Source organism: Notamacropus eugenii, chromosome 5 (assembly GCF_028372415.1).
Source record: "Notamacropus eugenii isolate mMacEug1 chromosome 5, mMacEug1.pri_v2, whole genome shotgun sequence".
In the NCBI taxonomy this organism is placed as follows: Eukaryota; Metazoa; Chordata; class Mammalia; order Diprotodontia; family Macropodidae; genus Notamacropus; species Notamacropus eugenii.
The window spans coordinates 46,876,915-48,030,347 of record NC_092876.1 but is presented as its reverse complement, the minus strand read 5'-3'; the positions used below and the strand labels follow the sequence as shown (position 1 = coordinate 48,030,347).

General features: G+C 39.3%; 7 protein-coding genes, 3 long non-coding RNA genes and 1 pseudogene across 35 annotated transcripts; 7 read left to right on the top strand and 4 right to left on the bottom strand.

Moving 5' to 3' along the window:
• Positions 1-3,735: 3,735 nt before the first annotated feature.
• LOC140507469 (CD9 antigen pseudogene) lies at positions 3,736-4,421 on the bottom strand (annotated as a pseudogene).
• A 32,961-nt stretch (positions 4,422-37,382) lies between these two features.
• LOC140504160 (solute carrier family 2, facilitated glucose transporter member 5-like) lies at positions 37,383-99,387 on the top strand. The gene is made up of 14 exons (XM_072608782.1): positions 37,383-37,753; positions 46,375-46,473; positions 47,682-47,842; positions 49,127-49,251; positions 52,751-52,903; positions 53,406-53,531; positions 54,298-54,485; positions 54,820-54,930; positions 57,081-57,182; positions 57,805-57,880; positions 58,701-58,828; positions 60,554-61,789; positions 78,260-78,344; positions 98,558-99,387. The coding sequence occupies exons 1-12, from the start codon at positions 37,721-37,723 to the stop codon at positions 60,734-60,736; spliced, it is 1,485 nt and encodes a 494-aa protein (XP_072464883.1). The 5' UTR covers positions 37,383-37,720; the 3' UTR covers positions 60,737-61,789; positions 78,260-78,344; positions 98,558-99,387.
• Positions 99,388-105,785: 6,398 nt separating this feature from the next.
• Positions 105,786-135,768, top strand: LOC140507468 (solute carrier family 2, facilitated glucose transporter member 7-like). Its single transcript, XM_072615548.1, is given in 12 exon segments — positions 105,786-105,800; positions 117,130-117,134; positions 117,260-117,427; positions 122,029-122,180; positions 125,313-125,465; positions 126,596-126,724; positions 127,128-127,315; positions 127,670-127,780; positions 129,282-129,383; positions 130,900-130,975; positions 134,444-134,571; positions 135,544-135,768. Coding segments are annotated over 12 exon segments (1,452 nt in total).
• An 8,904-nt stretch (positions 135,769-144,672) lies between these two features.
• Positions 144,673-192,560, bottom strand: CA6 (carbonic anhydrase 6). Of its 2 annotated transcripts, XM_072616501.1 has the most exons (10): positions 192,474-192,560; positions 176,556-176,647; positions 173,900-174,082; positions 161,061-161,209; positions 155,300-155,395; positions 151,727-151,796; positions 150,180-150,337; positions 147,019-147,136; positions 145,653-145,735; positions 144,673-145,162 (listed from the first exon to the last, which is right to left on the bottom strand). In XM_072616501.1, the coding sequence occupies exons 2-9, from the start codon at positions 176,632-176,634 to the stop codon at positions 145,680-145,682; spliced, it is 909 nt and encodes a 302-aa protein (XP_072472602.1). In that variant the 5' UTR covers positions 176,635-176,647; positions 192,474-192,560; the 3' UTR covers positions 144,673-145,162; positions 145,653-145,679. The 2 variants fall into 2 exon arrangements, with proteins under 2 accessions (XP_072472602.1, XP_072472601.1); XM_072616500.1 differs by lacking the exon at positions 192,474-192,560 and having other exon boundaries at positions 176,556-176,799.
• Positions 192,561-220,256: 27,696 nt separating this feature from the next.
• Positions 220,257-258,294, top strand: LOC140504158 (alpha-enolase-like). 4 transcript variants are annotated; one of them, XM_072608778.1, is made up of 14 exons: positions 220,383-220,483; positions 220,837-220,878; positions 225,204-225,274; positions 225,699-225,792; positions 231,514-231,609; positions 242,910-242,968; positions 246,754-246,823; positions 250,702-250,835; positions 251,116-251,338; positions 252,416-252,613; positions 253,410-253,611; positions 254,617-254,725; positions 255,078-255,136; positions 258,067-258,294. In XM_072608778.1, the coding sequence occupies exons 4-14, from the start codon at positions 225,708-225,710 to the stop codon at positions 258,203-258,205; spliced, it is 1,374 nt and encodes a 457-aa protein (XP_072464879.1). In that variant the 5' UTR covers positions 220,383-220,483; positions 220,837-220,878; positions 225,204-225,274; positions 225,699-225,707; the 3' UTR covers positions 258,206-258,294. The 4 variants fall into 4 exon arrangements, with proteins under 4 accessions (XP_072464877.1, XP_072464880.1, XP_072464878.1 ...); XM_072608776.1 differs by lacking the exon at positions 225,204-225,274 and having other exon boundaries at positions 220,257-220,483; XM_072608779.1 differs by lacking the exons at positions 225,204-225,274; positions 258,067-258,294 and adding an exon at positions 255,388-255,485 and having other exon boundaries at positions 220,257-220,483.
• A 38,261-nt stretch (positions 258,295-296,555) lies between these two features.
• On the top strand, positions 296,556-317,044 carry ENO1 (enolase 1). 9 transcript variants are annotated; one of them, XM_072608774.1, is made up of 13 exons: positions 296,556-296,673; positions 297,841-297,892; positions 301,585-301,678; positions 303,854-303,949; positions 306,195-306,253; positions 308,723-308,792; positions 310,231-310,364; positions 310,856-311,078; positions 312,870-313,067; positions 313,660-313,861; positions 315,032-315,140; positions 315,413-315,471; positions 316,582-317,044. In XM_072608774.1, exons 3-13 carry the CDS (start codon positions 301,594-301,596, stop codon positions 316,649-316,651), a joined length of 1,305 nt encoding a protein of 434 aa, XP_072464875.1. In that variant the 5' UTR covers positions 296,556-296,673; positions 297,841-297,892; positions 301,585-301,593; the 3' UTR covers positions 316,652-317,044. The 9 variants fall into 9 exon arrangements, with proteins under 9 accessions (XP_072464875.1, XP_072464876.1, XP_072464874.1 ...); XM_072608773.1 differs by lacking the exon at positions 296,556-296,673 and adding an exon at positions 296,953-297,072; XM_072608768.1 differs by lacking the exon at positions 296,556-296,673 and adding an exon at positions 296,980-297,446.
• A 212,370-nt stretch (positions 317,045-529,414) lies between these two features.
• Positions 529,415-1,007,789, top strand: RERE (arginine-glutamic acid dipeptide repeats). Of its 4 annotated transcripts, none has more exons than XM_072608759.1 (23): positions 529,415-529,906; positions 594,068-594,540; positions 647,155-647,225; positions 666,945-667,070; positions 739,106-739,211; positions 742,406-742,502; positions 753,973-754,077; positions 804,966-805,014; positions 808,806-808,930; positions 812,848-812,947; positions 832,717-832,815; positions 924,621-924,701; positions 988,115-988,277; positions 989,369-989,461; positions 990,117-990,316; positions 991,997-992,158; positions 993,230-993,352; positions 994,012-995,363; positions 995,740-995,962; positions 997,792-998,512; positions 1,002,425-1,002,571; positions 1,003,986-1,004,166; positions 1,004,727-1,007,789. In XM_072608759.1, the coding sequence occupies exons 2-23, from the start codon at positions 594,216-594,218 to the stop codon at positions 1,004,758-1,004,760; spliced, it is 4,683 nt and encodes a 1,560-aa protein (XP_072464860.1). In that variant the 5' UTR covers positions 529,415-529,906; positions 594,068-594,215; the 3' UTR covers positions 1,004,761-1,007,789. The 4 variants fall into 4 exon arrangements, with proteins under 4 accessions (XP_072464860.1, XP_072464859.1, XP_072464862.1 ...); XM_072608758.1 differs by having other exon boundaries at positions 997,789-998,512; XM_072608761.1 differs by lacking the exon at positions 666,945-667,070 and having other exon boundaries at positions 997,789-998,512.
• Positions 1,007,790-1,017,993: 10,204 nt separating this feature from the next.
• On the bottom strand, positions 1,017,994-1,060,943 carry SLC45A1 (solute carrier family 45 member 1). Of its 4 annotated transcripts, XR_011966990.1 has the most exons (10): positions 1,060,771-1,060,943; positions 1,049,384-1,049,811; positions 1,043,376-1,043,468; positions 1,042,586-1,042,810; positions 1,033,067-1,033,806; positions 1,027,323-1,027,476; positions 1,024,158-1,024,334; positions 1,021,957-1,022,162; positions 1,020,596-1,020,799; positions 1,017,994-1,018,479 (listed from the first exon to the last, which is right to left on the bottom strand). XR_011966990.1 is itself a non-coding variant. In XM_072608764.1 (9 exons), exons 2-9 carry the CDS (start codon positions 1,049,781-1,049,783, stop codon positions 1,018,213-1,018,215), a joined length of 2,262 nt encoding a protein of 753 aa, XP_072464865.1. In that variant the 5' UTR covers positions 1,049,784-1,049,811; positions 1,060,771-1,060,943; the 3' UTR covers positions 1,017,994-1,018,212. The 4 variants fall into 4 exon arrangements, 3 of the variants coding, with proteins under 3 accessions (XP_072464865.1, XP_072464864.1, XP_072464866.1); XM_072608764.1 differs by lacking the exon at positions 1,020,596-1,020,799; XM_072608763.1 differs by lacking the exons at positions 1,020,596-1,020,799; positions 1,060,771-1,060,943 and adding an exon at positions 1,052,029-1,052,234.
• Positions 1,060,944-1,082,230: 21,287 nt separating this feature from the next.
• LOC140504154 (uncharacterized) lies at positions 1,082,231-1,102,173 on the top strand. 3 transcript variants are annotated; one of them, XR_011966988.1, is made up of 3 exons: positions 1,082,231-1,082,593; positions 1,095,619-1,095,671; positions 1,101,913-1,102,173. It is a non-coding gene; the product is annotated as an uncharacterized lncRNA (long non-coding RNA). The 3 variants fall into 3 exon arrangements; XR_011966987.1 differs by having other exon boundaries at positions 1,095,619-1,101,827; XR_011966989.1 differs by lacking the exon at positions 1,082,231-1,082,593 and adding an exon at positions 1,084,234-1,086,855 and having other exon boundaries at positions 1,095,619-1,101,827.
• A 4,541-nt stretch (positions 1,102,174-1,106,714) lies between these two features.
• On the bottom strand, positions 1,106,715-1,152,393 carry LOC140504152 (uncharacterized). 5 transcript variants are annotated; one of them, XR_011966981.1, is made up of 4 exons: positions 1,152,239-1,152,393; positions 1,141,311-1,151,357; positions 1,109,073-1,116,585; positions 1,106,715-1,107,114 (listed from the first exon to the last, which is right to left on the bottom strand). It is a non-coding gene; the product is annotated as an uncharacterized lncRNA (long non-coding RNA). The 5 variants fall into 5 exon arrangements; XR_011966980.1 differs by having other exon boundaries at positions 1,141,311-1,152,393; XR_011966982.1 differs by lacking the exon at positions 1,141,311-1,151,357 and having other exon boundaries at positions 1,109,073-1,118,013.
• On the top strand, positions 1,115,280-1,127,724 carry LOC140504153 (uncharacterized). Of its 2 annotated transcripts, XR_011966986.1 has the most exons (3): positions 1,115,280-1,115,361; positions 1,123,835-1,123,896; positions 1,124,600-1,127,724. It is a non-coding gene; the product is annotated as an uncharacterized lncRNA (long non-coding RNA). The 2 variants fall into 2 exon arrangements; XR_011966985.1 differs by having other exon boundaries at positions 1,123,835-1,127,724.
• Positions 1,152,394-1,153,433: the final 1,040 nt, after the last annotated feature.

The window sequence follows — 1,153,433 nt, the reverse complement described above, 5'->3', positions numbered from 1 at the left end:
GACAGCAACAAAATCTTAATGGAAGCCACTGGGCTAGTGTCAGTCATTCGATAAGAATTTATTAAGCACCTAGTATGTGCTAATCACTATGACAGCCACTGGGGATATAAAGAAAGGCAAAGATTGTCCTTGCTGTCACGGAGCTCACGGTCTAACATGGAGGAGACAACATGCAAACTATGAGACACAACCAATAAATTGGAGTTAATCGCAGAGGGCCAGCACCAGCATTATAGAGGACTGGGAAAGGCTTCTTGCTGAAGGTGGGATATTAACTGGGACTTAGAGGAAGATGGAGATGAGGAGGATGAACATTCCAGGCATGGCAGACACACAGCGGAAATGCTTCAAGTCAGGGGTTGGAGTGTGTTGTTGGAGGAGCAGTAAGGAGGTCAGTGTCACTGAATTGCGGAATATGTGGTGGGGGTGGGAGGGTTGACAGGGAGGTATAAGGAGACTAGAAAGGTAGGAGAGGGTCAGGTTATGAAGGACTTTAAAAACAAAATGGGATTTTTTTTAGGTCCCAGCTAAAATCCCATCCTTTATTGCCTTCCCCAACCCTTCTGAATTCTCATGTCTTTGCTTTATTTCCCATTTATCCTGTATATAGTTTGTACATATTTGTTTGCATGTCATCTCCATTAGATTGTACCTACCTGGTACCTGTACTTGCTATTCATTCATTCAGTTGTGTCTGACTCTTCTGTCCTCCACCATCTCCCAAAGTCTGTCCAAGTTCATGTCCACTGTTTCCATCTATCCATGTCATCCTCTGCCACCTCCTTCTCCTTTTGCCTTCAATCTTTCCCAATATCAGGGCTTTTTCCAGTGAGTCTCATCTTCCTATTATGTAGCCAGAGTATTCAAGCTTCAGCTTCAGTATTTGACCTTCCAGTGAGTAGCCTGAATTAATTTCTTTAAGTATTGACTGATTTGATCTCCTTGCTGTCTAAGGGACTCTCAAAAGTCTTCTTCAGCACCAAAATTCAAGAGTTGATTCTTCAGCAATGGTCAGCCTTCATTATAGTCCAACTCTCAGCCATATGTTGCTACTGGAAAACCTACAGCTTTGACCATATGAACCTTTGTCAGCAAAGTGATGTCTCTGTTTTTGAATGTGCTGTTTGGATTTGCCAAAGCTTTCCTTTCAAGGAATAAGCATCTTTTAATTTCATGACTATAGTCACCATCTGCAATAGTCTTTGAATCTAAGAATATAAAATCTGACACTGCTTCCATTTCTTTCCCCTCTATTTGCCAGGAAGTGATGGGACCAGTTGCCAAGATCTTAGTTTTTGTTGATAGTTTTCCTGGCAACCTTAATTCTGACTTCGAATTCACCCAGCCTGACACTTCCCTTGATTTAGTCCGCATATAAGTTAAATACATAAGGAGACAATATACACCCTTGTCATACTTCTTTTCCAAACAGTTGTTCCATGTTTGGTCCTGACTGTTGCTTCTTGGCTTGCACACAGGTCCCTCGGGAGACCTGTAAGATGATCTGGTACTCTCATCTCTTTGGAGACTTGTCACATTTTGTTGTGATCCCCATAATTCAAAGCTTTGATGTAGTCAATGAAGCAGAAGTAGATGTTTTCCTGGAACTCTCTTGCTTTCTCCATAATCCAGCAAATGTTGGCAATTTGGTCTCCAGTTCCTCTGCCTCTTTGAAAACCAGCCTGCTGTGCTGGTAAATCTCAGGTCACATGTTGCTGAAGCCAACCTACAGAATCTTAAGTATAACTTTGTTGGCATATGAAATGAGCACAATTGTTCAGTAATTTGAACATTCTTTGGTATTGCCCTTCTTTAGGATTGGGACATAAACTGGTCTTTTCTAATCCAGTGGCTGCTGTTAAGTTTTCCAAATTTCCTGGCATATTGAGTGTAGCACTTTAACAGGATCATTTTTTAGGTTCTAAATAGCTCAACTGGAATTCTGTCACCTTTCCTAGCCCACTTGACTTTATTCTCTAGGATTTTCACTCCAGATCAGTAACCACACCCTCGTGGTTATCAGTGTTGTTAAGATCTTTCTCATATAATTCATCTATGTTTTTTTTCCATCTCTTCTTAATCTCTTCTGGTACAGTTAAATCTCTACCATTTCTCTCTTTTTCATACCCATTTTTGTATGAAACTTCCCCTTGATATCTCTAATTTTCATTTTTCTGTCTTTTATTTAGTATTTTATTTTCCCCAGTTACACATAAAAACAATTTGTAACATTCATTTTTAAAACTTTGAGTTCCAAATTCTCTCCCTTCTTCCCTCTCCTGCCATTGAGAAGGCAAGCAATTTCATATAGATTATAGATGTGTGGCCATGCAAAACATATTTGTAATAATCATGTTGTGAAAGAAAACACAAATAAGAAAAACTCAAGAAAAATAAAGTTTTTCAAGAAAAGCATGTTTCACTCTGTATTCAGACACCAACAGTTCTTTCTCTGGGGGTGGACAGCATTTTTCATCATCAGTCCTTCAGAGTTGTCTTGGATCATTGTATCACTGGATATCTTTCCCATTCTATTATTTCCTTCTATTTCTTTATGTTGCTCATTTAAAAAAATCTTATCTCTCCTTGCTATTCCCTGCAATTCTACATGCAGTTAAGTATATCTTTCCTTTTCTCATTTCCCTTTTCATCTTTCCTCAACTATTTGCAAAACCTCATCAGTTCATTTTGCTTCCTTGCTCTTCTGTTTCTTTGATGTTTTTTTTTGCTGCTGCCTTCTGTACAATATTGTAAACCTGTCCATAGTTCTTCAGACACTCTCTCTACCAGATCTAATCTGTTAAATGTATTTCTCACTTCTACTTCATATTCATGAGGGTTGTTATTTAGATTATACCTATTTGGTCTGTTGATTTTTCCTACTTTTTTCAATTTAAGTCTGATTTTTGCAATGAGAAGCTCATGGTCTGAGCTATAGTCAGTTCTAGGTCTTTTTATTTTGGAGGGGGGAGGCAAGTCAATCAGGGTTAAGTGACTTGTCCAGGGTCACACAACTGTTACGTGTCAAGTGTCTGAGACCAAATTTGAACTCAGGTCTTCCTGACTCCAGGGCCAGTGCTACCTAGCTGTCCCTCTAGGTCTTATTTTAACTGGCAGCATAGAGCTTCACCAACTTTGGCTGCAATCTGATTTCTATATTGACCCTCTGGTGATGTCCATGTATAAAGTCATCTTTTGGGTTATTGAAAAAGAGTGTTTTTTATGACCAGAGAGATCTTGACAAAGTTCTATTAGTCTTTGCCCTGTTTCATTTTGTACTCCAAAGTCAAATTTGCTTGTTATCCCAACTGTCTTTTGGTTTGCTCCTTAACATTCCAATCCTTAGGATGAATGTGACATTTAATTGTCATAATCTTTATTATGTATGAAATTGTCTTCAACATAAATTACATCCTGATTAAATCTGAGATAAGACATATTTTGTTTTTATCTATTTAAAAGGCCAACATGGTCCTTTACTCTGTAAAATATCTTTAACTAGAGTCTAGCAAATGTAGTACCTTTCGTTGCAGGATTTCTTTGACCTTAAAAGCAAAAACCAAAAAACCCTCAATCAAATAAGGTATCAAATAAGGCATTAAAAAGATAACAAATATAGAACAACTTTGTCCGTTTAAAAATGCAGAATGAATACAAAACAAAATAAAACAAAAGGCACAAACAGAACAGTTCTAGAGGGCAGACTTTCCTGCTCAGGGGATGAAAGCAAAGACTCTAGCCCATATCTCAATTCCTCTGGATAGCACAGCATAGAATCATACTGAAAATCATGCCAAAGATCATCACAACAACAATCCCTATGCCAACAGCTCCAGTGATGTGGAATTTATTGTTGAAGACTTCCTCAACAGCTATTGGGCAAGGCTTTATGGTTACCTATGAGATCAAGTCCTTGTTAGGGCAGGTGTCCATGATCAACTGATCCAAAACTCCAGTCAAGCCACAACAATCTAGCGCATAGTGGATGACTTTGAGGGTGTCCTTGTAGGGGTCTTCTTTGGTCTTCATCTTGTTGTATGTTTCCCTACAAAATTCCTTGATCTCATGAATCACCTTTGTGATTCTTTGTGGGAATAACTCCAGATGGCAGCAGCTATTTCAATGGCAAAAATCACCAACAGGAAGGCAAAGAACAAGCCCAACATGCACTGTGATTCCTGCACAGCCCTGCAGCAGCCCAGGAAACCTACCAGCATCATGAGGGCACCAGCCCCAATCAAGAGATAAAGACCTGTGTAGAAACTGGAATTGTTTTCTTCCTGCTCAAAGATACTCTTTGTCTGAGAGTCAAATCTTAGCCATAGGCCAATGGCAAGAACCGCAATTCCTGCAAGCCAAAAGATGAAGTTAAATCCAAACAGCAGATACTTAATGCACTTGGTACCTCCTTTGACCAACATAGTGGAGACTAGGCTTGGCTGGGTTTGAGTTTTCAGGGAGGAAAGCCGGGAGCACACAGGGACTGGACCGTACCCAACAAGTAACTATACTAAGGTAGGAGCAGCGACATTTTTTTTTTTTAGTGTTACTTCTAGAATATGGTGTAGAGTTCATAGAACTATCAGTTTTGGTCTCTTTGGCATCAGTGGTTGGAGCATAGAATTGTATTACTGTGATGTTGAGCAGTTTGCCTTGGATTTGAACAGATTCAAACATAGCATTCTGTCATTTTTGAGATTATATCTCAGTACTGCCTTTCCTATCCTTTTATTGACTATGAGTAATTGAGGCTGCATTTGAACTCATAAGGATGAATCTTCCTGATTCCAAGACCAGTGCTCTATCCACTGCCCCACCTAGCTGCCCTACTTGGCACTTGGTAGGTACTTAATAAATGTTTATCGATTGATACACTTACATCTGAAGGTAATAGGGATCCACCAGCACATTGAGTAGGGTAGTGTGTTAGGGGTGTAAGCTCAGTTTCATGAGGACAGTCTTGGGCAGGTAAAAGTGAGGACCTCTAAATCTTAGAGTTCTCATGAGGCCCCCCAGGGAACAGCTGGGGATTGAGGCGAGAAACACAGGCTATCTTGTGTATTTCCACCTCTTCTCAGTTGGAAACTTGCTGGGGAGAGCATCCCACCCTTGAGATTGGCCTATGGTCTGAGCACACCTGTTGTTGACTAGCTAGGGGCTGAGAGCAGGCATGGTATTCACGTGCAAACTATGCGACTGGGAGAGCTTAAGTAGGGACAGGAAAGCCTGAAGGCGTTCCTTTACACTGAGGGACCCTTAGAGGGAAGAGGGTCCCTCCCTTCTTCCGCTCCCATCCTCTTGCTGTATGATCCTTGCCCCTTGGGAGGAGGAGGATTCCTCTCTCCTGAGAAAGAATTCACCCTGCACATGTAACTAAGACCCTGAATAAAGCCTAACCCTTGTTTGACTCTGGAAAGTCTCCTCTCTCAACATGTAAATCCGGCTGATCACCGAAGACCTGGACGACAGGTAAGAAAGGCTCAGGTAGTCCATCCGCCTCTAGGCCGAACAGTAGTGACTCTCACTTTGGAAAGAGCAGTGTGGTAGCTGAAGCGATTGGAGTGGGGAGAGACTTGGAACAGGCCTACCTACCAGCAGTTATTTGATAATCCAAGCATGAGAAGATGAGGGCCTGCACCAAAGTGGTGGCTGTGTCAGAAGTGACAGAAGAGTATTCGAAAGGTGTTGGGAAGGTAGAATTGACAAGACTGGAGACTGCCACAACTTCATTTCACTTCATAGATTTAGAAGATCTGGAGCAGACCTCAGAGGTCCATAAGTTTTGACCCCCCCCCCCCCCCATTTCACAGAAGAGGAGACTGAGGTTTAGAGAAGTGATTTGTCCCTGGGAAGGGAGGATTTGAACCCAGGTCTTCCTGATGCCAGAGCTCTATCCACTGCCCACAACAGCCTCATCTATTATCTCTCAAAGTCCAAGTTCATGTTCATTGTTTCCATACTATCTATCCATTTCATTCTCTGCTGTCCCCCATTCCTTTTACCTTCAGTCTTTCCCAAAATCAGAGTCTCTTCCAAAGATCCTCTCATTAATTAATGAACCATTATGTGGCCAAAGTATTGCAGCTTCAGTTTCAGTATTTGACCTTTTAATGAAGAGTATGAAATAATTTCTTTAAGTATTAACTGATTTGATCTCCTTGACTCTCAGAAATCTTCTCTAGCACCACAATTTGAAGGACCCCACAGCACTCAGCTTATTTTTGTAAAAAATGATTATTGATAACCAATATCTTGGAGGTTCAGAGCTTCCCCACCCCTTCTTCCAAAGACCTGACATGAAGTTCAGTTTCTCTTCAGGACAGTACTGATAATGGGGTTGCATAGACTCTTGCTATTTTGGTCACCCAAGCTTGCAAGAACTTTAATGTAAAGCTTGGATGGAGACATCCCTTTTGTCTCTACAACCCAAGGCTGGGAGTGGTCTGGTAAAGCTGGGGGTGGTCTGATATTTTCTCAGTGGTATTTTCTCTGTCCAGGGGTGAAAAGATGATGGAGTGATATCAGCCCCTGTTGGAAGAGTATATAAGCTGTGCAGCCTAACCCTCAGTTCCAAACTAAGCTCCCATGCATGGACACATGTATGCCACCCACTTTGAGAGAGATAAAGAAATACAACCTAATTCTTTTTTTTCTTTAGGCCAACTCTGATTCTCACAGCCATATGTTGCTACTGGAAAAATCATAGCTTTGATTATAGGGGCTTTTATCAGCAAGGTGATGTCTCTGCTTTTTAATATGCTATCCAGATTTGTCATAACTTTCTCCCTAAGGAACAGGTGTCTTTTAATTTCTTGGCTGCAGTCACCATCTGTCATAATCTTTGAGCCCAAGAATATGAAATCTGACACTGCTTCCATTTCTTTTCCCACTTTTTACCAGGAAATGATGGGACCAAGTTGCCAAGATCTTAAATTTTTGGATGTTAAGCTTCAATCCAGCTTTTACACTCTCCTTTTTCACCTTCTTCACTTTCTGCCATAGAGTGGTGTCCTCTGATCATCTGAGATTATTGATATTTCGATAAGCAACTTTAGTTCTGGCTTTGGATTCATCCAACCTGGCATGTCCTGTGATATACTCTGCATAGAAGTTAAATAAATAGAGTGACAATATACAGCCTAGTCATGCTCCTTTTCTGATCTTAAACCAATCAGTTGTACATGTATTGTCTTGCCTAATTTCTTCTCTCCCCCATAGAGTGTAAGCTCCTAAAGTGTTTTTGCTTTTTTGTCCCCATAGTACCTAGCACTTAGTAAGTACCTATTAAATACTTGGGGCTAATGGGGAGTGTCTTAATTTGAAAGACATCTCGTTTACATAATGACATAAAAATATCCAGCATTCATCCCAAGAATCTGGCCAGAATTGAGCTAGAACTCCTCCCCCCACCTCCAATTTTAGATGTCTCTCCTCCTCGTTCCCTCCCTCCCTGTCAAAAGGCCAAATGAGTGCTGGCTTAAAGACTAGCTGGGGCTCAGCCCACCAGGAAGCGCAGCTCTGAACACCCTTAATATAAACACTAGAAAAAGAACAGCCTGGTGAGTCCAGGTTTTGCCTGGGTCTAGAGGGAAGGGAATATTTCCTTCAATTTCCCTCTCACCTTTAAAGATTCCAGGAAGATAAGGGAGGTGGGACCAAAACTGGATCAGTCTCAACTGTTCCTTCACTAGACTAGCCCCCACAGTGAAGAATTTCTGAGCAATCCCTTTTAGTCCCAAGCTTTGCTCCCTGCTCTACTTGGACCTCCAGCAAGACCCAGGATGTGTACCAGCAAAGTTTTCAAGCCATGCTGTGGATCCAGAGGTGAGTACGGAGCCTGGCAACCTATTCTGTTTGGAGTCAGGGAGAGATCCAGGAGCTCAGCCTTAGTCTCTGTCTTCATTTGTCCTATCCATCTGTGCCATTTGGCTTCTAAAAGTGAAAGGAAGACATTTTCAGTGGAAAAGAGGTTGAATTTGGAGTCTCCGGGACCTGGATTAGAATCTGGCCCCTGCCTCTTAGCTATTCGATCTTAAATAGGACACATAACTTTTTTCTTCCATATCCAAACCTATACAAATGAAGTGGTTGGAATAAATGGTTTTTTAGGTCCCTTCCAGTTATAGATGCATGATTGAATGCACTTGTTTCTCTCAGGCAATATGACTTCCCTATCCCCACCTCACTTAAAGCTTATCAGCCATCTCTTAACTATTGTTCAAACTGTGCTCTTTTTTTTTTTTTTTGCTGTTCCCTGTATGGGACATATCACATCTCCTGTCTGCACACCAGTTTAGGCCCACATGTATGGAATATACTCTTTTCTTATCTCCGTTTCCTCTGACAATATGATCATGTTCATTTCAAAATGGATTTTGCTTTTTGATTCACTGTAGAAGCTGAAAATATAAGAAAATGATTCCTAACCTTCTGCCAAGTTTAATCCAAGTAAAGTCTTCCCTTAATGCTCCTAAGTTGCTAGTCCCCTTTGTCCTGGAAATTACTTTGACTCTCCTTGGAGTCTATCTTGTAGTTATTTTTATGGTGCCCAGTTAAAATGCGAGCCTCTTGAGAGTAATCTGGTTTAAGGGATTCAGGGATCCTCCCAAAGATTAGAGTATTGGAGAGGGTCATCTGGAATGAATTCATGGACTCAAGCATTCTTCAAGTCAAGTTGGCAAAGGTTTTTTGTAATACCAATATGGAGAGCAGAGCTCCTTAAGGAACTTGGATTCCTCAAGGAACTTGCAACCCAACAGGAATGATCCTATAGCTTATATAGAAAAGTTGTGGATTATCTGGCAGACATACTAATTAGGTGATAATTTACAACCTTGGTCATTGGTGTCATTCACTAGTGGAAACCAGGGGAAGGGGTTAGGGGAGTGTATTTTTGGTCTGTTACATCTGAAGCAAGATAGCTTTGAGAGTTGATGCCTATAGCTTGATCTCTGGATTGAATATGATCACTTTGGGAATCAATACATGATAATTCTATGGTTACATAATTGTCATTTTTACAAGAGAATTTCTTCAGAGGTCAGCTTGTTCTTGTGATGGGGAAAGAGAGTTTGTCTTACTGGGGCCCAGTCATGAATTATTGTTAGGTGTAGTGTCCTTGGACTAGGGAGAAAACTGTCAGGGATAGTATTTTGAAGCTAGGGAGAAATGTGATCTTGGAACTGGGGTTCAAGAAGAAGCACCCAAGCACCCCATCAAGAGTAGGAATCATTTCATTCTTTGTATCAACAGTCCTAGCATGATGGTACCCATGAATTTTTTAATTCATGTATTAAATGAATAAATTTATAAATTGTTATTTAATTCATTTATTCATTAATTCTTTTCATTTAATTCATGGGATTTGTGTGACTAGTACCTACCTGTCACTAGGATGAGGATGCTTATGTCTTGTGCTTTGTTGATTGATTGATATTTCCTAGCAACTACAGTCAATAAGTATGTATTAACCACCTACTTAAATCAGGCCCTGTGCCTTAACACTGGAGATCCACAAACAGGAAAAGAGACAGTCCCTGCCTCAAGGAACTTATAATCTAATGAAAGAACACCGAGAGATGGAAAAGTAAGTCAGTTGTTCTGTCTGACTTTTTGCTTCTTGTGACCCCATTTGGGGTTTTCTTGGTAAAGATACTGAAATGGTTTGCCATTTCCCTCTCCAGTTCATTTTACAGATAAGAATGAAGGTAAATAGAATTTTACTCAGGGTCATAAAGCTGTTAAATGTCTGAGGCTGGATTTGAACTCATGAAGATGAATTTTCCTGAGTCATCTATCTACCTGCCAGAAATAAGTCAAGAAACCTCTAAATTTGGTGTGAAATGTGATGTCTGAGCTGAGGTTTCTCTTGAAATGGAGGTTTGAAGTTCATGGCTCCTTCTTGTGGTCAGAGGGCCGGAGGATGGTAATGAGGTGGAGAACCAAGTCTGAATACTAATGGATAAGTTCACTTACCTTGGCAGTATACTTTCAGTATATTCAGTATTTGGGAGGTTCCAAAGGAAAGTGTGGGAGAGAAAAGAGGTATTAGACTACCAAACTGAAGGTCTACAAAGCCATTACGCTGACCTCATTGTTGTACGTCTGTGAAACCTGGACAGTCGACCAGCATCATGCCAGGAAACTGAATCGCTTCCATTTGAACTGTCTTAGGAAGATTCTGAAGAGCACCTGGCATGATAAGGTACCAGACACTGAGGTCCTTACTCAACTAAACTGCCAAGTATTTAGATTATGCTTCAGAGAGTACAACTCTGATGGGCTGGCTGAGTTGTTGGAAAGCCAAACATGTTTGCCTAAAAGATTATTTTATGGAGGATTCACACAGGGCAAAGGGCTCACGTGGTGGTTAGAAGAAGTGATACAAGGACCCTCTTAAGGTCCCTCTGAAGAACTATGGAATTGATTACATACCATGGGAGACACTGGCACAGGCCTTCACAGCATGGTGTGTCTGCATCAGAGAAGGCACTATGCTCTATGAACAGAAGCAGGATTGAAGTAGCTCAAAAGAAATGGAGAAGCACAAATTTAGAGAATCCCCCCCAGATGTCCACATGAATTGTTTGTGCCTGACCTGTGGTAGAGCCTTCTGAGAGCAGCCACAGTCAGACACATTGTAACTTGACTCTAACAATGGCATAGTGATGTCATTTTGGTCCTCTTTGAGAATGAGAATGAAGGGTGACAATCACCACCATTGTCATAGCTGATCTCTCTGCCCCGCTCCCCAAGCCCTCCTCCACAAAGCTGCCAAAAATACTCTTCATGATATATGGGTTATGTTCTTCCCCTCCTCAAAAATCTTCAGTGACACCTATGACTTTTAGGATAAAAGGCATACTCTTATCTACTATAGTTTGGTAAACCTACCTTTTCAGTCTTATTTCATACTTATCCCTTTCCTGACTTTGTATTCTGGGAAATTGGGTTATTAGCTGACCCTGAAACCCCCTTTCCCTCCCCCACCTCCCCCCTTCCCCCTCCTCTACCTTTGTGCATTTAGAATGGTTATCTCCCAGGCCTATAATCCCATTGCCTCCTCATCTCAATCTTTTGAAATCCTTCTCTTCATTTTAAGGCATAACTCTAAATCACATACTCTTTGAACCAATCAGTTGATCAATCAAGGGCCATTTAAGTACCTATTAGACTTATTATGAGCCAGGCACTTCTGGGACACAAAGATAGTCCTGGCACTCAGAGAATTTAGGTAAATGGGAAGGGAAGGGAATAAAATTTTATTAAGTGCCCACTTGTACAGGCAAAAAAAAAGAAGGAAGGAAGAAAATAAAGAAGGAAGAAATGAAAGAAGGAAGGAAAGAAGGAAGGAAGGAAGGAAGGAAAGAAGGAAAGGAAGGGGAGGGAAGGGAAGGAAAGGAAAGGAGCTGCCTTGCTCAACTAGAGCTAGCCAGTTGGGTCCCCACTAAGGCAGCTACTAATACTCACTGATTGTTGATTGTTGTTTGTGTGTTCATCCTTCGTTGCAGACGAAGACCATGCCATCAGAGAAATGATGACATGACTTGCTCTTGGCTTTGTTTTGAGTGAGGGAGGGCTGTGCAGGTCACCAGCCTCACTTCTCCAGAGTCATCTGAATCCAGTGACCAGATATTCATCAGGATGACTGGAGATGACCCAGGATGCACTGGGAGACCTTGGCCCCCTTCAGGCACTCATTTAGGATGAGGTAATGCCCATTCATTCAATAGGCCTGTTTAAGAAGGAGCCAGGGCATGGCCCCTTTAATGAAGCAAAGAAAAGAAAGACCTCAGGCTGAGAGGAAAACAGCAACAGTGACTATTGATAATCACTCTTAAGCCAGGAGGGTCCAGAAAAGAGCCTTTAGGCAGGGGGCAGGGGCCCCATGGTGTCTGAGCTTCACAGTACAGTAGATTTAAGGTTCAGGGAAGGGAAGGGAAGAGAAGGAGGGGAAGGGAGGGGAGAGAAACTAGCCAGTAAAACACAAGTCAACTGGGCATCTTTTGGCCATCCAAATTTATCTTCCTTTGGAGAGTAGAAGGAAGGGGAAGGGGAGACAGACAGGAGAGGAGGAGCTGGGTCTACTCACAGGGTTGTGTTCCTCCTTCATTGCTGAAGAAGACCATGCTATCAGGCTGAGAGGGAAACAGCCACAGTTACTATTGATAATCACTCTAAAGCTACGAGGGTCCAGAAGAGCCCTTAGGCAGGGGCCCACTGGCATCCCAGCTTCAGAATGCAGTAAGTTTAAGGTTTTGGGAAAGGGGAAAGGAAAGGGGAAAGGGAAGGGAAAATGGAAGGGGAAGGGAGGGGATAGGAAGGGGAAGGGAAGGGGAAGGGAGGAGATGAGGAGGAGAGGGAAGGAGAGGAGAGAGGAGGGGAGGGGAGATTGTTGTTTGACCTTTGTTAAAGAAGAGAACTGGGATGTGTCGAAGGTGCTGTCATGACTTGTGAGTGAATTGTATTTAAGTGAGGCAGGGTTTTATAAAGTCAACAAGCTCATTCTCTTCTCCTGGAGTCATCTGAGTCCAGTGGCAAGATAAAGATCTGGATGACTGGAGTTAGCCCCTCCTCATCTGTAAAATGGAGATGATAATAGCAAGTACCTCCCAGGACTGTGGTGACGTTAAATGAGATAATATTTAAAATTTGTTGTTCAGTTGTTGTCCAATTCCCATTTGGGGTTTTCTTGGCAAAGATACCAGAGTGGTTTATCATTTCCTTCTCCAGCTCCTTTTACAGATGAGGAAACTGAGGCAAACAGGGTTAAGCGACTTGCCCAGGTAGTAAGTGTCTGAGGCCAAATTGGAACTCAGGTCTTCCTGAATTCAGGCGTTGGCACCATATTCAGTGCACCACCTATTTCTGAAGTGCCTTTCAAATCTTAAAGTGACATAGAAATGATGTAAAAGTAGTTATGACATATAAAGAGATAACATTTCTAAATAGCTAATTACACTTACGTATTTTATATAATTAGCATGTCTACATAAATATACACATATAAAATAATGTAGAAATAATAAATATAAAATAGTACTAGCTATTCAGTGATTCAAAAGCTTCTTAAAGGGGATAATTAGGGGAAATGAAGTAGCCTGGAGAATAGTCATCTTAACCTTGACTTCCAAGGATTCTGGCTTGATTCAATTCACAACAAACCTGGACAAATGACTGATGGTTGTACTATTAGCAGAACTTGGGAGAAGGTGAGATTGAATGAATTAATGAGTAAATGAATGAATGAAAAAGCCTTTATTAGTAATTTACCACCAGCCAGGCTGTGCTAATCACTGGAGATACAAATACACAAGCTAAAGCAGGGACTGCCCAACCCAGGGCAAGACACCTAATTTCCCTGAAATCTGTTTTCTCATCTGTAAAATGAGTATAATATAAGAGGCAGCTACTTCACAGAGTTACTGTGATACTCAAGTAAGATAACATAAGGAAGAGTTTTTCAAAATTTAAAGCATTGCTACTACTACTACTACTACTACTACTACTACTACTACTACTACTACTACTACTACTAAACGCTAAGGAGGCAAAAATGAAAAATACCACAGGACCCACCTTCAAGGAACTTGTGGGAGTTGTGAGTGGGAAAAGAGTTAGAACACACACATGCATGCACATACATACATGCATACACACACACATATAAATATGATAGGTACATTGTGATGGGGCAGAGAAAAGAGTCTGGCAAAGTGTTTCAGTGGATAGAGGCCTATAGTTGGAGGAAGAACTAAGTTCAAATCCTATCACAGATACTTCCTAGCTGGTTGACCCTAGAGAAGTCACTAATCCTCTCTCTCACTTATCCTCCTTCCACCTTCAGTTTCCTCACCTACAAAATCATGGGATTGGACTCTGTGGCTTTTTCAGCTCAAACTATTATCCTATGAAAGGGAGGGAGAAGGTAACAAATATTTATTTACAAACTTTATATCATTTAGTCCTCACAACAATCTGGGGATGTAGGTACAATTATTATCACCAACTTGCAATTGAGGAAACTAAGGCAGACAGATTATATGACTTGTCCAGGATCATATAGTTAGGAAATTTCTGAGACTAGATTTAAACTCAAATGTTCCTGACTTGAGGTCGAGGGAAGCATTCTAACTGTTGTACCTACTGACTGCCTATGAAATTGACCTGTGAGTGTGATGGTTAGTGAAAACTTCTCAAGAACTTAAATCTGAAGTAGATCAGACTCTAGGCCTGAGTTTCAATTTCTCAGAAATCATATGATATGGGGAAACTTGAAGTTGTGAAACCACCTGTCACCCCTCTCCCCAGATTTGCTTAACCCATTTCCTAATCTTATTGTACAATCTCATCCTTTTGCCAAATAGGGGAGATGTTTATTTAGTCTCTTCCTCAATTCTTTGTGTCTGAGGCAAATTTCTGAAAATAAATCACTTGCTCAGGCTCTTGACCGAAAGGGTAAGGGGGGGAGGGGGAGTGTTGTGGTTTTCTGCTATATAACCTTGCATCTGCTTCTATACTGTGCTTCCCTTCCTAAGACTGCCTCATGAAGGTGATGCCCGCTTCTCATGAGAACCAAATAAAGGACTTTCTGCTTGTATCTTGAGATGCCTCTGAGTAGTCAATTTGAGTAGGGATCTCGCCATCCCACACAGTTTCTTGGGGGCTCTCCAGGATCATGTGACTTCCAAGAGAGATGGTTGGTGCTTTGGTTCAAGGGCAGGCACCCATTGAGAGATTTTCTCCAACTGGTCCTTGGAACTGGGTGCCAGACCTCCCTCTCTGTGAAGTAACAACCTGAAGCAGAGGAACTCGGTAAAACAGGAAGTGTAGGGTCTCTGAAGCTCCGAAGGAACTGAAACTCTGAAGAGTGGGTGTTTGAGTTTGCCAGTCAGGTAACTTATGTGTGTATAACCTGGAGGTAAGCACTCATGGGTCTAGGGGTTATTTGCTGAGTCTTAGACTTGGGGAGACTGGTGACGGCTTCCATCCATATTGTAAGGGTCTAAACTCCAAGGCAAGGACACCACTGAGAAAGCTACCAAGTGACTTCTGGTTGGGGGCAACCCCACTGTGTGGGAGGGATCAGGTGATCATCTTCATGCAAAATTGGTAAGGAGCAGTCCAAACCCTGTGCTTCATAGCATAGTCAGAGTATACTGGTAGATAGTCCCTTGGGAAATAGATTACAGAATTGGAATGAGGCACCAAAATACAAAGGAAAAGATAAAAAGAAAATGACCAAGTATTGTTTTTGTACAAGGTGATAAAGATATCAGAGGAGGCACTATCTGGCCAAAGCATGGATCCTCCAAGAGTTGAGTAGCCTGGAGGAAGTCACCTATGTAGGATTCTTTTGAGTTGATAAAGCAGAACAGAAGTCTTGTGGGGGATACCCTACAAGCCCTCCTAGACTCTTTAGGTCAGTACCCAAGAGGATGAGAAAATCAGAATTTAAAATTGGGTGAAAATGATTTGTTAAATGCTTTATCTGTATGTATTGTGTGTGAATGAAAGTCTGTGTCTCTGGTTTGTGTCTCTATCTTCTCCAACACTTTGTGAGGCAGCCAGCCAGTAAGAACAGGAAGGCTGAGGGGAGCTTATCTACTTCTCTCAGACTAAAAGAAAGGCAGGCTAACTAGCATCTAATCATTTTCTGCCTTACCCACAATGAGATATGAACTGGAAATCCTTTGCATTCATTTGTGAATACAGACAAGGCTTGACTCAAGAGGAGGGCAGAAAGTTTTCTCATAAGCAGCAGAAGTGTTTGATTATAAAAGATGTTTATCATTAGTGACTACAAAATTCAGGTTTGATATGATTTCAAGTTAAAATTTGTCCTGAGGAAATAATAAGCAGCATCTGAGAATGATTTTCCTATCAGTAGTAGGTAGAAAATGATATATTATTATCTGGCATTTATGATTGTAAAGGATATTTGTTAGATGTAATATTAATTTAATGCAATTGCTATATACACATGGATTGGAGAGTTAAAAAGAATGTGATAGAAATTTGATAAGTAAGTGATGAAAATGCTGATGTCCACTACATAATGGTAGAGTTAACTTCTTTGCTTTAAGCTAGAAGGGGATTCTAGCACAGAAAATTATAGTTAAAGATGTGAAGGAACTAGATAATCTGAGTAATGGGATTGAGAGACTTGGGAAGCTGAATGACTCTGGGTCATTTTCAGATGGTTTCAGCAAGTACTGAGGGTGTGAGGAAGTATTTTAAGAAGAAAGAAAGAAAAGTCACTTAACTTGATTTAATATAGTTAATAGCTCAATCAAATTTAAGATGACTTTATCTGATCAAGGTTATAAGAGTATACCCACATGGTAAGGTTGTTGTGCAAAGTGATGTGGAGATGCATTCAGCTGAATGGTGAATGGTTCATTTAAAGTTTTAAGGAAACTTAAATAGTTTAAATTTTTAGGTAAATCTAAATGCTAGATTAGAAATTGCATTGTTAACTAAAATTGTTTTTTTCTAGGAATCAAACATATTTACAAAAATATGTAAAAAGGAAACATGGTCAAAAGTGAAAAGCCTTGGTTTTAGGTCTTGTAATTGTTGCCAATTAGGTTCATGAGGGTTTTGTGACAAATTGCAAATTGTTCTTAAAAGAGGATAATATTTGTTGTATGAATCTTTTGTATGATTTTTGAAAGGCCTACTTACCAAATTTATATTTGTATTTGTAAGCTAATTTGTCATAATAACTTCAGGTTTCATGGGGGGTTGGAAGATGAGGGACAAGATAATGGAGACTAGGAATTTTAAGACCAAAAGCCTCCTGGTCCCACCCCACCCCCTTTCCTTTTGAAATCCAGTCATTACAGAAGAACTTCTTAAGATCTAATCTGAACTGGAGATGCTCAGAGAAGAGATGTTAACTTTCTATTGTAAAAGGAGAGGGGTTGGCCCCATCCCCACCCAGGGGTGGCTAAGATTTAGGAGAGTATAAAATGATCACCCAAGTGGTGTGGGTTTTCCCTTTATTAAAGTTGTAATCTCTATGTAAAATGTAAACTGTATATGGAGTTCCTAAACCAGGAATTCATTTAGGACAAATTTAAAATTCAAGATGTGTAAAATTTTTGATTGGTGAAACCTATTATCTAATATACAAACCTTGGGGACAGTTATGTCCTCAGCCTGGGATGGAATCCTTCTGGCTCAGTTTCCCCATTGTTTTCCTTTGAAAAAGAACAATTCTTTTAAAGTTTCCCACTTGGCTATTTCTGAATCTGGCTATAATACGAAGATGAAACCACAGTATAAATGTGATGTTATTTAAAGTTGAATTGTATCTTATCCACAGAGGGACTGAGGAAGGATCCCAGGGTGGCCCCAGGCAATCTAGGGATTCCCAGCATGGTCTTGATGGAAGTGGCCAGTAATCTGGAGATTTGGATTGATAGGATTAAGAGTGGGAAATAGAACAGAAATTTGAGCACAGTGATAGAGTGGATCTCTGGAGAGCCAGTTTTCAAGGTAAGGTTTCCAGGGCCTTTTAGACAAATGGGACTAAAACTCTTTGGGGATAAAGGACAAAGGTCCCAACTTTGGAATAAAGTCTTTATCTGTTACAAAGACCAATTGGATAAATACTATTGACTGAATTAAATACTGAGACTGAGACTAAATCAGAGACATCTTTAGTTTGGGGAAAAGAATTCCAGTCTAAATTTCTTAGAGGCAGGTAACCTCTGGTAAAATTTGACATTGATGGAAAAGCTAAATGTTTCTCTTTTGATATGAATTCATTTCATGAACATAAGTTGAAGTTAGTGTTTGAATTTATCATATGTGTAGCTCACTCTTTTAGACTGAGCAGGGTTAGGAAGGGACAGAGTAGTTTGGGAAACAGGTGTAAATCTATTAGAGCAATAACCTAGGGCTTTAATGGTAAATTTGATTTTATGATTGTTATTTAATCAGGAACCAGAGCATGTATAGAAAGGCATGTAGCCACTTAAGACTTGCCTCAAAAGATGTTCCTTAGCCAATGTGAAATTATGGTCATATCTGAAACCTGGTTATTGGAACTTGCTATTTTAAGATTTTATGGGACTATTAACTGACTGTTCTTCTGAGTCTAATTCCTGGTATGGATAGCAAGAAAGGTGGTCTGAGCCTCCAATCCATGATCCCAGTAAGGCTGTGAGATGCTGGTAGGAACTGCAAAAATGTGATTTCATGGGAAGGGTGGGAGAGCGGCTCTTCAGACTGGGCTGAGGTAGGATTCTCCTCACTCAATTTCCCCACTGACACCTGGAAAAACTTTAAGTCTGGTTGAATGCCAGTTGACAATCTGCTCCTGCCTGAAGTTAGAGAGATATTGTTTCCCTGCAATGTCCCTACTCTTAGTAGCAATCTGCTGTAATCAAAGGTTTTGTAAGCTTAGTACCAGATCTATCAAGTTATAGATTGTTGGTAGGGGAACATCTGAGGTTAAGTCTAAAATTAAGCTATTAGGCTTAGGACTTTAGACCAACAACAATAAGTTAGGTTTCCTTAATTCTTAGTAATAGTGTGGAGACAATCAGGTCAAAGGTTTGTGAGGTTAGCATATATAGTCATTATTATTTTCATCTCAGGTGGTTAATGTTAAAAGAAAAATGGTTTGTGATCTATATGGTAAATGCTTTAGAAGAAGCATCACATGACCAGAAGTTGGAATTGTTTTATGATGTGATATGTACTGTGTTAAAAATGATTATTTATTATATTTATGTAAGTACTGGAGCCTGTTATTGACTCCTTAGTGAAATCTCATGTTCCTGATGGGGGAATGTAAAATGTAAAAACTGGGTTCTAATGCGAATTTCTTAAACATGACAACTGGCCAAAGTTCCAGTTTTGATTTTGTAAGAGTAATAAGTGTATAAAGCTTAGGAATAGTCATCTATAATGGTATTAAGGTCAGTTTTGTAGGAGAGTGGACATCTGGATTTCTACAAGAAGAAAGAAGATGCAGAGATGCTATGCTAAAGATGGCCTGAAGAAGCATCCAGACCAGAAAATTGCATTGGATGATGTTTCTCCCCAGATTGTTGTATGAGATGGAACCTCTGAATAGATAATTCATTGATCTACCTTTGTATTTTGAATCTCTGTATCTGTACTTATAACAAGGGGACTGCCCCCTTGTAATTTGTCAATGCTTCAGTCAACTTTGCTCCCTCCCTATATTCATATAAAGGGGGATAGATGAAGGGAAGAATTCATGGGGGAAAGAATGTGAGGAGGTATTTATTGATTGGATTTAGGTGTGGAAACTGGAATTTTAAAGATTGGCCATGTTCCCGTCCAAACTTGGTCTTCTCCTTTCAATACATCCTGGTGGTTGTGGTTTGGGGGTAACTGGTGAAAACAGATACTGTGGTTTGTGCTTGTTGTACTTAGCAGAGTTATTCTTTTACCAGTTTGCTTACCCTGTATGGTGCAATTGACTACTAAAATAGTATCAAAAATGATCACCATCAAAACATCATTAACTGGAACAACTGACATAATGGTTATGAATGGACAAAGATGGATCCCAGTAGACATAGAGGAAAAGGATGACAGGAAAGATTCCTTAATTGAACAAATGTATCAAGAGTAGTGTGAGAAGTTTTCAAAGGGATAAAATGAGGAGGGATTGAGTGTGATGGTTAGTGAAAACTTCTCAAGAACTTAAATCTGAAGTAGATCAGACTCTAGGCCTGAGTTTCAGTTTCTCAGAAATCATATGATATAGGGAAACTTGAAGCTGTGAAACCACCTGTCACCCCTCTCCCCAGATTTGCGTAATCCATTTCCTAATCATATTGTACAATCTCGACCTTTTGCCAAATAGGGGAGATGTTTATTCAGTCTCTTCCTCAATTCTTTGCGTCTGGGGCAAATTTCTGAAAATAAGTTGCTTGCTCAGGCTCTTGACCAAAAGGGTAAGTGGGGAGGGGGGGGGGTGTTGTGGTCTTCTGCTATATAACCTTGCATTTGCTTCTGTACTGTGCCTCCCTTCTCTAGACTGCCTACTGAAGGTGATGCCTGCTTCTCATGAGAACAGAATAAAGGATTTTCTGTTTGTATCTTGAGATGCCTTTGAGTAGGGGTCTCACCATCTCACACACCTGAAAGGTAATGACAGCATGGTACCATGGAAAGAACACTAGCTCTGGAGTCAGAGGACCTGGGTTTAAATCCTGCCCCTGTTTTTATACCTCATGTGAGCCTGAACAAGTAACTTAACCTTCTGGGTCTCAGTTTCCTCATCTGAAAAGTGAAGAGATTTTGACTAACTGTCCTCCGAGGTCTCCTTCCAGCTCTGAGTCAATGACCAGTCCTATGAGAAAATGAGGAAAGGCTTTATGGAGGAGGTGGTTCTTAAGGTATACTCTGAAAGAAAGAAATGAGACAACAATGAGGGGGAGGGAGAGCATGCCAGTCACTAGGGTGGGGGTAGGGAGGACACCTGGGCAAAGATATAGAGAGATAACTAAATCTGCTTTGAAAATAGCCTTCTGAGTCAATTGTAAAATCTCTGATGACAAAAGAAAGTGAGTGAATCTCTTCCCCTTTCCTGAATCCAAGCCAAGGAATGGAATTTAATTCAATCTAGGGCTGTCTGGCTTCTGGTGATGGAAAGACAAAAAGTCTCCAAACTCTCCCTGTCCTCAAGGTGCTTCTATTACATTGGGGAGAATGGACAAGTTTGTGGATAAGTCGATACAATGTATACACAATGGGATAAGTCAATACAATGTATACACAAAGGGATGGCCATATAATGTATACATAAGGGATAAATTAATACAATGTATACATAAAGGGATAAGTCAATACAACATATACACAAAGGGATGACCATATGGTTGGTTGGTTGTTGTCCTTCATTCTTGAAGAGGACCAAAATGACATTACCATTGTAAAGTGAAATTTCAGTATATTTGACTGTGGCTGCTCAGACCAATACGAGTTCGGAACACTCTACCACAGGTTGGGCACAGATAGTTCACGTGAATATTTGGTGTGCATATCCCTAATTTGTACATCCTGCATTTACTTTGTGCTGTCTCAATTCTGTTTTACTCATAGAGCACAGCACCCTTTCTGATGTGGGCACACCATGCTGAGAGGTCCTGTGCCAGCATCTCTCATGTTGCACAGTCAAATCCAAAGTTCTTGAGAGACTTCTTGAGAGACACCTTGAGAGTGTCCTTGTATCACTTCTCCTGGCCACCATGTGATCACCTGCCCCATGAGAGTTCTCCATAAAATAGTCTTTTCAGCAAGCCTACATTTTGCATTCGAACAACATAGACAGCCCACGTTGCACTCTCTGAAGCATAGTTTGAGTACTTGGCAGTTCAGCTTGAGCAAGTACTGCAGTATCTGGTACCTTATCCTTCCAGGTAATCCTCAGAATCTTTCTAAGACAGTTTAAATGGAAGTAATTCAGTTTCCTGGCATGGAACTGGTGGACTGTCCATGTTTCACAAGCATATAACAACGAGTTTAGCATAATGGCTCTGTAGACCTTCAGTCTGGTAGTCAGTCTAATACCTCTTCTCTCCCAGACTTTTCTTCGGAGCCTCCCAAACACTGAACTAGCTCTGGCAATGCATGCATCAACCTCATTGTCAATGTGTACATCCCTGGAAAGTACTCTACCAAGATAAGTGAACTTATCCACAGCATTCAAAACTTCTCCATTTGAACTGATGGTTCCACGTATGGATGGTATGGTGGTAGTGGATCTTCAGCACCTGTGTTTTTTTGGTGTTAATTATTAAGCCAAAATTAGTGCAGGAATACAATGGCCATATAATGTATACATAAAGGGATAAATTAATACAATATATACACAAAGGGATAAGTTGATAGCATGTATACCTAGATACCATGTATACCTAAAGGGATAAGTTGAAACAATGTATACCTAAAGGGATAAGTTGATACAATGTATACACAAAGGGATGGTCATACAATGTGTGTATAAAGGGATAAGTTAATACAGCATATACAAAGTGATTAAAAGAGGGGAGGGGAGATGTGAAAGGGCCACCTGTAGAAGGGGACCCTTGAACTGAAACATTGACAGGAACTAGGCACTGCAAGAAGGTAGAAAGAGAAGAGAGAGCAGGCCAGACCTGGATGTGGGAGATGGGATATTGTGTGGGGATGAGCAAAGTAGGCTAGGCTGGCTAAATCTTACGGTGTGTGAGGGAGAATGGAGTGAAATCAGTTTGGAAAGGCAGCCTCAGGTGAGATTGCGATGGACTGTTAGGCCCTTAGGACACTGAAAGGAATTTGTCTTTTGTCCTCCAGGCAATGGGGAGTCACTGGGATTTCTTCAGCTGGGGAGTGGCTTGGTCCCACATATGCTTTAGAATGTACCCACATGCCCCCTGCACTAGTACTTTCACCTTCTTCGATGACTGCATCCTTGATGTTGTTCCTTGCTTGCCTTGCCCTCTTCTCAGTGATAAAAGCTAATGTGTAACCTATGGGTGCTGCTTCCGTGGTCTGGACTGAGCACCCGTGATGTGCCCTACTCCTCCAGATTGTGATTCCCCCCAACACACCCTTTTCTTACTAATTCACTGCCTGATAACTGAGGTCAAACTCTGTGTCTGTTGGAAAAGGCTGTTAGACTTTTAATGGCTTCTGAGGGTTTACACAGCAGGCGTGGCATCCTGTGGCTAGCGGCTTCCCTTGACTGGGTGCACAGTGGCAAGAATGCTGCATTTGGAGTCAGAAGACCAGGATTCACAACTAGTTTCTGCTTCTGCCACTTACTCTGTGTGTGTGTGTGTGTGCGAGTGCATGTGTGTGTGTGTATGTGTGTGTGTGTGTGTGTGTGTGTGTGTGTGTGTGTGAGAGAGAGAGAGAGAGAGAGAGAGAGAGAGAGAGAGAGAGAGAGAGAGAGAGAGAGAGAGAGAGAGAGAGAGAGAGAGAGAGAGAGATTTTAGGGCCTCATTCCAACATCTGTAAAATGAGATGAATTGGACCAGAGCCTGTAAGATCCCTTCTAGATCTAAATCTATGAACTGAACTCTTTATTGCCTTCAAATGTTTCCCTCTTCCAAGGTTTCCTATTACTGTTGAGGACATCACCATCTTACCAGTCAGGGTGGGTGTCATCTCTCTCAGTCTCTGTCTCTCTGTGTCTGTGTCTGTCTCTGTTTCTCTCCCTATATACAATCTGTTACCAAGGCCTGTCAATTCCACCTTCAGAACATCTTGTATAACATTTCTCCAATATGTCACCTTCTCTCCTCTGACCCTACCACCCCTCATCACCTCAAGGACTATTACAGTAGTGAGTCTGCCTGCCTCAGGTCTCTCCCCACTCCAATCCATATTCCATTCAGCTGCTATATTGCTCTTAAAGTAAAGTTCTGACCATGTCACTTCCCCTACTCAATACACTTCAGTGGCTCCCTATTACCTGCAGGACCAAATGTAAAACCATATTTGGCTTTTAAAGCTCTGTGTAACCTCACCCTTTCCCACTTTTTGGGGGGAAGGGGGGCAATCGGGCTTAAGTGACTTGCCTAAGGTCACACAGCTAGTAATACCTGAGGTTGGATTTGAATTTACATCTGTCTGACTCCAGGGCTGATGCTTTAACCACTGCATCATCTAGTTGTCCTTCCTGCCTTTCTTAGGCATCTTATTCCACTCCACATCAGTCCCTTGACATTTGCCTCCTTGCCCTTCCTAGCAGGCAAGACTGTTCTGTGTCCCAACAATTTTTACTGGCTGTCCCCCATGCCTGGAATGCTTTTTTGGCTCCTCATCTGTCTCTAGGCTTCCGTCAAGCCTCAGCTAACTCCCACCCTTTCCCAGCCCTTCTTATTCCTAGTGCCTTCCGTCTGCTGATTTCTCCCCATTTGTCCTCTATATAGCTTGCCTGTATATGATTATTTGCACTCGTCTCCTCTATCAGAGGAGGACAGGAATTGTAGTTTTGTCTTTCTTTCTATCCCCAACACTACATCTGGCACATACTAAGAGCTTAAATAAGTAGCTGAAATTGTCTAGTTGCTGATACTGTATCACTCAAGTCAACCCTCATGGTTAGTCTGACTTCCCTTCCAAATTCAAGCATTTACCAGAACATTCGGTTCTTTGCTTTCTCTCCCCACTCACCCCCATGATCTCATCTACTCCTATAGCTACAATAATCACCCCTCCCTCAAGATGGCTGAAGGTACCAATCAATCAACCATCAAGCATTGATGAAGCTCCCACTATGTGTTAAGCACTTGGAAATACAAAAATTAAAATGAGGTCCAGCCGTCAAAGGTCTTACATTCCATGGGGGGGGGGGGGGGAGGAGGTAGGGGGGCATTAGCAGATTGGTGAGGGGAGCAGGTACAGAGCTGGGGGCTCTGGGAAAGACTTCAGGGCACTTGAGCTGAGTCTTGAATTAAGCCAGGGATTCTATTAGTCAGAAGTTAGGAGAGAGGGCATTGTAGGCATGGGGAACAGCCAGTGCAAAGGTGCAGAGATGAGAGATGGCATGTCATGTTGGAGGAACAGTAAGATCAATTTGATTACAGTGTTAAGTGCTCAAAGGGGAGTAATCTGAAATCACTCTAGAAAGATAAATTAGGGCCAGATTGTACAGGACTTTAAATGCCTAATGGAAAAGTTTCTATTTTAACCAAATGACCAGGGACATATAAAGCAGGTGGAAGGAAAAAGCCAGCTGAGGTCATATTTCTGCCCTCTCCTCAATTCCCCTTTCCACATAGCCCTGAACAGTGAGATAGTTGCCTTTGGGGGTGTGGTGCCTACCCAGGCTAGGTACTGATAGCTCTAAAAAGGCTTGAGTTTATCACCCAGAGATTTCAAGGTCAAATCACATGGGTCACCGGACCCCATTAGGTTTATCTGAAATTATTAGTCTACAGGCCCAGCCTTTCCTGTTAACTGTAGCAGGTCACACGTGGCCATGCAGATCCAGAAATGGGTTTCCACCCCTGGGTTTCTGCTTTTCTCCTGGAAGTCCCTCTCCCCCTTTTTTTGCCTGGTAGAGCTGAGATAGATGGGATATTCTATATTCTAATAACAACTAACATTCATGTTAGACTTTGAGTCTTATAGAGTACTTTCCTTCAAAAAAAATGCAAACATTATCTCCATTTTATAGATCAGGAAACTGAGGCACCAAGAGACTAAGTGATTAGTACATAATTTGTTTTATTTATTTGTGTGTTATGTCTATACCTCCCCCTGCCCCTAGTTAGGAATAGAACACTGAGTTTAGAGTCAGAGGACATGTGTTCAAATCTTACTGTCTGAGTTTTGCCTTGTGTGTGACCTTGAGCAAGTGCTTTCTCCTTTCTGGGCCTCAGTTTCCTCATCTGCAAAATAAAGTGATTTCTAAGATTCATTCCAACTCTAGATCTCAGATTATGATTTCAATTGACTAATAGACATTTTTAATTAAACATCACTATCAGGGCAGCCAGATGGCACAGTGGTTAGAGCACTTGGAATCAGGAAGATTTGATTTTCAAGAGTTCCCACAGTGCTTGATACAGAGTGGAGAAGGAAGGGCAGCTAGGAGGGACCATAGTGCACAGAGGGTTCGGTGTAGAGTCAGAAAAATTCAAATCTGGCCTCAGACACTTACTGGCTGTGTGACCCTGGACAAGTTACTTCACCGTTTGCCTCATTTTCCTCATCGGTCAAATGAGCTGGAGAAGAAAATGACAAATCACTCCAGTATCTTTGCCAAGAAAACTCCAAATGGGGTCACAAAGAGTTGGACACAACTGAACAATAAGTACCACTTATATGCCAGGTAATGAGGTAGATGCTGTTATCACCCCCATTTTACAGATGAGGAAACTGAGGCTTAGGTCAAATGACTTGCCCAGGGTCATATAGCCAAGAATCATCGGAGGTGGATTTGAGGTCAGGTTCTCCTGATTCCAGATAGAGTCCTCTATTAACTGACCTTCTTCACCTATCTGCCTTATGAAGTAACCTTATGGATCCTTAGCTTCCTTCAAGGTTCAATTCAGGGGTCACTCCCTACAGGAAATCTTTCCCTGTTCCACTGGTTGTTTGTTTTCTCCCTTTCCTCACACTACCTTATATTGACTTCTCCATGTACATGCTTTCTCCCAGGAGAAGGTAAACTTCTTGAGGGCAGGCATAGACTGTTTATTTTGCCCTTTTTTTCTCCAACCCTCACATAAGCAGCTACTTCAAAAACACATATTAATTGATTGATCAAAATTTGGAGCTGAAAGGGATCTTAGACGTGCTATCATCTGACTTCCTCATTTTGCAAGACATCACCTTCCTGATGTCACTGGTCCTCTTTCAAGAACAAAGGATGAGCAACACGAAATGAAGCTGAGGCCCCAAGGATGCAGAGGGATGTGTCCAAAACCCACAGAAAGTAAGAATGCATTTTGTGAACATTTGTTGAATGAATTGAGTTAGACCAGGAAGGAACCTTAGAGAGAGGATTGTCTAAACCCATTGTCTCACAGATGGGAAAACTGATCCCTAGAGAGACTTAAATTAGAGGCGGCTAGGTGGTGCCCTAGTACATAGAGCACCAGACCTGGAGTCAGGAAGACCTGAATTCAAATTCAGCCTCAGACACTTCCTAGCTACGTGACCCCGGGCAACTTCTAGTTGTTGACTCATTTTCCTCAATTGTAAAAGGAGATAATAACAACACCTACCTGCAAAGGTGAGGAACAAATGAAATAATACTTAGCACAGTGCCTGGCACATAGTAACTGCTATAGCAATGTTTATTTCCTGCTCCCCACTTATCCCCTGCCTCAGGTTCCTAATCTATAGAATGGGAATAATAGCACCTACCTCCCAGGATTGTTGTGAGGATCAAATGAGATAGCATCTGTAAAGTGCTTTGTAAACCTTAAAACATTCTGTAAAAATGCCAGATATTATTATTCTGTGACTTGTTCATATAATGAGCAGATGATGAAACTGGAGCTTGTATATTAGACATTTAAAATACCATTAATTATATAGCACTTTGAAGTCTGCAAAGTGCTTTACAAATATTATCTCACTTTATTCTCACAGCAACGCTGGGAGGTAGCTGCTATTATCACCCTTATTTTACAAAGGAGGAAACCAAGGCAGACCAGAGGGTAAGTGACTCCCCCAGGGTCACATAGCTAGAAAGCGTCTGAGGTAGGATTTGACCCCATTTCATCACCCAGGTGCTCCTTCTGAATTGGGATAGTGTATACTTTCCACTACACCATCCCTTCCCCACTGTTACCATTAGGTTCATTGACTAGAAAAAAGGAGCACTTGGATTGTGTCACTCCTAGCAACAGGAGAGAGTGGAGGATGGCTGTTGTGTTAATGTTTACAAGTATCTGCTTTGTGTGTAGCAGTAACTCATCTGTCTCCTTCTCTTAAGAGCATATTATCTGCTGACCTTAGCTCTGTGTTTTGGTCTAGCCTGGAAATAAATAACAGCTCTTGGAGATGTCTTGGCTCTGAAAAAATCAATATTTAGTTGTTTTATCCCCTGGACAAGCTAGAGGTGGGAAAGAGCAGCTCCCGGCTGTTGGCAAGATGCCCTAATCAAAAGGAAACAGTGTGGGGCAGGGGTGAGAAGAGGGGAATTGGGAGGCCAAGCATCTGGGTACAAATCCTGACAGTGCTTGATTTACTTGTGGCTCTGGTCAAGTTCCATTATGGGAATTCCTCATTGTGGGTCTCAGTTTTTCATAGAATCTCAGATGGGAGGCTGTTCTGCTCAGAACTTTGGGGATTACATACGATTTGCCAAATCTATAAAATGAGGCCATTGGACTCTGACCTCCGAATAACTCAGAAGGGACCTTAGGGGCCAGCTGGTCCAACCTATACCTAAATAAGGACTCTTCTATAACTACAAGAAGACAGCCCCTCCTCCTCCCAAGCACACGGGAGCTTTGAATGGATCCAGTCATTCTGGAAAATAATTTGGAATTATAACAGGGAAAAGTGACTAAAATGGCCATATCCCAAATTCCTCTTTGAAGAGGTCAATGGAAAAAAGAAAGACTCTCTAGACATTAAGAGCATTTGTGGCTGGGGCAGCTAGGTGGCTCTGTGGCCCTAGAGTCAGGGGGAACTGAGTTCAAATATGACCTCAGACACTCACTAGCCATGTGACCCTGGGTAAGTCACTTCACCCCAATTGCCTCCCAATGACAAAAGAGTATTTATGGCAGCAGTTTTGTGGTAGCAAAACTGGAGACAAAAGTAGGTGTCTGTAAGTGGGGAGGTGGAGAAACAAACTAGTAGGATGTGAATATTACTGTGCCATAAAAAAATTAATCTCAATAGCTAACATTTATTTATACAGTACTTCAAGGCTCATAAAACGCTTTGCTTGCCCAGTCTCGTTTGATCCTCACAACCACCCTGTGAAGTAGGTGCTGCTATTCCCATTTTACAGATGGGAAAACTAGCTGAGAGGTTGAAGTTAGTGTCACATAGCTAGTATCTGAGGGAGAATTTAAGCTCATGTCTTCCTGACTCAGTCCAGCTCTCTACTGTACTGTTTAGTTGCCATAAAAAGACAAATATAAACTATGAATATGAAAAATAACAGAAGCTTGGGAGGACTTTGGATTTAATTCCAAAGGCTTCCCTCTATTAGTTATTTCCTATTTATATTTGATCATCTTGATTTTTAATGTATTTGCTTGCATGTTGTCCTCCCCTCCCCCCTCATTCATTAGATTGGAAGCACCTTGAGGGCAGAAACTGTCTCTTGCCCTTTTTTTGTATCTCTAGCAGATAGTAGGCACTTAATTATTTAAAAAACCTGGGTTCAAATCTCAGTTCTGTCACTTCCTCGATGTGTACCTGTATTTTTTTTAATTTAATTTTTTTCAGTGAACAAAAATGCTATTTTCTCTCCCTCCTCTTGTAAGAAACCAAATTAAGGCACATTGCTTGATTTCTTTGAGGTTCACTTTCCTCCTGTAAATGAAAGGGTTAACCTGGATGACCTCCCAGAACTTTGCTCATTCTAAATCTAGGATTATATGATATTGAGACCTGAATAAAGATTCAGGCATTTTTCCAGTCTTCTAGTCTAACTAACTTCCACCACTTTGGGTCTCTGTCCAAAGGGAAGGGGGAAAACCTTTGGAAACTGGCCAGCTCTTTAGGCATTGCAAGACCTTATGAGGACAGGTCAACCTGGGTCTTTCACTAGCATTTTCCAAGTAAATCCATGCCCTGGACAATTGTAAGAAAGCAGGGTCCTTGTTCCTAGTTCCTCTTGCAGCCGTGAATAGAACCTGAATAGAACTTTGCATAACTGTGATTTGGAGGAAATTTCCAATCTGGCAATCCTCTGTTCCATAATTCTGGCAAAATCCTCTTCTCATTTAAAAGCAACCAAGTTTCTGAGGTGAAGAAGATAGACAGCATCTAAGTAAAACTTTATCAGAAAATACTCTTGGTCTTTTCTTGAAATGAACCAACTGTGTGGTTCACTATTTCCTTCTCCAGCTCATTTTACAGGTGAGGAAACTGAGGCAAACAGGATGAAGTGTCTTGCCCAGGTTCATACAGCTAGTAAGTGTCTGAGGCTAGGTTTGAACTCAGAAAAGATGAGTCTTCCTGACTTCAGGCCCATAGATGCCCCTACTTAATACATATTTGTTGAATGATTGCTTGGGGTAAGAGCCTTGTTTATATAAAATAGCAGATAGGCCAATTTGACCTGGAGGAGAGTTTTCAAAGGAGATCTGGAAGGGTAGGCTGGAGCCAGACTAGGAAGGGTCCAAAGAGAGGAATTTGTGTTTTATCCCATATGCAGCAGGCAGCCACTGAGCCTTCTTGAAAAGGGGGAGTGATTAGGTCAGACCTGTGCATGGGGATGATCAATTTGGCAGTTGTGGGGAATGTAGAATGGCCAGACAATAAACCCCAACCTGGTCCCTCCCAGGGTGACCATCTCATTTTCTGGGGATGTAATTTCCCATTTCTTGGTGTAGTGAAAAGAACACAGCTTCAGAGCCAAGACAGGGGTTCATAGCCCTTACTACCCATGGGACCCATGAGACCAACAGCAAGTCACTCATCAGTGTCCTCTAAAGTCTCTTCCAGCCCAATCTCAAGTCACTTCTCATTTATTCAACACATACTGTCTACTGAGCTCTGAGCTAAGTGCTGGGGATACAAGGAGTGGTAAAAACCTGTTCTCAGGGGAGGAGACAGCCTTCAAACATCTGCATCCACATGAGATATGTGCAGTCTAGGATGGAAAATAATCTCAGAGGGAGGGAACTAGCAAGGCATTGTGTTGTTAGAAATTGTTAGGAAGTTTTCTGTATGTCAAGTCTAAATCATGTTGATGTTTCTGTTCATTTGTTTCAGCTTGACTCTTTGTGACCCCATTTGGGGTTTCCTTGGCAAAGATACTGGACTAGATTGCCACTTCCTTCTCCAGCTCATTTTACAGTTGGGAAAACTGAGCCAAACAAGTAAAGTGACTTGCCTAGGGTCACACATCTAGTAAGAGGCAAGATTGGAACTCAGGTCTTCCTAACTCAAGGCCAGGAGTTATCTACTGTGCCACCTAGTTAGTTGTGAAGACCTGGAAAAAACCTCCTGCAGAAGTTTTGGTTCTTATTCTTCTCGTCTATAGAAGGAGGCGTGTGGACTAGACTATATTTAAGGTCTTTTTCAGCTCAATCCTTTTTACACCTCTTCGCCAGCTTCCGCTTATTGGATTGATCGATTCTCTAAACCTCTCCTCCAAAGTCCCCCAACAAAGACTCTTCCTAGGCTTCTACTCTGGCACATAGTAAGCACTTAACAAATGTTCTATGTCTCCCCCTATCATTTCTCTCTATTCATAATCTCCCTACCTTGGAGAGAATGCTCTTGTAAAATAACTTTTCTTTCACTCCAAGTTTTTGCACAGCCCTGAGCCTCTAGTAGCCCCTTAGAGGTACAATAGGTGGCACTAGGGTCTTGACTCCTGCTTGGTAGACAGGAGAACAGAGAGGGTAAGCTAACTTGCCCAAGGCCACAAGAGGGTTAAATGATGGTCACTTCTAGAATGAACCTGATTTTAGCTGAGGCAAAGAAAACTGAAAGATGAGTGGCTAAGACTTTGCCCTGGGGCCTGGTTACTTGACCTAATGCTTTCAGCAGCTGCCCACGTGCAAAGCACTGGGCCCTGACATGAGCCTGGTTTGGGGCCATGCTTCCTCTGCTACTGGCTCAGGGTGCCAGCTGTTAGTCACTCTCCCTGCCCTATCAACAAAAGAAAGAATACGGCATTTACTGAAGATTGCCTTTGGGTTAACTCTCTAGAGATTACAACTCTCAAAGTTGCTTTCAACTTGATGAACACTACAGTGAAAGTCCAGAGACAGCCTGGAGTTGGAGGCTAGAGCTTTGGACCTGAATTTGGGAGAGAAATGGGTGCAAATTCTACCTAAACTTTCTAGGCGTGTGACCTTGAGCCACACTTAAGTGATCAGCCGGGTAGAAGTGAGCTTAAATGGGACCTGGGATAATGACTATCTGTGTGACTCTGGAAAATTTGTTAACCTCAGTCTCCTCATCTGTAAAATGGGAATAATAGTAGCTACTGACTCCCAGGTAACTATGATGAAAAAATGAGATGACCTTAAAATAATATATTAAATAAGATCATCTTAAATGCTATATAAATGATATTATGATTTTTTTAATCTCTTGGAGTCAACGGTAACTCTTTAGGACTTATCTATTTCACTATCGTTAAGCATTCCCCAGATCCTTCTAGTAAGGGTAATGAAAGCCCCTTTGAGATGGATTGTTTCTATCTTCTATGTGAATCTTCCTGAGCCCTCAGCTATAAGTGCTTACCCTGCCCAAACTGCCTTGTATTCATGGTATATATTCTGTACACACTTATGTACAGCATGTGGTCCCTATTCCCCCTTCTCCACCTCCTCGAGTGCAGGGTGACTGGTTTACTTTTCTCTTTGTGTCCCCAGAACCTAGCACAGTGTCTGGCACACAGAGTTTAATAAATGCTGGTTTTGGGAAAACTGCTACATTTGGAGTCAGATGACCTGGCTTCAAATTCCAACCTCATGACTTATTATTTGTGACACCTTGAAATAGTCATTTAATCTTCCTGGGTCTGTTTCCTCAATTGCAAAAAGAAGACATTGGACTAAGTGACAAGAAAGGAAGAGAGAGAGAGAGAGAGAGAGAGAAAGAGAGAGAGAGAGAGATGGAGGGAGAGAGAGAAAGAGAGAGAGGGAAATAGAGGGAGAGAGAGAAAGAGAAAGAGAGGGAGAGAGAGAGGAAGAGAGAGAAAGAGAGGGAGATGGAGAGAGAGAGAAAGAGAGAGAGGGAGAGAGAGGGAGAGAGAGAGAAAGAGAGGGAGGTGGAGGGATAGAGAGAAAGAGAGAGAGAGGGACATAGAGGGAGAGAGAAAGAAGCAGTGAGAGATAGAGAGAAGGGGGGAGAGAGAGAGAGAGATAGAGAGAGAGAGAGAGAGAGAGAGAGAGAGAGAGAGAGAGAGAGAGAGAGAGAGAGAGAGAACGCAATATGTTATCATTAGAGATGGGAGAAACCTTAGAAACCTCCTAGCTCAGTTTTCCTTCATCTCACAGACAAGGAAAATTATGCCCAGAGAGATTTACCCAGTCATACACTCAGTTAGTGGCAAAGCTTGACTTAGAATATAGTCTTCCTATCTCTTCATCCAGCAGAACTATAAATCATCTTGGCACCTGGGGCAAGTAGCATGAAGCATGGCTGAAAATGAACTTGGTATAAAACGATTGGTTCTGAAAGTTGTGCTAAAGACCAGTGTTGCAAAGTGTTGAGGCCCCATATTAGATGGTCCTTCAGATTGGGTGTAGTATCTTGTATCTATATTAGGTACTGGTAACACTATACAAGGTCTTGGCTTTTGGGCCCACTAACCTAATCCCTAACAATCTAGAGAGCTGTTTAACTAGAAATAACCCTCTCAATTTATTCTGACAATGTATAAAACAAAGAAAAATTTACTTCTTTGACAATTTGGAAAAATAATACAACAAGTAATTGAGGCAAATTCAGTTGAGTGGGAGAGGGATTAATTTATTTGTTTTCAGTTTTCAACAATCACTTCCATAAGTTTAAAATTTTCTCCCCCTCCCTCCCCAAGATGACATGCAATCTTATATGGGTTCTATACATACATTCTTATTAAACACATTTTCACATTAGTCATGTTGTATAGAAGAATTAAAATGAATGGGAGAAACCACGAGAAAAACCTAAACAAAACAAAACAACACAAAAGAAAATAGTCTGCTTCATTCTGTGTTGTGATTCCATAGTTCTTTCTCTGCATGTGGATGGATTTTGCCTCAAGAGTCCTTTGGGAATGTTTTAGGTCCCTGCATTGCTGTGAAGGACTAAGTCTATCAGAAATAGTCCTCACGCACTGTGGCTGTTACTGTGTATAATGTTCTCCTGGTTCTGCTCATTTCACTCAGTGTCAGTTCACAGTCCTCCTCTTTGTCATTTCTTATAGCACGATAGTATTCCATTATGTTCATATGCCACAACTTGTTCAGCCATTTCCCAGCTGATGGGCATTCCCTCAATTATCAGTTCTTGGCCACCACAAAGAAAGCTGTTATAAATATTTTTGTACATGTGGCACCTTTTCCTATTTTTATGATCTCTTTAGGATACAGGCCTAGAAGTAATATTTCTGGGTCAAAGGGTACGCACATTTTTATAGCCCTTTGGGCATAGTTCCAAATTGCTCTCCAGAATGATTGGATCAGCTCACAGCTCCACCAACAATGAATTAGTGTTCCAACTCTCCCACATCTTCTCCAACACTTATCATCTTCCTGTTTTGTCATGTTAGCTGATCTGATAAGTGTGATATGGTATCTCAGAGTTGTTTTGATTTGCATCTCTCTAATCAGTAGTGATTTAGAGCATTTTTTCATGTGACTATAGATAGCTTTAATTTTTTCCTCTGAAAACTGCCTGTTCATATCCTTTGACTATTTATTAATTGGGGAATGACTTGTATTCTTGTAAATTTGACTCAATTCTCTGTTTATTTTAGAAACGAGACCTTTATCACAGATACTAGCTGTAAAAAATTCTTTCCCAGTTTTCTGCTTCCCTCCTAATCTTGGTTGCATTGGATTTGTTTGTGCAAAAATTTTTCAATTTAATGTAATCAAAATTATCCATTTTGCACTTTATAATATTCTCTCTCTTGTTTGGTCATAAATTTCTCCATTCTCCATAAATCTGAAAAATATACCATTCCTTGCTCCCCTAATTTGTTTATAGTATCAATCTTTATACCTAGATCACGTATCCATTTGGACTTTATTCTGGTATATGGTGTCAGGCATTGGTCTATGCCCAGTTTCTACCACACATTATCCAGTTTTCCAAGCAGTTTTTGTCAAACAGTGAGTTCTCATCCTGATACATTTTGCTGATACCTTTATCAGTGAATAGAGCGCCAGGCTGGACATCAAGATGACCTGAGTTCAAATCGAAGCTCAGATACCTACTATGTGTCTCTGGGCAAGTCATTTACCGTCTGTCTTAGTTTCCTCATCTGTGAAATGGGGATAATAATAACACCTACCTCCAAGGATTGCTGTGAAAAATCAAATGAGATAGCATAGTGGCTGGCACATAGAAAATACTATGTAATTGATTTTTTTTTTTAAATATCACCTTAACATGGCTTTGTACTATATCTTCCCCAACCCCTTCCAGAGTGATCCATCATAATAAAGAATCTTAAAACAGGAAGAAAAGAAAATAAACTAACTAAAATACCCCTGTCTCTGCAAAGAATAAGGGGGAGGTGTTTTTTCATATCTCTTCTTTGGGGCCAGGGATGGTCATTATAATTTTGCAGCATTCAGATTTGACTCCTTTGTTGTTATTCTTTGACTCTATTGCTGTAGACATTGTGTTTACTTTCCTTTGCATCAGTTCATATAAGTCTTCCCATGCTTCTCTGAATTCCTTATGTTCATATTTCTTAGAGAACAGTGATATTCTATTATCTATACCACACCACAATTTGTCTGGATATTTTCCAATTGACAGGCATCTATTTTGTTTCCCTTTCCTTGCTTTCACAAAAAGAGCAGCAATAAATATGTGAGTATATAATGGAACCTTTCTCTTTTATTGTTGACTTATTCTGGTAATATGACTAAGTATGGAATCCCTGGGTCAAAGGGCACTGATATTTTAGTCACTTTCTTTTGTATATTTCCAAATTGCTTTCCAGAATGGTCACACTAATTCACAGCTAGACCAACAATGCATTAACACCATTCCAGCTTTCCTCTTCGTCACCAGCATGGACTACTCTTCATTTTGTCTTCTTTGACAATTCTCTGAATGTGGGGATAAAACTTCAGAATCGTTTGCTTTTCACTTCTCTAATTAGTGAGTTGGGGCATTCTTGCGTATGATTGTTAATAATTTGCAGTGCTTTTGAGAACTGATTGTTCCTGTCTTTTAACCACTTATCAATTGGTGAATGGTTTTTGGTCTTACAGATTTCTGATTTCTGTGTATTGTGATATTAGACACTTAACAGAAACACTTGATACAAAGATATTTTTCTTAGTCAACCACATCCCTCCTTATCTTAGTTGCAATGATTTCACTTTCTAAAATTTTTCATTTTCATGAAATCAAAATTAACTTCTATTCTTTCTTTGGGCAAGAACTCACCTCTTATCCATAGCATGTAATAGGCCTTGCCCCTGGAATTACTTGATTTATGAATTTTTTCCTCCCATGAGGGATATGAACAGTTTATTGTTTTTATTGTATAATTCTGTATTTCATTGCAACCATTTTCCTTGCTTCTAACTGCCTTGATGATTTTTAACTTCACTATGAGTCCTTCCCTTGTCACAAACAGGTAGTCAAAGAAAACAAACCTACACAAAGACCATGCTCAACCAAGCATGCTTCATCTCACTCCTGTATTTAACCACCAGTTCCCTAATCATGAGATTGAACAGAGTTATAAAGTGTTTCAGTGTCAAAACATTATTATCATGTGAATTACTGCCCTGATTCTGTCGTATTAACTCCTCTGAATACTTCACATTTGTCATTTCTTGTTACATACTAATATTTTATGACATTGCTATGTGACAATTTGTTTGGCCAGCCACCACCCTAATGTTCTTGCTACAGTAAAAGTTGGGGCAGCTAAAGTTGGAGTTCAAAAAAGTTAATGGGAGGGGCAGCTGTGTGGTGCAGTGGATAGAGCACCTGCCCTGGAGTTAGGTAGAACCTGAGTTCAAATTTGACCTCAGACTCTTACTAGCTGGGCAAGTTCCTTAACTCTGATTGCCTCCCAAAAAATAAGAAAATTTTTAAATCAATGGGTACATGTTGATGCATTGACTCAATTAAACATTTATTAAGCACCTGCAATGTACAGGATAGCTAAGTGGCTCATTGGATAGAGTACTGAGCCTGGAGTTAGAAAAACTCATCTTTCTGAGTTCAAACCTGACCTCAGACATTTAGTAACTGTATCATCCTGGGTAAGTCGCTTAACCCTGTTTGCCTCCATTTCCTCATCTGTAAAATGAGTTGGAGAAAGAAAATGGCAAGCCATTCAGTATTTTTGCCAAGAAAACCTCTAATGGGTCACAAAGAGTCAGATACAACTGAACGATATGAACAATATTAAAAATTGCTTCCATAAGTACTTTTGTGTCTCTGGGATCTTTTCCTCTGTCTTTAAGCTTCTGAAGAGTATATGCTTAGAAATGGTGCTGCTGAGTCAGCCTGAAGGTTATGATTAATGACTTTTTTGTAGTACAATTTGAAATTACTTTCCAGAATGGTTGGACCACTTCATATCTCCAAAAGTGCATCCATATGCCTGTCTTTTCATAGTCCCACCAACATTTGTCAGATTTGTCAGCCTGATGGTTGTGAGATGAAAACTGAGTCTTGTTTTAATTAGTTTCTCATTAATCAATTGGAGAATCTTTTGCAAACTCTCATTTCCTATCTTTTGATGAGCAATCTTGGTTTCTCCTGTACATGTGAAGATTTTGCTGTTATCAGTGCTATATTTTTCTTCGCTTTTCTCTAAATTTAATTGTAGACAAAACCTCACTTACCTGTCCTGGTTATAATTGTTTTGGGGAACTCTAGTTATTTTATGCCATGTACTCATTTTCATTGTGGCAGAATCCCCAGGAGAAAGAATGGGTGCAGGTCTCCTGGTCCCTCTAGAAACTCACTGAAAGCCTCTCCTGACCCAATCCATTGCTCCTGTATTACCTGGCGTGCCTTAGGGTCTGGTGACAGCCTCAGTGTTTCAGATGGCACCCAACAAAAATAATGCTTAGTATTGCCCCATCTCTGGGATAGAAATGCAGTACTCTGCCTGTCTCTGCTGGGAGGAAGGAGAGCTGGGCATGTGAGAGAACAGGCTGTGGCCCCTTTAAACCTTAGCTTGGCCATCAATTTCAAGAATGAGTGAGAGGAAGGCAGGCTACAGGGATCTCAGAGGGTTATGCAGGCTGGGACTGGGCTATAAAAATACCATTGGCTGTTCCCTAGCGCGTCCAAAGTACAGTCCTCATGTCTTCCCTTTCCATCCACTACACTGGTTACTCTGCTTAAAAGGGAGCTAAAAGTGTGCTACTCTCCTGGAGAAACAATGGAAGATTCTGGGCAAGCCAAGACCCAAGGGGTAAGTCTTCCAGGCCAGGCAGGAGCCAAAGGCAGGTACACTCTTAGGCGATTAACAAACTTGAGCAGGAACTGATGAAAGGGGGGGCAAAAAAAATGGGAAGAATTTCTCCAGGAGAAAGAGAAGGATTCTGTGGATGGATTCACTGATAGAAGCTGTTGGAGCTCAGTGCTGGAGAAGGAGGCTCAGAAGAGACACCCCCCACCTCTGCCCACATGACTGACCTGGCCCCTTGCAGATGTGGGAATGGAAGCTCCTTGAGGGCAGGGCCCACTGGGTTTTTAGCTTTGTATTTCCGGAAGCTAGTGCAGAGTAAACACTTTACACTTTATAGAACTGAATTGAATTCTATCTCCAGTCTGGCTTTATTAAGGGCTGGAATAGGTTAGAAAAGGGGACTAACTAGGGGAGAAAAGGAGGGAGGAAGCTGGAAGCATCATGCAAGAAAAGGGCTAAAAGAATAGAACTGAAACAAATGATAATAATGACATTTAGAGGCCATTTGAGGTTTGCCAAGTGGGAGATATATGTATCTATGCATGCATGTATATGCATGTACATACATATCACATACGTGTATACACCACACATGTATTGTGGTAAGATATGTATTGTGCATGTATGTATGTATACATACATGCACACACAGATGCATACATGCATGCGCGCACATATACACACATGCATGTATGATTCTACCCTCGCAGCAAGCTTTCCAGGTAGGTACCACAGGTGTCATTATTCCTGTTTTATAGATGAAGAACTTTATTCCACTACATTGCCTCTCATGTGAAAATCAAAGGGTTAAATTTGTCCTTAGTTCCTTTCCCAAATAAGACCCTTGAGAGATGGGTTCTGAATCCAGAAAGTATTGGTAATAGAAATATTTGTTGTAGTTACTTGGAGATGGGTAAGATTTTTTTTTATCATTTTGCTTTTAAACTAATCAGAGCTTTGCAAACTTTCTGTGTGTGTGTGTGCGCGCGCGCGTGTGTGTGTGTGTTCAGAGCTTTCAATCACTGTTCTCTTTTTCAGTTTCTGTCTTATCCCTGCCAAACAATCCTTAGGAGAACAGAGAACTGGTGACAGCTAAGTGATGATCTCTTAAGATTTAAATTAGTGATAATACCTTTAAATATTTAAATAGAGTGATAATAATATATTTAAATATAGAGATAATTTATATATGTAAATAGAGTGGTGATGATCATATTACACATTTATAAAGTGCTTTCCCCCAAAGCAACCCTAGGATATAGGTAATTCAATTGTTATTGTTAAGCTATTTGGCAGATGGAGAAACTGAGTCCCAGAGAGGTTAAATAACTTGCCTAGAATCATACAACAGTAAGTGTCTGTGGGAGGATTTGAAGCCAGGCCTCTTGTTTCCAAGCCACCTGCTCTTTCTACTTTGCCGTAATCATGCTCAAATGCACCTTCTGTGTAATATTAAAGGAAAAGGGCGACCCTCAGTACTGGACTGAAAGTGTAGCCTTGGGCAAGTTGCTTCCCCTTTCTGAACCTCAGTTTATTCATCTGTAAAAAGGGTATCATAATACCTGCTATCCCCACCTCCCTAGGTGACTCAAACGAGATAATAGAATCAAAGCGCTTTGCAAATACTTTAAATAGCAGCTATCATTATTATTAACTGCTGGGTCTCAGTGTCCTCATCTGTAAAATGAGGGAGCTAGACTGGGTGTCTGGGACTCCTTGAGCTTTAAACCTATGATTCAGTTCAGCAGGCATGGAGGCATTGCCGGTCACATGTTTGGCCTTGTGCCAGGTACTGAGCCTAAGGGTCAGTCAATCCCCAGGTCAGGCTTCCCTTTGTATCCCCTCCGTCTCATCTTTAACGTTGTCACACTGCTCTGACCTTCCTGGTCCAGCTCAAAGGGCAGAGCTCTTGAGGAAGCAGAACTGGAATTTGTGGTGTAGCTGCTATGGGGGAAGAAACAAAAACAAAGCCCTGGGAATTGTCTACTCATTCAAAGACTCTAGGAAATCATTAGATGAAGCAAAGGTGGCAGCTCCCTCCTTCCCCTCAGGGTGCCAAGTCCTCTTGGGGCTGGCATTGCCACACCCTGGGCACAGGATCACAGGGGCAAGGGATCAGACAGCCAGGGCTGGAAGACCATTCAGTTCAACCCCGTCATTTCAATGCCCAGATTGGGGCAGAAAATTGTCCAAAGTTACACAGTTAATCAGTGGGAGAGTCGGGACTTTAGACTGGCTCCAGGCCAAATTAGATGGTGTCTCTGCTCCACCTGCTATGGCTCCCCCTTCCTGTTCCTTTATCTCAGAATGCCCAGAACTACCTCATCCCACCCCTACCCCCCAACCCAAGACTGCTTGGGACCCATTTCCAATCTCACTGTATTCTTTCCCAAATTGGTCTCCCCATTTCAAGTCTCTGCCCATTCTAATCCATCCTCCATAAAACCACTAACCCTAAATGCACCCTGCCACCTCCTACTCAATAAATTCTACCTCTAAGATCAACTCCTTTTTTTGGTACTTGAAACTATACAACTTGAACCCATCTTCCCTTAATATCTATATTACATATACTCCTCTCCATACAACCTCCTGTCCAGCAATACTGGTTTTCCTGAAGTCCTTCGCACTCATAATTCCGTTTTCATCTCCTAGCCTTTGCATTGGCTGTGCTCCATGACTGGCATGCTTCCCATTCTTTACCTCTGCTTCTGAGAATCTTTACTTTTCCACAAAGTTCAGCTCAAATGACACCTTCTACAAGAGGCCTTTTCCAGGCCCTTCAGCTGTTTGTGCCCTCCCTCCGTAAACTAGCACTGGGTATACATTATCTCCACTAGCGGTACTTGAGCACAGAACTTCACTCTTTGTCTTTGCACTCTTAGTACTTAGCCCATGGCCTGGAACTCCTCACTAAAGGTGCTAATAATTGCTAAGACATCATGACCCCTCACCAAGATCATTCCCATTAGGGGAAAAGTTTACACCTGAGTAATCAGTCTCTGGTGATGGCCATGCACGTGACATGCCTTTGGGTCAGCCCATATTCCTACTTTATATCCTGCTTACAGGGGCAGCCCAGTTTGTGGGTGCTCTCCCCAGGGTCTGAAAAAGCCTAAGGGATCTAGCGGACCAAAAAAAAGAAAAGGCAAATTGCAGAATATATTTGATTCCCAGTTCCCCATCTTAGAGCCCCAAATAAGGAGGGCAGAGAATACTGCAACTGAGATAAGAGATGGGATTTCATGTATGGTAGGGAAATGTGAGGGGAAAAAATGTGTAATTAGCCTGGAAATAGAGGTTAGAGCCAGATTAGAAAGGGTTTTCAATGCCAAACCCAGGAGTTTATATTTCTTCCTAAGGCAAGAGGGAACACGAAGTTTCTTGAGCAAAGGAGGGATGTGCCCAACGCTATACTTTAGGAATATCTATTTGGCAGCTCAGTGAAAGATGAGTTCAGAGAGGACAAACTGATTTTTGGGAGATGGCTAAAGGACCACTTCTAGGCAAGAAGTGATAAGACTTAATAGAGATGTGGTGTAAGTAGAGAGAAGGGGACAGGTGTGGGTGTGGAATTGACAAGACTTGGCAAGTAACCGGATAAGGTGGTGAATGAGTGTAGAGAATCCAAGTTGATTCCTAGGGCACAAACTTAGGTGACTGGAAGAATGATGGTATTATCAGCAGGAAAAGGAAATGGGAAAGAATAGGTTTAGGGCTAAAGTCTTGTGTTGGATCTCTGTTGAGTTTGTGATGCCTATAGGACCTTTGGGTGGAGTTGGTGAATAGACCATTGGAATGTAGGTCTGGAGCTTGGAGAAAAGTGAGAACTATGGGGATTTGAAAGTCATCTGCAAGGTGATCATGACTGAACCCAGAGGAACCTATGGAATCACCGAGAGAGAATGTAGAAAAGAGGAGAATCCAGGACAGAACCTTGGTAGACACCCACAATTGGGAGGGGGGGTCACTAGCTGTTGCCCATCAGATCCACCCCCCCCCCCATGGAGGTCAGAATTCCTGCTTTTCCACTCCTGATTCAGAAGAGATAGTGTGGAAGACAGAAAAACCCATTTTTATCCCCTCTGGACACAGCTCTAAATAACTGGCTTTAGGCAAACCATTGCCTGGTTGCTTACCTTCCATTTCTGTGCTACTTAAACTGTTATAAAACTCAATGATTGTCCATTTGGACTTACTTGCTTTTTGGATGCATGGATCAAGGGTAGAAGAGTGGCTCAGGTCAGAGCCTAGCCAATGGGGGCCAGCGCAAGAGAGACCAGGAGGCTTCTAGCTCCAAAAGATGATCATTAGTCTCTCACACTTGCTGCCTCAGTGACCCTGAGCGTGTTGCTGAACTTCTGGGTCCCAGTGTACACATCTGTGAAATGGAGAGATTGGCCTCAATGACCTCTACAATCCCTTCCACCTCTAAATCTATGATCTTTTGAAAATAACAAACTCTTTTCTATGACTCTGACCTACCACTCAGTTCTGCTGAGATTGGGAGGGGAAGGTGGGCAGGGAGGTGGGGGCGGTGAATTTCTCTTTAAGTGCTCTGGCTTCACTCTCATTGTCCTCTGCACCATAAATAATTTAGAAAGCCCAGGTTGATTTTGCCATCACTTTTTTTTTATAACAACAGTTTAGAGAGCACAATGAAATAGAAACTGCAAGAAGAAATCAGAAGAACTTGGCCAAAGCTGACTGCTTGAACTTTTCCCCCTTCTGCTTCTATGAAGCGGGCGGAGAGAGAGCAGGGTGTAAAGGACTAACTAGTTTCTCCCCTGTGAATGGGGTGGGGATGGGGCCAGGGAGAGTAAAGCAAGGTGCTGTTAACTGAGCTGTGAATTCATCTGATCTACTCTTTCCTTCCTCCACTCTCCTCTCCTTAGGTCTCTATAGTGCCCACTTGAGCCCATCAGGTCACCCTGTTAGAGCCACCTCCCTGTTCAGGATCAGTCCTAGATGTGGACCCGGATGAGGTTTCCTCTGGATTCCCACTCTCTCCATCATGGTTCTTAACCTCTCAGTCCTCCAAGAAAACCAGTACCATGAGATGCTGATCTCTAGCCTGCTTCTCCAACTGCCTCTTAGACTTCTGGAACTGAACGTTACATTTTAAATTCAGCTCATGCAAAATGGAACTCATTCTCTTTTCCCTTAACCAGTCCCCTCTCCCCACCTTCCCTATCGCTGCAGAGGGCAACACCATCCTCCCAGTCCTTCAGGCTCACCTAAGAGTCATCTTGGAGACTCTCTCTCTCTCTCCCTCTCTCTCTCTTTCTCTCTCTCTCTCTCCCTCTCTCCCCTCTCTGTCTCTCTCTCTTTCCTCACCCATATCCAGTCTTTCACCTCAGCACCATTCCTTCTCTCCTCTAATCCTGTCACCCCTCCAGTGCACATGCCCATCCCCTCAAGCCTGGATTATTAGAATTGCCAGCTAGTGAGTCTGTCTGCCTCAAGTCTTTCCCTACTCCATTCTATCCTCTACTTAAGCTATTAAAGTAAAAGTTGTTTTACACACACACACACACACACACACACATACACACACACACACACACACACACACACCACTCCATTCTAGTGGCTCCCTATTACCTAGAGGAGCAAATATGAAATCTGATATTTAAAGCCCTCCCTAAGTGTTATTTAAACCCCTCCCCCAACCTTTTCCATTCCACCTCCCCTGCCCCTCCATTGAGTCTGGTTTCCTTGCTGTTATAAGAAAACAAAACAAATCTCAATTAACTGGCTGCCCCCCATACTTGGAATGCTCTCCCTTCTCATCTCTGCCTTTCTGCTTGCCTGGCTTCCTTCAAGTCCCAACTAACCTCCCTCCCCATTCCAGATCCTCAGCTCTGTATATTCTCATTGGCCTTCCTCCAGATGTTTTTGGATGTAGTTGTTCTTCTGTTGTTTCCCTCCTTAGAGTGGAATCTCCTCAGGGGCAGGGCCTGAAAATTTGTTTTGATTTATTATTGTAGGCAGCTAGGAGGTGCAGTGTATGACATCCTGGACTTGGAATCCCAAAGATCTGAATTCGAATCCTGCTTCAAGCACTTACTAGCCCTGTGTGACCCTGGATAAGTCACACACTTGGTCTGAACTTTAGCTTTCTTGACTGTAAAATGGGGATAACAGTAGGACCTACCTCCCAGGATTCTTAGGATCAAATGAGCCAATGTGTGAAAAATCTTCGGGCACTGTGTCCATTCTAGCAGTATTCATTATTGGAATGAGTCCAATTTCTCTCTCTCCTGAGAACAGCTTTTCTCCAGCAGAATCTTCCTGGTGTCTTCAGCATTTGTTGTTAATTTGACTCCTCATCCTGGGGAAAGCTGGCTTGGCCTGCTGGAATATGCTTCCTCTCATTAGTAGAATCCCCCGCTCCCATCCCCATATCCACTCTGCTCCACAGAGTCCTTCAGGGTCAAGAGCAGGGTTCATTTGCATTTCTAGCTGCCTTTCTCTGCTCCCTTTGTGCCTTCACCTTCCTCTTAGAGCTTTGAGGGGGTCATGGGGTGGGGGGAGGGTGCCAGCCCACCCAGGACAGAGAATGACTATTTTGTTTTAATTATTAACTCCTGACTGCTCATGTGCTCATACATACTGCATACATACACATATACATGCATGCATACAAACCATACACATACGTAAACATGCACTGTGGATTTACCACAACTGCTGTTCCCTGCCTAATCTATACAAGCCTTTTTTTCTCCCACCATAATTTTCTTTTTATTATGTCCATAATCTGTGATAATATTAGCTAATATTTATATAGAACTTTGAAGTGTCCAAAGTTCTTTACAAATATTACCTCCTGTGATTCTCACAACCACCCTGGGAGGTAGGTGCTATTATTATCCCAGTTTTACATATGAGGAAACTGAGGCAGACAGAGGTTAAGAGACTGGCCCAGGGTCATACAGATACTAAGTGTCTGCATAAACTTATGTGGGCATGTTGCCTCTTGTCACCGAATGTAAGCTCCTTGAAGACACGGATTGTTGCCTTGTTGTCTTTGTATCCCCCACACTTAGCATAGAGCCCTAGCACACAGTAGGAGCTTATTAAATGCTTGCTGATTCTCCTTAGATCTGGTGCAATCATTCATTCATTAACAAGCATTTATGACACACTTGTTATGTTCATCTCAAGCACTGTGCTTGGCCATGGATGTACAAAAGTGAAATAACCCCTATCCTTCAGATGCTTCCATTCTACCAGAGATAGAGATAAGGAAAGGATAATTGTGGTTTCATCAGTTAAAGGAATCTCTCACCACTCCTGGAACCTGGGTCTTCCTGTCTCTGAGACCAGTTCTGTATGCACTATGCCACAGTGTCTCTATCAGAAATAGACATAATAAGGCAACAATAATAAAAACTGAAAAGAATATTGCACTTCGAATTTTTAAAAGCACCTATCATACATTATCTCATTTGAAGTTTACAATTGTGTAAAGTCACTCACCTAGAAACTGTTAGGGGTAGAATTTGAACCCAGGGCTTCCTGCCTGAAAGCCTGGCACCATACCTGACCTCCCCCTGCCTCTGAGACACTAAACTTGTCTTTTAAGATAGATGACTAGGGCTCCTCAGAGCTAGACAAGGAGATATATAAGAGGAAATAGTGGTAACATCCTCTCTTTAAATTAAAGGCACATGAGATGGGTTTATAGGTGGGCCCCAGGACCTTACTTTAAACTAATGATATCTCTGTCCATGGGTGAAGACTTCTGTGAACGAGGGTCATGTTTTTCATCAGCCAAGTGACAGCCATAACCCAGACGGTGTTTACTTAGGATAATCCTCAAGGGAGGTCTTCCATGAAATACACAACAGACTCCCTCAGTGTGATGGTTTGTGCTTTCTCTCTGGAGGGGCAACATAGAAGAAATAACCAAGAAGGAACTTGAGACCTGAGTTTGAATGATGACCTGTCTGCTGATTGGCTGTCTGAGCCCTCTGAGGCTCATTATCCTCATTGATAGAAGGGAAACACTATTAATAGTTGCCATGCCTCCTTCATGGGGTAGTTGTAAGGAAAGAGAGTTTTGAACTTCAGAAAGCATCCTTAGAATCCTAGCCCTAGAACCAGAAGGTACCTTAGACATCCCTCTCATTTTACAGATGAAGATACTGAGACCCAGAGAGGCTAAAAAATGACTTAAAAATCAGAAATAGAATATGAACCCAGATCATGTGACTCTGAATCATGTGCCCTTTCTGCCACACCACCCAATCTAAAGGAAAGCCAATGAGAGGAGTGTTTTATCGATTTCCTTTTTGTTATGCTTCAAGAGCTTTTGTGCTTGAGGTTTAAATCTGAGGTTATTGACTTAAGCAGAGATTTTACTGGTCAGCTCTTGGCAAAGTGTCTGGAACAGAGTGGGTGCCTAATGAATGCTTATTGATTGATTGATTGATTGATTAGCCTAATTGAAGGTGGGAAACTAGAAGGAAGCAATAGGACTTGTCATACTCTCTGGGTCTTGGAATTCCAAGACTAGGTCCATTGATAGCAAGGTAGTAAAGATCCCAGATGCACCAATGACTTTTCTTACTTCCCAGTACCTGCTCCCTGAATGTAAGATGCCATCTCTCCCACAGAGGTTCACTCTGGTCCTGGGACTGGTCACACTGGTGGCTGCATTTGGATCTTCTTTCCAGTATGGGTACAACGTCTCTGTTGTCAACTCTCCCTCAAAGGTAGGTTGTGCTGGCAAGGGAAATTAATTGAGTCATTCATTCATTAACAACATTACCTAAGGACCTCCTATGTATAAAGTTCCATGCTTGCCACTAAGGGAAGCACAAAATTTAAAAGGGGGGAGGGTTCCCTGCCCTCAAAGAACCTATAATCTCTGTGACGTCTTCCAGAACCTCTCTTCATGCATTTGAAGGGCCCCCATATGGAAAAGAGATTTGACTTGCTCAGCTTGGCTAGAGAAGCCAAGACAAGGAGCCATGGGTAGAAGGTGTAGGTGGAAGGCAGATTTGGGTCCCATGAGAAGAAAATCTTGCTAATATCTGGAGCCATCCCCAGGTGAGAAGGGCTGCCTCTGGAGTTAGTGGATTACCCTTAAGTGGAGGTTCTTCAAGGGAAAGCCAGAGGACCACTTATTTGGGTTTGCTGTAGACGGGATTCCCATTGAGATATGGTTTGGAGTAGGTCCCTTCCAGTCATGAGCTTTTGTCAGCCTGTGATCTAATAGCAGAGAATGTGAACAAACTGAGAAATGAGGATATAGCAGCCTTTCCTCAGGTGTCCTGACTGGTCGAGGGCTTTACATACAGAAGGTGTTCAATAGAGTCGTACTGACTGATGGCCCTGGTGACAGCTATCTGACCTTTTCTTCAGTCACATTGACAAGACCAGGTTACAACCTCAGCTATCTTTTGAAGGAAACTGTCCAAACATCCTTTCCCTCTACTCAGTCCTGTTGGTGTTTGTGTCTGAGGGTTAGAAAGGATGGAATGAGTGAGGTGCTTAATAGCTTCAATTACTTTTCCTGCTGGCCCCATCCAGAACCCCAGAATTGGAAGGGATCACAGGGTCACTGAGTCCAACTGACACTGGAGTGACAATTTCCTCTGCCCCATCCCCAACAAGTGGTCATCCAGCCTGTGCCTGAAGACCTGCAATGACTGAGAGCCCTGTCCCTGGTCAGCCATTCCATGTTTGGACAGCTCCTCTCAGCAGGCAGGTTTTCCTGACATCAAGCTGAAACTCTCTCCACATTTCCTACCCATTCCTCTTAGTTCTTTCTTCTAAGTCCCAGCAGAACAAGTTCAGTGCCTCTTCCATGGAGCTGCTCTTCAGATTCTTAAAAACTGTTCACATGACCCTTCCTGCTGTCAATTTTCTCTTCTCCAAGTTAACTCAAATTCTTTTCTTCTTTTTTTAATGTTTCCAGATCATGCAAAGCTTTTACAATGAAACCTACTATAAAAGGAATTCAGAATATATGAGCAATACAGATGTGACCCTGCTGTGGTCTCTCACTGTATCCATGTTTCCCCTAGGAGGTTTAATTGGATCACTCATGGTTGCCCCGATGGTAAACAAATGTGGTAGGTAAGTGAGAAAAGTTCTCCAACCCTCAGGAATCACCATCAGACTTTGGCAGAACTTTGAACATTTAGGATTAAAACTTCAGCTTGTGTTCTTATATATAAAGGGGCACAGGGGATAGATTGCTGGATCTGAAGTCAGGAACACCTGCGTTCAAATCCGCACTCTTGATACCACCTTTCAAATCATTTAGACTCAGTTTTCTCTTCAGTCAAATGAAGATAACAGTAATAATGATGTTAAGTCCAAAACTATGCCAAATGCTTTACTAATATCTCATTTAGTCCTCCCAACAGTCTTGGGAAATAGTAGGTACCATTACTATTCCTATTTTTACAGATGAGGAACTGAGGTGAAGTGATACGCCCAAGATCACACAGGAAGCAAGCGTCTGAGGCTAGATTTAAAGTGAGGTCTTCCTGAATTCAGACCCAGTGCCCTATCCACTGAGCCACCGAGGAACCTCTCATTGATGATAGCATCTATCTCACAGTAATTGCTACGAGTGCTAATGAGATAAAATATGTAAAGTGCTTTGTAGACATTAATAAGAACTAAAATAGATAGAATATATACATAGAATATATAGAATACATAGACTATATCAGCAAATTTTAGATTTTAAAATAAGCGTTCCTAGGATTTGAAACTAGACGAGAACTTAGAAGAGTCATAAAATCTGTGAGACGAGACTTCATTCTGTACCTGAGCAAGAATCCACCACTTCAGCAATTATAGGTAGTACTTATACAGTGTTTTAAAGCTGGCAAAGCACTTTACAAATATCATCTCTTTTGATCCACGCAACAATCCTGGGAGGCAGGCGCCATTATTATTCCCATTTTATAGCTGAGGAAACTGAAGCACATAGAGGTCTAATGGCTTGTCCACGGTCACACAGCTAGTGAGCATCTGAGACTGGATTGGAACTCAGGTCATCTTGACTCCAAGTCCAGCCCTATACCCATGTACCTGACCATTTATTATCCAGCTTTTTCTTGGAAGACTTCCAGTGAGGTCATAGATCTATAGCTAGATGGGCCCTTAGAGACCAGAGTCCAATCCCCTCATTTTCCAGAAAAATGTAACTGAGGCTCAGGAATGTTCAATGACTCTCCCGTTGGTCACCTAACTTATAAGTGCTTGAAGAAGGATTTGAATTCAGGTCTTCTTGACTACAGGTTGAATATTTTCTAGGCACTGTGTCCTCTAGAGGCCCCAGTAGCTACTGCATGTCTCTCTTCTTAAGAGAAGGGACTTCATTTCCTCCTTTTTTTTTCTCTGTAGAAAGGGGACCTTGCTGATCAACAACATATTTTCCATCATCCCTGCTATTTTGATGGGATGCAGCAAAGTGGCCGGGTCCTTTGAGATGATCATCTTTTCTCGAATTGTGGTGGGAATATGTGCAGGTAAATATAAGAAAGGGGGTATTATTTTGGCCAGATTTACTGGGAAGTCAACAATAATAGACACTCACTAACTGCTTTAAGGTTTATCAAGTGTTTTCCACACCTTAGCGTATTTGAATCTCGATAAACTACAGGTGTTGTTTCCATTTCACAGGTGAAGAAACTGAGACTCTAAGAGGTTAAGCAATGGTTTGCCCTAGGTCACATAGGTAGAAAGGGTCAAAGGCAGGATTGGAACTCAAGTCTTCCTGACTCTGGGTCCATCATTCCATCCACTCTGTCACAAGGAGTGCCAGGCATAGTTCTGGAGAGATCACTTGCTACATTTTAAGATGGAGATCGTTTGTTCACTCTGTTAGTCCTCCAGCCACCATGGCAGGGAGAGAGAGCTCTGGGTCTGAAATCAGAAGATTTGAATCCCAACTCTGTGAATGGGGGGCATGTTCCTTTATTTCCCTATGCATTTGTTTCCTCATCTGTGAAATGAGAACCACAGATTAGATCCAGATCTGGAGCTTGTCCCTTGGGTACCTGGACAAGAATCTCTTTTATAATATCTCTTGAAAGTGATCAGACATCCTTTGCTTAGAGGCCTCCAGCTGAAGGGAGCCCACCTTCTCCTGAGGCCACTTTCCCCTCTGGGGCAGCTCGAATTCTTGGGTAGTTGTTCCTTACATGGAGCCTCAGTGAGCATCTCTGCCACTGCCAGCCAGCATCCCAGTCCTGCTCTCTGGGGCCAAGCTCAGTGCCAGGCACATATACTGTAGGTGCTTAATAAATGCTTCTTGACTGAGTGACTCACTGACCAAGCAGAACAAATCTAATTCTCCTCCTTCCTCATGATAACCACAGCTAGGCTGTCCCTCACCGCCCCCCCCCCACTTTTCTCGTTTCCAAACTAACGATCCCCATTTCCTTTCCCATCCTCAGACGACATGACAGTGTGGACCAGATTTGAGGTTAGGAAATCTGTGACTTCACTGTTACCATTTTAATCAAGTTAAGAGGCTTTAATGATGGAGGAGTCCTGACACCTCTTTTAAGGACTTGTAAAGAGTAGGTTCTAATTGGGGCAGCATCTTTCAAGACTTCCTTTCTAAAGGTGCAGCTTCTGCTACTTCCCCAGCCCCCTCTTCCTCCTGAAATGAATCCTAAAAGGCCTATGATGAGTTTTTCCCCCACAATGAGGAAATTCCAGTGTGGGAACTCCTTTCACCTGTGTGGCTCACAGCCCATCTATGACTTAGCAGACAAATAAGTCCTGAGGTTCAGAGAAATTAAGTCATCTGGTGAGGGTCAGAGCCAGGATTTAAACCTAGGTCCCTCCTGACTTCAGAAGTGATACCCTTACTATGTTACCACACTGCCTGAGGCAGTGTAATCAGTCTGAGATGTGACTTCTGTGTCCTCCCATCTCCCTCTTGTTGGCTCACCTCCCTTTCTAGAATCCCAGAACTCTCCTGCTGCCTGGTTGCCCAGTAGTCTTGATTGCAGCATCCTCCCCCTCAGACATGTGGCAGTTATTAATAGTAACCGAGGAAACAATCTGAGGAAAGGCAATTTATAGCGAATCAGTCATAATAAATGGGTCATTGGACTCCTCAATTAGTCCAAAGACCCTGAACACAGAGCAAAACAGATTTTTATGTATTCAAAACAATCAAACAAACAAATATAAGAAAAACAATTAATCAGTATCTCTTGTGAAGGGATACAAACCAGAATACAAAATTAGGTAATCTGCTCTCCAATTGGAGGAAAGATTAGTAGCTTTCCAAGTTGAGAGGGGGGAAAATTCTACCTTTAGGATGGAGGGATGCTGATGAATTGCATCCATCTGCATTTATGGATCATTACATGACTTATACCATCTAGTTTCTCATGGGTGATTTACAGAAAAAGAATGAGCACAAGATGGAGTCAGTGTTCATGAGATAGAATCTGATTGGTTCTGATTCCCCTGCCATACCAACTCTTTGTAACTGGTCTTCACTCTCTTTCATCATAGGAAAGGCAGTGTGCCCCCAAGTCTATCCCCCCATCCAACAAAATTTTTCCAGCCTTTTTTCTCCTTCCAGAAGTTTCCTGCGTGTTGAAGATAATAACAACTCATTCCTCCCTGGGTTGTTATGAGGATCAAATGAGATAGTAAGTAAGAGTAAGGTACTTAGCATAGTGCTGTATGAGTGTTAGCTCTTATTATTTTTATTTTGTTGGCCAGGAGACCATGTGGCCTAGTGGATAGAGCTGGTTTCAAGCATTGCCTCTTTTGAATTTTGGCTGTGTGACTGTCCACAAATCATTGAAACTCTCAGTGTCCCAGGAAATTCTCTGAGATTATGAATTAGAGAACCATTGCCCACTTGTCCTGGAAGAGGGTGTTTCCTTACCGAAATTTCCTATACCAACAAAACCACAGGTTTGTCACCAAAAATGGGGAGGATGTTTTCAACTATTATTTGAGTGGGTCAAAGAGTAGAAAGGAAGGATTTCTCCTCCACACAAACCTTGACATTTATAGAATTAAGTAATCCTATTTTAATTAACTTAATTAAATCAACTAATGCTCTAAAGAGAAAAGAGAGAAATATCCCATACATACAAACATACCTGTAACAGCTCTTAGCGGTGGCACAGATTTAGAAACCTAGGGGATGACTGTCAGTTTGGAAATGGCACAATGGTAAAAGAATATGATGGATGTGGTTTAAAAAATGATGACAGGAATGGTTTCAGATAAACCGGGGAAGACTGATACCGAAGTGAAGTGAGCAGAGTCAGGAGAACGATTTACGCAGTAGCAGCAGTATTTTAAAGATAATCAACTGTGAAAGATTTAGTCTCTCTGATCAATATAATGACCCACCACAGTTCAGTTCCAAATGGCTAATGATGAAGGATGTGCTACCTACCTCCAAGGAGCTGATGGACAGAGTGTACATTGAGACATGCAATTTTTGTTGACACTGCTAATGTGGCAATTTGTTTTGTCTGAGTAAGCATAATTTTTACAAGGGTTTTGTCAAATGGGGAAAGAAGAAGTGGAGGGAAAGAAGGCATTTTGGTTAATTGAAAATAATTTATTTATATATATAATATACATATATATGTATATACGTGCATGTATGTATGTGTGCATGTACATTGATATGTTCCATTGGATTGGAATGTGAACAGAAGTTCACATTCATCTAAGTTTCAGGAATGATGCCATTCTGGAGGCAACAACCTCTGCCCATGAGATCCCCTAACTAGTTATTTCTGGTCCTAACTAGCTATTTTCTGATCCACTAGAACTATAAACCCTTCTTTTCAGCCAAGTCAACTACAATGGAAGGTTTTGATTAAAGATTCATGCATTAACCCATTTCCTACATTCTCTTCTCTTGTAGCTTTGAGCAAACGAAGTATTGGGCTTATATAAATGCTGATTTATGTGGATAGGTCCCTCCAACAAGATTAATGTATCCTAATTTAATTTTTATTTTATCCATATCAGGTCTATCCTCCAATGTGGTTCCCATGTATTTGGGAGAGTTGGCCCCCAAAAACCTGAGAGGGGCCATTGGTGTGGTCCCCCAGTTATTCATTACCTTTGGAATCCTTGTAGCCCAGATCTTTGGTCTTCGGAGCATCCTCACGAGTGAAGAGGGTAAGGCTGATGAGCTCAGCTGTTACTGGTTAGGAAGTTATTCCTTCTCTCACCAGGCATTGAGGAGAGATTGTGTGGAGAGGAGGAAGGGTACTAGCAGCTGCAGAGCTGGTCTCCTGCAGAGGTTGAAAGTCTTGAAGGAAATAAGATATACTTGTAAGAGATAGAGACAAGAAGACAGTATATTCCAAGCCCACACAAAGGCAAAGATTTGGAAGATGGGCTGTAATGTAAAAGGAATAGCAAGTTGACTCATTTGGCTGAATTGGAGAGTGAAGAAAATGTAGAATTTCAGTCTGAAAAGGTGCTTTGGGAAAGGCTGTAATGGGCTGAGAAGAATTGATGACTTGGGTTCAAATCTCAGCTCTATTACATAGGTTGGACAAATAAATCACTTGCCTTCTCTGGGATTGAGTTTCCTTATTAGTAAAATGCGGCAGTTTGACTTGCTGGCCTCTGAGGTCCCTTCCAGCCCTGATTGTGCTCCTGTGGTCTCTTGTAGGATGGCCCATTCTCCTTGGGTTGACTGGGATCCCGGCAGCTCTCCAATTGCTCTTCCTGCCCTTTTTCCCTGAGAGTCCTCGGTACACCTTGATTCAGAAAGAAGATGAAGAAGGAGCCCGAAAAGGTAAGACTTCCCTAGAAGATGTCAGGAGTATAGGGTGTTTTGGGCTCGAGGAGGATTGGACTCTGAAATTCCCTCCAGCTCTCACTCTCAGGGATGTTGTTGGTCTTCTGAAAGTGACCAGGGCAGTTGAAGGTTATGAGAAGGGCAGATCTGGTTGAGGTTCCCAAGGAGAGGGACAGTTGTATTCTTTGATATAATGTTGGTTTCAGTGCTCTGGACAGAGGGAGAAGACACTCAGTAAAATAGATCAATATATCCAAAAAAAATCTTTAAAAAAAAGTAATTTTCCACCCTCATCAGCTCATGCCTCTTCAAAGGAATGGGTGGAGGGGGTCATCTCATTGTCTCTTCTTGGGGATCAATCCGATTCTTTGTCATTTGTGATATTCATCTTCAGTTGTTTAATGGTAGTTGTTATTTCCACTGAGATTGCTGTAGTTGTGCATATCATTTTCTTGGTTCTGCTGACTTCTGTCTGCATCAGTTCACATGGCTTTTTCCATGCTTCTTTGTATTCATCTCTTTTTTTACACCACAGTAACATTCCATTACATCTGCGAACCACAATGTGTTTAGCCATCCCCCAGATAATGGGCATCTACTTTGTTTCCAGTTTAAAATTACTGCCATTAATACTTTGGTATATATGAGGCCTGTTTTTTCATCAGTCACTCCTTGGGAAATATGCCTAGTCACAGAATCTCTGGGTCAAAGGCTGTTATTTTAGTTGCATAATTCCAGAGTGCTTTCCTGTCCTCTCATTCAGCTTTAAAGAAATTGAGAAACTCTGATAATATTGAATCTGAGGTGGAGGAGATCCGTATGGAGGATGAGATGGAGAGGGCTGCTGGCAGAGTGTCTGTGCTGAAACTCTTTACCACAAAGTCCCTCAGGTGGCAGCTCATTTCCATTATCATCTTAATGGCTGGCCAGCAACTCTCTGGAGTCAATGCGGTAGGTAAAGCAATGAAAGAAAGGAAGAACCTGGAGGGAATTAGGAATCTGTTCTATAGATGAAGCAACATGTGGGAGAATCCTAAGGCCCAGGAGGGAATTAAGGACCAGTGTAGTAAAGGAATCAACATGACATGGGGCAGAATCTCAAGGCTAGAAAAGCTGAGCTTGGAGCCTTGTAGACATTCCTATGGGGGAAGAGAAAACATCTGAAATGCATTAGGGGCTCAGGGTCAGGACAGCTCTGAATGCCTCAGTTGACAGCAGTGTCACCCCTTCTTCTGCTCACTCTTGCTCTGATCCCCTCTAATATTTCCTGGGCTATGATTTCTAGGTCTACTACTATGCAGACGAGATCTACAGAGGAGCAGGAGTGAATGACAACGATGTCCAGTATGTCACGGTGGGGACAGGTGCAGTCAACGTGGTGATAACCTTCTTAGATGTATGTATCTCCCATGTCCCATGACCCTCCTTTTTTGAAAGAGAGATTCTAAGGGTAATGGGAATGGTATGCACAGAGGAACTCTTTCTAGTTGTCTAGAATGGCTAGAAAATTCTCCCTCTTTACTCACACTCCCTCCCCCACCCCCAAATTCAACTCAGTTGTCATTCAGTGATGCTCCCATACAGTCATCCCTCCACTGTAAGACCAGGGAATGGTCCTCAGAGACCTTCCTACATCCCTAGATTTTCCCAATACCTCTATACTTATTAAGACTCGAGAAATGTTAAAAGTGAATGGGCAGCAAGATGGCATAGTGAATAGAGTGCCCGGCCTAGAGTCAAGAAGATTCATCTTCCTGAGTTCAAGTCTGGCCTCAAACACTTACCTGTGTGATCCTGAGCAAGTCACTTAACTCTGTTTGCCTCAAATTTTCTCATCTGAAAAATGAGCTGGAAAAGGAAATGACATGATATACCATGTGTCTTGACCGAGGTCAACTCTAGGCTCTCCACTCTAGCAGGGCTTTCTACCTTTGTCCTCTAGAAATGGTCAGTCCACAAGCATTGATTAAAACTCTTTGGCAGGCATTATTCTGGGCACTGAGGATCCAGATCAAAGATGAAGCAGTCCCTGCCCTCAATGAGCTTACATTGTATCAGTTGAGACAATATGTGTGTCCACATCAGCATTTATGAAACTGGTGTATGTAAGATAGATACAAAGTACCAGTCACTGAACCAAAACAGCAATGTAACAATGTAACAGTCCCTGCCCTCCAGGAGATTCCATTCCATCATGGCCGACAACATATACATATACACTCAACCAATTCTTGCTGATCAGTGGCTGGGGTTCTCTATTACTGAAGCTACTCAGACAATAAGCATTGATTAAGCACCTACTATGTGTCAGACACCATACTGCATGCTGTGGATACAAAGAGAGACAAAAACACAGCCCCTGTCCCCTGCCCTCAAGGAGCTAACATTCTACTGGGAAAGACAATATGCAAATAACTTTGTCCACGCAAGAGATATGTGGTCTAGATGGAAGATAAACTGAGGACTGCAAGTGGTCTGCCCTAGTTATAGTTTGGTTCACAGGTAGCCAGCAATCTGGCAGGCCACCTTCAACTCATCTAGCTCCATGGTGGCTGGCAGTCGTGGTGAAGAAGCCCTTGTTAGTGGCTAGAAAAAGAAAAGTAATTGTTGGCTAGCCTGAGGTTTCTAGTTTTCAGGATTCATATGCCCAGTCGAGCTAGAAATATTGTGAATCACATTGGTCAAACTGATATCTTGTCTTTGGGATCTAGGCACGTGTTCCCATTTCTTTCTTTTGGAGACTTGGACTCTCTGTCTCTCTCTCTGTCTCTCTCTCTGTCTCTCTCTCTTTCTCTCTCTGTCTCTGTTTCTGTCTCTATTTCTCTGTGTCTCTGTTTCACTCTGACTCTCTCTTTCCTTCTCTCTCTCTGTCTCTCTTCTCTCTCTCTGTCTCTCTTCTCTCTCTCTCTCCCTCTCTCTCTCTCTCTCTCTCTCTCTCTCTCTCTCTCTCTCTCTCTCTCTCTCTCTCTCTCCCCTCCCTCCCTCTCTCTCTCCTTCTCCCTCTCTCCCCCTCTCCCCCTCTCCTTCTCAGGCTGGAAGTGTAGTATTCACTCATAGACCTGATACCATTGCTGACTGGCCTGGAAGATTTAGCCTGCTCAGTTTCTGACCTGGGCTGATTTGCCCTTCATTAGGCAGCCTCTTATTTTCCCACTCTCATCTTGGTGCCAGCTGTATTGTGGACATTCTATCAGCTTGAGTCCTACTGCATACAGCTCAGACCTCCTGAACTCAAGCAATCCAGCAGCCTCAGCCTTCCCAGTAGCAGGGATTGCAGTCAGGCAGCACCAGACCCAGCCTCCCTTTTGCTCTTTAAGTGGCCACATTTCCTGGGCCTGTCTTCAGAGTCTCTTGGGTTCCTCTTCCCAATGTGAAAGAGGCATGAGTGCTAGGTGGGTGTGGTCCATCCTGGGCTGCTCCATCCTGCTGGGACTGGACCTGCTACTGACCTGCAGATCCTGAGGCCTGAATCAGTCCAGGGCTGAGCCCAGGGTGCCCCAGCTTCTGGACCATGACCTTCCTCACATCTGCTTCTTTTTCCTTCAGGTCTTCATCGTAGAGCGCTTAGGGAGGAGGTTGCTCCTCCTGATTGGCTTCAGTATCTGCTTCCTGGCATGTGTGGTGTTAACAGTAGCCCTTTCACTCCAGGTAGGGAGTCATAAGGCCCTGGGTTTGTTTTTTTAAGAGTCTAGGCCTTGGAGAATGGGGCATGAGCCCTCCTACTTCCCCTCCATTTTCCCATCCTTGCTATGTAACCATGATCAAGTCCTTTTATGGATTTGTTTACTCATCTATAAAAATGAAGTACTGGACTTGGTGACCTCTATAATCCCTTCCTGCTCTAAACTTATGATCCTATGAAACTCTGAGTCTTAATGTCCTCATTTGTAAAAATATTCTCAAGTTCCTTCTAACTATGATATTCTACATCCTAAGGTTTCTTCCAGTTCTGACGTTCTGTGTTTTAAGTACCTTCTCAGGCCTGTGTTGTAAGGACCCTTCTTCTTCTAAATCTACTATAGTCCTAAGATATCCTGGAAGAATGATAGGATCTTCTATTGAAAGAGAGAATTTGGGCCTTCTGGATCCTACTTAAGCCCAATCAGTGACATTAAGGCCCTTGGTAGGAAAAACAGGTTACTCAATTTTGTAAACACTAAGAAATAACCTTTTAGGCATCCCGTTTCCATCCTCCATCCTTCCTCCCCATACCCTGTCCAATTCCTGGATGCCTCTGTTCTGCCATACACCTAATGATTTTCTCCCATAGGACACTGTGACTGGGATGCCTTATGTCAGCATTACTTGTGTGATCTGCTATGTTGTGGGTCATGCTATTGGGCCTAGTAAGTATCCATTCATGATATCATTTCCCCCAGTCAAGGTTAACTCACTGAATCCTTTTGGTGTATCTCTGACTCCAGTTGTAGAAACTTCTGCAGTGAGTCCACTGAGTAGTTAAAGAGGGATCTGTTGAGTACATTATAGAGGGTCTCATTATAAATGTGATCAAGGAGCCCACTGAGAACTTTAAAAAAGGGTCCAACTGAAAATGCTACAGAGAGGTCCATTGAGAACATCATAGAGGTGCCCATTGAGAACATTACAGAGTCTACTATCTTCTCTGGATAGTAATGTTCAATATTGGGCTGACATCTTGACACAATGGATAGTGTGCTCCAGCTTTAAATCCCCCTTCTAATACTTAGTAGCTATGTGATCAGGACAAGTTGCCTCATCTGTACAACAGACATAAATAATACCTGTAGGACCCACCTCATAGAGTTATTATAAAGGTCAAATGAGATAATGTGTGGAAAGTACAATATAATTATCAATTTTTCTCCTTATTCTAACTCCTCCCTCATCTCACAGTGATGAAGTGTAGAGTGATTCTTTTAAATTACTGATGGGTACACCTTGGAATTTTGAGCCAGGTAACATGATTTACTATTTTTGTGACCATTTGACTATCATCTTCTATAGTTCCCAGTCCTTTAAAAAGTTTTCTTCAAGGAAAAAATTCACTCTGACTCACTTGGTAGAGGGTTTTTCCCTATCTGTACCAATGTTCTAGAGCCTTCCCCCTCCTCTGACGTGGAAATGAAATGACAGGTAAGGAGCCCCAACATCCCATTCTCACTTGTCCATCCTTTCCCTTCCTAGGTTCCATTCCTTCATTGATTATAGCTGAAATTTTCCTGCAGTCCTCCCGGCCGGCTGCATTCATGGTCGGAGGCTCTGTCCACTGGCTCTCCAACTTCACCGTGGGACTGATCTTTCCTTTCATTCAGGTAAGAGGGATACTGATCCCTAGATTGACAAAAACTTTAAGGGGAAAACTCTAAAATTTAGCTATCTGGTATCTAGCACAATGCCCAGAGTAAAATGGGCACTTAAAGACATGAGATTAAATGGATTGGTCTCTCCTCATGGTGGTCATGCCCTCCAAAATGGAGCTCATCCTTGCCTTGTCATCGTATACAATTCCTTATACAATTGAGACTTACAGGAAGCCAGGGAGGTTAGCATGGAGGGTCTTATTCCTGGATGGCAGTAGGACAGTGTCACTGGATTGACTGTGTGTGGGGAGGGAGTAAGGTGTAAGAAAACTGGAAATGTAGATAGGGGTTGGATTATGGACTTTGGATGCCAAACACAGTACTTTTTATTTGCTTCTAGAGGCAATAGGAAGCCAGTGGCATTTATTGATTGGTGGTGGGCATGTGTATATTTGTATGTATGATTGGGTGTGCACATGTGTGGGTGGGTGGGTAACATCTTACTGGACCTAAATTTTAGAAAATCACTTTAGTAACTCAATGGAGGATAGATTAGACTGGGAAGAGGTGTGAGGTAGGTAGACCCACCCTTGGGATACTACAATAATCCATGTATGAGATGATGAGGGCCTGCACCAGAATAATGTCAGTGTCAGAGAAGAGAAGGGGGCATATTAGAGAGTAATCACAAAGGTGAAACCCATAGGTCTTGGCAACATCTTAAATATGGGGGATGAGGGATAGTGAAGAGTCTAAAATGACTTGGCTGAGGCTGAGGCTTGACTGGACATAATCAGTGATATGATAAGGGAGTTAGGGCTTCAAAAGGGTTCAGTGTAGAGGTGAATTGGTTCACCAAGGAATCAAGATGGAGAGAAGAGGAGAGAGTAGCTAGTGCAAGAGAGATGGTGTGGGAGAGAGGTCAAGGGATTGGAGATCATGTATAGGCTTCTATAAGGGAAGGCAGAGGAAGGAGCAAAACCCCAATAGATTATGGTCAGATAAGGGGATTTCAGAGTTCTTGAACATATGGAGGTGGTACATTTGCAGGTAATAACAAGATCAGAGCTATGGCCATCTTTCTGTGGCTGAGATGGGGTGGAGAAATAGCTTATAGGAGATGGTAAGTAGGAAGGAACTGAAAGGTCAGGATATTTGAGGGAGAATCAATATGTTCAAGTAGTATGAGGGCAAGAGTTGGGGAGAAGAGAAAAATTGTAAGCCAGGTATTAAAGCCCTTGAGGGAGTAAGGGGAGTCTATGAATAACAGCTCCCAGAATTTTGATTTGGTTGTAGATATGAATATGTGAATCTGAAAAAAAGGTTACTGAGTGATGGAGTGAAGATCAAAGAGTACTACACCTCCCTTCCTCAACCAGTGAGCTAAGGCAAATGGGTGAAATTGCAACCAGTACAGAAAAGGGCAGTCAGGGAGTCTGTGTCATCAAGGGAAAGCCAGGTTTCAGTAAGAGCTAGTAGAGGGAAGGAGTGGGAGAAGAACAGATTTAAGATGAAGAGAAATTTATTGCCTGATACTAGGATTCCATAGGTCACCATGAAAGGGCTGGGTGGAGTTAGGATGACACTTTGGGGTAGGAGGGCTGAGGGGATGGGAATGAGGAATCAGATAGGAAAGAAGTAGGGATGATGATCTATAGGAGTTCAGAGCCACTAAAATATGAAGGGTATAATCAGGTGCTTAATAAATGCTTGCTGACTTGACTTCTATCCCCACAGGAGGGTCTTGGTGCCTACAGCTTCATCATCTTTGGTGTGGTATGTCTCCTTGCCACAATTTACATATACTTCATCGTCCCAGAGACCAAGTCTAAGACATTTATGGAAATCAATCAGATTTTTGCCAAGATTAATAAGGTGTCAGAAGTTCAGCCAGAGAAACAGGAACTGCAGAATTTTTAGCCTTCTGTTTCTCTGTAGGAGTGCCTGGCCTACACCAGCCTGCTCCTTTCACTTTTTCAGCTCAGAATTGGGCCTAACCAGAAACGGGGATGGGTCCTGTACAGACTGTGGCCCGAGATTCCAGACTCCTAACAAACTAGGAATATTCATTGAACTTTTGAGTAGAGATTCTGAAAAAAATTCTGAAAAACCTTTCTGTGGGTCAGCTACTTGCTAAGTCCAAGCCAGGACTCGCAGTTGCTCTTCAACCTGGCTTGAGCAGCAGCTTCTTTGTGACTTCTTATCATATGAACTTTTATATCAAAAAAATTACCCTGGAGATATGATAGAAGCGAAGTTTGGGGAACTTCAGAGGTCTATGGGTAGCCCTGGTTGAATCAGTTTCTTCCTTCTTATCACTGTTCTGCTCTGGAAACATCATTCTTAGAAAAATATCGTGTTAGAAACATAAGCACACCAAGATAAATAGATGAGTGTGGATGTTTCAGCTAAGTGGGAACATAGAAAAAGACTCAAGAAGGACTCATTCTAACTTTAATCCTAAATGTTATTTGTTAAGAACTCTGCTTTATGTACTCATTAAAGAAGACTTGATAATTTTCCATTGAGATAGGCTTCTTCCTGGTAAATGCTAATTGGTCATACTGTAATATTCCAGTGGTCTGTGATCTCATTGATTCTGGAGTGCTCCACACACTCCCACTACCCAACCAGGATAGATCATCTTGAGAGATTCTCATCTGTCCTCCTAATGGTTTACCACCAAGGATTCACCCAATATATTGAGTACCTTCTTCCCATTGTCTTGAAATTAGTCTGGCCTTTCATTTAATGAACGAGTGAGAAGAAGGCAGGCTACAAGGATCTCAGAGGGTTATGCAGGCTGCAGCTGAGCTATAAAAATATCATCGGCTATTCCCTAGCACTTCTAAAGTGCAGCCCATATGTCTTTCCTTTCTACCCACTACACTGGTTACTCTGCTTAAAAAGGAGCCAGAAGTGTACTACTCTCTTAGAGAAATAATGACACAATATAAGAAATCCTCAGGAGGGGTAAGTCTTCCAGTCTGGGCAGGAGCCCATGGATTGCTGCTTTATAATATAATTCAAGATCTGGTCTGGCTAGGCCACCTTCCCTAGCATTTTTTTTCATTAATTCCCTTAATATTCTGGACCTTTTGTTCTTCCAGATGAATTTTGTTACTATTTTTTCTAGGTCTATGAAATAATTTTTTGGTAATTTGGTTGGTATGGCACTGAATAAGTAAATTAATTTAGGTAGAATTGTCATTTTTATTATATTAGCTCAACCCACCCATGAGCAATGGATGTTTTTTCCAATTATTTAAATCTGACTTTATTTGTGTGAAAAGTATTTTGTAATTGTGTTCATATAGTTCCTGAGTTTGTTTTGGCAGGTAGATTCCCAAATATTTTATATGTCTATAGTAACTTTAAATGGAATTTCTCTTTCCTTCTCTTGCTGTTGGGCTTTGTTGTAATATATGGAAATGCCAATAATTTATGTGGATTGGGCAGGAGCCTATGAAAGGTAAACTTTTATGTGACTAACAAACTTGAGCAGGAACAGGGGAGAAGTGGCCAAAGAAAATGGGAAAAATTTTTCCAAGAGAAAGAAAGGGGTACCATGGATGGATTCACTGATAGAAGCTGTGGAAGGAAAATCAGAAGAAACACTACCCCCACCCGTGTTCATATGACACATGGAAGACCCTTTGACCTTGGCTACCTGGCCCCCTACGGATGTAATGCTCCTCGAGGGCAAGGTCTGTTGGTATTTTTAGCTTGCGTTATTTTATTTTAGCTTTTTGTTATTCCCACAGTCTGACACAAGCTGAATTGAACTGAATTGAATTCTGTCCCCAACCTGGCCTTATTTAGGTATCAGAATAGAGTAAAAAGTGGGGCTGGAAGAAGAGAGGAGGGTGGGAGAAGAGAAAGGAGGAGGCTAGAAGATGGAATTAGTTCAAAATCATCACACAAGAAAAGGGTTAAAAATAATGGCACTAATGCTTAGAGGTCATTTGAGGTTTGCCAAATGCTTTACATGTGTTCTGCTATGCTATCCTCACAGAAATCTTTCCAGGTAATTACTGCAGGTGTTTTACAGATGAGGAAACTGAGGCTCAGTTAAGTGACTCGTCCAATGTCTTTTTCTTAGCCAGTACCAGATTGTTGTGATGATTACCACTTTGTACAATACTGGACTGCCTTTCTTCACAGTTTTTTATTTGATTCCTTGATTTCATTCTTCCCGATTAATTTGTTCTTTTCTAGCTCTATCAAATAATTCTTTAATATGGCACTGAATAAGTAAATTAATTTAGGAAGAATTGTCATTTTATTTTGTTGACTTGGCCTACCCGTGAACAATTAATATTTCTCTGATTGTTTAGATCTATCTTTATTTGTGTGAAAAATGTTTTGTAATTGTGTTCATATAATTCCTGGGTTTGTCTGGGTAGGTAGACTCCCAAGTATCTTATACTGTTTGTAGTCATTTTAAATTGAATTTCTCCTTCTCTCTCTTCCTGCTGGGTTTTATTGGTAATATGTAGAAATCCTAATGATTTACATGGATTTTATTTTATATCCTGCAACTCTGCTAAAATTGTTCATTGTTTCAACTAGTTTTTTGGTTGATTCTCTAGGAATTCTTTACTGTCACATCATCCACAAAAAGTGATCACTTTGTTTCCTTGAGGTCTATTTTTATTCTTTCAGTTTCTTTTTCTCTTCTTATTGCTAGACCTAGCATTCCTAGTATGATAATGAATAATAGTGATGAAAATGGACATCCTTGATTCCCTTCCGATATCAGTGGGAAGACTTCTAGTTTATCCCCATTACAGGAAATTCTTGCTCTTGGCTTTAGATACTACTTGTCATTTTAAGAAAAGCCCCATTTATTCCTATGCTTTCTAGTGTTTTTAATAGGAATGGGTATTATATTTTAGCAAAAGTTCTTTTCTGCATCTATTGATATAATTATATGATGTTAGTTTTTTTTTGTTATTGATATAAACTGTACTTAGAGTTTTCCTAATATTGGACCAGACCTTTATTCTTGGTATAAATCGCACTTGGTCATAGTGTATGATCTTTGTGATATATTTCTGCAATCTCCATGCTAATGTTTTATTTAAATTTTTTGCATCAATATCCATTAGGGAAATTGATCTATAGTTCACTTTATCTGTTTTGATTCTTCCTGGTTTAGGTATGAGCACTGTATTTGTGACATAAAAGGAATTTAATAGGATTCCTTCTTGGCCTGTCTTTCCAAATCGTTTATATAGTATTGGAATTAATATTTTTAAGATATTTGGTAGCATTTACCTGTAAATCTATCTGGCAATTTTTTTTCATTGATGGCTTGTGCAATTTCTTTTCTAAGACAGAATTATTTAAGTATTCTACTTCCTCTTCTGTTAATTTGGGAAATTTATATTTTTTGTAAATAAACATGATTTTCACCTAGACTATCAGTTTTATTGGCATATAATTAGGCAAAATAGCTTCTAATAATTCCTTTAATTTCATCTTCATTGATAGTGCTTTCAGTCTTTTCATTTTTGACCTGATAGTTTGGTTTTCTTCTTTATTTTAATCAAATTAACCAATGGTTTGTTTTTTTCTCATAAAACCATCTTTGGGTTTTATTTAGATTCTTTGAAATTGTCAATTTTATTAATCTCTCCTTTGATTTTTCAAGATTTCTATTTTGGTGTTTAATGGGGGATTTTTAATTTGTTTTTCCAGTGTTTTTTTTAACTGTATGCTAGATTTATTGATTTGCTCTTTTTCTATATTATTGATGTAAGCACTTAGAGATATAAATTTTCCCCTAAGTCCCACTTTGGCCGCATCCCACAAATTTTGGTATGTTATCTCATTGTTGTCATTGTCTTTAATGAAATTGATTGTTGCCACGATTTGTTCTTTGACCCACTCATTCTTTAGGATTAGATCATTTAGTTTCCAATTAATTTTTAGTCTATCTTTCCATGGCCCTTTATTCAATGTAATTTTTATTGCATTATGGTTCAAAAAAGGTGAATTTAATATTTCTACTTTCCTATACTTTATTTATGAGGTTTTTAGGCCCTAACATATGGTCAATTTTTATAAAGGGGTCGTGTACAGCTGAGAAAAAGATATATTCTTTTCTATTCCCATTTAGTTTTCTCCAGAGGTCAATCATATCTGAATTTTCTAAAATTCATTTTCCTAACTTCTTTCTTATTTATTATATGGTTAGATTTATCTGTTTCTGAGAGGGATAAGTTGAGGTCCCCACTAGAATAGTTTTACTACCTATTTCCTTCTATAACTCATTTAACTTTTCTTTTAAGAATTTAGATTCTAAATCATTTGGTGCATATAAGTTTAGTACTGATATTACTTCATTATACTTTTAGAAAAATGTAGTTTCCTTGTTCATCTCTTTTAATTAGATCTATTTTTGCTTTTGTTTTGTCTGAGATCATGATTGCTCTATCCCTACCTTTTTTTTTTTTACTTTATCTGAAGCCTAACAGATTCTTGAAAAAAGGGACTCTTCTGGGGATATCTTTGCATACTCAGTTGCTACTACAGCAGTGTAGCATTGTGGGTAGAGATACTGGCCTTGAAACTAGAAAGACTGGGGATAACCCAATCCTCCTTTACTAGATATGTGACTTGGGAAAAAGTCACTTATCCTTCCTGAGCTTCAGTTCCTTTTTCTCTAAAGTGGAGGTAATTTCATCTACCTCACAGGGTTATTGTGAGCATCAAGTTGGATAACGCATTTTTGAGGCTTTGCAAAGCTTAGAGTACTACCTATAATTAATAATTAATATTGTTATTCTTGAGATCTACTTGGTATGTCAGCTAAAAAGCTACCTTCTAAGTCAGCAGGATTTGGGTTTAAGTGTTGCTTTAATACTTGCTGTGTGTCCTTGGACAAATCTCTTAACCTCTCAGGGACCCAGGAAACTCTCTAAGAACATGAGTTGCCAAAGAGTTTCTAATCTCCAGCCTTGCATCTCCAATTGCCTGTTAAATTTCTGAAACTGAATGTCCCATAGATATCTTCACTTCCATATGTCCAAAACTGAACTCCTGATGTTGTTGTTGAGTTTCAGTTGTGTCCCATCCTTCATGATCCCATTTGGGGTTTTCTTGGCAAAGAAATTAGAATGATTTGCCATTTCCTTCTCTTGTTCATTTTAAAGATGAGAGTTAAGTGACTTGCCCAGGGTCACACAGCTAATAAGTATCTGAGGCCATATTTGAACCCAGGAAGATGAGTGTACCTCATTCTAAGTTCTATCTATTGTGCTACCTAGCTGCCTCTCATATTTCCTCCTAAACCATCCCCTACATCTAAACTTTCCCATTTTTGTAGAGGACACTACCCAGGCTTGAAACCCAAAGATCATTTTCTCTTCTCTTACCCTCCATTTGCAATCTATTGCCAAAGCCTGTTGATTTTACTCTCTTAGCATCTTTTGAATATCTCTTCTCTCTTTATCACCTCACACCTATACTCTTACAATAGCCTTCAGTCTGTCCTACTCCAACCCATTTTCTGCCTAAGCTACTAAAGGGTTTTTTTTGTTATTTTTTTTTTAAGTGGGGAAGACAAGGCAATTGGGATTAAGTGACTTGCCCAAGATCACATAGCTAGTGTCAAGTGTCTGAGGTTGAATTTGAACTCAAGTCCTCTTGACTCCAGGGCTGGTGCTCTATTCAAGGCACCACTTAACTGCTCCTTAAGCTATTAAAGTGAACATGATTTTCATCCCCATTCCCTCCTCCCAATAAATTCGAGTTGCTCCCTATTCCCTGCAGGACCAAATATAAAGTTTGGTGTTTGGTCTTCAAAACTCTCCATAGCCTAACCCCCCTCCCCTCCTACTTCTAGGTTGTTTTTTATGTTTTTTACATCTTAGTGATGCTGGCTTCTTTGCTACTATTCAAACAAGCCTGCATCTTTTATCTGGGCATTTTCTCTGGCTGCTCCCAAGCGTGGAATACCATCCCTTCTCCTTTCTATCTCCTGACTACTCTGGCTTCATTTTAAGCCCCAGTTAAAATTCCACTTTCTGTAGAAAGCCTTTCTCAATCCCTCTTGATTCTCATGCCCTCTCTCATTTGGTTATTTTTAATTTTTCTTCTGCATATCTATAGCTTGTTTGTTCATAGTTGTTAATGTATCTGACTTTATCTTTGTATCCCCAGAGTTAACACGTTACATGATACATAGTAGATGCTTAAAAATGATTATTGGTGGGCTAACCCACATTGGTAGATGAATTTTCCCCCATCAATTATATCAGAGAGACAGAATAAAAATTATTGTTTGTAGATAGCTAGATGGTATAGCTTTCAGGACTTGGGGTCAGGAAGACCTGAATTTGAATCATACTTTAGATGCTAGCTCTATGTGACCCTGGAAAAGTCACTCTATCACTTTCAGCCTCAATTTCCTCATCTGTAAAATGGGATAATAGTAACACCTTCCTCCCAGGGTTGTTACGAGGATGAAATGAAATGACATTTCCTCTTATCAAATGAGATAATGCTTGCTAAGTGTTTTTGCCAACTGAAGTTCCACATAAATATGAGCTATTGTTAGGATTAAAGGAGCGAATGTGGGAAAAACCTTAGTGCCCTGTGTCCATTCTAGTGGTTTTCATTATTGGATTAGGCCCAATTTCTCTCTTTGCTGAGAACAGCTTTTCTTCAACAGAATCCTCCTGGCGTCTTCAGCGTTTGTTGTTAATTTGGTGAAAACTGCCTTTGGCCTGCTGGAATATGCTTTTTCTCATTAGTAAAATTCCCCACCCCCATTCCCATTCCTGCTCCACAGGGTCCTACAGGATCAAGAGCAGAGTTCATTTGCATTTCTAGCTGCCTTTCTCTGTTCCCTCTGTGCCTTCACTTCCTCCTAGAACTTTGAAGGGGTTATGGGGTGGGGGGAGGGTGCCAGCCCACTCAGGACAGAGAATGACTGAATTTTGTTTCAGTTATTAACTCCTCACAGCTCATGTGCACGTGGAAGCATATACACATACATAAACACACACAGACCCCCACATACATACATACAATATATATACACACATCACACATGTATGCACACACATCATACAATACACATACATATATGTATATACACATATACCAAGTACACACACATATACACACACAATACACCATATACATACCACATTCTGTCCCCCACATACACAAACACATGCGTGCCTGAACAAACATACAGAGGAGACTTTTCTTATCACAACTGCTGCTCGCTCCCTACTCTTTATGAAGCTTGTTTTTCTACCCTAAACTCCTTTTTTGTTATTTGGTTCATATTTTATAATAATAACAGCTAATATTTATGTAGCACTTCAAAGTTTCCAAAGGGTTTTACAAATGTTATCTCATTTGATCCTTACAACTACCCTGGGTTGTAGATGCTATTATATCCCAGTTTTACACATGGGGAAACTGAGGCAGAGATTAAGAGACTGGTCCAGGGTCACACAGATTCTAAGTGTTTGCATATACTTAATGTGGGCATGTTGTCTCATCATTGAATGTAAGTTCCTTGAAGTCAGGGACTGTTTTCTTTTTGTCTTTGTATCCCCCACACTTAGCACAGAGCCTTAGTACACAGTAGGAGCTTAATAAATTCTTCTTGATTCTCCTTAGATCTGGTGAGATCATTAACTTTTTCAACTAGCATTTATGGCACAGTTGCTATGTTCATGTTGTGCATTGTGCTTGGCCATCGATATTCAGAAATTCATCATGCACATCGCAGCTTTGACTGCCCTGGCTAGAGAGATGTGCTATGGAAAGAAGCAGGAACATGTTTATTACAGCATCAATACTGGTTCTCCAGGCCTAGGCCCAAGGGTCCAGAATAACTTAGCACTTGAATAACAGGAGTAAACATCCTCAGATTCATTTGATTTCAGGTAGTAATAGCATAGGCAGCCAAATACACATCAGGATACCACAGTCAGGCTCAGAATTGTCCAAGTGGAAAGATTTCTTGTGTAGTAAACTGAGTCAAAAGGGTTTTACCTTAGCCTTGTCAAGGTCACAGTCCCAACCTTTCCCCCAGGGACAGATATTCACTAGCTAAAGATCACAGACTTTAATCTCTCATCGAGTTGGTATTTTTCTTGAAGGCAGTAAAACATTGGCCCAAGGACACAATAAATCTGAAAATGAAGCTCAAACAGAAAACCAAAAGGTTTCACCTTAAGCAGCAAAGTGTCAATTAATCGTAATAGGGCTAGACACAATTGTTACCAACACTCTCAAGTGGCTGCAATAAAATTAGCTAGCAAATAAAGGATATCAAGCTTTAAAAAAACACAATTGTGTTTTACATAATTCTTCTAATATTTCCCTTTCTTGAATATAGCTTAAAATTCATTCTGATGTAAAAGGCAGTTATTAGAATTTAACAAAGCAATCATATTGTGTTAATTTACATAAATAGTGAGTACGATAGTTTATTCAAAAAGAATCTGTCAGAAAAAGCCAACAGCAATTTGTGGAGTAACATAATCACCTCTTAAGATGTTATAAACTGTCTCCTAAAACAAAAGAAAATTTCTAATATTGGGATCTGTTAAGACGAAGTTGGTTAAAGGTATAGCTTCAGTACAGACTAGTCCAGGTAATAATTTTCATAAGCACAAATCAGCACATTATTACCTACCATAAACACAAATTAAAATTTTTCTTCCCTTGTCCAAGGAGTGTTTGTAGTAGGGGAGGGGAAATCATGTCACCTAAATAAGCCAAAAAACTGATTTACAACCTTGTGAAGCTGGCAGATTTACAAAAAAAGACTTATTCAAGGTCTTTCTCCCATTCCCCCATTCTTTTCTAAAAAGCAAGCATTTATTTTTCCCTTTTAAAAACATACTCAGATGTTTCATAGATTTTAACATTGACAGTAGTCTTTAATAACCTAATGAATAATTTCATAGCATCAAATCAAAAAGAATTAAATCACCAATTAAATGAAATCATTCCCTTAATATTATTTCTTATATGACAGTTTGCAAGAATTTACAATACAAGAAAATTTAAAAACATAATATACACAATGTCATGAATATAAAACTTAGAATAAAACTTCACACTATTCAGATGATATTTAATCAATTGAATTTACAAATTACCTTTATATGGAAAAACATTGATCTCACTACAAATGGCTTTTAAAGTCACAATCCTCGTAGTTTGGATAGGCATTAGTACAACACACATTTCATACTTCAGTAAAGAACCAATTAGCAAAAAGTAACATGTGGGCCAATGAAATTACAAAAGACAAGTGAATCTCATGGTAAAAATTACTAGGCGATACATGTAAGGCTTTATCAGTTTAAATTTTTGTTTGTTATCATTAAATTTAAATTTTGCAGGGCTAAATATTATAAACCATTGCTCTTAAATACCTTATATTTTTCAGGGCTTGTAAGATCTCAGGAATCTATATTCCAAATCTTTTTTCCCCATTTAATAGCATTTTATTTTCTCCAACTGCATGCAAAGATAATTTTCAATATTCACTTTTAAAGATTTTGAGTTCCAAATTTTTCTCCCACCCTCCCTTTCTTCCCTCTTCCCCAAGATAGCAAGCAATCTAATGTAGGTTATATACTGCATTTCAAATCTTAAAAAGATTGCTACTATAACAATATTACAGTAAAAACTGTCTATTGGATTTCCAAATAAACAGTTTCAAATGTTTTATATTATTCTTTTAACAATTGCCTCTATAACAGTTTAATTGATAACCTAAAAGAAATCAATTTTTAAAAGAACTTACAACTTTTTTTTAATATTTCTAATATAATGAATTATCAGATTTTTAGGTATTTTCATTATCCACATTACACATTGGTAAACTGAGGTAAGCTATTTTAAGATCACACAATTAACAAAGTGTTTGATCCATGCAGGCTTTGTTTAGAGGGAGGAAGGTAAGTCAATTGGGGTTAAGTGACTTGCCCAAGATCACACAACTAGTAAGTATCAAGTGTGTGAGGTTGGATTTGAACTCAAGTCATCCTGACTCCAGGGCCAATGCTCAATTCACTGTACCACCTAGCTGCCCCCTTGCAGTTTTTAGCATTTTATCTTAATTCAAAATAGTAGGATAAATTCTGACATCATAAGCATCCTGTTAGGAGAGGTACATTTCACTTAAAATGAGACAAAAATAAATTTAATTACACTTGAATCTATTTTCCCAAATGGTATGACACGGAATATCAATTTATAATTTCAATTATTTAGTATTATACTTTTTACAAGGACCATATATTCCAAAGATTCCTTACTATGGGGCCCATTATTTACAATAATCCACTGCTAAAGATTTTTAAAAGTGACAGTCTGATATTAAGTTTAATCCACCCTAATAATCTCATTTAAGAGCATATTTTAATTTAGTTCAAATCTGTGTTCTACAATCTCGGAAAGAATTCATTGTTTATCAATTTACTACTAGCTCTCTATGATTTTCCTCTATTTACTTTTGAATCTAGTTGCAATTTTTATTACTATAGTTTCCAACAAAATGAACATATGAAGTTTCACAAAATCTTTCCACTTCAACAAAGCCAAAACTCCCCTCAGACCCTTCTTTCAACATAATCAAACTTTTTTCTCTTTGTTCTACATCTCTCTTGTCGTCTGAAAATCCACACCTTTCTTATTACCTGTGCATTCTTAACTTAAACTTTCTTTTATTTTTTCACTCCCTAAATTCTCCTTATTCCAGTAATATTTCAGATTAACTATTATCACTAATCTTTACTTCGCTGATTTTCTCCTTTATAATTTTAGCATACATTTTGTTAAACAAAACCAATGACTTGCTAAAACCTATACTCACTATAGCTGTGACTTTGCCAATAGTTTATTTATAATAGTTAAACTCTGTTGAATTAATGCTAATTCTATTATTTCTCTAAAAGGTAGAAATACCAAAAATCCTTTAAGTTGCTTTTAGCAATTATAAAAATCCTTAACAGCTTACAAAAAGCCTGGTCTAGTCAAACAAGTTCTGGTATATTATTCATAGTAGTAACACAAATAATTTATCCAGATAAAACTTTACTCCCATGCAAGTTACTTTCTTAAATAAATTTCTCTTTTATGGGCAAGAAGCAAGACAGTTCTACTACAAAATCTATTACATAAATGGGTAGGAATCTCATATAATTTACAATAAAATTTCTAATTTCAAAACACCAATGAAAATTGTTTCTAAATTGATTTCTACTTCACTTTAATTTGTAAAATTCCCAAATTTTCTGATTAGATTTTTCTAATAAAACTAACCAATATACACAAATTTTTCCCTTTTCCATGAACCAGGAAAGAGATAACATTTAAAATGTGAGCTTCACCACCTCCCCCTTTAAAAAAACTTCTCAGTTACTCCTTACAGTGTTCTCTCTAACCAGAAAAAAATGATCTTCCATCCTGGCTATAAAAGAATAAATCTCTTACTTTGGAGTACAGGGGAGAGTGCTCTTATTTCTCTTAAATTCTAAAGAATTTTAACCCAATACTTGCTAGAATATTTCAGCATTTATAAATACATTCAAGCCACAATTTAGGGATTCACAATAGAGAACTCGCATTTCAGTCATAAATTTAGTATCAAATTAGCTTAAAATACCATAAATCAAAGGCTTCTCCTTATTTGTATTTCTTTTTTCTGTCTCTCAGACTGTGGCTGGAATACAGGTAAGAGAGAGATTCTTTCTCAAGAAAAAAATCTTTGAATATGTATATATAGCTACTTTTAGCACTCTCTCTCTCGCGCTCTCTCTCTCTCTCTCTCTCTCTCTCTCTCTCTCTCCCCCTCCCCCCTCCCTCCCTCCCTCTCTCTCTTTCTCTCTCTCTCTCTCTCTCTCTCTCTCTCTCTCTCTCTCTCTCTCTCTCTCTCTCTCTCTCTCCCTCCCTCTCTCCCCGCCCCTCTCTCCATACACACACACATACACAAATGTTTATGTATATATATAGATAGATACAATTTGTGTATATATGTGTGTGTGTATATGTATGTATATATGTACGTATATCTCAGACATACAGTCTCAGAACAAGTACATGAGCAAACACAGAGAAAGTATTCAAAGGGTACATGAGATTGAATTAGTGGTCATAAAATGTTTCTTTATTGATGATGATGTGAGGCTTTAGCCAAAATATTATTTCTCTTTGTCTGATAAATTACCTCCTTTGAGCAAAGAAATGTTTGTGCAATTTAATCAAATGCCACTGACAGTCTTACATATTGCCTTGCTCGGTTTGGTTGCTTAGAGACTGTGCTACCTCAAACACAGAAATTTGAAATCAATTTGGTTTGACCTTCCATGGGTCCCCAACTCAGGAAATAAATCCTTTTTTTTCTTCCAAGAGATACACAGAAAAAAGAAAGACAGTTCCCAACCACAGATTTTAATTCCTCAGTCCTTGAAGGATGCTGCTGGAATTCAACACCTACTTTTTATGGCTGGAAACATAGGCAGTTTCCTAGTATCTCAAGGTCAGAAAACCATTATAGTCTGGTGCACTGTCTGATGGTAATCTTTCATCTCTCTAGCCTATTTCAAGAGATCTTCTTCAATGGAGACACATCTCCATGAAGGCCACCCACAAAGCATGGCCTGGAATTTTATGACTCCCTCTATATATAGCCAATTATTTCCAAATTCACAAGCTGCAGCTATTAACACAAATAGAAACATTCGAGACAGACATAAGTCATACAACACTCATCCTTTTCACCTGGAGAAAATCTAAAAGTTGTGAATAAGGAGAGAGCCAATCCACCACCACAATTCCCCAACAGAAAACTCCCCTTTGTGGAAAACATTCCAACTCAAGCCCAAAGGAGAGCTCAGTCCCCATCCCACTTCTGCCAACATAAACTGTTACAAGTGAAATTTTTTATTTCAAGCAAGATCTCCAAGCAAGATAAAATTTATTAACTGGGGCATGCTGCCTGTTGATAAAAGGGTCAATGGATTGCCACCATTTATGCCAAAGATCCCAAGCAAAATGATAGTTCCTTTTAAATAGATTTTGGATAGTATAGGACAAAGAAGAAAGCAGGGTAGATGATATCATGGAATTGAGGGCAACATGATTGGTTACAAAGCTGAGGCACAAGGAACAACATGATTGGTAGTAATGGAGGCTTCTCTTATGAAACTGAGAGCTCACTGTCTGAGTCTAGGTGCAAGACAGTAGGGTAATCATTTGGACAGAAAACCAGACTTCCTTGCAGAGTAGCTTGTATAGCGTAAAGACATCAGGTTGTTTCCTTGTACTCATGTATGTTCCAAGGTCAATTAAATTCCTTGAGGCAAGAATAGCTCAGTGATGAGCAGGAGATCTGGATTTCTAAAATGAACCCACTACAGACCAGCTGAATTCTGAACTAAGTTCAGAAACAGAATCATGATTTAAACAGTTACAGCACAATTGTAAATAGAATCAACAAACAAATGATACAGGATCAATCTTAATCTCCTCAGTGTCGCCATTTTCCCATACCCTCACCAACATTTGTCTTTTTCTGTTTCTGTCACATTAGCCAATCTGACAGATGTGAGTTGATACCTCAAATATGTTTTAATTTGTTTCTCTAATAACAGTATTAGTGATTGAGAACATTTTTATTTGATTTTTGATAGTTGTGTTTTCTTCTTAAAATGACCTGTTCATATTCTTTGACCATTTATCAATTGGGGAATAGCTCTTATTTTTATTAATTTTTCTCAGAGTCTTACACTAGACTAATGATGCCTTTGTCTGTGGTTGAAGACTGCTGTAAATGAAGATCCCGTTTCTCCAGTAACCAAGTGACAGACATAAGCCAGACGGTGTTTACTTTAGGAACCCTCAAGAGAGGTCCTTCACCAAATACACAACACATATTCCCTCAGTGTGATGGTTTGTGCTTTCTCTCTAAAGGAGTAATATAGAAGAAAAAAACAAAAATTGGAACTTGAGACCTGAGTTTGAATGATGACCCCTCCTTCAATTGGCTGTATGAGTCCTCTGAGGCTCATTATCCTCATTGGCAGAAGGGAAACATTATTAATAGTTGCCACGTGAATAACAAGAAGGAGTTGCCCTCCTTCATGGGGTAGTTGAAAGGAAAGAGAGTTTTGAACTTCAGAAAGTATCCTTAAAATCCTAGCCCAAGAGCTGAAAGGTACTTTAGACATACCCCTCATTTTAAAGATGAGGAAACTGAGACCAAGAGGCTGAGTGATTCAGAAATGGAATATGAACCCAGGTCATCTGACTCTGAATCCTGTGCCCTTTCTGCCACACCATCCAATCTAAAAGAAAATCAATGACAGGACTGTTTGTCAATTTAATTTTGATTTCAATCTGAGGTTATCAACTTAAGTAGAGATTTAACTGGCCTTAAAGCCAGTGCTTGGCAAAGTGGCTGGAACAGAATAGGTGCCTAATAAATGCTTATTGATCGATTGATTGCTTAGCCTTAGTTTCTAGTGAAACTAGAAGGAAGTAATAGGGCTTGTCATACTCTTTGGCTCTTGGGATTCTAAGACTGGATCCGTTGGCAGAGAGGTAGCAAAGTTCCCAGATGCATCAATGACTTTTCTTACTTCCCAGTATCTGCTCCCTGAATCTAAGATGTTATCTTTTCAATAGAGGTTAATGCTGTCACTGGTGATGGCACCATGGTGGCTACTTTTGGATCATCTTTCCAGTATGGGTACAATGTTGCTGTTGTCAAATCTCCCTCAGAGTTAGGTTGTGCTGGAAAGGGAAATAAACTGAGTCATTCATTCATTAACATTTCCTAAGGACCTCCTATGTATGAGGTTCTATGCTTGCCACTAATGGGAGGCACAAAATATAAAAGGGGGGAGGGTTCCCTGCCCTCAAAGAACCTATTATTTATGTGACATCTTTAAAAATCTTTCTTCATGCATTTGAAAGATCCCCTTGTGGAAAATAGATTTGACTTGCTCAGCTTGGCCAGAGAAACAAAGACAAGGAGCCATGGGTAGAAGGTGTAGAGAGGCAGATTTGGGTCCCATGAGAAGACAGCCTTGCTAACATCTGGAACCATCTCCAGGTGAGAAGAGCTGTCTCTGAAGTTAGTGGATTACCCTCCAGTGGAGGCTCTTCAAAGGAAGGCCAGAGGACCACTTGTTGAGTTTGCTACAGAGGGGATTCCCTTTGAGGTCTGGTTTGGAGTAGGTCCCTTCCAGCCCTGAGCTTTTGTCAGCCTGTGATCTAATAACAGAGAATGTGGACAAGCTGAGAAATGAGGATGGAGCAACCATTCCTCAGGTATCCTGACTGGTCCAGGGCTCTACATACAGAAGGTGCTCAATAAAGAGAGTTGTACTGACATGGTCCTGGTGACAGCTGCCTGACCTTTTCTTCAGTCACATTGGCAAGACCAGGTTACAACCTCAGCTATCTTTTGAAGGAAACTGTCCAAACATCCTTTCCCTCTACTCAGTCTTGCTAGTGTTTGTGTCTGAGGGTTGGAAGGGAGGGGATAGGTGAGGTGCTTAATTACTTCAATTATTTTTCCTACTGGCCCCACCCAGAACCTCAGAGTTGGAAGAGATCACAGGGTCACTGAGTCCAACTGACACTGGAGTGACAATTTCCTCTGTCCCATCCCCAACAAGTGGTCATCCAGACTGTGCCTGAAGACCTTCAGTTACTGAAAGCCCTGCCCCTGATCAGCCATTCCACATCTGGACTGCTCCTCCCAGCAAGAAGTTTTTCCTAACATCAAGCTGAAATTGGCCTCTCTCCGCATTTCCTACCCGTTCCTCTTAGTTCTTCCTTCTAAGTCCCAGCAGAGCAAGGCCAGTCCCTCTTCCATGGAACTGCTCTTCAGATTCTTAAAAACTGTTCACATGACCCTTCCTGCTGTCATTTTTCTCTTTTCCAGGTAAAGTCAAATTCTTTCTTTTTTAAAATATGATTCTAAATCATGAAAGACTTTTACAATGACACCTACTGTGATAGGACTTTGAAATATTTGAGCAATAGGGTCGTGACTCTGCTGTGGTCTGTCACTGTATCCATGTTTCCTCTAGGAGACTTAATTGGGTCACTCATAGTTGGTCTGATGGTAAGTAAATGTAGTAAGTGAGAATTCTCCAATTCATAGGAATTCATCAACAGACCTTGGTAGGATGTTGAACATTTAGGATTAAAACTCCAGCTTATCTTTGATTAGGGTAACATAGGGGATAAATTGTTAGATCTGAAGTCAGGAACACTTAGATTCAAATTTTAACTTCTGACACCACATCCATGGCCATAAACAAATCAACCAGCCTCAGTTTTCTCCTCCATCAAATGGGAATATGGTAATCACCATAACAGCTAGTATTTGTATAGTGCCTACGATATGTCAGGCACTGCACTAAGCACTTCACAGGCATAATCTCATTTGATCTTCACAACAATCCTGGGAGAAGTAGGTGCTATTACTACTCCCATTTTTACAAGTGAGGAAACAGAGATAAACAGTGGTTAAATGACTTGCCCAAGATCAGGCATGTGGTAAGTGTCTGAGGCTAGATTTGAACTCAGGTCTTCCAGTCTCCAGGCCCACTGGAGACTGGATGCTGGACACTGTGGCTCCCAGCTGTCTCTCAGTAATAATATCTGTCTTACAGTGTTGCTATGAGACTCTAATGGGGCAAAATGTGTAACATTCTTTGTTGACCTTAATAATAACTTTATATATGTATGTGTGTAGATATATCACATATTAGCAAATATTGGCATTAAAAATAAATATTCTTAGTATTTGGAGCTAGTAGGAAACTCAGAGCACAGAGTCACAGATTCTAAGAGCTAGGGCAGAGGGGCCCTCAGAGGCCATTTGGTACCTGAACAAGAATTTCCCGCTTCAGCAATAATAGGTAACATTTATATAGTGTTTTAAGTTGTGCAAAGGGCTTTACAAATAAAATTTCACTTGATCCTTCCAATTAATCTGGGAGATGGGTGCTAATATTATCCCCATTTTACAGATGAGTAAACTGAAGCAGAGATTAAGTGACTTGTCCAGGGTCACACAACTAGTAAGTGTTTGAGGCTGGATTGGAACTCAGGTCATCTTGACTCCAAGTCCAGCCCTTTCCCCAAGCACCAGACCATTGGTTATGCAGCTTTTTCCTGGAAGACTTCTAGTAAGGTCATAGATCTATAGCTGGATGGGCCCTTAGAGGCCAGAGAGTCCAATGCTTTCATTTTCCAGACAAACTGAGGCTCATGAATGTTCAATGACATTGAACATTGTCATGTAACTTGTAAGTGCTTGAGGAAAGATTTGAACTCAGGTTTTCCTGGCTCCAAGTTCTCTAGCCACTGAGTCCTGTAGAGACTACAATAGTTACTTAAAGGAAGAGACTTAGTTCCTTCTTTTTTCCTCTGTAGAAAGGGGACCTTGCTGATCAGAAACATATTTTTCGTCGTTCCTGCAACTTTGATGGGATGCAGCAAAGTGGCCAAGTCCTTTGAGGTGATTATCTTTGCTTGAATTGTGTGGGAATATGTGCAGGTAAGCGTGAGGTTTAAATATGGGATATTATTATGGCCAGACTTACCAGGAAGGCAATGGTAACAGATGCTCACTAAGTGCTTTAAAGTTTATCAAGTGTTTTCCACACCTTAGCGAATTTGAATCTCAATAAACTACAGGTGTTGTTTCCATTTCACAGGTGAAGAAACTGAGGTTAAGCAATGATTTGCTCTAGGTCACATAGATAGTAAGGGTCAAAGGCAGGACTGGAACTCAAGTCTTCCTGATTCTGGGTCCATCATTCCATCCACTCTGTCACAAGGAGTGCCAGGCATAGTTCTGGAGATACCACTTAGCTACATTTTAAGATGGAGATGGTTTGTTCACTCTGCTAGTCTTCCAGCCACCATGGCAGAGAGAGAGTTCTGGATCTGGAATCAGAAGGTTTGAATCCCAATTCTTTGAATGGGAGGCATGTCCCTTTATTTCCCTGTGCACTTGTTTCCTCATCTGTGAAATGAAAACCACAGATTAGATCCTAGATCTGAAGCTTGTCCCTTGGATACCTGGACAAGAATCTCTTTCATAGCATCTCTTGCAAGTGATCAGACATTCTTTGCTTAGAGACCTCCAGTTGGAGGGAGCCCACCCTCTCCTTAGGCCACTTTCCCCTCTGGGGCAGCTCAAATTCTTGGGTAGTTAGTTCTTACATGGAGCCTCAGTGAGCATCTGTGCCACTGCCAGCCAGCACCCCAGTCCTGCTCTCTGAGGCCAAGCTCAGTGCCAGGCATATATACTGTAGGTACTTAATAAATGCTTCTTGACTGAGTGACTCACTGATCAAGCAGAACAAATCCAGTCCTCCTCCTTCCTCATGATAACCACAGCTAGCCTGTCTCACACACACACACACACACACTTGCCGCTTTTCTTATTTCCAAACTAAAGATCCCCATTTCCTTCGCATCCTCAGATAACATGATTTCCTTTCCCCTTTTAAAATATCAAGCCCAGGACTAATGCTAAAGCTATAGTTGTGGGCTGACTGAGGTAGAAAAAGATAGAGTAGCACTAACAACCCCCACCTGCACACACAACCTCTTGTTTTTCTATGCCCAGTTTCCACCACACCATTATCCAGTTTTCCCAGCAATTTTTGTCTGACAGTGAGTTCTTGTCCCAGAAGCTGGGGTCCTTGGGTTTATCAAACAATAGATTGTCATATTCATTGTCTCCTGTGTCTTGAGTACCTAGCATATTCCATTTGTCTACCCTTCTGTTTCTTAGCCAATACCAAGTAGTTTTGCTAATTGCTGCTTGATAATACAATTTGAGATCTGCTAGAGCTAGGCCACCTTCCCTAGCATTTCTTTTCATTAGTCCCCTTGATATTCAAGACCTTTTGTTCTTCCAGATGAATTTTGATATCATTTTTTCCAGCTTTAGAAAATAATTATCTGAGAGTTTGATTTATATGGCACTAAATAGGTAAATTAATTTAGGTAAAATTGTCATTTTTATTATATTCGCTCAGCCTACCCATGAGCAACTGATGTTTTTCCACTTACTTAGATCTGACTTTATTTCTGCCAAAAGTGTCCTGTAATTGTGTTCATATAGTTCCCTGGATTTGTTTGGGCAGGTAGACTCCCAAATATTTTATAGTGCCTACCCTAGCTTTAAATGAGATTTTTCTTTCTATCTCTTGCTATTGGGCTTTGTTATTAATATACATAGAAATGCAGAAGATTTGTGTGGGTTTATTTTGTAACCTGCAATTTTGCCAGAGTTGTTTATTATTTCAAGTAGTTTTTTACTTGAATCTCTGGAATTCTCTAAGTATATCACCATATCATCTACGAAAGGTGATAACTTAGTTTCTTCTTTGCCTATTCTAATTCCTTCAATTTCTTTATCTTCTCTAATTGCTACGGCTAACATTTCTAGTACCATATTGAATAATAGTGGTGATAATGGACATCCTTGTTTCACCCTTGATCTTATTGGAAATACATCTAGCTTATCTATACCATATAATGCTTGCTGAAGGTTTTAGGTAGATACTGCTTATTATTTTATGGAAAGCTCCATTTATTCCTATGCTCTCCAGTATTTTTAATAGGAATGGGTGTTGTATTTTGTCAAAAGCTCTTTCTACATCTATTGAGATAATCATGTGGTTTCTATAGTTTTCCTAATATTGAACCAGCCCTGCATTCCTAATATGAATCCTACCTGATCATAATGTATTATTCTCATGATAAGTTGCTGTATTCTTTTTGATAAAATCTTATTTAAAATTTTTACATCTACATTCATTAGAGAAATTGGTCTACAATTTTCTTTCTCTGTTTTGGCTCTTCCTGGTTTATGTATCAGAACAATATTTGTATCACAAAAAGAATTTGGGAGGACTCCTTCTCCAACTTTCCCAAATACTCTATATAGTATTGGAATTAACTGTTCTTTAAATGTTTGATAGAATTCACTTGTAAATCCAACCTATTATTTTTCTAATCCAATTCTATGATCATAGATCCTACACATGTGGAGCAAAAAGAACATTTAGCAGAGAGAATGTCAGAGTGGGGGAGTAAAGATCTAGGGGGTCCTAAGGACCTGGGGAGTGGGGACTTTCACAGTCCTTAAGACACAGAATGTAAAATCTAAAAGAAGCCTTAAAACATAGAACATCAGAGCTGGAAGGGACCTTAAAACATAGAATAATAGACCTCCAACGGGTCTTAGAATGTAGGACGTCAGAGTGGGAAGGGGCCTTACACATAATTTAATCCAGAAATGTCAAATTCAGGCCTACAAATCCTCTGACTGCACCAGGACAAGATTAAAAGGTAATTGAGAAATGTGTAACAAAATAAATAAAAAATAGAACATAATCATAGTTAATAAATTAACTTATTAAATTAATTTAATAGATAACAGATAATATTAACTTGTGGTTTTCTAAGTCCATATGCAGCCTGCATGGATCATTTTTACTTGAGTTTGGCACTACTGATTTACTCCAATCCACACGCACACCCTCCATTGTACATATGAAGAAACTGAGGCCCATATAGGTAAAGGCTGAAGTCACAACCTGAAGTCACACTGGGTCTGAGACTTGAATATGGAATCTTCTGATTCCATATATGGAACTGTTTCCAAACCTTCTAGTTTGATTTAAACTCTGTTATCCTGTGATGCCTTTGATGAAAGCCACACTTTGGGACTAGCTATCAGGATGGCACAACCATTGCTGCCCATGATGGGGTTGAGAGGCACTGCCATCTTGTTACTTCTTCTGTTACTACTGGGGATGGAAAGTTTGTCTTCTCTGGAACTGCTCAACTTTCCAGGAGTGCTATAGAAAATCTCCTTTCACTCCTAGACCATACCACCAATACCTTAGCAGGGGCTCATTACTGCCAGCATGTTGCTGTGGGTGGTGTGGAATCTGGGGGATGGGAAAAGTGCTTTGGGAGAGAAAGAAGACCTGGAAAATGAAGTTGTGGGAATGTGTGTTGGAGGAAATTAGACACAAACTTCAGTTTGTCCAGTTGAGTGTGTGTGTGTGTGTGTGTGTGTGTGTGTGTGTGTGAGAGACAGACAGACAGACACAGAGACAGACACAGAGAGAGAGGGGATCACACACTGTGGCTGTGACATTTTAAATTGTCTATATTTCAGATAATCTTTAGCCTCCATAATAGAAGTTATCACCTCTGTCCATTCCTTTTCTTTTTATTACCTCCCAACTTGGATCTAATCAGGAGGTATATTCCTTAAAATATTATAAGGGGATATTCAGAGATCCAGTAATTTTTCATCATCAGTCCTTCGGAGTTGTCTTGGATCATTGTACTGCTGAGAATAGCTAAGTTATTCACAGCTTATCATCTTACATTGTTGCTGTTACTTTGTACACAGCACATTTCACTTTGCATCAGCTCATGCAAGTCTTTCAAGGTTTTTCTGAGAGCAACTTGCTCATCATTTCTTATAGTACAATAATATTTCATCATAATCACATACCACAACTTGTTCAACTATTCCATATTTGATGGGCATCCCCTCAACTTCTAATTCTTTACCCCCAGAAAAGAACTGCTATAAATATTTATACATATGTGTGTGTGTGTCCTTTTCCTTTTTTTAATCTCTTTTGGAATACAGACCTAGTAGTGGTTTTGCTAGGTCAAAGAGTATGCTAGGTTTTATAGCCCTTCGGGTATAGTTCCAAATTGCTCTACAGAACAGTTGAATCAATTCACAGCTCCACCAACAGTGCATTAAAGTCTCATTTCCCCCATGTTCCTTCCAACATTTGTCATTAACTTTTCTGTCCTATTAGCCAACCTAATAGGTATCAGATAGTACCTCAGAATTGTTTTTACTTGCATTTCTCTAAATAATGAGTTAGAGTATTTTTTCTTATGGCTATAGATAGGTTGATCTGAAAACTGACCATATCTTTTGATCATTTATCAGTTGGGGAATGGATCTTATTTTTATTAATTTTATTCAGTTCTCTATATGTTTGAGAAGTGAAGCCTGTATCAGAGAAACTTGGTTTAAAATGTTTTTCACAGTTACTATTGCTAACTATATTTCCCTCTATCTAATTCCACCCCTCTAGTTGATTTTATTCTCTCTGTCCTCAAAACTGTCCCTCCTCAAAAGTGTTTTGCTTCTGACTACCCTCTCCCTCAATTTGCCCTCTCTTCTATCACTCCCCCACTTTTCTTATTCCTTTTCCCTCCTACTTTCCTGTAGGGTATGTAAGATAGATTTCTATACTGAATTGAATGTATATGTTGTTCCCTCTTTGAGCCAGTTCTGATGAGAGTAAGTTTCACTCTCTCCCCTTACCTCCCTCCATTCTCCCCTCCACTACAAAAGCACTTTTTTGCCTCTTTTAATTTATGCCTTTCTACAGCTCCCTTTTTCTTTCTCCCAACACATTCCTTTCTCACCCTTTAATTTTATTTTTTTTAGATATCATCCTTTCATATTCAACTCACACCTGTGGTCTCTATCTATATATGCTCCTTCTAACCACCCTAATAATGAGAAAGGTATTATGAATTACAAATATCACCTTCCCATATAGGAATGTAAACAGTTTAAGTTTATTAAGTCCCTTGTGATTTCTCTATCCTGTTTACTTTTTTATTCTTCTCTTAAGTCTTGTACTTGAAAGTCAAATTTTCTATACAGCTCCAGTTTTTTCAGCAAGAATGCTTGAAAGTCCTCTATCTCGTTGAATGTCCATTTTTTTCCACTGAAGGATTATGCTCAATTTTGATGGGAAGGGGATGCTTGGTTGCAATTCTACTCCTTTACTCTCTTGAATATTCCAAGCCCTCTGATCCTTAATGTAGAAGCTTCTAAAACTTGTGTTATTCTGACTGTGGCTCCATGATACTTAAATTGTTTCTTTCTAGCTCCTTGCAATATCTTCTCTTTGACCTGGAAATTCTGGAATTTGGCTATAATATTTCTGGCAGTTTTCATTTTGGCATGTCTCTGGGGAGGTGATTGGCGGATTCTTCCATTTCTATTTTACCTTTTGGCTCTAGAATATTGGAGCAATTTTCCTTGATAATTTCTTCAAAGATGATGTCTACCCCACATCATTTATCATTTCAGGGAGTTCAATAATTTTAAAATTATCTGTCCTGGATCTTTTTTCTAGTTCAGTTGTTTTTCCAATGAGATATTTTAAATTGTCTTCTATTTTTTTCATTTTTTTGTTTTGTTTTATCATTTCTTGATTTCTCATAAAGTCATTAGCTTCCATTTACTCAATTCTAATTTTCAAGTAATTATTTTTTTCAGTGATATTTTGGGCATCTTTTTCCATTTAACCAATTATTTTTTTAGGTGTTATTTTCTTCAGTATTTTTTGTGTCTTTTTAACCATGCTATTAACTCGTTTTTCATTATTTCTTGCATCACTCTCATTTCTCTTCCCAAATTTTCCTCTATTTCTCTTATTTGATTTTCAAAATCCTATTTGAGCTCTTTCATGCTATAAGACCAATTCATATTTTTCTCGGAGGCTTTGGATGAATGAACTTTGACTTTGTTGTCTTCTCCTGAATGTATGTTTTTTATCTTACTTATCACCATAATTTCAATAGTCAGAATTTTTTTCTGTTTTGTTCATTTTCCCAGCTTGTTAGTTGACTTTTAAAATTCTTTATTAAAGTAGGGCTCTGCTAGGCAGAGCCAAGATGGCAGAGTAGAAAGACACACATACTCTAGCTGTTCCCCCACAGCCCATAAATTTCCTGTAAAAAAATGACTCTAAACAAATTCTAGACCAGCAGAAGCCACAAAACAACAGAGTGAAAGAGAACAAGGTAGCCTGGAAGGCCAACAGGAAGGCAGAGTGGAGCACAGCCCATGGAGCCCAGCCCAGCCCTGGCCACTCAGCACCAGCAGGAATAGGACCAGAACAGGCCTTGAGGGTAGAATCCCCAGCAGCAGTGGAGGTTCTCAGATCCCTCAATCCTCAAATGCCAAAGAAAGCTTCAAAGGTCAGTGAGAAAGCTTTTTCAGCTGGGAAAGGAAATGCAATCTGGCCCCACCAGCAGCAGCCTCTGCAGCAGCAGCATCCATTTTTGGAGATGTCCACCTAAAAATCCCCTGGGGGAATTGAGCCACTGATCTGAATCTCAGCCCTGAACTGGGCCCTGGGGTGAGGAGGAAGAGTGCTGGCAGAACTGGAGGTGACTGTGGAGAGGGAATTCTACTGCTCCCAGATTTGGGGCAGAAAAGTTTTTGGTTGCTCTCAGACCAGTGCTTTGGCCAGGAGAGGAGTAAACTCTTCCCCCTTGATTGTGCCACCTTGGAGGAACTGAGAACTTACAGGTCCCCAGAGTCAGGTCCTCCTGACAAAGGACTCAAAAGTCAAGTAACTGGCTGATGAAATGCCCAAAAAAGGGAAAAAAATAAAACTATAGAAGGCTACTTTCTTGGTGAACAGGTATTTTCTTCCATCCTTTTGGATGAGGAAGAACAATGCATACTGTCAAAGCAAGTCAAGGCTTCTGCATCCAATACCTCCAAAATAAATATGGAATGGTCTCAGGTCATGGAAGAGCTCAAAAAGGATTTTAAAAATCAAGTAATAGGGGTAGAGGAAAAATTGGAAAAAGAAATGACAGAGATGCAAGAAAGTCATGAGAAGCGAGTCAACAATTTGCTAAAGGAGACCCAAAAAATGCTGAAGAAAATAACACCTTCAAAAATAGATTAACTCAATTGGAAAAAGAGGTTCAAAAAGTCAATTAGGAGAAGAATGCTTTAAAAAGCAAAATTAGCCAAATGGAAAAGGAATTTCAAAAGCTCACTGCAGAACATTGTTCTTTAAAAACTAGAATGGAATAAATGGAAGCTGATGACTTTATGAGAAGCCAAGAAATTACAAAAAAAAAAAAAAACAACCAAAAGAATGAAAACATGGAAGATAATGTGAAATATCTCATTGGAAAAACAATTGACCTGAAAAATAGATCCAAGAGAGACAATTTAAAAATTATGGGACTACCTGAAATCCATGATCAAAAAAAGGGCCTAGACATCATCTTTCATGAAATTATCAAGGAAATTTGCCCTGATATTCTAGAACCAGAGGGCAAAATAAATTTTGAAAGAATCCACCAATCACCTCCTGAAAGACATCTGAAAAGAGAAACACTTAGGAATATTGTAGTCAAATTCCAGAGTTCCCAGATGAAGGAGAAAATATTACAAGCAGCTTGAAAGACACAATTTGAGTATTGTGGAAATGCAATCAGGATAACACAAGATCTAGCAGTTTCTACAGTAAGGGATCAAATGGATTTGAATATGATATTCCAGAAGTCAAAGAAACTAGGATTAAAACCAAAAATCACTTGCCAGGTCAAACTGAGTATTTCATTTACTTTGGGGGGGAAATGGTCAGTCAATGAAATAGAGGACCTTCAAGCATTCTTGATGAAAAGACCAGAATTGAATAGAAAATTTGACTTTCAAACACAAGAATCAAGAGAAGCTTGAAAAGATAAACAGGACAGAGAAATCACAAGGGACTTGCTAAAGGTAAACTGTTTACCTTCCTACATGGAAAGATAATATTTGTAACTTTTGAAACTTTTCTCAGTTTCTGGGTAGTTGGAGGCATTATAAACACACACACACACACACACACACACACACACACACAGAGACAGAGAGACTGAGACAGAGAGACTGAGACAAAGAGCACAGGGTGAGTTGAATAGGAAGGGATCATATCTAAAAAATAAAATTAAGAGTGAGAAAAGGATATATTGGGGGGAGAAATGGAATGGGGCAAATTTTCTCTCATAAAAGAGTCAAGAAAAGTTTTTTTCTATGGAGGAGAAAAGGGAGGAGGTGAGAGGGGAAAAAGTGAAACTTACTCTCATCACATTTAGCTCAAGGAAGGAATAACATGCACACTCAATTTGGTATGAAAATCTATCTTACACTACAGGAAGTAAGAGAGAAGGGGATAAGCAGGGTGAGGGGGATGATGGAAGGGAGGGCAAATGGAAGGAGGGAGCAATTAGAAGTAAACACTCTTGGGGAGGAGGGACAAGATCAAAAGAGAGAATAGAAGAAATAGGGGGGCAGGATAGTATGGAGGGAAATATAGTTAGTCTTACACAACATGACTATTATGGAAGTCATTTGCAAAACTATACATATATAGCCTATATTGAATTGTTTGCCTTCTCAGTGGACATGGGTGGGGAGGGAGAAAGGAAGAGAAGTTGGAACTCAAAGTTTTAGGAACATATGTTGAGAATTGTCTTTGCATACAACTGGGAAATAAGAAATACTGGTAATGGGGCATAGAAATTTATCTTGCCCTACAGGACAAGAGAGACGATGGGGATAAGGGACAACAGGGGTGTTAGAAAGGAGGGCAGATTGGTGGAAGGGGTAATCAGAATGCAAAGCATTTTGGAGTGGGGAAAGGGGAGAGATGGGGAGAAAATTTGGAACTCAAAATTTTGTGGAAATGAATGTTGAAAATTTAAAATAAATAAAATTTTTAAAAAATATTTTAAAAAATGAGAAAGCTTTCAAAAAATACAACACCCATTCCTACTGAAAATACTGAAGAGCATAGAAATAATTGGAGTCTACCTTAAAATAATAAGTAGTATCTACCTAACCCCATCAGCAAGCATTACATGTAATGGGGACAAGCTAGATGCATTTCCAGTAAGATCAGGGGTAAACAAAGATGTTTCATTGTTATTCTGTATGGTATTAGAATTGTTAGCGTCAGCAACAACAAAAGAAAAAGAAATTGAAGGAATTAGAATAGGCAAAGAAGAAACTAACTTATCACTTTCCAAATGATATGATGATAAACTTAGAGAATCCTACAGAATCAAGTAAAAAACTACTTGAAATAATAAACAACTTTAGCAAAATTTCAGTTTACAAAAAAACCCCACACAAATCATCTGCATTTCTACATATTACTAACAAAGCCCAGCAGCAAGAGATAGAAAGAAAAATCCCATTTGAAGTTACAGTAGACACTATATAATATTTGGGAGTCTGCCTGCCAAAACAAACCCAGGGACTATATGAACACAATTACAAAATACTTCACACAAATAAAGTAAAATCTAAGGAATTGGAAATATAGCAATTGCTCATGGGTAGGCCAAGCCAATATAACAAAAATGACAATTCTACCTAAATTAATTTACTTATTCAGTCCCATACCAATCAAACTACCAAAAAATTATTTTATAGAACTAGAAAAAATAATGACAGAATTCATCTGGAAGAAAAAAGGTCAAGGATATTAAAGGAATTAATGAAAAAAATGCAAAGGATGGCAGCTTAGCTATACCAGATCTAAAACTATATTTTAAGGTGGCAACCATCAAAATTATCTGGTATTAGCTAAGAAATAGAGTTGTGGATGAGTGAAATATGTTTGATAAGCCCAATGATCCCACCTTCCAGGATTCACTATAGTGAATAGCAGACTCACTATTTGACAAAAACTTCTGGAAAATCTGGAAAACAGTATGGCAAAAACTAAGTATAGACCAAAATCTTACACTGTATACAAAGATGAGTTCAAAATGGGCACATGATTTAGACATAAAGAGTAATACCGAAAGCAAATTAGGAGAACAGGGAATAGTTTACCTGTCAGATGTATGGAGTAGAGAAGGTTTTATGACCAAACAAGGGATAGAGAACATTAGGAGATGTAAAATAGATCATTTTTATTATATTAAAGTTAAAAGGTTTTGCACAAATAAAACCAATGCAACCAAGATTAGAAGGAAAGCAAAAAGCAGGGAAACAATTTTTAGAGCCAATGTCTCTAATAAAGGCCTCGTTTCTCAAATATATAGGGAACTGAGTCAAATTTATAAGAATACAGTCATTCCCAATTGATGGTCAAAATAAATGGTCAAAGGATATGAACAGGCAGTTTCAGATGAAGAAATCAAAGCTATCTCTAGTCATATGAAAAAATGCTCTGAGAAATACAAATTAAAACAACTCTGAGGTACCACCTCACTCCTATCAGATTGGCTAATGTGACAGAAAAGGAAAATGATAAATGTTGGAGAACATGTGGGAAAATTGGGACACTAATGCATTGTTGGTGGCATTGTGAATTGATCCAACCTTTCTGAAGAACAATTTAGAACTATGACCAAAGGATAATCAAACTGTATATGTCCTTTGATCTAGGTCTGTATCCCAAAGATATCAAAAAAAAGGGGGAAAGACCTACATGTACAAAAATATTTATAGCAGCTCTTTTTGTGGTGGCAAAGACTTGGAAATTGAGGGGATGGCTATTAATTGGGGAATCATTGATTGGGGTACATGAATGTAATGGATTACTATTGTGCTGTAATAAATGATGAGAACTTGACTTTGTGTATGTGCATGTGTTTTTCTTTTTGTTCTATTTCTTCTTTTACAACATGATTAATATGGAAATATATTTTAATGATTGCACATATGTAATCTATATCAAATTGATTGTCATCTTGAGGGGTGGGGGGAAGAAAGGAGAAAATTTGGAACTCAAAATTTTATTAAAAAATGAATTAAAAAGTGTCAAAGGCCTAATGTTGAGGATTGATACCTGTGTGAGGTAGGACAAATCACTTGCTCTCTTTGGGACTGAGTTTCCTTATTTGTAAAATGAGACAGTTGGTCCTCTGAGGTCCCTCCCAGCTCTTGACTATGCTCCTGTGATCCCATATAGAATTGTCTATTCTCCTCGCCCTGAAGGTAATCCCTGCATCCCTGCAAGTGACTTTATTGTCTTCTTCCCAGAAAGTCTTTGGTACATCCTGATTCAGAAGGGACAGGAAGAAGGAGCCCAAAGATGTTTGGCTTCCCTGGGAGGTATGTCAGGAGGGCAAAAGGCTTTAGAGCTAAAGGGTATTGGGCTCTGAGATTCCTTCCTGCTCTCACCCTCAGGGTTGGGATTAGTTTTCTGAAAGTTGAAAGGACATAGTATTTATGGGAAGAGTAGATCTGGTTGAAGGTCTCTGGGATGTTTGGTGTGAGTTTGGTTTCAGGACTGTGCTCTGGACGGTGGGAGAAGGAGGGACTCTACGGGGTCCAGGGTTATTTGCGCGCCCTGGCTGTGCACTGGAATAGAGTATTAGAAAGAGCACTCAGCACTCATATCTAAATCATTAATGTCTGAGCTCCACTTAGTTTCTCTTTGGGAAAGAAATTATACAGAAGAGCATAGGGCATGGGATAGTCTGTCATACTGGATAGAGTGTAGAATTTAAAGTCAGGAAGAACTGAATTCAAATCCTGCCTCCAATACTTCCTAGATCTGTGTCCCTGGGCAAGTCATTTAACCAATCTGTGCCTCAATTTTCTCATCTTTCAAAAGAGGGAGTTGGACAAGATGCCCTCTGTGGTCCCTTCTAGGTCAAAATCTACAATTTATGATATGATATCTTATCAGTTGAGAAGGCTGTTGGCACAATGTCTGTGGCAATTCAGTACAATGATATGATATGATATGACATGACACCATGTGGGAAAGGAATTGCTCATGTGAACAGAAAGTGACCTGAGGCACAGTGGAGCTTGGTACAATGGATGGATTTGCTTGTCTTGGAATTAAGAAGACCTGAGGTAGAATTCCACCTCTGAAACTTCCTAGTTTATATCCCAGGGCAAGTCACTTAACCACTCTGCCTCAATTTCCTCTGAGAAGGATCACAACACCTACTTATTAGAGTTGTTGTGAAGGTCAAATGAATGAAAAATCATTTATTAAGCGCTTAAACTATGCCAAGAACTATGTTAAGCAAAGGGGGAAATACAGATGGAACAGAGAGAGAGAGAGAGAGAGTCCCTGCTTTCAAGGAATTCCCATTCTTAATAGGACGGTCATCTATAGGGCAGATGGAAAGGTCCTGTGACTCTTAGGGTTCAGTAGAAGTGAGGATGGCAAGCCTTTTTGGGTGTGGGTCAAATGGTAAGACCCACACCATGAAGTAACAGAAGTAAGTAAAGCACTTTGTAGATTTTTGAACACTATACAAATGTGAGCTACTCTCATTATTTCACCACCATCATGAAAATGGGGAGGAGAAGGGGCTTGGAAGTATCCCTAACGTTAGGTATGAGTTTGACCAGCCCTAAGGGAAGATAATCATCCCTATACTTTCTCCTCTCATTCACTTTTTTAAAAAATTAATTGATATTATTTTTAAATTGGACAAATTTCCCCATATAACCTTGCTTTGGACTCTCCCAGACAGCTATTCCATATAACAGAAATTTTAAAAGGAAAGGAAGGAAGAAAGGAAGGATGGAAGGAAGGAAGGAAGGAAAGAAGGAAGGAAGGAAGGAAGGAAGGAAGGAAGGAAGGAAGGAAGGAAGGAAGGAAGGAAGGACTGCAAAACTGATTAATACATCAAAAAAAAAGCCTGAAAACAAATGTGATCTGGCTAAAAAAAGAAAAGTAATTGTTGGCTAACCGGGGATTTCTAGTTTTCAGGATTCATATCTCCAGCAGAGATGGAAATATTGCAAATTACGTTGGTCAAACTGATATCTTGCCCTTGGGATCTAGGCAGGTGTTCCCATTTCTTTCTTTTGGAGATTTGTTGAACTCTGTGTGTGTGTGTGTGTGTGTGTGTGTGTGTGTGTGTGTGTGTCTGTCTGTCTGTCTGTCTGTCTCTGTCTCTCTGTCTGTCTCTGTCTCTGTCTCTCTCTGTCTCTCTGTTTCTGTCTCTGTCTCTGTCTCTCTGTCTCTGTCTCTCTGTCTCTCTCTCTCTCTCTCTCTCTCTCTCTCTCTCTCTCTCCTCTCTCTCCCTCTCTCTGCCAGGCTGGAACTGTAGTACCCACTCATAGGCCTGATGCCATTGCTGACTGGCCTGGAAGCTTTAGTTTGCTGTTTCTAATCTGGGCTGATTTGCCCTTCATTAGGCAGCCTCTTATTCTCCCACTCTAACCAGATGGAGTGTGGACATCCTATCAGCTTGAGTCCTACTGCATACAGCTCTGACCTCCTGAGCTCAAGCAATCCAGCAGCCTCAGCCTTCCCAGTAGCAGGGATTGCGGGCACGCAGTACCAGGCTCAACCTCCCTTTTGCTCTTTAAGTGGCCACATTTCCCGGGCTTGTCTTCACAGTCTTTTGATTCCTCTTCCTGATGTGAAAGAGGCATGAGTGTCAGGTGGGTGTGGTCCATCCTGGGCTGCTCCATCCTGCTGGGACTGGACCTACTACTGACCTGCAGATCCTGAGGCCTGGATCAGTCCAGGGCTGATCCCAGGGGTGTCCCAGCTTCTGGACCATGACCTCCCTCACGTCTGCTTCTTTTTCCTTCAGGTATTCTTTGTAGAACTCTTAGGGAGGAGATTGATCATCCTGATTGGCTTCAGTATCTGCTTCCTGGCATGTGTGGTGTTAACAGTAGCCCTTTCACTCCAGGTCGGGAGTCATAACGCCCTGGGTTTGTTTTTTTAAGAGTCTAGACCTTGACTCCAGCTTCTGGGATAAGAACTCATTGTTTGACAAAAATTGCTGGGAAAACTGGATAAAAGTATGACAGAAACTGGGCATAGACCAATACCTGTCACCATACGCCAGAATAAAGTCCAAATGGATACATGGCCTAGGTATAAAGATTGATACTATAGACAAATTAGGGGAGCAAGAAATAGTGTATCTGTCAGATTTATAGAGAAGGGAAGAATTTTTGACTAAAGAAGAAATGGAAAGCATTATGAAGTGCAGAATGGATAATTTTGATTACATTAAACTGAAAAGTTTTTGCACAACCAAATTCAATGCAGCCAAGATTAGAAGGGAAGCAGAAAACTGGGAAAGAATTTTTGCCACTAGTGTCTGTGATAAAGGCCTCATTTCTAAAATATATAGAGAACTGAGCCAAATGTACAAGAATACAAGTCATTCCCCATTTGATAAATGGTCAAAGGATATGAACAGGCAGTTTTCAGAGGAAGAAATTAAAGATATCTATAGTCTTATGAAAAAATGCTCCAAATCACTATTGATTAGAGAGATGCAAATTCAAACAACCCTGAGATACCACATCACACCTATCAGATTGGCTAACATGACAGAACAGGAAGATGATAAATGCTGGAGAAGATGTAGGAGAGTCGGAACACTAATTATTGTTGGTGGAGCTGTGAGCTGATCCAACCATTCTGGAGAGCAATTTGGAACTATGCCCAAAGGGCTACAAAAATGTGCATACCCTTTGACCCAGCAATATCACTTCTGGGACTGTATCCCCAAGAGATCATAAAAATGGGAAAGGATCCCACATGAACAAAAATATTTATAGCAGCTCTCTTTGTGGTGGCCAAAGACTGGAAATCAAGGGGATGCCCCTCAATTGGAGAATGGCTGAATAAATTATGGTATATGAATTTAATGGAATACTATTGCGCCATAAGAAATGATGAACAGGAAGACTTCAGAGAGGCCTGGATAGACTTAAATGATCTGATGCTGAGCAAAAGGAGCAGAACCAGGAGAACTCTGTGCACAGCAACAACCATAGGGTGCAAGGACTTTTTCTGGTAGATTTGGAACTTCATTGCAGTGCAAGGACTTCAAAAATTTCCAATGGCCTTTTAAGGCAAAATACCTTCCACATCCAGAGGAAGAACTGTGGAATTCAATAGCAGATTGTAGCAGATCATTTTCTTTTGTATTACGTTTTGGTTTGTTATGTGATTTCCCCCATTCATTTTAATTTTTCTATACAACATGACTATGATGAAAATGTATTTAATAGGAATATATGTGTAGAACCTATATAAAATTGTATGCCATCTCGGGGAGGGATAGGGGAGGTGGGGGGAGGGAGGGAAAGAAAAAATCTGGGTTGTATGGTAGTGATTGTGGAACACTGAAAATAAATAAAAATAAACAAATGAAGTTAAAATAAACATTAAGAAAAGGATCTAGGCCTTGTAGAATGGGGCCCAAAACATTGTCACTCTTGTTTCCCTCCCTCTTCCCCTCCATTTTCCATTCCTAGCTGTGTGACTGTGGTCAAAACCTTTGGGCTTCAGTTTACTCATCTGTTAAAATAAGAGTTTGGACTCATTGTTCTCTATGATCCCTTCCTGCTCTAATTTTATGATCCTATGAAATTCTCTGAGCCTTAATTTCATCATTTGTAAAAACATTCTCAAGTCTCTCCTAACTCTGATATTCTGCATTCCAATAGTTCTCCCAGTTCTCATTTTTTTATGTTGGAAGGACCCTTCCAATCCTAAATCTACTACAGTCCTAAGAAATCCCCAAAGAGGCAGCCTATGGAGAGTCCAGTGGACTCTTCTCATCCCGCTATCTCTATTGAAAATCATGTTGTCTGTCCAGATTCTCCCACAGCCTAAGCAGTAAGATTAATACCCTAAGCAGGAAAAAGTTTTCTCATTTTTATAAGCACTAAGAAATAAAGTTCCAGGCTTCCCCTGGAACTTCTCTTCCTTTCCCTTCCCCATTCTTCAATGACCTTGTTCTGCCTTATGCCTGATGATAGTGATTTTCTCCCATAGGACACTGTAAAGGGGAGGTCTTTTCTCAGCATTGTTTGTGTGATCACTTATGTTATAGGACATACTATTGGGCCTAGTAAGTATCCAAGGAGTGGAATCATTACTCTCTAGCCAAGGTAACCCACTAAACCCTTTTGATGTAACTTTTACCCCAGAAACTTCAGGGGTAAGCCCACTGAGTAGTTAGAGAAGGGCATGTTGAGTACATGACAGAGGGTCCCATTAAGACTGTGATAGAGGAGCTCACTGAAAACAGAACTCTGTATATAAAGCACATGACAGAGGGTCCCACTGAGAAGTTTACCTTGAGATTGTTACAGAGAGGCCTACTGAGTAGATTATAGAGAGGTCCTTTGAGAACATTACAGAGAGTCTACCATTAATATAAATGTTCAATACTGGGATGGCATCATGACATAATGGACAAAGTGCTTCAGTTTCAAATCCCTCCTCCAACAGTTATTGGCTATGTGACCAGGATAAGTTGCCTCACCTGCCTCAATTTCCTCACCTGTACAACAGGCATAGTAATACCCATAGGTGGTTGTAAAAGTCAAATGAGATAATATATGGAAAATGCAATATAATTATCCATTTTTTCTCATCATTCTTTAACCTATCCTTATGTCTCAGACATGTGGTGCACAATGATTCAATTAATACAGTTATGAAATACATACACTTGGGCATTTTGAGCCAGGTGACATGCTTTATTGGTTTTGTGGTTGACCATTTGACTACCATGTTCTATAGTGCCCAACCTTCTTCTGAAAATGCTGTTTTCAAGGAAAAATCTCACTCTGGCTCACACGATAGAGGGCTTTTCCCTATCTGTACCAACTTTCTAAAGCGGAGATAGGGAACCAGCCACAGGGTCCCCATCCGTGTTCTGGAGACTTCCACTCCCTCTGATATGGAAATGAAATAACAGGCAAATGAGTCCCACCACTCTGCTTTCACTCATCCATCCTTTCCTTTCCTTTCCCAGGTCCCATTCCTTCACTGATTATTGTTGAAATCTTCCTGCAGTCCTCCTGGCCAGTTGCATTCATGGCCTGAGGCACTGTCCACTGGCTCTCCATTGTCACTGTTGGGCTGCTCTTCCCTTTCATTCGGGTAGGAGGAAACCTATTGACAAAAACTTCAAGAGTTAAAACTGTCAGTTCAGATACCTTGCACTTAGCATAGTGCCCAACATAAAACAGGCACTTAAGTCAACACTGTATAGAATTGAAATAAGAATAAATGGATTGGGGCTCTCCTCATTGTGAACACTCCCTCCAAAATGGAGCTCATCCTTGTTTTGTCATCTTATAGGAGGTAGGGCATTATGCCTTCTAGGCACATAGAGCAGTTAAGGCAAATGCTCACAGGTTAGAGATGGAAAGCCAAGCACGGAAATCAATAAAAAGGGCTGATTGGCCAACTCAGGAAGCAGGATTCAAGAAGGCTCATAAGGCAGCCAGATTATAAAGGGATTTCATTGCCAGATGGAGAAATTTGTATTTCATCCTTGCAGCAATAGGGAAGTCCTGGACATCTTTGAGAAGGGCAGTGACCTAGTCAGACCTGGGTGCATTAGAAGGAGCATTCTGGCATCTGTGTGGAGGCTTGCATGTGGGAATTGAAACAAGTTGTTAAGGAAAAATTGGCTTCTAGCTCTGTTTGTGGAGGCAAAGAATTGGAAACTGGGGGGAAGGAGTTCTTTTCAATTGGGCCAAAGGTTCCCAAAGTGGGTGATACTGTCCCTTGGGGGCACTAGAATGATCTAGGAGGGCAGTAGTAACCTCGGGTGCAGTTGGGGAGCATTGAATAACAATAAGGAAGAAGTGGAAGGATAAGGAAAGAGGAGAAGAAATTTTTGAAAAACCGTTTGTATATGTTTCATCTGTTGTGAAACAGAGTTAAAGTTGTAGTGATTACATTATTTTCCAAATAAACACACAAAATGCCATTTATAACTTGTCAAATCTGCCAACAGGTCTTAACAAGCAAGTGTTGGCAGTAAAGCATGTTGGACAATGTTGGGAAGTGCAGCATGCATTGTCAGGAGTATGTGCAATAAGACTTGTTTACAATATGATACTATATGATTACATGATGCAATATTATATCATCAAAATCTCAATGCAGGAAAAACCCCACAAATTTACAACAAATTATTAAATTTAAGATGTGTCATTTTAAAAAATTATGTTTTTTGAAATGATGCAAATTTTTTTAAATTGTTAAAGGATTAAAGAAAGTAAATTTCCATGGGGATAACAGAGTAATTTTTTTAAAGATGACAGTACGTCAAATAAGTTTAGGAACCTCTGAACTGGGCAATGGTTGAGCAAGTTGTGGTATATGAATGTGGTGGAATTATATTGTGCTATAAGAAATGACCCCATGTATTTGTAACAGGAGCTTTGGTTTTTTTTGCTTTTGCAATGGATGATGGTGAGATTAAAGTGAGAGGGAGAAAAGGTGGGTCTTCATCTGAAAAAAATTTAAGAGAGACTGAATGCCAGATCTCAAACTTGTTAGTGAGAAATACTGGGGGAAGGAATGTTGTGTGCCCATTCAAAAAACTCTGGTCACTCCCTATTTTATCTACAGGATCAAACACAAAATCCTCCAACTTTTAAAACCCTTTATAACTTGGACATTTCTTACCTTTCCAGTATCCTTACACCTTCTGACACTCTCCGTCCTCCCACATACTGTGCAATCCAGTAACATTGACCTCCTTGCTGTTCCTCTAATAAGAGACTCCATTTCTCTGGGCCTTTTCTCTGGTTGTCCCTGTGAAATATTATAACATAAATATATTATAAATAAATATAAAAGTGTGAAATATTGCCTTTCCTCATCTCCATCCATCTCCTGCCTTCCCTGGCTTTCTTCCAGTCCCTACCAAAATCCCACTCTCTCTAGGATGCCTTTCCTGAGTCTCCTTTAATTCTTGTGCCTTCCCTCTAAGAGTATCTCAAATTTATGCTGTATACACCTTGTTAATGTGTTTTATTTGCCTGTTGTCTCCCCCATTAGACTGTGAGTTCCTTGAGAGTAGAGACTGTCTTTCACCTTTTTCTGCCTCCCCAGTGCCTGGCACATACTAGGTGCTTAATAAATGCTTGCTCAGATTTTGAATTATGCCCAAAGGACTATACAATCCCTTTGATCCAGCAATACCACTACGACATCTGTATCCCAAAGAGATCACAAAAAAGGAAAAAGGACCCACACATACAAAAATGTTTACAGCAGCTCTTTTTATGGTGGCAAAAAATTGGAAATTGAGGAGATGCCCATCAATTGGGGAATGGCTGAACAAGCTGTGGTATATAAAGGTAATGGAATACAGAAATGACAAGCAGGTAGATTTCAGACAACCCTGGAAAGACTTACATGAACTGATGCTGAGTGAAGTGAGAAGAACCGGGAGAACATTATACACAGTAACAGCAACACTGTGCCATGACCAAGTTCGATAGACTAAGAGGCCCGGGGTGGGGAACCTGAGGCCCTGAGGCCACATGTGGCCCTCTAGGTCCTCAAGCATGGCCCTTTGACTTAATCCAAACTTCACAGAACAAATCCCCTTGATAAAAGGATTACTAATATAATATATTATAATAATAATGTAAATTAAAAGATTTGTTCTATGAAGTCTGGATTCAAAGGGTCACATTTGAGGATGCAGAAGGCCACACGTGGCCCTGAGGCCTCAGGTTCCCCACCCCTGGTTATCTCTTCTCTGCAATGCAGTGATCTAAGACAATTCCAAAAGACTCATGATGGAAAATGCTGTCCATATTCAGAAAAAGAGCTATGGAGTCTGAATGCAGATCAAACCATACTATTTTCTGTCTCTTTTTTCATTCTCACGGTTTTTCTCTTTTCTTCTGATTCCTCTTTCACAACATGACTAATGCAGAAATATGTTTCATATGATTGATTGGACATATATAATAACCTATATCAGACTGTATGCCATCTTGGGAAGGGAGGAAGGAGAGGAAGGGGGAAAATTTAGAACTCAAAATCTTATCAAAGTGAATGTTGAAATCTAAAATTTGTTTTAAATCTAAATAAATAAATGTTCATTTGTTTGACCTCACTTCTCTCCCCACAGAAAGGTCTTGGTGCCTTCAGCTTCACCGTCTTTGCTGGGATATGTCTCTTCTCTGCACTTTATTCCTACTACATCATCCCAGAGACCAAGTCTAAGACATTTACGGAAATCAACCAGATTTTTGCCAAGATCAATAAGGGGTCTAAAATTCCACCAGAGAAAGAGAAAGCTTCCAACTTCTATCCTCCCACAATTCTATAGCAGTGAAGTGGTATATTTTTACTTGACTTGCACCAGTCTGTTCCTTTTACCTTTCTAGCTGTTCCAGAAACAGGTCTACTTTTGTACAGACTACTCGTCAAACCTCCAGGTACCTCTGGAAAACTGGGAATACCCATTAACTCTTGGGTGAAAATTTTGGAAAAAACTGAGATCTTCCTTTGGGTCAGGCACCCACTGAGTCCAAGTCAGGACTCCCAGCAGCTCTTCAGCCTGACCTGGGCAACAGCCTCTTTGTAATACTATAATGTAAGTAATACATATATATTATATGTAACGTAATATAATATATAATATATTGCTTATAATACTTTTATATTAAAACCAATCACCATGACAAGAGGATAGAAGCAAAGTCTGGGGACCTGTAAGGACTTTTGGGTTCCCTGGTAGAACTAATTTCCTCCTTCCCGGAAACATCGCTCTTAGAAAATGGGACGTCATAAACACAAAACACACTGAAGCAGATTGATGGGTATAGATATTTCAACTAAATGAAAATATAGAGAAAGGGTTGAAACGGGCCCATTCTAACCTTAATATGTTGTTTGTTAAGGAGAACTCTCATTGCTTCTATGTACTCATTAAAGTGGATGATTATTTTGTGTTCAGACACACTTCTTTCTTGTAAATGGTCGCTGGCCTCTAAGGGGCCTGTGATCTCGCTGACGCCAGTGTGCCCCTCCTCTGCTGTTCCTAAGGAAGCGACCTCCCCTTTGTTTTCAATAGTGCATTTCTTCGATAATATGTTTTAGATCTCTGTGCACATGATTGTTTGTAACATGTCAGTGCCCACCAGGTACCTTGCCATGAGCCTCAAATTTGGTTCTTCAGTAACTGGACTCCATGACATGTAGCCATATGAAATCACCAGAGGAATACTGGCATTAAATGGATAATTTAATAGGTCTTTAAAGGCTTCAAGAAAAACTTTGGGTCATTAACAGAACCCTGTAATTTTCCAAAGGAAATCAATGTCAATTTCTTCTTCCTGTTCAAGTCTAGGCCAGCTAATTGTCCATTTTCAGTGTCTATGTAAGACTAAGTTCCTTGAGGGTAAGACACTATTTGTTTTGTAGCCCCAGAATTTAGCAAAATGCTTGAAACATAGTAGGCCCTTAATGAATTCTTATGGTTTAAATTAAATGGAATTAAATTCAGGTAGGTGTGGTGGAGTTAGAAAAGCTGGGTTCAACTCCTGGTTTTGCTACCTACCACCTATGTGATTTTAGGCAATTCATTTAACTTCCCTGGGCCTCAGTTTCCACATTTGTAAAATGAGAGTGCTTTGTAATGGTAAGTATCAAACAAATGTCAGCTATTATTATCCCTACAGATCCCAGAATGCGGAATATTTTAGCATGTTTGTAAAGGTAAATAATTCAGAATGGAATTAACTTATTGTATTCAATGTAAGCTCCTTGAGGACAGGGGTTGTATCATTTTTGAATTTTTGCCTCTAGTGTCAAACATGAGACCCGGCACATAGCGTAGGGACAAGGAGATAAACAGGTATTTCCATTGGTATAGGGAATTCTCAGTGGGGGAGTTCTCTCTACCAATGTAGATGGGCTTTTTTCACAACTTACATTCTTAGAGGGTTGCTTTGGACACAGAGGTTAAGTGACTGACTTATAGGGTTCCACAGCCAAGTCTGTATCAGTAGTCTCCCAGACTCTAAGGCTGGTTCTCTGTCCAGCACACTTCTGCTTTTCAAAATTTATTAAATGCTTGTTGATCAATTCATTAATTGAACGTTTCTCAAACAACCAGATTAGCCACTAATAGGGTGTTTGGAGGCAGTCTTGAGAAATAATAAATTGAGAGTTTCAGTCCCATGTTGGATGGACATTGGTTTTGAATTTTACAGTGGTAGGGGAAAAGTCAGAAAAAACAGAATGAGGAGGTTTCCAGGAAGGTTTCAAGTAAACAAGCATTTACCAAACATCTACTGTGTGCCAGATACTGGGGTTACAAAGAAAAACAGAAACACTCCCAGTCCTCAAAGAGCTTATAATCAATCTAAGTGGGGGAGAGAACAAACAAACAACTTGTCCTAGGCCTGGAATGGAAGGCCAATACTGTAGATGAGGAAGAAAGCTGAAGGACTTCCCTATGACCACATGGCCCAACAAATACATAGTCTCACTTTTCATGAATATTGTGAAAAACATTCGTATTTAGGCATGGGATGGACTAATGACCTCCAAAGTCCTTCCTAGTTCTGGGATTCTGGGGGTCAAGGTTTCTATGTCTTACCTCAAGGATCTCTAAGGTCCTTTCCAACTAAAGACCTATGATCCTATGATGTTCTCCTATTCCTAACAGAGTCTCCTAAAGAATCTCAAAGTTGGAAACGATCCCCAAAGCTAGCCAATCCAATTTATAGCAGAGTAAGAAAACCCATGATGATCATCCAGGTTCTGCTTGAAGATTACTAGTGAGAGACCTGGATTCTGAAGAGATCAAAGAAAGAGAAGGACCCATAAGTACAAAAATATTGATAGCAGTTCTTTTTTAAAAAACTAATTTTTTCTTACATTATAAGTTCTGGTCTCCCTCCCACCCCACCCTTCAGTAGAGAAGACCACTATTTCACACACACACATGTGTGTATGTATATATGTATGTGTGCACACATGCCTATGTATATATATATGTATATGTGTATATGTATGTATGTATGTTAAACCATACTATGCATCCTTCTGTTTATCAGTTCTTCCTTTGAAGGTGGATAGCATCTTTCTCCATAAGTCCTTTGTAATTGATCTGAACATTTATGATACTCAGAATAACTTAGTCATTCACAATTACTCTTCAAATAATATTGCTATTGCTTTATACAACGTTCTTTTGATTCTGTCCATTTCATTTTTCATTATTTCATGCAAGTCTTTCCATGTTTTTGTAAAGTCAGCCTGCTCATCATTTTTTGCAACAGTAGTATTCTATCACAATCATATATCACAACTTGTTTAGCCATTCCGCAATCAATGGACATCCCCTCCATTTCCAATTCTTTGTCACCACAAACAGAGCTGCTATCAATATTTTAGAACATTAAGATTTTTTTCCTTTTCCCCTGCTCACCTTGGGAATCAGACCTAATAGTGCTATTGCTAGGTTAAAGGGTATATACACAGTTTGATAGCTCTTTGGTCATAATTCCAAATGGCTCTCCAAAGTGGTTGGATCATTCCACAGTTGCACCAACAGTGCAACAGTGCACTAGTGTTCCAGTTTTTCCACAGTCCCTCCAACATTTATCGTTTTCTCTTTCCATTATTTCAACCAATCTGATAAGAGTGAGATAACATCTCAAAGTTGTTTTAATTTGCATTTTTCTAATCCATAGTGATTTATAGTATTTTTGTATATGACTGTAGATAGCTTGGATTTCTTCTTGCAAAAACTGCCCCTCATATTCTTCAACCATTTATCAATTGGGTAATGACTCCTATTCTTATAAATTTTACAAAGTTCTCTATACATTTGAGATATGAGACCTGCTGTTCATAAATTCCCCCCAAAAACTTTTATGCTTTTCTTCTAATCTTGGCTACATTGGTTTATTTGCACAAAATATTTTTAATTTAATGTAATGGCTTTAATTAAAACAAAACTGATCAATCTGTCAAGTATTCAGAAAGCTCCTACTGAGTGCCTGGACACATTAGGTGTCCTGAGGGATTGAGGGATATGAAAAGCATAGCTCTCCATCTTCAAAGACCAAGCAGGTACTATGTTTTGCTATTTTTATAACCTCTATGCTTAGCACTTAATTGTTTCAGTTGTGTCTGGATCTTAGTGGTCTTTTGGGGGGTTTTCTTGGCAAAAATATTTCCTTCTTCAGCCCATTTGACAGATGAGGAAACTGAGGCAAACAAGGTTAAGTGACTTTCCCAGGGTCACACAGCTGTAAGTGTCTGAGGCTGGATTTGAACTCAGGAAGATGAGTTTTCTGACACCAGTCTTGCACTGTGCCAGAGTCAGAAAGACCTGATATCATCTGACCACTTCCTCTCCATGTGACGCTGGATAAGTCACTTAACCCTCTCTGCCTCAGTTTCATCATCTGTAAAATGAGCTTGAGAAGGAAATGACAAACTGCTCCAGTATCTTTGCCAAGAAAACCCCAAATGGGGTCAGGAAGAGTCAGGACACAACTGAAAAATGCCTCAACAGCAACGGAACTAAGTTACAAGGGCCCTCAGAGGCCATGGAGTTCTGCCTCAGCCTGAACATGAACCTCTTCTCCAAGTCCTGGGCAACTGGTCATCTAGATTCTTATTACAGAACCCCAGTGACAGGAATCTCATTACCCCAGAGACAACCCATTCCAGGGCAGAGTTTTTCCTGACCTTGACCAGTTTACAGGGGAGCTGACCAATCCCACCTGGGCAGGAGCTGATACACATTAAAGTGACAACCACCCCCATCCCTCCAAGATCATTCAGCAGTGTCTCTATCCCTAGGGTTTCCTCATTCTTAGATGGACCCATTCCACCTACTTGTAGTTTTCCTGGGGGTGGTATTAAATGACCTGCCCAGAGTCACACAGCTAGTAAGTGTCTGAGGCCACATTTGAACTCCCATCTTCCTGACTCCAAGGTGGGTGCTCTATGTACCTCACCACCCAGCTGCTCCATCCAAGGTAAATTTTCTAAAGTGTAGATGGAAGCAAATCACTCCCTCTCCCCACACTCAAGGAGTTCTGGTGGCCCCCCAATCATCTCCAGGACCAAAATGACACCTCCATTTGGCTTTTAAAGTTCTTCCTAACCTGTCCCCTTCCTATGCACACTTCACTCCCCTCCACACCATACTCTTCCACCTCTTTGCCTTTGCACTGTCTGTTCCTGGTGCCTATAATGTTTCTCTCTCTCTCTCTCTCTCTCTCTCTCTCTCTCTCTCTCTCTCTGTTTCTGTCTCTATTCTCTCCTCCCCACCAGCTGCCCTGGCTTCTTTCTTTTTAAAAAAAAAGTTTTTAAATCAAATTTATTTATTTTTAGTTTTCAACATTCATTTTTATAAGATTTTGAGTACTAAATTTTCCCCCTCCCTCCCCTCTCCCCTCCCCAAGACAGGCATGCAATCAGATATCGGATATACATGTACAATCATATTAAATATATTTCCAAATTACTCATGTTGTGAAAGAAGAATCAAAACCAAAGGGGAGAACCATGAGAAAGAAAAAAAGGGAAATATTACCCTGGATTCTTTCAAGACACTGCTCAAATTCATCTTCTATAGGATCCCTTCCCTGGTCTCCCTCCACCCATCCAGCTACTAGGGAGTCCCACTTTGAGGTCATCTTGTATCTATCCTGCATATATACCTCGTTAGCTATCCACTGTTTCCTTCATTAGTTTGTGTGCTCCTTGAAGGCAGGAATGGTGCTTTTTCTTTTTCTTTTTTTGTATTCCTAGTGTTTAGTACAATTCCTGGCACATGGAACAAATGCTCCAGCATGATCATCCCAGTTACTGACTTCTGTCTCCTTTGTCCCAAAGGACAAAGATCTGAACTGAGTCTCTCCTCTTTCTGGGTCCCTTTTAGGCAGACAATTAGCATTCTTGTGTCTTGAGAGGGTAGCTTGATGTGCTGGATTGACATCATAGAGATCAGTCATTCAATAAGCATTTATTAATTTTCATTTCTCTAATCAATAACGATTTGAAGTATTTTTTCATATGACCATAAATTGTTTTTATTTCTTCATCTGAAAACTGCCTGTTTATATCCTTTGACCATTTATCATGGGGAAAGACTTGCATTCTTGTGGATTTTACCAAGTTCTTTGTGTATATTAAAATATGAGACCTTCTTTATCTGAGCAACTATCTATAATTTTCCCCCATTTTTCTGCTTTCCTTCTGATCTTGACTACACTTGTTTTATTCATACAAAACCTTTTTAATTTAATGTAATCAAAATTACCCATTTTACACTTCACTCTGCTCTCTATCTTATTTATTCATAAATTGTGCACTTATCCATAAGTCTAATAAGTAATATGTTCAATGTTCTAATTTTCTTGTAATATCTCTTTTTGTATCTAGGTCATGTATCCATTTTGGCCTTATCTTGGTAAATGGTCTAAGACATTGGTCTATGCCCAATTTCTGCCATATTGTTTTCCAGTTTTTCCAACAATTTTTTGATCAGATAATGAATTCTTCTCCCAAAACATTGTCTTTACACTTGTCAAATACAAGGTTACTATATTTATTTGCTGCTGTAAATTGTATGTCTGCTGTGTTCCATTGACTTACTTTTCTATTTCTTAGCCAGTACCAGATAATTCTGATAATTATTGCCTCATAATATAGTTTCAGATCTGGTACTGCTAAACTTTCTTCCTTTACATTTTAAAATTTAATTAAGCACCTACTATGTGCCAGTCATTGTGCTAAGACCAGAGTACAAATGGGCAAGTCACTCTTCATATGTAAAATGAGTGTGCTGCCCCCCATCATATCTCACAGGCTTCTTGTGAGCACAACGAGATTGTGTGGGGAAAATGTTGTGCAAACTTATAAAGCTCTGTAGAAATGTCAGCTGTTATTATGACCTGCACAAAATTTATGCCTCTGACTCACTCAGCTCCCATTCTCTCAGACAGTGAAGTCCTGGAGAGACCAGAGCAGACGTCTCAGGGCATATACTTCCCCCCTCCCTCTCACTCTCTCTCTCCTCCCGGATTGGGTTTGTTTTTCTCCAGTGGTAGGAGACTATTAAGAACTCCCAGAATGCTTTGGGCTTTTTGTCACAAGCATTTAAAAAGACAGTGATGTGCTGGAGAGCCTGAGATCCGGGAAAGACCCAGGTTCCACTGTTCTCTCTAACCCTTATAAGCTTCAGTATTTTCACCTGTAAAATGGGCATTCAAGAAACCTTTCATTCCCTCAAGGTTGTAAAGACCAAATGATATGTTTTATAACTGTACCTCTCATTTCATTCCTCTACCAAGGAAAGACAATTTCAGGTCTTAGAGAGCGGCATGAAGGCGCAGATGGTAATAATAATAAAAATCATATTTTATTACAGTAATAATAGCTAACATTTATATAGCACCCAGAAAGTGCCAGGCACTGTGCTAAGCTCTTTACAATGTTAGCTCATTTGATCCTCATAACAACCCTGGGAAGCAGGCACTATTATTATCCCCATTTTACAGATGAGAAAACCAAGGCAAACAGAGATTAAATGACTTGCCTCATGATTACACAGCTACTGAGTGACTGAGGTCAGCTCTGAACTCAGGTCTTCCTGACTCCAGGTCCAGCAATCTTAACACCCACCACTAAGCTGTGCCCAGGGTCCAATATGTGTGGGAGGTGGGATTTGAACTCATGTCTTCCATACACCAAAGGTCTGTTTTTTGTCCAGTTGGTTAAGCTGCCTCTTTGCAAGTTTTATTGGTCAATTTTAATAAGGAAAAATAAATTCAGCAAGCAGGTCAGAAGCTTAGAGTGAGCTCGAGGAAGCTCTCTTCAAAGCTATTGATTACAGAAATGCAAATTAAAACAACTCTAAGGTACCACCCCACACCTATCAGATTGCTTAATATGACAGAAAAGGAAAATGATAAATGTTGGAGAAAATATGGGAAGATTGGGACACTAATGCACTGTTGGTGAAGTTGTGAATTGATCCAGCCATTCTGAAGAACAATTTGGAACTATGCTCAATGGGCAATCAAGTTGTGCATACCCTTTGATCCAGCAATACACTACTAGGTCTGTATCCCAAAGAGTCAAAGGAAAAGGGACTATATGTACAAAAATATTTATATCAGCTTTTTTGTGATGTTAAAGAATTGGAAATTGAGAGGATGCTCATCAATTGGGGAATGGTTGAACAGATTGTGGTATACGAATGTAATGGAATACTATTGTGCTATAAGAAATCATTCTTATGAGCAGAATAGTTTCAGAAAACCTAGGAAGACCTGAACTGATACAGAGTGAGGTGAGCAGAACCAGGAGAACTCTGTACCCAGTAACAGCAACATTGTACAAAGATCAACTGTGAATGACTCAGCTTCTTTGATCAAGACAATTCCAAAGAACCCATGAAGAAAAATGCTACCTACCTCCAGAGAAAGATCTAGACTGAAAAAAAAACTTTTTCTGGTGGGGCTTTTTTGGGGGATGGAGGTCTGTGTTTTCTTTCACATGACTAATATAGAAATAGATTTGACATGGCTGCACATGAATCTGAATCAAATTGCTTACCTTCTCAGGGAGGGGAAGGAGGAAGAGAGAGAATTTGGAACTCAATATTTTACAAAAACAAATGTCAAAATTGTTCCTACAAGTTAAAATTTTAAATTTAAATTTAAATTAAATTAAATTAATTAATAATAAATAAATACTAATAAAATAATACCTAAATAAATGGATAAAATAATGAATAAATTAAATAAATGAGTGGAGGAATTTAAATTAAATTAAATTAATTAGTTAATAATGAATAAATCAATTAAATTTAAGTTAAATTTTAAATTTAAATTTAAATTAATTTAATTTAAATCAAATTTAAAAAAAATTTTTTTAAGAGAGCCCAACACTGGGTGCTCTTGGTAAGAGGGAGAGGAAGGGGAAGAAAGCAAGCATTTATTAGGAGCCAACTGTGTGCCAGGCACTTTACAAATATTATGTGATTTGATCCAAACTCCTAGAAGGAGCCTCAAGTCCTCCAGACTGTGGTATTCTATGACACATGAGGACCACACACTCTTTACAAAAGGGCAACCTTCCCACTCAATGGAACATTCATTTACACAATTGTTGTCATATTGTATATTGTTTTTCTGGGTCAATCAGTTAACAAGCACAAATAAACATCTACTATGTGCCAGTCAGGGTGCTAGGTTTTAGGAAGGTAAATACAAAGGATGAAATAATCCCCACCTTTATAAATATAGAAAGAGCACATACAAAGAGAATAAACACAAAATAGGACTGGAGGGCATGAGTTTTTAAGGGGTAAAGAAAGACTTCATTTGAAAGGTGATGCTATGAGCTGGGTCTTGAAGGAAAACAGGGATTCTATAAAGTAAGGGTGAGGAAGTGTGGAATGGCCAGTGCAAAGCCATGAAGATTAGTTAATATTTATTTAGTCCTACTATGTATCAGGCAGTGTGTTAAACACTGGGGATGCAAGGAGAAGAAAAAAACAGACCTTGCCTTCAGGGAACTTACAGTCAAATGATGGGAGACAGAGTGCCACGTATGAGGAAGAGAGAAAGGCTGAGGTCATGAGGAACATTCTAGGCATGAAGTACAGCTTGTACAGAGATGGGAGATGGATTGTTGTGTGTGAAGAACAGCGAGAAGACCAGTTTGATGAGGTAGATGTGATGCATAGCACTCTAGAGTCTGGCTCAATCCAAATTAAAATGTAATTGGCAAATATGTAAGAAAACAAATAAAAATATAATAAAATGGAGATATTATACTTTAAAACTAAGTCAATATACAGCTCACAGAGATCCTTATACATGGATTGGTGGCCCCTGTTTCTATTTCAGTTTGACCCAATTGGACTAGATGACCTCTGAGATCCCTTCCAGTTCTGAGAATCTATGATTCTGAATGGACTAGGTTAACATGGAGACTGATGGAACAGAGCCCAAAGAAGATTGGTCAGAGAGGGATCTGCCTTTGGAGGGCCTAGGCAGAGGGAGTTTAGATTCTGTGTGATGGGCAGTGGGAGGATATTGCAAGTTCTAGAGCATTTAAGGAAGGCAAGGTAAGAGAAGCCCAATATCTACTTGTAGCCAATTGTGGAATTCTCCAACAAACAAGATCTCAGGAAAATCCCATAAAGGCACAGAAAACACCATATATTTAGTTTTTGCTAATTGATCATTAGTAATAATTAAGTTCCACACAGGCCTGAAATTTATTATGTAGCAAAGATGGTTAGACTCAGCAAATGAGTAGAATAGTTTGCTGATTTCTGAGGTATAAATGCTCACACTGACCATTTAACTATTGGTTCTCACAAGTCATATGAGCTGGTTCCAGCACACCACTGGTTGGAGCTATGTGGGTTTTTTAGAGCCATATTTTCTTCAAGGTAGTTGGGAGCCATTGAAGTTTTTTGGGCAATGGAGCAACTTGCTGAAATCAGTATACCTTAGGATGATTATTTTGCCATCTCTGTAGAAATTGAATTGGAGAAGAAAAGTAGAAGCACGGAGACATGTTAGGAGGTGATAGCAACAGTCTCAGGGATAAGGGCTAGATCTGAAGCTGTGGTTTGTCCTTCGTTTTAGAAGAGGACCAGTGACATCATGCATTGATATCTTGACTCATGTGGATTTAAGTGAGTTCTGCAAAGTTGTCAGCCTCAGTCTCTGAGAATCACCGAAATCCAGTGGCAAGGCAAAAGTCAGGATGACTGGAGATGCCCATCAATTGGGGAACTGTGATATATTAATGGAATGGAACATTATTACCCTGTAAGAAACAACAAATATGAGGAATTCAGAGAAAAATAGGAAGACTCATGTTGAAGTTATATAGAGCAAAAAAAAAAAGTAGGATCAAGAAGATAATATATGTAGTGATTATGATCATGTGTGTTCTCCTTCGTTGCCAAATAAGACCATGCCATCAGAAAAATAATGACATGACTTGCACTTGACTTTGTTTTGAGTGAGGGAGGGCTGTGCAGGTCACCAGCCTCACTTCTCCTCCAGAGTCATCTGAATTCAGTGATCATATATTCATCAGAGTAACTGGAGATGACTCAGGATGAGGCAATTGGGGTTAAGTGACTTGCCCAAGGTCACACAGCTGGTGAGCATCAAGTGTCTGAGGTGAGATTTGAACTCAGGTTCTCCTGACTCCTGCACTGGTGCTCTATCCACTGCACCACTTAGCTGCCCCAACTTGGGGTATGTTATAATAATGTAAATTATAATCCTCAGAACAGTTGAAAGCTGATGAATTATAAGGAATGATCTTAGTCCTGGAAAGCAGAAAATGAAACCTCACTCAGGAGAGGGGTAGCTGGCTATAGGTGTAGAATGTGGCATACACCATCAGCCATGGTTATTGCACTGGTTTCCTTTCCTTTTTATTTGAAATGACTCAGAGTCAGAGCACTTGGGGAAATTACCCTAAATGAAAAACAAAAGGCAGCAATTGCATTCTTTTTTAAAAGAAAAGATTCCACCTGTCCTTCAAGACTGAAATCCAAAGCCATCTCTTCCATGAAACTTTGCCTGACCCTCCTTGATTCTCCTTCCATCACCTCCCCCACTCTGGTTGCGCCCCCTCTCCGTGATATCTTTTAACTTCCTGCCCAGAGTTATATTAATCTGTTACCATGCCTTCCCTCCCCTCTTAAACTGTAAACTTCATGAAGATAATAACTATATCTTATCTTCCCATTCCCAGAGGGGTTACCCAATAAATATTTATTTAATGTTGAATGAATATTCAGAAGGGTTCAAATCCTCCCTTTGCTGTTCATTATCCTGCTGTGACCTTTGACAAATGACTTAGCCACTCTTGGCTTCTTCTATAAAATCACAAAATTGAACTTGATAACTTTTAAGGTCTCTTTCAGTTCTGAAACTGTGATCCTATTTTGGCACACACATCCCATTAATCGAAGTTATGGGGTCTCAGATAATGCACAGAAAAGATGCATTATTCTAACCATCTGAACCCCCAACCTGATTTCTTTTGAGCCTGCTCAGACTTCTCTAGGGCATTCCTTGACAGGACTCCCGGAGTCTACTCTGGTCATTGTTCTTGTGCAGGGGGCAATGATGTGTAGATGGCCAGCAGCTCTTGGCTTGTCAGGTAGCCCAAAGGCAGAATTCGTGCAGCATGTCATATGTTGATAAAGCATCAAGTGTATCTTATCAACAGCCCTAAGGGCAAGGAAAGTGTGAAGACATCAGGGTTCATAGGACAGATGAACTATATTAACCCAGAGTAATAAAGTTGTCACTGACTCCATCTTACTAGAAACAGTAGGAGACAGGGCACATTCCCTGCGTGCTCAGCTGGTGCCCACAGGGACACCTGGCCGGGGCAGTGCTGCTGGAGGAAGGATGGAAAAGCAAGAGATGGAGACTTTGCCACATGAACCACTCAGGAAGGGGGTAAGTCCCAAGTCCAGGGCACTTGCACCCTTCTCCTCAGACTGAGGACCCTTCCCCAAGCTAAGGCTAAGGCCTTGGGAACTGCCGCATTGCTTCCTATGGGGAGATAAGATCACAGAATCCTAGCTCTCAGGATGGAAGGGTCCTCAGAATCATTTATTCCAACTCTCCCCTTTTGCAGGTAAGAAAACTGAGGCCCAAAGATGTTAAATGACTTGCCTAAGGTAGGAAGGGGGCAAAGTTGGGGTTCAAACCTAAATCTTCTAGTACCAAATCTGGCCTTTTCCCATCATGCCTCCTACAGAGATGAGTGACTGATTAGTGCTAGCAGAGCCCTCTGGGGTCTGATTGAAATGAAGGCTTTTTGAAAGGGAGGAAGAGGGGGACAATCTGAGTTCAGTTATTAGGATACCCTGGAAGAAATAGAAAGCCAGTTACTGGAGGGACAATAATTACTAACTGTGATTATATGTCCATGGAAGCTCTCCACCCAGCACAAAGCACACCAGCCTAGAACAATAGTAGAGCATTGCCAAAAGCCCAAATAAAATAGATTTCCCCATAGTCACACAGTTTATAAATATCAAATGCAGCAGCGAAATCGAGGTGTGCCTCACTCTGAGTCCAGAATTTGTTTCTTCTGTCACACTGCCTGTATGATCATTGTTGTGATGATAATGATGATAATAAAAGAAACGAGAGGCTTTCATCCCAACACATCCTGATTCAATTACAAAAGCATTTTTATGCACCTGTGTCTGCAAAATAATAAATACAAGAGAATATTTGCACCAGAGGGACTCGCCACAGAATGTGGGACTGTGCTACTTGACTTCAAAAACCCAAGAGGGTTTTTTCTTTATGGGCATGGATGTGTCCATGGGAGGTGGGGGGCAGGGATGATGTATCCATGGGGGTGGGGGAAGAAGAGACAGGCTGTGTCCCTAGGATTAGCCCTGAGAAGAGAAAAAGCACAGGAATGGAAGAGAGATGAAAAATCGAAGTAGAGACTTTCTGACTGCCTTCAGGAGTCTAGGAAAAGATCTGGGAAATTGTGAGATCTGAGAGGAAAGCTCTGGATTTGAAGGATGTCAATGAGAATCCCAGCACCGCTATGGTGTGACTTTGGACAAGTCATTTTACTTTCCCTGCCTCAGTGTACTTACACAGAAAATGAGATGTTGGATAAACAGGGGTTCTGAACCTGGGCTCTGTGATCTTCATTTTGTACATATTTTGATAGCTGGCTTTCAATGTGATTGACTTGCCATCTAATCTTATTTTATTCATTTAAAAGAAAAGAGCTCCATAGGCTTTACCCGACTGCCATCGCGGGCTATGACACACACAAAAATCTTAGAACCCCTCAATGAGAGGATCTCTATGTCTACAGCCCTATGATATATTGCTTTAGAGGCACAAGTTAAGAAAAGCTTTCTTGACTCCCATCATTCTTCCCTCCTCCTTCCCATTCCCCATACCCCAAATCAGCCTGAGGATACAAAAGTGCCCTGCGTCCCCCAACCCTGGATGGAACAATCCTTTTCTCCTACAGAGGCTCACTCCTGTGCTGGCCATGGCAACCCTGGCAGTTATCGGTATTCAGTTGAGGGAGACATTCAGTTGAGGGCAGGCATGGGTTTGGGTGGAGGGCTGCTGTTGTTGTCACTTTTCTTTGTAGACTTAGCCAGATTACAATGCCTGCCACTATTGAGGAGAGAGATGGGAGAGCTGGTTCAAAATGTGAACTAACTCGCTTAACCACTGGGACCTTTATTGACACAGAAACAGCGGGCCTGAGATTTAGTAAGGAGCTAAACAAAGGCAATGATATAGGAAAAGGACCAGGCTTATATATAGGATGACTTTAGGGTTTCCTTATGGGGATCGGAGATCTAGGGCAAATCTTGCAAGGTAGACACAGGATGAGAACTATGAATGACACAAGATAAGGGAGATAAGAAAATCCCACTCCCCAGCATGAGGGATGAGGACAAGGAATTTTATGGTCCCCCCAGGATGAGGGGAAGCTTTGTGGTAAGGGGAGACATTAGGGTACCTTCAGGTTAGAAAATGACCAGGGGCTTCACAAGGTCAGTCCTTAATATTATTCTTAATTCTTAGGGCACTGTTTCTATCCATATCACCACTGCATAGTGAATGCATAATACATTCTTGTTGACAACTCACATTCCCATAAAAAGTCCAGATTCTAAAGTATCCTTCAGGGTTTGGAGATATCTTTTTGAATGTTATTGATCTGACTCCCCATTCCTGTGTATTTCCCCTGCTGTCAATTGCCAGAGACTAGCACCTTAGCTCCATTTAACAAATTAATATAAATTAGCTTTTGCAAACGTATATTTACTGCAAAGATATTGAAAGAATCTTAGTGTAAACATTTTGCCTAGGGGCGCGATCTCCCCTTATAGCATCTTGGTTGCTGGGGAGAGTGAATTCAAACTTAAGTTCATTTCCAAATGCACCGTAGCGTCTGGGTGAGTTCTCATCTTAGTTTCCACTGGTCTGGGTCCCCCAAGTCAGTCCTCAGGGTCTTCTTGTTGCTGGGCTGTCCGGCTGCAAAATTTAAAATGCACTCAAGCTCGTAGATCTTGGATGGCTCAAATTCTGACATGAACGTTAGCTCTAGGATGTCTGCTGGCTCAGCATTCTAACTTTTTGAAGCTCACGGAATCAGAACTGTCTTCAATACTCCTTCACATAAAACTAGAAAAGAGCAAACACAAAAAGGTGAAGAACAGAGGACCATGTTCAAAGGCTGGCAGAAGTTGGCACATACAGGGCACAAGCTGGCCCTGAATGGGGACAGTCTGGGACCTCTTCCTTTCCAGAGGCCTACAGCATGTCTCTCTTCTCAAATACAACCAGGGAAGAACACTCCAGAGCCAAGTGACTCACAATTTGCTGTTTTCAGATCCATACTTCAGATCCATTTCAGTTCCAGATTCATAGCCATTGGGGTTATGGGTCTGAAACTAGTAACAGAATGTCAGTGAACGGCCAGAACTGAGAAACAGTTCCTGTCCTCAGGGAGCTTATATTCTATATTCTTACATTGTTACATATCGTCATGCCTTCCTAGAAACAGGGTCCCCAGCTTCATGGAGACTGCATCAGCCAAGCACACGATGCATGCTCACCATCTCCCCCAATTACACATAGATATGTAAAGAATATAGGGGCATTTGGTGGCGCAGTGGATAGAGTACTGGGCCCAAAGTCAGAAAAATTCTATTCAAATTCAGCCTCAGACACTTATTAGCTGGATGACCGTGGGCAAGTCACTTAACTCTGTGTGCCTCAGTTTCCTCATCCATAGAATGATCCGGAGAAACAACTCTGGTATCTTTGCCAAGAAAACCCCAAATGGGGTCGTGAAGAATTAGACGTCACTGAAATGACCGAACAACAAAACATATAGAATCTATGTAAAATGAGTACAAGGTAATTTTGGGAGGGAGGGCATTGCAGGCTGGGCTATCAGTAAAGGCCTCACGTAGAGCTGAGTTTTGAAGGAAATCAAGAATTCTCAGGGGCAGAGATAAGGCAGCCAAGCATTCCAGGCATGAAAGAGAGTCAGTACAACAAGGAACAGAGAAGGGAAATGGAGGATTATGTGAGAAGGATAGCAAAAAGACTGGCATGACTGAACTTTAGAGTTTGTAGATGGGAACACAATGAAAGAAGGCTACAAAGATAGGAGTGGGAAGAGTTTTGAAGGCAAATGGACGTTATAGTTGATCTTAGAGGCCATAGGGAGCCATTGATGTTTACTGAGCAGGAAAGTCACTCAGGGGCTTGCTGAAAAATGTTTAACAACTCACTCACCAGAAAAAAAATGTACTTACAACAAATTAAATTTAATCTCCATTATTACCTTTTTCTCTATCGCTTTCTTAGTCTAGACAATCAACAGAACAACAAATCAAACTCCAATTCGTAGTGTACGCTGATTTCTGAGGTATAAATGCTCACATTAGAAACAACTCTCTGTAGTAGGTTTCAGCAATCCTCCTTAGGCATCAAACCTATACTTTAGGAAAATATCTAGTATTTATATAGTATACAGTTTTGCAAAATACTTTACGTATCTTACCATATTTAAGTTTCACAACAACCCTGTGAAATAGGTGCTAGTATTATCCCCATTTTACAGGTGAGGAAATTGAGGCCAAGAGAGATTAAGTGACTTACCTACGGTCATACAGCTAGTAAGTGTCTGAGGTAGGATTTAAACTCAGGTCTTTCTTGTTCTAAGTCCGACACTCTCTACCCCCTACTCACTCTTGTTTTGGCACTTTTATGGATGATGGATTGGAGGGGGGAGAGACTAGAGATGAGGAGACCAAATCAGAGATTATTATAATGATCCAGATGGGAGATATGAGTGCTTGAGCTAGGATGGTGTTTGTATGAGTGGGAGAGACGGGTGTGGGAGAGATGTCATGGAGACAAAAGTGACAAGATTTGGTAAAGGATTAGAGACCTAGGGTGAGCGAGATTGAGGGGTTGGAGATAATATTGAGGTCAAAAACCTGCACATTAGGAATCAATCAATCAATCAATCAAAAAGAAAAAACATTGATTAAGTGTTTACTATGTACCAGGTACTATGCTAAGTGCTAGAGATGCAAAAAGAGGCAAAAGAGAGTCACTACCCTCAAGGAGCTTACTATCAAAGGGGAAAGATCCTTCTAATTGGAAGCCTTGGAGTACCTTTGATATTAACAGAGAAGTTCAGATGGAAGGAAAGTTGGGGAGAGTTCTGTTTTGAATATGCTGAGTTTGAGATGTTTGTAGGGCATCCGATCTAAAAGACTTCCATTAAAATTCCTTGGGTAAAGATTGGATGGCCAATACAATCTTACATACTCGATGCTATGCTAGGTGTTGGGGATACAAAGTCTGAATGGTTTGTATTTTATCCTAGAGGTGTAGAGAGTCAATTAATTTTCTAGAATAGAGGCAAGATGTGATCAGATATGCAATCAAGGAAGATTATTTTGTCAGTTGTGTGGAGGCTGGATTGGAGAGGGAAGAGACAGGGAATCAGGACTTCAATTAGGAGACTCTTCACAATAGTCCAGGGAAGACAGGCTAAGGATCTAAATTAGAGAGTTGGCTACTGAGCAAAGACAGACTCAAGAGATGTTGTAAAGACATAATCAACTTGGCCATTTGATTGGATATTGAAGATGAAAGAATGGGAAAAGTCAAGAATGATGCTAGTGTAAATTGGGGTGTCTGGAAAGATGGTAGTGTCCCTAGCAGAAAAAGGGAATTTTGGAGCACAGGTAGATTTAATAGGGAAAAAATAGATCCTGTTTTGAACATGGCAAGTTTGAGATGCCCTGAGGACAGCTAGGTGGAGATGTACTACAGGAAAGTTGATGATGTGGGACTGGAGGGCTAGATAAGTGGATCTAGGAGTCATCTAGGGGCAGCTAAGCGGTGCAGTGGATAGAATGCCTGACCTGGAGTCAGTAAGACCTGAATTCAAATCCAGCCTCAGGTTCTGTGTGACCTTCAGGAAGTCACTTAACCCTGTTTGCCTCAGTTTCCTCATCTGTAAAATGAGCTAGAGAAGGAAATGGCAAGCACTCTGGTGTCTTTGCCAAGAAAACCCCAAATGGGATCAAGAAGAGTCAGACAGGAATGAAAAATGGTTCAACAGCAACAATAAGAGGAGTCATCTGCAAAGAAAGGATAATGGAGACTGAGATCACTGAGACCTGGAATGTGGAAGGGAGCCTTGGGGGACAACCTCAGCTGGGGGGGGGGTGGCGAGACCTAACAAGAGAAGCTGAAGAGAAATCAGATAGGAAGAGGAGACAGGAGAGAGAAAGGGGAGAGAGACAGAGAGAGAGAGACACAGAGATAGAGACAGGGAGACAGAGAGAGACAGAGCAGAGAGAGACAGAGACAGAAACAGAAAGAGACAGAGAGAGGGAGAGAAAGGAGAGAGAGAGAGAGGGGGGATGATGGGGCGGGGGGGACAATCTCAACAAGTCCAGAGCTGCAGAGAAATCTGGAAGGATCCCTGCCCAGGCATGGGGGGATTTTCTTAGGCCCCATCCAATGCTGATATTCTGTGATTCTGGTAAAGTCTTGGGCAAAGAGGAGAGAGAAGGCTTTTGGCAGGGCAGGTCCTCGATGCCTCTGCTTTTCACTTTTCCTTGGTCCTGGGTTCCAGGTCAGGTGAGTCACTTGCGTTATGGACTGAAAAGCCTCTTCCTCAAAGTCCATGCATGAGTCCTTGACCTCAGCAATGTGGGGAACTGAGACTCATCTGAATCATCATGTGATATCTTTTGGGGTGACAGGGATGGAGATGTTTTCCAGGTCTTTAAATCATTTTACAACGAAACCTACTTTGACCATTATGGCAAGCTGGTGAATGAGAGTTTGCTGCTGCTTCTCTGGTCTGTCACCGTGTCCATGTTTCCTCTGGGGGGCCTCATGGGGGCCCTCATTGTTGCCCCCCCCCCCCGGTGGACAGGTGTGGCAGGTAAGCTGGGGTGGGGCCACTTTGTTCCCATGCTAACTAGATCATGTTGGGTTTTTTTAGTCTCAGTGTATCTAAGAGAACAAATAGGGCACCCCAACAGGCACAGCCTTGCTCCTGGAAATCAGAAGATCTGGCTTCTACTCCCATCTGAAGGGTTTCATCTTGCAGACGTTCTGTGTTCTAAGGGCCCTCCCAGCTCTGACGTTCTACTCTTAGTGCAGCAAGTACTTGAGAATGCACTGGCATCCTGGGACTTGGAGATCAGGAGGACAATGTGGCCTCTTAGTTCTCAAACCCTTTTTATATTAGGATTGTAAACTCACAGATTTAGAGCTGGGAGAGACCCCTGAGGCCCTCCAACCCAATCCTTCATTTTATGGATGATAAACCTGAGGCCTAAAGAGGGGAGGTGACTTGTCCAAAGTCACGCAGGCTAAGCAGGACAAGTGGGATTTGAACCTAGGGCTTTCTGATTTCATTCAAGTGTTTTCTTCACCATAACAAGGAAGCTCCCAACAGAAGGTCTCTCTTTTCTCTCTACAGTACGAAGTAAGCACATCTGCTTTCTCCAGTCAGTATTTTTCTTCTTTCCAAAGATACTTTCCCCCAAACATATCCTTCCACTGCTCTGCCTAGATGCTATACAGGCCGTATACTTGGGAATATATCACCCGGTAATTGTCCTCTTGATCACTTCTTTCTAACAGGATGCTTCTGACAATGGAATTTTCTTTGCACAGTATTAGCATAACCTTCAGGTTCAATGTTCTTGAAGGCACCTTGCCCAAGAGCAGATGCTCAATAAATATTTATTAATAGGCTTTAATTACCCAGTCAGGCAACCTGCTGATTACAGCTGTCACAGCTATGGCCACCCCCATGGGTTCCTGTGTTCTGACACTTGCTGCCCTTTCCAGAATTTGGCTGAGTCTCCCCACGTATCCTAGCTTCCTATCTTACTACATAATAAGTAATAATAACACTTTGGACTTTGCATTCCTTACAAAAAATCATTCCTATCCAGATGTTTCATGCTCCTGATAAGCAGAGGGGTATGACGGGTCAGAGTCCTCCAGGAAACAAACCCAGCCCATGGTCACAGAAAGAGACCGGGGAGATGAAGGGATCTGCTATGGCTGACTCTGCTTTGGAATTCATAAGCCTATGGGGCTGGGTCACACCTGATCTTTGCATTCCGAAGAAAGAATTTAATGTGAAAAAAAATTCTGTAATTTAGATTATAGGAAGATTTGTCTAAAAAACAACTTTCCAAAAACTTAAGGCCCTATTCATTATTTGTTTGAAAGGGGGCCACTAATTACAAATAGGTTATAACCATTTATTAAAATAGGTCTCAATCACAAAAGCCACTTTTTCTAGTACTCACTCCTTGTGAGTAGTCCTGCTAATAGGAAATGGATCTTACCCATTCATTAAAGCAGGCCTTGCCCAGAAAACTGATTTATTTTTCTTTTTTTACTGCTTGAGTTCATTCATGATTCCTTTGAGAGTAGGCCTGCTAATCACAAATGAGTCTTATCTAATTATTAAAACAGACCCAACTCAGAAAAAAACACATTTCTTAACGACCATAGATCCAGAACTGAGGACCTCAGGGGTCAATTAGTTGTGTCCAGTCACTTCGTAGATGAGGAAACTGAGGCCTAGATGAGAGAAAGTGATTTGCCCAGGGTCAGACTTAAACCAGTTCATTTTTTGTGTAGCATAGTGAGGCTAATTACCAATTTTCTTACATAGTCACAAAAACTGCCCACACTTAAGCAAACAAGCTTTTTTTAAATTTTGTAACATTTCTATTCCTCCCTCCCCTGCCCCCTCCTTGAGATGGTAAACAGCCAGATATAGGTTATACATGTGCAATTAGATAAACATTTCCATATTTGTCATTTTGTACAAGAAAACTTGAATACAAGAAAAAAAAGAACGTGAAAACTAGCCTGTTTCAGTCCATATTCTAACAATATCAGTTCTTTCTCTGGAGGCAGATAGGATGCCTGATCATTAATCCTTTGGGATTGTCTTGGATCATTACGTTGCTGAGGATAGCTGAGTCATTCACAGTTCTTCATTAAACAATATTGCTGTTACAGCATACAATATTCGAAATAAATGACCCAAGCACGCTCATTGCACGTGAACCCTGGCGACTAGTTACTGGAGAGTGTTATCTCGTCATAAAGTAGGGCCAATAGCTTTAACTGTGTATTTGATTCTAAAGTCATTAGGGCTGAATTTGAGGTATTGCATGTGGCTGGAAGGAATGAAACTGCTTTTTGTGCTTTAATAAAAGGAATCCGGCTCAGATGCAATCGAGCTCAGACTCTGTCTAGCTGGGATTCTATCTGGCCTGCTTGTGAATACAAGCGTTACAAATGCTTAGGCTCCTTAAGAGGCAACCCAATTAGGCGAATCCTTAATAAACTTTGTTTTCTTTGGCTTTAAACAAAAAAAAAAGCAATCCATAATTCATTCATATTCATATTTCATTCATTCAGATTTAGTTTGACTTTTAAAAACACCTCACTTGATCCATCCATCCCCACTAGCTATCATTCCATAACTCTCCTCCTTTTTGTGACTAGATAATCATGAAAAGTTGGTGCCTCTATTTTCTTTCCTCTCCCTCTCTTCTTAACTCTCTTGGTTTGGCTACTGATCTCATCATTCAACTGAAATTTCCCTTTCCAAAGTTACTATAGATCTCTTAATCCCATATCCAGAGTCCTCTTCTCAGTCCCCATTCTCCTTGACCTTTCTGCAGCCTTTAACATTGTCCATCACCTTTTTCTTCTTGAAACTACTCTCTCCCAGTTCTCCTCCTACCTATGTGACCTCTCCTTCGTCTCATTTACTCAGTCTTGGTAGTGCCCACTAATCATGAGTGTCTCCCAAAGTTTTGTTCTGGACTCACTTCTCTTCTCCCTCATCAGCTCCCACAGATTCATTTTCTTCAATCTCTGTGCTGATGATTCCAAGATATCATTATCCATCCCTAACCTGTCTCCTAACACCCAGTTTCTCATTTCCAAATATTAACTGAACATCTCAAAACTGAATGTTCCATAGACATCTTAAACTCAACATGTCCAAAATGGCACTCATCATCTCTTCCCCCAAATCTTCCCTTCCTCTTAGCTTCCTTATTACTCCAAAGGGCACTTCCATCCTCCCATGCACACGCTCAAAACCTTGACTTCTCACTCTTTCTCATCCGCCATATCTAATCAATCACCAAGTTCTCTTGATTTTATAGCTGTTCAGTCATGTCTGACTCTTCATGACCCCATCTGACGTTTTCTTGGCAAGGATACTGAAGGTTTGCCATTTCCTTTTCTAGCTCATTTTACAAATGAGAAAACTTTGACTTGCCCACGGTCACACAGCTAGTTAGTACATACCTAAGGCTCAGCCCTCCCTCACTCAAAACAAAGTCAAGTGCAAGTCATGTCATTATTTCTCTGATGGCATGGTCTTCTTCAGCAACGAAAGATGAACACACAAGGCTAAATTTGAATTCAGGAAGCTGAGTTCTCTTGACTCTAGACCTGATGCTATCTACTGCACCACCTAGCTGCCCCTCACATTTTTACCTTTGTAATATTCTTTTTATTCATTCCTTCTCTCATCGGACATTGCCGCCACTCTGGTACAGGCCCTCATCACCTCATGCTTGTACTATTATAATGTAATCAAATCTCCCACCACCACGGTCCATCCTCCACTCCTCTGTCAAATTGTCTATGTCATCCCCCTATTTAATCAACTCCAGCAGCTTCCTATTTCTTCAAATAGATCAAATGATCAAATTGATAATCTTCTGCTTGGCTTCTAAAGCCTTTTATAACTTGCCCAGCTCCTACTTTTTTACAGGTGTCTTATACCTCAATGGTCTCTATGAACTAGTTACACTCACCTCTTTGCTGTTCTCAAATAAGTCACTCCAATCTCCAGACCAGGAGCATTTCCCCCGACTGTCTCCCCAACCTGGAATGCTGCCCCTCCTCATCTCTACCTCCTGACTTACTTCAAATTTCTGCCAAATTCCCACTTTCTACAAGAATCTTGCCCAGATCCCCCTTAATTTTGGTGCCTTCTCTGGGTTGATTATTTCCAGTTCATTCTGTCTGTAGCTTGTGTTTGTACATCGTTGTTTGTATGCTGTTTGCCCATTAGACTCTAAGTTCCTTGAGGGCAGAGGACTGGCTTTTGCCTTTCTTTATATCCACAGCTCTTACTTAGCACAGTGTCTGGCACATACCCAGTCTTTGTCTGAGAGGGCCCAGAGAAATCTCTCTTATCTCACATAGGACCTGAGCTGTTGGGATGGAGTGGGATGGTCATAGAATCAAAGGAAAATTGATAATAATAATAGTTCATGTTTATGAAGTAATAGCTCTGATTTCTACAAGGCTTTCAGCAAATATATGATCATTTAAATAGGATCCACATTTTATAGATGATGAAAGTACCAAATTATTTTCCAATATGCTTAGAATTCCTAAGGTGGCACCCCCTCCCACCCCAGGGAGTGCTGCTCCTGCTGGCGTTCTCTTTCTCAAATAGTTCATTGATTCTGAACTCTCTTTCCAGAAAGAGGACCCTGCTAATCAATAACATCTTCGCCATCATCCCCGCCATCTTGATGGGATCTAGTAAAGCTGCCAAGGCATATGAGATGATCATCCTTTCCCGGGTGTTGGTTGGAATCTGTGCAGGTATGTGGACCACCAGCTAACCTGAAGCCATGAGGGAGAATGAAAGTAGAGTATCACAGAAATACCCCCAACTCCTTGCTCTTAGGCCCTTGTGATGCTCTGTTCTCATCTGTCAAGGCCTGCTATCTGGAAAAAATAAGCTCATTCACAATCAAGTACCAGTGATCATAGGTTAAGGTTTTATCTTACTCTGGCAGCTAGGTGGCTCAGTGGATGGCATGTCTGGTCTGGAGTTAGGAAGACTTGAATTAAAACATGATTTCAGACACTTACTAGATGTGTGATCCTGGGCAAATGACCTAACCCTGTTTGCCTCAGTTTTCTTATCTGTAAAATGAGCTGGAGAAAGAGATAGCAAACCACTCCAGAATCTTTGTCAAGAAAACCCCAAATGGGGCCATGAAGAGATGGACGCAACGGAAACTAAACAACAAAAATTATCTCTCTCTGGGGTATTTGCATTTTAACTAGAGATAAGGATACCTAAGACAAGAGAATGCATCTCAGTCTGCAGATGGAGAAGGTGGAAGGAAACATAGCCAATCTACTCTCCCTTTGCATTGTCCAGGCCTAATAAATGACTTTAGAGGTTTTCCAAGGATACAAGAGTTTTATTAACTTTCAGAAGGACCTGATCTCCCTACAAGGTTAAGATCTGAGTGTTCAAAAACTTTTCTTCATTTTTCCTTTTTTAAATTGCATTTTTAAACTGAATTTAATAACCCCCCTAAAAAATTCCATATGCAGAATAGAGTAGAACAGAAAAGAGAGTTATATGTGAAAATGGGATTCTCTATTATATACGGCTTGCTTTGTGTAAAATAAACATAATACCATGTAATAAATTCAAGATGTTACTTTCAAAGTTCTCCTGCATGTCTCTGTTTCCTTTGGAACCTCTTTAACTCTCTCCTCTGCATTTTAAACAATACTCCAATGACTCACTCTTTTTCTTGAGTGGGGAGTGTGACCTGTCACTAGGGCCCCCTGTCCCTGCCCTAATCTTCTGTCTCAAACGCATAAAGAAAGCACAATCTTTGTAACAAACATAATTAAGGAAAATAAATGCGTGTTTGTGGCTTGGCTTTGTCCAAAGAGATATGCCTCATCCTGGACCTTGAGTCTCCTGCCTCTCTATGAGGAGCAGGGTAGCACAATCCATTATCATTCCTCTGGAACTGTGGTTGGTCACTGCAATGATCAGAGTTAAGTCTTTCAAAGTTACTTGTCTTTATAATGTTGTTTTTCTTATTGGATAAATTGTTCTGGTTCTGCTCACTTCCTTCTGCATCAGTTCATGCAGATTTTCCCAGAAATCCTGCCTTTCACCACTTCTCATGTCCCAATACTATTCCATAGCATTTCTGTACCATGATATGTTTGGCCATTCTCCAACTGATAGGCACTCCCTCTGTTTGCGAGGGGGGGAAAAGTGTGATAATAAATAATTTTGTACACATGGATCTTTTTCCTCTTTGATCTTTTTGGAGTTTAGACCCACTAGCAGGATCACTCTCAATGAGTATGCAACTTTGAGGGCATAGTTCCAAATTACTTCCCGTAATGCCTGGACTAATCCATAGCTCCACCAAGGCATACCAGTTTGCCTACCTTCCCATTGCCCCTCCAACAGTTGTCATTTTCCTTTTGTAATCTTTGCCAACAGGTAGGTAGGTGTGAGGTGGAGCCTCAGAGTTGTTTGAATGCATTTCTCCAGGTTCTGATGATTTGGAGCCTTTTCTCTAATATGGCTATCAATTGCTTGAATTTTTTCCTGTGAGAAATGTTTATTCATATTCTTTGATCATGTATTTATTGTGGAGTGGTGGCCATTCTTATATAGCTAAGTCAGTTCTTTTTACATATTAGACATCAGATCTTTATCAGAGAAACTTGTTACAATTATTTGTCCTTAGTTAATTCTGTCCTTTTCAGCTGCATTGATTTTGTTTGCACAAAATTTCCCATTTTATGAAATCAGTCATACATTTTATCTTCTATGACCCTCTTTATTCCTTTATCTGATTTTTATCTTTATCCTTATCCCTTATCTGATCATAAACTCTATCCATAATTACCAATACTTCCTTCCTTGCTCCTCTCATTTATTTATGATGTGATGTTTTTTATCTAGAACTTCTTGTGATACATAGTATGAGATTTTAGTCTAGATCTAATTTCTGACTAACTACTTTGTAGTTCTTTTAGATTTCGTCAAATAATGAATTCTTCCCTCAGAAGTGAGTCTTTGAATTTAGCAGACATTATGCTACTATGTCCCTTTGTTTCTGTATGTTGTCAGAAATGAAGTATATTGGTATGTTCTCTGTGTGTACACATATATTAAACAGTTATGTGGTAGAATGAGTAGAATACTGGACTTGAAATCAGCGAGACCTGAGTTCAGACTCTATTTCAAATCATGTACTATCAGTGTGACCCAGGGTAAGTCACTTGACTCCTCTGTGCCTCAGTTTCCTCATCTGTAAAATGAGGGTAATAACTCCCACCTCCAAAGATAACATTGCAAACCATAAAACAACGTGTAAAGTTATATCATCATCATCATCATTCACTTAATCTGTTCCATTGATTGATCTATTTTTAATTAATACCAAGTAGTTTTAATGTTTACTACTCTATAGTATAGTTTGACATCTAATACAACTAGCCCCCTCATTCTTTCCTTTTTTCATGATTTCCCTTGAGAATCTTGACCTTTTGTTCCTCCAGATGAATTTTGTCATTATTTTTTATAGCTTTCTAAAGCAATCCTGTGGTAGTTTGAATGGTATGGAATGGAATAAGTAATTTAGGTAGTGTTGTCAGTTTTATTACATTGACATGGAGGATTCGTCTCTTTCCAAATAGAAAAGAAGGTGATATTTCCTGTAAATAGCTTCTTAGCCAAGTTTACAAAGACCCCATGAGAATTTTGACCTTTATATGTTCCCCCAGAACAGATTTCTTTCTGTGTATCTCTCTCTCTCTGTCTCTCTCTCTGTCTCTGTCTCTGTCTCTCTCTCTGTCTCTCTGTCTCTCTCTCTGCCTCTACCTCTCTGATCTGTCTGTCCTTCTACCTCTCCCCATCCCACCACCACCCTCTTTCCTGTCTGTCTTTTACTCATATAGGCATCGCCTACAGTGCCCTGCCCATGTATCTGGGAAAGCTGGCCCCCCAAAACCTGAGAAGCACGTTAGGAACAATGACAGAGGTTTTTGTCATCGTGGGAGTCTTTCTAGCACAGATCTTCAGCCTACAGGCCATTTTAGGGAATTCTGAAGGTAAATCAGGTTTGGCGTCAAGGGGAAGGAACAGGAGTAGAAGGAGCTCACTGGATCCTAGATGCTTCAGACAATCATCCTTTTAGAGCCAGAAGGAGCCTCAGAGGTCAGACATCAGCCTGTTTGTCTAGACTTCTCTTTGTACATTCCACAGTCCAGGCAAACTGGCCTTCTGGCTATTGCCTATGTGGAGCACTCCATCTCTGGTTCCCATCCCTCTGCCCAGGTGATCCCCCATGCCCTCCCTCCTTACTTCCACCTCTTAGAATCTCAGGCTTCCTTCCATGCTCAGCTCCTACAAACAGACGCTACTGATCCCCCCACTCTGGGTGTCTCCCCCAGGAAATTGTCTGGTACATATACATATTCACATATAAAATGCAGCAAAATATACGTGTATGTGTATATGTGCATATACTTATGGGGTGAGCTTATATGTATGTCTATGTGCATTGTGGGATTCATATACACATGTATAACACAATCTATACATATACATAGTGTGTACATACATGAGTGTGCATGTATGTGTATCTACATACACATGTGTGTGTATACATATGTCTCTGCCCATAGATATATGCACATCCATGTGTGTATCTATATGCATACAGGTACATTATGTGTATCTCTATATGAATATGTAAATGTATAGGCAATTTCTTGGGGAGAGATACATGCAACTGAGGGGATCAGAAATGACTTCTTATAGGAAGAAGCCGCTGAGCCAAGATTTGAAGGAAGCCTGGGATTCTAAGAGGTGGAGTTGAGGAAGGAGGGCATGGGAGATCACCTGTGCAGATGGATGGGGACCAGAGGTGGGATGCTCTGCATGAGCATAGATACATAGGTAGATAGACAGATAGATGATGGATGGATGGATGGATGAATAGATAAACAGATAAATGGTGGATGGATGACTGAATGGATAGCTGGATAGAAAGACAGACAGAGAGATAGGTAAATAGATAGACAGATGGATGGATTAATGGATAGATAGAGATACACACGTACACATATACATATATACACACATATATACATACATATACATATAAATATTCATTCACACAGACATACATGAAAGTGATTTGCCAACCTTAATGCTCCTCTCACTTGGCTCCCCTCAGGCTGGTCTGTACTCCTGGCAGTCACAGGGATCCCCGCAGCCCTGCAGCTCCTCTCTCTGCCCTTTTTCCCAGAGAGTCCCAGGTACATGCTGATTCAGAAAGGAGAGGAAGGCCGGGCTAGGCCAGGATGTGTCTTCATTTCCTACTCCAGCTTCTGAGTGGGCCCCACCTACTCTGAAATTCCCTCCCCCCTTTATTTTTCTTTCTATTCCTCTCTGTCCTTCTTCACAAATCCTGGAGCTGCTGCTGGGCACAGGGATGGGGAAGGGATCTGGTCAGAGTTGAGGGCATTCCTAACACATAGGGTGTGGTCAAGGATGGTGGGGAAATATGTAACTTTTTTCTCCCTTCAAACCCAGAGGTTTGGTTTGGTTCCTTTTTCCTTTGGGTCCTTAACACCCAACATAAAATGCTTATTGAATAGAAATTCTTGGAGAAAGTTGCCCTGGAGAGGAGGGGAAAGGGAATAGACATCAGCCTCATCTCTGTTCTGAGGCTGGGTCCTGTCTGACTGCTCTATCCACAACCTCAGCTTTGAGGGAACTGAGAGGCTGGGACAATGTGGAGGATGAGATTGAGGAGATGTGCGTGGAGGACCAGGCAGAGAAAGCCGAAGGTCGCCTGTCTGTGATCACCCTCTTCACCTTCAAGCCCCTGAGGTGGCAGCTCTTGTCCATCATTGTCCTAATGGCAGGCTAGCAGCTGTCCGGCATCAATGCAGTGTGGTGTGCGGGATTCTGGGAAGGAAGAGGGAGAAGGTCATCAGAGCTGCAGTGGGGGGCAATGGGGCTTTGTCTGCTGTGTTAATGTCTGAGTGGGATGGAAGGATGAGAAGGGATGTCACACTTCTAGGCTGCAGCAATCCTTCTGGCCTTATTCTGCCACCATTATTTGGGTGACTTAGGACAAGAAACCAAAATCAAGTGCAGGTGACTGAGTTTGCCTCCCTCCTGTCCCTGGACTACCCCTTTCCTAGATTCTTAGGGCCACTTGTTCCCCTAAGTCAAGAATTAATGTTAGTTGCCTATACCCTCAGGCCTCCATTAATGTTAGGCCTGTGTGTTTTCGTTCCAGACTAACTACTATGCAGACTCAATCTATGCCACAGCTCGTGTGAATCCTATGCACTCTCAGTATGTGACCATGGGTGCAGGCGTACTCAACATTGTGATGACAGTGATCTCCGTACGTCATTTTCCCTACCTAGCATCTGGTACCACAGTCAAGGAGGTAGCACAGTGGAATGGTGGGATCAGAAAGGCAGCAGCCGCTGCCAGTGCCCCTAAGGAGGGCACCAGCATCTTTTCTACTCTGAGGCAGCCTGCAGACAGTAGACAGAAGCGCTATGGCCAGAAGTCTCTGCCTTGCTAACCCTTTTCACCTGGCCTTTATACTGTATCTGGGGAGCTCATTTTGCTGACAGGAGGTTGGGTTACTTGTAATTTCTCTGTAACAGAGCAATACAGCTTGGTGGGAGGGGGCTAGAGGGGGCTCTTAAACAGTCTTCCCTGGGTGTCTGTGTTTGTGTTCCCCTGGATTTTGTGTGTCCCTGAGATACCAGTCTGTGTTTTAAGTTGCCTGAAGTCTTAGACCAGAGAAGGAGGAGATAATAACACCATGCCTTCTGTGACATTCTCTACCCTCACAGACAAGCCTAGATTAGAGTTCACAGAATCCTGGCAGTCAGTGGTGATGGGCCCTTTGCAGAAAGGGTCATTTATATGTAGGGAGTCTCTGAGAAGAGTCTCCTAAAACATAAGGAAAGCCAGAGGAAGACTTCAGATAAAAGTCAGACAACAGTTACAAAGACAGCTCTAGACTTGGGTGGAGAGTGGTCTTTCCTTATAGAAATCAATCAACAAGCATTTATTGATTAAATATTTCATTTTCTCCAATTAGATATAAAAACAATTTTTAACTTTGATTTGTTTAAATTTTGAGTTCCAAATTCTCTCCCTTCCTCTCCTTTCCCCTCATTGAAAAGGCAAGAAATTTTATGTAGATTATCCATGTGCAGTCATACAAAACATAATCAACAAGCATTTATTAAGTGACTACTACATGCCAGGCACTGGAGAGTCAAAGGCAAAAGGGACAAGTAACCCAGGAAGTGGGTGACAAGTGACAAGATTCAAAGACAAAAACGTAACAACTTGCTAAGTGGTAATAGGAAGAAAAAAGAAAGGTGGGGAATCTCACTAAAATCCAGCTCCTTCGATCAGGAAGTTTAGAGTTGAGGTGGGGAAAGAAAGCAAAACCAATACCAGGCTAGGCAACACAAACCAAGGTACAAGGGGGGTCATCAATGTGGCCTCTGCAGGGAACAATGAGAAGACAGACCAGCTGAATGGTAACAGAGGGTGAATGTTAGGAAATAATAGAAAATTAGATTGAATAGTTAAGATAGGGTCTGTCTGGTAGAGAGGTGTGAAGGTCAGACAATGTGCCAGATAATAGGGAGTTATTGTAGATTCTTGAGTAAGGAAGTGATGTGATAAAAGGCAGCATGCTTTAGAAACACTAATAAGGCAACCATAGGCAAGAAGGATTGGAGTTGGGGAAGGATGAAGGGATTGCAGTCCCAGATAAAGTATTCTAGGAATCTCCATTTTCAAGCCCTTGCCTCTCTTTAGAATAGAATATCCTGAGGTCCAGAAGAGGAATTAGCCTTGCCTTGTCTTCTCAGGCTTTCACTGTGGAGTTCCTGGGAAGATGGGTCTTCCTGCTGGTTGGCTACGGAATATGTGGCTCAGCCTGCGTGGTGCTGATGCTTGCTCTCATCTTCCAGGTGAGAAATAGGATGGTTCTGCTTTGTGGGGTTTTCTAGATCTGGTAGAATCTAAAAGGGCCTGCTCATGGATGAGAAGAGGGAGACACCAGAGCCCAGGTAGAGGAAACTAGAGACAAGTGAGACTTTCCCCGCCTGACTTGGGCTGTGATGTTCTCGGGATGTGTTGACCAAGATGCCATAAAGAAATGTGGCAAACATATCCTCAAATTCCTGGACTATAGGAAAAACCTTTCCTAAATACTCCCTCCTTAGATAATGTCCAGATATTTAAATATTCACTCATGTTCCCTGTTCACCCAGCACGAAACTGTAATGACTTCAGGAGAGTTATAACAATAATAATCAAAATTCTTTTTAAAAATAGTAATAGTAATTATCAGAGTAGAGTAGCTATAATAACAAGATAATAATAGAATCACAGTAAGTAATATTAGCAATAATAAAACCACTCATTTCCATAGCTTGTTGTGGTTGTATGGTTTGCCCTTCATTCTTGAAGAGGACCATGATATCAGGGTGGTGATGCCATGACTTGCAAGTGAATCGGATTAAAGTGTAGCAGAGCTGTGCAGTCACCAGCCTCACTTTCTCCTCCTGAGCCATCTGGGTCCAGGGGCCAGATATAGATCAGGACGACTGGAGATGGCTCATCATTTTCCATGGTATTATTATCTATATTTCACAGGTGAGGAAACTGAAATTCAGAGATGTGAAGGAATTTTCCCAGAATCATAAGATGACAGCATTCATAAGTAAAGCATCTCATGCTCTTTTTGTGGAATAGATGTAGAAATGCGAACTAGATGAGAGAATTGTAATTGGACTTCAGAATTGTTTGAATGGCTGGGCCCAATGAATAGCCATTAATACTTTCATGTCAGTCTCCAGGTGTAGGTTGTTAGGATCTGTACTTAGCCCTACTCTGGTTAACATTGTTATCAGTGATTTAGATAAAGGCAGGGATGATATTCTTATCCAATTTGCAGATGATACAGAGCTGAGATAGGTTACCCACGGGATGACCAAGTCAGACTCAAAAAAGTTCTTAGTCTAGAAAATTGCTTTGAATCTAATAAAGTGAAATTTAATAGTGATAAATATAAAGTCTTACTCTTTTAGCTTTACAAATACAAGAAGGAGGAAGAGAGGTATGTGCTCGCACATGTGTGTGTGTGTGTGTGTGTGTGTGTGTGTGTGTGTGTGTGTGTGTGTGTGTGCAAGAGAGAGAGAGAGAGATCAGACAAAAGATCTGGGGATTCTAGTGGGAATTCAAACTCAATGAGGCAGCACTGTGGTGTGGCACCTAACATAATCTCAGATTGCATTAATAGATTCGTTGTTTCCAGGAAAAGGGAGTTGATGGTAATTTTTCTGTCCACTAGAACCCTCAGATCCTTTGTACATGAATAAGCTATGCTGGGCTTGCAGATTCCCTTTTAAGATGGCCTGGTTACTTTTTCCTTTCTGACCTCTTGCCTGTATAGATAGAATTTTTACCTCCTCTTCTCCACAGAACAAGGTTCCAGAGCTGTCTTACCTCAGCATCATCTGTGTCTTCTCCTACATTGCAGGCCACTCCCCAGGGCCCAGTAAGAATCTGGATAGGTTTCTCTTCTCCATCTGCCTCCTGACTCCAGAGAGGTCAGTAGCGTAGACAATGCCATTTTGAAGATAAAAACTGTTCCTATGAATCACAGACAGAGGAAACCTGGCGTAGTGGTTAGAGGGAGTCAGGAAAACCTGGGTCCAAATCTTGCTTCTGAGTTCTGGTTGGGAGACCCTAAGCAAGTTACTTTATCGCTCAATGACTGCAGGAATCTCTCTAAGGCTATAACTTGCTAATATGCATCTACAGAAGGAGTTTTCAAGCTGGGAATCAGTTCCAGGCATGGAAGGAAAAAACCTTTCGGCATCAGAATTTTGTTTCTTTGCCCAAAACAAAGGGGAAGAAGTCACCATGGTTCTATCAACAAAAAGAAGGCCTTTCAGCAGCCAGCAATGAGGGATCAAAGTTTGGATGCTGCCGGAAGGGACAGGGACACCTCATTCTCTCCTACCCCAACGTGTACGAAGAGACATGTCTAAGCCTGTATTTCATAAGATCATAGATCTAGAGCCCTAAGAGACTTCAGAGGCCGTGTAGCCCCACGCCTTCATTTTCCAAATGAGAAAACTAAGGCCTGTAGAGGTAAAGTGACTAGCCCAAGGTCATACAATCTGTACATGTCAGAACAGAGACTGAACCTAGATTCTCTGACTTCAATTTTGTGCCCTTTCCCTTGTGTCTCGATACCTCCTCTAAGGTCATATTTCTTGAACTTTTAGAAGGAAAAGGGAAAGCAGTGGCCTGAATGCAAAGATTCTGCCCAGTGGCCTGGCCAGAATCACTGGCAATTGTCCTTTGTGGAGAATGTTCCTGACTGCTAAGATCTTCACCAATATGTGCACATCTGTACTCCTCACCAGGTCAGCTAGGGGGAGCCATAGTGCATAGAGCACTGGGCCTGGAGTCAGGAATACCTGAATTCAAATCTGACCTAGGACACTTACTAGCTGTATGACTCTGGACAAGTCACCTAACCCTGTTTGCCTCAGTTTTTCATCTGTAAAATGGGCGGGAGAAGGAAATGGCAATAGTTTTGCCAAGGAAAACTCAAATTTCCACAGAGTCGGGCACAACTGAAATAATTGGGCAGCAACAACTCTTTAATTCCACTAGCATTCATTAAGTGCCTACTTTATGCAAGGCACAGTGCTTACTCCTGGGAAATTATTAAGACAAAATTAAGGACGGGACTTGGTTAATTTTCAAGTATTTAAAAGGCTGTTACATGGAAGACTAGCTCTTCTTGGCTCCTGGGGACAAAACATTGGATAGGAATTGGAGACAAATAAATCTATGATCAATGTAAAGAAAAGCTTCCTAATCTTTAGAGCTATCCCTGTCACAAAAGGCTTACATTCTACCATGGGAGTATCTCTCCGTATGGGAGATAAGGAAAGACAAAATAATGTGAGGAATAAGACAACGAGGAGAAGAATGTCAGGAAAGGCTTGTGATAGGAGATGGGATCTGAGTTGATCCTTGAAGGTAATTAAGGATTCCACTGGGGAGTTGGAGAGGAGGAGCCTTTCCAAGCTTGGGGGGAAAGTTTATGCAAAAACCCTCTAAACCACAGATGCTTAACATATTTTACATGTGTCATGAACCTGCTGGCAGTCTGGTGAAGCCTCCAGGTCCCTTCTCAGAATGCTGTTTTTAAATGTATCAAAATAAATCAGCATTAAAAGTAAACTAAGAAGTAAATTTTCTCACCCAATTTCCCAGAGTCCCCTAAAATCTAAGAACCCCCACTCCAAACCATCAATCCCATTGTTGATTTGGTTTATTACCTAGAGTCATTCATTCCCTTGAACTCTCAACTACCAAGGACTATCTCAGGAAAGTTTTCAGTCTCATGAAATAAGAACGCGCAGAGGCCTGGGAAGCCTGGATGTTTGGGTTCAAAACCTAACCACACCAAGAGGTGATGATTTGCAAGTCATTTCCCTTCTTTGTGACTCAGCTTCCTCCTCTGCAAAATGAGAGGTTTGGTGTGGAATGAGTGGGACCTGCTATTGACTTAGAAAATTACAAATTAAGATTATGTTGTATTGTATTTTTACTAATTTTGTTAAACATTTTCAAATAGTATTTAATCTGGTTCGGGCAGAGCCATAACTTTGACAGCTCTGGCTCTAGATGACCTTTGAGGCTCCTTCCAGTTTCAAAGTTATAATCTTGGTGTTTCCAACTATGACCTTAAGGAAGAGTCTGGAAGGGGACCATAATGGTGGTGTTGGTTACCAAAGATATTCTCCTGCAGCACCTCTATTTTGCCATGAGGTGGCAGCATTTGCTCTAAACACAGACTTTAATGGCGTCCATAACACCCTTTATCTGTCCAGGTGGAAATCCTTGTTCTGGCTAGAATTGTCTTTTAAAAGGCTTTGAGGAAGCTTCGTTGCTTCTCTGAAGGGAGCAATGGTTCTCAGCTAATTGGCACCAGTCAATCAGCTTCTGACCCTCAGCTGCCTTATTTAGACAATGGGTAGGTAGAACCTACACAACCTTAAAGGTCCTAAATCTCTAAATCTACGCCCTATGATGTATGATCTGGAGGTATTCACAGAACCTCAGAGTCAGAAGGGATTTCAGAGGCCCCTTAGTCCGACCAGTACCTGAGCAAAAATTCTTTCTGGAACTTAACTGGCAAGGACAAGGAACTCATTACCTTCCAAGTTGGCCCAGTCTGTAAGGCTTTTGATGTGTCTATAGCATTCTTTTCATCTATCAATTTAGTAATTCAGTGAAAAAAAATATTCTTCGATATTTCATCTCTATTAATAGTTTGGGGTTCATTTTTTGACCACCTGGAGATGGTTTCATGTTGGTGGTCAGTCTTGTCCAGGACGATTGGTTTGTTCATTTTTAATTCTCCTTCAAATATATAAACATAAGGGTTTGCCAGAACAATGAACTCTCAGCATGGGAACCTCCTCCATCAAAGCTGATTACAACCTGCATTTCTCTTAAGTAAGTTGTAGGAGATAAGTAACAAAGGCAGGTACAGTGGGAAAAGTGCTACTTAGAGTTGGAAAACCTGCGTTCAGACCTATCACTGCTACCTATTACATTGCTGACCTTAGGAAAGTCATTGAAATTTTCTTGGCCTCAGTTTCTTTGATTGTAAAACAAAGGACCTCTGAGATACATTCCAGCTCTAAATAGGTGATCCTGAAGTCCCTAACGTACATCGAGGCAAAACGACTTGCTTTGGGTCACACAGCTAGTGCCAGTGGTAGAATCTGAACCCTGGTCTTCCCAACCCCAAGCTCAGTAGTACTATCCATTGTACCACCTGGCTTCCTATACTTTTAACTCTCACAGGAGTTCGAGTTTTGAGCTAAAAGCCTGATACAAGAACCCCCAACAGGAGTCCGGAGGGTTGCTGGAGAAGAATCTATCTGTGGCTCCTTCTGCCTCCTCCCTCACTTTCTTCTCTCTACCCACTAAGGTCCGGTTCCCTCAGTAGTAAGAACTGAGATATTCCTGCAGTCCTCCCAGCCAGCTGCATTCATGGTGGATGGGGCTGTCCATTGGCTCACCAATTTCATCATAGGACTGGTGTTTCCATTCATCCAGGTAAGTGAGGTGGCTTACCCCACCTTTAGCAAGCCCCTTGCTCCTTCCTCCCAGGAGAGTAGCTGATGTTCAATCGGTTAGAATATAAGCATTTACTCAATACTTCCTGTATTCTAGGGACTGTGCTAAGTGCTTTAGAAATATTAACTTATTTGATCTTCATCACAACTCTGGGAGACAAATAATATTATTATTATCCCCATTTTACAATTGAGGTAGGCAGATGTTAAATGACTTGCCCAAGGTCACACAGTTAGTCTGTCCAAGGCCAAATCTGAACTTGGGTCTTTCTGACTACCAGGTTCTACTACTACTGAAATTAGTAACAACAGGATTTGAATCCAGCCTCAAACACTTACTAGCTGTGTGATGGTGAGGAGGGAACTTGACCTTTCTAAGAATTCGTTTACACATCTGTTAAGTATAGGTAACAATAGCACTGATTTCCCAGGGTTATTGTCAGGATCAAATAAGACAACGTTTGTAAAGCACTTTGCAAGCTTTAAAAGATATATAAAAAATGCAACCTATCATCATCATCCTATTTGTCACAGGTAGCCAGGTAGCACAGTGGATAGAGCACCGGGCTTGGAATCAGAAAAACTCAACTTTATGAATTTAAATTTGGTCTCAGACACTTACTGACTGTATGACCCTGGGCAAGTCACTTAACCCTCTTTGCCTCAGTTTCCTCCTCTGTAAAATGAGCTGGAGAAAGAAATGGCAAACCACTCCAGTATCTTTGCCAAGAAAACTCCAAGTGAGGTCACGGAAAGTTGGATACGACTAGACACAACCACAACATATATACTCTCAAACTCCTTGTAATATCACCAGAGGAGTCAGCAACCCTACTGATTAGGACTCACTGCTCTAATGAAGTAAAAGGTTTCATCCTCCTGAAAAGAGGTGACTCTCAGAGATATCTCACCATAGCTTTATATTTGCTGTTTTCTTTGTTCCCCGGCTTAGGAGGGCATTGGTGCCTACAGCTTCATCATCCTTGCTGCAACCTGTCTCTTCACTGCCATCTACATCTATGTGGTTATTCCTGAGCCCAAGAACCAAACATTTGTGGAAATCAACCAGAGTTTTTTCAAAAGAAATAAGGTTGTGATCCCACAGAAGAAAAAAGAAGAAACAATGGACTTCAGCCCTTGCCCACACCCAACTTCTGCCAAGGAAACGAGTTTTTAATGGTGCCCACCATCACAGCAAGTCACCAGCTACATCTTCCCATTCTTCATCATCCTGCTACTTTGCTTGGTTCTAAAGTCTCCCTAGAGAGGGCAGTAGTAGCTCAAGGTCATTGTAGCAGCTCATCCTGCTCCCTTACTGGTGACCCAAAGGTGTTTGGGGCTACGGCTGCTCTTACATGACCTACTCAGGGCTCTTTCCTACCTCCCTAACTTTCCTTTTCCATCTCCTCCCTGGAGTTTTCATTGTCTTCCTACTCTCTAAGTATAGGAGCACTGCAGTGTCAAATCAGATCAACTGGCACTTATTCATGCCCACTGTGGAGATGTTGGAGACGGGGATTCTTTTTAGGTAACGGCAACACCCAGTGGCATCTGATGTCCTTTTCTACTCTGAGACTCTCATTATCTCCTGTTCTGACCTCTCTTCTGAAGGTTCTGGAATTCCACAAGATGTCCCTTCCTAGGACTCAGCTTATTCTTTCTCTCCTTACCCCCTTCAGGAAGTCAGGAAGGCTGGGGGGGTGGGGGGCAGTCTTCTCTTCCTTCTGACTTCACTCCCTCTTCCTGGGGTATCCACTCTGTTCCCCAGATTTGTGACCTTGCAGTTTTCTATGACCCTTCCACCTCTGACATTCCATCAGTTACTAAGTAATCTTTTACCGCCTCTCTCACAATGATCTCCTACTACTAGACTACACATTCCTTTGTTATCCTCTTCCCCAACTATTCCAATAGATTCCTTATTACTTCTTTCCCCTTCCAATCCAATTTCCTGCCAGAATAACCTTTTTTTAGACGTAAATCTGGCCATGTCTCTCCTCTGCTCAGGACTGTTCAATGCTATCTATCTACTAAATAAAGTTCAAAGTCTTTTACCTGTGATTCAAGGTGCTCTCCACTATCTGGAACCACCTTTACTTTCTGAGGCAAATAAGATAAAGTGACTTGCCCAGGTAACACAGCTAGTAAGTGTCTGAGGTTGGATTTGAATTCAGGGTCTTCTTGACTCCAAGTCAAGCACTGTTTCCACTGCACCACTACCTACTCCGAGAGAGAGAGAGAGAGAGAGAGAGAGAGAGAGAGAGAGAGAGAGAGAGAGAGAGAGAGAGAGAGAATGAGACGGAATGAGACAGAATGAGAAAGAATGAGAATCTGGATAGTCCTTGGTCAAGATCTATGTAAGAAACTCCTGATGTGAAAACTCCCTTCATGGATACAGAATGGTAACTCACTTATAATCTTAGAAAGTTGACTAGAGCCAGAGATTAAGTGACTTGTTCAGAGTCACACAGCCAATACATATCAGAGACAAGATTTGTACTCAGCTCTTCAATTCTCAAAGGATTGCCCTCTACCTACTACACCACTTTCCCTCTCCTAAGTATAAATCTCATTTACTGGCATTGCTTCTATATGAGGGGTCAGAAAGCTAATAATGCAGCCAGAACACTGCTCACATCACCAGGGTAGTCTCACATCTGGGCCAGTGGTTTCTTGGCTGGTCCACAGCTAGAGTTCCTTCACAGCCTTCCAGGACTCCAACTCTCCTGCCTCTGGAAATTTAGTCAGCTTCAGAGAAGTTGGGTATGAAGGTCATTCATCACAGAGGGCAGTGACAGCTGGCTGCATGGCCTTAATGGCAAAGTCAAGTCAACAAGCATTGTTGAGGGGGCGGAGCCAAGATGGCGGAGTAGAAAGACGCACATACACATAGCTCCGAACCCACAACCCATAGAATGGCTACAGGGAAGTAACTCACGGCGAATTCTGCACCCAGAGGCCACAGAACATTGGAGCGAGGGAGATTTCTGTTCCAGAGAGACCTGCAAACCTCTCGTGGGGGGTCCTTCGCGCTGCAGACTGGGCGCCGGGACTGGGAGCTGAGTGCAGCCCTGCCGCGGCCACGGCACCGAGAGGAAAAGATCCGAGCAGGCTTCAGGGACGGGATCTCCAGTGGCCGCACAAGTCCCTCTACCCACAGGTGACGGGGGTCGGTGAGAGAGTCTCTTTGGCGGGTCGAGAGGGGAGTGGGGTGCCCCCATAACTCAGGCCCCACCGGGAGGTAGAAGCTGAGAGGCGGCTGCAGACAGGGGCTCCCCAAGGGGGCAGGAGCCTGGATCCATTGTGGAAGGTCTGTGCATAAACCCCCTGAGGGAACTGAGCCTGAGAGGCGGCCCTGCCCCCACCTGACCACCTGAACTTAATTCTCACACTGAATAGCAGCCCTGCCCCCGCCAAAAGCCCTAAGGCTGGAAGCAGCATTTGAATCTCAGACCCCAAACGCTGGCTGGGAGGACCAGGAGGCGAGGTGGGTGTGAAGAGAATATTCAGAAGTCAAGTCACTGGCTGGGGAGAATGCCCAGAAAAGGGAAAAGAAATAAGACTATAGAAGGTTACTTTCTTGGTGAACAGGCATTTCCTCCCTTCCTTTCTGATGAGGAAGAACAATGCTTACCATCAGGCAAAGACACAGAAATCAAGGATTCTGTGTCCCAGCCCACCCAATGGGCTCAGGCCATGGAAGAGCTCAAAAAGAATTTTGAAAATCAAGTTAGAGAGGTAGAGGAAAACCTGGGAAGAGAAATGAGAGACATGAAGTCAAAGCATGAACAGCAGATCAGCTCCCTGCTAAAGGAGACCCAAAAAAATGTTGAAGAAAATAACACCTTGAAAACTAGCCTAACTCAATTGGCAAAAGAGGTTCAAAAAGCCAATGAGGAGAAGAATGCTTTCAAAAGCAGAATTAGCCAAATGGAAAAGGAGATTCAAAAGCTCACTGAAGAAAATAGTTCTTTCAAAATTAGAATGGCACAGATGGAGGCTAATGACTTTATGAGAAGCCAAGAAATCACAGAACAAAGAGAGAAGAATAGAAAAATGGAAGATAATGTGAAATATCTCATTGGAAAAACAACTGACCTGGAAAATAGATCCAGGAGAGACAATTTAAAAATTATGGGACTACCTGAAAGCCATGATCAAAAGAAGAGCCTAGACATCATCTTTCATGAAATTATCAAGGAAAACAAGCATTATTAAATATCTACCATGTGCCAAGCATTGTGCTAAGCATTAGAAACACAAAGAAAAGCAAAAACAGTTCCAACTCAAGATGGTGGAGAAAACATGAAAACCACTATGTATAAACAAGATATAGACAGGATATATATTTAGAGATATAAATTTTCCCTTAAGTACTGCTTTGGCTGCATCCCATAAATTTTGATATGTTGTCTTATTATTGTCTTTAATGAAATTGGTTGTTTCTATGATTTGTTCTTTGACCTACTTATTCTTTAGGATTATTTAGTTTCCAATTAATTTTGAACCTATGTTTCCATGGTCCTTTATTAAATATAATTTTTATTACATTGTGATGTAGAAAGAATGCATTTAGTATTTCTGCTTTTCTATTTTTAGTAGTGAGGTTTTAAGTGCCCTTGTACATGGTCAGTTTTTGTATAGGTGTTATGTACCACTGAGAAAAGGTATATTCCTTTTTATTCCCATTCAATTTTCTCCAGAGATCTTTCATTTCTAACTTTTAAAAATTCTATTCAACTCCTTGACTTCTTTTTTTGTTTATATTTTGTTAGACTCATCTAATTCTGAGAGGGAAAAGTTGAGGTCCCCCACTAGTATTGTTTTACTGCCTAGTTCCTGCTGTACCTCATTTATCTTTTCCTTTAAGAATCTGGATGCTCTACCATTTGGTACATGTATATTTAGTACTGACATTACTTTATTGTCTATGGTACCTTTTAGCAAAATGTAGTTTTCCTGTGAGGAAACTGAGGGGATGAGAATATCAAGTGGTAATGGGAATTGAGTGAACCACACTGACTCCTTCTTGTGACTTAATTCTGAAACTAGCTCAGTACCCCTTCTATTCAATTATGGGTCTACTCTAATTTCTGTCTTGTGAAAAAATTTTATTCAATTGTTGGAATCGTGAGAGGACTTGGTTGCATTATTTGAATGTAGCCCTGTGTGACTACAAAGCTGGACCACCTCTACCAATTGCTTAGAGACCCTTAACTAAGGACCTAGGTTATGCTAACAAGAAACTTGGTCAGAGCTGAAGACTGATGCAGAGAGTTTTCTCACAATTACACACCACAAGCAACCCCTATGTCTTATCTGAAAACTGAACCCATACTGATCATCAGTTATTGTTTCCATGGTTCCTTGGATTATATACAGACACTTGGGGGAAGTGAGATACCTCTTTTTCTGATTTTAGGAAATTGCACCTGTTCACTCTCCCCTTCCCAATGTGGAAAGTCTCTAATCTTTCCCCAATTAGATATCAGATTACCTAGTTTTGTATCCTGGTCATTTTCTTTTAACTAATTGGTCTTATTTAATTCACTGTTTTTAATGTATAAAATTCTGTTTCCTCCTGTATTCAAGGTCTAGTGCCAAAGATGAGAGAAGCTATTGGGCAATTGGCATGTATTGCTTAATAAACTGATATGCTCAGACGTTCAAACCATTTTTTCAGTCATTTCATTTTTCACCCATCACAGCTGCTTATCACTTCTAATTAAATCTACTTTTGCTTTTGCTTTGTCTGAAATCACATTTGCTACCACTGCCTTTCTTACTTCAGCTGAAGCAAAATAATAAGATATAATAATAATTCTTCTTCATTTTCTTATTTTAACTCTCTGTGTGTCTTTTTGTTCCCAGTGTGTCTCTCGTAACCAACATGTTGGATTCTGGTTTCTACTCCATTCTGCTATCTGCTTTCATTTTGTGGGTGAACTCATCCCACTCACATTCACAGTTATGATTATTAACTGTATTTCCTTCCATTCTATTTTTCCCCATTTATCCTTCTCTCTGTTTCTCCTTTCACCTTGTCCCCTCTCAAGTCTATTTTGCTTCTGACCACTGCTTCCCCCAATCTGCCCTCCCTTCTAACAGCACTCCCCTTCTTTTATCCCCCTCCCTTCCTACTTCCCTGTAGGGCAAAATAGATTTCTATACTCAACTGAGTGTGTTTGTTATTTCCTCTTTGAGCCACTTCCAATGAGAGTAAGGTTTAAGCATTGCCTGCCACCCCATCCCCATCTTCCCTTACGTTATAAAAATTCTTCCTTTCATGTCTCTTTTACGTAAGATAAATTTACCCCATTCTATCTCTCCCTTCCTTCTTCTTCCAGTGCATCTTTCTCTCTCACCTCTTAATTTTATTTTTTTAAGTCCTCCCATCATAGTCAACTGACACCTGTGCCTTCTACCTATAAATTCCTTCTAACTTCCCTAATAACAATAAAGTTCTTAGGAGTTACAAATATCATCTTCCCCTATAAGAATGTAAATAGTTTATCTTTATTAAGTCCCTTATGATTTCTCTTTCCTGTTTACCTTTTTATGCTTCTCTTGAGTTTTGTATTTTAAAGTCAAAATTTTTATTCAGCTCTGATCTTTTCATCAGAAATGCTTAAAAGTCCTGTATTTCATCAAAAAAATTTCCCCTGAAGTATTATACTCAGTACTGGATAGATGATGCTTGGTCATAATCCTAGCTTCTTTACCCTATGAGACCTCCAGTCATTTAATGTAAAAGGTGCTAAATCTTGTGTTATCCTAACTATGGCTGCATGATATTTAAATTGTTTCTTTCTGGCTGTTTGCAATATTTTCTCCCTAACCTGGGAGCTCTGGAATTTGGCTATAATATTCCGGGGTGCTTCCCTTTTGGGATCTCTTTCAAGAGGTAAATGATGGATTATTTCCATTTCAATTTTTCCCTTTGATTTTAGAATATCAGGTTAGTTTTCCTTGATAATTTCTTGAAATATTATGTCTAAGCTCTTTTTTTTTATCATGGCTTTTGGGTAGTTTAATATTTTTTAAATCATCTCCCATCAATCTATCTTCTAGGGTAGCTATTTTTCCAACAAAATAGTTCACATTTTCTTCTATTTTTTTCTTTCTTTTGAGTCTGCTTTATTGTTTCTTGATGTGTTGTGAAGTCATTAGCTTCCACTTGCCCAATTCTATTTTTTAAGAAATTATTTTCTTCAGTGACCTTTTGTACCTTCTTTTCCATTTGACAAATTCTGTTTTTAAGGTACTATTTTCTTCAGATTGCTATGTGTGTGTGCACATGCATGCACATGCACACCTCTTTTACCAAGCTGTTGACTCTATTTTCATGATTGTTTTTGCATCATTCTCATTTCTTTTCCCAATTTTTATTCTAGCCTCCATTTTGTTTTTTTAAAACCCTTATGAGCTCTTCCTGGAATTCTTTTGGGGCCTGTGACCAATCCACATTTTTCTCTGAAGCTTTGCATGTCACTGTTTTGATTTCATAGTCTTCTGAGTTTGTTTCTTAACCTGCCTGTCACTATAGTAACTTTCCTTACTCAAGTTCTTTTTTTGTTGTTGTTATTTGCTCATTTTCCCAGCTTATTTCTTGACATAACTTTTTGTTAAAGTTTCTCTCTACTACATGGGTGGAAGGGGCACTATCCCAAGTTTCAGTTTTATGCTAGTATTTTCAGAGCTAATTCTGGAAATCCAGAAGTTTTGGGTCATTCCAACATGATATATCTAAGTGATGTGTGGTCACTGTTCTCCTGAACTACACTGATCTGTGAGTGATCATAAGTACTCTTCTCCACCCTAGAACTGTGATCAGGCATCCTGTACCCAAGTAGCTCTGATGCTGCAGTCCTAGTGGGCTACTGGGTTCTCTTCACCCTGGGACTGTGACCTGGAACTATATGAGCAATGTAATAGAATCCTATGCCCAATGCCAGCAAAGGGTCCCTCTTAATCTCCTTCTGATCAATTGTCTGACCCCTTACCATCTATGGGCTGAGAGCTGCAGCTACTCCCAATGCCTGATGCTGGCATGGCCTGTATCCCACTGTGCTCTAGGCCCAACCACCAGTCCAGTGAGACAGAACTTTCTTGCTGACCTCTTAAGTTGTCTTGGACTGGAAAATTGCTTCACCCTGACTTTTTGTTGCTTCTGCTGCTCCAGAATTCAATTTGAGGCATTATCTTAAAGTTGTTTGAAGGGATAATTTAGGAGAGCTCAGGTGAGTCTCTGCCTTTACTCCACTATCTTGGCTTTACCTCTCTCACATTTCTTTTTTTAAAACATTTTATCAAGATCTTTTGTTTTTACTTAATTTTAGTTTCTGAATATATCCCTCTCTATCCCCTACCTAGTGAGCCATCTCTTATAACAAAGGATAAAGAGAGAGAGGAAAAAAAAGAGATTTGGCAAAACCAATCCACACATCAACAGTTTATTCAACATTCTGCAACTATAATCGCCACCTTCTACAAGGAAGAGAAGGAAGTGCATTTATTCAACTCTTTTTTAGAACCAAGCCTTTTTCTTGGTCATTATAATTTTACTCCATTTTTGTTCTTTCTGTCTACATTGGTGTAATCATCATGTAAATTGTTTTCCTTATTTTGCTGATTTCATTCTGCATTCATTTTTATAAGTCTTCTCAGGTTTCTCCAAATTCTTCATATTCATCATTTGCTCATATACCACAATTTGTTTAGCCATCCCCCAATCAATTGCCATTTGATTTTCTACAGTATTTCTGTTTTCTATCATTTGGCTCACTCCCTTGGCACTTAGAATATGCCTACCTGGTGTTGCTAGTGAGTCTATCCATTCTCCCCAACTAAATTATTAGCCCCTCAAGGGTAGGGATAACACCAGTTTCTAATTGGTGTGTCCCATGATGATTAATTTCCAAAATCTGGAACATAAGTGCTAAAGAAAGTTTTATTTTCATTGGTTTGTTAATATCTAGATGTAGAAGAAAAGAATTTATAGAAAAACTCTGATGCTGAGGGGAGACAAGATGGAAGCAAATGAGAACTGTCAGTGTGAAAGAGAGTGTGTGTGTGTGTGTGTGTGTGTGTGTGTGTGTGTGTGTGTGTGTGTGTGTGTGTGTGTAATAATGGGAGGATAGAAAGATAAGAAACATCCTGAAGGAAAAATGAAGGGAATGGAAATGATCTTGTCCAGTTCTTTATTACAGTTCTAGAAGGGGTGGTGGGATCAATTGAATAGATTAGTCACATCACTTCCACCCCATTTAAAGTGTCAAAATGCTAAGTCCTGATACATTTATCAGGTTAGAACATATCAATTGCTTAGTGAACAAGGCCTCGATACCTCTTTGAATTAATCAAGGACAAGAAGTCTGTTCCAACTATGACCGTAAACATGTGGACCTTTTCCTTCAAATGGCATCCTGAAATTCTTTCCTATTTTCTCTAGGCTTCAATCAACAGATATTTTTTCCTTTTCTGAATTCCTTCTATTTTACCTACTTCATATATTCCCTCTTCCCTTTTAACACCTAGTAGGCATATGCTATATGCCAAGGGAGTGATCCAAATAACAGAAAATAGAAACACTGCAGAAAATCAAAGGACAATTGCTTAGGGGATGGTTAAACAAACTGTGGTACTTGAGCATAATGGATATTGTTGTATTATATGAAATGAAGAATTTGAAGAAGCATGAGAAGACTTATATGAACAGATGCAGAATGAAGTCAGCAGAACCAGGAAAACAATACACAGAATGACCAACATAAACAGAAAATAGAACAACAAAAATGTAGCATAACTATAATGACCAAGAAAGAAGCTTGGTCCTGAAAAGAGTTAAATAAATATGCTTCCTTTTTTTCTTTGTAGAAGTTGGGGATTATGGTTGCAGAATGTTGCACAAACTGTTGATGCCTATCTCTAGTATTCTTATGTTTCACATTCTTTAGTCTTACACCCACTCTCTCCTTTTTCTCCTTAATTTCATTTCTTTCCTTTTTTGTATTTGAGTGTATCTCAAGAAGTAAAACATCTGAGAAAAAGGAAAAATACATATGTATAAAAGGACAACTTTTAAGCATCAAATAATTTTATTATATCTCAATGCATAAGAGAAGGGCAGATTGGTTGAGAGTTAATATCCATCAAAGCAGATATTAACAGTAGAAAATCGACATTCACAAAGTAATTGATTTCCATTTCTATCATCAGTTCTGTTTCTATTAAATCCCTCCAGGTATAATTTAATTTCATCATGTGATCATTTCAGCAACAGTAGTTCCACTAAGGTATCTGAGAAACGTACAAGGTTAGTAATCCAAGAAGAAACTTTGCATAGATAAGGGAGCAACTAAGTAAGGATCCAGCGCAAGGTATGTTTTTATGGTCAAGGAAATGATGGACTGGCATCTTCTAGCTCATGGTCTAAACTGGTGGCTGATGATGGTTATCTACAATGCTTCTTTTTATTTCTGATAAGGATCGACTCCGTGCCATTTTTTAAACTGTAGAAAAGTATCGCAGATTTTTCTTTAGAAAACCACCACTGGAACCTTTAGAGCATTCTAGAAAAAAAACAGTCATTTATCAAGGGATTTTCAATATATTGAGGGCCTTTCTTGGCAAAGAGATGACATTTCCCTCTCCCAGAAAATGATCATAAACAGTTTAAAGGAAATATAAGACTTTAAAGACAGGGCCAAGTCAGAGGGTGGCTGTGGTATGACCCCAAAGGACTTCATGATCAATCAGTAGGAAGGAAACTGGGAGGATGGCTGTAAACCACCCTCCCCACAGTAGCAGGGGTAGTGGGTACCTACTTGGCTACCTACTCCACCACTTACCCATTATCTCCAAACACACGCTCCAACTCTTCCTCTCTTTGAGCTTTTCCTGCTCCCAACCCTTCCCCTTCTGGGTCCTTGGGCAGTTATAGCTTAACCTCAACCCAGACACATGGACTGTCATTTCCATTGACACTGTTAGAAACACCCCACGTCACAAGGCATACCCACACCCTGGTCTTCCCTTCAACCCCATGCTCCCCCAGCTTACCTGCAGGCTTCTCTCTTTGAGCTGGCACTAATGCCTCTTGTCTTCCTTGTTATTCTCCTTAGGTTTGGACCGTGACTCTTTTCCTTTTTCGCAGGACCAAGTATGTTGAGAAGAATGAGAAAGAATAGGTGGTTTGTAATCTGCACCATAGATCTCATTACATAATGTCTTCCCCTTTTCACTAAATCCTCCCCTCTTCCAAACTCTTCTATCTATTCCCTTCTCCTCTCAGCTGCCAAGGCCATTTCCTTTAAACAGAAATCTGACTATGTCACTATCCTATTCAGTAAACAATAATGGTTTCTTAAAAGTTCTAGGATACAAGATTATTTCATCTGTGTCTCATTCTTTATCATTTCTATTTCTCTAAGTTTTATAATGTTTATAATTATTAGCATGCACATAACTTGCAAATAAGTATTTCTATATTGGGGATGCACTCTCAAAAATTATTTAGTGAGCGGGAGAACAACCAAAAAAGTTCGTAGATTTTTAAAGTCCCAGCTAAAAACCTTCTGCAAGAAGTATTTGTTAATCCCCCTTAATGTTAGGGTTCTCCTTCTGTTGATAAATCTCCGATTTGTCTTGTCAATAGCCTTTTGGTACATGGTTGTTTGCATGCTGTCTTCCTCATTGGCATCCTTGAGAGCAGGGACTGTCTTTTCCCTTTCTTTGTATCCCCATCACTTTGCACAATGCCTGATAAATTGTGGGAACAAAATAAACACTGACTGATCACTAATATAAGGAATCAGGAAGACAAGTTCAAATATTGCCTCAGATACTATCCTTTTGACCCTAGGCAAGTCACTTAATCTTTCTCAGCCTCAGTTTCTCCATCTATACAATCAGGATAATAATAGCACCTGCCTCACAGGATTGTTACAGGAATCAAATGAGATAACATATGTGAGGCATTTTGAAAACCTTAAACTATAAGACATAATGTTAGCTATGATCGTGATTATCATTATCATTCATAATTGTTATCAATTATAAATTATTTCAGTGTCTCCTGAAACTTAATAACAGTATTGCTACTACTATTCAATTTATTCATTGATGTTGATTCATTTAATTGATTGTTATTATTAGGTCATAGGAAGCCCCAAATCTTTCTCTATATCCCCATTTCAGGACAATTCTCTTGATCGCATGGTGTGCCAATGTTCCCCTCACTTTGAATTTTATATTAATTTCATTAGACACCTGTCCTCTATGTCTGAACTAAGGGTCAAGAACTGCCAGCAACTGAGAATAAGGCCTCTTATGCAATCAATATGATACACAATGGCCAATGCTCTAAAGTACCTAAAGACCAACAAATTCCAAGAAAGAAAACTCCATTCCCGAGGATTTCACTGACCTTTTCCAGATGGGAAACTGGCCTCCACTCTCCTGTGGTTGAGGGGCTTAACCTCCCGGAAATTATTTTGAAGTGTCTCATGATCATTATTCAAGACTGAGTTCTGTAGCTCATCCAGCTGCAGGTAACACAGGAGATATTCATTATGCAGGGGAAATGAGGGCTAGGGGGCTTAGTTAGCTTCCAGGCTGGAACTGAGACCTTGTTATTGAACCAGCCATCAGATTGTTAGCAGCCCAGAAGAAGTGAATCCTTATACTTTTAACGTAGGCCATTTCTGGTTAGTTTTTTAACTAAATTAATTTTTTTCAATGATCAAGTATCTATTTTTCTCTCCCACTCACCCCCAGTGAAAGAAAATAAAATAAAATAAAACCCTTGTTAAAAAAAAATATGCACAGTCAAGAAAAGCAAATTCCCATATTGGTCGTATCCAAAAGAATATCTCATCCTAGCCTATCATCTCCCTGCCTGGAGGTGGGTAGCCAGGAGGTAGATAGGTCATTTCTTTATGATACTCTCTTTGATATCCCCTGACCCACATTCCAAATCAACCATCCATTTGGTTAGGGACTTGGGCCAGCTTGGCCTAGCTCTCATGGTCTTGCATTTTTTTAAAAAGGACCTTTAAATCTCTAGTCTGGAAGGCAGAATTTCCCAAATCCAATTTGCTGATGTTAATATTTGCTTTAGGTTTCAAAGGGCCACTACACAACCTCTAATTCCCATGAACACCATTTTAGAAATTTTATCTATCCACCCACTCACACTGAGGGTCTGAGCTGAGTTTTCCACCATGATTTCAAATACAGCAAAGAGTTTTTGAAACCAGATAATGTACTTAGAGAACCTTAGAGAGTCAACTAAAAAAATTAGTTGAAAGAATTAACAACTTTGGCAAAGTTGTAGCATACAAAATAAAACCACATAAATCATCAGCATTTCTACATGTTACCAACAAAACCCAGAAGGAAGAGATAGAGAAATTCCATTTAAAATAACTGCATGTAGCATAAGATACTTGAAAGTCTATCTAGGAAGACACACAGAAGAACTATATAAACACAATTACAAAACTCTTCATACAAATAAAGACAGATCTAGATAATCAGAAAAATATTAACTGCTTATGGGTAAGTTGAGTCAACACAATAAAAATGACAATTCTACCTATATTGATTTACATATTCGGACCCATACCAATCAGGCTACCAAAGAATTATTTTATAGCGCTAGGAACAACATGATTCATTTGGAGGAACAAAAGGTCAAGAATATAAAGGGAATCAATGAAAAAAAATGAAAAATGTGGCCCAGCAGTACCAGATCCCAGACTACAAATTACAAAGTAGTAGTTATCAAAACAAAGTGATGGTAAATAAGGAATAGTATAGTTAATCAATGGAATAGGTTAGGTATACGATATAGAGAAGTAAATGGCCACAATAATCTAGTCTTTGACAAACTCAAAGGTCCAAGCTTTGGGGATAAGAATTCAGTATCTGACAAAAATTGTTGGGAAAACTGGAAAGCAGTCTGGCAAAAACTAGACGTAGACTAATATCTCATGCTATATGACAAGATAAGCTCAAAATGGGAACGAGATTTAGACATAAAGTCTGATGTTAAAAGCAAATTAGAAGAGTATAGAAAAAATTACTTTTAGATCTATGGATAAAGCAACAGTGTATGGCCAAACAAAAGATGGAGAGGATCGTGGAAGGTAAGATGGGGAATTATGATTACATTAAATTAAAAAGGGTTTGCACAAAAAAACTAATGCAGCCAAAATTAGAAGGAAAACATGAAGAGAGAAGAAGAAAATTTTACAGCAAGCTTCTCTGATAAAGGTCTCATTTCTCAAATATATAGGGAACTAAACTAAATTTATAAAAATAAGAGCCATTCCTCAATTGATAATTGGTGAGAAAGATATGAACAGTCAGTTTTCAGAAGAAAGCTAACAACAAGCATATGAAACAACAGTGGAGTACCACCTCATACCTGTCAGACTAGCTAACATGACAGAAAAGGAAAATGACAAATCCTGGAAGAGATGTGGAAAAATAATACATTAATGCACTGTTGGTGGAGTTGCGAACTAGCCCAATCATTCTGGAGAACAATTTGGAATTATGCCCACGAAGTTATAAAACTGTACATACTCTTTGACCCAGCAATACCATACCATATCTATATCCTCCTTCCTTCTCCTCCCCTGTCCTTGAGAAGGCAAGTGATTTTATATAGATTTTATATATACATATTATATATATATATATATATATATATATCCAGTCATGCAAAACATTCCATGTTAGCTATGTTGCAAAAGAAAGTGCCTATTAAAAAAAAGTAAAAATGTTAATTAAAAAAAAAAAAAGCAAAGAAGTATACTTTGATCTGCATTCAGACTCCATCAGTTCTTTCTCTGGAGCCAGAAAGCATTTTTCATAAGTCTTTCAGAAGTTTTTTGTATCATTGTATTGCTAAGAATAGCTAAATCATTCACAGTCGATCACTGTACAATATTGCCATTACTGTGTACAACTCTCTCCTGGTTCTGCTCACTTCACTCTGCATCAGTTCATGTAAGTCTTCCCAGGTTTTTCTGAAACCATCCTGCTCCTCCTTTCTTATAGAACAAAAGTATTCCATTACATTCATATACCACAGCTTGTTCAGCCGTTTCCCAATAGTAGACCATCCCCTCAGTTTCCAATTCTTTGATACAACAAAAAGAATTACTATAAATATTTTTGTATAAATAGGTCCTTTACCTTTTTCTTTGGGATACAGACCTAGGAGTGGTATAGCTGGTCAAAGGGTATGCACAATTTCATAGCCCTTCTCTGTATATATCTTGTCTATACCTAGTCATTTACATGTTGTATCCTCCACAAGACTGTGAGTTCCTTGAGGACAATCAACAAAGCTTTATTATTGACTAAGGTGGGACTGCTTTTTGCCTTGCTCTGTACTGTTTAACACAGTACTTGGCACATGGTTGGCACTTAATATATGCTTTCTGATTGATTGAATGAAATAAAACATAACAAGTAACCAGGGGACAGAGTGGAGCAGCTGAACAAATTCCTTATACTCTCCAAAGCCATCAGTGGAAGCTTATCAAGGATAATAGCAGGGGATAGAATGTTTACCTGTTTTTTAGAAATGGTGACGGTTTCTTTCAAAATCATCCATGTAACATTCTCGCTGCAGGGAGGAGTGGTCAATGAGCCATTATATCGGTAGTATTTTGAGAGGTTATCAGGCAACAAGTGCTTGATGTCGATGGAGTTCAGAGTTACATTTTCCCCTAAAAGAGAACCAAGAAATGAGAGAGATTGAGACACTTGGTAGATATGTGGCAAGCATAGGTGACTGGCCAATATGACCCTGGGGTTGGGGAAACCATAGAGATGGGGTCATGAGGCTGAATTGTACCTCTAACTGGCCTTCCTATGTTGTGTTAAAACTCTATCCCTGATCTGCTTTTTACTCTTCCAATAAAATTAAATGGGAAAGTTCTCTTGGTCCATCCAAAGGTTATCACAAGGACGTCATAAGGAACTGTTAAAATCACCCTCCTTCTGTCATCTTCTCATCCTATCCCCCACAGGGAGAATAGTTAAGTGCTTTGAGTTCTTTACAAAATCAGTTCTCAAATGTAATTCAAATTAAGAAATAAATAACCTGGAATAAATCCAAAGAAGGGTTAGTGAAGGACCTCCATTTGAGCCAATTAATAAATATTTATTAAATGCCTGCTATGTGCCAGGCTTAGGACAGCTAAGTGATGCAGTGAATAGAATGTCAGATCTGAAGTTAGGAAGACCTGAGTTCAAATCTGACCTCAAACACTTACTAGCTCTGTGACCCTGGGCAACTCACTTAACCCTATTTGTCTCAGTTTCCTTTTCTGTTAAATGAGCTGGAGACGGAAGTGGCAAACCACTCCAGTGTCTTTGCCAAGAAAACCTCAAATGGGGTCACAGAGAGTTGGATACAACTGAAGTGACTGAACAATTCAACAGCAATGTGGCTGGCACAGTGCTGGGGATACAAAGAAAAGCCCTCAAGGATCACACAATCTAATGAGGGAGACAACATAAAGCATACAAGCTTGTACCAACAAGCTATATACAGGATAAACTGGAAACAACAGAGGGAAGGCACTAGAATTAAGGGGAGTCAGGAAAGGTTTCCTGTGGAAAGTGGAATTTTAGCTGGGACTTTAAAAAAGCAGAGGAAGTCAAGAGGAGCAACTGGAAGAAGTAGGGATGTTTATCTTGGAGGAGAGAAAACTTGGGGGGACAGAATAGTTGTCATCAAGCAGCTGAAAGATTGTAACACGGAAGGAAAGTAAGGCCCAGAGAAATTAAGTGACTTGCCCAGTATCATACAGGTTCTCAGTGGCAAAGGCAGGATTTGAACCCAAATCTCCTGATGCCAAATTTTGCATTTTTTTCCCTCATGTCCCCCATGATCCTGGGATTTATGGCCCAGAGTTCCCCCAACATAGCCATTCGCCATAAGGAAAGTTTAGGAACAAATCTTTCCAAGATCCCCACCTGAACCTGTCCCCAAATGTAGAGGTGGCTCCCTGATGGGTCCTTATTTCCCAGCTGTCTGCCTGCTTCCTCGCTCCTCCCTTTAATGTGTCCCTGGGGCTAGTTTCTCTTCCCCTGGTGCTGTGTTGACTTACCTACATTTTGGATCTCAGACAAATGGGAAATAATCTTCTCAAAATGAGCATTCTTGTGACCTTTTTTAGCCTATAGGAAAAAAACAGAATAGGGAAGGAGTGTATTGGCAGTGCAAAATGGTGAAGAAGAGGGAATAATAATTGTTGACAATGGAACGCTTCACAAATATCTCATTTGATTCTCATAACTACCCTGGGAAGTAGGTGCTCTGGGTTTTATCATCTCCATTTCACAGATGGGGAAACTGAGACTCAATTGGCCCATGGCCACTCGGCTAGAAAGTGACAGGAGTAGGATCCAAGCTTAGATCTGTGCGGACTCCATGTCTGGTCCTCTTTCCAGTGTTCTAGGTGGCCTCTCTGGGAAGGAGCAAGGAAATGCAGATGATGAGGAGAGTTTCTTTTAGAGATGATACTATGCGTCTTCACTACCAAATGACTACAGAAATCAATCTCTCACTGGTTCAGTTTGCTCATTGCTAAATAGGGATAATGCTTATAGAGCCTTTTGGAATCTTCCCAGGAAAAGTTCTTGTAGTTGTAAATAATAATAACTTAAAGAAAGGATTTGCTGGAGTTTGCTCCAACCAATTTGGAAAAGCCACTTGTTAAATTTTCAATATGATCATTTATGACCTCAGAAATTGACAAAGGTTCCATATCAGGGCTTGATTGTTTTGTTAATTGCCTAGAATTAAGAAAGTGATGGAGAAAAATGCTAATGAGCTTAAAAGTCCATCCTGTTCCCCAGTTGATAAATGGTCAAAGGATATGAACAGGCAGTCTTCAGAGAAAGAAATTAAAGATATCTATAGTCTTATGAAAAAATGCACTAAATCACTACTGATTAGAGAGATGCAAATCAAAACAACTCTGAGGTATCACATTACACATATCAGATTGGCTAACATGACAAAACAGGAAGATGGTAAATGTTGGAGAAGATGTAGGAGAGTTGGAACACTAATACATTATTGGTGGAGCTGTGAGCTGATTCAACCATTCTGGAGAGCCATTTGGAACTATGCCCAAAGGGCTACAAAAACGTGCATATCTTTTGACCCTGCAATAATACTTCTAGGACTGTATCCCCAAGAGATCGTAAAAATGGGAAAGGGTCCCACATGTACCAAAATATTTATAGCAGCTCTCTTTGTGGTGGCCAAAAATTGGAAATCAAGGGGATGCCCATCGACTGGGGAATGGCTGAATAAATTGTGGTATGTGAATGTAATGGAATACTATTGTGCTATAAGAAATGATGAACAGGAAGACTTCAGAGAGGAAAAACTTATATGAACTGATGCTGAGTAAAAGGAGCAGAATCAGGAGAACTTTATGCACAGCAGCAACCACAGTGTGCAAGGAATTTTTCTGGTAGACTTAGTACTTCATTGCAATGCAAGGACTTAAATAATTCCCATTGGAATGGTCTCTTAAGGCAAAATGTCTTCCACATCCAGAGAAAGAACTATGGAATTCGATCACAGAATGAAGCAGATCATTTTCTTTTGTATTATTTTTTGGTTTGTTTTATGATTTCACCCATTCGTTTTAATTCTTCTTTGCAACATGACTAAGGCAAAAGTGTATTTAATAGGAATGTATGTGTAGAACCTATATAAAACTGTATGCCGTATCAGGGAGGGAGTGGGGAGGTAGGGGGGGAGGGGAGGAGGGAGAGGAAAAATCTAAGATATATGGAACTGATTGTAGAATACTGAAAACAAATAAAATAATAATTTAAAAAAAGTGCATCCTGCCCACATACCCTTACCCCACCCCCCAAGAGCTCATAGTTAAAACCTGTAACAGCACACCACTGGCTTAAAGTCTTACAGAGATCTAAGTACCTGGACCTACCCAGGGCCACACATCCAATATAAGTCTGAGACACCTTTTTTTCTTGAGGCAATCAGGGTTAAGTGATTTGCCCATGATCGTACAGCTAGTAAGTGTCTGAAGCTGGATTTGAACTTGGTCCTCCTGACTCCAGGGCCAGTGCTCTATTCACTGGGCCACCTAGTTACCCCCAGAGACAACATGAACTTGTCTTCCAGACTCCTGGCCTGTCCTTCATCTACTACATCATCAGTTGCAGAACAGTTGTTGATTTGCACTAATGGACAGAGTTTCCTTAAAGGGAATTCCTTACACTAATGAAATCAGAGGTATAGACAGTAAATAAATTTTTAAAAAAATTAAGGCCCTAGCAATACGTGATGAACACAAAGAAGCATGAAAAGATTCATATGAACTGAAGAAGAATGAAGCAAGCAGAACCAAGGAAAAAAAGTCAAAAATAAATGTAACAAAATGATAAAGATCAAGCAGGACTTATGTGGAAAGATATGAGAAAACTCCCCCAACCTAGCTCTTGTTGGAGGTGAGAGGTGCATCGGTGTTGTTACACGTTGCACAGGTTTGAGGGTTTTTTCAGTGTATTGATCAGTTGTGCTGATTTTTTTTCCCTCTAAAAAAATTACTGTTTGCTACATTGGATGGCTCTCTGGGTAGGGGAGGGATATATAAGAAACAGAAAATAGAAACAAAAACTTATTTTAAAAAAAAGCTTTCACAAAGTACTTTATAGCTACAAAGTGATTCACAGGCATTTTCTTATCTTATCTTCAGTATAACTTTAGATATAGGTAATTCAAAAAGCACATAGACTTGGCCAAGGTCATACGCCTTCTAAGTAGCCAAAGCAAGATTTGAATTGGACTATACGGCTCTGGCCACCGCCCCAGGTTACCTCTCAGAGTGATGTCTTGATGAGAGGAGGGCTTATTAAATGACCAAAGATTCCCTTTTACACCTCCTGCCCTAAGGAGAACAGCCATAAGTTATTATTAAATGGTAATAAGGGAGCTTGCTTTAAGTAATATTACGTGTGGCACATCCAACTTTTTCCCCTAGAATCAGCTCTATGGTGCCATAGTGCACAGAGTGCTGAACCTGGAGTCAGGAAGACCTGAATTCAAATTCAGCATCAGACACTTCCCAGTTGTGTGACTATGAGGAAAGCCCCTTAGCCTCCATCTGCCTCAATTTTCACCACTGTGAAATGGAGATAATTAACAGCACCTGCCTTTCAAGGTTATTGTGAAAATGAAATAAGATAATATTTGAAAAGTGCTTAACCCGGTGCCTGTCACATAGTAGGGGCTTAATAAATACTTTTTCCAATGCCCCCTTTATATATATTGGGAACATGAGAAAATGGCTAATCTTTCTAACCAAGTTTTTATACTTAACTCTTGCCTTTAGATCATGTTAGAATCACCACCATTGTGCTTAGGTCTTGCTAATTTCCGCCTTTCAAACATAACTCAAAGCTGACCCAAAATTTCAGGCGAGCCTGTGGTTCCCTGAAATAGATTGTAAGGGGTGAGCTAGTGATGGTGAGCAGGGATTGAGCAGAGAAGTGACCCCACTGCAGGGTCTGAGCTTCTGGGGACCGTAAGTTAGTTGTATCCCAAACAGAAAGAAGAGGAAAAGAGAGTTCTTTCCAGGTCATAGGCCAGGCATCTGAGGCCAATCAACCATGGTAAAAATGAAGTGCCAGCTTACCTGAAGGAAGACAGCGAGCACAGCTAAGCCATTGGGCTTTCCTTGGGCTTCATCAGAACTGCTATATTGATCTGAATTGTAGTGTACAATGTGCATCTGTGGACAGAACAAAGGTCAGGATGATATCTGGATGTTCCTCTAAAGGAAAATCTACAGAAGCCTGAAACAAGACTTCTGTCATCTGAGTCCCTGGGCTCCCTGAAAGAATCTGATGCAACAGTCATTGGACAGATACCATGAAATACCAGGACAGATACTCTTCCTAATGTTCCCTGCCCCCTCCCCCCAGGTAAGATGCTAATTCAATTCAACACTTTCAAAAGCATGTTAAGCGGTGTAGGTCCAAAAATAAAAAAATGACACAATCAAAAGCAACTTCCAGGAACCCACCTCTGAGAGCTGTCCCTTCTGCTTTGAACAACCACCTAATTAATTGATCACACACCCCTTAGGGTCAAGCTTTGGACCCCTTGAGTTTCCAATAGCTACACTCCCCACTTTGAAGACCACTGTCCTAGACAACCAAAGAACAGAGGGAAAATTATAATAATGGGTAATGAACAGTTAAAGCAGGGATTCCAAAAATCTGGGGTTGTCAAGGATCTTTTGATAGTTTGGTGATGCCTATGGAAACTTCTCAGACTAATGTTTTCCTTAAATGCATAAAATAAAATATGGAAGATTACAAAGGAAACCAGTGATATTGAAATACAGTTATAAAAAAATGTTAAGTGCATATATCCTAAGCTAAAAACTCCTACTTTAAAATCATTCAATCAATAAACACTTATTAAGTGCCTACTATGTGACAGGGAAAAGTCACATAGAACTGATACTTTCTAGAGAAATTAATGTTTCTGCAGAGCAATTTGAAGGATTTGGATTTGTGGTTCAGTTATGTCTGACTCTTTGTTACCTCATTTGGGATTTTCTTGGCAAAAATACTGCAGTGTTTTGTCATTCCTTCTTTAGTTCATTTTACAGATGAGGAAACTGAGGCAAATAGCGTTAAGTGACTTGCCCAGGATCACACTGCTTATAAGTGTCTAAGGACAGATTCAAACTCAGGAAAATGAGTTTTCTTGACTCCAGGCCTGGAGCTCTATCCATTGTGTCACCTAGCTGCCCATAGGTGCTAGAAGGATCAAATGACATAAGATATATTTAGTACCTTGCAAACTTTAAAATGTTGTGGCAATTCTGGCTATTGTCATTCTTTTCTTCCTATCTTTCCAGTCTTCATACACTCTACTACCTTCTAGGTATTCTAGAATTCTTCACCCTTTCTTCCCATAGTCTTTCTGGTTTTTATTCTATTTTAATTTATTTTCATTTCCAAATGCTCTTACCTCCTTCACCTTCCCTATCCATTGAGAAGGCAATATAAAAACAAAACTCCTTAGAAATATGTATAGTCATGCAAAATAATTCCTGCATTAGCCATGTCTCCTTTCCTCCAAAAAAAAAAGGAAGGAAGAAAAGTAATGCGCATTAATCTGCACTCAGTCTATCAGCTCTCTATCTGGAGGTAGATAACATGTTTTTTCATTAATCCTTTGGAACGGTAGTTGTTCATTGTATTGATCAGAGTTCCTAAGGCTTTCACAGATGATTATCTTTACAGTATTGTTGTTACTGTATTCATTGTTCACCTGGTTCTACTCACTTCACTTTGTATCAGTTCATACCAGTCTTTTCAGGTTTCTCTGAAACCATCCCCTTTTGCCATTTCTTACAGCACAATAGTATTCCATCCCATTCACATATCATAACTTGTTCAGTCATTGCCCAATTAAGGGGAATCCTTTCAATTTCCATTTCTTTGCCAACTGCTATAAATTTCTTTTGCATATAGATCCTCTCCCTCTTCCCTTGATCTCTTTGGGGTAGAGACCTAGTAGTGGTATTATTGACCCATGCTCTTTTCATCTTGTTGAGCTCACAAAAATTTGGCTCTCTCTAGAAGAGATCACACTTGTGCTCACTCATTCCAGTATTGGGGGATCTTTTTCTCCTGTTTGCTAACATGACTGAGCCAGGAGGAGAGAAAGGCACACTCCTTACTGCTCATGTTTATTTCTACACCTCCCCTCTACCACTATCACTCTACTTCCTCTTTGAGTTTCATTCCAAACATTGCTGGCACCCTATCTAGGTTTTCAGGGCCTTCCAGTATAAATTTAGCATGTACTTTGCAGGTTTCCTCTTCTGTTCAATCCTTGCCCTCATACTTGGAGATTTCAACATACCAACTGATGTCCCCTCAAACACTCTGCCTTCCTGCTTCATAGGATCAAGAATTTGGAGATTGAAGGGAGATCACTGGATCCACCTCTCTCATTTTGACTCATAAATGAGTCAGAGAGGTCAAGAGACTTGCTAAGGGAAACACAACATGTGTCTAAGGCAGAATTTGAACTCAGGTCTTCCTTATTCTTCAACTTTCATGGCCTGTTTCCTCCCTTTTCATTAACAATCCACAGGGATGGTCATAACTTTGATCTCATCACCTATGACTGTACAATTTCCATGACACAGAGTTCTCATTTCCCTCTATTTTTTCATCTCCCTCTGACTCATTCCTCCTAAAATTATTTTTCATCTTCACTGTGGCTTCTTGTTCCTCTGTCCCTTCCTGTTCTTCTACTCCATCACCCCCTCTAACCTCACTTTCTTTGGCTCTCATAAACTTAACCTCATGGAGGCCATTTTGACGGGGCTCTGTCCTTTACCCCTGAAACCTTTTCCCTTTTGTCCTGGACAAATCTCAACCCAGGTTTACCTTTCACACCCACCTACTCTGTTGCCACTCTGGTACTGTCAAATGTGACTACAGCAAGTCACAGTAGCAAGTTGACTGGGTTCACTGGAAATGTCTCATCTCCACTGGCCATGATTTATATATAGCAAGCCTTTCATTCTTCTCTGATTCATTATTACATTCTCCATAACCATTATTCTAGAGCTCCATTTTCCCCAGGCCCTCTATGCCATTCTGTACTTGCTCCTCCATTTCCTCTTGGCAAAGGACTTTATTTCCTACCTTAGTGAGAAAATCAAGACTACCTATAGGAAGTTTCCTCTTCTTGTCTACTCCATACCTCAAAACCACTCTCTATCCATATCCATACTCTGCTCCTTTGAAGAAGAGGTAATCTGCTCTTTGCCAAGGCCATCCCTTCTACCTATGGTCTTGATTCCTTGTCCTCCTATCTGCTTTCTTGTCTACTGGTTCTTTCCCTACTGCCCACAAACATGCCCAGATCTCCTCCATCCTTAAAACATTCTTCACATGAGCAGAACCAGGAGAAAATTGTACACAGTAACAGCAACATCGTGCGATGATCAACTATGATCGACTGAACTCTTCTCAGCAATACAGGAATCCAAGACAATTCCAAAAGACTCATGATGGAAAATTCTATCTGTATCCAGAGAAAGAACTATGGAGTCTGAATGCAGATCGAATCATACTATTTTCACTTTTGTTTTGTTTTGGTTTTGTGTGGTTTTCCCTTTTGTTCTGTTTCTTCTTTCACAACATAACTAATGTGAAAATATATTTAGCATGATTGCACATGCATAACCTATGTCAAATTATTTACCCTCTTGGGGAAGTGGGAAAACAGGGAGGGAAGGAGAAAAATATTAGAATTCAAAATCCTATTTAAAATGAATGTTAAAAAACCATCTTTACAAGTAATTAGAAAAAATAAAATACTGTTTACAAAAAAAAAACCAAACCCATTCTTCACTTGACTCTACCATCTCCCCAAGCTATCATCCTATAGCTGTCCTCCCTTTCATAGTCAACCTCCTAGGAAAAGTAATTTACACTTGAGGACCATCCATCTTCATCTCCCATTCACTTCTCTGAAGTCCCCTGCAATCTAGCTTCCAACCTTACTATTTGATGGGAACTCCACTTTCCAAGATTATCAATAACTTCTTAATTGATTGATCCAATGACCTTTTCTCAGTCCTCATTCTCCTTGAGTTCTAAAAGCTTTCCAAATTCTCTCCTCCCTTGGCTTCCATGAAGCTAAGCAGTCATTCAGCATCTCTTTTTGCAGAGTCATCTGACCTCCATCTCCTGCTCCCTAATCAAGGGCATCCCCCAAGGCACCACTCTCTTCTCTTCTCTTTCTACATTAGTGCACTTACTGCAATAATCTTCATAGTGGATTTTGTTCTCACTCATCATAAATGTGGCAAGTCAAGACAACTACTTGGCCCCACAAAGGATGCTTCTGATTGCCTTTGGTCACACAGTGAAGCCCACTGCCAACTCCTCATATTGTCTCTCTAAACAGAACCTGTGAGCTGTTCTGCTGTCCTCTGGTTTACTTGCAGTATCCATTCAGATATGGTTTTGTTTTTCTAGTAATATATAAAGGTCTCAAATTTGAGCACCAGCATTCCCATTCAAGTTTGTGGATGAAAACTGCAATAGTGAGTACCACCAACCTCCTTTCATACTACTCCAACATGGTCACTGTGAAAACTGAAGGAAGACACAGAAGACTGAGTGCCATTTTGGATTGTTACAAATACATGTCCTCTTCCCTCAAATGTGTTTTCTCTCCATCTGACTTGTAGGTGAAACCTCTCTCTTTGTATCATCTCCCCTTATTAAAATGTGAGCTCCCCACCCCCAACTGAGAAGGAAGGATACAAACATTTATTTTGTGAATTTGTAATTTTGTGAATTTGTAAATTTTGTAATTTTGTAAAATTTTGTAAATTATAATTTTGTAAAATTATTTTGTAAATAAATTGTATATATATATATATATAAATGCTATATATTAAGCATTGTGCTAGGTGTTTACCAACATTATCTGATTTAAGGGGGTAGGCCAACCATCACAACTCAAGCAGAAATGCATCCTGGGGGTGAAACAGAAGGTGGCATGTGACAGGCAGGTCAAATGACCCACCACCACTTCAATTACCAAATTGGAACTTCTGAAGGACTTTTGATGAAGGAGTTTGCATCCAGTAATTGGTATCTTTACGGCTTATCAGGGTAAAAGAACACCTGAGGGAATTAAAACTTGGCAATGGTTAGACTTGAAGAAAGCTAGAGACCCCAGAAAGAATACAACTGCAGATACATCATCTGAACTGTACAGAAGCTCCCCATCCCAAAGGTAGCCCAACAAAGACATACCACTGGTGTTTAAAAAATATTTGCTGAATTGAATAGATATGTTGTTGTTCAGTCGTGTCCAACTTATCATGTCCCCATTTGGGGTTTTCTTGACAGAGATACTAAAGTGGTTTGCCATTTCCTTCTCCTGCTCATTTTAGAGATGGGGACACTGAGGCAAGCAAGGTTAAATAATTTGTCCAGGCTCACACAGCTAGTGTCTTAGGTAGGATTTGAACTAGTCTTCCTGACTCCAGATTCTGTAATTACTCTAACTCTAGGATTATGGTAATAAACAGCTACAGTAAGTGTCTAAGGCTGGATCTGAACTCAGGTCCTCCTGACTTTAGATCAAGCACTCTAACCACTTAACCATCTAGCTTGCTTCTGGTAAGACAATACAGTCAAGCTGGGGCTCACAAAGATTCACATGTGGTCAAGCTTTGCTAGAGATCAGCTAGAAGCCAGGACGATTTGAATAGAAGCATATTAGCTAAAACACCTGCTTTGCTTTAACTTGCCTGACTACCAAAGTTTCAGTGTTTACCCCATGATCAGACCTGACTCTGATGAGAAGGAATATTTATAAGGTAAATTCCAGTTGTATACCTCAGAGTCATAATGAGCTCCATTTACGGTGTGCTCCGAACCGTGGGATTTTCCAGTCTTTCCACCCCAGTGAAAGTGCATCTGGACAGCTGTGAAGATGTGGGACAGCCCTCTGACGATTTGCATGGTGGATGGCAAACTGAGCTGAACTGGAAAAGAACAGATAGTTGGGTTGAGACCCAGTCCAACCAGTCCTCGCAGGCTCAGCAGCCTTGACAACAGTCACCCCCCCACACACCTATTTGCCCATATTAAGTCAATAATTTAAAGCAGATGAAAATGCTCTTGCAAATCAGTCAGGAATGTCAAGTTTCCCTATCTGTGGAATACAATCCTAGCCAATTATGAGAATTTCACAGTGAGTCTATTTACTGACCCACTCTACACTGCTACCACCACCTCAACCAATTCTCAGAACTTGTCTGAGGTAGAAAAAAACAAAAACCAGTTACAGCTCCTGTGATCATTTTATTCCTTGTACTTCCTGAGAATGGTAAGTGGTTTGGGTGTGTTTACAGGGCAGAGTTTAGGATGTCATCCTCGTCCAGATGGAGTTAACATGATAGTCTATGTAACCTTGTACAACAGGGGTTGACAGACTATAGTCTGCCCAAGAGCCAAATCTGTTGGGCCTGACTATGTATTGCTCATGAGCAGAGGACTTTTTTTATGTTTTTACATATAATAAAATTTTATTTAAAAATGTAAAAACAAGTGATGAAATACTATTATGTTATAAGAAATGATGAAGGGAATGGTTTCAGAAAAAACTGAAAAGACTTTTATGAACTGATGCAAAGTGAAATGAGCAGAACCAGGAGAACAATTTACATAGTAACAGTGCCATTATAAAGATAATCAGTTGTGAAAGACAGCAACTCTGATCAATCCAATGACCCACCCCAATTTCAAAGGACTCATGATGAAATGCTTATCCTCCAGAGAGAGAAATAATAGACTCAGAATACAGCATATTGATGGATATTTTGTGAGTCCTCTTTTCTTTTTCTTGATTTTCCTTTCAGAACATGGCTAATGCAGAATCTTATTTTCCATTCATTTATATTTATATGGGGTTTTGTATATCTTGCCTTCTCAATGGAGGGGGGGAGGGGGGAGGGGAGAGGGAAACAGGGCGAGCAGAGAAGGAAAGACTCTGGAACTGAAAATTAAATAAAAATTGAATAAAAATAAACATAAGACCTTCTCTGTGTATGCTTATCTCAAAAACTCTTACTCCTTTTAGGCTTTATAGGACAAGAGACAAAACTGAAGATATTTTGTAAGTCCTTATAGTTATAATGGCTTATTTGTTAACCAAGCAAGGGAAGTATTTACTGATGATGAGTTAATTAGCTTTTGATTATAGTCCAAAGAAAATCAATTTGATTAAGACTATTAGCTTTTTAGCTCAATTAAAATCATATATTTGTGGACTGACATTAGCATTTGGCAGTACCTATCTCTATGAAGAAATTTTCAAAGAAGACTTATGTAAAATCTCATTCCAGATCAGCTTTACAGATGAACATTTCTAATCAATTTTGATGGGATGGAGAACACTAATTTTGAACTCGATTAAGTGAAATGTTATCCCCCCCTCAAAAAAATTCCATTTTTCTCATTAGTTGAACCCTATGCCCCCCCCAAGGAACATTATTGGACTATATTGTACCGTTATTGAACTCTATTATTATTATAATATTGTTATATTTTTAATATCAATAAAAATTTGGGGAAATTTGTTTTCTCTCTTATAATATAAGGACTTACAAAATATCTTCAATTTTGTCTCTTGTCCTGTAAAGCCTAAAATATTTACTATGTGGCCCTTTCCAGAAGGTTGTCCAACCCCAGTCTAGTCTTAAGAAAGTGGAGAGAAATTTTAATAATGCAGATTAAACTTAAAAGTGTGTTTTTCACACTCTTTTTTTCTGGAGAGCCAATTGTCAAACATTTACCAGCATACCTCTGTTTATAATATTGATTCACTAGGGCTGTGAGGTATAAAAACTGGTCTAGACCCATCACTATAAGATTAAAGATTGCCCGAGAGGTGGAAGGGACCTCAGAGGCCACCAAAACCAACCCTCTCATCTAACAGATGATAAACCAAGTGATTTCTTATTCTCTTTAACAACTTTCCAGTATGGAAACTCTCTCCACATGTAAAGATCTCATCTATAGTTCATAATTTTTCCAGAGTTCTCTGGGGCTTTGAGAGATTAAGTGACTTGCCCATGGTCACAGGATTAGCTTGTGTCAGAAGTATAACCTGAACCTTCTTCAGACATCAAGACTGGCCCTCTATCCACTAAGACCTGCTGCCTCTCAGGTTGCAGAAAAGTGGGCTATTATTTTCTCTGAGTCAAAATGTTCTCTTCTGTTAAAACAGGGGCAAAACTAGATAATCTTTAAACTCCTCCTCTCCTACTTCCCAAATCCCAGGATTCAAAAATCACTATATTTTTCTCTCCCTCTGATAAACATGTTGAAGAAATATTTTATAAGGTGTGACACTTTTTTGTCAGATCAAGAGACCCTTTAATTTATTTATTTTGGAGCAATGAATTCCTCCCCAGGCCTTGCTTTATAAAGCTCAGACTTTTCCAACTTACTTCACTTGTCATCAGCTACTCTGCTTGGTTTTCTACTCCATGACCATTATGCCTCCCCCAGAATAAGCTTATCACCTGAAATCTCATCATCTTGGAGACTGATTCAGCTTTGATTTTTCTATTATTTCAAGTAGTTTTTTATTTGATTCTATAGGATTCTTTAAGTATGACATTGTATCATCTGCAAAATGTGGTAACTTCATTTCCTCATTGCCTGTTCCAAATGCTTCAATTTCTTATTGTTCTTTTATTGCTATAACTAACATTTCTAGTACAATATTGAATGATAGAGGTAATAAGGAGCATCCTTGCTTCACCCCTGATTGTACTGGGAAGGCGTCTAGCAGCTTTGATACTTTATAGGTGATAGATAGTTACATAGATAGATAGATAGATAGATAGATAGATAGATAGATAGATAGATAGATAGATAGACAGATGGATGGATGGATGGACAGATTCAGATATGTGTGTATACACACATGTACATATATTCATGATGAAACATGCTAGTCACCTACATGCATGTGTGTACATGTATATCTACATATATATTCAGAGGTAGGTAACATGTTTCATTATGAGTCAGCTGGAATTATGATGAGTCATTAAACTAATCAGAACCCCTCAGTCTTTCAAAGTTAATTTCATTACAATATGGTTGTCGTTGAATAAATTCTTCTCCTTGTTCTGCTCCCTTCATTTTGCATTAGTTCATGAAAAGTCTTCTCGGATATCTCGGAAACTCTCCCCTTCAGCATTTCTTACACACAGCACAAGAGTATTCCATTACATTTATATTCTATTTATATTGGGCTCAATCAAAGCCCAATTTAAGAGCATCTCCCCCAAGATTCCAATTCTTTGCTCCCTCAAAGAGAGCATTTCTTGAGCTCATGGACAATCTTTGTCCTAACTCAGCCTCCAAGGGATACATTAGGTCAAAGTCCACAACTAGTTAGACCTTGCAAACACAAGTATCAACTTTGCTTTCTATAAAAATAATAATTAATAAAATAATAATAATAGCACTTTGTTTGCAAAGTACTTTCCAAATATTATCTCATTTGATCCTCATAACAACCCTGGCTAGTAAGTGTCATAATTATCCCCATTTTACGGATGAGGAAACTAAGAGAAAGATTAAGTGATTTGCCCAAGGTTACACAGCTAGTAAGTGTCTGAGGCCAGATTTGAATCCAGGTTTTCCTTCTTTGATCCTCTTCTTTCTCTAACATAACTAAAAATCCATATTCGGTTGTTATTGTCCTTGGCCTTCCTGGGCACATCCAGATTATTCTGCGTGCTGTCCTTTCTTATGGGTTTGGTTTGGGTTTGGGTTTTTGTAGGATTGTGTCAATAGAACCAGTAGGATTTGATTGTTTAAAAGTGATTCGAGAGCAGATAGCTTATATACATAGCAAAAATAAAACAAAAAAATAAAATAAAAGGTGAATGTCACCTTTAAAATTATTTTAAAATAGACTGAGAACAAGGTGCAGAATGGACTAGAAGCCATGGTCCATTAGTCAGAGTTGTTAAAATTTGACCTCAAAGATGGCTTTAAGAAATCCTGCCTGGCCCTTAGGCCAAATATCAGAGGAATAGCTGGTTGTTGTCGTTCGTCTTTGCAGAGGACCAAAATGACATCACCATGATAAACACCAGGGATGCAAAAAGAGGCAAAAAACAGACCCTGCCCTTATGGAGGTTACAATTTCATCTATAAAGTGATATATAAATTTCAATTATTATTGTTAATAATAATATTACCATTATTGTAATCAATGAAGTCAGAAGAAAAGAAAGTTAAAAATAAATGGAAGGAGGGCTCACTGGGTTTTCTTGGAGCAAATAAATGAGTAACTTGGGTTTGTATATCATGTGCCCAATGGCAAGATTTCATGGAAGCCGTTGGTCATCTTAGTACTGCACTGCACATTGAATTTGCAGAAGAACGAGTAGGAATATGATTAAACGCTTTTACATGCAACTAGGAAATAAGACATACAGGTAATGGAGTATAGAAATCTATCTTGCACAACAAGAAAATATAGGGGAAGGGGATTAGAGAAGGGCAGGGTATGATAGAAGGGAGAGCAGATTGTAAGAAGGGGTAATCAGAATGCACACTGTCTTGGGGTGGACAGAGAACAGAGATGAGAAAAAATTTGGAACTCAAAATCTTATGGAAATGAATGTTGAAAATTTAAAACAAATTAATTTAAAAAAGAATATGATTCAAGCTCACCTATCTAAATGAGCTGTTGATGACAAAAAATGGGAAAGGATTAAAAAGCAGATATGGCACAAATCATTTCCCAAAGAATTTTAACTGATGTAAATCAATTGCCACAAAGAAAAGATCAAGCAGTATAGGAAGCATCTTACTCCACAAACACTTGATCTCCTTGCCAAGTGGAAAGATAAGGCAATAAAGAGCATCACCAATAAAGGAGATAAACTCATTTATAAAATCTTATAGAAGACAGTGGGAGATCATGAGCATTACTGCCTTGTAAAATAGCAAGAAGCAGCAGAGGGAGAAACAAGTTTACAGGAACGTTTACTGAGTGGCCCAACTTAAGCCAGAGCATCCTGAAGGGAATAAAGGATGAAATGGAAGGAGGGGGAAAGACACCATAAAAATGGGAAAGATTTGCAAAGGTTTCTATAACTTTTTTCTCCATCACAGTAGAGGTATCATATAAGGATTAACATCATAGTCACCAATGGGGAGGTAGAAATGGCAATAAAGAAAACAGATGAGGACAGCTGAACTCTGTCTACTAGACATGGAGGAAATCTGTGCTAGAGGTGGCACAATGTTAAGGGCATTAAAGGATTAATTCTCAAGATATCTGAGAAGAGAGGATACCAAAGACTTAAAAACAATCTCAGACCTTATTGTTACAAAACAAAAAGGTGACCAAATGTATAAATGCCTACTCTCTCATCTATACAAAATACTTATGAAAATGATCTAGATAAGAGGTGCAGCCAAGATGACAGAATAGGGACAGCAACGCAGCCAAACTCTCTCAATATTCCCCTCCAAACAACTTTAAAATAATGCCTCAGATTGAATTCTGGAGTGACAGAGTTAACAAATGGTCAGAAATAGACATTTTTAGAGACTAAGACAACTTAGGTTGACAGGAATGGTCTGAGACACTGGGATGGGGACTGACCGGAAGCAGAAGCAATGGCTACACCATCAGTGGACCTTGGAGATGGCAATGACAGCAGCAACAGCAGCTTTGGGAGCTCTCAGAAACGATAAGAAGGTAAAAGCAACTGGCCAGAGAAAGATTACAGGGGACCTTTGCTAGCTCTGCATGCAGGATCTGGTGCTATTGGGCAACTATATTGTCCATACACAGTTCTGGGTTACAGTTCTCGGATGGAGAGGAATGCCTATGATTGGTCACAAGGGAGTGGAGACCTGGTCATAGTTTGAGAGCCAAGAGGAGTGTTAGCACTTGCAGCTGCAGGAGAACAGACTCCCTTCCTAGGTAAAGACCAGAGTGTAGACCAGGAGAGCAGAAGAGATCCCCTGGGATCATACCACTTGTCTCTCTGTTTCTATCTTTCTCTGTCTCTGTCTCACTCTGTGTGTGTATCTCTCTCTCACTCTGTGTGTGTGTGTGTCTCTGTCTCTGTCTTTGTGTCTCTGTCTCTGTCTCTCTCTCTGTCTGTCTCTGTCTCTGTCTCTCTCTGTCTCTGTCTCTGTCTCTGTCTCTGTCTCTCTCTCTCTCTCTCTCTCTCTCTCTCTCTCTCTCTCTCTCTCTCTCTCTCTCTCTCCCTTCTCCCCCTAGCTTGCTAAGGATGGAAGCAGAGCTGTTACACATTCACTTCTAGGAAGAAATGTCCTTTCAGAGTTGCCAGAATCTTCAAAGTCACAGAAAACATTATGAACCATACAGAGAGATTGTTTCAGTCAATTTAAATAGTTTTAAAAGAAGAAAAAAAGACAAGAAAAATACTATAATAGAGAAAAAAGGAGGATCTTACTATTTGCACAACTGGAGTACATAAGAAGAGAATGGGCATCTCTTGATCCTCACTGTTATCTGAATCACACCAAAGGAGTTACCCACACATTCATACATATAAAATTTCATGTCGATATACATTAAATTCACCAAGGAAATAAACAGGAATGGGAAAAGGGAAGAAGAGTATTTAAGAAAGAAGCCAGATCTAAGTGGAGATAATAAAAAACAGTGCAAACTCTCTACTCTCACTTTATTCCATAAAACCCCAGTGGCTCCCTCTCACCCCCAGGATCAAATTCCAAATACTCTATTTAGCATTCAAAGCCCTTCATAACCTCGCACCTTTCTACCTTTCCAGTCTTCTTACACCTCTCTCCCCAATATGTACTCTCCAACCTCTTGACACTGACCTCCTGGCTGTCTTAACAAGATACTCTGTCTCTTGGCTCTGAGCATTTTCTCTAACTGTCCCCTATGCCTAAGATGATCTCATTCCTTCTCTCTGCCCTACTGACCTCTCTGGCTTCTTTTAAGTCCTAACTAAAATCTCACCTTCCACAAGAAGCCTTTCCTAACCCTTCATAATTCTAGAGTCTTCCCATGCTAATTATTTTTTATGTATGCTTTATATCACTCATTCTGTACATACTTGTCCGCATGTTGTCTCCCCCGTTAGATTATAAGTTCCTTGAGAGCAGGGGACTGTCTTTTGCCTCTTTATGCATCCCCAGCCCTTAACACAGTGCCTGGCACATAGTAAGTGGTCATTAAATGTTTATTGATTTGTTGATTACTAATTACTTTAGAAAGCAGATCAAAAAAGATGGGTCTAAAAGAGAGAAAGAAGATCTAAGAATTAGATATCAGGCACCAGGCTTCATGAAGAGAGGACAGGCTCCAGAATAGGACAAGACTGCTTCAGATACAAAAGATCAGATTTTATCTTTTCTCCACTTCCTTCTTGATAAAGTGGGAGGAAAGAAAATATTGAAAAAGAAAAAAGTATGAGGAAAAATGGAATAACACAAAACAGTCATAACTGTGAATGTGGGTGGGGAAAACATAGCCATAAAATGGAGAACAGAGATCAGCAATATTGTTGAGAAGAAACACACTTGAAACGTAAGAATTTATAGAGTTAAAGTAAGGATTTGAGCATAATTATTATGATTTAGTCAAGTCCTAGTGATCATGATCTTAGACAATGCAAAAGTAAAAATAGACATGGGCAAAAGAAAGCCAGGTTATATGTAAAGGCATCATAAGTCATGAAATAAGGTCAATACTACATGTATACACATATAATATATATATTTATGTATATGTGTGTATTATGAACTATATGCCATAGTATCTAACTACTTAAAGAAAAAATTAACCGAATTACAGGGAGAAATTGACAGCAAAACTATAATAGCTTAGAAAAATCAACCTGCTCCTTTCAGAAATAGACAAATCTAATGACAGATAGACAGGTAGACAGGTAGACAGACAGACAGGGAAAGAGAGAGAGAGAGAATAATCAAAGAATCTGAATAAAATTTTGGAAAAGTTATATATGACAATTATAGGATGAGAAGAGGAAGAAATATACAAATTTCTCACCCATGAATGGCATCATGACAAAAATTATTCATGAGATAAATATGTGATAAGTGACATGTGAGCATAAAAATCTCAAATGCAGAAAAGCAGAAATAATAAGCACATAATTTACTGATGGTGAAAGAAAGAAATATTAATCCTGTAATTTTATTGACATGGGCAAATCCCAGATGAGGAAATTCTCTCGACCATTGCAAGTCAACACCTTCCTGCAACTTAGTCTTAGAGAGCAAAGTTAGACTAATTTGCCCAGGGTCACACAGCCAATTTGTGCTAGAGAAAGGACTTGAACCTAGGTCTTCCTGGCATCAAAATCAGTCTTCTATTCACTGTACCACACTGTCTCTCACATGTACTGACCACAACGAATTAAAAATTACAATCAATAAAGGAAAATCCAAGAAAAATTCAAACTTAAATGGATATTATATAATAATTCAAAATAAAGTGGTAGATAAAGAATAAATTATAGAAATTAAAAACAGATCTAAATAATTGGAGAGAAATTAGTTGCTCATGACTGGGCCATGCTAACATAATAAAAACGCTATTATTACCTAAATTGGTTTACTGATATAGTACAATACCAATCAAACTAACAAAACCCCTTTAAAGAACTAGAAAAATAAGAACAAAATTCATCTTAAAGCAGTGGGTCTCAAACTTTCTGGTCTTCAGAACTGCTTTACAATCTTAAAAAGTATTAAGGGACCCCCCAAGAATATTTACCATATTAGAAATTAAAATATCTTTGTATTATTATGGAGATAGTTTGACCTTATTAGCCCCCTTAAAGGATCTCAGGAATTTCCAGAGGGTACATGGGTCATACTTTGAGAGCCATTGGTCTACAGGAAGAAAAAAATCAGAGTGCAAAGGGTCAATTTGCCCTATCTCTCCACTCAGGCTGCAACGTTGCCATGTACAACATGGAAGCTAAGCTCCATGTCCTGACTAGGCAAGCCTGATCCTTGGTTTGTGGGTGCCTTTTCTGCATTTGTTCTTTCTTAAAGTTGGGTGAATGAGAGTTGGTCCTAAGATACATATGTCCAGACTTGGAGGCCAACCTTGTGAACTGAGAATTTCTGTGTCCTATTGCCTGGCATTGATTGGCCACAAGGGGAGAAGGCCCTGGCAATCACTGCAATGTCCAAAAATGACTATCAGAAACTTGATGAACCCAGTCCCTGACCCAGTTAGCAAACAAAATAAGACATCTGTTACGGAGGGATCAGTGCAGAGCTGAGGTGAAATGTGGAATGCCTATATAGTAAATCCATAATTTGCTTTATGTTCTGGGACAGTATAACATAAGTTGTTACTACTGCTTATTAAAATCTTTCAGTCAATGCAAGCTATAAGGGTTTTTGTGTTCAGCATTTCTTTTGTGAGTAGGAAATAAATATCCACCTGTTTCATATTATTCATGGAGTACTTTTCCATTCCTACTCCCCTTTGGGGAGACCCTAGATAGCAACCAATCCTAATCTTTAAACAATTTTCCCTAGGGTATCAGGGATAGGGGAAGAGTTATGAACCAAAAGTGTATGAGAAAAGAGAGACTAACCCTCTCATTAGAGGCCAGACTTCCCCAGGACTGAACCTGATTTGAAATGTACGTTTGATTTCAGAGATGGAGCTCTCAGTGAAGAGGAAATAGAAACATGAGCCTAGCTCACTCCTTGCACTGGGTCCATCCACAGTGATTATTGTCTTAGCCACATGCTATTTGCCCATCTCACCACTGAGAAGATAAGGGGAAGAAGAGAAATTCTAATTCTAATTTCTAGAGGATTTCTAGGGAAAGAGACATCATGAAGTTTGTACATTGTTGGTAGGTTTGATTTTCTCATATTACTCATACCCCCTGTAACTGAGAGGTAGCTGAGAATTGCTTGTACTTCTATAGCTAGGATTTCCATTTTATTAGCACCTTTGATCAAGTCTATAAGATAAGTCAATGCATTGGAAAGCTAAAAGTCACGGGACACTATACTTTTCATCAGTGTACCCATCAAAGGTGTAATTTAAGGTTTGAGAAGGATTTCCCATCCATCATATTATTTGATCCTTGTTCAATAAGGATGCTATTATCATTTTACAGATGAAGAAACTGAGACTTGCCCAGGGTCATATAACTAGTAAGTGCCAGAGATGACATTCAAACCCATGTTTCTCTTTACTAAGGCAAAGGCTTTTTCTACTAGACCATTCTGTCTCCCTCTTCTGCTGTGGCTTATAGAATAACACTCTTAAGTGGATCCAAGGAGTATCTGAGATATTTTTTTCTCTATTTTATCTTCACCCAGGCAAGAAATGAGAATTTTATTCTTTTTGACCCTAGAAAAATATCAGATTTCTTTTTAAAGTATTTTGAGCTCCATAGTCACAGTAGCTGTACAAATATAAGATGTCATTAATGTCAACATATATTCTGGCAACGGCATTTCCCACTGACAACCAGAAATCAGTGAGATCAGAAGATGAATTGGAATGAAATGTCAAGGATGAAGTTGGAATGAAATGTCAAATATAGAGTTAAAATGTGAGCTGAGGAGGGGAACGGCGTAACAAGGAGGCAGCGAGAGTGAGAAGGCTTAAGGACTGGGCTTGGAGTCAGGAAGGCTTGGTTATGGACCTGGCTTCTGATACTCACTGCTTGTGAGACCCTAGACAAGTCAGTTTCCTAATCTGTAAAAGGAGGATTGTATCAGCCATTTCACCAGGGTTATTGTGAGGATTGAATGAAATAATGTAGACATAGCAGAGAGAATTTATTCCCTCCCCCCCAACCTTGTTGACATAATTGTAGAAAGTAAGAAAGAAGAAGGTATTCATGTATTAAATGAAGTGCAAATATAAATCTAAGTGCCTCCACAAAATATGAATATGTTCTTCCCAGTGAAATCAGAGGGGCAACTGCCTAAAACATTAGCAATGCCCTAAAAAGAAAGCTTGACAGCTCTGAGACAGTCAAGACAAAAGCTTAGAAATAAGTATTTATTGTCTACCACGTGCAAGGTCTTGTGCTAAGCACTTTACAAATATCTTATTTGATCCTCACAACAAACCTGGGAGGTAGGTGCTATTATTGTCCTCATTTTACAGTTGAGGAAAAGTGACTTGCTCAGGGTCACACAGCTAATAGATGCCTGGGACTAAATTTTAACTCACTTCTTCCTGACTCAAGACCAAGTTTTCTATCCTGGCTGCCTTTAAGAAAGGAAGCAGCTCAGTAGAATGTGACCCCTGAGCAGCTACCTACCAAGGAATACTACTGGAGCAGTAGCTATTTCTCTCCTGCCCTACCACATCAGTCATAGGATTGAGTATCAGAGCTACCCTCCCAGTAAGAGAGCACATCAAGCTGTTAGAGAGAAAAAGACAGTCATCCCCCAGAAGTGAGACCTCTGGCAGCAGAGAAGAGACTTAACTATGTTTTCAAGAGAAAGTTATCTCCAACAGTTGGGACTTGAGTTGTAGAGAGGAGGAAGCCCAAAGGAATCACCTGCCCAGTAGAAGAGCTATGCCCAAGAGGGGAGCAACATGAAGACCCAACAAGAAAAGAAAAGGTATCAGGACCCTGAAATGCCAGTGGCATGAGCTGCCCAGGTCATATGGGTCTTTACTCATATTATTTTATTCCAAAGAAAAGTGAGTGATCACCTCTTAGCTGTTCTTTTAGGAGTAACAGGTGTAATAGGGAGCCATCATGGTGATTGCCTTTTCCTGAATAGAGGAGTGGGTTTTTCTCCCATTTCCCTTTACATTTTGTTTTATGTTCTCTACTAAATTTCTGGGATCACGTATCATACCCCTAAATCTATGGCTGTTGAGGGTAAAGTACGCCAAAATGTGGGGGGGAAAGGCAGAGCAGAGATAAAAATATAAGCGTAAATTCCATATTCTAAAATTGTATTAATATCTCATCTCCTAGTCTAGACACTACAGAGAGAGATTAAAAACAGTTTCTGAACCAATCACAAAAGGGGACCCTGCATCACTCAGGTGTTTCCAGGCTTGAGTGCCTTCTAGTGGCCAGTGTTGTCATTGCTCCAGTAGTAGGAAGGAACAGCTGCTCAATCTCCTCCAAGAGGTTAATTCAGATATTGCATTGAGTTCATTCAAATCCCTTAGCTCAATTTTGTTTAAGTAAATAGTATTTTATTTTTTCCAATTACATGTAAAGATAGTTTTCAACATTCATTTTTATAAGATTTTGAATGTCAGATTTTTCTCCTTCCCCCCATTCCTCCCCAACACAGCAAGCAATCTAATATAGGCTATACATGTCCTTAACTAGATTTTAACTTTTGTGCTAGAACACAGAAGCCAGAATTACAAATACCACACGGATATTTCCTAGTAGGTGTAGTATTATTGTGGAGTATTGATACATGCAGTTTTCAGAGTCTTGATTCTATCAACTACTCTGTTTAGGGGTAGGGAACCTGCAGCCTTGAGGCCACATGAAGTCAAACGGCCTCACTTGAGGACCTAGAGGGCCACATGAGGCCTCGAGGCCCCAGGTTCCCCACCCCTGGTCTAGATCTGCCTAGTGTTTTGGTATAATCTTCTGTCCTCTTGGGTACCATTGCCCCACTCCGTTTTCTCTTACCTGAGTGGCCATTGTTGACCAGCAGGAACTCTCCCTCCTGATGACCATAGCCGCTCAATTTGAGAGGCCTCAGAGCTTTGTTCTCCAACACTTCATTTGTCTGGATGTTGATGGGGGACTGCTGCTCTCCCGCGCAAGTTGGATACTGGTTGGACCAGGCACCTTCCTCTCCTTCTGGACCTTCTGTTAGGTGGGAAAAAGGAAAGCAATGGAGCAGAAGCTGTAATAGTGGTTGGCCCAGATCAGAAAGGTAGCAAGAGAAAGCTTTATGCTGGCCATTTTATTGTTGGTGGTGGTTGTTTAGTTGTTTTTCAGTCGGATCTTATTCTTCATGACCCCACTTAGGATTTTCTTAGCAGAGATACTGGAGAAATTTGCCATTTTCTTCTCGTTTATTTTACAGATGAGAAAACTGAGGCAAACAGGGTGAAGTGACTTGCCCAGGGTCACACAGCTAGGAAGTCTCTGAGGCTGGACTTGAACTCAGAAAAATGAGTCTTTCTGACTCCAGGCCCCAGCACCCTGTGCACTATTGGCTGCCCCATGCTGCACCTACCCTTATCAAAACTACTGGCATACATACACAATCTAGATGGCCCAGTGAACAGAGAGTTCTGGGCTGGGAGTCAGGAAGATATGAGTTCAAATTCAGATGCAGACATTTACTAACTATGTGACCCTGTGCAAGTCATTTCACTTTTGGCTGCCTCAGTTTCCTCAATTGTAAAATGGAGATTAGTAACTGTACCTGTTTCACAAGATAGTTATCAGGATCAAATGAGATAATATCTGTAAAGGACTTAGTGCCTGGCACGATAGGTGCTTCATAAATGTTTGTTCCTTCCTTCTTATTATGTGTGATTTAAGCACAGGCCTTCCTGACTCCAGCTCCAACATTCTCTCCATTATATTTTCTTGCCAGCCTGAAGAATGGCCCACAATCAAAACCGGGCATTCCCTGAAGGACTTCATTCTGGCCCTGATGACCTCCTTATAAGAGGATATCAGTGTCCCAGAGGTGTACCAAACTCCATGTACTCCCTGAGTTCAAATCTAGCCTGAGATACTTACCAGATGTGTGACCCTGGGCAAGTCACTTGCCTCAGTTTCCTCATCTGCAAAATGAGCTGGAGAAGGAAATGGCAAACCATTCCAGAATCTCAGCCATAAAAACCCAAAAAAAGTCGACATGACTAAAAAACAACTCAACAACAGCTGAGGCAACATAAAATAGGGGAGCAGACACCCTCTCCTGGCTACCAGTTCCCTCTGCGTACTGTCTCTCCCTATTAGAATACAAGATTCTTGAACACAACTGGGCGAAATGCGCCCAAGTTTCTCTTCCCACATAATAAACTATTCATAAGTGCTTTTCATTCATCTATTAAGCACCTACTATGTACCAGGCTCTGTACTAGGCACTGGAGATGAGCTCAGAGACAAAAAAGAAAATGTCTAGGCCCTTGAGAAACTCACCTTCAACTAGACACCAAAGAACAGTGCACCGCCAGACCTGAAAATGGCTGAGGTCTGAGTGGAGAAGATGCTGAACTAAGGAATCATGTGTGGTTTGAGAGGACGTCACCTCCTGCTCAGGGAGAACCAGTAGCTTTCTATTACTTCCAGGATAAACACTATAAAGATACATGCATGCTCAGCATAATCTAGCTTCTTCCTCTCAAGCATGCACACACGCACACACACACACGCACATACATTCTCTCTCTCTTTTCTCTTTCTCTCTCAGTCTCTCCCCTCTTCACTTCTGTCTCCATTCCTCTTTCTTTCTCTGTCTCTCATTCACTGTGTCTCTCCTCTCCTCTTCTCTTTACTTCTCTCTCTGTCTCTGTCTCTCTGTCTCTATCTATCTATCCATCTATCTATCTATCTATGTCTCTCTCTCTCTCTCTCTCTCTCTCTCTCTCTCTCTCTAATTCAGCTGTATTGGTACTTGTAGTACCTGGTACATGACAATTGCTTATCTCCATGCCTTTTCACATGCCTGCAAATCTCTGCCCCTGCACTTTTTTTGTTGTTCAGTTGTTTCACTTGTATCTGACTCCTCATTATCCCATTTGGGGTTTTCTTGCCAGAGATATTGGAGTGGTTTGCCATTTCCTTCTCCAGCTCATTTTGCAGATGAGGAAACTGAGGCAAACAGGGTGAAGTGACTTGCCCAGGGTCACACAGCTGGGAAGTGTCTAAGACCAGATTTAAACTCAGGAACATGAGTCTTCCTGACTCCAGATCCATCACTCTGTACACTAAGGCACCACCTACCTTTTAGTTTTCCAGGCTTACTTCAAGACTCAGCTCAAATCCTACATTCTACAAGAGAGCTTTTCTTCTCAGCTGCTAATGCCTTCCCTTTCATATTGCCTGTCTGTACCTGGTCTGTTTCTAATTATTTACATATTGTCTCCTTCTTTAAAAAGTGAGCTCCTTGAAGGCAGATGATGTTTTTACCTTTCTTTGTATCCCTAGTGCTTAGCACAGTACCTGACAAATAGTAGGTGCTTAATAAATGCTGGTTGATTAACTGACACCAAAGTCAAGAATCAAAGCTAGCCCATGGGTCTTCCAGACTGAAAGTGCCTCCAACTATTTGGCCTCCATGAGAAGGAGTAGAGAGAGGTTCAGATAGGGTGAGCATTACCTGGGTATGTCCAGCCGTGTCCACTTCCCTCAGTGTGGGCTACAAGGAGCAGGGAAAGCAGGGCACCTAAGGTCCTCATGGTGCAGCTGAGTCTGAAATCAGAACCAGAACCAGGGGCAGCTATTTGCAGGGCACTGCTGAAGGACAGTTTTTGAAGACCCCATCTGCCAGATGCAAGGATGTGGAACATACCATTGCTTTGGAAGATCTCCACATCCTGGCTCTCTTTGCCTCAGGTGCTTTCCCTATCCTGTGGACGCCCCAATTACAAAGCCTTCACTGTGTGGCTTTTCAAGGGAGTTTTGATAATGTTAGGATGTTTGGCAACCACCCTGGTGGCTAATTAAAATGAAGATGCCTCCTGAGAAGACAAGTCCAATACCTATCTAAGCCTCTCCAAGACAGACCAGTTGAGAAGGGTCCATTGTGATGAGGATGTTATTGTTTAAGTGGAATGTTACAAAGGGTAGAACAGGACAGGCTGAGTGAATGAGTATTTATACCTTTTGGCCTTTTAAAAGAAAAGTTTTTACTGATTAGAGATTACTGATTATTTCACTTCTTTTTTAATAATTATTTTTATTTATTTCATCAAATATTTCCCAATTATATGTAAAAAAATTTTAACATTCAAATTTTTTTTAACTTTGATTTCCCCACCTTCTGTCCTTACCACCCTTTGAAAAGTCAAGCAATTTTATATGGATCATACATGTGCAGTTATGCAAAACACATTTCCATATTAGCCATGTTGCAAAACAAAGCACAAACAAAATAAAACAGTAAAAATAAATAATAAATTAAAACGTGAAAAAAGTATGTTTCACTCTGTATTCAGAATTCATCAGTTCTCTCTCTGTAGGGGGATAGCACTTTTCCTCATGGGTCCTTTGGAATTGCCTTGGGTCATTGTGTCGATCAGAGTAGCTAAGTCTTTCACAGTTGATCATCATTACAACATTGTGTTACAGTATTACTATTACAATATTCTGCTGCTTCTGCTCACTTCACTCTGCATCAGTTCATATAAGACTTTCCAGGTTTTCCTGAAACTGTCTTGCTCTTCATTTCTTATAGCACAATAGTATTCCATCACAACCATATACCACCACTTGTCCTGCCATTCCCCAACGGCATCCCCTCAATTTCCAATTCTTTGCTACCATAAAAAGAGCTGCTATAAATATTTTTGTACATGTAGGTTCTTTTTCTATTTTTATGATCTCTTTGGGATACAGACCTAAAAGTGGCATTGCTGGATCAAAGGGTAGGCACAGTTTTATAGCCCTTTGGGCATAGTTGCAAATTGTTCTCCAGAATAGACCACTTTACAACTCTACCAACTGTATATTCCTACCCTAGTTTTTCTGCATCCCTTCAAGCATTTGTCATTTTCTTTTTCTGTCATGTTAGTCAATCTGACAGGTATGAGGTGGGATCTCAGAGTTGTTTTAATTTGCATTTCTCTAATCAGCAAAATTTCTTTTTTCTTAAAGGCTAGAAAGTATAAATTACCCAATTACCAGCCTATCCTGTTCTACCCTTTGCAACATCCCACGTAAAACAATAACACCATCAGCACAATGGACTCTTCTCATCTGGTCTGTCTTGGGAAGGCTGAGATGAGTGTTGGACTTGTCTTCTCAGGAGGCATCTTCATTTTAACTAGCCATCAGGGTGGTTGCTGAACATCCCATTATCAAAACTCCCTTGAAAAGCCATACAGTAAAGGCTTTGTAATTGGGGCATCTACAGGACAGGGAAAGCACCCAAGGCAAAGAGAGCCAGGATGTGGAGATCTTCCAAAACAATCGTATTTTCCGCATCCTTGCATCTGACAAATGGGGTCTTCAGAAACTGAATGTTCTGAACAGCAATGTTTGGAAAACAACTGCCACACTCACATTTGACATGTATCTGTTTTGGTCACAGAATATGACACAAAATAGACAGTTTCCTCTTTTGTGAAATGAAAGGCTTGAAGCAGGTGATTCTTAGAGATCTGCTCGGCCCCAGAAGGAAGAATAGGGGTGATGATACCGAGAGGGAAATGGGGCCTTGATGTCAGGAAAGGTTCCCTCATAATTAAAGACAACCCAAAGTGGAATGAGCCAAATTGGGAGAGCATTGGAGGTCTTCAAGAAGAGCACAGATGATCACTCATCAAGTAAGGTACAATGGGGAGTCCTTCTGAACATGGGTTGAGCTAGAATGCCACGGAGGTCCTTTCAATACACATGTGTGTATACATATATATATATATATATATATATATATATATATATATATATATATATATATATATATATATATATATATATATGGAGAGGCAGACAGGCAGAAAGAGAGAGAGAAGGAAGGAAAGAAGGAAGGAAGGAAGGAAGGAAGGAAGGAAGGAAGGAAGGAAGGAAGGAAGGAAGGAAGGAAGGGAGGGAGGGAGGAAGGAAGGGAAGGAGGGAGGGAGGGAGGGAGGGAGGGAGGGAGGAAGGAAGGAAGGAAAAAAGAAAAAGAAAGAAATCTTGTCTGTGATTCCTTCCAGCTCTAAATCTATGATAGTTGTCAATAATCATCAACAGTGACCCACCCAGAGCTTCAGCTATACAGATGAGAGGGATATCACTATTTTCTTTTCAATTCCCACTTTCTAGAGTTAATTTCAAACTAAGGAATATGAAATAAAATAAATTGCTCTGAAGCCACTGGTTGGCCATAACACCAATGTAGATCCCATGGGAAGTTAGAAGCACTGATATTCATCTCTATATTCAATTCAATTCAAAAAAGTGCCCCTACTCATTGTCAGTGATATAATAGATTGGACACAGGAAGATGAATTTAATCCCCATCTCTGACATGCACTGATGTCCAGGCTGACACGTCCTGACTTAGTCATGCATGACCTCTTTGTGCTATAGGTTATATATAAGGCTATAAGGTTGTAGGTTATAAGTTATAAGATGTAAGTTATAAGGCTATAAGGCTCTAGGTTGTAGAGGAAGTGCCAATCTGTAGGACGTCTCCTGACTCTGGGAGGAACTGGGAATTCTCTATACAATGTAATCAAAGGTCCAGTCCCTACCCTATCCCTAAGTGCAAGGCTCTATGTTCATGCTAGGAATACAATGTTAGTGAAACTAACTAGACCTTACCTACAAGGAACTTATTTTCTGGAAGGATGGCAGTGGTTGAAGGACAACATGAATACAGTCAACAAGGCAAAGAGGATAGGGTGCTGGATTTGGAGTTAAGAGGAGCTGGGTTCAAATCCTGCCTCAGACACTTATTAGCTATGCATCGTTGGCAAACAATATATCCTCTCTGAACCTCAGTTTCCCCATCTGTAAAATGAAAGGGTTAGATTCAATGATTTCTAAGGTCCCTTCTAGTTCTATAGTTGTAATTGTATGACATTATGAGTATATTATAGGGGAAGGGAGTTGATAGGGCAAGGGAAAGGAAAGAATCAGATAAAGAGCTTTATAAAAAATGAAATGGCAGTACTGAAAGGAAAGGAATGTGGATCAAGGAAAGCCTTGTAGACTAAGAGGTAGAAAGCTGAGCCTTAAAGGAACAGATACATTCTGAAAGTCAGAGAGGAAGGAGGACTACATTCCAGGTACAGGGGGTGACGTGAAAATATATGGAGGTAAGAAATGATCTATCCAATTCAAATGATAGCAAGTAGCAGTTTGATTGGATGGTGAATTGATACAGTAGGGTGAAATAAGGTGTAAGAGGCAGTCTGAAACTCAAATGAGAGGACTGTAAATTCCAGAGTAAGGAGCTTGTAGTTTATCTACAGGTCAATAGGGAACACTAAAGATGTTTGAGCAGAGGAGTGATGTAGTCAAACCTGCACCTTAGGGAGTCTATTTTGACAGGTGTGTGAAGGATAGATTCAGAGAGGGGTGAGGATGTTGGAAGGGAATTTAGGAGGCAATTGCAAATCATCCATGTGGGAGGTAATGAGAGCCTGAATTGGGTGGTGACAGTGAAAAGAGGAGAACAGCTGTGAAAAATGTTTGTGTGTGTGTGTATGCATGTATGTATGTGTATATATATATGTGTGTGTGTGTGTGTGTGTGTGTGTTTACATATTTATGAAGAGAGAGAGAGAAAGGAAGGAAGAAAAAAGGAAAGAGAAAGAAAAAAGAGAGGAAGGAAAAAAGAGAGACAAAGGAAGAAAGAAAGAAAGGAAAAAGGAAGGAAAAACAGGACTTGGCAACTGACTGGAAGTCAGAGGAGAAGAAAAAGTTAAGGATGACTCCTAGATTATGCACCTAAGTCACAGGGAGGCTGATAGGGCATCCTAGGGATGGGATGAGTGAGGAAGATGATGAGTTCGGTTTTGGAAAGGTGTTAACAAGGACAAAAGAGATATCCAGATGTGCAATAGGCATTAGGCAATTCCAGGTTTGAAGATATTATAGACTGGAGAGTCATCATTTCCGTAGAGGTGATACCTGACCACATGAGACAGATGAAATATTTGAATATTTTATGCAATTGTGGACTGTTGGGGATGGAAGCTCAATTCCATGTGGACAGTCTCGGGCAGGTAAAGGTGGGAACTTCTAAATCTTAGAGTTCTCATGAGGCCCCCCAGAAAACAGCAGGGAATCGAGGAGTGAGACCGAGCTATCTCGTGTATTTCCGCCTCTTCCCGTGAGAAACGTGATGGGAGAGAGCTCTCCCCACCCTCGAGATTGGCCCGGGTCTGGGCACACCTATTGTTATCTAACAGGCAAGGTATTCAGGTGCAAACTACGTGGCCGGAGAGCTCAAGTAGGTCAGGAAAGCCCGAAGGCGCTCTTAGCGCGGAGGGGCCCTGACAGGACAGAAGGCTCCGTTTTTCCTCTCTTCGCTCTCCCCTCCCCCTCTCTCCCCACTTACACTTCCACTTCCAATCTCTTACCGTAAGATCTTTGCCTCCTTGGGAGATTTCTCTCTCCCTCCTAAGGAAGAGCTCCCCCTGCACATGTAACCAGGACCCTGAATAAAGCCTAACCCTTGTTCGACTCCGGAAAGTCTCTTTTCTCATACGTTTATCCGGTTTGGCCAACCGAAGACCTGGGACAGGTAAGGTAAGACTCGGGTAGCCCTCAGGCCTCTAGGCCTGGCAGTTGGCGCATCCAAACAGGGACAGGAGCGCAGATATCCTGGGTGGTTGGGGACACCCGGAAGGGGCTGTGAAAGACACGAGTCCCGAATCCTAGATTCGGAAGGAGAGAAAGAGTGAGTAGCTTCCCACACCCATGGGAAAAGGGCAGGGATGGGGAATCAATTGCCAGTAATAAAGCCAGAGGAACAGGAGGTCTGGGCTGAGATACTTTACAGGGAATGCAGGGAGGCGGGGGTCACTATAGAGTTAAACGACCTCCGAGAATTTTGTAAAAGGATCTGGAAGGTCTCTCCTTGGCTCGAGCAGACCGGAATATCAAGAGAAAGATGGGGAGCGGTCGGAGAACAAATGACCGCTTATGAACAACAATGCCCTGGGGAGCTGGAGGATTTAGATTTCCTGATATTCGGTGTGATTAAAAGTCTTTTGGAAGGCCCGGAGAGACCAGGGCGGGATTGGAATGAGAGTGGAAGCGGAGAGAGGAGAGGGGAGAACCCTGGCGAGCAGAAAGGCCTTCCTAACCCACTCAGCCTCCAGCCGCTATTTGCTCTAGAGCCATGTGCGCTCTGCACAAAACAAAAAAGGGGAGATGTTGGGGATGGAAGCTCAATTCTATGTGGACAGTCTCAGGCGGGTAAAGGTGGGAACTTCTAAATCTTAGAGTTCTCATGAGGCCCCCCAGAAAACAGCAGGGAATCGAGGAGTGAGACCGAGCTATCTCGTGTATTTCCGCCTCTTCCCGTGAGAAACGTGATGGGAGAGAGCTCTCCCCACCCTCGAGATTGGCCCGGGTCTGGGCACACCTATTGTTATCTAACAGGCACGGTATTCAGGTGCAAACTACGTGGCCGGAGAGCTCAAGTAGGTCAGGAAAGCCCGAAGGCGCTCTTAGCGCGGAGGGGCCCTGACAGGACAGAAGGCTCCGTTTTTCCTCTCTTCGCTCTCCCCTCCCCCTCTCTCCCCACTTACACTTCTACTTCCAATCTCTTACCGTAAGATCTTTGCCTCCTTGGGAGATTTCTCTCTCCCTCCTAAGGAAGAGCTCCCCCTGCACATGTAACCAGGACCCTGAATAAAGCCTAACCCTTGTTCAACTCCGGAAAGTCTCTTCTCTCATACGTTTATCCGGTTTGGCCAACCGAAGACCTGGGACAGGTAAGGTAAGACTCGGGTAGCCCTCAGGCCTCTAGGCCTGGCAGTGGACATCTGTTTCATCCATACAACTCACTTCTATTGACACCTGCACTGAACTATGTGACACCCAAACTAATCAAACAAGCCTGGTGGAACAATGTGTTTCTTAATCCTTGCACATCCACTTACACAAGCATTTCTTGAAATTTCCTGAGGGGAACGAACTGAGTCATGTCTTGGGGACTATCCCTAGATCAGGGGTTCTTCCTGTATCAAATTGCTTGCCTTCTTGATGAGGGAGGAGAGGAAAGAGGGAGGGAGAGAATTTGGAGCTCAAAATTTTAAAAAATAAATGTTTAGAGTTGTTTTTACATGTAATTGGAAAAAAGCAAAATATTGTTTTTTTAAAAGATAAGGTTTGGTGTCATGGCCCCCTCCATCAGTCTGGTGAAGCCTCTAAAATCCTACTCAAAATAGTGCTTTTAAATATTCAAAATAAGACTTAAAGGATCATAAAAGGAAACCAATTGCACCAAAATTCAGATTTTGAAATATTTTTCAAAATAAGTTCACAGACCCACAGGGGTAGGGAGATATTTTAGATATTCAGTATATGTGGTGACTCCTGGTGCTTCTCTAACAAAATGTTCTCTGTGCATGGTAGCAACTCTGTAAAGATCTCTTGCAATGAATAACCCAACTGTATAAATGGTATATAGTCATCATGGCTATGTACAAAGCAAATGACATAGTTTGACCATCTTATATCTATGTTCAAAGTAAAATTAATTATTTTGCCAACTCATCTAAAGAAGAAATTTCTGGGTTAATCCTTCCCAAATTTCATGCTCAGTGGCTTGTTAAAAAGGAAAAAACAAAAAGTAGGGAAGTACTTCTAAAGATGATTTGTCAATTCAACAAACATTTATTAAATTCCTGTTATGTATCCGGGACTGGAATAGGCATTGAGAAGACAAAGACAAAAGTGAAATTGTTCCATTCATCAAGAAATTTGCATTCGACTTATGTCTCATCCTAGCTAATTTTAAATAAGGGTTAATTTGCTCTTGAACACAGAGATAATCCATTCCCTGGCCTCAGTTATCTCACTGATTGATTCTTCATTAGGTCAGAATGGCAACTCGTTCTACATTTCCATTAGTTTCAGAAACATTCTGGTTGCCAGGGGTTACTATTTCTAGCTAGAATGTATTCTTTAAAAGGTATAGCAATTTTCTAATGTAGACATAACATCCTTCCCATTCTGTTCCTGCTTCTCCCACCCTACTGCACTCAGTCAATGCCTGAGTGAAGGGGATCATTTGACAGGGGAGGGGCGGAACGAGGGGAGGTAGGAAATTAGGAAAGAGTGGCAGTTGTGGTATAAGACTGTAACATGAAGGCCAAGCAAGGTTCCTATGAAATGAGGAGGTTGGGACAGAATACCCTTAAGTAACTCTCCCAACTCTAAACCTATGGTCCTCTACAATCCTTACTAAGCCTAGGTGCTGAGTGCTCCATGGTGGACTACCTAATAATAACTAAGATTTATATAGTGCTTACTATGTGCTAAACACTTAACAATTATTATCTCATTTGCTCTTCCCAATAACCCTGGGAGGTCATTGCTATTATTATCCCCATTTTACAGATGAGGAAAGTGAGGCAAATGGCATCACACAGCTGGTAAGTGTTTGAGGCCAGAACTAAACTTAAAAGTCTTCCTGAACTCCAGGTCCGGCGCTCTATCTAGTGCACCACTTAAACATATTAGCTAGATACCAAAGGATCAAATCTTCGTATGCACCAGTTGATACTAAAATCAAAGTTTCTTGCTCTGGGTCATGTCAAAAGTCCCAGGTCATGGGGACCTTTGCCATCAACCTTTGCTTCTGATACCTAGGGCTAATAGAAGTAGGAAGAAAAGGTTTTTGTCCCTATCTGTGTCATGGACATGAGGTTAAAAAATTCAAAATGCGACCTTCTGTGGACTCCTAGGTCCAGAAGCCTGGGGGCTTCACCTGATAGCTATTTGGAGACACCTTTCTCTTATTGTTTATTGTTTCCTCATTATCAAATCCTGCTTATTTCCTTATTGATTTGAATATAGGATCATAGATTTAGAGTTAGAAGGAACCCCAGAAATCACCTTGTCCAACTTCTCATTTTAAAGATGAGCAAGGGAAGGATGAAAGAAGTTAAGTGACTTGCCCAAGATCACAGAGGCTACAAAGAGCAAAGCTGGGATTTGAACCCAGATCCTCCAGCTCCCATAGCATGCTTTTTTTCCAATGTACCTCACTCTGATTCTATTTTTTTTAATTGTATACCATAGTCAAGAATGGGTGCCTTCTTCCCTGGCAAAATAACTCCCTCGTGCCAAGGTCACATGACAAGTACACGCTGAAATAAAGTACATTTTAAAAGGAGGTAGAAGCTGGGAGCTAATTTGGATTGGGTAAATCCCCAAAACTACAGGCCTCTTGACAACAAGAAGGCATTGCCCACAGAAAAAGCCAGAGTCAAAATGCTAGGTTGTTGACTCTGGCACCCAGCATTCTTTACTAAACATTCGTGTTCAGTCTACCTTACACAACTTTGTGTTAGGGGTGGGTCTAATGCCAGAATCCTTGAAGTTTGGGTTTGATGCTGGGACAAAATGAGGTGCCTGAAAATCACTAAACAGTTAACAAAAGGAGTTTGACTTTGCCCTTAAACAATAATAATAACAATAGCTAACATTTATATAGCCCTCACTATGTGCCAGGTGCGCTGTGCTCAGTGCATTACAACTATTATCTCATTTGATCCTCACAACAACCCTGGGAGATAGGTGCTATTATTATCACCCCCATTTTACAGATGAGGAGACTGAGGGAAATAGGGGTTAAGTGACTTGCTCAGGGTTACATAGTAAGTATCTGAGCATCCAAATTTGATCTCTAGAGTTCTATCCACAGTACCACCCATCTGGCCACCTAGCTGCTCTTTGCTTACATAACAAGAATATGGGATAAGGAACGCTCCAGTGGCAGTTAGGTTCTCTGGACAAGGCCCCCCTGATCTACAGAGAAAATCATTTGGGGAGGGTATGGCTATTTGCATAATCTTTGGAGGGATCCATTAGGTGATTTTGTTTGTTTGCTTTGCATGAGATGATCAGGATGTTACATCAAGAGAAACAGGGAGCAGTAAAGTCCCAGGACAGCTTTATTACCTTTCAGGGAAAATTATCCTTATTGTAAGGAAATAGAGAATACTGGTCTTTTCACATCTTGATGCCCAGGAAAAAACAGGTTAATGGGTTGTTTGAAAGCCACCCACCCATGCCAAGTAGTTGAAAGCCTGGGTAATCTGAGGGTCTACAAAATAACCCTGAAGAAATAATCAAGTTCCTGTAAAGATGCTACATCACAACCACCTACTGTCCATATGGGCAGTCAGACTCTTTCCCGAAAGGAGGATGGGGACAGTCAAAGGCAGTAGAAAAATAGAGGAAGCAAGGTCCAAGAAAAAAACCTCACCCAACTCATTAGTGGACATTTGATGCCATATGAGGAATACCTGGGTCAACACCTGTACGAAGAAAAAGCTGTACACTGGGATCTTCTTGGAACCGAAGAAGAAAGGAGATATGAAAGCTATCTACTGGTAACTGTTGGCCCAAGGGTCACTTGGACAATAGGTGACCCAAGACGGTTACCTCTTCCTAGACATGTGGGAGGGTTGGAGCCAAAAGTCACCCTTCCCTGCCTGATACTGCAGCTGTGGAGGTCCTAAGGGGCAGAGGGTACCAAAAGAGCCCAGGCGTTAGTGACAACCTGGGCCATTCACAGAACCAGAATAAGGACTACAGACCAGTGGTTTAAGGTTACTAACCCACACCCAGTGGACAAAGAGATGGGAGGCAAGGAGGCAGTGCAGAAGTGATAGCAGATTGTCTCTAAAGTATCAAAACTATTCAACCAGTGACAAAGAGCAAGCTCCTGAGTCCAAGGACAATGGACAAGGAGGTTACATCAGTAACCAGAAGTACCTGCTGGTAAAATGTATATGATATATATTTTGTGCAAAAAATCAATATGATATTATGTGCTAGGTATCTGCATGTGATATATTTGTTCACATTACATAACCTTGGTGCATAGGGTTTTATATATTTACATGCAAATATTGTATTTGGTCTTCTCTTTGAACTATTACGTATGCTAGACGTTTCATATTTGCATGTGACCTATGTATCTGGGGAAATTTGCCTATGACAATGCCATGTCATATATTAAACAAATATTGTTTGATAAGTACTTATAATCAACCCACAGATTGTGCCAATTATGTGCCAGGTACTATATGATGGCCTGGGAGTAAATAAAATACAAAAACTGAAGCTATCTTTGCCTAAAAAGTGCTTACATTCTATTTTCAGAGACAATATGGCTAACAAGACACATAGAAGACAAAAAAACAAAAACAAAAACCTTGGATGACAAAGCAGTAGCTTTGGGGGGGCCAGGAAAGGGCAGTGAGGAAGGAAAGCATTCCTGGTGGGGGAAGGGTATCCAGTACAAAAGGCACAGAGATGAGAGAATGAAGAATCCATAGAGTATGTGGAAGGGCAAGATAGAAAAGAAAAGAGGTAGGAATAGGACAGTTTGAAGAGAGCTTTAAATGTCAGAGAGAAGCTTCTCCTGGATCCTAGAAGTGACAGGGAGCTACTGGAGTTTATAGAGTAGGGGGGTGACATGATCAGAGCTGTGTTTAAGGAAAATCACTTTGGTAGCTGAGAGGAAGATGAGTTAGAGTGGGAACAGGAAGGGAAACCAATCAGATCAGAAGACTCAGACAGAAGATGGACGATGCCAAACCCAGGTTGCTGGAGGGGGAGGGGAATAAGACTTCCGGAAGAAACTAACATGAGAGGAACTGGTGATCTCTACCATGTTCCTATCCCCAGCTTGCTACACTAGAGACTTGCAGGAATTTCTCCTTTGGATGAGATCTGGGACTTTCTCTCCTGGTTGAGCTGAGTTACCTTGCTCCTAATGGAAGCACTCATTCACACTGTATTACCCAAAATATATTATCATTTTTACATTTTCTCTGATTTCCATTTTGCTGTCATCATAGATAAATGAAGAATGATGACAAAACAAGAAAAATGAGAAAGAGGAGGAGGAGAAGGAGAAGTAGGAGAAGAAGATGGAGGAGAAAGAGGAGATAAAAGAGATGAAGAAGGAAGAGGAGGAGAGAATAAGAAAGCAATAATCCAAGTAAACAGTGATTGTGGCTAAACTGGGGTCTAAGAAGTCCAGAGAAGGGGATGGATAGCAGAGAGGTGAAGGCAGAAATGAAATTTGGTAAGATTGGCTGTTTGGAGTGAGAATGAGGAGCTCAAGATAACTCCGAGGTTGGGAACCTGGACAACTAGTATGGGAGGGGTGTGCTCTTATCAGTCAGTCAACTAGGACTTATGTGGCTACTGTGTGTCAGGCACTGTGCTAAGTGCTAGGGATACAAAGAAAGGCAAGACAGTCCCTGCCTTCAAAAGGCTCACAATCTAACAGAGGAGACCATTCATGTTCAAAAAAGGTACATACAGGATAAATAGGAAATAATCAAAGGAAGGCTTTTGTTGTTGTTCAGCTGTTTTTCAGTCCTGTCTGATTTTTTGTGACCCCATTTCGGGTTTTCTTGGCAAAGATACAGGAGGGGTTGGCCATTTCCTTCTCTAGCTCATTTTACAGATGAGGAAACTGAGGCCAACAAGGTGAAGTCTTCCTGACTTCAGACTGGGTGCCCTATGTACTACGGCAGCCCCTAGTTTCCACTAATCTTGATCACCATCATTCTACCTCCTCCCTCTGTCTAAATTGTTGTTTTTTCTTTCAGGATGCTACTGTTTCACTTGTCTCTCCAGAACTTCCCCCAGCCATTAACCATTCAGATCATTAACTGATCAAGCTTGTTTTGATGGCTAATCTCATGTCAAATATCCAACAAGGCTGCTTTGATACAGGGGTCATTTTATCACAACATAGCGCAAAAGATGAGAAAGCTGCATTTGTTCTCCCCTGGTGTCTCTCCAGCCCTGACGCAGAGACAGAGAGGACAGAAGAAGAGAAGGAGAGGAGATTGGCCATGTTATACAACTAGGCCAGTTTAGGCTTGTCTGTCTAGAAGGAACGATCTGACTCAAAAGAGCATGCATAATTTCATTGGCAAAAATGCCTACAGTGGTTATGTGAGTGTGGCACAGTGAAGACCTTAGCCACCTGACAGAGTCCATAACTAGCAGAGAGTGAACAGGACTTTGTCCAAGGGTACCAAAATCTGGGCAGTGAGGTGGCTCAGTGGATAGAGCACCAGCCTAGAGTCAGGGAGATCTGAGTTCAAATCCAGCGTCAGAAACTTACTATGTAACCCCCAGGTAAGCGATGGGTTCACCCTGATTTGCCTCAGTTTGTCTGTTTCCTCATCAGTAAAATGAGCTGGAGAAGGAAATAGCAAACCACTCCAGCATCTTTGCGAAGAAAACCCCAAATGGGGTCACTGAGAATCATACATGACTGAAACAACTCAACAACTACATAATCGAGGGGAGCAGGTTCACACTTCCATCACAGAGGAAGCTTTTCTTACCTTTTATAACTACTGTCCTAGTGTCTCACTCATCCCCAGTCACACCGCTCAAGTTACTATGTGATTCAGCGCTACCTCAAGGTCCCATCGCTGGTTCCTCTCTCCCGGACACAGCTGACCTCTGACTTCAACAATGGTGAGGGCTAGATTCCCCTCTGGAGAACGACTATTTGCCCCAAGTGAAAAAAATTCTAGCTTTGACTCCTCCACGTGAAATCATTAGTAGCTGAGTCCTTCCAGATACTTGTTTACAGATAGTTTACACCACAATTATTCAAATATTTTTGCCACTGGGAATTCTCTGCCTCCTTAAAAAGAACAAAGTTTTACCTTTTCCTGATGATTCAGGGTTATCATTATGAATATAAATTGCAACATAACTCTATTGCAATACAACCAATTAAAATCCATTAGTATGTATAAGGTCATTTGCTATTACACTAATTTGTCATAGATTGTTATGCTCTAGTTCTTTTGTCTACTTTTTATAGTTCTTCTTTCTTCTCTCTCACTATCTTCCATCACTTCTTGCTGCCACTGTACCTGCCAGAGCATACATAATTAAGTGTATGGAAGCATGTTATCAGATACAGTGCTGACCTCAAAATCAGGAAGACCTGAGTTCAAATCCTGCCTCTGGTATCTACCGGACATATGACCTTGGACAAGCCCCTTCACTTCTCAGTTCTCTAGACAACTCTCTATAAATTATGGAGAAGATGCTAGCCTACAGTGATGAGCTTCCTCTAACAGTGCCATCCCAGGCATAGGCTTTATCCCCTTTATACTGAAGGTACCCAGAAGACTTCTTTCCTTCGTCTATAGCTCTTGGTAGTGTTCAATACAACAAGCATTAATTAAGCATCTCATGTGGAAATAAAACTGCTCTAGATATTGAGAATACAATCCTGTCCTGCCCCCAGACCACCACCACCACCCCAGGAACTTACAGGTGACAAGGGGTGGTCAAGTTGCCAGATAGTTTTGCATTCTGGATAAATGAGATGTTATCAAGCTCATTCATTGGACACTGAAATATAAACATTGTAGCAGACAGCTATGTGGTGCCATGATGTATAAAGCACTAGGCCTGGAGTCAGAGAGACCAAAGTTCAAATTTGGCCTCAGATACTAGCTATGTGACCCTGGACAAGTCACTTAACCTCTGTCTCAATTTCCTCCACTGTAAAATGAGAATAATAATATCACCTTCCTCTCAAGGTTGTTGTGAGGTTAAAATGTGAAAACAATTAGCATAGTGTCTGGCACATACTAGGTGCTATATAAGAGCATGTCCCCTTCCCCCTTATTTATAAACCACTTAGCATACTTCCCGGAACATAGTAGGTGCTACATAAATGTATATTCCCTTTTCCCTTAATTGTAAGCCATTTAGCACACTTCCTGGAACACAGTAGGTGCTATATAACTGCTTGTTCCCTTTGTCCTTATTTGCAAACCACTAAGTAAAGTGTTTGACACATAGTAGGCACTATATAAATTCTAGATTATTATTATAGGAAGTTTTTTTTACATATTCATTATCAGACCTGATATGGTAATAGTTCAGTTCAGGAAATGTGATGGATCCAAGATTCCTTAATGCTTACCAATGTAACATAAAAACCACAAATTAGAAAGTTCTCCAAAGGCATGCAAAAGTAGGCCCAGAGAATATGCTTAAAATGCTTTCATATTCCCCTTTATTTCTTCCAAGGTCTATTTCCTTGACTTTCTTTGCTTTGATTTTATTTCTGTAAGTTTACCTTGCTTGTTTGGGTTCCCTGTATATTCTGAAAACTTTGGGATTATCTCATTAACTTTTGGGTTCAACACCTGCCTCTGATCCATCTTGGCTGTGTGACCTTGAATAAGTCACTTTAACTTCCCGTTAATCTGGGCAACTCTTCCAAGATTAGAAATTGTACTGACCGATACTAGTGGAGGAAGTTTCCTCAGCTGGGAGTCCCCTGTACCAATATCGTGTTCATCCTTGGTTGCCGAAGAAGACCATGCCATCAGAGAAATGATGACATGACTTGCACTTGACTTTGTTTTGAGTGAAGGAGGGCTGTGCAGGTCACCAGCCTCACTTCTCCTCCACAGCCATCTGCATCTAGTGACCTGATATTCCTCAGGATGACTGGAGATGGCCCAGGATGCACTGGGAGATCTTGGGACCTTTAGGTGAAGGTCTTTGCAGGTAGTCACTTAGGGTGAGGTAATGCCCATTCATTGAATGGGCCTGTTTAAGAAGTTGCCAGAGCGTGGCCCCTTTAATGAGGTCAAGAAAAACAAAGACATCAGGCTGGGTGGAAAACAGCAACAGTTATTATTGATAATCACTGTAAAAGCTAGAGGGGTCCAGGAGTCCTTGGCAGGGGCCCCTTGGAGTGCCAGTTTCAGAGTGTAGTAAGTTAAAGGTTTTGGGAGAGGACAGGGGATGGGGGAAGGAAAGGAAAGGATAGGGGAGGAGAGGAGAGGAGAGGAGACAGCAAAACCCAGGTCAACTAGGCAACTTTTGGCCATTCAAATTTACCTTCCTTTGGAGAGGAGAAGGAAGAGGAGGAAAAGGCAGACAGGAGAGGAAGAGCTGAGGTACCCAGCTAGCATTCAGTCAGCTGCATCTACTCACAGGGTCGTGTTCATTCTTTGTTGCTGAAGATCATGCCATCAAAGAAATGTACCTACAAAAGTACAGCTCAAGTACCCATCCCTGTTTCAATCTTTAATCTTTACTAGGAAATACCCTAATCCCTAACTTTTCCTCCTCTATTTATTTTGCTTCAGTTGGTTGCCTAAAAATAGGCTTAAAGGATTTTCTCTTCTCAGTTGGGAAACCTTTGGTAGATTACTACCATGAGATTCCCTTTCAAATTGTCGCAGAGATATTCTACCAGCTAGATACCTCCTTGTCCCTGAACCTGGATTATATAAAATGTACTGCTGCTCACTCCCCCAATTGTTGCTTTTTCCCCCTTGATTGAGTCATCCGAATTTACCAACCTCTTCAGTCATCCTACCTTCCTTCATTTATGTAGCAGTATCCTGACTTTTTTGAGAGGCCAGGGCTGCTTTCTTATTCCCAACTGAAATCTTCCTGTGGTGTCCCAAACTGGAATGATGGGCCAATCCCAGTGAGGAGCCCTTTTCTACCACCTCCTTCCTCCAAGAATTTCCTTGGCCCCTTCTAGATGAAGTCTTCCATCTTAAGGATTTCCTCCTTCCTAGGCTTTCCCCTAAGGCATGATACCTGCCTTATAAAGATGTTAACCAGCAGGAATTTCTTCTCACTGTTCCTCCTTGCCTGGATCCACCTCCAAAAAAAAAAAACCACCCTTCCTCCTAAAATCTGAATGGACCCAGGCTTGTGCAAAACAAGAGCAAAAAACAAGCAGAACTTTTCAGTCAACCAAAATGCCGCCAACATTCTGTACCCCTTTCCCATTACAGACTCACCAGAGGAGCTGCTGTTGCAGTTGGATGCCCTCTTTTCATCTCCTGTCTTCAAGAACATCTGTTGTAGAGCATTCTGGAGTCCTGTTTATATCACATAAATACACTTCCCTCCACCAACACCTCACTTTACTTTAATAGGGCTGAGTAGGTTGCTTTTTCAGCCCTGCCTTGGTCAATAGACAATCCTAAGTCAAAACAAGCTTCAAATTGTCCCCTCCAAGGACCAGGTATGCAAGGACCAGGATGAAATAAAAGAGCTAAGCCAAGACAGATCTTGTCCAGACTGAGGAAAGGGTTGGGAATTATGAACTTGGATTTGGAAGAACCCAGTGGAAATTTAGCACCGTCCTGAATTCAGTGATGTGGGAGTAGACCTATTTAGTCTAAATGACTATACATGCCATTGGGGCTTACTTAAGACTGAATATCTCAAGAACCTTTGTTGATCAATCTGGAAAGATGAAACAATAGACATGAAATGGGAGAGATATGCCCATATCTCTGTAGCAATCTATTTACATCCACTATAAAAAAGGAGCTACTACCATCTGGGGACTCTGCCACTCAAATACTCAATGACCATGTGAGGGAATGGGCTTGGTACCTAGGATCAAGACAGGAGGATTGGACGATTGACTGGGCCCAACCAGATAGGTAGAAGGGGAAGGGAATGAACATAGATAGATAGATAGATAGATAGATAGATAGATAGATAGATAGATAGATAGATAGATAGAAAGATAGAGAGATAGATATACATATATACACACATCTATATACACATATATACATATATACACGTATATACATATATACACATATATACATATATGTACTATATATACATATATATAGCACCTACTAGGTACCCAGGCACTGTGCTAATCCCTTTTCCCAAATATTATCTCACTTGATGTTACATCAACCCTGAGACGGAGGGGCAATTACTATCCCCATTTCACAGTAGAGGAAAATGACACAATAGAGGTTAAGCAACTTCTCCAGAGGTATGCATCTAGTAAGACTCTGAGATTACATTTGAGCTCTAAGCTAGCACTCTCTCCACTCTACCACATACAGAAGGAGGCAGCCAAGAAGACATCAGGAACTACCAATCCATACGCCTGCTTTGTAAAGTGACAGAGGAGATCCCATGCACCGTGTACTGTGTCTCCGTGGGAAAGGACATCCACACTGACCTCTTACTAAAGGAAGGAGACTTTGTTTTGCTAAAATTTCTCAATATCTTTTTATTGTCCCTCATGACTGGGGGTTAGGTCAGTGAGGACTGGTCACTAAGTGTCATGGATAGAAACTCACTTAAACAGTCAGATGTAACAGAAACAACGGAACAAGAAAAGAGAAGGCATAGATGGGGTGGGATTGACACTGATGAAGGAAATACCCACTAGTGATCTACTAAACTAGTAAGAAATGGATTTCTTCCCTCAAGCCTCATATTATTACTAAATAAGGAGAATGCACGAGTGCAAAGTGCAATCTTTACTGCCTATATTAAATCTTTACTGCCTATATTCATTTCCAAAAGTCATCTCCACAAAATATATTTTCCTTTTGCTTTGTCAGTGCTCAGGCATAGAAGCATTTTCTCTCTCTTTTTTTAAATACTATTTTATTTTTCCCTATTTAAATATAAAAACAATTTTAATATTCATTTTTTTATTTTAAGTTCCAAATTTTTTCTCTCCCTCCCTCACCTCCCTCCTCCCTGAGACGATAAGCAATTTTATATAAGCTACACATGTTCAACATTAGTCATCTTGTAAAAGCCATCTTCTCTTTACTTTGACTTTTGCTCCCGTCTTCAAGGATGGATGTTCTCAGTCTTTGATATCAAGACCCCTTTACACTCTTAAAAATTATTGAGGACACCTCCCCAAAGACCTTTTGTTTATATGGATTGTAACTATTAATATTTACCATATTAGAGATTAAGACATCTTAGTAATATTACGAAAATAGTTTTGACCTCCTTGAGCACCCCATGAAAGGGAAAGGAAAAGAAGAGAATCAAAATTTATTTAGTAGCTACTGTATACAGGAACTTTACAAGGATTATCTCATTTGATCCTTATAACAACAGTGAGAGATAGGTGCTATTATTATCCCCATTTGAGGAAACTGAGACAGACAGAGGTAAATCGACTTGGCCAGGCTTACACAGCTAAGCAAATGTCTGGGATCAAATTTGAACTCAGGTCTTCCTGGCCCTCCACTCTATTCATTGCATGCAATCTATCTGCCCCTAAAAGTAGCTCAAGGATGCCCAGGAGTGACAGACGTACTTTGACACACTGTTCTAGAAAAATGATGATTTACATCAACTTCTACTTTTATGTTAGGCTCTACAGTTCTCTAATCAACCCAGACTTCACTTGTTTAAAGCCCTACCTTTAGTGAATGTTGTATGGTGAAGAGGACTGGAAAGCAGGAATGAGAGAAAGAAACTGGGAGGAAAAGAAGGCGGACTTTTATTGACTGGAAAAAAATAAAATTTAATTTAAAAAGAAGCTAATGTTGCTTGGCCCCAAAGAAGCAATATATGAAAATATCTCTCCCATCTCCCACATTAGGTCCTTTGCAGAGATGGAAACAGGCATAGATATCATAGTTGGTTGCTTTGGTTTGGTTTTTGTATTTTTTTCTTCCTCATTGATTTTCTTTAAAATATTTGTTAAAAAGAATAGTTCTCTAGGCAAAAGGGGAGGGATACAGGAAGAAATTTTTGGGATGTAAAAACAAAAGATACCAATACAAATCTATTGTTGTTAAAGTAAATGTTGCTTTTTCCCACCCTGATCATTCCTGCACTTCTTTTCTAAGATCCAAAACACAATAGAATTTGAACACTGCCCTAGAAAGAGTCTATCTATCTATCCTTGATGCTTTTATGGTTTTAACAACTAGCCAATACTAAGTTTTGTTATTACTTTGCTACAGATTCAGTGAAGTGTGTTATATAGATGAGCCTACACAAGGCTCATGTCCCTGAAGATTTTAACCTCAGTCCTTTTTTATGGAAAATAACAAAGATGACTCAGCAGCCAAAGTTGCTCTTGAGACAAGGAAGGACACGAACCAAGGACACAAAGACAAGCCACTTTTCAGTTTCCATTAATGACAGGCAGGGCAGTCAGCTGCTCCCTACTCCCCTCACTTACATTCCAAATATAGACAGCATACCTAACTTTATTACTGTCAAGTCTGCCAAGAATAGCTCGAAGCATTGAGTGCACAATGACTAATTCCAGACCTGGGCTCAAAGGTACAGCTAAATGGATTTTAAACTAATGCACCAAAAATCCCAAGAGGCAACAAAAATTTGGAGTAGGGTGGATGAACAGGAACCTCAGGAGTGAAAAGGAAGAATAAAGAGAAATAGAAAAGAAAAAACAGAAATACATATCAGAGCTGAGTAAACCCTCAGCTCAATCAGAGGCTTGAGTTAAAAAAGAAAAATGGCCCCAAGAAGAGTTTTTCATCCATTGGGAAGATAAGTGCCCCACTTATAGGAAGGAACTTACACTGCCCACTAAGTTCTCATATTTGATATTTTTGCTGGAGAATTTCATAATATTTGAGGCTTGAAGCCTTACTGAGAGTTTGAGAATCCCATATTCCATTCCTGGTGCCACACGAAAACGATCATTTCTGATGGTGATAGTGGTGGTGGTGACAGTGGTAGTAGTAGTAGCAGCAGCAGCTACTATTCATTTAGTTCTTTGAGCTTTGTAAAGTGCTTTATGCATATTTTATCTTATTTGATCTTCATAACAAATCTATGAGTTAGGTGCAATTATCATCCTCATGTTACAATGAGATCACTGAAGCTGTGACTTGCCCAGAGGCCCACAGCAAATAAGAGTCTGAGGCAGGATTTGAACTTAGATCTTCCTGACTCCAACCCAGTGTAAGAACACACATTATTGAATTATTATTAGTAATTGTGGAGAAAGGGAGTGCTTCCACAGGATATGAAACAAATAAACACACATGTCAACTAGTCTTTTTCTTTCATCTCCTCCTTGTAATGTTGATTTTTTTAGCCCAAATGTATGACTTTGCATTTACTTTGACTGAATTTCATTTTATTCAGCTCAGTCCAAACTTCTAGCCTATCAAGAGCTTTTTTGGAACCTGATTCTATCACCCAGCACATTAGAGGTCCCTCCCAATTGTGTCTTGTATAAAATGTGTTAAGCACACCTTCTATCCTTCTATGTCTCTAATTCAGTGATTAAAAAAAAAAAACCAAAACATTAAACAACCAAGAACCAAGCAACAATCTCTGGGATACTTCACTGAAAATCTTCTCAGTTAACAGCAAATCACTAATAACTACTTTTTGGGTCCAGACATTCAAGCAGCTCCAAATCCACTTCACTGTATTAACTATCACCTAGTTTATATCTCAATCTCTTCCACAAGAACAATGCAAGAGACTTTGCCAAACACTTTGCTTAAAACATAGGTAAACTTCTTCTCCAGCCTTCCCTCAATCAATCTAGTTTAGGAAAGCTATTAATATGAAAATCAGATTGGTCTAGCATAAAATTTTCTCGATGAATCTACGTGGGCTCTTGGAAATCATCGCTTTCTTTTCTAGATGTTCACTGGTCACTCCTTAGCATTTTCTTTGTTGTGACTAAGTGAAATCAAGTTCATTGGTCAATTGTTTCCCTATTCTATTCTCTTCCTCTCCTCATTAAAAAACAAACAAACAAAAAACCCAGGCCTTTTGCTCTTCTCCAGTTTTCTGATACGGTTCTAGTTGCCCAGTCTTTTAAAGATCACTGATAATGACTCAATAATCACCTCCCCCAGTTCAACGAGTATGCTAGTATGTCATTCACCTTGGTCAGGTAACTTGAATTCACAATGGGCAGCTAGGTGCTCTATCTACAATCTTCTTTTCTTGGGTATTAGTCATTTTTATTCCATCCACCCCAAGTAGCAGGCCAGTCTCTTCTTTGATCCCCCCTTTTCCCAATACAACTTTAAAAAAAGAAAAAAACCACTTTTTTGTCATTAGGTTTCCTCACTAACCTCTGTTTACTCTGAGCTTTAGTACTCCTGTCACTTTTTACTGGACTGAGCCATATCTATTCATCTCCTTCAATTGCTCTCATTGTCAAATTTCTACATGACCTTTTCAAATCTGTTGACTGATGAGTTCCCTAAATGTACACTTTAGGCTCAATACAAATTCTCTTTACCTCAATGAAATTGTTTTTCTTTGTAACATCAGAATGTCACTCTTCACAGTTTCCTTTCCTTCCTGAACTGACTTACCCTGTAGAATTTTAAGTCAAGAGTATTACTAGCCTTTCATCTGAATCCTTGAAAATCTGCTCTCCTCAAATCTAAGATTTTGCTTGACTTCCTCCTAATTCTCAAACACAAATTCTAAAACAGAGTAGTCAGTTCCTACCAATGTTAATATGAAGTCCACTTCAGCAACTGTTTTCTTCTTGTTCCTGAGAATCAAATCCAGAATAGAATTTCCCCTTGTTGGATTATCTGTCTCTTGAAGGATGAAATTAACACTAAATCAAGTCAAATTATTATAATATAAACCCTTCTTTTGGCAAAAAGAATACTCCAGCGAATGACTAGATAATTGAATTCCTCATTACTACTAGATCATGCCACCATTCCAGGTTTATAATTTATTTCCTAAATGCTTCAGTGATATAGGGGACTGTAAGTCATGATTGATATTGAGAACACACCAGACTGGAGGCTTGAGCCAATAGTAGTAGAAAGGTACTCCCCTATCAAAGCCCCCATCATTGGTATCCCTAGGATACCGAGGGTTATATAGTTAGCCAGACTTACCATGAGGGACCCTATTAATCAGTGCAAGTAGGAACTGAGAGAAAGACACTGCCACCATAGTTTATATAGTATATATATTATATATATATACATATATACGTCTTCTTAACATACGATGACTCTTGTAATTATACGTTTTTTAAAAATAAGGTATAATGATCCAAGGTATATAGATTCATGGATTTTCTCCCACTAAATCTGTAATACTATAGCTATGAGGTCAAATTCCTCTCCTTTCATTCAGATCCCTATTTTGTCTGTACTTACCTATATTCTCCCATTTGTATATAGATATCTGAATCCATGGGTTTTACTCCTTGTTCCTTTCTTGGATTTTTCTCCTATGAATTTCCAGGCTATACTTCTTAAGTTATAACTGCCCTCTGTGGTATCTAGTTTGGTGAATATAGATGATTCTCTCCCTTCCCTTTGCTTTTCTGACCTAGTCAATTTTACAAATTCAAAATGGGAGGAGATATGACCAGACAGCAGTTTTCTATGTCACCCATTAACTAAGAATTCTGGGCCCATATGGACTGGTCAAACCCTGGGGATCCATTCCATCTTTGGCTCATACCCCCTACCATGGAGTTTTACTCCAGAGAAATCTCCAAAACAAAACTTAGTCAGGATTTATGTCTAGGATTCCCCAAATGTGGGTAACAGGATCCCCAACTCTTGCTAAGGCACTCAAGGTATAATATGGTTATATAAGGGCCAGATTTTTTTTATTTTACCCACCACAGAAAATGCTCAAGATGCAAAGGACTCACTGGAGCCCACAAATAAATACCAAAATATAAAGCATTCAAATAGATACCTAGACTCCCCATAGAAGGTAAATACACTTTGAGATCTTGATGAAGAAACAATTTCCCTTCAAACTGAGCCTTCACTGACTGTGCAATTCCCAGTAACAGCAGAACAGGGAAGACTCAGATCTCCCATCCCACTATGACCTGGCTTCCATCCTTCAGCTGCAGGGCAATGCTCTAGTGGTAGTCCTCTTCCTTCTCCTAGAAGCCACTGAGGATATCTTTTCCCTCTAGGAGAACATTGGGCTGGTGCCCAAATCATCCCATTCAGAAACTATCATTCTCTTGGAAACACTCCCACTTCAGAACTCCCAACCTTGCCTGACATCTGCTGTGACTGTAGCCATAGAGTCACCAGACTCCCCAAAAAGCAGAATGAGTCTGTCTTGGAATTGACCAGTTTGGTGACATTTTGAACCCTTTCCTTTCTATGGTCTTCTGAAGCTGGAGGCACCATCCACCTCCCAGAGCTAGAATAGTACTTACCTAAAAAGGGTTCAGGGGTGATTGAGTTTCCTGGCACCCTCCTAGGCTTCAGGAGGTCCAGGATGCCCAGCCCCATAACCTTTCCTAGAGTGATAGTATAAAACTCAAATAGAAATGGACTATACATAAAGACTTACTTTTAAATTGTCATGTTATCTATGTTTTATCATATTTTTATTTATTTATTTTGTTAAATGTTTCACAATTAAGAATTGTTTCACTATATCAGATTGCACACTGTCTTTGGGAGGGGGCAAAGGGAAGGAGGCAGAGGAAATTTTAAAATTATGGAAGTAAATATTGAAAACTAAAAATAAACTAATAAATGTTTCACAGTTATATTTCACTCTGATTAGGGCAGTACTTGGGAGTATGCGGACTGTGAGTAAGGGCCTGTGTTGTCTGCCACTTCTGTTTTAGACAGTAGCCTAAGGAGTGAGAAGGGCCTTAGGTCTGAGCCCTAGCCATGGCTGCACCCCCAGGCATTTGGGGATCTGTCAGGGTTGGAATGGAGCAGCCTTCCAGACTAATGAGTGACCATCTTGCTCTGCCTCAACCTAACCAGAGTAATGAGAAGCATACTGGTAGGGGTGTCAGTTATAGAAACAGAAGTAACACTTACAAGGAACTTTAAGTGCTAAGGCAGCATCTGTCTTCTGGGGGACCCTGGCAGAGAATGTAAGTGAAAGTTTAGGGAGCAACCCAGAGAGAGTTACCCCTATCAAAAGAAGTATTCCATTTCAAACACATTTTAGAGCCCTTTTGTAGGAGAGTCCATCCTTTTAGGATAGAAACTAAAAGTTCACCTTGATCTTTGGAGGGCCCCAGATCACAAACAATAACAGTTAGATTTACTTGACATATTAAGCACAGATCTCAGCCAGAAAGTTGACTTCACTACCTTCCTCTCCTTCCAGCTTGTTGTACTGAGTCCCATTGTTATCCTCTGGATCATGAGGTCCATCTTCACCTGAACTCCAACTTTCTGGTGGCTTCAATTCAGGTCTTATGGCTGGTGGCATATTTGCATACCATAAAATTCTCTTAGATTTAGTGGTAATCTCTGCTACCATATTTGTTAAGTAGAAATTGCAATCGGTTGGATGGCCTTTTCCATTTCTCCAAACTGTAGGAGCTGTAGCTCCAGGATGGGGCAGGATCCAAGTATCCAGTCACTTAGTGATCTCAAACAAGTGATACAGCCCAGAAGGATGAAAGCTTTTCCTGACCACGTGTTTTATAGCCTGAATAGAGTTCATTGGCTTTCTTAACTAGAAGAGTAAAGATCTGTCTCTGAGATTTAAGTCAGAACCAAAATTCAAGCCTGTGTTTCTCCTGACTGCAGTTTATCTCCCTCTGCTCCGTTCCTTCCTTCTCCCTACAAACAGCCTCAGACCTCTTCTTAATGTCAGCTATTGCTCAGGAGGGTCCTATCCTGCAAAAGGGCTCCCTTTTGTCCTCTGGATTCACATGGAACCTAGATTTAATCCTCAAGTAATCTAACACCAGAAAGAGCAAAGGCAGACTTTTCTTACACTTACAGACTCTTTTCCCCACCTAAAAGTTCTAGAGAAAATCTCTTAAACAAAGACTCATGTCTAGAGTCTCCCCTAAAAGGACTGGGGTAAGTAGGATGCCTTCTAGAAAAGGGATTTAAAGTAGAAAATAGATATCAGATATAGAACATCTATTTATTTCCTCTATAAAAGGAATGCTTAAAACACAAGATTCATCAGGGCACATTGACACATTGACAAATTCTTAAAACTTCATCAATAATCAGTCACAGCTATTATGTCCTCCCCAGGAGGAAAGGACAACTTTGTGAGTCTGATACACAGATATTTTTCATTTACCTCAGCTCTGCACTGTCCAAGCAACTCACAAGTCCAGATCCTTTGGCCAGGCATGTCTCTTTAGTCAGTCCTTTCAACTGAAGAATCCTTCTGGAAGTTATCCTTCAGGGCAATCAGCAACTGACAAGAAAAGTAAGAAACAAGCAGCTATAAAGTGCCTACTATGTGCTAAACACTTTACAAACATCTCATTTGATCTTCACAACAACCCTGGGAGGCAGGTACTATTACTGAGGAAACTGAGGGAGACAGAGGTGAAGTGACTTGCCCAGAGTCACCCAGCTAGTAAGTGAAACTGGATTTGAACTTCTTGACTACAGGTCCAGTACACTTTCCTTTACCACCTAGCTTCCTCTTTGGAGCTCTTGAACTCACAAAGTAGCGACCAAAGCTATAAATGTCCATCTCTTAGGACTGCTTTCCACTTATCTGTGTTCTGGGAAAGAAACACAAAAGCAAAAGAATGGAAAACTGACTCCCCCTGCCCCCACTGCCTGAAGGCTAGGTACATTACTCTTCACTGCCCCTCTGCTAATGACTCCAGCCCCAGCCAATAGTGCTCTCTTGGATTTAGGGATGGGTCTCCTGTGCCGCTAATCCTTTTATCCAACAATAGTTGTATTAGTTTCTAAGAAGGAATATTTACTTCAAAAAGTATAAGAAAAGACATGCAAATTTGTTCTCCAACACATGTGACCTAATCCTCCTATCCCTTGGTACTACCTCAGTCTCTGGGGAGGTAAAAGGAATCTGGTTCACAACCTAGCTCAGTCCCCATAGAGCACAGAGTCCCAGTTCCATGTCCAAAGTCCCCTTTGACCTGGAGAACAAGGTACCTTAGCTTCTCTGCCACAATGACTGGCTTCAATATTATGCCTAGAACCCTGGATTCCAGGTTGGGTTGCCATGGCTCCCAGTCTCCTGGAGGATGGAGATCAATACCTGAAACTGAGAAGGATCAATGACAGAACAGAAACAGAAACAGGCAAAGAGAAAGCTCAGAGCCAAGGGGTAAGAGGGAGAGCACAGAACTCCTTTCCCTGGTTCAGTTCACTGCACCCACGCTGTGGGTGAAAAGATAGACTGTCTCTGTCTGACTAGTTTTAGAGAGATTGCCTGTTTCAGTCAAGCAGTCAATCAAAGGTGGCTACACCCACCTACACGGTAGGAAAGCACAGACTGCAGGATGCCTCCATGTTGGGTGATCTGGACCTCACAAGGGCAAGCCCCTGACACAAGAGGAAGCCAGACATGGTTCACTTACAAAACCATATGATTTCACTTCCATGAGCTCATAACTAACTACCTTGGCTACTGAAGCAGTAAAGGGAGAGAGGGGATATAGAAATCCCCCCACTCCAGCCTGGCATAGTCCCAAGAAAAGTGCTCAAGAGAGGAAGAGAGAGGGGGAGATCCTTTGTCCTCTCCTTTTATAGCCTCCTGAGTGGGCAGTAATTCCTGGCTTCAGCTGTCCATCATTTTTGATATAGCCTCTCAGCCATAGGAACAATAGGGGGTCACTTTATAACCCCAAAGCACAAGTGCATACCCCTCAAAAAGAAGCCAACTTCGTTATCTCAGCAAAGCACATGAACCTAAGCAAAACGCATGCTCAACTCCATTATTCCTATTAAAGTAAAATAAAAAATTTCTTAGGCAGCAGGCTTATTCAGTGGATAGAGAATTAAGTCAGGAAGATCTGAATTCAAATCCAGCCTCAGACATTTACTAGCTGTGAGACCCTGGGAAAGTCCATCTCTGGCTGCCTCAGTTTCCTTAACTGTAACATGGGGATAATAATAGCACCTCCCAGGGTGCTATTGTTGGGATCAAATGAGATAATATTTTCAAAACCCTTCACACAGTGGCTGGCTCATTGTAGGCTCTTAATTCCTCCTTCTTTCTTTCCTTTACACCTGTTGTCCTTTCAACCTATGGTCCTCTATCTCTCCTCGTCTTCATAACTAAATACCTCTAAAACCAGTGGTATAATCATCTATATGTCCTTATCCCTTACTCTTCAACTCATCACACTCTGGTTCTTATGGTATATTACTAAAATTATTCTCCAAAGTCATCGCTGTTGTTATTTTCCAGTCACATCCAACTCTTTGTAACCCCATTTGGGGTTTTCTTGGCAAAGATACAGGAATGGTCTGCCATTTCCTTCTCTAGCTCATTTTACAGATGAGGAAATTGAGGCAAACAGGGTTAAGTGACTTGTCTAGGGGTCACACAGTTAGTAAGTTTCTGAGGCCATGTTTGAACTCAGGTCTCCCTAACTCCAGGCTCAGTACTCTGTACACTGCACCATATCTTAATTGCCAAATTTGAGGGTCTTTTCTCAGTCCTGCTCTTTCTAGTTTCTGAGGCACAGTGATGTTAAGTAACTTGCCCTGGATCACACATAGCTAGTAAGTGCCTTCCTGACTCCAAGCCCAGCACTCTATCAGTTATATCAAACTCTCTCTATAGACATATTGGTCAATAATTTTGTTTTGTTCTAATAACAAGTAGCCTATTGAATAATTCTGGAAAACCCAACATCAGGAGCCAGAGTCATATGCTTTAATTTCTTCAAAACCCCATAATTTCCCTTCATTGTAAAACTCAGGGAAAAAAATTTCTCAGGAGGCTCATTCTGAAAATCAATAAAACCACTTTGATCATACCCTGTACTACCTCCACTGAGCAGTCAGTTGCCAGCTGAGCCATCATCACTTTAGATATGGAAGTTGCCTGTCTCTGGTAAGTACTTTTCTGGCTGGAGCAGACATTGTGCAGTTATCACATCCAGCAGCCAAGGGAAAACACAGTGCAATTATTTTTTGGTTGCATACAAAGACTATCTCAGCGAGTTATTGCAAACATTTACTCTGGAGCCAACCAGCAGATAAAGAGATTGGGGAGGCTCTAAGGATTAGGTTTTGAGTGAGCCAGAGGGAAAAGATAATGCTGGAGCTTGAAGTCTAAGTATCACACTGGCTTCCCTTCCTCCTCCCATCTCCCTGCTGTGATGTCAAAATGAGTTCAGGCACTAAACCCACACTGGAGAAATCTATTTTTATAGTTGGGCAAAAGCCCAAGACATCAAATGGAGTGAGTCTTTGGGAAATAGAAAATGAATTTTTAAGTTGGATGGAAGGTTGGTGTTGGATAAAAGATTCATGTCTCTATTTCCCTAGATTCATTGAATATTCTGATCGAAGAATTTTAGATCCCTTAAAAGCAAGGATCTAGCTTAGAACGTCAGAAGCCAGGACAAAATTTCTCAAGGACACAGATAAATTTGTATTTTTTGAACATGTCCATTATTCATATCTTTCTAACCTAGGATCACAGATTTAGAACTGGGAGGGACATTAGACGCCATTAATTCCAAGTATCTAATTTTACAGTGAGGCACAGAAAAGTTAAGTGATTTGCCCAGGGTTACCCAGCTAGTAAAAATATAAAAAAGGATTTGAATTCATATTTTCCTTACTAAGTTCAATGACCTGTCCACTACACCAAACCAAAACACTTATTCTGCTCTGCAAGTGTGAAGGATAGATGGGAACACAGAGTGAGGTACTAACAACCTAGTAAGGGAAAGGATTATATTAATGTCTACAGTTTCTCCACTGAAATTTACATTGTTTTTGATCAGATTCTAGCAAACAAAAATTACAATAGAGATTCCTTTGATGGAGTTCTATTGCATCCCTTACTGTTTAGAAAGTATTTCCAGACCTGGCATGAAATTCACTAAGATGAAAAATTAATAAGTTTGCATTACAATGATTAACACAACTTTTTTCCCCAGCCAATCTGGTGACATCTCCTTGATTCTGTTTCTTCAAAAGTAATCAGTATAAGCTGAATCTGTGTGTTAATGCCAGATATAGGAATATCGTAATTGCTATGGGAGCAATTCTTTTGAATAACTGAATTTTTCAGATAGAGAAAACTAATTTTCTGTTCCAATCTGGGAAATCAGATAACCAAAACTGTTAGAATTCATTCTAAAATAAGAGGAAACAGGTTCCAAATGAGAATCTAAAGAGCTATTCTAAAAGTAAAATAAAATTTCAACTTGATGACATCTATTTTGACTATCCAAAGTATCTGTGTGTGTGTGTGTGTGTGTGTGTGTGTGTGCACTAATTTCCTAGTGTATGGCTAAGTTTCAGAGAGTTAAGGTAATTAGATAAATTACCTCCAAATGAGTAAGGTATAAACCTGTCTGTAGCTTGTCGTGTATATTTGTGTGCATGTTGTCTCCTCCACTCAGTTGTAAGCCCCTTGAGGTGCAAGGACTGTCTTTTGCCTCTTTTTGTACCTACAGTGCTTAGCACACTCTCTGGCATAATTTTGTTGTCATTTTCAGTTGTGTGTAATTCTTTGTGATCCCACTTGGGGTTTTCTTGGCAAAGACACTGCCACGGTGTGCCATTGTCTTCTCCAGCTCATTTTACAGATGAGGAAACTGAGATAAAGAGGGTTAAATGAATTTCCTAGGGTCACACAGCTAGTAAGAGTCTGAGGTCAGATTTGAACTCAGGTCTTCTTGACTCCAGGCTTGGAGTTCTATCTACTGTGCCTTCTAGCTCCTGTCTGGCAGATAGTAAATATTTAATAACTGTTGATTGATTGATCCAATATTCCTTGTAAAACATGATGGAAAACATCATAAACAAATGTTCTGACGGCTTCTATTTTGCCTTAATACATTAATGATGTTCAAAAGGCATTCTTATTTCTTGAAGATGATCCCCACCCTCGCTCCCCCCATCATAGATCATAGAATATTAAAGCTAGTAGCTATAAAATCTTACAGTATTTCATTTTACATATGAGAAAACTGAGGACCAGGTAGCCAAGTAACTTGTGAAAATTCATTTAATAGGATGACGTCAGACTTTCAGAAACAAACCATCACTAGGTAAAGAGGAAATTTCTCAATATACAAAAGAGGAAGTGTAACAAAGGAAATTCTGGAAATACTGAATAAAATGGATACTTATGCTAATCAATAAACACATGTTGGGTAGGTAGAGGGGAACACCTTCCTCCTTCACACTGAATTTACGAACCTATGTCTATTCTTTCTCTGTTGGATAAAATTTTGTCCTATTTTTACCCAAGATTTTTGCAATGTCCTGACTTTTCCTACCAGACTAGGCTATGACCTTCAAGAAGAGGCTTCACATTCACTTCATACAGAGCTTGGAGATGCTAAGATAGATATTTCTTGTCCTTTATCATCCCAGGTCACCCCTGGAGCTCTTAGAAGATACTTTCTCAGTTGGTCAAAAGGATATGAACAAGCAATTCCCAAAAGAATTGCAAACTATTAACAACCCATATGAAAGTGCTATGAATAATTAATGGAAAGACATGGTCATTAAAGCAATGCTGAGCTTTTACTTCACACCCGGAAAACCAGCAGATATGACAAAAGATGGAAATAATCTATATTGAAGGGACTGTGGAAAGACAGGCATGTTAATACACTCTTGGTGAAACTGAGTATTGGTTTCCCACCTTTCAGGAAAGCAATTTGGAATTTTACTGTAAAAGTGACTAAAATATCCATACCCTTTACCCATAGATTCCATTAATAGTTATATACTCCAAGAAAATCAAAAAAGGGAGAATGGTCTCTTATTCACCTAAATTTTCAGAACAACACTTTTTTGTGTTGGCAAATAACTGGAAACCCAAGTAGATGCCCATCAGTTGGGGGACAACTACACAAATTGTGGTACATAAATGGAATAGTACTGTAAGATACAACTATTAAAAACTTAGAAAAGTATGAGAAGTTATACACTGATGCAGGGTGAAGTAATAAGAATCAAGAAAATAAATACATAAAATGACTACAACAACGGAAATGGAAATAACAAAAAAAGAAACTGAACAGTGTATAATTATAATGACTAAACCTGGCTCCAGAAGAGAGATCAAAAGAGTCATCTCCCTCTCTTCTTTGCAGAAGGAAAGGACTATGTTATTAAATATTGCACATATTTCAGACTTGGTTGGTGTGGTCAGTTTTGCTGAACTACTTTTTAAAAAATTCTTTGTTCTAAAATATAGGTTGCAATATTGATCTATATCCCAAAGAAATCAAAGACAAAGGAAAAAGATCTATATGTACAAAAATATTTATAGTAGCTTTTTTGTGGTGGCAAAGAATTGAAAATTGAGGGGATGCCCATCAATTAGGGAATGATTGAACACGTTGTGGTACGTGATTGTGACTGTGCCATAAAATGATGAGCATGCTGGTTTCAGAAAAGTCTAGGAAGATTTATATGACCTGACACAAAGTGAAGCGAGCAGAATCAGGAGAACATCGTACATGGTAACAGCAATATTGTAAGATGATCAACTGTGAGAGCTTTTCTCAGCAGTACAATAATCTAAGACAATTCCAAAGGATTTATGATGAAAAATGCTAAACACCTCCAGGGAAAGAATGGATGGAGTCTGAATGTACATTGAAATATAATTATTCCACTTTCTCTATGTTTCTTGCCTTTAAAAAATATACAACTAATGTGGAAATGTGTTTTACATGATGGTTGCTAAGTGATGCAGTGGATAGAGGTCTAGGCCTGGAGTCAGAAAGACTCATCTTCCTGAGTTCAAATCTAGCCTCAGTCAACTTACTAGCTGTGTGAGCCTAGGCAAGGCACTTAACCCTGTTTGCCTCAATTTCCTCATCTGTAAAATAAGCTGAAGAAGGAAATGGTATTTCCAGTATCTTTGCCAAGAAAATCCCAAATGAGGTCACTAAGAGTCAGATATGACTGGAATAACTAAACAACAATATCTCATTTCTTGCCTTTTCAATGGGTTGGAGAGAAGGAAAAAAGGAGAGAATTCAGAACTCACAATTGAATATTTAAAATAATTAAATAATCTTTTTTCACAAAAACAAGGTATAGGTTGCTGGTTAAGAGATAGGGTAATGATATATTTAGAAATGAAGAAAATGCAAAAGCAAAAGATTTTGACAATTTTTAAAATTTAAAAATATTTGAAAGAAGTTACTATCATAAAATAGTCAGACTCAAGACAGGATGTTCACTAGCATACATAATGCCTTCAGGACCTAAAGAGTATAATCTTATTATTATAAAATTAGATTATAATCCTCTTGAGGGCAGTGACTATCTTACTTTTGTATTTGTACCAGCAGGGTTTTACACATTGTAAATGCTTAATAAATGCTTTATTCATGCTTTCATTAACAAAATAAAGTGCAAATTACTTGCTCTACCTTGCAACCTAAGCGTAATATTAGAACAAATTTTGCACAATACCTCATGTAACCCTTAGCTCAAAGGGCCAGTGAGACTCTCTCTTCATTGGCGAAGACTGATTACTTCTTAAGCAATTGGTGAGAGCAGGGGAGAGAAGAGATTCATTTTCTTTTGACTTCCAGCAGGCTCCTCTCTCTTCCAATTCCAAGATGGGCAATGGCCATTCCAAACTCTCTACCGGTCCAGTCTAGAAGGTAACCAGGTGGCACCATAGAAAGAGTGCTGGGTCTACAGTCAGGAAGACCTGATTCATGATCCTTACTATCTTTGTGACCCTGGACAAGTCACTTTGCCTCAGTTTCCTGATTTGTAAAATGGACCTTGACACATAGCAGATTCTATATAATATGCTTATGCTTTTCCTTCCCCTTCAGGTTGCTGAAAGGAGGAAAAGACTGGGAAATAGCTGACATGAGAGGAGCTGGCAGTCTCCATAATATCCCTAATTTCAGCTTGTTAATCTAGAGACTTCAGAGAATTTTTCTCTTGGGTCATATTAGAGACACTCTTCTTGGTTGAGCTGAGTTATCTCACTCCCAATGGGAAGAGCTCCTTCATTCTGTATCATCTGGTATACGCTTTCATATGTAGACTTTGTATATTTTGCCATTGACTTGGATAAATGAGTTTATTTGCCACGTGTGTTCATGTGGACCTGGCATTTGGTAGAAAGAGGATGAAACCTTGGATACAGAGCCTGAGTCTCCCTCTTTCTCTATTAGGAAATAGTAATCAAGAACTATAGCTTGAACCTAAAAATTACATCCCCTAAAAATTACTTATTGGCTACAGTAACTAATTATAATAATTTATAAATATTGATCATATTTAAGGAGCAGATAGACACAATCCTGGTGTGATACCTCCTCTTTTTGAGGAGAGAACAGTGGTCAGCCTCTAACCCCAGTTTCTTACTTTTCCCTCCTGGCAGGAACCACAGCCTCCTTTGGAGGAGGGAGTTGTTATTCTTGCCTCTCTATAAGACCTCCCCCCAAGATAGCCAACCCTTACAGCTACAAACATATTTTAAAATACTTACGAAAAAGCTAAAGTTCTTCTGTAGACTCAATCATCCTTAGTTCCTTCATTACCTCCAGCAGCCCATGCTATCTCTCAAAGACCAAAGCAGCTGGAACACAGATTCTGAAATTAAAAATTTCCAGGGTCAATTCAAACCAAGCCACATTTTTCACTGGCTTCTTCCTAGAGACAGGAATCAGCAGTGTTCAGGCTAACCTGCTCAATTAAAGACAAAACAACCACATGAAAAGACATTCATAGCCCCACTTAATGGGAGCACAAGCCTCTAATGAGATAAAATTAACCTTGTTTACTAAATTTGAACTTAATATTCACCATAACCCAATTACCAACTGGACATTTCTTTCTCCAGAAATTGTCCCTTGAGGGTGTATTAAGATGGTATTAGCAAAAGGAAGGGAATAGTTGAAAGACTATCTCAACTGACTTCGGTATACCATTATGAGAACATCACCAGCTCATTGCGGGCCTTTGTCAATCCAACTCAATCCAACAAGCAATTGATCATAGATTTAGAGCTAGACAGGGCCTAAGAAGTCATCTAATTGAACCTTCTCACTTTAATGATAGTAATAATAACAGCTGGTATTTATATAGCACTTAAAGATTTGCAGAGTATATTACAAATATGATCTCATTTTATCTTCACAACAAAGTCATCCTCTGGCCCCAAAATCAGTCTTCTTTCCACTGTCTCAGCTCATCTCTATTGTTAGAAAGCTCCTCCAATGAGTGCTCAATGAGAAGCAGCTATTTTTAGACACAGTGTTAAGTACTGGGGATACCCAAGACAAAAAGAAAACAGTGTCTGTCCTCAGGGAACCTACATTCTGCTGGAAGCTCACAGCAAAGCTCAACATGGAGAGGGACAGAAGATGGGATCCCAAGAAGGATGCCATTTGAGGAAAAAAGACAGCGCTGCCTCCAACATTCAGGGGGTCCCCTTATCCCTGAGCAATGCTGGATCAAGGGATAAACCATCAGGTCAGGAAAATGCTGGATCTGAACAGTCATCTAACAGAAAGCCCACCAGGAACTACGAGGAATAGTCCTGGGCTTTCTGTAGCAGGGACATCTTCACCATGGCAGCTCAGACCTGAACTAAACCAATGGAGGTGAGCCAAAACAGTGTTAAGGGAAGGAAGGAGCTAACGTTAGAGATGTCATGGCTGTTTCCCTTTTGTATTGGCTCTGATCCTCAGCATACCTTCTTTCTCCATTTCCTTTTTAGTGTTTCCACCTCAGTCCTGAAGCCTTTTGTCTAAGCTGCTCTGAAGGCAAAGAGTCAAAAAATCATGTCAAGTCTAAGATAAAACTTCTTCATCAAAAATGGCAGCAGAATCATCTCCACAATTCAGGGACTTTCTACCTCTTGTCTTACATGTATATTGAAGAGGCACATATGATGTATTCCTTTGGCTCCTAACTTTGTAGAGGTCTTAAACTGTCTTCTCTTTTCATATTTCCAAATAGACTAACATACATAAGCATACTTGTGAAATGATACAGAATGTGCTCGGGCTTTAGGCCAGGAAGTCAGTAGAAAGAACGCTGGTTTCAGAGACAGAAGACTCCAGGTTTGATCTCTGCCACTTATTACTTGTGTGACCATGGGCGTCAGTTTCCCCATCTGTAAAGTCAGGGAATTGTTCTAGATGACCTCTAAATCTATGATTTGCCCGTCTAAAGGCAGGTATAGGGAACACAGGACCCCAGAATGATGAGTAAAAGTTTTGTGTGATTGACCTTAGGCTCTCTGCCAGCCGCCCAAAGGGCATATTGGCTTTTTTCATTCAGTTTTCTAGTTCTTTGTTAATCAGGACAGCATTGGACTGGGTGTGGCCCAAGTAAAATATACAGAATCCAGGGGCAGTCATGGGTTATTGTCAGTGAAGGGAGCATTCTTGAAATACAGAGCTTCTTCTGGCCATTTTTAAAACATGGATCTGCCCACACAGGCTCTCAATAAATTCCTCCTGAGTGTTGTTGAAAGGATGCCAGCTTCGACTCTACATCCTGCAAGCTTACCATAAGTAAGTGTTAACAAGAAAGAGATGCCTTATGGTATGTTAACCACATGACTCTTGGAAAAGTGTGAAAGAGTTGGCTAATTGGTACCAGCCACAGATCCCCATAGCAAATACTCTTCATCTTTAGCCATTTCTCTGACTTTCTCTGACAGCTATAACCAGTGTGAGAGGAACAACCTTTTATCCCTGGTTGTTGACATCTGGGGCATCAGAAGCAATTTCTTTCCCAAGGCAACTGCCATCCCTTGTAGTCCTCCAAAAACTCAGACCATCCCTCCAAAAGCCCTCCTGCCCCTCCCCCAAGTTCCACAAGAGTTAGAGGGAGACCCCCTATGTGAGAAGAGAAGTTGTCCCTTCTAAAAGAATGACCATACCTGCAGATGGACTGTCCTCTGCACACCAACCACCTTCACCTGGCCCCCTCCTCCAAAGTGCAACTGGTTTTTGCCCTAAGAGAAAGAATTTCTAGTTACAGCTCAGTTAGAAGCACAAGTGAAAAAAATACACAGCTCCGTATAAACTACTCTGATTTTTCGAATGTAAATACTAGTTTTAAAAACTGCTGAGAGAAAACCCAAACCCAAATGAACTCCAAGAATTTCATCAGGGATCCCTGCCCAAGGCTGCTAGGGCTCCTTGCTGCTTTTCTAATGTTTCCAGACCCCAAGATTCCATAATGAAGGGGAAGAGCTATTGCTAGCAATGTGGTTGGGACCACAGGGGCCTCAAATGAAATACCTCTGCTAAGATCTGAACCATGTGATCCTCAGTATCATGCAGACTCCTGCTCTCCTCCTCACTGTCGAACCCTTCTCGTAGCCATCACCTCTGTGAGGGAGAAGTTTAATTAAAGGCACTTTCTTCTTTAGTATTTCCTTTTCCTGCCCCCCCCTCAAAATTGATGAGGTCTTGCAAATAGGTCACAATCAAGTCTCAGGGTTGAACCAAGGAAAATATGGAGGGGGGCCTCTTTTGAGGTCAGGAAGTTGTATTTTGATGAGCAAGAAAATTGAATCTGAGATCCATCATTTCAAGGCAACATGCCTTAATGGAAAGAGAGTGGCATTAGGAACTCAGGTTCATCTACTTCTGACACTTATGAGTTTTCTGACCATGAAGAAGTCATTTCAGTTGCTCGGGTAAGTCCCTAGGACTTATCTACTAAGTTACCTAAGGTTGCAATCTTTGCATGAAAAAGTGTGTCCCACACTGGGAGTTCCCCATCCCAATGAAATCATAAATATTTCTCCCATTTGTTATTTGTGTTTAGTGGAGCTCAACACTGCAAACAAAAGCACAGGTCCAATTCTGGAAGACTCATACAATCCCCCATTATCTATCCTCGGAAGCCAAGAGCACTTGAACTTTTGGAAATTCAAAAATTAATTTTAGCCCATGCTCTAATTTACCTTTGCGGTATGGATCCTCCTTTTAAATCATAAAAACTGCTTAACCTCCCAACCTCAATTTCATTGTGGGAAGGATATAAGATTTAGCTGCTTCACAGAGGTGGTGAAAGCCAGAATTAATTAATGTTTACTAAGCACCCAGCTAGCAGAACTATTCTCATTAAATTCTAATTATGATTATCTGCATGTTGGGGACAATATGAAATGAAGGGTTGATGCTTGGACCAAATCTGGTATACTGCTTTCTGTGCTGTGGAATTCCATTTTGTAAAGAATGACTTAGATTTCCCTAATTTTTCATGCTTCTCACACATGGCTGCTGCGGAAAATTCTGATTAGTCTAATCTTACAGCATGAAAATGACATATGGTGAAATCAGGTCAAAAGAGAGAACTCTGATCTTTGCTTTTTTTTAATTCTTTGTCTTTCTCGTGACTTCTGACTGCTCCATCTCTGGAAGGTCCTTTGTCTTTTTCAAATTAAATCTTCCTCCAGCACCCCTACCTCAAGTAATATTACAGACTAAGTGTGAGAGTAATGGTTTAACACTAAAACTCTAAGCTAAGGATGAGCTATCTTTGCCATCTTGGCCTCCACTAGCAGGGATGGGCAGTGCTTACCAGTACAGCTGACAAGGTAAAGTCAAAAGGAGAAGAAAAAAAAAGAGAGACAGAAAGGAAAGTAGGATGAATAGATAGAGAGGAAATGGGTCCATATAGTTTCTCATCACCAGGATAATCAACTTGTTAGAAGCAGTGATAGGGAAGGAGTCTTGAGATCACTCTATGCCAGGAGTAAGGAAGCAGGGATGTTTGTCCCAGAGAAGAGAATTATGGAGGCCATGTTAACTGTCTACAAATATTTGAAAGGCTGTCATGGAAGAGGAATTAGACATGTTCTATTTGGCACTGGAGTGCAGAACTAGGAATAATGAATGAAAGTCAGTGAAAGTCGGAGGCAGCAGGTGTAAACTTATTGTGAGGACAAATATCCTATCAATGTTAGCTCCTCTGGAAGCAGAATGAGCTACATTGGGCATTAGTGGCTTCCCCTCTCACTTAAGGTCATTAGGCAAGGGCTGAACTGACCGGCTCAAAAACTGAACAGCTCACAGGGCTCACCTAATCAGATCCATACCTGACCAAGAATCCCTTCTGTATTCTCTCCAATAAGTGATCATCCAGGCTTGAGGATTCAGTTCAATTAACATTTTATTGCACATCTTCTCCATGTAAAACACTAAGCTAGGTGCTGAAGATCAGAGCAGTAATTAGTAACTTTTCCATCACCTCTAGTGTGGGCAGCGTGAAATGCCCTTAAATCAACTTCATGATTCATGATGGGAAAATAATACAAGGAATGATTAAGCTAGATTCAGTCGAGTGCATAATAAATTACTGTGGTGCCTCACAGACTACCACTAACCCTGAGTGAGCTGGCAGTTTTCCTATTTTGCTTAGTTCTTCTCCTATGAGGCATTGTAGCTAGAGATGTGGTTTCAAAGCCAGGAAGACCTGAATTTTGAGTATTGCCTCTAACACATACTAGGAGTAGGGCCCTGGGCAGCTAGGTCCAGGATTCGATAGAGCTCTAGACCTGGAGTTGTGCTGAACTGAGTTCAAATCCTCCCTCAGATATTTGTGTGACCCTGGGCAAGTCATTTAACCTCCTTCTACCTCAATTTCCTCATCTAGAAAACTGGTATAATAATGACCCCCCACCTCACAAGGTTTTTATGAAGATATCTGTAAAGCTTCTCACAAACCTTAATAGGACTGATAAATGCTACTTAATATCATTATCAGCATTCTAGGCAACTCCCTAAGGTTATAATTGTTGAGAAGATACCAACCTGCACCAGAAGAGGGAGCTGCCCAGCATCTAGGGCCCTATTCTTAAGAAGGATCAGAGGGAGCCAAGATGGCTGAGTAGAAAGATGCACATACACATAGCTCCGAACCCACAACCCACAGAACAGCTAGAGGGGATCAACTCACGGTGAATTCTGCACCCAGAGGCCACGGAACATTGGAGCGAGGGAGATTTCTGTTCCGGAGAGACCTGCAAACCTCTCGCGGGGGGTCCTTCGCGCTGCGGACTGGGCGCCGGGACTGGGAGCAGAGGGCAGCCCTGCAGCGGCCGCGACACCATGAGGAAAAGATCTGAGCGGGCTACGGGGACGGGATCTCCAGCGGCCACGCGGGTCCCTCCACCCACAGAGGAACCTGCAAACCTCTCGCAAAAGGTCCGTTGCGCTGCAGACGCGGAGCCCAGCCCAGACCTGCGGCAGCCGCGGCTCCGAGAGGTACAGATCCGAGCAGGCTTCAGAGACGGGATCTCCAGCAGCGGCACAAGCCCCTCCACCCACAGGTGATGGGGGTCGGTGAGAGAGTTTCTTTGGCGAGTCGAGAGGGGAGTGGGGTGCCCCCATGGCTCGGGCCCCCCTGGGAGATAAAAGCTGAGAGGCAGTTGCAGACAGGGGCTCCCCAAGCGGGCGGAAGCCTGGTTCCATTGTGGAAGGTCTGTACATAAACCCCCTGAGGGAACTGAGCCTGAGAGGCGGCCCTGCCCCAACCTGACCATCTGAACTTAATTCTCACACTGAATAGCAGCCCTGCCCCCGCCAAAAGCCCTAAGGCGGGAAGCAGCATTTGAATCCCAGTCCCCAAACGCTGGCTGGGAGGACCAGGAGGTGAGGTGGGTGTGAGGAGAATATTCAGAGGTCAAGCCACTGGCTGGGGAGAATGCCCAGAAAAGGGAAAAGAAATAAAACTATTGAAGGGTACTTTCTTGGAGAACAGACATTTCCTCCCTTCCTTTCTGATGAGGAAGAACAATGCTTACCATCAGGCAAAGACACAGAAATCAAGGATTCTGTGTCCCAGCCCACCCAATGGGCTCAGGCCATGGAAGAGCTCAAAAAGAATTTTGAAAATCAAGTTAGAGAGGTGGAGGAAAAACTGGGAAGAGAAATGAGAGGGATGAAAGAGAAGCATGAAAAGCAGATCAGCTCCCTGCTAAAGGAGAACCAAAAAAATGTTGAAGAAATTAACACCTTGAAAACTAGCTTAACTCAATTCGCAAAAGAGGTTCAAAAAGCCAATGAGGAGAAGAATGCTTTCAAAAGCAGAATTAGCCAAATGGAAAAGGAGATTCAAAAGCTCACTGAAGAAAATAGTTCTTTCAAAACTAGAATGGCACAGATGGACGCTAAGGACTTTATGAGAAAGACAGATATCACAGAACATAGCGAGAAGATTGGAAAAATGGAAGATAATGTGAAATATCTTATTGGAAAAACAACTGACCTGGAAAATAGATTCAGGAGAGACAATGAAAAAATTCTGGGACTACCTGAAAACCGTGATCAAAAGAAGAGCCTAGACATCATCTTCCATGAAATTATCAAGGAAAACTGCCCTGAGATTCTAGAACCAGAGGGCAAAATAAATATTCAAGGAATCCATAGAACACCGCATGAAAGAGATCCAAAAAGAGAAACTCCTAGGAACATTGTGGCCAAATTCCAGAATTCCCAGGTCAAAGAGAAAATATTGCAAGCAGCTAGAAAGAAACAATTCAAGTATTGTGGAAATACAATCAGGATAACACAAGATCTAGCACCCTCTACATTAAGGGATCGAAGAGAATGGAATAGGATATTCCAGAAGTCAAAGGAATTAGGACTAAAACCAAGAATCACCTACCCAGCAAAACTGAGTATAATACTTCAGGAGAAAAAATGGTCTTTCAATGAAATGGAGGATTTTCAGGTTTTCTTGATGAAAAGACCAGAGCTGAAAAGAAAATTTGACTTTCAAACACAAGAATGAAGAGAACCATGAAAAGGTAAACAGCAAAGAGAAGTCATAAGGGACTTACTAAAGTTGAACTGTTTACATTCCTACATGGAAAGACAATATTTGTAACTCTTGAAACATTTCAGTATCTGGGTACTGGGTGGGAGTACACACACACACACACATGCACACACGCACACATACATGGAGACAGAGTGCACAGAGTGAATTGAAGAGGATGGGATCATATCTTAAAAAAAAAATGAAATCAAGCAGTGAGAGAGAAATATTGGGAGGAGAAAGGGAGAAATTGAATGGGGCAAATTATCTCTCATAAAAGAGGCAAGCAAAGACTTATTAGTGGAGGGATAAAGAGGGGAGGTGAGAGAAAATCATGAGGTCTACTCTCATCACATTCCACTAAAGGAAAGAACAAAATGCACACTCATTTTGATAGGAAAATCTATCTCACAATACAGGAGAGTGGGGGACAAGGGCACAAGCAGGGTGGGGGGGAGGATAGAGGGGAGGGCATGGGGAGGAGAATGCAATCCGAGGTCGACACTCATGGGGAGGGAAAGGATCATAAGAGAATAGAAGTAATGGGGGACAGGATAGGATGGAGGGAAATATAGTTAGTCCTATACAACACAACTAGTATGGAAATCATTTGCAAAACTACACAGATTTGGCCTATATTGAATTGCTTGTCCTCCAAAGGGAAGGGGTGGAGAGGGAGGGAGCTAAAGAAGTTGGAACTCAAAGTGTTAGGATCAACTGTAATGTTCTTACCACTAGGAAATAAGAAATACAGGTTAAGGGGTCAAGAAAGCTATCTGGCCCTACAGGACAAAAGAGAAGACGGAGACAAGGACAGAGAGGGAGGATAGAAGAGAGAGCAGATTGGTCACAGGGGCAATTAGAATGCTTGGGGTTGGGGGGGGAGGGGATAAAAGGGGAGAAAATTTGTAACCCAAAACTTTGTGAAAATAAATGTTAAAAGTTAAATAAAAAAAAAAAGAAGGATCAGAATTTAATAATATTCTGAAAGACCAAGATGCCTCAATTGATCCAATGCATTTTTTTATTCATAAGGCAAAGAAAATAGAGATAGTAAGATGAAAGTTTTTCTTTCGAAGTAAAATTACACAGCTTGTAATTTTTTAACATTTTGTTTTCCCCCCAATTAAATGTAAAAACTATTTTTAACATTTGTTTTGGGGGTTTAAGTTGTGAGTTCCAAATTCTATCCTTTCCTCCCTTTTCTCCCTCCTCCCTGAGACAGAAAGCAATCTGATGTAGGTTATACATGTATAATCATGTAAAACATTTCCATATTAGTCATTTTGTGCAAGAAGAAAAAAGGAAGGAAGGAAGGGAGAGAGGGAGACAGAAAGAGAGAAAGGGAGACAGAAAGAGAGAGAAAGAAACAGAGAGAGAAGGAAAGAGAGAAAGAAAAAGAAAGAAAGAAAGAGAGGATGATAGAAGGAAAGAAAGAAAAGAGAGAGGAGGCAGAATGAAAGAAAAAAGAAAAGAAAGGGAAAGAGAGAGGAAAAGGAAGGAAGGAAGAGAAAGAATGCTTCAGTCTGTATTCAGACATCAGTTGTTTCTCTGGAGGTGGATAGCATTTTTAAACATGAATCCTCTGGGATTATCTTGGACCATTATTGCTGAGAATAGTGAAGTCATTTGTACTAGATTATAGTACAGAGTTGCTGTTTTTGTGTACAATGTTGCCTTGGTTCTGCCCACTTCACTGTATCAGTTCGTGTAAATCTTTCCAGGTTTTTCTGAAATCATCCTGCTTGTCACTGTGCTACCACACAATGCGCAACTGTATTCCATTACAATCATACACCACAACCTGCTCAGTCATTCCCCAAACCATGGGCATCCTCTCAATGTCCAATGCTTAGCTACCACAAAAAGAGCTGCTATAAATATTTTTGCCCAGATAGGTCCTTTCCCTTTTTTAAAAAAATATCTTTGATAAGTTTGTAATTATTTGTAATTAACATTTATTCGTACAGACAGAAGAAATTGTAGTAAATTATTTTAAAATTGGCATCATACAATGAGCCTGGTCCTTCTAATGTTAAACTTGCTAGCTAGGTTCTAAATGTTTTCTAATTTGTGTTGTGCCCTCCAAATTACGTGGTCCAGTAGGGAACTCTGGAGCTGACTTCAAATCCTCCCCCTGGATACTTACTACCTGTGTTACCTTAGACAAGTAACTGTCTAACTTTCTTCATCTATTAAAAGTGGGGAAAAGAGGACCCACCTCCTAGGACTGTCAGGTGGATCAAAGGATACTTACATAAACCCTTACAGCGCTTTATAAATGCTAGCCACTGTCACCTCCCCAAACCCCCCTTGCACAGCCCTTGGTCTCCACCTCCCTCCTCCTCTCTGCCTCCTTTCTGGCTTCGTCTGAGTCCCAAATAAAATCCCACTTTCTACAGGAAGCCTTTTCCAATTCCTCTCAACCCTTATCCCTTCCCTCTGCTGATAATTTCCCATTCATCCTTCCTATGTCTTGTTTGTACATATTGTTTGCATGCTGTCACAGAGAGCTCCTAAGGAGAGAGGGCTGTCTTCGCCTGTCTTTGCACTCCTAGGACTTAGCCCAGAGTAAGCGTTCATGGGCTGCCTAGCCCGGGCTGGCAGCCAAGGTGCCACGAGCTCCCCAAGCCCAGCCATCGCCCCACCCCAGAGCAGGGACCGGGCGCGCGTGCGCATTAGTCGCCGCCCCGCCCCCGCACGCGGCCCCGAACCGGTTGAACGGAAATCGGGTCCGCGTGAGCGTTAGCCATAGCTAAGGGAAAGGGGACAGGCCAAGGGGGGGTAGGATCCTGGGGGGGTGGGGGCGGGTAGGAGGGGTAAGGGAAAAGGGTCGGGGTCTCGTAGAAGAGCATCTGGTCCAAAGGAGCACTTAGTCCTGAGGGAGGCCCGTCACTGCAGAGTACGTGAACTCAACTGCCCGCCCACTCAGCCGGCGAGGCGAGAGGGACTGCTCGCTCCACCAATGGGGAGGGAGGACGCAGCGGGTGGTGCCGGGGATTGGCAAATAGGCGATGGGGGGCGGTGTCTCCAAAAGTACCTCCCCCTCCACCAAATCCTAGACCGGAAATCTGGGGGACCGGAGGAGGAGCCCGACCAGGAGGGCGTGGCTGGGGCACGATGGCGGGAGAAAGGCTGGCTGGGGCCTACCTTTGGGTGGGGAGGAAAGAGGGAAAGAGAGAGACAGAGAGAAAGGTAGGTAAGGGAGGCTGAAGCCGTAGTTAACGCACCTCGTTGGTGTCGCCCCATCCGCAGCCTTTTTCCGCCGCGTGAAGGCCAAGGAAGCTTCAAGACCCGGTAAGGAAGGCAGCTCCCAATGTTGGCAAGCCTTTATTAAGCGCCAACGGTGTACCAGCCTCCGAGGATGCAAAAAAAAAGAGGCAAAAGCCGCCCCTGCCCCCGGGGGGCTGCCAGTCCAGCCCACAGGTGTATCAGCACGTCCGTGCAGACAGGTGTATCATTCTCCTTCCCTGGTGATGTAGGCCCTGGAGACCACAGAGCCCGGCCCAGAAAGGGTCACCCGGCGCCCCGGAGCCTTCCTCTGGTCCAGTGTTCGCATCTGCAGAGAAGACGTCCAACAACGGCTTCATTTTAGAGGCTCTGCTGCTGCGCGCAAGGAGGCCAGACTGGGCCACCTTGACTGCCCATCCCCCACATCCTTCCTTCCTCCAAGGACCAGGAGAACTGGAGGGACTTTACCAGGGCAAGCTGGCACCTTCCCTGCAACTTATAATGCTTAAAGTAGAGGTGTCACGCTCAGGGTTCCAAAACCAGATTAAAACGGAACTGGGGAATGTTTAACTCAAAAATGCCAAGGGTGGGTAACGTTAATTTGTGGTTTTTTAAGTCAGTATGGGGTCCACAGGGATCTAACTCTAGTTGAGTTTGATGCCAAGTGTCTTGCCCTGGGTCAGGCTTGAACCCATGTTGACCGGGTTTAGAGTACAGTTCTCAATTCACTAAGCCATGCTGCCTCTCAGTAATAGCAGCTCATGTTTATAAAGCGCTGTAAGATTTGCCAAGCACTTCACACATTTGTCTCATTTGATTGGGAGTTGGAAGAAATGTTAGGGGTCATTTAGTCTAAACCCATCATTTCTTATCTGAGACCAGAAAGCTTAAAACAAATCTACATTGGTAGATTCAGAGCTCGAGGTAACTTGGGGAGTGGGGAGATATTTAGTCTAAATATGTCATCTTACAGATGAGGAAATTGAGACCCAGTGAAATGATTTACCTGTGTCACAGCAGTAATAAATGGGAGAGCTAGGATCCCAGCCCGGCTTCTCTAATTCTAAAGTCAGCTTTCTATCCGTTGTGCTTTGCCAAGGCTTTAAGGATTTCATTCTAATTAGATTTTTTTTTTTAACTCCAAAAGGATGGCCTGATTTTCTACTTTTCCCTTCAAAGAACTAGATGTTGCAGCCAATATGGTCTACTTGTCCATTCACAAATACTTCGTAGTTTCTTCCTTCTCTAATTGGAATGCCTTCTACTCTCTTTTTTACCTATTGAAATCCCCAATCCTTCAAGTCCTTCCATTCTTCCATTCAAATGCTGCTTATATGTATGCTTATACGTATGTTCTCTTAGCAGGAAATTAATCCTTATCTCTGTTCTCAATCAACAATCATTTATTAAGGACTTACCATGTGCTAGGTAAAGGAGATATAAATAAAAATGAAACAGTCTCCTTCCTCAAGGAACTTACATTCTGCTGGGGTTGGGAAGGATAATTTATTCACAGATAAATATAGGATCATACAATGAACAAGCAACTATTAAATTCCTACTGTGGTCAGGGTACTATTCTAGGGTTCTAGAGTATATACTCACCCAAATGGATCTGTGACCAAATTATTAGGATGTTTTCTCAAATGATGTAGATCTTAACCCCATCATTCCTTTTCTGGGCAACATTTGTCCCCATCTTCCTGTCAGTTTACCACAAGTGGGCTACTTGACATTTTGGAGACTTTCCTCAATCTCTGAGGATGTTGAGAGGAGATGAGTGGACCGTTCAGTTGCAATCCCTTGCCTTCATCCTGTAGGCTGTGATGACATCTTTTGTTCCTGTTCATCAGGGTTCCTCAATGGTTTTCTCTTGCCGCCTGCTCAAACCCACCTTTCCATTGTTCTATGGGAGAGATACTGGAAGACAAGGACCGAACGTTGATAGAATTTGCTTTTAGAAAGACCTTTAATTCTATGAGTATAGAGAACTCCCCAAGGGAAAACTCATTCTCCCAATGCAAATAAGCATCCTGAGGCACTATGAGGTTCCATGATTTGCCAGTCACACAGTCAGTGTATTTCTCAGGCACACTTGAACTGAGGTCTTCCTCACTCCAAAGCTGCCCAGATCAATTTCTGCACCATCCTATACTTGTTCTGGGGCTTGATGCAATTGGCAGAATATTGGTATTGAGAAGATAAACCTTTGTTTCCTGGAGAATATAAAATATTAGCGTCTTTAAAAAAGCTTTCAAATTTCATTTCCTGAAGACAATCCAACCCATTCTTCCCCTCCAATTCTGGACCCAACTTGTTCAATCGTACTATTTTTCCCCAACAGACGTAATGTTAGAAAAGCTCTAGAGATTGTTCATCCAACTGCATGGCATAATCTGATCAATAGACAGCTTTCATCCACTTGGTTTCTATGTGTGGTTGGTTATACCCAACTTTTTTGAGTGACTTATAGGTAGCTTCCATGGAGTATTACATTATCTCAGTGCTTGATATAACCAGTAAAACATATTTCTTTAAAAGCTCAGAGATGGGGGTAGAAGACATTAGCAACTGAGGGAATCAGGAAAGATGTCTTCAACCAAATGTGTTTTAAAATTTAAAATTAATTAATTTAAAATTAATTATTTTCTTTATGCCAGTACTGTCCCGGATGCTCAGGGTTCAGAGAAAAAAGTGAAATAATCTCTGCACTCAAGTCTATTTGAGTAAATATCATACATACAAATAAATATAAAATAAAAAGTAATTGGGGAGATCAGTTAAGGCCTCCTGTGAAAGGTGGCTTTTGAGCTCAGCTGTGAAGGAAACTACAGATTTTTAGAAATGAGTTTGAGGAAGGAGCACCACTTCTTTTCTGTCTCTAGGCAATGCTTCCCATTCTCTGGCCCCCACCTTCATCTAGACCTAAAGGTCTTAGAATTAGATTTGAACATTATTGAACAGTTCACTTTCTCTTACCAAGGACGCCATGTCCATAACATGTGACCTCAACATATTTCCTTTCCAACTCTAGTTTGAAAGAAAGCGATCAAATCAACACCACCATTCCTAGTAAGGATATGTCACAAGTCAAATGCCCTATGACTCAGTTGACCATTCTTTCTGACTTGCTGTCTAAAGCTCTTCTCCCTAACTCTGCCTCACTCAAATCCAGTTCACACACTAGTCAGCTCATCATTCTCATGATGTCATCGGTCCTCTTTGAGAATGAAGAACAAACAACAACTCTTATGTTCCACCTTCTGCTATTTGAATATAAGCTTCTTGAGGTCAGGGAGTGTCTTGCTTGCTTCTGCTCACATACCCAGAACTTATCACAGTGCCTGCCACAAAACGCTTAGTAAATGTTCTTTCATTCATTCATTCTAGTCTGGGGGAACAACCTGGGCAAAAGCAGGAAGAGGAGAGAGAATGTTGTGTGTGAGGAAATCAAGACTAATTTGATGGGACCATCATGTAAAGGGGAGTAACAGATAATAAGGCTGACTCAGGAGGTTGGAGTCCTCTTGTGAGAGGATTTCAGTGCCAAAGAGAGGAGTTGTGTTTAATCCTAGAGGGGCAAAGGTAATATTGAGCAGAAGAGTTCCATGGCCAGACCTGCACTTTAGGGCTATCAATCTGATAGTTGTGTGGCTTAGAATAAGGAGACTCTAGATGTAGGGAGATCAGTTATGAAACACAGGCAAGAGGTAATGACGGTCTGGACTACAGTGATTGTCAACGTAAAAAGAAAGAGATCTTGAAGAGGAATTGACTGGACTTCTTGTTATATGTCCTTCATTCTGGAAGAGTATCAAAACATCAGGAAGGTGATGCCATGACTTGCAGGTGAATTGTATTTAAGTGAGGAAAGGCTGTGCAAAATCATCAGCCTCACTTTCTCCTTTGGAGCCATATGGATCCAGTGGCAAGATATAGATCAGGATGACTGGAGATGGCCCCCAACCAGACTTAGCAAGTGATTGGATATATTGGAGGGAGGTGAGATTAGGATATTGGATATCCTGTTGGATAGGCTGGAGAAAGGAGTTGAAGATTAATCCCAGGTTTTGAACCTGAGTGACTGGAGGAATGGGGGTACCCCCTGCTTAACCCCTGACTACCTTTCCAGTCTTCTTACATCTTACATTCCCCTCCTTTCCAATGTAACCTACAATCCAGTTCCAATAGCCTCCTTGCTATATGTCTTATAAGACTCTCTATCTCCCAACTCTGAGCATTTTCACTGGCTGTCATCTAGGCCAGGAATGCTCTACCATCATCTCTGCCTTCTGGCTTCCTTCAAGTCTGAGCTAAAATCCCACCTTCTACAGGAAACCTTTCACAGTCTCCCTTGATTGTAATTCCTTCCCTCTGTTTATTTTCTACAGGAAGCCCTTCCCAACCTCTCTGAATTCTAATGCCTTCCCTCTGTTAATTATTTCCTGTGAGCTTCTTGAAGGTAAAGATTTTTGCCTTTCTTTGCGTCCCCAGCACTTAACACAGTGCCTGTCATATCAGAGCACAATGTTAGCATAAAAGCACAATGTTAGTTGGCTGACCAACTTATTGACCCTTAACAGAAGTAGAGAAGTCGGGGGAGGGATGAGTTTTGGCCAAAAGATGAGTTCTATTTTGGATGTAAAATTGAGTGAATCAGCTGGGAGAAGTGGGCTTATTTTACTCGTGTATCTCCCCACAATCCAGCCTTATATCAGAGATATTTGTGTGTATGTGTGTTGTCTCTCCTTTATGGTAAAAACCATATCTTGTACAAATTTGTATACCACATAATGCCTTAATTAAAGCAGACACCCAAATATTAATTGGAAAAATGAATAAATGCAGATGGTGCATGCTAAAATATTCATCTTTATTCCTCACAGAATTTCACCATGTCTATTATCAAGATCCATGCCAGGGAGATCTTCGACTCTCGTGGAAACCCCACAATTGAGGTTGATCTCCACACTCAAAAAGGTGCATACCCCTTTTGCCTTCCTGATCCCAGGCCCTCTTCCAGATACATTAAATTTGGCACAGAATGGCTCCTAGGGAGAAAGAGGTGAAACAGGAAGATCAAATCAAGACCTTCTACCTCAAAAAATGTCTCCAAAGTGCCCAATAGGGCCTTCATTTGCTTGGTTGGTTGATAACCCGGTGTTCCCCAGTGATCAAACGAGCAGGTGGTCTGGACACTACGGAGAAACCCTTTTATTCAAAGTAGATAGATGTGGACAGGATTTGTGATTTGGATTGTGCTTTGTCTGACAAGCAGGAAAGAAAGAAAAGCCTGGATGAGTAGTACTACACCAAATGCATAGTTCATTCACTTCCATATTTTCTTACACCTATCAAAGATCTGATTTTATTGTCATGGGTGCCCCCTTCTCTGAGGCAGATCATAATCCATAGTGGATTGTATTAATGAGTTGGTATGGCCAAAAAAAATCATCAGCTTTGTAGTAAGGAGCTTCTTACCCTCAGTGCACCTGATTGTCAGTCCACTCCTGGCCCTTCTCAGCATGGTAGTGCCTTGTAGAACTTGTACCCTGCTGGCATAGCCTTTAAGAAAGCAGGCTTCCCCCTGTGCCAGTGTGAAGCATCTGAGTAGATACAGGCCCTTTGTAACCAGAGAGTAGGGACACGGAGGTAAGACAAAACAACTCCTCTGGAAACCTTATATGCTCACCGCCATTCTTTTTACAAAGCAGGAAGTATTTGTGTTTGTCGCAGTAAACAAGAGGGTTTGGAGATCCCTTTTGTTAATTCAAAGAGATTTCTCCCCCCTTTTATAGTCCCTGTGTCTTAGTTTATAGCTGCCTTCTGAACTGACTGTTTTATACATGAAAAATTAAAGGGAAATAGTCTCCAGGCTGAATGATGCTAGTGGTACTGAATATACTGCTTCCTGGGGAGAGCTAAGTCTGTCCCACTGTGAGTTCTACCTTAACTAGTAAAATTCTTTAGCCTGTCAGAGATGGTAGAGAGGGGATTCATGAATCAGGTGGTAGGGTCAGACTGAATGTCTTTCTAACTCTAGGATTCTATAAGCCTCCCTTTCTTCTCCATACCTCTTTCCCTCCTGCTTACCAAAAAAGAGTCCTTATATCTGTGCCTTTCACTGACATGAGAGTCTGTCTTCTGCTCCTTCATCATGATTGCTTTTAGGGTTAAGCCAGCTTCCTAAAGTAGGTACTCTCAAAGAGTCAGTCCTTCTGGATACCTGCCTTCTTTCACTCCCTTCATGATGTGAGACTGCTGTTTGGTCAGAGTGTGAAACTAGCCCATTAAAAATTAACAAAATTTTTTTTAAATAACCAAGAGATCCAGAGACAAAAGTGGGAGGGGACTAAGATGAGACTGATTTAAGGAAGCTGGGTTTCATACCAGAATGGTTCTTCTAAAGGCCTCTCCTTGAATTCTGTGAACTTTGTTAACGTTGCCTCTTGACCCAGCCTAGCTAGGTGACCTGGCTCTTAGGCAGTTACAGTGTCTGCAGAGGGAGTTCCCATGCCAGGTGTTGCCTTCACTAATGAAGTCTTGGGTCCAGACCAAAATAAAACCAAAAAAAAATTGTTCCCTAATAAGAATTTTCTAAATATAGAGTAAAGCCAAGCAGTGTAAAGGTGAACATAATGGAGGAAGAATCCACACAGCTCATCCGGAATTGAAATAGGCTACATTGTTAGTGTATGGTAATTGGAAGTGTCCAAGCAAAACCTCAGTAAAGGAAAGGGAGCATGCATTTACTAAGCTCCCACAATGTGCCAAGCACATTACAAATATTATCTCACTTGATCTTCACAACATTCTTAGGAGGGAGATGCTGTTGTGCTCCGCATTTTACCATGAGCAAATTGAAGTAGGCAAAGGTTAAATGATTTGCCCGGAGACACAGCTGGGAAGTATGTGCAGCTGGATCTAAATTCTGGCATTCCTGACTCCAAGCCCAGAACTCTATCCACTGCACCACCAGCCACCTCAACCTTCATGATCCCCTCTCCAAGAATATTGTAGAGAATCTTTCTCCACAGAGTGCACACTTAGACTGAGTGGGGCCTTAAGTCCCAGGGAACATGTGATTTGCTTGGAAGGGGGGCATTGGAAGCCACAAGGCTTTCTGCCCAAGGGGAACAGCAGGTCCTATCCTCATTGAAGAGACTTTCTCCTTTCTTTCTTATTAACTTTTTTCTGAACCCTTTCAGCTTTCTCTGTAGTTCCCACTTACTATGAGGTGATGGTTTTTAAATCTCCATGTTCCAGTAGCGATCAGGAGAGAACCTTTAAGAAATTCTCACCAACAAAAGCTCTCTGCCAAATAACATAAACTTCAATCTTACAAAGAGCCAAAAGACTGCGTGACAGCAGAATTGAGCATATTTTTACCTGACACCCTCAGAAGCTTCTCCACTAGTAGCAAACACTTCCCCAGTCTTGCAGTCAGCACTGTTCCTGGGTGGCGGGGGGAGTTAGATTCCATTACTTTTTCATTATAATTTGGGCCATATGTGACTCACAGAATCTCCTATTTAGAAAGGAACTCAGAGGCCATTTAGTCAAACCCATACTTAAACTAGAATATGCCCTTCTTGGATATTCACTTTTGTGCCTTTCTGTACTTCTTAAACTGTAGGTCGCAACACATAAGCACACTTTAAGAAACGTGGATGGGGTCATAAGTGGAAAAAGTTTAAGCCCTGCTTAACTCCTGTTTTCCCTCCTCACTGGAATTATTTTCCTCTTGTATCACCGTTCAGAATGTCATTCTTTAGAAATTCCCATTTCTCCTGCACTTAGCCTGATATCCACTATAGAATTTTAAGTCATGGATTCCTACCTCTGTTTTCCCTGAGCCCATGGAAATCTGTTCTCCTGGAATCTAGGGAGTGTGACAGATTATGTCCAGGTTTTTCCTATCACACGTTCCAAAATGTAATGTTCACTTCCTCTCAAGTTTCCAATCATTTCCACTCCAGAAAACAGTTTTTCTTCATTAGTGAGAATCAGATGCAAAATAGAAGTTTCCTTCCTTCCTTTCTCTGCTCTTTGAAGATAGAATTGTCATTAAGTGATTCAAGAAGTTATTAGTTGTCCTGCTGTGGTCAAAAAGAATTTCCAGCAGAAATCTGGACTACTACTTAATGTCATCCCTCCATGCTAGGTTTGTAATCATTTTCCTAATTTCCTCCTGTATTTCTTCCATCTGTCGAAACAGTCTGAAATTTACCATGATATCGTTTCTCTCTGCCTCTTGTCCTTCACCCACATGACCTCCACCAGGATCTGTCCTCCCCCTTATTACTGGATTTCCCTCCATTAGTACATCCTTTTAACATATTCCATCCGCACTCCCTTTTCCCTAATATGATTTCTTTCAAATAAGGTGTCCTCTATCAAAACTAATTCAAGTCATAGATCTCATCCGACCAAGGTTCAGTAATAGCTATGAAGTCTCTACACATCATGGTCTCTGGATCACCTAACTTGCTACTCATACTTTGTGCATTTAAACATGTATAAATAACTGGAACCTCAGTTTTTACTGGAGGCTTCTTTTTTAGATTTTGTCTCCTGTGATTTCTGAAGGTCTGCTCCTCTTCTCCTTACTTAGTAACTCCTTCTAGATGGTTCATCTTTGGGGTTTTTATAAGCAGTTTCACTCCGTCCTTTTGTAATTAAATGTACAAAACCCTACACAAATATATTCTTACCAACCTTTAAGTATAATCCACCCCTGTCTAAGAGCGTATTGTGATTTTAAAGTGTGATTCAGAAATCCTAACCCCATTTTTAGATACTACTTTATTGAGCTGTTCACTTTCCAATCGAAGCAAAACAAGAATGGGAATCTCCTCTATTATTGCTGCATCCCATCACCACTGGAAAACTTGCAATAAGAGGGGGGAAACTCTACTTTATGAGTCATTGCATTCCATAGTTGTTAAGAAGCTCATAGTTTTAGAGCTGAGAGGTTAAGTTAGAGATCATTCAGCCCAAGGTCACACAAGTAGCAAGGAGCAGAGCCAAGATCTGAACCCAGGTCCTCTAACTCCAAATCCAGTGACCTTTATCCTGCCCTGTCCTGCCTGGGTGAGTCAGCAATGCGATGTAGCATGGGGGAAAATAACTGGTGTTATTTTATACAGCATTAAGAGAGACATTATATCCAGAACAAAAGAGAGAGGGATCCTCAGTGCTTGGCACAGTCCCTGGCACATGCATAGTATCAAATGACTTAGCAGTCAGCTTTAAAGTGCCATATAAATACTACCTGTCAAGTAAGGCAAGTAATAAGTGCTCATTAACATGCTGTGTTAACAAACTATGATAAGTTCTGTGTTCCCTATTTTAAGAAAAGCTAGAACATCCAGAAGAGGGTTACCAGGATTACCAGGAGAAAATTACAGAACATCCATTAGAGAATCAGTTGAAGGGACCTATGGATGTTTATCCAATGGAGGAGAGGACTTAGGGGACCAAGATATTCCATTGGAGAATTTGAAGTGCTGGGGGGTAAAAGGAAGGTAGGGCTCTTTCTGCTTGGCTCTAGTGAGTAGAACTAGAAACAATGGGTGGAAGTTTTAAGACCAGTTTTAAGTTTGGTGGCACAATTGGAGCATCCCAAAGTAGGATGGATTTCCTTTCCATTGTCATGTGTTATTTCTCACTAGAGGCCTTCAGACAGAGACTGGTTGGCCACTTGTTATTGGTCATTTTTTTTTTGCTGCCCAACTTCCCTTTACCATTCCCAAAGCCATGGAGTAACTTAAACTTGAATTTATCAAAGTTCTTTATGGACATATAGTGGCAGTTAAAACTTACAGAAGATGGATTTATTGTATGTTTATAGTTTTGAGTCCTCCTTTTAACATTCTATTCACGAAGTCACATTCTACTCTCCATTTCCAAAAGTCACTCAGTGGTCCCTCCTGGATATTATACCTTAGTTCTTTATCCTTGTTCCCTAGTCATTAACATGTCTCAGCATTGCCGCCATTGCCTGGTCTCTGCCCTCTCTCGTCTCCAGAGTTAGCTTCATGAAGATGCTGCATGCATGCTTGCTTCTGTGTGTTTGGGATCCGCTGTTCTTCCAGCTTTAGCCATAGCCACAGTTCTTCCTGATCATCTCTTGTCTATTTCTGACAGCATTCATCCTTAGGCTGTAACCTGAGCAGGAGTTAGGGAGGGGGCAAGAGAGCAGACCTCAAAGCTTCCCTTAAGCCCCTACCCTCCACAACTGACTTTGTCCTGGAACCTGAGCCAGCACTCATTCAGGCCAGATCATTCCAGCCCTTAGCCAGTTTAACCCTTCGGCCACCACGACACTGTAGGAGGAATTCTTGTTCAGATTGATTGGGACAGAGGATCTCTAAGGTCCCTTCCACCTCTTCGAATCAGCAAAATATGCCTCTCAAACTTGTGTCCATTGCTCTGTGTTCTTCCCTCCAGAGCCCCGAGGAACCACCTCAATTTCTCCTCCAGATATTATTGCATGCCTTTCCCTAAATCTTCTCTAGACCAAATATTCCATTCTTTCAGTTGCTCATTATAGAGCATGGGTTCGAGGCCACTCACTATCCTTTTTGCCCTGACCCTGTGAGTGGGAGAGGAAACTACCCACATGGGGGTTATTGTCCATGCTAACCGTCCTCATGTCTTCATTTGTTGCTCTGTTCTGTTCTTTTCCTTACCATACAGGTCTCTTCCGAGCCTCTGTGCCCAGTGGTGCTTCTACTGGCATCTTTGAAGCCTTAGAACTCCGAGACGATGATAAGAACTACATGCTAGGGAAAGGTAAAAGAATTGTCAGCATCCTATTTCCTTGTACAGGGCCTCCTAAACTAGAAAATCTGGTACTCTTCCTTCAGCTTCCATAGTTCTCCACCTGTTATTTATTTGTGGTTGTGTATGAGGAGTCTCTAACCCCTTTATCCTGGGACCTGAGCACTTACTCTTGATGGCAAACATGTATAGATATAGATGTGTGTGTGTGATTAGACTTTGTAGACTTTGCATTTCTCAGCTTTTCCTGCTTATGATTGCTTATGATTTCAAAATTGTCAGGTGTTTTGCAGCACATTCTTATTGAAGCATATGGCACTTAAGGAGTGGGGAAGCCACAGGGAGTGCAGAATGTGGGGTTCCAATCCCAGGTTTGGCACATCCTGAGCCTGAGCAAGTCCCCTTCAGTTTTCACAAATGGTACAGTACAATTCTCTGCTAGTCCTTAAATTCACAGGATTGCTTTAAGAAAAGTGCTCCGTGGATTGTAGAGTGCTACATAAATTGAGTTGTTAATGTTCATGAAATACTAGGTTAGACAGATAAAGTCAGACTGAGGACCTGGGGCCTATTAATTTGACTTAGTAGCTGCTATCAAAGGCAGTGGGGCATAGTAGAAAGAATTCTGGGCTTGGAACCAGGAGAGTGCAGCACTCTCTAGCTCTGGGTTTATTGGCAGGACACTGTGGAAGTGAGGGAGAACAGTGCCCAGAGTAGCCATCTCATAGGCTGGTGAGGAACAGGTTTCCCTTCACTAGTGATCTCCAAACAAACATCCGTTTGGATTCCATGTAGTGGGTATAGCATAGAGTAGATTCCTGTTCAAGTATGAATTGGACCAGAGGATCCCCAGAGGTCCCCTCAAGCTCAGATCCAGTGACTCATAACTTGGTAGGCTTTAGGCAGCACTGATTGCCTCAACATACTTTCTATGACATCTCTTACTATTTGACATGATACTATGACATTAATAAATTCCCATTTCTGCTGCTCCCAGAACAGTAGCTTGGCTTTTGATCATCCAGGCCTAATTCTCTGGCACTCATAGCCGTTCCTTTTGGCCATCAGTAGAGGTCATTTATCACTATCCTGCAGCCAGTCATCCCTCACCTAGGCAGGACAGTGCAGGGTAAAGTTCACTGGATTTGGAGTTGGAGGACCTGGGTTCAGATCTTGGCTCTGCTCCTTGCTACTTACTTGTATGACCTTGGACTGGGTGATCTCCAACATAACCTCTCAGCTTGAAATCTATGAGCTTCCTAACAATTATGGAATTCGATGACTTATAAGGTAGAGATGGGGTTGGTCATAGCCTCAGGATTGGCTCAGAGTTACGTAGTTCAATTCCACAGATGTTTCCACAGGAATCCCAAGACTGCCACACTTTCCCATGTCAAAGGCCGCACTTGGAATCTCATCCCCTTCACATCCTCTCTAGTAATTCCCACAGTTTTTGAATGGATAAGACAGGGGGTTTGCATGAATGATGCTTTTTCCCAGTCTATGCTATGTGCTGGTCACATCCAAAGAATTATCATGAACTGAAGACATTACAGGGATTTGATGATGATTCTCATAGTTGACCTGGACAGCTGTCCTGCTGCCTCTGTCTGGGAGCATTCAACTCAGTGCCCAGACTGTAGAGGTCAGGGGTTTCTTGACTGCCCAACCCTGAAAGGTGCTCCATAAAACCAGTCTTTTTAGTGGTATTGGAAGGCCCTGAGCTTAACCTTCACATTCCTAGAATGGGTCTCAGTCTTCATGAATCCCCAGGTGGTAAATGGCCTTAGTTTCTGGCAGCCCCCATTTTCCTTGTACAAAACTGCCCTCAGGCTCTTCAGGCTGGCATCTGTGCCTCCTTGGCAGAAGCTTACCTGAATCAACAAAGGCAGCACAGGTCTGTATGTTTGTGAGGCAATTAATTAGATTCTGGAAAATCTGGTCACATTTTTCATTTCAGCAGTCTCATTTGTGCACTGTTTGTGAACTTTGCTTATGTTCTCCTAACCATTATTTCTTCTGACAAGACCTCCATGGAGGGGTTGACAGGCTATGGCTATTAGCTTTTTACAGATCTTCAAAATGACGACCAATGCCAAAATGGATTCGGTTGATAAGAATCATAACTAATATTTACATAATAGTTACATAACTTCACAACAACTTGGAAAGTTAACTGTTGCTATCATTCTCATTTTATAGTTGAAACTAAGGCACAACCTGCCCAGGGTCACACAGCTAATAAGTGTCTGAGGCAGGAGTTGAATTCAGGTCTTCCTGTCTCCAGGTTCAGTGCTCTGATCACTGCACCATTTTTAGATGTGGTCTGGCAGTAAGTGCTTCTGTCTTTCCAGGGTCAATAGCCACTCCCTACTGAGATAGTGTCACTTACATATTTAAAAAATGCTCCAAAAACAAGAACAAGCATTTTGTTAAGCATGTACTGTGTAAAGGACACTTTGATAGACTCCTGAAATAGAAAAACACAAATGGCTCCTCTATATTCTACTGACTCTTAGTCTTAGACATCTTTAGATCATAAGTCTCCAACCGTTCTGGTTTAGATGACTTCAGGATTACATTATTTTAAGGAGAGAGAGAGAGAAAGAGAGAGAGAGAGAGTGTGAGCACTGAACTGTGAGTCTCGAAGGCCTGAATTGAAATCCTGCCTCACACACTTTTTATGTGATCCTGGAAAAAATAAGCTCTCTGTGCCACATCTATAAAATGAGAAGATTGAATACAATGAACTCTAAAATCCTTTTTTTTTTTTAAATCTGTTATCATCAGATTATTTAAACATCTTCCCAAACACAATGATGTCATCAGGGGAGACCAGACTATATTCACATTGTACACCACTCATTCTACCAGCAGATGACATGGAAATCTGTAGACAGACACCCACGCATCTGACAAATGAAGGCAGCTGCCTCATCCTCATTTACCATGGGACTCTAAAATAATAAGCATAAGCATTTTTGTGGTACTTTAAGCAAGGTACTTTGCCTACTTTGCCTCTTTTGGACTTCTTCACAACTACAGGAACTGAATTTGTTATTATTTCATTTTACAAAGGAGGAAACCAAGGCTAGTAGATGTTATGTGACTTGCCCAGGGCCACACAAGAAGTTTCTGAGGTGGGGATCTACCTGATTCCCAAGTCCTGCCCACTATTCCCTGCACCACCAACTGCCTCTTAAAATGCTCACCACATAGGCCTAATATTGAGAGCTGTTGATTGCCAGACATTTTGGCCTCATGATATGGTGTACTAATCCACCTTATTTACGTATTAACTGTCTGGAAGTTTTCTTCGTCTTGTTTCCTACCAGAACCATGAGCAGTGCCTAAGATCTACAAGACTGAACACAGTGCCATTCTCTTTCTGGTGCTTCCATAGTATGCCTTCAGCCTCAGTATTGTTCTCAGAGTGCTCAGCAATCAACAAGGTAGCATGTGTATCTAATTCAGCGAATGTATACGAGGCACTGGCAGTACAGTGAAACAAGGTTGGCAAACGAAGGCCAGCTTACTGAAGCTGGGGCTGGATATACCTTTTTCTGGAATGGGTGCAGTGAAGCTGGTATGCCTGCCAAAAGGAATGAATGACAGGCTCATGACAATGCGATTACCACTCTCAGGAAAAACATCATGCCACCATCATCAGTGCCTATTCTCCCACCATGACAAACCCTGATGAAGTCAAAGAAAAATTTTATGAAAACCTAGAGACCCTTATCTCCAATGTGCCAAAAGAGGACAAGCTTATAATTCTGGGCGACTTTAATGCTAGAGTAGGCTCAGAATACCAGACTTGGTAAGGAGTCCTAGGGAGGAATGGAGTTGGAAATAGCAACAGCAATGGTCATTTACTTCTGAAGACTTGTGTATCACATGACCTTCTCATCACCAACACTGTCTTCCGTTTACCTAAATGTAATAAAACCTCATGGATGCACCCTGGCAACAAATATTGGCATCTAATAGACTACATGTGATTGTAAAGAGAAGAGACAGACAAGATGTGAAAGTGACAAAGGCAATGTGTGGTACAGAGTGCTGGACTGATCATAGACTTATCCTTTCCAAGCTAAATATTCCCATTCATCTAAAGTGCCGCCCCCAACGCAAAATGACTACCAGAAGAATTAATGTCAACAAATTAGAGCTCTTCTCTGAACATGAACAGTTTGTTGCTAACTTGGAGGGAAAGTTGAGCCAACACACAGCTGGCAACAGTGGAGCAGAAAAGGAGTGGGCAGCTTTCAGACATTTGGTGTACAGCACTGCATTTGCTCATCTGGGTCAGAACGCTCACAAACACCAAGACTGGTTTGATGAAAATGATGGGGAAGTTCAGAAACTGCTAAATGAAAAACGAGAACTCCACAGGATTTACCAACAGGATAGTTCATCCACCTCTAAGAAGACAGCATTTAATTCCATCAAAAGCAAAGTATAAGCAAAGCTTAGAGAGGTGCAGTATTCCTGGCTCAGTAAGAAGGCAGATGAAATTCAGTTTTATGCTGATAGTAACAATCCAAAGCACTTTTATGATTCTCTGAAAGCTATTTATTGACCAAAATCCTATGGTGCATCACAGCTCTTCAGTGCTGATGGAGCCACATTGATTAGTGATAAGGACATGATCCTAGAGAGATGGGCTAAACACTTCCATAGTGTTCTCAACAGATCATCATCAATTAATGCTAAGGCCATTGACCGTTTACCTCAGGTTAAAGTCAATCCCTTCTTAGCTGAACTTCCAACTGAAGAAGAGGTATTGAGGGCCATTAGGCTCCTTTCATGTGACAAAGCACCTGATGCTGATTCTATTCCATTTGAGATTTACAAGGTAGGGGGACCATTGCTCATACAAAAGCTGACTGAAATTTTCCAGGTTATATGGCAAGAGGAGGTTATCCCCCAGGAGTTCAAGGATGCCTCTATTGTCCATCTTGGTAAAGGGAATAGATTGTCCTGCAACAATCACAGTGGGGTCTCTCTTTTAGTCATTGCTGGCAGGATTCTTGCTAGAGTCCTCCTTAATAGGCTGATCCTTCACCTGGAAGCCAGCGTGGCTTCAGAAAGGGCCGAAGAACAGTCAGTATGGTGTTTGCTGCCTGACAACTCCAGGAGAAATGCCGGGAGCAGAACAGAGGTCTGTACACAATGTTTGTAGATCTGACCAAGGCCTTTGACACTATTAGTAGTGAGGGCTTATGGAAAATTATGTCAAAATTTGTTTGTGCAGAGAAGTTCATCAATATTGTATGTCAATTTCATGATGGCACATTTACGTGGGTTCTGGATAATGGACAGTGCTCTCGTGCCTTCCCAGTCACCAATGGAGTGAAACAGGGCTGTGCACTTGCTCCCATGCTTTTTAGCATGATGTTTTCAAATGAGGATAAACATGGCATCAAGGTCAACTACTGTACTGATGGTAAGTTCTTCAGTTTGAAAAGGCTACAAGCCAAGACCAAAATGGAGGAAGTGTGGGTGCATGATTTTCTGTTTGCAGATGATTGTGCATTCAATGCAACCTCTGAAGCTGAGATGCAACAAAGTATGGATCAATTCTTTGCTGCTTGTGTTAATTTTGGCCTAATAACACCAAAAAAACACAGGTGCTCCATCAGCCACCACCACACCATCCATATGTGGAACCATGGGTTACCACAAATGGAGAAGTTTTGAATGCTGTGGATAAGTTCACTTACTTGGTAGTGTACTTTCCAGGGATGTATACATTGACAATGAGGTTGATACACGCATTGCTAGATCTAACTCAGTGTTTGGGAGTCTCTGAAGAAAAGTTTGGGAGAGAAGAGGTATTAGACTGACTACCATACTGAAGGTCTACAGAGCCATTGTGCTGACCTCATTGTTATATGCTTGTGAAACATGGACAGTCTACCAGCACCATGCCAAAAAACTGAATCGCTTCCATTTGAACTGTCTTAGAAAGATTCTAAGGATCACCTGGCATGATAAGGTACCAGACACTGACATCTTTGCTTGAGCTGAACTGCCAAGTATTCAAACTATGCTTCAGAGAGCACAATTCCAATGGGCTGGCCACATTGTTCAAATGCAAAATGTATGCTTGCCAAAAAGACTATTTTATGGAGAACTCACATGGGACAGACGATCACATGGTGGTCAGAAGAAATGATACAAGGGCTCTCAAAGTCTCTCTTAAGAACTTTGAATTTGACTATGCACCGTTCAACATTGCATGCCCACATCAGAAAGGGTACTGTGCTCTACGAACAAAACAAAATTGAGACAGCACAGAGTAAATGTAGGATGCACAAATTTGAAATATCCACCCCAAATATTCACACGGACTATCTGTGCCGAGCTCATATTGGTGTGATCAGCCACAGTCGGACACGCTGAAACTTCACTTTATCATGGTGGTGTCATTTTGGTCCTCTTCGAAGATGAAGGACAACGACCAACAAGGCTCTGGCAATACAGAGACAAAAACAAAACAGCACCTGCCTTCAAAATGTTTGCATTTGGAAGAGATAAATAAATACCAAGTGTCCATAGTAATTCCCAGAGGGAGAGAGCCTGGATCAGGAGCAGATGATCTCTGAGCTGTGCTTGGAAGGAAGCTAGGAATTTTAAGAGGCAGAAGTGAGAAGGGAGTTCATTTCAGATGTGGAGGACATGAGACCAGAGCTGGTTATGGTTGAATGCCAACTAAGGGGTACACTTACAGGCCAGTCTGATTGCATAAGTACACTTCCTTTATTTCACTTGAGCAATGAAAACACAAGAGACTGAAAGGGGATTTTCTTCCTCAGGTGACCTTTGTATCTCTAGAGCACTAGGAAGTCTTCCTAATCCAACCTCTTAGAACCCACTGATGATGCAAATGGCTCCAGGAATGGTCTCAAAGTTTAGAGTGGCAGAAAATTTCTGTGTATTCTGCCAGACCTCCTTTCTTTTTCTTCGAGATTTTTAGCTACTGAGGTCCTGCTGGCCACCATACCTGGTGAGAGCTTGAAGGAGATTTGAATTTGTTCCAGTGAAAGTAGAATCCCCAGGCATAGCACAATCATGTTCACCATTTTCTTAGAAAAATCAGATATACTATGACATACTCCTGTTATGCTAAGTACCCTTCACCAAAACTGTGGAGACCTAGTCCTCCAAAAGAAATACCTCTAGAGATAAATGCTTCCAGTTTGACTTACAGAATGACTTTTAATGATCACCTGGAAGGCACTCTCAAGCACAGCCAAATCTTCTTGCCTCTTAGTCTCCATCATCATTTTAGCTTATGGTCCTGTGAGTCCTGGAGGAATGGGTCCAGAGCCTTTGCCCCTAGTCCTTTCACCTAGCGTCTTGTAGCCGGTGTTGAGGTTAGGCAAGAAGACATAGGTATAGAACTCACTTGTGACTTTTTTTAGCTATTTCTTCATCTGAAAATGATACAATAACATCAATAGCAACTACTTGTCAGTTAGTAGAGACATTGAGGGCTACTTAGTAGGCCCCCTGGGAGGTACTAGAACAATGAGGGGTGGTAGTAGTCTCAGGTGTAATTGGGGGGATGTTGGAAGCATAAGGGAAGAAGAGAAGAAAATTTTGAAAAAACATTCATACATGTTTCATCTCTTTGTGTAGCAGAGTTAAAGTCATAATGATTACATTATTTTCCTAATAAATGCAAGTTACAACCAATCACTGGTCAAGTCTGCTGACAGGTGGAAGTCCAGCATGCATCAGCAAAAATATGCACGTGTAATGACTTTGTTTACAATACGATACTGTGCAGTTACGAGACACAATATTATGTCATCAAAATTTCAGTGCAAGAAAAAATCCACAAATTCACAATAAATTATTAATTATTTAATATTTATATTAAATATTAATAAATTTTTAAATTTTTTGAAGTGATGCAAATTTCAAAAAAGAAAAACATTAAAGGGTTAAAGAAAGTAGATTTCCAGGGGGGATGCTGAGTATTTTTTTTAAAGGGGGTGGGAGGCCAAATAAGTTGGGGAATCTCTGGCCTACTACTACTTACTCTGTACTGAGCAGTAGGGATACAAAGAAAGGCAAAAGGCAGTGGCTACCCTCAAGGAGCTCACACTCTGATCAGGGAGACAACATGCAAGTGACTGTACCAGCAAGATACGTACAGGACAGATAAGAAATAGTTCAAAGCAGGAAGGCACTAGAATTAAGAGACTGGGAAGGGGTTTCTGTAGAGAGTGAGATTTCAGTTGAGACTTGAAGGAAACCAGGGAAGCTAGTAAGTGGAGATGAGGGAAAGCACTCCAGGCATAGGGGACAGCCAGAGGGAAGGCCCAGAGCCAAGAGATGAAGCCTCGTTCATGGAACGGTCATCAAAGGGTACATGTGGGGGAGGCATGTGTAAGACTGCAAAGGTGGGAGGGGCTAGCTTATGAAAGCCTTTGAATGCCAGGCAGAGATTTTGTATTTGATCCTGGAAGTGATAAGGAAACCTGTGGAGTTGGACTAAGCAGGTGATATTTTGTAAAATTCTAATGAGACAATGTTATGTCCAGCGCTTGGGAAATCCTAACTTGTAAACACCAACTTTTAGGATGGTTCTCACAGATGTCCACTGAATCAGAGCTTCTGTGATTCTGGATTTTCTTTTTGGACGCTCAGAAGTCATGTCCAGATCAACAAAATAGCAAACGAACAAGGTGGAATCACACCAAAACCAGAAAAATAAAGAATTGTGAAAATTAACTCTGCAAAGTAATGTACTACCAAAATCAGAGCATAAAAGAAATAGAGAAAAATATAAAATTATGAAAGAGCCAAACTACAAGAAGGCCAAATAAAGCTCTTAAATAATCTGATATCAACAAAAGAAATAGAACTAGAGGAAGAAATCAAGTGGTCGCCCTGCCTACCCAGTAACAGGTGAGCCTCCTGCTCCTAGCAGGCTGCCTCATAGACAGCTCTGATGGTGGATGTCCTCAGGCCCTCTACCCCACCCTCCCCAGTCCCAGCAAAAGGAGGAAGTTGAACAGCATTCTGGAATGCAGCTTTCACAATGAGGACTACCTTAGCCACGTTCTCCCTCACACTTGTCCCTGGTATCTGAGATGCCGGCACAAGGTCTTTTTTTGGCTAATTTGCCTTTCTTCTGACATCTCTCTTTCCTGGCTTGTCTCCTTCTCTGGCAAATTTTATTGTGAATAACTGAGAAGTGCTGCTTTTCAGATAGCTGTCATTGTCATTAAATAGAGTTATACTAAGGTTCTTTTGAGTGCTTGAGCAAGCCTAATGTGCTTTGTGTGCTCAAAGATTACTGTACCTTTTACCACTACTTTCTACAATAAATTTGCACAGAGCTGAAAATGTGTTCTTCCTTCTCTTTGGTATGTAACATCAGAGCCTCAGTACTCTCTATAAAAGTGATCCAAAAGGGGCAGCTAGGTGGCACAGTGAGTAGAGCACAGACCCTGAAGTCAGGAGGACCTAAGTCCAAATCCGGTCTCAGACACTTGACACCTTGGGCAAGTCACTTAACCCTGATTGCTTTGCCTTCCTTCCTCCAAAACAAAAAAAAAGAGTAGAAAAATGAAAGTGATCCAAAGTCTGCCATTATTCCATGCATCAGGGCTTCTCAGGGACCCAGAGGAGGGCTAAGTGTTTTATGCAGTGGGGCAAGATCTCACCTGGTTTACTAGGAAATTAGGAGTTGCTAGCATAGAAGGTTGCAAGCACAGAAGATGGAAGAAAAAAGGGAGGAGGTGCCAGGAAGGAGAAGGGAGCATGGCTAGAGCATATAGAGACCATCACCAAAAAAAGAAAAATGCTGGGCCCCCAAAGCAGAGATGCATTCTTACTACCACAGACTCCTCAGTGAAAGCAACACCTCCTCAAAAGAGAGCAGGCTAACAGTCTACATTGGAAAACTAAATGAATGAAAAATGCCTGTTGTTTAGAACATGACTTACAATTGGAAGGACAAGTTCAATGCCAGTACTCTTCTAGTGATAATGGGTGACCAGAAGTCACAGAACACCATGGTTTCCAAAGAATTGAAATTTCTAGTAGCTCCAAGTACAGGGCAAAGGCTGTGTAGCTTATTACCAGTGAAGCCCTGCATACAAGTCGCATGACAGATACGAACCAGGAAATTTGTGATCAGAAAAGGCAAGTTATGTGGCAAAAATGAAACAAAAGGTGGACATCCTGGCTTTGTTAGCTTCTGCTTAAAATACAACTGCCCAAGTTAAAAAGTATACTGTTCAAGGAAGAGTTAGCGGTACATGGAGGTGGCCATCTAGCCTTTCCCTGGAGAATGTCAATAAGGCAAAGCCTGCTCCCTTCTGAAGCAGCCTAGTCCACTTTTGTACAGCTCAAATGGTTATCTCTCTTAAATTTGCCTCTCTGTATTCTGCCCTCTGGGCCCAGGTAGGACTAAGCTCCCTTCTCTACACAACAACCCACTGGATACTTGAGGATGGCTAGTATGCCTCCTTTTCCACCTCTTTCTCCAAACTGAGCTTCTTAGGATTATGCAGAGCCACATCTGACATCAGTAAAGATGAGCTGGGTAGCTAGGGGAGAGAATTTTTGCCTCCACAAACTAACTAAATCACAGGAAAAGGGGGAGCAAAGAGCTCCAAGGGTCAGGCCCCTAGTAACCTAAAAGGGACTTGGTGATTTGGCCTTCCAACCTAGACAGAACTAGGGCTCAGGTGTGTTATCCCTTCCTCAACCCAAAATAGTAGTCTGATTATGCATCAGACACCCATGAGCCTCTGGCACCAAGAGCTCCTGAAACTGCCTCTACTTCAAATGATAACGGTGGTACTTGGGTTCCCTTTAAACCTCTGAGAGTCTTTGCTTTTCACTGTTTCTCCATTGCTTTGTGCCCCAAACCATGTCTCCTGAGCATGATTTCTTTCCTTTTCACTTTTCTTTTTCTGACTGTATCCACTCTGCTCAGGTGTCTCCAGAATCATTAAATATGCTAACGAGTTCCTGACAATTACTTGGACCCAGCCTAGAAATGGTCTTTGTAGTTTATGTGGAGGGAACAGTTCCAGGGAATATTTTTGGAAATTAACCTGCCAAAAGACATTCCAAGAGCATGGCCATCTGATTGGTTTTAACCTCCTAGCATCCTTGGGTGAAAGCACCCAGATTAGGCAGGAAAGCCCAAAAGATCCAGTGGGAAAAGAGAGGTGAGAATTTCAAAGTGTCATTAAATAGCTTGCATATGTTCACCTTGACTCTAGCACTCCCTTTGGTATACCTATATTTTGATGTCAGTAATTTCATGTCCTTTTCAGGTGTCTCAAAAGCTATTGAACATATCAACGAAACTATTGCCCCAGCCCTGATTAGCAAGGTAGGAGTCTTTCTTATTTTAACTAATACATAATCATGTAATTAATTGGAGTTGTCCAAATCCCTGTAGTTTTTCTTTCTTGCTTTAAAAAAAAAAAAAAAACCTTTCAAAATGAGCTGGAAAAATTAGCAGATTTTGAATCGCTGAGAATGATTTAGCCTACTCTGAACTATTAGGTCCTTTTAATAGATTGAAATGGGAGAATCGCTGAAAAAAATCTCACACTAATGGTGAAATAAACTGTATCCATCTACCTTCCCAAGACTTTGAGTATCAGTTGAAATTATAGGGGGGGGGAGAGCTATGAAAGTGTCTCTGTGTGTGTGTGTGTGTGTGTGTGTGTGTGTGGTGTGTGTCTCTCTCTGTCTCCATCTTTGTCTTTCTCTCTGTATGTCTGTCTGTCTCTCTCTCTCACACATATGCACACACATACACACGCACACACACACATACCACACACACATACAGACACACAGAAGCAAGAGAGGGAACCTAAAGTCACTATTTCCTTATCATGGTTCATTTGACATTTTTACCAATGAATTGGATGGATAATGGTATAGACAGCATCTGGTGGATTAGCTCACCCAGTGAATGACAGTCAGTATAAAAAAAAAGACAAACAATCAAGGTCAGATTGTCAAACATGAAGCCTGCATGCAGCCTACAACACTCAGCCTGAACCAGATTAAAATATAATTAGAAAGTATTGAACAAAATACAATAAAACATACATCACATTACATTTTAAAACTAAGTCACTGTGCAAGAGTCTTATGTATGGATTAGTGGCCTCCATTTCTATTTTGAGTTTTGACACCACTGGGCTAGATCATTGGACTGATAAAATGTAATTTAATTTATATTTAATAAGGATAGATGTAAAGCCTTATGCTTGAGTTCTGTCTCATGATGAAGGAGGAATATTAAGACAATATTTTTGCCCACAAAAGACGCTGAGGGATTTTTTTCCCCACACGCTCACTTGGAATCATCTGTACTGTATGACAGGTAACAAAGCAGACGGGCTCCCCACATCTGGAGGGCACCTCCTTAGAATCCCAGCTTCGGCCAGGGCTTCTTCAGAGGCACCTCCCTCCCCCCACGAGACCTTAGGCTGCTAGTGTTTCCCACAGTGAAATGATATTGCAATTATTTGCTGATATTTTATGTAAACATTATCTGAACAGTTCCTCTCCCGGTTGAATACAAACGATTTTGGTGAGAAGTGTTACCATCAGCACCCGGCACAAGTGCCTGACACACAGTAGCCACTTAAGAAACGCTTGTCTGGTTGTGCTTGGCCTGGCTAAGAAAGGCCGAGCTTTCAAGAAGAACACTGTATATTTAGAGCTGGAAGGGACCTTAGAGGTCATCATTCTAAAGATGAAACTCAGGAGAGTTAAATGACTTGGCTAGGATTACACCCAGCTAGTGGAAAAGGTAGGATTTGAACCCAGGTCCTTCGATTCCATCCCCAGGGCTCTTTCCTTGTGTGCTCTGCCCTGTGTAGAACCCATCAGGGGGGCACTACAGTCAGTTCTGGGCGTTGGGGGGGGGAGGGAACATGGCTAATTATACTGGAGATTGTTCTGAGGAGAGGAGTCAAGGCCATGAAGAGCCTAGAGTTAATGCTGTATGAGCATAATTTGAGGGAACCTTAGGGTGTTCAGCCTAGAGAAGGGAAAAACAAGGGACCTGCAGGTATTTGGAAGGCCATCTCATTCGACTGGTTCTGTTTGGCCCAGAGGGCAGAATTCAGCTCAGCCAGCATTGATTAAGGTATTCCAGGGTTGGTGCTGAGTAGGGAAAGACAGAAGCGATCCCATTCCTACCTCAAAAAGTTTACATTCTCCTGGCTGGAGTAGAAGTTGCAAAAAGGTCATTTGAGGCTCAGTGACTGAAAACTTAATGACATAGCAGAATGGGGCTGCTTCCAGAGGGCCCTCCTGGAGCCTTGAGGGAAGGGCTTCCTGTGCAAACTGTCAGAGCACTGAGCAATAGCTTCTTTGGCAGCTGGATTCTGAAACTTTCTCTGAAAAAAAGGAAAATATTCCCATCTGAGCCAGGATCAGACATTTTCCCATTTACCTTTTTCCTTGAGGACAAGGTTTCATTAGATAGCGCAAGCCTTTGTTGATTAGTCTGCCTGACTCTTACCTGACTCATCACCTGAAATCTGATCATCTTAGAGATTGATTCAGCTTTGATCTTTGTGGATGGATGGATGGATGGATGGATGGATAGATGGATGGATGGATGGATGGATGAAGGATGGATGGAAGGATGGATGTTCAGTTGTTTTGCAGTCATGCCTGACTCTTCATGACCCCATTTGGGGGTTTCTTGAGAAAGATATTAGAGTGGTGCCATTTCCTTCTCCAGCTCATTTTGCAGATGAGGAAACTAAGGCAAATAGGGTTAAGGAACTTGCCCAAGGTCACACAACTAGTAAGTGTCTGAGGCCGCATTTGAACTTGGAGATGAGTTCTTCCTGACTCCGGGCCTGGAGCTCTATGCACTATGGTGCCACTTCCTAGCTGTTCGTAGCAAGTCTTGCAACCTTAATATTTACCTTGGGAAGCTGTTTCCTTCATTCCTGTACATTATTTGCAGCTCCCAAAAACACCTCTTGTTCCCTGCGTTACTGGGAATCCAGACCCTTATGCCTAGACCCCAATGGAATGGCAGTTTTCTGAGGTCAGAGACTATTTTGTTTATGTCTCCATATCCCCAGCATTTTCCACAGACCAGTGAGTAAATATTTGTTGAATTAAATTAAATTGATTCATTTCCCCATATAAAAACCCATGCCCATGCCCTGGGAATAGGCTAGGGCAAAGAAAGGGCTTGGAAAATCCTAATTTTACCAGTATTGATAATAATTAAAGATAAAAGGGTACCTGAAAAAAATTAAATGGCATGATATTTTGAATATGTTGTGGTCCCAGTGTGGCATAATGGTGAAAATAACTCTTTCTTTGCCACTTGCTAGAAATTCGTTTCCAAGCGAGCTCAGCAGGGCTAGCAGAGCGTGACCCTCAGGTACTGCTCTGGGTACCATCAGTGGCAAGGGGAAGGAGAATGAAAATGCCCTTGAAGCTATCAACAGAGCAAAGAGCGTGTTCTGCTTCATTATTCTTTAATATCTAACATGGTGCTATGCACATGGCTATTGAGGATTTATGGATTTCTTTATCCCTGACAGTGTGATATAATGAACAGTGATGAGCTTGGAATTAGGGAGACCTGGGTTCAAATTCAACCTCTGACACTTGTTTGCATTTGGAGCTCGGGCACCTCAGCCAAACTCTATGCCTCAAGCAGCTCCCTAAGATTTAACTACTAATTCATGGAGAGCTTAGAATCTGCACTGAGGGTAAAGAGAGTGCCCCTCACTGCCCAAATCCCCCTTGTATTATCACAGGGATCATCCTGACAATACCTGAGAATTCACCAGATGCTATCTGTGTAGAGAGAAGGAAAACTGTGACAGAAATGCAGTCAGATGCATCTTTATCACCCCGAGCCACTGCGGTGAAATAAGAGGCAGGAGGACTCAGCGTCTCATGTGCCAGAGATTTTCATTAAATATTTTCATGAATAATTAATTGACTTACTGGCTTTTCCGTCTTAGATTTTTTTCTTAAGGTCAATCAGAAGTGTGTCAGCTGATCACTGATTAAGAATTCCAAAGCAATCCCTACCCAGATGGGATCCTTGCTTTCGGGCCACATACGTGGGGCTCTTGTCTCCCCTACAGCCCCCTCTCTTCTGCCTTCCAGAAACTTTGTGTCGTGGATCAGGAGAAAATCGACCACCTGATGCTGAGCATGGACGGCACTGAGAATAAAAGTGAGCTACTAATGCTGAAATGATAAGTCAAATCCTCCAGCATAGGGATGTGAGGATGGTCTCTGCCCTCGGGAGCTCATAGTCTGATGGCAACAGCAACTGTGTACAGAGGAGATGGAGATGGGGCACAGGGCCTTCCCTCACCTCGAAGGGGACCAGGAGTGGCTTCTCACAGAAGGTGGGGGCAGGGAGACCAGCTGTGAGGAGCCTGGAGGAAAAGCATTCCCCACCCAGGGACAGGCTGGAAGCAGGGCGCATCAAGGAGAATCTCCTTGTAGAATCCCACTGAGAAAAGGATGCCAGGTCTTTGCATGGTCTTCCCTGAAAGTGAATAAGGGAATTTCTTGATGTTCCTTCTAGTTTGGAAAAATAGTTTGGATTCTTTTGTGCTTGGAAGGGCAGTGGCCTGTCTGTTGTTCCTCTCTAGCAGTAGCCATAAAGCAGTCTCGGGGTTAGACGGTTTGGGGGGAACCTGGTGATTCGGTGGATAGAGCAGCAGGCCTAGGGTCGGGAGGACTCATCTTCTTAGTTCAAATCCGGCCTCCAGTTCTAACTGGGTGACCCTGAGCAAGTCACTTCACCCTGTTTGCATCAGTTTCTTCTTCTGTAAAATGAGCTAGAGGAGGAAATGACAAATCAGTCCAGTTTGTCTGCCAAGAAAACCCCAAATGGGGTCATGGAGAGTCAGACACGACTGAAAATGCCTGAAGCAATGAAGAAGTGTTCTGTAGCCCAGAGCAGTGGTCCTGGCCCTCCTCCTGAGTGCGCATCCTTTCCTCCCATATGGATTTAGGTAGCATTTAACAGGTTCACAGTGGAATTGGCTTTCCTTTGTCTCCCAGAAATGTACACAATCCCAGAGAAAGTAGGACAAAAGATACCCTTGCTGCTCAGCCTTTGGGAGCTCAGCTTTCCCTCCTCCCTCCTCCCCTGGATCTGCAGTGCACCCTCAGACTGCAGGTCTCCCTCCCCAGCCTTCAGACCCAGGCTGTGTCCCTTGGGTGTGCTTATCTGTTTGTAGATTTTATTCTGCCCACCCCCGCTTCTGGGCAAGCTAAGCAATTTAATGTCACCAGGATCTCTGTGTGTGTGTGTGTGTCTCTCTCGCTGTCTCTCCCTCCCTCCCTCCCTCCCTCCCTCCCTCCCTCCCTCCCTCCCTCTCTCCCTCCCTCCCTCCCTCCCTCCCTCCTTCCCTCCCTCCCTCCCTCCCTCCCTTCCTCCCTCTCTCCCTCCCTCCCTCCCTCCCTCCCTCCCTCTCTCCCTCCCTCCCTCCCTCCCTCCCTCCCTCTCTCCCTCCCTCCCTCCCTCCCTCTCTCCCTCCCTCCCTCCCTCCCTCCCTCCCTCTCTCCCTCCCTCCCTCCCTCCCTCCCTCCCTCCCTCTCTCCCTCCCTCCCTCCCTCCCTCTCTTCCTCCCTCCCTCCCTCCCTCCCTCCCTCCCTCCCTCTCTCCCTCCCTCCCTCCCTCTCTTCCTCCCTCCCTCCCTCCCTCCCTCCCTCCCTCCCTCCCTCCCTCCCTCCCTCTCTCCCTCCCTCCCTCCCTCTCTCCCTCCCTCCCTCCCTCCCTCTCTCCCTCCCTCCCTCCCTCTCTTCCTCCCTCTCTCCCTCCCTCCCTCTCTCCCTCCCTCCCTCCCTCTCTCCCTCCCTCCCTCTCTCTGCAGTAGCTAGCCTAGTGCTTTGTACATAATAGTTACTTAATAAATTTTGTTTGCTGAATTCAGTTGGATTTGTCCTGACAAGAATTGCAAAACTCTGGAGGGAAGGGTTTGCTATGGGAAATAGCCAATGTGTGTTTCATGGCTTAGAGTCCCTGGTTGTCAAATTTGCTAAAGCTGAAATTCAAATCCCATTCCCTTGGCTGAGGAAATCAACTGAAAGTGTCATCTCCCCCTGTTTAGAACTCTTCCTGCTCAAACAGGAGATGGCTTGTTTTTCTGATTGGCAGACGGTTAAAAAAATTTTTTTAATTTAAAAAAAGGCTGCAATGAAGCCAGTAGGGTATGCCAGCTAAATTGATTTTTAAAAATAAAAAGATAGAACCTCCCCCAAAGACTGACATCCCCAAAAGGATTAGGAATCTTTAAAACTGAAGCCAACCTCCCAGGCCCCTGCACATTTTCTTTCACTGTGCCTTGTGCAAGAAATGAACTAATTAATTGACTTACTGGCTTCTTCCTCTTAGATTTTTTTTTTCCTTAAGGCCAGTCAGATGTCTGTCAGCTGATCACTGATTAACAATTCCAAAGCAACCCCTTCCCAGATGGGATCCCTGCCTACAGGCTGCAGTCCTGGGGGTCTTGTCTCCCCTACTCCTCCCCTCTCTTCTGCCTTCCAGAAATTTATGCCCCTTCTGGACCCTGTTGAATCCCCTTTATCTCTTGAAGCCCACTTTAAACATCACTTCCTCCTGGAATCTTTTACTGAGCCACCAGGGGTAACAGCCTTTGCCTTCAGACTTCCAGAGCACTTTATTTTGTCTCTCCCAATGCACTTCACATGTTATATGTCTCTTACCACCATCTGTGCTGTTGTCATGCCTTACTAAACTCGCTTGAGGACAGAGCCTCTATGTAAATCTTTCTATTCTCACCCCACTCAGCACATGCAGTAGCACTATGTAAAAGAGTGGGCATTCATAAATGTTTGTTGGCTTATATTGTGCCCATAGCGGTCAAGAGTTAACAGATTGCACCTTTCTTTGGAATTGTGCTTTAAAAAAAATACATATCCTTGGACCTAGAGATTCCATTGCTAGGAATGTACCGTGAGAAAAGAAAGGTCTCATATATACTCAAATATGTATATTTAAGCAGCACTCTTTGGTAGCAAAAAAATGGAAACAAAGTAGATGGATTGGCAGCTAGGTGGTGCCATCGTGCAGAGTGCTGAGCCTAAAGTTAGGAAGACTCATCTTCCTGAGTTCAAATCTGGTCTCAGACACTTCCTAACTGTGTGACCCTGGGCAAGTCACTTCACCCTATTTGCCTCATCTGTGAAATGAGCTGGAGAAGGAAATGGCAAACCACTGCATTCTCTGGGCCAAGAAAACCCCAAATGGGGTCATGAAGCATCAGACATGGCTAAAATGAATGAACAACAGATGGAATGCCTATTGATTGAGATAAACAAATTGTGATACGTAAGTGCAACTGTTGTTTCACTATTTAAAAATTGTGATGAATACAGAAAAACATGAAAAGGCTTATTTGAACTTGATACAGAAGGGAATAAGCAGAAGCACAAATAAATATAATGAATTATAATGAGCAGGCTTTGCCTGGAGGAGGAGATAAGAAAATTCTTTGCAGAAGTGGGAGGAGGCGCATTGCCTGGACTGTCAGACTCAGCTGGAGTATTAGCTTTATTGTTGTTTCCGTCATATGCTGACCCCATTTGGGGTCCTTTCGGCCCAGAGAATGCAGTGGTTTGCCATTTCCTTCTCCAGCTGATTTTACAGATGAGGAAACTGAGGCAAGCAGCATTAAGTGATTTGCCCAGGGTCACGCAGTTAGTGTGTGAGGCCAGATTTTCAGTCTCCAGGCCAGATTGCTTGTTCCTTGCTTTTTATTCTTTGTTACGAGGAACGGGTTCCCTCAGAAGGAGGCAAAGGAAGCAGAGGAGAAATATTTGGGACCAAAGGTGAATACAAGCAGAAGATAGCAATACAGATTGTTTAAATAAAAAAATGTTTGGAAGAACGACTATATTCTCTTATAAACATTTTTTAGTGCCAGTGTTATAGACCACCTGCTGAATAGGCCTTTGTTGATTATTGTGTGGTATCTCATATGTTAAAAAGCAGGAACAGGAAAAAAAAAAGGACTCAGATGGATGATCTTTAAAGAAATATCTTTTTTGAACAGATCTCTTGTCCTGTTTCAGGTAAATTCGGTGCAAATGCCATACTTGGAGTATCTCTGGCTGTTTGCAAAGCTGGAGCTGCCGAGAGAGGTGTACCCTTGTACCGCCACATTGCTGACCTTGCTTGTAAAGAAGAGATCATTCTACCTGTACCAGTAGGTCTCTTGTTTAAACCTCTCCAGCTTAGGGCCTCTGCATCTGTCTGGGCTAGAAGACCTCCAGAGGTCTGAGGATTTCTGCTTCCAAAGGGAATCAGCCCACATAGCATTGATAGCAGAGAACAGAAGGGAACATCTCTGTGGCTTGATGGGAGACAGACTGGGTGGGAGATTTTCATCTAGACTGTCTCTGCCTTCGTAGAGCTGGCCCAGAGAAGCAGAACTCCCAGACGAGCCTCTGGCACCCACTGTGGTCACTGTCTGTCTTCCTACCCAGGCCTTCAACGTGATCAATGGTGGCTCCCATGCTGGTAACAAGCTGGCCATGCAGGAGTTCATGATACTCCCTATAGGAGCCGAAAACTTCAGGGAGGCCATGCGCATTGGGTCTGAGGTCTACCACAACCTGAAGAGTGTGATTAAGCAGAAATACGGACAGGACGCCACCAATGTGGGGGATGAGGGTGGCTTTGCTCCTAACATCCTGGAGAATAAAGAAGGTGAGACTGTTAAGTGGCACAAGCCAGATTCAGGTGAGGTCGGCCCTTGGGGTCCTGGTGCATTTTTCCAAGAGGGCTTTTAAGTCAGAATCTCGCCTTTTTCCTGCTCCAGGGTCAGCCCTCTGCTGGGCTCTTTCTTTACTCAGTTATGCCCATATGTCAGTCATTTCAGACTGTTGGGAAAGCTGTGTTCTTTCTGCTGTTTTAAAAGCATGTGCCTTAGAGAGCGAGAGTGTGGAGGCTGGGACTTAATGCTTCTACGAGGTAGCTAGTCCCTCCTTTTCAACCCCAAAAACAAAACCAGAAAGAATCCTGATATGTTTTACTTTGTTCTTCCTCAGATAGCTGGACACACGTGAACACTGACTGGTCTGAGTGTTTCCCTAAGTGAGACTGACTGTATGCTTTGAGCCCTTTTGCACCTGGAAATGTCTGAAATCAGTAATGTTCAGGAAAGGGGTCATGGTTCAGAACCATGAGTTATCTTCAACTTTTCTCCAGTTATTTTGGCTAATTAAACCTTAGTAGTACTTAAGCGATTAAGCACAACTAAATGAAGTTCCATTTATAGTGGGAGACTTTCCTCTAGAAGGCACCGATTTCTGTGGCATCTATGTTTGATGATTGAGGCTAGAGGCCCTCCCAGTTCTGGCCTCTATGTCTGCAGTCTGTATACCTGTGCTGAGATCCTCAGCTGCTGGTTCTGTTTAAACTTTGCTGCTCTGAAAGGCCTTATCTCAGTGGCTTACTGTAACTACAGTTTGGCCCACAGACCTGCCCCAGGCTCTAAATCTGGGCTGCTTGTCAGAATTAAGACTCCTTAATGACCAGACCAAATTTCCCACTGTGTGACCTAGTTGGAAGGGCTGTGCCACTCTTGGTTAGAAATAGCTTGTCATCTTCCAGCCTGGGGCGAGTAAAGGGAACTAGAGCTCGGCCCCAGACAAATTGTGGAAAGAGCATCTCTTCCTCTCCCTGCCTGATTCCTCTTGAGGAAAATTTCTAACCATTCCTCCAGCATAGTTTATGGGCATACTATATCCTTACTCTCATTGTTGCTGCTTCCATGTCTTCCAGCTCTTGAACTGCTGAAAGAAGCCATTGCTAAGGCTGGCTACACCGAGCATGTTGTCATTGGTGTGGGTGTCGCTGCCTCAGAGTTTTACAGGGATGGAAAGTACGACCTGGAGTTCAAGAGTCCTGATGACCCCAGCAAACCCATCACTTCAGAGGATCTCAGCAGCCTATACAAGTCTTTTATCAAGGATTACCCAGGTGAGGCCCTTGGGGTTGGGCTTCTATCTCCCAGCTTAGAAGAGGGCAGGGCAAAACTGGAGGCTCCAGCTCCCAGGGTGCAGTAGTAACTCAGTCAGTGACTGTGGGAGCCGTGGGAACTGTAGGAGCCATGAGCCCCTGGCATGGTCCATGCACGAGTGCCGAGTCCACTCACGGCACTCACAGTTGTGCAGTGAGTCTTTGGGGCACTGGGATTCCAGGGATCTCCAAAGCAGTGTAGCTATTGCTTGTAACTTCCTTTCAGTACTTAGAAGGAGCTCCCGGGGCCCAGTGGGAACAGAGCTGGGCCTAGAGTCAGGAAGACCTGAATTCAAATCTGGTCTCAGCTCTTCACTAGCTGTGTGACCTTGGGCAAGTCACTTAACTCTCTGCCTCAGTTTCCTCATCTGTAAAAGAGGAATAATAACAGTAGCACCTATCTAGCAGGGTTGTTTTGAGGATCAAATGAGATAATATTTGCAAAAGGTGCTTAGCAGAGTGCCTGGCACACAGTAAACACTAAGCATGTAAATGTTTATTGCCTTCCCTTTTCCTATTCCTCCTTTCCCCCTTCTGTTACACTTAAAACAACACAGATTGATTTGAAGGTTTCTTGTCCCAAAATTCTGAGTTGTCTCTTGTGCCCTGATAGAGGGCTAGGTCCTCAGAGAAACTTGGGTTTATTGGCCTGTACTTAAATGAGAAGCTATTTCTGAGGGTCCTCTGTATAAAACACACATTGGAATTCAGCACCATCCGTATACCCCATTCACGTTTGACCTTCTCCTTCCCTTAGTGGTGTCTATTGAAGATCCCTTTGACCAGGATGATTGGGAATCTTGGAAGGATTTCACTGCTTCCGTAGACATCCAAGTGGTAGGGGATGATCTCACAGTGACCAATCGTACGCGCATCAGAAAGGCCATCAAGGAAAAATCCTGCAACTGCCTCCTGCTGAAAGTGAACCAGATTGGCACTGTCACAGAATCGATTCAGGCGTAAGTCCTCTGGCAAGTACAGGAGCTCTTCCAGGAGTGAGAGTCATCTGAACACCCAGGAGGCTAAACGTGCCAGGCCCAGTCCTGTGGACATGAGACAAGGTTGTTCATAGACCTGTGCCTCAATGGCCAGGTTTAAGGAAGTTTGATGGTAGACATTAAAGTGGCAGAGAGCAGGACAGAGGCTGTGGGAACAAGTCACTGGGCCATTGGTGACCTTGCTGTGATTCTAACCAAAGTTGAGGAACTGAACTTTAAATGACTGAGAACTGAAGTGTGTCCTTCCCAGAGCCTTGGTCACCATTCATCTGTTCTTTCTACTCATTTCTTCTCCCTTACCAAGTCCTGTCGATTCTCCCTCCATCTGTCCTCTCCTCTCCATTCTCACTGCTGCTACCTTAGGGCTGGCCCTCATTATCATCTCTCTGGACACTTTCAGTGGCCTTTTCACTCTCTACCCTCTTGAGACCAGAACAAAATAAACAGAGATCAAGTTATACCCTTCTGCTGATCAAGATTCTTCAACAAGTTTCTGTAACTATCACATGGCCTACCATTTAGGCCCTCCACAGTCTGGGGCCGCTTGCCTGACCTTTCTTGTCTGAATTCTTCTCACCAAGTCCTCTGGGCTTCAACCAAACTGTCTCACACATTTCATTTTCACATTTCTGTATTTTTTTATCATTCTTGACTCCTAAAGAGAATGCCTTCCCTTCCACCAAGCCTTCCCAGGTGCCAAATGTCACACAGTCCATGAAGCCTTTCTTGATTTCCCCACTACTTATGTCCACTCAGCAGCGACCTAGAACTTTGGGACTCTCTTACAAACTTTCCTTATGTCCGTTCCATTTTTGTTATGTTTCATATCCCCCATTAGCCTGGGCTCCATGGTCTGACCTGAACTTTGTCTCTCTCAGTGTTGAGCACAGGTGCTTTGTACAAAGGAAGTGACTTGCTTAAGATGTCGTCACATGTGTTTTCTGTCTTTTTTGTTGGGTCATGTAGGTGCAGGTTGGCCCAGTCTAGTGGGTGGGGAGTAATGGTTTCCCATCGTTCTGGGGAGACTGAAGATACCTTCATTGCAGACCTAGCAGTGGGTCTCTGCACTGGGCAGGTAAAGTAATGTTTTGTGCTGAACCCCTTGCACCCTCCCAGCCCCAGACTTCAAGGTGACCAAGTCAGAAGATATTCTGCATGTCTCCCTGAAATGACTAAGAGAAAACCTCACATAATCAGCATGTCCTGCCTTCCCTAGCCATGATCTACCAGAAGGCCAGGATGTCCCAGCTTCCTTCCACCATGTCATTGGGGAAGGCCTCTTCTAGGCCTGGGCTTGTCTTTGGAGTCACAGTCCTTCGGGCCCTGAGTGACCTTCCCCTGCCCCTTCTTGCAGTCACATCCCACCTGCAGAGCCTTCCCACTCTGTGCTCAGCTACAAGGATTGTTCCTGCCTTGCTTTCTTCCAGATCAAGACTGGTGCCCCTTGTCGATCTGAGCGTCTGGCCAAGTATAATCAGCTTCTCAGGTGAGGTGTTTTGGGAGCTTGTGAGGGAAAATCAAAAAAGCTCTTCTTCCCTTGGTACTTAAGTGGTTAAGTCTGTGACCTTAGCAATGGAGATACTCCCTCCAGTGATCCATCCCCCAGCTTATCCCTCTCCTCCCAGGGAATGCAGCACTGAGCACACAGGCCTTGCCTCTGGGACGATCCCTGTGTCCTGACTAGCAATATGCGGTTCACCAAAAACAATCCAGCCCTGGCGACCTTTCCTTTTTTAGAATGAAGGGACGTCTCAGAATCTTTTGTACCCTGAAGTGAATAAGGAGGCATGATGCAGAAAACAGAACCCAGTTTATACACAGATTTCGTTTGGAGTCCAGCTCTGTTCCTTAAGCAGGTGTGAGCCATGGGGAATCCCCTTAATCTCTCTGCCCCCAGCTGTCTCCTCTGCAAAGTGAGGGGAGGTGGACTACCCAGTCTCCAGAGTCCGTCCCTGCTCTAAATTCTATGATTTTATTGAAATGTCTGTTTGTATTACTGCCTTGATCAGCGGGCATCCCCAAGGACAAGATGGGATTTCTTTTTCTTTCCCGAATCCCCAGCTGTTTGAGCCCTCCATGGCCCATAGTATTGTGCTTCTGTTTGTAGTTAATTATCTTTGTGTACAGGAGGCTGAAACCAGACAGGTGAAGTGATTTGCTCAAAGTCACTTGGATACATTGGTATGTGGACAGTGCTGGGGAGAGGCGCACTTTACTCAAGGCTAGGGAAGCCCAGTGAATTTCCTTCAGTTCAGCTGATTTCTATTTTTTTCATATTCCTTTCCAGGAAAATTCTGACAGAATCTTAAAATTGATCTGCTAGAGATTGCCTTGACACATGACTAAATTTCATGTCTTACTAACTTGCAATGCTTAATTTTTTTCTTCTGCCCTGAGGGGAATGGTGTAGCTGGGGTGCGCTACAGTGCAGAGTGAGGAGCCTCAGGATGACCCATCAAACCCACTCTCAAATTCTTACTAGCTATAGGACCCTGGGCAAGTCACTTAACCACTGTCTGCCTCAGTTTCCTCATCTGTAAAATGGAGATAGTAACAGCACCTACCTCCCAGGGTTGTTTGAGAGGATCAGTATTATTGAGGTAATATCTGTAAAGCACATAGCACAGTGCCCTACACACAGTAGAGTCTTAGGTAAATGCTTCTTCCCTTTTCTCCCTAACTGGTTTTGAAAATCATTGTAAAACCGTGGTTCTCACCTTGGTTCATCTTGTGATCTCTCACAGCTTCCATGCCACAGTTTGCCCCAGATCATCCTTCCATCTTCTAAAAGTGCTGTTCTTTCCATGTTGTTGAAGGCCTAGCCCTTGGACAGTTCCCAGGTTCTCCCTTGAGTCTCACCCGAGCTCAGTGACATAGGTAGTAGTAAATGTTGTTATTCACACTTGAGAAAGAAAAAATGTAGGCTCCGAAGGATGGAGAAGCACCTCGGTCAGAAGCCTTAAGCAGTGGTGAGTAGTAGGACTCTACCCCAGCAATTTAGATTCCACATTCAGCCCAGGGAGCGCAGACAGCACTTCCCTTTGTCTGTCTAGCTTGAAAATACTGATCTGCACAGAGACTCATGCCAGCCATTTATTGTTACTCAGAACTGTGTTCCAAGCTTTGTTCTTCTTGTTACTGTTCAGTCATTTTTCAGTCGCGTCCAATTCTCCGTGCCCCCGTTTGGGGTTTTCTTGGCAAAATACTGCAGTGGTTTGCCATTTGCTTCTCCAGCTTATTTTACAGATTAGGAAACTGGAGACAGGCAGACTGAAGTGACTTGCCCAGGGTTACACAGCTAGTAAGTGTCTGAGGCTGGGTTTGAACTCAAGTCATCCTGACTCCAAGCCCAGCACTCTATCCAGTGCACCACCCAGCTGCTGTCTTCATAGATCAAATTCAAGAAATAGCTAGTAGTCCAGGGGAGTAATGGGAATTCAAGCTAGAAGGGGAGGTTGGAGCCCAGTTATGGGGGGCCCAAGTGCTTCAGGGTCATTAGTTTTACTTTCTCTTCTAGGTAGTAGGGAATTACCTCAGGTTTGTGAGCAGGAGAGTGACATAGTCTACGTCTGTTAGATTATTTTGGTAGCTGCGGTACAGATGAGAAGAATGGCTCCCGACTGAGGAGCCCAAGATTGGGGTGACTTGAAGAGACAGAAGATGGAACTCCAGATCAGAGCTGGGTTCCTGGGGAAGTCTAAGATGCAGCCACGCCTGTGAGTGGCTGGGCTGGGATGGAAATAGGGTGACATGAGCCAGCTGATCACCCGGAAGGGCAGGATATTTGGAGGGACAACACTGTGAATTGTAGGGTTGTAGGGAAGAGGACAGTCAACACCCTGTCCCACCCCCACCGTGAGAAAGGATAGGGGTGACCATGCAGACCCACAGAGGACAGTACCAGTCTGGACAGTGACATCACTAGATGCTGGGAACTGGCAAGCCAAGGCCGTGGGGTGCAAGCAGAGAGGCCCCTGGCACTCCGGTATAAGGGCTGTAGATTAGGAGGTGGCAGGGGGTGGAAAAATCATGCATGCTATATTCTAAAAAGATCGTTTACCAGAAGTTGTGCTGAAAGAAGTTGCTGAGAACTATGATTAGAGTGGGAGAGAAACTGGCCAGATTATGGGCAGGCCCTCAGGGCTCGCCACAGCCTGAAAGGGATGCAACAGAGCATTTGGCCTTTCTTGACCCTTGTGGGTTAGAGAGATTATTATAAAAACTACTAACGTTTCCATTACACTTGAAGGTTTGTGAATCGTCTGCTGTGACCCAAGGCCCAGGGAAAGTCATCTAGGTAGCATCATTTCCATTTTCCATCTCATGCACTGGCTGCTTGCTCCAGTCCCTAAGCAAGGAATTTTATGCCATTAGAATTTGACACATGATGGGTTTTTCTCTTTCTGTTCTCCACAGAATTGAAGAACAGCTGGGAAACCGGGCTAAATTTGCTGGTAGGAACTTCAGAAAACCCGGTACAATTTGCCAGACTGATAGATCTCCTGCAGTCACCACCCTAGCAGTTTTTATGTGCCATGTCAGAAGCAATCGGTAACCCACGGGAAAAGCATGGCTGTATCTCTGAAAGGACAGGGTCCTACTGGGCTAATAAATCATCTTTCTACCCCTTTGTCATTGAACAAATGTTTGGAGTGCTCACTGGTACTGGATATCACTTCTGTAGAATTGCACTTAGACAGAGATGAGGGAAAGGAAGGTATTTTAACAGTTCTGTTCATGGGTTGGAGGTTAATTAATTGTATTGGGTGAGGGTCCAGTTTCAGAGCCACGAGAATGACTGGAACAGAAGGCTATGGTCTGGGGTGTGGCAAAAAAACAGTTACTACTGCAATTAAAAGGGCATGAACATAGGAAACTGTTTCAATTCTGTTCAAGTATTAAGCACCTACTGTGTCAGACACTAAGCTGGGTATACAAATACAAAGCTGAAATAGCCCCTACTCTCAAAGGGCTTACATTCTATTGCAGATAAAAACAGGAGATAGTTGAGTTTTCTAAGACGATCAATGACTTTGGACTTGGTCTAGAAGCCAAGTAAGACTTAAGTCCTCAGATTAGATATCATCCAAGATGAAAGCTGCCATCATCGCCATCCAAGGGGTGGGAGAAAGTAGAAGAACTGCCTAGAATTGGGGAGCCAGAAAGGGACATAGAAAGAATCTTCTCCACCCTCCAGTTCCTGTTCTGGATGAGACTGGACCCCAAAAAAGGTCCATAGTATGTCCAAGTCCTGTGATTTAATAGCACGAGTACACCTTAAAAAATACAAGAGAAAATGGGCATGATGAGCTGCTGATAAATGACATGAAAATGTTCACTAATTAAAGAATCTAAGCTCATCTGACTTCCACACTTGAGTAGCATGGGTTATGGGAAACCTGCTAGATCTGGGGACCTCAATTCAAATCCCAACTCAGTTAACCTATGACTTACAGATGTTAGGCAAGTCACTTTTCTTAGAATAGATGATCTCTAAAATCCTATTCTAAATCTGTAATTTCATGAATCCCTTAACTTAGGACCTCTCCATCTTTATGGAATAAGCTGTCCTATTTTACCGACATCCCAGATCCCCACTGGAAGCCTTAGAGGTCATTACCTCACAGAATGTAAGCACAAAGAGAAGAAGTTCACCTGTATGATTAACACTCTTCTTCTAAAGAACCATGGACTGTGTTCATTAAGAAACCAAAATTATGCAAAACTACACAGATATGGCCTATATTGAATTGCTTGCCTTCCCAAAGGGAATGGGTGGGGAGGGAGGGATGAAGAGAAGTTGGAACTCAAAGTTTTAGGATCAACTGTCGAGTATTGTTCTCACTACTAGGAAATAAGAAATACAGGTGAAGGGGTATATAGAAAGTTATCTGGCCCTACAGGACAAAAGAGAAGATGGGGACAAGGGAAGGGAGGGATGATAGAAGAGAGGGCAAATTGGTGAAAGAGGCAATTAGAATGCTTGGTGTTTTGGGGCGGGGGAGGGGACAAATGGGGAGAAAATTTGGAACCCAAAATTTTGTGAAAATGAATGTTAAAAGTTAAATTAATAAAAATAAATAAATAAATGAAAATATAATACATTAAAAAAAAAGAAACCAAAATTAAAGTTCAAAATATCTTCATGTTCAGCTACAGCTCTCTACACAGTCAGGTTGTTCAGAATTTTCTAGTGTTATTTTTTTGTCATTGTCTAAGTACATTATAAAATTCTCCACTGAAGTCCTCTGATATTTCATTGTAGTAAGGTGACCCTGGGTTCATGAAGGCTGTGCCAATAAAGCTGAAATTGAGGCAGGTCTTGGCAACCATGTGACCCATGTACAATCCTTTTCTGTTTCTACACTTCTAATGGCAAAAGGGAATTGGGTGCTAAGAATCACACAATTCTTAAACTCTGTTGGAGGAAATGAACCACATCCATATTGATATTTAGCTATAAATGAAAGAATTTTGGCCAGAAAATGCCTCAGCCAGTAAAAATATCTTGCCAGTTAGAGAGACTACACCATATCAAGGTACAAATTCACCTGCATAACTTCAGAGGATACTACTGTAAAAGACTGGTCGCTTTCTCCTTATAACAGAGATGAAAAATAGCCAATTAGAAAATCAGCCTGCAGAGTGTAGTGCGGAAGCCAACTAAGCTGCATCATTCTAAGAATCTAATTCAGTCTAATGGACGTAAAGGGAGATGGCTCTGCTTGGCTCGACTAAGGAAGGCTCTGCCTCAGTACCTCGTGGACTGATGTGAGGACATTGCACTGGAACTGAAGGAGACAAAGTCAGAAAGAGTGGTGGGACCTGACCCATCATCAAGGGATACTATGCGGGCTGTGATACTATTTCAAGGCAGATAGGAATGAATTTCCAAGATACTTCCAAAAAGGGAAGATGGTAAAAGAATGGAAAAGACCACCAACCAGTAGACCTATTTTTAATCTCTATGAAACCCTTATAAAAATATTATATTCATACATACCTTATATACATACATATCCTTGTTGAAAAGAAGAAAAGCACCAAGCATTCATAGAGGACTTTGTCCTCAGAGTACACCTTTAGTTATACGATCTTAGGATTTCAAGTTCCAGTAGTGTGCAAATTATTTGGGACAAGCAACCATTTTAACATGGTTTCACTTGGCCAAGAGCCATGAGTTTGTGCTTCTGCTGACACCAGCCTGACTTAGCACATCTGACCTTAACCAAGTGAAACTGAATCATCTAACCATGCCCACTGCCATCAGCAGAGAGCTGCCTTTTGGATTATAAACACATTCCATCCCTCTCTTTTGTCATGCTTTCCTCCTTGATCTTTAAAAATGACTGTTGCACTAGGAAAAGGACAAAAGTTGTAGCTCTTAAAAAGCACATTTCAATGGCTACTGGAGATATTACCACCGCTAATGGTGTAGGCAGGTCAAGTGTTTTCAAGGATCATCCAAGGCAACAATGAAATAAGATCATTTATAGCAAAGTGAAAAGGAAAATGTGGTCAAAAATGAAAAACAATGCTATGAACTGACAGACTCTCTCTGGGAAACAGACTAACCCTCAGAAAATAAGCAAAGCCCTTCAGAGTGACCTGGAGGCTCCAGGGATGGCTATTGATCCTTCCTGAAAAGTTGGAAGAACAGCGAGAAAGCCAGTTAAGGAAAAAAGCTGCTAACTATTGAAGAAAAAACTTTCATCATGGACAATATAATACAAAGACTGAATTACTGAAGACTGGGAAAAGGATCACAAAACTATAGAAATTCACTTTCAAGGATAATCGAAAACCATTGTCAGGAGAAGTTCAGGTAAGCCTATGGGTAACAGACATGTTAAGATATAAAGCATCCACCAAAAAAAAAGAGATTAAACAAAATTTCCAGTGGGCCTTAGAGTCTTGGCCCCTTTGAGGAAATTCTGAATTCTGATAAATATAATGATATACTAAGATGCCTTTAAATTATTCTGGAATTAAGTCTCAGTATGGAGATGGACCATTATAGCATAGCCTTAAACAATGTCATACATCATGAAAGATGTGATCGCAATTAAATTTATCCAAGTTATAGAAATAAATATGCTTTAATGACCTGAAAACTCACCTGATTGGAACTGCATTGAAAATCTATGGACTATAATCAAAGTTAGACTTTAAAAAGTCTATTCATCAAAAGTACTCTTTGTATCAAGGTGATATGATTTCATGATGAGTTAAAAATCCTATAAACTCAATGCCAGATTGTGTAAAAGGAGTGATTGTAACAAAATAAGGACCTATTGCATATTAAGTTGTAAAATTTATCAATAAATTTATTTTATTTTGTTCTAGTTAGTCTGCACACTGCTGTATAGAAGCCTTAGAGATCATTGTAGTCCAGCAAGCTCATTTTAGAAATAAGGAAGGCAAGAGTTTAAGTGACTTTCCTAAGGTCACATAGGCAGTAGTAGTAGAAGAGGGTTGAGCCCTGGCTTTATAATCCAAATTTATCTTTCATCTTAATGACTAAGGAAGTCATTAATGACTAAACGACTAAGGAAGGTTTAGAATACCAAAACTGTCCCAAAGGAACATGGAATACACCACAAGATAATAAAACAAGCCACTTTTATTGAGGGGAGATACTCAAAAAATGAGGTGCAGCTAGCTAGGTGGCGCAGTAGATAAAACATAGGGTTAGGTGTCAGGAAGATTCCTGAACTCAAATCTGACCTCACACACTCTGTGGCTCTGGACAAATCACTTAATCATGTTTGCCTCAGTTTCCTCATCTATAAAATGAGCAGGAGAAGGAAATGGCAATCCACTTGAGTATCTTTGTCAAGAAAACCCTAATAGGGCCATGAAGAGTCAGACACTACTAAAAAGCTGCTGAATAACTACTGAACTCACAAAATGAAAGGGTAGTCAGTGAGGAGGGAGTTGGTACCGCCACAGGACCCCAAAGGGAACAGGACACTCTCCCCAAAGCCATACACTCAAGGGTTTTGTAAAAAGGTTCTTCTCTGTGTCCAGCAGGACCAGGCATTGAGGGAAGGGGGCTCATGGGAGAAGAGATGAGTCCTGGAGGATTGCTGGCCACTCGTTGATCAGGACTGTCTAGTTTCTGCACAAAGGAAAGGGGATTTGAGGGATGGATTGCTGCTAGTCTTACTCTGACAAGGTAACTCAGAAAAGCAAGTTTTTTGAGTTCTTCCTAGGGCTCCTTCATTTAGTGGGGTAGAGAGGTCATTGGGGTCATTAACACCTTTCTACCATGAAACCAAGTCCACCATTCTCCTGAAAGGGGTAGGGAGTACAGATGAATGACCACATCATTTGCTGGTTTTAAAGCATTGGACTTAGTGAAACATAGGCTTGGTATTTCATATAAAATTTGGCAGAATAGATACACTTTCCAATAGTCTCACATAGACTAAAATCATACACATTTCCATAACAGATGCAACCATAGAGATAACCTAGCAATCTCTTGAGTATCCTCAAATGAAGCATCAGGCAGAGAAACCTAAGTTTCCCCTGTGTTTTCCAGTGTTGTGCAGAATTCAAAGAGAAGGATTCCCTTTCAGTGATTCTCTAAATGCTCCTCTTCAGAGAGGACTAATTAAACTGAGCTCTGCAACACCACAAAGCCTCTACAATGAAATCGAAAGGCATTCAAAATAGATTGCTTATAAACGCCTGCATTGTAGATAAAGGACACATTGCCCAGCATTACAAAACCCAGTCAGATACACAGTCCATTTACTGGCCATACATCTGGATACACATACACATATTCAACAATTCTACAAACACTTACTACCAGGCTCTGCAGAAACAAAACCTGAAAAACAGTATAGTCCCTGGTCTCAAGGAGCTTATATTGTACTGTCAAAGGAAGAAATCCGCTTTTATTAAGCACTCATTGGTCAGGCATTGTGCTAAGAATTTTATCAACATTATCGCATTTGATCCTCACAACAACCCTGTAAGGTAGGTACCTTTATTATCCTAATTTTAAAGTTAGAAGTGAAGTGACAGCTGGGAAGTGTCGGAGGCCAGATTTTGAACTTAAGGTCTTCCTGATTTTCAGATATACTGCCCCACCTATAATACAAGGTAGAGTATAAAAAGAGGAAAAGAAAACAGAAAATGACCTAACAACATTGGAGAAAAAAAGAGAAATGTGTATCTTGCACAGGCATTTCAGAGAGCAAATGAGTTGGGACCAAAATTGAACAGGAAGAGATCAAGTCAAACAGGTGGGAAACTGATCCAAAATGCCCACTTCTGTAAAAACAAATCTTTTCAACACCAGTATTCTCTGAGTTATCTTAAATGGCTTCAAATTATGAAACACCACAGTCTCAGAAAAGTCAACATTGAAGTTGAACACAGAGAACGATGAAAAGATTCATGGTAGATGCAAGATGCGGTGTGTTAGCCTTGTGGACAGTGCTTGAAAGAGTTTGTTTAAAAAAAAAAAAGTAATTGAAGACACAGAGACCTTGAAAAGGAGATTGGACTGGTTGCCTATAGCAAGACTGGAGTGACAGAACATAAAAGTTATGCCCCTAAAGCACTGATGCTCCTTTCTGATACTTCCTGGTACTCCTTTCTACCAACTCACATCCCAGTTCCTCTACTCTTCCTCAACCTCTTCCGTTCTTTTCCATGCCTTTCTATAATCTGTCCTCCTTCCTGATGAGGTCACAGATCCATCAAAGCAGGGAAATACTCTTGGAGGTTCACCAAGACTATCAAGTTCCTTGGGAATCCTTGGTTCCTTCACCATCTCCAGCAATTCCCCTTAGCAAAGGCCAAAGTTGATTGAACATAGATCCCTCAAGTAAATTTCCAGACTCACCTTAGAAATTAACTCAGATCCAAGTCAGTGTAGTCCACATAAAGTTTTTCCTCTTTCCTTTCAAAGACCAACCAGAACCTTCTCACTTAGATATAAATTAACCCTATCCAGGCTCAGTTAGAGACAAACCAACCCCAATGAGAGAAGGGATTATATACTCATAGCCCTCCTTAAAGAGATCATGATGCTTCTAATGAGATGAAACTCACCCTACTTAAACTTCATAGTCAGCTCAGGCTATCACAGCAGCCCAAGTGTTTCTTTCTATGGAATCACAAAATCCCAGAATCTTAGAGCTGGCAGGAACCTCAGCCAGAGGAGCCCAAGCCAATCTATACCAGAACAACACATCCCATAAATGTTCATCCAGTCTTTTCTTATAAAACAAGTCATTCTGTTGGGGATAGCCCAAATTTTATGAATGTTTTTCCTAATATCAAGCCTAAATTTGTCTCTTTGGGGCATCCACCCATTACAGTGCGAGCGGAAAGAACACCTAAAGCCTCTTGTACATCAATCTGTCAGTCAATATGCATTAAGTGCCTACAGTGTGCAGGCACTGTGCTGAACACCTTCAAATACTTGAAGACTATTCAACAAATTCTAGTGAGTCTATGTTAGCTCCAGGATCAAATACAGACTCCTCTGCTTGGCATTCACAGCCCTTGATAACCGGGGCCAATCTACCTTTCCAGTTTCCTTACACTTAACTCTCTTCTACAATCCAGTGACACTGGTCTCTTTACTGTTCCTTACACAAGATACTCCATCTCCTAACTCCAGGCATTCTCACTGCCCCCCCATGCCTGGAATGCTCTCCCTTCTCATCTCTGCTTCCTGGTTCCTTGGAATCTCAGCTAAAATCCACCTTCTGCAAAAGGCCTTGCCCAGTCCTCATTTTTCTCTTTTTTTAAAAATTCTGAACTTAAAAAATAAAACAAGCATTTCCATAACAAAATAGAATTTTTTAAAAGTGCACCATGAAAGCTCTATTATATACAACTTGCTTTTCCTTTTAAAATATAATAAAGTTATCATGTAATTTTTCCCTTCCTCTCCCCCAGAGATGGCTACCATTAGACCTAAATATATATGTGTGCGTATGTATATAATATACATGCATATATATGTAAATTTACACTATACATATTTCTATTTAGCAGTTCTCTGGATGAAGTAGCATCTTCCTTCATGGGTCCTTGGTAGTTAATTTGGGTATTTACAATAGTCAAAGTGACTTGGTTGCTCAAAGTTCTGAAAACAACATTGTTGTTATTGTATACAATGTTCTCTTGGTTCTACTTATTTCGCTTTTCATTATTTTGTGCAAGTCTTTCTATGTTTTTCTAAAATCGTCAAGCTCATCATTTCTTATAGCATAACAGTATTCCATCACAATCACACACCATAATTTGTTCAGCTATTTCTAAATCAATGGGCATCCCCCAAATTTCCAGCTCTTTACCACCACAAAGAAAGGTGCTATCAATATGTTAGAACATACAAGTTCTTGGTATTGCTGGGTCAAAGGGTAGAGGCAGTTTTATAATTCTTTGGGCATATTACAAATTGCTCTTCAAAATGGTTGGATTAATTCACAATTCCAGGTGAATAGTGAGTTAGTGGCCCAATCCTCCCTTCTTTCTGAGACCACCCCCAATGTGTCCTGTCTGTACATTGTCTCCCCCATTATACAGTCTACCACACCATCCATATGTGGAAACATTGATTACAACAAATGGAGAAGTTTTGATAAACTGTGGACAAATTCACTTACCTAGGTATTGTACTTTCTAGGGATGTACACGATGATAATGAATTGGATGCACACATTTCCAGAGTTAGCTCAGTGTTTGGGAGGCTCCAAAGAAAAATTTGGGAGAGAAGAGATATTAGACTGACTACTAAACTGAAGGTCTACAGAGCTGTTATGCTGACCTCATTACTGTATGCCTATGAAACATGGGCAATCTACCAGTGCCATGCCAGGAAACTGAATTGCTTCCATTTGAACTGTCTTAGGAAGATTCTGAAGATCACCTGGTAGGATAAGGTACCAGACACTGAGGTCCTTCCTGGAACTAAACTGCCAGGCGTTCAAACTATGCTTCAGAGAGTGCAACTTTGATGGACTGAATATATGCTTGCCAAAAAGACCATTTTGTGGAGAACTCACATGGGGCAGGAGATCACAGGGTGGTCAGAAGAAGTGACACAAGGACACTCTCAAGGTCTCTCTCAAGAATTTTGGATTTGACTATGCAACATGGGACACACTGGCACAGGACCTCTCAGCATGGCATGCCCACATCAGAAAGGGTGCTGTACTCTGTGAACAAAGCAGAATTGAGACAGCACAAAGGAAATGTAGGTTCTCAAACTTCGAGTATCCACCCCAAAAATTCATATGGACTATCTGTGCCCAATCTGTGGTAGAGAATCCTGAGCTCATATTAGTCTGATCAGCCACAGTTGGACATACTGAAACTTCACTTTATCACAGCAATGTCATTTTGGTCCTCTTCGAGAATGAAAGACAACAACCAACCAAGACAGTGAGCTCCTCGAAAGCAAGAACTGTGTTTTTTAATTTCTTATATCCCCAGTGCTCCCTACAGTACCTGTCACCAAGTAAGTACTTGATAAACACAAGCTGATTGATTAATTGATTGAAGGCAGCTATCCATGGCCCCTCGACACATCCTTGTCTTCTCAGACTAACCCACTCCCACTTCCTCCCATTGACTCTATGTTGTTGTTGATGTTCAGTCATTTCAGTCCCATCTGACTCTTCATCATTCCTGGCCCTAGGCTAACTTGTTTCTTTGAACCAAGAGCCCAGCGCTGTCTTTGATCCCAATGAAGTTGATCATGGGCAGATTGCTACTTTCACAACATAATAAGCAGGTGATCAGTAATTGAAAAGAAGGAAATTTGAACCCACAAGATTCCTCCAGACCTTGAATTTATCATTCAGGGCTACAGCTTATTCTGAGAAGAGTCAGAATCAAAGCAGGAAATGGCAAAGTCAGGAAGGATCCCCATTCCAAGAAAAGCAACTCATCTGAAAAACAAATTCGGAATCACAAAGAAGAAAATGCTTAAGAGTTGTAGGGATGACATCCTGCCCTTGGAAGTCAGCCATTCTTCCATCTGGTCCATAACCCAGGAGAAGGAGGCCAGCTCCAATGCTAAGTGAGACCCTGGATTGAGACCCTGTTCTCCAAGCCAGGCCCTTGCATCTGTTATCCAGAGGACTTCTATTCTTCCCTAAGAAAGAGCATTACCTACGTTAGCCTGGTAGGTGTCAAGGAGAAAATGAAATGGCTTTTTTGTACAAGGGGGTCAACAGCAGCTTTGTCAGGACTGCAGAACAAAGAATAGTTTCCTTAAATGCACAAAGTGAGGAAGCAGTACTTAGAAATCCACCTTATTGGCCAACGCATTTCAAACAAGTAGTAATTGCTGACAGAAGAGAAGTCTTTGAATGTAAAAGAAAGGCCTGCTCATCATCCTAAATGCTCTCGGGTTTCCTGTACTTGCCTTTATGAGAGCCAAGGAAATAACCAGCAGATTCACAAGGTGACAGGGGAAAGTGCCGCTTTCCTTATGGATTCATTCATCCATTGACTCACCAGGATGAGAAGCCAAAGTCTGACTATAAATGGAGAGAGGGCAACGAGGCCACAGAAGCCCTTTCAAACCAATGTAAATAAATGTTTTTAAGTACTTAAGGCTGAGAATTCGATAGCTAGTTTAGGCAGTGGATAGAATACTTATCTTCTTGAATTCAAATTTGACTTCAGACACTTACCTGTGTGACCCTGGGAAAATCGCTTAACCGTGTTTGCCTCAGTTTCTTCACCTGTAAAACGAACTTAGACTTCAAGAGATGGTAAAGGATAAAAGGGCATGCTATATAATCCTTGGGGATGCGACTGAATAACTGAAGGAAAACGACAAAATGAGTTGAAGAAGAAAATGGAAAACCCCTCCAGTATCTTTGCCAAGAAAACCTCAAATAGAGTCACAACGAGTGGGACATTGACTCAAACTACTAAACAGCAACAAAGACTGAAAACCATTGATTACTGCCACCATTTGACTGAATCCCAAAAGGAGACAGCCCCTTCCCTCCACCATCTCATTAAGAATAATTCACCTCACCCTGAAATTCAAAATCCGTTAGAAATTTTGTTACAAAAGTATTTGAGATGCCGTATAAAGAAAATCTTGGTTTATGCCTAATGCATCAGACAAGCTCAGGAAAAATGAGACAAAGAGAGCTTTATTGAAAACATCCAGAAAGCGCGTTGTATGAAGCCAAGTGCGTATTCGGACGGCCCACTGCTTTTATAGACGAGCTTTCGTAATAACACAAAGGCCAGCCCCATAGGTGCAGGGTTTTCAAGGCGATAGGTTAGTGGCCAGTCTTGGTTCCGCCCTTGCCAAGAGCTGACTCCAAAGATAATTCTTACGAGCTCCCTGTCACGTACCCAAAAGGATGAGGAGGCCAGGGGTTACAGACTCATTTTACACAGTGCCATCTGTTTGCAAGCTAATCATTCCCCTTTACCCCTCCCTGACATTAAATCCTTCCTGGAAACAAAAGAACCCATTGAAGTGACAGAGACCATTTACAGCAAATACCAAATTCCAGTCTGTAGGCTCCCTCTGTTTACTAGGTTAGTGCAGTGCTGGCTCTGCAGCTGGGACCACGGAATTCAAATCCTGATCTACAGTCATTATGTGTCTGATTCTGGGCAAATCATTTTACCTCTGACTGCCTCAATTTCCTCAATAGTAAAATGAGGCTAATAATAGCATTTGCTTTTCAGGATTATTTTGAAGATTAAATGAGATAATATTTGTAAAGTGCCTGCCACATAGGTGCTTAATTAATGAATGTGTGTTTCCTTCCTTTGTTGACTGGGTTGCATTATCTTCAGTTTCATTCTTAAGACCACTATAGTCTGGCAAAGATACCGCTTCATTTTCAAGGTCACATTTTCTTTTGTGAGGGCTCGTACATATTCCTCCCTCTACGAATTCTTCTTTATCTATCCCTGGTGCAGACGCTGCAAGCTGCCTCTGAAATCAGAGGACTTTAAAAGAAATATGGTTGTTTTTTTCATCCTGGATTTACCCCTCATTCTGACATCTGATTAACAATGTTTTATAGACCTACTAAAAACCATTTACGGCCTAAAATCCTCTTTAGGCTACAATCCTAGTGTTGGCAGGCACACACATTTGCTCTCTATTCATTTTAATTATAGCGTGCATTAAAGATGCAAGACTCTCTCTCTGGTAAAGCAGATGATTTCCTCATGTGTGTGTGTTGTGTGTGTGTGTGTTACTTCTTAAGAGGAAAGCGAAGCACATTTAAAAGCAACACAAAACCCTCCCTCACAAAAAGCAAACAAATCATCTGCATTTTCAACAATAAAAACTCAATTAAATTGGCGTTTTTTTAATTCTAAGGAGTAATTTCCCCTCTAGAGGGAGCCCTGGAGTAAAGAAATCAACAAAGGCAACCTCTGGTTTCTCCCCACCACCACCACCACCCATCCTCAGAGCTAAACTAATTGATATTCCTAAAACACCATGCTGTCCCCTAGCTCCAGCTTCAGCAGTCTCCTATTTCCTCTAGGATCAAATACTCCTCTGATTGTCATTTAAAGCAATTCACAGTCGCCTCATACACACTGTGTTCCAGCCCAAACATTCTCCTTGCTCTTTCTCACATGCAGTATTCAGTCTCCCTTTGCCACGCTTTTGCACATACCCTCCCCCATCTTGACTGCTCCTCCTCCTCAATTCTGTCTCTTGGAATCCCTGGTTCCATCTGATGGCTCGGCTCAAGGGCCATCTCCTATTTGATGCCTTTGCTGACCTCTTCCCACAATTCGTCAGTACTGTCCTCAGCTCTGAAGTCACACTGTATACACTTTTTATTTGCTTTTCTATGTACTGGTCATTCCCCTATCCACCCTGCCCCTGGTAGAAGGGAAGCTCCCCCTGAGGGCAGAGACTAAGATGCTCAGGGAATGGCATGGAACGAGAAGCCTAGCCCATCTAACTTTCTACAGGTGCCCCATTCCTCCTGCTTCCAGATCTAAGAGTCTAACTCAAGTGCTAACAAAAGACAGCATGTTCTGCTTGGACTGGAGGCACAGAACTGGGAGCAAATTGGTGAAAGTTGCCTAGGCCAATCTAGACTAAGATGAGGGAAAACGAGCATGAAGGTAACTAGGTGATCCTGTGGTTAGAGTGCTGGGCCTGAAGTCTGGAAGATTCCTCTGGGGTTCAAATCTGACCTCAAACACTACCTGTGTGACCCTGGACAAATCACTTACCCTTGTTTGCCTCAGTTTCCTGATCTGTAAAATGATATGGAAAAGGAAAAGGCAAGCCACTCCATTGTCTCTGCCAAGAAAACCCCAAATGGGGTCACCAGAATCTGAAATTACGGAACAATCACATAATGAAAAACTTCCTAAGGATTAAAACTCTCCAAAAGCCATCAGCTCAGGGAGGTGAAGGCTGTTGTCCTTCGTTTTCAGAGGACCAAAATGACATCCCCATGATAAAGGGAAACTTCAGTGTGTCCAACTGTGGCTGATCAGACCAATACGAGCTTGGAACACTCTGCCACAGGTTGGGCACAGATAGTCCGTGTGAATATTTGGGGTGGATACTCCAAATTTGCACATCCTGTGTTTACTTTGTGCTGTCTCAATTCTGCTTTGCTCATAGAGCACAGCACCCTTTCTGATGTGGGCACACCATGCTGAGCAGTCCTGTGCCAGTGTCTCCCATGGCATGTAATCAATTCCATAGTTCTTCAGAGGGACCTTGAGAGTGTCCTTGTATCACTTCTTCAAACCACCATGTGATCACCTGCCCCATGTGAGTTCTCCATAAAATAGTCTTTTTGGCAAGCATACATTTTGCATTCAAACTACATAGCCAGCCCATTGAAGTTGCACTTTCTGAAGCACAGTTTGAATGCTGGCAGGTTAATTCCAACAAGGACCTCAGTGTCTGGCACCTTATCCTGCCAGGTGAACCTCAGAATCTTCCTAAGACAGTTCAAATGGAAGCAGTTCAGTTTCCTGACATGGCACTGGTAGATTGTCCATGTTTCACAGGCATACAACAATGAGGTCAACACAACGGCTCTGTAGACCTTCAGTTTGGTAGTCAGTCTAATACCTCTTCTCTCCCAAACCTTTCTTCAGAGCCTGCCAAACACTGAGCTAGTTCTGGTAATGTGTGCGTCAACCTCATTGTCAATGAGTACATCCCTGGAAAGTACACTACCAAGGTAAGTGAACTTATCCACAGCATTCAAAACTTCTCCATTTGTTGTAACCAATGGTTCCATGGATGGATGGATGGTGTGGTGTGGCTGATGGAGCACCTGTGTTTTCATAGTGCTAGCTATTAGGTCAAAATTAGCACAGGCAGCAGAGAATTGATCCATATTTTGCTGCATCTCAGCTTCAAAGGCTGCATTGAGTGCACATGGTAGAGGAGAAAGAGAAATAGAATCTGGAGGACTTGGGTCCCAATCCCAGCTCTGAGCCTTGCTAATTGTGTAACTTTGGATAAGCCATCCAACTCCTCAAATCAACAAGCATTTATTAAATTTCTCCTATGTCCCAGACACTGTGCTAAGGGCTTGGTGGAATTTATCTGGGACTTGAAAAAAGCCAAGGAAATCTGAAGGTAGAAGGAATTCCAGCCTCAGGGGACATTAGGAGAAATGCCCAGGCAGAAGGGAGAAGATCTAGTACAAGAAATGGCATCAATTGTCCCTTGACTGGAAGCATCGTCTTCCTCATAACTCATGTAGTTACGTTGAGAAAAATGCTTTGCAAAGCCTAGAGCACTATAGAAATGTGTTTTGGTGTGATAACTGGATCCTCTTTGCCTATCAGTCTTGAAGAAAAAGCTAACTAACCACTTGGAAATGTTGTAGAGAGGATTCTTATTCAAATAACCAGGGGTGACTCCATGGCCGCTAAGGTGGCTTCTCTTCACTCTGAGGTCCTCTGGTTCTTCATGACTTCAGTTGCCACCACCACATCTTTTCCTCAAAGATCCCAGGGGTTCCCAAGGTGTATGTTTGAGGATGAGGATGAGGATGGTCAGCAACCACCCTCACCTTTCATGTGGCCTACACGCAATGCCATAACTCAATTCTTTCTCCCTAAAAAGACTCAAAAAGAAATCAGGGATAGCTCCATATCAAGAAAAATTGGAAGACCTCCTCTGATTTAGGGTATACCCATTGCCTCAAAAGTCTTAATGACCACAACAAAACTTTGGGGATATCTTCTATAATAAAATGCCTTTCTGTTAAGTAAGAAAACGAATATATTTTTGAATTGGATATTGAGGTTTCTGACTTTTAACCCTGGGGTATGTTTCTCACAAGAGGAAGTATAGCGTGTAAAAGACCTGCTTGGGAGTTAGGAAGATGGGTTCAAGCCCTGCCTCAGGCAGTGGAAGAGTGGAGTGATTTTGGGCAGATCACTTAACCTTTCAGTGGCACCAGGTAACTCTGAGTGAATCTAAACTATCAATTATTGAAGAGTTGGTGATCTTAGTAGAGGAGCTGGGTAGCACCATAGTGCATAGAGCACCAGGCCTGGTGTCAGGAAGACTCATCTTGAGTTCAAATCTGGTTTCAGGTACTGACTAGCTGTGTGACCCTGAGTAAGTCACTTCACCCTGTTTGCCTCAGTTTCCTCATCTATAAAATCATTTGGGAAAGGAAATAGCAAAGCATGCCAGTATCTTTGCCAAGAAAACCTCAGATGGGGTCACAGAGAGTCAAACAGGACTGAAACAACTCAACAAGGACAATCTTAATTGGTTGAAGTTTTCACACTGGAAGTTCCCCAGGCTGGTGAAATCAGATTTGGACACTCACACCCATGCCCACACATAATTACAAAGCTTCTCTTTCTCTTTTCTGTCATGCAAACTGCTTAACCTTCCAACCTCCATTTTATTACAGAAAGAAAATAATATTTAACAGCTTCACAGATGGTGGGAGCCATAATTAGTCAATGTTTATGAAATAACCTGATCATGTAACTGTTCTCATTAAAGTTGAATTATGGTTATTTGAATGGCATGGGAACACTAAATAAAAGTTTCTCAGATCAAGTGGGTGGTATGCTATAAAATCCCATTAAGAGAAGGATGACCACATTGCTCTCATGTCATAATACCTAGAAAGAGTTGTCCGTCTTTATCTCCCAGTTTCCAGGGAAGATACAACTTTCTGATGCACAATATGAAAATCACAAAGGATGAAACAAGTAAAAAATAGTAATAATTCAGATCCTTGTCTTTTATTTTTATTTTTTGTCCTTTCATTCATTTAGTGGGTTCCTTTCCTCATTTTAACTGTTCATTCTTTGATAGGTTCTTTCCCTTTCCCCCTCAAAATAATTTTATTTCTGACCAGGAATGTGCTGTTAAATATTTAACAACCAGCTTTTTTTTCCTCCTGGTGGCGAGGATGTATCCATGACACACTTTTAAAGTTTAATCTACATTATTAACATTTTTCCATCACTGTGTCTTCAAAATCAATACAATAAGTCAAGCCCTGATTTACAGTGTTTGCCCATTTCTGAAGTATAAAGTCTTACTCTGAAAATTTAACAATTACCTCTTGAGAGCCTGTGCAAGTTGCCTCCAACACATCCTGGCTTTTGGCAAAGTGAGTCTTTTTGTATCCCTACTTCATCCCAGTTTGTACTTGTTGAAACAAACAGGCTCAATTCAGGTTAAGAAAAATCCATGTTAACATAATGCTTTAAGGTTTACTATTCAATAAATCTTAAGCATCTACTATGTCCCAAGGACTGTGTAGATTGGAGATTCAGAGGTGAAAACTACAACTGTACCTGTCCTCAAGAAGCTTATATTCTAATGGCAAAATACAGCATGTGCAAAGATAGGTAAATAGAAAGTAGGAAAAGCAACTAGACCTCTGATTTCATTGGTATAGGAAATGGCCAGATGGGAAATTTCCCTAGGTGAGCACCTTCTCTACAATTGAGAGTCTTAGAGAAGGAGTTACCTCCACTACTAGAAGTGACCTGCCCAGGGTTATACAGCCTATGTATGTATATATGCATGTATGTATATGTTTCTGTATGTATGAGTATATATGTATGTGTGTATATCCTTATAAGGGTAATCACCAACTCCTCTTATAAGCACCTGGACTCACAAAGCTCATATGTATGCACATATATATACATACATACACACACACACACACACACACACACACACACACACACACACACACACATATATATAAAGAGAGAGGCTTAAGTCAACAATCACGTATTAAGGGTTTAGTATATGCCTGGCTCTGTACTAAGTATTGGAAATGTAAATACTAGCTGAAAGAATCCCTGCCTCAGGGAGCTTGCATTCTAAGGAGAGAAGATAACACATGAGAGGAAGCTGAAAAGGGTCCAAAAAATCAGAAACGGAACTCACAGCAGAATAAAGATATGGCTGGCCTGGGCATTTTCCTTTGAATGGAGGTTCTGGGAGGAACTGACCTATGAGAGGAAAGGGCCACCAGGTTGGAGCGGACTTCCAGTGTGAGAAGGCCATGGGTAAGTGGATTTTCCATATAAGAAAGCTGCAGGGGCAAAATGGACTTTCCAGGCTGCTGTGACATGGAAAAACTCAGGAGACTCAGGAGTGGAGCCCAGAGAGAAACGGACTTGAATTCAAGTCTTCTTGGCTTCAAGGCTGACTTTCCATCTACAACTCTCTTTATAATCTCAAGAAGTGATGAGAATTTTCCTTACAATAACCCTGTAAAGTAGGGAGGATAGGTAGTATTGGCTCCATTTCTGAGGTTCAGAGAGGTTATGCGACTTTTCTAAGGTTATATATCTATTAAGTCTCAGGGTCAATATTTAAGCTTGAGTCTCCAGACTTCAGATATGGTAGATTTTTTTATACTGTTCTGCCCCTTAGACACCAAGCTGCAAAATTTGATGGCCCTGGCTGGTGAGAATAGAACTAAACAGTACCTATCAGTATTACTAGCAAACCTATATCATAGAGATAGAAAAGAAAGAGGGGGAGAAATAGAAACCAATAAATAATGACCAAAAAGAAATCCAAGTGATCCCCTTATTATAGAAGCCTTCTGTCAGAATCTCTCTCCTGATATGAAGGGCCTGGGTACACTATGGAAAACTTCTTGCTTCTGATTTATTGCCCCCACATGAATGATCTAGGAACTTCAATATGACACCAATTTTAAGGGTAATCATCAATTCCCCTTATAAGCACTTGAGCTCACAAGGCTCATAACATGAACAGGCTTATTTACAAGGTGACCAAGAGAGAATTCACATATGAGGCCACAGGCAATAATATCCCCAATGAGCAACCCACTCCCAAAAGATTTGTATAATTTCTATGATTTAAACTCCAGCCATGAGTAACCAGGTTTATTCTTCCACTTTAGTGTCTCCTCTGTGTAATGTTAATGGTTTCCTAACACTCTCAGCTGCCATTGCTCTTGGCAGATGTTCCCATTGCTACTCCTTATCACTGTCCTCCACAGTTCTGATGAAGTTATTCTTAGTTCTAGCAGGTGTTGATCATCCCATTCTCCAGCTCCATCCTCTTCCTCCTACAATCCTTCCCTGAAACTTCCACTCAGCTCCCAGAAGGTGGTAGCCTGGTTATTGGGTTCTTCCATTCCTCCCTGGTCCTACCATTTACCCCATCCTCCAGCAGATGGCACTAGTTACCTTGTGCCAAAATACTGGCCCACTGGGGATATATTTACAATTCAAAAATACACACACCTTTATTATTCTTAGTCCTTTTCTGGCTCACTTTCCACATTGCCTCACACTTCACACAAGGAAGTTTCCATGTCTCAACCCCATGTAGGCTCAAAGTGACTCATAACCATTGGCCTTCTCTCTCCCATAGTGCACAATTTGTCTTTCCACTGAGTAACCTCTGCCTGGTGGATCTAGGCATTCTCTACAGTTACCCCACCCTTCTACCAGATAGTCCTTCGTTTGCTTCCCCACCTTCCACTCCCAGGCCAGGTAGGTCAGGTTATTCAAATTACCCAGGTCTACTTCCTGAAACATTTAGGAAAAAAAGGCCAGGTGGGGAGGAAGGAGAATGGCCCTGGGTCATTATAGTGCAGGCACACACCCAGGAGAGTGGGTGAAAGAGGAAAAGAAATTTGTAGCCCTTGCTGAAATTATCCTCAATCTACAGATAAAAAACTGAAGCTCAGAGAGAGGCTAAGTGAATTGACCAGAGTTCTAGAGCAAGTAAATGGAAAAGCCAGAACTTAAATGAGCATCTACTTCACCATATTGTTAGGAGAACCAATTAAGATCAAATAACATAATACATGTAAAACACTTAGTACAGTGACTAGCACATAGTTAGTTCGTTGGTTGTTGTCCTTCATTCTCAAAGAGGACCAAAATGCCATAACCCTTACAGTCAAATTTCAATGTGTTTGACTGTGGCTGATCAGACCCATATGAGCTTAGAATGCTCTACCACAGACTGGGCACAGATAGTCCATGTAAACCTTTGGGGTGGATACTCCAAACTTGTACATCCCATATTTCCCTTATGTAGTCTCAATTCTGCTTTGCTCATAGAGCACAGAACCCTTTCTGATGTGGGTACACGGTGCTGAGCAGCCCTATGCCAGTGTATTCCACATCACATAATCAATTCCACAGTTCTTGAGAGAGACCTTGAGAGTGTCCTTGTATCACTTCTTCTAACCACCATGTGATCTCCTGCCCAATGTGAGTTCTCCCTGAAATAGTCTTTTTGGCAAGCATACATTTTGCATTCGAACAACATGGCCAGTCCATTGGAGTTGCACTTTCTGAAGCACAGTTTGAATGCTTGGCAGTTTAATTCCAGCAAGGACCTCAGTGTCTGGTACCTTATCCTGCCAGGTGAACCTCAGAATCTTCCTAAGACAGTTCAAATGGAAGAGATTCAGTTTCCCAGCATGGCACTGGTAGACCATTCATGTTTCACAGGCATATAACAATGAGGTCAGCACAACAACTCTGTAGATCTTCAGTTTAGTAGTCATTCTAATACCTTTTCTCTTCCATACTTTTCTTCAGAGCCTCCCAAACACTGAGCTAGCTCTGGCAATGGGAGTATCTGGCTTTTGTACAGCCATTATTTATTGCAACACTACAATGATCCATGACTGAATCATTGGTACAGGCTATTCCAGTGTTATGTTGGTGATGAACATGGATTTTTAGGAGAACAGAAGTGATTCTATCTTGTCCTATATTTGTTGTTAACTGTATTTCTTTGCCTTTCTGGGTGATACCTCATTGACCTGGGCAGAAATTCTCTTCCTTTGTTACCTTCCTTCCCCCAGTCACTTTAAGATTATAAAAGAAAACTCCTAGGACTTTGAATAATTCCAGGAACTCACACCTATCTCTTTATCCTCTTTAATAATGGAGTAATAAGAGCTTAATATTTCCTTTGATCCAGTGTAAGTGGCTACCCTAACGCACACATTCTTCTGTAATAATTTAAGCATCCTCTCTTTTCTTAAAAACTACCTTTTTCCCCATAGTTTTTCTGTTTTGTAAGAAACTTCATGCCTTCTCTCTTTTAACACACTCTAAGTCATATGGATCAGTAAGAAAGAGAATATATGTATACACATGTGTATATATGCATATGGATACATGTGTCATCTGCAGGATTATGAGATGCACATGTCCAGCACCCACAGATGGTGTGTGTCACACTCTTAAGTACATAAATAAACTGAAATGTGCATGTCTGTCTTTATTTTGTGCTAGCCAGCAAAGACCCTGGAAATTCTCTCAATACTAGTAAATGTTTTAACAAGCTCACTGGATTAAAAAAAAAATACTGACAACTCACTTTTAAGTTTCTTCTGCATTATAAACATTTTCTTCATCATTTTCTTAAGTCTAAACAATCAATAAAGCAAATCAATGTAGCTTTTGCCAGGTGTAAATGCTCACCTGAAAATTACACAATCAGCCCTCCAGGGTCAATCAGAGCTGGCTCCAGCAAATACCTCCATCCTGCAAGACACTATACCTTAGAGTACAGATCATTACTCTGGGGCCCATGAACTTGCTTTTTTAAAAACTACCTTGTTGGGGCGGAGCCAAGATGGCGGAGTAGAAAGACGCACATACACATAGTTCTGAACCCACAACCCACAGAACGGCTAGAGAGGACCAACCCATGGTGAATTCTGCACCCAGACGCCACGGAATATTGGAGCGAGGGAGATTTCTGTTCCAGAGAGACCTGCAAACCTCTCGCAGGGGGTCCTTCGCGCTGCGGACTGGGCGCCGGGACTGGGAACTGAGTGCAGCCCTGCAGCGGCCGCGACACCATGAGGAAAAGATCCCAGCGGGCTACGGGGACGAGATATCCTGCGGCCACGAGGGTCCCTCCACCCACAGAGGGACCTGCAAACCTCTCGCAAAAGGTCCGTTGCGCTGCAGACGCGGGGACCTGCAGCAGCCGCGGCTCCGAGAGGTACAGATCCGAGCAGGCTTCAGAGACGGGATCTCCAGGGGCCACACAAGCCCCCCCACCCACAGGTGACGAGGGTCGGTGAGAGAGTCTCTTTGGCGGGTCGAGAGGGGAGTGGGGTGCCCCCATGGCTCGGGCCCCCCTGGGAGATAGAAGCTGAGAGGCAGTTGCAGACAGGGGCTCCCCAAGCGGGCGGGAGCCTGGATCCATTGTGGAAGGTCTGTGCATAAACCCCCTGAGGGAACTGGGCCTGAGAGGCGGCCCTGCCCCAACCTGACCATCTGAACTTAATTCTCACACTGAATAGCAGCCCTGCCCCTGCCAAAAGCCCTGAGGCGGGAAGCAGCATTTGAATCTCAGTCCCCAAACGCTGGCTGGGAGGACCAGGAGGAGAGGTGGGTGTGAGGAGAATATTCAGAGGTCAAGCCACTGGCTGGGGAGAATGCCCAGAAAAGGGAAAAGAAATAAAACTATTGAAGGGTACTTTCTCGGAGAAAAGACACCTCCTCCCTTCCTTTCTGATGAGGAAGAACAATGCTTACCATCAGGCAAAGACACAGAAATCAAGGATTCTGTATCCCAGCCCACCCAATGGGCTCAGGCCATGGAAGAACTCAAAAAGAATTTTGAAAGTCAAGTTGGAGAGGTGGAGGAAAAACTGGGAAGAGAAATGAGAGGGATGAAAGAGAAGCATGAAAGGCAGATCAGCTCCTTGCTAAAGGAGAACCAAAAAAATGTTGAAGAAATTAACACGTTGAAAACTAGCCTAACTCAATTGGCAAAAGAGGTTCAAAAGGCCAATGAGGAGAAGAATGCTTTCAAAAACAGAATTAGCCAAATGGAAAAGGAGATTCAAAAGCTCACTGAAGAAAATAGATCTTTCAAAACTGGAATGGTACAGATGGACCCTAAGGACTTTATGAGAAAGACAGATATCACAGAACATAGCGTGAAGATTCGAAAAATGGAAGATAATGTGAAATATCTTATTGGAAAAGCAACTGACCTGGAAAATAGAATCAGGAGAGACAATGTAAAAATTCTGGGACTACCTGAAAACCATGATCAAGAGAAGAGCCTAGACATCATCTTCCATGAAATTATCAAGGAAAACTGCCCTGAGATTCTAGAACCAGAGGGCAAAATAAATATTCAAGGAATCCACAGAACACCGCATGAAAGAGATCCAAAAAGAGAAACTCCTAGGAACATTGTGGCCAAATTCCAGAACTCCCAGGTGAAAGAGAAAATATTGCAAGCAGCTAGAAAGAAACAATTCAAGTATTGTGGAAATACAATCAGGATAACACAAGATCTAGCACCCTCTACATTAAGGGATCGAAGGGAATGGAATAGGATATTCCAGAAGTCAAAGGAACTAGGACTAAAACCAAGAATCACCTACCCAGCAAAACTGAGTATAATACTTCAGGAGAAAAAATGGTCTTTCAATGAAATAGAGGATTTTCAAATTTTCTTGATGAAAAGACCAGAGCTGAAAAGAAAATTTGACTTTCTAACACAAGAATGAAGAGAACCATGAAAAGGTGAACAGCAAAGAGAAGTCATAAGGGACTTACTAAAGTTGAACTGTTTACATTCCTACATGGAAAGACAATATTTGTAACTCTTGAAACATTTCAGTATCTGGGTACTGGGTGGGAGTACACACACACACACACATGCACACACGCACACATACATGGAGACAGAGTGCACAGAGTGAATTGAAGAGGATGGGATCATATCTTAAAAAAAAATGAAATCAAGCAGTGAGAGAGAAATATTGGGAGGAGAAAGGGAGAAGTTGAATGGGGCAAATTATCTCTCATAAAAGAGGCAAGCAAAAGACTTATTAGTGGAGGGATAAAGAGGGGAGGCAAGAGAAAAACATGAGGTCTACTCTCATCACATTCCACTAAAGCAAAGAATGAAATGCACACTCATTTTGATAGGAAAACCTATCTCATAATACAGGAGAGTGGGGGACAGAGGCACAAGCAGGGTGGGGGGGAGGATGGAGGGGAGGGCATGGGGAGGAGAATGCAATCTGAGGTCAACACTCATGGGGAGGGTAAGGATTATAAGAGAATAGAAGTAATGGGGGTCAGGATAGGATGGAGGGAAATATAGTTAGTCCTAAACAACACAACTAGTATGGAAATCTTTTGTAAAACTACACAGATTTGGCCTATATTGAATTGCTTGCCTTCCAAAGGAAAGGGGTGGGGAGGGAGGGAGCTAAAGAAGTTGGAACTCAAAGTGTTAGGATCAAATGTAATGTTCTTACCACTGGGAAATAAGAAATACAGGTTAAGGGGTCAAGAAAGCTATCTGGCCCTACAGGACAAAAGAGAAGACGGAGACAAGGGCAGAGAGGGAGGATAGAAGAGAGAGCAGATTGGTCACAGGGGCAATTAGAATGCTTGGGGTTGGGGGGGGGAGGGGATAAAAGGGGAGAAAATTTGTAACCCAAAATGTTGTGAAAATAAATGTTAAAAGTTAAATAAAAAAAAAACTACCTTGTTAACTATATTCCAGTATAGTTTCCTTTGTAATCCTATGTTTTTTATTCTGTGCATTTAAGAACATAATTCTGAGAAGTCTATAGGCTTTCATCAGACTGCTCAAGAAGCCCATCACACACACACACACACACACACACACACACACACACACACTCAAGGAATATTACGATGCTGTCAGAGGAAAAGTCCTATTCCAGTGCCTTGTCATGGCATGGGGGTCACCCTGAATCATAAAGTCACCAAATTTGAGGGTTGGAATCAATCAGTCAACAACACACAGAGACATGCACACACAACACACACACGCTAAAAACCCCAACCCTGAGTTGCGACTGAAAAGAATTAATTCCTGGACAGCCAGCCTTCTGACAATAAAGCTCTCTGAACTGAATGAGGCTAGTACTTGGATAATAGATGGCTGAGCTCATCCTCAAAGCTTGGCTAGGACCTACATACCAGAGCCAACATTCAGAGTGCTGGCACAGCCTTCAGTCATCCAGGGTCACCCCCATGCCATGCTATAATGAATTGGGCTTCATTTCACTGAATCTTCATGCTGGATTTTAGCCTTCTAATCTGTATTGATTGATTATATGGTCCCCAGCCAACTGGGGTGAAAGGGTTGGGGGAAGAGAGCTGAAAGAAATATGCCATGTTCCTTCTCCTTAATATTTAATCTAGTTGAGGGCATAAGATTAATTTAGGAAACAATTAAAGAACAATTAATTGTTCAATTTATAGTCTGAGTACAATTAGAGCTCAGGGAAGTGAAGAATCCATGTGGCCTGAGTTTAGTGAGGGAAAACTTCATTAAAATGCTGGGTCTTGGAAGACAGGTTGGTACAAGCATGTTCATGGCAGCACTATTATTGGTGGCTGCAAAAAAATGAAAACAAAAAATTGGGGAATGGACAAATAAACCACAGCTTCTGGAAGAAAAGGAATATTACAATGCTGTCCAAGGAAAAGCCCTGTTCCAGTGCCTTGTCATGGCATGGGGTCACCCTGAATCATAATGTCACCGAATTTGAGGGTTGGAATCAATCCGTCAACAAGTCTTTATTAAGTACCTCCTATGCGTCAGGCACTGTACTAGGTGCTGAGAAGTACATAGAATAAAATAATCCCTGCTCACGATAAGGGGAGTCAAAAAGAAATTGTATATACAATTAACCAATTGTATATACAATAATAATGAAATACATAAAGCATGATTATAAAGTAAATAAATACAAATATATAACAAGTACTTAAATACAAAATATCGGGGGGAAGGGCATCTAGAAAGGCTTCCACAGAAGCTAGTGCTTGAGCTGCATCTTCAAAGGAAGTCAAATATTTTATGGGGCCTGGGTAGGGAGGGAGTACATTCCAGACATGGGAGACCACTATTGCAAAGACAGAGAGGTAGGAGATAAAGTATTGTGTACAAGGGGACCCTTGAGTCCAATTTACACCTGAACAAAAATCCTTTCTACAACAAACCCAACCACTGGCCATCCAGCGTAAAGACCTTCAGTGGGGTTAGGGAATAGACTATGTTCCCAGGCTGCCTATTCCACTTAATGGATGGCCCTGATTGTCAGGAGGATATCTTCATGAGTTCAAATCCAGCCTTACTAGCTGTATGACCTTGTGCAAGTCACTTCACTTTGTTTGTCTCAGTTTTCTCATCTGTAAAATGATCTGGAGAAGGAAATGACAAACCACTCCAGTATCTTTGCCAAGAAAACCCTAAACTGGGTCATGAAGAGTCAGATATGACTGAAAGCAACAAAAATTTGTCAGGAAGCTTTTCCTGACATCCAGGCTAAATTTGCCTTTTACACCTTCTACAGGGTGCCCCGGGGCTGTGCCCTCTGGGTCCAAGAAGAACCAATCTAATCTTTCTTCCATTTGATAATTTATAGAATATTTAAAAACAGCTGTCATGCCCCACCTCGCTCCAAGTCATTCTCCAGGCTAAAAATGTACAGTGTGTGAGCAGTTGTTACACATCTGGCAAGGATTCAAGAACCTTCTGTATTGAGGTTGCCTTCTCCTGTCTGCTCTTCAACCCTTCAGTGTTCTTGCTCAGCCACAGCGCCTACAACTAAATACAATACTGCAAATTCAGTCAGCCCAGAGCAACATAGAAGGAGGTTCTCACTTCCTTACTCCTGGGAGTGCTACCTCTCTTAACGAACCCCAAATGGCGTTAGCTTTGGTAGCTGCCACATCACATCACTGACTCATATGGAACTTGTAGGTCATTAAACCCTCCTGGTTGTTTTTCAGAAAAGCTGTTGTGTAACTGTGCCTCCTCCTTTTTATATCTGTGATCTCTAGAAGCGCCCTCTAATATAATCCACTCTAAACTAATCATTTTAGAGATGAGAATACTGCACCCAGGGAGGTAAAGTGTTTTGTCCAATATCAAAGTAAAGTAGAACAAAGATTTGCCCCCACTCTCTCTGGCTCCAAATCCAGAATTCTTTCCACTGAATCATGCTTCCTTGGAAGATGATTTTTTTTTTAACCCAATGTAAGAATTTGCATTTGTTGTTCAGTTGGGTCCACCTCTTCCACGATCTCACATGGAATTTTCTTGGTAAAGTTACTGGAGTGGTTTGCCATTTTCCTTCTCCAGCTCGTTTTATAGATAAGAAAACTGAAGCAAACAGGATGAAGTGACTCGCCCAGGGTCACACAAAGAGTATGTGTCTAGGACCAGATTTGAGCTGAGAAAGATGTCTTCCTAACATCAGACCTAGTACTCTATCCACTGTGCCACCTCACTGCCCCAAGACTTTGCATTTAGGGCTATTAAATTTCATCTTATTGGATTCAGTCCAAGATCTTTTGGGATCCAGGCTGTCATCTAGTCATTTAGCTATCCTTCCCTCCTTGTGTCATCTAGAAATTTGAAAAGGGTATTGCCTTATACCTTTACACAGGTCATTGACAAAACTGTGAAAACAACACAGGGCAAAGCACATCACCCTGGGGTACTTTCCTGGAGACCTCCTGCCAAGTTGACATTTAAAGATTAACAAGTGCTATTTGGGCCTGGTGATTCAACCAGTTCCAAAGTCATCTGCTTCTTTTTAGTTCACATTTCTCCATCTATCCCACAAAGACAGCATGAAATACTTCATTAAATGTTTTCTACCAGACAGGTTGAAGCTGAGGCAAAGAGGAGAGGGGAGGGGAGGGGAGGAGAGGGGAGAAGAAGGAAGGAGAAGGGAGGAGAGGGGAGAGGAAGGGAGAGGAGGGGAGGAAAGGAGAGGAGAGATCAATTTGTTTGGAGATCACAGTTAGGAGAAACAAAGGAAAATCACCAGACAACTAGAACTAACATCTTGCCTCCTTCTGTACTTTCATTCTGGGCAAGATGGAGATACCCAGTCTGAAAAGAGAAGAAATAAAATCAAATCTGGATATAATATATCTTTAGCATAAAAATGCCCTGTCACTTTATTAACCTGGTCAAAAAAATAAGTAAGCAATATTAAGCTTAGCCTGGAACACATTGAGCTTGATGAAGCCCTGATGGAGCTTATGATCACTGCTTCCTTTTCAATATAGTCACTAACCATCCCTTTAAAAAACCATTCTAGTATTTTGAGTTTGCAGACATTACTTTTCCTTTAAAAAAAAAAAACAAAAAATTGAGACAACATTTATCTATCTCTGATCCTTCAGTACCACTCCCATTTTCTGGAATTTTTTAAATATCTCTATTAGTGGCTGGAAAATCCCAGCCACCAGTATTCTTTCAGCACCTGAGGCCCTAATTACTCTGGAAGAGGTGACTTGAACTCATCAAGGGCACCTCAGGGCTCTCTTATTTATTGCCTTATCTTGGGTATTGACTCTCTTTGGTCATTTTGATTTTGTCCTTCCCACCTTTCAAAGGTCATTCCTTGTGGCAGAATAAAACAGGAATATAGTAAGAACAGAGCAAGTCTGCCTTTTCTTTACTGTTAGTCATCAATGTCCCATCAACTTGTAGCAGTGATCTGGCTCCTACTTTGATCCTTCTCTCTTTAGTAGAGATGAAAAATCACCCACTATGTTCTCTTTTGCTATTTCCAGCTGTACTTTTCATTCTCTTTCTAAAAAAGAGTGTGTGTCACCAGTTTGAAGATGAGTCAATATTGAGATTAGAGTGTGTGAAAGATGACCCTTAAGGTTTTTTGTTTTGTTTTGTGTTTTTGGAATTCATAGATTGTCTACACTAGCTTTCTCCAGTTTTAGACTGAGAAGTTTCCTGGAGGGTTAATCAGCCATAGTTCATACAAATGACTTCTCCTTGGTAGCTATAGGACCCTGCACAACTCATTTAACCTCTTTTTGCCTGAGTTTTCTCAACTGTAAAATGGAGATAACAATAGGACCTATCTCAAAGGGTTGTTGTGAGGATCAAATGATATAATTAAGATTTGTAATGTGCTCAGCACAGTTCCGGACACACAACAGGTGCTTAATAAATACTTATTCACTCCCTCCCTGACTCTTGGAAGAAAAAGTTGTTGAAAGCCATGGTACTGCTGAGGTCATGAATGTTGCTCTTAGAGGCTAATGTTACTATACCCCATTCTGCTAGATCCCCTCATACTCCACACCACTATGTAAAGTAGCATTTAGATTTCTTTACCAATCTTAACTCAGTTCTGTCTTAACTCACCTCACCATTCTTTTGATTTTGTGTATTCACCCATTCATCCAATAGTGTATTCATTCCTGAACCTTGAGGGGTGGGGTGGGGTTGGTGTCCATAAATACCCTTTTAAAAATCTAGGCTGGTTGCTAAACTGTGTATTCACATTGTTCTTATCAGGTAGTTCCTATTTTTCATCCACAAAGAAATTGTTTCCTTTGTATATTCAGAATTTCATTCCTGAGGCTATCTTTCTGGGCTGACTTTCTCTGTAGAATTTTAATCCATGGAATCCTTCCTATCCTTCCAGTGAATGCTTTGAAATCTGCTCTAGATTATATACCTGGATTTCCTCTCCTCTGTCACAAACTCTGGGAGAGAGTGGTTATTTCCCCATCATTTCCACCCCAGCTACCAATTCTTCCCCATTAATGAGAATTTGATCCAGAATAGAAGCTCTCCTTGCTTTGGAAGGATCCAGGACTCTAGACTCACTCTTCAGAGCAAGTCTGGCTTTCCCTAATGCTATTTGCTCCAGTGCACATTCTGCTGCATTACTCTCATTTTTAACCACTGACTATTGGCTCCCTGGTTCCACTTTAAGCATTTAACATCAATGAATTTTTACAAAAGGGAGATTTACTATGAAGATAAAGCAAGAGCTATATATATTTTCCCCAAATATTTGAAGGCAAACTCTCCCCTGTATTGCCTTGGTCCCTAGGGAAAGTGGGTTCAAACTCAAAGCAGTCTCCACTGGGCTTTGGTTCCACCAAGTTCACTTCCAAATGCAGCTATAGCCTCTGGATGAGTCCTTATCTCACCTACTGCTGAGCTACATCCCGTCAGGTTATTCCTTAGACTATAGCCTTACTGCTGGGTTGAGTCCTAAAGATCCCTCCCTGTGACCAAGCTATTGGCCTAGCTGGATACAAAACTCAGCATGAACCCTGGCTCCTGCTCTCCTGGTGGCTCTCCTCTCTGACCATTTGAAGCTCACAAGGCTGTCTCCAGTCACCTAAAATAGAAGATAAAGCATGCAATAGAGAGAAAAGCAAAAGAAGGGACCACATAGTGGTGACCCCAAAAAGGGAGATAAAGGCCCAAAGACCTATGAAACTTTTACCTCCTCCCTGAGCACTCCCAAGCAGGAAGGAGACCCAGAATCCTAAATGCATTCTCTGCTTTGATTTGGCTGGTTAGTACACTCTAGGTTCTTGCTATGCAGATAGTCAGTCAATCAGCAATCTGTCTCTGCAGCTTGTGGTTAGCAGAAAAGAACCAGTTACAGTTCTCAGTTAGGAGCAGGGGCTTCTCATTAAACATCATAATGTTCTTTCAGAAGCAGGCTCTCTGGCCTCTTCCACATGGAGACCGTATTAGCCAAGGACACTGTACATACTCACCAGCCCCTAGTTACAATGAAATTATCGTTAAGGCAAGGCAGAATTATTAGCTGCTATGCTTTTGGCAAAGAGAGAAACTCCAACAAATGGATAACTTGAAGGCCCCTGTAATTACAATATAATAAATCTGTGCCAGGCTTGTAATCTCTTTCCTGAACTCATCAACTTCCTATTTAGTCTACTCCAGTGAAAAATCACTTCTGTTTGGTTCCATCTTCATCTTCCCTCTATTACTTATCTGGAAGCTATAGCCCTATTCCAAGAGCTCTGGCAGATTCTAACGAGCTGGAAAGACTTCAAGTCTTGTCTGGCCACAGTCTGTGACTGCTTTGCGAGGGCCAACCTAGCTAAGTACACAGAGGCTCATGCCCAGAACACTGACTGCTTTGTAGACAGCAACCACTGAAATAAAGAAAAAATACACAATGATCCTTAGTCCTGTGTGGCCACTTATCACTGCTCCAATGATGGGGACAGTAACAGAAAAAGGGACAGCGGATGCTAAGAGTCCCATCATGTTTAGACTGTGTATAAACAAGTAACTTCTAGGTGGTACAGTGACTAGAATGCCAGGTCTGGAGGTGGGAAAACTCATCTTCCTGAGTTCAAATCCAGTCTCAGAGACACTTACTAGTTGTGTGACCATGGACAAGTCACTTAACCCTGTTAGCCTCAGTTTCTTCATCTGCAAAATGAGCCGGAAAAGGAAATGGCAAACAACTCCAATATCTTTGCCAAGAAAATCCCAAAGTGGATCATGAAGAGTCAAACACAACTGAAAGTGACTGAACAACACAAAAGCATGAATTTAGTTGTTGGTAACGTGAGGTCCTTGCCCCATGTCTGACAATTAGGCAGAATACTGGAAGAATTAAGCTGTATCAACCTTGACATTCTCCTAAAAATGAAAGTCAAAGTCAATATAAAATTGTGGCTAAATGGAAGGATGGGTCACAGTCTTGAATTCCCAACAACTGGTCTGGTTCACACCAAGCAGAGGCAGCTGGTGACCCAGTACCTAGCGCACTGGGTCTAGAGTTAGTAGGTTCTGAGTTCAAATCCTGCTATAGACCCTTGCTAGCTATGTGATCTTGGGCAAGTCACTTAACTTCTGTCTACCTCAGTTTCTTGGATTATAAAATGAGAATAATTATACCACCTAGTCCCCAGCATTGTTGTAAAGATTATATGAGATAATATTTGTAAAACACTTAGTACCTGGCACAGCGGAGATGATTAATAAATGTTTGTTTCCTTCGTAAAAGCTTCAAAAAGAAGAGAGACTGCTGGCCCTCAAGGAGCTTGTATTTTACGGAGGAGGAGGTACAACTTGTATATGGTCAATACAAAACATATATGTAGCAATTATAACTTGACTCTCTAAACCCATAGGAACTACTACGTCTCCCCTGAGAGTTATAAGGGCTCTTTTCTAACACTATTAGCTTACACCTCTTAACTTGCATTCCTTGCCATTAAGGGCCAGTGACTAGTGCCCCAGTTTCATTTCACCACTTAACATTAGTTAGCTTTTTTTTAAAGTATGTTTATTTCAAAGATATAGCAAGAAAAGAAATACAAACATTTTCCTGGACCACTTTGGGAGCCCTTTCCCAGACTTAACACAGTTTCTATGCTGCATTGGTCCCCCCAAGGTCCTGTTCAAATGGAGTATTGCTGCTAGATGGGTCATAGTCTCAGCTACCTCTGGCTTAGGTCTGAAGGTCACTTGCTTATGTGGGCATTGGCGTTGAGCTGGTTACAAAAGCTGGCTTGGATTTGACTATTGGACACCCATAATTCTCATTTTCCCTACCTTTTAAAACTTGAAAGATTCCGATATTCAATCCCTTTACCTAAAATCAAAGCACAAATGCCAAAGCAAAGGAGCAAGATCATTTTTATGGGGCTATGTGTCAGCCTCAGAGTGAGAGGGCTTAAAGCCTCTCTCCTTATAACCTTCATCTGACCCCTGCAGCAAAGGAGTCAAAACCAAGAGCAGACATCCACCGAGAGAGGAGTTATGGAGAATAGTTGAGGCTCAGGTATTTTGAAGATATCCCAAGTTCTAATTGTTTGTCCTTCATTTTCTAACAGGAAGAACAGCTGGGATTCAAACGCTGGTCCTTCAAATTCCAGCTGTTCAGGCAATCAAAGAGATGTTCATTCCCAACCAGAACCAGTTAAAATGTCTACTTGTGTTCAGTCATTTCAGTCATGTCTGACTTTTTGTGAGGCCATTTGAGGTTTTCTTGGCAAAGATACTGGAGTGGCTTGCCATTTCCTTCTCTGAGAGAATGTCTATCCATGCTCTAACAGTCTCTGCAAAGCATTTCTGTTTTTTAAAATAGGTGTTTATTCATGTCTTTTTTTAAAAACATCACCAACGTTTCTCCTGATATCCCTCTCCCTTCGGACAGTCACCATATATAACAAATATTTTTAAAGACCAAAACTGATCAATACCTTAAAAAAAAGTGATAATGTGTGCATTATATTACTTGGTCACACACACACACACACACACACACACACACACACACACCCCTCCCCCCGTTTCTGGAAGGGGTAGGCAAGGATATTTCCTCATATCTATTCTGTGCTTATAGTAAACTGTGTTTATTCTTTGTAATTTTCAACATTCACTTTTGAGGTTTTTTGTGATTGGTATTTCTGTTTACGTTGCTGTAGTCACGTGTATTATTTTCTTGGTTCTGCTTACTTTACCCTGTATCCATTAGTGTAAATATTTTCATGCTTCTCTGTATTCATCACATTCTTCATTTCTTAAAGCATAGTAATGTTCTCTTACATTCATATACCACAATTTGTTTAGCCCAGGAGTAGGGAACCTATAGCCTCGAGGCCACATGTGGCTCTGTAGGTGCTTTGACTGAATCCAAACTTGATAGTACAAATCTGGGATCTGACCTGGAGGCTGCAGGTTCCCACCCCTGGAGCCATCCTCTAGCTGATATGCAGCTTCTGATTCCAGTATTTTGTTATCACAAAAAGTGTTGCTATAAGTATTTTGGTGTAAATAGGGATGTTCTTGTTATCCTCCTTGGGGTATAACCTTAGTAGTGGCATCTCTGGATCAGAACTGGACATTTTAGTCACTTTATTTGCATAAGTCCTAAGACTGTCTTCCCACAACGGCCCCCCAGTAATTATTTTCATCTTTTGTCGTCTTTGCCAATTTGCAGTGCATGAGGTTGTTTTGATTTGCGTTTAACTTACCATTAGTAATTTGGAGCATCTTTCCTTATGGTTATTAATACTTTGCATATTGTTATTAATTTGTTAATACTTCTTTTGAGAACTCACTGTTCACATTCTCCAAGGCACGTCTCCTACATAAAACTCAAAGAAGGATCCTAACCCAGCCTTTTCTAGAACAATCTTGAATACATGTGCTTGTCCTCAATTTCATAGACAAAGTAAATGCAAAGTAATTCAGGGTGTGTGTGGTAGAGGGATGCTTACAAATGGAGGGAACAGGGAAGGAGTACCTACACTGAGCCTTTGGAGGATCTAAAGATTCCAAAAGGCAGGGGTGAAAATAAAGAGCATTCTAGGCAGGGGCCAAATTTTTGTCAAGGCCTAGAGGCTTGAGATGAAAGTCAGTTAAGGGTTAGAGTTAGCAGGCTGTTTATAATAGAGGGGAGAAGAAATGGCATTTTAATTTTAGTGATTGGGAAGTGCTAATTGTGGTGCAAGCTAGGACCATGATTGCAGAAGATGAAAAGGTGACCTCAAAGATCCCTTCTGGTTCTAAATCTGTCATCTGGAATGTAATCATGTGCTTGTAGAGATGGTTAATTGGATGTCAAATTGGATTCTGTTCATTGGTCAAAAAACAACTCTAAAACACACACAGAATGGGAAAAACTGGTAAACTGAGTACTGGCAATGGGTTACCAAGATGGAAGAAGTGGGGGTAGGAGAGGCCAGTTATGCCTGCCCTGCTAATCACTTCCCTGAGACTCAATGTCCAGAGGCCCCTTTCATTTGAAATCTATGGTCCTATCATATTGATCTCGGGGATGGATTTTCCTCTATCCCTGCCTGAGTTTCCTCCTTTTTAAAATGAGGCAGTTGGACTGGCTAATCTCTAAAGCGCCTTCCAGCTTTATATCCATGATCCTAAATCAGGAGTTCTTAAAATGTTTGGGATCACATATCCTTTTTGAGAATATTTTCACGTAGTATTTTATTTTCTCCCAGTTACATGTAAAAACAATTATTAAAATTCATTTTTAAAACTTTGAATTCCAAATTCTCTCCTCCCTCTCTACTCCCCCATTGAGAAGGCATGCAATTCAATATAGTTATATATATGTGTGTGTATGTATACATATATGTGTATGTGTGTATACATACATATATAGTATGTGTGTAGTCATGGAAAACACTTCCATAATAACCATGTTGCAAAAGAAAACATAGACAAAAAAAAACCTCAAGAAAAATAAAGTTTAAAAAGTGTGCTTCAATCTGCATTCAGACACTCTCTGTTCTTTGTCTAGCATTTTTCATCAGAAGTCCTTCACAATTGTCTCGGATTATTTGCCGATTCACAGCTGATCATTCTACAAGATTGCTGTTATTTTGTACACAGTACACTTCATTTTGCATTAGCTCGTATAAGTCTTTCCAGGTTTCTCTGAGAATATCATTCCCTATAGTACAATCGTATAGAATAATATTTTCAAACAAAATACATTGTATTGCAAAGGACCCCAATTAGATTGAAATACAATTATCAAAATGTTAAAACAACAACAACAACAACAACAAATTCATAGGCCCCAGAATAAAACACATTATCCAAAATGCTTTTGTACTGGAGAAGAGGAATTCCATTTAATTACTGCCAAAAGACCATTCAGCCTTTAATCTGATCTTGTGAGTTTTCCCCCCCCCTTTGAGTCTTGGATGAATCCAGCGTGTGCTTCAGGGTGGGGTGTGTCCCACTCTCAGGCACTGACTGAGATGAGATGCAGAGGGGTTTAGTAAGAAGAATATGCAGCACCCTCTAGATTGCAGACGAGATTTGAGGACTTCTCTAATCTTTAACACTTTAACAACGGAGGACCGTGGAGTGAGAGTGTGATTGGAAACTTTGTTATGGCTCAGAGTGTGGTATAAGTATCTAAGAAACTTGCAACTGTAGCTGTCTAGAGCGCATTGTATTTTGTATTGTTTCCTGCTGGAATTAACTGGCTCTGACAGGGTAGGATTCCTTGTATCTTACCTTGATGTCTCTACCACCTCACCCCACCACCCCGCCTCTCTGTCTCTCTGTCACTCTGTCTCTGTCTCTGTCTCTCTCTCTCTGTCTCTCTGTCACTCTGTCTCTGTCTCTGTCTCTCTCTCTCTGTCTCTGTCTCTCTCTGTCTCTCTCTCTCTCTCTCTGTCTCTCTCTCTGGAGGCACTATAAAAGGAGAAAGGAATTTTAAAATCACCTCAGCATGGGCCCCTAGGGCTTGCTTTGAGCACAGGAGAAATAATAAGTCTTCAGTTTCCTGAAGCCTGAGTGAACAAGGCATCCAGGCAGCTGCAAAGATGACTTGCTGAGTCATGGGGCTGGGATGTTATTTTTTAACAAGGGCAGACATTTCAGCATCTTGCTGCTACAACCACAAATTCTGCTTTTTAAAAAATCAGCTTGCATAACCTTTCTGGCCTTTGCTAAATGTAAAAACCATTTATTTGGTCTTAATTCTCCAATCTTTCTGGGGTCCTGCATCTCAGGCTGGATTATTTTATTTGCCAGATGGACAGGGGATATTGTTCACCTTTTAAGCCTTCATCTCAATGTGCCCATGGGCTTGGAAGTGCACATTCTACAGGGAAATTATTCCATTTCCAGGTCTTACCTTTTACAAAGTTCATTAATCTTCACGGAGGATTGATTTCATGGGAGTCTTAGGAATAGAAAACCGTGGCTGGCCCTAAACTGCAAAATCGCAGACTCATCCATAGAGTTTTAAGGTTGGGAGGGACTTGAGAACATCTAGTCTGACACACCAATGACTGAGAACAGCAAACTGAGTCACAGAAAGAGGAAATTGTTAACAGAAAGTTAGTAGCAAAGTGGCATATGCCAACTACAGAGAACCAACTCATTTTTTCCACTACCTCAGACTGACCCTCAAAGTCAGATTAAAAGGTCAATGCATTTGACAAAAGCAGCAAACATATAAGTACCTAAATTGAGGCATGGTTGATCCCCAAGCAATGGATTGAGAGGTAGAGGACCAGATTTGACTCACCTCCAAACTATGTGACCCTGGGTGAGTCATTTAGCCCTTGAGCCTCAGTTTCTGACTTATAAAGTGGGACAATACCAGCATCGTTTAACGGAGGGCATTGTGTTTGGGAAGGAGGGGAACTCTGTAAACCTCACACAATTATAGATATATGAGCTATTATCCTGACTATCTGCAGAGCCCTGTGGGGTCTGATATTGGGCATGAGAAAAGTTTCAAAGAGGTTCCCTCCCTACCATCCTTGTCATTGACTCCTGAGTGTCCACACCAGCTCCTAGTTTTCTTACTTCTTTTTTTCTTTGCTTTTTTAAAAATTTATTTATTTATTTTTAGTTTTCAACATTCATTTCCACAAGGCTTCTCCTTTTTAAAAGTACATTTTACTGATGGCTTTGATCTCAGTCATTAGAGATAGGGGAGAGAGTTCCTCTACCCTACCCAATCCTTCTAGATTAAGTAATTTCTTTCTTAATCCCCTTCCCTTTTGAGAGGCACTGTGCTGAAATAGAGTTCGGAACCTGTGGTCAGGAAGCCCTCAGACTCTTCTCTATCTGTGTAATGCTGCTTAAGTCACTAAACCTTTCAGGCCTTCAGTCTCCTCATCTGCAAAATGGGGGCATTGAACTTCATGGCCACTTAGGTCCCTTCTAACTCTGAATCTATGATCCTTTGTTCACCTCCATTTGACTGAAACTGTCTTGAAGACAAACCCCGCTTTCTTGATCTTTTTCTTAGCTTTCTGCCTCATTTCTTACCATAGCCTTAATCACTGAATGTGTGTTGCCTCAGTGAAACAGACCTGATAAAGACCTTAGCTTAAAAAGGCCAATGTCCCCCACTATATCCTGCACCATCTCTAGTTGTCCTGACTGATATCTGGCCACTGGATCCAGATGGCTCCAGGGCAGAAAGTGAGGCCAGTGACTTTGCACAGCCCTGTCTCAAATCTGATTCACTTGCATATCGGGGCATCACCTCCATAATGTCACAGTCCTCTTTGAGAAAGTATAAATGATGACAACCTTTTCTTGACTGCTCTGGTACCTGACACTGTCAACCCCCCTATTCCCCTTCTGCTCCTTGAAATACCTTTTTTCCCATTAGTAATAAAGTGCTTATGCTTGCTCACCTAATAAGTGGTATGGTGCCACTTATTAGAAAGAACATGAGGAGTCCTCTGGAGTCAGAGACTTGCGTGTCCCTTCTATTACTTCCTGCCTCTGTGTGACCCAGAGCAAGTTACTAAAGCTCTCTAAACCTGTTTCCTCCTCTATAAAATGAGGGTATTGGGTTAGATGACCTTTAAGGTCCTTTCCAACTCTAAATCTATGATCCTCAAGGATCTTATAGTCTAGGAGACTTGTCTCCTTTCCTCTATCCATTTCCTTGTACCTCATACCATGGTGGCCATCTCTAGTCATCCTAATCTATATCTTGCCACTGGACCCAGATGACTCTAGAGGAAAAAGTGAGGCTGGTGATTTTGCCGAGCCCTCCCTCACTTAAATCCAGTTCACTTGCATGACATGACATCACCTCTCTGATATCATGGTCCTCTTCAAGAACAAAGGCCAACAACCATACTTACTTATGTGGACATGTTACATCCTCACTCTTCCATTTAAGAGCCAGAGGGAGATGGTGCTGCTTTTTACTTTTATAGACCTCTCCTTTGCTGAGCATAAGGTATTACAAGTATTTAGGGTTAGATCGACAGGTTAGCCAGTCCTGCTGTCCTCTGCCTTGTTCAGACTACTACTGAAGTAGTATATTCATTTCTGGGCACCTCCTTTTAAGGAAGGATGTTGATAAGAGATGGCAGCAGATAGAGCTAGCCTCCAAGTCCAGGAGACCTGGGTTCAAGTTGACTCTCTGACATATACTTCTTAACAAGGAGGACAGTTATGGCAAAGAGTGGCTTCCTCTTTATCTCCCCTAGAGGGGAAGAGTACTGATAGTTGAGTTGTTGAATTCTCTCCATTTTTTTTCTTCATTTTACGGTAGTTAAAAATGGAGGGCCAGCAAGTGGCAAAGTAAATAGAATAACAATCCTGGACCTGAGTTCAAATTTGACCCCCAACACTTGACTCTTACTAGCTGTGTGACTCAGGACAAGTCACTTAACTTCTCCAGGCTCTAGCTGGGCAACTCTCTATCAAGTGCCAACCTTCGCTGGAAGATGGCAGTTTTCTCACCGCAGAGTTCTCTATACTTGTGAAACTACCTGTCCCATACCTACCCCTAGAGAAAATCTGGATATTGTGCCAAGGGGTACTGTCAGGGTCTTGAAATTCCTTGAGCTCAGAGGACCAGTTTGAAAAAACTTGGGTGTTCAGCGCAGAAGAGTGGAGGTGGGGAGGGAAGAGACAGCATTTGAAAATGGGTGCAGATTCACTTCCTTGGCCCCATGGGAGCCAAGCAGCAACGAGCTACAAGAAGGCAAGTCCAGGTTTCCTGGAAGAAAACAGACAATAAGAGCTGTGAAAAGGCAGAACGGCAGTCCGTCAGTCAGTAAACGCTTATTAAACCCCACGTGTTTGACCACGTGCCAGGCAAGGTGCGGGGGGGGGGGGGGCCCACAAAGACCTTGCCCTCAGGGGGCTCACCCTCTAAAGCGGGAGACCACGTGCAAGCGCCCTTCCCGGCAAGGACGGGTGACCATCTATTGGTGGAAGAGGAGAACCCTGCGCGGATACAGGTTGGATTTGGAAAGACACCGAGATGTAGCTCAAGTCAGAACTTGTCATGAGCCGATGGCACTCAAAGAATTCCAGGGTCAGCCCGGAGTAGGGGTGGGGTGGCGGAGAAGAGAGAAGAGCTCTTAGAACTGCTCTACGCCCTGCAGGGGGCGGGCCAGCGAGGAGTGGGCATCTCCTTCCTTCGTCCTTGCCGCTGCGCACGCGCGAGCCTCTTTCCTTTTCTCCCGCCCCTCCCCCCTGACTCGGGAACGCGAGCGCGGTCAGTGCTACGTTCGTTCAGTCACGCAGCACTGCAGCTCTCGCCCGTAGCTGCTGCGCCTGCGCACCCCATCCAACGGCTTCTCGGGAGGCGGGGTTCTAAGGGGCCGGGGTTTTTCCATTGCCACAATGAATCACTGGTGCGTTCTAAAGGACCAGCAGTAATTCCACCCAAGAAGGCCCCGCACGAGCTGCAGTAATACTCCTGTCAGTCAGTCCCTTTCCTGGCCCTCGCTTGGAGGACAAAGTGGGTCGACCTCCCCCCAGAGAATGAGGGAACTGAGTTTGGGGGTTTTTTGGGGGGATGGGGAGATTGTAGAAATTTAAATAGCCCAGGGCGAGAGCGAGCTGGCCTAACGGTTTGGCGGCTGCGCAGGCGCAGACAGCACCAACTAGAAGCGGGGGAGCATGGGTGGGGGGAGAAGTAAGAGGGAGGAAGAGGGCCACTGTCTCTGGAGAGCTGGTGGACATTTTAAAGAATAAGCCGGGGGACTGAGATCGTGCGGGACGAAGAGTGCGTGAGATCGAAGGCCGACCCCTCCCCCCAAGAAACCCCCTTTCCCCGCCCTATCTCTGTGGGAGGGACAAGGCTGGAAGCGGCTCCCGTTGCTACCGCAGCCCCGCCCTGCCCGTGGGCTCTCCTACCCAATCAGGAGGCCAGCGGCGAGAGGGACGGCGCGCTCCGCCAATGGAGGAGGGAACACGCAGCCGGTGGCGCTAGGGGATAAGACAAATAGGAGAAGGGGGAGGCGGTGCTTGATCCCACCCCCTCCAGCCTAGACCGGAAGTCTGGAGGGAGGAGGTGGCACCGCTAGGGGAGCGAGGAGGAAAAGGAGGAGGAGCCACTGGAGGAGAAGGAGGGGTTCCCTGGGGTGAGCTCGCCCATTTAACGCTCCCTCTTGGTGTAGGTAGACCCCTCGGCCTGTGTTCTCTGAGCTCAGCGGAGGAAGCCCCATCCAGGTAAAGGGGACCCTGCAGACCTGGGCCGTCACCCCTGCTAGGGTTCTCAGCAGCCGGGGGGCAGGGGTGGAAGGGGGTCTCGGCCCCTCCGGGGTCGCCCGAGCCGGCCCCCATCACCCTCCCCGTGGACCGCTGTGGCTCCCACTGCCCGAGCCGAAGGGCTGCAGCCTTTGGGCCCTTGAGTCCTGAGTCGGACAACTTTCTGCCTCGAGGAGAGGACTTTAGAGGTTATTTGGGCTCCACCCCCCCCCCTTTTTTTTTAGAAAGTAGCAAATTGCGGCCGGTAGCAATGCTGTGCCTCCTCACTCAAGGTCACCCAGATGGAGGGGGCCTGGGTAGAGATTTAGTGGGGTGGCTTTGCGGGGATGTGGGTAAGTAGATAAGATGCTTGCGGGAGTGAACAAATTTTCCCTTGCAGTTTGGGGGAGAAACAAATCCCCGGTATTTTATCTACAAGGCGCACGACGATTTATTTCTCTCGGGGAGGTGGACTTTAAATGAACATGTGTCTCTCGGAGAGATTTCTTGTAATCCCTGTAGGATTTGGAATGGAGTAATTCCTTAAGGTGGTCCTAATTTCTCAGAGTAATCGTTCAGAGAGATTTGAAAGGGACTCAATGGAAAGGAATAAATTACACAACAGTTTGGGTAATTGTGCTGGTTTATCAGTAGCAAGTGCCCATCTTTGGGGGGAAGTAGGAAAGGGGTGTGATCTTTTTTTCTAAATATAGCTCATAAATGTAGCCATGTCCCTCACTTTACAGATAAGGAAACTAAGGCCCTGAGAAGTTCAAGTGACTAAATTTAAATAGAGGCAGGAAAAAGATGATGGATCCCTTTTTGGCAGTTCCTTTCCCCCCCTTTTAAGCTTTTATTCTGTGTACTGAAACAGGTCTTTTCAGATGCAGATTCTTGCTGCCTCATGGTCTGTGAAACCAGTCCCTTTCCTAAAATGGAGGAAGGGGCTGTGAATAGGATGCCCCTCCCCCAGTGGCTTCTTAGTCTAGAATGTTACAGTGATTGGAGCTTGCTCAATGAGTGCATTTCAGTGGTTTGGTGTCCCCGCTAGATTGCTTTGAAAATGTACTGTAAATGGAGTGAAATTAGAACTGCAAGTAATGATGTCTATTTTTGACCAAATTACACTAACCAGAATGCCTCATCTTAGAGGGCTGGAATGTATACAATTTATATCAGAAGGACCTTTTTATTTTTTCCCCTCTTGTAAAACCATTCTCATCTGCCAGGAAAGGACCTCTTAAAATGCCCATAGTTTCCTAATCACTGTTTTCCTCCAGAATATATTCTTGTTTAGTCTTAGTGGCAAACTTTCATCCCTGGCTCACAAGTTAGGCCATGACTGCCTACTGTACTACTTTGGTACATGGGTCAATCCAGAGATAAAAAGCAAATCACAAGAACTATGTGTGTTCTAAAATGGTTCTCCATCTAGTAGATCATTTTACTGAAAAACAGTAAGTACAAATGCCCCTTACAGCACCTAAGATAACTGTGGTTATTCAACCATGTCTGACTCTGTGATCCCATTTGGTGATCTCTTGGCAAAGATATTGAGTGGTTTGCCATTTCATTCTCCAGCTCTCATTTTACATATGAGGAAACTAAGGCAAACAGGGTTAAGTGACTTGCTCAGGGTCACACAGCTAGTGTCTGATTGTCAAGTTTGAACTCCAGGTCCAATGCTGTATCCACTGTGGTGCCTAGCTGCCCAGAGTAAACAGTTATCTTTTAACTCCCCCAAAATAGGGTGCCTTGAGACCTGTGAGACGTTAAAATGAAATTGAATTGGGTGTAGTGCCATTTTAAAAGAGTATAACTCTTACTCACATAACCAAAACATAGTTAATGAAAACAAAGTTGGATTTATCTTACTGTCTGATAATCTGAGTCCTTTAGAAATGAATTTTGAAATGATCACGAATGGTATAGAGTTAGCTGGATGTTTTATCTTTGCTGTTTAGCTGTCTAGACAAATAGGATCAAACAAGTGGCTTAGTGTCTCCATTTGCTGTGCCATTTGTTGCTTCAACATTCCAGAGAAGATGGGGGAGGACAGGCAGTCTCGAGAATGGTTTGGGGATGTGAATTCCTGCCAGCCCTCCTCAGTTCCCTAAGTTGTTACAATTGGTGCAGGCCTTGGAGAGGACTGGGAACAATTGGAGCCTGAGCTGCCTCGTGGAGCTGCAGAGATGAGCCCCCTCCTCTGCACATCCTCTTTTATCCCCTAGGGAAGGTTGTGTCAGTTCTGACTCATTTGGGTTTTTCTCTTTTTCCCCTCAACTTTTAAGAAGAGCCTTTTTTCCGTAAGCATTCTATTGTGTCAAGGTTATATCATTCCCAAGTCATAATTCCCATCTACAAGTTGTAACGTGTTTCTCAGTTTGAAGGGAGAGAAACTGGATATGTTATATAAGGAGTTTCTTTTGAGGAAACTCACTCTCCATGCAGGTTGGCACTTTATCTGCATCTTAACATCTTTAAAAAGTTGCTTAAATGTTAAGGCTGAGTTCCACAGCCAGCATATGTCAGGGGTGGGACTTGGATCTAGAACTGAGACCTAGGTCTTCTGTCTCCTGAGCCCGCTAGCTCTTGCTCCTACTCCACAGTCCCTCTCGCTTAAGTTTTAAAGTTGTATGACTTGCTCCTCTTGAAAAAAGTTAGGTTAGTATATTTTTTAAATTACCTAGAATTTATTGAATCACCCAAAATATTGGGAAAATGAAAGCCTCAGAAACTGATGCTTTTGAATCAGTACCAATAGCACAAAGGACCAGTAGGTTATGATTACATAACTGGTGTGAGAAAATCACAGTGAGCACCCTAAAGCGTTTCCTGAGCTCCATGATTATTCACTGGATGTTTATTGAATGTAATTTTACTGAAATGTAATTTCATAATGTAATGGCAAAGACTGTTTCATTTTAGTCCAACTCTCTGAAGTGACTTGAAGATTGTTGACAGCCACAACTAGAACCCAGGTGTTCAGCTTGGGCCCACTAGCTTTCTCTTTTCCCAGGCTTCAGACTTTCCCTTTGTTCCCTGAAATCTTACACCTCATTCCTACTGCTAGCAGTCAAATTCTGGATCTTCTTACCCTGAGCTTGGATTGTTGAACTACTTAACTATGAAGGGAATTATGATTTCTATACTCTTCAGCCTACAGACTTGCCCTGCCCCTGCCAACTTAATCTTCATTTCCTGACAAACTGCAGACTTTCAAAGACACCCCTACCGAAAAGTCCAAAATCCTTTGCTGGGCATTCAAGGCCCTTTCATGGGCCGGTCCCATCAACCTTTATGTTATCTTCCACTATTTGTCTTTATATAGTTCTTTGCAGCTCTTTATATATGCATCTTACCTTATAGAATTCCTTTCCCTCTTATCCTTCATTGAAATTTTACACACCTTTCAAAGTCTAATTTAAATGATCTCTCCAGCTGGAAATGATCTCTTAACCTTTGTACTCCTATAAAACTCTTGGTTTGTACTACTCTGCTGGCCCTTATCACCTGCTTCCTTGAATTTTAAATGTCTGTGCCTGTTATGGCTGCCTTGCTGTGCTAGATCATGCATACCTTTGTATTCCTTACTTAGGCTAGGATAAATATATCTCTTAGAACTAGAACTGAAGAATGACTTCTGTTAATTTTTTGAACTTTGTTCCCCACAGAAACTCAACATGTCTATTTACAAGATCCAGGCAAGAGAGATCTTTGACTCTCGTGGAAACCCTACTGTTGAAGTTGATCTCTACACTGAAAAAGGTGCAGACCTCATTTAGCTGTCTGGTCCCCAGTTTTTCCTCTCTTTCTCTACCCTCATTTAAACTGGCTACTTTTCCACCATGTTAAAAGCATAAGTCTGTTTTTTAAATGTAAACCAAACTTTACACTTTCAGATGAGATATTTGTAAGACCTGGCACATAGTAGGCACTATGTAAATACTTGTTTCATTGTGTATAAGAAAAATCTTTATAGTCTTTGGCACATATGAATAAGCTCTAGCTTGTGGATGACTAATGGGGTGGGGCACACACAAGAGAACATTACTTGGTACTTCCAAGTTGCTCAGCCTGTCCTTACTCAGTTCTTGGGGACAAAGAGATGAGGAGGAATCAAGGCTAGAAACAAGAATGCTTTCCCCTCCAGAATTCAGAGCAAATGAATATGATTTGAAATTGTAGATCGGCACCAATTGGATTTGTGTTTGTTTGATATAGCAGGAAAGAGGCCAAGTATTTACAGGTTTAAAATGTAACCCTTAATTACTTTGTAACCAAAGTAGGGACAGAGAAGTAAGATGGCAGAGCCCCTGGGGAAACTTTGTAGTACCCAGTGCTGATTCGCAAGGCTCTTTGCAAGTCTCTCTCCAGGAAGCGGAAGGACTGAGGTTTTGTTACTGCAGTAAAATATGAGTGGGAGTTCTTAAAAAGAGATTATTTTCTCCCCTTCCCAACTACCCCTTCTGAAAGATGATGGGCCTTGAGATAGGTGAGAAATCAACTTTAGATTGAATCACCTTGGGATTACTTAGCATACTGCTGGTTAGTGAGGACTGAGGCCCTCTCATTGTGAGCCATAACTTGGCTAATAAAACTCTTCACTTTTCTGCTTTTCCTACCCCTGTTTCTTTCCTTCTTACTAAAAAAGTGCGTGTAATCTACCACTTTTTGTTGACACAGTTTGCCCCCTTCCTTTATGAGGAAGTTCACCACAGACTGCTTTCTGTAGCTAAGCCAAGCCAGCCTCTGAGGTAGGCATGCTCAGTAAATGTCTTTAGTGTATACATGCTCTGTGTCACGTAGGCTGGGCATCCCTTCATGATTCCACACTTCTCTCCTTAGTCAGAAGGTTAAACTGGCCAAAGAGAAAGAAAGTGAACTTTTAAAAAGGGAAGAAAAAAAAAGCTAGACTTGAGCCAGGAGCCATAAGGGGATGCATCCCTGTAGGCCGTTAGAAAGGAGCTCCTGGAATGATGAGACTTCTAAATTTCCTGGTGAGTTTAGATAGTAGGCCTGAGCTTAAAATAAGTATACTTTTAACTCTTTTTACTTGTTGCCAGCCATTTGCATTTATAACCCAGACATACCTACTAATTTTGCATATATTTCCTAGGGAAAATTGCTTACACTGAGTTATTACTTTAAAAACCCCACCTGTCTACAGGTTTAGATGCAGATCTTTGAAATTAATTTTTAAAACATGATTTACCAGGGCCCCTCATCACTTCCCTCTTCTTTGTTAGCCCACTGCAGGCATGAGCCCAGCCAACTGGCTTTCTGTATCTGTAGAACTGCATAGTTCAGATTCTTTTCAGGTTCGATTACTTTCAAGCTTTGTGCCTTTTCTTGTCTGCTGTTTTTTGGTGGCGTTCCATCTTATTTCTTCAGACCTCCTGTTGTTCCAGTACCTAATGCAATAAGCAATCACAATAGACTTTGGTCCCTGGCCCAGCTGAGCCGATTTTGCTTCCTGAACGGTTGAATGAGCTTGCTTGATGAATGTTTGAACCAGCTTTAGGAATGAAAAGTGGCTGCCTGATTCAGTTTGATTTAAGAGCACTAAGCCCACAGTGCTCTCTCTCTCTCCCAGGCTCTTCTCCAAACCTATTACTGTACCTAACCCTAATGTAGCCTTGTAAATGATGTAATACTTGGACCTGATAAGGATGACTATTAGGGGAGGCTAGAGGACACTAGACTTCTATGTAGGTGAGCCCTCTCAATTGATGCAGGGAAGTGGAAAGAGCATTGTTTCCTTGTCATTTCTGCCATCTGTGATTGGGAGAGGTAACTATTTGCATGGCTTTTTGATTTACACCTAGCTGATTAATATATTACTCTTTTCTTTTCCTTCCATACTCCATTCTTCCTCCAACCTCCTCTCCTCCTCCACCACCACCTTGTCCCCCAAAAAAATGAAATGAAAAAACCACCCAGGTCAATTCCGAGCTGCTGTGCCCAGTGGTGCTTCTACTGGTATCCATGAAGCCCTGGAACTCCGAGACAATGATAAGACCCGCTACATGGGGAAAGGTAAGAGAACCTCACTGTCTTCCCTGCTGGGAATCCCCAAGCCACAGCAGCTAGCCTCCTTTTCCACAATATTCACCTATTTGTATTTGTTTAAGGATAAGTCTCTAACTGGGCACTTAATGTGAGTGATGAATGTGTATGTAGGTCATTGAACCAGCTGGAGAAAATTACACTTCTCATCTTTATCAAGTCTCTTATCCTTTAAGTATATGCAAGTGTCTTTTAGCTAGTTCCTATTTTGTAGTTGTTGAGCAGTGACATCACAAAATAGGTCATTTGTGGTTGGGCTGTTGAAATTAAGGGTATATATGAAAAAGGGACTTGTTCATTTTGGTTTAACGGCTTTTTAAAGCAAAACCAAAATCTTCTACGTAAGTTCTGTATGCAAGTCACTTTTTATAGTTATGGTAGAAGATAATACAGCAAAATATAGTGTACTCTGACTATTTCCCTAACCTTAGAAATGGACAGTTCTCCTATCAAAGTAGCATTTTCCTGTTTTTAGGCCAAGAACTGTTTTGGTCATATCAATCAGTTGCAGAAATGTTGAACTTATTTCATTCTAGGTTGATTCATTGGAGTTGGACATAATTTCCTAGTGGCAATAGATTTTGGTTTTCCCTTTGTAACTCAGTCACTGTTCACCAAAATTTAGTTTTGGTTATTCCAGAAACTTGTACAGGGGGTCTTTCCCCTGAGGCCACCCACCATTCCACTTGTTAATTTGGATCCTTTACATATTCAAGGACTTCCTTCTCCCTACTTGAGGCCACCTTAGCAGTTCTGCCATCCCTATCTCAAGACTAGAGTACCCTGAGCTCCTAACCTCTAGTTATGCCTATTCATTTTCTCCTGACCCCAAACCAGCATTAACTTTTCCCCTTGGGCACCTATCCTTGAATTTTTGTGAAATAAACTGTATTTCCGTTAGGCATACCTACTGTAAACATGCACATAATGCATATAACATGTTTATTTCCATTACAGCAACCTACATTTTCTCTTCTTATGTAAAATTAGGGTGGGGTGGGGCGGGTGCCCCAGCAGAGAAGAGGCTAGGATCTCCTGACTTAGGACAAATATAACTAAATATATTTTGGAAATTGAAACTAGGTTCATGAAAGTAAATTTTTTAGGGAAAGACTTCATACTTTGTTGTTTTTTAAAAGGAACAATACTATAAAAGAGTTTAGATTTTTCTATTTCCCTTCCTCTGTTTTAAGAAATTTTGCAGTGAAATTGAGTCTTATACAACTGTTAGTTATTACATATGCAAGTCTTAATTCTCCTCTTTGTTCAGTGGCAACTATCTCCCTGGCAACAAATAGAGTCCACCGAGGATTAAGGTTTCAGGTAGGAAATAATAGCTCCAGGAGCAAATGAAACTTCCTAATTAAGAATCTTCCCTCTGTGCTGGAAGGAGCATTGCGGTGGAGAAAGCCTGGACCTTGGGAGTCAGGAGAGATGATGTTTAGTTTGGGCTGCGCCTTGTGCCTGCTGCAGCAGGAGGAAGCACATCATAGACAAATAAACATTATAGAAACGTGAGCTCTCCCTTATTGCTTTTGTTTGAGTGTATTATGTCACTAAAAGGAAAGTGGAAAGATATATCAAAAAGCATCAAATTGTTTTCTAATTAAATATCTTAAATTCCTTGATCTCTCTCCCCAAGATCATCACAGTTCAGTCAAAAGGAGGTAAAATAAATACTTGCTGAACAAATACTAAGCCTGAGGATCCTGATAAGTTCTTCTCTTCCTTTTCTACTTTTTCATTACTTTGTGTCCTACACTGTCTGATCTTTTGAGTGTTTTACTTTTTCCTTTTCTCCTTCTCTGTCACTCTCATGCCTGGTCAGGTGTCTCCAGACCGATTAAATATGTTAATGAGTTCCTGGCAACAGCCTTATGTACCCAGGTAATGGACTGGTAAAGCTTTGCCTGTAGTCTGTCTGCAGATGGTATTTCCAGTGCATGGTCTTCCAATTAACCTGCCAGCAGGCATTCTTAGATGGTGGCTCTCTCTGGTTGTAATTCTTTGGGAACCTGTACAAAAATACTCAAAGTTAAGCAGGGAAGCCTGAAAGTGCTGATGGGAAAGAGAAGTGGGGATTCTAAAAGAGAAGCTATTTTAAAAGTCACATGATGGATTGAATCCTCATGTTGACCATTAGTAGTAATCATCTAGCAATGCCTGTTTGGCCTGTGTATTAATGTCAGTGATTTGATTTGCTTGTTCCTTCCAGGTGTCTCAAAAGCGGTTGAGCACATCAATAAAACTATTGCCCCGACCCTGATTAGCAAGGTAGGATCCTTCCTCGTTTTAACTAATATATATTCCCAAATTCAGTGGCCTTTCCTCTTTGTTAAAAGTTATAAGAACTGGAGAAACCAGCGTGTGGGATTTTCTGTCCAGTGCATGCATACACTTCAGTCTAACCTGCTCTCTGGCTGGCTATTTGCTTTTCCTTCTAATGACAGGTGGGATTAAATCACTAGAGGTAAGACTTGTGTCTAAGGATCTGTGTGTAGTTTTCTTCCTAGGATTTTGATCTTTGCTTGAAATTATAAATGAGGGAGAAGGGTGTAAGAGTTTCTTCCAGTGAAAATGGACTTGGAAGCTAGAATCACTTGCTCATTTCTCATGGACTAGAATCATTACTGTTCTTTACCAGATTTAAAAAATTTATTATTTGAGAAAATCATTTGTGCAGAAAGAAAGGACAGACCACCCTCTTTGTTGGGGACAGAGTTTTTCTCCTGGAAACAAACGTTCTTCTTGGATCATCAGATAACTGCAGCAGTAATCAAAGGACCTTTTCTTTGCTTTAGCAAACCTACGTTTTTTCCCTTATTACTGTTAAACTTGAGAAATTTCCTTTCACTTAAATAGCTAAGCTTCTGAGTATTGCTCGACTCCCTTAACTTTAAATGAGTTACAAAGGTAATTTGACTTTAGGAACTGACTCTCCCTCCCAACTCTCCTCTTTATATTGATAGTAGTGTCATTGTCCTGTGTCCTCGAACCTCAAGCTTCTCAATAACTTTTCACTCTTCCTTGTTTTTATCATTAGCAAATTTTTACTTCTTCAGCCTTTAAAATACCTCTTGTATTTGTTTCACTCTCCATTCCCTATTCCTAATATCATGCTTGAATTACTGTATGCCACCCCAATAATTTGTCCTATAAGCCAGTGAAAGGCACACACACATGTACCCCCACATCACTTCCATCATATTATTCCCTTGGTCAGAGAGCCTACAGTGGTTCTTTTGCTGACCATATTTGTTACAAATGCTTCAACCTAGTCCTCCAGACTCTAGCCTCACCTTATATTGGCTGAAGTATTTCCCCAGTGTACACCCCCACTACCAGCCAGGTTTCCTTATCATACTCAGATACCATGTTCTTCTCTGCCTTGGATTGCTTATACACCATCTCCCCCTTGACATATATGCATTCTTTACTCTTAAGTACTAACTGTCCAAGGCTCAGTTCAAGTCCCATCCCCATCATATTGCCTTCTCCTGACTATTTCAGCCCATGCTGATACCTGTCAAGGAATTAAGCTAATTTTTTAAAATAAGCATGGTAGAGTCCATTCATCTAAATGAATGTTGTCCTTCAAAGTCATCGTTCTGGAGCATAATATGTACATTTTATTCTAGGTATGCTTCTGTTGCTCAAAAGAGGGTAAAATCTCTCTGGGTTTGCCTTTTTAGCTAATTTCCAGGGTTTACAATTTGCAAGAAAACCAACAGTTCTCACTTTATGGTCATTTTGTTGGTTTCCCCGCTCCATTCAACCCAAACCAGTTGTGCCCATCTTGATTAATTATCTGTTCATTAGGTTAGATTCCAAGTGACTTTTGACTCTGTGCAAAATTGTCTGGCCTAAAATTACACTGTTTTGGCAGAAGTAAAGAGATTTGAAAGAATGTTCAGACTCTAAAGTCATTTCCAAAAGAGCCCTAAAATAAACTTGAAATAAGAATACTGGAATAACCATAATGTTTCCCAGAGTAAGCACTTTGAAGGAAAATATTTGAATGGATGAATGCTACTATTTCTTGAAAATCAGTCATGTGATTTCATAATCTCATCTGTTAATATCTCTAGACTGTTTTTTGAGGGCATCAGGCTTGCCTTTTAACTATTACATCCTGTAATACAAGATAAATTTTTAAGAATAAAAATAGGCCTCACCTTTTTTATCTCCATAGCAAGAAGAGTACAGATAATTTGTTGAATCCTTTCCATTTAAGTGTGGTAAGGTGGACAGAGAGCTGGCCTCAAAACAAAGACACCAGAATTCTAGTCTCACTTCTGACACAGACTGGCAGTGTGATCCTGAACAAGTCAATTAATCTCTTAGTGCCCCATCTTAGCGGCTCTGTGAGACTAAATTTTACTAAGAATTCCATGTCATTGTGATTACAAGTCCAATTGCTATCCTGTGCATGTTGGACATAAATGGATATCTGTTCACAACTGATATTACAACTCCTACAAAACAGAATGAGTGTGACTAGAAGTACTCTGAGAGTCAGGGATCCAAAGTTCTGGGTCCATTTCTTCCCCTCAGGCTGTGACTTTTGGTGAGTCACTTTTCAGGTCTTAGTAAGGGAAGGTAACAGATGACATCCAAGATGTCCTCTACTCACTTCTGTGATCCTGTTAGATTTCTGTCCCATGCCAGCAGTTCTTTCACCATCCTCAGGCTTCAGAAGCCACTGATGAAGAAGCAAAAGTTATTCCTTTTTCTACCTTACAGAAATTGAATGTTGTGGAGCAAGAGAAGATCGACAAATTGATGATAGAGATGGATGGCACTGAAAATAAATGTGAGTCACTTAAACTGATGCACTTAATCCAAAAGGGCATGGAATTCTCTATATCTGAAGATAAACACAAACAATGCATCATTGGCTTCTGTGAAGAACATTTGCCCGATCAATCTCTATGTGGGGATGCCTTAGATAAATAGCCTAGTACTGACAGCAAGATTTCAGCTTTTGGGAGGACCACACGAGCTGAGTGTGTTTGTTGGAGCAAAAGCCAAGCTCAGAGCTTTTAGAAAGATGGGGGAGTAGAATCATGGAATATAAATATTTTCATTTTTGTTTGTTTTTTCTTTTTACATTTTTCCTCAATTACATGTAAACAAATTTTTAACATTCTATTTTTTAAAACTTTGAATTCCAAATTCTTCCCTTTCCCTTCCTTGGGAAATTGGTATGGATTATATGTGTGCAGTCATGCAAAATATTTCCATATTAGCCATGTTGTGAATGAAAACAAAGAAGAACAAAAGTTTTAAAATAACATATCAATGTTTTCTTCAAGTAATCTAGCCAAGAAGGCAAGGAGAGCTATAGGACAATAGCTAATAGGAATGGTAGAATCCATTGAAAGCTTTTCTAAGAATGGGGAGGACAGGCAGTAGGGAAGGAGCCAGAGGATAGCAAAGATAAAAAATTAGAGAATATGGGGGTGACAGTACAGATCATCCCTGGCAAAAAAATAGAAGGGAATGAGATCAAAGGCATGTGTAAAGCAGTTGGATTCCCAACTCTTCATGGAGACTGGCATGGAGGAAAGATAGACTGTCTAATCAGGGGCAAGGGAAGAAGAGAGAGCTTCTGTCCAGTGTTCTCTTTTGGTTATAGGAAATAAGATCCTTGGCTGAAAGTGGGAGGAGGCTACTGTGCAGAGTGAGAATTGATAAGGGAGTAGGATGATTGCCTTGCTACAAAAGAAGAGTCTAATTGTGATGCTATAACCTGAAGTTTGTACTGGATCTAACTTTATTCAATAGCACATTGGTAGGAAGGAGGGAGGGATTTTGGTTTGGGGTTTGACAAGGTGTGATCTTTTAGTAAGATGAGGGGATGAGAAATTTGACAGGAATAGTGTAAACTGAGACTGAATGGTTGAGACAGGGAAGGAAGGTGACTTAGGAAAGAATTGAGGGATGGAGGGGATTGGAGGTCATGAAAATGATAGATAAACTGGATTGCTTAAGATATACAGCATATGTTGTTAAGGTAAAACTAGGATGGTTTCAGTTTTATTATAAATTCCTTAAAATTGATAACATGGAGAACTGTCATGCTCTCTCACAAAACATTTTTCAGTACCACCATTGTAGACCAGATATATTAACTTGAACTTGGAGAGTGTTCTGTAGGAACAAGCAGCTAATGAAAAAGTTTGGTAATAGGACAGATAACTTTTCAGAAGATAAGCTTTATTTAACAAGTCTCCTTTCCACCATTTTAGCTAAATTTGGTGCAAATGCCATTTTGGGAGTGTCTCTGGCTGTTTGTAAGGCCGGAGCTGCTGAGAAAGGTGTCTCCCTGTACCGTCACATTGCTGACCTTGCAGGCAACGATGAAGTCATCCTGCCCGTTCCAGTGAGTTGCTTGTTTGTTTCTTTATGGTCCAGAACATATTTTGAGAAAGTCTCACATATGATTTAGGTTTAAATCCCACCTCCAACACTAGCTAGAATGGCCACGGGCGAGTCTGGGCCTTTTTGCTCTTCTCTAACTGAACCACTACCACTACTTTACAGTGTTATGAATATCAAATGAAATAATGTTTGTAAAGCACTTTGCAAACCTTAAAGCCCTGTGTATGTGTGTGAACTATTATTTTCTTAGCCCTAAATAGGTTTATTTTTATGGGTCTTTCCATGCAACATTTATAGAGATAAATACAAGAGCATGTCTTAGTGCTTTGGGAGAGATGATCCCAGCACAGTTGGCACCAGGATCTTCATTTTGAGATGTGCTCCCTGTCAAGGCTCAAACTGCTGAGCTTGATAGTATTGACCAAGGGTCTTTCTGTTCTCTAGATTAGATCCTTTGATGGATCAAATGGATCTTTCCCTACTTTTCCCCAGGCCTTCAACGTGATCAATGGTGGCTCCCATGCTGGTAACAAGTTGGCCATGCAGGAGTTCATGATCCTCCCTGTTGGAGCAGCAAACTTTAAGGAGGCCATGCGCATTGGAGCTGAGGTCTACCACAACTTGAAGAGTGTGATTAAGCAGAAATACGGACAAGATGCCACCAACGTAGGGGATGAGGGTGGCTTTGCTCCTAACATCCTAGAGAATAAAGAAGGTAAATAATCTTGGAATGCAGTGAACTGACTTTAGTTTATAGCCTTGGAGTCTTGACATGATTTTGTCCAGAAGGGTTTTGAGGGTACCGTCGCCTATTTTAGGGCAGTCCTTAAGTTTTACTATCTGGGCTCCTCTTTGTCATTTTCAGACTTAAGATTGGACTGCTTAGGAGGCTTTGCTGTTTATCACACAAAATAGGTGATATTTCTTTATCCTTACAAACATTTGTTATCTCTTCTCATCTCTTTCCCTCTTCCATTGAAGAATTTTTAAAAATAGAGAACTCATAACAAAAATGCGTAGTTTAGCAAAACCAATTGCCACATTGTAATTGTCCAAAAAAAATGTTTGTTTCATTCGAGATTCCTCTTCAGTTCTCTGGATTTGCAATTTATCATTGCATAGAGCAGAGTTTTAAAGGCTTCAGTTTGTTTTTTCTTGATGGTGTTATTATGCAAATTGTTCCATTTCTGCTCACTTCACTTTACATCATTTCAAAGGTCTTCTTGATTTCTCCTGAAAACCTCCATTTTATAATTTCTTAAGGTACAAGATTTTTCCTTCTAAATATCTGATTCCCTTCTAATATTAATTGCATTAAATTTGTGCAAGCAGTTTCGAATGTCAGAGTTAAACATTTTGTGTTGTGTGATTCTCCCTATTGCCTATCTAGTTAGTTATGAGTTCTTCCTCTGTCCATTGATCTAAAAGATCAATTTTTTAACTATTTTTTTTAAGCCAGTTTGCATATGGGTTTTTGATCCTAATAGGCCTTTTCCCCGTCTTAAAGGAGGAAATCATAATGAATAGGGTTCCTCTTCTTCTGTTTGGTTTTTTTCCTTAAGAATCTAATTAACTCAAGTACTGGATGATGTGATAAGTTTCTTGAGTGAGGTCTGTTCAGTGTGTTGTGAGGCTGGAAGTATATATACCCCAGCTTAGCAGCTCAATCTCTAGTTGACAATGGAGAAATCTAGACCATATTCAGGGACAGAGCAATGAGTTAATTCTGTGAGTTAATTTTTAACTCGTTAAATTTATTTAATTTAATTAAATAAATTATTTGATTAAATTATAATAATGCCATCTTATTGGCTTGTTCTGATTTTAGTTCTTAGGTCTAGTTAAAAGGTGGGATTGGATAAATGAGAGGTCAAGGTGAAGGAAATATTAGCCTTTGTTCATCTTTAGGAGACTTGTGTCATCATCCCATCAAAGACAGACTGGAAGACCCTGCAAAGATAGGGAGAAAATACATACCTTCATCATTTATATTATCTCTTGGGCATCTTCCTCCCTCAAGGAGGTGCTGCATCAGAAGGCACATTTTTCTGTGGGTTCTCATGGAGTTGGTTACTTGGCATTCAGACCTCCACAGTGCTTGGATTTGTTCTTGAATTGTCAGGCACTGATTCCATTTAAGCTGCTGCTTTTGAAAGGGCTGATCTCAGCTGCTTTCTGTAACTGTAGCTTGGTGAATACATCTGTTCCTGAGCTATAAATCTGGGCCAGTTGTCAATGGGGAAGACTGTTTCTTAAAGACCTTACCAAATTTCCTGCTGTGTGACCTTCTAAGGGCCATGCTACCCTCAGTTAGAAACAGCTTCTCATTACCAAGGCAGGGAGAGCAAAGGTAACTGGAACTAGGAACAGGAGAAGTTCTGTGGAGAGAGAGTGTGTGTCTCTTGCCCTCCCTGTTAAACTCCCTGCTTGATACCTATTGAAGTGAAATTTCTGTTTTCACCTACCAGTGTTTTCTTACCTCCTTCGCTGTTGCCATGTCTTCCAGCTCTGGACCTGCTAAAGGATGCTATTGGTAAGGCTGGCTATACTGATAAGGTCGTAATTGGCATGGATGTTGCTGCCTCTGAATTCTTCCGATCTGGGAAATATGATTTAGACTTCAAGTCTCCTGATGATTCCAGCAGATACATCTCCCCTTCTGAGCTTGGGGACCTCTATAAGAGCTTCATCAAGGATTATCCAGGTATGAGTCACCTGGTAGGGGTGTCCCACCATTCACCAGGGATTAACTAGTTCCATGTACCAGCTACAGGCCCATGACAAGCTATGTAACATCTTGAAATTAATTTGCTCATTGGTAAAATGATGGATTTGGATTACTTTCTATGATTCTATAAAAACAGTGTACATGATGGTTTGGGACATCAGGTTTTTTAGCAACTTAAGGAACAAAATGGGGCAGGGCAGCTTATGAACTTCAGCAGCTGGGATTACACACATGCCAGTCCTCTTACTTCCTGGGTTGTTTCTGTAAAGCACAATTGTAGCCATGTGGAAGGTACATAGAGATTTAAGGGGCTAACTGGTTCTTGTTACTCACTGCTCCTCTTTGGTTATCCCATGTAATGAGGGTTTGCTTTCTAAAGATCTATTCCCAAAGTCTCCATAAATTCTGTGCCCTGTTAATGGATTGATTGGTGGTTGTACAGGGAAACTTGGTTGAATTTTGAGCATAAGAACCCATGCTCCTTTTGGCTGCACTAACTAGGTTGTGGAAAATGGACGTTGAAATTCAGTGAACCATTTGTCCACATTCTTCTTTACTTTTTCCTTAGTGGTGTCTATTGAAGATCCCTTTGACCAGGATGATTGGGAAGCTTGGAAAAATTTCACTGCTACTGCCGGCATCCAGGTGGTAGGAGATGATCTCACAGTGACCAATCCCAAGAGAATTGAAAAGGCTGTGAATGAGAAGGCTTGCAATTGCCTCCTACTCAAAGTGAACCAGATTGGCTCTGTGACTGAATCTCTCCAGGCGTAAGTCTTGTTTGGGGAGAGTGGAAATAATCTCTGGAGGGGGAGAGTAGGACCTGGGCCTCTAAGTAGGCATCCTCATCAAGTGGAGAAAGGAAACACCACCCACCTGAACCCTCCCGAATCTTCTCTGCCTGGTGACCATGGTCAAGTTACCTCACCTCTGAGCCTGTTCCCTCATCTGTAAAGTGAAATTAATAGCCATATTAACCACTTCCCAGAGCTTGAGAAGGGTCTCATGACATTGAATTTGGCACCCAAATTTCTCTGCTGGACATTTTCTATCTCTGCTCACCTGGATTAAGCTTTCCCTTCAAAACTCAAGTTTTGAATGAGTTTGAAGTAGCAACTTTCAAAGAGTCTTTGCCTTTTTATTAAGAATTTGAGAATAATCAGAATCCAGCCCAGGACCCAACCAGACAGTAGGTGTTTTGTGCTAAATTCAGCCTGATCCACTGACAGGCCAGATCTGGTGCTGGAATAGAATGTTACTCTGAATTTCATTCAATAATTGATTACCAAGATATCTACTTTTCCAGCCATAAATTACTCATTTGTCTAGCAATTTCTGGAACTCTGGTAGTGATTTAGATTATTATAAAGTGACTTCTGTGCTAATTCTTTTCATAACATCCTGTTGGTAAAAAATCGTGTGTTGTCATTTTAAAGATGAGGGAAAAGACTTAAAATTGTAAGTGACTTGCCCAAGGCCCCATTGTGGCAGTGCTGAAACTAACCAAAACTTCAGATTGAGACTAGTTTTTTTTCAGCATCAAGTTGTTATATTGTTGTATAAGGGATAGGAGGAATCTATTTGTCACCCTTTGCAAGGAGCTAGATGATTATCCTATATATTGCCTTTATGTTATTTGCATGATTCTTCAAGGTGAGGTAATCAGTTATTGAATTAGGAGTCAGGGTCTAGACTGTTCTTCACTCTCTTATGACTTCTCAGGTTTTCTGTTTTAAGTAGTCCTGAGTTGTTGTATTTGTTTCTCACATTCCTGGATCTGCGGATGGCCCTGTCATGCAAGTCTGAAAGGAAAAAAATTCCTACTTCCTAGAGAATAAATTGGGAGTGCCTCTCAAGTTCTTTTAACCCATTAGAAGAAAATCATGATAGAAATACAAAGGATTGTTATTCTTGGCTTCATTTTCTTGTGTGACTTTTAGGTGCAAGCTGGCCCAGTCCAATGGGTGGGGAGTAATGGTTTCCCATCGTTCTGGGGAGACTGAAGATACCTTCATTGCAGACCTGGTGGTGGGTCTCTGCACTGGGCAGGTAAGGAGTTACTCTGAAAGTAGTGCCTAACTTTGGCTATATAATGCTTTTTCAGCTAGTTGCATGATGGGAGTGGTAATTATATTTAACTAGAGAGAAGACTGCATAAGGAAGCCATATCTTACCTCATATGTAGCTCTGCCTTTCTGTCATCTTAAAGGGCAGAATGTCCAAGCTTTCTCAGTAGGTCATTTGTGGAATCCATGTCTAATATTGGGCTTGTCCTCAGTATATAAGTCCTCATGTTACTCTTGACTTGATTTTTCTTCCAGATCAAGACTGGTGCCCCCTGCCGATCTGAGCGTCTGGCCAAGTATAACCAGCTTCTCAGGTGAGGAGATGCTTTTTAATGCTTCTGGGGGCCTTTGAGGGGAAAAAACTTACAAGGCTTTCTTTGTTGGTGCAAAGGATTTCTTAGAATTGTCAGTTCTCCAAGTAAATGTTGGCTGTCTCAGCATATTGCTTTCTTTGGTGACAAAGTTCTATGGGAAAGTACAAAATACTCCTACTACGTTTAACCCCAGCAAAGCTTTGAATTTCCTTTTATGAGCTTTCAGAAGAATCCCTCTTCTATACTGCTGCCACCCTCTGGTGATTAAGAGAATGAACGAGGATCATTCTTGACCTGGCTTATCAAACTATCCTGATTGTATCATAGAAAGAACCTCTAATTCATTTTTAAGATGAGAAAATTACATCAAAGATTATTGCACATTCTTCTCTCTGTTTCCTTACTGTGAAGGCAAGGCACCCTGGACTCAGGCTTTTTAAATTCAACATTCTTAGCCCAAAAGATTATATAAAACTCAAAATTTATCTTTTAGAAAGTCCTTTGACACATGAATGAACTTGATATCTTTTGTGTTTGGTTAATGAGTTTTTCCTCAGACCTTGAACCTTTCCCAAGTCAAAGGTTTTAACAATCATGGTGACAGCAGTGGCTTTTAGCTGTGTATATAATGTGTTCTTTCCTCATTTGCCTGTTTCCATGCATACCTGATCTTTTCAACATCCTTCCATCTTTAAAATATTACTCTACTTGCAAAATTTTTGAAAAGGAAAGTGTTTGTTTTCTTTGAAGTATTCAAGGCTTGATAGAATGATAGGTAGGAAGGAGTCAACAGGCATTTATTAGGTGCTTACGGATGCCACTGCCTGGTCTAGTATCTGTGTGGGATATGTTGGAAAATAGATAACCTGCAATCAGGAGCTTGTACCCATTCAATTTTATGTAAGGCCTGATTCCACAGGGATAGAGGAGCTTGGCAGACTGTGGGAGGGTCTTCTGAGTGCTCCATAACCCAAGAGTGGTAAAGCCATTAATGACCCAATAATAGGGATCAGACTGACAGCGGGCATTAAGTACTTGTATATAGAGATGTGTTGGTTGGTAAGGGTTCTTCATGCTTATATTTGTGTATGTGTTTGTGTTTCCCCACAGAATTGAGGAAGAGCTGGGCAGCAAGGCTAAATTTGCTGGAAGGAACTTCAGAAACCCTCGGGCCAAGTAAGCTCTGTGTCTAGGAGGCCTAAGAGCTCACAGGCGCCAATCACCTCTATAGAAATCTGCTCCTGTCCTAAGAATGGGCAGCACCAAGTACTAGACCAGTCTTGTTTTGGGGGCAAGGGCCTCTGCTGCTTAACTTCCCTCTCACTTCAACCTTTCTGTGATGTTCTCACTGCTTCATTAGAACTGTCTTATACTGGAGACTACCTGATCATCTGGCTCTCTGTCAGAACACCCTTTATCATCTTGTGACTGGGATAGATTGACCTGTTCTGTCCCCCAACCCTGGTGTTGATGTGTGGAGCCATGTACTTGTGATGCAGCCCGATGAGCCCAAAGGCCAAATCTTAGTGGCTTCTATGTGCAGAATAAAAGTATTCAATAACCCACTGGAAAATGTTTATCTCTGTGTGTGTGTGTGTGTGTGTGTGTGTGTGTGTGTGTGTAGATGGGTCGACAGCATGGCAATTGGTGGGATTGGCAAGGATGGAAAAGTCAATGGTGATTGGTAGGATGAATAGTGACCATGCTGTCCGTGGAAATAGGAATTCTGGGGGAGAATCTTTGGACTAAGGTGAGGAAGATTGTCAAGCAAAGAAGACTAAGAGGCACTTGGGATGAGTTGAGGAAGAGTAGATCAAGAGCTGTTGGGCCTTGCAGATTTCCGAGTCCTGTGTTGATAGGTGAAGAAAGCATCTCTATTTCCTTTTAGATACAGGAAACATGCTGCCATTGTAAAAAGACTTGCTGAGATTATTCCAAGTAAATATTAAATGTCTACCATGCACGGAGTAGAAAATGCAAATCCCTGTTGTACTTAGCTTATCCTCTAGTGGGGTAAACATACATGCACAAAAGCATAAACATAAAGCTTATAGGTCCAAATTTAATATAAAGTAGTTTGAGAAGGAAGAACTAGCAGATGGGGAGAATCCACGAAGGCTTCATTTAGAATGGTGCTTGAGCTGCATCTCAAAGGTGGAAGACTGGGTCCCGATTGTGAGGAGCAGACAGGTTCAGTTTGGCTATAGCATGGAGTGGGAGGAGGGGAGGAATGTCCCATGAAGCTGGAAAGCTATGTTAAGGCCAGGTCTTGTAGGTCTCTAAAAGCGAAAGTTAATATTTGATCCAGGGGCAGTAGGAAGCCACGGGAATTAATGGGATTTGAGAGTCACATGGTTAGATCTGTGTTAAGAGAAATCCCTTTGGTAACAGCAGGAGGTGGACTGGAGTGGGGGGGACTAGGCAGGGAGACCAATTAGGAGATGTTGAAATCTAGGTGAGAAGTGAGGCTCTGAATTAAGGTAGTAACTTTGTGAATGGAGAGAAGGGATCTGATGCAAGACATGTGAAGACAGAAACAGCAAGAACTGACAATTAATTGGATGTGTGGGGTGAGGGAGCCCAGATTATGAACCTGGGAGAAAGCAAGAATGGGGGTGCTTTTGACAAGTTTGGAAGAAGGGAGGTTTTAGACACACTGAGTTTAAGATATCTCTGGGACATCCAGTTTGAAATGTCCTATGAGTAATTGGTAATGTGGGCCTGAAGTTCAAGGGCATGAAGATCTGGGAGTCCTGCACAAACGTGATCTTTAAATCCACGGGAGCTAATGAGGTTACTGAGATTATGGAGGGAGAAGAGAGGCTTCTTAAGGGAAGGAGGTGGAAGTGAGAATATGAGTTTGAGTTATCCCCAACAAGGCAAGCTTGGCTTGAAAACAATATCAGCCCAGTGACAGCAAGAGATAGATAAATATTGCTATTTTAAAGAGGTCTGGAGTTAGGAAATACTTCATTTCCCAAGATGCTAGTGGTTGGATTGGGTCTAGAAACCAAGTAAGATTAACTAAACCCTCAAGACTGGATAAAATATAGGGCACAATTCAACAAGAAGATTAAGTAGCTTTAAGATAGGAGCATGGCCAATCTCCATGGGCTTGCTTAGACATATCTGTATCTTTTTTTCTTTAACTTTTAAATTCTACCATCGCCAAACCTGACAATGTCCTGCGAGAGAAGCTAATGGTGCAAATCACACATCAGAAGCAGCTTTAGGAAGCAGCCTCTCAAAGGGTCCCCAAAGCTTGGATAATCTCCAGGAGCCAGCAGACTACTTCCCTACCCTATTTTTGTGTGGCCTCTGAAGATGAATTCTCTGAATTGCACAGGAGTTATCCAGGCACAGCAAGGAAAATGACCAACAGGAGATATTTTCAGGGGGTAAGGATAAAATAAAACTTTGCCAGAAAGCTTGGCTTTAATCCATCCCTGAAATGTCAGCTCATGTACAGTAGAATCCAGGACTTTGGATGTTCTGGGATATTAGCAGTGTGTGTACTCTCAACAAATATTAAATGATGCGGTGGGAGGAGGTGGGTGGCCGCAATCTGCTCCTGGGTGAGATCTGCTGTTTCTAATTGCCAAGGAGGTTTTTTATTAAGATGGCCAGCTGTGTTCAGAAATGCGTTGGGAAGTGAAGAGTCATTTTTCCTTAAGTGAATGCTTAACTTGACTCATCTCTACCCACCTTCTTTTGTATGCTTCTGTTCCCTGAATCTTCCCTTCCCCCCCACAAAAAAACCCCAAACCCAATTTATTACTGACCTGATTATAGTTCATGAAATTCAGCCATGGGGAATAGGCTGACCTCTTGTGGGTGTTCTCCTGAATTGCTATGATGGCTACCTTCTATTTTAAAAGACATGACCCTCTCTAGGCCTCAGGGTGGGGTGGAGCTGAGTTAAAACAGGTAACACTTGTCTAACTCTGGGTGTTCTACAGCAAATGTTTATACAAAGGGCTGAATTTTCCGGAGTATTAGCATTTTGTTCATTTTTTTTTAAATACTGGAACATCTGGTAATTCCCAGTCACATTTTTCTACAGCTTAGTTTTTTATGATGTCTGGCAGATAAAGACAATTATTCCTAGGAGAATAGAAAGGGTGAGTACAAGAGCCCATAGAAATCCAGAGGTCAATTCAAGGTTTTATTGAAAATTTACCATTGCATCGCAGTAAAAGGCTGCTTCTGTTTCCTTGTGTTTGAAGACCATTTACCTTGAAACAAAAGGTCAGCTGAGGACCTCTTTTCATACTGTACTGAAAAAAATCAAGGTTATTCACCATGAACTTCCTCTTCTTCCCTTCTCATCTACAAAGGCTTGCTTCATCACCCACTTTTCCTTCCTTCAATCTAGCCTGTGATGAAGAGGTGACCCTTTTTCTCACCAAGACCAACTTCTCTATGTATACTCTTGCTCCAATCCCCTCCTACTTCCAACAATTTGTCTCTATTTCCACTTTTTTTCTAATCTTCAATCTCTCCCTACGTGCTGATTCTTTCTCTACAAATATCCTACGTCCTTAAAAGAAAACCCTTACTAGAACTTACCATCCTATAGCTACCTCTCCTTCCTTTCTCAGACTGCTTGAAAAAGCCATCTCCACTCAACATCTCCACTCCTCCCATTCTCCATCCTCCTCTATCTCAGGTGAAACCCTTCTCTCAAATCACCACAGATCTCTTAATTGCTAGATCTAGTGGTCTTTTCTTAGCCCTCATCCTTCTTGATCTCTCTGCAGAATTTGACAATGTTTGAGGACATCCTCACCTGGATACTCTTTCCTCCTGGGGCTTTGGTGACACTGCCCTCTCTCCATTCTCTGACATTCATTCTTCCTTCTTACTCTTTTGTGTGTGTGTGGAATAAAATCTCCATCCTCAGCCCCCTCTCTTTCCATTCTCTATTTCAATGACCTCATTAGCTTCCATCAATTTAATGATGACCTCTACGCGGATGACTCCCAGATCTGCAGATGCAACCTCAGTCTCTTGAGTTCTAGGCCTATATATCACCACCTGCTTATTAGATATTTTGAACTAGATAACCTATAGGCACATTAAACTCATATCAAATTAGATACCCTATGGACACATCAAAAACAGAACTCATTATCTTTTTTCTTCTCACCATCCCCTTTTCTGAACTTACCTCACCATCTTTCCTCTCTCCTAGGTTCCTAACCAATCTTCAGTCACCACACATATCCAGTTAGCTACCAAATTTTGTTTAACTCACAACACCTCTCACATAAATCCCATTGCTTCACTCACATAGACACCACCCTCATCACCTTTTATCTGCACTATTGCCTCCCCCGCATCTCTCCCACTCCAGTTTATTCTCTCTACAACTGCCAAAGTGATTTTCCTATAATGCCAATCTGACCATGATAACCTGTCCAGTCAATGCTTCACAGCCTATTCAGCTATCCATTATGGTCATCTTCTTGCCACCTGTCTTGTCAATCCACTAAACTATGGGACCTTCCTGAGACCATTCCCTGGGAGCTCAATCCACTGAGCTTTGGAACTCTTACTTTGGAACTTAACTTGTCCAGATTAGTGACTCATGTTGGCACCAGATTGATGCCAACTCAAGTTATCCACTCTATCCAACTGGCCCCAAAACACACCATATGTCACATCCTATCCAACAGTCTGCCCCCACCACTTCTTGCTACTATCTATTCCTCCCTGCTTTCTGTCTCTTTTTTCCCCACTTAATAGTATTTTATTTTTCCAATTACATGTAAAGATAGTTTTCAACATTCACTTTTATAAGATTTGCAATTCCAAGTTTTTTTTCTCCTTCCTTCCCTCCCTTTCACCCTCCCCCAAGACAGAATGCAATCTGATATAGGCTATACAAGTACAATCATGTAAAACATATTTCCACATTAGTCATATTGTGAAAGAAGAATCAGAACAAAAGGGAAAAACCACAAGAAAGAAAAAACAAACAAAAGAGAGAAAATAGCATGCTTCGATCTGCATTCAGATTCCATAGCTCTTTGTCTAGATGTGGATAGTATTTCCCAACATGAGTCTTGGAATTGTCTTAGATCATTGTATTGCTGAGAAGAGCTGAGTCTGTCAAAGTTGGCCATCACAAAATTTTGCTGTTATTTTGTATAACGTTTTCCTGGTTCTGCTCCCTTCACTCAGCATCAGTTCATGTAAGTCTTTTCAGGTTTTTCTGAATTCGACCTGCTCATCCTTTCTTATAGCACAATAGCATTCCATTATATTCTTATACCACAACTTGTTCAACTATTTCCCAATTGATGAATATCCCCTCAATTTCCAATTCTTTGCCACCACAAAAAGAGGTGCTACAAATATTTTTGTACATGTGTGTCCTTTTCTCTTTTATATGATTTCTTTGGGATATAGACCTAGTAGTGGTATTGCTGAGTCAAAGGGTATGTACAGTTTTATAGCCCTTTGGGTACAGTTTCAAATTGCTCTCCAGAGTTGTTGGATCAATTCACAATTCCACCAATAATGCATTAGTGTTCCAATTTTCCAACATCTCCTCCAACATTTATCATTTTCCTTTTTTTGTCATATTAGTCAATCTGATAGGTGTGATGTGGTGCCTCAGAGTTGTTTTAATTTGCATTTCTCTAATGAATAGTGATTTAGAGCATTTTTTCACATGACTATAGATCTACTTTCTATCTCTTACTCTGAGAACTGTTAATATTGTCAATATTGTTATTGCCTCAGGAAAAGACATGACAGTCAACTTCCCCAGGTCTCTACTCACTTTTGCCTTGATTTTCCAGATTAAAATATACCTGGCCACAACTCCTCTCCCTATATGTGTGCTCTTTCCTTATTAGAAGGTAAGCATCTTAAGGACAGAGGCTATCTTGGCGTTTATATTTGTAGCTCCAATATTTAGCACAGTGCCTGAACATAGGAGATATTTAGCAAATGTTTTTCATTCATTCAACAACCTGCAGCAGCAACTATGTACCTTCAAGATCTAATATAAACTCTTAGCATTTAAAACTCTTCATAATCTGTCCCCATCTTAGTTTTCCAATCTTAATACTCACTGTTCCTCTTTATGTACTCTAGGGTTCAGCTGAACTGGCCCTGCTGCTCCTTGTCCATGGCACCCTGTCCTCCATGTCTAGATTACTCTTTATTCTCATGTCTGCCTCTTAAAATCCTTGGTTTCCTCCAAGACTTTGTTCAAGGGTCACCTTCTCCAAGAATCCTTTACCTTTCTTCCCAGAGTCTATCTTCCTGTATAAGGTTACTGTGTAACTCTGTTGCATATACCTATGTATAAACATGTTGTCTCCCTCGTTAGAATATCAGCTCTTTGAAAGGAGGGACTTTGGTCTTTTGTCCCTAATCCTCGGTGCCTAGAATGGTGCTTAAGAAAAGGATTGCTTGGATGTAGAGGTCCAAAATCTTAGAAGCAATCCATTATCCTTTGAAAAGAAAACTGAAAATCTCATTTCAGTTCCACCATATTGTTTCCTATCTTGATTTGATGGAGTCCATGATCTTTAAACAAGCTCAGAGACCTAGCTACCAGAATGAGACTAAAGAGTGGAAAAAGTGAAGAAAATGGAAAAGAGACTCTTTTCCCCTTTTCCCCTTCAATCTCAGGTCACCCTTTTCCACTATTCCCCTAGAAGGCCAACTTGTTCTCCTTTCCCCATTGTTCTTGTTACATCTTTCTTGGGTCTACCACACTCTTGTAGGTAGTGCTTGAGTATCAAAAGCATGACCTTCATCATGGAGAGATTCAATGTATTTATCCCATGGCAAAGTATCTCCCTTCTGCCCCAGAAGAGGATGGCTTGGTCTAGTTCTCTGTCCTGAGTATACATGTTGATTTCAGCTTTGAAAACACAGAAGTAAAAAAAAAGTATGTTAGTTGTGAGACCTGTTTTTGTAGTATAGCAGAGAAAGTAAATATGCCTACAACTGGCATTCAGGTTTAGACTCTAAAGAACTGAGAAACTAATTGTTCTTTTGTTGCCTAAGAAAGAGAAAGGTAGCAGCTAGCAGGGAAAATTCATTCCAGCTTTCTTGGAAGTTATGCTAAATTGAGCATTAACAATAGGAAGAGACTATAAAAAGACACAGACATTGTATTGTCTTCTTTAAATGGAATTCACATGTTTGAAGTTCACTATCATTTACCAGTAATGTGGTAAGTATTCTATTTTGGAAGGGAAAGACCGAGGCTATCTCCTGCAGGTCTCTTAGCATGTTTTATTAGTCCCTGGGGCCATGCTTTATGGTGTTTTTCATCCTTCCCTGATTTAATAATTCACGTTCCAAACCCTTTCCACCGTATGTGCATATTTTTCCTCATTGTCTGTGGTTGGCTTCTGACCTCACTATTCCTGGATCTCTGACATCAGAGCGGAAATCATTGTAAAGCCTTTAGTAATTGAATTGGGTGACTGGTGGAGATCAGGCAGGACTGGAAGCTGGCTTTTCAGGGAGACAATGTGGGAAGCAGCCAAGGGACCCTGAGAAAAGAAACTGTGAAAAACCCCCAAATCCCTAGTCATTTTTTCTTAATTGAATACATCTGAGGCAAGAAGATGGCAGCGGAATGCCGCCAACCTGCTTCATGAGTTCCAGCAGAGTTCAGCTGGGCAAAAGGGATTGGTCTGTTTCTCAGTCAGTCTCATCTGCTTGCAGGGTACCTGCATCCCTGTGGCCAGTGAAATGAGCACATCTGCAGATGACCAATGTTCAAGAGCCCTTCCAAGCCCAGTGTGGAGCCAAACCTAAGCGCCAAATCAATGTCACTCAGCAAACTGCCTCACCCACAGAGAGGACTCTCCCCCTTCCACAAAGCTCTTGGCCTGCCTCAGTTTACAGAGCTTTCTAGGCGGACCCTATTTGGTCTAAGTTGGCATCACAATTCAACTGAGCTTGAATGATGCTGCTTAAAACAAGAGCATAGTTAATGATTCATCTATCTATGGAGGAAAGGATTGGAAAGGGGTTCTGGGTAAACTTGGGAAGGATTGTATGAACTGATGCAGAGTCAGGCAAGGAGAACCAAGAGAATAATTTACTGCACAGCCACAGCACTGAAAAAATTTTAGAACTCTGATCAGTGCACCAACCAATTTTGGCATCAGAGGATGGATGGCAAAACATGCCTTCCACCTCTTGGCAGAGAGTGAGTGGACTATAGGTGCATACATATTCAGACATAGATCACAGAACTATAGATACAGAGCTAGAAGAAACTTCAAAGACCATTTAGTCCGGACCTTACCCTTATTTTACAGACGAGAAAACTGAGGCCCCAGGACTTGCTTAAAGTCAGAGATAGAATTTAATCCCTAATTGTCTGACTCTGGGCATAGTGCTTTAATTTATTTTGCTTGACTGTATTTATTTGTTAGAGAGTTGGGGGTGGAGATGGGTTGGGCTGGAAAGTCTTTGGGAAATGACTGATTAAAAAAAAGTGGGAGGGGGACTCTGGCCCACTCTTCTCCTTTTCTTTGTTTTTATGGATTCTATATCTATTTGATAGCCTTAATTCTGCACCAAAGAAGCCCCTGATCCTTTCCCTTCAGAGATGCTCCTCTTGGTTCTCTTCTTGCCATTTCCTTTCCCTATTGAATTTGCCAACTCCGAATATCTGACATCATTCCTGAGCCTTCAAAGATCCCAAACCTTCATTTGGAGAGTTGCTGCTTTTCTATGACTAGTATTGCAAATGTGACAAATGGCAATGGCTCTTTATTCCAAATGACATAATGGCACATAGAGGAAGTCCCCCAGATGTTCGTGTACCAGACAACCAGGCAAATACCATTTGCCTGGTAAAAAAAGTATCATTGATGTCTTTTGGTTTTTTATATCACCACAGCTTTCCCCAGTATCCCTCTCCCTCTCCTTCCCTGGGAGCCATCCCTTATAATCAACAGTATGTTGAAGAAGGAGGAGGAAGAAGATGAAGAGGAGGAAAAGATCATCCCAACTGATCAACGCATTGAAAAAGTCTAAGAATATGTGCAATGGACTACACTTGAGAACCTCCCACCTCTGCAAAGGGGTAAGGTTAAGGTGTCTTCTTTAAACCCCATGTTTGTTCTTTTAATTACATATTTATTTTATGTGTTATTGTATATTATTATATATAATGTATATTATATTACATTGTATTATATAATATGTTTATTAATTTTTAAAATTATATTCTCTTTTTTTTGTGGTTTGTTCCATTTATGTTATTTTAAATATACATTGTTATAAATGTACACTGTGTATATTGTTTTCTTGGATCGGTTTACTTCACTTGGCATCAGCTCATGTAAGTCTTCCCATGCTTCTCTGTATTTATTATATTTATCACTTCTGACAACACAGTAATATTCCTCTACATTCATGTACTACAATTTGTTTAGCCATCCCCCAGTCAGTGGGGAATGTTTCCAATTCTTCGCTATCATAAAAAGTCCTGCTACAAACATTTTGGTGTATATGAGAACTTTTTTTTTTTTTTAATCAGTGGTCTCTTTGAGGTAAAACCTAATAGCAGAGTCTCTGGATCAAATTTTAATCACTTAATTTGCATAATTCCAAATGTTTTTCCAAAATGATTGTACTGATTCATAGCTCCACCAATAATGCACTAGCTTCCCACAGCCCCCCTCCAACATTGACTATTCCCATCTTTTGTCATCTTTGCCAATTTGGAGAGTTTGAGGTAAAACCTCAGGGTTGTTTGGATTTCACACAGGACCTCTAATCACACTTGGCTGATTGGGGGTTATCTTTCGATCCTGGGATCCCATACCTCTCCCCACTCATGTTACTGGAATAAATGTAATTTTGTAATCAGGACAACTACTCATCTGAACCAGAATGACTGCATATTCATTTGCATGGGAGGCATGGAGAGGCAGTGGAAAAGGTAAAAGATTTTCAGTCAGGTCTAGTTTCAAATCTAGGCCCAGCCACTTACTAACTGTATTACCATGGATAAATCACTTTGCCTCTCTACATAACAATTTCCTCATCTATAAAATAAGTTTAGATTACATAGCCTTTGCAGTCCCTTCAGATGCTAAATACATATATAACCCAAAACAGTCATTAAATCGAAGACTCATCCGTCCTTTGCCACCGAGGGACTTTGGGTAGGTCAGTTGAATCAACTAACAATAACCAAACTATCAACAAATGTGTATTAAGTACCTACTATGTGCTAGTCCCTATGCTAGGTGCTGGGGATACAAAGACAAAAGCTAAACAGTCCCTGCTCTCAAAAAGCTTACATTCTCTTTTCTTTCCTGTTGTATCTTATTAGGAATATCCTTCCTCTTGATGGATGATCTTCCTCCCCTGCCTCCATTATAACTTCAAAAAGCAGTAAATATTTTGTTTTCTTAGTCCAGGTGGTTCTTGTGGAAGAGACAAATCCTTCCCCCACTCCCCCGCACCCTCAGGGCAATGGAAAGGTACAGAGCAGGCAGGCATAAGTATGCCTATTGTCAGGACTGGAAAAGCAGCTTAAAAGACAAAAGCATGATTGGAAGGACCAGTGCAAAGTTGATATTTCAAGAATGGGGCATGACAACAGATGGGCAACCAAAGCATTGTGGATACTTGTATCCACAAAGTATTCAAAGAACCAGAGTATTAAGTAGATCTGTGGAAGATTTATGGAAAGATATAAACAAGAATCACACAGGATGCTAGCAGCAGGTTGTAAAGTCCCCCAGTGGGAGAAATCTCTCATTTGTACCCATCTCAGGTCCTTTGGACCATGACAGATTCTAGATTTAGGTCTAGAAGGGACATCAAATGATCCTTCCTGCTCATTGTACAGAGGAGGAAACTGAGATCTAGGAGGTGCTTAATAAATGCTTGTTGATAAGCTGATTGTTGGTTGATTGAGGTGAGGACTGGTATGTAGGTTTTCTGTTTACCAATGCATGGTTCTCTTCTCTGAGTCACTTTACCAGTATGAGGTACCCAGGGCAGGGATGATGATGATGATGATGAAGAAACTAGCTCATTTTCATGTCTAGGTCAGACCTAATGTAGAGGGGATTTGGGTAGGTACTGAGCAGTCCAGATCAAAGATTCAGTTTGAATTTAGGAATGATCTAGGATGGGTGAGTAAACAATCGATCACTAACTTGTCTTCCAACCATAAAGTTTATTGTGTGTTGTCAGTATGGTAATACTGATATATCTACTCAGCTGAGTTAATCATTCCAACCATACCCCTTTTCGATGCAATTCGAATCCAACCCAAGCAGTTATGAAGTGCCTACCATGTGCTCACAGATTATCCCTGGGACTCCATGCTTCTCCTCACTCATGTTACTGGAGTAAATGCAGTGGGATGGCTTGGTGGGGAGAGTGCTGGACCTGGAGTCAGGAGGACCTGAGTTCAAATCTAGCCTCAGACACTTATTAGCTGTGTGTCCCTGGGAAAATCACTTAAGCTCTGTTTGCCTTAATCCAATGGAGAAGGAAATGGTGAACCACTCCAGTATCCTTGCCAAGAAAAAGCCCATGGGGTCATGAAGAGTCTGGCATGACTGAACAGCAGACAATGTGCCCAGCACGAGGGTAGGATCTCAGGGATATAACGAAAAGAGAAAAATAGTCCCTGCCTTCAGAGTTTGAATTCTCCTAGAGAGAAATAAAAAGTACACAGATAAGAGTGTTTTGTGATGAAGTCTTGAGTTTGGAGTTGGAAGACCTGGGTTCAAATTCAGACTCTGCCACTTGTTGGCTGTGGAAACTTGGACAAATTACTTAACCTCTCTGGCTCTCTGTTTCCTCATCTGAGGACAGTTGGACAAATATTTAGGCTCTGAGCTCTAAATCTATGATCTTATGTGAAGTCAATATCTTCTGCGTTCTCAGAATCTTACCAAGAAAATCTGGGACAAGAACAGAGGTTACAGCAATATCATAGAAGCCTGTTCAGTCCTCTAGCAAACTGAACACAGAAAGCACAAGACTGATGGAAGAAGACGGCTCCCAATGGAGACAGTGTGATGCAAATGGAAAGGAGTCAGCAGGCCTAGGTTTGAATCCGAGTACCTATGACTGGGTCTCAGTTTCCTTATCTGTCAGACTTAAATGACATCTATCTACTTTTCTGCTTTGAATCCAAGACCCTAGAATGGCAGGGGTATAAAAAAAAAATCTCCTTTCTCGGAAGAGCCAATGCCAGTCCCACCAGATATCCCACTTTTGTGCATTGGCATTGAACAGCTGACATAGAGAGACAGAGACGTTCAAAGCAACATGGAGGCAGCCTTTCTTCTCCTTCACCCAGGATTGTGGTTAGTTTAGTCACTTTCCTGTATTCTGACTGCACTTGATGTTCAAGGAAAACAGACTTTGGAGCTTTGGGAATTCAGCCAGCAGGGCTCAGATGGTGGAGAATTGAAATACTCTCCTTACCCTCTGCTTTTACAATTGTCCTTCCATTGTCCCCTGGAGGCCCCAGGAGGCTTCTCTGTCTCCCTGATTCCCCCACACCCTGCCCAGAGTGATTCTGTGCACCTGCACTTGGCAAACAGCCCCTTATGCTGGCTGCTTCCGGCCATCTGTTGGGCTCTGCTCACTGCTGATGTCTGGGGTGCCCAAAGCCAGGGAGCAGGGAATAAACAAGTTTGTTTGTTTGTTTGCATTATCAACTTGTTAAGATGTTGATGGCTGGAAGATGGAGGGCCCAACAGGGTGAAATTTTTTGAATGGTATTCTTTAAGACAGAAGTCACCTGGGACAGCTAGGGGGCACAATGGTTAGAGAACTAGCCCTTGAGTCAGGAGGACCTGAGTTCAAATCTGTCCTCAGACACTTACTAATTATGTGATCTTGGGTAAGTCACTTAACCCCAATTGTGAAAGCAGTTACCTGAAAGAGAATCCCTTTTGCGGGGAATAATAGCTAGGGTTTACAATGTGCTTTAAGGTTTGCTAAGCTAAGCTAATATTTACAAATATTATCTCTCTTCTCTCCACAACAACCCTGGGAAGTAGGTGCTATTATTATTATTAATTATAATTATTTATCCCCATTTTGTAAATGAAGAAACTGAGACTGAAAGAAGCCAAGATATGCCCAGGATTGTACAGCTGGTAAATGTCTGAGGCAGAATTTTAACTCAGATCCTTCTGACTTCAAGGCAACTATTCAATTCACTGCATCAGGGAAATGTAGAGGGGGGGACCACTCTAAATGAATTAGAGGCTAATTTCCAGAGGCTTCAAAACACTTAAGAGAGGCACTTTCCAAGTCCTAATGATGGGGTTCAGACTCTGGGAACCTCCTTGAATTCTCCTCGAATCTTCCCACTTAATCTGGCCTTTCATATTCAAATCTGTTGCCCTTGGCCTAGCCTGGCCTTTCATTGTCTGTTATCTCAGGATTGTCCCACCTGCTTCCCACCCAAACCCTCCATAGTCTGATATCTCCTGATTGCCTCCAGCTGTTTCCCACCCTGGATTACCTCCCTAGCTGGTTACCCATCAAGATCCTCCTTCAACCCTCCTCCCCGACCACTGGACCACCTCTAAGTCTTTCCCACCAACTTTCTCTATATAAATTCCATCTTGCCTCAATGAAGGTGCTCAGATTCAATCCAGCTCAGACTCTGTCTAGCTGAGATTCTATCTGGCCAGCTTGTGAATACAAGCATTACAAATGGTTAGGATCCTTGAATCAACCCAAGGTGGCAAATCTTTAATAAACTTTGTTTTCTTTGGCTTTAAGAAGGTTTGAGTAGAATTCATTCGAGGAGGACCCAGTGCGTCAGTATTTCGGGGTCCCAGCACCCCTGAACCTCAACATTTATATTTGCATCTATCATAAGATTTATAGATGAAAAGGAGATGATTTACACCATCCAGGTAGGTGGTGCAGAGGGTAGAGCCTGTGACCTGGAATTAGGACAAACTCGAGTTCAAATGCTGCCTCAGATGTTCTCTAGCTGTGTGATCCTGGCTTAGAGTCTCTAAGCCTCAGTTTCTTTATCTGTAAAATGGGGATAAAATGCTTCACAAGGTTATCTGAAAGTGAAATGAATTTAACATTATTCTTGCTATCATTATGTTATAGGGGATGGAATTGTGTCTCAGAGGAGAGAAGTGATTGGCCCAAGATCGTGCACACACACGTACAAAAGGGCAGTGATAGGATTAGTTTCCAACACTTCCTACTTTAAATCGAGGGCTCTTTCTGCTTGATCACCAACTTTCTTAAAAGCTGAGTTCCTTGGAGACAGCCCCGCCCTGATTTCATGGCAGTCATTCTTGGTGGTGTAGTTTCTCTGCTTTTAGGCTTTCTTGCTCTCTCCATTTCTTGTCCCTCTCTGGACCCTTCCTCCCCCTGTTCTCTGGACTCACTTCCTCCCCTTGCCTATTTCCCCAGGAGGCCTCCTATTTAACAAGGCAAGGATATGGCAGGAAGAGGCCAGCTGGGACTGCTTTGCTACCTGAAGGGGAGTGGGGACTGCAGGGAACGAATCGGAAATAACAAATGAATCCAACTTCCTCTTGGACCAGAAAAAATCCGATTTAGCAGAGTCAAAGAGGTGGGACTTGGGGAGAGTCCTACCGTACTGCCCTGGGTCCACGCTGCCTTTCTGATCCTTGTTCCTGTCCTTGATACTTTATTGTTTGGATTAAACAGAGAACTTCCAGCGCCGTAATCAGAGCTGTCAGAACTGTTTCCTTAAGTGAATTTAAATAATAACCAGACCTTGGAGGGGAAGGCAGGAAGACTGACACTGAACCTCAGGATTATTCAGATTGTTTGTCAATGGTGAACTAAGCAGTTTGGGCCACTGACCTCTCTGGGCCTCCGCCTCTTCACCTGTAAAATAGAGGATTTACCTGACTCCTTAATTAGGTTCCCTTCCAAATCTAAAATCCTATCATCCCATGTATATTCTAGGGGGATGGAATTGGATGTGAAACTTCCGCCTTGGGGTACTTCAAAGTACATGCTGGTTTCCCCAGCATGAATTTTACCCAGGAGAGGTGACTTCAGAAAAGCCAGAAAAGAATTTGCAAAGAATGATTTGCATTCAGCCTAAGAAAAACTTCAGTCAATTGGATGTATGCAAAGTGGAAGAGGTCACCTTGACGAGTAGTACAACTTTCATTTCTCTGGAGGGTTTTGAGCAGAGGCTGGATGGCCCTTTGTGGGATGATGAAGAAAGGATTCTTGTTCGGTTATGAGTTGGACCAGGTGGTCTCTGATATCCTTAACTCTGAGATACGGTGAGTTGGGGGTAGAAGGTGGAAGGCATGGCTGGCTTTTCACGTTTCTTACTGCAAGTACTTTCTCACACTCTCTTGCCCAATAAAAGACATGGTACTAACAGAGTCAAGACATAGAATTCTCTTCCTTGTAAGATGGACCCATTCCCTTGGTTGAAGGGTATATGAATAAGTTTTTAAAGCTAGAAAGAACCTCAGAGGACATTTTGTCCCATCCTCTCATTTTACAGATAAACTGAGGTCTGGAAAAGAGAAATGGATTACCCTTGGTCACCCAGGTAAGCAGTTGGAAGGGCCAGGATTTTCACTCAGGCCCCCTGATGCCAGCTCCATTACTTGGGGCAACCATTCTTTCCTAACCTAGCAGAGATGTTTGTGCGATGTGCCCTTGCCCAAAGCTGAACATCAGTTAGGTCTCTACTCTGAGTCTCAGATGGCTCCAAGTCACATTGAATCCTGCCCTTGTCCAAAGGGTGGGGAGCAGCAGAGGGAAATCCTCTGTTCTCAGAGGGAAGCTGGCCTTCTTATGAATGAGATCAATCTGACAAGAAGAAGGTTCTCACACCAGGAGCTGCAGATGGACAAATCATTTATTCTTTCTGACCCTGCAGTTACCTCATCTATTAAAAGGGGAGAATAACCCTTCCCTTGTTTTTCTCATTCCAGGCTAAGAAAGAAAGAAAACTGTAAGCCTTCATGTGTAAGAGGCTCTAGGGATCTAAGTGCTCCTGTTTATAGCTTCTGAGTTATTTTTTGCTCTTTGTAGATAAAAGGGAGTAAAAGGAGGGATTTGGTCTAAGCCGGCCCAGGGCTGTGCTTGTTCCCTTTTTTCCATTAGCCAGGAGTCTCCCCCTCCCCCAACCTGCACTAGAGGAGGGGGGCCTGCTCTAGCGTTTTTTGAACACCTGTGTGTGAATGAATGAGTGGGTGTTGACAAGGAGCTGGAGTCAATGAATTTTCCCTCAGCAAGTGCAGTCAAATTCACATGAGTAGGCCTCAGCTCCATAAGGTTTAGTGAGGCATGGTGCTCTCCCAGTGGGTCTGGGTTGGAATTCTGCTAAGTGGCTTTCTCCACCATCACCCACCCTCCTTGATCCCACACTGAGCCCTTGGGAAACCCAGTGTGCAATTGATTTGAAAACAGCAAACCTGACAAGGAGCTTTTCTTTATAGGAAGGGGGCTAATGGATTAGGAAAGCTAGGTTAGCTTCCTAGAGTCCCACCTTGCCCTCCCCTGCAACCTAAATTTGGCAGAAGGAAGCCAAATGAGCAGCACTCAGCTGGTGGTGGTCCTTTCACCAGCAACTGTGTCAGAACCTTGCAGCCACTACACAAAGGTGGACTGGGAAGTGGGGTTTCCTGGAAATAGGCCTGTGTTCATTAGCAAGAATAAGGAGAGAGAGACAGAGAGGAAAAGAGAGAGAGAAAGAAAGGGAAAGAGAGAAAGCAAAAGACAGAGGAAGAAAGACATAAAGGGAGACAGAGACAGAGAGAGAAAGGGAAAAAGAGAGAGAAAGGGAGAGAGAGAGAGAGAGAGAGAGAGAATTGCCTGGACTGAAGAGATCACAGGAGCACAAGGAGAAAGGTTTGAAGGTTTGTGTGGTTGGTTGTCCACCAGACATTGTTGAAATGCACAAATTAGTGCTCCCCCTGGGCCCATACCTGGAGTGCATCCAAACCTCCAGGGCTGGGCTCATGTCAGCAGAGCTGTGTCCAGGAGTGTCTGTTGGCAAGGGATCCCTGGGGCTGGACTGCTGGCATTACCAGCTAGCTCTGCACAGGCGATGGTCTCTCTGAGTTCCTCCAGTCCTGTCAGTAACAATAGCTGGACAAAGGAACCTGGTCCCTGGGCCTTTGGGTTGAGCCACAGCCTGAGAAATGGTAGCCCTGAGGGAGTATTAAGCACTTAGCTTCCCTTTCCTGCTTATCTGGATGTTTGGGGTTTATTTTTTTCTTCCCCCCCTTAACAGAATGTTCAGCCTCATCTCATCCGCCAGCATCCAATCAATCAGCCACCCTCTAGAGAGAAGGGGAAGTGCTGGTTGGCGGAAAGAGGTCTGCTGTGCAAGACGGCTCTTGTAAATCTTTGTATTGTGCCTCTGTGAGCCCGGGAATCATCAACACTGTATAAATAGTCTTCCTACAGCAACAACAGAGCCTGGGGCTCTCCTTGTTATGCTCAGGGCTCTGGAAGAACTGGGTATTGTTGTGGACACTGAATTAGTTTCCTATGGCCCATTTCCTCCTGTATGAAAACCACTGGGTAAGATTAGCCAACTGATGGATACATAATTAAGATTTCCATAAAAGAATCCCTATAGGGATGTTTACCTTCTCTTGACACTACTGTACCTGATGCTCCAGAGTCCAGGTCATTGGAGAGGCAGCATGCAGGAGTGGCCAGCTGATAGAAAGCAAGACTGGTTCAAATCCCACCTCTGAGACTTACCAGCAGTTTGACCCTGATCAAATGACTTTATTTATCTGAGACTTGTTTATCTCCTAAGTAGTTGTGAGGGTAAAATAAAACAAAGGACATAAAACTTAAAATTCTCTCTATAACTGTCAGCCATTATTATAAGTGGCATTCCTTGACAATCCAAGCAACTAGGAAAGGTAGGACTTATAACTCCAGGACCAATGACAGCTCCACCTGCATATCTGGAGCCCAAACTTAACATGTCCAAAATGGAGCTCAGGATGATCTTGCCCAAGCCCATCCCTTCTCTGAACTTAGCTGTTTCTGTTGGCAGTAGTACTTTTTCCCTAGTCAGTCACGTTTATAACCTTAGTGCCATCCTTGACTCCTTCGGCTCCCACTCCCTCCACAATCAGCTGCCAAGTGGTATTGATTCCACTTCCCCAATTTCTTTTACTTCCATCGACTTCTCAATGCTCACACAGCCTCAACTCTATTTCACAGCTTCATTGCTCTGACTTGAACTATTGCAGTAGCTCTTAAATTGGTTTTCCCACTTCTTTTTTCTCCCGTCTCTCATTCATCTTCTTCATAGTTGCCAAATTGATATTCCTAAAACACAGATCTGACCATGATCCTACCCCTTCCCATATGGCACTAAAAAATCACCAACACTTTTCTCTAGGATAAAACTCAGACTGCTCATCCTGACATTTAAAGTGCTCCCCAATCTCCCATCTCTTTGTCCAGTCTTCTTTCCTAACATTTCCCTTCATGTACTCTAGTCAATTGAGCCTGTTAGCTATCCTATGCCAATTCCCCTTCGATTCCCCAAGTTATCATTTTTCTCTCTGCTTTCTAGAATCTCTGGTTTCCTTCAAAGTACAGCTCAAGAGTCATGTCAAGGAGTCATTTTCTGAGCTACCAACCCTTTTATTATAGCTCCTTCCTTTAGAAATTATTTTGCACTTACTTACACACATGTTGTATTCCTCCCCTTCAAGAAAATGTAAGCTCCCTGAGGGGAGCGACTGTTTTGTTGTTTGTCTTTGGAATACTAGGCACATAGTAGGTACTTCATAACTGCTTGTTGTATTGAACTGAATTGAACTGGTTTCATATGAGGCCACTCTGCAGGGAGGACACTTGAGGACCAAAGGAATGTTCTTCTCATGTGTGGCATTTGAGCAATACAAGGTGAGAATGAACGAAAATGTCATTAATAATGCTCATATCTAGCTCTTGCCCAAGAGTGTCCGTCATGAGCGAGCCAGTGGAGTGACTGCATTTTAAAATCAAAGTCACGGCTCAGTGTAGATACAGGATCAGTCAGGCTCCCTCAGTGCTTCATTTTTAATAGCCTTCTACTTTCAAGGTTGAAAGAAGCCGACAGGGAATCTGACCAGAACACAGGAACAATTGCAAAAAACTTCTTGGACGTTCTGGGATGGCACTTTCCTCCTTTCCCTGGAGCCAACTGAGTGTGCCAAAGAAGACCATGTCATCAGAGAAACAATGACATGACTTGCACTTGACTTTGTTTTGAGTGAGGGAGGGCTATGAGTGCAAAGGAGCTAGACCACAGCTAGGTGGTCCCTGGTTTGGACTTGGGTGACATCTTAGGCCAGAGGCCACCCTAGTTTATGCAGCTGTGTTGATCTCAGCAGCAACAACAATCATTTACAGAGTCTCCCTGGAATGGAGAAGGAATTGGTCTGCTGTCCTAGATTGTATCATAAGCAAATTTTGGTGGGTTTGCGTCCTAACCACAGGGACTGGGTCTTGATCAACTTTGTATTGCTGATATTACAGTTTGTGATCCATCATATCCTGGCTATAATATCATCATCATCATCACCGCAGCACCAACATTTATTAAGAACCTACTATGTGCAAGGAACTATGCTAAGCACTTTACAGTTATTATCTTATTTGATCCTCCTAACAACCCTGGGAAGGAGGTGTTGGCTGATTGGATTAATCTCCCTGAACCTCAGTTTCCTCATCTGTAAAACAGGGATAATGCTCGTACAACCTACTTCTCATGGGTTGGGAAGAAGGTACCCAACAGGTGACTCAGTGGATGTTGCACTGAGCTTGGAGCCACAAAGACCTGAGTTCAAATCCAGCTTTAGATACTTCTTTGCTGTGTGACTCTGGCTAAGTCATTTAATTGGTGTTTGCTTCTTTTTCCTATTGTAAAATGAGGATAATAGCAGCACTTACCTAGTAGGGTTGTTGTAGAGATCAAGTGAGACAGTATTTGTGAAACTGCTTAGTATAGTACCCTGCATACAGTAGGTGTTTAATAAATGCTTATTTTCTTCCCCCCTTGCTACTCCTTAAAATGCTATTCTTACTGTTATTGTGGTGACAGTAGTTATTATTTTGCAATGCTTATAATGACTATTGCATAATAAGAGTTCAAGAAATATTTTTAATTGAAGAAATACATGTTGAAATTTTAAATTGCTGTCTTTTTTCCCATAAGAAACTTTAAAAAAGAAGTCAGAGATTTTTGGCTAATACTAGTCAGTGGCATCTTGGTGAGCCAGGTTCAGAGGTTAGAAAGAAGCAGCTTGTTAGCATGAGGAGAACACTAGACTAGACTTGGAGACAGGAAATAAGAGTTCTAGTCCAGATTCAGCCACTTGCCAGTTGTATCACTTTCAGCCAATCACTTAAGCTTTCCAGATCTGTTTCCTCATGTGTGTAATGGGGATAATGGAGAGTCAATGCATGGCTAGTATGGATACATACAGACTGTGTGACACTGGACAAGTCACTTAACCTCTCTGTACTCTAGGCAAATCTCTAAGACTAAGTTTTGAAGAAGGTACTGACCTCACTGGTAGAAAGAGTTTCCTTCTCTGGAAGTTCCCAATACCAATTGAATCATATAGTGAATCCCTGCCCCTATCCATACTATAAATAATATCTTCCTACTCTGCTTCAAGGAGCTTTTGTAAGAATGGATAGATGAATGAATGAATGGCAAAATCCTCTTTAAGTACCTACTATGTGCCAAGTATGAACTGGAGACACAAATAGAAAAAAATTAGACAGTCCTTTTTCTCAAAGAGTTCACACTTTAATTGAGGGAGATGTTATATAAAAGAAAGTTGTGCTACACAGTAGATGGCAAGACCCAAAGGTCCACAGATTTTTTTTTAAGTAGTTAAGATGACACTTCCAGGGGACTACAAAGAAAAGAAGAGTGGCAGATTTTAATGCCTGGAGGATCTTCAGAGGTAGCAGCGGGGCACAGGGTAAGGCCTGGTAGTCTCCCATCTCATCAGAAGGACTGCAATTGTGGATTTTCATCCCATTCAAACCCTATGGTACCTTGTCAACTATGAAGGAGCCATCCAAGGTAGAGGTATACAATAAGGTGAAGCAGTGGAATGTAGCAGAAGGAGTGTGGAACCTGGCATTAGGAGTGCTGTGTTCAAATCCAGCCTTGCTAACTAAGTGATCATGGGCAAGGTGTTTTTTTTTTTAAATCTGATTCTCAGTTCCCTCAACTAGAAAATAGGGATAAGAAAAATAACATCTGCCTCACAGGGTTGTTGTGGATGTCATATATGCAAATATAAATTATTATATGATGTAGCATTATTATTAATATAATATATTATTATAATAGCTAATGCCTAACAGTATCTTCACCCTTTTGAAGGATCTGGGGATCCTTCGAGAATCTAAGATTTCACTAGTGTGTATACTCCCTTTACCAAAGTGATCTTAACTCTTCTATGACTCAGATGATAGTCTTTGAGAATTGTTCTGGATTAAAGTAAAAATAACAGCTGATAACAATATCTGCCATTTATATAGATGTGAAAGATTTACACATGCTTTTCCAATCACTGTCTCATTATGTAGTCCCAGCTTGCAGAGATTTTGCTAGACCTACCCAGGATCATAGAGATTTTCATTGGAGGACCTTCCTGAGAAGATAGAGAATCCTTGGACTAGGTGGTCTGAAGCCATTCGAGAGAGTTGAGTTGTTTGGGGGTTCTAGTGGCCTTGAAGAAAAGATTTTTTCCTAGTTTTGAGGATTTAGGAAGGGGAGAGAGAGAGAGGCAAGAGTGAGATGTGAGTGAATGAATCTGCAAACAAGAGAAAAGAGGAGAAAAGACTGACACATGGCAAGTGTGGACAGGAGCTGATAGCAGGCCCCCTAGAAATTGTGGAAGATGTGAGAGTCGGTAACTGTGAAGACAAATTGACAACTTTTTTCTTCCTGCTGCTTTTACTAGGCTTTAAATCTTCATCTTTTTTTTCTTCAGGAAAGCCCCTTATACCAGCTAGAAGGGTGTTTGAATGTTAATCTCTGTTTTTATGTTAATTGATACAGCAAATGAATTACATGGTCATTAGCAGTGATTTTGTCTCAGCCTATACATTTATAGTCTGAGGCTGAGGAGAAATTAGCCCATGAGAAAAGAGAGTTCCCTGATTTTTACTCCAGTTTGGGGGCTAGAGACTGAGCCTCTGAGAGATACTATCTGCAATTTTGACATTTTTCAAGAATATTCTAGGCAGTGGTTGACTTGGAGAGAGAAAAATTTAGTAAACAGCCATGCCAGTAGCAGAATGGGATTGATGAAGTAGTTCAGAAGGGACTGTACATGAAAGGTACTTCATCACATCCTTCCCCCAAAGAGCTATACTTACAGCCATTCTTTGATGTAGATCCTAGAGTTATTATCCCATTTTGTAGATAAGAAAGATGAGGTTCAGAAATAGCTAGTAAGAATTAGAGGGAGAGAGTTTCTCCTAACTCAATGGTCAGCTACATCATGCTGCCTCTAAAATTCATTATTCTTGCCACCTAGTAAATGTTAATTAAATTCCTTCTCCCTCTCCTCCTGCTCCTCTCTTCTCTCTCTCCTCCACTTCTCATTTTTCTCTTCCTTCCCCCTCCCTCTTCCTCTCCTGACCTCCTTCTCCATTTGCCTTCCTCTCTCCCTCACCTTCATGCTTCCCCTGTGCCCTTTTCCCTCCTCCCTTAACCTCTAAGCCTTCCTCTCTTTTCCCTTTCCCTTTTTTCCTTTACCCCTCCCTCTTTCCCACCTCCTCCTCTCCCTCTCCCATACAGTCTAACCAACTCAAAGGTTTTCCTTCTTGGTAAGACCTTTCAGAACTTTCATTTTATTGGCAGGGTCTTCCAGAACCCAAAGATTCCTTCATGCCATAACGAGACATTTAGTAGAATTTTCAGACAATGGTCTATTTAACAAAATTATACTATTTTTCAAAAAGCTGACTGCCCTTAAAACAATAAGGGAGAGTTTACTATTAGATTTTATCTATTATATATTTCACAACATGAAATAGATCCTGTTGTTCAGCTGAGAATCTTGATTCTTTCATTTGAGAAGTCTTACCACAGGATTCCTAAGTATTTAGCCCCGAGTGCCACTAGTGCCACAAAGAAGACAAAAAACTCCTTAGCCTGGAATTCAGTCCTTATCATGGCCACCCTCCCCCAAGTCTTCTTTTTCGAAGATTAAATATCTTTAGTTCTTTCAACCAACTCTTATGAATTTGAGACCCTTCGCCATTCTGATTGCCTTCCTCTAGATACTCTTTAACTTATCACTTTTCTTCCCAAAATATGGCACCCAGAATTGTTAAGTAATACTCCAGTTGATTTCTGACCAGGGTACAATACAGTGGAACTATCCCTGGTGCTGAACACTAAACTTCCCTTAATGCAGCCTAAAGCAGTTGCTTTCATGGCCACCATTTAAAATGTCGACTCACATTGTACTTTCGGTCTACCAGAAATCACAGATCTTTTTCAGGTGAGCTATTGTCTAGCCACACTCCCTCCATACTGTATTTTATGAAGTTGATTTTTTTAGTGAAATTGTAAGAATTGACATTTTTCCCTATTACATTTCATCTTATTAGATTCAGCCTAAGATCTTTTTGAATCCTCACTGTATCATGTACTGTTAGCTATCTTTACCATTTTATGTCATTAGCATATTTGACAAGCATACCATTTACATATTTATTAATGATAATAATAAAACTATTAAACAGCTTAGTCCCAAACCCAGATTTCTCAGATGTGCCACTCAAGACTTCTTTCTATGTTGCTATTAAAGTACTAATGACTTCTCTTTGGGTCTGACCATTAAAACTGTACTACCATCTAGCCCATATCTCATCATATTTTCCATAAGAGTAGAATGAGACACTTAGGTAAATTATTACTATAGCATTTCCTTTACCTACCAGACAAAAAAGGAAATAAGGCTTCATATAGAATCCTATTTTTTTCTTTGTGCCATGGAAACATTTTAAATCTGTTGCTAAAATCTGCCTAATCCATTATTTACCACTTTATGTTCTATACAATGATAACACTCAATTTTAATGCACAAAGACTTTTTCTGTGAAAAGAATGAGAGGGCCTGTTGCTTTGTTTCACTTGTTTTATAATGAAGAAAACACATTTGTTGTTAATGTGCAAACTTTGCACACTTATAGAGTTAGTTTCTTAGATATCTAAGACTACTATTTTCTGCCAAGAGATGGGATCCTATCCCCTCCCAAATATGAGTAACTCTGCCTACCCTATGCCAGCAGCTACACATTGTATAATCTTGTTCCCAAATTCTCTCTTCCTTAACGTCAATTCTAAGGATTGTGTACTCTGAGAGGATTATTAAACATATCCTTACAACTTCTTATTTCCTTATTTCTGACCTCATTGAAGTCTTCTAGCTTTCCATCTCTGACTCAACTTCCACATATCCATAACCATATGTAAGTATGTAAGGGTGGAATTGATTGACTAAATCAAGTTAACCACCCTACCACATTTCAGTGATGATATCCAGATACCTTAACCAGGGGAAACAATTGATAATCAACCAGTCTCAATCATAGGTCTTAGTTTACAACAGACAGTCAAAAGTTTTAGTCCAAGAGTGAAAAGTCCTTAGTTACCTAGGAAGTTATATAGGAATCTTGCACAGGAATCACATTTGGATTGGCAGAGGAAACTTGGTCATACTTTAAGGGTCATCTATAAAATATCATATAAAATATCAAACCAGTTGAGAACAAACATTATTCCAGAGATTGGAGCAAATGTTAGAGCTGTTGTCTTGGCCTACATGTCTTCCTCACTCTCACTCCTTTGACCAGAAGGGGACTTTGGACTTTATATCTTTCCATCAGAATCTTAGTGGCCACCCTAAATCAGCTGATAGCAGTGTTTGTATTGGATGCTAAGGAAATTCACTGAACTTGGATTCATGGCTGCACCAGAAGTCCATCAGAGAAGCTGTACTTTGACTAATGGAAACTTCTTGAGCCCTCCTCAAAGGGAAGAAGAGGTCTTCCAGGAACTAACAGCTGTGTTTCTCCTTTGTCACATGTGCTTTCTAAGCTTAAGTACATTTTCTCCTAGACTTGGTATGTATGCGTGCAAAGCTATTTCATGGACTTTTGGCAAGGAAAATGTTTAGTAACAAATGTTCTTATTGAACTACTTTAGTAAATACTTTTTATAAAAGCTACTTAAGACTGGATGACTAAATTGATTCTCAAGGGATAATCTTGGGGGAAAACACACTGATGGGGGCTCATGATCTACTGTCTTTGTTCAGTAACTTTTCAGTCATGTCCAACTCTTCCTAACCTTATTTGGGGTTTTCTTTGCAAAGATATGGAAGTGGTTTGCCATTTCCTTCTCCAGCTTATTTTACAGATGAGGAAACTGAGGCAAATAGGGTCAAGTGATTTGCCCAACATCACATATCTAGTAAGTATCTGAGGCCAGATTTGAATTTGGGAAGATGAGTCTTCCTGATTCCAAGCTTGGCATGATATCCACTGTGCTGCCTAGCTGCCCAATGCCCATGAACTATATATAGCTCTAGAAAATACACCTCTCCTACTATATAGGAGGTTGGCATGACCATTCTTGGAACCCTTAGGGGATATAGTTGCTGTTTTCCAGGGACCCAATTCATGAGTGTGAATGGTAGTTGGGATAAATGACTCAGAGGATATGCTATATGTACATGCCATAGTGTGACTGATATTGAACCACTTCTCTGAAAATCCATTTAAGTCAAATGGCATTTATTAAGCACCTACTATTTTGACAGGCACTGTATCAAGTCCTGTATCTCCCAGTTGCTGCTGTTTGCAACAATATTTGAACAATTTACTTACTAAATATATTATAATCTTTTTCATTACCATAACATTTCTATCTTAGAAATAACAATAGCTGGACATTTCTATAGCACTTTAAGGTTTGCAAAACAGATTATAAATATTAACTCATTTTATGCTCACAACAACCCTGGGAGGTAGATACTATTATAATTCCCATTTTACAGATGAGGAAATTGAGGTAGACTTGCCCACAGTTACATAACAAGTATATGAAGTAGAATTTGAACTCAAGTTTTCCTGACTCCAGCACTCTAATCACTGTACCACCTGAGCTGCTACATTGAAAAGTTCACGCTTGGAGAACCTGGCCCTTCTTCATTTACTCCTGTATGTGACATTCTTTTACCTTCCAACCACTTGACAAAGGTCAGCATTCTCCTCTAGCTTTTCAGATCCTTTTTTCTCTTAGTTTTTTTTTTCCACATTAAAGGCCTTCTGTAACTGTTTTTAAAAGAAACCCTTCATAACCTCTGATAACCTGAAGAGTTGGAGAGTCATTTTTTTAACAAGTCCAAGTGGTTTATAATATATTATATTATTATAAATATAATGTCCCAATAGTTCATAAAAACAACTTCTTTTGGCTCTAGGATTCCTCTGTCTACTTTCTATTGTGATTTGTTGCCTCTTTCAAGGAAACTTTATTATTATTTCATATTTAGTAAGTACCGATTGTACATTTTGTTTTTGGTTGTCCTTCATTCTCAAAGAAGATCATGATATGAGGAAGATGGTGCCATGACTTGCAAGTGAATTGGATTTAAGTGAAGGAAGACTATGTCAAGTCACCAGCCTCACTTTCTCCTCTGGAGCCATCTGGGTCCAGTGGCCAGACATAGATCAGGATGACTGGAGACAGCTCCCACCAATTATGGATAAGGCGGTGACTAAAAAGCCAGATTCCAGGACTCTCTCAAATTTAGGGTGTTTCTCAAGGCAGCCCTCAAGGACAACACTATCTAAACCATCTTCCTTTCCTAGTTAGACAGCTAGATTCTCGAATCTCATTCCTTAGAAAATCCTCCACACAAGAAACTGGGGTTCAGGAACTCTTTTCTTGGGCCATGTGGTTACACACATATATTGACCTTTACCATTGTCCCACCTGCTGCCATCTTTTGGATTGGAAAAGTCCACTATCAATTCTCCTGCTGCTGAGCTGTATTCAAAAAGGTATGTGCAAGCATGTATGTTTTCTGCCCCAAAGGCCACCATTAATTGTTGTCTGATAGTTCTGGGAAGAGGTGACTGTGTTCATTCATGCAAAAACCTACCCTCAGCCCAGAATACAGATACGATTTGCTGTGCTCTGCTCTGTTTTCTGAACGGGGGAAAAAAGTGTTTAATTCTCTTGGGAGAGCTCCTGAGAGATATCGGCCCTGATGGCATTGCTTTGCTAGCTGGACATATTCAGTTAAAACTCTCCTTGCTCAGGCAGGATACCTTGACTTTCTCCTCCTGTCTTTGGATGTTACTTGTTTTTGAAGGACCTTGGGAAGCTTACAAAAGAGACAAGTCTCCCAAGCGTCTCAGAATAAAAATACCTGTTCCCTCTCATACCACTGACTTTTTGACTCGTGATTTCTTTCACAAAAGGGAAATGATAATGATCTCAGAATATTTATCCTTGTTTGGTCCTAAGTGTTTCTCTGAGTTTAGGAAAACCTAACTAATCTCTATACTCTTCTTCTCTTTGCTCCAGCCCCCAGGCCATCTTAACTAGACAAAATGTCTCATCTCCTAAAAACAAACTCTCTTTCATTCATACATGTTTCTGTATTCACATTAAGTAATATAATAATAAATAAAAATAAGATGTATTTATATTTATAATACATATTTACATAAAATAAAATACATATGTATACATACATGTATGTGTATGTATATATGTGTGTATGTACATATGTATATATATAGATAGATAGATATACATAATGTCTACACATATCCACATTAAGAAAAATCCAATCAATAGTTTGGGTTTTGTTGGTCAATAAGTTTTATCATATTCTAAAAGCTCTGTAGTGATGCTGAACATTTAGGAGAACAATGCTCTCAAGTCCTCTGCTGCCCTTTTCAAATAGCCAAACAGGATAATAGGGAGCTGAATGTGTAGGGATTAACTAGGCCTCAGAAAACTCTTTTGCCTGCAGTAGAGAAGATGGGGGAGGGGAGGAAGAAAAAAAGGGTTGTCACTGGCTTTCTTCTCAGCTCCCATTTGATCAGCAGAGCAGAGTCCCTGATTCAGGCTCCAAACACCTCTATTGTTCCAGGCTCTGGATCATAACTGTGTTCCTGTTGATTCCTTCCTGTAGCTGTTTGTGACGGTTCATGGTTTCCTCCTCCTGGCATTATGGACAATCTGCTCCAGATCAAGTCCAAGGTTACTTTGGGATGGAGTAGGGAAGGGTTAATCAACATCCTTTCAACCATGCCTCTGAGAAGAAGGTCAAAAAGTCAGTCTACAAATGTAGAAGGCAAAAAGACTGAGAGCAATCTATAGCTCCCTTTTAAAGTTCAGCACAGAGAGATGCTTCCTCAGATCCTAGAATGTCTTCCTGAGTCTTGGCCTTCTCGTACGAAGCACCAGACTCTGAAAACCAGTCAGGAGTTGTCTATTTCGTTCTAGCACCAAATGGATTGCTATTGAATCATTTCAGTTGTGTCTGACTCTCCACAACCCCATTTTGGGTTTGGTAATTTTTTTCATAAAGATCCTGGAGTGATTTACCATTATTTTTGCCAGCTCATTTTACAGATGAGGAAGCTGAGGCAAATACGATTAAATGAATTGTCCTGGGTCATACAGCTAGTAAGTGTCTGAGGCTAGATTTGAACTTAGGTCCTTCTGACTCCAGGGTTGGCACCCTAGCCACTTTGACACCTAGCTGCTCATATGCCCACCAGAGGGTGTGCCCATACTCTATAAGAGAAGTGGTATATTTATCAAATTGAGAGCTTAGGGGACAGTTCCCCTGATGGACTTTGCCTTTCCTTTAGAAAGGAGTTCTGTTTGGGGTGAGAAGTCAAATTAGATTAATTCTAAGATTCCATCAACGCTGAGATTTTATGAGAAACCGTGGAAGCCAAAGAAAGCATCTTGGGGCTTTCATCGTCTTTGATTGACTTCTGAGTTTTTGTGTGATTCTGCATTTCTTTACACAAGCTATCAGCTTGCTAAAATTCATGAATCAGGAAGAAAAAGAAATGGAACAGTAGCATCTGCAAAGGGAAATCCCTTTCTGATAGCTATTTTTCCCACACCTCTTTTAAAATGATTTCATCAAAGATAATAGTGCTACTAGACCAGGGATGGGAGCAGGACAGCATGACTGTCTTCCCAAAGGGCAGTGCTCTGCAGGTAGAACACACACAAACCCACATTTTAAGATCCATGCTTCTCTTCCTTGTATTTTGTTTTTGGCTCCTTTCCTCCTGGCTCAAAGTGAACTCAGTCACTGAAGACAAGAGAGATTCTTGCAAAATTCATTTAGTGCCCTACTGCACTTTGTGCTGAGCTGCACGGCAGGATGTGAGCGGGTTTCTGTATAGATTTCGCAGAAGTAGTGGCTCTGATAGCATGTTAACTTTTTGGCACCATCCTCTGCTTCTAAAAGAGATCAGAAAAAACTACAAAACTGCAGAGGGTAGAAGGATATCTAACAACTACTTCATGAGGAAGCAAGCTTTTCCCTGCAGCCTTGATGGTCCTTGGAAACTCTAAAGTCTATTCAACCTCTTCTTTTCTGGATTGCTTTTCATAAAGACATGTTTGTAAGTGACCTACCTGACTCTTCACTGAGTATGTTAGATGTTGTGAACCTGTGGATGTTGGTGAACAGACAAAACATCAGAAGTCTCTGGGCTTTTGTACTGGCCATCCCCCATGCCTGGAATGCACTCCCTCCTTACTATCATCTCCTCCTCTAAGATGCAGCTTAGGCATCATCTTCTGTGGAAAGCCTTTCTTGATCTCCCCAACTACTATCAACCTCCCTCCAAACTGATCCCCTACTTTCTTTGTATTTATTAATTTTACATTTATGTTGTCTATATTTTTATGTATACTTGTTATCTTCTCCCATTAGAACAGAAAATCCTTGTGAGTAGGGATGGATTTATTCTTTGCACTTGATATCCTGAGAATTGTGCATTATATTTGGCACATAGTAGACTCTTAATAAATACTTGTTGATTGAGTGACACGCTTGCTCTGTGTGTGTGTGTGTGTGTGTGTGTGTTCATGTGAAGGTTTATCTTTGAGTAAACACCAAAGGCCTTTCTGCTGTACTTCCTCTGTTTCTCTCTTGGCAGAAGTCTCTGTGGTGAACTCCATTTCTGACCTTATAATGGTTCAATTTAAGTAATAACCCATTTGTCATTATGTTATTTATTTCATACAGAGTTTTCTAAAGTAGATGAGATGTGGCCTTCATCCTATTGAGTCAAAATTAAGAGAGTGATGATTCAAGTTGGAAAAGATAACATTAAGAGAATAATCTTGCTGGGAAATAGTGAATGTTTATCATTGCATTGATTTTAAACTAGGTTGCCATTTTCTCTGCCCAAAACGGAGTGTCTTCTAGGTCTCCCTCTCTAGAGCTCTCTGGGTCTCTGTTTCTGGAAGCTCTCCCACCAAAGGACTCAGATTTTGGCCTCTAACCCCTGCCAATGGTCATCTTACCAAAAAAAGAAATCACTGTCATTTCATCTGTGTCCTCCTCCCAAGCTTCTGCTACATGAGTCAGTCAATAAGTATTTATTGTGAGCCCACAGGGTGCATAGCAGTGTACTTGACAGTTGCTCAATCAGTCATGCCAGTAGTATGGTTAGAAAGTAATAAAATAACTTATAATTAAAAAAATTAAAATAACTGATATCTACATAGCACTTAAACATTTGCAAAGAGATTTACCTACAATATCTGGTTTGAAGCTCACAATAGACTTGTGAATTTGTTACTATAGATATCATCATGTCCATTTTACACATGTTGAAACTAAGACTCAGGACATAAGTTTCAGTATTGCCCTGCTGTGCTAATTCTGCTGTTTCCACTTACACAACTCTGTCCCTTTCATTTTGCCTCTTTTTCAAAAGATAGGTTCTAATGGAAAACAGAAATAAGCCTGGGGTGGAAATGGGTTAAGGTTTATGCCTCTGATATGAAAAACACTGGCCATTGCCCTTGCCTAGCCATGAGCTGTGGTGTAGGTAGCCCAACTCCCTTCTAAGCACAAAGCATCCTTTATATCACAAGTTCACAATGAGCTTGGCTAAGGGTGATTAATGTTTTGATTGCAGCAACACATGAAGACCTAAAATGTACAGGGGTTGTGATCTAATTGAAAGGCATTCACATGCTGATGAAATCACATATCCTTTAAATATTGAAGAAGTATTATGAATTATTTGCCAAGGTGAGTTGAGAACTGCATGCCTTCCATGTAGGAACAATGTTGAGTGATCAGACATGGATAACTTCTTTTTAAAAGGTGATATCTAAGTGGGAAGAGAGAATTTTTACGTGTTGGGAACTGCTCGCGGTCACTAAGTCTACTTCTCTGCCTATGAGTGACTGATTAATTAAATGTGTTGCATCTGTGTGTCCTGCAAAATGGAGTATTCTGCAGCATTAGTCCAAGGTGACCCCTTCAAATAAGGTCTTACTTAATGCAATGCAGCTTACTTGCCAACCCCAAAGGAATATTGTGTGAATTAATGATATGTAAAAGCATTTCGGCGTCCTCAAAGGTGCTTACTAAATCCAAAATGATACTCTTCTCTGACTGACATACATTAACTTCAAGATTTTGTTCCCAGAATAAAGCCTTACTTAAGACCTAAGAAGCAAAGGTGTGGTGGTCTGATATTATAGATGACTCAGAATTCATTATCTTCTTGAGATAAAAACCATCAAATGGTGTTTTGAGTTGTTTAGATTTTCAGAGTGATATCTTCTGGAGATAAAAATGCAGAACTGTATTTTGAGTTGTTTAGATTTGTATGAGTGAATCCCCAGGTTGAAAGCTTTAAAAAACAAGTCTGTTCTCTTCCAGGCTCCAAAACTGCTTGTGAGACGGGTTTATTCTTGGCCAGTATTTCAGAGAGCTGGCTATAAGCACCAAACCATTAAATGCTCAGATTTTCCTTAGGGGACAATTAACTGCCCTATAAAAGTTATATGTATTTATTTTTATAATAATGATGATAATCCTTTTGAAGTTTACTTTTGTGCTTTCAATCAGTTTAACTAGGCAAGACAAAATATTTTATTCACACAAACTCCCTATTTTTTCCCTGTTTTTATGCCATTCATCTTTAATACTGATGGACTTCGCTATTGTCCATTTTAAATAACTGATTTCTGTGATTTAGCAAGTAAGAGAAAAGAAGCTTTCTTTTTTTAATTAGGTTACTGCTTCATAATACATACTACTTTTATTTTGATGAGTTGAGTTTGGTAATAATGAATGAGTTGCTCTTGAGTAAGAGTAGAGTTGGCATGTCATCAAGAATCTGTCATGTGGGACTTCCCTTCAGCCCCAAGTACATCTCTAGCCAGTTGGCAGAGAACTCAATGCTTCAGGAACCACATCAGTGTATATGGCAGCCCTTTCACACATTAATAGGCAGCCTAATGAACTGCTGTGCACATCCCACCCCGCCCCCATTCCCCAAAAAATAATTGCCTAGAGATGAACCTTTCTGAACTTAGTGTGTTCCTCAGGCAATCGCCACAGAAGTCATTCTTTGACCTGTATTCAAAACCTTTCCTCAAGTTTGATAGTGAAGCTTTGATTCTATTGTCACAGTTTCCCAGCAATCAGGATAACCTCTATGCAGATAAAGCCTCAGAAGAGGATTTTCACACACTTATAGAGAAAAACAGGGTACAGTTGGTGATTTTTATGAGAATTACCATAAGTAATGCTAAGAAGCAGCCAAACTCATATAATTAATCTTTAAAACAAATCCTTTAAGAAAAATTTAGTTAAATAATGAACTGTAAAACATAATATATGAATAGATAATGTTCATAATTTATTTTTTTAATAGCCTTGATATTATTCACTAATTCCATGACTTTTGTGACATTGGAAAGAGGCAGTTTTGGACTAGAAACCAAATAGTTTAATTAAACTGCGATATTTTACCAGATAAAAAACAAGAATGAGCTACTTTTTACTCCCCCAGGGTATAAACAGAATACATAAATAGGCATCTGTAAGGATGTGCAATTCATCCCATTTGGGGGTGGGGTGGGGAACCTTCATTAGTCATTGGTAGCTTCAGCACTTGGAGAAATAAATCTCTTGAAAGATCAATTTTCCTTGCCACAGATGGACATTCTATATTCTTATTGTGTACAGCAAATGCACAAAAATAAATGATAGGTTGTTTTAAACTGCTTTTTTTAAAAATTTTTTTCAATTAAAGCAGCCTTTTTTTTTGGGCTTGTGATACTATATACAGTATCTGGGCTTTGATAAATTGTAAGTCAATCTCTGCTAATTTTCATTACCTGAAATCCTTCACAAAAGAAAATTATTCAGGAAAATATGTAGCTGATTAATACACATGGCTACACAGAGACAAACAATTATAATGGGTTATAGTGGAATTAAACCTTAAGACAGATGAAAAAAACAACTTTTTACACCAAATGTCATTTCTTTAAAAAAAAATTCAGTTCCATTTGGGAAAATCTTACTTTGAGTACCTAGGATTAAATTTAGTCAGTAAGGATTTATATTACAAAATTTACAAGGTAGATCATATTTAGAATTTTATATGTGTGTTATAAGTCTCAGATTTCTATATTATTTCAGCATTGGTGAAAATTGTTTCCCATACTGTAGGACACTTGTCCATGGCCTGTCATAAAATGAGGACAGAGGATCCACTCAGTCTTTCCCTGGATTTCTTGATAGTTCACTAATAACAGTGAAGCACCTAGGATTCAGATTAGTTTGAGAACATTGTTGTCTTCATGAAGGAAGCCAGAAATGGTGAAGAGGAAACAAAACATCCTATATATTTCTTCTTTTCTCCACTTCCTGCCTTGCATTATTCTATTTATCAGCTGCTGTGTTTTGGCTGAGGTAATTCTTCCTATGACTTTTTAATGAATTGGTTGTTTCATGCCTATATATTCTTGGATCAGGAAGCAGGTAGAAAGAAAGGTCCAAGGGTAAAGGTCCATTCACACACATTAGTGTAAAGCAATTACCACATACTAAAAGCAAGCATGTATTCAGAAAAGGGAGTCTCAAAACCACAGGTCAGTTAAGCTGATAATTTTTCCAATTTTGAAAAAGATCCATTTTTCTTTTTGATGATCTTAATTCTTGAAATTTTAGTAAAAGAGGCATCTGTTATCAGATGTGTTCTGCCCAAGGGTGCTGACATCCAGAGGAGTGGGATGAGCTAATTCTCTATTTTAGTTGAAGGGGATGAGGTGCAGACTCTAGAACAAGAGGGAAAAGGAGCCACATTGGTTTTTGACACACTGAGGAAGAAATGGCCCCCTTCTTCTCCTTCCTTTGTCTTGGAACCACACCCCATTCCCCAAGTAGCTTGTGGTGGTCATGCCCCTCCCCCTTCCACCACCAAGATGAGTGATTGCTCTGGACTAGAATATGCTGCCCATACACTCCCTGGTTTGGAGACACATGGAAGACAGGTTGCCTGGTGTTAGGGGTGATGGCTGTCCCCACCAGCCCTGGGGTCACTGACTTCTCTTTTCCTTTCTACTCAGTTGAATTTGCCCAGGTGAGAGAATTCCCCATTACACTCCTGCATTTCTTCAATTACTAGAATAGCTTAAAATGCTACAATTCTGTTTTAATGGAGTTTTTGGGAAATACACTCCATTCAATTGTTGGTAAAGCTGAATTGGTCCACGTTTGAGGTAAGCAATCTATAAACAGACAACAAGAATTTAAAAAGCTGATCTTACCATATGACTGATTTCCCTAGTAGAATTATATGTTACAAGGATGTTATGAAAAGAGAAGAAAGTCCAACTGCTGCTCACATATTTATAGCTGTTCTGCAACTATGTAGCAGTTGCTTGGTAGCTCCTCTGGGTGCAATATTTTAGTAAGGGTATTGATAAGCTGCAAAATGTCCAGAGGAAGGCAAGGGGGTGAGGGAGGGGCCTGAAGCACATTCCATATGTACATCAATCAAGGGACTTGGAGATGTTTAGCCTGCAAAGGAGAAACCTCAGGGAGAAGATCAGAGTGATGGCTACCTGGGGATTTCAAGGGCTGTCACGTGAAGGAAGAATTGAACCTGCTCTCCTTGATCCCAGAGCCTGAACTCAGAACTATCCTCATTTGTTTTCCATTCTGATCCTTCTTGACTTCTCTGCAGCATATGATCCTATTGACTGTATCTTCTATCTCCTCCCTGGGTTTTCTTGAAACTATTTCCCCACCAAAGTCTTCTTTTTGTTTGATCGCTCCTTGGCTTTTCTACTAACCACTCCCACTATTTAAAGAAGCCTGTTCATTAAATGGGCCTTTTCTCACTCAAGGTAAGAACCTTAGCCTAAAAAAGCCAGACTCTACCACTGCATCCTGGGCCATCTCCAGTCCTCTGGAGTCCAGTCACTGGACCCAGATGACTCTGGAGGAGAAAGTGAGGTTGGTGACCTTGCACAGATCTCCCTCACTCAAATCAAAGTCAACTGCAAGTCATGTCATCATCTACCTGATATCATGGTTCTCTTCAAGAAAAAAAGACAAACACAAACATTCCTTAGTTCCTTTGCTGGATCAACTAAGTCTTAACCCTTGACTGTGGATGCCTCCTCTCGGCTTTCATTCCTCCCACTTTTCATTCCTCCCACCTCTCCCACTGACCAAGGTTCTTTCCCAAGCCCTCTTTTCTCTTGGCACACTACTTCTGGATTTTATCAACACCGATGTTTTTTATTATCATCTCCATGCAGATGATTTTCAGGTTTATGCTTCAATCAGAGCTCTAATCCTCCACTACTGACTATTTCTTAGTTGTCTAGATTTATTTATTTATTACTTGTCTGGATATGTCATAGGCATCTCAAACTGAACCCATCCAAAACAGAACTCATTACCTTCCCACTCCTCCCACCTTCCTTATTTCTGCTGAGCATAGCATGATCCTGTTGGTAACCCATGTTTGCATCTCCACAGTCATCATCACTGCCCTGACAGCTGATGGGCATTACTGCTCATCCAGACAATTGAGACAGCCTCCTAACCCAGTTTCTTATCTCTCTCCTTTTCCATTTGCCCTCCACATGTCTACCCCCAAATCTGCCTAAAGTAGGAGTCTATATCTCTTACTTGCTCAAGCGGCTTCCCATCTAACATTGTACAAACTCCTCACTCAGGCCCTTGAAGCTGCCCAATCTAGCTCTAGCCTAACTTTGTACGCTTTTTGTATGTTGTTCCCTGGAAGGCATTTTATATTACAGCTAAAGTGACCACCTTGTTCCCCAAACAACATCCCATCTCCTACCTCTTCGGCCTGACAATTGCCATCTGTTTTTTCGGAGTTAGGCTGTCCCTCATACCTTGAATAACTTCCTCCTCATCTCCACCTGGTAGGATCCTTTCCTTTCAGGTAATCAAGATTAAGTGACTTGCCCAGGGTCACACAGCTAGTAAGTGTCTGAGGCTGGATTTGAACTCAGGCCGTCCTGACTTCAGGGTCAGTGTTCTATGCACTGCACCACCTTGCTGCATCCTCTCCATCTTCCATTCTTAAGACTCAGTTCATGTGTCATTCATCTCCCATGGGAAGCATATCCTTATTCGTCTTAGTCATCAGTGTTCTCTCACTTCTCAAATAATTATGTACACTTACCAGTTTGCATGTTGTATCAACCCCAGTGGGACATGCCTTTCTTGAGGGTAGGGGCTTTTTCATTTGTCTTTTAATCCCTGCACCTAGTTTAGTGCCTTCCATAGTAGGTGCTTAATAAATGTTTGTTGGATTGTCTTAACCTTCAAGGATGGGTATTTCAAGAGTCAAAGACGACAAAGAAAGGCTGTTCTAGGGACAGGAAACAGCTTGAGTAAGGGTGCAGAGTAAGAAAAGCACTGAGACATTTCAGTGTGACCAGAACTCAGAATACTTGGAAAGAATAAGATGCCATGAAGGCTATTTTGTCTCTTATTTCCAGATGATTGTAACCTCAAGGCTAAATGTCAGGTAACTCTGTAACTAAATCCAGCTACACCCTTGAGGTCTAATCATTGATTATGTACTGGTTGCTTTCCTGAGTTGCTTTTTCTATGATAACCTTTAATGCCTTCCAAATGCTGTTTTTTGGTTAACCTTGAAACATTTTGACCTTTGCATTCAAGAATATTTGTTTGTAGACACTGCCTTGTGTCTAGAAGAGTTCTGATCATTTTGAAAAACCTAGAGAACGCAACCATTGATAGGAATAATATTTGCCTGTTTTCATGTTGTTCTTTCTGGAATCAAACCTTCACCTCTGAAATAAGCACCCAGATAATATGAGGATAATTGTTGTTGTTTGTCCTTTGTTCTTGAAGAGGACCATGACACCAGGAAGATGATACCATGACTTACAAGAGAACTGAAGTGAGAAAGGGCTGTACAAAGTCACCAGCCTCACTCTCTCCTCTGGAGCCATCTGGAGTTCAGTGACAAGATATAGATCAGGATCCCTGGAGATGGTCCCCATAATAATAGTTGCTCAGGGGTGGGATGCTGGGTAGGGAGGGGAGAGGAGAGACAGAGTGACAGAGAAACAGAGACAGGGAGGGAGGGAGGGAGAGAGGACAGTAAAGAGAGGAGGGGGAGGAAGAGGAAGAAAAGGAACAAGAGGAGGAGGAGAAAGACAGAGAGAGAGAGAGAGAGACATTAAGATCTGGAAAGCACAAAGCAGCCTCTATTGCCTCACTCCCTGGTTCCCTTATAGGTAAGGGCTGCCACCAGCAGCCTGGTTATTGAGCCCACATTCAGCCTGTTTCTCTACCATTTGTTTTCCTATCTGAATGTGACTTCATTGATTTCCCTGACACTTAATTTGTTGATGTTTACACTGAAGGAAGTCTCCTAGGAAACCAGCTATCTGTAGACTTTGGATTGATTTAACAAAAATGATCAGCAGGGAACCAGCCTGTGTAACTAGCTGGTCAGTCACCCTGAGACAGATGAATTTACCAATGAGGTTGAAGACAGACAAAGGTCATGATGACCCTAAATGTTTTCTGACAATGGGTGATAGAGGTTTTGTTGGACAATAGTAACTTGAGTGAGAGTGTCTTATGAGTACTAGACTAAAATTATTTCCTGAACTGAATCTAGCTAAATTCTGTTCCTAGAATGTGGACACCCTGTAGAAGACAACGGAAATGTTATTTGTTGAGCAAAAGATGTCAGTCAGTTATCTACTTTTGATCAGAAAAATAAATGTCTGCACTGGTGTGTCTTCTTCCTAACTCAAGATCAGAGGTTTTGACCTCATCTCTAGGATGACTGCTTGGTGGGGGTATTGTTGAGGAGCTTTTCAGTTAAGTGCAAGTTGAACTAGCCAGCCTCTAAAATTCTCTCTGGCTCTGAGATTCTGGACAGTCTAGACAGAAAAGGGAGATTGGAGTTTTTTCCTGCTGTCATAAAAACTTGTCTCTTATGTTTCCCATTAGTATTTTATTACGGGCTCCAAGGTGGAGAGTTGTTTCTTTTAATCTATCTGAGAATCTTATAAAGCACAATTGGGTAGCTGTCAGCTTTGATTTTTAAAATCTTTAACACTAGTTCACCTTTTAGGTGTGCAGTCTCTTAGGCAGTATGCCTTTCTTTGCTTTGGTGGCAAGAATTCAGGATATTGCTGTTTTTAATGGGTTTTGGTATTCATCTATTTTATTGTTAATTAGAAAGACTGAATATAACCTCTTTTATTTGTAGGATCTATCTTTCTCTAAGATTTTAGGTTTTGGGAAAAAAGTTATGCTGTCTGACCTACCCAAGTCTCTAGACTGAGGCTATTTTTTCAAACTAAGGCTAAACTCAGGCCATATTCTCTCTCTCTTTCTCTTTCTCTCTCTCTTGATTTTAAAATCAAAGAGTATTTTATTTTTCCTAATTACATATAAAGACAAATTTTATCATTCATTAAAAAATTCTGAGTTCCAAATTTTCTCCCTCCTTTCTTTACCTCCCCCCTCCCTAAAATGGTAAGCAACTTGATATGTTACATATTTGCAATCACGTAAAATGTATTTTCATATCAGTCATGTGAAAGAAGAAACAGAGCAAAAGAAAAAAACACACAAAAATAAAGAAAATTTCATGCAACAGACAGGGCTTCTGACTGTCTGACCATAAGCAATACATATACAAGAGATCAACAGACAGATCTGGGTTTTCAAAGCTGGGGGGCTCCTGAAATGCTACCCAGAGTTTCATCTGACCACATTACAGGACTGTTCTTCCAAAGAGTAAGTCCCTAAAGCAAAACCTCACCACACTTTTCAGAGTTGGAGGGACATCCTGGTGACAGTGCCTCATCAGAAATTAACAAAAGATGTGGAACAAGCCTCCCTTAATCTGAGACCCATTAATGGGCAGGGAAGATCTTTCATTAAGGTAAGTCTCATTAATATTACAATGCTGCAATCTGGGCAATAAGCCTTCTTCCTCCACTTGATCTTTCTTATGTGAATGCCCCAGACCAAACTCCTTGGAGGGATTGCAGATGTCTTCTAGGAGGTTCTGTAGTGTTCCAAGGCTTGATGAAATTAGCACAATATTAACTGCAAGCAGGGTCATCTGGAGGACCTCATCCTCTCTAGGAAATCATTAAGATGTAAACTCCATGAGGTTAGAAGCTATTTTCTTTTTGTCTATCTCTAGCCACAACCTGAGAAACAAAGATGTCAGGGATATAAATCAAAAATAAATACCAATCTCTACCTTCAAGGAATTTACATTCTACTGAGGAATACAAAATATAAGAAGTTAAATAAGCACAAGATAATTTGAATGGGGAAAAAGTAATAAATTGGAGGATCAGTAAAAGCTTTCTGTAGAAGGTGACATATAAATTGATTTTTCAATTAAGTTAGGAATTCTAAAAGGAAGAGATGAGGAAGGAATGCACAACAGGTATGAGGCAAAGACATGTAGACTAGAGATGGAATGCTGGGTTTAAAGAGGAACAAGTGGGTGAATTTGGCTAGAACATGAATAAGCCCAGAAAGGTAGATGGGAATCAGATTGTGAACGACATGGCAGATGAATTTGTATTTTATCTCAGAGTTAATAGGAAATCACCTAAGATTCTGGAGCAGGGGAGCAACATCATCAGCCTGTGTGCTTTAGAAAGATTATTTTGACAGCTATGCAAAGGACGGAGAAGGGAGACGTTGGAAGCAAGAAGATTGATTAGGAAGCTTTTTCAGTAGACTAATTAGGAGGCTTTTTCACCAGAGGCTGGTGGCACAGTGCATGTAGCCTTGGGTCCAGAGTCAGGGAGATCTGAGTTTATATCCCATCTCAGGTATTTACTAGCTGTGTGACCACCTAACCTCTGTTTGTTTCAGTTTGCTCAACTGCAAAATGGGGATAATGATAGTACCTACCTCGAAGGGTTGTTGTGAATATGAAATGAGATAATATAGGTAAAGAGCGCTTATGACAGTGTCTAGTTCACAGTAGGCACCATATAGCTTATTCCCCTCTTAGTCCAGAAAGGAAATTAATTGGAATCCAATGAAATATATAGCAAGCATCCTGCTGATTTTTGTTGTTGAGTCATTTCTGTTGTGTCTGACTCTCAGTGACCCCATTTGAGGTTTTCTTAGCAGAGATACAGGAGTGGTTTGCTATTTCCTTCTCCAGTGCATTTACAGGTAGGGAAACTGAGGGAAACAGGATGAAGTGGCTTACTCAGGGCCACACAGCCAAGAAGTGTCTGAGGCCAGATTTGAAGTCAGGAAGATGAATCTTTCAGATTCAAGGTCTGGGGCTCTATTCATTGCTTTTATGTTTTGAAAAGGTGAGGGTTCTTTAGAATAAAGCTGTCAAACTGCGGGACTATCCCTACAGCTTTTGGAGAAGAGCAAAACAGATAAATTTTAACGCATGATATTTGTGATCTCACCAATGTGGATACTTTGCTCATGTAAATAACAACTCATTCACACGTTCTCATCCAGTGAGACTCTTGTCCAGATCTTTTCCTACATCCTTCATAGGGGATTCACCCAACATGCTGCAGGCCTTCCTCTAGCTCTTTTCACATTTGGTGGATCCCAGGGTAGCATTCAGGCTGTCCATCTGTTATCCTTTATTCTCAATGCATAACTGGTCCACCTCATATCTATTTTTTTTTGTCATTTCTACCCATGAACCAGATTTGAAAAGGTAACTAACTGTGAATCTTAAAGCAAAAATATTAAAAACTGTTTCCTTATTCTTTTGTTGCAAAATAAACTTATCTGTATCAGAAGTCTCCCGCTTTCTTAAGCTATTATGTGATTCATATTCTTCTCAGATGGCATTTACATCTATAAAACAAGGCTTGTAGATAATTTATAAGTCCCTGCTTATTATGCTTCTAATATATTTAGAAAACAATACCTTTCTGCCAAAGTATACCTAAGTGATTTATAAATATGTGGGAGAAGATATTCATTTTGAAATGCAACTTCCTCTAGGGTGGAATTCACTAGCTATTTGGCAGTACACAGTTAACAGTACACAGCTGTTTATAACAGGAACTGTGGAATATTACATCTCATTGAAGTGGCAGAAAGACTAAAGAGGATGACTGTTAATTATCAAAGTTGGAATTTGGCCAGGACATCCCACCTCCCCACCTCCATTCTTATGCAAAGTCCTTTGAGATTTTTTTTTTTTTAAATCACTGCAAGTGGTCAGGAGTCAGATGTTGGGTTTAGATTTCACGTGAAAGACAACAACCCAGTGCCCCTAGACAACATGTTGTGGCATTTGCTAAGCATTGACTCAAAAGGGAAGATTGTCAGTTCCACTGAATCACTGATGCCAATTTTAGCAGTACCAGAGTTTTCCTTAGAGATCTGTAACATATTAGCCAGACTCAATTTTACATTGGATGAAATAAAATAAAATCGACATACAGAACTGCATAGATCCATTTATCACATCTCATAATCAGAATCATATTCAAGCAAAGAAAGGCTTTCCATTTTGGTTCGTCTTTTGAAAAGTTGTTTCATCTCTGTGCATACACACGCACACGCCTTCTATAACAAACCCAATAATCACCCATTTCTCCCTTCCAGCTCACTGCACGAACTTCCGAACGCTATCCAGATGTTACTTATCTGCCCTGAGGGAAAAGGTTGGAGACGGGAACAATTCTGTTTTACAACAAATTATAAAGCGCAAATACATTGTTAGTAAATGCATAGCGAGAGCTGGCAGTGGCATGATCACCAGGAGAGCACTGAGAAAGGAATGGAAGCTGCTCAATCGTTCAACCTGAATAAATGTAATTGAAGGTGAGTTGAAGCTCACTATTGGCCCATTTTTGCACTACAGAAATTTGGAAACTATTTTCAGGGAAAATGCACAGGAACAGGAAATTCATGAAGGCTGAAGTATGTTACAAGGTTGTTAGAGTATACTAGGTCTGCTTGAGGCATTTAAGGCAAGAATAATTCACTTGTTTTAAAGCTTGAATTTTTTTGGTGAATTATTAAGGAGAGTTACCAGGGTACAATAATCCATATGTTCATAGAACCTGACATCTCTGGGGTGCAGATATGCTATCCACTGTGTTCCTCTGTACAGGGAAACTAGTTCCCATTTTTCTTCTATGATGCAGTATAGAAACTTTAATAAAGTCTCAAATGTACCTTCTCATGTTTTAAGAATCACCAAAGCAACTTAAGTTTTTTAAAGCTTATTGAGAATAGCCTCCTAGTTGTTTTCTATACACAACATTCTTTGTCCTGACTCTGCTTTTTCTGCATAGACTTTCCCTACCTTGCCTTCTCCTAGCTTCCTTCAAAGCTCACATGCCTCTTTCTACATACATGATGCCTTTCCAGACGCCCTGTTTTTAATGTTCTCTGTCTCTTGAATTTACTTTGTGTATCTGTGTTACATTGGATCTGTCCCTTAAAGTTGTCTAGTATGCAAAATAATGGGGGTGGGGTCCTGGTGCCACTGTCATTGGCTCAAACCTCCACTGGTTTTATTCCCCCTATTTTAGGGATCTCTTGAATTCCAGTTACATTTAATTACTTAACACTCAGATTAATTTTTATGAAAGAGTATTTAGAGATATTTACAAATATCTAAACATCCACTCCAGCACCTGGAAGGGGGCTTAATTTTCTCTGCCACCTCAGTCTGTAGGGAGGGGAGTGGGAATAGATTTACAGCTAAACTCAGTTCCTATATAGTATAGTTCCACAAAGTTCCAAGTGCAAAGCCCTTCTGTACTCTTAGCTTCTCTGGGTTTCCCTGCGGAGGGGCTAGCAATATCCAGCCTGGAATCCCACCTCCAAGGTCCCGAGGGCCTCTATCACCTGTGCCTAGAACTGAAAGGTATAAATAAAACAGACCAAAGCTCTAAGTCTGTTTCAGGGTCAAAAGGCCTGATGGGTGGGGGAGATAGCCTTTTCCCCGCAACTTGACTTAGTTCAAAGTGTCCATGCTGGGGATGAATAGGGCCTTCCACCCCCTGGATGCAGCTGGAAAGAGAGTGAGACTATCTCTGTCACCTAGTATTGAAAATGTGGCCTGTTTTGGATACACAGCCAATAGAAAGGGCCTGTTCCTGTCCAGGTGGAATGTGATGTAAAATGTTTTCTTCCAGAAACAAGTCCCTACCATCTCCTGTATGGGTGCCTCCTTCTAGGCTGATCTGTATGTGCACAACAAAGTCCTGTTATATATGTAGTATCTCCTTATCTGGGCACCTGATATAATTCCCTCAGTAGAATATAAGCTACTTGAGGGTAGGATCTATTAAGTTTGGATTTTGTATTCTTATCACTTGCATAGACACTTAAATGTTTTTGAACCCAATTTAATAGACTTCAGCAAGGCCATTCAACTTGGTGGTAGTGGTAGTAGGGAAAATGACTACATTTGTTAAGCTAAGTATTTTTTAAATCTTGGAAAAGGATGTGTAACTGTAGCCTCTTGGTCTTATGGTATTTTCACTAGGCTACATTCTTATTTGTGATTGTATGTGTGTGTGTGTTCAGCCATTTTTCACTCATGTTCAACTCTTCATGACACCATTTAGGGTTTTCTTGGCAAGGATACGGGAGCAGTGTGCCATTTCTTTCTCCAGCTCATTTTATAGATGAGGAAACTGAGGCAAACAGGGCTAAGTGTCTTGTCCAGGGCCATACAGCTAGTGTCTGAGGCCAGATTTGAACTCATGAAGATGATTCTTCCTGACTCCAGGCCTGGGGCTCTATCCATTGTTCTACCTAGCTGCTTATATGTGATTGCTAAGGTTAAAAAGAGCTTATTAGCTGTATGCATGACCCCGGTGCCTTCCAGTTATACTTGGTAACAAATTATGAGATATCTCAATTTTAGTTACTTCTATTGCACATCTTCATGAGTGAGCAAAATTAATCACTAAGCATTGGTACAGTGGCTCTTTCCCAAAGTAGTTCTTTCATCAGTTCTGAAATAGAAACCTAACTGAATGATAACACATACACAATGCCTACTTCTGAGGCATCCTCATAGAGTAGTATCCCTTCTAGAACTATATAGTTTTAACCTGTAGTAGAAATAGTGCTTCTTTTACATGTAAAAATCATTGAAATTAGTGATTGGACTGTTATCAGCTCTTTTTACTTTATTATTTTCAAATGGATGTTAAACAGTTCCACCTAAATCCAGAATGCTCCAAGCTTTTTATTGATTTTATTATTTTCTTTAAAATCATTTCTTATATGAACACTGTGAGCTATGTAAAGAGCATGTATTAGTGTTCCCCCTTTACAGCCGAGGAAATTGCAGCAGAGAGGTTATTTGCTGGAAGTCTCCCAGAAAGCTTAGTGGTAAAATTGACTTATTCCTAGATCTGCTGGTCCATTGTCCAATGATCTATTAGGCTAAATTGTTTCTTGAAAGTTAGAAGCTGTTGAATGTGAAAATTATAACCTGAGTAGGGCTGCCAAAGAGCAAATTAACATTTTGATTAGAAATAAATGAACAGAGAATTTTTGTTTGAAATATGTGCTATCACTGAATTACCCTCTTATATATGGTTCACAAGTACTAAAATAAGAATGCATTGTATAGCAACCAAAACCTACCTAATAAAGGTTTACCAGCGCATTTTCAATCAATAATGGACTAATTTACACTAGACTTCTTCCCCAGCCTTGAATTTAATAAGTATTCAATAGAGACTTAGTTGAATCGATGAACTAGATTTCAAATCCTGTTCAGTGGAATTTTGTTTTTAATCAAAATTCTTCTAATGGCTATAACATATAAGTATATGGAATGTGAAATATTAGAAAATCTTTTTATATATTTTTAATAACACTACAAAATATTGTTACACATGTTTTTTGGAAATGGGATCTTTTTTTTTTTAAATGATACTTCCCTACCTCTTTCAAAAAAAGTGTTATCTGGTATAAAGTAATGCTTTAAAATATTTAAGTAAAATTAGTTCTGAGAATTCTGACACACCTCTAGATAACTAGAGAAACTTAATGTGGTCCCTGAAATAAGGCTAGGAATTAAGCTCTTCAAAGATTGAAAAAGAAGTGATGAAAAAACATGTCAGATATTATTTTCTTCATTTCTGCAGGTTCTTGGCATAGAGCTGGAAAGGGACTGGTCCCAAATCTCCTAGGTACTCAGTTGGTGGTGGAGTTGCTTCTGACCTTTCTCTTCCATTTAGAAATAAAACTCAAAGTGGTCAGTTTTGCTTTTGCACATTGTCCAGTCAAGCCCCTGTCAAAGCTAGAGGCTAGATTTGTCATTTTTACCAGGAAGCTTCTGAAGTAAAAGGCTTCCTTCCATGTTACTTGCCTACTGACTGGCTTTTTTTTTTTTAACAAATCTGGTTAGATTTCAGGAGCCCAGGACACAGCCTGGGGCGCCTTGCTGCTTGGGCTGCCCAGCTCCCTTGTCCTCAAGATTTACACACCCTTTTCAGAAAATCTGTTTGAGAACTGAAAGAAGCACAGGGCAAAGAAAGGAAGGGTTGGACTCACACAAGGATGTTTCCTTAGGTTGTAAAATAAACAAGCAAATTCCTCCAAACCACCAAACCTGAAATCCCTCTTTTACCTCTCCCTGAGAAAGCTTTCCCCACCCCTCCCACTTGGGCTGTTTCTGAGGCTGTAAGAAGAGGTAGCTCAGGAATGAAGCAGTATCTTAGTTGCACAGTACACCACTCCCCTTACCCAAATACCTTCCCCTCTTCACCATCACCCCAATAAAAACAAAACCTAGCCCATTTTTCCCAATGAATAAATGATTTTGGGGAGGGTGGAAGAGGGGTCAATTGTTCTTTAAGATTTTCAAAAATATCTTTTTCTTCCCCCAATAATAACACCATCCACCTCTCACTTCTCAGAAAATGCAACAAATATTCCATCTTTTGAGTTTTGGTCTGCATGATGGTGGGGTTTTTGGAGGGGACAGGTTTCCTTCTTTTCAAAAGACCTCTCACTCTTTCAAATAAAACCAAAACTCATCTTTTACTTCTCTCACTGAATCTCACAGCTTTTTAGTCTTACAGTGTACACTGTTTTGGGTTTTTTTGGAGACTTTTTTTTTGTGGGAAGCTTCCGTCTAGCTTTTTCAACACTCCTTTCAGTTGGCGAAATTCACACCTGAGTTTTGCTGTTTAATCGTTTGGGGGAACTGTTTTAGGTACCACCTTAGATTTTCACTAGCCTTTTCCCCATCCTCCTAATATAAACAGCCTCTCCCATAAGGGGGGAGGAAGGTGGGAGGCCCATTGCACATTGAAAGGACTTAGAGTTCTGTTTTTATTAGGCAAAGAGTTTGAGGGGAGGTCTCTTTAAAAGTTGGTAGGTAACACACTTCCAGAAAAATCTGCACAGAAAAAAATCTAAGGAGGTGGGCAATTCTTTGATTGCTACCTTCAGAGGCGTAAGAGATGGGTCTTGATTTGTTGAAGGTATGTGGAAAGTATGAGGGCACCCCCTCCCCAACAGCCTACTCCTAACAATCACCCTGCAAAACTGAGATGGGAAAAAGGAGTAAGGGGTGTATTTTTGTTTTCATTGAGGTGGGGTGAGTTCTAATGAAAAGTCTGGGCACCTCCCCCCAAATACCCTGCAAAACCCACCACTTTGGGAAAACTCATATGAGAGATCCATTGGTTGCCCTTTAACCCCCAAGGCAAGGGTCTCTATTTTTTGGGAGGGTTTCCAAAAAAAACCCTTCCACTGTGAAAAATAAAATCCATCCTCATTTCTTTCAGTTAGCATCCCATCTCTCCAGTTGTTCTCTGTGCCCTGGATTTTTTTTTTTTTGCTCCTTTCCCCTCTTTTTTTAATAGATCTTTTCTCAATTCCTTCCCCCCCCCCACTCCCTGAACCCCAGCACTTCTTTGTGTATGTGCCATCAATGAATTTATCGCTTGAATTTTACTACGTGTGGTGGTTTTTGAGGGGTATTTTTTGGGACATGCCCCAGCTTTCCATGAGAACTCACCCCACCGCAACAAAAAACAAAACCACACCCTTCATTCCTTTCAGCAGCTTTCTCCCATCTAAGTTTTGCAGTGTAGTTGTTAAGGACAGGCAGTTTGTTTGGGGGGAGAGTGTGAAGGCTGTTTCCAAAGGCAGATCCTCTCTAAGATTTTCTACCTAAATTCTCCAAATCAAAACAAAATCTATCCCTCTCTCCTCTGAAGGGAACGATCAAAGAATTGCCCACCTCCTTAGACTTTTTTCTCTGCAGCTTTTAAAGGAAATATTACCTGATATCTTTTAAAAAGACCTCTCCTCAAACTAATAAAAACAAAATCCTTACTCTTTTTCATGAGCAATGACTCTCCCATTTCTTGAGCCTTTTTTGTTGCAGTCATCCCTTCTTTCTTTTTTTGGAGGGGCTACCCCACTTCCAGCTTTTCAATAGACCTCCTTATACTTCTTCCTAATAAAGCAAAACCCATCTCACATTCCTTTCAGCGTGGATTGATTTTCACATCTGAGTTTTTCTGTGTGGTGCTTTTTATTGTGGACTTTTCAACCCTAAACCCCACTTCCGACCCCAGTTAGAGACAAAACCCATTCTTTGGTCCTTTGAGTGGGAACAAATCTCCCATCTTCTGAGTTATGCTTTGTGTCGGATTTTCTGTTTTGGGGGATGGGGACAGCTTTTTTAAAGGGTGTTTCTTTCCCAGAAGCCATTCCCCTAATAAAAATAAAACCCACTCCTCACTCCTGGGTGTGGATGACAATGAATGAATCTTTCTCCTGAATTGTGCCATGTGTGGTTTTTTTTTTTTTTGGTAGGGAGTATTTCCTTTCAGCTTTTCAACAGACCTTTTCCCATACCCACAAAACACAGTCCTTTGCTAGTTCCTCTTGAGCAAAATCCAAGCAGTAGCTCCACCTCCTGAGTTTTTCTCTTTCAGGTACAGTTCTTTTTCGGGGGGGGGGGGGTTGCCCCCATATTTCAACATGAGTTCCTCTATTGAAAGCAAAAGTCACTCCTTAGTGGGGGGAGAGGGACGAATCAACCAATTTATGATCTTTGAATTTGCTCTCCAGTGTTTTCTTTCTTTTTGGAGGGGAGAAAGGGTCTGTATTTTGAGGGAGGGTCTCCATCCCAACATTGATTTCAGCAGATCTCTCCCTAATCCATCCATCCTTCACTCGTGAGGTGGAGGCGGTCAACCAATCAATCTATCACATCCTGAGTTCTATTAAAAAAGATGTTTTTGGAGGGGCTACTTTCTAGCGGGGCGTCCTTGTGGAAGCCAACACAACCCAGGCGTCCCCACAAAGGTTCGGTGCATTTTCGAGGGGGAGGGGGACGTGCTGCTCCTAGTTTTTCCAGCAGACCTCTCCCCATCCATTGCACTTACTCTAATACATACAAAACCCACCCCTCCCTTCTCCGTAAGGGAGAGGAGATACATTTCCCGTCTGCAAAGGTTTTTGGAGGTTCCCCCCCGCCCCGAATTCTTCAACATATCTATCCCCCAAGAAAAGCAAAATCCACTCCTCGGGGGGAAAGGGGGCTTTTCCTGCCACTCACCCCCTCCCCATAAAGTCATAGCCAGTCCTTAGTCTTGGGGAGTCAAGAACTCAGGACATCTCAGTCTTTTTCTCGGAGGCGTGCTTTTTGGGGGGGGTGTTTGCTCTTCCTTAGACCTCTCACAGCGGCCCCCCCACCCCCCAGGTTTGTGGGGTAAACAAATTTCCTCAGTCTGGACTTGCCCCGTTAGGTAAATTTTTTTGGGGGGGTTGGAGGGATACCCCCCACCCTGCCCGAGGTGGAGGATCTGTTAGTTGCTGGGGGGGTTGGGCTCGGCTGGTTACCGAGGAAGCGAGAACGAGTGCTCGCGTACTGGGGGGCGGGGGAGGTGTTGGAGGAGGTGAGCGCACGAGGTCAGCCCCGCCCCCTCCCGAGGGGAGGCCGGAGGGAGGGGCCCCTCCCCCTCCCCGGCAGACTGCCACGCGCGCGCGCTCGCCCGCGAGCACGAGCCGTGGAGCCAGTGCTTCTCCCCGCTCTTCTCCCCCACGTCTCCTTTCTCTTTTTTCCTCTTCTCTTCTCCCCTCTCGGTCCATTTGTCTCCTCTCTTTTCATGAGAGGAGCCGCCGCCGCCATCCCGTCCCATCCCGAGCCCTCGTCCCCTCCTCCCTCCATCGGCCCAGCCTCCTCCCGGGTCATGGGCCCGGGGTGGACCAATGAGGAGGCTCGATACTGGGAGGTGGGCCGGTCCTGGGCAGACGCGCGCTGGGGGGCGGGGGCGGGGGGAGGGGAGGGTCTGGTGCTGCCTCAGCCGCAGCCGCCGCCGCCGCCGCTGCAGCCGCCGCCGCTTTAGCCACCTCAGCCCCGGCCGCCGCCGCCGCCTCCGCTCCAGCCGCCCGCCCGCCCGCCGGCCGCACACGCTCGCGCCCACGCACGCCCCGCACGCCCTCTGCTCCACGCGCGCGCGCGCGGGGACACTCGCCCTCAGTGTGGTTCCCTCAGTGGCCCCCGCCTCCTTCCTTCCTCCCTCCAGCTCCTCCTCCTCCTCTTCCTCCCCCTCCTCCTCTCTCCTACATTGTCTCTGCCTCATTTTCCCTCCTGGTCTAAGAAAGAATAAGAAAGAACAAGCCGGCCCCCCTCCGGAAATCACCCCCGTCACCCCCTCCTCACACTGCAGCCCCCTGGGGAGCCCCCCGGTCTCCCCTCCCCCAGGACCCCAGCCCCGAGACATGCTCCCGGAGCCTCGCCTCTGAGCGTCCGTGCCTCCGGGCCGCCTGAGCCCCGAGAGCGGGGGCCTCGTCACAGGACGGGGGGCGCCTCCCCTCACCCCACAAGCTGCCCCGAGCAACACCCCCCTCCCCTTTCCACTTTCAGAGGCAGCCGGGCCGCCCCACAAACCCCTTTGGATGGTGTAGGACGTTAGGGCAAGGTAAGTCCCGCACCGGCCCCGCCGCCCCCAACGCCCGGAGCCGGGGAGGGGGTTCCTGGGGGGGTGTCTGCGTCCCGTAAGTTGGAGAAAGTGCCGCGGAGCCGGGGCGCCCCATTGTGAGGAGCGGGCGTCTGCGCCCCTCGCCTCCTCTCCCCGGCTTCCACCCCCTCGCGGGACGGAGCCCCCTTCACCCGTGGGAGGGAAAGGACCCAGGCGATCGTGCTCCCGGCAGGGGGCAGTTGGCCCTTTGTGCCTGCCTTGGGATTGTCAGTCTGCTTTGTGCGCTGCGGACCCGGGGCAGAACCAGCAGCTCTGTGCCTCTGAGTACGAGCCTCCCCGGGCTCTCCTGTGGGAGGGGGGGGCTCACTGGAGAAGACACCCCTACTTCCCCCTAGCCCTGGGTGGGAGAGAGCCGTAACCTTGCCTTTCCTCTGAAATCGGTCGTTTAAGAAGTCGCTGAGGAGAAAACAGAATGATTCCTTGTGAATTGTCATTTCCCTCTGCTTTTCTCCCCAAGGTTTGCCTGCATTTTTTCTGAATTACAGACTCTCACATTGACAAGCAAAATATGTGTCCTTGAGGGACTGGGTGCTTTAAATGTTTCAGTATGTGCTGCTATTTTAAGGTGCGTTTTAGAAAGTACTTTGGAAAGAAAGAGTCCTGAAAGAGCTTTATCCAAAGCATTTTTGTTGTCATGAAAGAGAAAAATAGGTAACTAGTGAAAAGAAAACTTCTTAGTTTGTATAACAGACTTTTTAGTGTTATACAAGTCATGGTATCCTATGTCTGCATTTGCCACAGCTTTAATAATTGCTTTCCAATTAAAATGAAGACCTTTTTTTGTCCTGTGTACATTGGCTCCTTCATTCTCAGGCTGTTGGTGAGGAGGGGAGAGAGACTAGATCTGTGTGATAATAAAAACATCTTTGGATCTCTGGGTAAATATTTCTTTCCTTGGATTTGGCTCCCTGAGTTTATTCTACTGTAAATTATAAACCAGTTTTTGTTTTGGTATCTTAGGCTAGGTGGAGAGCTGGCTTGCAGATTTCCTTGTTGTTGAGGTCCAAGGGAAGACCCACTCGGACACACACACACACACACACACACACACACACACATTCAGACACACATACTCACAGACAGACACACAGACACACAAAACCTCCCCCCCCCCACCCAGGCTGAGAGCTCATTGTTCTTCCATACACACATTCTGTCTCCCATATTTGGGACCAGGCTTGCACAAACACAGGGATGTTTTGGGAGAAAGAAGAGGGAAAATGGGGGAAGGGAAGGGTTCTATTTGTCTTGAGCACATCTTTTAGTCCTCTCCTGTGGCCTTTTCTACAGTCACCAAAAAGGCCAGAGACTAAATCAGAAACTCAAGGGCAGAAAAAAAAGATGAAGACTTTTTCACTTCCACCTTCTGCCCGCCCTCCTTAGGTTTGTTCTCTGCTGTTGTTTCTTTAAAGATTGTGTGGGGCATGCATGCAGTAACTTCTCACTGCCCTTGGTGTCTTCTCTCAGTTGCCCCTGACTTTTTGGGGGAACAGGAATATCGACTCCCCTTGACATATTTTTGCAATGACTCTTTTAGGAAGGGAAGGGAAGAGATTTCTTGATTGTTTTGAAGTACACAGCTTGTGAAAACCAGACTTCAGGTTAATCTTTGATGAGAAAGGGTGTGTGTGTATGTGTGTGAGGTTTAAACGCTAAGTTTGTTATGTACATATTTATGTATGTTTGCTGTTTAAATGCCAGTTTTTGTAAACGGTAGTTATAAGTAAAGATCTGGGCCTGTGATTATGGGACTGGTAGAAAGGCTACTTTGAAAGTTGGGCTGGGACAGACTTTAAAGAAACCATCTGGATTTATGTTGCCCTCTGCTCTGGGTTGGTTTTGGTATGGGTAGCATCTTCTACTGGTGATGTTTTTGAAATGTGTAGATGAAAAGAATCATGGAGGGGAATAATGGCTGTAGCCTAATTTTATTTTGAATGCTCTGCAAATGCCACCAGCCTATGCTGCTGACACACAGGCTGGGCATAAAGATTTTATTGCAATATTGTCTATTCACTGACAAAAGATTTTCTTCTGTTAAGAAGAGGAACTGTTTTACACATTGTGACTATTCAAGGCCTGCCCTGATATAATTGTAACATTTTATAAGAAGGGTGAGGCCTTTGGAGAAAAAAATGAAACAAAAATAATGAAGTTCATTATTCAAATTCTAGGTTGTAGAAATAGTAAATAGAATGGAAATCTTTTAAGTAATAAGACTAAATTCTCTTTAGGTTCAGTTTGGTTCTAGATGAATTAAAAAGAGTTATCCCATTGAAAAAATGAGTTTGAGCACTTGATGATAAGGTTTGGCTCAGGTGTGCTTTGGTTTGGGTGTAGAGGTAGAAAAGGTTCAAATCAGAGTGGAAATCGCATGTCTTTGGGTTGAGAAGGTTGGGCTTCAATAAGAACGTTACTATGCATACACAAAATTAATTTACCTCCTATAGTGTGATTGAATCTAAGAGTTAATCAGAAATTGGAGTTGCAGAGTTGATGGAGTGGTATAGTAGTGTCTGAAGTGCTGAATGCCATAGAAGCTTCTTAGTATTAGGAGGAACATTCCAGTGTAGCTAGCCCTCAAGTCTGAATCTCCTCTGCTCCATCTGTAACTGTAACCATTCTGCTTGGCCTTGAAGGCCCCCAGATGGGGAAGGGATTATCACTGCCCTAGGAGGCATCCCATTTCACTATTGCAGAGGAGAGCTCACATTGTGGGGAAATTTATTCCTTACTGAGTTGAAGTCTGTCTTCATCTCTCTGCTATGGTTCTGCCCACAGAACGCTAAGCAGAAGTCTTTCACAACTATTTTGAAGACAAGTGATCATTCCCATACCCAATACCCCTCCAGTTTTCTCTTTTTCAACCTAAGCACCAAGACCACCAAACTTTTTCAAACCAAGATAAAAGTTATTGAGCTAATAAACATAGAGAAACATACCTGAAAGGATATATATATTTACAAACATACAAACCAACCCTTTTTATGCATATCTTTCAAAGAAATGAACAGACTAGAGCGATTAGAACAGATTAGGGTATTAATGAGGTAAAAGGGCTTGAGTATGTAGGATAAGCTTTTCCTTTCTCATCCCAACCAGTGCTTGAAAAGTTATTTGTAAGTTTTATTAGCTTTGCTTTTAAAACTTAAAGTTTGCAGTAGATAAAAATCTAAAACTACAAGGCATTTTCAATGAAAAGTATAATAAAGTGGGAATGGTTGATCATTTTGTTGACCAATTAAAATATTGTCAGATAGTTGTAGGTTTGTTTGATGTATTTATGTGTAAGATTCCTTTAGTTATAAGGAAATCCAAGTAACTAAGGACACGACAAGCAAAAGCTAATTTAAATCAGTGAATTACTTGCTTATTTTTTAACTTCAATTCAGTGACTCTCCAGAACTTTAAATTCACTAGATGAAGTAAACAAAATTCTGATCAGTTTGGCTTTCTCTGGAATAAATATTTCTAGTATTCAATAGTTATGAAACATTAGGAGGCATGGTGCTCTAAAAAATTAGATTTTTCTTTTTTTTCTCTCTCTTTTTTTTTTTTTGGAGGGTGTAGGTGAGACAGTCTGGGTTAAGTGACTTGCTCAAAATCACACAAGTAGTAAGTGTCAAGTGTCTGAGGTTGAAGTTGAACTCAGGCCCTTCTGACTCCAGGGCTGGTGCTCTAGTCACTGTGCCACCTAGCTGCCCTAACCTTTTTCTAAAACATGGTCATATATTGTATTGGTTTAGTAAATACTTAGGACTTTTAAAATTAATTTTGAATCTTTAACATCTTGATTGAATCTAAGTAATCAGAAAACATTTTAAGGTATAAAGTAACCTATATACTATGTTTTTTTGAGGAGTAGCAAGTTTTCCCTAGTAACTGCTTTTTTTTGGTAGCAGATTTAGAGATTAAGACAGCAAGAAATTTTAGTGAGTCATTAATATAGCCTGGTTATGGACTTAATTAAAAAAAAACCCAACCCAGAAACAATATGCCATTGTCTTATATAATAAATGGCCAATGGTGCTATGTTCTAGTTGATCACAGGTTTTTTTCCTGTGACTAGAAATTTCTCCTGGATCAATTTTGACCACTTACTAATTAAAATCTTGATAAATATTCCAAAGACCTAACTTTCAAGTTCTATGGAGTTACTTTCTTAAAAATAAAAAAAAAGTGATATCTTTTAGTTTGCATCTCATCTTTCTTTCCCACCATATCTCTTTCCCATTTCTTCCTAGGGAACCTTTCCTTATAACAAAGAAAGAACAAAAAGCAGTTCAGCAAAGCTAACCAATCAGTACATCAGCCATGTCTCACGTATATGCAGTGTTGTGTGCCCATAATCCTTCACCTCTGAAAAGAAGAGAGAGAAGTGCATTCTCAAATCTTTTCTTTCCAAAGAAAGTTTCGTCATTACTATTTAGTGGCATTCAATTTCAGTTTTGGTGTTCTTTCCATTTACGTTGTACTCTTTATATTGTTTTCCTCTGCTTACTGCATTAAATGTATTTCAAAGAACCTTTTGTTTTTAGGAAAGAAAAGAAATATTAAATGGATTATAGTGCTTTAAATTTTTTAGTTTTTAATGTTAAATTTTTTACTGAAATCTTTTGTTATTAAGTCACATTCATTTCCAAATATATCCCTCCTCTCTGCTTCCTAGCAAGGCATCTCTTGTAACACAGATTAAAAAAGGAAGAGACAGAGTAGGGATGGAGGAATGAGTTCAGCAGAACCAACCAACATATGAACCAAATCTGATTACATACAATAGATAGTCTACACCCAGAATTCTGGGTACTCTTTGTACCCAGAGTACTGTACCTTTGCACTGAGGGGAAAGAGGTACATATTTCTTAACTTTTCTCTGGGGCCTGGCTTGATCACATTTTGGCCATTATAATCACATAGTTCAGTTTCATTTTATTATTATTTCCATTTACTTTGTTGGAGTCAGTCTGTAAATTGTTTTCCTGGTACTACACATCAGTTCGTAGAAATCTTGCCATGCTTCTCCACATTCTTCATACTGTTATTTCATTTCATTTAAATTGATGTACATCCTTTTAAAAACATGTTCCCAATTTGATAGATATCTACTTTTTTTTCTGCTTTTTTTTTTTGCTTTTAACGCAAATACTGCTGTGAATATTTTGGTATATATGGGACCTTTCTGTCAAAGACAGACCCCTCCTTGAGGTGTCTATCTTAGCAATAAGATCTGTAGGTCCAAGGATATGAACATTTTAGTCTCTTAAAAAAATAATTCCAAATTGTTTTCTAGGATGGATAAATTCGTAGTTCCATCAATAGAATATTTGTGTTTCAGTCTTTCTAAAGCATTTTAAGTAAAAAAAAAAAAATAAGCTGAATATTTAACCAAATGTTCAGAAAAATTAAAGTTTCTCAGCTTAAGCCATTGAAATTAATGTTTGATTATAGGTTCTTGTTATTTACCATTCACATTTCGCAATTAGCATATTTTTACTGTTAATAACATAGCTATCTTAGAGATATGGTTGAAGTGAACTTTAGTGTGATTACAGCATAATTGTTGCTTTGCTAAAATATTTTATATTTCGTAAGTATTGAAATACCAGATGACTACCCCAGTCATCTGGGATGATAATGGGAACCTAAATAGTCTTAAGAGTTAGAAGCCTCTTATTATTTGTTGGAATGATGTTTATACTAATATATAATATTTTGTATCCAGCAATGATGTATGCCATTTTATAAGGGATTCAAAGACCCAGTGTTCATGTATTTATTCCCAATAAAATTGTAGTAGTTGAAGGTAATAGATTTTTAAAGTTTGTCCTCCATTTTATGAAAGAACACTTAATATTTTAGAAGACTCCCCCAAATCCTGTTTCTTTTAAGACCTTAGGGTGAGCATCTACAGCAGACAAGAAGAACCATGGGAAATGTTCAGTCATAAACTGATTTTTCATATAGCTTAGAGGATTGTTCCCTTTTTCCTTTAGCTTATAGCCTAACATTTTTCTCCATTGAATATTTTCTGATATTTTCTACTGTCGTTGTTCTCTTGCTGTCTTATTCAATATACCAACTAATGTTACTTTAGGAGATTCTTTCTAATTCACATAGCTTGACTTCTTTAGGTTATAATAGTTTTGTTGTTTCATATAATTTTATAGCATGTATTCCTTTTTTTTCCATTCTTGGTGACAGTAGGTAACACTTTCTTTTCCAAATAATGTTATAATCTTTCCAGTCCCATACAACTTTATAAGTAGGTTCTTAATACCTCCATGAGTTTGTGCCATGATATCAGTATTGTGGTGTTTTGCTCATAGTTCTTGACTTTTTTTTAAGGCAGTATTACAGTGAGAAGAATGCTGAACCCTTCAACCTGGCCTTCCAGAGCTGTGGCTATACAATCCTTTATCTTCCATTCTCATGACATGACTTGAATGAATTCTTTGACCTCTACCTTCTTCATCCCCCATGTCATTAATTCACAGTTTTTGTCCCCCTGTCTCTTTCTTCAGGTTTTTCTTTCCCTTTTATATAACTAAACTCTAATCCTGTCTTTAATCATCTCAAATCTAGACAGCTACAATAGTATTAGTCTTTTTTCCATTAACTTGTAAATTCTTTAAGACTGTGGTTCTCAAAGGGTGTGCCAAAGCACATTAATGTACTTCAAGTTTTTCTGGTGTCCTGTGAAACTCTTCCTTCCACTTCACAACTTTCTAGCAGTACCTCAGTTCCTGTCCCCAGCTATGGTTTGCTGATCACAATAGCAGTGCTGAGTACAGAGATGCAAAGCTTCCTACTTCCCTGTGAATCTTGGGGAAGTAAAGAATAGAAAGTGAGGGATTCATGGTGGGGAAAGAAAATTAAGATGGGGGAATCCCAAGGCCTGGATAATGGCTCTGGAGTCCCGATTGCCCTGGAAGCCCTCTCTGTTTGCAACTTAAATGTTAAGTGTGCTAAAATATCTCATGTCCCAGAATATTGCTGCGGAAAAAAAAAAGGTGAAAACCACTGTTTTTGCGAGGGCAGGGACAAATCATATCAACAGAGTGTTTATTAAGCATCTATTACGTACCTGGCGTTGTGCTAGACTCTGGTGATACAAAGACAAAAATGGAAAAGTCCCTACTCTGAAGGAGATTATATTCTATCAGGAGAGAAGATATTTACATGCAACTATACACAGATTATCTACAAAATAAAAACAAGTTATTTTGGAAGAAGGGCACTAGTAATTGAGGGGAAGGCCCCATAGTGCTTCAGTTGAATCTTAGATAAGAGATTTTAGGAAGTGGAAGTACAGAAGGAGTACATTTCAGATATGGGAAAGGGCCAGAACAAATGTAGAGAGGATGAAAATGGAGTGTTGTGTGTGAGAAACAACCCAAAGGCCAGTTTGGCTGAAATAAAGAGTTTAAGAAGAGAGTTAATGTCTATAATGAGGTTGGAAAAAAAGTAGGGGCCAGGACTTTAAAGGACTTTTGTAAAGGACTTTAAATGCCAAAAAGAGGAATTTCTCCTAGGCAGTAGAAAACCATAGGAGTGTATTGGTTAGGGCGATTATATAGTTACTTGTGCTTCAGGAAAGTCACTTTTGGTATCTGAAGAATGAAATTGAGTGGGGAAAGACGAGTCAGGGAGACCAGTCGAAAGAGTATTGGAATAGTTTGGGCTAGAGGTGGTCAGGTTCCAGACTAAGGTGGTGGCTATGAGTAGCCACAAGGAGTTAGATGTTAAAGATGGTGTAGAAATTGAAACAAGATTTGACAACTGAATGGATATAGGGGTGGGGGGTGGGGAAGAGTTTGGAGTCAAGGAAAAATAATGTTGAGATTGCAAATGTGGGAGGTTGGAAGGTTGGTGATGTCTTCACTCAGCAAGTATGCTTGTACTTTAGAAATTAGGTGTGTTTCTGAAAAGTTGTCATTTTAGGTAGTACCATGGTAGACAGAGCAGTGGGAAAGATTCAAATTTAAATTTGGCTTCAGATATCTACTTAGGTGGATGATCCTTGGGGAGTAACTTGAGTTCAGGTTGCCTCTTCTGTAAAGTGGAACTGATAGTAACAACTACCTCCCAGGGTTGTTGTGAGGATAATAATACTAGTTAGCATTTATATAGGGCTTGAAGGTTTGCAAAGCATAAATGCTAGCCAGTAATATTATTGATAAAAGGAAATATATTCAGTTGTTCCTCAGATTGCCATAATATAATCCTGGAAACCATATCATAACTAGATCATAAAGCAGCTTGTATTTTCCCACAGTAACACTGTAATTGGGGATTGTGTTCTTTACTGAAGACTTGGCATCAAATCATAGACAGTATGATATAAAAGCAAAAATACAACAAGTATAAACCTCTTTAATAATTTGAAATACTAAAATCACAATCAAATTCCTGTAAAATGGGCACACTTTGTACATTGATTACAAAATGGCTTCCAGTCTGTTATAAATTATACATGTAACTCATAAAAATACAATTCTGAGTTTAACTTAAAACTAATCTTAATGATAAACTTCAAACATTTCTTTTCCCTTCTGCAAATATTAAAAACTTATTAAATATAGGTGCTGGGGAAGACAGTGTAGATAAGATGTGAACTCTGCTCTCCATGGAGCTTATATTCTGGTAGAATAAATGACAAACATATTAATATACAGTATTACATGATGTGTGCATTAAAGTTCTGTGTGAGATTTGAAAGGAAAGCTTGTTCTTGATCAAGAAACGCTTCATAAATGGAGATGACATTTGACTTGGATTTTAAAGGATTGATAGAAATTTACTAGTCTGAGAGGCAGAATGAGGCTAGTCCATGCCTAGGAACAGTATGAGATAAAGGAACATAGGTTTTAGGGTTTTTTGGCTGGGACTGGGCAGTGGAGGGAAGATGGTAATATAGAGAGAAGTAATATGAAATAGCAGTGGAAAGGGAGTGCAGTACCAGATCATGGTAGACCTTGAATGTCAAGTAGAGGAGATTGAAGTTAGTAGGAGGGAGGAAATCACTAAAGGTTTATTTTATTTTACTTTATTTTAATAAACACAGGAGTGTTATTTGTAGAGCCATGCATAACAAAGATGATTCTGATGGAAAGCTGAAGGATTTGGGAAGGCAGGGTTAGGGATTAGAGATGGGCAGACTTGTGAGGAGGCCACTGTACTAATCTAGAAATAGTCTTGCACTAGGCTGGAACAGTTGGAATAGAAAGGATAAATATGAGAGATGTTGTGGAGAGAGGGATTAGTCAAAGATTGGTACACAGTAAGCAGTTAATTACTGCTTTTTTTCATTCATATAACTCCAAGGTTCTGACCATGTGAATAAAGGTGCCAGAAGACAGAAGAGGGTGTGAGTTTGAATTGCTAGTAAGACAATTGGAGAAGTAGGCATTTAAGGAGTTAGGATTGGAAACTCAGAACAGAATTTAGGATTGGATCTACAGATTTGACAGTCATCTGAGTAGAAGTGGTAGCTGGAACAATTTGGGTGAATGAGGTTCCTCAAGGGAGAGAATTATTTAGGAGGAAAAAAGGGCTAAAGACAGATTGGGGCGTAGCCACATAAAATGGTTACAAAGAAGACAGGAAGAAGTTAGAACACAGGTTCTAAATTTGGGATCCATGAACCTGTTTTAAAAATGTTTTGGTAAATATTTTAATATGATTGTTTCATTTATAATCCCACACATTTTATTTTCTGCATTTAAAATCACGATCCTGAGAAGAGCTCCATAAGCTTCACCAAATTTGTAAAGAGATCCATGACATAAAAAAGGCTAAGAGCCTGTGAACTAGAGGAAGTGGTAGGAGAGCCAGAAGAGGCTAGTGTCTCTGAAGGTAAGGGAACAGAAGGAAGAACATCTATTGGATGGGATGAGAAGGAGAAAGAAAGTCAAGGAGCATATTGACTGAAAGCATCATTAGATTTGATGATTAGGAGGTTCTTTGAGAAAGCAGATTCAGTAAGTGGTGGGGAGGTAGAAGTCTAATTACAAGAGGTTGAGGCAAGAATGGATAATCAGGAAGTAGAGACATCTATGTAACCTATTTGAAAAAAAATATGAACTAGGTGGCACAGTGGATAGAGCACTGGCCCTGGAATTAGGAGGATCTGAATTCAAATGTGGCCTCAAACACTAGCTGTGTGACCCTGGGCAAGTCACTTAACCCTGATTGCCTCTCCCCTCCCCTACCCCAAAAGAAAAAGAAAAAAATGAACTAGATAAGGTAAGAAAATCATCATGCATGAACATCTGTATACACAAAAGTCAGAAAAAAGAGAATTGTATGTGAAACTGAGTGTATTAAAACAGGTTTGAAAAAATATACTTTAAATTTAACATGGTTCTGTTTGTATTCTCTTCTGAACTTCCTTCTCTTTATAGATAACTCTTTCAGGAAATTTGGAAATGAGGGCTAAGAGAGGGATGGGGATGGCTGGAAAAAGTTAGGACCAGGGGCAAGTTAGGATTGCAGAGACCTGACTATGTTTGCAGGCTTGTGGGAAGGAGCCAGTGGAAAGGGAGAGATTGAATATGTATAAACAAGAGGTGATGACTTTGATTGTTTTCCATGTTCTGAAAGTTTACAATAGGGAGTTCACATCCAATGTACTAGAGGCCTTCCTTGCTTCTCCTGACATGATGTAGGTTGGAGAACCAGTGGAGTATTCTAGCTGTCCATCTGTCATCCTTTGATTTTGCTGCATGACCAGCCCATCTTTTATTTCTGTCATATAATTTTTTGATGATAACCTTTACTCCCACTCTTCAGAGTTCTTACTTGGTTTTATGTTGCATCCTGCTCACTGCTCACCACTACCCATTGTCTACCTTTCCATTGCCTTCTAATACTTACTAATAATTCTTTGGAGGAAGTATTGTTCGAAGACTGTTAAAGCTAACCAAATGTTTTCACTAAAAAGGTGACCTGATTTTTCAGTACAAATGGAACATATGCAAAGAAAGTAAATACAGAGTAGTTAGATATGAGTAATTAGGAAGGGAATCAGGAAGGATTTCATGTAGGAAGTAGTATTCAAATTATATCAAAATAAGGAAGGTAATTTTGTTTTCTTTCTTTAAATCTAGAGGGGAGTTTGGAAGATGATTTGGATTGCCTATATTCCTTAAAATTAAAACTGTATACCTAAGTTTGGATTGATACCTTTTTCTTCTTTATAAATTTTCTTGGAGCAAATATAGGAATTCAGAATCAAAATCATACCTTTGAACCTTGAGTCTATGCTTTTCAAAAATTAAGTTCCTTTTTTCCCCTTCCATGGCTACCAGGTGGAAAGGTTGTCAGTCAGTAGACCATTAAATAAATGAGTTTAGGCTTGAAAATGGAAGTCTAAATTAAGTAATGTTAACTGAACAAACACTGATCACCTACATGATGTTTCCTTCATTTATTTCCATTATAATTTTGAAGATGCCTTCTAATTGATAAATACCTGGCCCTAAAAAAGGAGCATGACGTAGTAGAAAAGTACTCCATTTGGAGTCAGATACCTGAGTTTAAATTTCAGCTCTGCTGCTTAGGTGATCCATTTTATGTCATTTGACCTAGCTAGGCCTCAGTTTTCTTCTTAGTAACATAAATATTGGACTAGTTGATCTTCTAAGCTCTAAATCCTAGAATGTGTAATTGCAATTGTTCTGTTTAGGGATCATTATTTTGTTAGAACAAATCTATTTTACCTATGTGAAAACATGGGTTGTAAAATGTCATCATTCTAGATGTTTTTTGCGTATGGATTAAAAAGTGTTTATATCATCATCAACTCTTTTATCTGATTCTCATATCATTTTTACTAGCACTTATTACAGTGGCTGGCACGTAGTAGGTCCGTAATAAATGCTTGTTCATTTGACTTTATCTGTATTCCTCTTTTGCATTTATTAATACTTTTATTTGTGTCATAGTTATTTGTGTTATATCTATCTGTTTTCATATCCACTAGCACCTAGTGTAGTTCTTTTCAAGTAGTAGGCAAACAAAATATTTCTTGAGATATTTGTAGGATTGTAGATTTATACCTGGCAAAGCCTTTAGACTACACCATCTAATCCAGCTCCCACAGGTTCTTTGCCTCCAGAGGTATTGTTCTTTCCAGTAAACCCCACTGATGTTACATTACTTTGCCCAACATCACACAGGTAGTAGTGGCAGAGGCAAGATTTGAATACAGATTTTCTTGTCCTAAATTCAGAGAGTGCTCACAGTTGAGGGAATCAAAATTAACTTTGTAATAAATTCCTAATTCATTGGAAATTCTCAAGTGGATTTGTAGGACTTGGACTTGGATTTTTGAGCGTTATCCTTGGATGTGCTGTTACACCTGAGTATTCAGCTCAGTGTAGCAAGTGGCAGATGTGCAAAGGTGATCTTTTTTAGACAACTTACTATTCTGTTAATACTCCCTAGTCCACAATGAGTCTTAGATATGTAAGTCATTGCTAGGGGGGGTTAAACAGAGAAATCTGTGCTATGGTTCCTGACCTTGAAAATCTGAGACTTTATCTGGGAAGATAAAGCACAAACATGGAAGTTAAATAACAAACACAATAAATGAGGGATTTCCACAAGATATTCTCTAAAGTCCCTTGTAGCTATAGTGAATACGAGACAGTACATGATTAAGTGGTAGAAACATGATGAGTGCTATGTATTCAGAAATGGAAAAAGATCATTATGAGCTGGAGTAATCCATGTCTCACTGTGTAATATGTAGCATCAGGTTGAAGGACCTAGGCCAGAAGCTAAACTGGGAGAGGCAGAATACACAAAACCAGAGGGTCCGAACAGCTGTGGGATTAGGTGACTCAACTCTACTGAGCCTGAGATTTAATGCTAAAAGAGACCTTTGAGATTGTTTAATCAAAACTCTCAACCCTCTTCTTATTTTACAGGGGAAAAAGCAGGTTCCTAATGGGGAAGGATGTTGGCTAAGGTCATACAGGGTAGTAGCAAAGCTGAAATTGTAATCTTGGTCCTCCATCTCCATATTGAGTGTTCTGTTACACTGATAGGGAAGGGCAAAGAAAGTTTTGTTGTGTGATGCCCATATATACAGACAGGCAGCAAACAAAAGCCATGAGGGCCTGGAAGACAGGATATGTATATGTGTGTACATATATATGTATATATAAATTATATAATTTATATATAATATGTATATAGAATATATAAAAATAATAATCTATATTATATATTACATTTATAGATATACACACACATCAGTTAGGTGGTACAGTGGATGGAACACCAGTGGAGGAGTCAGGAGGACCTGAGTTCAAATCTCACCTCAGACACTTGACTATTACTAGCTGCGTGACCTTGGGCAAGTCACTTAACCCCAATTGCCTCATCCTGGGTCATCTCCAGTCATCCTGATGAGTGGAATAGGTTTAGTGAAGACTTCTCAGATTGTAATTCTTCTCCCAAGGGTAAGAAAGACTGAGAGTCTCAAGGTTACAATATTTTTAGAGTGGAATAATTCCATATAAGGATATAAAACTGTGCAGTACATTAGGGTCTCAATAATTGGATAAAACTTACATAATTCTTCGATGGCTTCATTTCAAAAGGGATTGGCTAGATTTCGCGTCTAGAATGTAAGATCATATCCTCAGCTAATGAGGATAATGGTCATTGGGGAGGGAGGGACTTGCGTTAGAGTCTTTATATATCACTGCTTTTCCTTTGTCTTCGGCTTTTCCTGCTCCAGACTAACTGGTAGAGGAATCGTCCTGCTTCTTGAGAATCGAATAAATAAACTTTCTGTCATCACTTTGAGAGCCGCTGAGTAATTAATTTAAGTAGGGAATCTTGACATCCCACACAGTGATGAATATCTGGTCACTGGATTCACATGGCTCTGGAGGAGAAGTGAGGCTGGTGACCTGCACAGCCCTCCCTCATTCAAAACAAAGTCAAGTGAAAGTCATGTCATCATTTCCCTGATGGGATGGTCTTTGGCAACAAAGGAAGAACATGTGCACACACACACACGCACATGCACACATACACACACATATATGACTTTCTACCTAACTGCTGCAGTCTCAGTCTCATGTGCTTTTATTCTTTCTTACCTTGATGGGAGCTGATCCCAAGTGAAACTTGCCTGGAGGTCTTTAGGTTATGACAACTGAAAATAGCTGGTTGAGTAATTAGTATAGAAGCAGTCGATATGGTGTTTGCTGCCTGACAACTCCAGGAGAAATGCCAGGAGCAGAACAGAGATCTGTACACAACATTTGTAGATCTGACCAAGGCCTTTGACACTGTTAGTTGTGAGGGCTTATGGAAAATTATGTCAAAATTTGGTTACCCAGAGAAGTTCATCAATATTGTACATCAATTTCATGATGGCATGTGCCCGAGTTGTGGGTAATGGACAATGCTCTCGTGCCTTCCCAGTCACTAGTGGAGTGAAACAGGGCTGTGTGCTTGCTCCCATGCTTTTTAGTATGGTGTTTTCAACCATGTTGACAGATGCTTTCAATGAGGATAAACATGGCAACAAGGTCAACTACCATACTGATGGTAAGTTCTTCAGTTTGAAAAGACTACAAGCCAAAGTGGAGGGAGTGTTAGTGCATGATTTTCTATTTGCAGATGATTGTGCACTCAATACAGCCTCTGAAGCTGAGATGCAACAAAGAACTGATCAATTCTCTGCTGGCTGCCTGTTTTAAATAATTAATACCAAGAAAACACAGGTGCTCCATCAGCCACCATCACACCATCCATATGTGGAACCATCAATTACAACAAATGGAGAAGTTTTAAATGCTGTGGATAAGTTCACTTACCTTGGTAGTGTATTTTCCAGGGATGTACACATTGACAATGAGATCGATGCACACATTGCCAGAGCTAGTTCAGTGTTTGAGAGGCTCTGAAGAAAAGTTTGGGAGAGAAGTATTAGACTTGACCAGACATGGAAGTCCTTGCTCGGGCTGAACTGCCAGGTATTCAAACTATGCTTCAGAAAATGCAGCTCCAATGGGCTGGCCATGTTGTTGGAATACAAAATATATGCTTGCCAAAAAAGACTATTTTATGGAGAGCTTGTATGGGGTAGGAGATCACATGGTGACCAGAAGAAACGATACAGGGACACTCCCAAGGTCTCTCTCAGGAACTTTGGATGTGACTGTGCAACACGGGAGACACTGGCACAGGACCGCTCAGCATGGCATGCCCACATCAGAAAAGGTGGTGTGCTCTTTGAGCAAAGCAGAATTGAGACAGCACAAGGTAAATGCAGGATGTGCAAATTTGGGATATCCACCCCACATATTCATATGGACTATCTGTGCCCAACCTGTGGTAGAGCATTCTGAGCTCATATTGGTCTGATCAGCCATAGTCAGACACAGTGAAATTTCACTTTATCATGATGATGTCATTTTGGTCCTCTTCGAAGAAGAAGGACAACCACCACCACCACTACCACCACCAACAGCAGCAACACCAACCACAGAAGTGCAGGGAGCAGAGACTATTATCTGACAGGCTGCAAAAGCTTCATGAAAGAATAAGGACTATTTTACCTTTTTAAACTGGGTAGAAACAGTTAGAATGGATTAGATGGCAAGGGAACCAGAAAGTGTTTGAAATTCCTGCTATTTTATTGTTGTGTTGTGTTTGTCCTTTGTTTTCGAAGAAGACCATCACATCAGGGAAATGATGACAAGACTTGCACTTGACTTTGTTTTGAGTGAGGGAGGGCTGTGCAAGGTCATCAGCTTCACTTTCTCCTCCTGAGCCATCTGAATCCAGTGACCAGATATTCATCAGGATGACTGGGAGACGGCCCAGGATGCAATGGGAGACCTTGGCCTTTTTAGGCTATGCCTTTTCACCTACTCACTTAGAGGGAGATAGTGAATAGGCCTCTTTAAGAAGTAGTCAGGAAATGCCCTTTTAGTGAACCAAAGAAAAAAAATAACTAAATCAAACTGGGAGGGAAAGAGAAACTATTATTCTTGATAAATCTCTCTAAACCAGCCATTAAGTGGATCTTGGACAGGGATCTATTGTTGTCCAACCTATGGGCTTCAGAGTGTTTAAGGTTTTGGGAATGACAAGGAAGAAAGGAAGGAAGGAAGGAAAGAATGAGTTAAGCCAGTAAACCCCAAAGGAAGGGGAGAGGGAGACAGAAGGGAGAAGATGAGCTGAGTTACGCAGCTAGCTGGGTCCCCATTCAGGCAGCTCAGTCTACTCACAGGTTGTGTTCGTCCTTCATTTTCAAAGAAGACCATGGCGTTAGAGAAATGATGACATGACTTGCGCTTGACTTTATTTTGAGTGAGGGAGGGCTGTGCAGGGTCACCAGCTTCACTTTCTCCTCTGCTACTGTATTACTTATTTGGAAAAGAAAGTCATGTAAATTCTGAAGCTGTCCAAGAAAATCAAACACAGAAAGTTGTAGAAAGTGGGTGAAAAGGAGTAGGGGTGAGATGTGCATTATTTCTTTTTTCTGCTAGAGGCAAAGCTTCTTTTAAAAAATTTGCCATGCAAATTTAAATCAGGATGCAGTAGTTCTGATTCAAATCCAGAAAACTAGGATTTTGATTTCTACCAATGTCTTTATTAACTGTGGTGTCGGAAAATTATTGCTGGAATACCTGGAATTCTTTTTTATTGTTATTAATTTATTTAAGTTTTCAACATTCATTTCCACAAAATTTTGAGTTCCAAATTTTCTCCCCATCTCTCCTCTTCCCCCACCCCAAAACGCCTTGCATTCTGATTGCCTCTTCCACCAATATGCCCTCCCTACTAACACCCCTCCCTTCCCTTATCCCCATCTTCTCTCTTGTCCTGTAGGGCAAGATAAATTCCTATTCGCCATTAACCTGTATTTCTTATTTCCCAGTTGTATGCAAAAACAATTCTCGACATTTGTTTCTCAAATTTTGAGTTCCAACTTCTCTTCCTTCCTCCTTCCCCACCCATCCCCACTGAGAAGGCAAGCAATTCAATATAGGGTATATATGTATAGTTTTGCAAATGGCTTCCATAATAGTCGTGTTGTGTAAGACTACCTCCATCCTATCATGCCCCCCATTTCTTCTGTTCTCTCTTTTGATCTTGTCCCTCACCAAGAATGTTTACTTCTAATTGCTCCCTCCTCCCATTTGGCCTCCCTTCCATGATCCCCCCTACCCTGCTTATTCGCTTTTCCCCTACTTTCCTGTTGTGCAAGATAGGTTTTCATACCAAATTGAGTGTGCGTGTTGTTCCTTCCTTGAGCCAAATGTATGAGAGTAAGCTTCATTTTTCTTTTCTCATCTCCCCCCTCTTCCCCTTTATTGGGAAAGCTTTTTCTTGCCTCTTTTATGAGATTGGAATTCTTAATACAAATTCTAGCAACCCTGAGATTTATGGCCAAAATATGTGAATGTAAGAGGGGACCAGAATGCTTCTTTGATTTCATTGTAATAAGATTTCACCAAAATATGGTATCAGATCATGGAGTCTAGACCTGAAAGGAACCTTAAAGGTCATTTCAGTCTAGTCTCATTTTGCACAAGTCCTGCATCTCTGAGCTCAGAAGTACTGTTTAAAATTGGGCCCTCTTCCTCCAGAGCCTGTAAGATACTATTCTTGCCCTCTTGGATTTTATAGTTGGTTGGGGTGAGATAAGTTACATACACAAATAATGATAATATGAGGGTTGGTGAAAATGTAGTTAGGTAAAAAGTACTATGTTAGTTCACCATTCTGTTTAGAAGTAAAAAATGGAACTATTGCCCAAGTAATTATCAGAACAAGGTTATCTGTATTTTAGAGCAGCCTTACATAAATGTTACTAGACATAGCAAATTTGTTTATTTGGTATGATTAGGGAATGAGTTGATGTGTGATTAATTAAATACTGTAACCATGTATTTCATATGCAGATTATCAGTTTTAGAAATGAGAACATAATAAAGTAGATTTAATGCTGAACCTTTCATCCCTTATCTCGCCTTTCTCCTCCCTTTTATGGCTAAATTCATGATGAAACTGTACCTTTACTTTCCTCTTACTCCTCCTTAACTCTCTACAGTCTGGCTTCCAACCAAATCATTCAACTGAAACCTCTCTCTCCAAAGTTACCAGTGATCTCTTAATTGCCAATTCTCATGGTCTTTTCTCATTCCTCACCCTTCTTGACCTTTTTGTAACCTCTGACACTCTTGATCACCTCGTTTTAATAATTCTCTAACTTTTTATGCTCTCTTCTGGCTCTCCTCTTACCTGTTCGACCATTCTCTTCCTTACGCTGCATCTTTGCTCAGTTCACTTCTGCTAACTTGGGTATTTCTCAGGGCTCTGTCCTGGGCCCTTTTCTTTTTCTCTACCATTTCATTTGTTTTCTCATCAATTTTGGATTCGACTATCATCTCTGTGCTGATGATTGTCAGATCTCTTTAACCCTAACCTCTCCTGACCTCCAGATGTGCATTTCCAGTTTGCCTGTTGTACATCTGGAATTGAATGTCCCATAGACATCTTTAACTGGATGTGTCTAAAACTGAACTCATCATCTTTTTGCCCCAAATCACCCTCCCTTCAAAATGTCTTTATTTCTGTTGAGGGCACTACCATCTTCCCAGTCTCTCAAGCTTGCAATCTGGGTGTCATCCTTGACTCCTCCCTCCTTTTTTTCTCTCCTCTTCCCTCCCCCACATCCCCTATCCAATCTATTTCTACCTTCACAACATCTCTCAAATATACTCCCTTTTCTTTTCTAATACTGTCACAACCCTGGTACAAAACCCTCATTACTTCACAGATCTTGCAGCAGGACTTGCAGTAGTCTACTGATTGCTTTCCCTGCTTCAAGTCTCTCTCCCTTCAAGTCCATCCTCCACTCAGCAGTCAAAAGGATCTTCCTAAAGCACAGGTTTGACCATGCCACACCCCCTACTCAGTAAACTTCAGTGGCTACCTGACACCTGCAAGATCCTATATTAAATCCTCTGGCATTCAGAGTCCTTCATAACCTGCCCTCACTCCCCCTCTTACCTTTCCAAGTTTTCTTATATCTTACATGTCCCAGCCCTCTGCTCTGTGATCCAGTGATATTGGCCTCCTTGCTCTTCTTCAAAAAAGACACTTCATGAAGAGTCAGACATGACTGAAAATGCTGAACAACACAGCCCCCATGCTGGGAATACTTTCCCTCCTCACCTCTACCTTCTGTTTTCCCTAACTTCCTTCAGGTTCTAGCTAAAATCTCACTTTTTTAACGGAAGTCTTTTTAGTGACTTCTGTTGATCATCTCCAGTTTATCCTATCTATAGCTTGTTTGTATATAACTGTTTGCATATTGTCACCCCCATCAGCCTAGGCACTCTTTGAGAGTCTTTGGCCTTTCTTTGCATCCTGAGAGCTTAGCACAGTATTTGGGGCATAGAATAATAAATACTTGTTGAATGCTTGATGCTCTAGCAAATGCAATGATTCAAAAGGAATCTTGTAACTTTTGGTTTATCTTCATTAATTAATTGAATACTTCAAGATGCATCTCAATTGCTGCCTCCTCCATGAAACTTTTCCTGATTTCATTTCTTCCCCCTCTCCTCTAAAAAATCCCTTCTCAGGTTTTTTTTTAAGTAATAGTTTGGATTGCTCCTTTTTACCCAGTTAGATTGTAAATTTCTTGAGTACAGGGACTTTTACTTTCTGTCTTTTAATCCTTAGCAGTTAGCAGAGCTGCTTAATAGTTTGAATTGAATTGAAATTATTGTATCGTTCTATATGTGGAAGTTACAGGAGAGTAGGTTATGATGCATATAGAAAACTGATTTCAAAACCCAACCAACAAACCCTTCCTTAGCTGATTTGGCTTTTATATTCCGTGAAAGCAAAATGCATTACAAATCCTTTTTTTGTTTTAGCTTTTTCTGGCTGTTTGAAGTTTTATATAAATTAGCTGTTACCTTATAAATTAATTTTTGCAATTGATATTAAAGACAGCTCTGGACCAAATACATTTAGGATGTTATTCTTTCTCTGATTTAGTTAATTTACACCTTATCCTTTTTGTTGTTCAGTTGATTTTCAGTCTGTCCAATTTTTAGTAACCTCATTTGGGGTTTTCTTGACAAAGATACTGGAGTGGTTTGTCATTTACTTCTCCATTTCATTTTATGGATGAGGAAACTGGGGTCAGTGAGATTAAGTGACTTGACCAAGGTCACACAACTAATGTCTGAGGCCAGATTTGAACTCAGAAAGATGAATCTTCCTTCTTTCTACTGCACTAGGTATCTGTCTTTTCCTTTGCTATTGTACAGAAGCATTTTTTTGTTTTTGTTTTCAAGAACTGTGATCCTACAGTATGCTGCCTTTGTACTGATGTGTGTCTGAACCTAGTGACAGATATCTTTAGAACGTTATTAGTTACTTACTCAGCTGTTGGGAGTTTGATTTTTTAATTTTGAAGACACTGATCTTCACAACATTGTTTTTTTGGGGAGGGCAACCTATTTTTGATTTAATCATGAGCTTCATTGCTGTTATAACACTGACTAGGTCCTGAGGTCCCAGGCCCCTTATCACTTGAGATTCCTTCTCACAACTTCTGGTTCTTTTGAATCTTGAAGACAGCAATATGTATCTTACTCCTTTTTGCTTTGAGAAGCCTTATGCAGAGAAATATTTAATCTTTGTTACTTGTTTTTCCAATCTAAAACTGTCAAGGGTATTCGTACACTTCTTTAATGACTCCTTTCTGATTGGATAGCCTTTTTTCATGATTAGATGAGGAAAATGGAAAAAGTCTTCATGAAGTCTTGTTTAACTTTTTCTAATACATATTTACTAGAAGCATTTAATAATCTTTTTGAATAATAGTGACTTTTCTTGTTATAGATTACATTGACTTCAGCAGTGGTAGTCACTCAGCAAATATTTGTTTCAATTGGAAAACCTTTTTATGAGAGTGAAATGTTATATGTACTGTTTAAATTTTGCTTACCTGTTTTTAAGGGAAGATACTATTTCCATTTAGTAAGTGCGGGCACGTAGGTTTATTGAGAAGTAATTGATGGGTGGGTCACAAAGGATAAAGAGACTTAAATGAGTTCTGCCATGTTATTAAAGGTAGGCTTGAACCACTGGGATATTCTGAATTTTAGCTAGCCATATGACCTTCATTTACCATTTTTCCTGTACTTTCAAGTAAAATAATCTAAAATACACATTTTTTTGGACTTATCAGTCAAGAGGGACATTTTATGGGCCATGATATTTTTTATGTTTTCTCAAGCATTTCCTTCTGGGTGCCATGCATTTAAAAAAGAAATTTTGCCAATTGTTGCTTTATATTTGATATTAAATATATTACTAATTGTTGTTGGAATTAAATGGAAACTGAATGTAAGTTCTTCCACACAAAAACTCACATTCTTTCCCTAAATAATTAACCATAGGAGACTAAGATCTTGGAAATGAGAAAGAAAGGTATACATTATTTCTTGAGTCTTTGGGACTCTCTCTTAACTGGTAATCTAATTGAGCTGGCTTTAACTGTATTCTAAAATAGAATGATGCCTGACAACTGCTTTAGAATTTTAGCGCTTCAGTCTGAAGAGGGGAGAGATTTCTTTTAAGTAACTTTGTTAGTGGAAACCGATTTCCAACTGTTCAATATGGATGCACGGTGTGTTCCAACTGTTTTTTGAAAACAGTTTTAAACTCAGAAATCTCAAGTTAGCTAGGTTTCTGAGGTAGAAAGTTGACTTATATGGTAAGTGTTATAAATTAGGAAATCTTTTTATTTTGTTTTTGGGGTGGTTGGAAATCCTTAGTCATTGCAGTGAACTTTTTCTGGAATAGGTTCACTGTGAATATTTTCTGCTTTTTCTTTTTATTGTTAAAGATTTCTTAATATCAATTAGTGATGCCCTGCTTTTTATTTTAAAAATTAATAATACAAGATGAATTTTTCTTAAGTATTCATCCCAACTTAAGAGTAGGTATGACTAGGGCTGAAATTGGTTTAGGGATTCCCCTAACTATTTTACAGTTGGTGGGAGAGCACACTAGAAATGAATGTTTTGACTGATAGGATAGAGTGTATTATTTCTATTCTTTAGCCTTGGTTTTGAAAAATAAATAGGTTTTGTCCTTTTAACTCTTTTTAGTTTCCCCAGGAAACATGAGGAAACTATCCCATATTGATAAACTAAGGAAACTAGTTCATTGTTAGGTACCTTGTGCAATAAGCTGAAATTCTAACTTTTGGTTAATAGATTTTGGTCCTTACAAAATCTATTGTCTGCCTGCTTAGAGTGTCTTTGACCCACTCTACATTTCTTTTGATATTTTTTTCTCTGTGCTCTTAACTTTTTAACTGTCTTGTAGGGCATGCTTAGATTTTACATTGTTAATTTCCCCTCCACCTCAGTTTTTAATAGTCTTAAAATTTTAGTTCTCTGTATAAATTTTTAAAAATTTTTTACAATTTTCTTTTACCTCTGAAAGTGTTTATGCTTTTCTGTTTGTTTGTGAATGGGCTTTTCATTGCTTTTTGACATCCTTAGTCTTCATTTATTAAAATGTCTTCTCTTAAATTTTCCCTTTTACCTATCACATTTCTCTTCTTTTTTCGTGTCATATATTTTCTACCTTGAAATTCCTTGTTTTTTGAAATGTAGTTTTTCATTAAATTTTTAAAAAAAATATATTTTCATTTTTGGGGGGAGATGGAATATGGTCTGACACCTAGATCAACAGCATGACTGCTTAGAATGTTACCGTTGTGGACATTTAGCAGGTTGAATGAGGATTTTCTCTACCCTGGTTATAAGTTGCTGCTTCATTTCCACTTGAAAGTGTGTTGGTTTGGAGAAACTTTGCTAAAAAGCATCATAGAACATTTATTGAGTAGGACTCATAGAGGAGAAAACATTGGCTCCAAGAGAACTTTATAACCCTTGAAACAATGTTGTACCAGAAAATTTGGTATCAATTTCATTTGAGGGGAATAACTATAGGTCTTTTAAAGTAATCAGCTACATAGAGCCTTGCTACATTATTCAAGCTTTTTAAAAAAATCACCAAAAGTATTTATTATAGTATTTCCCCATATATTATAATATTTTATTTTTCCAATTACATGTAGGAAAACATTTTGACATTCATTTAAAAAAATTTTGAGTTCGAAATTTTCTCCTTTCCTGCCTCTCCCCTTCCTCATACATCAAGCAATTGGATATGGGTTATACATATGCAATCATGCAAAACATTTCCATATTAGTTATGTTGTGTCCAACAGACATTATAAATAAGATTTTTATATATGGTACCTTATTGTCCTTTTGGAAAAACATTGTAGTATAGGTAAAAAAGCCCAGGTTTAGGAGCTAAAACTTCTGGTACCATAACTTAACATAGACTTGCTGTGTTATCTTAACTTTTTTGTGTTTCATCTTGTGCTATTAGCATTAACTGAGATTGTAGATGTGGAAACATTTTGAAAGTATAAAAGAATTATAAAAATAAAAAATAAAATGGAATTACATATATCTACACTTATACTGATAAATGAGGATATTTAAAACTGAAAAATTACTGGATATTTTTACTGTTGGACATTTTTCCCCTCCCCCATTATAAATAACAACTTAAAAGCACAGAAAAAGCAGAACCTGGAATAAAATGTCAATCGGAATTTCTTGTTTAAAAGAGGGGAAAAGATAAAAATATAATGCAGAATTTAACACAAGTATTTATTGGCTGTGTCCCCTTATTTCTTTTGTCTAATGTTTGTTACTTTTATAAACATAATTGTAATTCATAGGCATAATCTTTTATTTCTGTATTCTTTTTGATTACTTGGTATGAATCTTTTCATAGGATCATAGATCTAGTTCTGGAAGGAGCTGCAGAGGTTGAATTGGATAATACCAGGTCCTCCAAATCTAGAGTTGACACTCTTAATACTGTACCACTGTATTTTATTGTTTTTCATCTTTGTCATTTTTTAATATAGTGCAGTATTCATTACATCGATGTCTTTATCCTCAGAACAATGCTGTTAAATAGGTACTGTTGTCCCATTTTACAAGCTGGAAAATTCAAGTACAGAGCAGTGAGAAGAAACTTGACCCTGGGTTACCTAACTAATCAGTATCTGAGTCAGGATTTCAACCCACATGTACCGGATTCCAATTCTAGCATTCACTCCACAATGCCATGCTGCCATTGTATAGATGCCAAGTAAATATTCCTAAAGCATAGGAATATTTCCATATTCCCATCAATCACTTCCTAGCTCAAGAAGCTTTAGTTGTTATTTATTACCTCTAGGATAAAATATAAATTCATTTGGTATTTAAAGTCTGTGGTGATTTGGTTCAAACCTATCTTTCCAGACTGAATACATATTACTTCTAATGAACTGTGCCTTACATTCAGACTTGCCTAGGTGGTGTTCCTCACTTGTGACCTTCTATTACCCTGACTTACACAAATTGTTACCCAGGTGTCCTTCCTCTTCTTCAACTCTTGCCATCCCTAGCCTTCTTCAAGTTCAAGTACTATCTCTTATAAGTGGCCTGTCCCCTCAGTTGTTAATTCATTTTGTATTTACTTATATTTGTGAACACTGCTCTCTGCTTATTAGAATGTAAGTTCCTTGAGAGCAGAGATTGCTTTTCTTGAAAAGTCCTTGTATTTTTAACACTTAGCACAATACTTGACATCCACTAGGTATTTAATAAATACCTGTTGAACTCAATTGTATGTTACGTTAATTTAGCTATTCCCCAATTAGACATATGGATTGTTTTCATATTTTCTTCATTGCAGAAAAAGCAGCTGTGATTTTTGTACAATACATAACTTTTTTAAAAATAAATTTTTATTGATATCTTTTGTTTTCTTGCTATCTAAATTATCTCCTGAATCCTTCTTATCCTCTTTTCCAGAAGGGAAGGGAAAAGAAATAAGCATTTATATCGTGACTGTTATATGTCTGGCATTGTTCTAAGCCCTTTTTAGAAATATTATCTCATTTAATCCTCACAACAGCCTTGTGAGGCAAGTGCTATTATTATTTCTCTTTTACAGTTCAGGAAACCGAGGCAGACAGAAGTAAAGTGACTTGTTGAAGGTTGCAGCTTGTAAGTGTCTGAGGCTGGATTTGAACTTAGGTGTTCTTGATTCTAGCTCAGCTGTCTATCCCAGAGAGTCATCCCTCTTAGTGAAGACTTTTTTTTTAAAAGAAGAAGGAAGGAGAAAGAGGGAAAAACTATCAGCAAAATACATTGAAAAAATCTGCCCCACTAGATAAATGGTTAAAGTATATAAAGAAATAATTTTCAAGGGAAGAAATAAGACTATTGGCAATCATGTAAAATGTTTTAAATCATTAATAATTCATGAATGCAAGTTAAAGCAGCTTCGGGGTCCACTATACACCTATTAGCCTGGTAAAAATGACAAATATTGGAGGGGCTGTGGAAAAACAAATACAGGTAGACCTTAGTAGCATTGTTGGTGGATATATGAAATTGGTCCAGCCATTCTGGAAATCAGTTTGAAACTGTGCCCAGAAAGTTACCCAAATGTTCTACCCTTTGACCTAGCTGTACCACTAGTAAGCCTATACCCCAAAGAAAGAGGGAAAGAATCTATATGTACACAAAAATTTATCACAATTCATTTTATGGTAGCCAAAAATTGGAACTAAGAGCATGTCTTCCTTTTGGGGAATGACTAAACAAAAATTGTGGTATGTGAATGTAATGGAATATTACTTGTACCATAAGAAATGATGAAATGGACAATTTCAGAGAAAACTGGGAAGACCTTTATGAATTGATGCACAATTAAGTGAGCAAAACTGGAACAATTTATATAACATTGTTGAGAAAAACAACTTTGAAAGATGTTAGAACAATGATAAACTCTCATTTCAAAAGTGTTAAGATAAAACACACCTCTTGCCTCTGGATAGGTGATGAACTTAAAATGCATAAAGAGATACAGCTAATTTCAAAAAATGGACATGGCTAATGTGGGAATTGTTTTGCTTGACTGTAGCTATGTGTTTGGGATTTGTTTTTCAGGTTTTTAAAAAAAAATTTCTTAATGGGGTGGTGTAGGGAGGGACAGATTAATTAAAACAATACTTGTTATTTGAAAAACGAAAGTAAACTATTATAGGAAAGAGAAAAAAATAGAAAAAAGAAAAATCTTATTTTTGCTATACATAACTTGCATACCTCCTCTTAATAATCCCTTGAGGCTGTGATCCTGGTTAAGAGCACTATATATTGCCAAATTGTTATTTAGAAAGTTTACACTAACAGTCTTAGTTTTCTCCAAACTCCACCAATATTAAATATCATTTGTAGCTATTTTTTGACTCTTGGATGGGTGTCAAAATTCTTCTGTTACTAGGCATGTTAAGAGGGCATGCTTTTTTACTACCTGAGGGCATTTAAGCTAACGGTCTGTTATTTGATTAGCTAAATGCAAAATACTTTTATGCCAGGATGATGGAGTTGAATGTAAGCTAAGAAGTTCAGTTAATGTTAATTCTAATTGAAGACTAGGAAGAATTCAGTTCAATTAATTGCATTTGTATTAAGATCTACTGAATCCTACAGTCTCTGATCTCAAGGATCTTAATATATCCATAACACTGAGAATAATTAATTCTACACTGTCACTTTAGTGCTACTGGTATTTTCCCTAGGTGTTGGTGTTTTTGTTTTTGTTGGGTCATAGAGATTTAATCTTTTGGTCTGAAGGTAGGTGTTAATGTTTGTTTCTGTTATGTTGCCTTGTAGCACTGTTTTAGTTCTGACAGCTAAGAAAACTGTATCTCATTGAAATCAAATTCCCTCATTATAGATATTGCAGATAAGGTTATCATCTCTCCAGATTACCTTTTTTTCTTTGCCTGAGCAAGTTCATATGTGGATGCTAATGGATGCCAATTAACTAAATAATCAAGTACTTTGGTATCCTAACAGATTTCTTCCCTAAATGCATATTCCTTTTTGGGTTATCCTTCATTACTTTAGCTTAAATTTAGAAATTCACTTTTGCTTTCATTTTTTCTTTAGGGCAGAGGGGCATGTTTCAGTTGAAACCTCCTTTGGCTCAGCTTTTGAAGTAATAATCATTTTTTAATGTCAATTAGTCAGTAAACATTTGTTAAGCTCTTTTTATGTGCCAGGCACTGGACTAAAGGATGAGGACACAAAGAAAGGTTAAAGACATTCCCTGCTGTCAAGGAGCTCAGTCTGCTGGGGGAGAAATGACATGCAAACAGCTATGTGCAAATAAGCTTTATTCACAAATGAATTAGAAATAGTCAGTAGAAGGAAGGCATTATATTAAGAGATTGGAAAAGATTTCCAGTAAAATGTTGGATTTTAGCTGGGACTGTATGGAAACCAGGGGCATAGATGAGAAAAGAGAGCATTTCAGGCTTAGGGGGATAGCCACTGAAAATTCCCAGAGTTGGGAAATGGATATGTTTTTTGAGAAATTGTAGGGAGACCAGTATCATTGGATCACAGCGTAGGGAGGAGGTGCTTAAGGAGTAAGAAGACTGGAAAGGTAAAGGGGTGTAGGTTATGAAGAGTTTTGTATGCCAATAGGATTTTTTTTGGTGGTCTTAAATGACTTCCCCAGGGTAATACAGCTAGTAAGTATCTGAGCCTGGATTTCAACTCAGGTTCTCTTGAGGCCAGGGCCAGTCTATCTACTGTGGCACCTAGTTGACCCTGCCAACAGAATTTTATATTTGATTCTGGAGGTGATAGGGAACTACTGGAGTTGATTGAATAGGGTGTGTGACATGGTCAGATTTGTGCTTTAAGACCATTTTTGACAGCTGAGTGACGAATGGAATGTAGTGGGGAGAGAGTTGAAGCAGAAAGACCAATCAGTAGACTACTGCAATAGTCCTGGCTTCTGGTGATGATGGCTTGTACCATGGTGGTAGGAGTATTAGAGCAGAGGAGGGAGCTTATAGAAGAAATGTTACAAAGGTAAAATTGGCAGGTCTTGGCAACACATTGGATATAGAAGGTGCAAAAGAATGAGGAGCTGAGGACACTTAGCTTGAAGCCTAAGGAACTGAAAGGATAGTGGTACCTTCAACAGTAATAGTATTTTTCTGAAAGGGGAGTGTTTGTGGGTGACATGATGAGTTCAGTTTTGGACATGAGTTTAAGGTTCTTTGGGAAATTCAGTTTGAAATCTCTAATAGGCAGTTAAAGATTTGAATATGGAGGTCAGCAGAGAGGTTAGGGCTGGATAAATAGATTTGAGAATCATCAGAATGGAGATGATAATTTAGTCCATAGGAGCTAGTGAAATCACCAAGTGAAATAGTATAGAAGGAGTAGAGAGCTAAGGACAGCATGACTTCAATGAAATCCAACAAAGGTTACAGGGTCAGAGAGATTGGAGCAGAACCAGGACAGAAAAATTTCATGAAAACCTAGGGAGAAGAGAGAATTGTGAAGGAGAAGAAGATGATGGACACTATCAGAGGCTTCAGAGAGTTCAAGAAGGATGAAGATTGAGAAAAGGCTCTTAGATGAACATTTTGGCAATTAAAGTTTTAGTAGAATGATGGAGTTGGAAATCAGATTGTAAAGAATTATGAAGAGAATAAGAGGAAAAGAAGTGGAGGCATCTAATATAGACCACTCTTGAGTTTAACCATAAAAAGGAGGAGAGAGATGGAACTATAGCTATTGGGGGTGAATGGATTAAGTAGTAGTCTTTTTGAGGATGGAGTAAGTCATGGCCACATTTGTGCCTAGACAGTAGGGAGAGATTTTGAAGATATTTGAGAGTGGGAATGCTAGTGTGGGAAGGTTGCTGGAAAATATGGGATGGAATGGTACCACATGCATGTAGAGGACCATCTGATTATGTGAGACAGGGGTGAAAGGGGAGATAGTGACCAAAGACTTCTGGATGTTGTGAGATGAGAGAGTGCTCACTGCAAATGGCCTCAACTTTTTCATTAAAAAATGAGGCTTCAGACTATGCTCATGTGCATACCCTCAGATCTAGTGTAAATACCACAGCTAAGTCTGTCTCCCACAGACATAAAAAAAGGGAAAAGGACCTATTTGTACAAAAATATTTATAGCAGCTCTTTTTGTGGTGGCTAAGAATTGGAAATTGAAGGGATGCTCAATTGGTGAATGGGCTAGGCAAGCTGTAGTATATGATTGTACTGGAATATTGTTGTGCTGTAATAACCGATAAGCAGGATGACTTCAGAAAAACCTGGAAATACTTACATGAACTGATGCAAAGTGAAATGAACAAAACCAGGAGAGCATTTTACACAGTAATAGCAACATTGTATGATGGTCAATTATCAATAACTATTCTTAGCATTAAAATGATTCAAGACAATCCCAAAGGACTAATGATGATACATACTATACATCTTTGGAGGAAGAACTGATGTTGTTTGAATAAAGACTGAACCATGCTATTTTTCACCTTCATTCTTTTTCTTTTCTTTGAGTATTATTTTATGAAATGATTAATAAGGAAATGTGTTACATGATTGCACTTGTATAACCCATATTGGATTGCTTACTATCTCACGGAGGAAAAAAGGGAGGAAAGGAGGGATAGAATTTGAAACTCAATACTTAAAAAAACCCCACATGTTAAATAGTTTTAACATGTAATTAGGGGAAAATCGCACACACACACACACACACACTCTCTCTCTCTCTTTCTCTCTCTCTCGCGCTCTCTCTCTCTCTCTCTCTCTCTCTCTCTCTCTCTCTCTCTCTCTCTCTCTCTCTCTCTCTCTCTCTCTCGTTTCCAGCTGAGAGGGTGGGGAAAGGGGTGGTCTGAAGAATGGTGAAAAGGTTTGGAAAAATTCCTAAGTTGAGTGAGATAGTGACTTAATTAGGTGTAAAAGGATTATCTTGCAGCAGTGAGGCCCCCAATTGAGGGGATAACAAGTTTTTAGTAGTAAATTGTTTTAGTTTTTTAATATGAAGCCAGATTCATTCAAGCAAAAACTGGACCAAATCATACAGAAGTTAAGCGCCATTGCTTCACTTTGGAGTCAAACACCAGTGAAACAACTAAGCAAACAAAAAAATCTTCCATTCAGAATTCTTTTATACATTTTTTCAAGCTTTGTTCAGCCACAAGTATTTGGGAGTGAAGGTGGGAGTGAAAAAAGGCTGAGGTTTGAGAAATGAGTGAAAAGGAATTGTTTTAAGGTCCTCAAGTGAGTCAACACTTTGATGCAAATATGTTTCTAAATGTTTTTATCTCAATCTCTCTTACTGATTTTTAGTTCCAGTGGCTCTATTTGTACCTAGCTCCTTGTCTTTAAGACTCTTTATCACTTGGACGAAGAGACTCCTCAAAAGGAAACAATGACTGAGAAGCTTTGTGCATAGTGTAAAGAGGTCTGGTCAGATGACCTTGGTTTGCATTCTGGCCAGCCAGGCTATTTCTGCATGATCTTCAACAAGTTTCTTAACTTCCCAATATCCTAAGTGAAGAAATGATCTTTAAGGATTCTTCTTTTAAATCCTATCATGCTATAATTTGGGTAAAGACAGCTTTTAATTTACTGTTTACCTTTTATATTAGTAGTTCCTTTTCTAGGGGTTCTCAGTCCCCAAAAACTGAGCTTTGGCACCATCACTACCACTTTTTGGTACTGAGAATGAAATGAAAATTGTTCTCTAACTGTTTATCTTTGTGAAGTGAAAGAGTTTTCTCACCTGTACCACAGTTTAGGGTTATTTATTGAAATTCCTATAGAGTTGAAGGTGACTTTTGGCTCCTGAAGTTGGATATACTTTTATGGGATTATTTCATTATACTGTCATCTTTCAGAGAGAACAACTGTGGGCTTCTGTTTTTTGGTGGTGGTGGTGGAATACTCATGAAAAACTACTTAGAATAAAATGGTTCAGTTGAGATTGCACGAAAGCATCAAGGGAGAGGTGGAATTATGTGCAGTTCTTTCCGCAACTTGCTATCATAAATTATTATACTTTGGGTTTTGAGGTGGATGTTTAAAAATCAAATGCAGTAGGAAGTGGTCATGCCTTCCTCACTTTCTTAGAAGAATAGGGAAGAGGCTTATCTCTGGAACCCAAAAATCCATTATAATTGGGTCTTGCCCTCATTTTTACAGTTTTCTAGGTTTCTAACTGCCAGCTGGCTGATATAGGCCTGCCTTTTGATATCAAGATGCTTTTAGAGCATATCAAAGGACTGCTGAGGATGGAAATGTTCAGGTTGCAAAGCACTTTGCAGAGTACCACATGCTGTTGATATGCTTTACTGTAGTGATTTATGATTCCTAGAAATTTATGCCTTTGATATAGCTGTCATCAAAGTGGATTTCAATATTGTCTGTGCATCTTAGTCTAATGATTTCCCTCTAAGCCCCTAGTATCAAAATAGACCCGTTTTTTTGAAACACTTCCACCCTCAGTCTTCACTGTTTTCTTAAATCTTTTCAAACTTGAGAAAGAATACTTGGTGAAAAAGGATCTGGAGTAAAGTGTCTGTTGGACCCCGATAAAGCACTGTTAAGAAGGGAGATTGATCCGGCTTTACCTTTTGTTTGACATCCATTTAGTTTTGAAAATTGATGATACAGGATAGATATGACTATGTTTTTGTGTTCTGTTTTCTTTGAAGATAATAGAAACCATCTCTTTTTTTGAGGTGATAATTATTCAGAAGTATCTAAATAAATAATTGAATAAATAAACAATTAAACTTTTCTGTGTGTCAGGTCTTCTGCTAAACTCTGGGGACTCAAAACAAGAAGGTAGCCCCTGCCCTCCGGGAGCTCATAATCTTTAAAAAAAAATTTTTTTTCATATTCTTTTAATTTTTTTTTTTTGCTTCTCTCCTAGGTTTTCTTTCACTTATGTGTATTCACATTCCTTATCTGTTGTTCTCTCTTTTGTTTTTTTTGTTGAGCTTTGCCATTGAAAATTCAAGTTTTTCTTTTCTCTTCATTATTTTCACTGTGCAGAACATAAATTCTTATGTTATATAATATAATATAACTTATTTCATAATTCTCATTTTTCTTTTTAACTACTCAGGAATAGTGTTGGCTCATGTTCTCCTCAAATTCTACAGGGACCTATGTCTCATCAAATGTTGGACCATTTCCCTTTATTTTGCAGTTTGTATTCATAGATACCTGATCTAGTTTACTAGATCTGGAATTTTGACTTCATTAAATGAAGGCACCCTTTCTATTGATTTAACTGTTTTAGAGCTGATACTGTTTTTGCATTTCATGACCTGACACATAGTAAATGCCTAATAAATGCTTATTGTCTGACACTTTGCTTTTTTCTGCTGTTGATAAATGAAGTGGTAAATTTTTTTTTTTAAGTTTTAGGGTTACTTTAGCTTACAAGACTCTACTACATCTTGTGCTCCCTTTTGTCTTCAGTGTATCCAGGATCAATGAAGCATTGCAGTTGGACTGTAATATGATACTAAGTGCTCAGTTATCTGGCACAGAAAAATAAATGTGATATAAATTCAGAAAATGGAGGATGTCAACAAAGACTACAGTAGTGGAGTAGTAGTTCATGGGGGAGAATTCATTGAGGAGATAGGTCTTGAAGCATGGGCAGGACTTGGATATATGGGAGAGTATTGATGAGGGACTGGATAGTATTCCAAGCTGGGGAAACCATTCTGAACAAAGATAGAATGACAGCCACGAGCGTGTAGTGGAGAGTGTTGGTTTGGGATGCTTAGAAGGCTGTTCTCTTTGTGTGTGACAGACTGTGTGTGCCCTTAGGAGACTAACGTGACTGGAGTAGAGGTGGAAGGTCAGATTGGTTAAGTGGAACTGTAAGGTCTTAGAGGACTTTGCCAAGGAGTTTAAGTTTGCTGTAGTAGGCAGGTTTTCAAAAGGGAGAGTGATGTGATTAAGAGGATTATCTGGGCAGATAACACATGGTGAAGATAGGCATTCTGGCATTAGGAAATTCCTGGGCATAGGAAGTAGCCTCGCTTGTATTGGGAAAAGAAGTGTGCAAATTCAGTTTGTTAGAGGTAAATTGTGCTCACTGATCCCAATTCTATGTGAAAGAATTCTAGACTAGAAGAAACAGATCTGCCTGAAGTGCCTACTGCATGTGCAAGATAGTGTGCTAAGTCACCCTGGGGATAAAAAGACAAAAATAAGTATTCTTTGGTTTATATTCTTCTTCCCCAGAGCAATTTGGGTAAAGACAGGTATTTTCTGATGGTAAGTTCAAAGTTCAGAAGAGAAGTAGGCGCTGAGGATTTAAAATATTTCATGGGCCTCACATAGAAATAGTAGTTGTTTCTGTTTAAATAAATTATTTTCATAGTTTTGTATTAAAAAGCAACAGTTTTTGCACAAACAAACCCAATGCAACCAAGATTAGGAGAGAAGCAGAAAACTGGGAAAGAATTTTTGCAACTAGTGTCTGTGATAAAGGCCTTATTTCTAAAATATATAGAGAACTGAATCAAATGTACAAGAATCCAAGTCATTCCCCAACTTATAAATGGTCAAAGGATATGAACAGGCAGTTTTCAGAGGAAGAAATTAAAGCTATCTGTAGTTATATGAAAAAATGCTCTAAATCACTATTGATTAGAGAGATGCAAATCAAAACAACTCTGAGTACCACATCACCCCTATCAGATTGACTAACATGACAAAACAGGAAGATCATAAGTGTTGGAGAAGATGTGGGAGAGTTGGAACACTAATTCATTGTTGGTGGAGCTGTGAGCTGATCCAGCCATTCTGGAGAGCAATTTGGAACTATATCAAAGGACTGCAAAAATGTGTATACCCTTTGACCCAGCAATATCACTTCTAGGACTGTATCCCAAAGAGATCATAAAACATGGGAAAGGGTCTCATATGTACAAAAATATTTATAGCAGCTCTCTCTTTGTGGTGGCCCAAAACTGGAAAAGGAGGGGATGCCCATCAATTAGGGAATGGCTGAACAACTTGTGGTACATGAATGTAATGGAATACTATTGCGCTATAAGAAATGATGAACAGGAAGACTTCAGAGAGGCCTGGAAAGACTTATATGAACTGATGATGAGTGAAAGGAGCAGAACCAGGAGAACTTCGTACACAGCAACAGCCACAGTGTGTGAGTAATTTTTCTGGTATGCTTAGTCATTCATAGCAATTCAAGGACCTAAATAATTCCCAATGGACTCTTAAGGCAAAACGCGTTCCACATCCAGAGAAAGAATTATGGAATTGGATCGCAGAATGAAGCAGACCATTTTCTTTTGTGTTATGTTTTGTCTTGTTTTGTTTTATGGTTTCTCCCATTCATTTTATTTCTTCTATTCAACATGACTATGGTGAAATTGTATTTAATAGGAATGTATGTGTAGAATCTATATAAGGTTGCAAGCAATTTCAGGAAGGGAGTGGGGGAGAGGGGAGAAAGACAGAGAGGGGAAAAAGTCTAAGCTATGTGGAAGTGATTAAAAAACACTGAAGACAAGTAAAATAATTATTTAAAAAAAACAACAGAAAATACATTAAAAATGCCATAAACTAAATGAAATCTGGTGATTTCTCATCAGATAGCCAAATGGTATAATTTCTGAATGTTTTTTAAAAAGGAGAAATGCTTTCTTATGTTTTACAGTGACCTAGCTAACAGTTTGAGCAGTTTCACCAGATTTTATTTTGAAGAAGGAAATAACACATTTCTTCATTTTCATTTCAAGTTCTTGATACCTCCTCCAAAAAGATGACATGTTAAGAACAAAGCAAATCATAATTTCTGGAAACAATAAAATTGTACGTTGAATTTTTCTTTGTTTTTACTTTCTTTTTACCTCTTGACCACAAGGCTTCAGACTTTTCCATCCCATTACACTGACTTTGGTGCTATTTCCCACTCATGGTGATCTGTCTCTCCTTGGTCTTGGCACTTGCTCTGTCCTGCAACATACTCTGTCTTTCCCTCCACCTCATAGAATCCAGATGGAGCCTAGTCATCACCTTCTATCTGGAGCTTTTCTTGATCTCTTCAACTTACTAGTGTCTTCTCTTTCAGACTACCTTATATTTAAACTTTTTTATTCTCTTTACATGTATTCTGTTTGTACTTTTAAATGTATACCTAGTTCTACTATAACATGGGTTTTGAAAGCATGAATTTGTTCCAGTGTGATTGATTTATTAGGGAACATTTTGAGCATAATGTGAATTTCAAGTTTGCTTCTATATGTTTTCTTCCTTGTGTTCCAACATTTTGAATGCTCACTTCCACAAGCAAATTTCATGTCTTCTTCAAGGTAAATTGCCATATTTATTGTATATCTTCAGGTATATTAGGAAGAGAGAGAAAGAGCTGGTCAGCAGCACTTCCAACCCGCATCCCCCAGAGCCTCAGTTGGCCTGCTTAACATGTTTGTGAAGTCCAGGGTGCAGACCAAGTAGAAGCCAGAGGCAACCACTTTTAATTGTTATATTTCTGTATTTTTTAACCATTTAACGTATATAAAACTGTGCTACTATTTTTATTAGATTCCTATCTTTTTTGTATATATATCACTGAGGAAATTTTTGAGTATTATGCCCTTAACTATGTTTTCCCCATAAGAACTGTGGTTTTTATTGTGCGATATTGCAGGGGTGGTACTTTTGGGGAATGCTTATGTCCACTATGTTGAGCTATTGCTGAACTGACTAGTTCTCTCCTCATTAAAATATAAGCTCCTTTGGAGTAGGAATTGTTTCCTTTTTGTCTCACATAGTAGGTAATTAATAAATGATAATTATTTTATTCTGTATCTCATTATCAATGTTCTTCAGTTTAACTTTTTTTTTTACATTTTATTTCAGCATGAAAGAATAGTAAGCCTATAGTAAGTAGCTTTCCTGGCATTCAGTGTAACTCAATATTTTAATTAAGCCTATTTTGTGTTTATCCTGTTTTACTTCCCTGAAAATTAGGTTCATAAAAGGTTCATCAGTGGTTAATGGGAAGAGATTTTAAAGATGTGGTTTTTAGACAAATGTATTGCATAGGAATAATGAGTTAATGAATAAATGCATGATACATCATTTATTAAGTGCTTATATGGCACCACACTAAGACTGGAGATACACATACCAGCCAGCATGATAATCCCCTACCCACAAAGAGTTTATATTGAAATGGGGGAATATATAAAGAGGGTCTAGAAGGGAGGTAGAGAGTGGAAATATATAGAGCAGTTAGCAAGCATTTGTTAAATACTAACTGTTGGAGCAGTTAGGCAGTGCTGGGCCTGGAGTCAGGAAGACTCACTTTTCTGAATTCAAATCTGGCCTCAAACACTTACTAGCTGTACAAACTTGAGCATGTCATTTAAACCTCTTTATCTCAGTTTTCTCATCAATAAAGTGAGCAAAATGACAAATGATTCCAGTAACTGCCATGAAAACCTAAATGGGGTCATGAAGAGTCGGGCATGGCTGAAAATGACTCCGCAACAACTACAACTATTACTGACTGTTAAGCACTTAACTGAGGGTGCTTTGGTCTCAGGAAGATCACCCAGAATGCTACTGTAGTAGGGTAGAGTAGATAACAGGTGATAAGGGTCTGTAGGAGGGATAGAGCTGTGTGATAGAGATGAGGATACATGACAGAAATTGGCAACAGATTGGTTATATAGTTGTTGTTCAGTCAGCTTAGATTGGGTTTGGCAATTAAGATCATTGTATCTTTGGGGAAAGAGATTTTCAGTTGAATGATGAGGTTGGAAGCTACAACATTAAGGGAGTAAGAGTGTGAAGAAAGGAAGTGGAAGTCCCTGTTGTAGATGATTTTCTCAAGGAGAGATTTTATAATAATATTAATCGGGCATGGATAGATCAAATGAATGTTTTATTTTAAGGATAGGGGAGATGTGTATTTGTAGTCAGCAGGGAAATAACCAATAGGGAGAAACTGATCACCAGTGAGAGTGGGGATGAAGGGGGACTATCTGCTGGGAACTGATGGAATGGGATCACTTGTGCTTGAAGAGGGGTTTTGCCTTGGAAAAGAGAAGGGCCACCTCTTCACCTGAGACAAGAGTGAAGGAAGAGATTGTGGGGAAAGATATCTGAGCATTGTGATTTTGTTGGGGGTGGGGGAGAAAGGAAATCTTGACAAAAGACCTCAGTGTTTTCGGTGAAAACTCCTGAGTTGAAGCCTTTAGCTGAGAGAATGGAGGCAGGGGTGCTATGGTAGGCTTGAGGAGGGATAGTTTAGAAAAGACTAGGAAGTGATAAGTGGTTCTAGACTAGGGAAGGTGAAAGCTCATCTGTCAGATCTAAGCTTCCCAGGAGCAGAGGCAAAGTCTTTGTAGGGAGTGAGGAGTGAGTGAAAAAAAGTCCGTGAAGACTTCTCAGTACTTGACAGTAGGCTTCTAGTAGGTAGTGAGGCCTAAGTTTCTATCTCCCAGAAATTATGTAACCTTGAAGAAACCTGAAACTTCACCCCATCTTGGAGGACCACCTCAGCATGCTGCAGGCCAAATAACGTTATGAGCATTGGGTTAGCTTTACATTGGTTGTTTTACTACTTCCTTGCTCCTTACTTCTAAGGTAAATTGCCACCTTTAGATTGTGAGCCTGCCTCCCAGCCAGTGGGAGTAACGACCAGCAGGGAGGGTAGAGTATTTCCTTGTTAGGACTATATAATCTTTGTTCTTGCCTTCTGCAGGCGCCTCACTCTCCTGATTACTTATCACAGAGGAGATGCCCTTTCTCTTGAGATCGTAATAAAATATTGCTGCTTTGCTTCTACCTTGAAAAGGCTCTGATTTTCATTTGAGTCAGTGGTCTCTGACACACACAGGAGGATGACCAATTCAGGCAATGTGGTTTGGAAATGGCATAGAAGAGTCATTATACCTTTATTTTGTTGGTAAGAAATAAAAAAATCAGGGTAATGTGGATGAACTTAGTGGATTATTTGAATATTCTGAAAAATAAAAGTGATTGTTTTGAAATTGTGAATGTATTAAACATCTCTTACCTGACATAGGTTTGACTTTAGATTGCATAATGAAGCTTTTAAATGGCTATGTTGTCTTTTATTTTTGCATCAGTTTTTTAGACTTTAAAATGGATATGATGTTACCTGTCATTTAAATACCTATGAACACTAATGTGGACTTAATAATTAAAAATTCATGACCTCACCCTATTTTTATCCATCATTATTAATGAAACAAGAATTAAATGTTATTAAAATACTTTTAAATAAAGCATAGTGCTTTCTATTAGATAATAGCTTTTTTCTTTTGCTTAGACTATAAGTACTGAATTTATATACAGTAATGATCTCTTCATGGGCCACTTAGCTTTATTGTGTTCCTTGGTCATAGACCAGACCATTGATCCTACTTAGCCTTCCTCAAAAATATGTTACTTAGGAAACTGACTGAAGTAGAGTTTGTGATTGGATCAGTACAAGTTTGTCATCACTGCTGGAAAAAAACAGCTCATAGTACACAACTCTTCGTTTAGTAATGTCATCTGTCAATCTATTATTATAGTCCTCTTTCCTCTTCCTCCCTCTGATGCCCAGAAAGAAAAAAGCTGCCCAGTAGGGTTTATATACTTGACGTTGCCAAGGAGGTGTGGGGCAAAAGAACTTGAAAAATTCATCTGCTGTTGAAAAAGGGTAGGTTTCATAACAGTAGATATACACATTTTCATTTGTAATGGTCATTTACTTTACATAAAAGGAGTGTCAGAAGAATATATGTTTATATAAATAATGGACTGAATTCTGGTATTTAGTATGATTGTATTCAACTAGTTCTGTTTAGCATTAACTGTGAAATATGTTGACACAGTAATAAGGAATGCAGTGGATGGCTTTCTGCTGTTATCAGAATCCATTAACAAGTTTTGCTGTGCTTGAATGCCTTTCATTGTTATGCTTTATAGTTCATACTAAAATATTGTAAGTAAATGACATCCATTCTGTGCTGATACAACAGTTTCTAAAACACCTTACAAACAATTTTGTTACATTTTGAGTAAATGTCTGTTTACCTTTTAATAATGAGTACTAGACTGCTTCTAGTTTTTCTTTTCCTTTGTCTTTTAGGGTTAGGGTTTTTAGTTTGGGAAAGAAAAGTATTTTATAATATACCTAGAGTTAGAGTTATGTTGGATTAGATTGGCTGTATGAAAAATTTTGATGATGATCCTTCATTCCTGCTACATCTAGTTATAGACCTAGGTTATCCAAGTATTGTGAATGTCCTTAGGGTGTCATGAAATAATGACAATGAAGAAAACTATCATTTATGTAGTGCTGTGTTTGTCACTATACATATACATTATTCCATTTCATCTTCACAACTACTCTTCAGTTTAAGGGATTATGAGTATAAGTCCCCCCCCCTTTTTTTTTTACAGATGAGAAAACTGAGCCTTGAAGAAGTTATAAGTGACTTATCCACAAATATTAAGTATTTGACTTTTGGAAACCTGGAGTTTATTAATTAATATATCCTGAGGCGGACACGTTTTATTAATAGAATACATACTCTGATCCTCGAAGACAACTAATCTTGCTTCTTAAGGGGACTCTGTCTTATATTTAAATGTCTGACCTTACTTATCCTATGTTTTGATTTGTAGGTCATCTCAAGTTTTTTTTGGGGGGGGGTAAGTTGGAATTGGGTAAAAATGTTAAATAATAGTAGTGTTAGATGCTTGATGTAAATTTGAACTCAAGAGGTAGTGTTGGTTGGGCCTGGAATTTAAACACTGTAAATAGTGTGAAAGCTTCTCTGTTTTGACAATTTTGTTTTCTTAGACATTTGATTTAGGAACATGTCTGTTTTTGAGCACGTGCAGAACAGAAGGCTGTGTAGTAACTTTCTCCACAAAATCATAGGGAAGTTAACTCTTCTTTGGAGTTCTCTTTTTAAATAAATAGAACATAAAAAGAAAATAAAACAGAGGTGGTCTTAGGATCTCTTGTGATCTTTTTAAGTGGAAAGTTGATAAAAGTAATCTCTCCCTCATCTGACCTGTATTGTTGGTCTGGTTCTGAGATTTCATAAGTGTGAAAAAGTTCTTGTGTAGAAACTCCTTCCACTAATCCAAACCAACCATCTTCAGTTTGGAGTCTTAGAATTGTCTGGACACTGAAAGGTAACGGGTTTGTTGCATAGATAGTAATGTGTGAGATATCCAAAGTCATCTTTTCCTCCATTATAATATATCACCTCTCTTTATATTTATCATATTCTAGTTTGTGTTGCATAGATTGTTGTATGTATTATCTCCCCTGGTAGATTTGAAAGAAACCCAGTGAGTAAAGGGTCTGTGTTGTCTTGTTATTTCTCTCTTTGTTGTGACCATGCAGTAATACATAGTAGGGTTTTAATATATTTGTTGAATGAATGAAGGGGGCTGGTATCTGAAAAGTGCATGTCTAGGGAGTATTCTCACTGTTTATTTCTGGTAATATCTAATGGTGCAGAGTAACATCTAAGTGATATAATAAATTTTTTTATTCAAAGTGTTTGGATAAAGCTGCTTTTCTGTAGGCAGAGAAAAATGATTCGCTTTTCTTGTATGAGAGTTGTTTGGTTGAAATCTCCCTTTTGTCTTCTGTGTGTCTTTAAAACCTTTTATAATCTTGACTCCATCCACCTTTATTTCCTACTTCCTAACACACACTTTTATAGAGATATTTGCATCATTGCCTTTCCTGTTCTCTCAGCCTGGAATTCCTTCCTTCCCCTCTGCTATTTCAGCTTCATCCATCTTTTAAGGTCTAGTTTATTTTACTACTCTACCCTGCACTGGTGATGCTTTTATCTAAATTCCCATTGTGCTTATTGTTCCTTAATCCTGTGAATTACTTCATCTGTTTTGGTTTTATCTCTCCAGTTGATTTACAAGCCTTTTCAGAAAGAGGCTTAGATTTTTGAGCACTTCTTTTAGGACGGTGCTAGGCCTGCATTGAAATCCAGAATCTTAGGCCAGGAGAGTTTGGTGACAGTGGTCTCGGTTTAAAGCTCTTCTTTACTTTTCATTTCTAGTCTTCTCTTCTTTGTCTGTTTGTTGTGTATTTTTTAAGGATGGACTATCAAAGATCCTCATCTTTCACAACCACCACCCCTTTTGGAAAAGAGTTTACCATAATCATGGGAGTTTAAAGCAATTGCTTTCTGATTTTTTGGAAACAGATGGCTAACATCATCCTCATGTGTGATAGAGTACTTTATTTCTTGTATATGTGTTTGGATAAAGTATCCGTGTCCACTTAGCAGATTAGTGGCAAAGTCAGGACTAAAGTTTAGGTTCCAATTTCAAATTCAGTGTTTTCTGTACCATGCTACTGTAGTGTTTTCTTTAGAGGTAAAAGTTTAATCTTTGCCAGGCACACATAACTAATAACAAAAATTAAAATAAATGAGCACCCCAGAAAGAGAATTTCAAGTGTCATCAACTCTCTATAATAAAAGGATTTGGTTAATGAATTTTCTTTATTCAGCAGCTGAAAGTGTAATGTAATGCTTGTAATTTTTTGCTTGGCCGAGATCTCTCAATCAAAATTTAATGTTATTTTAGCCTTTAAACCTATGTAAAGGTCAAATTTCAATTTAAAAATTTGGTGTAATTTCTGATACCTTTGATAAGAATGATTTTTCCCTTGGAGCTCCCATTTTGTGGAAATTCTGCAGAGTGCTATAGAAACCCTAAGAAGATACATGACTTAGGTACTTTGTATAGAAAATTGTAATCACATCCAGAATTTGTTTCTTTCTCAGAAGTGATAGTTTTATGGCATCTAGCAGTAATGTAGAATGAAAAAAATTTTTGGACAAATTAAAAAAACCCCAATCTCAAGGGAAAAGAATTTTCAAGCAACTTTGCCACCCAAGTTGCATATGAAAGACATAACTTTCTATACATGAATAGGTGTGAATTGATGCACTTACTTTTGCCCTTGAGGATAACAGCTTGTGCAGTCTGTCCATGGTTGGTACTGATTTTGACACTGACCATCTAATCAACAAATGCATGGATAATATGAGTTTAATTTGATAGCTAGCATGAGGACAGTCAGTTAATTAATAACATTGTCTTTGCTGAATACTATTCTCTGGGCAGTGGAGGCTGGCTGAGGAATAAGAAAAAAGCAAAAAGATGAATTTTCATCCTTGAGAAACATGTAATGTTTTATTTATAGGGTACTATGCTAGTAACCCTCCTTAGCTCTTTTTAAAAATTTTATTGATGTGGTGGCTAGAGCAGTCATTTGGAATCTGAAAGCTCTGGGTTTGAATTCCTCCTTAGATACTGTGCAAATCACTTAACCTTTCAGCTTCCCTTTCACTCCTCTGTAGAATGAGGGTAATTAGAGTACCTACCAGACAGTGTATTTGGAAGGAGCAAAAGAGATACTAAAAGAGACACTCCCCTTTAAGATAATGGAAAGATTACTTTAAGTGGAAATTGGAAAGCTAAAGCCTTGGTTTGGCCCAGTTCTGCAGTTTTTAACTATATGACATTGGGCAAGCCATTCCTACTCACTGGGCCTCAGTAATCGAATTTATAAAGTAAGGAGATCCCACTAGGTGATCTCTGACATTCTTTCTCACTCTGGCCTATTGTGATTCTGTGTACAAATCCCAACCCATCATTTTATAGGTGAAGAAGAAACAGGTGCAGTGAGATTATCATGTGCTGGCATATAGTAAATAATTTTGAGTAATGGCTAATTGATTGCCGTGTTGGCACCATGATGATGTAATCATAAAATCTTAGTGTTAAAAGGGACCATAGGTCATCTAATGCAACCTCTACTTGAAACTGACCACCTCTACAGTATTCCAGAAAAGTGATCATCTTAGTCTCTAGTTAAAGCCTCTTATGATGTAGAACCTGACTCCTTGTTTAGGCTTTTCTCCTTTGTGTCATGGTGCTTCTCTTTCACTTTTTTATCTCCTGCTATAATGGACTACTATAAATGTAATTCAGCCCAAGAGTAAAAAAAAAAAAAAAAAAAAAAAATTGTGGTCCTTTGCCACTTCCTAACTGGTGGCCTTGGATGAATAATTTTTTTTTTTTAACCTGTCCTGATTCTTTCATAGGATTCAATTTAACAAAGCATTTATTGACAACACAACTCTTTGGACTACTTTTCTTCTTCTTCTTCCTCTTTCCTATTCCTTGCATAAGAAATCCTTTTCCCTTGACTCTTCCCTTGACACCGAATGACTCTCATGCCTGGAATACTCTCCCTAATAATCTCCACCTCTTGGCTTCCTTGGTTTCCTTCAAGTCTCAGCTAAAATGCCACATTTTGAAAGAAGCTTTCCCCTTAAAGATTCTTCCCTCTGAAGTTATCTCCCATTTACACTATATCTATATTGTATGTATGTTGTTTCCATGTTATCTCCCCTATTAGATTGTGAGCTCCTTGATTCCAGGGGCTGTTTTTGCCAGTCTTTGTATCCCCAGCACTTATCACAGTACCTAGTGCACAGTGAATGCTTAATAAATGTTAGTTGACTGACACTTTACCAGCTGACTTGTCAGCTTGAAGAAACCTCTGCCCAAGGTCTGATTGATGGTAGCCTACTGAGACTACTATTTCTGGAGTGTCTCAGGCCACATTCCACTTGTTTCACTACTCTAATTGATCTCTGGAACTTTTTTCATCCTCCTTCTCTTTGGCTTTCTCAGTTGCCCACTGGTACCTTTATTCCCCTTAGTTTTTCCTCTTCTCCTCCCTCTCCCTTCCATTAGAACATAATCTTCTTGAGAGTAGGGGCTGTTTTGCTTGTGTATATTTGTATCCCTAGCACTTAGTAAAATGCCTGGCACATTGTAAATGCTTAATAAGTAATTTAGCTATCTCTCTGTAATCTACTCTTGTCAAGGCACTGGGGATACAAGGATAACAAGAGACTGTCTGCCTATGAGAAGCTTGCATTCTATTAGGGGATATAATATCTACACAGATAAGTAAATACAGTATAACTTGTGACAGCATTAACTGAGGGAATGTCAGGGGGAGGGAATTAAGAAGGGCTTCAGGTAGGAGTTTAGCCTTGAAGGATATTAAGAATTACTTGTTGTTTGTTGTTCTTGACATCAGTATGTTGTGTATGTGACTAGCTGATCAGACCTATATAAACTCGGTAGGCTCTACCATAAGTTGTACACAAGTAGTCTACATGAACATTTGGGAGTGGAGATGTCTCTAAATTTGTGCATCTCACTTTTCTTTTGAGCTACTGCAATTCTTCTTTGCTCATAGGATAATACATCATCTTCTTTAATGCAGGCATACCAAATTGGGCAGTCCTATGCCAGTGTCTCCCATGTCTCATAATTGATTCCAAAGTTCTTGAGAGAGACCCTGAGAATATTGTCTTTTTTTTTTTAAAATTTAAAATTCTTGTTTCTTTGTAAGGCAGTCAGGATTAAGTTACTTTTCTCTTCCACATCTTCCTTTGGTGCCTCCCAAACACTGAGCTAGCTCCTAGCAATGTGTGTGTCAACCTTATTGTCTCTGTGTACATCCTTGGAAAGTATACTGCCAGGATAAATGAACTAACCCACAGTACTCAGCTTTTCTCCATTTGCTGTAATCAGTGGGTCCATGTATGGATTCTGTGGTGTTGGCCTCACTCTCTCTTCCATAGTCATCAGAGTCCATGGCAAGAGAACAATCAAGGCCACTGGCTGTGACTTGGGATGTAGTGGATGACCTTGGTGTCTCCATGTCTAGCCAAGCTTTAAGCACTTCATAGTGCCTGCTTTAACTGCCTTCATGGTCATTGGAACAAATTGTTCTCATTTGCCCATTCTGCTGAGGGAGGTCTTCACATGCTTGGGGTAGACACTCCCCTAACTTACTGACAAATTTGTGGTCCATTGGATACCCTCAACCTGATTTAGCTGGTCTACTTACTGGGGTGTGGCTGCTGTTTCTTGGAGATACAGGTGAGAGTTGGGTGAGTCAGATGGTCATCAGAGGTGGAAAGCAGCCCCAAAAAGGGCTCAGCATCACTCACACCCGAATCACTAGTTTTCCCTGAACATCCTTCACCCCAATTAAGAATTAAAGGTATAGCGAAAGTGCATTCTAGACATAGGGACAACTTGTGAAATGATATGAAGATAGAGGCTGGAGTGTGGAATTCAGGAAACAACCACTAGGCCATTTTGACTTGAGAGTGGATTGTGTTTCTGAAAGGGAGTATTAAGAAATACAGCTAGGTGGTGCAGTGGATAGAGCACCAGTGTTGGAGTCAGGAGGACCTGAGTTCAAATCTCACCTCAGACACTTGACACTCACTAACTGTGTGACCTTGGTCAAGTCACTTAACCCCAACTGCCTCATCCTGGGTCATCTCCAGTCATCCTGGATTCAGATGGCTCTGGAGGAGAAGTGAGGCTGGTGACCTGCACAGCCCTCCCTCACTCAAAACAAAGTCAAGTGCAAGTCATGTCCTTACTTCTCTGATGGCATGGTCTTCATCAGCAACGAAGGACAAACACAAAAACAATTAGGAAATAAGTTTGTAGCCAAATTATGCAGAGCTGAAGAGTATGTACTTTTTCAGAGGCAATAGGGGGCCAGTGAAGAATTTTGAGTAGGAGAAGTGACATGGGAAGATGTGTATTTTTAGAAATTTAAATTTTGCAACTATGAGAAGACTATCTTGGAGAGAATAGGAACTAAAGACCAATTAGGGAGTTATTGACAGAAAAGGAAAATGATAAATGTTGGAGAGAATGTGGGAAGATTGGGACACTAATGCATTGTTGAGGTTATGAACTGATCCAACCATTCTGGAGAGCAATTTGGAACTATGCTCAAAGAGCAATCAAACTGAGCTTACACTTTGATCCAGTAGGTCTTTATCCCAAAGATTTCATAAAAAACGGAAAAAGACCTACATGTACAGAAATATTTATAGCAACTCTTTTTGTGGTGACCAAATTGGAAATTGAAGGGATGCCCATCAATTGAAGAATGACTGAATGAGTTATGGTATATAAATGGAACACCATTGTGCTATAAAAAGTAATGAGCAGGCAAATTTCAGAAAAGCTTGGAACGACTTACATGAACTGATACAAAATGAAATGAGCAGAAGCAGAACATTGTACACAGTAATGGCACATTGTACACAGTAACGACAACATTGTGTGATGATCAACTGTGATGGACTTAGCTATTCCCAGCAATATGATGATTCTCAATTCTGAAGGACTCATGTGATGGAAAATGCTATTCACCTACAGAGAAAGAACTAATGGAGTCTTAATGCAGATTGAAGCATACTATTAGTGTTTTTTCTTTGTGTGTCGTTTTTTCCCCCTTTTGGTCTGTTTCTTCTCTCACAACATGACTAATATGTAAATGTTTATATGATTGCACAGATATAACCTATATCAGAGTCCTTGCTGTTTTAGGGAGGGGGAGGTGAAGAAGGAAGGGAGAACAATTTGGAACTTAAAATTTAAAAAAAAATGAATGTTAAAAATTGTCTTTACATGTAATTGGAAAAAATAAAATACTTTTAAAATAAAGTTATTGAAATAATCTAGGTAAGAAGCCATGAGTACCTGAAATAGAGATGGCCATATAAATGGGAGAAAAAGGGATGAATGTTGCTGAATGTTGTGAGAATCACATGTAAAGGTGCTTTGTAGACAATAAAACGGTATTGTAATTATGCTGTTGTTTTAATGAGATATTTGAAATAGAACCTAGAAGCTCGTTTTCTTATTTATAAATTATGATATGATTAGTTCTATAATAACATCTAAAGATAATAAGTAGCACTTAAAAATATTTGAGTATGTTTAGCAGTTCATAAAGGTAAAGAACAGATCTGGATTCTTAGATAAACCAAAGCTTTTAGAAATGAAAACAGCTGTAAACTGGCCTAATTTGATTAAATTTAATTACAAATGTTAGCAGATTAAATATTGATAACTTTCTTTGTTATTCCATTTGAAACATCCCCTTAAGCATTCTTTTTACTGCTTGTTGTCTTGTGTCTGAGGAAGAGGGGCCTAACTTTGGTTGTGAGATGACTTAATCAGTATATAAAGGATCTTTATTTATGGAAAAGCTCAATATTAATGGTTATTCCTGAAGACTTACAAATGACCTGTAAGTCTAAGTCAAATGGCACTATTTGTTCACAGTGCAACAAAGTAAAATTATGGGGTCAGAAATACTTGAAAAAGAACTTAATCTGAATGAGAAAATTTAGAAAGTCCCAAGGCTGTTTAAAATGAGATTCAAGATCAAGAAAATTTGTATAAGGGGTCAATTTGTGGGATTGAAAATAAAAGTATAATTATATCATGAATCAAAACCAGATGCTGCTAACTCTGGGATTATTGCAATTGGTATGAAAACTATGTAAGAACCTGATGTTTACTTGAACCATATGTTGAAATCAGTTCTCAAAAGTAGAATATAAACTATAGAAAGTTGATCTAGAGAACTTGAAAGTAGTCTCTTATTCTTTTTTGGGGGGAAACTCTAAAAGAGGAGCCATCTATTATTTTAAGAAAACCAGAAAAATGTTTGTAAAAAGCCTTGACTTAATTGGTGAGAGGAATCAGTCATTTAGAATTTTCATGATGCTTTTATTCTTACAAACCAGTATGGTGCTCTTTATTTACTAAGAGGCAGGCCTTTAGTCATTCAGCAAACATTTTTAAGTTCTTATTTATGTTCTAGGCATTGCATACCAAGATTGACAAAAACACTGTCCTTGCCCTCAAGGATCTCACAGTTCTAATGGAAGAGACATCATGCAAATAATTGTTTATTAAATGGAAAGTAATTTCATAGGAAGGGGCAGGGGAGAATTGGTCATGGTTTAAAGCCTGCCCTTTTCCTCACTTTTCTAGTCTTCTTATACCCCCCATTTATTCTGAGATCTAGTTGCATTGGCTTCCTTTCTTGATGTTATTCCAATAGAGATTATTTCTTTAGACTGGTCATTTTCACTGGCTGTTCCTTATTCATGGAATGTTCTCCCTCTTTATCTCCACTTCAACCTCCTAGCTTGACTGGCTTCCTTCAAGTCCCATCCAAAATCCCACCTTCAACAGGAAGCCTTTCCCACTTTTTCTTAATTCTAATGTCTCTGTCTCTATTATTTTTAAATTATCTTATCTTTCCTGTTTTTCATAGTTGTTTGAACATTGTCTTCCATATTAGTTTTTGAGTTCCTCAAGAGCAGGCATTGTCTTTTGCCTGTCTTTGTATTTCCAGTGCTTAGCACAGTGCCTGGCACATAGTAAGAATTTAATAAATGGTTACTGAGCGACTGCTGAAAGAAAAGTGAGTTTGTTTTTCCTTCTGGAAGCTAGGGAGCAAAGATGAAAAGGGAGAGCATTTTAGGTATAGTGAATATAGACTCCTGCCTTGGAGTCAGAAAACCTGGGTTTGATTCTTGTTTCTGACACATACTGTGTCTCTGGCCAAGAACATTCCACTTAAGTTCTTAATGCTCTAGACAACTCTAGACAGGAATTATGACTGAGTTGCAAGTACCTGTATTGGTGAAAGGAGTGTCCACAGTGGTTACAGTGAAATCATAAGACCAGATAAAAAAAGAAAAGCCCCTAGTACGTGAATAGAATTGTAGGGAAATAGAGGATGTTAGTCCATGCTTTTGAGCAGCTTACAGTTTAGTTAGGTATTTAAGATGGATGAAAATAATAAATAATTTAAAGCCAGTAGCTAAAAGTGGCACATACTATCTATATTAATGTTGATGGAATTTTGTTGTTCTGTTGATTCAGTTGTATCTGACTCTTCATGACACTATGTGGGATTTTCTTGGCAAAGTTACTTGAATTATTTGCCATTTTCTTCTGTTCATTTTACAGACGAAGAAACTAAGGCAAATAGGGTTAAGTGAGTTGCCCAGGGTCACCCAGCTACGAAGTGTCTGAGTTCAGATTTGAACTCAGGAAGATGAGTCTTCCTGACTCCAGGCCTGATGCTATGCATTGTGCCACCTACCTGCCCCATTGAAAGAGTATCCCTGCCTTAATCTACTCTCCCTCTCTGCTTCCTTCTTTCTCCTTTTTTCCTCCTATTTCCCTTTTGAGTGAAATGTAGTTCTGTACCCAAGTATTTGTATGTATGTATTCTTCCCTTCTTTGACTAGTTCAGATGAATGTGAGGTTCAAATTATAAATAATCTCCCCAGTCCTTCTTTCCAGTTAGTATATACTCCAACTTGTGCATCTGTATTATGTGATACAATTTCCCCTAACTTTTCCTTTCTGTTTTCAGTCTTATTTTAAGATCACTGAGGCATGAGAGATTTGAGACCTTCTGTCTTAATTAGACAGGTAGGGTTCAGAGGGAGACATATATATCATTTGCCCACATTAGAATATAATCAGTTCCTAGTAACATGATTGTTCATGTTTACTTTTTTTATGTTTGACTTTTATGTTTGCACTTCAAAGTTTCTAATCAGTATTCTGGTCTTTTCATCAGGAATGCCTCGAATTTTTATTAGAATGCAGAACTTTCATTAAAGTTTCATTTTCTCCCCTTTAGGATTATACTCAGTTTTTCTGGGTTAGTTGGTTGGTTGGTTGTTGTCCTCCTTCTTTCTTCAAAGGAGGACCAAAATGACATCACTATGGTAAAGTCACATTTTAACGTGTCTGACTGTGGCTGATCAGACCAATAGAGATTTGGAATGCTTTACCCCAGGTTGGGCGCAAATAGTCCATGTGAATATTTGGGGTGGATATTCTAAATTTGCTTGTACTGCATTTCCTTTGAGCTGTTTTATTTCTGCTTTGCTCATAGAGCACAGAACCTTCTCTGATGTGGACATGCCATGCTGAGTGGTCCTGTGCCAGTGTCTCTGATGTCACACACTTAGTTCCAAAGTTCTTGAGAGAGACCTTGAGAGTGTCCTTGTATTGCTGCTTCTGACTACCATGTGAATGCTTGCCCTGTGTGAATTTTCCATAAAATAGTCTTTTTGGCAAGTGCACATTTTGCATTTGAACAACACTCAGCTAGTCCATCGGAGTTGCCTTCTCTGAAGCAGAGTTTGAATGCTTGACAGTTTAGTTTCGAGTCTGGTACCTTATCATGCCAGGTGATCTTCAGAATCTTCCTAAGACAGTTCAAATGGAAGTGATTCAGTTTCCTGACATGGTGCTGGTAGACTGTTCAGGTATCACAGGCATATAACAATGAGGTTAGCACAACAGCTCTGTAGATCTTCAGTTTGGTAGGCAGTCTAATATCTCTTTTCTTCCATACTTTCCTTGGTTATAAGCCTTATATCCTTTGCCTTCTGTAATATTGTATTCTAAGTTCTCTACTTCTTTATAGTGGTGGTTGCTGAATCATGTGTCATTCTGACAGATTGCTATCCTTGGTATTTGAATTCTTTCTTTCTGGCTGCTTACAATTTTTTTCTTTAATCAGTAAACTCTGAATGTTGGCTAAAGTATTCTTGGGCATTTTCATTTTAAAGTTTCTTTTTGAAGTGACTGGTGGATTCTTTTTATTTCTGCTTTTCCTTCTGATTCTAAGAGATCTGAGCAGTTTTCATTTATGATTTCTTAAAATATGATGTCTATCTTTTTTTTTTTTTGATTCATGACTTTTAGGTAGTCCAGTGATTCTCACATCATCTCTTCTTGATTTGTTTTCTAGGTTAGTTATCTTTGTCATAAGATAACTTATGTTTCCTTAATTTTTAATTTCTTAATTTTTTTGCAGTCTTTTGACTTTAATATTTCATGTTGTTTCATGGAGTCATCAGCTTCTATTTGGTCCATTCTGATTTTCAGGGAGTTTGTTTCTTGGCCATGGCTTTGTAACTTACCAGACTGTTAATTTGTTTTCCACTTCTTCCATAAATCTGTTTTCCTTTCAGTTTTTTTCCTCCAGTGCTCTCACTTCGTTTATAAAAACATTTTAAACTCTTGTTTTTAGCTCTTGGAGTTCATGTACTGCTGAATGTAACTAGAGAAAGTCATGCCTTCATACTGACTGGCTGCACTACAAATTTATGTTATTAAATCTCAGCTTTTTAAAAAATCAACTATTAATCTCCCTCTTTGTAACAAGGCAATACTTCTACATTTCCTTAATTGATTTAAGGGGTAGCTAGGTGACACAGTGGATTCAGAGTGCCTAGGGAATATTTGGGCATCTAGGTGGTACAGCAGACAGAGCACCAGGCTTGGAGTCAGGAAGGACTGAGTCAAAATCTAGCTTCAGACACTTAGTAGTTGTATGGCCCTGGGCAAGTCATCTAACACTGTCTCAGATCTTCACTTTAGATGAGGTGGAGAAGGAAATGGCAAACCTCTCCTGTATCTTTGCCAAGAAAACCTCAAATAGGATCATGAAGAGTTGGTTACAACTGAAAAACAACTGAACATCAAATTGTTTCACTCTCTCACTCACCACAGTGGTTATTCTAAGCCTTTTTATTCCTCTTCAAGCCTCCCGTAGTATCTTTTTTTTCACCTTCTCAATTGAGAACCGTACCTCATCCTACACTGAAAAAATTGTGGCTGTTCATTGAGAGCTCCCACTTTCCCTCATTTTCCTCATCTTGTATCACTCATGCATCCCCCCTTATCTTTCTTCACCCTTGTCCCTCATGAGGAGGTGTTTCATCCTTCTGAGACCTATCTTTATGCATCCTTGATTTCATCACCTCTGTCTTTTCCAACAGATGGTTAATTTTATTTTCAAAATTTTATCATTCTCACTTTCTCTAACCTTCAGTCTTTATTTATTGACTCTTCCCTGCTCTTTGTAACTTGCACCCATGTCATTCTTTAAAAAAATCTCACTTTATCCTACCATCCCTACTAACTGCTATGCTGCTGACTTCTTTGAGAAAGCCGGTTTTTCTTTGAGTCTTTACTTGTTCTTTCATTTGATTCTAAACTCTTTGCAGTCTGGCTTCTGAAGCCATCTTTCAACTGAAACTTCTCCATTCACAGTCACCCATGGCCTCATTGTTATTCTTCTAGTGATCTTTTCTTAGTCTCTTCCTTCTTGACTTCTCTTTATTTGCTGGCACTGTTGAAAATTTTCTTTTATATAGTTTCTCCTCTCTAGATTTCTATAACGCTGTTTTCTCTCGGTTCTCCTGTCTTAACTGCTTCTTCTCAATCATATCAGATCTTTGTCCACGTCATACTAATTAATCATGAGTATTCTCTAACTCTTCTCCCTCTAAACTATTTTATTTGGTGATCTCAGCAGCTCCCTTGATTTCAGTTATGATCTCTGTGCTGATGATGCTCATAATCTACTTCACCTCTAACTTCTCAGCTGTCCTTCAGTCTAACATCTACAATTTTTTATCAGACATAACTAACTGGATATCTTGTGGCTATCTCAGGCTCAGCATGCCAAAACAGAACTTAGTATCTTTTCCACAAATCCTGCTCTTGTCTGAACTTTTTATTGTAGAAGGCACCACCATCCAGTCATTTAGGCTCACAAGTTAGATTTCCTTACGCTCTTACTTCACCCCCCAATCTGTTGTTGTCTTATTGATTCTACCTTTGCAACAACTGTATTTGTGTGTGTGTGTGTGTGTGTGTGTATGTGTATACACTCCCTTCTGTCCTTTGACATTGCTATTCTCTGAGTGCAGGTTCTTATCTTCTTATGAATGAATTACTGCAGTAGCCTTCTAGTTGATTTCCCTGCTTCACTTATCGTCCTACCTCAATCCATCCTCCAGTCACCTGCCAAAGTGCAGGTCTGACCATGTTACCACCGTATTCATTCAACTCCTGTGACTTTCTATTTTCTCTACTAACAAATATGAAATTCCTTGTTTTGCATTTAAAGCCCTTCACAACTTGGCCACTCCTCCCTTTCTAGTCTTAGACTTTATTCTCCTCCACATATTCTGTGATCCGTTGACACTAGTCTATTTGTAATTCTTACTGAACTCCATTTACCTACTCCCTGCCTTTTTCACTAGCTTAGGGTGTTCTTTATTCCTGGAATGTTCTATCTCTTCCTCTTTTCCTTTCTGGCTTTCTTCAAGACCCAGTCACACCCCATCCTCTTCAGGAGACCTTTTCTGGTCTTGCCTTCTCTCTGAGATTACCTTCCTCCTATTTATTCTCTATATAGCTTGTGTGTACATAAGTGTTTGCATGTGAATATGCATATGAATTGCATATTCAAATGATATGAACTCCTTGAGGGCAAAGGTTCATGCTTTTTTGGCTTTCTGTATCCCTAGTGCTTAGCATAGTTCCTTGGTACTTGTAATAAATGTTTAATAAGTGCTTGTTGACTGAATTCTTACTGTCCATAAAATATTAAAAGCCCATAATTTGAATTTTTTGGGTTTTCTTTCTTACCAGAGAAATAGATAATCAGATCAAAGGATCATAGATCTTGGAAAAGAGCTCAGAGGTCTTCAGTTGCAACCACTTTTTACAGAAATGAAAACTGAGACCCAAAGAAGTTGAGTCACTTGCCCAAGATCACATAAATAGTACGTAGTAATGTCATGATTTGAACCTAGATCTTTGGTTGGACTTATATGTAGGACTTTTTCCATGGTCACATTGCTTCCAACATTTTACAAATGACAGCACTTTCAGCAGAATATCATATAAATATCTCATTCATTTTAGTTTTTTACCTCACACAACCTAGAATATGTTCATATAATAGCTTGTTATGAATTCAGCATCATCAGTTGATCATTTGTAGAAGTAACTTCAGTCCGTTTTGATAATGTTGACAAATGCTTTGTGGCTGGGTGCTGGAGTAACTTCATCAGATCAGTCAAAATAGTTGATTTACTTTAGAAAGAGCCTCTACTTTTAGAGCAAAGAGTCCTGCTTAAGATTCTAACATTTCTATAGAATTTCACCTTTTCAATCATGACCAGTATGGTGTTACTTATGTTACCTTGACTTTGTAGTAATCTTATTATATCATTTTGTTAAATAAATCAAGTAAAATTCCTTTGGCTTGGAGAAATGATTGACTGAAATGGTACCTATGTATTTAAGGTAAAGCACACAATGAGAACATAAATGGTACTTTACATTTGACTTTTGTTCGCACCAACTTTGATGTATAGTGGTAAATTTATTAGTTTTTCTGTGAGTTGAATTCAATATGAAAAATAGATTGAATGCACTTAAATTAACTCTTCAGATGGATGGATATCCATAGTCAAAGTTGACCATATCTGAGAGTGAAGCCATACATGATTCTGAACCAGTCATATTATGGACACCTCTATTTAATCATTTGACATTTCTTTTTGCTGTTTTTATTTTAAGATATCCAATTCGGAATCTTCTGAGATAGCAGTGAAAAAGATAATGGTCATCTGACCATAATATTTTTTATTATTCAATGTTAAGACTCCAGAAAGTTGGCATTTTCATGACATCATTTATCAAATCATCCATTTATATGCACTGAAAAGCACATTGATGATACAAAAGATTCTTCTTGTTTCATTTTGGATGCTCGAGAACAGTATTTTTTTCAGAATATTTGGGTTGAAAACATTTACCTAGAAAATGATCTTTGCATATATGAACACTCTGAAATAATTAAATTCAACACTTCTTTAATTGCATCTTTGAGATTCTGTAGCATCTTGGGGCCTTTAAAAGTGTGATTCTAAAAATATTATTTAGCTTTTGGGGGAATAATTACTTTTTCATATGGTAAGTCAATTAACATAGCATTTTTGTAATATTGGATAGTGAACTTTAAATTTTTTTGGTAGTTGACAAAGTAAAAAGAGTGCAACAGAGATACTATATTATGTGTTATTTTTCTTTTAAATGGTATTTTATTTTTCCAATTACATGTAAAGACAATTTTTTAACATCCTTTTTAATAAAATTTTGAGTTTCAGATTTTCTCCCTCCTTTTCCCTTCCTCCTCCCTAAGATGGTAAGCAATTTAATAAGGTTATAATATCTTATATTATTTAAGAAATTCATATCTATCCGATAGACTGCAATAGATGTTAGTGATAAGTTGTGGTTCTGATGTATTACCATCATTTACCAAAAAACCCCACACAAATCCTAAACTGAATGATAGCAGTTTGTTAATAGAAAGGTGAGGAACCAGTTATGTGGCATAACTTTCCTGATACAGAGTGTTGTTTATGTTGTCAGACTGGTCCGTGTTACCTAATTGTTTTTCTTTGTTATGTCAGCAAATATCTAGAAAGAGAATTGGTTCTGACAAGGAGCCAGCGTGGTTCCACCAAGAACAGCTCAGACCAGACTATAACTTCATTTTCTGTATTGACAGGATTAGTAATGTAGTAGAAGGGAATGCTTTGAGTCTAGTTCACTACAGTTTTAGGAAAGCTTTTGATAATAATTCTTATATTTTCTTTGGAGAAGAGGAATAAGTGTGGACAAGATGAAAGTGCAAATTTAAATGGATTCTGAATACTTTGGGTTGCTGAACTCAAAAGAGTTACTGTTAATAGCTCAATAGCTCAAAATCAAAGTAGGAGGAGGTCTTCAGTGGAGTACCCCAGGTGTCTGTGCTTGGCTTTGTGTTGTGGGACATTTTTGTCAGGGACTTGAATAACACAGATGATATTAGAATCACATTTGCAGGTGACATAAACCTGGAAGTAGGGATAGCTAATACACTGAAAAATAGTCAGGATCCAAAAAAATATTGACAGTGTAGAGCTTTGGTTTGAAGATGAAATTTATTGGATATAAGTGCAAAATCTTGTACTTGGGTCAGAAAAATCAACCTCAGAAGTCCAACTTGAGACAAAAGGATAGTTTGCAGTTCTAGAGGTAAAAGACCTAATATAATCTTGGACTATATATTAAGTAAGAAAACATTTCTTGGGATAGGTAGGTGATAGCCCCACGGTACTCTGTTCTATCAACATTGTATTCATAGTTTAGTATTATATTCTTAGCAACTATATTGGTATCGATAGCATAACCTACACCAGCTTCACAGTTCTCCCCTTCACTGTGGCCACTCCAGAAAAATGTGTATCCAGCTCCAACTTCAGTAAGCTGGCCTTCATTTGCCAGCCTTGTTTCACTCGGGCTGCTTTTTGGATGGAATACCTGTTGATTTCTCTTGCAATCAAAACTAGTCAGCAAGCTGGTATGCCTGCCAAAAGGATTGGAGGATAGGCTCAAGACAATGCAATTGCCACTCACAGGAAAATGCCATGCCACCATCATCAGTGCCTATTCTCCCACCATGACAAACCCTGATGAAGTCAAAGAAAAATTTTATGAAGACCTAGAGACCCTTATCTCCAATGTGCCAGAAGAGGACAAGCTTATAATTCTGGGCAACTTTAATGCTAGAGTGGTCTCAGAATACCAAACTTGGCAGGGAGTCCTAGGGAGGAATGGAGTTGCAAACAGCAATAGCAGTGGTCATTTGCTGCTGAAGACTTGTGCATCACATGACCTTCTTATCACCCAACATTGTTTTCCATTTACCTAAACTCAATAAAACTTCATGGACGCACCCTGGCAGCAAACATTGGCATCTAATAGACTATATGTGATTGTAAGGAGAAGAGAAAGACAAGATGTGAGAGTGACAAAGGCAATGTGTGGTACAGAGTGCTGGACTGATCATACACTTATCCTTTTCAAGTTAAATATTTGCATTCATCAAAAGTCTCACCTCTAAGGCAAAATGACTACCAGAAGAATTAATGTCAACAAATTAGAGCTATTCTCTCAGCATGAACAGTTTGTTGCTAACTTGAAGGGAAAGTTGGGCCAACACACAGTGGAGCAGAAAAGGAGTGGGCAGCTTTCAGAGATTTGGTGTACAGCACTGCATTTGCTCATGTGGGTCAGAACACTCACAAACACCCAGACTGGTTTGATGAAAATGATGGGAAAATCTAGAAGCTGCTAAAAGAAAAATGAGAACTCCACAGGATTTACCAGCAGGATAGTTCATCCATCTCTAAGAAGGCAGCATTTAATTCCATCAGAAGTAAAGTACAAGCAAAGCTTACAGAGGTGGAGAATTCCTGGCTCAGTGAGAAAGTAGATGAAATTCAGTTTTATGCTGATAGTAACAATCCAAAGCATTTTAATGATTCCCTGCTAGCTATTTATAGACCAAAATCTTCTGGTGCATCACAGCTCCTCAGTGCTGATTGAACCACATTGATTAGTGATAAGGACATGATCCTAGAGGGATGGGCTGAACACTTCCTTAGTGTTCTCAACAGACCATCATCAATCAATACCTAGACCATTGACCATTTACCTCAGGTTGAAGTCAGTCCCTCCTTAGCTGAACTTCCAACTGAAGAAGAGGTTGTGATGGCCATTAGGCTCCTTTCACTTGGCAGAGCACCTGATGCTGATTCTATTCCATTTGAGATTTACAAGGAAGGGGGACCATTGCTCATATAAAAGCTGACTGAAATTTTCCAGGTTATATGACAAGAGGAGGTTATCCCGCAGGAGTTCAAGGATACCTGCATTGTCCATCTCCATAAAGGTAAAGGAAATAGATTGGGCTGAGACAATCACAGTGGTGTGGGGGGAGAGAGGGAAGAGGGTCGAGGGTCTCTTAGTCATTGCTGACAAGATTCTTGTTGGAGTCCTCCTTAATAGGCTGATCCTTCACTTGGAAGATGGTCATCTACCTGAAACCAGTGTGGCTTCAGAAAGGGCCAAGGAACAGTAGATATGGTGTTTGCTGCTTCACAATTCCAGAAGAAGTGTCAGGAGCAGAATAGAGATCTGTACACAACATTTGTAGATCTGACCAAGGCCTTTGACACTGTTAGTTGTGAGGGCTTATGGAAAATTATGTCAAAATTTAGTTTCCCAGAGAAGTTTATCAGCATTGTATGTCAATTTCATTCTGGCATGTTTGCCTGGGTTCTGGATAATGGACAGTGCTCTCATGCCTTCCCAGTCACCAGTGGAGTGAAACAGGGCTGTGTGCTTGCTCCCATGCTTTTTAGCATGATATTTTCAACCATGTTGTCAAATTCAATGAAGATGAACATGGCATCAAGGTCAACTACCATACTGATGGTAAGTTCTTCAATTTGAAAAGACTACAAGCCAAGACCAAAGTAGAGGGAGTGTGGGTGCATGATTTTCTGTTTGCAGATGATTGTGCATTCAGTGCAGCCTCTGAAACTGAGATGCAACAAAGTATGGATCAGTTCTCTGCTGTCTGTGGTGATTTAGGCCTAATAATTAACACCAAGAAAACACAGGTGCTTTTAGCCACCACCACACCATCCATATGTGGAACTATTGTTTACAAAAAAAAGGAGAAGTTTTGAATGCTGTAGATAAGTTCATTTACCTTGGTAGTGTACTTTGCAGGGATGTACATGTTGACAATGAGGTTGATGCACTCATTGTCAGAGCAAGCTCAGTGTTTGGGAGGCTCTGAAGAAAAGTTTGGGAGGGAAGTATTAGACTAACTACCAGACTGAAGGTCTACAGAACCGTTGTGTTGACCTCATTGTTGTATGCCTGTGAAACATGGACAGTCTGCCAGCACCATGTTAGGAAAGTGAATCACCTCCATTTCCACCGTCTTTGGAAGATTCTGAAGATCACCTGGCAGGTTAAGGTACCAGACACTGAGGTCTTTGCTGGAACTAAACTACCAAGCATTCAAACTATGCTTCAGAGAGCACAACTCCAATGGGCTAGCCACGTTGTTTGAATGCAAAATGTGTGCTTGCCAACAAGACTGTTTTATGAAGAACTCTCATGGAGCAGTGATCACATGGTGGTCAGAAGAAGTGATATAAGGACCCTTTCAAGGTCTCTCTCTAGAACTTTGGATTTGATTGTGGGACACGAGAGACACTGGCACAGGACTGCTCAGCATCGTATACACACATCAGAAAAGGTGCTGTGCTTTGTGAGCAAAGCAGAAGTGAAACAGCACAAAGGAAGCGTAAGAAGCACAAATTTGAAGTAACCACCCCAAATGTTCACATGAACTATCTGTGCTCAATCTGTGATAGAGCATTTGAGCTCATATTGGTCTGATCAACCACAGTCATAAACGTTGAAACTCACTTTATCACAGTGATGTCATTTTGGTCCTGTTTGAGAAGGAAGGAGAACAACCAATTCTTGGCAACACCATTGAAAAACATTGATAAGGTGGAGAATTTCTAAAGAAGAGTATAATCAGGATGGTGGTAGCTCTTTAGTCAATGTCATGTGAGGAGCAGTAGGATGAATTGGGCATATTAATTTTGAAGAAAAGAGACAGAAATGAAGACATAGCAGGAATGAGGATATAACAGCATCTTCAAGAATTTGAAGGACCGCTATGTGTCCATTGGAAATTGCAGATTAGACTTGTTCTGCTTGGCCCTTGTGGGCAAATCCAGGACTGTTGGGTGGTAGTTTTTATTTTTTTTGATATTCAGGACTATGGAGTTTCTCCCTCTCTCTCCAGCTCATTTTTTTCTTAAGATATTATTTGTTTCTCCAATTACATGTTAAACCAGTTTTTCAAACATTTAATAAAAAAGTTTTGAGTTCCACGTTCTATCATCCCTCCTTACTTCCATTTCCTCTTCCCTCTTTGAGATGGTAAGCAATCTGATAGAGTTTATACATGTGCAATCATATAAAACATTTCCATATAATTTTTTAATTTAAATAAAAAAAATTTTAATTTTTAATAATAAATTTTTTTAATATTAGTAATGTTTATAATGTTTTACAAGAAGACTAGAATAAAAAAAATGAAAGAAAGTGAGAATAGCATGCTTCAGCCTGTATTTGGGCAGTATCAGTTCTTCTTTGGAGGTAGATATGTTTCATCATGAATCCTTTGGGATTATCTTGGACAATTGTATTGCTGTGAATAGCTAAGTGAGTCACAGTTCTTCAGTTGCATAATATTGCTGTTACATTGTACAATGTTCTTCTGGTTCTGTTTGCTTCACTTGTATCAGTTCCTGTAAGTCTTCAGATTTTTCTGAAATCATCCTGCTCATAATTTCTTGTAGCACAATAATATTCCACCACAATTGTATACAACAGCTTGTTTAGCCATTCCCTAATTGCTGGGCATTCTTTTGATTTCCGTTTCTTAGCTACGAGAAAAATAGCTGTTATAAATTTTTTTTTGTACAAATAGGTGCTTTTCCGTTTTTTAAAGATGTTTTTGGGACCTAACAGTGGTATTCCTGGATCATGGTGTATTCACAGTTTTTGTCTAGCTCTGTAAAATAATTTTTTGGTAGTTTGATTGCTGTGGCATTGAATAAGTATATTAATTTAGATAGAATTCCCATTTTTATTGTATTTGCTCAGCCTACCCATGAGCAATGGATATTTTTGCAATTGTTTAAATCTGACTTTTTTTGTGTGAAAAGCGTTTTGTAATTGTGAAGTTTTCAATTTAGCATTTTGTCTTTAAAGATATATATTAAATTTAATAATATAGTAAGTGGTCATTTGTTTCACATTCTGAATTTCTTTTTATGTCTTAGTTTTTTTCTTACTATTGTATTAAACTTAATATATATTATGTAATTTATTCATGATTTCACATGCTGTGCTGTTCTTTCCCTTATATATATGGAAATGTTCATCTTTGGAAGCTTTTAACATTCATTTAAAAAAAATCATTAAAAATTTTTGAGTTCTAAATTCTCTCCCTCCATGCAATTCCTCCTTTACCCATTGAGAATGCAAGCAATATGATTTTGGATGGAACTTATTAAAAGACCAGTTTCTGTTTGATTTCAGGGAAGAAAATTCCCAGTGATTAGTGCTATCCAAAAGTTTAATGAGCTGCCTCTGGAGGTATGGGCTTACCCCTTGTTGGAAGAGTAATTGTTGAGATTTCTTTAAGGTTGGTTATATTATAATAGAGATTGTTTTTGTGTTTAGGATGAATTGTTTTGAAAGACTCTATGATGGGGATAATATGTGGAAAAACTATATTGTATAAAAACCAACTTTAATAAAAAAATTTAAAAAGAAAAAGTGATGACCATATTACATTTCTCCTGCAGGCAGGATGACAGAATTCAAACAAAATTGATGTGATTTCTAATAGGAGACTAAAGCCATGCCCAAGGATCTAATAAATTTAAGAACCCCAAAGCTCATCATCTGTGGCTTCTTTTCCTCTAAATAGAATAAAAAGATGACATTACTGAGTTATCAAAGTGTGAATGGGAATTATTTGTTGCAGTATTTTTGTGGAATGATATTGTGCTTCTCTTTTCCGTGTTGAGTATTAGTCTGCCCTTGCTACTAATGAACAGCAAGTTACAGAAGAATTTTAAGCTTATTTCTGGCATCCTCTTTCTTTGCATGAGACTGCATATGGACGACTTGCCATCTGGACAAGATTTAATATGATTTTCAAACTGTTACTATAACATTTCAAAGGCTGGGATATTTTGTATACTTGAATTGAACTTTAGAGTTGAGACAGATGTTTTCCTATGATTCTTTAAGCTGAGTTGTCAGATAGTAGTAACATTTCTTAAGTTTAAATAATTCTTTAAAAGTAAATTTGATGAGCTAAAATGTTTATTATATTTAAAATTCTTGATATAATTAAAGGTGAAGGCATAGGCCAGGTATTTGAGTCTTTTGGGGAAAAATATCACATTCCACTGCCTGCTAGAAAAGAATATTTTCAGGTTAGAAATATGTTCTTACTTTGGTGAAAGAGGCTGGAATGAATATATGACTTAGCATGATTTCAATACTTCCCCTGATAAAATAATTAAAAAAAAAACAAGTTTTTGTTGCTATCTTGTGGGGTTTTTTTTTGCATCACCAAAATTTCTTCCAGTATTCATCTCCCTTCCAGAGAATCATCCCGTATAACATTTTTTTTAAAGAAAAAGAAGATTAATCGCCAAAATTGATCAACACAGAAAAAATCTACAAAGCAATTCAATGTGTAGCATACCTATGGCTCTTCCAATTCTATAAAAGATTGGTTTGGGAGTGTCTTCTTATCTATATGTTCGGACCATACTTGTTCTTTATAATTTTGCAACATTTGTGTTTTTAAAAATTGTTTTGTGGTTGTTTTTACTTGTGTTTTTGTAGTTTTTTTGACTCATTACTTTTCTGCATCAAATCATGAAAAATTCTCCAAGTTCCTCTAGATTCATATTTGTCTTTTCTTGTAGCACAGCAACATTCTGTTAGATTTATGTGCCAAAATTTGTTTAGTCTGCAAACCTTCTGTACCACAAAAAGTGCTGTGATAATATTTTTTTGTATATATGAGGACTTTCTTACTAATCATCTTTTTGGGGTTTAAGCCTACTAGTATTATCTTGGGTCCAAGAATATAGGCATTGTAGTCACTTTTTCCATAATTCCTAACTGCTTTCCAAAATGATTGTACTGATTTACAAAAATTCACATTGCTGATTTACAACAACAATGCAGAATTTTTCACTAGTATTCATATCTTGCCACAGTCCTTCCAATATTGATTATTCCTTTTTTTTTGTCATCTTTGCCCATTTGGAGGGAATCAGGTGAAACTTCAGGGTTGTTTTGATTTGCATTTATTTTAGAAATGATTTGGAGCTTTTTTGAAATTTGTTGTTAATAGTTTGCATTTTTTGTGAGCTATTCTTATCCCTTGATCTGTTCTTATCCTAATTCTAAAAATTACTTTATAAAATTTAATTTGTGTGAGTGCTTCAATTTGATAACTAAGTATATGGGATGTATTGAGGTTTATTCGAACATGAAACTATGAAAATATTGTAAAATAGCATCTCACAGAGATTTAATCTTTAAACTCTTTATTTGGTGATTATAGACCAAAATGAAAGTTCTTTAAAAAGTAAATGTTTAAGCTATACAATAAAAAATAAAATAAAAAAGGCTTCCTTCTCTTTTACTTGTCCTATTGTCCTCTTCTCCCAGTGCATTTATCAGATATATCTACATCTTAACTATGAATCCGTTACCTCCACCAGGAGGTGGGTAGCCTTGTTTTATCATGAGTCTTCTGGAATTTTGGTTGGTTATTGAATTCATCTCTGTTAAGATCTTAAAAGTTGTTTATCTTTACAATATTAATATTTATACAAAATTGTATTCCTAATTTTGCTTCTTTTACTCTGCATCAGTTTGTATAAATCTTCTCAGATTTTCTAAAACTATTCTCTTCATTATTTCTTATAGTAGGATAATAGTTTATCATATTTATATGCCATAATTTGTTCGGTCATTTCCTAATTGACGAGTACCCTCTTAGTTCCCAATTCTTTTCAGTTCTTCCTCTGCAAAAAATAACTGCCTCTAAGTATTTTTCTACATCCTTAAAATTTTGTTTTAAGACTTAATCACTTTTATATACTATTCTTCCTCTTATTTCCCCCTCTCCCTATGAGGCAGCCAAGTGGTACAGTGGGTAGAGTACTAGGCCTAGAACTGAAGACTGAGTTCAAGTCTAGCCTCAGACACTTAGTAGCTGTGTGACCCTGAGTTTGTCTATCTTAGTTTCCTCAACTGTAAAACACTGGATAATAATAGCACCTACTTCCTAGGGTTGTTGTGATATATTTGTAAAAACACATAGCACAGTTCCTGGCACTTATTAGATGTTTAGTTAATGCTTGTTTCCTTCTTCTCCTATCTCTTCTTTTTCCTTGCTGAATAAAATATGTAATCCAGCATACAGTACCAACCCCATATACAGTACCCAACTCTGTATATGTGTATTCTTCCCTCCCTTTGACCAGTTCAGATGATAGTAAGGTTCAGTTGTCATCTACTCTGCTATATCTCTTTCTCCTTGTTTGTGTAAAATTATATTTTTGAACCCTAAATAATATGACATCATTTTCCCTATTCTCTCTTTTTCCCTTCTAGTATGTTACTTTCCTCCCTCCTACCATTCCGTTATTCTTTAAGATCATTAAAACATGGCTGTTACTAGTCCTTTGCCCCCTAGTTAGCTGCCCTCTCTGATCCCTGATAGGGTAGCTAGGCAGCCCAATGGATAGGGTGCCAGGCCTGCAGACAGGAGGACATGAGTTCAAATCTGGTGTCAGAAACTAGTTGTATGACCCCGGGCAAGTTATTTCATCCTGTTTACCTCAGCTTCCTCATGTATAAAATGAGCTGGAGAAAGAAATGGTGCACCACTCCAGTATCTTTGCCAAGAAAAGGTCAAATGGGGTCACAAGAGTAGGACATGACTGAAATGATTGAACAATTAATCTGACCCCTGATCACTTGGTTCTGAGTCAACATGTGTGTCATTTCCTCATATTGGAATGAATTAAGAAGCAATTTATTCCTGTGTAGTAGTCCTTTAAGGTTATTTGCTCATGTTTATCATTTTTATGTTTTTCGTGATCAAATTATGCTAAACCACTCTTTTCGTCAGGAAAGGCCATTTCCCCTTCCCCCTCTGAAATTACAGTTGTGCTGTAAGGTGTTCTTTATGTATGTATGGAGCATCCCATTCCAAGTATTTTACTTCTTTATTCTGGTGACTGCTGAATCATGTGTGATCTTAACTGTGACTCCTGAGTATTTGAATTCCTTCTTTCTGACTGCTTACAGTGTATTTATTTTCTTTGACCTATAAGCTCTGGATGTTGGCTGTAATATTCCCAGTTTTGGGATTTGAGAAGGTCACCAGTGGATTTTTTCTATTTTTTTCCCATCTACTTATAATAGATTTAGACAGTTTTAATTTATGATTTCTTGACATATGAGGTCTAACCTTCCCCTGACCCCTACCCCCAGCAAGTTATTTTTGTTGTGAGATACCTTATCTTTTGTTCTATTTTTGTTTTCAGTCTTTTGACTTTGTTTTAATATTTCTTGTTGTCTCATGAAGTCAAGCTTCTATTTGATCCATTCTAATTTTCAGGGAGTTTATTTCTTGTACGAGATTTTGTACCTCTTGTGCCATGCTGTTAATTCCTTTCTTTCTTTTATAACTAATTACTTTTCAATTTTTTCTCTATAATGCTCTCACTTCATTTATAAAAACATTTTAAACTCTTGCTTCATCTCTTCCAGGGATTTTACTTGAATTTTTGCTCAAATTATGTTTTCCCCTGAAGCTTTGATTGTAGATGTTTGAAATCATTCTCTTTTTCTGCATTTGTGTGACTGGTATTCCTGAATCCATAATATCTTTCTTTCTCCTTCCCTCCCTCCCTCTCTTCCTTCCTTCCTCCAGTCCTTCCTTCCTTCCTTGTTCACAGGCCTCTCTGCAATTTCTCTTTGACATACTCTGGCTGCCCCGGCGGCTTTGTTTTATCTGGGGGGAGGGGTAATGTGGAGTGTGGTTTTTTTCTTATCTCTCAGGGATAGCTCAGGTTGTGGACCTGCAATCTTTCCATGCTCCCAAAGTGATCTGATTCAGACAAAGTCTGATCACAGCCTCCTGAGTTGAGTTCTGCAAGTTCCTGACCTGGGTTTCAGACTGAGTAACATACTTGTAGATTGGCTACATTTAGAATACCAATAGACTACTGCTGGAGTCTCTGGAAAGTTCTACTGGGTTAAGGTGATAACTGTAGGCTCCACTTTGATCCTAATTTCTGCCTTTGTTGTCCCAGGAGCTTTTTGAGACTCCCCTTTTCTACTGGAATTGGAGTTGCACATCCTCTGCTTGCTTCTGAACTTGCTCCTTGCTCTGTCCACAGGCTAGGATTCACCACTGCTCCTCCTTCACAGTTAATTATCTTTACAATATTGCCATTACTGTATGCATTGTTTTCTTTGTTCTGCTCTTTTTACTTTGCATCAGTTCGTTCAAGTTGTCCGATTTCTCTGAAGCCATCCATTTCATTATTTCATACAACACAATAGTATTCCATCATATTCATCTATTACAGCTTGTTCAGCCATTCCCCAATTGATGGATACCAACCACTCCATCCCTCCCTCCCCCAGACAATTTCCAGTTCTTTGCTATCTGTTTTCTAAATTTCTTTGGAGGTGATGTTGGGGAGACTTCTGCTGTACTTCCATTTGTTACTCTGCTATCTTATAATAAAACTTTAATAATTATAGGAACAAACTGTGTGTATAAGAACAAACAGTTTGAATTTTCTGATTAAAGGTTTAATCAGATAAACTTTTTCTTTTCAAATACTTGTTTTTAAAATATTTCTAAAATGTATTAGCATATATTTTTTATAAATTGAACATAAATGAATCTTTCTTTGATGTTGGCATAATAGAATGAATAATGGAGAATCTGGCTTCAAATTCCAGTGCTGTTATTTACTACTTGTGTAACCTGGATCAAATAAGGTAGCCTTTTAGGATCTCTTTTTCCTTCTCTGGAAATGGGTTGGACTACAGTTATATGATCATTGGATCATACATTTGGTGCTATAAGGGACCATAGAAATTATTTAATCCCCTTATTTTACAGACTGAGAAAATGAGACTCAGAGAGATTAAATGATTTGCTCAAGGTCATATAGGTATTGTATAGCAGCACTGAGGTTTGAAATTGGGTGCCCTGACTCCAAATACAGCACTCTTTTGACTATATCATCTCTCTGAGGTCCCTTCTAGCTCCTAATCTATAATCCTCTAATCCAGGAATTGATCATTCTGCATTAGTCAAAATAATTATACTGGGTGCTGTGATTCTGAAAATTGACTTTTGGCGATGTAGCAGGTATATAGATACTGGTATAGTGTTTTTAATTCCTGAAAATTGTAATTAATTGTATTTTTAACATGGTAGATTTTTTTTTTGTGGTGATTTGGTATTTTAAAAATAAACACATGTGCTTATTTTTCATTTGATTTTTTTTTCTTCCAAAAAATCAGATGTATTTTGACAGATCAATTTAAACAAACAAACTCTAGCCATTCAGGGCTTTATTCTTTGAAATTCTTGCCATAACTAAAAAAAATTTTTTAAAAGAAAATTCCTAGATATTGTCTTTCTTTGTAAATCAAATAGTACATTGTATCTGCTTTTTAAACAATTACACAAAAAAGGGGCTTATTTTTTCCAGGCTGCTCCAGTTTCTGAATTCCTTGCTCTGGCTTTTCCACTCCTTGCTTGTGTTGCCTGATTGAATTATTACAGGTTTAGTAAGCCACAACTTTTAGGCTGTCTGATATGGCGTAGAGGAGCTGTGATTTGCTTTAGTGAAGAAAGAACCCACAATGATAAATCATACATCCTAGAGTTATTGAAGTACAAAAAGAAGTAACTGGTCCATTCACGCTTAGTCTGATCCGGGAAAATTTTGCTGCTAAAATACCATTTGTGATCAGGGAGACCACAAAGGTGCTGCACTTAGTTTGAAATTTGTTTTTGTTTTCTTTCTGCTATTTCACTTCTCCATTATCACAAGACTTGTGAATCCTAGAAACATTTTACTTTGGCACTATCCAAATAAAGTACTATTATTGCTGCATAGTTGGTAGGTTTTCATGCATCTAGCTTTTTTTTTTTTTGCAGGAATTTTGAATATAGATCCAACTCACCTATCCTGAAATCTAAATTGGACATGGGTCTGGTAACATTTCGGTGCATTTTTGTTCATCTTCTAGTTTTTCTCCCCAAAACAAGTGATGATGAGGTAGAATCCTATAGAGAGAATTGTTACTACTTTTGACTCTTGCATTGAATGCTTTCCTGATAACTTTGGCAGCAGGAGCTGTAAGAAACCAAGGAGAGCAGTAATCAGTTTCATGCTGTTTCTACTCCTGGCCAAGTGCTGTGTGTAGAAAAGTGGCAGATGAAATCCCTATCTGTTCTAAGGTGCTCCTTGACCAAGAAATGGGAAGGAAACAAAAAGGGATCAGTAGAAATTAGATTAGCTGCAGGGAGTGAAGCAGTGGGACCATAGTACTGTCACGTTGAAAATGTAGGCAAAGTACTGCTCTCCTAATTCATCTATTTGTCTGGGTTACAGATACTTTGCTAAGTACTGGGGCTGTGGCTTATTCCCTGCTGCTTACACATACCTAGGTTTTCATGTTTTAAAAAAAAAACACACCCCTTTTAAATTAAATTTTATTTTCCTATATCTCTTGTTCCTTTCACAACCAAACTTGTAGGAACAAAAAACTTTACATTTATTGCCTCTACTTCTCCTGTACTTTGTTCAGCCACTTACTCTCTGGTTTCCTACCTTGTTACTCAACTAAAACTGTTTTGGTAACCTGTGATCTCTTAATTCCAAATCCTTTTCTCAGTTCTCATCCTTGACTTTTCTGAAGCAGTTGACCTAGTTGACCACCCTCTTCTTCTAGATGCCATCTCCCAGATCTGTATATCCAGCCTTAGTTGCTTTCCTGAGATTTGATCCTGCATCACCAACTGCTTATTAGACATTTTCAACTGAATATCCCATTGGCATTGCAAATTAAGCATGTCTCAAACAGAATTAATTTTTCTACCTAAAACCCACTGCTTCCAAATTTCCCCATTTGTATCTCACTATAGGCCCAGCCACTCAGACTTATAGCTTCAGTACCACCCAGGTCACTTCTCTCTAATAGGAAACTTTAAGAGGCTTTCTGTCTCCTCTACTATTAAATGCAAACTACTCTCTTTGGCATTTCAAGCCTTTTACAGCTTGACTCAGACTTCCCTTTCCAATCTTATTATCCATTGTCTCCTGTTTATATACTCTGTTCAACCAAATTGGCTTTCTTACTATTCCATATGTAAGATGTTCTCTCTCTCTCTTCTATGCCTTTTCATGTGCTGTTCTCTAGGCTTGGAATGTATTCCTTCTTTATCTCTCTCTCCTCCAGAGTTCACCTTCTACAGCTGAACTTTCCAATGCTAGTGGTCTCCCCTCCAAGTTACTTGGTAATTTTTTTTTTGTATGTGAGAATGCATATTATGTTACAATATAAGGTCCAGAAGGGGAGGGACTCTGCTTTTCTTTGCTTCTCCAGTTCCTGTATCTTTGTACATAGTGCCTGGCACAGAGTAAGAGTCAAAGAAATACTTGTGTATTTATTTGTTTTATCTACATTTACATTTATACATTTATACATGTTGTTTAATGGGTAGATCCACTAGTAAGTTATTTTGGACATACTAAGTTTGGAATGAGTTACCTCAACAGTTGATTCTCTCTTCACAAGAGGACGTTCAAGTAAAAGCTAGTTAAATATTTGCAAAAATTGTGTTAGAAGAGATTCACATTCAAATATGAGTTAAACTAGAAGATTTCTAAACTCTCTTCTAACTCAGAACATGTGATTTCAGTTTAAGAGAAAGACTGGAACAAAATATGGGGAATTTGTCTGCATAAAGATAAATGAACCCATGAAAAACAGATGATGTCACTGACAGAGAAGCAAGAAAAAGAAAGGCACAATAAAGAACCTTGAGGGTTACTTAAAGTTTAGGATATGTGAAAGATGATCCAGCAAAAAAAAACCCCTTTGACATGGCAGGAGAGGTAGGAAAAGGCAAAAATCATAAAAAACCAAGGAAGGAGAGTGTCCTGGAGGAAAGACTGAGGATGGTCAACAATTCCAAAAATTAAAAAAAGGTAAAGAAAATGAGAACCAAGAAAGAAAAGATGAACAGATTAAATAGTAAGAGATAACACTGGAAATACCTGAGATGAGTCAAGCGATGGAGTCAGAAACCAGGTCACAGAAAGTTGAATAGTGAGTTGTAAAAAAGTAGAGACAATGATTATAGAGAGACTATTCTTTCTAGGAGTTTGGCAAGAAAAGGTAAGTATAGGGTGACGGTATAAGGAGATGGACAGGTATCTCTTTTTTGGATTTTTTAAAAAATGTATTTGCTATGCCCTAAACATGTTTGTTTGCAGACAGTGAAGAAGTCAGTACATAGTGAGACATAAGAAAGAAAATCACCAATAGGTCAAGATTTAGGTGAAGATGCTAGAGGGATAGGATCAAGAGCACAAGCAGAATCAGCCTTGGCAAGAAGGAAATTCAAATTCCACTTTTAGCTCAAAGACTAGGGAACAGAAAAGGACATATGAAATGGGAGAGTTAGGATAGCGAGGAGGTTCTTGTCCTATAAGAAATGATGAAGGGTATGACTTTAAGGAAACCTGGGAAGACTTGTATGAACTGATACAAAGTTAAGTATGTGAGCAGAACCAGGAAAACAATTTATACAATATCAATATTATAAATATAATCAACTCTGAAAGACTTGGGAACTCAGAGCAACACAATGACCAACCACAATTCCAAAGGACTTGAGAAGAAACGTGCTATTCACCTCCAGACAGAGATCTGAGACCTCAGAGAGTAGACTGAAGCACGTTGTCTTTTATTTCTTTTTCCTTAATTTTTGGACATCAGCCAAGGCAGTAATTTGTTCTGCATGCTTATACATGTTTGCAATAGGTTATGTATGTTTTTCTTGTCTTCTCAATGGGCTGGGGAGGGAAGGAAAAGGAGGGAGAGAATTCAAAACTGAAAAATAAAACTAAATTTGAAAAATAAAAAGAATTGCTGTTCAACATTGTGGACTCAGATGAAATTAAATAACATGAATTTGTAGAGCACCCAATCTGCAGTTTTTTGACTGAATACTTTTGTGACTTCTCTATTTCTTTTCAGAAAAGTTACTAAACCTTGAAGTTCCTTCACTGTTCCTCACTTTGTCTGTCTCCATATGTGCAATCTCTTGTGACATTTTTTATCATTTCTGTTCCTACAACATATTTTGCTTCTATTACCTTTTTTCTTAAATGGATACCATTGCAATTCATGCCCTCATCACTTTGTGCCTAGATTATTAAAGTAGCCATCTGATTAGTCTTTATTAGTTTAATTATTCTCTTCTCCAGTTTCTACTCTATACAGCTGCTAAAGTGATTTTCATGAATACAGGGCTTTAAAGCCTTTTACAACCTTCTTCAGTCTTATATTCTTGCTCTCAATGGTCCAACCAAATGGCTTCATTCATAAAAATCTATCTCCATCTCTTTGTCTTTCCTCTATGCCTAAAATGCATTCCCTTCTCTTCTCACATTTTTCTCCTAGAATTTCCTGTTTCTTCAAAGCTCAGCTCAAGTACCACTGTCATAATGAGGTTTGTCCTAATCTCCTCAGCCGCTAGTGCTCTCTACCCTCATACTTCTGTGTATATGTATTATATATTGGAATGTAAGTTCCTTGTGGGCATATGCTATTTTTTTTAAGAATGCTTTAAATTTATTTCTCAATTGCTTGTAAAAAGTTTTCACCATTCTTTTTAAAAATAGTTTTTGAATTCCAAATTCCCTCCCTTTCTCTCCTCTACCCTTCTTAAGACAAGCACTTTGATATAGATTATACATGTGCAGTCCTGCAAAACATATTTCTAAATTAGGCATGTTGTAAAAGAGAACACAGACCTTCCCCCTGTACTCCCCTGCCAAAAGTAAAAAAATAGTATGCTTTGGTCTGCGTTCAGACTCCCATCAGTTCTTTCTTTGGAGGTGGGTAGCATTTTTCATCATAAGTCCTTCCAAATTGTGTTGGATCATTATATTGATGAGAATAGCTGTCTAAATTTTTCAGTTACGCATTATTGTTGGCACTATGTACAATCAGTTGGCTCTGCTCACTTCACTTTGTATCAGTTCATACAAGTCTTCTCAGGTTTTTCTGAAATGCTCCTGCTTGTAATTTCTTACAGCACAGTGATATTCTATCACAATCATATGATACAACTCATTCAGCTCTTCTCCAATTGATGAGCATCCCCTCAGTTTCCAGTTATTTGCCACCACAAAAAGAGCTGATATACGTATTTTTTGTACATATAGGACCTTTCTCTTTTTCTTTGCTCTCTTTGGGATATAGATCTTGTGATATTGCTGGGTCAAAGGGTATGAAGTTTTATAGCCCTTTGGGCATAGTTTCAAATTGCTCTCCAGAATGATTGCATCCTCCACCAACAGTGCTTTAGTTCCCCATATTCCCATATCCCCTATTTGTCATTTTCCTTTCCTGTCATCATGGCCAATCTGATAGGTATGAGGTGGTACCTCTCAGTTGTTTTAATTTGCATTTCTGTAATCATTAGTGATTTAGAGTATTTTTTCATATGACTATAAATAGCTTTGATTTCTTCTGAAAATGAGTAGATACTGTTTCATTTATGTCTTCATATCTCCAGGACCTAGAATAGTGGCTAAGCACATAGTAGTGCTTAATAACTGCTTGTTAATGTATTCTTTCAATGGTTCTACTTTAGATAACTGTTCACAACTTCAGTTGGTAGGCAGTTTTTCTCCTTATATTGAATCTAAATCTAACTTTATGTACTTTCTCATCTTTCCTAATTCTTCCTTTTGTTGCCATGCAGAACAAGTGTGATCCTTCAAATAACTGAAATTTGCTATCTTGTTCTTTCCCCTCTACTTACCCCTTTTGTGGGGCAGCTAGGTGGTGCAGTGGATAGAGCACCAGTGCAGGAGTCAGGAGGACCTGAGTTCAAATTTCACCTCAGACACTTGACAGTCACTAGCTGTATGACCTTGGGCAAGTCACTTAACCCCAATTGCCTCATCCTGGATCATCTCCAGTCATCCTGATGAATATCTGGTCACTGGATTCAGATGGCTGTGGGGTAGAAGTGAGGCTGGTGACCTGCACAGCCCTCCCTCACTCAAAACAAAGTCAAGTGCAAGTCATGTCATCATTTCTCTGATGGCGTGGTCTTTAGGATGGATGAACACACACACCCCCTTTTCTAACCTAGACATTCCCCTGTTCTTTCTCTTGTCACCTATGGAACAATCTTAACACTTTTCAGCATCTTCTTGGCCCTTCTCCACATCCTCCCTAGTTTACTATTTACTGATGTCTTTTCTAAAATGCTGTGCCAGCATCTTTTTTTTAAAAAGTCAAACATACATCTCCAGATGTGTGCAGATACACACAGAAGACTTTACAATGATCTTTAATGTAATCATCTAAACTTGTTTAGGAACTTTTCATTGACTCCCTCTGTGTCTGCATCAGGATGTTTTGTTTTTTCATTCTTTCACATTGATTTTTCCTTTTATATGACCAGAGTTGTTATATGCTATGTTTTTTCTGGTTCTTCTCCCTGTGTCACTTATGTCTCCTCCCCTTCCTCTGGCATGGATGTGGACCAAATCATTTGAAGAAGACCTTTCCAAATGCCAATGTATTTCTTATTTGTTGGGCTTAATTGCATCATGATATTCCATTATGTTAATTTACAACATTTAATTTAGCTATTCCTCCACCGTTAGACATCCAGTTTCCTTTTAGTTCTTGCCAGTTGCATATTATGATGTTAAAATTTTTTTTTGAACAAATTACTTTAAAAAGTAATTTTCAGTTTCTAATCCCAACATTGCAATTATTGGGTGAAAGATTATAATTATTTTTGTAACTCTTTATGTATGATACCAGATTGATTTCCCTAAAGATACTAAAAGTTTGCATTTTCACCAGTTGGTCCTCTGGCCTCCATTTTCTCTTTTTCCTTTTGTAAGGCTTAATTTTGCCCATTTCTCTCTTGCTCCAAAACCTTTTGTTGCTTCTATTGCCTCTTCGGTAAAACCGAAGTTTGAACTTGGCACTCAAGGCTGTCTAAGTCTGGTAGCTTGCCTTGTCAGTATTTTACATTACTCCATTTGAAATTCTTTGTTTCAACCAAGCGAATTCCAGCTACTCAATAAAGTTAATATTTCCATCTCTTTCATGCATGTATTCACATAGGCCTTAGTAGAACGTACTCCCTCTTCTGGTACCTCCAGGTCAGTTTCTGATGCCTTTCCCCAAACTCTCAGTTGCTGTGCTTTCTCACTTCTTAAATTAATTACCCTTTTATTGCAGTATACGTATTCTATCTCCTTTCATCTCAGATTACCTTATATATAACACTTAACAGTGTGCTTGCTCTATTTTCTATTGGAGTGTCAGCTCCTTGAAGGTAGTTTGTTTGTTTCATTTTCCCAGTACTTAGCACGTAGAAAATATCTAATATTTGTTAAATTGAAGTGGAAGGAACTTGAGATAGATATTCTAGTCCAATCCTCTTTTTTATATATAAGGAAGCTGAATCCTTGTATTTTTTCAGTTCATACAGATAATAAGTAACAAGAGTTGGGTTTTGAAAACCAGGTCCTTTCACTCAATATTTAGTGCTACAAGTTACAAGAAATAAAAGAAAGCTACCTTTTTTAAATCTCCCAGCCTTTTTCCTGTCACAGATGATATTTTTAACTCACCTGCATGATAGTAATTTTATTAAGGCTAATACTAATATACTTTATATATCCTCTTGTCTTACAGCCTGTATAAGATATTCAGTTCTATATTTAGATACATTCTTTATTACATAAATCATTCCTTGAAGGGCTTACATAAGATAAAGGACCCTAGCTCATGTCAGAAATTCCAAATATTTGGAAAACAACAGACTTTCCAAGGAAGATGTTCTTAAATAACTTGTCAGTTACTGTTGTTCAATTCATGTTTCATGACTCTCAGTGCATTGTTCAGAGACCTCCTGAGGCGTTATATAGAAATACACTTTCTTAAATGAGAAGAGAAGGGTTAAGGTCATTATGTCATTTTTCTTTGAGCTGAGGTGAGAAAATTGTCCAATAAAGTGACAGTGCTGTGTACATAGTGAGCATCATGATTGATGTTTGTTCTGTGGCTTACTTCCTTCTTCCCTAGTCATGAAGTAAAACCTTCTCCTCCTTCATTCTATGGCCCCCAAATCCCCCACCCCATCAACTCCTCTAAGCCAATAACAAACCCACAAAACACTTGCACCCTGAGTGCAGCACGTGCTCTTATGTTCCTCTGTTCATTCAAATACAACGCATTTTAACCCGGAGAATGTAATTTGAATTTTGAATACAATTTTTGGGCCCATGGTACAATGTCATTTAACAGAGTGGTTTTCTTTTTGAAACTTATAGTATTTTATAGAGATCATAAATATGGTTCTTACTAGTTAGATTGCATGAACTTGCAACCTAAGTGGAAAATCAGACAGAAAACCAGTCACGCCTCTGATTCAGTTGCTAAATTGGGACTAGAACCCAGCTCTTTTTACTCTTTACTCTAAAAAAATGATGCTTTCAGTATGGGAGAGGAAAGGATAATGGTGTCCCTGTCCTATTTCTGATTGTTGCATCTTTTACCTTGGCCAGAGGCTCCTTTGAAATTCTCTGTTAACTGCCTGGCTTGATAACTGCAAAGTCTTTCTTTCCCTCTTTGAAATTTATTCCTGCAGTTTAAGCCATTGCAAACAAAGGCCTGAGGAGCCCTGGCTTGTTTCATTTGTGTGCTTTTGATCTTTTTCATTCTCGTAGTTGAATCTGTTCTTCAGCCTTTCCTGTTCAAAGGAGGCTGCCCTTTTCCACCTCACACAGTAAGTGATTCCCTTAAGTGGACAGTCTGATTTAGTTAAAAACTCTGGTCTTTCTCTCTTTACTTATCAGGTTTCTAAATTTAAGTGGCAGGAGAGAAATAATAAGTGAGAGTAAAAGAAGAAATCTTTTAATTTTATTGAATAAAAAAATTGCTACTTAGTGACTGACTTCTCATTTTTATTAAATTGAATCTTTAAGAGATGATTTTTGTTTTTATAAAATTTTCTATGTCAAATTATTGTAATTATGTTTCTTTCCTTTTATGAGAAAGCTTGATTGACCGCTTTTATAAAGTTTTTAGGATGTCAGGTTGAGCAGCATCCTTGTTACTCAGTCTGAATTAAATGCACTTCATGAAACTTGCCTATTTTGAGGGAAAATGTAGGGCTTTGATGAACAGACTTGCTCTTGAATATTTGCATATGTGTGTTAGGTATGTGACATTTTTGTTGGGGGGCGGGAAGATCAGCTGAAGTTCAGTTTAATGGCTTGTGCATTATTAAGTGTTTGACATTAAGAATAAATATTTTAAAATCACTTTTCACTTCTCTACATATTTTGGTGAACTATACAGTTGCAAAGAAGGTTACTAAAAATACTTGGTTTTCCTTTTTTGCCCTCTTTTTCTTGGTTTAAGTTCCCTTTGAGAAGGATCTTTTTCATGTATGACTTTGCAGCAGAAAGATTAGTTTTGCAAAGCCTCAATACGTTTGCGTAATTGTGAGCAGTGTGAAAGTTGTTAACACAGGATTTCTTTGGTTATTGGGTTGAGAGATAGGACCTGGATCTGTGGTTTCATTGATATAGGGAACACTCACCAACCTGCATTTAAATATTTACTTAGCAAAGGGAAATCAAACACTTAGGTTGGAGAATGTTCATGCAGGGTGATGAGTATTTTAATGAGTAATTTTTGTTTATAGGGAATATGAAAAAGTTTTCTTAATTTGTAACATTGACACTTTAAAAAATAGCTTTTTTGAAGTTCAATTGGCTTCCTTGTTTGCATTAATAAGTAGTATTAGATGCAGTGAGAAAAAAGATGGCTTTTTAAATGAGGAAATAATTTGCAAAGTTTCAAATCCTGTAAAATGAAAGTAAATTTCTTATCTGCATCAAATTATTTTAATTCCAATTTTTTCTCTTTAAAGTGATCTTATTCTTCAGCAGGAACTTTCATAAAGATATACTGGTATAGCAAGGCTCACTAATATTTTAGAAAGAATATTACTAGTAATAAAAAGGACAGAATTATGGTCGTTTGATGCATTAATTTTAATAACTTTTTTTTTTTACAGCTCTTGAGCCAAGATGTGAAAAGTTAAACAGAAATATGGTTCTCATTTTGATTGTGGTGAATTTATTATGTCTTTGATATGGAGCGCCATCTTCTCTACACGTATTGGAATAGGGCTGGTAGGACTTTACTGTTTAAAAGATTGTGAGTGAAGCTAATTTTACATAGCACTTGCAGAAAAGGTAAATTAAAAACTTTGCTTACTCATTGTCATTCAGAATAATTTAATTAAAAAATATGATAATTTGAATATTGCACATTAAAAAGTGCCCCTTTCAGCTAGGACTTTGTAGATAATGTGTATACCTAGAACTGCAGTTTGTTAAGAACAGTTTTGCCTGTTTGCAGACAGGAATATTCCATTTGTTTGTAACATTCCATCCTATTTCCAACATTCTATTTCTTTGTTACATTTATTATTTATAGTAATTATTTTTGTTCTCATGGTTTGCCATATTAGTAACTTGAAGCATTTGAACTCTTGCTATTACTTTTCCCTTTTCCTCTCTGCCCCCAAAATTGGGATGATCTGGAATTTGATTTAGGAATCTGAGGTTTGCTCTGTCTGTACCTGTTGATTAAAGGTATCACTGGTGATATTATTTTGGAGTGTATTGCTGAGGAGAGATTCAAAAAAGGTTGTCAGTATTTTTTTGAAGGTTATGTTTGGGTTTGAGGTTGGAAAAGAAAAATTTAGTGCATCATCTTTTGTCAGGGAGGGTTGTCCAAGCTTTACTTTATTTTTATAGTTATAAAGTGTTTCCACAAATGTGTAGTAAGAATATGGTTAGTCATTTCTTTTATACTCACTTGCAAGGTACCAGTAAATTTTTTGATTAAAAAAAAATGGGTACATTCCTGGTGCTGTTTAGTTTTGTTTCTGTTGTACATAACCACTTTTCTTCCCTTTCAGGTATGATGACCATAATAATCTGTGATGCACATTTTTTTTCAGATGTTATACAAAACAAAAGGGAATCTAGAGCTTTTGGCCTTATGTGTTAGGTGAAATAGAGAATACAGGGAATCCCAGATGTCTTAGTACAGCTTTAAGTTATCAGAGGTTAAAGACTTTTAAAAAAACTGCACTTGAAACTGCACTGCGACTTTCAGCACACCCTCTATAAATTGAATACTTAATGAGTTTCTTATGATGTTGATTGTAATTTATTGTGATAACAATCAATGATGTGCCAGATGTTTTGATTGCTTTTAGGTTTATATTAAATTAAGCATAGCCAAAGGCTGAGTCCATCTGTGCTGTTGCCAGAGTTGGCACCAAAAGAAGCTTCTTTTTGTGGTGTTCCTTCCATAGTTGCTAACTGCTCTCTTTCCATGGCCCTGATACTTGGACTGGGCAGTTGCAAGGAGAGCCTGTGTTAGTGCACTGAAATGGGCCTTCTGGGTCACAGATTGTGCTTGTGAAGAGGCTGACGTTTTTTCCTGTCATTCCAGGAAAGAGCTGGTGTTTATTCCTGGCTAACTAGAAATCAGTGTAGACAAATCAAATAAATGAGATTATTTGGATTGAAGGGAAACCTTAGTAAAAGGCAGCAGCGTGTAAACAAAAACTAGTCATTTACTTGTATTTGTTTAATAGCCAAGGTTTTGCCAAATCAGCTACTAAACCTGAAAATTATAATTTGCTTACTGATTTTTGTCAGTAATGCATGTGCTTATATTACTGCCTGACCGATGGAAAAGAATTTAGTTTTCTTACATTTGAAACATGTTTGTTGAAAGCACCCCAAACCTTTGAAATGGATTAAGTGAATGCACCTTGATTTTTTTTTTTTGACTTGTTGTATCAGAGTAATTGGCTAATGTGGAAGCTGTACCCATGAGTGAGTGTAAACAACCTATCTGCAGTGTGTGCCACGGGGAGGCAGAAGTATAATTAAGATGGCAAACCTTGCACATCAAACAATTTTCCCATCCCTATATACATACTCTCATTTTTTCCTGGAAAATCACCTAGACATCTCTGAAATTAGACTTGAAAAGCGTGTGCTAAAACCAGAACAAACAGCCTGAAATTTTTATCATAATGTTGCTTTTAAAAGTCCTAAATGTCCTCTATTTAAAATGAAATTCTTTTGTATTAACCTTCTTTCCTATGCTAGCTTTCAGCAGACTGCAGAATTGCCTGATTTGACTTTCTAATGTAACTGTAATGAATCTTCTGGGAAACCAAACGATTGAACACACATACTCTGCAACTCCATTGTAAAATATTCAGTCAGTACTGTCGATGTTGCTGATTAAAAAGAGGGGGGAAAAGACTGGGGGGTTGGGGACAGAAGAAGAAAAAAATTCCTAGCATATATTAAAGTGTAAAACCAAGTACACTCTCAGGGAAATCTGCCTAGAGTGGACACTGTAGTGCGTGATGTATTCAGTATCCCTTTTTTAAATATATGAAGTTGAGTTAGGGTTGAATCTGTTCTGTAAAACCAGAGTTATGTTAAATTGTATGATTAGAGTAAATTCAATAATGAAAATATTAGCTAGCATTTAGCTAGCATTTAAAAACAGAAAAAAAGTGGAAATTAATAACTCTCAAATTACTCTGTGCATTATTCTTGAGTAACCAACAGAGTAAAATATTTGTTATCCAACAAAGTCAGTACAAGATCCTTTAGAAACTTATTGTTTTAAATATATGCTCATTATGTACTTGAATTTCTTTTGTAACAGCTGGTGAGTTGTTACTGGTAAAAACAGGAGGGTTTTTCCACGATAGAAGTTAGTTGTAACCAATTTATTCAAGGTATTTATAATTGTAGTAATGTGAACCTATTTTATCTGTCTGAGAGAAATTGAACACTAGAGTTTAATAATTAAGGATTTATTATTTAAAACTGAATATTATAATGAGCCAAATGCAGTTATATTGAAGCAGCCACTTCTATTAGCATTTTAAAGTAGAATAGAATTGAGTTTTAAATTGAGTAGTCATGGCTTTGAAGACCTTACTATTTGAGGTTTCTTTCTAATCTAGTAAAGAATTGCCAGGTTGTATTTAATTTCAATGTGAGTGGTAATAGCATTCATGCCAAAATATCACACATATGTTAATTAAAGCTTTTAAAAACATGTTGAATTGATCATGAAATGTCTTGAAAATGCTAGTTAAAAAGAAACTTGAGTTTTGAAAATCTGGAGAATCATTTTTAGCTGCAGAAGGTATCATTCTGTCAAATATGAAGAGGGATGATGGTAAATAAGAGCGCAAATCTCTGTTTTAAGATTCTTTTTGTCAGGGGAAGCATTTTAAATAATAGCTTGAATAGTGTGATGAAGCATCCGATGGAGGCTCCCAGGAGAGGGAGATTATACTGGAGAGATATCAAACTATGAATCATTTACACTAACCTCTTGCTGAAGTACTGCTTGCATTTTTAATGAAGGATGATTACATTTCATAAACAGACCTTTAAAAATTAAAATAATATTGATCCTTTTTCATTTAGTACTATTAAAACCCATTCTACAGCTCTTTCAAGTATTGCAAGATAGATTATTCTAAAAATAAATTCTTTAAGTAAAGGATATATTTGTGTCTCAACATGGTGGTAACAAAAGCTGTTTCAAATAGTGTCTTGGCATCTTTGCAGAAATATTTTTCAAAAACATTTTATATTTTGAAACAATATCTTTAGTGGCTAACTTTTAACATAGTTTAAGAAATAAGCTTAATTTATTTCCTATTTTCATCACAAAATGTATGGCAAGTTTTATTTGTAGGCTAGTCTGTTTCCTGAAAAAGGTGTATGATACATTTATATATAACCTGAATTTGCCATGTTGTGTATTCCTTTTTTGTCGGATAGTGGTACTGTTGAATTGATGGGTATAATATTTTTAATAAATTAAAAAGGATCGTAAAAGATATAACGTAGAAGTATTGGTATTGTTTTGTAATCTGGATTCTCTAACTACCCTGCCAAAGAAGTAGAAATGATTCCTTTGCAAATTCAAAATGTAGGTAATAATTACTTCTGTAGCATTTGAAAATTTAGAAGGTGCTTTTGTCACACAACTTTGAGGTAGAGGTATTGTTGCCATTTTAAAGAAGAAGAAACTGAGGCTCAGAAATGTGAAGTGACTTGCTAGGAAATATCAGAATAAGGAGAACTTGAACCCCAATCAAGCGCCAAATCTGCTTTTTTTCCTCACTTACATGTTTCAAATTCTTATGTCATGCCTCAAGTCAAAGGTGAAAAGCTTCGTTCATTTCATATAAGATTGAAACTGGCAGTTTCAGTTTTTGGTCGTGTCTTTTTTATTTTTCCTTTTCTTTCCTTGTGGCCTATTATAGTGCTTTGCTGAGTATATAGGGAGAGTGATTGAGACTTAGGATTTCATTGTTTATAGGGAGTACCTTGTGAGTTGCTTAATCAGTATTTGTTGGATTGAATTGAAGTTTGCTTTCTGCTTTTTTTTTTTAACCTAGAGTGATATTTTTCAGTCTTTTGTTAAAAAAAAAAAATGACTAAAAGTGAATGAATGGTGAACATTTAGCAGCCGAGGAGAGTAGAATTAAGGGAAACTTAATCTGTGCAAGTATTTGAAGGGTTGCCACTTGAAAGCTACATTTTGCTTAGCCTCAGAGGTCAGAGCTAGATGGTGGCAGTAGAAGAAAGTTATAGGGAGAAAGATTTAAGTTACATGTGAGGAAGAACTTCCTAACATTTAGAACTATCCAAAAATGGAATACACTTTCTCAGGAGGGTTATGGGGTCTCTTTCACAAAAGGTGAATGAATTCCTAGACTTATACCCCCCAAAGAGATTAAAAAAAAAAAGCAAGAATGGAGCTTTATAAAGATATTTGTAGTATGTCTCTCTCTCTCTCTCTCTCTCTCTCTCTCTCTCTCTCTCTTTCTTAGAACTAGAAACTAAGGGAGTTACCCTTCATGGGAAAGGCTGAACAAATTATGCTATATGAATGTAATGGAACATTGTGCCATAAAAATGATGAGAGATGATGTCATAAAAAACTGGAAAAACTTTTATGAACTGATGCAGAGTAAATTGAGAACCAGAACAATATCCAATAACAGCATTGTAAGGAAAAACAATTTTGAAATACTTAATAATTCTGATTAACCAACTATATAATTCTAGAGAACTGATGATGAAGGCATCCTGCTTACCTCCTGACAGAGGGGAGGTATTAAATGTCCAGAATGACTTACATATTTTTGGACATGGCCCGTATGGGAATGCCTTTTGCATGATTAAGCGTATTTGTTATGAAGATTGTTGTTTTTTTTTTCCTATGCAGGTGGGTGGGAAGTGAGTGAAGCTGGAAATAGGGTTGCCAAAAATAAAGAAAAGTAAGAAAAAAGGTCATTAAAACATTTTTTTTGAATGCACGGAAGTGAATAGAAGGAAGACCAGAAGGAAACAGAGACAAGTAGAATAGCGTTGAAAATTCCATATTAAATTTATTAAAAGCTTACAGGGAAAAAGAAAGCTGGTTGAAACAGAGGTTTACAGTGTTATATATAATCAATCCTTTTTCCGTTCTACTTTATATCAAAAAATGCTAATTTTATTTGATGTCAGGTTTAGAATTTTTTTTAAAGACTGGATTAATATGTTTTAGAAAGAAGTTTTCAAGTATAGATTGACTGGGGGCTTCTGAATACTCCTCCAACTTTGAAATTGTGTGATTCTGTGACTCTGAAATTGTGAATACTTAGGTACTGATCACTGAGAAATCATTTGATACACTTGCATCTAAATAGGGGATGATATCTTTACTATGTGATTATTGAGTGGCTTTCAGGAACAAACTTTCTTCCCGATTTTACTGTGTATCTAACCTATTTTGAGTAGCCGTTAATTGGAGTATAGACTAGTCATCTAATGTAGCTTAACAAAGCTGCTGTAGAGATAAACTGAATACTTTGGATTTCTCTGAAGAGTGGAACTCTAAATTCTGCATGTTATTTTTTCTAATACCATGGAGTAAAAGTAACCAGTGTAGCATCAGTTTTATTTGTTTGTTCCTCCTTAATCTTGGAAGAAGCAAGGGATATAATCCTATGAAAATATCTTTCAGAAAAGCTTTTTGTATGACTGGAAAGTGAGAGGAATAACTTTATCTGAATACTTTCCATACCTGTGTGTAGATGTTTCATCTGGAGGGAAAAAAAAAGAACATATTCTTTTCTCATTTCTTTATTAAATTAAATGTAGTCAGGCTAAATTTTCATGATTACTCTTGAAATGCTAGGTTATTAATTTCCCATGACTGAGATGGCATCTTTTCAGGAGTGCACGCTTGCACAGTGAAAAGTTCCCTGCTGCTTTGATAAAAAAACAAGGCAGTGTGATTTCAGCAGATGCCTTGGCTTATGAGGCATTTGGAGTTCCATTTGTTATTATTTTCTTACTCTTTCATGGTAGCTGCAGCAGAATTTGTGGGAGAATGCTAAAGGAGAATAAGAAACAAATTTCCATTTTAATCCATATGATTCTAGCAATATGGAACTTCAAAATCAGAAGGGTCCTCAGAGAACAGCAAGTACAATTTGTTCTTGAACAGGAATCCCCTGTACAACATAACCCAAGTGGTTTGCTACCCTCTGCTCAAAGATCTCTAGTGAAGGAGAGCCCATTTCCTCCTGAGGCAGTCCATTCTACTCTTAGGTACCTCTAGGTAGAAAGTTTTTCCTTTTATCCTCTAAACCTATATCTCTTCCTTCCACCTATTATCCTGTTTCAGCCTTTTCAACTCAAGAGGACCAAGTCTAATGTTACTGCACTGCAAATATTTGAATACAGTGACAATTTTCCTCATAAGTCTTCAATTCCTATTTACTGTTATGGTATGCCTACCCACTCCTAGGGAATGGGACATGAATGATCCTAAAAAACAGCTGATGAAGATTGGTCCAGTTAGCAGGAAGGACACAGCAGCAGTGTCAGTCAAATTCAGGGAGGGAGAGTGTTTAGAAGGGAGGTGGGGAGAGGAGGTTGGACAGGGCCAAATTCAGAGAAGTCAAGAAGGATGATCCCTGAGAAGTTATTTTTTTTAGCAGTAAAGATGTGACCTTGGACAGAACTGTTTTACTTGATAGGTGGGAATAGAATCTTCGCTTGCAAGGTGTTGAGAAGTGAGTGGGAGATGAGAAAGTGGAAACAATGAGTATAGGCAGTCTTTCCTAGGAATTTGACTGTGAAAAGGAGATAAGATACAGATAGTAAAGTCGTAATGGGTTTTTTTTTTTTTTAATTTATTCAAGAATGAGGAGGATCAAAGGCATTTGAAGCAAACTAGGAAGGAGCTAGTAGATAAGAAATTGAAAATAAGGGAGTGGGGGTGATCGCAGGGGGGACACATTGCTGGAGGAGATGAGATGAGATGAGATGGGAACAAGTGCACCAGTAGGGGAATCTGCTTTGTGTGCTGGAGGCTCAGGAAAACTCATACGCCTAGGTCTACAGATAGCAAAAATGATTGATCTGGTATAAGCAAGGAGGCTTTCAAAGACCAATTTGCTTTGCTTGTAGGATATAGATGTAGAACAGAGCAATCAAACATTTTGCTACTTTTGTTTCTGATTCATTTGAGTGCCAAGACCTACTCTTGTCTCTCCCCCATGGATGATGCTTGCATGGTGTGGTAGAACTGCAAGGTTTGTGAACATACCAGGCCTCCAGTGTAGGACAGTTTTATATATGGAAATGAGGGCCTTACTAGATACCATGTCACTAGCATACAGCCTTCAGTTATTTGTGAAATAGACTTTTGTTCTCTAGTTTCCTGGGGGAGGGGAGAAGATGACGCTACTGTCTATAGGCATCTCCTGACCCCCAGTGGTTTATAACCTATCTGCTCAATAGTCTAGGGACCTCCCCTGGGAAATTCTATCCATGTGCCAAACTAGGAACTTCTCCCTTGAAAACCTGTCTGCTTCCTTGGATTTGCTTTTTCTTCCTTGTAATGTGTATATAGGGGAAGATGCTGGGGTGATATGAAGCATGGAATTATGAAGTAGAGAACTCATGAAATTTGACTTCAAAATTTTCAGTAAATATGAAGTAAAGTATTCTGTTAAGAGATTGAGGTGGTAGCTTGAGAAAAGAAGGTTTGGAACAGCTGCTATTAGCATTGCTATAGAGAACTGATTATGGAAGAGTCAAAGTATTGTGGTGCATTAATAAGGGCCTAGTCAAGATTGAATAACATTCATTTATGAACCCAGTCAACTCTATTGTAATACTTCACTAGATGTTCAACTAGTAAAGCACTCAAAGGAGTGCTTTACCTGTCAGATCTGTGGATAAGGGAAGAGTTTATGACTAAAAGAGATAGAGAAGATCATGGGAAATAAAATGGATAATTGTGATTACGTGAAATTAAAAAGCTTTTGCACAAACAAAACCAATGTAGCCAAAATTACAGGGAAAGCAGGAAATGGGGGAAAATATACAGCAAGCTTTTATCATAAAGGCTCTTTTTCAAACATATAGGGAATTGAGTCAAACTTACAAAAATAAGAGCCATTCTCATTTAATAAAATGGTCAAAGGATATGAAGACAGTTTTTAGAAGAATAAAATGAGAGCTATCAATAGTGCTCTCAAAAGTGCTCTAAATCACTATTGATGAGAGGAATGCAAATTAAAACAAGTCTGAGGTACTATCTCACATCTGTCATATTGGCCAAGCTGACAGAAAAGGAAAATGACAATGCTGTAGGAGATGTAGAAAAACAGGGACACAAATGCACTGCTTTTAGAGCTGTGAACTGGTCCAACCAATCTGGAGAACACTTTCCTTTTTCTTTGATATCTTTGGAATACAGACCTAGTAGTGGTATTTCTAGGTCAAAGGGAATGCACAGTTTTTATAGTGCTTTGGGCGTAGTTTTAATTGTTATCAAGAATGATTGGAGAAGTTCACAGTTCCACTAGCAGTATATTAGTTTGCCTGTTTTCCACGTCCCCTACAGCATTTGTCATTTTTCCTTTTCTGTCAGCTTGGCCAGTCTGATAGAAGTTGGATGTGGGTATACTTTGGATCTTCAAATTGTGGTTAATTTGAGACTTGATAATAGGTTTTGAAGTGAATATTTATGTAGAGCAATAATCTGAAGCAACAGGACTTAAAAACTGAATAAACCCAGGAACATTCTCAAGCATGATAAAGAGGATAGTTTAATTTCGTGGTGAAGAGGAAAATGCAGATGGATCTTGAATTTAAAATGTATACATACACTCATGTAAATGATTTTAGGTTAGGTCAGAGTGTGAAAAGGACAGTGACTTTCATACAGGATCATTTCCAGTTTTCATCTAAATGATAGTTTGAGTTGTCTTGGCCTTAAGCCTCAAAATAACCAACATTTTCCAGAGTGTCGTTTGGGTAAGAAAACTTGTAACAAGAGTAAGTTCTCCCATATGTGTCTTCACTTGTATTTATGGGTGCTTTAAAGAAAATCAAACAGGGAATCTCTCTCAGATAGCAAGAGAGATTTTAAAAGTGTTGTGTTAAAAGTCTGAGCTAACTGTTTTATTTGGTTTTAAAATATGGGTGGTATTCAAACCAAAATCCAGTTACCTACAGATAGACATGATTTTGTTCGATTCTCTTATTTCTCCCCTCCCCTAGATAACTTGGAAGAAGCTTGAGTAAAAAAAAAAAAAAAATTAAAGCAGACTGAATTGGTCTGTTTCCCAGTCTACTTTCTCATTTTGTGCCTATTTTAGTTGAGAAGTACAAAGTAGATAAAATGCCGGACTTGAAGTCAGGAAGACCTTCCTTAGATGCTTAATTAGCTATATGACCTTGGACTAGTCACTTAACCTCACTGATTTTGCTCATCTATAAAATAGGAATAGCAGTGGTATCGATTTCACAGTGTTGTGAGGATTAAATGAAATAATGTGTTAAGTGCTTTGCAAACCTTAAGAAAGCTGTAGAGTTATTGTCGTTTATCTTTTAAATTACTTATCTTTTTACCTTGTATGAAATAGTACTACTGTCTGATCATAGTAGGCAAAAAAATAGCAAGTTTGTTAGTAGCCAAAAAGATTTTAATCTAGGTGGCCTTCTTTTTTCTTTTTTTGCATGTGATAGTGTGTTAAGATGTGTCTGTAGACATACTGGGGTAATTCAAAGTATGACCCTTTTTGATAGAATTCTGATAAATTCATTACAAAGGTAGTAGGTAAGGAATGAATTTTGGGTGTTTGATATGACATTTTCTCAGCCTTTCCTGTTGCATTTTCCAATTTGCACAGTCTTTAGTAATTTTAGAACACATTCATAGAATCCAGTCCTCATACGAACTTCTTTGGGGTGATTGTCTTTGATAGATACTGGTTGCTGTGGTAATCCTGATCGGTGTACTTGTGTGAGTTGCAGAAAACCTGCAGGATTCTGTACCCATCAATATGTCCTCAGCTTGAAATATTTTTTATACTTTTTCCATGGCAGTTTATTAAAAGGAATACTTTTTGCATTTACTGTGTATTTGGTACCAGCACATTCTCAGATGTCATGGTAGATGAAAAGACTATTTTCAGATGCTGTGCCTAACATTAGTGTTTGTTCAAGGCAGCTCAATGCATCCAAAATAAAGACAATAGCAATTGTATAAGACATTTTCATTCCACATCTTTTTTTCTTTTTCAGCAATACTACTTATGTTTTTGAAATGATCTAATTTTAATTTGTAGTAGTTATTGGCACAAACAGTATTGCTTTTGTTTGCAGAAATTAACAAGTTACTTTTGATAAAAAATCATTTCAGAGAGAAGAGTGTAAATGGGAATGACAGTTTGTCATTTAGAACCATAGGAACTGGTATTATGACGTATTTGCAATCCTAACTATTAGTTGAGTTTTTCTTTTTGTTATAAATACTAGAAGCATTTCTCTGTTTTGGTTTTTGAGGGAGAAAATGTCTTATTCTTGAAAGAAACTTTACACATTTTGGTAAACTAATGGATATAATTGACATGTTTCGTGAATGTGCAAAAAAAAAAAAATTGAGCAAAAGAACATTTTAACCAGGGGAATGAAAATGTTCATGGTTTATAGTAGAGTAGTTATTCTTGAAAAGACTAACATTCTGCCTGTTCTTAAAAGTAATCTTAGAAATTAGTATACTGATTAATAGCTTTACCAGATTCGTAGAGAATTACTGAAGGTAAGATATTAATACACTGGAGGGATTATAATAGGATTAAGACAAACTAGCACAGCTTTTATGAGGATGAGCTGTCTGGGTCTTTGTAGAAGTTAGCAGCTGTGAGGAGGGAGAACAGTTGGTCAGTTGATATAATTTATATTTTCTGAAGGACTTTACTCAAAGTTCCCTTGCTGTCTTTGGGTAGGAACTTCTTAAACTTGGGCCTGAGGGAGGGGGAAGGGAAGGAAAGAAAATAAATATTTGTTAAGTGCTAAGTGCTTTTACAGATATCTCATTTGTTCCTCACAACCCCAAGAGATAGATACTATTTAGTACCTACTCCCATTTTATAGTTGAGAATATTGAGGCAAATAGAGATTAAGTGATTTGCCCTGGGTCACACAGCTTTTAAGTGTCTGAGATTGGATTTGAATTTTGGTTTAGGGAATGACCAAAGAGGAGGACTAAATTCTCTTGTAGAAGTGTTTTCAAACCTGCTCTTCCTCCCTAAAAACTGCCTGCTTTATTTTGCCCCTGCAGGTGTGGGGTACTCTGCAAAATTAAGGTAGTGTATGTTTTAGGAGTGGATGATTGGTAGCAGCAGTGTTGATTTCCATATATGGTCAGTTCTGCATTAACTTGATACATGCATGTCTTAAGAATCTTCATATTGTGCAAAATATGGTAACAAAAAGAGGCAACTAGGTGACACACTGGGAACTCTGGGCCTGGAGTCAGGAAAGCTTGAGTTCAAATTTGACTTTGGACTTTTACAGGCAGGGTAATCCTGGGCAAATCATTTGACCTCTTTTTGTCTCAATTTCTCCATCTGTAAAGTGGGGATAATAACATCTTTCAGTGTTGTTGTGAGGATCAAATGAAATAATATTTGTAAAGTGCTCAGCACAGTGCCTGGTACATAGTAGGAACTAAACATTAGTTATTACTAATACTTAATAAGCAATAATTAATAATAATCACAGCTAGGGGGCACAGTTTTCAAATGTACATTAAAGAATCAGTAGTACATGAAAAGAAAAAATTGGAACCTAATAAAAATAGCTGTTTTGTATATGTTAAATATTAAAGAAATAACAAATGCTACAGTAAATAGTGATTGTATCCTGGTTCCTGCTCAACCTTTTCTCCCTCCCACCTGTTTTCTCCAGTAACTTTGGCCTAAGGTTACAAATAGGGGTGAGGGAAGGAGTACTGACAGAAAAACCCTCCTCTTCCTGCACTTTCTGCTACACCAAAAGACATTATGTAAATGTGGTGTATTATTTTGAAAAAACCCTGAAAGTTGCTTGTTGAAGTGGATATTGGAAAGTGTTGTAGCTTTTGAGTTACTGTGAAATGGTGCAGTTTTCAGTATTCTTTCAGTGTTTCTCCCAGAAGAAATCATGCATAAGCAAATACAAAACTTGTATGAGCCTCAAATACTTCTCTAATATGTTAACAGTGTTGGGGTAAATTAAAATTTTCAAAACAAATGTGGAACTAATTGCATTTTACATCTTGGGAAACCCAGGCAGAGTGGTGGGTGGGTGGTGGGTGGATTGTGCACGCGGAGTTAGAAAGATGTGAAAGAATGCCCTGCCTTCTTGCATCCGGCATCTGCCAGTTTAAAATTCATATGGATTAACTAGCTTTTCTTGTAAAGTGCTAGGATTAAGCTTCCTTTATGCTTTAGTAAAATCTCCTTATGGTTGAAGATTTTGTGGTAGGGTTGTCAGTTGTCCCCAGAAGTACTGATTCCCCTTTGCAGGCAAGATGAGTGGACTTTCTTCGCACCAAATCCCTTCAGATAATGCCTATTTTTAGGTCTCAATTTCTTTATATAGAATATCTTTCTTCACCCATAGGGACATTAATCAGTAGTATGCCCTCCCATCATTGAAATAAGTTTTCTCCTTTCTTTTCCTCTTTTTCATCCTTTTCTTTACCCCGCTTCTTTGGTAGACTCTTTTCCTGAGAGAATAAAGGAGTTATTTTCCCTTCATATTTAGCCTTTCATTTGATTAGGGCACTCCATATATTCCTCCTCTTATCTTTTTCCTCCCCTCCCTACATTTATGTCTTCCTATTTTATAATTTAATCCTACAAAAAGTATTGATTTCCCTGTTGACAAGCTGTCATGAAGATTAGTATATAATATTTCAGCCCTATTTTTAAAAATTTATTTATTTTTAGTTTTCAACATAGATTTCCACAAGATTTTGAGTTCCAAATTTTTCTCCCCATCTCTCCCCTCACCCCAAGACACCGTGCATTCTAATTACCCCTCCTTCAATCTGTCCTTCCTTCCCTTATCCTCATCTTCTCTTTTTTCTTGTAGGGCAAGATAGATTTCTATACCCCATTACCTGTATTTCTTATTTCCCAGTTGCTTGCAAAAACAGTTGTCAGCATTCATTCCTAAAACTTTTGAGTTCCAATTTTTCTCTCTTCCTCCCTCCCCACCCATTCTCACTGAGAAGGCAAGCTATTCAATGTAGGCTATACATGTGTAGTTATGCAAAATACTCCTATAATAGTCTTGTTGTGAAAGACTAACTATATTTCCCTCCATCTTATCCTGCCCTCCATTTATTCTATTCTCTCTTTTGACCTTGTCCCTCCCCAAAAGTGTTTACTTCTAATTACTCCCTCCTCCCATTTACCCTCCCTTCTGTCATCCCCTCCCACCCCAGTTATCCCTTTCTCCCCTACTTTCCTGTAGTGTAAAATAGATTTTCATACCAAATTGAGTGTGCATATGTTATTCCCTCTTTAAGGCAAATGTGATGACAGTAAGCTTCACTTTTTCCCTGTCACCTTCCCCTTTTCTCCTCCATTGAAAAAACTTTTCCTTTCTTCTTTTATGAGAGATAATTTGCCCCATTCCATTTCTCCCTTTTTCTTCTCAATATATTCCTCTCTCACCCCTTAATTTTATTTTTATGAATATCATTCCTTCCTATTCAACTTACCCTGTGCCTATATGTATGTATATAATTCCTCCAACTACCCAAATACTGAAAAAAGTTTCAAGAGTTACAAATATTATCTTTCCATGTAGGAATGTAAACAGTTCAACTTTAGTAAGTCCCTTATGATTTTTCTTTCCTGTTTACCTTTCCATGCTTCTTTTGATTCTTGTGTTTGAAAGTCTAATGATCTATTCAGCTCTGGTCTTTTCATCAAGAATTCTTTAAAGTTCTCTATTTCATTGAAGGACCATTTTTTCCCCTGAAGTATTATACTCAGTTTTGCTGGGTAGGTGATTCTTGGTTATAATCCTAGTTCATTTGACTTCTGGAATATCATATTCCAAGCCCTTTGATCCCTTCATATAGAAGCTGCTAAATCTTGTGTTATGCTGATTGTATTTCCACAGTACTCAAATTGTTTCTTTCTGGCTGCTTGCAATATTTTCTCCTTGATCTGGGAATTCTAGAATTTGGCTACAATATTCCTAGGAGTTTTTCTTTTCAGATCTCTTTCAGGAGGTGATCACTGGATTCTTTCAGTATTTATTTTACCCTCTGGTTCTCGAATATCAGAGCAGTTTTCCTTGATAATTTCATGAAAGATAATGTCTAGGCTCTTTTTTTGATCATGGCTTTCAGGTAGTCCTATAATTTTAAAATTGTCTCTCCTGGATCTATTTTCCAGATCAGTTGTTTTTCTAAAGATATTTCACCTTGTCTTCTATTTTTTCATTCTTTTGGTTTTGTTTTGTAATTTCTAGGTTTCTCATAAAGTAATTAGCTTCCATCTGTTCCATTCTAATTTTTAAAGAACGTTTTTCTTTTTCTTTTTTTTCAGATATATTTTTTTTATTTTTTTTTTATTATTTTTTAATGTTTAATAATCACTGCCATACAATTGAGATTTTATCCCCCCCACACCTACCCCCCACTACCCCCCTCCCTCCCCACGACTGCATAAAATTCTATATAGGTTCTACATATACTTTCCTATTGAGTATATTTTCACTATAGTCATGCTATGTAGTCAGACTAAAATAAATGAAAGAAATCATATAACAAATCAAAACATGATACACAAAAACATACACATACATAAACATGATCTGCTACATTTTGCGAATGACTTCCATATTTCTTTCTCTGAGTGTGGAAGGCATTTTGCCTTGAGAACCACCATTGGGATTTTTTTTTTTAAGAAGTTCTTGCGTTATTACGAAATTCCAAGTGTACCAGAAAAAACTCTCGCACACTGTGGTCGTTGCTGTGCACAAAGTTCTCCTGGTTCTGCTCCTTTCACTCAGCATCAGGTCATATAAGTCCTTCCAGGCCTCTCTGAAGTCTTCTTGTTCATCATTTCTTTTATTTTTTTATTTTTTATTTTTTTTTATTTTTTAATGTTTAACAATCACTGCCATACAATTGAGATTTTATCCCCCGCCACCTACCCCCCGCTACCCCCCTCCCTCCCCACGACTGCATACAATTCTGTATAGATTCTACATATACTTTCCTATTGAGTATATTTTCACTATAGTCATGCTATGTAGTCAGACTAAAATAAATGAAAGAAATTGTATAACAAATCAGAACATGATACACAAACACATACACATACACAAACATGATCTGCTCCATTTTGTGAGTGACTTCCATATTTCTTTCTCTTGAGTGTGGAAGGCATTTTGCCTTGAGAACCACCTTTAGGATTTATTTATTTATTTTTTTTATAAGAAGTTTTTGCGTTATTACAAAATTCCAAGTCTACCAGAAAAAACTCTCACACACTGTGGTCGTTGCTGTGCACAAAGTTCTCCTGGTTCTGCTCCTTTCACTCAGCATCAGGTCATATAAGTCCTTCCAGGCCTCTCTGAAGTCTTCTTGTTCATCATTTCTTATGGCACAATAGTACTCCATTACATTCATATACCATAATTTATTCAGCCATTCCCCAATTGATGGACATCCCCTTGACTTCCAGTTTTTGGCAACTACATAGAGTGTTGCTATAAATATTTTTGTACATGTGGGACCCTTTCCCATTTTTATGATCTCTTGGGGATATAGTCCTAGTAGCGATATTGCTGGGTCAAAGGGTATGCACATTTTTGTAGCCCTTTGGGCATAGTTCCAAATTGCTCTCCAGAATGGTTGGATGCGCTCGCAGCTCCACCAACAATGAATTAGTGTTCCAACTCTCCCACATCCTCTCCAGCATTTATCATTGTCTTGTTCTGTCATGTTTGCCAATCTTATAGGTGTGATGTGGTACCTCAGAGTTGTTTTGATTTGCATCTCTCTAATCAATAGTGATTTAGAGCATTTTTTCATATGATTATAGATAGCTTTAATTTCTTCCTCTGAAAATTGCCTGTTCATATCCTTTGACCATTTATCAATTGGGGAATGACTTGTATGATTATACATTTGAGTCAGTTCTCTATATATTCTAGAAATGAGGCCTTTATCCCCAAGCTTAGCTGTAAAATTTTTTTCCCAATTTACTACATCCCTCCGGATTTTGGTTGCATTGGGTTTGGTTGTGCAAAAACTTCTCAGTTTAATGTAATCAAAGTTATCCATTTTGCATTTCATAATGCTTTCTATCTCTCCTTTAGTAAAAAATTCTTCCCTTCTCCATAGATCTGATAAATACACTATTCCTTGCTTCTCCAGTTTATTCATGGTATCAATCTTTATACCTAAATCATGTACCCATTTGGACTTTATTCTTGTGTACGGTGTCAGGTATGGGTCTATGCCTAATTTCTGCCACACTGTTATCCAGTTTTCCCAGCAATTTTTGTCAAACAGTGAGTTCTTATCCCAGAAGCTGGGGTCCTTGGGTTTATCAAACAGAAGATTGCTATATTCCTTGCCTACTGCGTCTTGAGTGCCAGGTCTATTCCACTTGTCTACCTCTCTGTTTCTTAGCCAATACCAAGTGGTTTTGATAATTGCTGCTTTATAGTACAGTTTGAGGTCTGGTAGCACTAGGCCACCTTCCCAAGCATTTCTTTTCATTATTCCCTTTGATATTCTGGACCTTTTGTTTTTCCAAATGAATTTTGATATTATTTTATCCAGCTCTAGAAAATAATTGTCTGATAGTTTAATTGGTATGGCACTAAAGAAGTAAATTAATTTAGGTAGAATTGTCATTTTTATTATATTAGCACGGCCTACCCATGAGCAACTAATGTTTTTCCACTTACTTAAATCTGACTTTATTTGTGCAAAAAGTGTCTTGTAATTGTGTTCATATAATCCCTGGGTTTGTTTTGGCAGGTAAACTCCTAAGTATTTTATACTGTCTACCCTAGCTTTAAATGGGATTTCTCTTTCTATCTCTTGCTGTAGGACTTTGTTGCTAATATATAGGAACGCAGAAGATTTGTGTGGGTTTATTTTGTAACCTGCAACTTTGCCAAAGTTGTTTATTATTTCAAGTAATTTTTTACTTGAATCTCTGGGATTCTCTAAGTAGATCATCATATCATCTGCAAAGAGTGATAACTTAGTTTCTTCTTTGGCTATTCTTATTCCTTGAATATCTTTATCTTGTCTAATTGCTACAGCTAACATTTCTAGTACCATATTGAATAATAGTGGTGATAATGGACATCCTTGTTTCACCCCTGATCTTATTGGGAATGCATCTAGCTTATCCCCATTGCATATAATGCTTGCTGAAGGTTTTAGATAGATACTGCTTATTATTTTAAGGAAAGTTCCCTTTATTCCTACGTTCTCCAGTGTTTTTAGTAGGAATGGGTGTTGTATTTTGTCAAAAGCTTTTTCTGCATCTATTGAGATAATCATGTGGTTTTTGTTAGCTTTGTTGTTGATGTGATCGATAATGCTAATAGTTTTCCTAATATTGAACCAGCCCTGTAATCCTGGTATGAATCCTACCTGATTATAATGTATTAATCTTGTGATAAGATGCTGTATTCGTTTTGCTAAAATCTTTTTTAAAGTTTTTGCATCTATATTCATTAGGGAAATTGGTCTATAATTTTCTTTCTCTGTTTTGTCTCTTCCTGGTTTGGGTATCAAAACCATATTTGTATCATAGAAAGAATTTGGGAGTACTCCTTCTTCCCCAATTTTCAAAAATAGTCTATATAGTATTGGAATTAACTGTTCTTTAAATGTTTGATAGAATTCACTTGTGAATCCATCTGGCCCTGGAGATTTTTTCCTAGGGAGTTCATTGATGGCTTGTTCAATTTCTTTTTCTGAGATGGGGTTGTTTAAGTATTCAACTTCCTCTTCTGTTAATCTGGGCAATTTGTATTTTTTAAAATATTCATCCATCTCGTTTAGATTATTGAATTTGTGGGCATCCAATTGGGCAAAGTAATTTCTAATTATTGTTTTAATTTCCTCCTCATTGGAGGTGAGTTCACCCCTTTCATTTTTAATATTAGTAATTTGATTTTCTTCTTTCTTTTTTTTAATCAGATTGACCAAAGGTTTATCAGTTTTATTAGTTTTTTCATAAAACCAACTATTGGTTTTATTTATTAATTCAATAGTTTTCTTAATTTCAATTTTATTCATCTCTCCTTTGGTTTTCAGTATTTCTAATTTGGTATTTACTTGGGGATTTTCAATTTGTTCTTTTTCTAGCTTTTTCAATTGCAAGCCCAAGTCATTGATCTCCTCTTTCTCTATTTTATTTATGTAAGCATTCAAAGATATAAAACTTCCCCTAATAACTGCTTTTGCAGTATCCCATAAGATTTGGAATGTTGTCTCACTATTGTCATTCTCTTGAATGAAATTGTTGATTGTTTCTATGATTTCTTCTTTAACCCAACCCTTCTTTAGAATTAGATTATTTAGTTTCCAATTGATTTTTGGTTTCTCTTTCCATGGCCTTTTATTACATGTAATTTTTAACGCATTATGATCTGAGATGGATGCATTGATTATCTCTACCTTTCTGCACTGGATTGTGAGATTTTTATGTCCTAGTACATGGTCAATTTTTGTAAATGTTCCATGTACCGCTGAGAAAAAGGTATATTCCTTTCTATTCCCATTTAATTTTCTCCAAAGATCTATCATATCTACCTTATCCAGAGTTTTATTTACCTCCTTAACCTCTTTCTTGTTTATTTTGAGATTAGATTTATTGAGTTCAGAGAGGGGGAGGTTGAGGTCCCCCACTACTATAGTTTTGTTATCAATTTCTTCCTTCAACTCCCCCAACCTCTCCTCTAAGAATCTGGATGCTATACCACTTGGAGCTTACATGTTTAGTAATGATATTGCTTCATTGTCTATGGTGCCTTTTAGCAGGATATAGTTTCCATCCTTATCCCTTTTGATTAGATCTATTTCTGCTTTTGCTTTGTCTGAGATTAGGATTGCTACTTCTGCCTTTCTTACATGAGCTGAAGCACAATATATTCTGCTCCAACCTTTGACCTTTATCCTATGTGTATCCCCCCGTTTCAAATGTGTTTCTTGTAAGCAGCATATTGTTGGATTATGGCTTTTAATCCATTCTGCTATCCGTCTCCGTTTTATGGGAGAGTTCATTCCATTCACATTCACAGTTATGATTACAATCTGTGTATTTCCCTCCATCCTCTTTCCCACCATTTGTGCTTTTAGCTCTCCCGTCTCCCTTCCCCTCCTCAATAGTATTCACTTTTCTCCCCCTCCTCCTGCAGCCTTCCCCTCCTTCTTTTAGCCCCCCCTCCCTTTTACTCCCCTTTACTCTTATTGCTTCTTCCCTCCCTTTTAGCCTCCCTCCCCTTTCTTCCCCCTTCCCCTCCTACTACCTTATAGAGCTAGTTAGGATTATCTACTTAGGATTATTGTTCCCTCCTTTGAACAAATCAGATGAGAGTACCTCTCAAACAATGCTCATCTCCCTCCCCTCCTTCCCTCTACTATAGTTTTGTATTTCTTCCTGTGATGTAATTTGCCAGTTTCTGCTTCCTCCTTTTCACACCTCCTATTACAATCCCTTCTCATACTTAAATCGTATTTTTGACATGACATCATTTACTTTATACCCGTTCCCTCTATGTATATCCCTTTTATCATAATAGCTGCACAGTTCTCAAGATTAACAGGTATCATCTTCCCTTATAGGGAGGTAAACAGTTTGCCCTAATTGAGTAGCAAGTTTTTGTTTTTGTTTTTTCCCCTCTGTTTACCTTTTTATGATTCTCTGGAGACCTGCATTTGAAGATCAAATTGTCTATTGAGTTCTGGTGTTTTGGTCAGGAAGCTCTGGAAATCCCTTATTTCATTGAATGACTTTCTCCTTGCCTGAAATGTTATGCTGAACTTTGCTGGGTAGTTGATCCTTGGTTGAAGTTCCAACTCCTTTGCCTTACGGAGTATTGGGTTCCAATTCTTTCGATCTTTTAATGTAGAAGCTGCAAGGTCCTGTGTGATCCTGACTGTATGTCCTTGATATTTGAATTGTTTCTTTCTGGCTGCTTGTAGTATTTTCTCCTTCACTTGAGAGCTCTGGAATTTGGCAATGATATTTCTTGGGGTTTTGAGTTTGGGATCCCTTTCGGGAGGGCAACGGTGGATTCTTTTGATGACTATTTTGCCCTCTGAGTCTAGTACTTCTGGGCAGTTTTCCTTGATGATTTCCTGGAAGATATTGTCCAGACTCTTTTCTTCATCATGGGTTTCTGGCAGGCCAATAATTCTTAAATTTTCTCTCCTGGATCTATTTTCCAGGTCAGTTGTTTTTCCAATTAAATATTTTACATTTTCTTCTATCTTTTCATTCTTTAGATTTTGTTTGACTGATTCTTGTTGCCTCATTGAGTCATTAGTTTCTACTTGCCCAGTTGTAATCTTCATCGTATTGTTTTCTTCAGTTAGCTTTTGCATCTCCTTTTCCATCTGACCAATTTTTCCCTTTAAGGAGCTATTTTCTCCATTTAATTTTTGTACTTCTTTTTCCATTCGACCAATTTTCCCAGTTAGGTTTTGTGTTTCCTTTTCCATTTGATCAATTTTCCCAATTAGGTTTTGGGTTTCCTTTTCCGTTTGATTAACTCTTCCTTTTAGGGAATTATTTTCTCCAGTTAATTTTTGAACTTCCTTTTCTATTTGTTCAATTTTCCTTTTCAAAGTGATGTTCTCATCAGTGAATTCTTTTTTTATAATTTTAAAATCATTGGCCAGTTTTTCTTCTATTGCCTTCTTCACCTGTTCCAGGTAAGCTAATTGTGCTTGCGAGAAATTCATAGTCCCTTCTGAAGTTTCAGATGGAAGTACAGTCTCAGCTCTGACCTCTTTGGTGTTTGTGTTTTGGTCCTTATCCCATAGAAAGATTCTATGGTCTTTTCACTTTTCGTCTGCTTTTTCCAATTCATGATGTTGGCTGAGTGTTGTACCTTCTGGTTCTTTTAGTCAGAAGGTACAGAACTTTGTGTTGAGCTGATGTGTGAAGAAGCTAAAAGCAGGTTTTTGTTTTTTGTTTCCCAGATCAACCCTGGGGTTAGCTTGTTAGGTGTGTGGGAGGGGTGCTCTGGTCACAGGAGATCTCCTCAGCTGACCTGAGGCTAAGGCAAGGTCAGGGGATGGTGATCCCAGCTTCCCTATTGTCTTCCCTTTTCCCCTGGAGGGCTGAGGCACGCCTAGATGCTAATGCGTGTTCCCACCCCTCCTGGGGCTTGTCTCCCGGCTCTGAGGCTTGCCTGGGTCTCAGTGCGAATCTTCTCTGCCCTGGGTCCTCTGTCCTTCCGGATTGCCTCCGCCACAGTAGGAAGAATCCCCGTTTGCTATTTTTCTAGCCTCTGGTGTTATGAGACTGCTTGCCCCCTTCTGCTGTTCCCGCTGATCCCGGATTTTTCTGGGGAAATATTTTATGGTTCTTTCATGGTCATCAGAGGGGAGGAAAGAGCATTTACTGATCACTCCGCCATCCTGGCTCCCGGAAGTTCAAGTAGGTGACTTACCGAAGTTTAGTCTTCAGGCTGAAGGTTTCAAGGGCTGCTGCGCTGATATCTGGCGCTCAGCGGCTCTCACCGGCTCGATTTTCTTCAGATATTTTTAAAGCAACAGAATGCTTACTTTGCTGACAAAAAGCAGTGCGGAAGACCCTCCTGTAACTGGTAATCTGCGAAGTTGGCTCATGGTCAAATGAAAGGCAGCTGAGAACTTGATCTGCTATCCTCCGTTGAGCATTGTTTCCTGCTACTATCATCTGGGCCAGAACTTTTTTCTTTAGTGAGCTTTTGAACCTCTTTTTCCATTTGGCTAATTCTGCTTTTTAAAGCATTCTTCTTCACGTTGGCTTTTTGGATCTCTTTTTCCAATTGAGTTAGTCTATTTTTAAAGGTGTTAGTTTTTTTTTTTTTTTTAGCATTTTTTCTTTTTGCGGGGGTCTCCTTTAGAAAGCTGTTGATTTGCTTTTCATGATTTTCTTGCATTGTTCTCATTTCTCTTTCCAATTTTTCCTGCACCTCTTTCACTTGATTTTCAGAATCCTTTTTGAGCTCTTCCATGACCTGAGACCATTGCCTATTTTTTTTGGAGGTTTTAGATGCAGAAGCCTTGACTTATATGTCTTCCTCTGATGGTATGCTTTGTTCTTCCTCATCCAAAAGAATGGTAGAAAGTATCTGACCAAGAAAGTAACCTTCTATAGTCTTATTTTTTTCCCCTTTTTGGGGCATTTTTCCCAGCCAGTTACTTGACTTTTGATTACTTTGTCAAGTGGAGGGTATACTTTAGGGACCTGTAAGTACCTGTAAGTTCCCAGTTCATCCCAGGTGGCACAATCAAGGGAGAGGAATTTACTCCTTTCCTGGCCTGTGCTCTGGTCTGGGAGAAACCACAAGCTTTTCTGCCCAGGGGATCCTCTCCGAAGCCTCCCCCAGCTTTACCACACCAACACTTCTCTTCATCCCAGGACTGTCAGTCAGAACTGAGACCCAGATCAGCTGCTTGATTCCCTCATGGTCTTAAGGCTGAGGGGTCCAAAAATAAATGCTGCTGTTGCCCTGTGGCCAGGGTTGGGGCTAGGGCAGGACCCTGCTCCCTTCTCACCCACATGCAAGAGCTTTCTTACTGAGTTTTGAAAGGTGTCTTTGGCGTTTATGGATTGAGAAATCTGGGAACCACAGCTGCTGTCCGTGATTCTGCCCCCTAAAGCCTACTCTAGTCCTGTTCCTGCGTCAGACCTTTCTTGTTGGCCTTCCAGGCTGTCTTGGGCTGGAAATCTCTTTCACGCTGTTATTTGTGGCTTCTGCTCCTCTAGAATTTGTTTAGTTATTTTTTACAGGTATTTTATGGGCTATGGGTGTAGAGCTAGAGCAGGTCCATTCTTCTAATCCACCATCTTGGCTCTGCCTTCATCCCTGTTTCTTGATCATCATTTTTATTTAACTTCTGCTTTGTTCTCTACGCAAAAGAAATCTCTTATTTAATGGTCATTCTTTTGGTTCATTGACATATTATCTGTTTGGTTTTTTTTTGTCCTTGGTTGCTGTATGTGTTTACCATTCTTGTATTTCTGTTGTCTGAAGTATTTGAAGAGCAAATAATCTTTTTAAGGTCTGGTTTTATTTCTGTGAATATTTCAAATATTTATTACTGAATGTCCATCTTTCTTTGTTTTCCTCCTCTTTGTTATTGTTAGACTTGAGTTTGCAGATTAGATTACCTGGGCCTGAGTCTTGTGCTCCATTCCTCTTCAGACTACATTCCATTCCTTCTTGTGTTTTCTGGTAGGTACAGAATAGCCATATGTTGTTTGAATTTCAAAATCTTTCTTGTAGGTGTTGTAGTGGAATTGTTAAATTTAAGCACTATGTGTCTTGGAGTTTGCAGTTTTGACTTTTTTTTCTAGAGGTGATTTCTGAATTTTTTTGATTGGCACTTTGTTTTCTGTTTTTAAAACTTTTGCACAGTTTTATTTCTTACATTATGGTTTCAAAATTGACCTGTCATGTGTTTTGGGAGAACAGTAATCCTTACATTGTTCCTTTGTATCCTGTCTTTGAGATCACTATGTTTTACTTGTATGGAGTGTAGATTTTCTTTTAATGTTACTGCTTTTTTGCTTCTCTTCTTTCAGATTGTTCTTCACTTCTCTATTCTTCTTTCAGTCTTTCAAGGGGACATAGCACATATCAGGGAGTGGTGACCAGGGAAAGGGGGTAGATTTGACCTAAGTATTCACAGAAATTGTGAATGAAACCATCAGGCAGTGGAGCATCATGCTCTTTCCTGAAATAATTATAATATTGATTTGATTATTATTGGCTGAACAAAAGGTAAAGTAGGGAGGAAGAAGGTGGATTATTTCATTTTTCATAGTACAACATTAATCCATGGTTATGTGGACACAGTGGCAAGTCAAATGATAAAATGCCCACACTGGCTTGGCCCTAGTGTCTAATAGATGGCTGGATGGAGTAAAGTTGTTTTGATCATCATATCTAAACTAGAGACTGAACAGGTTTAGACTTGCCCTTTGTATCAAAGGTAGTAAGCCAGTATTTGCAATTTGAACCCAAGTCTCCCCTAATCCCATACGTAGTGTTTGTGAGATGTGGGATAAGTCACATAACCTAACTGGGCTTTATGTTATTTATGTAAAAAATGTACATGTTGAACTATATGATCTCTAAGGGCTCCCTCTTCTAGTTCATCAATTCCTTCCCCATTTTCTAGGCAGCTAGGAAGTAGAGTGAATAGGAGAACTTGGAATCTGAAAGACCTGAGTTCAAATCCTATTCCAGATACTTATTAACCCTGTGACTGTGAGCAAGTCAATCTCTGTGTACCTCATGTAAAATGAGAGTAATTCTTACCTAACAGAATTGTGAGATCCAATGAGTTACTATATGTAAAGTACTTAAAGCACTTCAGAAATGCTAGCTTGTCTTATTTTGCATACCCATGCACATATGCATATGTATTACACATGCATACATATATTACTTGTACACACATGTATTACATATGTACGCAGCATCTTCTGATGGTTCAGGCTCTCATCACTTAGACTATTGCACTAGCCTATTTGTTGGTCTTCCTGTCTCAAATCTCATCTTATGTTCACTTGTCTAAATAATTTTCCTGAACCACGGGTCTGACCATATTACCCTCTATTCTATAAACGCTAGTGGCTTCTTATTTTTTTTAAGATAAAATATAAAATACTCTGGCTTTTGAAGTCCTACAATGATGCACCCTTTCCTACTTTTCTAGTTTTCTTATTTCTTACTCTGCCTCACATTCTCCGTGGTCCAGTGACATTGCTCACCTTGCTGTTTCTCTCATACAACATCCTGGTTTTTTTCGTTGGCTGTAGATCTGGAATGCTTTCCCTCTTTATCTCTGCTTCCTAATTTTCTTGGCTTCCTCTTCAGGTTTTAGATAAAAGTCTCACTTTCTGCAGTAAGCCTTTCCCAGGCTTCCTTAATTTTAATACCTTTCTGTTACAGTAAGCACCCTGGCATGCCCAGGATGATCTGCTAGCACAGGTTCTTTGATCTGCTTTTCTAAAAGGAAAGCAACTTAAAAGGGGTCAACAATCTTCTTTAATCACAAAAAGAAGAGAAATAAAGACCAACAGACAGGGCTTCTGTCTGACCATAAGCAATACATAAATCACAAATCAACGGACAGAGCCAACTGTCTAACCATTACATACATACCAGAGAGAGAAGCACCAACATCTGGATCTTCAAAGCTGAGTGGCTACCCAAAGTCTCATCTGGCAGATGAACCTTTTTACAAAGAGTAAGCCCCTAAAGCAAAACCTCACCTCAGAGTATGTGTGTTCATCCTTCACTGCCAAAGAAGACCATGCCATCAGAGAAATGATGAGATGGCTTGCACTTGACTTTGTTTTGAGTGAGGGAGGGCTGTGCAGGTCACCAGCCTCACTTCTCCAGAGTCATCTGCATCCAGTGACCAGGTATTCATCAGAATGACTGGAGATGACTCAGGATGAGGCATGGTTGGGGCTAAGTGACTTGCCCAAGGTCACACAACTAGTGAGTGTCAAGTGACTGAGGTGAGCTTTGAACTCAGGTCCGCCTGACTCCAGCACTGATGCTCTATCCATTGCACCACCTAGAGCAGGAGGCCACAAGCCTCATGATCTAGTGACTCATTAACAATTAACAAAGGGTGTGGGCCTTCCTACAAAACAAGCCTTCCCTAAATAAGCTTCCCTTAATGGGGCTCCACCTGAGGCTTATTAATGGGTGGGGAAGATCTTTACCTCTCATTGCCTGCAGTCCTGCACATTACACCTTCCTTCTGAGATTTCCAGTTTGTTTAGTTACCTATCTTGTTTGTATGTACTTGTTTGCATATTGTTAATTCCACTGGACTGTGATCTCCTTGAGAACTGGAACTGTGTTTTGGACTTTCTTTGTATCCTCAGCATTTAACATAATGCCTGGCATGTAACAGTTTAGTTATCTGATTGATCCAGGCTAAATAAGTGTAAGCTCCTTGAGGGTAGGATTGTTTCCTTTTTTCATAGTACAGCATTAATCCATGCTTATTGATTCATATGTATCTATTGGTTACATTGGAAGTAAGCTTTAAAGACCATTAAAATATTAGGAGAGTGGAGAAAATGACAGAGAGTATGCTACCACCATATCTTCAGTATAACATTCTATTTTTGTTCACTTTTACGCGGAGTAGTCCCAAGAGTAGAAATATAATATTGTTGAATTAAAATTGTGTTAGGAGATTATCAGAGATAAGAAAGAAAATAAACAACTAGACATCTTTTTAAAGGGCTGGAGTAACTTATGGTAAAGGAGATAAATATAAAATAATGGGCAGTACGTTAGTTTGATACAGATTTTTTTTTTTGACTCCTCAAGAGAGAGAATTGGGAAGACAGCAAATTGGAGGATATTGGTCTTAGGGACAGGTAGGAGATAGGTAGGGACAGAGGAGAGTAGAGACGCTTTTGACAATGGTTTCTTTAAAAAAAGTTTCCAATACAAGTTTACTCTTTGTACTTGAAGTGTGAAAGGGAATGAGAATTTTTTTTTTTTAAATGCTGAATAAAGTATTCTTAGTATTAAAAGTGAAGAGCTACAGGGACATTGTTCACTGATTGGCTGTCATCTTTGTTCAAGGTCCTAAAGCCTTAGGGTCTTAATGTGAGGCTTTGCAGCCAAAAAAAGCTGTTAATTGAGTCTGCTTATAACAAATTTACCTTGAAATCAGCCAAACTGCACTTGAGAGCATCAGCAGCAAGATTGTCAAGTCAGGTTCAAGTTTGGCCACCTTAATGGCTCTTGATAGTTGGAATTTGTTAATAAAGAGCTCTTATGAATTACTGTTGGATATCAAGCATGTAACTGCTAACTGTAGAAGAGTGAGATAGCTTGGTTGTGATCTTGTTAATTTTGAATCTTATTCCTTCTGTGAACATGTACTTAAGTATTACTCAAGGAATACAACATACACCTTATTGCCATGGAAGTTTCCTTTTACTGCATTTGAGATTCAAGTTGGCTGTCTTCATGAGTATGTCCAGGTTGATAGAAGAGAAATAGATCTTGGAATTAGTGTTTTTCCACAAAGCAAACAAACTCTTTAATTCTGAAACTCTACTTTTATGGAAAAAACAAATGCTTCTTTACTATTTCAAATTATGTTGATTCCCTACTCCCTGTTCTCAGGTACACCCTCCCAGTCAACCCCCAGTGTAAGAAATTTCTGATTTATTGGTTTTAGAGTTGAGATACCCTAACATTTTCTGCTCACCATTTAATTTACCTTTTATGGTATGGAGCATTATTATTATTTTTTAAATGTTGACTATTCTTTGGGCTCATTTGCATAGTACTCTCTTCCATGAAACAGATCATAACTACCATATACCCTTTTAACTTGTGCAATTATTGCTCATACTTTCTAATAAAATCTCCATAAAGGGAAATGTGTCTAAAATGGAGGAAAGTTATTGTCAAAAATGAAGGCTATCATAGCTCTTATTTTGCAGTTACAAAATTAAGGTGTTTTTTCCCCCTCTTAGGAATTGTCCCTGCATTTTACATGTGTTTCTATTGCATTGAATCATCCAAGAATCTTCAGGCACCTCAAATTGCAATTCTTGTAGCTCAAACATATATAGCTCTACTTTATATTTTGAAATATAGTATAAAAAACTCTTTTCAAGATCAAAGAGCATGTCAGAGATGGATTGAGAAATAAAAGGAAGACCTGTCTCTAAGCACACTTGAAAATAGGGAATCATGTTTTGGAAGGTAAGTTTTTAAAACTGAGTAGTCATTTAACTTCCTTTGCAAATGGTTGCAAAGAAGAGGGTAATACTTGATGCTTTGTAGGGTTGCTAATGACAACCATTTTGAGGTGGATGTGTCACGGTTGATTGAAATAGTAAAATCATCTTCTGTTTTATTACATTTTCCATAGTAAGCCTTGATTTTCAAGCATTGGCACTTAAGTTCATTCATCCATTTTTTGGATGGTGATATTGACTATAACCGAGCTGTGATACACAGAATATGTCATTTTTAAATTAACCTAGGAAAGCGTTAGCAGTTTAGGAAATACTGCATTCTAGGTTAATGATTAAGAGGAAGTTTGTGTAGCAGAATGCTGGGCTGATGCTAGGTGTGGAGCACAGGTTCTGGCTTTAGATTCTGGTTCTTCTCCCTCCTGTGTGACCTTGAGCCATGCCACATTTTGAGGCTTCAGTCCCTAGTATGTAAAACCAGAGAAGGTCTCAATGACCTCTCAGTTGTCTTTGGAGAATTGAGATTCAGAGATCGTATATCTTTTATTGGATTCAAAGATTTGTATTCAACTCCTGCTTCTGATACTAGCTGTGTCAACATGGGCAAGTCACCTGTCTTCTCTGAATCTCAGTTTCCTGATCTGTAAAGTAGAAATTACAATAGCTAATATGCGTATTTCACAGTTGTTATGAGGTTCATTTGAGTTTAATGTGTACAAGCTCTTTGAAAAACTTAACAAACTATATAAATGTCAATTATTATGAACATACCTTATGTATGGGTCAGTGTGGATCATTATTGGTGATACCATTGTGAAATTTTTGATGCAAGGGGCAATTTTTCCTGTTGAATTTTCTTTCCAAATTCTGGTTACTGTGGTGTCATGGAAGTTGTTTTAATAGTAATAACTAACATTTACACGACATTTTAAAATTTGCAAAATACCTTTTACATACATACCATTTAATTTTATTTTCACAAAATTCTGTCAATAGGAAACAACAATTATTGTTGTTATTTCTATTTTATAAATGAGGAAACTAAGGCTTTGAAATGTTAAGTGAGTTGTTCACATTTCTGTAGCTTATATCTGAGGCAGGTTTTCAGCCCAAGTCCATTTGGCCTCATCTCCAGTGCTCTATCCACCATGCCACATTGCTTCTGTATACCTTGATTTTATATATGCAGTAAGTCTGCTTTGTCTTCCCAAAATCATTCTTAGAGGATCCATCCAGTGCATGCTGGAAACTTTCGTCTGGGTCTCTGATTCAAAGTCAGATAGTATTATTAGGGTGTTATTTGTATTAAATATGCTTTTTGTGTCAGGTGGTTGTAAAAAAGGCCTGTGCTTTTTGCTTTTTCCTAAGTACAGTGGGATCTATTCTCATCCCTCCACTTCAGTTCTGAACCTCCATAGTAAATCAATCAGCGAGGAAACATTTATTAAGCACTTACTATGTGCCAGCTACTGTGCCAGGCCTGGAGGTACAGAAAAAGAGAAAAGATGATCTCTGACCTCAAGGAGTTTACAGTCTAATGGGGAAGCCAATATTTAAACACACGTATACAAAGCAAACTATATTATACACAGGATCAATAGGAAGTAATTAACAGAAGGAAGAATTAAGACTTCAGTGGAGTTGGGAAAAACTTTCGGTAAAAGATGAGATTTTATTTGAAGTTAAGGGAAATCAGGAGTCAGAGTCTAATAGAGAGAGGATTCTAGGGATGGGGAGCAGCCAGAGAAAATCCCCAGAGCCAAAACATGAGGTGTTTTGTTTGTGGAATAGTCATACCGGATCAAAGAATAAATGGTGGGGGGAGTAAGTAAGAAGACTCGGGAGGTTGGTGGGGGTAAGGAAGGGCTTTCACTGCTGAGTTGATTATTATTTTTTTTTTTATTTTTTTTTATTTTGTAATGTTTAACAATCACTGCCATACAATTGTGATTTTATCCCGCCCACCTACCCCCCCTGAGTTGATTATTTTGTATTCGATCCTGGAGTCAATAGGAAGACATTGGAGTTTATTGAGTTGGTAGATGACATGGGGATGACCAACTTGCACTTTAGTGGCCAAATAGAGGATGGAGTGGAGAGAGACATGAGGTAGACAGATTGACTAGTAGCTATTGTAATAATCCAGACATGAGGTGATGAAGGTCTGCCCTAGAGTGGTGATAGGGTCAGAGAAGAGAAGGGGGCAAATTCGAGAGATTTCACAGTTTGGATGCGAATATATGTTTCCTGAGAATTAAACCTTCTTCTTGAAACAAATATAGGAAGTTAAGAGACATAGGACAACACAGTTGCAGTGTCTAGCAATGGCTGCAGATTTCTAAATCCATGGTCATTACCCTCTCTGAGGCTTCATTGTCTTTTCTGAGACCAAGATTTGTTTTAACAACTACTTAGAATTCAGTTATCTTTTAGTATTCTATTTACATTGCTGGGTTCAATCTGTTCTCTTGTATTATTGTTGTGATCAATCTATATATTGTTTTCTTGGTACTTTTCTTTCTGCAGGAGTTCACGTAGATCTTTCTACGATTCTCTGAATACATTTATCATTTCTCGTTGCACAGTAACATTCCTTCATGTTAATAAACCAGAGTTTGATCAACCAGTTCCCAACTGGTGGGTATCAACTTTGTTTCCAAGTTCTTTACTGTCACTGAAAGTGCTGTTATTAACATTTTTTGTGTAAATGAAGCCTTTCTTCAATCTTTTACCTCCACTGGTATATGTTCAGCAGAAAGACTGGTGAGGAGGGCCCAGGGTCCAGCCACCACTGCTCACATCCTCCTGCCCTTCACCTCTCCCTGCTGGGGCAAGGCTAGAGTCTTGACTAGCCAGACCTTGTCCCACAGATGGAGAAGGGTCCCCCTGGAGATGCTTACTGTGCACCAGCTGCAGCTCCATATCCACCCCAAGCCCAGCTTCCTCCATGATGGGGGGAGGGGAGTCATTGAGGCAGGCCGGTAAGGGGCTGTGGATGCCATTGGGTGCCCCTTCTCATCATATAGAGGAGGCAGCTGAGGCCCAGAGAGGGTATTGGCTGACCCCGAAGGAAAGATTTTAAAAATATTTAAATTTATTTTGTGTTTTGGTGGCTTAAACTAATTATAATCTCCACATTTTTAGATTATGGCATTTGTCATATTTTTAGGAGGTTTATAAATGTCAAACTTTGAGAAAAATAACTGAAATCACGTTAATTTTCAAGTTTAATTTTGTTGAACTTGAACAAAGTTTATGACATCTTTTCTGTAGACTTCCATGTAATTTAGGATCTCATTTATTTTTAGTGTAATATTATAAATTTGTAAGTCTTTTGTTTTTTAAGTAGAATCTTTAAGGTAGATTTTTATTTAGTTCTAGTTATTTTCCTGAAATTTTTCATATTGGGAGATGTACCATGCTAGTGAGAATCAAAAGAACCTGATTTGACTCTGAAATCTGTCCATTGGATCATCGTATCACTTTGGGAGAAATCTCATAATAGCAGAATACATATGATTTAGAACTACAAAAGACCTCTGAAATAATCTTGTCATATCCCCTCATTTTACAGATGAAGATGCCAAGGCCAGGAAAGGCCAGTTTGGTTGTCCAGGGTCTTATCAGATCTTGATTTTGAATTCAGGTTATGTCTTCAAATCTTTTCACTGTTCTTTTAATGGTGATTTTAAAGTCTTCTCAAAACATTTTCAATATTCTCACATATTATCAACACAGAGACCCATATCAAATCCATCATCCATTAATGTTCAGTTAATCTCAAGAGAATTGTATTCTAGTACTGTTTTATTATCAAAGGGTTTTTGTTATTGCTGATGTGTTTTTCATTGTGTTCTGCATGTAAGGGAAGGGTAAAATAAGAAAGTTATGAAAATAATTTAGAAATTGATTAAAAGATGAAGCTTATATATGCATATTTGCCAGGATGACAGTTTTCATTATTCAACTCTTCTACAAAATCAGCAGTAGTTCCTTATTGTGGTCACAGATTCCTAGCCTAGCATTCAAAGCCTCTATCAATTGATTCCCTTAGCCCTCTCTAACCTTTTCTTTCATTATTCCCCAACATAACCCTAGACTAATGGCTTGATTAGTTTACTGCTATCTGGTGCACAAGATTGTTAAGGTCTCCCTCAGTGCTTTTGATTATCCTGTTCATGTTCCTTTAAATTTTCCCTGCATAACCATATCGCCTTCCTTTAAGACTTGGATCAAATCAGACCTTTCCCCAGAAGCTTTCCTTAATTACACCTGACAGCGTACACTTTTCATTTTTTGCTTGTTTATGTGCTGCATTTTAATGGTTTTATTACCATTTCTTAGGTACATTTTGCCTTATTTTATTTGTTTAATGAATTCTTATTGACTGACTTCACTCTTTTCTCTGTCTCCTTGTTCTTGGGCTGCTGGAGAAAGAGGAGCATCCTAACAGTTGATACCATACTTTGTTCTAGGAAATTTCTATAGTTTGCTAATGGATAATAATGTGAAACTATTTTTTTGAGTCTATAATGGTCTTCTTAAATCTTTGTTGGACTCTCCAGATGGCACATTTAGCTGCTATTGTTTGTTCCCAGATAGGTTCATCATTCATATCCTTTTTGTTATATTTTGATCTGTCTTATATTTGGGAGGTAATATTTAAGACTAAACCCTGCTTGGCATTAGAGATCTCAACATAGTGTTTGAGATATGTTGTAGTATTGAAACAGGTTTTATCTGTACTGAAATGTCTTAAAAGAATACATTAGACCATCTAATGCTTGTAGTTGGCATAAATCTCATGCATTAGGATTTGGGAATGGAATCCTCAGCATCCCCAGGTTCCAGTTTGTGTAGTTTGCATCCTTCACTTGTGCCTCATATTTGAGAAGGGCATGTGGTTCTAGGCCTTTTGCCTCTGTGTAGCATTACATTTCAGCAGTTACAGTGCTCCATTTCAGCTGCAATGAAGTGTTCCCTTTATGTAGTTTGTGCATCTATTTAAATTTGTAAAACCCCTTGGAATACAGAGCACAATAAAATAGTAAAATTCACAGTTCGTGTACTTTTGGCACCTCTCCATAATACATGTCCACTCCCGTAGGGAAAGCTTTCCTTTTGTCTTTGCAAGCTCACTCCAGAGACTCTTCCTGGGATGATGTTGATTTTGAGATATACTTTGTCTGTTAGCTTTTGCCAATTACATGATGACTGTATAGATACAGAAATGTCACAGAAACTGAAAGATCAAAAACAATAGTGGAAAATACTTCGTATTTTTTTAAAGTGTAGGGACAAGACAAAGAACTTATCTGTGGCTTCCAGCTATAACCATATGGCTTTTTATTTTCTTGGAGAAAAAAAGACTTGATTTTGAACAGTGCTAAGTTTATAGAACAGCATAACTGGAAAAGAGAATGTCAGTTCACATGTAATGGCTATTTATAGAGATTGAGGTAGGTGGGATACAGAAATAATGTCCAGTGGGGACAAAGAAACACAAGGTATGTAGAAGTTTCCAGTGAAATGCTTTAGGGGTCTGTGCTTAATGCTGTGTTGCTTTGATAAAGTCATAGATGACATCATGGTAAATTTGCACATGACCTAAAAGTAGAATGGTTTGCTAGCAGGTTGCATGATAGAGTGAGGACTCAAAAAAGATCTTGCCAGTCTAGGATGTTGGGCCAAATATAAGAGATTCAACATAATAAGGACAAAGGCATTGTTTTACACTTGAGTTAAAAACAACCCCACCATTTAAAGTGCAAGATAGTGACATGTTTTTCTGGAAAATATCTGGAGGGGGGTACTTAGTGAACCTCAAACTCCATCTGAATGATCTGGCATGGCAACCCCAAAATTAATTTAATCTTTTGTTATATTAAGAGGACAAGGAAGGTGCTAATTTCAATTTTATTTTTTCCTGTCGATGAGTCAGTCACCAGGCCATTTATTAAATGTTGTAGTAGATAAAGTGCTAGATTTGGAGCCAGAATAAACCTGAGTTCTAATCTGGCCTCAGACATTTATTAGCTGTGTGACCCTGGGGAAATCACGTAACTTCTCTCAGCCACACCTGTAAAATGGGAATAATGATAACTCTTCCTTTGATATGTGAATAAAATGTTATATAATATCTGTAAAGCACTTTGTAAACCTTCAAGTGCTATATAAATACTAACTACGATGGTAGTGCTGATAATGATGATGATGGTAGTGATGAAGATGATTATGGTGGTGACGGTGGTGATGATGATGTTGATGGTGATTCAGTTAGAAAAAAACAGAAACAATACCTGCCTTCAAGGACCTCATAACCTGATGGCAGATATAACATATAAATAAGATACAGAAAAGATAGAAAATAACTTTCGAGGAAAAGGCACTAGCAATAGGTGGGGTGGTGGTGGAGGAAAGTTCTCCTGTGGAAGGGAGGACTTGAACCTTGTCTTGGACAAAGTCAGTGAAACCAAGAGGTGTGACTGAGATGACAGAGCCTTGTAGGCATGGGGACAGCCAGTGCAAAGCTGTGGGCAGAAAAAGATGGGGTTCGAGTTCAATGGATTATAGCATGAATGGTGGCAAATAATGTATGTGTATATAATTTATAAATAAGTAAATAGTGGCGATGTGTGTAGTTTAGAGAACATTGCTATTAAGAGTTGATAGCTTCTGGGTGTAATGTGTATATCATATTATGTTTTCATTTTGGTAGACAATGCATTATCAATCAAGAATTAATATGAATTATTTTGCTTTCAGTGGAGGTGAGTATTGATGATTTAGTGCTGAAGTGATACATTCTTGATGGTGAACTCTTTGGACAGGAAATACCACTTTATAATGTGTTTCCATGTTTTGATATTGAAAGATGGCTTGTCTTTAGCTATGTAAATAACCTAGTGAAACCCACTTTATAATTCACAGATAAAGACATAGCAATTGTTGTGTTTGAAAACCAAATATGATAGTAAAGCGTGTCTTGAGTTAGGAAGATTAAAGAATTCATATCAAATCATAGTGATCCTGAAAGTAGTATCAGTTTATTGTGTTCGTTATTAGAATTCAGTCCTTGGGTGTATTATAGTGAAAAATGGGTAAGTACTAGATTGAGGCATTTTTAAAAGGTCACTGCCTGCACAGAGGTAGGAGACTTGTTTATTTACCATTTTATTTTGAAGGAAAAGAAAAAGTTCAAGAAGTATTGGCTTGAAAGAATATTCTGAGCACCGAGTGAACAAAATAGCTGGTCAGCGTTGTCAAATCAGCTATAGATTTTCTCAGACTAGTTTAGTAATTACAGATGTCAGTTCAGCTGTCTGTCTTTTAGTTTTCTGTAGCTTTCAACCAAGTCCTGGTTAGCAAGCAAGCAAGGTGTACACTTTGAGTATGTGTCACACAGGGCTACTTTTGACTTAAAATGGTGACACAGTGCTTGAAGAAGATTGTTTACTTTGGATAATAATTCTGAATCTATGGGCTTGGTAAACAAGTTGATGCAAAGAAAGATGATTTACTGCTTTTTAACAGTGGGGAAACATGGTTTGCTATGGAATATGATGCTGTAATATTTGACTTTCATTATTGTGGGTAAATAAACTGTTATCCTTTCATGTACATAGTACATTAGGATCTCACTGTTCACCTTGAAAAGAAGTATAATCTTTTTGTTTATCATAAATCAGTATGGTAATTAAAATTTGTAACACCAGCTGCTTAGTTTTTTCTCTGATGAGTTGCTTTTTAAATTCTGCCTTTCCATAATTGTTTAGTCTGAAATAAAGTGCTGCAGAAAAGAATGAAGGGTTTTTCTTCCTCAAGCAGATAATCATAAAGTCACAAATCTCAGAGGTAGATGATACCTTAGAGGCCAATTAATCCAAACTTTACCTGAACTAGGATTCTCTCTACAATATACTTAACCAAGATGTCCTTTAGGTTTAGTCTAAAGACCTCACTAGTAAGGGGAGCTACAACAGAGTTTACTCTAGAACAGCAGTTCTCAATCTTTATCAGCTCAGCACCCCTTTGTACTTTTAAAAATTATTGAAGACCCCAGAGAGCTTTTGTTCATGTGGGCTGTGGCTATCAATAGCTACCATATTAGAAATTAAAATTGATAAAAATTTAAAATATTAATTTGTCAGTAAGTCACAATAATAATCCCATTACATGCTGACATATTTTTAATGAAAACCAGTTGTTTTAGAAAACTGATTTAGTGAGAAATGACATCATTTTACCTAGTTTTGCAAATTTATTTAATGTCTGACTTAATATAATAGCGATAGTAATAATGGCAATAACAATAGCAGCTAGCATCTCTATAGTATTTAAAGATTTACAAAATGCTGTACATCACAATTGAAAGCTGTAGAGACAACATGGCCTGATTTACTCTACTTCTGAAACTCCAAATAGAAATGTTTGTCTCTTATTTTTTGGCTGATTTGTGGTTGTCCCTTTTTTCCATCTTCTTCCACTTAATAGTAAAAGAAGCTCGCAATCAGGTGACAGTGGAGGTAGGAAATGGGACTAGGGAAAGCATCCTGTAGAAATGGAATTGGAACTGGATCCTGAAATAAGCCAAGCAAACCAGAAGGTGGAGAGGTGAGGAGAGAGAACATTCACTGAGTTAGGAGATGTACTGTTGTGTATGAGAAATGGTAGAGATCATGAAGGATAGTAGAGTAGTGAGATTTCAAAGGTACAAAGTGACCAGGTTAAGAATATCTTTAAAGACAAAAGAGAACTTTATATTTTATTATAGAGGTATTAAGCAGCCACTGGAATTCATTCAGTAGGCAGGAGTGACATGGTTAGATTTGCATTTTAGGACAGTCACTTTGGCAGCCAAGGGGAGGGTGCCTCGGAGAGGAAGGAGACCTGAGGCAGGAAGACTAATTAGAAAACTTTCAATAGTCCAGACAAGAGGTGATGAGGGCTTGATAGGTCTCAAGTAGGACGGTGCCTGTGTGATTAGACAGAAGGGCAATATATATGAGAGATGTTAAAAAGAGAAATCAGATTTAGAAATATTGGATATGTGTTCAAGCAGTGAGGAACTAAAGATGACATTAGGTTTTTGAACATGGGTGACTGGCAGAATTGGTGGTATCCCTAATAGCAATACGTGAGTTTGGGAGAGGGGTGAGTTTGTGGGGAAACGTAATGCAGTCTTTTTAGACATGATGAGTTTCAGAAATTGTAGATCATAATGCAGAACTAGAGCTCAGGAAACAGGGTGAACTGGATCCATAGATCTGACAGCAATCTGCTTAGATTTGATAGTTGAACCCATCTTCACTGATGAGATCACTAAAAAAATGTAGAGACAAAAATGAGGTTCCTGAAAAGAGCCTTTGAGTATACCCAAAGTTTGTGAGTGATAAAGATGGTAAAGAAGAAAGTCATGTAGGTAGGAGGAGAAGGAAGAGAGAGCACTGTTACAAAAACTGGAGAGGATAATAGAGTATGTAGGAGAAGATGGTCAATGGTGTCAGTTGCTTCAAAAACTGGGAATGAAAATTGAGAAAAGGCCATCAAATTTGTTAAGAGACGAATAGTAACTTTCAAATTGGAAATCAAATTGCTGAGTGTTTAGAATTGTCTGAGGAGAGGAAGTGGAGACACTGTAGTTTTTTTTTTTTTTTCAAGAATTTCTTTTTTCGGGGGAGAAATGGAGGGAGGCAATCAGTTTTAAATGACTTGCCTGGGGCCACACATCTAGTAAGTATGTGAGGGCAGATTTAAACTTTGGTCCTCCTCCTGAATCTAGGACCAGTGTGCTTTCCACTGTGCCACCTAGCTGTCCCATTTTCAAGGAATTTAGCTGAGAAAAGAAGTAGCCATATAGGATGATAGCAGTGACTGGTAGGATGTAATGAAAGCTTACTTTTAAAATGTGGAACGCTTGGATATATTTGTAGATAGTAGGGAAAGTACCAGTAGTTGGGGGGGGAAATTGAAGGTTAGAGAGAAAGAAGATAATGATGGAAGTGGACATCTGGAGTATACAGAAGAGGGGAGGGAGTCCAGGGCACTTCAAGAGAGATTGAGCTTGGCAAGGAGAAGGGCAACTTCATTAGGTATTAGAGTGAAGGAAAAGATAGTAGGGAAATAATGTCAGGATAATGTAAGATGGAAAGGGGGAAAGGGAGCTTCCAACAATTGGCCTCAATTTATAGTCACACATGAAGTAGAATTCTCTCATTTGAGAGGGGTTAGATGAGTGGCTGGCATTGAGAAAAAGAAACAAAAACCACGTTATAGTCAAGCAAAACAAATCCCTTCATTAGTCATGTCCTAAAAATGTGATTCAGTCTGTCTTCTGGGTCCAGCACCTCTCTTTTAGGAGGTGGGTAGCTTGTTTTATCTTTAGTCCTTTGTAATTGTGGTTGTTCATTGTGTTTGAGTTCCTAAGTCTTTCTGAGTTTGTCTTTGTAATATTGTATACACTTTACTGTTCTATTCACCTCACTTTGCATCTTTCCAAGTTCCTCAAAAATTATTCCCTTCATCATTTCTTACAGCAAAGTAATATTTTATCACATTTATATACTATATCTTGTTCAACCATTCTCTAATTGATGGGTACCCCCTCACTTTGCAATTTTTTGCCAGTATAAAAAGCTGCTCTAAATATTTTTGAATATCCTTAGATTTTGTTTTGCTTAAGACTAAATTTTTTTCTTTAATCTACTCTCCATTATTCTTTCCTTTTTTTCTCTTTTCTTCCTTTTTCCTTGTTGAGTGAAATGTATTTCTTTACCCAACTGGGTGCATGTGTGTTCTTCCCTCCTTTGACTGGTTCAGATGAGAATGAAGTTCTCCTGTTACCTATTCCCCTACCTCCCTTATTCCTTGTTTGTGTAAACTTCCATTTTAACTCTGATCGCATAACCCCTGTTATATATGATGCTTTTTTCCTCTCCTTCCTCTCCTTTAATGTTCTTTTTTAAAGATCATCAAAACATAACAGTCATTTTCAGGCTGCCTGTCTAATTAGCTTCCTTCTCTGATGGTGATAGGGTTCTGAGGGGACTTTGTCACTTCTCCCCATATGAGAATATATTTAATTCCTTAATCATTGTTTGCTCATTTTACCATCTTATGTTTCTCTTGATTCCTATGTTTGCATGTTATAATCTCTAAAACGTTTTGGTATTTTCATCAGAAATGCTTGGAAGTTCTCTATTTCATTAAAAGTCCATTTCTTCTGCCTCCCCCTCCTCATATGAGGAATTATAGGCTAATACTCAGTTTTGCTATCTGTCTGTCTGTCTGTCTGTCTGTCTCTGTCTACCTACCTACCTATCTATCTATCTATCTATCTATCTATCTATCTATCTATCTATCTATGTTGGTGGTTGTAAGCCTATATAGCGTGTGCTAAATTGTGTATGGTACTTATTGTGGCTTCTCAGTACTTGAATACTTTCTATTACTTACATTATTTTTCTTTGACATAGAAGCTCCATAGTTGGACCATAATAGTTCTCAAAATTTTCATTTTGGGCTTTCCAGAGGTGACTGGATTTTTAAAATTTCTGCTCTTCTTTCTTGTTCTAAGAGTTCTGGACAATTTTCATTTATGATTTCTTGAAATATGATGTCTGGGCACTCCTTTTTTTCTGTTATGACCTTCAGGTAGGCCAATGATTCTCAAGTTATCTGTCCTTGATGTGTTTTTGAGGCCAGTTGTTTTTGTTGTGAGATATTTTCTCTACCCCTTCCCCCAATATTTTGACTTTGTTTTAATATTTTTTTTCCTCATGGAGATATTAACTTCTATTTGGTCCATTCTAATTTTCAGGAAGTTTGGGTCTTGGGGAAGGTTTTGAACCTCTCACATCAAGCAAATCAATTCTTTTTCTCATTTTTTTTTCTGACTCATTTCTTCATTTTTTTTTCTTTCTAGTGCTTTCCTTTCATTTATAAAAAACATTTAAACATAAAAAAAGAAACAGCCACCAACACTTTACTCTTCCAAAAAAAAAAACAAAAAAAAACGAAACCCAAACCAGCAACCCTATTGTTTCATCTCTTCCAAGATTTTTAGTTTAACTTATGCCCAGGCTATGTTTTCTTTGAAATTTTGCTTTTGATATTTTGGAGTCATTTCTTTATTTCTTGAATGTCCCTGCTATGGTAATAGCTTTTTATGGTGGAGTTCTTATTTGTTTGCTTATCTTTCCAGTCTATTTCCTAATATTGGAATTTATCTTTGAGCTAGACTCTTGGCCCTTCTGGGAGGTAATGTCTGGATAGGTCCTGCTGCTTCTTTTTGGAGTGTTGAATGCTATTCTAGATCTCAGGGACAACTCAGGCTGCAGACCTTCCAGCTTTTAGTGCTCTCATAGTAGTCTTATTTAGGGCAGAGTCTGATTGTTGCCTGCTTGGTCTGTGCTTTGCAAAGTTCTGACTTGGATCTGGGCCTGCCCAGTGTGCAGACTGAACTGAGATTCTGATTATCTTTGTGGGTTCCAAATTCACAACTAATGTTTATTTGCCTTTGAACTTGCTCCCTTGCAGGGCTTGCAACTGCTCTTTACCCTGGAATGCCTTTTCATTCCATTCTGGAATTGGATAGTGAGTGACAGAGCCTCCAGTTTGGCACCTATTCCTGTTTCCTACATAGGTTTATACCCCTCTTTGCTGGATTTGTGCACTTTTCTTGACCTTGTGCACAACCTCTTCTTGCACTAGAATACTTCATGCAGCTTTGCTAGCTACACCCCACCCCTGCTTTAGGAAGATCACTTTGGAGAGAGGAGAGATTTAAGGTAAGAAACACAGTTAGATGGATATTACAGTAGTCCAGATCTGATTGCTGAACTAGCATGGTGGCTGTGTGAGTGGAGGGGAGGCTTAGGCAAGAACTTGTGTTGGGGGTAGAGTTGACAACACTTGCCAAGTGGTGATCATATATGAGGAGTGAGGGGAAGTGTGAGAAGCTGATTACGACTCTGAAATTGCAAAGAAGTAAGATAGTACTAGAAGAAAGATAGTATCCTTACATAATCAAAAAATGAAGAAATTCTACATTGTAATTAAAAAACACGTTGTATTTTCCTTGGTTTTGAAGAAGCCGTGGAGGTATCCAGTATCTTTTTCAGGACTCATACATAAAGATATTAATTTGATAATTAGGACTGCTTCTTTTAATAAATAAAAATAGGGTAAAAGTATCACTACCGTTAGGTAAAACAACTTTAGAAGTAGACTGGAAAAGTGAGTGCGAATCTCCCTCATGGAAAAGATAGTAAGTAAACTTTAATTTTTATACACATTAGTCACTGCTGTCCTCACTATGTCTGAATTTCTAGTACTATTCAATGCTTATACATAAACCTGGAAGTATTTTTGTTCATATTTTTGAAATCAAGCATTTTAAAAATTGTTTTAAGTTTATCATATTTATTGAATGCACTTCCTATTTAAGTATATAAAGGATAGAAATGATAGGAACCTTGGGGAGAGGTGACTCCATCCTACAGTTTGTGATAAAGGGCCTAGGATCTGCATTGTTATATAATTGGTGTAAGGAACTTCAGGATGAGAAGCCTTGGCCTATTATTAGAAGTGGCCACCTTCTGTACAACTAAGATATTCAGAAAGTTGCCAGTACTTCTGAGAGGCAGAGAAAGAACTTCATGTGAAGTCAAATCTTCCTGGCTGTGGAACCAGCTCTATTAGAGAGGAAATCTGTATGTAGTTTGACATGGACTCTGGGTTCTGGAAAAGCAAATTGGAAAAGGTTCAGAAGAAAGATAGATTGGATCTCACAAATGAAAATGCTTTAGGAGAGTCAGTTCAGGAATAATGGGAGATGCTCAAGAATGAAATTTCTAGGCCAGAAAGGGAAACAATTTTAATGGAATTGGAAAAATTAAATTTGCCTGAGTAGCATGATGTGGATGTCTAGTGAAATCACCCACCAGGTAACATAGGATTAATGTACAGGCTTGGCCTATCCAGGAGTTCTGGAGTTCAGGGTTGATAGGAGCTAAGAGTAATATCAGGCCTGTTTGTTTTCAATTGTATTGGTAGCTAAAAGATCAAAAAAGGAACAGAGCATTTGCTTGGGTTTGATGGAATATTGATAAGGGATAGTGGTGAGAAGGCCCATCCTCCACCCACCTATTGTTTTGTGCCTGTTTTCTCTTTGAAAGAAAACAACAGAGGATTAGAACCAAGATAGCAGAGAAAATTCAGGGACTCACCTGAATTCTTCCAAATTCTCCTCTAAACAACTTTAAATAATGCCTCAAAATGAATTGTGCAGCAGCAGAACCCACGAAAGAATGGATTGAAATGGTTGTTCCAGGTCAAGATAACTTAAAAGTTTTGTAGGAAAGGTCTGTCCCACTTTGGTTAGAATGCAGCACAATGCAGCATCCCCGCTAAGCCAGCAGCAGGCCTTAGGGGTGATTGAATTAGCAGTGACTGCAGTGGTTTCTGTACCTATGGTAAAGGGGTTGGGCTACTGGTCAGATGGAGATTACAGGGGTCCTTTTGCTTTCACTCGGTTCAGGACTGTTGAATTACCCATACATGGCTCAGGGTCACAGTTCTAGGTCTCAATTTCAGGGCAAGGAGTAATGCTAGCACATCAGAGCATTTGACCATAGGGAATTGGGAACCCTGGTCATAGTTTCAGGGTGGGAAAGAATGTTTGTGGTTGTTCACAAACCAGAGCACAGGTTAGGAGAAAAATGACCACACTTCTCCTTAGATCAGACCACCTTAGGAGAACTGAAAATGTATTTATAGAACCCTCAGAGCTACTTTTGACAGTAGCAGCACAAAAAAATTGAAGGTTAGGATAGTGCCCATCCACTCTGGGAGCAGAATCCCCCATTAACATGGTTAAAAGTCAAGAAATAGGCTGGGAGAAAAAAACCCAAAAGACAACAACAAAAAAGAACCTGACCGTAGAAAGTTACTATGGTGACTGCAAAGATGAAAACAGAAACTCAGAAGTCAATAAAGTCAAAACGGCTACATCCAAAGCTTCAAAGAAAAATGTGAATTGGCCTCAGGCCCTAAAAGAATTCCTGGAATAACTCAAAAATATTTTTTAAAATTGATAAAAATCAGATAAGAGAGGTAGAAGAAAAATTGGTAAAAGAAATGTGATCGAGCCAAAAAAGAAAGAGTCAACAGCTTGGTAAAGAAGAAACAAATAATAATGAATAAAACTGCATCTTAAGAAACAGAATTGGCCAAATGATGAAAGAGGCACAAGAATTCACAGAAGAGAACTCCTTGAAAAGCAGAATTGGCCAGATGGAAGCTAATGACTCCTTGAGTCATTAAGAAATAATAAAATAAACTCAAAAGAATGAAAAAATAGAAAATCTGAACTATCTCATTAGGGAAACAACTGACCTGGAAAATAAATCAGAGAGAATTTAAGAATAACCGGACTACCTGAAAGCCATGGGGGAAAAAGAAAACCTAGACATCATCTTTCAAAAAATTATCAAGAAAAATTGCCCTGCTATTCTAGAACCAGTCAAAAAATACGAATTTAAAAAGTTCACCAATCATCTCCTGAAAGACGTCACACAGTAAAAATTCCCGGGAATATTACAGCCAAATTCCAGAGATTCCTGGTCAAGGAGAAAATATCAAAAGCAACCAGAAAGAAACAATTCAATACTGTGGAGCCACAGTCAGAATTAAGCAGGTCCTAAATTAATGAATCAGAGGGTGTGAAATAAGAGATTCTGGAGAGCAAAAAAGTTAGGATTACAACCAAGAATCACCAACCCAGCAAAGATGAGTATAATCGTTCAGGGGAAAAAAATAGATATTTAATGAAATAGAGGACTTTCAAGCATAACTAATGAGAAAGCCAGAGCTGAGTAGACAAAATTTGACTTTCAAATGCAAAACTCAATAGAGTCTACTGCAGATCAAAGCATAGTTTCTATTTAAATTTTTTTTTGGTAGATGCTTTCTCTTATGACTTGACTAATGTGGAAAAGAAAAAGGATAACTTTTACACAGGACACAATGTTAAAAAAGTGATCAGCAGAAAACTGCACAAGACAAATAATGAGGTAATAATGGACCATCTTGCTGCCCTTGCGAAATTCATTTACCTGGACCAGATGATCAGTATTCTTAGTTACTGAAAAACCTGGAAAGTGTGATTGTTGAACCACTGCTAGTGATATTTGAAAGATCTTGGAAAATGGGACAATTACTTCAAGATTAGAGAAGAGCAAGTATCCCGCTTTTCAAAAAAGGGAAGAGAATAACAGTCTTCAAACTATACGCCATTGAACTTGGTGTACATTTTTGGAGTACTGTACTCCTTCCTCATCACATAACATCTGAAGTATTGCTTTTAATTCTGGGCACTACAATATCAGAGGGACATTGATAGTAAACTGAATTATATCCAGAAGAGGGAAACCAGGATGGTGACAGGCATTGAATTCATGACATTGGAGGTTTGATAGAACTAAATATGTTTGACTTGGAGTAAAGAGCCCCTGAGTTGTGGCTTGGCAGTTGGTAGTGATGATGAGAAAAGGGAAATGACATGATGGTTATCTCCAAGGATTGGAAGGTCATATTGAAGGGAGATTAACTTTGTTCCGTTAGGCTTTAAGGGACAAAATGATGCATGAAGGGATTGTAGAAAGAAGTCATTGGGGTCTTGATGGCAGAAATAATCAACTAACACTTAGAGCAACATGTTCCAAAGTGTAATAGGATGCCTAGAGAGGGGGTAGATCCTCCTCCTCCAATTCCTTGTTCATGGACTTCCCAATTTTTCCTCCACCTCTTTTACTTGATTTTCAAAATCCTTTTTGAGCTCTTCCATGGCCTGGGACCATTGTAAATTTATTTTGGAGGTTTTGCATGCAGAAACCTTGACTTTTATGTCTTCCCCTGTTGGTAAACATTGTTGTTCCTCATTCTAAATGATGGGAGAGAATACCTGTTCACCAAGAAAGTAACCTTCTATAGTGTTATTTTTTTTCTCTTTTTTGGGCATTTTCCCAGGCAGTTACTTGACTTTTGGGTCCTTTGTTAAGAGTAGGTATGCTCTGGGGACTTGTAAGTTCTCAGTTCCTCCAAGATGGCATAATCAAGGGAGAGAAGTTTACTTCCTGGCCTGGCTCTTGGCTGAGGTTGAGATCAGCTGCTCATTCCCCCCAGGGGCTTTAAACTGAGAGCTTCAACAATGGAGGCTGCCTGCTGTGGCCGCTGGCTGGGGCTAAGGGAAGACCCTGCTCCCTTGTGACAAAGCCTTCTCACTGACCTTTGAAGCTGCCTTTCATGCCTGTGGGTTGAGGGATCTGCAAAAGTCCAGTGCTGCTGGGGATTCCTCCTCCGAAACCTGCTCCTCCCAGCGCCATGCAGCCTAGGCTGGGCTGTGCTCCGCTTCATGTCTGGTGGGACAGACCTTACCCCGTTGGCCTTCCAAATCATCCTGGGCTGAAAATCTCCACTCTGTTGTTCTGTGACTTCTGCTGCTCTAGAATTTGTTGAGAGTCTTTCTTTACAGGTATTTTATGGGCTGTGGGGGAAAAACTAGAGTATGTGCGTCTTTCTACTCCATCATCTTGGCTCTGACTCCCTCGTTGTAGATTGTCAAGTTGAAGTTGAACTCCTTTTCAGGAATATTATAATTGGGCTTACTTTGATATAGGGATCAGATTAGATGACTTCAGAGGCCCTTTCCAAATGTTCAGTCCTGTGATTCTATGAAATATTTTAATCTTCATGAAATATATAATTCAGACAAGTTTTTTTGTTTTTTTTTTTTTAAATTTCTTCTAGCTCCTGGCATATAGATCCAGACAAGCTTTTTATTTCTTCTAAGTACTCCTCTTCTGGAAATCCTTTGTAATCCAATGTTATGGACTCTTGTCATACAAAGAATGGTTCAGGCTTAATACTGAAAAATAACCTTTTCTACTGTAAACCTTCAGTAAACTGGTGTTACTTATTTTTTCATGATAATTAGCCTTTTGGACTATTTCTGAACATCCTAGATATTTCTGTGATAGTTAATTCTTTTCTAAGATCAAGTTGCTCCAGCGGGTATGCTCTAGCTAAAGAACCTCAAGGAAAAGACAGCTCAGTTCACCAAAGAACTCCAATTTAATTTTTCACTTTCTTGTTTTAAAGGAAAAAGGCAATTCCAGGCTATTCCCTAGTCCCTTATAGCTTGGAATGGCGCTGAACATCTTCTGACTATGCTTCTGGGTCCCTTCATAGGGTGGACAGATATAGTATTCAAAGAAAGATTAGAGGGTTAATCACAGATTTTCAGTAACATAAGATAAAACCTTTCTTTGTCAGGTAGATCTCTTGTGAGCTACAACTGAAAGCATCTCAGCAATATAATGGAAAAAATGGACTTTTTTTAATGGTTCTTTTTCCACCTCTCTTTTTTCTCTTTCTTAGTTCTTACCCCTTCTCTGAAACAGGATAACTTTGTTTAAGTATGAACTAGAATTACTTATGCAGGAGTTCTGAAGTTAACAAGGTGAGACTTGTATGAAGAGATGTAGAGCCCAGAGACAGAAGAGCAATTTATGCATAGAGAAGAATTAAAACTCTGGTCAGATACATGTCAGTGTTACTACCATGCCATCAATGTTAAAGGATATGTCCTGTGTTTTCTCAGGGAGTGAAGGTTGTAAAGTGGTTTGCTTGGCTTAAACAGTCCTTCAAAGATTTATTTATATATGACTATGTACCAGGCATTAGCACTGGGTATTAGGGGAATATAAAGATTAAGCTTTACCTTCAGTGACCTTACATCCTAGCAGGGAGACTATGGATTTATGTATATATCAAATGTGTACAAATCAGATTTGGTTCTTGAAGGGAAGGTTACTAATGTGGGAGTTGAGGAAGGATAGCATTACCATTATAGGGACAGTCAATGCAAAGATGTAGAGATGAAAGATGGAGTGTTGCATGTGTAGAATGTTAAGAAGGTCATTGTTAATTGCATCATGGTGTTTGATGGAGGAGAGTAAAGTATAATAACAATAGAAAGACAGGGAAAGGGCCAAGTTGTAAAGAGCTTTTAATATCAAACATAGGCATTTACATTTGCTCATAGAGGTAATAGGGAGACGCAGAAGTTATTTGAATTTGGGGAAAATAGGTGCCTATGTGGTGTGTAGGAAATATCTGTTGTGTTAAATCAAAAGATAATATAAAAATTATTTTAACAATAAGAGTTTCAAGGAAATATAGTGTAGAACTGCTCTTGGGTACTAATTACCTCTGTGATTTAGCTTCTGATTCTTTTGGAAACCTCAGAAGTGTTGCAGAAAGAATTTATATTATGACTATGAACATTATACATGATGACCATCAAAATACTTGTTATATGATTCTGATGTTTATCTTTTTGTTTAACAAGCCTTAGACTGAAACAGAAATCCAGTCTCCAAATATTCTTACCTAATTTATTATTTAGAACTTCAAATGAAGCTTTGAAAAATATTTGATGTCAAGATTAAGGTATTAGTAACTTGATGTGTAACTTAATCCATGGTTGCATTTTCAGACTTATCTCAATGAGTTTCTCAGACATTTTTATTTGCTCTTCTGGCATACTTCATGGTGGCAAAGGTATCTCCATAGTTTTCAATTTTGACTTAAAATACATTTTCAAAATGATAAATTCAGAAAAGGGCAGATCCTTGATTGACCCTCTTTATTGCTTTCTGAAGTTTAAAGAATCTTTTGGAGATTTCTGAGCTGTCAGAATCTCAGATTGCTTTTGCATGATAACCTCCTATTGAATTCCCAGCAAAAATCATTCTTACTATTTGTAACGTCTCAAAAGTACAGGAAGTGGACAAATAACTTTCTTTTGTTTTCCCCCTTTACTTCCTTAAGTTTTATTCTTTTACCTTCTCTGCTTCTTTGTAATCTTTTACTTCAAAGACTTCATTTTATATTGATACAAAATGAATATAAAGGTTTTACATTCATACACTATCATTTTTTAAAGATACAAGAGCAAAGATACTCTTGCTATTAGAGCTTTTAGGACAAGAATACACAAGTACAGAACTAAGTAAAGGATACGTTATCAACTCTTGAATATTTTTTGTTGTTGTTCAGTTGAGTCTGACCCTTCAGGACCCCATTTGACTTTTTCTTGGCCAAAATACTGGAATGGTTTGCCATTTCCTTCTCCAGCTTCTTTTACAGATGTGGAGCAGAGGCAAAGGGAGTTAAGTGACTTGCTCAGGTTCACATGGCTAGGAAGTGTCTTTGAGGCCAGATTTGAATTCAGGAAGACGAATCTTTCTGACTTCAGGCCAGGCACTCTATCCATTGTGTCAAATTTCAATGTTTTCTCTATTGTGCCACCTGGCTACCTTTAGAGAATTAACTTTATCTTGAAATTCTAGCTTTTGAAAAGTGTACTGTATTTATACTGATAACAATTTGGAAAGATCAGGAAGAGATCTTTGACTAAAGTCCTTGACATTTATTTTAGAACCCACTCCTGAAGCCAGTTTTATGTCTGTCTATCACCATAGCTAATCCTGAAATCCATCTTGTAAAATTGCCTTGACAGTTATTGAGCTACCTTCATGCTGTAAACTCTTCATGTAGGTAAGTAAGCGTTGTACATAAAACGCTGTGTCACATGAATGCAAATCAGTGTACTACAAATAATGGAGGAAGTTGTTTTTTTTTTTTTAAGTTATCTCCTCAAAGACCATCATAGCTAAGTGCAAAATTTCTGATAGTACTGTGAGGAAATATGTAGTGCAAATCACTCTTTGAGTCAGTGCCCCCCCAGCCAGTTTATTGGGAAGTCCAGGCCTGGTTTATCACTAAGTAATGGGAGTGAGGGAATTCTCCTTCTGTATTTGGTTAATCTTCCTAACACAATTCAGTTTTTTTTTAAATTTAGGGCATTTGGGGGGGAATAAAAAGAAAATTCAAAGAATACAAAGAAAAATATGGGAGTCTCTCTCCCCCCTCTCCTGTCCTAAAGGAGGTTACATTCTACTGGTTGGCCATAACATATAGATAATTAATGAAACTTAATTGGTTGAAATACCACTGTATTTGAAGAGGTGGAGAACACCAACCAGTGAAGTGGGGAGGGCAAATGAGGAAAAGTTTTCACCTAGAAGAGGGCTTCTCTGACTTTTTTTTTTTTTTTTTGCTAATTCCATAGTGTTATTTGCTATAAAGAATTCTGGTGCACAGATATTTAAAATTGACAATCTAGAGGGTCAGGAGTCTTGTGTAAGTGCACTTAATTGTGCATTTAACTTCTCACATGTTTACAGGTAGGTGCATTTATGTAATAGGTATGGGTACTTTTAGGGGAAAAAGTAGTGGTAGCATAGTATTAAAGTCAGAAGCACAGTTGGGAGAAGAAAGTGAAGATTAGTGGACTGGAAGCTCTCTCCCAAATGGAAGCCTTGGAAGAAACTTTCCTAGAGAGAAAAGGGGTGTCTTGGTGGTGAGAATCTCCCAGGTACTAAAGGTGAGGCTGTAAGGCATTCTGTGAAAGTCAGAAGCACAATTGAGAGGAGAAAGATACAGTGAAACAGATCTTGCCCTAAAGGGAGGTGGGGGATGGGCAGGCACAGGAGATAGAAGACATTCACCGATGAATAAATATAAAGATTATATGAAGTAGATTTAAACTGATTTCAGGCAACTGGGAAAGTCCAAAACAGTTGAAGTGAGGGAATCAGGAAAGGCCTTGTGTGAAACATGGGATCTGAGCTAATCTTTGAACAGAGCCAGAAATTCCTGTCGAGGGAGGCATAGGGGCAGCCTGTGTAAATGGACCAGCGCTGGAGAAAGGGCTATCAGGTTTGGTCGTAGCTGGTAGGGCGGTTTGCCTGGACTTCAGAGGCTGTAAAAGGGAGTGCTTTTAAAGAGTCTGGAAAGACAAATGGGAGCCAAACTGGGAGGCTCTAAATTTTAGGTTGAGGAGTGTGTGTCTTCTCATGGAGGGAGTAGGGAGTCACTGTAACTGCTTGAGCTAGGTTGAGAGTGGCATATTCATTTTGTATATAATTTATGTGTCTGCGTTGTCTTCCCTAATAATAGTCATAGCGGCGCCTGCAGCTTATTTTTAGATAGTTGTTTATGGCTTGCAAAATATTTTACATGTATGGTCTCATTTTACCTTTATAACAACCTTATGACCTACATGCAGGTAGCATTCTACAGAGACAGGCAGAGGCTAAGGGACTTGCCCAGGGTCACACAGCTAGGAAGTTCTTAAGGCCAGATGTGAATTTAGACCTTTCTAGCTCCAAGTTCAGGACTCTATCCATTGTGTTACCTAGTTGATTCTTAACACTCTTTAACTTCTTTCTTTGTTTTCTCTAGGAGTCATTCAGTAGCCTGCTAGTCTCCCTGCTTTGACTCTTTCTACTCTCATCCATCATCAGCTCAGCTGCCCAAAGGTCTAACCATGTCACTATCCCACTGCCACCTGTCAGTAAACTCCGCTGACTTCTGTCGCTTCTAGGATCCCATATACAATCTTTCTCTTTGGCTTTTGAAGCCTTTCACAACCTTATCTCTTAATACTTTTCCAGTTTTCTTACACTTTACTCACTTCTGTGTACTCTATCAACACTGGCCCTCTTTATTTTTATTGCACAGGACACTCCAACTACTGACTAGCTGCCTTTACCCTGCCTATCTCCCATACCTGGAATGCTCTGCCCCCTTACATCTACTTGCTGGCTTCTTTTAAGACTGGAATGAAATCTTGCCTTTTGCAAGAGAACTTTCCTGGTCTACCCCACTGTTAATGCAGTGATTTAGTGATTACTTTCCATTTCTGCAGTATGTATCTCATATATACATAGTTACTGGCATGTTATCCCCCTCATTGGCATGTGAAATTCATGTGAAGGCAGGGGCTTAGCTTTTGGCTTTTCTTTCTAGCCCTAGTACTTAGCTTATGACAGTGCTGGGCACATAGTAAGTGCTTGCCAAATTCTTGTTGATATCATCGATGATGAGCATGAGAATGTGTTCTTATGGGTAAGTTTAGGGCAATTATATTTGCAGGTTCTTTTAGTGCTCTTGGATGCAAGTCCTTCATTCGCTACTGGTGATTGAACTCACTGGAAACTGCTAGCTGCTGTCTTACTTTCTTGTTATTTATTTGGGATTCAATCTCTTATTTTCTACAATAGAGAAACATCAGAGTTTATGAATGCTGCTTATTCTTTGTCATTGTCTACTATGGATTTTTGAGATTTCTATTGCATTTTATTTTTCCAGCTCTTAAATTCTGTGATTTTAATAAAATCATTGTTTTTCTTTAGAACATATAGAGATCCAATTTCACACTTATTTTCAAAAGGATATACAGTTGCTTCTTTATTAGGCTATATCCAGAAAAATGCTGGACAAGTTTCAGAAACTCACATAGATAGTTGGCACAGTGGAATCAGAAAGATCTGAGTTCCAATCCAGCCTCAAACACTTATCAGCTGTGTAATCTTAGACAAATCACTTAACCTCCATTTGCCTCAGTTTCTTCAACTGTAAAATGAGGATATAATAGATGTGAAGATTAAATGAAATAAGATTTGTCAAGCATTTTAACACACTAGTAAGTGCTATGCTAATGCTTGTTATTTTGTTGTTGTGAATACATATTTTGTCTAGTATCATGTATTGAGCATTGGGAGTTTCAGAAATTAAGAACAAACAGCTTCCTCTCTCAAGAAACTTATCCTTTAATGCTGAGGGTAAGAGGATATGACATATACAAATATGATGCAAAGAATAAATCCAAACAGTGATCTAGGAAAATCCAATGTGGGAGAAATCTCTTTAAATTGGAGGCAAAGCTGCAATAATTCTGGTGTCTAAGGCAAACATAAAAATGTGCCCAAAGCAAGTAGAATAAAAAAAAAATCCACAAATTCAGTTGGAATTGTGAGAGAGACCTCAGAATACAAGGCGTATTGAAGGTAAAAGCTCCAGGATACCTGAGAATGGCTTGATAGGGAGTCTGTCACCAGTGGTGTGAGCAGTGCAGACCTAGACCATCTTGTATCTTTACTAATCGTTCTTGCCAACTAGGTGTGCTAATAATAGTTCAGTGGTTTCTGCTTATTTAAAGAGTATGGATATTTTCAACACCCTTTCAAATCCAGTGCCATAAGGCTAAGCTCTGGTCACCCTACCCTCTTATGTCTCTGATTAGGGAAAAAGACTGTTTTTGCTTTTAAGACTAGTTAGTATGTCAAAGTTTTATTCATCATCAGAATTAAGCAGATAAATTGCTCCATTAACTTGGAATGTCTATTTACCACCTCTCAAGGAAATGAAAGAATCCTATGTGTCTGGCCAAGTGAGATTTCCCTGTGGCAGGTGTTTTTGGAGTAGAATGCTGTAAATTGTATATTGTTCCTTTCTTGAGATACAGCATTTTTTGATAGTGAAACAGTGTAGGTCTTTTTCCCCTTAAAAGTCATATTTGGCAGAAATGGATATGTTTAGATGGAGAAGATATGGAGAGAGATGGCTATGTTTCTCTGGATGTTTCTATATAGTGTTTATAACAGACCTGCTACATAATATGACAGGTATAGAAAGCCATACTTTCATGTGTGCAGAATATACATTATCACCAGAAAGATCTGTAAACTGTTAGAGAGGCAATAATGGTATTGTAGCAGTATTTTGATATTTTTTTCCCCATCCTCTTGTTGTTAGGGTAAATGCTATGTGGTAGCCAGAAGTGATGGTGATCAAGGCTTCTATTGTAGCTCCTTAAGCCCAGTGCAAAAAGTTTTGCTCCCTGACAGAGAGTAAGGGGAGGCCAAGAACAGAGTTTTTGCAGGGAGAAGAACTGGATGAAAATAGCAGAGGTAGTAGCTTTTGTCCCCAGACTGGCCTTGTTGGAGCCAGAGGTTCATTTGCCAACTGTATAGACTTACAGAATGCTGAGGGCCTTTACCAGGTTTCCACATCATATTTCCTCTGAATTACTTGTGAGTTTTTTGCATTTACATTTGTTGCATTTGCTAACACTTTTTGAAACCCAGGGAAATTAGATGGAGATGTTACTTGGAATGTTTCTCCTTTTCCAAATTCAGAATTACATTTGTGGCATTTTTGTTTTGAATGTTTACCTGCCATTTGGGTAAGTACCTGCAACCACTAACAAGCATGAAGGTTTGTTGTAGGCTTCTATATCTAATAATAATTCATTAAAAAACAACCCTCCAGATAATAATGGAAGAACTCTGAAGTCATTTATGATTGGTGTTTAATCATTTTAGGCCTGGAAGACAGAAAAGAAAATCAAGAGGGCACTGTAGTTCAGCATGCATACATAATATGGTCTGTGAAGCTTCGATTTCACTTTGAAGAACCAATAAAAAAAATCTAAATTCTTTTCCTCCCACAAGATATTCCAGTTTGGTGTTTTGGAAAGAAATGCTCTGGTTTGGTTTGGTTTGGAAAGTCAAACAAGGCTGTTCTAGATGATACGAATTTTTTTTGATCCTAGAGAATTCCTTTGCAAGGTTTAAACACAGAGACTGTAACATACTTCAATTTTCTTACTGAATTAGTTATTGGGTTTGCTTTTCAGTCATTTGTGGAACTTTTAGAAAAGGAGGAGGTATATCTACTTTTATATTTTCTAATTATTATTTTATTGTTATTTGCCTAGGAAGCATATGAATGGCCGAAAATTTAAATAAGTAGATAATATTTGACTTGTCCATGACAAAATTTTAAATGTGACTTTTAAGTGGGAGTATGTTAAACTAGCTTCATAATTGGTGTGTGAATATGTGTCTGTGTTGAATATTTCAAAACAACTTTTCAAATATTGTTCATCTACCAAAACCCAAAACACATTTTGCTAATCACTTTTTCCCTCAATTTTTAAATACTGTGTATTTTCAGGGAAATCTAATCCATATGTTTCTGAGTCATAGTTTGGAAAGTACTGTTTGATGTCTTAGAAGTTTGGGGGACATATTTTATATCTTTATTCTCTTTTATTTTATGAAAGGTAAAGTTAACCAGAATCTCTCAAAGTTTTGGAGCTCAGTTCAAAACTGGTAAATTCCTAGTACTCTTCTACTCTGGTGGTTGTTACCAGGTGAGAAAGAGTGTAATTAGTAGTTAAGGCACTGAATGTGACACTATTTGAGTAACTTCAGGCTTCATCCATTCAGGGCCCTCAGTTTTCTCATATCTTTACTACATAAAGATGTTATTAGGGTAATCAGTGTTTGTTAGATGAAATTGCAAATAATTAGAATTATTGTTGGAAAAAAAAAAACGACACCTGGCAATGTAGAAACTACCCCAGTTCTGCTATTTGTCATATTGGTGTAAAATGACCAGGTAATGAATCACAGTAACATTTTCTCCTTTCATTGTTGTTGCTGTTGTTTTACTCTGGTAATGTGACTGTTTTACTTACATTTCATCCTGTAGTTACAGAAAAGAAATTACCTTGCCATGGACAAATTTTATTCAGCAGAAGACAGACCTAGAAATTCTTAGGATACTGAGAAAATCTATCATTTATGTCAGTTGCATCCAAACAAGGCAGTGAGAGTTGTTGAGTTGGAAAGTACTTGATTAAAAGGTTGGTTTTCATCTTTCCTCTAGCATTGTCTGTGCATGTAAGCTTGACAGAAATTCACTGGATCTTAGTTATTCCCATCTTTGAAGTAGTGATTTGCATGTAATAACTATTGATATGAGAACAAATGAGGTGTATTAAATACTTAGGAACCTTTAGAAAATGAAGTCATGTACTATATAGGTTTTCAGTAGGGTAGGGACCTCTTAGGCTGAGAGAAGAGAGACCTTTCACAAAATAAGTGAGAATAGGTGCCTGTATTGGGAGTGGAGTCAAGTCTTCTGATCCCAGCTCCCCTGGCTACTGTATCTTGCTTACTTACTTCTTTATTTTTAAATGTATTTATTTAAAATAGAGAATGCGCAGGGAATATAGATAAGAAAAAAATTTTTTTAAGGAAAGATGGTCATGTTGGTTTTGGAGACTTAGTAATAATAACCAGGGAATGAGGATTCCCTATTTCCTTAGGCTCTAGTATAATATATAAACAGATTACAAAGTAGAGAAAGTATATAAATCCTGCATATTACAAAGAATACCTATTTTGCTTTATTTAAACTTGTAGTTAATATAATCTTTGGAGTTAATGCCACTCATTTTCCAGTTAAAAGTTATGTTCTTTAGTACCTTTAGCATTAATACTTACATCTGTCTTCTTCAGTGCACTGCATTTCATCAGTTCTAATGAAGTATTTCAGAGGATAAATATTAGAGTATTTTTTCTTTTGAGGTTCACTTGAAATTTAAATACCACTGACATCAGGTATTTGTCAATATCCTATTTTCAAGCAACTGTTAGTATAAGTGATACATTAGACTTGAATTTTGGTTAACATTCAACCATTCCCTTTCTTCCAGTTTTCTTTTTTCAGTTCTTGAGTTGTTCTGTGGTTATAGGTGATGACTTTGGCACTGAACTTTTAAGCACTATCTCCATATTTATAATCACTAGTGGCAGTAACTCCTTTATTTCTGTTTGAGAAGAGAGTCAGGTTTCTTGAAGACTAGTTATAATGAAATGTCTTCTTTTGTAAGTCCAGGTAAGCCTCTTAATGTGTGTATATGAGATGCTTTGCTACTTCGTATAGCTTTTTTGAGGCTTTTAAAACACTTGGCATAGGTTATAGTTATGCCATTTTCAATTGAGAGTTTTGATAGCAGAGGGATCATGTGCTCAGCAGCTTGTCTAATAAAAACCAAGAATTTATCCCGTAACTCCAGATTTAACCATTAGAGTAGAGGTTTCAAACACCCAGGTCATAAGCTGTGTGCAAAACTCCCTAGTGCCCTAATCAGATTAAAATGTATTTGGGAAATGTTTAACAAAATAAATAAAAGTACAATACTATAGATAATGTTAATTTCTAGTTTTCTTGGTCAATATTACTGCCAACTAGGATAATTTCTATTTGAATTTGACACCACTGCATTAGATTATATGCCATTTTTTGTATAACTTTTTTCATTCTTACATTGCTCTGCCTTATTCCTTGCAACTCAACTCAGCAAACATTTAGTAAGTACCTGAAAGCTACAGTACCTGCTAGGGACTAAGAGTGATAGAAAGTTGAGCTAAGACAATACTTTACAGTAGGGGAAAGATGCTATATATATTTGTATGTATGTATATGTATATATGTATGCAAACATATATACATATATAACTATAAGGTACAGTATTATATGATAAGAGCTTTAGACAGTTTATAAAAGCAAGTGCTATCTGAAGTTGGAGATCCTAATCAAAATGATTATGGAAGAAGCAAGGAAAGATTCCTGAAAGAAGTTGAACCTTTGAGTTGAACTCTAAAGGATAGAGTGCAGTTCTAACAGGTAAAGATAGAGATTGAGAACATATCAGGCATCGGCCTGAGTGTAGGAATAGAGAACACCAGGGGCCAGAAAGTTATGGTTTGACTGTATAGATGAGAGTAGTATCAGAATCACAGAAAAGGAATTGGAATGGACTCCAGTGTCTATCCAGTCCAGGGGTTTGAACCTTTTTTGTGACCTGCACTACTTAGGCACTGTGGTGAAGACCATGGATGATCCCTTCTCAGAATCATGTTTTTAAATGCATAAAATAGAACACATGGCTTTACAAAGGAAACTCGTTATATTGAAATAAATATATAAATTTCTTTTTTGCTTCTAATTTCATGGACATCTTGAAATTTATCCCTAGATGTCAGGTTAAGAACCCTTGATTTATTCCAACCTAAATTTGCTCAAAAATCCTCAGAGTCAGAAACCTGACAAGTTAGGTATGCAGTCTCTGCCTGAAGACTTCCAAGGAGGGGTAGCCTGATATGTCCCTCTTCCTTTTCCTCGTCCTCCTCCCTGCACTCCCGCCTTTCCTGCCCAGTCTGTTTAGTAACAGTGTCCCCTCCAGAAGGGAGGAAATAAGATTTATCTGGTATGGTCTAGTTTTATAAAGCAATAGTACCTCATTGTGAGTCATTGCTTCCTTTTCTTAATGTACACTAACCATCTCTTTAATAACATATCTTCATATTTTCCAGGAATTGAAGTCAAGTTCACTGGCCTGTTTCAGACTCCATTTTCTTTCCTTTAAAACAAAACAAAACAAACTAGACTAGGGCAGTTTCAGGCCTACACATAGTGCCTTTCTTCTCCATTCATTCATGTAAAATTGGTAGTGCCTCAGCAATCACATCTGCGTTATTTCAGTATCTGAGGATGTTCACCTTGTTCAGGATGCTGTCTTTCTCCTTTTCTTGAGTATCAAAACTTACTGTTGTCCATTTTTTTTCTTTTCCAGTGCAAAGATTATTATTCTTGGAAAAGAAAGCAGAAGTAACATTGAGAAACTCTGCCTTCTCTTTATTTTATATACTAGGAGTAGTAGGAGACTGAAGATTTGGGAATGTGGAATGACATGCTCAGACCTGGGTCACAGGGAGATCATTTTGGTAGTTGTGTGCAGAGGATAAATCTGAGAACAGAGAGGCTAGAAGCAGGGAGACCAATTTGGGAGACAAGAAAATTCAGCTACTGAATTAGTTCAGGTAGAAGGTAATGAGGATCTGAACTAGGGTAATGGCTCTGTCTGTGAGGACAAGGGGACAGATGGGAGAGATGTAGTAAAGAATTGATTGGACTTATTATCTGACTAGATGTGAGTGTGGGGGGTGAGCAAGATAGAGGAGTTTGGGAGTGCAATTGTACGCCTGACTGATGGAAAGGAGTGTAGGACAAGTTCTTGGGGGAGCAAGCAGCATCAGGTGGATCCTTTTTTCATGACAGTCTTTCAAGTACCAGAGGCTTACCATATGTCCCCTCCTATGACTTCTCATTGTCAGGTTTTTTCATCTCTAGTACCTTTACTTGGTTCTCTTATTCCAAGATCTGGAAACTCTTCAGTGTCTTTGTTGCCACTTTCTAGATGATCTGCAGAGTTGTCTTGAAAGTAATTGGTGATGTATGCCTGTCACTTAAATGAAGTCAACAAATTGGAAGTTATCTGCATAGATAGTAGTTGAAGTCTATGTAGTGAATGAAATTGTGAAGGGGATGCATGTAAAGGAGGGCTTTTTAATTTTTAATTTTTCCTGGGTCATAGATCCTTTGGCAGTCTGGTTAAACCTTTTCTGAATGTTAAAAAAAGGCTTTGTTTTTGTTTTTTTTTTTAAATTGACAATTGCAAGAAATGTTAAATGTTAGCTGTATCAGTGAATGAAAATAAACATAATTTTTCCCTATTCAAGTTCATGGGCCTCTAGGTTAAGAACCCCTGGTGTAGCAGGAAATAGGAAAAGTGCGAAGGATGTGCCATTGGGGAATGCTCATGTTAAGGGGGTTAGGAAGAGAATGAGGAGCAAGGGGAGACAGAAGACTTGATAAAATAAATAGGAGAATCCAGAGTCTTTGGAGAGGTTCATGGAAATTTTAATAGCTAAATTTTCAGTGGATACTAACAATTTACTTGTAGACTATAACCTCTGTAGGGGACATATTTTATTTTTTTTTCTTGTATGTCTAGCATAGTACTTGGCATGTAAATGCTCCTTAAATGATTGGGAAATGCATAAACACTTCTTTTGTCTGTAAATATAAAATAAATATATCCTTACACATGTTAGACGTGTAAACTGAACAAAATTGATGTTAATTTAAAAGATTTGAGAGATAATTGTTTTTGCCTGATAAAAGATTACAACTTGTCTCCCTTAGTCAGATATTGTATGTGGGAAATTGCCAAGGGCCACAGAACAAAATCTTGCGTTTATAGCATAACTTGGTGAAAGGCTATAATATGAGCACTGTATATATTTGTTTGATATAAAGGCTTCATTTAAGGGCCAGAATTGCATGCTAGGCTATTTCAGCCTTTGATTCTTATTTTGTTGTATGCTGTCTCAACCTAATGATTTGTGAAGTGTAATGATGGTAATCCAGAGCTGGAAGGTGGGTTGTCTCTAATTTTGAACCTTTCTTATTAGCATGGCAGCTTTTTTATGTGAAACATTGATAAGAGCCAAGCTGTCTGCTGTTGAGATTATCTTCTTCCCACTATTTGCTTAAAGTTGAAAATATTACTGGCCCATTTTTTTTTTAGCTTTTGTTGGCAGGAATAATGCTTTGGTCACTGATACTTTCTGTACCTGATATATTTTTCTTAATACTGTGAGTAATTATGTAATTGAACGTTATTTCTGATTATAGTAAAAATCACTGCATTCAACATAGTCTGAACTAATAGGAATCAGCTTCAGGCTATAAAAATGGTGTAATCAACATTGAACCCTCTTAATTATCTTTGAGGCTGTTGTAAAACAGAATCAGCAAGAAAAAAGTCATTGGGCCTGCTTATTCCAAAGTTCACCACTTTATTTTTAACTGCTCTTGGAGTTTTTTGATCCAAAGTTCTTTTAGGGGAAAAATGGACCTATATCATTTAGATAGTCATGGCCATTCAATATAATAACTAATCTATTTGTGAGAGGAGCCCATTCAGATACTGAAAGGATTATGTAGTCCTCTAATTTGACATTTTATTCAGGTAGGGTTGTTAAGTTTTCTCTGTCTTGCTCCAGGTTTGCTCTCATCTTCTAAGTGTTAATTGATTAATATGATATTCCTGAAAATGATAGACCATCAATAAATTATGGTTGTTTCACTGAAGGAGGTTTGAGTTCTAATGGAAACAGTTGGCTCCCATTCTGTAAAATAAAGTGCTGACAGTTATTCCTGGTTTTCTTCTACTCAAAATTACCAAATGGACTTTTATAATTTCATTCATTCATGAATTGAATGAATGAACATGTCTTTTTAAAAAAAATTAAACTTAATGACTGAAAAACAAGGACTGTATTGAGTGACCAAATGAATGGTTGTCAAGAAACTTCATCTAACCCTGAATCTGGAATGTAAATAGAAAAGATTACACCTTATTTGGCTAAAATAAGAATATGACTTGCTGTTGTGTTCAGAATACATATGGGAAAGTAGGATCCTAAAAATATCTTATGGATAGATTTAGAGCTGTAGTGAATACTGTGGTCATTTAGTCCTAACCCCTCGTTTTGGAAATGAGTAAAATGAGGTCCAAAGTCATGGAGCGAATGTCAGAGCTAAGATGTATACAAACTTATAAGTGTGGATATTGTTAATTCCAAGAAATTTTCTAAGAATTCTAAGAAAATTTCAAGTAATACATTTTTGTTTTGATTTGCTCTTTCCACTCCTCTCCCCACTTCCAATTAAATAAATTAAAATAGCTCAAAAAACAATAAATTAAAATAACTCAAAAAACATTTCTTCAAAATGGCACTTCATACCCTCACTCAAGGAATTTTCATTGGCTCTCCCTGAGCTTGAATCTCTTTCCCTCCTGATCTCTACTTCCAGGTTTTCCTAGCTTCAAGTCCTTCCTAAAGTCCCACCTTCTGCAAAAAAAACCTTTCCCGTTCCCCTTTAATCTTAGTCTTTTCCTCTGAGAATATCTACAATTTATTATGTTCATATATCTTGTTTTGCATTTTATTTCCTCTCTATTAGACAGGGAGCTCTTTGGAAATAGGGACTATCTTTTTCACTTTCTTTTCCCCAGGCTAAGCACACACTGGCTAAAGTGTGCCTCATTACTTTTGTAGTTTAAGTTTAAGCTTACTCCTCCCAAGGATATTGTGTGTATTTGTTGGGAAGAGTAAATCAGTTTCTTAGGAGAAGGTTTTCTATTAACTGTCTTTACTGTGCTGTCTGAGAATAGTAGTCGCTGCCCTCTAGCAACCCAACCTGCCATTTGGAAGAGAGGAGTTGGAAAATGCAGCTGTCTTTTCTTCCTTCCTTCCTTCCTTCCTTCCTTCCTTCCTTCCTTCCTTCCTTCCTTCCTTCCTTCCTTCCTTCCTTCCTTCCTTCCCTCCCTCCCTCCCTCTCTTCCTTCCTTCCTTCCTTCCTTCCTTCCTTCCTTCCTTCCTTCCTTCCTTCCTTCCTTCCTTCCTTCCTTCCCTCCCTCCCTCCCTCTCTTCCTCCCTTCCTTCCTTCCTTCCTTTCTCATCCCCCCTCCCTCCTCCTCTTTCTTCTCCTTCTCCTTCATGTTCTGTTATTTTTTAAAATTTACTTTTTGTCCTGTGCAGTTATCATTTTTGATTTCCTGAAATATAGCTCTGAAAAAACAGGTTTAAAAAAGCCCTGTTGTGTTTCAAATGGAGCTACTTGGCTAAGCCTTTAAACCCAAATCGTTCTTTGAAAGGCCAATAATAGGCCTAGCGTCTGTGACTCCTTGTTTAGGTTCTGATATCTCAGAGTGAATGTCAATAGCAATTGTTGACTCTGCTATAACCAGAAACTCTTAAGGATCTTCACCTCTCAGATTGATATATTCGTGATGGTAAATTAGACCTTATCAATTCTTACCTAACCCTTTGTCACTGAATGGAAGTGGCCTCAGACAAACTGAGACCTGGGAGACCTTAATTTAGAAAGGCCAAGGTCACTGCATCACCAGTGTCTTGACCTTTGTCTTGCCACTCAAGGAGGAGAGAGCTGATGACTTTGCTTAGCTCTGCCTCACTCAAAACCAGTTCATTTGCAAGTCAGGACATCACCAACAGTCGGGCAAGTAGTAGATGCTAGTGAGTATTTGAGTTGGCATAATTTTTATAGTATGTGGTGCTGCCTGCCTCCCTACCCCCTCATCCCATATCAACCATATATGAAAACTTTTGTGACTTTAAGGATTTTAAATTGATCACTTCACACTTGTGATTCGTCATTGCATTGATCATACTTCTAACATCCTTGTTTTATTTTCTTTATGATATTATCATAAAAATTATTCTGCTCACCTTACTATGCATCAGTTCCTAAGTCTTTCCAGTTTTCTCTGAAATTGGCCATTCCTTTTTAAAACTTAATTTTTAGTTTTCAACTTTCACTTTAAGATTTTGAGTTCTAAACTCTTCCCCCTCCCTCCCCTCTCCCCTCCTCAAAACAGCATGCAATCTGATATAGGTTATACATGTACAGTCATATTAAATATATTTTCATATTAGTCATGTTGTGAAAGAAGAGTCAGAACAAGAGGGGAAGGACCACAAGAAAGAAAGAAAAAAAAATCAAAAAGAGAAAATATTGTGCTTCCATCTGCGTTCAGGCTCCACAGTTCTTTTCTAGATGTAGATAGCATTTTCCATCAGGAGTCTTTTGGAGTTGTCTTAGATTATTGCATTGCTGAGAAGAGCTAAGTCTATCAGAGTTGGTCATCTCACAGTGTTGCTGTTACTGTGTACAATGTTCTCCTGGTTCTGCTCGCTTCACCCAGCATCAGTTCATATAAGTCTTCCCAGGTTTTTCTGAAGTCTTGCCTGCTGATCCTTTCTTGTGGAATGATAGTATTCCATTATATTCATATACCACAACTTGTTCAGCCATTCCCCAAATGATGGGTGTTCTCTCAATTTCCAGTTCTTTGCCACCATAAGAAGAGCTGCTATAAATATTTTTGTACATGTGGGTCCTTTTTCATGATCTCTTTAGAATACAGATCTAGTAGTGGCATTGCTGGATCAAAGGGTATGTACAATTTTATAGCCCTTTGGATATAACTCCAAATTGTTTTCCAGCATATTTGGATCAGTTCACAACTCCACCAACTATGCATTGGTGTGTTCCAGTCTTCCCACATCTTCTCTAACATTTGTAATTTTCCTTTTTTTGTCATATTAGCCAATCTGACAGGTATGATACCTCATACCTGTAGGTGGTGATAACTCAGAGTTATTTTAATTTGCACTTCTCTAATCAGTAGTCAAGTAGAACATTTTTTCATATGACTATGGATAGCTTTAGAAACTGTCCATTTCATCATTTTATATTGCCTAATAATATTCTATTACATTTATAAACCACAATTTGTCTAACTAGTCTCAAATAAGAGGATACTCCCTCAGTTTTCATTTTTTGGCTACTATAAAATGAGCTGTGATAGCTATTTTTGTACATGCAGTAATTTTCCTCTTTGATTTCTTTGGCCTGTAGCCCTTGTAATGGTATAGCCCTTTTTTATTGTGGGAGAATTTTAGGTGAAGTTTAACATTTTACTTTCAGGGTTTTGGGGAAAAATTTTGTTAAATTATGACTATCAGTTGTGAAGATTAATTTTTGTGATGGAATATAAGACTTATTTCACATTAGTAATTTTTATATTGGCTTTTTGTGTGAGCATTTTGTAATTTGGATGTTACTCCATGGCTTTACCGAACTTAATCCCCTTGCTAGGATCACTGTTCAGTAGTCATTGAAAATATATGACCTTATTAGGAAAAATATGATTGAAGGAAGATAATAGGCTGTGTGGAAGAAATCTTTTCAATTGTGCAAATTTATTGAGCACTTCCTATATGTAAATCACCACCTGAAATGTCTACACTGATAAGATCATAGAGCAAGAGTTGGAAGAGACTTCAAAAATAATCTAATTCAACCCCTCATTTTACAATAAGGAAATAGATTCCCAGGGTGGTTGTGACTTTGTCCAAAGTCACATAGCTAATAGGTATAATGGGTGGACTTTGAACCCAAGTTTGTTTGGTTTTTTGGTGAACAGTCATGTTCAGAGGCACTTGTACTGTGTTAAGAATTGTAGATGTAGAGAAGGGCAAAAAGCAGTCATAAGTGACCACTGTACTAGGTAGGGTGCTAAGTACTAGGGTTACAAAGAAAGACAAAAGGATGTCCTGGCCCTCAGGGAGCTCACAGTTGAATTGGGGAGACAATAAGCTGACAATATCAGTAATTAACAGAGGGGAGGCACTAGAATTAAGAGACTTCCTGAAGGTGAGATTTTAGTTGGGACTTGAAGTAAGCAAGCCATTCCAGGCATGGGGCACAGCTAGAGAAAATACCTGGAGCTGAGAGATCAAGTATCTTTTATGTTCAGTAGCCAGGAGACCAGTGTCACTGTGTGAAAGAATTCTTGGAGGGTGTAGCAGCGGAAAGGGATCCAGAATTTAGAATATAACTAGATTGGAGAGGGGTTTGGGTGGGGTTAAACTATAAAGGCCTTTCTGTACCAAAGGATTTTGTCTTTGATCCTGGAGGTGATAGAGAGCCAGTGGAATTTATTGATAATAGGGGAGGGGTTACATGATTGCATCTGAATTGTAGCACAATCACTTTGATGGCTGAATACAAGATGGATTGGAATGGAAAGAGTGTTGTGGTAGGCATACATCAATAGTGGTACCACAGTGCATAAAGCAGCTGGGCCTGTAATCAGGAAGACTTGAGTTTTCAAATTTGGTCTTATTAACACTAACTCTCTGAATGGTATACTCTAAAGTATTTTAATTAGTGTGGGTTATTACTATTAGAAAGGATATTAAAAATCATAGGTTTGACACTCTTGTTTATATATGAGGAAGCAGAGAGCCAGAGATATAAATTGACTTGTCCATGTTTAAGCATGCTGTTCCTGAAGTCATAATGCATTGTAAAGGGTTTTGGTTTTGGTTTTTTGGCATAAATTTTTTATTCATTTAAAACTTAAATACAAAACAAGAAAAGGAAAAAAAATTCCCATACACACAGCAGAACATGAGAGTATTCAATATAAAACAATAAATTTCCATTTCAAGAAAACTTATGTAGTAAACACTACATGTTGTTTTCAGAGCTACCCAGTTTTTCTTTCCTTCCTTTGCTTCCTTCCTTCCTTTGCTTCCTTCCTTTTCTTTGTTCTGTGCTGTGTGCTTTTTACCTCCCTCCCCCTGTAGAGCAGCCCTTTACAGTGGCTATGAATATCCCAATGCAGTTCTGAATTGTGAAATACGACAGACTCTCCACATGGAAGACAGAACCAAAGCGTTTATTCAGACACCAAAAAGCCAACTCCGTCATAGTAACAAAAATCTGTATACAATAACAATGCAGAGGACAATCCCACCCCCCAGCCTTCTCCTTGATAGGCTTCCTACAAACCAGCTCCATTAAAGGAATCACAAACAAGCTCTTTCACTCACCCCAGCCAGCTGCCTGCTTGCCTGCACTCTTCCTTGCTCTCACTGCTTTGACCAGATTTTCTCTGAAGTCTGCTCTACTGCCACCTCTTCCTGTTTCACAGTTCGTGTTCTACCCCTTCAGCAAGCTCCTCCCCCCCAGGCTCCATGTGACTCAGACCTCCATGTGACCTAGGTAGGTCACAGGGACCTATTAATGGATGCTAAAGATCTTCCCATTAAGAAGCAAAATTACATTAACAGAAAGCAAAAATACATTATCATTACAGCCCCCCTTCATTACAATTAAATTATATACACATACTCTTATGTAGATATCTATAAATGTAGATATTTGTAAGCACACACATGCACACATATGCATACATGTATGTAAGGCTGTACCATGCATATTTCTATTTGCCATTTCCTTTTGTGGAGGTGGATAGCATTTTTCTTCATATGTCCAAGTCTTTCCATGTTTTTCTAAATCAACCCAGCTCATCATTTTTTATATTGCAGCAGTATTCCAACACAGTCATATACAATCTGAGAGATTGGCTATAAAAGTTTTCCCCCAATTTTCTGCTTTCCTTCCATTCTTGGCTTCATTGGTTTTATTCATACAAGAAAATTTAATTTAAAATAATAGAAATCATCCATTTTGTACTCCAACAATGCTCTTGACTTATAATATAGTTTAAAGTCTGGTACTGCTGAATCTCCTTCTGTTACATTTTTTCTCCCTAGTTTCTTTGAAATTCTTGACCTTTTGTTCTTTCAAATGAATTTTATTTTTTTTTTACTTCAGTAAAATTTTTTTTAGTAGTTTAATTGAGATGGCAGAGAATAGATTAGTTAGGTAAAATAATCATTTAAGAAATATTGGCTTTACCTATCCATGAAGAATAAATATTACTCCATTGATTTAAAAAATCTGATTTTACATAAGAAGTGTTTTATATTTATGTTCATGTAGTTCCTGTGTCCGTTTTGGCAGGTATACTCTTAAGTATTTTATAATGTCTAGTTATTTTACATGGCCTAAAATAGTATTAAATAATGGTGACACATAGTATTGTTTCTCTATTTTTCACTTTTTATTAACTGTTTTAGCTTTAACTGACATCATGATTGCAGTCTTTGCTTTTTTTACATAATAAATTCTACTCTAGCCCTAATTTATCTCTGTGTATCTCTAATTTTGATTGTGTTTTCTGAAATGTGTGTTTGTCCTTCGTTGCCAAAGAAGACCATGCCATCAGAGAAATGATGACATGACTTGCACTTGACTTTGTTTTTGAGTGAGGGAGGGCTGTGCAGGTCACCAGCCTTATTTCTCTTCCAGAGCCTTCTGAATCCAGTGACCAGATATTCATCAGGATGACTGGAGATGACCCAGGATGAGGCAATTGGGGTTAAGTGACTTGCCCAAGGTCACATAGCTAGTGGGTGTCAAGTGTCTGAGGTGAGGTTTGAACTCAGGTCCTTCTGCACTGGTGCTCTATTCACTGCACCCCCTAGCTGCCCCCTTCTGAAAGCAGCATATTGTTGAGTTTAGATTTTTAATCCATTCTGCTATCCATTTCCCTGTTATGGGTAAATGTATCCCACTCACATTCTAAGTTACAGTTACTTTGTTGTATATTTTCCTCCTTCCTATATCCCTCATTATCCTCTCACACTGTTTACCCTATTCCTTCTCACTTATTTAATTTGCTTCTACCCACTACCTTGCCCTCCTATTCCTCAATCTACCCACCCCTCTGAGTCCCTCCATTATAGTCTCCTCTTACCTTCTACCTTAATGTACCTAAGAGTTTCTCTCTTATCCTCTCCCTCCTCCTAATTCTTAATCTACACACCCTTCTAAAAGTCCCTCCCTTATCCTTATTCCCTCACCCTATTAATTCTTTGTAAATTTAGAAGACATTTACACCCTTCTAGATATGTTTTTCCCTCTTTAACCCATTTCAGATGAGAGTAAGGTTCCTGTTTTACCTAGTGGTGTACCTCTACCCCCCCTCTCCCCCCTTTGCTTCTTTTGTATTAATTCTTCCTTTCATATCTTGTATGAGATAATTACTCTTTTTGCTCTCTCCCTACATTTTTCTTCCTTCCTTCCTTCCTTCCTTCCTTCCTTCCTTCCTTCCTTCCTTCCTTCCTTCCTTCCTTCCTTCCTTCCTTCCTTCCTTCCTTCTTCCCTCCCTCCCTCCCTGCCTCCCTCCTTCCCTTCCTTCCTTCCTTCCTTAAAGAATCACCTCATTGTACACTGCTCAGCCCAAGCCTTTCTTTTGAACTACCCAAATGATGGTGATTGTTTTGGGAGTACTGATAACATTTTCATGCATAAAGAGTAAACATTTTGACCTTATTGAGTCCCTTATAATTGGTCTTTAATGCTTACCTTATATTTGTCCTGGACATTGTAAAGGTGTTAAAGCTTACAAAGACACCAAGACTTGTGGAACATCCTGTATTTCAAGTGAATGGTAGAATTAAAACTGCTCATGCCCCCTTCTTTCCTTTGACACTGCCAACACTACCCTTTTTGCAGGTTCTTATTACCTCACATCTGACCTATGGCAGTATCCTACTTGTGTGTCTTCCTGCCTTCACTCTCTTCACTCCTCTCCATCTTCCCAAGTGGTCTTTATATAGCATGGATCTGACCATGTCACACACCCTACCTCTCCGAACCTCCACTTAATAAACTTTTGGTTTTTATAGCCAAATAATCTGGCCCCCTCTTACCTTAACAATCTTTTTACACTTTGCACTCTTCCCACCTCTCCTTTACTTATTCTGATCTAAATATAATGGCTTGTTTCCTGCTTGCTGCCCAATGCACTCTTATCTCTTGAGTTTTCCCTGGTTGTCCTCTGTGGAGATAGAGGCTCTCCTATTTTACCTCTACCCCACAGCTTTCCTTCTTGCCAAACTCAGCTCATATTCCACCTTCAATAAGACACCTTTCCTTAAAAGACATCCCTTCTGTTTTTGTGCTGTTTATATACACAATTCAGTTGTCTGCATGTTGTCACCCCCATTGGAATTTGAACTTTTGAGGGCAAGGACCATGTTCTTGCCTTTCTTTGTATTCTCAGCACTTAACTCTGTGCATGGAAACAGTAGGTGCTTATTAATTACTTATGGGCTGACTGATTTTGTCCTTTGGAAAAAACTCAGTGCTATAAATAGACTCTTAATGAATTTGTAACCCTGGAAATGGGGGAGGGAAGCTTAATTATTTGTTCATCCTGAATAGTGTTATTCCATTTCCCCCCCCCCTTGAATAGTGTGTATTCTTCTTTTCTCCCTCATCCCTCAGGACAAAATGCAGAGAGGATTTCACAAAGTTCTATAGGTAAAAGAGATGTCACTTGTTGCAAATGGCATGCAGTTATGATCTTGTGTGTTAACCACTCTTGACAACTGTGTTTACTATTAAAAGTGGAAATAACAGACTTTGATTACAGTTTAGTCAGTTTTCCTCATACTATGTCCCTGTAAATGGATTATTTTTCGTTTAACTTTTTGCTGTAAGCACTCTCCCACTACTTAATAGATTCTTCAATCACTACTTGCAATACACATGTCAGCCTTCTTATAGAATCTAAATACACACACTGTAACTAGCACAATAGTTTTATTTCTTTGTGAATTGTCTAATATTGTGAGTTCTTCCCAGTTTTACTCGGAAAAATACCCATTTCCCTTATTTTCTGAGAGTATGTATCATTTTCCTTTTAAAATTTCTCTTCCTCTGTGGTCTTTGCAAAATTATCTGAAACTTGATAAAAATGACAAATAAAACCATACTTAAATAGATGTTGCACTGTTTGTGCTGCCTTTTCTTAATGATATACCTTTCTTTGAGTCATTGAATACCTTCAAAACTTAGCTTTTAAAATGTGTTTTCACATCTTTGCCACACTTGGCACATTTGACTCTTGTAAACCAGAAGAAGCAGATTTTGTTTCATGAAGAAGCTACTTTCCAAGCTTTAAGTTTTCTTAGATTTTTATTGAACTTGTGAAGAACACATGAACACTTTTTATTGATAAAACACAGGCATTAAAATTCAGCAGTTTGTCAATATCCTAATCAAAGGCTAGGAATTGTGTTCAGATGACACTCAAAAATACAACTCTTACACACTCTAAGGAATGCCTTGTATGTAGTTTTTGCTTAAAAGTACTTGGAAACATCTGTTAGAACTTCTCCTTCCAAACCTGTTTTTAAGACTGTTAGCTGATTACTGAGTTGGTTTGCTTAGTAGTATACGTATTATTGATCTGATGAAATGTTGCAAGTAGTTAAAAATATCTAAGGTAAATTCTTTGAAGGCAAGTAAAATATTTATATCTTTGCTTTATGACATTTATCTCATAATAGCTAATACTTCAGGCAGTGATATGTTTATCATTTATATAGAGGAAAAAAAATCATAGTGATTAGGGCCTGCCATCACGTCTCTGATTTTGGCTTATGTGTGACTGCTTTTGTGTTTTTTTTCCTCCTCTCTTTTTGACATGACAGATGACTATTTTGGGGGATTAGTTGTATTTCACTGCAGACATCTTTGAAGAATTTTGACAGCAGGTGGCGATATTCAGCTCATACTTCTATCTATAGACTTATTGTAAGAAACTGAAATAGGTCAGACCCTTTCAGCTAGTAAAGGTTATCACTGTTTTTTACTGGTGCCTGTGCTTAAGGTAACATGTTCAAAAGTTTTTGGGGGGCAACTTCATGTTTTCAAAGCAGTGAGAACATTCACCATATTGACTAAACTTTTTCAATAAAATGGTGATTTATTTACTGGTAACGTGTACAAAAGTACTTAAGGATTATAATCTTTTCTCCACCACCATGAGATTTCTATGTACAGTAGTAATGTACAGTAGAATTGATTCCATTTATTCACCATTCAGCTGTATCATTTGGTCCACAAATCTACAATTTTACAAACTATTTTAAAATATATTTGGATTTCCTAGGTTTTGATCTTTAATTATTTCATGTTTCTTTTTACTTTTTTCAAATTATCACCTATAAGAGTGATTTGCTTTTATAAAGGTATACTAATTTTTAAAGAATGTGTTCAGAGAAGAAGTGAGTATTTTGACAGGCATGAAAATGGAATAGGCAGGTTTTTGTAAGCTTTATTGTATAGCTGATCACATCCTTACAATAATTCATTAATTGAAAAGTTTAGAGAATAAGAGATCCCAGTCTGATTATTGTTGTTCATTGATTATGACAAAAGTCTTTGATTCTGTATAGAAAGATACAGCCATATGTCATAGGCTTTTCTCTAACAATTTGTCTCCTGTGCATATATTATAACCATAAGACTCTTTGAAAGATTTAACAATAAACTTTGTTTGCTCCATAAAATTTTGGCTTGTGCCAAAATATGTAAAAATAGATGTATGTTTTTCAAAAGTGCCTACCATTATTACCTAGGCAGGGGTGGGGAACCTGTGGCCTTGAGGCCATATATGGCCTTTTGACCAAAGTCCAAGTTTTACAGAACAAATCCTTTTATTAAGGGGATTTGTTCTGTGAAGTATGTATTCAGTCAAAGGGCCATACTTGAGGACCTAGAGGACCACATATGGCCTTGAGGCTACAGGTTCCTCATCCTTGAGAGTGTGTCCAGTGTAGAGGATCCACAAGAAAAAAGGATTCTCTATAGATTTTGAAATCTTCCATAAGCTCCTCTTTGTGGAAGGGTAGTTGTGTTCGTCCTTTGTTGCCGAAGAAGACCATACCATCAGACATGATGATATGACTTGCATTTGACTTTGTTTTGAGGAGAATGGGCTGTGCAGGTTACCAGCCTCACTTCTCCTCCAGAGCCATCTGAATCCAGTGACCATCATTGTCAGGATGACTGGAGATGACCCAGGATGCATTGGGAGACCTTGGCCTCTTTAGACCAAGGTCTGTGTATTATGCTGATTGTATCAATTCCTGAAATATTTCCAAGCCTCCTAAACAAGATCTAAAATCTCTCAGGAATTCATTTGACCTGTCCCTATAGGGCTGAATTGTCTAAATAGATGAAGAGTGTCCATTTTTCCAGACAATACAGTTGGATACATAATCTAGAGAGCTACTACATCTTGGATAGAATGTGAAGATTGGCAATGATCTGCAGCCAGAATTGAATTGGAGGAACAGAATGGCCTGGATTTTTAACTTTAGAATATTGCTAGGTTCTTTCCTTTACTCTCAAGCTTCTCTTGAAACAAAGACTGACCCTAAAATTTTCTTTTTTACAATGATAATAAATTACTTGAAGCACCTAGATGGCACAATAGATAAGAGTTCTGCACTTAGAGCTTGGAAGACCTAAATTCACATCCTGCCTCAAACATCCTCTTAGCAATGTGGTCCTGGGCAAATCACTTAACCTTTTTCAGTCTCAGTTTACCTCATCTGTAAAAGTAGGCAAAGACTAGGATCTACCTCCCAGGTAGGATCAAATAAGATAACATGTAAACTGCATTGCAAGCTTCAAAGCACTGTACACATACTAGCTGTTCTTTATTTAGAAATATTGCCCTTCCATATAATCGGTTATTAAATGTTTGCTTTCCTGTTCAGAACCACACTTCCATACTCTACACTATCTGGTCCAGATGCCACAATACATCAATTACTTTTTGTTGGCACATCTGTCCTGTTAGATTGGCAGCTCCTTGAGGGTATTAGGGTTTCTTTTTGTCTTTACATCTATTCCCATCACATAGGGAAAGTTCAAAGAGTGCTATGCAAAACTGTGCTGATATAGTTTGTCTATAACTACATCTCTCTTCTTTTAAGTTTTCATTATTTTCTTTTTCATTGAGCTCACTGGCTTGGATTTTATCCCAATTCCTTGTAGAAGGAGAGGTGATGGATATATTTGCTTTGAATCTGGTTTCAGTCTTGTGAATTTGGACATATCTCTTTCCACCTTTAGCATCTCCCATCTGTAGTCTCTGGGTGTGCCATTTTTATTGAATTTTTTGTTGAAAATACTTTAGAGGTACTTTGTTCAGGTACTATAGGATGAAGGGGAAAAAGCTTTGCTGGTTTTCTGTACACGAAAATATCATCCCTGTTTTTAAAAATCTTGATCATAAATATAATGATTACTTCAGATACTACTTAATACCAGTCATCTTTGATATTTCATTGATTGCTGGGTTTTTATTTATATATTTATTCCAGGTTCTGAGGTTAACTTCATTTTTAGTTTCTTGATGCCTTTTAATACAAATACTGAAAGCATTATCATATAACTTTTGGACTTCTGGGAAAGTTTCTAGAGCACTGGAACAGAGTTTTGTTTATGGTATTAACTGATCCTTTTCCTCTTCAGGACATGGAATTATTTGAGTTAGGTTTAAGAGACATCTTTGCACTTCCAGCAGCTTTCTTAGTGCAGAAGTATCTGAGCATAAGCTCTTTCTCAGTAATATTATAGAACTCTGGCTCCCTAATTAACACACTATTAGCTTCTTTCTCTCCTGGTCCTTCCATTGTCTGACACTCACTGAGACTTAGTTACCTTTGTTTGACTTAGCATCAATGACCATTTTCTTTCCATTACTGGTTACACTTTCTTCAATATCCCTTGCTTCATAAGTTCTCATTGGGTACTCAACAATACTTGTCTCGTTTTCCATTGTACACTCTCACCTTCTACTGCCATAATTCAGCAAGTTCTTTAAGGTTCTCTCTTTCCAGATTTGTTCCCCAGTCCTAGTCCTGGTAACCATTATCTTGCCTCCTCTTATGATATTCTCCCAGTTGTCTTGCAACAATTCGCATGGCTTGCATGGTTTTGCAACTTTGCATGGCTTGCAATCACACAGTGCCCCACTCACTTACTGATTGACTTCAAAATATATGTTTATGTTCCTTCAAATACCCTATCTACCAAGTTCCTCATATTACTCTTATGACCTGCTTTTCCACTTTATCTTGACTATATACTGTGGTCACACCCTTAATCTTACCATCGGCTAAAAGTGTTCCCCTTGTATTTTAAAGATGCTGAAAACCCATTATCCAATCACAGTCTTCTATCTTTCCATCTCTCCCTATGCCTTTCTTTTCCTAAACCTATTCTATGCTCTCACCATAATGTTTAATCATTTCAGTCAGTTCTCAGTTCTGTTCAAAGTCATCATCATCTCTTCTCTGCTTATACTTGCTTCCTTTCCTAGTCTTGACCCTTTTGTGAATCAGTTCAACTCTATCCTTATTCTTTTGTCTTGAGTCTCCTGTCTTGTCTTATGACTGCTCAAGCCTTGCCAGATCCCATCATTATTCCCACTATCTACTTTGTTAACTCCTATTCAAGTGCAACTGAAGGGAGTTGGAAGAAGTTAAAAAACAAACAAAAAACTCCTCTCAACTGAAGTCCTCAGTGCATGCAGTGGTACTCCTGCACCTCTGTTATTTCCTTCCCACTCATCCCAAGGGCTGCTCTGACCCTTTCCTGGTTTTCCTTACCTCTTTCTGTTCAGTTTTCTTATCTGTAAAATGTCTGTCTCAGGATTGTTATGAGGATAAAATGAGATGCTTGTAAAGCTCTTAAAGTGTTATATAAATGCTAGCTTCCTTTATAGTTACTAAATTAATACTGGCTTAATATTTAGAGAACATTAGAGATTGTTACAGCTAAAAAGAATTTTAGAATCCATCTCTTTAATTTTATACACGAGGAAACTGAGGCCCAAAGAGGCAGAAGTGACTTTGCTAGTACCTCAAAACTGATGGAGATAGTAATCCTCCAGTTAAAAGTCATGGTGGTGTTATTTCAGTTTATTACACTGGCTCCTACAACTTTCACTACTTTACCGTGCCTCTACCCTCACCTCCCTTCTTTTTCCCAATCTTGTTGTGTTCATTTGATGTGTTGATTGACATTTTTTTTCAGATTGTTGATGTGTATGTTAGGTTGATCATTTTGGATTAATAGAAGGATATGCAGATGGACTTGATTGAAGTCTGCTCAATCTTTGTTTAAGTGATCAAGCTGTCATTAGGCATTTTAGGTTATTACTGTTTACCTTTCCCTTTTTTAGTTCCCTTATTAGAAAAGTGTTATGATATTTTTAAAAAGTCTTTAAGCTCAATATAGCGGTTAAACAGGTGAGATCCAGTGTCTGACTGTTCTTTTTCCTTTGTTAGTGAATGTGCCCTTGTTACCCTAGAGATAACTGACCAGTACAGCACCTTTCCATTAGAACTACTACAAGAGTTGTGATCTTTATTTCCCCTTAAACCAAAAGAGGGGGAAAATGAATACCAAGAAAAGCATTTAAAAACCAGATCTTAGTGTGACACAAAGAGGTATCTGGGGAATTTAGAGTGGTGGTGGTTAGTTTGTTTGAGGCATCACATCTGTCAAGATAGTTTGTGCCAGCTGTATTACTCATTCCGAAGAAAAAGAAGGAAGCAAAAAAATTGATACAAGTTTGCTAGAATATTTTGAGGATAGTGGCAAACTAACCTACAGGAATACTGCCTGGGTAAATGGTTTACAAAAAACTTACTAAATTGTGACTTGATAGATAATATGAATCTGTGTAAATTGTCTTCCTCGTGATACATCCATGAAGTAAACAAACAAACCTTTGTGTAGATAAAAGCTCTTTGAGCTTTTTAAAGCTCATATAATTTACTGAGTGCTGCTTTCAGAGGCCAGAGGGATGACAAATGGACATGATCTAGGTGTTAGGAAGGCTATTTGGTTATTTGATATGATTCTGACAATATACAAAATTTAACTTACTTTTAAATGGATTTTAGTAATGACATAATTTTGAAGTTGCAAGCATAAATTCATGGACTTAAAAAGCAGCAGGATGATAAAAAATAGAAATATCAAATAGAATTTTTGTAAGCAAGATGCTACTTTGTCTATGGGCTGAGAATGTGGTTTTCTCTGATACAGTTTTAGCATAATCTCTTTACAGTGCTCTTCAAAGCAAAAAAGCAAGCCTTTTGCTAGGAATAAAAGGTTTGGTTGTTAATCTGAATTGACTGAGATTTTCAATGTAGAATTTGCCTGCAGGAATGATGATGCTAGTCTAACATTTGAATCCAATGATTCATGTTAGTATAGTGACTTTAAAAGGGTGTTAATCAATAGAAAATTTGTATAAACTGACAAGTATCACTTCTTAAAACCACTGGTAACTGTTGCTCAAAGACTACTCCTTGAAGCTACTATAGGTTGTTTTGTTTTGTTTTACAACTTTTACAAATGGTTACATGCTCTCACACCCACAATCTCCTTTTATTCCTTTTAAGTGTTAGATTAAATGTGAGGTTTTAGATTTATTCTGTGGAGCTTCAGAGGGTGGAACTAGGATAGGTCATTGGAAAGAACAGGGAGGTAAAATTTTTTTCTGTTAACATGGAATAGGTTGCATTGTAAAATAGTAACATTTCTTTCACTTCTACCAGCCTAACTGGTTTTCAAAGTTGGGGAGGTGACAACAGACCAGGGGGTATGTATGATCAGCTAAATAGTGAGTAGAATCATAGGTCACATCCTCTTTGGATAGCCATGTGTGGGTTTGTTTTTAGCATGATGATTCCCACTTCCTCTTCCCCCTCAATTTTCTCCCTTTCTCTTCTGTGCAAGCTCATGACCTCCCCCTTCACCTCTCATTCCCAGCCACCAGATTCCATCCTAGTTTAGATGGATTCTTTGCTTTGGGGCATTGAACTGTTAGTAATAGTTCTGCCCTGCCTCCTGCCTTTCATTTTGGGTGGAACTCGGGATTGTGATCTGAATTGTAGATTATCATTACTTTATCTCCAATCCTTCCTTCCCCCACCTCTCTTACAAATTTCCCTGTTGGCTGTCCTGTATGCCGTATCCTTCTAATCAACCAGATTTCAACAACCTTGTTGGCATCTTTGATATCCATCTTCCTAGTTCAAGTCCTGATCACCTCCAAAAGGATTATTGCAGTGACCTCTCAACTGGCTGCCTTGCTTCAGGTCTTTCTCCCTTCCCACCGCCTTCATTCTGTCCTCCACACAAGTTAACCCTCTGCAATAAACTACACTGGCTCCGTATGGACTCTAGGAAAAAATATTAATTTACCTCTTATCCTTTTAAAATGTCTATTTTGGGTAAGTTTTGTAATGCAAATAGTTATTATTATGGTAAAGGCACATACTTTATAAATAAGGAAACATACATAAGTACTCAGGCATTTGTAATTGATAGGTATTTGCAAACAGAAAAATTCAGAAGGCACTGGTTTAGATTTAGATGACCACTTGTAAGAAAGATGATTTATTACTGTAAATATGGCAGCCTAAAAAGAAGCTAATGCAACCTTGGGTAGCATTACAGGGAACATAACCTTCTAGGAACAAGGAGGTAAAAATCCCATTGTGCTCTGCCCTTGTCAGACCTCCTATGGAGCATTGTGTTCTCTGGCCATCAGAATTTAATAAGAGCATTGATGATCTGAATTTGTTCAGAAAATGCTACCAAGAGAGTGAAGAACCTTAAGTTCATGCCTCATTTAGGGATCTACTGAAGGGACTGGGCAAATTGACTGGGCTTGGAGAAAAGAAGACTGGGGAAAGATGATAGATGTATTCAGATATTTATTCATCTACCTGACAATCTTTCAAACTGATTTTGTTTGACCCCAGAGAGCAGAACCAGGAGCTGGGGGTGGAAGGTGAAAAAAAGGGCTTCCTAACAGTGAGAGCTAATGGCTCTCCTGGAAAGGTGGGAGATTTCTAAGGTGAACAACCGTGTGTGTTGGATTGGATGGAAATGATGATTCTGTGGACCCTCGTGGAAGGGATTGGCCAGAGGACTGGACTAGATGATCTCTGGGGTCCCTTCTGTGATGAGTTCTGTTCTTCACTGTGTTTATGGAGACTCAGTAATTTAGATTCTTTTTTTTAAAAAGTCTTGTTTTCATGGATTTTGCTCTTTTATTTTTGGAGATAATCTTTTTGGTAATTTCCTCAAATTTCCTCCTTGCCTGGCAGAAATAAACTCCAGACCACCATGACATCTAACTGTAACCAAGAATCCTTCCTGTTACACATTTTTCAACCATACAAACTTCCTGTTTTTTTAAAGCTTATCTTGTTCTCCTAAGAAAAAGACTAATATAACTATGGTTATATCCTGTGGTTATTGTCATTTAAAAAGTCTATTGAATTTTTCTAAGGTGCTAGAATGTAAAAGTGATTAATACCCCCCAAATGTAAATAACTTGTTCTCATTTCTGATCTCTGCTGGACTTTGAATAAAAGATTATACAAGCAGGGTAGTGCTTAATGCATTTCTGTTTGTTCAGTGTCTACTACTTTTGGAATGTCAGGAAAATCTCACATTAAAGGATTCTACCCTATTTTGAAGAGATTGTAAAGGAAACATTTGGCGGTCATTTCCTTTCACTTGTAAGAATGGGCATGCTTTACATTAGAATAGTGTAAACATACCAGAGCCTGCTGATAGTGGTATCATATTTTCCATTGTAAAGTTAACATGCCCTGAAGACTTCTGGGGAAGATCAGTGTTTAGTTTTTATTGTTAGAATTACTCAAATAATATGCAAAAGGGTAGCCTGGATCTTCCTTTGTGTTAAGCTGTTTCCTGCCTGCTCAAATGTTTGCTTTTTCTGGAAAAGTAGGTTATATCCAGCTTCTCCTAAATGTGGATGTTCATAATCATGTGTTTTTACTTCATGATAAAAAGCAAACCCATTTTTTTGGGTGAAAATTTCTGCGAATGTGGCATTTAATTTCATCATAACAAGTATGTAATTTTTATGTGTAATTTTTATGGGAATGTATATTTTAAAATTGCTGTCCCCCGAAATAAAAGCACATAATAACAGAAGGAAGTACCTGGTCTTGAACCAGAGAATTGCTAGGTGGGTATAGTTTTCTGCTTGTTGTATTTAATCTAGGGGGTGATATTCTTTTTATTTTCAATCTTAGTTTCCATTTTTCATCTTCCTGATAGATTCTTGGAATGGAATGTTTGTTTTTGTTTTTTTAAGTGGAAAGGGAAATGCTTAACCTCTCTTCCTAGGTGCTAAGTAGTAGGGGAAACAAATCAGAAGAAAAAATAATAGCTAAGTTAATGTTTCTGATTTGTAGACCTTATATTATTTTCTGAAATATCTGGCCTGCCTTATGTTTTGATTTCTTGCTGTGAAGATTCCTGCTGTGTTTTTGAGTTAAGTCTTTTCTCACAACTTGCTTCCTAGCAACTTGGCTGGATCCTACAACTGAATGTATTACATTTAGTAGATAGCTAAGTGCATAAGGGATCTCATCTTAAACATCCTGCCAGGTCCCTCAGTTCCTCAGCTCATTCATCTATATGACCGTTGTTATTTTATCTACAGATCTCTATCTGGAGATCTTTGTACCTTCCTTTTTTTGGTGGATCCTCTCAATTGTCAAGGGACAGTTGTCTTTGGAACTGTGTAACTTCATTATCCCAACCTTATCACTAGCAAATTTTGAAGTGTAAGAGAAAATGTTATTAAATATAAAGCATATTCCTATCATTTTAGCTACTTGAAGGCTAACTTAGCACAGTGCCTGGCACATAATAAGTGCTTAATAAACGCTCATTGCTTTGTTCTAAGGCCTTTCAATTTCTCTGTCCGCTCTCTTCCCCCCCATCCTTTTATCCTTATTGTTTTTTATTCTTTTATCCTTGATGAAGTTATACACCATGCCATAGTACCTTTGTGTACATAGGACAGTGGATGGATCCTAAATATCCTAACATGTTTGTAGTGGGTGCTCACCCAATGATGATAGTGGTTTAAGTCTCCCTTCCAGTGGAAGAGTTGGCTCCATGGATAGGAAACATCTAGGAGACCTTGTAGTTTTCTAGAAAACATTTTAGCAAAATTGCTAACTTTGCCACTAATGAAGAAACAACAAAATGATTTTTATATATATTTTACAACAAGTTTAATGACTAATATTCTGTTTTGTTTGAAAGACAGAGTAAAAACGTATCATGTCTTTTTAAAAAATATTGGTTCTAAAAAGCATATATAAATGAACCTATTTTGAGTTTAAGAACTGTGAACTTTGAGCATAACCATAATTTTTATCTATACATAGGAATTTGGGACAGGTAGGTGGTGCAGTGGACAGAGTATTGGACCTGGAGTCAGAAAAACGCATCTTCCTCAGTTCAAATCCAGCCTCAGACACTGAATAGCAGTGTGACCTTGGGCAAGTCAGTTAACCCTGTTTGCCTCAGTTTCTTTATCTGTCAAATCAACTGGAGAAGAAAATGGCAAATCAGTATCCAGTATCTCTGCCAAGAAAACCTCAAATGGGGTCGTAAGGAGTCAGATATGACCAAAAATGACTAAACAGCAACAATTCATAGGAACTGTAGGTTGTTGGGAAAGGAGCTTAGAAGTAAACTAGTCCAGTCTTTCCATTGGGTGGATAAAGAAACTAAAGAACAGAAAGTGATTGGTAGGTAGTGTGTTGTAGAAAAACTGTTGAAGACTAGATCTGGAGAGATTAGGGGTCAAAATCTGCTTTTGATCCACTAGCTGTGTAACTATGGACATTATTTGGGGGCTCTTTGAGCACCAATTATGTTAACTGTATGCCACCCCTCATTGTGAATAATGTTATGTAAGCATTGTGAAAGTCTTGAGGTGCTTTTTATACAAAAAGCAGTTTAACCTGCCCAAACTAACACAGTTCATGTACTAGCAGAGTTTACTAGTGAGTACTTTGCTCTTTTGAAAATGAGAGAGTTAGACTAGATGAGATCACGAAGGTCTTTTCCAGCTCTAAATACTGTGATCTTTCTACTATCCTTCGTTGTCTCTTATCTCAGGCTTGGTGTGTGTACTTTTTGCAATATTGGTAGAGGTCAGCCTGTTCTAATTGTAGTTTCCAGTGTTTTCTTTGTCTCTTTAAAAAGAGTACATAATTTAGAATTTGGTACCCTTTGGTTGAGATTAAATTTAATTATTGCCAATAAGGTTTGTTGCCAAGTGCAAAAAGAAATATTTATTATATGGCATGACACTTACTTGTCCACTTAATGGTTATGCCTCTTCCACTCCCCCCCCCCCCCCCCCCCCCCAGTCCTGCCATATTTCATCACTCTCTCTTGTTTTGGAATCCTGCAGATAGCTATGATGCTATTATCATTTGTTGTATAAGTCTTCCTCTTTTCACATATCCCAAATTAACACTGTAATTTTTTACTGGCGCTTTTTACCTGATGAGTTGTTCTGTCTACATTTGTTTCTTAAGCCACATATGATCTATGATTTTCCCTTTGTTGCCACTTTTCTTCAACGGACTTGTATTTGGAATGACCATGTACAAGGCACTGGGGTCAACACAGTTGTCAGCAAGAAGCTTACAAGGGAAATATGACATGTAAACAGATAAATTGTGAGATTGGCAACAGAAGGAAGTGCAAAAAGTTCTTATTTACGAAGAAGAACTTTGTAAAGGTGTGAATGCTGAGCATGAGAAATATGATTTTATAATCCAATTTTCAATAAAATTCCTTTAAAAAATTCATGTATGTGGATACAACCTGCAACTGACCCTATTTAGTAGAATTTATAGTTTGCAAATATAGGAATTGAGGGACCAAGTACTTATTTTAATTTTTTAAAAGTCTGTAGACTGAATTTCCCCCCGAGGGAAAGGCTGAGGGATATTTTGGGATAATTTTGGTTTGGCAGTTTTTACCTATAACTATTTGATTGCTATTCTTCATGTCAAATACGTTTTAGAGCAATTCCTGCCTTTCTTTTAAAGAAGTAATCATTAATGATTTAGGTTAATATTTTTACTATAGATACACACGTAGAAATCTGCAGATGTTGTATATTTATGTAATATATAAATTTATTAAGAATGTTGCTAGAGGCCTAAAATATACCAATCTAATTCTACATATGAATGAAGTTAAGATGCTATAAATACTTTGCATATTAGAAATGACTAATAGAATACAAGATTAAGATTGATCTAAAGTATAGTTTCCTTTGCCTAGGTCCAAAACTCCCCAAATGCTCAGCCAAAATCTGTAGCCATTTTCATTTATCTTGCCTGAAATTCAACAATTTTAGCTCTTTGTCTCGGTAATAGTATATGGACCTTATTATTTAATTTGGAATAAATTGAAAGAATGATCTCTATGAAGTTGGGTTAATAGTAAATCTTAATATTTTCAACTTGAAATTCAGCTTCATTTGCTCTGTAGTTTTCATTTCATTCACCGGTGTTATATCAGCATGGATCACAACCTCTTCATGCCTGAGATGGATTTTATGAGGTGCTATGGCCAAAAATATTGTCTGGTGATCAAACAGCTGAATGGTATTTGGATGACTGTCTATTGGTAAACCAGTACTTGAACCCTTGCCAGCATTGTAGGATCCGTTAAAGCTTGTGCTTTACTGATATAAGTTTTGAGAAGCCAGGATTATCTCCATAACCCATTGAGATACCAGTGTAGGCCTTTGGTGCAGGTATTTGTCTGATAATTAAATTTTTTTTTTATCCTTCACTTAAGCAACTTTGGTATTTCAGTATGCATATAGTTAATTGGAATATTTGTTTTGGTGACTTGGTGAAAGGAAAAGTTGGAATGGTTAAAGTTCCTGCTGCATATTCTGTTAGAGAAAAACACAGACCAGCATTATTCGCAAATATCAATTGTTGGCTGTCTCTGAGCAAAGTAACACCAGTGTAGTAATATCAAGGCTCCTTTGGTTTGTTCACTCATTTTGCTCAATGGGTTTTATCTGGAAAGATTTGAACTGTTTTTCCTCTGGCATTCTGACAGTTTTGAAATTTTAATGAACCCTATCAGGAGTCTCTCTGGGCAAGTGTTATTTGCCCTTTGATGTAAAGCTGTCTTCCCTTGCCCTTCAGCCCCATTCCCTTCGTGAGAGAGGAGTGGTTTGTTTCTCCAGGCTGCAGGCTGTAAGAGAGGAAAGCACAGTCTTCCTCACTTTGTTCTTTTTTCAGAAATGGAAGAGCAAAGCGATTAAGTGAAAGATAGAAAAAAGGGTTATTCTCGGTTATAGGGCAGCTTATTGTATGGATCTGACTCTGCTAGGACTCTGGCAAATTTTAGATTTCTGGGTCATAGCACTAGTGTGACTTTAACTAGGTTTTTTACTTAATTATAATTGTTAGGACAAAGTCAGATGTCAGCTCACTTGGCTGCATGCTTAGGCCTGTAGAATACTGAGTGCTTTGCTTGTAACTGCATCCGTTGTCTCCTTTCATTATCTGTTAATGGTACTCAACATGACAGGGTTGTTTTGATAAATGGAGTTTGTTGTGAAACCAGGACCTGGATTTGTGTTGGATTGGAGCTGAGGACAAGTAGGAGAAATGCTATACACAGGTCAGAGCTATAGTGTTTGGAATAATCTATGCCATATTGCATCAGTTGCATTGATACTGAAAATATGGAGGAATAGTTAATTTATATTCTATTTTTAAGCCAAGACTTACCTTTAATACGTATGCTTATTATTTGATTGTGTGCTTGTATAAAATATGTAAGAATATTCTTCTAATAATCTCTTTCTAATATGTAGATATATTACTTTTTATATTCATCATCAGTATGTTGAGGAGCTCTTATGTTGTTTGACTATCAGCTAGCTGGAATACTTCAGGTCAAGAGAGCATAGATTTTGCAACCAGTGAGAATAGGGGAAGTCTTCAGAAAGGAAGAAATTGAAGAAAAAGGATAAGAATGTGAGTATTAAAAGTTGAAGATACTTCTTCCCTCCCAGTTATTATGAGAGGATTTAGTAAGACTTTTGCTTGTTTGCTTGCACATGTTGTAACCTTTATGCAATGCAGTGTGTGCATGTGCAGGAGCTCAGGAATAAAATTCAATCTGTAGTTTTTAACCTGTTGTTGGCATGTTGCTTAATCTGCAGGCTATGAAGAATTTAGCTGTAATGAATGGTTGCTCTACTCACCTCATTAACTTTTTCTTTAAAAAAACAAATAAACTTGTATAGTGTAGTGAATAGAGGTGGTTAAGGAATCCTGTGGTATGTATATGATTTTCATATACATTTTTTTTGGTGCCACAGTCTGTAAAATAATAATATCTTTCCTCTATTAGGCTCAACCTCAACATAGTTTCCAGAGATGAAAGGATTGTTGAAATGTATACCATTTTAATTCATAAATTAGTGTTGCTTTTCTCACTAGCACTCTCTAATGTAGGATGAATCTGGATTTTTTTTAGGTACATTGAAAAGAAAAAAGTACTTTTTCTGGTTCTATTGTATTTCATGGTTTAGTGAATTAGTGAATGGGAGGCATGGTTGGGCAAATTACAGGGTCAGTAGGTTTTGACTGGGATTGATTTCACCTCTGACAGGTACAGTACTATCACATAGCCATTTGGATATGAAGTTTATTTTCAGGCAGCAAGTTATTCTCTTATTGAGATGTTAATGTACAATGGGTTTTGCAGCAGAACCAGACTTGCACTATGTAGTGCTATACACTACCTTCAATTTGTATTGATCACAGAAGTCTTTTTAGGGTGGCAAGGGCATTTTTTACTTCATCAGCTATATCTGTTTATTTGCTGTATTAGTAGTTTTAGATATATGTTTCTCTCCATTTCTATAACTTGAATTTTCTTTAAAGTTGAGGATAATATGAGTTTAGTACAAAAAATCTGGGAAAAAGAAAAGTGTGTCAGTTTCATCCCAATTTATGTCTGGGAGCCCTTGGGTTCTATCCTAAGCTCTTATTCTGATTTATTTTGTTACCTTGGGCAAATTATTCCTTAATCCCTTTATCTTTCAGATACCTACTTGTAAAACAGGACCTAGTAATTTGTCAAAGTTTTGGGATTTTGAAAGCCAATATTTCTAAAACCGCTTTCAGATTTTCATGAAATGGCTGGTCTGAAGATTAAAGGTAGTATTAATGACAACTGAAGTTTATCACTACAGTTTGATAACCAAAAACTTTTCTGCTTATTTTGAGTTGACACTGAGGGTATCCTTATTTTTTTAGGCTACCCAGTTTAGTATGATAAGATGCCATTTTTCTGTAATGTGACAATTCTTTAAAATAAATGGTCTCTACTGTCAAGGGATGAATTGCATATATTTAGTTTAAAATTTAATTTTTAATAGAATCTATCAGTTTTTCCCCTGTTGGTAGGGAGGAAACTAATTTAAAATTGACAGTTGGTAATTTTGTTTAGATGCATATTAAAATGAATTAATGAAGGAGATTGTAATTTGGTAGCCAGGGCGTGTATATGTTCATTTGAAGCCTCATGCTAAGGAATGTGCATTTATTCCTTCCCTATTAGATGAATTTCAATCAAACCCAAATTAAGCCATGCCTGCCTTAGCAGATGGATCTTTATTCTGCTGTTGAAAAGGGGTGGGAGAGGAAGATTTTTTTTAACAAAATGGCTTTTGAAAATTAAAATTGCAACCAAAATTGGGGCCAGAAATAGTCTCGACATATAGAGATGCATCTTTTTCTTGTGCAGCTTTTGAACAAATGCTTTGTGTGTCTTCTCCTATTACTATTATCTTTTTAGCAGCATTTGTGAGACGTCAGTAGGTGGTTTGCATTAATATTCTTGGCAGCGGCGGCAGCAGCAGCAGCAGTAGCAGCTCTAGCTCTAGGATGTGTGAACTGCTGATCACTCTCGGGGATGCGCTGCCTCTTTAATATCTTGCTTGCAGATGCATTTTCTAGCTGACCACGCTATTAAGAGCTGCCATCAATCACGCAGCCTCCTGGTTCCGGCTGCTCTGGAGGGGGAGGGAGACAGGACTGGAGAGAAGAGAGTCTAGAGAAAGGAGGGGATAAAGCAACAGCGGGAGGAAGCGTAGTGTGAGTGCCTGGCCGGCGAGGGAGGGGGCCGGGGGGAGCGAAGAGTGGGGAGTAGGAGGAGGCGGGGAGGATCCAACCCAGCCTAACCGAGCGGAGCCCAGCGGAGCCGAGCTTGGCAAGCGTGGCTCCCCGGGCTCCACGCCGGGTTTTCCTCACCGCCGCCTCCTGTCTCTCGGAGGCTGTTCTTTCTCTCCTCTGGTGTCTGGGTAAAAGACAAGAGCCTGGGTCACAGGCATGTGGAACTGTCTGCCCCGCAGCTGAGGCTGGAGTGAACTGAGCCGCCGCGGCCGCCTGTGTCTGTGTTGGGGCTGCTGGAAGCAGCCGCAGCGGCCGCAGACGGGGCGCCTGTCCGCGAGTGGGGGACCCCGGCAGCCCAGGCCGCTTCTGGGGAGCTCTGAACTCGGGCCGAGAGCCGCCGGGAGGGAGGCTCCAAGTCGGGCAATGCTCTTCACTTCCCGGCCGGCCCCGGAGCAGCGCCGCGCCGCTGAGAAGCTGAGGGGGCCTCCTTTTGTTTAGCAAGTGCATCTCATTCCCCTCCCCCTCCTCTCCCTGCCCTGCTCCTTCCTCCTCTCCCCACCTTCTTGCTTTCTTCTCATCCCTTGCTTTGGGGCCCCGACTTGGTGTAGGGTCCCCTATGAGGTTGGAAGCAGCCCTGCAGCTCTGCTGCTGGCTCCGGAGGAGGAGGAGGAGTTCTGCTGGGGTCAGCTTGTAACAGCTGCTGAGATTGCAGGCAAGTGGCGTTGGCCCATCCCCTGCCAAGAACTGGCGAGATTAAAACCCAGGGCCGGCAGAGGGGGTGAAGTGAGGGCCATGCAAGTGGCCAGGGACTGTGCCAGGAGGAATTGGGGCAGGAACCTTGGCATGAATTCACTCAGGGATTGTGAATGAGAGGAGTTGTTTAGGAAGGGGTGGGAAAGATTTCCCATTGTAGGCCGGGGAGTCAGAATAAGTAAGTTCTACTGTATTTGGAGATTTCAAGAGTCCGGGATTTTTGTCTTGCTGTAGACTTTTTAATATGTGATGTTCAAAAGTTGCTTAAACCCAGTTACTAAAAAGGAGTGCAGTGTTGAAGCTGACCTCATAACATGTTCTTGAAGAATCAAATATGGAAGTGTCTTTCCAGGAATAGGCAATGAGTGAGTGGACTGTCTATTGTATGACCACTAAAATACTGATGGTTTTATTTTTTAATTGGTGAAACCCCAGAAGCCCAACATAAAGTAACCAACATCATTTGGGCAGAGAAAATACTCTACTGTGTGTTTATTTTTACCTCTAAGCAAGAAAAGTTGGCTTGTGTAGATGAGCTGAGACCTTGGTTACCTCAGCAGCCCTTCTCACCTTGCCTACTGCTGGTTTAGAAATTTTTTAAATCTAATTTTGTCCATTTATAAAATATTCTTATAAAGCACTTTTGTGCCATTGAGTTTAAAAATGTAATTTGCTTTTTTCAGTATAATCTGAATGCTTTTTGCTACCGTAGCAAAAGTACAGGAATATCTTAGAGGGAGAATCTTTCAAGTTTTAATTGGTACAGTCTTTTGGTGTTAGGTGGTGGCTTAAAAAAATGTTTACTCAAATTTTGTTCTCAGCTGAAGTGACTGGAGACCTGCTTGACCACTTTCTGTTTGTTGAGAAAGAAACCAGCTCCACTTTGTTTTACAACCAGCTTTTAGGCTTCTCCTGAGCACATGTGGCACTGCTCTCCATGGGGCATTGTTTGGCTAGAAGGCTTCCTTTCAGCCATATGGAAATTTTTTTTAATGGCATGTGAATGAAAATGGCGGTGGATAGAAGACTAATTTTCCCCCTTGTAATTGTATGTTTTTGAGGGGGAAGGGTTTGTTAGTTTTAGGCTTAGAAAATAATTAAAAGTTGAGGGCAGAGTTGTCAAACTCTCAAAATTTGATGCTGTGAAATTTAAACGTTGGGTTCTGGAAATTTTTGCTTGGAACTTGTATTTAAAGTAAACACTATTTAAAATTTACAGTCTGGAATAATATTCCATTGCAAAGCAGTTGATCACTAGGCAGTTGTTTCTAGACATCGTCAACCCGATATTTTTATTTGTGGGTCACATTTGGATGCTTTCAGAAAAGAGGATTTTGAGTATTGACATTCCTTAGCAAAATAATATAAGGCAGACATTTTAAATGCTTAACAGCAAGTTCAGAATTGTGTGGCAGCGGCATTTAGAAGCTTTTATTTGTTTTTTTCCTTAACCCTCTAATTTAGTTGTGTTTAAACTATTTTATAAAGATCTCTGGGAGCAGTGAAAGGTGGTTTTGAGTCCAGAGTACTTGAGTGCTTATTGTATTCTGGCTGGGCTTGGTGCTTGGCAGGCAATGCTTGAAATGTTATTTGATCTGGCTGCACGATAGAATTGACTAGGATTACACCATTTCTTTCCCTGTGGCTGTTGAAAGTGATGCATCAGCGAGTGCTGTTCAGCAACATATTTAAAGACTTCAACTGCATGCATTCACTGTAAGGAGGTTTCTAGAGAAAGGCTGTTTAGATTTTTGTCTTATTTTGTGGTTTTGCATTTATGAATTGAGGCAAAAGCTGACGTAATGTATCTGAGCCACTTCCTTTGTGTGTGTGTGTGTTGTGTTGTGTTTGTTTTATGGTTTGTAGCGAGTTCCAATTTTAAGCATGTGTTTGCACATGTGTGTGGTGTTTATATTTTTTGTTTTGTGGTGAAATACATTTTAAGCATTTGTGATTATTTCTCTATTCTTGCACATATGCATTGTACATATAAAAATATTTTGCTATAGGTGTCTTCAGTGACATGTCACTTTCTCATGTTGTGCAGTTTGGGGATAGAACAGCAGTGGAGGGCAGAACTCCCTTGCCATTAAGGTTCAGTAGCATGCTTGTGTGTTTGCGACCTAGCTTTTTATTTTAACATGACTATGTTTACAGCTGTTAGGTCCCAGTTTATTGGCTTCTTTTCTCATTGTAGTTTTATTCAACACTGAATGGTTTATAAATTTGCTGGGTGCATTTCTTAATTCTTCTCCATCATCCTACTTGCCTCTTTTTCATGTGATGGAAGAACACGTGCTTTCATATGCTCATGTCAGTTTTTAATTTGTAAGAGGTTTTATTTATGATTTTGAGGGGAAAAAGGGAAACTAAGTAATTTATTAATAGACTTTGCACAAGCCTGCTTGTTCTAAGGTCAAAGGGTTTTGCTAGCTATTGTGTGGTTTAAGATCAGGCAAACAGATCAACCGTTTTATAATGACCTAGGAGATCTTTTCTTTTACCCTATGAAACAAGCATTACTATATCCAATATTATAAAATTGGTCTCTCTGTCTGCATGTCTGTCTCTCTCAGAAATCAACATTGCTAAGTGTAGATGCTTTTCGTCTGTTTAAACTCACACAAGTGCTGAGCTTTAAAGTTTTTCCCCTCCCATCTCCATGTCTTAGAAATTTGTTTAGGCGCATTTGTTTATCTCTTCTGCTTGCCATTCTCCCTGGCTATCCCAGGGATGGCAAACCTGTGACCTTGAGGCCACATGTGGCCCTCTAGGTCCTCAAGTGCAGCCCTTTGACTGACTCCAAACTTCACAGAACATATGCGCTTAATAAAAGGAGTTGTTCTGCAAAATTTGGACTTAGTCAAAAGGCTGCACCCAAGCACATAGAAGACCACACATTCCTGTATGTCTGTCTTTCTGCCTATCTTTCTAATATAATCTCTCTTGAATATAGGCCTATGACTGAACCAGACTGTCATAAGCCATAAAATAGATTAGCAGTGACTTTTCTCAGCACTTCGTGGTCTGGTCATCCTTTACATCTACTTTTGTATTGGGAAGAGTATTCTTCAAGCTTATGAGAAACCAGTGGTTGTTGACAATATTATGTAGACTTGCATATTTTAAAAGGAGCAAAAAACATAAAAGCAAACATGCATGAAATCTGTTTATGCATATGGCTAATGTGGTGCCTTTATCTGAAACTCAATTAACTGACTGAAGGCAGGGTCAAGATGGCAGGAGGAAAAGATTGGTTGGGTGATGAAGCAGTTCTGGGTATTAATTCTTTGGAGAACTGGCAGCCTATTTAAGAGAGTAGGTTGTTTTCTAGAAAATGTGACTTATAATGAAACATTGTAAAACCTATGGCTACTTTATAATATGCTGCTAATATAATTAACATATTTTGTAGCAGTTAGAGAAATAGCTTAAAATTTGAAACATACAGCAAGTTCCTAACTCATAAATGAGTTTTATTTCCCAATTCATTTAAGTTGAAGGATACTTCCTTATGGTGGCTAGTTTACCATAGAAGCCTACAGAATTCCTTTTTTAGCCAAGTAATAAGTGAAATACTCTGTTTACAGGGAAGAATTAATATTGTTGAAATTCTGGTACATAATAACTTAAAATTGTATGTTTCTTTCTAACTTTGCTGGTACTTGAAGAAAAGTAGGGTTTAAGAGAGGAGTGTAAATGAGAGTTTTGTAGATGTCTAAGTGGCCTTGTAAGAACTTGGAGGTTACTGTTATTCTTTAATATCTACTTTCACTTCAGTACCTAAAGCTTTTTTCCCTTGATAGAGATACATCAGTAGCAATATTTTTATATTTATCATCTAGGATTATGTCATTATTTGGCACATAAAAGGTTTGGATGGGGAGTGAGAGGCAAAGGACAATATTTAGAAAGGAAAACAATCAGTTTGTTGTTGTTCTCTCATTCAGTTGTGTCTGACTCTTTGTGACCCCATGGACTGTCCATGGGATTTTCTTGCCAAAGATACTTGATTGGTTTGCCATTTCCTTCTCCAGTGGATTAAGGCAAACAGAGATTAAGTTACTTGTCCAGAGTCACACAGCTAAAAAAAAAAAAAAAAAATCTGAGGCTGCATTTGAACTCAGGTTTTACTGACTTAAGGCCCAGTCCTCCATCCATTGACCAACCTAGCTGCTTTCAGCAATCAATAAGCATTTATTAATAAATGAATGATAAAGCATTTATTGAGCTCTTTTTATATGCCAAGCATGACTAGAAAATGTGGATCTGTGGTACTTGGTGTGTATATAGCTGCATGTGTTCCATATTTGCTTCCTGACTCTCTTTCCATCAGTACCATGTGCATTTCTGGGAAAATACATCCCAATTATATGAGGAAGATGTTTTACTAGAATTTGTCTAAATTCCTTTACTAATTTGCATATTTTGAGTGACTCTTGAAAGCTAAAAGGAGTATGGACTGAGCTGTACTGTGCTTCACCCTAGCCATCTTATTGCTATTTTCTCTGCTTTTGCACCCTGAAAACTGGGCTTTTGAAGATCAAAAGAGCGAAGTCAGTCAATGAGCATTATTTATTAAGCACTTATTATATGTCAGAAACTGTGATAAACTCTATTCTTTCTCCCACAAAGGAAGGCAAAAACATGAACCCTGCCTTCAGAGAGTTCACATTATAATGAAGGAGACAGTATATACAAACAGTAATGTACAAATGAGACATAAGACAGGGTAAGCAGTATGTAATTTCAGAAGGGAGGCCTCTTGCAAAAGGTGGGATTTATACAATCTTTGAAATAAGCCAGGAATGAATTATTTGGTTTTTTTGGTAATCAATCAACAGTAGATAGAGCTACATTTTATATTTTCTGTGGCTTTAGTTGTGTGATTTTGAAGGTATAATTTCTGTAGAAAATCAATTTCCAAAAGCTTTTTTGTCTCATTATAATGTTTTCTTCCAAATATCCTCCATGTGCACGGGACTTTCTCATAAAGATTTTATAGAGATATGAAAGTTGGCATATGGTTTGGTAGTTGCTTATGGCTTCTTGGTTGCCTTTTAAAAATAATAGTACCATCTGTGATCTTTTTCATTCTTTTGGAATCTTTCCCTCTTTGTGATATCTTGAAGATTGACCTCTTAATGTTTTTGTTTCCAGTAAAGATTGTATCTGTTGTCTGAATAACAGGTTTACCTAGATACTCATTACTTGAGATCTTGATACTCAGTCATATCAAAGTTGGATGCTGGGTGATTATATGAGTTTATTTAAGAAAGCCAGGAAAAGTTACCAATGTTTCTTGAAGTCCACTTGGCTTTTCTGTACCTCTCTGCTTTTATGATCTGTGATACATTGGCTCCATTCCTTCAGATTCTCTGAATGCTGTTACTAGTTAGAGCTGCTGGATGCAGCTTCCTGAAAATCACTTAGGTTACTACTGATTAAGGTGTCAAATGTATCCAGTACTACTTCCATTCTCCATCATGCCTTATTTTCTCTCCTGTACTGACTATAAGAGAGTTCTGGTCATAAACCTTGGTACAGTCAATCGGTAAGTTTTTTTTTAATGCCTACTTTGTGCCAAGCATTGGCACTAAGCACTGTCAGTGGAAAGCACTTAACTACTTGTAGTAAGGAAAGTGACAGATATAGTTTGTCAAATTTGAAAGCAAAATTGGGAAAGTTTAAGAAAATTTTCTTTAATATAGCTTAATGAGGAAAGTGGTCAAAGTTACGTATGAGTCTTGAATCTTTGAAACTAAAGCTTTAACTATTTAACATGACTTTTAGAAGAGTACCTTAAAGATGAACTCTTGGTAGAATTTCATTTTCAATGAAAAAATATTTAGACAAGGAATAAATAATTTTGTGAAACTAGCTACATATCCAGTATTGTTAGAAAAATAAGGAGACTATAGGGCAATGCTATCTAGTATAATCACATGGATACTTGGAACAGGTGTACCTGGAACTTAGAAAAAAGTAGATGTGCTTCTTTCTTTTTTTTTTTTTTTTAAGTCTTAGTTGAGTGCATTACTTTTATATATGTTGAAAACTTGTTCCTTATCTAAAATATTTTTTTCATTGTAGATAGAATTCTGTAAGGAGTTCAATCCATGAAACAACTAATATATCAAAAAAATAAGGTGAGGGAGAGTATACCCTTGAAGTAGATATTCTTTAAGCCTGATCTTTATAATTAATAAAATAATAGTTTAAAAATTAGTTAACATTTATAGAACAGTGAAATCATTACCAGTCACCAAGTTGGCTTCATTAGAACAAATGGTGCCAGACAAACTTGATTACTTTATAATAGAAATGGGGGAAAAATGGTTGAAGAAGAGAGTACTGTAAATCTTATATTTGTCCTCTTTTACTAGTTAATTTAGTGTAAGATCTTTAAGAAAATTATCCTGAAAAATTATTTTAGGTTTATTTGGTGATGAGTTTATCTAGGGGGAAATGTGATGTCCATGTAGGTTAGTTAACCAAGTAGGTTAGCTGGTGGGAAATGAATTGCTTACTGTTTTCCCTTCACTGTTCTCAGTGCTGGGGTTACAAAAAGAGGTAAAACAGTCGGAGCTCACAATCTAATGGGGAGAGGCAACAAGCAAACAAATGTATACAAACTATATACAGGATAAATAGGAATTCACTAAAATAGGGAAGGCAGTAGAATAGCATTGTGAACTGTGCTGTGACCAAAGAAGGGCACAAAATCCCCCCCCGCCCCCCCCTCCCCCAAAAAAGTGAAGGGGCATGTTGAGAAAGCAACAATTCTCAAAAGCATATGTAATAGAATAAACCCAGCACGTGTTAGAAAGGCAGGGAGGTTGTTAAAGTACTGGACCTGGGACCCCGTTCAAATCCAGCCTCAGACATTTCTTAGTTTTTTGTAACCTTGGGCAAGTCATGTCATCTTTGTCTCCCTTATTCTATTGAACTGTAAAAGAAGTATAGCAATGACAACCATGGTAATAGCTGCCTTTCAAGATTGTTGTGAGGCTCAGATGAGCTAGTGTTTGTAAAGCACTCATCACAGTGCACATTTAATAAATGCTTGTTTTCTCCCTTAGAAATAAAGTATGGTACCAAAAATTAATGGTAATCTTACTGAAGATTTAGGAAAGTCTATTATGAATTGAATTAATGTGTTACCTTACTCTGTCACATCATGAGGGTGATAATGATTCGAATACCTTACGTTTGCAGAGGGTATTTATAATATGTTTGATCTTTACAGTAACTCTGTGAGTTGGGTAAGTCAGGGTATTATCCACTTTCGTTTAAAAGAGATGAACTTAAATCTTAAAGTTGACTTGTCCAAAGTTAGGTAACTGTTAAAAGACAAAACTGGGAAAAGTAACTCCCTATATTTATTATCTGATTTTCCACCTTTTCCACTGTTCAACTTTTCTACTTACTGTTCGGGGAAATCTTGTCACATTTAGTGATAGTAACTAGGAATGCATTTAGCTACCTCTGTACCTATGTATGTGTACACGCATCTATAATTGTGGGGCTGGAGGATACAAATATGTGGCCAAAATGGAGAAGTTATACATTTTTCTTTGACAGGCTAAAGGCAGGTAGTATTCTGGAACAGCAAGGTCTAGGGCTTAAAAAGTAATCTCCCCTGTCACCAGTTTTAGAGACATATTTGATTTAATAAGTTTGTCTTTTAAAATGTACTTTTAACCAAAGAACTGTGTTAGATGAAAAGTCTTTAGTCATATGAATTTGAAGTGGAGCATTCAAGTGGAAATGTGCATTGTGCTGTAAGACATGTGAGCCTAGGCTTCCAAGAAAGAAGGAAGGAGTGAAGACATTTATTTGGGAGTCCTCTCCCAAAAGGCAATGTAAAAGACCATAGAAAGTGCATGAGGTCTTCATGGGAGAGAGTATGGAAGGCTGAGGTCAGGGGAGAGAGATAAATTGAAAAGAGAAATTAATTAAAGTAAATTAAAGGGTCTTGAAAAATGGATTGAATTTGGATGGTAGAGTTGAGAGCATTCTCATTAGATATAATGGTATGGTCAAAAGCTTAACAGACAGTAACACATATTAGCCTTAGATGGCTTATCAGAAGGAAACAACAAGTCATTTGGGGGCCAGAGTGTAGTGAAGTCATCAGTGTTAGAGTAAAGACTTTGGGCTTTATTCTTAGAAAGTACTGGGGAGCCATTACATATTTTTGAGCAGGGAGTAGCACAAGTTGTTTTTTTTTCTTTTTGAAAAAAAATGTGATGTGGCACTTTTAAAACATTTTCAGTTCAGTTGACCAAACATTTCAAGTCCTAAATGTGCAGGAATCTTTTTATATATTATTTTACTTGTCCTTATAACACCTTCGGAAGAAGAGATGATTGAAAATAATGACTGAAGTGCTCTACACTCATGGACTGTCCTAGTTGATTAGCCTGTCGTTTAGTCTCACTGAACTTCACTGTACTCATCTGTAAAATGGAGATAATAAAAGCTGGACCACTTATTTGCAGGGTTGTTGTGAAGGTCAAATGATACTGTATAGCTAAAGCTCATTGCAAAATTTAGATCAACATGTCCTTCATTTATTAAAGGCTGGTAGGATGATTATATTACCTTTTTGTTTTGTTTTGTTTTAAATCAGGTTAACGGCCTTTTGCCTAAGCTCATGTTTGGTTGAGCTTTAAGATTGCTGAATGAATTTAGTTCCAGAATCTAAGTCCTGGAAATCATTGTATTTTCTTCTCATGCTACAAAAAATTTACCCATCAGCTTCGTATAAGATCAGATGAAATAATGGAGATGAAAGCATTTGAAAAAATACAAAATGTTTTTTATAAATGTAAGGTATTATTAGCTAGAATTACTGTGAGAATTTTTAGAACACATAAAAGTGATGAGTGATGGAATTTCTGTTGCTTTTAGGTGTCTTTACCATTAGAGGTTTGAAATAGACAATATGTAACAAGGATGACTAATTAGATTTCTCATCTACCTCTCTTTTTCATGATGTGAATTACTTTTTGCAACTATCCTTAAGGTAGGGCCAGTTTTTGTGAGAATGTTGTCACAGAAGGGACAAAATTCAGTAAGTAGCTTGTGCCATTTGAAAAATTGCTTAAGTCAAAAGCCTCCAGATGGTATGTGCTGCTGTGTTCACAGCTGTATTTACCACTAGCTCACCAGATTATCTACTAATAATTTTTAAATAGCTGGTTAGGAACAGTGGTATGTTCAAGTCTTTGCTGGTTTTGAACCGCAACAGAAATAGTTCCTTTTTTTGTATACTTTTTAGTAAAATGCCAATGAAATGACTTTAAATCAATTGAATGCAGTTAAGTCTGCATTCAAGGTGTCTGGGTTGGGTCATATTTCTGCTTTGCAAAAATCTTTTAAGATGTTTGCTTTATTTCCAGTAAGTGAAAGAAAAAAGACATTTTTTGGGGGGGGTGTATGGGATTATCATGCCAGAGAATGTAATTATTATCCCAGCCTAATTCATCCCATACCCAAAATGAACTTAGAATTGCAAGGTATCCTTAACAAGTGGTCATGAAGCCTTTGTTGAACGTCTCCAAGGAAGAGGAAAGCAGTCACTGTCTTCTAAGGCTGCCTAGTCCACTTTGAGGTAGCTGTAGTTGCTGGAAAGTTTGTTCTGACATCAAGCCTAAACTCTGTTTTCTCCTTAGAAATACCAGCCCACTCAAGTGTGAGCAGCCTGATAGGTAACATTGTCATATGATTTTACTTGTAATTCACTAGTATCTTTATATCTGGAAAGGCCATATTTAGATGTATTTTAAATAGCTTCTCCTGTGGTTACAGAGCCTTATTGTTAGTTGCCTTTTATTAAAATTATTCTTGTCATAGCACATAAACACAAAAATAGTAAAATCTTGCTCTTTGTTGCAGGTATTTATTAGTCTTAGTGGGATGTCTTCTGTGACTAAAATTTAATTACTTTTGCACTGTGCATGTAAACATACTAAAGCAGTTTTCCTTAGCAATTTGTGAACAATTTGGGTAAGACATTTGTGAAAATGAATATACAGTTATATATTTGGGGGCATTGTTCTTGAGAAAATGGCATCCGGAGCTATTAATGCTACATTTACAACTCCAGTCTCAATTAGACATTAGGGAAATAAATATGATCTTCATCAGTGTGAAATTTTGCATTTGAATAATTTACATTTTATTTTTTGTTTAACATACTAATAATTTGAAAAAAAGATGGTACCAAAGAGGGGGTAATTAGATTGAAATTTAATGTCATCTAGTTTCTCACCTTTTTAGGCATTATATTTTTATAGTCATATAATTTCTTCAGAGTATAATTCCCCCTTTGGGGGAAATATATGTTCATTGAGTGAATGAATATAACAACAGAGGTTGAATGATAATAAAGGTAAATTTTCACTGAGAGAACTCTGGCAATTAACATTCAGTCCTGAGTATGTTGTTGGGAGCAGTTGTGAGTTTTGACCTTTGAATGGAGAGGGACAAATAGTTCTGAAAAAATTTTTAAATAATTAATAATGACTTCTTTAGGAAACTTTGTCAACCCAGGGACTTGAGTGACTGCACAAACATTCATTGAAGGAATAAATAATTGCAATGAATTTTCTACAGGTATTATAATCTCACATTTCTGATTTGACAGCTGGATTAGAATTCTGGCTTCCTCCCCTGTCTCCTCTGGTGTTGGGGAGAGGGCTGTAAATTTTACATTAGTAGCACTGCTGTTGGCTTCCTCCAGAGGGAACAGGGCAAACTTCAAAGGAATGATTCAGTGTGATTAAGCTCTTTTGTGAAAATGGATATAATTCAGATGCAGCAATATCAGGTTTTGTAGTAAATAAAAAATGTGTTATTTTTTAGAGTTGTATCATTACCTTTCCCTGATATTGCTTTAACAAACAACAAGAAGATAAGGAAGAGGAAGTAGTTTATTAGTATTTATTCTAAGGGGGAAACTCAAAGGTATATACTTATGAATGGGATGTTATTAACCATTTAAATACTTTAACAGATCTGTGAGTTCATTGACTTTTTTTTGCCTGGGTGGGGGGGAAGGGAGGATCTTTCCAGTGCCCATTCATGTTTTATTTAGTTCAATTCTTGTCCACGTTCTCCTATGAATCTTCCACAGAGGATCTTGTCAACAGAGGCCTTCCTGTAGCTCTTAACATTTTACCGGCACTTTGGTAGTTTGCCTGCTGCTGCTGCTGCTGCTGCTGTGACTAGCCTAGTGCCTTTTTCTATTTTCTATGTCCTAGTGAAATCCTTTATGCCATTTCTTTGTGAGTGAGTCACTTGTGATAGTATGCTGCCTGCCACAAACTGACACCTGTCTTGCAACTCTCTATTGCCTTTGGGCTCACTGGGAATTTTGATTTCTTCAGAGATTGTTGTCTTATGATTTACAGCCATAAGGCCTCTCTCTGGGAGGATATTGGTGTTAAAAGATTATTTTTTTTCTGATTTGGGAGCAGTTTGGAGGCATTGAAAGTGTTCTATTATTTCCCAAAGGAATTTAGTCTATTCTCTTCCTCCTGCTCCAAGTTTCTAGACCCAGATCATTGTCCATCTACCAGGCCTCTCCAAGAAATGTGTAATGAGGGACTCACTGCAGGGATTCCCCTTTCACCTGCACATCAAGTCTTTTTTAGCCTGTCTGTGGAAGCACTTTACCTTAGGCAATTCAACTAACAATCTATTCTCTCTTTTTTCTGTTAAGAATAACAGCTAGAAACTTGGACCTCTTAAATGTTTTTAATCACTAATGATTCCCTTATCCTTTTTGCTGAAAATATTGCTTTGAAATTACTTTAAGTGTCTGGAAATCTCCCTTTGCTCCATACATTGACTTGATTGATTAAAAAGGCAAGAAGAGGACTGGGGAGTCAGAAGGTGTTTTTTTGTAATCTCTGATGTGACCTTGGGTAAATTACTTTTCCTATAAGGGCCTAGGCCTCCTCTTGTATAAAATGGTGTTTAACCAGTTCATCTATTAAATTCCTTTTCAGCTCTGAAAGTCTACATTTCTGTTATAGGACTAAATGTTATTTACATGGCACCTTAAAGTTTACAGGAGAGTGGGACTACATTTCCATTTCTTTACAAGAGACTCGTGAGGTACAAACTGCAACTATAATTCCCATTTTACAAATGAGGAAAACAGCTCAGAGAGGGTATACATTTTACTCTTAAGTCACAGAGCTAGTAAATGTAAATGTCTGAGGCAGATTATGAGTCGAAGTCTTTTGACTTCAAATCTAGTACTCGCAGAATTATAAAACCTCAAAGTTGAAAGGGAACTTAAGAGCAGTTTCCTGCAACTGCTATCTCCACATGATTCCCTTCTCTCCATTCACAATAACTGGTCATCCAGCCTTAGCTTGGAGAGTTTAAATCAGCAAGAACTCACAACTCAATGCACTGCCTTCTCACCTTTGGGCAGCTCTGATTGTTAGGAACTTTATTCTAACATCAAGTCCTTGATGCCTCCTTCTACCCATGGCTTCTAGTTTTTCCCTCTGGATAAGCAGAATAAGTCCAGTCTTTCTTCAACATGACAGGTTCTTCACATACTTAAGTACTTTCTCCATATTCTCTGTTCACCCCTCAGCACCTCACCCCCAAATCTACCCCAACTAAACCCCCATTCTTCTCTGACCTAAGAACCCCCAATTCATCCAAGCAATCATCCTTCCTAAGGTATAGCTCCTGACCCCTCACCGTCCTGGGTACACTTACCCTCCATGAACATAAAGGCTTAATGACTGTAGGTAGGCTTTGTGCACCCAGGATTCTTGTTTAGGTATGAATTGGACTAGAGGGCCAATGAAAATCATTTTCAAGGCTTGCTATATTTGAACCGTTTGTTATCCTAAATTTCCTCTGTAGAATCCTGACTCCAGTACATCCTTGCCTGAATTATCCCTGTTCAAAAATTTCTTATCTTTAGCTCATGTTATTTTGCCAGTCACTATAGCTGGCAAGTTTCTGTTGAAATTTTGGAGTTTCCCCCCACATATAAAGATTCTGAGAGCTATTTTATTTGTAGTTATTTAGAGCTAGAAGATTCTTTTTCATTTTAGTTGTTGCTGAGGGATTGAGTGTGCCTGGCAGCAGGTGGAGATACGATGAAAGTATCAAAGTGACTGAAAAAGAGTGCAAGAAGCTATAAACTTCTGTTAAAAAATAAAAAAGACAACTCCCTCCTCCCCACAGTCCCAAACTTTTCCTTGAATCTGACAGTAACAAATCCCTGTGGAATTTACTTTTTACAAGCAGTCAAAACATAAGGTATTTGCTCCATTTCCTATTGAAATCTCAACAAAGAAGCCAAAAAATCAGATTTCCACTTCCTGATAATAAAACTATTCTTTTGAGAACAGAGCTTGGAATAGATTTTTATATGGCAGTTCCTACTGATTAATTGAATGCCCTTAGATAATCTTTTGTGTGTAAGGTTAACTTTCTTGAGAAGGAAGAGTATAGCTAAATGGTATGTTTATTATTAGAATATTGTAATTTGCTTAAGGCAGAGAAGCCCGCTTTGTTTATAGTTTGAGGTGCATATAAAGGGGGAAAAAGTGCATATAAAGGAGTTAAGAGAGTTACGAGCTTATTAGATCATTTTAGAGACTGCTTATCCCTTTATGGGACAGTAAAGTAATTATGAATATTGTTTGAATCTTTCAACATTACTAACTTTCTAAAGATATTAGATATCGGCTTCATTTTCTCACCATTTTACGTATCTAAAACGCTTTTTATCTGTCTCTCTCTTTGCTTTTATCTCACTCTCTCTGGTGGTGATTAATAGACATAGGAACAATTCTTTATCTTTTGCGGGGGAAGGCTTTTCGATTGTTTCCTCAGGAAAACTTAATTTTTTTCTGCCTTAAGTTCATGCCAGTGTCATCAAGAAACTATAAATGAAGCTTTCCAAGAGGAAGTTGAGAGGCAGCATGGTGTGGTGGATAAGTTTGGTCTGCCTTGGAGTGAGGACCATTTGACTTCAGGGTTCTTACTCTTTCACATGTTGGCAGTGTGTTCCTAGGCACTTAGGTTGCTTTCCATATTCTAGGTAGTTTTCTACTAATATAGGTTGCAGATGAGCTCTGATTTGTGTCTGTGGAGTTATCCCTTACACCATGAAATTACAGTTCCTCCCTCCCCTCCCCCAAAGGGGGAATTAATCAACAGACCGTTATTATGAGTATTCTCACTTACAGCACTTCTAGGATCCAAGCATTCCGGCCTTCTATGATCCAGAGAGAGAATAGCTCTGTTTAGAGATTCTAGGAAATTTAATTTATTCTGGTTTATTTAGCCTTTGCCTTTGCATGGATGGAAAAGAGAACATCTGAGGTAGGGTGGTTGCTGAGGATGGACACTGAGTTAAATTAAAGGTGAACAATTCCAGTTTACTGTGTTTATAGGAAGATAAGCATTCTTCCTTTAGAGACTGTTCTTAGATTTAGATAACACAATCTCCAGACTTAACAGTAAAGACCTTTCCATGAAGCATGTTACAGTTATTTGTATGTCAATATGATATTTAAGGAAATTAACAATTTCATTATAGAAAGGAAGTGGACGTTATTATTGTTAATTTTTGTGATTGAACATAGATATCAATTTCCACAGGTGTAGCTATAATAGAGAGTTGGAATGCAGATTTAGAAATGAAGTGATGATGCAGGCTCCTGTCAAACATGGAATTAGGTACACATGCTTGTTGAGTGATCTGACAGGTGGAAGGGACCTCAGTTGAACCATCAAGTTCAAATGTACAAGATTCATCCCTACAAATTGCAGTTAGCCAAACTACTCCATCACCTCTACTATAGGGAGGAGCTTACTACATCTTACACTGGCCCATACCACTTTTGAATGGTTGTAATTTTTAGGAAAATGCTCTTTAAATGGAGCCTAACCTATTAATTATATCCCATGTTCTTATTTCTACTCTCTTTTCCAGTAGAACAAGCTTATTTTACTTTAATACAAAACAAAACAATACAAACTCTTAGGAGTGAAGGACAAGCTATACCTCCAAGAATAACTATAAAAATCTTGGATTTCTAAAATTGGTTTTATCTGGTGTTGGGGTCCCCTAGACCATTTACGGGAACCCCTAACCCCAACCCAAGGCTCTTGTCCAGCAAGAGGCCTTGATCTCGTGAGTAATGAATGGGGCGGGAGACAAAGATGGTGAAGACTCCGTTTTATTCATCTAAATCACATGCATTTATAGTTTTACCTACGTACATTCCTAAGTACATTCCTAAGCCCTACGTAGAACCTATCACCTATCACCTTTTACATTGAACCTATCACCTATCACCTTTCCTTATATGGGTGTCTTCTCCACTGGACATCCGGAGCCAGGACAAAGAGCTGCCACGTTGCAAACAAGGACGAGACCCTTCCTCCTGAATCCATCTAGTTCCACCCCTACTGACAAGCCCCTAGGTTATCTAGGCAGGCTCTCAGTGTGGCGTCCTGAAAATGGATAGGGGTCGGCTCTAACTCGTCCCGTTACAATCTGGGACCTCCATTGTAGTTAATTTTTTTTTTTTAAATGGGTGGTTAAATACTGTACTAGTTTGTAAAAAAGTTAATATGCATTATTCAGTTTATTTAAATTTATCTATTTAAAATTTTTCTTGTATGTTGATTGGGACCATCCATTATTATATGTTACTGAAGCAGAAAACATTTGGATCTTGTAAATAGGATCTGTAGAGTTTACCTTTGAAAGAAGGGAAATAAAGACACTAGAATTACTGACATTTTATAACTTTAAACATATACAACATAATAAACATACATATAAAAATATGTAATATAATAAGTATATGCGAATATGTAATATAATAAAATAAACTTTAACATTCTATAAACTTTGTGACATTGTACAACATTCTACAACTTTATAATCTAACTGAACTGCAATGGTTCACCCTTGTGTAGTAGGTAATTTTTGACATTCTATTTACTGCTGCATGTGTGTGTACATATATATACACTTCATTATAAAATTAGACTTATTTATTTCTAGTATGTGTTTGCTTTTGCATTAGGATGTTTATTCATAAACTGTGTATCCTGAAAGAGATATTCAAATCAGTATTCTAGAAAATCAACACCATTTCAGTAGTGATATTTCCTCTAGAAATGCTAGAGAAAAAGCAGAGAAGACATGCTCAGTAGATAGTGGTATCACTCACCAGTTGCTTTTTAGGTTTCTTTCACCTTTGTTTTGAAAATCATTAACTGTGCTGTGATATAGGCTGGTAGGTAATTCAAAAAGCCTAGACAGTAAATTAAGATAGAAAGTTTGGGCTGTCTTTATTGTTTAGTTAAAGATCAATGTTTATTTTTACAATATTTAAGTTTTTACTTTGCCTCAAAATATGGGAGCTTTCATATTGGACTTTCATACTGAGAATATTGACAGGATTTTAGTGGGAAGAGAATTAATGAAAAAACATTTAAATTTGGCCAGGCACTGGACATAGAAATACAGAGAATGAAATAATTCCTGTATAGTCTTAAAAAAAATTATTTCTAACAAGGAAACAAGTACTTACCCAAGGTGTATACAGAATTAAATAAAAATAAATGTGAGGTAGTCAAATACAAGCTTGTAAATTAGGGAGGAAAGCCAGCCTGTTCTTTGAGGTAAAATATCATTTGAACTGTTTTGGGGTAGGGTTTTAAGAAAATGGGATTTTTTGCTCAAGTTTTATTTATATTTCTATAACCATAGCTTCAGGGTGAAATCTACCTTCCTTGGCATATCTTTTGCATAATGAATATTTGTTATTTTTTCCCATGAGTTTAATTTGAGTTCAAATCCAAATACTAGCCGTGTGACCCCTAGCAAGTCACTTACACTCTGTCTTTCTTAGTTTCTTCATCTGTAGGATGGGGATAATAAGAGCATCTACCTGAGGTGTAAAGATAAAATGAAATGATATTTGTAAAGCACTATATAGATGCTAGCTGTGTTATTATAAGTAACAAAAGGGCAGCTTCTTCCTATCCATAGTTGTGAAAGGTACCTCCTTCCCTTCTCCTCCAATTTCTGATATAACTTTTTATATTTAGGTCTCTACCCTTTGGATGGGCAGCTAGATGATGCAGTGGATAGTGGTTGTGATTGCCTGGCCAGAAGTAAGAAGGCTCATTTTCCCGAGTTCAAATCTGGCCCCAGATCCTTGCCATTTATGTGACCCTGGGCAAGTCATTGTTTGCTTCAGTGCCTCTTCTGTAAAATAAGCTGGAGAAGAAAATGACAAACCACTTATCTCTGCCCAGAAAACCACAGATGGGGTCATAGAAAATTAGAAATGACTGAACAACAAATAACTAACAAACTCTATGCAGATGAATCTCAAATTTAGATGTGCCTCTCCAGTTTCTTACTTGAATTTCAGTTCTATATCACTAATTGCCTAATGGACATTATGAATTTTGTGTCTTGAAGCCATGTCTAAAACCTGAACTCATCTTTTGCCTAAATTCTCCACTTTCCCAAACTTACTGATTTGTGTCAAAAATACTATTATCCTTCTAGTTTCCTGTTTTCTTAATCTCAATATATCCAATCAGTTGCCAAATTTTGTAGTTTCTTTCTCCAGATCATCAGACTCTTTCAAGTCATGATCATTACTTACCTCTAGAATATTGCAAAGACCTCCAAATGAATTTTCCTATATTGGCTCTTCACACTCCAGTCCATCCCACACACTGTTGCCAAAAATTTGGGTTCTTCTTAAATGTTGATCTCACCATGTGACTCATCCCAACTCAGCCAACTCCAGTGGCTTCTTATTTTCAGGATCAGATATAAACTACTCTGTTTAGCTTTTAAAGCCACATAGTCTAGCTTCAATGTGTCTTTCTAGCCTCATTGGACAGTACTTATCTTCCCTCATTCTGGATTCCAGTGAAATTGATCCCTCTGTCCCTCACATAGGGACATTTCCTGACTTTTGCACTGACCATCCCCTATGCCTGCAGTATACTCTTTTACTACCACTTGTAACATGCATCTCATCATCTTTTCTTCCTGAAGCCTTATTCTCCCACCTCCCTTTCTTCCATATACATCTTGTATTAACTGCTTTGAAAAGTTAATGAACTTTTATATTTTTGCTACATATGTATTTTGCATTTATATTTTTGCTACATATGTATTTTGCATATATTTGTTTTTTTTCCCCATTAATTGTTCTTTGCAAGTACAGATTGTTTCATTCTTTATATACGTATATCCCTAGAACCTAGCACAATGCCTGGTATTTATTGTTTACTCTGTTTCTGTCAGAAGACGAGTTTTAGACATCCTTGCTACATATACCAAGCGACTTTGGCTGGGTTTTTAAGGAAAACTTTGGCAATATTTGCTGATTGCTAGTTAAATTCTAAAAAGATCAAGTTATTAAGTTCAGACTCATGTTCATTTAGAAAGTTCCCAGGCCATCATAACCCTAATGGATTAGAGGCTAGATTGTGAAATAAAGGGCCAGAAAGAATGTTTGCAAACTGTGCCTTCAGTACAAATTTTAGCATTAAGTGCTTGGATACAAGTTAGTAAAAAATGGTGTCTAGACGCACAACAGGAAGTTTTTGCTTTTTTTGAAATTAATGGGTAAATAGTCTTTACAAATAAACTATTTCTCAGATCTTAGTGGATTGACTGCTTTAAGTTGCAACGTTGTGCTCTCTGACTGTTGCATCAATCCAGTTGACTTGGGGTAAACCAAATATGGTCAGAAGATTTAGATCTGATTATGTTCTGTAGTTTCTCTTGGCATTTCCTTCCCATCCCTTTCTAAATTATGAATTAGTTGTCCATATTTATATTATGTTACTATTGTAATTCTATAAACTGTTGTATTCAGTATTTTAGTTTCAGCCTTCTTAAAAACCATGTCTTTAGAAACTCTTCTTGTTTGAAGAATAATTCTGTTTTTCAGAATAGATCTTCCCATATTTTCTTTCTTTCAATAAACTATCAAGAAGTACATTTCAACTAGACCTTTGGATAGTTAAAGCAGCTGGTATAGTGGCAACATTGTGTTCATCCTTTGTTGCCGAAGAAGACTATGCCATCGGAGAAATAATGACATGACTTGCACTTGACTCTGTTCTGAGTGAGGGAGGGCTGTGCAGGTCACCAGCCTCACTTCTTCTCCAGAGCCATCTGAATCCAGTGACCAGATATTCATCAGGATGACTGGAGATGTTACACTAATACTCACAATGGAGTCAGGAGACTTTGAATCCTGACTGGCACTTAAGACTTTTAGCTGGATGTGTTAAGTCATTTACCTCCTCTGACCCTTAGTTTCCTCCTTTGTAAAATTGGGATAGTAAAGCCGCAAAGTATCTACATCACAGTGTTGTTAGGAAAACATTTTATATACTTTTTGACCCTTTAAAATGTGAATAGTTATCTTGAAGGGAGTCTTTCTCATTAAGTAGAGTGGAAGGAAAAACGGCAAATTGGCTAGCTGTGAGGAAGTTTAATTGAAAACTGATAGTTTAAGATTAATCACATGGTAAATTTTGTCAAGGGGAAGAAGACATGATCTACTGACTAGCCTGTATTACCAGTAGAGGTTTTTAACCTTAAAAGTTACAAAACATTTCTTGAGATGCTTATTCTTTTTTTCTTTTTTTTTTCCTTTTTTTTAATTTAACTTTTAACATTTATTTTCACAAAATTTTGGGTTACAAATTTTCTCCCCTTTTCTCCCCTCCCCCCCCAAACCCAAGCATTCTAATTGCCCCTGTGACCAATCAGCTCTCTCTTCTATCCTCCCTCTCTGCCCTTGTCTCCGTCTTCTCTTTTGTCTTGTAGGGCCAGATAGCTTTCTTTACCCCTTAACCTGTATTTCTTATTTCCTAGTGGTAAGAACGTTACAGTTGATCCTAACACTTTGAGTTCCAACTTCTTTAGCTCCCTCCCTCTCCACCCCTTCCCTTTGGAAGACAAGCAATTCAATATAGGCCAAATCTGTGTAGTTTTGCAAATGATTTCCATACTAGTTGTGTTGTATAGGACTAGCTATATTTCCCTCCATCCTATCCTGTCCCCCATTACTTCTATTCTCTTATGATCCTTACCCTCCCCATGAGTGTTGACCTCGGATTGCATTCTCCTCCCCATGCCCTCCCCTCCATCCTCCCCCCCACCCTGCTTGTGCCCTTGTCCCCCACTCTCCTGTATTGTGAGATAGGTTTTCCTATCAAAATGAGTGTGCATTTTATTCTTTCCTTTAGTGGAATGTGATGAGAGTAGACCTCATGTTTTTCTCTCACCTCCCCTCCTTATCCCTCCACTAATAAGTCTTTTGCTTGCCTCTTTTATGAGAGATAATTTGCCCCATTCAATTTCTCCCTTTCTCCTCCCAATATTTCTCTCTCACTGCTTGATTTCATTTTTTTTTTTAAGATATGATCCCATCCTCTTCAATTCACTCTGTGTACTCTGTCTCTATGTATGTGTGCGTGTGTGCATGTGTGTGTGTGTACTCCCATCCAGTACCCAGATACTGAAATGTTTCAAGAGTTACAAATATTGTCTTTCCATGTAGGAATGTAAACAGTTCAACTTTAGTAAGTCCCTTATGACTTCTCTTTGCTGTTCACCTTTTCATGGTTCTCTTCATTCTTGTGTTTGAAAGTCAAATTTTCTTTTCAGCTCTGGTCTTTTCATCAAGAAAATTTGAAAATCCTCCATTTCATTGAAAGACCATTTTTTCTCCTGAAGTATTATACTCAGTTTTGTTGGGTAGGTGATTCTTGGTTTTAGTCCTAGTTCCTTTGACTTCTGGAATATCCTATTCCATTCCCTTCGATCCCTTAATGTAGAGGGTGCTAGATCTTGTGTTATCCTGATTGTATTTCCACAATACTTGAATTGTTTCTCTCTAGCTGCTTGCAATATTTTCTCCTTGACCTGGGAACTCTGGAATTTGGCCACAATGTTCCTAGGAGTTTCTCTTTTTGGATCTCTTTCAGGCAGTGTTCTGTGGATTCCTTGAATATTTATTTTGCCCTCTGGTTCTAGAATCTCAGGGCAGTTTTCCTTGATAATTTCCTGAAAGATGATGTCTAGGCTCTTCTTTTGATCATGGTTTTCAGGTAGTCCCAGAATTTTTACAATGTCTCTCCTGAATCTATTTTCCAGGTCAGTTGTTTTTCCAATAAGATATTTCACATTATCTTCCATTTTTCCAATCTTCTCGCTATGTTCTGTGATATCTGTCTTTCTCATAAAGTCCTTAGCCTCCATCTGTGCCATTCTAGTTTTGAAAGAACTATTTTCTTCAGGGAGCTTTTGAATCTCCTTTTCCATTTGGCTAATTCTGCTTTTGAAAGCATTCTTCTCCTCCTTGGCTTTTTGAACCTCTTTTGCCAATTGAGCTAGGCTAGTTTTCAAGGTGTTAATTTCTTCAACATTTTTTTGGGTCTCCTTTAGCAGGGAGCTGATCTGCTTTTCATGCTTCTCTTTCATCCCTTTCATTTCTCTTCCCAGTTTTTCCTCCACCTCTCTAACTTGATTTTCAAAATTCTTTTTGAGCTCTTCCATGGCCTGAGCCCATTGGGTGGGCTGGGACACAGAATCCTTGATTTCTGTGTCTTTGCCTGATGGTAAGCATTGTTCTTCCTCATCAGAAAGGAAGGGAGGAAATGTCTGTTCTCCAAGAAAGTACCCTTCAATAGTTTTATTTCTTTTCCCTTTTCTGGGCATTCTCCCCAGCCAGTGGCTTGACCTCTGAATATTCTCCTCACACCCACCTCACCTCCTGGTCCTCCCAGCCAGCGTTTGGGGACTGAGATTCAAATGCTGCTTCCCGCCTCAGGGCTTTTGGCAGGGGCAGGGCTGCTATTCAGTGTGAGAATTAAGTTCAGGTGGTCAGGTGGGGGCAGGGCCGCCTCTCAGGCTCTGTTGCCTCAGGGGGTTTATGTACAGACCTTCCACAATGGATCCAGGCTTCCGCCCGCTTGGGGAGCCCCTGTCTGCAGCCGCCTCTCAGCTTCTATCTCCCGGGGGGGGGGCCTGAGTTATGGGGGCACCCCACTCCCCTCTCGACCTGCCAAAGAGACTGCCCCACCAACCCCCGTCACCTGTGGGTGGAGGGGCTTGTGCCGCCGCTGGAGATCCTGTCCCTGAAGCCTGCTCGGATCTGTACCTCTCAGAGCCGCGGCCGCCGCAGGTCTGGCCTGGGCTCCGCGTCTGCAGTGCGACGGACCTTCTGCGAGAGGTTCGCAGGTCCCTCTGTGGGTGGAGGGACCCGCGTGGCCGCTGGAGATCCCGTCCCGTAGCCCGCTCGGATCTTTTCCTCACGGTGTCGCGGCTGCTGCAGGGCTGCCCTCTGCTCCCAGTCCTGGCGCCCAGTCTGCGGCGCGAAGGACCCCCCGCGAGAGGTTTGCAGGTCTCTCCGGAACAGAAATCTCCCTCGCTCCAATATTCCGTGGCCTCTGGGTGCAGAATTCACCTTGAGTTGGTCCCCTCTAGCCGTTCTGTGGGTTGTGGGTTCGGAGTGTATGTGCATCCTTCTACTCCGCCATCTTGGCTCCGCCCCTGGCGATGCTTATTCTAAGGCAGAATCAGATGACTTTTGACAGCCAGCTCTTCATGATGCTTATTGACTGTTGTGCAGTGGGATGCTTTTCTACCCATTTAGGTTACAGAGGGTTATAGCATGAATCATGATGTTGAATGTGCTATCTCAGTGGGTGGGGATAGCAGGTATTTGTGCTATGTCCGTGTTAGAAACTTCATGTCTCAAATTTATATTTTAAAAACATTTAAACATGATTGCTGCTTTTGTGCTGCTTCTCATTTCTAGTTGGAGGAAACTGGTATTTTATGCCCATTTATGCTCTTAAGACTCAGAAGGTGTCTAGTCAAGGCTTATATATCAGTATAATAATATTAATTCTTTAACAGTATTTCACAATATTTGTTTATTCCACCATTGAGGTCCATGTTATAGAAATAAGGGGAAAGGTTTTGTGTGTCATTACAACTGAGTACAATAATTTTTTATGAGCAGTTTGCTTTTGGTACAACATTAGCTTGATATAATACATTACTTCAGTAATGTGAGTTATCTTTTCTTGTAACATCAGTCTACTGTATTCTCAGTGCCTAACTCACAGTGCCTTACATGTGATGGGTGTTCAGTAAATGTTTGTTGAATTGAATTGCTGAATTAATAATCATTTACATTTTGCTTTAAGGCTTACAAATTTTAATCCCCCTGACAACTCTTTGGTAGTGTAAGTATCCCCATTTCATAACCTGAGACTGAGGTCCGGTGACTTAATGTAAAGTTTCAGGGACTCTAGTAAGTGGCCAAGTTGGGATTTGAATCTAGGTTTTATTCTCAGAACTTTGGTGTTGGAAAGGAGTGCAGAGGTCATCTGTCCATGCCAGGAATCTCTCTTTTGACGTATCTGACAAATATTTAATACAGTTGCTGTGAAGCCCTGTAGTGAGGGGAAAAATTTAGCTTTCAGGATCTTCTGATGTCAGTGATGCTGCCTTCTAATTAATTTATGACACCATAGGTTATCTGAATCAGGTAAAGAGTGTCTTCTCTAGGATCACTCTGCTCTGAGGCAGGTTTTGAACCCACGTCTTTCTGAATCAAAGCTTGACTTCTGAACCAATTTTGCCGTTCCATACCTTTTTCCATTCTGAATCCTTGAGGGCTAAGACTGTTTATTTTGGTCTTTGTATCTTAAGTGCATCACACTTAGATCAGTAATAAATAAATACTTGTTGCATCGGATTAGAGTGAATACTTGGTGTTTTGTAAGGTAGCCTTAAGTGGTGATTAGAGTCCTGTGCTTGGAGTCAAGAAAAACTAGGTTTAAATCTTGCCTATCACAATGTGAGTTCTTAAGCTCAGTTTCTTTTTCTGTAAAATGGAGCTATTAACATTTATAGTACCTGACTTCTCAGGGTGCTTGTGGGACTCCATTCAGATGATATATGTAGACAAGTTTGCAAATTTCTAGGAATTTCGGTATATGTTATAACTTTTGACTGTAGGGCTTTTTTGATCAACTTGTGATGGTTTCTAGCCTAAGGTGCAAGGCCTCAGGAGATTTCCTACATGAATTTGATATTACTCTTGATAGTGTTGCTAAACAGCTTTTTGGAGAGACTGTGGAGCAGGAATATTTTCTTAAAACTAGGTTAACTGTAGCTCAAGGAATTGAGCTGTGTAACTTTCCTTTACCAAATAGACCTGTAGAGTGAGGGCAGAGCTTATCTACAAAAATCCTTATTGCTGTGACCTTGGAGCCAAGCAGCAGTTTAGTTATTTTATGTGGGCAGACACAAGTAAAACACCGTAATTCAGTGCATAGTTTTATGCATTTCTTTTCTGAACCTGCAGTTTGCTAAGAAATATGGATGGTCTTTATTAAAAAGTAGGAGTTGGGATACACAATGCAGTTGTTGCTTTTTGATATTTGTGTGATCCAAACAGATTTTCTTACACTGTAATTTCCCAGAGATTTCACAAATGAAGTAAGCAGGCAATAGAATGGTAGAGCAAAAGCCTTTTTGCAAAAGATTGCTTGGCGTCTTATTTTTGCTGCCAATTTCACATCTTACATTTTAGCAGTTGCTAGACTCGGGCACAAAACTGCGGATATGCATTTGAAAATCAAATGACAGATTTTCCAGTGCTGTTTAGACAGTTTTTCTGTTTCACATGATTAGTTTCCACATTAAATGTGCAATTCAGTGGGCTGAATTGTACTGAAATCTTGTGCTGAATTTAATCAACAAAAATACTTATTGCATACCTTTAATAATAATTCACAGGGGCAACTAGGTGGCATAGTAGATAGAGTGCCAGGTCTGAAGTCAGGAAGACTCATCAAATTCATGAATTCAACTTTAGCCTCAGACACTTCCTAACTTTGTGTCCCTGGGCAAGTCACTTCACCCTGTTCGCCTCAGTTTCATCATCTGCAAAATGAACTGGAGAAGGAAATGGCAAACTCTTGGCCAAGAAAACCCTAAATGGGGTCATGGAGAGTTGTACACAACTGAAAAACAGCCTAACAAAAATAATTCATATTTCTCTCGTACTTTACAACTGACAGCATGTCCTCAGAACCATTTGTAAAGTAGCTCAGAAGCTTGATTTTTAGTGCCAGTACTTTTATCTTTACCTCTTAGGAGGAGGAAACTGAGGTTTAGAAAGGAGTGACCATGATCATATAGCTTGTGAATTGCAGACTTGGAATGCAAACCCAGCTCTCCTTACTCTAAGACAAGTGGCCATTATGCTGTCCTGATGCCTGTGTTTAGGCATAGTGCCATGTAGTGGACACTATAGGATATGAAGGAGTTGAAGTTAAAGTTGTGCAACTTTGCATTCTATTTGGGTTTATTATTTGGTGAATTAGACTTGAAACATAGTTATGAGTCAATGTTGAGGGCCAAATAGCACATCCTTAAGGTGTTTTAAAAAGAAACCATTAGTATACTCTAATGCATGATTACAGTGGAAAGAACACTGACTCTGGCATCAGAAGACTTGGGTTCAAATTTTAAAATTACTACCCTTTAAAATGGGAATAGTTTTCTTGAAGAGAGGCATTCCCATGAGGTGGAGTGGAAGGAAAAAGGCAAATTGGCTAGTTGTAAGGAGATTTAATTGAAAACTGATAGCTTAATATTAATTGTATAAAGTAGGATTTTTTTTTTCAATTTTTCATTGCGTAAGTGAAAGACATGATCTACTGCTAACCTGTATTACCAGTAGAGGTTTTTAACCCTGAAAGTTACAAACATTTCTTGAGATGCTTTATCTAAGTTGGTCTACCCTGTACTCAGTGTCCTTCTATAAAATAGAGTGGTGCTGGATTTGATTAACGTTTTAGTTTCTTTTAGCTTTAAATTGATGATCCTAGAATCTTTATGGCATTCCAGGATCTATATCTATGCAAATGAATTATGGCATAAAATTTCATTTATTCATGTAGTCTGTTGAATTCCTCTTCTGTAAGACCTGGTGTTACATGAACATGAGATCATGTCTAACACATGGTCTTTATCTTAAAGGAGTTTATGATCTCCCCAGAAAGGTGACAGTACATAAATATCTGTATGTTGGAAACAGTCCTTTAAAAGATTCAGTTCTTGCTCTAAGAGGAATGTTCTCCAGATCTATAGTCTTGGAGCACTGTCTCTGACATGACCTAGGAAACTGGAATGGCTTAGAATGTTGTGATTTTCAAATACCAGAAAGAATGTTGCTCAAAAGGTGAGGTGACCATCAATTAAGACAAGATGAATGTTATGATCTTTATTAGTGGAGAAAATGATACATTTTTGATGTAATGAGAGGGGAAAGAAAGGGAAAGGTTAGAGAAAGGGAGAGGTTGGAAAGAAGTGTTTTGGTTTTAAAAAGCCCCTTTTTGTAATAAAATTTCTTAAATATTTTGGGTTCCTTAATCTTAGTAGAAAAGTAGTAGTAATGGGTGCTAGAATTTATTTCTAAAGTGCAAATAGGACCATGTCATATCTCTTCCTACTTCCACCCCCATTCCCACTCCCATCCCCCAGCCAATGGCTTCCTTCTTGTTTCCTCAATACAAAATGCTTTGTTTGGGATTCAGTGTCCTTCATAACTTATTCTCTTCTTATCCAGTCTTTTTACACCTCACTGCCCAATATCTACTCTTCACTATAGAGAAACTGGCCTCCTGACTGTACCAGGAACATGACATCCAGTCTCTTGACTCTCAGCATTCTCTGTGGAATGCTCTCTTTACTCTGCTTTGACTACTGACCTCCCTGATTTGCTTTTAAATTCCAGCTAAAATCCATCTTCTACCGGAATCCTTACCCAGCCTCCTAGTACCTTCCTTTTAATTTTTCCCTTTCTATTCTGTATATAATTTCTTTTGTATATATTTGCATGATTTTGACCTCATTATATTGTAAGCTCCTTGAGGGCAGGGACTGAATTTTGCCTCTTTTTGTATCCCTAGTGATTAACACATTGCCTGGCATGTAGTAGTAGGCACTTATTAAATGTTTATTCATTCATTAGAGAGTATGCTTTTTGTTTCTTTGGGTTTTTTTGTGACTAAAAATGTATCCGTGATTGATATGATTGAAACTGGCTTCTTTTCAGTACTGGAATTCTTTTCTCTTCTCTCTCTTTCTCTCTCTTTCTCTTTCTCTCTCTTCCTAACTGTAATTTCTCAATACAATAATTTTCTGTCAATGCATTAGAAAAGTTGTTGTGGGAAAGATGTTTATAAAAATGTGGATTTTTAAAAGCTTGACCCTGTTTCATTGCATGGTGCATGATTGTGACTCATAAAAGCCAGGAAAGGGAAATCCACAAATAACAGATGGCTATACTGTCTCTCTCTCTCCTCGACCCCAAAGTGTGTGTAATATAATCCGATTACAAAGATGAATGTTAAATATAAAATAAGTACTTGGGACAGTTTCACTTTAAAAAAGGGACTCATGCTTTTTTGCACAATGTTTTGTAGTGCTTTGTAGCAGAAACTTGTGTAGTTTAATATAAATGCAATTCAAAGCTAGTTTTCTTTGATATTAAGGTTTTATTATTACATGTTAAGTACTTGTACTTTATCTTATAAATCAATGGGAAAAATTGTATGTAATTTAATATTAATTATTATGAAATTTGCAAGAATGTTGAGACCTAGGCAGCCCTAGGGTATAAGGAAAAGATCAAATGCTCATTTCATTCAGGAATAGTCACACTTAAATCTAATGATTACAGGAGTGTGATTTTTTTTTTTCTTCTCCAATTTTTAAAAATTTTTATTTGAAGTTCTGAGTTCCAGATTCTATCCCTTCACTCTACCTGAGACAGTAAGCAAATATAGGTTATACATGTGCAATCATGTAAAACATTTCCAGATTAGTCATTTTGTACAAGGAGACTTGAATAAAAGAAAAGAAATGAAAGAAATTGAAAAATAGCTTAGTTTAGTCTGTATTCAAACAATATCAGTTCTTTCTCTGGAGAACGGATAATATCCTTGCTTCATCATTAGTCCTTTGGGATTGTCTTAGATCCTTGCATTGCTGAAGTCATTCACAGTTTTTCATTGAACAATATTGATGTTACTGTATACAACATTCTTCTGGTTCTCTTCACTTCATTCTGCATCAATTCATGTAAATCTTTCCCGGTTTTTCTGAAGTCATCCTGCTTGTCATTTCTTACAGCACAATAATATTCCATTATAATCATATACCACAACTTGTGTAACCATTCTGTAACCGATGGGCCTCCTTTTGATTTCCAATTCTTAGCCACCACAAAAAAGCTATTTTAGATATTTTTGTGCAAATAGGTCCTTTCCCCTTTTTTGGATGTCTTTGGGATATATACCTAGCAGTTGGTATTGATGGATCAAAGGTTATGCACAGTTTTATAGCTCTTTGGGCAGAGTTCCAAATTGCTCTCCAGGATAGTTGGATCATACAAATGTCATTGTAAAGGGGAAAAACTGTATGGAAGGAGAGGTGGACTAGGAAAATGTTAGCCAAAATAGACTATTGTTCAAGGAAAAATTTGAACTGTTGACTAAAATTAAAAAAAGTATCAATTTGGGTTGTGAATGTCATATGAGATAATGTATGGAAAGCACTCTGTAAGCCTTAAAGCTATATATGTTGGTTATTAGTAGAGATGATTGCAATTTATATGTATTTAAATTTAGATCATCCAACCTTCACTCATATTCATGGATGGTGTTCCCAGAAGGCAACTGCTTAGCAACCTTAGGTTCTAGGAATTAACTTGTGGGGCTGCACTTGGAACACGAGCTTTTGTTTTCATGTGGTGTGCTTAACCTTTAACCTTTAGCCTGTAGCTTCAGTTCTTAGCAGTTTATGGAAATGACACAGCAAGAACAGTAAATACAAGACATTCCCCCATAAGTCTGAGGTTCACCCCCTCCCCCCTCCCCGCCACTTACCTGTCATGGGTGTGGCTGTAATCAAAACATATCATGAAGGGGAAGCCAAGAAGCTGCTAGAATTAAGGGGAAATATAGTGTCCGTGGGAAAAGCAAGTTAAAAAATGTAGTGAGACACATTTAGGATTCGTGTATGGCAAAAGCAGCACTTGACTGCTGGTGCTGCCGGATCTGGATATGCTTTTTCTATTCATAGAATCTTCATATTGAGTTCCCAAGGTCTGCTGCTTTTCACAGTTTAATTCCCAGTTATCAGGAGTAAAATTCCTTGAAGCAATTTCTCTCTCACATCTCAGGGTCTGTGTCTGAATCTGTTTGGAATTTATGTCTGGGCCTCCTAAGTGATACATTATTTGTTTCCTACTGTTTCAGTAACACTGATGACTTTGCCTAAAGGGGGTGGGGCGAGGAGAGAAAATACCTTTTCCTCTTGCTGTGATCTGGTACAGGTAGGGTTCTTCTTTTCTGTAACTACCTCTTTTTCTCAGACTTTGAACCTCATTCACAGCCTACCCATTTAAAGTGCCCAACGATATGAATGATGGTGAGAGTTCAGCTGACTTTTAAAAAGAAAGTGGTTTTAAAAACAAACACATTTAAATGATGACAATTATTGGCTTTTCTCCTTATGGGAAGGACTGACAAAGTTACTCATTAATGGAAATTTTTAAAAAATTACCCTTTTCTACACAAAAATCCTTCAGATATTTGCCAAGCTTTGTCATTTCTCAGTCTTTTCTGGACTAAAAATGCTCAGTTTCTTGGCTCCTATCACCATGCTTGTGGCCATTTTCTGGACTACATGTAACTTGGCAAAGGCTTTTCAAAAATGTAGGACCCAGAACTTTACATAGTGGTAGCATCTTTTCTTTCTTTGTGGATACTAGTCAGTCAGTAGTCATTTGTTAAATGCTAGTATGCATTTAATAAATGCTTGCTTGCTTCATTCATTCATTCATTCATTCATTCATTCATTCATATACTTGCCATTGTGTTAATCTCAGATGGAAGAGAAGTGGGGATTGTGAAAAGTCTTCTGCAGAAGGAATTTGAGCTAAGGTTTGAAAGAAGTCAGAAAATCCAAGGCAGAGGTGAGGAGGGAGAACATTCCTGTCCTGAGGTCAGGTAGTTCAGTGGTTCAGAGAGGGAGATGGAGTGGTCTGGGGTAGGAACCGCAAGGGGGGGTGGGACTATGTAGCTGGATCATAGTATAGAGGACAGTAAAGTGTAAGAAGACTATATGGGATCAGGCTGTGAAGGGCATTCATTGCCAAGATGAGGATTTTATATTTGATTTTAGAAGTAATAGGGAGCCATCGAATTTTATTATAGATTTAGAGGTTGACAGTCAGACTTGAGCTTTTAAGGAAGATTACTTTGGCAGTTAATTATAGAGTTTAGATTGCTAACAGGGAGAGTTGAGACAGGGACGCTAATGGAAGTCTACTACAGTAGTCCAGGCCTGGGGTGATGAGGGCTTGCACCTGGGTAGTCGCTTGCTCTTGTGAAGAGATATTAGGAAGCAGAAATAACAAGACTTGGCAGTAGATGTGTTACATGGGGTGGGTGCAAGTTGAGACTTGGTGACAAATGTGAATGAGGAGTTGAAGATGACCCTGAAGTTATGAACCCAGATGTGATTTTCTTGACAGTAATAAAGGATTTGGGAAATGGGTAAGGTTTTGTAAGGAAAGAAGATCTCGGTTTTGGGCACATGGAGATTTGAGGATCATTGGGTAGTGAAGAAGAGGGTGTGGAGGCAAAGATTGTTCGAAGACTTTTGTAAGGTTTTATTAACCCAATGTGAGGCTACATTACTTTTTTCAACTTCATTTATTTGACCTTTTAAAATAGGAGCAGAGTCCTCAAGCATTAATTATAGACAGAGTTGTTAAATTTAAGTCCTTAAGATACACATCTTTGCCAAAATCAGCTCTCTCAGGAAATTCTATCATATAAAAGAGTCTGTTTGATTTTTCTTCTCTATCTGCTCTGACTTTCCTTGGTATCCAAGAAATCACTTTTTTGGGGGGGGGTGATTATTAGTTTTCTTTGATTTTGAGAGGGTTTCCCCTAGTGAAAATCTGTGGAGGCTAACCAGGAATCTCTTGTTGAAGTCAGTACTATTTCTGTGATGCCATAGTACCACAAATTGACTGTTTACCAGTTTTCTTATGAAAGGTATTCTGAAGTATGTGTCACATAGAAGTGTTTAGCTTTGGGATTTGGGGAGTTGAAAAACACTTACTATAGGATAAATTTAAGGTACTACTGGTTTTAGAATTCACTCAACATTTCATATTACTGTAGATCTAGGATATGTATGTGTGTACATATTATACACACCTACATATATATAGACCCAGTGATTAAACATTTGCAGTTTTACCACTGTTAGATGTGCCAAACTTAAATAGTTATTATAGAAATTAAAGTTTAGCCAACTCAAAGAACCTTTTCTCTAAAGAACTATCTAGAATAATTTTCTAAATAAATAAATAAAATTTTAATATATTATCTAATAACACTTGTTATTTAAAAAAAAACCCTTTATGTAAACACGTATCAAAACTATCTCGTTACCGAAAATAACTAAAGTATATAGTGATCTATGATACACAATAGTTTTTTGATTCTTTTTTTTTTCTTTTTAGATATTGTGTAACTTTTTATTTTTTTTTTATTTTTTTTTTATTTTGTAATATTTAACAATCACTGCCATACAATTGCGATTTTATCCCTCCCCACCCACCCCCCACTACCTCCCTCCCTCCCCACGACTGCATACAATTCTGTATAGATTCTACATATACTTTCCTATTGAGTATATTTTCACTATAGTCATGCTATGTAGTCAGACTAAGATAAATGAAAGAAATCGTATAACAAATCAGAACATGATACACAAACACATACACATACACAAACATGATCTGCTACAATATTTCTCTCTCTGAGTGTGGCAGGCATTTTGCCTTGAGATCCTCCATTGGGATTTTTTTTTTTTTTTTGGTAAGAAGTTCTTGTGTTATTACAAAAATCTAAGTCTACCAGAAAAAACTCTCACACACTGTGGTTGTTGCTGTGCATAAAGTTCTCCTGGTTCTGCTCCTTTCACTCAGCATCAGGTCATATAAATCCTTCCAGGCCTCTCTGAAGTCTTCTTGTTCATCATTTCTTATGGCACAATAGTACTCCATTACATTCATATACCATAATTTATTCAGCCATTCCCCAATTGATGGACATCCCCTTGACTTCCAGTTTTTGGCAACTACATAAGAGTGCTGCTATAAATATTTTTGTACATGTGGGACCCTTTCCCATTTTTATGATCTCTTGGGGATATAGTCCTAGTAGCGATATTGCTGGGTCAAAGGGTATGCACATTTTTGTAGCCCTTTGGGCATAGCTCCAAATTGCTCTCCAGAATGGTTGGATGCGCTTGCAGCTCCACCAACAATGAATTAGTGTTCCAACTTTCCCACATCCTCTCCAGCATTTATCATTTTCTTGTTCTGTCATGTTTGCCAATCTTATAGGTGTGATGTGGTACCTCAGAGTTGTTTTGATTTGCATCTCTCTAACCAATAGTGATTTAGAGCATTTTTTCATATGATTATAGATAGCTTTAATTAGTTTTTTGATTCTTACAAATAAAAGCTACTATAGGTTACTCTGATCCATTCTTGTCATTTTACCTTCTCCCAGCCCTCTTTCAGGTTGATTTGACAGTTTTTCTTAACTCAGAAATGTTAAATCCTTTTCTTGTATTGTATATAAAAAGTCCAGACAATATTTCGTAAGAAATGTCTATGGGAGTCCAGAAAAAGTTTTCTCAGAATGTCTCAGTTCTCCGTTTCATAGCTAGATTTTCTGTCCCTTCCTACTTTTAACTGTGCAATGAAAAATTTTGAAAATTTCCACTCTTGTTTCATTTGCTTTTAACTTTCCCCATTTCCCACCTAGATTGTTGAGACTGAAAATTTTGACCTCCATTTAGCAACTGACAGGTTTTATAGATTTTCTTGATGTATTCCAGCAAAATTGACCCATGTTCAGGTGAAACAGTCCTGTCACCCCATCCTCTATTCTCTTTTCCCCCATCCTTGATGAGGTTTCAGTAATTGTACTTAATGATTATTAGTTCTGGCAGGGTGATAAAAGGATACTCTTATCTTTAAATTGCAAGTGTTTTCACATGAGCTTCTGTTGTAATTTTTTTCCTTTCCTATTCTTCTTGGTGCAATGTTTTTAGTTCCAGAGACTACTTAAGCATTTGATTTGATAGTTCCCTTTGCACTATTTTTTTTAAACCTAAGCTTTTTCCTCTTTTGTCTCAAAACCTAGGCCTTAAACTTCCCCACTCTCCACCCTCTTAGGACTTTTAGTGCTTGCTCCTGTACTATTTCTTACAGTTCATATCTAGAAGCTAAGAACTCCTGTTTCAGGAAGCATTTTCTCAGGGCTACTTGCTGTCCTGGACTCCTTTTCTTGATCACTTGGGTGATCTTTTTATTTTAATAGACGAAATCCCCACCCAAGTGTTTTCTCTTTTTCCTCACTGAGTACTTTTTAAAATCAAGAAGAGTTATACAGATGTAAGATTAATGCTGCTGTATGAGTGCTGCTTGTTCCAAGAATAAACACTGTGATTTAGTTCTCACCACTAGAGCAGGAGATTTCCGTTCTTTTTAAACTTTAATTAAAACAACAAATACAAAATCACCCCTCCAACCCCACATACTTCTGATTCTTTACTATGTTCTCTACCCCCACATTCATCTACATTTCTGAATCAGTTATTTTAAAAGTTAGTATGATAATGCTGAATTTATTCTGTGTCAAATTTCATCATATCTCTTGAAGAATGAATTATTCTGATCACAACGGTCTTTTATAGATCACTCAGGAAACCAGTCTCTCCTGTACATGCCTTTAATAAGGGTGCTGTGTAGCATTATATATAGAATTATGTGGTCCTTTGTTTTTAATCAATCACATTGTGATCAAATGGTTTCTATAATCTGAATTGATTGCTTTTATTTTTTTTAAACATGTCACATGGTAAGAGTGGGGGAAATGTGATATTTGATTTAATTTATAATGTTTTTAGCATAGTTCTAAACCTATTGTTCAGAGTTCTTATCCTTCTTCCCCACCTTTCTCATCCCTCCAAGAGGAAGAAGACCATGAAAAACAAACTTACAGAAAGAATAGTGGTAGAAAGGTTGAGAAACCTTCTTCCTGTTGGTGCATATTGGCCAGTTTTCAGATACACCTTTTGGTGCACTTTGTAGTACAAATGCTGAAGAAAAATATTTCAGAATATCCTGACATCAAGAAACCTGCTCTTTTTACATAGACACACACACACACACACGTTATGTTCCTTTCATTCTTCCTTTTTTTTTCCTTTTCCCCATAAGCAAACCTCTGATAATCAGTACAAGTGGCAGATGAAACTGGCAAAGTACTCAGAGAATGCTTGAAGATATTTCAAACATCCTTGAGGAATAAGTGATTGAAAGCATGTGCTGCTAAAAGCTCACATTCTGCAGAAATACAGAACACTGCCTGTCAACTTGTATTATAAATACTGAGGTAACTTCTCAATTTTGCAGAAATTGGGATTTTGTTTTTATTATGAAGAAAAAATGTGTAGTCTCCTTCATACTGGCACAGGAACTGGAGATAGTTAGAAATTCCTCCAAGAGGGGATAGACGTATGATTTTTATCCACACTGCTATCACATGGATCTGTCTGGCAGGGGAACGCCAACCCTGATTTCAGAATGATGGCATAATATCTTGAATCAAAGGAGATCTATGTGGAGTGGGGAATTTGTAAAGGAAGAATGGTGATTTTTTTATGAGGGTGGAGCCTATGATTTAAAAATCTTGCAGGTGGGACTGTGTTAGATAAAAATGTTGTTTGGAATAATACTTCCCTACTTTTTCTAAGGTCAAGTTTAGTAAATTACTGGAAGAATGAAGACTGAGCTTGCCAGGGGAAAATTTCACCCTCTTCTTAAGAGGAATCTAATCCATACCCTTAGAGTCATTGCTAGTGGGAGTCTCTGGGCTTTTTTTTTCCTGTGGCTTCCTCTACTAACAGTTATCAGGGTTGATTGGAAGGGAGGGGATTGATACTTGATTTTTAATTGTGTGCACTTAGTTCTAAATAGAAATAACCTTAAGAGAGCCACATAATTATAAAAATTATACTACCACAGAAGAGGAAAAAAATTCTTTTTCATGCTTTTGTTGTAGAGATCTTGAAACTTAAGTATATGATTTTCCTTTGTCTTTTTCAGAATGATTGTAAGGAAGAGGGAGATATAAACATGTAGTTGTTGTGTATAAAATGTGGAATTGGGATCTGTTTTTAAAAACCCAAAGCCCAAATGTAGATAAAAAAATATTTTTAAAAGCACAAATTTTCACCCTGTCATTCTACTTTAAAAATGTCAGTCCAAAAGCATTTATTAGTCACCTACTGTGTTCTGGGATGTATCCTAAGCACTGGGGATGTAAAAACAAACAAAAGTTAGTTCCTGCCCTCAAAGAGTTCACAGTTTAATGGAGGAATCCAGATATGTACAAACAAGCTATATATCAGGATAATTGGGAAATATATTTAAAAGGGAAGGCAGTAGAATCAAGAGGGATTGGGAAAAGCTTCCTTTAGAAGGTGAGATTTTAATTGGAACATGGAGGAAGCCAGGGAATCCTAGAGGTAGAGATGAGGTAATTCAAGTCATGGGAAGAGCCAGAGGAAATACCTGGAGCCAAGAGAAGAGAGTATCTTTTTTATGGAATAGCAAAGAAGCCAGTGGATCATTGGATCAAAAAATACATGGAGGATACTGAAGTATTAAGAAGACTGGGAAGGTAGGCATGGGGTGGATGGGTTAGATTAGAAAGGGCTTGGAAAGCCAAAGTGAGGATTTTGTTTTTGATCTTGGAAGTGATAGCCAGGGCAGTTTATTGGAGGTAATAGTGAAAAGGAGAGTGGGGGTGACATGATCAAACCTTTGCTTTAGGAAAATCACTTTGGCAGCTGAATCTCTAGGGGATGAATTGGAGTCAGGAGAAACTTTTGGCAGACAGACTACCAGTAGTCTGTTGCTTTATTCCAAGTGGGAGGTGATGAGAATCTGTACTAGGGGAGTAGCCTTGTCAGAGCAGAGAAGGGGGCATAATCTTCAGATGTTGCAGAGGTAAAATTGATAGACCTTGGCAACATATTGGATATGGGAGGTGCAAGGTTATGAAGAATTGAGACCGTCACCTGGGTTGGTGGGGCATGTGAAACTGGGAAGATGTATCCTGAAAAGTAACAAGGAAGTTAGAAAGAGGGGGTGGGGTTGGTTGAAATGGAATGAATTTAGTTGAGTTTAAGGTGTCTACTGGATGTTCACTTGGAGGTTTTTGAAAAGCAGCTGGAGATGTGAGATTAAAGGTCAGGGAAGAGTTTAGGGCCAGGATAGGTAAATTTAAGAATCATCAACAGAGAGATGATAAATAAAATCCTTGGGAGCTAATGAGATCACTAGGTGAAGTAGTGTAGAGGTCGAAGAGCAAAGGGCCCACTGTAGTGGAATGAGCTGAATGAGAATCCTGCGAAAGAGACTGAGAAGCAAATAGGGAGGAGGAAAACTGAGACAAATTGTTTGCAAGTTCCACTGAAGGCCTGCTATGTTTCACTCTGATGTGGAGGGGATTCTAGCTGCTTCAGAGTAGTGTCACAAGAACCCAGACTCTGGCAAGGCATAACAAATTGATTTGATTACTCAGGATCATTAGTAATTGGTATGCAGTGTCCCGCTAAACATCACTTCAAAGCAGAACATGAATCAATCTTCATCATCAAGTTTGAGTTGGTAAAGGCTGAGACTGTTGAGTCAGATACCAGGGAGATTCAATTGGAAAGTTTCCAAGGGTATTTAATAGTTTCTGTTGGTAAATGGTTGTTGGCATTTTTGTCATTACCATTAGTAACATTAAATTGAGGCTTCCCTGGAAATAACCTTTGATTTTGGCCCTGAGTAATGTTAATTAGAGTTAAAGTGTTGTCCTCCATCCTCTCTCTCTCATTAATAGGTCTCAGGTGGAGTCCATTAAGGGAAACTTGATTTGGGGGAGGCTTGTTTTGTAGGAAGGCCTACACCTTTTGTTAATTTCTAATGAGGCAGGAGGGTCCCTATACTCTCTCGTTCTGAAGAGGGAGACAGACAGACAGACAGGTTTATGTGCCAGATGAGACTCTGGGCAGCCTTTAAGAAACTCTTCCCAATTCCCCAACCCCCCTTGAAAACTCAGATGTCGGTCCTTCTCTGTCTGGTAACTAACTATGTATGTATGTAATAATCAGACAGTTGGATCTGTGATATGGTCAGACAGAAGCCCTGTCTCTTGGTCTTTATTTCTCTCTTGGTATATGTGATTAAAGAAAATTGTTGACCCCTCCAAAGTGGCTTTCCTTTTAGAAGAGCAGATCTAAAAGCCTGTGCTAGAACCCCATCCTGGATGAGTCAGGGTGCTTGCTGCTACACCCTGTTTCTGACAAAGATTACTTTCATAACTGTTTAACCTAGGCAGTGAAGATTGTGGAGTAAGTGAATCAGTTTCACTCATAGTTCATTTGGGTTCATAAACCAAGTGTTGTGATATTTTTAGTGACGGAATGCTACATTACTCTGAAGTACCACTAGAGTGGCTGAGAACTGTGCCTGCTTTATTGTATTTATTGTATTGCCTGCTGAAAAAAACTTGGAAAATGTTCCTTTTGGAATGACACTCTGAGTAACCTTTGGAGAATATCTCTAGTTGCCAGTGAGTTTCATTGCAGTATTCTTTGGAAAAAAAAATCCCATACAAACTTAATCCCTTAATGATTTTATGTAGTTAAATTGGTTTTTATTAGAAAATGAAAAAAGAAAACAAAGAATTTGAGATGAAGGTTGTAGTTGAAGCAAAGTGGAATCAAAGCAAGATTTTTCAAGTGTCATAGTTTACTGACTTCACTTCATGATTTATGTTCATATCACTTTTTTCATTTATACTTGAGAGTGCCAGTATTCTCCAGTTGCTTCTGTGAGTTTGTCTTGGTTGTAGGTGTATTAGGAGTTCAAAAGACCTGAGTCATTTTCTATCGTTCTTTACCTGTGCAGAAGTTGAACAAACCCCCTTCCCTCTCTGGAGTTTAGATTCCCATTATCTTAAATGAGCAAGCTAGACTTGATGACTTCCAAGGTCTCATCTAAATTCTAAGACTTCATGTCCATGCCAAATAAGACCTGTGGAGTCCTTTCAGAGAACATAAAGTGTTGCAGTATGATCTCTTGGCAGTTCAGATTCAATTTTGGAATTGAACATTTGTAGACCTTAGAGTTTAAAAAAAATAGGTGTTTAGCCATTGGAGGGAAAGCATATTCATCAAGGATAATCAGTGAGACATATTGATTCTGTCTGAATCAATTTTTTCCTGCTTCTGAGTTTCCCCATATTTATCCAGCGTTTTATACACTCCTGATCAGGAATCTACACCAATAGCATTTTTTAGTTCACTGAGCCAGTTAAATCTCAAGGACAGCATGATATCGCCTGTGTCCTGAAGCCCCAGCTAGTTAATAAAGCAGTTTTCAAAGCATGTCTTTTAGATTCAGGTTTAATAGATCAAAATACCTAAATTTTACCCATTCACTTAGATTTCTTCTGCCTGTATTTTCAATGTAGCCTTGAATGAAAAAATAAGTTTAGGTGGCTAACAAGAATCATTTCTTTCTAATCTTCCATACTCTAGTCTTTGTTTTGTCTTGTCCCAGCACATTTTTTATTTATTGTAACTAGATACGTCCCACTCTTCTTCCAATTTCAAGAAGCTTCGGTCTCTGGAGGAATTAGTAATGACCTCTGTAGCTTCTCAATTTCTCTGAAGAATTTTATTTTTGCTTGTTTTCTGAGGATTAATTAGACTCTTGCAGCAATAGTGCATCAGTTCTTGCTGTTTTTCATTTTCAACTGCATTTTCTTTTGTATTTCTATGATTCCAGTTCATTATGGGCTGTAATGATTCTTGAAATGCTTGACTTTCTAATACCAATAACCTCATCTGTATGTGACAGTCACTATTGTATGTCCTTCGTTCTTGAAGAGGACCAATGACATCATGACTTTTGCATGAGTTGGGTTTAAGTGACTGAAATGTTGTCTTTAAAAGTGACTTTTTTTCTACATTTCTTTGTAGTATTCCTTCTTAAAATTCTCAAGACTAGAAACACCATAAAAGAGCAGTGTGTGCTTTCTTCTGGGAACAAAATTCTGTGTTCAGTTGACAGGGAGCTAACTGAAAGTGGAGATACTAGTTCAATATTGTTTCATCTGGTCAGAGTTTTTCTGAATCAGCCTCTGTGTTCAGAAGTAGCAGGAGCCTGTGACTGTTTACTGTCACGAAAAGAAACCATATCAAACTGTTTCTTCTCTTAAGTAATTCATATACCTTGTCCTATCATATAACCATTAATCCAGTGGAGTTGTGGAGGGCCAAAACTCTGGAATGGATGAAAAGTTCACAGCATTTAGACTTCCAGTGATTTGTGATCTTCCCATTCCTGCCTCCTAGGATACCTTAAGAAGTAGGAGGTAGGAGGCTTCAGATTTGGGGCACCATGAGAAGTGGTAGACTGGCTCCGTGTGTGTGTGTGTGTGTGTGTGTGTGTGTGTGTGTGTGTGTGTGTGTGTGTGTGTGTGTGTGTGTGTGATGTTTGGGGTGGGGAATCCAAGGTGTATAGAATAAGATAAGAATAAGAAGGTAGGTTCTTTCTCTGTATTTTGTTGTGATCGCTTGTATTCTGTCTCCTCTTCTTGTGATGAGTGAATTACCAGTGGTGTTTTCTTTGATCTTTTTTTTTTATAGAAGATATTTTCAAAACTAGCTCTATATGACTGTTATTAGTCTTTCTATGGTTATTGTTAATATAGGTGCAAGCTAGTCTCAAGAGTGCTTACTTCAAAGCAGGCAGAGGAGATAAACTTTCTTCCAAAAACTGTTATTCTTCTGATTTTAAAAGATTTTGGATTAGGTTATCAGAAATCACATAGGTTAAGTTCTGTTGGCATCATGCAGCAATAAATTGCTGAATTAAATTTGGGAGGAAAAAGAAGGGGATCCTGGTGTTTATTCTATAGGTCCTTGGGAAATTGATTAAATAATCTTTATAACTGAAAGGAAAATTTTCCAGTGAAAACTGTTCACAAGAACTTTGTGTGCTGGAAACCAAGAATGTCTGTTGAAATGCAGCTCTAAGCCTATGCCATAGTTACAAATTAGCCTCTAGGCTGTATTTGCCAGTTGCTATTGGGATTTATTTTCTCTAGTGTGGCTTGAATTTTAGGATTACTAGAGACTATAGCTGTTTCAATAATTATTTAAATTCCTAAATAAATAAAGTTCGACATGATCCCCATCCCATTTATGTCTTAAAGCATAAACATTGCTTTTTCCTAGGCTTAATTTTTCCTCAACAAAATTAGGGGAGTTTTTGGAAGGAACTTGAGTTTGAGCAGTTTTGGTATATATACCTCCTTTAATCAGCATTTGTTGAACAGTGTCTTTTTAATTTGCAACACCAGACCAAAAGCTTATAGAATAATGGCCCTGTTTTGCTGATTAAAACTAACGCATGACCAGTACAAATCTTGTTAAGAGATTTATCTTTAGTTGTGTTGTGTGGAGCAAAAACCCATGGGGATTTTATTATATTTTTTTTCACTTATTCTTGGAGTTATTGTTTTGTGATATTTACATCTTACAGTGGTTTTATTGAGTTTCTTTTATACTATAAAACTTCACTGGGGTAAGCACTGAAACCTTTTAGCTAGTATTTGTTAGAAAGTGGTGGTATTCTTTACTATTCCATTCTAATAATAACTTCTAACTGTATAAATCCAATGGTGACACCAGTTCTGTTTGTATCAGCGATACTTGCAGAACATGTTGCTAATGTTTGAGACAGTGGTGCTGATAGGTACATTGCTATAGAATTTCCCTAGAGGCTTAGGTTGGAGTTTTTAAAGATAGAGTTAAGATGTCTTTAACATTTTTTTTCCATTCCTTAAACATAATGCCTATTTTACTGTGGTATTCATCTCTTACTGTCTTGTTTTCCTCATAGTTCGTTATCTTTTTCTTTTAAATGGCCTCACATATAATTTCATTTTGAAGATAAATTCCCCTGGGGAAGTAAGTCTTGGCATTAATGAAAATATGTTTTTAAAAGAGATTTGTTCTGTGGTCAAAGTAAATTTGATTGCTCTTTTTTTGGAATTCATCTATTGACCTATGACTGAACGGTAAGGTAAAGTTATTTTCATTAGAAACTGATGTATGCTTAACAGGACTGTTGTAAATTATCTGCAATCATAGTACTTTCATATTATTTTTTTTCAAACCTGTTATAGACAGTTAAATGAGTACTTTTGTAGTCATGGAGACCAGAGATGTTTAGGTCAGCTGGTGTCTATTTGTCTTAGAATAGGCAATATCTTTAGCATTCTTTTTTTCAATATTGATAAATGTTAACCCTCCCTAGGTGGTGCAGTGGATAGAACACCAGTGCAGGAGTCAAGAGGACCTGAGTTTAAATGTCACCTCAGACACTTAATACTCACTAGCTGTGTGACCTTGGGCAAGTCACTTGATCCCAATTGCCTCATCCTGGGTCATCTCCAGTCATCCTAATGAATATCTGGTCACTGAATTCTGATGGCTCTGGAGGAGAAGTGAGGCTGGTAACCTGCACAGCCCTCCTTCACTCAGAACAGTCAAGTGTGAGTCATGTCATTATTTCTCTGATGGCATGGTCTTCTTTGGCAATGAAGGACGAATACACACAAATAGCATAAATGACTAGAAAATTAGTCTTAGTACCAGAAAAATATTTTCTGAGATATTTTTATTTTCTTTCTTGAACTTGCATCACAAAAAGTGAAAGATGGGAAAAGACTGTGCTTTTCACCATTAGGTGTTTTATTGGGGGTGGGGGGCAGAGTTTATGTGGTTTACATACTTTCTGTATATAAATATTTCTCTCCTTAAAAAAAAGTCATTTGTGTGCAACTATTGTTATTTTGAGTGACCTTCTGACATAGTGAATCTAGTATTAGTCTTGAATCTCAGAACACATGGCGTTCGAGTTTCATCTTTGCTACATCCATCCTGTGTAACTATGGCAAGTCATTTAATACCTCAGTCCTCAGTCTAGACCAGTGGTGTCAAACAAACTCAAATAGAAATGGAGCTTACTAAACTGTATATAAGGATCCCTTTGGGGACTTAAGAAATAACATTAACATGATGTATATTGTTATATTTTTGTTAAAAATTTCTCTGTTATATTTTAATCTGCTTCTGCTGCACTTGGAGTATTCGTTGGCAGAGAAGGTTCTAGTCAACAAAGGTAGAAATAGTTTCTTCACTGAGTATTTCCTGTGCTAATGAATCAGAAGTCTCCATCCCCATCTTCAGTCTCATCCCCATCCTCCATTTTCATCCCCTTCCTCTTTTTAATAGTGCTTCTATAAATTTCCTTTTTATATCCTTTTTAACAGTTGATAGTTATATGTGCATGTATACACACATATACCTCTGTCTCTATAGCTATCTACATACCTTTTTAGGATAACATCATTCCAGAGCTTATAGAATTATAATAGTAGAATGTGATAATGAGGTTTATGTTCTGAGATCTGGGAATTTGCCATGTTTAAGGTCAGCTCTGGCAGTGTAGTTTTAGGATATAGAAAGTCACATGTTTGTTGGCTTGTAGGGGCTGCCCTACTGATTCCCTCTTCTCTAAATTTTTGGGATCCTTAAGCTTAGGAAAGCTTATTTGTAGAATTTTTTGGCCATGTGGCTTATGCCCTATGGTAGAAGGGGAATAGTAAAAGAAGAAAGACTGTTTCTAGAGAATTGAGAACAACATAGGGGTAGCTGCTATTTTCTTTTATATTGCTCTTTGAGAAATAGCAACTCTGTGAAGTTTGATATACCATGTTTTGAAAGTGGTAGATTCTTCAGTAAGTGACATAGCAAAGTATTCAAATGGTTTGCTCTAACTTGAGATAAACAAAATAAATAGATGTCTATGCTAGTAAGAACTAGGAGGAGTTTTATAGCATAATAGAAAAGAGCAAGTAACTTGTTGATCTGAGTTGGACCTTCACCTTTTTATCATCAGGAATATCTATTAATCTATGCTTCAGTTTTCATCTAGAGTGTAAAGTAAGGCTTTAGAATAGCTAATAGCTGATTCCAAAATTCTATGATTATATATGTGTGTGTGTGTGTAATATGTTTATTACAGGTAATCACTTTGTTTCTTGATATATGGTACTTTGGTATGCTTCATCTTCAAAGATAATATAGAGTAGTATTTGACATCTTTATGTTTGTGAGGAGCTTCCTGGTTGGCATTACTTTTTATGCATTCATAAACCTTAAAGTCCTATATGAATGTAAGGTTATTATATCTATGGAAAAAGAATAGTGTATCTCATTAATATGGGTAACCCTCATCTATACTTTCTTGTCCTGTGATTCTTATCTGTCTTTCAATAAGTTTTCCAAAGAGGAGTTAATGTCCTGAAGGCCCTCTTGTTATTTTAATAACTTATGGATACTGATGGAATACTCTTACCATATTGATTATCTGTTACTGCTGTCTTTATGGGTCATCTATATCTTTGATGATGTTTTTGTGGTCAAGTCATTGTTTTAGTCTGGACTTTTTGCAACATCATAGAAAATGTTCTATATACTATCACTCAATTCCTTTTGGTTTATTTCAGAGTCCTAGGCTCAGCTTAAGGGAAAGTGCATATTTTCAATTAACCCTCCTCACTGCTCTCCTGCTGGGCTTGCCTCCAGTGGAATTAGCCTATGATAATTTAGGCTACAGGCCTTCAGTTATTGATGCACTTTATTTTTTCAGTGTGAATGGCTAGGCTGATGTCTCTTGAGTGACCATGGCTCCTACTGAGGAGATACTGTGCTCTTTGAGGTTTGATATGATCATCTGATGTTATCCACTCATAAGAACATCTGGAGAAACCTTGCCACCCCTGGGGAATGCCTCTTTTTGATTCTGAAGCATATCTTTCAGCCAGTAACCAAGTGTTTTTTAAAGTACTGGTCTGTGCCCCAGTTACTGTGGTTACTGTAGGGGTTTAAAAGACAAAACTTAGGTGTTCCATGCCCCTCCTGCAGTTAAAAGAGAAACAACACGAAAAATAAATAAAAGTTAGTTTTGTGGGAGAGACACTAACATGGGATTGGAAATCAGGAAAAGATCCATTCTTTGAGCTTAGCTTTGAAAGAAGTCAAGTGGATGGGAGCTGAAGACCAGTTTGGTCTGTGGTGTATGTGGAGGGAAGTAATATATAATAAGCTTGGAAAAGTAGGTTGCTGGCAGGATAGGACAAACTTTATAGCTAGACAGGGGGAATTGTATATATTGATTTTGATATGTGACAGTAATTATACCAATTTTTTATGGGAATATGTTAAAAATCTTGTTTGACTTTAAAATATGCAGTACATGGGGAAAGGGCCTTTAAAGCTGTATTTTGCTTTACCAAGTCAAATACCATTTTGTGAATTACAAAATATATACTGAGAGTTCTTATTCTCTGTACATTTCATTTAATTCTGAGACAAGATGTGGTCTGATATAGGAAATCCTTTGAGAAATTTAATTTAGTTACTCTGGATGTCTGCACAGACCACAAAAAGACATGCATAATAGAATAAAGATTTCATTGAGATAAAGAAGTAGCCTCTTGGACTGATAGTTACTGCTTATTTTCCCCCCAAGGGGTGTGGTGGTGTATGGTATTGTCAGTGATTTTTTTTTCTCTTCCCTCCCTCCCCTAAATCTTCCTGTCTTTTTGGTGTTATTTTTGATTGCCTTTAAAATGATCACCTTCATCCTTCCTTTTTGTATCTGTGATAGCCACTCAGTGGCTATCCTCAACTTCTTAAGTGCTATTGCCTCATCGTCACAAAGTTGATTGAATAGTGTGAGGTACTAAGAGTCCACATGTAGTTATGTTATCATTCCTGCTGACACTGGAGTGTAGAAGTGCAAGCCGATCAGTCTCTTTTTATGTCAGTTTTTCATTTCTCTATTTTATCTGTAGGGACTGTACAGTGGAAACAGCAGTGGCTTTTGGAGTCAGGAATGCTGTGGGTTCAAATCTCCTACGCTGATTCTTTTAAGCTATGTGACTGAGTGAATCACAGAATCTCTGTGAGTGTTCATTTCCTTTTCTGAAAAAGGGGATCCTACCTAGAGTGTGTATCTCATTGGGTTGTTGGCAGTGATTTTTCCTGACTCTGTCATCCCTTTACTTATTAATTTTGAGTCACCCTATTTTGACTATAAGACAAAATAGAAATGCCTATTTGGCTTTTCAAATTCTTCATAGCCTGCCCCTCTCTTATCCTTCCAGTCTTTTTACACACTGCTCCTCTCTACAAAATCTATGGCCCAGTTATGGTAACCTACTAGATGTGCCTTACATATGATTCTCCCTCTCCTTCCTCCATGACATTATTTTGGCTCTCCTCCATTAATGTCATGTGCTTTCATTTCTGCCTCATAGAATCCCTGCCTTCCTTCAAAACTCAACTCAAATGCCGGCTCCTATAGGAAGTATGTCATAATTCTTCAGCTACTGGTGCCTTTCTTTCTATGGTCACTTTGGGTCAGTTGGTTGGTAGTTGTCCTGCATTTTTGAAGAGGACCAAAATGACATCACCGTGATAAAGTGAAGTTTCATTGTGTCCAACTATGGCTGATTAGACCAGTACGAGCTTGGAACGCTGTACCACAGGTTAGGCACAGATGGTCCATGTGAATATTTGGGGTGTATACTCCAAATTTGCACATCCTACATTTCCTTTGTGCTGTCTCAATCCTGCTTTGCTCTTAGAGCACAGCACCCTTTCTGATGTGGGCATGCCATGCTGAGAGGTCCTGTGCCAACGTCTCCCATGTTACACAGTCAAATCCAAAGTTCTTGAGAGGGACCTTGAGAGTGTCCTTGTATCACTTCTTCTGACCACCATGTGATTAACTGCCTCATGTGAGTTCTCCATAAAATAGTCTTTTTGGCAAGCATATATTTTGCATCCAAACGACGTACGTGGCCCACCCATCCGAGTTGTACTCTCTGAAGCATAGTTTGAACGCTTGGCAGTTCAGCTTGAGCAAGGGCTTCAGTGTCTGGTACCTTATTCTTCTGAGTCAGAAGGACCTGAGTTCAAATCTCACCTCAGACACTTGACACTCACTAGCTGTGTGACCTTGGGCAAGTCACTTAATCCCAATTGCCTCATCCTGGGTCATCTCTAGTCATCCTGATAAATATCTGGTCACTAGATTTAGATGGCTCTGGAAGAGAAGTGAGGCTGGTGACCTGCACAGCCTTCCCTCACTCAAAACAAAGTCAAGTCCAAGTCATGTCATTATTTTTCTGATGGCATGGTCTTCTTCAGCAGCGAAGGACAAACACACACACACCTTATCCTGCCAGGTGATCCTCAGAATCTTCCTAAGACAGTTCCTTGTTAAATGCCTGCTATGTGCCAGCACAATGCTAAGTGCTAGAGATAGGAAGAAAGGTTGAACACAGTTCTTGTCCTTGAGGAGCTCATAATCTTTTGGGGAGGCAGTATACAAATGGTTATGTAGAATCCAGCTATATGCAGGATGAATTGGAAATAATCAACAAACTCAATCTTGTCTTTTCCTACATAGATAAATGTTGCCTCCTTCTTTAGATTGTAAGTTTCTTGATTGGGTGACTTTTCATTTTTTCCTTGTATTTCCAGTCTTAGTACAGTACATTGCCCATAATAAATGCTAATTGGTCTAGTGAGATCATGTATGTAAAGCAGTTTTTAGATTTAAAGTACCATGTCTAGTCATTCTGGAAAGCAAGTTGGAAGTATGGCCAAATAGTTGCTAAACTGTGCATGCCCTTGATCCAGTGATATCATTATTAAGCCTTATTCCAAAGATAGAAAAGAAAGAGGAAATGGATCTGTATTTACAAAAAAGACTTTCCTTAGTTCTATTCTAATGGTAAAGATCTGGGAACTGAGGAAGTGCCTTTAGTTTCTTATCATCATTTGGAGGAATGGCTTAACAAATTATGATTGATGAAAGTAATGGAATACTGTTGTACTGTCAGAAATGATGAAAGGGATGGCTTCAGGGAAACCTGGAAAGGCTTGTAGAACTTTTCTAAGTGAAGTGAGCAGAACTAGGAGAACAATTTATACAACATTGTTTAAAAAAAAAAAAAGAATAACTTTGAAAGCCTTAAGGTTTCAGATCAATACAGTGTCCAGTTTTGATTCCACAGTACAGTGATGAAGGATGATGAAAAAGAGGAGATAGATGAAATATGCAAAAATTTTTGGACATAATGTGTAAATTTTGCCTGGTTAAGCATATTTTTAGTAGGGGTTTTGCATATGTTTTTTTCTTTTATTCTGTATTGAAGTAGAGGTGGGAAGGAGAGAAAAATTCATTCCTGTTACTTAAAAAAAATTAATTAAAGTATTAAAGCAATTTAGAAATTCCAGTTGTAGATTTTAGCTATATCTTAAGTCAAATCCTTTGGCTCATTAGCCCCCTGCGCCTCTCCCTGCAATATTGCTCATTATTTTTTTGTTTTCAGACTATATGGTTGCATAAATGAGCTAAGTGATGGGATTAAATGTAGAACAATAAAAAATGGAATTTAGAGCAATAAAAATTTGCCCTCCATTTTCTGTGAACCTTCTTTTGCTTCTTCATGGAATGGCATGACTGGTGGAAAGACACACGGAGGGTGCCTAAAGTCATACAGTGCTTAAAGTGTGAGAAACTTTAATTTGGATGTTGGTGCTCTCAATGTAAGGCTCTTGTCCAATTACTATTGGGTGGATTTTACCGAAGGAATTGAGTACTGTCAGTCTTGCTTGACATTTTCCCTATAAAAGTAATTCTTACCTTTTTTTTTGAGTCATGAACCCCCTTTGGTATTCTGGTGAAAATCTTTTGAGTTCTTTTCAGAATAACATTTTTAAATGCATAAAATTGAAACAATAGAATTAGAGGAAATTGAAAGACAGCAAAATATTTTTAAAATCTACTTCTTGAAACTCAGGTTAAAAACCTTTTTGTTATATATAAAACTACAAGAAAGAAGGAAATATGGCTAAACAGACAGCAGGCCCCTAGGTTTTCCTTCAATAGGCAAAGAAAGGAATTGGTACTGATTTCCAGATCTTCTTTATCTTTTGTGTTCTACTGTTAGAATGTAAGCCCCTTTCGGGAAGATAGAAGGGACTATTTCTTTTTCTTCTATTAGTTTCTCTAGTGCTTAATTTAGTGCCTGATATATAGTAAACTTTTAATAAATACTTTGTGAAAATAATTTATACAGATTTATTGAAAACTAGTAGACTTTCACTAATGATATTCTTCAGTGGACCATGTTTTTACCATCTCACAATTTACTGAGAATTGTAGAAAACATGAAAAGGGAAGAGGGCAACGTGGGTTGTTTCCAGAAAATTTGAGAGCAATTTTTCTGATCACAGGCTTCCCATAGTGGCAAAGTTTCATCTTTTCACTGGAAACATTTTACTTTTGTTTCCATATGGCAGTGAGACTTGAATACCACTACCACTGTAAAACCAAAGGTGAATATTACACATATGATAGGGGAAAAATGATAATGGACATGAGCAGATTCAAACATAACCAATGAGAAGCTCTGAGGGAGCAGAGGATGTCATCAAAGAATTACATTTCAGAAAAATGGTATCTTCAAGAAAGATGGACTGGTCACTGGTGAGACTGAGAATTGACAAGTGCATGACCAGAGTGTTCCACTGATATATCCAAGAGAAAAGCAAGGATGGCTTCTAGCACATTTGGTGGATCATCTGTAAAGATTTCTTTTTTGGAGAACATGAAGGTTTTGAGACCTTCCCAGGATGAATAGGCACAGATAAGTTGTCATCTGCATAGTTGGCAGAAGATCGTCAATTGATGAGATCACAGATCCATTTCATTATTTGAGTTGAATATTGAGAGACCACAGCATATTCCTCTCCTTTCACCTTGTTTCCTGTATGTTTACTTAGCTACTTTCAAATCATCCTGTGTGAGATTTCTTCTGCTTGCTATCACTTTTCTTCCCCATAACATTGGTTAAACAAACTTGAAGATAAATAACTTCTGAAATGTTAAGATAACCTTGTATGTCATAAAATTGCTATTGATATCAGTTTCCCTATTCTCCTCCCTCAAACCCCCCAAAGCATTTGGTGTTCCAAACCCATAAAGTTTTCCTATATTTTGCTCTAGTGAGTTTTTCTTATCAGTTTGATTGGGGCTTTTATTCTGTCTCAGTGTTTTTCTTCACTGTGGAGCTGGTAGGAGGAACAAGAAAAAGGGTCTAAAACTGAATTTTTGATTAGTTACCTGAAAATGTGGAGCCTTTAACTTTTTAACACTGCCAGTTTTGAGGATTTTTTTGACTTTAAAATAAAGCTTTCTATTAATGATTTTTTAGATTTGAGGATGTGACAGCAGTTCTTCCATCTCCTTTTTTTCATGAGTGATTATTTGACGTTTAATCAACTGAAGGTGCTGTTTTTAAAAAATATTTTTAATAGAATCTTGATTTTAGTCTGTGCATTTGCTTTTATATCTTAAGTTCCAGAAATTTGCATCTATAAAACCTAAAGTATTTTATGACTTGTTCTGTGACAACTGAATAATTTTTAAGGAGATATGTATATGCTTTAAGGAACTTAAAACTACTATGTTAATACAGAGATTGCTGAATTATAAGGTCTATTCCTTATACGGGTAGAATCTTGATGGAGGGGCCAAGTTTGTAGCAACCATAAAGACTAGTTTTAGATTCCATTATGTTGTCTTTGTTTTCTGATTTTCATAATGTAGGATTTTTTTACCTTTATTTTTCTACATTCTTGTCTGCCTTCTTATATAATGATTTTAATTTATAATTCTTTGTTTGCAAGACATGTATTTGCTTTAGTTTTTAATCTTCTTGTCAAAGAAATCCTAAAACTATGACTTTCTCTAAGTTTTGTTAAAATTGTGATTTTATAATAGAGTGGGGTGCCGGCCCCTCCTTTGTTACAAAGGCTAACTCTGGGTAGGGAAGAAGGAGTTAATTTGAAAATGAAAAATAGAGCAAAGAAATAGTAAAAAGTTGTGGTGTGGTCTATGGTATTTACAGTTCAGCTTTCTCTCTGTTTGTCCATAATCAGCTATCTTTTATTGGTCTTCACATTTGCATGACTTAAGTTCAACAAAGACTGTAGTATACTGGATTTCATCAATGGAATGATTCATACTAATCTAGAACAACCCAGGCATGGAAAAATGACAGATTCTGTGTGAAACTGAGATTTTCCAAATCCAGTCAGAGAATAAATCTTTTTTTCAAAACTTTATCTTATGCTCAGTCTGTTAGTATCAAAACTGTAACTATTGAGGTGAGTTAGCCGACTGCTCTTCCCCCCATCCCCCTTTGTGGTAATATGAACCTTTGCATTAAGAGTGAGCTTTAAGTGCTTTAAAAAAAATTGTTTAGTGCATATGTGTTCGACTGGGTCTTATAAAATGGCTTCGACTTTCTCTTTTGAAGCTATTGGTAACAGTAGTTGCAGGTTAACATGAACCTTGGAACTCTCTTCAAACTGAAATAAACCGTCACCAAGTGATCTGCTTTTGTTGCATATGCAACCTATAGTCTTGACCAGAATTCTTGAATATTAAAGAATGCTGTGTCCTGAGATAGGCTCTGACTCTGACCCTGCAGCTGAAGTATTTCTCCCCACAATGAGAATCTTGCTAACACAAAATATATAACATGTTTTCCAGTAATACAAAGGCACAAGTATTATCAAAATTTTGCATCCAGATGCTCTTTATTATTTGGATGTAGAAATGATGAAAGATTTCTCAACCACAGCATCAGTATTTTATTTGCTCAAATATTGCAGCTTGGTTTTTATTTATGTTTCTTATCACTTACTGCTGTATATTTTATCAAGGTGAATCTAGGAAATTTCATACTAGTGTGGGGACTTAATTTCATAGGAAATTCATTTTCTTCATTTTGTGGAAGTATAAAGCACTAAGTTTTTTTATTTGTGTGACACAAAAACCCTTGTCAGGTCCTTTTCTGTTTTGTGTGGCTTGGTTGGGGTAACCCACCAGTGAGTAATATTGTTACTAAATCAAACCCTTGGGCTTCCGAGTAACACTCGGATTGTGAGTGCATTTAATTCTGTTGTCCTAATCAAGTTTTAAACATCTGTGCAGTTACTGTTTTGGAATATCTGTGACATATTAACACAGTTTATTTTGGAGAACAAAAACACTGAACATTATATTTTTGTAATGGTCCTTTATGGATTTCATATCAACCAAGTGTAATTATATATAAAGTGATGAAAATGCTTAACTCATTAAAACATCTGTGATAGATGAATAACACGAAGCAAACAGTTTTGTTTTCAGGGACTGTTAAATTTCACTAAACACAATAATTAGAAGATTCACAGTCTTAGAATGTAGCTAAGGTAAAATGAATAGGTGAGGTTTTAAATTTGCTATCATCTCCCATTTAATTGTATGAAAAAAGCATTCTTTTGCTTTATTATTTTTCTTTTCAAAAGATGAGAGAAAATATGGAATGCCTAGTATAATTCCTTAAAGAGGTGCTAAGTAAATGTTGACTTTGTAGCTCCTACAGTCCACACTGTGGACAAGGCTTAATTTCCAACATTTTCTCTCTGTTTAGTCCTTTTCTCTAAACTAGAATTTTTAGTTCTTTAGTTTGACATTAGATGATCTTCCTTCATCTTTTGCAAAGAGTTTACATGCAATTATATTGATCTTTCTTGAGGGAAAAAAAGAAATTTAAACTTCACGTTTTACATATAGTTTGATTCATTCACAGCAAGGATGCTAGGACTAACCTTGATACACTTGCAGAAAAGCATTGGGTCTCATTTAACTATGTTTTATCATCTGCTTCTTATGTTTTGATATAACAGAAGTTCTTTTTTTGGTATTATGGCTTATGTATTGAAGTTTAATAGGTTTCCTTCATCAAGTCCTGTTTACAGAGAATCAGTTAATAAACAGAATGACTTACTCAGTTTCATCATTCAGCACAGATAATTGTGTTGGGAACCCAGCTTAAGAGCTTAATTAAATCATTTGTGTATCTGATTTTATCTTGTCAGGTATGGAAAAAATTTGCAAACCAATTCATTTTGTTTAAGAATTGTTTCCAGTATAGCTTGTTATTATCAGTGTAAAATAATTTTTTTCTTTTTGAAAATAACTTTTCAATCCTTCCATTAATCCTAAAAATTGGTTTGTTGGGTTGGTCTTTGCTTGACTCTTCAGCAACAGTGAACCTCTTGGGTATTCAGGTGTGCCCTCCCTAGAAAATTAGGAGGTCTCATTTCATGTCCATAGAGGGGCTAACAATCAGGCTCTTAAGAAATACTTATTTACCAGTCATTGTTAGACATGATCATTTCTTTGCTGGTTATACCCAAATGAATCTGTCTTCTCTTCACAAAGCAGATTTTCATGTTGAAAAGGGCCTTGAGGGTAGGGATGGAGCTCTGCAACTGCTGCTGCTCCTCCTAATATTACAAGAATCCTGGCACTCAGCAATTCACTTCAGCCTTCTTGCAGGAGGAATACTTGTGGTTTCATCTTCACAGATAGGGCTTTTAAAGATGAATTAGAATAGGAGCATTTTATGACAGACCTGTTAGATGAAGAAATACAGATGAGATGCATTTTTGTTGCTTTGGCCACTTTTTATCATCATTGAGGATCTGTAAATGTTAAAGTAATTTTTGCTGAAGCTGCTTTGATGTCCTATACATTTTTATGAAAAATGTCCAACATTGTACAGTCGGTTATTATACTTTGCCATATTAATTCCCCTTTCTAGAACTTCCCCAATAGTGTAAGTAATCCCCAAATCTAGGCCTGTGACCTGACCCTCAGCCTGCTTGTTGTACACATCATATTCCAAGGAGGCCTCCTCAGGTCTATGGAATATTCCGAGGCAGCAGCTCAGATCCCATTGGGAACATTCTGTCCTGTACCCTTTTACTCACATCCCCTTGTGGTTAGAGCAGGTGCCTTACTTTGGATTCTGCCATCAGTGGCAGTAACTAGTTAGCAGGAGTCCTTCTTAACCCCTTTTCATTTTGCATGGTACAGTTAATGATATGGGATTAACAGGCACCAATGGATTCTGCATTCTTTCCTTCTCTCCTCCAACCCACCCTATTTCCAAACTTCTCTTTTAAAATCCAGAGCACCACCATTTCAGCTGCATCCAGGACTCTCACTTTCTTTTATTTTATACATCTAAACAGTTAGAAAATCTCAGTTCTGTCTCTACCTCTCTCACATCTGTCCCCTTCTCTTCACTAACACAACTGCCATCCATTTCAGGCTCTTAATTTCTTCTCACCTCGACTATAGTGCAGTAGCTTCCTAATTGGTCTCCCTGTCTCCAATCTTTCCCCTCTCTAATCCATCCTCCACACAGTTCTTAATATGGTGTTCTTAAAGCACAGGTCTTATCCAGTCACTTTCCCACTAAGAAAACTTCAGTGGTTTCTTATTTAATTTCAGATTAAATATTATTTCATTTTTGTCTTATCTTTTAAAAATTCATATTGTGTTTTATAATGTTCATCATTGTTAGCATAATAATGCATTTTTATAATTGATAAATAAGTGTGTGTAGTCAAAATTTTTTTACTGGTAGGAAAGTTTGAAGACTAGTGGTATAATAGATTTGGACCAAACTCTTATGTTTGGCTTTTAAGGCCCTGTCTAATCTCATCCCATTTACTAATCCCCCCCTTCCCCCCATTTAAAAAAAAGTTTTATTATTATTTTTTGTTTGTTTTAACATTCTTATAGCTTTCCTCAGTATCTCTCCCAGTCCTGTGGATCCAGCCCATACAAGGCAGCTAATGACATTGGATAGAGATCGAGGCCTGGAGTCAGTAAAACCTGAGTTGACATGTGTTCTTAGACCTTTTCTAGTTGTACAACCTCAGACAAGTCACTTGACTTTTGTTTACTTCAGTTTCCTCAGCTATAGAGTGGCACAATAATAGCACTTGCTAAGAGTTCAAAGGGTTGTTGTGAAGGCTCAAATGAGGTAATATTTGTAAAGTTAAGGCTCATCATAGTGTCTTACATATAGTAAAACATTATTCTCTTCCCTTTCTTTCTCCTTCCCATATAACTTATTGTATTTTTTAAAGATTAAAAAGAAAAAAAAAGCAGAAAAAAATACAATTGAATAATATATTGGAAAAGAATGAAAACACATGTAAGTGCATCACTTGTGGTTCCTCCCTCCCCAGGAGTGGGTTAGCAGTTCTCACCTCTTTTTGAGTCATGTTTGGGCTATGTAATTGAACTATGTTCACTTGATTTTTGGGTATGTGGTTACGTTTTATTTCCTTACTTTTCCTTAGTGTACAGCCTTCCACTTGAGGTGAGTGTGTCACTGTCTTTTATCACCTGTGACTCATTTGGGATCTTGGCAGAATATGGAGCTCTTTTCTGTTTATCCATGTATTACCCATTCAAGTTTCCAGCTTTCCATTAGGCCTGTCCCTTTTCTGAACTCCAGTTGTAAACAGAAGTAGTGCTTGTATGGTTTAGGATATAAATGTTTTTAAATGGTTTAACAAGTCAGATTTGTTTTTTATAACTAGGGTATGAGCTCCTTGAATTGTCTCTCTATACCAAATGGACTCAGCTCAGTGGTTGCCTTGTATACCAGGTCTTTTTTGATTACCCCACTTGTTAGGGCCCACCCTATCCATCTCCTCAGAATGTTAGATTTTGTATTTATTTCTGTGTACATTTTTTTCCCATTCATTTAGGAGAATGTAAGTTCTTTGAGGGAGCAGAAAGTAGTTTTCTTTTTGTCATTGCATACTCATCCTCTGTTATGCATTGCAGAATCAAATAAATGCTTATTGAAATTCATTGTTTCCCCCTTAGCACCAGAAATAAGCACATACTAGATTAATAGAAATATTTGCAAAATTTCAGACCATGCCATGAAAGAGCTCACTTTCTACAAGGGCAGCAGCATATATGTAGATAAGTAAATGTGAAAGTTTCAGGAAGCATAGGAAAACAACCACCTATGGGAATCAAGAGTGCTTATTAGTTGATACTCAATTGCCTTTTTCTTTGGTTCATTTGCACAATATGCACTTGTGTCTTGCCAATTAGTGTTAAGCTGTGTAGTTTGTTTTTATCACTAGTTTCTGACCTTGTCTTTCACCATGTCCATTTTAGGTTGTTTCCTAATGGTTAGGTATATGGTGCTTTTGTTGGTATTGTGAACCAGTTTTTCTTATGCCACTTTGCTTGCAGTAAATAAATTATTTATGTCTGTATATGGCAAAAGGAGTAAAATATGGTAGTAGATTTTTTGAATTTTTGTGATTCTAAAGTGAAATAATAAAGATGATGTTTTGCAGTCATCAATATAAGAGGGAAAAATCAGGGCCTGAAGATGTTAACATGTAGAATAAGTGCTCAAGCCATATATTTTCAGGGCAGCTGGAAATGATGAAGTAGCTTCCTAGAGGATTTCAAATGTTAATTGTTTGTTCCTCATTCAGTTTTTGTTAAAATATAGTGCCTGTGTTTGAAATTTCAGCTTCTTTGGATGCATTAATGATAGGAATAATAAATATTTCTACTTATATATTTTACAGGAATTCACTTATAGAGGTCATTAGGTTTTAATTCAGTGGATATGCGCCATTGCCATAGGTGAGCGTTGTCTAGAAGTCAGTAACCTTTTGATTTTCCATAATTTAGGATGGTCCTCTTAAGAATTATGATTAGCAAATCTGAAAGTGGCTTGGCACATTGGTCTGGTCACTTTCTGCTATTAATCTCCTTGTGTGTGCTCAAGGAATAAAAGTTAAGATAACAAATATGTTGTAAGTTGTATCTGCCCACTGTATTTTGAAGTCAACTAGGACTTCAATTTTCTTCTCTTTGGGATTAATATAGGTAATAGAAAATTCCCTTTAATTCTTTGGATGGCTCTGTCTTCAGCATATCAGGGACTTTGTACGAATGATGAAAAGAGTGCTAGATTTCTTCCAGACCTCCTTTTTATTACCTGATATCAATAGGTCACTTAATGTTTGTTTCAGTTTCCTCATCTGTGGTATACTACCTACACCCCAAGGTTGGTGTGCATTAAGGGTTATATGAAAACGTGAATTCTTATTTAAAAGAAAAAAACTGTCTTGTCTTTGTATTGTGACGTTATACATTTATGACAGAAGTGAGCTTGCTATTGTCGTATTTAGGTGCATACTAAATATGATTTCAGAAGGAACAGGGTAGGGAAACAGATTGAATTTGTATTTGCTCCTTATTTAGCTGCATTAGTTTTTGTCAAACTAATATTTTGGTTTTTTTGAAATCTCTTAAACTTAGTAGCAAGGGAAGAAGTGACATTCCCACCTTAAATTTACATATTTGTATTTTTGTCCTGAATTATATAACTGAAGGATTACTTTGGCAGTTTTCATCCCTAAGACTGTGTTCTCCTTCATGGACTCCCATTGGACCTTTGTGAGTTTTCAGTGTCGTTGAGAGTGGTTTTACAAATAGTTGATATTATTTTTTCACCTGTATTAGAAAATGTATGTGCTTCAGAGTAAATCCCAGTAGGGAAAGTAATGTCTTTTTGTGTGTATTTTCAATTTCTAAGACTGGTGGCCCACAGAGACTTGAGTTTATTACTGCCTGTTTAAGAGATGATTCATTGAGAGCAAAATATTCCATGCCTGTGTAGTAAGTTTCCCTGTCTTGAAATATGTTCAGAAAATTGAAATATCCAATCTCAAAGTCTATCTGCCAAAAAAGAAAAGTAAATAGTCTGGTTTTATTCTAGTTGTGCTACATTGTTTTGGAGACTTCTGATCATGTTTATAGATGGTGTGAAACATTCCTATTATTCATACTCTGTTCTCCATTTCCCACTGACCGATTCATTATTCCCATCACCAGAAGCCCACCTTTTCTCCCCCCCACCCCGAATTCCCATTCCAAAGCTATCTAACTTTTCCCCTGTGCTTTGTGGAATGCCTGCTTCATAGGTAACAAACTAGTTTTCATCCTGAACCGTTTCCTTTCTTACTCTTTCCATCTTCTGAGTCCTGGGGCTACAAAGAAAAAGCAAAAACAATTTCTACCCTCAACGATCTTACATTCTAATATTGGAGATGTCTTTATCTTAAATCATTTAACCCCTCTGGGCCTTAGTTTTGTTTTCTGTGAACAGAGAGATAGACTAAATAGCTTCTCAGGTCCCTTTCATCACTAAGTAGACTATCTTACAAAATCTACAGTGACATACTTATTTTGCACATAGTACTGCTAAATGATTTTGTATTTTATTAATGACTGGAGCATCTACACCCATTTGAAAAATAGTAGTACATATATATGAGAGGCAGTGGCATAGTGGATGTCATGTAGCCAATGTCATAGTTAGGTTCCTGCCCCTCCCAACTTCATTCATTCATTCATTTTGTTTTCTATTTAAAGGGGGAATCACCTGACTACTTTTTAGAGGCCTGTTCACTGAATGGTCATTATCTCACTTTAAGTGAGTACCTGAAAAGGCTTTAGCCTAAAAGGCCAAGGTTTCCCATTGAATCCTGGGCCATCTCCAGTCATCCTGATGAATATCTGGTCAACCCGACCTGGATGACTCAGGAGGAGAAAGTGAGGCTGGTGACCTCATCCAGCCCTCCCTCACTCAAAACAAAGTCAAATGCAAGTCATGTCATCATTTCTCTGATGTCATGATCTTCTTCGAAAAAAGGACAAACCCAACAACAACTCACTGAAACCTGGTTCCCTTCTGAGGATACAGCTCTCCTGGCTACCTTTTCCAGCTCTAGTAGAAATGATGGATTGCGCCTTGTTTCATGCATTGTCACTTCCTGGCTTTCCTTTACCATCACTCAATAAACTCTCTTCTCTTAAGATTAACTCAAACCCAATATCCCACCCAATGGAGATTATCATGGCCATTGTCTATAGCTGACTACACCGTTCCCTTTCTCTTCTTAATCTTGTGATGAACCAGTTCAGTGTTACACTGTCCTCTTAAGTTTGTTGCCTCTTCATAATATTGAAAACCTTTATCTTCTAAACTGCAACCTTGGATTCCTTGCAACATCTGATGCTTTTGTTTCTACTTGTGTGCTGCAGAAGCAAGCTGGAAAAAAATATAAGGAATCTTGCTACTTTCACTACTACTTTCACTACAAGTTTATGTTACACAATCTCAACTAGATGCTCTTTGTTGTAAGACAGTCCTTTTATTCTTCATTAATTGATTCACTATCCTACTCGCTCCAACCACTTCTCCACACCTTTTTCTTCTGGCAGAGTATGCTTCATCCCTGTCTCACATGAATGAGAAACCTTTCTCCTTTTCAAGGCAAACACTTCTACATTTCTTCTGCAGTTTTCCAGCCAACTGTCCCCTCCGTCCTTTGTATTCACTCACCAATATTCAATTACTTGCTGTCTTTTGGCTGCTTCCTTTTTTAGAAACATGTTCATTTCACTGCACAATCCTCACTTGATCTATTCCATTACTACCAGCTGTTTATCCTGTATTTCTCCTCCCTTTTGTGATTAAACTCCTGGAGAACACTAGTTATAATAGATGCCTTCACTTCCTTTCCTCTCGTTTCTATTCTTAGCTCTCTGCCTAATTGTTCAACTGAAACTGCTCTTTGGAAGTTACCAATGATCTCTTAGTTTACAAATCCAATGGCCTAGTCTCAGTCCTCATGCATTTTGAAGTCTTTGCATACTTTGACACTCTTGTTCACTGATTTGTCTTTGATACTCTCCTTTCTGTATGTTTTCATGGCACTACTTTCTGATGGTTCATTGTGAAGCCACTTCTCATTTTAATTTGCCAGATCTTTATACAGGTCATGCCTGTAATCCTTGTTTATCCCCCAAATCCTATCTTGAACTGTCTTCCCTTTTCCTTTTATGTTATTTCACTTGGTGATCTTGTCAGCTTCTAGACTTTCCATTATCATCCCTACGCCCCAACTTCGCTTTGGACTTGAATCTTTCTTTTTAAGTATCCAAAACTGGATGCCTTACAGTCATGTTAAAACTCAGCATGTCTCAAACACAACTCATATTTCTCCAAAACTGTCCCCTCTTCTCAACTTTCCTAGTATGGTCAAGGATGCTACTCCCATTTACCCAGGTTTGAATCTGGTATCATCCTTGATTCCTGTCTTTTAACTTCTACACCTCCAATCAGTAGCCAAGTATTGTTAATTTTCCGCTAATCACATCTCTCCCATATAACTCCTTTTCTCCTCTCACATTGATGCCATCTTGGTGCAGGTTCTTAATCACCTAATTCCTAGACTATTTATTGCAGCAGTGTACCTGGTGGGTCTACTTGCCTCAAGGCTTTCCCCATTTTAGTTCATCTTCCACTCAGCTTTCAAAGTGATCTTCCTGAATCATAGGTCTGACTATATTTTCCCATCCTCATACAATAAACTCCGATTGCTCCCTATTACCTCCAGAATTAGGTATAAAAATCCTTTGTTGAATTTGAAAGCTTTTAATAACCTGGTCCATTCCTACGCTTGCAGTATTTTTACACCTTATTTCCTTCCATGTATCCTACAATGACACTGGGAAATTGGGAGAACATCATTCATTATCCAAAACCCATACAAACATGCTGTCATGAAACTGATATACAATACAGATATGAACTTCTCTGGGCAACCACATTTTGCGTTTATTTTTCCAAGAGCCCTCATGACTGACAGTATCAAAGACTTTGGTCAGCTCAGTGAATGTTGTTTACAAACCTGTTCTACTCTTGGCATTCCTCCTGGAGTTGTCAGGTATCAAATACCATATTGACTATTCCTCAGCCCTTTCTAAAAGCCACATTGGTTCTCAGGTAGGTGGCCATCTTTCAGGTGAAGGATCAGCCTATTAAGAAAGACTGGCAGGAATCTTGTTAGCAACAACTAAGAGAGAGAACCTCACCCCACCATTGTCATAGAATAGCCTATTTCCTTTTCCTTTGTAGAGGTGGACAGTGGAGGGAGGCATCCTTGAATATCTAGGAGATAACCTCTTTTTTCCATATAACCCAGAAAATTTCTGTCAGCTTTTGTGTGAGCAGTGGACCTCCTGCCTTGTAAATAGAATCAGCAGTGGGTACTTTTATTAGAAGAGAGGAACCTAAAGTCATCCCAAAACTTCTTTTGTTGGAAGTTAATATTGAAGGGGATTGACTTCAACCTCAGGTATTTGATCAGTGACTTTAGCATTGATTGATTGATGACAGTCTTTCGAGAATACTGAGGAAGTTTTTAACCCATCTTTCCAGGGTTGTATTCTTAACCCTGAATCAGTGTAGTTCCATCAACACTTGAGTAGTTGAGATGGGAGTTTGGCCCATAAATAGCTTTTAGGGCATCATAAAAACACTTAGGATTGTTAATATCAGCATAAAACTGAATTTCATCTACTTTCTTACTGCACCAAGAGTCCTACATCTTTCTAAGCATTGCTTGTACTTTGCTTTTGATGAATTTAAATGCTGCCTTCTTAGAGATGGAGGAACTATCCTGCTGGCAAATCCCTATGGAGTTCTTGTTTTTCATTTTAGCAGCTTCTGAATTTTCCCATCGTTTTTGTCAAACCAGTCTTGATGTTTATGATACTCTTGCATTTTCCCAGTCACCATTGGAGTGAAGCAAGAGTGTGTACTTATTCCCGTGCTTTTTAGCATGATGTTTTTCGGCGATGTTGGATGCCTTCAACAAGGACAAAAAGGGCATCAAGGATAATTTGAGACATGGGAGACTGCCACAGGACTGCCCTAGAAGGAGGCATCAAAGAAAGCATTGTATACTCTGAGCAAAGCAGAATTGTAGTAGCTCAAAAGAAACATGAGAAGCCCAAATTTAGAGCCATCTCCCCTCCATATGTCATGTGGACAACCTGTGGTAGAACCTTTTGAGCTTATATTGGTCTGATCAGCCACAGTCGATATACCATGCCTTAACCCCAGCAGTGTGATATTATTTTGGGCTTCTTTGAGAATGAAGGAAAATAGCCAACCAACACATTAGTCTCCTTGCTGCTCCTCACATTATTATTTTACCTCTGGATTGCATGTTTTCCACATTTGTCTCCAATCTTTGCATAGTCTTCCTTCTTTTCTCTGGCTTTACTTCAAGTCTCAGCTAATATCCCACCTTCTACAAGAAGCATTTCCTTGTCCTAACCATAAAGCTGGTTGTTTTTTGCTCTTCGTTCTTTGGAGAGGATCAAAGTAACATCTCTATGTTGAGTCAAGGTACAACGTGTCTCACTGTGGCTGATCAGACGAATACAAGCTTGGAAAGTTCCACCATAGGTTTGACACAAATAGTCCATATCCCTAAAATAATTTTTAAAAAATTACTTTTATCATTTCTACTCGATAAGGAAAAGTCAAGATATAAGAAAAATGAAAGCAAATTTATGAAGTCTCATACATTGTTTATTATTCACACTGATGTAACAGTGACTGCAGTAGCTTAAAACATAATACAAATATGCCATTGCATCTGTGATCATCTGTCCACCTGAAAAGGTCTTCTCTCTTTAAGTTTAAAGTAACTAGATGGGTCAGTAGATAGAGTGCTCAGCCTGGAGTGAGTGTAACCCAGTGCCCATCATTTAATCTGTGTTTGTCTCAGTTGCTTCACCTATAAAATGACGATAGTTGTAAAACCTGCCTCTCAGGGTTGTTGTGAGGATTAAATGAAATAATAGTTATAAAACACTTAGCACTTTGTGCATTGCGCAAAGTAAGTATTATATAAGCAATATCTATTACTATTAAGCAAATTAATTTTTAAATATCCCGAGTGAAAGTTTGAGCTATTTGTGATGACATTTGACATTAAGGCATTGATTGGATAGGAGTATATTATCTCATAAGTGGTGTGTGTGTGTGTATGTGTGTATTCCTTATAGCAATTTTGTCACAGATGTTGAAAAGAATTAACAATGCCTCGTAACATATGTTGGTGAGCTGAAGGCCAGTGTCACGTTCATGTTTGTAAGATGTTTTCTCTGTGTCTTCTCAACATGATTGCATATCAGTCTTGCTATCTGACTTCCTTTTTTCTATTGCAGATGTGTAAGGGAGAATGAGGGCAAAAGAGAAATAGACGCTTAAGTCTTCATAATTTCTAAGAATCCTCTTATATTGAAAACTTGCAATTTCTTTTGTTTGGAAAACTATAAGAATCTTTCTGTTGAGTTTGTCAATCTCCACAAATCTTCTTTTAGATCTTAAAATATTTTGGGGACATTATATTAGGTTTGTGGCATTTCATGTTGAAACTTATTCTCAATCCATTATTGGCATACTTCCTTTCCTGGTCCTGTGTTCTTATTAATGATGTGTTATAAGCTACTTCTCTATAAATCAGTAGTGAACTTAAACATCTTTAGTTACAGAATTAGAAAATATGTATTATGCACGAGTCCTTATTTTCCAAAGTTATTGCCTGTGTCCATGGACAGATTTTGCAAAAAAATTTTTAAAGAGTTTTTTTGTTTTCTTTTTGACGGTATCATAATTTCCTGTACTATCCTTTTCCCTCCTCTTTGTGAGCTATTTTTTATATCAGATAATATTTTTTAAGATAAAAAAGGACAAAAAAAGTCATAACAACTGATCAGTACATTGAAAAAGTCAAAAAACATGGGTAACGTGTAGTACCTGTGTACCTCCAGCTCTGCAAAGGGATGGGTTGGGAGTGTCCTTTCATATCTTTCTTTCAAGCCACATTTGACCCTTGTAATTTTGCAACATTCTCTGTGTGTGTGTGTGTGCACGCGTGCATGTGTGTTCTCTTTACATTTTTTATAAAATCTTCATTCAAATGAGAAATAAAACATATTGTTTAGTACTTATTTATGTGTTGGTTGCCTTCTGGAGGTAAAATACTTTATTATATTTCCCTCCTTGAGATAATTTGTCAAGTGTTTCATGTTTGTCTTAATCTTCCTCATATTTCTTACGTGTGTAATTGACCAGATCTAGCTCTATTTTTAGACTTTATCTTCAGTAGGTGACTATATTTTTGAAAAATTGGCAGATGTTTATGTTATAGGTGAATACTATAAAACTCTTAAGGGTGAGGTGTTTGGGAGTCTTCTGGTGATAACGAATTTTAGAAAAGTTGGTTCTTCTCAGATCAGGGTTACAAGGTACATTCTCCTTGAATGAAAATGGGTACTTTTAAACTTTCTCCCCATCTCTCCTCAGTCATTATGTGTTGCAAAAATTATTCAAAGTTATACACTTTTATTTTTCAATGAAAAAATAACAATCGCAGGAATTGAAGTTTACCTGTATGTCATTCTAAGCCTTAACTTATCAATGACTGCCTCTCTCTTCAAGGTTTCTATATATTTATGTGTGAGAATTATTACTACTAATAATAGTAGGTAGCATTTATATGGTGTTTTATAGTAATAATTTTAGAAAGAAACCTTAAAACTTTTAGTTTCTGGAAATGGCAACATTATTTTTCATGCTACTTAACATTACTTTTCTTAATATCTGTCAAGTTTTTATGAGTAAAAATAACTTAAACTTTTCTTTCAAAAGATTTTTTTAGTAATATATTACTGTTTTGTGCTATTATTTACCTTTTAATATACTGAGAATGGTTAATAGTTTAATATAGATTTTGTTTTTTCTCTTAATTTTAAAAAACTTTTTAATATGGAATCAATTGTGGAAACAAGTTAGAATACAATATTAACTGCTTTGTTTTGTTTTGTTTTCCTAACAGCTTTTTTTTTTGAAACGGTGGGGTTGTTGGAGTGGTTGGATTTTTCCTGGAATTGAGTGAGAAATTCAGAAGACTGAAGCCCAGGCTCACTGTCTACCTTTCACGGAGGCCCAGCCGTGAGAGGACAGAAGAAGGCACGTGGCGAATCATGACAGCTGACAAAGAGAAGGACAAAGACAAAGAAAAGGACCGGGACCGTGATCGGGACCGGGAGAGAGAAAAGAGGGATAAGACAAGAGAGAGCGAAAATTCCCGCCCTCGTCGAAGCTGCACTTTGGAAGGTGGAGCCAAGAACTATGCAGAAAGTGACCACAGCGATGATGAGGACAATGACAACAATGGTGCCACCACCGAGGAGTCTGCGAAGAAGAACAAAAAGAAGCCTCCCAAAAAGAAATCTCGTTATGAAAGGACTGACACTGGGGAAATCACATCGTTCATTACTGAAGATGATGTTGTCTATAGGCCGGGAGGTAGGAAACGTGACATTTTCATCTCCCCATGTTTGTAGGTGTTAACATTATTAGGTCATGGTTCTATAACTTAACAGGGGATAAAAAGAACAGTGGTCTTTAATGCAAGAAAACTTGAGGAAAACTCATGCAATTTTGTTTTTAACCAAAACCCTTAATACAGAAACCTAATCATTTTTAATTTCTCCCTGTTGTCAGGAGTTTCACAGAATTTCGGTATTTTCAGAGATGGACAGGACCTGAGAGTTCATCTTTTCTGACTAAGTTATTTTATATATGAGGAAAATGAGACCCAAATTCATTAAATGACTTTCTCTAGATTATATAGGTATTAAGTGATGAATTATGAGTATGGATTTGAAGCTCAGGTCCTTCAATTTGAGATCAGTGGGAACAGCTCAACTGTTTGGTTCTTTGGTATGTTAGCTCTGAATAGCCAGTGGAATGTTAGCAATACACTGTTCAATCAACAGATTTTTAATGAAGAAACTTCAAAGGGTAACCTTGGAAGCATGTTGTGGAATCTCACCATTCTGTGGTGGGGTCTTTATTTGTCTTTTTTAGTGTGCTCTGTGTGAATATTTGTAATATTCATATGTGTGGTATATATGAAGTTTGTATATATGTACGTATGCATATATATATACATACACATGTATGTGTACATACACACACACACACACATTTCATTTTTGGAGCCAGGAAACTATAGCTTGTATTCATTGTACTAGAAGCTGGTCTGTTTTTAGTCCTTTTGTCAGTGAAAGCAGCATGGATATATTTTTTTCAGGACTCTTGTCATGGTGGCAATATTTTTTTTTTGATTAATTTATTTTTAGTTTTTAAACATTGCCTTCTATAAGTTTTAAATTTTCTCCCCCTTCCTTCTCCTTAGTCTCTCCTCGAAACAATCTGATGCAAACTGAGATGGGCTCTACACGTACATTCCTATTAAACAAACTTTCACATTAGTTATGCAGCATAGAAGAGTTATAATGAATGGAAGAAACTATAAGACAAAAACAAAACAAAAAAGAACATTGTCTGCTTTGCTCTGCATTCCAACTCTGTAGTTCCTTCCCTGGATGTTGATGGCGTTTTCCATCATGAGTCTTTGGAATTGTTTTAGATCCTTGCATTGCCGAGGAGGGCTGAGTCTATCAAAATCAGTCATCCCACACTATAGCTGTTTTTCTGTGAACAATGTTATCCTGGTTCTACTCACTTCACTTAGCATCAGTTCATAGCATCAGTTTATATAAATCTTTTCAGATTTTTCTGAAGTCCACCTGTTCCTCATTTCTTATAACACAATAGTATTCTATTATGTTCACATATTACAACTTGTTAAGCCATTTCCCCAATTGATGGGCATCCCCTCAATTTCCAGTTCTTGGCCACCACAAAAAGAGCTTCTATAAATATCTTTGTACATGTGGGTCCTTTTTCTATTTTGCTGGGTTAAAGGTTTAGCACATTTTTATTGCCCTTTGGCATAGTTCCACATTGTTCTCCAGATTGGTTGGGTCAGCTCCCAACTCCATCTTGGTGGCATTTTTAGGGAATAACACAAACACTGAATGATTCAGGTAAGTTTCACTGCTGAAGGTCTCATTTCTCAAATATCTAGGAAACTAAGCCAAATTTATAACAATAAGCGCCATTTTTCAGTTGACAAATGGCCATTTTTAAGAAGTTTTCAGAAAAAGAAATCAAATCTTTCAAAGGTCGTGTGAAAAGCTGCTCTAAATCACTAATAATTAGACAAATGCAAATTAGGACAACTCTGGGAAGAATGATATATGCTGCAGGGAGTATGGGGAAATTGGGACACTAATGCTTTCTTCGTGGAATTGTAAACTGGTCCAGTCATTGTGGAGAACAGTTTGGAACAACTCTCAAAAGGCTATAAAAGTGTGGGTACCATTTTACCCAACAGTACCTCTACAAGGTCTGTACCCCAAAGATATCAAAGAAAATGGAAAGAACCTATTTGTGGAAAACAATTTATAGAAGCTCTTTTTTGTGGTGGTAAAGAATTGAAAACTGAGGGGATGCTGATCAGTTGGGAAATGGCTGAACAAGTTGTGATGTTTGATTATGATAGAATACTCTTGTGCTATAAGAAACAGCTAACAGAATGGCTTCTGAAAACCTGGGAAGACTTATATGATCTGAAGCAGAGTGAAGTGAGCACAATCAAGAGAATGTTATATGCAGTAATAGCAATATTGTAACAGTGATGAACTAGGAGACACTGAGCTACTGTGGTCAATACAGTGATCCACAGTAATTCCAGAGGACTCTACCCTCAGAGACAGAAGTGATAAAATCTGAGTACAGACTGAAACTTTTTTCATTTTCTTTGTTTCTTCCTTTCTGTATTATTTTTAAATTTAAGTTTAATTTTTGTAACATGACCAATATGGAAATATGTTTTGCATGACTTCATATGTATTATTGATATCATATTGCTTGCTTTTTCTATGGGTAGGGGAAAGACTGGAGGAGGCAAATTTAGAAATCAAAAAAAGAATTTTGGAAGATTGAGCTTAAGTATTAACAAATCATTTTTCCTTTTGAAGGATAGATTTTAGGGTGATGGATTTTTTTGTTTCATAGCAGCTTGAAAAATTAAATGAAAAAATTAACAACATCTATTTTCTCTTCTTTTTAGTCTTTCTTCCCTTTGCACTATCTTCCTCCTTCCCTCCCCTCATTTGAGAAAAAGAAAAAGAAAATCCATATCACAAATAGTTGTAGTCTTGTAGTCAAGGCAAAAAAAAAATATCTCCCTTTAATCTTGTCTAGAATATAAATGTCTCACTCTGAACCCATTGGTCCATCACCTCTTTCTCATGAGGTGGACAGCATGCCTCATCACTGATTGTTTGGGAATTATCACAGCAACTTTTAAAGACTGTCTTGTATGTCAAGATTTCATATATGTGTAACTGGGGCAAAATCACTGATGATATTATAGATACTTATGGAATTGAAGCAAAAATCCCAAGTAGGAATGGGATGTGCGGTTTATTAATGCTAATTTTTAATGCTAGTTTGCAGTCATAAAACACTATTGTGTTGACAGAGTGCTTTACTCTGAGCAAGGAAAATATAGCTATTGCAATGTCATGGTCATTTCCTAAACAGGAAAGTGGTGCCAGAGAAGGACAAGTTCCTTGTCCATGATTAGACAGCTGTTAAATGTGAATATGGAGTTGGATCTTGATCTCCTGATTGCTTGTCTAGTATTATTTCTAGTATCAGTCCTGCTTTATAGATTTCATTAGTATTTGTCCTTCAAATATAAACCTTTGAACTATTATGTGATGACAGTTGTGACTACAGAGATTGTATAACTGCAAGTCTTTTATTTTCTTATATTGATTGTCTTAATGCCCAATGTAGCTTTTCCACTAAGTTCCCTTCAATGCAATTTAACAAGCTTTTTATGAGCGCAAATTTTGTGCCAAGCTCAATGTTTGACAGACTTCTGGCCAAAACCAAAACAATCCCTCCCGTTAAGGATCTTATATTTTTTTGATGGTAGTGATGACAAATAACAGGTATATAGTAAGCAAATGTAGTATATTTACAAAATAGATCAAGTTAATAAAAGAGGAGGGTCTAAGAGGAGGAGGAAAATTTCAACAACTGGGGAATCTCAGGGAAGGCTTGTTTTAGGAGAAGACAGTTAAAGTGCGCTATGAGGAGGAACTGGGCTTCCAAGAGATGTGTGTAGATAAGAGTAGTCCAGACATGAGGTTATCTATTGTACAGTGAATGGTACCAGGGCAGAATATATAATGTCCCCCATAGGGAAGTATAAAAAGATTAGATTTAACGAGAAAGTAGCGGAATCAGTCTCTTGAACTTGATGAATCTTACATTAGAAAGTTGTTGCAACAGTTCTTTAAGGAAATTTTTATTGGCAATTTGTTTATGCATTGCCTTTATTTTCTCTTTAGTCCTCACTACCTGAGAGCTGTCCCATCTAACAAAGAATGTTTTTTTTAGAAGAAAAAGAGATATAAAGAGGGGAAAATACTCAGGAAAAAAGATCAATATATTAAAAAAAAAATAAAAAATTATGTTCTGTTTCTTCCAACCGTTCATAGGAATGAGGAGAGATGTCTTCTTTGGTCATGCTTTTGTTGTAAATTTTCAGCATTTACCCGTGATTATCTTTGTCATAGTTGCCCACATTGTTGTCTTACTCAATTTACTTTGTATCAGATCATGTAAATCTTTCCATTTTTTTCTGGGTGCATCATTTATCATTTCTTTCAGCGTAGTAATCTTCCATTGCATTCATGTACCACAGTTTATTTGTTTATTCATTTTCAATTCATTTTGTATTGACTTTCTAGTTCTTTGTTGCCATGAAAAGTACTTCCACAAATAATTTTGTTGTATATGGGTTTTCTTTTTCGTTTCTTATCAATGAACTCTTTGTACCTAGTAGTAGAATCTTTGGGTTAGAAAAAAGGATGTTTTAACCACTTTAATTGCTTAATTCCAATTGTGGTCCAGAATGGTTGTGCTAATTCACAGCTCTACCTACTATATGTAGGGTAAGGAAAAGGTACTCCATTCTGGGGTGTGGTGTAAAAGTAATTTGTAGACATTTGAGAGTAGGTACGTTGAGGTGAGAAATGAGGACCTATCTGATCTGAGTTTTCTCCTTAAATGAAAGTTTGCTGTTCATGGTCCTACCTTCCAGTCCAAGAAAAGATGAGTAGTGATGAGCGGGAGTACCAAGGCTGATGAAATTGAAGTTATCCCAATAATGAACTTCCTAGGGAATATTAATGTCAGTAGTTTAGGTTAGCTTGGGAGAAGTAAAGTGTTAAGAAATTTGCATTAGTGTTCGTGAGAGTCTTAACCCAGTAAACCCCTCGATGCAATAGAAGTGTAACCTTCTTATCCAGGTAATAACTGTGAAAGATGGGAGTGATTGGATTTGACCTATTTTAGTGAATTTTTAATTTCATGAATTATAGTTGTCCTAGGATGGAACTGTCACCAACCTGGTAGGAACTTGGTCATTTTTCCACATAGCATGGTATTTGGGAGAGCTTTGCATATAGTGTCCTCATCATTGGGCTTGTTTGGTTTAGTAAATCATTCAGATTTGTCTTTTATTCTTTCTTTTCCTTCCATTGCACCCATTTGTACAGCCTCCACAAAACCCTACTGTCATGCTTCATCATGGTGTGGAGATTACTTGTTTTCCTGGTCTTTATGCCAATGGGCTACAAGCCTAAACAAATTCTACCATTCTGGGACTATTTTAAGTACGATCCTGGCAAAAGATTGTCTTTTCTTTTTGAGGACTACTAAGTACAGAAATGTTCCTTGCCATTAATCTTGCCACTTGATGATTATTTGTAACCAGCAGATCATGAAACAGAAAAAGACAGTGGCCATTGGTCATATAGTTTTCTCTTTTTCCACTGAAGTGCTAGTGACATTATAGCAAAAAAGCCAGAGTACTGATAATTCTGCAGTTTTTAGATAGTCTGTAAATATTAATTTAGGAGCAGGTTTTTTAAGCATTAGATATATGTTCATTGAACTAGTTGATATACTGAATTATGGAGAAACTAAATTGTATTAATTTGTTCTCATTAACAATAAAACGAGAAGTCAAAAACAGTTTCAGATTAATGGGAAGATTTGCTCAATTTTTTTTTTCTTAGAGAAGTAGTTAAAGGAGTTTGCTGTCTTAATTTTATTGTGTTCCAGTATACCTCAGAGTGGTTCTCATGAACCTATTAAGGGGGTAGGAAAGATCTTCAAATTTCCTTACCATTACATTTGAACCCGAGATCTTTCCTGTCCATTATAGGTCAGTGAGGTAACTGGTATTGACATAATTTCACAACAATGTAACAGGGATAACAAAAAATAAACACATAAAACAATTTCTTAGAGTAGGGGCCTGAGTACAAGCATCCCATCATTCCCCCTTCAAATGAATTGGACCCAGAATCCCTTCGGGTAAGGGGTGAAGGTCTCCTCTTCTATAAAGAATTTCTGCTGAGATTGAGCATAGAGCTACCCCTGCCTCGATAGGTTCCATTCGATGAGTCAGTTTGTTAGCTCATATCCAGAGCTTGGTCAGTGCCAGGTCTAGGGATGACATATTGTAGCATGTATCTAGAACTTGGTCAATGCCAGATCCAGGGGTGATGTTTTGTAGTCTTGGACAGAGATTGACACCTAGTTTAAGCACTCAGTCATCTACAAGGGGAGGGCACTAAGTGTGCAGGAATCAAATCTAGCAAACAGGTTAAACAAACAAATAGAGGCCAAAATGAATAAGGAGACAATAACCAGAAGCAGGGTAGATATAACATCAGCTGTGCTTCTGGAGTCCATGAAACCACTGGAACTACACTAATTTGTATTCCCTTACTGCAGGGTTTTCATATAAGGAAGGCCTCCATTCCAGTATCTATTAATGTTCTAGTTACAGTAATTCATCCTTTATTCCAGTATATGGTTAAACTGTTACAGAGTCTGTATACTTCTTTAATCTTAACTGGGGTTTGGCCAATTTCCTATTCTCTCTGAAGGTGTGGCAAACTTGTATACTGTGATTCAGGAAGTTCTGTAGGGGCAGTTCTTACTTCTTTATTCTATCTAATATTAAATCCCCAATACTGTCTATTCTTCCAAAATCTGTCCCTGCTCTTAATAAAGCAGTAAACAATTATTTCCTTGTTAATCTATTCTGACTTTTAATCTGCTGGCTATTTATTCTTCTCTTTTGAGGAAATTTATCTTTCCCCCCTTCCCTAAGTCACTTGACTGTGCAATCTTATCCAGCACCTCTGAAAGAGGGTGCCTTATTACCCCAGTTAGTAGAGTCAGAATTAGGTGCTTGTAAGCAGGAGGAGCCCCATCTTCACTATGATATTTCTATGAGATGTTTAGATGTCTCCCATTATAATTGCTGTCTTCATTACCTCCTCCTTTAACTTTCTCACACAGTCCCTAAGTGAACACCGGTGTCTATCTCCACTAGGCCACATAAGAGTAAGAGTCCATGGGATACTGCCTGTTGCGTCTGTTCATAGCTAAAACTATCAGATTAATCACATTATTACCTCCTTGTATGTGATAATCCCTAAAAGCTTGCTGTACAAAAGAATTCTGATTGATATCCATAAATTTCAAGCAATTTACATTATCTATTGGTACTTCTCCAGCCTCTTCATCATTGATTCTCACCATCCAAGACACTAATGATTTTCCTATCCTTTAGGTGAACAGACTCAAAATATCTGTGACCTCATGCTGAGTAAACAGTTACCTCCCTAAACACTGTATGGCCCCCCCCCTTGTTCTCCTGCTTCCTTTGTAGTGTTGGACATGCACCCACATTCCTAGAAGTCTGCTCATCTAGGTTTGTTTCATTTTCTTCCTACATGTCTTCCTCTCAGGTGTCAGGACCCCACTGTGTAAAGGCTGCATTCACTTCACAGTTGTTAACTTTCCACCATTGTTTTTCTGAGCCACTCTTCACAACTCTTTTCTGTTACCACGTGATACTTTTTAGCTTGTTTTTCTAAAGGGAAGTTTGTACGCTGTAGCATAGAAAGCTTCTCTTGCAAATCAGCTAATTTCTTTTTCACCTAAACGTTTCCTTCAGCATTTTGTCCCTACTTTTTCATATAATATGATAGCTTGTTAACAATACCCATCCTCTTCTACATTTCCCTGCCATTTCTTTCCCTGATTCTATTGGTATTCCTTGCAAACCTCTTTCTAAATCTCTGGATTCTCCCTTCTGTAGCTTTGGTTCCCAGTTTTCACAAAGTCCTATGTAGTTAGCCCATTCTCTCACCAAGGAGGAATAAGGTAAATACTCCCATCCTGGGATACTCATTTCCTTCCCTAGAGTCTTCCTTTCTCTAAATAGAGGTTGTATATTTTGTGATCCTGCCCTCATTGTCATTTGTAACACCAACGGGATACCTATACAGCCTCTATGGATATACATGTGTATTTCCAGGGTAAATTTGTAAAATATAAACTCTCTTCCTTAATGATGAAACCAAAATATTTATTCAGATATGAGAAAGCCAGTTCCACCATGGTAATAATGAAGTTTGTACACATTACCAATAAAGGGAGCACAGTCATCCCCAAGCCTTTGCTCCATCAGACCTTCCCTTAGGCAAAATCACTCCCTCTCTCACTAACACTAGCTGCTCTGCCCAGTGTGCTCTCTCAGCTCCACCTCACTCTCTCTTCTTGCTGTGCCCTTTCTGTTCCACCCATTCAGCAAGCTCCTCCCACCATGGGCTTCATGTGACTCAAGCAGTGGGCTGGGCCAAAGCTCAAAGCAGGTTGTAACAGCAAGGACCCTGGCATACACAAGAGGGCCTGCTGTACAGGTACTTAGATCTGCTTTTCTAAAAGGAAAGCAACTTTTGAAGGGTCAGCAATCTACTTTAATCAAGTACACATATCATTCACTTAGTTCAGGGAAAAAAGTAAGCACCCTGAACTTCAGAGAAAATACAAACAGAAAAAAGGAGAACAGGCAAGGCTTCCAACTGTCTGACGATAAGCAATATATACATCGTAGATCAACAGACAGATCTGGCCAACCATTACATGCATACATACATAGTTACCAGAGAAAAGCACCACCATTTGGGTTTTCAATGCTGGAGGGCTCCTTAATGGCTATCCAGAGTCTCCTCTGACCAGACAAACACATCCAGTGAGTAAGCCCCAAAGTAAAACCTCACCCCAGAGTATTTATGTATACTTTAAAGAACCAGAGGGCATGACCCTTTGACCCAGTACTCAGTATGGAACTCTTTCTTCCACCCACCATTAACCTTGCATTAACATTACACAGGTCCCATGGGGCCTATTAAGGGGCAGGGAAGATCTTCAAATTCCATTACCACCCAGAAACATCATTTTATCTGGTTTTTGATCATTTTATATTACAGTACTTAGAATTAGTATTTGCATAGAATTTGTTATTTCTCCAGGCCAACATCTGTTACAGAGGATGGAGGAAGTAACAAAAAGTAGTAACAAGATTCTACCTAGGATTTGTTAAGACTCCAAATCAACTTAAACTTTGATTCTTGGCAACTTAAACTTAAAAGTTGATAAAAATTTGGAAAATATTGCTTAGGGGAAACCACAGACTTACATGAAAGGCTTATTCTTATATGCAGAGTCAAGGATTTAAATCTGGAGGGAATGGAACTCTATGTGATGATTTAGCTCAAATCTGTATTGTTTTGTAAATTAGGAAACTAAGAGCTAGAAAAATTAAGTGACTTGCCCAGAGTTATACCAGTGGTAATGCCAACGCTAGGCTTTGAATTCTTTCTACTGTATTCTTAGTACTTTTTTTGAGAAGAGGATTGGAAGATGTAAGTTAAAATAAACCTTGAATCGTGTAAGAAAAATTGGAATTAATTTTTTTAAGAATAGTAAACAGCTCATTACTGATATAGGAAACATTTCTGAATCACCTATCTTGCTTTCAAACCACTGACTTGTTAAATATCAGTTGGAATTCAAAGAAAGAAGAAACATGAGAAAATCATAAAATTAAAATTGTTTTAATCATAATTAAAATAACTCCAACTTCGAACTATTTAAATAAATTCTGTCCACCAAAAAAACCTAATGGGAAGCAAATGGAACTTACATCTGCACCAGTGATAATAATTTCATACATTTAATGTAAATCAGTCAAGGAGAACAAAGAAGTTGAGAAATGGTCTTATTTGTTGTGGTAAGAGCAATATGTTTACCCTTGCTCATATTAGTAGGTTAATCTAGTCTTTCCTAAAAAGTTACTGAGACATTCCTGAAGACCTGTTTGATTCTGGGGACTAAAGGCATATACTGTAGACATCATTTCTTTATTATCTGAATATAAAACGGCTAGAACGACCTAGAGAGGGCCTCCAGTGTTTGGCTGGTGGATGTCCCTGTAGCCTTTTCTCAGTTGCACCATATCAAGAATTTCTCAATGCCTGTCTTTTCTGAGTGTCTTTTTTCTGCTATTGCTAACTGAAACACCCCTTGAATCAACAATAATGCTACTAGTCCCATACCTCAAAACAATCAAAGACTGAGTAAAAGGACCCAAAGGCAAAGAAATGTTTTCAGTATAAATTTTTATGGTGGCCTGGAACTTGAAACTAGGTATATGTTTATCAGGGAATGACTGAACAAACTATGGCACTTGAATACAATCTGATATTATTATTATTATTCCATAAAACATGACAAAAATGACAATTTCTGAGAAAATTGGAAAGATACATGATCTGATTCAGAATGAATGAGGCAGAAAAATTTGAACCATTTATAAAACAGCAACAGTGTAAATGAAAGATTTAACTGAGATATTTAAGATCTTTCATCAGTTTAAAACTTATCGACATTTCACCATACCAGTGATAAAGCATATATTCCTTAGAAGTTATGGACTCCAGATGCAAAATGAGATAAATATTTTTGGACCTGGCTGATGTGTACATCTGTTCTACTTTTATAACCATATTTATTGTAAGGTTGTTGTTCTTCCATTTTCTTTTTGTCCTGGAGAAAATAAAAAGGGGGAGATGAGAAGAAGGGATTGCCCATGAATTGGATCCCTCTTCATCTCTTCACCAACAGTGAATAGGAAGAACACTTGAAGGAATCGCTGTCAAGCAGGACAACACTGAAAATTATATGTTGAATTTATTGCATTATTAAGAACAAAAGCAAGATCTCCATTACAGTGATTCATATTTTCATGTTCACTCCTTTTCTTCCCTTCTACCTTTTATATGCAAATACTCATCTTGTTTGGTTTTTGTGAAATTCAGAATAAAGAAAAAAAATATAGTCTCATGCTGGATGGTGAAAGATTATTAAAAGCATCATTTTACAAAATATAAACACAACAACGAGTGGAAGGAAAAACCAGTTTAATGAATGCCTTGGTGAGAAAGAGTTAGCTAGGGTTATCCTGAAGTTATTTCATCTCCTGTAATCAATGATGCAGATTAGACCTCATCTTTACCATAAAACAAATGAAAGATATAGAGAATACAGGATCCTACTTTATTTAGTAGGACAGAAACCTTCAAAGACATTCCTCGACAAGGTGTCTGCCATGCATGTATGTGTGGTACTAAATTCCTTCTCAATTCCTTGAGATAATTACTTGATAATGGTTTGATCATTAATATCAATAAAAGCATAAAATAGATGTTTTCCACTATTAATCAAGGAGAGCAAATGTTAGGTTTAAAACAGTGAGGGTTTCTCTGTAATAATAATAGTAGCTAATGTATAGTACTTACTGTGTGCCAAACCCTTTACAATTATTATCTTACTTGACCCTTACAGCAGCCCTGGCAAGTGTATGCTGTTCTTAACACCATTTTGCCTATGAGTAAGCTGACGTAAAGAGGTTAAATGTGTCTGAGGTAAAATTTGAACTCGTCTTCCTGACTTTATGGCCATCATCAGAAGATATTTGGTCATGTTTGTAGATAAAATCAGTCCAACGACATGTTGCAGAGCATCCTGAATGAAATTCATAATTACTGAGAAGTATTTGGCCTAGCTATCCATGTGTTAGTAATGCCTGTTGTCTTAGGTTATGACATGTATTCATGTGGTGAGCTATGGTGATAATCCATGAAAATATTTGTCTTCAGTTCTTCAGATGGTTGAATGAGGCTCTTGAAAGGCTGATAGAAAGAATCAATTGCTTTAGTGAAATTGGAGTTTTTTCAAAAGTTACCCCAAACTTTTTCCTAATATAAATTTCCATCGTTTAATTACCACTAAGTCTTCAGTAACAGTTATGACTTCAAATTTGGTACATTAGTATCTCCAAAAATTTGAAGTTGAGGAACACTGTTACCCCAAAGGTCAACTGAGAAGTGCATGGTTGGTATAACCAGTCCATAACATATTACAAACAAAGAAGTATGGAAAAATACGATAGGCTGGCTACTTGGGGAGCTTGGGGAATAACTGGTTCGTAGCCAGTGTATTGCTTTGGTATCCTTATGATGTCAAGAAAACTTAAATATACCTGGCAGCATGTTGGGTGAACAAAAATTGTACCAGATAGATATGATTAGATTATGACAGGCATAATTGAAGTCAACTCATAGATCCACTGACATATTTGTGTTATGTTTGAGCTACTATGGTAGTTGTTAAATTAGTGTGAGTAATAGACATTGTATGACACGATACTTTTACTTTCATTTTTCTTGTATCCTGACTTTTTCTTTTCTAGTAACAGATAACTAAAATGACACTTAGAGTTAGTGATAAAAAATTACTTTCTCCTTACAGAAGCATTGTATACTAAGTTGCAGTCTTCCTTAACTGGCTACACTTAAAATAGTAAACCTTGAGTGTTTACTTTTTTTTTTTTTATTAGGTGACTGAATTTTAGAAATTTGTTAATACAGGTTTTTTACATTTCAACAGATACTTTGTAGAAACACTCAGAGGAATTCTTTAGCTCTTACCATATACAAACGGCGTTCTCAACAACCATTAAGTTATGAATTGTGCATTATCTTTTTCCATTTAGTGCTTTTGTAGCAAAAATACAAAATTGTAAAAGAATTACATAAATTATGAAGATGAGTATCAGCAAAACTCAATCCTTGAAAAATTATTTCATGGAAATAAGGCAAACATTAATATGCTGAAGACAAAACATGATTTAATAAACAAAATATCTTTAGGCCTTTAGGAGACAAATTTGATTTATATAGATTTATAGACCTGTAAAGAAAAGAAGTCTTGCCTGATAAATTATCTTGGACAAATTCATTATTTTCACATTCTACAGTCAGTCACTTGTCATTTCTAGTCTTATGTGTCACCTACATATAACTTTTAAAAATAAAAACTTCTCTTTCTTCCCAGGTTAGAGTATTACTTAAAGGAATGCAGTTTGGCCTTCTCTGTTCACAGTGAAAGGACATGAATCTATTTAAGGGTAAAACAAAAACAAACTTCTTTCAATCCTATCGAATATTCCCTCTGTCTGTTCCAACCCCTCTTTGTCTGCCAACTATTTCCTTGCTTTTGATGAGATGACTTTGTCATGGTAACAAATTGATTCATTGCACAGCAAATGTGCAGCCAGATTTGCTTACAGGTTTCTTCAGCATGGGTTATTGATTTCTAGTGTTAGCATGGTCAGTGTGGTAAATTAATTTCTTATATTCTGTTAGCTGTTAGGAAGTTTCATTGTTTGCCCCAGTCAGCATGTAGAAATAGATTTAAAAAGTGAAAGAAATAAGATAAAAGCAAGTGGTTTCGCAATTTTAGGTTTTATTGGAAGCCAATTAAGATATTTGTTTCTTGTTCCAGTTTTGAAATATACATTTTCCTAAACAAGTGTGTTGTGAGGGCTTAAAAACTAGGATCATAATTCTTTTGTTTAGAAAAAAAAAATTATTCTCAATTTAAACAGCAAATAGAGCCATTTCCCTAGCCACAAGAGAACATAGAGGATTCTCTGTGAAATTATGAAATTTCACACTGCTTGCTTTAAAAAATGTATTCTAAATGTTACATGCTTCACAACAGTCCTGCTAGTTAGTACTTTTTTCTGTTCCTAATGTCTCATGCTCACTCTCTCTCTCTGTCTGTGTCTGTGTCTGTCTCTGTCTCTCTCTGTGTCTTTCTGTGTTTCTCTCTTTGTGTCTTTCTCTATCTCTCTCTGTGTGTCTTTCTATCTGTCACTCTCTCTCTGTCACACACTCTCTGTCACACACTCTCTCTCTCTCTCTCTCTCTCTCTCTCTCTCTCTGACTCACTCACTACTGCTGACCTTTCCTTCCCCATGATCCTCATTCCTTCTGATACTTCCCTTACCCTCATATTGGTTAACTGAGTGAAAGAAGGGAAAAGATTTTTAGTAACAACAAATGAGCATGATCAAATAAAATGCATCCACATATTTGCCATATCCAGATATGTGTCTGTGTTTTTTATCCATCTCCTGTCAGGATGTGAATAATAATTAGACTTCATAATTGTCCTCCAGAGGCATGGTTGTGCATTGATCTCATCAGAGTTCTTTGGTATTTTTAAAAATTACTATTTTTTAATACAGTGTTGTCATTGAATAAATTGCTATTCTGACTCTGCTCACTTTACACTGGAAGAATTCATATTATTTATGAATTTCTGAAATTTTCTCTTTGCTTTTTGTTTGTGGTGCTGTCTTATATTCTATTACATTCATAAACCACAATTTGTTTAGCCATTGCCTACTTGTCTGAGTGTAATCTAGAGTACCTCATTAAATTCTAATTATTTTTGTTTTTTTCTCTCTTTTTCTTTGTATCTTTAAGTGCTTTTCACAGTGTCTGGCCTAACATACTGAATATGCTTATTAAATATTGATTGACTGCCAGGTTGACTGATCAGGAAGTGTTACTGGCAAGAACTTCCTGATATTATTTTTCTGGACACTCCGCTTGCCTTCCTGTTTCCCAGTTAGGTTTGATATATTTCTCCCCAAAACTCTTTCTGGATATGTATGTTTGATGTTCCTTTGTCATTCACAGATACTTGTCTTGCCCTTTTCTCCATATTTGTATACTCTTCTCACACATTCCAGTTATTAGAAATTCCTGATATTACCCTCCTTTCTCAGTTCCCTCTCAAATCTCTCAGAACTAGTCTACCTTCACTGCTTCTTTTTTTCTTTCTTAACTTCCTCACTACCCTTTGAAGAGATTAGGGTTCTGAAGGGAAACATTTTTCCCCCATTAGAATTTTAGCAATAAATCATTTTATATCTCTTTCCAAATGCTGATTTAAATTTATCTTTCTAGGTGTCTCTGGGCTCTCCTGTTTGCATTTTAGCATTCTGATTGAACTCTGGTCTTTTTTTTTTTTTTAATCAGAAATGTGTGAAGGTCCTCTATTTCACTAAATGTGTGTTTTCTTGCTGTTGTTTTATGCATAACTTTGTAGGGTAAGTTATCATTGTTTGTAAACTTGGAACTCTTGCCTTTTGTAGTACTGATTTTTCAAGATTAATTCCTATATTTCTTAATAGCTGCCTGGTCTTGAGTAACCCTCACTGTGGTTCCTTGATACTTTTTGGGGGGTGGGAGTGGTTAAGTGACTTGCCAGGGTCACAGAGCTACTGTTAATAAGTGTCAAGTGTCTGAGGCTAGATTTAAACTCGGTTTCTCCTGACTCAAGGGCCAATGTTCTATACATTGTTACACCTAGCTGCCTCCCCTTGATTCTTAAACTGTTTTTTGTTTTTTTCCCCCCATTGTTCACCGCATCTTTTTTTTTTTTTTTTTTGGCATGTAGGAGCTTTGGATATATTGCTTTGATGTTCCTGAGTTTTCCCTTTGTGGTTTCTTTTTGTTGGTGATAAGTGGATTTTTAAAACAAATTTTCCTTTGTCCTTATGGTCCTCATAAATCTATGCAGTTTTTATTTATGATTTCTTGAAATAGAGTGTTCAGGTTCTTCCTACCTGTCCTGATCACCCCTCACTCCCCCCCATCCCTCCATTCATAGTTTTCAGGAAGTTTTATGATTCTTAAATTCTCTCTCCTTGACTTGTTTTTCAAGTCAGTTAATGTCAGCAGATAGCTTACATTATCTTATATTTTTTCAGTCTTTTGATTCTGTTTTAGTATTTCATGCTGTCTCATGGAAGCATTGCTAGTTGATCTGGTTTTCAAGAATAACATTTCTTGGGTAACATTTACTACTTTCTTCAAAAAATTACTGTTTTCTTTCTCTTTTTTTAATAATCTTAATGTAAAACCTATATTTTTCCTTGAGATAGTCTCTGCTTGAAGTAGTCATTAAATTAGATTTGCAATAATTTTGTGGTTTAAAAAAAATTATATTTTCAGACTTAACTTCTAGAATTGAGGCTTCTTGGTAGGTCCAGGCTATGCCTTCTATTGCACTTTTGGGTGAAGTGATTGACCCTTCTTGATCTCTTTTTATTTCTTTTACTGATTTCAACGTTCTGAGGTTAAGTAATGAAAAACTAGTAGTGAGGTGAAGATAATCAGATTTGCTTTGGAAAAGTCAAGAAAGATGGAAACTGGAAAAAAGTCATCAGTTTTTAGCATTTTAAAGATCATTAGTAACTTCATAGAGAGTGGTTTCAATTTAATGATGTAGGTACATGTAGGTAGGTGGCACCAAGTATGGAAATAGCAAACCATTCCAGTATCTTTGACAAGAAAACCCCAAATAGAGTCACAAAGAATCATATATGACTCAAACAGATGAATGACAATAAAATGCTACATTGCAGAGATTTTTATAAATAAGTGAGAGGAGTACAAGTGAAGGTGTAGAGAGCTTTCTTAAGGAGTTTAAGTAGGGAAAGAGATATAGAATGGTAGAAAGCTGGAATGATAAGATCAGATGGTGATTTTTTTATATTTTAGAGTTACATTTCTAAGTTTTAGTGTCAGATCTTGGAGATAGTTGGAAATTGAAGATTATAGAAAGGATAGAGGTCAATACTATAAAAAATGTATGGTTAAATGGACTCAAGACAACTTGTTGAGGCATGTTAATTGGCACAGAGAAGGGGCTACCTCTTAGTAAAAGTGAAGGAAGCAACAATAGTTGGGGGAGAAATTTTATGAGTTAAATAAGGGAGAATAGAGAACTCTCAGCAAATAGCCTCAATTTTTTGGGAGTGATTTGAAGTTTTAGTCAAAGTCAGCTGGTACATTGGGATAAGAGGTGAGCCAGACAAAAGATGTTAATGATTTGAATAGCTACTTTGGTAATTGGATGAGTGAATTGATTAGAGAGGTGGAAAGGTTGCGAAAAAGCATAAGTTGTCCATTTCTCTCTTCTACCACCACTTATAAGCCAGTTTGAATCAAATCTCAAACTACATGGAGAAGTATTTTCTAAAATTTTTAGATCAAAATAAAACCAGAGAGATAGTATACTTCCTAATATTTCCTTTTGCTCATGTTCCTATTAAACAAATTTACTTTGGACATTTTCATTTTTTGTTGCCTTTTTTGTTAGTTTTTCATTTTATATCTCTACTTTGTATCCACATATTCTTTCCCTCTTCCTCTCACCAGTGAATTACTTCTTTTACTTACACATTTTAATCAAACTTACCCTAGCATTGACTCTCAAATTGCTTGGTGAGAAAGTTTACTTTTGTAATAATTGTTTTGGAATACCATGTGATTCTTTGAAAGTGCTTCCTTTATTTCTTTATTTGGATACTTCAGAGACATAAACTTTAGGGCACTAGAGAGACGTAACTTTAAATCCAAGGTTTTGGGAAAATTACATATAACCTTTAGCTTCCTCACATATTGAGTTGAATGAACTAGTATATTTTTAAGATTCTGTCCATAGGTAAGTCTTGAATCTCTTATATGTTTTCCTATAACCAAAATGGATGGTGACCTGGCTCAAATTTTTCAGATGCTCAAGTAACCCTTATTTTTTATCTCTCTATGTCTTTTTCTCTTCCATGTCCTCTCCCCCATTGGAACAAAAGGTTCTACATATTTCTGGTGGTAAATTTTTTTTTTTAATTTATTTATTTAACTTTTAACATTCATTTTCACAAAATTTTGGTTTCCAAATTTTCTCCCCATTTGTCCCCTCCCCCCACCCCAAAACACCAAGCATTCTAATTGCCCCTATCACCAATCTGCCCTCTCTTCTATCATTCCTCCCTTCCCTTGTCCCTATCTTCTCTTTTGTCCTGCAGGGCCAGATAACTTTCTATACCCCATTGCCTGTATTTCTTATTTCCTACTAGCAAGAAGAGTACTCAGCAGTTGTTCCTAAAACTTTGAGTTTCAACTTCTCTTCATCCCTCCTCCCCACCCATTCCTTCTGGGAAGGCATGAAATTCAATATAGGCCACATCTGTGTAGTTTTGCAAATGACTTCCATAATAGTTGTGTTGTGTAAGACTAACTATATTTCCCTCCATCCTATCCTGCCCCCCATTGCTTCTATTCTTTCTTTTGATCCTGTCCCTCCCCAAGAGTGTTGACTTCAAATTGCTCCCTCCTCTCACTGCCCTCCCTTCCATCATCCCCCCCACCCTGCTTATCCCTTCTCCCCAACTTTCCTGTATTGTAAGATAGGTTTTCATACCAAAATGAGTGTGCATTTTATTCCTTCCTTTAGTGGAATGTGATGAGAGTAAGCTTCATGTTTTTCTCTCACCTCCCCCCTTTTTCCTTCCACTGAAAAGTCTTTTGCTTGCCTCTTTTATGAGAGATAATTTGCCCCATTCCATTTCTCCCTTTCTTCCCCCAATATATTTCTCTCTCACTCCTTAATTTCATTGTTTTAAGATATGATCCCATCCTATTCAATTCACTCTGTGCTGTCTCTGTGTGTGTGCATGCACGTGTATGTGTGTAATCCCAACCACCCAGATACTGAAAAGTTTCAAGAGTTACAAATATTGTCTTTCCACGTAGGAATGTAAACAGTTCAACTTTAGTAAGTCCCTTATGACTTCTCTCTGCTGTTTACCTTTCATGCTTCTCTTCATTCTTGTGTTTGAAAGCCAAATTTCCTTTTCAGCTCTGGTCTTTTCATCAAGAATGCTTGAAAGTCCTCTGTTTCATTGAATGACCATTTTTTCCCCTGAAGTATTATAGTCAGTTTTGGTGGGTAGGTGATTCTTGGTTTTAGTCCTGGTTCCTTTGACTTCTGGAATATGATATTCCGCGCCCTTTGATCCCTTAATGTAGAAGCTGCTAGATCTTGAGTTATCCTGATTGTATTTCCACAATACTTGAATTGTTTCTTTCTAGCTGCTTGCAATATTTTCTCCTTGACCTGGGAACTCTGGAGTTTGGCCACAATGTTCCTAGGAGTTTCTCTTTTTGGATCTCTTTCAGGAAGCGTGATCAGTGGTTTCTTTCAAAATTTATTTTGCCCTCTGGTTCTAGAATCTCACAGCAGTTTTCCTTGATAATTTCATGAAAGATGATGTCTAGGCTCTTTTTTTGATCATGGCTTTCAGGTAGTCCCATCATTTTTAAATTGTCTCTCCTGGATCTATTTTCCAGGTCAGTTGTTTTTCCAGTGAGATATTTCACATTATCTTCCATTTTTTCATTCTTTTGGTTTTGTTTTGTGATTTCCTGGTTTCTCATAAAGTCATTAGCCTCCATCTGCTCCATTCTAATTTTTAAAGAACTGTTTTCTTCAGTGAGCTTTTGAACCTCCTTTTCCATTTGGCTAATTCTGCTTTTGAAAGCATTCTTCTCCTCATTGGCTTTTTGACCCTCCTTTGCCAATTGGGTTAGCCTATTTTTCAAGGTGTTATTTTCTTCAGCATTTTTTTTTGGGTCTCCTTTATCAAGGTGTTGACCTGCTTTTCATGCTTTTTTTGCATCTCTCTCATTTCTCATCCCAGTTTTTCCTCCACCTCTCTAACTTGATTTTCAAAATTCTTTTTGAGCTCTTCCATGGCCTGAGCCCATTGAATATTTATTCTGGATGTTTGGGATACAGAAGCCTTGACTTCTATGTCTTTCCCTGATGGTAAGCATTGTTCTTCCTCATCAGAAAGGAAAGGAGGAGATATCTGTTCACCAAGAAAGTAACCTTCTATGGTCTTATTTTTTTTCCCTTTTCTGGGCTTTTTCCCAGCCAGTGACTTGACTTCGGGATGTCCTCTCCACACCATCCTGACCTCCAGGTCCACCCAGCCAGTGCTTGGGGTCTGAGATTCAAATGCTGCTTCCCAGCCTCAGGGCTTTTGGCGGGGGCAGGGCTGCTATTCAGTGTGAGATTAAGTTCAGGTGCTCTGGTGGGGGCAGGGCTGCCACACGGGGCTCAGTTCCCTCAGGGGGTTTATGCAGAGACCTTCAACAATGAATCCGGGCTCCTGCCTGCTTGGGGAGCTCCTGTCTGCTGCTGCCTCCTGAGGGGGCCCGAGCCATGGAGACACCCCACTCCCCTCCCAGCGAGCCACAAAGCCTCTGTCACTCACCTCCGCCACCTGTGGGTGGAGGGACCTGCATGGCTGCTGGAGATTCAGTCCCTGAAGCCTCCTGGGATCTGCTCCTCTCAGTGCTGCGTGGCCAAGGCAGGGCGGGGCTCCGCTCTGGGTCCGGTGCACGACGGACCTTTGATGCCTGTTTTCAGGGCTCTCTGTAACAGAAATCTCCTTCACTCTGTTGTTCTGTGGCTTCTGCTGCTCCAGAATTTGTTGGTAGTTTTTCTTTACAGATATTTTATGGGCTGTGGGTTTGGAGCTAGCATATGTGTGTCTTTCTACTCCGCCATCTTGGCTCCTTCCCCTCTGGTGGTAAAATTTTGAAGGCTTTTTCGTTTTAAAGACCAAAGGAGTAATATGTTATTCAGTGATCCTTTTAGTTGGAATTAAAAGGAATTAATAGAGATTTTTTAGGAGGAAAAATGCATGCAGCCTAAATAGTAGGACATCATAAAGTATAAACTGATGTACAAATATCTTTAATCTAGCCTGAAATGACAGTGGTGTAGTGGGAAGAGGTGTGAGGGGACTTTCAGTGGATGCCAAGATAAATGAATGACTGAGAACAAAAAGCTAAAAACTTTATGCACCCAATTACAAGTTTCTCTGATGTTGGGAAGGTAAATCTCTTATTTCCCATCTGGAACACTTTGAAATGACCAGCAAGATTTCTAATTTTAAGATTTTCTAATAATCCCATGTAACAGTGGTGTCAGTGGTTAGGTAATCAGCACATGCTCTTTCCAGTAGCAGTTGGTGACAAAAATTTCAAATATTTCATGAGAAGAGATTTTCCTTTGAGAGTTTCTGGATAGACTGGTGACCGATTAGGACATTGATTCTCTTTTGTAGTAGAATTGGATAAGTAGAGAGAATCTAAGACTGAAGACATCTTAAAATCCTGTATTCCTACCTTATTGTTATACAATTGAGGAATTCGAGGAACAGTGAGACCAAAAGCTCCAGGTCTTGGGTTAATACCAGCAATAGCAGATTATATAATTGCTTTTAGTTCTCCTGACCTTTGATTCAATATACTGTGTTAAGTAATTACTTTTTAGAGGCATTTATGGGTGAGAATGCAAGGTATAGATCTAATATTTTAGGAAAAACATTGATTACATGTATTTTTGCGTGGACATAGTTCAACAGGATGGGTATGACACTAGAAAAATCATGTCATGTAAGAGTAAGTGCAAAGAACTGGATATAGTTTAGCCTGGAAAAGAGGAATGTGGTGTGGGATAGAGTGATGGCCACAATGATAGCTGTCTTAAATATTTGAATCATTTCTGGCTTTCAAAGGATCATAGCACTGTAAAATCATAGTTTTAGTTTGAAAAAGGATCTTAGAGTTAATCTGTTTCAATCATCTCATTTTACAGATTGACTCATTAGTTAAGTAACTTGACTCAAGACCTCGTTGTTTTTAAATGGTACAACTAGGATTTGAATCCAGGTTTACTAGTTCCAAAATACATCTTTTTTTGGCCACACTATGTGGCATTTTTAGCCCAGTGGGACAGAAGTAGGAAAAATGGGTTGAAGTTTCAGTTGGGTAGATTTTTTTTCATAGAAGGAAATATTTCCTTAATATCAAGGTTGTCCAAGAGTTTAGTGGACTATTTTGAGAAAGAGTGAGTTCCCTGCCACTTGTAGACTTTACAGGGAGATAATCATACCTCTATTATCTTTCAGGCTTTACGTTATCATTGTGTTTAGTTAAGCAATCATTCTCTCATTTCCTTTGCCTACCTATGACTGGGTATAGTTTGTGACTGTGGTTTCCAAGTGGACATACTTGAGAAGATGAGTTTTCATATAGATGTATATATTTATGTATATATGTATGTATGTACACACATGATTTATTTTCAGTTTTCAACATTCACTTCTACAAGATTTTCAATTCCAAATTTTCTCCTCATCTCTACCCTCCCCCCACCCCAGGACAGCATGCACCCCAGCACCCCTTCCCCCAGGCTGTCCTCCCTTCTATCACCACCACCAATTTCTCCCGTCCCCCTCCACTCTTTTTTCCTGTAGGGCAAGATAGATTTCTATGCCCCATTGCCTGTACATCTTATGTCCCAGCTGCAAGCAAAAACAATTTTTAACATTTATTTGTAAAGCTTTTTATTTAACATTTTCTCCCTTCCCCACTTGCCCTCATTGAGAAAGCAAGCAATTTGATGTAGGTCATACATGTGTAGCCATGCAAAACATTTCCATAACAGTTATGTTGTGAAAGACTAACCACATTTCTGTCTAGCCTGTCTTGCTCTCCATTTATTCCATTCTCTCCCTTGACCTCCCCTGCCACAATAATCTGCTGTCCCTTCTATTATCCTTCCTCTCTTTTCCCCTTTCCTCCTTCCTTCTTGCAGGTTAAGATAGATTTCCTTATCCATTTGAGTGTGTGTTATTCCTTCCTTAAGCCAAAACCTTTAAGGGTAAAGCTCACATTATTCCCTCTCACCTCCCCCCACTTCCCCTCCATTGTAAAAACTCTTTTTTGCCTTTTCTATGTGAAATGATTTACTATATTCTGCCTCTCCCTTTCTCTTTCTCCCAGTACATTCCTGTCAATACTTAATTTTATTTTTTATGTATCCTCCATTCATATTCAGTTCACCGTGTGCTCTCTGGCTATGTGTGTGTATGTATATATGTATGCATACATATACACATATATGTATATGTATACGTGTGTATATATAATTTTTATTCCTCCTCTCACTACCCTAATTCTGATAAAGGTCTCATGAGTTACAAAAAGATCCTGAGTTTTCTGAGTCACATTTCTGTTTGGGAATGCCCTTTTTTTTCTCCTCAGCATCTGTACATGTATTGAAAAGTTAGTAAATGAGGTTAGTAAATGAGTAAAAAAAAAAGTCATAGTAAAAAAATTTTCAAATTGTCTCTAATCCACACTTGCTTATTCATATAGTCTAGGATGCTGAATTAGTACAGTAACAGAGATACAACAAAGGGTGCTGAGTCAGCATTTGTTAACTTTCCGAGCCTGTTACTAAAATCAGTCTCGTGGACTGTGACGAATAGAATTCCAGTCACTGTGGAACAAGATTTATATTTACCTAGAGTCTAATTGAACTGAGATTTCCTGCAGTCATGTTAAAATCTGCTGCCCCTTTGCTTATTTAGCAAGCATTTGAACTTCTAAGCTCCTGAGGTTTAGCTTTTGCTGGCTCAATTAATTGTTAAATGTTCCATTTATAATAATTATACATTGATGCCTTTGCATTGTAGCAACTGAGAAAATTGCTGAAAGAGTTGTTCAATCTGTTATACTCTACCAGTTTTGCAAAAACCTTTTCTTTTGAAAGAACAGTTTTGATCTGAAGTGGTATTTGAGTTGGATAATTTCAGTTAAATTGAAATGCAGGAATTTGGCTCTTGCCTTGACAGAGATTGGCTTGTATTTGACATTGACCCATGTGTTTGTCATCCTTCCAGATACTGCCCTCTATTTATTCTGACAACTTTACCAGCTGAGAAAACTAGACTTACCAGAATTAAAAATATTTTCTAGGAAATTTAAGATGAAGCAGTGTATCATACTTGGAAAATTGCTTTGCCATGTGTGTACAACATAATTTCTTTACCTTAGATTGAAATGTTCTAAAAAAATGGAAATATATAACTTTCAAATTTTTGACATAGGAAAAGTCTAAATAACTTCAGTATTCATAACTAGACATACTCTTTCCTTCTTTTTATATTAAGTATATACCTGTGTAACATGTATGTATAAAATAAAGAATTATAAGTATTAATAAAGAATTACAAATATAAATATACAAGCATATATTTATATATAATAGAAAAATTTAAACATCTGAATAAGACAGAAAAGATACAAATGTACATTATATATAAAATATAAAATTATAAATATATGCATATACATATCAGTGCATTTGTATGCATTATTTGTGTCTTCCCAAGTAGAATATGATTTCCTTACTAGCAAGAACTGTGTTTTGGCCTTTCTTTGTATCACTAGCACTTAGCACAGTGTCTGGAACTTAATAATTACTTATTGACTAACTTCTTTCTCCTCTTGATCCATTTCCCTCTTTCTCTCCTCTACTTTGTTAGATTTGTATTGCCATAAATTTTTCATTAGCAATTTTAGTTAGGAAGAAAGTGCAATAGAAATAATGAGTTGTTTGTTTAAGGTAATGCTTTAAGCACTTGAATTTTAATGAATTTCCTATCACAATACCATGAGTTACATTTTTTTTGTTTATTAATATCTAGTATTTTAAAAATTATTTTTCATTTTTCTCACCATTGGAAAAGTGTTACAAAGTTAATATAGTTAGCCAATGAGATGCATAAAATTTGGAATGTAATCATGTATATAAAGAAGTTGCTTATTTAAAAATTTCATTTTACCCTGAGTTGGTTTTGCCATACACTATCATCATGTAGGCATTTTGATTTTTGTCATGCTATATCATATTGTTTTTTCATGTAGTATCATTTCCATAATGCATAGTGTGGCTTTTTGTCAATTGCCCTTTAAAGGCAATGATCTACTTTTATATCCCTCCATGAATGTAGCAGCCGCTGTTCTATCTTTGTATATTGGGCAACTCTTAATATTTGACAGATAGAATATTAATGTCTCACTTAGAGGTTGGTCTTGGTGGGGCTTTTTGTTTAGTTGGCCCTTTTGATTCCTTTTTTTAAAGCCTTGTAAAAATATAGGATTTTTATTGGTATAAGCATTCACATAGCATCCTTCTTCTTGTTGATGTGTGCCATGTCAATAACTCTGATCATAATAATATGCTATACTCTTAGTTAATACAGTGATAGAGTCCTCCATTTTCACAAAACAGGATAGGAGGTGTACCTTTCATTTCCTTGGTAAAAAGAACTCTTTGGTGAAGAAGCTCCTTCTGGTAAATGCACCTTCTCTGCAACTTAGAGAGAAAGAGACTTGGTTAGAACATTGAGAGGTGCGGTGACTTGACAAAGTCACCCAGGCTGTATGTGTTAAGAGGGAGAACTTGAACCTAGGTTCACGTGCTGACCTCTGAGTATCCATGTGTTTGCATGTTTTCTTTGTTATAGTTTGGAAGGTCTGTGTTAGCCCTGATGTGAGTATCAGAGAATCAACAGAATTTGAGTTTTGGAATGGAACCCAGAAACTTGTCCACTTGTATTCATTCATGAAAAGAATCCTTATGTAACTAGAAGTGACTGTCTAGCCTAGGGCTTCTTAAACTTTTTCCACTCCAACGTCTTTTCTGCTTTTTAGCCCTGTTGGCCTTTGAGTATTGAGTGTATGTGCAACGCAGAGTGTGCATGCTCTGCTTTCAGAGCCAATGTTACAGGGAAGTTATATGATGCAACTGCTGCCAGAAACATCTTAGATTTATTATGCATTTGATTTTGAATTATGTTTGGTCGTTGTGTGTTCAGAAATCTTTTCCCATTACCAGAATTTTTACCACCCCATGTGGTGTTGCATTCCACAGTTTAAGAAGCACTGATCTAGCCTAAAGCTTGAAGGTGGCCTCCAAGGAGGTGGAACCCACCACTTCTGGAGGCAACTCATTATGCCTTAGTACAGTGCTAACAGTTTTTTCATGATATCCTCTTTTAACAAGGAACTCAGACTTTTTTCATGCCTTAAGCATTTCATGCATTAGTAGATTTATAAAACATTTTTCATCTGCTGAGTAGTCTTGTGTTGTGTTGGATTTCTTCACACACAGATGCTAGCAGTTACTCCCATTTATTGGTCAGTCAAAGGAGGGAGGTAATGGATAATCTGTAAGATGTGTTCCAGTCTATGTCTGTAAACCTTTCTTGGTTCAAGGCTGCATTGCTTTCTGTTCCCTCTGTCAGAGAACATTTTCATATGCTAGTTATATATATGTGTGTGTGTGTGTGTGTGTGTGTGTGTACATATCAATATATGTGTGTATATATATACCCACATATTCCTTTAATCACAACATTAGGAAGACATTTCTACAGATTATTAGGCAGACACAGGCTTTCAGTCGACTTTCTTTTGTGCTTCTCAGTACCCCTGTGTTATTCCTGTTTTACGTGTATGAAAACTGAAATAGCTATTTTTTTTGTCACTCAGTTATGTCCAACTCTTTGTGACTTATTGGACTGTGACAGCATGCCAAGTTCTTCTATCCTCTTAAGTTCATGTTCGTTGTCCCATGTATCTTTCAAGTTCATGTTTGTTACTTCCATGATATTATCTATTCATCTTATCTTTTGATTTCCCCTTTTCCTTTTGGTTTCAATCTTTCCCAATATCATTGTCTTTTCTAATGAGTCCCAGCTTCTCATTATATGGCCAAAGTATTTAAGCTTCAGCTTCAGCTTCAGTATTTGGCCTTCTAGTGAATAGCCTGAATTAGTTTCTTTAAGTATTGACTGATTTGATCTCCTTGCTATCCAAGGGAATCTCAGAAGTCTTCTCCAGCATCACAATTGAAAGAAGTCAGTTCTGTGGTACTCACCTTTCTTTACAATCCAACTCCCAAGCCTTATACTGCTACTAGAAAAACCACAGCTTTGACCTTTGTCGGCAAGGTCATGTCTCTACTTTCTAGTATGCTGTACAGTATGCTATAATTTTCCTTCCAAGGAGCAAGTGTCTTTTAATCTCATGGCTGCAGTCCCTATCTGTAGTGATCTCTGAGCCCAAGAATATAAAATGTCACACTGCTTCCATTTCTTCTCCCTCTACTTGCCAGGATGTGATAGGAATACTTGCCAAGATATTGGATATTAAGCTTCAAACCAGCTTTTACACTCTCCGCTTTCACCCTCATTAAGAGGCTTCTCAATTCCCCTTCTCTTTCTGCCCTCAGGATGGTATTGGTTTGCAGTAGCTGAAATTGTTGATATCTTTCTAGCAACCTTAATTTTGCCTTTAGATGTATCCAGCCTGGCATTTTGCATCATGTGTTCTACATATAAGTTAAACAGATGAGCTTTTCCAATCTTAAGCCAATCCATTGTTCCAGCAGAACAGTTTATACAATATCTACTTTAAACAAATTTGGAATCCCAATCAATGTAGACCCCAACCATAATTTGACTAATGATGAAACATGCTATCTGCATCCTGATTGATTTGAAAGACTCAGTATAGAATGAGAGAATAATATTGTTTATTTTTCATTTTTTGCTTGGAAATTGCCTTTGCAGACATTTGTTTTGCTTGAATTAAAAATTTGTAACAAAGGTTTTGTTTTTCTTTTGTTCTTATTTGATGGGGATGGTTTTGAGTAGGTAGGAGAAAAGGTGTATTTTTAATGATTGGTGGAAAAAAACCCCCAAGTATAATTATAGCAATACCAAAAAACCAACCAGCAAAAGAAGCATGTATTAAGTCCCTTGAGATGTGCCAGGTATTCTGCTCAGTACTGGGAATAAAAATAAATGCAAACTAAAAATATTCCCTGCTCTCAAGGAATTTACATTTTTCTTTAAAAAAGAAACTTTCAAGGGGCGGAGCCAAGATGGCAACTAGAAAGACACACTTACTCAGGGTCTCCCCACACAGCCCACAAAATACCTGTAGAGAGGGACTCTCAGCAAATTCTGGAGCAGCAGAAGTGGAGAACAACAGAGTGGAGAAGATTTCCAGTCCACAGTGACCTGAAAGGCCCATGGAAACATCGGTTGCGTTGGACGCGAGCGTGGAGCCCAGCCTGGCCTTGGCTGGGCACTCTGGGAGGAGGACACCTCAGGGGGCGGAACCTCCAGTTGCAGCAGTGGGTCCTCAGATCCCTCAACCCACAGGCGCCAAAGATCAGCGATGGGGTTTTATCAGCTGGTCAGGAAGAGAGAAGGGCCTTCCTATAGCTCCGCAAGAAGGCAGCGGCCACAGAGGCTGCACAGCAGCCCGTACAGACTGCGCCATTGTTGGAACGTAAAAACCCCTGGGGGCACTGAAGAGCTGAGTCTTACCTCAGCCGTGGGTGGAGGCCCTGGCCTAGCTTGTCTTTGTCTTACACTGAATGGCCGCCCTGTCCATCCAGCTTAGCTGAAAATCAGCCCTCAGTGCTGACTTGGGGGAACTGGAGGCCAGGTGGCTGTGGAGAGGTAACTGCTAAGATTCTGAACATAAAAATCCATCTCTACATCCAGACCAGTACATGCTTGATCGTGCCACCTTGGAGGAACTGAGATCTCATAGATTCCCAGAGTATACCCTACTCTTGACAAAGGACCCAAAAGTCAAGTCACTGGCTGGGAAAAAGCCCAGAAAAGGGAAAAAAAATAAGACCATAGAAGGTTACTTTCTTGGTGAACAGATATCTCCTCCTTTCCTTTCTGATGAGGAAGAACAATGCTTACCATCAGGGAAAGACATAGAAGTCAAGGCTTCTGTATCCCAAACATCCAGAATAAATATTCAATGGGCTCAGGCCATGGAAGAGCTCAAAAAGAATTTTGAAAATCAAGTTAGAGAGGTGGAGGAAAAACTGGGATGAGAAATGAGAGAGATGCAAAAAAAGCATGAAAAGCAGGTCAACACCTTGATAAAGGAGACCCAAAAAAAAATGCTGAAGAAAATAACACCTTGAAAAATAGGCTAACCCAATTGGCAAAGGAGGGTCAAAAAGCCAATGAGGAGAAGAATGCTTTCAAAAGCAGAATTAGCCAAATGGAAAAGGAGGTTCAAAAGCTCACTGAAGAAAACAGTTCTTTAAAAATTAGAATGGAGCAGATGGAGGCTAATGACTTTATGAGAAACCAGGAAATCACAAAACAAAACCAAAAGAATGAAAAAATGGAAGATAATGTGAAATATCTCACTGGAAAAACAACTGACCTGGAAAATAGATCCAGGAGAGACAATTTAAAAATGATGGGACTACCTGAAAGCCATGATCAAAAAAAGAGCCTAGACATCATCTTTCATGAAATTATCAAGGAAAACTGCTGTGAGATTCTAGAACCAGAGGGCAAAATAAATTTTGAAAGAAACCACTGATCACGCTTCCTGAAAGAGATCCAAAAAGAGAAACTCCTAGGAACATTGTGGCCAAACTCCAGAGTTCCCAGGTCAAGGAGAAAATATTGCAAGCAGCTAGAAAGAAACAATTCAAGTATTGTGGAAATACAATCAGGATAACTCAAGATCTAGCAGCTTCTACATTAAGGGATCAAAGGGCGCGGAATATCATATTCCAGAAGTCAAAGGAACCAGGACTAAAACCAAGAATCACCTACCCACCAAAACTGACTATAATACTTCAGGGGAAAAAATGGTCATTCAATGAAACAGAGGACTTTCAAGCATTCTTGATGAAAAGACCAGAGCTGAAAAGGAAATTTGGCTTTCAAACACAAGAATGAAGAGAAGCATGAAAGGTAAACAGCAGAGAGAAGTCATAAGGGACTTACTAAAGTTGAACTGTTTACATTCCTACGTGGAAAGACAATATTTGTAACTCTTGAAACTTTTCAGTATCTGGGTGGTTGGGATTACACACATACACGTGCATGCACACACACAGAGACAGCACAGAGTGAATTGAATAGGATGGGATCATATCTTAAAACAATGAAATTAAGGAGTGAGAGAGAAATATATTGGGGGAAGAAAGGGAGAAATGGAATGGGGCAAATTATCTCTCATAAAAGAGGCAAGCAAAAGACTTTTCAGTGGAAGGAAAAAGGGGGGAGGTGAGAGAAAAACATGAAGCTTACTCTCATCACATTCCACTAAAGGAAGGAATAAAATGCACACTCATTTTGGTATGAAAACCTATCTTACAATACAGGAAAGTTGGGGAGAAGGGATAAGCAGGGTGGGGGGGATGATGGAAGGGAGGGCAGTGAGAGGAGGGAGCAATTTGAAGTCAACACTCTTGGGGAGGGACAGGATCAAAAGAAAGAATAGAAGCAATGGGGGGCAGGATAGGATGGAGGGAAATATAGTTAGTCTTACACAACACAACTATTATGGAAGTCATTTGCAAAACTACACAGATGTGGCCTATATTGAATTTCATGCCTTCCCAGAAGGAATGGGTGGGGAGGGAGGGATGAAGAGAAGTTGGAATTCAAACTTTGAGGAACAACTGCTGAGTACTCTTCTTGCTAGTAGGAAATAAATACAGGCAATGGGGTATATAGAAAGTTATCTGGCCCTACAGGACAAAAGAGAAGATAGGGACAAGGGAAGGGAGGGATGTTAGAAGAGAGGGCAGATTGGTGATAGGGGCAATTAGAATGCTTGGTGTTTTGGGGTGGGGGGAGGGGAGAAATGGGGATAAAATTTGGAACCCAAAATTTTGTGAAAATGAATGTTAAAAGTTAGATAAACAAACAAATAAATAAATAAGAAACATTCAAAAGAAAGCTGAAAACAGATCCAAAGCTGAATGGGAGATGATACTTTCTTAGACAGCATGATAGAGAAAGAAGTCTAGAGATTCAGTAACAGAACCTGGGCACAAATGAAATAGTTTCAATGACTGCTCTAATAACCCTTTCTTAATAAAGAGGTTCTGGAAAGAGCTGACTTAATCAGATTAAGCCTCTGTAGAAGAAGAAGGATCTTCAGAGTGAGAGAGCTCCTGGAGAATATGAAGAATGAAGTCCAAAGTGAAAACCCGAGGAGAATTATGGGGTGAACATGGTTGGTCTTGTTCTAACTTAGAAGTGAAGGTTTCTCGACGAAGTTACCAATGTCAGAGAAAGGGGCCATCAAATTCGAGGGCTTTTTCCATAATGAGAAGGTTGAATCTTGGAGAAGCGATGTTCTGGAGTAAGTCAGTTGCTATGGTATGCAAGGGAAGTGTCTATACTGTCTGAAATGGGGCCTATAGAAGAATTACAGAGTGAAAATACTTTTAGTAAAATGGAGATTCTGGGATGAAAAAGTGACTAGACAGGGGAAGGAGGTTGCCAAAGGGCAGCGATCTTCTCTGGAGAGTAGGCAACAAAAATAGCCTATTGAGTAAGGAATCCTGCAGCTTTAGAAAGTTGGATGTGAATAGAAGGAATTCCAGAGAGGCAGGAATAGAGCTCCTGGAGGAATGTAGCAATAAACATGCCTGATCATTAGAAAATAACTGATTGGTCAGAGGAAGTGGCCCTAGAGGAAGCAGGATCTTCCATAGTGAAGATCTCCAGGCAAAACTAAGCAGGACCAAAACTGGACTCATTATCTTTCCCTCTAAAACCAGTCTTTTTCTAAGTTCCCTATTTCTGATATCATCCTTCCAATGTCTTAGTTTCACAATGTTGGCATTATCTTGAACTCTTTACTCTCCCTCATTAATACATTCAATCAGTTGCCAATTCTTTCCATTTCTATCTCCACCACTTCACTTATATTCGATCCTTTGTCTCCATTGCTGTAGCTAATTCCTTAGTTAAAGCAGTATTTACTTCTCTCCTCGATTATTGTCAAAAGACTTCTAATTGGCATCCTTGTATAAAGTGTCTATTCTGGTCTGTTGTAAATACTGCTGCCAAATTAATTTTTCTCAAGTGCATTTCTGACTATGCCATTCCTCTGTTTATCCAAGTCCATAGAGTTGGCTTCCTGTTGCTAACTATAAATTCTTGTACTGTTAAATTCCTATACTACCTATCTTCAGTTTGTCTTTGCATTCTCAGTGAACATTACTTATCTGCTCATAGTCTTCATCCCTTCAAACTAGTCTTCCTTTGTTCCTCATGCTGGAAACTCATCCCCTTCCTTGTCTTTGCCCGGACCATCCTCTGCATACTCCTTTCTTACTTCTGCCTCATAAAGTCCCGTTTCTTCCATTAATATGCTTTCTCTGAAGCCACATTTTGTGTGAAGCCTTTCTTGATCCCCCAACTGTTAATGCCCTTCCTCTCCCAGTGCTTTATATTTAACTACACATATGTGTATGTGTATACACATATGTGTATGCTTTGTATATTCTATGTATTTGTTATTTCACGTATTATAATGTAATCTCATTGTGCGTAGCTGTCACTTAATTCTTTATATTTGTAACTATAGTGCCTCACATGTATTAGGTACTTGATAGATACTTGTGTATTGGTAGATTTGATTGAATGCTACTTCCTCATTTTATAAATGGGAAAAGTGGAAATATGTGTACGTATAGCATAGGTAATAACCAATGTAGCTGGGGTTTGAACACAGGTGTTATGCCTCCAAATCCAGTGTTCTTTTCACTGTGTAGTTATTCCTCTATGTATCTGTCCACTCTTGACTTAAGGATTGGTTTCTTGAGTTCTTATTCTTTTGTAACATAGACTTTTTATTTTTAGAGTGTGCATCTCATTTAACAGTATTGTAATTCTTACAGGACAACTGTCATTACTTTTTTGAAAAGTTTCATATCTCATCACTTTCAAAAAAAGTGTTCAGACAGGTGTTACAGAAAAGATTACATGGAATATAAAATGTCTGTCTTAAAGTAAAACTTCTTTTACCATTAGATCTGTACAAAACCAGATGTGCTAATTTCTGGAATGGTATTTGAATGTGATTTTGTATAGGATGCAACTCAAAGCGTGGATGATCTAAATAATAAATGAAATCTCGCTTTGCATTTTAGAAAATAAGAGCTATTTAAGGCCCTTAAATACCAGTGCCTTGCTCATAAGTATTCTTCTGCTTATAAAAGTGGCAGGTGAACAAATACCACATTGCTTGACAAGTGGGACAGATAAAATAGGTTTATTATGAATCTTTTTGCACCAAATCTGTAATTATCAAAATGATGATTGAAAAATAAGTTTGAATACTTATTTTTGACTCATTTATGAAGTGGCATTGAAAACCTGCCATTTAGCTTTTTATATGGATAGAAATTTTTGTCACTGGTTAGTATCTTGTTTTATTTAAAAGTGATTATATTTTTAAAAAAATGTTTAGCATTTTTATTTTAACAATTACATTAACAATAATGATAATAAAATCCGAAAAAGCAGGTTGTCCTTGCACCTGTTTTTTAAGTCCTTCCTGCTGAGAACTTTTCTTTTCCTGGGTGGACATTCATCTAAAAGCACAGAGACAGGAAAATAGTGTGTCTTTAGCCCCAGCAACTAGGCTATCGTACTAAATTGCAGAATGCGTGGAAGTATAAGAAGATTGGAAAGGTAGGAAGATGCTGGGTTATGAAAAACTTTAAATGTTCTCTGGAGGAATTTATATTTGATCAGGGAAGTAATAAGGAATCATTGACATCACTTTGAGTAGGGTAATGACATGGCCAGAACAGCTGCTTGTGGTGGAGAGAGATTTGAAACAGGAAAATTAGTTAGAAAACTATTACCATAATTGAGGCAAGAGCTGATGAAGGCCTGGAATTGGAGTTGTCAGTATAGGAATTGAAAGAAAGAAACATTTATAAAATACAATTTTAATGTAGAAACATATTAAGATTTGTCAACAGATTAGGTTTTTGAGATCAGTGTGAACAGTTGAGAATGACAGTAAAGTTGGCAACCTGACTGATATTAAGTTGAGAAGAGGGTTAGGGCTTGAGTATTAAGGTAATAGGTTCCACATTGGATATATTGAGTTTGGAACGTCTGCATGGCATTCGTTTTGATTTGTCCCAAAGGCAGTTGGAGAGAGGTTAGGGGTAGATCAGGGAATGTTCTTCTTAGAGATGAAATTTAATCTTTGAGAGCTGATGAGATAATCAGGCAAGATAGTAGACAGAGAAAAGAGAAGTGGCCCTAGGACAGAGAGCCTTGGGGCATTTCCTTGGTTAAGGGAAATGTATTGGAACCACTAAAAGCTACAGAGGAGAAGAACTAGGTGAGACCAGTGTCCCCAAAACCTAGAGAGAGTATTCCTGACTTTGACATGATGAGAAGTATCAAAAACTGCTAGAAGCAGGGGTAACTACTACTGGTTGGTTGTTGTGCTTTGTTCTTGAAGTGGACCACAATGACATCGAGTGTCCAGTAGTGGCTGATCAGACCAAATACTATTTCCTAATGCTGTACCACGTGTTGGGCACGAATAGTTCATGTGAACATTCAAGGTGGATTCTCTAAATTTGTGCATCTCCTCTTTCTTTTGAGCTACTTTATTTCTACTTTGCTCATAAGAACACAGCCCCTTCTCTGAGAAGGGCCATTATTACAGCTACTACTATTGCCTTTTATATAGTTCTTTCTGTTTTCCAAATTTAAGGTTTGGAAAATACAGATATCTCAATTCATCCTCAGAACAACTCTGGAATTTTTTCCCCTAAATGAGGAAACTTAGGCAGACAAATTTAAGTGACTCAGCTAGGGTATTCCAGCTGGTTAGCTTCTGAAACTGGATTTGAACTGACATGTTCTAACTCTTTCTACTGGGTCACCTAGCTGCCTCTGTTAAGATGTGTGAAGACTTAAAAAGGTTGTAAAACTTGACATGAAATCATCTATAACTTTGTAAATAAGAATTTCAGTTGAAAGGTGAAATTGAAAGCCAGGTTAAGGAGAATTGAGAAGAGTGTGAGCCTAGAAGTACAGTGTATATATGCATTTTTCCAGAATTCTGTACCCTGTAGATCATCTTTCAGGACCCATTCCCTACTCCTTATCTTATTCTTATCCTTCTCAGTTTTCCTCTCCTAAGTTTCAACCATTCACCAGCACCTCCTTCCATTGTGCCTCTGGAATGCCTCTTGCATAGGCAAAGAAGTTTCTTTCATCCTAGATCTTTTCCTCTTCCATACCTTCCATCTATTTGCTGTTATGGAAACCCATCTCCCTCTGATGTGATGCCTCTTCCTTGGCCACCATTTCTAACACTGGGTGCACTGTTACTCATTTGCGTCTACTCACTAGTTGAAGCAGTGAATTTGGAATACTCCTCACTCACTGTTCACACTTCTAGTTTGTCCTGTACCTCTGTCATCCAGTAACCTCTCTTTTCCTATTAGGTTCATGGTATTTGTAAATACATAATCCAATCGAAATCCTGGTTGCAGTTATCTTGGGCCTTCTCTCTTTAAATTATTTCTTATTTATTCTGTATATAGGTTGCTTTGTATATGTTTGTTAGCATTGTTCCTGGCACATAGTAGGTGCTTAATAAATCTTGATTGATTGGTTGATGATGGTCTCCTCCATTAGATTGCAAGATACCTGAGGACAGGAGCTGTCTTTTGTCTCTTTTTCTCTTTGTATCTTGGAGTTATTTTTGTAATGGGATTATTGCAGACCCCTTTTGTTGGGTCTACCTTCCTCAGGTCTCTCTTCATTCCAGTCCACTCTTTAGTCAGTCACTAAAGTGATTTTCTTTTTTTCTTTTAAATTTATTTACTTATTTTTCATTTTCAACATTCATTTCCACAAGATTTTGAGTTTCAAATTTTTACCCCATCTCTCCCCTCCCTCCACCCCAAAACACGGTGCAAAAGATTGAAAAATTTGAAGAAGACATAAGTTCTCCTGTTAGTTACAACTGACCTTGAAAAATAAGATCTCTCCTAGTTTTGCTCTTATAATCTTAAGTGCTTTAAATGAAAGCTTGTTTTAAAAATAGTTATCTTCTCATAAATAAAACTCCTAAGTTTGATTTTGACACATGGCTAATAATATTTAGTACTTCAAGCATTTATACTGTCATTACATGATAGATCTCCTTTTATGTTTAAATCAATCCTTGGAAATAGGTGCTTTTATTATCCCCATTTTACAGATGAAGAAATTAAGGGAAATAGAGGGTACGTATTGCCTAGGAACACACACAGCTAATTAAGTGTTTTTGAGAAAATGAAACAGAATAATCATTTCAGGAGTTATTTATATTGTACCTACTACACACTTAGCTTTGAAATATAAATGACTGCTTTGTTTAGCATTCATAGCCAGTTTAAAGACATTTCTATTCCCAGTATAGAAGTATAAAGGAATATTTTGAAACATGTCCAATTCAGTAGTCCCAGAGTAAATAAAATAATTGAATATTGCTTGGCAAAAATTTCATTTTTCACTTTTTCTAGAAACTTTTTTTCTTTAATGGTAATAATAGTACATCATTTGAGTTTAGATCAAATAACAATCAATTTCACTAGCTATTATTGGTAGGTACTTTACCTATGGATCAGCCCTTTTAAGGAGAAATTGGAGATAGGAAAGAAAAGCCATTTATTTGCCATATGTTTAACCTTGCAAGAAAGCTATATAAAACATGATTTTGAATGCATAGAAAGTATAGCGAAAGAAAAAAATTGGTGTGGGAAATCTTGTAACTTGAGGCTTCAACTGAGGAAAAGTTGCTATTATAAATTTTCAGAATTGTAGACTGCAATTAACTGTCATTAATTTTGTTGAATAGAAATATGTTCCATTTACAGTACCACCAGGAGCCAGCCTTGAATGAGTTTAAATAGATGAAATCTAAATTACACTGACAGTCCATTAAACAGCCACAGAAATCCCTTAAAGAAAATAGTTTCACTGTAATACCAGTTTATAATAAAATAATTTGCCAGATATGAACTACAGCCTAGCCATCTTGTATATTTCAAGAGAAAGCTGCGAATCATTTGAAATGGTTATTGTTAAAGGGAGCCTTCTGTGTATTGTTTTCTGGAAACGAGCAAGCAGTGTTGCTTGAAATGTGCTCTGTGGGATGTTACCGTAGGAGATCTGAGGAACCATTTGTTTGTTGTCAGCCATCTGGGCAGAGAAGAGGCTTCCTTCCACCCTACCTGCCACGGGAGGGCCTTTCTCCTTGAAAATTTTGCATGGCATTTCCTAGTGCCTCTTTTTTGTTGTTGTTGTTTTGAATTTTTGTCATTTTCGTACTATGCTGTTTTTATTATTAGCCAGTATTTTTCAGGTTTTTTTTTTACAATGCTGCTTGATTTGTAGGTTTTTATGCCCTGAGCCAGGGTGTATTTTCAGACCAGGTATGTTTTTTGAAGATCATTTTATATACTTAATTTTTGAAATTAAAAATCGGTGACAAGTAGCAAAGGAGCTAATGTGATGCCGTGGAAGTAAGGTTGGATTTTTTTTTTTTTTTCTGTATAGATTTGGGTTTATTCTTACCCTTGAAACAACACTTTACCTGTTTTGAGTCTTAGTTTCCTAATCTGTAAAATGGGAATAATAATAGTAATTATTCTTATTATTACACTTTCTCACTGCTGTTGCAAGGATCAAAGGGTATCTAAACCTTTTTGTAAAACTTTGTCTTATATAAATGTCAGTAATTGTTAATGTTTGCACATATTTTGTGTTATATTTTTATTATGTGCACATTCTAATACATTCACCGATATTTGAGTCTTAAAAGATCTCTTCCCAGGTATGTTTTTAGTTACTGTTCTATGGACCACACTATCATTTGTAAAATGAATATTCCAAAGGAAGGCATCACTAAATTCACACTATGTGCTTTATTTGGCTTCAGTTTTATTCTACTTTTTTATTTCAAGTAATCTGGCAGGACAACGTTTTCCTCATTGAGATACAAGCCCCCAAATGGAGATGAAAGTATTGTTAATTCTCATTCTCTCTCTCTCTTTTTCTCTCTCTGTCTCCCCCCAACAACTTTCCCTCTCCTTCATTCCCTCTCTCCAGTTTTCTAGGCCTATGGAGTATACCACATTGTTTTTAGGGATATAAAAATTCTCTTAGAAAATTTTTATGCAGGACACAGTGGAAAAGACTATGAATTGACTTTGGGAAATATGATTAGGAGTCAACTGTATAGCACTTTGTAAACCTTAAAGTACCCTATTTTTACTATTACTATAACATGTTGCCCTTTGTTTTCAATTTGAATAAAATTGTACTGATCTCCCTGGCTTCACAACTTTGGTCTGAACTACAATTCCATCTTCTACTGTAAGCCTTCCCCAAGTGTTGTTAATTCTAGTGCTTTCCTCCATTAATTATTTCCTTTTTATCCTTTATATAACTTGTCTTGTATATATTTGTTTACATGTTGTCTCCTCCATTAGATTGTAAGCTATTTGGGGGCAAGGACTGTCTTTTGCTACTTTTTGTATCCTCAGCACTTAGCACAGTGCCTGGCACGTATTACATTCTTAATAAATCTTTATTCATTAATTGAGATATGTCCTTAGCAGGGTACACTACCACCTTGACTACAATGTCTCTAATTCTCTATGTTGCCTTCATTCTGATTTGAAGTTGCATTAGGCTTAATGATGACTATCTCAGTCTTTTCTCATACTGCACCAATAATGCATTAAAATAACTACAACCATCACTTAGTTTTTTTTTTTTGAAATAAGTCAAAATCTGGCCATGTCTTAAATTACTTTGTATATGTAAGGCTTCTTAGAGTCACAGGCGAGAGTTGGGTGGAACAGGTGGACACCAAAGGTGGAAAGAGCCCCGAAAAGGGCTCGGCAGCCATCACACTAGTACTGGTCCTCCCTGAACACACCCTACACCCCACCTTACATAATATACAAAATGTACTCTTGACAAAAAGACTATTTTATGGAGAACTTGCATGGGGCAGATGACCACATGGTGGTCAGAAGAAGCGATACAAGGACACTCTCAAAGTCTCTCTGAAGAACTTTGGATTTGATTGTGGAACATGGGAGACACTGGCACAATATGACTCAGCATGGCATGCCCACATCAAAAAAGGTGGCTGTGCTCTGTCAACAAAACAGAATTGAAACAGCACAAAGGAAATGTAGTATGCTCAAATTTGGAGTAACCACCCCAAGTGTTCACATGGATTATCTGTGCCCAGTCTGTGGTAGAGAATTCCAAGCTCATGTTGGTCTGATGAGCCATACTCATACACAATGAAACTTGATGTCATTTTGGTCCTTTTCAAGAACGAAGGACAACAACCAACTATATGTAAGGTGGATTTTTTTGACACGTACTTAATATTTTACATGTGTAATAATTCACTTTCCTCTTTATATTGGACTTAGTGTTTTAGTTTGGCTGTTATTACTAAAGGAAAGGAGAACTTTTCAAGTGTTCCTTTTATGAAATCTTTGTGAGTAAATAGAGCCTTAAAAGAGATGACCCTGGAAGATGAGCGCCCTCCGACTGGAAGCTGTCCAATATATACTGCTGGGGAGGAGCAGAGGATAACTGCAAGTAACTCCAGTGTTAACTAAGTAACTGAGCCCAAGTTAAAAGGAAGCGTAGCAAAGTCCAGTGATAATATTGCATAAGAACTTGCAGTTTGAGATCTGTGAATCAAGTTCAGTTTGGTGTGGCTAGACAGGAGATGGAAAGATTAAATTTTGACATCGTGGTGTATCAGTAAGCACACCAACGTACACAGGGGGCCCTGCTGTCACAGCTTCTTAGATCTGCATTCATAAAAGGAAAGGCAATTTTTGAGGGGCTAACAATCACTTCTTTAATCAAGCATAGGTATCAGAGAAAATTAAAGGCAAAATTTCAGAGAAATCAAAAATCAACAGACTGTCTGACCGTTGACATACATACATCCTTACCAGAGAGGGAAGCATCAATATCTGGGTTTTTTAAAAGGGCGGGCTGGGGTTCTGCTTAGTGGCTTCCCAGAGTCTCATCTGGGGCACAGACCTTCTTCCAAAAACTAAGTCCCCAAAGCCTCACCCTCAGAGTATTTATACATTTTTTAGAGCCAGAGGGCATATCCCTCTGACTCTGGCCTCAATAGAAAAAATAAAAGGTACTTGGGACCCTCCTACAAAACCACTCCCCTAATCTAGTTTCCCACTGTGGGCAGGCCTATCAATGACTGGGAAAGATCCTCCCCAATCACATTATTCAATCTGAGGCACTTTTAGTAAAACAAAAACAGCAAAAGATCCTAATTTGATTGCCATTACACTTGAGAGTCATTGAATTTAAATGGATACGAATGAGGGATTTTAAGTCAAGTGATCACTACTTGTACTACTGTGAGCAAGAATCCCTTAGAAGAAATGCAGTAGCTTTTATAGTCAATAAAAGGGTGAGAGAAGCAGTACTCGGATATAATCTAAAAAATCGCCCCCTGATATCTGACACCAAGGTCAACATCACAGTAATATGTCTGTCTTCCAACCACGTTTGACAAAGAGGCCAAAATAGATCAATCAGATAGAGATGCTCTATACAGTCTGTTAAGAGAATACCTGAAGCTGATTATGGCCCAGTTCGTGAGCTTTTTATTTAATAATTTAGACTTAAATGGAAGAATGTGGGGAAAACCATCAGACCATGTGGATATAATAAATAGCATACCTTATGAATATGAAATGGAGGTAATGAATAGATTTAAGAGAGGTTAGATTTGATAGAGTGCTTAAAAAGTATGGGCCAAGGTTCACAATATAGTATAAGAGGGAGCAACAAAGAACATTCCAAAGAAGAAGAAGAGAAAAAATGAGCACAATGCCTGTCTGATGAAGTTTTGCAAATAGCTGAGGAAAGAAGGAAAGGAAAAGGAAAATGGGAAAGGTATGTCCTGAGAATACCCGGGAAAGGTAAGAAGGTTTTCTTAAATGAGCAATGCAACAAAATAGAAGAAAACAATAGAATGGAAAAGACCAGAGCTCTTTTCAAGAAAATTAAGAGATACCAAGGGATAGTTTCATACAAAAATGGGCATGATAAAAGACCAAAATGGTAGGGACCTAACAGAAGCAGAAAAGATTAAGAAGAGGTGGCAGGAATATATAAAAGAATTATATCAGGTCATAACATCCCTGATAACCACAGTGATGTGGTTACTGATCTAATGCCAGACATCCTGGAGAATGAAGTCAAGTGGGCCTTCTGAAGCATTGCTTACAATAAGGCTAGTGGAGGTTCCAGCTAAGCTATTTTAAACTCTAAAAGATGATTCTGTTAAAGTACTGCACTCAGTATGCCAGGAAATTTCAAAAATTCAACAGTGTCCACTGGATTGGAAAAGATTGGTTTATGTCCCAAACCTAAGGAAGGGTAATACCAAAGAGTGTTCAAAGTATGAAGCAGTTGCTCACATTTTACATGCCGGCAAGGTTAGGCAGAAGATTCAGCAAGCTAGGTTTCTGCGATATGTGAACTGAGAATTACCAGAAGAGCAGGACTGGTTTTCAAAGAGGCAGAGGAGCTAGAGACCAGATTGTCAACATTCACTGAATGAAAGCAAGGGCGTTCCATAAAAACATCTACTTCTGCTTTATTGACTACAATAAAACCTTTGGTTGTGTGAATCACAACAAAATGTGGGAAGTCCTCAGAAGAGATGATGGAGTACCAGGTCAACTTGTTTCCTCATGAACCCTTGTGTGGGCCAGGAAGTAGCAAGCCAAGGTTGGTTTAAGATTGGAAAAGGAGTACTACACACTGTATGTTGTCACCTTATCTATTTAACTTCTGTGTAGAGTACATAATGCAAAAATGCCAGGCTGGATGTATCTAAAGGCTAATTTAAGTTTGCTGGAGAGATAGCAATTTGACTCAAGACTTTTTCCAGGTAAAGTAAAACAAAGTTTATTAAGGGTTTGCCATATTGGTTTGACTCTTCAGGACACTTAGCATTGTGATGCTTGTATTAACAAGCGGGCCAGATAGAATCTCAGCTAGACAGAGTCAGAGCTGGATTGAATCTGAGTGTCTTCATGGAGGCGAGATGAAGCCTATATACAGAAAGTCAGTGGGAAAGATCTAGAGGAGAGTTTAGTGATCTGGGAGGAGGGTCTAAGGACAGTCTTGATGAGACTGGGGTGTGTGTGTGTCCTTCCTTGCCAAAGAAGACCATGCCATCAGAGAAATGATGACAGGACTTGCACTTGACTTTCCAGCCTCACTTCTCTGAATTCAGTGACCAGATATTCATCAGGATGACTGGAGACGACCCAGGATGAAGCAATTGGGGTTAAGGTCACACAGCTAGTGAATGTCAAGTATCTGAGGTGAGATTTGAATTCAGGTCCTCCTGACTCCTGCACTGGTGCTCTATTCACTGTACCACCTAGCTGCCCAACTGGTTTAATTTGTGATGTAGTCAAGGGTGGGAAACAGCTGGTGGCAATCTAGAAATAACAGACAGTGGAGGGCCAGGCTGGGTTAAAGATAATAGATTTGAGTATGAAAGGCCAGATTAAGTGGGAAGGTTCTAGGGGAATTAAGGAGGTTCCCAGAGTCTGTACCCCATCAATATGTGTTCCGATTTTCTTATGTTTTAATGTTATGACCTTTGGTATTAAGAGACTGTATCCATTTTGAATTCATTGGAAAGTGTATGCTTTAAATACTTGTTTCATCCTAATTTTGTAATGCTTTTTTTTTTTTACCAGCTAGTCTTGTCAAATAAGGAGTTCTTTCCTAGGTAATTTTTTTCAGCTATATCAAAATTTGACTTATTGATTCTTCCTTGTTTAGTCTTTTTGATTAATTATGTTCTTCCTTTTAGAAAAAAAAACTAATGATTTCTTTTTTGGGGGTGAGGCATTGGGATTAAGTGACTTGTCCAAGGTCACACAGCTAGTAAGTGTCAAGTGTCTCAGGCCAGATTGAACTCCGTTTTGACTCCAGGGCCTATGCTCCATCCACCATGCCACTTAGCAGTACCCCAAATGCTTTTGATTACTTTTACTTTATGTTTTGAGGTCTGAGAGTGCTATCTTTTAAAAAATTCTATCTTTGAAAATTATTTTTCTCATCTTATTGCTGTTAAAATTTTTAGAACTATGACAAATGACAGTTATGAAAGGGGGGAGTCTTTGCTTTAATCTTATATTTGTTGGGATAAGTTCTAGTGTCTCCCCATTGCTTTAATGATAGCCTTTTGTTTAGATAGATAAGTTTATCATTTTTTTAAATTATGAAGTTTTTTTCCTCCTCTATTTTATCACTTAGTATAATTTCATTGGATCTTTTAGTGAATTCCAATTTAAAATTATGCTAGGTAAGTTCCGTGGAGGCCCCCCCCCCCCCCCATTTCATCTTTAGGCTTTTTTAAAAGATCATATTAATTGCTATTATTGTTTGTCATAATGTTTTCCCTTTATTTTTGCTTAAGTTATTTTGATTCAATCTTTTTCTCACCTTTATTTCTGCATAGTTTATTTGACCATAATTTGTGATATTGTCATTTTTATCATGTTAGTGTGGCCCAGCAGCAATACGTGAACATTCTTTAATTGATTTACATTTTTCACTTTTCTAAGTGACATCACAAGAGCATCTAGGTGGTACAATGGATAAAGCAGTGAGCTTTGAATCAGGAAGATCTTAGTTCAACTCCAGGCTCAGAACACTACCTGTGTGACCTTGGGCAAATCAATTAATCTGTAAAATGACCTGCAGAAGGAATTGGCAAACTACTATGATATCTTTGCCAAGAAAAACTGGGATAGGATCATGATGAGTCAAATGTCATTGAATTAACTGAACAATAATAACAGCAGGGACATCACTTCAAAATTCTGTTTCTATAAATATTGAATGCCCTTTGGTAGATGGCCTCTCAGATTAAGTTGTGCATTTTTCAGTTACCTTAAACTGGGCTTCATTTTCTATTATTACTTTCTGGATATTGTTATATAAAAATACTATTTTTTTGGTGGGTTTCTGTGTAGTCTGAATTTTTCAAGAATCCTGCTGTGTTATCTTAGTTTCTTTTTTTATTTTCCTGATTGCCCAGGATTTTCCTAATAAATCATCTTGTCATCAGAAACTAGTGATAGTTTTGATTCTTTTTTGCTTATTTATTTTCTCTCCCGTTCCCCCTCCCCCCATTTTTGCTAGCTAGCATTCTTAGAACTCTGACAAATGGTAGCAATGAAAAGGAACATCCCTGTTTTACTAATGTATTTACTTGGGAAAGTTCTAGTGTCTCCTTATTGGATTAATGATAGCTTTTTTGTTTAGGTAGATATTTTTGTCATATTTTAAAAATCCTTCATTGGCCATACTTAGGATTTTTTTTGAAGCATATATTTCTCTGCTTTTTTTTTTTCCTCCAGACTTAAAACAGTGTCTCAACTTTGATGTAAATCCAACTTGATCATAGTCACTAATTTTTTCCTAGAAATTGCTTTAGTCCTTTAGTGAAGATTTTATTTAAATTTTTAAAATATTCTATGTAGTTCTCTTTCATTCCTTTATCCTTGCCTGCTTAGGTTAAAAAAGAGAAATTGATTCATTGGAGAAATTAGATGCACAACATAAAAAATGCATACAGTTGCATAGTATTAAATAACCCAGAGACCCTATTTCCTGGAGAAAGAATTTATTTCTTGACAAAAAATTCTGGAAAAAGTGTACACCAAGGCGTTTGGTAGAAATTAGGTAAAGACCAACACCTCACTTTAGACACCGGAATTAACTGTAGATTTGTAAATGACATAGATATAAAATGGCATATTACAAACAAATTAGGGTAGCAAAGAACAAATTACTTTTCAGTTCTATGGTGAGGAGAAGAGTTCATGAGAAACTCTAATTCTGAGGGTCACACAAGATAAAATGGATGATTGTGATTATATAAAATTTTTAACATTATTGTATAAGCAAATATAATGTTATTTAAATTAAAAAGGAAAAAGATAATTTGAAAATACATAGCAACAGCAAGTTTCTCTGATAAAACTCGTGTATCCAGTGTCTATAAAGAACTGACTCATATTTATGAGACTAAGAACTTTTCACCAATAAAGTGATGATAGTCTAATGATATACAGAGAGGTTTTCAAAGGAAGAAATTTTAGCTTTCGACATCCATATTGGAAAAACAAATTCTAAATTAGTAATAACTAGGGGAGTGTTAATTAAAGCAACTCTTAGGCTTCATGATGTACTCATCAGATTGACTAAGACGACAAAAAAGGAAAATAACCTTATTGAGGGGCTATGAGAAAACAAAAATATTTATTCACTGTTGGTGGAGTGGTTCTTTTTTGTGTTAGCTAAAAATTGTAACCTAATGCAGTTTCCACCCATTAGGGTCTAGTCAGGAACCTCATGGAGTAAAAATGTATCAGAATGGTATTGTGCCTAAAGAAATCACATTGGGAAGACCTTTCTGACCTATTGTAGAGCAAAGGAAATAGAACTTGGAGATCAGTAAAATACAATGGTTACAAGATTGTAGAGAAAAACAATTGTAAAGACATTAGAACTCAGATTAATGCTGTGATAAACCAGCAGTTCAAAAGAATGACCATGAAACATTACTTGCCTCTGCCGGTGAGGAATATGCTTTTTTCAATATGGCCAATGTAGGAACATATTTTGCTGTATTATACACATACATATTTTCATTTTTTTTTTTTTTGGCATTTACTTAATGACAGGTAGATTTAGGTGGGATGTAATGGGAGCAACAGAATAAAAAGGAAAACAAACAAAAAATAAACTTAAAAACATTTTAAGGTGTAATTTAGATGTTTTGTTATGATTTTCATGCTAATTTAATTCTCTTACCTGTCTTGCAATTCTCTTTATGAGGTGTGAGTTATATATTCTACTAACATCTCCCTCTTTTGGAGAAGGTTTGCATGAATGCCCCGAAACCTTCCATTTTGTTTAAAGTTAATCTTTTTGTTTTGATCATGTTGTTTTGCTTTGTAACTTGAATTATTTTGCTTTTTGGAATATAGACGTCCATTCTCTTCAGTGCTTTGTGATGCATGTGGAATAGTCTTGTTGTGTTGTTTAAATTTCCTTTTCTGTTATACTTAATGGTCTTTCTCCTAGCTCTTTGAATAATTTTTTTTTGCCATTTTAATTGTTACTGTAAATTATTATATATCTTAGAGTTTGGAGTTTTCCCCCCCTTCCTCTTTAAACTGTCTGTGTATTCAATTGACTAACTTAGAATAGGAAGTGCAAAATATTTCAAAAATAGTGGAGAGGGTATCACTGCCACTTTGTGGATTAAATAAGACAGGTTGCTTGTTGGAGGAGTCATACTGGTCTCCTCATTATTTTTTATCCCCACTCCCATATGCAGTTTCTTGCCAAGACCTATTGGTTTCACCTTTGCAATATCTGGAAGAGGTCCAATTCTTTACTCTTGTCACTATCACCTTTCTGTTACTGGCCTTGCTCACCTCACCTTCAGATTTTTACAGTAATCTGCTGATGGGTAGGCTTGCTTTAATTGCTTCCCAATGTAATCCACCCTCTATTCAGCCATGGAAGTCATTTTCTTAAATTGGAAGTCTGACGTTGTCAGCTCACTCAGTCAGTAAACTCTGCTGGCTCTCTTTCACTCTGGGGATCAAATACAAAATCCTCTTCCTTGGTATTCAAAGCCATTTATAAACTAGCCCCCTCCTACCATTGTAATAGTAATACAAGACTGTAGTCTTGTTGCTCCTCACCCACTATCCTTCTGTCACCTTACTGTTCTTGAAATATATTCAGCATTAAGTCAATCAAATCCTCTAATAAAATCACTAGGAAAAATAATAAAAAATTAGTTATTTTACATTGAAACTTGAATAACTAATTATGTTCTCACAGGTATTTCCCCTTTTTAGTTGAAACTGGAGTGGGTAGATTGTTTAAAGGGAAATTACTGACATAATTGTTATTATGTGTCAATATTCTCTGCATTTATCTTTAAAATCTAGACCCAATCAAGGGCTTTCCCTCATTGCTGTATCTTTCTTATTACACAAATCTGTGAGAAAGCATTGTAACCATGAATTCTTACAGTTCCTGCTTCTCATCTTTATGGCATTGTATTATGTAAGTAGTAGGTTTCATTCGTTTAAAAAATTTACACTTAGCTCAACTAACATTATCAAAACCCTTCCCTCAAATGATTAACTACAGAAAAGCTGATGAGTAAGAGACTACTTGACTGAGGAGCCAGATACACAAATAAGAGTATTCACTTGGAAGTTGAAATGTGGATTTGGCTCTGTCAGGTTGCTATGGTAACTTCATAAACACTCAGTAGGAAGTGACTTTTTGTCCTGTGACGAGGCATTACCGTTGAAGTGAAAGGATTACCTCCCACTCTGTGGTTGATAATCTGCCAAAGTAAGCCTGGGTTCATCCCTAAGAGCAGTATCAATCAGAGGAGATTGTGTCAGGTTCTACCCCCCTCACTGCTCAACAGGCTGCTGTCTCTGAGTCCCACTTCAATTTTTAGTAAAATAGTTGTGAATGTCTACCTCTAGTTTATTAGGCATTTTCTCTCTCACTACAGAAAGCATTCTGTTTATATTAAAGAGTAGATATTTTTCCACATAAATTTGCTGTAGAGAGTATCCTTTTATATTGAAACAAAGATTTCCAGAGGTGCAGAAGTTCCATCTTTTGTCCATGACATTTTAATTAGCTTTCTCCTTTTTTTTCTTTTTTATATATTAGAATAGAAGAGTGAGGAGAAATGGAAGTAAAAGAATTGTTGATCATCAACAGTAATTTAATAATGGTTATTTTCTCTTTTTCTTCATTTCTAAATCTGTCACCCTACGTTTGACCTTGTTAAAAGGAATAAAAAAAGACAAATTTAGCAAAACTAAGCAGCACATCAGTTATATTTGACATTCTATTAAATGTCCCATACCCATGTTCCCTCTACCTCTGTAAAGAAGCAACAAAAATATATATATTTTTCTATTCTTTAGGATCATTGGTCCTTGGTCATTATAATTGTTCAGTATTCACCACAATTTTTAGTTCTTTACATTTACATTCTTGGAGTATTGGTCTAAAATTATCTTCCTGGATCTATTTCACTTTACATGACTTCTTTCAGTCTTCATTTGCTTCTCCAAATTCTTCTTGATTGTTGTTTATTATGATAAGGCAATATTCACATGAATATTACATTCATATACCACAACTTGGTTCTTTTTTTTCAGCTGATGGACATTTTCACTTTTTAGGGGGCTACCACACTACCACACAAACACTATTAAGCATATTCTCATGTATTTTGAGTGTTTCATTCAGTCTGAAAGACTACTAGTTGGCATATTGAATAAGAGTGCTGGAATTGGAGTCAGGGAAACGAATTCAAATTCTGCCTCAGATACTTACTAGCTCTGCCATGCTGATCAAGTTACATAGTCTCTTTTTACTTCTCTTTCCTTATTTGTAAAATGTGGATAGCGATAAGCACCTCCCTCCTTGGATTGTTGAGAGGACCAAATGAGATAATATTTGTAAAGTACTTTGCAAACTTTAAAGCTCTATATCATTTTCTTGCTATTATTATATACAAAATTCTGAATGAAACAATGTTGTGCTCTAGACTTAGACATAATTAATTCCTTTCTCTGAATTAATCCAAAATCGACAAAAATGGTGTTATGCATGAGGAATAACTAACGAACCATATGGAAATATTGCTACAATACTAAGAAATAGGTTTTTTTTTTTTTTGGGAAATTGAGTATTTATTTCAAATTTAAAGAGGCTGTTCTAAAGAGTGCACTACTTCATGGAAGATTTCATTGAACTGTTGTGATTTCAGTAGTTGATTGAATGAGATAATAAATATGTTTTGGCATACTGGCTTTGGGAGCATGGTTCATTGCTAGCATTTAATTTAATAAACATTTATGAAGTCTCTATTCTCCCTCTTCTCAAAGATCCCAGTCTGATAGTGAGGATTAGAAATGTGGACAAGCTTCAGGCCAACAAGACTGAATGTAGGCAGATTGCCCAGCTCCCAGTTATCAGCAGAAATATCAGATTTATATTAAATTGAATAATGATTGGGCTTGTGTTAACAAAGCCAGCATTTGTTCCAACAAACAGTTAAGCAGATATAGGCAAGATACATAAGTATCTGTGGGACTCTGTGTATGTTGAAGCAAGATTTGAAGGGATACCCTGAGAAAGCAAACCCCAGAGTGGTTGGATATACACTCAGAGTGGGGACCCTGGAAGCCCTGTAGTAACCATTATCTTGATTGGTAACAGTTTCAAGATGGAGTGGGATATAGGTACAGCTCATTATAGAAACATTGTAAAGAAAAACAACTTTTAATGACTTAACGACTTTGATAAGTGCAGTGACAAGCTGTATTTGTAGAGGTTCTATGATGAAACATTTTATCCACCTCCTGATTGAGAGATCATTGACTCAAGGGTCATAAATTTACTGATTTTACCTTGCGTGGATTCGTTTTTTGCTTCACTCTGGATTTTGATGAAAAGGACTTCCTTCCTTCCTTCCTTCCTTCCTTCCTTCCTTCCTTCCTTCCTTCCTTCCTTCCTTCCTCCTTTCTTTCTTCCTCTCTCTTTCTTTTTCTTTCTCTCTTTCCCTCCCTCCCTTCCTTTCTTTTTTAGTGTTTGATTGGGGCAAGGTTAGCAATAATTCCTGCTTTAAAAAAAGAGGAACACTAAAACTTTGGAAAAATGCACCAAAGGAAGTTCCAAGCAAGAACAAATACACAGCACAGTTAATAAAGTAACATGTGGAACTTGTTAGGTTGATATTAAAATCAAGCAATTTGTATTAGAGATCCACAATTTCATATACAATCCTTCTTGTATTCTGCTGTGTCTAATGAAATGTTCTTGTATTTATTTTCAGAATGAAAACTTGAGAAAAGTTCTGTCAGAAAAGTTCAATGAGCAATATGAGGGATACATATCTTTTACTTGGGGTATCAAGAAATGCTTAATGGGTTTTGTCATTATGATCAATTATCAGGACTTATTAAATGCCTTCTATGTGCAAGAAGAAAAATGGAAGAAAGATTGTCCTGATAGAGCTTTGTGTATTTATTAAGCACCTCGTAACAGTAATATAAAAATGAAACCATCCCAGTTTTAAGGAACTTACAATTTATAGTGAGTGAAAGATGTACACAATTAAGTCCAGAATACTACATACAACTATATGGGCAGCTAGGTGGCATGGAATGAGGAAGACTCATCTTCATGAGTTCAAATCCAGCCATAGACACTTATTAGCTCTGTGCCCCTGGGCAATTCACTTATCCCTGTTTGTCTCAGTTCTTTACCTGTAACATGAGCTGGAGAAAAAAATGGTAAACTTCTAGTATCTTTGTGAAGAAATCCCTGAAAAGGGGGCCATGAACAGCTGGACCCAACCGAGATGACCGAATAATGACATACGCACCTGGGTAATTTTGCTAAATGGTGTTCAGGATTGAGGTTATGCCAGTGTCTTGGAGCATTAGGACTTTCCTGATGTACCATGGGGAGCTCAGGCTGAGTTTGAGGAGGCTCAGCATGCATAGTGCTGGAATGCTGGAGTGAGCTTGCTCCACACTTGGGGAACAGCTTGTTAAAAGGAGAAGTGGGAGATGTGATACCTCATTTAAGAAACCACAGAGCCAGATCCATTGCATCACTGAATCCACGGATGGCATTAATGTTTAGTTTGTCTGGAGAGGTCAGCAAGAAGGGCCAGCCTTCCAGTGCCAAGCAAAGGAATTGTACTTGATCTAGAGGCATAAGGAAGCCACTGCAATTTTTTGAGGAAGAGCAGTAATATGGGCATATCTGTGCTTTAGGTATTGAAATCTGTAAGTTTTTTAAAGAAAGGATTGAAGAGCTGGAAGATCCATTAAGAGGCTGTTTGGAATACTGTAATTTCATCATTCTTGTCTTTTCCTGATCTCCCATTTAGTCCCAGTGCTTAATCCTTAATGTACATTCATCTGGGTGGAATATTTTCAATGGATTCTTCTTTCCACTTGGCCTTTGTTGTCCCGTATTATAAATATGGCAGAGAGACTTGGTTTTGTTGTGCTGCACCTGAATTGTTCTAAGAGGCACCTGTTAAGGAGCTTCATGAAGGGTGTAAAGAAGAATGAATGAATATGGTTTATGCAAGTAATCCATGTTGCGAGTGAAAAGGGCACAGAGAGAATAGGGCTCAGCCCAAGGTTTGCTTTACTCTTGGGGTGTCCTAGTTTTATAATAACTAGTTCATAGCTTTTCCCTTGGATCTTTATCATTAAGAAGCAGCTGTTCTTGTATTTTAACATGGAGTTGTTTATTGCTTTTAAACCATTACTTTTGTTATATTTATTATGGGGTTATTCATAATCCAACAGAACCTATTTTAGTGAAGTTTTTCATAGTATATTTGTAAGCTGCAGAGATAATTACCCTACTCTGCCATGTCAAATGTAATTTGAGAAAGTTCTCTTCCCTAAGGAAAATCTTATTTAGGTTATTTCTTTTTAGCTGTAATGGTTTGCCTTATTTTTCTTTGCAATTAGAAAAAAAGATGTATCTGCTTTAAGTTTTAATAGCAAATAAACCACAAGAACTTAGATACATTTTATTTCTTTCTTTTGTTTTAATACCACTTATTCTGTTTGCATGGAGCCTTGTTTGCATTTTTTTATTTCCTTACAGATTGTCCATTCAAGTTAGGCTAATACATTTTTTATTGTGTCTTTTTTAAAGAGAAAGACACCAAATAGAAGTACATACAACCAAAAGCCATTAACACAATACCTAGAAGGTCAAAGGAAATGAATAAATGGTTCTTAAAAAAGAAAAAATAAACAGCCATATTCATGAAGGTTCCAAATCAGTAATAATGAGTGAAATGCAAATAAAAACAGCCCTGGAGGTTATCTCACAGTCACTAAACTAGAGAAAATTCCAAAAGATGGAAAGTCAATGTTGAAGAGTTTGTGGAAAAGTAGAAATGTTAATTTATTTTTGTGGATCTATGATTTAGTACAACCAAACTGGAAAGCAGTTTTAAATTGTGTAAATTAAGTGGCTCAAATATCGATACCCTTTGGCCGGTAAATTCCACTACTAAACATATGCTTTCAGTAAGTCAGTCATAAAAATAATACCCCCATGAACATCAAAATATCCACAGTGGCTTGCCCCTTGTGGTAACAAAAGCCAGAAACAAATTAGGTGCCCACAGATTGGGGAGTGGCTAAATAAATTATATCAGCAATATTTTGTGTTTATTTTTTAATTAATTCACTTATTTTTAGTTTTCAACTTTCATTTACTTAAGATTTTGAGTTCTAAATTTTCTCTCCCTCCCCAAGATAGTGTACAGTCTGATACAGACTCGACATGTACATTCATATTAAACATATTTTTGCATTAGTCATATTGTAAAGAAGAATTAGAACCAATGGGAGGAACCATGAGAAGGAAGAAACTAAAAAGAACAAATAAGTTTGTTTTGGCCTGCTTTTAAACTCCATAGTTCTTTTTCTGGTGGTGGATAGCATCTTCCATCATGAGTCTTTTGGAGTTTAGACTAATACTTTTTAAAAAGCAAATATATTCTCTTCTTTAAATGGGCAGGATGGTTAGGGTTGGTGTTTTCAATTCTAATGTAGAGGAAGAAGAATAGTGTTTTAGCTTTGACACGAATGTATAATTTGTGTCCTTTAGCCAGTAATTTCCCTGGATCTTACAGCAAGATGTTTATAAAAAAGGATTCAGTGACATATTTGTAAAGTTTTGTTACTTCTGAGAAAAGTGTCCTTAAAAAAAAGACATTTATTGTTGGCATTTTTTTCTAATAATTAATGGTTGCATGTTGTTTTTAATAATTATTTCCAGATATTACTTATATATGTGTATATACATATGTGTTTTGTTTACTTAGTGGTTTTTTTGTGAGCACTTTTTTTATTTTAGAGAATTGTTAAATTGTTTTAAAATTTCTTTTTCTTTTAAAGACTGCGTGTATATTGAGAGTCGACGTCCAAATACTCCATATTTCATCTGTAGCATTCAAGACTTCAAACTGGTAAGTATTGTTTACTGTGTTCTTTATCTCACTCCATCCCTCTTGCCTTTTCTTTTGTAGTTCAGCTCACTCTCCAGTTGCTTCCTTTTACTTACTGATATTGTAACCAGTTTTGTAAGCTTTGTAACTGATTGCACAGTGGATGAGAACTAAGATAATTCCATAATGCATTTTACCATTGGTCTTTAGCATTTACTGAGTTTTTTGCTTTTTAATAGTTATGTAGGTATTGATTGTTTTAAGTTTTGCTTTTATGATCACATCTTTTTATCATTAGACTGAATTTCAAGCTTTCTTTTCATAACTGTTCTCCAGAGCCCAAAATAAAGTCAATTTGGGTATTTGTTTGTAGGAAGGCTGATGTTATAGGTTCCAAATGTGAGTAGGCCTTAGACTGGTTTTAAATTATAGTTCTATATTAAGTAACAGCTAGAAGTAGTTAGGGATTTTTGGAATATATCCTTTTCCTATAGAAGTCCATTTCTAGAACATTCATGAATATTAAAATAATAATTTTTGGTGCTGTTTTTAGAAAGATGATATAAGAACACATGGAACATTCAACTGCCTCAGTTCTTCAGTATTATTTTGTTTAGTAGAAAGAACTTATATGTCCCAGTTTGAATTTTAGATTTTGGCCATTGTATATTTTAGTAACAGTGATATTCAAGGCTCTGATTAATCGTCATCTAAATATTATGAAACGGTTAATATAAAGATTTAAGTCTGGAAAGACACCTAACTTAGGAATATTTTTGTTGCTCTGTGCTCTTAAAATGAGAGGAATATCAAAATAAAATAGGGAAGAGTGGAAAAAAAAAACCCATGTCCCCACAACATGAATAATTTCTGTGTCCAGTATGTGACTGGCATAAATTGTTTACCTTGTACTAATAAAATATTTTTTCTTTGGTGGCAACCTTTGCCTCTCTCACCTCCAGTTAGCTCTGTAGTAGGGCTTCAGTGTAGTTGAATGTCCTCTTTTGAATGCTTTTTAAAAAATGTAATATTTGTATTTAGACACGAGTTTCCTTCTTATTCTAGATTTTGTTATTGACAGTATCTTCCTTTCCCAGCAGTATTTCTCATGGTGACTTAGCACCTGAAATATACTTATTCAGTCTAAACTTTTGGACACTTTCCTTTTGGAATTACTTTTTTTCTGCTTGCTGTTTCCATGTTCATTTTCATATGTGTGCATGATAGTCACTAAACCAAGTCAGTGCAAGTGCATCCTGGAAAAAGCTTAACTATGGAATAAAATTGTAATGATTCTTTTTTTTTTCCAATCTACTAATGCACTAAGCCCCTTCTGTACAGTTTTTGCCCGTTAGGTGCCTTCATGTTTAAATGGAATCCCTCATGAAATACCAGATTACAATGTGATCGTTCCCATTATAAGCAAGAAGTTGCTTCTGAGCTCCACTAATTGCTCAAGGTATTAACAGTAATGAAAGTGGAAGCCTCTATTGTCAGCATTGGTCTAGTGGAACACATTGAAGCTGGCTGCAGAAACAGTGTGTGGAACAGACGACGAGGTGTTTGGATTCCTTTTAAAACCTCACGGTGCTGTTTCTTACATTGTTATTTTTAGTCCTGTATTCATCACACACTTTGATTGACTGTGAGATCATCAGTGATGCTGATCTCTGCTTTGGGAAGAAATCATGTTCTTCTTTTTGGTCCCCATTTTCTTTATTTTGGATTTTGTGAGCATTAAGACAATCTTTCCTGATACAGGTCATATCAGGAATAAGTTTCTTCCTTAAGAAAAATATGATTGCTGTATAATGATTTTAGAGGAGAGTTATTATTGAACTTTTGCCAAGGCAGATTTACTCCAGTTTTCATTTGGGGTGGGGTGGGGGGTTTAGGCAAGAATGGGTTGAAGAAGATATATACATAATTACTCTGCTAGGTTAAAACTTTTATTTTCCAAATTGCAGTTTGGTTTTGCCATCAGCAAAACATGTCAAGTGGAGGAAGAAAAAAATCCAATAGCTTTGAAATGTCACTGGCTGATTAAGTACATTATCGTTTTAGTTATAACGCAGAAGACACAGCTGTGAATCTGTTTTTAGAATTAGAATTAAACATTTTACAATGTTGGTTAAAACATACTCATTTCTGGCTGAAGATTAGCTACCTTGGATATTTTTTAAAGATCTGGGATAAAAAACCCTTAATCGTGTGCACATTTAGCTTGGGAAACAATGTAAAAGATATTTGTGACAAGTTAACAAAAGACTATAAATTGAAAATTAGGCATCTGTTCACAACTATCACTAGTCACATTCTTTGGTATATAATATATGGAAAATGAGATGCAAGGATATCTTTGTGTTGGCAACTTTTGAGGAGTTAACTGATATGCTGTTATTTTAGAGGGAGAGTGATTCTAGGAGACACAGGATACCTGGGTTCTAGTTCCAGGTCTGCTGCTTACTTCATAGCCTGCTACTGACTAATAGTCATGTGTTATGTCTGAGCCTCATTTTCCTTACCTGTATAATGAGAGGATTGTGTTATATAGTAGTCATGGTATCTTCACATCCTAATACATATATATATCTATATATATATATATCTATATATATATATATTTGGCTTAATGAGACAGATATCTTAGATTACAGAAGCACCATTTAGGTTTATCAGTATGCTATATTTTCAGTTATTTGACTTGGCTTAAAATTTCTGTAGATTGAGAAAATTTGGGGTGGGGGGAGTGTTTGTGAAAGGAGATCAAGTAAGGATTAAATAAGACCTTTGCAATATGAGAACTACTTTTCTTCTTGCTCATTTTGTCATTATTGACCTTGATAGTACAATTTTAATCTAAATATTTCCCTTCCTTAGTAATTTGGAACACCTTAGTGTTTTTGTACATAGCATAGAATTTTTTAAATAGGTGGAAATTTTCAGAATTTGAGTGGCATACCTACACAATAAAATTTTATTCAGTCCTAATTAAATTTGTGTCATGCTCAAAAATTGTTTAAATGCTTTTTTTGTGTGTGTGAGGTTCTTTTACATAAGATTAAGAATGAAGTGTAGCGTTTTTTTGCCCATAAGAAGTTTACTAAGGCAAGATTCGGAAATATCTTTGACGTTTGAAGCTTTGGCTACTGGAGGTATAAATCATTCAACTGAAATGTACTTAAGTTCTTACTGTGTGCCAAGCACTGAATTTGTGAAAACATTGGAGAGATAAGATGTGCATACGTGTGTGTGTATGACACATAAAAAGTGAATAGAAGGTGGTTGGGGGGAGTGGGCATTAGTATCTGAGGGAATCAGAGGAGAGGCTTCATGTAGAAGGAGGTACTTAAACTGCATTTAGAAAGTAACTAGGAATTCCATTAGGTGGAGGTTGAAAGAGGGTGTCCTAGACCTGGGGGGACAGCCAGTGCAAAGGTATGATGTGGGTAATGTGTGGCCTCTGTGTGAATCCACAAATAGACTATTATGGTTGACTCTTGTTCATGGAAGGGAGTTATATATATGAAGATTGGAAAGGTGTAGGAGTGGGCTTGCTTTTGAGGAGCTTTGGATGTCAAACAGAAGAGTTTATATTTTATCCTATAGAAAATGAAGAGTCACTTGAGTTTACTGACTAAAGACATTATATGGTCTGACAAGTACATTTGGAAAATCACTTTCCTAGCTGTGTGGTGGATGGATTGGAGTGAGGAGATACCTAAGGGAGGGATATACAATAGGAATGTATTGCAGTAGTGTAGGCAAGAGGTGATAGGGCCTTAATGAGCATGGTTGCTGTTATGATTAGAGAGAATGCTCCCTATTTGAGAGATGTTTGGGAGATTGATATGGCAGTACTTGCTAACTGATTTGACCTTATGTATAGTAAGAGTGAAGAGTCAAGTGTAGTTTACAAATATTATCTTATTTGATCTTCCCAACTACCCTGGGGGTTGTCACCTCCATGCTACAGATGAGGAAACTGAGGCCAACAGATGTTCAGTGACTTTCCCCAGGTCACACAAGTAAATATCTGTGACTTTATTTGAACTCAGTTCTTGCTGTTTTTAGGCCTGACACTCCATTCACTGTAGCACCAAGAAAAGAAAGATGGTTCTGGCCTCAGTAGGCAAATTCAGAACTGTGGTTTGTTTTGGTGGAAGATCATGAGTTTTGTTTTTGAAAGGTTGAGTTTGAAATTCTGTGGAATATTCAGTTCAAAACATTTAACAGTCACAGGTTGATTGGAACCTGGAGGTCAGGATAGAGAACCTTTGGTGTAGTGTGCAGAGATGTCTGAATGTGACAGAGAAGAAAGTCCAGCAAAGGAGACTATAGAGAGGTCACAAAGGTAGTAGCAAGAGAATAGAGAGAGTTTAATGTGGAAACTCAGAAAGGAGGCAGTCTAGGAGGTGGAGAGATTAAGAGTATCGTAGAAAGGTCAAGAAGGATCACACAGGAAAAAAGCAGATTTGGCATTTAAGAGATCATTGTCAACTTTGGACAGAGCTTTTTCTGTTGCCACTGCCCTTCCACCAGAAATTGCCTTTAATTTTTAACGTACGTGTTATGTGTCCTTATCACCCTTCCCTAAGCTGACTAAGAGTAGGGAGCTTAATTTTTGGCTTTAGATCTCCAGCCTCTATCACAGTTCCTAGTATATATAGGCTTGTAATAAATGCCTATTGAATTGAATGATTTCTAAAATCTCTTTCAGTTTCTTAAGTTTTTACCATGATCAGTCTAGTGTTCCTTAGCTTCCTATAAGAGGTAATACTTGAAGAAAGCCAAGTAATCTAATACATGATCAAAGAATATACATTCCAGGTATTTGGGACATCCTGTGCAAATGTCCAGAAATGTCAGGGTGGAATGACAGAGATCAGTAAAGCCATTTTGACTCAACTATAAAATATATGACGGAGATTACCTTGCATATGTCTGGGAATGTAAATTCATGCCTGATTGTGAAGGTCTTAAAAGCCAGACAAAGGAGTGAGGAATATATTTCAGAGGAAGTGGTTGGATGAGTTTTTTTCTCCCATTTATTTTGGACTAGGTATCTGATGACTTAATCTCAGAGATTAAGAGTGGAAAATCTGGGCAACTAGGTGTTGCAGTGAATAAAGCACTGGTCCTAGAGTCAGGAGGACCTGAATTCAAATCTGGACTCAGACACTTGACACTTATCAGTTATGTGACCTAGGGCAAGTCACATAACCCTAATTGCCTTGTAACCCTAATTGCCTTGCCTTCAAAAAAGAGTGGAAAATCGTAGTCAGAGTATCAGTGTTATATCATTTGATAAGTATTCTGCTGGGTATGGGTTATAGGATGACTGTGTTCTTGGTTTCAGTCCTCTGTGACCTCTAAACCATGAAAAATGAGACATAAGACTTGGTCACAGAGACCCTTTTAGCAAGAATTCTGGTGTGTGAGGCTCAGGGAATCTGAACAGGGTCATGGAATTGAGGGCCTTTGGTTGGAGTCACTAGTCTTGGGCAGTCTGTTCAAACAACTGCAGTCTCTTTGTGGTGATAATGGAGAGCTTTTGTTTTGCATTGAGTCAGGATTGAGAAAAATTGTAGTAGAATGGAGGTCATTTGGGAGGCAGGTGGTTGAATTAAGGGAGAAAAGCAGCCTGTCATCTTTGTCCATGTGTAGAGTTAGGGCATTTACTTATTGTTGGAGAATATGTTACCCTATCCAAGCTACTGATAAACTCTCTGGCATCAAGGTTAGCTACTACACTGATGGTGAATTCTTCAATTTGAAAAGGCTTCAAGCCAAGACCAAAGTAGAGGGAATGTTGGTGCATGATTTTCTGTTTGCATATGATTGTGCACTCAGTGCAGCCCCTGAAGCTGAGAGGCAACAAAGTATGGATCAATTCTCTGCTGCTTGTGCTAATTTTGACCTAACAGTTAACACTAAAAAAAACACAGGTACTCCATTAGCACCACATCATTCGTATGTGGAACCATTGGTTGCAGCAAATGGAGAAGTTTTAAATGCTGTGGATAGTAGTGTACTTCCCAGGGATGTACACATTGATAATGAAGTTTACGCATGCGTTGCCAGAGCTAGCTCAGTGTTTGGGAGGCTCTGAAGGAAAGTATGGGAGAGAAGAGGTATTGCAGTGACTACCAAACTGAAGGTCTACAGAACTGTTGTGCTGGCCTCATTGTTGCATGCCTGTGAAACATGGTCAGTCTACTGGTGCCATGCCAGGAAATTGAATCACTTCCATTTGAATTGTCTTAGGAAGATTCTGAAGATCACCTGGCAGGATAAGGTACTAGACACTGAAGTCCTTACTGGAACCAAACTGCCAAGCATTCAAACCTTCAGAGATTGCAACTCTATTGGGCTGATCTTGTTGTTGGAATGCAAAACATGTGTTTGCCCAAAAGACTGTTTTATGGAGAGCTCACCCAGGGCAAGCATTCACATAGTGCTCAGAAGAAGCAATACAAGGACACTCTCAAGATCCCTCTTAGTAACTTTGGAATTTATTGTGTGGCATGGGAGCCATTGGTACAAGACTGCTCAGCATGGCGTGTCCACATCAGAAAGGGTTCTGTGTTCTCTTAGCAAAGCAGAATTGAGTCAGCTCCAAGGAAATGCAGGATGCACAAATTTAGAGTATCCATCCCAAATGTTTACATGGAATATTTGTGCCTGACCTGTGGTAGAGCATTCCGAGGTCATATTGGCCTGATCAGCCACAGTTGGACACATTGAAACTTGACTTTTAGAGGACAAAGGACAGGTGCAGAGTAGAGCAGATGAATTCATGTGGAATGACTGTTCTTACTCAAAGACAGGAATGAAGAGAAAAAAGTGGTGGTTGGGAAGCATAGCTGAGGCTCTCTGCAGTTTAGTTTGCCTTCTAAATTTCAAATATAGATGAGGCATTGACAATAATTTACTTTTCCTATGAAGGTACTCCTGAACTTACTGTCATTAGGAAGTGATACTTGGTTTATTCTGATCCATTCTCTCTCTCTCTCTCTCTCTCTCTCTCTCTCTCTCTCTCTCTTCTCTCTCTTGCCAGGTGACTAATGGTACTTCAGAACTAATTAGTGAAATAGGCTCCAAGAGTCTTAGCTGTACACAATTGGAGGAAGTTTGGAAATAGGATTTCAGTGACAGCGGGTGGAGAAAAGGAGAGTTCATTTGTAATCAGTCAGGTGCTTACTCAGGCTTTAAAAACTGCAGTAGTTAGTTAGCAATTTACAAAAAGGAGAGGAAAGAGCACACTAATGCTTGTGATAGAAACCTGTGAACTGTTTGTTATGTGAAGGAAGAAAATGGGAAGAGTTGAGTCCATCTTGTAAATAGTAAAGATTGTGCAATAGGGTGAAATTGAGGCTTAAGCATAGATCAGATGGGGGCATACTGATGGATTAAGCAGTCTGGTCCAACAAAAGCAGGTTTACCCCAGTTTTGAATCACAGTTGAAGAAAAGCAGTGAGTGAAAAGAAACTGTGCTCTTAATTAATGGAAGGATGTACGTCAGGTGAGTGTAAGAACTGTCTTGTCAGGAGTAAATGGAATCGAGAAGTCTAGGTATGTGTAGGGGTCATCACGGTCATTGTTGGAGTCCTCAAGGATATCAGTGACATGAGGAAGGAGTTAAGCAGTTTGTTAGTTCAACTGTTAATTATTGAGTAACTATGTGCAAGCTACTGTTTGTCATTGCAGTTGGATAAAAAAATGAATAAAATAACTTTTTCCTTTTAAGGATCTCAATAAGCTAGTGAGTGATACTTCTGAAAGTGAGACAATTACCTTTTCCATGGGAAAATGAATGGCTCATGTGCCCTTATTCTTCCTTAGAACAATAGAAAACTGTGTCCTCCTTAAAGAATTGGGTTTTAATTATGGCCAGAAGGTGGAAGCTTTAGAATGAGTTCTGGTCTGTGGCATGTTGGTAAATATTTCACAGCTGACTGGGGAGTCTCCTTCTAGTAGTTGGTTGCATTTGAGCTGAGGGAAGCCAGGGATGATGAGAGGATAATCGAAGGAGAACACCTCAGCTGTGGGGAGACAGGGCAAAAGCACAGGATTGGGTATAAGGAACTGCAGATAGAGAGCAGTTTGGCTGGACAGTGTTTATGGAAGGAAAGGATGTGTAATGAGCCTGGAAAGAGAGAGGAGGCATGCTATGAAGAAGGATAAGTGTCAAGAAAGAGGAGTTTCTGTTTAATCCTTGAGATAATAGTAGGGACCTACTGAAGTTCATTATATATAGAGATGAGATGGCTACATCTGTATTTTAGGAAGATCACTCATGTGGTAGCTGTGTGGAGAATGGATTGTTGTGGGGAGAGACTTGAAGCTACACCATTAGTAATTATGGGGCAGGAACATAATTATTTAGGAGGCTATTGCAAGTCCATGTGGGGGATGATGAAGATCTCAGCTGAAGTGATAGTCAAGAGAAGGAGACTTATGTGAAGATGGAGTGAAGTTAGAAGTAAGATTTGATAGTAGATTGGATATGTGGGGTGAGTGCATGAGAGAAATGAAGGATGCACAGAGGGAAGTTATGAGCCTGATAGATGGAAGATAGATGATGGTGCTTTCACCAGTAAAATGGAAGTTCAAAAACAGAGGTTTGGGGTAGACTGATAATGAGCTTTATTTTAGACATGTTGAGTTTGAAATGCCTATGAGACATTCATTTAGAGATGTCCAAAAGGTGCTTTAAGACTGGAGATAGGGAGAGAGATTGGGGCTGGATATATTGATCTGGGAATTATATCATAGAAATGATAATTGATCTAGAGGAACTGATGAGATCACCAAATCAAGTAATATAAAGGGAGAACAAAAAAAAGTATTTAAGACTAAACTTTGGGGGACACCCATGGATAGTGGGTGTGCCCTGCCTGAAAATCCAGCCCAGGAGAAAGGTAGGAGGGAGAACCTGGAAAAGGCACTGTTTTAGAAACAGAAGAGAGAGTATTCAAGTAAGAAAGGTTTTAATATCAAAGGCAGCAGTGAGATCAAGATGTAATTGAGTAAATTGAGAGACCAAAATGTTAGTGTACTTGAAGCAATAGCAACATTTATTTTGAAGTCCTCGCGTTTGTGAAGACAGGAGTTGAAGTAGAAAAAGAGAAAAAGAGACTGGCACCAATTCATTGAGAAAGGAGGGAGTATGGCTAGTGGATTGATAGGTAATGAACAATTTCATGATATGATTGAGTACTGATTGTGGGTAGTGTGAATGAACATTGAAGGAGAAGTTGCTTAATGCTGGTGATTGATGAGAGAGTCTGGAAATGGCATTGGGGAGCAAGGAGTGTAGTTTACTTGTACTATAGAATGTGCGAAGAAGGATAGATTTGAACTTGGTTATGAAGGACTTTCAGTGCCAATAAGGAGAGTTTATATTTTATTTTAGAGGTCTGGGAGAGGGGGAGACACACACACACACACTCACTCACTCACTCACTCACTGACTGACCGATATTTATTGAACAGCTCTATGCTTGGGTCAGACCTATGTTTTAAGAAAGTCACCTTGGTGACTGTGCAGGGAAGAGTAGAGACTTGAAGTGGGAAAACTATTAGGAGCCTATTGGACTAATTGAGGGAGAAGTGATTAAGACCTCAATTAGGGTGATAGTTTAATAGTCATTATTTTCCTTTGTTAAATGGAGATTTCTTTTAGCCTTCTCCTTAAACTACTTTTGAACGCTTGGGAAAGTAGCTAAGGGTTTTGGTGAATCTTCACTGTTTAAATCATACTATAGATTTAAAGTTGGAAAGGACTGTTAAAGGTCATTTAGTTCAATCACTTTATTTTACATTGGAGGAAGCTCCAACTTGGAGAGTAACTTGCCTAAGGTCGAAATGGTAATTAATTAGGGCTTGAGAGACTTAGGTGGGAACACAATTAGAAAGGGAGAAGTCATTCTTTCACACTATTGGAATGCCATTTGCTTCCTTGAAATAAATTTACATTAAGCTAAATATAGTCCTTGCTCTCAAGGAGTTTATAGTTTACCATTGTTGGGTAGACAGCTTGTCATACTGTCACATTAGCTCTACTGAAGGGAACTGCTAGCAAGAAGTTTTCACTGCTATCTTATAGGTTTTCCCTTTGCACTTCAGTTACATGATCAAATTATATTTTAATTTTTGCCCTAAATATGTTGTTTGCTGTGGCTCAGTCAGTGGTAGCCAGGGAGTGCACTCAGGAAGCTCATTTTCTGCTTCTCAGGAAGCAAATTTTAATGGCCCTAACACAAGTTCCTTATATCCCTCCTTATCCATTTTCCCATTGGCTCATACAGTCTCATCATGACAGCTACTTTCCAGTAGAAACAATTATGCCCATATTTGGTGGTGAAAAGCATACTTGTACCAGGAAGCAGGGAGGGTCACCATGTGGATTTTGGGGAATGATAATTCATCAGGGGCTCCTGAGACTTAAGATGGTGTATAGAAACTTAAAGGGAAAAAGTCCTTCTAGTCTTCAACTGAGGAAAGTACACTATAGGCTGTCTCCCACATTTGCTCTGTTTTTAAAGGCTACGAACTTTCTAAATAGTGAGAGATCCTTTTTTTTTCAAAAAGGGGCTTTTTCTCCTGGTTTTCCTGGTGTTTCTTGTGATACCAGTAGTGTGGGCCTGGAGCCAGGAAGACCTGAGTTCAGTTATAGCCTCAGATACTTAATAGCTGTGCTCTCCTGGGAAAGCACTTTACCTCTGTTCTGCCTCAATTTCCTCCACTGAAAAAAGGGGATAATGACACCTCTTGGGGTTGTAAGGATCAAAAGAGCTCAGTACTTTGCCTGGCACATAGTTGGTATTTCATAATACTTCTCCCCTCCTTTCCTTAATCTTTCCTTGTTAATGGACTGTTCTTTCTTCAGAGGAAATTTATCCTGATCCATCTTTTAATTTCTTTAGTAGGAGATGTTCGTAGTTGTTCTTATTAAGTATTTATTACTTAAGTTCTTATTAAGTAAGAACTGCACAACAGGAAAAACTAATTTTTCTTCTGTAGGACTACATAATTGCATAATATAGGAAGTGTGGTATGAGTCCCAAGGTCCAAGCTAAGGTTGGAAGAATTAGATGCAAAAATCTAACAAATCCCTGGAAGTCTTCAAGTGGAGACCTTTGTAGAGTGATTTTCTGCTCCTATAAGAGTTGAACTATTTGAACTCTTATGTACTATGCTTCTACATAGGTTGCCTCCAAATAAAAACAGCACCCCTAAAATTACTTGAGAAGAAAAAAAATAGGTATATATGAAGACCAGCTATAGTTCCCATTCAGGTGTTTTACAAGGAAGGCTTGGGGGTTGGGCAGTGAGGAGACCTCTTTTTAAAGCAGTGTTGTGAATCTTATTTTAAGGTGATTATTTCATTCCCTTCTAGTTTCAGTTAATAATATTAGATAAAATCAAATGCAGAATTGTCCTTCAAATCAAACCTGAGTTAGGGTCCAAATAATTAGGGGTATTGAACATTGATTTACTTAAGCAGTTTCCCAGTGTTACTCATGTTGCTAGTCTTCGGTCATAATCTTGAAGTTCATAGCCTTTGGAAGCCTGAGCCTTAGTTCCCTGAGCTAGTTTAGCCTCTGTGGGAAACAAGTTAGAAGGTCTGTTTCCCATAGTTTTGTGGTAGTCAGGTTTGTGACTTAGTACGGTTAGGTTAGAGGTCAGAAACTTGTGCATAGACTTGATGAGGTATTTGAGGTAAAGTCTATCAGAGAGAAGAATGTGATGTGGCAATGGATGGGGGGCCGAAAAGACCAAAATTGGGAACAATCCAAGAAGCTTCCATTAGTCTGAAGATATTGTAGTCTTCCTATAATATGACTGGGGAGTCCACCCGTCCAAGAACGTAAAGACTAATAAAAGCTTTTCTGATTGCACAACAGGGATTGTTCTTAAGGTGAGCATGTTTCTCACAGTTGAGGGCATGTTAGTTGGGCTCATTTCTCACAGCCTCAAAGATAGTTTTAATATCTTTGAATGAAAACCAAGTCTGACTTGCTTGGGCAGTGAGGGTGGAGCTTAGGACATTGCTCTTTCTACATTATCACTCTGTTTCATTTAGTTAAAAGTTATTGTTTAGGTCCCTTGGCATGTCTTGCTTTGATAAGATCGCCTTGAGAGCTGCATTGGAATGATTATGGGATATCAGATTTTTCCTTCTCATAAACTTTTGGTTGGGCTTTCAATGACCACCAGGCACAGCAGCACGTGTGGCTCCAAGGTCAGCCAAGTGAGGCCTGTGCAGAGCCATGTAGGTATGGGATTGTCTTGAATCTTATAGTTGCCTGCCTTTATCTGCCATTGTCTTCCCATCTACCCACACTCACCCCTTTTTGTTAGCTTATTCTTACTCCATTTACTACTCCACTAGTTGAAACAATACTGATTGCTGAAGAACAGTTCCTTCTTCTCCTCATCTGTCCCTTCATTCCCCTCCACCTCAATCCTTACACCTCAATCCTTACTTCAATAATGTCCAGGTCTGCCCACCTGTTTCACTGTACTCCCTGGAATTAACAAATATATTTTCATTTTAGCTACTTTCTTCTCCTTACTCTTTAAGTCTTCTGGCACTTATTGAGAACTAGTTTCCCCCATGGGTGACCCTTCATCCCTGGCCACCCTTTTCAGTGATAGTTGCACCTTTTTTTAATCATTGCTCCCATTGGGGAGTTCCAATACTCCTTATTCGCCATTTCTACTTCTAGACAGTTCCTCTATTTATAATCACTCAGCTGTCTTTCTTTTTTCTCAGTTCACTCTGTTAAGATTTATTACACATATCCTGGTAATTTTTTTTTATCTATAGGGTATTCTCTTTTTTTCACTGGTCCTGGGATCATAGTCTTCTTTGCCCCAATCCCCACCTTCATATTAATTGAATTTTAAAGTACTTCTGGTGTTCCCTCAAATGCCCTAATTGCCCTCTTCTTCAGTTTATTCACCTGCCACGATCTACTTCAGCTTGATACAATGATGTTCACATTCTTGATTTTACCATCACCCATAGATGTTTTACTTTCATGTTTGAAAACTCTTAAAATTCCTTTATCTAATCATAATCTTTCCTCTTTCTGTTTCTTCACATTTTTCATTTTCATCATGACTCCCAATCTCTCCAACCATTATTACTTTGCTAGGCCATCATTCCAACTTTGGTTATACCTCTCTTTGATTGCTAATCAGTCTTGATCCCTTGATGAATTAGTTCAGCTCTACCATATATTTAATTTATTCCTTGCTCTCTTTCCCTGTTGCTGTTTATGTCTTGCCATGTCCTACCTCTGGATTTATTTCCATATCTACCTCCTTTGCTCCTACTATCATGTACTGCAGAATAGAATTGGAAATAATTAAATTATGCTAATTGGGCTTACTACAAATTGAAAGTTATCTAATCTCAGCTGGACTCTCAGGTGTACCCAGTGTTCTCTTATCCTATTCACCACAGGGTTTGTTACAAACCTTCTTGCCTTGTCAAGTCTCTCATGACACTTTCTTCCCTGACCCTCTAAGATGATGACCCTCATATTTAATTGAAAAAAAGTCAGTTTTTCCACATTTCTTCTTTTGAGAAGTAAAGTAATTAAAGTACTTAACAGAGTGTCTGGCACATAATAAGCACTTAATAAATGCTTTATTTTCTTCTCTTCCTTCTTCAGTTCTTATCTTACAGTCCCTTAATACTGTTTTAGAAATTCCAATCTCTAATGGAGAAGGAATATTTTTGGTTTCAAGAGCCAACCCTTTGTCATGTTCACTTGATCCCATTTTCTCTATCAAATTTTCCCTTAGTAACATCCCCTATTTAATCTCTCCTAATTGATTCCCCTCTCCTTAAAACACAACCAAACAAAAGCCTCACTAGTACTTAGCACAATTCTAGGAACATAGTAGGTATTTAGTAAGTGTTTATTCATTGACTAGTTGCTATGATCTCTGTTATCTCTCATTCTATATCCATTCTCCCTTTCTTAGATAAACTCCTTGGGAAAAAAATCTGCATTTTGAGCTTCTATTTTCATCTCTTTTCACTTTCTTCAGTTTGGTTTCTTACTTCATCTTTCAAGTGGTACTTCCTTTTTCAAAGGTATCATGTTGTTAAATCTGATTGTCTTTCCTACAGTCATGTAATTCCTCTAATTATAAAACCTATTGACCTTCTCTCAGTCTTTTTATCCCTCTAGATTTCTTTGCAGCATTTGATACTCCCTTTCCCCCCAACACTCCTCTCCTCCCCCCAGATATTCTTTCTTCTCTGGATTTTTGTGACAGTGTTGTCTCTTGGTTCTTACTACCATTCTTAGGGATCCTTCTTGTTCTCTTTGGTGGATCTCTTTCATGTGAAGCCACTTAACAGTGAATTCTATTGAAGTCTTGTCCTAGGCTTTCTTGTTTTTTCTCTTTGTCTCTTCTGTTGGTGACCTCATCAACTCTCCTGGTTTCAGTTACCACCTCTATACATATGACTCTTCACTCTGTATATCTATCTAATCCTCTTCTTTCCTCTCTACTTGTCTGACATGATCATCTGCTTATTGGACATTTGGGTATCTTGAAGGCATTTTAAATTCAGCATGTCTAACTCAATTCAATATTCTTCTGTCTGTACCCTTGTTCCAAACTTCCACCTCTGTCAAGGGAAATAACATTCTTCCTATTACCCAAGTTTATAGCCTTGGTGTTATCCTTGACTCTTTACTCTCACTTATCCCTTATCTACAGGCCTGCATTGTGATTCATCTTTCTATTCCTACAGGACTCTTATCTATGATTTCTTATAAATCCTACATAGCAGTCCTTTCTCTAAGTCTCTAAATTATTATGTGAGTATTAACAAAGAATGTGTGCTACCTGTATTTTATATTTCAGTTATGCATAATGACTGACTCCTTTTCCAGTTATGCATATCTTTTTACTCTATTTCTTGCATATAAATTGTTGGTAATATACTTAGTAATATACACTGATTATAACTAGATACCACATTTTCTTAATGCAGTTTTCTTCTGCTCTTAGTTCTTGCTGTGTACCTCAAAATAACTTCATTTAAAAAATTCTTATGTAAGTAAATAAGAATTCTGGTAATTTAAATATGAATTTCCTCTATTTCCAATTCTGTACTCTAAATGAAATGCTCTTTAATTTATCCATTGTTTGGGGGTGGGGAAGGGAAAGAAGAACAGAGTAAAAAAAGTATACAGCAGAGAACAAAAGAAAACTCACAAGGAAGCAAAGAAATGATGGACAGTTCTCAACAGCATATGTGTTACATACAGGCTTTCTTGAAATGAAAATGTATTGTTACACATTTTGAATCCTCTCTTATGTTCTGTTGTGTATATGACATGCTTTTCTCCCCTTTCTTTGTATTTAAATTTATGATGTGCTTTTGTTTCTTTTCTCTATACTGTATTTGTATTTTGGCCCTTGAGTCTAAAATAAAATTTTTTTAAAAAGGGAAAAAAACCCCACATAAAATATGAATTTAAAAAGTAAAACCGTTTAGGAATAGCTAAAAAGAGTAATTACTTTATACAAATGAGGTTCAAGAGGAAGAATGGATACAGAGTAATTAGATGAGGGAGGAGAGCTGGTAGCTGGTTACCTACTTTCGCGAGAAATGGGTTGAAGAGGGAATGATACATATGTATTTAGAAGAGTAAAAAGGCTTCTAAATTCAGAAGAAATAAAACCGTATGGGCATCAGGAGGGGGAGAGGACAAGAGGAAGGGATCTTTAGAGAGGAGAATGAGGGAATAAATAAAAGGGGACTATAGAAGGGTGATTTTATGGGATGGGAGGATAAGGGAGGGAACCTTGGGGGGGGTGGGATAAGGAAGCAATAGGAGGTCAACGTAGTGGGTAGAGGTAAAGTTGAGGAGGCCGGAGGGATAGGAAACAAGGATAGGAGTAGATTATGTTTGGGAAAGTATATGTCAATATATGTATGTGTATATGTAAACGTGTATGTATATAGCTATAGCTATAGAGAAACACCTGAAATTGTAGCCATCTCAGGGGTAGGGGAGGGGAAAAAGAATAAAGTAAAATGTGCACAGCAGAGAACAAAAAAAACTTCTAAGGAAGCAAAGAAAGGATGGACAATGTCCAACACAATGTGTATTATCATGCAGGCTTTCTTGAAATGAAAATTTATAGTTACATATTTTGAATTCTCTCTTATGTTCTACTATGCACATGACATGTTTTTCTTTCTTTGTATTTAAGTTTCAATATTTAAACTTATGATAGGTTTTTGTTTCTTTTCTCTATTTTGTATTTGTGTTCTGGCCCTTGAGTCTAAAATAAAATGACAAAAAAAGAGAAAAAATGTATCTATTGTTCCATCATAAGGAGCTGTGTGTTCTCATCACTAATGTGGTGAATTGAGAATTGAGTATACTTACGAGTATTACAGAGTAGTCTGATTGTTTGGAAAAAATTCTGTTTCATGTCTTGGAATGATGATTGACCTATTTGTAAAAATGTATTAATCTTGATAGCTTCTTTAAAAGAATGAATAAATTATAGGAAGAATATAATATTCCTGCAGTCTGTTTCTTACTTTCCTCCTGTGGTACTTTTTCCTAAATCATAGTACTATATAAACCTGTGTATTTAGGAGTGTTTATGATAGATTGATTAAGTATGCTTTTTTGATTTTGGGTGCTTTAACATATAGCTTTAGGTTCACATAGGAACTGGCCAGGGACTTGACTTGTAATTTCATTGATTCAGGAAATTCTTGAAGAGGATAACTCCCTTTTCTGAAAGATGTTAGCACCTTCTGTGTACTTGAGATATAGAGAACTGACAAGAGTATTGAGAGTTCGAGGGACTTGCCTGGGTTTACACAAGTCAATGTGTATTATAGCTATGACTGGAACCCTGTTACCTAATCCATATTCCATATTTTATGTAGTTATTGTTTTCTTCTGTTTAAATTTTTTATATTTCAGGGCAAATTCTGTAGAAAGTACATTTTAAAGTAAGGAGATGATACTCACTGCTAATTTGCTTCAGTTAAAATGATTTTCTCTTCAGCGGTATCTAGAGGCTGTTATTTTTTAGGATACAACACCCTCCCACCCCACATTGTCATAAGCTAAAAGGAAGGTACTTCGCTCATTTTAGAGTCATATATCAGTAGTGTAAGAATTAAATTATATCCCCTGTCAATATATGAATATTGTTTGTAATTTCTTCAGTTCTGTGGAAAAGGAGAGAGTAAGGTGAAGTCCTTCAGTCTCAGATGGTGATAAAATGTAGGCAACTGAAGAACATTCTTATTATTCTTTTTCTTTGAGGAAGCAGTTGCTGCTGGTATATTTTTCTCTTTGGTGTAAAAACGACACTTTATTGAGGAACAGTGATGGTAACCTGAAAATGGGGGATGAAGTGAGGCTGGAGAAAAGAAAATATTGATGGCAGAGTATAAGGGATTAAATAAATTTGGTCTTTTTTTTAACTCTTAGATGCCTCTTCCTATCAGTCTCCCCATACTGCTGCCCATCTTGGAAGAACCAAATGAGTTTTAAATATTAATAAATGATTATTGCTCTGATACAGATTATTTATTTTTTCCCATAATATGTTTATTTTAAATACTATGTCTAAAATTTCATGGGGAAAAACCTGATTATTTCTTTCATTAACATTTGGAAAACATCAAAACTGGTTTCTGTACCAGAGTAGAAAGCTCTAATGGTTGTTCTTTTACAACAAAATATGGCACACATTATTTTTGAAAACTTCCTTGTTACAATATTAACCCATTTTTGTCACTTTCAAGTATCTAGAGAAAACCCTAGAAACTTGGATTTCCAGCATGTAATCTGTAAATGATATGGAGTATACACTCAGAAGTGGCACACGGTCTTGCAGCATAAACCTTTTGCAAAGATGTTGTAAAACCAAGCGTGACCAGGCAGCTGATGTGCTTACTGACCTGACAGCAGCGCTGTGCAGTCTGTGCTGAATTGTGTTATTCTCTGTATCTTAAATATCTTAAATACACATAAATCTTTTTTCAGTAAACCAGCTAATGAACCTCATCTCAGCTAACCAGAATGCTAGAATGAGTGCTCTGCTTAATTAAATCTTTTGAATGTTAACTTGGCACTCCTTTTTGTTTTAAATAAATTTTTAAAAAAAGTAATTTACTTCCTTGCATTAATAAAATATGCTACACAGAGATAACTGTCTTTCTTTGATAGTTAAGATCTTCCTTTTGTTGAGTTTCATCACTTTGAATACAGTGTTTATTGTAGTGTATTGTAGTTTTAGAACTCATTGGAGAATTACTAACAGGAAGTTCTCTTTTTTACTTCTAAATCCCTGATGTAAGCTTGTTTTATTATGACCTGCCTTTTATTCTAAGTGGTCTATAACATTAATTCTTTGAGGACTTCTTGCTTCCCAAAGCTATTTGTAGTAATATTGAAGATTCTATTACATTTAAAATACTTTTTTCACTTATAAAAATTTTGTTTAAAATGATTTATTTCTTTCCCTTTACCTGTTTCTCTTAGTTTGCTGGCTTCCTTTATGTCTCAGAGTAAAGGCTGCATTCTCCAGGAGGCCTTTCCCATCTCCTCAGAGCTAGTACCTTCCCCTCTGAAATGACCTTTCCTCTACTCCACATGTATCTTTTATATGTATATCATTTTGGTATCTAGGTATCTATACCTCTTGTATCTATATTGGAATGTGAGCTCCCTGAGGGCAGGAGCTGTTTTTACCTTTCTTTGTATTCTTGTTACTTGACACAGTACTTGGGCATGCCATAGTAAGCTCTTAATAAATTGCTTGTAGGTTTATTGATTGAAGGGTGCCTATAAGTAAAAATTCAGGTTGCTTCATGATTTTACTCCCCTTAATTTTAAAATTGATTTCAGATACTTTTGGAATTGTGTTATCTTTCCTCCCTTAACGTGACTCTTTAAAAAATAAATCTAAGTCAGCTATATCCCCAAAATAAAATTTTATTTTTATTCAGTTTTTGTGATCTGGATTTTAGTTGCTAAATTTACCTGTCAGCATTTTGGGGGAGGGTGTGTGTAGAAATTTCTTTTTAGGGTTTGCTTAAAACCCAAATTTCTAAATCTTGATCATTGGTCTACTCTTACTGTATGAATGCAAACTATAACTAAGTGATGAGTGTTGGTGAAGGCAACTCTGTTTTTAAGAGTGTCCTCATTTTCCTGAGTATATCCTTCTTTTGTTTCTTTGCCTTCCAGAACATCTCTTTACCTTTTGTTCTGAATGCTTAGTTTATTTGTCCAGATCATTTCTGTGGTTTCTGTCTGTATTCATAGTTTGTATTCTTAAAGCTCCTTTGCTATTTAATGTATTTGAGGTCTTCCACTAATTCCATGCTTTTATATTGGATCATAGGTGGTATTCATGGTTATTGAGCGACACATGCTATGCTGCCTATTGGCAAACAGGTCATTAACATGTGGGACCAGGCAGGGATATATATTTGCGTTTATAAGAAAACGATTGAGAGGCAAATTTTGATCAGTTCAGAAAGGCCATTTGTGGTATTGGTTCGTATAGTAACTTCACATACAGTTACATGTGAGGTACCAAGATGATCTACTAAAGGAATTTTGTCAATATCTGATTTTTTTCTGCTGAGTGCCCCTAACAACCAGGACAAGAGGGGCATTGGGCCTGTTAACTTAAGACTCTTTTCTTTTTTAGGTTCACAACTCGCAGGCCTGTTGCAGATCTCCAACTCCTGCTCTGTGTGACCCCCCAGCATGCTCTCTACCGGTGGCATCACAGCCACCACATCACCTTACTGAAGCCGGGAGAGGGCCTGTAGGGGTAAGGAGAATCCCGTTTTTAAAAGCTATCAGTATTTTATATCCCTTAGGGTATAAAATAGGAATATTACCTGTCCCCCAAAGTCCCCTTTGAAATGTGCTGTATTGTATGTGGTTTTAAAGGAGTAAAAAAGTACATGCACAGAGGAAACAAAATACGGGAATTGCCTTACCCCTCTGGACCATTGCAGACTTTCTGGGTTTTAGTGGTGGGGTATGATGGCACCAGCAGAGAGCATGCTGGGCTGCTGCAAGGAGCAGGAGCTGGCAATCAGCAGCGAGTATGGAGGTTGGCACCTGAAGTGGGGAAAGATGGGGGTAAGTTTGGGTCCAAGTGTGGAGTCCAAGTGTGCTTTTCCCCAGACTCATTGGGATCTATGGCACATAAGCCTCAGTTACATTATGTTCTCTCTTCTTGGCCACCTTGACCAGAATTCTGCTGTTGTGACTGAGCAATAGTTGTTAATCTACTTGTTTGGATTGTTTTAGTTTAGTGTAGTGTCAAGACCATTCGTTGGAATTCTCTTTATCCTCAGGCAAGCCACTTCTCCTTTGTCTAGTTTGTCTCCTCTTTTCTCAATTGTAAAATGGGGACGTTTGACTTGTTCTGTAAGGCCCTGTCTAAATCTGTGACCTTATGATTAAAAACTCAAATGGTGATATGACTTTTCCAGATCTGGATCAGAGATCCCATTCAGAACTGTAGCCTGTTAAATAACTTTTCTACCCTGGTAGAGATGTAGTCTATATATAGAAGTCTTGAGTTGTTATAGGATGACATATTATCATGTATTATACATAAATATTAGGGATTATACTCTCTCCCCAGCTCCCATCTTCTTCTCCCTTTCACCCCCAACCCCCTCATTGCCCTCTGTTAGGTAATAATGTATTGTTTTTGTTTTTACTGTGAGATATCGTTTACTAGACATTTTTCTTGCTCTTGGTTCATTTAGGAAACTTTAAGTGTGCTTGTGTGTTTTTATATGAGACGTAATTCCATCATTCAGTTGGATGGAAAGATGAATCTAAAGTTTGTGTAACAATTATCAAATAATCAAACAGTGCAGTGCTAAAATCTATGTTATCAACTAAATGCAGCAGGAGTTTAGAGAAAAGAGAGATCAGATTGGGCTAGAATTGTAGTGAATGGAATTCACAGAAACCTCATGATTAGAAGACATCAAAGACAGCAGGGTACTTTTGGATGATTCTTTTTGGGGTTCAGCACCACATTAGCCTTTTTTTTCTGTCTTTTCTAGTCTCAAAGTTATTCTCCCTAACACAGAAAGCAGAAACAAAAGAAGCGTTGTACCTTTCCTCTTGCCTTGCTGTTATCTTCAGTTATCATTCCATCTGCTCCAAGGCAGGGTCCTTCCCCTTTTCTTCTCCTCCTCATCAGAAATTTCTCTTTATGTCTTCAAATTTTTTTCCTGAGAGTTTCATAACCCCCTTGGCCTGACTTAACAGTATCATAGATTTATAGTAGAAGGGATCTATAGTAGAATGCTGTGGAATCCAACAACTTAATTTTGCATATGAGGAAATTGAGGCCCAGAGAGACCAAGTGGCCTCCCTAGGGTCACACAGTATCTTAGCCAAGTATTGAACCCATGGTCTCCTGAGTCCAGATCTAGTGCTTTCCCTACAGTGTTCTGTACTGCCGCATAACACTTTTTAGGGGTGAAAGCCTATGTTTCTCTCCTTTCCTTGAACCCTTTGAATCTCATCTCTTGAGATATAGGCTTCATTTTTGATGATGCCTAGCTTTTCTGTCTTCTTGTATCATTAATTCTATGATGACTTCCCTTTCCTTGGCCACATTGCCATCATGTCTGTTTAAAGAACCAATTCATGTTTTGTAAATAGAATCTTGTTCACACAATCATTTCCCTTTGTTGCTTCCTTTTGAAGGAGGAAAAATATCATCAAAGCAAGATAGGAAGTTATTAAATGCTCTAGTTTTGTTAAAGAGTTCCAATAGAAATGTATTCAGTAATACAAATATGGTAACTTCTTAGTGGGTAACTAAAGAGTTGGAATGGATACTGGAGGTAGATGCCAATGGGTCAGGACATAAAACCCTAGAGCACCCATTTGTATAGCGCTTTAAGCTTTGTGAGGCACCTTCTTCAAAACAATTCTTTGAGCTAGACAGCAGATATGTAATTATTATCCTTCTTTTATACACACACACATAATATATATGGAAATTGAGGCTCTAAGATGTGTATTGATTTGCCTTTCCTTATACAACTATAGATGTCTGAGACAGAATTCAAATCTAAGACTCTTGGTTCTAGGGTCCTTGCTACTGTGCCATGTTTTTGTTACGATAATTAAAGCTCTCTTCTCTTTCTCCCTCCCCCTTCCCCATCATTGCCATATAATTCTTTTTCACTAGGCTTTGTTTTCTATTGATAGATTTTGATACAACACTCATCTCTCTGTAAACAGCCTTCCATGGTGCCTTTCCTTAGAAATTCAGTTAAGTAAAAGTAATACGGTGTTTCTGACTGATAACATATGTAACTTTGAGCTTTTTACAATTTGCTATTTCATAACAGAATGAAAGGAAGTGTGTCAGCTGGAACTAATATTTGCTTCCATTTATCTTCATTCAAGTTTTCTTCACAATGCTTCCTGCTTTTGGTTACTAGATTTCCCCACTAGTATATTCTTCTAGAGCCATCGTGTGATCATGTATCCTATCTATTGCTATCAATTCCCTTTGCTTGATGGTCATACTTTATGATTATGACTCTGAGTTCCATTACTGATTCCTTTCTTGTGTGTTATTGTGAATTACTGTATGTCTCTATTACTGTTTTTCTCTACACTTTGTAGCTATCTTAATAACTATATGTAGGAAACTTCTTTCCTCTTCTCTTAAAACCTGTTTGATTAGATTTGCAAAATTCCAGGTAAATATATTTTTCTATCATTTAGTGTATACCGCATTGCCCAGATCCCATCATTTCCTTATTTCAAACCTTGATCCAGAAATCCAAAGTTGTTCTGAAATACTACGTATTTAACCAGATGTTCAGTTCCCAGATATGCCTCTTATTAGTAGGAATGATGAAAAATTCACCTAATAAGGTTCTTTTTTGTTTTTTTTTTTGGTTAGGCTTTTATAATCTTTACTATTCCTTTGGCAGTATCATTTTCCTATGATGAGCCAATTGAAAGAAGTTGGTCAGAGTTATTAATTTATACTGATTTATAGGAGATTCTTCCACTTAGTTTTCTCTGAAAGACTGCAAGATTCCTAAATAATAGAGCAAGAAAAGTTAAATTTCATATTATTAAGAAGTGAATGAAAGAGGAAAATGGAATGCCATGAGTGGAGGTCATAAATTCTGTGAGTTTGCTTGCAAAAGAATGGAGAGGTAGCGTTTCTTGCAAAAGGGAGACACTTTGTATACACTTTGGGCTAATAAGGTATGAAGCAGGTGCTTAAGAAGAGAGATAGAAGTCTAGACTCCCCTGTGGGTAGAATGACAGAGTTCAAGGAAAGTGAAAGCCCCCCAATTTTGGGGGGATTCAAGTGAGCAAGTATTGGCTGGGGAAATGGGGTACAATAGACTAGTTGTTAGAAGACTGGAATTATTGCCCTGCCTGGCTTTGCTGGTTAATTGGGTGATGCTACAGCAGCTTCTCTGGATCTCATATTCCTCATTTGTAAAATGATGGAATTGAAACAAAGGTCCTTTTCAGTTATGACATTCTGATTTTAAGATATTTTTAAAAAAAATTCCTCATTTAATTTTAACATGAAATGGTAATTGAGGTTCAAAAAAGGAGACAGTTTTTTTCTCCTTTAGTTTTTATGTTCATTCCTTTAGTTTAGGCATAAATGGATGATTATTATTTAGCTACTAAAGACTGATTTGTAGATCTTTGGTGCTTTACTTTATTCAGTGTCTAGGATTCATGTTTATGGTTGAGAACTTCTCAACTATACGGAGGATTAAGAAAAAAATCTGATGAAATTGCACATGGTTTCATTTTGAGGATACATATATTGTCTTGTTTTAGGGGATAAAGTAACTGCTAAGAAGTATCATGTGCAAATTTACTATGCTTATCAAATAGTTTCTTCTCACATTTTAAGAAATGTCTGTCTTTCATAACAGGATTTTCTCACTTCGTTCTTCCAGTGATTCGATTTGTATACTGTTTTATTTATTGTCTTTGCAATTTCTACATTGTTCACTAACTTGGATTTTTGCTGCACTGATTATAATTTTACCCATTACGTTGTATTGGTATTAATCCTGCATGACTGGCTCCTAAAATTTGATTACCAGTATTTGTCTTTTTACAATAGATTTAAATGTACAGATGATTAGATGATCATACTTGAGCTTAAAAGAGATTCTAGAATAAGACCATAATTCATCCTATAGTCAGGACAATGCTGCACAAATGTAACTTTATTGATTGTTCTTTAAAGGTGCTGAGTGCTGCCAATATCATTTTAGAAGGATCTGAACCAGATCCAATTGGCAAAGACCCCAGCGTTTGGAGAGATTTAATGAATTCCACAGGCATACAGATCTAATACAGTGTAATGATAGAGCTGCTAGGGGAAAAAATTGATTACAGGGTTTCAAACAATATCATTAATGTTTCTTGGTATAATACACCAGATGTCTTCCTTAATAGACTTATTTTTGTTAATTTAGTTTTTATAGGGTAGCATTGACCTCGTCATGATTTAAGGTTTTAGTGTCAGTGTTCATTATAAATTGGTGTTTCTGTGCTTACATTAATGATTTTACACTCTCCCACATTTCACTTTTCAGATTTAACTTTTTTCTTTGGCTTGTACATATTGATGTTGTAAAGGGAGCTTTTCTATTTGTGTCTATTAACCCATTAAATTTAATGTTTTCTTGTAAAGGTTGATTCTGGTGGGAGTGGGTGGGGGGAAGGTTTTGAGGCTGGTACTAGAGCTTGTGAGAAGGCAGATAAGTGGAAAGAAACAAAAAAACCTGAAAAATAATTCCTTAGATATCTCTTGGATTCAGAAATGAAGATTATCCCCTCCCCATCCTCAACATTTTGCAATACCAGGTTGTCAAAATACAAATTACACAGTAGTGTAACTGAAATTCCTTCTAAAGTAGAAGATATATAGCCCTGTAAAACTGGCATAAAAATGTAGATTTATTTTTTGTGTAATGGTATGTGCTTCAGTGTAAGAGAATATAGTTCATTTTTTGTTTCTTCTGTGTTCCTGGTCATTAGGTGCATAAGATGCCTTTGTATTTGAATAATATTATTTACAATTTCCATTTTAAACCAGATCTGTCTGTGTGTTTAAGACCACCATTAAGGGATCTGTCACACGCTGACAGTGTACAACAGTACTGCAGTGAGTGGCTAGAGATAGTGCAGTTCAGAGGCATTTTCCTAACAGTTTGCATTGTGCCTATATCATGCTTTATAAAACATCTTTTTTCCCTAGAACTCTTTTGTAATTCATTGCTGTCTTTACCAGCTTCTTTTGGATCGCTAGTCCTTGAAGAACATGATCATTTTAAAAGCTTAGGTTTAATTTTTTTTAAGGTGGTGGTGGGGGAAGAATCTCAGAAATAACAGGTGGATTGATTTAAGAGACTCTCCATCAACACTTGGTGGAACACCCACTCCCAGGTTTATGTTTAACATGGTGCTGGGTGCAAAATGCTTCCCAGGATGGCTCTGTGATTCTCATCCCTTTTCCCCTTCTTTGCTAAGACTACTACTTATTATCTATATTACCCTAGCTAGTTAATTTACCTTTTTGCATCTCATTGTCTTTCTCTCTGCAATGAATGGATTGGAATAGATATTGTGATTTTTTTTCACCCAGCTATAAATGTATGATGCTCTGTAAATGGAATTCTGGTGAGTTGATGAGTTACTTGTAGAGATTAAATGGTAGATTCTCCCTGTCCACTTTTAACTTTTCCAGAAACTGACACTTAGTGTTTTGAAATTATTTGGGATTCTCAGAAATGGATGGAGTGATTCCAGGGTTCTAAAAATTAATGTGCATAATATACTTTTTTCAAGGCAACTAAATTTACTTAGAGTTTTCCTTTATTCACTTTGAGCTTTATTGAGCTAGGTTACCGTAGATATCTCATACTGTGCTAATTCAAAAATACTGCACTATATAGATACTAACACTATAGCACTTATATTATAAACTACTTTGATGAACTGTGTCCTGTGTGACTATGGTGGAATTAGGCCTTCAATATATTTTTAAATGACTATAAAACCAGTTAATACATAAATGTCACCTTCTAGGTTTCTTTTGAATCTCGGGCAGAGGTACTTTGCAGTTTTTTTGTTTTGTTTTGTTTTGTTTTGTTTTTGGTTGCTAGTCTGGGAAGGACTCTGCCTTATTACCTGTTCAGCTACATATTAATTAGTCTCTTAGGAAATGCTACCTTTCTAGTGTTACTATGGGTAATCCATAATAACATTAAGATGTTCTTATTGCCTCCCTAACAATATTCAATAAGAATAGTAATGAAGAAGATATTCTTCCCTTATGGATGAAGAAGATAGTCTTCCCTTATAGCTCCTCCATATGATTCATAGAATTAATTTTAATTCATTTGAACAAACATTTATTATGCATCTGATAAGTATAAGACACTGTGCTAGGTGCTGGGGATACAAAGAGAGAAGGAAATGCTCCTTTCCTTTCAGAAGATTGTGAGAAGGGGAGGAACAAAAGTAGATTGTATTTTATAAATGAAGTTTGCTAAATTGCAACTTTTTAACAATAAGTCTTTATTGATGTATATGTAATATGTGTATGTATTTACATAACCATAGATTTCCCCAGTATTCTTCCACCATCTCTTTCCAATGAACCATCCCATATGACAAATGGCAATTTTTGACAGAAAAAGAAGAGGAAAAACAATTAGTTTTTTCCTGTTTTCTTTTTCAGTTTGTTCATAGCCACTCTGCTCTTTTGCCCTGCTTTGTCTGGAAGATACCCCATTATTTTTAAATTGAATTTTTGGGCTGTCTGCTTCCTCCCCCCCCCCCCCCCCCCTTTTTTTCCCTTCTACATTGTGCCAGGAAGATAATCCCTCCTTTTCAGAGGCATAAGAGCATCACAGTTAATCATGGAGATGGAAATACTCTTTAAGTAAGCTCCTAAATTTCCTTTGAATTATTGCTCTCATTTTATGATCTCCAATTGATTTCAGTGGTGATTTTTTTAAAATCATCTTTAATACAAGATCTTTGAGAGTTTTTGGGAGTTGTTGTTTTTTTTTATATATAGGTAAAAGCATTTTTGGGAACTGAAGTGTAAAAGCCATTAAAAAGTCTGTGTAGCCCTCCTGGGTGGCAGCTGGCAGCCCAACTGCCCCCTGGTGAGGGCATTATCAGACTTAAGGTCATTAGTTTTCTGCTTCTATTTTCTTTACCAGAATACTTTCTTACCAGATATGCACATTTTAAAATTTCTTCACTCTAGAGACTGTGCCACAAAACTTTCTTAGAAAGTGAAGAAAATATATTTTTGGGTAAAATCATGGATTGTTAGTCTTGTCCAGGATTGTTAGTCTTGTCACAAGATTCTCACAGGAGTGGGGGTGGGGGTGGGTATGAGGAGGTTCTATATACACTTTCTCCTCCAAAAATAGTGGAGGGAGAGATTGTTGTTAACAAATTCTTGAGGTTGAATTAGTTCATGTCTTTTAATTTTTTTTGCTTCTTGTGAGTATAGTGAGGTATCTTCCTGACTTAGCAGGACAGGAGAACAGAGCAACTACATACAAATTTTAAAAGGAAAAAAACCCACTGATTTTACTTGCATCTGAACATTATTAAATCTCCATTGTGTGTATGTGATGGTATTTAGGATCATGAAATAAAATGAAATGAAAGAAAAATGAAAGGGCAAGTCTTTTGGCCTTATTATTTGACAGCCCTGCTAAGAGGTTAAAATGTTTCCTTATTTAAGAAAAAACTGCTACCCTTGGTAGATTTATTTTGTACATTAGCATAGATTATAAAGATTCATTCTTGTACCACAGTAAAAATACATTCAAACACTTACACCATGGCCATTGAGAGTTGGAGTAATCAGCCATCCAGCCAGATAGGCATGTGTGCACAGAGTTTCTACGTTTGCTTTTTTACAGTGTATTTTTTCTGAAGAAGAGTGGGACATTTTTTTTTTTTCAATATGTAGATGATGAAGTCAGGAATTAACTGAGCAAATTAAACAGCAACAACTGTACTGAAAAATAAAGCCCTTAATACATCAAAATAAATAGCCACAGTTGGTCATGTCTAACAATGTGTATGTCTTTCTGCAATTTAAAGTCATCACTTCTGGCAGGAGAAGTGGCATTTTAATCTGAATTATTTTGTACTTTCTTATTATTGCATTGATCCATATTCTTAAGTTTTTCAAAACTGTTTTTCTTTGTAATAGTCAACCCAACACATAAGGAGGAGTGGACAAAGTACATGAACATCTTAGGAAGAACTTTGCTTATTCACAGCCTTGGTCTTAACTCATTTATTGATTGATATGATTGGTGTTTGCTGATTGATAGAGCAATAGCAACATCTCGACAGATTAAATATGTTCATAGAACATTATTAAAAGTCTTAAAAAATAAAAGTACCCACAAAACTAGCTTGTATGTATAGTTGATCTGGCCATAATTGTGTTTTAAAATCTTCCCCCATGGCTTCAGATGTCAGTATAGAAAAAGCACATTGAAGAACTGGAAGAAAAAGACGAATAAATTGAAACACCCGGGTGTATGTTTGAACACGTGAGCCAATTCATAATCACAGTGACATAATAATTAGAGAAGATCTAGCTAATAAGTTATCAGGGTAAGAAATGCTCACCATTATTAGTGTGTTACATAATTATTGATAACTAATATAAACCATGACATTTTGAACTTTTCATATAAGAATCAGCATGAGAATATAAAATGAGTTATAATGAAATGAAACTATAAAGTTAATTTACGATTATAATTGTAATAGAAGATGAACACATGTTTAGGAAAAGAGGCCTATTAAATTTAAGAGTAAAGGAAGTATCTCTTGTGTACTAAAATTTAAAGTCAAAACTCCCCCACTTTTTTCCCCTCTCTACTTTTTACTAAATATTTTCCCTATGTTTTGAGTTTTTTGTTGTTTATTTGGATTTCTGTCTCTTACATTGAAAGAATGACTAATTTGGCACCTGTAGTGTTAGAAATGTTTCAGATCTTCTAGCTTTAAAAATCTAAACAAATCATATTACCTACCTTTGGAAATACCTTCTGATAGAACATTAATGAATTTTTTCTATCACTGTAAGAACATTTTTTTGCTTTCTGTAAATCCTTGGAGACACTGAAGTGTAACGATAAGTGGAAAGGCTGGCGCGTGGCAGTGGAACTTACCTGGAATTCAGTGGGATAAAACACCCTGGCACATAGCTTTATATCCTTTGCAAGCCAAGAAATCCCTTGGATTGAAAGCAAAATGAAGCGTACGGTAAATATTTACATTTACTTTGAATCCAAGGTATCAGAAAATTAGAGGTACGTATAGTCTCTCACTTGTGAATGAAACAAAGTGACATTGTATTTAGTGCCCCCCGCCTTTCTCCCCCCATCCTCCAATTAAAGTATATGAATTTAAAATTTCATTTTATGATTTGATCGTCTCAGTGAAGATGCAGATATGGAAGAGTAGTGTCAGAATAATTACTTTAACAAAAAGGCTCTGCTAAGTATGCCTGGGAACAGTGGTCATCAGTTACTAATGAAAGCTAGGTGAATGACTGGCCAAAATCCATCCCAAGACAAAAAATGTAAACATTTTGTTTCTAATAAAAAAAAAACCTCCCTACTCCCCTGTCTTCTCCCCGCCACAATGAAACAAAACCAAATGATAAGTATTTCTTCACCACAGTTTAAATAGTTCTAGTGAATAGGGATCAGCATTATGATTCAGATCTTATTTCTCTCCACATTTAAATATTGTGATCATTTGGAAAGTGTTTAGATTTCATGTCTACTTAGCACAGCGCTTTGCATGTTGCAGGTACTATAGAAATGTTTATTGAATTGGATACATATATACTTCTACATACATGATCATATTTTGCTTCAAAAAGTTCTGAAGTTTGATATATCACATTCCTATTCTCATTTGATTTATCTTGTTTCAATTGCTGATTGGCTGCATTCTGAATCTGAGTATCAGTGTTGCTTACAAGGGCTTTTAAAACAGGCGAAAACGATGTACTTGCCATAGATCAGGATCTAATATCAGTTGTGTTGCTGCTGCCCTATTTACTTGATTGAAGCATTTTGTCTGCGTACTTCCTCCTTGACAACTGATTTGAATGGAATATTCAGCCAGAGTGCCTCAGGGCCTTATATCAACTTATAGTGTGGATAGAAAGGAAGAAATTCATAGAAAAGACAATTGTGAAATGTGGGCTGGTGGCCCATAATAGAAAATGTTTGTAGCATGCTTGATCTTGACTGTAAAGATTCTTGAGAAGCTTACTAGGATCTAAGGGATCATGAAAAGGATCTAGTGAGTACTTATATGAGATCAGCATAGAGACATGTCTCCAGTCCCATCCCCAGCCAAGAAACAAACAAAAACGCCTCTCACCCAAGTCAGATTTTGTGGTTGTTTTCTGTTTCTCTCTCTTTTTTTACTTTGTTTACAATATCATTTAGGACCTAGCCCTTGTCTTCACCAGTGGGTTAATAAAATAGCATTTGCATTTTTCTCAAATGAAAATTGCATAGTAGTGTTGTCTTCCTATATACAAAAGCACACATCAGTGGTACCAGTTTGATGGCCAGTATTCCCTGCTACTTAGTGGATTTTTTTTTTTTTACTTCTCCATTCTAGATTGGAAACAAAACAAGTAATTGATATTTATCCATTTTGATTTTCACTGAGATTTTTATTCTTGTTACTCTTTTTGGCTGCATTTTTCAAAATATTCATTAGAGCAGCTGGATTGGCACACTATCACTCTGATCCTCACATAAGTCTGCTATTAAGATACTGATCAGATTTGTTTATAAAAGAGATGGAATTCAAACATCTATTTGAGGTTGTGTTCTGTACTTTTTTAATGGTTGGCAAATGAGGATTGAGAAATACCTTTAATCTGGGAAGCTTGAAATGCTGCTATGGTCGCTGTGGATTAAGAAGGAAAGAGAATCTATGGAAAGATGGCGTTATGAAGAAATGAACAGGGAATGACAAAGAATCAGAGGTGACAGTTTAAGGATTGCATGGCAGGAGTGGTTCGGTGATTAAATTCACTGATGCTGTCACTGAGCTGTAAGGCTGAAGATAACATTCTCTCCCTGTGCTGAAAACAAGAATCAATACAAACTCCTTGACAGAGGCTAAATTATTAAAAAGGACCCTTCTTACAATGTTTCATTATCTGGGATTTGCCTCAGCTGGTGATTTGTCTACAACACACACAGATTTGCTGGGCATTTTGTATTAAAATTATTCAATCTGTCTATGAATCCATTTTGATAATTCCCTTCCTTTTTACAATGTTCCTTTATAGATTCATGATTTACTCTTGTCTGTATAGCTTTGTGTTTTCCTGCTTATATTAAACCAAGGTTTTTGAATGGAAAATCTTGCTTTGCTCCTCTTATTCTCTCCCTGCCTCCATATTTTCTTTTCCTTTTGGGGAGAAGGGAGGTATATAGTTGGATTGGGGGGGAAATGTTTAACAAATCGCTTTAAGGATAGCTTACCAATTATCAGTTTCATTCTACTTGTTACCCTAACATGACATATTGAATAATGTACTCTGTGCTTTCTGTTTCTTCTAAAAGAAATTATGCCGGAGTTTGGCGTTGCCCTCATTTAGTGGTTTCTAAACCGATGATTGCCCTGTTAGGTGTCTAGTGGAGATTCAGACAGTTTGCAAGAAAAATAACAGCTTGATTCTTTGTGTCTGCTTTAATAATAAAGGAAGAAAGGAACCACCGTTTGATGAGTGCTGCATTGCAAAGCTTCCCTGTAACAATCCAAGGGCAAGGGTAGGGAACTGGAATGGAGACAAAGGCTTTGACCTTGTATCCCTTGCTGGTGGCAAGTTTTAGAGGAAGTGATTTCTTACCTTAGGGTGCTATGGAGTAGAAGCAGTTTGTGTGAGGATTTTTTACTTTTTGTACAGGGAATGGTCAGTTGCATCTGCTCATTTGAAATCTTCTACACATAGAATGGAAAGCAAAGTGCCAAACACAGTGCTAAACTCTAGGAATACAAGACAGTCCTTTCTCTCTTGTGGGAACTCCTGTTTTAATTAGAGGAAAGAACATATAAGAAGTTCAACTGCATGTTCAGTGACAGTGTTTGAGTCTGTAGGGCAATCATATGGTAAAGCCTAATAGTTCATGATCTTCACAGAAACGTTAGAGTTAATGGCTTTTTGCCACCAACTTTTGCGAAAGGGCAGTTCACTTTTGGAAGAGGTGAAAGGAAAGGGGAAGCTTTTAGCCTTTAGGTAACATCAATGCAGGCCATGACTTTTGGGTGCCTCATGGGTTCTGAGCTTGTTGCTATGTTATAGAGAATGTAAACATTGAATTTCTTGTAAAGTTTTCAGTTACCTCTTTGGATCCTAAGGGGGTTGTGGGTAGGTTGGGATGCTGTCTGCTCCTGTTGTTTTTTCTCTAAGCCCTACTTGACAATATGACTATCTGTGGGTCCTACCAATGGGAATGAGAGAGGAGAAGTTGAAATCTCATAGTCCGTTATCTTAGGTAAGGGAGATAATGTCCAGAGCCTTGGTATCTTGAAATGTGTATTTTTGAGAGGTATATGCTACTCAGCTAAAAACTGGAAAACTGATAAGGTCAGATTTTAAATACTATTATTGCTGGGGGTTTTTTTTGGCGGGGGGGGAAGTTAACACTGAATTTTACTTTGTATCCAAGAGTGTTTCCTAGACTTTTTCATTAAGCAGTTTAAAATATTTAATGGGTAAGGAAAGCTATTTATTAATAAAAATGCACAAAGAGTAAATCTTTGTAAACACCCAATTACAATAATAAAGAAAAAAAGAAATCGATCGTACTAATCGATAGCACTGCTGCTTTAGTTGTCTAAATTAGAAATTACAGGTCACCCATCCTAAGACAATACAAAGAACTGATGCTAATTTGGGAAAATGTTTGGAATCTCTTGGGTGCTTTGAAGTGGCGTGGATATTGGGATGTTGTGATTCCTTTGTACTTGACACTATATGTTCTGCCTGGGGAAAATGAAATCTCATAGAAATTTTGAGGTTAAAAATAATCATCTAGACCATTGAGTTCATTAAGAAAGTGATTTTCATTTAGTTTTAACAACATTTAAAGTGTATGTGTTTTGAAGGGGGAAGAATCTTTGAGGCCCATTAACCTATCCTGCTTTCCCCAAGCTGCTAGTACTGCCGCCTCCCCTGTCACTTTGTATGTATTTTGTATTTTAAAAATATATTTATTATATAACATTGTTATAGAATGTGAGCTTTTGAAGGCAGAGTCTGTTTTATTTTTGACTTCGTATCCCAACCTCAATGACTGCCACATGGTAGGCAGCTGGGTTTATAGCGGGTAGAACACTGGCCAAGTTGTGTAACCTCTGTCTGCCTTACTTCCCTCATCTGCAAAATGGTTATAATAATAGCACCTGTGTCCCTTTATTTTTGTGAGGATCAAATAACATATGTATGTACACAGCTTTTCAAATTTTAAATCACAATGTAAAAGTTAGTTTTTGTTATTAAAGCACACTTAATAAAGTGTCACATGATAAATTTACATAAATGTCTCATCCACCCCATTCCCAACTACTTACTGAGGAAATAAATTTGAGCAGGATAGTATATCAAAAGCATTTTTTCCTGTTTAAAAAAAATCAAACTATTTCAACGGGAAATTTATTACTTATGTGGTTCGTTGGGAAGAAAAGCAAACAAAAGTCTCATTACATATTTGACTTAAAAACTAGTACAGCAAAACTCCATTATGTTCTTTTTTTTCAGTTAACACAAAATTCGTTGTGTTATTAGTTACCAGTGCTCCCCTTATTGGCTATGACATATGGTTTATTTATCATTTTGAGAGGGAGAGCCTGTAACATAGATTTTTGTTTTTATCCTACAGCAATCATCCTACAACTTACGTTTTTGTAAAGTTTTGTTTTTATCCTACAGTAAGCTATTATAAATATTTTTGAGTGATTTTCTTTAATAACAAAGTTGTAAGTTTTTTTAATCACTCTGATTTTATTCTTAACATGGTTTTAAACTTTCTTTTCTTTCCCCTTTGGTTCAGTTTCCAGTTCATAATTTTAGAGAATTGACAGCCATATAGTAGATATTGTTGTTAAGTTGTTTTAATGGTGTCCAACTCTTCATGACCCCATTTGGGGTTTTTCTTGGCAAAGATACTGGATACTGGAGTGATTTGCCTCAGTCTCCAGCTCATTTTATAGATGAGGAAACTGAGACAAATAGGGTCGAGTGATTTGCCCAGTGTCAGACAGCTGGGAAGTGTCTGATGCTGGATTTGAATTCAGGTTCTTCTGACTCCAGGCAGGGCCCTCTATCCGCTGTGCCATGTAGCTGCCCTATAGGAGATAAATCTCTTTTGAAAACAATAGTAACTCTTTTTTTTCATTAAGTAAGCTGGAGGGCCTGTTTAATGCAAAAAAAATGAAAAATAACCTCTTGTTGAACACTGCAAAGTTAAAATTTTTTCCATTTTTTCTTTTTAAACCTTGGTTGGATACAATTTGAACTGGAAACGTAGTTTTTGTTTTGACTTGCAAATGTCAAGGGATGCTGTCGTGTTTAAAAAAGTTTCTGACTTTAGGCTTACTGAAGTTGAAATTTTCTCTCAGGGTTGTCAGTGGGTGCTTGAAGACTGTCAGAATTTTTGTATCTCCATCAAATGCCTAAGGATATACACTGTATGACTTCATAAGTTACTATAGATAATTCATTGGTGAAATTTGTTTTCTTACTGGAAATAGATTTTCTTTATAAAATGTCATTATGATTCACTGTGCTTATCAGTGCCATATTCTGGCTTGAGTCTGGTATACTGAATAGGATTCTCTTTCATGTCTGCTTGAGTTTTGGGTTTTTTTGGGTTGTTTTTTTGATATCAAATCACTGTACCATGGAATTGAGATCATCTCTCTCCCATATTCTCTCCCATTGCCCCTTCAAAGAAACAGATCTTTTTTTTTTTTTTTAAAATGAGATTCTGTTAGTTAACTGAAATGCTAGTAGGACTTTATGTACTTTACTGGATGAGAAAATTTAGTGTGATATTACTGCTCTTTTTTTTTTATGACCTCCAGAACCTGTTAAGGTTGGTGATGGTTTGTAGTTAATGATGAATGATTTCTGTCTCTCCCTTATTATTCTAGGTAAGTGATTCAGCCCCTGCTCCCCATTTTGAATTTTCTCCATCATTAGTGATTTTCTATTTAGAGATGATATCAGCTGCATTACCTTTAAAGGACTATATTGTGTTGCTAATCAGGAATGTCATTTTATAGAATATAGTCAGATACAACGAACAATTTAATTTACCTTTCATTTTTTTTAATTTGGCCATCAGCTTATGTGTGAATGGAAATTGTAAAAGTTTAAACATAAGCATTAAAATACGTTCAGGCTCTGTTTTCTGATTTTTCATATTATTTCTTTGAACTTTGCAAGAAAATATTCAAGTCAGCCCACCAAAGATATCTCTGCATTTCATTTAAAATTCCTTTTTCTGTTATCCACAAAAGATGCCAAAACACCTAAGATGTTTGGCTCAGTTAGTTATGTTAGCCATAGATTGTTGGTAATGAAATCTCAAGGTGATTTTTCTGTAGATGCCAATTTATTGTGTTTGAGGGGAAAATGCCCTTTGACAGTTAGCGCCTCTGCCTCTGATTCTGTCTGGTCCCTTCACAGCAGTCACAGGGCTGCTAACAAGAGACAGTGGAAAGCCTATTGCAGTCTTTTATTACTTCTGAAAGAACTGCTCAGAGTCAGTGTCCTCTTTGTCAGTGGGTCACAAGGAACATATTTATATGCCAGGAGAGCCTATTAGAGTAACTACTCTTAAGGAATAGCAAATACACAACAGTAGCAGGTCATGAACCCTAGTCTCCTTGACTATAAAATTAGACTTTTTTTATTCTCTATACTCAGAGTAAAAACTGCATTATTCCTATTTATTCACACTTATGTTCATGCTGTTCATTTGGTTTTGTTAGTCAGCAAGCATTTCTGAAATGCTTACTATGTGCTCTCACTGAAGGCTGGGAGGACAGATAGAAACCAAAGAGAAAGACCTACCTCTGCTCCCCAGGGTTCCATTGCAGCGGGGACACCATGCCTAGGAGGAAGGGGACAGGGAGGTGAAGGGCCAGCCTGCGCACTCTTCGAATGGAGCTTGTGACACGGCTTGGACTGAGCATCCAGGATGAGGATTCTGCTGCTTACTGTGGTCTCTGGAGAAAGGGAGGGGCTTGTGTCATTCTTCCAACTTCTCTCTCTTTCCCATTTTGGTGTCACTCTCTAGTTAGGTGACCCTAGACCTGTCATTTAGCACCAATTCCGCCAAACAAAAAGGAACAGTGATGCCTATACTTTACTAAAGATGTCTTGAGAATAAAATAATGTAAAATTGCACTAAACTGCCTAGTGCCATCCCCCTGTTGAAAAAGATAAGGATTTATATCCATAGTCCTGCCTTTGAGGCCTTGGGGACATTTAAAAATTATTTACATATTTTACTTTTCTGTCACCAATGATTCACAACATGAACAGTCTTCTCCTCTCCCTTTTCACAAATAAAACAGACAAAAACTGTAGAGTTCAGTAAAGCTTATAAGTATACCAAAGAACATTATATTCTCTTATGTCTTTGTTGGGGCTAAGCTTGGTTATATATCACAGCATTGATTTTCAGGTCTTTTTTTTTTCTGTTTACCTTGTGAAAGTCATTGTGTGTTATTTTTACTTGGTTCTTATCATATTTTGCATCAATTCATGTCTTCCCATGTTTCTCTGTATTCACAGTAGCTCTCTTTTTCTTTTTTTTACAATTCAGTAATATTCCATTCATATCCTAGTGTTTTTTTTTAAAGTCATTTCCTGATCAATGAAAATCAACTTTATTTCTAATTCTTTGCTATTATAGAAAGTGCTACTGTAAACATTTAGGCTAATATGGAAGTCTTTTCTTTATCACTCACTTTCTCCAGGCTTATGTACACCCTAAATCAAAGGACATGGACAGTTTAATTGCTTTCTTAGCATAATTTCAAATGACTTTCATAGCCATACCAACAATGCATTCGTGTTCCTGTCTCTTCAAATGGTTTTCTTTTTTATTATGAACATTTTAGCATACAGATAAAAGTTGCTGTTATAGCTGTAATTTAGGACAAGATATGTGTATAGTGGGTAAGAATGGGCAGAGTCATGCCTTTCAGTGTTTATGTGTGAATGTGGGTGCTTGTGTACATACAAGAGATATCAAAGGTAAATTGCTAGCTGTCTCAGAGGGAAGATGGAACTGACAAGTAGGATTTTTTTTTTTTTGGTAAATCTTGATAGTGCACCATCAAGTTATCTCGGTACAGGCCTGTTGGTTCTTTTCACAGCATTATGCAAGTCAAAAACTAAACATTTTAAGTTTGTGCCAACTGAATGTTTCAAGAACAGATCAATCTAGGAAATACCAACATATCTATAGCATCAGGAAATATAAAATTTAAAGTTTTCTTGAAAACTTAAGCATTCACTTTGACAATTAGAACAAATTAGGTTCCTGTTTGAAATGTGAGCTGAACTGGCTTTGAAATATGTTTTTTGCATTGGATTAAATAATTGAATTTTGTTGCTTTTTATTAATTGACAGTATAGAAAACTATCTGAAGTTTTATGTGATATTTTATTTGGCCTTTCTGGATGAAATTGCCTGGTTTTGACCTTGTCGAATTGATAGAATTATATTAGTGTTCACATTTTAACAGTAAATCTCCTGAACACTTTAAAAGATTTGAGGAGGGGGAGGCGGGTTAACTTTGCATAAGATTTTCTGTTACTTACTTTATTTTGGAGACTTTCCTAGGTAAAACTGTTTACCACCTGCACTTTCCAAGAAAGTAAGAAAAAGTAACTTGACAATAAAGTAGCCAAGTCTTTTCACTTCTCCCTTTGTCACAGCTCTCATGTATGCACTCTTCTCTCCTCTGACATTGCTATTATCCTGGGGCAGGCCCTGGTCCTTTACCTCATGCCCATACTATTGTGATAACCCTGCTGATTGGTCTCCTAGCCTCAGATTTTGCCTAACTTAAGTTCAAGCTATCAGTTTAATTCAGAGAAGTCAAGAAGAATGAACATTAAGCAGAGGCTACTGATGTAGCAATTTAGACAACATTGGTGACTTTAAGTTTATACTAAATTTGACGTGATAGTAACATGATAGTAAAATCTCCTCTCTTTATCCACTTGTGAACTTTATTTTGTTTTCTTCTGTGTATTAAACATTTGTATAGCTTCTCTTTTCATTTTTTCTCTGTCACTACTCTCCATCCCTTCTCTAATATGCACCTTCATGCTTGTCCATCAAAATTCACTGCACCATTGACTATCTCTAAAGCACAACTTTCAGCATTTTCAAGAAATATTGAGAACTAAAACGTATTTCAAATATGAGAAAATAGGATGTGATCACTGAGATCAGAATGAGTTGAGTTGAGAGTACATGGAGATATTGGTCTATAGCAAGAAGTTGAAGCAGATTTTAAGTCTGACATTTGTTATTTGTACACCTTGCAAATAAATTGTTGCTAAGAGTTATAGTCCATTTTAAACTTGTGTCTTGGCTCTTGAGACAAATTAAATTGTGTCTTGGAGGCTAAAAATAACATAATGGAACAGCTTTTGAAATGGCATAATTTTTCAGGCGTTTGGAGTTGACTTTTGTCTGTTTGATAATCCTTTGTGAAGTGCATTGGATTGTATTCAGCCCTTTTTGCCCTCCTTTGTATACCATACTTCACTTGGACTTCAAAACTTTGAAAAAAATAGACAATTTTGTGCCCCCCATAAAAGCACATTTAGCTTTAGGTACACATTTTTCTATTTGGAACTCTTAGTTTATTTTCTCTTTCTAATGCTGTAAGAAAATGCTATAAACATCTTAGCTTTAAACAACTCTACAAATTAATTTTTTTTGCCTTCTGTCCTGATGAAGCCTTGCTTCCTTATATTTTGTGTAGTAGAAACAACACAGTATTTAGTGTCAGAAAACTTGGGGTTAAATCCTGTCCTTTCCACTTGTTGTCTGAATGACTTTGGGTTGGTCACTTATCCTTGTGCCTCAGTTTCCTTACCTGTAGAATGGTGGGGTTGTGTTCTGTTTTTGCTTGAAATCTGTAAACTCCCATGGATAAATCATGAGTCCTTAAATGTCCACTCTTCACTGAGCATGATAATAGGCCCGGTGGAAGAGATCTACATTTAATAAACATTCATAAAATGCCTTATCATGTGCAAGGCACTCTACTAAACCTTGGGGACCCATTGAAAAACCAAGATTGTCCCTGTCCCGGCTCTCAAGGAACCCAGAGTACAATGGGGGAGAGTGCTTTCAAAGAACTGTGTACAAACCATATGTAGGATAACTTGGGCATAGTCTCAAAGGAAAGGCAGTCGAATCAAAAGGTATCTTGTTGGAAGAGGGATTTTAGCTGGTAATTGAAAGAAATCAGGGGAACCAGGAAGGAGAGATGAGGAAGTGAGAACATTCTAGGAATGGGGGAGATAACCAGAAAAAATGCTCAGAGTCAGAAGATGGAATATCTTGTATTGGAGAAACATTGAAGATGCCAGTGTCATGGGATCAAAGAGTTTGTGTGGATAGGGTACAAGAAAACTGGGAAGGGTAGGAGAGGCCAATTTTGAAGGACTTGGTATACCAAACAGGATTTTATATTTGATCTTAAAGGTGATGGAGAATCAGTAACGTTATTTATTAGTGGGTGAAAGGGTCAGACTTGTGCTTTAGTAAGATGACTTTGTTGGACTACAGTGAAGAGACTTATTTTGGGAACACTATGCAGTAGACTGTGGTAAAGCCATGAGGTGATGAGGTCCTGCACTGGAGCAGTAGCATTGAAAAAGAAGAGAATGGGGTGTATGCCAAAGATGTTCAGAAGGTAAAATCAGCAGGCCTTGACAACACTTAAGTTACGGAGAGAGAGAGAGAGAGAGAGAGAGAGAGAGAGAGAGAGAGAGAGAGAGAGAGAGAGAGAGAGAGAGAGAGGAGTTGAGGATATCTACATTGGTGAGCCGAGGTGACTGAGAGGATTGGTAGTACCTTCTACAGTAATAGAGAAGTTTGGAAGGGGAGAGGATTTTTTGGGAAAGATAATGAGTTCAGTTTGGAACATGTTGGGTTTAAGAGTTCCACAGGATATTGGAAATAGAATAGGCTTCAGCCCTAATCAGGCTATGAACCTATGATCTCTTCAATTCGGACACCTCCAGTGGAATCTCCAATTCAGACCTCCCACTTCACCACTTATGTCTTTGCCTTAGGACATTCCCAGGGTCTCCCCAGTACTTTAGAAGTTTTTTTTTCTGGAGAAAACCTTCCTCAAGTTATCAGTTTCTGCTTCTTTTCTGCATTTCCTGAAGCCATAAGTTCAACTTTCCTGAGGTGGGCCTCTCAGGCATTTCTGGATAGAATATAACTATCTGTCTCGTGGTTGGACATTAAATAGAAAGCCTTCACCAATCTAATCACTCCCTTTCCTCACTGGACTTTTCTGAAGTCCCTGTTACTTTCCCTAGACTCATTCTTCTATGGTTGGTATACTCCTACTCAAGATCTTGTCCATCTAAAGGCTTAAATTGGCTTATTATTATCTTTTTCTGTTGATAAAATTAGCATAGTTTTGCTATTCAGTATAAAAATGAAGATCCTTACAGTGGGTTAGAAGTATTCGCTGGCTTCTGTGAAAATCAGGATTTCTTTGTTCTCAGGATATCTTCCTCTTGTTTTATCCCTGAGAGCCTCTTTCACCCTCACCTTGCTAGTATTTCAGAGAGAAAAATTTGCCTCATTTGCTGATGCACGGAGTTTGATGTCTGCCTTTCGTTTTGGCCCATGTAGTTTGGGATTGGAATTCTGTCTGACAATATGTAGTGAATCTGATGGCCCCACTGCAGAAGCTCTCTCAGCCCTTCTTCAAGTGCCCTGCGGGAAGGTTTTCACTTCCTTTCTTCTTGACAGTGAACAAACCTTTGAGAGGCTGATGCTCAGTTCTTCACTTCTGAAATGGCTGAAAAACCTTCAACTTCTTGGACACTTACACAAAGATACAGTTGGGTCAAGAAAATTTAGAGACTAATTGCCTAGCCACCCCTCAGCTTGAGAGTTGTTTAATTTTTTTTTAAGGAAAATTGCCATGTTAGTATTATAGTTGAACACAGGCATTGAAGTGTATTTGAATGAAGCAAAAAAATATTCTTTGGATCAGTTCACTTCCTTAAAGTAGGATAGGAAAATGGAAACTACAAACAAGACAACCGTGTAGGTAGGTAAAGAAAATTTAACCTGAGGCCTAGACTTTGTCAGTTGGCCAATTGTTGGAGGGTGTTGTCAGTTGTGACTGAAAAGGCCTGCTTTTTTTTCTTTACTTACTTTTTAGACTACGACATTCATTTCCACACAATTTTGAGTTCCAGTTTTTCTACCCATCTCTCCCCAACCCCTACCCCATACCACCTTGCATTACCCCTTCCCTCAATGTGTCCTCCCTTCTATTATACCCTACCCTTCCCTTATCCCCATCTTCTCTCTTTTCTTGTAGGACAAGATATATTTCTATACCCCAGTTACCTGTATTTCTTATTTCCCAGTTATATGCAATAACAATTCTCAACATTTGCTTCTAATACTTTGAATTCCAACTTCTCTCCCTTTCTCCCTCCCTACCCATCCCAACTGAGAAGGCAAGCAATTCGGTAAAGGCTATATATGTGTCATCTTACAAAAGTCTTCTGTAATAGTCTGTTGTGTAAAACTAACTAAATTTCCCTCCATCCTACCCTGTCCCCCCTTTATTCTGTTCTCTCATTTGATCTTGTCCCTTCCCAAAAGTGTTTACTTCTAGTTACTCCCTATTCCTATTTGTGCCCCTCTTCTATCATTCCCCTCACCCCACTTGTCCCCTTCTCCCCTACTTTTCTGTAGTGTAAGATAGATTTTCATACCAAATTGAGTGAGCATGTTATTCCCTCCTTAAGTCATATGTGAATAGAGTAAGCTTCCCCTCTTACCTCCTCCCTTCTCTTCTCCATTGAAAATGATTTTTCTTATCTCTTTTATGAGTGATAGTCTGCCCCATTCCATTTCTCCCTTTCTCCTCCCAATATATTCCTCTCTCACCCCTTAATTTCATTTTCTTTTATAGATATCATCCCTTCTGATTCAACTCAACCTGTACTCTGTGTGTGTGTGTGTGTGTGTGTGTGTAATTCCTCCACCTCCCCAAATACTGTGCAAAGTCTCAAGAGTTACAAATATTATCTTTCCATGTAGGAATGTAAATAGTTCAACTTTAGGAAGTCCTTTATGATTTCTCTTTCCTGTTTACCTTTTCATGCTTCTCTTGATTCTTGTATTTGAAAGTCAGATTTTCTCTTCAGTTCTGGTCTTTCATCAAGAATGCTTGAAAGTCCTCTATATCATTGAATGACTATTTTTTCCCTTGAAGTTTTCAGTTTTGCTGGGTGGGTGATTCTTGGTTTTAAGCCCGGTTTTTTTTGACTTCTGGAATAGCCTATCCCAAGCCTTCGATCCCTTAATGTAGAAGCTGCCAGATCCTGTGTTGTCCTGATTGTATTTCCACAATACTTAAATTGTTTCTTTCTAGCTGCTTGCAATATATTCTCCTTGACCTGGGAGCTCTGAAATTTGGCTACAATATTCCTAGGAGTTTCTCTTTTCTGATCTCTTTCAGGAGGTGATCAGTGGATTCTTTGAATATTTATTTTACCCTCTGGTTCTAGAATATCAAGGCAGTTTTCCTTGATAATTTCATGAAAGATGATGTCTAGACTCTTTTTTTGATCATGGCTTTCAGGTAGTCCCATAATTTTTAAATTGTCTGTCCTGGATCTATTTTCCAGGTCAGTTGTTTTTCCAATGAGATATTTCACATTATCTTCCATTTCTTCATTCTTTTGGTTTTGTTTTGTGATTTCTTGGTTTCTCATAAAGTCATTAGCCTCCATCTGTTCCATTCTAATTTTGAAAGAATTATTTTCTTCAGTGAGCTTTTGGACCTCCTTTTCCATTTGGCTAATTCTGCTTTTTAAAGCCTTCTTCTCCTCATTGGCTTTTTGGACCTCTTTTTCCAATTGAGTTAGTCTATTTTTAAAGGTGTTATTTTCTTCAACCTTTTTTTTTTTTTTTTTTTTTTGGAGGTGGGAGTCTCCTTTAGCAAGCTATTGACTCCCTTTTCAAGCTTTTCCATGGCCTGAGCCCATTGCATATTCATTTTGAAGGTACTGGAATCAGAAACCTTGCCTTCCTCTGATAGTATTCCTTGTTCTTTCTCATCCGAAAGGATGGAAGGAAATACCTGTTCACCAAGAAAGTAACTTTCTATGATCTTATTTTTTTTCCTTTTTTGGGCATTTTCCCAGCTAGTTACTTGACTTCTGAATCCTTTGTCAAGAGGAGGGTCCTAGTGTTCCTCCTCATCTCAGGACTGTGATCAGGGCTGAGGTTTAGATCAGTTGCTCAATTCCCCCAGGGGCTTTAAGCTGAACTGCTCCCACAGTGGAAGCTGCTGCCCTATCTGGCCATTGCCACACAGCACTGTGGCCCTGCTGCTGCCACGGTGGCCTGGGGCCAGTGCAGCGGTGGACCCTGCTTCCTTCTCATCCAGTTGGGAAAACCCTCTCACTGACCTTTGAAGCTTTCTTTGATGCTTGTGGGTTGAGGGATCTGAGACCCTCCCTGCTGGTGATTCTGCCCCAGAGACCTTTTCTGGTCCTATTCTTCCCGGTGCCCCGCGGCCAGGGCTGGACTCTGCTCAGCTCAGCGTCCAGTGGGATAGATCTTTCTTGTCAACCTTCCAGGTTACTTTTGGCTGGAAATTTCTTTCACTCTGTCGTTCTGTGGCTTCTGCTGCTTTAGAATTTGTTGAGTCATTTTTTATAGGTATTTTGTGGGGTGTGGGGGAAGAGCTAGAGTATGTGCATCTTTCTACTGTGCCATCTTGGCTGCACCCAAAAGGCCTACTTTTGTCCTTCAGTTCTGAGCATGGAATAAGTAGAAAAAATGTAAGCTCCACAGTGAGAAGTATAAGTTGTTAGTCCACTTCGTAAACCCTGGGTAAGGTTTTGCAGCCAACAAACGTGACTTTTGGAAAGAACAAATTTCTATTTGTGAAATTTAGTAATAGCTCACATTTCTGTATCTCTTTTAAGTTTGCAAATCCCTTTACAGATAACTGACTTTATCCTCACAACAGCTTTGTGAGGTAGTCAGTGTTATTATTCCCATTTTACCGCTGAGGAAACTAAGGCAGGCAGATTAAGTGACTTACCCTGTGTCACACAGCGAGTAAGTTCTTGAAACTAGATTTGAATTCAAGTCTGTGTGATGCCAAGCTTAGTGCTTTACCACTGACATATCAGCTTGCTGCCTCTTTACAATAATAGCTGAGATAAATTTATATAGTTCTTTAAGATTTACAAAGTACTTTACATTTGATTCTCACAAAAACCTCTGAGAAGTAGCTGCTTTTGTTATATTCATTTTTCAGATGAGGAAACTGAGGCAGAAGTTAAGTGACCTGCCGTGGGTCACACAGCTAGTAAGTGTTTGAGTCTAAACATAGTCAGATCTTTCATACTCCAGATCTCATGCTGTACTCTGAATGATCCATGTATACTACCCTTAATCAGATACGTCCTTTCTGCCTTATGTTCTTTATGAAAGAGATTATATCCTAGCAGGTCTGTTTCATATAAATCTTGTTTGTACTAATAGTGAGGTGATAGTAAATAAAGGTAAGTTCAGGGGTGATCTTTGCTGTGACTTCAGTCCTGGCCTGCAGTAGTGTTGACATCCATATTTGTTATAAAGTTTGGTTTGCTTTTAATGTATTATTTCAAAATTAACGATCAAGACAGAGTATATGGCTGACTATATTTGGAACTAATTGTTCTTTTTCATCATCTTTTTGGTCTTCAGGTAGACCCCAAATTTCCTAAATTACAGTCTGTTTTTCACATTTATTCAGTGACCTTACCCTTAGAAGAGTGATACCAATCATTGGATTAGTATTTATCAATCACCTGTGATTTGCCCAGAACTGTCCCAAGTGTTGAGGAAACAAAGGACAAAAACAAGCCAATGGTCAGGGCCATTTAACATTCTCTCAGAACATTTAAAGGGATATTTTTGCCTAATATTGTCTGTTCCAATTATTTATAATTTAAATTTTTCTGCCCCATTTAGTGAATTTCTAAAATACAACTTCCTTTCCATATCAACAGTGCTCTATCCAAACTGGACTACTTATTGTTTCTCATGTTTCTGGTGCTCTCTTGCCTATATGTCATATCTTCTGTTCATACCATTCTCAGTACCCTAATTCTCTGTTTTTCAAATTCTGTCCAGCATTTACAGCCAAAATTTTAAATCCTTGCTCCTTCATGCAACATTCTCTGACCATCTCCTTATTACATTAATTCCCTTTGACTTTTTCTATATCTTAGGCCTCTCCTATCCTTTTCTATATTTTGTAGGTATTATTTCTTCTCATAGAGTTGTAAATTTTTTGAGGTCTGCGACTGCATTTGAATTATTTTACTACTTCTCCCACATACTTAGTGCTTGTCATACTAGAGGGACTTAATTTAATGTTAGCTATTTTAATATTTTTATAACTTTGCCACTGATTGTATTTAAAGTAGAAGACACATTCCTGCAGATATACCACTTAAGATATTCTGTTTGTCAAATATGTGGTCTTCAAATCCTTAGTTCATGCCAAATATTTGATTCTAACATCGCAGCAAACTCTCTGAGATTCTAGATTGTGTGAAGACTAATACTTATAATGTGTTTCTATTCTCATGGAATGACAACAGCAAAAAATGTTCAACAAAAGCTTGTAGTTTTCCTTGTATCTTAACCTACAATTTGAATGTTTGTCTTGAGAATTAGTTCTTCATCGAATTTGATTTCTCACTGTGCTTTTTTGAACACCATTCTGACTAAAGCAAGCTGTGGTAGATTCTTAGTCTTTGCTCTGTGCTTAACATTATATACTTGGAAACCCTGACCCCATTAGTATATATTTCTTTCCCTAACATCTACCCATGCACATTATATTTTCTAATCTAAATCATTTGGTGCCCTCATGAATAGGAAATTTTATGATTGTTTGGCAGAGTATATAGAAACATTTTCATAAACGAATTGAATCATTCTTTGCTCTCTATACTCCTGTGTAATTCTGTCTCAAGCATAAGTTTTGCTTGTGACTACTCAGGGCATATCCATGGGATGCCCGTCCTATTTATGTGGTCTAATTTTGGTTACTTTAAGGCCTCTTCACACCCCCACCCCTCCCTACCCCCATCCCAGTCACTTTTTCTAAATAAGACCATTTTCTTCTCAGAGAGTGCTCATTGGGCCAGGCATAAACCTCCTAAAACAATCTGAGACATGACTGTGTTTTAAGATTAGGTATGATCGGCCAACAGTTTAGACAACAAACATTTATTAAGTGCCAACCACATTCTAATCTGGTTGACAACATGCAAATAAATAGCTACAAGATATCTCTCCTCTCTGTCTCCTTTTCTGTCTGTTTTGTTGAAGTCTCTCAAGAAACTTAAAGGTTAAGATGAGGAAAGAGAGCATTCTGGGCATTGGGAATAGCCTGGGCAAAGGTGTATGGAGATAGGAAGGAAATGGGAGGAGTGTCGTCGTTGAGGCAACTGCAGCAGGTCAGTGTAGCTGCATCTGGAAAGTAACATCGTGTGAAAAGGATGGAAAGGTCTGGCTGGATGAGCTACACAGAAGCATTCAGTGCTCAGCATTCTCTCGCCTTTGCTTTAAGGGAGGCTCCTGGCCAATCATTGTCATGATTCTGTGGACTTTTTACTCTGTTGTTCCACAGCAACCTTCTCACCATGGAAGGTATATTCATTTACATGCCCTAGCAGTCTCCTCACCTGCAAGAGCCTTTACTTTGGGTTTATTGGTATATGGCTGTTCTTTCCATTTATATTATGCTTGTTACTGTGTAGATTGTTAGCTCTGCTTACTCCACTCTGGATTAGTTTATATAGATCTTTCCAGGCTTCTCTGTATTGATCACATACAGCATTTTTTTTTTTTTGCCTAAGTTGTTCCAAGCTTTATTTAACACTAGGGGAAAACAAGGAAATTGTATGGAAAAATGCTGAGCAGAGTTACTCTATATCAATCTTTTTTTTTTTTAAACAAAATATCTGATAAAAGCATTGTTGGCTTACATTTGAGGTCCACTTGCCAGCTTACAACCTTCCAGTTTGCCCAACTTGAATAGGGCAGCAGTGACACCCATGTACTCATATGCTGCTACCCTGCTGATATAGCTATGTATTCGGCCTCCAAGGGTCATGCCTGCAGCACAGCCTCCAAAGAAGTATTTCAGGAGGTCATCTGGTTTTTCCTGCATTTGAACATGAAACATCCTCATTCCATTGGCACTTTATTTTAACCCAAGAGGTAGGTGTCCTAGCTGTTTGCTGGGTTTTGTGGCACTCTTCCTTTTTTAGTGTTTCTTTTTTCAGCTTGGTTAGCTGTCCTTGTTGAAGGGCCAAACCCCTTATTTAGATGCTCCAGGATATAAGGCCCATGATATTTAAAAGGTTAGAAATCTATTTAAACCATATTATAGCTTCAGACATCTCCACTGCTCTGCACTGCTTGTTTTAATGTAAGTGATAGATACTGTGACTGTACGTGTTCAGCAGTTATGTGTGAACTGTGTGCCATTAAGTGTGACATTTAATGGCAAATGTTTTGAACCTATGGATGGTGTTTCCACTTCACTACTACCTCTCTTTAGGTTTAAGGGTTTAAAGAAACTTGAATCAAATTTAATTCCTAGAGCATATATTCAAAGATTATTTCAGTGCATTCTTAATACCTTTGGTTATTAGGTAACTGTTTGCTTATTGTTCCTGACACTGAATGTATTTGATTTAGAATAGTTTGTGTCCACTGAATAGCAATAGAAGTTCTAATAAGGCAGTGTGTTAGGGAGGGTGTTCCTCAATAGTTTGTCAACAGCTTGCTGCCCAATTTGCTTCTAGGGGGGAAGGTGGGAACATAATCTGTAGAGATTGTGGAAGCAGCAAGCAAGAACAAAAATGATGTGATAAAAAATAGTGCTTGTTGCCTTCTTCAGTGGTGATTTTAATTATAGGCTATTAATGAATCGTGTGTGTGTGTGCGCACATGTACATGTGTACTCCTTTTATGATATTTCAGATAATGAATAGCAGGAATTTAGCAGTATGATATTTTTTATTTAAATATGTTTTGTCAAATAACATTTAGTAGTCCATCTTTGTATTCAAAGCGAGACCTTGCAATCTAGTTCTGTTAGACTGCAAATGCATTTAAATCTAATGTCACAGAAATATCAAGTGTATGGAGGTGGAGGAGAGCAGATGATTATAATGTAGTTGAGATAATAACTGAGTGCTTGTAACATACTCCCTTATCTCAAGAAACTTTAGCTCTATCAGTTAGCAGTATTTGAATACACATCTAACTAAACTTGTAGCATTGACAGAAATAATCAAACATTTTATTCTCTAACAGTGTGGTTTGTGTAGGTTCCTGTTGTTTTTATCTAGCAAACACAACATAAAGGGGAAAATCAGGAAGGTCCAAAGGAGGGATGAAATAGTAAAAGGAAACAAGGGGTATTCATGGTCATCTGAACAGAAAGAGCCTCAGACTTTGTTTTTTATAAGATACTACTGATAAAGTATTACTGAGTTACCTTGCTGTATATGAGCTTTAATTTGAGGAAGTCAAAAATAGGAACTTTAAAATTATTGAGGTAAGTTAAAAATGCTTACTTTCTGGAGAATATAGATTTATTTTCAATTATTCAAGTCAAAAAACTTTACTTAAATGCCTACTATGTGCCATGGTCAGTGTATTAGGGATTCAAAGACAAGAAAGGAAGCAGTGCCAGGTACAGAGCCAATGTGTGAGTCTCTCAGTTCCACTGGTTAGGAGCTTACTCTGCAGGTGAAGGCCGGGGAATGGCAGAGAAGTATATCAAAAGAGAGGTAACTAACCACAGAGTATCTGGGAAGTAAATCCAGAGTACCTTGGAGGGGACAACAGAGAACAGGGAAAGCAAAGCTAACCTAGAGGAAGGGTTGTCTAGGAGGATGCACTTGAGCAGGGTTGAAGCGCATGTGAAGAGAAGTGAGCATTATGTGTATGAGCATCAGAGGGGTCAGAGACAGGATTTTAGCTGTTCAGTAGAGCTAATTGGTAATTTTGTCTGGAATTCCAGAATGTTCTGGAAAACAATTTCATGAAACAATAACTGATATTAAAATTTTAAAAAACAACTCTTTATTTTATTCTGAACTTATATTATAAAACAAGTTTTTCTATAATATAGTAGAATAGAAAAAAGATAATTGTACATGAAACTGCAAATCTATTATGTCCAACTTTCTAGTCCTTTTAAATATAATGATAATTATGTAGATGATCATGTAATTTTCTTTTTTTGTCCTTTTTTCTTCCTCTCTTCCCTCCCTGCGGGTGGTTATTAAAAACAAATGTGTGTGTGTGTGATATACTTCTTTTTATCAGTTATTTCTTTGTGTGTGTGATGACAAAATTCGCTACTTAAATTAATTACTCAGAGGCCTCTCAAAGTGATGACAGAAAGTTTATTTATTCGATTCTCGAGAAGCGGGGCATTTCCTCCACCAGGTAGTCTGGAGGCAGGAAAAGTCGAAGACAAAGGAAAAGCACTGAAATATATAGACTCTAACTCAAGTCCCTCCCTCTCCACTGACCATTATCCTCATTAGCAGAGAATATGATCTTACATTCTAGATGCGAAATGAAGACATTGAAGAATTATGTAAGTTTTATCCAATCATTGAGACCCTAATGTACTACACAGTTTTATATCCTTATATAGAATTATTCCACTCTAAAAATGTTGGAATCTTGAGCCTCTCAGTCTTTCTTACCCTTGGGAGAAGAATTACAATCTGAGAAGTCTTCACTAAACCTATTCCACTCATTTGGATGCAGACATTACTTGAAATATACAAGATATTTGTAACATTTTTGTAGTAAATATTAGCCTGTTTTCCTTCTGGATATTAAGGCAGGTAAAGGAAATCATGTAACACAGTGGAAAAGAACACCTACTGGCATTAGAGTCAGTCAAGCTGGGTGCACATCCTACCTTTTGTTATTCCCTGTTGAGATGCTGGCAAAATCACTTCACCTGAAAGGCTGCAGTTTCCTTCTCTGTAAAATAAGGGGGAGAAAGATGGGGGAGGGTAGGAGATGAGAATTGACTTGGTTGGCATCTTTAAGCTCTTTGAGCTCCTTTGCTCTCCAGGCTTTTCTCCTTTCTGTGTTTTGTCAGAATGACTGGTTACCAATTTGTGTATATGTATACCTAGCTGTGCACACTCCTACACAGTGCTGGGTGCTGGCACCTTCAAATGTTGTATCATAAGCAGAATTATAAAAATTTCCTTGTAATTACATTCCCGGGGAAATACGTTCATTTTCTGCCTGCATGATTTGTTAAATATGCTCATCTAATACTTGGGATTCAGGTAATATAAAATATTAGTGTTTTCCATGAATCTTGATGCAAAAGTGACAAATTCATAACCAGAACTGTAAGTGCACCTCATACAAGTTTTGACACTGCAGACCATCAGGATAGGTCTTGACAATCTTACTAGTCCCCTAGGTAATTAGCCAAAATACTATCAATTGCTCAGGACTTATTAATTACACCACCTTGAAAAAACCCTCAATTTGTGAATGTTACTGGTGATGATAGATTATTATTTCATGTTTGTATACAGTGAAAATATTTTGGTTTACATGTTTTTAGAGTTCCCAGGCAAAGCCACATTTTCACTGAGATGATACATATATGCATTTATCCATATAGAATGGCTTAAATAAAAGTAGTGAGGAAATAGAAAATGAAAATAGAAAATTTGGGGGAGAGAGAAGGATACTTAACAGAAAGAAACCACTTTCACCCCAATTTGTGGGTTTTAGGTTGCCATCTTTTGGGGTCTTTCCATCAGTTTCCTCTTATTGGTTTGTGTTACTTGTTTCTAACATTTTGCATGACTTTTAGTTAAATTGACTTTACGGAACTTGTTAGTTTGGCTAACACAGGCTCTGAATTACATTATGGATTTGCCCCATTGATTTGAGTAGGCAACAAAAGGTAATTTTGGCAGTTTCAAATTGAACTAAGTATGCCTTCCTTGAATGTAGATTTTGTTCTTTTAAAAATACGGACTACTTTAAGATTTTCTTTAACAACTTATGTGCCAGTGATGTAACTTCAAGTAATTTTCCAGGTGCTATATATGCTTGGCTTGTTAATAACCTTGTATATTTCTGTAGGGTACAGATTGCCTTCACAGACTATCTACTGTGGTCCTCACAACAGCCATGTGAGGTGGACAGTTGAATTACTGTCATCACCTGTTTTAGACTTGTGAAAAGTGAGGTTGATGTGGCTAGTTTCTAGTGAGAATGGAATCAAGAGTTCTGACACACTGCACCCTATGTATTTTTCACTTCTGCTCTCTCTTCCAGATTTAAAAAAAACAACTTTGTAGTAGGAGTAAAACTGGGACATATTAAATAAGCCCTCCTGTAATAAAAGTTTGAGACTGCAAATTATAGAGGTGCATTATTACTCAGTTGGAGATTATCTTTTTATGTTTTAGGACAAACCCATTTTGACAAAAGTTGGCAAAAGCTACTTTTTTTTTTTTAATGCCAAAGAAATGATTTTATTTTTTATTTAGAATTGTTCTTTCCCCAGTTACATGCAAAACCAATTTTTAACATTCTTTCTTTCTTTCTTTTTCTTTTTCTTTCTTTCTTTCTATCTTTCTTTCTTTCTTTCTTTCTTTTCTTTCTTTCTTTCTTTCTTTCTTTAACTTTTAACATTCATTTTCACAAAATTTTGGGTTCCAAATTTTCTCCCCTTTTGTCCCCTCCCCCCACCCCAAAACACTGATCGTTCTAATTGCCCCTATCTGCCAATCTGCCCTCTCTTCTGTCATCCCTCTCTGCCCTTGTCTCCATCCTATACCCCTTTACCTGTATTTCTTATTTCCTAGTGGCAAGAACAGTACTCTACAGTTGTTCCTAAAACTTTGAGTTCCAACTTCTCTTCCTCCCTCCCTCCCCACCCCTTCCCTTTGGAAGGCAAGCAATTCAATATAGGCCAAATCTGTGTAGTTTTGCAAATGACTTCCATAATAGTAGTGTTGTGTAAGAACTAATTATATTTCCCTCCATCCTATCCTGTCCCCCATTACTTCTGTTCTCTCTTTTGATCCTGTGCCTCCCCATGAGTGTTGACCTCATATTGCTCCCTCCTCCCCATGCCCTCCCTTCTATCCTCCCCCCCACCCTGCTTATCCCCTTCTCCCCCACTTTCCTGTATTGTAAGATAGGTTTTCATACCAAAATGAGTGTGCATTTTATTCCTTCCTTTAGTGGAATGTGATGAGAGTAAACTTCATGTTTTTCTCTTACCTCCCCTCTTTTTCCCTCCACTAATAAGTCTTTTGCTTGCCTCTTTTATGAAAGATAATTTGCCCCATTCCATTTCTCCCTTTCTCCTCCCAATATCTTTCTCTCACACTGCTTGATTTCATTTTTTTTAATTTTTTTAATTTTTTAATGTTTAACAATCACTGCCATACACTTGAGATTTTATCCCCCCCCCCCCACCTACCCTCCACTACCCCCCTCCCTCCCCACGACTGCATATAATTCTGTATAGATTCTACATATACTTTCCTATTGAGTATATTTTCACTATAGTCATGCTATGTAGTCAGACTAAAATAAATGAAAGAAATCGTATAACAAGTCAGAACATGATACACAAACACATACACATACACAAACATGATCTGCTACATTTTGTCAGTGACTTCCATATTTCTTTCTCTGAGTGTGGAAGGCATTTTGCCTTGAGAACCACCTTTGGGATTTTTTTTTTTTATAAGAAGCCTTTGAGTTATTACAAAAATCCAAGTCTGCCAGAAAAAACTCTCACACACTGTGGTCGTTGCTGTGCACAAAGTTCTCCTGGTTCTGCTCCTTTCACTCAGCATCAGGTCATATAAGTCCTTCCAGGCCTCTCTGAAGTCTTCTTGTTCATCATTTCTTATGGCACAATAGTACTCCATTACATTCATATGCCATAATTTATTCAGCCATTCCCCAATTGATGGACATCCCCTTGACTTCCAGTTTTTGGCAACTACATAGAGTGCTGCTATAAATATTTTTGTACATGTGGGACCCTTTCCCATTTTTATGATCTCTTGGGGATATAGTCCTAGTAGCGATATTGCTGGGTCAAAGGGTATGCACATTTTTGTAGTCCTTTGGGCATAGTTCCAAATTGCTCTCCAGAATGGTTGGATGCGCTTGCAGCTCAACCAACAATGAATTAGTGTTCCAACTCTCCCACATCCTCTCCAGCATTTATCATTTTCTTGTTCTGTCATGTTTGCCAATCTTATAGGTGTGATGTGGTACCTCAGAGTTGTTTTGATTTGCATCTCTCTAACCAATAGTGATTTAGAGCATTTATTTTTTCATATGATTATAGATAGCTTTAATTTCTTCCTCTGAAAATTGCCTGTTCATATCCTTTGACCATTTATCAATTGGGGAATGACTTGTATGATTATACATTTGGGTCAGTTCTCTATATATTCTAGAAATGAGGCCTTTATCCCCGAGCTTAGCTGTAAAAATTCTTTCCCAATTTACTACATCCCTCCGGATTTTGGTTGCATTGGGTTTGGTTGTGCAAAAACTTCTCAGTTTAATGTAATCAAAGTTATCCATTTTGCATTTCATAATGCTTTCTATCTCTCCTTTAGGAAAGAATTCTTCCCTTCTCCATAGATCTGATAAATACACTATTCCTTGCTTCTCCAGTTTATTCATGGTATCAATCTTTATACCTAAATCATGTACCCATTTGGACTTTATTCTTGTGTACGGTGTCAGGTATGGGTCTATGCCTAATTTCTGCCACACTGTTATCCAGTTTTCCCAGCAATTTTTGTCAAACAATGAGTTCTTATCCCAGAAGCTGGGGTCCTTGGGTTTATCAAACAGAAGGTTGCTATATTCCTTGCCTACTGCATCTTGAGTGCCCAGTCTATTCCACTTGTCTACCTCTCTGTTTCTTAGCCAGTACCAAGTGGTTTTGATAATTGCTGCTTTATAGTACAGTTTGAGGTCTGGTAGCGCTAGGCTACCTTCCCAAGCATTTCTTTTCATTAGTCCCTTTGATATTCTGGACCTTTTGTTTTTCCAAATGAATTTTGATATTATTTTATCCAGCTCTAGAAAGTAATTGTCTGATAGTTTAATTGGTATGGCACTAAATAAGTATATTAATTTAGGTAGAATTGTCATTTTTATTATATTAGCACGGCCTACCCATGAGCAACTAATGTTTTTCCACTTACTTAAATCTGACTTTATTTGTGCAAAAAGTGTCTTGTAATTGTGTTCATATAATCCCTGGGTTTGTTTTGGCAGGTAGACTCCTAAGTATTTTATACTGTCTACCCTAGCTTTAAATGGGATTTCTCTTTCTATCTCTTGCTGTACGACTTTGTTGCTAATATATAGGAACGCAGAAGATTTGTGTGGGTTTATTTTGTAACCTGCAACTTTGCCAAAGTTGTTTATTATTTCAAGTAATTTTTTACTTGAATCTCTGGGATTCTCTAAGTAGATCATCATATCATCTGCAAAGAGTGATAACTTAGTTTCTTCTTTGGCTATTCTTATTCCTTGAATATCTTTATCTTGTCTAATTGCTACAGCTAACATTTCTAGTACCATACTGAATAATAGTGGTGATAATGGACAACCTTGTTTGACCCCTGATCTTATTGGGAATGCATCTAGCTTATCCCCATTGCATATAATGCTTGCTGAAGGTTTTAGATAGATACTGCTTATTATTTTATGGAAAGTTCCCTTTATTCCTACGTTCTCCAGTGTTTTTAGTAGGAATGGGTGTTGTATTTTGTCAAAAGCTTTTTCTGCATCTATTGAGATAATCATGTGGTTTTTGTTAGCTTTGTTGTTGATGTGATCGATAATGCTAATAGTTTTCCTAATATTGAACCAGCCCTGTAGTCCTGGTATGAATCCTACCTGATCATAATGTATTAATCTTGTGATAAGATGCTGTATTCGTTTTGCTAAAATCTTATTTAAAATTTTTGCATCTATATTCATTAGGGAGATTGGTCTATAATTTTCTTTCTCTGTTTTGTCTCTTCCTGGTTTGGGTATCAAAACCATATTTGTATCATAGAAAGAATTTGGGAGGACTCCTTCTTCCCCAATTTTCAAAAATAGTGTATGTAGAATTGGAATTAACTGTTCTTTAAATGTTTGATAGAATTCACTTGTGAATCCATCTGGCCCTGGAGATTTTTTCCTAGGGAGTTCATTGATGGCTTGTTCAATTTCTTTTTCTGAGATGGGGTTGTTTAAGTATTCAACTTCCTCTTCTGTTAATCTGGGCAATTTGTATTTTTTAAAATATTCATCCATCTCGTTTAGATTATCGAATTTGTGGGCATCAAGTTGGGCAAAGTAGTTTCTAATTATTGTTTTAATTTCCTCCTCATTGGAGGTGAGTTCACCCCTTTCATTTTTAATATTAATAATTTGATTTTCTTCTTTCTTTTTTTTAATCAGATTGACCAAAGGTTTATCAGTTTTATTAGTTTTTTCATAAAACCAACTATTGGTTTTATTTATTAATTCAATAGTTTTCTTAATTTCAATTTTATTAATCTCTCCTTTGGTTTTCAGTATTTCTAATTTGGTATTTACTTGGGGATTTTCAATTTGTTCTTTTTCTAGCTTTTTCCACTGCAAGCCTAAGTCATTGATCTCCTCTTTCTCTATTTTATTTATGTAAGCATTCAAAGATATAAAACTTCCCCTAATAACTGCTTTTGCAGTATCCCATAAGTTTTGGTATGTTGTCTCACTCTTGTCATTCTCTTGAATGAAATTGTTGATTGTTTCTGTGATTTCTTCTTTAACCCAACCCTTCTTTAGAATTAGATTATTTAGTTTCCAATTGATTTTTGGTTTCTCTTTCCATGGCCTTTTATTACATGTAATTTTTAATGCATTATGATCTGAAAAGGATGCATTGATTATCTCTACCTTTCTGCAGTGGATTGCGAGATTTTTATGTCCTAGTACATGGTCAATTTTAGTAAATGTTCCATGTACAGCTGAGAAAAAGGCATATTCCTTTCTATTCCCATTTAATTTTCTCCAAAGATCTATCATATCTACCTTATCCAGAGTTTTATTTACCTCCTTAACCTCTTTCTTGTTTATTTTGAGGTTGGATTTATCGAGTTCAGAGAGGGGGAGGTTGAGGTCCCCCACTAGTATAGTTTTGCTATCAATTTCTTCCTTCAACTCCCCCAACCTCTCCTCTAAGAATCTGGATGCTATACCACTTGGAGCTTACATGTTTAGTAATGATATTGCTTCATTGTCTATGGTGCCTTTTAGCAGGATATAGTTTCCATCCTTATCCCTTTTGATTAGATCTATTTCTGCTTTTGCTTTGTCTGAGATTAGGATTGCTACTCCTGCCTTTCTTACATGAGCTGAAGCACAATATATTCTGCTCCAACCTTTGACCTTTATCCTATGTGTATCCCCCCGTTTCAAATGTGTTTCTTGTAAGCAGCATATTGTTGGATTATGGCTTTTAATCCATTCTGCTATCCGTCTCCGTTTTATGGGAGAGTTCATTCCATTCACATTCACAGTTATGATTACAATCTGTGTATTTCCCTCCATCCTCTTTCCCACCATTTGTACTTTTAGCTCTCCCGTCTCCCTTCCCCTCCTCAATAGTATTCACTTTTCTCCCCCTCCTCCTGCAGCCTTCCCCTCCTTCTTTTAGCCCCCCTCCCTTTTACTCCCCTTTACTCTTATTGCTTCTTTCCTCCCTTTCATCCACCCTCCCCTTTCTTCCCCCTTCCCCTCCTACTACCTGTCGAGCTAGTTAGGATTATCTACTTAAGATTATTGTTCCCTCCTTTGAACAAATCAGATGAGAGTACCTCTCAAACAATGCTCATCTCCCTCCCCTCCTTCCCTCTACTATAGTTTTGTACTTCTTCCTGTGATATAATTTGCCATTTTCTGCTTCCCCCTTTTCACACCTCCTATTACAATCCCTTCTCATACTTAAATCATATTTTTGACATGACATCATTTACTTTATGCCCGTTCCCTCTACATATATCCCTTTTATCATAATAGCTGCACAGTTCTCAAGATTAACAGGTATCATCTTCCCTTATAGGGAGGTAAACAGTTTGCCCTAATTGAGTAGCAAGTTTTTGTTTTTGTTTTTTCCCCTCTGTTTACCTTTTTATGATTCTCTGGAGACCTGCATTTGAAGATCAAATTTTGTATTGAGTTCTGGTGTTTTGGTCAGGAAGCTCTGGAAATCCCTTATTTCATTGAATGACTTTCTCCTTGCCTGAAATGTTATGCTGAACTTTGCTGGGTAGTTGATCCTTGGTTGAAGTCCCAACTCCTTTGCCTTATGGAATATTGGGTTCCAGTTCTTTCGATCTTTTAATGTAGAAGCTGCAAGGTCCTGTGTGATCCTGGCTGGATGTCCTTGATATTTGAATTGTTTCTTTCTGGCTGCTTGTAGTATTTTCTCCTTCACTTGATGGCTCAGGAATTTGGCAACGATATTTCTTGGGGTTTTGAGTTTGGGATCCCTTTCGGGAGGGGAATGGTGGATTCTTTCGATGACTATTTTGCCCTCTGAGTCTAGTACTTCTGGGCAGTTTTCTTTGATGATTTCCTGGAAGATATTGTCCAGACTCTTTTCTTCATCATGGGTTTCTGGCAGGCCAATAATTCTTAAATTTTCTCTCCTGGATCTATTTTCCAGGTCAGTTGTTTTTCCATTTAAATGTTTTACATTTTCTTCTATCTTTTCATTCTTTAGATTTTGTTTGACTGATTCTTGTTGCCTCATTGAGTCATTAGTTTCTACTTGCCCAATTCTAATCTTCATCGTATTGTTTTCTTCAGTTAGCTTTTGCATCTTCTTTTCCGTCTGACCAATTTTTCCCTTTAAGGAGCTATTTTCTCCATTTAATTTTTGTACTTCTTTTTCCATTCGACCAATTTTCCCAGTTAGGTTTTGTGTTTCCTTTTCCATCTGATCAATTTTCCCAATTAGGTTTTGGGTTTTCTTTTCCGTTTGATTAACTCTTCCTTTTAGGGAATTATTCTCTCCAGTTAATTTTTGAACTTCCTTTTCCATTTGTTCAGTTTTCCTTTTCAGAGTGATGTTCTCATCAGTGAATTCTTTTTTTATAATTTTAAAATCATTGGCCCCTTTTTCTTTTATATCCTTCTTCAGATGTTCCAGGTAATCTAGTTGTGCTTGCGAGAAATTCATAGTCCCATCTGAGGTTTCAGATGGAAGTACAGTCTCAGCTCTGACCTCTTTGGTGTTTGTGTTTTGGTCCTTATCCCCATAGAAAGATTCTATGGTTTTTTTCACTTTTCGTCTGCTTTTTCCAATTCATGATGTTGTCTGAGTGTTGTAGCTTCTGGTTCTTTCAGTCAGAAGGTACAGATCTTTAAGTTGAGCTGATGTGTGTCTAGGCTAAAAGCAGGCTTTTTTTTTTGTTTCCCAGATCAACCCTGGGGTTAGCTTGTTAGGTGTGTGGGAGGGGTGGTCTGGTCTCAGGAGATCTCCTCGGCTGACCTGAGGCAAAGGCAAGGTTAGGGGATGGTGATCCCAACTTTCCTATTGTCTTCCCTTTTCCCCTGGAGGGCTGGGGCACGCCTAGAAGCTAATGCGTGTTCCCGACCCTCCTGGGGCTCGTGTCCCGGCTCTGAGGCTTGCCTGGGTCTCAGTGCGAATCTTCTCTGCCCCGGGTCCTCTGTCCTTCCAGATCGCCTCCGCCACAGTAGGAAGAATCCCCGTTTGCTATTTTTCTAGCCTCTGGTGTTATGAGACTATTTGCCCCCTTCTGCTGTTCCCGCTGATCCAGGATTTAATCTGGGGAAGAATTTTATGGTTCTTTCACGGTCATCAGAGGGGAGGAGAGAGCATTTACTGATCACTCCGCCATCCTAGCTCCTGGAAGTTCAAGTAGGTGACTTACTGAAGTTTAGTCTTCAGGCTGAAGGTTTTAAGGGCTGCTGCGCTGATATCTGGCGCTCAGCGGCTCTCACCGGCTCGGTTTGGCCTGTCTCCTGCTCCGCTGGTTTTGCCCGCCACTCTCGGGCTTCTCAGGTCCCTTCTGCCCTGCTGGGCTGACCGCGCTGCGCTGTGCGCTGGGGGCTTACCCCCGCGGAACAGATCCTTCCCGTGGACCTTCCAGTCCAACCTGGGCTCCGAATCTGTCAAAGTCTGTCACCCACTGGATTCTACATCTCCAAAGTCTTGTCAGATTCTCCTTTCAGAGATATCCAGAGGAGTTTGTCCAGGAGCTTAGGTGAGTCGTTGCTTTCACTCCGCCATCTTGGCTCCTCCCCCTACCTTGATTTCATTTTTTTAAGATATGATCCCATCCTCTTCACTTCACTCTGTGCACTCTGTCTCTATGTGTGTGTGCATGTGCGTGTGCATGTGTGTGTGTGTAATCCCACCCAGTACCCAGATACTGAATAGTTTCAAGAGTTACAAATATTGTCTTTCCATGTAGGAATGTAAACAGTTCATCTTTTGTAAGCCTCTTATGACTTCTCTTTTCTGTTCACCTTTTCATGCTTCTCTTCATTCTTGTGTTTGAAAGTCAGATTTTCTTTTCAGCTCTGGTCTTTTCATCAAGAATGCTTGAAAGTCCTCTATTTCACTGAAAGACCAATTTTCCCCCTGAAGTATTATACTCAGTTTTGCTGGGTAGGTGATTCTTGGTTTTAGTCCTAGTTCCTTTGACTTCTGGAATATCCTATTCCATGCCCTTCGATCCCTTAATGTAGAGGGTGCTAGATCTTGTGTTATCCTGATTGTATTTCCACAATACTTGAATTGTTTCTTTCTAGCTGCTTGCAATATTTTCTCCTTGACCAGGGAACTCTGGAATTTGGCCACAATGTTCCTAGGAGTTTCTCTTTTTGGATCTCTTTGAGGCAGTGATCTGTGGATTCCTTGAATACTTATTTTGCCATCTGGTTCTAGAATCTCAGGGCAGTTTTCCTTGATAATTTCATGAAAGATGATGTCTAGGCTCTTTTTTTGATCATGGCTTTCAGGTAGTCCCATCATTTTTAAATTGTCTCTCCTGGATCTATTTTCCAGGTCAGTTGTTTTTCCAATGAGATATTTCACATTATCTTCCACTTTTTCATTCTTTTGGTTTTGTTTTGTGATTTCTTGGTTTCTCATAAAGTCATTGGCCTCCATCTGTTCCATTCTAATTTTTAAAGAACTGTTTTCTTCAGTGAGCTTTTGAACCTACTTTTCCATTTGGCTAATTCTGCTTTTGAAAGCATTCTTCTCCTCTGGCTTTTTGAACCCCTTTTCCCAATTGAGTTAGCCTATTTTTCAGGGTGTTATTTTCTTCAGCATTTTTTTTGGGTCTTCTTTAGCAGGGTGTTTACTTGTTTTTCATGCTTCGCTTGCATGTCACTCATTTCTCTTCCCAGTTTTTCCTTCACCTCTCTAACTTGATTTTCAAAATCCTTTTTGAGCTCTTCTATGGCCTGAGCCCATTGAGTCGGCTGGGACACAGCCTTGACTGCTGTGTCTTTCCCTGATGGTAAGCATTGTTCTTCCTCATCAGAAAGGAAGGGAGGAAATGCCTGTTCACCAAGAAAGTAACCTTCTGTAGTCTTATTTTTTTTCCCTTTTCTAGGCATTTTCCTAGCCAGTGACTTGACTTCTGAATATTGTCTTTACACCCACTTGGCCTCCAGATCCTCCCAGCCAGTGCTTGGGGTCTGAGATTCAAATGCTGCTTCCCAGCCTCAGGGCTTTGGGCAGGGGCGGGCTGCTATTCAGTATGATATCCAGTTCAGATGCTCAGGTCGGGGCAGTGCCGCCTCACAGGCTCAGTTCCCTCTTGGGGTTTATGCAGAGACCTTCAACAATGGATCTGGGCTCCTGCAACCTTGGGGAGCCCTTGTCCACCTTATGGGGACTCCCCACTCCCCTCTCGACCATCCAAAAAGACCCTCTCACCAAGCCTTGTCACCTGTGGGTGGGGGGACCTGTGCGGTCACTGGAGATTCAGTCCCTGAAGCCTGCTCGGATATGCTCCTTTTGGCACTGCACGGCTGAGGCAGGGTTGGACTCTGCTCCAGGTCTGGTGCTGGAGGGACTTTTTGTGAGAGGTTTTCAGGCTCTCTGGAGCAGAAATCTCCTCAGCTCCATTGTTCTGTGGCTTCTGTTGCTCCAGAATTTGGTGGGAGTTCTTTTTTTACAGATGGGCGGTGGGTTCGGAGCTAGCGTATGTGCGTCTTTCTACTCCGCCATCTTGGCTCAGCCCCCCCCCCCCCCCCAAGCTACTTTTGTTACACTAATTAACAATGTATGTTATTTGAAAGTATTTTTGATAACCTGATACCTTGCTTCGGTTTCATAATAAAACCTTGTTCCTATGAAACTGAAGCAGTTTTATTTACAGAATTGAGTGGCTTGTAATTGAGGTTCTATTATGTAATGCTATAGGAAGTCATAAATTACCTTCAGGTCATTCTTTTCCACTTTTTTGGGTATCTAAATATGCAAGAAATTCAGATTATTTTATGTTCCTAGATATTTATATATACTTTCCCACCTCCACAAAACAGGTCATCTGTTCCAGCTGAAAGTAGTTTAATTTATCAAAGAGTATACTTGAAGTAGACATGAACTAAAAAAAAAAAGACTGACTTAAAAAATCCCGAAGTCTGTGTACTCATGCGTCTGTGTTGTCTAAAAGATAGGGATTTTTTTCATGAGGGTCAAAATATTCATAAAAAATGAGACTTTGTTCTGAAAATGATACTCTTCTTCCCATCAGTAGTTGTCCAGTTTAGTTCACAGTTCACTGAACATCTATTGATCATTCTTGGCTTAAACAAGCCTTGTCATTTCTTGCTTTGTATTACTTCGCTCAGTCAAGCCAATATTTCTTTGTGGTCTTATTTGTGCACTGAGATAAGGCACCCAGGCATGTTTCTATTAGAAAAGCTCTTGTTGATGGGGCTTTCTTAGATAAGTGTAGCGGGTTGAAAGGTTGCAGCTGTTTTGGTTTTAGCTAAAGCTCCTGAGGACAAAAACCTAAAATGAAAGGCATGGAGAATAAGACTTAAAGGAAAATTAATGTCTCTGAGGCTTTTATTGGCAAGAGAACGAAGTTTGCAAGTTATCATTGTTAATTCCTGATGTTTTTATTTTAGTTCATAAGTTTTTCTCTGGTGCTTAAAATTTTTAAATACTTTTCAGTAAGGGAAATAGTGAAGAAAATACCATCTTGAAACAGGCAAAAGATGTGCAAAAATATTTAGAGCAGCTTTTTGTGGTGGCAAAATGTTGGAAATTGAGGAGATGACTGAGTAAGTTGTGGTATATGAATGTAATGGAATTCTATTGTTCTATAAGAAATGATGGGCAGCCAGACTCCATAAAAACCTGGACAGACTTGTATGAACTGATGCTGAGTGAAGTGAGGAGAACATTGTACACAGTAATTGTGTACATGATTGTGCAACGATTGACTGATAGACTTCACTCTTTTCAGTAATGCAAGGCGAAGACTCATGATGGAAAATGCCATCCATATCCAAAGAAAGAACTTTGGAAGCTGAATGCTGTTTGAAGCATACTATTTTCTCTCTTTTTTCTTTTGTTTTGTTTTTTCTTTGTCATGGTTCTTTCCATTGATTCTAATACTTCTTTACAACATTATGTTTAATATGAATGTATACACAGCCAATATCCGATTCCATGCTCTCTTGGGGAGGGAGGGAGGAGGGAGAGAAGGGGAGAAAATTGTAAACCCAAAAGCTTATGGAAATGAATGTTGGAAACTAAAGACAAATAATTTTTTTTTTTAAAGAAAGGTAGCTTGGAGATGTAGTGCCAATGTGAAATTCATATTGCCCACAGCAGCCATAAATATTCTTGTTCCATCCATTCAACAAACTCCTCCCACCACAGGCTCCATTTGACTTAATGGACCTATTGATGAATGGGAAAGATCTTCCATTTTACATTACCATTATAGTTGGTTCCAAGATCTTTCATATACATTACATAGGTCAATGGGGTAACTGTAGGAACAGAACTATAACAGGGATAATAGAAGATAAGCATATAAAACTATCTTAGGCAACTGGTATCAATAGAACTTTACAACAGTGTAACAGGGAGCACACAAAATGAACACATAAAACAATATCTTAGGGTGGGGCTTGAGCAAAGCACCCCATCATTCCCCTCTCGAACAAATGGGGTCCACAATCTTGGGGTATGGGGCGACAGTCTCTTCTACCATAACTTCCATAACTATATCCTGCTAAGATTGTCCCTTCTCCAAAAGATCCCGTTTGAGGGGTCAGTTCCTCAACAGGCATGTGCTTGACGCCAGGTCCAGGGGTGACATAGCACATCAGATGGGGTGACATCTGGTTTAAGATGATATACTTAGAGAATCCCAGATAATAAAGAAAAAAACTACTTGAAATAATAAACAACTTTGGCAAAGTTGCAGGTTACAAAATAAACCCACACAAAACTCCATTTCTCTGTATTACTAACAAAGCCCAACAGCCTCTGGTTTAAGCAATCAGGCATCTACAGGAGGTGGGTACAAGGCTTGCAGAAAACAAGTCTCACAAACAAGGTGAACATACAAAAAACCAAAAGGAAACAAAAGAGACAATAACCAACCAGATGCAGAGTTGATATGGGGTCAGCCTTGCTTCTGGAGCCCAGGAACCCATTGTCATAGTCTCATTCATCATTGTTTACTGTTTTCCAGTTTGAGGTCCTGGGGTCATCATTTTAGCTAGATGTTCACCCTTTTTAATATCAGATGGGACCAGGCCAACCCTCCCCCCCATCCCCAATTCTCCCTTCAGGTGTGATAAACTTGGATACAATGTTTCAGAATGATCTGCAGGGATAGCTCCTCCCTCCCTGCTCCTCCATCAGTCCATTTCCATAGCCTGTTAGCAAGGCCCAGCCTCTCCTACACACCCCTGCCATTTTTCTCCAGCTTCCATCGTTATTCTCTGCACACATCCCTCTGTTCTCTCCCTTTTGTAGCTTCAGCTCCCAGCGTTCACAAAGCCACATACCCCCCAGCCCATTCTCTCACCAGGGAGGGATAAAACAAATCATCCTGCCCTGGGAAGTCCATCTCTTCCTGTCTTCTCTGCTTTTCTGTCTCCAAATAGAGATCTGATATTTCATGATCCCATCCTTGCAGCCATTTGTAGCGCCAGTGTGAAATTCACAGTGCCCTTGCAGCCATGAATATCGTGGCACAATTCAGAATCTCAACATATGACAGACTCCACATAGAAGGCAGAACAAAAACATTTATTCAGATCCAAATCCATCATAGCAACAAAAATCTATACACAATAACAATGCAGAGAATAACACCATCCCTAAGCCTCCCTGGATAGACTTTACACAACCAGCTCCATTAAACAAATCACAAGCAGGCATTCTTAGACAAAATCACAATCACTTTTACTCACACTGGTCAGCAGCCTGCATTCTTTCTAGCTGACTACTCTCAAGACTGACTTCTAAGCTCTGCTCTAGCTCTGCCTCTTCCTCCTCCACCCTTCCTGTGCCACCCATTCAGCAAACTCCTCCCACCACAGGCTCCATGTGACTTAATGGACCTATTAATGAATGGGAAAGATTTTCCAATTTAAATTACCATTATAGGATATTGTTATAGCCACAAAAAATGGATACTACAGTCTTCATAAAGAATGAAAATTTATACCTACCGTTAAGCCATTGTTTGGTCTGTGGATTTCCCATGCTTTCAAAGTAATGGATTACAAATTAATGTTATTAATGTTTAATACTTTCTCAAGATAATAAGAATAAATAAGCTATCTTAAACTTTTTTGACCAGAGCCAGAATTGTTTAATGCATTTAAATTTTCCTCCAAAAAAAGGAGGGTTCATTTTTGGAGAAAGATGCCAGCTAAATTTTGGTTAATTATGGAGGGAGCAGGGGAGAATGCTAATACCTTCTTTGTAAATATGTTACAGTGACTACTTATTGGATGCCTACTATGTGCCAAGTATTTTCACTTCATACTCTAATTTGAAAGCCTACTATTTTAAAAAGAATTATTTTACAAGGTACTTTAGGACAGAACATCAAGTCTCAAACCACTCTTTTCTTTTAAATTACTTATACTTAGTTTTATTCAGTTAGCAAAAATTTGTCTTAGCTCTCCCCTCCCTTATCTGAAAATGAATTAAAAAAAAACACTTGTTACAGATACAGAGAATCAAACAAAATAAATTTCTGCATTGTCCAACAATATATTCTGTATTCTTCCTTAAGCCTTCTGTTTTCAGGAGGGAGATACATGTTTTATTATCAGTCCTCTGGAATCATGGTTGGTCATTACACGAGATCGAGAATTCCTGATACTTTCAAAGTTGTTTGTCCTTACCATATCGTCATCATTATATAAATTGTTCTCCTGGCTCTCTTTACCCTGCATCAGTTTATACATGTCTTCCCAGATATCTCTGAAAATCGTCTCCCTTTTCATTTTTTAGAGCTTAGTAATATTCTGTCATATTCATACACCACAGCTTGATCAGCCATTCCTTATTTGAGAGCCCCCACCTCAGTTTCCCTTCCTTTGTTGGCCTCAAAAAGAACTTTAAATATTTTTGTATAGTTTTGGAATTTGTTTTACTTAAATGTCTTGTTTATAATCCACCCTCCCACTAGTTAATTCTCCCCTCTTTTCCCCTTTCTCTCCTATTCATGTTGAATGCAATGTATTTCTATATCCTCTGTGTGTTTTCTTCCCTCTTTTAACAGTTCAGATGAAAGTGAAATTCAAGTCTCAGTCACTAATCTCTTCACTCCCTCCTGATTTGTGTAGTTATGTATATATTCACCCCAATTATAATAGGTAATTTTCAATATCCACCTTCTTTGCTCCATCCTGGTGTATTCCTCTTCCCCTCTTTTTCCATTCTTAGGATTATCAAGACATAGCAGAGTCACTCTCAGACATTCTTTAATTAGACACTGTCTATGATCCCTGAAGATGATAGAGTTCAGAGGGGACATATGTAACATCACCCCATATTTAAAAAATGCTTATCCTTGTTTATTCCTTTATTTTTATTCATTTATGTTTATGCTTCTCCTTTGTGTTTCAAAGTTTCTACGTACCTGGTCTTTTCATCATGAGTACTTGGAAACCCTCTCCTTCATTAAAGGTCTCTTTTTTTTGTTCCTCTAGAATTATATATTCAGTTTTGCTGCGTAAATTATTCTTGGCTGTTTGCCTTTATAATCTGCCTTCTGGAATTTCATATTCCATATTCTCCTCCCATTTAAGCTGGTGGTTGTTAAATTTTGTGTGATATTGACTGTGACACCTTTTACTTGAATTTTTTTTCTTTTTGCTTGTAGTACATTTACAATTCAAAGCTACTGATTTTGGCTGCAATGTTCCTGGAAGGACCATTAAAGCATTTTCAGGATGTAACCATTGGATTCTTTCTATTTCTATTTTGCCCCCTGATTCCAAGTGATCTGGGCAGTTTTAAGATTTCTTAAAACAGCATGTCTAGGGTTTTTTTCTCCCCCAACATAGGATTCAAGGAGTCCAGTTATTCTTAATTTTTTTTTCTCCTCCATCTGTTTTCTAGGTCAGTTGTTTTTGCTTGGAAATAATTTACATTTTCTTCTATTTTTCTGTCTTTTGACTTTTATTTTAGTATTTCTGTCATAGAGTCATTGGCTTTTAATTGGTTTGTTCTAAAGTTCCCGAAGTCTGTTGCTTATGCAACATTTTGTTATTCCTTGTGCTAAATTATTAATTCCTTTGCCAGTTCTTTGTTCTATACTTCTTGTTTCTTTTTCAATATTTTCATCAATCACTTTCATTGAACAAAGAAAAAAATTTAAACTCTTTACATTATAAATTCTTGGCTTAATCTCTTCCAACAATTCTGGTTGAGTTTGTGTTTGAGATTTGTTTTCATTAGAGACTTTGATTGTAGGTGTTTTGTAGTCATTTTCTTTTTCCAAGTTTGTGTCATTAGCATTCCTCCCACCATAGCAGCTTTTTATGGTGGTGTAGTTTGGCTTTTTTTTTTTCTTCTTCTTCCAGCATAATTCTTGACTTTGGACTTGATTTTAGAACTTGACTTTTGGAGAGAAGTTTTAGGCTAGTCCTGCTCTGGCTTTCTTGGTATAGTTAGTGTTTCTTAATTACATGATCTCTAAGAAAGATATTGTGATCCATATTTTACAATTTAGAGAAGTGATTGAGATAGGCTAAATGCCTTGCCCACACAACTATTTAAGTTCTTCAGGATGGATTTGAACTTTGTTCTTCCTGATTCCAGGCCCAGTACTTTAACACTGTGCCACATAATCTGCCTCAACAACCTACATGTTGTAGGTTATTCAGTGTACACTTAAAATAACTTCATTTTTAGCTTCTCAGATTATGAATGGATAATATGATGGTAGAGATTACTGAAATAAAATATAAAAACAATGAATATTTTAGTTAATTTTCTGTCTTGTAATATCACATGTTAAGGTTTCTCCATGCAAGAAAGCATTCCTTCCCCAATTTAAATGTAGTGTTTTTACCATGATTTGAAAGTAGAGTAGATCTATAGTGTGTACAGTATGAGCAATGATAAATCAGTCATTTATTAGGTTGCAGTAGTCAGCATGATAGTAGAAGAAGGAATTAGAATTGAGGCAGATCACCTCTTTGTGATTCTAGGATTTAGAGAGATTAGAATTTAAGAGAGAATTTGATCCAGCTTCCTGATTTTTACCAGTTGGGAAACTGAGATCCAAAGACATGAAATGATTTGCCCAGGAACGCATGGGTACCTGGGTAGCAGAGCCAGGTTTTAATCATAGGTCTTCTGACTCTCATTTCATTGTTATTTCTATCATACCACACATCATATAACATTTTCATTATGTCTCTGTTTCTAGTCATGTTACTGTTAGGTTATGTTAAAGTCTTTCAGCTATAGTTTCTTTATTTGAAAAATGTGGGTGATATTTATAATACTTAAACTTTTGATGTGTGAGGAAAATGCTTTTCGTATCATATATTACCTTCATTAGGCCTAAAAATTTTAGCCTTTTTTTACTTGTGGCATCACGTACAACTTAGAATCAAATAGAGCTGGAAAGGATTTTAGTGCTTATTTGCCCCCTAACCACTTATCTTATACATGAGGAAATTATAATTTTCAATTGAAATGGACCTTAAGTGTATGAGCTCATCCATCCCCCTCTTTATGCAGATGGAGAAATTCAAAATCTAGAAGTCTCAGCCCTTCCTAAGGGTCACTTAGATATGTTCTCAGTGAGTAAATAGATAATATGACTAAAAGTTCCAGTTTTGGACAGTATTCATTTGTAGGCAAAATAAAAATTGATTGACAATTATTTACATAATCAAAAGATTGATTTGACCATTGATATGTTGAAACATTTTTTCCTGCCTATTTAGAATTATTTTTCAGATCATACTTTTGATTAGTCAAAACACAGTCACTGTGTAGAGAGATAATCTTAAATAGAAGCTATAATTTAAAAAAAACTTTTGTTTCAGTGCAACACACATTTCAGTGAATTAATTTGTCAGCACATTTTTCATTGCATCATTTGTCTAGAGATTTATAAATAACCTGTTATTTTTGCATCTTCATTTTGTAAATACATACAATTATCTCCCTGGCTGTATTCCTGCTGCACTCCACCATAATTCCTGAGCTTTTGATACAAGGATCCTCTCATAGAGAGGCCGTTATGTAGAGGACAAGGTGATAGCATAAATCATAGAGATATGATTTCAGCTCTGCCACTTAATATAGTCTATGACTTTTGGCAGGTTATTTAATTTTTTTGCGCTTCATTTTCCACATCTATAAAATAATTATAATTAATTCTTGCCTTTCATTTTTGTTGTTGTTTAGTCATGTTCCACTCTTCATGACCCCATTTGGGATTTCCTTGGCAAAGATACTGGAATGCTTTGCCATTTTCTTCTCCAGCTCATTTTACAGATGAGGACACTGAGGCAAATGGGGTTAAGTGAATTGCTCAGGGTCACACATCCAATTAAGTGTCTGAGGCCAGATTTGAACTCAGGGAAATGATTCTTCCTAATTCCAAGCTTAGTGCTCTATCTGCTATAACATCTAGCTGCCCTTTTCTTACTTCATGTTGGTGTTTTGAGGATCAAATCAGATAATTTGATTGAAAGTGCTTTGTGCTATCAGAAATATTGCACAGACAAGTCACTGTCCATTCACATTAAATACATTCACATTCTGATGAGATCCTCTCCAGGGATTCGTAAACTTTTTCCACTTGTCACCCCTATCAGCCCTTCTTTGACCATGGTGAGTATTCAAAGTCATGGGCAACCAAGTGGTGCAATAGATAGAGTGCTCTCCTGAAATCAGGAAGATTCATTTTCCTAAGTTCAAATCTGGGGCCTCAGACATTTACTGTCTCTGTGACTCCCAGTTTCCTCATCTATAAAATGATGTGGGGAGGGAAATGGCAAATCTCTCCAATATCTTTGCCAAAAAAACAAAAGCCCTAAATAGGGTCACTAGGAGTTGGACACAACTGAAAAACTACTGAACAAAATTCAGCATTTGTTTTTGAGTGACAGCTAGTAATTTTGATAATTGTAATTGCCTAAAAGAGACACATTAGCCAAATGGTGATCTGATTTGATAACAATACCCCTTTGCTCTTTCATAATAGAATGCCTGAGTTAGATGTGAGCTGTACAAGTTTCCCTCTTCTTGACTTTTTGTATAAAGCTTGGGATGTCAAATAGCTAGTTGACAAGATTGCATGTTATGTTGGATTTGTCTTATGGAGGAACAAAACTGTGGGAGTCTATAGTGACATTTTGATGAACAATCTTCATTCCTGCACTTCGGGAAGGGAATGTGAAGGTACAAATATCTCCATCACACTTAGGCATGCATCCAGCAAACCGGGAAACTTGTCAAGAATAATTTCAGGACAAATGGGTAGGAGGCTTCTTTTTATACAGTGTTTATAAAACATGCAGTATTATCCTTTTCCCCTACAAAATATAAACAGATGTAATAATGTACATAAATATATGTGAGGAGAAACACGTTCTTAGAGATAATGTGTAGATTTTCATGCCATATCCCTGACCTTTGAGGGAAATTCCATATAGAGATGCACATAGAGATATACATGTGGGCCCCAACAGAATTTTGGGTTGGATGGAATGTTGCTCTAATCCAGCATTTAAGCTCTGTCCATAAAACTTTCTGTTCTTTGGCATTGGAGTTAAGGGTTCTTTGAGATAATTTTGATACTCTGTAGATTGGTGCAAAGAGCAGAGACTCTGTAATCAGCGGACCTGTATTCCCATCCTGTCTGTCAAGCCTTTACCACCTCTGGAATCCTGGGCCAATTACTTGACCTCTCAGGGGCTCTGTTTCCAATTTTATTGAAGAAGATAATTGGGCTAGATAATCTCTGAGGTTTCTTTATTCTTTAATTCTCTGATCCTGTCACTTTATTAAAAATAATGTCTGACCTTGTTTAATAAGGAAAATTTTCTTCTCTAGTATTAATGACTTCTTTTTGAAATTTAAAGAAAAATTCTTTAAAAAAATCCATAAACACACACACACACACATTCTCTTACATAGAGAATTTTGCTTCATAACCATCTACTAAAAAAATCTAATTGTGCATCCTAGCATTTTGGACGTAGAAATTGGGTGGCAGCGATCTGGCAAGGTAAATCATCCCTTTGGTGGCACAGCCTCCCAGGTGTCTTTCCTGAATCCATCCTGCTACCACACAAGTCTCCTTTAATCATCACTTTGCTTGTGCCATTCTTCTCAGAATCTTTTCAATTGTTCCTTAATTCTTACTAAGTTTTGACTTTTTCGGCTTTTTTAAAAAAATGATTTTATTGATATGTTTAGTTTGTTTTTAACATCACCATATTCCCTCAGTAAACTTGTTTCTTCTTATCCCAGGAACTCTCCCCATAGTATTTTTTGAAGACAAAAAAGATGTTCAGTTTATTGAAAAAGTATGGAAATATATGCAATGTACAGTTCTTATGGGTCTTCCACCACTACAGAGGCATGGGAATATCTTCTCATATCTCTTTGAAAACATGTTTGTTCTTGACAATTTTTCAACGTTGACTTTTGATTTTTTTTTTAGTGCTTGTTTTTCCTGTTTTTGTTGTATTTATGATTTTGTTTTTCCCCTCTATTTTATTCTGCACCAGTTAATGTGGATCATACCATGCTTTTTTATTTATTCGTTCAGTAAATATTCATTAAGGAGTTACTGTGTGCCAGGCACTGTTGCTAAGCACTGGGTGTACAAAAAGTGGCAGAAGACAGGCCCTACATTCAAGGAGCTTATAATCTAATGGTGGAGACAACATGCAAACAAATTATTCAAAGCCAGCTATATACAGGAAAACTAGGAAGTAATAGAGGGAATGCACTAGAATTCAGAGAAGCCAAAATAGATTTCCTATAAGAGATGGATTAGTGAATTAGAATTAGTGGAAGCCCAGGAAGTCAGTATGGAGAGCAGAAGAGGGAGATTGTTCCAAGCATAAAGGACAGCAGAGAAAATGATGAACCTGAGATGGAGTATTTTGTTTGTGGAACAGTCAAGAATCTAGTGTCACTGGATTGAAGAGTATGTGCCTGGGTCTAAGAAGACTGAGAAGGTAGGAGAGTGGTGGATAATGGAGAACTTTAAGTGCAACAGGGGATGTGATAATGACTTACTGGAGTTTACTGAGTAGGAAGTGACATGGTCTGAACTGTGCGTTAGGAAAATTGCACCAGCAGGCTGTTGCAGTAGTCTCAGTTTGAGGTGAAGAGGGACCTTTACCAGGGTGGTGACAGTGTTAGAGGAGAAAAGGGAACATATTTGAGAGATGCTGCAAAGGTGAAATTGTCAGGCCTTGGCAGCAATTTGGAGAGGTGCAGGTGAGAGATGTTGAGGATGGATACCTTCTAGGTTGCAAACTTGAGGGATTGGGAGGATGACGATGCCCTCCATTGTAATAGAGAAGGTAGTAGGTGGGGATGGTTTAGGGAAAAATATAATGAGCTGTGTTTTCAACCTACTAGACACCTAGTCCCCGATGGCTAAAAGGCAGTTAGAAGTGCAAGACTGGATATCAGCAGAGGGTTTGTGGCAGGATAGGTAGTTTAGAAAATCTTCAGCATGTTTATATCTATGGGAGCTTATGAGATCATCATGTAACATCAGATAGAGGGAGAAGAAAAGAGGATTCATGACAGAACCCTAAAGGACACCTACAGTTTGGAGGGTGTGATTTGAATAAGGTTCCAGCCAAGGTGGGGGGATGGGGAGGTGGGGTGAGAGCAACAAACAGAGAGAGAGAGAGAGAGAGAGAGAGAGAGAGAGAGAGAGAGAGAGAGCATTCAGAGCCTGGTATAGTCTTTTATTCTCCAACTTGTGTCCTTATGCTAGATGAATTAAACAAAATTGGTTACTCTCTCATCCACTCTTAATACCACTGTATCTCAATTTATTCATCTATCCCACTTTAGGCACACAGAAATATGGTCAGATTATTGATCTTACCATCAGCCACAAAATGTACCAATTCCATGTTCATAAACTCTGAAATTCCTTTATCTCAATACAATATATTGTCCTTTTGCCTTTCCCTCTGCCTTCCAAACCCAACCTGTACTGTAATATGTCTACACCATGACTTCCAATTCGTCAAATACTTGTTCTCTTCTATGCCATCACCTCTACTTGAGATACACTCCTCAGTCCATATTGCTCATTGTTTTCTACTAAGGCTCAGCTTTGGGTCACTCCTCCCACCTCTTGACCTAGGTCTTATGAATGTGGTGCCAAATGAAGGTGGAAAAGAATCTTGAAGCTGTGTTGACTGAATCTACTACAAAGTAATTTCACATAACCTCAAAAGAGTCCATATTACTGAATGGTATTCTGTCTAATTAATACACTGCCCTGTTGAGTACAGCAGCTTTTTGAAACCTTTAACCCCTCTTCAACTTTCCCATTTCTGCCCCTCCCATCACTATCCCAGCTGAGAACCTTGCTTTATAATTCCCTGAAACAATTGTGGCCATTTGCTGAGAGCTGCATTTTCTCTCTTATCGTCTTCTCATATCACTGAGTTGCCTTCTCTCACTATCTCCTCCTTCACTCTTGGTTGGTGTGAAGACCTAATCCTTCTCCTTTCCAAGGTTACAGAGGATACACAGGTTTTTATATTCTATCTGATCTTTTCCAACAGATTTACCACCCTCTATTATCCTCACTCTCTTATTTATTTTTAATGTCATATGACTAAAACTCATTGAGAAGGTAGTGTACAACCAGTGCCCCCACTTTTCTTCTCACTCTCTTTTCTCTACATGCTAACTTCTGTTCTCATTCTACTGAAACTACTTTCTCCAAAGTCTCTAGTGAATTTTTCTTTGCTAGATCTAATGACTTTTTCTCAGTCTTCATCTTTCTTTGGGCTGCTTGGTGGCCAGCTGAGTAGCTATAGTATTGGGCCTGGAGTCAAGAAGACCTGAGTTTAAATATAGCCTCAGACACTTGCTAGATGTATGGTCCTGGGCAAGTCACTCAACTTCTTTCTGTCCCAGTTTCTTCAGCTGTAAAATAGCAATAATATTGATAACAATAAAAATAAATAGTATTACCTGCTTCACAGAGTTGTTGTGACATCAGAAAGTGAAGCCCTTAGCAATGTGCACGGCATGCAGTCAGTGCTTAATGAATGCTTGTTTCTAACCTTCTTTTTCACATCCATCATGTCCTGATTGCTTCCTAGCTTTCTGCCTCCTTGCTATTCATCCTCCAAGACTCTTCCCTGAGTCTCTCCCATGCTCCTCCTCCCGATTTCCTGGCTTCTCAGGCTTCCTTCAGTTCTAACAGATTATTCTGCCTTGTCAAGGAGCCTTTCCCCTTCTCTCTTTACTCTTTCTTCCTTCCCTCTGAGCTTATTTTCATTTTATCTTCTTCAGTTTGTACATACTTGTTTGCATGTTATCTCTTCTATTAGACCCTATTTCTCAATCTGCATGTTGGCCTTGAGGCTGCACGTTCCCCAGCCCTGATGATACCTTAAGAATTTGATCTTAATCACCTCATTTTATAGAATTGTAAGTAGCTGTAGGCAAAACTCTTGGATACTAGCTCTGGTTTCTTTCTCCACAACATACTACATCCTTTTGAAATAAAATGTTTCCTTCAACCATAATTCAGGGCTTAAGCCCATTCATATAAGTCTTGAGCTTTAATCCTTATGGTTCTATATTTTGAATTTGTTGTTTTTCAGCCAATTCCTGTACTGTGTCAAAGCTTTTTTATATGATGCAATGGTGCCACTAACTGGCTTTCTGGTGGTACTGCATTTTTCAGTATAATTTTAAAAATCTCCTTGGAATTAATGTGTTTTATATTAAGAAATTTTGACTCTTGACTCTTAACAATAGGCTAGCATGGATTAAAGAAGTGGTGGAACTATTCTTCTCTAAAAAGTAAATACTGGTTTGCTATAACCATGACACAAAAATAAATGTACTTACTTTGAAAGTATCACATTCTACATGAATTTTAGTTTATTTTTAAAGAGTATTTTTGTATATATTTTGAATTATCCAAAAGATTTCATTATGAAATGTTTAATAATATATTCTAGGCATATATTTTAAAACTTTCTAAGTTGGAAAGTTCTGTTATTTTTCTGGTTATTTTTCAAATATATTCTGAAGCCTAAAAGGTGTAATGGGTGGGGGAGGGGAAGGAGGGGTGATTTGAATCCCTGCTTGGTGTAGTAAATTCAAGTGTGTTTAAAAAAAAAAAAAAGAATGCTTCCATGAGTCGTAACATTTTCCTACAGTTGTACATAGAATTATTCACTGAGAAGTTTTGGATTTTATGCCTTGCTATTCTGATTCTTAGACTATATGAGGTCAATACTTGAAACTTTTCTGTCTGTGCTTGCAGTTTGAGTGTACCCTTGATATCTTTATTCTTAATATTCTTCTACAGCTTTCCTGATTCCTTTTGAGGTAGTTGAAAATTAAGTAGCATTTTTAATTAGAATGAAGTATTGGGTTTTCTTTTTCTTTCTCTTTCTTTTTTTTGGGGTTACTCTCCTAGTTGCTCCACTTTTAAAATTGAAAACTGCTTTAATGGTAATCCATTTTTTTTTTCTATTCAAAAGTGTTGAAAACTGAGTAGATGAAAAATCTCTTACCCAGATTGGTTTTTTTAAGAAAAAATTGTTATTTTATACATCTTTCATATTTTTCTACCCCTTCTTGGAAAGCCATCCCATGTAACTAACATTACATATCGATTAAATCTGATGGTATGTTCAGTGCTCCTCATGAAAAGTCCTATGCTCCACAACTCTCTCAAAGAAAGGAAAGAAGTATATTTTCTCATTACTTTTTGTTCATGATACTTCTGCTATATCAGTTTTATTGTCATTGTTCTTTGCATTTTTATCATCCAAATTCTTTTTGTTCTGTGTAATGGAAAGATAATGACACAGCCCGGTGGTCATCTTTATAGAGACCTGCTGCAGGAGTCAGAAAGACCTGAGTTCTTTTGTGCCTTCAGACATTTAATTAGCTGTGTCACTGTTGACAGGTCATTTAACCTTTGTTAGAAGCACACTTGACACCAATAAGGTATCAAGGAAAATTTATTACAGCAGAGTTCAGAGGAACTGAACACTTTGGCCAAAGCAGACCCCTCCTCCCCTCCCACTTTCAGGAAGAGGGAGCACTGAGTACAGAAGCAAGAGAAGCTATATACTGTTAGTTCAAGACAGATCCTTCCACCAGGAGATGGATTGGTCCATTCTCCATTAGGTCACCATTTTCTCTACATGCCTATTATGTAACCCCCCTTAGTGTGATTCCCTTCCCCAAACATGCTTTAACATAGGACCCATAATCAGATAATGGAGGGATAATTTTATGTGGGGTATGTTTGCTTATATGCAAGAGGTTCGTTAAGCAAGCGTAGTGAAGAAAAGCCCTCAAATCTAACTGTCTCCATGATACTACTAAGAATTAAAGGATCCTAACTTATTATTGGTGGTCTAAAATCCTAAACCCTAATAGCTTAATCTTGGACTTACATGTTAAACCTCAGATGTTCCCCTACCAACCTATTATTTAATAGATCTGTTATTATGCTTACAAAACTTTTGATTATGGGAATTTGCCATTAGGAGTGGGGACATAGCCGGAGCAAGGGAACATTTCCTTAACTTCATGTCAATTCCAGGCAGAAGTTGTGTAGATTGTCAACTGGCACTTAGCCAGACTTAAAGTTTGCCAGACGTCAGTAGGCCAAATGAGTCAGGAGAATCCTACCTCAACTCAGGTGGAAAATTGTTCTCCCAAACTTCCCATGAGATTACCCTTTTGCATTTCCTACCAGCATCTCACAAGCTCCCCCATCTCCTGGTTTTTCTTTACATCATTCCTTTTTCTTTTCTACCTTTACTCAGACTGCCTTTATTTTCCTTTATATTCCAAATAAAAATAAAATGTCTAACAATTTTGTCCTACCCTGAATCTTGAAAACTAGAGGGAGTTAAAAGGTCTAATAATTTTACGTGCCAAGATAGACACATTTTTTACTTGCCCTCTGCAAAAACAAATAAACCCTTTTTCCTTATCCTAAAGTGATCACTTTTTAAAGACAGAATAACCTCTTATTAATATTATTTTTTGCTTTAAATGCATTGTCTAGTATTAGATATATTGACTTAATTTGAACATAAAGTACCACCTTTAGCTCCAAGACCTAATTAAACCTAAATTCAAAACTGCTTGAGATTTTTTTTTTACTTGCTAATCTTCCAGTTGTTTCCACCAGACTTTAATAAATTCTAATCTATCTTAAACATTAAGTAAAAGTGACTCATACACCTTTTCACAATTCCTAATATGACCAGAATGAATTCTGTTAACTTTCAATGGTATCCCATTACACAAAACTTATCCTTCGAGTGAGACAAGAAATGGTTAAATGCTTGTTAGCCTGCCTTTTTTTGGTTTGAGGATAAAGAGAAATTCCCTCTTTTTCCCCTTCTTTCAAGCCTTCTGATCACACAGTACCCTTGCTCCTCTCATTTCTACCTACTTAAACTTTCTTGCCTTTCCCTCTGGTGGGCTTTGATTAATACCCCTTTAAAACTGCACATAACTTATTTCTTTCTACTCCTGACCTGACACTTCTCCCACATTCTTTTATTTGCTATTACCAACCATATAAACTAAACAGCAAAAATTACTTTTCTCTCCCTTTTTCTGCTTCCCTGTCGCTCCTTTCCTCTGAAACTGATCTGGGAGGGTTGAAGAAGTGAGGTAACGAGAATTTCAAGGACAGTCCAGCTCAGCCTTTTTGCTCTGGCTGGCTGGCTGGCAAAATTTACAACCTTTACAAAGTGTCAGATAAAATACAGACTTTCAATCACATAGACGAACACAACATATACAGACAGAGCAATACAGATCCAAGAAAAAGTTCTTTTGGCCATTTAAAATCCTTATCCCAGGGTGGATGTACTTCCCAAATCTGCTAGCATTTCCAAAGGAATCCTCAGAGGATTCTATATCCCCTTCCTGGTACCATTATCTTGAACACTTGCTTATCCTTCCTCTCTCTTCTGGGAGTGCACTCCCAATATCCAACATTGTCCCAAGGGGACAGGGAGGATATCTTCCCCGGGGATTTCTCCCCCCTAGGCCTAGAACTCACTCCTCCGTCCCAGTCCCCATTGTCAGAATCCACAGATTCTCGGGACTCTGGGGTGTCCAAGTCTACTCATCAGCCTAAGGTCAACCTGGAGTAGACTCTTGGAACGGAGGTCTGACCAACAAAGAGTTTACAACTGAATTCCACTCATCAGTAAAAGACTAATTCTGAGTGGGAATTTCTGGGCTGTTCATATCTTTGTCTGATATATTGACTTGCATGGTCAGTCGGCAGGTTCTTCCTCCAAATCCTCTGAATTCTCTGAACATGTGTCGAGGTCACATGCCTTAATGGAGAAGATTCAACCACAGGGATTGTTAAAACCTTAACAGGAGCACTCTCCCCCATGGGAGAGACACTCCCATTCTCACTCTGCCCAAAGTCAATGAGTTGTGCCCCACATTAGGTGCCAATTGTTAGAGACATGCTTGACACTAATAAGGTATCAAGGAAAAATTATTACAGCAGAGTTCAGAGGAATTGAACACTTTGGCCAAAGTGGACCCCCACCCTCTTTTCAGGAGGAGGGAGCACTGAATACCAAAACAAGATGAGCTGTATACTGTTAGTTCAAGACATATCCTCCTACCAGGAGATGGATTGGTCCATTCTCCATTAGGTCACCATCTTCTCTACATGTCTATTATGTAACCCCTGTTAGTGTGATTCCCACTCCCAAACATGTTTTAACATAGGACTCATAATCAGAAATTGAAGGGATAATTTTATGCAGGATGTGTCTTGCTTATATGTATGAGGTTCATTAAGTAAGCATAGTGAAGAAAAGCCTTCTCCAGGTAACTCTAGGTCATTTTTCTTAGTTAGTTCCAGCTAGCTGTAGATTTGGTTCCTTTATCAAAAACTTTGTTATTTTCTGAAGGCCACTGTCTATCTTTTGATTGGTTGAGTCCACTTGCAGTCTGCTGGCTTTCTTACTATCTTTTGTGTGTGTGTTCATCCTTTGTTGCTGAAGAAGACCATGCCATCAGAGAAATAATGACATGACTTGCACTTGACTTTGTTTTGAGTGAGAGAGGGAGGTGCAGGTCATCAGCCTCACTTCTCCTCCAGAACCATCTGAATCCAATGGCCAGATATTCATCAGGGTGACTGGAGATGAACCAGGATGAGGCAGTTGGGGTTAAATGACTTGCCCAAGGTCACACAGCTAGTGAGTGTCAACTGTCTGAGGCAAGATTTGAACTCAAGTTCTCCTGACTCCTGCACTGGTGCTCTATCCACTGCACCACCTAGCTGCCCTTAGTGGGAGAGTGCAGTAAAGCCAGTGACAGGTTTCGCCCTAGGGGGCCATGGCATATTTAAGGGAAATCATGAGAAACCTTGGGGTTTCTGAGATAAATTCAATCCCTTTTTAGGGTTTCATGCACTATATGAAATATACAATGTCTAGTGAGGTCTGTGCTACAGGGAGAAACCATAGTTCATTAATTAGATTCATAAGTTTTATCTCTGGGAAGATTTCTCCCATGTATATATTGGAGCACACAAATAAAAATTTATAAAAATCAGATGACCTTCCCATAATTGTGGTTTTTACAAGGATTTCTTCTAGTGTGAATATTGTGCTATCTAGTGACCTGCCTATTCCAGGAAAGGGCAGGTCCTCATTGAGCACATTCATAAGTCTTCTCTCCACTAGGAATCCTTGATGTAAAGGAAGAGAGACCTTCCTTGACTCCAGACAGAGCTTGACCATAAGGTGAAATTTCTGGTGTCTAACATGCTCCATAGTCCATCTGAATGTCTTTCCACATTCGTTTTGGGAACATGGTTGCTATCTCATGTGAATTCTGATAGGAAATAAAGGACAACATTAGCTTGAACACTTTTCATACTTGATTACATTAATGAGATATGTCCTCTAGAATGGATTCTCTGATGTGAGAGGAATGAATATTTCTCCCATATAAATAAACACTTGTTGAATTAGAACCAAGCTTTTTCCCCATTTCCTCATTCAGAGATTGGCCACTGTGATTCAGCCAATCTTTGAAGGGCAGGGTTGATGATCAAATTTTCACAGTTGTATAACTCTTGCCCCAAGATTTCATCTTATTGTCTGACTTATTCTCAATGACTTCATCAATTAACAATACCTTACTATGGAAACTTAACTTTTTGCTGTCTCTCACACCTTTGTCAGAGTAGGTTTTTTCATAGGTAAAATGGGAATAGTTATAATTCCTTACTTCTTAGTGTTGTCATGAGGATAACAGAAGATAATATATAGAAGATAATAATGAAGTGCTTCAAAAAAAGCCTAACTGGATTTTTAGTTTGACCTTAGCATTTGCTGCTTTTATAATCGTGGGCAAATTATTTAACCTCTTTGAGTTTGTTTTCCTTACCTATGAAATCTCTGTACTCCTTTGTTTTTTGGACCATGAAGCAGAATAGAGATTAAAGAGGCCTTTAAAATTATCTAGAACAGTTTCTTCACTTTATAAAGGAGGAAGATGAGACCCAAGCAAGTGAAATGATTTAAAGTTACACAGATGCTTTAGTGAGTCATAGAGCCATTACTTAACCCCAGGTCTTTGAATATAGCATATGTAGTGCTCTACCATGTTTTTACTACATTCTCTATCTTTTAAAGTTTCTAACTGAAACCTCCATTGAAGTCATACTTTGTCCTCTGTGCAGCATAGACGTGACTCCTAAACTCTTGAATATCATGTTATGGAAAAATGTGAACAAGTCCAAACTGAGCTGTAGAAGATATATGTGTGGTCTTTATAAGCACTTTATCTGAGCACTAGCCTAGTCAAATGCTGAAAGACTTGTCCCCAGAGAGTTGGCTGTTAGAATTATGGCTTCTTTTCGCCCTCTGCTAAGCAGTTGAATGGGCTGTTAATTTGTTTCTTAGGTGGGGAGTGATACCAAAGGAGCATAGACCATTGAAGCATTCAGATACTAACTTTGAAACTATAAGTACTGGATTAAAGGTTCTTTAAATAGCGAAAGCATATTTTCTTAACAGTGTAGATCTTTCATAGTGAGCAAATGCATGAAGGTCTTTATGGAGAGGTGTAGTTGATGATAATTGTGCAGGGAAAATGACAGGAGGAAAAAATTCTTAGGAAACTAATTAGCAAACTTACAAAGAAATGAGTTCCTATACTGAAGAGAAGAACTATGTCTCTATTGGAGAGAATAGTTGTAGTTCTCTTTTTAATTTCTTCCTTAATTCTCTCTAGTCTGCTTTTCTATCCCTAAAACAATTGTAAATTTTTTAAGTTCACGTTTCAACCTTTGTTTTTCTGTCACCTTTATTTCCCAATAGTTACCTCTCCCTTCCTATTCAGGGAGCTACCCATTCAATAAAGTATATAAAATTTTTAAAAAGCATTTAATCAAAATTTGAAACATCTCTCAAATTTTATACTGTATATATTATTTTCATGATCTAAATCTCCTACCTCTGCCATGCAGGAAGGGGGGGGGGGGGGCAGGTACCTTCTCATATCTGTTCCTCAGGGTCAAAGTTGGTAATTAAAATTATACAGCATTCAAATTCAGTTTTTGTTATTTTTGTTTACATTTACCTTGTATTCATAGAATGTGTTGATTTGTTGGTTCTTAGTGACATTTTTTTATTAGTTTATGTATCTTGCCATGCTTTACCATGTTCTTGATGTTTCTCTTTGCTTATTTTATAGTAATTTTTCAGTAAATTAATGCCATCATAGTTTCTTTAGTCACTTCCATTTCCATAGGAATCTACCTTCCTTCTGCCTCTCCCCACTTCTCTGTTACTATGTGAAGTCCTCCTGGAAATGCTTTGTTGTATATGGTACTTATCTTTGATTTTCTTAAGTTTTCTGCCTAGCAAGGGTATGTCTTAAAGTCTTTTCTGCTTGAATTTTGTCATCCATATGTAAAATTAGATTATACTTATGTCATAGTATTATTGTGAGGCGCAAAGGAGAAAACATAAAGTGCCTTGCAAACCTTAAAGTATGACCTCTTGTACATGGTTTATAAGTGTTTTATTTACTTAGCATAATTCCATATTAATTTCTAGAATATTTGTATAAATTAATAGCTCCACAAGGGTTTTTCCCTTCTCCACCAACATTGACCATTTTCATTTTTCTCATGCTTGTTGATTTTTGTAGCGTAAGGTAAAATCTCAGTTGTTTTGCTTTGTATCATTTATATGGCTTTCAATAGTCTGTAATTTTTTTTTTTAGAACTGTTTATTAATAGCTTTTGGCTATGAATAAAGTCATTATGAATGAGTTTTGGTCTTATGTATTTGTCTTAACCTAATATTGTGGGAAAAAACCTTTTTTTATTTATCATTAATGACTTCACTTCTGGGAAGTCCTAGGATCCAATCCTTTAATAAATTTAAAAAAAAAGTATTTATTGATGCTTTTTAAAATACCGTCTTAATTTCCACCACTCCTTCCCACAGAACCATCTCATATAATATTTTTTTTTAAGACAAATTAAAAGAAAGTGGAAAAAAGAACAGCTTAATTAATAAACATTTCAGGAAAGTCTGAGAATATGTGCAGTATGCAACACTTTTGGACCTTTCACCTCTGCAAAGGGGGAAGGTGAAAATATTTTTTTCATATTTCTTGTTTTGAGCCATGCTTGTTCTGACTGATAACAAGATGGTTATCTTACGAAAATCCTCAAAGGAATTGAGGATAGTGGTCTTAACTAGGTGAGATAATTAATAATTTTAGCAAAAGGTGAAGACTACAAAATAAACCCACAGAAATCAATCACATTTCTATTTGGTTAGAATGAGAGATGGTAAGAAATTTGGCAAAATTTACACTTAGACCAGGATATTTTCACTTTATTTTCTAAGTTCAAAATGCATACGTGATTTGGATAAGATGAGAAAGGGGGTGTGTATGAGCTGACTACATACCTTTTGCAACTTAGAGTGGAAGATGAGTTCTTAACCAAACAAGGGGTAGAGGAAATTAGAAATGATAAATTAGAAAATTTTCATCAAGTGAAGTGAAAAGCTTTTGCACAAAACAAACAGTTTAAGAAGAAAATATCTGTATATCAAATACTTTATTACGGGGTTGATATGCAATATAAATCTACAAATAACACAGTAAAAATCTCAACAGAGAAATGGTTAGAGGATATAAATAAAGTGTTCTCAAAAGATGAGTTGCCAGTGATTAACAATCATATAAAAAATGTTTCCAATAAATAGTAATGAGAAATGCAAGTCTAAACAGTCTTGAATTTTTACATCCTATCTGGAAAATTAGTAAAGATAGAAACATTTGGCATAGTCCTTACTGGAGAGGTTTTAGGAAGATAAGCGTACTAAGGCATTATTGGTGGAGCTGTTAATTGACACAATTCAGGAAAGTAATTTGTAGTTATGAAAGTTAGATGGTTAAAATAGCCATATTCATTGACATAGAATTAGTACAGCTATTCACAGAAAAATTTGTAATTGGGTCCATTAAGTGGCTAAAATAGCTATATCCACAGACCCAGCAATCCCTCTTCTAGCCATATGTCATTTATACTAGTTGTTTCATTTTCCTTTTCTTTCTTTTCTGAAATTCAGCAGGTTGGCTTTTTGTCCTTATCCTTCAATTGAAGCAACCCTATCCAAAATTATGAGCAACTCTTAATTTCCAAATATAATGGCCTTTTCTCAGTCCTTGTTCTTCTTGAGCTTTCTGTAGCATTTGATAGTTAATCACCTTCTCCACCTGGATACTTTTGTCTCCCTAGGTTTCCATCTTGCTGCTTCTCTCCTTGTTTTCTTTTCTCCCTGACTCCTCTCTCTCTCTCTCTCTCTCTCTCTCTCTCTCTCTCTCTCTCTCTCTCTCTCTCTCTCTCTCTCTCTCTCTCTCTCTCTATCTCTCTCTCTCCTCCTCTCTCTCTCTCTCTCCTGCTTCCTTTTCTGTGTACGTCCACTAGCCATGGATGTCCTTAAAATCTTTGTCCTCAACTCTCTTTACTTTTTTCTTTGTTTTTTGGTTGTCTAGTCTCCTGTGGGTTCAGTTATCTTCTCTATGTAAATGATTCTCAGATCTTAACAATTCAGCCTTTGTCTCTTTTGTTGAACTGCAATCTTACTTTCTTTTTTTTTTTTTCAGGAGCTCACATTTTAATTAGGGTAGACAACACTTACAGGAGGGTTTTAGATACTGGGCAGATGGAAAGTCCTAGTCATGTTTATTGTACAATGTTAGGGTAGATCATAAAACCCAGGAGTCCTTAAGCTACAAAGATAGGTCAAATGGTGAGGCCCCCATGGTTCAACATTTCAGGATTACAATTATTGACTCATTGTTCATCCAACTGGAAGGGACCCTAGAGATCTAATAGTCCACTCCTCTCCCATTTTGCTGCTGGGGTATCTGTTTCTTGGCTCTGAGAACCAAATGGGAAAGTTACCAGGAGTTTCAGCTAAATTTTCAGCCTCTCTTCCCATCTCCCTCCCCATGCTATTTGATAACATCTTGTATGCTGAGGCTGCTGCTCTTTTTTTTTTCTTTCTTGTTGCATAGAAGAATTAAAATGAATGAGAGAAATCATAAAGCAAAACAAAACATAACACAAAAGAAAATGATCTGCTTCATTCTGTGATCCAATTCCATAGTTCTTCCTCTGGATGTGGAAGACATTTTCCCCTAAGAGACCACTGGGAATTTTTTAAGTCGTTGCATTGCAATGAAGTATTAAGTCTACCAGAAAAATTCCTTGCACACTGTGGTTGTTGCTGTGTACAAAGTTCTCCTGGTTCTGCTCCTTTCACTCAGCATTGAACTACAGTCTTGAATCACTAGCTTGCCTTTTGGGTATTTTGAACTATATGTCCTTTGTACACCCCAAAGTTAGCCGAAGCAGAACTCATTATCTTTCCTTCTTCTGAACTTTACTGTTACTGTTGAGGCCCCCCCCCCCCCCCCCGCCCCCCCCAGTTACACCTTTAGGTTCATTGTTATCCTTTAAGCCTCAGACTTCCTCTACATAGCCATATGCTGCCAAATATTGTAATTTCTACTTTCACAACGTGTGTTGTCTTTCTTTTCCTTCCTTCCTTCCTTCCTTCCTTTTTGAAATCTGGAAGGCCTTTATTAATCTTTACATCCATTCCCCGTGAATGGATGGGTAACCTCCCCAGTAAGGTTACAGGAAGATTACAACACGTGCAGGAAGATGGGGACTTCTTCTACTGTTTTCTGAACTTTGGATCTCCTGTGACACCATCCCCTGGCCATGTGACTCCATGTTCTCTGATAGGCCCTTCTTCACACAGCTCCTCGGGCCTGTGCATCTAACCTGTCCATACTAGGTCACAACCCCTATCACCTAGGAATGTGGACAACAGAACCTTCTTAACTTCCCACAAAATCCTCCCTCTTTCTTTATTAAAATTTCTCTTTCCACACTTAATTCCAATCAGTAAATACCTCCTCACATTTTTTCCCCTGTGAATTCTTCCCTTCATCTACCCACTTTTATGTGACTATGGGAAGGGAGCAAAATTGACCGATGCATTGACAAATTACAAGGGGACAGTTCCCTTGTTATAAGCACAGATACAGAGAATCAAAGGAAAAGGTAAATCGATGAATTATCCTTTCAGAGGTTCCATCTCATACAGCAGATCTGGGGCATCATGTGATGCAGTTTTTCTGTTCTGGATGCTCGTTCAAGTCATCTTCAGCATAACATCTCTATATCTTCTTCCCTTTATTTTCTTGTAGAAATCCAGATGTCCACTCTCCTACAAAACTGACCTTAATACCATTTTAGATGACCATTCCTAAGCTTTATACACTTATCACTCTTACAAAATCAAAATTGGAACTTTGACCAGTTATCATGTTTAAGAAATTCATATTAGAACCCAGTTTTTACATCTTACAGTAATTCACTATTCATTTCCCCCATCAGGATGATGAGATTTCACTAAGGAGTCAATAACAGGCTCCGGTACTTACATAAATACAATAAATAATCATTTTTAACATAGTTCATGTCACATCATAAAAATTCCGACTTTTGGTCATATGATGCTTCTTTTATAGCATTTACAATATAGACCACAAGCCATTCTTCTTTTAACATTAACCAACTGAGTCAAAATAATAACTATATATGCTAACTGCACAAGCCCTTGACCTGATTGTCTCTATACTATTACTAAGAAGTAAAGGACCCCAACTTATTGTTGTTGGTCTAAAGTCCTAAGCCTAATAGCTTAATTTTAGACTTAACCTCAGATGTTCCCCTACCAACAACCTATTAATAGATCTGGTATTAAACTTAGAAAACTTTTGATTATAGGGAAATTGCCACTAAGAGTAGGGACATTTCAGGAAAACAACATCTCGCTAATTTCGTGTCAATTCCAGGTAGGAATAGATTGTCAGCTGTCATTCAGCCAGGTTTAAAGTCTGCCAGGTGTCAGTGGGGAAATTGAGTCCGGAGAATCCTACCTCAGTCCAGGCTGAACAGCAGCTCTCCCAACCTTCCCATGAGATCACCTTTTTGCAGTTCATACCTGCATCTCATACCAGCATCTCACTGGCTTACTGGCAAAATGAATCAGTGTCTCAGACCACCTTTCTTGTTGTCCATACCTGGAGTTAGAATCAGAAGATCAGTCAGTAGTCCCATAAAATCTTAAAATAGTGTTTCTTTCTTTCTGCTCACATAGCTAGAATCCTAGTTCAGACTCCTATCATCTATGCCATTGAAGTAGCATTCTAACCACTCTCCCTGCTTTGAGGTCTCTTCCCCTCTTCCTATCACCTCCAGGATCAAATGCAAAACTCTTTTTTGACTTACAAAACCCTTTACAACTTGACCCATTCTTACCTTTTTCTTTTTCTTTCCCCTTCCTTCTTCCATATATATTGTGACTCAGTGACAATTTTCTCCTTGTTGATCCTTGCCCTAGATACTTAGTCTTTAGACTTTTGACATTTCTCTTGGATGTTCTCCATGCTTGGAATGCTCTGTCTCCTTATCTCTGCCTGTTGGCCTATCTGGCTTCCTTCAAGTTCCAATTTAAATTTTCCCTTCTATGATAAGTCTTTCTTAATCCTAGTGTCTTCCTTCTGTTGATTATTTCCAATTTATCTTGTTTGTTCCTAATTGTTTTCATGGTTTCCTCCTCATTAGACTGGGAACTCATCAAAATCAGGTATTATCTTTAGTCCTTCTATCCCTTCTATCCTATCCCCAACATTTAACACAGTGCCAGGCAGGTTGTAGGTACTTAATACATGCTTAATGACTTTCTGACTGCCTGTGCTAACTATATATTCTGTAAGTCTCTGGCCTCTCACAATCTGTCCTTACTCATGCTCTCTGATTTTTTTCTCACCATCTTCACATTCCTTTCTTTGCACTGAAGTCACCAGTATCAACATATGTGTTGATTTAATTTTGAGAGTTTTTTGTTGAAGTGTTCTGCTTCATTATCTGCAACTGATATTGGTACATAAGGTTCTATGATTTTCATGGTAGAATTTTTGTGCTTATTAATCAGCACTAAAGTACACGATGGCTCAATGTCACATCAAATAATATTTCTTATTATCTTTGGATGTTTAATAAAGCCCATTCAGCCAAATAATTTTTTTTAATTTTCATGAGCTATTTTTCTTTTTTCCATTTAATGTACAATGAAAGTAAATATGATTCCAGCTCCTCTCTTAGTATATTCCCTTATTGATTATTAGACACACATCTCACATTTAAAGCTCCAGCTATTAGCAGTCCTCCTCTTCTTACATTCTGGTCAAATTGGACATGACATACCCTTCTAATTGCTTTACCTTCATGTTGGCTTTCCCCTTTCTACTTATTGCTCATATATCTGTCCATCACAATTAGTCTTTTCTTCAAGTTCAGATGCTACTTCCTCCATGAAACCTTTTCTGACATTTTCTGTCATCTAACTTAAAAATGTTTGTAAGATCCTCAATCTAGAGTTAGAAGGGACATGTTTATTTTACAGTGGAGGAAACTGAGGTCCAGGGAATTAAAGTGATGTGGCCAACGTCACACTGGTTGTCAGTGTCAAGAGTCAGGCTTTGAGTCTATGCTCTTTGTATTTGGAGTCTCTGCCCTTTCAGCTATCTTACCTTCTCCTCTCCCTTTTTACCTTTTCCAAAAATATTTTGGACCTATCCTGTGTCCCCTTCAACTGTGTCTTGTGTTACATTTCTCCAAGTTCTTTCTTTTCCATGGGCTCCCCTTTTTACCCCAAAGAACATAAGCTGTTTGAAGTCGCCACTATGATATTTTTAATCTTTATCCCTACTACATTGTCTTTCCTGTTGGTTCTTTTTTTAAAATTTATTTATTTATTTAACTTTTAACATTCATTTTCACAAAATTTTGGGTTCCACATTTTCTCCCCTTTTGTCCCCTCCCCCCTCCCCAAAACACCGAGCATTCTAATTGCGCCTATCACCAATCTGCTCTTTCTTCTATCATCTCTCTCTGCCCTTGTCTCCATCTTCTTTTTTGTCCTGTAGGGCCAAATAACTTTCTGTACCCCTTTACCTGTATTTCTTATTTCCTAGTGGCAAGAACAGTACTCTGCAGTTGTTTCTAAAACTTTGAGTTCCAACTTCTTTTCCTCCCTCCCTCTCCACACCTTCCCTTTAGAAGGCAAGCAATTCAATATAGGCCAAATCTGTGTAGTTTTGCAAATGACTTCCATAATAGTCATGTTGTATAAGACTAACTATATTTCCCTCCATCCTATCCTGTCCCCCATTACTTCTGTTCTCTCTTTTGATCCTGTGCCTCCCCATGAGTGTTGACCTCAAATTGCTCCCTCCTCCCCATGCCCTCCCTTCCATCCTGCCCCCCACCCTGCTTATCCCCTTCTCCCCCACTTTCCTGTATTGTAAGATAGGTTTTCATTCCAAAATGAGTGTGCATTTTATTCCTTCCTTTAGTGAAATGTGATGAGAGTAAACGTCATGTTTTTCTCTCACCTCCCCTCTTTATTCCTCCACTAATAAGTCTTTTGCTTGCCTCTTTTATGAGAGATAATTTGCCCCATTCCATTTCTCCCTTTCTCCTCCCAATATCTTTCTCTCTCACTGCTTGATTTCATTTTTTAAGATATGATCCCCTCCTCTTCAGTTCACTCTGTCTCTATGTGTGTGTGCATGTGCGTGTGCATGTGTGTGTGTGTAATCCCACCCAGTACCCAGATACTGAATAGTTTCAAGAGTTACAAATATTGTCTTTCCATGTAGGAATGTAAACAGTTCAACTTTAGTAAGTCTCTTATGACTTCTCTTTTCTGTTTACCTTTTCATGCTTCTCTTCATTCTTGTGTTTGAAAGTCAAATTTTCTTTTCAGCTCTGGTCTTTTCATCAAGAATGCTTGAAAGTCCTCTATTTCACTGAAAGACCAATTTTTCCCCTGAAGTATTATACTCAGTTTTGCTGGGTAGGTGATTCTTGGTTTTAGTCCTAGTTCCTTTGACTTCTGGAATATCCTATTCCATGCCCTTCGATCCCTTAATGTAGAAGCTGCTAGATCTTGTGTTATCCTGATTGTATTTCCACAATACTTGAATTGTTTCTTTCTAGCTGCTTGCAATATTTTCTCCTTGACCAGGGAACTCTGGAATTTGGCCACAATGTTCCTAGGAGTTTCTCTTTTTGGATCTCTTTGAGGCAGTGATCTGTGGATTCCTTGAATACTTATTTTGCCCTCTGGTTCTAGAATCTCAGGGCAGTTTTCCTTGATAATTTCATGAAAGATGATGTCTAGGCTCTTTTTTTGATCATGGCTTTCAGGTAGTCCCATCATTTTTAAATTGTCTCTCCTGGATCTATTTTCCAGGTCAGTTGTTTTTCCAATGAGATATTTCACATTATCTTCCACTTTTTCATTCTTTTGGTTTTGTTTTGTGATTTCTTGGTTTCTCATAAAGTCATTAGCCTCCATCTGTTCCATTCTAATTTTTAAAGAACTGTTTTCTTCAGTGAGCTTTTGAACCTCCTTTTCCATTTGGCTGATTCTGCTTTTGAAAGCATTCTTCTCCTCATTGGCTTTTTGACCCTCTTTTGCCAGTTGAGTGAGCCTATTTTTCAAGGTGTTATTTTCTTCAGCATTTTTTTGGGTCTCCTTTAGCAAGGTGTTAACCTGCTTTTCATGCTTTTTTTTGCATCTCTCTCATTTCTCTTCCCAGTTTTTCCTCCACCTCTCTAACTTGATTTTCAGAATCCTTTTTGAGCTCTTCCATGGCCTGAGCCCATTGAATATTTATTCTGGATGTTTGGGATACAGAAGCCTTGACTTCTGTGTCTTTCCCTGATGGTAAGCCTTGTTCTTCCTCATCAGAAAGGAAGGGAGGTGATATCTGTTCACCAAGAAAGTAACCTTCTATGGTCTTATTTTTTTTCCCTTTTCTGGGCATTTTCCCAGCCAATGACTTGACTTCGGGATGTCCTCTCCATACCATCCTTGCCTCCAGGTCCACCCCGCCAGTGCTTGGGGTCTGAGATTCAAATGCTGCTTCCCAGCCTCAGGGCTTTCAGTGGGGTGGGGCTGCTATTCAGTGTGAGATTAAGTTCAGGTGCTCTGGTGGGGGCAGGGCTGCCACACGGGGCTCAGTTCCCTCAGGGGGTTTATGCAGAGACCTTCAACAATGAATCCGGGCTCCTGCCTGCTTGGGGAGCCCCTGTCTGCTTGGGGAGCTCCTCTCTGCTGCTGCCTCCCGAGGGGGTCCGAGCCATGGAGACACCCCACTCCCCTCCCAGCGAGCCACAAAGCCTCTGTCACTCACCTCCGCCACCTGTGGGTGGAGGGACCTGCATGGCTGCTGGAGATTCAGTCCCTGAAGCCTGCTGGGATCTGCTCCTCTCAGTGCTGCATGGCCAAGGCAGGGCAGGGCTCCGCTCTGGGTCTGGTGTGTGATGAACCTTTGGTGCCTGTTTTCAGGGCTCTCTGGAACAGAAATCTCCTCCACTCCGTTGTTCTGTGGCTTCTGCTGCTCCAGAATTTGTTGGGAATTCTTCTTTACAGATATTTTATGGGCTGTGGGTTTGGAGCTAGCATATGTGTGTCTTTCTACTCTGCCATCTTGCCTCCACTCTCCTGTTGGTTCTTAATGCATGTTTGTCCACTGGGTCAAGGCAAGAAGGATAAAAAACATTTCATAAATTTTGTCTTAAGGTATGAAATGTAAAAGGTTTTCTGGTAAACGAAGGCTGTTTGGCTAAGCTGTTCAGCTAGGCATCCCAACCTTGTCATATTCTGGTTGATGTTTTGCATCAGGTATTATGTAAATGACAGTTTTTCAGGGTTTAGACTTTTGTTTTGAGGTGTTTTTGATTTTATTTCTTTGTCCATTTTTAAATAATTAGGATCTGACCTACAGATAATTAATTGACTTGTACCTTTTTCCTTCTTTACTGGGACCCCAATGACTGAAGTGCTAAGTAATCTGTAATTAGTATATTCATATTGTTGTGAATTGCTTTCCAGTAATGCTTTAGATTTTCTTTTTCAGAGCAAGAGGGACCATCTTCTTATGAATGTCAAATGGTATTATCGTCAATCTGAAGTTCCTGATTCTGTCTATCAGCATTTGGTTCAAGACCGGCACAATGAAAATGGTAAATACTGCCCCCAACTGTTAGTGCCATCTAGTGTTTGCAAAGGAGTATCCAAAGAAAAGTTATTTGAGTAGCACAGGAAGTAATCGCTATTAAATATTAGTTCAAAACCTTCAGTTTTCTTTCAGCTAGATTCTAAATGCCCAGAGCATTCCAGGAAGAGGTGTGTAGGGTGTTTGATTTGTAGATTAAGATATTATACAACTAATTCATTTTCTCAGACTGAAGAATTGAAAAGGGGAAAAAATCTTTTTTTTTAACTTAAATTAAGAGTTTTGTGTGTTATGTGAAGTAATTTTTCTAACATCAGTAATTTTGAGGTATATACTCTGAATATATTTTTATAAATAGGCCTTTTCCAGGACCTATGTCCATCATGTATGTGCGTGTGAGTGTGTGTGTGGGCATGTAAAACCCTGGAGAGATTGTTTTGCCTAGTATACTAAGTCAGGGTGACCTTGCTTCAGGATAGGACTTTGACCCACACATTCATACTCCTCATTAGGTGCTCCTGGGGAAACTACTTAATTTACCAGTACCTAAGATACCAGGTATAGTCCTGATACTGTGGAGGTTTCCTTATCTGAAACTACTATAGTCATAGGGTTAGAGAGAGAGAGAAAGACAGAGAGTGACAGAGAGAGTGTGTCTGTGCGTGTGTGTATATTTTACCCTTGATATTTTGTTAATTTTTCTTTTCCTTTAAATTGCTATTCAGAAAAGTCAGTAAGAGGTTTTTGTTTTTTTTACAGATAGCATCTTAATTTTTACACTTTTTTTATACTTGAAAATCCCATCCCCTGAACATTTTGACATATAATCAAGATTGTAAACCCTGTAGGATTATATTTTTGTTACTTTTGCTTTTTTCCTCCCAGCCCCAATATTATGAAAAAGGATATGAAACCTCTTTCTTTTTGCAGGTTCATTGATGTACGTTAACCTCAAAAGCAAGTGTACTGTTGTTTTTTTTCTTAAAAAATCATAACTTATTTCTTTGGCATTTATTGCTAGATTAATTTTTTTTTGATATAAATGTTCTCAGCACAATAATGATGTGTTTGAATGTGTTTTTCATAAGACTTGTGCTGATTTTTTAAAATTTTCTTTCTTCCTTTTCATAATAAAATTTGTCCTTATTTAATGTTATTTCACGATTTCCAATCCAGCTTTTATATAAATTATGGTTTGCAAAACTGTCCTTTATCTAGCTCTTCAGTTTAGTTTACTAAAAAAATTAAATTTGTAAATATGTGAATAATTTGTAAGATATATACTTCAATCCTACTAGAGTATAGTATAGATATATACTTAGATCATACTAGAGTATATTGTTCTGACAATATTTTTTCTTTCCTTTTTCAGTAGAACATTTTCCCAGCCTGTGGTTCAAAGTTTCTTTTAGAAATCTGGGTTTGTAGGAGGTCACATTTCTCTATCGAATAGAATAGCACTAATGAGGAATAACTAAACAGGATGGTTTTTGGAAAGTGCAGTGGAAATTTTGTAGAAACATGGGAAAAGTCAGTATTTTTAGTAAGGCAAAGAAAAATGCATACGGCGAAGTTCAGTAAACCATTTCTAAAATTGGATCTTTTGTAAATAAGAAATAAAATGGACAGAACTAGCTAAGATTTTATTAAATTTTGATTGGGAACCCATGCCAAAGAAGTTGCAATAGAAAATATAGGTATGGTGGCTAATTTGCTTACTTTCAATAGAAAGTTAAACATGAATAATCCATAAGATGAGCTTTTGAGGGCTAGAGTTTGTGGGCTTTGGGGGCAGATTTCATTCATCTGATGTCGCTATTGTCTGTATTCAGGTCTGTGACTCCTTGGCTTGAGTGATGAACTCAGTTTAATAAAATTATTGTTTCCTTGTTAGAAATAAACCAAAAAGACTCCATTGTTCTGTAGTTTGGAATGGATAGCTTTTTGTCCCTCTCTGTTGAGGCTTTTTTATGTTTTTCAATGACCTTGTCACATTTGTCCTTTCTGCCTCCCTATTGCTTTTAGGATAAAATATAAACTACTCAGCCTGACATTTCAAGCTTTCTCTAATACATCTCAAACTAACCTTTTCTGCCTTACATCATTCCTCTTGATACATTCTCCATTCGAGTTGGACTGACTTGGTCACTAGTGGTTGTCTCTGTCTTCTAGTCTATCCATCCATGTCTTGCTTTTGTGCACAGCTAGTTTTTCCCTCCTAGAGTGCCTTACTTCTCCTCACTGCCTCTTTTACACCCTTGAGCTTTCTTCAGAGCATGGCTCACCTGCTCCCTCCAACTCAAGCATTTTCTTGACCTATTCTCTTCTACCCTGATATCAGCAGTTTCTGGAATATACTTTGTATTACTTTGTATGTTCTTCAAATTTCCTTTTTTACATGTTGTGATCCCCATAATAGAATATATGCTCCTTGAGGACAGGGACTCTAAAAAGTTTTGTCTTTGTATCCCTGGCTGTTAGGAGGCACCTCATGAATGTGGTGAATTGGATTACTTTTGCTGTAAATCACCATGTGGAAGCAATATGGCATAGTCAATATGAATGGGTAACAAGGACCAACCTTGGAATCAGGAAGACCTGAGTTCAAGTCTTGCCTCTAACACAGACTCCTGACATTGTACTTTTGTAAAGAATCTGCCAATTTACAGCCTAATGGCTCCCCTTAGCATACCCTGACACTTCAGAGCAAAGCCCTACTCACTGGCCACCAATTCCCTGTTTGGTTTTTTATCCCTATTATATTATAAACTCTTTGAAAGCAAGGATTACCTTCCTTTTTTTACTTGTATCCCCTGTTCTTGACACATTTTAAGTGCTTAATATGTGCTTTCTTATTCTTTCATTAGTTAATTGATTTAGTCTTTGTGACCAAGGGCACATCTCTTAACTGTACTACAGGCAACTTGTTTCCACCATAAATTATGAGTTGTCAGTTTTCATTGGGGAAAGAAGTTTCCACCTTTGGAGTTATTCTTACTAATGAAGTCCTGGATCTTGATGCCTACCTCACTTAAATCACCATATTCTCTTATGTGTGTTTAAAATAAATTTGGGGATTTTTAGTGTTTTGTTTTGTTTTTTTGAAAAATGGTGGTAAATTGCAGCAGGAGTTAAGGTGGTTGGTTTAGGAAGGATGGATGTTTTAAGAACCCCTATCTTATGCCCTTCTTTTTCTAACAGATTCTGGACGAGAACTTGTCATTACAGACCCAGTTATCAAGAATCGAGAGCTCTTCATTTCCGATTATGTTGACACTTACCATGCTGCTGCCCTTCGGTAAGTGGCAGAGTTTAGATGAAAGTCTCATATAAACTAGAAGACATTCAGTACAGTGAAAAACATTCAGCCTACTTTGTTATCTTCTAGAGATGATTACTCCACTTATTGTACTTAATTATTTTAAGCATGTGTGATAATAAATCGAGAGCAAGTATTTAATCTGAAAGATGTGACTCCAAAATTTTGATGCTGGCATCCTGACTAATTTATGTATTATGTGCAAGAGGCTATTGCATTTCATCTTTTAAAGGCCCATTCTTCTTCCTTTATAAATCCAAATCCTCCTCTTCTCTCTCCTCTTTCTTCTTTTTCTTGCCTTCTCCATTTTATCTGACATTACCTTAAAAAATGCTCACTCCGTTAAATTTATTAAACTTCTAGTTTAATAAAAGCCATTGCATATGAATTGTAAAGACAATTTGTAGAGATGTTTTAATCATTTGTGTTTTATGCTCACCAGAAAAAAAACTTTTATTCTAGGTTGATTTTGTGTTTAAATGGCATGCTTTGGACTTTGAAGTGGAAGGAAGAGAAGGATAATTTTGTTTCCTACAATAAAGAAATTATTTTTTTGGCCACATTAGATTATCAAGAGTGGAATGAGTATTGCCATATATGGATGGAGTAATATCTAATAAAAATGTTTAGATGGTGTTCCGCTGAAAGCATCTGGAAAGGGTTTTCCTTGTTTAAAGTCAACTTCAGTAAAGGCTCTTACTGCAAGGCAAATTAGCATTAGCTTTTAATATGGAAGCAGGAGGTGTTGGGGTTTAGGGAAGAGTCTTTCTTTGGACTTATAGAGCTTTAGATGAACTTAGAAAATTTCAGTGTTTTGTGATAGTCCTTTCGTCCACACTCTGGAGTCCTTTTTTATGGCTTTATGAAGATAATTTCTAACATTCAGTTTGCATATAAGAAAAGATATAGTAAGTTAATGATGTTAACTTGAATTGACTAACATAGTTTTTTAATTAAATTGGCTTAGAAATCTGATGTGTAAAACCTTTCTTTCTTTTCCTCATTCTCCCTTCCTTTCCTTCTTTCTCTTTCATTTCCTTTTTCCTTTCCTTCCCAATTCCCTCATTCTACCTTTTCTAGTGTGTCCTCCCTCTCCCAACCCTCATTATAATATGGCCTGGGCATTAACAAGTTAAGCAGTTCAGAGGTCTTTTGAAACAAATATATGTGAAATGACTGGTCTGATAAGGCTAGTGTTCTGAGGTCATAAACATCTTAGATTTGCAGGTATTTAAAATTAATATTTCATCTGTATTTTGTGATGATATTGTACTTCATTCTTCTGAGGAATTTTTACTTGATTTCTAACACCTTCACAAACATCATTGACCTAGTTATAATGATGCATTTCAGTCTGATTTTAAAATAGTTTGCCGGGGCAAATAGTTTCCTGTCTCAGGACTGATTCGTTAGAGTTTAACAATGATGTGGTTCTTCCCTCTCACACTTCTAACTAGTGAGATTTAGAACTCTGAAATGACATCAGTGTTTGTGTTCTGTATCCTAGAGCAGGTCCTTGATTGGACAGTTTGATCTCCATTGTTAAATATTGAGTTTCGTTTGAAGACATTTTGACTATTTTAGGGGAAAAAATGTTTTTACAAAATTTATATTTTAAACTATTTTGATAATTAGAATAAAATATAACTATGTATTGCTGTCTCCAACAAAATGCAGCACAAACATGATCAGTTATTTGATGTAATGTGTTTATTATGTGCCTGGGAAGGCCCTTTTATTATTGGGTGATCCACTGTTTTGTCTCTAGGTAAGAATTCTTTTGTTCCTTAGAGAGAGCCTTGTTATTGGTGTCATCACAAAAGAAGTCAATCACCTGGTAGCCTCCTTTCTGAGGATAAACCTGTCCACTATTCCTCCAGTCTGTTGCAAGATCATAGCAAGATCGTACTGAAAATTTCTGTAATTTTGGAGGATGTGCCAGAGCTTGGGCACTACTTGCATATTCCTCATGAGCCACAGTTCACTGCCACACCATAATGAAACTTTAGAGTGGGACTTTAGAGGAATAGTCTTGACTCTTGAGGTACTTGATAGTCTTGGTTCAACTGGAAAATTACTTTTTTCTAAAAGTGCTAACCAAGAATAGTAGCCCTCTGGGTTATAATAGTTTTCTAACTTGTTCAATTTCTGCTCCCATTACCATCTGGAAAATTTTATTGATGATACTGTGTCAGAGAGAGAGCTTAACCCTATTTAGATCTCATGGCCTCTTGAATATTAGTAAAAATAATTTTATTGTTTGGTCTTTTCCAACTCTTCATGACCTTGTATAGGATTTTTTTGTCAAAGGTACTGGAGTGATTTGCCATTTTCTCCTCCAGTGGATTAAGGCAAACATAGACTAAGTGATTTGCTCAGAATCACACAGCTAGTGAGTGTCTGGGGCCAGATTTGAATTTTTGACTCCAGGCCAGTGCTCTATTCACCAAGTCACCCAGCTGCCTCCATGTAAAAATACCTTACATTTTTGTAAGAATTTATTGTTCTTACAAACCCTCATAGCAGTCCTATGAAGGAGTGCAGTTGCTGTGATCCCATTTTGTAGGTGAGTAAAGGGAGGCTCAGAAGAGTTCAAAGAACTACGCAGAGTTACCCAGTAAGTCTCAGAGCCCTGGGTCACAGCTCACAATAACTACTGTTTCTTAGAACTTGAAGATTTATGAGGCATTTTAATCTTTACAACAAACCATTGAGAGAGATGCTATTATTATCTCCATTTTCTAGATGAGGGAGTTGAGATTTAGAGAGGTGAAATGACTTCCCAGTGATTGAAGCAGTTGTTCATAATCTTACTATTGTCAGAGTGGGCTCGGCTTGGCTTGGCTTTTCACATCACTTTGCCCTATAAAATGGTGAAGTGTGACTGCCTCTAAGAAGAATTCTTTCCCTCTAAATTCAGATGCTTTATTTTTTTCATAGGTCTAAACTAGATACAGAAATGTTACAGGGATTTCATCAAGTTAATTTCCTTGTCTGTACAGTTACCCTTATTCTTCTTACCAACTCTTTCTTAGCTTTTGAGTTATTCCTAATCTTACGAGCTTCAGGATTCCTTGGAATGATGGACCATTGCTGTTGCTATGATCATGTAGTGCCCAACTAGGCTTTCACCTTCATTTTACATATGAAACTCAGGGAAGTTGTGTGACTTGCCCATGGTCATGTAAGATAGTAAGAATCAGTAGCAGGAATCTAAATCCTGCCTCTAAATCTAGAGCCAGCTTACTCCCACCACATTTTTCTCTCATATTATCTTATATGCACACAATACTTATAGACTCAAAGCTTTAAAGGCGGAAGACAGCTCTGCTCCTCTAGCCCAACTGCCTTCCTTTTATAGATCTGGGAGCTATGACCTATAGAGAGTACAGACTTGCATGTAGTGAAATAGATATTTAGAGTCATCAGCAGAATTTGAACTCAGATCCGTTGACTCCAGAACCAGTGCTCCTTTATGTTGTTTTACTGCTTTCCCCTTTAATCTGCAGGATTTAAAAGCAAAAAATATCTTTCTTCAAAACAGGTTCAGTGCTTCCTTAGATCTTACAGACTGTCAAATACTACATTCTGTCTTGTATGTATGTAGTGTGTGTGTGTGTGTGTGTGTGTGTGTGTGTGTGTGTGTGTGTGTATGGAATTCTAGGACTCCATTATCTGTTCCTGGAGATAGATTATTTTGAGAAGCCATTGAGAAATATGGGTTGAATCATAGGATAACAGATCTAGAATGAAAAGTTAGCCCAGCAGCCCTAAGTTCAGCCCTCTTCTTTTCTCACTGAGGGAGAGGCTCTGGTGGGCTGATTGACTTGCCCAAGATCACACATGGGATGTAGGTATAATCCTCTGAGAAAAGAGCTCCCTTTCCATGAGAACACACTGCCTCCACATTCCTCCAGTTTTGTTAGCATATGTTAAGCCCCTCCATATTTCAAGCTCATTTGCTTTTGGTGTCCAACTGTCACCCAACTCTCACCTTGAAGGAGCTGTAGCATGCACACTGGCCACACCGTAGTAAACCATCTTGGCAAATGAGCTAGACCAAGTGAAAGTAACCAGTGAGCCATAAAGCTGTTGGTGAATTACAGGGTTTCTACAACAGGAATGTGAAGATTTCCCCTGGTAGAATGAATGAATGAGAACAATTTGTTGAATGGCCAGAAGAGCCATTCAGGAATGTTGTGGGGTGCTTAGAGCTTGGTCAGGTGTTGAAGAAGCCAAAGTCATTCCCTGCATTCTGGGTGATTGCCAGTGGTCCTGACCTTTGTCTTGCCACTATAACTCGATGTTTCTGTAAGAGAAAATGAGATGTCTCTGCTTCAGAAACCCAGTCATGAGGTCATAAGTCCTTGAAGGAAGAAGGAATGAAATTAAGGAAGAAAATCAACAACAGCATTAAGCCCCTACTGTCGGTTCCTTCCTGCTCAAGATCTGTAATAATCACTTTGATAGGTGCTGAGGACAACAAAGAAAAAAATGAAATAATCTGTGAAGGGTGAACTAAAGAGGAGAGATCAGTTAGTCAGTAAACATTTATTAAGCACCTACTACATGCCAAACACTGTGCTAAATGCTGTCCCTGCAAAAGGGCAAAAGACATTCTCTTCCTTCGAGGAGCTCACAATCTAATAAGGGGGACAGCAGACAAACATTTATATACAGACATTCCACATACAGGATAAATTGGACATACTCAACAGAGGAAACTCGTTAGAAATTAGGGAGGTTGGGAAAGGCTTCCTGTAGAAGATCCATTTTATTGGAACTTAAAGGAAGCCAGAGAAGCCAGTAGGTAGAGTAGCCATGGAAGCCAGTAATGGGCAGCCAGAGAAAATTCTTAGAGCTGAAAGATAGAAGGTCTCATTCATTAAATAGTCAAGAGGCCAGTGCCATTGGATTAAAGGGGATGTGTTGTGGAGTAAGTTGATGAAAACTGGAAAGGCAGGAGGACCTAGTTTATGAAGGTTTTTGAGTACCAAATAGGGGCATTTTATATTTGATTGTGGAAGTGAGAACGAGGTAATGAAATTTACTCTGTCAGGGGGTGGCATGGCTGGACCTGAGTTTTAGGAAAATCTCTTTAGTGGCTGAATAGGGGATGGACCAGAATGGGGAAGGTCTTGAGGGAGGCAGAGCTACCATAAGGCTATTGCAATAATCAAGGTGGGAGTTGAAAAGGGCCTGTACCAGGTTGATGACAGTGTCAGAGGAGAGAAAGGGGCATATTTGGGAGATGTTGCGAAGGTGGAATTAATAGGCCTTGACAAGAACTTGGACATGGGTGACGAGGAATCTAGGCTGACTCCTAAGTTGTGAGCCAGAGGGGCTGAGAAAATGGAAGAGAAGGGAGAGTTTAGGGGGAAGATAGTGAATTTTATTTTGCACATGTTTAGTTTAAGATGTTTATTAACATTGGGTTTGAACTGTTTGAAAGGTAGTAGGAGATGCAAAACTGGAGGTCAGTATAGAGTTTAGGGCAGGATAGGTAAATGAGAATCATCAGTGATATATGTATAAGGTTAATTGCCCTTTTAATAGAGTGATGATGGTTACTTTAATGTACATACATATTTAGTGTTTCATACAGAGTCAAAATTTAGTGTTTGATAATATTCATAACAAGTTATATTTCTTTAGTTCTTCATTTGCAAAGTATTTTTTTTAAGTCAAGTTTGTGAGAAGGATATTTTGCCTGTATTTTTATCTTTTTATAATGAGGAAATTGAAAGAGAGTGTAGATTTTTCAGTGGTTACAAATCTAGCAAACACTGGAGTCAAGATTTGAAACATTCTTCTGATTTCCTATTGCTTCTCTGTTACTATTGAGGCCTTCCTCACTGTTACTTAAGGCTTACAACCGAGGTATCTTCCTTAGCTTTTTCTTTGATCCCTCCTCTCTCCCCCATTCAATCAGTGTTCAGATATTTCCTTTCTTTCCACTTCACATCTCTCACATATGCCCCTTCCTCCATTCTTTTTTTGTCTTGTTTGTACACAGATGGTGTATAGACTCCTGTTTGGAAGTTCCTTGAGGTCAAGAACTAGGTTTGTTGGTTTGTTTGTTTGTTTATTCATTGATTTATTTTTGAGGAGCACAGTGATTAGAACATAGAAGGCTCTGAATATGCTAGTTGGTTGACTGATCATGCATTCATTGCCCTCATATCTAATTACAATCTCAGATCCTTGAGGAGCAAAGGATAACGTAGCAACTGGCATATATAGTAAATTCTTAGTCAATGTTTGTTGCTTGCCTGCCTGTCTCCTTTAGTGATCATTTATAAATTCAGACGTTTCATGAAGTACCCATTATTTGGGGATGATGGTAGCAGTAATGATGAAATTAGTAGTTGGAGAATGAAAGGAATGTTTGGTTGTTTTTAGTTAGAATCCAATTTGGGATGATTTTTAAAAATTTTCCTCTTTAGTTAGGGGAAGATATTTATGCTTAGTATCTTCATTTGTGCTTGGATGTGTGCTTTTCCATAGAATAAATATTATAAAGTTTATGGAGCTTCTTTAGTACTAGTAATGCCATAGCTAAGACTGATCATCATTCATGATATTCTTTGTCTTAGTATGTGGATTACTGGATTCCAGGCTTCTGACTTATATATATGTTTCAGTTGGGGCACTGCTTTTGCAAAAGAAAATGAAAAAAATTTTTTTTGCTTTTATTGTGGGTAAATTTTTTCTCTGTCATTTTCTAAAAACTAAGGAAGAGAATTTTTTATGACAGCTTTTAAAAAACATTGAGGGCAAAAGATCTTTGTTTCCTATCCGTCAGGAGCATTCATTCAACTCTGTATGCCATGCTCTGTGCTAAGAACTGCAGATACAAAAGAGAAGTAAAAATAATCTCTGACTAAAGGCACTTATGTTCTAACAGAGGAGAGGACATGGATATGAATAAGTACAGAAATAACATACATAATAGTCCAAATTGATCTTTAGGTAATGGTATTAGTAACTGGGTGGATCGTAAAGGCATTCTAGAAAACATGGTATTTGCGTGGAGTCTAAAACGAAACCAGTTCTGAAAGGCAAAGGAGTGAAAGGAGACCATTGTAGACATGGGTAAAGGCTGGTGTAGGGGCCAGGAGAAGAGAGAGAAGGAATTGTCAGTCATTTAGTCAGCAAGAATATGTTACCATGTATATGCCAGGCACTTTGCCAAGCACCTAGGATAGAGCAACAGCAAGCAGGTGAGTCAGGCTGGTGCAGCATGGGCAATGATATACATAACGTTTTTTTCCCTACAGTTTTTGGGCTAAAAAGGAAAGCTGGATTTTGTGATTTATGAAGTGCTGTCATTAACGTGTCTTGTCTTTTTTGCACTCCTGTCTTGCTTTCAGGTTTGTTGACCTTCCCTTGAATTGATTTTTAGTGCTTACATTTTTCATGGGTGAGGAGATTATCAGGCTAATATTAGTACTTTTTGGTTAATCAGGTGAATCTAGGAAAAAGTGTCTGACTATATCTTAATAAATTAAATCATGTGTGTTTAGCTCCAATGTTATGAATGATAAAGACGTAGTTTCATCATGGAATTCCTATCCCATTCTAATAAAGAGGAAATGAAATATACACAAGCACATATCATATATCAGAAACAAATGCAAGCCCTGTTCTTCATTCCCCACTACCTGCTCCCTTTTTCCCATTAGGATTCCAGCATATCTTCTTCAACCAAACTCCCCCATCCTACCTCTCCAGTGTCCCACTCTAAAGCTACCACCCCTTCCACTGTGCTCTCTGGAATCATTTCTCTATAGGAAATCTCTTCCTTTCCCCTGCCTTTCATCTTATGACTCCTACTTAGTCCTGACTCTGTCCTGTTGACAGTCTCCCTGTCCAGCACTGGTTACACTTTCCCCCATTCCATTCGTTCACTGTTGTTCAAGATGAAGAATTTGGAAGACTTCTTGCTCCTCATTGCCACTCCAAGCTCATCCTCTGCCTCCATCAACTCCGAAAGTTCTTCTCCTTTGAGAGTCACCCAATCAGTACCTTGAGAACCAACCCCAGTTCTTGTAGCTGTTTTCCAGCCTCCTCTTTCAGAGTGTTAAGTGCGTTCTTCAGTGAACCACAGCTTTATTCTCTTCTTAAACACATACCTTCATAATAGAATTCAGCACACGTGTATTTCTATTCTTTGTAACTGTTTTACCTCCCAGTTCCTCAATGTACTCATTTCCCATGATCTCCTTTTCTACCTCACTATAGCTGTATTCAGAGATGGTCATATCCTTCATCTCTCCATATATTTGATCATATGTTGTCGTTTTACCTTTACTTTTTTCTTGAATTTTCATCATATCTTCTAGTCCCTTGAATCCTTGATCGTTTCACAGGCCAGTGCCCTGTAACTGTCTATACTCTCCTCCAGTTCTTTTCTTTCTGTTTTCAATCCTACATATTTAATTTTCTGCATTTAAAAACATGATTCAGAAAAGTGAAAAAATTATGGCGTAGTAAATGTGTTAAGAAATTGTCATATTCTACTCAACACCTACCCCCACAAAAATATTCTCCTTACAGCAAATTTCTTGGTAGTACAGGAAGAGTAAATGCGCTGTCTTCAGCCCTTATTGATCAGTCTGACTGCATGCTGACCCCTCTCCAATCTCTTGCCTCTTAGCTTTTTGCTAATCTTGCTCAGCTCTAACTCTAGCCCTAAATTTTTTCTAATTTCTATTGTCTTTGCTCTTACTCATGTGCTGCTGAATGAATCTGGAGAAAAATCACAAAACCCAGTTCATATTAGTTACATAGTCTCAGTTTCATCATAATCGTTTATATCTTCCTATTTATTACTATCCCACCCTTCACAGTGGATCTTCCAAACCTTTTCATCACTCCTCAAACCTCTTGTGTTTCCCTTTCCCTCTACCTTTTCAGCTGAGAATCTGTTGCCTCACAATTTGCTTAAAAAAAAAAAATGAGGCCACTGACTAACAGCTGCTTCTTCAGCTCAGACCTCCCATTGCCCTCTGCCACCATCTTATTCACCCCCGTGCCACGAAAGCAGATCATCTTTCTCCTTGCTAAGAAAACCCTCTTGCCCAAGCAATCTCATTCGAGCCTATCCCCAGAGGATTACTCCCTTTACCATCTCTACTCTCACACAAAAATTTAGTTATTTCCCATCTACTGACTGCATCCTTAATACCTGCAAATATGCCCATGATTCCCCCAACGTCAAAAGAAACCTCCCTTCACCATTCTATCACCACTTATATCTTTTTTGGCCCCCCCCCCTTTTTTTTTGGCTAACCACCTTGAGAAAACTGTCTACAATAGGTGCCTTTAATTCCTGTTTTCTCACTCTTTTCTTAACCCTCTACAGTTTTGCTTCTGACCTTATCTTTCAACTAAAACTGCTTTGTTTTCAGCTACCATTGATCTCTTAATTATCAAATCTAACTTCCTCTTCTCAGTTCTCATCCTTGCTGACTTCTCTGCAGCCTTTGACACTATTGAAAACTCTCTCCTCCTTGATATTCTTTTCTCTCTAAGTTGTTAGAACACCACTCTCTCCTTGTTCTGCTTCTCCCTCTGTGACCAGTCCTTACTTTCCAGCCTCTTTGTAAGAGTCATGTCCACTAAATGTGAATAGTCTCCATTTCTCTGTTCTGGTCACCCTTTTTTTTCTCCTTCTATACTATTTTGTTTGTTGATCTCATCAGCTTGTGTGGATTCAGTGATAATCTTTATGGTGATAATTTTAAAATCTACCTATCTAGCAGTAACCTCTCTACTCATCTGTGGTCTCACATTTCTAATTGCCTGGAAACTTGGGACTTTATGTCCATCCAAAAATTTCAAATTCGTGGACCCAATCTTGATTAAAATGCAATGTGGAAATGTTTAGAAAAATATATAAAAATATGATACAACGTATACAACAACTATAGTACAACATAGTGATCATTTGTGGTTTTCTAAGTCAATATTCAAGCCACAGATAACTTTTTCTGTTTGAGTTTGACACCACTGCTGTAGACATTTTAAGTTCTATATGGCCAAAACTGATATCCCACCCCCACCCCCTCTGTCCTCAAACCTTCCCTTCTTAATAATTTCCCTGTTATTGTCAACATTATCACTATCCTCCCAGTCATCTATGCTCACCACCATGGTGTCTTCCTTGTCTTTTCACTGTTAACCCCCACTTCTAATCTATTTTGTTTTAATCTATATTTGAAGTGTCTCTCTCCACTCCATTCAATTTTCCTTTAAAATTTCAAATTGATTTTCCTAAAGCTCAGGTCTGAGTTCATCCTCTCTTTCCTAAATAACCCCAGTTGTTCTTCATTACCTTTATAATCCAATTTAAAATCTAATGCTTGTCCTTCATAACCTGCCCCTCCTCCTTCATTCTATTCTTTTTATACCTTGCACACTCCCACATACTCTAAAGTCTGCTGATCTTGGTTTTCTTGCTTTTTGAACCCTGTCTCCCTGCTCTGGTCATTGTCTCTGACTTTCCACTATACCTCGAATTCTCTCCTTTTGTCTCTGCTCCCTGTGTTCCCTGACTTCTTCAGTGTCCTTCCTAAAATCCCACCTATGTGCAACCTTTAATGTTTCATGCCTTCCCTTTATCATACCTAATTTATCTTCTGTAAGTTGTTTGTACGTAGTTATTTGTATCTTGTCTTTTCCATTGGACTGGGAACTTGGTTAGAACAAGGACTGTCTTTTGCCTTTCTTTGTACCCTCAGTGCTTAGCACACGCATGGTGTCTGGTGACTGACTTTTTTTATATACTCAACTAATATATTTGCTTGCTGTTGAATAATTGCATGATGTTGTAAAAACATAGCTGGGTTCTGAGAATCAAAAGTTAATGAATTTAGATTTGGAGGGACCTTTGGCTTCATCTACTTCAGTTTGCTCGTTTTACACGTGATGAAATTGAAGTCCAGAGAGGCCCGTTGTGTTGTCCTGGGTTTCCCTGCTCATTCAGTAGTGAGTGTAACCCATGCAGTACAGACTGAGAGCCCAAGCTGAGCAGAGCTCTGGTACATCCTAATAAGTGTTTACTGGGCAATGGATTCAGAGTCTGACACCAGTTTCATGCTCTTTCTTCTAGACCAGTTTGAGTTCTACCACCAATTTGTTGTTACTTTGGGCAAGTCACTTTACTCCCCTGGCCCTCAGGTTGCTCTTTTCTGAAAGTAAAGGTGTTTGATTGTGTTACCTCTGACATCTCCTCTAGAGCTCTGGACTCCTCTGAATATGCTTATCACATGTGATTTGACTTATGATATGGAGGAAGCTTGTAGCTTTTTTTCCCCTTTCATATGTTGTCCTGGAGTTACCCTCTAAGGAGTTTAGTATTTGTCCTTTTTTCTTGAGATTATATTCACTTTTTTTTTCTTTTTTTTACAATTTACCTGATGTCTTTTTTCTCCTTAATTTTCAGAGGGAAGTGTAATATCTCCCATTTTTCTGACATATTTGCTGCCAGAGAGTTTAAAGCTCGTGTGGATTCATTTTTCTATATATTGGGCTATAATCCAGAGACAAGGTAAGTAACTCACTTTTCCTTTTTAAACCAATTTATTTAGGTTTAGATCAGTTTTCAGTAAATGCACATTGTCACTTCAATTGAAGTTTATGTAAGGACCTACTGGCTCATTCCTAGGGATGAAATGTGATCTTAAGGCTTGGGAAGGGAAAAAACTCTTTGATCTTTGTTTGGTTTGTGAGTGTATGTGCATGCTTCTATTCACATACGGATAAAAATTACACACAGCAGATACAGAAAAATTACACAATACAAAGGTGGTATTTAAAACAAGCTTATTGTTGTAAGTTAGATTCACCATTATACCACTCAAACAGGACATGGAAAGCCAGAATGAAAACTGTGCATTTAGCATTGGAGATGTGGCAGAGGCCGAATTTTTGTAGATTTTTGTTTTGAAACTAGATTTTAAAATGGTTGATTACTAGCATGCAGAAAGAGAAACAATGTATCTACAGTGAGACTATTGTTTTCCTATCACAACGCAGGGAACGCCTCTAGTTCTTCTGGTAATGTTTGTAGGAGCTCGTCAACTTTATCAATTTATGATGATGGACTTTGTACGTTTTCATCTTACTAACCAACTTACTACTTACTAAGTATTTACTAAATTGCCCTTTTAAAGGTATGTATGGAATCTAATTTAGGACAATTAATAAATTTTTAAGTGATATTGAAATACATTAGTAAGAAGAAGAATAATGTGACCAAAAACTTTCACAGCAGCAATTTTTGATTTGATTCCATGTAGGACAAAGTTCAACCTACTGTAGTCTTTGATAAGCCTTAAAAACTAGGACTGTGCTTGATTATGGAAGGCCTGGAATAGCAGCCTACCCAGTTTGGATTTCATTTAGAATACAGGACCACTGATTGCTTTTTAGCAGAGGAATGACTTGAGTAAGTCTGCATAAATATTTTTCTGTGAATTGTGAAAAAAATTGATTAGAGTGGCAGAAAGGTTGAGGCGCTGATTGGTCACATTTATAGTGTGTATACATGGCAGTGAAGGGTTCTATGTTAGATAAATGTCAATGGGAAGAGAATGGTTGAGGTTGGTTTAATGGAGTTTGACTTAGTAACAGTATGTTAAATATTCTATGTTGACTAACAGAATACATTCATAATTGTAACACCTAGCTGCCTTCTGAAGAAACTGTTATAGGTAAATGAAAAGAAACTTGGTGAAAGAATTACCTAATTAGTAACAACAACAGTGGCTGACGTGTACAATAGCACTCACTATGTGCCAGGCACTGTCCTAAGTGCTTTTTACTAATAATATCTTGTTTGATCCTCATAACAACTCAAGGAGGTAGGTGTTGTCATCATACCTGTTTTACAGATGAGGAAATTGAAGCATACTTAGGTGATTTGGCCAGGGTCACACAGCTAACTAGTATGTGGCTGAGATTGAATTTGAACTCAAGTCTTCCTGACCTCAGGCCTAATGCTCTGTGTACTACACCTCTTACCTGAAATAATTGAGTAGTGTTTTGCATTCTGTAAGCAATTTTCTATTTAATATGTAGTTTTCTACAAATTTCTAAAATTTCTATTTAATATATAATATGAAATCAGACATACTATTTTGGCAGCTTTACGCTTGGTTTCATTTTTGCTGAATTTGTTATTGTGTGCGTTTTATTTTCATTGAGATTGCTGAGAAATATTATGGGAAAATCTTACACTTGCTTGTTTGGGCCTTCAACCTCAGTAGAGAGAAGGAAGCAAATCATTGTTCCTTCTTTATGGGATTCCCAGCAACAAAGCCCTGTGCCTCATTGCAGATCTTAGTTAAAGAGGTGTTGGATAGAAGGGCTAGTGCTATAATGTATAATTTCTTTTCTTATTGGGAAGCATAACTTTTCCAGCCTCTGCTGAGAAGAAAGCCACAATGGTGACTGTATTTTTTTTTTTAAATCATGCCAAATATACTTTACCAAGAAACCAGACAGAGGGGTGGCTGCTTGTCTGGTGTATGTTCACGCACAAGGTGACTTGTGCCTTTAACTTCTTTATTTCCTGCTATTCTTTCCAGCATACTATCTGTGTCTTCTAGACAGACACATATACATACAAACTGAAGGTCAGAAAGTTTGTCCCAGAATCTAGGACTTTATATTTAATTATCTAATTAGTAAATTATTACTACTAAATTGCTGACTAAAGGTGGGCAGCTAGGTGATGTAGTGGATGGAATATTGGACCTTAAATGAGGAAGACTCAACTTCCTGAGAGCAAATCTGACCTCAGACACTTGCTAGCTGTGTGACACTGAGCAAGTCACTTAACCCTGTTTGCTTCGCTTACTCATCCTTCAAATGGGCTGGAGAAGGAAATGGCAGACCACTCCATTATCTTTGCCAAGAAAACCCCAAATGGGGTCATGAAGAGTCAGACACAATTAACACAACTACTAAACAACAACTAAAGGCAGTCCTTTTATTCTTCTCTAATGAATTCTTTGTCTCATTTCCCACAAAAAAACCCAACAAACTATGCCAGATGTTCTCCTTCTCTCTTTCCCCCTTTTTTCTCAGCTATTTGTTTTTTACTTCCTGAGGAAATTAAGCCCTTTTACATGAGTTTCCTCTTCTCATTCTCTTCACCCTAAAATTATTTGACATCAGCCAAATCTCTTCCTTTCCCTTAGTCATCTGGCAAATCTATTTTCCAAGAACAGCCTCTTTTCCTAACTCCCCTTTTGAGAACTTAATCCCACCCCCTCTCTTGTCTTTTTTATATATTGCATCCACAATTCTCTATCCTCTACTGCTCATCTTCTACTTCTCCCTATCAAATGATTTCATTCAGTCAGTTGTGCCTACTGTGTTCCATGCATGGAACTCTGCACTAGGTTACAAAGAAAGGCAAAAAACATTCTCTGTTTTCAAGGAGCTCATAGTCTAATGGGGAAGACAACATGCAAACAACTGTGTATACAAGATAAGTACACTATAAATTGGGTATAATTTCAGAGGAAGATTCAGACATGGCCATTAGACATAGAAAGTATTACTTCTTCAGGTGGAAGATCTATATGTTGCCTAGGAGCTTGGGAGCCATTTTTTTCCTTTACCCTGAAAAAGTTGGTAGTTCTACTTTGGACGCCTCTGTTCTGGAGGGGAATGGTTTTTTTAATGCTGACTCCAAAGACCGGCACCAGAAGCAGTCTTCTCAAACTATTTTATTTCTGGTTTGGTTCCCAGTAGGTGATTATGCATGTTTCCAGAAAGTAATATATACCGGTTTCTTTCGATGAGGACAGTATGAAAACTACAAACATTGTTGGAATCTTGGATAAATCAATGCAGAAAGTAGAGTTCCCCCTCACCTACAAACACTACCCTCATTATGTCTATGTCTTGACCATATTATGGCATAGTTATATTGCTTATGTGATTACTGAGTGACATTTTTGGTGATGGGCCTAGGCGTATATGACTTTACTCTTCTTACAATAATTTTCCTTTACTTTTATTATCTTCCCAGTGGGAATAGGGAGAAGGGAATGGGTGATTCTTTGTAATTTGTTGAATTTCTTTTCTCATGCTTTGTTAGGGATTTGAAATTAATTCCTTTGATCCTTTCAACTAGAAGATATGGTCATTTTTTTGTTTGTTTGTTTGTCTTTGTACTACCATTTTGATACATTCTCAGGGCCATGATTTGTTTTGTAAAAAAGGAAACCAGATACTACTAATTTATTGGAGCAGAATTTCATAGTTGAAAGGGTGAGACCAGAGGTTCATGAGATGAAAGTGATTTTTGAGTGAAATGGTAACCCAGATGTTGAACACTTTATCTAACTGAGCATTAAATTGGACTCTTGCTTTGCAACTATTTGTTTTTTATTCATTTCAGTTTACCTGTGCCAAGTGCACAGGTCAGTCTCAAGGTTGTTCCTTCTGTCAGCAGGATAATGAAATTAAAAGTCTTGCTTTGTTAGAAGTATCTGAAACAAAATAGGTTTAGAAATGGCAGTTTTGCATATGCAGCATTTTATAAAATCACATTGTTATTAAGATCATAACGATAGTCATGTGCACTCTCTTTTTTCTCCCCTCGGCGTTTAGTAAATGTTGATCTTGTGACCTAGGTACTTGAATTAACTTTGGGCTGGAGAGCCTGTGTGGGAACCTTAGAGCTGCCATGTATTGTTTCTGTATATTTTGTAAGAGACTTAGTAAAAAATTGTTAATGTAAGTAAGAGAATAAAGAATGTTAAAATGCTTATGCATTTTTAAAACCAATTTTTTCAAAGTCATTTGTACTGTTAAGAATAAGCCATGTGGAACAGAGCCAAGGTGGTAGAGTAGAAAGACAGACCTGCTGTACTTCTCCTCCCATAGTTCATAAAATGCCTGTAAAAAAATGACTCTAAACAAATTCTAGAGCAGCAGAAGCCACAAAACGACAGAGTGAAAGAGATTTCCAGCCCAAGACAGCCTGGAAGGCTGACAGGAAAGGCCTTTTGCACTGGGCTTGGAGAGGAGCGCAGCCCAGCCTTGGCCATGTGGTGAACCAGGGACAGGACTAGAGTAGGCTTCAGGTTGTGGAATCACAGGCAACAGCTAAGGTTCCTAGATTTCTCAACCCACAAACACCATAGACAGCTTTAAAGGTTAGTGAGAAAGCTCTTTCACCTGAGTGAGAAGGGAACAGGGTCCTGCCCTAGCCTGGCTACAGCATCCATTTTTGGAGCCCTCAGCCTAAACACTCTGGGGAAAGTGCATAGCTAATCTGGATCTCATCCCTGAGTGACAGCCCTGGAATGAAGAGGAGCATTGGCTGGTGGAGCTGGTACAAGCTCTGGACAGGGAATCCTACTCACAGATCCTGGGTAGAAAAGCTTGTGGTTGCTGCCAGATCAGAGTTCAGGCCAGGAGAGGAATAAACGCCTCTCCCTTGATTGTGCCCACCTTGGAGGAACTGAGAACTTACAGATCCCCCAAATATACCCTCCACTTGACAAAGGACTCAAAAATCAAGTAACTGACTGGGAAGATGCCCAAAAAATGGGGGAAAAATACGACTATATAAGGTTACTTTCTTGGTGAACAGGTATTTTCTTCCATCCTTTTGGATAAGGAAGAACAATGCATACCATCAGAGGAAGACATAAAAGTCAAGGCTTCTACATCCAAAACCTCCAAAAAATATATGCAATGGTCAGGCCATGGAAGAGCCCAAAAAGGATTTTGAAAATCAAGTAAGAGAAGTGGAAGAAAAATTGGGAACAGAAATGAGAATAATGCAATAAAATCATGAAAAGGGAGTCAACAGTCTGCTAAGAGAGACTCCAAAAAAATGCTGAAGAAAATAACACCTTTAAAAATAGACTAACCCAAATGGCAAAAGAGGTCCAGAAAGCCAACGAGGAGAAGAATGCTTTAAAGACCAGAATTAGCCAAATGGAAAAGGAGGTTCAGAAGCTCACTGAGGAAAATAGTTCTTTAAAAATTATAATGGAACAAATGGAAGCTAATGACTTTATGAGAAACCAAGAAATTACAAAACAAAACCAAAAGAATGAAAAAATAGCAGACAATGTGAAATATCTCATTGGAAAATCAACTGACCTGGAAAATAGATCCAGGAGAGACACTTTAAAAATTAGGAGACTGCCTGAAAGCCATGATCAAAAAAAGAGCCTACACATCATCTTTCATGAAATTATCAAGGAAAACTGCCCTGATATTCTAGAACTAGAGGGCAGAATAAATATTGAAAGAATCCACTGATCATCTCTTGAAAGAGATCCAAGAAGAAAAACTCCTAGGAATATTGTAGCCAAATTCTAGAGTTCCCAGGTCAAGGAGAAAATATTGCAAGCAGCTAGAAAGAAACAGTGTGAGTATTGTGGAAATACAATCAGGATAAAACAAGATCTAGCATCTTCTACATTACAGGATCAAAGGGCTTGGAATATGATATTCCAGAAGTCAAAGAAACTAGGATTAAAACCAAGAATCACCTGCCCAACAAAACTGAGTATAATACCTCAAGGGAAATAATGATCTTTCAATGAAATAGAGGCCTTTCAGGCATTCTTGATAAAAAGACCAGAGTTGAATAGAAAATTTGACTTTCAAACACAAGAATGAAGAGAAACAAGAAAAGGTAAACAGGAAAGAGAAATCATAAGGGACTTAATAAAATTGAACTGCTTACATTCCTACATGGAAAGATAATATTTGTAACTCTTGAAAATTTTCTCAGTATTTTGGTAGTTGGAGGGATTATATACATGTCTCTCTCTCTCTCTCTCTCTCTCTCTCTCTCTCTATATATATATATATATATATAGGCAGAGGGCACAGGGTAAATTGAATAGAAAGGAATGGTATCTAAAAAAACAAAATTAAGGGTGAGAGAGGACTATATTGGGAAGAGAAAGGAAGAAATCTGTTTTACCATTATCTACTCCCACCTCCACTGAGCAAATTTTAAAAAGAAACCCTTAAAAATAAAGTCCTCAGTACACAGTACATAGTCCAATGAAAAACTATATATTGTATATGTCTGAAAACGTATCTCTCTCTGCATTTTTAATCATCTCTCTGGCAAAATGTGAGTGGTATATTCCATTCTCATTTTTTAGGGATTAGTTTGTTATATTGATCAAAATTTTAAAGTTTTTCAAATTTATTTTTCTGTATAATATTGTTATTATTGTATAAATTGTTCTAGTTTTTCGCCCTTTGCTCTGCATCAGTTCATAGAGATCTCAATTTCCTCTGAAATTATCTGTTTCATCTGATTATATTCTTATACCACAATTTGTTCAGCCATTTTTCATTAGGAGTTTAGTTTCTAGTTTTTAGCTACCATCATAATAGCTCCTGTAAATATTTTTGTATATAAAGAACCTTTGTTTCTTTAAAAAAATATTTATTTGGGGGCATAGCTGCATAGCCCTAGTGTTGATAAAGCTGGATCAAATAATAATTAAATACTTTTTGGGAATAGTTCCAAATCGGTTTCCAGAATAACCAAATTTATAGGGGTGGGGAACTTGCAGCCTCAAGGCCACATGTGGTCCTTGGAGTCCTCAGGTGTGTCCCTTTGACTGAATCCAAACTTCACAGAACAAATTCCCCTCATTTGAGGACTCAGAGGGCAGTATGTGGCCTCAGGGCTGCAACAGGTTCCCCACCCCTGGACCAGAACAATTCATAGCTACATGAATAGTGGACTGATGTATCTTTTCTTCTCATAGGCCCTGCAACATTTGTCACTTTTCTCCTTCGTCATCATTGCCCACGTGATGATGTGGAACCTCAGAGTTGCTTTAATTTGCATTTCTTTAATTTTTTTCATTTTCAGTTTTAGAGTTTTTCCCTCCCACTGTCTAGTCACCCATTAAGAAGGCAAGAAAGACAAAACTACACACACACAGAGACACACAAAACTCAGGCAAGCATGATGTCATGAAATTGACGTACAGTGCTGATGAACTTCTCCAGGTAACCAAATATTGACATAATTTTCCATAAGCCCTCAGGACTAATAGTATAAAAGACCTTGGTCAGATCTACAAATCTTCTGTACATACCTTGGTTCTGCTCTTGGCATCTCTATTGGAGTTATAGGGCAGCAAACACCCCATCAACTATTCCCCAGCCCTTTCTGAAGCCACACTAGCTCTCACGTAGATGACCATCTTCCAGAGAAAGGATCAGCTTATTAAGCAGGATTCTGATGAGAATCTTTCCATCAATGAGCAAGAGAGAGACTCCTCTGTGATTGTTGCAAGACTGTCTATTTCTAAATAGATTTGTAGACCTTTATAGAGATGGAAAATGAAGACATCCTTGAACTCCTGGGGGATAACCTCCTCTTGCCATATGACATGGACAATTTCAGTCAGCTTTTGTATGAGCAGTGAACCCTCTGCTTTGTAAATCTCAACTGGAATAGAATCAGCACCAGGTTCTTTGCCACATTAAAGGAGCCTAATGGCTTTCAAAACCTTTTCTTCAGTTAGAACTTGAGCCAGTGAGGGATTATCTCCAACCTTAGTTAACAGTCAGTGGCCTCAGCATTGACTGATGATCTATTGAGAACACTATGGAAATGTGTCATCCATCTCTCTAGGATCATATCCTTGTCACTAATCAATGTGGCTCTGTCAGCACAGTTGAGATGTACCATAGGTCTTTGGCCCATAAATAGCCGTCAGGGTATCATAAAAGAGCTTTGGATTGTTACTATCAGCAAAAAACTTTATTTCATCTGCCTTCTTAGTGAGTCAAGAATCCTGCATCTCTCTAAGCTTTAATTGTACTTTACTTTTGATGGAATTAAATGCTGCCTTCTTAGAGATGGATGAACTATTCTACTGGTAAAGCCTGTTGAGTTTTTGTTTTTCATTTAGCAGCTTCTGAGTTTCCCCATCATTTTCATCAAACCAGTCTTGGTGTTTGCAAGTGTTCTGACCCAGATGAGCAAATGCAGTGCTATACATCAAGTCTCTGAGAGCTGCCCTCTCCTTTTCTGCTCCACTGTTGCCAATTCTGTTTTGTCTCAACTTTTCCTCCAAGTTAGGAACAAATTGCTTCTGCTCAGCTAAGACCTCTAATTTTATTTATTTATATATGTGCATATATAATCTGTGTTACATAGATATTACATATATGTAATATTTATGTATACATATGTATAAAATCAAGGAAAACAAATATAACATTAAATATTTTCAAAATATAAAAAGAAAAGAAAATATGGACTCTGTACTCTGAGTTTATCAACTCTCTGTCTAGAAGCAATAGCTTGTTTTATCATGAGGCCTTTAGAATTTTGGTTGATCATTGTGTTGATCAAAGTTCATAAGTTTTCCAGACTTCTTCATTTTAACAGTATTATTATAAAAATTATTCCCTTTGTTCTACTCACTTCACTTTTCATCAGTACACAGTGGCCTTCCATGGTTTTTCCAAAGTTGTCCCCTTTATTGTTTCTTACAGCACAAAAGTATTCCATAACATTTCGATGCCATAACTTGGTCAGCCATTCTCCAAATCATTGGTATCCCCACAGTTTCCAGTTCTTTGTCACAACAAAAAGAGGCGTTTTTAATATTTTTGAGACTTTTTTCCTTTTTCTTTGAATTATCTTGGGAAAAAGATGGAAAAGTATAAGAGTTTAGAATACAGGGCACTATAGAGTTAGCATTCCTAACTGAATGTGAATGGGCTGTACTCACCCATAAAACAGAAGAAGATAGCAGAATGGAATAGAGGCCAAAATGCAACAATATATTATTTAAAAGAAACATACTTGAAATAGAACCATACTTGCAGAATTAAAATCAGGCACTAAAGTAGAATCTGTTATGCTTCACAAGAAGTAGAAAAGAGGAGAGAATACTCAAGATCTTGCAAAGCAGCCTCAGAAATAGACCTAATTAAAGAGATAATCAAAGAAACTTCATTTTACTAAGAGATATCATAGATGATGAATTAATGTCAATACTAAACATGTAGAAATCATCTAGCATCTTAGTTATTTCTAATATTATTTTATAAACGTACTTTACTTTAACATGTTTTTAAAATTTTTGAGTTCCAAATGTTCTGCCTCCTCATTCTATCCTTCCTATTGAGAAGGCAAGCAGTATGCCCTCACTTACGCATGTGTTGTTTAGTATCTTAATTATTAAAATTAAATGCATTGTAGGGAAAAATAGTAAAATAGTAATAGTTAGGATTTCTATTTACTCCTCTGAGACTTAGGTAAATCTCATTTTTAAAAATAGAAAAGAATTTTAGGACTTGACTATAATTATAGAAAAGTTAGATTTAATAGACCTGGGTAAAATTGAATGGCATAACACTGTCACAAAATCAGCACATGTTAGTGTATTAAAAATCTAATAAATACAACAGATCAGAAATATGAAACGCTTTATTTTAGTCAGTAAAGTATCTTTGAAGCAAATGTTAGAAATTTATTGAACACTAAATAATCCTAGGAAATAGGTAGTTCAAAGAACAAATCATAGAAACAATTATTTCTTTATCTTTCTTTCTTTCTTTTTTATTTATTTTATTTATTCATTTTCACAAAATTTTGGGTTCCACATTTTCTCCCCTTTTGTCCCCTCCCCCCACCCCAAAACACCGAGCATTCTAATTGCCCCTATCACCAATCTGCCCTCTCTTCTATCATCCCTCTCTGCCCATGTCTCCATCTTCTCTTTTGTCCTGTAGGGCCAAATAACTTTCTATACCCCTTTACCTGTATTTCTTGTTTCCTAGTAGCAAGAACGGAACTCAACAGTTGTTCCTAAAACTTTGAGTTCCAACTTCTCTTCCTCCCTCCCTCCCCACTCCTTCCCTTTGGAAGGCAAGGAATTCAATATAGGCCATATCTGTGTAGTTTTGCAAATGACTTCTATAATAGTCATGTTGTATAAGACTAACTATATTTCCCTCCATCCTATCCTGACCCCCATTACTTCTATTCTCTCTTTTGATCCTGTCCCTCCCCATGAATGTTGACCTCAAATTGCTCCCTCCTCCCCATGCCCTCCCTTCCATCCTCCCCCCCCCCCCCTGCTTATCCCCTTCTCCCCCACTTTCCTGTATTGTAAGATAGGTTTTCATACCAAAATGAGTGTGCATTTTATTCCTTCCTTTAGTGGAATGTGATGAGAGTAAACTTCATGTTTTTCTCTTACCTCCCCTCTTTTTCCCTCCACTAATAAGTCTTTTGCTTGCCTCTTTTATGAGACATAATTTGCCCCATTCAATTTCTCCCTTTCTCCTCCCAATATATTTCTCTCTCACTGCTTGATTTCTTTTTTTTAATATATGAACCCATGCTCTTCAGTTCACTCTGTGCACTCTGTCTCTATGTGTGTGTGCGTGTGCGTGCTTGTGTGTGTGTGTGTGTGTAATCCCACTCAGTACCCAGATACTGAAAAGGTTCAAGAGTTACAAATGTTGTCTTTCCATGTAGGAATGTAAACAGTTCAACTTTAGTAAGTCCCTTATGACTTCTCTTTTCTGTTTACCTTTTCATGCTTCTCTTCATTCTTGTGTTTGAAAGTCAGATTTTCTTTTCAGCTCTGGTCTTTTCATCAAGAATGCTTGAAAATCCTCATTTCATTGAAAGACCACTTTTTCCCCTGAAGTATTATACTCAGTTTTGCTGGGTAGGTGATTCTTGGTTTTAGTCCTAGTTCCTTTGACTTCTGGAATATCCTATTCCATGCCCTTCGATCCCTTAATGTAGAGGGTGCTAGATCTTGTGTTATCCTGATTGTATTTCCACAATACTTGAATTGTTTCTTTCTAGCTGCTTGCAATATTTTCTCCTTGACCAGGGAACTCTGGAATTTGGCCACAATGTTCCTAGGAGTTTCTCTTTTTGGATCTCTTTGAGGCAGTGATCTGTGGATTCCTTGAATACTTATTTTGCCCTCTGGTTCTAGAATCTCAGGGCAGTTTTCCTTGATAATTTCATGAAAGATGATGTCTAGGCTCTCTTTTTGATCATGGCTTTCAGGTAGTCCCATAATTTTAAAATTGTCTCTTCTGGATCTATTTTCCAGGTCAGTTGTTTTTCCAATGAGATATTTCACATTATCTTCCACTTTTTCATTCTTTTGGTTTTGTTTTGTGATTTCTTGGTTTCTCATAAAGTCATTGGCCTCCATCTGTTCCATTCTAATTTTTAAAGATCTATTTTCTTCAGTGAGCTTTTGAATCTCCTTTTCCATTTGGCTAATTCTGCTTTTGAAAGCATTCTTCTCCTCATTGGCTTTTTGACCCTCTTTTGCCAGTTGAGTGAGCCTATTTTTCAAGGTGTTATTTTCTTCAGCATTTTTTAGGGTCTCCTTTAGCAGGGTGTGGACCTGCTTTTCATGCTTTTCTTGCATCTCTGTCATTTCTCTTCCCAGTTTTTCCTCCACCTCTCTAACTTGTTTTTCAAAATCCTTTTTGAGCTCTTCCATGGCCTGAGCCCATTGGGTGGGCTGGGATACAGAAGCCTTGACTGCTGTGTCTTTCCCTGATGGTAAGCATTGTTCTTCCTCATCAGAAAGGAAGGGAGGACATACCTGTTCACCAAGAAAGTAATCTTCTATAGTCTTTTTTTTTTTCCTTTTCCTGCGCATTTTCCCAGCCAGTGACTTGACTTCTGAGTATTCTCTTCACACCCACTTTGCCTCCAGATCCTCCCAGCCAGTGCTTGGAGTCTGAGATTCAAATGCTGCTTCCCAGCGTCAGGGCTTTGGGCGGGGGCAGGGCTGCTATTCAGTGTGAGATTAAGTTCAGCTGCTCAGGTGGGGGCAGGGCCGCCTCACAGGGCTCAGTTCCCTCTGGGGCTTTATGTGGAGACCTTCAACAATGGATCTGAGCTCCTTCCTGCTTGGCCAGCCTGGTCTGCTCCCGCCTCTGCTGCTGCCTCCCAAGGGGGCCTGAGTTATGGGGGCACCCGACTCCCCTCTCGGCAAGCCAAGAAGACCCTCTCACCAACCTTTGGGGCCCATGGGTGGAGGGACCTGCGCGGCTGCTGGAGATTCAATCCCTGAAGCCCGATAAGATCTGCTCCTCTGGGTGCTGCGTGGCCAAGGCAGGGTTGGGCTTGGCTCGGCTCCAGGTCCAGGGCATGATGGACCTTTTGCGAGAGGTTTTCAGGGCTCTCTGGAACAGAAATTTCCTCTGCTCCGTTGTTCTGTGGCTTCTGCTGCTCCAGAATTTGTTGGGAGTTTTTTTTTTTTTTAATTTAACTTTTAACATTCATTTTCACAAAATTTTGGTTTACAAATTTTCTCCCCTTTTACCCCCCCTCCTCCAAACACCAGGCATTCTAATTGCCCCTATCACCAATCTGCTCTTTCTTCTATCATCCCTCTCTGCCCTTGTCTCCGTCTTCTCTTTTGTCCTGTAGGGCCAGATAGCTTTCTATACCCCTTTACCTGTATTTCTTATTTCCTAGTGGCAAGAACATTACTCGACAGTTGATCCTAACATTTTGAGTTCCAACTTCTTTACCTTCCTCCCTATCCAGCCCTTCCCTTTGGAAGGCAAGCAATTCAATATAGGCCAAATCTGTGTAGTTTTGCAAATGACTTCCATAATAGTTGTGTTGTATAGGACTAACTATATTTCCCTGCATCCTATCCTGTCCCACATTACTTCTATTCTCTTTTGATCCTATCCCTCCCCATGAGTGTGGACCTCAAATTGCACTCTCCTCCTCATGCCCTCCCTTCTATCCTCCCCCCCACCCTGCTTATCCCCTTATCCCCCACTTTCCTGTATTGTAAGATAGGTTTTCATACCAAAATGAGTGTGCATTTTATTCTTCCCTTTAGTGGAATGTGATGAGAGTAGACTTCATGTTTTTCTCTCACTTCCCCTCTTTATCCCTCCACTAATAAGTCTTTTGCTTGCCTCTTTTATGAGAGATAATTTGCCCCATTCAATTTCTCCCTTTCTTCTCCCAATATCTTTCTCTCTCACTGCTTGATTTCATTTTTTTTTTAAGATATGATCCCATCCTCTTCAATTCACTCTGTGCACTCTGTCTCTATGTATGTGTGAGTGTGTGCATGTGTGTGTGTGTAATCCCACCCAATACCCAGATACTGAAATGTTTCAAGAGTTACAAATATTGTCTTTCCATGTAGGAAAGTAAACAGTTCAACTTTAGTAAGTCCCTTATGACTTCTCTTTGCTGTTCACCTTTTCATGGTTCTCTTCATTCTTGTGTTTGGAAGTCAAATTTTCTTTTCAGCTCTGGTCTTTTCATCAAGAATGCTTGAAAATCCTCATTTCATTGAAAGACCACTTTTTCCCCTGAAGTATTATACTCAGTTTTGCTGGGTAGGTGATTCTTGGTTTTAGTCCTAGTTCCTTTGACTTCTGGAATATCCTATTCCATTCCTTTCGATCCCTTAATGTAGAAGCTGCTAGATCTTGTGTTATCCTGATTGTATTTCCACAATACTTGAATTGTTTCTTTCTAGATGCTTGCAATATTTTCTCCTTGACCAGGGAACTCTGGAATTTGGCCACAATGTTCCTAGGAGTTTCTCTTTTTGGATCTCTTTCAGGCAGTGTTCTGTGGATTCCTTGAATATTTATTTTGCCCTCTGGTTCTAGAATCTCAGGGCAGTTTCCTTGAAAATTTCATGAAAGATGATGTCTAGGCTCTTCTTTTGATCATGGCTTTCAGGTAGTCCCATAATTTTTAAATTGTCTCTCCTGGATCTATTTTCCAGGTCAGTTGTTTTTCCAATGAGATATTTCACATTATCTTCCATTTTTCCATTCTTCTGGCTTTGTTCTGATTTCTTGGTTTTGCATAAAGTCATTAGCCTCCATCTGTGCCATTCTAATTTTGAAAGAACTATTTTCTTCAGTGAGCTTTTGAATCTCCTTTTCCATTTGGCTAATTCTGCTTTTGAAAGCATTCTTCTCCTCATTGGCTTTTTGAACCTCTTTTGCCAATTGAGATAGGCTAGTTTTCAAGGTGTTATTTTCTTCAACATTTTTTTGGGTCTCCTTTAGCAGGGAGCTGATCTGCTGTTCGTGCTTTGACTTCATGTCTCTCATTTCTCTTCCTAGCTTTTCCTTCACCTCTCCAACTTGATTTTCAAAATTCTTTTTGAGCTCTTCCATGGCCTGAGCCCATTGGGTGGGCTGGGACACAGAAGCTTTGGTTTCTGTGTCTTTGCCTGATGGTAAGCATTGTTCTTCCTCATCAGAAAGGAAGGGAGGAAATGCCTGTTCACCAGGAAAGTAACCTTCTATAGTCTTATTTCTTTTCCCTTTTCTGGGCATTTTCCCAGCCAGTGACTTGACCTCTGAATATTCTCCTCACACCCACCTCGCCTCCTGATCCTCCCAGCCAGCGTTTGGAGTCTGAGATTCAAATGCTGCTTCCAGCCTCAGGGCTTTTGGCGGGGGCAGGGCTGCTATTTAGTGTGAGATTAAGTTCAGGTGGTCAGGTGGGGGCAGGGCCACCTCTGAGGCTCAGTTCCCTCAGGGAGTTTATGCACAGACCTTCCACAATGGATTCAGGCTCCTGCCTGCTTGGGCAGCCCCGGTCTGCCGCCGCCCCTCAGCTTCTGTCTCCCGAGGGGGCCCGAGCCATGGGGGCACCCCACTCCCGCTTCGACCCGCCAAAGAGACTCTCTTACCGACCCCCGTCACGTGTGGGTGGAGGGACTTGTGCGGCCGCTGGAGATCCTGTCCCTGAAGCCCGCTCGTATCTGTTCCTCTTGGTGCTGCGGCCGCGGCAGGGCTGTACTCAGCTCCCAGTCCCGGCGCCCAGTCCGCAGCTCAAAGGACCTTTTGCGAGAGGTTTGTAGGTCTCTCCGGAACAGAAATCTCCCTCGCTCCAATGTTCTGTGGCCTCTGGGTGCAGAATTCGCCATGAGTTACTTCTTTGTAGTTGTTCTATGGGTTGTGGGTTCGGAGCTATGTGTATGTGCGTCTTTCTACTCCGCCATCTTGGCTCTGCCCCGGGAGTTCTTTTTTACAGATATTTTATGGGCTGTGGGTTCGGAGCTAGCGTATGTGTGTCTTTCTACTCAGCCATCTTGGCTCCGCCCCCCCCCAACAATTATTTCTTTAAAGGTAACAACAATTTGCTAATCCACCAAATTTGTTGGATGCAATCAAAGCAGTACTGCAGGAAATTTATATTTCCAAAGACTTTCCTCAGTAAAAGAAAAAAGGAGGAGATCAGTAAACAGGGTGTCCAATCCAAAAAGTCGGAAATGAACAAAATAAAAAAATTCTTTTGAAAACAGCAAAATAGTAATCCTTAAAAGCACAGGAGAGATTAACAAAATTGAAACCAGAATAATCATTAAATGAATAAGCAAAACCAGGAGGTATTTAAAACAATAGCAACAAAATAGATAAGCTATTAGCTAATTCGATTTTTTTTTTAAATGGAAGAAAATCAAATCACCAGTATAGAAAATGAAAAAAATGTATTCACAACCAATTAAGAAGTAATAAGAGCGAAAGATGGCGAAGTAGAAAGACGCACATACACACAGCTCCGAACCCACAAACCACAGAACGGCTAGAGGGGACCAACCCAGGGCGAATTCTGCACCAAGAGACCACGGAATATTGGAGCGAGGGAGATTTCTGTTCCAGAGAGACCTCCAAACCTCTTGCGGGGGTTCCTTCGCGCCGTGGACTGGGCGCCGGGACAGGGAGCAGAGGGCAGCCCTGCCGCGGCAGCGACACCGTGAGGAAAAGATCCGAGCGGGCTACGGGGACGGGATCTCCAGCAGCCATGCGGGTCCCTCCACCCACAGAGGGACCTGCAAACCTCTCGCAAAAGTGCTGTCGTGCTGCAGACGCGGAGCCCAGCCCGGACCTGTGGCGGCGGCCGTGGCCGCGGCTCCGAGAGGTACAGATCCTAGAAGGCTCCAGAGACGGGATCTCCAGTGGCGGCACAAGCCCCCCCCACCAACAGGTGACTGACGGGGGTAGGTGAGAGAGTGTCTTTGGCGGGTTGAAATGGGAGTGGGGTGCCCCCATGGCTCGGGCCCCCCCAGGAGATAGAAGCTGAGAGGCAGCTGCTGACAGGGGCTCCCCAAACGGGCGGGAGCCTGGGTCCATTGTGGAAGGTCTGTGCATAAACCCCCAGAGGGAACTGAGCCAGAGAGGCAGCCCTGCCCCTGACCACCTGAACTTAATTCTCACACTGAATAGCAGCCCTGCCCCTGCCAAAAATCCTAAGGCGGGAAGCAGCATTTGAATCTCAGTCCCCAAATGCTGGCTGGGAGGATCAGGAGGTGAGGTGGGTGTGAGTAGAACATTCAGAGGTCAGGTCACTGGCTGGGGAGAATGCCCAGAAAAGGGAAAAGAGATAAAACTATTGAAGGGTACTTTCTTGGAGAAAAGACACTTCCTCCCTTCCTTTCTGATGGGGAGGAACAATGCTTGCCATCAGGCAAAGACACAGAAATCCAGATTCTGTGTCCCAGCCCACCCAATGGGCTCGGGCCATGGAAGAGCTCAAAAAGAATTTTGAAAATCAAGTTAGAGAGGTGGAGGAAAGACTGGGAAGAGAAATGAGAGGGATGAGGGAGAAGCATGAAAAGCAGATCAGCTCCCTGCTAAAGGAGAACCAAAAAAATCTCGAAGAAATTGGCACCTTGAGAACTAGCCTAACTCAGTTGGCAAGGGAGGTGCAAGGGGCCAATGAGGAGAAGAATGCTTTCAAAAGCAGAATTAACCAAATGGAAAAGGAGATTCAAAAGCTGACTGAAGAAAATAGATCTTTCAAAACTGGAATGGTACAGATGGACGCTAAGGACTTTATGAGAAAGACAGATATCACAGAACATAGCGTGCAGATTCGAAAAATGGAAGATAATGTGAAATATCTTATTGGAAAACCAACTGACCTGGAAAATAGAATCAGGAGAGACAGTGTAAAAATTCTGGGACTACCTGAAAACCATGATCAAAAGAAGAGCCTAGACATCATCTTCCATGAAATTATCAAGGAAAACTGCCCTGAGATTCTAGAACCAGAGGGCAAAATAAATATTCAAGGAATTCACAGAACACCGCATGAAAGAGATCCAAAAAGAGAAATTCCTAGGAGCATTGTGGCCAAATTACAGAATTCCCAGGTCAAGGAGAAAATATTGCAAGTAGCTAGAAAGAAACAATTCAAGTATTGTGGACATACAATCAGGATAACACAGGATCTAGCAGCTTCTACATTAAGGGATCGAAAGGAATGGAATAGGATATTCCAGAAGTCAAAGGAACTAGGACTAAAACCAAGAATCACCTACCCAGCAAAACTGAGTATAATACTTCAGGAGAAAAAATGGTCTTTCAATGAAATAGAGGATTTTCAAATTTTCCTGATGAAAAGACCAGAGCTACAAAGAAAATTTGACTTTCTAACACAAGAATGAAGAGAACCATGAAAAGGTGAACAGCAAAGAGAAGTCATAAGGGACTTACTAAAGTTGAACTGTTTACATTCCTACATGGAAAGACAATATTTGTAACTCTTGAAACATTTCAGTATCTGGGTACTTGGTGGGAATGCACACACGCACACATACATAGAGACAAAGTGCACAGAGTGAATTGAAGAGGATGGGATCATATCTTAAAAAAAAAATGAAATCAAGCAGTGAGAGAGAAATATTGGGAGGAGAAAGGGAGAAGTTATATGGGGCAAATTATCTCTCATAAAAGAGGCAAGCAAAAGACTTATTAGTGGTGGGATAAAGAGGGGAGGCAAGAGAAAAACATGAGGTCTACTCTCATCACATTCCACTAAAGGAAAGAACATAATGCACACTCATTTTGATAGGAAAACCTATCTCATAATATAGGAGAGTTGGGGACAGGGGCACAAGCAGTGTTGGGGGGAGGATGGAGGGGAGGGCATGGGGAGGAGAATGCAATCCGAGGTCGACACTCATGGGAAGGGAAAGGACCATAAGAAAATAGACGTAATGGGGGACAGGATAGGATGGAGGGAAATATAGTTAGTCCTATACAACACAAGTAGTATGGAAATCATTTGCAAAACTAAACAGATTTGGCCTATATTGAATTGCTTGTCTTCCAAGGGGAAGGGGTGGAGAGGGAGGGAGCTAAAGAAGTTGGAACTCAAATTGTTAGGACCAAATGTAATGTTCTTACCACTGGGTAACAAGAAATACAGGTTAAGGGGTCAAGAAGGCTATCTGGCCCTACAGGACAAAAGAGAAGACGGAGACATGGACAGGGAAAGAGGATAGAGGAGAGAGCAGATTGGTCACAGTGGCAATTAGAATGCTTGGGTTTGGGGGTGGGGAGGGGATAAAAGGGGAGAAAATTTGTAACCCAAAATTTTGTGAAAATAAATGTTAAAAGTTTAAAAAAAAAAAAAGAAGTAATAAGAGCAATTATTGGGTACTGTTTTTCGAACTCTATGCCAGTAAAACTAGTAATCTAAATGAAACAGATGAATATCCACAAAAATATGAATTTCTCAGATTATTAACTCTGGAGATAGATTATAAACCATGGGCAAACTCCCAAAGGAAAAATCCCCATACTAGATATGTTTACAAGTGAATTCTAACAAACATTTTAAGAAAATTTCAATACTGCATACAGCATTTGGAAAAAATAGGTAACTAAGGTTTCCTACCAAATTCCTTTTTTGACACAAATGTGATCTTGAAACCTAAAGCAGGATGAGTAAGAATAGAGGAAGAAAAAGTATATACCAATAACCCCAGTGAGAATTGATGGAAAAATTTTAGATATTAGCAAGAAAGCTTCAGCAGTATATATTACAAAGATCATATACCATGACCAGGTTGCATTTCTACCAGGAATGCCGGACTGGTTCAATATTTATTATAAACATTATTGACTACATTAATAACAACAAAAATTATGAATTTTATGCCAATGCAGAAAAAAATCTTTTGACAAAATGAAACCTCCCTTCCTGCTTTAAAAATTTTTTTTAGAAATTATTGGAATAAATGTTTTCCTAAAGCAAGAACTAGCATCATTTGTAATGAAGATAAGCTACAAGTTTTTTCAGGAAGATCAGCAATGAAGCAAGGATGTCCATTATACCCACTACTGTTCATTATTGAAGCATAATCAGATGAGAATAGAATTGAAGGAATAATCATGGAATAGAATAAGCATTTGTTGCACTCTATGTATTATTATCACTTTTTAACAAATGGAGGTACCACAGTTACTTAATTGATTTTGAATCATAAAATGGAAATTTCTTGGAGTTCATGCAGCTCTCTTTTGTACATTAAAGTGAGTCCTGGTGAAAGTATGGGCATGCATAAGTTATGCAGCCAGTTAGCAATAGACCTCATATAGACGCCTTTCCCAGAGCCACATAGTGATTGCCAGTGCTGGGGCCGGAACTCAACTCTTCTGACTTTGAGCTTTAAGTTTTCCACTACCATGTACTTTCTCTAAGTGGTTACTCATTATTTTCTTATTTCAGATATAATTTTCATGCAACCATGATGTTAAAAAGTTGGGGAAAATATTCATATAATTGTCTGTGATGATTCTTTTCCTACTCGTAGGAGTGATTTATATCTTTTAAAATTGTTTTCTTGAGATAGTCTTCCTGGGCTGATTCTCCTGGAGAAAATTTTATACCATGATAACTTTCCTACACTTGTCATAAACCCTTTGAAAGCTCCTCTTCATGAATCTGTGTTTTATCTTTCTGCTTTATTTTTCTGCTGACACAAATTGGAAGGTGGAAGGATCATTCCCCTTCTCCTCCCCACTCCCCCAAGTTCCTATCATTTCTTCCCTGGCAACCAGTTTTCACATTGTTGGTAAATATCAATTCCAGATTAGAATTTCTTTGGGGGTATTTCCTCCTTTTGAAGGAGGAAATTATCTGCAAGCTTAGACAAAAAATTATTAAGCCTTTGCTTTTGTCCCAAATCAGAAGTAAAGATTGTTGAGGTCCCTCATCATTGCTTATGTTATATCTCCAGGCAAAATTTGTAATCACTTTCCTGAAATCATCATTTGTTCCGTCTTTCTGTTTCTATTCGTGCATTCTTTAGTATGCTCCCATTTCTGCCTGCATTGATTTGTATCCAGATCTTATCCATCATCCTTCCCTCTTCTGCTTCTTAGATTTCTTTGCATAACCATATTTTCTTTATTTTTTTTAAAAAAAAAGTTAAATGATAGCATTACCATGGTTTTCACTAGAAACCCTTTCTCCTCTCCTCCCAGACAGTTATCACATATTATGCATAGTATTTCTTAATGACAAAAAAGTGAAAAAAATAGGAACAAGTTATCTTTGAGAGATCAATACATGAAAAATATGTGCAGTGTTCTGTAAATGGCTAGTGTTGGGAGTACCTCCACATGTTTCTTCTTTTGAGTCATGCTTGTTCTTTGTATTTTTGCAATATTCACTTTGTATTTTTTGTTGTTGTTATTCTTTTTATTTACATTGTTATCATTGTGAATATTATTTTCTTGTCTATCCATACTTAACCCTGTAGTCAGCTCATGTAGATCTTGTCCATATTTCTTGGCATTTGTTAAATTTCTCATTTCTTATAGCATAGATATTCCATTACAAGGGGTAGCTAGGTGGTGCAGTGGATAGAGCACCAGTGTAGGAGTCAGGAGGACCTGAGTTCAAATGTCACCTCAGACACTTGACACTCACTAGCTGTGTGACCTTGGTTGGGCAAGTCACTTAACCCCAATTGCCTCATCCTGCATCATCTCCAGTCATCCTGATGAACATCTGGTCACTGGATTCAGATGGCTCTGGAGGAGAAGTGAGGCTGCTGACCTGCACAGCCCTTCCTTACTCAAAACAAGGTCAAGTGCAAGTCATGTCATTATTTCTCTGATGGTGTGGTCTTCTTCAGCAATGAAGGACAAACACACACATTCCATTATAATCTTGTACCATAGTTTTAGATATTTCTCTGTCAGTGGGTATCTACATTCTTTCTAATTCTTTGCTGTCTCAAAAAGTATTGTTACAAATATTTTGGTGTATATAGGAACTTTGTTTGTATCGATGGCCTTCTTGGAATCTTAACTTAGAAATGGAATCTCTTGGCATGAATCTAAGAATGTGACCATTTCAGTAATTTTGTTTTCATAATTCTAAATCACTTGCAAGAATAATTGTAGTGATTAACAGCTCCAGCAGCAATTCATTGAAGTGTCCAGTTTTTTTCATGTCTTCAATATTGACTATTTCCATCTTTTGCCTGATTTGTGATTTTGCAGGATATGCATTGTCTGACTTGCATTTTTTTTTTTAATTAGTGTCATTTTAGCCAGTCTGATAGATCTGGTGGTGGTCCTTCAGAGTTGTTTTAACTTGTAGTTCTTTAATTTTTAGTGGTTTTTCATATGATTATTTATAGCTTTGATATCCCTTGACCATTTATCAGTTGGGAAATGGCTTTATAAATTTGGCTCAGTTTCCTCTATATTTGAAAAATGAGACCTATATCAAAGAAACTTGTTGTGAAATTCTTTCCCCAGTTTCCTATTTTCCTTCTAATTTTGTCTGCATTGGTTTTGTTTGTGTAAAACTTTTTTTAACATACACAGTTCTTGTTTTCAAATTTTGATCACACTTCTGCCTGACTGATTCCTGGCAGGCAGTGGCAGGGGACTGCAGTACCATTGCAGCCCAGAGCCATTCTGATTGTGGTGGTTGGAGGTGGGGACAATGAGATCTGGTTGTAGTGTAATCAAAATTATTTGCTTTATGGCTAGTGATCCTCTGTATATTGTGTTTGCTCATAAATCTTTCCCTTAGAAACGTAATTTATTGCATGCTCCCTTAATTTACTTATGATATCAGCCTTTATGTTGAAATTATTTACTGATTTTGACCTTCTCTTTGTATATAGTGAGGAATGTTGGTCTATGCTTAGTTCTTTCCAGACTCCTTTTCCTGTTTTTTCACCAGTTTTTGCCCTGGTAGTTTGGATTTTTGGGTTTATCAAACATTAGGTTACTGTGGTCTTTTATTTCAGTAAATTGTGTGTTTAATGTATTCCATTGATTAACTCACCACTCTATTTTTTATCTAATATCAGATTGTTTTGATGATTACTACTTTGTAATATAGAAAGAACATTTCCCTTTAAAGTAATTGACAGTATAAAACGGGTAAGAATCTACCTGCATTGAGATCTTGTAATTCTTTGAGATCTGGTACTGCTAAACCTCCTTTTTTTCGTATTTTTCATTGATTCCTTTGATATTCTTGACCTTTTATTTCTCCAGATGATTTTTTTTTAAGCTTTGAAAAGCAAGTCTTTGGTATTTTGTTATGCCTCTGAATAATTCAATTAATTTAGATACTATTGTCATTTTTATTATTTTGAGTTGGCCTATCCATGAGCTGTTATTATTTTTCTAGTTGTTTAGATTTGTCTTTATTTTTGTGAAGAGTGTTTTGTGATTGTATTCTTGTAGTTCTTGTCAATGTCTTGGCAGTTAGACTCTCACATATTTTATAAGGTCTGTAGCTGTTTTAAGTGGAATTCATATCTTTTTATGCTGGGAAGCATATAGAAATTTGTGTGGGTTTATTTTATATCCTGCAACTTTGCTAAAATTGTTTTTTAGCCTAGTTCTTAAATTTATTCTCTAAGGTTCTCTATGTAAATTAGCATATCATTTGCAAAAGTTAATAGTTTTGTTTTCTCTTTGTCTATTCTTATTCCTTCAATTTCACCTCTGTGATCATCCCAGTAGTTTAACCTGTGTCAGTTGCCTTTGGGGCACTCGTATATTTCATTTATGACATTGTACCTATTTATATTTAATAGTTTGCAAGACTGCTATTTTGCTTAATGTTGTGTCTTCCTTGAATGCATTGATTGAGAACTATATTTCTTAATACTCTAATGAAAAATGTTGTTGATATTAATATAGGTAAATACCTGAATGTAGTTTCAAGTGTTGAATTAAATTTGAAATTTGTTTAAGAGTGTATTGCCATTTCCTTTGTTTCATAGGCAGTTTTGTGGACAAAAAAGTGTTTTCATTTTATTAATTTTTCAGGAACCATTTGAGAACATAAAATATGTTAAGAGATTACATTTGTTAAGAAAGTTAAAAGAATAGTTCGGTATGCTTTTAAATAGCATTTTATTTTCAAAGCCCCTCAACCCAGAAATTAGGAGCACCCTCTCCCATTAAAGGTCAACTAGACTACAACAGGACCCCAAAGTGGCATATGAGTCTCTTGTTATGTATATTATGGCTCTTTATACTTCCACTCTAGGTATTCTGAAATTGGGATATCCTTTGTCTAGCTTCTACCTAAAAGACATTAACAGGGTTCCTTCCAGAAAGATATTCCATGTGCAAAGTAGATTAGGTATCTGGAAAGTATTTCCTGTACTATAGAAGAAATATTTAAATTACAAAAGACTCAGAAGTACACATTCACACTTAATTAAATCATCAAATAGTAGTACAAAACTCTTGTTATTTTCTTTCAGGTGCTTGATACTTACACATTGTAATAGAAAACACTGTGGGTTTATTCAACAGGTATTTCACTTCAGCTCTCTACTGTCTAAGCATTTCACTTAAGATTCATATCTTCCTTTTCACAAGTCAGGTGGGATTAGTCTCATTTACCTTATGTTGGTCATCTTATAGAAGTTGTTTCAGAGGTTATTATTGCTGGCACCCAAGGCCTGGAGCTGTCAAAGTACTGAACTCATATGGTTGCTGGTATTCCAGGGCCCCTATTTGGTTACCTGTATTCAGGGAAGGAAACACAAAAGCATAAAAAGCTGCTTTTGTTTTGATATAAAGTATCAGGTTCTCATGAGCTACTCTTCCACTCTACCCCAGCTATACTTAGAGATGGTCACGCCATCACCCATAAATGTTACATTTCATGATCAAGAATACTGAAATTATCTTATCTGAATACATTTTTTGTAAGTTCTTTTTCCTCTGTGCTTTCCAACTTGTGTGTGTATGTGTTTACTGAGATGTCCATTTTTTCCATCTCACTCTATTTTCTCAAGTCATTACCCTTCCACTTGTTAAAGTTTCCTTTTTTACCTTTCTTGATCCCTTAGTGAACTATTTCAGTTCTGATGAACTTTCTACTCTCAGATGCCTTGGTTTTGTCCTTTATTACATTGCTCATTGTGTCTTGCCAGACTCCAGCCATGGAATAGTTCAACTACCTACTTGTTTTGTTCTCTTTGCATGCTGCTCAACATACTGATGAAGTAAATATGAGCCTTGGACTTGGACTGGGGAAGATCTGAGTTCAAATGGAGACTCTGACACTATCTGTACAATCCTGTGCAAATTCTTTAACCTCTATGAGTTTGTTTCCATATAAAATGGAAATAATGATAGCACCTACCCTCTCCAAAGGTTATTATGAAGATCAAATGAGGTGATGTTTATAAAGCCCTTTGCAACCTTAAAGTGCTATGTGTAAATATTACTACTACCACCACCGCCATCGCTACTACTACTACTACTACTACTACTACTACTACTACTACTACTACTACTACTACTGCTGCTGCTGTTACTATTGCTGAATTGAACCAAGAGAGGTTATGCATCTGTTGTCATGTCTCTTACCATTTCATGCTATTTTTATCTAATCTAATCTAGTCTTTTAGTTCAGTAAAGCCATCTTTCATTTTTTCTGTAACTAGTTCTTTTTTTGCATTTACCACAGTGACTTTTCTAAACTGAAAATTTTCTTCTTAGGTTTCCTACAGCAGCCTTTCTTCTCCCATTCTTTCAGCTGAGGGTCTAGCCTCATGTCGCACCAGTAATAGAAGCCATTTGTCTTCTTCCTCATCTTATATCACTCAGTTTTCCCCCACTATCTCTTCTTCTTTATTTGTGTGAAAAGGTGTCCCTTCTTTCCAGTGCCAGCCCTCTACTTGCAAACTCTTGCATTTTCTATCATTTAAGTGATTCTTTCTCTACCTGTCTCCTATAGTTGATTGTCCTGCATTCGTTCCTGACTTCCACACCCTCCTCTACTATGTTTGTTTTTCTAAACTCTTTTTCTCTCCATACTCTTCTGTCTACTTGCTTCTTCTCTGGTGCCTACAAATATAATACTTTCTCCATCATTAAAAAAAAATCCTCACATCATCCTACCATTCCCTGTAGCTTTCCTCGTCTGTCTGCCCTTCCCTTTTCAGAAAGATGTTATCCATATTAGTTACCTCTCTATATATATACCTCTCTCTCTCTCTCTCTCCCTCCCTCTCTTTCTCTCTCTGTATAGTATGTATGTATATATATATATATGCATGTGTATGTGTATATATAAATATATATATACATATATATACATACATATATACATACATATATATATATATATATACACCTCCTCTCAGTCTCTTCCAAATCCTTTGCAACCTTGCTTCTGGCTTCATTGTTCAGCTGGAGCTTCTTTGTCCACAGTTATCACCGATCTCTCCTCCATCTTGAAATCTTATATTTTTGATGCTACTTCAGAACTGTCTCTTTTAAAGTAATTAGTTGGAATCATCAGATCATTTTCCCCCCTGGAAAATATGGTTGCGTTTATCTTAGAATATAAAGTTAAAGAACAATTTTCTTTGTTGTATGCATTTTAGCTTTAAAATAATTTTATTTTGCTATCACTATCATTCCTCAGTATAAACTCTCCTTTGTCCCATATTCAACCATCTATTATATTTTATTAAAAATATTTTTATCAATGTTTTTAGAAGTGATAAAACTGAGTATGAGATAAGAGAGGAAGTGTCAGTCAATAACTTTAAGTGCCTGCTCTTTGCCAGACTCTGTGCTAAGTGCTGGAAATAGAAGGTTAAAAAGTCTGTTGGGAGGTGACAACATAGAAACACCTACATATAACCAAGCTACACAGGATTAATTGAAGATAACCTGCAAAGGGAAGGCACCAGAATAAATGGGTGGGGATGGACAGGCTCAGGTATGGAAAGTCTTGCTCTTGAAGATAAGATTTTAATTGGGGTTTTGAGGAAGCCAGGAAGCAGAGATGAGAAGGGAGAGTATTTCAGGCATAGAGGACAGGCAGTAAAAATGTCTGGTCTACACTCTATGTGTCTTGTTAGAGGAACAACAGGGGACCACTCTTAGCTGGACCTCAGAGTAAGTAGTGAGAGTGGGGAGGCTAAGGTATAAAAAGCCTCGGCTTGGCTGAGGGTGTGAAGGGCTTTGACTTTTATAGTTGATCCTTGAGGTTTGTGGAGGGCAATAACACTGTCAGCCTTGACCTTTAAAAAGATAATTTTGACATCTAAGTGGAGGGTGGACTTCAGTGAGCAGAGACCCCCCCCAGCAGCCTACTGCTGTAGTTCATACCTGAGAAGATGAGGGCCTGCACAAGGGTGTTGATGGTGTCAGAGGAAAGAAGAGGGTGTAGTGAAGGGATGTAACATAAGTAAAACCCAGGTCTTGGTAATAGATTGGATATGTGTGTGAGAGAGAGTGAGGAGTTGAAGAATGTCTGGGAGAATGATGATACATCCTCAACAGAAATAGGGGAGTTAAGAAAATAGGAGACAAAAAATCAAGTTCAGATTTGGATGTGCTGAGTTTAGGAACTCTACCTGACATCCATTTCAAGATGTCTTAGAAGCAAATTAGAGATATGAGACTAGAGGCTTGGGACAATGGTTAGGTCTGGTACTTGATATGTAAAATCATAATGATTAAATCCAGGAGAGTTTATAAGATCTGTAAGTTGAAATAGTACAGAGGGAGAAGAGAAGTAGTCCCAACTCAGAGCTGCCACCTTTAGGGTGCATACTTGGATGAAGGAATATCAAAGGTATGTGAGGAGTGGTCATAAAAGTAAGCAAAAACCTGAAGAGACTTTTTATTGGGCAGTTAGGTGGTGTAGGACATAAAGTGCCTGGCCTAAAGTGAGGAAGACTCATTTTCCTGAGTTTATGTTCATGCTCAGACAGTTCCTAACTGTGTGAACCTGGGCAAGTTACTTCACCTTTTTTGCCTCAGTTTCCTCATCATTGAAATGAGCTGGAGAAGAAAATGGGAAATCACTTGAGGATCTTTGCCAAGAAAAGCCCCCAAAGGGGTCCTGACGGAAATGACTAAAAACAATAACATAAAAGTAAGAAGAGCTACAAGAGGGTTGTGTCAGTAAAAACCAGAGAAAAGAGAGTATCAAGAAGGAGAATGTGATCAACACTGTCAGAGGCTGCAGAGAGGTTAAGAAATGTGACCATTAAACAGTCATCATAGTTTGGAGAGAGTAATTTCAGTGGAACAATGAGGGCAGAAGCTTGACTAGTAAGAAGAATGTGAGAGGAAAAGAAATGGAAACATATGTTACACATGGTAACCTCTAGGACTTTAGTCACAAAAGATCTAGGGTCATGGCTAGTGGGAATAGAATATGCAATGAGAATTTTTTTGTGGATGGGAGATATGGGAAGGTTTATAGGTAGTAGAGAAGCAGCTAATAGACAGGGAGAGATTGAAGATGTGAGCATGTGGGGATGATAGAAGGGCAGCCTGCTACCAAGGATGGGATGGAATGAGATCACTTTGTCATAAAGGGCTCTGCTTTGATAGGAAGGGCTGCCTCATATGACATTCAGTGCATTAAAGGAGAGTGGCTCATACCTTGGGGAGGTGAGATGAGGATAGTAGGCCAGAGAGCATAGGGCCAGTGGCTTCCTTTTTTCCACTAACATACAAAGTGTGATTCTTGGTGGGGTTTGGATGATTTGTCTTTTATTACACTTTGAGGAAGTCTCAAAGCAAACTACTTTTGGGTATAGGATCCACCTATTTCCTAAGAATCTGTACCTCAGATCTCTCTTTTCAGGGTTGAGACAGCTAGGTAGCCCTGTGGTTAGAGCTCCAGACCTAGTCAGAAAGATATGACACCAATACAGTAAGGCAACTGGATGACTGGCCCTGGAGTAGGGCATAATTAAGTTAAAATCTAGTGTCAGACACTTAGTACCTGTGTGACCCTGGGCAAGTCACTTCACTTCTGTTTTCTGCAGTTTCCTCATGTGCCAAGTGGAAATAATAATAGCACCTACTTATCAAGGTTGTTGTGAGGATCAATGAGATAATCTTTGTCAAATGCTTAGCACAGTGTCTGACACATGGCTGATGCCATAGAAATGGTGTTATCATTATTGTCTCCTCCGGGATTTTCTGCATCAGAAGGAATGGAACTTTTCAGATATTGAATTTGATCCTGATTGCCATTCAGTACAATGGTCTTGAACCATCTTCTAGGATAGGCAGCCTGATTTAGTGAACAAAATGCTGCTGAATATGGAGTTAGTAGTGCATAGTAATATACAAAAATGTCATAGGACATTTTTGAGAATCAAACAAGAATAATGGCTACAAAGGCTTTGCAGATCTTATTGTCCTATAGGAACATTTCATATTAGCTCTTATTTGAGTATATTGGCATTCATTGGCATTGCAAGCTTTTCCTAAATTGTGTGGTCCTTTGCTAACTGACTGAAATCAAGGACAGGTTGCTAAACAAAATGTCCCTTTGTTCCTTTGTAAAATGGGAATTATAACATTTACACTGCCAACCTCATTAGGTAATCTGAGGAGGAGGGAGAGCACCTTGGCAAACCTTGAAGGAACTGTATCAATTAGAATTGCTATTACAAGTTTTCAAAGCCTTCAGAATAACATTGACTGGATTTTTATGTGGATTATTTACTGATACATTTCAAAATATCTTATGATATTTTTTATTTTATTGAAGAGTAATATATAAAAACACTATGGTAAAGTGATCTGTTTCTGTACCTTTGATTCTTGTGGACTTTGCAAAATTGGGATGGGCTCTGTTTCAAATGTCTCTTGATTGCTGCAACTGTCCAATCTACACTGCTCTACAAACAACGCATTTCAGAAAAGCTTCTTGATGACTGGGTTGAATGTTCCTCATGCTGTTGGCTGTCTTAGAACCCCTCACAGCGGCCCCACTTCCCTGCACACTAGCTTGGTATGCAGGGAGAAGCTGCAGAGTCTGCTGGCTGTGCTTTATTTACGGAAACAGCAGGGTTGAGATTGATTGCGGTGAGAGACAGTGTATGGATGAGGGAGGGTCACAGCACATGCTCAGTCCTGTCAGTCTGAGGGGGAAGTTTCTGCGTTCTGCGTGAAGGCTTAGGTCATAGCACAAGCTCAGTGAAAGCTCTCTGAGGTCTCTCAGACTGCATGTGCCTCCATTTTGAGTTGTTAGAGTAGAAAAAGGCAGAGTTTTAGCAGTAAGTAAAGGTTCAAGAATACAGCTAGACCCACAAGAGCCGCTGGTTAGGCATGGATGATCCATTCAGCCCCTGCAGGTAGGCTACTTTATTCTGGCCTCACCCAACCGGGATGGCTTTTGCTGCTGTTTCTGACTTCTGAAAATGTTTATGAAATCATTTCATTATTCATAATGCATGTTCCTAAGAACCTTTAATATATACCAGCCTAGCTGTGCAGGTGGTTTCTGAATGCATGAAGAGCAAGCTTGTAAGAGCTGACCCTGTTCAGAGATGCATGGAGCAAATGCAGAATGTAAAGCCATGTGAAATTCCCTCCCTCCTTCCCTCCCTCCCTCCCATCTCCTTCCCGACCCCTTGTTATGGTTTCAGTTGCTCAATATGCATGGGCCCAGGTTTGTTGCCTGCCTTCAGGGAGCTGTGGGTCTAATCTGCAGGATTCTCTGTTCCCTGTCGCTATTGAGGAATGTTTGGGCCTTTGAGAGACTGCTTGGACAGTATTTTAGGGAGGATGCTAAGTAGTCTGCTATTGGTTACTTGGAAGGTGGGTGGAAACTTGTTTTGATTGAGTATCTTTTCCCAGTGGAAATTATAGTTTGTGATGTTTTTCTGAAGTATAGAGAAGTAGATAACATGTACGTTGTGCTCCTCAGTTGTAATTCAGAGGCAGCAAATAGTTGTAGAATATCAACAATGCCATTTCATGATTGTCAGTGTCCTTTAAGGGAAACTTGTTGTGTTACATGTGTCTGTGCTTTGCCAGCCTTTGGTAGGCAAAAATAGACAGGGTGAAAAATGTTTAACAATTCTAAAATCATAGACGTTTAGAGCAGGAATGAATCTTAGAAATAACCTAGCCCCTTATTTTATGGATGCAGAAATTGAGACCCAGAAAAGAATAATGACTTAGTCAAGGTCACACAGTAATGAAGGGAAGAGCAAGGACACTAGCTCATGTCTTCTGACTCCAAATTCAGTGTTCTTTGCTCTGCACTTCAGCTGCAGTATCCTAGATTTCATGGGTTTATGAAAAACTGCTCTATGTTGATTAGTAGTCAGGTGAATTGGTTTACATTGTGTAGGTCTTGGTCAGGGGTGGGGAACCTGCAGTCTCAAGGCCATATGTGCCACAGGTTCCCCACCCATGGTCTAGATGGTCATTCCTTCATAGTAGAAAATAATGTGAGTCTTGATAATCATAGGGATTTCATTTGCAGTTTCTGTGCAGCAAAAGCTCAAGTCTGGCCTGGGGAAAGGTGGAGACATGGATGGAACCTTATTCAGAAGAAATCTTTTGCTTTCTAGAAATCATATTGATAAAGTGCTTTGTAAACCTTAAAGTGCCATATAAATTAGCCTTCTTCATATGGTTATTATTATTATTGCCCAGATTTTTAAAAGGTGTCTTTGAAATATTTTTGTTGGGTTAGTTCTAATATTTAGTTAGAAAGGCTTAATGTCACTGAGTACTTACCAGCTGTAGACCTCTGTTTGAGTTCCGGTTTAGAGAGAAGAGATAATAGTGTTGTGGGCCCCCCCCCCCCCTTTATTTTGTTATTGCTCATTTCCAGTCCTCTGCCTGTAGGTGAATGTTTAGCGATGAAGGAAAAATTATGATCCATGTTGGAGCTTTGTAATAGTTTAAAAAACAATTTGGTTTTATAGTCATTAATGGAAATCTCTTCCCTGTTCCCCACAGTGATCCCCTCTTTATAACAAAGAGAAACGGTTTAGCCAAACCAACTGACACAGTGTCCTTCTCTGATTGTGTATGCATCTTCCTTCCCCATTGTCCCCTTCCCAAGAGTGGAGATATATGGTCTCAACTTTGCACAAATGAAATTGTTTTCTACAATTATATTAGACTTTCAGCCAGAATTATATTTGAAAGATTGAAGCAATAAATGCACTTAAAAATATCTCTGTATCTCTCTTGCCATCCTCTTCTTCATGTCTCTAACCCCCAAACAAAACCATGAGAGGGAGTCAGCCCTATAGTAAGAAACTTGAACAACCCTACCTTCTTAATCTTGAGTTTCTTCCTGTCCTCAGGTAGGATGTTTTATTTTGGTAGAAGCTTACATTGTGGCATGTGCTATTCAGAACTTTGAAGATACTTATGAGGGACTAGGGCTCTGGGAAGTCATCATTTGGGGTTGGAATCAGAGAAAGATTTGTTAATACAATATTATAATATGTTTTGGTTTCATAATAAGCTTGTCCATTTTAAAGAGATGTATTGTGATACAATTGAGTTGTTTTAAGAGCTTTAACTTTCCTCTTACTATTGCCTCCAGTAATAACCTACATTGTTATATTGTAGCATTCTTCTTTTTTAGTCATCCCTGCACTTGAGGACAATTGTTTTCACCATGGAGATTAAGGCCCTAAGAACTCAGGCTTGTAGCCCCTTTTGATAATTCAGTTAGTCAGCTAATATTTTTCATTGGTTCCCTTAAGCCCTGATGAATTAAAGCAATACCAATCAGGACCTAAGATAATACTAGCAGAAAGAGTAAAATTAAAATACCAAAAGCATGTAGTGACTTTGCTATGAAAATGCTTACTAAAATACATACCTTAAGTACAAGAATGTTAAGATGAGTACCAACACTGATTCAGTGATTAAAATGTAAACATTACTTAATCTTTAGCATAGAATTCTGTGCATTATATGATTCTTGATATTTTGACCCAACCTCGACCTAGAACAAATTTTGTTTCACTAATCTGGAATCAGTAGACAGAAGGTTTCAGAGACATGTTTAAGGCTTAGTGTGATGAAAAATTTCCTACTATTTACAGATATTTAAAAGTGAATGAGACAACTTGGGAGAGGAGATAGTAAGTCTATTTTTTACTCCACACATCTTCAAACAAAACTGCTGAGCCACTTCGCCTCTGTTCTACAGGGATTCTTGTTCAATTATGGATTGGAATTGAATGGTCTTTGAAGTCCTGTCCAACCCTGAGATTTTGTGATCTCATAATTTTGGGGAGTAGTAGGACTTACTCTGCACCAAATATATGGGAACTATTTTCAGAGAGCCACCCTTCATCTTTGTGCTACTTTAAATCAACCGTAGTCATTAAATCTGTCTCTTAGCTAGTTAATATGTAATTGTCTTAAAGTAGATGGTCATTTATGCCCAAGTGAAACAGAATGGGAGTATCATCAGGCTCTTTAATACTTATGGATTAAGTCGTTTTGCTTGCCTTGGTGTACTAAGTGTGGAGCTGTGATACTTAGGTCAGCTATGAGGTATATTATTTGGGGTGGTGTGCAAATTGAATGCAGTGGGTTAGTTGTTCTTTTGGATCATTTCTTACTGTCCAAGGGACCAGGAAGTATTGTTGTGTCTGTAGGAAACAAATGCTTTGCACATTGTAGTAATTTAATATTTGTTTAACTTAATCAAAATCATTGCTGTTGTTGCATTTAGATTTAAAAGTAAAATTAAAATTTTATAAAATTAGCTTTTCTTAATTTTTTAAAAATCTAAATTCTGAATCTGAGAATTAAAAGTACCTACTGGAATTTTATTTTATTTTTTTAGTGTCTGACCATAGATTTGATTTTGTAATAGTTTTCATAAGATATTGAAGAATGAAATAGATCAATAATACTTGAATATGATAAATGCTACAGGCGTATATTTGGTTTATGTCCGTAGTTATGTTTTTTCTTTCAATTTTATATTTTCTGTTATTTTCCTTGTTAAAAGAGAGCTTTTTAAAAAACCCGCTTTCTTTACAAATGATTTCAATACATACCAGTTTTTAGAAAATAGAAGGAATAAAAATGTTGGTGTCTTTTCCTCTCAATTTCCCCTTTCTCCACTGTATTTCAAATCTATGGAGTAGAATAGATTTGGGCTATCTTGAGAAACTGGTACACACAAAACCCAAATTATTCTCTTCAGCCCATGTTTACTCTGTATCTGATTATTAAATTTATTCATTATCCTATCTCAGTGCTCTTTTACTTCCCTATGCTGTGTTCTGCCTTGTGTTTTTCTTACTCTCATTGTTTTTCCCCCATAGGTAAGGAGGTAAAAGATATCCCATAAAAGATCCATAGATCTGCATCTGAATGAGACCTGAAGAGAGGAAATAGATATTATTGGGTAAAATGAAATTTGGTGATCATCTGTGGATTTCTTTTTAAAGTCACAGAGTTTCAGAGTTGGTAGGGACTTTGTGGACTAGATGGACCCACATTCAAACTAGAATTTCCTTTATGACTTTCTGAACAAATGATCATCAGACTTTGCCTAAAGACCTATAGTGAACAGGGAAGCCACTAAGCCACCAAAACAAGACAATATGTACTTTTGGAGAGACTTATTAGTAGAAAGTTTTTTCTTATTTGAGCTCAAATTTTCCTCTTCACACAATGGTCTATGTTTTACATAATAGTCTTTAATTGCTTGAGAGTAGTTATCTTTTTTCTCCAAGTTAACCCTTTCAGTTTATCCTAAAATGGCATAGTCTGGAGCCCCTTAACCATTCTGATCAGTTAGAATATTTCTGTTGTCTGTCAGCATCCTTCGTCCTCCATTTTTCACTAATCAAGCACTAGCTACTGTTGTGTGCCTAATCCTTGAGCATATTAGAGAAAACAATGAAATAGCTTTGTTTTCAAGGATCTTACATTCTGTTAGGGAAAACATCTGTCTCTGTAGTACACTAAATATGCATATGTACATATGAAGGAAAGAAAGAAAGAAAAATGTAATAACTTAGGAAAGAGGTAGACACTAGTAGCTGGGAAATCCTGCAGGGTCTCACACAGCAGGTGACGCTTTAAGTTTTGAAGGAGTTAGTGGGCATGAGAAGAAAGGATATTCCAGACATGGGTGGAGCAGTTTGGGAGAGGGCACTGGCAGTGGTAGACAGACTGTCATGTGAGAGAAGGAACACATAGGACCAATATGGTTGGGATATCAAGTGCAGGAACAGGAATATGAATAACCCTGGACAAATGACTCTGAGGCAGATTCCTAGAGCAACAGGGAATTGCTGGAGTTCACTGAACAGGGGAATGACATCCTTATACCATTGCTTTTTGAAAATTAGTCATATTCACTTAGTCCAAATTAATCATTTTCAAGTTGACAGACACTTATTAAGTACTGTCTATGGGGCTGGTGCTATTCTAGGCGCTGGGATACAATACAAAGTATCTGAGATAACCTTTGCCCTAAAGGAGTTTGTATACTGTATTTAAGAGTTTTTAATCACTGTATGATACAGGTACTTTGACTAGTATGCAAATTCAATACAAAACTAATCAAAAAAGGGAGGATGAATTTGCTCACATATTATAAATCCTGGGATCCTTCAGATCTGAGCCCAGAGTCCTCCAAATAATTTCACTTGGGATGATTTAAAGGTCATAAATTTTCAGGCTTTTCCTGGAATTATGGTTGGTAGGGGTTAAGCTTCATCTGCATATTCTGTAGCTGATCACATTGAGAAATCATATATTGAGAATTTCTTTGGAAACTGGAAAAAGAAATTATTTCATAAAAAGTAGACTGATACTTAAGGGCATGGAATCTGCAAATATGCTTCCTGACTCTATTCCCCTAGTGAACTACATTGTTATCCTTTTCTCAAAATTGTTTTTAAGAAAAAGTTTGCTTTCAATACCTGCAGGTGGTATGTGTGTGGTCATGGATGCATGCATGTATGTATGTATATACACAAACCATTCTTACTTATAACTGTTCTGCATAGTAATCCCCAAACTTGTCAATGCCTTTTCCCCTCCTTCCTCACCTAGTTCCACTGAAGAGAAGTATGAGAGTGATCAGGTTTTTGAAAATAAAGCTCATAGACCTTTCAGCAGGAACTTGTAGTTCTTTTAGACTTTTAGAGAAATGTGGTGGGACATAATGTTTATTCTGTGTGCAAATGGTGAAGTTCTGTCTCACTATTGGTAACTGATTGCATAGTAGATAGTGCTTTGGGCTCAGGTTCAGATTCAGCCACAGAGGTTGACTCGCTGTGTGGCCCTTGGCACTTACCCCCTCTGGTTGACTGAGTTTCTGAAAATATATTATGGGAATAATAACAGTACCACCTAGTTCTGGAGGTTGTTGTGAGGATCCAATGAGATTATATCACATCAGAAGCACCTAACAGTGCCTTGTCACATTGTGGGTGCTGTACAAATGCCTATTTCCTTTCTTTCTCCCTCTCTCCAACCTCTATTGTGAAAATCTGCAAAATTTCTGGCAAAAAGATTAACTTAGGAATTGGCTTTCCTCACTGTGAGAGTAAAAGTCCCATTTTGGCTTGTTATTTTTTATGTGGGAGACAGTAGTTTAATGGCATTAGTGAAACAAACCACAAGCAGCAGAAAAATCCAGAGACATAGTCAGCGAGCTTGAAATAGCATGGATTAGCATGAAGCTCAATTGATTTTTTTCTGAGTTATATAATTGAGGATAGCAGACTTATTTTGGGACTTAGAGGTTCCTTGATTGTAGAGGGATGTTTTCTCCATTGTTGTAAATCTCTCTATGTTTTACTAGATGATCTTCGTGAGATATTGTACATGTAAATATCTATCACTTGGTCATTAAGTTTCTGATAATGAGTCACTCTGGAATTAGATTGTTATTCAAATAACAAATATAAATGGTCTGTCCCTGGGTCCTGAATTGATAGCCTTTTTTGGCCAGAAATGAACCTGGATTCTTGAATGCTCTCAACATAAGACAAGCTATGATAGACAGACCCAGCCAAGATTGAAGATAACCAGTTTAAGAAATATATTAGAAAACATTTAACCAATGGTCACTCTTGCAGGTGACAATTTTTGAATATTTAATGGGTCATGGATTTTATTATATTCATCTTCGTTATGACCCTGATTTCCTATTTCATTTCTTTGACATTTACTTCTTATGCTTGAAAGTTATGTTTACTATTTTGTACATTCACCATTGAGATTCTTACAGCTAATTTCTCAGATCTCGTGCGATACCCGGATGTAAATTCCCATATCCTACAGCAGATGTTTCCTGGGTACTTCCCAGCATGGTAAAATGGACCTAAGATTTAGAAGACCTGTGTTGCCTGTGGAATTAATTTATCTTGTGACCTTGGGGCAATGATGTAACCTCTTTTTCTCAGTTTCCTCATTTGTAAAACGAAAGGATTGGATGAATTTAATCATATCCTGGCTCTAATTTCTAAGATTAATTTCAACAGACATTTATTAAATGCCTATTATATGTACAATTCTACGAATATTTGGATGATATTTAGTTAGACTTTTTGCTGTTGTTCCTTCCCTGTCATGAATAACATTTTTACTAAAACTTTTTCATCACAATATTCAAGTGCTGTAATTAAAGTACTTGTTAATCACTTTTGAATTTTTAGTGGCTTCTTGAAAAGGGAAAACTTTCTTTCTCACCCCACTATGGGGCTATTTATGGAATGAAGAAGAGCAAATTAAAATCCTTTATTCTCCACCTGAACCTCATCTTTGGGTTGGGTAGGATTCTGATCATTATAACAAGGTTGCTGTTTACATTTTTGTCTTTTTAATGAACCTGTTACACATGATACTAAATCTAGCAAGCTTTTCAGTAAATAGTTTTACAAATAATAAAATAGCATTTATAGGGTATTGTTTTCTTGCCAGTACTTAGTAGTCCTGCAATTATCCCAGCATCAGTTGTAGAAGGTCTGGTTTGCAGTTTAAGAACCAGGGATCTGAGATAGAAGGAAGGGTCTTCTATCATACAGTCTACTTGCTATGGAGCAGGAGTGAGTATTGAGTGTGGTCACTCAGCTTGGCCACAGTGGCTGGCCTGTTTGTTTGTCTTTGGGATCCTGTGTTGGCTTGTGAATAAACCAAAGGCCAAAGTGTTACTGGCAAACAGCATCTTCTACAGAATGGTTTAATAATCCCATTCTTCCATCCCATAGTTACTATCCACTTTAGGTAAATTTTCTTTAAGCCCTGTCAGAGTCCAGGTCTCACAGTGAAAAGATCCCTGGATTATGAAATTAGAGGTAGTGGGTGCAATTCTGGCTTTGCTCTTCCTCGGAGTATGATCTCATCATTGATTTTGATTTAGGGCTTATTACTTAATCTGTTTGAGTTTTAGCATTCTTGTTTATAAAATGAGAATGTTGGATTAAATGACCTGAAGTCATTTCCAGCCCTAAATGACCTGTAAGCTCCCTTCCATATGTAAAAATTTTGATCATGCTCCTCCTGTTATATGCAGTTGGGAGTCTTCCTCTTAAGCAGTTTCTAGTATTCCTGCAGGGTTATTTGACACTTTAGGTGAAGAATGAGCCAAGGTTTGACAGATAATACTCAATTGATTTCTGATTTCTTTCTTCAGTTTGCTTCTTCCCTGGTGGAACTGATGACAGTGTGCCCATTTTCCCCATTAATCCTTTATTGAAAGGGTAGTAGCCAAGCATTCATCCTGTCTCAAGATTCTTCATAAGAAGCCTTTCTTGGATTAGTGCTCCTGTTTTCTATATTGCTATGGACACTTCTGCCTTTTTGTTATTCAGTTGCAGGCTTCCAGCTCCTTTCTGTCCAGTCCCTGTTTACTTCATAGAATACAACGTTTCTATGGCAACAGGTTACTTTTCAAAGGGAACATCTTGTCATTTTATTTAATCCACTGCAGCTGAAGAGGACTGAAATATTAAGTTGTTGTTGCTATGGATACTGCTTTGTTGCATCAATTTCTTTTGTATCAGATTTCATAAATGTGGTGTTGAGGTTTTTCTTTTGGGGAGGGGGACACTTTGAATAAATAAAGTGACTTACCATTATTACTGTAATTGCTTCTTTACCAATATGTTTGGCTTCTAGAAATGTTAAATATTTTAGCCTCTACAGCAAGGATTTGTGGACATAAGATTTTTGATTCAGCTATTAAACACGGGGTGGGGGGAACCTCCTGAATTGCATAAGGAATAAGGACTGGACTTGTAATTTAAATGATATCTGTCAGGTTTCAAATTCAAGGCCTTCAAAATTCCAGAGTATGGTCCACCAGATTAAGATATAATTGGGAAATGTTTAACAAAATAAATTAAAATACAGTACAACATAGATAATGTTAACTTTATGATTTTCTAAGTTAATAGACTGCCTGCAGGGATCCCTTTCTGTTTAAATTTGACACCCCAGACTGGGAGCTCTTTGATGAGAAAACTACCTTTACCCTTGACCCTTGGTCAATGGGCCCCTCCTTTTAGGGGATTACTCAGAACTTGAGAGTCTTGGTGACTTACTCAAGGTCAGAAGTGCATGTAAATTTAGGTCTTCCTGGTTGCAAAGCCAGCTCTGTAGACTATATGGTCTTACATAACAATCCAGAGAAATCCCCTCATTGCCAGTTAAAGGTGTTGACATTATTCTTAACTTTTCTAGTACTTCATGACTCAAAAAAATCTTGAGTAATGACCTAGCAAAAAAAAATTCATAAATAAAATGGGGTGGGAGAGGAAGAGAGGAGAGAGAGAAATTTTTTTTTATTTATTTAACTTTTAATATTCATTTTCACAAAATTTTGGGTTCCAAATTTTCTCCCCTTTTGTCCCCTCCCTCCACCCCAAAACACCAAGCATTCTAATTGCCCGTATGACCAATCTGCTCTGAGAGAAATTAGCATTGAAGTTATTGAATTCCTTGAAAGAATTGTGATTTCTTTACTATTTTGTTTTCCCCGTGTGTGTGTATGTGTGTATGTGTGTGTGCAGTATTACATTGTTTTTCCTTTTTCATGAGTTGGGCATTGGAATGAATTTTTAACAATTTTTAAATTAGGTTTTTAATTTTTTTCAATTAACATACATTTATTTTCTCACCCTCCTACCTTTCTCCTGGGGGAAAGGGAGAGGAAAAACAGGACCCTTCTAACAAATAGACACAGTTTAGCAAAACAGATTACACAGTATGTCCAAAAATTTATGTCTTATTCTGTCTTAAATCCATTGATTTCTGTATGGAGGCAATCATCACTCTCAGGCCTCTTCAGTCAGTGGTTATCGTATTGATCAAAGTTCTTAAATGTTTGAGTTGTTTGTTTTTATAAAGTTATTGTTGCTGTGTAAATTTTTTTCTAATTTAACTCATTTCACTCTGTCTCATACATGTCCTCTCAAATCCCTTCCTCCCTCCCTTCCTCCTTCCCTTCCTTCCTTCCTTCCTTATCTTAATTTCTTAAGCCATTCCCCAGTTGATGGGTACCCTTTTACTTTCCAGTTTATTGCCACTACAAAATGAGCTCCTATAAATATTTTTGTACATATGGGTCCTTTTCTCTCTTTGATCTCTTTGGAGTATTGGCCTCTTAGATGTAGTTGGAAATTGGTTTACAGAATGGCTATACCACTTCACAGCTATAGTTAGCTTTCTTGTTTTCTTGCTAACCCTCCTATATTCATGATTTTTATTTTTATCTTCACCAGCCTGCTAAATGTGAAGTCCTTTAATTTTCATTTCTCCAATAATTAGTTATTCAAGGCATTTTTTCCCTTGGTTATTGTTAGTATAGATTTCTTCTTTTAAAATCTACCTGTTTATATTCAGTCTGTTACAGTGCCCTGTTAGTTTTATCTTCATAACATCTCCTATGAAAGCTCCCCTTTTTCCTCTGACCCAGCCACCACCCTAATGTAAGCCCCTTATCATCTCACAGCTGGACGTAGCTTCCTGGTTGGTCTTCCCCCTTCAATTCTCTCCTCATTCTAGACCATCTTCCACTAGCTGTCAAAGTGGATATTTGTTATTCACAGTTTGACCATGTCTCCTCTTACTCTAAAATCTCCAGTGGCTCCCTATTACCTCCAAGATTTACATTCACAATCATCTGCTAGTCTTACCTAGATGCATATGAATGTAATGACTGTATATATGATTATAGATATCTAAGTATGTGTATTTGTATGCATATGTGTGTGTCTATATATGTATGTGTGTTCATATATGCACATATGTTTGTATATGTGTGTGCATATATATACACACACACATAAAAATGTATATCTGTACTTAAATTGTAGCCTTCTTGGGGGAAGGGGAGAAGAACAAAGTAAAAAGTACATAGCAGAGAACAAAAAAAAACTTATAAGGAAGAAAAGATGGACAGCTCTGAACAAAATGTTTAGTATAAAGCTTAAGTATACTTAATTATTTTCAATTGATAAATGAACAAAAGATATTTCAGGCAGTTAATAAACATTTATTAAGCATTGACACATCAAACATTATGCTAAGCACTAAGGATACAAAGAAAGGCAAAAGAGGTTTACTGCTCTTGAGAATCTTATAATCTAACAAGGGGATACTACATGCAAATAACTGTGTACAAACAGTTATATAGAGAACATATTGGAAATAACTAGCAAAGGTAAGGCAAGGGGAGGTGGGAGAGACAATGGAAAGGTAGGATTTTAAATGGGACTTGAAGTAAGTCAGGGAAACCAGGAAGCAGAGATCAGGAAGGAGAATATTCCAGGGATGGGGAACAATCACTCATAGTCAGGAGATGGAGTGTCATGTGTGAGGCAAGGAGGCAGTCGCTCACAGAGTCAGTGGAGGGAAGTAAGGGAGTGAGCAAATTATTTTTTAAAATTTTCTTTAATTTGTTTTAAAGTTAAATACACAATAGGAAAAGAAAAAAAAGCATTGCCATGTGCACAGCAGAACATAAGAAAGAATTCAAAATATACAGTGATTTTCCATTTCAAAAAGCATATGTTCCATCTGATTTTCAAGAAGTCTATTACTTGAATAAGATTTTTGACCTCTTGTACTAAATCATTAATTTTCCTTCCAAATATTTCTTCCAATGTTCCTGTTTATTGTCCAGTTCTTTCCTCTAGAGCTCCTATTTCATTTGATACCATTTAAAAGTGATTTTTAGTAATCTTGATTATTCTTCATTTTCATTTCTTCCAGCATTTCTTGAATGCCCTTATGGCCATGATGTGATTTTCTTTGATACTTGAAGATTTTTTGGAATTATCCTCTTTATCTGAGTTTCTGGCTTGTGTGTTCCTGTCTTCTTAATAGTTTTTTTTTTTTTAATTACTGGTGTAGGTTTTATGTTTAGTTTTCTTTTTTTTAACTATTTCTTCTAACTTTACCTCAAGAATTGGGGACTTTGTGCTTTGTCCAAACTCTTTGTGATTCTGGAGACATTTTATGGTCCTCATTCATATTATTTTACATCTCGTCAGTGGATTCTCTAGGCACCAAGTCAATTTTATTTTTCAAGTGTTCAGGAAACTGCATGCTTTTAGTGGATCCTAAGAAATCTGATCTAGGCCACAGTCTGATTGCTACTCTTCATATCTGATTTGTTTTTCAAACCCTGGATCTTGGTTTGGTTTCAGAGTATGCACACACCTGCACACAATGTGTGTTAGTGCAGAGTATTCTTGCCTCTGGGTTCAGCTGGCCTAAATGCTGTCAGCTTATAAAGATTTCAAGAAACTGAGCTGTAGAAACGTCCTCAACACAGTGCTGGTTCCTATTTACTCTCCTTCCACAACTTAGAATCTCTTTGTCTCTAATTATGCTTTTCATTTCAGCGGATAGCATGGCCAGACTAAAATATCGGCACTGATAATGTTTAATATAAAATTTTGGAATAATCTCTTTGTTCTCTCTGAAGCAAACTCAGAGAATGCCTCTTCCTATGTCAACAAAAGCCTGCCAAGGCTGACTTAACATTCCTTAAGTGACCTTTAACCTAAGACACTATCTTGAATAATGGGACGTTTTCCATATCTTAATATTTGCAGACATATACTATGTTATGGCATGTTAATGGTAAAGAAAACACAGACATCTTAGGTCATAATTTCTATTGAACTTTGTTTACCCTTTCCTATGTCAGTTATCTGTTTAGGGCAGGAAGCCTGCCACTTACTAGTGGTGGGATTTCCGAGACATATGTTTACCCAGCTTGGAATCCCGAGACCTGACCAACGTTACTTTGTTAATTGTCCTGTCTTACTGAATTTATGATTTGCTCAATTAGGAGAGTTCCTTTCTCACGGCAAAATGTATATAATCCAGAGGATTTCTGCACTGGGTAGCCAGAACATTTCTGGCTCCATAATGCATTATGTACCGTTTTCTTTATGGGGAATTGATCAATTAATTAATTAAATCATAAAATGTATGCATTTAGCCATGTTGCCTTTTCTTCAACAAGTTTTCAGGTCAACAGCACCTACACTGCTGTTCTTGATTTGTATTTTCTTACTTACCTTTCTTAGGATCTTGCCTCAGTCACTTATGCAGTCTTTCTCATTTATTTTTAATTTGTATCTCTCCACTTCTTTCCCTTCAAGAAACATATTAAAAAGTTCCTCAATTTATCTTCCTTACCCACTCCAGTTCCCATCCTAGCTTTTATCTCCCTGATATTGATAAGCTTTGAGATAAAATCAACTCCACTTGCTGCCTTTGATGCTTTGCTCTTTCTCCTTGTCTAATCTGGTTACCATCCTCACCAACTTACTGAATGTATTTGTGGTGGAAAGGACTTCCTCAGTTTAGCTGTTTTCCGCCCCTGACCCCACTGCCCTATAGTAAGGTCCATTAGCTCTTCTTCTGTTTTTTAAGTCTGTTAAAATCCTGCCCAAAGCTATTTCAAAGCTACCTTTTTTCTAACAGCTCTCCCCATCCCCACCAGTAATGATTGTTCTCGGTTTGTCTTAAGTTTGCTTGGCCTTCTTTTATGTACTTAGTTATGTTAATTTTGAGTGTATTCTGTTTTGCTCTACTAATTTGCACACCTTGTGATTGCAGACTGTTTTCACTGCCTTATTTATACTTTGTTTCTCTAACAGCCTAGAGCCTGCTGGTCTAAGTTCATCTTCATTTTCCTGCCTACCTCTACCTTAGAACCACTGTACTTAACTAATTTCCTGTATTCTCTTGATGGTGCTTTTGTACCAGTCAGCCACATTGAGAGCTTTGGTGTCATCTGTGACTGCTTACTGTCACTCACTCCACATATGTCATCAGTTGCCAAATCTTGTCATTTTTATCTCCATATCTCTTGTATGGACCTCCCTTCTCTGCAATCATACAAGAGAAATCTGAATGTCTCCTTTCTAAATCCAACCATACAAACAGCATTTATGGCATCGTTCCAAGGCAACAAGTCTTAGAGGTGAGCACATGTTTCCCTGGAAGTTGCCATGGCAACTTAGAGCACACTTAATGGTATGACCTCTGTTAAATTTCACGAAGCTGCCAAAGTAAGTTTCTTTAATATACAAGTCTGACTATGGCAGTTCTCTGATCAAAAACCTTCAGTGGTTGCCTTTTTCCTTCTGAGTAAAGTACTTCTCGACCTATCATTCACTCTTTTTTTCAGTGTGGTTTCTACGAATGTGTTAGCGTTATTTCAGTTTATTTCTCTCACACACACTGTATTCCAGCTAAGTAGAATGAGCTATTCTTTAATCTCATCTGGCATTCTTCTGCCTCTGTCTATACACAGAGGACATTGCTTGTTTGTACTTGAAAGTCACTGCTTCATGCCTGAAAGATAATTCTTTCTCCCTTTGCCCCCCTTGAAATCCTCTCATCCCTAATAACCTAGCCCAGGTGCCACCTGCCTGTCCTTAAATTTTCTTAGACTATTTTATCTCATTCTTTTCTTTGCTGTCATAGTTTGCCATGTATCATATTTATTTGTGTTCATGGGTGATTCCCTTCTCTTGGTTTATAAAATCCTTGAAGGCAGGGACCATATTGTCTTCCCTTTTCTATTGCTCAGTACCTAGCATAGCACTTTATTTATAATAGGAGTTTGATAAATATATGTTAAATTGAATTTTAGTTGCTTCGTAAATGTTTAATATATTCTCATGTAATGAATTTTATTTCATTCTTTGGTTTAGAGTGAGAAGGCCTGTGTTCAAGTGCACTCAGTGTTAGTCTCTTCATCTGTAAGAGGAAAATAGGAGTACTTTTACCACCTACTACATTCCTCACTTTGTGTTTTACAAATTGTTAGGGGAAAAAAAAGAAAGTATTTTGTAGGCATATATTCAATTTTTACTATTTGCCAGGCACTCAGAATACAAATAAAAGGAAAGAAATGATCCCTTCTTTCAAGGGGCTTATATGTGGAAGTCAGATCGTGCTGTGGATGAGTGATGGACCTGGAGTCAGTTAGACGAGTTCAGATTCAACACTAGATACATAAATAGTTGTTTATCCCTAGGCAAAGACACTTAAGCTCTGTCTGCTTCAGTTTCTTCATCTGTAAAATGAGGATAATAATAACACATACCTTTCATGGTTGTAATGAGCATAAAATGAGATATTTGACAAGTGCTTTGTAATCCTTAAAGCAATCTGTACATGCTAGCTGTTACTCTGTCAGGGTGGTTGGTTGTTGGTCCTCATTCTTTTTTTTCTAAAATAATTTATTTTTAGTTTTCAACATTTACTTCTTTAAGTTTTAAATTTTCTCCAACAATCTGATATAGGGTCTACAAACACATTATTATTAAACATATTTTCATATTAGTCATGTTGTATAGAAGAATTAGAATGAATGGGAGGAACCATGAGAACCAAGCAAATAGTATGTTTTACTATGCATTCAGATTCCATATTTCTTTCTCTGGATCTGGATGACATTTTCCATCATGAGTCTTTTGGAGTTGTTTTAGGTCCTTTCGTTGCTGAGAAGAGCTAAGTCTATCAAAATCAATCATTGCGCAATGTGGCTGTTACTGTGTACAATGTTCTGGTTCTGCTCACTTCACTTAAGTCTTTCCAGGTTTTTCTGAAGTCTGCCTGCTCATCATTTCTTGTAGCATAATAATATTCCATTATATTCATATACCACAAGTTGTCCAGACATTCCCCAATTGATGGGCATCCCCTCAATTTCCAGTTCTTGACCACCACAAAAAGAGCTGCTATAAATATTTTTGTACAACTGGGTCTTTTTCCCATTTTTGTGATCTCTTTGGGGTGTAGCCCTAAAAGTAGCCCTCTTTCTTGAAGAGGACCAAAGTGATATTACTATGTTAGAGACAAAGTGCAGTGTTGCTGATCAGATCAGTACAAGCTTTAAAGGCTCTGCCACAGATTGGACACAAACAATCCACATGAGCATTTGGAGTGGAGATGTTTCTGAGTTTGCACATCTCTAAATTTCACATTTCTTTTAGGCTATTGCAGTTCTGTTTTGCTCATAGAATAAAGCACCTTCTTTGATACTGGGTGGTCCTGTGTCTGTATCTCCCATGTCACACAGTCGATTCCAGCAGAGAGGAAACTTGTAAATATATGTGTATACGGAATATTTACACAGATAAATATAAGGTAGTTAAGCCAAAGGGCAATAGCATTTGTTGTCACCAAGAAAAGTTTCATGTAGAAAGTGGTACCTTAGCTTCATTTCTAAGTATTCTCTAAGGCAGAGGTAAGGTGGGAGCAGACAAAGAAATGGGACACACAAAGGAATGGAAATGGAAAGGTAGACTACTATATTTGAGGAACAGCATGAAGGCCAGTTTGGCCAGATCATTGAATGTGGAAAGGAAAGTAATGTATAGTGAAGATCAAGCTATACGGTATGAGAAATTGATTCAGATTTATAAAAATAAAATCCATTCAACAGTTTTCAAAGGGTCAATGATATGAATAGGCAGTTCTAAAGGGAAGAAATTAAAGCTATCAATAGATAAATGAAAAAATGTTCCAAGTTACAATTAATTAGAGAAATACAAATTAAAACAAATCTGATGGTCAAAAAAAGAAACAAAATGGAGGAGCAGTGGGAAAACCTGGCAACAAGTTTGATAGATTTGTTAATCATTATAGCCATTTTAGAAATCAGTTTGTAATTGTGCCCCCGAAGTTACCAAACTATGCAAAAACTTTGTATTAGTTATACTGCTTTTTAAAAAATTATTATTAATTTATTTATTTTAAGTTTTCAACATTCATTTCCACAAAATTTTGAGTTCCAAATTTTCTCCCCATCTCTCCCCTCCCCCACCCCAAAATGCTAATCATTCTGATCACCCTTTCCACCAATTTACTCTCCTTTCTAACATCCCTCCCTTCCCTTATCCGCATCTTCTCTTTTGTCATGTAGGGCAAGATAAATTTCTATGCCACATTACCTGTATTTCTTCTTTCTCAATTGTATGCAGAAACAATACTCAACATTTGTTCTTAAAACTTTGAGTTCCGACTTCTCTTCCTTCCTCCTTCCCCACCCATCCCCACTGAGGAGGCAAGCAATTCAACGTAGGCTATATATGTGCAGTTTTGCAAATGACTTCCATAGTAATTATGTTGTGTAAGACTAATTATATTTCCCTCCATCCTATCCTGACCCCCATTTCTTCTATTCTCTCTTTTGACCTTGTCTCTCCCCAAGAATGTTTACTTCTAATTGCTCCCTCCTCCCTGTATTGTAAGATAGATTTTCATACCCAATTGAGTGCATATTTTTCCTTCCTTGAGCCAAATGTGATGAGAGTAGGCTTCACTTTTTCCCTCTCACCTCCCTGCTTTTTCCCTCCATTGAAAAGGCTTTTTCTTGCCTCTTTTATGAGAGATAATTTGCCCCATTTCATTTCTCCCTTTCTTCTCCCAATATATTCCTCTCTCACCCCTTAATTTTATTTTGTTAGATATGATCCCTTCCCATTCAACTCACCCTGTGCTGTGTGTGTGTGTGTGTGCGCGTGCACACACACACATAATCCCACCAACTACCCATATACTGAGAAGAGTTACAAATATTATCTTTCCATGTAGGAATGTAAACAGTTCAACTTTCTCTTTCCTGTTTACCTTTTCTTGCTTCTTTTGATTCTTGTGTTTGAAAGTCAAATTTTCTATTCAACTCTGGTCTTTTCATCAAGAATGTCTGAAAGGCCTCTATTTCATTGAAAGATCATTATTTCCCTTGAGGTATTATACTCAGTTTTGCTGGGTAGGTGATTCTTGGTTTTAATCCTAGTTCCTTTGACTTCTGGAATATCATATTCCAAGCCCTTTGATCCTGTAAGGTAGAAGATGCTAGATCTTGTTTTATCCTGATTGTATTTCCACAATACTCAAACTGTTTCTTTCTAGCTGCTTGCAATATTTTCTGCTTAACCTGGTAACCCTGGAATTTGGCTACAATGTTCCTAGGAGTTTCTCTTTTTGGATCTCTTTCAGGAGATTATACTACTTCTTTAACTCCAAAAAGTTGAAAGAAAAAAAAGAAGCCATGCTTACAGAATATTTATTTAATATTTATTTATTTTTTTTTGTGGTTGGTACTGTACTGAAAAATAAAAGGGAGCATTTAATAAATGCTTGTTTCTTTCCTTCCATCAATTATGGAATGGCTGAAAATTATGTTATTTGAAAGTAACAGAATACTAATGAATGGGATGATTTCAAAGAAATTTGGAAAGACTTGTATGAATTGTGCACAGTTAAATGACCTGAACCTAGAAAACAATTTATACTACAGTACCAGCATTTTAAATCAAACAACTTGTTTTGATAAATGTCTGACCCTGTTTTCTGTTGATGTGTTAACCAGATTATATCTCTTATGTCACTTTTTATATGTCACATTGGACACATGCTCTAGCCCTACTTGTGCTTATTACATTCCCTTTCAAAGCTTTTTTGTTCATCATACATGTTTCCTTTACCCTTTGGGTTGCCTCCAGCTTTACTTCTGCCAGTGTTGTGGTGTCTCAGGATTGCTAGTCATACAGCATACACAGCATTGAAGTGAAAAAGAGGTTGAGTTTTCTCAAGCAGTATGGGATCCTTACACATTCTCGCATGGAGGTCAGCTCATTCTCAGAGTCCAACTCACCAAACATTAGAGTTGCAGGCTTGCCAGGTATCCCCAAACCATCCAGAACCTCCAGCCTCCCAACTCTTGAGGGCTAAGAATTTTTTCTTTGTATCAAAATCAAACCTTTCTCTCTGTACCTTCCAACCTTTCTATGCTCTTGAGCCAAGAAAAACAATTTGAATTTCTTTTCTACATGATTACGTTGCAGATCATTAGAGATGGTTATTATGTTTCCTTCTTCCTCTTATCCCCAGACCAGTCTTATATTCTCCAAGCTATCTGTCTCCCCATGTTAGCCCCAGGTTCTTTAAGTGAGTCCTGATATGGCATCTTTTTTTATGTCTTTATAATCTTGGGAGTCTTTCTGCTAGATGCTCCCTATCATATTGTGTACTTCCTAAAAGGTTTCACCTAGACCTGAACCAAAACAGAGTACAATGAGACTCATACTGCGTTAGTCCTAAATGGCATTCTATATTCCCTTTCATCCAGTCTTTGTCCCAGCTTCCTCCTATGCTAGGTGCTCATCGCAGATGAACAATATTTATAAGTAAGCATGACTGCATATTTATGTTCAGTCACTTGATCATGCAATTATATATTATTGTTTAGGTAACAGGCATTTTAAAATCCATTTGGGTTATCCTTTATTAATTTTTTGACTTATCTCTTTTGTTTAATTATAGCCATCATGTTCTGCGTTTATAGGCAAAAGAAACTTACAAATATCTTTTGGTCAATATCCGTTTTTGAGTCCTTAGTTTCGTTATCTTCCATTTTGTTTCTCTTCTAAACAGTAGTTGTAATTGTGATGTTTACTTTCTAATTCAGCTGATTTTGCTTTGTATCACTTGCAGGTAATGTTCATCTATTCTCCAGTCACTGGAGGTATATGATCTTAAATCATATGTAATTACTTTTTTTTGCAATTATAAATGAAAAAATATGGATATTTTGTATAACTAGGCTCTTTATTCCTCTTGTTATATCTTTATGAATCTATTCTATATTCCCACTTTGCCGTCCAAAAAATTTGTACCAGGCAAAGTCAGTACTGTGGAGTTTTCCCTTTCTGGAGTCCTAATAACTAGAATATGTTAATCTATACATTCTGATGTCATTTGTATTTCCTCATGATTTAGGAGACTCTTTAATTTTAAATATTTTATATAAAGCATGTTGGAAAATGCCTTAATTTAAAAAAATAAAATTAGAAATAATCCCTTAGCTAATATCCTAGCCTCCAGTTTCCAGATTTATCCAGTAATAAAGATACCGTAATAATCCTCATTCTCTTCCTTTTACATACCAGTCTCCTATTCAATAATAATTTCCTGTTGCCGATGGCAGTGTAAATCCTATACTAGTTCTTCTTCTTATTTCTTCAAAATTATCTGGCACCATTTCCCAAAGCAGAACCTCTCTTCTAGCCCATTTGATTCTGCTTACTGTCTCTGTATGTGCTGATTCCCCTCTCTTTTCAGGGATCTGTCTCTATTCCATTCTGCATTCACCATATCTCAGCCTGATTTAAAATGCTTTCTCCCAGGAAGTATTTCTCTGAATAATTCAGTCTGACTGAATTCTTTTTTCTTTTTTCCATTTCCTTTACTCTTACAGATCCTGTTTCTCATATTTTGTACTTGTGATAATATTTATTCATATTTTTTTGTTTCATTTTAAGTTCACATGCTATCTCCCCCAAAAGAGTGACAGGTTTTTGGAGGACAAGTGACAATGATGATTATTTCTTTTATCAGTTTTTCTAGATTGAATGCACCAGATCTCAGACACACTGACTTAGGGAATGTACCAGTCCAAAACTCTCAACTATGGATCCAAAACAAAAAAAACCTGTGCAAGTATCCCAAAATTCACTTGTGTGTGCAGTTATATCATTAAGGAAAATGTCCTATGAAGTTTTTTGAGGGAACCCTTGAGGGGCGGGACTGCAGATGTGGGGCTGAGGTGCTACCACAAGCTTCAGTCCATTGTGCAAGGACCTCCCCTCTCAGACATTTTGTCATAATGACTCATTTTTTGGCTGAAAAGCTAATTTAGCAAGCTTTTATTAGGCAGCTACTGTTTGCAGGGAACTGTGCTCAGCACTGGGAATACAAACTCAAAAGCCTCCACCATTCCCTTCTGTCTTATTGATGTTTAGATATGAAGATTTGTTATTAAAGCTGTCATATCTTTGATTGATTGTCTTATTTCTTTGACAGGAGACTGAACAGCACCCAGGGGGAAATCCGTGTTGGACCCAGCCATCAGGTAAAGCAAATTTCGGTAGTTAGCCAGTCAAGCATTTGTTAAGTATCCACTTGTTTCTCCCCCATCTTCTTTTACTTGTCTTGGTATACATCTTGGTTCCTATTTATCCCAGTGTCTTCCCTCTTGACCCTATCTCTGTTTGTCTCCTCTGCTTTCTCACTAAGCATTTATTAACTGCTTTCTATGTGCCAGGAACTAGAGTAAGCAAAAGAAAGGCATAATATAGCCCCAGCCACCAAGGAACCTTCAGTTTAATGGGGGAGACAACATGCAAATGAAGCTGAAAACCTGGCACAGGGCAATAAAATCATGCAGGCTGGATCTGAATTTTTTTTTGAGAAAGAGTTTCAGTGTTGATTTAATCTTTGAGAATTATGAATTTCTAGAGATCATCAAGGCCAAGAAAGTAGCTGGGTGGGAAATGAGGTGAATTCTCTGGATACCCTCTTCAAATGGTAGAATACTTGGGAGGAGCTCTCTATTTAACAGCGGCACCCCACCCCCACCCCCCATTCCCCATCCACTTCAGTTAGAAGGAGGGAGGGTCCCCATGGCAGGGAGTACTGAAGAGAGATAAGAGTTTCACAGTCGATTTCATCATTAGGAATCATGCAATTTGAAGATCATCAAGTTTAGTATCTACCTTCAGCCAGTTCCCAGCCAGTAGCAGAATTATTAACTAGCAGTTGTTCTGTAGCTTGAAGAAATTGAAAATCATTGTTGTAGTGCTATAGATTTAAATTTTGAAATCTTTATTTTAGATTTTCTTGCAAGTTACTGATTGGAGAAAAATGATCCTTAGATGAATTGATGCTGCTTTGCAAACCTTAAATTTTACAAATGAAATAGATTTGATTTATTAATAATAGTTTTTTTAACCTTGTATTTTTTGTTAAAATTATAAGTCAACATTTTAGGGTTCTATCTGTTTTTGATTAATATTGTATCAAAATTTTCCTCCTTCTACTTACTTCCTTGATCTCTTTTTTTCATCATATTAAAATGTAAACTCCTTCATGGCTGGGACTATCTTTCATTTTATATTTGTATCCAGAGTGCCTATCAAAGTGCTTGGTAAATTCGTGCTTGAATTCGTGCTTTCTCACTCATTCATTAAAGAACAAATAGTTTTTATTTTAATCAATAGTCATTTCCAAGCTCTTGTATGTGTCTTATTATCAAAAAATGTTTTCTTATCTGAAGACTAAGAAACTGCTCCCTTGTAGGTGTTTGGTGCTTTCCCCTTTCCAAAGCACTTTCACATTATATGTGTTATAACAGACCAAAGGACTATCAATTTAGAGTCAGAAGAATCCAGCTGGTCTAGCCTCCTTATTTTCCAGAAGAGAAAATCTGGGACCAGAAAGATGCAGTGATTTTTACAAGGTCATATTGGGCCAGGTCAGGGACAGAGAAAAAACCTCAATTCAGCCTTTTAGATGCCCAATCTAGTTGTACCATATATCTTTTTTTTTTCCTAGAAATTAAGCATATCAGGGAATCTTTTATCCATTTGATAGGGGAAGAAGCTAAGGGAAATTAATTGACTTCCCTAAAATTCCATAAATAGTAAATGAGCTAGGATCAAAATGTAAGTTTTCTGGTTTCCTTCTCCTGGCTCTTTCTAGCGCTTCTGTGTAAAACCATTTCTGAGTTTCAGTTTCAGATCATCATTTCAGTAAATTTTGTACCTGGCACTCCATTTAGAAAACTGCAGAAAAAAGTAACTACTTAGTCCTCATAAAAACCACTAGGACAATTTTGCTTTAATTTTTTTAACTGGATACTATGATTGTTTTTTAGGAAGTATTTGATACGATTAGTTATGATATGCCACTAGGTTTGAATTTTTTTAGTTCTGCTTTTTTCTGTTGGTTTGAGGTACATTATTCAGAGGTAGCAGGAGACCTTAGAGATGATATTGTCTAACTATTTCATTTTACAAATAAGTAAACTCAGAAATGAAGTGACATGTTAGTAGACCTCCAAAGTGAAAGGAACTCAGGAAGCACTGAGGCTAACCTCTCTGCTTGTGTGTGTGTCTCTCTGTGTCTCTTTCTCCGTGTGTGTGTGTGTGTATGTGTGTCTATACACACATATACACACATGCATATATACATATATATAGTATGTATATGTATGTGTACATGTACATGAATAAGAATCCTTTGTATAACATGCTTGACAACTGTTCATCAGTTTTCCTTGTAATCCTCCAATGAGGATGGCCCTTCCCTCACCCCCATTTCACAAAGCAGCTCTCTCCATTTTGGGGTAGTTTTAATTGCTAAGATTTTTTTTCCTTACAGCTAGATTAAATTTTCCATTCTTCAATTTATTATTACTGTTTTCAGTTCTTCCCTCTGGAACTAGGCAGAATAAATTTAATTAACCTATTACACATCCCATGACTTCCATCTTTAGGACCTTCATCCTTAATACCTTCTTCTTGACACCTTCCAGTGTATCTCTCTCCTTTTTGCAATGCAAATCCCTGAACTGAAATACATTATTTTTTCTGTATTCTGATTAAAGGGAATAGTATAAGGCTCATTTCCTTAATTCTAAGCACTATGCTTCTCATCACTGGTGTTAGTAATGGATCTGAGATTTAAACCCATGCCTTTCACTTCATGGGTCTTTCTACCAAACAGGCCTCCCTCATAATTTACTCATATGTGTTCAAAAATAAAAAACCCTTTAGAGAGCTCATTAATAATTTAAAATTTTCCTTTTAGCATGAAAAATTAGGTTTAATTTGGGTATGGATCGTATATACACCAGTCCCACCGCCACCCTCGCCCTACCCCTTCTTTTAGCCCCAGTTCCCCTCAAAAAGAAGGACATATTTTTCAATGACAAATACATTTTACGTGTTCTTAGGGAAAAATAAATAAAATGAGGGCAGGGAAACATAAGGAAAGAAAAAAGGCCTATACGGCAGTGGTTCGTGATTGTTAGCTTGAGTGTATATATATTGTTTGCCAAAAAAAATGTCTTATGTTAGCGATTGTAAAAGATAGTCATAAGGCTTAAAGACTTTTTCCCCACCTCCCACCAAACTCAGTTCTTTTCCTAATACTTTGAATGACTAATTTTATTAATTGTATCCATTGTTTCGTTTCATTAAATCTTTCAGCAAATTTCTTTGGTTTCATCTGCTGTAGTTTAAATAATTTGTTCAAGACATATTTGACAAAGTTGTTATTATTTCACCTTCATGCTTCTTATATAAGATTATTTCATTTATAATTTATACATGTATACATGTATACAATCACATATTGTATAAGCATGTCATACTTCTTATAAAATCTAGTTGTTAGAAATGAAACATAACTCTTGACGTTTATATTTTCAGAGTTCTTCCTTATTAAGAATTCATTTCTAGCTCGTTCATAAATGATGATAATGGTGTTTTTGTTTTTGTTTTTTGATGAGTGGAAATAGTTTGTTCCTTAAATAGAGATTAAGTAGGTGGTTCATAGAACTTTTAAATTTTTCTATTTTATGTTTATATTAGTACAGTGTGAGATCATTTAGATTTCTTCAAGAATTTCTTTAGTACTCACTATGTGTAAGGTATCTTGCTAGGTTATAAGAACTTATTATATCCATAAACCTTAGAATTTATATAATGCTTGGAAAATATTTCATTTGACACATGATGATACTGTATAGGAACTACTCAGTGATACCACTCAAAGGTGGTATCTCTTGTAAAAGCCTTCCTAGTGAGCTATTTCTTTAATTTTTGTCTTCTTTTTGAAATTTCTGTCCTTTTTTTCTAGGCCAAACTTCCTGAATTGCAGCCATTTCCTTCTCCAGATGGTGACACTGTGACCCAGCATGAGGAACTGGTTTGGATGCCTGGAGTTAATGACTGTGACTTACTTATGTATTTGAGGGCAGCAAGGTAATGGCAACTAAGTTTACTCTGTTTTCTGATTCTGAGTTAAATATAAAGAAAGTACTGGGGCATTTTAGGGGGAAAGATTTAACAGACTTTGTCAGAGAATTTCAAATTTGGAAGGTTTCTCAGAGGCCATTTAGTTCAATTCCTAAGTGACTAAAAACCAAACTCCTATGTTGGACTTATCATAGAAATTGTCTGTAACCAAGTTTTCCATATAACCCCCATTTTTGGCCTCTTCTTCTAGACTAGCCAAAAATATTCTATTGTCTAGAAGTTGAAATGAGTTTGGTTCCACTTCTGCATTTTTCTGAGTGAATTCTTCTCCATGTTATGCTTCGTTTTCACAATCCTATCCTAGAATTTTCTTTCCAAAGGGAAATTCTAAAATAGAATAGTGATATTCTTAACCTTCATGTTTACCTTCTGGGATCATTGAAGCATTGTGCTTCACCATTTAAACCTTCCTTGGAATCTCAGCAGTCGAGTGTTACCTCTCCAAGACGTAATCCTACATTAAGGCTTAATATGATTGTGCTTTGTGTAGAGAGCATTTCATCAGTGTCTGCACTGTGTAGCTCATCAGTTCATAGCATCAGCTTGTATTTGGAGTCAGAGGTAATGGATTCTAATCTCTTTTTTGTCCCTTAGCCTTTGTGTTCTTTTTCTTTTCCTTCATTTCCTTTTGGGTTCCAGCTTCCTTAACTGTAAATGAGAGAGTTGGAATAGTTGATTATGATGATCTTTTCTTGCTCTAAATCTGTGATTCTTTGGGAATGGGACCTGTGGGAAATTCTCAATCTGTAGAACAAAAGTTTAAGCCTGTTTCTACCTTGTCACAAAGCTATCCATTAACATTCTTTTGAGAGCCATGAATTAGTATATCTTTGTTACACCTTCTTATAATATCAACTGTGGTAGATTGAAGCAATATGCTCCTGATACATGACTCAGGATGTATATTGGAGCTACCCTTACTGCTTGGGTGACTTTGAACAATCCATTTTCCTTTTTGGGCCAAAGTTTCTTTATTTTAAAAATGAGGAAGTTTTACTTGATACCGAAGGTCATTTCAGGCCATAAAAATTCTATTATTTCATTTTCATTATATTAATTTCTTTTGTTGGACCTGTAACTTCATTAGTATAAGCAACCTACATCTTCCCTGCAGCTTTTCATATTAGAGATTTGCCTGGGCCACAAAAAGGTAAGTGAGTTGCCCAAGGATATGTAGCCTATGTGTGTAAGAGGAAGAAATTGAACGTAGACATTTCTGACTCTGACTAGCTCTTTATCTACAACATCATGCTCCCTTTCCAATTTATTATTGATATTACGTTATGTATGATAATAAAATATCCATTAAGCAAAATGTTTATTATAGGTGGACATTATAATATGTTTATTATAACATTAGTAATCATCAGCATATGAATGTACAAAGAGAATGATTGTGTAGAAATTATTTCAGTTTCTTTAAACTTCCATAATTTTTTAAAGTGTTTTACTAGCTTATGGAATGCTCATTCAAAAAAAAAAAAAAGATGACTTCATTTAACTTGAAGAAATCTGGTTGGGGAGTTGCAGCATACCCAAACTTCCGCAACATGTCATTTTGCCATTTTAATGCATGATCAGACAGGGTTGTGTGGGAAGTATAACTTTATATGGTAGAATGCAAAAATGAACATAAGTTACAAAGTGAAAATGCTTTATCTGCCAGAGGACTATGCTAGAGCAGTGGGCCATGTATTGACTTGTTGACATATTGACGAGGCCATGCATTGGTTCAGAAAACCGCAAATGAGCATTATCTATGCCAACAATATGTAACTCACAAATACATGCAGTGCATTTTTATTTATTCGTTAAACATTTTCCAAGTACATTTTAATTTGGTGCTGTAGAGAAGCTATTATTTTTACTTGAGTTTTCCTTTTCCATTTGAGTCAGAGTTAGTTGAATGCCACTATCTTTCAATAAAAATTTTAAAGAAATGAATTTACTTTTCCTGTATAAAGCTAGTTATATAATATATTCAATTAAATGAACATTAATGTTTCTACCACATAAGCAAACATCCAGTTTTTGCCCTGAAGGAATTTGAATGGAGGGTTAGGGTTAGGATTAGGTTAGCAGTAGGACCTGATAACTTGCTCCACTTTGTTGATACTATTTTCTCTTCTGTAAATATAAGTGTAGCAGGAGTTGGAAATGGAATTAGAGAAGGAGAGAAGAAGGGGAGGGGGAGAATTTATTGTTTACTTATTTGTTAGTGCTATGCATTAAGGATGCCAGGTTAGTCCTTACCCTCAAGGAACTTATATCCTAATGGGAAAGGACAATTTTCAGAATATCCAGAAAGGTAAAGAGAAAGAGAACGAGTGTAGAGACCTGGTTGGGAGCTGGGAAGTGAGGAAGAACTTCTGCCTTGTGAGTAAAGTGCTTTGTAAACCATCATGGTTTGCATCATTCTTTGTAAATGTGAATTTTTGCTGTCTTTGGCCTGGTAGGATGGTTTGGCTGATGCTAATTAGCTTCTACTGGAATGAGTCAGACGTGTGTCCTTGGTTCTATTAAGATTTTATCTAGAGGAGCAGAGAATATAATTATCAAAGTTGAAGGTGACAGAAAGCCAAGAGGGAGGGATCACTGCCACACTGAATGGTACAGCATTATAAAAGAGCTGTTAGGGTAGAATAGTTGGGTAGAATCTAAAAAGGAGAAACCTTAATAGTGATAAGTATGAAATTTTAGATTTGTGTTAAAATAATTATCAGAAGTATGAAATTGGGGGAGGTGGTAATCTACCCAGATAAAAATTTATCTGAAAAGGTCCTGGAATTATAGGGATGTACAAGCTCAGTTTAAGTCAACTGTATAAGATGGAAACCCTCAAAAAACAAATAAAAAATTGCATTGTGGGTTGCCTTGGGAGGCATTATGTCCAGGTTTGGGAATAGGGTATGCCCAGCTTTGGTTAGATCAGGGGTAGAGTGTTGTGCTATTGACTGGGGCACAGTTCAAGGACTTTGGGCATTTAAAAATTTATCTAAAAAGTTCCTGGAATTTTAATGATGTACAAGTTCAGTTTGAGTCAGCTGAATAACATGGAAACCAAAACGCGCCCCCCCCCCCCCCCAGCCAAACAAGCAAAAAACAAAATACAATTGTTGGTTCCCTTGAGAAGCATTCTGTTTAGCCCTTGGGGTAGGGTAGTTTTGCTCTGCTTTGGTGAAATCAGGGGTAAAGATGTTGTGTTATTATCTGGGGCACTGCAATTCAAGGACTTGGGGCATTCAAAGAAGGAGAAGTGTACTAAAGTTTATTCTCTGCTATATGAGTATGGGAAACAGCCAGAGAAAATGCCCACAGTGGTTTTTTTGGCGGGGGAAGGGGAGACCTCCAGGAGGCCAGTGTTACTGGGTTGAAGAGTACCTGTTTGGGAGAATAAGGTGTAAGAGGATTGCTAAGGTTGGGGAGAGGGATGCTAGGAATTATTTCAGTATACAGGAAAATAGCCTGCAATAGTCAAGGTTCATTTATTTATGAGAACATCCGAGAATATTTGACTTCATAGAATGACAACTATAGAAATATCTTTAACCAATGGAATCCCAGCTAAAATTATGAATCTTTAGTATTAGTGGACCCTAGAAAGAGAAAGCATAGATATACCCCAAAATGAAATTAGCTTTGTTTGGCAGAAAGATTACCTGGGTATTATATCAGAATGTCAGTCTGTTACCCTCAGATTGGTATCCACAAAAGGGTAAGAAACCTCTGAGAACTCCTCTGTCATGGGAATGATATCCAGTTGCAGGCTGGTTGATACAAATAAAAATGTAGTCTGGTTAAAGGGTTAAGGTCTCTTCTTTTTCTTCTCCTTTTCTCCCCCTCCCCCATTTTTTCCTATGAAGGAGCATGGCGGCTTTTGCGGGAATGTGTGATGGAGGCTCCACTGAGGATGGCTGTGTTGCTGCCTCTCGGGATGATACTACACTCAATGCACTCAACACAGTAAGTCTCTTAAAGTAAGCCCCAATAGAAAAAGGAGAATTAATTTCTTTCTTGGATTAGAAGAGGGAGAGACTATGTGTTGATTGTAGAGTGAAGTAAGTGTTTTTTCATTCTGAACTGGCCTAGAATCTTTGGAGTATGTAATTCATCCTCAAATTGCAGAAAGATTAGAGATGGGGTATTTGGGTTATATTCCTCCCATCAGATTCTGATGTGACCTAATCAGTCCTTGTGATCACTAATTATACTTCAGTGAATATACTTTTCCAGTGTATTTCATGAGTTTTCTGAACATCAGATGGGATTTTCCTTGTTTATAGTTTGGAAACCCCTAAAGTTAATAGTATGCAAATTTATGGTGGTGGAATTTTTAATTAATTAATAGCCTGGGGCTCAATATTCCTATAAATCTCACTGATTGGTACAGGAATCACTTATTCTGGGTTGAATTTATGTAATTTTAATGTGATTTACATGGAGTCAGAGGCTACCGTTGCCCAGTGCTCAGTCTTTTGAAAGATTTAACCTTTAATGATATCAAAAATCAGTGTAATAGAATGGTATGGGAAATAAGAGAATTTTTTTTCCTAATCCTGCCAAGTTTCTCCATTGGTGTGCTTTGACTAGTATATGTCTAATAATGTTTAAGAATTTATATATATATAATTTCAAAAGAATCAAACTACTCTGTCTTTTGCCTTGGTCTTCTTCACCCAACCCCTGCTTTGTTCTCTTTTAGGTTCTTTTTGTAAGTTTTTTGTTTTTTGAAAGTGATTGCCCTTCAAGTGATTTTAAGTTTTATTTTTTTTTTTTAAAGAACTTAGGAAGCCATTAACATTTTAATATATGGAGATCAGAAAAAGGAGATTACATATGAAACTACAAACTTATGTATATTAAATTTAACACCATGATGTCAAAAATGTCCTGTTCATCTGTTTTCACTTCTGACCTTCTCTTATACTCTTCTGTGTTTTTGCTTAGTCTTTCATTGGTTTTTTCTTTCTTTCTTTTCTTCTTTTTTTAGCATTGCTTTCCCATCTCCTTCTCCATGATACCTTTCACTTGTAACAAACTGTATTTAAGGAAAATATATGAATACTGACTGTTGTATTGAGATATATGTGAAGAGAAGAGAAGCATACCTCATTATCGGGCTTCTGCAGTTATATTGTAATATGCTTTGAATTGGTCTTTTTGATTTTGTTGGACAATGCCAAAAAAACCAAAAGGGAGAGATCAGAAGTCATCATATTTAACTCTTCTTATTTCAGCTATTTCATGTAAATTAGTTTCTCTTTTTTCTTGAAAGTCCTCTGACAAATTTTTTTGGCCATTTTGAAACATGCTAACCTAATAGTATTTTTTCTTTTCACTGCACTATGCTTCTTTGAAAGATTTTTATAAGGATCACTTAAGGCTCAGGCTAGCTCAGCTCATCAAACTTCCTGATTTTAGAAGTGAGGAGGCTGATGATTTGAACAGTGAAGTTATTTGAACACTACAGGTTATCAGCAAAGCTGGGACAAGGATTCAGGACTCAGTTGCCCCTCTCTGGCCTTTCTCATATTGACTCCCCTAAAAAGAAAAGTGAGACAGTATCATACAATGAAAAAAGCTCTGGACTTGAAACGCTTAAGTTCATATTCCAACCCTCACCCCCAAAGCTATTTTACTGTCGTACATGATAATTTCTCTGAATGTCATCTGTAAGTTAATATTTACACTACCTTCCTCACTGTGGTCGTATAGGTGTTACATGATAGGATATATGTGAAGCATTTTTGTAAATTCCAAAGTACTATTTAAATGTAAGGCAGTAAAAACAGGAGCATGCTCATAGAGGATCACGAATGGAAACAATTAGCTTATTTTCTTGGCCTCCTCTAGTAGCACTGAGCAGTCTGGTACTAATAATAGAGAAGGAAAATACGAATTCATATGGGGAGGGTTGTGCTTTGTTCAGCCATGGGGACTACACTGAAGTGCCTTGTTAAATCTATGGGCTCACTATGAATTCAAGACCAAAGGTAGAAAAATGAATCCCTAATAGGAGTAACTGAGGAGGAAAAAAGATGAAATTGAAGCACTGGAGATCTCACAAAAAAGAGTAGAGATGGTGGTGATGTGAGTTGTGTAGACTGAAGTGGAAGGCAAACATGTTAAAAGGATCATTAATGTAAATATTAACATCACCAAAGATGATGGAGTTTGAGGCTGAAAGCAGACTCTGAGTTATATGTTCTGATGTCATGGAGAATGGTAGGTGAGTGGATGCTATAAACTTTTGAATAGAATAAATTACAGAGAGAGCAGCAGCCGAAATCTGAAAGTGTGCTTTTCCTTACAAAGCAGAGTGTGCTAACTTCTCTGTTTTGCTCTGTGAGTTTATTGGAAAGGTTGGCAATGGATGTATCATCTCCTGAGGTATGTGTTTTTGGGGAGGAGGTAATTTCAGTTAGTGCTGAGAAATGATCATTCTGAAAGAAAATTCAGCAAATATTTATTAAATGTCACCCTTATAAAATGCAGTTCTCAGAGGTAAATGATCAAAACCAAAATTCCCAACATCGAGGAGCTAATTATTCTGTAAGAGATAGAGGATAAAAAGACCCTTGTTAATAGTCAGAAACAGTGGAAGTATTGGGCAGAAAAGTTAGGCTAAGTGATGGCTATAGCTTGGGGATATTTTGATGAAAACACAGGAAGTATTTGCATGGGAAAAGATATTTGCCTGGATGTCTAGTGAATCTGGATGGAGGGATTAAATAAATATATTGGAAATTTTTAGTTGGGCATTTAGTAAATTGCCCTATTTAAATGGAATTTTAACTAATACCCCATTTGTCTACCTAAACCTAGATCTTCCCTCACAATCAAAGAATTTGGGTTAGAAAGGCCCCCCCAAAGCTAAGCGGTGAACTTACATGTGAACGAGACTCACTTCCACTGCATGACTAACAAGGAGATCTGTCTGCTTGTGATGCCTATTCTAGTTTTCTTCCTGTGGCCTTGAAGAAAAAGTCTAATTTCTCTTCCCATGACATCCCTTCACATATTTGAAGACAACGCTCCTATTTCCCTTACCCCTGCCCAGTCCTATCCACCAGCCTTCTACTCTTCAAAATAAATGAACCCAGTTCTTTCAGCTAAATATCATTTGGCATGAAGCTCTTAATTATTTTGATGTAACCATTCTCTGAATATTCTTCAGCTTATTAATATCCTTCTTAATATGTGTTACCCCAAAATAACCACTGTATTTTGAATATAACCTGACCATCATATTGTACATTGCGACCATTGCTTTCTTTTTCCATCGATACTATATCTTTCCATGTAAGTAATGACCACATTAACTTGGCTGGAGGTAGGGGGGACATTGCATAGAACTATTAAGTGCAAATTTTCCTTCACCTTGTTTTCTTCCCTTCTCCTCTGGTCCCTGGTTGTCTCAGGATCCATTTGGGAAAGCCATCCCAGAAAGACTGTCTTTTAGTGATAATTCATTCTCACCTTCCCATGTCCAGGTTGTGTAACTGCCTACATAACTTGATTGAGACAATAGTTCAATTCTTTCTGATGAGATGGAGAAGCACCATGCCTTATGCATCAGCCCTCCCTTAGCCTTCTAAGTTCCTCCAGCCCTTTGTATATGCCCTGTGGTCCCTCACCATTGTCATTTGCCCTGCTTATGTAGGAAGGGACCAAATTATCAAGTATCTTACATGCCAAGCACAATCTAGATGGGACAAGGAGCCGTTAGAAGTTATTTCCTTGTGCTTGTGACCTAAGATCAGACTTGTATTGTGAAGGCTAGATTGATCAGGGAGAGAGTTGAGGCAAGGAGATCTGTCAGTCTATTGCAGCCAACCAAGTCAGAGATGATGAGAGCCTGCATTTGAGTTGTGTCTGTGGAAGTAAGGCAGTGTGTATTCAAGAGATGTTGAAGACAGAGGTGACAAGATTTGTCAATGGATTGGATATTTGGGATGAGCTAGCAATAAGATTGCAAGCCGGGGTAACTGAGTATATGTTGGTCCCCTAAATAGTAATAAAGCAGCTTAGAAGAGGGTGAAGTTTGAGAAGTGCTGGTTTTGACATATTGTTTAAAATGCCTAGCCCAGGAGAGACTGGTGGGGATATATATCTCTACATAGATATATTTATATATCTATACCTATAGGTACTTATCTACATTGATATATCTGGGTGCCATCTTCATAGAGAGGCTAATTTGAATCTATGAGATCTGATGAGATCATCAAATTTTATTTTTATACATACATACATACATATGTGTGTATGTGTGTGTATGTATATATATATCTATATATATATATCTATTATATATATCTGACTGTTGTAAAAAAAGAGAGAGTCTAGGGTAGAACCTTGGGAGACATCTATAGTTAGTAGACTTGGCCTAGCAGAAGAACCATCACAGTAACCTTGAAATCAAACAGATAGGTGGAGTCCCTGGAGAAGGCAATGTCATGAAAGAGAGTGAAGAGAGAAGGATTGAGCAGGCAGACTCCCAGAGGAGACTTGAAGGAATGACATTCAGAGTACTACCAGTAGGAGGTGACAAGATGGATCACTTCAGAATAAGGAACAAGGATGGTCGAGATGTGTTTATTGAATAACAAAGAAGGAACTTACAGTATATTGCTTCCTTTTTTTATCCCCCAGTTAAGCAGGTACAGTCCTCTGCTGAGGTTGGGGTTTGAGTTGTAGAAAATCAGAGTAAAGATTTAGAAGAAAAGCTGCTGTGGGATATGTGTAAGAGCTCGATGGCTGTGCCATCTATACGTTTAGTCAAGTCACTGATAAAAAGTGCTGAACAGCACAGGTATAGATTCCTTAGGTGTCTCCTGCCAAAGGGTTTCTGAACTAGTAATGACTTTTTGTTGTCTGTTCTTTCATTCACTTTGAAGTCAATTTAACCATTGATTGTCTAGCCCTGGTGTTTTAAGCTTACCTTTTGGGGAAGATGTCCCTTGACTTTGAATAAACCTTCTTGTATCCTCTGTTTAATGTAAGTGAAAAGAAATTCTGAAAATCATCATGCCTATGCACATAAGAAGAGACTAATTTTTATAATCAAAATTTATCTTGTGCCTAGCATTTTTAATATAAAAAAGTTATTCTTATTGCCAGCTAACAATATTTTTTCTCAATAAAGTTATTGAAATGTCTGCATATTATGTTTAGCCTTTAGCTTGTTTCTTTAGATTTACCGGAGAACAGGACGAAAGGAGCCTAATTCACAGAGATAAGTTCTTGTAAGCATTAAAGTCTTGTGATCACATTTTGTAAGCGTAGTTCTTAAAGGATACATTCAAAATCTTGTAGCTTCATTGATTGGAAATCAGTTCATAGTTTCTAATTGCTATGGAAACCAATTAGCTCATCTTTCATGGGATCATTGTCATTGATTTTTTTTTTTTTTCAGTTTAATGTGAAAAGGGTTTCTCATCCAAACCTCATTCATTTAGTTCTGGTCAATAGAAGTTTTTCTTGGATCCTTCCTTCCTTCCTTCCTCCCTCACTCCCTCTCTCCCTCCTTCCTTCCCTCCCTCCCTGCCTTTCTCCCTCTCTCCCTCTCTCCCTCTCTCCCTCTCTCCCTCTCTCCCTCTCTCCCTCCCTTCCTTCCTATCTGTAACAGGCTCTCTAGACTTTTCCACCTGACTTCATCTCCTCCTTTCTTAGCAGTTCTTTCCAGTCCACATTTACTAGCATTATTCCTTTTGGAACATTTCTATAGTTATTTACTAGATATTCTCCTAACCCAGTTGACAAACTTTTCATATTTCCAGGTGTTACACATTCCCCTTGTCATCATTTATTTTGTTAAAACTTACATTGAAATGTAGGTAAACCATATCTATACATATGTTAAGGCATTGCTTGTACCTCAGGCTATGGACTCTATCAAAAAGAAAATGAGGTTAATTGAAGTTGTTGTGTTTGTCCTTCATTCTGAAAGAGGACCATGACATCAAGATGGTGACATGACTTGCAGATGACTTTGATTTGAGTGACGTAGGGCTGTGCACAGTCACCAACCTCGCTTTCTTCTCCTGAGCCATCTGGGTCCCGTGACCTGATTTTCATCAGGATGACTGGAGAATGCCCAGGATGTAGTGGGAGACCCTGGCCCTTTCAGGCATAAGGCCTTATCACATTCTCACTTTGAGTGAGATGCACCTATTCAATGAATAGGCTTTTTAAGTTACTCTCAAGGGATGGCCCCTTTAATAAAAATAAAATAAAATAAAAATGGGAGGGGAAGACCCTTAGGGTTCCTAGGTAAAAGAGAAACAATTACAATTTAGTTGTTACATTATTAATAAATAATTAAGTAATAATGGAATTTAGAGCATGCCTGAAAGCATCTGTGCGATAAACTGATCTTTGTACTTTTCATTCTCCAGTTCTTCTCTAATTTCAAAACTATGGAACTTCTAAGTTAAGAAGCATTTTAGCCACTACTCTAGTCAAACCAAAGGTTAAAAAAAAGAGCCTTCACTAGTAACAATAGCTAGTGTTTGTGTAGTGCTTTAAAAATCTTATCTCCTTTTATTGTCACAATTCTAAGAGGTAGGACTATTATTGTCCCATTTTACAGATGAGGAAACTGAGGCAGCCATAGGTTCAACTAGTTATCCTAGACTTTAAGATATCGTAAGCGTTTGGGGAAGAAGAGCTGGGGATAACCCATTCAATTGAGAAGGATCATTTTCATTTTTGTTCTTTGTTTTTCTTTTTAAAAAAATTAAAGCTGCAATTTGAAACCTTTAAAAACTGTCAGAAACTTCCTGTTCGTTCACTTTAAATGGACTGGACTAAATCATCCATGACCTGAAATCTGGGCATGACAGAACAGAATTTGAATGAAACCTGTCCTTCCAGACAACAGTGAATTGCCATTTGGTTCCTTTTTCATTTGACACTTGACCCAAGCATGGGATTGTGGTAAACCAGACAGTCCTGCCATGTTTCCTATTGCTCATCCACTTAGAAAGAATGTCAAGTTTGCCTAGTTGCCAAATACTCATTGTTTAAGCTTTCTTGACTTCTTTTTGAGCTCGATTGGAGGTGTTTTTTCAAAATTTCAATCCACAATCTAAGTGATTAATGAGGAGAATTGATATGCTATGCAGTTCCTTATTTTGGAAATGCAGTAAACTTTAGAGTAGTACCTCATAAATGAATTAACATGTTACTTCCTGGTGTTTTCTTTATAATGATAATAGAGCTGTGTGGTTTATTGTTAATTATCTCTTATACAAATGAAGATGAGGGAAAATGCTTGACAGTGTAGAATTTCTAACATTCACACTTTCAAGTGATTATTGTCTGCTGTCATAATTTCATATTTTAGTCTGTGACTTAATTGTATTTTATGCTGCATTTTTCATATTTTGAGGAACAATTGGAAAATTTTTGAGCCCTCTGAATTTGAAAACTATTGGCCTCTTAATGCACTAGTTCATATTTAAAAAAAAACCATGTCTTTAGAGACATACTCACCTGCTTCAGTGGGAGATGATAGGGATCATAAAAGAATTATTTGTTAATAATAGCTTTGTACATCACATCCTTTCTGTTATTTGTTCCTCACAGCTGATCCTCTGTAAAGCAGATAGTAGCGATATTATTTTCTCTGTTTTCCAGGCAAGTAAACTGAAGCACACAGAGGTTATAAGACTTGACAGATGATGCAGACAGGCTGAGATTTGAACCCTGTTCTGCCAGTCCTCTTTCCTCTAGATCACAGATAGACCTTCCTTTTTCACTTCTTTCTTTTTGGTGGAAGTTATGCTTTTCAAAGTTTACTTAAATTCTGAGGTTTCTTGTTAGCTATTCTACAGCTTTGTCTTGTTTAACTTCCAGCCTTCTTTCTCATTTTAAATGAGAAGCAATTAAGTACTCTAGTGAACAAAACCCATGAAATTCATTCCTGAGTTTATTTTGAATGGACTTCATCAAGTGACTGTTCCATATTAGAGAGAACTGAAATAGTTTATTTTGACAAGGAATGTTTCATCTGAAATGTTCTTTCAATTGAAGAAATTAGGCCTTTAATACTAAAGAAAGCCTTTCCTTAACTATAGGTATCAAGGAAAGCATTTAAGGAACCTAGTTTGGAATTGTTTGGAGAACAGGCTTTAATCATAGCCTGATGATCCACATGCTGCTGCTCTGATAGCTGCTTAGCAGTGTCCTTGCTACTGCTCCAGTCTGTATCACAGCATCTCGCCCACATCCTACTATTCTTTGGTGAGAAAGAACAGGCTTCATCCCTTCCCTGGCTGCCCTTAGTCTCTGTCCTGCAGGAAGTGGAGGTAGTGACAAGCAGATTGCCCTGCCTCTGGTGACAGCATGCTGTTAGGTTACTGCTGCCAGAGAGCTACAAAGTAGAGCGTGTGGGGGCATGCTGTTGCTATACAAATGTGTGCTACTTTTTGATGGTATTGGTGAGACAGACCAAACAACGCAGGAGGGTATACCTGTACTGATGTCGTAGCTTTTTACAGTACTGAAATACTAGTTTTCTATGCCTTCCATTGAGGATTTCTCTAGTGGTTGCAGAGGCCAGGTCATTTTATATCAGTGACATAAACTCAGATAGAAAGGAGGACCATTAATCTACATAAGGATCTCCCTGGGCTGCATATTGAGTAAGTTCCTTTATTCCTTGTATTTTTATTCATTTTGTGAAATATTTCCCAATTGCATTTTAATCTGGTTCACGTCACTGTAGGGAGTGGTCTGGGCCCACCCAGCTGTGTTGGGCACCTTTGCTCCATATGATTCTATAGCAGTGAAAAGGCAGCTTTCTTTTTTGCTCTTTATTGATCGTTGGAAACACAAGTTTTAGGTAAAAATTTTTAGGAGAAGAAGAAGATGGTTAAGCTTAAACTTCAGGGCAGTTGTCTACGTTTTGCATCCTGTTTGTCCCGCTCTCCCAGTTTGAGTTGGGCTTCTTGATACAGTGAGTTAGTATTGCCACCTTGAGGCAGTTGAAAGGAGCGCTGAACCTCCTTTGCTCTTTGATCCAGGTTTTACCTGCCTGTACCCATGAAAAGGACATGTACTGAGAGACTTGCTTACATTTGGGGTATTTGATTTGATAAAATAATATGCCCCCAATTACCCTTTTGTTGTCCAAAATAAATGAAAATATGTCTAAATAATCTTGTTTACCTCTGCCAGAGTAGTGCCATATATGTCAGTACATGATAAATGTTGAATTAAGCCAGCCCACACTTTGAGAGGATAATGATTCCATTGAAGATACCTTTCTTAAAAAAATGATTGTAGTCATAAAGATGATGTAAGCAGAAAACTGATTTATTAGTATCTTAATTGTTTTTCATAAAATTTGGGCCACTCCTTTATTTAACTTGCTGATTGCATTGATTACACTAGTTAGACTTCTTGTTATCCTTAATTTTTCTTAAATTTGAATGAGCCCTCCTTTACTTTGTATACTAGGATGGAGAGGAGCTTAGCCTGGCTCAATAATTGTCAAGCATTTTCTACCTAAAATTCACTTTTCATTTTGGTAACCAGGTTTTCTCTTCTTTGTTCTGGAGAACTAAGCTTTCACATTATACTTTATTCTCCAGCCTCTTAAGTCATCATTTTAATAGAAGTAATCAATCAGTTTTTAGTCTTTCTTCTCTACAGTCTAATCTTAAAGGTATATTCTGACTAAAAATAGGATTGATTTTTCATTTCTGTGGTCTCCATAAAGACTAAAAATTAGTTCACTATATACCATTTATAACATACGCTCTGATTAAAAGATGAAAACTGCACTTGCACAACATTTTTGAAGCTATTAAGACTGAATGTCATGGGCTGAAAGTTATGGTTCGCTGATGTAATTAATGCCATAAAAAGAAATTCTTATCATTGAATATACACCTTCATTCATTTCTAATTCCATGTTCAAAATGTAGCAGGGAAACAGGTCCTAACGAAAAAGCAAACAAAATGACAGCTTCCCATTGTGGCTAGATTTCTGGCTCCTCGCTTCTTTACAGGTTCTTCTCTGATTTGTTCCTGTTATGAAGGCTTATCTCTTTTGGAATTTGAGAATACTTTTTTGCTCCTAAGCACATTAGCTTGAATTTTAAAAGAATTTTAAAGGATATAGGAAATGGTTTTATTAATTTTCAAGAACTGAAAGAGAAACAGTCTAGGCTTTTGCTGGCTGCTGTGTTATGATGTTGTATGGGTTCTCTGTTTAGTGTTATTTCTTTTCCTCAGCAGATACAGAAAACGAAAAGAATGCAGCCCCAGTTTTTCTTTAAAAGAAAATGTTGGTCACAGGGAATGATATTTAGATGTCTTATGAGGATGTTGCCTAGCTTTTTATTTTCAAAATCCCTCAAAACTGCTGAGAAAGGAAGTTTCCAAACATCAGCACTGGCAGATTTGTCATTGCTCTGCTGTGGTAGGTTGGTGTCCTATATCTGCCAGTCCACAGAAAATTTCAAAGGTAATGCGTGCTGAACATGATGATCTTTTCTGGCGTTGACAGAACCTAAAGGTGACTTTCTCTCATTGATCATTTCCATAGGAGGCCAAGGTGGTGTTTCTTTAGTCTTGCATTGCTTAGATTACAAAACTTTTCTCTCTTCCTTGAAGCACCATATCAGTGGATTTAACAATATCCTAATAATAATTTAATAAAACATCAAAGCATGTATGTTTCTATTCATTGTATTAGTTAACCTTGGGTTAAATTACATATTTTTATTCTATTCCTTGTTTAAAAGGGGAGGAACCAGTGAATTTGTCAGTTTGATAATCTGCTTTCTAGAAGATATCCTTGGAGGGCAGCTTCTGGTAACACTCTCAGTCTTGGTCTAAAGGGCTAGCATATTTATCAACCTGTTTTTGCTTTTGAAATGCTGTCTCCTCACATGATTATTCCCTTCTTCTGAGACTCTTTTTGCCTTTAAGGGGAAAGATAACTTCTGCATATAAAGCTCAGTTTGTTAGGATTTCAGCTTTTCCCTCCAAAGAAGAGAGGAGCAACAGCTATTGCTTTGATAAAATGGGGAAATGATTATAAATGACTGAAAAATTCAGAGTTGTACTTGGTCTCTATCTTTAACTTAATTTCCTGGCATCTGCTGATATATGCCCAATATGTGGTTATTTTCTGGTGTGATTTTTTTCTCTTCTTTCTCTAAAAAGCCAAGTGGCCAGGTGAGACTCTCCAGCTAATACATGCTAAGGCCTGCTTCCCTTTGCTAATAAAATTACTCTGTATTTGCAGAACAAAGTGTTACATGGTGGCATGTCATTTTGAGTGACAAATGTGGCACTGTTATATCAACTTTGGAAAATTCAGCTATTTGGGAGATGTCACCCATACAAATTACCATCTGTCTTAACCTGCTAGTGGAATAGATTTTCTTGTTCATTTACCACAGACAAACCAAGCATGGAAACCAAAGAGTACTCTTTAAATATATGCTGAGAATTACTATGATGACAAATTGTTGTGGACAAGCCGTTCTTACTGCTTAGACTTTACTGTGTTCTTAATAGAGCAAACTTCTCCTGTCAAGGGTCTTTCTTCTCATAGCTATGTCATCTGTAATTGGCTTGCCTATCTCTGGTGCTAAGTAAATGATAGCCCAGTGAGACAAAAACTGTTCATTTTAAAAGAATACCAGTCTCAGTGTACCCAGGAGCCAAAAGGCTACTGCAAATGGCCTGTGATGGAGTATTTGACCATTCCAACTTTACAATACCTTGAAAATGTTTAGAGAGGATGCAAGCAAAGCATACATTTATCTTAGAGGATTATTTTTAAGAGAGTACTGTATAACAGCTCTGTCCAGCAAGTATGGTAACTGTATTGCAGTCATTTCAAAAATTAGTAGGATAATTGTGAATAGTCAATACATTTTAATATTGTCAGGGATCAATTCAACACATTATCCTGAGAAAGTTAGATTGATTTCAGGTAGGTGAATGAATTTGAATTATCTTGCAAAGACCTGAATAGATAAGGACAAATTTCTGTAATGTGTAATCTGAATTGGTCGGATTTTTTTGAAAAATAATCCAGTAACAGTAATCCATTGTATAACTGGAAGGCTCTGGAAGGAGGGGACAGCATCAAATATTTCATTGCTTCCCACCATAACCTTCTTTGGGGGTGGGGAGAATTACGTAGAGAAAATAAAGTCCACATTGAAGTAAGATACTATTTTCTACCCCTGGCCACTTTCTTTCCGGTGTCTCTACTGGCCCTGTTGGACCATACTATAAGTCATGACTTTTAAGCCAGAGGGAAATCAATTTCACATTTCTCTCAAACAAAGCTGGCATCCTATTTCAAGTTCATGCACTGAAAATATAAGGTTATTATATTGGCTTCCACTTTCCAGTTAGCATTGTGAGAGTTGTGAGACCACATAGCAGATGCAAAGGGGGAAAATAATTTAAATTATTTTGTTCTAGTTACTAAGATGTATTAAAATGTAAGCAGCAAGAATGTATTAGGAAATTAGTATTATCTTTCCACTGGTTTTTATTTTTGAGACTAGAAATGGTATTTGATTTTTATTTAAGTTTTGTGCTAATGTGAAGAAAATACTTGGGTTATGTTCCTCTGGCAAAGGAAACAGTTCATCAGCAGATTACAAGTCTGTACTTGCCAACTAGTTGTTCTGGTGTTGGGAAACTAGGTCATGCAGGATCTGAATAACAATAAAAGACCTGAATTTGAGATTTGGTTAGGAAACACTAGTTTAAATGCCAGAAATTGTATTGGAGGAATGATGTTAGAACAGATATCTCCTTGGGAAGATCTGCGACTCGGTATCCGGTGAAGATAGAGGCAAGTCAAGATGCCAAAGTAGTGAATGATACAATATAGGATTTCCTGATTGGGTGTTAATTTTCTTTATTGAAGGATTTCCCCCTCCCACCCAGGGTAACATAATTTTGAGAGTAGACTTACATTTTACATGTTTCCTGCCTCTCCCTTAAAGGTTTTTCTTTCTCAGCCAAAAAATTCATCCTGCCAGATGTCCTAGTTGCCATCCTATATACCAGTAATGATTATCTACCTTTGTCTAGAGCTTGAGTTTGTTTATACATAAGCTAACAAATTAAATGCAAATAGCATACTAGATGATGATGACTTTTATTGAGGACGATGCTGTAATTAAGTGCCATTTTTCATGCAACATTTGCATCATCATGGTTTAAAATTAGTTAGGCCAGGTTTTTGTCCTCCAAAATCTTCTAATGTAAGACAAACAATTAGGATGCCAACAAGTTCTGTCCTTCTCTAGAGGGCATAAGTAGGAGCTATAGTTGAATGGACATTTCAGGGAAGTAGAATTCAATTTCAGCTCCATAAAAGGAACACTTTCTTGTACTTTGAACATCTTACAATAAATCAATTTGCTTTTGTGAAATAGTGAGCCCCCTGCCAATGAAAATAGTCAAGCAGTTCCAAGATGTGACTGGAAAAGAGATATTTGCATTAGGTGGGGAACTTGATTAGATGACCTAACATTTCATTATCTTTAGGATTATGTGCTTCTAAGAGCAGGGTTTTAAGTGCAAATGACTGTGCATGGATACCTTAAATAATGAATGAATGAAACGTTTATTAAAATTTTTAAAGTAAGATTGGATTCATTAACCAGTTCTGAAAAGCTGCCTCATCATATTAGATTGCACTTTGAGAATGTTGCAAGAGCAAGAGCTGTTTTATATTCAGTAAAATGGAACACCACATGAAAGTATGTTTTCTGTGCAAGTATTCCTACTGCTTCTCATTACTTCCTCTTATTTGTTTCCTTATGCCACCATTAAAAAAGTCAGTGTCCTTTACTCTCATTGTTAGGGAAAGAAAACCTGTTTAATTGGTCTGGAAGAGAGTACCCCTAGATGGTACTAGTGTTGAGAGCTGAGAACCATAATGTTGAGGTTTGGGGGTGCTTGGGACCCCAAAATACCAACACCCCGGATCCTGCCCAAATGAATTTGACCCAAGCCTTCTTTTAGGCAAAGAAAAACAAAACACTTTTATTGACAAGCGGGCCAGACAGAATCTGAGCGCCTCCATGAAGGCAAGATGGAACTTACATACGGAAAGATTGTGGAAGGGTTCTAGCGTTGGCCAAGTAGTCTGAGGTGATGGGAGGAGGAGTTTAGGGAAATTCTTGAGGAGGGGGTCTAAGGAGGATCTTGATGGGACTGGGGTGACTAGAGGTCAGAACCTAGAGAGTGGGATTTTGACTTGATCAAGGTTGGGAAACTGCTGGAGGCAATGGAGGGCTAGGGTGGGTTAAGGGTACTTTATGGAATCCAGGAAGGGAAGCTTCCAGATGCAGTCTGTAGGCCACAGACAGTGGAGGCCCAGGTCTGGTTAAGGATTACAGAGTTGGGTATGAGGAGCCAGATTAAAGTGGGAAGATTCAAGGACAGTTCGAGGGAGTTCCCAGAGTCTGTGCCCCTGATCACTAGGTGATGCAGAGAATTAATAATAGGTTTCTTAAGGTTGTTGAAATCTGTCCACAGCTCAGCAGAGTAATAAGTCTGTGGTCAGGGACTATTTAATACCTTCCAAAAAAAGTGATTTGCTTCTATTTGTATACATGTCTCAAGGGTTACTGTTCTAGGGGCTTATTTTTGATGTTGAAATATTCACTCATAGAAATGTCTAAATAATCTTCCATTCTCTGGTGCTTAATTATTTAATCTTAGCAAACTTTATTTTGTTTTAAATTAGTCATAGTGAGCCAGCATTTCTTCCTCCACCATCCTTTTTTGGTTTTGTTTTTAAATGTAAGGATTTTGGATGCCTTTTGTTTTAGTGTCACCATTATTTCTGGGACGAGAATGGCTCCTTCTTCTCTGTCCCCTGCCCCTGAGTCAAACTCTCCCTGATAGCCAGGATGAAGGGATGAATGAACCTGTGTTGTTACTGATCCTGAAATAAGGATTGTGTTGAATGTTTTTTGAGGATTGACTTATTAAGGGAAAAGGAAAGGCTTCTTCCTCATAAGATATAGTGACAAGTACAGCTTCAGTTGGCAGAACTTGGGGGAGACTGCATCTTTCTCTGGCTCTGCTTCCCTTGTTCTTTCCCTTGAAGATTCAGATGGATTTTTGGCAGTTCTTTCTCATGTATAGAGAACATATTTTGCACTGAGGAAAGGCTATGAAATCCAAAAATGTCCTTAATGGACTGTAGTTATTTAATATGGTGCAACCTATTTTATATAGACTTTTCTACAGCCTTCCTAATGACCGTAATTGCCAAAGGATGCCTTGCTGAAGTCGAAGCTGCCAGATTCAATGCCATTTTGATCTAAAAAGGTCACAGTCAAAGGGACATTTAAATTAAGTTATAAATTACAATTGAAGAACAATATTTTGATGTGTGAGACCAGAAATGTCAGACCAGGGAGATGTAATTCATGGGTTCATTATAGAACAGAGGTGCCTGACAGCTGAGCCATGCCAAAAGGAAAATTTATTTGCAACGTCACGCAGTCAGAAAATGGCAGCTCAGATGAGAAGCCAGAGCAGGAACTTGAAACCTGGTAGTAATACGCAGAGTTTATGCTAATCAGATTTTCCAAAGATTCTGAGATGTTTAATGACTGTTGTAATACAAATGAGGTGTTTGGACATGTGCTTATTCTGATTTTTTTACTTAAAATAAAACTTGGTGCTAGCCACATAGAAATAACAGATTTTTTAAAGCAGGAGTTAAGGCTTATTCTGTATCTATGTGTGTGACTATAGGTCTGTAATCTTGAAGAATTATTTCAGCTGCATGGTTAACAATTAACACAATGATTCCTTCCATGACAGCTCTGAAGAAGGGCAATAGTTTAATGTTTATGGCAATACTATGAAAAGTTCAATCATGAGTTAATTAAACTGTAGGCAGTCATCATTAGGTATTATTTATTCTTTTGAGTAGCTTGCCAATAACCGACTTATATATATTAAATTACTGAGAGTAATAAGCAGGGGAATGATCTGTCAGGCAGAGTGAGAGAAACAGATTTAACACCAGCAATTATAAAGAAATGTTTTTTCTTCTTGTAGAGTGATGCTTCCCATGCGCTAATCATGGACAGGTTAGAACAGTGGTGTCATACTCAGAAATGAGGACCACCAAACCATATATTAGGATCCCTGCAGGCTGCATATTGACTTAGTAAATCATATATTAACATCTATTTTATTGTAGTCTTATTTATTTTGTTAAATATTCCCCAATTACATTTTAATCTGGTTCTCGCTGTACTCAGAAGTGCTGTAGGCCATGAGTTTGACACCTAGGGTTAGAAGGTCCATACAAGTAAGTGTATGTGAATCATCACTCTAAACTCACCTTAGACAATTCTCACTGTTTGGGGATATTCTGAGGTGACGACCCTTTATCCAAATTAAGAATATTATGGTAATAAATGGCTCTTTACATTCTTATGGTATTTTTTAATTTTCCAGAGTGCTTTGGTTATCTAATTTTAATTTCACAGTGATCCCATAATAAAACTAACAATTGTATCCATTTGACAAATGAAGAAATGAAGTTACAAAGGTTGTTGTAATGAATTGTTGAACCCATACAATAAATAATAGCAGACTAGAAAATAAGACCTATGCAAAGGTTGATTACCATTCCTTTGTGGGGGTTTTTTTCCCACTTTCAATCAGAGATGTCAATTTTTCTGACTTCTGAGAAGGTAAAATTCTCAGCCTTCCCAGTTAAATGTAGTTGTCTACATGAGTGAGTCCTCTGGGGGACTCAACTCATGTAGGGGAAAAGAGAGAAGAAAAATGCCTCGTAATGCTTTTAGGCTGGCAGATAGAGATTCTTTCCCTTTGTCATTAAGGAGTTTGGGTTTTTTTTTTCATGAACAATAGTACTGAATATCAGTAAATATCTAATTATTCTTAAGAAGAAACAAGTCATTTTTCTGTCCCATCAGCAGCTGTGACGGATCTGGGAACGTCAGCCTCTGACCCCACCCAGGCCCAGCATTTGCCTGTTCCCACTAACCTGAAGTAATAGTGCATTAGTGAACGAGCAGGAACTAGAAGAGAATCATCCGGAAGACATTTACTCAGGCCTGAGGCACAAACCCAAAAGGGAGAAGAGAGCTGGTGTTTTGGGAATTTGTTACTGATTTGGAAGCCATAAGTCTGACCAGCATACTCCAGTATGGAAGTATACAAAGCTGATGAAGATGGGGATGTCAGAAGTAGATGGATAAGCACTACAAACTTTACCAGTGGTGATACATTTAAAAGTATTGGTTTCTCTTGGGTGATGTAATATAGGCAGTGTATTTTCTTGATTTATAGCCAGGCAAGTGAGGATTGATGGTGCCAGACCTTAATATATCTCATATCAGCTGCTTGCAGAGATTAGAGGCTGATGGAGTAGAGAGAAAGGTGACTTAGGCTTTCCTTTTTGTAAAGTTGCTTTTTCAGTATCGTTTCCTAATAGCAATAGTCTGTATGCCCTACTTTTAGAACATATTTAGTCTCATTTTTCTGAGCTCAGTTTGACTGTGAAGAGAAAACATTAATTATCTTTTCCCATAGTTTCTTTTACATATCAGGGAAGTAAACCGAGAAAATGAACCTAGAAAAGTGCCTGGCACTTTACTATGTTCTGGGGTTACAAAGGCAGAAACATGGACCAACCTTCAAAGAGATACAAGAGAGACAGCTAGTAAAAAACATGAAGTTGAGAGATGGAGTATTATATCTGAGTAATAGCAAGATTAGTGTTACTGTGACCCAGAGTACTTTTTAGAGCAATGAAATATAAGAAAAGTTAGCAAGAGGCTAGGTTGGAAAGGACTTCAGATGCCCAATAGAGAATTTTGTATTTGCCCCTGCATATAATAGGGAGTCATTGGAGACTCTGTGTGTTGGGGGGAGGAGGGTATAGGACTGTGACAAGGATAGACTTACACTTCGGTAAATCACTTGGGCCCTTGAGAAAAGGATGAGTTGGGGAAGGGGAGGACTTTAAGGCAAGGATCTCAACCTACAGGCTATTATTATAGTTCCCATATGAGATATTGAGAGGCTGCATCTGTGTGGTGACTGTGTGAGTGGAGAGAAAGGGTCATGAAGAACAGAACTTGATTAATAGATTGGATGTATGGAGTAAACTTGAGAGTTGTCAAGGATGATGGAGCTGCCTTTAACAATAATAGGGAAGCTGAGAAAAGGGGAAAGGTAATGAGTTTGTTTTGAACATATTGAGTTTTATATTCCTTTATCTAGCTCAAGATGTCCAAAAGGCAGTTGGTGACATGACTGGGATCAGGAAAGGGAGGTTAGGGCTAAGTATATATATATGATCATTGAACCCATGGAAGTTGATGAGATCAAGCAAGAAAGTATAGAGGAAGAAGAGAGACGGGCCCAGGAGAGACTTGGAGGAAGATCTTGCAAAGGAGGCTTGTGTGTTTAGATAGGTAGAAGAAAGAGGAGAAGGTAATGCCACAAAGTCTGAAGGATTCAGAAGTACCAGAACACCAAATTGCTGTGCTCTTGAGCTGCACACAGGTCAAGGCCATTATGTTTGGTAATTAAGAAATCATTAAAAATAAAATCACTTTGAAAGAGAGCAGTTGCAGTTCAGTGATGAGGTCAAGAAGCTAGATTTTGAAGTGCTTAAATCAGTGAAAAGGGAAGAAAGGTAGGAAGCAAAGTCAAGGAATTTAACTTTAAAAGGGAATTGAGAGATAGAAGATGATTGCTAACGTAATAGTAAGAGGGTTTTTGTTTTTGTTTTTAAACAATGAAGAAAACATGACCATATTTACAGGTAGCAAGGAGGGAGCCAGTAGATCAGCGTACGTTGCAGATTAGTCAGTGAGGAGGGTTGATAGAAGGGCAAAGAGGTGCGGAGAGAAGAGGCGGAAACAGCAAGATTGGGCAATGGTTTTGACACGTGTAGAGAAAATGAACATTCAAAGATAACCCTGAATTTAGCTGGGAAGAAGATAGTGTTCCAATAATAGGGAAGTTTGGAAGAACTTAATGTTGCTGTCAACTTGAGCTTCACAAAGCATTCTGGGTAGTCAAAACAACAAGCATATTGTCTTTTGTCATCTCCATATTTGAAATCTTTCCAGCTTGGCTTGATGTGGCCACATCTTCCACCACCTTGGCATAACCTCCATGACAGAATGAGGCCTTGAAGGAGAGAATGCATTTGATGGTCTGATTTAAAAGGGATCATGATATAATGTGGTACTTTTGCATTAAAATCCTTGGGTCCCTGTCCTAGCTCTTGTTTACTGGCTCTGCCACCTGTGTGGCCTTGGACACATCACATCCCCTGTCTTGGCCTCAGTTTCCTCATCTGTAATTAAAGTAGCATATTTTTTTAAAAGTCCTTTTATCTGTAAACCTAGTATCTTGTAAAATTGTACATTTTATTTTGGGTTTAGGCTACTTTGGAGTGTGACAAGAGTATATAAGTCTCCTGATTTTTAACTGTTTTTCCTTTACCCTTCTGCTTCTCCAGGGAAAGGTACAGTTTATGCAAATGAAAGTGATGGGGGCACATTGAAATGTGAAAATTGGAAAGATGAACCTCCACTGTTGTCCATTAATTTATTCTATTTCACATAGCAAATGCAGGCAACATCCCCCTATTGATTTGCCTGCAGTTTGTTAGTTTATATATAATTAGCTAACTGAAACTTTTATTATTCTTTTTTTAGCTACATGAAAGCAACTACGATGCTGGGAAAGCTCTCCAGCGCCTGGTGAAGAAGCCTGTGCCCAAACTGATTGAGAAGTGCTGGACTGAAGATGAGGTGGTAAGTAATGACTCAGACCTTAGTGATGGGGTGGGGATATTGGGTTTCAGTTTATCAGAATGCCGCCAGCCTGGCCCAAGGCAAAAAGAGTTGAGTGAAGTCAATGTTCCTTACCAGCCAGGGCCAACTTGACTGAGTATGGAAAAAGTAGCTGGAAGCCTCTCACTGTACCAGGAAAATGGCATTAATTGTTGGACTCCGAAGTGTACAGAATGTGTCTCTGGTTCAGTGCCTGATGTGAGGACTCACCAGAAGCTCCAGGGCAGGGGGATTTGTTCTGTAAAGTTTCGTTTCAGTCTAAGGGCTGCACTTGTGGGCCTAGAGGCTTCCCCCTCCCCCGCTCCAGGGGAGTGATTACACGCTTTGTAAGTGGTCCTCTTCTCATTTAAGGGTGTGCCTCCTTCTGGGCAGCTGCTTTGCTAAAATATTACTTTGCTAGCTACCTCAGTGTTTGGGACCATGTTTCTACATTCAAATTACAGAATTAAGTGATACCCATTATCTTCTGACTTAAAAGGAGTAAAGTATTAAAAACAGGGAATATAAAATTTGAATAGAGTAAAAAAAATTCTGTTACATATATTAGAGTTATAATAGAGACTAAGAAGAAGAAATGAGTTGTGAGCAGAAAAGAATCAGAGATATACAGGCCCACATGGACATACAGTCACACAGGTAGAGATAAGAAAAGTAAAACTTTCATCAGCTTTTACAGACCTGTATAACTTGTGACCAGTGAGCTGCTTACCTGCTTGTGGGGTGCCAGAGGATTTCCTCTATATACTAAGGATGTTTTCCTCTACATTTTTCATGGGGCATGGGAAATCATTTCCTGTGCAGTAAGCAGCCTGAGGGCCACAAGTTGTGCAGGCCTGAGCTATTGTGACGTTAGGGAATTGCTTTTAAAGAGTTCTGGATGGGTTGTGTTTTTGGAATTCTAGACATAGGGATATCACCTTGTCCTTTCTAGGCTGACTGAAGCACCCATCTTCTAGAGCATGCTGAGAAACACAATTCAGCATTTCATTGTGTATCTTACCAGTTCCAAAAGTGAACATATGTTAATTAATGTAGTGATTGAACACATTTGAAAGAAGCACTGAGCCTTTGACTTTGGAAGTCTTTAAAATTTGGGTCCCCAATTCGGTTTGAATTCCTGGTTTGTCAGACTTGTGATGAAATTAGTAGTTTAAAAAAATAGCCAACCCCCAAACCCTTGATTAAGATATGAAAACTTTCTCTTTGTATTACCTAAAAATTATCCATGCCACAGTTCAGGGTGAAAACATTGAAGCTCCTTTTGTTGTTGTCATATATATATGTGAGTCCTCATCCTTCATATTTTGGATCAGAGTAGATAAGAGTTTAGATAGATCCGTTTAAGTTAAACCAGGTTATTCTTTTTGAAAATGGGGTGCCTGGAGAAGATATTGTGAAATAGAAAAGAATCTTTGACTTTTAACAGGAAAGTAGGAAGAAAGTCAAGAGTTCTGAATATGGAAATCTTGTCACTATCTCCAAGGTTATTACTCAAGGGAATCTTCTTTTACTCATCCTGCCCTGAGACATAAAAGACACACTAGTTACTTATTTGGCCTATTTGTACAATTGGAAATGCCTCTTACCTCATCCCCTTCTTTTCTACCTTGATGTTGCCTTCCAGCTTTTACCCTCTTCCCTAAATTCCCTGCCCTCAGATACAGAAATAGCCCTTTCCTCTAGAACATCTGGTATATATAGCACTTACTTTGCTAGCTAGTGATACACACACACACACACACACACACACACACACACACACACACACACACACACACACACACACACACACACACACACACACACACACACACACACGTGTCTTTCTCCCCCCACCCCCCGGGGGGGCAGTATGTCAACTGCACTACCATTGCAGTCAGGATTAAATGATGAAATGTGGAGCCTTCAAAACACAAGGTTAATTGAAAAATAAGACATTATTCCAAGAAAATGAACACTGTGAATATGGAATGATGATCATTAACTCCATAAATCATTGTCATTTTGGTCACATTTGATCACATTTGCTTCTTGTTCTATTCCAGTCAACTTTTGAAAAATGTTTTGGCAGTCATCTGATCATTAATGAGCCAGAGATAAGATTTGTGTGTGTGTGTGTGTGTGTGTGTGTGTGTGTGTGTGTGTGTGTGTGTGTGTGTGTGTGTGCTGAGTGTGCGAGACAGTAAGTATATGTTATGGATAGGCTGATGTACCAGACCATGAGTGTATTCTGACTCAGAGCTTTTAAGTAGATAAGACAGTCTTTAGGCTCATCCAAAGGAAAGAAAGAAATCTTCTTTATTTACTTATGTGAACCACAGGAATCAGAGAAGAAATGGGTCCTAATTATTATTAATTTCATGGAGAAATTAATGCCTACCTTCCTTTCTTTGTCTCCTAGTCTCTTGCCTACTCGGGATATTCTGGTTGTTCTCCCTGATTACGTATATCTCTACAACATCAGAGTGAAGGAGAAAGTGAATTATTTTATATAATTCTGATAGTTTGGCTCTTTGCAGTTCTTCCTCCTCCTCTTCTTAAATTTTATCCTGCCTTTTCTCCCACCCTACCCATCCTTCAGGATCCAATGCATACCCTTCTTTCTTCATAGGTCCTTCTCGGTCCAAGTCAGATGACCATGCGATCTCTTCTGCCTTTGTTCCCATAGCAATGTCTTTGCTATCCATTTGACAGTTCCAGACTAACTCATGCTCTTCTTTTGTATTGTTGTATTGAATTTTGCTATTTACTCTAGTTATTTAATATGTATTTGTCTTCTCTTCTCAGTAAGACTGTAAACTTTGTAGGTCAGGTACTATGACTTGCCTATGACTTCTTTATCTTGTGGTACTTAGCACATTGTCTGGCATTTAATAGACTATCTTGGTTGTTTCATTTAGTAAGCTTTCTCCTTAATGGGTATTATTTGGGAATGGAGGGAGTTGGCAGGAGTTGATTGTAAGCAAGAACAGATCCTAAGGATGTAATGTACTCTTTATGGATGTGCTTCGCAGTTCTATAAAATAGGTATCAGAGGAACACATTGAATGCAGTGTTGAGTTGGTGGCAAAAGCATCAATTTTGCTCCAGACTTAACTCTGTTCTGCCTTCTCTTTTTTCCCTCTAAGTCCGTACTGTCATTGGATAGTAGGTAATTCTTAAGTTAGAAGGCCTCAAGATAAAACAATGGGAAAGGTTTTTTTCACCTAATTTTTTCAGTTCACTAGTTAGTCTCCTTATCATAGTGTATATATTATATACATATATGTTATATGTGTAAAGTTTCTTCCTATTAAAGTTGCCCTAGGACTGAGATTTTATAAGCTTTGCTGAATCCTAGTCAAGTTTGCATAGGTTTCCATCAAACAAAGGGTGATGCCTGGCTATTTTTATAAATAAAAGTTATCAGAAACAACTTAAAAATTTGCTTTCCAGTCCCCCACCCCAAATCAGGTGAATAGAAATTAGTTGATATTATAGAAGCTGTGTATAGCAAATGCATGTCTTTAACCAGTACATAACTTCCATTTACCTATTTATTTGTAATGAAAGTGCTGTGTTCTCATTCACCCATGTTAATATGACTTAGGTATGAGAAAGAGGGAATAATTTAGATCAGAAGGTTTTTTTTGTTTTGTTTTGTTTTTAGGTTATTAGGTTTTTAATTAAATATGATGAGCACAGTTAAATAAAACAGAAGGCCCAGGCTGAGCTGTAGCTAATAGAAACAGATTAAGTCACCCATGCACACTTGAGTAGTTATTCATTCTGTTTGTTTATGCATGTAGGCTGAAGGCAGCCTTCCTGGCTGTTGGGCTGCTTGCTGCTGCCCTGGGATTCCTCTGCTGCTGTGTGAGGTTGGCTGCTTTAATTATCATTCAGCTGTTGATTATGGAAAACATTGGTGATGCTAATTGAATTCTCTTTAAAATTCAAGGCCTATATTTTCCTTGCAAAGTCTGGCAGTTTGGCCTGTGTTTCAGGTTCTTGCCACTTAATTTTTAACTGAATTGCAGTTTTCTATTTTGCTTTCCATTCACCCAAGGCCATTTTGATATTTAAAATTGATTTACTGTTGAATTCAACTTTACAAAAGAAACAAAGGACTAAATCAAAAATGAGATTTTTTTGCTCATTTTGAGTGTAGGATGTTGCCAATTCATTCTGAATGTTTGTAGCTTTTCTCAAGAAATATTCCATTCTTTTAAAAAAATTTTTAAAATTTATTTTCAGTGTTCTACAATCACTACCATAACTTAGATTTTTTTTTCCTTCCCTCACCCTCTTTCCCCCCTCCCTCCCTGAGACAGCATACTATTTTATATAGGTTCTACACATATATTCCTACTAAATACATTTTCACCATAATCATGTTATATAAAAGAATTAAAATAAATGGGAGAAATCATATAACAAACCAAAATGTAATACAAAAGAAAATGATCCCATTTAAAGTTGCGGTAAACACTATAAAATATTTGAGAGTCTACCTGGATTTGTTTAAATCCAGGGACTATATGAACACAAATACAAAACACTTTTCACATAAATAAAATCAGATCTAAGTAAGTGGAAAAACGTCAGTTGCTCGTGGGTGGGGTGATTCAGTATAATAAAAATGACAATTCTCTCGAAATTAATTTACTTATTCAGTGCCATACCAATCAAACTATCAGATAATTATTTTGTAGAGCTAGAAAAAATATCAGAATTCATCTGGAAGAACAAAAGGTCCAGAATATCAAGGGGACTAATGAAAAGAAGTGCTAGGGAAAGTGGTCTAGTTCTACCAGATCTCAAATTGGATTATGAAGCAACAATTATCAAAACCACTTGGTGTACTGGCTAAGAAACAGAAGGGTAGACAAGTGGAATAGGCTAGGTACTCAAGACACAGTAGGCAATGAATATAGCAATCTACTGTTTGATAAACCCAAAGACCCCAGCTTCTGGGATAAGAACTCACTGTTCAATAAAAATTACTGGGAAAAGTGGATAACAATGTGGTGGAACTATTCCACTCTTTAAATATTTTATATCACTTGTGATGTGATGAATTTAAGGTAAACAACCTAGGCTCATAGAACCTTTTACATTTGTACTCCAAACTTGTTCATCCTTGGTGATGATAAACATTAATTGGCCATGTACGTGTAGTTGCAGGTTAATAAATTTTGAAACATCAAAACTCTGACTTCAGTTTAAAGTTCAATTTGTCACAAATATAAATGAAAACCCTTCCAAAAATGACATAACATAGCAAACTAATTTTCTGAATATTTGTTATCCAATGAACCTGTGTGTTTCTGGTCTTGGGATTACTGACACAAAATGCACTCAGTTCTTAACATGATTTCTTTCTCCAGTCTCATCTCCAAATGCTTTTGTTGTGCCCTTTTTGGAATATCTGCTCAGGAAAACATTGTTTTCATTGTTCATTCCTTTGAAGCCAGGTGTCTGGGATGTGCTGGAAGACAGAACTGCTTACTCAGGCAAAAATACCATGAATTTTATTTACTATTTGTGTGGCAGCTGTAGAAAATAGAATTCATAGCAAAATCGAAGTATATTTCTGGTAACAGCAGGGGTTGTTCCAGGTTTGAAAGCTATGGACAAAAAGGCAGTCATGGGGAGACCAAAGAAGAGTTCTTTCTCAGTGAGGTTTACAGTACTAATCTCCATTTGAATCATGAAATGGGTTTTTAATATTGGAAAATAAGGTAGCATCTAGCTTTAAATTTCATATCATGAGTGAAGTTAACAATACTCTTTCATTCTTATGGGACTAATTGTAAAAACTGAACAATTCCCAGACTTCATATTTGAATCATACTACTGAATCATACTGTCAATTTCCAAGCAACATTTTAATCAGTGTGAAGTGGGAGAAAATTAAAAAATGTACCTAATAACTTCACCTCTTATCATGATAGCACCCTTCTTATTGTAGAGAGGCATATTTTTACGAGAATGGAGAGAAAAGTAGACTTACTTCCTTCCCTGTTACCCTCCCATCCCCTTGTAAGTGAAGTGTCATACATTTTCCTGTAGTTTCCTGTAGTCTGATAGTTAAATCTGAAAGCAAGAAAAGGAAATAGGTACAAATTACCTATATACATAACTGAAGTATGACCAGATTAGATATTGTATCATAGGTTGTTTTATATACACCAAAACCTGTTTTCTGTAGGTGGGTGTCATACATTCTTAACAGATTCCATAATTGAAATCAGAATATTAAAATTTTCTAAAATTTGGACTCTGGTGAGATTATCATAATATGTTTTATTGTTTTCAGTGCTTTGATTAGCTACTATCAGCTTTTGATCTCAAACTCTTGTTTAAAGGCCTCAATATTGTAAAGAAAGCAGTTTATTAGCAATTCCTTATGGAAATAAGGCAATGAATTAAAATCAGTTATATGCAAAAAAAAAAAATTGGTACGGGAAAGTCAGTTTTTGTCCATTAGTTTGCAGAAGGAATCGACTGCTTACCCAGCTATAAAGAAAAATGAATTTTAAAAAATCTTTAGCAAATGAAATAGGGCAAGTAGTAGGAAGACAAATTTTAAAAAAAAATTATTTCAGCATTTTGTAAAAAGTTCAAGAAAAACTGCCTTCAGGAAAAATCCCTATATCCAGTCAGCGACCTTGGCTTCAACAGATGTGACTTTATTGCTTTCTCAATCTTGATCTAGTTTCTACTGCTGCCAAATAAGTTTGTTCTTTTTGTTATTTTAAAACAATTTATGATTTTCCTTATTTGCTTTAACCAACATTTTTTTTGATTCATCATTCCTATTGCCTTGTACTAAATATTTATTAGTATTAAATGTTTGCTGTACTCTTAAGTCCAAAGTGAAAAAGTATTGAAAATATTTTAATTGGCTGGATGCCATTCTTCAGAGAGTTATTTCTGTAAGCATGCCAGGAAGCTAAACTCAAATAGAATACCAGTATGCACTAAATTATTCTTAGGTGTTCCAAAAAATATTTTTAAAATGGAGAGTCGTTTATGGTACATTCTTCATTGCTGCCAAGGGGGGGAAACCTACAGCTTGAAAGATTAATAAATACTGTAGCAGTTGGTTGTTGGAACTCTGTTTTTTATCTCATTTTTGAGAGGATGTAAAAAATAGAGATGACTTATGCTTTCAGCTGCTCTCTGTCACCTTTCTGGGCTCACTTAAAGAGGAGAACAAGACACAAGGGGCATGAGAGATTGCATTTGTTCTCCCATAGGCAAAGTGCTTATTTTATAAAAGAGAAGGACCAGAATACCTTCTCTCTCCTTTGTAGTTTCTTAGCAACAGAGCTAAAGTCAATCTTAATGTGTCCATTGCATTGTATGTGTACAGCAGCATTAGTTACAGAGCTGGAGAATTTCACAGGTGAGACTGGTATTGGTCTGGAAACAGGCTTCAGGAGAATGGGAAGGGTGAACAAAATAGAGACCATGCTGTTTAAGGAAGGGTAGACCATCCCAGCAGTCACTTCTCTCTTGGCTTAGCTTCAGCTTCAATCAAAGGCTCTCCTAAGTAGGTAACCAGTAATGGTCCTTGTAGCCTGAGAACACCTGCCTTCTAAATAACACTGACCTGTTTTTAATTAGTTGGCTGACAGTTGTTCTTAATTCCACTATTCCATTGAAGAACTTTGGCCTTTAGTGCTAAGTTGTACCTGCTTGTGATTGATGTTAGGTCACTAAACTCCAGTTTGAGGATGTTAAGGATTCATTATTTTGATAGGAAATAATATGACCCAGTTGAGGGAGCCTTGACCTGGGGTGAAGTTAGTGGACCTAGTTCCTCATATTGACTTAATAGCAGTTTGACCTTAGGTTGAGCACATATCCTCTCCAGGTTTGTTTTTTTTTTTAATCTGTAAAATAAAATTAGATTTGATGATCTCTGAACTCCATTATACTTATAACAGGTTCATACTTTCTAGAATTCCCATCAGAATAATTCAGAGTATTTTTGGATGAGGGAAAGTAAAATAATGAAGTCTTGAGAGCATTGCTTTAGAGGCTTGACAAAAGATGCTTTTTAATCACAAAGCATCTGGGCACTGCAGAACAACACGCTCAATGACCAAAACATGTGATTGACTTTGTGACCTTCATACAAAAGCCTCTCTTCCATCCTGCAAATGAATGTCCATTTGTTACATTGTATGTATGGAAACCTATCTATCCATTCACTATTTCTTGGTGATAAAATTATCTGAGCATTGGCTGTAACATCTCAGGAGAGGGACCATCTTTCCTTGATCAAATTCCATTATTTCTTTTCTGATTCAAGGTTCTTGATTGTCGTCCCCAGACTATTATTTCTTATACCTGACTAACATGTCAGAGTTCTTTTTCTTTTTTTCTTCTTTTTTTTTTTGGTTTGTTTTGGCTAAATTAGTGAACTGCCAGTTTTTAGTACTCTGTTTTTTGGAGGTCATAATGAAGTGCTTTTGTGTTCATATTATATTTTTTTTTTCAGAAAATTGCTTGAATTTATCAAGATGTAAACATTTTAATAGGAAGGTAAAACTGGAAAAAGTCATTAGTCTTGTTGTTCCCCCTTTTTTCTGCTGGGTGCATTCCTACTTATTTACAAGATTTCTTTCTATTTACACTTAATATATCTTGTATGTACATAGTTATTTGCATGTTGCCTCCTGAATTAGAAGGTGAGCTCTTTGAAGGCAGCAACCATATCTTTTTTCTGACTGACAAGACTAAATGAAAATTAAGCAGTGATGTCCTCATTAATTCCACTGGTGGCATATACCAGAAGGAGATCTGTAACTAAAAGAAAGGTGCCATAATACGTAAAAATATTTGTACCATTACTTTTTGTGCTGGCAGAAAACTGGAAACAAAGTTGTTGACTGTCATTTGCTGAGTGAATAACAAATTTTGGTACATTAATATAATGGAATATCACTGCTGCAAGAAAGGATGAACATAATGGGTCACATGAGCAACAAGGTAGAGGGCTAGATATTTTCTCTGATCACTCCCAACCTCTCTAACCTCTCCAAAACACAAATTATATATTAAAGATAAGGTAACTTAGGTTCTCTCAGGGTAGTTCAGAGCTTTGTAGCACTGTTGCTATGGCGATGTGAGCCTCTGGTAGGCTTTTGTTCTTGAAGGAATGTTCCCCACTTCTCCAACCCCTGTTGGCTGTCAGGGCCTAGGGTAATGTCTATAGCCTCCGCTTGGGGTCTCCATGGAAAGAAGGCTGGGCACTGGGGTGTGGGAGTAGATTTTAAGTCCCATCCTATGTGCTATGCCCTTGGGTCTGTTGTTGCAGGCTGGTGGGAAGGATAGATACTGAATGAGCTCAGGGTCAGTGATTGTCAGATTGTTTGTTTTTCAGGGTCCCTGTGATGATCTAATGAGATAATAATTGTAAAGCTCTTAGTGCCTGGCACATAGTAAATGCTATATAAATATTAGCTATTAAAATATGCTTACCATGTAAGCAAAACATATTGATCTTGAAGACAGTGCATAGGGGCAACCTAACGATCATAGATCTCTGAAAAGAACATGACAGGATGAAAAACTTTAATACCATAATGCAAAAACACTGCCCAGAACTTCTGAATGTAGAAAATGAAGTACCAATTAAATAATTCACAGATTAGTTTACGAAAAACAAAATCAAAAAGAACTCAGGGCTATAAATAAACTCCAAGTCACATATACTGGTTAAATTTAATAATTCAGTTCAGAAAGAAGTTCAGCAAAAGATCAGGATAAAGACATGATACAAATAAAAGGGAAAAGGAATTTGAATCATGAAAGACAATTTGAACTTACCATTAAATGTAGGAAGTCATGAAATAATATGTTCCAAAGAGCAGTGAAGCTCAGGATGCAGTCCTACTAATACATGAAAAAAGACTGATGTTCAGTTCAATAAATTCAGTATAAATTCATTGTGACTACTGTGTTCCAGGCACTATACAAAGTACTGTGAATGCAAATAAGAAAAGGACAGTCAGAGAGCTTGCAAACCATTGTTGAATAATAAAGAGGTGTTTGAAACATTTTTAGAATGAAAACCATAATTAAAGAGATAACTTCTTGAACACCCCAAACAACAGGAATACAGAAGGAGCGAATAAATTCAGGAGCCAAAGACAGCAACAGTGTAACAGTAGAGTGACCAGTAAGAATTTTTTTTCTAGATATGCACTAGGAGATAGGGAAAAGGCAGGAGGCTTTTGGGAGTAACAGTAAGGGGGCAGATGTGGGGCGGGGGGGAGGGTGGCATTTTAGATAGAGCCTGGTGAGACCCTGTCTATAGGTGAATAGATGGTGTTTTTTGTGGGATTACATTGCAGTAAGAGTGCATACATGAAAGGGGGAGAAAGTAGCAGGAGGGATGGGGGATAAAGCAGAATGTGTAATGTTCTGAGGTCAAATCAAAGGCTAGAATGAGAGGAAGGTGACCCTTGTGATCTCAGAAAGAGAAGATCTTATAGTAGACTTTGTGATGAGGTGGGGAGGGGAAGATTTGAAAAGGGATGGTAGTGGGAAAATGGTGCTATGGTACTATGAGTGAAGAGAGAAGACCTGTGAATTGAGATGGGGACCTTGTATTGGGTGTGTTCTGGGGCATTTTGTTTTTGAAAAGTCTATTCTTCCTAGGAGGTAGGAGGGAGTTGGAACTCCTGGGGGCACCTGGGACTTGGAGGAGTGAGAGAGTATGACTCAATCCTGGGAGGAGATTTTGAGGGAAATAGGCAAAGAAAGGTAAACAATGAGGGCTATAGATCGATGAGTTATGTAATCAGGGATGCCATGGGAGAGGAGCCCTACCGTGAAATAGTGTCCTCTCTGACACCTTCAATAGTTGGCATTTTTCTGGGAGTTAGTCACAATGGATGGTATCAAGCTTTACAAGGAAATGGCAGAAAATACCTAGAGTACAGGGCTTAGGATAGGTTCCTTGGAAGCTTTGATTGCATAGGGAATACAGAGGAAAGAGAGGGAGACTGATAGATATAGTGGTTATGAATCAGAAAAGGAGGGACTAGAGGAGACAGAGAGGATGGATGATGAAGAGAGCAAGAAAAATCCTTCTTAGAAAGGGGTACAAAAATGGAAATTAAAAATAACGAATAGGACAAGTTGCAGGAAGGAGAGGGAGAAAAATCTGCTTGACTGAGAGGAAAAAAGGGGTGAAGAATTGTATAACTTGGTAAAAGCAGGAAAGAAAAAGAAACTAATAAGTAAAACCTCCTCAAAGAGAAAAGGGCAAGAAACAAGAGGAGGAAACCAGGATGAGGGGAAGAGACTCAGTGTAAATAGGACTATCTTAAAAAAGATTAAAGTAACTGAAGGAACATGACAGTTTGTAACAGAAAGGGGGGAAAATCATTACTTGAGATTAAAACCAATATTAGAGGCAGATGGAGAAAAATATAAACCTAAGTGATAACTTTAAATGTGAAAGAATTAATCAAGTTCAGTCATTTTTCAATCATGTGTGACTGTTGACTCCATTTGGGGTTTTCTTGGAAAGGGTCCTACAGTGGTTTGACATTTCCTTTTCCAGATGAGGAAACTGAGGCAGAGTTATGTGACTTACCCAGGGTCACACAGCTAGTAAGTGTCTAAAGATGAATTTGCACTCATGAAGATGAGTCTTGCTGGTTCTAAGCTCAGTGCTCTATCCGTTGGGTCACCTAGCTGCTGCCCATGAAAGGATTAAACAATACAATAAAATAAAAAAGAGTGACAATTGTAGAAGAAAACAAAATCTGACAATCCGTTGTTTATGAAAAACACATTTAAAAAAAAGACAAAATAAAACAGGCTAGATGAAAAAATTTATAAAGTATCAGGTGAATTCAAAAAAGTCAGTTGCAATCATGCTGATACAGCAAAAAAGTTCCAAAAATAAAAAAAGTTTGATAAACCAGAAAACTCTGATGTGTTGAAAGGAACCATAAACAGCAGCACACCACCGTCAGTAACACACTTACACCCCGCAAAGGCCTCAAGCAACCCAGCTCATAAAGAAAACATTAGCTGAGTTTCAAGAAGAAATAATAACAGGAGCCAGAAGGTAAACAAAAGGAAAAATTTAGAAAATTCCTGGAGAAACTAAAGTCACAAGACACATGGCATCTTTTAAATAGCCCAGCAAAAGAAGATACATATTCCTTTCAGTCACATAGGACTTTTACAAAAATTGACCGCGTTACAAAAGATTCCAAATATAGTGCAAACAAATGTTAAAAAAAGTCAGAAATAGTTAATATGTCCTTTATAAAGCAATAAAAATAGTAATTGGTTCAGGAACCATAAACAAAAGATATAGGCTAAAATGGAAACTTAACATTGGAACCAAAATGTAAGTATGTAAGCAAAAATAAGAATAATGAAATAATATAGCCAAATTTCTGGTATTCAACCAAAGTGATCTTCAGTGGAAAAATCCTGTCCTTCCATAAATTAACAATTTAAAAACAAATAGAATTAATGAACTGAATATGCATTTTAAAAATTAGAAAGCCAGTAAACCTAAAATAAGCACAAAAGAAGAGATATTAAAAATTATATGGGGAAAGACAAATTGGAAACAAAAAGACCCTGTAAAAATAATGAATAAAACTAAAAGTTGGTTCTTTGAGAAGATGAATAAAATTGGTAACCCCTTAGCTAATCTGATTAAAAAGAAGAAAGCTGAAAATTGGATTAATTAAATAGCAAATGAACAAGGTGAAATCACAGCAAAAGAAATAGAAAGAATAATTAGGATATATTATTCAGTTATATTCTAACAAAACTGGGAACAGAAAAGAAATATAAGAATATCTTCAAATTTATAAAATACCCAAAGTGACAGAAGAGCAAATAAAGATCTTGTGTAAGCCAGTCTTAGAAAATGAAATAAATCTGGTTGAAAGGAACTCTTGGGGTTGGTGGGGGAAGAGAATGCTGATTCTGATGGATTCAAAGAAGAATTCAGTCAAACTTTTAAAGTTTTATTTAAAATGATTCACAAATTTTTAAAATTGCGAAGCATCTTACCAGGAACCTTTTGTGAGGCAAATATAGTCCTAATACCTAAACCAATGAATGATAAAACACAGAGAGAAAAAACACAGAAAAATAGGCTAAGATTGTTAATGAATATTGACTCAGATTTTAAACAAAATTCTGTCAGACTAAAACAATTTATCCAAGAAGTTGTTCATTATGACCAAATATGATTTATACCAGGAGTTTAAGGATGATTCAACATTAAGAAAACAGGCAGCATAATTAGTCATATTTAAAACTTAGACATCTAAAATCATCGCCATCCATGGAGAAAAAAACCTTTAACAATGCATAAAATTTTTTTAATGCCAAAAATCCTAAAAAATATAGGTATTGAGGCATTTTTCAAAAATATCATTAAATGTGTTTATCCAAAACCAAAAGTGAGCATCATATGTAATGGGAATGTGTTACCAGAACCTTTTCTAGTAAATACGGGAGTGAAGCAAAGATGCCCCTTCTCCTCACTTTTATTTGTTATAGGAATGCTAACGATAGCAGTAAGACAAAAGAAAAAAATTAAAGCTGTAAAGATCATTTTAAAAGAGAGAAAAACTATCCTTATTTGCTGATACGATGATTTACTTGGAAAATCCTAGGGAATCAGCAAGGATATTGATTCAGACAACTTCAGCAAAATAGCAGACTGCAAAATGAATTCTCAAAAACCAATGGCATTTCTGTATAATAATGGGAGAACAGAAGTAGCACTAACTGAAAGGGAAATCCCATTTCCAATAACTACAAAGTGCTCCTTAGAGAAATAAAGAACAATATAAATAGCTGGCGAAATATTCAGTGCTCAGCTGTAAGCTGGGCCAGTATGAGAAAAATGAAAATAGAACCAAAACCAATTTACAGTTCTAATGCTATACCAATCAAATTACTAAGGAGATACTTTATAGAATTTGATAATACAGGAGTTCATTTGGAGAAAGACAACATCTAGAGTATCAAGAGAAATGATAAAAAGAAATAGAAATGAATGTGGCATAGTACTTCTAGAATTCAGAAAGAGGGAGGGAGAGGGACAGACTAGACAGGAGAAATTAAAAAACAATTAAATTGAATATTGAAATTCAAAAATGATAGAATTCATTACCCATTGTTTGACCACATGGAAAATAAATTTGATACATTTTTTTAAAAACTCCTGGGAATAATTCAATGCATTCTGTCTGAAATTATGCTTGGACCAATACTTTACACACTATTCCGTAGTACTTTCCAAATGGATATGCAGTCTCATTAATGATCATACTATTAAAAAAAAAATTAGAAGAGCAATCAGTCATATTCATCTCATAGCTTTGGGTAGAAGGTATATTCTTAACCAAACAAGAGAAAGAGTCAATTAAAAAAGATAAGCTAGATAACTTTAATTACTTAAGACTGAAAAGCTTCTGTACAGACAACATTAATATTACCAAGATAAGGGAGGTGGTCAAATAGGGGAAAACAAATCTTTGTATCAAATTCTTCTGATTAGGATTTGGTGTCCAAGGTATATAAATATCTAGTAAACATGTATAAGACTAATAGCCATTCCCTAATAGATAAGTTATCAAAGAATATGAAAAAACAGTTTTCAGAAGAACATCTAGCAGAATCATCTTGGATTTCTGTTTAGCAAACATTTATTAACTACCTTCCATATATAGAGCATTGTGTTTTATGCTAGATGAAATACCTAATACAAAGGAGACATGTTCTCTGCCCTCATGGACCTGATTGTCTCCTCTGTATATAATCAAAAAATTAGAACAATTCTGATGGTGTCTATGAGAGAATGCCCCAAATCACTAATTAGAGAAAGGAAAATCAAAACAACTCTGAGGTTTCACCTCACATCTTGCATTGGCAAAGATGACCAAAAAATAGAAAAATCTTGGAGAGGTTATGAGAGGGGTGGGGAAACCTGTGGCCTCAAGGTAACATGTAGCCCTCTAGGTCTTTAAGTGCAGCCCTTTGACTGAATCCAAACTCCACAGAACAAATCTCCTTAATGGAAAGATTTGTTCTTTAAAACTTGGACTCAGTCAAGAGGCCTCACATAAGGAGGTCACATGTGGCCTCAAAGCTGCAGGTTCTCCACCCCTGAATTATGGAATGATAGACACACTCTATACATTGTTGATGGAGCTGTGAAATGGTCTATTCATTTTGGAAAGCAATTTAGAATTATGCAAATGAAATGACTAAAATGTCCATACTGTTTGAACCAGAGACTTCATTACTAGACTTGTATACCAAGGAAGCCATCAGCTGGAAGAAAGTCCCCATATACTCCAAGACATTCATGGCAGCACATTTTATGATAGCTAAGAATTGGACATAAATACTCATCAGTTGGGGAATTGCTTAAACATATTGTGGTCCATGAACGTGATGGAATATTGTGTGCTATGAGAAATGTTATGTGATGCGTACAAAGCAGTATGGAAAAATCTATGTGAACTGATGCTTAGTGGAGTAAAAAGAGCCATAAAATTAATAAACATAGTAACATAGCAATATAAATTGAAAGAATGACATCAAAAAATTAGAAGTGAATATAACAAAATTGTAAAGATCAAGTAGGACACCCCATCCCAACCCTTAATAGGAGTGGGAGATCTACAGATATTAGCATTGCACGTACTATCCAACTTTTTCTACATGTAATGATTAATTGTGCTGATTTTTTTTCTCCTAAAAAAGTCCCACTTGTCATATGAGATGGTTCCCTGGGGAGAAGAGGAGGAGTAATACTTGGTATAACAATGTTGGTGTAATAAACAGAAAATATCAATACAAACGGAATTTTTAAAAAATGACAAGCATGATGGACAGTAGCATGGAAAGACTTATAAACTCATGAAAAGTGAAATAAGCAGAACCAGGAAAACAATATTTACTATAACTTCTTGTTGTTGTTCGATCATGTCCAAGTCTTCATGACCTTCTCCATTGGGTTTTCTTGGCAAAGATTCTGGAGTGGTTGACCATTCCTCTTTCTAGTGGATTAAGGCAAACAGACCTTAAGTGACTTCCAGTGGTCACGCAGCTGGTAAGTGTCTGAGGCCAGATTTGGACTTGGATTTTCCTGACTCCAGGCCCAGTGCTGTGCCACCTAGATGCCTCTATAGACTATGATTACAAAATTGTAAATGCAATGAATAACAGCCACAAAACAGTAAAAACTAGATGTTGCAAAATGATGACAAAAGTTGGATCCAATGAAGGAAGCATTATGAGACAACAGTCTCTCCTTCCCTTTGCATTCCTGTTCAATGGTTGAAGTCCAGGATTCTGAAACATTACATATGACATTAGTGGGTTTTTTATTTGGTTTGGTTTGGTTTGGTTTTGCTGAGCTGATTAGTTTTGATAATTTTTTCTTCACTTCTCCCCTCTTTTCTTCATAACAGTTCATAAGGGATGGCTCTCTGAAATACAGTAAGATGAAGGAAGGAGTTACAGGGGAAATCTAGGTGATTTGAAAACAAGATATAAATAAAAAGTTATTTTAAAATAACAACGTCCCCCAATTTTGGTTTTCCTGGAATTCTTTACTTTTCTACCCTGTCTTAGCTTGTCATTGAACATAGAACATGTAGTAGAAACATCTTGAATTTCTGTTTAACAAACGTTTATTAACTACTTTCTATATGCAGAGCATTGTGTTTTATGCTGGATGAGATACCTAACATAAAGGAGACATGTCCTCTGCCCTCATGGACCTTATTCTCTCCTCTGTGTATAATCAGAAAATTAGAACAATTCTGATGGCATCTATTCTAGCTTTATTCTAGTTTTAGTGAACTCTGAGTAATATTTATTTTTTCGTTCATTCATATATATTAATCCTTAATAAAATATTAAGTAGAAATAGCCCAGGCAGAATTCTACATCCCCTTAAGGGTTTGCTTCTGGATGGACACCACTTATATCAGTCTGATTGTACTCTTACCTTGGCATGACGAATTTGGGGGAAAATCTCTGCCTCTCTTCCTTGCTGCTAATATCAGAACAATAAAGGACATGTTGGCTGAGCCACTATGAGCATGGTTCAACAGGTCAAAATAAAGCTTCATGTTGAGAAAATGCCCAAATTTCCATCTACAAGACCAATGTCAGGAAAAGTAGTTGTTCTGTGTGAGGGAGTGGCCTCAAGTAGACCTCACTGTGCCTTGAGGGTATAAAGGGACCTGTATTATTTGGCATTTTTCCATGTGTTGACATTTCCTGATAGATTTTATCTTATGAAATAAGGGCTTCCAGAGTTATATGTTTTAGTTATTGAAATGGCCTTCTCCTCCTTGTAGAGAATGAGATTCTCTGAAGTTGTGTAGCAGGAGTCACAACCTGTGTTAGAGGCCACTCCAGGGAAGATGCCTAAGAATTATCCTTTCCTTCACTAGTTCCATGCTTAAAGGCTAGATATATGAGTTAGACCTCTTTGGTAAAACTCCACAAAGAACATTCTTTTGGGCTGAGGCAAGTGTGTCAAAAGTTCTCAAGCAACCTTAGTGTTCTACCTTTGGATACATCCAGCCTAGTATTTTGCACTCTACATAAGTTAAGTAGGGTAGCAATATACAGCCTTGCTGTACTTCTTTTCCATTCTTTATACTTCTTTTCCATCCATTCGGTTGTTCTGTATTTGGTTCTAACTGTTGCTTAGTTGATCTAGTATTCCCATCTCTGTGAGGATTTGCCACGTTGTGTTGTAATCCACACAGTCAAAGGCTTTAGTGCAGTCAAGGAAACAGAAGATTTTTTTTCTGAACTCCTTTGCTTTCTCCATAATCCAGTGACTGTTGGCAATTTGGTCTCTTGTTCCTCTGCTTCTTCAAAAACCAGCCCTGCTCTTCTGGCAATTCTTGGTTCACATGTTGCTGAAGCCCAGTTTCTAGAATCATAAACCTAACCTTGCTGGCGTGTGAAATGAGTGCAGTTTTTTGGTAACTTGAATGTTCTTTGACATTACCCTTCTTTAGGTTTGGGACTAAACAGAGCTTTTCCAATTCAGTGACCGCTGTTGAATTTTCCAAATTTGCTGGTGTCTTGAGTGCAGCACTTGAACAGCATCATCTGTTAAGACTTTTAAGTACTTCAACTGCATTTCCATCGCCTCTTCTACCCGTATTGTTAGCAATGCTTCCTAAGGTCCACTTGACTTCATTCTCCAGGACATCTGACTCTAGCTCAGTAACCACACCATTGTGGTTATCGGTGATGTTAAGATTTTTCTTGCATAGTTCTTTTGTGTATTCTTGCTATCTCTTCTTAATCTCTTCTGCTTCTGTTAAATCCATGCCACTTTTACATGAAAGTTTCCCTTGATATCTTTAATTTTCAAAAAGAGATCTCTTTCTTGTCTTTTCCCATTCTGTTGTTTCCTTCTGTTTCTTTTCATTGCTCATTTAAGAAAACCTTTTTATCTGCCCTTGCTGTTCTCTGCAATTCTGCATTCAGTTGGGTGTATCTTATCCTTTTTCCTTTATTTTTTGCTTTCATCCTTTACTCAGTTTTTATAAAGCCTTATCACTCACTCATTTTGCTTTCTTACTCTTTTTCTTTAGAATGTCTTTTGCTGCTGCCTGCTACAGTGTTGTGAACCTCTGTCCATCGTTCTTCATGTACTCTACCTACCAAGTCTAATCTCTTAAATCTACTCATCTCCTCCACTTCATATTCATAAGGGATATTATGTAGGTTATACCTATGTAGTCTGATGATTTTCCCTACTTCAGTTTAAGTCTGGATTGTGTAACAAATGTGACTCATGATCTGAGTCACAGTCAGCTTCGGGTCTTGTTTTAAGTGACTGTATAGAATTTCTCCATTTTTGGCTACAAGGTATATAATCAGTCTGACATATGTATTGACCATCTGGTGATATCCATATATATAGAGTCACCTTTTAGATTGTTGAAAAAGAGTGTTTGCTATGATCAGAAAGTTATTTTAACAAAACTCTTTTAGTCTCTGCCCTGCTTGATTTTGTACTCCAAGGCCAAACTTGCCTGTTACTCCAATTATCTTTGAATTTCCTATTTTAGCGTTCCAGTCCCCTGTGATCTTTTTTGGCATTATTTCTAGAAGATGTTGTAACTCTTCATAGAACTGAGCAACTTAGGCCTCTTTGTCACTCGTAGTTGGAACATAAACTTGTATTACTGTGATGTTGAACTGTTTGCCTTGGATTCAAACAGGTTATCATTCAGTCATTTTTGAGATTATATCCCAGTACTGCTTTTCTCATCTTTTTATTGACTATGAGGGCTACTACATTTTTCTGAGGGGATCCTTCTCAAACTAGTATATGTAATGGTCCCCTGAATAAAATTAACTCATTCTCATCCATATAAGTTCACTGATACCCAAGATGTTAAAGTTTAGTCCTTCTGTCTCCTGTTTGACCAAATCCAGCTTATCTTGGTTCCCAGATCTTATATTCCAGGTTCCTATAAAATATTGCTCTTTAAATACATCTGTAACAGAGCTTCCTTTCAACTTTAGTCTAGCCACTTTTTTAGTACCAGAGGTACTTGTAGTTGTCCTCTGCTCTTCCCCACTAGTATGTAGGGTTAACCTGAGGGGCCCATCTTCTGGTGTCATCTCTTTTATCATTTTAATACTGTCTGTGGGTTTTTTTGACAAAGATACTGGAGTAGTTTGCCATATCCTTCTCCAGTGGATCATCTTTTGTCAGAACTCTCTGCTATGACCAGTGTGTCTTTGAGTAACCTTGTATAGCATAGCTCCTAGTTTCATTGAGCTGTGCAAGGTCCCCTGCCATGACAAGACAGTGTTCTAGGGTAGGTGTGAGTACTGGTACTACTGAATTATTTTGAATTCTACATATTGAGAGATGAGTTGGGCCCTCTTTATCATCTAGCCCTTACTGTGAAACATCTTCATCTATCATATATCTACCCATACCTCATACTTATTCATCACTCATGTGGCTTGTGGTCAGAAGTAATATAACTGTGAAGAAAAAATAGGCCCAGTAGACAGTTCTTCGTTAATGAAGACACTTTGAAGCAGATAATTTATGTAGCGTGGCCCTTGGTGCCCCTCCCCAAGCTGGATAGGGCATTGATTAATCACTCTAGGAAGTCTTTGTCTTATTCAATCATATCTACTGCTCTGCCTGTGTGTGATATACCTCTGTTCCCTAATACTTCCTTCTGGATACCCCAAACATGTAGCTGCTTTGTTTCCCTTTGATCATTTGTTGAATGAATCTCTCCCCTATTAACTTTTATTTTTTTCTATTTGGAGCAGTATCTATTGTTTTTGTGTATATGTTTTTATCCTTCCCCCTAGTTCAAAGGTGAGAAAGCTTCATTTTTTTCATTAAAAATGAGGACATCGATTCTACCTTTCTGTTTGAGATGGCTTTTGTAAAGAGCACAGGATGGTGGTGTCAGGTGACCTTAGGTTCAAATCTCTGCCATTTACTATGTGTCACTTTAGACTAATCACTTTGCCTTCTAGGCCTCCATTTTCTCATTTGTTAAATGAGGTGAGGAGATGAGCGAGATAATCTCTAAGATCCTCTCCAGCTCTAAATCTATGATCCTACGGCATTTTGTTTTGTTTTGTTTTTAGTTTGATTTTAGACTCAAACACCAGAACACAAATACAGAAAAGAGAAAAGAAACAAAAAACATATCATAAACTTAAATATTGGAACTTAAGTACAAAGAAGGGGGAAAAGCATGTTATGTGCATAGCAGAACATAAGAGAGGATTCAAAATATGTAATAATAAATTTTCATTTCAAGAAAGCCTCTATGATAAATACTACATGATGTGTTAAGAATTGTCCATCTTTTCTTTGCTTCCTTGTAAGTTTTCTTTTCTTCTCTGCCGTACAGTTTTTTATTTTGTTCTCTCCCCCTCACTCCCACGCTACAATTGAGTGTGGATATGTTTCTGTACAGCTGTAAATAGATACATACATATATAGACATATAATTTCCCAAACAAATTTTACTTCTGATTTTTCTTTTTATGTTTGTGCATATCTCTTGTTTCCTATCCCTCCTGACTCCTCTACTTTACTTCTACCTACTACCTTGCCCTCCTGTTACTTGCCTCTCCTTCTCCACAGATCTCTCCCCTATTCTTCCATTCCCATAAATCTAAACACCCTGCTATCACCCTCCCCTCTAGAGATTCCTCCCTTATCCTTCCATTCCCATTGATCTATACTCCCTTTTGCCTATTCCCTCACCCTACCCTCTAAAGATCCCTCCCTTGTCCTCTCCCCCTCCCTATCCCCTTATTATTTTATTTCTAATGAATTTAGAAGACTTTCATACTTTTTGAAATGTATATGTGTGTATTGTTCCCTCCTAAACCCATTCCCAATGAAAGTGGGTTACCAGATCTGCCAGCCCTTTCCCTTTCCCATCTAATGCCTCTGTATTGATTTTTCCTCTTGCACCTGATTTGTATAAAATAATTGCTCTTTTTAGCTGTTCTTAAATTGTTTTACTTCTCGAATTCATATCATACTCTAATTTACCCCTATCTTTCTTATGAACTATCCAGTTATTAATAAGAATCTTAGACATATGTTTTGCATTTTACATATATGAAAAATGGTCTGTCTTCATTGTGTCCCTTATAATCAGTCTTTGGTGTGTACCTTATGTTTCCCTTGGCTCTTGTATGTCAAATCTGTTAAATTCAGGGGTTTTCTAAACAAAGTTTTTCAAGTCTGACAATTGATCAAATGTCAATTTTTTATTCATTCAGGGTTATGCTTAACTTTGCTGGGTATATTTTTGGCTTGGAGCCCCAGTTCTTTTGCTCTTCGATATATAGTGTTCCAAGACCTGCAGTTCTTTAATGTCTCCACTGCTAGGTCTTGTGTGATTCTAACTGTGGCACCATCATATATAAATTGTTTTATTTTTGTTGCTTTTAATATTTTATATTTGAGCTGGGGGTTTTGGAATTTGGTTTATATTCCTATGAGTTTTCCTCATAGGATCTCTTTTAAGTGGTGATTGATGGATTTTTTCTGTTTCTACTTTGCCCCCTTATTCTACTGCTTCAGGACGATTTTCTTTAATTATTTCTTGTATTATTGTATCAAGGTTCTTGATCATAACTTTGTTAGTCTGGTTATTTTTATTTTTTCTCTTCCTGATCTGTTCTCCAGATCTGTTGTTTTTCTTATGTTTCACTTTCTCTTCTATTTTTTCATTATTCATATTTTGTTTAATTATTTCTTGATCTCTTATAATTTCACTGGCTTTGCCTTGCTCAAGGTGTCATTTTCTTCCTTAAGAATCTGCATCTCCTTTTCTATTTGGTTGACTTTTCTTTCATGATCTTGTTTTTCTTGGATTATTTTTCTCCCTCTCCCCCCATCTCTGTCATTTGATTTTTGAAGTCTTTTTAAAGATTTTCAGTGAATTCTTTTTGGGCAGGTGACCGTTTGATGTTACCCTTTGGGGGGTTTCTTTATTTCAATATCCTTCTCTGAAGATAAACTCCCATCATCTCTTTTCCAATGATAGCTTTCTGTGGTTGGATTCTTTTTCCTTTGCCTGTGCATTTTTTTGTGGTAATAACTTAATTTTTGTAATCACTTCTAGCCCTGGGATATAGGGGAGGTGCCTCATACCCCAAATCTTCAGTTTTCCCCTCCACTCTAGAATCAAAGCCAAACCTCCAACCTCCTGTAAATGCCTGCAGCCAGGGTCTTTCTGCCCCACTGCTTCTGCACTCACTGGGGCGTGTGCTCTTTCCTTCCCACTGTTTCCTCCTCCCCCACCCTGCAACCAGCTAAGTCTAGCATTCCTTGTCAGCAGAGATTCCCCTGATCTTCCTGGATCAGATGCCCAATCTTCTCACTATCCCGGGGCTAAAAGTTCCTGTGGCTGGGGTGGAGGCAGCTTTTCAAACCAGCTAACCCTGGGCCTTGTGGCTTGTTGTTAAGGGGGATCCTAGCCTGGAGGTGTTGACTCTTCACCAGGACCAAATCACCTTGTCCAGGAATTTTTCTTCTGATCTTCTCAAATCATCTCAGAAAGACCCTTGTTTTGCCCCTTTATTAATTTATTTTGCACTCTTCCCCCCTACTCCTTCCCCCCGCCCCCCCCCTCCCCCCAGTGTTTGTCCTAAGGTGCTATTTTATCTCATTTGTGGGGGGAATTCTTGAGAGCTTGGAATTTTCTGACTCTGCCATCTTTCCAGAATCCTCTCCTATTAATTTTTGCTGATTGTTTATAGCTGTGTGACCCTGGGCAAGTCACTTCACCCTGTTGGCCTCTGTTTCCTCATCTGTTAAATGAACTGGAGAAGGAAATGGCAAACTACTCCAGTTTCTTTGCCAAGAAAACCCCAAATGGGGTCATGAAGAGTCGGATGTGACTGAAAAAAAATGTTTTAACAACAAATATAAATTCAGCACATACCAGAAAAAAAGTGTGCAGAAAAAAGAATATGATCGGAGTCTTAGAGTCAGGAAAGCATGGGGCACGCTGGGGAGTCTCAAGTAGTCCACTCTGACTACAGTATAGAGAACATGGAAGATAATAGTGTGAAATAAAGCCAGTTGGTATAGCTCTTGAAAGAGCTTTTTTTTTTTTTTTTAAGTCAGGCAAAGGAGCCAAAACTTAGAGAGTAATTAGTAGATTGTCATTGATGGTTATTGATTCAATAAATGATACAACTTGTTATGTCCCTGAGAACAGTCAGTCTGGCAGATGGATGGCTTGGAATAGGCAGAACACAGCACTGGGAGGACCTCTGCAGGACCTGTGAATGTTGCTAGTGCAGTATTCCACATGGGTGATAATAAGGGCTAGTGCAAGGAACATCCTGAACATCATGGAAGATCTGTATCATCAAACAGATCACTGAGGCAGCAAGTGATGCAGTATGGAAAGTGTAGGCGCTGTACTTAGCATCCCACCTGAGACCCTTTTGTGGTCTTGGATGTAGAAAAGGATTAAGGTTACAGTTCTAGAGTCAGTTTGGTGGTGAAATATGAGTTACTGCCCTTCTTTCAGCCTCAGTCTCCTCATTTATAAGATAAGTATTATGATAACCCCCACCTTCCAAAGGTGTGTGAGGCTCCAGTAAAACCACATACATAAGGAGCTTTCAAATGTTAAAGTACTTTATAAATGCTACCTATTATTACTACACTTTTGACATATATTAAGCTAGCCGGTCATTAAAACCCCCAGATCTTTTTTCAGACAAATTGCTGTCTTGTGATATCCCCCCCACCCCGTACTTGTAAAGTTAACTTTTTGAACCCAAGAATGAGATTTTTACATTCCAGATGCATTGAGGTATTGATGAAGCCTTTGAACATTGCTGGAGATCTTGGTCGGGCTCAGTGGAAGAACTCTTAAGCACAGGTTGGAACAGCGTCCCCACTGACAGGAGTAGGACCTCTATACAGAACAGTCCCACCTAGGGTCTTCCCCATCTCTGAATTTTACCTGACATTACCATTCCTCTTTGGGAAGAAACCTTTTGAAATATTCTCATGGGAAATACAGTAGTGATTTCATTGAGGCATTTATAACCTAAACATAGATAGAGTCCTTGAAATATATTAAGCACCTAGCATTTTGTTCGGATTTTTTGTGTTTTTTATTTTTTATGACATGGATTCTCCTGCTCAAATTAATGACACTTGAGCTGCCCAGAGAAGAAAACAAGTGACATTGTTGACTATTCTTACTTAAAAGTTGGTGGGAAATAGCTCTTTTTGATGTGAGATGATAGAGGTTATTGGGACTTAATGTTGACTGTTTTCTAGTTCAGGAAGGGAGGAGGCTTGTCATATATCTACCCTTTGACTTTGTTGGCAAGTTGAATTTTTGGTCTTTACTGATGCATAAATACTGATGTATTTTTTTGAAAACCCTTCACTAGTAGGTATTCACTAGTGGTTATTGTGTTGAGTGAGCAAGATCTTTATTTTAAACTCTGCTCTTTTGATAATTCAGATAATATCTAAGATCCTGCTTAAAAAAGTAAAAAGTTGACCCAAAAAATTCTGAAAAGAATAAGGAAATAATTATCTAAGAAATCTTGATCCTGTCAAACATATACATGTTCTTCCTGCATATCTAATACTCACTGAGGGCCTCAAATGTCACAGCTTGTTGACTGTATTTACATGATAAATATTGTTTTTCTATTCTTCCTATCAGTACTAGAAAAAATTTTAATCTTCTGGAGGACATGAAAATTCATTTTAATGAAGCAGATTCCATTGCTTTGTCTCCTTTTATGTGTAAACAGAGCAGCCATATTCACTTAGGCTAAAAAGATCATTTGTTCCATTATGAACTGTAATCAAGTGAGTGGAAAACTTGTGATCCATCACTAGTTGCTCTGCTTTATGTTACTTAAATCGCTTGCTATTCTGTCAGCAACTCTGAATTCTCTTTGGGAGCCATGATTTCATTTAAGTCTGTGATGTGTCACTCATTTGCTAATAAATATCCGTTTCAGACACATAGATCCTAAATATTAATCATTTGTTTTGTCCATCTGAGGCTTCTAATTAGGAGAATGTAAAGCCAAAAGGCTTTAAGTTTTACATTTGAAAAAGAAGATCATAGCTGAGGAAAAACATTTACAATGTGGGGTGGAGGGGAATTGGTTGGTGACCCAGACTCTTAACTCATCTCACTGTTAGCCATGGTATTAAATGCCATTGTTAGTGGGGCATTTAGGATACATGCTCCTGTGTACATCTCTGTGTACCTTGACTGTTCGCCACTTTAGAAGAGCATTCCTTGAGGGAATGTTGTTCTAAAGCATCTTTGTAACGCAAGCGATACTTTGTTAATCTCTGTTCCGTACCATCAGATGCCACATTGGTGTAATTTCCTCTGTTCTAGAACATTTTTGTTCTATTCCTTGGGGCCAGTCAGGGCATTGGTTCACGTCTCAACCTGACAAATCTTTGTGTTGATTCTCTCTCCATAATTCAGACCTTCCTTAGCCAGTCCTCTGCCTTAGGTTCAGTTCACACTTAGTTTTCATCTCTTTCTACACCTGTCAAAAACTGAAAGTTTCCTGTTGGATTTATATAGCTTTTAGGCTACACTTGGAATGAATCAAGCAGTAGTTCATGCATTTAGAGGAGTCAATAAGCCTCTCATCATATTACCCTCCACTGAGCTGGAATAATTTCAAGCGCTCAAATCAAGCATTCCATTTGTTATGAATTGGAGGAGGTCGGGAAGGCATATTTTGTCTCACCTGCTTTATAAATGAAATTTCTCAGGTGTGGAATTGAGCAGTATCTTCTATGCCTAGGCAGACAACTTTAGAAACCCATGGTGGGGGAGGGGTGCAGAGAGAGGAAATATATCGAGAGAGAGAGGGTATGCACACATAGATACATACACACACACACACACACACACAAGACTCACATACAGAAAATATTCTTATGTTTGCCTTTGAACCTGCCTTTACCTGCTTACTCATAATTATAATTCCCTCAATAGTTGAGGTCTTGTTTCCATCATTATTCATTTCTTTTCCATTTTTGTTGAGGTATCCTTTTTTTGTTTAATACTATTTTGAATAAACTGAATTTTTAAAGTATTCTGAAACATTTATGTAAAAGGAAAGATGCAGCACAGACTACTTTTCTTTCCTTTGACAACCAAGCTCACTTGATGAGCCAACACTGCCTTCTGCAGTTGGTATGGCTTGGGACTTTCTATCACATTGTGGTGCTCAAATGTTTTTGCCAGTGTATCAGAAATTGTCATTACACCCTAACGAGGAAAGCGTAGGTTCGATGTTGTCTGGCAGAAACATATAGAGGGAATGGATATAGAGTGTGCATTCTTGAAATAAAAGCTTCTATGAAGTTTATATCCCTTACATATAAGGGATATATACTTTCCACATGATCCTCCCACTCTTTGTTAAGAAAAATCAGGCAGATAATGCCACTGTTATTTCTGACCTCTTACAAGGGAGCAACATATTTTCTTCTGTGTCTGTCCAGTGGTTTCAATTGGTTCAACCCCATTAACTGTCATTTTTTTAGTCATTTTCCATAGCCAGGTATTCTGACCATTGTCACAGCCAAACAAATAACTTCAGGGACCTAGATCTATTAAAAGCTTGGAATAAAACATGGAATTTGACTGAGAGGAGAGAGGAGAACTTTGCCATAGGACTAGAACTATTCGACCTACTTTCTTTGAATTTCAAAATCCATTCTTGTGATTTAGAATACTTCTTTGACAATAGTTTTTAGAAAAGGAACTGATGACAGAGTATTTTTAAATCTAAAAGAAATGAAGAAAAGGACACTGCCCCAAAGCATTTTTGTGACCTTATTGTACATGAAGAGAAATAAAGGGAAAGTTCTTTCTTAAACTTGAACCTCAGTATTACAGTTGTAGGGGAGAATTCCCTTAATATGTTAAAACATACAGCGTTTATATCCACAGCCCTTGTATACTTTTCTTTCACTGTTAATTTGTTGGCTGTGATAACAAGATTATTTTGTCTGTGACTCCACTGAAGCGTGTCTGTTCTTTGTGATCTGCTCCCCCCCTCCCGGATTTTTTTTCACTTCAATTTTTGAATATAAATATAGATTTTGCACTTATTCCTATTAAGTTGTATTTCTTGAACTTTCTCTGGATCATACTCTGTTATTCCAGATTTCTATTTTTTTTTATTAACCTTGTATTGCCATCCTAGTTAACCAGTATCTGTTAAGCACTTCCTATATATTAGACCAGAGGTGGGGAACTTGTGGCCTCAACTGGGGCCCTTTAACTGAATCCAAACTTCACAAATCAAATCCCCTTAATAAAAGAATTTGTTTTGTAAAACTTTGGCTCAGTCAAAAGGATGCACCCAAGGACCAGGAAGGCCACACGTGGTTCCCCATCTCTGCCCTAGACATTGTACAAAGTTAGAAATTTAAAAAAGGAAAGCAAAAAAACCCCGGGGTATTAACTGTTACAAACCATAGTTTCTCTCAGGCATCCATTATCTTTTATTTAAAATTCTTACCTCTTCTCCAACCTAGCACTGTGCTTTGCACTTAACTGATGTTTAATGAATATCGAATAATAATTAATAATATCTAGCATTTATACAGTGTTTCGAAGTTTGCACAACATTTTATATGTTATTTAATTTTATTCTTGCAACAACCCTGGAAGGTAGATGCTATTATTATCCCCATTTTAAACATGAGGAAACTGAGGCAAGTGACTTTACCAGCACACAGTAAGTGTCTGAAGCTAGATTTGAACTCAGTTCTTCCTGACCCCAGGTCCAGCACTCTATCCATTTACCTGTGTGGATTAATGCTTCTTCCAAGAAGCTCTCTGCCTACAGTGCGGCTCTTGGCCTGTGTGATGTAGTTTGTGGCAAAGTTACAATGGAAAGCTTCCAAATAGAATCTCCTCTCTGAGGACAGTCAGCTAGTTAGGAACTTGACAAGTCAGTCAAAGAAAAAGCTATTACGTTCTTTCTGTATGATTTCCTTTCAACATCTGTTGACCATGGTTTCTTATCATTTCTTTCTGTGGGTTGGTTTTTGTTTTGGTGGTGGTAGTTTGCTCTGTTTCTTGTTTGAAAACATCCTCTTTCAGAGTTTTTTCCATTCTTCTCAACTGCCTCACCATGCAGAAAGTCTCTGATAACATAATACTGGCCCCTGAATAATGAGAGCAGTAATAATATAAAGTTCAGTAGAATTGTACTTCCGAAGGGGAAAGTACATTTTTTTCTAATGGAAGTTCTTCATAATCTGGAATGGGACTTAACATGGCCTGTGTGGGTGGCAAATATAGTCTAGCTTTTGAATTTGTCATTTCTTCAACTCAGGTTTCCTTTTAAAAGATTAGAATTGCTTTCTACTTAGTGTTGTCTTTACTGATAGAAAAGAGCCCTGATTTGTGCTATCAATAGGCAATGACAACGTTGTGAGACTTATGTGAAAACCAGGCTTATTGCGAGAGAAATGAACATGCATGTGGAATCCAAAGGGTTCCCAGTCTTCACAGAAGTGTACATTTTTTATAATAGCAGGACAAAGGGAGGAGGGGATACCAGGAAGGGGTATGATGTGGGAGGGGTGTGTTTGTCCTTTGTTGCCAAAGAGGACCACGCCATCAGAGAAATGATGACATGACTTGCACCTGACTTTGTTTTGAGTAAGGAAGGGCTGTGCAGGTCACCAGCCTCACTTCTCCTCCAGAGCCATCTGAATCCAGTGAGCAGATATTCATCAGGATAACTGGAGATGACCCAAGATGAGGCAATTGGGGTTAAGGTCACACAGCTAATGAGTGTCAGGTGTCTGCGGTGAGATTTGAACTCAGGTTCTCCTGACTCCTGCACTGATACTCTATCCACCGCACCACCTAGCTGCCCTGTGGGAGGGGTAACAGTGCAGTAAAGGTGGGAAAAAAAAGACAAGACCATTCCTCTTAGGGAAGAGCAACATGATGGCAAAAGCCACATTCTTTTCCCTTGGGAACTGCTAGACTATGAAGATGGGAGGGTCTGCTTATCTGCAAAGGACCCCAGCTGCACAGGCATTATCCTAGCTTGGCATAGTCTGGCTGGTACTTGTCTTGCCTCCCAAGGATACACAGGGAGTCCAGCTTGGGGTGCAACAACAAATTATGTCAGCTCTTGGGAAGCTTCATCCTTGACCATGTCGGACCTCCTATATGCTCTAGGTCTGGTGTTTTTAGAAAATATGGCAACTGAAAAAGACAAATTCAGAGGACCTCTTAACAGCCCTTTAACAGTGCTGACTGCAACTGGCCCCAGCAGCTGTGCTGTGCAACTCCAGGTTGGAGTCTCCCTTTGCAGCTTCATAATATATTACTCTCCTTTGCCTACTCTGTATTTCAGCAAAACTGACCTTCTAAGTGGAAGGCAAGAAAGGTGGGTGAGGGCCAGTTACAAGTCATATGATAGGTATTTTTTAATAAGAATAACAATTATAATCTGGCAGATGTGGACCCTAGTAAAGAGTCTGTTGTATATTTTTTCCCTTGTTTTAGTCACTTACCCAACTGAACTGGTCTGAAATTCTATGGTTCCACTGGGAGGATCCTGAGGGAGGCTAGGCAGTGTTTCAGGAAACATTTCCCACCCTCCCTTTTCTCCCTTTTTGCTATTTTTCTGCTTCCTCAAGGGGAAACCCACACCTTTCCTCTTCCTTTGCTTAAGCTCAAAAGCAGAAAAATAATCCACAGATTATTATGACAGAACAGTTGGAGGTGGGACTTCTCTAGCTCTTTGGGCAGTGTGCATTATTTCTTTTTTAAACCTTTAACAATGACATTTTATATTGTACTTTCTCATGAGGAGCAGTTTAGTCTGTACTCCTGGTCCTTGTCTTTGAAGCTACTGGGCTGCTTTTAGATCAGATTTCTAGTCTGCAATTGACTTTATCTCATTTACAGGATCACATTTCTGTTGCCATACACTGTGTGATCTCAGCCTCCCCAAAGCTTTTTAACAATTAGTAATTGAGCAGGAAGTGTGTGTTTATTACAATAGCCTTTTGATTTTGATTTTACAATCATGTAGTGTTGAGCAGAGAGCAGAGGCGGCGAAGTGCCTCTCTGTAACACGTTTTTGACAGAGAGAAGTCTGTTGTTTCAGCCGCTTGGCTCTCTGTCAGCACTTCTCAGACTTCCCTCTTGTGTTGGTTGCTTGGCAACCTGGAGTTGGAGCAATCAAACCGTGGCCAGTGCTTTTCCAAGCCTAAATTGGTAGATGATTTATTGGTGAGACTATAAGCATGGCAAGCAACAGAAATGGACATTTTTTTCCTTTTCATTCTTTTTTTTTTAAGACCAGGAGTGATACAAACAGTAAAATAGGAAGGATAACTAAGTAGAAAGCCTTATCTGAGGTGCTTCTTTCAAAAATTTTTAATGAAAATCATTCAGGCTTACTCTGAGACCTTTTACTTATGTATGTCTAGATGCCCGTGTATTTTCTTAGGATTAAATAATTTTCCGAAGGATATTGTGAATATGGTATTAGAAAGGCAGTAAAAGTTAAGAACACTGTCAAGTATGAATGCATACGAGGCATTTTTTACCTTTTTTACTCATCATTTTCATAATATGATCTGAAAGAGCTTTCTGAAGGAGAAACGGAGGGTAGGAAAGGTTAAGGGATATGTCCAAGGTCACACAGTAAATGGAATGGTATATCTAGTAAGAGGTCCCACTTCTCCTGACTCTCTCCTTCCATGCTAGCTTTGGATTAGCTATTATAAAATGCTGGTAGCTGACCTTAAAATATATCAGGAGCAGTGTTGGAGCCATAAGGCTTTGACAGATGGAATAGTTCCTCCTTTCTTCTCGTTTTTTCTTTTTAATCAGTCTGGGGGTGGAAAAACCCCTGAAAAGACAGTGCCTTACTTTCAATGTTGTGCTCTCTTTTAACAGGTGTTTAAGACTTCCTTTGAGTCTGCATATAGATTAGTGTAGGTAGAAAGGAGGAAGCTACCATTTTGGTACTGGTTAATTATGTTTCAATGGATTCTTCCTATTTTTTCCTTATGCTATCACTGCCTGACTCATTCTTTAATTTAAAAAAAGAAAAAAAGCTTTTACTCATAAATTTTGCTATTTGGATTTTATCTTCAAAACCAACACTAAAAAGCTGCATGCCCCATTATAGATTAAATTTCTGTAGAATTACAAATGAAAGGGAGATGACGAATAGCATTCTGCATGCAATATTGAAGGATGAAAGTGAGAGGGGAAGACGTACAGATTAATCTCTGAAACATTAGCTAAGTATCTCTTTTACAAAAAAATTATAAATATATTGAAACCCTAATTCTCTCTGTATCCTGGCTTAGATTACCCTACTGTATATATAAATATGCTGTTAGTGTTTGAATTCTGTATAAACATATAAATCTAATGTTTATATATGTGTGTGTGTATGTGTATACACATACACACACACATATATATAATTTATACATAGCTGTGCTTATGCTTGTTGAATCCCAATACTTCTATTAGGAGTGAGGTGTTATGGGAATACTATTACTTGAGACAAAAGATAATAGAGAGGTTCCATGGAAGGGCTCATTGACATCCTATGATCTTGTTATACTTCCTTTAGGGAATTTGACATGTGTGTATACTGCTATACTGTAGGTATATTGCTAGGTTTACTTGCGTAGAGAATTCCCCTTTTTTGCTGGGGTTGTTCTTTATGTGTGTGTTTGTATGTGTTTGAATATTTCTTACATATTGAAACTGACAATGGAAAGTAATAAATGACATTGTCTTCCCTCCCTCCGCTATTTCTTCTGCTATCTCCAAATAAAAATGTTTTCATTGTGTTTTTGGTGGTGGAGCAAAGGGTTAAATGAGAGCCCACTGGTGCAGGGTTTCCCAGTGGGCAGAGGAGGAAAGTGACTGTGGCCTTAAGTGAGACCCTTTAGCTTCTAGATGTTCTTGTTGTCCCTCTTTGAAATGGAGCAGATCATAAGGAATGCTCAAGCATGGCTAGATTCTTTGAAAAACCACCTTTATTTCTTGACTTACTCTATTTTCTTTTCTTTTGTTTTTTTTTAAAGGCATTTTTGGTCTTTTACATTTTATTTTTAATTTAGACACCAAAAAGAGCATTTCCATACACATAGAACACAAAAAGGATTCTACATGAAAGCATGGAATCCATTTCATGCCACCTTTTTTTAAAGTATATAGTACTATATTTCTTTCAAAACTGTATTTCAAAACTGTACTAAGTTGGAGCTGGATACACCTTTTTCTGGAGTCAGCGCAATGAAGGGGAGTGCCGTGAAGCTGGCATGGGTTTTGCAATCAAAACTAATCTAATCAGCCAGCTGGTGTGCCTGCCAAAAGGAATGAATGACAGGCTCATGACAATGCAATTGCCACTCACCGGAAAACGCCATGCCACTATCATCAGTGCCTATATTCCTACCATGACAAACCCTGATGAAGTCAAAGAAAATAATTTTATGAAGACCTGGAGACCCTTATCATCAGTGTGCCAAAAAAGGGCAAGCTTGTAATTCTGGGTGACTTTAATGCTAGAGTAGGCTCAGACTACCAGACTTGGTAAGGAGTCCTAGGGAGGAATGGAGTTGGAAATAGCAACAGCAATGGTCATTTACTGCTGAAGACTTGTGCACCACCTGACCTTCTCGTCACCAACACTGTCTTCCATTTACCTAAACGCAATAAAATTAAATGGATGCACCCTCACAGCAAACACTGGCATCTATGTGATTGTAAGGAGAAGAGATAGACAGGATGTGAGAGTGACAAAGGCAATGTGTGGTGCAGAGTGCTGGACTGTTCATAGACTTATCCTTTCCAAGTTAAATATTTGCATTCATCAAAAGTGCCACCCCTAAGGCAAAATGACTACCAGAAGAATTAATGTCAACAAATTAGAGCTCTTCTCTCAGCATGAACAGTTTGTTGCTAACTTGGAGGGAAAGTTGAGCCAACACACAGCTGGCAACAGTGGAGCAGAAAAGGAGTGGGCAGCTTTCAGAGATTTGGTGTCCAGTACCACATTTGCTTATCTGGGTCAGAACACTCACAAACACCAAGACTGGTTTGATGAAAATGATGGGGAAATTCAGAAGTTGCTAAATGAAAAACGTGAACTCCACAGGATTTATCAGCAGGATAGTTCATCCACCTCTAAGAAGGCAGCATTTAATTCTATCAAAAACTAAGTACAAGAAAAGCTTAGAGAGGTGCAGTATTCCTGGCTCAGTAAGAAGGCAGATGAAATTCAGTTTTATGCTGATAGTAACAATCCAAAGCATTTTAATGATTCCCTGATAGCTATTTATAGACCAAAATCTTCTGGTGCATCACAGCTCCTCAGTGCTGATGGAACCACATTGATTAGTGATAAGGACATGATCCTAGACAGATGGGCTGAACACTTCCTTAGTGTTCTCAACAGACCATCATCAATCAATACTTAGACCATTGACTATTTACCTCAGGTTGAAGTCAGTCCCTCCTTAGCTGAACTTCCAACTGAAGAAGAGGTTTTGCGGGTCTTTAGGCTCCTTTCATGTGGCAAAGTACCTGGTGCTGATTCTATTCCAAGTGAGATTTACAAGGTAGGGGGACCATTGCTCATACAAAAGCTGACTGAAATTTTCCAGGTTATATGGCAAGAGGAGGCTATCCCCCAGGAGTTCAAGGATGCCTCCATTATCCATCTCTATTAAGGTAAAGGGAATAGGTTGTCGTGGGACAATCACAGGGGGATCTCTCTCTTAGTCATTGCTGGCAAAATTCTTGCTAGAGTCCTCTTTAATAGACTGATCCTTCACCTGGAAGATGAGCATATACCTGAGAGCCAATGTGGCTTCAGAAAGGACTGAGGAACAGTCCATATGGTGTTTGCTGTCTGACAACTCCAGGAGAAATGCCAGGAGCAGAACAGAGATCTGTACACAACGTTTGTACATCTGACCAAGGCCTTTGACACTGTTAGTCATGAGGGCTTATGGAAAATCATGTCAAAATTTGGTTACCTGGAGAAGTTCATCAATATTGTATGTCAATTTCATAATGGCATGTTTGCCTGGGTTCTGGATAATGGACAAAGCTCTCGTAACTTTCCAGTCATCAGTGGAGTGAAACAGGGCTGTGTGCTTGCTTCCATGCTTTTTAGCATGAGGTTTTCAGTCATATTGGCATTCTTTCAATGAGGATGAACACAGCATCAAGGTCAATTACCATACTAATGGTAAGTTCTTCAATTTGAAAAGGTTACCATCCAAGACTAAAGTGGAGGGAGTGTTGGTGCATGATTTTCTGTTTGCATATGATTGTGCACTCAATGCAGCCTCTGAAACTGAGATGAAACAAAGTATGGATCAGTTATCTGCTGCCTGTGCTAATTTTGGCCTAATAATTAACACCAAAAGAACACAGGTGCTCCATCAGCCACCACCATACCATCCATATGTGGAACCATCGGTTACAACAAATGGAGAAATTTTGAATGCTGTGGATAAGTTCACTTACCTTGGTAGTGTACTTTCCAGGGACGTACACGTTGACAATGAGGTTGATGCACACATTGCCAGAGCTAACTCAGTGTTTGGGAGGCTCTGAAGAAAATTTTGGGAGAGAAGAGGTATTTGACTACAAAACTGAAGGTCTACAGAGCCATTGTGCAGACCTCATTGTTATATATTTGTGAAACATGGACAGTCAACTAGTGCCATGCCAGGAAACTGAATCATTTCCATTTGAACTGTCTTAGGAAGATTCTGAGGATCACCTGGCATAAAGTACCAGACACTGATGTCCTTGCTCGAGCTGAACTGCCAAGTATTCAAACTATGCTTCAGAGAGCACAACTCCTATGGGCTGGCCATGTTGTTTGAATGCAAAATGTATGCTTGCCAAAAAGACTATTTTATGGAGAACTTGCATCGGGCAGGTGATCACATGGTAGCCAGAAGAAACGATACAAGGACATTCTCAAGGTTTCTCTCAAACTTTGGTCTTGACTGTGCAACATGGGAGACACTGGTACAGGACCTCTGAGCATGGCATGCCCACCTCAGAAAGGGTATTGTGTTCTTTGAGTAAAGCAGAATTGAGACAACATAAAGTAAACACGGGAAGTGCAAATTTGGGATATCCACTCCAGATATTCAAGCAGACTACGTGTGCCCAACCTGTGGTAGAGCATTCCGAGCTCGTATTGGTCTGATCAGCCACAGTTGAACACACTGAAATTTCACTTTACAATGGTGATGTCATTTTGGTCCTCTTTGAAGACAAAGGACAACAACCAACTTGACTGTGCTTGCTCTTAAACTTCCTTTTTTTTCTTTTTAGAAAGTGTTATGTGGTCTTCTTCCCTTCAATCTTCCTGTCCCTAATTAATCCAGAGGAAGTAAGGGCAAGAAGGAAATGTGGAAACAAATAAACATAGTCGAGCAAAATGAATCCACACAGTGTCCATCTCCAGAAATGTATATTTCCATAACTTGTGTCCATTACCTTTCTGTCAGAAGTTAGGCAATATGTCTCATCATTGGTCCTCCAGAGGCATAGTTATGACCAGAGTTCTTTAACCTTTTAGAGTAGTTTTTCTCCATAGCATTGCCATCTTCATATGAATTTTTGTTTAGTTTGGCTTAGCTCACTTCACTCTGCATCATTTCATGCTACTCAGACTATTTGAAATTGTCTCATTCATTATTTCTTATGGTACAGTAATATTCCCTTACATTTACATATGTCATAATTTCTTCCATTTCCCAATGACCTGATAGGCAATCTGAGATACCCCTTTAGATTCTAGTTTTCTCATATTCCCCAAACCCTTTTAATCTCCCTTTTCGAATTTGAAAGTTTTGTTTTGCTTGTGACTTCCATATCTAGTATTATCTACCCTCTTAATCTCTATCCCTGATTGTTTCCCTGTTGAGTTTGATATATTTCTACCCAAACTATTTGTGTGTATTTATCTGTTTGTATATTTAGCCCTCTTTTGTCTATTTCAAATAAGAGTATCATCTGATGTCCATTCCCTCACCACTTTATTCGTTTTTATATGTTCATATTCATATATATTCACTTATGTGAAATAACAAGTTCTTCCTCCTTTTCATATAATATATTCCAACTTAAATCCTCCCTTTTCTTTCCCCTCTTTAGAACCTCAGAACAGAAACCTTACTTCCTCAGGATTTGTTTGTATATTTTTAATATAACTCCCTTAATGCCATTGAAAAACATTGTTGTGAAGGAATCTTACTTACATTTTAAAACTTCTCCCCCTTTAAAAATGTTAGCACTGTATCACCATATAACTTCTTCCAAACGTTCAAATAAATTTATCTTTCTAGGCTTCTCTGGATTCTTGTGATTTGTATTTCAGAGTTCCTACTCAGTTCTTGCTTGAATGCTTGGATCAGGAATGCTTGAAAGGCAGTAGATTTCTGAAGTTCTTAACCCTTATCACAACTTTTCTCTTTATCATCCATCTTTTCTATTCTCTCATTTAACACTAATCCCATTCCTTGTATTTCATTTCTTTCATTTCTCCCAGTGTTTCTCTAGTCCACTCTTGCTTCACTTAAAATTTCCATATCCATCATTGATCTCATGGTCTATTACTTCAGTAACTTTGCACAGGTTAGCTCCTGCATCTCCAATATACTCTTTCCTTAGTATCATTAACTTCCTTGAAGATACCTAGACCTTTTCTAATCTCCCAGTCTCTCTTTTCTTTGTCTCTGTACCTGTCTGTCCCTCCTTCCATCTCTCTCTCTCTTTCCCACTTCTCTCCTTCTCTCTCCTTCCCTCTCCTCTTTCCTTCCTTCTCCTCCCCTCTCCAGTAGACTGTCTGGAATTCCTTATGCACTTACTTGACCATTTGCTGATACTGACCCAGGAAACCTCATTTCTAGCTTACTCTCACCATCTGATTTCTCCATTCATATTCTAAGCAAGATCACTGTTATACCCAGGAAAAGTCAAGAAATGCAGTTAATTTTGCTCTCTACAAATGGTACGTGAATGAATGAATGAATGAATGAAAAGAAGCATAAATTCCAGATGTTGATGTCAGAATACAAATGAATGCCAACAGAACTGCCCCTGCTCTCTAAGAGCATAGTTATAAGAGAATACCACACATAAAGGGATGCTGGAAAAGATGATAGGGGCAGTACCTACCTGGTGGCATTGTGTGAAAATAGCCAAGAAGTGGTGCAATGGACTTGAACTTCCAGGAGCCACGATGGTGGAGTAAGCTGTAAGTGCTCTCACCCTCCTCTTGTTACCTTGGAAAACCCAGAGAATATTGCCCCAGGAAAAATGCTGGAATAGCAGGGCCAGCAGAAGGGGTACAGCAGTCTTTTAGCTTAGAAGGCTAGGGCGATTGATAGAAAGGGTCCTTCTTGCGGTGGCTGAAGGGGACGAGTGCAGTATTGGAGGCATCTCAGCAAGCCCCATGTAAGTGGACCTGAAGATCCAGAGCCCCAGAGGGTGTGGAGCAAGTAAGCACCAACACCAGGACTCCAGGCGTGCCTTAGCACAGTCAGGGGAATTGGGCAGACATCAGCACAGATGGGGGTCCACCAGCCACTGAGCTTGCCCGTGCTCTAGCACAGCTCTAGGGGAGGAGGAAACCTCCAGGGACCAGATCACCTCTCCCACACATCTCATGCCATGAACTCCAGGGAAACTCAGAAAGACTTCATCTGGCCTTGGCCTTGATACACACCAGCCAGCTCAGCACCAGGTTAGCTGCAGCATTATATAGCTTCCAGCTGAAGGAACACAGCACAGATAGCCAGTAACCAGGCCCCTAGCTCCCAGCACAGGAAATGTGGTACAGAGCCCCTTGTGCCCCAGAAGCAGAGATCCACTTTAAAAGCCAGGGAAAAGACAATCACCCATGAGTGAGAAACAAATTAGAAAATAAGAGACCATAGAATCTTACTATGGGGACAGGGAAGATCAAAATATGAATTCAGAAGAGGACAGCATTGACACTATACCCACATCTGAAACTTCAAAAGGGAATATGAACTTGTCTCAAGCCCAAAGCATTGAAAGAGCTCAAGAAGGATTTTAAAAGCCAAATTAGAGAGGCAGAAGTAAAATTGACCAATGATTTTAAAAATACAATTGACAAAATGAAAAAAAATTCACTGAAGAAAACATATGCGTAAAAAGCAAAATTGGTCAAATGGATAAGGAGGTACAAAACCTAACTGAAGAAAATAATTCCTTCAAAGAAAAAATTGAACAAATGGGGAAGGGGGAGGTAGGTATAAAAGGTAACTGAAGAAAACAATTCCTTAAAAATTAGAGTTGTACAAGTAGAAGCCAATGACTATGAGGCATCAAGAATCAGTCAAACAAAATCTTATAGAATGAAAAAATAGAAAAAATGTAAAATGTCTCATTGGAAAAGCAATTGACCTAGCAAATAAGTCCAGAAGAGAAAATCTAAGAATTATTGGTCTACTGGAAAGCAATGAAGAAAAAAAGAGCCTGACTGGTATCTTCCAAGAAATCATTAAGGAAAACTGTCCTGAGGTGTTAGAACAAAAGGGCAAAATAGTCATCAAAAGAATCCACTAACCACCTCCTGAAAGAGATTGCAGTTTGAAAATGTCAAGGAATATTGTAGCCAAATTCCAGAATTATCATGTTAAGGAGAAAATACTGCAAGTAGTCAGAAAGAAACGATTCAAATATCACGGAACTGTATACAGTCAAGATCACACAGGACCTTGCAGCTTCTACAATGAGAGGCATTGGAATGTGATATTTCATAAAGCAGAAGAGCTTGGACAACAACCAAAGATCAACTACCCAGCAAAAGTGAGCATAATCTTTCAGGCAAGGAGATGGACATTCATTGAAATAAGGGATCTCCAGACCTTCCTGATGAAAACAGCAGAGCTCAGTGGGAAATTTGATCTTCAAATTTCAAAGACTCAAGAAAGATAAAGGTGAACAAGGAAAAAAAAAAACTTGTTATTCAATAAGAACAAGCTGTGTATATGTATGGGAGGATGATACTTGTTAATCTTGACAATTATGTATTTATTACAACATTTAAAAGGGATATAGATAGATAGAGGGTGTGGGTATAAATTAACTGATGTGATGATAAAAAACCTAATTAAGGAGTGTGAAGGGATTGTAATGGAAGAAGAGGAAAGGAGGAGGCAGAAAAGGGTAAATTACATCATATAAAGAGACACAAAAACATGGTAGAGGGAAAGAAGGGAGGGAGATGATCATTGTTTGAGCTTTACTCTCATTAGATTTGGTTCCAGGAGGGAATAGCAGTTAAGGTCCAGAATAACAGTTAAGTATAGAAATCTAACTTCCTGTACAGGCAGTAGGAGGGGAGAAGGGAAAGGGGAAAGAAAAAGGAGGGGTGATTAGAAGGGAGGGAAGAAGTAGTAAGGGAAAAGGGATAGAAAAGGGAGGAGGGCTGATAGAAGTGAAGGAAAATTGAGGTAGATGGTGGTCAAAAGTAAAACTTTTGAGGAAAGGAAGGGAGAGATAAAAGCATAAAGGGGTAGGAAATAGGATTAAAAAAAATACTTAGATAGTAATATGTGAATGGGATGAACTCTCCCATGAAATGGAAGTAGATAACAGAATGGATTAAAAACCATAATCCTACCATATATTGTTTACAAGAAACACATCTGAAATGGGGATACACATAGGATACAGGTAAAAGACTGAAGAAGAATATATTGTACTTCAGTTGAAGTAAAATAAGCAGGGGTAGCAATCCTAATCTCAGACAAAGCAAAAGCAAAACTAGATCTAATCGAAACAGATACAGAAGGAAACCATATCATGCTAAAAGGCACCATAGACAATGAAGTAATATAATTGCTTAACATATATGCCCCAAATGGTAAAGCATCCATATTCTTAGAGAAGAAATTAAGGGAGTTAAAGGGAGAAATAGACAGTAAAACTATACAAGTCAGGGACCTGAATCTTCCCCTCTCTGAACTTGATCAATCTAACTTGAAAATAAACAAGAAAGAAGTTAAGGAGTTGAATAGAATTCTAGGAAGAGAGTCTGTCTCTAAGAGAGTCTATCTGAGAAAACAAACCCAAGGACTATATGAACATAATTACAAAACATCATTCACACAAATAAAGTCAGATCTAAATAATTGCAAAAACATCAGTTGCTTGTGGGTAGGCTGAGCTAATATAATAAAAATGACAATTCTACATAAATTAATTTACTTACTCAATGTCATACCAATCAAACTACCAAAAAATCATTTTATAGAGCTAGAAAAAATAATACCAAAATTCATCTGGAAGAAGAAATTAATCCAGAATATCAAGTGAATTGATGTAAAGAATGCTAAGGAAGGTTGCCTATCCATACCAGCTCTTAAATTGTATTATAAAATAGCAATCATCAAAATCACTTGGTACTGGCTAAGAAATAGAGGGGTAGATCAATGGAATAGGTTAGGTACACAAGACACATTAGTCCATGATTATAGCAGTCTACTGTTTGATAATCCAAAGAACCCCAGCTTCTGGGATAAGAATTCACTGTTTGACAGAAAGTGCTGGGAGAACTGAAAAATAGTGTGGCAGAAACTGGACATAGACTACCGCCTGACTCCGTAGACCGGATGAAAGTCTAAATGGGTACCTGATCTAGTTATAAAGACTGATGCTTTAAATAAATTAGGGGAACAAGGAATAATTTATTTGTCATATTTGTGAAGAATGGAGGAATTTATGACCAAACAAGAGATAGAAAACATTATGAAATGCAAAATGGATAATTTTGATTACGTTAAATTGAAAAGTTTTTGCACAAACAAAGCCAATGCAACCAAGATCAGGAGAGAAGCAGAAAACTGGGAAAGAATTTTTACAACTAGTATCTGTGATAAAGGTCTCTTTTCTAAAATTTCTAGAGAACTGAGTCAAATTTACAAGAATGCAAGTCATTCTTCAATTGATAAATGGTCAAAGGATATGAACAGGCAGTTTTAGTCATGTGAAAAAATGTTCTAAATCACTATTGATTAGAGATGCAAATCAAAACAACTCTGAGGTACCACATCAAATCTGTCTGATTGGCTAACATGACAGAACAGGAAATTGATAAATGTTGCAGAAGATATGGGAAAGTTGGAACACTAATTCATTGTTGGTGGAGCTGTGAGCTGATCCAACTATTCTGGAGAGCGGTTTCCAACTATTCTGGAGAGCGGTTTCCAACTATTCTGGAGAGCGGTTTCAAACTATTTCCACAGGGCTATAAAAATGTGCATACCCTTTGACCTTGTAATACCTCTTCTAGGGTTGAATCCAAAAGAGATTATGAAAATGAGAAAAGGATCCACATGTACAAAAATATTTATAGCAGCTCTTTTTATGGTGGCCAAGAATTGGAAATCAAGGGGATGCCCATCAGTTGGGGAATGGCTGAACATGTTGTGGTATATGAATGTAATGGAATGCTATTGTGCTAAAAGTTTTGACAAAAGGGCAGAATTCAGAAAAACCTGAAAAGACTTAAATGAACTGATGCTGAATGAAGTGAGCAGAGGCAGAAGAACATTATACACAGTAACAGCCACAGTGTGTGAGCAGTGATTTTGATAGACTTATCCCTTCTCAGCAATGCAAGGACTTGAAACATTTTCAAAGAACTCATGATTCAAAATGCCATCCACATCCAGAAGAACTATGGAGTCAGAACACAGAATGATGCAAATTATTTTCTCTTTTGTTATGGTTTGTTTTTCTCATGTTTTCTCCCATTTGCTATAATTCTTTTGTGCAACATGACTAATATGAAAATGTGTTCATTAGGAATGTATGTGTAGAGCCCATATAAGATTGCACGCCATCTTGGGGAAGGGAGAAAATTTAAAACTTAGGGAAGTGAATGTGGAAAACTGAAAAGAAATAAAATAATAAATTTGGAGAGAGACAAAAGAAGTGATATGCCTAGTTCCAGTCAAGATAATCCCAACACTCATTTCTTTTTTTATTGAATTATTTTATTTGTTTTCAGTGTTCTCCAATCACTTCCATATATCTTAGATTTTTTTCCCTTTTCTCCCCACTCCCTCCCTGAGATGGCATACAGTTTTATATAGATTCTATGCATATATTCCTATTAAATACATTTTCACCTTAGTCATGTTGCATAGAAGAATTAAAATGAAGGGGAGAAATCATAAAACAAAACATAATACAAAAGAAAATGGTCTGCTTCCTTCTGTGATAAAATTCCATAGTTCCCAAAGCTCATCTCTTAAAGCCAAAAGTCCCAAAGGAAAAGTCTGTGTATTTAATCTCAGATAATCTCTTGCTCCCTCTCAGAGTCTCAGTTTCTTCAGCAGTAACATGGACAGGTTAAATGAAAAGACTCCTGAGGTATCTTCCAGGTCTAGATCTATGATCCCTAGGTGTCCTCTCGTATAGGAAGGTAAACTGTTTAGCATTATTGAGTCCCTTATGATTTTTCTTTTATGTTTTCCTTTCTATGTTTTTTATTTGAAAATCAACTTTTCTATTTAGCTCTGATCTTTTTATCAAGCATACTTAAAAGTCCTACATTTCATTAAATATCTACTTTTCCCTTTGAAGAATTATACTCAGTTTTGCTTGGTTTTAGTCTCAGCTCTTTTGCCTTCTTCTAGATATCGTATTCCAAGCCCTCTACTCTATTAACGTAGTAACTGTTAAATTTTGTGCAGTCTTTACTCTTGCTCTATAGTATTTGAATGATTTCTTTTTGTCTGCTCGAAATATTTTGTCCTTAACCTGGGAACTCTGGAATTTGACTATAATAGTCCTGGGAGTTTTCATTTTTACTTCTCTTTCAGGTGATCTTCAGTGGATTCTATTTCTGTTTTACCCTCTGGTTCTAGGATATCAAGGAAATTTTCCTTTGTAATTTCTTGAAATAAGATGTCTAGGTTCTTTTTTTGATCATGGCTTTCAGGTGGTCCAATTCTTACATTATGGTTTGTCTGTCTGTTTTCCAGGTTGTTTTTGCAATGATATATTTCACATTTTCTTCTATTTTTTCATTCTTTTGACTTTTGTTTTTTCTTGATGTCTCATAGAGTCATTAACTTTCACTTACGCAGTTTTAATTTGTAAGGAATTATTTTCTTCAGCAAGCTTTTGTATGTCTGTTTTCTGTTTGGTTAATTCTGCTTTCTAAGATGTTACTTTCTTCATTATGGTTTGGTGCATCTTTTACCAGGCGGCTAATTGTTTTTCCATAATTTTCTTCCTTTGCTCTCATATCTTTACCAATTTTTCTAGGAATTCTTGTTGGACTTGTGTCCAATTCATATTTTTTTCCCCTTGGAGGCTTTGCTTGTGGCTGTTCTTGGGATTTCAATGTTTTCTGTGCTTTCAAGATGATGTGATCTTGGAAGAGGTGTAGTCACTGCTCTCTTGGTCTGTATTCTTCTCCTTACCTAGGAAGGGCCTCTGATCCCTTGGGATTGCAATCAGTGCTGCTTTTCAGAGCCCCTATTCCCTTGAAACCAGAGATAATATTGTTCCTCAAGGTCCCTATTCCCTTGTGACCAAAAGTGATGCTATTCCTCAGGGCCCTGATCCCTTCTCCTCTCCTCCCCTTCAGCTGTCACCTAGAAGTGGTCTTAGGCAGTGGATTTACCAAACAGTGACTAGTCTTACCTCTAGTGCTAACACAGTAGCCCCTTGTAATCTCTGATCAGTTGCCTGGGATAGCCCTGTATCATGCCAGCCCTCTTCTCTTATTGATGTCTACCTTTCAGAGCTTCCATTTTGGGGAAGGATCCAGGTCATCCATACTTCATTCCACCCCTCGCTGTGCTTTCTGATTCTAGACTTCACCTCCATGCTACCGTAACCATGCCTCCCAGTCTTTCCACTTACCTTTTTGGTTTGTCTTCACCCATCATGGCTGAGGACTTGCTTTCCTTTACTTGTTTTTGTATCCAGTGCTTAGTTCATTGTCTGGCACATAGAAACCAATTAAACTTGTTGCTTATCTGCCTGAAACAACCCCTTCCCAAGGAGCTTACCTTCTATTGGAGGAGACAGCATATATACATAAAAGTATAGAAGACATATAAAAATAAATACCAGTTAAATTGGGTCTTGGGAGTGAGTAGGAAGGAAAGGTACTAACTCCTGGAGAGATGAAAAGGCTTCATGTAGAAGATAGGGCTTGAGCCAGAGTTTTGATGAGACTAAGAATGCAGAGTTGTGGAAGAAATGAATTTGGGGCATTAGGAACAGCCAGTGGAATGCTGGGTGGCATAGTGGATAGAGCACTGGGCTTTGAACCAGCAAGACTCATTTTCATGAGTTCAAATGTGACCTCACACACTTATGTGTTATGCGACCCTGAACAAGTCATTTTGACTCTATTTGTTTTGATTTCTTGTCAGTAACATGAGCTGGAGAAGGAAATAGCATACAAGTCTGGTATTTGCTTTAAAAAATCCCAAAATAGTGTCACAGAGAATCAGACACCTCTGAAATGGCTCAACAGCAACAGCAACAAGAGGGGCAACCCATGCAGAGTCCTAGAGCTAAGAGGACCAGCAACAAGGTGAATTTAGCTGGCTTGTAGAACATAGGCTATGAAGATTACAAAGGTGGATGTGGGATAGATGGGCAAGCACTTTCCAATTCAGACACAGGAAATTTGATTCCAGAGGCTAGATGGAGCCCATTGGAGTTTTCTGAGCAGGGGGATTGAATAACTAGATCTTTACTCACGGAGATTCACTTTGGCACATATGAAGGGTAGAGTGGAATGGGGGAAAAATGGAGGCATGAAGATCAGGTTGAGATTGACTGCAGTAGTCTAGGCAAAAAGTGACCTGGGCGTGAAAAAGGAAGATGGCTGTGTGAGTAAAGAGATATGGAGGTTGAAATCATCAGATTTCTGTTTGGATATGTGGTGTGTGAGTGAGAGTTCAAAGTCAAGGATAATGCATTGTGATAAATTCAAGTGACTGAAAGAATTGTGGTGTCTTCTCTCAAAGCAGGGAAATTTGAAAATGGTTTGGGGTATGGAGGAGTGCTATGAATTAAGTACTGGAGATAGTTGGTAAGTTTGAAATACTTAAGAGGTATCCATTTTGAAACACTAAATATGCAAGTGGATCTAGGAAGAGACTAAGACTAGAGGTTTGGGAGTCATTTGCACATCAATAATTAAACATGGGAAGTGGTGATGATTTCATGGAGAGACAGTGTAAATTGAGACTACAAGAATGCCTCTTGAGGTGACACCTACACTTCGAAGAAATGACATGGATAAGAAACCAGCAAAATGAACTGAGGAAGCATAGTCAGGTAGTTGGAAGCAGGAAGAGCAATATCATGAAAACCCTTAGAGAAGAGAGTCCTCAGGAGGGAAAGTGAGGGTAGTTTAGTGTCATGTGCTGCAGAGAAGTTGAGAAGGATGCAGACTGAACAAAAGGCCGTCATGTTAATAGGGAACTGAGAAGGGATAGATTTGGAGGAGAATATGAGTTGTATTTGAAAATGCTGAGTTTGAGATGCCTGTGAGGCATGCAGGAAGACATGTCTAGCAGCATTTGTTAATGTAGAACTGGAATTCAGGGGAAAAATTTGGAAGTCAAAAGCATAGAGTCAGTATTTGAACTCATTGAGTTTGGATGAGGTCATACAAAGATCTGTGTTTTGTGCTGTGGGGAACAGAAATAATTATATCAATGCCCCTGCCCTCATGGAGGTTTTCATTTTGTTTGGTAGATAGACATAAATTTGTTAAAAGTTATCTTTGTTACCATAGTGAATAGCACAAAAGATTATAGAAGATGGCAGAAGACAGTGCAGGATTAATTGCTAAAAGTGTGGTATAAATAATGAATGTTAGGAATGATTATTATTTGCTACCATTTGAATAGTGCTTTAAGGTTTATAAAGTACTTTACAAATGCTTTCCCATTCCAAGGAGGGGAAAGATCACGTTAAATGAGAATAGTCATTAAAGGAGGAGCTTACATCCCTCCACTGCTATGTCCTATGATATTTTGATTGATGGTCCAGTTCTCCTTCTTTGTGCAGCAGCGTTCACAGTTGAGAGAAATGGTCAAAGAATTCTTAAGGAAATTACATTGGAGGGTGTTAAGTTCCTATCCTGAGTTGACATGACATAACCTCAGAGGTACCACCACTGACATGGGCTTTAGAAAAAAGGTTATATCCAAGTTTCTGATATCTGATTGACAGTAACTCTCTGCATTTCTGGAATCCTAACTCTAAGTACATTTCTTGGATCCAACTGGCTCCCATTCCTTTTTTGTGCCCAGAGTTCTATGATCAACTGTGTACCAGCTCAATCTGGTTATTGAATGCAAGCTTTTGGGGAAGCTTATGCCTTTAGGGTACAGTTCCCAACTTGACCTGTTGCACAGTCACATGAAACAAGTTGCCTAATGAATTTTAAGATCTTCTTGTATCTTCACTGTGAAAACTAATCCTGATCAAACTTGATATGGAGAATACCTCAAAAACTGAAAAAGTAGTCACTCTTTAGGTAGTTGTAGGCACACCCTCCTTCCGTGTTTGGTGCCACTTAGATTGATTCACTGATGCAGAGATCTCCCTTGGCCAAACTATTTTACTTCTTGGGTATGGGCTATCATGGGGCCAATTCCAATGAATCCACTTCTGCACCTCCTCCCAGGGCCTCAAAGAATTTGGGGCTTTGGCCTATCTCTTTAATCTAGCTTTAATCTAATCAATAAGATGCTCAGTCCTCATGGTTTTTATTTAAATCCAACCATGGGGCTCCATGAAGCAGTTTTTGTGCCTGCGAATGATAAAGACTAGTTCCATCTCTCTTTTGGAGATATGTAGCCAGCCATCTGGCATCTTTTTCTTGTTTTCTGTCATGCCTGCCTGAGAACAAGGTATTTTTACGAGCTAGACTTAGTGTCCCTTCAGTGCTCTCTCTCACCTCTTATTAGGCCAATCCCCAACACAGTAAAAACTAGAATTAGCCTTCTTTTCTATTACTAAAATTGCTTACAAAAATCTCCACTTGTAAGTTCCAGCAAACTTGATATGTCCAAACCTGAGCTCATTCTTTTTGTCCAAGCTGGCTTGAACTGACTTCACTGTTTCAGTTTTTAAATTTGGTATCATCTTTCACGATTTTCTTTCCTTTATTTTCTATACCTAGTCATTTTCCAACTCATCTTAATTCCACCTCTACAATGTATCTCACATGCATCCTTTCCTTTCTATTTCCTACTGCCTGAACCTTCAACCAGATCTCCATTTACTACAAACCTAGACTATTTCTGTAAGGTTTTAAAAAGATCTTTCTCCAGATGTCTGTCTTGTCCTCCCACCCCTCCCCCTAGTCTTATACTTCTTTCTACATTTCCTGTCTTATCACATATTTCTTTGCTCTGTGTATTCTGTGCTTCAGCCCCATTGGTCTATATCTGAATGAACAGTGTGACTTCCTAGCTACATGTCTTTGTTCATATTGTCCCTTACATCTATAATACCCCTCCTCATATCAGTTGAATTCCTGTTCAGTTTTTTTTAAAATACCTGATGTTTTTACTTCACAGTAAAATTCCTGCTATATCACACACACACACACACACACACACACACACACACACACACACACACACACACACACACACACACACACACACACCCCTCCCTGTGAGCACTTGTTACTGAAAAAAATATTTAAGTAAAACCAACCAGCAAATTCACTGTGAATCAATTAATAAGCATTTTTTAAATTGCCTCCTATGTGCCAGGCTCTCTACTAGATGCTAAGATGACAAAAATAATCTTGTCCAAGTCTGCCCTCAAGGAACCTACATTTTATAGGGAGAGACAGCATGTTCATTTTGACAGCATGTTCATTTATTGGTACATACAAGATAAATACAGGTTAACTTTGGCGAGAAAAAACACTGGGAGTTGGAGGTGTCAGGAACTGCTTATATAAAAGTATTTGAAATGAGTTTTGAAAGAAACCAATGAGTCTAAGAGGCTAAGATGAGGAGGGAGCACGTTGCAGGCAGAGGGGGCAAGTAGTGCAGAGGCAGGGAAGCTAGAGATGGTGTGTCCTGTGTGACACAGCAAGAAAGCCTGTTTAACAGTCACCTGATTGGTGAAAGGAAGAGTGTGTAAGGATGCTACGATAGTAGTCACAAGGCAAGGTCAGGGGTCTTTGATTACCAAGCAGAGGAGATTATATTCGATTTACATAGTAGAAAACCATTGAAATTTATGAGTAGGGGAGTGAAACTAGGTTGCTGGCAATGTATACTTTGTACATGTACAGGAGGAAGATGCTTCATTTCTGCTATTTTTTTAAAATTAATTTTCTTTTTTATTATCATCAACTTGATAAGCAACAACTAACCTGAATAGTTCAATATATAAAGGACAAAAAATGAGAATTGTACATATTTGAAACTGTGAGCTTTTGTACAGATTGCTCTTTTAGTATATATTCATCTTAACATAGTAGTAACATTACCTTGCTTCTTTGTGTTTCCTTCTGAATTTCCTTTTCTCTTATGTGTCTTGTTGACTCCTCCCCTCCCTTTCTCTTTTCTGCTCCCTTTCCCCTTCTCTCTTCTTTCATTCTTCCCTTCCGTCTTCATTACTGTCACTATCTACTAACTGCCTATACCTCTACCATCCTCAAACATAAACTCTCCTTTGTAACAAAAAAAGGATAGTCAAGCAAACCAAGTGCTCTTATTGGCATTGTCTTACAGTGTATATTTTATAATACCTCTCCAGTCCATCATTATCACTATCCAGAGATGGGAAGCAGGCTTCCTCATCCTCCTCCTGATGGTATAAGTGATCATTTCACTGAATAGAATTCTTAAATCTTTCAACTTAGGTTCCTTTCCATTAGTGTAGTCATTATATAATTTGTTCTCCTGGTTTTACTCACATCATCCTGGTTCATTTCATATGAGTTTTTTCCGGTTTCTTTGAATCTGTCCTTTTGATCCTTTCTTATGGCATGATAACCTAAGTGTATTCACATACTGTAATTTGTATAGTCATTTCCTCTCTGATAGGCATCTATTTTGCTTCCACTTTTGTTTTTCCCAACCAAAAAAAAGGTATCATAGATATTTTTGTGCTCCCTAAGAACAGTGGTTAGTTTTTTGTTTTTGTTGGAGGGTGAGACTGGCCTTTCTTTGTATTATTCACAGAGCTTACCTGGCACAGACTAAGCTTTTAATAAATGTTTGTTAACTGATTGACTGATTTGCATATGAATCCTTTAACTTTTTTTAACCTTTCAGGGAGTATATGCTTAGCAATGGTGTTGCTGAATTAAAGAAAATGTATAATTCAGAGAAATTTTTGCTCTTGTACCAAAATGCTTTCTGGAATGTCTCAGACTAGTTAATAGTTCCACCACTGGTACATTATTCTGCCTCTCTTTGCACTGGCCTACCAGCAGTTGTCATCTCTCTTAATATTTTGTTTATTTGTCATTTTGGCCAATCTGATAGGTGGATGGTAGCACATAAGTGTTGTTTCAGTTTATTTTTCTCTATCATAGGTGATTTGGAGAATGTTTATATGGTTGTGGAGAGCTTGCATTTCTTCTTTTGAAACTACTTGGTCATATCTTTTGTCCATTTATTTACAGGGGAATTCACTTTATATCAAATTGAATATTTGTATAATTATTTATTTTTGTATATTTGCATCAGTTACCTAAGCACCTTGGCTATGAGGCTTCTGATTTACCTCAGAATTACTGGGAACTACAGTGGAAGTATGCTGAAGTATATTTTCTTATTTTTATCAATTGAAGTGTTTTATCTATACCAGTCATAATGAAAGGACCCCTTTTGTTTGATCTTAATCACCGAGACAGAGGTATCCCACTCATAACCACTGAATTCACTGCCACCAAACCAGACTGAAATGTAGTTGGGAAATATTTAACAAAATGAAAAAAAATACAGTACCATGTAGATAATGTTAATTTGTTATTTTAAGTCAGTGGCAGCAGGGATCTGTTTCTGTTTGAGTTTGTCACCACATTTCTAATCTATCTGTCTATCTTATCTATCTATCGTCCATCTAGCCAAGCAAACCTTTGGGCATATGGTCTTTGAACAAAGAAGTTTCCCTTGATGTCTAAGACACTACGCCAAGTTGATTTAAAGGGAAAAATCAGCTTTTTGCACGTTGCCGTGGATTGTGGGGCACCTGGCTGGTAATATGGGGGAATCCGGATAGTAAGAATCACTGAGTACTAATTCCTGTGAATTGAGGAAAGAGTGTATACATGTAGTTGTAGTGAATATTTATTAAGTACTAACTATATGCTCTACATTGTTCTGAGTTCTGAGTGCGCAAAGAAACAATCTGTCCTGTCCTCGAGTTGGGTTGTTGTTGTCCTTGTTGTTTGGGGAAGGAGGCAAATATAATATGTAAAAAGGAAATATAAAATAAATGGAGGGCAGGGGAGAGGACTCTAACAACTGGGGAGCTCAGGAAGGGCCTCCTTTAAGAGGTGGTCCTTGAGCTAATCCTCGAAAGAAGCAAAGGATTGTCAGGCCATCATGGATAGAAGGTGGATGATGTCATGGGTCTTAGCAGCAATACTGAGTGATTGGAGCTTCTTATTCAGAGGGTTGGCATGAACAGATTTGTACTTTAGAAATATCAGTTTGGCAGCTGTGTGGATGATAGGTGAGAGAGGGGGAAAGAGTTGTGGAAGGCAGGACCAATTTGTTGGATTCTGTAATAGTCCAAACAAGAAGTACGGAGAACCTGAAATAAGGTGGTAGTCATATGGGTAGAGAGAAGGGAACAGATTCAAGAGCAGACTGGGCTGGACAAGAGATGCTTTCTCATGAGAGCATCTTAGATGAGTATACCACACTTTATGTCAATACTTTTCACTGTGTAATTACATCCACAGTTAAGTCAGTTATTTTTATATAATTTTTATGTATATTTGATATCTTTGTGGAGAGCCTTCATGAATGCACAATCAGTTGATCAGTAAGCATTTATTAAGCCCCTACTATGTGCCAGGCACTGTGCCAAGGTCCTGCAACAAAAGCTTTTTTGAGGCAGCTCTCTGGCTCAGTAAACAGAGAAGTCAGGAAGACTTGAGTTTAAATATGACCTCATACCCTTTTGTAGGTGTGTGGCCTTGGGTAAGCCATTTGGCCTCTGCCTGCCTCAGTTCCTTCACCTACAAAATGTGGATAATAAGACCACCTACCTCACAGGTTTTTTTTGAGGATTAAATGAGATATTTGTGAAACCCTTTGCTAACCTTAAAGAGTTTTTGTGGGTAGCTACTGTTATTGTTATTTAAAAAAACAGACACAATGATATTTTGCATTCTTGGTTTTTTTAAAGGAGTTTTGTTATGAGTTGGGTTTTGTAAAGTTAAGATCTACTGTGGACAACAGTTCAGAAGTCTGTTGTTTTCATAGACTTCTTTTTTAAATAAATAAGAAAGACACAGCTTAGTAGTTACTAGTGTCTTCAGTCATGTTGTTATTATGGGGGTGGTGGAGAGAGGGTCAAAGTATGCTTTGTCATCTTTCACTCTCTTGGAATTTTATGTATATGAGATAGCTAACTATCAGTGCCAGGGTTCCTCTAAACTTCTGTCATGTCCAACATAGATACATGTACACACAGGTGTGTGTGTGTGTGTGTGTGTGTATTTACATGTGTGCAAATGCACATGTATGAATATTTGTTTTCCCATCTTTTTCTTCTTCAGTTATGCTGCCCAATCTTCATATAGTGCTTGTGTGCTAAGATAGCCTCCTCCTGGGTCATCTCTAGTCATCCTGATGAATATCTGGTCACTGGATTCAGATGGCTCCAGAGGAGAAGTGAGGCTGGTGACCTGCACAGCCCTCCCTCACTCAGAACAAAGTCAAGTGCAAGTCATGTCATATTTCTCTGATGGCGTGGCCTTCTTCGGCAATGAAGGACAAACGCACACACACCAAGATAGCAGGATCCAGATACAGGTTTTATCTTCATCACAGATGACAGTTGGCAAATCATGTGGAAGTCTTCGTCCCTTCATCCTTTTGTCTAAATTGGTGGTTTCTTTGATTTCCTCTGTAATCAAAGAGTGATTTAACTAAAAACACTTGATTCTGAAATGATTGTTAGGTTAGAAGAAGCCGTTTTCCATCAGTAAAGATGTAGTTAGTTTCTTTTATTTCCCCCGTGTTTGTTGCTCACCACCTCCAAAGACTATTCTTGATGCAAAAATATGACACTTTTGAGCAGGCTACAAGCCATTGGTTTCCTTCATTTTTTGAATCTGATCTATATTCTTCAAAATAATCTTAGTCATCCTTTTCTTTGTCTACTTTTGAAATGAAGTGACTGAATACCTATGGAGGGACAGCTTAGTTACTTTGCAGAATTCCAAGTCACTTTCCAAAATGGTTGCACCATTTTACAGCTGCACTAATGGTGTGTTAGTATGTTTATCATCCCACAGCTCTTCCAGTGTTGACGTTTCTCTAATTATTAGTGTTTTAGAGCATTTTTTATGTGGTGGTAAATATTTGTAGTTTTTCTTTCAAGAACTGTTCATATCTTTTGACCACTGATCTATGGGGGAAATGGCTGTTAGTCATGTGTCTGTGTGTGTAGACATACACATACCTGTATGAGTGTGTGTATGAAATGTGTATGTATATACGAATGTAAAATTTTTATATATCTTGAATGCCACACTAAATTAGAGAAATTTAATACAAAGGTTTCCCCCTCCCCCCATTTGACCACTTCCTTCTTATTCTAGGCACATTAATTTCATCTCTGCAGAAGCTTTTAAGTTTCGTATAATCAAAGTAATCAATTTTAGCATCTGATTGCCTCTGTTCCTTGTTTGATTAGGAATACATCTCCTGGGATGGGATGGTGGTGGTATAGAGCCAAGATGGTGGAATGATAGGAAGCAATTCAGTCAAGTCTTCTCCACAAATTCTTCCTAGCAGTTCTAAAAATTGTACCAGACCAGAGCATAATGGAGAAATTCAAAAAAAGTCACAGTCCTTTGTCTGGCCCAGTTTGATACAGGGAGACATATAGGGAAGTCTCTGGACCCTGCATATGGGGGCTCCAGCACTCAGAGAGAGACTGTGCACAACAAGAAGAGATCTTAAACCTTTACCAGGACACCCCCAGACCCATACTGAGACACTGTCATGTAGATAGGCGCTAATTGGCAGTTTTGCCTTCTACTACTTAGTTGTGGGTTGGAAATTCAGGGTGGAAAGAAAAGGGTTACTTGTAGCATTGAGGTTAGGAAGGCCCTGGCAGTATATACAGAAAGGAGTAAGTTAAGAAGCCATCAGCAGCAGTAGTAGCAGTGGTTGTGACTCAGACCTCAAGAGCAAAGGTGTAGCCCACCCTGTAGAGAAATAACCAAGGTAAGACTCCCAGACCAAGGTCATGTGTACAATTTTGCTTTTCTGAGCTAACATAGCTTTCCAGTTGACTGATAGGGATAGAGTCTGGTGTTAGTTTACTCTTGCCTAGACCAAAATACAAGTCGGAACTTGAAAATCTCAGACCATGGGGATAGCAATCAGATTTTCCTTTAGATCATTATGAGAGTACTGAAAGCCTGCAGAAGCCCAGCTTGCCCCTGAGACTGTGGAATAAGGCAATTCTTAGTACCCCAGGGCATGAGCAACAGGACCAGCCTCAACCTTCCCTCCGAAAGGGCCACCGAGCCCAGCCTTAACATCAGGTCTGAAATCATAAAATAGCCTGGAAGAATCATAAAAAGAACCATCCCGTAATGAGCTATTAGGTACCAGGGATGCTGAAGACACAAATAGAGAAATAAATTACTTCAAAACATCTACAAGAAATGCTTCAAAGAAAAACACAATTTCAGGACAAGTTCAGTCAATATTCCTGGAAAAGATGAAGCAAAGAGGTTTTTTGTTTTTTTTTTTTGGTTGGTTTAAAATGTTTCGTTTTGTTTTGTAAATGAGAAGAGAGAACTTGAGGAAAAATTGGAAAAGAAATGAGACCTATGGAAGAAAGAATTGGAAAAGGGATTAACAGCTTTGCATAAAAAATACAAATTCTTGCCCAAACAACAAATTCCCTGAAAATTCAAATCGACCAAATAAAAGCCAATAGCTCCTTGAGGCAACAAAAAAATATTAAAACAAGTCCAAAGGCTAAAAAATAAAAGAAAATGTAAGATAGCTGTCTCATAGCAAAACAATTTACATGGAAAGCAGATGGAAGAGAAAAAAAATTAAGAATTGTTGGACTTTCTGAATGCCATGACCAAAAAAAGGGCCTAGACATCATACTTCAAGAAATCTTAATAGAAAACTGCCCAGATCTCTTAGAACAGGAGGGCAAAGTAGAAATAGAATCTACTCATCACATCCCGAAAGAAATTCCAAGATGAAATGCCCAAGAACATTACAGCCAAAATTCAGAGCTCCGAGGTCAAAGAAAAACCACTGCCTATAAACACATGCCTATAAAAAGAATTACTTAGTAGCCACACTTAAGATCACATATGATTTAATAGCTACCACAATAAAAGCACAAAGAATTTAGAATATGAAACTGCAGAAGACAAAGCATGTGGTTGTATAGTCAAGAATAACTTACTTGGCAAAACTAAGTGTAATGCCACAGGAAAAAAATGGATCTTTAATGAAAGAGAGGACTTCCAAGGGTTCCTAATGAAAAGGCCAGAATTGCAGAGAAACTTCAGAGTAGAAAAACTGAAATAAAGAGAAATATGGAAAGGTAAATATGAATGAACCATAGCAAACAGACCAAACAATGTTTAATTTAAATATTAGAAGGTAATGCATATATCCCTCTGAACCCCATCATCAGAGAAGGAGTTGAATAAGACAAGGTCTGGGAGAGATTCTATTATGTCTTTATGATTTAACAAAAGAATGGAAAAAGAAGAGAAAGGGAGTACACTTGGGATAGAGGGGGAGGAAGAGAAAGGAAGGTTAGGGAGAATTAATCTCATAATGAGATAATAACAATGTATACAAATAGTCATGTATACTGAACCTCACTTTTTCCTGAAATAGTCAGGAACAAAGAATGCACACACACATACAGTTGGCTACAAAAATACATTTCATTCAATAGGGAAATAGGAGGGAAGAAAGAGAAGGAATGAGGGGAATTAGAGGGAGGGCAAATTAAAGGAGAATTAGGCCTAAGCAAAATACATTCTAAGGATATACAAAAATATTTATAGCTCTTTCGGAGATGTCAAAGAATGAGAATTAAGAAGGGGGTGCCCATAAATTAAAGAATGAAGGAACAAGTTATAATATGTAAATATGATGGAAGACTATTGTGGTGAACTCTTAACAATGTAATGATCAACCTCAATTCCAGAGGACTGATGATGAAACATGCTATATATCCTCTAATAAAGCATTTAAAGACTAAGAATGCAGAATGAGACAGTTTATTTTAGTACACAGACAATGTGAAAATTTGTTTTGATTAATTATACATGATAATGAGTTTTATTTTTCCTATCTTCTCAAAGGATCCTGGTGTAGGGGTGCAGGGATGTGCTGGAATGGTAAGAAGGTGGATCTGGGTGATTAAGGCAAAATATAAAGAAAAAGATGGAAATTCTGATCAATGATTCCTGAGGACTCAAGATTAAACATGCTGCTCATGTCTTGGCAGAGAAGGTCTCAGAGCACAGACTGAACTGTACTTTTTAGACATTGTCAGTGAGATATTTTCTCACTATAATTGTTTCTGTATCACTTTACTGATTTACTGTTAAATGTTTCTATATTTATTGCTTTACTTAACTATGCATGCTTGTAACAGGGTTTTTGTTATTTTTACTTTCTCAATGGAGAGTAAAGGATGAGGGAGGAAGAGAAAGGCTGATCCCTGTTTAAAAATAAATTAGAGTTGAATTTGAAAAAATGAAATGAGGGAATTGGGCTAAAAATAAAAACAAGAATATATAGTCCATAGCTGTGAGAGCTATATGATCTGATTCTCTTTTGATTTTTTTTATACCATGATCTTTAATATTAAGGTTGTATATCCATTTAGTATGTATTGTAGAATAGCGTATAAGGTGTGTTGGGTTAAGGGTCTCCCTTGTGTAGTCTGTTCCAATGCTTTACTTCTAATCAACACCAGATTGTTTCAATGACTGCACTTTTCCAACATAATTTGAACTCTGGAAATTCCCCTTTTGTCTCTACCTCTTTTTATCATTTCCTTTAATATTCTAGGTATTTTGCTTTTTCAAATTCATTTTGACATTTTATCAAGTTTTATAAAATATCCCCTTGATAATTTTTTTGGTATATCATTAAATGTGTAAAATAATTTTGGTAGCATTGTCACTTTTATTATATTGGCCCTATCCAGTCATGAGCCCTGAATATTCTTCCATTTATTTGAGTTCTTTATTTCTTTAAGGAACAATCTGTAATTGAATATATACAAGTCTTTTGTATGCTATGATAGATTTATGCATCAGAAATAAATCAGTTTCCGTTGTCCATGATATAAGACACTGAGGCCTAACTCAAGTATACTTAGCAGCCACTAACCCACTGCCTAATCTTCGGGCTGCACCAGCAAACTAGAGAAGGTAAGAGAAAGGGAATAAGCATTTATATAGTGCCTATAATGTCCCAGGCACTGTGCTGAGCAGTTTACAAATAACTCATTTGCTCTTCACAAAAACCCTAATTCTGAAGTGCTATTACTACTCCCATTTTATGGTTGAGGAAACTAAGGCATACAGAGCTTGAGTGACTTGCCCACAGTCACACAGCTAATAAGTACCTGACTTTGCATTTGAGCTATAACCTTCCAGATGATAAACCCAACACTTTATTCTTTGTATCACCAGCTACCTCACCGAGACACATGGGCATGCAAAATAATACAACCCTGTACCCTGACACCTCTTCCTTCTTTCTAATGCCATGGAGATGCATTCTCCAAACTACAGACATGTACTGCGTCCAGGATAGCCACTATAGTAATTTTCTGCTGCAAAAGACCCCAGAACAAGAGCAAAAGACAGTGCACATACCTTATATAAAGTTCAACCCCTTACCTGACTCCCCAGCCCAGCCCCCACATTGCCAGTGCTTCACAGATTCAAACTTAAAATGGCAGAAACTTTTCTAGGCTTCAGTAGCAGTAATAATATGGTGGTAATTTGTAGTGCTGAGCCAAAGAACTTTGGAATAAATGGAAAGGGACAGGACATTATGGGTAGAGGGAGCTACCTGATACTCCACTAGGGAGCGGCTTTGACACCCAGTTCTCATAGAAATCATCACTGAAAGGGCGGGAATCAGAAAATGAGTAATAGGGGGAAATAAGGGAAAAAATAATCTTGAAATTACCAAAGATCTCAGGAGGAAGAAATCTATTTTTTATGCATGAAGTCCATTCCTTCTTCACATCCAGTTTGTAGAATTCCTTCTTTTCCTTTCAGAAACAGCTTGAGCACTACCTTCCGTGTGATCCTGACAAGTGGTGATGCCCCTCCTCTCAAATTGCCTTGTATATAACTGCATTGTATTTATCTGTTTATTCAGTTAATATTTATTTTATACAGGACAAACCAAAAATCTTAGGTATCCCAAATGTCTTAGTGCGTTTTTTAACTTGTGTGACTGCACACACACACACACACACACACACACACACACACACACTCACACTCACACTCACACACACCATTAGTTCATGCATCCATAAATTATAACTTTGTGCCTCTGTACTTTGTTGTCTTTCATGAAACGTCAGCATCCTGTGAGGAGGGATTGTTTAAGTTATCTCATTTACATGCCCAGTGTCTGTCACATAGTATGTATTCCATAAATATTTAGGGACTTACAAAAGCTCTTTAGAGAGCATTTGCTATCGGAAAAAACCACCCTCCAAATCCAGCTTAATTAAAAGTTAAAACAGTGGTTCTTAACCGGCAGTCTACATATTCCCAAGGGGATTGTTGTTACATTTCAGGAAGTCCATGAACTTCAGTTAGAAAAACTGACACCTCTATTTTCACTGACCTCGGTAACTAAAATTTCTGATTTCCTTCAATTATTTTTAAACATTATTCTTAGGAAGGCTGCATAGGCTTCATTCACCACATTGCCAAAGGGATCCATGATGCAGAATAGGTTAAGATTCCTTGAATTAAAGATAATGAATTCAGTTCTGTACCCTGAATATTTACACTGCTTTCTACACTTGAATCCCATGCTTCCCTGTTCTGTCTCTCTGATCCTGCCTTGCAAAACTGAATTCCTGTGTTTGTGTGAATTCCTGAATTCTTCTTACCTGTCTTTATTCTCCTTCTCTACAACTAAATGCCCTGTGGAGGGATTCATTTAAGTGTGCTGGCTGGGTTACCTAATATCGATTGCACTCTCACTGTTGCATGAGGATCCTTTTATTCTTTCTAAATTGACTCTTTATTACACTTCCACAGTAGTTGCTCCATACCCTTTCTTTTCTGTACTCTGATAACCATTCTCCCTTTCGCAGAAGATGACTTCTCCTCCAACTTTCCTGAGAAATGTTTCTTCATTGTCGGTATATACCTCAGATCCCCTCTCTGTTTCCTTCTTCCAGTCTTCTGTCTCTTTCCTTTTCTTCCTCCCCCTTTTTCTTTCTTATCCTCTTCCACCCCAATTTTCTTTCATTTAAAATCTCTCCATATCTGTGGACTCCTTCCCTAGTACTCACAGGGCCATCCTCCAACCTTAAAAAGCCTTCACCTGACCCTTCTACCCACTACAGCTATGAGAAAGCCATATATATTCACTCCTCCATTTCCTTACCTCCTCCTAATTTTTTAACCCTTTACAAACTTCTGACTCTGGGTATGCTTCTATCATCAGCACCCACCCTCCCGCCCCCCTTCTCTTTCTGTATTTTTTTACCTGATGACCTGCTTGACTCCTATGGCTTTAATATCATCTCTGTATGACTCCTAAATCTACCCTAGTCTCCTCATCCACTCTAATCACCCGCTGCCTATTGCACATTGCAAATTAGATTATCCCATAAGCATCTCAAATTCAAACCTACTCTGTGTCTATCTAGAGCAGCTCCATCTTTTCCTGTCATCCAACTTACATCTTTAATATCATCCCAGAGGCCTCACTCTTAGGTACTTCACATATTTCATTAGTTGCCGTATCTTGTCATTTCTGGTTCTACAACATCTCTTGGTCATTTGCCCTTTTTTCCATTCACAGCCATTTCAGTCTCTCATTATTCCTCACTTGGATTATTGCAGTAGCCTTCTAATTGGTCTCCTTGCCAAAGTCTCTCACCATCCATCTGTACTCCACATAATTACCAAAATAATATTCCCAAAATTGAGATCTGACTGTGTCACATTCCTCTACGTAATAAAGTGTAATGGTTCTTTCTTACCTCTAGCTTCTAATACAAAATTCTTTGTGTAGCATTAAAAACCCATCACACTCTGGTTCCTGTCAACTCCACCAGACTTCTTATTCATTACTCCTGTTCATGAACCTCTATTTTCCAGACAAACTGGATTTCTTACTGTGTTTATATACAACCTAGCATCTCCCATCCTCCATGTGCTTCCTGTACATCTGTCCTCTTCATCTGTCCCTCTTAGAATCCTTACTTAAAGACTTAACTCAAACTCTACCTTCTACATGAAGCCTTTTTTAAAACCTTGACTGGCTAATACTTTCTCCCTTAAAATTATCTTTTTAAAAATTTTGTAATAAAAGCTAGCATTTATATTGTACTGTAAGGTTTGCCAAGGGCTTTACATGTATCATCTCATTTGATCCTCACAGCACCTTGTAAGATAGTTACTGGGTTTGTTTTTTAAAATTAACCATATTTTTTTGTTTTAAATTTAAATACAAAAATGAGAAAAGGGGGAAGAAACCATTGCTCATGTACATAGTAGAACATAAGAGAATTCAATATAAAACAATAAATTCCCATTTTGAGAAAATCTGACTTTTTTTTGCGTCTTTGTAGGTTTTCTTTTATTATCTGATATGCACTTTTCCCTTTATTTTTCCCCTGCCCCTGCCCCAAAGAAGGCTACAATTAAGCGTATTAGATATAGATATCTATAAACATACACATATATACACATATATACTCATGCAAATATATATGTAAGATTGTACTATGCTTATTTCCATTTGTCTGTTTCTCTGAAGGTGCATAGCATCTTCCTTCATGAGTCCAAGTCTTCCCATGTTTTTCTGAATTAATCAGCACATCATTTCCTACACCACAGCAGATACTCCAACCCAATCACATCTTACTTGAGAGATTGTCTCTGAAAGTTTTTTCCCAATTTTTTTCATGTCTTCTGTTCTTGACTGCATGGGTTTTATTTATACAAGAAAATTTTAATTTAAAGTAATCAAAATGATCCATTTTACACTTCCATAATCTATTTCCTTAACGACTTTTCCCTTGGTTTCTTTTCAGTTCCTGATCTTTTGTTCTTCCAAATCAACTTTATTATTTTTTCTAAGTCAGTAAGATTTGTTTTTAGTAATTTAATTGAGACTAGGGCAGGATTTATAGATTTGGGAGTCATACAGATATGATACTCAAGCCATGGGAGCTACAGAGGTCTCCAGTAATTTAATTTAGTAATTTCATCTGTTAAATAAATAAATTAGTTAGGTAAAATTGTTGTTTTTTATTATATTGGCTTTACCTACCCATGAACAATAGCTATTATTTCAGTTATTTAGATCTGACATCATTTGTATAAAAAGTGCTTTATGTTTATGTTCATATAGTTCCTGTGTGTTTTGGCATATATATTCCCGAGTATTTTATATTGTCTAGTTAATTTAAATGGTCTAAAACAATATTGAATAATATTGCTGACACAGTGTAGTTTCCCTGCTTTTTTTTTTTTTATTAAATTTCTTTAACCTTTAACTTTGTCTGAGATCATGATTACTACACCTACTTTTTTTACATAATAAATTCTACTCCTGCCCTTTATTTCATCTTTGTATGTATCTCATCTTTATTTTATTTCCTGAAAGTATTATATTGTTGAATTTAAATTTTGGGGGGTAAAAAAAATTTTTTTGTGGGTAAATTCATCCCATTCTAGGCTATAACTACTTATGTATTTTTCTCCTTCTTATTTTTCCTCACTATCCTTCTCACTCTGTATACTGTATCCCTCCTCACTCCTCTACTTTACTTCTACCTGCTACCTTGTCCTCCTATTCCTTAATCTACCCATCCCTCTAAGAATCCTTCCCTTATCCTCTCCCCTATATACCTATCCCCTTGCCCTCTTATTTCATTCTGAATTTAGAAGACTTTGATACTCTTATATGTGTGTGTGTATACATACACATATATACTCTATAATATGGTATAATATTTTATATATAAATATATATATTCCCTTTTTAACTCATTCCCTATGTGACTAAGCTGCTTCTGTATCATTTTTTCGTTTTATGCCTCACTTATATGAGATAATTACTCCTTTTTCTCTCTCCCTATACAGTTTCATTTTTTTAGAATCACCCTATCGCTCAACCCAGCCCAAACCCTTTTTTCAAACTACCCAAATAATGGTGACAGTCATAAAAATACTGATATTTTCACATATAAGAAGTAAACAATTTGACCTTGTTCAGTCCCTTATAATTGGTCTTTAAAGTTTACCTTATATTTCCTTGGATGTTATATGTCAGATTTTCCCTTAAGTTCTGCTGTTTTTGTCACAAATATCTGAAAGTCTTTCCATTTGTTAAATGTCCATTCTTTTTCACTCAAGATTTTATTTAACTTTGTTGGGTAAGTTATTCTTGGTTGTAACTTCAGCTCTTTGCTTTATGAAATATAGTATTCCAAGACCTACAATCCTTCAGTGTAATAGCTGCTAGGTCTTCTGTAATCATTATTGTAGCTCTATAATTGGCATTCATTCCAAGCCAGGAGGGCCCAAAATACAGCCATTAAGTGGTGCTTGGGCAGGCACATTGTGGTCCAGTGTATGGACTTCATAGTGAAATGGATTTAAGGTTTGGTCCTTGAGAAAAGAGAAAGAAAGAAGGGGAGAAGGAAGGAAGGGAATGAAAGAAAGGAAGACAGAAAGAAAGAAGGAAGGAAAGAATCAGTCTAGCCAGTTAAGCCTAAATTAACTGGGCAGCTTCTGGCCAGTAAAATTACCTTCCTTTGGAGAGGACAAGACAGAGCTGAGTTATCAGGGTGCCCATTCAGGCAGCTCATACTACTCATAGGTTGTGTTTATCCTTCCTTTTCAGAGAGGACCATGACATCTGGGAAATGTTGACATGACTCACAGTTGAACTGCTTCTCTTTTGACCATCAACCCTGAGGGTCTTTCCCTCCCAGTTTGATTTTTTTTTTTTAAACTAAATGGGCCATCCCTTGACTGAATTCTTTAAGAGGCATTAAGTGAAGCTTTACCTCACTTAAAGTGGGAGCCTGAAAAAGCCTTAGCCTAAAAGGGGCAGGGTCTCCCATTGCATCTTGGGCTATCTCCAGTCGTCCTGATGAATATCTGCCCACTGGACCCTGATGGCTCTGGAGGAGAAAGTGAGACCGGTGAGTTTGCACAGCCCTCACTCAAATCTAAGTCAGCTGCAAGTCATGTCATCATTTTCCTGATGTTATGGCCCTCTTTGAAAACAAAGGACAAACACAACAACAGTACCAGCTCTATGACATTTAAATTAATTTTTTCTTGTTGCTTCCAGTATTTTCTTCTTAACATGCGAGCTTTGAAACTTGGCGATGATATTCCTGTAAGTCTTCCTCCTAGGATGTCTTTCAGGTGGTGATTGGTGAATTTTTTCTATTTCTGCTTTGCCGCCTTATTCTGGAACTTCAAGGCATTTTTTCTTTGATCATTTCTTATAATATTGTATCAAGATTTTTTTTAATCCTGATTTTCAGAGTCTTACTATTCTTCTATTATTTCTCCTCAATGTGTTCTCCTGAATTGTCTTTCTAATGAGATATTTCACATTCTCTTCTATTTTTTCATTCTTTTGATTTTGTTTTTGTGTCCTAGAACATCATTAGCTTCCCTTTGCCCACTTCTAATTTTCAAGGAATTGTTTTCTTTAAGTTTTTGATTCTCTATTTCAAGTTTGTTGACTTTCTTTTCATAATTTTCTTGGATTACTAATTTTTTTCTAATTTTTCCTCAGTCTCTTATTTAACATTTAAAGTCTTTTTTAATTTCTTCCAAGAACTCTTTTTATTCTTGGGACCATTTGACATTTGTCGTTGAAAAAGGAGTGGCTTTTTAAGCTGTATTATCCTCAGAATATGAACCCAGATATTCTCTATTCCCATAGTAACTATGTAACCAGGGACTTTGCTCTACTGCAAGTGTCCACAACCAGCAGGGTCCCCACTCTTCTGCTACTGTACTCACATGTGTATGTAAGCTCCTTCTCCCCTACAGCAACAGCCCAACTTGGGATGCCTCTGTGGTCAGCACAGATGTTCTTGGTGTCCCTTAGCAGTGGAAGTTAAGGTGTTCTTTAACAGTCTTTTCCTACTCAGCTGTCAGACCCCCACTCTGTCTCTGAGGTGAAAGTTTCTATGGCTAAGGCTGTCTCCAACCCAGCCACCCCTAGGATTTGTTGTTTATTGATTCCATAGAGTTGGCCTGGAGGTGTTTGCACCTTGCTCTGGCTGAACCTCTGTCCCTTGAGGTCAGATATTTCCTAGGGACTTCTCAAGTTGTCTTAGGAGAACAACTGCTTTACCCTGACTTTTTTATTTATTTCAACTACTCTATGTTCCCTGTGAAGCGAAATTCCATCTTTTTCTGTGGAGGAAATTTGGAGAGCCAAAAGTTTTGTGAGCTGCTCAACCATCTTCTCAGAGTCCTTTCCACTGATAGTTGTTGTTATCCCCATTTTGTAGATGAGAAAGCTGTCACAGGGAAGTTAAATAACTTGTCCAGAGTTACATAGTTAAGAAGTGTCTGAGGCAGGATTAGAATTTAGGTCTTTCTGGCAAGTCCAAATCTCTGTCCATTGTGCCTGTAGTAGCCATATTGTCAATATTTTGTATATTCCAATTTTTATATATATGTTGTTACTTACCTTCTTGAGCCTCATTTTTCTCATTTGTAAAATGGGGATATTACAACCTTTATTACAAGTTGTGAGGATCAGATGAAATATTGTATGTAAAGTGCTTTATAAACCTTATCGTTATTGTTCAGTCATTTCAAATGTGTCCAACTCATTGTGACCCCATTTGGGGTTTTCTTGGCATAGATACCCAAGTGCTTTGCCATTTCCTTCTCCAGCTCATTTTACAGATGGGCAAACAGGGTCAAGTGACTTGTCCAGGGTCACACAATATCTGAGACCAGATGTTAACTCAAGTCTTCCTGACTTGAGGCCCAGTGATGTATCTGCTGTCCCTAGCTGCCTTTTGCAAACCTTACCCATGCCTAGAACAAAGGTGCTTGAGAGCAGACTGTTTTTTTCAATTCTGTCTTTATATGCCCAGAACCTACCTGGCAGGGAGCAGGTCTTGAAAAAATGTTTGTGCATTGATTAATTTTTAATCCTACTATTCAGGTGAAACCATTTCTTTTCCAAGATTACAGTCAATATCTAAACCATTATTTCTATGGATATGGTGTCCAAATTTATGAAACCAATCTCTCTGAACTCTAGTGCTGTATAACCAACTTTCTTTGGACATCTCAAACTCAACATGTCTAACATAATACTTATTACATCCAGACCTGATGTCTGTGCCAGTCATCTGCCTAGTTCATGCCGTTTGTAGCCTCCAAGTCATCCTTGCTTCTTTTGTTTCCTTCTTGTCCTGTTCTATGCCAGATCTCATTATTTCTACTTCCAAAACACCTCTCATCTCTGTAACCTTCTCTCCACTTATGTGGACCCCTTAGTTCAGGTTTTCATGACCCCTTATTTAAATCATTATGTTATCTTCTTAATTGATCTCTCAGCCTCCAAACTTTCTGTTTTCAAATCCCTCCTCTATGTGACTTTCAAAGTAATCTTTCTAAAACACAAGTTTGAACAGGTTATTCCCTTGCTCAAGATTCTTCTATTAAAAAATAAAATATAAACCCTCAGCCTTGCGTTCAAAGTCCTTCACAATCTGGCCCCAATCTACCTTTCCAGACTTACGGGAAGCCTTTATCCTTTTCACAGACACTACATTCCAAATACACATAAACTGCTGGTTCCAGAATGATTTCCATACCAGTAATAAGTAATTTTCTGTTTGTTACAATAGAGTCACTTTTATTTTTGTAATATATTTGGTGCTCATCACGTATAGATCCTTCCTGGTTCTCTTCTCAGATAAGGTAGTGTTCAGATGTAAGGTGTTTGACTTTTCGTTTCTTGCTCCTAAACCATATTTTTCCAACATATTTCATGTTCACTGCACCTATTCTCACATTTACATTGAAGCTGCTCACGTTAAAGTATGTGTTAAACTAATTTTGAGGGCTCCGTGTGCTTTATGGGATTTTTTTACTCATTCATCCTCTGCAATAAATGGTATAAAAAGGTGTAATTGTTTGGATGCTGACCTTTTTGCAGATATTTTCACTAACCAATCAAACATTTATTAAACATTTACTCTGAGAAGGCACTGTGTTAGAAGCCATGTGTACCAGTACAAAAGTATGACAGTCTACTGTGGAGACACTTACCTTCTCTTGGAGGAATACAACATCCTCCCAAATGGGTTACTTGAGGATTTAGACAAAATGAATATATTGGGAGTGGGGAGGGAATCTAATATGGCAAATCAGAAAAAGACTGACTATTAGAAAGCAATGACTTGAGCTCAACCTTGAAGGGAGAGCAGGAGAGCCAACTTCTCATCAGTAAGTAGCCTCTTCAAAGTGGAGTTTGGAGATGAAATGTCATGTATAGGTTGAGCTAGAGTATAAAGTGCTTCAGGAGAATAATGTTTAATCCTAGCAGTGAGGTCTGGATTGTGAAGGGTTTTTAATGCCAAGTAGAGGATTTTGTCTTTTTAGCCTACAAGCAATGAGAAGCTGTTGAAGCTTTTTGAGCAGAGCAGCCTAGTCAGATCTTTGTTCCAGGAATAGCAGTTTTGCCTTTGTGTGAAGGATGTGTGGAAGAAGAGTCTGCTGTGATGGTTCAGATGTGGGAATATGAGCATAGACTGTAGCACCTGCACAGTGTAAGTGGAAATAAGGGGATAAATACAAGAGTCACTTATTGGAAACAGGGTCAGAAGATGACTGAAAGGAAAGAATCCATGATGTCATCTGGGTTGTGACTTTGGATGGCCATCAGGAATGGAGATATCTCCCTTCTTACCCCATCAGAAATAAGCAAGTTAGAATCACAGAGATAAAAAAACAAACAGTCAAATGTCTTGTAAAATTGGTTTTTGTTACCAGTTGGTGAATGATAGAACCGACTTCACCAAATGGTTCGAGGAGTACCAATGAACTACACTTCCATTTATCTGCAACTTTATTATGAACACTTACAGTTCAGATCCTCTAATAGTATATTAGTATATAGTCAGTCATTGTTCAAAGGTCTCATTTAGCTAACTGAATATTTATAAAACTGCAGTAAGAATGAAGGAAAGAAGGGAGAAAAGGTGAGAATTATTCAGTACCTGCTATGCCAGGAACCATGCTGAGAACTTTATCAATATTGTCTTATTTAATCTCCACAATAATCTTCACAATAATCCTACAAGATGGATATTATTTTAATCCTTATTTTTCAGTTGGAAAAACTGAGGCAAACAAAAGAAGTGACTTATCTATGTCACACAACTAGTAAGTATTAAGAGACTGAATTTGAACTCAGCTCTTCTTGACCCAAGCCCAGGACTCTTATCTACTGTACCATCTAGGTAGCTACCTACACTCTGTCCTTTTTATCATAGCTTTGTCATTGCAGAAGCAGAAAGCATCTCATAAGGATAAGAGCCATTTTATATTTCCCCTTTTAGTGGATTCCAATGACCAGAGAATTTTGTGTTTTAATTAGTATTAGAATTTGAATTTTTGAAAGGAATTTTTTATCACAAAAAGCTAAAAGAAACATGCCAACTAACAGTGGCTGTATATACGTTATGTAATTGGATTCCATTAAGTCATTTAACAAAGTCTATCAAAATATTCTTTAGGACAAAATATAGACATGAGGGCTACTCACAAATCACAGGTCTTATTCATTCAACAGGCATTTATGAAGCATCTTCACTTAGGAAACATGCTTGGACTGTTCTTGGTGCTAGATCAGACCCTCTCCACCCTCATGGAGCCCATGTTTTCATGGTAGAAAAGGAAAGAGTGGGATTCCCCTAAGAAGCATCATCAAAATATAACTATCAAATTGTTTGTCATTTTTTTCGTTATGTTTTGACTTTGTTATGGTTACCCATCAGAAAGCCAGGAAACTTAAAATTCTCGCAAAGAAGATAATAGGAATGGCAGTCAGATCACCCCAATCAGATTTTTTACTGTTAACATAGCTCCTAAGAAGGCAAAGCCAAAATGGCGGGAAGCAGTAGGGTGAGCTCCCAGTCCCCACCTCACCCGTTCCTCCAAACAGATTTAGAAAACACGCCACCCTGAATTCTGATTTAAGCAAATCTAAGGAAAGTCACACTGAGTCACTTTACTAGCCTAGGCTATCATAGAGAAAGAGACAGAAAAGTCTGCAGGCCAGATCTGTCCAGGAACAGCCCACAGAGCCTGCCAGTACAAAGAGAGGGTCCTGCAGTGATCCATATTGGGGCACTGTGAAAGCAATGCAGTGCCATCTGATAGCTTTGCTACCCAGTACCAGTGAACATTTATTAAGCACCTACTATGTACCAGGCACTTGCTAATTGATATAAAGAAGGGCAAAAGACTATCTAATGGTGATAGCAAAAAGCAAATATGTACAGACAAGCTATATGTAGTATTAATAGGTAATATTTAACAGAGGGAAGACACTAGAATTAAGAGGGAGTAGGAAAGGCTTCCTGTAGAAGGTGGGATTTTAGTTGGCACTTGAAGGAAGCCAGGGAGGTCAGTAGGTAGATGAAAGAGAGCATTCCAGGCATGGAGGGCAGCCAGAGAAAATGCCTGGAGTCAGGACGTGGAGTATTTTGTTGAAGGAACAGCAAGGAACTTCTTCCAGAAGTGTGCACAGCCTGTCCCTAATATCGACTCTGATAGCTTAGGACAGTGAACAAACAAGCAAAAAAGAATCAAACCATAAAAAGCTGTCATGTTGCCAGGGAACTCAGGATACAGACCTGGAGCAGAATGACTCCAAAATCTACAAGCAAATCCTCAAAGAAAAACATACCTTGGGCACAAATTGAACTGAAATTCCTAGAAGAGATGACAAAATGCTTTTCAAAAGAGTTTAAGATGTTTTTATTAAAAGAAGTTAGAGTCCTGCTAATGGCAAAAAAAAAAAAATGGAAATGAAATGTGAACTATGGAAGAAAAAAAAATTTTTTTTAAAGAACAGTTTGGCCCAAGAAATGCAAAAAGCCTTGCCCAAGCAACAAACTCCATGAAAATTAGAATGGACAAATCAAAGCTAATAACTCCCCGAGACAATAAAAAAAAAAAAGGAAAAATAAAATTTTTTTAAAAACTGAAAAAGTAGAAGAAAATCTTTTATAGCAAAAACAAGACCTAGAAAACAGATGAAGATAAAATAGACAATTTTTTAAAATTATTTATTTATTTAACTTTTAACATTCATTTTCACAAAATTTTGGGTTCCACATTTTCTCCCCTTTTGTCCCCTCCCCCCACCCCAAAACACCAAGCATTCTAATTGCCCCTATCACCAATTTTCCCTCTCTTCTATCATCCTTCTCTGCCCTTGTCTCCATCTTCTCTTTTGTCCTGTAGGGCCAAATAATTTTCTATACCCCTTTACCTGTATTTCTTATTTCCTAGTGGCAAGAACAGTACTCTACAGTTGTTCCTAAAACTTTAAGTTCCAGCTTCTTTTCCTCCCTTCCTCCCCACCCCCTCCCTTTGTAAGGCAAGCAATTCAATATAGGCCAAATCTGTGTAGTTTTGCAAATGACTTCCATAATAGTCGTGTTGTATAAGACTAACTATATTTCCCTCCATCCTATCCTGTCCCCCATTACTTCTGTTCTCTCTTTTGATCCTGTCCCTCCCCATGAGTGTCTACCTCAGATTGCTCCCTCCTCCCCATGCCCTCCCTTCTATCCTCCCCCCCACCCTGCTTATCCCCTTCTCCCCCACTTTCCTGTATTGTAAGATAGGTTTTCATACCAAAATGAGTGTGCATTTTATTCCTTCCTTTAGTGGAATGTGATGAGAGTAAACTTCATGTTTTCCTCTTACCTCCCCTCTTCTTCCCTCCACTAATAAGTCTTTTGCTTGCCTCTTTTATGAGAGATAATTTGCCCCATTCCATTTCTCCCTTTCTCCTCCCAATATATTTCTCTCTCACTGCTTGATTTCTTTTTTTTAAGATATGATCCCCTCCTCTTCAATTCACTCTGTGCACTCTGTCTCTATGTGTGTGTGTGCATGTGCGTGTGCATGTGTGTGTGTGTAATCCCACCCAGTACCCAGATACTGAATAGTTTCAAGAGTTACAAATATTGTCTTTCCATGTAGGAATGTAAACAGTTCAACTTTAGTAAGTCCCTTATGACTTCTCTTTTCTGTTTACCTTTTCATGCTTCTCTTCATTCTTGTGTTTGAAAGTCAGATTTTCTTTTCAGCTCTGGTCTTTTCATCAAGAATGCTTGAAAGTCCTCTATTTCATTGAAAAACCAATTTTTCCCCTGAAGTATTATACTCAGTTTTGCTGGGTAGGTGATTCTTGGTTTTAGTCCTAGTTCCTTTGACTTCTGGAATATCCTATTCCATGCCCTTCGATCCCTTAATGTAGAAGCTGCTAGATCTTGTGTTATCCTGATTGTATTTCCACAATACTTGAATTGTTTCTTTCTAGCTGCTTGCAATATTTTCTCCTTGACCTGGGAACACTGAAATTTGGCCACAATGTTCCTAGAAGTTTCTCTTTTTGGATCTCTTTGAGGCAGTGATCAGTGGATTCCTTGAATACTTATTTTGCCCTCTGGTTCTAGAATCTCAGGGCAGTTTTCCTTGATAATTTCATGAAAGATGATGTCTAGGCTCTTTTTTTGATCATGGCTTTCAGTTAGGCCCATAATTTTTAAATTGTCTCTCCTGGATCTATTTTCCAGGTCAGTTGTTTTTCCAATGAGATATTTCACATTATCTTCCATTTTTTCATTCTTTTGGTTTTCGTTTGTGATTTCTTGGTTTCTCATAAAGTCATTAGCCTCCATCTGTTCCATTCTAATTTTGAAAGAACTATTTTCTTCAGTGAGCTTTTGAATCTCCTTTTCCATTTGGCCAATTCTGCTTTTGAAAGCATTCTTCTCCTCATTGGCTTTTTGAACCTCTTTTGCCAATTGAGTTAGCCTATTTTTCAAGGCGTTATTTTCTTCAGCATTTTTTTGGGTCTCCTTAGCAGGGTGTTTAATTGTTTTTCATGCTTTGCTTGCATGTCTCTCATTTCTCTTCCCAGTTTTTCCTCCACCTCTCTAACTTGATTTTCAAAATCCTTTTTGAGCTCTTCCATGGCCTGAGCCCATTGAGTGGGCTGGGATACAGAAGTTTTGACTGCTGTGTCTTTCCCTGATGGTAAGCATTGTTCTTCCTCATCAGAAAGGAAGGGAGGAAATACCTGTTCACCAAGAAAGTAGCCTTCTATAGTCTTATTTTTTTTCCCTTTTCTGGGCATTTTCCCAGCCAGTGACTTGACTTCTGAATATTCTCTTCACACCCACTTCACCTCCAGATTGTCCCAGCCAGCGCTTTGGGGTCTGAGATTCAAATGCTGCTTCCCAGCCTCAGGGCTTTGGGTGGGGGTGGGGCTGCCATTCAGTGTGAGATTAAGTTCAGGTGCTCATGGGGGCAGGGCCGCCTCACAGGCTCAGTTCCCTCGCGAGGGGGGGGTCGGGTTATGCAGAGACCTTCAACAATGGATCCAAGCTCCTGCCTGCTTGGGGAGCCCTGGTCTGCTCCCACCTCAGCTGCTGCCTCCCGAGGGGGCCTGAATTATGGAGGCACCCCACTCCCCTCTCGACCCGCCAAAGAGATTCTCTCACCAACCCTTGTCACCTGTGGGTGGAGGGACTCGCGTGGCTGCTGGAGATCCTGTCCCTGAAGCCTGCTTGGATCCGTTCCTTTCTGCGCTGCGCAGCCAAGGCAGGGCTGGGCTCCAGGTCTGCAGCACAAGGACCTTTTGGGAGAGGTTTTCAGGCTCTCTGGAACAGATATCTCGTCTGCTCCATTGTTCTGTGGCTTCTGCTGCTCCAGAATTTGTTGGAAGTTCTTTTTTACAGATATTTTATGGGTGGTGGGTTCGGAGCTAGCGTACGTGTGTCTATCTACTCTGCCATCTTGGCTCTGCCCCCTAAAATAGACAATTTTGATGATTTAAGAATTCAAACATTTTGCACAAAGTAATATGACCAGAACTAGGACATTGTATATAGTAACAGCAGTATTGTAACAGTCATCACCTTAGAAACTTTTAGCTATTCTGACCAATATGTGATCCAAGACAATTCTAAAGGACTTCTGATGAAAAAGCTATTCATTTCCAGGGAGAGAGTTGATAAAATCTGAGTATAGAATGAAGGGTTTGGTTTTTTCCAGTTTTTCTTTTATTTTCTTGCAACATTTTCTATGATTTCACATGTATAATAGGGATCATATTGCTTGCTTTTTCAATGGGTGGTGAAGGATCTGGAAGAAGAGAATTTGGAGTTCAAATGAATATAAATTTTTTTAAATAAAAAAGTTTGGTTTTGCACAAACAGTATCATTGGAACTGAAACAGAAGGCAAGCAGATTATTGGGAGGAACATCTTTGAAGCAAGTTTCTCTGAGAAGTGTCTCATATCCAATACATACACACACACATATGTACATACATACATACATACACACACATACATACATACATATAGATGGAATTGACTGGAATTTATAAGGATTAAGAGCCATTACTCAATTGCTAAATTGGCAAAGTATATGAATAGGCAATTTCATAAGGAAGAAATTCAAATTTATCAATAGTGACATGAAAAAAATGCTCTGAAATCACTACTAATTAGAGAAAAAACTCACAATAAAATGATTAAATGAAATCGAGGAATTTCTTTTGATCCTCATAAGAATGGTGGTTGTTGCTGTTTATTCATTTCAGTATTGTCCAAATCTTCCTGACCCTCAGCTGAAGAAGCTGAGGTTTTCTTGGCAGAGATACTGAAGCAGTTTGCTGTTTCCTTTTCCAGGTCATTGTACAGATACGGAAACTGAGGCAAGTAGGGTTTAGTGATGTGCCCTGCATTACACAGCTAATAAGTGTCTGAGGCCAGATATGAACTCATGTCTTCCTGACTCCAGGTGTGGTGCTCTATCCACTGCACTGCCTAATTTCCCTCCCTGTGAGGTAGTCACTGTTAGTATAATCTCCATTTTAAAGATGAGGAAAATGAGGCAATAAGAAATTGAGATGGCTGCCGAAATTCACATAGTTAGTAAATCTTTAAGAAGGCAAATTTTGAATTTAGGTTCTTCTGACTCTCCAGGTCGGTTGTTCTATCCACACCATCACTTTGCTACCAGAAATACAAATTAAAGCAACTCGGAGGTTCTTCCTTACACCAGTCCAAATGGCAAAGTTGACCAAAAAGAAAACATCAGATTTTTAGAGGAGCTGTGGAAAAATAGGCACACTCTTACACTGTTGGTGCAGCTGTGAATTGGTCTAGCTATTTTGGAAAGCAATTTGGACTTATACTGAAAAAGTCCTTTAACTATGTATATTCTTTGATTCAGCTGTGCTTTTTACTCATCAGAGCATTTAAAAGAAAATGCACAGAAGAGAATAGAAGGATATTTAGAAAGAATAAGATAAGCACAGATAAAAAAGATTAAGCACAGTTTTTAAAGTACTGTGGTGAATTGATTACATACCTTCAAAAAAAAACAAGGTGTATTATGTAATAGAGATTCACAGATTCAACAGTCCATTTTTTTCTGCTCTACTTTACATATTGAAGTGCCAGATTTTTTTTTCCGTTTTGGTGTTTAAGTAATGAATTAAGCAATTAAAAAAAAAAAAGAAAGAAACTTCACAATGACTATGGTGTTCAATTTGAGTGACTTAGCAAGAACTAGCACCTTTGACCAAAAAAAAAAACAAAACAAGGGAGGATTTCTTTGGAGTAGTATTGATGATGGGTAGGGAAAAATATGAGGAATTTGGAACAACCAGGTACATTTAACAAATGTCATGCTGGAATTTGGGTGAGAAATCAGGAAGAGTAGGGAAAAATGTGAGTTATCCATGTCTTTAAGCAGCATGTTCACATCCTTTTTGTGTTTTATACATTCTCAGTAGCATAGTTTAGAAACTACAAAATACATGTCATCTCTCTTTGAAGTGTACGGTCGCACTTGTCTTTGGGTTTTGTCCTTTGTGTGTGTGGTAGAGTCTACCATGGCTTAATCAGAATCATATAGTCAAAGGCTTACCTACGAAGCCAAAACTTCCCATTGTGTACAGGTGGTAGAACTGAGGCCCACCAGTGACACTGGTCAGGTCTCTGCCAGTTCACAGAAGAGCCATGACTTGGAGCCAGACCCTCTGGCCACAGCCTCAGAGATATTGCCACAACTCCACTCTGACCATTCTTCACTCACATCAAGCTTCTGTTAGATCTTCAGTGTCTCTTAGGCACCATCTAATCCGGACACCATCTATCCTCAACTTTTCTTTTGTAACCTCCTTGATTCCCAAGGAAGATAAAATCTTGCTCAGAATCAAACAACTAGCTATTTGTTAGCAAACCTGAGTCCTTTCCACCACACAGAATGAAAAAAAATTAAATCTGTATTAAGTGCTAAGTGAAAAGGATACACATACAAAGAGGTGACAGCTCTTTCTCTCAAGGAGACTAAATTCTTATTTATTTATTTTAAAATGTATTCAAATTTTTATTTAGTGTTCTATTTTTCCCCAGTTACTTGTGAAAACAGTTTTTAACATTCTTGTATTGAAAAGTCAAATTTTCTGTTTAGCTCTGGTCTTTTCATCAAGAATTCTTGAAAATCCTCTATTTTATTGAATATCCATTTTTCCACTTGAAAGATTATACTCAGTTTTGCTGGGTAGGTGATTCTTGGCTGTAGTCCTAGCTCCTTTGCCCTTCAAAATATCATATTCCAAGCCCTCTGATCCTTTAATGTGGAGGCTGCTAAATCTTGTATCCTGACTGTATCTCCATGATAATCGAATTGTTTCTTTCTTGCTGCTTGCAATATTTTCTTCTTAACTTGGGAGCTCTGGAATTTGACTGTAATATTCCTGCGAGTTTTCATTTTGGGATCTTTTCCTCGCCTTGGGCCTGCCACCCGGATCCAAATATGGGCAAAGTTACAGAGTCCTGTCTCAGTGCTAGCAAAGAGACCCCTGTGATCTCCTTCTGACCAGTTGTTCTTACCATCTGTGGGCTGAAGTTCAACAAGCAGCTTCTGCCACTGCTGATTCAGCAATTCCCCCAGGCCTGTTCCTGGTGTTCTGGGGCTGTGTCTGTGCTGGCACAGCTTGTGCTAGACTTGCACACTCTTTCCCAGTTTCGACAGACCTTTCCTGATGACCTTCTCAATTGTCTTTAGCTGGAAAACTATTTCACCCTGTCCTATTGTGGGTTCTGCCACTCTAAGAATTGTTTTATGGCATTATTTAAAGGTTTTTGGAGAGATTTTGGGGAGAGCTCAGGTGAATCACTCCCTTTTCTCTGCCATCTTGGCTCCACCTCTGGAAGGAGCTTTAGTTCAGATGGAGTAATCTACAGAGGAAGTGGTGGCTAAGGAGTGGAGTTCTTCTCTGGAAGTCACAAAGATGGGGCATGGATCAACTGGGCATGTCATTGACATTCTGTTTCCAGAAGCTTCTGTAGCATTAATCCAGTTACAATTCTCAGAGCAAGAGATGTAACAGACAGGAAGAAGAATTGAGGGGTGCAAGTACAATGTCAGGACAAAGATTCACCAGATGGAAGAGAACAGCATTGAAGTCTCATGGTCCCAGGGAGGACAGAGTCAAATAGCTTAACTCCCCTTAGGCACATCTCTTGTGCCATAATTGTATACCTTGATTATTTTAGGGAAATTCAGTATGAAATTTCTAACAATGACTGTCCAATGAAAAATGTTTTGGAACCCATTTAACTGATTCCTTTTCTTTCCTGGCCCTTTTTTTTTAATCCTTTATGTTCATAACACAGTGGAAAGGGGAAGGAGGTGGGAAAACACATTTATTGATCACCTACTATGTGCCAGACACTTAGCACAGTGCTTGTCACATAGTTATTGAGTTGTTATTTCATTTCATTCTGACAACATCTCTGGGAGTTTGGTGCTATTGTGATCTCTATTTTATAGGTGAGGATCCTAAAACAAAAGTTAAGTGACTTGCTCAGGGTCAGATACACACAAGGTTGGATTTGAATTTGCTTCGTACTGACTCTAGGACTAACACTCTCTTCACTATACCCCCTAGCTGCCTGAAGCATTGGACTTGGATTTAGAAAGGCCTCCAGCACTTACTAGCTGTAGGACCTGGAATCTAAGTGTAACTCTAGATTTCCTCATCTTCAGAGGGGGGAATGATACCTCTAGTACTTAACTCCCAGGTGTCTTAAGGATCAAATGAGACAATGTATGTAGTTGTTATTGTTGTTTATAATTAATAACACTTTAGAGTAGAAGGCGCTCGTTCTTCTCTAAGTATTCACATAGTTGTTTCCTGGAAGGAAATAACTTTTTAAAATGAAAGGACTGGAGTACGTACTTGGGTTATGTAGCTAACATCATAGTATATTATATCCTTTACACTAGTTAATGAATGCCGCTGACATATGTCCTAATGTTATTTCATTTACTATTTTTAAGTTTTTCTCCTCTATCATTTTTCCCCCTCTTCTATTCACTTCATTTCAAAATGAATATTGACTAATTTTCACATGAAATCAAGGAACAGTTATATCAACAAGTATTTTCTGAGCACCTCGTTCTGTACACATAACACATAATGGTGCTTGTAGTTTAATTCAATTCCTCTTCACTTGAGGTGTATGTGGGATAGGATATACTCATCACTCTCTGGGGAATACATGACAGGTATATTAGACTTCTTCTCCAGGAGTACATGGCACCGTTGAAACTTCAGTAGCACTTTAGAAACTAAGAACATTTAAAAAGACTTGGATCCATAAAACAGACATTATCTTCTCAATAAGAGAACTCAACCCTTTGAGTAAGAAACAACTGCTTGTCCTCAGAGGGATAATGATCCACAAGGTCTTCAAATGAAAGGTCAACCAGTAAGAGTCAGAGAAATAAGAAAGAAAATTAAAATTAGTGGCTCCTTACTGAGGGACATACTGAAATAGCTATTTGTCCACCTGAGTACAACAATAGAAATTTATAATTGTCTTTTCTCAGCATGAGATGGAGCACTTTTCAAAACTTCTCAATCCTGATGACTCACATGGACACATTCCTGGTGATTCACGTGGGCAGAAATTATGTTGAAAGCAGAAACCTAGAAAACGTTACTAAGTGAAGTGTTGGACATGAAACTGAACACCACAGGGAGTGAGAGTAACATTTTCTTTATTACCTCCTGTAGATGTCAGGACATGCAGAAAAAAAAAGGGTTTGATTAGGAAAGTAAACACCTGATTGAGAAGATATGAGAGAATTGGGAGTTTTGAATCTGGACCATGACTGAAAATATGTATCAGAATGGCATTCTCCTAGCAATGATGGAATATATTTAACAAGGGCTAATAAGAATGCATTTGCCATTACTGTGGAAGAATTCTTTATTTGACAAGAACTGCTGTGAAAGCTAGAAAGTAATTCAGTAGAAATTGGGTTTGTATATATATCTTGCATTGTCTCTTCAAATGAACAAATAATCAGGGTATTAAAAATCACAGCATTAATAAAAATAATAAGGAGCAGACCAGACAGATATTTTCATAGATATGAGTAGGGAATGGATTGTTAACCAAACAAGTAATAGAGATGATCACAAAATACAAAATAGATAATTTCAGTTACATTAAATTTTTGTAAGAACAAAATCTGTGTAGCTAAGGTAAGAGAGAAAGCTGTCCATTGAGGGACAAAAATCTCTGTATCAAAACATCTTTGATAAAAGATTGGTTATCCAAGATATAGAGGGAACTAACACGTATCTAAGACCCCTCTAATTAAGTAGTCAAAGTATATAAACCATTCTCAAAAGAATGGAAAACTGTTAAAAACTGTATGATTATCCCAGATCACTAAGAAATGAGAGAAATTCAAATCACAATAACCCTTATGTTTCACCTCATCCCTAGAAAATTGATAAAGGTAATAAAAGATAGGAACTGTTAGAAATGGAATGAATGTGAAAAAATAGCCACATTAATACTCTATTGGTAGTGCTTTGCATGGGCTCAACTATTCAGAAAAGAAATTTGTAAGATAAGGGCTCTAGAAACTTCCAAATCTAAAGGACTTCTAACAAAAAAGGTCAGAGAAGAAAATTATGTTGTTTTTTGTATCTGTCAAATAAGATATCTATGGATAGTGTCTACAAAATAAAAAGAAGGGAAATAGTAGACTTCCAGAAATTAACAGAAGACAAAATCCTAGAAAGGCTACTATACATAGTGTCATATGTCTGTAAACAAACATAAATAGGTACACTGTATTTATTTAGAGTTCCTACCCTGAGAAGGCTAATTTGACATGATAGAAGTCACTGTGAGTTGTTGATATAAAATCCACGGTTATGATAATAGCTCTCAACGGGTGTCATTAGCTCTTACTCAAAAAGGCTCGGCAAAGGGTATCATCAGGTGGCCCAGAGTGCTTGCAGAGTTGTACTCTGTGTTAAGAATACATACTCTTGAGGAAAACCAGAAAGTGGGGGTGGGGAAGGAGGTGGAAGCATATTAGAGAATGTTTTGATGACTATCAGGGAGTCAGAAATAAGTGATATCATCGTCAGTATATATTATAGACCATCTGTACAGAAAGAGGAACCTGGAGTTCAGAAAATAGATGAGAAGTCTGACTGAGAAGCATGATGAGGGATTTCATTTATCTCTAGATCTGTGGGAACTTTCTCCCTACCAAAAGAAGAGCAGCTAACACTTTTTTGATTTGCCTTAGTAATAATTTAGCCCTTCAGAAGGTAGAAAAAGCAATGAAGGGAACATCTGTTGACTTTATTTAGCAACAATTTATTTAGTTGTTGAAATAATACAAAGTGGGAAAAATAACCATTCTACTGTAGCATTTGTGATGGAGGAGAAAGATTGGCATATTCTGACATGGGATTAAGATTTTGGAAGAGTAGATTTCAAATGGTTTAGAGTAAAAAGAATTAGGAACTGATGGCCTAGAATTCCGCAGAGGAAATCAGCCTAGAAGAAATATGAAACTCTCAAGAATAAAATTCTGAAGACATAAAAAGAAACAATTCTTATGAGAAGGAAAAAAGGGAGTCTTTCAAAATTGTCAATGTGAACCGTATAAAATTCATCCAGACTTGAAAGACACGTTTAAAAAGGAGAGTGGAAGGATAAGTAATGGAGGGTGAACCGAAAAAAAGTGACCTGGCTCTGTTAAAATAATGCCAGAAATGCTCAAACTGAGTATGAGCTCAGCTTGGAGAACAAAACTTGGGGCAAAAGGGACTTTTTATGCTATTTTGTGGAGAAGCAAAGGATGTACAGGACAGATAAGGGAGATACAAAAGTGATCATGGACAATGGAGAGAAGGTGCAGTGACTCCATTCTCTGGAAAGAATGCTCTTTGCACCCCAGCTGGTATGTGTTAGAGGCAAGATGTGAACCCAGGTTAAGTAATGCACTCATTCCACCACCTAGTTTAGAATACTGAAAGAACTGTTTTTATCTGTTTGTGGATCCACTGTTAGTAAATGATCACTTAAGGTTCTACTGAGTCCCCGATGGCAGAGTGAGAAGCAGTGAGTGGTTGTTGCTGAGAGGGATATTTTTGCTGAAAGGAAGAAAAAGTTCCATAAGGACTAGGCTTGGCCATGTGATGCACAATGGTTGCTTTATATAACCCTTTGCAACCTAAAAACCTCAGAAATAAGAAATTATGTGCCATTTATAGAGTAGCTATGCGTACAAGGACAAGGCCAAAGATGGGAAAAAAACCACCTCATGAAATAAATAACATCAGAAAGTTTACATATTTGGAGCTCTTACTCAGCATCCTTATACCTGTCACCTACTCAGTGTACCAGGTGCAGTGAGCACACACAGACTTGGAATTTAGCCTTTACCTGACCAATCCACTCCCAGAAAAGAAGTAAGTCTCAGATTATTCACAGTCCCTTGAAGCAAAGAGAACATTTGGAAGGAGAAGTCAAGAATACATGAGTAAAGCTAAGAACAGCTAGGAGACCACTAGAAACTAACTTGATTCAACAGAACTAGCTAGATGAGAAAAAAGGGGGAGGGACAGGAACCCAGCAAAGGCCTGTCCTCTCTTCTTGGGAGATTATTCTAGCCAGGTACCAGTACTCACAGGTCCCCTTATTTTACTTCTTTTTTTTCTTCTTCCAATTAACAAGCATTTATTTTCTTTTTCTGCCACTCCATTTGAAAAGGAAAAGCAAAAGCCTTGTAAAGCCTTGCAGATCCCTGCATTTACCATGTGCAGAAATGTTCATCACATTCTCCATAGCAAGTACATTACCTCACAGTCAGGAGATAGATAACATTCTTCATCATCTCTTCTGAAATTGTGGTTGATGATTACATTGATAAGAGTGTACAAGTCTGTAAGTCTTTCAGAGTTGTTCCTCATTACAATGTCATTTTTGTTGTATAACTTTCATTGCTTCTGGTCACTTTACTTTGCATCAGTTCATGTAAATCTTTCAGGTTTCCCTGAAATTATCCCTGTTGTCATCTCTTAGAGCCCAATAGTATTAAATTACATTAATATGCTATAATTTTTTCAACTATTCCCTAATTTTTGAATGCCCCTTAGTTTTTAGTTCTTTGGTACCACCAAAAAAAGCTGCTGTAAATATTTACATGCTCTTCCATTTTATATGACAAAAAGTATTCATTATATCTTTTTGCTTTCTCTTTATCCTGTATTTGGTCCCTTACCCATAAGTTATGAAAGTTATTTCCTTACTCTCCTAATTTGTTTATGACATGAACTTCATATCTAAATCAAGTATATATTTGGAGCTTATCTTAATAGGTAGGCATAATATTGGCATTCTTTAATCAATGGTGGTTGCCTTTTTTCTTGCATCCCTTGCGAAATTTTTCATTTTTCATTCAGGGAATCTGTGAAGCAGTTGAATTGGGGAGAGGAATAGTGCTATCAAAGAGCAAGGAGGGAACTCAGAGTAAGTATCTAGGAACATAAGAAGCTGGAAGACCAGAAGTTTAAAAAAGAATTCTGGAACAATATTCAAATACATACATACATATCCAAACATATTCAGCAGTAGTTAAGCCATGCAGTTAGACTATGAGGGCAGAAGGATAAACAAAGTAAAACCAAAGGAAGTTAATGTATATATTTAGTGCCATATCATTACTTTATAGAGTAGGAATTCCTCGATTTTTTTTTCTCATGGAGGTTGAAGCCTACTTTCTCAGAATACTATTTTTACATGCATGAAGTCAAATAATAAAATTACAAAGGAAACTGATTATGTTGAAATAGTTATCAAAATGCATTTTTTTAAAAGTTCACAAACCCAGGTTAAAAACCCCCTTTATAAACCTAGAAAAAATAATAACTGTTCATCTGGAATTAGAAAATATCAAGTACCTTAATTAAAATAATGAAAAAAGTGGGAAAGAAGAATGCCAAGCAGTACCAGCTATCAAACTATACTGCAAAGCAATAATCATCAAGACAGTTTGGTACTGGTTAAGAAATCATTATAACAAATTTGGTATATAACATACAGAGCCAGATGAACACAGTAACATAATGTTTGATAAACCTAAAGTCCTCAGATCCTGGAATAAAGGACATGATTTGACAATAACTGTTGAGAAAACTGGAAAGTAATCTGGCAAAATTTAGATATAGGTAACATCTAGGGCAGCTTGGGGGCACCAGAATCACAGAGCACTGGGCCTGGAGTCAGTAAGGCCTGAGTTCAAATGTGGCAATGGCAAACCACTCTGTATTTTCACTAAGAAAACCCCAAATGGGGTCACAAAGAGTCAGCCATGACTGAAATGACTCAGCAACAGCAAACATCTTATAGACCACACACCAAGGCAAGCTCCAAATGGATACATAACTTAGGTGATACAGAAAGTTACATCATGAAGTAGAAGAGTAAGGAAAAAATCAGTACCAAATAATGGGTGAAGAGAAATGCAAATTAAAGCGGTTCTGAGGTTCTACTTCACACTACTCAGATTGGCAGAGTTGACTAAAAATAAAAATGACAGATGTTGGTGGGGCAACTGAAAAACAGGCACACTTTTGCACTGTTGGTGCACCTGTGAATTGATTGAGAATTCAGGAAAGCAATTTGGAACTATGCCTCCAAAAGTCTCTACCATTTGAATACCCAGCAATACTAGTATTAGACCTTTAATAGTAGATATGAAAGAAAGAGAAAAAAGATCCACATGTACCGAAAACAAACAAAATTGCAGCTCTTTTGGTAATGACACAAAACTAGAAACTAAGGGAGTGTCCATCAGTTGGGGATTGGCTGAACAAAGTATGGTACATGAATATAATTCATTATTACTATCCTGTAGCTAAAAGGTGAGTTTCAGGGAAACCTGGGAAAATTTGTATGAACTGATAGGGTGAGCAGAGCCAGGAGAACAGTTTACATGAGTTTACAACAGCAATTGCAAAGACAAACAACTCTGAAAGATTTAAGAACCTCTAATCAATGCAGTGACCACCTGTGGGTCCAGAGGGCTTATGATGAAACATGCTGCCTACCTCCTGACAAAACAGAAAAGACTCAGGGTCAAATGAGACATAAGTTTAATTAGTCACTATAGAGAACACCTTTGATAAAATATAAACACTCATTTATGCTATAATAGCTACAATTATAGGCATAGTATTCTGTTTTTAGTAATAAAAAAAGTATATTCTGAAACCAAAAACTAACATTATTTATAATATAGAGATACTATATAAGTTTTTCATTTGAATAGAGGAATAAAACAAGGATTCCCCTTCTCATTGTTACTTGATATAATTTTTTAAATGCTAGGCATAGCAATAAGATGAAAAAAAAAACTAAAGACAGTAAAGACCCCCAAATTATGCTTATTTTTGACAACATGACTGTTTACTTAGAAAACCCCAAGGAATCAGCCAAAAGAATCTCCTGAATACCGTGCTATATTTTTTTTAAAAGTCTAGAAAAATCACCAGGCAAGATCCAGGAGCAAATTATGGTGAAATCCCATGGAAAAATAATACATCAGCTAGCATTTATTGAGTGCCAGGCACTATTCTACACACTAGGATTTTAAGAAAGGAACCTTAGAAGTCACGTAGTACAACTTTCCCATTTTACAAATGGGGAAACTGAGGTATCCAGAGTGGTGAAATGACATATCTTAAATCACAGCTATTAAGTAGTAGAACTAGAATTTAAACCCAAGTCCTCTGACTTCAAAATTCTTCAAGGAGGTCACATTCTAATGAAGGAGACAATAAATATGTATGATTCAATTTTCAATTCAGTAAACATTTATTAAGAGCCTACTATGTGTCAAGCACTGTGCTAAATACTAGGGATACAAATAAGAAAAAGAGACAGTCCCTGTTCTCAAGAAGGGGAAGACAGCACATAAAAGCAAGCTGAAAAGTTTAGGGTAGGGGAGAAAGAACCAACAGGTAGCCTTTGTGGAGGCATATTGTTCAGTGGAGTGTCAAGCCAAGCAGAGCTGCTGATGTGGAATGGAGTTATCAGGAAGATTGCAAGCTCTCTGTAAAAGAAGACTCTTTGAGCTTTTTAGTGCTTTTTTAATTTACAATTTAGTGTTTCCCCCTCCAACTCTGTAGTTATAGGGGAGAAGGCAACTGAGTTAAGAGTGGAGTGAGTATAGAGTATCCAGACCTGAGTCATTCTTTATTCAAACAAGATATGTACTGGACAAATTGGAGAGAATGTCAGAAGAGAGCATTAAGTATTAGGAGAACCAGGAATGGCTTCTTGCAGTATATAGAACTTTAGCTAGGAAACTAGAGATGAGGGACAACATTCCAGGCCTGGAGAAAGACAGTGAAAATGTCCAGGAGAGCATCCTCTGCATAGAACAGCAGGGAGACCGCTGTCTCTGGATCATAGAGTATGTGGAAAGCAGTAAGGTAGAAGAATGCTGGAAAGGTAGGAGAAACCAGATTATGAAGAACTTTGAAGGCCAAAAAGAGGGTTTGGTCCTCGTGATGGGAGGCTGTCCACATGGGAGTGGGGGAGGACAACAAGGGCAGACCAGATCGGTTTTGCTTTCGTTTAAGCTGGAACCCTCCATGAGTAGATAGTGGTTTGTTGAAGTGGATAAAGAGTTTGCCTCAGAGTCAGGAAGACCCAAGTTCAGGTCCAGTCTTTGTGACTCTAGCAAGTCATTTGACTTATCTGTGGTAACTAGCTCTAACTGGCACATCTGCGTTGGGAGAAGGAGTTTCCAGGCTTAGCATTTCATATGCCAATGGAACACTATAATACTCCCTTTTCAACCCCACCTCACCAATATTAAATGAGTAGAATTTTCCAGAGATTTTCTTCTTGGTTTTAGAAGAACAGTGCCATAGCCTGAGTGAAGGCATAAAAGGTAGAAATGACAAGACACCCTTGTCTGAAATGTTTGATTTGGTTTAATGTCCTTCAGCTAACCTTTATTGCTTCCTACACACCAGGCCATTGTGCTAGGGATATAAAAAAATGAAGTCATAGCCCCTCTCTTCGAAGAACTCACAGTCTAATGGAGGAGAAAATATGCAAGCAACTATGTACGAAACCAGCATACACAGGATAAGTTGAAGACAATATCAGAAGGCACTAAAATTAAAAAGGACTTGAATAAAGTGAGACTTTAGCTGAGATTTGAAGGAAGCCAGAAGGCAGAGATGTGAAGAAGGAAAGTTGTGTGTGTGGGCAACAATAAGTGCAAATGCTGGGAATGGGGAGATGGAGTGCCTTGCATGAAGAGGATGTGGAATGTAGTGAGGTGTAAGGCTAGAAGAGTAGGAAGGGATCCAAACTAAGGACTTTTGATCCTGGAAGAGATAGAGATCCCCTAGAATTTGCTGACTATGGCAGTAATATGGTTATACCCATGCTCTAAGAAGACCTATTTGATAGCTCCGAGGAAGATTTTAGAGGCAAGACTGAAAGCTGCTATGATCTCTAAGGGAAATAGTATGAAAGGCCCAGGGCAGAGTCTTGGGGAACTCCCACCTTTCGAGGCTGTGAAGTACATGAATGTCCAATAAAGGTGAATAAAAAGGAACACACAGGTGAGAGGAGAACTAGGACAGAGTGGTGCCTCAAAAGCCTCTAGAAAAGAGCATAACTAGGAAGAGAGAGTGATCCACAATGTCAAAGTCTGTAGAAAGGTTGAGAAGGAGGGCTGAGAAAAGACCATTGGATTGGCAATGAAGAGACTCTTAATAACTTTGGAGAGATTGGTGCTGGTTGAATGATGAAGTCAATAGCCAGGCAAAGAATTAAGAGTATTAAAAAAAGGAACTGGAATCACCTATTGTAGAGGCCCTTCTTCCGGTATGTAACCACAGAAGGATGAGAGATACAGAGTGATAATTAGTGGGGATGAAAAGATTAAGTGAGGAGTTTTTAAGGATGGTGGGCACATGAGCATGTTTGTAGACATTAGGAAAGCAACCAGTAGACAGAGAACATCGAATCTTAATGATAAAGTAGGTATGATGGGGTGCTTAGCTGGAAAAGATGGGATGGAATCACTTGTGCCCTGTCTTCAAAGAACTCACAGTCTAATGTGGGATACAATAAGCAAACACATACGTACAAAAGCAGCATATGCAGACTAAATTGAAGGTAATAACAGCACTAAGATTAAGAAGCACTTGATAATTTGCCTTGGCAAGGAAGAAAGCCACCTCTTCGTGTAAGACAGGAGTTAAGGAAGTTGCAGAACTCATCTGGGTGCTATTGTCATTTGGTCATATCTAACTCTTTGTGACCTCGTGAACACCAATATTGTCCATGGGGTTTTCTTGGCAATTTCCTCCTTCTCCAGAGATTAAGTGACTTGCCTAGGATCACAGAGTTAGTTTCTGAGGCTGGATTTGAACTCAGGTCTTCCTGACTGCAAATCTAGTATTCTTTCCACCCAGATATCTAGTTGCCTCCATCTGGGTAATGTCGATCAGTTAATAGCAAGGATTTATTAAGTGCCCACTATGTGCCAAATAGATAAGCTAGGTGGCACAGTGAATAGAGTGCTGGCTCTAAAAGTCAGAAAGACTTTTCTTCCTGAGTTCAAATTCTCACTTAGCTGTGTGACCTGGGCAAGTCACTTCACCCTGTTTGCCTCAAGTTTCTTTGTAAAATAAACTGGAGGAGGAACTGGCAAACCAGTTCAGTATCTTTGCCAAAAATAAAATAAATCCCCAAATGGGATCACTCCTTGAAAAGACTGAATGACGACCCAAGCTCTGTACAAAGTGCTGAGAATTTAGATAAGAAAAAGAGACAGTCCCTACTTTCAAAGAGCTTGCTATCTAATAGGGGAAGATAGAACACAAAAGGAAGCTGAAGAGGGAGTGGGAGGGAAGTGCTAGACATGAAGACATGGTGTAGAAGTCTCAATGTTCATGCAGTGGGGGTTGAGAAATGAGATATCTGAGCTGAGCCCTCTTCTTAAAATGAGGTTTGGAGTTCAAGTCCCTATCCTCCAATCTGAAAGGCAGTGGGTAATAATGAGGTAGAGTACAGGATGATGGGATTATCCCCATATCCCAAAATCCCAATAATGATGGCCTTCTTGGGATATGGTGAAATCAGAGAAGTCCCAACCAGAATAGTGCAGCCAAGCAAGAAATGACGTGATATGAAATAGGAGGTAAGCCTCTGTGTGATCAGTTGGAAATAATATTGATAAAAGGCAGCTATAATGCAGTGTACTGGATTTGGGTTCGAAGAATTTAATTTTAATCCTTACTCTTTAATCCTCAGTCACTTAATAAAAACTTTATTGATTAATTGTCTGATTGATGAAGCCGAGGGCTGAATTAACCCTCTCCTGCCTCTTTTCCATCCATATTGACCTTTTCACATGCCCTAGTTTTTACATGAAATGAGAATTCCTCTTTATCCTGTCTGTAGTCTATTCATGTATATTTGTTTGTTGTTTCATCCAGTTAGATTGTGATTGCTTTGAGGGCAGGGACTGACTTTTACTACCTCTTCTTGTATCCCTAGCAGTGCAGTGCCTAGTTTAAAAGTATTTTATTTGTCTATTTTATTGGATGATCTTGGACAAGAAATTCAACTATTCTGTGCTTTAATTTCTTTATGTCTGAAAGGGAAACAAAAATATCTGTAATATCTTTCTCACACATCTCTTGTGAGGATTAAATAAGATTATTAATAGAAAATACTTTGTCAACTATAAAGACCAATGTGAATATCAGCTATTATTTTTGTTATTATGTAGGGTCAGGCAACATGGCTTCAAATCCCAAGGTAGGTTGAGTTTTATTCTATAGTTAAGGAACAATCAGAATTTTTTAAGGGGTTTGTGTTGTGAGAGTGTTGGAGAGAGTTTAATTTGATGGAATTGATTTTTTTCATACATTTTATTTTGATTCAAGATGCTTCTCAAGAAACAATCAAATCTTCCCTCATAGTACATTCCCTTGAAAAAATTAGCCAAAACAATTACCAGCTTGATTATTACTGAAAATAAATGGAATTTTCTTGTTTATCTTACCAGCTACTAAGAGAAAGAATATGTATTTTTAACTTTGAAAGTATATCACCCATATCACTGTGGTATTCAACTTGAGTTCTTGTATTTTTTGCTTTTTGTTTTTTTTAAATGTTGTCTTTAATTATATTGTTGTAGTCTTTGTGAATATTCTTATGACTCTTACTCCCTGTCTTTTCAAATAAGGTTTTTTCCATGTTTGCCTGAAGTCTTCAAAATAATAATTCTTTGTGGTGTACTAATATTACATTCATATGTTAAAGTTTGTTCAGCCATTCCCACCATTGGGCATATTACATTTCCATCCTTTACCATAAATACTATATTTCTCCCAAAATATTTCACATATATCACAATTTGGATATTGTTCTACACGTGATACTTTTCAGAAGGAAGTATGGCAGGGTAGAAATGTTGAAATCAGAGTTCTAAGCCTTGACTTTTATCACTTTCTACCTGTATTACCTTGTAATACTAGTTATTGCTACCCATTGTTTACATATATGTATATATATGTGTGTATGTACACACACACACTTTCTGAGTTCAAATATGCCTCAGACATTTATTAGCAGTGTGACACTGGGCAAGTCACTTATCCCTGTTTGCCTCAGTTTCCTTATCTAAAATGAGCTGGAGAAAGGAATAGCAAACCATTCTAGTATCTTTGCCAAGAAAATTACAAATGGGGTCAGGAAGAGAGGAGCATGACTAAATAACGACTGAACGACAAAATACAATCTTGAGCATGCATATGCACACTCACATGTATGTGTGTGTGTGTGTGTGTTTGTATGCATGAACACATACCCACACACGTACCCCATCTCTTCAGGCTTCAGTTTTCTTATTTATAAAGTGAGGACTTGTCCTAAAAAGTTGCTGTTTCCAAACACCTTGGAGTCACAGGGCATAAACGATTTAATAACTTACCTTCCATAATTCCAATTTTTTTTCTAGGATGATTGAAACTCAGCCAGCAGTGAGTTAGCATGCCTATACAGCCCCTCTGTCATTGAATTTTGGCATCTCTTGCCATTTTTGCTAACCTAATGGGTATAATAGTGATACCTTAAAGTTGTTTTTGTTTGCATGTTGCATTATTCATGATTTTGAAATTAGTTCTTTTAAAAAGTATTCATGTCCTTTCACTTGTCTCTCAGGCAGATTTCTGTCAATTTCATATAGATTTTAGATGTTAGACATATCAGATACTCAATACAGAAATTTCCCCCTAATGCAGACCCTTTTTACTCTAGCTGCATTGATTTTATTTATATAAAGACTTTTAAATTTACAAGATAAAAACAATCTCTTTTCAAAATAAAATAGACGGTGCTTTAGGAGGATTAATCTTAAAGTGGTATGCAGTATGGGTTGGCAGTGTGGGTACTTACTAGAGATGAGAAAGCCTGTTAGAAATTTCTTGCATAAGAGCCTGAATTGGGGTTCTGATTGTTGGAATGAAAAGCTAGGCATGGTTTGGAGAGACATTTTGAAAGACAAATAAATAGACAAGATTTTGTGACTGATTTAGTTTGGAAAAGTGAATAGAGGATGAAAAGGGCGGAATTATAGACGGGTGTGACTTTGAGCCTATTATTAAAACAACAACTATGTGGTGAGCTCTTTGAGGTCCTTTTCTTTTATCCCACACAGGGCTAAATACACAATTGGTATTCAGTTTAACCTTGATGATTTCAGAAGACAGTCAGTTTTGATGATAGTTTTTAAATTGCCTTAAAACTTTTACCCCCTTCTCAAGTTTTGCTCCCTTCCTGCAAATTTTTTTTTCCTGCAGCTTTATTGTGTTCCCTGCTCAGGGTAGGTGCCCTCCCCTCCCTCCCCTACTGAATATGAATTATATTGAAAGTGGAAGTAATTTCTACCTCTATAGGGAGTCTACTTGGACATTCAAAACTTTGGATAATGGTGTTCCAGTTGGATCAGTTTTACAACTGAAGACCAAGTTTTCTTAGTTCTAGGCTGGCCTAGCATGGATCTATGGGGTCTTAAATGAACGAATTAACGAGAAGACATTAAGTGCTTACTATGTGCCTTGGCACAGGAAATACAAATACAAAAGAAAGCCTTCAAAGTCCTTATGTTCTAGAGACTCACCTTGGGAAGAAGGTGGTTAGGTACATATGTTTTGGTCTGGAAAGTCACAGGGGGATGGTGTACAGAGTGGTAGGATTAGTTGATTGACATGCCATATCCAGCTACAAAGGTCGTGTTATCTGATGGTAGTTTTCAAAACAGGAGATGTGAAGTGGGTGTAGGGTGGGGGAATGACCAAAGTGAGGAGCTTATTCCAGAGTTCAGAGCCAGTCGAATGGGGGTGGGTGGTAGGGAGAAGCTTAGAATTAAAGTGCTGGGGGCATAAAGGAGGAGGGGGTGTCCTTTCAAAGAGCTTCACAACCATGAAGAATTTTTTTTCAACTGGGAAGTCTCAGGAACAATTGGGGGAATTGGGAAGGACTCCCAGACTTGGGGAACTGTGGTTGGAGTTGGTTAAAGGTAGTTTTCTTGCCGATCACATCGGAGATGCGCTAGTCCTGTTTTCCACTAGACTAATACTATTCGCAAGTGGAGCCCAGCAAGGAAGCAATCTTTTATCTTCCTCATTTAGGGAAACGACTGTACTTCAAAGGGTAGATGAAGGCCCATCAGAAATTCGGATGATCCTTTTCCAAAGCACCTGTTGGGGGACAGGGCTTTTCTTTCCTCTTCGTTATAAGGGGAAAATGAGGCTAAAGTGACAGAGTTATGAAGAGAAATGACCTCCATCCTGGTGCCACATTCCCTGATGACTACTGTTGATTCCCCATTTCTTACAGTTTCCCCTGTGGTGGTAAATTGGATTAGGATGGGGCTCGGGGATCCAGGCCACCTTTTGCAGGGAGCTGGTTGACTGTCTTGGAGCAGCCCAGCCCAGCCCTGCCCAGCCCTGCCCAGCCGGGATCACATGCTAAGCAGCCGCTGCCGCCACCTCCAAGCCTCCTCCTCCCCTTTCCTCCTCTTCCTCCCTCCCCTTTGTAGTGTCAGAGCCCCCAGTGACAAGCGGGTTTGGTTTACCACCGCAGTGGCAGTGGCGGCGGCGACTGCTCCCCACCTCTGGAGACTTGCGTAGGGCACCTGGCTGGACTTACCTGTGACTGGGGGAGGGGGTTGGAGGGAGGGAGGGGTAGGGGCCTTCCTTCCTCCCTCTCTCCTGCCATCCCTCCTCTCTTCCGTTCTCCCTCCCTCTTTCCATTTGCTGCCTGCAAAAGATGGGAAGCGTTCCGCGAGAGGTGCAGCCCCCGCTTGCCCCCTTCTGCCCACCCTGCACGGGCCCTCAGGGAGCTGGCCAGGGAGAGAGGGCTGGGGTGCCCGGGGGGCAGACCCCAAGCCCTGCAGGGGGCCCTGGGAGAGGGAGCTGCTCCGGGCAGCTTCGCTGGGCTGAGTTCCTCTCCAGCTCTGGGGAGCCCAGATGGAGGAAAGTCCCCGGGCCACCGATCTGCACGGACCGCCTGCTCCCTCTCCTTGAAGAAGACCCCCTCTCCGTGGGAAGCAGCTTGCTTCCGCTTTGCCTTGGTGAAAGGCGGAGAGCATTTGTGCTGCCGACCCCTCTGAGAAACAAACGCGAGCCCCGGGGCTCGGAGCAGGCCGATCGTGGGGAGCTGTGAACGCCCCAAGTTTCCTCCCGCAGCGCCAATGCCCGACGTCGCTTGTGAGCCGTTGCTGGTGTTGGGGTGAAGGCTTTCCTGATCCCCGTTCCATGCTGGCCGGTCCCAGTCCCTGGAGGAGGGGGGACCCCTGCTGCCCTCGCCAGCCGGAACCTTTTATTCCTTTTATTGTGCTGAGTAAAAGGATTTTTGCTTTGCTGACATCTTGTTTGATTTTTGTTGTTGCTTTTATTTTCATTTTAAAAAATTTTTACATCTCATTTGTTTGTTTTAATGCAGAAACGCTTCATTAAAGGGCTCCGACAGTACGGCAAGAACTTCTTTAGGATCCGCAAGGAGCTGCTTCCCAATAAGGAAACGGTGAGTGAGTAACAAGGGGCTCGGCGAGGGGAGGGGGGACGTTTGGGGGGGCTGGAGGTGATCCATGTGGGCGGGGGATTGGAGTGCTGCTGGCCTTGGTGGGGGCAGAGGCTCAGGGCTTGGTGTTGTGTGCAGTTGGGGGTGGGAGCTGGGGGGCAGGGTGGCTCGGCGCCCTAGGTTGTGGCTCTCCTCTTCTGCTGCCTTTCACCCTTGGATCCGACTAAGAAATTGTTTGTCTTAACCCTGGACTGTGTTTAAAGCAGGCCACCGGAAAAAGAGAGCTCTTACTAACATAATGATTCTCCTTTAAAAAACATCAACTTTTGCCTTTATATCATAAACCTAGGCAGCAAGTGGTTTAATAAAATGAATCAATACTTATATCCTTGAAGAAAATAAAGTTATTTTGTAATCGTAAGAAGTGGCCTTTGGGAAGGAGAGGGCTACTAAGTGTTGTGGAATTCAGATCTAATTTTAAATAAAGTCGATGAGGTAGGATAATTTACTTATATCACTGTTTAAATTTAGTAATTAGCAAAAGCCTAAAACAAAACTAAACAAAACAGAATTACGAGGAGGCTCATAATTACACAAATTGTAAATTCATGTTCAATTCTGCTGGTTATTGCTGGTTATTCTATGAAATGTTGCCCTGGTGTGGGGAGTTCTTTTAACTCTTTAGCATCCCTGCCTGGAAAGACTGTTCTTTCCATCAGATTTTATCTTATAATTTCGTGGAGCTGGGCATCAGTTCACCTCCCATTCTTGTCAAACACTGAGGTAGGAGGGCTTGTTGGGAATAAAAATGTTCTGTACTTCTTCAAAATGCAGTTACATAAAGGAAATGCCAGGAGAAATCAAGCATTGTTTTACACATCATTGCCTGCCCTCCCTCAAAGCTTGTGCAGGTGGTATCTCCTTATGGGTGAAGGCCTTTCTGTGTAACCCAGGAAGGAGAGGGGTACAGTGCTTGGTAAGATCGAACCTCTAGTCTCTTTGCCTGGAGTCTCTTTTTATACAGTATGTCAATGTCAAAATTACTAATGGATTGATGGCTGGAAAAAAAAAAAGCATTTGGTATGAGAATTTAGCCATAAGATAGTTGATTATTATTTAATTTTTTTTTTACATAGCTTTTGATCTGTTTAATTTCATTTCTCCTCCATCCTGCCGTATATAATGGACCCTCTTTGACCATACATAGAATCTGATTTACTCAGCTTATACAGGTAATAAATAGTAGAGCTAGGGCTCTTTTTTTTCTTTTTCTAGCACACTGCCCTGTTGTCAAACCAGTGATCTCATATGTGGCAGTATCAACAAAAGAATGAGGATGCTTTATTGAGGTTCAAAGCCTAGAAGTGTCTATTTTGGTAGTTGGTATTAATCAGGGGATAAATTGTGAGATCATGGAATTTTAGCATTAAAAGAGACCTCTGGAGAGCATATGGTTCACTACGTTTTAGAGATGAGTGTACTGAGACTACAGAGGTTAAATGTTTATCCAAAGTTTTAGAACTGTTTAGTGATAATCGAGATTATAACCTAAATCCCTTGATTCCCAGGAGGAGCCTTTCCACCCTGCCAAATTATACTCTGAATATTGCTATTTTGTGTATTTCTGAAAATAGGGAAAAGGAAGGGAACAAGTATTTTTGTAGCACCTACTGTATGTCAGGCCCTGTGCTAATCACTTTTTACAAATATTCTCTCTTTTGATGCTCCCACCCTTTGAGGTAGAGGCAAACAGAAGTTAAGTTACTTTGCCCAAGGTTGCACAGTTTGGTCTGAGGCCAAATTTGAGCTCAGGTCTTCTTTACTGCAGGCTCAGTGCTCTATCCTCTGCATTCCCACCTGCCTCTGTCACATGTCCAGAAGAGGTGACAAAAAGACTAGAATCAGAATCATTGTCTAAGTCTGTGGCCCTAGCTCTCAGTCTGGCACTGCTTCTAGCTTATAAGCCCTGTGACTTTGGGGCAAGTCATTTAACTACTTTGTGCCTCGATTTCCTTAATTTCTTTAATATGGAAAAAATGCTTTGCAAATGAAGTTTTTAAAAGGGAACCTAGAATCTTAATCCTATACAGGGCAGTATCATCACTTTATTTCTTAAAATCTCACCAGAACTGTTGAACTGGAGCAATTGTTAATGTGGAAGAGAATGTAAAATTTGGCCTTTCTGCCAGTTTCAGCTGTTTGAAGTTTGAAATAACTTTATAATGAGTGAATCGGAGTCTGTATGTTTGTGATTAGCAGTAGTATAAGAGAAGCGTCCATTAAGGTGTACTGAGGTCTGATTCATCAAGATTTATGTTCTACTGGAAGAAGCTTTGTATTAAGAGCCTGAATAAGTGCTGTAAAGTTCTTGTTCTGGCTTGGTGACTCTGAACAGGTCCCCTAACCAAGTAGTGCCTCAGCTTCCTCCTCTGTAAGATGGGGACAATAAGGACTTTTGCTTGCTTGCTTGGTAAAATTGATGAGATTGTATTAAGTAACCACCAAGATCACTTTTGGGGGATCCCCCCCTAAGCTCCTAGGTCCCTGTGTCTCTACGGTATACAATACACTTCTGAGTGAATATCAGATCAGGTGTAGCATGCACTCCATGCAGGCAAACTATTACTTCTGAATTTGAATTTGGGGATACTGCATAGTGTAGAGAAAAAAGGGAAAAGTGATACAGGATCTCTAGTATTAACTAAAATTTTAGTAACGTGATATAACAACAATTTCAAGAGCTATTAATGTATTCTTTGGAAGCTAGTGTTACCTACCTTGATGTAAGTGGAATAATCTTCAACCTAGAAAAGTTTGCTTATCCCACTTAGGATTATAGATTTAGAGCTGGAAGGGGACCTTCTTAGTACTAGAAATATAGAACTTTCCCATTTTACAGATGGGGAAACTGAGGTATCCAGGGTGATAAAGTAACTTATCTTAGGTCACAGCTATTAGGTGGTAGGACTAGAAGTTAAACCTAAGTCCTCTGACTTCAGTATCCAGGGCACTTTCCACTGTGCCACACTTCATCTTTTGGCTTTTGGCAGTCCCCTGCTCTTGACTGATGAATGACTTAATAAATAGCTCCACCTTCTGCTCCTCCTCCCCCCATGTTCATTTAGTCTTCTGGTGACTGAATAAGAGCATGATGACAAGATTCCTCACTGAAGCCTGTCCTCTTAGTCTTTCTTCACATCCTTCTTAATGTAGAATTTAATCATTTTTCAAACCTCTCTATTGTACACATCTTTTGGCCATATCAGGCATTACCTCAGTTTTCTTTATAGCAGCAAGCAACCTTCAGGTTTACAATCTCTTCACCTCAATATGGTTGTTGAAAGGAGAAGCAAAGATAAATTTGGAAGAACTTTTGCAGTTTTGTTTTGTTTTTTTTAAGGCAGGAGGGAGAAGAATGAGAGAGACAGAGAGATGGAGATGTGTGTACCTGGCATCCCAAAGGTCTTACTGTAGTCTTGAGCTTTTAGCACCTTAAAACTGCCCTTAGACTTTGGGAAGATTCTGTTGTTGTATAACATTGTTGGTTCCTTATAAATATTCCTGTTACAGAGGCAGCTTAATGTGGAGAGGAGGCTGACCTTTGGCTGGCAGGTCATTTAACCTCCCAGTGCCCCAGGCAACTTCCTTATGTCTTTAAGTTGCAAAAGTAGTTGCTGATCTGCCCTGGTGGTAGCAATATGTTCATAGGGGTTCCCTCTATCTATGAAATCATAGGTCTGGACTCAAAAAACCCTGCTGTAGATCTCTGCAGAATTCTGCCTTGAATATGGTGAGCGTTGTGGTAGACTGTAAGCATCCTCACCTCCAGGCACCATCTTTCTTTCTCTGTTTGTCAGTACACCCCAGCTAATCATTCACAGCCCACAAGAGGGAGGACAAAGGTTATTTCTCTCTTGGTTCAGGAGAAGAAGGAAATTTGTAGGCAGCCAGCTTTGCTTATTTAAGAACTTGCGTATGAGTAAATTTCTTTTACAAGATTACTTATTAAAGGCACACCCCTTTCTCACACTAAAATCTTCAGTTTTCTAGATACTTTCAACATTTTTCTTTGTTAGAATCACTTCCCAATAATTTGAAATATCAGAAGGGTATAGCAGACAACTGAAAATCCTGCCGTCTGAGATGGAGGGTCAACAGACCTGCGTGCTGTTCTTGTCCTTGTAGACAACCATAGTATTTTGTGACATCTCTGTGGGCTTCAGGCATCTCCTTTGTGCTCGACTGATCAGATCCTGTCAAAAGCTGGGAAATTACTTTGTTCCCCAGAGTGCCCATTCTAGCATTTGTTGACCTCAGCATGTGAAAAAGGAAATGGTAGTGTCACAAGAGCCAGTAGCTCTTTGGCCCTGGTGTACACGAGGCCTCAGTTGTTCCTCTGAGATTATACTACCACAAACAAAAATCAACATACGAAAGGGACTGAGCGGGGCTCAAAATATGGTACTTTAATTTGTTGAGTGTTCCTTTTTGGCTTTGTCTTCTATTCTTTCTAAAACACTAAAGGATATGGAAAGAAATGCCAATCCATTAGGATGTCTTGAAGCTCTGGTGAGGAAGCCTCTACTGTTACTAGCTCATTTTGATGTGGGGATATCTGAGAGGTTCCTGGGCAGGATGTGCATGCCCAGTTGTCTTACTCTTTTTTAGGTTTCTGTATTGGTTTCATAGGAACTAAAACCTGGCTCTTCTGAGATGCCGCCTGCTGAAATGGGAATGCTGGCCTTGATTAAGGAAAACCAACATAGTTCTGGAGGTTTTAGTTGAATTGGTATTATGTTAACCTCATCATACCCAAGAGAATATATGCAAGTAAAATCTCATGTAAGGCCTTTAGCATTGTGGTTGTGTATATGTTGAGTCTTTGTCTTTTTCCTTATCCTTTTCTCAACAATCTTTCTCTTGACTTCTGTCTCTCAGTCTCTTACACTTGCACTCTCTCATATCTCTTCTTTCATTCTTCTCAATACATGTATGAGGTAGACAAAGGGCATTTAATTTTTTGTTGTTGTTAAATGTAGAAATCTTGGCAGAGCATTCCAGGTTTACTTTAGTTATTTAGTTACATATTTAGTTATTCTCTCCAGAATAACTTGCTTGGCCCAAACCACATCAGAGGCCATAATGTTAAGTGCATTTGTATAAATCAAAATGAATGTCCTGTGAGCGGTGCTTCTGAACAAGAGATTGGGAATTAATTCCCTTGGGTTTTGCTTCAAACTCTGCCATGGATTCACATTTGGACTTTACATTATTTACACACTGATTTTTGATTAGTTTACTTTCCTGCAAAAATAGGACTATTACTGCTGTCATTTTTGGATTATTTGCTTTGGAACATACACGAATAATCCAAAAGAGTAGATAATCCCTAAATCATTTTTGTTTGGCTTGAAATGAATTATAGTTTGTCAAAAATTGGTGAAAATAGATCCCAATAGCATTCATTCATCTCCAGAAATTCCTCTAGAAACTCTAAGATTTTCAGTATCTGGCATTTGGATTTCAAAAATAAAGTAAGTCTTGGTTTGCGTGTAAGTTATATTCTCCATTGATCAAATTGTATGGACATTAGACAACGAATACTTACTCTGTGGGTTGGCCTCATAGTCTTTGTCTTGGAAACAAACAAGGTTTAAAAAAAAGACAAATATCTCTGCCTTTTGGCTTATTTAGAATAAGGCAGTGTCATGAAACCAATACTCTTAGTCTCTGGAGGGATACAGGAGGAGGAGAGAGCAGACATGCCCTTGAACCTTTCCTGCCCTTTGCTCTCATTTGGGTAGCACCTAGCACAGCAGCACTGAGGATGGAGTTATCTGTGGCCTGAGATGAACTCTACTGTAAAGCCCTTCTGCTTTCAGACTTAAGGCATCTATCTGTAGGCAGTGCTCATTCTTTCTGAAAAGCCAAATTAGTGGGTTATGAAGACATAAATCTCACTTTCATTTTGACTTTTTCCATTGAAAATGTATCTTTCTGTCGCTTGCCTCCTTTCTTTGTAGATGTGGGAGACCATGAGTGTGGAAAACCACAGATAATGTAGAGCTTGGTTAATGTGCTGATTAGTTTTTTCTGAAATGTTTTTCCCCTCTTCTTTATTTTATTTTTTGTTAAAAGGATGTCAGTCTGGGAGGAGGAACAGAAAGGAGAAATTGGGAAATGAAGGCGATGCAAATATAAAATATATCAATAAAGTTTCATTTTTAAAAGTAAGAAAAATGGCTTTACTTAGCATTTGATTGTTGGATGGAACAGTTACCAAGAATTCAGTGAAATGATAACTTTTTTTAGTGGTTGTAAATCAGAGTTAAAAGACTGCCAAGGATCTGAGATTTAAAATTTCAACTCAGGAAACAACATGAAAATCAACCACCTGTGTTTTAGTCATATTTCTGGCAATGTAGTTTCTGAAATATGTACCTAACTACTGAATATGCATTGTTCTTTTCTTTAGGCAAAATAGCTCTTTCAGGCAGCAAATTCCTTTAGTAAGAGATGAATTCTATTGGGAAACAACCCAAAGACTAACTAAGCCAAGTTCTGTTAATATTAGGAGGCAGGATGGCTCCAGTGTGAGGCTGCAGAATGAAGTTTTATATAACTTTGGATTGTGGTTTTAGATAAACAATCTTAATTCTGGCTTCAGCAATGCTAAATCTCATGTTACCTAATCTACAGTATGGGATTCCTGAACAGGTGGGTGATTTGAAGAGCTGATGTCTTATATTAGTGGCATAGCACTGGAGAAGGTCATTGGACTTAAAACTCAGACCTCTCCTGCCAAAACTGCCTACGGCTTTGCTAAGCAGTGCAGCACATTTAGAAGCAAAGTCCGGTGGATTCTTTCATCCTCTTTACTCTCTTGATATAAATTTTCATGAGCAACAGTGGAGTTTCTTAACATAACTTCTTCTTTTCCTTGGCCCCCAGTGTTTTGGTTGCACATTGAAATCACTACCATCATCTTGAACTCTGACCTAGAGGCTTGATATGTGACATAACCAGGATAAAACTGTCTTGCTTTCTTTAAGGGAGCATATTATTTTGAATGATGCTCTTCTCCTAAATGAGGTGATGGTGGTGGCTGCACCAGCATAATAATTGACATTTTTATATTGTTTTAAAGAGTGCAAAGTGCTTTACATATATATGTATGTATGTATGTATGTATATAGTTTCATCAGATTTTATAGGATCATAGATTTTAGAGGTAAAAGGGACCTAAAGGGCCTTCAGATCCAACCCCTTCATTTGACACATGAGGAAACAGTGAGGTTAAGTGATTTTTTTTCCAGAGTCATTTGAATGATCAGTGTCAGGGGTGGGATTTGAACTCAGGTATTCTGACTCCAAGTCCATGGTTTTATTAACCACTAAACTGTAGCCACTCATAACAAACCCTGTGAGGTAGATACTACAGACAGCAACTACTGAGGTTCAGATATGTCATATGACTTGCTGGGGTGATTTGAAATTAGAGGATTTTGGTTACATGTTATCTATGTCATCTGGAACTTAGGAAACAGATTTAATTTAGCTTTAATTCTCTAACAGGTCTTAGAGGTGATGAAGTTGAAACCTTTCAAGAGGGTAGTGAGTGACCTAAGGTGATGAATAGCACAATTGGGATTTAGGCCAAGTACTTCCAGTTTCAGATCCAGGGTACTTTCCATCATCTCATCCTGCCTTCACTTCTTTTTCTGACCCTTTGTTTCTTCACCTGTAAAGTGAGAGAATCGGAGTGGATGGTCTGTGGACTTTCTCCACCTCTAAATCTGATCTGTCCTATTACCTGCAGTCTTGTGTTGGTACAGGGTTTCTTGACTATAATTTCTTTCATTGGCTCCATTTTAAGAAACTGTATAAGCACTTTAAAGGGCTATCAGATTGGGGGAGGGGCAGGGAACAAGGAAGGAGAAAGCATTTATACCTTTTCTTTTCCTTAATAAATTGGTCCAGCACTGATACAGACAGAGCTGCAATTTTACATGAGAAATACAAATGGCTGCCAACATAAACAGGCACTACTTCTTGGCAGCAAGAAGAGCTGTCCTATAGCCATTATGGCATAGAAGGCTTATTTCTGTTCAACACAGGAACTAGACTTGTCTGTTAAATCTAGCCTAAAACCCATTGTTGGTTATCCTAAAGAATCACCTACTTGCTTTGGGTGTACTTGGAAGCAAGGACAACCAGGGGAAAAGGTTTGAAAACCCAACTGGGCAATTTTCATAACAGAAATACTTAGTGTGGTTATTGGATGTTGGAAGAGGCTGCATCTGGGGGAGGGAGGAGCCTGGTTTTTATTTACAACTTTGTAGCTTATTTAGTTGACTAGGCCTCACTATCTGATCTTCTAAAAACTATGCCCTCTTACAACATCACAGACTTTCTTTGTATCAGAAATAGTGTAGCTGAGAAAGTAATTTACATTTGAAATGCTTAACCTCTAGAAACTATACTCAAGTGAAGAACACTGTGAACTTTTTAAGTAGTATTGAGCATAAAGCTGTTTACAAGAAGGAGATATTTATTTACTGTTGGTCTTCAACAACCTGTATTCCTAATGATTTGTCTGGATTGTGGATATCCATATTGCTTGTAGAATGGAGACATTTATGGCTGTTAGGCCTATACAGACTGCCTCTTTATAGGGTAGTAAAACAAATGGAAGGGTTGAAATGGTCTTTAAAGAGAATTATAAGTTGTGATTACTTTCATGCTATTCGGTATATTTATCCGGTAAGTGCTCAGTCAACATTTTATATCATAAATAAGTGATTTTCAACTTTTTAAACTCCATAGAACTATTTCTACTTTCAAGTGCTAATCATGTTCTTTAGAAGTACACACATGTATGACTAAAATATTGCTCTTAAAGGATATATATGTATGTGCATACACATATTTTATGGAACTTAGCTTTAAAAAATTTTTTGCCTAAAAATCTCCCAAAAAGGCTTACTTGTATACTGATCCTAAGTAATTAGTATTTTATCTTAAATGATGGCACTCGATAATGGTGTTGAGTAAACCACAAATTACTGTGCCTAAGGAGGTTTTTTGTTTGTTTGTTTTTTAAATATTCTGACCTAGTTATCTAGTAGTAAACATGCCCTGGTTTCTGTGACCTCAAGAGAAGCCCCTGTCTATTACAGGTAACTTTCCTGGGGTAAAGGCATTGAGCAGCCCCACTGGCCCAGTTTTCTTATAGTTTATTTCTTCTCTCAGTTTTCTTATTCCCTGGAGGCCCTTGTCATATCTCTCTCCTTTGGCAATATGTTGCCAATGGGAGTCTTTTTTAGTCTGACATGCTTCTACTCTAAGTATCTAGGTTATGGCTTTGTGGTCTCCAAAGCACCAGTATTATAGAAAGGAGCTGCAAAACACCTGTTTATTTTAAACTTTTGGTCATTTTCTGGATACCAAGTGTCTTGTCCTTTATATTCTTTATCTCTATAAAAGATCCATGTATAGGTGTGTGGTTTTTTTTCTTGAGGTTTGATTCGCCATAAATTGAGCTAGAGCATTGTAGTTTATTTGTGTGATAGCTGCCATGTAAGAGTTTTAACTTTAGTTGTATTCTTTGGATTCAGGTCCATGCCATCTCAATCCATGTTCCTGGTTAACATAGGGGATTCTGTCTTATATGTCTTTGAATTTCCAGTAGTCCCTTGGTAGTATTGTAGGTATTCTGACAATGACTACAATCTAACAGTGACACCCCAAGTGAGACACAACCTTTCCAAGACTGAGTCCTTATCCCTAAAATGAATGTGATGTTTAACCTAGAATTACTATAAAGTGAGATAATGCCTATAAAAACATTTTGCAAATTGATATGTGAAAGTAATTGGGAGTGGAGGGGGTGAGTGAATGGCATGATATGTGCAATTAGGAGCCCTGTGGATGGGCTTGGACCCCTTGGTTTTCAAGGCAAATTCTCTGTTTTGGGATTTTTTTTCTGTGAGTTGATTGTCTTTTCTGTAACTTAGTCTGCTAAAATGATGCTTTTTTGAAAGCATTTGAACTTTTGACTGTGCCATAGGCTGCTTGTTTACATAATGCTCAGAAAAGCCTTGTTAGCAACAGCGTCCCGAGAAAGAACTAGGGCGCATGGGCATATGGTGCCAACGTTGGACTTTCCTGTTCTCTTTATTGTGGCCAGAATATCAGGTATATCTTTTGTGCCACAGTTCTGTCTTCTAAGTTACTTATAAGATTGAGATCCATTGTTTATTTTTCTCAGCAGGTTTAGTGAAGTGAGGATAACATATTGTTATCAACAATAGGCAGCCATTAGCCAACTGCAACTTGTTTTCAGGATGACCAGTGAAGTAAATCTTTAGTGTAAAAGATGCCCACTGAAGATGTGAGCTAAGGGAACTCTGTTATGTTTTCAGTGGTTCTGGCAGTATTTACATGACCATTTATGGATTTCCTCCCCTTTCCATCTGCTAGAAATTTATCCTCTTAGGCAGTTTTATTATCTTGGTAATACATTCTCTGGAATTGTCTTCATGGTTGGAATGAAGCTCCAATGAAGAAGTCCTGGACCTTTGAGTTTTCTTGCTGTGGTAGTTTGTGGTGGTTCTGAGTTTCCCCAGAAGAAAATGTCTTGGGGCCACTTTTGTTTTTAACAAGTGTCCATCATGATGTCTAACCTTTAGCCCAGTATAAAGTTTGGATATATAACTGGCTCAGCAGTGATAAAGTTGCCTTTTGCTTTACTGTTGTATGAAGCAGTTATTACTTGATGATTTTGTGATTCTTAGTGTAAGAGGATTTTATGGGAGTGTAGTGTAAGTACCTGCCTTCTCTTTGGGGGCTTGTGAATTATTGACTTAGATACTTTCTTCCTGTGGCAAAGATCAGATTATCTTTCATCCACGGAGTAGTAATGCCTCCATCTTCATGCCCTTTTCAGAAATCTGCTGTAAGATGGCTTTGATTGATTTATTTCAGAGGTTGATGAAATATTTTAGTTTTGAATAATATTTTGAAAATTGGAAGAGAAATAATTTAACCTTGAGGACCAGAGACAGGCCTCCTTCATTTCTTGGTTCTAAAGCCAATCAAAACTCTGTACGTACCCAATCCAAAATGAATCAGAGATTTGAATGAAGTTGGGATGGTACAAATAGATAATCTAGGAAATCAGGTTATAAAAGTTAACTTCTGCCTGAATTCCTCAGATTGATTTTTAATGAATCTGACATCAAACTTTAGTTTTTCTTTTCTTTGAAAGAAGAAATAATAAACTCCTCTACTAAACCAGGAAAGCACTCCCCTTCTCTTTCCTGTTCTATACTTGTTCTCATAGATAATGAGAACATAGAGAGACCATAGCATGTACAAGAAAATAGGTGCTCTGAATTCCATAGACAAATGGTGATTCCATTTGTATTTGGTTTCTATTTTATGAAAGGTGAACAGAAGTCCAGTTAGCAAATAGTAATATCAACTGATTAGTCTGGTTTGTTTATTTTGGAATCTTACCTTACAAGTAGAGAGGGAACGATTTATTTAGTGGAAAGAATGCAGGAAGCTAGACAATCAGGCTATTTCTCCTGTCCTGGCTGTAATACTTATTTAACTGTATGATTAAGAACAACTCATTAAAATTCTCTGAGCCTCGGTTTTCTCATATATAAAACTGGGGGTATTCATACTACTTGTTTGTACTTCTTGCTTGAATGGTTATCAGGAGGAAGGTTCAGGCCCAGTGTGTCCCCTGTCCCTATTTTGTGGAAGTGAAGGCTGAAGCATTAGAAACGTGAGCTCTAGCTACTAAAGTCTATATATTTCTTTGACAGCATACTTAGGATCTTAATTGTTAAGTTTGACTAGTAGAGTACAAGCTATGTAGAGAATATTTACATTTTTTTTGTCCATATCTTGGAAGTCATTCATTGAGTTAGCCTGTGTAGTTCACTTGACCAGAGTGTGGGTGGAGCTAATTTCAAAATCCTTCAAATATCAAACCACGTCTGTGCTCAACAACACGGCAGATTCTAGAAGCAAAAAATGGTGCCACCAAGGCACCTGAGTAATAAAATTACATTATTATCTCATTAGTCCAACTCTGTGCAGTGAACCATTCAGCCTCTTCTGGTTCTGTTGGTTGGTTTAGACCGTATGCATTGAACTGGCCAACTGCATGGCCAAGAAAGGCACCAAGTAGACCATATATCCTTTATAACTGAATTGCTGCCCTCAAGGAACCCAGTCTATTTTCAGAAAAGAAATGAAACTGTTGTAAAATATATAAGAAAATAAAAGAATATACTAAAAAGTTACATGGTGCAGAAAAGTCAGAGGACCTGAAATAAGACTGAATGTCATGGAGAAAGTGAAATTTGAGCTAGACTTTTAAAGATAGTCAGAATTTTAGTAGAGCTGGGCCTTTTAGGCTATAGCAGGGATATTTAACCATTTTTTTGTGTCATAGAGTCCTTTGACAGTTTGGAAAAGCCAGTTGTTGTTTTTTTAAGCTCACAGACCCCCAGCTTTAGAACCTCTGGACTAGAGAGACAAGTTATAGAAAGCAAAAATATATGTCTGGAATTATCATTCCAGATATTTTTTTTAACGTGATCAATTCAGGAATTTGTTTTGATTATGTATTTGTTAAAAAGGCTTTTGTTTTGTTTTGTTTTTTTTTAATGGAGGGTGTGTAGGAAGGAGATAATACACTTTTGATAATTAAAAACTTTTTTAATTAAATTTTTAAAAGTGAGCCAAGGAAAGGAAGGCAGTTCATAAGGAAATATAGCCAAGCTTTGAAAGTAAAATTTGGATTTTGTTATATATTTTTATTAAAGTAAACTGTGAGATTTATGATTTCATGTAATAAAGCAGGAGCATCACTAGGAACGTTAAGGCTACAGAAAGGATGTTTACCTCTTGCATATTCACTGATCTTTGTCACAGGTTAGTTCATCTGCATAAAGGCAGCTAAGATACCACTGAGTTCTCTGTTCCACTTGCCAATTGCTACCCCCTTCTATCAGGACCTGAAAACCACCAGGGCTACAGCCACTGCCCATTTAAGCCAGGTCAGGAATGCTGATACTTCTCCTCTTCCCAGAGAGACAATTACAGTTTACCATTCCAGAGTGAGGGTAGAAAATGGGCTGCTTTGCAGTTGGGTTCTATTTGTCTATAGTTCATATTTAGGAAAGATCACTAGCATCCCAAGGATTGAGCACCGTCCTCTGTAGTGTCTCTCCCATAAGACTGGGAGTTCCTTGAAAGCAGGGACTGTTCTTGCCTTTCTTTGTATCTTTTGCGTCTTACCACAGTGCCTGGCACACAGTAAGTATTTAATGGTTGTTGAGCTGACTTAACTTCCGGGTTCTAAGGCCACTCCCCTATCCATTATGCTATCTTGGGGGGAAAAAATGAGGCCTTTCCTAAAAAAAATAATGCAGATGTTCCATACTTGTCCATGCTTCATTTGTAGAATCTTACTTTGTTCTTTTATTGAGCGAACATTTGAGTGCCTGCTTTGTACATTGCACTGTGCTAGTCACTGAAGAAGATAGAAAAGTGAATGAAATGGAGGCTGTGTCCCCAAGGAGCCTAGCAGTCTAGTTCAAGAGAGATAAGACCATACACAGATTAGTAAAAAATAAAATGTAAGTGTATAAGAAGACAGGAAGGTGCTTTTTGGTCCTATGAGGTGGAAAGGACCTCCAATTACTCGTGCCTCTTTGGGGTCCCATGTTCAGCTTAGGCACATAACATTTTAAGATTTAGTAGGTGGAATAATGCTGCAACAGTAGCATCCAAGATTGACCATCCCAGCATCCCAGGTGGGATTAAGCAAAGATTGCTAGTGGACAGACTATCCTCCCAGTTTTTTTGTCCACGACATAATCTTTCATGAAATAAAATGTTCATTCTTTGTGGAGCAGACCATTGGCTTTAATGACCACCTTCTAAACTAAACTCTCCCCAAGAATAATATCCACATTGTCTTGGCACTTAATCAGTGCCCAATTCCATTATTTCCTGTATGTTTCTGTAACTGTGGTTGAGATTAAAATCATGGTAATTTAGCATACTGATGTTTTCATCTGTGCTTGGGGCTTTGGCTTCAAACCAGTTGTTTAAAGCTAAATTTGTTTTTCTTTTAAACAGACTCACAAAATATGTAGCATTTAAAAGAGGGATCAGTGCAGTGAGAGTAATACATTGCGATGTGTAAATTTCCAAGGTCAGATAGCCACTTTAAACTCTGTTCCTCAGAGCACTCCCCCAAAACGATCATTAATAGAACTGTTGTTATTATTAGGTCTGTGGTCCCACTTCCTACCACCAACAGTGAATTAATTAATTAGGGTGTTGGACCAGGACCACGCTCTAGCACTTCCCTCAGGAGTAAACATGAGCAGAGACAGAGAAGGTTACGGACCCCAGCTATTGCTGGGGCTTTGGACACAAACAAAGCTGGCTTATCTTTCCAGTTTTCTAATCTAGGCCTCCCTCTACTGGTTCTGTGACAGCTGAATTACTCTTCAGAAGTGTGTAATGTTTGTTATGCATTCAAACTTCTGTATCCCTAACTTTCCTTATGCCCCAGTGCAGATGCAATTGAGATGTCCCTTGGTTTTGGAACTATCATTTTCAGGTATTGAGAAAGGTTGAGGCTAAAATGTGTTCCAGAAGGGAAACGTGTTTTATCTCTGTATTTGTGTCTCCCCCAACACCTAGCAGTTAACCACCACAGTAACCATTTAATAAATGTTGAATTGAAGCAGTAGAAAAATGTCACAAATTGTGTCATTGCCCCTTTAGCTCCTCCTCCCAGTTGACTTTTCTGTTTTATTTTGTGCCCACTTATAGTTCTTTTTTCCCCAGCTCACAGCAGGAATGCAGTCATCGTATATGTGTCTAACCTCTAAACCAGCAAGAAAATGCTTGGCCCATAATAAAATGAGAAATCATTTTCCTCTTCTATTTTGAAAAGTCCTTTTTGTTTAATATGGAGACTATTTGTGCCCTAAAGCATGATCCAAGCAAGCATTTGTACATCCCAGAGGAACTTTTGATTTACTTTCCCAACTGTGCCTTTCTTTCTTCTTTAACGATCTGTGAAGCTCTGAGACTTCAGAACAGTAGTCATGTTTAAAAACCACTCCGACTGCATAAAAGTTCTAACTCTTTCCACATGCTGGGTTTTTGACTTCCTGAAAGGCTGACCTCCCACAAATTTTGGTTGTGCCACAAGATATACTCAGCGAGGGCCTTGATAATGCTATTGTCAGATCTCTTTTTCTGAGAAAAATTGCAATGAAAATTCTGGGCTCATGGCCAGAGGGTGGACTGTGATACAATAAAAATGTTTCTCTTGCTCTTTGTTACTTTTCAGGGTTTGATTAGGTTTGTTTCCCATACGCCTAATTTTGTTCCCCATTTTTATGACTTGAAAAGGTAAACCTTGCCAGTGTTTCTTCATACAAGCTGCTCCATTTTGTTAGATCCCAGTGTGCTTTGCCTTTTCCAATAGGGAGAGGAAGCTGGGAGGACACACAAACTTAACCAATTTTCTGTACTTTTCCATATTCTTGCTTTTCTTGTCTGTCTTTGATAGTATCATAGACCTAGAGTTGTAAGAACCCTTCAAGACTACCTAGTTCAAACTTCCTGGTATTAGAACCCTAGGAAGGTTTGTACTCCTTCTGGTACCTCTGTGCATATGCAGAAGGCTTGGATCTAAGGTCACAGATACAGAAAAGTTAAGCACTTTGCCCATAATGGCTTGCTTCCTGTCACTGACTCCCCATTATGATGATAATCATCAAGTAATATTCTGACCCTTAACCTTATTAGTGAGTATTACATTTTGGAGAGAGGATACAAGTCTTAAGAAGTTACAGCTGTTTTAAGTAAGTACATAAATACGTAAGTATGTTCCCATTCATGTAGCACCATAAAGTATTAGAGATATGCTATTTAACACAACCCTTTGGAGTTGGTCGTGCATATTATTATCTACATTTTATTTTCCCTGAGGAAACTGACACCCTAAGGACTACATAGCCACAAAAGTAGAAACTGCCATGGCTGGAAATTGAACCCCAATCTTGTAACTTATTTCAGTGCTTCTTCTAATGGGCAATTCTGGCATACTATGTATTACTTTACACTTACATGGATATAAGGCTTTACAGGTCTAGCCCCTTTAACAGATGTGACCCCATTTGGCCCTCATGTTGAGTGGAGTAGAGGAGAAAGGAGCACAGGATTTGTGAAGGACTGGCTTTGCCAGTCATGCAAAATAAGAAGGTTGTACTAGATGATTTCCAAATTTCTGGTCAGTGAATATTCTCATGTGATACAACTAGTCCATGTAACTTAATTGACCCCACAGATGGTCATACCTGTGGATTCCTTCTGCATGTTAGTGAAGAGTACTGTTTTCTCATATTTGTAATTGTCAGGGGTCCCAGGATCTCTCTGGACCACTATGAGGAAATGATGGCCATAGCTACTGCTTGATTCTGAGCCACTGCTACTTTGAGCAAGATGAGGCATTTTGTCTCTGCAAAGAACCGGGCTATGGTCTGCAGAAAGAACTTCCTCACTCTCGAGGTGCTTCATGCTGACTGCTCCACAACCGTACACTGTGTGGAATGTTTCTGCAGGCTACATTAGGCCTGCACTTAGGCCATTTTTATGTCATGAGTACAGACTCCCAACACCTAAAACTTTTCCATCTTCAATATTCTGTCTTGTTTTTGTTGGTTTAACAATTCTGATGCTTTTAATTCTTGACCATCTAATACAGTGTGTTCTTACTTTCCAAATGTGTGGAGATAGTAGTGGTTTCCATACAATAAATTTTTATTCTCTTCACAGTTTGAACATTTTAGGAAAAATGTATATGATTCAACTTGGTTTTTTGTTTTGTTCTTTAGCCTAGAGTAATGGAACAAAAATTATCCCCAGCTGTTGACAGACAGTAGCAACCTTTAATATATAGAACATATGGTAGTAATTTTAAGCTTAGGTCATTAGTGTACACATTTATACCTAGATTCCCTGATTCATCACAAGGCTGAATGATTCATCCAGACCCATAATTACCACATTTAAAACTCTGTGATCTTTTGATCGTTGTCTCCAAGGCCGCACCTCTTTGTTCTGATGCAAATTAAATATGTGTTTTGGTGGGCAGTTGCCTAACACATTTAATAGATGGGGAAATGATGTAGCTGTATCAACAATTAGCAAGTAGGGACTGGGCTGCATTTACTGAAACCCAAGTCTTTGTGGGTTGCAGTAAGTATACTAGTTTCCTCATTTCTCAAGTTGACAATGGCTGCTTAAAATATTTTAAAATAGATTTTTCTTTATTTTGTTAAATATTTTCCAATTACATGTAAAAATTTTAAGTTTTTTTTTAATTTTGAGGTTTAAATTTTCTCCCTCCCTCCTGTGTCTCCTCAATCCTTGAGAAAGCGATTTGATATTGATTATACATGTGAAGTCATGCAAAGCGTATTTCCATATTACATGTTACGAAAGAAAAAACGGGCAAAAAAAAGTATGCTTCAATCTCCAGTCAGAGCTCCGTATTCTCTCTCTAGAGGTGGAGAGCATTTTTCATCATGAGCCCTTTGGAATTGTCTTAAATCTCTGTCTTGGTCAGAGAAGCTAAGTCTTTCACAGTTGATCATCCTTTATGTAAAATATTGAATACATGCAAATGATTTTGCTGAGTAAGTAAAATATATACCAGTATGTACCACTAACTCTGCAAGTAGAACCTAATACCAAAAAGTTTTGGTTTTATGGACATGAGCTCAGGTAGAAAACTGCAGGCAAACCCAATATAATACTGCTGATCATTTCTGAGAAACAGAACTTACAAGTTAATCATAGGCCCAATGTTACAGTTAAGCGATGCTCAGAGCACTCTTGAAGTGGATTTGATTCTTTTGTAATAATGGTATTAATTGTAATATGGTCTTTAGAGTAAAAAATTTCTGTGCAAATAATCATTGAATGGCTAACTACATACCAGATGATATGGTGGTTAAAAAGAAACATTACCTTGCCTATGAGGAGCTTAAACACTTATCTAGGGAGACATCTCAAATAAAGACTTAAATTCTTCAGGTATCTGTGATATTGACAGGGTGCATCCTCTCTCAAATGACCCAGATTTTTTTTAAGCCTGAATTTAAACACCAAATAAAATGGGCATTTTCATATACTAAGTAGAATTTTAAAAAGAATTGTAAATGAAGCTATGCATCTATGATATATAACTTGTTTGCTTTTAAATATATAATAAATTCAACATGGAACTTTATGCAACTTTGTGTTTCCTTTTGACTTTCCTTTTTCTTTTCTGTACATTTTAAAAAAATTTTTCATTTAACCTCCTTTATTTTTCTTTCTTTTCTGGCAAATCTTCCCCCCTCCAACAAAATCAAACAAAACTTCATCATAAAAGTAGTCAAGTAAAATAAAACCCCACATTGTCCATGTCTAAAAAAGCATATCTCATTCTGTACCTTGAGTCCATCACATCCCTCTCAGGTTTCATTATCATTCCTCTGGAATTGTGTTTGTTCGTGACATTGATTAGATCAGTTAACATAGACTGAAGCCCTTCTCCTTTTAGATAAGTCTTGGAAAATACTATAGCCAAAAATTTTACCATCCTCAGGTTAACCTTGTAATGAGCCACTTCATACTCAGTGGTCTTGCTGCCCCGTCTTTGGGCCATACTTGAAGTCTTTGTAATTTTGTAGGACCTGTCAGAACTTGTACTGTAGAGGCTTAGCCTTCATTGACCCAGGATCACCACTATACGATGATGAGGTATCTGTAGAGGACATTAGCGGAGGAGCAATAATAAGATTTAAATACTAATTCCGGGCAACAGCAGAAAGAATACAAGGCAGTAAATGATTCATATCTAAAGTATCTTTTTGCTTCCTGGGTCACATGCAACAAGTTGGAAGACTAAGCTTTTTCTCTGCACTTCATGACTTCTTAAAATTGAAACAGGAATTATGCACAGCAGATAAATCTATTTCAGCTGTCTCAGTGGTCTAGGATACCCAAAAACCCAAACCAAGGTAACATGTCAATGAAGTAACAGCACAGAAAGCAGTCAGTAGCCCCCAATCCTTCATGTGCTTACTCAGCATCCCCTTCCCCACTGCCCACCACTCACCACTCTGGCAGCTGCTGACCTTATAGGTTTGCCAGAGGACTCAGCTGTAAATCACGACAAGCACTCTCTGAGGCCCCAGGGAATACAAAGGGTGCAAAAGCTTTCTCATGCTGGGTCAGCAGCACTCTGTGGCACAGTGGAGTCCAATCAGTGAGTAGAAGAACAGATGGAGCTAGAGCATCATCCAGCATGGCTCTCTACTGAGCCTGAGGGAAAGAGCACAGCATTCTCCAAGAAGTCATTTGGGGCAGATAAGATTAGAAAGGTAGGTTGAGACTGAGCTGTAGAGAGCCTTGACGCTTAATGTAAGGAATTTGAATTTTATCCTGTGATCACTGGGGACCATGAAAATAACTCAGTAAAATAATTGGTTTGAGAAAAGTCAGAAGCCAGTGCTTGTGATGAGCCTTGAAGCAAAGTAGTAGGGCTACCAGGTATAAAGTCAGCCAGCAAACGTTTATTAAGTGCCTACTATAGTGTTCCAAGCACAATGCTAAGGACTGGGGATACAAAAAGAGGCAAAAGATAGTCCCTGCCCTCATGTGGCTCAAAGTCTGGTGGGAGAAGATAGCAAGTAAACAGATATGTACAAACAAGCTATATATAAGATAAATAGGACATAATTAAGGGAAGAAAGGCACAAGGCTTCCTGTAGAAGATGAGATTTTAGTTGGAACTTGAAGAAAGCCGGGAAGTAGAGCTGAGGGAGAGCCTTCCAGACATGAGGGATGGCCTGAGAAAATGCCCAGAGCCACTGTGGAGTGTTTTGTTTGAGGAACTGCAAAGAGGCAGATGACACTGAATCAGAAATAAATAAAGCTATTGTGATAGCACAGATATGGTTTTATAAGTACTTGGACCAAGGTAGTTGAGAGAAAAAAAAAAGACAGGATCTTGTGGCTGAGGAATGAAGGAGAGGAGTTAGCTCTGACTCCTGAGGTGAGTGAGGGAGCTCAGGAGGACAAGCAAGTTTTGGAGCTTAGTTTTAGAATGTAGACCTTTTTTTTTTTTTTTACATGTTTTCAGATTTTGAGATACCACTGTTTAATCAAATGTCCCTCAGTAGTCACTCATCATACTTACTGTATATCAGGTGCTGTGCTACTGTCATGAGTAGAAAATAGTCCTTCCCCTCAAGGGGCTTCCATTGTAAAGGGAGGGGGGGGAGTTGACTGAGAGGCCTGAGCAGAGCCTGAAGACCCATTTAGACATGGCTGTCTTGGGTGTTCTCCTTAAAATGGCAGTTTTCTGAGAGGTACATTCCAATAAGAAGGGGTAACAGGGGCAAAGAGTACTTCCAGTATGAGAAATCTAGGGATGGGGTGAACTTACTGGTTGAGGAACTTTGGCAAGATGTTGTTTGTCCTTTGTTCTTGAAGAGAACCAATGACATCAGGAAGACGATGTCCTGACTTGTAAGTAAATTGGATTTAAGTGAGGGAGGGCTGGACAAAGTCACCAGCCTCACTGTCCACTCCAGAGCCATCTGGGTCCAGTGGCAAGGCATAGATCAGGATGATTGGAGATGGCCCCATGTAGTGGGAGACCTGGACCTTTTTAAGCTAAGGTCTTTCCCAGGTCTCAGTTTGAGATAACACTCACTTCAATATTAAAGCTAGGTAGGAAATAAGGCCAAAGAAATGACCACCATTACCTGGTCAAAAAAAAAAAAAAAAATCAATCCAGGAGAGGAAGACCCTCAGGGTTCCTGGCCAGAACAGAAACAGTTGCTATTTACGCTGACTCTGAGCCAACCAAACCCAAACAATGACCAACTCAGACTTGGATTGGGGCTCATTATTAACCAATCAGTGAGAACCTGAGTGATTTGGACATAGTCAGGTAGCTCCGTTTGAATCGCAATGGGCTTTATCAGCCTGGTTTCCCTGTGTGTTATTTCAAGAAATTGTATTCCTTTGGGCAGAACACCCAGATGTAAGTATATGATTCTCCATAGGGAGGGATGAAGGAAAAAGAGAGGGAAGAAGGAAGGCAAGATAGAGAACATGCAGAGGGTCAGGAGTGTGTCCTGGGAAGGAATGAAGTGCTAGGGGAGGTTTGTGTCTTACTGACTTTTCATATCCTCCTTTACTGGAGGTAATAGAGTTCCCTTGCCAGACTTGTCACACTGGCTGCATATAAAATCTAATCACAGATTTGAATCTTTAGCATTCCTGAGTTGTGATGCTAGTTTTAATCTTACCCTGTATTTTGAATGTTTCCATATCTGTAGAATGGGAATCAAGTTTGCTACATGAACCAAGTGTGCAGAAAAAGCTACTGTATCAATTCTGGATATTATTAGCCTTGTTTGTAAGTAATTTGAATTTAGTTTTGACCTTTTCAGCTGAAAGAAACAATGAGAGATACTTCATACAGTTAAAATTAAATTGGATTCATATGTTGCCCAATATGTACATTGTTACCCAAAGCTGATGCTTTTGGTTGCAGCTGAGCAGTTTCTCTTTTTCTCTGTTTACCATGCATTTTTCTAAGTTTAGGAGAGCTTGAAAACTAGGAGGTGACTCCTTATTTCTGTTGTGGATTTTCTGAGATCACTCTCCTCTCTAGTGCTGTTTCTCATACGTATACACCAGTCAGAGCCATGTATGTTGCCCTGTAAGATCGCTTCTTTATTACTATGGGACATTTGTTGTTTGATAACATAATGCCAAATTCAGATTTCATGACAGCTACAGTTTATATATATATATATATATGTGTATATATATATATATAGTCTAAAAAAGGATCAGTTTGTAAGTGGTACCAAAACTAATTAGCAGTGCTGGCGTCCCCCTTGAAAGGAGCCAAGGATTATGCCAAGGCCTTTTTGTAAGGGCTCTAGCCCTGTAGCCCTTCCCTAAGGCAGTCTCTCCAGTCCCTTTGAGTTGTCAGTAGAACTGCATCTGCCAAAATTTATTTTGTCTTATTGAAATGCCCTTGAAGGACAACAGGTAAAATAAAGTTGATACGAGGAGATTGTTTCTACTTGGGTGTTTTCCTGCTTCCTGTTAATTATTAATGTTAACATTACTTGAAGGCATTTGACTGGAGGCATTCGCAAAAATTCCCTGGCAGATGTTATCTGGGTTTTTCTAATCAAGCTAGAAATACATAATACCATGTGGTCAAAAGTATATAAAAGTCCAGGCTTATGTGTGTTTATTAATAGTAGGCACCATAAATCTTTTGAATTAGAAATCTGGCAGTCTGCTAATTAGATTTATTAATTAGCTAATTGTTCTCCTTAAGAAACTTAGAATGCTTTGTGTTCCCATTATCTTGACCTTTGACTGCAATTCTCCATAAGATACTTTTTTTTATATGTCCAGTAAATTTCAGGAAACTTACCCTGAAGAATTCCATTATATTCTCTTGTTTAAGCTCTCCCTAAAATTTGGAAAACTAAAAGTTTTGCATTTTCTTGAGAGAATTTAAGAAATGTCATCTACAAAAAAATCTGATACGTATCCTGACAACATCCCACTTGAAGCTGAATGTAAAAATACTGCTTTTGCTGAGTCCATCCATCACCTTTTTCTCCCTCAACGACCCCCACTTTTAGCTACCACATACTTCCCTTGAACTCAGATGCCTGGACAGCTGTGCAGGAAGTTAGGTGACTTCCCAAGCCAGTTAATGTGGTCAGAGACCAAGGAGGAAATCATCCATTCTTTGTTGGTGTTATTTTTAATTTTAGTTTGCTGACTCCTCCTGTGAGGTCCTAGACTTGGTCTTTAGGACAAGCGAACTTGAGGTTAGTTCCTTGTGTTCCAGGCTTTTGGGAGCTATTTTAGAGGATTAAAATATATTGCCTTTTTCTTTTTATATGTTGTATTCAAGTCATTGTTCTACAGGGGGGTACCCCAGATAAGGCTCAGACTTGATTGATAGTATTTATCTTTCCTCAAGTGATCTTCAGTAACTCATTTTTTCAAAGCTATCTTCCTCATGCAAAATTGTTGGAAAACAGGAACATGATCTCTTTTTATCCTCTCCACTGAGACTTAATAACTGAGGAGACCCAATGGAATGCTTGTTAGCAGCATCCCATCTCTAAAATGCAAGACTTGCTATTAAATAACATGATTAGGAATTGTATATTATGTGTTTGGTTTGCTTGTGGAAAAGATTTTTTTAGACTTAATGAGGAAAACAAGCGTTGATGGAATATCATCAGTGCTTTCTGAAGTCACTTCTCCAAGCTGAAAGGTAAATTTACAGTGTTGACTTCACATGCCTGTGCAGTTATCAGGGCATCAGAATGCAAAGTAAGCTTAGAAAGTAAAACCAGAAGGTGATAGGAAGTGCCTGGTGATTTGAATACCTCCATTATTGTCTTTCAGGCTTCTCAAACTGGATTTTAAGTGGATATCTTAAACTCACTATGTGCAAAACTGAATTCATTCTTTCCCCCTGAACCCTTCCCCTCTTCCAAATATCCTTACTGCTGTCAAGGACACCACCATCCTTTATTCCTCCAGTTTCCAAACTTAGATGTCACCTCCATTCCCCAGCTTTCTCACCCCCATATCCTGTCTGTTCCCAAGGCCTGTCAATTTCACCTTTTCAGTATCTCTCCAAAATGCCCCCTTCTCTCCTTTGATACTGCCACTCACTGATACATACTCTCATCTCTTCATGCCTTGACTATTGCAGTAGCCAACTGGTTGACCCACCTGCCACGAGTCCCATGTTCAATGACCACTCCAGTCCATCCTCCATTCAACTGCCAGAGTGATTTTCCTTAAACCAGCCCTACCATATCATCCCCTCCTTACTCACTTAAGTCCATGGGCTCCCTATCACCTCCAGAATCAAAGTCAAAATCCTTTGACATTCAAAGCCCTTCATAACCTATTCTCTCCCCCCACCCCTTTCCTATTTTTCTTATACCTTTATACCCCTTCTGCTTCCTTTACTCTTCTATCCAATGACTCTGGCCTCCTCAGTATTCCTCAAACAAGATACTCCATTTCCTGATTCCAGGTATTTTCTCAGGAAGGACACCTCTCTCCCTCCCCCCATTTTTGGAAACCAGGGGGAAATGGTAGAGTGAGTTATTCATTCAGGCATGGTGTCTTTTCTGTTTGGGGTGATGGGTATTAGGTAAATAAAGTATTCTTGTTTTATATGAAAGCAAATATTTATTTAGTACAAATGCACCTTGCTGTTAAAGGTGGAGCTTGGGCCACCTAATTGTCATTGGAAATGAGCTTGGATTAAAGGAAGTATGTTCTTTGTATCATATACAAGATTGAAATTTGACTTTCTCTAGGGGACACGATTTTGTGCAATGCTGTTGTGATTTTCTGTGTTGGCATTAAGAGACTTATTTTTATTGTTATCGGTCAAACCTGTCATTTGCCTTAATTGTATCATTTAGTTTGGTGGCTTGAAAATTGAGGGTTAAAAGAAGGTCTTTTATTTTTCTTTTAAGTGATGTCTTTTCTTTAGTTAAATCCCTTTCTTCTTTGTTAGATCTCCAACATTCAAGTCTCAGAACATCCTGGGACCTCCTAGGGCAAGTGCCACCTCCGCTTTACAAATATAAGAACTTAGGTATCCAGAAGTACAATGCCTTAGCCGACATCATAGCCAGAACCCCTACACCCAAGGTCCTTGTAAGGAGGCTCAGGTGTAGAAGAGATTGTGCCAGTCTTTGGGTCACTGGGCACAAAACCAATTAAACATGGAAGATTTATTCCTAACTCCATTTGGGACTGGGAAGGGGGAGTGGAAAGAGCATTCATGGGCTGTCTTCATTGTAATGTGATGGTAGAAAGGGGAGGATTTTTTTTGCAGAAGGTAATTCTTAACTTCAAAAAGAGGAGGAAAGGTCAGAAAGTGTTAATGTCTGGGAACCTAAATTAAGGTTAAAATAGAACTTTTCTAAGGAAAGGAAAATAGTAAACTATTTTAGTAAAATAGCCAACTATTTAAATATAATAAACTAAAACTCTAAAGTGTACTCCTTAAAGTGAAAACTTTGAAAATCCAGGAAATGAGCACTATTGAAAATAAGTTAGAGGATATTATGAGCATCTTTGGATTAGAGGCCCAGGAAGGACAATGGACTGCTAAGTCTGGAGATCTGGGCTCTGGTCCCAGCTCTGCCCTGGGGTTTCATGTCTCTGGCCTTCATTTTCCTTTCCTTTATCCTAAAGTTTCTACTCATTCTAAAATTCTGTGATTCTGCTAGCCCTCCAGTACCTTATAAAAATAAGCTACAGTGCCTTCAAGACTGTAGCTGAATGAACTAATGCATTAATATTCTTTCTAGTAGCTTCTTGGTTCCTTTTATTTTAAGAATGGTACCCATCCTTGGTATATACTAACCTCATTTTTGTCTGCATAGATTGGAAATTGTCATCTTGCTTTGTGAAGTACAGAAATCCTTGAAAATGCCTCCTAAAATGGCCCCAAATATTCATTGCTGCAGTGTTATTCAGTGTGTGTCACTAGCATCAGTCAGAGTGCTGCTCTCGGAATGGCTGAAACCTTAATAGCAAACATCCCTCCAGGGTTTGTAATTTTCCAGACAAGATGGCCGAGCTGATAGAAATGTTTTCAGCACAGCCTTGTAGCAGATGTTTGCCCTAGTGCTTGGCTTAACAAATGTTGAACATAATTCATTACTGCCTCCTCATCCCTTTTAGATGGATGCAATGGCTAGTGAGATTTATAAATATTTTGTTTCAGGCAGTAATTAAAGCTACTAAAAGGAAGGATGGGGGGGTGGGGATGGACTGTGTATAGTCACAGCAGCTGTCCTGTGTTGACAGAGAAGATCAGTTATTTCATCATGGCATTTTCTCTAAAGCCAAGAAAACAGCCATGAGGTTAGGGTAGAAAGGAGGCATATATGTATTTTATATAATATATATATACATTAGCTTTCATTTAGATATTTTCATCTAGTGTGTAAATTTTATCAGGCAGGAAAAAAAAGAATTTGATTGTTTAGCTGTAAGCAGTGCTTTTAAACTAATCAGATTTGATTTGGGGTGTGTTTTTTTAAGTAGCTATTCCTTATAGGAGACCTGAATAGCTCAGTCTTACATGTCTATGTTAGATCACTGAAGAAGAAACAACATATTTTAGTAACATTTCAGGACATTGATGACTCATTTGCCTTATAGCCTATATGTTTACCTTAGATTGCCTTTTTCCTTCCTTCCATTTGTCTAAGTAATTCTGTGAATTATTTAATTTCTGATCAGTGGTTTTCAGAATATTGACACCAGCCTTTGGAGATTGCACCATCAAAGACTTGCACAAACTCAAGAAAGAGCTATGACTTGGTTTCACTTCCAATTCCTTTTCATTCAGAACAGAAACCTCAGCACTATATGTGTTCTGTATAGTTTGGAGTTTTTTATATGGGTGGGTTTGGGTTACTTGGGCTAGATTTTTATTAACAGGTTTAATAGCATTATCCTCTTTATTTGCAATTTATAATCTGTATGATAGGGTTCTGACACTGTACCTTTCCAGAAACCTTCCATGTCTTTCCCCCCTCCCCTAGATTAGTGTTTGGAATATTCAGTAAGTTATTATTACTGATAACATTCATTTCTAAATATATTTCCATGTACAAGATTTTAAAGGTTTATAATTTATTCCTATAGATGAATTCTGATATGCTGCATCTTAAAACATTTTGAAAAGAAACTGTTCTCATAATTTCTGTATATTTTATCTTTTCTCTCATTATCTGCATTTCTGTTTCTTGTAAATATTTATAACATAGTTGTTTCTTAATAACCAATCAGACAACAAGCATGTATTAGGCACCCACATGGGCAAGATACAACTTAAGGGATGTTCCTGAAACACACTGAAAAAGGGAGTGCTGGGGGAGCAGTCCATGCCCAGTGAGTTGTGTTGTTTTTTTTAAAAACACAGGCTGCATCTTTCAGTATTGCCTTACTTCTTTATTGCTTATAAGTGAACCAGAAACATGATTTCTACTTATTGTTCAGCTGAGGCATCCTTCTCCAGTTGGTAATCTCATATAGAAAATCAGCAGCTAGGAGTAAGAGTAGGTAAACCCTTTAGTAAAGAAATTACTTTCCTATGTCCCATCCTTAGTGGACTCATATTTATTTTACAAAGAGAAAACCAGAGTGTGGTGAATTCCTGCAGTCTGGCCATAAAAGAAATGCTCCCAAAGAATTAAGCTTCTTCGTATTTTAGATATCATTTAATTGGATCATTATTATTATTTTAAGGAAATGACAAAAAGGGAAAAACTCAATGAGCTTGGAACACCTGGGAGGCATCCCTCCACACACACTTTCGTCTTTATTCTTTTTATCTTTGCTATTATTTTTGAGGCAAAGGCCCTGGCACTACCTACACTACAAATCTGAGAGGATGCTAATGATTGTGTCAAGGTGGCCAACCTTCTCTCCTGCTCCATGCTTTTAGTTCCTAATTTTGGGATGGCCAAGATTGAACTCATTATCTTTCACCCTAAACTCTCACCTCCTCCTAACTTCCTGTTACTGTCCAGAATACTGCCATCTTCACAGTCACCTGGGCTTACAACCAACATGTCATCTCACTCTCAACCCCTAGAGTTCAAAGGTCAAGTGTTATCATTTCTGCCTTTGTAATATTTACAACGTATGCTTCCCTCTTTTCTTTGACAGTCACTGCTCCGTTGTACACCCTCTTCCCTTCATGTCTGAACTATTATTGTAACCTTCTGGTTGCTTTCAAATTGATTAGCACAGGTCTGACCATGTCACCTCCCTGTTCAATCAACTTTGGTGATTCCTTCTCATGCTCAGGAAGAAATAGAAAATCCTGTTTGGTTTGTAAGGCCCTGCATAACCTAGACCTAGACCATTCCACCTTCCCAATCTTTTACACATTCTAAAGACCAGTGACCCTGGCTTCTTATTGTTCCATACATAAGATACTCCATATATCTTTTCATTGTTGGCTTGTTTTTGGTTTTTAATGCAAGAATATACAGAAATTTGAAGGTCAGTTCACAACATAGGTTTTTTTTCCTTCCAAAGGAAATTCATAGATACTGCTGGAGAAACAAAAGTGCCACATTGTGGAAAAATGGCTTTTACTACTACTACTAGGGGTGCTTATGATGAATTCATTTATGTTATATTATTATTTTTTTTGCAAGTTATTGAAAAGTTGGCTTTCCAGTGAAATTTTGTTATGTGTACTATTTACAAACCAATATGAAATGTTTTCTTAAAGTAAAATTCTAGCTATATGATAAAAGAGATCTTCAGCACTCTAAATTAGAATGTTATTGATATAGCAAATCAGTTTCTCAGGTCGGATATTTTCCTGTATGCGTGTGTGTGTGTGTGTGTGTGTGTGTGTGTGTGTGTGTGTGTGCGTTTCTGAAAAATAAGTCAATATCTGTTAGCACAACCTATAGATCCTTGGATGGTTAATTGGACCCTGCTTAAAGTGTTCCCTAAGATTGGAAAATTCTCCTTAACCACTGATGGTGACTAATTGGAAATCCACCATCAATTCTTGCTTTCCTAATGAAACAAGTTTTTCCAAAGTGGAAGCCTCCTTTGAAAGGATGGATTGTTCCTTTGAATCTTTCTTTTCAACGCTACATCTTATTGCCCAACTCCCCAAAGGAACCACACGGAATTTGCAAAATTGACATGAGATAATGCTTCAAATTAGGAGTAAACAGAACAGCTTGGAGAGTCTCTCTAATGATCTCTTTATGCCCTCTGCATTTTTTGCAGAAATAAAAGTTATTCTGATATAGCCTCTAAAGTCTATAACACCAAGCAGTATAGTCTGTTTGGACTTAAGAAGGAAAAGATATTTTTCACTGCTACACCTTGCACTTTTCTCCCCTGGAAATAAACTTAAAATAAGTTTAACTGGATAGATAACTGAAATAAACTTAAAAGAATTTGGTAAGAAGAGAGTATTGTGGGTGTATAAGGGAAAATGTTCCTTTGCCTCTGCTGAGAAAGGTTCTTGTGACAGAAGAGGATCTAAAATCTCTGTCTGGATGATGTGGCTACCAAAAGCTGGAGCTTTGTTTTGTCAAGTACATTTACCACCCATTTAAAAAGAAATTGCTATTTAGATTCAGAATCTCATTCAGAACTTCAAAAGGGACTAGTTTTTCTGATGACTTTAGAAACACAGGTCTGTTAGTTCTGAGATTCAAAAATTAACTTATTCTTACTGTGGCAGGTGACATATTTATGGCTAAGTGATAAAGGGAATGAAAATTTCTCCAGGAGTCGGTCCTCAACACTGATTTGAATTGCCTGCATATTAAAGCAGGTGGAACTTCTGACCAATTTGTTACAAATGGACACTTTCCCCCCATGCCTGAAACTTTTCTTCCTCAATCTCTGACTCCTGCTTTCCCTGAATTCTTTCCAGTATCAGCTGAATTCCCACCTTCTGCAGGAAGCCTTTCCCAACTCTTTTTCATCTGAGCACCTTTCCAGTTTGTCCCATATGTATCATTAGTACATACTTGTTTGCGTGATGCCCATCTCCTTAGACCAGAGGCTTCTTGAGGGCAGGGACTCTTTTTAGCCTTTCTCTGTATCCCCAGTGCTTGGCACATAGTAGGCATTTAATAAATGCTTGTTAATTTGACTTGGGGTTAGTATTTCTTCTTTTCTCCTTGGTTTTGACCCTTACGCATCTCTGCATCCATTTAAAAAAAAAGAAATGGAAAAATAAGGGGAAGGGGAAAGGGAAAGGAAAAACTAAGCCATCAGGCATTAGAAGGATAAAATCATCGCCATCATTTTTGGCCCCTGGTATTCAATAGTTCTGGCAAATTCAGTTCAGCCCTGCTCTGCTGTCATTATCGATTGTTACCAACTTTGGATTCAGGTTGAACCAAAGTGGAGTTGTTGGGAGTCAGGAACTCCTCTGCTCTTGAATAATTGAGATCATGCATTGTTTGGAGCAATAGGTCCCTTTAAGACCGAGGCAGCTGTCACTGCTGTGATTTACTCCTAATTAATAGGGAACTTAACACAAAATTGAAAGCATCCTTAGTTTATTGAATAGTTGGTATGGAAGTAACAATGATGCTTCTTTCAGAGAAACTGAAAGATTCATTTTAAGTACTTTGCCACTCCCTTTCCCTCTTTTCTCCTCCTCATCTTGTTTTTGTTGGTAATGCCAGTAACATCAGTAAGGGTGTATTTTTTAGCCTGACCATTGGAGGGAAAGTTTTTTTAAAAAAATACTTTGTTTATTCTTAATTTAACAAACACTAAATAAAACAAGCATTTTCACATACTAAGTAGGGAGCAAACATTTTATTAAGTGCCTGCTATATGCAAGATGCTGTGCTGAGCACTTTACAACCACTATTATCTCATTTGATCCTCCTCCTTGAGGTAGGTGCTATTATTACTCTCTCCATTTTTTTTAATGGGTCACACCGCTAATAATCTGAGATTATATTTGAACTTGGGTCTTCCTGACTAGGCCCAGTATGCTATTTCATTAGCCACCTACCTGCATCGAAATAAAAAGAACTGTACATGAAGCTCTGAATTTATATATATAATTATATATAATAAAGTCAACATAACCTCATTTTTTTTACTTTTTAAAAATTCTGAACATGGTAAATGCCAAATAAAGTGGTCATTTTCATCTACATGATAAAACAGGAAAAAAAGATTTTACATAAGAAAGTAAATCTCTCATCTACAGCTTTTCTTTTCAAATGTGAAATAATTCAACATACAACTTTCAAAGGTGCCACGCTCTTCAGTGATTCTTTCTGACCTTCTGTTCTCCTTTGCATTTTAAAATGCTTCAATGAATCCCCTCTCTCTTCTTTCCCTACCCTCCCTCCATTACACCACCACCACCTACCTGTCTGGAAAAAAGAGGAAGAAAAGTAGCATTCTTGTTACAGGTATGTCTAGTGCAGCAAAATAAGCTTCTTCATCAGTCATGTCCAACAATGTATGTTTTCTTTCTGTACTTTCTATTAGGAGATGAGGCAGCAGGCTTTGTTATAGTCTTCTGGAATTATGGCTGGTCATTTCAAAGCTGGGTTTGTTTGGGGTTTTGGTTTTGGTTTTTTTTTTGGTAGTATATAAATTGTTCTGGTTCTGTTCACTTCATTCTCTATCGTTTTATGTAAGTTCTCAAGTATTTCTGAAGCTATCCGTTTTATCATTTCTTATGGTGACTATAGAAGAGAAGTTTTCATTTCAATTTGGAACTGATTGACTCACTAATGGTGCATAATAGCTGTTTGAGGATTGTGGCAGGTCCCGCAGGACACATCGGAGTACCTTGCAAGTCCATATACATCTTTGCTGGTCTATTGTACATATAGGAAATAGTCCATCTAGTCAGTAGATGTGCTGAGTTTAGGAAAGGTGAGCCCCGCTAAGCCAAATATATTCCACAAAACTCAGAAAATCTCTTGAAAGAAGGAGCACTAGGCGGTATACACACTTCACTGACAGGCAGTCTGTTAAAGTTTCCTGAGTTCTCTTAAACAAATTGCTATTTGACTATCCATGAAGTTTAGTAGAAAATATTAAACTGCTCCTCATCCTCATATCCAAAATGCAGAGCATGTAGGGTCCAGAATATAACTCTTCTGTCTAATGATGGATAACTAGGAATTGCTACTAGCACGTGACTTTAACAAAACTGAAGAACTTCCATTCATTCAATCAACAGATGCTTATTAAGTACAGTACAAATATTTATTATGAAACTGTTAGGGGCAGAGCACTGTGCTAAGTCCCATTAAAGGAGGTGCAAATAGAAGACTGAGCTCCTCAAGAGCAGGAACTAGCTTTTGCTTTTCTTTGAAACCACAGTGCAGTACCTGGCACAGGAGAGACTTAATACGTGTTGATTGCATGTCAGACTTACTAACATGGGCCCTACCCTCAAAGGATGTATAGTCTCTTTGAGAAGAGACTTTATAAAAATTAAGAGTTCACAACAAAGTGCTCTAGGAATTTTGGAGAAAGAAAAGAGCTTAGTATGGGACTAAGTTGTCAGGGCAACATTGTGGTGGGGATGAAACTTGAACTGGGCCTTGAAGAATGGTTAGGAATTGGCAAGAAGGGCGATGACCTCTAGAGCTGGGAGAAATGGTTTCAGTAGTTAAGAAAGGGCAGGAGGAATGACCATGAATAAATCAGTCTGCTTGGAGAGTGGCAGGGTTATGTTAGAAACAAGTGGGAGTTGTGGTGGAAAAAGGTAGCTTGAGGTCAGATTATAGGCTGCCTAGGTTGCTGAGTAAATCAAGATTCCATTCAGGAAGCAGCAGAGTGATGTAACAGTGATATAGTGAAAATGATCTTTGAGGAACATTGATTTTTTTTTTTTTTTTTAGCCCTTATATATAGGCTGGATTAGAATGAGAAGATGAGTCAGGCAAAGCAGTTATGAGGCTGTTTTAGGAAACTTGATGTGAGATGAGGGTATTGACTTGACGTGGTAGCAATAGTCAAAGCAGCACAGCACAGAAAGCAGAATGTTGGAGTCAAGAAGACTTCGGCTCAGTGTTATCCCTGGCATTCAGTAGGTGTTATGAGGGGCCAGAAGCTTTACCTCTGAGTGTCTGTAAAATGGAGATAATGCCTAGGATCTATCTGAGCTCGTGTGAAGCTTAAAGAAGCACATAAAGTCCTAGGTAAATTCCATTTATTGTTGTAAATCGAAGGAAAAATTGACAAGACATCCATTGACATCTCAGACTGTACTTTTCATAGGCATTTTAAACACAATATATCCAGAATTGAATTCATTTATCTTTTCCCCCAAACAATCCTTCCTGGTACAGACTCCTATCACCTCATGCCTGAAGTATAACAATAGTCTGTTGATTAGTCTCCCTGCCTCAGATCTGTTTTGTAAACTGGTCCCTTCCTCCCTTTCCAGCCTAGTGTTTTCCTAGTGCTTTTCTGAGATTTCTCCAATTTTTCTGGCATATATTTTGTATGTACATAGTTGTTTACATGTTCCCTCCTCCTGTTAGATTGGGAGTTCCTTGAGAGCAGGGACTGTCTTTGGCCTCTCTCAGTACCCCTAAGTGCTTAGTATAATACCTGGCACATAGCAGTTGCTTAATAAATGTTTATTGAATTGACTTCAAGGTAGATGTGGAGGCCTCAGTCAAAGAGAGTACTGATTTACAAAGCCTCAGTGACCAGGAGAAAGATCATGCATAAAGAATTCAGGAGGTAAGGAATTCTGGTTTGAGGCAGAGAGGTGATAAATCTTGTTTTTAGACAAGTTGAGTTTAAGGTCGAGGTGACATCTGAAAGGATATGTTTAGCAAACAGGGATAAGAGGTGGTTCCTGCCATTTACACAAGCTAAAAAGGCCCCAGTTTGCCTTTGTATCAATTACAGCAGGATTGTACTATGCCAGGTGTGTTTTTTTTTAATTAAAAAAAATTTATTGAGGCTTTTAGTTCTTTACACCATAGTCATTTCCAGAAATTCTCCCTTTCTATAGAAACTTTCCTTGGAACAAGGAAAAATGCATGCCAAACCAGTCAACTCGGCATATGTAACTTGCTGTTACCTTGTAGTCACCCTCCCCTTCTGTCCTAAAAGGAAACAAACATGTTTCATCCTCTGTCCCTCTGGGTCAGAACTTGTTACCTGCCAAGGTCTTTTAGTACCTTTGTCATTACCTATTTTCTAGATTATTTAGCAAGCTGGTTTCCAGATACTTTCTTCTGCAGAACAGGCTTTTTTTCTAGTCTTTTTCTGAAATGTAGCTATGGCTGTTTTAAATTGGTATAAATTTAATACAGGGTCCCAACACCTTGATGTGATGCTTCAGTGTCTCTCCATGTCAGCTTCTTTCACTAGCTAGCTGTACATGCAGCTTTCTCTACCAATGATGCTTGTTTCTTGGAGTTATTCTAACACTTGAAAGCACAGTTGTCCTAATAAGAACCTCAAGGGTTGACGTTAGAGCATGCACTTAGATGAGGGAGTATCTTAGGAAAACTCAAATTTGAAGTGAACATTCAAAACTGAAGAAAGTGACAGTTATATGCCATGAAATTCCTTTGTAACATATCTGAAGGATGACATTTTTTTGAACATCATATTCAGTGAAAATGTTCTGGAGGGCCTTGACTGAGACTTTAAAAAAAAGGAAAAGAAAAATTCAACTATTAGAAAACTGTCTAGCATAGTCATTATAGCCCCTGATATCTGGTAACAAACATAATCAGGTTCTCATATAAAGATAGGAAACCTTTTTGTAAGTGAATGTCATGAAATATAACTGTCCTGTAAGAAATGAGGAACATGGTGAACTCAGAGAAGTAAAGAAAACCTTGGAGAATAGAAATGCGAAGAATAACCACAAAATGATAAAAAATAAAGGTTACAAAATTGCAGAGAATAAGCATGACCCCAAAGAACACATATGAAATAACTCCCCCCCCTACTCCTTTGCAGGGTGGAGGGTCCGTGGGTGTTGAGCACTGCATAGATTGTCATTTTCCCCCAACATATTGACTGGTTTTGATGACATTTTTCCTCTTTCTCTTTCTTTAAAAAATTCTTTCTTATTTGGGATGGGTTTTGGAGAGTGAGAACAAGGAAGGATACAAGAGAAGTTTAAGTGATGTAAACAAGATATAAATCTTTTTTATTTTTAATTTTTTAAAAATAAACAATACTTAATAAAACTTTCCTTGCCATTCAAAACTAAAAGGGAAAATAATTGAATAGGCAGAATTCTAGCATGGAGAAACATTCTCAGCTGAGAGAACAAGTTGAGTAATGGTATAAAGGTTGGAATATGTATTCAGTATGGAAGGGGAAGGTATTCCAATTTGGCTAGAGCATCAGAGAAGTAGTAGGAAATTGCCTTGGGAAAATAGTTTAGAAGCAAGTCACAGATCCTTCAGTGCTATAGTCACCAGGGTTGGAGTCCTGACTGAGTTTTGTTTTGTTTGTACCTTTGAACAGGTTAGTTCACCTTTTGGAGTTGCAGTTCCTTCCATCTGTGAAATGAAAAAGTTTGATTAGATCATTACCAAGGTCCTTTGATTAGATCATTACCATCTTATCTCCTATGGTCTTAAAAGGTTTTATTTTATTTACTAGGCACAGAGAGTTATTGGAAATTTTGAAAGAAATCATGGAGATGAAATGATTAAAGCTGTGTTTTATGAAGATTAATCTGAGGGGAGGAGTGGGGCAGTGTGATACCATGGTTTTGATCTGTGTTGTTACAGGGAATTCTTTTTTACCAGGAGTTCCACATCAATAAAAAAAGTTCTTAAAGCATAGGAAACATTGGAGAAGGTAGGGATACTAATGAGGGTTCAAAGATTTTTGTAATTGTCCATAAAAGAGGTAATGCATCCTGAAATAGAGTATCCACAGTGGGAATAGAGCAGAGAGTGTTGAGACTTAAGGATTAACTTTTGATGCAAAGCACAAAGAAAGGAAAGAGTCTGACTCATGAGTTTGATCCTGAGTGACTAGATCATCCAGGGAATAAATAGTATTAACTGAAAAAAGGACTCGGGTGGAAGAACTAGTTAGGCAGATGGTGATGAGGTTTTTGTAGGTGTCCATTTTGATGTGTGGGCAGGACAACCACATGGAAACAGCTGACAGGCAGTTGAAAATGAAGGTGTGAAGTTTGGACAGAAGGTTGAGCTGGAAATACAAATTGAGGAGTTATCAGCTAGAGGGGTTGAATTGAGAAGATCCACAAGCAGTAGAGTTTTGGAAGATAAAAGACTAGAAAAGGAAACCTAGTTCATTTTGGAGTGGAATGAGCAAGATAAGAAGAAAGAGAAGTCCTTGGAGTAGGAGGAGAACCAGGAGAATTCAGTATCATGTGAAGGGGAGAGAAAAGAGTTTCTGAAAGAAGCTCTTGGGTGGTGAAGTAAATAAAAAAGTCTTTTCTCCTGTACTATTAAGATTCCTTTCAGCATTTCTGAGGTTCATGGTATTCTCTGTGTGGACTGATATCTCAAATTAGTTTTGGGTGTATTGTTCCATTCCCAGGAAGTGGTCCAGGAAGATGTTAGGGTCTGTTCCAAGGCACCCAGGGGGCCTATTTTGCTTTGGATTCATCTGAAGTCATGAGCTGAAACATTAGGTCAGCCCAAGAAATGACCTTAGAGCAGAAGTGGTCAGTCCAAGTGGTCAGAATTAACCTGTATTCTTAAAAAAGGAAAGGAATTTTTTAAAAGTTAATACCTAATTAATTTATTCTGTTTAGCATATATGACATATTCATTTATTGAATATCATTACATCATTCCTTTATTAGTACTTGAAATGTTTTGTTTAGCATTAGTGAACAATATTTTATTACAATAAAATATAGCTAATATAAAGAAGCAATATTTTGTATGGGTAACATGTGGTCTGTGGCCACGGGGTGGCTCTAGGTGTTAGGAACAAGTTAAATCTGTCTCTCTGCAACTTCTCTTTCAGTATGTAGTTGGAGAGCATCCAGAGGGCCTTGAACCTATATCTATGTCTTCTTCTTTCTAGTGCCTTCCCTCTGTTAATTGTTTCCTATTTGTCCTGTATGTTTGGCTGTGAGCTCCTTGAGGACCCAGACTGTCTATTGCCTCTTTATGTTTCACCAGCACTTAGCACAGTGACCAGTCCATAATAAATGTTTCTTGACTGACTGACTCATATGGTGATTGGTTGAAAGAATTGAATATTTTAGCTTGGAAAAGAAACCTGGGGAAGTTCAGGTATTTGAAGGGCCTTGCTGTGGAAGAGAGATGGGACTTACATTGTTCGGCCTGAAGATAAAGCCAGGATGAATGAGTAGAAAATGAAGGAGATAGGTTGAGCCTGGATATCTGGGCGAGCACCTGAAGCATGAGTTACCCTGGCCTGGTACAAGCTTTTTCCCCTGCACCTCCTATCCAGTCTGTTGAAGCTGGTGGGCTCCATTCTCAGAAAAACATGTCCTTTAATGCTTAAAATGCATAAGATTACAAAGGAACTATAAATAGGTGAAATAGTGAGCAAGTTTTTTGTTTTTTTGTTTTAAGTTCATGGGCTCCAGGTTGACTCTAGAGGTAATGAATCCCCCTCCTTGGAGGTCTTCAAGCAGAGGCTGGATGCCCACTTGTCAGGCACATTATGGTGAGGATCCCTCTTGAAGTATGGGTTGGTAATGGCTTTATACCTAATTTTCTGCTTTGTATCAGTGAGGCTGGTTCAGAAATGATTGAGTAGCTACAGCAAGAGTACTGGATGTCTTCATGGCATTCTGTAGTACTTCCAGCTCTGATTTACATGTGTTAGGGTTCTGCCAGCTTAGTATTGTTTAGTTGATGCCCTTCCCTTCTAAGGATCTGATTGATCCTGGTAGAAACAGCAGGCTTTCTGGAGCTCAAAAACTATATTTACTATGTTTTTCCTTCCTAATGGAAGGGAAGGCCAGGAAAACAAACTGGTTCCTGGAGCCTGAGCAGCCGGTATCAACAGGATCCTGAGGATAATCTTTTGCAAAGCATCAAGATAGGAAATTGACTAAACTCCAAGGTGATTTCTTAAGATTTAGTTTTGTAAGCCTTAATTTGTTGGAGAGTTTGTAGAGATGTGGGAAGTGAGAGAAAGGGAGAAGGAAAGAAACATTTTACTATTTTGCATGGTCTCATTAGATCTCATGGAGTTAATGACCTTCTTTTGTTGATGATTCTCAGATCTAGCTATCTTGCCCTAACCTCTCTGCTGACCTTCAATCTCACATCTCCAACATCCGAAATTGGATGTTGAGGAGACATCTTAAACTCAACATGTCCAAAACTGAACTTACTATCTTTCCACCTAAATCTTCCCCTCCTACAAACTTTCCTGTTATTGTCAAAGGCATCATCATCCTCTCAGGACCACAGCCTAGGTATCATCCAGGACTCCTCATTGCTTCAGCCCCTCTCTAGGCCTCTGTTTTCTCTTCTGTAAAATTTCCAAGAATGTGATGCACTAACAGTTGACAATCTGTACTGCTTATCCACTGGCATCTTTATCTTGGACAGTCAATGTAACTGAACAGTTGGATTCAGACTTGGACAGGAGGAGACAAACCCAGTTTGCCTTTGGGAGACTGCAAAATTTGTGTGAAGATCTCTCAGGCTTTTTCCCAGAAATAAGAGTTCAGTTTTTTCATACCAATATTCTTTCAGTGTTATAGGGCTATTAGTCATGGGATACTGTATAGTGAGGCTCACCCAAAGGGCAGTGGAGAGCCACATGACATTTGTAAGCAATCTGCAATACAGTAAAAACAAAGAATTGTGAAGGAAAAGTGATGTAGAGGCTGTCCCAATAGAAATGTGTCAGTGTAAAGGAATGTGGCCTGATCACCAGGACAGAGCAAGTTATAACTAACAGTCTCTTTGCTTCATCGGTGTCCATGAAATAGGTAGGAGAAATCAGGGAAGGCTGAACAATGTTGGGTGGCCTCCTTGTAGTAAGCTTCTGATAGGACATGGAGTAGGATGGGTGACAGTTTGCATTGTTGTAAGGAGTGACCACATCATTGAGATCACAATTCCCTTGGAATATTAAAGGGACTAGCCTATTTTCTGTAAGGTGCCTTCCAGCTCTAAATCCTGTTACTTAATAGTCCCTCTCTAAAACAGTCCTGTGGGCAGCTAGAGGGCATAGTGGGCTTAGAATCAGAGACTCATCTTCACGAATTCAAATCCAGCCTTAAACACTTACTAACTCTGTGACCCTGGACAAGTCACTTAACCTTGTTTGCCTCAGTTTCCTCATCTGCAAAATCTTTGCCAAGAAAATCTCAAACAGGGTCAGGAAGAGTTGGACAGGACTGAAACAACACAACAAAATAGCCCTCGATTGGGACCTTATACCAGCTTCTTTGCCTGTAGAAGCATTATGCTTTCAGCAAGTCAAGGTGGTGATATTAAGCCCTGCCCATGTACTAGAAGAACACTCGTGATGGAGAGAAGATTCTCAGGCAGCAAATGTGGCAAAGGAGAATGACACCAATGGCAGTTGCCAGCCTGCACACACACTTTGTCCAAAGAGCCTTTAGAAAACAAATCAAAGAAGCACATGGATCTCTGAGGGAAAATTAGCTCATCACAGACAGTCATCCCATAAACAGCAAAGATTCTAAATAATATCAGCAACTCTTTAATATGGTATGTCAAGGCAGCATGTATCTGAATTGGGAGGAAAGTAAGGGGGAAATTTTTTTTTTTAAAGTAGAAGCAAAGTCCTAACACTGATGAAATGCCCACAGGCCTGGGAGAGAAAAAAACTATTTTCTAGAGTGTATTTAGATTCATAAATCTTTGGTTGTTTAACACAGGACCTCATCAGGGTTGGGCAGAATACAGCAGCCAATGCTATCCTAGCATGATGCTGATGGCTGTCGTGATCACTCAGGAAAGGAGAATTTAACGTTTCACATGTGGCTTTGGGTGTACTGTAAGAGACAATTAATTTGGATTGCCATTTAATTGGCACAGGAAGGAAGATGTAGCACTACGTGAACCTAAGACCTCCTTGCCCAATTCCTTGCTCTTAGGCTTTCAGTTAGGCCAAGGATTGGAAAAGATAGCCAAAGTCAAATTCGTAGTTTTGTTTTTATAAGTTATAAGTCAGATTTTTAAGTCTCTTCCTCCTACACAGAAATAATCTGAGTATAACTCCATTGAGTAATTTCCTTCTTTCTTCCATCACATCTCCCAATAAATTATAGATTGTTTACGTAGTTTTATGACAGAAGGCTTCAAAACAGTAAGTTCTCTCCAGGCAAGTCTCACTGTCTAACACCAAGAAAAGGAGTTTTGGTTGATACAGAAGTCAAGTCCATACCTGATAATAATGGACATTAGTCACTAGCCATAATTTTAGTCACCAGAGAGCAACTCAAAATCAGGCAGAGTCAAACTCTTTCTACTCTGATGATTTCCATTATCAGACACCATAAATATGAGCATCATATAGTACATTACAATTAAATATAGAGACCCAGGAATAAAATCCTGCGTAGAGAGGGATCTTCTTGAAAAAAATAGGATGATAAAAGTGTATTCTATGTAAAAATGCCACACTAGGCTGATTTATAGCTTTCTTGTCTTTCTGAAACAGTAGCAGCAGCAGCAGCTGACATTTAAGGTTTGTAAAGTGTTTTACAAGTATTATTGCATTTTATCCTCACAATGAAAATTTCATCCCCCAGAAAATAGGTGCTGTTATCATCATCATTTTACAGATGAAGAAACTAATGAAGTTAAGTGATTTGCCCAGGGTCACACAGCTAGTAAGCACAGGAGGTGGGATTTTTGATCTCTGGTCTTCCTGAGTCTGGATCCAGTGCTCTATCCATGGTACCACCTAGCTGCCTCTATAGTAGTGCACACTGATTTGTAAGCTTAGGTCAGTAATGTTCTTCTCTTTGGGATTATGATCGCTTATTACTGCTTGGCTTTATAACTATTAAAATTAGCTTTAAAATTCATTTTTTGTTTAAAAATACTTTATTTAGAAGATTTTGGCAACACCTCTTGAAATAACTTAGTGATATAAGGGTTGTGAAGAAAAGGCCTTAAAAATTCTGTAGGATTCTAAGCTAGAAAGAAGTGGATTTTTTGGTGCTGGTCTGAAGCAAAACAAAATTCTGTATAACTCATATAATATTAAATCTGCTTTGGTTCCATTGATTTCAGAGGATTATTGCCCACAGTCTTTATCCTGGGTGGCCATCCTCCCATTCAGAGATATAACTTCCCAAGGATACTTTATCAGGTGCATATGTAAAGTAGTTAAAGTATGCTTAGAAATGCATTCATTATGTTCTCCTGTACAATGTCGTTTGTAGATCTAAGGCCTTTGACACTCTTAGTCATGAGGCCTTATGGAAAATTATTTCAAAATTTGGTTGCCCAGAAAAGTTCATTAACATTGTATGTCAATTTCATGATGACATGTTTATCCTGGTTCTGGATGATGGACAGTGCTCTCATACCTTCTCAGTCACCAGTGGAGTGAAACAGGGCTATGTGCTTGCTCCCATGCTTTTTAGCATGATGTTTTCAGCCATGTAGTCAAATGCTTTCAGTGAGAATGAACATGGCAAGTTCTTCAGTTTGAAAAGGCTGCAAGCCTAGACCAAAGTGGAGGGAGTGTTGGTGCATGATTTTCTGTTTACAGATGATTGTGCACCCAATGCAGCCTCTGAAGCTGAGATGCAAGAAAGTATAGATCAATTCTTTGCTGCCTGTGCTAATTTTGGCCTAATAATTAACACCGAGAAAACACAGGTGCTTCATCAGCCACCATCACACCATCCATATGTGGAACCATCGGTTACAACAAATGGAGAAGTTCCGATTGCTGTGGATAAGTTCATTTACCTTGGGAGTGTGCTTTCTAGGGATGTACACGTTGACAGTGAGGTTGATGCACACATTGCCAGAGCTAGCTCAATGTTTGGGAGGCTCTGAAGAAAAGTTTGGGAGAGAAGAGGTATTAGACTGACTACGAAACTGAAGATCTACAGAGCCATTATGCTGACCTCATTGTTATGAGTGCAACATGGACAGTCTACCAGTGCCATGCCATGCCTGGAAACTGAATCATTTCCATTTGAACTGTCTTAGGAAGATTCTGAGGGTCACCTGGCAGGATAAGGTGCCAGACACTGAAATCCTTGCTCAAGCTGAACTGCCAGGTATTCGATGTATGCTTCAGAGAGTGCAGCTCCAGTGGGCTGACCATGTTGTTCAAATGCAAAATGTATGCTTGCCAAAAAGACTGTTTTATGGAGAACTCTCATGGGGCAGGTGACCACGTGGTGGTCAGAAGAAGTGATACAAGGACACTCTCAAGGTCTCTCTGAAGAACTTTGAATTTGACTGTGCAACATGGGAGACACTGGGACAGGACCTTTCAGCATGGCATGCCCACATCAGAAAGGGTACTGTGCTGCTCTATGAGCAAAGCAAAATTGAGACAGCACAAAATAAATGTAGGATGCACAAATTTGGGATATCCACCCCAGATTTTCACACAGACTATCTGTGCCCAACCTGTGGTAGAGCATTCCGAGCTCGTATTGGTCTGATCAGCCACAGTTGGACACGCTGAAACTTCACTTCATCATGATGATGTCATTTTGGTCCTCTTCGAAGACAGAGGACAACAACCAACCAACAGTGTCTTTTATATTGTAAAGTTCTATACATATTGGCTTCATCTGATATGATGTAAACTTAGTAATATAGCAACACCATGGGGTCAGGAGGTTGTGCTCATGTACTCAGAAAATCAGTCTGCTGTTTGAAAAGCAACATTAAGTATAAGTAAAATATATATTAAGGTATCTCTTGTGACAAAGTGTTTGATAGGAGAGACTAGGCTCAAGTGATCATTTCATTATGGTATGAATACAGGGAGCGAATAAAGGGACAAATGTTAGCTACTCAGGTAGCCATGGAAATAATAGCCATCCCTTAGCATCAGATGAGAAATGAATCTGCCTGGGCAAATGACTTTTTAGGATAACTGCTCAGAAGGGCCTGACCTTTTTAGGCATTCTCCCTTTGCTTCCTATAGGTAAAGGAGATTATATGACTAGTAAGGAAATGGCTATAGTACTGTTCATTTCCATTTTCTTTTTTTCTCAGTGCCTCCTCACCAATAACAAGGGTGTTAGGAGCTTCTCTTTTCAGTCCTTTGTGGAGAGACAGCCCCATGGCTAGATGGGCAACTGAGAGTCTGAAGTATGAGATGACTTCATTGCCTGGTTTGGTGAATTAATAAATTGGCTGTGGGAGCTGCCAGGGCCAGACAAAAAGTAAGATTCACTTTTGCTTCAGGGGAAAAGACCACGTTTATTCCCTGACCCAGTTTTTGCTCTGTGAACATGTGTAAATAAACGGTCCATTTGTTAGATTTAGAAATGTTTTTGCTAAGGAATAGAAATCTCTGATTTCAAATTATTCTGTAAAGCAGCAATCATCTAAACTACTAGGTACTAGTCTTAAAATGGGAAAGAAGAACAGACTAGATAAGAAAGAATCAAAAACAAATGAACCCAATATTTCATTTTTTGATGAAGTCAAGAACACAAATTACTTGATGAAAAAATTAGTAAGAACTACTCAGATAACTGGAAAGCAATTTGGCAGCAATTAAGGTTAGAGCAACAGGTTGTACCATACAGCACAGTAAACTCAAAATAGAGATTGTGACTTGAGTGAACAAACAGTTCTCCAAAGAAATGCTAGCAATTAACAACAATATTGAGATCAATCTAAATAACTAGTAATAAGAGAGAAGCAAATCAAAAGAATACCAAGGCTGTACATGATATTCAACAAATTTTCACATGTGTCAGAGATGGCAGTAGTTATTATTGGAAAAAATGAGCAGACCAAAGCATTGTTGGTGGAGCTGTGAGCACACACGCACGCGCACGCACACACACACCCCCTCAAAACTATTCTGATTTTTAAGGCTTGTATTTTCACCACTATTTTATATGCACTTTTGACCTTCTGTCACGTCACTGACAGAAAAACACCTAGCTATAGAAATAATAGTGAATAACAGTAGCCTGACATGCTGTCAAGTCAAAGCTCATGTAGGTCATCAAAGATCTTTAAAGGAAGCAAAAACACCTATTCTACTGAAAATCAGCACATGACCGCCTTGACACCTGCTTTGATTTTACCACAGAAGCTTCTTCTCTTGAGTTGGGAAAGTAATTTTCTTTTTAGAACTATCTTAACTAATTAAATGGATTAGTGGGAATCAGGGACCCAAACTTTTCTTTAATGTCTAAATAAAAGACCTACAGAAGTACTTATTAACCCCCAAGAGTTCTGAAGTGCTAGTAGGTAATCTTTGGACCACTGTTGTTTGTCCCATATTTGAAAACCTTCACCAATAAGTGCCCTGGACTTCAAAGCAGAAGTATACTATTGTTTGGTGCATTCATGATTTCTGTAACTTACAGATTTTCTGAGTTGTTGTAATAACTTTACTCAAGGATACATCAGAAGAGGTAGGAAACCAACACTGAAAAGTGAACTGAAAGGCTGGGAGTGGGGGTGAGGGACCAGAGAAAGCCTGGAGAGTTGGTAGCAGAGCCAGCAGAGAATGGGAGTTTGGTTGTCCTGGACACTTCTTCAGCTGGATGTACCAGGTAGGAACTTGACAGGTGGAGCAGGGAGCTGCAGGTGAAGAGACATTTCTAGGGTGAAAAGACAGAAGAGGACAAACAGAAAAGTCTTGCAAGTAAACCTTAGTGTAAATCAGTCATGATTTCCTTGACAATAAATGGACTCACTACTAGATTCCTTGGTTTTATTGTGGATTGATTTGGGCTTGAGAATAGGATCACTCTTAATTTCTAGGGGCAGAAAACTTTGGGTTTTTTTCTACTACCCATCACTGCTGAGAGCTCTGATGTGCAGCTGATCTCGATACATAATAGATTTTGAGGCTTTATTGAGCTTTTGACCTTTTACAGTGACACAGATAAAATATACCTCGTGGACTTTTCCAGAGGTCCTCACTCTCCTCATCTCCTGAATTTTTTTTATTGTGACATTGAGAATGCAGAATTCATTAATGTGCCTAATGTACTTTTGAAGAGGACGCAAGTATAACCTGCCACATTTTAATTGCAGTATGTAGCTATAGTTTTACAAAATATAGGGACAGATCTTAAATGTATTGGTGCATAGAAGACTCAAAATCAGGCACAAGAAAGGAGGACAAAGGGGGAAAATTAACTGTCTCCTGCTGCCTTTTTTTTTTTTCTTGATGTTCTCTTTCCTAATTGTACTCTTTCAACCAAGTTTTTCTGGCATGGAAATAAAAGGTAGAACGAGAGTAACTCACAGTGAAAGCTATCCCAAGGTGGAATGGGCTGCCATAAAAGGATATGCACTGTCATTAGGAAGGTCTTCAAGCTTAGGCTGGCTGACCCCTTGTCAGCTTCCTTTTTGATATAACTTGGACCATATGGTCTAAAACTCTACATTTCTGTGATTGATTACAGTGGGGATATCATCATGGCCAATAGAAAAATGTCGTCATCACTGAGAAGTGAAGCAAGTAAGAAAAAGAAGCCAAATCCAGATAATTTGCCTCCCCACCCCCTATCCCAGCAGCCCTTGGAGATTCCTCCCCACCTGATAGAGGTCATTGCCTTTGGAACCTTCTCTGAGAGGACTGCATCAAACATGGCTCTTTTCAAAATGTGTCTCTTTGTGAAGGGGCCTCATAGATGCCAGGTAGACTTACTTACATGAGTTCTCTTTTTAATGGGACTACCCTCTATAAAAAGCAGATGGGAGCCATAAACAATGTAAGATGCTACCACTTTCCCTGAAATGTCCTCATGTTTCTTCCAAGATTAATTCATTAAAGCAAAAATGAGGCTGGGGGTGGGGGTCCCCTCCACTTTAATCTTCCTCTTTCCCCCACCCCCAATTGGAAGGTCACATACACCTGGCGTGGCTTTTGAAGCTGTTTATTGCATACACTCATGTAGGAGAACTGGTGCCAACTGAAGTCTTCTGGGTCTTATCCAGGTAGTATAGATCCACTTCTGATGGAACCTACACACAAGTCACAAGAAGGGCCAAATGATTCAAATCCATTTTCTTTAGTAAAGAGTGTATGGTTCATTCTTATAAGCCATAACCAGAATGCTTCAGGGGGTTCTTTCTCCTTTTCAACTCCCAAAATGATCAAGTAAAATTAGCCCAAAGTCATTTCATTGAGGTTGGCAGTCACACACAAGACCTCCTTGCGCTTGGCCTTTTACATGCCCAAGGCCCTTGGAATTTAAGCCCCTTGATTTTTAAGATCTCCCAAGACTCCAGTTACAAAACCATTTACACAGGCATTAGAGGGAAGTGTGGAAGCTAATGCAGCTTGTCTAGCTTTCCTTGCTCATGTGGGAACAAATCAGAAAAGTTGAGAGTTTACCCATCATCTCCTAGGGAGCCTTGTTAAATGATTGTCTTGTGATCATTTCTTCCTTCCTGCAAGCATCTTCTTGTCCCCAACAAAGTACTAACCAATTATTCTTAGCTCTTCTGAGGGGCAGAACTAGTCACAAGTCACTTCTGCGTATCCCTCATGCGTGTTAGTGGTGCTAACATTTGTTGCCTCCATTTGACTGAGTGCTTTGCACTTGTCTTGATTTAACTGAAATAGTAACTTTGAAACTCAATAGAGAAACTCCCTCTAAGTAGTATCTGGAAGATCTGGCAGCCAGGTGTGTCAGATTTTGGTGTTGCTCAAATGAGTATACAAGCTGTGAAGTGGCTAGGTGTCCTTTTACTTTCCCCTTCCCTTCCCTGCAGATTAGTATTTTTCCTTTTACTTGGTAGTAATCAGTTTGTACTGTTAAACTCCCTCAGCATTTTTCTCAAATCAGTCCAGAAAAGTTACAGCCACCTTTGGATAGATGGGTATGCCTGGACTTAGGTAACTCCACTCCTCCTCCAAAAAACAGTAACGCTGCCTTTTTGTTGGTGGAAGACTTGCCCACCTGCTTCATCGTTCATTCTGGGAGGCTGGGCATTAAAGTCTAGGAAAATTAGTGTGTCATTCATGTGTACACATGCACCCACACTTTGCAAGAGAAGTTAATCCAAATGCCTTACCTTTACCCAGGGTATTCTCAGTCTTTTATGAGGTTGTATTGACTTAATGTCAAGATGGGAGGAGGGGGCATGATCATGTCACTTATTTCACAGCCAGAAAGACAAAATGGTCTGGAGTTGACATTGTCCCATGCCTGTATTCTTATGCCATGTATCTTGTGCTATATTAGCTGAAGCAGGGGATGCAAGCAGCAACATTAAATACGTCCATTCTTGGTCATGAGGAAGTCTGTCCTTGATTCTTACATTTGACTCTCAAAAGCTGATGATGGCTGATAATTTTCAGTGTGTACATAAAAGCTGTAAATTTCTGGAGCAGCCTGATGAGGAATCTGGCAGCCATTACATGCCCCCAATACAAAACCCTTTTCCTCCTGACAATCCTTTCTTGAGCTCAAAGATGGATTTCCCTCTAGCCCCTGTCATTCAATTATCACCTCGGGAAATGCACAGATAGAACTGATGATCCCTTTCAAATGTCCTGCAGTATTCTACGTTCTTCCATCCTTCATCTTTCTTCCCGCTCCTGTCATTAAATGTAACATTGCCAATGTATATTTTATAGGGTGACCCTGACGGATGTCACTTTGATGCTGAGCAGAGATAATAAGATTGTGCATGTAATGAAGGGCAGATAAATAGAAAAATGTTTATGAGATGGAGAAGGGTGGTTTTAACTGCTTTATAGCTCTTTCCTTCCCCCCTCTCTTCACTGGTGAAATTGTAGGTTAGTTACAGGAACTAGAAATCAGTGAGAATGGCACTGTGCTGGTGATGGAAGCTTACAGCAATGAAATCCCAGTTGCCCTGTTCCTGAACTCTAATAAAATGAATTCAGGAAATAATGAAATACTCAGCTTCTGGAGGAGGGGGTGGGAACACTGGAGAAGCACATGTAGCTCATAGCTTCACTGCAAAAATCAGAAACAAAAAACCCAAGGTTTGAGTGATCTTTTTAAGGCTTCTTTGTTTCCTGAGTGCTGATAGTAAAGGATGCCTTTATCACTGTATAAGGCTTGGCAGAGGTATCCCAGATGTTGTGAGCCAGTATCTGACTAATGACAGTGTTTGAAAGAACTTCTTTTAAGTTCAGATTTGGGGGGGGGGGGGCCAAGGAGAAGGGAGGAGGCTCTTTTTTTTTTTTCCTGGTTCTAGCAAAACTTTAAGCGTGTCTTCCTATTGCTTTATCTGGACCCTTGTTATGTAGAGATGTTGTAATGTAGTGGGGAGTCCTATGTAGGTATTGGTTGAACCAGGTAACATCTGGGGGCCCTTTTAGTCCTTAAAAAATCTGTTAATTTATTAAGCATAATCAAAGTGACCCCCTGATATGGGGCCATTTTCTCTGCTTAGCCCCAACCCCCTCCTTTGAAGGATGAGGATAGATAGCCTTCCCCTGGGAATAACCACCTCTGTCCTGTGGATGGGACAAGGGAAGCCCACGTGGTTCCATGTGCATGACTCCATGGCATAATTCTGTCAGATCTAGAAATAAACTAGAGAACTTCTCTTTTCTTAGCAAATACCTTCCTAAGCAAGCCACTTTCAGGTACAGCAGACGATTCAGTGAGATTTCTGGTTATTACAGGAAGGACTCAGCATTGAATTACTTATGCTGATCATGACATATGCTCTGATGGTTCAAACAGTTGGGAGCAATAAGTAGTCAAATGTGTTCTCTTTAACGTGTGTGTTTGTGTGTGTACTTGCATGTGTGTGTGTACATGCATGTGCTTGCTTGTTCACATGTGTGAATGTGTGCGTGCTCCCTGTGCTTTTCTTAAGTGTGCCTCTGATGTAGTCTCAACTCAGTGGTAGAGTGGGGCAGCTCTCAATCTCAGGTCATCCTCATAAAAACAAAGTATGCTGATTTTTGTAACGGACAACCCCAGCTTTTAAAGGTTGTAAAGTAAATTTAATTAGAAGACATTTAATTTGTTTCAGAGGTTGAGTTATCCTACATTTGTCACAGCTAGATGGCCCATTGGATCAAACACTGGACCTGAGTCAGGAATATCAGAGTTCAAACTTGACCTTTGGTATTCACTAGCTGTGTGACTTTGGGCAAGACACTTAACTGAAGTCTGCCTGTATCTCTTCATCTGTCAAACTGGGACAGTAATAGCACCTACTTCCCAGAGTTGTTACAAAGATCGAATGAGATAAGATTAGTAAAGCAATTTAAATGAGGGAGTGGTTTGTTTTTTTGTGTGTTTTTTTGTTTTAGGTTTAGGCTTAGGAACAACTCTCTGGAAGCAGGAAGGAAACTCGGAAGAAGCAAACAAGATGTAGCTTCTCTGGAGTTTAAGGGTTCTCACTGACTGGGTCTCTTGTGTTGATTCACACCTGATTTATTTGTACTTTACAGATGTTTTTTTTCTTAATTCAAATGAAGAAGTGGAGCTTTGTGAAAGCCCAGCAGAGCAGGTTGAAGTGCTCTTTGAGGGAGCCTGAGCCAGTGCTCCGTGCACTTTACATCATGTGCAAGTGAAAAAAAGTTATGACAGAAACATCCATAAGCTTTTGTCTTCCAGGTTACTTCCTATACTACCTGCCTCAAGTGGACATTGAAGTGACAGAGGAAAAAAAGAGCACTTAGTGTCTTGATAGCAATCTCCACCACTTGGGCCTTTTTCCCCCCGGCCCATCTGTTGTTGTTCAGGGAGCTAAAGGAGAAGTCCCGACTCATGCCACCAGCATGAAATCAAGTATGGCCAATGCTTCTTGGCTTATCCCTGTTCAGTCCTAGACTGCCAAGCTAACAGGTAATTGGACACTTGGCCTCAGTTTCTCCATCTGTGAAATGAGGTTAGTAGTACTTGTACTAACTGCCTCATAAAGGGTTTGAGAGGAGAATACTTTGCAAAACGTAAACTGTGATTCCAATCTGAGCAAACCAGCAGTGTCTGGGGTTTCTTTAGGGCTTAGAGGATTCACTTAGTGGACTGAAAGGAGGAGTCTAAAGGAACAGAGCTTTAATTACCAGAGTCATCCTTCCATGCAAGTCCCATGCAGCTAGATGATGATTCCCTGCTGGCCTAGATCAGCCTCCTGTCTTGGACTAGAAAAAGACAGCTGCCCCTCCATGCTGGCAGTGATATTTAACAGTGTTGTTCAAACCTGTCCAGAGTCTGACCCATAGTCTGCCTTCAGATTTTTGATTGATCTTTTTTAAATCCCATCTCTTCTTCTCTGAAGAGTAAAAGAGAGAATGATTTGTATAAGATTAGATACAAGTACATTTTTGTGAATAGAAATAACTCGGGAGACTTGAGGTCAGATTCCACCTCAGATATTTACTAACTCTTTATGGGCAAGTCACCACCTCTAAGAGCCTCAGTTTCTTCATCTGTAAACTGAGATTAACAGTACATATACTACAACTTTATGGAATGGTTGGGAGGAAGGATACCTTGCAAAGCATAAGATGTCATCCAAATGTGAGTTGCAGCTACTACTAGAATTTAGAATCTTGTCAGAAGGAAGTAAAGAGATAATTCTTCTCTAATGAAAAGTTGGATGAGACTTTGTGAATGTGGTAAAAATAGGACATCAAGTACACTCTAGGATCAGAATGACATACTATTGGAAGGGTGTCTCAGACATTATCTAAGGGCACTTGCCCTCCCGTGTTATGGCTTTCTCTTGCTTTTGCGACCCAATGGTTAGTGTGTCAGCCTTTCCCTTCCTATCTTCCTTCCCCTCTAAGCTGGCCTGAAGAATAAAATCAACAGACCTAGGCTTGGAAATCTCTTCCCTGAGAATCCTGTTGGGAATTTCAAGGGCTTATGATAGTCAGATGTGATGCTGAGTCCTCTGGAAGCAGAGTCACGGACAGGGGCAGCAGGGCCAGGCTTGTGGGACAAGTGCAGTGCCGTACTGCTGACATACTTGTTTGACCTTGGAAAGACTGAAGGTAAGAGACACTCTGTTCTGCCCTGGCTGGTAGTTTTACTTCTCCCTTTTTGTAAGGCAACCAGATGAGGAACCAGATTGACCAGGAGCGGGGGGTGCTTTATTTTTTTTTTTTTTACCAGTAAAAAAATTAACAAAAATGGAACAACATTGCAATTCCTAGTCATTTCAGCAGCAGCTGATAATGCTAGATGGACATTACGCTTGTCATTTTTCTGAATATGACATTTTATGAATTTTACTCATCTTTCTACATTTTGTATCCTCAGTAGAATATAAGTTTTTTGAGGACAGGAACTGTTTTTGTATCACCAACTGCCTCAAATAGGATGTCAAATTCAGATGTCTTAAACAAAAATCATCTCACACAAGTCCTACTTCCTTACAACTGTCCCCTTTCCACCATCCCTGTTACTATCACAGGCATCACCAGTGGCCAAATCTCTGTAGTACAACTTTTTTTTCCCCTTTCACAAGATTTCTTGGGTTGTTATCTCTCCACTCAGAGTTGCCTCTGTGGTGAAGGCGCTCATCATGTCATACATACCTGCTCTGTTTGGCAATAGTTAACCTTCTGACTGGCTGCCCTGCCTCAAGTCTCTACCCACTCCAATCCATCTTCCACTCAGATTCCAAAATGATCTTCCCAAGACATAGGCCTGAGCACATCACCACACCGTAAACTCCAGTGGTTTTCTATTGCCTCCTTTGAGCCTTTAAAGGTTTGCCTAGAGGCAGCAAGGCAGTACCATGGTGTACAAAGGGCTGCTCCTAGTCAGGAAGACCTGAATTCAAATCCAGTCTAAGACACTAAACCACTTGCCTGGCCTTGGGCAAGTGACAATCACTATTTGCCTCAGTTTCCTCAACTGTAAAATAGGAATGATAATAATAGCATCTGCACTGACAGGTTGTTGTGAGGATCAAGTGAGATGATGTTTATAAAAATATACAATACCTGGCACACAATAGGCACTAGACAGATGCTCATTCCCTCCCCATCCTTCCCCCCCACCTCCCAATCTTTCTAGGCTTCTCATACTTTACTCCCCTCTATACTAATCTAATCCAGCAATACTTGACTTACCATTCATCACACAAAGACTGTATCTTCTGACTTTGAACATTTTCGCTGACTGGCTTCCATGTTGGGAATGTTCTTCCACCTCACATTTGTCTCCTAGCTTCCTTGGCTTCCTTCAAGACAACCCAAATCCTGCCTGCTTTTATAGGAAACTTTTCCTGGTGTTTCTCTCTTCCCAATCTCCCTATCTCCTCTCCACCCTACCATTCTTACTGTTCATACAGACTGTGCCCAGCCTGGTAGAACCTTCCTACCTTGTATTAGTCTGATCAGTTGCAGTCAGACACACTACACCTTGACCCCACCGTCATGATGTCATTTTGGTCTTCTTCCAGCACCAAAAACAACAGCCAGTCTACTCTCAATCCTTCCCTGCCCCACCCCACTTCCAAGATTACCTTCCGTTTGTACTGTATGTCTCTTGCATGTGCAGTTGTTTTCATATTGTCTTCTCCACTGGAATTTGCACTTCTTGAGGGCATATTTTTGCATTTCTTTGCATATCAGATCTTTGCACATAGTAAGCACTTAATAAATGCTTGTTGACTGGCTGTCAAATTAGTGTGTGCCCACAAGTTCTTGGGAAAATGCTTCTGTAGCACAGAAACAATTTTTTTTTTTTTAAGGTAAAAAAGCAAAATTTCTCCCACATGCTCTGATTTCTAATACCAGGGACTTGGGAACATCAGTGTGTAAGTCGTGTTGTTCATTAATCAGTAGTGCTGCATAGTCTGTCCTATCCAGTTGCTTAATTAGAATGTGCAAAAGCCTATTTATCAAAATTGACAGTACTGTATAGGTTTGGGATCATAAGAACAAAATTGCTAAAGTTAAAAATCTCTAATAAAATGTGAAAGGAAAAGGCTGGATTGATACCAAGCTCTGCTGATTTAGGCTGCTCTCTGTCCTGCTGGAGGAGGATACACACTCCAGCTACCTGGTCCTTGTTTCCCTGTCTAATTCAGGTCAGGGAAAGTTATCTGATTTACTTTATTGCATTGACGTTTTCCTGATAGTAGAGTAGAGTGTATCTGGACACTATTAAATACCATGCCAGGGTATTTGTGTCCTCTCATTTAGACCTCTTTGTTGTCAGTATGTAATGAAAATTTGAAAAATGCTTTTAAGATGTAACTTTGCAGTCTCAGTACAAAGGTTTCTAGAATGTAGTCAATTACAAGAACCAGGATTTTATCCCTTAGATAGCTTTGTTGTATGTTGTTGGATGTCTTGGGTCTGTTGATTCCTTGTTTTTTCTAACCTGTAGGATATCCTAATTTCTGCTTTCTATTTAATCTTAAGGGATTTTATGAGAATAAAAGTGTATAAAAATTCCTATGAGTACCTAGAGTGTTAGCTAAAAGTGCTAACTCACTAGAATTTAGGGTGTTACTCTCCACTCTTCCTGATGGGGTGGGAGTCGATTCCCATAGGATTGAGGCTCTTGATTCATGAATAGTATCTGCCCTCCTTTGCAGAAGCTCCTGCTCAATGTGTGTTAGGAGTTAGGTCACTGGGAATTCTGGAACGTTGTTCCACTGACCTCCTTTTTCTCCAGGGTGCCATCATTTGTTTGAATGGTAATGAAAGTAGAATGTTATAAATGAGAGCTAATTTAGAAGTGGTAATGCATGACCTCTGGATGAGCCGTCATGAAAGCCATTGGTTGCAGGCCCTTCCCTTCCCACACTTGTGCAAGCTTTCATTCATTTTTAAGTTGGTCACACAATAAGGAGGCTAGAGCAAGAGAAACTGTTTGCTACTATCTTTTAGGTAAATTCTGGAAGCACTGCCCAAGAGAAATTAAAAAGCAGTTTTGATGTTTCCCCTTCCCCCCAACCCCCCCACCCAGACTGTTTTACCATAACAAATATTCTTAGAGAAATTGATAAGCATCCCAGAAACAACTAGTCTTCTCCACTAGGGCTGTTACAGGCTCTGAGATCCAGACACACATGGGCATCTGGGGCTGCACACACTAGCACAGCATAAACGTTTTGTTGAATATATGAAAAAAAAACATTGCCACACTGGCAGAGAGAGAGAGTGTGTGTGTGTGTGTGTGTGTGTGTCTGTGTGTCTGTGTCTGTGTCTGTGTCTTTGTCTGTGTGTGTGGCAGAAGGAATGGAGTGGTTAATACAGCTTGCCCTGGCCCCAACATTTTATGGTGTGTTAGCAGTCTTGATTGAGTTGCAGCATAGCATAGGAGGGCAGAGAGATGAAAGCTGGTGCCTTGGAGCCTCTTCCTCTCACACCCTGTCCCCAGCCACTTCTTAACTGTGGCCCAAGATTATTAACAGTGCTGCTTCAGAGCAGAAGGCAACTGAAAACTGAGTGTTCTTCCAAAGTCTGAAGCCTTTTGTTAACCTGACTTCTCCCAGGGAAGAATTGAGCTAAGATTTACACACACATATGCACACATACCCTTTTCTAATTCTTCTCTTTGGTATGTGATATTTTTGGTTTTGTTGATATTTTCTACCTACCCACCCCCAGCTATCTTTCTGCTTTCCTCCTTTTTTTAGGAGAATTGGGAGGATGCAATCATGTTCCTTTCTAAGGCTGTGGCTGCTTGGTGGGCAGGATATGTTGGAAGGGGAGATCCAGAGTTGACAAAACTGACAACTCAGTATATGAGCAGAATAGCATAATTATTGGTGACATTTAGTGGATAAACTGATGGGAAAATCCAGCCCACACTCTGTAGAGTGAGAGAGAGAGAGAGAGAGTGTTTAAACATTTGCTAAAGATAGACTCATTGGTAAGGAGCGCTTCTCTTGCCAAGAACTGCTGCCCAGAACACTGAGGATTCAAAATGACCTTCTTCCTCCCCCTCCTTACCCCTCACCCTCGCCTTTCTCCCTCACTGGGCAATAAACCAGTTTGGTAGCAATCACAGTCCAGAGATGTGAGATGTGTTGACGAGAAGACCTTGTTGTGAGATGAGGTGAGATCACCAGGAACAAAATGATCATTACAGGCCATTCATGTCGACAGTGTTGATGCCTCTGTGTTTGCTTGTGAGTGAAAGCAGAAGCTAATTTGCAAGGCTGCCTTTGTAAAGGGAGCTTTTGATCAATGATCGCCTGTGTTAATGTTTCAGTAGGCTATTGATTTCTGCAACAGCTTTTGTTCCCTGAATTTATGTGCAATGGGTCTCTGCAGCATACACTATGCATGTTTGATGAAAGTTGAATTGACTTTACTCCCAGAGAGGCCAGGGGCTCCCTCACTCCCTATTTGTAGAACCAAAGCTTTCCAGACATGTTCTTTTGTTTGTGCTCCAGACCCTGCCCCCCATGTAGTCCCCAGTGTGCTGTTTCTAATCCCTCCGATTCACTCCATTCCGATGTTTAATCTCTTAGGTAGACATCCCAGCATTTAAAGTCAGACAGCTGATAAAACCTGGCCTGGAATCTTGATTGATATTGTTACATTTTCTCATCTACTTTCATCTCAACTTGATGTAGAGGGGTCCTTTCAAAGTCTGTGTTTATCAATTTAAGATCAGTGATATTCAGATTGTGAAATCTGCTCAGAATTCCTTGTTGGCCGTTTTTAAAAACTATCCCTGCGGTGCTGATGACATTGACCTTTGTCTGCTGTTAAGCTCGTTTCATTCCTGGGGGGTGGTAGGAGCAGAGTTAGGATTCTGGGCTTCTTTATCCTTTAACTTTTCCACTGACTTACAGTATGGTCTTGAATGAATCCTCTAACCTCTGTGAATATCAGTCTTCCTCTTTCATAATATATAGATAAAACTTGTTTTAAACCCTTTCAGAATTTTGCAAAATCTGTCCTAATGGGGTGACTCTAGTAATTCATTCTGACTTCACACAGTCATTTTTCTGTATGTTTGCTGTAGCCTAGAGTAACTTGGTGCTGTTTCTGCTGTATTTTTATGGGATCCTCGATTTAATGTTTGAAGGAACTTCAAAGGCCCTTGGGTCCAACTCCTACATTTTTTAAGTGAGGAAACTGAGGCCCATTGAGGTGATAGGCAATGTACCAGTGGGAGGCTGGCCCTGTTACATTGCAGACCTAATGTGGATCTGAAATTCACCAGAAACAGGGGCAACACCCTTTTCTTTTCATTCAAATTGAGATGATATTTGTAAAAAGGACTTAGTACAGTGTCTGGCACATAGTAGGTGCTATATACATGACTATTCTCTGCCCTTCCTCTCTCTCTATCCCCCTTCTCCCTCCGTCCTTTTCTTCTCCCCTTTATTGTAGCCTGGTTTTCATCTCTTCCATCTAAGCTCTGTTCTCTAATCGAAGTCTTTCCCAATGACCACAGTTCCAGTTAGGGGAGGGCAAGGGAGGCCTGGTCCTTTTGTTCCTCCTCATTGAACAGAACTTCAGTATATAGGATTAGGAGCCTGAGTTTTGCTTTCCTGACACAGATAGCCATTGCTGTAGTACCATGTGGCTTTTTTTAGCCTGTTTACTTTTTCACTGTAGTGAGGGACACAACGTCCTTTGGAAGCATTGGGTGGTTTGAAGGGTCACTGTGCTCCAAAGTGACTTTACAGGCATGATTTCTGACAGAAGAAAAGTGGAGATGGCTCTGATTTCTCTTTACTGCATGACTGCAATTTTCAGCCTCTTAACGTGTTCCTTCTTTCTAACAAAAGTGTTTACTATAAATCGGTTTCCAAGGCAAGGAGAAAAGCGGTAGGTAGAAGATCCAGAGGTCCTGCAGCCCTGGCACCATGAAGTCTTATATTGGACCATCCATCCACTGTGACAGCACTTGTAGCCCATTTTGAGAGGAAAGATAAGGGGAAGTACAAGCATGCATGCATGTGTATGCATATGGATGGCAATATACCCATACATGTGATAGCCAGGAGGGGAGAAGTCGATTGTCAGTTACCAGAGATTATCCTTGTAGTTCCATTCTCATGTCTCTGACAAGTATGTTGCGGGTCTTCATTGTGCACCACAGAATGGATGATTCAGTTGGTATATGATTGTGATGGAATATTACTGTGCTCTAAGAAAGGACAAGCAGGATGATTTCAGGAAAACCTGGAAAGACTTACATGAACTGATGCAGAGTGAAGTGAGCAGAACCAGGAGAACGTTGTACACAGTAACCTCAATACTGTTCAGTGAAGAACTGTGAATGACTTAGCTATTTTCAGCAATATGGTGATCCAAGACACTAGCAACAGACTGATGATACTATCCACCTCCAAAGAAAGAAAGTATATTGATTGAATACAGACTGAAGCATATTATTTTTTACTTTTCTTTTCTCTTTCTTTTATTCAAGTCTTCTTGTACAAAATGACTAGTGGAAATGTTTTACATAGTTGCACATGTGTAACCTATGTCTGATTGCTTACCATCTCAGGGAGAGAGGGACAGAATTTGGAAGGCAAAATTTTAAATAAAAATATTTTTTAAAAATTGAGTAGATGGCAAATAAAGTCATGTGACTAAAAAGGATGGAGAATGAGGGGGAAGAAGAGGAGATAATCAAATAGAACAAGGTCATATTCCCACCCTACCTCCTCCTCCAGCATTTTGAGGATGAAAAGCTGAACTGAACCCAGAGACATTAAAGTGACTTCTTAGATCTCCTGGAGCAAAATCCTAGGATGGTAGAGCAGAGAGTTGAGGCCTGGGATAGTTCTTAGAAGAATCTGCTCAGATCCTCAACTCTCTGATGCACAGGACGAAGTTGAAGCCCAGAGATGTGACCTTTATTGGCCACAGAGACAAAGTTCTGAACCCAGGCTGTCTGACTTTCTCTTACATTATTCTGATTCTAGGGAAGGAGCAGAGCCAGGATTCAGCCTGGATGTAGTTCTCCATGGATCCTGCTACACCTGCTGCTGCTGCTGCTCTCTCTCCTGCCTCATCATTTAACTTAGAGATCTGACAGTCACGGACTAGATGTTTCCTATTTGTACCAACTATGTTCAGGGTGCTCAGTACTTCCTGTTATAGTTAACCCTCATCAATAGCCAGTCTTTTAGAAGGGTATGTTATGTCCTAAGCAACTTAAGCATTTTAGTGGAAGGAATTGAATGATGGCAGTGACAGCATTTTTCGTAACACTTGGAATAGAAAAGGGGTTGACATGTGGGCCTATGTATTCTTCAAAACAAACACACATGCACGCACATGTATTCTGTCTTCCTACCACCATGAATCTCAATTCCCCTATGTCTCGTTAGTAGATTATCTTTGAAAATTGCTGTAGTCAAAAGAATTTATCACTTTGCAGCTTATCTGGTGGTGAACTTCTCCAGGATTGGCTAGGCTTGTCCATGGATGACAGGCATAATGTCTATCTCCTGACTTGTACTTGATATCTTGCTTGTTTCCTATGACCTTCCAGAGTTTATATTCCACTGACAGAACCTTTGAGAACCCAGGTTCACGTCCATGCCATGATGAGGAATCAGAATAGGATTTCTATATGTACATTCTCTCTCTCTCTCTCTCTCTCTCTCTCTCTCTCTCTCTCTCTCTCTCTCTCTCTTTCTCTCTCTCACACACACACACACACACACACACACACACACACACACACACACACACACACACACACACACACACCCCCGAATAGGTAGATTATTATGAAGATTGAATGATAAAGGGAAAAGAGGCATAAGAGACAGAACACTCTAAAGTGTGTGGAATGGAAAGAGGTGCTAGGTGGCACCACAGTGCACAGAATGCTGGACCTGGAGTCAGGAAGACCCAAATTCAAATCTTGACTTAGACACTTACTAGTTGTGAGCTTCTGGGCAAATCTCTGCCTCAGTTTCCTTATCTGTAAAATGGGGACAATAACAGCTTCTATTTCACAGGGTTATTGTGAGGTTTGAATGAGATAACATATGTAAATCACTTAGAAAACTTAATTTAACAAAAGGCATTGGGGAAGATGGTAAATAAATGAGAGTGAAGCAGATATGAACTGGGTGATGACAGCATTGAAATGAAGAGATATATTCAAGAGGTGGAGAGCTTGAAGGACAAGACGAAAAAGTAGAATAATCTTGTAGGCTCTACCTTCAACTTCCTGTTTGGCTGTGTCTCCGTTCAGTAACTTAGGGCTGTAAGTACCATTTATTGGGGTCAAAGGAATCCTTGTAGATCATTCTGTTAGGGAGGTGTAAGGTATTAGGGGTAAGTTATTTTAGAGCTACTTTTTTTTAACTAAAACAATTTTATCAAGTATTTATTTCCTCCATGGAAAAAGAAAAACAAAGCCCTTGTAACAAATATGTATAATCAAGCAAAACATTCATACATTGGCCATGCCCCAAAATATGCCTCATCCTTCATGTTACCTCTCAAAAGGTATTCAGTATCCTCCAACCATAAGTTCCTCTGGAATTATCGCCCTGATCAGACTTTTAAAGTATTTTTAAGTTGTTTGTTTTTACAATATAGTTGTAGTCATATAAGTTCTCCTGGTTCTGATCACTTCTCTCTGCATCAGTTTGTATGTCTTACCAGGTTTCTCAACTCTCTGTTTTCTCATTTCTACAAACAGCCCAATAGCATTCTGTTTTATTCATATACCATAATTTGCTCAATTGTTCCTCAGTGGACGTGCCTCCCTCCCCCCTTAAATTCAAGTTCTTTCCCACTACCAAAAGCTGTGATGGTGCATTTAGGACATTTTCTTCCTTGAACTCTTTAGAGTATAGGCTTTATCTGTGGGTAAAAAGATACGCACAGTTTATTCGCTTCCTGGGCATAGTTCCAAATTACTTTTCAGATCAGCTGGACCAGTTCACAGCTTTACCCACTGTGTATCATTAGGGGGCATGCTCTTTTCTTGCTGTAACATTAGCTTTACTGGAAAGTTTTCTTGTTAGCCATACAGGAATGTATTTTCGGATTATAATGTTTTTCCTAGTGTTTTTGCTTATTTGTTAAGCTATAGACTCATATTCATAAGAGAGGGAGGTAACAAGTCTATGCTGGATAATGCTGCAAGTGCCTGCAGTGAAAGACTAGGTGGGACATTGTACTATTTTTTAGCAGTATCTTTCTTCTCACGTTCTTGAGATTGCAAGACATGTTCATCATCACATCAACTTGACGTGGAACTCAGAGGCTGTCTAGATGTAAATATTTTCATATTTTAAACCAGAATCTGAGCCAGATTTTGAGTCCACCTAGCTCCACATTCACCTTGAAATTTTAAAATTTACAAAAAAGCTTTTACGTTGGGGGTAATATTTCTTGTTGTTAATAATTAATATATTTGTTTTCAGTTTTCAACAATCAATTCTATAAGTCTTAAATTTTTCTCCCCCTTCCCTCCCCAGTACAGTATGCAATCTTATATGGGTTCTACATATACATTCATATTAAACACATTTTCACATTACTCATACTGTGTAGAAGAATTAAAACAAATGAGAGAAACCACGAGAAAAACCAAAACAAAACATAACAAAATGGAAAATAGTCTGCTTCGTTCTGAGTTTCTGTGCAAGTGAAATCCCAAGTTCATTCACTATTTCTCTTTTAAAACAGCCCACAGTAGGGTGGGCTGAGAAAGGGCACATATAGTGTTCCAGAAGTCATGTACTGACTCATAGTATGCAAAAAGATTCCTTCCTTTTGGTAGTAACTGTATTTATTCCCATTCCCCCCCACCCTCAAAGGACTGATTTGTCTCCCTTCCTTGTATAAAATAAAAGTAATGGCAGCATCTGGCCTGGAGAAGGCCCAAACCTCTAAGAAGTAACAAGGTTTAAAAATTGTAAAAAGGATGGCTCAGAATTCCTGCCTGTTTTGGACTCTCCACAGTTCCCTAGGTTTCTCATTTGTTTGTTAGATAATCAAGCCCAAATCATCTCTTAGGCTAATTCTTTGAGGTATGGGTATTGAACCACTAAATTTATATTGGCTTTCTGATTCAAAGGAAAATTTTAGGTGGGTTAGATTGCCTTGTACTGTTTGTTCTTCCTTAAAAATCCAGCTATTTGCCTCTTCCTACTAATATATCCATTTCACTCACTTCACTAATGGCAGTATTTGTTCTCCTAATATAATTTCCCCCATACCCTCCTATCCTGGTGATTTGTTTCTATAAACTACTTATTTGAAAGATTAAGTCAAATTAACCAGAATCCTTCGAGGAGATTCTCATGCTTTGTATTTCCTCATACTTTGTCTTATTTGAGCTAACATCTAAGAAGCATGTTCTGTCAGCAGAACACAAGACTGTTGCCACAAATGTTTGGTTTTACTAGGAATGTATAGAAAGAACATATTTTACTGTTACTTTTTCTTAATTTTATTTTTTTCAGTCAGCAAAAATCTTTCTTTTTCCTTCCTATCCTCACCTTTCCCCCTTTCCCCTACCCAAGTTGAGAACAAAAGAAAATAAATCCTGTTACAAACATGTATGGTCAAGCAAAACAGATTTTGACATTAGCCACATCCAAAAAAAATACGACTCCTTCTGCACTCTTGAATCCTTTACCTCTTTGTCAGGAGTAGGGTAGAGTGTTTCATCATTCTCAGGAATTTATCTAGCCAGATTCTCCATGTGTATGTGTGTTACAAACCACTGTATTTAATTTTTTATTATTTTTAACATTCCTTTTTAAAAAATTTTTGAGTTCCAAATCCCTCCCAGCCATTCTCCACCCATTGAGAAAGCACAAAAAATATCAGTTATCCATGTGAAGACATGTAAAACATTTCTATACTAGCTGTGTTTCAAAAAATAAAAAGTAAGAAACAATTTTTTAAAAGTATGCTTCAATCTGCACTCAGTTCACCAATTCTCTCCCTGGGAGGTGGAGAGCATTTTTCATTATGGGTTCTTTGGAATTGTCTTGGATCATTGTCTTGGTCAGAGAAGCTAAGTCTTTCATAGTTGATCATCATTACAGTATTACTATTATTATATACAGTGTTCTCCTGGTTCTGCTTGCTTCCTTTGTATCAGTTCATATGGGTCTTCTTAGGTTTTTCTGAAACCATCCTTCTCATCATTTCTTATAGCACAGTCGTATTCCATCGTGATCAAATCCCACAGTTTATTCAGCCATTCCAGTTGATGGGTATCCCCTCAGTTTCCAGTTTTTTGCTACCACAGAAAGAGCTGCTATAAATATTTTTGTACAAATAGGTCTTTTTCCTTTTCTTTGATCTGTTGGAGATACAGCCCTAGGAGTGGTATTGCTGGGTCAAAGGGTGTGCATGATTTTTATAGCCCTGTGGGCATATTCCAGATTGTTCTACAGAATGGTTGGACAAACATGAGCCCGGTGATCTTTTCTCAGTCCTAATTCTCCTTGACTTTCTGCAGCCTTTGATACTGCTAATCACTCTCTCCTGTTTGATACCCTTTTCTCTCTAGGTTTCCAGGACTCCACTCTTTCCTTGTTTTCCTACTTAAAAAGACTATTTCTCAGTCTCCCTTTCTGACTTCTCAGATCATGCCCTTTTCTCCTTCCTATCCCAACTGTAGGTGTCCCAAAGGGTTCTATTCTGGGCCCTCCCTCTATACTACACTTCTTGGTGATCTCATCAGCTCATGGAAGTGAAAGTTTATCATCTCCATGCGGATGATTCTCAAATCTCCCTATCCAGCCCTAACCTCTCTGCTAACCTCTACTCTTGCATCTCCAATTGCCTTTCATACTTTTCATATGGAATGTCTAGTAGACATCTTAAATTCAGCATGTCCAAAACTGAATTCATAATCTTTCCCCTCAAACCCACCTCCCTCCTACCTTCCCTATTACTGTAGCAGGCAAACACCATCTCCCACCAGCCTCCTCAGGTTCCTATCCTAGGTGTCTTCCTCAACTCCTCACTGTCATCCGCATAATTTATGACCAATGTCAGAAGTGCATTCCTTCTCACTTCCTAACTAAAATTCCATCTTCAGAAAGCCTTGGGCCTGCCTTCTCTTAATTATTTCCTAACTATCCAGTATGTGATTTGTTTGCACACATTTGTTTGCTTGTTGTCTTCCCCATTAGATTGTGAACTCCTTAATAAAATATTCATTGATTGATTTTAGCTTCCAGCTTCACATACGTGTAAGGTGGTCTTCTCTCCTTTAACTAGTTCATATGATAGTCAGGTTCAGGTGTCAGTTCTTCTCCCCAGCTTCATACTTTGTTTAAGTGTATCTGGAAGCCCTTGGATTTCTTTTGATCCACATGACTGCCTTAGACCTCATGGCCTCAGGGAACAAGCTGATAGCCAGAACTAAGGGTTGACTTGGTAACTGAAAATGTGAACAGGACTGGCTTTTCCTCAAAACTCTGGAAACGAACCATAACCTAACCCCCTTTGTATACATATCAGACATGTTTTGGATACTTGCTGTAAGAGACTTTGCCAGAGACCAGGAAGAAGTTATACTCTGAGGATAGTACATGTGTGCCCTTCTCTGCTGTAAGGAGAGTAGTTGCCATGGCATAATGGACCCATTATTAAACCATATTTTCCACTTCCAGCAGAAAGAGGAAACTGTTCAAAGAGGTGTTTCTTTACCATAGTCCCAGCTGACACCCAGCTCTTCTCTTTTGCAGGGAGAGTTAATCACCTTTTATTACTATTGGAAGAAAACCCCAGAAGCTGCTAGTTCCCGGGCCCACCGTAGGCACCGTAGGCAAGCTGTATTTCGGAGGATTAAAACTCGAACAGCTTCTACTCCAGTCAACACTCCCTCCAGACCCCCCTCCAGTGAATTCTGTAAGTAAAGGCAAGAGTCCCTGGCTAATATTTGGCAGAATTGGAGTGGGAAGGTGGGGAGAGCAGGGAATGGGACACACACTTGTATACAGCTGTAGAGCTGGACATAGAAGTTAAGGGCCCCTTTCAGCTATCTCTATGACTAGGGGAGTGCATGTGTGTTCAGCATGTTTCTGAATTGGATCACTGTTCCTCTGTCCTCAGGAAAATGGGAAGTAATTGGGATGAAAAGGTGTCCTGACTCACCCATTGGCCCTTCCAGCCCCCACAGTGAATCCATGAGCATTGGGCTGGCTGAGGAGCACTCACAGGGTTGGCTGTCATCAGGCTTACGGTTCTTACCACTTGACAGGACACTTTTCTTTTGAGAGGACTCCCATAAGATGATTTGACTGACTTGTTCTGACTCCACAAAGAAGTGGCTAACCAAAGTCATGTTGTTGACCACGGTCCAGGAGGCATTTTAATAGCCTGATACAAGCCCCACATTTGACATTTGTGTTCCAGGCCATGACATTTTACCCACATGAGCACAGTACCTATTTAAATCCCTCACACACGTAGCCTGCTGCTGCCTGGCCCTCTTCACGTTCTTCATCAGAACAAGACCAGACATTCTGATCCAAGTGATATTGTAGACAACACCAGAGGGCCATGAGACCATTTTGCAGGTTGGACTCCTGCCTTAGCCCTTAGGCAAGCCCTCCCACTTTTAACATGTGCACCTTGGAGCTTTGGGCCCCTACCCACATTCAGGAGCTAAGGCACTGTGGTTCTTCAAAGACAGCCAGCTGAGAAGCAGTTCCTGACTCTGCCCCATGTAGCCTCCATAATCCTGGACACAGAAGTTAAGGGCCTTCTCAGCTACCTCTATGACTCTGTAGGCCTCCCCCTAGCCTGAGCCTGTTCTGTCCTCCCATAGGAGGAGAGCAGAGGCAGAGGAACTATCTGCCTGCTCAGCCTTACTGGACACAACTGAGAATCCAGCCCTTCAAAGAAGCGGCTTCGTTTTAGCCACTGGGGAATTCTAATCTGAACTGTTCTTTTCTTTTCCTCTCCCTGACTCAATGTGCTCTGCTTGCTTTCTTCAGTGGACCTGAGCTCTGCCAGTGAAGACGACTTTGACAGTGAGGACAGCGAGCAGGAGCTGAAGGGTTATGCCTGTCGTCACTGCTTCACCACCAGTACGTGCTCCATGACACATGTTGCACCCTGCTTTGTTCTGGTTCTGGCTTTATTTGGGCAGATTTACTAGCCTAGGCTGACCTCAGATGCTGTTAAGGTTTTAACATTTGAAAAATTGAAATAAGTGGTATTATAACCACTAACAGTAATTTATTCTGACTTTGATTCCAACGTAAGTGAGAAAGTTGAGCAATGAATGTAACAAACTCTCTCTGGCCATATTAAATCTTTTATGATAATCGTTTTTGGTTTAGCAGATCAGTATAGAGCTTTGAATGCCAGGTTCAGAGAACCTGCCTATAACCCATAGGCATGATGCTCAAGGGCTTGGTTGGGGCATATGTGGGGGGAGCCTGGAGGAGCTGGGCAGGAAAGGCAGCATGTACAACATGTGCTTGAATGGGGTACCACATACCTTGTAGAGACAAATGGCTCTGGTAGCCACTTGTAAGTGTCTCCTCTGAGTCCAGAAATAGGCCAGTCCCAGGTTTGGTCATATCACAGTAAGGTGTGAGCAGGTGCGGCATTTGGGGTTCTAGTTGACTCCCTATCAAAGCATATTGCTTTCAGGTGGCCATTCCTTCTAGTAAACCTCACAGTAAGCCAGGGACATGCTGACTTCTCTTTTACTCCTTTCCCCTCCCCTTTGTAAAGCCTCCAAAGACTGGCACCACGGTGGTCGAGAAAACATCCTCTTGTGCACTGACTGTCGCATCCACTTCAAGAAGTACGGCGAGCTCCCCCCAATTGAGAAGCCAGTGGACCCACCACCCTTTATGTTCAAACCTGTCAAAGAGGAAGAAGATGGGCTCAGCGGAAAGCATAGCATGAGGACCCGACGCAGTCGAGGCTCGGTAAGGTCTGAGGGCATGGCATAATCATTCCCCGCCCCCACAGGAAATCTCCCAGAAGCCTTTGCCCAGCTTGATCTCTGTCATAGGTTGCCATATTAACATGCCATCTCATTACGCATCAGTGTCATCCTAGCACATGCTCCTGTAGTGCTTTAAGGCTTACAAAGCACTTCCTTAACCTGCAGTGCCATCGAGGCTCAAAGTCCTACAAGACACTACGGAATGATACTGGAATCCATATAAAAATATATCCCTGTCAGGGTGATAACATTTTGTTCTCTTTTGCTTTCATAGCCCCTTCATTTCCACGTGTATCCTTAGAGAATTGTTTTTATAACGTAATAATAAAAAAGAAAGAGGGAGAAAACTCAGCAAAACTAGCCAAATACATTCACCAAGTTTCACGTTAGTGGCCCACCACATCTGCAGAAAGGAAGGAATGGCATTCTCAGAGCCTTTCTTTGAAGCCAGACTTGAAAAAGACTCCATTTTACAAATAGGGAAAATTAAAGAAAAGGCAAAAAGTTAAAATGATTTGTTCAGAGTGATAGAAATAGCAGAGAGAAAAGCACTGGTCTTGGCTTCCAATTCAGGGCTGTTTTCCCAGGTCGTTGGCTGTCTGGCCTTCCTTCTAAGAACCTTCCTCTTTCCTAGGTAGGCTGACAAGACACACACACACACACACTTTTTTCTTTTTTTTTTTTTTGCACTGGGGGTTTGTTTCTACATACAATTTTTGAAGACTGACGTGGTTTGGGTTTTTTTTTCTGTCCTCATTTCTGCCTCCCTTTCTTATCTTCTGGGTTCAGATTGTGGCAAGGACATTCCAGGAAGAACTAGTAGGTCCTCTCTTCTGGTCATGTCATTATGACTTGGTCTTCCAAGTCTGCCTTCCAGATGGCATGCTTTCACCCCAACCTGGCACTGAGCACAGCCCTGCCCCACACCCTTGTCTTGGGGTGGTCCTGTCAGACTTCCTTTCTAGCTTGAAGGGGCTCGTGCTTTCCTGATGGCTGGACATCCATGCAACCGCAGAAGAAGCTCAGCGAACTTCACTAAGGCTCCATAGTAACTGAAAACAAAAATCCAGTTATGAGGACTTCCATGATGATGTGGCTGCTTGTCTTCATGGTGTTCGAGCGGAGAAAAGCTTGCCATCTTGCTGACATGCTCCTTTTTAGCAGACACCATTGAGTAAAATCCACTGGACCTGATGGTTTTCATCAGAGCTCAAGCTTACCATGATCTCAGTGTAAGCCCTGTTGGGCTTTCTAGAACAGATTGAGAAAGACTCAAAGCTCCCTAGTTTTCCATTTTTTAACCTTAATTTAGATGAACTTGAGAGAATGTTATTTCACAGTGAGGAGACAAAAGGAGAGGAAAAGAGGGGGCAGTGCTATATTTCTTATTCCTGTATGAAATATCTCTTAGAGTACTTGCCTCCTACACACTTACCTGTCTGTAAAATGTTCTACATATGGTGTAACCACTCTCCCTTTTCCCGCAGGGTGATAGGGATTTCATAGTAAGAAAAAGATAGCAATTTGCTCAGTTAACCAACACTGTATTGAGTACTCTCTGAGAGTTTCATGATCACTTAGTAAAATAGAGTCTAGCAGGGAGTACAGGGTCATTCTAACCTTAATGGTGTCTTTGGGGGTTTGTTCTGGGGAATGCTAGATGTCTACACTCCGAAGTGGCCGTAAGAAGCAACCTGCTAGCCCTGATGGTAGAACCTCACCCATCAATGAAGACATCCGATCTAGTGGTCGTAACTCTCCTAGCGCAGCCAGCACCTCAAGCAATGATAGTAAAGCAGACTCTGGGAAGAAATCCACGAAGGTGAGCGCTGATGGAGGCATGATCCCTGCCGGCAGTCTGGGGGTCTTGGTAGGGGTAGGGGGGTAGGTAGATGCTTGTGCCCCATCCCTCTCAGTAATTGCTGTTGTAGGGGAGAAGTTCAAGTCTAGGCCTCATCAGTTCATTCTCTCTTCTCCAAAATATTCTTCACACTTGCCAAAATAACCAAAATCATGTTCCAACCTAACTTTTTCAAATAATGCAGCAGTCTTATTCTTCTCAGAAACCTTCAGTGGTTCCCTGTTGCCTCTGAGATTGAGTAGACACTCCCCAGCCTTGTCTTTAAGATTCCCTGTCAAGGATCCTTTATGGGGAAGCGTAGGGATCAAAGATTGAAAAGTAGAAGAGAATTGGAGGCCATCTAGTCCAGCACCCTCATTTTGGAAATGAGAAAATTGAGGCCCAGAGATTGAAGTGACTTGTTCAAGGTCACATACTTACGAAGTGATAAAGCTGGGACTTGAACGTCCAGCCTTGACTCAGCACCGTACTGTTGTTCCTCTACCCTGCTGCTTTCCTCATTCTTTTTAATATTATTGTGGTAGTGGTGATGATGATGATGATGATGATGATGATGATGATGATGATGATGATGATGCCTTATTTCATATTAGTCCTCTTCATTCATTTCCAAATAAACTGGGCTCCTAGCTGTTCCCTAAACTCAGTATTCCCTCTGTCATGTCAGTGTACACCATCTCAGGGTGTCCTCATGCCTGAAACTGCCCCTCCCCCCACAAGGGTCACAGAATTGCAGAACAGGAAGGGACCTGAGGGGTCTGGGCCTGAACATTAATCCCCTCAACCACATATCCCCAAAGTAGTCATTTAGTCTTTGGTTGGAAGACTTAGAGCGAAGGGGCCATGGCCACTCCCTGCATTTGGAAGAGCTCTGTGAAAGAGCTTTCTCCTCCTGTCAAGCCAAGATGTGCCTCATTGCAACCCCTGCCTTCAGAGTCCATTTTGATTTACTTCTATCTTAATTAAAATGGTGGAACAAAAGATATTCTCAAGCCCTGATGTCTCATCTTCCTGGCGTGTTCTTGTTAATAGAAGATAAAGGAAGAAGCATCTTCACCTCTCAAGAGCACCAAGCGTCAACGAGAAAAGGCAGCATCGGATACTGAGGAGCCTGAGAGGACAAGCGCCAAGAAGTCCAAAACCCATAGCCCCCAGGTGAGGCCTCTGGGAGCACACTTGGTCCCCATTCTCTACTGACTGCTTTCTCAGAGGACAGACTCAGTCTGAGAAGTATTCAGAGAGGAAGCCTAGTCTTGCTGGTGGTGACATCCAGGGTTGGATGTCATTCTCTACCCCCCCCCCCCCCCCGCCCCAACCCCCCAGCATCTCCTCCTGTCACTTAGAGCAGTGTTTTCTAATCCAGAGAATATGAGTGATCAGTAAATTAACCTCCAGATATCACCCTTCTATCTCCAACCTCAGCCTGGCAGCTCAGAGTTTGGGGGTCTGGGAGCTAGGACTGAAAAAACCAGGATGCAAGGGTAGAAGAAAAGAAGAGTCTGTTTTTAAGTTAATAGTAAGGATTTTTGGTAGTAAAATTTTTGCAAACTGGTAAATATGTTGGAGAACATCAACATGTTTTTGGGGGTAGTGCCTTCTTGAGCAGTTCCCTCCCCTAGTGGATTGACATCAAGGTGGGTGGTCTCGGGAATACCAGCCCAGCTGAACAAGCTGGGAACTAGCTGAGGAGCACACGCTCCAGGGGGCAGCCATTGATTTTGAGCAGCTTATGATGGCATGGGGAGCAGTCGTCAGGAAAGGCATCATCTCCCTTAAATCTAGCTGCACATCTCCCTTTTCTCTCTACCCTGTAGGAGATCAGCCGGCCCAACTCTCCATCAGAGGGCGAGGGAGAAGGAGAGAGTTCAGACAGTCGCAGTGTTAATGATGAAGGAAGCAGTGACCCCAAGGACATTGACCAAGACAATCGCAGCACCTCCCCCAGCATCCCCAGTCCTCAGGACAATGAGAGTGACTCAGACTCCTCAGCCCAACAGCAAGTGGTGCAGGCTTCTGGTGGCCCTGCCCAGACTGCCCCCTCCACTCCTCCAGGGGCAGCTCAGCTCCCAACTCCAGTGCCCACAGGGGCCAGTGCTCCATCAGCACCCCCTCAGGTTTCACCATCAGTGGCTCAGCCACCTGGCCAGCCTCAGGCTGCTGTTCCATCTCCAGCCCACTCACATATCCAGCAGGCCCCAGCTCTGCATCCACAGAGACTTCCTTCCCCACACCCACCTTTGCAGCCCTTGAGTGTAGCACAGAACCCTCCACAGGCTCCTGCCTCTTCCCAGTCTCATCCACAGACCCCTCTTCATGGCCAGGTGCCCCCTGGACCACATAGTCTCCAGGCACAGCCTCTCTTGCCACATCCAGGACCGTCACAGCCTTTCCCCCTTGCCCCTCAGTCTTCTCAGTCTCAGGTGCCACTCCCAGCCACGCAAGCTCCTGCCCATCCTCATGGCTCCTTACAGGTCCAAACCTCCCAGCCATCCCTACAACCTCCTCAACCCCCAAGAGAACAGCCACTTCCTCCTGCACCCATGGCAATGCCTCACATCAAACCCCCTCCCACGACCCCCATCCCACAGCTGCCGACCCCACAGTCCCACAAGCATCCACCTCATCTCTCAGGACCTTCTCCATTCTCCATGAACTCCAACCTGCCACCTCCTCCTGCTTTGAAGCCACTGAGTTCTCTGTCCACACATCACCCCCCCTCAGCTCACCCACCTCCTTTACAGCTGATGCCCCAGAGTCAGCCACTACAGTCTTCTTCAGCTCAGCCCCCAGTTCTGACTCAAAGCCAGAGCCTCCCACCAGTAGCCAGCCATCCACCCTCAGGCCTCCACCAGGTGCCCCCCCAGCCTCCATTTTCTCAGCACCCCTTTGTGCCTGGGGGGCCCCCTCCCATCACCCCTCCATCCTGCCCTTCCACCTCCACCCCTCCATCTGGGCCAAGTGCTCCATCCCAGCCATCTTGTTCCACACCTGGGACCTCCAGTGGCAATGTCCCTGTAGTGACTGCCTGTGCCATCCCACCCATTCAAATCAAGGAGGAGGCGCCTGATGAAACAGAGGAGCCTGAAAGTCCCCCTCCCCCACCCCGAAGCCCTTCCCCTGAACCCACTGTAGTGGATACACCGAGCCACGCCAGCCAGTCTGCAAGGTAAGGGCCCCTGCAAAGAGGGAGGGTTCTGTTGGCCACCTTTTGCTGGCAAGCCTGAAACTGCTTTACCAGGCCAAGGTCAGCATTGAGAAAGCTTTCCATAAATCTGTATCACCTCCACTCTTTTCATGAGGTAGGCATCCTGAGCTCCAATATGCTTGAGCTCAGGGCTGAATAGTGAATGGGATAGGTACCACGGAGAGCTGGCCATGGTTCCCCCTGGCCAAGCATGGACTCCATGGCCTATTAGATGAGCTGAGAGGAGGATGGCACATTAGGTTTGTTAGCAAGGTCTGATCCTGCCCTGCATCCTGGAGAAATCCTCTTTTACAGACTCTTCTGTTCTCTTCTCTAAGGAGTCTTTGGTCCCTTTCAGATTCTATAAACACTTGGACCGGGGCTACAACTCATGTGCACGAACTGACCTTTACTTCATGCCCTTGTCGGGGTCCAAACTTGCCAAGAAGAGGGAGGAGGCAATTGAAAAGGCCAAACGAGAGGCTGAACAGAAGGCACGAGAAGAGAGGGAACGAGAAAAGGAGAAAGAAAAGGAGCGAGAGCGTGAACGGGAGCGAGAGCGAGAAGCAGAGAGAACTGCGGTGAGTTGTTGCCCTTCTGGAAGTCCCTGGCTGGCCAGTCTGAGCCAGCAGGGGAGAAGAGCATGGGACGGGGGGCTGTGTGCAGAGCCAGAGTGATCTAGTGGAGAGAATTCTGCACTTGGATTCGGGGAAATCTGGGTTCACATCCCACTTCTGATTCATTGGTAAAGTGCAGATAATAATACTTGTGGAGGCACCTCTTGTCACAGGATTGCTGTGAGGTGCAGATGACAGCATGTAGGCCAGGTGCTTTTTTTTTTAATTTATTTGTTTTCAGTGTTCTACAGTCACTTTCATCTATCTTAGATTTTCTCCCCTTTCTCCCTTCTCCCCTCCCTCACTGAGATGTCCTGCAGTTTTATAGAGGTTCTACACATCTATTCTTATTGAATACATTTTCACCTTAGTTATATTGCATAGAAGAATTAAAATGAATGGTAGAAACCATAAAACAAAACATAATACAAAAGAAAATGATCTGCTTCATTCTGCAGTCCAATTCCATAGTTCTTTCTCTGGATGTGGAAGGTGTTTTGCCTCGAGTCCATTGGGAATTTTTTTTAAGTCCTTACATTGCTGTTATGGACTTAGTCTACCAGAAAAATTACTCACACACTGTGGTTGTTGCTGTGCACAAAGTTCTCCTGGTTTTGCTCCTTTCACTCAGCATCAGTTCATACAAGTCTTTCCAGGCTTCTCTGAAGTCTTCCTGTTCCTCATTTCTTACAGCACAATAGTATTCCATTATATTCATATACTACAAGTTGTTCCGCCATTCCCCAGTTGATGGGCTTTTCCCCTCAATTGCCAGTTCTTGGCCATCACAAAGAGAGCTGCTATAAATATTTTTGTACTTGTGGGATCCTTTCCCATTTCTATGATCTCTTTGGGATACAGTCCCAGAAGTGATATTGCTGGGTCAAAGGGTATGCACATTTTTGTAGCCCTTTGGGCATAGTTCAAAATTGCTCTCCAGAATGATTGAATCAACTCACAGCTCCACCAACAATGAATTAGTGTTCCAGCTCTCCCACATCCTCTCCACATTTATCATCTTCCTGTTCTGTCATTTTAGCCAATCTGATAGGTGTGATGTGGTACCTCAGAGTTGTTTTGATTTGCATCTCTAATCATTAGTAATTTAGAGCATTTTTTCATATGAGCATAGATAGCTCTAATTTCTTCCTCTGAAAACTGCCTGTTCATATCTTTTGACCATTTATCAATTGGGGAATGACTTGAATTCTTGTACCTTTGACTCAGTTCTCAAGGCCAGGTGCTTTGTAGATCTGAAAAAGCATTCTCTAAATGGCAGTGATTATCAGTATCCTTATGATTATTTGGGGAGAACCTAGAAGAGTTTTCATCAGTCATATAAGCTTCCAGTCTATTTTCCCCAAAATCATTTCTGATTTCATTAGTAGCATGATTCAGTGGGCTGTGGTAGGAGTTGAGAGGGGGTGAAACATGGTAGACTGAAGCAGAGTGACAGTCACAAAAGATTCCCCTCTGCTTTCTTCTGTGTTCATGACCTCAAGGCAGGGGTCATCCCCACTTCCCTCTTTGGTGCCTTCCTTATTTCCACCAGGGACTTGCCTTGTCTGGACCAGAGGCTAACAGGCATGGGCTTGGCACTTGCAGGGTAGTTTTGTCAGACTCTTCCCTGCCCTGCCTGGCTCACAGGGCAGCTCCTGCACGTGTATGAGAGGATGCCAAGTGTGTTCTTAGACAAGGAAGCCCATTGCTCTCTGTGGCTGGTCTGGTTTTGTGCACACTCCAATTGAAGCTTTTTATGTCTGTTAATCTCCTCCTCCTTTTCCCCATAGCAGAAGGCATCCAGCTCCTCCCATGAAAGCCGACTTAGCGACTCTCAGCTTAGTGGCCCTGCCCACATGCGGCCATCCTTTGAACCTCCCCCAACCACCATCGCTGCAGTCCCCCCCTACATTGGGCCTGACACACCTGCGCTTCGGACTCTCAGTGAATATGCGCGGCCCCATGTGATGTCACCCACCAACCGCAATCACCCCTTCTTTGTTCCCCTCAACCCCACTGATCCCCTCCTGGCCTATCACATGCCTGGCCTCTACAATGTGGATCCCACAATCCGGGAACGGGAACTCCGAGAGCGAGAGATCCGGGAACGGGAGATCCGGGAACGCGAGCTCCGGGAAAGGATGAAGCCAGGGTTTGAGGTGAAACCTCCGGAATTGGATGCCCTGCACCCAGCCACCAATCCCATGGAGCATTTTGCTCGGCATGGTGCCCTCACAATACCCCCTACTGCAGGACCTCACCCTTTTGCTTCCTTCCACCCGGGGCTGAACCCCCTGGAGAGGGAGAGACTTGCCCTGGCTGGTCCCCAGCTACGGCCTGAAATGAGCTACCCTGATAGACTGGCAGCTGAGAGAATCCATGCTGAGCGGATGGCCTCACTGACTAATGACCCCCTTGCACGGCTCCAGATGTTTAATGTGACCCCCCATCACCATCAACACTCACACATACACTCGCATCTTCATCTCCATCAGCAAGATCCTTTACATCAAGGTGAGCTTCTGAGGGCACAGAGGGCAAGGAGAGCCAGTGGCAGGGAGGAAGTGGATTGACCCCTGAGAGGGTCAGAAGCTGAAAAAGGGTCTTTCAAGGCCCTCAGATGTTGGCTTTGGGTGGCCATACTCATAGGCCTGCTTGAACAATACACCTGTTATCTGAGGGAGCCAGTGTGCTGAAGGAGAAATCAGCCCCATGCTCTGAAATCATTCCTCAAGGGATGCCCCTACAGGTCTCTAGCTTAGGAGAGTGACCAAAGGGCCTAGTGTTCCTGCATGCCCAATGGGGGAAAGTAAGACTCACATGAGAACTGACTCCAAGGCTTGTCCAGTGGAAGAACAGAATGGGTAGTACCAGGTCAGAGTTGTAAAGAGAGAAATGTAGGTTTTGAGGGCAAAGCTGGGAGGTAATGATGAGAGGGTCCCAGAGCTGCCTAAGCTGCTGTCACATAACGGGCCTTCTTTGTGAGCTGTTCATGGAGAATCCTCCTAAGTCAGAGTCCATACACACTTGATAGGAGGTTCTTGTGACAATGCAGGGCAGGGCTGAGGAGAGCCAAGTGGGGGCATCAGTGATATGGATGCCCTTCTGAGAGTGTAGCTTTGCTGCCTCCAGCTTTTCACCTTGGCTTTATTAAAGAACAGATCCTTGATTTAACCTGAGCCCCAGCGCTGTCTGAGCCTCTAGTGGCAGTAGGCATGTGTGCCTGTAGTTTTCTGAATTCACCTTCTGTTCAGTCTCTCTTAGGGCGTCCTCCACCCCTATTCCCAATCTCAGGACCATGAGACATGAGGACAGATTCAAGAGGGCTTTGACCCTCGACTCAGTTCATGTGCCCAGGCTCATAGAGGGCACTCCGCTTGTTACTTTAACAAATTTTTTTGAGGAAGAACCTGTGTTAGGGCTGCCTCTGCAACCAGGCAGTCTTGAGTAAGAGCCTCAAAGCTTAGCTCTGGCACCGTGTGACATGCAGAAAGGAATATGCATTTATAGAATGCCTACTATGATCCAGGAACAGTGCTCAGTGTTTTGTTATTATCATCTCATTTGATCCTCCTAATGACTCTGTGAGGTGGAGGCCAGAAACCAAAGCAGACAAAAGTTAAATGACTTGACCAGTGTCACATAGCTCAGAGGTGTCTGAGGTCCAGTTTGAGCCCAGGTCTTCCTGACTCTCAGCTTGGCACTTTGTGCACTTTGGCACCCCCCACCCCCCTTCATTGGACAAGTCACTTTGAGGAGCCTAAAATCCCTTATCTTTGAAATGAAACCAGACCAGATGGTCCTTTCCAGCTTTCCCTGACCATGATTGTGTGTCCTCAGATACTCTAGAGTAGGGGTTTAACTTTTATGTGACCTGGGCCCCTTGGGCAATGTCTGGTGAAGCCTCCAGACTTCTTCATAGAATAAGATTTTAAATGCATAAAATAAAATACATATAAGATTTCCAAGGAAACCAGTTATTTTGAAACAGCTGTCAAAATTATGTTTTTTTTAAGTTCAGGGGCCCCAGTTTAAGAAACTGTTCTAGAAAAACAGAGACCCCAGGAAGCATTGAAGGCTGTGTGCTAATGACCAAATGCTTCTTATCTAGTGAAAATGTACATGAAGACATCACTCCCACCCAGTTCAGCAGTATTAATGCCAAGAATCCCTATCCTATTATGTAGGTCTTTATTTTGGGATACTTGAGTCTTTTCTTTTGAATGGCCTGGTCCCTTTGAATTGATCCGTGGCCACTCTGAGATGAGGGTGAAGGTTGGAGAGGCAGGCAGTAAACTAATCTGTGGCCCGAATGAGGTGAAGTGTAGAAATCAGACCCCTGTACCTCCAGGAGGGAAATCCCTATATTTTGGGGGGTGAGGGAGACTTATACCCTGTCCTGGTTTTACAGGATTTCCTGCTCCACAGCCACCAGTGGAAGAAATGGTAAGAAGTAGGCTTGGTAGTCAGTCCTTGCAGATCTGCTAGGGCTTTTGAGGGGTCATTTGGTGACCTTTTGCAGGTAGAGTAGATGGGACTTGTGTAGTCCAGTGATCTGTGATTTCATGGATGTAAGTGTTCCTTCAGCTCCCAAATTAATAGTATGGTGGTGTCCTTCGGGTCTAACCCCTGCCTCATTACCTGACATGATATAAATGCCTACTTTATGTAGAGCACTGAGTATAAATATGGGGAAGATGGGAAGTTTAGGCCAGTCCCTGCCCTCTTTGCAGCTTAAGCGAATGGCCTGCCTGTAAGTTTGGCCTTGTATCTGCATCAGTCAGTAAGCATTTGTTAAGCACCTAAGGTATATTAGACCCTGAAGAATACAAGAAGGTAGAACATGGTCCTGCTTTCAAGGAGCTCACAGCTTGGAAAAGAGACAAAGTGAAAACACCTATGTACAAACAGTATAAAGTTAGGATAATCTATGGAGAGGGTGCTTTTAGATGTAGAGGTGGGGTTGGAGTTGGTCCAGGATATCTTCAGGGCAGGCATCTTTGTAGAACTAGGAATAAAGCACAGTGGTTTGTTTATCCTAAATCCCAGGATAAGCTTGGGAGGAATTCGCCAGTTTAATAACTTACTGATCACAATGGAGTAGAAGACTTGAGCCTTTTTCCTGCAGGCTAACTTGTAAAGTCAGAATAGAAAAAGGACCTTTTGTAGACCAGAGACAATAGATGTCACAGAGTGGAGTCATCAGTCAGAGACGAGGTGGGATTTGGAGACAACAGATTGAATTTTGGAAACCTTTTTCATCACAAGTATCATGGAAATGTGTGAAAGGGGATTGGTGCTTGACTTAGGGCAGTAACCTGGGCCAGTGATTAGAAGAGGCAGACACTGGCAGGGAAAGCATAAGGAGGGGAGACAGTGTTAAAGGGAGAGCCCACAAGCACCTGGCCTTTGTGCACAACTGGGAGAGGGAAAAGAAACTGAACAGAGCCCTCCAGAAATACCCCTAGTTTGCACTGTGTGCTGAACCCTGCCCAGGGTTGTGCTCATGAGTAAATCTTGTTGGTCATGCTCCAACAGGTCAGTATTTGCGTAGGTCATCTTTATGGGGCCTGGCTTCCCCAGGCTGAGGTGGCAAGAGAGACCGGAAGAGCACATAAAGCTGCATTTCCATTTGCCCAAGAGGGAGAGGCAGCAGGGTCTGTGCAAGCCAGGGAAATGGGATAGATGCCCAAAGATTTTCTTAAGGTCACCACCAACTTGCCAGACATTTTGGTCATATTATGTCCCCTAAGGGTCACCTTAGCCCTACTCCCTGAAGAATAGGTCTGTCCAGTGCCTTGAGCTACAGCCAAAACAAGATTCAAACATGAGAGACAACAGGCCTTCTGGTGTCACACCAGACAGAAGCTGAATTTACTGATAAGAAGGAAGGTGTAGGCTGGGAGGTGTCAGACCTCAGTCATGTGTGGGAGGTGCTGGGAAGCAGCAGGAGCTAGGCCCTGGGGTCTGTGGTGGTGCTGGTGTTTGAACTGGAGAGTTCTTCTCACAGACTTGATCCCTCCCCACACAGATAGGCATCTGCCTGGCACAGCTCACATAAGCCACCCCCCACCCTGTGGGCTGGGAATCCAGAAGGGAGTACCTGCTGAAGGGCTTTTCTCTCCTATTTTGCTTTCTGCAACTTTGATATTCCTCTTTCCTGCATAATTCCTGTTGCTGAATGAACTTGGAAGTTAGAGATTGTTTCATTAAAAATTAAGATTGTGGGGCAAGCAGGTATCACTTCCAAAAGGAGTGACAGAGGAATGGTTTTAGAGGGGGATAACTCCTCAGAGTTGTAACAAAAGGCCAATCTGTGCAAATGCTGCTAATTATGGTGTGCCATAAAAATAACCAAAACAAATGTTGATTAAGTGTCAGTGCTAATGAGACACATTTCCTTCTGTTTTTTTCTCCATTTTCCAGGTTCAGCAGGTCCTGTGCACCCACTGGTAGACCCCTTGGCTGCTGGCCCTCACCTGGCCCGGTTCCCTTATCCCCCTGGCACCCTCCCTAACCCTCTGCTTGGACAGCCACCTCATGAGCATGAGATGCTTCGACATCCAGTCTTTGGTGAGAACTCTCATCTGTACACATTTGCAAAAGGCTTTTTCAAAAGTTGTCTTAAATGTACTGATAGGACACACTTTGGTGATACTTGGAGGTGGAATCACAAGACTTGGCTCTGGTGCTCTCCTCCTGGCTGACCCTGGCTCTGATTTTGTATTCGTGTTCAGGAAGGATATGGGAACAGCTCCCCTACCTTTAAGACCCCTCTGGCTCTGTCGTGGTGAGGGAGGCATCCTACACCTTCAGGAGAAGGGATTCCAACAATCTTGAAGAATACCTTTTTGCAGGGTCTGAAGAAGATGGACTTACCTATTCTGAACTAACTTAACAATTCTGTATTCTGCTTTTATAAGCTTTTTTTTCTTTATGTTATTTCATTTGTTGATCTTAGCTTCCATCAGTTATCTTTACGCAAATGATTCTCAGATGTATTTGTCTAGCCCTAACGCCTCAGACCTCCAGTCTCCATCTCCCAGCTGCCTTTGGAACATCTTGAACTCAGCATTTCTAAAACTGAGCTCATTTTCTTTCCCTGCAAATCTTCCTAACTTTCCTATTACTGTGGAAGGCACCATCTTCCCAGTCACCCACACTTGGAATGTCAATTTCATCTTTGAAGTCTCACTGTCTCTCACCCCTCCATAGCCAGTGAGTTGTCAAATTCTGTCATTCTACCTTCCTAACGCTTCTTGTATATGCCCCCTTCTGGTACAGACCTTCATCATCTCCTCACCATCACCTCACTTCTGTTTGGCTTCCCTCTCTCAAATCTCCTCCTCCACTCAGCTGTCAAATTGATCAACCCCAAGGATGGGTTGGATTATGCCACACCCCTATTCATTCAACTTGAGTGCTTCCCTCTTGTCTCTGAGATTAAATATGAAATCCTCTTCTGGACTTTAAAGCCCTTCCTAATCTGGACCAGTCTTTCACACCTTACTCACTTCCATGTACTCTGTGACTCAGTGACACTGCCTGTCCACTGTGTCTGGAATTCTCCTTCTCTTCTTCTCTGTCTCCTGTCTTCTCTCAGCTCAAATTCCCCCCTTCTGCTCTGTCTTTGCCTGTCCTCTCAATCCTACCTCCCCTCTTGAATTATTTCCTATTCATCATATGTATATCTTGCTTATACATGGTTTTTTTTGTTTGTTTCCCTATTAGATTGCGAGCTCCTTGAAAGCAGAGATGGATTTTGCCTTTATTTTTTAATTCTCAACACTTAGCATTGACTTGAAAGCCTTAACAGTCTTAACTGCTAAAGCAACGGTGGTTTAATTTCTATTGACCATTTCACCCCTTCAAATGGAATGATCAACAAGTATTTATTAACTGTGAGCCAGGCACTGTGCTGGAACAAAAATATAGGAGATGAAAGAGTTCCTTTTTTAAAAAGTAACCGACTGTCCTTCTGTGGCAGGTACCCCGTATCCACGTGACCTGCCTGGTGCCATCCCACCTCCAATGTCAGCCGCCCACCAGCTACAGGCCATGCACGCTCAGTCTGCCGAGCTGCAGAGACTGGCCATGGAGCAGCAGTGGCTGCATGGCCACCCCCACATGCATGGCGGACACTTACCAAGTCAGGAAGATTATTACAGGTGAGGACCTCCTGTCTTTCTAAGTGGGTGCTGCCCATAGCCCCACCTTCTAGAGTTAGCCAAACTGAATTCTGCTGCCAGCTCCATTCTTGGCTTTGAGCCTCAGCCACCCACCCCAAAGCTTAGAGTAAAAGCAGTAGTGCTTTAAGTTCCTGTGGTCTTTATTAAAAGGGTTCTTCTGTTTTAGGATTCCCCCACCCCCACAGCCCTTGTACTTCATTGCTTACATGGAATTAACATTGCCAATACTGCCTGTGGACCTGATTGGCAGTTTGCTAGGAGGATTTTGTGTCTGCTTGGCCTCATGGGGCTCCCAATAGCATTCATTCTGTGGTGGGGATCTTGTGCCAGCGGGCATTCCCCAGTGCCTCAAGGGCTCAGGAAGGTAGAAAACAAAAAGGCCACCTGTGTTGGAGAAGTCACCTTGGAGAATCTGGACTCTCTGACCTCCAGGCCAGCTCCAGGCTCTTGTAAGGTCACCACAGAGCCTGCCTGGGCCCAAGGCTAAGATATTCTTTCTCTCTCTTCTCTCCCTCTCTCTCTCTGTCTCTGTCTTTTAGTCGACTGAAGAAAGAAGGTGACAAGCAGTTATAAGAAGTTATTTATTTGTAACAGCAGAAACCCCAAGTCAGGGGGAAGAGATGGGATTTTTTACATACAATAGGAGCTGCAAAAGCAAAGAGAATATCTTCTGAAGATTTTTTCATCTATTTAAAAAAATACCCGCAACTGAAGACTTCCCAGCGTACTAGTGTTCATTGGTAGAGAGGACGCCTCCGGGCTGAGTCAGGTCTCCCTGCATGATAGCCTCCTTAGGAGCTGAGTGAGTCCTGGACTAGGCGAAACATTCAGAAATCTTGCCTGCAATCTTGACGTTTGGTTTCATGTTTTCTTTTCCTTCCTCAATTTCACAGTAGGTGCTAGAATCCAGCTCACACCCATCACTGTGCGTGCAGAGACCATTAGACATATTCTTTAAAAACAAACAAAAAAAGACACCAGGATTGCAGATAGGTGGTGGCATATGAGTTTGGAACCCAAGAACTGTAATAAAAATCTACTTTTATTTTAATACATTGTAGGAAATCTTCATAAGTTGACAGAGAGCTCAGTTCTGCAGCATGGCTTTTTAAGTCTGTAAATATAATAATTTTAAAACAGAAACAACCATTTTTTTCTTCCACAAACTACTATTCTGATATATTTTTTTCCAGCCACGTCACTAATCGTGAATTCCTACCAGCTATTGACAAGAGTTGATTTTTTAATAAAAAAATATATATATATATATATGAAATTATCCTTTTAATTAAAGGGTAAAGATGGGTGTTACTAATTTAAAATGGGCAAAAGCTTGGAACTTGATTTGATGGCAGCAGTGAGCATCACAGGGTTTGCAGGGAATAACGTCACAAGCTGTTTCTCCATGTTTTTCCTTGAATGTAATTGTGGTTTGGTTTGGTTTTGGGAGTGTGCTTGGCCAATGGTGCAGACATCCACTGAACGAACCTCTTCCCTTTGCCCCAGGAGTGCAAGAATTAAATCCACTTTATTTGCATTGGTATTAATGGTTGTTCATGATCTTTCTCTGAGGGATAAGATAGGGGTGTGTGTGTGTGTGTGTGTGTGTGTGTGTGTGTGTGTGTGTGTGTGTGTGTGTGTGTGTGTGTGTGTGTGTGTGTGTGTGTGTGTGTGTGTGTGTGTGTGTGTGTGTGTGTGTGTGTGTGTCTGTAGACTCAAGAAGTGCATACATTTGATATGTTAAATGAACTAATTTTCCAGGACTTCCTCTTGAAGTTTCATAAACAGTGTGGGATTTGGTACCAAAAATGTGTGTGTGTGTGTGTGTGTGTCACAGATACACACACATGCGTACATATATATAAAATACACACATGTAATCCAAATAAATTCATACAGCTTAGTATTTGAAAGACAAACTGTGTGTTTGAGTTTTGTTTTTTAGGTAGATTATACAATTAAGATGCCAACACATTGGAATTTTAAAGGGTAGACTAAATTACCACTCCCACATTCCTTGGGAACAGCCTTATTGCCATAGGTGTGGACTACATTCGAGTGAGTCAGGACCTTGAATTTAATCAGATGAATGGCTGGTGGGCAGCATTGCATTTTTTGACTCAGGAGCAGCTGACCCACATGGGATAACCTCAGTCAAATGTGGAGAGCCTTTTCTGGCTTATCTTTTATCTCTGGGCAGGAAGAAGGTCAGGTGATACAGCTTTTTGAAGCCAAGCTATACAGGATCACCTCCCTCCATTTGTATCATTTTGCTCATATAACGCACTTTTACTCAAGCCAAGGGTTGGGGAGGTGCAGGGGACGTCTGCATCTGCTGACCATGTTTTCCACTGGTGCAAAACTTGTTCCGTTCTTTTTCTCTCAAACTCTCGAGGGCTATATCTCTGCCGTTTAAACTGTTCTGTGTGGTGGTCACGTCATAAGACTCTCCTGGACTATGGTAGATGAACTTGTAGTTAATCGTCCAGGTTTTTAAGGAATACATGACCTGCCCGGGACTCAGGCCGCTGTGACCGGCAGGAAGAAAAGCCAGTGTTCTGACGCAGAAACCAGCAACACTATTGGGTAGAGTTTTATTCTCCACTTCCGTTCTGGGACAAGTCCAGCTTCTTTATACCCATGTGTTTATAGCCTGGATTTCAGTTGGGCTTAATAGCAGGTTGTTTCTGTTGAAAGAGTTTTTTGCTTTTCTTTTCTCTCATTCCATGCCTGCCTTAACCCTCAGCTGCTTAGTGGTAGATGTTCCTTGGCTAACTCATTTACATTCAAAAGTGACCAGTCAGGGACAGGGCCTTTGGGGGCTAATCTGATGATAATATCAGAATGTCTTGACCTGCTGTGCACACATTTTCTCCTAAATTTTTAATGGAGCAAGTTCACCTCAAAATCTAGGGAGAATTAAGAACACTGGACTGCCACCTCTTCCATCCCTCATTTCACGTGTCTTTTTTTCCCTTTGGGATCTAAGATGGTGACCATTAAATTAATTCTGCTTTCTTTCCCCTTTATCCTATTATTCCCCATTTTCCCAAAGAAAAGAGAGTTGTGATTGTTTAATCTTTTTTTATAAGATGTCATGAGTTTCCTTTCTCAGTTGAACATTTTATTGTGTGTTAGTCTCCATGCCACCAACATCCCAAGGTGAAACGGGGAGATTTATTCGAATAAATTAGCTGATTAACCACAGCTTCTTGACAATGGCCCCAGGAACCATCTTGGTGTGCTGGATGCCCTTCACAGTGACCCAGACACATGGTTTCCTTTGGGATTCATTCACCCTCTTTTCAGTTGAAATTTCAGGTTTGTTTTTTGTTTTGTTTTGTGTTTTAAATGTATCTTGTTCAATGTTGTCAAGGCCAAGAGCTTCTTGTTTTGCGGCCTCACATGCAGTGTCCACTCTGATTTGCTACATTTATATATATCTGGAAGCTTAATGTACATAGGAGTAGTTTGCCATGAGATAACACAGTGTAAACAGAGTAGAAACCCAGAAATCGTGACTTCTGTGTTCTCTCCATTTGAGTATTTTGTAATTTTTTTGAAATATTTGTGGACAAATAAAACCAAACTACACTACAGAATGCAGGCATTGGCCAATGGAATGTGTCTCTTTACTTGGGGATGTGAAGTTGGGGAGGCTGAGAAGAAAAATCAAGATGCGTCCTGCAGAGCCAGAGCCTGCTTTGTATTGCCCTGCTCTCCTTGCTTTTACCCTGCCCACTTCCTCCATCTGCTAGGCTTGGGAAAGGGGCCATCTCCTTTAAGAGACAAGGAAAGGAACAGTGGGCACCACAGGAGCCAAGGCATCAAGGGAAGTGAGAGCTTGGGGTTGGGACCATATTCTTTTTATAGTCTGCTATTTCCAAAAAAAGGAGGGTCAGCTCTGTTGAAAACAAGCTCTTGATGTGTCTCTAACACAGTACCAGGGTGACTGCATTTATAGGAATTTGATTATAGATGCTTGTGCTTACTTCTAGAGCAGTTTATGAACTTGAAAAAACTTTTAATTACTTTCAGTATAATTGCTTCACTTGTAACAACAATCTGTATTTTATTTTATGCACTTAAAAACTTTGCTCTGAGGAGTTCATAGAGCTCCCAAACTGCCAAAGAGGTCCACAATCCAGAAAAAAGGTGAAGAGCCTCTGACATAGGGAGTTTCTCCAAGGGCCCCCAAGCTAGGAAGAGAATTTACATTGTGGGGTGGTATAACGTGAAGAACAGAGCTGTACTAGAATGTAGATATGCTATGACTCCTGCCGTCCTCGAAAAGAAAAACCTCAGTCTCTTTTTCTCCAATGAAATAGATGAGAAGAAAACCATCTACTGTGGTGTAGGGTTAGAAACAGTTCCTGGTTCCAGTCTGTAAACCCCCACCCACTGTTTGTTTCTTCTTCCCCTCCTTACTCTCCCTCTTCCCACTTCTCCTCTGCCTCCCTTCCAGACCACCCCCTGCCACCCACTTAGCTTTGGTGTTTACCGATAGCTAAGAAAGAGGGGGATCCACAGCTAACATTTTTTATCCGTTGAAGTTTCCCAAGCAGAAATGATTGATCATTCATTAAAAACATGAAAACAACCACAGGAGAACAGCAGTGGCTACCTGCCTTGGATAACACAACAACTGCCTAACTACAAGGGATCCTACAGCCATTTATTGTTTAAAAATTGGATCTCCCTGTCTTACTAAGGCTGGAAGTACAGTGGCTACTCACAGGTCCATCACTGCTGATGGGCAAGAGGTTTGTATCTGCTCACTTTCCAGCCTGGACTAGTTCATCCCTCCTTAGGCAACCAGGTGGGCCCCACTTCCAGGAATTCACCATGTTTGATGCCATACTTTGCACAGGCACCCAATTGGCCCAGCCCATAGCTTCTTAGAATTCCTCACATCAAGAGGTATGCCAGCCTCAGTCTCCCAGGTAGCTCAGATTATAGGTACAAACCACCATGCCCAGTTCAGCCATTGTTTAATATTACCCAAGTGAGGAAAAACTCACTAACTCTTGAGACAGTCCATGTTAATTTTGTATAAGAGTAATTGTTAGGATAGTTTTCTTTACGTTGAGCCTAATTCAACCCTCCTCCTCTCCCCCAACAGAACCAGACTCATTCCTCTTGCCAAGGCAGTTACCATCCCTGCACCAACTGCCTCAAATCTCCTCCCAAGCCAGACATCCCCTTCAGCCCTCAATGCGCATGCTGGATACCCATACCTGATGAAACTTGTTAGTCATCATAGAATGCCTTTTATTATTTTAAATAAAATGCCATCATTTGATAAAACAATTTCTGTATTCTAACCAAGAGCTAAATTAACTGACTTAGTTTTCCTAATCTGGATATGTAAATTTTGTTCGTCTTAAAAAACATTTTATAACTACTGACATCACCAGACCTTGTGCCTAACCAGTAATAAGTCCTTTCAACAAGCTGTTCTATTTTTACATTATTTATATACAAAAGCAATATGGTGCAACCTGCCTGTGTCCACTTCTTGTAATTTGTATGTTGAAAAGGTACCTTTTTCTTCCTAATCTCATTTCTGTGTGCTTTTTTTCTATGACTTCAACCCCTCCAAAATTGCTATTTCAGGATTAAAGAATTTCCTTCTGTACAAACTTGATTTGCACTAAATATACTCCATGTACCTTCCCCCTCCTCACCCCCTTCCCCGCTTCTTATGCAGAAAAGTCAAATTCCTCAGACTTTAAGGGTGCCATAGTCCAAAGGACCTCTTGAATGTGGATATACCCAAAGGAGCATTGAAAACTTGCGCCAGCAACATTGTACAGCAGACCTTAGTCAACTCTTAACTCTGCCAAAGGCCATCTGTGAAGTCTTGAGCAAGTCACTTATTCTCTATAGGTCTCATTTTGCTCACCTGTAAAATGTAGGGGTTGTACTAGATGCCTTGTAGGAGTGGCCTGAGACAGAGAATGTGACATTCCCGAGATCACCAGGCTAGTGTTCCAGCTGGGATTTGGACCCAGTCGTCTAGGGTGATATGTATGCTGATATATATTCCCCTTGAGTCCCAAGGCCTTTGACAAAGCCTCTTATCACATAGTTACCAAAGAAGGAATTTCATATCCCAGGTCTTGCCACTTTTCTCACAAATACCAGCACTTTAGCCCACTCATGTTATCAGTTTTCTTTCTCCCATCATGCTGTTTGAACGCTTATGTATTCAGGACAATAACAGATCATATCAGTTTGTCAGCTACTAGAATTAAGGGGGTTTGGAGAAGGCTTCCTGTAGAAAATGAGATTTTAGTTGACTTGAAGGAAGTAAGGAATGCAGAAGGCAAAGATGAGGAAGGGAGAGCATTCCAGGCATGGGAATGACCAGAGAAAATGCACAGCCAGATAGCACTGAGAGATGTTGTATTTTGTGCGAGGAACAGCTAGGAAGCCCATTTACACTGGAGAGAAGAGTAAGGGGAGCACACCAAAAGGTAAAAAAGAAAGCGTGTGGAAAGGTGGAAACTCGGTTATGGCGGTGTTATGGAGCCACCAGAGTTTATTTACTAGGGCGAGTGGTGACCTGATCAGATATGCACTTTAGGAAAATCACTTTTTTTGCCTGAATGTAAGATGGACTGGAGTAGGGAGAAACTTGAAGCTGGCAGACCCCACCCCACCACCCTCCGTCCCCCAGGAGCTATTGTGGTAGTCCAAGTGGGAAGTGATGAGGGCCTGCTCCTGAATTTTGGAGGAAAAAATGGTCTGTATTCAGATGTTACAAAAATGAAATTGATAGGCCTTGGCACCAGGTTGTGGGGGGAGAAGGGGGGAATAAGAGAGGAGTCAAGGATGACATCTACATTGCGAGCCTAAGGGACTAGGAGGATGTTTTTTGCCTCCTACAGCCATATGGAAATTAGGACCAGGGGAAGGCTTGAGGGGAAAGACAATGAGTTCAGTTTTGGACGTGTTGCGTTTAAGATGTCCACTGGTCATCCAGTTTGAGATATCTGAAAGGCAGTTGGGAGACTGGAGGTCAGCAGAGAAGTTGGTATAGGATAGGTTGATTTGAGAAATTAAATCCATGGGAGCTAATGAGATCACCAAGTAAAAGTAGTATAGAGGAAGGACAGAAGACCCCAGACAGATCCCTGTTTAGTGAGTGTGATCTGGAAGAGGATCCAGAAAGACACAAAGAAGAAGCAAATAGGAGGGAGAGAGGGGGGTGCTGAAAACCTAAAGAAAAGAGTATCAAGGAGGAGAGAGACCTCAATGGTGTCAGAGGGTGCCGAGAAGTCAAAGAGAATAAGGATTGAGAAAAGGCCATTAGATTTGGCAACTAAGATCAGTAACTTTGGAGAGAACAGTTTCAGTGGAATGATGAGGTTGGAAACTAGATTGTAAGGGGTTAAAAAGAGGAAGAGGAAGTAGAGGCATCTGTCGAAGACAGCTTTTTGAGGTCTACAAAAGGCAGAAGAAAAACAGCACGATAATTAGCAGGTGTGGAAGGATCAAGTTGAGGCTTTTTGAGGGTAAAGGATACATGAGCATATTGGTAGGCAGGAGGAAAAGGGCCAGTTGGCAGCAACTGAAGATGTGAGAGAGTGGAGATGACAGAGGAGGCACTCTGTTAGAGGAGATGTGATTTGTGCAGGGAGAGGGGTTAGCCCCATAAGGAGTAAGGTCACCTCTTCATGTGAAACGAGAGGAATAGATAGTGGCATCTGAGTGATACAGGATGAAGAAGAGGGAGTCACAGTCTTAAGTTTTTTCTGTAAAACATGAAGCATGGTTCTGAGCCAAGGGAGTGTGAGGGAGTAGAAGCCATGGGAGATTTGAGGATGGGTAAAAAGCTTTGGAAGAGTGGGATGGTGAGTTAAAGGAGATATAGGATTCCCTGGTAGCAGTGAGGGTCCAATTGAAGTTGTGTAACATAACTTTGTGGTGGATCCTCTCAGAGTGATTGCATGATTTTCTCCACCTTTATTCAGCATGTATGTGAGAGTGAAGGTGATATGATTCAAGATTGAGGTATGGAAAGGCAAAATGAATTGCCAGAATTGAATTGGTTCACCAAGGGGTTAAGATGGGGAAAAGAAGAGTGTGGCTTATGCAGAAATGATGGCCTGGGAGAGAACTGAGAGGTCAGGGGTTGGAGGTCACAATATGAAAGAGTAGGATTTGGTAAGGGAAAGCAGAGGGAGGGGATATGGTCAGATTTTGAAATTCTTAAATGTGGAGGTAGTGCTGAATGATGGTGAGATCAGAAGTAAAAATATGATTTGTGTGTGCATCTGAGGTGGGGTAGAAGGTCATTCAAGATGAGTTAGTTGAGGAAATGAGAGGTTAGGGTTTTTGAGGGAGAGTCATGATTGTATGGTAAAAGTCCACTAATGTGAGGGCAGAATTTGAGGGGAAGAGAAAAATTCTGAGCCAGGTACTAAACTCATGGAGGGGAGGTAGTGACCTGAAAGTCTGTAACCAACAAGTATCAGCATTTTGATTGGGTGGTAGGAATTGCATTAGCCTCAAAGGAGGAGAGTATATTGAGTAATAGGAGATAGGGAGAGAACCCAGCAGTGGCAATGGGGAGCAAAGAGTATTCCAGCCTTGACCAGTTAGCCTAGGGGAATGAGTAAAAATAGGCCAGTACTGGAAAGGGTGGATAGTGAGGATATATCATCAGAGGAGGGCCAGGTTTCAGTGATTGCTAGAAGACAGAAGGAGTGGGAGAGGAAAAGATTTAGGATGCAGTGAAGTTTGTTGCCTGTGGAACAAGCATTCCAGAGGGCACTTTGGAAGGACTTGGTAGAATTTGGATGGGGTTTGGGGATGCAAGGATTTAGGGGGATGGAAATTAGGCATGGAAGATAGAGAATGGGTTTTGAATGATGACATACAGGAGTTCAGAACCATTGGGATGTATAAGGTATGACCAGATGTGAGAACATTTATCATAAAGTGGAAGGCACTACTCCTCTGCTCTCTAAAGGCTGGAGATAAGGCAGGCGTTGACCCAGCGGGAAGTCTTGCTCTCCACCAACTTTCCTCTTCCTCTTCCCTCTAGAGGCAGCAGAAGATGGAAGGTAAGTATTGTCTCCTGGCTTCCAGGACACTCTTTTTCTTTCCCCAAAGAGTTCAGTGCCTAGACTCAGTCTTTCTTCTCCCTAAGTCCTACCCCCATGCTAGGGGACTTCAACATATAATATTGACCCTCCCTCAAACTCTAACCTCCCAGGTTCCTCAACTTACTTCACATGACCTACCCCTTCACCCCAGTTTAGCCACACAACAAATGATCATACTCTTGACCTTGCCATCACCCACAAATGCTCCACTTCCACGTTCACAAACTGAAATTCCCTTTAAGTAATCACATTTTATCATCAATCCACCTCTCCCTCTACCTTGTATCTCCTAAGCCAAGTCTTTGTCCTCATGAACTCCAATTTCTCCACCCCTCAATTTCTCCCCCCTATCCCCAATCTACCCCAATTAGCCATTCTCCTCTTTTCCCCATCTTGACCCCTTGGTGAATTGGTTCAGCTCCATACTGTCCCTCTCTATCCCCCTTATTGCATGACCAATGTTGCCATACCAAGCCTCAGCCATGGATCACTCCCACCATTCACTGTCTTTACCTCCTACTCACATGTTGCTGAATGAAGCCAGAGAAAATCATAAACCCTGCTGACTGGATCCCCTACAAATTTTTATTGCATAACTTCAACTGAGCCCTCACTGCTAAAAGGCAATCCATTTACATCTTCCTAATTAACTCACTATCCTGCTTTCCATAGTGGTCCTTCCAAACCTTTTCATTACTCCTCTAACCTTCCCTGGCTCTCCTTTACCCCTCCCTCTCAGCTCAGAACCTGGCCTCATGTTTCACTGAAAAAACATCTCCTGGAGTTCCCTCTTCTCTCCATCTCATTTCATATCATCCCCATGCCTTCTCCCATTGTCCTTCACCACTATCTCACATGAAGAGCTAGCCCTTCTCACCAAGGAAAACCCCTTTATATGTACCTGGAATCATATTCCGTCTCATTTGTTATCTCACTCCAACCTCTCCTTGCTCTCTTATTTAGCCTACAGATAAGGCCATACCTCCCCATCCTCAAAAAAACTCCAACTTGATCTATCCATTCCCACGAACTCTTTTCTCACATCTCCTCTCTCCTTTATAATTAAACCCTTTGAAAAGGCAGTCTATGAGTGATGCTTTCACTTCCTTCCTTCTTTTAGAGTCTCTTTTCTGACCCCATCATTCACCAAACCTGCTCTTTCCAAACTACTGCCTCTCACTAATGAATATCTTAATTGTCAAATCTAAAGACCTCTTTTTGTTCCTCCTTGACTTCCCTACAACCTTCAACAGTCAGGCAATCTCTTTATCCTGAAAGCCCACCTCTAGACTTCTGTGACATTCCTCTGTCATGGTTCTATTTCTTCTCAATCAGCTTCCCTGGATCTTCATCTAGGTCACAGGCTGGGCTGTCCTGGGCTGTCTTCTGCCTCTATACTACTTCACTTAGGGATCTCTTTAGTTCCCATGAATTCAATCATCGTCTCTATGCACATGGTTCAGATCTACTGATCAAGCACTAACGTCTCCTATCTACTGCCTATTAGATATCTCAAAATGAATGCCTTGTAGATGTACATCCTAAACAATCATTATCTCTCCACCTACAATCTCCCCCTTTCCAAGTTTCCCATTTACTCTCAAGGGCACCACTGTTCCTTCTAAATTTGCTGACTTAAAGATGTCATCTTTTACTCCACCTTATCACCCACCCCGCATACCCAAATCTGTTACCAAGGCCTGTCCATTTTACCTTCATATCATTTCTCACGCATCTACCCCCTCTTCTCTGATACTGCTAGCACGTTGGTTTGGGTCCTCTTCACCTCATTCCTGGGCTATTAAACTAACCTTCTGGTCAGTCTCCTTCCTTGCTCTCCATTGTAATTCATTCTTCACTTAGCTTTCAAATGAGTCTTCCTAAATTTAACCATGTCCTCTCACTCTTCAGTCAAGTCTAGTGGCTTTCTATCACCTCTGGGATCCAATACAAAATCCTCTGACATGTGAAGCCCTTCACAACCTCAACTTCTTGCTTTTCTGTCTTCTTTACTCTCATCCCGCTCCACCTACTCTGCAGTCCAGTGAAAATGGCCTCGAGTATCTCCAACAAAATACTCCATTTTCCAACTTCAGGTATTTGTACTGACTGTCCCTGCATACCTGAATCTTCTCCCTCATCATCTCTACTTCCTCATTTCTCTGGCTTCCTTCAAGTCCCACCTTCTAAAAGAAGCCTTTCCTGCTCCCCCTTGATACTAATGCCTTTCCTCTCTGGATTATTTCTGATTTGTCCTGTATTTAGCTTGTTTGTACATATTTTCATGTTTTCTGCCCCATTATACTGTGAGATCCTTGAGAGCAGAGACTGTCTCTTTGCCTTTCTTTGTATTCCTAGGGTTTAGCACAGTGCCTGATACATAGGGACTTAATCGATGCTTATTGACTATTAACTGAATGAATGAGCAAAAGGTTAATACCTAGCTTGGAAAAAAAAATGGATTTTTCTTTAAACAGATTTGAAAATTGCTTTGTTCAAGCAATAACTAGTTTGACGTAAGCTCCCAAATTCGTTTAAGGTGCTTATTTGCCGTTCTGATGTTACTGAACCTACAACACCTGATCATTTCCCTCATTTGAGTAGTCAAGCTCTTGAACATCCCCAACCCAACTCCTTCTTCTCCTATACAAGAAACACGCCTATGTCTGGTACCTCGTATGCCACCACGTGGCAGCACTAGAAGAAGAAAAAGCTTTTGTCCTTTACTACACAATGGGTGAGGTTATATTATATTCTCATAGCATCGTTTTCCTTAGCCAGACCTGTAATTTCATTGGTAAAGGGAACTGCCAATGAGGACCTTCCTGTTGCCAGTGCTAACTGACACTAACTTTGCAGTTTAGAGACTTGCTTGGGACCTCAAGAAATTATTTACTGGGGGTCTCACAGCTAGGAAATGTCAGAGACAAGAGGTGAACCAAAGTCTTCTAGACTCCAAGATGACGCTCTTCTCTGTCCACTGTAATAGGCTACCTCTCATTCATTTATTCAATAAATATGATATGTGATATGTACTGTGTAGTCAAAGTTAGAAAACTAGGAGTTGGAGGGGAGGGGAGAACTGTGTACTTAGGGTTAGAGGAAGATCTCAAAAGCCATCTGAACTCTTCATTTTACAGATTAAAAAACTGAGACCCAAGATCACACAGGTAGTAAGTGGCAGAACCAGGATTTGAACACAAGTCCTCCGACTTCAAACCCAACATCTGTTCCATTTAACTATACCTATTTGGAAATAATTTGGCTGGAGACTAGTGAGAGAGAATTTCACCCTAATCTAGTCAGAACTAGACATGGGCCCACAAATACTTGAAGAAGTTTCCCCAAATCAGTCTAGTAACCTTTGGCTAATTCTACCTAGGATAGGTGAGTCAGCTGTTTCTTTTTATTAAAAATTCTCCACAGGGAGATTCCTAGATTCTGCTTGTTAACTGTCAGTCAGTAAGGACCTACACGGTGCTGTTTTCTTATCCGTTGATCAGGCTTAGGGAGACAAGATGAGCACCTGTGTTCTGGGGAGAGATACTCTCCTTTAATAGTCCAAGACAGGGCACATGACTTAATCGATCATATAATCAAATTCATGATGATTGATATTTGAAGGATACTTTGAAGGGATGAGCCCCAGTATTGCTTCAGCCCCTGTTGTCACCACCATTGCAGTGGTTCAGCCTTTGTTTGTTCTTGGCAATGTAGTTGGGATGTCAAACTTGGCCACAAAGCTTAAAAATATTTAAAAATATGTGGATGCCAAGGAGGCACCCCCTATTTCTTTTTCTCCCTATCTCTTAATGCCAACTTTAGTGATATCTTTTGGGTGGTTTGCTTATAACCTTGAAGACAGTACCCTTTCCTATTAAACCAAAAATGCCTATTCTCACCTCCAAGATTGGGTGATTTTCTTTAACCTGAGACATGTTGAGCTGCCTCTGAGTTAAAATGCCCCAACACCAAAACGATCCTTTACTGTCCCCCTGGTCTCTTCTGCCTACCTGCTTGGAAGATTCTGAGACTTGCATCATGTTGGTTGACTAGGAAATTCAAGTTTTGATCCATGATCTCTCTCCCCACCTCTAGTTGTGGATTCCTTTGGTGGTTCACAAAAATGACAGATTACAAAGTAAAAGTGATGAACAAACTGGACTTGTGGGCCAGGAAGCTATTCTGGCTGTACCTCTAGCCTTAAGTTCCCTCCCTTTCATTGGACTTCGGTCTCCTCTTTTATAAAATGGATGAGCAAAAAATTAATAGCCAGCTTGGAAGTGCATGCAGAGGCTGCCAGGCTATTTCAGTGGAACGATCTGTGATCTTTTTGGCCTCCTCTAGTTCAGTGATCCAATTCTACTGTACACTTACATAAGAATCTTAAGGATAAAACAAGGCTTTTTGACCTGGAAATATATATCTCAAAGGAAATTAGCTAAACTCTCCTTTGTGATTTAAAATGAAAGTGGACCCCATGCCTCCCAGAATATCTTAAAGGAATTAGCTTTATATTAAATGGTGAATGCTGGGATTCATGAGGTCTCTTCTGTTAGTAAGTCACAGGAGAAACACAGTATTCCTCCTTTCAGTCCACACTCATGGCTTCTTCCATCTTGGATCAATAGAGTCCCCCTACTTACCCCGCGAGGATGACCCCTCACCATTAGAGAAAGGAGGCTTAGGGTTTTTTTTTTTGTTTGGTTTTTTTTTTTTGCTTTTTTTTTGGCTATTATTTATTGCCTTGTCACATATTTACATTCCAAAAGGAAATCTTTCCACTTGTACACCGGTTGAGGAGGCTGGTCAAGGCAATCCAGTCATTCCATTGGTCAGCTCTTAACTAGCCCTTTTTCAAAATGCCCGTGTCACAAGCGTTAGTCCCAAAACAGAGGTCCTCAGGGTGCTAGATGTTCAGTAGAAGTGGCTGGTGTTCCTCTTCTAACTCCTCACTGGGAGGAATTTCATAAATGACAAAAAGGGAAGAGTACAAGCAGCCCACAAAAGACACAAGGCTGGAGAAGTACATTACCCCATTGGCACTGCCCACCACTGAGGTCAATGGTCCCATGATGATGGAGACGAGAATCTGAGCTAAAAAGTACTGACAACTCAGGAGGGAGATGTCCACCCCCATTCCTCGCTTGGTGCCATCCACAGTTGACCCTGAAAACTGATTCAAAAGGAAGAAAAATGTGAGTAAAAAAAGTATGACTGGAACCAAGCGATGCATAATCCATTGCACTAACTCTTTAGCCCTAGAACCTTTTCTGAAACAACAACAAAAGAGTATCTAATTCATCTTCACAAATGTTAAGGCCACCAGGAAGCCCCCGTAGGACATTTTCAGATTTTTCTACTGCCATCCTCAAGCAAGAAAATAGTCCAAGAGTTCTATATTTGTCTTCAGAGTGATGACAGCACCCCAGAGAATCCAGGTCATAAACCAGATAAAGTTCAAAGAAGCGTGAGCTTCTTGGTCTCCTTGCAAACTATGAGATTCTGGGCCTAGGGCATGGTGGCATTCATGAAATAACTACTAAATTAAAAAAAAAAGTTTGGGGTATCTTGTTTTCCCTAAATTAAAAAAAAAAAGGAAACCGTATCTGTTGGAAGTATCTCTATGACAGAAATTCTCCACAATGAGAATTAGCATAGAATAAGCTAAACACCCTCTTTTTTAAAGGGTTAAAATCATTTGTGCATATGTAGAGTGAATTAATTCAATCGGTTTGCTTTGTTTCACATGCCTACTAAGCATTTATGGCATGGAGAAACTGAGCCTTCCAAAAGAGAGGAAAGGAAGAGAATTTTTTATAGTATTTTGGTAAACCAAGGTTGTGTGTGTGTGATATTAGAAAAAGAGCTAAGGTAGCAAGGACAATGAGAGGCTAGCCTGGGTCACCTGGAGAAAGAGGCACCAAGAGCTAAGAGAATGTCACAGACAAACTCAGCCTCTTTCACCACTGATTATGTTTCTAAAACAGAAATTCTTAAGAACAGGAATTCTTAATCTTTGCATGTATCCTGGACTCCCTTGGGCAGTCAATCTGATGAAGTCTAAGGACCCCTTCTCAGAATAGTTTTAGATGCATCAAGTGAAATACATTGAATTAAAAAGAAAATCAATTATATTGAAATACAATTATCAAAAATATTTTTAAAAGTTCACAGACCTCCCTCACTCCTACAGATCTTTAAGAACCTCTAGAAAGAAGTCACACATCTTTCCTAAACCAACTGATCTTCTGCCCCAGGACCTAGAACCCACAAAATGATGCTGTCACTGCTAGAGTTTAGACACATTAGGGGTCCACAGGTTTCACCAGTCTGCTAAAGGGGTTTAGGATACACCAAATCCTCATGAATCCCTGGGTTTAATAGATTTCTGCAGGATGGCTGAGGGAGTCAATCACCATTTATCAATTTATTTTCTTGGGAAAATGCAAGTTTTGGATGAACTATGAGAACACATTCTATTATTAAGTTAGAGACTGCCTGAAAACCCATTTCTGTTCCATCTTCTCTAACGATAAGCACCAGCAGCCTTGTGGTCATATGACAAGTGTTGCTGAATTCTCCTCGTAACGAAGCTGGTGACCCTTAATCAGGTGCCAACATTGCGGTCAGAAGCCAGAAGCTGTTCTAGCTGAGAGCTATTCATATGGAGAAGAAACCTTTCCTAATAACTCTCATATATTTACAAGTGGTTTACAGGTTTACAAAAGGCTTTACCTATATTATTGCACTCAACAGTCAGTTTTCTCTACATCGTTTTAATATAACACATACACAATTACAGATACATGTCAGAGCAGCATTGAAGCTCTGCCTCGGAGGATAATAATAACCTCTTAAGTCCGGAATGGGTCCCAGAGGTTGAGGCAGCCAAAACAAGAAGCTTCTGCTACTACTGGGATCACTATCAATCTAGACACCAAACTGTCCTCCGGCCTGCTTCTATCAGAAATATGTCCCTTGCCCCATTCTGTTCTGTGACCTAGGTCAATACAATAGCATTCTATGGGAGGAAAACAACTACCCCTTCCCTTGGGGAGATGGCTGGAAGACTTTCTGACATGTTCCTAGGAAACCCAATGTTATTAATAGAAGGATCTAAGCTGATCCTTGATTCTTTTCTGACCTCTGAAAGAGGGAGCTGATGGCCTCTCCTGGAATGAAGCACACAAACCACACAGCCCATCAGAAACAGCATTTTTGTCTGCTAAGGGTTGGGCACATCCATCTAATTCCAACGGTTAAGATGATCAGGACTTCTGGGTACTCACATTAATTAAAACTACAAGGGAGAGAGGCACAACTACTCTGTGTGCCGGAGTCTCTTGAAGACAGCCGTGTTCCTTTAACAGGAGGGGGGGGCTGCAGTGTCACCTGGGCTAGGGGCAATGCTCAGGAGGTCAGCGCCCATTGCATGACCCGGCTCTCTCGGGAAGAAAGTGCTTGGATGTTGCCAACATGGGACTGTGGCCTCACTGAAGAAATCAAGCCAAAAGAGTAGGGTGATTAGAATGGGTTCACTTATATATTCTAGCAGCCGTTACACACAGCCTGGTTAAAAAAGAAAGTTGAGTTGACACAATTGGGCTTGTTTCTAGAGTCAGCGTTAACTTGCCCACTCTTTGCCCAGGACTGCCAAGAGCGTCTCATAGCGAAAAGGGGAACCGTTTCTCATTGTGCTGAAGCTTGAGCCACAGAGCATCCTCATCTGCCACAGGGTGGCATGTGTGATATATTCAGGTATGCCCAGGGGGGTATCTCTTGGTTTCTTTCTCCACAGTATGGATGACTCTCATACTTGAGTATTAGAAGAATATCCATTTTTTACATAAGTAATCTGACATTGGAATGGAACCTGCCCCCTTGGTGCTGAACTCTACTTCCAGGTAGTATATAACTGACCCATCTGCTCACTGCCAAGCCAGGACTTCCTAAGCAAGGGAATCGGAGCCCCACTCCAGGCTGAGGCAGTGGGCAACACCAAAGTGCTCCATAGGAAAGGATGCCTCAGGCTCCTGCATAGAGGTAATTATGGATAGGTAACAGCCTAGAGAAGAAGGCAGAAGGGAGGGAGGGAGGGTGAGGAAGGAAAGGAGGAGGGAAGGAAGGATTAGGAAGGAGGAAAGGAAGGAAGGGGAAAGGATTTATTTTTCTTCCAACTCCACTCAACCTTTTATACAAACATGGCAGCAAGCACAGTGAGTCTGGCAAAGGAACTGGAAACAGTGGCCAGAGAGGGAAAGGGAAAGGAGAAACTACTTTTGTGGTATCTCACCTAGAAAGATTGTAGGGTAATAGTAATAATAACTACTGTTTATACAGTACTTTAAGCTACACAGAGCACTTTATGTATGTTGTTTCACTTTGTGTAGTGGAAAAAAGTGCTCTACTTGCAGTCAAAAAGGAAAGCTTGGGTTCCGATTGTGCTTCTGATGTTAGGTGTACACTAAGGTCTGGTGGGTTGGCCCCTGTGAGCCCTAGGCAGCTCCCTGTGCACTCTGCCTCAGGTGGGACTCAGGCGTATTGATTGGTCCTAAAAGGTTGGAGAAATGAAATTGGCCTAAGTAATACAAGTTCCCATTTTAAGATTTTTCATGAATATGAAGGGGGGATGGGGTGGGGCACCACCTACCTTTTTACTCTGGTAGTAATCACACAACAGAGAATAGGGGAGGGTGCAGAGGGTAGAAAATAATATCCCATATGTTATGCATAGTGATAAAACCACATAGATATTCCTGGAGAGTGTGGCAAGACCTGTCCCCAATCCAAAGGCAAGATAGGCAATGAAATACAGCGTGCGAATGCTGAAGTATTCTTCTAGCTTCTCTAGCATCGCTACAAAACAGAGAAAGAGAGTGAGCCACCACAGAGATCACAGAACATTTCATGAACTCCTCAGCTTGCCTCCCACTCACCTTTCCTAGACTATTTCATATCATTCCCTTTCACTCTGACTTGTGTATCAGTCATACTAGCCTGCCACTTATTCCTGATACGTCTCCCTGCCTGGAACATATGCCCCTCTCATTTCTATCTTTTGTTAATCCCTAGCTTACTTCAAAGCATAGCTTGGCTAAAACTTCCTACATAAGCCTTTTAATGTCCATCCCACTGCCCCTTGAAATGACCTTGTATATTACATATTTGTAAATTCCCCTCCCACAGTTGAATATAAGATCCTTGAGGGCAGGAAGAGTTTCAGGTGGTTTTTTTTTTCTTTTGTCTCTCCAGACATAATGCCTGGACCACACATAGTAAATAGTTCTTAATAAAAGCTGGTTAGATTGCATTAAATTGAAAGCATTAAATGGTCCACTTTACCCAGTGGGGTAACAGTTTTTCAAAAAACTTACTCCACAGTCTTGCTTCCTATGGAAACCTCCACTGCTCAAGGTTTTTGTGCTAGGGAGTCAGAGAAACCTACTAAGACCAAGGGCAGTGCAGAAATGTCAGCTCTGAGGGTTCTCAGTGGCTCACAGTCCTTTGGGATCTAAGTGTCAAAAGTTAGATCTTTACCATAAACCTAGCCACTGCTTTTCAGGGGTCAGTGTCTTCTCCTCCATTTGTAAAGATGAGGGTACCCCATCTAATGTCAAGTAGTAATGGGGTCACCAATTTTATAATAGGGGAACATCTTGTATAGCCTTATCAACAACTTTAAGTTCATTTTTCCATCGTCTTGATAAGAATCCTCACCAGCAGTTTAGCATGCAAGCCGCAAATATTAGCTTTTATAATATTTTTTGAACATTAGATTTTATAAGATTTTATTTTATTAGTTTTTTTAAATTATTAATTAGTTTTCTCCACCTACAAAGAAATTTTGGTGAAAACGTCCACTTCCATTTAACAATGTGATGGGTGTTTGATTGTGTTACCTAACAAGGGAATTTTCAGAAGAAGCTGTGTCTTCTCCAAATAGTCTGAACATTTAACCAAAAACACAAATAGATCTACTATTATAGTACCCCAGTGCCCAACTAAATGTTATACAAAATTTCAAAGCTATCTAGAGCCTAGCCTTTTTTGAAGGCAACTAGGTGGGGTAGAGTGGATGGAGCACCAGTCCCGGAGGGAGAAAGACCTGAATTCAAACCTAACCCCAGACACCTCCTAACTGTGTTGGGTAAGTCACTTAATTTGCCTGCCTCATTTGTAAAGAAGGGATGACAATAGCACCTAGTTCCCAAAGCTGTGAGGATCAAATGAGATATTTGTAAAATACTTTGCAAATCTTAAAGCCCTAAATAAATGTTAGTTATCATTACTTCCTTCTGAACAGATGTCTATGTAATTATATCTACCTGTCAATTTATATATTGATCTGTTATTTTGCCTCTGTTTGGAATCTCAAACCTTTGGGAATATAGTTGTAACCCGTGTTTCTAAACTGATCACAATGTCCTCCAATGCCATCATTCCAATCAAAGTGACCACCTTGCTACTCTCTGTACCCTTCAATTGACTTTCCATCTCCCATCTCCTTACTTTTGCATAGGCTGGCTCTCCCATACCTGGAATGCTCTCCCTCCTCAACTCTACCTCTTAGGACTCACTCACTAACTCCCTTCCAGGCTCATGTTAAAAGCTGCCTCCCTTAAAAGGTCTTTCCTGGACCCCTCTCCCACTCCCAGTTATTAGGGCTTTGCCCCATCACCCAAATCACTTTTGTGTATTTGTGTGTTGATTTATCTGTTTCTGTTTCCCCTGAGAAAATATAAGCCCCTTGAGGTCAGGGGCTGCTTCACTCTTGTCTTGGGTTTCCCTAGCACCCGCATAGTACCTGGCCCATACCAGGCAACCACAAACATTGGTTGATGAATTGAATACCTGAATAGAATGCTGCGCTGAATGCATAGATGCACATCCCCCAGCATCCCATGGTGACACCAGCATTATATTTCCGATAGTCTTCTGAAGTGTGAGGGGCTTTGGGGTTCCCTTGGAAGACCACCTCACCCATAAAGTCCGTATAGAAAAGCAGCATGCCCTCAAATGAGAGCCACCCTACAAGAAAAGACACAAGTGGGAAAAGCTTCTAACAAAGGAACCCTACTCTCTTTACCCTATGACTAGGTAACACAGTGGATAAAGCATTGAATCTCAAATCAAGAAAACTAAGGTTCAAATCTGGCTTCAGACACTTACTAGTTGTGTGACCTGGGGCAAGTCACTTAATCTCTGTTGCTTCAGTTTCCTCAGCTATAAGATGTGAATAATAACAGTACCTGTCTCCTAAGATTGTTGTGAGGATCAAATGAGATAATATTTGTAGAGTGCTTAGCACAATGTCTGGCACATAGTGCTTCTATGCCCATCTGTGTATCATTAATTCTATAGTACTGCCCCTTCCTCACTCCCTCTTCATCTAATACCTTCATTTCAGAACATGCAAATGATGAAAGTCCATGAGGATCTGTACAGGAAGAAGAGATATTTATCCAAAAGAAGAAAAGGGGGGGAAGAGAGAGACCATGTCCCAAACACTTAAAAAACTGTCTCATAGAAGAAAAATTCAAGAAACGTGTAATCACTGTACATGAGAGACTTATGAGAATGTTTGTATTTCCTTTTATTCAGCTTTATTATGTCATTCCTCCTGGAACCTTTGGCTAACTGAAACCTGTCTCCTCTTAATATTAATCTCACCTAGCTAGAATTCTGACTCCTAGAATGATAATGTTAAAGGAAGACTTTTTGACACTCCTGAGATAAGAAGCCAAAAGGGAGTCTGAGTTTCCCAAAGTGATTTATGTAACTCTTTGTGGAAGGATTCTTCTGAATCCACCTTTGGTTATCTTTGTGACATGTAAATCTCCTCCTCTCAATCATTGTGAACTCTCTAAATGTAGTCAGTTGGATCTGTAACCTAATTTAGCTTACCTAGAGAGTCTCTTTTAATCAGATCTGTTTCCTTAGGAGATGGATGAGATTATGATTCCATTGAACAAAATCTGTTCAAATTTATGGTCTAAGAAGATGTATTCAATTGCTACATATCAAAAATTATCTTTTTCCCTGATGTAATTTTTGTATAAAAAGGCTTGTTAGAACCTAATCTTGGTTCAGGATTATTTTTCTACCCCCTGAACCTGTGCTTAAGCATATAAATCTGGATTTTCACCTGTCTAATTTCTGCATTGTAATAGGTTTATTTGGCAACAGTAACCTACCTCATCAACTTGAAGGGAGATATTTTTCTTTTTCCTATAATAAAATATATATGTATATGCAAACGTATATATGTATGTATATATATGTTCTTAATGTATATGCATATTTGTTCAGCAATTCATTTATGTGCATCTTTTTTGCTTATTTGTTTGCCCCAACTGGAGATATTTAGAGGCTGGAAAAAGCATATCCCCCACTGGTGAAATGAACATAGACTTGGAGTTGGAAGGGTTCTTAGAAGTCATCAAGTCCGTCAGGTTATTTTACACATGGGGAAACTGAGTTTCAGAAAGGTCATGTGATTTGCCCAAGGGAGAAGGAGAATTGATGGAGGGACATGATAGTTGTCTTTAGACACATGAAGAACAAGCGAGATAATATTCTTTTCTCAGAGTGTCAAAAAGTCTTCCTTTAATATTATCATTCTATGAGTCAGAATTTTAGCAAGTTTAATTTTAGTTAGATTAATATTAAGAGGAGACAGGTTTCAGTTAGCCAAAGTTTCCTGGAGGAATGACATAATAAAACTGAATAAAAGGAAATACAAACATCCTCGTAATAGTATCTTATGTGCAGTGATTACACATTTATCACTGTAAAACATCGTAGGCTCTATATAAATGCTTATTCCCTTTGCTTCCCTTCCCAGTCAAGTGGAAGGAGGGCTCAGGTTTACTCTGCTTGGCCCCAGAGGAAGCAGTTGGGTAGGCACAACAATGAGCAAATGATGCAAAGATGGTAGCATGACTCAGGTGAAAGGACTTTTGACATCCCTTCCAATTCTGAGATTCTTAAAAATTTCCAAATGCCAGACAACTGATCCTTCCTCAGTGGATAGAGAATCAGGATTGGAGTTCATATCCAGCCTCAGACATTTACTAGCTGTGTAGCCCTGGACAAGTCACATCACCTTTGTCTGCTTCAACTTTAAAAAAAAATTGGGGATGAAAGCTCTTGCCTCCTAGTGTTGCTGTGAGGACCAAATCAAATAACATGTGTAAAGTGTTTTTTAATCTTTAAAGGGTTATATAAATGCTAGCTACTGCTAAGTGATTTAGAAGGAGCAGGGGAACCTGGAAATGGAGATGTATTGATTTCATACTCACCCTCCTCTTAATTTTTTCATAATCTTGCTACTCAACAATGACCCTGTACCAGTTTCAGCTAGCTACTTTGACAAATTAATGGTAATAATAGCATTTATATAAGTATTTAAGGTTTACAAAGTGCTTTAAACATATTCCTTATTACATATATAATTCTTCACAACAAGACTGAGAAGTGCTATTATTAATATTATTCTCATTTTATATATGAGGAAATTAAAGCAAGCAGAGGTTAAGTGACTTCTCCGGGGTCACACAGCTAGTTAGTGATAGAGGTAAGATTGGAATTCAGGTCTTCCTGACCCCAAGAATCCAGTATTCTATACATACTATGCCAACTAGTTGCCTAAAATGAATTAAAGAGGACTTTCTGGAAACAGTGCCTTAAGAATGCTATGTTCAAAAGCAGAGGAATTGGATTCAGATTCCCCACTCTGCCATTTGCTGTCCTTGTATTTCTAAGCAAGTCAGCAGTCTCACCTTCCTCATCTGTCCAATGAGATTGGGCCAGATGGCCTCTGAAGTCCTTACATTTCAAAATCTATGGACTCATGACTTCCCAAATCATTTCCAGATCTAAACACTATGAACTCCAAAGAGTAGGAGTAGGAGTGGGAGTCATGGTAGGACTTTCCATGGGAGAGCCACCTTGGACATCATTTTGGTTGTCAGGATTTTCTCTTTCTTCCTTAGCCATGATGTGGTTAGCACTTACCCAGGAAGTGGTTGATACAGAGATTTCTAAGAGCTTTCGGCATATGGCAGATGGTGGAACAGAGACGCCGCATGGAAAGTGATTGCTCTGAGACCTCCCCAGAGCCATTCAGCTCGCTCTCATATTTCACACCATTAAGCAAAATATTAGCAACCTGTAAAGGAGGATAAAAGCACAAAAATCAAGCTTGTAGCAAGACTGTCGATCATCACAGCCAAAGGACTGACTCATTCGAGGTAGATCAGGAAGAAACAGAGAGCGAGGCTAGAATCAGAAGACTGGGCAGAATGCCTGGGGTCCTTACTCCTGGGGAGGCCAAAGTTGGTGGGCCACTTGAGCATGGAATCTCTGAGCTGCCGGAGGACAAAAACAGGGTGGTAGGAGCATCCAACTATCCAAGGAGGAGTGGACCAGCCCAAGTCAGAAAGGGAACAAGTCAAAACTTCTATGCCACATTATGTGGGAGGGATCCAGCACACTCTACCAGGGGGTGGGAAACCTGCAGCCTCAAGGCCACATGTGACTTTCTAGGTCCTTGAGTGAAGCCTTTTGACTGAGTCCAATTTTATTAAGGGGATTTGGAATCAGTCAAAAGGCTGCACTTGAGGATCTAGAGGGCTACATGTGGCCTCGAGGTTGCAGGTTCTCCACCCCTAATCCTATGTACCCGCTGCTTACAGTTTCAGAGATTTGGAGCTAAAAGGGACTGACAATGACAAAATGGAGACCAAGTGATGGCTTACAGCTCCCTCTAGCGCCAGTCTGGTACTCTTTTGCTAATTGGAAAACTACAGACAGGATGGAAGAATTTAGAGTAGGAAGGGACCCAGTGTCCAGCCCAGCTAGTACAACCCCATCATTTTACAGATGAGGAAACAGAGAGAATTATTCAAGGTCACACAACTTGTAAACAGGAGAGTCAGAATTTGAACCCAGGTCCTCAGGTTAGGTGACCTTGAGCATTACAGAAAATCAAAGCGGGGAGGGACATTTTAAGTCATCCTCATAGTGAAGAGCCTGGAATCTATACCACATAAAGATCAGCTGAAGGAACTGGAGATGTTAAGCTTTGAGAGGAGTATTGGGGAGAGCCACCATGCTGTTGTTATGTAGTTGTCTCAGTTGTATCTGATTCTTTGTGACCCTGTGCTGGATTTTTTTGGCAAAGATCCTGGAGTGATTTGCCATTTATTTCTCCAGCTCATTTTACAGATAAGGAAACTGAGGCAAACAGGGGTAATTGACTTGCCCAGGGTCTTTCTGACTCCAAGCTTGGCACGGTATCCACTGTGCCACCTACCTGTCTTTAAAAACTTGAATATTGTCAAAGGAAAAAGAGATTAGGCTCATTTTGTTTAGATCCCTACAATAGAATTAGGTGTCCTCATTGGGTGGATAGGGAATTGCAAAGAGAATAATTTAGGCTTTTGATATAAAGAAAAAGCAGCCTACCAATTGGAACTACCTAAAAATGGAATCAGCTGCCTTGAGAGGTAGTGGGGTCCCCTCATGGCAGGGCTCCAATCAGAGGTCGAATGACCTCTTGTTGGGAACATGGCAGAGGGACTCCTTTTACAGGGAAGGGTGTCCACTGAGGTCTCTTCCTGTCTGAGAGGTTTTGTGATTCTGTGAGATGATGATGAAAATAACAATAATTATAGTTATTGTTTATGGCTAACATTTCTATAGCACTTAATAAGTACCAGGCACATCACTAATCACTCTGCAAATATCATTTCATTTGATCTTCAAAACAACCCTGGGAGTTGGATGCTTGTTTTTTTAATCACCATTTTACAGATGAGGAAACTGAGGTAAGTAAGTCAAGTGACTTGCCCAGGGTCACACAGCTACTATGAGTCTAAAGCCAGATTGGAACTCAGGACTTAAGAGCATAGTCACACTAAGAGTCAGCAAATTGGGGGTGGAGGGTAGGGGAAACTACCAATTTAGAGTATAAGGGAATTTAGAGATCAGCTAATCCAACCCCTTTATTTTATGACTAAGGAAACTGGGGCCCAGAGAAATGGAAGTCTTGTCCAGGGTTATATTTGTACTTAGGGGTTGAGATGATTTACAGACCTATATCTTCCTCCATAAAAATCTTGTTTTTATCCACTTTGGGACATAACAGTATTTGGGATAAACATTTTGGGAAGTGTTTACATTTCAACTTGGCATCCAGATACACATTTTAGTACATCTAAAGATCTCCTTTTGAGTCTTTGTTCCACTGTCATGCATGACGTGGGAGAGTTCATCAGTTATTGTAGAGTTATTAAACATAGAACCATGCATTAGGTCTCTGAAGGTCAAAATTCATATGGAAATCACTGTTTCACATGATCCCTCCCACCCTTCCCAATGGGTCTCCTGACTATTCCCAGGGCTCAACATTCCATCCTTCACTCTGGACCTTTGCTTAGGATGTCTCCTATGCCTGGAATACTCTCCTTCCTCTTGGAACCTCAAACTTTTTTCAAGGCTCAGCTCAAGCTCCACATGGAGACTTCCTTGATCCCACAAATTACTGGTGCCCCTCCTACTTTCTCTAAAATTACTTTGTATTTACTTAGCCATGCAAGTCCCCTAGTAGCTCCTTGAGGGTAGAAACTTGTAGGCTGTGAAGTGTAGTAGAAAAAGCTCCAGACTGGGAGGTAGAGGACCTGGTTCAAATTCTGGCTCAGTCACTTACTATCTGTTGACACTTGGACAAGTTACTTAATGACTTCAGACCTCAGTTTCTTCATCTGCAAATTATGTAAGTTGGACTTGATGACCTCTAAGGTCCCTCCTAGCTCTAGCTTTCCTAAGATATCTTCCATTTCTGAAACTATGACTGTTTCATTTTTGTTCTGGAGCTAGCACAGTAGTCAGTGACTAAACGCACGTTATATTGACTTAAACTGAATCAACTTCACCCTTCACCTACATCGATGTACCAACCCAACCCTACAAATACTAAAATGGTCTCTTTGGATATTGCTCAAGATCACATCCAATTGCTTAAGGTCACGTCCGATCAGGGTCAAAATAAAACCCCAGGATTTAGTTTGTGTTCTTGTCACACAACCAACAGGCACCTAAATAAAAGTCAGCAGCTCTTCTGAGGGTTGCTTTGTCTTCCTGGAAAAAGATCTCATCTCACAACCCTTCCAAGTATCACTCATTTTCTTCAGGGACTTAATGGTAGATACTTGAGATAAACAACTGATTGCTTCAGTCTTTCTACATATGATTCTTAGTTTTTATCTCTTGGGGTTAATTCCTTTTTCAAGTCCTTATGATGTCATTGGACCTGTTTGAGAACAGATGACAAGTCAAATATACCCTTGGTCAAGATGTCTCATAGTCAGTTCATGAAATAAATGAAATGCCTAAAATAGTCTGTGACAAACTCAACAATTCTTCTAGGGTATATTTTTTACTGGCATTTTCTAAAGGTATGCCAGCATTTTAAAGGGTGATCACTTTGCCCCAGGTCCTTTTATCCCTACACTCTCCTTAATCATATCCCACAGGTTCAGTGATCATCTCTCTTAAGATGACTCCTAAATCCAACCCCACAATCTCTCTTGAGCTCTAATTTCATATCATTTGCTGAATATCTCCAATGGATGTCCCATAGGCATCTCAAACTCAACATACCCTAAAAGGAACTTATTTTCCCCAAATCTATCCTTCCTCCAAGGCTCCCTATTTGAGTTGAGGATGCCATCATCCTTCCTGTCACTCACCTTCCTAACTCCATACTGATCCTTAACTCCTCTCTTCCTCCACATCCCAATCAAATAAGTCATCAAGTTGCTCTTACCTCTACATCTCTCCCCTCCATCTCCTTTCTCCACTCACAAAGCCTCTACCCTATTTTAGGCCGTCATCACCTCTGACCTGGATAATTAATAACAACCACAAAAAGCATTTCTATAGCACTTTAGAGTTTGCAAAATACTTAAATTTTATCTATTATCATAAGCTACTAATTTGTCCCCCAGACTCTAGTCTCTTCCCTCACCAATCTATCCAAATTAATATTACTAAGACACATATCTGGCCAGGTCACCAACCTTAACCCTCAAAAACTTCAGTGGGGATGCAAACTCATTAATCCCAGTCAGAGAATTGTCACGGCTGATGAAGCTGCCATATTTGGGTGTGAGAGGGCTGGTAAAACGGGGCCCAAAAGATAAAGTACAAATTCTTCCTCCCGGTATTGGAAACACAATCCCATCCTAATTCCATATTCCTTACCTTGATGACCTCTCCAACTGCCAGCCATCCCTCTTCATGATACGCCATCTCCTGGCTTTGTGTGTCTCCAGCCTGCCAGTAGTATCCTAAGTTTCCTCCGAAGCTCCCTGACATTAGCACTCTTTCCCTCATGATGTTACTTTGAATCACTTTCTATACACTTTTCACTTGTTTGTGTATTCCTTGCAGAATATCAGCTCCCAGAGGATCAGACTGTTTCATTCTCACCTCTATTTCCCCAGAGCATAGGAGTCATTTGCTTATAGTAGGCTCATAATAAACATTTGTTGAATTGTATTCATTTTGATCATCCAGTCAACCTGATGTAAAACTAACACACTTCTCGGTTAATGCTGAGCTCGTATAATAACCCTTTATAGGAATTTAGGATTTTCCCATTTATAAGGCTTTCTGCCTTTTTACATGTAATTATGTAATACCTACTTACAATAGGGCAGTTACCACTTCACACACTCAAACAGAATCTCAGAATTGGAAGAGAATGCAGAGGTCATCCTGTCCAACCCTTCTGAACAAAACTTCCCTCTCCCAGAGCCATCACTAGCCATTCTGGTGTCTGGGACAAGCAGAGGGAAATTGGCCAGCCCCGACATCAGCCTTTTATCCATGACATGAAAATGACATGATATGGAAATAGCAAGACAAATTCAGTTACATGAGGAACTAGTGACTCTAGTTTTCTATTTTAAGTAATTATCCTTGCTAACAAGGAGGTATAAGCATGCTACTACCCACCTCCTGACAGAGAGATGATGGCCTCAAAGTGCAGAGTAAGATCGATACAAGACTTTTGGGACATGGTTAATGCAAGGATTCATTTTTGCTTGACTCTGCCTATTGGTTATAAAAACTTTGTTTTGTCTTTCCCAATGGAAGAGGATGAGAGAAAAAGAAAATTCATTTTTAATTGAAAAAAATTAATTAAAAAAAAGTAAGCAGGTTCTTTTAACCTCAATTTCTTCTAGCTGCTGAAGGAGGGCATCGACTTTCACACGCCACAAATTTAACTTAGTTTTGGTTCTGGCCTCTCCAATATACCCAACAAATAGTTAACGGACCAAACTTCCTTTACTCAAGGACTGGCAGGGTGGAAGACCCTTGCTATCTCCTGTAGCAGCCCATGTGGCTTTCACAGTCTCATAGAATTGCAGAGGTAAAAAAGACCTCAGCTGCTGTCTGATCCTACCCAACCCTGAATAATGAATTCCCACTACACTATGCCTGACAAATAAGCCTGCAGCCTCTGTTGGAGGCCTCTCGTGAGAGGAACCTGCTACTCCTTAAGGCAGCCCCTTCTCTGTTGGACAGTTTGAAATGGTAGTTTTCCCCAATATCAAAGCTCAGTTTTCCTCTTTTCAAGTTCCAGCCAAGCTACATCTGCAGTGATTCCTAAATAATAGCTCTAAATCTATCATCGTCACTAACAAATGCTGTCCGATCTTGCTCTCCCCTCTCCCTTTATTAGCTCTTACCTGTTGACTGAAGGTCACATTTCTTCTCCTGCTACTTTCTGGACAACTTCCTACTACAGCGTCTGGGATGGCCAGTGTCTGAGGCCTTTTCAGAATCCCAGATGATCGAGGTTTTGGTGCATCCAAAGAGCCCACCCTCAACGTGTCTCCTTCTGGCCCGTGATTTACTGAGACTGCCCCTCTTTCCAGAATTCCATTTTCTTGACAGTAGAAACCATCAGGGGCCCTTGGGAAGCTGACACTGATGGTCTGCCTGGGTAAGCTAGAGGGGAGGGCTAGGTAGTTATCGTGCCCTGCAGTAAAGCAGTCTATGAGCACACTATCAATATTGGAAGTTCCAAAGGAGGAGGCAAACTCATTAATCCCAGTCAGAGAATTGTCGCGGCTGATGAAGCTGCCATATTTGGGTGTGAGAGGGCTGAGAGGAGAAATGGGGCTGGTAAAACTGGCATATAAATGAGTCGCATTCTGAGAGCCAAGATTGTCAGTGGTACCTTCCTCGAATAAGACGGGGGGAGAAGGAGGAAGAGGAAGGCTTGGGCTCTTCATCACAGTTTTCTTCTTGCTAAAGGGCTGCAGGGGCCTCTCTGGAATGCTGATGAGCGTCAGCACTGTGGTGACACTCAAGGTGACAGAAGTAAAGACATAAATAACTCGCAGCTGCCCACCCAGGGCTCTGCCAAAACTGGTCTTGTCCCAGTTTATTCCTCCAACGACATATCCAAAGCCTCCTCCAAGACCTGATGAGAGAAAGAGGATTTAAATCCCTTTCCTTGCCAAGGAAGGGAAAGAAATGGAAAGGAGAGGCGGGGAGAGGAGAGGAAGAGAAGAGAAGGGAGGGAAGGGCAGGGGAGATTAGAGGAGAGGAGAGGAAAGGAGAGGTGGGAAGGTTTGGGGAGGAGAGGAGAAAACAGTTTACATTCCTCATGAAGTCAAAGGCAGAGGGACAAGTCCCATGTATATGAAAATATTCATGCTTTGTAGTAGCAACAACCTGGAAGCAAGGCAGGACCACATCATGTGGAAAATGTCTAAACAAATGGTAGGGTATGAATATAATAGAACATGATTTTCTTGTTGTTTTCAGTTGTTTTTCCGTCATGTCCAACTCCTTTTCACCCCATTTTGAATTTTCTTACTGGAGTGGTTTGCTATTTCCTTCTCCAGCTCATTTTATAGATGAAGAAACCAAGGCAAACTGGGTTAAGTGACATGCCCAGGGTCACGCAGCTAGTAAATGTCTGAGGTCAAATTTGAATTCGGGAAGATGAATCTTCCTGCACTGTATGCACTATGGCGCCACCTCGCTGCCCCAATACAGTATGATAGCAGCATAAGCAATGACAAATATGAGAAAATCAGAGAAAAATTGTAAAGATTTGTATGAATGGATTCGGAGCAAAGAAAGCAGGACCTGGAGAACAATGTACCCAATGGCCAATATAAAAACACCTCGGAGGGAGGGGAGGGATGGAACACACCTTTATGGTGCCTGCCATATGTGTGTATGTTCATCCTTCGTTGCTGAAGAAGACCATGCCATCAGAGAAATGATGACATGACTTGTACTTGACTTTGTTTTGAGTGAGGGAGGGCTGTGCAGGTCACCAGCCTCACTTCTCCAGAACCATCTGAATCTAGTGACCAGATATTCATCAGGATGACTGGAGATGACCCAGGATGAGGGAACTGGGGTTAAGTGACTTGCCCAAGGTCACACAGCTAGTGAGTGTCAAGTGTCTGAGGTGAGATATGAAGTCAGGTCCTCCTGACTCCTGTACTGGTGCTCTATCCACTGCACCACTTAGCTACCCATGCCATACGCAGCACTGTGCTAAGCACTTTACAAATACTGTCTCACTTGAACCCCATTGCAGCTCATTGGGCACCAGAATCTGATTGATGCAGCAGTGACTGAGCTTGGTGCCAAAGGTGAAGCATGTCTCACCTCCTACCTCTGGGCAGAGAGTTGGTGGCCAATGGCTGCAGCCATCGATTGTCAGATGTTGCTACAGCGTTGGTTTTATTTGTGGTTTTGATAAAGATGAGGGCAGGGGAAAGCACTGGAAAGTGACAGTGACAGAAAAAAAGCAGGATTTTTGCCAAAAATGGCAATTCGAGTTTGGAAAAGTCATTGAAGTCAACTGTCCTTTTTTTTTTTTTTTCAAAAAGCTAATAAGTTAATCCGACATGCAAGGATTTGTTACTATTCTTTCACGGTGATCTCTAAGCACAGCACAGACTTGGGCCAATGTCCTGCAGTCAGAGACACCCTCTGTTAGACCAGCCTCCTGGGGTGCAGGGTCCTAGCATGTTCTCTTTCCACTCACCTTCCCGTAGCAAACATCACCTTCTGGCGAAGCTCTTCCTTGTCTGCCAAGAGGCTAGTGCAATCCCCGCAGAGTTTGTTTGAATTACATTATATTGGCACTAATTGGGCAGTTAGGTGGTGTAGTGGTTAGAATACCAGTCCTGGAGTCAGAACGTCCTGAGTTCTAATCTAGCTTCAGACATTTCCTAGCTTTGTGACCTTGGGCAAATCACTTCACCCTGTTTGCCTCAGTTTCCTCATCTATAAAATGAGTTGGAGAAAGAGATGACAAACTACTCCAGTATCTTTGCAAGAAAACCCCAATGAGGTTGCAAAGATTCGGACATGACTAAATCTACAAAAAAAAACCAATTGGTACAAATATTATTATGTAGAACTATTATATCTCCCAAGAGAATGCAAGCTTCCTTGATGGAAGTGACTTTCATTGTGGTTTAGAACATGGTAGGTGCTTAATAAATTCTTGTTGGTTACCTCAGCTGATGATCAGAAATTTTGATTGATTTATATATATAATGATGTCATACCCTTGATCTCACCATGCCTCCCCATTCCCCAAAGTGATCCACTTTATGTTCATGAACTCTGAAATTTCCTTAGGGGATCCTAACCTGTTGTGGTTCTACCTCTCCCTGTACCTTCAAACCCTACTTCTTGTTTTTTTCTTCACCACAACCTCAGGGTTCTTCTGTACTGGGCCCTCTTCTCTTCTCCTTCTATACTATTTCACTTGGTGATCTCATCACCTCCCATGCATTTAATTACCATCTCAGTGCTGACAATTCTCAAATCTACCTATCCTGCCCCAAGCCCTCTGCTGATCTCCAGCCTTACATCTCAAACTGGATGACCAGTAGATGTCTTAAACTCACTGTGTCCAAAAACCAAACTCATAATTTCCCTCCCCAAACCCTCTCCCACCTTCCTAACTTCCCCATTGCTGTTAAGGGCATCAGCATCCTCCCAGTCCTTCAGGCTTGTAATCTCTGAGTTACCCTTGATTCCTCACGGTCTTGCCCCCTCACCCTCACTTAATATTCAGTCTGTTTCCAAGGTCTGTTGATTTCACTTTTGTAACATCTGTCAAATGTGACCCCTTTTCTCCTCTGCTGTCACCTTGGTGCAGACCTTCATTACCTCATGGCTGGACTATTGTAGTAGCTGCTGGTGGGTTTGCCTGCCCCAAATCTCTCCCTACTCCAGTCTATCCTCCATTCAGCCACTCAAATGATTTTCCTAAATGCAGGTCTAAGCATGTCACCTCATCCTCAATATTAACTCCAGTGGCTGTCTGTCTCTGCAGGTCAGCTCAGTTCTGAGAACCCAACTTGGGAAAGCTAAGGAAATCTCAGAAAGAACAGCTCCCCACTTAATCTGAGTCCGAAGCCAACAGCTGGGGCCTTTTTTGGTCCCTCGGGGAGAACAATTATGACTTTCTGCAAGGCTTGTTTTTGTCTAAAGTGGCAGTTAGGTAGCAGAATGGATAGAACATTTGACTTGGAGTGAGGAAGATCAGAGTTCAAATCCCACTTCAGACACTTAACCAGCTGTGTGACCCTGGGCAAGTCACTTAACTCATTTGCTTCAGTTTCCTTATCACTTTATAAACTAAAATCACCTATAAAATGGGAGTGATACAATGACCCAAGACAATCTCAAAGGATTTACGGTGAAAAATTCTATCTGCTCCCAGAGAAAGAACTGATGGAGTCTGGATGCAAATCTAAGCACACTATCTTCCCTCCTTCCCCCATTCTCCCTTTCCCTCGTTCCCTTCCCTTTCCTTCCTTCCTTCCTTCCTTCCTTCCTTCCTTCCTTCCTTCCTTCCTTCCTTCCTTCCTTCCTTCCTTTTTTTCTTTCCTTCCTGCCAAAGAAAATGAAACTACCAGCAGGTTGTGACTATATTACCAGCAGATAGCCAATAGCCACTGGAAGCTAAGATCTTCCATACTGAGTTTAAAATACATTTTGTATGACTTCCCATGTATAAGGAGTATTGTATTTCTTGCCTTCTCAGTGAGTGGGGAAGATGAGAGAGGGAGAGAATTTGGAACTGAAAATTTAAAATTAAAATTAAAATAATTAAATAAATAAAATCAAATAAAAAATTTTAAAAATAGTGACTGTACGTATTCCCCTGTAAATGAATTTTTGCTCTCATGGTGTTTGAGGGGGGTGCGTTACTCTAGAGGAGAGAGACTGAGTCTAGAGGTAGATTGTCTACCGTCTTCAAGACAAAAGATGCTATGTTAATTTCTGTAAGAAAGACTGATAGGGTTAGCTGGGAACATGAGATATATTGTATGGAACAATCAGATGTACTTACTACCATGTATCTGTACGTACCCCTCCCTGCCTCAATGGCCACAAATGTATTCTTTCTGAAGGTATTTGTTAAGTGTACACAATGATGTACAAAATTTCTATAATGATCAACATATAAATTGTTTCCATTGATGCTTTTACCGTATTGTTATTGCTGCATTTTATAAAGTAACAAGATATAAACGTAGTTCCTGGTACTACTGGTCTGTGTGAGAATGGAACCATATTGCTATCTTATTATAGAATCTAAAATTGGGAGAGAGGTGGATGGTTGTCACTGCTATGCTAGAGGGTGTAAAGAGGATCCTTTCTTTTTTAAAAAATATATAATGTATTTATTTTTCAGTTCTAACATTCACTTCCACAAGAATTTGAATTCAAAATTTTCTCCCCATCTCTCCCCACCCCCCACCCCAGGACATCATGCACCCCATCCACCCCTTCCTCCAGTCTGTCCTCTCTTCTATTACCCATCCTTCTTCCATCCCCCTTCCCTTCTATTTTCCTATAGGGCAAAATAGATTTCTATACTCCATTACCTGGATAGCTTAATTTCCAGTTACATGCTAAAACAATTTTTAGCATTCATTCTTAAAGCTTTGAGTTCCATATTCTCCCCCTCCCTCCCTACCCAGCACCCTCATTGAGAAAACAAGCAATTCAATATAGGTCATACATGTATAACAATGCAAAGCACTTCCATAATAGTTATGTTGTAAAAGACTAACCTCATTTCCCTCTGTCTTATGCTGCCCTTCATTTATTCCATTCTTTCCCTTGACCTGTCCTCCCACAATAGTGTTTGCTTCTGATTATCTCTTTCCCCAATTTTCTGTTCCTTCTATTATCTTCCCTCTCCTATCAAGGTGACCCTTTCTTTAACAAGCTATTGCTTTCCAATATTCTTGCTCTAACTACATATAGCTTTCTAATGGATGCAACTGTACTAGTTCCTGAGGGTCTTTATTGACTGGGAGACAGTAAATGATATTTAGTTGGGATGAAGTCAACACTGTGGTTTCAGTCTGGAATTCACATGAAGACCTAGAGACCACTAGTTGGTGCAATTAGGAAAACTACTTTTCTTATGACAGAAGGCTAATTGAATCAGCACCAGGTGGCTTTAGGTGGACTCCAAACCATTTCTGCATAGGTAAATACATGAAAACTCCACTCTTCCCACTAATAATATTGCTTAACGTGCTAAGATATTCTAATTAGAATGTTCTAAGGGCCATATATAGTGACATGACTTGTCAATGTTGGTTGGACAGTTCAAAGAATCAAGAATCCTTTCTAACCTATGGCCATAAAAATTTTGCTTGGAGGTTCTCAGGTTGGCAATGTAAGTACTCACAATGCACTTTCCATGTCTATGGTTCTAGGAAAGGAGTCTGGGGCTTGACTCAGGAATCCTGGGAAGGATGTATGTGGGACTAAGTAGTCCATCATGATATATGTTTGATAGGGTTTCTAGAAAAGCTTTTGTAGTGAGTTCTCTTGGGATAATATCAATATAGAGAACCGTTAAGCTTTCTAATCTTTATATCCATACAGGTAGAGGGGGCACAAAATTGGAGAGGAGGATATAGTTGTAGTTCTTGATAAGCTTTGTGAGATTGAACAAATAATACAAGAACACTCTCCAGGTGAGAGGTATAGCTATGTTAGAAGAATCGGTGTATAGATTCAGAAGATTTATTCTGTAATGGCTATTGCTAAGGGAATCAGACTATCCACAGCCAGTTGATCAGCAGAATAAAGTTCCAACTTCAGATTGGACCATCTTGATGTTAGAAAGCTTTGTTAATCTGTATAGTTATTGGGTTATTGATTGGCCTGGAGACGCAAGTACATTAGAACATTAGGACATGTCTCCCCCTATACTTCATTGCCTTCTGGGCCCCAGTTCAGGGCAATATCCTCACCCTATTATGTCACTTGATAAACAGTTATTGCATCCGGAACAATTCTTGTCATCTCATTGTTTTACGCATTTTATTATTTATTATATTACATTATATTTATTATATTATATTATTATTTATATGATGTTATATTAAAGCAAAACAGAGAGAGTTCCATATTTTGAACCAAATAAAGTAACATAGCTTTGTACTGGTTAGCAGGTACATAATTGAGGATTAATCTAGATTTTTCCTTCGAATAATTGTGCTGAAGACCACAAAAGGAAGGGGATTCTATTAAGAAATTATATTTTCTCTAGCCTAAAACCCATTCCAGACTTTTCTCTTTAAGAAAATGGGGAAAACAAAAGCCAAGGCCTTGGTGATTCAGTGGATAAAGTATTGAGAATGGAGTTAGGAAAACCTGAGTTCAAATCTGGCCTCAGAAACTAACTAGTTGTGTGACCTTGGCAAGTCACCTAACTGTAGTTTGCCTCAGTTTCCTCAACGGAAAAAGGGGAATAATAGACAGCACTTACTTTTCAGGGTTGTTGGGAGGGTCAAATGGGATAATATTCCTACAGCACTTGCCACATAGTAGGTGCTAAATCAGTGTTTATTACCTTCCCTCCAACCACTTTTAAGTGGAGTGAGGGCAGTAATCAGATTGGTCTCATCTTGTTTAGATTCTTGCCCTCCCTAGCCCCAGAAGCCACTGTCCTTTAAGCTACTCAGGGGAAGGGCCTTCTTTCTATTCAGAAAATATTGTGATATCGATCGTAGGAAGGTAGACTTTCCTTTCCATCCTTGATGGGAGCAGAGGTCAGGAAGGAATTGTGCAGTGCCTGTTACTCTGGAATTTTATCTGCAACCTGCGTTTTAGTATATTATGATACTTTTCCTGTGAAGGAATCCTGTAAAGGAAATATACCTCAAATCATCTTGAGATAGACACATGTTAGAGGGTAATGAAGAGAAGGCAGGGACAGTTTGGACATTTTTCTCTCTAAGTTAGCAATGACTTGGATATGGAATAATTGTTAAACAAAATGGTTTTAGCAGAGTTATACTTGAAATGTAGAATATAGGGTTAATATTTTTTCTACGTTTGTTGGGTATGTAGTGAAGGAATTCTTCAACTATGAGTTTGACTAGATGGTCTCTTGAGTCCTCTCCAACCTAAAATTCTGGGATCTAATATTTTTCACATTAGCCCCTAACATCCTTATTAACTGTAATCATCCAGCTACCTTGGATACTTTTGGACATCTTGCTATTTTTCTACTGCCCCTGCTCTCCTACATATGGGATAGCCCCATATGGTCCAGAGACAATGCCTCTTTTCCCTGGGGGAGTTAATCTGTTAAGATCAGACCTCCACTCAGGTTGAGTTCGGTTGGCTATCAAGTGAACACAAAATCATCTAAAAGACTATAAATAACTTGCCCCATACTGTGCTTCAAAATCCAGCCATCCAGGACATCTTGGGATGTGTCACCATCCATCCTGCCATGGGAGTGCACCTCCTTGCCCTACACATACCCTCTTTTCATCTCTTGCTCTGAAAACAATCATCAGAACAGTACTATCATTTCTTCTAGAAAGGACAAAAAAATTGATTGCCCTATCACTCCACTTACTGTCCCTGTGACAACCCTACTCCCCAATAAAACCTCCCTTCCCTGGTCACTACTCTTGCTCTGTGTCTCCGGAAATCCTGAATTTCCTTCAAAGCTTGGTTCAAACACCACCTTCCTGCTCCCATGCTTTGAATAGGGCCTCCCTCTTCCCCAACTTACCTTGTATTTATTTTGTGCATATATTCTAATACTCTTCACGTTAAAAGTATTTTTTGTTTGGTCCAGATCTATGACTTCGTGAATATCAGGAACTAGCAATGTTGAAACTCCTTCTGATCCCATATGTCTCAGAGGCAGATCTTAAATCCAGATCCTTCTGAATGCAGTGAGTCTGCTAAGCACTTTCTGTCTCTCATTAGAAAATTCTTTTTTTGGTCAAGACCTTTTATTTCCTTGGCATTTTCCCTCTTTGAGGAAATTCCCTCCCCCAAAGCTGATCAGCATCTGCTTTGGGACTTACAGACTGAGAGTTGTCTAGAGACACTGAGTCAGGTTGAGGGGCTTCCTCAGGGTCATCTAGGCAGTATGTGCCAGAGGCGGGACTTGAGTCTGAGTCTTCCCAACTTTGAGGCTTTATCCACTGTGTTGTACTGCCCTTCCTGCTCCATTACAAGTATACAGATGTTAAAATAAGTCATATAGCTAATTCTTTTCCTTGAACAGAAGAAAGAGTGCTAAATTTGGAGTCAGTGTTGGATTGAAATCCTGTTTGACCTTGGACAAGTCACCTAACTACTTTGGGCCTCAATTTCCTCTTCTGTAAGATGAAAGGGTTGGACTTGATGTTTCAGACATCTTCCAACTTTAAGACTATGATCCTATGATCTATGATTGTATAAATGGTCTCACTCTTCTGGGCATTCAGTGGAACTCAATTGCTACAAGAACTTTGTTTTCCCATTTGGATTAACCTCTTTTTTAATCTGCCGGGCATCTCCTTCCATTGGTCTAAATCATCATCCCTCTCTACCAGACTACAAAGAATTGTTTTTTCATCGCCAACTGAAGCACAGTTACAAAATATCAGAGGCCAGCTAGTCCAACAGGTTGCCAAAATAGACTGTTCTCTACAGTTTATCAAATAAATGATTGTCCACTCTTGGCTTGAAGACCCTCCCCCTTACACTGCAGAGAAGAGGGAACTCATAACCTCCTACCCTCATTCAAGTTGGGGATAGTTTTAAGTTAGGAAGCTTTTGTTAGTAAGATGTTAATTCATTTAAATCACATTCAACACCCAGTTCCCTGAATGTATAAGCATCATGGTGCCATGTTGAGCAAGACCATGACTGGCCTTTTGAAAGCAATATAGTACCTGCTAAGAGGGCGTGGATATTCAGTCCTCTGTCCTGATCCACAGGACTGCATACATCCATCATGTAGGCATGGCTTGGGTTATCTGCTGAGTCAGCACTGAAATCCATGAGGACCACTCCGCAGACAGTGAGAATGATGCCCCATTTATGGTCACTGACAGTGTCTGCCAGAGCTAGGCCAATGTCTCTCCCATTCAGTAAAAGCGAAAGTCCCAGGAGTGCACCTAGGATGCAAGAGGGGAAAAAAGACCTTAGTGAGTCAACCAGGAGAAGACGTTAAGGGGACACTTTGAACTAACACCTAAGCCCCAGGCTGCTGTTGGTCCAGCAACATGACCCTTGGGAATGCCAGGTGTAGCTACTGGGAATTGTGCTGTGACTTAGCTCATTCCTTCATCTAAGAAATAGATTTGCCTTCTATGGCAGGAGACTTAGTCCTCTAGAGCAGACCATTCTCCATGGGGCCACAACCCACAGTTTAAGAAGCACTGAAGGGGTTGTGAGTGGAAAAAGCTGAAGAAGGCCGGCTCTAGAGGGTCTAGAGTGTCATGGAAAATCCTTCCCTGGAGTCAAGCAGGCTGCCCAAGAGCCATGTTCACAAAGTAAGATGATTTATGTCTCAGCTCAGGAAAGTATCTGAAGGTGTAAACATGGAAGTCAAACCAGTTGCTCCCTAAGAAAGGTAGGTGGTAATTTTCTGCACAGCTGCTTTCATCATCAGTTAGGTTTTTCTGAAATCCAGGGGTTGGTCCTTGGGGCAGGGAGGGTTAAAATAACGAAAGCACCAACCTATAGCCAGCACCAGGATGAAAGGCCGTCTTCTTCCAAACTTGGAAGTGCACCTGTCGCTCCAAGCACCCAGCAAAGGCTGCAGTAGGAAGCCTGCAACAGAAAGGTGGCCATGATTGCCATTTGTGTTCACATCTGGCATGCAGAAGAGCTGGTGAGAAGGAGAGACAGACAGAGACAAAGAGAGATAGAGACACAGAGACAGGCATAGAGAGAGTCAGAGACACAGAGAGAAAGACAGAGACACAGAGAAACAGAAGAAAAGACAGAAAGATAGAAAGATACAGAAAGACAGAAAGATAGAGACAGACATAAATAAAGAGATAAAAAGACAGAGATATAAGGAGAGACAGAGACACAGAGATGGAGAGAGAGAGAGAGAGAGAGAGAGAGAGAGAGAGAGAGAGAGAGAGAGAGAGAGAGAGAAACCATTTTAGAACCTGCCCTGAAATATTTTCCTGGGGAGAAAAAATTCATACACATATACGTAAACTAAACACAAAGTAATTGTAAGAGGAAGTAGTACTAACAGTAGGAGATGGGATAGTGGTGGGACAGAATTAGGAAAGCTTTGGTATAAGGGGTTACACCTGAGTTGTGTTTTGAAGAACCATGTGGCTCCCAGGCAGCTGAGTGGTACAGTAAGTAAAGCTCTGGACCTTGTGCCAGGAAGACCTGAGTTCAAATCCTGTCTCAGATCATTCCCAGCTATGTGACCCAAGGCAAGCCAATTAACCTGCCTCAGTTTCCCCACCTGAAAATGAGGATGATAGCAATAATACCTATCTCCCAGGATTGTTGTAAGAATAAAATAATATTTGGCAAGTGCTTCGAAAACCTTAATGCTGTCCATGGTTAGTTATTATTATTTTGAGAGGGTGGGTGAAAGGAAAACCTGGGATGTCAGTGAGTAGAAAAACCATGAGCTCTGGAATAAAGAGAAGGATTCTCTCACAATTCCTTTAAAGCTTCTACTTGGGCTCCAGCCAGAAGTCACCCTAAGCAGCTGTGATAACCCAGAGGATTCCTAAGAATTTCTTACTCTTGGGTCTCTCACTCCCAGAAAACTTTCAGCCCAATTGCTTGGTCTTCCTAAAGTGGTCCAGGATGCCTTGAGGCCTCCTCAGTTAGTGCTCCATTCTCTGGCCTAAATTGAGGGCTTTAAAATAGAAAACCAAGCAGAATCCTCACTTGGCCCACCTTTAAAAACAAATGAAATGAATATAAGCAAGTTTAAGATGGCCTGGAATAGTGGAAAGATCCACAGTCAGGAAGACCAAGGCTCAAATCCTGCCTCAGACGTAGATGGTCCAAGTGGCACTGGTTACTTAGCCTCTTGGTATCCCAGGCAATTCTTAAACATTATATGTTTAAAAAAGAACAACTTTAAAAGACAAGGGGTTTTGTTGATTCGATGACCAACCAACAATTCCTCCAACGTAGCGCGTAGCGCACTGCCCACTTCTTGTCTGCAGAGGGATGGACTTAAGATGCAAAATGGTACATGTATTTTTGGATTAACAGCAGGAGGTGAGACGGGGGTGGAATAGGATCAAGAAAGACCTTGGTGGAGGAGCTCACATCTGAGCTGGGCTTTAAAGAATCTAATAGATTGAACTGAACGGCCAGCCTCTGCAGGGACTTGTTTTCCTTGACTCCATATTTGTTGAAAAAAAAATTTCTTTTCAATTTGGGAAAAAGATTGGAGGGGAAAAGTGATAGGGCTGTTAAACCAAAGAAGAAAAGAAACTTTCTTTTATGCCTAGTTTTTTCCCCCACAAGGCACAAGGAGAGAACAGAAGGAAATGGGACAAGACAAAAAAAAATAGAATAGCTTTGAAAGTGACATGTTGAAATTGATTACATGCTATTGTACTGAATTTATTATATAAATTGTGTATTTACATAAAATCCTATAAGGGATATATGATATATTAATTATATATTATATAACCAACTCATAGAAACATATCACTATATCATAATATATCTAATATGTTATATTATAATATATGTCTAATGTATTATGACATAATTATATATAATATATGGTTTCTATGATTATATATTATGCTGCCATAATATAATTATACAATGCATGATAATACAATGATATGCAATATAATGATTTGTTGTATAAATTATATCTATTGGATTTCTTGTGTAAAATAGCAAGCTGTACTCAATAAGAGATTTATAGTTTTATGTATGAACTTCATTTTCTGTTCTACTTTGCAAATATTCATTTTCTTGGGTATTTAGAATTTAAAAATGCTTTTTTTAAAAAAAGACTTACATAGCGGTTGTCTGGTCTAGTTTAGACAAAATGAAACTTAATTCAAGACAATGCAAATGCAAAGCTGAAAGTGCCTTAAAGCACTGCAAGAGACTGTTGACTAACCACCTCATCTGAAAGAAAAGAAATTTAAGCCCAGAGTCCTGTAGGTAGGAGTTAGGATTTGAACACAGAGCCTGTGATTTCAAAGCTAATGTTCTTTACGCTGTCTTTTGCTGCTTTTTCTGGCTGCTTTCCTTTTTCTCAGCACCCAGATAGGTCTCCTGCTGACTATGAGATCTTGGACAAGTCATTTGATCTCTGGGGACCTCAGCTGGTCCATCTGTCAAATGAGGCAGTAAGACTAGTTGATGCATCAGGTCCTTTTCAGTCCTAAATCTAATGATTCTCCATCTTCAATAGAACCCCCGGTCATGACATATGACATCAGAACTCAAAGGAATCTTTGACAGAAAGAGCTTTTTCATGCTGATGATTCACACACTTATTTATCTAGCCCTAACCTCTTCTGGCCTTCAGTCTTGCATCTCCCTCTATCTCTCTGGTCATCTTGGATGTCCCATGGAAACCTCAAACTCAACATGTTCAACGTAGAACTTGTTAGCTTTCCCCCCAATCCCTGCCCTCTTCTAAATTTTCCTAGAAGACCAGCATACTCCCAGTCACCTCAGCTTGCATCTAAGGGTCATCCTTGAGTCCTCACTCTCTGACTCCTTCCCCCTATCCCACCCATACAGAATCCATTGCCAAGTTTAAGCATTTCCATTGTTGACATTCAGTCATGTCTGATTCTTTGTGGTCTCATTTGGGTTTTGTTTTTTTTTTGGCAAAGATACCAGAGGTATTTGCCATTTTCTTCTCTAGCTCATTTTGCAGATAAACAGGGTGAAGTGACTTGTCCAGGGTCACATAGCTAGAAAGTGTCTGAGACCAGATTTGAACTCAGGAAGATGAGTCTTAGCGCTATGTGCACCACTTAGCTGCCCCCTAAACATTTCTAACCTCTCTTCCTAAGCTCCCCTCTCTCCTCTGGCACTGCCATCCCCTGGGGCAGGACTTCATCACTGCTCATTGGCTTTGCCAATACCTCAAGTATTTCCCCGCTCTCATCCGTCCTTCATACGGCTATCAAAGTCATCTAAGGTACAAGTGTGACCTTTATTCAATGAACTCCAGTGGTTCCTTGTTACCTCCAGTATCACATAGAAAATCCTTTGTTTGAATTTAAAGCTGGCCCCCTCCTGCCCCTCTAGGCTCCTCACTCTCCCTCCACATGGTCTGTAATGCAGGGGTTCTTCCTCTCACAGACACTCCACCACCTCCAGGCATGGCCATTCCCAGTGACCATTCCCTGTGTCTGGATTGCTTCCTCTCATCCCTGCCTCCTGGCTTCCCTGACTCCCTTCCAGACCCATCTAAAATCCCCCACTCTATAAGACTCTCTCAATCCCCCTTCTTGCTAGAGACTTCCCTCTGTCATTATCTCCAATTTACCCCATCTATAGCTGGTTTGTAAAAAGCTGTTTGCATGATTTTTGTCTCATTTGATTAGAAGCTTCTTGAGGACAGCAGCTGCCAATCCCCCCTTGCCCTTCACATCTGCCTGAAGACAAAAGGGTAGGGACGGCTTTTGCCCTTCTTTGTATTAGCAGAGTGCCTGGTGCAATGAATCCTTGTTGACTTCCTTTCGCCCAATCCCATCATTTACAGAGGGAGAAGGAAACCGAGATTAAGACAAAGCTGACAAATCTAGAATCAGAATAAAGAGTTGGAAGAGACCACAAAGGTCACTTAAGGCATATTACACAAAATACTGTGCTTCTCAGGAATACCTGGGTTCAAATCACTTCTCTGAGATTTATTAGCTGTGTGACCCTAGACAAGTTGCTTCCAATCTCTGAACCTAGGTGATGCAGTGGATAGAGCACCAGGTCTGGAGTCAGCAAGACTCATCTTTGTGAGTTCAAGTCTGGCCTCAGACACTTGCTGGTTGTGTGACTCTGGGCAAGTTGCTTAACTCTGTGCCTCAGTTTCTTCATCTGTAAAAATGAGCTGGAGAAGGAAATGACAAACCACTCCAGTATTTCTGTCAAGAAAACCTCAAAAGGGGTCACGAAGAGTCGGATACAACTGAACAACAAAATACAGATGACATCATGGATATAAACTGCTTGGCATACATTACAGTATCATATAGATGTCAGCTATTATAATTATCCTCGGCATTGTGACAGCATTGTTATTGGGTAATAATAACTAGAATTTACATATCACTTTAAGGTTGAAAAATACTTTAGGAATATTTTCTCATTTCATCCTCACAACAACCCTGAGAGGTAGGTGCTATTTTTATCTCCATTTTACAGATAAGGAAACTAAGGCTGAGCTGGTCTGCGGCACGATATGAACTTAGGTCTTTCTGACTGCAGGTTCAGCATCCTATCCTCTGGGTCACCTACCTGCCTAGGTCACGGCCCTTTACCACTCTGGAGCTCAAGTCAAGGTGGCTTGACCAGGTAACTCCTGAGGTCTCTTCCTGCTGCGTCTTTGATACTAGGTTAACCTAAACTAGGCATCATCGACTTAGAATTGGTTGTTCAGTCATGGCTGACTCTTTGTGCCCCCGGGTGGGTTTTTCTTGGCAAAGATACTGGTGTAGTTTGTCATTTCCCTCTTAGTAAAATTAGAAGAAATTTAAAGGCCAGCTGGTCCAACTTGCTCATTTTTTACAGATAAGGAAACTAAGACCCAAAGAAGGAAAGGGACTTGGCTCAATGTCCCCAAGGTAGTAAGAATCTCTCTCTCTCTCTCTCTCTCCTCCATCTCTCTCTTATTTCTGTCTCTCTCTGTTACACACACACACACACACACACACACATACACACACACACACACACACTCAAGCTGTTGCTAAGGTCTGCAGAACATCAAATACATCTTCTCTCCTCTGACCCTGCCACTGCCCTGGTCTAGACGGTCATCACCTCACACCTGGACTATTGCAATAGCCGGATGGTGAGTCTTCCTGCCCCAGATCTGTCCCCACTCCAGTCCATCTCCAATCAACCACTAAAGGAATTTTCCAAAATCTCAAGTCACCCCTTCACTCAATGACTCCAGTGGCTTCCTATAGCCTCTAGAATCAAATACAAAATGTGTTGTTTGGCATTCAAAGCCCTTTACAATCTGGGCTTCTACCTTTCCAGTCTTCCTCTACTTTCCTCCCTAACATGTACTCTTTTCAGTCCTCTTTTCAAGCCTCCTGGCTACTCCATGAACAAGACACTCTATCTCTTGGCTCCAGTATTTCCTCTGACTGTCCCCCGTGCCTGAGATACTCTCCCTTCTCCATTCTGACTACTGACTTCCCTGGCATCCTTCAAGTACCAATAATAACCCCACCTTTTACTGGAAGGCTTCCTTTTTTATTATTTCCCATTTATCCTGTATTTAGCTTGCGTTGTATATGTTTGTTTGCATGGTGTCTCCCTCATTAGGTAAGCTCCTTGAGGGCTGGGACTGTCCTTTCCTGCTTGTTGTATCCCTCGTGCTTTCCATAGTGCCTGCTATACAGTAGACACTTAATAAATGATTACTGATTGACTAATTAATGTACACAAAGAGCTTTAAAGTGTTGTGTAAATATGTTAGCTATTGTCATTACTGTAGAAGAGCTGAAGAGGCCAGAGGAATATTGGAAATTAAAGATTACCTAGAATTGGACTGATGAACCAGACCATGCTGTAGAGCTCATCGGGGAGCCCCATCTGCAGCAGTACGGGGGTCACGTATGCTGTCTCCATGGCGTAGCTGAACTCAATTCCAAAGAGGATGCAGCCATTGAATAGCAGCTCCCGGAAGGACCTCTGGGGGTGCAGGTCCCCAAAGTCAATCAGGTCTATAGGACAAGGTGTGTTGGGAGGCGGAGGTGGAGAGGGGCGGATATGTTTCCTCCTCTTAGGGTGTCTCTTAAAATTGTTGGCCCGATGGCTGATGTGCCGAGTCACAGTTCCCGAGTACCCCGAGACCTGTGACCTCCAGAATTCCTGAGAAGTCAATGTAGGGAAGAGAGCCTCACTTGGAGGAGAGGTCCCAGTCGTAGGAGGGATCATCCTAGGAAAGGAAGGTCAGTGGACGTTCCTGCGGGAAAGAGAAGTCAGATGTGTGTACTGGCTTCCATCCATCCATCCATCCATCCATCCATCCATCCATCCATCCATTCCTTCCTGGGCATCCATACACACATTTATCCATTAGTCAGTAAATCCACAAATATTTATTAAATGCCTTCTGGGTGCTGGACATTGTACTAGGTGTGGAAGAAAGAAAGGCAAAAGTGAAACCTTCCCTGCCCTCTAGAAGTTCACATTCCTTGGTTCTAGCATTCACATCTACAAAATGAGGGGGATGGAACCATATGGCGTCAGAGGTCCCTTTCAACTCAATCCTAACTATCTGCAAAGTCAGTCCAAGGAAACTTTGGGGCAGGGGTGGAGAGAACTCTGGTGGCAGAGGGTCACTCTGTGAACACAGCATCCTGGTCTCCCCCGTGCCTGGAATGCCTCTCCTCACCTCTGCCTCCTACCAAAGGCCTTGCCTGATCCTCCCAGTTGCTAGGGCCACCCTCATCGCTGCATGTTTATCCAGCATTCACTTATCTGTGAATGTGGTGTCTCTTCCCTCATTTCACTTTTGTGTGTGTATCCCCAAAGACTAATCTAGGACAGTGCCCAGCGTCCTGCAGACACCTAACACTTGTTCATGGATTGATTGATCAAGAAAATTCTCGTGTCAGCAGGAATTTCCTATGTTTTCATCTTTAAATTTAAATTGTCTGAGTAATTTCCAATATTCCCCTGCAGTGTTCATTCATTCCTTTCAATTAAAAAAAAAAAGCTGTTTGTTCACGTAAGAGATTCAGGCAAACCCACAGACCATATGGGAAGGGGAGCATGGATCGAGTCACCTGGATGGTGACTGCGAGGGAAGATCTGATGGGAGGTCTTTGAGCAGCGACTGATTGTTGTGGGGGAGGGTAATTCTTTCAGCTGAGGGTTACACTGAATGGACCAACATCCCTTTCTGCTCGGAGGTTCTGTGTGACTCCCAGATGACAAAGGCAAGTCGAATCAGGCTCTTGTCATCCTTCTCCCATCAACACTGCCCATGGGCAAAAAATGTCAAAAGACAGAGCCTTCAGAGACTTTATGTGGTCAGATTCAAGAGCATCCATTTAGCATGGGAAGGGAGAGGTTGGCCCCCAGAGGAGGCAAGGATCCTGGAGCTACAGCTGGAAGAGATCTCAGAGGCCAGTTAGCCCAAACCTTTTATTTTACAGATGAGGACACTGAGGTCCAAAGGATCCAAATGTTTTTCCCATAACTAGTAAGGATCAGAAGCAGGAATGAAGCCAGATCTGCCTGGATTCAAAGTGAGTTGTTTGATCCGCTACCCTGCATTGATCCGTAATCTATTTCACCAATTAGTTTTTCCCTTTCTCTGATGGTTCTATAGAAAATGAATACAAGAGACAACCGAGGGAAAGAAGTTTAAAAAGTTGGTTATGGTGTTGTATCTACCCAAGACCTGCAAGTTACAAAGGTCAGTAAGATTATCTGGCCAACTGATTCCATTTCAATTCATCATTCTTCATTTATTCCTCCCTTTTCCCTACTGCATGCACCCTGACCAAGACATAGCCTGGAACAGGGACTGTTTGATATTGTGAGATTGTTACTAATCAATCAAAATTTATTAAATGCCTACTATGTGTTAGAGACTTTTTTTATTAAGTCACAGATGGGTCACGATCTGGATTGATGGAGAGAATACTTATACTGAGTTCCCCAAACTGAAAAAAATCCTGCTTGAATCATTTATCTTATGATGAGAACCATACTTAATTAGTGATAAATTTAATCTTAAAATCACAAAAGTTTCCAGTGTTTAATTTCATGGACTTATAGCTCCAGGGACCAATTTAGAGATTGCTAGTTCAGCCCCCTCATTTTATGGAAACCGAAAACTAGAAAAGGACATGATTTGCCCAAAATCAGACCAGCAGAGCCAATGTTCAGCTTTTGGTCCTGTAATTCCAAGGTCATTGCTCATATGCATGTCTTAATTTCATGTCTGACACCACCACAACTCTTGATGATGCCCTTCAAGCATGTCCTTAAGAAATGTGTTCCCAACCCAGAAAGAGAAATCCAAGAAATTCCATAACCGTGTGATCACATTCTAGAATAAAGTGGTGGTGGTACCAGGTGGTGGTGGGAGGGAAGGAGCAGGAGAGTAAAGAGGATTAGAAGGGACTTAGGAACTGGGATGGGAATGGGGTCCTCAGGTTGGACTTACCCCCAGTGATCCTTGCACAACATTTCCCGATGACTCCAGTAGGAAAAAAAATTGTGTGGGATAGTCCAAAACAACCCATCTGATTCTTTGGGCCTGTCTGAAATCCATAAGGCTTGTTTTTGGCAGGCACTCTCTGCTATAGACACGCCCCCTTCTCCTGCCTAACCTCCCCTTCCTCCTGACCCTTTCGGGAATCTTCTATGCCTGAAAACTTCCAAACCCTACACCTGCATAATCACTGACCAATCCCCATGGCCTTCCTGACTGTGACATCACAGATGTGAAACCAGTCAGACATGCCTGTATGAGAACCCATGCCTTCCTCTAAAATCCAAGACCCTCACCTGGGTCCTAGAGCTGTTCAGATGTGGAGGTGAAGGAAGATCCAAGCATCCTACCCATCCATCAGCTAAGAAGAGCAAGGAGAGCTTGTTGGCAGCTGGGCATGCCAAGTTGGAGGGCATGTCTTTCACAAAGTCATGACAAACTCTAAACCTCCTATTGTGCCCTGAAGATGGGGGAATATGTGATGGAAAGAACAATGAATATGGAGTCCAGGCATTTTAAACTTTTTTAAGCATTTATTGTTTAGTTCAGGGGTGGGGAACCTGTGACCTAGAGGCCACATGTGGCCCTCTAGGTCTTCAAGTGCAGCCCTTTGCCCACATCCAAACTTCACAGAACAAAATCAAAGATTTGTTTATGAAGTTTGGATTCAGTCAAAGGGCCGCACTTGAGGATCTAGAGGGCCACATGTGGCCTCCAGGCCGTAGGTTCCTCACTCCTAGTTTAGTTGCTGAAAATCTACTTACAGCCTGTGGTGTGCCAATTGTTAAATTTTCAGTGTGAACCTCTGAAATCAGCAAATGCTACAAATCAGGATTTGCTTTATTTTTTGATCAATTGTCTAGACTTCAGAAAGTGATGGAGAAAATGTTAATAATGATAATTAAGTTTAAGTGTGTCATATATAACCCCTACCCACTGGTGGTTAAACATTTACCAGCACAGCCATGCTTGCAGCACTATGGAAGGATTGCTGCCACAGATGAGATGGTGCTCCTCAGATGGTATCCTTAGACATCATGAAAACCAGGAAAATGAAGAAATATTTGCTAAGGGAAGCAATCACACTGGCATTCTGTGGCACATAGCCTCTTGTCTCTTTAATCAATATTTTAATTTCACTGAAAGAGTGAACATTTCACAGTGCTTACAGAGGACTTAGAGAAGGGTGACCTACTGTTAAGACTGAGACCTGGTCAACAGAGAAATGGCACAGTAAGATCTCGAAAGAGGGCCAGGCCACATGAGAGAATATATACAAAGTACTTTGCGAATTGTAATGCACTACAAAATGCTGTCTAGTATTATCCTGGGCTGAAATCATGAAAGGGGGTCCTGGGTACAAATCTCTGATCTAAGCTGTGAGTCTACAGGTCATTTAACCTACCTGAGCATCATCCTTCAAAGTCTCTATTTTATCCCTTTAGAGAAAATTGTCCAGCCTCTAAGCAGTGATGGGAATTTTCTTTGTAGCCCTTCCTGAGAAGGGGGCCTAAAGGACATCCAGGATGGTTAATATGCTTACTGACTTTTTAGGAATGTTTTTTAAAGTCTGGACGGATAATTTCAATGGCATAGGGCATTCCTGTGTGGAAACCTCCTCTGCCTTTTCAGGTCCACACCTTTACTGTAACTTAAAGGGTCATGGTTTCATAAAGGAGTTCGAAGGGTCCAGATGAACCCCCTGATTTTATGTGCAACTCAGCTGAGTCCAGGAGAGATGGAAAGATTTGTTCTAACTTACATAGGGATTATAGTATGATGGGACCGTAGAGGGAGAGCTAAAAGGGAAGGCAGAAATCAGAGTACAACCCTTTCCCTTCTTGAATGGAGAAACTGAGGCTGGCCAAAGAGCTTTCCTAATATCATACTGCTATGAAGGTACAGAACGAGGCCTTGAACCTAGGTTCTCTGATTCAAAGTCCAGCTCTTTGTACTGGAAAAGTAGCGAGAGGTCAGTGATCTGCCCAGGGTCTCAGAGCTTGTGTGGGTCCTGAGCAGGACTTCCTGACTCTAAAACTATGTCTCCCTCCATTATGCCCAGTGCTGCCTTTCTTTATGAGAAATAACACTTGCAAATTACTCCAAAGTCGTTCAGTCAGTCAGCTAGCATCTACTAAGCACCTACTGTGTGCCAAGCACTGTGCTAAGTGCTGGGGATACAAAGAGAGGCAAACAAACAAACCCCAAAGCAAAAAAAACAAAAAGCCCGAGTATCACCTCTCTAGAAACTCGCAGCTTAACAGAATAGCTCTTTTCATCTTTATTCCAAAACTCGTTATAAACTATGAAAGTAAGCTCCACTGTGACTGTAGGTCTTTATTTTCAGAATCATTTAATCACTAAAAACAAGTGAATAGAGAGGAGACAAGTTCAGATCCTGCCTCTGACATAAGCTGAGTGGCCTCAGATGGTAATAATAAAAATTATAGGTAGCATTTATATAGCACCTACTATGTACCAGGAACTCTGTTAAGTGCAACAAATGTTATCTCATTTGATCCTCACAGCCTTAGGGATGTAGGTGCTGTTATTATTCCCATTTTACAGTTGAGGAAACTGAGGCAAACTGAAGTTAAATGATTTGCCCAGGGTCACACAGCTGATAAATGTCAGAATCTGGATTTGAATTCAGAACAGGTCTAGCACTCTATCTAGCCACCAAGCTGATTATGCCAGACTTCACTGAACCTCAATTTCCTCATCTGTAAAAACTGTTGATAATAATATATATATGTAGCAATTATATCGCTAGATTATTGTGTGGAATTCAATAAGGTAACAGCAAAAAATTTTCTAAGTCCTAAAGTTCTGCATTAATATTAATAATATATAATTATGTGATATATTCATATTAATATCAGCTGCTAAAAACCTGATCTCTAGGGTCATGCAGCATCTTTCCCATAGTTTGTACACAAATATATCCCAAATCCTCATTCCAGACTTTTTCTGCCTTTTTTGGTCCCATCCTTATCATCCATCAGGGAAAGAATCATGGAAAACAAGGCTTAGAGGGAGATGAGACCTTCGAGAACATCTAGTCTAACCTTGTCCAGCAAGAAACTGAGGCCCGTTCAGAAGCCAAACGAGATGAGTCACTGAACTAGGGTCCTTTGACTCCAAATCTATCACCTTCCAAGACACCACATTGCTTTCCACTAGAGAAGGCTACTTAGAAAAAGTGTTGGAACTAGGGAAGGCCCAGGGCGCTGTCTCCCAGACCCTACACCTACATTCTGATCTCAGCTCTATAGGTAATGAGTTTGGAGACCTTAGACAAGTCATTTACCCCCTTCCCTTTCCAAATAAGGATGGCGCTAGACCTAAGGGAGTGGTGCTTGCTAAGCCATATGGAATCAGATTTTGAGCTGGGAGGAATATCTAAAGTCATTTATTCCAGAGGTATAGAGCTGGCAACACTCCCCCAGTGTCACCTGCACCAGACTAAAATGTAATTGGGAAACATTTTCAAAAATAAATAAAAATACAATAGATGATGTTCATATATGGTTTTCAAAGTCAGTATGCAGTAGACTGAGCACTGGCCCTGGAGTCAGAAGGATCTGAGGTCAAATCTGCTCTCAGGCACTTACTGGCTTTGTGATCTTGGATAAGTCACTTAACCCTGAGTGTCTCAGAAACAAAACAAAATACAACAAAAAAACAATGTCAGGAAGCAACGGGATATTCATGGTTTAGTGGCCCCATTTCTATTTGGAATTGACACCACTGATGTAGTTCAGTCCTTTCATAAAGGGAAGATGAGGAAATTGATGCCTAGCAAGGTGAAGAGTCTTGTCCACAGAGTAAGTGAAAGAGCCAGGATTCAAATCTACCTCCTCTGACCATGAAGCCATGACTGCTGATTTAAGAGAAGTGTCTCCCTGGCTCCCATACCATGGATACTTCCTTCAACTTGACAAGCCTGAGTTAAATCTTCAGTTTCTTTGCATCCATGATATGTGCCACCCCCCCACACAAATATTTTCTCCTTTGATTAGTTTCCTTTTCGGACACCAGATCACAAGGGAGATTTGTCTGGATCAGATTAATATTATCAGTAAGGAATAAAAACGGGGGCAGCTAGATGGCTCAGTGGATGAAGCACCAGGCCTAGAGTAAGCAACACCTGAGTTTAGGTGTGGCCTCAGATACTCACCACCTGGGTGATTCTGGGCAAGTCACTTAACCCTGTTTAACTCAGTTTCCTCATCTGTAAAATGATTTGGAGAAAGAAATGGCAAACCACTCCAGTATCTTTGCCAGGAAAAGCCCAAATGGGGTCTGGAGGAGTCAGACATGACTGAAATGACTAAAAAATCCAAAGGAATAAAATTGCCCAGTGAAAACATCTTTTCAGAAGCCATGTACAGTGGTCATGAGGCCTTTTGTAGAAGGGATGATGTGCCCTGACTCCACTCTCCTTTCTCAGTAGGCAAAGCTCTACGGTCCCTCAGCTCCACCTTTTCTCCACCCGACCCTAGCCCTTCTAGCCTTGGCTCCCAACTGTTTCTTAGTCCCTCCTTCCTTCATATTCTCCAGCCTGTTTGAGGAAAGGTCAAATCCTTGGATCTTTCACATCTTTGTATGAGTTGAAGGCATTCCTTGGTTTCTTCCAATAGTATTTGAGTTTTAAGTCAGATTTATAGTTACTGATTTGAAAAGGTTCCTTCCCATTTAAAAAAAAAATAGACATTATCAAACCTACAGGGAAATAATGGGGATATGGAAGTTTCTAAGTACCCTAACATTATACTGGATAATTTTTATAATCATGTTAGTATGGTTATAATAAAACAATATCACCACTATCCTAACAGCAATTATTACATTAATCATATATTTTATTTTTATGAATCATAATACATTATATAATTATAGCATTGTATGATATCAATCATATTATTATAATTGGGTTAACATTAATGTTGTTTAGTTACATCTGACTCTACATGACCCAACGGACCATAGCACGCCAATGCTTTCCATGGGTGTTCTATGGCAAAGATACTGGAGTAGTTTGCCATTTCTTTCTCCAGTGGATGAAGGCAAGCAGAGGTTAAGTGACTTGCTCAGGGTCACGCAGCTAGTAAGTATGTGAAACATGGTGCCACCATGCAACTCTCCAAGACTATAAGTGATAATTGAGATGATCTGCTCCGGTGGAGGGAGTGAAACTTGCAAGCCTGGTCCCACCTCTCCTCCCCCGTCACCTTTAATTAAAAATGGCAGTAATAATAAATCACACTGATGAAATAGTTTCAAAGCTCCTGCTAAGTGTTTTATGGTACTTTTTTAAAAGTCTAAAAACAAGGCTGATCTTCCAGAGCCAATGCAGATAATCTTAAAGTTTTTGCTTCACAAACTCAGTTCCTTCTTCCACCTTTCCATTCTCCCCCTTCCCTCCCCCATGGCTTTCATTTCCTTGTGTAAAAAATAGCTGTCCCCAGAAGGTTCCCCATCTCTCCTAGCTGAAGGTTTCTTCTGTTCATAGAGGGCTGCTGGGAGATCTCTCCCCTGACAATGACTGCTCTTTTCAGGTGAGAAGAACCAGTGAGGTGAGAAAGCAACATGAGCCTGCAGTGAGAGAGTCTTGGGTTTGAATTTGGCTTTAGATACTTTCCAACTGGGTGAGCCTGTGAGAGGCAGCTGACCTTTGCACCTCTATATCCTCATCTGCAAAATGGGGGTTTTAGCAAGAGCTGTTGGGAGGATCAGCTAAAATTGTCTCTATTTAGCACTTGAAAAGCTCGAAATGCTTTATAAATGTGCGCTATGATGACTGGACATTTGAAGGGCTGGAGAGGGAGTGATAGGACTTGTCTTCCTTGGGCTGGGAGAGAAGGGGCAGAAGCCAAGAAGTCAATTTCAGCTCAGTGTAAGGATGAACTTCGTAACTGGGGGACCTCCTGAAAGGAATTAGTTGTGTTGGGAAACGGGGAGCACCCCTCACCCACAAAGATTCAGTCACTACTTTGGGGTGTAAAAGGAGTTGTCTCATTCAAGTACGGACTGATCCTTTTCAAGTACTTTAAGATCTCAGATGGCACAAGGTCAGGAGTCAAGAAGGTCCGGGTTCAAATCCAGCCTCAGACAATTACTAGCTATGTGACTCTAGGCCACTTAGCCTCTATTTGCCTCAGTTTCCTCATTTATAGAATCGAAATAATAGCACCTCCCTCTCAGGACCTGTTGTGAGAATCAAATGAGGTCATATTTGTACAGTGATATACAAATCCTAGTTATTATTAATTATTCCACTGCCTCGGTCCCTAGGTTCTGTGATATTCTGTGCTAAACCATTTTAGAAACTCACCAGACTTACACCCAAAGGCCAAAACCTCACTTCAAGCAAACAAGAATTTAGGTTGAGGCCAAGTGAAAAAGAAAACTGGCCTTGGAATCCCAGCATCTACATTCTAATCCCACTTCCACCCCAAGTTGACCTCCTTATGCCTCAGTTTCCTTATCTGTAAAATGAAGGCCAGTTGGAATTGGTCTCTAAAGTCTCTCCCAGTTCTCATTCTAGGATCCTATGATGAAGTGAGGTTTTTATCTTTGGGCTGCTCTTCTTATTTGGGGATTAATTATAATAGTTAAAAATTATATAACATGTATTATGTGCTAAATATGCTACAATTATTATCTCACTTGATCCTCAAGACAATGCTGGGAGGTTGGTAATATTGTTATCACCACCATTTTACAGATGAAGAAACTGAGGTTAAGTGACTTGCCCAAGACCATACACATCTGAGGCTGGATTCAAACTCAGGTCTTCTTGATTCCAGACCCAGCACTCTAGCCACTCTATTATGATAGGGTGAATATAATGTACTATAATGATAATAAAACACCCTCACTAGAGCAAAGCTATACCTGAGAAAGTTTACTTGAAAAAAAACTTACAGTTTTTCATATCTGAATTTAAGTGAATGGTGGTTGGGAAAGCCACCAAAAATCAAATCAAATTAGAACTAGGCTGTGTTGACATTTTTAAAGCCCAAACAGAATTTTACATACTAATTCAAATCAGAAATTAACCTTTGTCTCCTATTTCATATCATTTTCATTGTTATCCCAGGAGGTTAGGAGGTGGTGGGGCATACTGTATAGAACCAAGGAACTGGCATCAGGAAGATGAGTTCGAATGCTGCCTGCCTCAGGATGCTCCTCAGCAATTTGATTCTGGGCAGGTCAGATCAACTTTCTGAGCCTCACCTTCTTTCTCTGTAAAATGAGGTCAACAATAGCACTGACCTCACAGGGTGTTTTGTAAGAATCGAAGGAGGTGAAAAAAGCCCTTTACAAACATAGAAATACTAGCTAGCATTACACAAGCCTTTCTACAATCAACAGGAAATACACTGAAGCCTCTGGCTTCCCAAAGGTCAGATACTTTGGGGAAAATGTTTTTTAGTATAAGGAAATCACTGAACTTATGACATGCCTTAAGATTTATTGGAGGAAGCCGGCATCTGAAACCATGTTGGTGAAAGTGGACCACACCTATGTCTTTGTTTGTTTGTTTGTTAAAAAATTGCCCTGAAAGGAAATTTTGCTTCCATCTTTCCATTTCTTCTCCCAGTGTCTTCTCAAATGGGAAAGACCCCTCTCCGTACCCTCACACTACGCCATCACAGGTAATCATTTCACTTAAGTCATCTCCTTCTCCTCTTGTCAAGTCTCATTTAAAAGTTCCTTCTAAGAAATCTTTCCCAGACCAACTCTGCTTCCTAAGACAGGTACAGGTAAGATCTCCAGAAGCGGTGACTGTCTGGCTCCTCATTGATTGTTCATTTCTCCTTTGGGGACGCCCCTCTCCTTTGCCCTGGATCTTCCAGACACGTCAGACAATTCACTCCGAGAGTCTCTTGTTTAAAGATCTTTCCTTCTGTCTCATCCAGTGCTTTGTACCCTTTTTTTCTCCCTCCCCAATAAATGCTGAGTAATGAGGTCACCAGCAAGACAAAGATAGCCATGGAAATATTGAAAATTTTAAAGACACTCTTTCTGCCTGGGGATAAGTTAAACAGAATTTAGAGACCTGCATGTCCAAAAAATCTCCGATGGGCGCACACCTCCACCCCAACGCACACCCTCTTCCTCACCAGCCAAAATCCAGCCTTTTTGCTCTTCTTAATTCAAAGAATCACCAAAACTAGATCACATTTGCTAAGCTCAGCTCCGAGATGCCGGCAAAAGGAGGGGAGTGGTGGAGGTCTGCCTGACTGTCTATCAAAGGACCACGGGTAAACTTGAGGGTGCAGGGTTCAAAGCCAGCTGAACCTGGCTAGGGAATGGGGGAAACCTCCTTGCTCCCCCAATGGGGCAGAGCTCCACTCTCCCACTTCCTTCCTCTATCTTTCCATCCCCCCATGACTTTAATTTCCTGGTGTAAAAAATAGCTGTCTCCAGAAGGCTCCTCTCTGCTAGCTGAAGATTTCTGTTCGCAGAGGGCTGCTGGGAGATCTGTCTGCTGACAATGAAATTCATTAGAAATAATCCACAAAGAACAAAGGTTCCCCCTGCCAAACCTCCTGTCCCGCCTTTTGGGGGTAGCTTTTTCCTGCTCGGGGGCCTAGCTAGGAAGCATCGTTCTTCCCCCTGGCATCCTCGGAAGCTTGGGTGGGGGTGGGGGAAGGTGGTCGGTGCAGTAGGAAATGGTGGTACCTGTGATGAAAGGGGGCAGCATCCCTTCTCAAGAGCTGCTTGACTGACTTGCCTCATCCCAGGCTGTGCTTCCTAGGCCCAGGCTCTGGCTGCTGTCCCTCCTGCAGCATCATCATCTCTCCGGCTCAAGGAGCCTGCGTTGTGGCTGGGGAGGCTGCGGATGACATCACTGCTCTGGTCCTCCTGCCTGCCGGCCCAGGGGAGCTGCTGCGGAAGCATCAGCAGGTCTGGGCCCGCTTCCTTAAAGGGGCAACTGCAAGGCAGGGGAGCTACTGAACCTGGCTGTGTGGGGCCAGCCACAAAAAATCCAGCAGCAGCAGCAGTAATGATACGGATGCTATTGTGTGCACGGTAAGAGACTGGCATCCAGAAATCACAGCTCACCAGGGAAAAGAGCAAAGAACACCTGAGCAACACCAGCCTTAACATAAGGTTTTGGGAGCATAAAGATGGAGAATTGTACCCTAACAAAAACCTATACAATATCAATGAAAAACAGGGTTTATCACCCTAAAGTGACTATGGTATGATTAATATTCCTGATTCCAAGAGGAATATGAAGATCCATGATGTAGGCCAAGGGTTCTGAACCTGGGGTCTGTGAACTTGGTTTTGAAACAGAGAGAGAGAGAAAGATAGATAGATAGACAGACAGACAGACAGACAGACAGATAGATAGATAGATAGATAGATAGATAGATAGAGAGATAGAGAGATGGATAGATAGATGGTTGGATAGATGGTTGAATAGATAGGTGGATAGGTAGGTAGATGGATAGATATAGATCATACATATGGAGATAAATAGATGATAGATAAATAGATGGGTGGTTGGATAGATAGGTGGATAGATGGATAGATATAGATCACATATATGAAGAGAAATAAATAATTATAACCAGTTCAATATAGTTGGTTCTTTTTGTAATCCTATGTATTTTATGCATTTAGAAACATTTTTCTGAGGAGGGATCCAGAGGCTTTACCAGACTGCCCAAGGTTCTAGGATGTACTACAAGGATAATGAACTCTGCTGTGGATGTTTTCAGAGCACACAATAGGTTTAAAATGAATGAAAAAGCATTTATTAAATGCTTACTATGTGCCTAAGTGCTTACAGAAATATTGCTGGAACAAACAGACATTAATTCCTAGAGAAATAACAAAGCCTGCCAGTATAGAGCTGCTACCGGATTTTTTGAGTTTGACCAACAATGGTTTTGATCTGCTCAGAGCCTGTGAAATGGTTAAGATCAAACTGTGTGGGAAAGGGATGAGGGATCTTTAGGTGCCTGAAAGAAGTCTAATATAATGAAAATGTCAGTTAAATCAAATGAGAGAAGGATTATTTACTGTTAATATAATGAGCAACATGATGGTTATAACAAGGGAGAAGGTGATTGAAAGTGTAAATCCTCTACAAATCAGAAAGTGGAATGGTGAGACAATATCCATGATTATCGTCTGAAAGGTTTCACGCTTGTGCATGAATCCCTAGCAACATTTTTTCCCAGTTTCATTTTTCTTTAAATTTAATTTTATAACTAAGACCTGATTAGTGCAAATAATGAATTCTATAAAGTTATAATTACATGTAGAATATGACAATTTGTTCCAGCCCAATGGAAATAACAATGAAAATTGTTAAAATCTATATTAATTTAACAAAACAGCAAAGGATTTGAAAAATACATTTCTGGTTAATTTATTACAAAATAATAGAGTAGCTATTAAAATAGGCATAAGGAAAATATTAAAATATCTTAAAATACTTTCTTTTAAAATAAAATTAAAACTTAAAAAATATAATGAAGATTACATTTAAAGATAAGCCTACACTGATGATACAATTAAAACACTGTCATTGTCTTTCAGATATTTTAGGATGTGGAGAACCTGTGGCCTCGAGGCCACATAGGTCTTGTAGGAGCTCAGGTGAAGCATTTTCACTGAGCCCAAGTTTTACAGAATAAAACCTTTTATTAAGGGGATTGTTTTGTGAAGTTTGGATTCAGTGAAATAGCCATACCTGTGACCTAGAGGGCCACATGTGGCCTCCAAGCCTCAAGTTTCCCCACCCGTACGGTGTCTTCTTTTTTAAAAAATATTTATACTTGTCTTGAGGAATGTATACGCTTATCTTCTTACACAATGAGTTGGATGACCTGGGGTCATTATCTCAAATCAGCAATATTTTAAACGCTAGCTAATAATAATAACTAACATTTACACAAATGCTTACTATATGTTTAAAAAACAAATGTTAAAATTAAAATTAATGGAGAAAAATAAAATATTAAATAAAAAAATTAGAAATGCTATGTGTCAAGTGCTGTGCTAAGCACTTTGTAATTATTATTTTATCTGATCCTCTCAACAACCCAGAGGTAGGTCCTATTATTATCTCCATTTTATAGCTGAGGAAACTGAGGCAGGCAGAGGTTAAATGACTTGCCCAGGGTCACGCAGACAGGAAGAAGTATCTGAAGCCAGTTTTCCTGTCTCAGGTCTGGTGCTCTATCCATTCTCTAACCAAGCTGCCTTGTATGTCCTTATATGTCCTGGCTGGTCTTTCTGGTAATTCTAACATTATGTAATTGAACTTGATTTTTAAAGCAGGCAGTCCAGCCAATGCGCACTTTAAAAGTTTCTTTACTGCCCACTTCATTTCCATTTTCTTTCACTTCCTTAAATAAACTTGGAGCTTTTGTCTGAATAGGCTGCCTTGCTGAGAGGAAGGTGTGTCACTGAATCCTCAGTCCCAACAGCTAAAAGATTCTCCATTTCTATTTCTACAACACAGTCCTTTCCTTGTGGTTGCTTGCAAACCACAAAAAACTGATAGAACTTTGCCCTTTTCTTTTCTTTTCTTTTGCCTGCTTTATAACATTCTGTACTCTAGATTCAAGCATTCTTACGTTGTCCTATTTTAATAGTACTTATGACCACATTCATGACATTCAATTTTATCAGTTTTGACGTATCTTTATTATCAATGTTTTCACCATCACGTTCTTAAATCTACTAGTGCTTCTTAAATTGTGAGTCGTGACCTCATTTGGGGTTGTGAAAAATCTGTAAATTTACAGTAAATTTTTTGTAAATCAGTAAAAGATTTCTGAATGTGCAACAACCAAAAATTAATAAAAAATCAAACTCGCAATGAATTCAAGATGTTTCTGGCAGTGCTTACCTGTGTGGCATTGAACAACTTCACTGCAGCTTTGGTTCTGAACACAAAGCATGAACATTTTGCCCTGTGCATGCCCTCAGGCCATGCAGCATCATTGAATGCTGCTGAAAAGGGTGGTTCTGAGTGGAAAAAGTTTAAGAAGCCCAGTCCTAGACAACTCACAAAACAATAAATCAGACCCTGATTTATAACATCTGCCAGTTTCTGAGGTGTGAATGGTCACACAGAAATTTTTATTATCAGATCTTGTGAGGGTGTGAGCTGGCTCCGGCACAGCCTTGGCTATTACCCAGTTGATGGGCTTCTAGTTTTTTTCCAGTTCTTTCTTCTTAAAAAATAAAGTTGCTACAAACATTTTCTTATATGTGGGTCCTTTCTTTTGATCTCATCTTTCTTCACATAAATTGTCACTTATCTGTTTTGCCCTGGAGTGCTCAGAGCTTGGTCAGGCATCAGAGACACTGAGCTCACATAGCTGGTCTTGATTTTGTCCTGCTACTGGATTTCAGTGACTCAGGAAGAGTGAGGATGACAGCTTTGTACAACTGTGTCTCACTTAAATCCAATTCACCTTCAAGTCAAGACATCACCTTGTGATGCCAGTGGTCTTCCTAAAAAATGGAGGACAAAAGAAATTGATTACCCAAGGACACCACACAACATATGACCCCTCCAAATATAAGCCAACTACATTTTGAATATTGTATAGAAAATACAGATTGTATTGGTCAAATACACACACACACATAGATATACACACACATACACACATAAATCATATAAGAAAATTATATATTGGCTGAGAAACAAAAAGGATACATTTAAAAATTCTGGGGTAGGAAGGGTTGGGTGGTGGTAAGGACTAGGTCATTATTGACTTAATGATAATTTAACAAGGCACTAAAAAGTACCATAACATTTACATTATCTTAATTCATTCCCTCAAAGCTTTTGACTCAATCCTACACTCATGTCTTAGTCACACACTGCAAATATATACAAGAAATCAAAGCATAGGGAGAATGCTTGATTAGTCCATGTTCTCATAGAAAGCTGTTCTTTATGTAACACATGACATCAATACAATAAGGCAACTAGGTATGTGGGCCCAGAGTCAGTAAAAAACAGTTCAAATCCAGCTTCAGACACTTGCTGGCTGTGTGACCTTGGAAAAATCACTTAACTTCTATATGCCTCAGTTTCCTCAACGATAAAATGGTGGTAATAGTAGTACCTATCCCTCAGGGCTGTTTTAAGGATCAGTGACATAGCTAGAACTATATAATACAAGCTATGATGATAATGATAATGGTGATGTCACGAACAATTAATAGAAATCAAAGCATCTTCCAGGGAGACAGTTTAAGTCCATTCTGGTTCTGTCTAGGACCCAACCCATTATCATTACTCTTTTAAAAAATTTATTTAATATTTTATTTTCCCCCGATTCCATGTAAAAATAGTTTTCAACATTCATTTTTAAAATTAAGTTCCAAATTCTTCTCCTCTCTTCCCATTCCTGCTTGTTGGAAGACAAACAATATAGTTTATACATGTATAATCATGTAAAATGTATTTCCACATTAGTCATGTTGCATTATCATTATTCTTAAACAGAACTGATTACAGCTTTCAAGTCAAAGAGGGAGTTGTACAAAAACGTTGTATTAACCACTTGATGTACATAGATAAAGAGCTGCACATTACATATCTCCACTGGAAGAACCATTACCTCTAATGATATCAAAACATCTTTTGGATTCAATGATTATCAATTTCTCAATGGCACCAAGCAGAATTGGGACTGAAGGTTTTGGACTTGAATGTGGAAGCCAAATGGAACAACTGGGTGAAGGTGACATTTACAAATACTGTCTCTTCTCTCAAGAAAGACCAATAAAGCATAGAGAGAGAAGTCAAGAGAAAACTGAGCTGAGCATATTAAAAGATTGACCACCACCCTGAAGTCAAAGTTTAATGGGAAGGACACACTTAAAATAATTGGCACTTCTGTAATACCAGTCTTCATGTATACTTTTGGAATGATAAAATGGATGATGGCAGATTTAGAAGAACCCACAAAATGTTGATAAAACATAGTGCTCATCACCCCAAGGCAGAAGAATGCTTCCTGATCAAAAAGAAAGATAAGTATTGCTTGATGTTCTGAGTTTGTTGTTGATTCATTTTTTCAGTTGCATCTGACTCTTCACATCCACATATGGGATTTTCTTGGCAAAGATTATTACTAGACTGGTTTGTCATTTCCTTCTCTGGCTCATTTTATAGATGAGGAAACTGAAGCAAACAGAGTTAAGTGACTTGTCCAGCTCACACAGCTAGTATCTGAGGTCAGATCTGAACTCAGGAAGATGAGTGTTCCTGACTATAGCCAGCAGTCTATCCACTGCAGGGTCATCTAGCTGCCCAGTGTTGTGAGAGTGCATGATAAATGCTAAAAATTTATAGGAATGCTTTTGGAACCATCAGAACTGGCTTCACAAAGCAATAGTAAAGATAGACTACAAACAAATACTGCTGGTTTTGTTAGGTGTAACCAAAAGTGGTTTAGCTCTGGACTGAGCCTATAAAACAGCTTAGATCCAAGAATGAAATTAAAATCCTCTCCCCTCCCCTGGAGACTTGCACATAAATTCCACCAAAAATATTTGTCAAAGAAGCGTCCATTGAGTCACATGGATGTATTTATAAAAATAGAAGGGTTTAAGATAGTGATTCAAGATCGAGTCATGGTCATCAGAAATTACAGAAAGTTTATTCTTAAGGGGATTGAAATTATTCATAGATGTTAATTTTATAAAATTTAACATCTACCAGATGCCGATAATAGATAGAACCCTGGACTTGAAATCAGGAAGACACCTCTTCATGATTTCAAATATGGTCTCAGACATTTACTAACTGTATGACCCTGGGCAAGTCACTTAACCCTGTTTGCCTCAGTTTTCTCATCTGTAAAATGAGCTGGAGATGCAAATTGTAATCCAGGATCTTTGCCAAGCAAACCCTGAATGGTGTCAAGAAGATTCAGACATGACTGAAACGAGTGAGCAGCAAAAGATACCTAGAAAGACACAGTCAGGAGGCTGAATTTAAGCACCTGGAGTTCTCCATCCTTTACAAGTGAATGATTGACATATCCCCTGAGTACAAATGCAAACCCCCAAACACCCTTGAGAATTCAACAAGAAAGCTGTATTAGAACCAGAGCACCATTATAGACAGAACTATTGGATTCAATTGCCCAGCTATAGCATTGATCCATGAAATTTTAATTTTTTCAAAAAAATAAACAAGAATTTCTTTTCTTTTTCCTTTCTCTGCAAAAGAAAAAGAAAACCCTTGTAACAAATACATACATATACATACATATATATATATATATATATGTACATATATATATATGTAGTCAGGCAAAACAAAGTCCTGTATTGGCCATCTCTCTCTCTCTCTCTAGCGATATATATAAAATTTTACATAGATATAGATGTATTTACATTTATGGGCAACTAGGTGATACAGCAAATAGAGCGCTGGGCCTAGAGCAGCAAGACTCATCTTCCTGAGTTCAAGTCTGTCCTCAGGTACTTACTGGCTGTATGACTGTGGGCAAGTCATTTAACCCTGTCTACCTCAGTTCCTCATTCACAAAATGAGCTGGAGAAGGAAATGGCAAACCATTCCAATATCTTTGGCAAGAAAACCCCAAATGGGAATCCAATGAAGAGTTAGGCACGATGGAATAGCAAGAATATATATACATATATAAAATTTTATACCTAAATCTCTTTATATATACATATATACACATATATGTATATATGTACATATATATTAAAGAATAGTATTTTTAATAGATGTCTCCAAACCAAGTACTCATTTAATGGAGGAGCTGTCCAAAGAAGAAGTGCTTGGAAGGGAAACAGATTAGAAATGCATTCTTAACCGAGCAAGGAAAAGAGACAACTACAAAAGATAAAATAGACAATTTTGTTTACAGGAAACTGAAAAGTTTCTGCACAAACAAATTTAATGTATACAATAAGGGAAGTAGTTGAATGAGGAAAAAAATCTTTGTATCAGATTTCTCTCATAAGGGTTTCATATCCAAGATAATAAACAATTAGCATTGGGTCTGCCTGCTTCAGGTCTCATTCCCACTGGAATCCACTGTCCATGGAGTCAAAGTGATTTTCCTAAAGCTCAGGTTGGGTCATTTCACTCCCTTATTCAAAGAACTCTAGTGGCTCCCTATTGCTTCCAGTCTCCTTTTAACTTTCCAGTGTTCTTATACCTTGCTTCCTGACCCTTACCTGGCCTCCTCCTAGAAACAAAACACCCACTTTCTCTCAGCTCTGGGCATTCTCTCTGACTGTGCCTCCCATGCCTGGAATTCTCTCTCTTTTGCTCTACCTATTGACCACCCTGGCTTCCTTTAAGTCCCAACTAAGATTCCATCTTTTGCTGGAAGCCCTCTTCAACCATTCTTTGTTCCAGTGCCTTTCCTCAGTTAATTCTTTCCTATCTATCCTGTATAGAACTTGCTTTGTACGTATTTATTTGCCTGTTGTCTCCCTCATGAGACGGTGAGCTCCTTGAGGGTAGGCACTGTCCTTTGCCTCCTTTTGTGTACCCAATGCTTAGTACATTGCCCTGGCACATAGTGGGGACAAAATAAATGTTTATTGATTGATTGAAATTATGATCCAACTGACATCAATACAATTCATTTTTAACAAACATGTTACATCAAGACAAATAGTTAAAAGTATATTCAGTGCAATCACCCAGACTAACTTTTCCCATAACTCTCCAGCACTACATTGGAGTCAATAGAGTGTAAGACCATTTATATGGTATGTAAAGGTGCCCTACCTCTACTTCGGAATTGTAATTACTGTTTATTTTATGGATTGCTGGGCTATCTAGAATTGGTTACCTACTCTTGGTATGAAATCTCTCCAGGATCCAAAAGGACATGTCCACACTGAGTCTGCAGCTAGATATGGGACAAAACACATCTGGATGGTGCTTGCTACCTCCATGATTAAAAGTCAAAGATAAATCCTTGATGCCTGGATGTCTCAAACTCTGTAGGATATGACTTCAATAGTATGGAGAACAGCTATTTTCTCCTCTCTACTATATCTTTTCTTCTTTTTAAAATTCTTGCGTCTGAGAGGTGCCCCCTTACTCTATGTCTCCACACTACCTCCTGGGCCAGGATGGTCAGAACTGTTTCTCCAATGAGGCTCTCTGGTCCACAGATATCGTGAGATCATGGTGGTCCTCTACAGATACTCCTCACACACTTGAATGTAGCTTGGGTTTTAAATATGCTACTCTTAGGTGTGATTTGGATTGGCAAGGAGAATGATGATTTGCCTTTGTGAGGGGCAGAGTGGATGCAAGAGTTTGTTGAGAAGAGATATTTTGTCCTTTCTGCTGGGGAAATTCCCCAAAGTCTCTGTGGAGGCAAGATGGAAATCTAAGGACATGTTGTAGACTCCACTCCATCACTCTTTGCCTTCCAAGGTCTTCCTTCTCTCTCCATGAGTCTCCCTGAAGAAACTCTGGAACTGAGGTGTCTTTGTCTTGGAGAAGGAATGAAGAATGTCTCCTATCTCCAAAGCTCTTGTACCAACTCCCCTCCCTCAGGAAGGAACAAAGGAGGTCATTAGTCTCCCTATAAGTCTGGAATCACACCTAAATGGCAGTGCACAAAAAAAAACCAAAACAAAGCAAAAAACCCTTTTGGAAACCTAGATTCCATTAACAGTTAGTAAATACTCACACCATATTCAAGGCCACCACATCATAGACACTAAACACTTTTTGACTGATTGATACAAGGATGAATTAGATGTGATATGAAAGACAGTTTCAATTCTGCCAATCTACATTTGATTGTGTTTGGAGACGTAACTAGGATAAGGTGACTTGAACTTTTCCCCAGGGTACCAATCAATTGATCAACCAATAAATATTTATTAAGCACCTACTATGTGCCTGGTACCTTTCTACCACAGTGTAGAAGATGCTGACAGTCTCTACATTCCTTCAACTGTATATTGTGTTTTGCACCTTGCTAGTAAGAATAAATTAAATTACCAACACATAGTACACGTTTCTTCCTCCCAGATGCGTTACTGTGGCATAGATTAGCTCCCCCATTCTAGTCTTGTTGTACTTCCAACCTTTCTGTCTCCCCTTCCAATTCAATTTGTCTTAGAAAGTATATTGGAAGGCACTTTCCTTAATGCTTGCCCTCAGAATCCCTGATTATGTTCCACTGAATTTGACTTGGGTATTGAAAAAATACCATTTACAGTTCTGATTGTGGCTGACTCCCCCCTCCCTCCTGGGAAGAGAAAAAAAAGGAATCCATTTCTATCAGGAAATCCTGGTCAGGATGAAATGAGAAACGAACAGGCTCACCTGTGATCTTGTAGTTGCTCACAAGGTGGCGCCCTAGGGACACATTTGTTTGTAAATTTCTGTTGACACTTGCCCCTTTCATGCTTAGAATTTACTTAGTCTATAAAAAAAGCTGATGAGTTAGAAGCATTTAACTACATTTTTTATTCTTCTTCCAGGACCCCACACACTCATACACACGCACACAAGGTTCTTCATCTCCTAGGTCAGTTTCCTCTTTGACTTTAGACACATCTCACATAAACTTTTTAATTAATAAAATAATCTGTGTAGCAAATGTGATTTACTATCTCCTATTAGAATATGTTGAGTATGGAAATAATAATGATATAATAATAGCTAGCAGTTAGATAGTTCTTTAAGCCCTATAAATATTATCTCACTTGATCCTCACAACCATCCTGGGAAGCAAATGACAAAAAAGAGCATGATTTTGTTCAATTAACAAAGCTACTGCAAGAAAATGAAACCTTTCTTGGTTTTACACACACATACACATAACACATACACATATACACACACCTAAACACGCATGTAGATTATGACACCCATTTTATAGATGAGAAAATGGAGGCAGATAGAAGTTAAGTGACTTATCCCAGGTCACACAGCTAAAAAGGTTAAATTTGAACTGAGGCCTCCCTAACTTAATGTCTTATGTACTATGCCACCTATGGTATTTTCCATTGCTATTGCATTTCCGTTATTTATGTTTGTTGTTGAATCATTTTTTAGTTGTGTCCAATTCTTCGTGACATCATTTGGATTTTCTTGGCAAAGATGCTGGAGTGTTTTGTCATTTACAGATGAGGAAACTGAGGCAAACAGGGTTAAGTGATTTGCCCAGGGTCACTTTGCAAATTAGTGTCTGAGGCCAGATTTGAACTCAGGAAGATGAGTCTTCCTGACTCCAGGCCTGGTGCCACTATGCACTATGGCTCCACCTAGTGGCCCCTGCCTCTATAGCCCTCCAGATTCTCCATGCATTATTTTTCTCCCTTTTCTATGACTCCAAACCAAGATAGTCTCAGAACCTCAGAGGCCAACTAGTCCAACCCAGATCTGATCAAGAATTCCCTCTCTTACTTCATTCAGCCTTCACCCCAAATCCTCCAGGGAAAGTGAGTAGCCCTTTACCCTATGTGGCCCTTCCTATTTTTATGGAATTCTACTGGCTAGGAAGCCCACACCAGTCCCAAATCATCCTCTGTGTATTTCATCCTATATTCCTTGTTCTTCCCTTTGGGAGCTAAGCAGAGCAAGGTGAATCTCTCTTCCATTTGTCAGTCCTTCTAGTCTTTGAAGACAACGGCCATGTCCAGGCCTGAAACTTCTCTTCTCCCCAGCTCCATATCCCCTGTATCACAACTTTAGGAAGTAAGTGTTATTATATCCCCATTTTACTGATGAGAAACCTGTAACTTGCCCAGAGCCACACAACTAAGGACTGGAGGTCAGACTGGAACTCCGGTCTTCCTGTCTCCACGCCCAGCACTCAATCCACTGAGCCATTTCTGTCTCAGTACCTCAGGGCTAAAACTAGTTTAGATTAGGACTAGAAAGGTAGGTTTGTAAATCATCTCCTTAGAAATGGTAACTGAGCTTATTAGGATGATCACTGAGAGAAAATAGATGATTAGGATAGAGCCCAGGCCAATGGGAGAAAGATGATTCCCGTAAGGGTCCATAAAAGAAGCAAAGAAGTCAAGGGAGGAGAGAACAGGCCACAGTTTTCCCACCCCTGGTTCTAGGAAGAGGGAATAGTTAACAGTTTGAGAAGTTGCTGCAGCCAATGAAAATGGAGAAAAGGGCAGTTGAGATTGTTGGTAACATTACAGACAGTAGCTTCAGCACAATGGTGTGGGGTGAAGCCATATGGGAAGACATTACCAGAGTTGGAATTCCATTGAGCTGCACTGCTCCTCACTCCCTTTTACCACTTACAGCTTGTCTCCTTACCTCCCATTACTCAGTAACCTCTTCTCCTTCGAGATTCGCTCATTCCTTGTCTACCACTCAATCAAAATTCCAGTGGTCATTGTCTAGGAGAGCCCCAATTCATTTCCGTTCCTTCCTTAATGAGTTCTGTACACAGTTCTTAATTTTTCTCCCCTTCCTAACTCCTGCCCTCAAGTAGGAGACTTCAACATTCGATATTGACTCTCCTTCATGCACCCTAACCTTCCAGTTCCCCAACCTATTCATTTTCCATGACCTATTCCTCTACCTACCTCAGCCGGTCAGTAGAACACAAAGATGCTCATATCCTTGATCTTATCATCACCTACACAGGCACCATTTCCATGTTCAAGAATTACAATATATCTGATCTGCCTCCATCTTCCCTAAACAAACCTTACAGTGACCCCTTCAACTGTTAGTTCCCTCCCAGACCATCACCCTGGCACTAGTCACTATCTCCTCTTTTCCCTATCTTGATCCCTTGGTGAACCAATTGAACTCTGCTTTGTCTTCTTTTGAGGTCTCAGCCTCCTTATCATACTACCAATTGCATTTTGCCAAGCCTCAGGCTTGGATCACTCCTATGGTCTGCTGTCTTTACTCCTATGCATTTGCTGCTGAACAGTGGTGGAAAAAATCATGCAACCATTCTCACTAGGTCTTTGACAGATTTATGTTGCACAATCTCAGCTGGGCCCTACTGCTGGTAGGCAATCTTTTTACACCTCCCTTATCAATTCACTCTCCCATTCTCCACACTGGTTCTTCCAAACCCTTTCATCCCTCTTCAAAACCCAAGGGCCTGCCTCCCACCAATAAAGCAAGCAGTCACATAGAGGTCAGATCAGAAGAAATGGTACAAGTACACTGTGAAGGTCTCTCTGAAGAACTTTAATATTGATCGTGAGACATAGGAGACATGAACATAGGACCTCCAGGCATGGTGTCCTGGCATCAAAGAAGGCTCTGTGCTCTCTGAGCAAAGCAGATTGTGGTAGTACAAAAGGAAGTGTGAGATGCACAAATCTAGAGACATATCTGTCCCAAATGTTGAAATGGATTTGTTGTGCCTAACCTGTGGTAGAGCCTTCCAAGTTTATATTGGACTGATCAGCCACAGTTGAATATACTGTACCTTGACTTCGACATGGCAATGTCATTGGTCCTCTTCAGGTAAGGAGGATGAACATCCCCCTACTTTCTCAGCTGAGAATCTTGCCTCAGACTTTACAGAAAAATTGAGGCCATGAGATCCCTCTTCACCCTTCTTCTTCATCTTCTATCACTCAGATGCTTTTTGCCCCTACCTCCTCCACGCCTATCTCACGTGAAGAGACAACCTTGCTCCTTACCAAGGCAAACTCCTATACCCGCACAAGTGGTTCCATTCTCCTCCAACAGACTGGCAAATCTGTTATCCCCTCTATCTCACTTATCTTCCATCTTTCCTTCTCTACTGCTCTTTTTCTATTGATTACAAACACGCCCAAGTCTCCCCATCCTCAAAAATCCTCACCTGACCCTTCTATCCCTGCTAACTATTATCCTATATCTCTTCTGCCCTTTAAGGCTAAAACTCCTTGAGGTCATATATAATAAGTGCTTTCCCTTGTTTTTCTCTGTCTTTTCTTCACCCTTTACAATCCAGCTTCTAACTGTTCTTGCCAAAGTTCCCAATGAACCCTTAACTGCCAAATTCAATGGCCTTTTCTCAGTTTTCATTCTTCTTGACCTTTGATTCTGTTGGTCACCCTATTCTCTTTGATACTGTCTAGATTTTGGGGACAACCCTCTCTCCTGGTTCTCCTCCTGCTTATCAAACCAATCTTTTTGCTGGGTCTACATCCAGGTCATGTCCCCCAAACTTAGGTGTCCCACAAGGCTCTTTCTGGTTCCCTCTTCTCTTCTTCCTCTGTACTACTTCACTTGGTGCTCTTATCAGCTTCCTTGGATTTAATTATCATCTATCTCTATGCTGATGATCAAATCCAGCTGTACTACCTCAAGGTTTCTGCTGACCTCTACTTTCTCATCTCCAACTATCTCTCAGACATCCTGAACTGGGTGTTCAGGAGACATCTTAAACTAAGCATTTTTAAAAGAGAACTCATCATCTTTCCCCCATTCCAAACCTTCCAGTTACAATTGAGTTCAACACTTTCCTCCCAGTGCCTCAAGATCTCAAGATAGGAGTCATCCTGGACCCCTCACTATCTGTTGCCCTACCCTCATCCAAGCTGTTGTATTACCTCTTCAATACTCCCCTTTCTCTCCTCTGACCCTGCTCCAACCCTAGCACAGACCCTCATCATCACCTCATGCCTGGACTATTGTAGTAGCTGCTGATGGGTCTGCCTGCCCAAAGTCTCTCCCTACTCCAGTCCAACCTCCTTTCAACCACCAAAGAGATTTTCCTAAAGCCCAGGATCCAACCATGTCACCACTTATTCCATAAGATTCAGTGATTCCCCATCACTTCTAGGATCAAATGCAAAGTGCTCTGCTTAGTTTCAAAGCCCTTCATAACCAGCACCTTTCCAGTCTTTTTATGCCTTACCCCTCCTCAAGTATTGTTCATTTCAGTGTCACTGGCCCCTTTTTTGTTTTAGGAACAAGACCCTCCATCCCTCAGCTCTGGGCATTTTCTCTGTCTGCCATGATGGGAATGCTCTCCCTCCTCACCTCAGCCTCCTACTTCCTTGACTTCCTTCAAGTCCCAACTAAAATCCCATCTTCTACAGGAAGACTTTCGCAATCCCTCTTATTTCCAGTACCTTACATCTCTTAATGATTTCCTCTTTGTTCTGGAGGAAGCTAGGTGGCTCAGTGGAGAGAATGTTGGGCCTGGAGTCAGGAAGTTCAAATTTGGCCTCAGACAATTCCTAGCTGTGTGACCCTGGGCAAGTCATTTATTCTCTGTTTGCTTTAATCCGCTGGAGAAAGAAATGTCAAACCACTCTGGTATCTTTGCTAAGAAAACTTCACAAACAGTCTTGGCGTTTTATGGTCCATGGGATCATGAAGAGCTGGACACAACAATAACAATGTTTATCCTGTATGTAACTTATTTATATGTATCTTTTCTACTCTTGTTCTCATTAGAGTGTGGCAGGCTACCTCTTTTTGCCTTTTTTTTTTTTTTTTGGTATGCCCAGCATAGTCACAGTAGGCATTTAATAAATGCTTAATGCTTGATTGGCTAATGACTTGTCAAATCTTTTAAGTTAAAATTGGTGAGATGGAGGGAAAGCCCTGTGGGGAAAATGGGGGTTCCAAGTAATAAAGAGAGAAATGTGTTTTGTATTTTTTGGTAATTTCAAATACATTCCAAAGCATACCTATTAGATTGCCTTTGAACCTATAGGGAAATTAAGCAAGAGATGTCAGCTTCTGTGTATGTGTGTAGGTGCAGCTGTCCCAGAGTGCACCTTTCTAGGACTGTATCTGGTCTAACATCAGACAAACCCATATCCACTTCATCTATAATATATATGTATATTTTATTATATATTATATATAGGATACAGTGTGTATCTATATATATTATATATGGCATATATATAGTATGTATGGTATATATTATACTATATAATATATAAATGGATGTATATATGAGTGTGTAGAATCATACACATATATACACATATGACTGTGTATATGAGAAGTGTCTATGAGTGTATATATACACACATATACATATATGAGCTGTGTATATATGATTGTGCATATACATATGTGAGCATGTGTATATATGAATGTAAATATATACACATATACATATTTGGGTCCATATATACTCATTTAGGTATATATGTATATGTGTACATATACACTCAGAATATACGATTCATATTACAGGAGCATATATGATACATATTTTAAAAGATGAAGAAATATATCTCATTATATTAGTGTATATATCTTTAAAATGAAAACAGCAATAACACCTACCTCACCCAAAATCATGTGGGTAAAGTGCTTGACAGACTTGGATCGTTACGTGTCTACTGTTAGTACGATCATCTCTAAGGTAGAGCATTTGCACTATTAAGGTTTTTTCCCTTGAAGTAGGCCAGAAGGACCAGGCTTTCTTCTTCCCCTGGCTAGTGCTTTCCACACACTGAGTGGAGCTGAGATGCAGAGGGAGCTCCGTTCCCATGTGCACTTGGCCAGGCCCCCGGGAGGGTGGCTTTGGGGATCACTCTGCTCCACAAATCTTCCAGTCCCTCCTGCTCTGTTGTCCTGACTGGATGAGGGCCTTTTGGTCGGGTCCTTCATCAAGGCAGCCTCAGACAGCACATTCATCTCCTTCTCTGCTTCCAGCTTCATGTGGGCCTCAGCCTTTCAGTGTCCAACACACAGACACCTCATTATTTACTCTGCTTGAATGGGGACTCTTTCTGTTTCTTGGAAACTCCTCTCAAGGGCTCCATAATCCCTTTCTCTGAGGAAAACAGTCACTCCTGCTGAGTGAAACTCCTCCAATAGCACCGACACAGACAGTGTTGTTCTCTTTCTTGAAGAGAATTTTTTTTTAAACTTCATCTAACTTGTTTTTTTCAGCTCTGCTCAATGGATCTGGCTTGTCCATTCAGAAGCCACCTGGTTAGCAGCCGCTGTCTTTTTCAAGTGAAATTAGATTCTTTACTCGAGGGCTACGAGAGTGGAGGCAACGGACCCCATTAATTGGGAAGACAAGCATTGGGGCCAGGGCAAGGAGCCTGGGGAATCCAGCAGGAGGCTGGGGAGCCCAGAGATCAGGTTGGCAGAGACTGAACATGTTGGAGGCTGCACAAAACGAGAGGGAGCTTCCTACACTCGCCTGCAAAAAGGCAGAGCCCTTGGAGGATGATTTGCTTCTCACATTTCAGTCTTGGACAAGACCAGTTACTGGAGTCATTCTTTGTCTTTGTTGTTGAGTTGTTTCAGTCATGTTCTTGACTTTCTGTGACCCCATTTTAGGGTTTTCTTGGCAAAGATACTGGAGTGGTTTGCCATTTCCTTCTCCAGCTCATTTTACAGATGAGGAAACTGAGTGAAGTGACTTGTCCAGTATCTGAGGTCAAATTTGAACTCAGGTCCTCTTGACTCCAGAGTTGGTGCTCTCTCCACTGTGCCACCATTTGCCCATTCTTTGTCTTAATTCTAAAAGGTAGGAGGAAGTAACCAGAAATTTTATTCCATTCTGTTGTGTTCAACAAAGATTTACTAAGTAGCTGCTATGTGCTAGGCACCAGGCTAAGCACAACACAAAGATAAAAATAAAAGCAGTGTCTGCCTTCAAGGAATTTACCTTCTGGAGTGAGGGCGGCAGAGGTAGAGAATCACATGTACAGAGACAGGTCAATGCAAATCTGTGCAGAGGAGTTTGGGAAAGAGTGGGAGAGGATTAATGACTGGGGAGGGAAGATCAGGAAAGGTTTCTTGTTTGAGGCAGCAGCTGAGTCTTGAAGGAAGCCAGGGAATCTAAGACAGAGGGAAGGAAGGGGAGTGTCCTAGATACAGGTGACCGCCTGTCATGATTGTCTATAACAAGGAGGCCAGTTTGTCTGGTACATAGTTATATAAGCAGTAGGAATGGGCAACGTCTGGAAAGGCAGACTAGAGCCAGACTATGACAGGTCTTAAGTATCAAGTGAAAGAATTTAACTTATCATAGAAGCAATCGAGAGCCATTGAAGCTTCGTGTACAGGGGAGTGCATTGTCGTATATATATGTCTAATGCTGGCCAATTTCTGCCTCCTCAAGTCTTTTTAAAAATCTAATTTTTTTATTATATTTTAAGTTCCAAACTGTTTTCCTTCTTGCCCTACCCGACACTAGAGAAGACTGTTGTTTGACACATAGACAGATCATATTTTGCATACTTCTGTTTATCAATTAATTCTCTGGAAGTGGATAGCAATTTTTCGTAGGTCTTGAATATTTATTATACTCAAAATAGCTCAGTTCAGTTATTCTTTGAACAATATTGTGTTAACAGTATCCAGTGTTCTCTTATTTTACTCTTAATTCATGCAAGTCTTTACATGTTTTTCTAAAGTTAATCTGCTCATCCAAGGCAGATAGAAAACTTTATGGGCTTTATGGAACCCATATTCTGGTTGGTAAGTGACATATAAAAATACTAATCATAGTAATATACAAAATAATATGTACATATGTAAGAAATGCATGAAAGTTACAAGCAAAGTGCTATGTGAAGTCTGCTAGGAAAGAGGTCATTTATTTGTGGAAAGTCAAAAAAAGAATAGTGGAGGAAGTAGTATTTTAAGTGAGTTTTAAAGGGTGGGTATGGGACAGCAAGGTGGTGCAGTGGATAGAGCACCAGTGCAGGAGTCAGGAGGACCTGAGTTCAAATCTCACCTCAGACACTTGACACTCACTAGTTGTGTGACCTTAACCCCAATTGCCTCATCTTGGGTCATCTCCAGTCATCCTGATGAATATCTGCTCACTGGATTCAGATGGCTCAGGAGGAGAAGTGAGGCTGGTGACCTGCACAGCCCTCCCTCACTCAAAGCAAAGTCAAGTGCAAGTCATGTCATCATTTCTCTGATGGCATAGTCTTCTTCAGCAACGAAGGACAAACACACACACACAGGGGAGTGATATAGTCACACCTGTGCTTTAGGAACATCAGTGTGACAGCTGATGTGAGGGACAGACTATAGAGGAGAGAGAATTCATATAGGGAGACCAACCTGGAAGCTATTTTAAGAGTCCAAATGAGAGGACACACTACCCTTCCAATATCAGTTGATTAATGAGCACCTACTGAGGTAGCTATGTGTTGTTGTGGATGGAGCACTGGGCTTGGAGTCGGGAAGACTTATCTTCCTCAGTTCAAATCCAGCCTCAGACCCTTACTTTGTGACTCTGTGCAAGTCACTTAACTCTGTTAGCCTCAGTTCCCTTATCTGTCAAATGAGCTAGAGAAGGAAATGGCAAAGCACCCTAGTATCTTTGCCAAGAAAACCCCAAACAGGGTAATGGAGAATTGGACACAACTAAACAACAAGCACCTACTATGTGCCAGGCATTTTTCTAAATGCTAGGGATGCATAAAGAGGCAGAAAGTAGACCCTGCAATCTGATGGGGATACAACATACAAATAGGTATGAAGGGAGCTACATACAGGATAAAGAAGAAATAATTGAGAGAAGGAAGGCACTGGAATTAAGAGGGGTTAGGAAACACTTCCTGTGGAAGGAAGGATTTTAATTGAGACTTGAAGGAAGCCATAGAGATCAGTAGTCAGAGCAGAGAAGGAAGCATATTCCAGGCACAGGGGCAGCCAGAGAAAATACCCAGAGCCAGTCACCACATTGAGGAGTATATGTTGAGGGCAACACCTTGCCCTCATTGATTATAAGAGTACCCTCCTGGTGAAGTAATCATATAGCACTCAGGACTCTGCTCAGTAGACACACAGCAGGTTACTTTAAGTTTGAAGTACTTTGGAGCAGAGTGCCCACTCAATATTCTAGCTTGCAAGCCCCTATCAGTGTATTACTTTTACTAAGCTGGCCAACAGGGATGCTGTATGTCAAAGGAAATGGCATTTGACCAAATAGGATAGCAAATTAAGTAACAGGAAGACGTTCCTCCTACTCAGAGGAGCACGTTCACCCATAGGTTACCTTCCATGACAACAGTGGGAGATTTTGCTCATGAAAACAAAGGAGGAGATGAGAACACATGTTAACATGCGGCTTAGCTATGTGTGTGGACAGCACTCCCATAGGAATAGGCATGGCCAGGGACAGGTACCTCACACCTTGGCGCTTCAGAGCCACAGATGTTCTCTGACGATATCACTGCTGATTTCCACAGTTGTCTGAGGTTGCTGAGGTCGCTGAGGTCACTGAGGTCGCTGAGGTCGCTGAGGTCATTGAGGTCACTTCGCTTTCTGCCTCTGTGGGTCCCTTGCTGGGATGTTTCCTGAGCTAATCTCTGCTATCCTAGGCTGGTCTTTGCTCTTCAGCCTTTTTTGGTCATCAGATGAGATTGTATCTGTAAAAAGCACTTAGCTCGGTATGTGGTAGGTGGCAAAGAAATGCTTATTTTTCTCTCCCTCCCCTCCCCTCCCCTGCCTTGCCTTGCCCTCATCTCTTCTCTTCCCTTCCCAACAAGCACATTTCAGTCAAGCAAGCAACTATTGAGCCCACACGCTGTGCTCACTTTTTTTGATTTATACATTTTTTTGATTGATAGGCACTACGTTCCAGGCACTGTGCTAGGCACTGAAGATAGAGACAAACATGAAACAATCCCAGCCACATTTATCAGAGGACGCCATCTACACTCTGTGTGTTTTATATATGTATTCTATTACACATGTATGTATACACATATATACAAATGTACATATGTGTGTACACATACACACATATAAACATGATGAACCTTTTCTTTGTCAGAGAAAGTTACTTCTGTCAGTCTTCCATGGTCTGGGAGCCCAATTCAGCCAGCCTACCTGTTTTGTATGGTTTAGGAGCTAAGAACAGTTTTTACATGTAAATGTAGTTTGCTAACCCCTACCCAGAGGATAGGAGGCCTTTGGGCAGCCAGTTAAAGCCAGAAGAAGCCCTTAGGCTCAGATTAAATCTATTTTTTTGAGCAACCCTCTCTAGCTGCCTTCCTAGCTGATTTTAAGGGGTGGGGCCACTGAACATGACTTCTGGGAGCCACAGGTGAGAACTGAGTGATAGGTGGAAGAGCAGCCCTGAAAAGGGCTCAGGAGGTGCGAAGACCACATATACCCCCCAAAAAAGCTGTCAGCAGACAGACTAAACTAGGCTGAGGGTAACCAACACAGCCTCAAAGCCGTGGGTGAGGTAGGAGGATGTCTTCCTCAAGCATGTGAAGACATCTCCCAGTGGAATGGGCAGATGAGAACAATTTGTTTCAAGGGTCACGAAGGCAGCTGAAGCAGGTGCTATGGAATGCTTAGAGCTTGGTCTGACATTGAAGACGTCAAGGTCACCCATGGCGTCCTACATCCCTGGTTATCGATCACCAGTGGTGTTGACTTTTGTCTTGCCACTAGACTCCAATGACTATGGAAGAGAATAAGGATGTTGCACAACTCTGCCTCATTTAAATCCAATTCACAACCAAGGGATGCCATCGGTCCTCTTCTAAAAGTAAGAATGAACAGCAACTCTAGTTCCCTTGGAATCCTTTTTATTTGTGTTCGGTCATTTTTTCACTCACTTCTGACTGTTCTGACCCCATCTGGGGTTTTCTTGACAAAGATATTGGAGTGGTTTGCTATTTCCTTTCCAGTCTGTTTTGTAGATGAAGAAACTGAGGCAAACAGTGTTAAGTGACTTGCCCAGGGTCACATAGTTAGTAAGTGTCTGAGGCTGGATTTGAACTCAGGAAGAGGAGTCTTCCTGACTCTAGGCCCAACACACTGTGCACTATGGTACCACCTAACTGCCCAATATAGAGTATATGTGTATATCTATATATCTATCTCCATACATACATAAAAATATAAAGAAAGGGATATTGTAGTTTCTAAGAAGTTCAGTATGCAGGTACTTAATCTGGCTTCCTTAAGGTGAAGCTCCCAGTCCTCTTCAGTCTTAGTGCCTTTTCTCTGTCTCTATCTTGCTTACATGCATAGTTCTTTGCATGCTGTCCCCTCCCATAAGATTGTAAGTTCCATGAAAACACTGTTTTTGACTTTCTTTGCATCTCCTGCACTTAGCACAGTGCTCAGAACACAGTAGGTGCTTAATTAGTGCTTGTTGGCTTGCCTTGGGTTAGGAGGAAGGAAATAAATGTTTAATAAGTACTTGCTATGTTCCAGGTCCTGTGCTAGAGCTACAAATATAAGCAAAAAAAAAAAGACAGTCCCTGTCCTCAAGAAGAGGAAAAAACGGGCTGGAGGACATGGGGAGAATGAGATTACTCAGTGTGAGGGGAGGGCTTGAAGTCCCCAAAGTCAGAACAGGGCCAGGAGGGAAAGCAAGGCAGGCAAGCCTGAATCCTTCCACAAAAAGCAGGAACTCACCAATAAGAGAAGGGATGGGGGCCAGCTCTGCAGGGGGACATTCCAGGCTGAGCAGGCTGGAGGATGAGCCAGCAGTAGAGAAGGCAGGGTTGTCGAAGACAAGAAAGCAGGAAAATGGGCCAGGTGGATTTTGGTTTCCAGAACCCAGCACAGTATCCAGTATCCAGTAGGTGCTTAAAAGTAGGTATTGATTTCCAAATCTTCATTAGAGCTTTTTCTGATGCTTTCTGATTTATAGACAAATTTGCTCCTGGACTTTAAGTGCCTTAAAACTGGTTGTGTCTTGGGAAGCGGAATTTCCAGAATCAGTTGTGGCTTCCCACAATTTATGGTCAAGCAAAATGGATCTTACTGTTCTTTATGTGTGACGTTCTAGTTTCCCCACCTCCCCACTTTTGCACAAGCTGTGCCTCATCTTTTAAATGTACTCCTTCCCTGCCTCTTTCTAACTTATTTCCAAGTCCACTTAAATGTCGACTCCCACGTAAGATTTTTCCTTACTCCAACTCTAATGAATCTATTGTTTTACTCCCTCCTCCCCCAAAATCTCCTCTGTTAGATATTGTCTGTTGACATTTATATGTGCATATGGTATTTTTCCCTTTAGAATGTAAACTCTGAGGGATGGGGTTTTTCATATCTCAGTGCATATAACATGTATTCTAATGTCTGACATTAACACGAAACCTTAAGGATTGGTTGGTTGGTTGTTGTCCTCTGCTCTCGAAGAGGACCAAAATGACATCACCATGATAAAGCCAAGTTTCAATATGTCCAACTGTGGTTGATCAGATCAATATGAGCTCAGAATGCTCTACCACAGATTGGGCACAGATAGTTCATGTGAGCATTTGGGGTGGATACTCCAAATTTGGTAGGACAGAATCAAGATGGTTGGAGATGGCTCAGGATGCAGTGGATGACCTTGGCGTCTTCAGTGTCTAACCAAGCTCTAAGTGCTCCACATCGCCTGCTTCATCTGCCTTCATGGCTGTTGGAACAAATTGTTCTCATCCACCCATTCCACCAGGGGAAGGCTTCACATGCTTGGGGTAGACACCCCCCTAACTCACCAATGGGTTTGAGACCTCTCGGTTACGCTCAACCTGGTTTGACCCGTCTGCTGAAATGGTTTACTGGAGTGTGGCCCCTGCGCATGCTGCAGCTTCTTGGAGCCACAGATGAGAGTTAGGTGGAACAGGTGGACACCAAAGGTGGAAAGAGCCCTGAAAAGGGCTGAGCAGCCATCACACCCAAGGTACTGGTCCTCCCTGAACATACCCTACATCCCACCTTAAGGATTACAAATCACTCTATAGACAACCTCTAGTCTGAATCTGACAATAATTCTATAAGTTATAAATGCTATTTTTTTCACCAGAGCTGTGATTTTATTGGCATAGGGAACTTCTAACAAATGAATTCCTTCCTACCAAGGCAGGAAGGCACCTGCCATAGGATTTATAGTCTAACAGTTGCCAAGATTACTAAGAATTACTGAGTCACTCACCCAGTCATGGAGCTAGTATGTGTCACATGCAGGACCCAAGCCTGCATATTGACTTTCCATGATACCACACATATTATCCTTATTTCACAGAGGGGGAAACTGAGACTGAGAATAGTTAAGTGACTTGACTGGGGTCTCACAGCCAGAAAGTATCTTAGATGGTATCTATTTCCAAATCCAGCATTCCCATTATTGTTTCACTTCCTTTATAAGCACTCATTGCTTTCTCAACTAGTAATAAACTTCTTGAGGCATTCGAAAAAATTTTTTATTGTAATACTGGTTTTTTCCTATATATCATTTTGTAACCTCTTCAGAGCAGTTAATAATTACCAAAAACATTCCACTTCTCCCTATGTATTGAGGAGTAACGTCAGAACACCACCTCCTGCTCTCTTGGTCACCAAGGCCACTCATGTTTACCAGGACAAAGGTACCTTGTTACAAGACTGCTATTTACTGCCTATGTGCCAGCAACCCTGGAAATAACTGTCTTGTGGTGGACAAAAGCTTCCATTCTTAACAGATCAAAGGTCTTTCCTTGAGGAAAAACATTAAAATGTACCTTGATGGATCATTAAATCTGTGAGATGCAAGTCTACAGAGGCATAGTGGAAAGAATGCTGAACGAAGAGATCTGGGTTCAAATCCTCTCTCTGACACAAATATCTGATCTGTGTGATCACAGTCCTTCTTTGGGCCTTGGCGAAACTCATCTGTAAAATGTGAGGATGATAGCACCAATCTCTGCTCCTATCTCAGCTGGGCTAGTGTAAGGATCAAAGCAAGTCTGCAAGAACTCTGTATGTGCTAATCTATGGCTTTCACCTATTCTGGGTAGGGGAATTTGAGGAAATTACAAGGAAATTAGATTATATCTTGGGAAGCTAGGTGGTGCTGCAGTTGATAGAGCATCCAGCCTGGAGCCAGGAAGACTGATCTTCCTGAGTTCAAATCTGACCTCAGACATTTCTTAACTGTGTGACCCTGGACAAGTCACTTAACCTTGCTTGCCTCAGTTTCTTCATCTATAAAATGAGCTGGAGAAGGAAATAGCAAGCTGCTCCAGTATCTTTGCTAAGAAAACCCCAAATGGGGTCACAAAGAGTCAGACAGGATACAAATGACCCAACAACAGATTATATCTTTCCTAGAGGTATAGGAGGATGTCTGTCATTTGTGGATGGGGCTACTCCTTGACTCTCTTTCTTGTTATTTATATAATTTCTGGTCTTTATTATTATTATCAGCTTCATATGTCAAATGTATGGTCTAGTAAGAGAAATGCAGTTTGCATTACATATGGGCATGAGTTGTAAAGTGAATAACTAATCACTTAAAATAGCCACACTGAACCTGAGAAGAGCAAGAAGGCATGACTTTCATTTTGCAGATCAGAAACCTGAGAACCAGATAGGGTAAGTGACTTGCCTCTGACCACACAGCTAGTAAGTAGAAAGGCTAGGAATCAGACTTGTGTCTTCTGACTCAAAATCTGGTGTTCTTTGCATTGTATCACCCTGTATTTGCAACTACTCTTTGGGCTCAGACTTTAGGAGCAGACAACTGAGAAAAAAATCAAAATCTTGGACCTTGAAGGGATCTCAGAAGCTATCTAGTCCAATCTATACCTGGGGTGGTGATGGTGGTGGAGAAATGAAATAGTGCTAGCTTTAAAGGTAGGAACTGATTTTTTGAGGGTAGGAATTGATTTGTTTAATTGTCTGTACATCCCTGGTGCCTGATACAATGTTGGAACATAATAAATATTTAATAAATGTTTGGCAGATTAGACTGGCTTGAATTCCACTTTGGAATAACTTTCATCATTAGGGCATCAATCCTATATTTCCTTCTTTGAAACTTCTACCTATTGCTTCTGTTTCTGTCCTTTGGGGCCCATCAGGACATTGGCGTTTAGGTCCCATTGAGCTGACAACTCTTCATCTACTTGAAGACAGCTCTTGTACTTTCATAAATTTTCTCTTCTTCAGTTAGTCAATTAACAAGGCAACTGGGTGGTGCCTTGTTATTGAACAGAACTCTGGATAAGGAGTCAGGAAGAATTGAGTTCTGATCCAGCCTCACACCCTTCCTAGTGAATGACCCGGGGCAAGGCACTTAAACCCTGTTTGCCTCAGTTTCCTTATCTGTTCATGAGCTGAAGAAGGAAATGGCAAATCACTCTAGCTAGCATCTTTACCAAGAAAACCCTAAAGGAGGTCAAGAAGAGTCAGATACAACTGAAATGACTCAACAACAACAGGCAAATTACTTAGCCTCTTAGCATTCTCAGCAACTCTAAGATTAGAAGCTATGAGGAAGGGGTCCACCTGTGTGGATAGAGGGAGTTTTCTCATCTGGAGATTCTATATGCCAATGAAATCCCAGCTTCAGTTCTATTACCATATTCATTCTTATGAGCGTATATATGTTCTTGCTGTCTCCCTTGTTAAGAATGCAAGGTCCTTGAGAGTAGGGATTGCTTCATCTTTTGTCAAGAGCAATGCACATAGTAGGCATTTATTGACTGACTGAAAGGTCTACATTCCCAATGACTCTTGCCTCCTTTGGGGCTTTGATCATGTTACCTCAAAGGAGACACAAAGTCCCTTTGGCCTGTGTACATGTTGCTTCCTTGAGGACGACTGATAGAGTCATAGCATTCAGGGAGGAACTGAATGGAATGTAGATTTGACCCCTGATCTAATCTGGGCTTGGTGGCCCTTAAAGTCACTTCCAGTCTTTCATCTATAAACCTTTGGGAAAAAGAGAAGGCACAGATCAACAAGAGGAGGAGAGCCAGGGAGAGCTGAACATGACTCAGTGCTGATGCTCAAGGAGCAGACTTGGGTTCCCAAGGAGGCAGTGTCCATATCTATGCAGCCATCTACAGAAAGTCATCACATGCCAACCTCAAGCCTCTGAGAGGGTAAGTAGAGAATTTTGCAAGATTTCCCAGAGCAGGAACCACATGCCTTGGGAAGTGGTAATTATGGGGGGCAGTAGTACTGTCTTGAACTCTAGTCTTGTGGAGGAATGACCAGTGACCTTGAACTCATTTTATCTCAAGGGCATGACTATCCTTGCTGAGTTTTCATTACACCTAGAATTCATCCCTCTTCATCTCTTCCCCTTAGAATGCTTGGCTTTCTTTAAGGCTCAGTCCAGGTATCACATCCCATAGGAAACCTCTTCTGATCTCCCTGGTTGTTAGTTTTCTCTCCCTTCCTACATATATTTACCTAGGAATAGTTGTTGTTTAGTCATTCAGTTGCGACTTTTTATGACCCCATGGACCATAGCGTGCCACGTCCTTCTTTTCTCCACTGACTCCCAAAGTCTGAGCTCACATTCATTGTTTTAATGACACTCTCTAGTCATCTCATCTGCTGCTGTCCCCTTCTTTTGCCTTCAATCTTTCCCAACATCAAGGTCTTTTTCAATAAGTCCCATCTTCTCATTTTGTGACCAAAATATTTAAGCTTCAGCGTCAGTATTTGACCTTCCAGTGAATAGTTTGAATTAACTTCTTTAAATTTTGAGTACTTTGATCTTCTTACTGTCTAAGGAACTCTCAAAAATCTTCTCCAGCACCACAATTCAAAAGCATTGATTCTGCAGTTATCCTTATCCAGTATGCCTTATAGTCCAATTCTCACAGCCATACATTACTACTGTAAAAAACATCGTTTACAGGTATTTGTCAGCAAGGTGATGGCTCTGCTTTTTCGTATGCTGTCCAGATTTGCCATAGCTTCCCTTCCAAAGAATAAGTGTCTTAATTTCATGACTGCAGTCTCCATCTGCAGTGATCTTGGGCCTAAGAATACAAAATCTGACACTGCTTCCATTTTTTCTCTCTTTGTTTGTCAGGATGTGATGATGAGACCAGTTGTCAAGATCTTAGGTTTTTTTGTTAAGTTTCAAGCCAGCTTTTACACTCTCCTCTTTCACCCTCATCAAGAGGCTTCTTAATTCCTCTTTACTTTCTGCAATCAGACTCGTATCACCTGCATATCTGAGATTTTTGAAATTTCTCCAAGCAACCTTAATTCTGGCTTTTGATTCATTCAGCCTGGCATTTTGCATGATATAAGCTGCATATAAGTAAAATAAACAAGGTGACAACATACAACCTTGTTATACTACCTTTCCAATTTTAAACCAATCAGTTGTTCCATGTTCAGTTCTAATTGTTGCTTCTTGGCCCTCATACAAGTTCTTCATGAGACAAGTAAGATGATCTGGTACTCCCATCTCTTTGAGGACTTGCCACATTTTGTTCTTATCCACACAGTCAAAGGCTTTAGTGTACTCAAAGAAGCAAAAGTAGATGTTTTTCTGAACTCCCTCATTTCTCCATAATCCTATGAATCTTGGCAATTTGGTCTCAAATTTCTCTGCGTCTTCAAAAACCAGACTGCTTTTCTGGTAAGTCTTGGTTCGCATATTGCCTAGTTGGCAGAATCTTAAGCCCAACCTTGCTGGCATGTGAAATGAGAGGAATTGTTTGGTAATTTCAACATTCTTTGGCATTTCCCTTCTTTAGGACTGGAACATAAACTGATCTTTTACAACCCAGAGGCCACTGTTGGGTTTTCCAAATTTGCTGGTATATTGAGTACAGCTCTTGAACAGCATCATCTTTTAGGATTTTAAATATCTCAATCCGAATTCCTTCACTTCCACTAACTTTATTGTTAGCAGTGCTTCCTAGGACCCACTTGACCTCATTCTCTAGGATGTCTGGCTCTAGATCAGTAGTCAAACCATTATGGTTATCAGTCATGTTAGGATCTTTCTTGTATACTTTTTCTGTATATTCTTACCAGATCTTTTTAATCTCTTCTATTTCTGTTAAGTCCTTCCCATTTTTTTGTCTTTTATTATGCCCATTTTTGCATGAAAGGTTTCCTTGATATCTCTAATTTTCTTGAAGAGCTTTCTTGTCTTGGTGGGAAATCTGCATCCTGGAGGCCACATGTGGCCTTCTAGTCCTTAAGTATGGCCTTTTGACTGAGTCCAAGTTTTACAGAACAAATCCTTTTATTAAGTTCTGTGATGTTAGGATTCATCCGAAGGGCTGCACTTGAGGACTTAGAGGGCCACATGTGGCCTCCAGGCTACTGATTCCCCACCCCTTGTCTTTACCATTCTATTATTTTCTTCTATTTCTTTGTATTGCTCATTTAAGAATACCTTTTTTCTCTTTGCTATTCTCTGCAATTTTGCATTCAATGAGTCTGTCTTTCCCTTTCTCTTTGCCTTTCCCTTTCCTTCTTCCTTAGCTATTTGTAAAGCCTCATCAGACAACCTTTTCACTTTCTTACTCTTCTTTTTATTTGGAAAGTTTGTTGTTGTTGTTGTTGTTGTTGCTCTCTCCTGTACAATATTGCAAACTTCTGTCCGTAGTTCTTTAGGCACTTTACTTACCAGATCTAATCCCTTAAATCTTAATATTCATCACTTCCATTTCACATTAATAAGGAATGCTATTTAGGCTGGTCTGAGGGTTTTCCCTACTTTCTTCAATTTACATCTGAATTTTGCAATAAGAAACTCATGATCTGAGCCACAGTCAGCTCCAGGCCTCATTTTAAGTGACTGTATAGAGCTTCTCCACCTTTGGGTGCAAATTATATAAAGAATCAGATCTCAGTATTGACCATCTGGTGATGTCCATGTACAGAGTTGCCTTTTAGGTTGTTGAAAAAGATTGTATTTATAGTTGGCATTTACATTAAGTATTATATCTCCCCTCCCTCCCTCAAGTAAGGTTTTTAAGGATGAAGACAATCATTTTTATCTTTATTTTGCTAGTAGTAGGTTTTGGAGTGATCTTATGGAATTGGAAAAGAAGGGAGAAAGAGCAACCACTCATAACTCTTTCTATCCAGAACTACTTTCTGTCTCTAAAATTTCCACATGCTGCTTCATTGCACAGGTCATCAACTAGCTTGGTCAACTAGTAGGCTACTTTCTCTGTTTTGCTTAAAGATGCTCGGTCCTATGCGTTATATAGCCTTAGCTATTTTCTCCACTATACTGTCACCTGCTGGCTATTCACTGAATTGCAGCTTCTATGGGACCTCTTCCTTCTGAGGGCGTAAACACAGGGCTTGTGTTCTTGCTAGCACATAGTCTCAAGGTTATTTCAGCTTTTATAAATCATATCCACAGCCATGCCCAATCCTCTAGCAAAAGCCCTCAGGTCAAGTCCGTCTTTTACACTGCTTTATTTCCTCCTAATTTCAACCCCCTCAGGCCTGTCTGCTATTTGTGTTGGGGTGAGAAAATTCCTTTAAGCTTCCATCATGCTCCTGGCCTCTAACTCTATACAAATTACCCTGGACCTTGCTCATTAAGGCCAGAAGCACTGGGTGGAGCTGGTGAACTTTGTCCAGAATTCCTGCTGACACTAAGCTCTCCTTTCTCCCCCTAGTTGGGATTCGGTAAATGTTTGTTGATTCAATGACTTGTTGTATAATCATTATATCTGGGAATTCCAGCTTTGTAGGACAATGTGGCTCATTCAAACTGGTGAGAAGACTGTGAAAGAATGTTATAGACCTTAAGGTGAGGAAATGAAAACCCTCGGAGCTGGTTTTAAAACAATAAGTGCACAGAGTGACACAAAGGAGACTTCTTCTGGAACAAACTTTCTCTGCTCTCTCTCACAGTTGCACAGATTACTATAAAGATTACACCAAATGGGAACTGGGGCATACTTTTTTCAGAAACTGGAAAGTACAGCTTCCAATATTAAAGAAACAGGGCTGTGAATAGTTTGGTGGGCATGGGAGCAGAGCTTTAATATTAATAAATAAACACGTATTAAGCACCTACTATGTATGAGGCATTGTTCTATGCACTGAGGATACAAAAAGAGACAAAAGATAGCCCCTGACCTCAAAGAGCTTACAATTGAATGGGAGAGAAAACATGTAAACAAATAGAAAGCATTAGAGTGGAAGGGACCTTCAATGTCATCTGGACTGTCTCTTTCATTCTACAGATGAAGAAACTAGCCCCAGGGAGGTGAAGTGACTTGCCCATTGTCACACATGTTGAAAGTCAGTCAGTCAGTAACCATTTATTAAGCTCCTACTAAATGCCAGGTCCTAGGCTAAGCACTTACATGGCAAACATGGCATAAAGACCAGAGTTCTCAGACTCCATATCCAGGATTCTTTTCAATACTAATTTTTGTTATGTCTCAAAGCTATGTGATAGTTTTCTTGGTTCCTGAAAATCTCGCTTCCTGTGAATATGAGTGTGAATGTGTTGGTACATACATAGGCAGAGCTATACCCCATGGAGCATGCCTTCTTTTAGGGTCAGGTTGAAGTCAGTAGGGACAGGTGCAAAGCTAAGAGGGGCTCCGTAATGGAGGAGAGGGTGAAGGACACAGCCCACCAGCTCCCAGGACCCAGACATCATTCTTGGTGTTGGTGTCAAACAAGGATATATGTGCATATGTGTTTTTAAGCCTGATGACCAATGAAGGGAAAAAAGTGAGGGGAGAAAGTCTATTTTAAATTAAAAAAACTTGTCCTAAAACATCACAGGCTATTTTGTAACTACTATTTGTCAGTTTGCCCTCTCCGTCCTGACCAGTATTTTGTCCTTTAACCACTGCCAAGATACCGAGAAAATTGCTGGCTTGACAAATGGCAGGAGTCAGCCTGTGCTTGTGACAGCTCACCAGTTTTTCTTCATGTCCCCTGGGTGCACCTTTCCTAATGCCCCTGCATTCTATAAATCCTTGGTTATTCCATTAAAAAGAAAAAAAAAGGTTAGTGCTTAAAAAATAGATGCATTTCCATGGTATTGTGATTCATCTGTACTTCTAATTTAGCCAATGAAATGAATGATGGCCTGCCCAATTTACACTTCATTGGCTCACAGTTTCCATTCTCAACATTCAGAAACCAGAACAGTCTGACAAATCCTCTCCAGAGGAAAGAACACATCACCTAGTCTATATTTATGGCAAGGGGATCTTTTTTTTTTTTTCTATTTCCTATTTTTCTATTTCTATTTTTTTCTTGTTGAGTCCTTCATATCCTTTTTTGAGTCTATTTAATATTTATTTTTCCCCAATTACATGAAAAACCATTTTTAGCATTCACTTTTTTAAAATATTGAGTTCCAAATTCTCTCCTTCCTTTCCTCCCATCCTCCCCTCATGGAGAAAGCAAACAATTTGATACAGGTTATACACGTGTAGTCATACAAAATATATTTCCGTGTTAGTCATTTTGTGAAAGAAAGACAAAAAAACCCAAGGAAAATAAAGAAAGTAAAGAAAAAGTATGCCTTAATCTGCATTCAGATGCCATTAGTTCTTTCTCTGGGGATGGAAAGCATTTTTCATCATAAATCCTTCATAATTGTCTTGGATCATTGTATTGCTGAGAATAGCTAAGTCATTCACAGCTGATCATCATATAATATACATATACAATATTCTTTTGATTCTGTTCATTTCACTTCACATCAGTTCATGTAGGTCTTTCCAGGTTTTTCTGATACCATGTTGCTTGTCATTTGTTATAGCACAACAGTATTCCATCGCAATCTTATATAACAACATAGTCAACCATTCCTCAATTGATGGACAATTCTCAATTTCCAGTTCTTTGCCACCACTAAAAAAGTTGCTATAAATATTTTTTGTACATCTAGGGTCATTTTCCTTTTTGCTTTTTATCTCTTTGGGATATGTATAGACCTAGTAGTGCTATTACTAGGTTAAAGGGTGTGCATGGTTTTTAGCCCTTTGGCCATAGTTCCAAATTACTCTATAGAATGGTTGAATCAGTATACAACTTTACCAACATTGCATTATTGTTTCAACTGTCCCACATCTCCTCCACCATTTGTCATTTTTTCTTTTCTGTCATGTTAGCCAATCTGATAGGTGTGGGGTGGAAGCCCAAAGTTGTTTTAATTTGCATTTCTTTAAACAATAGTGATTTAGAGCATTTTTTCATATGATTATAGATAGCTTTGATTACTTCATCTGAAAACTGCCTGTTCATATCCTTTGACCATTTATCAATTAAGGAATGGATCTTATTTCTATAAATCTGGCTTAGTTCACTGAGTATTTGAGAAATAAAATTTTTATCAGAGAAACCTGCTGTAAATTTTTTCATACTCATGATTACTGTATATTTCCCTCTAACCTGTTTTCTCTCTGTTCATCCTATCTCTTTTCTTTCACTCTGTCCATTCTCAAAAGTGTTTTGCTTCTGACTTTTACCTCTCCCAATCTGCCCTTCCTTCTATCATTCCTGTCCCTCTTTCTTATTCCCTTCCTCTCCTGCTTTCTATAGTATAGTATAGATTTCTATACTCAATTGAGTGTGTGCCATACCCTCTTTGAGCCAATTTGGATGAGAGTAAGGTTCATGCACTCCCATTGTGTTCCCCATCTTCTCCTCCACTTTAAGAGCTCTTTCATGCCTCTTTTATTTCAGATAATTCACCCCATTCTACTTCTCCCTCCCCCCTTCTCCCAGCGCATTTCTTTTTCTCACCCCTTAATTTAATTTTTTAAGATAGTCATCCCATCATATTCAACTCACAACTGTGCCCTCTGTCTATGTATACTCCTTCTAAATTTCTTAATAATGAGAAAGTTCTTAGGCATTACAAGTATCATTTCCCATGTAAGAATATGAAGAATTTAACCCTATTAAGTCCCTTATTACTTCCCTTTCCTGTTTACCTTTTTATTTTTCCCTGAGTCTTGTATTTGAAAGTAAAAAGTTCTATTCAGCTCTGGTCTTTTCAGAAGGAATGTTTGAAAGTCCTCTATTTCATTGTATATCAATTTTTCCCTCTGAAGAATTATACTCAGTTTTGCTAGTAGGTGACTCTTGGTTGTAATTCTATCTTCTTTGCCATCTGGAATATCATATTCTAAACCCTCCAATCCTTTAATGTAGAAACTGCTAAATCTTCTGTTATCCTGACTGTGTATCCAGGGTAATTGAATTGTTTCTTTTTGACTGCTTGCAATATTTTCTCCTTGATCTGGGAGCTCCAGAATTTGATTATATTATTCCTGGGAGTTTTCATTTTGGGATCTCTTTCAAGAAGTGATGACTGTATTCTTTCCATGTCTATTTTACTCTCTGGTTCTTGTCTAGACTTTTTTGAATGTGGCTTTCCAGTAGTACAATAATTTTTAAATTATCATTCTTGGATCTATTTTCCAGGTTGGTTGTTTTTCCAATGAAATATTTCACATTTTCTTTTATTTTTTTTCATTTTAAAAATTTTGTTTTATTGTTTCTTGGTGTCTCATGAAGTCATTAGTTTCCACTTGCCCAATTCAAATGATTAAGAAATTATTTTCTTCAGTGAGCTTTTTTCATTTGGTCAATTCTGTTTTTTAAGGAGTTCTTCTCTTCGTTGGATTTTTGTGTCTCTTTGACCATTTGGCCTAGTCTGTTTTTTAAGATGTTATTTTCTTCAGTATTTTTTGTGCCTTAAGTGTTGACTCTCTTTTCCATTATTTTCTTGTGTCACTATCATTTCTCTTCCCAATTTTTCCTCTATCTCTATTATTTGATTTTTAAAATCTCTTTTGAGCTCTTCCGTGGTCTGAAACCAATTCACATTTTTCTTTGAGGATTTGGACATAATAGTTTTGACTTTGTTGTTTTTTTTCTGAGTTTGTGTTTTGATCTTCTCCATCTCTGGAGTAACTTCCTATAGTCAGGATCTTTTTCTACTGTTTGCTCATTTTCCCAGCCTATTTCTTGACTTTTAACTCTATGCTAAAGTGGGGCTCTACTTCTGAGTGGAGGGGACACTGTCCCAAGCTTTAGTTTTTTTGTGCAGCTGTTTTCAGAGATAATTCTGGAGACCTGTAAGTTTTTGGTTCTTCCAAACACGCTTCTTGGGAGACGTGCATTTACTACTTTCCTGGCCTGTGCTTTGGTCTGCGAGACACCAAAAGCACTCTTTTCTGCCCTGGAACTGTGACCAGGGTTCCTGCTCCTCTGCCTTTTCTTCACCATCTTGGTTTTGCCCTCCAGCTAGGGGTCATTCTTCCCAAAAGAGCTCCTTCCAGGCTATGGTAAGCCATGGGGTAGCACAGTATATAGAAGGCTAGAACTGATGTCAAAGACCTGAGTTCAAATCTCATCCCCAACACTTACTGGCTGTGTGACCTTGGGCAAATCTCTTAACTTCTGCCTGCCTCAGTTTCCCCATCTGTTTATCAGAGATAATAATAACACCTACCTCCCAGGGTTGTTGTAAAGAATGGAATGAGACAATATTTGTAAAGCATTTTTTGCAAACCTCAAAGTGCTATATAAATACTGTCTATTATTATCATTATCATCCCCAGCCTCATTGCTCACTGGAGGCATATAACCCAAAGAGCTAATTAACATACCTACTAATTTCTGGTTTACAGAAGCAGTTATGGGCATAATGGAGAGAGCTGGATTCAGAACCAGGAAAGTTTAGCTTCAAAGCCTGCTTCTGACACCCAGTGGCTGTGTGACCCTGAATAAGTCACCTAACTATTCAGGGAGCACTCTAGGCAACTCTTTAACACCATATGTTGTGTGGAAGTAATGACCTGAGTAAGGAGATGGTGTCTCCTCCGTTGGGAATTTTCCATACCACCAAAGTCACAAAACTCAACCCTTGTCTCCCTTTGCAGTTTACCGGTGATTTTATGAACATCTCATATGATGCTCACAACAACCCCATGAAGTAAGTATCACAGCAATTTTTCTTTCCATTTTACAGATAAAGAAACTGAAGACCAGAGAGTTTAAGTGAATTGCCCAGGGTCACACTGCTCATTAGTACTGGAGATAGGGTTTGAACTTAAATCTTCCAAACTCCAGGTCTAGCATTGTAGGCATACCACATGACCTTTGATCCAAGCATAAATTTTCATGGACTGGAGGATACAGAGTGGGGAGTAGATGGTGGGTCTTTTCTCCTTGTGTACATTAAACTCTAAGTAGAGAATTATGGTTAATGTGTGAACATTTCTGAACAATGATCACCTTAGGAAAGTCTGATAAAGAACAGTGAGTAATGTGGCGTAAAGAAAAGATCCCTGGTTTTGGAGCCAGCAAAACTGTGTTCAAATCCTGGGGCAACTATTTCCTACATGTGTAACTCTAGGTGAGTCATTTATCCCTCTAGGGTTTGGATTACATAGCCTTGAGGGGCTCTTGTACCTCTAAATCTATGATCTTATGATTTCTACTGAGCACATCTATTATGAGCCATTTGATAAGAACTAATAAAATGTAAGACTCGGGAGTGTAGGTAACAACATTCTAGTCTCCCAAAGTCTAGGTTTCCATGGACAGGCTCAGTCTGGAGATGTGGGCTCTGAAACCATGATCCTTTTGTTTGCTTTCCCAGAATAACTCATGGGAAAAATGAAACTATAATTCAAATGTGACTCATGTTCAAACCTGCCACTAACTACAGTGTGCCAGACACTGTACTAGGAACTGGGAAAACAAAGACAAAAATGGGAAAAGTTCCCTGATCTCAAGAAGCTTACATTCTGTTACCAGGAAACAGCACTTTCCTCTGTCCACAGTGTAAACTATGTAAACTTTACAATGTTTACAACATTTCCCCATTTTATAACATTTACACAGTTAAATGTAATACGCAGATTGATTCTGGCCCAGGAGCTTTTTCCCACTAAGTGATCCTAGATCTGGCCTCAAGATCAGACTAGGTTTGGTCCAAGGGGACCTGGTCTCTAAAGAGAGAAATCAGACTTTCCTGCACATACTTTTAGAACCTTTATAACCCCAGCTTAGAACCCCAGGGAAAATCACTTAAAGCTTAGGTTGATTTATGTCCAAGGTCTGTCCAAAAGGAGTTAAAAAGGTACTCAATGTACAAAGTAGTTCAGATATAGGACTGCTATTTATTCCCTCCATACAAAGGAATGCTTAAAATACAAAAATCTCACAAGCACACATTGATAAAAACTTAAAATATGGAATAATATGAGCAAAGCACTTTGCAAACCTCAGTGTTTTATAAATGCTGTTGCTATTAATAAATATTATTTATTAACCATAGTTGTGATTAATTATTTAAATGGATATTACTAGTTATAGCCATAATTAAATATTGATGGTTATAATTAATTACTAAAATAACTATACTTATTAAATGAAAAATATATCTACAAAGTAAATTAAATGTAATTTCAGTTGTATGTGTCTAGGGGAGAGAACCCTAGTAACTCTGGTCCATGGACTTAAATATTCTCTCAAGTCCCTTCTAGTTCAAGATCTATGACCCTATGACTCATGGTTAAGACAAATAAGATTTTCCTGGATTTACTTGGGGTTGCTACATGGCACAGAGATTGTGTGTGTGTGTGTGTGTGTGTGTGTGTGTGTGTGTGTGTGTGTGTGTGTGTGTGCGCGTGTGTGTGTTTACAGGAATACAGCCCCTACTCACTATGCAATTCTTGACACATATTGGTTGTTAATTACCAGTGATCTGGGATTATGGACTATGTCCTTCCTCTCTCGGCAGGGTACAGGAAGAGCCAGATCTGGTTTCCCGAATTGTAGAGGAAAGGACAAGTTAATTATTGTTTACTCACCAGTATCTTTTGAAAGGTAGCAAAGGAAATTCTGCTGAGTAAATGAGGTTGGTTGTTCAGGAAAGAGGGGGAAAAAGAAATCTCACCCACATTAAAAGGTATAGAGGGAACCGGTAGGTGGCGCTGTGGATAGAGCACTGGAATCAGGAGGATCTGACTTCAGTTACGGCCTCAGATACTATGTGGCCCTGGGCAAGTCACTTAACCCTGATTGCCAACCTGCCAAAACAAACAAAAGATATGGAGATACACTCATGGAAGTAGGTAGATATTTTTGGAAGAATGGATATACCTATCGACTCCTCTTCCAGGATTACAACAAGGATATCTCTCCTGTTCTCAGTCCTAAAGCTGTGAATATCCCCCTCATACAAAGCTGGTCATCTCCTTTCATGTGGTGTGGTGCAGTAGCTAGACCATAGGACTTGAAGTGAGAAAAAGCTGAGTTCAAACCTTGCCTCAGACGTTTATTCACTGTGAGACCCAAGCAATACCTACTTACTCAACATTTCCAGGCTTTTGTTTCTTCTGTAAGATGACAGGTCTGGACTGGATCTCTGTAGTCTCTTCCGGTTTCAAATCTGTGATCCCACGTGTTTGACTTGGGGGGGGTGGGGTGGTTGGAATTCTCATTTTCTGTAAGAAGTTAACAGTTCACACATAGGACAATGGGGAGAGCAGTTGACTATGAACCAGGGCTCTGCAGCACAGGACACAGCTTTGCACTTGGCTTTGCATGGCCCAAAGGGAGGGCTTAGTTTAACAGGAAAGAATAAAGTCTCTGTGGATTTCTTGTGGCTGGTGCTTTAACCAGCTTCTATATGCTTTTCCAGGAGACTAAATTTATACACTTAAAATATGCCTAAAAATAGAGCCACGTCTAGCCTTTCTTGAGTCAGAGCTGGGACAGTTAATATAGAGCAGGCTTTGGACTTGGAGACAAAGAAGAGGAATTCCAAAACACTGTGTTGTAAGGAGAAAACAGAGGACCTTGGCTCGCCTTGAGGCTGGGGAAGTCATTAGTGGGGACTGAGGGGGTGTGGGAGCAGGGCAGGGCTAGGAAGGGGAGTAGTTCACCTCAAGTGTGCTGCAAACTCCTCTCCCCTAAGCCATCTAGTGACCCAGTGACCCTGGCCTTCTGCTGTTCCTTGAACAGGATGCTCCATCTCCTGACCCTGGGTATCCTCACTGGCTGTCCCTCATGCCTGGAATTCTCTCCCTTCTTATCTCTGCTTCCTGACCTCCTTCAGATCCCACCTAAAATCCTACTTTTTTCAGAAAGCCTTGCCTAATCTCTTTATTATTTCCAGTTTCTTCTGTTTATAGCTTGTTTATACATAGTTCTTTGCATATTGTCTTCCCCATTAGTATTAGTTCCTTGAGAGCAGGGATTGTCTTTAACTTTTTTTGTAGCTCTGGTGCTTAGTACAGTGCCTGGCACTTAATAAAAGTTTATTGACTGACTGATGGGTCAGTGGAAAAATACTATCTGGTAGCTTCCTGTTTTAACTATTCTTGATAATTAGGGACAATGCTTAGTAATTTCTATCTGCTAAATGATTACAAATACTGTCAGCATCCTCTAAATTTTAGTGCCCTGGAGAAAAGTCCCCATCACTCTAACCTGATAATAATTTTGTCTAGAAAACTCCCCCTTCCTCAAGATATCTCTTCTTTGAGTCATCCTTGTGGCTAATCAGGCTTTGTGGAAAGAAAAGAATCCCCTCTTCTTTAAAGGGAGTGGGTGGGGAGTTGTGGGAGGCACACGGCCCAGAGGGGAGAACACTGGAATTGTCTGTGTTTGAATGGTAAGAGGCCGGGAGAAAGGAGAAGAGGAACTATTGTGGAAATTCCAGTTTCCTGGGATTTTTCAAAGGGAAAACATGTTCTGGGAATTTGAAGGCGCCATCAGCTTTCTTTCCAGTCATCCAGATTTGCAATCCCAGTCTCTTCCTTGACTCCTCCCTCTCCCTCTCCCCACATAGCCAATCAGTTGCCAAATTTGCTATTTGAACCTCTACAACATCTTAGAATAATAGTTTGTTGTACACAGAATAAAATGAAATAGAAATGAAATGATCCTAGATGGAGACTTTTCTTTCCATCCACACTCCCTCCTCTGATTTCATTCCTAGATCTTCAGATGTGAATGGGATAGAATTCCTGCCCCCCTTCTATAACTTCAGGTTTTGGAAAGTAATGAGTACAAGGGATAAATACTACCCATCTCAGGTTCATAGACCGAAAAAAAAAAAAAAGGGTGGGTGGAGGGAATAAGGAAGTCATGTGTTAGAATCAGGGCCAAAAAAGAGAGAAAGTAGTTATCTGATGTGGTGGTAGCTAGGTGCCAAGCCTAGAGTCAAGAAGACTTTATTTGAACTTCCTGAGTTCAAATCTGGTCTCAGATATTTAGTAGTTGTGTGACCCTGGGCAGGTCACTTGACCCTGTTTGCCTCACTTATTCACCTGTCAACTGAACTGAAGAAGGAAATGGCAAACCATTCCAGTGTCCTTGCCAAGAAAACCTCAGATGGGATCTTGATGAGTTGGATATGACTGAAATGATTGAACATTGACAAACTGTCTAATGATCACCTGTGGAATAGAACTCATAATACTTGTCAATCAGTCAATTAAGTAACAATCATTTGTTAAAGTACCTACTGTGTGCCAGTTACCATGCTAAATACTGATGATATGAAGGTAAAATGAAATAGTCTGTACCCTCAAAGAGGCCACATTCTAATAAGGGAGAGGTACATATATAAGTACATTCAGAACATATATAAAATGATTTTAAGGTAGTATTAGTTCCCCTGATAGTTTGTGGGGAAATCCATGAAGATCTCAGAGAGGGAGGTCCAGGAACTTAGTAGTGAAGGAGGATACCAGGAATTCTAGACCCCAAAGATAAAGCAGGAGGGCTTTCTAGGGCTGGGGTGACATTGCAAAGGGATGGAGATGGGAGATGAAGTACCAGATGTAAAAAACAGGTTAGTCCATAGTGGTCACAATGTGCGCGGAGGTGAGTAAAGTACAACAGGAATGGAAAAGTGGGTGGGAGCTGGATGGTGTGGGAATTTACATTATAGGCTGAGGATTTTTCTATTTTATTGTAGAAACCACAGGGGAAGGAAGGAAAGATTTTTGAATGTGAAGAATGACATGATTAATCTTTGTTTTAAGAATATCAGTTTGGTAGCTATGTGGATGTGGATGAAAGATTAGTCAAGGGAGAGATTGGGGACAGGAATATCAATCAGAATGGTCAAGATAAGAGATATTGAGGCCTGGAGTTAGGACCCAGGGCTGTGTAAGTGGAGACAAGAGGATGGATGGGAAAGGTATTGTCTAGGTCAGATCCACCTGGCTTGCAATGGAATGGATGTGGAGAGTGAGGGAGCAGTGAGAGTTAATGATCAATTAATCAATCAGGCATTTCCCAAGTTCCTATTATATACCAGACTCTTTTCTAGGCCCCAGAGTTACCAACATAAAAGTGACACTGTTCAATGTTGCAAACCTGGGTGGCCTCAACAGAAATGAGAAAGCTTCGAGGAGGGATAGGTTGTGTGTGTGTGTGTGTGGGGAGATGAGCATGCAGGGGACGGGGAACAGAATGAGTTCCATAGGATGGAATAGTTTAAGGATCTGAGTATTATTAATATTTAAGACCAAAAAAAAAAAAAGGTTGTCTTTTCAACTTCTTTTCTGTGTTACAAGAGTTTTCTATTTAGTCAACAGCAGGGATGAAACAAGGAGTATTTGTGGTAGGGAGGAGATGGGATCTGGGGGAGGAATGTAGCCGAAGCCCTGGACATAATAGAAAAGAGGAGAGATTTAATGATTCCACACTCAGAGATGAATTGATGCTATTTCACATTTTATGAGACTTTTGAAAGGCCTAATGTTTCATGCCATTGACTCTAGCTAATGAGGCTAATGGACTTGGAAATTATGCCTGAAAAGATCGCCTGCTCAAACAGCTTTTCCAGGTTCCCTAAGTTTCTTTTCACAGGGGCCACTTCCTGGCAACAATGCCATTTGTTTACCCAGAAAATGAGAGGAGACACTTTTATAGCACATCTCCATGGTGTGCTGGCCAGTGACTGATGAAACCCAGGCCTTACCTCTTGGGGCAGAATTCTGGACAGCAAAGGCAACAGTGGATTCCAAGCAAGAAGGACATTCTATTAGAGGCATGAGAAAGAAAAGGATTTATTCCTGTTCTCCTTATCCTCTGGAACTCATGTTTCATCTGCATTCAAAGGGTAATTGGTAAATCAGAAGAAAGATGTTTCTGCCACATTGAAAGTTTTTGTCTGTTGGCTTAAAGGTCTCTGCTTTTGTCCACAGGGAACATTTCCTTCTCTCTTGCTGTTTCTTGGAGTTACTGGACTCTACTAGGAGGAAATGCATTCATCTCCAAAGTTCGGATATTTATCAATGACTAAGAATGTTTGCACTTGAAAATACTCAGAGCTTTATCATTTTTGAATGCTAAACTTTTTAAAAAAAATCTTCAAAGTGAGTCTGTTCATGTCTCACTGAGCAAATAGAGTTTCTTATGGATAATAATAGAGGCAAGAAAACCAATAAATAGTTACTCGTATCGTATCATGTATCTATGATCCTCAGTTTCCTCATCAGTAAAGTAGGAAGAGTAGAGCAGTGGAACAGTGGATAGAGCACCAAGCCTGAAGTCAGAAAGATCTGAGTTCAGACATTTACTAGCTGTGAGACTCTGGGCAAGTTATTTAAACCCTGTTTGCCTCAGTTTCCCCATCTGTAAAATGACCTGGAGAAGGAAATGGAAAACTATTCCAGTATCTTTGCCAAGAAAATCCCAAATGGGGTCACAGAGAATCAGAAATGACTAAAATGACTGAACAGCAATAAAATGGGAATAATCATAGCACTTACCTCATAGAGTCATTATGAAGACATATAACATTTTATATATATATACATATATAACATATAAAAGTGTTTTGCAAACCTTTAAATGCTATATAAATGCTAGCCATCATCATTATCATCTAGGAGACTTCAGAGGCCATATAGCCCACACACCCCACTCCTCAAGATCTAGAGGTAGCCAGAATTCCCAGAAGACAAAATCCAAGAAGGAAAGGAACAAGAAAATACACATCCTCAGACTTCTGTCCATAAACGCACAAAATACAGGTTATTAGCAAGTTACCCTGCAGATACTGAGGCAATGAGGCGAATTTGATCTTACAGGTAGAGTGGGTGCCCTTCCCCTGCCTCAGAGGCTCTGAATCTTGTAATCCTTGCCTAGATATTCATGGGGTGGGAGAACCCACTCCAGAGGTATCCCTGAAATTATGTGGGATGCCGTTCATGACAGGAATAGGGCTCTGAAGGGTACAAATAGAGCAGGATAAGATGAGGGGATGGCCCAGAGCAGCCCTCTATAATAAGAACATGTACCTTCAGGAGGAAACACAGAAGCTACAATGAGAAGGGATGGTGGAAAACATTTGAGTGAAGAGCAAAGTCTACATACCACCTGGACAGAAAAAGGGAACACATAGGCAGTTTAGGAAACACGACAAGCCCAGGGCTAAGCACAGTGCTTGGCACAAAGCATGTGCTTAAATAATGTTTTTTCTTTCATTCATTCATTTACTCATTCATTGTGCTAAGAGGCTATAGCTGAGTTCTTGTGACTGCATATAGTTCCTTCTATTTATCTTTCCTTCTAACTTGGCATTGACTTTGACCTTGGCTCTAGTCTGTTGTTAATTTACCCATACACCGATTTTGAGATGACTCCCATGTTAGCAGTCAACTATTTCCTGTTGGATAAGACAAAATCCATTTTTTCCTTTCTATTCTTTCCATGATGTGCCATGATTTGACACTTGCAACATTTGATAAGTTCTAGCACTCCCCTCGAGGTACTCAGGATAGATGGGGTGATTCTTCTGAGTAGTCTATAAGCCTTTGGTCACTTTTATTTCTTTTTCCTGAACTCATTTAAGTCCAATGAACATTTGATCAGTGTGTGCAGTGAGCCAGGTATCGGTGATATAAAGGAAAAAATAAAAATTGTCCCTGCCCTTGAGGGCTTACTGTAAGGGGGTTAGATGACAAGCATTTATTAAGTGCTTACTGAGTTCCAGTTTGAGCACTGAGAATTCAAATAAAAAGAAAGTCATTACTTGCCCTCTGGAGGTGCTCATTCTAACCCGGGAAGATAACACATAAAAGGCAAGGTGGAGGGAGCATGGGGGCAAAGTCCTTAGTCAGAAACATAGATGAGAAAAGACTGAAGCGTGTCTATCCCCAAACTGGAAGCATTGTAAAGAACTCAGCAGTGGGAGGAGGGGACCAGCATGACAGAGGGATATTACAGAGGAAGAAGATCCCAGGGGCTGGGAAAAGTAATATAAACACATAGAAGCCACAGATAACATGTATTAAGTATATGTCATGGGAGGACATGGGAGAGATAAGACAAGACCACAGAACTCTCTCTCCCCTCAGCTTCTCAAATTCTTTGGGATCCCCAGCTCCCTTCACATCTAAGATCAAGAGCCCCTTCTGGAGAAGGATCCCAAGAAACGGAGTGGGAGGATTCTACATCAGGCTAAAGAAATAGTTAGGAGAAATGTGGTACTGGGGGAGCAGCAAAAAGGCTGACATGCCTGGGGAGGGTGGGTGGAAGAGGGGGATGGCAGCAAAACAAACAACGACCAAGAAACCCGAACCCCTGCCCTGAAGAAGCTAATGATAGCCCAGGGGTTTGCATTCAGCTGACTCCTATTTTCCAAAGTATATCTCGCAATCCTGCACTGTGTTCACCTTTTAATGGAAGTCAACTGAATAGACATCTGGGGGAGCTTGGTAAGCTCTGTCAAGATGTCTCCTACATTTTTGTCTGTTTGTGGGTGTTTTCCAGGAGTCCTGTAAGGATTAAATGCCCAAGTGTCCCATGAAATGCTATTGCTTGTGATCTTTGGGTTGTCTTAACCATCTTATCTCATACACATACAGGGCAATAGTACCAGCTTGATTTCAAGCCATACCAGATCCCAAGAATCCAAGGTCAGGAGTGAGGAGGTCTTTGATTCCTGGGGCTCAGAGATTTGGAACTAAGTACTTAAACTATGCTCAGGGGACCTCCAGTGGATATCTCCCCTGTCATAGGATTCCAAAATGGTTGTGGAACATGAGTTCAGACTGGTTCCCAGGGACCTAGTCAAAATGTTTTTCTTTCTCTGCCATAAGTGACCCAGTCATCTGAACAGAGGCAGGGAGGGCCTGCATTGACTTAATCACTGCAGGACCCTAGACAGTGACTGACCCTAAAGACTGGTCATTTCTCCTCCAATGGAGGGTAATTATCACTTCCCATTCCCTTTATCAACGTATTTAAGAGTCAACATTTGCTAAAGTGAAAATCACCTCTCTTTCTCTCTTCTCTCAATCCTCTCTCCTTTCTCCTCTTCTCTCTTCTTTTCTCTCTATCACTCTTTCCTCTCTTCTCTCTTATCTCCTGTTTTCTTTTTCTTCTCTCCTCTTCCCTCTTCTTTTCTCTTCTCTTTTTCTCTCCCTCTCCTCTCTTTTTCTCCCTCTCTGTGTCTGTCTGTCTCTCTTTGTCTACCTGTCCATCTGTCTCTCACCTCTCCTAATCCTCTTACCCCTATCCATTCTTCCCTTCCATGGTCCATGCCATTTCATGCTCCATTATATCCCATAACCCCTTAGTCCATTGTTGACAACTCTCCATTATCCTATGCCTCTTCCCTTCAAACTCTTTTCATCTTCTTGGGATAAAGGAAACGTGGCTCTCCCTAAAAGATGACTTATCCCTGTCTACTCTCTCTAACTAGATGCTCCTTCCTATGTGCTCCCTGACTTGCTGGGAAGGGAATACAATTAGTCCCATGTCTTACTCCTTACTCTTATATCCAGACTGTTTCTTTGGCCCCTCTATCTTTATCTCAGTCCATAGGAGCACAGGTGGAGAGCTGGAAGGGTCATCTAGCATAACTCCCTCATTTTACAGACAAGGAAACAAAAGCCCAGAGAGATTAAGTGATTTATTGAGACTCACTTGGCAAATACATATATGAGGTGGGATCCAAACCCATGTCTTCTTGATTCCAAGTCCAACGCTCTATTTCCTACACCATGTTGCCTCTCCTTATTTCTACCATAAACCTGCCTTTAGATTGTGGACACCCAGAGAGAAGGGTCTTTCCTAACATTAATGACACTATCTTAAAACTATACAACTCAGCAAAAATAAGCAGCCATGCACATTTTTCAGAATTTGGTCTCGTACCATGCCAAAACAAAAAAGTTTTTTTTTTTTAAGGTTCACCCTGCTACACTTGCAAGGCCAACAGTTCACCTCACTCTGCCTGCAAGGCCAACCACAAAACAAAACAAATTGCCCTGTTTCATTTGCAAAGTTAGCTGGAGACAAAAACAAATTGTCTTAGTGTTAAATTGTCTTAGTGTCCCTGTATGCTTGGCTTAGGGGGATTCTTCTTTCTGGGATCCCCAGTAGCTATGTGCTCCTCAAAGAAAACTTCTGACATGGGTCCAAGTTGTAGACTCTGGTTCTTGCCAGGACAGTTTCTAGTTCTTGCCATGACAAGGTCATTCTGTCTCCTTTCTCATGGGCTTTTTCTCCATCCCTACCCTAGCCCTACAAACTGAAAAATTAATGTTCATGTTGAAGTCCTTTTAAACATTCTGGTGTCCCGACTCATCAGCTTCCTAAACAACTTTGATTTCTATCTTCACTCTACATTAGCCATCCATAAAGATGATCATGCCCTTGATATGACAATTACCTATAATTACTGTCTTAATTTTGTATACATCTTGTAGACACTCATTGTATTTTCCCCAATCTGTATTTGCACTAGAGATTTTGGGTACAGAATGGTATTTGGTACTTACTTTTAGGGTTATAGGAGTAATACTGAGGGAATATATATATTTTAACACTATAGCTTCTAAGCCCCCACTGATGTGTTCCTCATTGACAATTAACAGTTGACTTCATTAGAAAAGGTATTTAGTCAGAAAGTATAGTGAGAATTGTTGGTACAAAAATATTTTCCCCAAAACTTGAGGCAGATTCTTCAACAAATATGCACAATATCTGTGTAGAATGAGTCAAAACCTGATGTTTATTGGTAGTGAGGCACCCGTATGGAGAAAACAAAGGGGTAATTTAAAATTCCTTCAATGCCAATACTTTTCTCCCTTTGTAGCATCATTGTGAAGTTTCCTTAAGCTCTCTACTGAGGTCTGAAGGTCAGTGACTTTCTAGAGTCCATGAACAGCACTTCTCTCTGCCATGAAGGGTCACTCATCCTTGGTTGACTCCATGTCTGTTTGTCCTCAGTGTATTTCTCTGATATCATTTTCGACTCATCTGCACTCATCCACCGCCCCTCCAACAGGTGCTACAATTATTGTTGCCATCCATCTCCTAACTCTGATAGGACCTTTGGAAAAACTGCACTCACAGGGTTGTTTGGACACTTCAGTCATGGAATATCCATTCACCTAAGATCAGAAAAGAAGACACATTTAGACAATGGCAGCCATGTGCTCATATTGCCATGGTCAGGTGGAAGACAGGGCAGATACCTTCTCCATCCCACCCCACCCCTCAATTCTCAGGGAGGTAATTTTAAGTTCTCCCTCACCTGAAGCCACAAAAGAAGGAGATTGAAGAAGAGGTGGGCCACCCCTTTTGCATACCCACTGAACCAACTCAACAACCCTAAGTCATCATTTCTACCAGCTTCCACCAATAATTAGACAATTCTTAGAGTGCAGAACTTGGAAAGACTGAGTTCAAATCCTACCTCAAGCACTCCCTAGCTGGGTGACCCAAAGCAAGTCATTTAACTTCTCGACCTCAGTTTCCTCATCTGTAAAATGAGGGTAATAATAGGACCTACCTCTCCAGAGCTTTGTGAAGATCAAATGAGTTAGTACATGTAGAATGCTTTCAAACCTTTATGTGTCATAGAAATATCATCCTCATCCTCATCCTCATCCTCATCACCACCACCACCACCACCACCTAAGTCTGTAATTAGGCTCATCCTCAAGCTTCTATATCATTATGTGAATTGAGACCAGGCAGGGAATGTCTGTATGTTCTCCAAGGACTGGGTCCCATGGGTCAGTCCACCCCTAATGTATTTATTCTATACCTATATGTTGTCTCCCTCTTTAGAGTGTATGTTCCTAAAGCCAGAGGCTGTTCACTTTTGTCTCTGCATCTCCAGGGTTTAGTGCATCAATTGATTGGATAATTCTATCTCCATCATCCATAACTCTGAAATTTCCATTTTCCGGACTGGTACCTACTCTCCTTCAATCTCCCCTTCTGACTTACCTCTCAAAGCCTTTTATTTCTCTTCCTTGTGCCCTTGAGGCCCTCCATCCTTTCTTTGTGATAGTACAAAAACATACTTCCTGTGCCTCTCCTTCCTTCCTACCACAGTTTGAATGTACTGGGTGACCAATTCTATGCCATACAGTCACCTTTCTTGGAACTGCTCATCCCCTTGTCCTATCACCAGTCACATCTGGCCAACTACCACTCTCGGGTTATGGCCATCATCTGCCTTTTATTTTCCTACTCACTGCAAGCCAAATATGCTTAGAGAAGTCATAAAACAATGGGATCACTCCAAATTCTTGTTATCTAATTTCAGCCTCAATGCTGTACAGCAATCCTTTTATTCTCCTCTGGTTTTCATAATCGGTCATCCTCTCCTCAGTTACTTAAACCAACAAGCATTTATTAAGCTCCTTCTTACTACAGAAAAGGGTTTGTGTTAGGCTCTGGAGCTAGAGAGACAAAGTGAAAATCAGCCTCTGGAGTCTGTCAGTTACTATCTGTGTGACCTTGGGAAAGGCTCTTAACCTCCTGAGACCTCAGTGTCCCTTGCTGTAATGATCTATGATTTTATGATGCTGTGGATACCAATTCTTCTAACATCAAAGAAAAGGTGGTTTTGGATTCATCCCAAACTGCTTGGTCACCTGGTTTCTCAGAGGAGGTGAAAATTTCACTGTGCTCTGTCTCGACCAGATCACATATGGAGTGCTGCTTTTGGTGTGGGGTGCCATTGCTTAGGAAGGATATTCATAAACTCTAGAGACACCCACTAAGCTGCCACCAAGAAAAGGCTAGGGCTGGGTATTGACACTTTGACTCTAAATGAGTCCCAGCCCCGGAAGACTGTTTCTTCTAAACTCTACCTACCTGCTGAGTCACTATCCAAGCAATGATAAAAAAACACTCATTTCCCTTGTTCACTGTACAACTTTGAGCCACAGAAATTAATTACATCACCTGCAAAATCAACTCCTCTCTTTTGCATCCCAAAGGTCAATGTTCCATCTCAGAAATGGCTTTAATGCTCCCAAACACAAGACTTGGCATATAAATATTTATCACCCAATAGACAGGGAGCCATTGTGCTCTGTTTGTTTACAGTTACCTGGGGCAAGGAGGCCACTGTCTGCTTCCTGTCCCAATTTCTCTTGCTCAAGACCTTGGGGGAGAGTTGTTGATATGACAGAGTGTTCTGTTCCAGTCTTCTTTTTCTGAGAATCAAAACACAAGGATATTAGGCAAACAGCCCCTGGGCACACAGTCTGCAAACTAGCTTGATAGGGGGAGATATGGGGAGAGCGGAGATTTCCAGGTGTTGCCTGGAAAGATTAAACATTGGTTATTGGAAGAAAAAAAATAACCAAATCATCTCAGAAATGAATGGTTGATAAAAGTAGGAAGCCCACTTTCCCCCCACAAGCTGGCAAATTGGCCCTTGCTTTAACTGGCATTTCAAGTTCCCTTGTTTTCTGGATGAAGTATTTTAACTAGTCTGAGACAGTGCAAATGAAGAAGCAGGTAGGAATCTCTGCAAACAGGATTATATAGAGCCACACTTGCTCTTGGGAATGACTGTATTGAAACTTGTCTGAAAAAGATCTTAGTGGACTTGGTACGACTTCATTGTGAGTCGATGGTGTGATAGAGCAACCATGGGAAGTAACATGGTCAGACTGGAGGAGACCTTGGAGGCCATTTGATCCAAAACTTCCATTTGGCAGATGAAGAAACTGAGATTCAAAGAAACTAAGTGACTTGCCCAGTTTGCAGAGGTAACAAATGATATGGAGTGCTGTGTTCAGTTCTGGGCACCGCCCATTAGGAAGGATATTTATACACTTAAGAGCATCCAGAGGAAAAAAGCCACTAAGGTTCCTTCTTAAATATATGATCCTGTGAGTCAAGATGGTGAAGAGCTTTGAGTCCATCATATGTGAAGATTGGCTAAATGAACTATCAGGTGTTTGTTCTGGAGAATGAAAGACTTGAGAGGCAGGGGGAGATCAGCATCTGCCTTCGAGCATCAAGGATTGTTGTGTGAATAAGGGATTAGGTTTCTCCTCCTCTTTCTTCCTTCCTTCCTTTCTTTCTTTTTTCTTTCTCTCTTTCTTTCTCTCTCTCTTTCTCTCTCTCTTTCTTCCTTCCTTCCTTCCTTCCTTCCTTCTTTCCTTCCTTCCTTCCTTCCTTCCTTCCTTCCTTCCTTCCTTCCTTCCTTCCTTCCTTCCTTCCTTCCTTTCTTTCTTTCTTTCTTTCTTTCTTTCTTTCTTTCTTTCTTTCTTTCTTTCTTTCTCTCTCTCTCTCTCTCTCTCTCTCTCTCTCTCTCTCTCTCTCTCTCTCTTTCTTTCTTTCTTTCTTTCTTTCTCCTCCTCCTCCTCCTTCTTCTTCATCTTCCATGGACTCAGAAGACAGAACTAGGATTTATGGGTGGAAGTTGCAAAGCAGTAAATTAGGAAGAAAGATCCTCATGATTGGAGATGTAAAGGTCTGCTTTCAGAGAGACTGAAGGTTCCCCTTTCCTGGAAGTCTTGAAGCAGACTAGATTTGTGTATTATATGGGTCAGGGGAGGTTCTTGTTCTGATATAAGTTGAACTAAGTGGTCCTTTCAGCTCTGAGGTTTAATGACTCTGAAGATCACTTTCTAGGACTGCAGGAGAGGTCTGGTTTCTTCAGGGAAGAGGTGCTGAAGGAGAGGAAAAAGAAATACAAATTAGGAGGATGGCTATGCAAAAAGGCTTGATAACAGGAGGGACTTCCTAACAAAGAGAGCTGTCCCAGAGTGAGAGAGGTTGTTTTGGAAGGTGGTGGCTGCTCTTTCATTGGAGTTGAGAGGAAGTAGGAAGGAAACAAGCATCTAATAAGCACCTACTATGTTCCAGAAGCTATTTTCAACCCTTTACAAATATCTTATTTGCTTCTTACAACAACCCTGGGAGGTAAATGTTATAATTATACACATTTTGCAGATGAGGAAACTGAGACAAATAGAGGTTAAATTACTTGACCAGCAGGTGTCTGAGGCTAGATTTTAATTCAGGTCTTCCAGACTCCAGGTCTTGCAGTTTGTCTACTGCCTCAAACAGAGGCTAAATGACCATTTGTTTGTCATAGGATAGTGGGAGTTTTTTGTATTACCTTAGATTTACTTTTCTATGTAGATGTTTTCTTCCCCCTCCCCCAAAGAACATAAATTCCTTGAAGGCAGGTGATGATTCACTTTTTTCTTTGTATCAGAACTTAGCATGGTATCTAGAACACAGTAGGTGCTTAATAAATTCAGGTTGACGGGAACTGAAGGGCACTCTGGGAAACACCCCATTTGTTCTCAGCATCTTCTTATCAAAGTTATTCATTACAAAGAGCAGTTGCTTCTCAGAAAGGCCTTTTGGTGTGGAATAAAATTTGGAGAATTATCTATTTTATAATTGTTCTTTAGGCTGAGAAACTTTCCAGAAATTTTACTGAAAAGATAACAACCCAGATATGTTCATCCACCAGTCAAGAACAGAAAACAAATGGCAAAAAATAATGCATCAAAAATAAAAAAATAATGTATCAAACAGATGTCACCCGTGTAGTTTATCTATACATTTTTTCCTAGTCTGGACCTTTGACTCATTGATTTGGGGGAAGTCCCATTGAGGAAATTCACTCACCAGTACATACTGGCACTCTCTCTGCCACGTATAGTCTTAGAGAATTTCTCAGAGATTGAGAGGTTAAGTGACTTGTCCAGGGTTGCAAAGACATATAATACAACTCTGTTTCTAAGAAAGGATTTGAACACAGGGTTTCCTGACTCCAAGGACTCTCTCAGTGCACACATCACACTGCCTTCCTGTCGAATGCCATGTATTTATTCTGGGATGCAATGATTGCAAATAAGTAACCTGTTTCCTACACATATATAATATCTTAGACTAGTCATGGGTCCAAAGGGTGTCCTGGAAGTAAGCTGGGCAGTAGATCCACTCTGGGTACCTGAAAGGAGAATTGGCTTTGGGTAGGAGCCCATGCACTGGCCAAGGTGCTGAAGGCTGGTCACACATGTTCATGGCTAAGAAGGCTTCACCCTTTGGAATCATCCAGGGATTTGGAATCCTGGGTCATCTGGATTACATTGTAAACTTATAAACAAGTATTTGGCTAAGGGGTACTCATATTTTAATGTTAACTCTGGTATCCCTAAATCAGATACAACTGCTGTGAAATTCTAAAACTGCTCGACATCTCTGATAGAGAAATAATTGTTTCCCTTTATCGTCTTACTTTTTCTTGAAATGATCTGTGGTTCTATCGGGGCAGCACTTACACTCATCACACACTTTCCAATCCTTTAATGAGTAACATGCCCCGCTGCCCTCAACTTCATCTCCTCAGGTTAAATTCTCTCAATTTACTAGGATTACCCTTAGGCATTAGTAAAAAAAAAAAAAATAAAAAATGCCTAACTATACACAAGATATTGTGGTAAGTGCTGGAGATGTAAAGAATGGCTAAACTGTCCTCAAGGACCTCTCATTTTAAAGGGGAGGGGGAAGAGATGTAAATAACTGCATGTTGTTCAGTGGTTTCCGACTCTCTTGGCAAAGATACTGGAGTGGTTTGCCATTTCCTTCTCCAGTTCATTTTACAGATGAAGAAACAGAAACAAATAGGGCTAAGTGACTTGCCCAGGGTCACACAGCTGAGAAGTGTCTGAAGCCATATCTGAACTCAGGAGGATGAGTCTTTCTCACTCCACACAGGATGCTCTATCCACTGGGCTTCAAAGAATTATGTACATATAAGTATATATACTTCTATATACATATACATGTATATATAAGATATGTGAGGCCCAGTGAGAGATGAGCTCCTTATTCTTTCTCACACCTCCCATATGCATTCAGTTGCCAGGTCTTGTGTCTGTTTCCACAGTGCCTCTTACATCCAGCCTCTGTTGAGTACTCATAGATCCTCACCACCTCTAACCTGGACCTTTCCAATGACCTTTTATCGGCCTCCCAACCTTTTCCTTATCCGCTCCATTCCATCCTTCAAATGGAATCACCAAAGTGATTTTCCTTAAGGATTAATCTGACTGTTACTCCTCTGTCCAATACATCTAGGTTCTTTGTGGCTTCTAGGATAAATTCCTCTGTTTAGAATTTAAAGTCCTTCAGAACTTGGCCTCAACCTACCTTTCTAGCCTCTCTCTATACATCAATGCTCTTCTCAAACTCTACAATTCAGCCAAGTTGGCTTGTATGTTGTTCCTCATACACAACACTCCATCTCTCATTTCTTGCCTTTGTACTGGGCCTCTCCCATGTTTGGAATGCTTGCCTTCCACACCTCCACCTCTCTGAATCTCTTTCCCCCTTTAAGATTCAACTCAAGCATTACTTTAAACTCAGGACCTTTCTTAATCCTCCCAGGTACTAGAGACCTGCCTTTCAAAATTACTCCTTATTTATTTACTTATTAATGGTACAGATATAAAGCAATTCATTAGATTTGCAATATAAAATAGATAGATGATGATGGTCATAATCAAATCCATTCTATCTGTCTCGTCTATATGATGAGTATTTATACCTTGGATTTCCTCCAATCCAGAAGGAGCAGTGTGACAGGGCCTGGCACATCCATGTGCAGAGGACCTCAGACCTATGTGGAAGATGGTGGGCAGCCTGCTCCCAGGAGGGCTGGAATCAGGGCTGTCTTGGAAAGACTTTGGAATGTGAGTAGATATTTCTGTCACTAGTTCCCCTCTGCTGACCATGTACTATAGAGATAGCCACTTTGGTTGGTTTCTGCATTTATTTTGTAAATGTTCCATTTACACATATGTAAATATTATCTTACCTGCTAGAACACAATCTTCTTGATGGAAGGGATTGGTTCATTTTTGTCTCTGTCTCTCCAGGGTCTAGCACAATATCTACTACATAGTAGACTGGTGGCATGGAGTTTAATTAGTACAGGGAGGGTGACGTGGTCAGACCTGCATGTCTATAACATGACTTAGTGTCTTCACCCTCCCCTCTTCCAAATTTCCCTATTACTGTTAAGCATGCAACCATCTTCCAAATCGTCCAAGTTCAACACTTTCCTGTCATCCTCAACTCCTCCATCTTACTCAGTATACATATTTGTGACCAAACAGTGTCCCTTCTACATGTATATATCCACTTCTCTAAGCTTGGATGTCACCCCCTGCTGCAGACCTTCATTACTTCACATCTAAGCTATCACAGCTGGGTGGCTTAGTAGATAGATAGAGTGCTGGATTTGGAGTCAGAAAGTACCCAACTTCAAATCCAGACTCAGGCACTTACTAGCTGTGTGATCCAGGGCAAGCCTGGATCTCTGTCTGCCTCAGTTTCCTCATCTGTAAAATGAGTGGAAAAGGAAATGGCAAACCACTCCAGCATCTTTGCCAAAGCAACCCCAAATGGTCACAAAGACTCAACATAGCAGCAACAGCTGTGGAAATTAGAGGAGGCCTCATTTGTGAGGTGGAATAGGAACCGAACCTTCAAGGAAACTAGGAAGATAAATTAAAAAATCTATTCCCTCCTCTTCCCTTCACACCCTTCCCCCAATTTACTGCTACTGGAGAAGCTTCCACCTCTGCGGCTGGGTCCTAAGATATCATAGTCTCAGCATCTCTGGGCAGGACTGGCTGGCCACAAAGCTTGGCTTGGATTCCATTCTGCACCTCCTGCTGCCTTGCTCTTCTGGCCTTTGGAAGCCACCACGTCACAGCAATCTCCAGTCTCTTTCATCCATAAGCATAAAAGGATGAACACAATGGAGGCAGGAGCAAAGGTAGGGAGCCATGCTCTCAGCTTCCAGCTCCTGTCAGGTCTAGGGGAGAGAAAGCCAATGTCCCTACCCATTCACTCTCCCAGAGGGTCTTAGCAGCTAATCCTCCAAAGCCAAGTTGACTCCATAATCAACCAATCAATGAGGCTGCTCTTTATCATGTGACTAGCAGACCAGACCCTGTTACAGAATGCCTGTACATGCTTTAAATCTCTACCGGGCGTTTAAATTAGAGTCATATCTCACTGGAAGCAAACTTCCCAGCTTCGTCCATGTGGGGCAGTACATCAGCCTAGCACACTGATGCCCACTTCCCTACATTTGAAGAATTAAAGATATAAAGGTCAATAATCAATACGCATTTATTAACCACCTACTATGTGCCAGGCACAGTGCTAAACACCACAATACAAATACCAAAAAAGAAAGGCAATTTCTGCCCTCTAGGATCTTGCAAACTAACATCAAAACAAATGTTCATCTGCCCAAAAATTGCTTAAGCCTCTAGAACTCAACTGGAAGGAGTGGGAAAGAGGACCTGAGTTCAGATCGAGGCTCTGTTACTACCACAGCATGACCATGGGTAAGTCACTTCCTCTCTTTGGGCTTCAACTTTGTTTATCTATGAAATGGGAAGGTTGGACTGACTGGCCCCTGAGGTCCTTTCTAGCTCTCGATCTATGACCCTTCAGACTGTACATGTTCAGATGCAGTTGGCAGTGACAGAGTATAGAAGAAGGAGTTCTTTCATAGGCTCCAAAAGAAAGACATTTCTGGCTGTTGGATCTTTCCCTGCTCAATTCCTCTGGATGTCTTCTTTCAGTGGTTCTTTTTCCACTGTAATAGTCTCCTTCTGCACTTTTCCCCTGATCTTTTCCAATCCATTTACCTAAAACAAAACACATTGTGACTCCCAGGCAGGTCTGTAGTGTCGTTAAGCAAGGCTCTCTCATTCCTGGAATATTTACTGCCATATACTGTACCGTCTGCAAGCCATCCACTCATGCTACCCCAAGCCCCATTTTCTGGAAGTGGGGAAAGAAGGAAAGTGAGGGACGTAACAAGATTTTATTTCCCCCTTTTCAATGAGATTCATAGGTAATGGGGTTTTATAGTTATCCCGCCCATCTAAAGCTGGTGATTAACGACCTGAGGCACATCTGTGTTGTTTCAGAACAAATGTAAAATCAATTCAAAAGCCCATGATTCATGAGAGATAATATAACAGTCTGTCTGTTCTGGGTCCGTGGAAACAGAGCCAGGACATGCTTATTCAGGGTCCGTGCTTGGCTTTCTTAATGCAAGATGAGACACATTGCCAATTACCCAAAGCCTTCGAAATGACCATGAAAGGAAAAAACACTCTGAAGACAGTATCTGAACCTTAAAACAGGTGGAAATCTCGGAGGACACATTGAGCACTGAAATCCCATAGGCAAGCACACACATGCCACCCTTCTCAGAATCTGGAGCTCAACCCTTTTTCAGAAAACACTGGAAGAAAGGGTTGGCTTTCAAGTCAATTCAGCTCAAGGAACATGCCTCCAGCTCCAAGTCAGTGCAGGGTAGTATGGCTATAGGCATGGCCCTAGAGTCAGGGAACAGAGGGCTCAAGTTCCTCTTCTGACACATCCTAGCTTTGTGACTCTAGGCAAGTCATAAAGCTTTTGACCCCAGGCAATTCTCTAAGACTACGAGTCACCATCCCCAGAAGGGGAAGGAGTTTCTCTACCAAGGAGTTCCACATGCTGATGAAATCACAGTCTCCATTTAAAAAATTGTGCGGGGCACCTGGCACCATAGATACCTAGAAAACAAAGGGGAAAAAAGATTTTTACTCTCAAAGAGCTTATATTTTAAAAGAATATTAGCATATTACTACCAATAAACTGGACAGCTAGGTAGAGTTACAATAGATAGAGTGCTGGGTCTGAAGTTCAAATCCAGCCTCAGACACTTACTAGTTGGGTGATCCCAGACAAGTTACTTAACTCTGTTTGCCTCAGTTTCCTCACCTGTAAAATGAGCTGCACTCTCCAGTATCTTTGCCAAGAAAACCCCAAATAGGATAATGAAAAGTTGGGTACTACTGAACAACAAAACCAGTGACTTAGAGACATGATTTTATAATCAGTTTTTATATTGAAGCATTTTGGCAAAATGTAAAATACTTTGATTGATCTTTGACCTCACAATGCGAGTTCTCACTCCAGTGATCAGATTTGGACCCAACCACCTCTCTCATTCTTGGGATTGACTCCTCTTTTACAGAGGGGTCCACCCAACATACTGAGCGTCTTCTTTTTGACGGTGCAAGTGTAACATCCTGTTACAATAACTAGTATGTTTAAAGTCTAGAGAAGAATATTATGACCCTTAAGGCCCAGACAGTTACTTCCCCATCGGGTAAGTACCTTTAAGGAGCTGATTTCAGACAAAAAGTTCTGAGTCCAGTGACTCAACGACTTGGAGTCTCCAATTTGGAAAATTCCCAACCGTAGGACAGAGGTTGGGCTCTTTGCTTACAATTATAACAGTCTCTCGTCTTGCCTCTTTGTGGTTGAGGCAAAAATCAATTTACTAGAAATATTTGGGTAAAGAAAAGACTGATTATATTCTAAAGCCTGTGGTTAGACAGACCAGGAAAGGGAGATGGGGAAAGAGCCCAACTCTTCTAGGGACTTCTTGCTGCCTAGGTCTTTGACTTGAAGATACCTGGAGACCCAACGACCTCTCCCACTCCACCCCATCCCACACTTCCTTTCACCACAGGTCCATACTAGCTTTGCTCCTCAGAGGGGTGCTAGAAGCCTAGCTTACTCAGCATGCTTCCAGAATTTCCGAATCTCTTCCCATCATTGTGTTAGCTCCTTTCTTCTACACTAATTCCTTAGGACATGGCCAGTTTTCTCACATAATAACTTTGATGGATTCAAGGAGATATACAGGCCTTTTTCCACACTTGGTTTTTGGTTAATTCATTCAATCAAGAAATGTTCTTATCTTAGGTCAGCTAGGTGATAGAGTACCAGTCTTGGAGTCAGCAAGACTCATGAGAGTTAAAATATGACTTCAGACGATTACTAGCAGTGTATCCCTGGATAATCCACTTAACGCTGTTTACCTCAATTTCCTCATCTGTAAGATGAGCAGAGAAGGAAATGGCAAACCACTCCAGTGTCTTTGCCAAGGAAACCCCAAATGGGATCATGAAGAGTCGGACAGACTCAGCCAACTGAAAAGCAATGACAACAAACTTCTTTTGAGTAAGTGGGCTAATCAATGGAGCCTCATCCTTACTAATGCCTATGTGAGGGTTTTCCTTTGGCTGTTCTTTACTCCCATGATGCAAATCCTTTACTTTGCTTCTTTTGTGCAATTTATTGGTTGTTGAATAAGTGAAAAAACATTTATTAAGCACTTACAATGTGCCAAGCACTGTGCTAGGTACTGGGAATACAAATTTAATATCTTATTGTTTAGTCATTTCAATTCTGTCTGACTCTTCATTAACCAGTTTGGGGGTTTTCTTGGCAGAGATACTAGGGTGGTTTGCCATTTCCTTCTCAGCTCATTTTACAGATAGGGAAACTGAGTTAAGTGACTTGCCCAGGGTCACTCAGCTAGAAAGTGTCTGAGGCTGGATTTGAACTCAGGTCTTCTTGACTCAAGGCCTGGAGCTCTATTCACTCTGAAACCTAGGAGGGATACAAATATAGAGATACATGTAATGCCCTGGCCCTTAAGGAACTCACATACAAAAGACAGAGGAAAATGGTGGCCAAAAGAAGGGTATTTTTGTCTGGAAAGTTACAGGAATGCTGAATGGAGCTATAGGGGTATGGATTGACCTAAACCATCCAAGCAGAATTGATGTGATCATAGTTCCAGAACTTGGAGTGGAGTCAAAGAAGGGAAGAAGGGGTGAAAGAGGTAAGAAAGGGTATTCTTGATGGAACAAAGCATCTGGCAGAAAAGAGGATGTGGCTGGAAAATCTGGAATGAAGTGCAGGATGGCTGGGGATTTTCTCGGAATATATTCATGTATGGTTGCTTACACCCACCATATGCCTGTTCCTTGGCCTTTGGGTGTCCCTTAACATTTCTCATATTTGTACATTTCAGTAAGACTTTCTTTCTCAGTTTGGAGGAGGGAATAAGAGTGAAGATAGACTTGAATCTTTCATTTCAACATTTTGGTATTTCCAGGACCTTCATTTTCTTCAGTGAACACCAAGTCCTTCTACTGCAGAAGTTCCAGTGGCTACTAGGATCGTTTGATTGGTATTTAAAAGTCTTTACAACTGGGTCCCAACTGACCTTTCCATATTTCTTATATATTGCTCTCCTTTGAGAGTTCTGTTGACCAGCCACACTGACCTATTTGGTGTCCCTCACACATGATATTTTATTTCCTATCTTTCTGGGAGTCAGAATTTAGGAGACAAGAGTTTTTGAACAATGTATCTTAATTTCACTCCAATCTCCCTTACCCTAAGTGAAGTAATGGTGGATAGAGCACTAGACTTGGAATCAGGAAGTCCTCAATTGAATCCTGCCTCAAATACTTATGATCTGTATGATCCTGGGCAAGTCACTTAATCACTCTGGGGCTCAGTTTCTTCATCTGCAAAATGAAGAGGTTGAACTTGACCTCTAAAGTCCATCACATCTGTCACATCTGTCTTTGAATGTGCATATCTTCTGACTCCAAATCCATTGTTCTTTCCACTGTATCATGACCCAGTCCCAAACAAGTGTGAATGAACTGAGGGATACTTTGTTGTTCAGTCATGCCTGACTCTTCATGATGCCATTTGGGATTTTCCTTGCAGAGATATTGGAGTGGTTTGCCATTTCTTTCTCCAGCTCATTTTACAGATAAGGAAACTGAGGCAAACAGGGTGAAGTGACTTTTCCAAGGTCCTACAGCTAGTAAATGTCTGAGGCCAGATTTGAACTCAGGTCTTCCTGATTTCAGGCCGAGCGCCTTCTCCACTTTGCCATCAACTTGCCTTTGTTTCACCTAACTGCCCTACTAAAAATGTTACTGAGTTTTTTTTAAATCCACTTTTATTTATTTTTAAAGTTTTATCAATATCTTTTGGTTTTTTAATACTACCATCTTTTCCCAATGTACTTTGTCCCAACCATTTAATCTTCTCTCAACTACAAAAGGTTAAGCAAAGCCAAAAAATATGGTGACCACATCTGACAATACCCTGCACCTGTAGTTCTTTATTTTTCTGCCAAGCGGAGAGAAGTACGTTCTATATTCTGTTCTGCAGAACAAAGATTGGTCATTACAATTAAATGGGATTAAGATGTCTTTTGGGATTGCTTATAGGTAACTACTGTGATTGTTGTTGATAGAGTTTTCTTGTTTTACTCTTCTTTACTTGCATCAGTTCATACAAGACTTCCTGGGTTTTTCTGAATTTTTCAAATTTGTCATTTCTTAAGAGATGATACAATTTCACATATATATATATGAATACATATGTATATGTATGTATATATGTATATGTAATATGTATACACACACACACACACAATTCAATTTATTTAGCCATTTCCCCAGCTGATGGACACCTACTTCACTTCCACTTTTTTGCTACTGCAGAAGCTTCTGCTAGGAATATTTTTGTGTACATAGAGCTTTCCTTTCTGTCTTTAAATGCTATTGGATATGTGTCTAGCAGGGGGATCACTGAGTTAAAGTGTATAAACAATATCACTTTAAGAAAAACTATTGCCATATTTGATTTTTACATTACCAATAGTTTCTAGTATATCCTTTTCTTTTTCATATTCATGACCTATAGCAAAGAAGTAAAAAGAGAGAGAGGAACAATCCAGCAAAACTAAAAAGCATGTCATCCAAGTCTTATGTTATATGTAATGTTCTATACCTATAATTCTCAAAGAAGAGGAAAATACCTTCTTCTTTTTCTTCTTTGAGCCCAAGCTTAATTATTACAATCTTTACAAGATTTGATTTTGTTTTATTTTTCTTTTCATTTACATTATTGTAGATATTGTATATGTTGGTTTTCTGATTCTGATGATTTCACTTTGTATAAGTTCACACAACTCTTCTCAGGATTCTCTGAATTCTTCAGTTACTGTGTGCAATAACATTCTGCTACACTTGCATATCACAGCTGTTTCTCAATAGAAGGACATCTCCTTTGTTTTCAATTGTTTACTCCTACAAAGAAAGTCACTTATTTTCTCCACTGCTTTTATTAAAATAGGACACAATTCTTATAAATGTATTGATCATAAAGAACTTTGAGGAGAAATGATTTTGTAGATAAGAATTCATAAACTTCCAGCAGAGAAGACCATGAGTCATTGGTGGCTAAAACGTTCTCACCATCTAACTCTTTCAACTCCTAGGTAAGCTAGTAAATAGGGCTATTTTAAAAGTCTCTGTCTCCAAGTATTGTAATCAGAGGAGCTGGGTTCAAATCCCGAGTATGCCACTTACTTCATGCATGACCATAAGCGAGTCATTTCAACTTCCTAGGTCTTAGTTTCTTTATTTATAAAATTAAGGGGCAGGGAACAAGTAGATGTTCCTTCAATTTCCTTTCAGCACTAATATTCTTCTAGCCAGGTAGCATAGTGGATAGAACATCAGATCTGGAGTCAGAAAGATCTAAACTCAAATCATTCCTCAGACGCTATGCTACTGAGCAAGTCACTTAGCCAATATTTGTCTCAGTTTCTTCATCTGTAAAATGGGGGAAAATAATAGCACCTACCCTCATGCCCACCCAGGGTTGTTGTGAGCATAGACAGACAATATTTGTAAAGCGCTTTGCAGACCTTAAAGTGCTATATAAACGCTAACGGTGATTATCATCTTTGACATATATTTCACCTCTGATGTTATGGTGTACATATCAAAGGACCATAGCTGGCAGAGGCTTCAGAGGTCATCCAGTTCAATAATCTCATTTTACAGACAGGAAAACTGAGGTTCATGGAAATTAGATGACATGCCTAAGGTCATACAGCCAGTAAGTGTCTGAGGGAAGGATTTGAACTCAGATCTTTCTGACTTCCAGTCCAGCATTCTATCCACTATGCTACTTACAGATTTGTTCTCCACAGCCTCCTTTATCATTCAGATTAAAATACTTGGGGCACAGGGTCAAAGATTTAGTCCTGGAAGGAACCTCAGAAGCCATTTGGTCTAATTCCTTCATTTTACAGATGAGGAAACTGAGGCCCAAGGAAATGGAGTCCATTGCCAAAGGTCACATAGGCAGTGACTACAAATTCAGCATTTTTGTACTGTGCCTCTGACTCTTATCATCTTTAAGGAAATTCTTCCATAATGGGGGGAAAATATTCTATCTGGAGGCAGAGGAACTGGGTTCCACTTCTGGCTCTGATACTCCCTAGAGAGGTGACCTTGAGCAAGTCACCTGACCTCTCTAAGCCTCAGTTTCCTCATCTGAAAAATGAGGGGGTTGGGGATTGAGTGGGATTGCCTCTGTGATCTCTTTCAGCTTTGGTCCTATGATGTAGGATCCTAACTTTAAGGTCCCTCTCAGTCCCAGATCTATCATTGCTCAAGGAAAAATCTGTTAAAATCAACATTTCTTAGTTAAGATGTATTCTAAGACATCCCCCATCCTTTAAAAATAATAATAACTACAGCTAACATTTATGTAGCACTTGCTAAGAGCTGGACATTATGCTAAGCACTTTATAATAATTATCTCATTTGGTCCTCACAACAATTTGGGAGGTAAGTGCTCTCTCCATTTTCTAGATGAGGAAACTGAGGTAGACAGAGGTGAAGTGACTTGCCCGGGGTCACACAGCTAGGAAGTGTCCGAGGCTGGATCTGAACTTCAGTCTTCCTGACTCTGGACTTGACACTCTATCCAGTGTGGCAAATAGCCACTCCTAAAATTTAAAAAAAAAGAAATCATGGGGCCTTGTCCTTATATCCTTTTTGGCAGAAGTCTGCCCAGGGACCAAGCTGCCGTTCTCCCCTTTTAACTCTCTTGGCTGGAGCTAATGAATTTCCAGCCAGATCTGAGAGGAAAACAAGCTGACAGTCTCAATGGATCAGACAGCAGGAAGGCCTGGATTTACCCTGCCAGACCTGCCACTGTTCAGACTCGTTATTTCAGCACAGGAAGTCCCAACTTCATGGGCTGGAGTTAAAAAAGAAACTCTGGTTATAAATAATCATGTGAGTTTCTCCCAGGCACAAGGCAGTCAAGAGGGAGCGTGCAAAAGGACAAGTGTGCACTTGAAAACATCTAAAGGCACCAAAATAAAACTGATAAGGGCTTGGAGAAGTCTGGCTTACGGGAAAGGAATGAAACTAGAGCTGTAGGAGAGAGCCCTGCTAGGTCCCTGCTGCATCCACTTCCTGTGCTTGGGAATGTGTTTCCACAAATTCACAAGCAGCTTAGTCTGAGCTCCAATGCAGAGGTGCTGCAGAAGCTTGGGTGGAGTCTCTGGTCTATATCAACACCAGGAGACTTCGGGCAGTCCTGGTGAGCACAGCCAGCAACCTAACCTTGGGCTCGAGCCTTCACACTCTTTTATGGTACTAACTTAACAAGGAGCTATCTCCCTGTACAGTGGAGATATTATTGCTGCTGCTGCTGTTACTGTTACAATAATTCTGTCAATCACATGGCCGAGCCCCTTGGTGCTATGAGTGATTGGTTTTCAGATGACTCTGCCTCCTTTCTCCAGGACCTGGCTTGCCATCTTCCTTTCTTCAACCCTGGCCTTCCTCCTTGGGCTCTCCCACTTCCTCAGACTCCTCAGTTCCCATGTTCAACATTTTTTATACCCTCTTAACCACCCACAGAGATGAGATTGAGTATTTTTTATAAGTGATTACAAATTTTACAAATGATTGAGAAAATTGGTGCTTCTACTTTAAAAACTGTCAATTCAAATCTTTTGCCCATCTTTCTCCAATTTTGTTGTTCCATTATTTCCGTAATCTCTGGATGACTCTTGGTGATCCCATTTGGGGTTTTCTTTGAGTGGTTTGTCATTTCTTTCTCCAGCTCATTTTTCAGAAGAGGAAAACAGGGTGAAGCAACTTCAGAGTCACAGAGTCACACAGCAAGTAAGTGTCTGAGGCTGGATTTGAACTCAGGTCCTCCTGACTTCAGGGCTGGCGCTCTATCTTACCACCTAGCTGATTCTCTGTCTCCCACAGATATTCCTTAGTAATCATCCTTTTTGACACTGTTAACTGTCTCCTCCTTTCAGGTGCCCTCTGCAATCAATCAGTGAGTGTAGAAACATTTATTGATCACCCATATGTGGCAGGCACTGTGTCAGGTGCTGGAGTCATAAATAAAAAGAATTCAATAGTCCTTAAGCTCAAAGAATTTGTATTCTCTCCCCCTGCTAGCTTTCCTGACTCTACTCTCCCTTGTTTCTCCACTTACCTGACTATTATTATCAATATTATTATTTTTAAAAGCTCTAATTTGTGATTTACAAAAAAAACCCTAAATTTTTTCTTGGGTTACATTAAGGGAACTGTAGTTCCTTCTCAGTTTATCTTAGACATAATCTTGTCATTCACTCTGGTGGTGGAGTTTAATATAATACACCTGGCTTCTTAATCCATGGAAACATAAGATAATTTCTCCAAAAGCAATCCATTCTATTTCCTCCTCTTTGATTCTGGGTCCAGTTCATCCATCTTTAGTTCTTGTGCAAGGTACATTAATTGACGGATTACTCCAAGAGGGTGCTGGTCCAATCCTACGTCATCATTAGTACAGAGTACAGCTGTAACCCATTGTTCTTTTGGGCAGGAGAAATCAGACTCCACTCCAATGGGAGGGGTAGAGCCCCATGGTGTGTGCCTGCCCACGTTTCTTTCCTAAGGCATGCCGGATTCAAACAAATCTGTTCAGTCCTGTTCTCATGGATGACGCAACATGACTAGAAAGGAAGTGAGGAATTGCCTTACAACTCCAGGCTAAGGAATGTCACGTCTCTGAAGCATTCTTCATATTCCCAGAAATATGTCATGACTAGAGAGGAGGAATGACTCAGAATTCTGCTGGTTTGGAACACATCGAGCCAAAGAAGGAGGCATTCTAACTAGGACAAAGTACTCGAAAGTACGCTTCATTTCCAATGAAGATGCATTGATAGTATCTCTCCATGAGTGCATTGCTGGAGGATTTGTCAGCTTGGGCTGAGCCAGGAACACATCTGAGTCTGATTTTCCTGGGATTGGTGGTTGGAGCTAAAGCACAGCAGGCTGATGGAACAGCTCGGGAACATTCTGAACTGTGTGGATTAAATAAATATACAGGGAATAGTAGAACCCTCCGTCCTCTCTTCTCCAGGGTAAATAGCCCCAGTTCCTCCTTACATGGCATGGACTCGAGGCCCTTTCTCACCCTGATTGCCCTCCTCTGGACGCTTTCCAGCTGGCCAGCATTTTTCATAGACTGAACATAATATTCCAGATGTCATCTGACCAAGACTGAGTGCAGTAGGTACATCTCCTCCCTAGTCCTGGACACTATACCTTCCATGATGGAGCCCAAGAACAAATTAGGTTTTAAAAAAATCAGCAACAGTAGCAACCATGTATTTAAGATTTGTAAAACATTTTACAAGTAATTTCTAATAAGATGCCCACAATAATCATATGAGATCAGAACTATTATTATCCTCAGTGATGAGAAAACTAAAGCCCACAGGGTAGAAGTTATGTGCCCAGGGTGACTAAGGGAGGATTTGAATTCAACTCTTCTTGATGCCAAGTCTGGGAGCATCAACTATGTAGCAGACACTCTGCTAAGATAAAAATGAAATAGGGCCTGACCTCAAGGGGTTTGCATTCTATAAGGGGAAAGAGGTACATATGTAAGGAGATAGGGGATAAGCATGGGACTTATGATTTCATTGGTATAGGTAACTCCCACATGAGCAAATTAGAATCTTCTCTGCAGTTTATACTCAGAGAATTAGTTGCACAGAGTAATGAGAGGCTCGGTGACTTGCCCGGGGTCACACAACTATTATATGTTAGAGGCTGGACTTGAACCCAGGTCCTCCTGGCTCCAAGGCCAGGTTGATATCAGTCATTCTGCTGCTTCTCATTTCTCCCTCCCTTTCCCTCTCCCTCTCCCTGTCCCTGTCCCTCTTTCTCTCTGTCTTTCTCCTCCTGCAAGGATATTTTAATATCTTGTTTTAATTAATATTTTAATACAAATTTTATATAAAAATATATTTCTATACAAATTTAGATATTTGTACCAATTAATCAAAAAATTCTCAAGTGCCTATTTTGTCCTAATCACTGCACTAAGGGCTGGGGATACATATATACAAACTTTTGCATATGTAGCTATACATATACTTTTTCATATATGTATATATCACATTATATGTGTATAAATACATGTCACATACATGTGTATATTATATATGATATGTACACATAATACACACTCTCAAAATCTGTGCTTCTTTGAATCTGAGCTTGGATGTGGATTCTTCTTTTGTAGCTTTGATTCCTCCAGGGAGGTACAATTCCATTCAGGAAACAATAACTAGGCACTTACTGTGTAGCAAGGCACTACCTAACTCCAACTCTAAATGCGCTTGGCCCTGAGGATACGAAAGGGAAATCATAATAGTTCTTGCCCTCAAGCAGTTTACCTTCTTACAGGTGGCTGGGTAGCACAATGGATAAAGTGTTTGACCCATGCCCAGGAAGACCTAAATTAAGATCCTGCCTCAGATACCAGCTGTGTGACACTGAGCTAATAGCTGAACTATTAATCTATGTCAGTTTCCTCATCCATAAAATGGGAATGATAGGATAAGATAACAAGATATTTTGAAAAAAATACTATTACTTAGGGGAAGCAACACATACACAGATGAGGAAATGCAAAAACATATAGAAAGTAATCTCAGGAGGAGTTGAGTAGTAATAAAATGAGGACTAAGGAAAGGTCTTCTTTTAGAGGTGGCCAGTACCTGAACTGAGTCCTGGAGGAGGCTAGGGATTCTGCTAGGCAGAGGTGAGGAGGGAGTACATTCCTGGGAAGGGCAGTGGACTATCCAAATAGGTAGGAGATAGGTATATTGTGTGTGGAGAACTGCAAATAGGCCAGTTTGAAGGAAACACAGGATAGATTAGAGAGAGTCGTGTAAAAAAGGCTGCAAAGGTGGTCTGGAACCAGAGGGTATGGGACTTTCAATGCCAAATAGAGGAGTTCTTATTTTATTTTGTTTTGTATAAGTAGCCTCACCTCCAAGGGCAGTGTGTCCTGCCCATCAAATGGGGCTAAACCTGTGTTCAAAATATTATAGTCCTGAGTTTTGCTCTCCACCATTTAGGCCTGATTCCAATAAGGCCTAGGTCTGTGGCTGGTTGTGTGACCTTTGGCCACTTAATCTTTCTAGACCTTTGTAAAGGGAGGAAGATTGAATTCATGACCTTTAAGGTCACTTCCAGCTCTAGAACCTTTAACCCTATGAAAGTCCTTTGTCATACTAAGGTCACTCAATTGATTGAAAGGTACAGGGAGTACAAGATGGTCTTTTATTTGTTGATGGATGAGAAAATCCAATTTGATTCAGTAGAAGATAAGACTACCTCCCTCAAGGCATCTCCTATCCATTTGTTAAGATCACATAAAACACCTTGACAGATAGAATCATTTTAGCAAGTCACAGGACACAAAGAAGTTTGATCCCCAGAGGTCTTGGCCACTCTCACAGAGGATGTGAAGTATCAGAGACCAAAAGGAAAAGAGGATTCCCTGGGCCTGGGCAGGTCCTCCTAGACCAGGGGCTCTTTTCATGTGTCACGGACTTCTTGGGCAGTCAGTCTGGTGAAGCTTGTGGACTTCTTCTGGGCATCATGTTTTTAAATGTACCGAATAAAATAAACTAGCTTACAAAGGAACTCAGGTGTCCCTCACTCCAGATCCATCACTCTAACCACGACCTCATCTCGTTGCTTGTTGTTGGTGATCAGTTTGGGGCTGATTGAATTAAATAACAGAATCTCAGTTAGAAGTGACTTTTATTGGCTATCTAATCCAATTCATTCCTGAAAAGGAATGCTCACTACAAGACAAGGGACATACTAGGTGAGTTTTCTTCTAGCTTCTGAGGAGACTGAGGTTGGGGAGCCCATCCTCCCAAAGTGGCTCCTTCCATTTATGGGCAGCTCTGATGGCTGGAAAGTTTTCTTTAAATCAAGCAACTTTGCCTCTTTCCAAGGGCATACCCAAGGCCTAGAATCCTGTGAAGCATCCTTCATGATATCCATGACCTCTCAGAAGAGTTCAGCCTGATCAGCGAGGCAGGAAAAACCACCTGGATGGAGAATGACTATTATCCAGACCAGGGGTGGGGAACCTGAAGCCATGAAGTCTTCTGGATTGTTAAGTGTGGCCTTTTGACTGAATCAAAATTTTATACAATATGTGACCTTTAGGTCCTTAAATGTGACCCTTTGATGAAATCCAAATGTTCTGTAAAATTTGGATTTGGTCAAAAGGCCACACTTAAGGATCTAGAAGGCCACATGTTGCCTCAAGGCAACAGGATCCCCACCACTGATCCAGTCTAAGATATAGAAATGTTTACTACCTGAGTTGTCACTTAGTCAGTCAGTCAACAGATATTTACTAAAGGCAAAGATGGTCCCTGTTCTCAAGGAATCCAACAAGGAAACAATATGCAAACAACTATATCATATCAATAATATCCAATAGAGAGAAGGCACTAGAATTAAGGGGGATTGGGGACAGCTTTTGTTTTTTAAAAGCTAAAATCTTAGTCAGCAAGGTTAAGAGATGAGTAGGGAGAGGGTTGCCGATATAGGGTACATCTAGTAAAAATTTCCATAGTTGGGAGATGTAGTGTCTTGTTTGAGGAACAGAAGGTAGTCAGAATAAATGAAGGTGGGAAAGGTGCAAGAAATAAGATTGGAAAGGCAGGAAGGAGTCAGATTTTGGAGGACTTTAAAGCCAAATCAAAGATATTAATTTGATCCTGGAGGCTCAAGGAATCACTGATATTTGTTGAATAGGAGGAGGTGACATGGTCAGACCTGCACTTTAGGAAGATATTTGACAGATGAGCAGAGGATGGTTTGGAGTAGAGAGACACTATATGGCTGAGAATCATGGAATACCACAATCTCCAAAAAGTAACAGTTGTGAGTGACTAATGGGGGAGAGATGAATGGTGGGCATAACTAGGCTGCAACTCATTCCCAAGGATGATTTGTATGCAAGAAGTGGTCTCAAAGGCATCATCCAGGAAATGTATGATTGGAAAAGGAAGTGAACCAGCCAAAGGTTGAAACTCAAAGACATCCTGTAGACAGCCTGAATGGTGTGTCGGTACCTTCAAGAAACTACAAGAACAAGAAGGTGGCCTCGAATATGGTGATTGAATGCTTTATGGAGAATTTAGAGATGAAAGATGAGAAAGCATGGTTGGGTTTCTGCCTCATCACTGTTGGGGTGACGGAGACTGATGGAGACTTCAACAGAATCATGGGTCCTTCACCTTATCAAATTAGCTGTAATTGATTTCTGCAACAAATAGCCCTCTATGTGGCTTAGGGTGAAGGAAGATACAGTTGTTTTTAACACTATTCTGCTATAACTTGTATACTATTTTTCATAAGATTACTGAATCTTCGAGCTGAAAAAACACTCAGAAGTTATCAGAATAAGAATGCCCTGTAGAATGGAACTAAAAAATGGCCGTTATGTCCTTGGCTAGGCAGCCTTGACTGAGGAGGAACCCACATCCTCCCAAGGCAGCTCAATCTACTTGGTGGGAAGCCATTTTTTCTTCACATCTAGCCTAGATCTCCCTCTCTAGGACTTCAACCCATTGCTTCTCATTCTTCTGCCCCCCAAACCTAAGCAGAATATGCTTAATCCTCCTTCCACATGTCAGGCAGCCATCATGTCCTCACCAAGGCAAATCTTCTCCAGGTGAAGTATCTCCAGATCCTTCAACAAATCCTCATATGATGTGGACTAAAGTGTCCTCACCATTTTGGGTGCCTACTTCTGAATGCTCTGCAGAGTATGAATGATGATGATGATGGTGATGAATGGAGTATTTAATTAAGTACTTACAATGTGTCATATCAAACACTGGTTCTGATAGGGAAAAAAACCCACAATGTATCAAGACCACCCCTACCTTCAAGGACCTTACATTCTAGTGGAAGAACACAACATTAAGGGGAGCTAGAAAACGGGGAGCCATGCCTGTGGTTTGGAAACAGTCAGAAGGTGGCATGGTGGCCTGGTTCCAGTCAAACAAGGTGAAAACTCATCTATCAGAGCCCCAATAATGAAGTCCAAATTTTCTGTGAGAGGGAGATGAGGAGGATGGCCAAAGTGAAGACTTGTAGACTGTTCCAAAGGGTCTGTGATGTGTTAAGTCCTGGATACTGCCTCTCTTAACACACTCTAAGAAGGTATTAGCTTCTTTGATCTCCACAACAAACTATTCACTTGTATTAAACTTGGAGTCCACTAAAACCCCCAAATTTTTTTCAGATGAATGACTATCTAGCTGTACCTCCCCCATCGTGTACTTGTGAAGCCAATTTCTTGATCCTAAGTGTAAAAGAGAGTATTTATCCTTGCTATGGTTTATCTTACCAGCCCTGGCCCCAAATTATTGCTGGTCAAACATTTTTGTATCTTGAGCTTGTTTTCTATCCATCTTGAATTTCAGTCTTCAAGGATGTACCATTTTTTAAAATATGAAACCAGTTTGACTAATCGGTTGAATCAAATCTACAAATCAAAATTTTTAAAAATATGGAAAGTTTCACAACTTAACCAATACAAGAAGCCATTCAATGTAAAGGCATCTTTTTAACATAAATGTTGGCCAAAACTGTGAATCTTGGGATTTCTTAATCTCTGAGGAACTAAAATTGTAGGTCACCTCAGAACAATGAAGTGTGACCCAAGTGGACTCTGGTATGTTTCCAGTGTTGACCTGTACTCAAGAAGAGAGGCAGGGTGATACAATGGAAAATAATATTATGAGCTGTGTAGGTACTACTTCCTTTCTTCAAGAATCAGGAGAGTATTTTCCTTCTTTAGTCCTGCCTGTCCCATTATCTGCATTTTTTGAGATCTTTCACATAAGGGCTGAGCAAGCACTATTCCAGTTCTTTTGGTACCCTGGGCTTTATTCTGTCCAAGCCTGGTAATGGGAACTCATCAAAAATAGTTAGATGATCCCTAATCATCTTCTCACTTAGCTTGAGTTTCAATTCCCCACTAGTCGTTTTTATTCTCTCTTTTTTTTCCAGTTTAAATGTTTTTCTCTTTGCCAAAGAAAACAATAAGTTGAATTCTGTCCTCTCTTTATCACCAATTATTACTGTCCCATCCACACCATAGCAGCAGTACTTTTCCTTCTTTGATTTATCTATTTACCCTAAGATAGCTTTAAAAAAATTTTTTTATAGGCAATTGGAGTTAAGTGACTTACTCAGGGTCACACATCTAGTAAGTATCTGAGGCTTCATTTGAACTCAAGTCCTACTAACTCCAGGTCCAGCCCTCTGCTGCACCAACTAGCTCCCCGCAAAAACACTTTCTCAGTTTATTCTGCACTTTGGCACTCCATTGCTAAAAATCATGCCACCCTTTTCTATACACCCCCAGTACCTCCCCCTGCCTTCATCTTCTGTGGTTGCTGAGTTGTTTCAGTTATGTCTGACTTTTTGTGACCCCATTTGGGGTTTTCTTGGCAAAGATACTGGAATTCTTTGCCCTTTCCTTCTCTAGCCCATTTTGCAAATGAGAAACTGAGGCAAATGGGGGTTAAGTAACTTCCCCAGGGTGTTCACACAACTCATAAGTGTTGGAGACCAGATTTGAACTCATAAGGATGAGACTTCCTGATTCCAAGTTCAATGTTCTATCCACCGTGCCACCTAGATGCCCATGTCTTTTAAAAACTGATTTAAAAGTTGAAAAATTCCTTATGCATCCACATCAGATAACTACCCCCTTTCCTCCTTCTCATCAGAATTATTTCTATTTTTATCTTCAGGACTTCATTTCTGAGAGTTTCCCATCCTTCCTGGGCTAGTTTCCCCAGTTGAATTTTAGTCTATGGTATTCTGCTCAGTCTGTTTCTAAACCCTGTGAAATCTGCTTGACAAAATCTATAATCTAGGCTAGAATATGGCTGGCTTCCTCTCTTCCTCTAGAACAAATTTAAAGATGGGATGGTCACTTCACCCACAAGGTTCTCATCATTTCAACTCAAAAAACTGAATTGCTTCTTGTTGATGAGAATTAGGTCCAGAAAGGCAATTCCTCTTGTCCTTTCTTCATTTTTTGAAGGATGAAATTATCCTTAAATAAAGCCAGGAAATCCCTTGCTGCTCTGCTTTGGCAGAGAGAGTGCTACAGCAGCTGTTCAGATAGTTGACATCCCCCATCATGACTACATTATGGCTCAAATCCACTTTATGATCTATTTCCCAAAATCCTCATCTATTTCCTCCCGTCCAGGTGGTCTGTTATAGACTATAATGACTACTTTTGTAGTCACCCTGGGGTCGCTCTTGGGGAGGCCGCAACTGGCAGAGAGGAAATGGAGAGGAAATGTACTCCTCAGACATTGGGTACTTTGGAACAAAGCACCAGTTTCCCCAGCCTAGTTAGGGCTCTGAAAGTGTATCAGCTTTAATGAGGAAGCTGGAAACTGGGAAATCTAATTATTTACATTAGCGAATATGAGAAATCACTTTTTTTAAAAAAGAGTTCCATCACTTCCCTTTCTCAATGCCTCTCTCTATCTCTTCCTTAAGAAGTTCAGAACAGTTGTTGTTGTTTAATCATGTCCAGCTCTTCATGACCTTGTCTTTATGGGGTTTTCTTGGCAAGGATACTGGCATAGTTGGCTATTTCCTTCTCCAGCATCCCCCATTTTACAGTTGAGAAACCTGAGGCAGAGGTTTAAGTGACTTGCCCAGGGTCACATAGCTAGGTAGTGTCTGAGGCTGGATTTGAACTCAGGTCCTCTTGACTCCAGGTCCAGCACTCTGTCCTCTGTGCCACCTAGCAGGGAGCATGATCATGTCCCCAGCTGGATCTCAGTAGGGAGATTTCTGATGTACTGTGCTGCTCAATGTTTGAAAGTAGAGTACGTTCTCATGCACACATACTTAGGCATCAACATGCAGACTGGAGAACATAACCATGCTACATTTTCAGCACCTCCCTAATGAGAGAGAACTTAGGTTGTCTCCTTTCCCTTCCAACTATAATCCCCCCTGGCATGTTCCCTCCCGGAATGTTAAGTTTTCAGGGGTGCATATGCTTTTAAAAGCCTTGGGTTTTGAAGCTGAGGAAGAGGAGAAGAAGGAAGGAGAGGAGGGAAAGAAAAAGATTTAAAATAATAGAAGGTGGCATTGCATCATGGATAAAGAGTGGGTCTTAGAAGCTGGCATTCTATTTTTGGCATGCTCTCTGTGTGATGAACACATCATTTAACCTCTCAGTGCCCCAGAAATTTCCCTAAAAATTGTTATATTGCATAGTAGGTGTCTATCTGCATTTTGCCCATTTGCAGGTGGACATCTGCAATAAAAAATGGAATTTTTCCTCACTAAAAGTTCCTAACAACAATGAAATCACAGATTCAGATTACTACTACTACTACTACCACCACCACCACTACTGCTACTACCTCTGCTACTTACTACTACTACTACTACTACTACTACCACTACTAGACATGTTTATCTTCAAGTTTGCAAAGCCCTTTATCAATTAATGAACAAAAAAATTATTAAATACTTACTGTATGCTGGGTTCTGTGTTCAGAATCCAAAGACCAAAAAAATGAATAATCCTTGTTCTGAAGGAACAGATATTCTATGCTACTTTAGAAACATTATTTCATTTGAGTCACATAACAATCCAGTGAGTTAGAGACTTCAAGTGTGCGAGTTTTTTAGTTATTAGACAAGAACTGTGATGCCAATGATATAGGGAATTTTCAGAGAGGAATCTTCTATCCATACAAGTTGGTACCTTTATTGCGAATTAGAGTCTTAGAGGGTTGCCTAGGACACTGAGAAATTAATATACAAGGTCACTTAGTCGGTATGTCTCAGAGAGAGGACTTGAACCCAGGACTTCACGTCTCCAAGAGCAACTCTTTATTCACTATGTTATTCTGTCTTTCTTAACAATGCCATTGTGAGTATTACCCATTTTTCAGATGAGAAGATTTAGTCTCTGAGAGGTCATGATATGCCTGTGATCATATACCAAATAAATGCCAAAGGCAGGTTTTGAACCAATCAAGAAATCGATCAAAGAGCATGTATTAACCACCTACTGTGTGCCAGGTACCAGACTAGATGCTAAGGATATAGCAAACAATCCTTGCCCTCAAGAGGTGCTTTCTATTAGAGGTGACAACATGTACATATGTAAGTATATACCAAATAAGTATGACCTGAATATTTATATGGCCTTGTTGGACTCAGCTCTTACTCAGAGGCATTTTTTTAGTAGAAAATTAAGCCTGGCTCTGGTCTCTAGCTCAATTCATGAAATTGTTCCTCTCTGGGCTTCTCTTTCTCATCTATTAAATAAAGGGTCACAGTAGAGGCTTGCTAACACAGAACTATACATTTAAAGGTGGAAAGGACCTCATATGTCATCTGGTACAGTACCCCTCATTTTACAGTTGGGGAAACTGAGGTCCAGGGAAGTTAAGATTTGTCCAAAGTCACATAGATCATAAGGAGAAGAGCCAAGATTTGAACTCAGATACCTTGAACTTAACTCCAGTGTTCTTACGCTGTACCTCCTTGCCCATCCGCCTCCAAAATGCTAGATTTTTAATAAGAGTTCTAGCACTGAAGAAGCTCATGGTGGCTGCTTCTGAAACTATCGTGCCCCAAATGGCCACAGGATGTCACCATTTCCCCAAGACCTCTCTGGATGAGGTATGTTTGTATGGCAACCCCCCTTCTCCCCCCAAATTGTTTGTTTTTAAAACATCTTTGTCTGAGCTCTACCCCACGGTCAGAGTTTCTGTTATGTGGGCTTTCACAGCATCCCACAGTCTTTTCTTGATAAGCAAAGGAGGCCAGGTTAGTAAATAAATCCTTCAGCTATTATGCAGGGACTTTCTACCCTAGGAAGAAATCTGATCCTGTGTAAGCAATTAGCGGGTATTGACTCTGAACTCCATAGGGGATCTAGAGTAGAAAAGGGAAATTTTATTTCATTTTCAAAAAGGTTTTTACTGACATTCTTTCAAAAAATATTCCTGTCACTTCCATGTGTCTTCACTCTAAGTCCCTGCCTTTGAAACAGTTATGTAAAGCACATCAATCCATCGACTCTCTCTGAAAATGTATGCCTCATTCTGCCCCTGTAGTCCACCACTTCTCTACCAAGAGATGCAGGGCATAAAAGAGAAGTATTTAAATTATAGGTCTTTCTCCATCTTAGTTGGCCTTCTCTGGGCATTATCTCCTCCATATAAACGTCCTTCTTAAAGTGTCACAGGTAAGAGAAAAAGCATTAATATAGCACCTACTGTGTTCTAGGCACAGTGACAAATATTTTATATGATCAATGGAAAGTAAAAACAATATTCCAAGGGTGTTCTGACTAGGGCAGAGAGCTGGATTGTCACCTCCTAAAGCCTGGGCACTATGACTCTTTTTAACGGAGCCTAAAGTTCCATGGAGCTTTCTTGGTGATCATATCACACTGAAGATTCATACTGAGTTTTTGGTCCACTAAAACCACCAGATCTTTTTCTTATGAGCTGCTGCCTTGGAAATAAGATTTGAATTTGGCTTTTAATAGCTGGGGATGAAAGAAAACATTCTACATTCTGGCAAAAGTAATTTTGCCTAGTGTTTGCCCTCGTGGTAGCAAATATCTTGGATGTTACTGAAAATCATCGTGCATATCATTTTTGTCCTACCATGCCAACTGACACTTGTTAAGCACTTACTAAGTGCCAGCATTGTGTAGGGCGCACATATACAAAGACAAAAAAACATCAGAGGGAGAGGGAGAAGGTAAGAGAAAAGGGGGAATGGGAAAATCCCAATGGCAGAGGGCACCAAGAGCCAGGAGCCTTCATAATCATGATGACCTTGATGACACAGAACTGATCATGTGACCCAAGCAGGTTATTCTCTTGTCACTCCACATGTCACCCCAGACAACTCTAACTTGTTTGAGTGGTTGCCAATCTGCACTGGTATGGGGAACTTCCTTCCTGAGAACTCCCCATGCTGATAAATCACACATCCAGACATATATACACACAAGTATGTACACATATACACATGTTTTATACATGTCTGTATATATGTACATATATACATGCACATATATGTATAGATACATATACACATACATGAGCTTACAACAAAAGAGATGTATGTAGTAGGGTAATCTGGGAAGTTCTCCTGATTTGCTGGGCTGTAGTACCCCTCTGGAGCTGGCTAGATACTCTGTTTCTATGGGGATGGACAAGGACTCTCTTTGGGATGATTTAGCAATCCCATATTGACTCCCATGACTGTGGGTATGCCTTGGAGATGATTGGCAGAGTCGCTCCCAGATAGACTACAAAAGGAGAAAATTGCCCCATGTCTCTGTTAACATCATTTTGAATTGTGCCTTGGTATTGCACCAGTTTTATCTTGGACTTCTGTTAGGAGATGGGGAAGGAGGGTATTTCTCTCCCTTCCCCTCAGTAGCCATGGCAGCTTGTACATTTGGCAGCAAACGGACCGATCCATGGGCCCTGTCTAAAAATGTAGGCCTCATTCTGTCCTAGGGCTTTTAAAAGTATATGCCCTCTCTGAAAACCCTGAAAATCGAAACCTTATTGGGGGGAACATGCTAGGGGGAATTATGGTTGGAAGGGAAAGAAGAGAACCTAAGATTCTCTCATTAGAACAGTGCTGGACAGTCAGTATGGTATTTTCCTCAGTCTGCATATTGTCGCCCACGTACAGTGTGTATAAGAACGTAGTAGAGCATAAAAGGGCAATATTTGGGGCCTGCACCTTCCTTGTTATCTTTTTCTAGAAATTCTCTCCCACACATAACTCTCCTTCCTAAAATATGTCACTGAGAAGGGAGGGCGAAGAGAAAAAGCCTGTCTAGAGTCAGGCAGTATGCTAAGTACTTTATGAAAATTATCTCATTTGATCAATGAGAGTTGAAAACAGTTGTAGCAAAAGTTTTGGGATTGAATCTTGAATCTCTGGCTTTCTCATCTGCTTTGTGTTTCTTTGCCTAAACGCAAGTGACTTAGAAGTGACCCTGAAAGATGGACATTTCCAGCCTTGGTGGCCACCTTCTAAATGTGAGAGTTTGTGGCTTGCTGAGTGATGGTGATGGTCGTCCAGCAAGAGACCCTTCCTGCAACTGACTGCTTCTGAGACACTTCCACAAGAGACCCAAGAAAGAAATCAGAAAACACAACGGATTCTGCAGCTAGGGGATGCCATAGTGGACAGAGCGCTGGGAACTGGAGTCAGGAAGACCAGAATTCAAATCTGACCTCCGACACCTACTAGGTGTGTGACCCTGGACAAGTCACTTATCTGCTGTCTGCCTCAGTTTTCCTAACTGGAAAATCAAGATAATAATAGCACCTACCTCCCCAAGTTATTATAAGGATTAACTGAGATAACAGTGGTAAAGTACTCAGCCCAGTGCTCAGTATATAGTAGGTGCTTTTCCCCTTCCCCCTACTCATGCTCCCCAAGACACACCCGGTCTATCCAGAAGATCAGTATAGGTCAGAGATGAGGTGAAGCATCTGTCTTGCAGTCCCACAAGGTGTTTTTACCTTTGGGGGAGATTATAATGAGGGTGATGGCATCATCTTTTGTGTTTTGAATGTCTCTCTTGAAGAAGAGGAAATAAATAGTGTTCTATACTTTATCTCTGTTGTACATCAAATACCTTTCTAGTTGTACATCAAATACCTTTTGAGCAAAGACCCTGTTATTCCCTTTTACAGGAGTCCCTTGATGTGAGTCACATCTAAGCTTTGTGCTAGAGATCTTTTTCTGAAACTCTGGGGTGGGGAAGATGAGCCAGAGAGAAGGAGAAAAGCCCAACTCCCTTTATGGGAGGGGACTGCTCTCCACTCTCACCCAGTCATGGACTACGTAGGCATGTGCCACCCACTGACTCAGGACTATTAAGATGGTCTGCAGAAGGAGCAGACTTCATGTGCACTCAACTCACGCCATGTCTTCAGCATTCTCAGGCATTAGTGTCAAACAAAACCATATAGAAGGATCCCTGCAGGCATCATATTTATTTACATGATCTATGTTCTATTGCATCTTCTTGTATTTTCCAATTACATTTTAGTGATGTCAACAATAAAAATAATTTCATTGTTTAGTCATTTTTCAGTCATTTCCTAGTCTTGATGACCCCTTTTGGGGTTTTCTTGGCAAAGATGCTGGAGTGATTTGCCATTTCCTTCTCTGGCTCATTTACAGATGAGGAAACTGAGTCAAATAGGGCAAAGTGACTTTACACGGCTAGTGCCTAAGGCCATATTTGAACTCAGGAAGGTGGGTCTTGCTGACTCGTGGCCTGGTAACTCTATCCATTGTGCCACCAAGCTGCCTCCAATAATAATAATTTTCATTTACATAGTGTTTACTACATGCTGGGTGATTTTACTATCTTGTTTAATCTATTTTCCCCACTTCCCCCTCTTTGCCCCCTATGTTGCTGCAGCAAAGGGATTGATGTTTGACCTCTCTGTTCTCCCATCTGAGCTGAGGACACTTCTCTCTCTAGAGCAGTCCTTAGCTGAGAATTCCTATATCTCCACCCTGTGTTCCAGCCCACAGCTATCTCTAGGGATGACATGCTGTCAGCTTTGCACTTCTCCCATAGACCAGATGCCACCCAGGCCAGATCTGCCACATGGGCCATTCAGGTCTTTATAGTGTTACTGAACATTTATAGTTTTCCTAGAGAGGTCATAGAAGTATCTCCAGACATTCCATTGTACCCATGTGTTGATACAATTCAAGGTACCCTTTCTGGTATCCCTATAAAGTCAGGTGACAGATCTGCCTCCTCCCCATGGCCAAGCAAGTAGGAAAAAGGGAGGCAAATGCCTAGGTGGAATTTTCCTATAGACCAAACTGATATTTGAATGTTGCAAGCATGTTAAGCCATGGAATATCTGGGATAAGTGCTTAGTGTAATTCAAACCAAGCCAGTTTGACCAATGTGTGGAAAGAAAACCCAAACTATTGAGACATGAATAATGAACATTCATCCATTCAAAAAACATGTATTAAGTGTCTACTGTGTGTCAGACTCTTGCTAGGCCCTAGGAATATCAATGAGAAAAGGTGTTGACATTTTACTGGATAGCAACTATATATATATACACACACATATATACACCATATATATGTACATACATATATATATACGTACATACATATGTACACAGACACGCACATACACGTATATATGCCAATAAATCATTTTAGAGTAGACACTAAGGAGATTCCAAGTAATTTCCGGGGGGAGGCACTGGCAACTGGGGTAAACTTCCTGTAGGAGGTGACCCTTAAGGTAAGTTTTGAAGGAAGATAGGAGGTTCAGTGGATAGAGGACTGAACCTAGAGTGAGGAAGACCTGGGTTCAAATCCAGTCTTAGACACTTACTAGCTGTGTGACTCTGGGCAAGTCACTTAACTTTGTTTGTCTTAGCTTCCTGATCTATCAAATGAGATGGAAAATGAAATAGCAGACCACTCCAGTATCTTTGCCAAGAAAACCCCAAATGGGGTCATGGAAAGGATTGACCTATGGGGTCACGAAGAGTAGGACATAATAAAACAGCAAGAAGAATAGATTCTAAGGGGTAGAAGTGAGAAAGGGATTCATTTTAGGTAAGTTGGACAACCTGTGGAGGAGGGGAAATGAAATATTTTTGATGTGGGGCAGCAAATAGGTCAATACATTCACTGAAATAGCAAAAACCTTATTTTATTTGTCTTATTAGAAAAAGATTCTTCTAGGTGTCTTGCTTTAAATTGGTGGGAGGTTGGGAGATGTGAATATCCCCAAATTTTATATCATCCCCCCATGGGAAAATACCAGATAAGATTTTCTGAGATTTTATGCAACAGAGCGAGTCTCCTAAGCTCACCCACAGGTGCCTAATAATTAATGCTGGGGTGTTTTTTTAATCTACAGAAGAGCTTTGCCTCTGGACTCTGACACAGAGAGTTGTCAGGCCAAGCCAGGCAAAGGGGAAAGCAGCCTCGGTCAAAAACCCCAAAGGAAGGAGAGATAAAAACTCTGAGAAGTTCACTTCAGCCTTGACAGATTGCATAAGAATGATCATATACAGAAAATGGTTCAATACAGACTGTGTTACTATCATTCCCTCTGAGTCACAAATGATTTCCTGACTAAGTTCTGAGAATGCAGCAAGAAAACATTTCCTTCTTTCTACGGAATGTAGGGTTTGGCTTATTTAGAAAGGCTTCGAGTCCAAGGCTGTTCAGAAAGCATCTTCTAGTAAATTTCCTTGCATTTCCCAGAGAACCAATACATTCTGCAGGGGAGTTTCTACAGTGGAAGGAATCATGACCTACCTTTCTTTGCTCTTCAAAGATTTAATTATTCTAAGTCACTGAGGCTTGCTTGGCTGGGCATTGGTAAACTAATTCAAGGTTACAAATCCTAACGCTAATTTTGCCATACTGTGACCCTCACTTGGGATGTGGTCCCACAACACCTAATATCTCTGTTTCCGTATTTACAACATTAAGAGTTCCAGCTTCCTTTTGTGTGTTATCTTGCCCCATTATACTATAAACTCCTGGGAGGCAAGGACTCCAGTGCTTGGCACATTTGTAATTTAGTCATTCAGTTATGACCCCATTGACCATAGTGCGCCAATACTCTCCATTGTGTTTTCTTGGCAAAGGTATTAGAATGATTTGCCATTTCCTTCTCCAAGGAATTAAAGCAAACAAAAGTAAAGTGACTCAGCCAGGGTCACACATCTAGTGTCTGAGTCTGGATTTGAACTCAGGTCTTCCTGATTCTAGGTGTAATGTTCTACCCACTGAGCCAGCTAGCTGCCCATATGTCTGGCACATAGTAGGCACTTAAAAAATATTTAATGAATGGAAGAATTTTGACTGAACTTCCATATAGAAGAATTTTAAGGGAGAGGAGGAGTGTTAGTAAAGGACTTTTGTACAAATAGTCAAAGGACCACATGAGTATTTGATAAACTACCTATTAAAAAAGTGGTTCAGGGGCCACCTCCTCCGAGTAGCTTCAGATTCTAGTCTTCTTATACCTTATTCCTTTTCACTCTGTTGTATCTAGCAATACAAACTTTCTTGTTCTTTCTTGAACCCAATAAACACTCCATCTCCAGACACCAGGCATTTGTACTGGTTGTGCCCCATACCTTGAATGCTCTCTCCCTCCTCACTGGTGCCTCCCAGTTTTCTTCTAGATGCAAATCCCATCTTGAGCAAAAGATCTTTCCCTTTGCTAGAGCCTCCCCTCTGAGATTACCTTCTCTTTGCACTGTTTATAACTTGTATCTTCAGAGTTATTGTCATGTTGTCTCCTCCAATGGAATGTGGGCAACTTAAAAACAGGAAGTGAACTTTGGCTTTTCTTTGTATGCCCACCACTTGACATGATGCCCAATACAAAATAAGCCCTTAAATGCTTGTTGACTGACTGACTGACTGACTGTTTCCTGGTTAAGACATTTAAGTTTTCTGTGCCTCAGACAGCTTCCTAGAATTCATCTACTAAGTTATACAGAGCTTGTAATCTGCGTTGGTGAAATGATTTCCCCAACCAGGGTTTCCCCATGCTGATGAAATCACAGATTCTTCCAATGTTTTGGAATTATGGAAAGTTACAGTCTTATGCCAAACCACATCACAGAATCTAGGAAATGGAAAGTCAGTCAGCAAATATTTCTTGAGCACCTACTATGTGCCAGGCACTGTGCTAAGCCCCAGGGATAAAAAGAGAGGCAAAAAACAATTCCTACCCTCAAGATGTTTACAATCAAATGGGGGATTTAGGACCTCAGAAGTTATCTATTCTACCCTGTGCCTGGAGAAGGAATACCATTTTCATTATGCCCAACAGCTTCTACTCATGACAGCTAACTTTGAACCTTCTCAGGCTTCCCCATTCCAGTTCTGGGTAGCTCTGGTAAGAAGCTTCTACTTCCATTTAGAAAAAGTCTTTCTCTTTGAAACTTCTCTTCCTAGGTCCTTGTTCTGCCCTCCAGGGAAAACTGAAACCCAGGCTATTGCTCTTCCCCAGGACCTCCATTCAAATATTTGGAGGCAGTTCTCTTATGCCCCATCTGAGCTGTTTTTCCTCCAGGCTAAACCTTCCCACTTCCTGTCTCTGATTCTCACTTAACATGTTTTCCAGTTTTCTCACCTTTCTTGCTACCTTCTGGATTTTCTAGCTTGTCAATGTCCTTCTAAAACATTATGGTGGTATCTGGCACTGGCACATTGCTGAATTGGTCTCACTCCTTTGGAAAACCATTTGAAATTATGCCCTGAAATGACCAAAATTTCTATGCCCATCAACCTCCAGGAGATCCCACTGCTAGGCATGGTCCATCCCAAGAAAGTCAGTGACAAAAACAAAAATCTTATGTGTATCAGAATATCTATAGTAGAACTTTTTGTAGTTGCAAAGACTTTGAAACAAAGTAGATGCCAACTGATTGGGAAATGGCAAAATAGGGTATATTCATATATACTATGAATATGTAATTCATAGTATATATGAATATGATGGGACTTACATTTCTTAGCTGCACTCTATAAGAATAAAGAGAAGCTTGGGAAGATTTGTGCCTAGCACCTAGCACATAATAGATACATGTTTATTGATTAGTAGATTGACCGAATTGTTGCAATGTGAAGTAAGCAGAAGCAGGGAAAGAGCGCACAATGACCACAATGATGTTGAAGGAAAGGACAACCACCATGTAAATAGAAAAAAACTAAACTGAATATTACAAAATTATGAAGACCAAGGTTGGCCCCAAAGAAGAAATGAGGAAATGTACCTCTCTACTTTCTTTGCTGAGATGAGGAACTGTACCTGTAGAACACTTCACGAGATACCAGGCTTAGGTGATATATCGGTTAGTTTTGCTGAATTATGTGTATTAAATTTTTTTTGTTATATGGGATGACTCTCTGGGAAAGGATATGTGAGTAAATTAAGGTAATATAAAAACAAAAGATAACAATAAAATTTAATTTTTAAAAAAAGTGGTGCCTGGAAGCAAACCCCATATTCAGATTTTTGTGGTCATCTGCTCGAGGCAGAGTACAATAAAACTTTTGTCTCTTTTTTTCTGGGCACCAGACTCCTAAAGAAGCAATGAGGTTTAGTGAGAAAAGTATTGGATGGGACATCAAAGGAATTATCTTTGTTCCCACCTGGGTGACCCTGGGTTTCAGTCTCCTTACGTCTAAAATGAGGGGGTCAATGAGAGGTTCTTTAATGTGCTTTCAGCTCAAACTCTGTGTTTCTAGTAATGTATTTGAAAGTTTTTTTGGTTGACTTTGCTTCATAGAGATTTCTTAAAATCCCTTAACCGTTTTCAAACAAACTTGCCTAACAGTGGCCTCTTGAATCAGTACTATGTACAGATGAGGTTTTGTCTGTGTTTATGCCATGCAACTTATCAGATTCTACAGAAGTGGGTAGTGGAAAGACTGTTGGATTTAGTCAAATGACTTAGATTCAAACCTTTCTTGCTACCTATATTCTCTGTGGACTTGTCATCAATTAGGTCTTGCTTTTATATTCCTTACGAATTAATTGTGTTAATTCTGTGATTGTAGTGATGTGATCAGCTGTGGATTACGATTTAGTAAAGTCATCTTTTCCTTACCCTCATCAAGGATGCTTCAATACGTATGGAAATTATTCTTATAAAATGTTGTATACTTGAGAAAGTATGACTAATAATTATTGGCATTCTCTCAGTTACATTTGTTATTGTTAATAATAAACTCCAAAATTTTCCTCCTCCTGCATTGGTATTTTTCCTTCTTTCTTATAACTGGAGAATGAATCCCTCAATGACCCTAAAACTGTATGTCCTCTACTCTACACCCCTACCCCCAGTTCCCATCATGTGTACTTGGACTTGGTTTAGTTCAACTCTGTCCCACCTTTGTAGTATTTTCCCCACTCCTCACCAATGCCTTTTTCCTACTCCTTCTGGCAAAATGTCAAAAGCTATAACATTTGACTTTACTCTTCTTGGTGGGGAAAAGAGTCTACCATAACAAAATTTACAGATTTTTTCCATTTTTCATCTGTGTGTCATTCTTCTTCCAGTTTCATCCTTAAGTATCTTCAGATGATTTTCGCCTAGTTAGATCTCTCTTTAAATTTGTTTTCCCCTCCACTACTTCTTTCTACTTCAAGAAGTAATGCAGCTTATAATCTTCCACCATCCTTTCCTGTAACATTCTAATCTTTTGTTGATCTTGGCTGCCATGTCTTTACTCTTGGCAAAGAGATCAAGGGTTTCCTGACTGAGTTGGTTTCTAGGCTTTTTCGGTCTCCTCATTATGGCATTTTATTTACTCTGGTTAAACTTCTGTATGAAATTATTGTAATTGGAGCCTGTGTCCTTTCCACTGTTCATTTCCTATTTTGGGAGCATCAATAACTTGTTTACATTGATGTCACATACTAAGCACCAGTTTAATGTAGTTATGTAATGGTAAAGATTAAATATTATGTGGGTGGGGGAAGAAGGGGGAGAACCATGAAAAGGGAAGCACAGACTTAGAATATGACTTCTTGTTTTACAGGCTTACTCTGTAAATAACTTAAGAATCATTCTGTGAATTACTCATTGGTGTTATTACTTCTACTGGCGTATTTTTTGAGTTAATGATGTACAAACCAGACTGTACATATTCAGTTCATCTTAGGATTGCAGATCTAAACCTATAAGGGATTTCAGAGTACTCGTATTTTACAAAAAAAGGAAATTGAGGCTCAGAGTGGTTAAGAAGTGTACTCAGGTCACACAGCAAGTACATGTCAGAGATAGGATTACAACCCAAGTCTTCCTGACTCTAGGTCCAGCATTCTATGTACCAACCCAGCTGCCTCTTTCCCCATCAAGAAAAATCAAGAAAACGGTATCTGAGCTTCCTAGCTGTTATAGGAATCAAGTGAAATAATGTATATAAAAACTCTTTAAAACAAAAAATGTTGTAGAAAAATGTACATAGCAAAAATTTGCTTTCACATCCTCCTCCTCTTCATCATCATTCCTTCTTCTACTCCCCAAAGAAGTTCCTCTCCTTTCTAAAGAAAATACTACTATGTAGGCTCAAAAATAGGCAGTAGATTCTCTTCTCTAGGATCTGCTCCCGCAAGTGTCTCTCCCTTTGAGTCATTTCTAGGACAAGTAGGGTCTAAAAGCCTCAAGTTTGTACTTTCTGTGATCTTCCCCATCTTTCCCCAACCCATTTAATATTTCGAATCAAATCACACCATGTGCTTTTCAATACCTGGTATTTTTATATACATGAAGTCAGACTACTAATAAAAATTAAGTATACTCTTGAAGAAGAAAAAAATCAGAAATGGATATCCTGCAGGCTGAGAGGTTATAGTTGGGATTGGGAGGGAAATTAAAATGGTAGAAATATAAAAGGGGAAATGACAGTTCTAAACCATTTTCCTGAGTGTCAGGCATGTGTATGTGTATTTATATACACATATATGTACATTTATACATATATGTGTGTATAGGTGTACGTGTGTGTGTGTGTGTGAAGGAAGAAAGCATTCTTATGAACTAATTGCTTTTAAGATCTGTAGGTTGTTTCTGTACTCACTACCCAGCCTGCCCAAGTTATTAGGGCATTGGGTCCCCTAAACCACCTTTCTTTACAAAAAGTGGCTTTGCCGTCCTTCTTGTCTCTTTTTTCCCCTTTTTTATTTTTGAACTTAGTACTCCACTGATGTAGAACTTACCTTGTCAATCTAAATCCAGTAACTATTCTGCAGCTTACCATGTTAGAAAACTGCCTGGAATTTAAGAATTTAAATGACACCAAGAATTGAAATGACTTGCCCAAGGTAACAGATAGTATTTGTCACAGGCAGGCCTTGAACTCAGGTCTTCCTGACTTTAAGGCTGACTATTCATTATGTCAGGCTGCCTATCTTCTAACTGGAATCTTCAAATTCCCTCTCTCCTTTCCCCTTCAAATATGTTTGAGCCTCTACTATCTTAAAATACACACACACACACACACACACACACACACACACACACCCCACTCTACTTTTCCTTACCATTCCTTCTTTCTCTCTCTCTCTCTCCATATATATGTATGTGCACATATATATATATATTTCTAGATAATTTCTTCTTCATTATGCATGCCAGATTTCTTCACCTGCTTTCTTTACCTCCCCCCTTTTTTTTAATGGACTTATAATTCCCCTGTCTAGGGAGTCCCCAGTGAGAAAACTGTCTCTATGACTACAGACCAGCAACTTTTCTGTCACTTCTCTTGCATTCTCACCTTCCTGATCATCCTCCAGATGACTAAGTAGAAAGTGAAATCTCTTCAACAGGCCCATAAGTCTCTTGGAGGCCTCTCCTACCTCCTGGGAAAGTAAAACAGTTCTCTAGCAGTAGACAACTCTAATTCCTATTTGGGAACTGAGTATTCCAGACAAAGATTTGGAGCCAAGCTCTCCAGGGAGAATCTTCTTGGGGAAGGAAAGAACTGAATTTCTCCCTCTCTCTTTCCTCCCTTCTCTCCCCACTCCTCCACCCATAGCTATGTCATTGGACAGACTAGTAGGAGACAATGCATTCTTCTGGAAACAGAGAAAAATACACTAAATAAAACCATGAAAACACATGGATAGAAAGGCAGCCACTTGAGGGACGGAGAAACTTCAAGGAATGGGACCCCTTGCCCAGAAAAGAATGCTGATTAATAACTCAAAAAAGGACTTGTAGTATCCCATAATTTCCAGGTATCTCTTTGTCACATGTGCATCTCAAATGTTTATCACCATTCTCCTCTAAGTCTGATCCCACTAGTCTTATGAATATATGCATATTTGTGAAAGTATGTCCCCTTGATTTTTAGAGAGATGTTTTATACCAACTCTTCTTATTATACCCATTTGCAAATACTCTTTCTAAAAGCTATTAAGATTGGCTGATACTCAATAGCGAGCATTCCAGTAGGGGCTCAAAATTTGCTAGAAATTTTAGCCCTTTACAGTTGCTCCTGAAACTCTGAGGGGAAAAATAATCAGTCGCTTTCTGGGACCCCAACCTTCCAGTGTGAGTGAAAGTTGGACAACTATCCTTAGAGGGGGTAAAACAACATCAGGGAAGACTTCATAGACAAGGCCTAAAATGAAGTCAGAAATTCTAAGAGGAAGAATTAAGGAAGGAGGGCATTCTGGGCATGGTACACAGGGATTGCCAAGGTACAGAGATAGAAAATGAAATTTCATATATGAGAAACAGCAAGTTCAGGAAAGGGAGTTATGTGCAGTCAACCTGGAAAGATAGACTGAAGCTGAATCTCCAAGTCTCCTTCTTCAGATTTCTGCCCCCATCTCTCTATACTTATTCTCATAGGCTCATTCATTTATGAGGTGAAGGCTTCAACCACCACCTTTATGTTAATAACTTCCGAATACACATGTCTGACCCTTCTTTTCAGTTGTTTTGTTAGAGATCTCTATTTGGACATCCCATAATCATCTCAAACTGTATGCCCTAAACTGAACCCATCCTCTTCCTCCCAAACCAAGATGTCCCCCTTTGGTCTCCAATACCACTATTCTTCCAGCCTTACTGCCTGAAAACTTATGGGAAGCCCTGACTTTTCCCTTTGCTTCACCTCATATCTTACATGTCACCAAGTGTTTCTTGGAAATGTCTCTCACAATCATCTCTTCACCTTCATCTTCATCCACATGACTGCTGCTTTGCTCCAAATCCTCATTACCTCATTACTGGATCATTGCCACATCTCCCTTCCTGGTCTCTCTGCCTTGAGTCTCTCCCGTACCCAATGCAAACTTCATTCTGCCTCCAGACAAATTTTCCTGATGTATGGCTTTTACAAGTCATTCCACTGTTCAGGAATCTAGTGTAAGTTAAGATGCTATCTTCTTGTGAGAGGAAAGAAGACTTTCTTTATAGTTGGAAGACCAGGGTTCAATCCCCCCATGCTTGGATATGATTTTGGGCAAATCACTGAGCCTGGGTTTCCATTTCCTTTCCTGTAAAAATAATAGAGTTGTACTAGACAACTTCTGAGTTCTCCTTTGAGTATAGATCTGTGTTCCTGTGAAGGAGTCATTATGTTCGGTTGTATCTGACGATTTTTAAATGACCTAAGGTTATAGCAATTCTGTTCCTGGAAGTGCAGTCATGAAATGGCTTGTGATTTTGCCCCCCATTAGGGAGCAAAATCTAACAATGGGCTTAGCAGTGAAGATCCTAGGCCTGTGCTAGGAAAGATCCCTCTCTCCTGGGTGACTCTTGCTACTGCTGCACACCCTCATGCCATAAACAAAGGGACCCAGGAAAGTTAGGACAGGCTCAACCACAGGTGCTTCTGAGAAATCAGATAAAATTCTATCAAGTACAGAATCTAACAGAATTTTTTTAAAAAAAAGATGTATTTAAAAATAAGTGCCCACATACCTCACTGAAGTAAGACAAGAGATGAGGGTGAGGACCTCCAGGTCCTCCTGTCTGCTTTTCTCTCAGCTCTCTAGATTAGGTACTGGAGGGGGAAAGGAAGGCAGAAAGAGAAAGAGAGAAAGACAGAAGGAGAGAAAGAGAGAGAGAGAGGAAGACAGAGGGAGAGAGAGAGAGAAAGAGAGACAGAGAGAGAGAGAGAGAGAGAGAGAGAGAGAGAGAGAGAGAGAGAGAGAGAGAGGAAGGAATTAAGAAAGGAAGCTAGACAAAGAGACAAAGGAAGGAAAAGAAAGAAAAATGAAGAAAATAAGAAAGAGAAGAGGAAAGAAAGAAGGAAGGGAAGGAAGAAATAAGGAAAGAAAGAGTAAGACAGTCATGTACCCCTCTGCATGTCTGTTTGGTGATCATCTCTCATGGAGTTCCATGGAGGCTTGGACAGATAGCTGTAAATATCACCACCACAGGTCACCATGATGACACAGCTGCTCCATCTGTGTGGGCTGTGGGGTGTGGGGTGAGGGAGCCCCTCCACTTCTCTCTTCCTCTCAGGAGAGCCTCAGAACTCCCACCCTCCAGTATTAATCCAATGTCAGCTTCCTCTTTCCAAACTGGGGAGAACTACAATTCCCATGGTCTTCAGAACCAGTTCGAGCCTTGCCAGGGGACCCATTATAGTAGGAATGATAACATCTGACTTTAAAACATGCGAAATACTTCATCATCATTATTTCATTAGATCCTCACACCAACCCTAAAGGGAAGGAAGGCACTGCAGACATTGTGTTCCCATTTTACGGAGAAATTGATTAATTTACCTACAGTCACCAAGCCAGCCATTATTGGAGGCAGAATTTGAACCCAGTACTTCTTGACAAACAATTCAGTACTCTAGACACTAAGGGAAAGTTAGGTGGTGCATTTGATAGACCGCTGGACTTGGAGTCTGGAAGACCTGGGTTCAAATTTTGCCTCAGACATCTATTAGTTATTAGCTATGTGACCTTGGGCAAATCCTTTACTTTCTATCTTGCCTCAGTTTCCTCATTTGTAGAAGGGGGAAAATAATATCATCTACCTCCCAGAGTTGTATAAGGGCAAAGAAGAACAAGAAAGGGAAGAAGAAAGAAAGAAGGAATGGAAAAAAGAAAAGAAAAAAGAAGGAAAGAAATAAGGAAGGAAAGGAAGAAGGCAAAGGAAGGAAGGAAGAGGGAAGAAACAAGAAAAGGAAGAGGAAAAAAGAAGGAAGGGAAAGAAGAAAGAAAGGAAGAAGGAAAGAAATTGTAAAAGAAAATCTGGAAACCTTAAAGATCTGTTACTGTCTTACCACACTTTTTCCATGGATTCCATCACCTGCCAGCAGGCAAAGATGGCATTTGGTTGAAATATTGAAGGAAAAGGAAGCAGGGTAACTTTTCCAATATCTTTTGCTACTGCAGAAGTGTAACTGCTTTTTCTTGTGATGAAGTCAACAAGCATTTATTAAACACCTAATATATTCCAGGCTTTTGCTAAGTGCTGGGGATACAAAGAAAAACTAAAAAGACAGAGCCTGCCCTTAAGGAGCTCAGTCTAATACAGGCAAACAACTAAATGCAGGAGAAATGGGGGAGCTATGTCAGAAGTAAGTGTTTAGCATCATGCCTTGCACATTTGTTGTTGTTGTTGAGTCATGTCCAACTGTTTGTGACCCCCTTTGGGGCTTTTTTCAGCAGAGGTGGTGGAGTAGCTTGTCATTTCTTTCTCCAGCTCCTTTTACAGATAAGGAAACGAAGGCAGGCAGAGTTAAGTGACTTGCCAGGGTCACAAAACTCATATCTTCCTGACTCCAGGTCCTGTGCTTTATCCACTGAGTCACCTAGCTGACTTGCACATAGTAGGTGTTTAACACGTTTCTTAAGTGACTGACTGAAGGAAAGAGCATTGCCTGGAGGCCATGCCCATAATCACACTGCCAGAGTGTGTCAGAAGAAGAACTTGATCCCAGATCTCCCTTACTCTCTCCACCATGCTCAACTACCTTGCACATAGTAGGTGCTTAGTAAATGTTCAGTGATTTACATTCAATCGGATCTCTTTTCTTGCCTGCCTCTTCTTTTCCCTGCGAATCCCGTCATTGATGTATTAGTAAGAAGACTTGGATTCTATTTCAACTTTCTTCAATAACAACTCTCACAGAAAAGTCACTGTCCCCACCAGGAAATGTTTTCTCATACTGTTGTCACTTTGCCATATTATGTCATAATTTTGTGTAAATTATGCTCATCTGCTCCACCCAGATAATCATTCAGCTGCCCCCCTTCTCCTTTGAAGATGTGGAAACTTGAGGTGTGTAAAGGACACCAAAGGAAGTGGTATCATGCTCATGGAATGCCAGAAGAAACCTTTGTAAGAAGTGACCCCAAACATGGGCAAGTCGCTGTGCTCAAGTTTGCTTGGGCACATGCTCAGTGACCTGGCGTCACTTTCCATCTGGATCAATGGGTAAACAGGTGACATAGGGGTGCTGTTTATCCCACGTCTGCCTGGAGAATGTCAAAGCCCTCTATTGAACAACGCTTATGCAATGCACTTTAGGGCTTCTGCAGTTTGAGAGAAAAGACACAGAAATATTTAATTTATGGCTCAATTCATTAAACAGCTGGAATATTCTCACTGTGGGAAACTCCCTCCATCTACCCTTTTACAACTTACCCGATAGTCTTACAGTCAGGGCTCTTTGAGGGGATCCATGAACTAGGATGGGAAGAAAAAAATTATATCTTTATATTTCACTAACCTCCAACTGAAATTTCATATTTCCTTCAGTTATGAGCATAGGCAACAAACCACTATGGTGATTTTACCAGACTGCCATAGGGGACCATGACAAAAAAGTTAAGACCTTCTGCTTCTGGGTGACCTGACTATACAAACTTTGAACTCTGGTCTTTCCTGCTTCCAGGACCACTACACATTTACTCGCCATTGTTTCATTTTTCTGGGACTCAGTTTCCTCAGCTACAAAATGGGGGCAACCCACTTCATAGGGTTATGGTGAAGATCTAATTAACATGATATGGTGGGTTGTGTGCCAGATTTGGAGTCAGAGGAGGTGGAAACTTGGTAAGTCAATCCCGAGAATGAAAGGCAGAATGAAACTAGAAAATAGTTCAAATCCTCATTAGAATGTTAACTGCTGGAGGGCAAGGACTGTCTTCCCTTTGTCTTGTACTGACATTCCCTGGGTTTATCAGGAGTAGTGCCTGGCCCTTAGTGAGCACATAGGCTTGTTGATTGACTGATAGTAATGACACAGGAGTAAGAAGGAAGAGAACGAGGGAAGGGAAGGAAGGAGTGAAGAAAGAAGAGAACGAAGGAAAGGAAGGAGGGAGGGAAGAAATAAGGAAGAGAGGAAAGAAGGAAGGGAGGGAGGAAAGAAAAGAAGAAAGTAAGAAAGGGAAGGGAGGAAAGAAGGGAGGGAAGAAAGGATGGAGGGAGGGAGGAAAAAATGCAAGAAGGAAGGGAAGAAGGAAGGGAAGGAAGAAGGAGAGAAGGGAGGGTGGGAGAGAAGGAAAGAGGGAAGGAAGAAGAGAGGGAGGGAGGAATGAAGAGAGAAAGGAAGGAAGAGTTATTACCTGGTTTTTCTAGGTTTTTGCTTTTTTTCTTTTCAAACCAGAGTGCCTTCCTCCATGTCACCCCAAGCCATGGTTTTCAGTCCCTTGAATTCTTGCTAAGTCACATCACTTACTGCCCAGATCTGCTGCTCTGATCCAAATATGCAAACAAAAGATTTCAGGAAGCCCCAGCACTACTAATTACCTGAAATACAATGCCTGTGTCTCCTGACATCACAGGGAAAACACAGGAGACTGATGAAAGGAAGTACTTTATTGCTTTACAAACATCTGTGGGCTAGGGAGTCTAAAGCCTTTCTTTGCATGGAACTTAATGACCTCTTACAAGAAACAAAGTGATTCAAAGAGGAGATGCTCCCAGAGGTTCATGGGAACGTGGAGTTAATGCTGGAAGGGACCTCAAGGGCCCTTCAGGCCAACCCCATCGTTTTACTGATGAGGTTTTTACTGATGACGAGATGACAGAGTTGCCACTTCACAGCTCCAACATCCTAGGAATGTGCTCCGGATAATCAAACCTATATTCTAGAAACCACAGCCATAGCTGGAAATTCTGGCCCCCAGGGCAAACTCAGTTGGGGGTCCAAATGGGGCTAGATCATCCACCCCAAGCATGACTGTAATCAATTGAGGCAGACTGTATAGTAACCATGCCACTTTGTGGTGGTAGCCCAAGGTCAAACAAGGGAACAGGGGTGAGCTAAGGCTCTGCAGTGATGGAGGAGGACTGTGAAGCACAGGCTGGAGAAAGGAAATGCACCCACTGAATATTTGCTACCCTTGGCACCCTAGTCCCAAGCCCCAGTCATCCTGGGCTAGTTACAGCTTGGTTTGCAATGTTCCCAGAAAGGCCCTGATCACAGGCATAGTACAGAGATTATCTAGATTCATCAGTTCTCTAAATGATTAGGTTGCCTCTCTCCAGCATCATGTAAGCTTATTGAGGGCAACACTGCTTCTTTGTTTTTTGTCTTCTTATCCTTAGTCTCTAGCTTGGCACCTGGCAGGTAGTCAGTAGTTACCAAATGTTGGCGGATTCGTTTGAATTGAATTGCATGCTTATTGTGGAAAAAACATTGGCTTTGGAGTCAAAGGACCTGGGTGATCTTAAGGAAATCAGTTAATGTCTTTGGGCTTTATTATTCCTTTGTAAAATGAGAGGATTGATCCAGATAACCCCTATGTTCCCTTCCAA

Bases quoted from the DNA above. Each gene is read 5' to 3' on its own strand.
- ENO1 (XM_072608774.1), top strand. From the start codon at position 301,594: ATGTCTATTTACAAGATCCAGGCAAGAGAGATCTTTGACTCTCGTGGA. The intron at 310,365-310,855 runs GTGAGTTGCTTG...ACTTTTCCCCAG, and splicing joins AAGTCATCCTGCCCGTTCCA to GCCTTCAACGTGATCAATGG. The intron at 315,472-316,581 runs GTGAGGAGATGC...GTTTCCCCACAG, and splicing joins AAGTATAACCAGCTTCTCAG to AATTGAGGAAGAGCTGGGCA.
- RERE (XM_072608758.1), top strand. From the start codon at position 594,216: ATGACAGCTGACAAAGAGAAGGACAAAGACAAAGAAAAGGACCGGGAC. The intron at 924,702-988,114 runs GTGAGTGAGTAA...TCTCTTTTGCAG, and splicing joins TGCTTCCCAATAAGGAAACG to GGAGAGTTAATCACCTTTTA. The intron at 1,002,572-1,003,985 runs GTGAGAACTCTC...CTTCTGTGGCAG, and splicing joins GCTTCGACATCCAGTCTTTG to GTACCCCGTATCCACGTGAC.
- LOC140504158 (XM_072608776.1), top strand. From the start codon at position 225,708: ATGTCTATTATCAAGATCCATGCCAGGGAGATCTTCGACTCTCGTGGA. The intron at 242,969-246,753 runs GTAGGAGTCTTT...TCTGCCTTCCAG, and splicing joins CCCCAGCCCTGATTAGCAAG to AAACTTTGTGTCGTGGATCA. The intron at 250,836-251,115 runs GTAGGTCTCTTG...CTTCCTACCCAG, and splicing joins AGATCATTCTACCTGTACCA to GCCTTCAACGTGATCAATGG.
- LOC140504160 (XM_072608782.1), top strand. From the start codon at position 37,721: ATGGAAGATTCTGGGCAAGCCAAGACCCAAGGG. The intron at 54,486-54,819 runs GTAGGTAAAGCA...TATGATTTCTAG, and splicing joins AACTCTCTGGAGTCAATGCG to GTCTACTACTATGCAGACGA. The intron at 57,183-57,804 runs GTAGGGAGTCAT...TTTCTCCCATAG, and splicing joins CAGTAGCCCTTTCACTCCAG to GACACTGTGACTGGGATGCC.
- SLC45A1 (XM_072608764.1), bottom strand. From the start codon at position 1,049,783: ATGATCCCTCCTACGACTGGGACCTCTCCTCCAAGTGAGGCTCTCTTC. The intron at 1,033,807-1,042,585 runs GTACTATATTGC...TTCTCTCATCAG, and splicing joins TATCCACGCCCTCTTAGCAG to GTCTTGGAGGAGGCTTTGGA. The intron at 1,018,480-1,021,956 runs GTAGGTGGTGCC...CTTTTGAATCAG, and splicing joins ATTACTACCAGAGTAAAAAG to TTTTCAGGGTCAACTGTGGA.
- CA6 (XM_072616500.1), bottom strand. From the start codon at position 176,745: ATGTTCCACATCCTTGCATCTGGCAGATGGGGTCTTCAAAAACTGTCC. The intron at 161,210-173,899 runs GTAAGAGAAAAC...GTTCTTTTCCAG, and splicing joins GGTCAACAATGGCCACTCAG to TTCAGCTCAGTTTGCCATCC. The intron at 150,338-151,726 runs GTAAGTCAACAC...GTTCTCTTTTAG, and splicing joins GTCTGAGATCCAAAATGTAG to GGGAAAATGTAACTCTGAAC.